This window comes from Oenanthe melanoleuca, chromosome 1 (genome assembly GCF_029582105.1).
Source record: "Oenanthe melanoleuca isolate GR-GAL-2019-014 chromosome 1, OMel1.0, whole genome shotgun sequence".
Taxonomy (NCBI): domain Eukaryota; kingdom Metazoa; phylum Chordata; class Aves; order Passeriformes; family Muscicapidae; genus Oenanthe; species Oenanthe melanoleuca.
Window position 1 is genome coordinate 6189499 of NC_079333.1, and position 1153433 is coordinate 7342931.

General features: G+C 37.0%; 1 protein-coding gene across 4 annotated transcripts; it reads right to left on the reverse strand.

Moving 5' to 3' along the window:
• Window positions 1-202189: 202189 nt before the first annotated feature.
• Window positions 202190-750453, reverse strand: CADM2 (cell adhesion molecule 2). Of its 4 annotated transcripts, XM_056493471.1 has the most exons (11): window positions 749924-750453; window positions 395209-395235; window positions 361122-361271; window positions 311142-311294; window positions 308515-308652; window positions 302712-302882; window positions 283831-283921; window positions 262194-262372; window positions 245757-245876; window positions 206009-206134; window positions 202190-204426 (listed from the first exon to the last, which is right to left on the reverse strand). In XM_056493471.1, exons 1-11 carry the CDS (start codon window positions 749982-749984, stop codon window positions 204308-204310), a joined length of 1335 nt encoding a protein of 444 aa, XP_056349446.1. In that variant the 5' UTR covers window positions 749985-750453; the 3' UTR covers window positions 202190-204307. The 4 variants fall into 4 exon arrangements, with proteins under 4 accessions (XP_056349446.1, XP_056349464.1, XP_056349456.1 ...); XM_056493489.1 differs by lacking the exon at window positions 245757-245876; XM_056493481.1 differs by lacking the exon at window positions 395209-395235 and having other exon boundaries at window positions 749924-750448.
• Window positions 750454-1153433: the final 402980 nt, after the last annotated feature.

Consider the following 1153433-nt stretch of genomic DNA (forward strand, 5'->3'; position numbering starts at 1 on the left):
TGTAATATTGTAATTGCTGTGGCCAAAAACTTTACACTGAGTTTGCAAAGTGTCAGGTCTTGCTCTGCCTGAACTTTTCTTGCCCTCCCTGCAGCCTTTTTTCAGTTGGTTTGGTTGTGACAGCAGTTTCTCCAACTCTTTAGGACTTTCTGGCTGATTTGCTTTACTTTTACTCATTTTTCTATGGTGCCACCATGGTTTCACCAGTACTTGAAAATATGGGACAGCAGGATAAGAGAGACACAGAGTTCATTGTGGAGGGGTAGAGGTTTGGGATGATGAAATATGGACTTGACACCAAAGGCCCCACAGCTAAAGAAATGCAGACCTGGAGCTGGAATACTCTGCTTTTTAGGGTAAGCAAGCAAAGAAAGAAATAGCATCTAGCACACGTAAATCCACCTTTAAAAAAGGCTGTAACTCAGAGGTGCAGATCAGTGAAATAAAGCCTGGCTGTAAAAGCATGATAGCAGATAGATAAAAGTGACCCCAAAAGAACCCAAGACAGAGAAAGGGGAAAACTGCAAAGTGAACAATGTATTCCTCCTGGCAAAGGACTTTGGGTGCTGACAACTCATTGGGAACACAACCACCAGGAGAAAGAAACCCCAACCCAAGGGGCAAGAGGAACACCAGAATGGTGAGCAGAACACCATGAAAAGAGATAGGAACTAAGTGCATGTGTAAAAATTTAACTACATTATTATTTTTATGAACATTTTCTGCACAGACTTATTCTTTCTCTTTCCATAACAATTATTTGAGGAATAATAATGATTCTAGGATGAGACTCGTAGGATTTCAATTGTACTAATGATAAGTTTTGACTTTATGTATAAGGTATGTTTCCTCTTTGCCTGTAAACAAGACTTTTAGGAAGAAATTTTGAAATCATACAGCTCTTTTACTCTACCAGGTATGGAGGATCCAGTGGTCAAAACTTCATGTAATTAAATAATGAAGTATAATAATGATTTTTTTAATCTACTGCCAGCAATAATAAATATATAATAAAACAAAGAGCAAACTGTGCAAAACAGGAAAATTGTCTTAACAGGGAAATGCTAAACAGGAGTGTGCACACTGTAGGGGTTTGTTTTGGCTTTGTCCTTTTGCCAGTGGCAAGCTTTAGGCAAGAGGGAAATAATGTCTTAGTACAGCTCATGCAAATAGCCTGCCCTCCCTCCTGCAGCTGCTGGGGTGGTGGTGTTGCTCTGTCAGGATCCCTGTCTGTGCTCCACAAGCTCTTCAGAAGAAGCAGTTCTTGCTCAGGCTCCTGGAGCTTTTCCATCAGGAGAGGAGCAGGATATCGGCTCCACCCTTCTTAACACTCAAGCTTGGAAAAAAAAATGCTCCATGCAGTCCTCACTGAAAGACCTTGGCTTTTCAGGGGCTCAGAAAGATGTACACAGAATAAATTTTTACTGCCAAAACGGATCTTATAATTTGGAGTGGTTTAGGCCACATTTGTACAGTGCAGCATGTAACTGTTCTTTGGAGAATGCGGAGAGGTTTTATAAGAACATGGCATGAAAGCAGAGAGGTCGTGTTAATTTATGCTTTCATAATGTTGGGACTGTAAGGAAATATATTTTAAATAAGAATTGACATAGGAGACCTCCATGATAGCAGCTTATATTGAAGGAAATTATTCTTACACAAAATATTTCTCGAGGCTCATAAAAAATAGCAATAACAAACACCATTATGCAGTATCTGGGAAATTCTATTTACTTAAAATGCTTTCTGCTTTTATTATTATTCAGGCTTGTTCCTTCAGTGGAAGTTCTGATTGAAGCTTGAGCAATGTGTATGATCTCATTACAACAGGGCTGCATTAGAAAATCTGATAGTGATAGTTCCAACAATGGCACCCCTCACTTATTATCTGTCACTTGGCTACAACAAGAGCAGTGCAAATTTCCTGCCATCAAATTCTGGCAGGTGTTTGGAAACCAATATAATATTCCACATGCACCCTGTTGCACTTGGTAGGAAAAAAAAAGTGTGTTCAATATCCTGAGTGTGGCTGGTTTGGAGGACAGGCAGTGCTGGGTCACAGGCAGGGTTCTGCTCTGCTGGGGAGGCTACAAAGGGCACCAAGAAACATGGACACACATCTACAGGAATATTTTCACTACACATCTTCTAGTAAGTCACAGACAGCTGTTAGGGCTGTCATTCATTGATTTTTGGCAATGGATTCCTTGTCTCCTTATCATCAGTTTTCTACTGCATGCACATGTCCAAGCTAGGTTTTTGTCTTTGAAAGATGCAAGAGGCTAGGCAGTGTCACTTAGCTGTATAGCTTCATATAAACACAGACCTGCTTGCAGATTTGAGAGAGAGGAAGGGAGGAAGAGTTTCCTCTCCTTGTCCCTGTGCAGCCTTCCTAAAGTAATTCCACATTATTCTTCACTATCCTCTGCTTTTGTGGGGTTTTTCATTACTGACAGCTACACCTGGTGGTGTACCTGCTGACAAGACCTGAACCAGCAGGGCCTAGAAATATAAAACAAACATTTCCCATTAATCTGAAGTGAATAGTCTTGTACCTTTTGAATTAGGATTAATTAGGGGGAAAAAATTCTGAACACATCACACACAGTAAGGCAAGATAGCAGGCTAAGCTGGAAAAATTCAGAACCTAAAATGTGGTGAATAAAATGTATGAAAAGCTGGGAAACAAATATCCTTCTTGAAAAGAAGGGTCATTTTCTCCAGGCTTTCTTTCAAATTTTTAGCAACTTTCAGTGTTTCTGTGTTTGAGATATAGTGTCCCCTCCCTTGGCTTCTCTTTGGAGTCCTCAAGGCCAATTTCTGCCCTTTCTGAGCCTTGCTGTACATCTGTCCTCCTCTGCAGCAGCCTCTTGCTCCCTTCAGAAATTCTCCAGCACCCACTCCTTCACACTCTTCCCTGCTTTCCTCTTCTCCCATCACTTGTCCTGGCCTTCCCTTCAAGGAATTTAGAGTCTGGCTTGTTTATATTCTCTAGGGGAAGGTGTAGTTCCCCTTCCTCTCTTACTTCTAGGGTGTTCCTCTTCAAACCACAGCACAGGCACCAGCACCAGCCTTTGTCTCTGCTCCCTCTCTTCACAGCATTCCTGTAATGGAAACAAATTCCATGTTCCATCAGGTAAGTGCCTGCTGAGGAACTAAAGTCACATTAACCAGCCTGGCCTGCTCTAAAATCTGCTTGTGGCAAGGGCAGCACAAACCTCTGGCTGAAATGGGCACATTGTGTCCTCCCCTTCTCCTTTCTTACCTTTTCCTGCTTCCATAATGTGTGGTTTTTCTTACTCATTTGTTGACCAATCTTGGTGCAAGCCTCATGCTGGACATTTTGAAGGCATTTTCTGACAATCTGGTAGACAGGCTTGCTGAAACAGAAAATTGAGAATGTTACTTTTTCTTTTTTTTTCCCTGAAGGATTAAAAGTATCAGAGCAAAGTTACTAAAGAAAAGCTATTGCCTTTCCTTTGTTTATAAGTGCACATCTTGATTACATTCTGTGACTAGTTAGCTGCCAAAAGCATTTAACATTATGAATTAATACACCCATGAATTTTGTATAAGATGTTTTCTGGGCTGCCTTTCTTGTTGCTGATTGCCATCTTTCTTAGCAGAATAAAACCTCTTGCTTGGGGTTGTTGCTGACACCTCAAAGCAGCTCATTTATCCAGGCAGTAAAACAGATTTAATGAACTATGGGAAACACATGATTTTTCAGAAATGACCTTAGTGACAATGGTTAGTGGATTTCAGGCACAGGCTGTTTACCTGAGTTGCACCAAATTTATTTTCTTCAGACAATTTCCTAACCCTGGCTGCAGCAACAATATGATAGAGCTGTAGGTGTGCAAGCAGTTTGTTAATTAAAATTAATGCTGAGTTATTGAGCTGTTGCATTAAGCAGAGAGGTCTTTGAAGAAAGCATAATCAACTGACCAAGCAAATCTGTGGGTCTGAGCAGCTTGAGAGATGAAGGATTTCTCTCATAAGCTGCCTACAGCCTTCCTGGTGGCTGGGAGCACTTATAATCAGCATATCCTTAGGATTATTGATTCTCCCCCATAAAGTGCAAAGCTTGCTTCTGTTGATGTCCAGGTTATTGGACTGATGTGTTTACCAAAGGAAGTAAGAAACCCCTTTACATTCTTATGTGAGCTAATCAGATTTACATATAATCTGGTGGAGGATGATGGATTAGATGGGTGGGTGATTACTGGAGATGGAATCAACACTTTTATGAAAGTTACTGAACTCTAGGAGTGAAGAGAAATTAGGAGTTTGGCCTCACCTTTATCAAAATTTGATTTGCCACATAGCACAGCAGCAGTTATAGGGTTAAAATACACATGTGTAGGGAATATATACATATAAGTAATCAGGAAAAAACAGTAGGAAACAAAATCAATTCAGCAGAGGCAGTTAGATATCCTGGGCAGGTTTTATGTGAGATTTAGACATTGAATCCAAAACCACAATCCACAAAACCCTTTCTTAACCTCATCCAATTGGATGTTCACCAGAAAGTTCCCTGGTGTTCCTGTCTTGCATCTGACCCTGCTCAGAAGTGACAAATCCCAATCTCTCTCCTGGTATTCCCTTCCATGTGAGGAGTCTCCTTGCTTTGAAGATTTGCAGTTCCATTTAACTGCCACAAATTCAAGACATAGATCTTGCTGGGCTGGAGGACTATGCTCCATTTTCTGTCCCTTCTCTTTGTCACCAAAATCAAATTCCTTTGTAATGAAATAGGAAGAATTTTTCCATCTATAGATGGCTGATTTAGGTACCTAAATCTTTGGGACAACTTGTAGGCTAAGATCCTTTGATCATCACAGACCTTGGAGGGCTCCAGTGTCACTGGCTTTCATTGGGCAGGTAGGTTTTAACCTTGGGAGTCATTTAAGTGCTTTAATTATTCATTTCTTAGATCTAATTATGGACTTGAGTTTGGATTTACTTCATGCAGCATAAACACATTGATAATACAGCTTTCTCAGACAAACTTGCATTTCAAAATAACTCCAGCATCTACATGACAGAAGATGAATTTTAAGCATTCTTAGGAGACAATTTTGGCACTTGTGTAAAGAAAAAGAGAGGCAGGGAAAGGAGTTGCAATGATAATTTTCTAGGATCCCAGTAATCTTGATACTTTTTCACATGCATCCCACACCTTCAAAAGGATGCATTCTGCCTCTTCTGTGAGCTGAGAGTTTTGAGATGTGCAACATTTCCTGTGTAACAACATATCAGCTTCAGGTTGTGATGAGAAAAAAATTGCTTTCAAATATCACGAGTTCAAAAGTGCAGCTGAAATTTGAAAGTATTAGTTTCACATTCTGCTTAGGAAAAACTGTGAAAAGAGAAGCAGAGAGGAGACTGAGGATAAAATTCCAATAAAAATAAGATATCTATATCTAGCCAGACAGTTGGTATTATATATCTATATAATATTGTGTGCATGACAAATATGGTAGCAGAGCATTAAGGCTGCATGGTTAGGCAGTCAAAAGTTTGGAAACAGCCTAGTTAAGGTTGCTTGCTGTGTTGCTCTTCTCCCTCACATTGTGAACACATTATGACTTTTTAAAATTTTTTTTTTTCTTAACTCCAATACTTCTCTGCATAGTCTTTTCCAGATAGAATAAATATTTCTTTTATGTAACCTCGGGAAACTTGAAATGTTGTTTATTCCTCTAAGCATTTGTGGATTTCATTATCATAGTGGTGCAGAGAGCAACACAGATGCTCAGGCTGTTTTTTAGCTTTTTGTACCATTTAGATGGCACAGAAGGGCCATAAACCAGACACCACCAGCCCACCTCCCCACCCTCCTCCCATATTTCCTTCTGTTGTGTCTGTTAGAGATGCTTTTCTTCTGCCTCCTGCCTTCTGCCACTTTTGCATTAAGTAAAATGAAACACAGCAGTACAGCTTTTAGAAAGAGGGGAAAAAAGCTGCAAGACCCTTCCTCCATCACCACTCCTGTGCATTAAAAAAGGTGCAAAGCAGCATCTCCTGCAAACCCTCCTGTGATTTGTCCTTGTCTGTGTGTCAGGCTGGGTGGAGACCTGGGGAAATCCAGGTCTAATTTTTGTTTTATAGCAGTCATGACCATGTTTTAACTCTGCCATCCTCCTCCCACAGACACAGGGTGTCCTCTGTTTGGGAGGACTACAGACCCTGCAGGGAGCAGCTTTTTCCCACCTGACTTCTGAGGTGTCCTCAGCTCTTTGCTGTCAGTCAACAGAAAAGCTTCTGTGCAGCTTGGAGTCAGCTCATCTACAAATTCTTCTCCCTGACAAACACACAAGCTTTCAGCTGCTACCCTCTGGATATTTTTCTTGGCAAAGAATAGGATCTCTGAATTTGTTTCCTTTCATTTCACACTGGTGGCTTGCATGTCCTCTAACCTCTCAATCTCAAACCAGAGCACAGAATTGCAAATCTTGTACCCACAGGAAAGGGGACAAGCTTATTGTCTCCTAAAGAAACCTCCTGATATAAATGCTCTCATAACTCAGTTGTGCTGATGCAAACCTGGACTATGAACTTTAATGACCTTCTTATTTTGAGGGTCCAAATATTTGCATGAGCAGCTGATGGAGAGAAGAAAATATTTGTGATAAATGCAAAGATATCCAAGACATTTATGTTCTGTGTATCCCTTCCCTTTCCAGGCAGCAGTGAGCAAACCCAGTGCTGGATGTGGTTAATAACTTTACTACTTCCAGATGGTTTCCAGCACCCACCTGGTAGAGATCACACTTGAAACTGAAGAATGCGAATGTCCTTTCATTCATTTTTTGATAAAATCTGCAAGGTTATTTTACATCACCAGTTTGTGCCAAGGTGGAAATATCTGAGAGGAGGAGTAGCCACTTTCTGCCAGGACTTCTCTCCATGGGTTATGACCAGTGGAACAGAAGGGAAAAATAGAGAGGGGGGCACAGGCTTGCAAAGCAAAGGCACTTGAATGCCTTTATGGTATCTGTTAAAGGCTTCTTATTCCTATATTTATTTACTCAGAGCTGAGGCTTCAGCATTACCTTGACTCTTACATGCTCTCTGTAATGGTTGTGCAGGGGATTCAAACCCATTTTCCTGCATGGATGACTAAGAGACTAAAGCAGAAGGGGCAAAATATAAACTGTCAGCACGAGTTGGAAGCAACACATAAAAAATTTCATACTGTATCTTTTCAGCTTCTATTTCATTTTGGAACATAACATAAAATTCTTATTTGAAGTGATGTTTTTAAAGCTGAAGGAACACAATGTGATTCTGTTATGCCACTTCATGATCTTTTATAAACCTGTGCTTAGCTTAATAGATTTCTATTCTAAAGTTATGACAGGACCAAAAAAAAAAAGCATAATGTGTTGAAAACTCAGAGCAAGATCAGCAAGCTGTGTGAAAGAAAGAAAAAATGTTTAACTGGTAAAGTCAGCAACTCTTCAGCAATTTTATAATAAATAACTGAATTATATTGTATAATTCCCATGATTGCCAGAGACTTCATTGATTACTCACAATGGTGCTGCATTAGGCTGCTGATAATTAGATGTTTAATTTAATAGCTATTTTCTATGTGGATGTACTATTTTGCAGAAGTACTAGGTTAAGGATACTTCAGTTAAGTGACTCCAGAATGAATTTAACATAATAAGGAGGACAGATGGGCTTTCAACTCCACAGCAACAGAAAAGAAAACAAGACATCACTGCAGCACAGATCCTTTCACGCTGTTCTTTTTGCAAATAAAATCTACTGCCTTTCAGCACATTGGCTATTTTTGCTTATGCTGGTTATATCATATAAAGAATTTAGAATCTTAATTAATAAAAGCTCAACACTCTGACACTTGTGTTAAGCAGCAGCTTAGCCTCAGAAGAACAATTTTCCATGTTTCTTTGATACATACTGCAATAAATGGAATTGCACTGGGAACAAGGTAATGGGTACCTTCAGCAATGGTTGCAGATCCTGGCTATAATTAGTGATGAAAATAACGGGGTTTGATTTTTACCAGAACTCCTAGGAGAAATTAGATTAATTTTACCTGCTCTTGTTTCTAATCCCCATTTTCCAGGCAAATCTGGGTTCTCTTACTGCTTCCCTAACACCTCTTTGGTGAGCACATTTCACTGTGTGAGCTATTGCCCTGTGCAGAAAGCTCTCCTGGGAATCCAGCAGCAAGTCCATTTCTATGCTCAGAGTCATTATCACTCTGGCATGGTCCAGAGGCATTCACAATATCTGCAAACAATCAGGGAACAGCTAAAGATGCAGTCTCAGCTACTGGAATTTAAAAATCCATTTCAAACACAGAGGAACTATAATCTGTACAAAATTATTAGATTTCACACAACTACTGAGCTATTTTGACAATTTAGTCCTCAAAAATCTGTACCAATAACTATATTGCAAAATACAGAGGCATCGGCACAGCTTGATGCAAGTCTCTGGTCTCAAGTTAATCTTCAACAATAAAATTACCTAGAAAGAATTTATTTTTATTTCTTATGTGGCTGAGGGGTTTGAGCTACGCTCTGCAGACAGGAGAGGCCAGGAGAAGATTTTATTTGATACCTTTTTTTGTCATTTCTGTGAAACCTCCACTTACCCTCATTAATCTCACAGCAGACTCTGCCCAGCACCTTCCCGTGTAAGCACGACTTCCCTGTTGGGAAGCCTGAGCAGATGCTTGGTAAAACTTCCAAGATTTGAGCCAGCACATCATATGTTATGGAAGAAAATGTCTCTGGGCAGGTTTCAGGTGTGTAGCTGCAGCCACAGGCTCCCACAGAGTGTGCCAAAGCCTTTTGGAGAGTGCCCAGTCTCCTGCAATTCCTGCTGGATCTGTGCTGGGGCTCGAGGAAACTCCAGACTTTCCTGCCCAGCACTTCAAGCTCCAGCAGCAGAATGATGCTCCATGGACCCTCTTCTTTCTGTTTGGTGCACTGGTGTGTGGCTATACCCAAAGAAAAGCTCTGAAGGGATTATCCCAGGAGTCTCATCCAATATTAATCAGTCTTATCCATCACAACTCCCTTTTAGACAATACAACTCCATCCTTACTCTGGATAGATCTGTTTATAATCCAGTAGGAATATTACTTCCTGCCAGCAAAATTAAGCAAATTCATTGAAATATATACAAGGGAAATTTTGGGCAGGACTAAAGAAAGGCTTTTTGAAGAAAAATGTGATGTGTGTACCTGTACATCTATGGCTGTGGTTGCATAGAGAAAGGAATTAGAGGAGATGCTGCTTTGTATAAATTCTTGTGTCTTACAAATAAAATAACTGCCACATTTATGCCTCTCCTTTTCATGGAAAAGGGGTTATAAGGATTCTGTCCAGATGGTTACAATCTGTCATGGTTTCACATAAAAAAAGTTACACCTAACACATAGTGGAAGTATTTTAGTGGATTTTGGTCACTCTGAACCCACTTATCCATAATGCTTTGCAAATACAATCTGCAGCAGAGGGAAGTGTTATCATATTTTCTCCAGAAAAGATAAAAAAGCATCAAACCAAAATTTATGACAGTTCATCTTCTTCCACAAAGACAAAGGAATTAAACTGTGCTAGGACCAATTCAGGTTCATGGTATCTGTTTTAAAAACCATGATCAAGGCTGTATTTTCAGTCAGTTTTTGAGTTTGAATCTTGAACTTTAAGAGGTTTCCTGGAGACTCCATTTTAACATGCATTGTAGAATATAAAACACATATATGTACATATAAAATGCTTAGTTTTAATAATTTTAAATAAAACTAATTGTGTCTAAAATTTTCCCTTCCTTTTGTATTAGATAAAAGCATTAACTCTATTTGCTCTATAATTCCTTTTAATCTCATCTGGGTTTTACTTTCTAAGATTAAGAATCTTATGGGAAAACTGGAAATCTCTGTTTTAATCCATACACAGATTTGTCTTTTACCATACTCAAACCTCTCTCTCATTTGCCAGAAGACATAGTAGTGACAATTTTCAGGCAGAAGACCTACATGAAAAAGAAGGTTGGTTTTCAGTCAACTATAAAGGACAAGACATTACTTGCATTATTTATTAAAAAGTATTTTTTTAGAAAAAGGGTGAGACCAAATGCAATCGACAAAAGCAGAAGCACCTGAAAAAAATAAAATTCATCACTATTTTTCTTAATTTCACATTTAATTTGGTGTCTAACCCTTTTATCATGTTTCTACACAAATTAAAACTGGTTAGCTATCTCTCTCATATCTGCCTTCATTTTTTTGCAGCTATGGATTCCTTAACAGTGAAATGAGGACCACAACACTTCTCTGCTTCACCAACCACTCCAATTATTAATTACTAAGGGACAGAAATACTTTCTAACTTTATGCCCAATATAATGTGTGAGCATTTCTTCACATGAATGAGGCAGCTGGTTCCTTGAATGTTTTCATCAACCCTTCTATTCTTTCCTCTTTTTTATGATCTCCACTGTCAGTATTTTAACAAACACTTAAACATGGGAAATTCATCCTCCATGACCAGAAATATGTAAAAAAAAAAAGAAATATAAAAGGTGAATTAAATCTATACTTGCTTCCCATCCTTCTTTCTGTACACCCCAGCAAGTGTCTGATGCAGATGAATGTGTGCAAACAAAACTGCAAAAGGAAATGGCTCTTGAAAAGTAGGAAAAGAGGCTGCTTGGTGTTCACTCAGTATCAGAAAGCTAAAAGAAAATTTGCCCTTGAAGAAACAAATGGAAAGGAGAAAGTTATTGGAAGAGATTCAGGCAGCTGAGTTCAAGTTTTCTTTTAAGTTTCAAGTTTGTCTGAAACAGAGTTTGACTCTCAGTGCTGCTGACACTGCACAAAGCAAACCCACCAGTGAGGTTTAGATGAAACCCGTGTAAACAGCAGCAGATTTCATGCTGTTCTAATACAGACCCCTGTGAAAGCACACAACTGTTCAGAAAGATGTGTAATATACTTGGAGTATGTGGACCTACAAACCTCAAGAGGCAGCACTGCAATGGTTCTGGCCGAATGACTTCTAATTTGACACTGAAGAGGCAACCTACCAAGTAATAACTGTGAAAACTGCACAGGGACAATAATTCAGCTGCCATAGCTGTGTTTTTAGCACAAGGAGTTCTTGCTATATATTAGTGCTAACCTCAACACAAAGCTTACCTTGCCATTAGATTACTCCTCTGTGTTTTAATATGTGACCAAAACCAAAAAAATCCCAAATAATAGAACCTGCTGCAGAGCACACACAGATATGTTTACTTGCCACGTTGCATATATTGGTAGAAAAAAGAGAAGTATTTGCAATGGAAGAAATAACATGAAAAAATTAAATAATTCTCCATCTGAGATAAATGGCAAATTACACAGGGTTTCAGTGGACAGGGCTGGTAGTCTCACCTTAGCTAAGAATTATTACTGAAGTCCTTTTACAAACCTTTCTTTCCATATAGCACTTCTACACTCAAAGCATTTCCTGGGCAGTCCCTGGTCAGCACAACAGCTCAATGATAAGTTGCAAGTATTGTGTCCATTTCCCAGAGGCACAATGGAGTTCAGCAGTACCAATCCAGGCCTGAGCAGGACATAAAAATCAGGAGTTCTGGCCTGGCAGTAGATGCTTCTAGACCCCCTGAATCTAAGATAAAACATTCAGGAGGAAAATAGTCATTTATTGATGCTGTTCTGCACTACTGTTCATAAGATGCATGCTTAATTCCCAACCCTGTGCTCTGCAGGGACCATGAGCACTTAAAGCAGAATGTCTCATCACTTCAGTAATGACACCTCCAGGGATCTCCAGTGCAGGGCAGATGGGCTAAAATCTGAGAAAGTGACTGGTGCAAACACTGGTTCCCTAAAACTGGAGCACAAGAAGCTGTTGCAATGTGGTGTTATTAAATCCTGAAATACATGTTTAGGAAAGAATATGTGAGTTTCACTAATCAGCTAGACCACTCTGGTTTGGAGAAATCCCTTTTTTTAGAAAAGTGGGACACGGGTGTGAGAAATGAAGATGCAGAAAATGAAACAGGGAGGGAGGGAGGGAGAAAGAAAGAAAGAGAGAAAGAGAGAGAAAGAAAGAGAAGGAAAGGAAAGGAAAGGAAAGGAAAGGAAAGGAAAGGAAAGGAAAGGAAAGGAAAGGAAAGGAAAGGAAAGGAAAGGAAAGGAAAGGAAAGGAAAGGAAAGGAAAGGAAAGGAAAGGAAAGGAAAGGAAAGGAAAGGAAAGGAAAGGAAAGGAAAGGAAAGGAAAGGAAAGGAAAGGAAAGGAAAGGAAAGGAAAGGAAAGGAAAGGAAAGGAAAGGAAAGGAAAGGAAAGGAAAGGAAAGGAAAGGAAAGGAAAGGGAAAGGGGAAAGGGGAAAGGGAAAGGAAAGGAGGCGCTGCCGGCTCCCGCCGCTCCGAGGAGCCACACGGCAGCAAAACCGCTCGGAACGGGGAAATTCCAGCTCAGCCACGGCCACCCCTCCTCTGACACACCTCCGGGAGCGCTAGGGAACTTTGCAAAAGCTTAGCGCCTCTCGGCAGGCAGGAAGAGCGTGTTTGTCTCAGCAGGGAAAAGCCTGAGCTGTCCTGAAGGCAAGGAGGGAATCCCGCCGGGGTTTAGAAGCCTGTTTGGAATGGTAGAAGCAGTTTGAGAGCCGCAGGGTGAGCATCCTTCATCCCTGGACATCCCTGGCACTGCAGCCCAGCCTCAGCGCTGGGTGCAGACACACCCTGGAGATGCTCCGTGCTCCTGCCTCCCGCAGGGAGGAGACAAGGGAGCTGCCCAAGCAAACACTTCAAACAGGAGGCATGTACCTGTGTGTACACACCTGTGACCCTAAAGCACTGCCAGCCCTCTCCTCAAGGGACTGAAAGGATGGGAGCAATCCCTTCAGTGGCTCTTGTATCCAGATCCACTGCTGGCTGTGCCTCTCTCAGAAACAAACTTCTGTCTGAGGAAGTTTAGTGCAGCTTCTGCCAAAGCCTGTGCAGGTTTCCCCAGAAGTCTGAGGGTTTTGAGCTGTGTGTGGCTCTGCCACAGCTCTGGTGCTCTCAGATGTGTCAGGTCCCTGCTCAGGGCTTCTGTGGCTGAGATTCCAGTTTGCTGGATCTGCTGAGAGTGAGCTCAGTGTGTGATCCATCCCTGGAACAGAACAAGGGCTTGGCACATAACTACATGTTCTGCCTGGGAAATCCCTTGCAGATATAGATGTGTGGAAAACAGAGAGAGCAAGCAGGATAGCAGATGTAGCAGGGAAAACAAAGCTTTGAAGGCAATTTGCCCCAGAAGGATGACTCAAGTGTGATGACTTCCTCATGTTTTCACAAATACTGTGCATAAACACTCAAACTTGGGCATTGGAGTGCAAGCCCTCTCCCACAGACACCTGCATGTCTTCAACACCACGTTCTTGCTATTATAAGTAACAGCAACACCTTGCTTTTGAGGCAGAATTGCAAGTACAGTTCCTTCTAAAATCAGCCAGCACTTGCAGACAGCTTCAACCCTCAGCAATCAATAGTTTATGGATAATTTGATGCATGCACTCTGAAGAAAATGAAACCAAATGTACCATGTCAGTTTACATAATCCAAGAGCCAATAGCCTTCATCTTCTGAGCCACCAAAACAAAGATCTAAAATAAGGAGATTTGGAGACTGAAGTTTAATTGCTGCACGTTTTGCATCCTTTCTTTTTTCCCCAAAATGTCTCAAAACCTTTTTAAGAGGAAAAGAAAAAGTGCCAGAGTGTCCTAGACATAGAAAATTATGTAAGTTAGAAAAAATGCTGCATAAACACCCCTCTTTCTGTGTCATGCTGACTGCCTGACATATTAGATAAGTCAGAGAAAGGCAAAAGATTTCAGGATCCATCATCTGAATTTGCCTCAGGACTTCAATTTTCAACTTGATTTAGGTTCCTGTAGCGTCCAGAAAGAACAGGAGGAGAATTCTCCTGGGATTGTGGGCAGCAAGAGGCAAGCCCATGCTGGAAAATCATGGTCCCACAGTATCCTGCTCTCCTTGCCTCTGTGGCAGTGTGGCTGCTGCTTGTACATGTGCAGCTGTGAAATGTTTTGATGAGGAGAGCTCTTCAGCAGCCCTTTGTTTAAACACCATGATTTCCACAGGTGATGGTTCCATGAGTCCTGTCAGCTTCAGGCACTCATTACTCATCTGAACCTGCACACAGGCACCCTTTTGTGTAGGGCTGGGTGCACAAAAAAATCATGGCTGGGTTGGAAAATATTGTATTAAAGATGGAAATGCTCCTTGTTCGTGTTTGAAGTAAGTTTCTCTCAAGGGTCAGTTTCTTCCCATGGAATAATTTCAGGCAGTTACTCTGATAATGATTTATCAGATGTATGTATGCAACAGAGATCATTGGCAGCTACTTGAAAAATAATTTTTAAAAAGGGTATTTCCAATCCATTTTAACAAATATCATGCAACTGTCATATGAACAGTTGTTTAAAAATATGAGACACAACAATTTAATTATTTTCGAGGAAAGAGAAACCAAAACAAAACAAACTAGATGAGAACTTCCAGAAATGAAGAAGAAATATGTTTTATTTTATGTAGGCACTCATTCTTTTCTTGGAATATTTACATATATACCTTTACATTTGCAGATTTTCACCTTTACTTTTTGCATTCCTGCACAGCTCTGCCAATTGCCATGATTTTACAAGACAAAATGAAAATGGTAAAAGATAAGGATAAAGCAAACACTACAAAATCCCTTGGCTTGAACACTGATACAACAGATTATTATTTTAATCTAGTGCTTCTCCAGCAATATTTACTTACTATTTAATATTTTTATTTAATATTTAATATTTGGATTCATTTAACCAGGTAAGGTCTCAAGAGAATAGATGCTGACTACTCTCTTCCTAACCTTGGGCATCAGCCAGGTTATCCTAAAGCCCCCAGATTTTCTGCAATGTGCTGTTGAAAACCATTCCCTGTTGAGTGCACACTAGAGATGGATGTCACTATTTGGGGACCCTGTGGCAAGGGCAGAGGACCTGCCAGGAAAGCAAAGTCAGGATCTGCATGCAAAGCTCATCTTTCAACTCTGTGGAACCAAGGTCTGAGGAAGAAGGAAGTGTTTGAGTGCAAATGGGAATATCAAAACTGACAAGGAAAAGTCAAAAAGGAGCCTCCAAAGCAATCAGTGTAGCACCAATTATTCAGGAGCAGAATCTGCTGCTGGGTGCTGCTTAGGGAGATAACACATGCACACTCTTCCCTGTTTTCATCTCCCCTGTCAGCTTGGCCCTCTAAATTATTTCTCTACTACTCTGTCTTGTTACTTCAGTCTTCATTCTTGAATTTTCATCACAGTGTCTCCCTAGAGCCCATTCCTCATCCTGGGCTACTAATCTGTGGGATGATAAACCCAGGAGACAAAGCTTTCCGTGCACTAAGCTACATTTTGGGTTTTTTGTTCTTGCTCTGTCTGTTCTGCCATTCTTATTGATCTGCTCTGAAACACAAGGGGCAGAGAACAGTAAAGAAGCACAGAGGGAGAGAAGTGTAAGTGAAGTTATTGCCCAATGCAGAAGAAGGCTCAAGTTACAACATCTTCAGATGGAAAAAAATATCAGAAGTAAGGTTTTAGAAGACGAAATGACTTCCCTGCTGACAGCACAGTAAGAATAGCTGCAGGGCAGAATTTTAAAAACAGAAGTTGTCTTGACCTCTCTCCAGCCTTGCATGGTGCTCAGCATGATAGATCAGGGGGAAAAAAATATTATAGTGGGTCAGACACAAAGACACATCACATTGCAGCAGGGATGCAACAGCACCCCTGATTTTATCAGGCTCTGGATGACAAGAAGGAGGATGCTGCATTTAATATGACTACAAGTGAGGTTTGGAAAGAGAGAGTTCAGAAAAGAGCAACAAAATAATTAAGGGACTAGAGGGATTTACCTATGAGGAAGATTAAAAGAAGTAAATAAATATGTCTGGTTTGGCTAAGTGATAACTAAGGATGCGCATTCCAACCATCTGTAAATATTTGGCTGACACACACACTAGGGAAGGAAAGGAATTACTTACCAGGAAACAAGCAGGTGTATCAGGGACTAATGGGGTAAAATTAAGAAATAGAGAATTTAGGAATTTAAGGCAAATCCTCCTGACAATGAGCTCTAATAGTCTGCAGAAAACATACCAGCACGTATGCAATAGGGAACAGTCTTGCATTGATAAGGAGGGGGACTTAAGTGATTTGCTGGGCCTTTCCAATCTCAAATATTTATGATTCTATAATTAAGCATTATTAAATTTAATGACATGTACCATTTTTTTTCCCAGAAAGTTCTGACTTGCCTCAGGTCATAAATGTGCAATTATTTCCTAGCTAAAGGTCTTACATTTTGGCTCGTGAATCCTTATGAAATTAACTAGGCTAGTATCTTTTTTTTTTTTCAGCTTAAATTGAATTTCTGTGAATGCATCTTATTTCCAACTAGCAGCTCACAAGTCATCATTCCCTCTTTATGCAAGGCAAGCCTGCACACTTTAAGCTTGCTCAGCTCAGGTTGAATGCCTGCTGTGTTCAAGGGAGCTGCTGCTCCCAAGCCCAGATGAGCACAAGGGCTCTTCTTCCTCTGAGGATGAACTGTGTGCAACAAAGGGGAAAAAAAAACATGTTACATGGTATTTTCAGCTAAGAGCTGTTTACAGAGCTTTGAAAGCAGATCATGGCCATGTGAAAAGCCTCGTGCCACTGCTCACCCCGGGGTCACAGCACACTCAGCAAATGAAAACAGGTGTTTATGTGGCATTGCCCAAGCTCCTGGCCAGCATCACAGCTGGTGGGCAGCAAGCTTCCTCTCCTTCTCTTGGCAAACTCCTTGGTCTTGATGCAAATGCTTGCTTGTGCCAGCACATACTCCAAAACATGCCCTGAAATGGGTACAAACCTGGGTGCCATGTGAGCGGTCATTTTGGGGACCCAAGTGGTTTGTTCTGCTCTGTCTCAGGCTGTGTGTGCTGCCTGAGGTACTTGCAGCTTTTGCTGATATTTTACCATTAACTGTGTTACATGCACAGTCCCTCAAGAGAGTTGATACAGTCTGATTCTTTGTGAATCATTATCTAAATTCATCTTTTCTCCAGGTGAGAGTGCTGCTCACCACCCACTGTGAGAGGCAATCTGTGGTGCCTGTGGCTTTTGTGATACTTGGTTTGAGTTTCCCCTGTAGTGCAGCTGCAGGCTGGACACAGTGCATCATCAATATCTGACACTCACACTCCCTTCATTCTTCTCTCCTTGCTTAAAGCTCCTTTCTCTTACATGTGCTGGACTCCAGCCTCAGTAAATGACAGCAGTTCCACTGGCAGCAGGATGTGGTGACAGCAGTGGGAGCAGCACAGGCAGCCTGGGCTTCTCCTGAAGGAGGAGATGGATCTTCCCCAGCCCCAAGAACCCCAGAGCTCAGGTCTGCCAGAATTGTGAGAACTTTCCTGTTTCATCCCAGTGTGAGTAAATCCTCAGTGAAAGATGCTGGGTGCTGGCATCACAATATTCTGAATGCTAATTACCAGAAATCTATTTCCCAAATCTTTTAACTTTTGAGATAACACTGCAGGAATCAGGCTGAAGTTGATTAAACAAAGCACTGTCTCCTCTCCTCTCCCCTCCTCCCCCAGTCACTCTGTCTGTCATTCCCCAGGAATGGCTGAGATGTGGGTGGCTGATAGGAAAGCTCAGCTGCTGAGTGCATTTTACAGGAGGTGTGTCTTCAGCACAGATTCCTCACTAGGAGAGAGCCACAAGGAGCCCTGGCTGCTCCTGTGGATAGTTTATCACTAAGCTGAGTCCAGCCAGAAGAAGGTGAAAAAGATGTAGGCAAAGAAAGGGAAGAGGGAATGAGAATATTTTCCCTTTTTCCCAAAGCAAGAACAGGAAAAATCTTCCTCTCTTTGAAACTCACAAATTGTGAATCCAGTTTTGGCAGCTGTGATAAATGTCCTGAAGCATCTAAATACTTGGGGTATAAGAACAGGATTACTGCCTGTCAGAACTTGTCTATCTTTTGAATATTCTGCCCAAAGCAGCAGAAAATTGAGTAATAACCTGGTACTGACAGCTCTTCATTAAGGTACAGCAGCTTCAGCCATTGCCTTAGTCCACAGTCTTCTCTCTGTCTCCACAGCTTAAGAAAACAACTCTAAATGTTGCAGTTTTGGTCTTAAACCAAGGAGAAGAATTGTTCTTTCACATCTGACCACCAAGTGAAAATATCCACCAGATGTGGACTTTTCACACATTATATATAGCATATATATGTGTCTATTTATCCTTCCCATTTGGGAAAGTCTTTTAGAGTATATGATAGAGTGAATTGCTAGATAAGTGGGAAAAAAAATCATCTGTTTTTTCTTCCTAAAGTCAAGACTTGTGGCTTTTGAATAAATGTTCTTTGGGGCTCTTTATGGAATATTAGTTTGTGTGCATTTTTACATTCAGTAGCTAGGGTTTTTTTTTACTTTCCTAACAGTTTTCACTGTTACAAAATGCTTTCCACTAGACAGTCCACATTTTCATCCTTATTTTAGGCCATTTTTGCTTCTTACACATGTCCAGCCCCTGGGAAAAAAATACTCCCAAGTCACATATTTTTGCATCATTCTACTTATCACTTAAACAAAATAAAGAGGACAAAAAGAACACTCACCATCTTCCTTGTGTTTTCTTCCAGGTTGTTTGCTAAACATTTTCATCAGTTACTTTTTTTCTGAGCTTCCCTGTGGTGGCTATTTTTGCTTGTCTCTTAATTTTGTTGATTATTTCCATACCACTCATGATAGACACTGTTCAGGAAAAATAAACAAGCAGAAAAAACCCAACTCAAACTCCAAATAAAAAACAGAGAGCACTTTATCTCAGACTTCTGAACTGCAAGTCAGACACTCTGCATAGTTACTTTACAGAGGTAGAGGTATTTTATATATTTGCTTTCACTCAGAGTCTCTGTTGAGCAGGAAACAACATGCATACTGAGGATGCACAAAAGGAAATAGCAGCTCTACTTATGCATAGGAAATAAATTACCTTTGGGTAGAATATGAATGTGACAGTCCAGAATTGAAGTAGTTTTCATGTTTTCTTAAAGAATGATGTGAAATCTTTCCTCACTGCATTTTTTTAATGAAGGTGAGATATAACTGCACCACTGAGGGACTCAGATTCAGGACATTTGCACATCCTGTGACTCCTACCAGACTCCTGGCTCACTTTGCTGAAGGTAATTTCACTGTGACAGCTGTGAGATAGAATCTATAGATTGTTCTGCAAAATGTAACTTTCCATTAGGAGCTGGGGGGACAATTCTCTAGCAATCAGAACTCTTTGATAAACATTTATTTTTGTCTTTTTCACTTGGACAAGACTCTGCTACAGTTCTTGGAACATCTGCCAGACCAGATCTAGTTGCATTTCTTGTAGCAACTGGCAATTCAAATAGTGGCAGTGGCTGGCAGTGATAGCAGTGGTCAGACGAGCATCACCATTCCTCAGTGTCCTGTTTCTACATCCCACCCCAGAGTGGAGGTCTTGTCTCAGACCTGGCTGGGAGGGGGCTGGCCAAGGACAAGGGGACACCTTTGTTTGGTGTTTTGTGTGACTTCCTTGTTTATCTCCAGGTTTACCATGACAGCAATAATTTTTCATTTTTAATTTTTATGGTTTCAAACTCCATAATTTCTATTCTTCCCCTGCTGTTGCCTTTTTCAGAGCAGCTAATTTTCATTCCAAGGATGGTGTAGGGAGCAGCCCACCAGTTAACACAAGAGGCAGCCATCTGACAAAGGACTGGGAAAGGACTTGGGCTTTCTGTTCTAATAATCACAAGTGCCAGTAACAGGACAGGACGAGAAGCTCAAACAAAAATAAATTAATTAGCAAGGACATTATTTATGCACTGGGAATTCCTAGTGTATGTGGTGTCTGCTCTAATAACCTGCAGACAAATCACCTCCCTCTGCTGTAACACCTCAGGGAGAGGGCCAGCAGAGGAAGACAAATGTAAGTTCCCATCTGAAGGGAAAAGGATAAGAAGCAGCTGGAAAATCTGCAGGGAAATGCCCTGCATATGCATAAAGAGCAGAGAATCCATATGGACACCTGCCCCTCACCACAGCTCCTCTTGCTCCTGGCTAGACATGTTCCACAGTGATCTGTACTTAATACCAACAGGATTGTGGCCCATGGGGATCTGAGCATTCCCAGCTTGCTGTTCCCAGTGAGGTGAGCACAAAGCTTTTAGGAGAAAAGGAGAGAAAAAAAAAAACAAACCAAAAAAACTTTTCATAACATTTTTTTGAAAACAAACAGAACCATATAATTTGTCTTACATTGTAATTACTTCTCTGTTTGAGATGCTCACTATTTTCTGCCATTGTAATTTCACATACTGGATAATTAGCATCCTCTGCACAGGAATGGCTGGGCAGCAGGAGAACTCTTTCTGGATGCTGCTACAATAAAATATTGTCTCATTTCTTCTCAGCTCATGACTCAAATCCAGGTGTGCAGAGGAGTAAAACTGAAAGGCCCAAATATTAAGTTAAAAACCAAAGAAAGGTAGTTTGTTGAGCAGTCCAGCAGAGCAAAGAAAAGCCATACTGTATAAAATTGATATGAACGTGAACGTCGGTTCAAGAGCTGATATGAACATGAGCATGAAATTGGTGTTTTGAGACAATCCCCTGCAGATGACCCTTAAAAAACAGCCATTGACTCCATGTGGAGGTAAAAGTCTGCCTCTTTCTGGGGGATCAAACACAGAACTTGAAATAACAAATCTGGGTAGATTATTGCCTGAAGTATCGATTTTTAAACACTGTCAAATGACTCAGTGAAAGAATAGCTGTATCCAAATTCCATTTCAGTTCTATGGAAGCAGAGTGTGATATGCTAGGAAACAAATATTCAGCTTCCCTTCAAAACAAAAATTGATTGAGAATTATATCACAGGATTCTGAAATTATGACGTGAATATGTCAATATCTAGTTAGTGGTGATTTCTTTAAGGTATTTGTTAAATTATCCTTTGTACCAGGCTTGAAATGATCTCAGAAAACTCTGGAATAAAGTGTTGCATATTCTTTGAAATCATTGTAAGTTTTTGTTTCAAATAGGTAAGGAATTTAGATTTATATGGTGTGCTGTTTCTTCCTGTGTTACAGAATTTGTGCAACTGTATTCGTGTGAACAGGGGAAATATTGGCAACAGAAAGCAAAAATGCTTCAACAGGACATGAGCTTACCATGGATGATAGAAAAATTGATGCCAAGATATGCTTAGGGGAAAGAAATTTCCTTAACTTTTGAGTGAAAAAATTTGCAGATTTACAGATCTGAATGGATGCCTCAATTCTCTGACAAAGGTGCCTTTCACTGAGGTTGTTATCATGTCTCTGTCTTTTAAACTGGGACAAACACCTTTCCTCATGGAATATCCTGTGTGCTAAAAAATAGCAAGAAAAAGTGAAAGCAGGCTATTCCTAAACAACATTATCATTAGGTAAAAAACTAGTTTTTCAGTAGTTTTCCAAAAGTAATATACAACTCCAGGCACAGGGAGGCATCAGCCTAGAACAGTAATTGCAGCTGATCTCAGGCAAATTTGAGAAATAGTTTCTTTCACATAGCCAAGAGGAAATAAAAATTCCTCAAATCATACCAGCCAAGAAAGGGTATAATGCAGTCTCCTATGTGGTAGAGTCCAAACAGTAATATTTGAATGCAGTGCTATTATCTATTTCTAGGAATAGAATAATTTCTAGAGTTCATTATAACATTATGAATTTCACTGTATTGAAAATCGTTTTGAATTTAAACTGCAAACTAATTCTCAATGCGAAGATAAAACATAAAGAGGAAAAATAAATCTTGCAGAGTCCTCCTAGAATTAATATTGGATTCTCCAAGTTCATATTGCAATAATACCATCATCAAGAGGGTCCTCAATTAACCTCATCTGACATTCCAGGCAGAATATTTTAAGGGTTGTGAAGCATGCAAATAGAAACTTCAATTAAAGGCTGACTTCATACATTGGACAGCCTGTGAGAATAATGTGAAAAATTATGTAACCAACCTGGTGCTTCAGTAAACACCCACAGATGATGGAGAGGAGACAGAAAAAACTGAGGATCAGCATCCCAAATCCTTTCTCAGGCAGGGTCTGGAAAGAATAAGAACTTGTTTACACAGGGGAGCAGGGACTCCTTTCACAATCTCCCCATTTTGGTTTCTGCACAAAATGCAGAAACCTGACCTGCTTCCACACAGCACAAATCTCAGCATGCATCAGCTGCTGAGAGAAAATATATTCTGCGCTTCTCCTGGAGCTGGGGTAGATTCTGGGTGCATTAAGTGAAATATTCCTTGGTGAAGCTCCTGCCTGCATGTCCCCACCAGGAGCTGCTCCCTCTGGAATGCCTGGAAGTGGCCAGGGGGACATTCCCACAATGTCTGAGCTTTGGCACTGCCTGCAGTGGGTCAGCCACCCCAGAGGGGAGAAGGTGAAGGTTCAGGATGCTGGGTGAGGAAATGTGGCTGCCACACTCTCTCTTCAGGTGGCTGATTTGTGAAGGGTCAGTGAGGGGTTTTTCTGCTCCTCTGCTCTCAAGTGAGAGCCCAGCATGAATCTTTTTACACCAGTGGTATAAAACCTGTCAGCACTTTGCATAGGCAGCTTCTTTATACAGAGAAGTTGATCTGGGCTTGTGGCTATTTTTTTTTCTTTTACTTTTCTTACTTTCAAATTTCTTTATGCTTCTATTAGATGTAGCAAATATTAAATACTTTGACACACCTCCAGGACCTGTTTTTCCATGTATCTGCTGGAGACTTGTAGCTGTTTGAAGTTTTAACCTTTCCTCAGTGACTGTGGCAGAGAAAACACTACTTAGACTTTCTGCTTGTTGTATGCATTTAAAATTTCCTGCTCCCTCTCTGACTATCAAATGGGTGTTTGCTTGGATTTGCACAAGCCCTATTTGATTCCATGAATGATGATAACCTTTTCCCCTAAATGTTCAAAAGGGTAAGTATTTTCCATGTTCAAATCCAGAAATACTGGTTAAAAATGTAGTAGCTCACTGTATCTCAGCTATCCATTTCTCCACTGGTCTGTTCCCCCCTTCTGCCATCTGACATTTATTTTCTCCTTCCACTCTTTTGGCTTCTCCCAGCAGTAAATCTTCTCTTACCACAGCATTCTTAAAATATGACTGCTGGCTCCTGTCTTTTCATGCAATTAAAAAAACAAAAAAGATAAACACTGTCTCCCTACCCCCCAGAATCTATTAACAGAAGTGTACTTACTGTGCACAACTCAAACTAAGAACAGTGTTAAACACTATGTCCTAATTAGCAGAGTAACAGTAATGCTCTCATTTTAATCAATGGGTTTTGAAGCTCCAGCTTTCATGGGATGCAATGAATGCATTTCAGAATGCAGCACCACAGAGCTCTATGCCATATTTCACAGGCATTTCCTTCCCCAATTACAAAGGGCAGAATTGCTGTTGCACAAACATATTTTTGAGTTTTTTTTTTCCCAGGATAAAACTTAGTGCAGCTGCAAATCAGCTCTGCATAAGAATTGCAGAGCTTAGGGAGCAGTGAGGCTGGAGGCTGTGGGCATCATTAACCCCTGGTGTTCTGACACTTATTTCCAAGCTGCCTCTGTGTGCTCTGTGCCTGTCCTTGAGAGGTGTGGCACGAACTGTCTTGGACTGCAAACCCAAGGTGAGAAGGAGAAGGGTCTGTGACTGCAGGAGGTGTAAAGGCTGCACCTTTTTTTCTCTTTTCTTTGTGCATTGATCATTTTGAAATGCTGTACCAGTACAGCCCCTGTGACCCTTTCTTACCTTCAGTTGTTTCCTTTGGAAAGCAGGCTCATACAAGGAAATTTTCATTCCACCTTCAGGTCTGTCTCTCCTCCTTCCTTCTCCACAATCTTTGAACTGACTGTAGCACTGCAGCCAAATTTGACAAAGCACATGAGGTTTCAAAAATGCAGAAGCTTTGGGAAAATGCAGAGCTGGTGGAAGACTGAAACCTGCAGAAGGACAGGGTGGCTCAGCCTTTGTGCACAGATCCTTGGGAAACCCCACACTCATTTCTACCCATGGATATGGAACAGCACCGTGCTTGCAACCTGTGCAATTTTGCACAGTCTCTTGAAGCACTTATATCTTCTAAATAATTATATCTTCCTAATTGTGCTTTGAAAAATAAATATTTTGCTTAGTCATCTGAGATATGCTTTTATGAGGCTCATATTACTAGCTACATAAAAGAAAAAGTAGATTTCTCATTCTTTAGGTTTTTTCATGGTCCAATAGGCCAGTATTAAAACAAAATGGGATAACAGTGGGGACACAGCCACCTCACACACAATGAAAGCAGTATTCCCCCAATTTAAAAAATCTTTTTCCAGTACCCTTGCAACATTCACAAAACAGCCTGTGAACTCCTTAAGGAAGAATGTACTAAAGTTTGATGAAACACACAAGAAAATGCAACACACCAAAAAGAAAATAAAAAGGAAAGGAGATGAAATCACATAGCTCTGAAGAGTCCTCTCTGATTAAGTGTTCAGGTAAAATGTGATTTTGAGGAAGGAGTTTGTCTTAATTTCTCTTCTCTCTTAGCTGTTCAAAAGATAGGATGCAATTATGTAAGAAGAGCAGGAACTGCCCAGCAGCTGGAAACTTCTTACCATGTCACCTTCCCTCAGCTCCCAAAACCTTCCTACTACTAACTGCTTTAGGTCATAGTTAAATTACTCTTGCCTGTGATTTTTACTATTTAGAAAAAGGCAGGAGTGAGTCAGCAGAGTGTCCCAGGATAAAGATTCAGTCATTTCTATTAAAGTGATTGTGGTGGCAGGGAGCTGCTCTCTGCTTCACTGAAAGAAACAGGTCTGGCTTAGCAAGTGCATCTTGTGCTCCTGCTAATCATCCCCCCCTGATTGTGAGGAAGTACAAGGCCAAGACAAAGTACAAGACCAAAGTTCTTACTCAAGCTGCTCTGGCTCTGAGCTCTGAATTGCAGAGATGGCAAGATGATGAATACATCTCCTCCTCTCTGCCTGACATGCATTGGTGGAGGCCAGCAGTGAATTCTGGAAACTTCTTATTCAAAATAGCTTGCAAAAACACCAAATGGGCAGATCTAGGAATGGATATGTGTGAATTTTGTCCCAGAATTGCAGTTTCATGGAGGAGGATTCATAGCACACCAAAAGGAAAAAAAAAAAAAGAAAAATCACAATGCTTATCTCCTAAACACAAAAAATAGATCAGAGTGGGTGGGGAGGTGGAAGCAAGTGCACTGAGACAGATATAGTGCAGTACTGGATATGCAGCTGCTAAAGGGGGTCACACTTTTGTGCAAACCAAGCAGGTCCTGTGGGCAGGCCTGAGAGGAGCTATTTCTGCTGAGATTCAAAGCCAACTGTCCCTTTTTGAGCATTATTCCCTTGCTCTTCCTTATACCCACTTGCACAGTGACTCTTCTCCCATAATTTTTATCTGCAGTTGTTTATTGTTAGATATTGTCAGCTACTACTAGAAATAATATTAAATTGAATAAATAGATATAAAAAAAATCTGGGCTCTAAAATTTGCCAATTTAAATTAGGTTAATAAGAAATGTTCAAGATAAGCTAAAAGCAAATTAGATGAAAACCAAGATGAAATCTCTGCCCAAGAGATTGCCTCTACACAGCAGAGAAATGAGAGCCAACTCTCTGCCCCAAATGAGGAATCAGCTCTGATGCAGTGGCCAATATCTCAGAACTTTTTTTCCTGTCTGGTCCTTAGGAAGATCCTCATTGCCTCCTACCAGGCACAGATGCAATCAGACAATCTTTCCTTGTAAGCCAGTCCCCTCAGCAATCACCAGCATTGAATTCCTTTGATTTCATTTCCAACTGCTCTGCAACATCAAGGTGAGGATTTGTCCAGCCCCATACTCTGTGTTCAGCTCCCTTCTGCCTCAGAGGGACCCCAGGGCATCTAGCAGAAACATTAAACACCTTGCAGAATCAACCAAGATTTTCCACTCCACCATTCTTGAACAGAACAGAATTATTGTTCCTTCCTGAGTAAGATAGTTCTTCATTGGCAGACTGAAAAAAAAAAAAAATAAAAAAAAAAGCAAAAATGGCTGTTTTGCTGTGATGCTGTGTTGCAGATTCACATCTAATTTCTGCCACTATTATTCACTCAGTCTTTTTCAACATTGCTGCTTTCCAAATTTTCCCTCCCAGTGAATCTGTATGTTTGATTAATGTTTTCCCAGATGTCTGAACCTGGGGAAAAAAGGCACTTTTGGTCTCATTTTGTTAAGTGTTAGGAAACTCTTTGATGATCCATAACTAATTTTACTGTACTTGTCACAAAGCAGATGTGTGGCAATAGTCCCCTGAGCAAGCTGCATTCAATCATTACAAACTCCAGAGTTCCCCTTTCTATTCCCCCCCTTTTATGTGTTTATTATTTTCATTAATAATTAACCTTCACTGTGTATCATATTCTCTTTCACTGGTTTATTGAACACATTTGACACAGGAGTTAAACATTTGATCCAAGCACATTTTATCCTCTCTTTTTAGTTCCATCCCTTTGAATGTCAGATTAGGATGCAGTTTGAGAAACACAATTCTTCACTTTGGCTATTTTGTCTCAATCATTTAGTGCATTAACTCTCCCTATTTCTAATTCACCTGCAAGTTGTTTGCATTCAAGGGATGGAGAGTCTTTAAACATTAAGAAGAAGAACTATTAACATAAAAGATGGTAAATAATTCTCACTTTAAAAAGGTGTACTCTGTTACCTCTAACTCAGCATCCATAATTTGCAATAGCTTCACAGCTCATCTTTTTTCAGCTCTCTCTTTTGGAAAGGTAGAAATCACCTGTGAATTGTCCCTCTTATTTCTGAAAAACTTCAGTTATCACAACAACAGAGCGATGACTGATGCTATTGAATCTGGCAATGAGAGGAATTTATGCAACTATCCAAAAAGAAACTATCCCTTTGTGACTGCACAGAAAACACAACTATTTAGATTCACAGAGCAGCTGAGGCTGGAAGGCATCTCTGGAAAGTGTCAAATCCAACCCTCTGCTCAAAGCAGTGTCACCTACAGACACCTTGCTCTGGGCTGTGCCCAGTTGGGGGTTGAACATCTCCAGTGACTGAGACTGAACAGCCTCTCTGGGCAGCCTGTGACAGTGTGCAAGCACCTTCACAGTGAAAAAAAACCCAAAGTGACTTTCTCTTTGTTTAAAAAGAATGTTTTATATTTCAATTTGTGACCATTTACTACTTTTGAAAGTCACATCTCATTACACTCACAAAACAGATTTCTTGTCGAGGTATATTTTGAAGGAAAAATAAATCAGCTACAAAAAGTGCACCTGGTTTTCTGCAGAAGGTGATGAAGTGCATTTGTAACACCAACCTAGATATTTGTACTACTGGACACATCAAAATCCTTATGAAACAAAAATAGTGTTTAATTCACTTCAATGCATATGACAAATACACTGACTATATGCAGAAATAAAGGAATTATTTGCCAGTGAAGGTTTGGAAAAAAACACAGAACAATTTATACCATAGTGGATATTAAGAAATAAATTATAGTATTGTTCTTATGCCTCCTTCTAAAACTTTAGGAGAATTTACTTGTTTGGTTCCTACTCTTATTCCTTTTCAGTGAGAGGTGCATAGGTGCATGCACATTGCATCTCTGGAGGAAAGCTAGCTGAAACTTAGAATAATTCTGTCTTTGAGTCTCAAAACTGAACATGAGAGAACCCAGAAGGAGACTCTGGTACAGAATTTGAACAAGAGCATTGTGCCAACTACCAAGATATTATCACACTCAAATAATTGCAAAACTAATTCTTGGTGAACTTCCATGTTTTCACACCCACTGCTTCTGATCCCCTCCTCAGAAAGTCCTTGGGGCTTAGCAGACCATTCACCTGGTATTTGAGGGGTTCTTCTTCCTTTAACTTGTGTTCAAAGGAGCTCTCCTTCCTTTAATAAGGATGAAATACAAAATACTTACCCCATCTGTCCAATGAAGCGACTTGTACCTGAATTATTATCAAGGCTCATTCTGTTTAACTTCAGCAGGTGGATTACATTAGGCAGATCTTCTGCAATGAAGGCCCAGAGATTCTACCTAGAAGGAAAAGATGTTTTTTGTGCTTAAGGTGGACATGGGTTAACAACTCACCGGCCTCCCTGGGACTGAACACTGATGATTCTGGCTCCTATTGTCTACAATGAGCACTGCAGCCTTTCCAGCCTTTGGGGCTGGCTGTTCCAGCCCCTCTTCTGGGTGATCCAACAGCCCCATCCTCTACACACAGTGATGCTTTCTAGGAAAGGAATCCAGGAGTACTGGCTGTGATCTCCATCTGGATGGAACATGCCAACATGTTCCTTCAGCTCAGCCCAGACACAGCACAGAGCTGGACATGGGTAACTGGAGTACTGGGCCATTCAATTTTGGCAGCTAAAATTGGTGCTCTGACAGGGACCAAGGTACCACCTTCACTTTGGAGGTTAGTCAGGTGCAGGATGAAATTCCTGCTCCAAAAAGGAAAGGCAAGCCCACAAAAATGCAAGAGGCTGGCTAACAGATGCTACTTTAAGCCAGAGAGACACTTGAATTATACCCTCCTGATGCAAAATGTGGTTCTTCTTGATATTTCAGAAACTATGGTCCTCAGTGGTTCTGAACCTTTTGGACAGAAAAAAAAAAAAAAAAAAACCTTGAGAGGACATGTAGAAACTCTCCACAGATTTTGCTGGTTTTCTTTTTTTTTTTTTTTTTTTTCCTGTGGAGTTTGTTTTGTTTCGATTTTTTGGATGTTTTTTCTTTTTTTCAGTGGATTTGACAGTTGGTGGAAAAAGGATGACTCAGATATTGTCACAGTGTTGAAACTCACCTGTCTGGGAGGGTGTAACACCATGTGCTGTGGGAGAAGGAGATGGCATGAGAGAATGAGGTGCCATTTCTTGGATTAGAGCTTTTATAAGCTTCCAGAAGAGAGGAAATTCAGATGTTTAGCTGGCAGCAGGTGGTGATGAGGGAAGAGCCCTGGCTCAGTTCCTTGTTGGGCTCAAGGAGCAGTTTGCCTCCATCTGTTAGGAGCTGCTGATTAGATGAGGTAGGTTAAATCTCTTTTTCCCTCTGCTGTCCCTTCCCAATGGTTGTGAAATCACTTATTTGTGTTGGTGGGAGTGAAGAGAAGAGAAATGAAACAACAGAGCAAGCACAGGGACTTTTTAAACTCTTTGGAGGTTGCAGAGGCTAGAGAGAGATGATTGGAGTGATTGAAAATTGATGGAAATTATAAGATTGGTGAAAGGGCACAGAAGGGAGCAAGGAATGACCTGTTTGCTTAATGGGATATCTTCAGTTTCTCTGTCAGGCTGCCTTGTTTACAATCTGTTTAATATTTGCTCTTATCCTCTAAAAATTGTGGCCTATTGTACACTTTCTAAAACTGTTTTCAGGAAGGGCAGATTTATATCTCCAAGTGTATGAATTGGCAGAGAAAGAGGAGTTACTACACACATTCCTTGGGCCAGTGTGGCTTGTCTCAAGGCCATGCTGAAGTAAAATCAACTGCATCATGTTACTGTGATGTTTTCCACCTACAGGCACTTCTGAGCTGACTGCCATAGTGATTAAAGTGAGATTGTACAGGATTGGAAATAGAGGCCAGTACAAGCTCCTTGGGCAGCAATGCTCTGGCAGGTTTTAGAGCAATAAAGCAGATACACATTCACAAAAATTTAAAAAAACAAAACAAAACAAACAAAAAATACACTGGTAAAATCCCTACAGATAATCCCAAATATACAGAGGCACACAGACTAAATTGAAAAGAAAAAAAGAAAGGAATAATACTATTTCTGAAGGAAAGGAGGAACTTTTCTTCATTCCTCTTCTTACCTCTTCTCTCTTCTCACCTTTTGTGACTATTCTTGGATTCCTTACCTCTCCTTGCTATGACATTGATCCATCTCCTGTTAGGGCATTAAATTCCATAATACACAATACCACAGGCTGCTCTATTTGTGTGGCATCCCCTTGTTAATTCTCCAACCTGTCTGGCCTGGCACAAAGCAGTAAAAGAAAAGAAACCCACAAGCATCCCAGAGCCCAGGGCAGCATCCTTCACAGGGGCTGCCTCTCTGCTCCCTCTGCTTTGCCAGCCCAGCACTTTGCACTGCTGGCTCTGCCTGCTGCATCCAGGGCTCATCTCAGGAGCAGAAGCCACAGCAGCCTCTTTTCCATGAGAGGGAAAATGAATTTTGTGGTGTGGATTCTACATCACTAAATCAGCAGCTTTCCCTTTTTTTTGGGGGGCTGACCAGAAATTAGGCTGAGATTATTCAAGGACCAGATAAAGCTGGTTGATTTTTTTCAATACAAATTTGTTGTTAGGGTATTACAGTGGCAAGTTTTCCTAAATGGAAATAAAAATGTGCATTTTTTTTCTGTCTTAATCAGTACAAAGAGGCAGCAATGAAGAGCCAAATATTTATTTCTTACTATCATAAGACCAAAGCAAGTTTTGAGTTAGAGGGGTTCTTAGAGAACATTCAGTTCTAGCCCCCCTGCCATGGGCAGGGACAATTTCCACTTGACCAAGTTGCTCAGAGACCCATCCAAGCTGGCCTTGAACTGGGATGGGGCAGCCACAGCTCCTTTGGTCAATCTGTTCCAGGGCTTCAACAACCTCATATTAAATTTTTCTTTATGATATAGTATCTAAATCTACCTATTTCAATTTAAACCTGCTATCCCTTCTCCTGTCAGCAGACTTCCTGATAAAACATCCTTCCCCAACTTTCCTGTAAGCCCTGTTAGGTACTGGAAGGCCACCAAAAAGCCTCACCAGGTTTTTAAAGTTAAATATTCCTCAACCCACAGGACTGGAAAACCAAGAAGGCCAAGAAAGCTCCCATGAAGCATTTTTCTAACATGTTCATTTATAACCCAAACTAGCTGATTTACATCCCAATTTACATATATCCCACAGTGCTTCATTCCATTGATTAGGCATCATGTATTTGCATTTCCACCTCTTCCACATAACAGCAGTGGTAGGTCACAGTGACCTTACAAATATCTTGTCAAAACCTTTTGTGTCAAAACAGCACAACCTCAGAAATGCACTATCAAAACATCCCCATCATCCAGTGTCAAAACAGCTTCATCACAGAGCCTAAGCACATTCAGATCCAACAAATTAACATATTAAGGCTTTAATATCCAAGCAAAAAACAAAAACCTAATGCCTTCCTAAGTTCTAATCTACCGGGGTGTCTCTGGAATGACTGTTGGGGTTTTTTTTGTTTTTGTTTTTGTTTTTGTTTTTGTTTTTGTTTTTGTTTTTGTTTTTGTTTTTGTTTTTGTTTTTGTGTCAGTGTCACTAAACTGACAAATGTTTTCATTTAGTCAAACTTGCAAAAAGTGGCTGGAAGAGGTTTCTGGGAATTTGGCTTCAGTAATTGTCAAGGCAGCAACATTCCTGCCTAGGTACAAGACTATTCAACAAGGTGAACATCACAACAGAGAGAAATTTGCAAACAGAGCCAATACACAGTTCTGGACCATCTCCTGTTGCATTTAAACCATCTCATTGTTCAATTTTCAGGCCAGACCTGGCTTACTGCTTGGTTTCACTCCAAGTGACTAAATAAATCAGGAAGGGAGAAGCACATGCTATTTTTTCTTTTCTTTCTTGTAATTTAAAGGAAATAAGATAAACCCCAAAGATTAAATCTGTTTAAAAATCACAGTCTCAGTGCTTCCCCTGCCCTCCTGCCCATCTGCATATGAGGCAGAAAAAGTATGCATAACCACACAGTTTCACACCAGAGCAACTGAATCCATGTGGATCCCATAATTTGAATTTTAAAGCCTCTCAGCCACTGCTTTGTTTATAAGGGAGGTTTTTAGGAACTCATCCCATCACTGGACAGCATGCTTAATTGTAAACATAAGTGGCATCCAAATATATGGGCAGTCAGGACAGCAATGTTTGGTGTGTTCTTCAATTAGGACATGCATAGACCATCCACTGGAAATGCAATATCACACTCAGCTAATCTGGTGTGTCAGCACTGCAAATATTCATGTTTGGGCAGCACTCACAATTTCAGACAATGACTTTCTTAATAGGTAAAACATTCAAATATGGAATAAATAAATATAAATCAGCTGGTTACATCCTTTCCATTATTTTTTTTCTTCAGGATATTAGCTAACAACCAAAGCAATTAAATTTACAAGCAAGAGGAAGGTCAGAGGCACTCAGCTCTTAGCTGACTGACCCTGTAGTGGAGGCACAGTGTCACAGCCATTAGCACAGTGGCAGGATCTGCTGCATTTCCCTCTCTTTCCCACGAATCATCTCTGTGGCAGCACAGGGTGAGACCATGAATTCAGATTGATTATATCAAGGTGGAACAAATCAGAAGCAGCAGTTGCAAATTTGCAGAAACAAATGCAGAAATTGATGTATTGCTGTAATCCCCAAGAAAAGCAACTAGGGGCATGACCACATACCTTGATCTTGTATAAATACTTTTATTTAATTTTTCAGATTTGGTTAACTCCAAAAGTAATTATTTTTAAATATTATCTATATTTTTTTCATTATAGATGTACAGCAGTCCCCATGTAAGTTTGTCCTTAAAAATAATGCCTCAGTATATAGGAGATATTCCCTCTATTTTAAATGAGAAGACTTCTTCAGAATTCATTGACTTAAGGGTGACAGATGTGATGAGATAGGAAAAAAACCTCACTCTGCTATAATTGTGGCCTTTCATTTATACTAAACTATGCTTTGATGGATTGCTGCACTTATTCATACTTTACTTTTATTTTCTAAACAGTAAATTAGTGACTTACAACCTCAGGATTTCAATGACCAGCATCAACAGCAGTAAAGTCCCTTAATGTTAATACTTCTTATTTTCATCTGCTTTTCCAAGTTCTTCACTGAAAACAAGATGTGCAAAACCAATTTAAAGTCAAGATCTCTCTGGCAGAAACTTCTGCTGCCTGAGAGCTGGAAAGGGAACAGGAACTGTTTTCATAGTTGATATGACCTGAGAAAATTAGATGAAGTGACTCACATGTGTTTAAAAATCTGTGTTGAGGAAGAGCAGCACGGTGGGGACCTACAATTACAGAAGGGAATAGAAAAAAAATAAAAGAAGTGGAGTGGTTGGGTGAAGAGTCAGGAGAGACAAAGGAATAGAAGGACTTCATGAAATATAAAGCAGGGTCTATAGAGCTTTGATTCCACTCAATTTTTGCTGTCCAAGGATGGCTGAGAGAGCTGGGCAGGCTTGGCAGGAGGGATGAGAAGAGGCCACAGGGCTGCATGCCCAGGACTTCCAAAGAAGGCAGCTGCAGTGGCTGCTAACGGTGGAAAGGTGAAAAGCTGCTGATACCACAGGGCATCCCAGAGTAAACCTAAGAGAAAAGCTGCCTCAAAGGATATCAGGGCCAGCAGAGCTAGAAATATATTTAAAATGTACTTGATCACCTAAATTCTCTGCAATATAGAGCAGTGCCCCTGTGGCTGAATCACTTGGGCTGAAGGTGCCAGCACTGTGGGGTAACTCTGGTGTAGCTCTGAGGCTGCTGCAGAAATATCAGCCTCTCACAGCGATGTGCCACAGTGCAGAATGAGTCCTTGACATAAGAAATCCTCTTGGCAGCAAGGAACCTGGCAAATTTCAGAGCTGTTTTCAGCATTCTTGCAATTCATAGCATAGATTACATCTCCAGAATTCATTCCAAGCTGGTGAAGGGCTCTATGCTCAGGGCACCTGTGTGCTGTCCAGGGTGAGCATCAATGCTGCCACTAAACACTTTGGGATTCACTCTCCCATCAGAAGACAGCTGCCTCTGTGCCATGATCACCATGGCCAGGAAGTGGGAAGTGACTCTCAGGAGAAATGAACTCTCAAGATCCAGTTTAGATATGTTGGTGCAAGTTGCACTGGCTCCTTGATTTGATCACTAAACTGGAAACATGACTGAGGAACTTGGTGTCAGCTCTCCAACCATGCCAAGAGAGTTATTCCAGTGGAATACAAAGCTGAGCAGGGCTCCAGATGGCTGCCCCTGTGGTTGTAAAACACAGTCCTCTTGTTTAAAGGTGTGCAGTAGCTGTTTGCTCTGGCCACCAGCTGGAAGGAGCAGTGACATGGTGACATTCCACAGGCAGTCCCCAGCGTGGGGGGCTGTGCTTGTGTGTGCCACTCTTACCAGAGCCAGAATGTCCCAAAATACTGGCAATGGCAGCAGGGACAGAGATAAACTCTTTGGACTGTGGTAAAAAATACGAAAAAACCCACAAAAACTTAAATCCTGAATATGTTCCAATGACATTCTGCCATCATAGCTGCTGCTGGCAATTTCTCCTCTAGTTTGATATTTTAGCTCAGCCTGCTTAAGTCTTCAGAGGCTGCAATGACAAGCAAAAAGCCTAATTACCATGTTTAGTTTGCTGCTTTTAGCATGCTCTGCAGGCTCTTTCATCATTTCCCAGTGACAAGAAGTTGGGTGTTTTTTATCCTTGTGGCAAGTTCTTCACTATTCTTGTTAAAGAAATCCTGCACCAGAGATTCCTTTGACTGTTTGGTTATGTTTAACTTGCCATTAATGCTGTTCCCCTTTGAAACTTCTTCCTCTGTGCTTACTTTCATACATCTGGTGGTGAAATGCATTTGCCTTTTTTTGTTTGTTTTTTGTCACACACAAGAGAAGGATACATAAATCAAATGCTTGGTCCCTTGGGCTTTACTTGTCTTGTCTTTATGCTGTATCAAAACATTCAATAAAAAAAGTTAAGTAATAATCTTATAAAGACATGAAAGTGGAAGGTGGCACAGTGATGAATTGCTGGGAGCCATATATAAAATAGTCTTTTGGAAAAATAGATGAATTCTCATTTTAGTTAATTTCTTCTTTCTTTATTTCTTTTTCCAACTTGAAGTTTAAATAATCTTGATTTACAGAATCATGCACTGGTGAAGCAAAATCTCTTGAACCATGGTAAAGATGGATAAAACTTTAAGGAATGCAAGAGACCCAGTTGTATCTAACATGCCCTCATTTTGAATCTGATTTCAGTTATTTCTTATTGTTACAGAAGATTTATCTTAACACACATGGATGCTTGCAGTGGGAGCAGATGAAAACCACCATAAGACAGATATCTTAGTAACAAAAAAAGGAGTAAAAGGTCACCTAATTGTATATTATTGCAGATTGCACATCAGTGGGGCACAGAATTGCAGTATGCAAAATATTGTTAATGGAAAAGGGTATGATAAAGAAGGGAAGGAAGCAAAACAATCCTAAACTTGTAAAGATATGATGTGAACAAGGTGGGAAATGAGAAGCACTGAAATAACTTTGCATTCTCTGCTGTGAAATCAAAAGACCAACAGCCTAATCACATTGTCAGTCAGGAACCAGTCTAGTGCAACAGGAAAAAAACAGAGATGAGAATGGAAATTTTAACAATGGCACAAACTCTTATAGTTTTTTTGGATCCTTTCAATTTATACAACTTTCACCTGGCTCTGCTCCTTCTAGTGTCTCTCTTTTTTGTGTTCAGAGATTAAGGACTGATACAAAGACATTAAACCCTATACTGGATATTATGGGAACAAAGGCTTCCTATCACTTCAGCCATGCCTTTGATTAAAACATTTATATTTGCCTCACTGCAGAACTTACCATAAACATTACATCTGTTGCTTTACTGCCATGCTATACACTTAACAAAAAGCATTCAGATAGCCAACCAAACCAGGGAAGTTTTGTATGAAAATGTGTTGCACTAAATACAAAAACAAGCCAAATGCAACGAGAAGCTTCTGAGGAATGTCACAGCATGGAGTAATCAGCACCCATGGCCAAAAGTCCTTACAAAATTTCTCTGAGATAATTTTATTGAATTTTCACTGCTTTATGTATCCTCATTTTTTCTTCTCAGTTGCAGTAGGGATATCTTTTGGGGGTTTTGTTTGTTTGTTTTAAACTACTAGAGATGTCTGCAGAGGAGAGAACTCCCAAGTCCTCTCTGCACTGTTTGACTCAGTTATTTATGAATTTGCTCTTTTGGGTATTTGTGCTTGGAGCACTTGGCTCACCATCCAATTGCCACCAACCATACAGTAGGAATAAAGTGTCAAATTCTCAGAAAGACTCATATATGTGTGTGTATTTTTAAATGTCTGAAATATTTTTAAGCTCTCAGCTTCAAAGATCCACTTGCCATTCAATGGTTGCATTCATATAAGCAGTTTTAAGCAGAAGAGTTCATTCCTTATTTTGATGTAGGATCAATCCTGCTGTTTCATCTAAACCTTATCCCCTGTCATGTAGTAGAGTTGACATGATGACAAAAAGAAAGGCTTTAGTGCCAACAAACTTTGTTTGTTCTCCCTCTTGACTTCCCAAGTGCCACTGCTATTTATTTAAAGGGAGAAGAAATCAAGCAGATATATGATTTAAAAATAACAAGCCACGAAGAAAGAGAAAACATACAAATAAACCAACCAAAAAAAAACTCCAGCAAAAGTACAATTTACAGCACTGCTAAAGAACAGGGATCCAGTTGGAGGGATCCTGGGCTGTTTGAAAATGTCTTTACCCCAAGAGCTAAGGAGGCTCAAAGGACAGCAAGAAATAATATGCAGTGATGGTTATATGTATGGAAAGAGTCAATCCCTATTTCACCTCATCACTGGAGACTGGGGGGTACCTTTGGAAGCATTTGCTTTATTCTTTAGGTTGGTTCAATGCAGACAGTTTTAACAGAAGGAAAACATAATACAGTTTGTAATGTTATGTGTGATCTTAGGCACAGCTTCCAAATTGGAAGGTTGATGGCAGGAGCTGGTGGATGCAAGAAACTGCCCTTGAAGGGGAATGGAGCAGCTGGCCTTTTGTGTCTGGGTGGTGCAGCTACTTCTCAGGCCCCATTTTTCTGTAATTCACAGCATTTGAAAAGAGAATACTCCAAAATTAATAGAAGTTTTGCCATTGGCTTCAACGGGGCCAAGACTCAATAAAATCTTTGTTTCTTCTGTTGACTGAATTTTTATTATTGCTTTCAACATGGCATCTTAAGGCTGATGTCTGCACCTCCTAAAATTAAATTGGCCTCTGCACTGTAGAGAATACAACTTCTCCTTGCTAGCCACTCTTTCATCTCTCTCACATCAATGATCAGAGGAACAAGTCCTGCTGTAGCAAGTTATTTTGCCCAGAATGACCTTAACTTGGCAGGATCTTATGGGAGAGGGATGTGTTTTATTGGGGAAGGTGTTGTAGCATAAAAGTGATCAGAGTTTGAAGTGCATAAACTCTCCTGCTCTGATGAGAACAGGCACTTCTCACACCCTTAGACAAAGATCACAGGTATTTACAAAATCACAGCATAGAGGCCTACACTCAGGATGGAGATGGGTTAAAACATCCTGTAACCAAATCACCGTAGATCTGTTGGAAGAATCAAGGGGGCAAAGTAGGGTTAAGATTGTGGAATAGCCTTGCAGTCAGAGAAGTCTTAGACTTAAATCTGTGAGCTGAATTTGGAGATCATCTTAGAGAGAGGCAATAGATAAGGCAGATTAACCCTTCAATTACTGCTTGCTGTGAGGAGCAGTCTGCAGGTCACAGACTTCAAGTCATTGGAGAAGTTTATTTTACAAACAGCCAGAGACTGAGCTGATGTGAGCTGGTGCTGGCCCTACTTAGCTCATATTCCCCAAGAAAATTGCTCATTCCTATAGACTGAGAGGCACTTGGCAGCAGCAATCAATATGATGCAGTGGTTCTTTGATTGCCAGACAAAAGTTCAACAACTAAACTTTAATGCAGAATCTCAGAGCAAATGTTTTAGAAATTTCAATTGTCTTGAAGAGGATTAACTAGAAACAGTGGTTTAAATTTTAGAAGCATGGGTATATAGTAGTAGGCTGGAATGTATCTAAGTCAATGTTATTAAAGTTGCACTTATAGGCCACTCATTTATTTGAAAATACTTTTGTGGTGGGACAATGTTTTAAGACACAGAATTTAATTACTAAGCCACAATAGAAGTGTTCAATTTGCTTTTCTCTCCTATTACTCATATGTATAGAACACAAATTGATTTGGCATTAGTATCAATTCCTGGAAAGGCTCAGATTCCCAGGGCAGTCAGGTTTGTTTAACAGACAATTTTTTACTTTACTTACAGTAAGCATTAATATTGTATTTGTACCTCTGTGTCTACCAAAGAAAGTCCTGTCTTCTGTTCCTTGTATTTACTGGGGTCTCAATTATTTTAATGTACAGTCTTAACTTTTAATAAATCAAAGAGAACTGTCTACAGTTACTAAACCCAGGAAAAAAGTGATCAACTTGGCCGTTTCCCCACCCACACTGCACATTTCAACTCCCTTCACTTCACATTTGTTTCCCTAGAAGTCTCCCATAAGGAGACTGAAAAATTTCAAGGAAGTAAAAAGATATTAATTTCTCAATAACAAAAATTTAAATTTTCATCTGTGGCACTGTGCATGCCATGAAGTATTATAATGCCCAATATATTGTAAAGTAATTATACCTAAAACTTTTCATCTTTTTTACCATCCTAAGTGCTGCTGATACCTATTTTCCTCATAGCATGGAATATATAACAGCATGGAATATAGAAATTATGGCAGTTCTAAGTGATTGTGATGCCAGCATCAAAATCAAGCCTGGCTTCCTGCAAATCCAGGCTGAAGTTCAGAGCTGGATCTGTGCAAATGTTTCTGCTGAAAATTGAAGGAACTTCTCACAAAATAGTTGTCCAAGAGCAGATTTTAGCACTGGTATCAGTAGCTGTGCTGTTTTCACTGTCTAGATTCTAATTAAAAGTTCTGCCCTCAGTTTCAGCCAATCCTAAAGCTGCTAATCTCTTCTCATTTTTGGGTGTTGTCATCATCCTATCACTTAATATGTTTCTCAAGATGTTTGTGTCTCCTTTGGACTAATTTTTGATGTGGATTGGCATCTTTGGGATAAGGGAGAAGGGATTTTCAGGCAAATTGTTTTTAGCTGTTTAGAGGGGCAGGATAAAGCTTCCCCATTTTTGAGTTGAAAAGTTCTAACTTCTATTTGCTCTGCAGAATCTTGGCAAAGTGACAGCAGTAGCAGATGGTACAGAGTGGGACCAGAGAGACAGTCACCTTCATGTAATGGACACTTCAATGTTATTCCATGGAAAGGATTCACACCCAGGCAAGATTTAACTTCTGAAAAAATCTCATTTTCATATGCTAAATGAGCAGTTTTTAAGGGAAGACAAGGAAAAGAAGGCAGCAATAGAGAGAGAAAGCACAAAAGACCTTCAGAGGAGACAGCAGTTGTTGGGTAGCAGTGGAGACAGAGGTGACAGCAGGATATCAGCACAGCAAAGGAGCACACATAAACATCCTGAGGATCATTAATAGTTTCCCTTAAAATCCTCCTCACAGATAATGTGAATGAGCAAACCAGGGAGGTGAATCATGAAAGATTCTGCTGGGTGAGCTGTCTCATGGAGGAAGGTGTGAATGAGTCACATTTTACAGCCACAACTGCTTTGTCCATGACTGATAAACTAAATGGTGCAGAAGTTCTCAGCATGAGAAAAAGCAACATCACATTATCAAAACCCAAACTTGTCTGAGTGGAAGGGAAACATCCTCTGGAGTGTTCAGTGCCTGATGCTCTCCTAAGCACCATAAATCCCCATGCCCACTATTCCTCTCCTGGAAGCATGGACCATCTTTACTCCAGACAGAGGGACTGGAGCTCCTGAAAAGGAGCTGGGGCAGCTCAAATACCTCACTTTTTGGGTTGTTCAGAGAGCTTCCATCAGGAGACAACACATCCTAACAGGGTTCAACACTCTCAGGCAAGAGGTCTGACCTCTTAGGTCAAAAACTTTGGAAAATCTCTGGAAAGGTCTTTACAGTTTCTACAAGAAATAGCAAATTTTTGTCCTGTGTTAGCAGAAGTGACAATGTGGGGACTAACTTTCTTCCTGTCCTTCCTGTTGTCTCTTGCAGGTTTTCCATTGTTAATTTTTGCCATTTCTTTTCTCTGCTATTTTAATTTCCCCAAAAGCCAGTTTCTTGTAAATATAGTTCTTTGAGGTTATTAAAGTGGGGCTCACCCTTTGCAAATATTACAGTTAGAAGCATTACAATAATATTTTCCAATATTATGGCTTTCACACAAACTCAAGTAAACTGAAATGGCTCTAAAATAGTCTAATTTACTTCCAAAAGAAGCTTAAAGTAAGTTTTAAAAGAATTGTCTGTGATTTTGCTTGCAGAATACAGCAATAAAACCATAGAAGTATGAAAAGAAGACAGGATCACAAAGCAGTCTACATTAAACTAAAACAGCTTTTAAGATCAACACACTAAATTTCTTCCTGATTTTGAGTCCCAAGCATGTCTCAGTGCTATAACTTTGATAACTCCTATCCATGCCTTGACTGTCATTCTTTGATAAAATGTTAGTGTTGTGCTGTTATTACACCTCTGTGGCAAGGAATCACACATTGAAAGAGAGAGAAAAATGACATTATCAGGAGCCACTATCTCAGAATCTCTTTCAAACTTGTATACAAAGCCATTATGACACCCTGCTCTGGCTGGTGCAGTAATGTTTTACAGCACAATTCCATCTGCAGATGTTGCCAAAGGACAATATTCTGCTACACTGACTAATGCATTTCCCTGTAAATAACCCTCTGATTTCGTGGGACCTGATGCTGCCTCAGATGCCATTCAGCATGAATAAAGGTGTCAGAATATGGCCTGGAGTTATTATCTGTATAACCTAAACCTTAGTAAAGCAATGAGAAACAGATTAATGGCTAATGCCTGGAATGATATTCCTATCTTAACCCTTGCTGTCTGACCAAAGTGAATAATAACATGATCATGGTATGTCATCAGCCTCTGAAATACAGTTGCAACAATATGAAATTTCAGAATAAATACCTGCCTTCATTGTTTTTTATTCCCCTTGTGGGTTTAAGTCAGTTCCTTAAAATATTGTTTAATATGATTTTAGAGATTTAATAGCATCTATTGACCAAGAGAGGACAAAAGTCAGTTCTCTCCCAGCTTTTGCTCTGTAGGATAAATTCGTTTGAGAGTGCTTTTTCTTTTTAGTCTTATGTTGAAAAACTTCTTCTCAATTATCTTTGAAGCCATGAAACAGCTTCTCCTACTTAATGAAGGAAGGTCTTTAATGATACCTAACAACATATTCTATGCAATACTTTAGGATGATTTGAGTACAAAAGGCATTACAATAAGCTGGATTCTATTTTTATACAGTCTTGTACTATTTTACACACCAGCTGGATTACTAATAAGAGCAAAGTCTAGCTCACATAAACATACACCATGAAAAAACTAATAATAACTGATAAATATGTTATTGTATCATTTAAAATGGTATGTAGACATAAAATAAGCCTGTATTTTAATGATTCCATCAATTACTGCAGAATATTTCTGAATCTTCTAATAGCAAAGAGAATGAAATTAACTTTCATTCCTTTAGTACTTTGAGGTCTTTCACCATTGCCTTTATGGCTATTTTTTTTCATGCTTGTATAATTATTTAATACAAGCACAATCCAGGCTGGCAGAAATGATGGCCATGTCCATAATTCAGCAATCTGGGTTTTCTGGGGTTCTGATTGCATTTACAGTGAATGTGTGCAAATAAAAGGCCAGAGCAATCTAGTGCCAAATTCCATGTTCTTAAATTCACCTTAGGACCAAAATTCTCTCCTAAGTGACCAAAAACAATGAGACTTCCAACTAACAGCAAGTCCACAACACCCCAAACAGCACAAGAGTTCCCAAAAGAAATGTGTATTTGAAATGTTGACTCAGGGCTGTTGTCTATATAATCTATCTAGGAAATGCATTCCTGCACAAGGACACAAAGTGAATTTTTCAGGAGGATGACTGAATTTTAGGACAATAAGATAACAATGTGACTTATTATTTCTACCCTTCAATTATAAAGATAAAAGATAAAATTACCTGAGGGTAGAAGTAAAACTCTTGATCTTCCTAGGTCAGAAGTAGTTTAAGTTTGTAGCTTTTTTCCTGTGAGATGTTCAATGCAGGCAGGTGTTCACTAGTCTGAAGCAAAGAAACTACAAAAATATCCAAGTTTCAGAGGGCCAAACAGACAATAAAGGGGAAATGAAAACAACTGTGATTCTAATTATTAATGAGGATGATTATCTGGTAGGAGAGTAATATAAGGTGATATTTAATGGAAGTCTTTCATTTCCCACATGGGAGATGTGTTTTTAAGTTGTTCAAAAATTAGAGACAGATATCTTTTCTTCTGGTTACAGTTTTGAAGGCTCATCAGTGCTGTAATTGAAAAGGCAATACACTGAATTTGCCCAGCAGAACAAACTTCTCAAGGTGTAGAAAATGGTCTTAAGGCATGAAATTGTTGCCATTAGCTCAGGAGGGATGGCTGTGCTGCTGGGTATGCACAGGACTCAAACAGCTTAGCAGATAAAAGTTTGGGTGCCATGGGGGTCTCCAGACTGAAATGGGCATTTGGGGATTTAGGCTCAGGATGTTTCTTGCACTTGTTCTTCCCAAGCAGCACCCGAGGGTGTCCAGCAGGGAACACAACCAAAGCCAAAAGTATCTAAAGAAAATTGTGAAGAACTCAAGAGGGAGACAAAATGAATTCACCTTTGAAGGAATGCAAATGTTGACACCTTTTCTTCTGCCATAAGTTTATCACAAGGGTGCAGCTCATGCAGAAGCTCTGGGATTTTTCCTTTACTCTGGCTTGAAACCTGAGAGAGCTGCACTCAAGGACTGAGAGTTTCTTCTTTAAAAGTGCTAAAATATGCTGGAATAGGGTAAGAAAAGTGATATATCTAGCAAAAAGATGTGTTGGAAGTAGAATTGCAAACCATACAGATAAATAAATGTACTCCATAATTAAAAAACATAAGCAACTCCTTTAAAAAAAAAAGTTTAAAATTTGCTGAATGTTTTTGATGTTGACAACAAACACTTGAGATTGCTCTTCAATTGAACACTACAGTAGAAAAAATGCTCTTACACTGCAGATTTTAGCTACATCTGATAAAATCTGTAAAGCTTGAGGTATATTGACAACTCAATACCCTTAATTTGGTGGGAAAGTAACTCAAGGCAATCTTCATTGACTTTTGCTCTAACACATTAATCACAGAAAGGAAAATTTGGGGCATCTGGAATCAATTTTTATGACTCCTCCAACTAGCTGGGATCACTGATTTGTTAGGGAATATTTCAAGTTTTTGGCTCCTTCTTGTTTTGGATTTTGAGTTGTTTGGTTGTTTGTTTTTTCTTTAATTGACTGTTTGACAAGATAGACTATTTCTTGCAGCTGAGATACAGAATGAGCTTTTGACATGCAGAACATCATCATGAAACTCTGAGGTCTTGTTTTAAAGTAATTATTTAGCTTTCCTTGAAAGAAACTCTGTGAGGGATTATGGAAGAAAATCATTATAAGGTTGCACATCAGTCAGGATACTTTCTGCCCCTTCTCTTTGATTTAGACATACACTGCCAAACAAATCAAAGATTACACTTGGGAGCTGCATGCTGGAGTGATGGATCTCTGGAGAGGAAGAGAGAATAATGAAGTTTAAAAAAAAGGTGAAAGGAAATGTGAGGAATTAAAAAAAAAAGTTCCAGCAAGTGTTGGCTCTGCTGTCAGTCAAATGAAAGAGAAGGGACAACTTGATCTATTGCAAGATCATAGCCAAGGATAAAAAAGTAGAAGTTCTTCCTGACAGAAACAAACACACACACACACACTCATTTTGATACACTCAGTTTTTTGGGTTTCATTGTTCTTTGATAGACAAGAGCTTTCTCCCTGTTCTGGTGACATGCCAATGCACCAGTATAGCCCACTGAAGATATAATACACACATTCCATGACACCAAATTATATCCTGATATTGGCAGAGCTGAGAAATGAGAAGCAAAAAGGATGTTTTTCATTAATTTCAGAGCTATTAAAGAATATAATCTCTTAATGCCTCAAAAGACTTGACTATTGAACTTTAACTGTAAGTACCACTAATTAGAGGTCTGCAATGCCTGATATGTCTTCAGAGAAAAAAAAGAAAATATCCACAAACCAGCTCATTATAACTGTGATGCTGGTTTACTGCAAAAAGCTGCCAGAATGGGTAATTTGGGAGTGCATGTGGAATGAGAGAAGGAAATCTGCTCTAAAGGCAATCAAAAGCAGGGGGTGCTTCAAAGCAAGCACAGTGATTTACAAGAGGGTGAGTTTGTGAAGCTCCCATAGCTGGGAATAACTAAAGCAGACAAGACACCTTGTTCCAGGAGTCACCCCTGATAATCCCATGACGTTTCCCCTTGGGCACAGTTTTCTATAGTGACAGAACAGGCATTACTCCAAGTCGTGCTCTCTCAGTTTGAGACTTAATTGCATTAAAATTGTTTATACCTGTGAATGTTCACAGCCCACCTTGCTGAAGGAAATGTGTGGGACAAGTACATGTACAAGTCACCACCGCACACTGTAGACTGAATGCAATGTTTTCTTCAAGGTATCTAAAGAACCTTTACAATATCAAAAAACTGTCATTAAATTGCATTCCAAAACCAATGCAAAAATTAAATGTTCAAAAAAAAAAATCTCGAAAAGTTTACTGTGCCCCAGTAGATTTTGATGTTACAGCATGTTCAGATTTATGGTGGAAGCATCTCAATTTAATTTTTAACAGGCTGCCTTATGTAAATCTCTAAGTGAGAGAACTCATTAAAAATTGTAGGAGAGAAAACTGTGGAATTAATCTATGAACTTTTATTCATGACTATCTGGCCCTAGAAAATTATTTGACATTGCATATGGATGTCAAATACTTGCAGACTGAACTCTGCTGACTACGACTCTGACTCTCAGCTTGCAGCAGTGACAGGCTTACACTTGAACTTAACCAGCTCATTACATTTGTTCTTACATCTAATACCCCTGAAAAGTGATACATGCTCAAAAATATGCATCTATTATAAAACTTTACCTGTAAGTGTTTTCCTTACCTTGGGGATTTCACTCTTTTGGGTGGGATCTGTAAGATCCCTGCAAATGGATCTGTAGGATTTTGTCCCAGCAAAAGATAGAAAATAGGAAAATATAAAATCTTTGGTGCTTGTGAGACATTCTGCATTTCTTGTGCTCCTGTTTCTCTTGCACCCTCAGGAAACCAATTGTTGCATCATCCTTTGAGATGATGCATGAAGTTAATTCTGTCTTGAAACTGGTTTTACTGGGGTTGCTGTCACCACAGAGCTTGATGGTCACTTAAATTTAACTAGAGTTTACTCTCCTGAACACAGAAAGTATATTTTTCCTTTTAAAATGAAAGTGAAAACAAATTTTAAAAGTTCCCCTGAAAAATATCAACTTGCAACAGTTTCCCACTCCTTCCTTTTTTTTTTTTACCTTAATTTCAATAAGAATTTATAAATTTAGATAATTGTAATCTGAAGAAAAAATTAACCCTCCTTTTCCTTAGATATAGTCTGCATTCCTTGTCTCTCAGAGGCATTTCATTGCACAGATTGGCTTCCTTTTGAATTTACTGGGGCTTACAAAACTCAAATCAGGCTGCCAGGAGCCTTCTAAGAACTTGATTGGGATTTTAGAATGAGTTTGTGTTATTAAGTGGCTGGGTTTTTTTTTAATTTTTTGAAAGTAGATTGGGAAATACAATTTTATTATTTCTCCTGCATTTAAAAACATAAAGTTTTTAGATACATGTGGACTTAACATTCTATTTGTTCCAACTAATGCCAGTAATGTGCAGTCTGAAAAAAATATTTTACATATTTATATGCATGTAATCCCATCCCTTAAAATAAATTTTACTGTGAATTATGAGTCTTTTCATTTTTAATCTAGTTTGCATGGAATAAAAAAGAACATTAGCTATTGATAAACAGAGCTTCAATCACAAACATTTTCTCTAGAAAAGCAGATAATTGGTAGCATTTTATTTACCCAATAACCCTATATGACTTTATCCCCCAAGAAAAAATCTTCTAAAGATATCTGCATTGATTTTAATTAGATCAGATCAGCATAAAACAGTTCATTTTCAATAGATACTGACATTCCAATATTCCACATCATATTGATTCAAAATTGTTCTTTGAGAGTTATAAAGAGAAAAGAAAATGCCACAGAGGTTTGCAATACAGCCTGATCTATGGAAGTAGGTAAATCACACTTTGCAAAATCATTTTCCCCTCTAATAGAGTCAAAAAATGGTTATTATACTTTAGGGTTGCTGCACTTTAATTTATTCTTCAATTTCCTACTGCCTAAGCAGTTTTTTCAGATGTTGCACAGTCTGTCATGTGTTGCACCTATTTTCTGTTTGAGAGAAATTGTCTTGATTTCCATAACAAAATAATAACACTTTGTGCTATTTTGATAACAATACTGCAACAATCTGAGATACCCACCAACATTTCCATCTCTGCCTTTGTGCCCAATAAACTGAGATTTCACCAGCACCATCCTAATCCAGTAAACTTTGGCTGAAGGACTGGTCAAGCAGCATTTTACATATTAGCAGGGATATTCATAAGGTAATATCATTTCTGTAAAGAAGGATCTCTTTCTGTTTTGCACCAATAATATTTTAGATAATATTTAGAAAGATGTGACAACTGATCTTGTAGAATGCAGCTACTGCTCACCAGCCTGAGCAAATTGTTCAGGCAGAAACTCCAGTTGTTTTTCTCACTATTGCAAGGACCCTGTACCATTAACTGGCAGCAAAGTGTTTTTCTGAGTTTGGTATTGCATCAAATCTTTGAGTTTTTATTGGGAACTGTAATTCCTAAAGTGGCCATCTGTATCTCCCTAGCCAGACCTCTCCTTTGTACTCTGCCAGCCAGACTTTTTCCCTCTTTCTCTTCCATTTAATTCTGCTAAAATCTCCAGCCTCCAAAACTCCCAGTGCCTTCTTAGGTACATCAAGCCACTTGGCAGGCTAATTGCTTTTCTGCTCTAAGTATTTATCAAGTAAGGACACTATTTTCTATAGTAATTACAGAATGACCCTGGGGCAGATGTGTACAACAACAAACCTCAGTAAGAAGGCAGATCTTTGCTATTGTAAGTGGATAAAGCTCCTCTAGTGTCAATGGGGTTGTATCTATGTCTATGGGCAGATAATTTGGCTTGTAATAGTTGGCTGTTGGTGGATACTCCCCTCACCCTTTTAGAAACTATTCCAGTATGAACTGCACCTATAATTGCAGGAAACAATTACGCCTCTTTTACCTCCAAGGTTATGGTGACCAATACTGTCTTAGAACCCAGAAGAGCAAATTTAATTCAAATTATTCTCTCCTTTGCCAACACATGGATCAGGCTGCTCACTTTCAGTTTAGAATATTTCAAAGTGCTGGTCGATAAAATCCCCAGATGGCAGAGCATTTAGCTTTAGTCCCCAGCCAATAACAAATGTATGTTCCTTTCATGCTCTCTATTAAAAAGCTCAGGTGCAGTTTCATCACAGAAAATTTGGTTCTCTTTCCCACATATTCAATTAAGGATGAAACTTCTCTATGTCCATTGCTGTAGGACAAGGACTTTAAGGGTAAGGACTACAAGGATGGATCAGTTCAGATTTGGCTGCTTGTATCAGTGTGAAGCAGTAGTTGTTACTGGTCATGAATATAGAAGGAATTAAAAAAAATAAAGGAAGAGGCTAGAGGGAAATGTTTTAACAATTAGCCATGAGCTCACAGCAGGACATGTATCTGAAGACAAAGCAGGAATGTGTTTTTATCAGACAAGGTCTCAATTGTTTCACAGCTATCACCTGCTATGTATCATGCCTTGTTTAAAGATGCTTGTTTAATCATCTTACCTTCACTGTTTTTTTCCTTGCAGTTATTTTGGTTACAGAAAAAATGCTGATGTGTTTTGTGAAGGCTGCCATTAACTCTGTCAGCCCCAAGAGACAGCAGCAACTGCAAAGTAACTTAAATTCAGAGCTGTTAAGCTGATTATGGCAAGGGGCTTAATTCATAAACCCCTTCATAATTCAGATTCATAATCTTCACAGCAAGGGATGAAGGCCACAGGGATAAAGGAGATTGCTGGTGGTCAGATGCCTAAGTGAGATACCTTGGAATAAACACTGGGGGAAGTCAAGCATGCAGTTAACCCTGGACTGCTTCTATTTTTGAAATTCTTAGGAAAAAAGCACCTGGCAAGATAAATGATGACAGAGTTGGATCTCAAAATCTCAAAGCCATAATAATCAAATTAACCTTGTCATGACAAATAATCAAATTAGCTTATGTATATCTGTCTAGTTTATCTCCAGAAAACTGGGGAGTGTTTGAAAATTCCATGAATAAAAACAGAGGAAGATCTGCTGTGTGAGCTGCTGGGTATATAAACAATCAAATCAACTCCCTGAAGAAATAGTAGCCAAGGGAATCTGTGTTGACTGAGAGATGTTGTGTGGCAATATTATCACATCTTTTTGGCAGGCAGTTTTACAAAGACATAACACTGCCAATACATGTCCCTGGATTCACCATCAGAACACTGACACATTCACATATTAATTTTTTTTTTTCTCCTAAGTAATAAAGGTACAAAATAATTGCAAGGAAGATCCATGACCATATGTGAGGGTTAAACCAAGGGGCTAAAAGAATCTTGGCTACTTGTATTAAAAGGAGTGATAAAACCACTTGCACTTGTTCAAATCCATGTTCTTCCAAATTCTAGGTTCCACAGTATAACTTTCACTGTTAAAATAAAAGTTAGAAATTTCCCATATGTCAAAGAAAAGGAAATATTACTCCTGGGTGTTTGTGATTTTATCTCAATATTGAAAAATGTTGCAATTTTTTCTAATTATTAAGAGTAATGACTCTAACCATTGCTTCTGAATGTATTTGTTGTAGTCATCTGTCCCCATTTCTGATTCTCTAAAAACAGGCCAAAAATAATCCTGTAAGATTCATTTCTTTATGTTCAAACAAGGTTTCTTTTCTGTTCCACAATTTGGGTTTTGTTAGTTTTATCTGTGTGATCCAATACTTCAGGTATATTATGTCTGTTTCTTTCTAGTTTTTAATTGGGATTTTTAAGTGACAATGCATTTTTATATTGTGCAGTTTTTTTTAAGTTCTCATGTCATTTTACTTGCTCTGATGTGGTTTTGCTCAAAGAAATCTGGCATTTATTTGGGAAGAACTGAGTCACTGTCAGCTACCAGGAAGACAAGTACAAATCAGCCATCATTCTGACCAGATTTATTTATTTGTTTACTTGTTTATGCTTCATGTTCTGTCAGAATTTCTAGATAAATTTACAGTAAAAACACAACCATGGTCACCAGGAGGGACAAGGTTTTAACCAGCACAAGGGAACACCAACAGCAAACTTGAGACCTGAGAAAAAGAAAAAGAGGTGAGGAGAGAGACCTGGCAGGTTACTCAGAGAGTCAAATCCATGTAAGGAGGAAAATTCAGACTGGTAGCCCTTGAGCTCTCACTGGCAATGTCTGGTTTCTTCCTTTGGAAAGAGAAATACATTACCTCAACATTCCAGCTGCTAAGTTAAAATTTGGGGAATAATTTGGTTGTCCACACCAAAGATGAAACAGCAGAAAATAAAGCAAAAAACTGCTTACCAGAAATCCTGCTGAGCCATCTTCAGATGTGTGTTTCCACCACTGTTACATCTCCTTGGCAATGATATTTATAACATCTTGATGGAGTCCATCTAGTCAGCATGCACTGCATTCATTGTTCATTATCCTGAGATCACCTCCTAATCACCAGGTCCCTCACAGTCCTGGCTGTCCTGCAATGATGTTTTGAAGGAAGGAAAGCAGGGTACTTACCATTTTAATTTTGATTTGCTACATTAATTTATTAATGAATAATAACCATTTCTTTAAGGTGTAAACACTTGGCTAATAAAACCTATGTTGGAGCAATGAAAGATTTCCAACTTGCCAATCACTCCAAGTTTTTAAGCATCTTATGTAGCAGTATCCTGAGATATTTTACACCAATAGAACATGTCTCTAAGCAGTACCTGAATTCCTAAGCAAAGTTTTTTCCTTCCCCAGGGTACTGAAGCTTCACTTCAGTATAGCAATAATTCCTTTAATCTTAATAAACAAAATAATAATAAAAAAGAATAGTCTAAATGGTTTCCTGCTATTTACATTAACCTTTGAAAAGGTCTTCTGTGTTCTATATTACCCAATACAATTTTTACCCTTTGTCTGAAAAATTCAGATTGATACTAAAAGCTGCATATTTCCAAAGTGGCACCACTCCTCATAAACGATCCTTTTCCAACCACACAGTTGTTTTAAGAGAACAGAAATTGAAGGAACCTTGCCATTTACACAACCCCCCAAAAAAACATTAAAAAAATAAATTTGAGACACTGTGGTTGCCAGTAAGTATATATCATGCTGTTATAAATTACTCTTTGTCTCACCATCTACATTTAGATACAAAAGTTCCTAACAAAAATACACTTGGGCAACCGTTGCTTATAGACTCCTGGGTTTAAAATGTGCCTGAGAGCAGATATTCCAGGAGATGAATGTAAAATTCAATTCAGTGTAATCTACCATTTTGGAACCTGGGAATAAAATGCTCTTAAAATTTTTATCCATAATTTTTTGTTTCCACACCAGCCCTTATTCTGAGTCCATACTTTTTTGATAGGTCTTCTTTCATACATTTCTTTCTCATCATTTCTCATCTTTCCTATTATTATATTCTTCCAGTTTTTTGTGGTCAGATTCAGTTTTCAGTAGAGGCTTTAGAAAATCTCCTTTGAATAACAGAGACAAAATAATGTGGCCTTAGTCACTCCATATATTTATATATATACACACATTTTTCTACATAAGTTTGTAAAAGGATGATCCAGTACAAGCACATTAATTAATTAACATTACTTCATTATTGATTAGTCTTACTGCTTCTTAGGTAGTGGACTCCTGACTTATCAAAACCCTGTTAAGAATTTAATCTGTATTCTAGTGCTTTTCCTACACGTCTAGAAGCAATTTCAACTTTTCCCTCTTATATCAAGAAGGAAACTCAAGCCAGAAACTGAAGAGTGTTCAGAGTAAAAGGCATTTCATTCAACACCACTTTAAAAACATTACACATGCAGTGAAAATGAAGCTTGGAGAGAGAATGCATGATTTGAGCAATTATAGGTGAGAGGGTTTTTTTTTTCAGATTGCACTTTATTTGTGATATCTCATTAAACTGACAGTTTCTTAGAGATGGGAGAGTAATTTGAATTAATATAGTATGCATTACATAGATATTGCCATATGGATACTGCAGTTCTTTAATGAAATAGAATTAAAAATGTAAGTTATTTGTAGTCATAACCAAAAGGAGAGATGAATATGTAGCAAATATGTAGCAAATTCCTGTAAATTAATGGGGCATCAGTGTAGGGGTCTGCAAGAAAGAAAACTCTAGTTTTCTAGTGACTAGTTTTACCAGTAATAGGAAATACCTTGGCCCACTAGTAATTAATTAAATATTTTCATAGACTGCCAATGTGAAAGTTTAAGTATCCAAGTGAAATTTCAGTAATTAAGTTGTTTGACTGTTTTAAGAATGAAAGTAGCTTCTGTGGCCAGCACTAAACTGAAGTATTTAGACATATCTTCCAAAATGTGATAACTTAATTAATTCCTTATTGATTTCCTTGTTTGAATATACAAACTTCAAAAAAATTTTCATACATCATGCTAATGTCTTGTTTATGAACTAATTTCATATTTTTTAATTCATTATAAGCCTTAGCTTTCTGTAATAAACTTTTGTGCATGCAATAAATTCCTGAGAATAAAAGAAGAAGGTTCATTATTCCTTTAACTACGGTATTACATGATTTCATAGGGAGTCTCTCAGGATTCAAATTACACAGTTTTTAATTAGGAAAAAAAACAGTAGTAGTGTATATTATAGGCTAGAGGAAGGAGAATATTTTAACAGGATGAATTCATTGACTGAATACTAGGATGGAATAAACTTTTTTAACTTATTAATATGTTCTAAAGCAACTTTGACCTTCAGAAATAAAAGTTTAGGGAAAGACCCAGAGGATCACAAAATGATGACGATGCTTCAAAAAACCTGTGTTTAATTTGTCTTTCCCAAAAATTCAAGGCTTAAGCTGAGATAAATGAACATTTATAAAGAAGATCAGTCATATTATCCTTTCATCTCTGTACACCCATAACAAGGAAATATTTATATTTTCTCCAGAGAAGTGCACTACCATTTTAGGGAGAAAAAGTAAATTGCTGTTTTTTCCTTTATCAATCATGCTAGTTTTGCCAGTTCTTTTTACAAGAGTGATTTTTCAGTAGAACATTGAGAATCATTGCTGAGTGAGCCCCTGCACACCCAGAAATTGTATGGGAGGTTTTGGAACACATCTTTCCCTTCTTAAAAAACTTTATTTTCTCCACCTAGCCACAAGCAAACTAAATATTTTCACTGTTTTCACTTTGTCTCCTCTGTTCTTTTCTCTTCCATTTTCATGTTTCAGTACTGTGACTCCACTTTCTGTACTTCCCTCTCTACTCTCTTTATTACTCCCTCTTCCCATTTATTCAAAACCAAGGCAGGTGCCATGTAACCCCCCAGGAGCACATTTCTCATTTTCCCAGATTACTCTAATAGATGTTTCTATCAATTCCTGATTTCTGTACTAGATTTTCCCTGTGTCAACAGTCCCACTGAGTTTAGTGCAGCCACACACCCAAGCAAAGTCATTGAGAAAGGTTTTGAAGCGTTTGTTGGATGAGAGCAACCAGACAGAGAATTTTGGAGGAAATTCTCAGCATGTGTTCCAGTCACTGCTCAAATATCTAGAGAGCCCCCCAAAAATAGGGTTTGAAGTGATTCACAGAGCTGTCTCAAGCCCTCTCTCCTTACTAAGGAAAATGTCAGGAATTGCTAAGCTCTGAACTGTGCTTGATCACACTGGAGTGAAAGTGATAATGACTCAAACATTCTCAGGAAAAATTTGTGAAGATTAATTCAGGACATCGAACACTCAATTATTGAAATTATATAGCATATAAAAAATTACAGAAGTATCTGGTATTGCTCTTTCTGTGCACTTCTGACACATGGCATTATAGCAGAAAAGTGAAAAAGAAAGGGATGTGTTTTGCCCTTGAGAGCAATAATATGATTACAAGAAGACAGTTTCAGATCTATTGCATATTTCAAACCATACATTTTAATGTGTGTTTCATTAACTTTGGGGTGGCAATGAAAAGGAGGCTCCTTCATGGTTTTTTTTCATACTGTTCCACTTCATTATTAAGCAATGATGCCAAGCTGTTCACTAGGATTGCTGCTAGCAGGCTTGAACAGCTTCTGCCAAGTGTGATTAATGCAGATCAAACAGAGTTTATTCAGTGGAAGAGATTGGCAGATAAAATTTATCATCTCTTAAGAAAGTTGGGATTTCCAGGCTTACGTCAGGCTGGTGATAAACTTAGAGGCTGAAGGATGTTTGACCAGCTAGTTTGCATATCCTTTAGAAGAAAGCTGAATTCCACTTTGATTAGATTTGAAACCTGGAGAAAGAGAATCTCATTTACATGCAAAGCCTGCTCCTCTATTTAGCTTTGTTGTTAAAAGGACAAGGCATATCAAGACTCTTATCAGTGACTGTACATTTTTTCAGAAGTATGTAGGCTATGTGTCACTCACCAATACAGAGTGGCCAAACCAGCATCCTCAGGCTGCATGTAGGGTGGGAAATAGCACAGCCTGGATTTAATTCCTGGGTGTGCTTTGCTACCTTGAGCAAGCAGTTCCTTCCATTTCTTTGCTCCTTTTGGCTGCTTAACAGCACAAAGTTTTCAGAAGCCCAAGTTCAGAGGAAGTCTGAAATACAAAAAAGCAGCTTGCTGTCTTAGGTGAATATCTTTTTAAATAATGAGGAGATTTTAATGAGAAAACCGAAAGATATTTAGTCTTTACCTTTCCCAAAAGCCATTATCCTTAGGTTGTTTTCCTGGCTGCTGAGCAGCACAAAAGCAATGTTGAGAAACTCATTCAGTTTCTAAGATCTATTGCTTGGCCTTGAACCTCTCACACAGACCTCTGCACAAAGATCTTCTTAGAATTACAGTTTTGCACTTCCTCCACCTTCCTCAACCAAACACAGCCCTAATAGCAGTCAGCATAATAAAAAGTCTCCAGCACAAGAAAGCAAGTTCCTAACTCTAGTCAGCTAATCTCTGAGACACCCTGTGTTGTCTCACCTGTTTGGAGGCAGCAGAAAGCTCATTAGCACCAAATGAATCACATCCCCTGCTCTGCCAGCTCAAGGGGAGGTTATTGCCCATATAAAAATGTCTTGGGCACAGAGACTTTTGCTTCCCTCCCATTTTGCCTTGCACTGACATAACCTCTTCTGCCTTAGCAAGAGTTTTTCTGCAATGACAAAAGTTCCCTTTTGATATCACTGTGACCTAACTGAGGCTCTGTTGGTCACCACCAATTTTCACAGATTTCTTCTTTGGAAACTGTTGCAGTTCCCAAGACTCCAAATCAGAAAGTTTACTTGGTTTATCTTTTTACAGAAAGGATATTTCTTAAAAATAAAAATAATTGTTTATACAAGCAGTTTCTCCTCTAGACACGAAAATTAAACAGGGAGATTGTTTTTAAAATCTCACTCTGTAGCTACTTTTAGCTATTGCAGGTAGCATTTTTTGTCATGTTGGTTTCCTCAATGTGGCTGAAGCCATGGCTCAGATTTTGTATTCCTTAACAAAAACCTTTCAAATGTGCCCTTTTATTTATTTGTTTCTTTTCTGAAGCATTCTGACCACCTTTGTAACTTTTTAGAAAAAGCTGCTATAGCTAACTCACTTTCCTATTGATAACACAAGTTTGAAAATATATTCTCCCAGAGACCTGTGCTAGACATAATTATTTCATCTGGATCCTCACCCTCAGCACTGTCTTTGGCAAAGATTCATGGCTTTATATGAGACCAAACAGCAATTTTAAAAGAAAATAGCAACAAAACCCAACAGCCCAACACACATAATCTGATGCTGCAGCTTATGCCATGGCTTATCTGGCAGATGTTCTGAAGTGAGTGTCTCTTGCTCTCAGAACTCTGTTTTCTGTTCTGCTTGCAAATGATCCTTTCTGCTTTCAGTGGTGGTTCCATGCCAGATCCCTGAGGGCAGTGGCAATATGTTCCACTTAATTTCAGCTTTCACTAGACCAATATATTTTTAAAGTAATAGCAATTCAGAGTTATGACCAGAGTAATTAGGCTGTGCCCAATCTATCCTTGGGGCTGTTTGCAGATGGCTTGGTCTTGTGCTCACTGCTGGAGAGCATCAGCTCTAAGGCCTCCTTAGCATCTTCCTCCATGCCAAACTGGAGCATTTTCAAGCCTTGTCCTTTGCCTGCCCTGCACAGCAGCAGCTTCAGGTTGTTGGCTCAGGCAGCACCAAAGTTACTCAAGTTCTGTGCAAAGTTCATCATTCTGCTTTACATCCTCAGATGTGCCCCTGAGACAGGAGGTGACACTGGGAATACAGCAATGCCAGCCCCCCAGAAAAAACATCCACTTCTACCTCTCTTCATAAACTCCTTTCACAGCTTCCAAATTAAATCTGCTTCTCTGCAATGCCACTCTGAGAGTAGCTGCATCTCCTCTCTGCTCTGGCAAGTGCCCAAAGCTCGCAGCCCCCCTGTATCACTGTCAGCTGCAGGAAAGCAGCTCAAGGACCTTCTGTTTACACCTAAGATACAACTGGAACCAGTTCAAGGCTTTCCAGCAGTACAGGCAAAGTCAATTCTGTCAGGTGAGGAGTGAGCTTGGGCAGGGAGGTGGTGGTTTTTGCCCCTGTTATCTCCAGGGGTTGGGGCATGACTGCATCCCAGGCACTATCCCCACTCTGCCCATCACACTCCTGCTGGGCTGCTGGAGCAGCATCCTCAAAGGAGGGAGCTGAGACCAAGGACAAGCATATGCCCCTTCCCTGCTCACCCCCACCCTAGGAAAAGGCCAAAGAACAAACACCTCAATTCCATCACTGAGCCTGCCCTCAGCCAGGAGTGGCTGCAGCCTCTCCTATTGATAAACCTGCACTGAAACCCAATTTGAACATTCATAATCTCCTGTATCAGGTTCTCATGCCATTAATGCCACCAGTGCTGTGACCTTTTAGCAATATATCAGGTACTAGCAGCAGGCTCAGAATTGCAAACTTTAATTAAAAACTGTATTTTAAAATAAAACTCAGTTTAGATGCTCTGATAAGTGATTTTCACTATGTGAAATTTCAGAGTGCTTTCCTGAGAAAAAAGATCATTGCAAGCTTCCTATTAATTTCTGGCTAGCTGGGTTTCAAGGACAATTTTATTAAAAATGAGCAGAGCCTTCTGTAATAAAACCTTTGCAGTTGTTATGACCACCTGTGCTACCTCCCACCTCGATCCACCACATGACACAGCACAGCAAATTTTCCCACATCCTAGCAAGGAAAATTGAGCTGTTACAATTTCAGACAATGGGGCTCACATACACATAATTTAGACTTCATTATTTTTCTGTATGACCCATATGAAGCTGGCAGAGGTTGTTCAAACAGCTTTAAGATCTTTTTCTCTATGCAGTATGGTATAAAAGTTCAGATAAAATAATTAAAGTTTCTGAATTGGTGCAAAACAAGAAACAAGAGGAAAGTAAAACTGGGTTCCTCATTGAAGTGCAGAGCACTGACTGTACAGGAAAGGTCTCAAAGGACATTATCTAAATGGATTGCTGTTAATAAATATTACAGATTATTAAACAGTTTATAAAACAAACAACAGGGTGGCACTCATCTGAACTGAAACAAACAGGGAAATTATGGCTCTTAAGGCTTACTCACCACAGATATATTTCTTCCTGCTCTCTCCTTAGTCCTAGGTCTGAGTTTTATGAAAACACTAATTGTTCCCTACTGCCACTCTTAACCACTGAAAAAGAAAAACAAAAAACCACACACACCAGCCTGATTGGGTCCCCACAGATCCTTTTTTTGGCTGTGCCCATCTCCTTTTAATTTCAGGGGGCAAAACCTCCTAATCTGAGCCACAAAGGAAGGGCAGAAGAATTCATTTTGGGGAGAGAGAGTTGGCAAGCTGAAAAATGGAAAGCAGGGGAGGAGATTATAATTAATGCATATGGGTAGTTTACATGCTGTCTCCTCTCCATGGTGAGAATGGAGCAAGCTGTCTAATTGGAGCCTGGTTTTTGGCTCCACTTAAATTCCTCAGAAAACATTGCACTCCACAGGCTGCATAGTTAGATTTTGTAGGTTTTGGCCACAGCAGAAGCCTAATAAAAAATATTGGGATGAAGAGGGCAAGCTATTTAAGGCATAACATTCTGGAGCAATGCAAAGAGGTCACAACTGGTGAGAATCTGCATGAAATTGCATTAGGCACAGATGAAGTGTCCGATCATCTTTCTGCCCAAATTCATAAATATATTAGCACACACGACCATCAGAGTCACATCTTGTTTTTATATCCAGCAACCATCCTCTTCAGTGGGCTCTGACAATTCTGATAAATTGCTACTGCCCTTCACAAGAACTTTTGATTTCCATTGCAAATCCTGCCCTGGGTGTTGCCAGGATGTATATGTTTAAAACAGTGCAGTGACACTCTGGAAAGAGAGTGGATGAAGATCTCTCTTGCATTTGCTCAAAACTTTTGTGAGACTTATAGGTGAAAGCTTAATTATCTAAACATTTTCATTTTCAGATTTTAAGCTTTTTTTTTTTTTTTTTTAAAAGTCCTTAAAAATTTAATTTGCATTATACAAAAAAATAATTTTAACAGCACCAATGCCTGGTAGTTTAACCAAATAAATTATGCAGAAAATTGCAAACTGTGTGTGTCAGATCTTAAAGGTGCAAGTCTGGGAGGTCCAAAAGTTTCATAGCTGACATCCAGGAGAGTGAGGACAACACAGACACCTGGAAGAGAAATGGAACCACCAGTCTTGAGTGGTGCCAGACTCATGACTCTATGACTAGGTGCTCCTGTAGCCAGTGAATAAGAAAAATTTAGGTAAAATATAGACTAAATGAAAACTTCATCTTTTAGTAAAATACAGTTAGATGTATATTTCAACTCCAAATGGATGCTTTGGCTAAGTGATGTGAGTTACCACTTTTAAGTGAACTTAGAAAGTGCAATTACTAATGAGGTTTAAGGAAAGACAATTTAAAATAAAATTGTGCACACAGAAGGGCAAAGCTACAGCTTCTAACACTTATTTGGAAGCCTGCATGCTCAGAAGCTGTTTATTGAAGTCACCACACTTATTAACTACATCCAATTCCTCTTAAAAGACAAAATTCAACTATAAATTATTTGGAAAGGCCAGACTCCCTACATTAATTTACTGAGGCTTTCATCCTTCTGCACAGTAGTGTATTTTTAATACTGCTCAAAAGATATCAAGTACCTTCTTTCCAACCTATTCACCAGCTCTAAATGGGATTTGACATTGCCAGGTCAGCTTTGCTTTGCCTCTTGGATGACTTACAAATTTGCAGAGACACAGGTTCACTGTTCTCACATGGATCAATGTTCAACAGACCACTGCTTTTGATGGCAAACATTAAACCTTCAGCCATTAAGGAGAAGAGGAAATTCGGGTTGTAACAAATTACCTGGCATCTAAACAATGTTAAAGTTGTCCATTAGGAGTGCCTGTAGACAGTGCAACAGCACATTAGTTTTAAATTGCAAAGTTCAGTCAGTGGAGTGATAGAGTTCAGATCTGAAACGTTTTACTGAGCTAGTGAAAGGCCTGAACAGTGAAATGTATTTAAAGTGAACAAGAGAAGAATGGAAATACTTTTCAATGGTCAGAAGAAGATTGCAATCCACCTTCAAGTAAGTAAAAAAATACTGGAAAACAGAATGGTACTTATAGGTGATTTTTCTATAAAATTGCCATATGAAACTGATTTCATTGTGGTGTAAACTGTGTGGACATCCTGAACAAAATACATTTTTTAGCATTATATTACATTTTGGTTTTCCTCCCTGCTACAGCTCTTTTCTCCTATAGAGTCTTGTCACCTAAATGTCTGTTCACATCAGCTTCCCAGTTAGGAGTGTTTTCCACCTTGAATAGGACTGGAAACCTAAATAAGGCAGAGGAATGAAAAGAAGGAATGTATAAAAAAGAAAGACACATAGTGGTACTGTTTGGGACAGTGGTGCAGAAAGGAGATATTTTAACCCTTTGTAATTTAAAAATGCTTCATTGGAAGCTATTTTGGACTGTGTGGCAAGCTCTATTTACCAGTTGCTTTTTACTGCATCATGGATGAGGAAGCACAAAAAGTATATTGCTCATGAAAGGCTGGTGTGAAAAAGGTTAAAGATGCTGGTGAGAACAAGCTCCCACTCCAGATGGGATGGATGTGTTAGTGAACCATCTGGAAATGCAGCCACAGGCATGATGCAGGAAACTCTCAAACCTCTCAGACCATTTACAAACATTTGGTTGATTCTTGGTCTTTGCCTCCTCAGCCTGACTCCCTGCTTTTAATTTTTCTACTCTGTACTTTCTCAGCCCTCAACAGAAATCTTGTGTTTTTCTCCACTTTTAACCTGGATTGCAGTTCCTTGAGTCAGCACATTCTGCTGTACCAGGGATCCTGAAAGGAAGCACACCTGGGTGAAGAAGAACCTGAGGGGTTTTAAAACATAAATGACATGGTGAAAATGGAACTCATGTAGCTTGCAGAGTGAGTGATGGTAAATTGTGCTTTTCTGTTTTTTGATGTATATGTTGAGAGCATGTGACTTGAAAAAATGATGGTTAAAACAAAGGAAGGCTGTCCTTGGAGGAAACCTGAGAGATGTAAAGGAGAAGAGAGACTGGTGGAGAAAACCACAAATGAATATAGGGAAGAAAGGAATGAAAGAATGAACCTCAAGAAACTGGAAGGAGAGGGGCAGCAGGAAGGGGAAACATTAAAGAAATCTATGCAATTATTTATTTTATACTGCTTATTTGGTCAGCCCATCTAAGCTCTCTTTAACTCTGCTCACAGTGATAGCTGCAAATTAACCAATTTATCTGGTAATATTTGGCCTAATTGGGCTGATTAGAGAGTTTTTTTAAATGACTGCCAGGTATGTTAGTTGTATTTTTGTATTCTTTTCCCATACTCAAGAAAACTGCATAATTTAAAAGATATTTCATTCACTCATGAGTATATGGATAAACAAATATCAGGCAGAAAATTCTGTCAGCTTGGAAGACCAGGGGAATTCTGCATACATGAGCACTGTTGCTGGCTGAGATTGTTAATTCTCAAGAGTGCAGGCAGATATTGTTCTTTGGAACTCAGTGGAGAACTTGACTCATCTTCATGAGTCTGAAAACCAAAGGAAATGGGTGCCACTAATAAAATCTCTCAGTTTACAGACCTCATGGCCAATTTCTGCAAATTTCTGCATTAATACTGAAGACTTTAGATATCCAATATAAATGTTAATCTTTTGGAAATCAATTGAAAGAAGCTGCATAAGATAAAGAAAATTCTTAGAAAAAGAAAGGCCAAATGAGCAAATGCCAAGCCTGTGAAGAAAACTCAAAATATTAAAATTAAGCACTGTATAACACCTTTCAAAATGAGTCAAAATAAATCCAAAAATGTCAAAAAAGTGCAGTTATTAGTCACTGTGCTTGCTTGATGCATTATCTTGGATAATGAAACATTTCACAAAGGATGGCCATAAAAATACATAACTACAGGAAGAGTTCTGGCTCCTCACTCTTGTGTGGGAATTATTGTGACAGATGTCTCTGATCATTTCTTCTAACTTTCAGTGCTGTTGAATTAGTGAATTTTTATGAAAAAGAAAATATTGTTTAATGTTTTTTCAGGACTGTGAGCACAATTTCAAATTTAGTGTCTGTTAGTGCTGACCTCCAAGTAACAGAGAAGAAAAGGAAAATATACATCCTGATACCACAAAGTTTCATTCCTATACATGAAGTCATTATTATTTGTATTTCATTTTTGACATTAAAAGATGATTAATACATTATTATTATTCTGTGCAAACAAAACCCATCTAACCTGAATAAGGCATTTCAAAGATTTTTGAATTCTTAGAACAATAATGTCTAGAGTAAAACACAATCATGTCATGGACCAAATCAGGGACCTGTTTTTGTTTTCTGTATATCAAGCATTTTAAATATAGGCATAATTTTTTTTTTCCTCTCTTGAAGCATGAAGCCAGAGAGTCTTCATAGGAATTTATTCTACTGTAAGCAGAAAACAACAATATGCCATCTACACTACAGGAGAACTGCCTGTTTCTTTTTATATACTTGCTTCTACATCAATATCTCTCTGTTTATTCACCCTGTGACAATGAAAACCAAGGTCAGTCTAGCACTATGATTAAAAAAAAACCCAAACATGTATACATTTTTATTAAATTATATCTTGCAAGTCTACTTTACTCTGTGTGACTTGTTTATTCCCCAATGAACTTAGTTTTTTCAACAGGTGTTTTTTAACAGGTGGCATGAGAACTACAGTGTTTGAGGTGAATAGCAGCATTCACTAAGGGCATAAAACATTTTTTTGTTTTTTACCAGATCTGTTTTTCTTCCCAAACTGCCTAAGCCTTCCTATGCTTGAGCTGCTCAGAAGAGCACTGAAGTCTTTTGCTTCAGTGACTGCAGAGGAACAAGAAAACTTAAAAGATTCTTGACCATATCAGGATATTCATCAAGCAGAGATGAACTTGGCCAGACCTGTAGGACAGCTGTGCCACACCAGTCAAGGACAGGTCTCCACTACCCTAATTTTCAGTTCCTTATTGCTAATAACATTAAGTTACACATCTGCTTTAACATATTAGATAATGACACCATTTTCTCAAGAAATACTACAGCAAAGAATAGGACAGCACCCAGCCTCACCACCTTGAGGATTTTTTCCTCTATCTCTCCCTGCTCTGTAAATGGAATTAGCATGTGCAGAAGGTGGGAGCAATGAAGTTCAGGACTATGTTTTCAGAGGTGATATCAGTGATGAAGGAGAATGATGGTAAAAGATGTGGCAGAGTGATATTTTTTCCACCATACCTCACAAAAACTGCATAAATTAGAGTTGTTTGACAGCGTGCTGTGTTGGGGCTGGGTCATTTACAGCCTGGGCATTGGATCAGCCTTCACCTCCAGTTGTAAAAATTGGAGTTCAGTCTATTGGAAAATGTTGCCCTAGCACCTGAGAAATCACAGTTGAAATAGGATTAAATAAAACCCCAAAACCAACAACAACAAACCAAACACTTCTAGTGTACATTAAAAAATGGGGGGGAAAAAATACATCAGGAGTAGAAATCAATCATCAGCCAACAGGTGGGTTAAAGAAATAGCTGATTTTCGATAGTACCTCAGTTGAAAATCTTTTTTTTTTTTGTGAAGACAAGTATGTCTCACCAGGACACTCATCCCACTGCAAAAGTGTCACCATCTATGCTCATAAGAAATAAGTGTTAAACTTGCCTCTAGTGACCTTAGTATTTGCATTTTAAAAGGAAAAGTTGTCTCATGTAAGAAACCCATTTTCTTCCTTCTCTTAAACTTTTCTTCCCCAGTGGAAGCATTACATCATAACCCACTTTGATAAAATTTTCCACAGATATTTCAGCAAAATATCAAACACCAGGGTATTTTGGTGAAAAGTGGCAAGGCAAGAGCAACATACTGAATGACATTAGCAAAACCCAAATCTCTCCATGACCCCAGTAAAAATGCCTGTGCTTGAATTTCTTTGTGAGATTTCTTATTTAAGCCTTATTTCTTATTTAAGTTAATAGATTTCATGTGAGTTGGAGTGAGTTCTGTGCAGTGCTAACTTTTACACATAACATGAGGCCATATGTCAACTGCTATTACAGCCCAGTGGGAAACTCAACTTTTAGGAAACCTTCCCTATAACACATGCAATTCCCACAGATTTAGTCAGCCGACTGAAATAAAGGAATTTCATTAATTTAATTTACTGCAGAGGTTTTTAGAGGTCAAAACCTACAACATAATTAATTGTATTGCCGAAGAACCCAAGTGCATAAGTAGCATAAACACCACCAAACACTCAGAAAAGATGAAGAAGTTGTACAGTCAATATCCATCCATCATGCATCATCTTGAGAGGACAGGTGATGCCTCCAGAAAAGCCTGCCAGGCTGTCACCTGTGTTTATAACACTCTTGGTTTCCTCTTATGCACTTTAGCATGGAGCATTATAGTTTTGCTGTTCAGCTTTAGAGAAATTCATCTAGCACACAGTGGGGCTGTCTCATCTGAGTTGAAGGCATATGGTGCTTCCTTACAGATAGTACGTGGTCCTGTCAGGAAGAGAACTACATGTAGAGTGGAGATGCACACCCATTCCATGAAGTCTCTTAAAACTTACTTGGATATCAATTTAAACCCACCAGGTTAAAACATCTGTGAGAAATTACAATTGTAATCGATCGCCTTGGCTAACGTGCTGCTGTCACCAAATCCTATTGCTCCTTTCCAGTGGAGTAATGTTTTCCAAAGAGAAGCAGAAGGCTGTAATGGATGATGTGACAAAACTATCAATATTGAAAAACTGAAGCTGGCAAATAATGGTTTTCAGATTCCTCAAGTAGAAAACTCCAGTAAGTTAAACCTGGATAATGCCAATATACTGGGAGAATATGTACAAAAGGAACATTTGACATGGATATCTAATATTTAAACAGCATGCATTTTTGTCCTGCTGAAAAATGTCTGTGTTCAGAGATACAGAATAGTTTTATTTGTACCCAACGTTAATCCAATCAAAAATGTCAGGAAAAAATATAGTTCACCTCTCATTCTTTAAACCAGGACCTATATGTCAGTGTGAAGTCAGCTGCAGTTTTAAATTCAATTCATAGAATAATGCATCTCCAAGCATGAAATTTTTTCAGCTTCTGAATAAGTGTTTGAATAAATAACTCCTTAAATTGATTAGGTAGCTTGTCTAAGAAACACAAATGCAGGCATTTTTATGTCAACTACCATTCATGTTTGTATGCTGATATATTTGCTGGCCTTGAGATGCAAGAGTGTAAAAATGATTTCTAAAAAAAAAAACGTTTAGATGAAATGTCCTGTTTTGGCCTCTAATAAAATAAATATTTTTCCATAATGCCTCAGACATTGGTGAGAAAACTAGGCTGGGTATTATATCTTTCCTTTTGCCTGAAGGAGATGCCTAAGGAATGTGAAATGATACCAGAAAATTATCACAGTAACCCCTTAGGTTCTCAATCCTTTGGCTGCACAAGATTAACAACTCTTTATAAAGTACCTGTTTTATCAACACTCCTCCAGTCCAAAGGCTCAGATCACAGACTCTTTAAGGGAAAAGCAATAAAGGTTCATAAATGTTGATAAGCTGCATTTTGGTCCAGAAGCAAGTCACAGAACTCATTAGCAGGCAGAATTATAAAGATAATGGATGAGGACTCCTACAGCTTGGTCATATGTAAGCCTGAAGTATTTGAGTTCATTTTGCTTTATTACAGCTTTTACAGTAGTTTGCAGTCATGGTCTGCAGTTTTTCTCTCAATGCTGTTTCTCTGCAAAGAAGCCAAAGAGAGGCACAAAGTGACAGAGGATTTATTTCAGTTCTCTAAGTTTAAAGCAGGAGTGACCATTCTGTGCCTCACACACCACTCAGATGCTATCTGTGCTGAGCTGTGACACAGCTCATGTCTCAAAGAGAGAATTATAAACCAGGAAACAAACCTGTAAAGCAATAGAATTCAAGTAGAGAAATGAAACTAAAAATTACCAATTTGCAGTCAGGGAGGCACCCAGTGATGAAAGGTTCTGCATGTAGTCACAGCAGCAGAAATCCCTAAGAGCTGCCTGCAGGCCTGGCACTGCAGAGTGCAAGGTTCAGCTCATCTGTGGCTGATGATGCTGCAGGAAATTATAAAAGGCAAAAAACCCTTGGAGAATGTAGCCAGAGTCTCACCTTCCCAAGGATATGAAATAAGTCCAAAAGTTACTTCAAATTCTGTTAGAAGTGGCTATATTGTTACCATGAACAGAAGGACCAAAACATCAGGGAAAAAAAAAAAAAAAAAAAAAAAAAAAGATGTCTCAGCAAGGAGTAAAATTATTACAGTATATGAAACCCATGTCTTATTTAGTGTTTTTCAGCCTGTTTGGTTTGTAAGAATACACTCACAAATAGTGTAATACAGGGAAGCAGTTCATAGAAGCCACAAAGAAATTATTTCACAGCATCTTGGTAAATGTGTTATGTGACCATCCCTCGTGCCAGAAAGAACAACCACACCATGAAACTTTAATTTGAGGTTCATCCACTCTGTACACACAGACACAAACACAGATTCTCTCTCTATATATAGATCCACATGTATGTGGATGTATAATGCATACACACAAAGGCATTGTGTATAAGAAAATAAAATGCAATATATGATGAAGATGACATGAATGAAGTACACTGCAGTGACCAAGGAAAAGCAGACAGCAATTGATGTGACTTCACTTTCACATCATATAATGGTGGAAAGGATTTCACAAGGTGCCAAATGACATCAACTTAAATTACTTTTCAAACAACTGTATATAAATAACTTCCTCCTTACAAGTTATGAGATTTGTAAACTTATTTTTACCATAGAGCTGAGTGGTTTTGCCTGCTGTATGCATAGAAACTTTACTACAGAACTGGCTTCACTTGCTTTCTTCTACTGTACTGCCCAGAATTTTTTCAAAGAGTTGAAAAAATATCCTGGAAGTCTGAGAGCTATTGGAAATGGTGGGCTTGATTTGGCAGTGTATGTCCAAATGGGGCACCTACCTTCACTGGTGAGGGAAACTGCCATCCATGCTAGAACATGCAAGGAGGAATACTGGAGTTTTTCAGGTATTATTCACCTAAAACCCTGAGTCAGGGACTTGACACCATTTGTCCCTGATAAAAGTTCAGCTCTTCACTGCATCAACCAGATCACCAAAGCTCTCATAACTGGTTCAATGAAGGAGTATGAGGCAATATTTTATTAAAGTGCTCATTGGCTGCAACAAAGTAAAGCCTTTCAGAGGTCTGGAATATATCAGTCTCAAGTGTTTGTATGAGATGTGTGAAGACTTGTTCATTAACACTGCAATTAATTCAAAGACAAGGACAGGCTAAGCTTTTCTTACAAATTCATCTCAGCAGATTTACACAGTTATTGCAGCTTGGATGTCATCACAAACAGAAAAATCCTGTACTCCATAGATTTCTCTATACTGTAAAATCTTAGTTGAAGAAGCCCTGAGTAGTTCTTACTTTCTCTTCTATCTAATTTTTCTTCCATAGCATTATCATGTCTTTGGAAGATTCATTGCTTTTCTTTCCTTCACTGCACTGGATTTTTGGAGTAAATTATGTTCATACCTTAGTCTTTTTTTGACAATATTATAGAAAAGAAAAACCTCAAATCAGTACATCTTTCCTTCTCTAAAGGGAAGCATTGCTGGGCATTGTAAAACAAAAAAAGAGGGAGGATGTGGGAGCATTTTGGAAGGAATTCCAGAACTGTGACATGGGTTACGTCTCATATATGAGGTTAGGCTGTAGATTCTGACCTGAAACCAGACTGCTGAAAGGAGAAATTTTCCAAACTGGTCCCCAAGCTTGGAGTGCTTTTCAATGTATTTTACAGAATGTCTTACAATAGCATTTTGGTTCAGGCCAGCAATTAAATTTTGGCAGTTGCTGTTCAGTGTGCCTTGGTCTGCACACCAAAGCAGACTAAGTGTGTGAACTGGTTCCTTCTGGACCAAACCAAACTGAAGGACTGAGAGCTCTCCTTACATGCTTCAGCCATGGTGTTCAGCCCATGGGATCGGTCTGGAGCCAGACCAAAGGCAAGCACAAGACTGCTGCAGGTTGTGTCTGCTGGACCTTCAGCTGCATCTGCTTTCCACACTGAGCACCTTATCCTGATAACATACACACCATTTTGGGGAGCACTGTCATTTTCTGCTGTGCCTGAATGGATCTGCAGAGAAATAGGACCAGCTCCCAGCTGCACCTTGAATGCAATCCAGACTATGACCACAAATCAGTGGGACAGCTCTGCCTAGAAGGGTTCAGGTTCACCAAGGAAAAAGATAAAATTATAAACTTGATTCCGAAATATCGTTTGATTCTGAAATAATTGGGGGACTAAATAAGGACATCACAATGAAATAAATGGAGTTAAAGTTGACTATGCCATCTGTGAAGCTGGCTCACAGACTCATATTGCTGGTTGATGTTGCAAATAAAATTGCAATGCACTAATTACCTGTTTCTTAGGATCCCCATAAATACACGAATTTAGCTACAATATGTTTAAGCACTTAGTCCACAGATAAACTATTTTCAGTCAGCTCTGGCCCATTATGGGTGTAAAATAGTTGTTAGCCTGACAACCACACATTTAAAATTTATGCCAAATGCATATGTTTTAACCATGTAGAAAAATTCTTAATGTAACCTATTTCAGATTATATCTATTTTCCATAATCTTTCCAGAAGATCTAATAAAATTATTATTTTCATTGAAGTCAGTGGTCCTGATTTTTTTTTTTTTCCTGTGTACACTTAATTTGAAACTTGGCAATTGTAACATGCATTTTAATAATCTAAATTATAAAGCATGGCAGGTTAGTTTTTGTCAAAAAGTTCCAAGATTGATAATGGTAAAGTTAAAAATAAATCTCATCACTTATTTTATTGCCAATAAACAGAGTGACAAAATCATACTATTTTTCCCATTATAACATTTGCAATGCATCTAAAAATAAACAATTAGTGTTACTATAGAATTCAAGGAATTCTAGACTGTTGAAGTGATTGTTTGCACTGGAGAATGAAGATCTTTGTGGCTAACCCTGTACAACAGAAAGATCTCACAATACATTGTGGATCCAGCTCTTTCCTCCCTTCCTTATATATTTCAATTCAGAATGCTCACAGACTTCTTCATATTTGGTCTCCAAACCTTTACAGTTCCTGTGATGTTTCAAATGCACAGTTTCCTTTCCATGGGGCCAAGGTTGCTCTGCCAGACTGAAGGGCCAGGGTAAACACATTTCCAATTTCAAAGCTGTTTGTTTTGGTAATTCGAGCTAGAGAGGTTCTGAAATTGGTATACACTCATTTTTGTGTTTACCAGAAGGCTGTTTCAGATCAGAATTGCTCCCACTGCCCTCAACTTGCCAGAGCCCACATGTCTAACAAAGAACCAAAATGAGGGACTCCAAATATTTACTAAAAGAAATAATAAATAACTGAAAAAAATAGCACTGCAAATCCATAGACTTCATCCCACTTAAAAAATTGCTCTTGCTATATAATAATTTAATAGAAATGAGGGGTAAAGTGCTGTCTCAAAGGTAATTTCAGCAAGAAAACTGAGAGGAAAAGGAGCTTTTGAGCTGTGTGGAATGGTAATGGCTTTGAGGGTCTTTTACATGAGGAGAGCCCTCAAACTGAAGGACGTTTGAGAGACACAGATTTCATGTTTCTCTGGTAAAATAAACCACAGTCAATAAGGTACCCCGGGTTAGATATGCTGGTTACAAATTTGCAGTGCCTTGTCCTGAGCTCTCTGAGGTTATTTACATCATTTTTAACTTATCTGTGCAAGAGTGGTTCCTTGAAACTCCAATGAGATAGAATCTGCTGTAGTCATTTTACGAGTGCTCTTGTGCTGGCTGTCACATAAATACCAATGAAATAGAATGAATGATCAAGACAGGAGGAAAATGACAAAGAATTGGAGAAGTAGCTGCTCTGAGTCAAAGAGCAGTCCTGTTCTGCAGAGCAGACTTGGGTGGGCTGTGCTCTGCCTCCCCTGCACTGCCAGGGCACCCATGGCAAGCTGTGGCACACTTTGGGCAGCTGCTCAAGGCTTCCATCTCACCAAGCTCTAGGACACCAGCAAGGCCTGCAGCTTGGACTGGGCTTCCATCCAAAAAAACCTTGGATTGGAACATCTTCTAGGTCAACCATCTATTTCTGGGAGAGCAGCCAGAATGAATAAACCCAGATCCCTCTCAGCCCAACGAACAACCATTTTTTTTCCCCAATAGATACATAATCCACAGAAATTGTTATCATAGCTCAATAACTTCACCATTATAAAGGAGTGAATTAACTCCCCTTCCAACATTTTTATATTATCATAAGCTCATGCAAGCAGCTGTATTTTAGAGCTAGCAATATGAAATCTTCAGTGGGAACACTTTCTTTATAAAAGTTATATACAATAGAAGGAAGTGTCATTCTCCAGGTAATTCATGTGTGACTTAGTTTTTATCATCTCTTGGCAATTTTTTTTTTCCCTCATCAGGATAAATTTCACTGGGTATATCATGTATCATATTTTAAATTACAGATTTTAATGCACGATATCCAATACCATATTTAATATTCTTAGTAAGAGTAGGGAATCTAAAATGATGCAAAGTCTTATTTACATCTGACTTGAACACAACCCTTTTTTGATGTGAAAAGCCCCATCTGCTATGTGAGGGCACATATAGGATTACTCATATTTGCATGATGTACACAACTGCATGCAATAATTGTGTAAAAATATTCAGCTTTTCTGAGGGCACCCAGTTCAGTCAATACATACATTTGCCAGCAGCTGTGATCAACACATAATATAAAATTTAAAGATGTTGCATTCCAGAATCCTAACACACTCTCTGAAATATTTTATCTAGCTTAGATAACAATCTATGCAGTTTTGTCTGCAATACTTATCTCCATTACTGAAATAACTGAGCTCCTCATTGTGTTTTAGTGTGGACATCCATTAAAAAAAGTAATTTCTGCTTGCTGTTCAAAGACTGTGAAGCTCAGAGCAGAGCTTCATAAGACATTTTGTGAAGCTGCTCTCAAAGTCCTCTTCTACCAAAAGGTGGAACACTACTTCCAGAAGCATCTGACAGGTATCAAAATTCTGTATAAAGGAGGAAGAAGTGAGCTCACTTCCTTTTGGATGAAAGGCACGAGATCAACTCAGCCACCTGTAAGACCTTAAATTCCAATATTAGGCTGAATTTCCCAAACTTTAGATTTTTGCTTTGTGCTGCAGTCCCTTGCCCAGGATGAGGAGCACATGCAGAACATTGGAAGAAATTGATGTAAATATATGGTTTTCACCAGCCTCAGTTTGCTGAAGGAGTCACCTAAGCCTCCCAAAACACACATTTATCCTTTCCAAGACATGCAGGTGCATTACAATGAGCTTAATCCCACTCTGGGATTAAGACTCTGCCTCATCTTGTAATTACAGGTGTCCAGATCTGCTGTTTGTCACAAGGTGGAGGCTGTGGTAATGGTTGCCCTGTATTTAATGACTGCATTTCTCTGCCAAAGCCACCACATTGCCTGTCAGAGTCTTAGACATATTTAACTCCTTGCATATGCAAAGTGATGCTCCTGGCTTGCCAAGAATAATTTTCCTTTAGAGTCAAACTCGAGGTTTTTTTCAGAGAAATTATTTTTCCGCCCAGCAGAACCTGAGGGTTTTGAACATCTGAGCAATAAGTCTGGATGCCCCAAAGTGCCAGACAAATGCCACTATAGATTCAGGATCAACTTAGAGCAAATGTGCTCCGAGTTCAGCATGTCTTAGACATGCTGGATACCACACAGATTAAATCTGACACATTCTGGGATTGCTGGGCTCAGCAGATGCACAGCCTGGTGGGTCTGCAGACATTTTCAAGTTTATAAACAGAGGCAGGGGGAATGCCATTTAAGATTGGTTGAACCTCTATTCTCTGTCTTCAAGGAAGGTGTTCTAGCAGTGAGTGACAGGTGTTCAGGAGAGATCAGAGGCACTCACTTTCAATGCTAGAAATAGTTCAGTTTGTATTGAATAAATAACTGGTAACTGGGTCTGAAAAGGGAGGGAGAGAGGATGTTACTTTTTAGCCTGATAGTAAGAGAAAATTAAAATGGAATAGTATGTCTGCCATGATCTGCCATCTTTTGTGTAAGAAGGCCTCATGCAAATTTGCTTTGACACTCAATAGGTTTGGCCACTAAGGCAGGACAGTGAAGAAACATTTCTTTATTGATTGCAACACAGCTGATCAGAGCCCAATCCTCATCAGGATTAGGTTCTGTGGGACACACTCGATTATCCAGACCTTCACTGAGCTATTCAATGCTTTCTGAAGGGCTCTCCAGGCACCTTGCTCTTACAAAAACAAATATCAATACAGAGATGCACATATCCTGGTGACTCTATTCACTCACCTGAGAGAAAAAAAAAATTTCTACAGCTGGGACAGAGGGCTGAGCCCAAGTGAGCTGAATGCCAAAATAGCCATTAAATGAGACAACTAAATCATGGATCATCTCTACCTTTGGAGAAATAAACTCCAGAAACAAACAAGAGCAATTCAGATAATACAAAAAATAATTTAAAAATAACATGATTTATATGAAGTGACAACTGTTTTAAAATGTCCATATTCCCTGCAGATATACTTTGAGCATTTAAAGACCAAAAAAATCAATTGGAATTAGGTGTTTATGAAGATCTTGGCCTGTGATCCATGAAAGTATTTATTTTATCATAGACTTAAGTATTTGTGTAAATATTGTATTGAATGAAGATATTTTCTTAGGATATTGTTTTCCCAGAAACCCTTTGAAGCTGGCCAAAACTTCCAACTCTATATGGTTGTATACCACTTTTTGATCTTTTCAATTATATTCTATATTGGCCAAAAAATGCTGTTTAAGAAATATTAAGAGTAGCAAGGTGAAAAAAAGGAAAGTCAAAGAGAATAACTTTAGTCCAGTTATCCTTCTAGTTTTCCACAGTCATGTGGCAGCTGGTACTAATGTAGCTGCCCACTATACTCTGTATATTTAGCAAAAGCAGACCCACCCCAAGCCCTAAATCCAAGGGAAGAAATATAACAAGGATAAAGGGCATTTTTATTCCTTTTAATCTGTCACATTTCTTCTCCAGTGAACTCATGATAAATTTCTTCCACAATAAAAGAAATTGAGTAGGTTCTATATCATATGTCAGTGTGCTGATGAGACATGTCTGTAATTAGAATAGATAAATAGATTTTAGCAAGGGGATTTACACATCATGCCTTATTCTTTTGGCTTTGAGCTATTAGCTGAGATCTCTGAGTTTTATTCCATCCCCCACTTAAGACATTTCTGTAAAACTTATTCCACATATGAATCACTCAAAGCTGGATTTCAAATCTGATTCCTCCCTCAGCCTCTTTTATAGATGGGGATGCTCAAGGCACCTCAGCTACAGATTCATTTTTGTCCTTCCAAAGGTCCTTCAAGCAAATTCAATTCAGCAGGAGAAGAGAGGCCAGATGTGAAGGAGTCACCTGCTGACAGGTGAAGGGCAGTGCCCAGGAAGGGCAAAAGCAGCTGGAAAATTACATTTGTGTGGTAACAGGAATGCAATAAAATTTGAGTGTGGCAGAAAGGACTCCAGGTGAGTGAGTGAGAGAGAGTTGTAGGGTTATTGGATAAAGGAGAGGGATCTGCAGGTGAGGTGGAAAGGGAGAGTTGGGGTCTGTGTGGAGAGTGAATGGTGTAGGAAAGGGACAGAGGGTTGTCAGTGGAAGAACCAGATGAGTGAGGGGAGAAGAAAGACAGCATCTTCTGCTGTTCTCCCTTCTGTTCTGCTGTTCTTACTCAAAACCCAAATAGCTCTCTCACAATCCCCCTTGCTTACTTCTCCTGTTGCCTCTGGGTCAGTGAGGAGGTGCAGAGCAGAAGCTTCAGGATAGTAAATCAAATCCAATGGAAGTTGGTGCCTGGGACTGCAGGAGCACATCCTCCAACAGTCAGAACAGCCTTTCCCTGCTCCAGCCTGCCTCCCCACACTGGTGCCTGGTTCCTGTGCCTTTGCTGCCTCTGCTCCCAGGTGTAAGCTCCAGCATCCACAAATAACCCTCTGCAATCAGTGAGACTACTCATGTGAGTAATGGCTCACAGCTGGATGCAAACAGAGTCATGAGCTCCCTTCATTTTTAGTTTTTGAATGTTAGGATTTTTCTTGTGCTTTTTTTCCCTCCTCTGACAAATTGGATAAGAAAATTGCTTTTCCTGAAATTTTCTGCATTTAGGATCACAGTGATCAGCACAGCTAGACAAGTAAAAAGGAATCCTAAGTCATTCCAGAGCTCCTGCAACTCATGGCATTTTGTTGTTGCTCTGTAAAACTCTTTTGCTGATGTGGTTTTTTTAAAACAGCAACTCTCCTGTGATTTCAAAGCATCCCCAATTCTAATAAACCCAGTTGTGGTGTTCAGAGCTTATCAGTTCAGATGACTTTTGTGAGATCACACTGAATTTACTTTTTACCAGGTATCCATCCCATTTCTGGTGGTATGTGGATGTGGTTTTGGGTATATACCAATAATCTCTAATGATAGTGTTATCACCTAAAATCATTGGGCAAAATGGAAACTATTTCCTTAGGTTCTTCTATTATAATAAATCTGAAGAAAAAATAAAAGGACAAAAATCTCAGGAGAAAAGGAGATTTTTTTGGTGAGGGCTGATTTTAAATGGTGTGACTAGTGTAGGACACACTTTCAAAACTTTCAGTGTCCAACCATTACATCTGCAAAAAATGATGCTTGAATTTGAGAGAATTCAAACAGCATGCTACTGTGTTGATACCTTAAAACTTTTCAGATTATCTTGAGACCTTGACTATTAACAAGCAAACTATCTTCTAAAAGTCCTTGTACTTCCTAGCAAATGTCCCAACACTCCTCCTTCAGAAGAATGGTGCAAGGAACTTCCTCATTCATCCTTAAAGTAAAGTAAATACCTAAAGTAATTCTACCCAATCTGAAATATAGCTGGAAATGTACTTAAAAATCTTATCATTTACTGAATTCCTACTTAAATTCTTTATCCAGACATATTGCTTTGTGATTTACTTCTCTGTAATTATCTCTGCATCTTTCTTCCCTCTAAGCTATCTCTGCACAGCCTCCTGTGCCTAGCAGCTCTCTGGGTTGTACTGCTGATCTCTCATCACTATTCCTCCTGCTAAACCTGTTCTTCCTTATGCAATGGCTACAACCTCTGGTCCCACTTTCCCTGCTCCCCTTCTCTCCCTGACTCCAGGAAAAGTTCATCCCTTTCTGGCTGTAGCTACAGCAAGGTCATAGCCCTTTCCCCATGCTCTCCTCTCACCTGCAGTGTTCACAAACTCTGACCTCACATCTCCATAAAGCTCTTCCTCTGTCCAGACTTCACCTCTTCTTTCCTTCCAGTCTCTTACTGCACTTGAAATTCAATGAAGGACTAAGAAAGCCACAAAGGATAAACAGGACAGTCCCACGCTGAATTTCAAGCCTATTTTTACTGGCATCTCATATTTCAGTGACTCCCTAATTCTGTCCAAAATCTGTTTGTGTAATGCAAATTTTATGAGTAAAATTTTTATCCCGGAAGCCCACATGAACAATTTGATTTGAAATTTGGTTTATGCCAATAAATCTATAAAACCCAAAAAGCAGTTCTCGACAGATTTCTGAGCAAATGGACTTTGTGATAAAATATTTATCTAATGATGACTTTTAGATGGATAGGGCAGAAAGATGACCATTTGGAAGTCTTTTGTCTGTCTGAAGAGGGAACAAGCTGGAGGAGAGGACGCCCATCCAGCTGGAGGCAGAGGTAGCAGTGTATTATAAATTCACATTTACAGCAGCCTTGCCACATAACAAATAGGTAAGGGCAGGCACATTGGCAGGATAACAGCTGCCTTCTTTCAGAATTTGCCTGCACATACCAGGACTGTATTTTCATGAAGTGATAAGGAAGCACAAGCAAAGTTCTGCAAAGTTCTGCCCATTGCTTCAGCTGAAATAACTTCATCTACCAATGCTCAAAAAACACCCCAAAAGTATTAACACACACATGCAAAGATCAGTTGTACTTATAAACTTAAGTAATTTTCTCTAGATTTTTGGGTTTTTTTCTTCATTTTGTTCAGGCACAGGAAATAGATGTGTTGTTGTGTCAGCTTTTTGTTGGTTCAGTAACAGAAAAATCTCTCAAATCCGATTATCCCTATTCATATATAGTCTGCAGTTATTTAAAAATAAGTAGTTTGGAGATTTAGTTTTGCTTCAGAAGGTAAAGTAATCTTATTGTTCCCTAATAGGTATGACATGAGTCACTCCACTGCAATAGTCCCTCCACATTCCAGTCTTAATTGTCTCCAAATTAAGGAAACTGTTAGATGCATCTTACTGTGAGGAAATGAATATTTCTGATCCCTGCTGCTAAATAACATGGCAGAAAATTCCTCTGAATGTACACCAGACCAGTTTGCTAATATGAAAACTGTCCCTTGGATGCATTATTCAATAATTTTTAATTTCAGCAATTATTTACAATTTGTTAAACCTGCAGGCTGATATAGTAGACAAAAAGTGAATGTTGCTTCTTTATCAAGAGTGGTCCCCATGAGCTCCCAGCCTTTCTTATTTCTTGACAGAAACTTGATTGTGATAATGAAGCATTATAGCCACAGCTCTGTTGAAAGCCCTGCTTTTGTTTTTGAAACAAGTTGTGACAATTGCCTCCCATTTGAATCAATTTTACACAATCCTCACACCAATTTTTTACTCCACCATCATTTATTACTCATTATTACCTGAGTGCTCAGTGACTCCCAGAGCTGTGGAGGACTGGCCCTGCTGAGAGCAGCAGGCTAATTGATGGGCAAACAGCCTCAAGACTCTCAGTTGAGGCTCTGGAATTGTGTGTGCTGAGCAGAGATGTGCTGCACCACCCTCCAAGGCAGGAGGGGACATCAGGGACAGGGCTGAGGAACAGCCAAGGGCTCTGACTCTGAGCCAGAGGAGCACAGAGGCAGCAAAGGAGCCCATCTACACCCTCCACTGATAACTGGGGAGGGCAGGCAAGCCTGGCAAGGGTAATTCACTGCCCTGGGAGCAGGATCTGCACTCCACATCACCACAGAGTGCACAAAGACTTTCACTTTTTTCAACAGTGCAGGAGAGAGACCCAGATCTTTATGCAAATCCTTCTCCTAGAACCCTATTCTTGACAGGCTTTAAAAAAGAGATGTTTGTCTTACATTAATGCAGTTTCCACCTCAGCAAAGCAATGTAATTTAGGAGATATCTTATTAAAAACAGGTGTCTAAATATCTAAGAAACCCTGCCTAACAAAGCTGTGCTGTATGCAGCTTCTTGTTTTCTTAGCTTATTGTGCATTATCTATCCTACCAAATATTTCAGAAATATTCTTTTTATGTAAAACCTGCCAACAAAAATCAATGCATAAGTAGTAGAAAAATAATTTTGACTAGTGCCTGCATTACCTCCAACACATGAAATTTAACCAGCAGAGCTTGAATTCAATGAAAAACATACATATTAAAAATTAAAAATAGCAAGTACAGAAAATTGAATCGAATCAGTATTCTCCTATCACTTGGGAAAGCATATGAAAAATGTTTTATTGCACAGGAGAGTCCAGACAATATTGACCAAGCCTCTCTTGACTTTCTCTGAAACATTTTTTGCATTAAAAGCAACCAGTAAGAGCAGTGATTTATTTCTAAATTCCCTGGGTGTGCAGAGAGACACAAAGGTCCTAAAAGTGCTGACTAAGATAAATTGCAGGTTGGAATGTATTTAACAAATGATAATGCAAAATGCAGGAAAATATACAGAGGAACAGGAGATAGCAGTGGAATGGAGTACATGACCTGCCTAAGAAGTTACTACACACAGCCAAAGAGCAGATTTAAGTGCAGATAAATTCCCCCAGCTATCAATACCTACAGAATTAAACTACTATTAACAGAACACAGTGAATCCTTCATCTGCTTAGCAAAGATGACTGGGAAACTGGCATTACAGTAGGAGAAGCAAACCCTCTTTTGAGGCAAAGTTAGGAGAAAAGAATGTGCTGAAATTAAATTATTGAGTTCCTCCAAGAGTAGAAGTAGAATAAAATTAAACAGGTGAGTATTAATGGCCACAGGTCCTGGCAGCATGGCTCCCTGCTGCTCTGTGCCTTGTTCCACACTTTGGAGCATCTGGCCTTGGCTGGGATTTGGGGCTGGACACGGGATGCAATGGGCCAGTGCTCTAATAGGGCAGGGAAATTCCTGCTGTCCTTTTTTGTTCACAGGTGCAGCCAGCCCTGGCTTGGCTTGGTTTGTGTGCTTTTTTAAAGCTCCTCTCCCTGTTTCTCTCTGCTCATGGTGGCTGAAGGATCTCATCAAGCTGTCCCTGCAAGGCTCTGGCAGAGCAGGTCCTACCCTGGGCCAGAGCTCAGCAGGGATGTGAGAGGGGCTCATGGAGCAGAGCAGGTGAGAGAAAACAGCATCTGGCACCACCCTGCACTCACCTGCCTTCAGGATTTTCATTTTCCCTGCTTCCAGGCACTCAAGACAGGAGTGAGGTGAACCAAAAAAATCCTTCTGTCCACTTAAGAAAGAGCTAATATCAGAAAAGTCCAGTCCAATATCAGAAAATTGACATACAGAATTAAGAGGGGATATTAAAAGGGAACTAGTCTTTGGTGGATAGGAAATAATTTTTTATATTATTAAATAAAAATTTATTGTATTAAATAAATAAAGAGCTTCATGCTTATAAATTAATCGTCTCCTACTGAGACTCCTTCACAGGCTTAGTGTTGCATTGTTTGTATGACACTACCACAGTGTGGTGCACAAACACTGGAGAAGGAAATAACTCCACAGGGAATTGAAGGAATTCTTCTGGAGTACAGACCTCAATTCAGCACCCCAGAACCCATGATAAAGTAAGAATAAAACCCTTAAAAAAAAAAAATATTAAAAAAGAAACATAAATATATTTCTGGCTTTACCATCTGGGCTGAAAAGAAAGGGAAGACACAACTAACTCCATGATGAGCAGATCTTTCTGGAGAAAGGTTTCAATATCCCCCTGCTCCCAGCAAACTCCTAATTCTGTATGTGACCTGAACCCCTATTCCCTCTCTCAACAGGACCTTATTTTCCTTCTCTGCAAAGTCAGCCTTAGCACTTCTCCTAAGCCCTGGATGGATTTTGAGAAAGGGCCATCAGGCCAATCAACTATTGACCCAGTGCTGTGAATTGTCCTCCAGAGAAGCAACAACTCCAGTATTGCTCCTGAATGAGTTTTTACAAAACAGGACTTTCATCTTTGAGATCCTCTAATCCATCTAAGTCTTAGCTGAAATAGGTAATAATTTCAGAAATAAGTGGAAGCAGCACTGAGACAGAACAGGATCATATACTCCTTCTTGCCTGGAAAATCATTACATTATGAGACCCTAAGCAAAAGAAATATTCTGAAATGGAACTATTTAGCCAAATATAACTGTATTGATGTCTTCAATAATTTTTCTATTATTTTATAACTTTAATAATATATATAAAATCTGTTTTCTGGGAAGGTCTGCTTTTTCCAAGAAAATCAGATGAGGAAAGGCTTTCTGATATTTCATCAAGGAAAAAATAACCAAACCAAAACCAATCCTCTATACCTAGCTGGATATTGCCACTGACTCATAGGAATGTGTTCCATTAATCCTCCTCTTTTCTCTTTTATCAGCTCATATAGCTTTTTATTGTGCTAAAAGAACTAATATTTTTAGGTAATTAAAGTCCCCATTTAGATGTGTCTATCATCAGTTGGGAACATTCACTCCCACCTCACAATTTATATTTGCCAGGCTCTTCACCCACCCACCCACCCAGCAGACTGCCAGCCCTGCAGCCTGCCACAAATGCACAGATGACAATTTCTGACTTGTTCTGCTCTGCAATGACCCACTGCACTCCTGAAATGCAGCAAGCACAGAAACTCTGCTGGTACCCATTCCAAAATCACCCCTAATCTGATAGGTGAGCATAAAGAAATTTTAAAGGCCAAACTTTAGATATGTCTTGGTTCTGGAGCACAGCTGTATTTAGCAGAGCATTATGTCATTTAAATCATGTTTAACTTTCTGCACTAAATGCCTTGTGGTATAATTTGTGGTATACATACACTCTTCATATTACCCTCCTTAAGCTGGGTTTAACATCAGCAGTTCTATCTTTGTAGCCAAAAAGGCATCCAGTGGTGGCATTAAGCTTTGCTTTTTTAGGGACAGCACCAACAAGGATTCTTACCAACTCTTGGCTGAGATCAAAGCACAGTGGTGATGCTGTAGCCCACCAGCAGCCTCCAAAGAGTCTCCTCTGGGTGCCTGGCAAATACAGCAGGCACAGGCTGATATGTGATGGGGAAAGAGACAAATTTGCGAGGATGCAATGGACTTGATTATCTCCAAGTTCTTTTCCAGCTTAATTCTGTAATTCTGTCTGCTTTCAGCCCACAGGTTCTTCCAGGGCTGCCACTTGAGTCCTTTTGCAAGGGAGAGGATGGGCTGGGGGTGGTGTGTGAAAATTTTTGTTTCAAGCCATGTCTCTGTCTTGGAAGAGGCAGAGACCAGATCACTTGTTGCACAAGACTGCAAGAGCTCTGCATTGTCAGATGTGACACACAGAAAACAGCTGGCCTGCTAAAGGTGGGACACCTGAAAGCAGCAGGATGAAGAAAAACAACTGCAGAACTCCAGAAAATTCTGAGCTGCAAGAAAAAAAGGAAAGGTCTGGTGGAATTGCTCCTGATATTTTTATGTTTTTAATTTGAGCTGTAAACCAAGCAGTTTTCCCTGCTACCTGCTTAGAGATGAGTCATCTTTGTGCTGCCACAGCTCCTTTCAGCTCCTGCCTTCCCCACCTGTGGCATTTCTTCCACCCATGTTAATATCTGCTACAAGGTCTGAGCAGCCCCAACAGCTGGTCAGATAACAGATTATGAAATATAATCTATAACCAAAAAATATGCTAAAATCACCTTGTTTTTACTCTTCCCTCCTCATTTCTTCAAGCCTGATTACTTAACACATGCACCAAAGCTTCCAGTGCTTTATGTAAAAGACCAGATCCTGGCTGCCTTTGGCAACATGCTAAAAGAAACACTCATTATTTATTGGATGTGACATAGCCTTTCCTACATCCCTGACTACTTCTTTGATCTCTCCTGACAATTTATTTTAAAGAATTTTGCTATCTTAAAGGATTATAACTGGTACATGGTTTCCTTTCCAAAAGGATTTTTTAAAAAAGGGGGAAAAAAAGAAGAAAAAAAGGCCTGAAACATCATTTATTTTTCTTCTACTTTTAAAAGTTCAACTAAGTTCACATTTACCATTTAAGAACAGTTTCCATTTGTTTCCTTTCCCTTCAGAAGCAAACCACCACTGCCTTGTGGCACCATTATTACAGCATTTGTGTGAGAATTGCTCCTTTCATTTCTTTGATCATGAGGCAGCAAAGACCCTCCGTGTGTCACCTTGGTGCCACTGCATGGCCAGTACTTCCATTTTTCTGTGCAGTCAGAAGCAAAAAGCTTCCTGAAGTGTAGTGCAGCCTGAGATAGGACCCCTGTCTTAATGAGGTTTTTTCCCTATGCCTACATAAACAGGAAAGCTGTTAATTTGATTCACTTTTGTAAGCACCTGTCTCAAGTGGGAACATTTCACTGAATCCCTGTGCTGGTCAATTTTGGTGTACAACACCACCTTTACATCCTTAGAAACAGAAGCCATTTTCAGAAGATGCAAGTGAGGATCATGTTTTCTTGCCCAAGCTCTCCACATTTCCAGAATCACAATAACAAGGGTAATTTTAATCTTTGCTTCTCTCATTTTCGGGCCCACAAAAGAGATATCTGAGTAGCACCACAAAGATTCAAAGATTTGAGAACATGCACAGATCAAACTTAATATATTTTTAGCTTTCTGAAAGGATATTTTAATGTATCTTGAGTCAGACTGATATTAGCAGAGTTAATGTTTCTGATTGCTATGTACAGTGTAGTGAATCATCTCTGTAAGCTGAGGTTACTATTAGCAGCAGAGGTTAAAAGTACATTAAAATTAGAAAATTTGCTCTGTTAATTTTCAGCATCCAGATGCAAGGACATTTATGAAAATTTCTTAAGAGTCTGCTCAAATCAGAGAGGCCCTACAAGATCTTATCAGTATTTCTGGTACTGAATTGCCCATTTTTTAACAGTGTCATGGCTAGAATATTGCCATTGATTGCATATAAACAAATTATATTAAGAGTCTGGGGGAGAAGAGTGTTGATTGAGCATCTACAGTCTGCTAATACATTTCTTAATAAATAAATCTAGGTATTTCATTGAAGGCAAGTGTTAGAGGAGGAATGATGCAAGCACTCCACAACAAGAAGGAGGAAGAAAAGCAATATATTCTGCAAATAGTCACTCATGACCTCTCTGAGGACAACACAGTGCTTGTGCAGCATGATTTGGGGATACAGGGAATCTCACAGTTTTTGTGATTTTTCACTGCCATCCATTTGAAACAGAGAAGGATGATGGACATGCATGTCAGTCATTGTAGGGGTTACAAGATGTGGTGAGATAATGGCTTTAGCTGATTTTAGCCCACAATAATCTGCAGTGCTACTGTCCAACACTTAAGAATTCAACATTGCTTTTGTCTCTTGCCATTCTTCCCTCTCAGGCCAGCAAAAAAACCCCTTTTTCACAAGCAGCCCCTGGGCAGCAGAGGTGCTTTGGCTCTTGGTGAACCTGCCAAAAAACAAGGGAGTTTATTCCCCTGCCAGCCCAACCTGGGAGAGAAAACACAATATTTTCGGTTTCTCTGGAAAGGAAACAAGTCCTAAAGTGTTTTCTGAGAAATTATTTGAAGAGCAAGCATCTCATGGGATGCACCTGAGGAACCTGTCACATCACAGTGATCCCACAGGAAGGCCAGGAGTGAATAGAAAAACAAAACTTCTCCAAGGAGCTTGGGTTATCAGCAGGGGACAGAGGAGAGGATGTCACTAAATCACTCCAGATGAGCTGACTGGGGCTGACTCTCTGCTCTGGAGGTTGCAAAGGGCCTGAGGAAGGAACAGGGACTCACTTCTACTCAGTTATTTGTGTGAAGTCCCACAGGAGCTCAGGAAAGGATGCAGGAGGATATCTGATCAGGATGAAGAAAATAAAATCTTTCTTCCCAGAAACCTCAGCAAGGGCTTTTGAGCTGTTCCTGGAAAATGATGGTTTTTAACATGAAGCATAAAAATGACATATCTGGACACAGGAACATAATTACCTCACCAAGGAAGTTGAGTTGTCCTCAGCACAAAACATCAGAAAACAAAGCAGAAGGCACATATTGAGTACACTGATATTACATCTGCTGCTTTACCCTGTACAGTGCAGCTGGGAGACATTCAGAACTGGCACAATTCCTTTTCTACATGGGACTACACCTTTCTGCCCTTTTACATTTTCTGTGTTTGACTGCTTTATGAGAATTATTCTTAAATCTGGGAGCTTAGACTGAATCTTCATTGCTGTTTGTGAAGCATGCCTTGATACAGCCTGTTTTATTTTAATTACTTAGATCTGTAGATTTGCCTTTGTTGCCATGATCTTCATTTTCTGATGTCGTGGCTTTATGACAGCTGAAATTCTATCACTGATATTAAGATGTGGTGCATAACTAATGGCTCTAATATTCTCTTCCTTTATTGCTAGGTTTTGAAATGAAAAAGTTATTTTCAAAATCTATCCCAATATCTTTGTTCATGTAGCGAATACCATCTTTTGAAAAGTGTTTCCAATTTTTTTTTTTCTTGGAAAAATAATCAAGTGGTTTATTTCTATGTCAGCTTCTTCTTTAATGGGGCTTTTTCTGGCTTCCCTATGTCTGATCCTGCTAAATTTCAGAGCACTGCATGTGCCTAAGAGATCCATTGCATATATATTTTTTTCTGGTCTCTGGTGAAGTTACCTATTTGTGGTACATTGGTGTTTTTATAGTTTTGTCCTGGAGAAAGTGTGCCCCTCCTTTTGCATGTGCAAATATATGTATATTTATATGTATGTGTATTATATATATACACATAATATATGTATACATAGAGTTATATGTAGCATATGGAAACACCCTTTTCACCTCTTTATTTATAAATATATTTGGTAGGCCTGCCAGAGACCTTTCACTTTAACTTGCTGCTGCACCTCATGTCTTTCATGGCCCTTGACTAGTGTCTCTGCAATGCCATTGACCTGAATATTCCTGTTTTCATTTCTGCCTCATGGACACATCTGCTCAGCCCCTTAAGCCATGCAGGGAGTCTGGTTCCATTCAGGTGTCAGAAAGGCAGAAGGATTAAACCTCTTCAATGGGTGCATGCAAGCACTGACAACTTTTAGTGGAATAGAATAGGGAACAGGAATTAGTGCTTGGATCATAATGCTTTCTGTGCAGGCAACCACAGACCTCACTACCAAAAGAAAAGTATTTGATATCAGGCACCAACTGTGCATTCAAAATAGAAAAGGCAGCAGGCCTTCTCTTGATGAGTTTAAGCATTCAGGGACACATTCTGTCTCCTTTTGTGCTGACTCTGATTAGTCTCTCACTCTCTTTGTACTCCTGCTGTAACTGGGAGGGCAGAATGTGAGTTATACAGTAGTGACATGGATGGCAGAATGCAGTCTGCAATAAGCCACAAAAAGTACAATACCCCAAAAGAAAACAAAATTACTAGTATGGCAGTGAAGAACACTGACACTGAGTAATTAAATGGCAGGAAATTGGTTAAAAAAAAGCCAAGATTAGGTTACTATATTTATCCTTTATTTGCACTCCATTATTTTGCTGCACCTCCATGACACATTTTATTCCTTCTGATTTTTGGTTGAAAAAGTGGATAAATAATCTGGATTTTATCACTAGAGACACCATTATCCCTATAATAGACTTGAATACCCTTTTCTTGTCTTCAGTGGGAGGTATAGACTGTTTCCAAAGCCCATCCTTTCCATTGTGTCCAGATCTTTTTCAATGCTAAATCTTTTGTTTTAAGCACACACTGCTGCATTGCCCAAATCCTGCACTGTGCAACTTAATGTGGTTTAGGTCTTATGAAGAAAGGATTCTCCAGACTTACTTAAGTTGAAAAGACACTTGCCTGAGTCTTCTCCAAATCTGTTACAACATCATTATATCTAAATGGAATAATGTGACAAGAATGTGAATATTCAGGTCAGGAGGTGAGTTCAAATAATTTTTAAAGCTCACTCCAATTTAAAATTGTGTGAAACTAGGTTACTCTTACAGTGTCTAAAGCTGTGAAATACTGCTGTCTTTTTAAGCATCACAGGGGATGGATGCCAGCATGGCATCCCAAGGAATGGTAAATTCTTAATGTGAGGAATTGGATAATACATCATCTCCAAAGGTTGGGGGGGTGATATAAAAGACTGAAAAGCCTTAAAGGACACAGCTGAAAGCTGGCTGCTGCATATCCTTGAGATGTTCATGCAAGGACTCTGTGATGTACAATGTTAAAAAGAAGAGGCAACCGTGGGGTCTGTGGAGACAAGGCACCTCTGTCAGTGCTAATAACGACTGAGGTTATCTCACCCCTGTGTTTGGAGCAGAAAAACACTGAAGTTTCTCTGAAGAGACATGGCTAAAGAGATAATGAAAGAGCTGAGGAGCTACTCCTTTTCACACAGCCTTTCCTCAGAGCTAGAAGATTAATGATAGACTGATATCACTCTGGAAGCTGTGCTAAGGCACATGGAAAATAAGGAAGTGATTGGTAACTGCCAACATGGTTTCACTAAGGCTAAATCATACCTGCCAAATTCAGTGGCCTAAAAAAGCACTGAGACAAGAACAAGAGACATTATTTACCTGGAGTGTGCAAAGCATTTGCCAGTGTCCTACATGACATGTTTGTCTATAAACTGGAGACTGGATTTGATGAATGGACCACTCAGTGGAGAAGGAATTGGCTGGATTGTTGCACCCAAAGCTGTGGTCAACAGCTCAACATCCCTGGAGGGAAGAACTCATTGTGGCCTTCCAGTGCCTTAAGGAAGCCCACGAGAGATATGGGGAGGGATTTTTTCCACCAGTATTCAGGTTTAGATTAGCTGTTAGAAATAAATTCTTTATTGTGAGGGGAGTGAAGCACTGGAACAGGTGCCCCAAAAAAAAAGCAGTGGATGCTTTACCCCTGGCAGTGTTCAAGGACAGGTTGGGTGGGGATCTGAGCAACCTGGTCCAGTGGAAGGTGTCCCTGCCCATGGCAGGGTTTGGAAGTAGATGTTATTTATGGTCCCCTCCACCCAAACCATTCTACAATTTTATAGTTTCATGACAAATGGCATCTTCATCTCAAGAAAGTGACAATTCTCTTGGGTTTTTTTTTCCCTTTTCCTTTCTCTGTCTTGCTTGCTTAGAATACAGCCATTATTTTAGGAGACTGTGGAGCTTTACTGATCTCAGCAAGAACATAATCTTTATGGATATGTGCAGTGTCCAAGCACATTAAAATAACACTGTTTTTTAAAGTCTAAGTAAAGAAAGAATAACCCATCCCAAAATTTACATGGTTATAGGGCTGAAATAAAATTTATTCAGGAAGATTCTGGTTGGGTCAGACCTGGTCTCCATAAAAAGCACAGGGTGATGCTTCCACGTGTTTTATTTTTATGTTTTTACCCATCCTTGCCTGGCTTATCAGTGATTTTTTTTTTCTCTGAGCCATGGAAACAGCAGCATGGGACACAGAACAGCAGCACACTGCTAAACTGATAACTGGATAATCAATAGCTGAAAATAGTAAAAAAGAATGCTTTCCCCTTATAAAACAAAGATGGTAATGAAGAAATCTCATAGGAGAAAACTCCTTTCTGCAGCCACAGCCAAATTCTCTTACCATCCCAGCCAAAGTCCATGATGGATATGGAAAGTGTTCCCTCTTCCATCTCTCCTCCCAACCTTTACCTTTAACCTCTCTTCTCTCCAGTCAGCCAAAGAATCAGAAATATTTTGTTGCATCAGTCAGACACGGTTTTGCTTTTTGAGTTTGTTTGGGTTTGTTTGTCCCTCGTATTTTTCTGTTTTGCTTTGACAGTGTAACCAGTGGTTTTGTTTTCACCTCCTGACTTTGGTATTTGCTCTAATACAAGCCAAGACACAGATCATGATTTTTGAGTGGGATATAAACTAAAGATGACATTTGCCTGGTCCTCTATTTGTCCCCACCAGGACTGGCCTTCCCCTCTGGGGACATCTCCAAAGCAGAACAAAGGTGCAAGTGTAGAAAGTGTCAACATACATATTGTTGTGCAGTGACTACTTTATTCCATCGGAATAAAAGTTGCCAGAGACTGCTCTAGTCCCTCCTGAGTGTTTTCAAGCTCCCAAAATTTCAAAACCAGCACATTAACTCCTTGTCCAAAGGAAGTCTCCATAAAAACCTTTCATGTTGCAATATAGCAATATTCCTTCCTTAGCTGAGTTTCTTCTTCCTCTATAGTTAATCTGCTCTTTATTTTTCTAGTTTCCCAGGTTAATTTAACCTGATGGGTTGTTCCTTGTCACGTTTTCTTTTCTGTCTCATTCCAAATTGTCTATATCCATATTCTACACATCAGCAGAACTCTATCTGGACCTTTGGGAAAGATGGAGATTAACCATCCCACCACCTTCTTATCTGACTGCCAGTGGCATTATGCTACCTTTTACCTGATAAGCCAAACAGTTCCTAATCCTCATTTACACAGTCAAAAACTCCTCAACACTTCCCTACTCAGAGTCCTCCTTATATTTCTGCATCTTCCATTAAATCGTGCTTACTCTGATATGGCTGTAGCCCACTGCAGACTGGGAGTTTTATCCCATAAGCAGGAAGAAGAGATACATTTTTCCTTCACACCAGAAATTTTTGCAGTTTTAAAAAATATTATGTGCTCCCTCCATCTTCCTTTTTTTTTAATTATTTTTTATTTTGGCTATGCAATTTCAATTTGGTCTCAGATGAGTTTCTAGGAATCTAATCATTCTTGGAACTTCCTGTTAAAATGTCTCCATCTGATCCAGATCTTTCTTTAAGCAAGTGCCCCAAATTCAGTATAACCCTTTAGCCTTGGGGTGCAGGGATCTTTATCAAAGTTGAGCAGAATGGAGACAGTGCCCTGCTGCCTCCCAGGAAGGAGTTTGGATTCTCCACAGCAGTGTGACATTTTTAACTCATGACTCAGACGGATTTGCTCGTGGTTCAGCACAACCCCTGACCCTTTTCTGTATAACAGCTTCCCAGCCAGCTGCTCCTCATACTTTATTTATGCAGTTGACTCAGCTTGCCTACGTGCAGGATCATGCACTTCCCCCTCTTCCATTTCAGCTCCTATTCCCCAGGCTGTGAAGATCATTTTGAATTCTGCTCTCACTGCCCAGCACACGCAGTTTCCTCCCTCTCAACTTGCCCACACCTTGAGGGTGGGGATCACTAATGAACAGCAATGGGGCAGCTCCAACACCACTCTTTTGGTAGGAAAGCTGATAATTGCCTTCTGTGTAGGAGCTTTGAACAATTTCACACACACACATGCTGTCACAGATCTCTGCAGACTGTGCTTTATTTGCTTTTGAGGGTATCAGGAGAGACAGGGTCAGAAGAATTCCCAAAGTCAAGACACAAGGGATTTAGTGCTTCTTCCCTTACAAGCTGTAGAAGTGAAATAGATTGGTTGACACAATTATTTCCTCCCCAGAAATCCATTCTTTAAATGCAGCCTTGGTCTGACATCTTTCAAAACTAAAATTTTCACTGTCACCTTCAGTTCCAAAATAGGGATCTGGGTACTCTTCATGATAACCACCATCTCTGACAGCACCACACTGACCTCATTTCCTACAAGAGGATTCAGATCTTGGATACTCTATGTGTATTCACAAAGAGAGATTATTGGCAATATCACCTCAAATTATTTAGGGGAACAATGTAAACAAGTTTCCAAAATTACAATTCTGACCTGTCAGTAGTACTAGGAAATAGTGGGGAAAATTTTGCTTCCATATTCCTTGATGATTTATAGTATTTTTGAAGAAGAATCCCCTCAATTTCAACTGTACAAATCATCTCCATTTTTCTTAGTTGCCCCCCAAATACATTATTGTCTTTGCAAAAAAAAGGAGTTTTTTTAGATAGTCTACCTTTAAGAAAATAAAAAAAAAAAAAAAAAAAAAAAAAAAGAGTAGCCACTTTTACTCTATCCTGCCTAGTCCCAGCACACATATAACTTAATTCAGTTGGATCCACAGTACATTCCAGACCCATCATGGCAACTTTGCTCATAATGTGATTTTCAGTGTTTGTGAGAATAGGTTATTGGTTAAACAGATGGGGGGAGAAGGGAGCGAGGAGAGCTTTTGAAGTTATGAGATCATAGAAAATTTATTCTGATGGTCGAATCAAGGGACTTGAAAACTGGTGATAAAAAAAAGGATTTTGCAATTTCTCATGTCTAGTTAAATTTGTATCTACTCAGGGCATTGCCCTTATACTGCAGCTGAAAAACCTGTAAGACATCCAAGGTTATACTTCAGCAGGGCACCTTCCCTGGCTTCTAATAAATTTAAATTAAGAGAGCCCTGAGTTATTGAGACAAAAGCTGAAATAGTCTCCTGTCTGGCAGGATAAGGAGAAGCAAATGATCCCACCTGAAAGGATGTATTTTGCTGAATGGGCACTCTGGAGTCACTCTGCTAAAATACACTTAAAGTGATGTCAAGATAAATATCCTTATTTGTGTTTGCAATTATAATTTATACTCAATATATAGCACCAGATAAAACAGAAGAAAAATGACCTTTAAAACATGAGGTATTCAGAAACAGCAGAGCACCAGAGGATAACTAAAAGGTTCTGTCAGTTAACAAACAGCTACAAAAAAGAGATTTCTTTGACTCTGACTCAGCCAGGTGGCAGTAAGGATTTACTGGGGCCATCCAGGTCCTTGCATCCAAAACACTTTGCAGGGGTCAGCCCCCAGCTCAGTGTCCTGGCAAAGGCCAAGTGCCAGAGCAAGGGATGTGGGCACCACCACCTGCCCCCAAGATTCTTCTGTTCCAGCTCTCCCCCTGCCTGGCTGCCCACCAAAACCCACAGCTCTCTCACCCTCCAAAATGTCCTTTCTGCCTCAAAAGCTGCAGGGACAGATGAATTGCCTGCTCTCTCATTCCAAGGACTTCTCTTCCTGCCCTGACACACAGGACATCATTTCTATCATTCTGCATCTGCTGGAATTCTCATCAAAACTTCTGGAGCGCTGTCCTTGTGGCTATCCTGTTTTTCTAAAGTTGAGGACACACTTAAGGGAGAACAAAGACTGCTCATGACTTTCTCAGAGCAATACAATACATATGAAAATAAACAGATAAAACTCCCTCAGTTTTTTAAAGAATTTCCATGGACCTCATGGGTATAATTCTGTTTGCTTGCCCCCAGCTAGAAGAAAAATGCTCCCCTTTTGTCAGAAGTTCTGTCTTTTGTCATGGCTGTTACCTAGAAACAGAGATACTGAAAAACAAGTCGCAGATTTAAAACTGCTGGTACTTGCCAATAAATTTGGGTGTCAAAAAGGAACAAGAAAGAGCTGCAGAAGTTTGGTATTCAAATACTGCTCTAGATACCTGAATAACTAAATAAGGAGTTACATTATCTCCCTTTTATCACTTCAATAATCTTGATGTCAACTATTTCACCACACTTCAAAACCCAGACTTGGGAATTTATTTGCTCTCAAAACCCCCCCATCCCAATGAACAGCATCATGGACATGACTTGCAGGTTGGGCAGGTATCCTATCCCAAACCCTCCCATAAATCTCCTGCTTCTGTCCAAGGAACTCACACTTCTCTCAACCTACTGGGTTGGAGTTTTTTCAGACAAACAACTCTTGCAACCACAGCTTCACCAGGCCACACTATCAGTAAAATAACAATAATAATGATAAAATTCAGCAAAGCATAAAAACTTGTAGAACAGTAATAGTGGTGCTTCTGCCATTTTTATGGGGCACTAATCTGGTTTCTCATATGGAAGCAGATTATGGGCTCGTAAAAGAGCACAAGGATCTGTGGTGTAATGACTTTAGTAGGTACAGCAGCAGCTTTACTATAGCTCCCTTCTTGACAAGCTCCATGATGTAGGATGAGAAGTATAAATACAAAATCAATCTAAATTTTATTTGATTGCAATTTTCCCCTTATCAGGACAGAAAGAGATTGCAGGAGAGCACGAAGCAGCAGAGACAAATGCAAAAGCCTGACCTATAATAAAAGAAAAGCTAACACTTTCAGCTGCCTAACTGTACAAATATTTCAGCAGATGCATGGAACACGGAGAGCATTTACACAATTCATAAAAAGTAGCAGCTTTAAAAGCAACTCATCAGCTATAAAACAGGAAAGAGTAAAAACAGGCAGAATTAAGTAAATGGAGGTATCCCTCCAGAAGCTGTCACTTAAATTACATCAACTCATTTCATTTGTATGGAAGAATATCAAAACCATACTTCTGAAATGACAAAATCATGCATTTTTTGCCAGCCTAGAAAAAAAAAAAGATAAAATGGCAATTTTGTTTGATTGAAGATTTTTTCTGCTCTGTGTACAAAGGAGCAATTATACACATTTCATTTTACATATTCATACAAAATGGATCCTAACAGAATAAGACTTAGTGTAGTAGCTTCAAAGACTGATAGGATAGAGTAGCTGTATGTATCCAATGTTCAAAAAGTCTACTGAACATCTTTTTGCATCAGCTACCAATATAATATCACAGTATTGTCTCTATTTCTTTGTGTCATTTTGAATTTAAAGTTGGGAAAAGGATCTGTTTTTATTATAGTTGTTATTTAGTGTGTAGCAGCAAGAAATCCAGGTCTGCAATTGCAGTACCTTGTTTCTAAACTCCACTGCACTTCTAAATAAAACCTGAATCTCTCTGATCATCAGTGATAGGGCTGTGAAAATTGAAGCTACTACCATAATTTTTTTTTAAAAAAACAACTCTTCTTATTAGACTTACAGTTCTGTTTCAGAGCAGTTTGGAGGGATTGTAACAGAAAAGTTATTGTGCCATACTTTAATAGCAATGCAGTTTTTGACAGAGCCTTATGATGTACAATCTGGAGGTATTTGAATACAGCTGCAAATTCAGCCCTACCTAGTTCTATTTAAATTCTGCTTGAAGTTTTGGAAGTTTCTCCTGCTGCTTCCCTCAAGCAAGTCCCACAGTTGTGTGGCAGGTCCTCATATAAGATGTAATCATAAAGAGCTCTCCACTCCTCCACACTGCTAAATTACTGCTGGTGCTCCAGAATTAATAAGGAGAAATAGAACAGTACCTGCTCTGAGGAGTCCATAAAGTGACACCTGAGTTGTGCAAATGTCCAGTGTGTATTTGTTCACAAGCCTGCTCTCTGAACATGGTCTCTCAAACCTCTGCAACTGCTGCAAAGTTACTTTCCCACATATTCTCTTCCACCTCATCAGCCCAGCAATTCCATGAGTGAACTGCTACCCTGTCTGCTTTCAAAAACATTTCAAAAATAAAAAATGTTCACCATTTTCTCCTCATACTGCCTGATTCTCTCTTCAGCCACAGGATATTTTTAATAATAGCATGAAATTAATCTAATAAATTAATTGAAATAGCAATCCAACAAGTGCTTTAGATTACAGATGTTTGCAAAACTTTTCTCCAAGACTGTGTCTCCAAAATAGACACAGGAACACAGGAAGGAACATTTCAGACATTTTGAGGGTTTTTTTACAGAGCAGAGGAATGTCAGAAGCCATGTCTCTGGTGAGACTGGGGTAATAAAATACTTCTTGGCTGAGAGAGGGTTTGGTAACAGCTGTACATGCAGAGGACCTGGTGGAACATTATAAAATGCACCACAAATGCAAAGGCCAAATATGTGGGTGCTAAAATGCACATGTCCACAGAATCAGAGATGTAGATAAAGGGTCCTGTTAGCAAATAGAAATCCAGTTAAATATATATATATATATATATATATATATATATATATATATATCATAAACAAATAAAAGAGTGCCTAAAGATCTTTGAGTTTCAGCTGCTGGATTGTCTCTGCCCATCAACACTTCCTTTCAGTTTCCTTCTCTTTTACACAATCAGAAGTAAGGAGCTGGAGAGCAGCAGGATAAACTGCCACAAAAGCAAAGTTATCTTACTTTTATTTAAATTCCATCTTTGACCTGCATGCAGCTGACAGTGCATATTTTATTGTGTTCACTGGGTTTTCATTAGACCCCTTGTCATTTGCTGAGAGGTTTTTTTAGCTTCATTTAAATCTCCTTGTGCCTCAGAAATGTCAATAAATGTCATTGTTATCATCAGTTTTGTCCTGGGTTGACTTTTCTGAGTTTTCTGTCTCTGGATTTGATTAAAATTGGGAAATAAATAGCAAATAACATATTGATTGCAGGCTGGGAAAGGTTGCAGATAATTTATTATCTGTGAGCATGATACCAAGGTTTTTTCTACCAGAATTTCAGACTAACAAAATTCATTCTGATGGAAAAATGGGGTTTATAGCTATTCTTTAGTGCAAAGCAGTTTTTCAAGTCTTTGCTTGGTCATCTATAGACCATAAATCAAGCTAAGATCAATGGTAGTTACCTCATACTGTTAGTTTAGCAGACCTTAAAAAGGAAGCTATTAGAGATTATTAAACCTGAAATCAAAATGCCTTGCTTACAGGGGAAACAAGAAAAAAACTCAAGCAAAAAAAAAAAAAAAAAGAAAAAAAACCCCAACACACATTGCTTGTGAACATTAATCTAAACCATTATTCACTGTATTAGCAGTAATTTCATATTGCTTTATCCAGACTTACAGAAGAGTAATTATTTGGAGCTATATGTCCTCAACTGACATTTTTACAATCTCCAATACTGCATCACTAGCCAAGAGAATGAAAACTTAACTCACCAGCATATTCTTCTGCACTTTTGATCATACCAATGAGCCCTCAAGAATGTTCCTGCTCTCAAATCTTCCCATGATTGGGAAAATCTGAGAGTAACAATGGCAATGATTTAGACAGCAAAATGAGACAAAACCAGATAAGACATCCATCAGGCCCTTCAGTGCTTGCTGTTTACCTCTCAGAGTCCCTTATCTAGTGCCCATTTTGTCTGGAGGAGCTCATTTACAATTTCAATTGTAATCACAGCCAGAGCCTTTGCCTCTGACTGCTGTCACAAGAGGAGACTGCTGGTATTACAGCAAACTGAATTAATAATCAGAAAACACATTAATGTGTCTGGTGGGTGAAGAATCACCATTACACTTTATTCCCTTGTTCATTAAGGACAGCTCAGGTAAGCAACTGTGCTACCACACACCAAGAAAGAATGCCAGAACACCCAGAATTCCAGAAAACCTTTAAGGAACACTACCAGGGAAGGAGCAGTTGGTGGAAACTGGACCCCAACAACAAACCCTGTCCCCACCTTTGGCCTGCCAGGATCCCAGCCACTGCTGTGTGGCTCAAGTGGAATTACAGACTGGGTGCCAATGAATTCCACTAGTGCTAATTCCCAGCAGCAGACAAGAAATGTATTACACTTTTCCAGAACCACCTGAGCCATCCCATTTCCATCATCCCTAAATCCCTGACAATCTTTAATCTGCTCATTCTCACTCCACTGAAGGTGAGGATACACATTGCCTCAGATGGGATCACTTGCTAAGCAGATTAAAACTGGTGGTGTGATTACTGTAGCATCAAATTCAAAAGACCCTGAGTTATTCCAGCAGTTCTCCAGATTGAACAGGCCTGGCTCCCTGTAAGGCAAGTGCAGAGTGGCAGGAATACATGAGCAACCAAAATAATAAAGGGCATCACTTTGGGCATGTCAGTACCCAGGCAACAGAACACAGGAATACAGACTGGATGCATTAATCATCCAATTTAACAGACATAAATAGACATTGTTCAGCAATACTTATGTGAGATCCATACAATTACAGCTGATCCACACCCCTTCCCCTAGGTTCAGGTCAGGTTTTCCATGTTCTGTCCACAGCCAGGAAAGCTGCCACTCTAAAGTGGCACTGTCAAACAATGTATCAACAGATGATTAATATTAATACAACATAAACCATTCTAGTTGTATTAAAAAACTAGAATTTAGTACCTCTGGAGCATTTAGGACAAAAACAACGAAGTGGTACAATATGAGAGGATTAAACAATATTATCTTCTGGGCATTTTTAAAGAACAAACTTATTTTCTACCACAATCCTTGTGAGCAGTTGGAGAACAGTTACCATTTATTACAGGGAAGGACTCTTGTAAAAAAGAATGAGCCAGAAGAACTGTCTCAACAATAACAGAGACAGAAATGAACTGTCTAGAGACAAGATGCAAGTTTGTCTCTGTCTTATTCATTTGTAGTATCAGGGGTCATGGTGCATTTACTGAGGGCCCAGATGGTTGCATTGCTTGAGCTATTGCTTTCTTACTAATGTGCAAACAGAAAAATGAAGCATGCATGAATAGCTCACATTTGAAGGTGAGAAAATGGCAGCAGAGCAGACAGTCATCCTTGTGCTCCCACTTCAAACTGAACCCTGGCTTTAGCCTGTGAACCTTGATTTCCAACCATTCCCTCTGTATCCAGGACCCCTCTTCCACCAGAGGACTCCCAATGGTGTTGGTGTAACAGAAGAAACAAACTCTTACACCATTTCCAGTCCTATGGGGACAGATACTAAGAAAATAAACATTACTGAAGTTATTCTGGTTCTTGCCCCAAATTATTCAGACAGTGCCAACGACCCAAGCAACAGAAGACTACTCATTGTCAGTTGTAATAAACGTGGAAAGATAGATTCTGCAGAGTTATTTTGCACAGAAACATACCTAATGTTTCATCTTTTGATATTTTTAATTAAGCTAGAAACAGGTTTTCAAGAATTTCTAAGATATTTCAACAACACAAATTCCACTGAAATGAATGGGACTTTTGCTCCTAGTTGCTTTCCACTCTCCTCATTAAATCTAAAATATTATTTTCACAGTTTTTGTACCTAGATTACAAATGTCTGCAGCATTTCCCAATGTACAATTAGGATTGGTAGCTTCCTACACTGCCCAAATATTAATACAATCCAGAAACTTGGAAGGATTAACTCCAGATGCAGCAGTTTCATGCCCTGCACACTAAGCTGCCCTCAAGCATTTGTCTATGGGGGAGGAAAGTGCCAATGCCTGTGAGAATGAAACCTCCCTGGCAGAGGCAATACACCTGGCTCATAAAAATACAGAGCATGATCACTGGAACTTCATTTCCATGAAGCTCTCCCATATCTTGAACTGCTGAAAATTAAGTATAAAACATCTAACTGAAAAGATAAGGAAAGAAAAAACTTGGAATAAAGAATTTTTTGCATGAGTATTATTATTCTGTTTCAACCCAGCTTCTTCTCACTGTTGTGTTTCAGGCAATGACAAACCCTTTCACCTCAAAAACAATCAATGGGATGTTTGAAGTGGTGTGGGAGGCAGAGGGATGTGCATATACAATTTTTTCCCCTGATTTCCCTAGTTCCCCACTTACCAGAGATTCCATGAGACCCCATCTACACACTGGGCAGCATCTGTGTTTTAAAGTGCATCCCTTCAAAGCTGGAACAGGATGCTCCCTCCACTCAGGATTCTGTGCTAATGCCCAATCAAGCTCCTGAGCAAAGTGCTGACAGACCCTGGGGATGCTGCTCTGCCCTGCGTGATGAGAGGGCAAAAGGAGGAGGAGCAGAGTCCATTAACAACTTGAGGGGATGTCAAGGGATTAAATATTGTTCTGAGTTTGGTATGAGATGGGGAATGACTCACAGCTCCTGCTGATCCACTAGGAAGAGAGGAGCAGGCTGCAGAAGGAGGGTGACCAGAGGATGCTGCAGAGAAAAAGCAGAATTCAGCCCAAACTTTGAAGTACAACCCCTGCTGAGAACTATATAGCTGTGCTGTCTCACACATACTCTCTCCTGAGGCCTTTGGAAGGTGCAATTTGCACTCTTGCAGCTGTCCCTGAGCCCAGCATCAGAGAAGGGATTGAGCAGGGGTATCAGTTTCTCTTGGTTTTCCCTTTGTCTCTGCCAGTGGAAATACCCAGAGCACAGAAGAGCAGCACCTGCACTGTAAGCAAAAGCAGAATCTATCTGCACAAAACCATAATTTAGCTCCCTGTGATCACCTAAGCTTGAAGTTCATCTCAAAAAAGGGATCTGGAAAGCCCCTCACCAGGACATTGTAAGGCCCAGGTGTGACAGCGAGCAGAACAACTTTCCTTACACATTTTATTACAATTAAATATCTGGTTCTTAGCCCTTCTCTGCCTCCCAGACCCCTGCATCTTTTCAATGTTCATTTCACTAAAACACCACCTTTTTTTTAGAGAAGTCAAAGCTCAGAAAACCCTTATGCAATTCTGAGCATTGTAAAGTTTGCTGAAATGAATCCAGGGCATTACTCAAGCAGAGAAAAATGCATCATTCCTGTGCTGTTCTAGTGAATGTCACAGAGTATAACAAAAGAAATGTTTAATTACACTGCCACTAAGGCTTACTGAGACCCCCACCATCCTCCTCATCCCAGTACAATAGCAATAATCAAGCTAATCAGGAAGCTGGTGTTTATAAATCAATTAATACATCAATTAATGCACTGCTTAATGTGCTGCCTGGAGCAGCTATTACTGGCAGTACATGTCAGTGAATTGCTTCCTTCCTACTCCACTGGCTCAGTGGGGATCTGCTGGCAAAAGGCACCTCTTGTGCTCATTTTACTGATGTTGAGAAAGATGCTGGACCTTTGCATTTGTGGGTTGTAATAACCTGGGTGCCCCTCTGCTCCACTGCCTCAAGAAAAACCTCCCTCCCTGCCATCCTGCCATTGCTTTGCAACCAGAGGTGTGTAATCAAGGACTCTGCACTCCCTTGCATCACATCCATCCCCTTCTCCCCTTGATCCTGCAGAGGGATGCATAAATCACAGAACCAGCCAAAAAACTGATGCTGAGGGATGTATGTGACACATCAGCAGGGACCCCACACCTTTCAACAACTGTTAAATGAGTATTTTGTTGAGTAGCTGTGAATAATTGCAACCTGCTTTGCCTCAACACAGAAGCACATCACAAATCAGAAACTGGCTTCAGAGGTGTAGTCACAGAAGTCACAAAGAGTTTGATGTGAGCTAAAGGTGCTCATGGACTCCTGTCCTTCAGCCTCCTGCTTTAGCCCTGCTGCTTTTCCCAAGGTTCACTTCCTTTAAAATTCAGTACATAAAACACAGACTTGCCAATAAAGAACAAGCTTGATTGCTGCTGAAACTTGACAATACACCTTGGAAAAATCTGGTTTGACATGTTGTCTTGCCTTTTTTCCTCTGGTGCAAAGTATAACAGTAACCTGTAGTTTTAAGCAAAATGGTGGCAGGATTTGCACAATACATTTTTCACACCACCACACACTTGATTCTTCAGCCTGAGTTAGGAGAACTACCAGTATCTGTTAAGCATTAAAATGGCACATAAGGTGAATTATCCACTCAGATTGCAGCTGAGGTTTTTGGATTTGGTTGCATCTTGGGCTTCAAATAGAATATGGGAAAAAAAACACAATTTTTCATTTTTGGATTTTGCTAGGAGGGATTTTTTGTTTAGATTTATTTTTTGTTTGTTTGCTTGCTTTTTGAGGATTTATGATTGGTTTTGGGAGTTGTTTTTGCAGTTTTGTTTGTTTTGGTTTTATCTGTCCATGTAAACAAAGAAAGTAAACAGCACTGGAGAAAAATAGATTTGTTGAGTTCAAATCTCCATTTCCCTTTCATTTTTTTCTCTCTGCCTTCCCTTCCTGATGTGTGAAGAAACCATCTTAACTTCCATTATTGCTTAAAAACGGATAAATAAGAGATTTTTCTGTTATGAGAGGTTATTATAGTCTAGCAAATCAAATTCTAATTCTACTTAGCTGCATAATTGTTGTAGTTAAATTGTATTACTTTGAGCGTGTGACATATCAATTCATTGGCTTTCTATACAATTAGACTGCAATAAATCAAAGTAATTTGCTGCCATATTACATGCTGACACTTATAGGAGATCTCGTTATCCTCAATCTGCCACAAAAGGTTTTTGTATCTTTGTGCATAAAAAAAATATATATATATGGAAATAATCTGTTGAATTTTAAATTCTGAGATGTGCGAGGGTTTTGCACAAACTTTAAAAGAGTTTATGTCTTTAGGGATAGCTGTTCAATAAACCCCAGCAAATCAGAAATAAACATAAAACAGAGTAGCAATGATATATTAATGCTGAATGTTCTCCACAGAAAAACAAAGAAAACACCTAAAAAAAAAAAAAAAAAACAAAAAAACAAAAAAACAAAAAAAACCCTTCAAACCAGCAAATGCAAAGCAGACAGTGAATAAAACAAATCAGACCAGAAACTCCTCGGGTGTGGAGAAACTCACTCCAGTCATCATCAGCTAAGGTGCTAACTCTGAACATCTTTATTAAATAAGGCAAAAAAGAGGATAAATACACACCACAATGTGAAAAAAAGTGGGAAAAAGATATTCTGGAGCTGTGAAATGGGTGGTAAATCTGGAATGGGTGATGCTTTCAAAGGCACTCTGTATTAATGAGAACTGCTTCCAGTGAATGGAAAAGAGGAGGGAGCTGGGCTATTTCAGTGCTCAGTGACTTCTCAAAGTTCTCTCTGAAACACTCAAACCCCAGCAGCACCCTGACTGCATAAATTCCACTATCCACAGTACTGGGGTTTCAGTACAGGTCCAGTTTGCAGCAGCACTCAGTTTTTGGTGAGATACCTGCCAAGGAATCCTTTTTGTCTCTGGTTAGTCACATAAATACAAAACTGTTTGAAAATTAAGCAGCTTTTGCAACCTCAGCACTGCAAACAGGGGAAGTATTCAGAGCTGAGGGATCATGCCATTCAAAATGAAAGCACAGAGTCATGGCTTGAGGCTGATGCCTTGAGAGGCTGCCTAGAACAGAGGTTAGACAGAATTAAAGGAATAAAGTAGGAATTTATTAAAAGGTCTTCAAAGGATGCACCTTGGGCAGTACAAGAGCCCAGCAGTGGCTACTCCCAAGATGGACTCCAAGCCATGAGTTTTCACACTTTTATAAGTTTTGATCCATTTACATATTGGGGTTAATTGTCCAATTACAGCCTCAAGTTATGAAGTCCCATCCTCCCAGACTGCTCTCCTCAATTCTCTGTGTTTTGCACATTTTGGGCCTGAAGCTGTCAGGGTGTCCTTGGTTCTTGGGCTGGAAAAGGATTGTTTTGTCTGACTAAACTGTGAGGAGACCTTGCTAACACTTTACATGAATTCAGAGTTATATACTAATGCAGTACAGAATCTGGAAAATTTGAAAGCTAGAACTTAAGCCATGATACCTGGCTTCAGGTTGCAACATGAGAAAATAGCTATAAAGCCCTAACACCCACACCCTAATGGGGAGAACTCCCCTCTCCAGGATTTTTTTTTTCCCCACCTGCAAAACTACAAGGTTGTTTTTAATACAAAATAAAACTTTTTCACTGGAATGGGCTGTTTTGTGTCATGTAGTTTACTTTGCAGTTTCCAAGGGATTTAAAAATGGAAAAAAACAAACAAACAAAAAAAAAGCCATATTTTAGAAATACACAAGACAATTAAACCATATAAAAACATTTCTCTGTAGAAAATAAGTCATATATGTCCACACAAGCACTGCTTTAAAGATAGAGATGCAGAGTCTCAGGAATTTTACTACCTGCTGTACAGTACTGCCTTAGATTTCTTGACCCTCTGACCACATCTAAAAAGAATCCACTGCTCTTAAATCCATGATTCAACACAGAAACATGATCTTCTGGAGCCCAATAGCATACACAACCAGAAACCTCCTGCTCTGTGAACTTTTCCTTAATGGACTTCATGGAATAGAATTTGCCAGGTCTGGAGATGTCACTGATACTCAAATACACCAAGGATTTATAGGCAGGGATTCTGGCAAGATTCACTGTTTGCCTCTGAACTGAGATATAAAAGGCACATTTCTGGACAGGAATGTGAAATAGTGCTAGCAAGGTAGTGCTGAAGGAGAGAAAACAGAGGAGAAAAGGAATTTCCACATACAGTTTTTAGGATGAGAAGCTGGAAAAGGATAATATGAAAACAAACAAACAAATGACAAAGAGAAAGACAACTGTATCCAGCAAATGGGGAAAGAGACAGAAATAATCAAGGTTAATGAAAGAATAAAAAGAAACAAAGAATTGCCACACATAGCATGACTGTGGACACCTCTTAGTACATCTGCCAGGAAGAGGAATGAATGAACAGCAGGTTACATTTTTCCACTCTGGGGTTAAAATTGACACATGATGCAAACAAGGAATTATTTATGCAGATTTTGGTCTTAAAAATACCAGTGAATGCTCAGAATTTTAAAAATAAACAAAGTAGTAAGAAATAAGGTATGCAGAAAAAAGCAGAGTGATTTCCATACTCTGCTGAGAAAGCCTCTCAGTGCTGAGGACACGAGGAGAAATCACAGACTGAAAGTGGGTGTTCCAGTCCCATACAGGAAATATTTTCAGAGTCATGGGCCATTACAGTGCCTCCTATGAAGAGAAGCTGAGGTTACACTTTTTTATCAAGCAGAAGAGGTTCTACTCTCCCCACTGAACTAATACATCATTTCTGAACAGCTCCAGATCTTGCTTCAGATCTACCACATCCTTCTCACCAAGCAGCTCCAAACCCTCCACAAGTTACCACTGAAGTGTGAAACATTAAAATAAATTTGTTGGTAGAACCCAGAGGACAGAAAAGAAGAAAAGACTGACAAACTGAACTTCCCATTCACAAGAACCAGACAACACTTTTCTATGAATCACTAAGCAGACATGAGTGAAAAAATAATTCTTTTGGTAAAATGGATCAAGATAATCATACAAGGTTATGAGGTTGTAATATTGCAAGGGAAAAAAAAAAAAAACAAACAAAAGAAAACAACAACAATAGCATGTATTAGCACTATCCAGGAGGCCCATGGGGAGTTAAAACCACTTTCATTGATACAGATTGTTCAGTATTTAGTGATTTAAGCCTGTAAAGCACTTTAAAAAGGTAAGAATATTTAACTGGTTGTTCTCCCTATGTTACTATTCCTTTCTCCATCAGTGCATAGCTTTGCCTAAACACTGACTATACAAAATGGGGTGTTTTTTTCTCTCACTCTCTCCTCTTGCACAGGTAATTGCATAGACATGGTCTCCAAAAGTAACATCACCATGAAATCACAAAATGTCTATTTAGCATGTTTAAATCACTAAAAACCATTACAATTGCCACAAAAAAAAAAAAAAAAAAAAAAAAAAAAAATTCCCAGTCATGCTTATTGCTTTCAATTCTCCAAGTATTTCTTCACATGGATAAAGATAAAAATGGGAACTCTCTCTGTACTTTTCATTATCTGCTGTTGTAACAAGTGCTGTGAGGATGTAAATTAAAGACTGTAATGCCTCCTGTCCCTGACCAAGGTCATTAACCCAGCAGAACACACATTATCTTCTGTCTCAGAACTCTATTTTGTGAAGTTTACACTAAAACCCTTAAAAGATCCTAGAACAGGGCTGCCTTTGACATCTTAATGCAATCTCTACTGTTGAGCCTCCTAGCTGATTTCCTATTTAATAGGCGCAAGATTTTTATGCAATTCCAAGCTTGTTTCCTACAATATATAAATGACAGCACATCTCAAGTGCTATGTCTGCTCTGTGTAAGCCACAAAGTGTTTTTCAAGTAATCATGGAATCTAAAGTGGGTTGCTTACCATGACTTAGTAATGTATTCCAGAGACAGAAGTGCTTTTATATATAACATTATGATTTTCCCTTTGATCTCAGCTATCACATTCAGAAGTATCTAATCTTGAAGTTTTATAGCTCCTCTTGAAAGTTTATCAAACAAGGCTTTCATGAAATGTACACATATTCTTGGGTATACCACATAATCTGATTTCTTCCTTTTGGTAATCATGAGCCTCCTCCTCTCCATGACATTTTTGATCAAAGGTCACATCTCTTAACTATGCTTCACATAGCCCGTTTTAAAAAAACACTGTCTCCTTACACTGGTGTGAATTTTGGGGCTTATTAAAGGTAATTAGCCAACAGGAACAGAAAAATAAAATCCCCCCAAAATGACACATATTGCAATAAACTATGTGTCTCTATAAAACAAGGCATTTGCAACAGTTTCAGAATTAAATTGGCTCCAGCAAAAACAGATTAATTGTTTTTCATGAACAAAGCCAATGTCAAAAACATGGCAAATTCAGAGTGGCAGAAATCACGTTTCTAGCTTTGCTCTCTACTTCTTCTTTTAATGATAATGAGTTGATTGACATCCTCCCCAGAGGGGCAGACTTCTGAACACTGATGATATCACAAGCAGCTGAGCAGACTCTTTCACTAACTATTTGAAATTGCTGGGTATTGTAAGGTATTCCTCTGCTAGTGCTGACAGTAATGAATACCTAGTTTTGCACAGCTTCAGCCACATGGGGGAATCACATTTTACTGCCTTCAATTTTCAGCTGGTAATCTCATACACCAGCATATTTAATACCCTTCTGATTTATAGCAGAACACCCACTAATATCTTCTCAAGCACACATTTTCAAATCCTTGTACTTGAGGACTTCACAGGTGGGGGGTAAATTGCAAGGATTTGCCTTCTAAAGGTTTATCAGAAGTGCTGTTACCCCCTACCTGTGTGTCTCTGTCCCTGCCATATTATAGACCCGGAATTACAGGACCCACCATAAATCTTAATTTTCTGGGCTTCCTCATGGGAACAGATCTTGCATCTGGAATTGAGCACACAGCTCCCTGCAAGAAATGAACATCTTTTCCTTCCCACCACTGCACTCCATGGGGTTGTGTGTGTGTCCCCAGAGAAACAAAACAATTAAAGCTCACAATATCTAGGTGTTTAACCACTCTGAAGTATTCACTGCTGTTACCAATGAGCTGCCAATCCAAAGCTGGTGACTTTCACTGACATAAAAATCATTCCATAATGTCCCCAGCACTCAAGGCACTCCTTTGTCACCACAAATTGTGGTGATGGTCTCTTGGATCTTGGTGACACTTTCACCTCCTGTCAAATCACCTCCAAAGAAGTCATGGGGTTTTATCCACTTCTCCTGATCTGTTTTGACAGCACTAATGGCTGATTGTTGCTCTAACTATCCAGATAACATGTCATAACTTTGTTAGAACATCTGTTATTAATTTACATTGGTAAACAGCCAGCAGGAGCTGCTTTGTTTTTTTTCCAGCAGTTCTTGCTGTGTGCATGCTTTGGATAAATGATGCAAACACTGTTCACCTGGTGCATATTTAGGCCCTTTTCAGTGACTGAGCTGAGAGGATGTAAAGCATCTAATAGGAGAGGACAGCTCAGCCTCTTTAATTGCAGTCAGCACGTGAAGCACACTGTCTGTGGAAGCAGATGGGTTCTGACAATACTTTTTCAAATCTTGCTGAAATGCCACGCTAGTCAACACGAGTGAGGTTGTGATCATTCAGCTATCAGAACAATCTGACTTGTTCAACTCTCTCTTTTGCAGCACAAAGTCCTGATCTGATCTTAGCTGGGTTTGAAATAATTTTCTACTGTCACTCAAGACACAGCAGCCCTAGAAGTTATGAAAGATACATCAGAAGCTTCTGATGTGCTTTTGGCCTTTGATTTCTACCCATAAACTTTTATAAAAACATTTGCAAAATGGTTCCTCTTGGGAATGCAACACTCAGACTGAATTTTATACAGAAGCATCTAAATGCTTTCTTTCCACAACTGAACAGAGAAGAAAACACAACCAAGGATTTGTCTTTGTGATCAACTTCTCAGTCAGCCCTAAGTTCTGGTACCCTGCTTGTCCAAACTGAGCACAAATCAATCCAATTCTAGGTTCTGGAAGTCAACCAACCAGTTTCCACCAAAATAAAACTGAGGTTTTTCAAATATTTTACTCCAGGGACAGTTACCGACATTGCATTGTGGCTAAGACTGTGCTCACTATGTGTAGTCCTCCCACACTATATCACAGTATCCACTGCATCCTAAAATCTGCCCTTCCTGCTGTGTTCCAAAGCACACAGTGCAGACCTTTGGTTCTCATGCTAGGAAAAAACCAAACAAACCTCATTTATAGTCTTTAACAATATTTCAGACATTTTGAATCAGGCAAGAAGCCACTGACATACAAATAACCTTGTTTAGGTACAACTGAGGGACTCAGGGGAGGTCTGGATCAACTTTTTAGCAGTGCTGAGACACCTGCCTTCCAGAGCAATTCCACATTTTTCTCTTCAGAGGCATCATTACTGCACTGCTGGCTTTTGAACTCATGTTGCCATAGCAAACACTGTGCATTGTCTCGTTATTATTTATGCTTTGAAGGCTTCTGTAGGCAATTATTTCAAAACAGAGGTATTTGCATTCATGAGACTGAAATGATGCTGTGGATCCTGGAATTCATAACCCAGTGTGTGTCAGCTAAATCAGAACTTGCATTTGACCACTGCAGGGTTCTGCAGCTTGCCTGGGATGCTGCTGTTGGCAGGATACTGGAGAGTGGTTTCTAGATGAGAAAGATGATGGGAACTGGGGCCTCACAGGGCACTGTTGACAAAGAACATGGCAGGAGCTTTTGTCACTTCTGAGTGACAGCAGGAAACTTTGGGATGCAGAACTTATTTAGCAAAAGTAACTAAAACACAAAACAAAGGTATCCAGTCCAGCATGTGCACAAATCAACCTTCTTTCACTCAGCAAGAGTCAATGAATTTAACAGGAGTTTAAGTACCTAATCAAGTGCATTATCATCTGCTGAATAAACTGTGAACAGAGGAAGGTTTATCTGAAGCTTGTAAAGATGCACATATTTTAAGGGCAACAAATAAAAGGGGAAAAAGTTGGCTGTGCTTTAGGCTTCCCTAACTTTCTAACTTGTACTGTCCAGAAAGTGAGCACATAAGCCTGTAGAGAGCCTCAGGACTCATTAATTCTTTGTAACAAAAGCATGGAAATGTCTAAACATCAAGTATTTTTACTATCAGTGTGTTCCTCTCCCCCAAATAACTCTAATATTAATAATTTTTCCAGTTACTCAATATGTACTGTATATATCACAGAACAAGTAAAGTGATCTCCATATATGAATGGGGGCATAAAGCTCACCTGTGTTTTGTTCCTGTAAATTGTGCCATATTGAGGAGGAAAAAAAAAACTTGGATCATAGCACTTACATGCTGTTTTCCAGAGCCAAACAATACCTTGGAGATGAACATAAGATTGGGAAGCAACAGTTTTTTCCAAATTCAGTGTTTTTGAAGGTGGTGTGACACTGACATAAGATTTAAATACCACCAGTAAATTCTCCAAGAAGTAAAAGTGAAATCCTATCAGCCTGAGTTTACACCATGCATCACAGTGAAATCCTTTAGATACCCTTCATTCTGTTTTGGTTTAGTTCCAAATTTTACTGGGGTGTTTTTTCTACATAAATTGAAGTACAAACCCCATTTTTCATGACTGGATGTGGTCTAGGGAATATTGTGACGTTAAAGAACGTCTTGCATTTTATCTTAAGGTGTTCAGCTGGTGATCCTGGCTATTTCTGGAGGGATATTTGTTGTACATCTTTGCAAGTGACCCATAAGCATTTGTGTGTCTATCAGGATGTGACATGGTCAAATAAAATTGCATTGACAGCCACATACAAACACATTTTTTTTGCCTAAGGATGGATATATAAATTCCTGGGAGAGGTCTTTAGTTTCATACTTATTAAAATAATCTAAATCCTCGAAGAATTCTTGTGGGGGACAACAAAATCTGCCACTTGCAATCCCTTATCAGATTTCTGCACAATTGAGAGCTAGATTTATTTTGTTCTTGTATATAATTTCTTTTTAATAGTGTTATTTCAAATAAAGATACTCTTGCAGTAGAAACACAGTTGCTGGGATTTTTCAAGTCCTGGAGAGGCTTTGATGTCACTTTGATTACTTGAGTAGCCATAGAAAAATGGACAAATTGAAGGCTGGTAGGCAACAGGAATAATCAAAGATGAACAGAATAAATAACTCTTCAGCAATGACAAATTATTTGTTGGCAGAAGAGAAAGCAAGGATATGAGGAGAGAACACAATTTTAATAGCAGGTTAGTTGAGTGCACTGCAGCAAGGAATTTGAGTGCAATGCAAAATTGCATATTGTTTTGCTCGGCTTCCACATGCTTTCCTGCCATGCTAATGAGGAAAATGTCTTTAAAAGATCAACCAAGAAATATGAGTTTGTACCAGAGAATTAGATTTGGATGCAAGGTCAGAAAATTTAGGTCACACAGTCCAGTGCACAGAGCTGTGCTGATAAATTCTGACAGAGGTGGCAATCAGGATGAAAGGAAAATAAAGAATTAAGGAAAACAACAGTTTTCACATGGCTGTAGTGCACTAAGCAATTTCTATACTCAGATGCAATACAAATAGCTTGGAAGAAAAGGCAGCCTGTGGTGTGATAGCCATTCAGCCAAATGCTCTGAAAACAGATCCTTTCTGTTTTAACAAATAACACTGGTATGAAACCTAGGAAAAAGAAGAAACCAGAAGAGACCCATATAGCTTAAAACAAAGAGCTCAGATATAAATCAAGCCACCAGTTGCAGACTACAGAGTTTTCAGGATTTAGAGGATGCTATTTTCCATTATCATGCCAGGGTCAAACTAAGACTGCCAATTACCACAAAATACATCTGAATTAAAATCCTGGGTAGAATCTAATACAATCTACGTCCTTCTAATTTTTTTCATTCCTTGTGTGAGTATTCCTCTGTTTCCTAGTTTTACAGCCTGGACCATACAAACTAAAACACATTGTGTAATAGGATATGATGCAGCATTGGCTAAAGCTGATGAAATTCTCTGCTGCAAATAAGGATTCTGTGAAAGAGCAGGGCCTCAACCAAAACAAATATTAAAAAAAAACACACCATTTTCAGAATGAAATAACTCCAAGTAATCCTAGTCTTTTAAAGTAATTCTTGCTAAAAATCTCTAAGAGTAATAGTTTCCTGTTAACCAAAAAGGTGTCGGTGTGAAACCACTTTTTTTCTTTTTTAAGTATTATAATGCAAGGAGCTGTTGAGTGTTCACCATTGGCCTGTTGGCAGTGCACAGAAGCAGAGAGGCTAAGCTGAAGGCAGAGGAGCTGTATATTTGTTAAATCCTGAAGGGATGTGATTAAAAAACTCAGCATTTTGATAGGGCTTAGTAACACAAACAACAAATGCCCTCAATCTGAGACCAGGAGCTTGCTCATTTTAGAACTGGGTAAATGCATTGCCTCAGTTTTCCTCCTTGCCAAAACAAGCTGAATTGGCAGGTTGTATTTAATGACTCTTTGAAATTCCTTTTTCCTTAAAAAGATCAATCAATTTTTATTTAATAGGCTTGGATGGCATCAGTTGTTCTTTCCAGGATCTACTTTGTTTATGTAAAATAGTAGGTGGTTTAAAGTCAACACCATTTGGTGTTTATCCTTATTTTCACATATCTAAGTCCCCCAAGGGTTGAAGAGCTCCTGTAGTCTTTACCAACCCTTCATAATCCTCTGGGAACCCTTTTCAAAAACCTGTTATAAATGCTTCACTCAAAGGAAAAACTCTGTGCAGTTTGATTTTGATTTTATTTCTCCATGACCCTTCCAATTTCCCTGTGAGGTTGGCACCTTCCCTGAATGCCCAAGAGTCTCTTTCTGTGCCAGTGACTAAGAGATGCTGTCACTTTGTCTTGCATGTTCCCACATGTGCTCTGCCAGCACCATGAAATCCTCTTCCCCCAGACATCTACATATTCCACTGACACTTCCTCTCACTAAACTATAGCTTGAACCAGAGCTTGGCTGGTTCAGTATTTCCAGAATGGACATGTCTTTTTGTAGCAATAATTTGATGAACATGCCACAGATCAAGCTGCCAAAAAACCCCATAATAATAATAAAAAAATTATATTACTGTCCCCATATAAAGACACCCTGAAGTGAGTTAAATATAGGACATTCCCAGAGCCTGGTGACTGGGAAACAGAGGCCAAAAGTTTAAAGGTGTGTTGTGGTAGGCAGTCAGCCCTGGCCATAAGTACAGCCAGACTGCTGTCTTATTCTGGGAGTGATTTCTGGCAGAAGCAGTGCTGTGACTCACTGTAGAAGGTGCTATTTATCAGAACTATGTGTAGGAGACTGAGGATCCAGTTTGAATAAAAAGCCTGATTTGCATCTTTAATGTATGATGGTTTATATTTTAAGTTATTAATGAGTATGCTGATCTGAAGAAAGAAATTTGCTAAATATTTAATGTTAAACAAGCTTTGGTTAAACAAACAGGAACAGAAGAAATTTCTGAAGTTGCAGTCACAGCATTTTCAAGCCATGAGTTTATCAATATTCAAATACTTATAAGAATCTAAAGCCACATAACAATCTTACATTTTTATAACACCTTAAAGTCAAAAGGATGTCAAAGTGTTTAACAAACTGCAGGCAGGGATCATTTCACAAAACACAGACATGGCTGCAATGAGTTTTGGAAGTGGTTTAGCAGCACAGGGGATCACTGCACAACAACAGGGGAAGAATAGAAGCTGTGCTACTTCAGAGACTCAGCATCAGCAGGGATTTAATCCTCAAGGTTTATGAACTCATATCAGCATGTCTGCAAAGTTAGGTCCCCACACAACTAAAGAAAATAAAACCCATAATAAATTAAGCAGATTGGAAGCAACTAATCAAATACTCAGAATATTGTGGCTGGTCCATGAGTGTATTTTGAGAAGCAGGATGAGACTCAGAGCTCAGGATTTCTTTATTGAAACACAGATTTTCCTCTCAGCTGGGAGACATTATCTTGGTAACAGACATGTTCTCTGGTTCTGGTCATAGTGTAAAGTAAATAATAACCCCCAAAAACAATTATGCTTATCAATCATCAACAGCTGGTCTCTCACCCTTTTTTCACCACCAAAAAAAAAAAAAAAAAAAAAAAAAAAAAAAAATTCTTTAGCTCACAAGTCCTGATGGAACATTGTCCCTTGCATAACAGTGCATAAACAGAGCATTGCTCAGTGGCCCTCTGGCCCTGAAGTGCTGGAGCAAAGTCCTTACAGTCAGCTGGAAAATCAGGGACAGAAAGGGCAAAGCCAGGATGGATATTCACAAACCATTGCTCAGAACAAATTCCACTGGATTTGGCTCAGTATCTAATTTGGTTTTTCCTTTTGCTGTTTGTGGTATTTTTAATCTTCACTGATTGGCACTTCATCTCTGTCTTTAAGGCTGTGTGGATTCCTGTTTAAAACCACAAAACACAAACCAGCAGCAGTGATGAAGTGAAAGCACCCACTTCAACCCTGGCCTCAAGGAACCCTGACAGGAAACCAAGTGGAAGGCAGTCCATCATAACACACCCCCAGCTCAGTTTTGATTTTGGTCAGCCTGTTTCCAACCTCATTTAAAACAGATTTGAGCAGAGCTATCCCTTCCTCTCAGCACTGCAATCAGACCAGTTCATACTTTTCACTCAGTGATGCTCAGCTTGAGGAATTCTGGTGCAGTCCCTGGGCACAGAGCACACCCTCAAACAGAATTCTGAGAGAGACCAGTCCTCACCAGGCTGTAATGTCAGGTCTCTGTTTTCTCAGTATCCTGAATCTTTTACTTTGTGGTACACCCTGTGGCACCTGCTGCAGGTGAACAAAGTCCATGCTCCTGTCTCAGCCCAGCTGCACAAGTGCTGCCTTTGTGGCACTCCCAGGAGAGCTAGATTGGTGAAAAATCATTCTCTTCAGGCTGAATTTCCCATATAAGTGCTCTAAACACAACATTTCTGCATAAAAGGCATCCCCAACAGGAATCTGTCCATCTGCACACAGACACTGCCTGGTTCTCAGCTCCAGCCAGTAAAATGCAGGTAACAAGGATGTTCCACACTAAAGTTTTGTGAAGTCAGCTATGGTAGAAAATAGGAATTGCTCGGACACTTTTCCAAAAGCAGCATGTGGGAGTTGTTCTTCCTAAATGTTCACCTTCCTATTCCAGCTGGTGATGCTCAGAAAGAACAATCCATGAGAAAGGCAGAGAAAGTGGCTACAAAACTGGGAAAAGGCAGATCCCATCCTGGCCTCAAGCTGGTGATTTTATAATGAATTGGCACTCTGGGCAGCCACCTGAAGAAGAGATGAGTCAGAGCTGCTCCTTAAACACGACCTTGTAGGAAGCCAGAGTGAAGCATCCTGATGCAGTTTACAATTCAGACAAGTTAGATAAGAGTGAGTCAGCCTCTCACTCTGCCCTGCTGGGAAGGAATAAAACAACAACTAAAAAAAACCTACCAAAATTCGTTTTTGAAAATGGAAAATTCCTTTCTGAAAATGGAAAATTCCTTTCCAGCTGCACACATGACTTTAGTTTTGGCCCTTACAGAATAAAGAAGGGCCATGTTTAAGTGCATGTGTTGTTTCCAGGTTGCAAAGGCCAGGCCCTTCCTTGTGTGGAGCTTTCTGAAGAGTGTGTGTGTGCAATCACATGAGCACAAATGAACATTTCCAGTGCTGGAGTGGCATTCATTATTAAAACTCCCAAAGGAGACAAGTAAATTAAAGAGTCCACTTAGCCAGCCACCACTGGAATTTCACTGGAGGGCTTCTTTTTCATGAAATTGAGGCCTCTGATGGTGAGAGATATTGGCTGGGCTGTTTTTGGGACTTTTATAGCTTTTAATTAGCCAGGTTGCCTTTTAAGAACTATTTAATATCAATCATCTTCAATGATTCTGCAAATTGCATATTAAAATTAAAAATTAATAAGTAAAGCAATCAGACCAGAAAGACCAATTGTTATCTCTACAGATTTCTGGCTGTAGTTTTGAAAATCCCTACCCTACCTAACATAACATGCTGATCACAAACACAGGTCCTCTTCTCCCAGCTGAAAGTGTGTGACTTCAAAAAGTGCTTACTGATGTTGGAACTCGATCTTTCAGCAGCATTTTTTCAGCATGTCAGTGATATGGTACAATTGGTTCCTCATCAAAAAGAAATATGGCACCTCAGACTTCCAATTTTGCTGTTGCAGGGGTTTGATTTAACATCCTGAATACCTAAACACTGCCAGGCAGCTGGGTGGGAATAGGATGCATTGAGATCTATCCTTTTTATTAAAAGCATATTATGCCTTAAGGGAAGTGTGTTTTTCTATAGGGACTGCTCCACAATTTAATTACAGAAGACTATCCTCTCATTTTATGAGATTCACTGGAGCTCAGGAGCCACACTGTGTTTTGTATCAGCACATCCTGCCCTGTCAGGGTGGAATGGGAAGCTATACTCAGAAAAATAGTATGGTTGGCAAAAATTCTCTGGACAAACTGCAGAAATGACAGTACACTGTTGCCTCCACAAGGGAACATACATCATCCCACTAACAAACTATTGCCCACTAGAAACATCTCAGAAACATGTGCTGGCTGAGGAAATAAAGCATCTCACTACATTTTTTTTTTTTTTTTTCCCCTATATGAGTCAGGCAACACTTTTAAATTACCACAGTGGTGTTTCATTTTTTTGGGGTTTTCTGGGAGGACTACATTTTACAGAAATGCTGAAGACATCCCCAGGAGAAAAAAACATGCATTTTGTATATTTAATATGTTTCTCATTTTTAAATTTCTTTAAACCCTTTAGTTACATAACACAATATTCTCATTTTCACACAGGCATGCACAAAGAGGGTTTAAATGTTGCTGGATAAACTGGCACTTAGGGACTCAAACTACTGCAGTCCTCAACTAAGGACAGAAAACAGAAAATTTAATCTCAGAAATATAGCAAAATCTGGATCAAAGTTTGCCTTTGCAGAAAATGAGTTTCTACTCATCATGGCATCCCCATCTTATGAAAGGGAACTTACATAGTTATGTAAGTCTCAAGCTCATTAAGTAGAGCAAGGAAAAAGCTGAGAGTGGTAAAAAAAGATTTTGTTAGTGACATGCTATTTCAAACACTTGTTAACTAAAGAATGTCATTCTTATTTTACTGCTGGGCAACACTTTCACTAAGACAGCAAAAGGTTCCAGAAATGTAAACTGAGGGAACTCAGTCAAGACTGACAATCTTGAAAACTTGGTTGCCTCATGGAATCCTGATAGCTCTGTTTGTTTTGGCTAGTTTTGTTTTTATTCCTCCAAGAAGTGCTCAGTGCCAGCATTATCAGAATGTATGATTGTATTATCAGAATGTATTAATATCTTTTTTATCTTCTTTTCTCTTTAAAACAAATCTCCAGCCTTCACATTTTTGAGAACAAGAATAAAAACATTATTATCTTCCAAAAAACAACACAGAAATAAAGAGCAAAGAGAAAAAAAGTAAAAACAACAAAACCACACACCTCAAAATATTATTTTTAAGGTATCACTCATGCTTTATGATATCCTCCAGATTTGTTAATGTTTGGGGTGTGTAAAATTGCTCATTTATTATCTGCCTTGTCCTATTGTCAAGCCTTCATCTGGTAGTCAAGTGCCAAGGAAAAACCACATGTCCTTGTTCCAGCACACCACAGCTGACAGATGCTGCTGTCTTCCCAGCAATGGTGCTCAAGGAAATGCTCTCCCATCCTTGCTCTCCTCAAATCATGCAGCAGGCTTCAGGAAGAACTCCCTCTGCATGTCTCCCTCTCCATACTGAGCACTCAGACAGAATTTTTGGGTGGAACCAAAAGGAAGGAGGGTGAATGTGAACTCTTCAGAAGCTGGTCTGAGAGAAGAAAGGATGCAGAGGTTCCTCTGTGGGTAATGTTGGAATGGACAGGGAACAAGTGCAGAATACCCACAGTGGACTGAGGGAAAACTCTGCTTGGGGCCATGGAGAATCCATGAAAGGCACAAACAATACAAATATCCTTTGGCAATGGGTCATGGGGTGGATGGAGGAAGCACCAAGCTCATATTTGTCAAGCTCAGAGGTTGTGACTGCCCTGACCTGCACAACATATCAGGTTAACATTACTTTCATTCACGTTTACTTCCCCCAAAGGATGAAGATAATGCCCAAAGACAACCTGACAAACTTTTAAAGGGATCCTAAAGAAGGAGAATAATTCCTTCAAGATGCTCCCATCATTTCCTCCCATGCACTAACAGCACCACTTCTCTGCATTTTTCCACAAGGGCCATCTGATCTGGAATCAGGTGTCCAAACAAACTGACAGAGGCCAAAACGATGGGGATATTGCACACACCAAGAAAGGGAACCCTGTATCTGAGCAGCTGTGCTGGCAGCAGAGGTGTTGAGCCACAGGCTACTCCCAGTGAGGCCTGTGACATGGGATTTCCCTGCCCAAACACCATAAAATTTATAATTTAAACTTGCATTATTAAAAAGTGACTCTGTCTCTTTTGCAAGATAGTTGTGTCTGTCAGTCGTTCTCTTGATTTTACAAGGTACTGGCCTAGTTGGAGGCCAAGTTATTAAAAAATAATCTTCTTTGTTGTTGTAGTTATTGAACTGATGCTATCAAAAGGACTCTGTGATTTATAGCATGTGTCTCTAGGGAGGTTTTAGTCCATTTTTTTTTTTTTATACCCTTGATCTATGTTTAAATTTTCCACTCAGATTCCATTTCTCTCTTTCCCTGTGTGAGTGCAGATTCTTAGGCTACTCTACCATTCACCCTACTCTCAAGTGAAGATGAATTTAGGTTATGGTGCATCTCTCTTTCCTGTTTGGAATTTTCTAAGATCATTCTCACAATCAACACTTGGACCTGGAAACACTCATATAAAAACTGCATGGCTGGTTACACAACATTCTGTGCTTTCTGAACCTCTGGAAACAATATTTGAACTCCTGGAAGTTATTGTGCCTTGTTGCCCTCTGCCCCTTACTGTGGGATGGTCACACACAGCTGTGCTGGCTCTGGCTGCTGCAGGGTCTGCAACTGGAAACAGAATGGAAAATCCTATTGGAACTGGAAAAGTTTATTACTTAGAGTGCCTGTATCAGCCTCTTGGGTTTTGGGAACTTAATACCTTTGCATGGTACCAGCCAACATGATGGCTGTTTAAATGTTGCTCAGATGTGCAGTGCAAGGCTGTTGAGGTGTCCAAAGGAACTCAAACACAGACTCTGTAACTCCTCAGCCTAAACACAGGAGGAACTCAACCTTTTACAACCAAGCCTCACTCTGCACTGGACAGCACAGCAGGACTTTAAGTCAGATCAGAACCTGAAACACCTGCAGCTTCAACTCTTGCAGTCCTCCACTTTGTCCAACACACACCAGGTAGAGAGGCACTGGATACACACTTAAATAAAAAAAATAAAAACTAAACAAGAAGTATTAAACTCTTCCAGGAGCACTGCATTTTGGGGAGGAAACTCAGAGTTGTTGTCTGGCACAGACATGGGCAGATAAGAGTTAGGGGCCCCCAGAGCCCCTCTGGGCACAGCAGAGAGGCTGCCCAAGAGCTGGTGATTAACAGCATTTTACTCTGCAAGAGGCAGCCCCTCCTGGCTCCTGGTTGCTGATGAGTTCCTGTACCTGGGGAGCTGTTGCCTTCCCTGATAAAAGCTGCCATGTGCTCCTGTGCAAGGCTGAGGTTCTCATTAAACAAGTAATTCTGCCCTCTCCCCTTCCCCCTGACTGCAAGCACAGATACTTGGCAATGGAGCACACCCTGACACAGGTCTACATGCACATGGAATATTCACACTCAGTGCAGAGCAGCACTTACTTCCAGGCAGTGCCTCCTCTGACCCAGTTTCTGTCACTTAGAATGAGTCAAATAATTTCTTATACTGACATTTCTCTCCCCTGATGATAACTGGGGTCTAGAAAACCCAGCACAGATCTAGATGCTATAGAAATCTGCAATTTGATGAGGTGAAACCCTAATCTCCCCAAGCTTTCTACATAGGCAGTAGAAAAAGTCATGCATCTTAAAAGAGTTTCTAAGTTAGGCTCATATATTGCCAAGCACAGCTAAATATTTCTGTGGGAGGAAATAATCCAAGCCAAAGGAAAAAAAAATATGAAAATAATCTTTTTGGAAGGAAAACAGAAAAGAAGTATTACAGAAAGAAGTATTACAAAAATAAAAAATACTGCAGAACTAACCGAGCACTGTTAGTGCTGAGCCTTAGGAATTTCCTCATAAAACATTATTCAAAAAATTCTTATGCCTTTGCCCTAGCCCCATATCTCTTAAAGTTACTGACTTAAACACAAGCCCAAGATATCAGCATGAGAAGAAATCTCACCAACTCTTGACACAACAACAATTAACCCTGTAAACTATTGGGTTCAGAATTTCAAGATTAATTATCTTGACTAGAAATAACTGACTCATCCTGAAGAGTTCTTTTTTAATCTATTTTACAGAACTTGGAAATGCAGTGAAATTATGTGAAGCAGGGACCAAAACTTTTAACTATTTTCTATCATAGAATGCCTAACAAACAGGCTGCACATGTCATTCTCTTTTTCTCTGTGGTCTGATAAAGCTTACAGTGTTTTCTGAAAATTGGAACAGCTTCACCATGAAGGGTGTAGTGTAGTTTTTTTCTTTCCAGAACAACCTGTAATTGACTTTCCTCAAGAAGATGGGAAATACAGAATTGAATTTGTTCATGTTCAGGCTGAAACAGAATTGAAATTCTTCTACAAAAAAGTTCAGAAAGGTTTCCCAGCTTTCTTTGCTTGGTTATCACTGACAGTGTTCACCCCCAGCTCTGTGTAGATGTGCAAAAGGGAAAAGAGGAGACCTTTGTTGCCTTCTTCTCTTTTTGCTACCTCAGTTCTTTACACTCCCTGCCAGGATATCCCCTCTGACTCCTATTACACCCCAGACTGTGGCCCCAAGCTCACACCACCTCCTGCAGCTCCACCTAACCCATCCCCTGAGAGGGACCCCTGGAGCTGGACTTGAATAATCCCCAGGGGTCCCTTCCAGCTCAGATGTTCCACAACTCTGTGATTGTGAGCCATTGTAGGAGAAGCCACAGAGGGAGGTGATGCTGCAGCCCACAGCAGCAGACAGCCAGAAAACAAGAAAAGTGCCACACAGGTACAGCTGCTCTCAGGGACACCTTCCCTCCAAAACAGAGAGAGACAGGACAACGTGCCTGTACAACAGGGATGTTTCTGCATCCAGGCAGGTGCTTCCACAGCACAAAACAGCTTCTCCATAACAGCTGCAATTCTGAAAAGACAGAAAATATTACAGTAAAGGTAGGAGGCTGAGAATGAAACCCTACAAAAACCAGGTTTTGGCTTCATCAGTGAGAATCAGCCCTCTTATCTGCTCAGTTAAATGAGCCCTGAGAGAGTTTCCATCTGTGTGGGTGGGTAAGGACATGGAGATTGAGGGGCTGGTGAGGGTGTGGAGGTGAATTCTCTGTCCTCCCACTGTGCTTTGTTCCACCCATTCAAACTCCAGGGAATGCTTCCATTTCTGTGTGCCCTCAGAAGTTACTGGAGGAAGAGAGCCAGACTGCTCCTCAGCAGAAACTGCCTTTAACAAAGGGACATCTTCTCCTTACAATGCTTTTGCTTCAGGGTTATTTTAATCTGAAGCTTAACAGAATATAGAAGCTGTTTTGGTTGAAAAGCCTCAATGGACTAAAAGCCTGACAAAGGCCTTGAGAAAGATTTTTTTTTTTTGTCTCTTTGCTTCATCTAAAAACTTTTAAGTTTGCTTTTCTACTTCAGCATATGTTTTAGATACCAGTGTCTGTATCTGAGCTATTAATAGTTGATGAGTCTGGGCTGGGTCCAAAACCTATATTCCTTCTCCTTGCCTAAGGTGAGCAAGAATTCCTCCTCATATCAATTTCTCTACAGCAACAACTTCAACAATCTGAGGTTAAAGCTCTAATCAATTTAAATTATTAATACACCAATTTAACAAAACCTAACAGTCTATAAAATATTCTTAGAAAATTCACTAAGCTGTTAAAAAGAACGTGGACAAAAAGCCACTTGGATCATAAAAAAAAAGATTTGTTTTGTTTAAACACGTTGTTTATGCTATCTGACATTGTAGAACTTGCAAAGGAAACCCAAATCTGATCTGAGTTCTTTATGGTAGGGCTTCCCCAGTGACATCTCTAAAGTGTATGGATGTAAATGGGGTAAGCACCATCTCTGCCAAATAATTCTTAAGTTTCATTTCTATCTGAATTACAAAATCCATTCACTACTGTGTAAATCTATTGCCTCACGTTGACATTCATGACAGCAGGCAGAAATCAGAAAGTCAGCCCCCACCCCAAACCATTATAATTCATAGTGTACAGGGAACATTCTGATTTCTCTGCCTTCATTCAGCATGGCTGAGTCCCAGCTGAACCACAACGATGCCCAAGACCCACCCAGAGATGTTGTGTGGGTAAAGCACATCCTGCAGCTGTGATGATATCCAGGAAAGGGCTGGATCATGTTGAGAGTCACTTCTGCCACTCAAAAATCAGCAGAATAAATGAGTGTCCTTTATCCTAACCTCTGTAAACCCACTGCTTTCCCAGAGACTGGGGGATGGTTCTCTGGTATGTGGCAGGGAGGGAAATCAGTCCATTTGAGAGACCTGTCTGCATCATTTCTGGAAATGTTGTTTGCAACAAAGCAGCTGTGCATTGTCAGCACAAATCTGCAAAGCTGTTTCCTACAATCACTGTATTTTTTGAAGTTTGAGACTTTCTGATTTGACCACCAATACCTTCAGCAATGCACTCGCACTCTGAGCAGGGGTGAGGGCTGCCCCTGTGACCACATCCATTGCACCACAGCTAATACAGGAAAGCAGGGGAGCTCTGAATACAGCACCTACAGCCCACAAAGGGACTGAAATGTTGTTTATCTAAGCACAGGGCAACCTTTCAGTGGCTACAGGTGGCTGCTGGCACTGGTGGGGCAGCAGGCAAGAAGGAAACTCTGCAGAGCAGCTACAGCATCCTTAGGCACTACAAGACACACCCACTGGCTGAAGGAAAGACCATAACTGGAAAATATTTTTACATTAAGACATGTAAAAAGTGAGACTAAATTCAGAGTTGCCATTTGCCACTAATTTGAATGAAATAAAATCATCTGAACAAAGCTGGGATGTTTTAAGACTTCTGTACTAATGAAATGCCTAGTCATGAAAGATTCAGTCTAATTTAACTGAAACTAACACCTATTTTGAAACAGGAATGATGCCAAATAAATAATTGAAAATCCAATTAGATAAATGCTCCTGAAATGTAGAATATATAACAATTCACCCAGAAAGAATCTCAATATTGGAGAAAGCTGCCAAAAAAACCAACAACCCCAAAACAACAACACATCTCAATCTCTGTTTTCACTCACATTTGAAGAATGGCATCTTCATCAGTGAACTGGGCTGAGGGGGCATCTCAGTATCCATATTTTTGTAAAACACAAACATTTGAATTAATAATAAATAGGCATTCTTTTGGGAAAAGAACTCACTTTGCCTTCAGATCGATGTTTTGAAGCTGTTGCACCCAACTTGGAACACTTTGAAAAAATAATGTGGTGTACAGGGATACAGGATTGCTACATTACAATAAGAAATTAAATAGCTACATTTTTAAAATATTATAAGCATCCATGCTAATTAGTGGATGAGGGCATAAACCCTAGAATCTGCAGAGCACAGAAGGATTAATGGGTAACAACGAGATGCAGCAGAGTATTAAAGAGTGAAATGTAGCTCTTGGTTAAAAAATACTCATCCATTAGTGTATATTTAAATCAGCCAAAAATTCAGAGTAATACCCTGTGTATGTGTATTGCAGGATGCAGTTTAAACATTTGGGGATCAGAGCCATGAAAATAATGAGTCAGTTGAAGATGAGGTCAGAGATTGCCTGTTCATCAGCAGTGAGCACAGTCTCACTGTTAAAAGCCCTAATGAAGTCCTTGGAGACAGGAGAAGATGAATGGTCCCAGCATGGATGAGACAGCTGCTGGAATTCATGCTCCTAGTCCTAGTGCATGCTTCATGGCAAACACAGCAATGCTAGAGATCTCAAAATGAAGATGTGTGGGTTGTGTGACAATCTCAAATTAATTGGCTAATGTATTTCAAAAAGATTAATTCTTGAAGTTTCTGTGAGAACAAGGGAGCAAGGAATGCAATTCTTCTGATGTTCCTGCTGAAAGGCTGAAGTTCAAGCCACAACAGCTTATAGGAGTTCCTACCTCAGGACCCCCTTATAATACAAATTGTTAAAACACTGAAGTCACAAAGGATATGTGGGTGGTCAGAACAAGTGATAAAAAGGGGTCTTGACTTTTAGTACAGACCCTGAAGAGGAAAGTTCCAGTGAAGCTGAATAAACCATTTGCTATCAGAATCTCTCCTCTGAGAAATTAATTAACTTTGTGGAAATTCACAAATTTCTACACACACAACTCAAAGATGTGCTACAGAGTTCTGACATGACTGATATCTGAGATAAAAATGTGTTGGAATTATAGGCTATCTTGAATTGCATTTTGAGATAAAATAAAAGCTTTCCTTATTCTCTGTTCAGCCAGAAAATACCTGCTGCAGTGTTAGTGCTTCTCCACTGCCTTTGTTATTTCATCATGAACAAAAGATTACTGCCCCAATAATAATAACAATAGTAACAGTAGTGATAACATTTATAGTCCATTAAGCTTCAGTTCTCAGGATGATAGATACTTTTTAATAATTGCAAAGATAAGATTTGACTCCTCGCTATTATCTACAACAACACAACATGGCTTAAAGCTTTTTCCTTACCAATTTGACTTCTCATATTGGATGCACACAGTGTTTGTTCGTTACAAGAGAGCTGCTCATTAGTGCTGAACTGTTGGCAATGATCACTGGAGCATTTGTGTTTTTACCAAAATAAATAATTAGCAACTGTGCGAAAGATATTGGATGCGGAGGAAAATGGAACAAAGAAGGATCAATATGTTAAATTTTTGAGAAGCTCATAGGCTGATGAATGACCTCAGTGGTACAACACCATTAATTGCTTTATAATACAGTTTACACAGACAGGGACTCATTTATTTGTTCATTAAGAGAAGGAGCTTTTTGGGAGGGAGGAGCCCATACAAAGGCATGGACAAGTTCCCTTTAGCATTAGGCATGCCATTAATCAGACAGTGTTTATTTCTGTCATAAATATGTATGTCCTGTTTTCAGAGATGACAGCAGTGGTTTGAAATACTGTTCTTAAGATTAGCAAAACAAATCTCTTGGATTCATTTTCCAGCCAAATGTGTGAGATATGAGCTGAAATCAGTGCTGAGCAAAAGCACTGCTATACCCCAATCTATTTTTTTAGATCTATGCTCACAGAATCACAAAACAGTTTGGTCTGAAGGAGCAACAAAGATTATCCAGTTCCAATCCCCCTGCCATGGGCAGGGACACCTTCCACTAGACAAGGTTGCTCAGGGCCTCCATCCAACCTGGCCTTGAATTCTTCCAGGGATGGAGCAGCCACAGCTTCTCTCTGCAGCCTGTGCCAGGGCCTCACCACTTCTGAGTAAAGAATTTCATCCCAACATCTAATCTAAACCTGCCCTCTGTCAGTTTAAAACCATTAAAACCATTATCTGGCTGTATAAAAGGTGCTTCTCCTTCCATTTTATAAGAGCCCCTTAGGTTGAGGATGATTTTCTAGACATGTAGAAATGTGTCTTTTCCTCAGTTCAAGTCTAGACACTCCAATCTCTTATCCTTCTCCTTGTAGCTGATAAGGAACACGGTGTTCTCTCATCACATTCCAATCTCCACAGTGATTCCCATCCACACCTCACTTAGAGGAAGCTCAGAAGATTATTACTCAATGATTGCACACACAATCTCCACATGAAAAGGAATGGCAATATTCTGGGGCTAATCCACTATGTCCAATGACCCTTTTAGAAGAGAAAAGAGGACAGCAAGTAAAAATTATAATCTACAGAGGCAAAGAGGGCAAATTAAAATCCTTTTAAAGTAGCAGGGAAAAACAAAGAAAATTGAAAGGGAAAGTCAAAGACCCTACACAAAGCAACTTCTAATCCTTTATTCAATGGAAACCTAGCATTTGGAGGCAAGTGAATCCTTTGGCTTTTGTTTTCTTAAAATAAGATTCTAGTATGTTATGAGCAGCATTATTCACAGGACCAGGTACACTAATCCTAGTAAGATTTAATGCAGGGAAATTCAAAACAAGATGAGCCACTCACTGGCTTGATCCTGTACAAGAAGGAGCAATTTGTAACTCGAATTTGACACAGAAGGTGTAAAAAAAAAAAATCAGATGGAGAGAGAGAATTTAAGGTGAAATATAATTACACAAGGTTTTAATCAGCTCATCCTCCAGAAGAGACCAGAGAGGTTTCTTGGCTATGATTAGTCCATCAGTCTTTCCTTATCAACAATCTGTGTGAAGGTGACATGAGAACTTTCTCTGTCTTTTCTTCTGCCACGTCACCAAAAATTTAGATCAGCATGAACAAGAAATTTGCTTTTTTTTTTTCCACTGGAGGAGCCAGTAAGCAGCTTCCTCTGAAGTTTATCAAAGACAGGGCAGGAGCCCACTCATGAGCACCGAGGCAGTGCTGCCAGTGAAGCCTCAGAACCTGATTTTCCTTGTTGCAGTCACCCCAAATTTGGCATGAGAGCTGGGGCCATGCTTCAGCTGTGCAGCCCTTCCCACCAAAGCAGTGCTGCTTGCCAAGCTGCAGTGCCAACAGAGCCCTTTGCAGAGGGGCTGTGGTGTTACCTGCCAACCCTCTGAATTATCCACACACTAATTCCAACGGGTGCCCAATGCCAGCTTAAACTGCAAATCAACAACGGTGCAAGTGTCTGCAGTGTGTGCAAACAGCATTGCAAGCAAAACCTGTTGGGGCTATCTCACTGTCCCTCTTTTGCAGTTACCTCTGCTATCTATAAAGTTGAAAAATTCAGAGAAAACTCCTTTTCCCAGTAGAAAACTGACAGTCTGCCTCCTGCTGCCCCTGCATAAGTTGCACTATTCGTCTTCCAGACAGAAGCACCTCTCCCTGGTATTTTAATTAATCTTATGCTTCATATTCTTCAGGAGCTTTTGGAGTGCTCTGTTAACTTGAATAAATGTGGAATGACCTCATTCTTTAACATAACCTTGCAAGAGGACTTTCCATTGAAATAGGACTTGTTCTTGCTCCTGTGCATAAAGTTCCAAGGCATGCTACTCCCCTGGGTCTCTCTCCAAGCTGAATTTCAGCTCTTATCTCCTGAATAACAGAGGAATGAGAATTATCCTCTATGAAATATCTATATTTCTTCTGATTTTACAGTTCATAGATGCTCCCATTAATTATCTGTCTTAAAAATACACATCCCCAAGATTAACCTGCAGAAAGGTAGCTTACACACAGACACAAGGCTTCCTTTTACCAATAAAATAAAATAAATTAAATGCTGTATTGTGCTCCATGTTAGCACTTAACTAATGACCACTTCAATGACTGCCTTGAGAAAGAGTGAGGGAAGCAAGACAAGCAAAATCTATCTCATAGAAATCATAGAATCATTACACTTGTAAAAAACCTTTAAGATCATCAAATCCAATTATTCAGCTTGCACTGCCAAGTTGCCACTAAACCATGTCCCCAAGTGCCATGTCCAGTCACTTCTTGAACACTTTCAGGTTGGTGACTCAAACACTCCCTTGGGTACCTGTTCCAATGCCTGACCACCCTTTCCATGAGGAATTTTCTTCCCAATATCCAATACAAACCTTCCCTAGTGCAACTTGAGGCCATTTCCCCTCATCCTTGTTACCTGGGAGAAGAGATCAACCCTTTTCAATCAATGTTTTTTAGGTCTTTCTCCATGTTAATTTCTAAGTTTGATACCAATGTTGCTTAACTTTTCTCCAGAGAGTTGGAAAAAATGCCCTGATAGAAATTAGTTTTGATGTGGTTAGGACTAATTAAAGCCTCTACAGTTACATTTACAAAGCTCATAACACTTATGGTATCAACTACAGCCAAACAAAATACAAAATCAAACCAGAGATAAAAATGAAGCATCATGGCACTTAAATATCCTCAGCTGAGAGCAGCTTTAATGATCTTTAGCCTTCTCCCATGTTGCAGAGGGAGCATGACAGCCACTGACAATATTCAACATGGGACTCTAACTTACTTCATGCCAAAAAATAAGACAATCATGTCTATTTTTAAAGGTGACATTTTGTTTGCAGGGCAGACCTGCTCATCCTCATGCCACAGTCGAGATTTTATTTGTACTTGGGTGCTCAATAACCAACACATCAAAAGATGAGTAATTGATGCTATTGTTCACTCTGTAGAAGTTTAGGCATTCATTTCTCATTGAGTAATGTCCCTGCTCACAGCCTTGTAAAGTATCTTTATTTTGTTTAAGAGAACAAATCAGGTGAATGAACAAACTAAGCAGGTTGTGGAAGCAGTTGTATCTAGATTAAAAAAAAACAAACCAAAACCTCTGGATTTCAAATTTATCCATTCAGATTAGGCAAGACTCATTAATTTGAGGGCTAAGAATCTGAACAACCATCTCCTCTTTGAAGTGTTTTTCTGAGAGATGGCTGCAGATGACATGGGGTGGGTGTGTTACCACATCCACTCTTTTCCCTTTCCTCATTAGCTGCTTTCAGGACTCTTGGCCCAGATCTGTGTCTCTCTTTTCCCAAAAGGGATAGGACAGTTTTCCTTTTAATTTCATTTTTCTCTTAGCCCATCCCCTACACAAAAGCCTTTCCTAAACCTTTGTTCTACAACCTTGGACTCCAGGACTGCTTCCCTTCCCTCTTCCCCCTATTCCCTCTCCTAGAATCAAAATCAAGAAAACAATCCCATTCCTATGAAATCATGACTAATTTCTGTAACTGACAATATAATGTGAAATACCAATTAAGAACAGCCTCCCAAAAAAGAGGGAAAGCCTGCCTGCAGTATGCCCTCATTATGCATTGCATACCTTAGAAAAAAAAGACATTGTGTGGAACTGCCAATGTGTTCAATAATTTTTCAGTTGTGACAAGATGGGAATTTAACTTTGACAATATTCATCCTCTTTTCATCTTCTTTTTTTTTAAGCTGCAGTGAGATGGATAAGCAACAGAAGAAAAAAATATCTTCAGTCTACTGAATTCTTACAGAACCTGCACAATGTTCAGGTTTCCATACATTATTTCCTGTGGGGGACCCCATCTGGAATCCCTCATGTTTGCAGCAATCATAGAAGTCTCTGTGGGTCTCCCTCTCTGAATAATTTCCATATCCCTTTTCATTTAAAGCTTGTTTATGTACTGATTCAAATTAACAAGAAATCACCTGATTAGAATTTTAGGTACTTCTCACTAGCTCCACTACAATTGGATTAATTTGAAAAACAACATAAACACCATTCATAGGCTGCCCTGTCTACCTGATGAAAGAATCTGCTTGTGCAGATTTTGTCACAGATTACTCAACAGTCATGGCAACTGCATTTCAAATAAACTGAACATCCCAGCAAATACACATAGTTTTCTGGAGGACATATAAACCCTCTTAAAGAACACCTCTAAGAGAGCAGCAAGGCAGTAGGGTTTGAGATAAGAGTCCCTTCAAACAGGCTGAGCCCTACTAATGAAAACACATATACTCACACAAATCAAACTGACAGATCCAATATAAACATGCAACAAAAAGTAATAATAAATCCTTCCTCCAGCAGGGACATGAAATGAACAAAATGACTGTATGACCAATTAATGATAAGGCAACAAAAAAAGTACACTCAGTGATGGTGCAAACAATAGCAGAAAAGCCAGACCACCATGTTCAATTCCCTTTGACTGTGAGACTTGCCAGAGGTTCCATATGAAATTGAAATCATTGCAGAAAAAGTCAAGACACAAATGGACAACATGAACAGTAGGGGCTCACCTGGACCAGATGGTGTCCACCCAGGAGTTTCAAGGGAACCTGAGGATGAAACAGACAAACAGTAGGTTATAAATTGTTATAAAACTGTGCTAATATGTGAAGATAAAAATAGGGTGTCATTAGAAAATAAAATAAAATTAAGTCAAGGAAAATATGTCAAAGGAATAAGAGGAAAGCCTGACACCTGCACATGGCCAATTAGTAAAAGCCTTAAGGAAAGACAGGATGAATAGAAACTTGAACAAATGTGATCTACTTGGAAAAAGGCAATGTGTCTTTTCAAGGAGGCAGTGCCTTAAAGACCTTTTTGGGTTCTCTTTGTTGGATTTCAGCAGAAATCTAGATAAAGATGATATATAACCTATTTAGCCTTTCAAATTTTTTTTCAACAGTCTTTCAAAAATTTTTTTGGGGACTAGCTGGACACATGCAAGGGAAGAATTCCTGGCCTGATAATAGGCCTATCAATGGGATGAAGAAGATGTAATATGACTGGGTCTCAAGCAGTGAAGGAAAATCATCAGTGAAATTTCCCTGGAACCCCTGCTGTTCTATATGGCCATAAATACAGCCTCCCAAAGGGGCCAGTGCTGAGCTGACACAGTTTGCTGACAATACTGAGTTATTAAAGTAGGAAGGACAAGACTCATGAAAAATTGCAGAAGGATATTATGAGACTGAGCTGAGAAGAGCCCGAGCAATAAAATGTCAGATGCTGTTCAATATAGGTAAAAGTACAGTTAGTCAGACAGAAGAAAAATAATCTCAACTCCACATTTAAAGTGATGGCTGCTGAGCTGAGCATTGCAGCTTCAGAGTGTGATCTTTCAATTGTGATAGACAAAACCCTGAAAATGCCTGCTCAGTGCTCAATAGTAGTAAAAAAAGACAAATCATAGTTAGAAACTATTTCAAAATGGAGAGAGAATGAAATGGAGAACTCCATTATTCCATTGTATAAACCTGTGGTACACCAGTTTCCTGTATGGTGGCTATTCCTTAACATCAGAACAAATATAGGAGTATGAAACATGCACAGGAAAAAAAATATCAGTGGAAAATCCAAGGTGTAGGAGAGCTTTTGTACAGGGCACAATTAAACTAAGAATCTCTGCCTTGGAAATGAAGTGGCTGAGGGAGGACATGGGAAAAATTTACAGTATCATTGCTGGTAAGAAAACAGTGGCTAGGAATAAACTGATGAGGTTTTTTTTTTTTCTCAACAGAATCAGAACTAGAGGCATGAAATTAAGGTAGCAGGAGACAAGCTTCTCACAAGTGCTGTGAGATGCAAAATCTGGGTTCAAGAGGAGACAGACCCTAGAAAGGAAATCCACTGATAACTACTAAGCAGGAGGAAACAGACCTGGCATATAGAGTTTTCTGACTGAAAACAGTTGGAGACCAGAAGAAATACTGAATGGAAACACCCTCCACCTTTACTCTGCTAACATTCACTCACAGGCTCCTACAGGGTCAGAACACAGAACTTTTGGTCTGACCCATTGTGATTGTCTTTATGGCTTTAGGCTACAAGACATGGAACCTGAAACATATTAATATTTTCCCCTGTGTATTAAAGATATTACAAGTGCAGAATGAAAAGTTATTTGTACTCCCTACCACCCATTGCTGGGGTCTGTCCCATATCCAGCCAGAAGGAACACTGGGCTCCTCTGTTGGGCTGCTTTATGCCATGTAATCTGCTAGATTTCTGCCACCCAGAAACCTTACAACACATCTCTCTACATGTTTCCTAGCAGCAGGAAAAATATATGCTTAATCTTTTATTTTTGCATGGAGTAGTCAGAATATTTCCCTTTGATTTTTCAGATAGTGTGGTGGTTGTCTAGTACACTGCAAGGAAAGAAAATGCTAGAGATTATGGCTGAACTAGTTTTAAAAAAAACATTTGGACAAATAAAATATTTATATTGAATAGATTTCACATTGCAGTGCCTGGATTTTGGCAACAAACATTACAAATCATGAGCAATATAGAGAAAACAGAATTTAATTAACAAAGCTAAAGATGGAAAAGAAAGCACTGATATATGTAATGTGGCTCTCAGCTTCAATATTCAGCAAAAAAATAACAAGTCAATGCTTCTAAACCAATCTGAAATTAGTTAAAAACAGAAGCAACATAGTTGGAAGGTTATATTTCAAAATGCAATTAGTGTCAGAATATTTCAGAACTACTAAAAGCAAATAAGTCACCAAGTTCAATACAAAGGGAAAGACACATGACAAAGAAGTAATTTAGAGAGGGAAACAACTCATTATTTTTATTATTTAAATCTAATCATCATTAGATTAATTTAGAGGAAATTAAATGAAAGCAAAATACTACATCCTCATATTGCCATATAATTGGTGTCAAAGAAATTTTAATTTACTGGAAACAATCCCTTCTGTGCAATTAGAGGGGAAAAAAAATCTTATTATGTATGTTAAATAGCAGCTTTCACTGTAAAATATAGTTCTCCAAAGATTAACCATGGTTTAAATGAAGAGTTACAGAAGAGAATTTCCTATGTTCTATCCTCAGTACATTAAAAAAGACTCTGAAAAAATGCCTACGTGAATGTATTTAATAAGAATGCCAAACTTGATTTATTACTGCATTTTAGGGATGTTTTGGACAAAACTAGTGTTTTATTGTGCAAAATACTGAGATGCACTTGCAGAAAACACATGTTCCAGCACAACTGCCAGGTGGCTGCTCACTTTAAACCAGAATCCAAACATTTGCAGGGTGCCCCCAGAAAGCCACAGCCCTGAGCACTGCCAAGATGTCATTTATTTACACCACTGAGCAAGAGGCTCCACCTCCCCTTGGCAGGGACACGCAAAGTGCCTTGAGCATCCTGAGCATGTTGAGATCCCACTGGCAAAGGTCCACGTGGAAATTTCAGTGCTCCAGCCCTGAGAAACCTCCTCTACAGAAACTTCACAGGCACTTCAAAAGAAAACCTATCAGGGATAGGCACTTTTAACTGCTACAGGTTGAATCCAATAGGAATGGGCAAATATTCACATCTTTTGGTGGGTGCTTGCGTTCAGAGAGAAATCTCTTGTCTAAAAAATCTACCTGGTGATAGGGAGACTGTAGTAATTATGTCAAGATGGACATGACTGGCATCATCACCAGTTCTTTATTAAAAACTTCTCAGGCCTTCTCTCAATGAATTTCTCTCAGGCAATTCCACAGCACTGACTCCTCTCTTTCTCTCTCTAAGTTTCCTTCTGCATGACTGGCTAACCCAAACATGTCCCTTACCCAGCCACCCAACCCTGTCTGTCCCTCACACAGCATCTCCTTACCTTGTCTGTGCCTTGCACAGCCACATGTCCCTTCCTCCTCACAGCACAGCCAGCAGACTCCATCCCAAACTGCAGCAAACCCTGGGTCCCAAGCTCCAAATCCAACTTATTCTTGACCAGCTACTCCACTCTTTTATAAACCCCATCCTCATTGGGCAGGCAGGGCTGTCTCCACCTCTCAGCAATCAATACAGCTTTAATTCATTGAGGAAAATTGCCTTCTGCACCATCCTTATGAACTATTCTCTTACAGGAGACCAAGTGACCTCTTTCTTTCCAGTCAGCCCAGAAATTTGCCAGCCTTCCACTGTCCTTCAGCTTTTTACTGCAGCCAAGAACTACAGACAAATGAGAGAATGAAAATAATGATATGAGCTTTGCATGATCTGACCCCTCCAAATTCAGGCTCAGCTGGAGGTCTGTGCACAGTAGTTCATCCATCCCTAATCAAGATGCTAGCAACCAGCTGAGTGGATCTCCTGGTATTCAGCACACAGCATTTCTGTGCTCTGCAGAAAAAGATCTCACTTTAGACCATGCCCAGCCAAGAATGTTTTTCCATCAGGAGTCCACAGGTGTGAGCTCTCTGGCTTTGCATGGGAGTTGATTGTGGATGCCCACTCAGACCCACCTAATTAATCCTTCTTCTTCCTCCTGTAATGACATCTCCCAAAGCTCTGCTCCCTCCTGAGGCTCAGCCTGCAGTCTTTCTCCCAGGGTGGAATGTGGGAAATAGAAAAGGTATAAAACTCTCAGAAACCTGTGTGAAAGCAAATCTCAGGATGGAGGAATGCAAGAATGCTGAAGATGCAAGGACAAGAAACAACAGGGCTGTGAGCTGTGCAGAGACAGGCCTCAGGAAAATATGTTAAGCAAGATGGTAGAAATATGTAAACTTAATAATGAAGCTTTATGCATTGTTTTAAGCTATTACAAGCAAGCATTGTTCAAAGCAAGATGTACATGTAGCTTTATTAATTGGCCTAAACAAATGCTTGTCAGCTTTTAATATTGTGCTATTGGCTAGAAAGTTGTTAAAAGACTTTGTAACTAAGAACTTCATCTGCTGTGCTGGCAGCTGAAGCTGATGATTGTGAAGAAATAAAGCTTTGAGACAGCTACTCCAGCATTCCTGTTTGTGTACATAGATATATGGAAATACAAAATAAGAGGAAAAACTTACCCCAGGAAAACCCAACAGTGAAGGACATACATTTTCCCACTCCATAGGAGCCATTGCACACTCCTCTCCTCAAGTCTCTCTTCCTGACCTCCCTGGGCATCTTTCCAGAGAAATTGAGTGCCAGTTCCTGTTCCTAGGCTCCAGAGAAGTTAACTGAAGGAAATGTGTGAGAAGCTGGGAAGAAGAGGAGAGTACAGCACCACAGCATGTCCCAGTGTCCTGGGGATGTGTCATATGGGTGAGAACTTGCCCAGATCACAGTGTGCCTGCCATTTGTTTCAGATATTTGCATTTCTCTACTGTCAATCAGTCTGCAGAAGAGCAATGCACACAGAGTCACACCAGGGAGAATGTCCTCCTCCCCTCACCCTTGATTTAGGCTGAGCTGACAAGTCTGGTTTTAATGAACTGCCTGGCTACACCTTGCAGTGGAAATCCACCATGGATTCCAGGACCCTTTGGAGAAGAGATCAGGGTTTGCTTTGCTCTTGCATGCATGCAGACCTCTGCAGAAAAGGAAAATAAATAGTCCTCTAAAAAAAATCCTTTAGAATTAGTGTCAGGAGGTCCAGCAGAGAAAAAAGTGACTGTGCCCTCATCACCCTTTCAGCTTCAAAAACAAAGAAAAGTTTCATTACCAGGCCTTTGCAGGAAACCAAGCCACAGAAATGAAGAACTTCTGTTTTGCATATTTACACTGCTACAAAATTTGCTAAAAGAAGCAATTTTCTTAGCACCTATTAAGAAAATGTGACCATCAAAACGATAACCAACATGAAGCAAGAGAGGGCAGTGGCCATGAGCATATCAGTGATGTTCATTTTGTGCTGGGCACATATCATACAGGCAGGATTGCCAAACAACAGTGATTTATTTATTTATTTTTAAACATTAAAAACCAGATAAGCTTGTCCAGGAAATTTGCTGATGAGGGAGGTTCCCAGAGCTCTCCCTGCACGGTGGGCTCATTATGACAGCTCCAGCAAAGGGATGCATTACTTTAGGGCAGGGGAGGTGGAAAGAATGAAAAACCAGGAAACCACAAGGCTACCTTGGCTCTCTGGAAACAAAACACTGCTGCATTTTCTTTTCTGCTGCAGAGCCCAGGGTGGCCCCCAGTTGTGTTTGATTTACCTGACTTCATTTAGACATCACAAGCAGCAATGCCCTTGAACAGAGGCCACGTGCCACACAGACCTGACAGCTGCCATGGGCTGTCTGAAACAGTTCTAGGAGCCCAGCCCCCTCCAGCAATTACACTGAGACAAGAAATCATCTCCTGCAAACTTCAGCCCCAAGTAGCTGCTCACAGCCTGTTTGTGACAGTGTTTGTTTTCCCTGCTGTAATTTTTCAGGCACTGTCATACTCTATTTACTCACATTGCTATGGCTTTTAGAAGACTTAATTTTAATTGATATTTTATTGTTCTAAGGTAATTCTACACCATTATTCAAACAATATATGTGCACACATTTCTGTTATAAATATATAATCACATACATGTTTTATAATACTGACTTTTCTCAAATTAAGTTTTAGATATTTCTAATGGCAAGGAAACTACTGATATGTATTTATGGATGGAAAGGTGCAGTGCAAACTCCACCCATCCAAAATAAATTGTTATTTGTTCCTTAAAACCATCATTCTCAAAACCTGCTGTTTAATTAATCACACAGTGCCCATGCTCTGGGAATACATATATTTATTTCATTGTATAAACTCTGAGACCTCAGTCAGTTTAGCACAATACCAGTAGGTGGAGTAATGGTAAAGCAAATACCTGCTTCAGCTATTTCTATTAGTAAACAGCCCTTTTTAATATCTTTAGCCGAGATTTGCATGAACTAGTTGTACATATATATATATATCTGCCAGAAATATCTATACATAGAAAGATATATTACATGCACATATTTGAAAACATATAGATTAAAAGAAAATACTTAAGCAATGAAGCATTTCTTTGTCTCAAATCTAGTATTCCATGGAGTTTTATTCAGTTTCTCTGTATTGGGTAATACTTTTTGTGAATTGTGCCACAAGGAACTGCATTCCCACCCACTTAAATAGAGCCAGGGCAGTGCCTGCAGGGAGCAAGGGCTAGCTGCAAGTTCCACTCTGGTATTGAGGTCAGCAGAGATGTGAGAGACAGCTCTGGTTAGCAGTGTCATGTCCTTGCCAAGCTGCAGCTGTGCAGTGTGCCCAAAGCCTTCAGGGCCCTGGCTGGGAGCATCAGCAGCAAGACCTTGGTCCACGTCAGGGTGGAGGGGCTGTCGTGGGTGAATGCCTTCACATCAAGTAAAAGTTCCTATGAACACAACTGCTCTTTTCCCCCTCCTCTCTGTTGCATAAAACCCTCCCAGCTATTCACCAGGACACTGGATAAACACTAGCAACTTCCAAGATTTCAGCTAGGTAACAGAGCAGAGCCTTAACAAATGCTTAACAATCACTGCAGCAGCTTGGTCTCCTAAAGCAGTAATTTTAATCCTCAAAGCTGATCCCATAGGTGCTATCAAAATAGAGAAACTTCAGAAAATGTGCACTGAAACAGTCTCATTTGGACTCAACCTGTAGTTCTGCTCAGAAAAATTCCTACCAGTCAGATGCAGGATTTTTTTTTTTTTTTTCTTTCTGAGAAAACAAGCAGGCACAAGTCCCTCGGTCACTATAAGAAGAAAACTGCTCAGTTATTATTAATGTCTCTTCTGAGTCACCACATCCAGATAAGAAGTGCAGAACATTTCTGTACAGCTCTCTCAGAATGATGTCTGAACCATAATGAAGAAAATACATTCCCTAATATCAGCGTTCATTTTATAAGTAAAATGACTGAAACTGAGCTTTGGTTGCATGCAAAAATTAAAAACTTGGTCAGGTTATCTCCATCATTCTTCAGCTAGGAGATTAACATGGAAAACATATGTGCAGGAGTCTCATTTTGCTCTTAGTGATGGTATTAAATTGCAAATACCAAGACAAAAGGAAAAAAAAAAAAAAAGACAAGATTTCCTCTGTAAAATTAATATAGGTCTAAAGAACTGTAAATATCAGTCTCATTATATGCACTACTGAGTGTTGGTGAAGTTATTTCCCCTATCACCACTTGTTCTACGGAGCTATGTGGGGATTATTAATATTAAAGCATGTCATTCTCCCCACCAAATCCACAAGTTCAAGACAACATTTTCTCACATTAATTTTAAAGTACTGAATCCATCTGTGCTACCTTCTCTAGGATTGCTCAAGCTCGTTATAATTTTACTCCAATTCTGTTTGTAAATGACTTATGATTCATTTGGGGTTTTTTTTTACCTTTCCTGTGTGTAGTGTTCAATAAACCAAGAGTACCTGTACTCTTGCCCCTGCTAGTGCAAGCACTGCAGTGCAATCATCTTCCACCTCCCTATTTTTGTCTGGGAGAAAAGGGGGATGTGCAGAATAACAGATATTTCAAACTAACCACACATTTTCTGTCAGACAAAATATAGTCATACCCCTGAAAACAAACATAACCTCAACTTATACCAGAGAAAGCAAGTGAGCAAAAGATGAGGGTAAAATACACCACAATCATTCAATAAAAAGGAGCTGGAATATTAAGGGAGTCATGAATTAGCATGTTCTCAAGAGATCACACTCAAAATATCTGACATGTTTTGACATATATGGAAAGAGCAAATGAGTTTGAAAGTTAAAGAAGAAAGGGAGGTTCTGCAAAGCTGTTGCCTCATTTAGGGTATTTTTCAAGCTGCTCTGCCTCTCTGGCAGCTCCTGCAGCCTTGCCAGGAGAGGAGTCAGCAGGGCACACCTGCACAGGAGAGGAGGTGGCTTCAAGCACTGACCCCTTGGGCAGCCAACAGAGCAGAAGAAAAGCTCCCCCCAAGACCCAAGGCAGCCCAGGCAGGTGCAGGGCTGAGAGGATGGGGCAGGATAGAGGTGGATGTGCTGCTCAGGGATGCTGTGGCCTGTTCCCAATGGATAACCCCAGCTCACCCTCTGCACTGCTCCTTGCTGGCTGCTGCCTTGGCTCTTCATTTCTTCTTGCTTTGAAGCAGCAAACAGTGTGACTGTCTGGGAGAGAACACCCCACCTTTTTTAGCAGCTGAGTGCATGAAATTCAGCTCACATCTGATCATTTGGAAAAAGGGAGTGTGGAAGGGAAAAGCTCATATCACACACTGGCACTTATTCTTCTGCTGCCTCACATCTCATACACCTGGCAGAATAGGACCTACTACCTGAATTTCAGGTTTTTCTTTTTCAAAAGAGACAAAAAGTCTTTTTTTCTTCTTCTCCCTGTGTTTCCATCTTAATTGAGACCAAAATTGTTTTCTGCAGAGGCTTTTATTCTCATCTCAGTAGGATTTAGACTGAACAGGAATTCCCCCAAAAATAATCACCTACTGTTACTCCAAGGTTACAAAGTTGAGAGCTCAAAAACCAGAGTTATTTTGAGAAAAATCATTATCTGCACTAATTTTATAATCAATCCATGTGCTTATTTTTTTAACCCCCCCTTTCTTTTTCAGGTAGTGGTTTTCACAGATTGTCTGGGAGAAGGGCATTGACCCTTTTGTAGTCTCCTGTCTTCTCCCAAGGAATCCTGGCCATAAAAAAAAAATAAAAACATTCTGTAGCATTTATGGCCTTTCTCCACTGATGGCAGAAAAGATGAACCAGGTCAGTTTTGCACTCCTTAATCTGACTAGAGAGTTTTCAGATTGGGCTCTGCCTTGCCATTCACAGTTATACACAGCATAAGGCTGGTGTGAGGGGTTAGGGGATGATTCAGTGTATGTATTTGCCCTTTTGATTTGTTTCTTGATGTTTCCAAGTCCAGAGAGCCCCTTTGCATAAATCTTACCTGATGCTGGCCAGAAAGGTAAGCTCATGACAGAGCAGTCCCTTCTTGCTGGTGCTGTTTCATAAAGCTGCATCCCAGTTCTGTGCCTGCGAGGGGCTGGGTCTCTGTGTCATGGTTTGCAGCATTTCATACACTGCTCCCTGGGCTCAGAGCCACTGAGAAAAGAGAGCTGAGAAACCAAAAGGGAAGTGGGGCTTAGTGAGATTTGCTGTGAGGCAGAAATCAAGGGCAAGTCTGGAAGCTCTTGGCAGAAAATGAGACGAGAGAAAGTAAAGTGGGGGCAGAAGGGCATGAATAAAAAACAGACCTCTTCTGAGAACTTGAATATGCTGAAGGTGAAATCCAATATTTAGCAGAAATATTTTTCTTCCCTAAAAGAGCTGTGAAAAACTAACAGAGACCTGCATGCAAATCTTAGGCTTATAGATTAATTCAGGTTGGAGTTGACCTTGGGAGATCATCTGCTCCAACCTCTGGCTCGAAGCACAGTCAGAGCTGAATCCATTCCCACTCTACATTTGTGAACAGGCATGTCATGAATACCATATCCTCAATCAAGTGTCCTGGTCCAAGAAAAAAATAAATAAAAAAATCACATCCTAAAGTAGCTTGACATGTGCAAGGTAGAGGATGCACCCAGCAGTAACTAACATTGGCATTCATCACTTCAAAGCACACCTTTCACATGTTAGCAGCAGCCTTCTTACAGCTCTGCCTTATCTGCAGTAGCACAAAATCTCAAGTAACATGCAGAAAAATGAGCTACAGCACTGCTTCAGTGGTAGGGGATCAGAGGAAACCTTGAGAAAGATGTGAGGGAAATGTCCTCAGAGCCCTCCTAAATTTTCTGTATAGAACTGCAAAATATGCTATAGCAAGAAACAAGATTCCCCACAGAGTTCATGTAAATGAGAGCTCTAAAAATGTGTGCTAGATACCAGAGGATTTGTTCATTATTAAACTTATATTGTGTTTACCTGTGTAGTGCAAGATTGAGGAAGACTTAATTGCATGCAATGTCCTTGCCCTCTGACCTTCATGTTAATTACATTTTGCTGTAGTGAGAAATAGATACACCATTTTCTCTTATTTCCCTAGGACTGGGAGAGTTATTAATTCCTAATAAGATAGCTTTTTCCATCTGCAGAAGGCTATATTTTCTTTTCATTGCATGCACAGTACTCCCAGAAGCTTTTAATTTGCATATATTGGAGATCACTTCACCCATTTAACACTTCCAAAGTAAACTTGCTTAGAGCCACCATGTGGCTGTGCTCTGGGCTTTAATCTCTTCCTGGTCTGTAATCATAACACCCACAGAAATCAGCAGGATGAGGAGGAGTGAGGTGTATATATATATATATATATATATTTTATATATATATATGTATCCTCACACATATGAGTGTGCATGAGGAGCATGACTGCCTGGTGTCTTCATTGAGGTTCATTTTTTTGAAGTGTTAAATGTAAAAACTGATCTTCAACATGCTTCCCACTCTTCCTGTGGAGCTGTTATTGCTGTGCCCTGTGGCTCAGCTTCCAACAAAGATGAGGCTCTTCTCTGCATCAGTAAAGATTTCTTTTTTTTTTTTTTAAATCTTTAAGAATGTTCTTTTTTATTTCAGATGGGATATTAATTGAAATTATATTCTACTCCCATCCTCACCTACTAGCTTAATAGTCATCACATTGCACAAATTATTTTTAATACCTTGAAAAATTCATTAAGTGAACAAAAGATCCTGACATAAGTCATAAGAGGTTTTTTTTACCTCAAATGTGAAGTTAATAAAAAAGGACTCTAGAATATTAAGGTCTACTTCTTAAGCCAACTTTCTTCCCATTTTAAAGAAGGGTCTTTCTGCTTATTTCCAGCAAATTTAGACACTAAGCTCTGACCAAAGATATTATTAAATCAGAGGATTTTAACATGTGTGGACCTTTCAACAAAAAAGGAGATTTTCAGAATAAGGCTTGTTTTCTTTGTTAAGAGACTGGGCAGAGAAGGCAGCAGTTAAGCTCCTTCTTTGGATTTCCAGCAGGGGAAAAGCTGCCTTTTATAAGAGGACTTCAGTCTTCAGAAAAGTCTCTGCCACAGAGGCAAATAAACCTGGATGGAGAGGGAAAGAGAAAGCACTGCCTGTGGAAGCATCATGCCCTGCTGGAGCCTGCAGAGGTGCTGAAAGGGCAGAAAATCAGGCGCTGTCACCAGCACAGCTCGTTTCTCTGAGCTGTCAAGCATCAAGAATGTGTCCTGGTCTTCCTCTAAGTCCAGGGCAGCTCTCAGTGCTGGTGTACTCAGCTGGGGTTATTTCCACATAACCCAGTGAACCAGAATTATCACCAGGCTTCCCTGTTGAAAAAAATACAAAAAAAAAACCAAACAAAATCCCAACCCCAAAAAGCTTTCTGCCTTTTTTTTCTATTTCTTACACCTTACAACTCCAGCAAGATTTGGCATTTGAAGGAATCGATCCAGTGAAAGCCTGCAATAACATGGATTTGGGATGAGAGGCAATTTGTGTTTTGCAATAATCATTGACAGCAAAGCAGCAAGGTAATGGACAGATCCATTTATCCTCTCACAAACCTATTTTCTCTATATTTGCCCCAGCCCAGAAGGCCATTTTAACATAATTTCCTACTCCCTGGTCAGGAACTTATCTTGCCAGGAGCTGTAGGACAGGACTGGTGAGGGAAAGAGGACACCACCCCTCCTCTCTCTGCACTACTCCATCCAGTTAGTTCAAGGCCATTGTGAAATTACCAATAACAGGAATTTAGTCCATATTAACACTTAATAGACTTGCCATAGCAAAATAAAAAAACCCACCTTTTTTAAGGAAAACTCTTACCTTTTACAGTTAAATCTGGTTTTTTTTGCATATAGTGTAAATATCTAAACCTATATGTGTTTCCTTACAAAGATTTGGTTTTTTCCTACTTATTTGGGATTTCAAAGATAACTACCACAGATGGGTATGAGTAACTCATTATGTCATATCTTACACTGCTTTTTTTCAAGTTGCTCTACATTCATCCGTTCTATTTGACTGGTGTGCAAAATTATCCTTTCCAGGTAATCAGGGGCAGCTCTAACAGAAAACTGCTCATCCTTCCCAGGCTTGGCTTGAAATCCAGTGGGATTGAGCACATGTCCAAGTGCTGTTCATGTGAACTGGCACCCTTCATGGCTCTTAAAGTTTCATGAGCATGCATTTGTCTGACTGTGCAGAGCAGAAGTGGTGGGAAGGTTAAATAAACCAAGCTCACCTGAAATTTCTTTTCCCTTGTTGCATTTCACTGCAACAAAAAAATCACCTCCACTTAGATGCAACCAAGCCTTTAGTAAAAAAATCCCTGTGTGACTGATTCTGATTCTGTGAAAATACTTCTACAGCTCATTTTAGAAAAGGGGCCTCCATTGTTGATATATTTATCCCATCTTTGCTAAACATCTCATTTTAACAGCAATTGGTTATTCAAAACTGTTTGTAACATCCTAGACATGCACTAGAGGGTAACATATAATGTATTGCAAAATAATTCTACCCATCACTTTAATACATATGACATATTTCCAGGGCTTTTAAACTCTATTTGACTGCCATATCCATATTTCCTATTGTAGAGGAGCATCTAGAAACCTAATGTGGTAGGATCATGAAAATTAATTAAATCTTTGATCTTTCCACTCTGATTTCCAATTAGTGTCTAGTGTAGTGATCATATTCTCATATATGACTGGGGTAATTCACTATTGTTTTCCACTAAAATTTATGCATTGCTAATCAAACAAGGTACACTAATAGCAGTTTGTTTGATTTAGCCTGAAGTCCATAAGGATCTCTGAAGGGTTAGATCCAAAATTTTCTAATAATCCACATCATTTCATCAAGAAAAATTAGGCTAAAGCTACCAGTTCAAATAGGCAAGAGAAAACCACCAAGTTTCATATTTGATACAGCAGCAGAACAAGTAATGAACACATGACACACTACTAACTTTATCATCTAAGATTTCAACCTTTTTTCTTGGCTTGGAGTTAGTTTTTTTTTTTAATTCCTTCATGGATGGCATCATAAACTTTATAGTTGAAGGCCTCAACATCAGGTTAAGAATTGCATAATGATGCCAGAACTGTTTCTGCTTTTGTCATTTGGCACACATTGTCTTAAATCCAAACAGTGTTGTTAAAGATTAAAAGCAGAATAAATGGTTTTAAAAAGCCAGATAAGCTAAATTGTTATAGATTATACATGTCTCAGTTCAAAATCGTTAATGGCTCTCAGAGTAAGAGATTAAAAGACAAAAATAGCCTAATTGGAAAAGATTTACAGTGGGGTGTTGAATTATTTGTGCTCAGAGCAAGGCAGGATTGGATCTGAAGCACACGACAATGCACTGGCAGTGGTGAGGATGACCAGGAATGTTAACTAGCACAGCTCTGCCCTAAACCAATCAAAACTGTGTGAAGAATAGCTGAAAACCATTTGAACATGGGATCTTGTATATAGTGCCTGAGAACTTAGCTCACTTTGCATTGTCTGAACAAAAGGAATGTTTAATTATGAGCTTTCAGGTATTTCTTTCACTATACCTGTAGTATGCAAAGCAGTGAATTTCAACAACAATTTTCAACAAAAGCATGTATATTTATAAGCAACCCTTATGCTGTATCTGTGAAGGGAATTCTGAATAAAAGGTAGCTATATGAGTGGGGTTGGATGATTTCTTAGCCATCAGCAGGGAAGCTGCAAAATAATTTTGACTGAACTGAGCACTCAAGGGTAAATTCAAATTTCAGTTACCCATGTGCAATGCCAGTGATTTGCATTCAAGAAGCTGTGGTAGAATCTGGCCTCAAGGAAATAGCTTGTGTTAGTGCCATAACCTTTGTTTTACAGGAGTACAACATTTGGCCCAGAGGAAAAATACACCTCTTGTAAACCAGGTAAGCAAATGGGCACAAACCTGCTCAAGACATCACCAGCAGAAATCAGAAATAATCTCATTTCCATTTAAAAAGAAACTAACACTGTATGAAAGAGAAGTCTGTGTGGTTGTTCTGATTTCAGTGTTAGAGAGGGATTTTGGATTGTACTCTTGGATAGGTGACCAGGGTCTGCCTTTTTCATTCAAATTAATTTGTAATTTACCCATTATTGGTGGTTGGGATCTAAAAAAATTATTGCTAGATTTCTTTAGCCATTAAATTTTCCTGTAATCAGCTTCACTCATTCATGGCTACAGCAACACTGCTCCATGCTAATATCATCAAAATCTCTGTCTTGGTTCAATATCTCAGAACTTTTTACCCTCCAACTCTCTTCAAAAAGACCAAGTTGTGACATTATCAAACAGAGAGTGGATAATTATAGCCTTAAGAACAATGTATTAAATTAAAAAATGCTTTTTAAAATTCTTTTTCAGTGCAAGATTGCTTACATTTCTGGTACTGTTCATGCTCTCACCATTATCCTGTTCTGCATTTTCATGTGTTCAGTGGGTCACTCTCAGCCCAGCTTTTGTCCACTGCCTAGAACTATGGTGAGAAAAACCTGAAGAATTTCAGGCTACTTTTTGCCCCTGCCTGTGGCCAACTTGCTGGTCACAGGACAGCCAAGCTGCATTAAATCCATTGTGTATTTTTATTGCTGGTCCTGGCCAGGAGGCACTGCACAAAGATGACATCCCTGCCTTGCCTTAGCCAAGCTCCATTAGGAATGAGTAACAGGAATATCCCTGTGGGCACACTTCCCCTTGCTAGAACACTGCCTGAAATTCCAACTCAAAATTTAGCTGGTACCACTGTGTTTGCCACTGTTAACTACAAGTGAAATGCTTTTCTAATTATGCTAGCACTTCCTCATTTCCTGTGGTTAAATCACCTGTAAAAAGAAGTTAAAAAATAATTTGCTTACCATTCCCTAGTTTATTTTTAACACTAGGCATATGACTTAAGTGCCACAAGGGTTTTATGCAGTCCTAAATGCTGCTGTGAATATTTGTCTTGTTTCCCAGCTCCTACCTGATCTACAGGTAAGGCTTCAGGTACTAACACAAGGAATAATTTGATAACACAATTTAAACACAAAAAAGGTTATTTTTCAAAGGGGTGTTGTATTCAGACCAGTATGAAAAGAATGAAAATAAATCTACAAATACCATAATTATTTTGTTTTGGAAAAATCTTTAGACAGCAAACAAATGGACATTCTATATTAATAGAAATGAGCAGTCAGAATATAAGGGGGAAAAACCACAGGAATTTTTGTTTTATTGGTCTCTCTGCATTAAAAAGAAAAAATAAACCAAGACAAAAATGCAAAGCAAAAACCCAACAATCAAAATATTCCCAGCCAACCAACCAAAAAAATCCCATAAAAAAACAACAAAACCAAAAAAGAACCCCCCCTCAAGAAAAAAAAAAAAAAATGAACAAAAAACCCTCAAAAAACCAAAAACCCCAAGCAAAAAAATCCCCTAAAAAAAACTTCAGTCCTTTTACTGCCATGCTAGATAGAAAAACAACAGGGTATGTTCAAGTTACATTTAAAAAGACCCCAAACTGTCTCTGTTTCCATAGCTTTAGTACTTGTATCAATATGATCATGAATGACTGAACTTAGGGTAAACAGAAATGAAGTCTGCATCTCAAAATCAAAAGCAAAGCACAAAAAAAATTTTGCATAAAATTTCAGCCTGAGAGGCTAAGTAAATGCATGTTCTCCTGCTAAGTTTAGCTCCTGAGCCAAGGACATATCTTGCTTTCAGACTTAAAGTACAAATAAGAAATGTTTTTAATGAATTCAAATCATAACCATCCAGTCCCTGAGGACTGGGGAGGAATCACTTTCCCTGGTTTAGTCTATTATAAAGCCATATTATTCCCATTTGAAGGAGATGCATCATCTGTGATGACTCCATCTAGTTCACCCTTCCAGAACATGAGCATCCTTCCATTTTCACTAAGTTGCACAGTTTCTCAAATATGCCATGTAATACATTTCCATGGGGGAATAAAAAATAAAAATCTACCACCAAGAATCCTGTTCTACTGAGATGGTCATCTGTGCTTCACAAACAAGAGATGTTTGTACTTGCAGAGCTACATAATTCAGCAGGTTTTCCTTCTGTGTACCTACCCAAATCCCACTTGCTTCTCAAGCAAACAAAGCCTGTGGAAAACACAGTTTCAGCTGACAAGAGGGCTCCAGCTTGCCAGGCTGGCTGGTCCCAGCAGCACACAGAACTGATCCCTGGATAGCCCAATGCAGGTTTGGCTGCAGGAATTTCTCTGTGTGTGAGGAGGCAAAAGCACACACTCCCTTTTTTTAGAGCTCCTGGAGCTAAATTAAACATTTAGTGCTCAGTTGCTGCCCAGACAGCCCAGCATGGGGATGGGCAGTGCTGCCTGAAATGGCACTGAGAGCACACCTCACCTCCTTCCTTGCCCTGCTCAGCCCTGGAAAAATTGTAGGAACTGGAGCTGGGTAACCTAAAGCTGTGCCTTGCAGCCCACCCACTGAACTCTGTGGTTTTCAGCACTTTCAGCTTTTCTTTCTCCATCCTGGTCACTGATAGTTAAGTGGTAATTAAGCTTGAGACAAATCACTTCAAGACCAGAAAGGAAAGCTGTATATCACTTTTATCCAATACAATAAATACAATTAAAAGGAACTATTGCTGTCTCTCTTAGTTTTCCTCCATATATATCAGCTGTCATTCCTTGAGCTTTAAAGTGCTTGAATAATAAACCTGCATAGAATTGAATTACTTCAGTAGCAAGTTGATTAGTTCCCACATCCAGCAAAATGTCTGTGCTGCCTCATATATTTGGCATTTAATGTTGTAATTAATAAGTCTTGATCATGTGCCACTTGCAGCCACAGGTCAGTGACAACAGTGACATTCCCTTTCTCAGCAGGAAATTGAGCCTCCAAGACATTTTCCTAAGACACTTTCAATTATGATAAATTGTCAGATTTGCTTCAGTCATTTTGAGAACTACTTGAGGTATATCTTTCCAGGTAAAAGCAGCACAAAGATATAAAGCAGAGTTGGTTGGAGTTTGTGCAAATCACATTTTGGGGAGTATTTCAGCTCTTTTAGGACCATTATAGATTCCCAAGTGAAAGGTGTGCTTTTTCAAAAACGTGTCTTTCCAACTTAATCTAGCATTTCCAATAGAGAGCCAGATACCAAATTGCTTTAAATCTGTGTAGTTCCATTGATTTCAATGGTACATGTTCAATTTATTCCACACAGGGATTTGTCACTTTAATTTAATATGTTTTAAAGGCAATGTTGCAAAGTCATTTGTGCTCCTTTTCTTTTTAATGATGTATGCAGGAGATTATTATTTTTAACATTATTTTGTTAAATATCAGGATGCTGTTTTCTTCATTTTTTCCAGTTATGTTCATGGCATGACCATGAAAACACTAGTGGATGTACAAGGATAGAGATTTTTCTGAATTATCATCTAAAACATGTGAAATCTAGTCCAGACAGAGGGTTGGGGGGAAAAAAAGGAAAACAAAAAGCAGTGCTATGAAACCAACACTACTACAGCTACTTCTTTGGCACCCACAGTAAAGATACACTGTTTTTTTTAACTATTTGCAAGGTTACCAAGTCACATACTTGCAGTTTTAAGATAATGCTCAACATATAGAAAAAATTAAATACTGAAGGCAAACTAAGCCTACTAATTTCTAATTCCTAGTAAGAATGAAAAGCTGCATTAAAAAAAGGAGAGAAAATGTTGTACTTAACCTCTGATACACTATGCCAAGTGGACAGAGAGGCAGAGGAGGGGGAAAAAGCATCCTTTATGTTGCTTCTCTTTCCTGGAACTTTGTTCAGTTGCACTCTCTGATCAAGAAATGTTTCCTGTGAATTGAAGACAAGTTGCTGAGAACTCTCTAATTATCAGCCTGGCTGCACATACTTAACATTTACAGTCCCATCTTGCTGTTCCTGCTTGTAGCACTGCCAGACCTGACACACACCCACCACAGCTTAGACTCCCAACATATTACTAATTTCAAGAAGGAGCAGAGTTTGGGTCTTCTTCATTTCTGTCCTAGTTTTTTCTTTTAGTCTTCAGGGAGAGACTTTATCAAGGTTTTTCTTTCATCACAAGCAGAAGAGCTAGAAACTTATTTCAGCTAAAGTTTTTATACAGTCGTGTCTGGGATGTTAAGAGAAAAAGAGATATGAATTATCATGAGACCTGGTGTTACTGCAATAAACAGTAAGAACTTATAAAACAGTATAATACAACATAAAATACTCATACTTTCCTCAAAAAGAATAACCCCCCAAGATTCTGGAAGCATGTTATTAGTCCTCTAAGTTTTGCAGACTTAAAGCCTCAGGATAGTGAGCTCACTGTTTTGCAAAAATCAGGTTGTCCTTAAAAAAAACCAAACAATCCAACAAACAAACAAACCCAAACCCACATGGAATCAAACCTTTGGGTTTATCACCTGCTTTGTGGGAGTGAAAATGCTGCACTCTGCATTAGACCTGCAGTTGCTATTCCCTGAGGAAATCCCGTGTTTCGTGCTTTGGGAGGCAGCTGTAGGTGCTGGAAATACCAAAGCACAGAGAAATGGCAAGGGATGAACTCTGTTCTCGCAGACACTGAGTTCCTGCCCCTCTGCAGAGCTCTGAAGGACTTTGACATGTTCTCCTGTGCCCACCCCCAGCAGGTGAGGTGAGGTGGGGAGCCCTGGGGGTGTCACCTGCTGGTGGCAGTGACCCCGAGGAGCACAAGCCAGGCTGGACACGCCAGTGACCATCAGTTATTGCCCCAGGCACAAAGCTGCCCTGCTCTGGGCAGCACACACAGCAATCCCCTTCCTCTGGAGCTCTGGAGCTCACCTGTGGCACTGCAGGTGTGTCCTCAGGCTCCTGTCTCAGAGGGCACTAACATTTAACTCAGCAGCACTGCATTGCAACCAGGGCTTGTGCACCATTTCCCCACACACTAAGTACATACAAATCATAAATTTTTGCTGCTCTAAAATCCTTCTCTCTATTTAAAACACTACAGAGTGAAATTTGTTTTGATGCCACCCTCTAGCAAACAAATTTACCAGTTCTGAGAGTGTTTAAGATGACCTCTTTCCTCCTCCAGATTCCACAATATATTCACCCTTACTTCAGAGAGGTTGTCAAGGCACTTTACAAATGTGAACAGTAATTTATTTTGCAAATTAAAAAAAAAAAGTAAGCAGTCTCATGAAACACTTTAAAAATAATTATGTTTGTATTACAAATTAGTAAGAAAAATCCAGAAAATTTGCAGGAGACTGAAACTAATTATCTCCTTGGAAACAACCAGTAAAGAACACAGACACCAACATTAAACAATTCCAAAGAAATTAAAAACAACAGGAAGAATATTTAGAAGGACAATTGTTCAAATAATTAAAAAGGAAATGAGATAAATATCACAGACTGAATACAATACAGAAAGTATATAGAGAAAAATTTAAATAAGGGTAAAATAATGCAAAAACTTTTCTTATAATAGCAGAAAAACATGAAGCATCAGTGAAACCCTGATTCTCACAGCCTGACTGATAAGATCCCACTTTTCCTATCTGTAGGAATTGCACCCAAAGGTGCAATCAAAGGATTTCCTATTCTCTGGGTTTTTACTGTGCTGCTTTCTAATTTGTAAGATTTTTATTAAATTCATATGATAATCTGAGCTTTTAATCCTTTCTCTTTGTAGTACACAGAACATGGGAAACAGTTTGTTCATGTTACTAAAAGGGTCTGCATCAACTAACTGCAAATATTCTGGATATCTTTTGTTTAAAATTTAAAAAATCACCCAGAAATTAAATGATTTCTTGAAAACAAGAAAAGCTATTATCTTAAAATTATTATCTTAAAAATAAGTGTGGGAAGGAGCTACTAAAAAATGTGAGCAGTCAAAATCCTCCTTGACTGTTCATAAGGGCTGTCCTTTCCTATATAAAAATCCATTTCCATGTCTCTTGGACAGACCATACACAAAGTCATTCCAACACCCATTTCACCCACACCTGATGTACCTTCATCACATCAATCTTCACTCACTGCTGTGCCATAAAACCCCTGACTCACCCCTATTCACCTCATTTGTCTGACTCACTGGATTAGCAGGGACTGGGAATTCTGCTGTGACAAGACTCTTCAATGGAAATCAAAGTGTCCTGCCTAACCCAGATGCTTTATACAGGAAAATCTTTATTATGTCAATGTGTTATGTTTTCTCTTTCAGGATGGAAGGAAGAAAGGAGGACTTTGGAGCCAGTTTAATCTGAAACAAAATGCTGTTATGTCTTTAAAGCAAACCATGCCCCTTCATTTTGGGCTGGATTCACCAACATCCTGTTTCCCAGGGCTGACTGAACACCTCACCAGAGAAATTTTGTCATTCTAGATCTCACCTTTGCCCTATAGGCACCATTATTGAGCTCCAGCTACATTTATACACCCCAGCAACCCCTACAACTAAACTCTTCAACACAATCTGACTCATAAGACTTTAGTGCCTGAAAGAGGATTTGATTTGTAGTTTGAGCCCAAATCTGAACCAAGGTAGACAAGGAGCTGAGTTTCATTTTCATAAGGCACTGGCCCCATTTAGTCTGGCGCAGTGTAACATCCAGCTTAAAAACTTCTAAAAGTTAAATCTTTTTTTGAGTTTTCCACTCTAATAATAATTTTATTTTCCTCTCAATTCATGAAAAAAACAATGAAATCACAATTTGAAATCATGATTTTCAGGCTCCTTCACATCACTTTGAGTACCATCCAACTTTTACGCCTCTATGGCTGTTCATCGTGTCCCTTAACACATCCCTCCTTTTCTATGCCTTTCTCCTCCCCAAATGCACCCATTGTCACTTCTCCCCCCTGTCATCTCTCCCCCATCCCAGCAGGAATGCCTGGGGGTCAAAGCAGCAGTGGGCAGCAGCTACAACTGCACCTCAGCCTGAGTTCGGGCTCGAAGCCAAAAGCAGAGGTACAAATCTTGGCCCCAGCCCGCTGGGAGAGGAGGGAAAGCTGTTCCTCCCTGCAGATTTGGGAAGATGAGTAGAAAGAAGGAGCTGGAGTGCAAGGCAGACCCGTGGAGGGACTGGCAGGGCAGGGAAGCAGATGTGCTGTGGGCCGAACCTCAGCTGGGCGCAGCACGAAGAGAAACGGCACAAAGGAGAGGCAGGAAGGATGAAGTAATTGCTGATCTTTACAAGCCCTATGTAAAATACCATTCATAATGGTGATGACAGTCACTTTCTGCAGACAGGCACAAAGGGCTTTTTCTTCCATGGCACTCTGACAGTTTAGGCAGGAAGAGAGAGGTGGCCACTGGAAGCAAATTGTCAGAGATCTGTCACCAAAGGCAGATTGCTTCTCCCCTCCCGAATTTTCCCTCCTGAGTTAAGATTAGTCTCTATTGAAACCCAGGGTTCTGTTCATCACTGGCCAGCACCCACAGAGATGAAATTTCTTTATCAGATCTCCCTAAATAACTAGTTGAAGCTCAAATCACTGTGACTTTAGGAAGAGGAGGAGTGGTCGTTGCCAAATTCCAAAGAACAAAGCAGGCTGTAAAATAAAGCTCCATAACAAAAAATCATTAAAACTATTTTTCTGCATGCAGGCTGCTGTAGCACAAACTCAACCCAATGCTATCACAGAGGAATTAAAGCAAATAAAATTATTGTAAATAAATTACTATTCTTAAAACTACTTTGATTATTCTGTATTTAGCCACGTGTACAACAACAGAAATTAATCTGAGAAGAAAAGATTCAGTTACACATGAAATGCTGCTGCAGAATACCCAGACTTTCTGAAAACAAGGGAAAGTCTGCTTTGTTTTATTTGACTTTGTTTTGACAATCACTTTGCTGTTTACCCAGGTATAATGTCATCTTCTTTGCAGAATACTAAGATCCATGTGGAAAACAGAAATGTCTCCTAATTATTTCCTTCTAAAAGCAAACAAGAGAATGAAATATCTTGTGTAATTGAATTTGAAAAATGCCAAGAAAGTTTGTTCTCTTTATAGCCAAAGTTAAAGCAAATTATTTGGTGAGGACTGAAATAGGGGGTGGGAGGAATGCAAGTTTCCATTTAATTTCCAGGTGCACACACACTTGTCTTTAGTTGTCAAAAGGAAGCCTTTCCATGAGAGACTACAACAAATAGATGAAATAAAAGCAAAGCCTCTGTCACAGGGGCTCTGCCTTTGTTCTGTATTTGTGCAATACTCAGAACACTGAAGCTCTGGCCTCTAAGCCAGATATAAATAATCATGGAAGGAAATGAAAGAACAACACAAAAGAAATCAAATACATGGGTAACTTGAAAGAAGGGATAAAACTGTATTTATGCTGTTTAACCCTTACTTATCTAGCTTGTAATGATGCCTTAGGGAAAGAAGTTATTTCATTACAAGTCAGCAATATTTGCAATAGTCAAAGGCAGCACCAAGGCAGGACCCTGCAAAGCTGGATCAGAACCTTACAGCACACAGGACAACAGGGGACATCTTTCTCCCAAAAGTTACTTTTCTTATCCCTTTCAACAGAAAAATGTCAGCAATTTTCCTGGATTGATAAAGCTTCAACAGCAGTGAAAGGGTTCTCTGGGAAGTGATCCACCATCCATGAAAACAAGGCAACATTTAGGCTTGCCTGGATGACTTCTGTGCAGAGGTATTTGAGTGGTGCACAACAATTAGATACAGTGCTTAATTACAGATCTAACCATGATGTGTGGTGATGAAGGAAGGAAAAAAGTTCTCCAAGTAGAGTCACTTCATTTCCAGCGCACAGGGAACATCATGGACTGAACGTGTGAGATGGACAAACATGTAGCAGATTTTGTATTGATTAGATTGCCACTTTTCAATTGGAAATAGCAGAAATAGCCACAGTCTTCTGCATATTTTGTATCAAATATCTCAAGCAGCACTTTCTTGCTGTGCTTTTGTGGCTTTGCAGGAAAAATAACAAGAAAAGGTAGACAAGAGAATAAAAGCTGGCTGCCTTCAGAGGGGTGTGTAGACATTTTCTTGAAAGTGTGGCAGGAAAGCTTTGCCAGGAAATTCTACCAATATTGCTAAGAGCAGAGCTACAGAGTAAAAATATATTGGTACTGTGATTTTACAATGTCATGTTCCCTGACTGAGAAATGCATTCATGACAACATGCAGAAGAGCTGGAAAGAGACACAAAATAATATCCCTGATTTAACCAGATGACTGGAAACCTACAGAAAGCAAAGGTTAAAATGTCACAATGACTTTTTTTTTTCTTTTTTTTTTCTGCAGAGGAACCTGGCAGAGGCACTTTTGCTGTTGGTACAACTGCTGATCTACAGCTGACGTGAAGTTCCAGTGGAGTTATTCCCAAACCATCCATGTGCAAAGAAAGCATCTGTGTTCTGTTTTCACCAGACCACAGAGCCAGCAAGCGAGACGCCAAAGAAAGGAAATGCTGTGGCATCATCACTTTGCATTGAAGACAACAAGGCTATTTCAGAAGGCAGCCAGCCTGATATTAGCTCATATTATAATCAAAACAAATCAAGCATGGACAATTTGGATCACCTCACCAGGCTTTAGACACGCAGGAGGAAAATTTGGTGGTAGCCAGTGGTAATATGATTGTGATGTGCTGTGCTGAACTGCTACGTTTGTCATTTAGCATTCAGAGTTCCCAGACTCAAATTCTGCCATGTCCTCTGATTGCTGATTGTTTCTGGAGAAGTAGTCAACAACTTAGCTAAATAAATGATAATACAGTGGCTTTTCAATCTACAGTTTGTATTGGATTTCGAGCATTTGAGATAAAAATATCAACCTTTGTGTTGCAGCTGCTGCACTTGTTGAACAGCAGAGATCAACAAAGAATCAACACTGGCACTTGTAACCACACAGTAAAAACATAAAAGTGAAGACTTACATCCAAGTGTTACATTAAAAGAAAAAAAAAATAAAAAATCCTGCAGAAAAAAAAAAAAAAAAGGCTAAAAATCCTGAATCACGAACAGTGCAACATGAATGGCTACATCAACACAGCCACAAAATCTGTTACATAGGTGACAAAAAACAAGCATAAAATGTGTCCCTGCATTGATCCCAGATAAAAACAGAGAATTAGATAATTGTTTTTGACCTATGGCTAAATCATAAGGGTATAAACGATCACAATAAAATAGCCTATGCAAGAAAAATAAATAGAAACAAAGAAAGAAATGAAGACAAGCACATAACTGATGAAAGAAGAGGGTGATAAATGAAAGAAAGTATAAATCAAAAACCCTCACACAGATCTGTTGGCTCAGAAAATTTAATGAACATCTTGGAGTTGTCTAAATTTACCAAAGAAGCACTGCTGAACATCTGAGTTGAAGAAACTTCAAAGCTGAGCATAAGAAGTGTCTTACAGACCTAAATAGTGTGAAGGAAATAGAGAAGCCAACAAAAATGCAACAAAATGCAAACTGAGTCCTTTGAGGAGCTGCTAAATGGAGCTGGAAGCTCAATGAGGTGGCTGCAGCAGAAGGGCCTTAATCCATATTTGCTGATGCAAGTCTTGGGTTCTGAGTGGTGGAGTATCAGAGCATTTGTCTGGCTCCTTTAAAATACCCCTGCCAGTCTGTGGGGTCTCTGAGCAGGCAGGGAATGGCATTTTCCTCATTGGATCACTAAGCCATCATTGTGCCAGGGGCTGGGAGGGGCTGCTGCTGATGGAAATGTGTGTTTGGATTAAGAAACCCAACAATTTCCCCTCAAAATAGATAGCCAGACCATTTGGGCCAATGTAAATGTGAGCTCCACTGTGGTTTTCCTACCTCAGTTTTCCCTGTGGTTTTAATTGAAAGCTGTGTTGCTTGTTGTCCATCCTAAAGTATTGACTGGTTCTGCTGTGCCTTGCTGGACAGCTGCTGTGTTGTGGCCCAGAGGTAACTGATGGAGAGATCCCCCTCTTCCCCACGCTGGCTGCTCCACTGGGGAACAGAATGTCTTGTTTAATGCCTGCACAGCACTCAGAGATCCTTAAATGAAAGGCATAAGAGCACAAAATGCCATCATCATTAGTTATAAGGTCCACTGCAGAGCAATGGAAAAATATTCCCTTTCCCTGCCCATCTGGGGTTTTGCACACTGCCTAAGCTCAGAGAGCAAGAGATCAAATCTGTGCCTCTGGCATAATGGTGCAGAGTGCTAATTACAGAACTACCATAAAGCATCTGCTGTAATGCATAACTATAATTCCTTGGCAGGCACAAATACAGCACCTCTGTGCTCAGAGAGCAGTGCTGGAAGCAAACCCTGGAGCCCAGAGGGTGAGTGGCCCTCAGGGGAGTGTCCTGGGGCTCAGGTGAGGGGAGGCAGAGGAGCAGGGAGAGGCACCAGCCCCTGCTGCATCCCCTTCATGCCAGAGAGTCACAGCTGAAGGCTCTGCACTCACAGAAATGCAGCAGCAAAGCTCTTGAAGCTGCCACCTCTCCCTTCCCAGAGCAAGGTCAGCTGCCCAGAAGGGAAGTAGGGCTCTGCTGAGCAATGTACAGAAAGAAATCTTCCTTTCACAGCCCAGGGGCACCCAGAATTAATTGTGTGTGGGACACTGTGGAGCCTCACCCTGCCAGGGGATGTCTCAGAGAGGTTTGGTAGGAATTCATCTTCCCCAAGCACAACCTCTCCAAGAGTTCCCTTGGCCAGGAACTCCTTGTTGCCACTTCACAGGTGTGTATAAATAGGATGCCTTTGCACCAAAAATAATACTGGCATAGACAGTGTACATGAAGAATTAAAATAAATCTTCCATTCATATTTGTTTGAAAAGGGATATTCCTCATTCATGCAGTCAGTAGTTCCTGACTGCAGGGACCAAGAGCACTCATACACCAAACATGATATTTTCTTGGTTTTAGGATTGGAGGGATGTAGATCCCATCCTTCCAATATAGCTCTCTGCTTTAAAGGACTTAGAAGACCTGTCTAAAAACTCATCCTGCATATCAGGCTTATCAACTGGAAGATGAACTCCATCAGGATGGAGTCTCCAGGAAAGTCATCAAATGCTCCTCTTTTCCCAGCTGATGGATTTGAATAAGTGACACAGAATGTGCCTGCACTCTGCACCAGGGTCACAGGCAGAAATTATCTGCTGGAAACCTTTTGTTAGTATTGAAGCTTACCCACATTGCAGCCCTGATGTGTCAGAAAATGTGTATTTCAGTGCCTGCAGGAAATACATGTCCTAGCCTATTACACTTCTCATCAAAGAAACACTTACCAGCAATCATTGCTATTATTTTAAAATAGTATCACATTTTAAGCATCAACACTAAATAGGAACCAAACCTGGACTCTGCTTTGCAAGAATGTAAGGGACAAATGAAGCCATTCATCCACAACACCAACTTATGTGCTGGCATGACTAATCCTGAAGACAATAAGGCCATCAACAGCAACAACAAAGTAGTAGCCTGTGAGCAAATTCTGTGAAAAATGTAGAAGTGCACCAAACTGTCCTGCTAATGTCTTTACAGGCCTAGAAATGAGGCACTTATCCATGCAGAATGGCACAAGAGGAAATGTCTATGAAAGACTCTTCAGCCTGAAATGGATAAATGGAGATGAAACATTGCTTTTGATGCAAGGCAAACAGAGAAATTGGAGGCTTTTGTGTGCTGAGTTTCTTGGATTTGTTTTGTCTGCATGGAAACACCTTTAGTAATTCAATGTTGGTATAAGAAGCTTCCTCAATGCCAAAATCAAACAAGATTAGCACCCAGGGGGTGGCTGGGCACTGAACATAGTCCCCAGGGCAGTGGTGAAGCACCAAGACTCACAGAGTTCAAAGAGTGATTGGACATGGTGAGAACTTGGGGTGTCCTGTGCAGGGCCAGGAGTTGGACTTGATGATCCTGATGGGTCCCATCCAACTCAGAAATTCCTATGATTCTATGACATGTTCTAATATCTCTGCTGGATATAACAGATTAACTACAAAAAAATCTGCCTACAAAATGTGAGGAGCCCACCAGACCCTTATAACTTATTACACAACCAGTACACTTAGAAGGGAGGCATTGTGGAGAATTTTCATTAATAGGTTGAAACTGTGAATAAAGTAAAAATTACCTTTCACTAGTTGCTACAGAATTGTTTATTTTCATTCTTGTCTCAAATTTGTTTTCACTTGAGAAATGTTAGGTTCTCTTTGTGCAAAGCAAAAAAAACAATTCTTCAATAGAAGATCTTTATCATTACAGAAATGTGACTCTACTAAACATTTCTATCATTCAAATCAAAAGTATCTAGAATAGACACCATCTTAATAAAAAAAAAAAAAAAGCTGTGGCATTAATTAATCAGTGTCAGTAAGAAGCATTGGAGGAAAACAATAAAATATAAATACAATTTTCTGCTTTTCTCAGAAGGGATTATTGGTGCTTCCTTAACACTTCTCAATTTATTCTGCTGACACAAAGGTCCTTCCCTTCCATCTTTTAACATTAGATTTTGGGAGATTCAGTTGGCCACAGTGCTCCATTGCCTAAATCAGTCAGCAACATAGCATGAAAGAAGTCGAGAGAAAAAAATATTTTAAAAGGTGTTGCTTCCATAAAATCCAGAAATAAAGAAATGTATTAGTTCTGTCCTCATCATTGACCTGATTCTACTGAAGACTGCTTATGATGTGAGAAAATCAAGAAAGTTAAAAGATCTTGTCTTAGAAAAATGTATGTAGGAAATGCATCTGGAAATTGTGCATAGATTTAGAAATGTTACTGTGTTCGTTGCTCTTTTTTAAAATTAATCAGTGATGTGCAGTTTTCCCAAACAGGATGGGGGAGGATGGATTGAGAGCAGCCCTGACTGGGGTGTTGGTGATGAGGACCTGCCCATGAGCTGGCAGTGTGTGCTCACAGCCCAAAAAGAACAGCATATTAGATGGTTGTGCTAGAATGGATTAAAAAAAAAAAAAACAAAAAAAAAAAAACCAGAAAAAAGAGATGTAATTTTTGAAAGTATTTTGTAGGATCTCTGCTTGGCAACATGATGTCCAACCCTTAAGGCCACAGACCATGCTTTGCTTCAGGTCTTTGGTATTCTTCCTGACACAAGGAGTTTATCAAAGCCTGCAGAAACTGTATAAGCAGCTTGACACTGAATCCTGTGAGCTGCCGAGTATTAAGGGAGATCAGTACATTCCTTAAAGTTACTTCTGAAAATTCTTGATTTTCTTTTCAGAACATAGAGAAAAGTTGAGTGATTTAAATACAAATCTATCCAGAGAAAGAAAAAAAAAAAAAAAAAAACCAAAAAAAACCAAAAAAAAACCAGCCCAGATAAATAGAGAGTAATTTGGGACTGAAAATTGAAAAATTAACTGCTCTTAGAAACATAAATTTTGAGAAGAACAAAAAAAATAGCGTAGTAAATTTGATAAAAAAAGGGTAATATACTCAGGACTGGTAAATCATACACTCACAGGGATGAGATAAGCCCCATGAAATTCTGGAGAGCTAACAATGCCTTAAAGAAGTTATAACAAAAGCACAGAACTAAACTAACCCAATATAAATGAGGGATGGAAAATTTAATTAGACCCCTGTTGTGTAAATCAAAAGTTTTTCATTGACTTCATTTTAAAGGAAGATACACAAGATTACTATGGATGGTAAAAAAAGAGCATCAATACAATGGGGGAATGTGAAGCACAGCTTACTAGCAAAAAATGTAAAAGATAACAAGAAGTCATCCTAGAATACACTAATGTAAGGTTGAAAAACAATAAAAATATTGCCCTTTTCAGAGTGAGAGGATGCCCACAGAGCTGAAGTACTGCATGCCTTCCTGGCTGTCAGCCTTCACTAGAAAATGATGTGCAATTGAAGTTGGCAGCAAAAAGCTAGAAAAGGGAATAAACAGCTCAGAGAGACTTATGAGTTGTTTTCACATTTCATGAGCTTGATAAACTTCATTTTGGGGAATTTAAAACATCTCAAAGTTGGAAGAACTTTCCCATTAATGGCTGTTCCTCCAGGATCTCTGGGAAATGGCACAACTGTAGAAAACTAGAAGAGAGTAAATATAAAATACATTACTGAGATGGAAAAGAAAAATGGTAGAAATTATACATCAGTCACTTTAACCTACTATCCCAAAACCTATCAGTACAATCAAACAACTCTTAAGATCTAGGAAGGAAAAAAGGACAAGAGAAACTGGGAAGAACAATTCTTATCATATCTATCCAGTATCTTTATCTAGTGATATAACATGTCCTCTGACCTTAATTTTTTTGTGACAGAGAGACTTGTAAATCATGCACTGACTCTGTGCTGCTTATTGGAAGTCACAGGAAAAACCAAGAAATCATTCTGCATATATATATATATATATATATATACACACACACACACACATATAGGGCCTTTTTTGTCCCCCTTGAGAATGGCTTTCTACACAGACAGCTAGAGTTAAAAAAAAATTAAAAACAAAAAAACAAAAAAACTGCACAAGCTCAGGCTGGAGAGCAACCTGCTAAAAGCCAGACAAATACATGGTATTACAGTGGATCACAAAAAGAACATGAATCAACATCCTCTGGCAAAAAAAGGTGAACAAGGAAGCAGGATTAGAGACAACAGCACAAACTGCATTGCTTTTGTCTTCCCCAGCTTTCAGCAGTTTTGCTGGAGCAAAACTTCAGCTTTGGGTATGGCCCAACAAAAAAAGTGTGGGTTGCTTGCAGAGACTCCTGAGGATCAGAGGTCTAAGACTCATAACCTACAAGGAAAGGCTGAACAAATTGGGGTTGCTATCTGAAAAATTCCTCAAGTAAATTACAGGATTTTGCAGAAAGAAGAAATAATTTATTCTTCATGTCCATGAAGGAAAGAAACAAGAAGCAACAGGTTGAAACTGCAGCCATGAAATCCACTTTCCATCACCAGAATTTTTTAAGAACAGGCAAGAGAAGTATTTTACAGGAAATGCAGACAAACTTTGTCTTGTTGTTTTTTGCATTGTCTTCCTTCAGGGCATTCTGATATCCCTTTAAAACCTATAATCTATGATTTGAAGTCAGTTCCCTGACCATTCAATGAATTTACTAACTCACAGTATTTCCTTTTGCTACCCTGAAAAACTGTGAAGGAAATACCTTTCAAAAGGCTATAATTTTTTGGTAACTGCTCCAATTAGTATGATTGCCAGATATGAGTAAGACAGGATTTGCTGGAGTAATTTGGGCCATGGTCTCTTTATGATGAGGTTTGCTACTTCTACAGTGAAATTTACTATGTGAGAAAAAGAATTTCATAAGAATAATGCTAATAAAAAAGAAGCAAAAAAAAAAAAAGTAGCATTTTTCAAACATTGATCATGTTGGCCTCAGAATTATTTTTGTTTCTTACAAAGGCAAAAGGCAAAGTTAACTGTTACAGGAAATAGCTTATAATCAATTAAATTTCTTATTTTTATTGTTTAATTGATTAAAATCTCCTGTATTCTACCTTGTGGTAATCACCACACAGTCCTGAATGTTTCATGCAGTCACAGAGATATTGCCTAAATGGGAGTATGTTTTCTCTTTCCTGTCAGTTAGAGCAATACCAAAATGTTTAGTTTTGATTTTGTTTGGTTGTTTTTTTAAAAAGCTATTCACTTGCAGAATCTTAAGACAGAGCCACACAGAGCATACCACTACTAGTTATTGAGAGATCTGGCAAACAAAACTAAATCAGATTTACAAGAAATGGAAAAAAAGAACAAACACCATGCCAAACAGGCTACTAAAGCACCCACCACATTTCCTTGTTTGAAATGCTGCTTTAACAGTTTCTAAATATCCTAAATTTTCTCCACTCTCCCCTGGAGGCTGTCTCAATACGCTCTTGGTAAACATCTCAAAAGCATCTATCCAAAATAAGTTTTACCTGAAAGAAAAAATACTAAAGAGTTGTCACTCTACACAAGAAGGAGTAACTTCCATACAAGAGCAGATACTGCGCTCATGCTTTAAAAAAATTCCTGAATTCAAGGTTTGGGAGAAATTTCTCACATGCAATGTTCTCTTAAAAGGTGAAGAGAATACACAACCAGTAACATCAGCATGAAAATCTCTCTGTACCTCCTTCCATAAATATTATAGGAGGATGACCCTTTCAGTTTACCTACAAATACACAACATTCTTAAAAATATATTGTGTAATCTAAGCACAAGATTTACTTGAAACAGCATAATTCTAAAAATCTTCAGAACTGCTTGAACAAAACCAAAAAAATCCCATTTAACTGCAACAAAATATTTTGTTCAATAGAAAGGAAATGTATTCTGATGACACTGTTAGCTATAAAATATGATTGTATGATGATGCTAACTACTGGAAAATTTTTTATCCTCCCACTAGTGAAATACAAGTTTTTGGGGAAGAGAGCCTGAAAATGGTGCAATCCTAAGAAACTCCACTCCTTATAACTAGCTCTTCAGCTGGTCATTCCTGCCAGAGCAAAAGGACCCTCAGAATTCAGAGACTGTGCCTCCTTCCCATCAACTCCCACAGCAATGCTGCACTGGGGATGTCTCTATCAGAAAAAACCCACAAAACAAAAAACAAAACAAAACAAAACAAAACAAAACAAAAAAAAAAAAAAAAACACCAAAAGAAAACCTCCATTCTTCTGCTATTGCTTCTCATTGTGTCTTATGGCACAGAGCATTTATTTGCTGGAATGCAAAGACATAGAAGATCAGCAGGACTGCAAAGGTGCTGACAGCAGGACTGGGATGAGATAATGTGAAAATTTGTGAAACCACTGAGTGAGACATGGTAGGAAAACACTGGAAAATTCTGACAGAAGAATATATTATCTGAAAGTGTGTGTTTGTTGGAACAGTGAGTGACAGGATTGCCAAGGAGAATTAGATGGCTGGGTCACTGATCAAACCCAGGGAAAGTTTCATGGTGATAAGATTACACATGACTAATGCAGGGATGGGAATGGAATTTGCTCAAGAGGAACAGTGTAAAACTAGCAGGAAATTATGGTAGATGTCAATGGCATGCACCTGTTCAAGTTGCAGGCTCAGAAAAACACCAACCAACAATGGATTGCTTGTTTATTTAGAAGATGAAGCCAAATACTAACCCAGAGACACTTGGAATAAAATAAATTTGCAATGTGTGTTTAGTCTCAAGAAACTGTAGACAAAGAGATGAAGATTAATCTGACTGCTTCAAGAATGTAAAAATATTAAACAGAAAAGGGAGATCAAGAAATACCAGACTGAAATAGCCTACATCCATCTTTAGTACAAACCACTACCAGTTGTGCCAGTGCCAAAACATTTACTGGCTGTGGGGCTCCACTGACTCCTATAAGAATTCCATCACTGAGAATCTCCTGTTGGAAGCTTGATTTGAGAAGGAAGCAGAAGTCCTGGTTTAGCTGGAAAAATTAGGCATATGAGAAACAGAAAGTACACAAAGAACCTAAGGTTGCTTTGAGCCAGAGGAAATGAGAAAAGCTCTGAGCTGGGGATTGTGCTGGTGATAAAGATGGTTTGCTTTATTAGCTCCCCTATGATGGAAATGGTGGGTGATAGCAGAAAGAATAAAAGTTGAAATAGCTCAAGAAAATATGACAAGAACTCAGAACTAAGATGAAATGTTACAGGGGAGATAGCAGAGAAAGGAAAAAAAAAAAAAAAGAGGTGAGGAGAAGATGCAAATAGGAACTGACAGCAAGGAGCTGTTTGGGATTGTGAATGAGCTCATTGGAAAGGAGTGTGGCACTCACTGGGCTGGAGCCACTGAATTACAGGATTATACCCCAGAACTCAGCACCACAGGATCCTCTCCAGCTACCCAGGCAGCTCTAGATTTATTACCCTTTACAGCTTCCTGCCTTGCTCAGATTGTCCTTGTGAAAGCAGGGAAGTCAATGCTGAATGGAAAATTAACCCAGCTCTCCCTCTTCTTGTCTTTTCATTTCTCATTAAATTAGAGAGAAAATGTAAATGTTATTTTCTCTCTCACTTCACCAGCTGTTGACAGGTCAGGAGCTAACACTGAGAAGACTTCATTCAGAGCTTTGGGCAGCAGCCTCCACAGGTGCTACTGGGAACAATTCAAATTGCAGCCCTTTGTCATTCAACAGTGCTATAACCCATGTCCAGAAAACCCAAAAAAACTAAAAATGAAGGTGCTTTCTGACAGCATTTCTTTCCAGAGTTTAGGAGTGTTCTGTGCTATGTTGATACAGGGGCAAACCTCTCTTATGAGAGTTTTGAGAACTCAAACATGGAAACTGTAAACAGAAATAGAACATTTGCAAGGTTGCACATGAAGTTAGCTCCACAGAATTCAACAAAAACCTTGGTGAATGCTTCTGTTTCTCAAGGTGGTGAGAACAGGGTTTGGCTTACTCAGCCTTCAGTAAGTTTCTTCCACATTTTTGTTACTGAGTGTGACTAAAAAGACTAAAACCACTCAAATACAGAGGGCAGATGGTTCTAGGTCCAGCTATTGAACAGAAGAGGCACAGGAGAGATGCAATTTGTGAAACACAAAGACCATGCTCCTCTTTGCTTCATCTTGTTTCTTTCTGTATTTCGTCAGGTCTTTTGTTACAGAAATAAAAGAAATGGACACCATCTGTGCAGTTCTTCTACTTCAGTATACTTTTGGGGCAGGAAAAATAAATGGTACAAGACAGGACATTTCATTCAGCTAGCTCCCTCCATTTTCACAGAGGTGGGATCATACATTTAGGCATGTAATTTCAGACCAAGCATTCTCATATCCATTTATCCCTTTAAGGAGTCTAGGATTTATTCAATGTCATTACTCAGCCTCAGAACTGAGGTTTGCATGATGCCCTTACTCTCCTCTCAAAGAATCACACACTACAGAATGTTTTAAAGGAGGTAAAAATCTCATCCTTCCCAAAGCAAAATTCAACTCTTACCAAAAAAAAAATTGCCAGATTTGATTTATTGGAGTGCAGTCTGAGTCAACCACAGGGCACAGATTTCTGCAGCAGGCTGTGTTTTAGCAGAGATGGTACTTGGCTCTGCTGTTTCTCTTTCACTGTGCAGCGCTTGAAGATGTGCATACAGCTACTGGAAATAATACTTTTTGTTTCATGGGTTTGCAGTTTAAACAACCCCACTCAGAATTCAGCAGGAACAGGTGAGATCCATCACCTTTTCTGTCTCACACTGAGGATCTTGGTACAGGTGAGATGTCTGACCCCCCACCATCATGACTCAACTCATCACTGTTTCTGCAAAACACTTCCCTTGGCAAAACACTCCCAAGGAAACTTGTATTTTTTAGAACTCTGAGCCTGCCTTGCCCAACATAGGGATGTTACTCTTACATCTATGAGGATGATGAAAAAATGTCACCTGGAAGAGACCAAATCCTCCTGGATCCTATTGCCCAGCAGGGAATATCTGGGTGCCACTCTCTGCTAGGCAAGTCCTCTAAGAATTGTTCCTGATCTCGACTAGAAATTATGTGGTCTTTTTCTTTCCAGAGCTCTGGAAGGGCTGCTCCTGTGATGAAACACATGGAGTGACATTCTGCTACCATGAAATTCAACAGCAAAACTCTCAGTGGTTAATTGGAATTGGCATTGAGTTTTACTTTATTTTTTAGTAGAAAGTAACATTCTAGTTCTCCAGGGATAGGGAGAGCAGGGAACTCAAAACTCCATGTTACAGATACTTGCACTATCTACATACTGCACAGTTTGGCAACAAGCAAAACTTAACTCCTGTTTTACTTCATTTCACATTCTGTCATTTCCTTCTAATGTATTTAATCTTTTGCTGCTTTGGGGGTTGGGTTTGTTTTTTGTTGCCTTTTTTTTCAGAATGCAAACCACTCTTAAACAATCATAAAGGCTCTTGAAGAGTGAGGCCCTTTATCTTTGAGCAGAATTAATGTAGCACAGGTTCCTTTCCTGTGCAGCTGGAGGCACCCACTTATATGTGAGAGTGGCTCATTCTCCTCAGCCAGCCAGTTCTCAGCCAAGAGCCTAACAAAGGGAAATAATTTTTGTGTTTGTCTGAAGTGTTATTCCCCATGTTGCATCATATATTCACATTACTGTATAAGACCAATAGATGACAAACCCCATCCCATGGAAGTAAAAAATAATGTTTTCACAGTTCTTCTCACTCTCCCCAGGAATTGCACACTAATTATTACAGAAAAATATATTAAGAGCCTAAATATCACAGCAGGGATTCAAGCTGAGGAAAAAAATAATATTTCCTCTGCCCACACACCTTTTTCTGCTTCAGGAGCATGAATGTCTACTCCTTCTGGCTGGGAAGAGAAGGGGTGTGGGAAGGAAGCAGAAGCTGTGGGATGAACCAAGCAACTCTTTCTTCCCACTCAGAGCCCTGCAGGTCCTTGGTCCCCCTCTCCCTTCACCTCTGAGCCCCCACACAACTTGTGGGGCTGGTGCCTACAGATCCACACCCCAGGTCATCACCCACCTGGGAAGGGGGAGCAAATCTGCCATGAGCAAGATTTAAATCCCAAGGGAAAGAAAAGATGAAAGAGAGATTGATGCCAAGGGAAGGACAGTGAATGGAAAGAACACCATGACAAAGAGCAAAGGATAAATGAGTGAGAATAAGGGGGAAACATGGGTGGGAATAAGGCTTTTGAAGGAAAAAATGTGAGACTTGGAAGAAGAAAATGAAGAATGCCAACTGATCATGAAAATGTTTCAGATTTCCAAGACTGCTCCTTATTCCACTCCATTTTTCCTGGTTTTCATAAAATTACTACTGGAGGAAAAAGAAAACATTTGGGAGATAGAGTGGGAGCAAACTAAATGCCACAAGGTTAAAAAAAGTATGATAAAATACAACTTTTTTTTAAAGCAGTAAAAAAAAAACTAGTGTGGTGTACATTTTTGCCTTCCTTTTCACAAAATGTAAGTATTTAGTGTAAAATGACTCCACTAATACAAAGTGGTTTGTGTGACAGCAGATGTTATCTGATAAGGTCCAAGAACACAATCACCAGCTCCCCAGCTGCAGTCATGCAATGGACAGGAATTTACATGGCTGAAGCAGTGACTGGAAAATGCTGAAATTACTATGATGGATATCTCTATACTCCACTTCCTAGAGGCTAAACAGCAATGTATAGATGCAAAAGGGAATTGTCTCTTTAACTGAGTAAAAAACAACCCAGAACCCAACAAACAAAACCAGTAGGAAAAGTAATCCACTGTGCATTTTCAGCTCTGCTTGTTTTTGGAAAAAGCAGAGTAAATAATTTCTGTTCTTGAGAAGAGCTTTAGTCAGACTCAGTTCTGTCTCAGGCTGTACAGTCACACAAGGGAAATCAACCTCAAGCTACCTGGCTTATCAGCATGCTTTAGAAAAGAAGAGTACTTGCTGACTGTCCCCTTTGCATCCCTCCTCCAGCTCACTGATGAAAGCTGAGCAAACAAGAGTTGGAAAAAAAAGTTTGCAATTCACTAGGGTAAGAGTAAATTCTTGTCCCCTCCAAATAAGCAGGATGAGCAATGATTGAGAGAATTATCTAGATCACAGTGACTTCTGCACCTTCTTAGTCATACAGTATTTCAGGCTATCCCTAAAATGTTTCTATTTTTTGCTCAACATCAACTCCATCGCTGCTCTCTCGAGCTGAGATGGACAGATGTGTTCTTTCTTTTCTTGACCCAGGTTATTATTTAGTTTAAGGAAACACTCTATCCCTCAACAAGCTGTGAACCTGAGGCCATTAGTGAGATGCCTAAAGGAGTTTAAGAGATTATTGAACATGTATCTTTGCCTTAGTTTGAAAGCAGTAAACCATTTTCTTATGCTTATTTGCACACTAAGGGGAAACACATGTCAAATGTAATAGCAAGCTTTATCCCTGCTAAAAAAAAATACCTATACACTTTTTTTCCTAATTTATCCAATCTGTGATTAAGATTTGCCTCAAATTCATGTCATTTGAATTGAAGAAGTTTTGAAGAAGTCTTGATGAACTTTTTTATCTGTATATTTACATTTTATCTTTACACTTATCTGTATTATATTTTTCATCTGCATGTGTTACATAACATACTATCACTGCTGCAAGGGGCTATAACAGGGCTGGGGCAGCCATGGAATACATGGTGTAAATATGGAGAATTGGGAATGATGGAGTGGCCTTGAAACAAAGGCTTTTAATGTAACAAAAAATAACAACATAGAAAACACACAACTTGAAGGCACACATCCAAAGACCCTGAAGCTCAAAAAACTACACCTTATTTGTAACTAGCTGGTTATTATATTAATTCCCATGAGACAATTTTCTACTCTCTCACTACGATGTCCTTTCTCCTAGCTAGGTATCTCCCAGGGTTTGAAGCTGAAGCTTAAACTGCTGTATGTTACCTGTATAGGTGAGTCTCCCTTAAAATAACAAAACAAGGAAAATCAATCAACTACAATTAGAAATATTAATTAAACTCAAAGGCATGAGTCTTCCCAGCCAGTTAATGCATGCCCTGATGACTTTTTGACAGTATTTTTAATATCCAGTAAAATAGTTTACTAATGCTGAGTGATATTTTTAAATATGAAAATGTATACTGAGACGACAGATAAATGTGTTGCATGATATTTGTCCTTGGATTAAAGGCTCCCTATTTCTTTGCAGTGACAAGAGAAATGATAATGGCTTTGGACAAACTGATGTTGTTTGTCATGTCACAGGTCCTTTGAGATCTTCCTCTTTTCTGTTACTTTTAATACAAAGGGAGGTCTAAAATTGTGTTAAGTCAAATCTTAGAGGCTTAGCTTAACATCAAAATAGTTGACATAATTCTTGATAAGTCTTTAGATGTGGGCAGAGTGATTCAGAATAAGCAACAGGTTTGGAGCTTGTATTCAGTTACAAATAACTCCAAGGTGCAGTTCCATATAGAACACATTAACACTTAACCTTCAGGTTAAAAAGGCATGAAGTCTTATCATTCAATATCATCTCCAACAGCAAACATGGCAGTTGTCACCTCACCAAGCAAAGAAGAGAAAAATTCAGCACATGGAATCTCCCCTTCCTAATCAGTGGAAATATTCTTAAATTTTCATTCACCTTTCCATTCTGAGAAAGGATGCTCCAGTTGCATTAATTCTGGCAGAAAAGCCTGGCAGCTGAAAGACAAGCTGCAAAATATTAGTCAGGCACTTTCTTTTGTGGAGGAATAAGAGCACTTTGCCATTTCCATTCAGCCCTCAGAACAAGAAGCCAAACCCAACCATGAAGCCAGGCTAATGATAACAAGGATTTGTTCCTCAGCCTCTAGAAGCAGAGGTTAGGGTAGAAGCATAAAAACATTCTTGCTTTTTGCACAGCCATGGCATATAATCTTTAAAAACAATCAATAAATCAAAATTGGCTAAAGTCAATGTGAGGCCTCCATTGTTGGCACTTTGCTTGGAGGTCCCTTCCAACCCAAGCCCATCTACAATTCCATGAAGCCAGAGACAAAAAAAAAGAGATGTGCTAGAAGACAAACCACATTTCTAACAGTTTATAAAGAAAAAAAAAAAATCCTGATTACAAAGAAACCAAGAAAAAGGTTTTTTCAGACATCAAAATTAAATTTTATCTCTGTTAACAGTGTAAGTACAAGCACAGAACTTCACAAGCAAAATTCCCCCTGCTTTGCCCATATTGGAGATAGAACTTGGTTAAATGTGAGCGTGCACATACTGATCTAAAGCATCTCTGCACAATTAGAAAAAAAACTGTAGAATGAAAGTCAATCTGGAAATTAATTATAGTTAAAGCAATGTATATTGCAGGAAAAAAACCAGCATTGTACCTGGTACTAATTGCAGTTGGGTGAAAAGTCTAGAAACAGGAGTTCCCTGACCCATAATTCTACCAAAAAATAAACCTGTCAAAATATATTTTTCCATACTAAATATTATGTTACACACTCTAATGAAAAATACCCAAGCCCAATTCCAAACAAAACTTTCTATGGCAAGTTGGGAAAAAAAGTAATCTGTAGTTTGAAATTTATTTTTGATTACACAGATATTCTGGAGGTTCACTACACTTGTAATTACAATTCAGGTTGGTAACATCCATTTGTGGAAAAATCTGCAACTAAGTGTATTGTTATGATTCCAAAGGTTACATTTTCAGGTTTAAAAGAGATGAAATTAAGTCCTACTACCTAGAGGGGAAAAAATGAAATAAAAAAAATCCAGCAAAAAAACAGAAAGAAGAGAATCCTCAGAGAAAAAAAATACTAAAACTTGTACTTTTTTGTTATTGTCTATGTTGAATATGAATTACATTATATTAATTTTGTGTATTTAAGAGATCTTTCTAAAACAGAATGAACTAATAAGGGGGGGTGGGAAAAACACCAAGAGAGTGATGAGCTCCCCTTCATCAGCCTAACCTGAGATATTGCTTTCATCTGCCCTCCCTTCCTTGTTGAGAGATGCTGGGAACAGCCCTGGTTTGAGCCCAAAATGTCAAAGACCCCTAAGAGATTCTTTGGTAACTGAGAACAGCAAGAACACATTGAAGGAGCAACCCAGTCATCTTCCCTGCTGGGGATGCAGATGAAGGCTGATATAAAACTAATTTGGTCCCACTTCACCTGAGCAGCACAAAAAAATTCACCATGCATTGGTCTCAAACAAAAACAAAACCAACAACCAAAAAAGAAGGGAAGCAAGAGGGAAGGTACAGAAGGAATAGTGGGGAGGAAAATTAAATAATTGCTTATTCAGACCCATAAAGTTCAGGAAGGGACTTGAGGAGAAAAAAAACTTGTTGAAATTGGGGCTTGATTTGTTTGGGGTTTTAAGTTGAATGTGCTTCATACAAGACACAAGAAGTTTTCCTGCCTAAGCAGTAAAATAAACTCAAGTAGTGGGACAGTTTCTTTGCTCAGGTATTACCAGACTGAGCAGTGTTTTTTTCCAGAAAGGTTCTTCACAGGTTTGCTTTCAAGCTTGAAAGGACCCTTCTGCTCTCCTTTGATCTTTGCTGACTTCTGAGGTGACACTGTTAAATATTCTCACCCATGAGCTGGATAACAGGGGGACTGGCCAGCAGGAAAACTCAGGAAGTTTAACAAGGACATAAGGGAACTTCTGCACCTGGAAGAAAATAACTCCAGTCAGCAGCAAAGCCTGGGGACTGACAAGCTGAAAAGTGGCTGAGCAGTAGAGGCAGCTTCCATTATTTACATCATAGCAAGTGCCTCTTCCTCCTACTATCAGTGAGAAAGCAGGGCTACTTCACACAGTGGCCTCAACTCTTCATTCAATTTCCCAGGCTAAAAATAAGTTGCAGTAATCTCATAAGGTGTCAGAGAGAAAATGAATATCAGAAAGGAAATCTGTCACAATACAGAATAGAAGTGACTAGAGCAATGCATACCCTTGATTTTCTTCCTCTCTTGAATTCCAAGGCTGGTCATCTGAGCTAGTCAGAAAGGGGGACAAAAAGCAAGAACCCAAGAAGAATAACAAAAAAATCCAGTGATTCATGATGACCAGAGAGATGGTGAACAAGATGGGAATGAAACATTCATCAGATGCTAAGTAGCAGACATACCACAGACTTATTTCAAAACAGGCCCTTATCCCACTTTTTTCTGTTGAAATCATCACTTTAATAACTTATTATTTTTATTAGACATTCCTCTATACCTGTCTTTTGCTTTTTCTGCTCAGAATATTTAATCAACATTGAAGTTTAGAGATAAGACCAGGCTGACCAGTTTGCAGTTCATAAGTTCTGCCAGGTTTCAGTAGAAACATTATACAAATTTATACACATATCACACTGAATTTTGCATGCTAGACAGATTGAGCTCATGTTCTGCAAGTTTTCCAAAAAGCAGAACTAACATCAAAGTAGAAAGTGCCCAGTTTCCTGTTCACTTTGTAGTAAGTTTGCATTTTCAAACACAGTGCATAATCATAAGTGAAAAAAGGGATGGAGTCAGCCAGAATTACTTTTGTAAAACAGCAATTTATACACAGAATTTCCACTATAAGGAGAAAGGGGAAAAAATAGAAAGGGGTGGGGGGGAGGGGGGAAGGACAGGGTCTCCTTATTTTTGAAGAATAAAAAATAAAGGAAAAAGAACAGCAGATGAATTCTTAAAATTCATCTCTGAGATTTTAGGGCAACTATGCTTGTCTTTATGAAATACATCCTATCAAAAGAAAGCAGATTTGGGAGTGCTGGGAAGCCACAGACAAAACAAATGGCTAAAATGCAAAGCATAGGTTCAGGTTCTTGCAATTAAAACTGATTTTAACTGCTCCCCACTCTAAGTACCTGTGCTTTCCAATTGTTTACAAGCCTAGTAATTTGAAGCTTGGACACTATCTACATCTGAATGAGCTCATCTGCCAGGATGAGCCAGCACAGCTCCAATAAAGGACTAGAGCCAAATGAGTTTAGAACCACTGGGGACTTCACCTCCTGCTGTGACAATCAGGAAAAGATGTGTTTTTCCCCAATTACCTTTAGAGACTTGACCATGCCCCCCTTATGAATACTTTTCCAGAACATGTTGATGATGTTTTTGGTTCGGTAGAGGCTGCAGCAGGGCTTGGCAAAACCCAGACAGGCTTTGGCCAGTGGGGAGGTTGGGATGGCAGAGGGATGTCTCCCACCTTCCCTGGCAGCAGCCAGCAGGGCAGGGAGCAGCTTGCCCACAGGTGCCAGTGGAGAGATCAGAGCTGGCAGCTTCTGTCAGGCATCACTTCCCTTCCTCTCCCTCCATGGGCAGTGGCTGCTGGCATTTCATGCCCCTCATGCAGCTCCAAGTAGCAGAGGCAGGAAAAAAGAGAAAGAACAAGTTGATTTTGTGTAGCACACTCACTCTAATCAGCCAAGCCTGAAGGATGAGAACCTGGCATTGCCATTTCCAGTTCCCCTCCCTTGCAGTTAACTGGGAGCAGTCAGCCCCCAGTGCAACCTGCAGACTCAGCTCCCAGGCAGACATCCGACCATCAGCTCATCTTGTCCAGAGCATCAGCCACAGAATTCAGAAATTTCCCTTGAGTCAACCCAGCAGGTTTATACCTTTTATCATAGGGCTCTGCAGCTTCTCAGTGAGGCTCTCATCTTTAACTTAGGTACAGAAAAACAATGTTTTTCCTTTTTTTTGGCAAAAATAGACCATTTGAAACTTTTAAATGCAGTCATGCACATTAATCATGCTAAAGGTGATACAGGTAGAAACCTTTTGTATGACTCCTAAGAACAGAAGTTATATGCAGGTGAGGACAGTCTTTCCTAGCACTTGATGGGAAACACTGTTGGCTCTCCTCAGAAGTCCCATCCCTTTCAGCTTACTCACATTTCACTTCATATGTATTGGCCCAAAACACATTTTTAGCTTCAGTCACCCATGCCAATCTTTATTCACACAGCTGAGCAGTCCTTTCAACAAAATGAAGGCTTGCAGGCTGAGACACAGGCTGAATGTTTAAGAACCAGAACCAAGGTGGGAAAACCCCTGCAAGCAGCTGAGGAAGCACAGCAATCTCTTCCCTGTGTGCTCAGAACAGGAGTTAATAGAAAAGCAGCCAGAAATGCTCCCCAAGCACCAAGGCTATGAGAGAAAACTGATGCCACTGGGCAGGTGGTGCTGCACAAACTGCACCTGTGCAGCCCTGCTGGAATCACTGGGGGTCAGGCTTCACCAGGAAAACATCTCTTTGCTCTGTGTCCCTCCCAGTCCCCAGAGACCCTGCTTCCAGGACCCAAGTCATGTTTACTGGGTGGCATTTTGGCTGCTCTTGCCTCAGACCTTCAGCAACATTAACATATATAATCAGGAAACCCTCCTATTACCATGTTGTAGAATCAGCAAACAACATGTAATCCAAGGGTTTTGGTTTTTGTCTGGTCCTTTTTGCCCTCTAGGTGTTGCAATTAATTATACCAGAGCTTTTTGTTTTGCAAGTATTATTATAGTTAATGATGATTAGTGTAGATAATTTTGTTAGGTTGCTGTTTTCTAGCTTAGGGGTATCACTTCCATTCTAAAGTGTTGATTGTTTCTTATCTAACTTTGAAAATGAGATTAGATGTTTCTTGTACTGTCAAACTATGTAGATTTATATGGTAATTTAAAATCTGATAATCTATGAGTGGCATAGGATTGTGCAATAAAGCAATCACAGCAGTTGACACTTCAGAGAGAATTAAATTGAGTCTTGCTGTAAAAAGAGAGAGAAAAAAAAAAATATACCACTACATGCAGGGGACCAAAGCACTGGGGGAAGCACTTAGGGTGAGAGAATCATTACTTAACTTACAAGCAGTGCCCTCATTTTCTCTGCATGACTGGACAGGTGCATCCATTATGTGTTATTTCAGGAGGAAGAATAAAGGAAATAAATGGCCAAATACCAGGAGCTGCCTAGAATGAGCCTGACTCACTGAAGATTTCTGTGATGGGACTTGGATTACAGGCTTCTCCTAATGCAGCTTTCCCTACGTGCTTCTGCAGAGACATGGATGGGAGAATAATAAGGCAGGAGTGACCCCAATCCAGTGCATGCAGCTTCTTCTAGAGGAAATTTAAATTCTCCTCCCAGGTGGGGCAAAGAAAAAGCAACCCTTTTGCCTTCAGATTTAAAGGCAGCTTCTCAACCAACACTGGAAATTGAGTTATGCATAAGAGCCCTGCACAGTAATACTCTCTTCAGTGTCTATGAAAGAGAAACAAGAAGTGAAACAGATGCTTTTAGGAAAAGATGGTGCTTCTGGGGAGTGTTAGGGAAGGGAGGCCCATGATTTTGCAGGATGGGAGGCTGCCTGCTGCTTTTCTTCTTGCAAGAAGTCACCCTAGTGTACATTCCCAGGCTTGTGACTCAGGGCTGTTGTGCTGCAGCTGAAAAGTGCTAGGACAGAAGAGACTGAAAGCACAGTCCAGAATGTGCTAGGAGAAATGTCTGTTGGAATGTGGCTCTTGCTCATGGCAAACAGGATCTGGGAGCCTCCAAGGGCTTTAGCTGCTCTAAACAAACCAGGGCAGTGCAGTGACCCAGGCCACCTTCCCCTCCAGTGGAGGACATGATCTCATTTTTAGCAAGAATAAAAAGAAACACAGATACTTAAGCCACTGTTCATTTAAGAGCAGCTGAGTCTCAGCCTGAAGACCTGTGATCTACTTGTTTTAATTATGCAATCCATATTTTATGACCAAATTGTGATCAAACACTGTTATAACTATTGCTCTTGCAGATTTTACCTCTGAATAATAATAGACACTGCTGTATCATCAAGCAGCTGAGCCACAACAAGACACATCCCTTTCCTGGCTGCACAGCATGAGTGGCTCTCTGAAACAAGGAGGATAGAAGCCCTGGATCAAAGATGATGCTGGAGACACCTTATTCTGGAATATTATCATTCCCAGTTAACAAGCCAAGAATGGGGACCAAGAGACAAAAATTCACCTTTGATTTTAGAAAAGAATTTTATGGCACTTCCCACTCTCCTTTCCACTCCTAAAGTCTTATGCATGTCTTGAATAATTTTGAAGTGACCTGGAAAATGTAGCTGAATTGTGGAGGGCTCCAAGTGTTCTCTATTTGCTTTAACTCAAACAAAAATTAATATAGTATCATAAATGTGCCAAGACAGAAATTTAAAAAAACAACAAAAAAAAAAGACTTTTCTTAGCCTGAAAGAGCTTAAAAACTGCAGTGCTGCTATCCTCATTTAACAGTGTTGAGGTATGAAAGCTTCTCCTTAACAGCAAGTGCTAGCAATGTTTTATCAGAGCAAGCACTACCTCTAGCAGCTCAGATCTGCCAGTGAGAGACTGGTAACCAAAAAAAAAAATTTCCTTTCTGACTTTTCCTGCATTCTACATCCTCTTGGACTAGGCTACTGGCACAACTATTTCTGCTTCCCTAACTAATATCCTTATCTTTATTCTGCTTTCTTCCTCTAGCCAGCTCTTGCTCTGCCCCTCCCCATGGTCCATATTTGCTGCTCACTGCAGTGAAACCAGCCTCCCTCCAAAATCCACACTGGTGACAACAGCCTCTTCCCAGAATACAAAATAAAGAATGAGCAAAGGAAAAACAATATCCTCCCTCATAGTCCCAAATAAATCCAAAAAATAAAAGACTTCCAGCAGAAACCCCAGAGTAAAGAAGTAAATGCTACCCAGAAAGAGATAAGCCTGAACTCTTAAATCACTTAATGCCTTCCCTGAAGTCACAGATCTACTGTGGACCAGAGAAGTTAAATCTAGTCTGCTCCAAGGGATGAAGGGGCACTACAGGCAGGACTCAACTTCCTATCCTGCCCTTTCATCTTCAGCAATCCTTGTTTCTCATCTGACACATCTGTGCTATAGACTGCAGTGCCTTTAATACCAGAGATTAATGGAGGATTTTCCATTGTCAACCCCACAGCAATGAACCATTCTAACCATTTCTGGAAAATCTTTTTCCATCCCCCTCCATGCCCATCAAACAATCTTAGGAGTATTGGTTAAACAAAGCTGCACAAACCCAGTATAAATCAGCTGGTTTGCTCTAATTCAGGCTTGTAACTCTTCAAGATTATTGTTGAACTCTCTAACATTATTATTAACATACTGCTCTAACTCAGGCAAGCAGCAAGTACTATCTCTTAGCAAAAAGGCATTATTTGTGAGGTGCTTCTGGAACAACTCTGCAAACCAAGAGCAAAAACAGTTCCATCCCTTCTTTTGGCAATAAAAACAGCCAGGCAAGATCCTTAGCCTAAGCAAGGAGTGTATACTAACACCACATGCTCAAGAATATTCATAATCATGCAAATATCTTTGACCCATTGACTGAGTCTCTGCAAGTGAACAATTAGTTTCTCCTCTATAAATTTTAATAAGGATAGGGCAAACCATCTATGCTGTAGCTGTTAGCTTTCTCCTCATCTCATTATAACAGAAGAATCCATTTGGCATTTGTCAGCTTTCTCTGTATGTCCTCAGAAGAGAATTGTTCTTGGTATTCAGCAGCTTCCTTTTTTAATACATTGTCATGAACAAAAGCATGCATTCATTGCTTCTCAGATTTCTCCACAGGACTTGAGAAGAGAAAGTTTTGTTTGTCAGTTGCCATACTTCAGGATATTTTTCATAAGCAAATCACTCACCATTCATCAGCTTCATGTGGTTCTACTAAAAAAAGGAAGTTCTTGCTCCAATTTTCTGCACACAGATGCAACCTCATCCAAGGATGAGCAAGTCTAGATGTGTAAACTCATAACCAGTTAGCATTATGGGGAGATCTTCTGTACTTTGAAGCAAATTTTGTGCAAGTAGCTAGGGAAAACTTCCCTGTGGTTATTAATAAGAGTGGGTAATTAAGATTATTAATCTTACTGACTTTTTCCCTTCTAATTCACAGCAATTTACTTAGGAATAAATAACTCTGATCTTTTGGACAATTCTTCCAGCCTTGAACAAGTTAATCCTTTTCAGAAAGAGTTAAGTGTGAAAAGTACATTTTCTACAGTCACTACAAACCACAAGTAGCAGAGAGGAGCAAAGCCTAATTTGAGAATTTGCATCAAAGACAGCTGAAGTAAGTTTTACTGCACCTGCCACAGGTCAGCAGAACCTCCTCACTGCCCTCACATGCACACTTCTGATCCCAGGCTAGACAAAAGTGACAGATAACAGGGTAAAAAGAGGAATTCCCTGATTTTGTCGGTGTAGGGTGTTATCTGACACACGAGCACACTACACTATCCTTTTATCCTTTAGGTCTGCAACAGCTGCACAGGCATGGGGTTCCTGGTGTCATGACAGTGACTGCCAAGAGCCCTGCCAGTTTTCCAAGGGGCTTACCACTGGCTTGGCTTGTGGAACATTGCAACAGCCAAAAGCAAAACTCCTTTTGCCATCTTCATTCAGCAAAGGATCTGCTTTGTGATTTTTGTTTTCCCACAAAATCCTTGCTCTTCTGCAATGCTTAGCACCTTTCAGAAGCACACAAAGCACTGTCTGTCACAGCCAGCTGTTTCCTTCCTACACCTTCCCAAGAGAGCCCTGAATGGGATTTCATTAGCTGGCTCCACTTGCAGTAGGCCAGGTGTTGGAGAGAGCATGACAGCAGACACTAAGTGTTTTACTCAGTAATGGAGAGAAACAAATAAAAATCTTACAATAATGGGGACTTCTGAATAGAAAGATATTGCTGATATACATACAGCAGGGGGGGGTGACACATAGACACACAGCTGTGGTTCTGTAATTCCCTAAAAAGGGCCAGGAAACAAATTTGGGCACAGGACTCTAATCATCCAGACAGGCTCTGGCCTGTCTGGTTTGGGTATTTCAACTACACACATCCACCATGCTACCCAAGCACACCCAGGGATGGAGCTCACTCCAGAGCTGATGCAGATGGCATTCCACAGGACTTGGATTCTTTTCTCTACAAAGTTATTTATTAGTGAGAAGGTTCATGACAAAGAAAACCAATTTTCCAGACTGCTACAATGGGATGTGATGGATGTTTCAGACTGAGAAAGCCACACAAACTATTTCATAGCCAAGTCCTGGGGACCCAGAGGAATCCCAGGTCCAAGGACCACTAAGTACAGATTTGGCTAATCTGCTCATGCAGTCTGGACATGAACCAGGGGATGCCACACATCCCTGGGGTGAGGGACCAGTCCCTCCTGGAGCTGCAGATGCAGTGTGCACACTCATACACCACGAGGGTGGATGATAATTGTTTACTGTAGATGTGCTTGGTGCTTCACAGACACCATTTCTAAGGCTTTACACTCTGAAAAGCTTTTGGAGTTTTGAAACACATTCCAAACAGACCCAGGGCAGTCTAATTTTCCTTTGAAGGAGTTGTAAATTTATATTTAGGCTCCTTCTTAACAGACCATTTTTGACCCAATGGCCCACGATGGCTCCTTCAAATTGAGCTACAGTCAATCAGTCAACTCCTGCTTAGTTCACAGATCATCAGTCCAGTGGAATTTAACAGCTGCTCAGGAGCTATTAGAGTCTTTCATATCAACCTGATTGTCAGGGTGTAAAACAAATGTCAAAAATCTTCAAGAATAATTTTAATTGATATTTACTGACCATACAAGCCATAAGCCTTTCTGCCCTAACTTTTTCTCCAAAGGGTAAAGCCAAAATACCTTATGACCAGGGAATTAGAGCTGCCAGAACAAATTGGTCAACACAGTAAACATCAGAAATACTCTTAAGCTGTAGGAGCTTAACAGAACATTTACTCAGTAAATCCCTGTTTTTCTTCCCATTCCTATAAAATAAAACTAGCTAAACTTCAAAAAGAAGTTTAAAAGGGAATATTTTTTATTAAGATTTCGCATCTGGCTTACTGTGGGTTTTTTGTGCACTTAAAATGCAATCCTCAAAACATCATGAATATATGAAGCCTCAAAAATTAAAGAAAAAATTGTTGCACAGAGGAACAATCTTTAGAAGGCAAAAAAAAAAAAAAAAAAAAAGCAGTTTGAGGCCAGCTATATCTTTCAAAGCATGAAATATAAACACTTACATAAACTAATTACCAGGAAAGAGAAAGCCCTGATGAGCCAATTGGACATTAAAAAACCTCAAATGGTAGGCATGGAACTCAGCCTTGAAAAATAATCTGAAGCATTAGTCTTCATTTTCTTTACTAAAAAAATGAGGTCAGGCAAGAGAGAGGGAGAGAGGCATTGGGCTAGTTGCTAAAACATTTAAAGGGTTCCACACATTTAAAAATAAATAAATAAACCAAACCCAAAGCAAACCCAAAACTCAGAGACAAGGAGGGAATATGCTTAATTCTCAGGTATATCAGTTATTTGTTTGGTTTAGCCCTCATTTTCTTTGTCAGCAAAAAGGAATGTTAAAAATTAGAGCAATTAATGTGACACAGCATCCCTTGCAGAGAAAGTGAAGACTACTTAGGTAGCAAGGCAAATTTATTAGGAGGGAACTGCAAACTCAGTCAGAATTCTCCAAAAGGAGAACTTGGCCTCAGAAGATTAAAATTAATTTGAATCAAAAGAAGAGAAAAAGGAAAATTTACAGATTAGAAAGGCAATATACAGGAAGGCATTATATGCATATTTATACAAATGTAATCAATATATTGAAATAAATTCTTAAAGCCAATGCTTTTTCTGATTTCAAGGTCAGAGTAGATTTTCCCTCCTATTCAGAGGCAAAATTAGGATGACACATTTAAAGCCATTGAGGACCAGGAAAGAACATCAATCCACTTAAAATCACATCACCAAAAAGCAACCAAATATTAACTATTTAAAAATTTGTGTGTTTCCATAAAAAGTTTTCAAAGTGTTTGTTCAAGTAGGTCATTGCCACACATGCATGCCACAAAATTTTGAGCTAGATTAATTGTTCTATTCCTTTTTAAAATGTCAGAATAAGGAGAAGTTCTACACACATTTTTTTCCTCTGCTGTGTTAATACATCCAATCTTGGAGGCAAGAAGACCCCAGCTTAAAACCTTTTGAGTGCTCTTCAAGCTTATTCCTGCATAAAACTTTACCCATATCTAAAACACTCTGCTCAGAAATAGAGAGCTCCTGAAATGCAGAAATGAATGAAGCAGATTGATCTTTCCAGTGTCAAATCACAGGGAGAAATAAATAAGAAATAAACAGCTGAAGACCAAGTAAAAACTCAGCATTTGCACACCTGTGCACAGGTGGATTGAAGCACTGAGCACCAGGTTGCAATTAAATCAGAGTAATAAGTGAGAGACACTTGCAGAAATCACTGTAACAAAGCTGCAATGTGTTTATTTGCTTTCAACTCTGAAATGTGGGTCTTCAAAACTAACTGAGCTCTCTTTGGGTTGATAGTATTTTGAGAGAGGAACTTTTGTATCCCTACAGAATTAACAGGATCCTCTCATTGTGCCATGTTTACATCCTATTTCCCCCTCAAGGAGGAACTGCCTGGGCAGGATTGAGGGGTTTTGTGCCAGCTATTTGTTCCACACAGGCCACTACACTTGTCAGGCAGGAAGCAGCCTTGATTAAGTTATTTGTATTCCTAAGAGGTTTCCTACTGCCTGGGCTCACTCTGCAGTCCTCTAACCCTGACCAAGAACAGCTGAACAAGTGACAATAGTTCTGCCTGTTTCATGCTATTAAGACATAATGTCTGTCCCATGAGCACAGAGCACCAGCACATATTTGAATGGTGAAGCCAAAGTTTTGCTGCTCTTTTCATTACACCAGTGCACCAGAAAGAGCTGAGCAGGTTCACAGGGACAGCTCTGCTGCAGCCAGAAATCCTCAACATGGTTTTGAATCCTAAAATCCCACAGGGCACATGGGTCTGCTGGTCCCTCTTAAATCACTTTTGGCTCTCTGAGGTGCCTCCCTGCAGTAATTATGTCAAGATGGACACAACTGGCACCATCACCAGTCCTCTGTTAAAAACTTCTCTCAGGAAACTCTGACTCCTTTTCTTACAGGCAGCTCCACACAGCACTGACTCCTTCTCTCCTCTCTGCATGACTGGCTAACCCCAACCTGTCCCTTACCAGCCACCCAACCCTGTCTGTCCCTCACACAGCATCTCCTTACCTTGTCTGTGCCTTGCACAACCACATGTCCCTTCCTCCTCACAGCCAGCAGGCTCCATCCCAAGCCACACAAAACCCTGGGTCTCCAGCTACAACTTCAAGTAACTCTCAACCAGCTAACCCACTCTTTTATAACCCCATCCCCATTGGACAGGCAGGGCTGTCTCCACTTCTCAGCAATCACTACTGCTGTAATTCATTGAGGAAAATTGCTTTCTGCACCATCCTTACAAACTACCTTCCCACACCTCCCAGCTAAAAAACATTTCATTAGGGTTTTACAGCATTAATCCTTATGCAAATGCCTAAAACTTGTGCTGGAAGAGACAAAGCATCAGAAAAAGTAAGTTTCTCTCTGAACAAATGGAGAGAGGGCCAGGCATCACATACTACAAAGGTACAATGAGACAAAGTGTCTGCACAGCTGCCTAGGACTGACTGATTTCTAAGGCTGACTTTCCAGGATCCCACCTTTCTCTAACTCTTCAGGGCTCTCTGTCCAGTTTAACCAGATTAGACATACTTCTAGCTCACTCCATTTCTGTTTTCTGTGTCATTGTGGGCAACAAGTGCAACTGAGGAAGGGTTTTTTTAAGTAAAGAAGAAAGCAAAGAACTGCCAGTGTTCTGATACAAAAATATATTACAAATGTTGTTTTCTCTCTCTCAATCAATTTGGGGCCCACCCTGAGAGAATTTAAATTTAATCAGAAAAATAATTAAATATTATTTAATGAAGTAGATGAGTAAGCACATGACACTTCTATGTAGTCCTGTGTTTAACTACTTTGAAAATACAAGTCTAAAATAACTTCTAAAATTACTAAGAATGGCTAGAGACTAAGGAATTATTTTCTCCCTAGTCATTCCTTCTTGAATAGGGAAAATAATGAACAAATATTATTTAAACTCGAAATATACTCAGGGCAATAGATTCTGTAACCCATTAAATGAAACTCTGAGGCAGAGAGCAGGATTTAGCAACTGCTAATGATTAAAAACATTTTCAAGTTTCCCTGCAATAATTTTCAAAAGAATTTTCAAATATGCCATTAAGCTCTTTATTTCTTAAACATTACAGATATTAGCATCATCATAATACCACCATTCATACATCCTCCTTTTTTCTGTCTATTCCTCTTCTAACTTGCTGTCCTCTTCAAAGTAAAATTCTTTTCCTTAAAAAACACCCTTCTCTCCCCTGCCAGCAAAGCACTCTCATTTTCTTCCTTCAAATCCCTCCATATAACCTACATTTCACTGAGATTGACAGTAGTGCTCTAAATGCTGTCAGTATCACACCCTGTCTTACAATTTTACTCTTATCCTGTGTATCATATTCTTCTAAAATCAGATTCTAAATTGCTTGGGGCTTAAAGTCACCTTTCTACTTTTCTTTATCTTAAATCATTCCAAAGGGCCAAGCTCTTCCCACCCTGACTGGTTAATTTGCAGGAGCTTTGTGGCAGCAGAAGTAGAGCCAACACTACTCTACCCATGAGCTAGGGGCCAGCTGAGCACATATTATTGCAGTTCTCCACATCCATGGACTGTATCCCTGAAATAAAGAGGCTACTTGGCTTTTGGAATGCACATCAGGGTCAGCTGGTGCTGCTCATTTTCAGAAATGTCTTGACAGAGCTTTGAATCTATTTTAATTGATTTCAATTTTCATAAGCTAACAGATAAAAAAATAAAAATCAGGTGACTTAATTATGATTTTTCATATTATTAAGTCCTTAAAGTTATACACGGAGCTGAAAAGTGCAAATGAAATCATGAAATCCCAACAGCAAAACATCTAAGTGAGGCAAGTGAACTGAGATTGCAGAAAACAAGATGCTCTCTGATAAATTGAGGGCACACACTAATATTGTGGCAGCAGAGTATAGCAAGGACTACAAATCCAATTGTCTAAATATAACATGAGTGTAATCAGAAAAAAATCCACCTTCATGTTAAATGTGATAAAATGTTAAGCTTTTTAATAAAGGAGAAAAATATTTTTTCATGAGAATTATATGGATTTAGTGGAAATGCTCCCTGCCAAAATGTTAAACTCAACTCACCCCAGGAGTCTCAACCATCTAAAATATACATCTTTCTCTACTCCTCAAGTAGCAGCATATAGCAGTGAGCTTTTTAATTGACTTCTTAAAAAATACATAAAGCCTTCATAAACATAAAATGAGACAATTTAAAACATTGATGGTCTTTGTACTGAAGTGCTGAGATAAAAAGCACATCTGAATTACAGAAAGCACCAGCTTTTAGAAAAGGTACATCTAAGAAATGATTAAAATAATTTTTGCTTAGTGATTTTCTAAGCCAAGGAGAGAAAAGCCATTTTACACAGGCTGATTTTCTCCATCAGCCAAGGTATCACCAGGGCCTTGGTCTGCTTTTGTAGCTGGGCCATGGGAGCAAGAGCAGCTTTTGGGCACTGCAGTGTTACCATTACAACACGAGACACTCAGGCTCATTGCAAGTGGCAATAGCCTTGTGGCTCCCAAAATATCCTACTGGGGATGGCAGAGGCTTTGGTGCATGGCTGGAGCTCCTTTCCTTGGAGACCAAAACCTTCTCAGTGCTGCTGGGTTGGTGTCTAACCCTGGGAGGATCCCAGGCCAGAGAGGTGAGGATTGCATGGCACTGAGGAGACAGGTCAAATGGGAATCAAAATCTGGTTTTTAGTTTTCTTAAATTGGAGCTGACAGGAAAGAATCCATTGTTCAGCATCAAAGGGAAAACATGTCTAAGCACAAATTAAAAATACAGACCATAATTTCTTTCAGTGAAGGACACAGCAGAGGTGATAAAAAATAGAAATATAATGGGGGCTTGCTGTTTGAGAGAGAGTAGCTGGAATGCTGTGCACAGCAGTGAGCAGGGATGCCCCAAAGCAACTGGGCACTGCAGGGTCCCACTGCCAGACAAGCTGGGCATGCACAGGCCACTCTCTGCTCTGTGCTCAGCTCAGGCTCACAGCAGATTTACAGCCCTGACCCTCAGGAACTGCAAGCTCAAATCCCAAATTTATCTACAGCCATGCTCCAACACAGATTATCAGCCCTGCTGTGGCTGAGTGTGTGCTGGAAAGGGAGATCTTGGAGGTTGGTCCGAAAATACAAACTTGTTACCCTTTTCCTACAGGATCCAACAGATGTAAAGAATGCCTTATGAAGTGTCCAAAGCATGGATCAATGCCTGAAGCTCGATATGGCCTTGTGATTATCTTGCTTTCCTGCACTCATTTACTCTTTTTAATCACGTACTCCAAGCAAAGCTTCACTCCTACAGCATGGAGGCTTCAGCTCCTTGCTGTATTGGGGAGTTGTGAAGCTGCTAAGACATTTTAATGGAAATACTGTAGCACAGCAGCAAGGAAAAAAAGGTAATCAAGAAGCTTTTTATCTGAGATAAAAAGTTACTGAGCCTAGAAGAGAAAGTAAGTCAAGAAAGTTACTCTTAAACATTCTCTTTGATCTGTGTATGAATTCTTCATTTAATTTGCTTAAGCTTGGAAAAGGTGGACAAGGAAAAGAAGTTTTTATGAGAAAAATGGTTTCACAGCAAACCAACTTCATTTGGAACTTCTGAAAAGGCATTAGCTCATATATTATAAATCAATATTCTAGACCCACAGTTCAGCATAAAGTGAGGTAAAAAATATTAAACTTAAATCATCACATTGTACAGATGTGTCTCACTAGAAATGAAAACCTTTTGAATAAGATAACAAATTTAGACCTTATTACACTCAACATTTGCTATGTATTTACTGCTTTTGAGACAAACAGGTAATGGATGTGAGATATAGAGCAATAACAATGTGGGCTCCTTGAGAGATACTGAAAAATGCTGTATAATAGAGCTGCATAGTGCATAATGCTGTCCACAGGCTTTTCAATGCCACATTGAGACAGCAGCTCCACAAACAGCCTGCAGGTCAGAGGATTTGGATGTCTGCTTAGGGTGTGACCCCATTTTATTGCCTGCACCCACACAGCTTTGAGATTGATAAAGGGATTTAAAAATAAGGTCTCTCCAGCTTCTCCAATATCTCACACACCCTGGCAACACCACATTTCTCACTGTGTCACCTCTGGCCCTGGGCACAGGTTTGTAGTAATTATGTCAAGATGGGCATGACTGACACCATCACCAGCCCTTTATTAAAAACTTTTCATGCCTTCTCTCAGGCAATTCTGACTCCTTTCCCCATAGACAGCTCCACACAGCACTGACTCCTTCTCTCTTTAGCTCTGCAAGTTTTCTTCTTCCTTCTGCATGACTGCCTAACCCTAACCTGTCCCTTACCCATCCCCTTAACCCTCACAGCATCTCCTTACCTTGCCTGTGCCCCACACAGCCACATGTCCCTTCCTCAGCACAGCCAGCAGACTCTGGATCCCAAATTCCAACTTACTGATGTCCAGCTAATCTTTTATAACCCCCATCCTCATTGCACAAGCAAGGCTGTCTCCACCTCTCAGCAATCAGTACAGCTGTAATTTATTGAGGAAAATTGTTTCTGCACCATCCTTACAAACTATCTTCCCAGACAGGTCAGCATCACAAGGGAGGTTGCCTTTCTGCCCTCCAGACTGAGAAGTCACCACAAAGTGTTTGTGCTTTCTCCTGGCCAGTTTCCTTCAACCTGGAATCCTCAGGTGGCAGAAACGAGGTGTGGTGAGGAAAGGGCCACCCACAGTGCAGCAGGCCACTGCCACTGTCCCAAAATCTCCCACCAGCCACCCCCAGTGCATTGCAGAAGCATTAACTGACTGCACCTGGGGTGCTCAGCTCTCTTTTACTGCACATCTTTACAGAGGAAATGTCCAACCAACCTGATCTTGTCAACTGTTTCACCAAATATCCCTTCCATGGCCTAATGCCAGCACAAATGCTGCTGTGAACATTAGAGAGGTATAATTTGATCCTCAAAGCCCCTTGATCCCTTTCCCTCCTTCAGCCTTGCAGATAAAAACTGCATCACGAGGTGCATTGTATGGAGAGGAGGCAGTAAAAGCTGGTCCCATGGTCACATTAAATGTCCCTGGGTACCTCTTGTTACAAGAGAATTACTTTTTTTGTGCTTCTTTCAGCCAGCTCTCCGCCCAGGGTGATGTACTAAGTACCTGCCAGCTGTTTTACATTTGGCAGAGGGAGCTGAATGCCTTTTATTTTTTTTTTTTTTCAATGAAAACCACTACATACATGTAAGCTATTAATTCAAAGACAAATAGGCATTTTTCTGATGGAGAGATGTGAGTCTGTGGGGCAGAGATGAGTTAATAAATGCAAAAAAGAATCTTCTAAGGATAATGTGCCACTGTCAAATAGCAAAACAGCTGAAGCACCGTTCTGACATCTCCTCAGGACACATGATATTCTCATAAAATGTGGGCAGGGGAGAGACTTTGATGTCTAGCCCTATATTTTTAGAAGGCTACACAGAAATACTCAGACACCCTGAGGTATCTAATGGTTCAACAGTCCTGTGCAGTAGGTTCTGCCTCCTTTCTAAGGCACACAAATCCATGAACCTTCACTGACCTGTTGTGTCAGAATGTTCCTGCCTGCAGCCCTTTTTTTCTGCTGTGTTAGAAAGCCTGATGAGACTGCTTATTGAATTTCTTCCTTTACACATCAAAGATCCCAGCCATGCTGTAGTGGCTTCCATTCACCAATTTGAGATTTCCCAGCCCATGCACCAATTTATGTGGTGACTTTAGCACTGGCTAAATCACCAGTGCACCCATTAGAATTATTTATTCATTTCCTGCTGTGAGATAGGATCAGAAGGAAGGCAAAACAGGCTCAGACTTTGACGGGTATAAATAAAAACTTTATTACCAGAAACTACAAGAAAAAATAATAAGAATAAAACTTTCAGAACACTTCTACTCTCCCCACAACTTCTATTATTTTACACTGACAATGTACAGAAACAAATCAGCCAGTTTACCATCTCTACAAATAGTCTTTCACCAATTTATCTGGGAGAGGAGACTTCTCATCGGTCTATGGATATTTCTCCACAATAAACAGTTTTCTCATGGCCTCGATGTCACAGTGAATCTGCTGCCTGGGAGAATGGAAATCTGATCACTGTAAAATCCATTCCTGGGCTAACAGTCTTCCCACAATCATTATTGAGGACCATGTCAACCTATGGGCACACTTTAAGGATTACAACAGTTCAAACAGAAGCTCTCCTCATCTTTGAAAACAAAAGTCTTTCTTCTCTTCTCTGGGGGGCAGCAGGGATCTTCTCTCTATTCAAATGTCTCATGGGATCACAACCACTTCAACATCTGCTCACTTTAGCACAAATGCCTCTGCTCATCTCTACAGTTAGAACAATTCATACACCCCATAATGCATTTCCATGGGTTATAGGGAAACAAGAGTCTCTTCTCCACAGCTTTACAAGAGAAATTTCAGTCCAAGAGTGAGGCATCTCCATCAATCCCTTCCACCTGGGACCTGACTCTTCCCTTTGTCTGACCTTGGTGTTTTCATGCTGTTCCTGTGCCTATCTCCTCTCAGTCCTTTCCATTCACTCAGGACAGAGAACAAAGTGTCTGCAAGTCTCATTTTGGGCAGTGAAAGAGTTAACACCTTGCCCAAGGCCTGTAGATGGTTATGTGATCTCTTCCAGGCACCAGTTACCTGCTGAAAATCTGGCACCAAAAAGAACAATTCCTGGGATTTTTCAATTTTGCAAGTGTGTTTCACAAAGGCACATCGACTTCCTCACTGGTGTAACACTGTGTCAATATTAAAAATCAGACACTGATTGGTCCCTGTCTGGTCCAAATGAGCCTGCCCAGGTCCTGACAGGGAACTATTTAAGGGAATTTATGCAAACCACCACACAAATACTCTCCAGTTATTTGATAGATTCTGCTACAGTGGAGATCACTGATTCATTTTCACCAGAGATACCCAGTCATTGTAAAGAGCAATTATATATAATAACACCCTGGCTGTTCTCAAACATTCTTTTATCAAACACATAGTCCAGTGATTACCAAGATGGACAATGATATGATATTGATAACAAAATTTAATGTCTTTGGTGTTAATTTTACCAAACTATCAGTGGTTTTGCTCTTCAGACTCTGGCACTCAAAATGCAGCAGCAGTGTTTGGACTGCCTTTTGCTTTAACTGCTAAATATTTATTTCATGGTCATGCTCTTTAAGCCTCACAGAAAGGTGCCTCTGATTCAGCTTTTTGCTGCCTGGCAGTGCTGTCTGGGGGAATGACACAGGGAGACAGGAGCTGCTGACTTCTACAGCCAGTTCTGTTGCTGGGCAGTCTGGAGCAAGATGCTTTGTCTCAGCCTCCCCATCTGTAAAATATTCCTGCTTAACTGTGCACAGGGGCTCAAGATCAATTTGTTAATGGCTGTGCATTAGCACTGTGCACAGCTCTTTGAACATATAATATGTCCTAAAAATAATAACCCTTTTTGCCCTTATTCACAGATGACTTTCCAGACCAACAGATTAAAGTATTCCTTTTCTAAAACTTTCCCTGGAATAAAAGCCTTGATGGTAGCTACTTACTGAGCCTCATCTCTTGGTGGCTGTGAGGTGGCAAGTCCTCAACTTACAGTAAAAACTTTTTCTAACCCTTCCTTTTACAACTGTGATAAAACCAGAAGCAAAATTAGAGCAGTGAGATTCACAGTGCTCAGTTGACCTTGAAGCATAAATTGTGAAGAGCAAAATGAGAGCATCCACCTTCTCCAGATTCATCCTGAATCCAACCAGCTGACAAAGGCTGTAGTGGTGAAGATAATCACTGTCTTGGGCAGATGCTACATCCCCATTGATGGATGGCAGAGGCAATGTGCAAAGTTCCCTGTCCTGCAAAGCTGTTATGTCCCACAGGCAGTTCTCATGCATTTAAAAAAATCCTTATTTTAGCTGTACAACATGATCCTCTGTCTTTCATATCTTGCCCTTTCTCACTTATAGGGCTACACTAGAAACACATTTCCCTTGGCATTTTCTCTTTTTCTGCCTTACAAATCACCTCCAGGCCTGATGGGAGGGGGGGCATTTGCCTGTTAAGCAAGACAGGAGCCCTGCCCTGCTGGAACAGGGATTGCAGTGATCACAGAGCCAGTCCTGGGGGCCACACAGCATAAGGACCACGTGCTTATGCATTAAATAAATTTACCTAAATTTACCTGCATGCCAAGTTATCGTCTGGCTTGAGGCTGAAGCAGGTCCAACATGTCAGGAAGCCACAGCATGGGGTGGCTCATCCTATTCTGCCTCAAAAATCACCAAGAGTTTAGAGGGGTTTTCAAAGACACAGTGTGGCTCTGCAATTTTGCTTACAGAATTGAATCCCACAGCCCAAGGAGACTCAAGGTGTGAGCAGCAGGCACCAATCCCTGTGTGGGGACTCTTTGTGGGGTCAGGGACTCCAGGAGAAGCACTCCTCAGCTCCACCACCCTGAGTTTCAGCAAAGTAACTGGCCTAGTTTGCCTCTTACTATCAACTGCTCCAGCTCTGGCTTATAATTGGAATTCATACCCTGCAAAAGCTAGAGCCTGCAGCTAACAGATACAGCAAATTATTCAGCATTAACCAGCATAATCTGCCCTGGTTTTCATGTTGCCTGCTTCCCACTCCTCCCCAGTCACTGACAAGTGCTCTGTGGGCACAGAGGAGCACATGTGGAACAGCCATAACAGTGGGGAAGGAATTTTTCTTGTCCACATGGCCTCTCTACTTCTCATTCCAGTGCCACATCCATTCTTTTTCCACACCAGGCAGCTGTGAGACTTTGTTAATATACCACCTGGAATCTATTTTCATCTAGCATTCAAAACATGACTGTAAAGGGTTTATTATTGTCATACTTTTAGATTACTTTAACTTTAGGAGCAGTGCATTTCTGCTCTTCATTTTTCCTGGCAATGCACACTGCTTCTCCTCCCTGCAAGGTGAAAGATCTATAGACTGCTAGTTGTCAGTGCTTGCAAGTAGCCATTTAAAAGCAGATATTTTTTGTCAGCATTTTTATTTGTGAAGCTTCTATGACAGATTTGGAAATTGAAGCCCTTGATTTATCTCCAGGCTGAAAACTAGACAGAGGCAAGGACACTATGAGCCTTAGGAATGAAATTACAAACATGTCATTACCACCTTTAATCTGCACTTGTTTCTGTGAAATTGCTCCAGACAACCCCAAAAATCCATGTGCTTTTACAATAGAAAAAATCCTAATTTCAGGCTATTTTCCACCCATATTATTTCAGGCCTCTCACTGTTAACTTGTGTAAAAACAAAAGGTAGCAAATATGCTAATTTTTAACTTGCACTGGAGCTAAACCAACAGACTCAACCAACACACATGTCATACAGAATCATCATCCCCCTCCCTATTTTTATTTTCCTTGGGTTTTTTTGAGGAGTTTGGTTTGGGTTTTTTTTTTTTAATTTTTTTTTTTTTTTAATTTTTTTGTTGTTATTGTTATTTTTTTAGATATTTATTAAATCTTGTTTGTCTCACAGGAGAAAATGGTTTGCTAGTGAGTCACAGCTAGCAGAGGCAACACTTGGAATAATATAACATCACATCTGGCACCCTGAAACCATGGCTGACAGACTCTGATCAAGAAACTCCTGATGGGAGTAGCAGGGGTTACTGCAAAGCAGGAGGGAGAGGCGTGGGAGGAACCAGAGTGAGAAAGTGGCAAAAAGCCCAACTCCCATTTGTCTGCTCAAGCATTTCTATTAGCTCTTGTTTTTCCACTGTACTGTGGGCCTATACAGGAATTAAAAGAATTAGTTTGAGCTGTTACCCATGTGACAGCATCCATGGGTGACTGAAAAGCCTCTGCTGTGATGAGAGTGGGGGTGCAAATGGATGCACAAAGTAGAGCCCCTTTCCTGAGCCAGCCCCAAGCTGGTGCTGGCACCAGTGGCAACTCCCAAGTGAGCAGTGCCAAGTGGAAAATTGCAGCTTGCCTCAGCTGGGTGTACAAAACTCCCTCCTGGGCTGGCTGGTGTGTTTCCCATCTGTCTTGGTTTGGACTGCTAGGGAAGGCAAGAGCCTCCCTTGGATTAAAGAATGTAAACATCCTCCCTCTGAATTATTATTATTTTGAAATTAAGGAGCTCTCAGGCAAAGATATTGGGATAAGAATAACAGTTCTTGGCTAGTATGTGCAACAAGACAAACAAAACAACTATGGAATTAATAGCAAACACAAGAGGAACCCAGTTCTCTCAGCTGGAATTATCCTGCCTGGGGTCATTCCAGCCTGCATCTTCAATCTCCTGCACCACTACCACATAGCTGAAACAAAGCTGTGCTGGAGAGGAGGAGGAGAAATGTGCTCTTCCCCTTCTTTCTTAGGTGATTTGACTTTGCAAAAGAATGGCTTAGGTCCCTAGCTGTTAGCCTTAAGAATTGTTCTCATCATCATTGACCCAGTAAAGTTGGGATCTTATTCTTCTGAGGTTAGCAGTGGTGACAAACAAGCCCTGAAGCAAATGTGGGTGTCTCTGCAGCCATATCCCTTTACAGAAGAGCACTCATGCCAGAGCTGAAAGCACTGACACCAGGGACCACACAACCCCATTACCCTTCCTGGTAAGGCTGCTGATTGACCTGGTTTCCAGAAAAAGTTCAGGTAACAGGTTCCAGTACTGAGCCCAAAAGAATATCTGATTTATGATATGCTCAGCTAACTTGACAATGCTTCAGAAAAAGGTGAAAGTTCAGAAATGCTCCTTTTGTGAACATCTCAGGGCATCCAACTCTACACAACTATTTTAAATGTATTGCTTTTCAGTGGGCTAAGGACCTCTATCCAGAGCCATGCCCCAGGCATCCACAGAGATTTAGAACAGAGCTCTGGACTCTGCTGTAGCAGAGAGGCACTAAAGGTTAGGTATCAAAACACACAATTGCCATCCTTAAAGCCCCTTTACCAATCCACCTCTTTGTTCTCAGGTTCCTCTCCGTCACATGAAATCACTGCCCACCCTTTATCACGGGTATCTTTGGAGAATAAAAGCAGTAATCCTCTAGAAAATGTGGATGTTGTACTGAATAAAGGTTATTGGTATTCACTGCCATGCTGCTGTTGCCTACCTTCAGCTGGAAGCTGTGGGGAACAGCATTTGAGCAAGAGTGGGCTCTGGGCAGAGGCAAGAAATAGACAACCTGACTTCCTCTCTCCTCCCACAGCCACTAAAGAGTCAGTGAAACGGCCACAAGTGAGGCCAGGTGTAAAACCAAAGCTGTGTCCTGAGCAGGGAAGAAAATCAGCCCTGCCAGAAAGTGATGAGTAAAACCTGTGAGAAAGAGAAAGAAAGAGAAAGAGAAAGAGAAAGAGGAAGAGGAAGAGGAAGAGGAAGAGGAAGAGGAAGAGGAAGAGGAAGAGGAAGAGGAAGAGAAGAGAAGAGAAGAGAAGAGAAGAGAAGAGAAGAGAAGAGAAGAGAAGAGAAGAGAAGAGAAGAGAAGAGAAGAGAAGAGAAGAGAAGAGAAATTAGGTCCCTCTTTTTAAGAAATAACACTGCTGTCATTTGATCAATCTTCATTTGAGAATTCAGATCAGTGATGGAATCTATATTTGATCATCAAGGATTAACAAAAGCCATGTTGTCATTAGCCACCAGTCACCTTAATGATGATTCCTATTGTTAGGTACTCAGGCTGCAAATTGCCTTCCCACATAACTTCTGTCACTGTAATATCTTTGTGATGAATATAAAAATTTGCTTCATTACTTGACCATAATAAAGCTTAATTCTAGCTTTAATTTACAGTTTACCTCTTTCAGTTATGGCATAAATACTCTTTATTGAACCATATGAATAGTTTTCCATATTAATTATGCAATGGCATTTTCCTATGGGCACATAATTTTATAATTTATACAGCATTTCACATTTTTAGGGGACAGGTAAATTTAAAACACTTTGTTGCATAATCTCCATTTTGGAGGAGATCTTTTAAGATAAACACATCAGACATCAGTGCTTGGTGCTAAAATTAAATCTTCATCTGCTTAAATGTGTGGGTTATGAGTGCAGCAGAACCATTTACATGTCAGTGAGATGAGAATCAATTCCACAGAATGGAAAGATTACTTAATCTGAGATATATTTTCTTGTTTTAGAACTTGTGATTGACAGACTACCTTATTATTCTCCCTTTTTTTTCTTAACTTTAAGAATATCTAATGAAATTAATCACAGCCTGGAGGAGACATTTTGAAACCTGCTAAGAATTATATATGTCAGAGCAAGCTTTACAACTCACTTGGACTAATTTGCTGCTGGCAGATATATCATTGTCACACACTTCTGTAAACTTTGCATTTGCAATCTTTTGAACTAACCACACAGGCTGAAGCACTACTTTTTGACTTTTAAGAGTGTGATAGAAATGTTGATGCAGGGTTTCTAACTTGGCAATAGCTCAAATAAGGATGTATTGTTATAATCCCATGTTTTCTAATAAGTTGTTTAGTCCATATTAGAGCACAGACAGAGTGGAAAACTAATTTTGCTATTTCAAAATAAAGCACACAATGGTGCTGTAGTGCTAAAGTAAAAAAAACAGAGAAATTTGTCTGTATAGGAACTTGTACTTTATGCAACAGGTTGTACCTCAGTATAAATAATACCTTTAAATTACTATTACTATTACTATTATTATTATTATTATTATTATTATTATTATTATTATTATTATTATTATTATTAAATTTATATAACATATAACATATAACAGATAATATATAATATTTATTATATATTATATATTATATATTATATATTATATATTATATATTATATATTATATATTATATATTATATATTATATATTATATATTATATATTATTATATTAATTAAGTCACACAATAACTTATCTTTCTTGAATGGACAAAGAGGGTTGCATTATGCTATACATTTTATAGTAATGTATATGCTATAGCATAATGTTTATGCTATAAACATTTCTAGAAATCAAACATTTGATAGGAGTTAGAGGGAAGTCTCCAGCAGGTTTTGTCTCTTTAATTCCTGTCACTACCATCAGCTCTCTGCAAGTTACTGATTTCTGTTTGTAACAAACACCAGGAAAAAAAATATCTCTGCTATTAAAACTCCTGCACTAATGCAAACCCCTAATTACAGCCTGCTATTCTCTTGAGTGGAGTGACTGCCACATCTGCCTGTCACAACCCATCTGCTGGCAGAGCTGTTTTGCTCTGCACTGCTGAGGATGCTGAGCTGTCCTGCAGTGAACACACTTCTCCAGTGGCAGCACTCAGAGCTGCCTGCTCATTTCCAGACTAGCTGCTGCCATCCCAGCTCTGACAGCTTCTGAGTTGGGTTTATTAGCAAATCCAGTAGGTGCTGCTCAATCCAGTCTCTCTCTACATCAATGGCTGTCACAGACATTTGCTCCCCAGAGACTGCACAAGTGCAAGTCTAATGGGATTTCTAATACATGCTAAACTAACATATTAGTGAGAGGCAAAGGCTAATTTTTAACATGACAATCCTTGAAGGGTTTTTAAAATGTGCCTTAAATATAATTTCATTTCATACATGGAAAACATGGAATGGAGGCAGTAAAACCTGGGTATTGATTTTGCTCCTCTCAGCTAAAGGGATTTGGGGAGGAGAACACCCCTAATGTAACTCCCCCTGACCCAAACACGTTGACAACATAATAGATTTGTACTGACACAGACAGAGTCAGAGACAAAAGTTGCCTTGGCATTTGAATAAATATATTTAGAGATACCAGTATATATATGTCTCAAATATATTTGGAGATCAGGTCAGATGCAGATCTCCATGTTTAGCCATGACTTTTGGTTATCAAAGTTAAATCCTTCTTTCCTACCCTTTTTTTTTTTTCTAGTACAAATAAATTTAGGAAAGCATAGGCAATTTCAAGAAACTAAGGGATCAGCTCAATAATGCTTTAAAAATTTTTAGTAGTATTTATTTTTTTTTAAATCTATGGGAAAAGGCAAGTCTTCTGGTGACAAATGATTTGCAAAGGGACTTTTCACACAGCAATCTAACAGAAACACTTCTGCTTTTGGTTTAAAGCCCAGTTCTCCACTGAGGAGATGCTGCTGTAATCCTGTACCAGCCAGATGAAACTGCTGGATCAGGCCCATTAAAAAAAAAACAAACCAAAACCAAAACCAAACAAAAAAAAAACAAGCTTTAGCTGGTCCTTGGTGCCAGCTCTGTCCCAGCAAAGGGGTTGGTTTTTCACAGCAAGCTGAGCACTGGAGTGAGTGTTTGGCCAGAAGGAGCAAGGGGATGTGGGTTAGTCACACTCTGCTGGGGGGGCTCTGATTCTTTAGAAATCAGTCATTTGCATTTCTTACAGCTTAGCACAGCTACTGAAAGCAGCTGTGCTCAGTGAATTTTATGAGGACATTCAATTCCCAAGCCTTTCCCTGCAGGCCCACATTTCACTCACATAACAACTTCTTAGGCATATCTGTTCATGGTTTTCCCTTGTCATATTTGACAAATCCTCCTGTAGCCTTTCACCAAAAAAAAAAAAAAAAAAAAAATCACTCTGCTTTCCCATGACTTCTAGTAAATATATGGGCCTTCAGAGAAAACAAACAAAAAGTAAATACCAAGTCCCTCCATTATTTTCAGATTTTTTTTTCTGTCCAGCTGTAATTGCACATTTTCTAACTTGATACATGAGCAATTCACTACCAGTACATGGCTGTGCCAGACACTGATCCTTCCCAATATCCTCCCACTCCAATTTCTATGCATTAGCTTAGAAACAAGCTGAAGAGTTGTCCCTGCTTCTCGGGAGAGGTCAGTGCATTAACATGCTACTGATTTTTACAGAGGGTAGACAAGGTTTGAGTCACTACTATAACACTTCATGCAGCTTTTTTGGACATCTCTGATGCTGCCTAATGAGAACTTTGGCATAAGAGGTCATTCAAAGGGGAAAAAAGGGAAAAAAAGCAATGAGGAAAGAAGAAAAAGGCTGAAACAAACCTTTCTTCATTCCTTGCCCCAGCATGACACTACACTCAACACTTTTCAAAAACAATAATTGGGTGCTATGCTTAAGTACATCCAAATGAATCAGGAGTAATTTCACAGAGGTCTGGAGGAGTTAGGCTGATTTAAAACTGAACTAGCTTTGGTATAACTCAGCCTTATTTCTATGGTTCTCAGTTTCACCTTGTTTCATACATAGGTGATGTCTGCCAAATCACTGTTGGTCATTAGAAAACCTAAACCCATAAATTAGCTGCCTCGTTAGGGATATAGGGCAGCAAGGGTTTTCCTTTATCTTCTTATATAATGATCCCTGTTTCTACAGAGTACTTCATTTCCATTTGCAAGAGAATTTCATGGCTTGTACAATGAACTCTGCAGCTCATGAAACTCTGACAATGGTCTTCACTCCTTTCTTTTGCTTAATTGTAACAAATTTCATTGGCTGGTTATAAAAGATTATTTCTGGGAAGGAATTTCCTGCCTGAGGTATATAAGGAGTGAAGAAATTTCCAAGTTTTGTCTCTTGAGCTTATTAATAGTGCATCAAGGTTCAGCCTCTTTCAGAATGAATTTAGCAGAGGGGTTTTAGAGCTCCTTTTAGCTGTGAAGAATGCCATGCCATTGTCAGAGACGAACTGTCTGTCATTCTTTTTTGCACCCGAGTACGTGGGTGGCAGCTGGTGACAAGGGCTATGACTGCACTTGCCACTTTCTTGTGATAGCTGAGCAGAGCTTTGGCCAGAAGCAGTGGCTGCTGACTTCCTTTATGTCTCCAGTATAGCTTTGAGAGGGGAGTTATGCAGATGTATTTATATCAAATATTCCTGTTCCAGTTGAAGCTGTTGGTATACAGAGTAGGGAATGATTTAGACCACGTCATCATTTCCCATTGGTTATGGGAGAGGGCTTCTGTTGGCTTCAGGAACCTCAAGCTCTTCCCTTTCACCTTACTGTCTCCTACAGATTTTATGCTCAAGGTGTTGCCTGCAGGCAGTCTGCTCTCTCTTGGGCTTCTGAGTCCAGTGTGGGTTTTCAGCTGTACCTTTGATCAGCTCCAGGGCTGCCTGGGAGTGACAGTGGAAGTCCTTTCTGTTGGTGATGCCTCCTCAGTCCCATCTCTGGGGACATCAAGGCACCTCAGCAGTGTCTAAGTGACATTCTCTCAGTCTGCCATCATCCTCTTCCTGAGGCCTTTTTCTCTCTCTGGCTTTGCTTTGATATTTCTTCCATTCCCCCCCCCGAGCCCTTAAGAGTTTTTGCAGCTGTATCTGAATCTTTAGCTATGCCCCCCTCCTCTAATTGTGAAACTCACATTCACAATTTAACTGTGAGACTTTCAGTGCTGGGAGAGCTATTGCAGCATTTCCTCGTGCCAACACATTTCTTTTTCTCACTTTTGTTCTATTTCTCTTTCTTCTCCATCCCACACAGCCTATATAACTCTCTTCCCCCTATTCCTAGTTCCTTACAAGTTCTGAATTTGTTAGCTTTGAGCATTAAAGGGAAATACCATTTTGTCTGGTTTTGCCCTACAAAAGGGCACGATGATCATGATTCATTTCCTGAATGAAAAAGCAGATTCAATGCCACAGGGGCAATGAAAAAAGCTTTGCTATTTCCCTCCCACTCTGAAGGAAATAAAGAGTGGTGTTGGCAGAGAAAAATGTGGGATTTGGTGGTCATATAATGCCCTGATCTGGTGCTTCTGCTGACACACACACTCTGCCAAAAGCAGCCACACACCAGCTTCCTTCCCTTCCTTGGTTCAGCTACCAGCACCTGCAGGAACTGGTGCTGGATCTCCCTCCCACTTTAGTGTACTGGCTGTACTGAGTACAGTGAGAAAATCCAAAATATTTTACACTGCTGCCTTTTTCTCAATCTGGAAATGAAACTTGAGACAATTTTAGTAAGCAGGTAACATGAAAGGGGATCTTTAGTGGAGGCCTTCAGGGACAATTATGGAAATCTGTGCACAAGAGCCCACCCCTCTCTCAGGTGGGTTAGAGCTATTCAGGATGGCTGGCCATGAGGAATGTCCTCATGTACCCTCAAAGACATGGAAAATTTGGATGCATCTTCTCCTTAATAAACAAGCTCAGCCTGTTTCCCATAGCCTACATCAGCTTTTCAGAATTAATTCCAAGGTTCTGGACTTTAAAGACTGGATTTGAATATAGTTAAAAGTCTTGCTACAGATCATAAATGAACATTTTTCATCATCAAGGAAATTATTTCTCTATCCTTCTGAAGGCTTTACAGGGAGAATTTGCTAAAACTGGAGCATTGAATCTCACAGGAAGAAGGAACGATTACAAACTGCATTGGTTTCATCTTCAAGTACAAAGTTCTTTTAAAAATATAAAGTTCTTACATAAACATTGGGGAAACATGAAAATAGATAAATAAAAAAACTAAACCACAAAGCTTCATTGCACACACATTCCTTTGCAGGGTGTGAATGAGAAAATAGATATGACAGCTCTTAGTGATGCTGCTTACTGCTGTTCTGGAGGGTAATCTCATCCCATGTGAGTGAGTGCAATATAATGATGTACTTTAACTGGATCACATCATGGTGTATGTGCTTTTGTCTCTGAGGTTGCCATTAGATGCTCAAAAATAAAAAGCATGGGAAAAATTACAGAATTATATAAAATATTTTGTTTGTCCTGAAATGGGGTTGGCTAATGCCATGATACAAGGACTAAAAGCCTTTGCAAATGATATTATTTTCTTTTCTGTTGCTTGCAATTTCTGTCCAACGTTGTCTGCCAAGGTTCAAATTCTGATTTTCTTCTTCTTTTTGTTGTCTTTTATAAATCCCCACCTCTCTCTAAGTTCAATCAACTCAAATCCTTGAAGTGGGAAGCGCTGCTTGCTTGCCAGGGGATGGCATCAGCATTTGAGATGTTTATTGCTGTTCAGTGGCTCTGCAAACCTCCTGGTTGGATCAGATCCTTTTTGCACCTCCAGCCATGAATACAGGCTGAAAAGAAAACCAACCCCCTTTACACCTAGAGAGGGACAAACCTGTCACCCCTGCTCCTGCCATGTGCAGCTTTCCTCCTCTCTCTGCTCCCTCCTTCCTCCACCCAGCTGGCAGCGCCCAGAGGATGTCCTCCCCCTCAATACTCCAAGCAGGGATGGTTGCTATCCTCACCAGCTGACAGCAGTGCTAATTTCCTGTTAAGTTGCCACAGAATAAAGGAGAGGCCTCTTTCTAAAAAATCTTTCCGGCTTGCTTCAAAACACTCTCTTGTCTTCTTTTCTTCCTGTGTGCAGCTTGCAGAATCAATAAGGCCCCAGCCTCAGCCCTGAGCAGCAGAGAAGCTATTGCTGCAAACTCAGCAGGAGGAAGAGCCAGGGCAAGCAAGGAGCCCAGAGATAATCAAAAGTGCCCTCCCATGGCTCAGGATGTTGCCAAGTGCTTGGAGCAGGACCAGAAGGCAACACACTATGACTCTTTGTCAAGCAAGGAACCATCTTCATTATCCCCACTTAATTATCTCTGAATTTCACTAATTGCACTTACCTTTACCTTACACTTACCAAAGGGGCTGGGCCAAGTGTTCCTCTATGACATTACCTTTGAAAAACTCTGTGTATCTGCATGCAGGTGCCTGATGGCTGTTAAAAGGGGCAAGGAGCCCCTCTCACACATCAGTGTTTAATGTGTATAATGCCATGGCAGGCTGGTAAAGAGACTCTGTATTCAATGAAATTATTCTCAGTGAAATTTCAGGCAGTCTTTATAGTTTAAAAGAAAGCCTGTTTGTTTTCCCTTTTGAAAACAGACGAATCTCTAAACTAAAATCCAACCAAACCAAACCCAAACCAAATCAAACTAAAAACCCATGGAAAAAGAGACTCTCATTGTTTATTACTGCAGAAAGTGGGAAAGAGGGCTGGGATTTTGTTGGCTGTTGATGAGAAAAAAAACAAACAACCTGTTAGCAGCATTTACAGATGCTTTTGTTAAGGGAACCATGTGATGGATATACCAGGTTGATAACTGTAAGAAATTACCCCCAGCCAGGGAAAGGCACAGAGCAAAGTGCAGTTACCTCTGGGTGCATTTTTGGCTGGTGACAGAAACCAGGATGGTACTAAAATTACAGCTTGAATGAAGAAAACTACTAATCCAGGGGTGGATTGCATCATTTGCTGGACTGTGACATTTTCTGGATTGTGTCATTTTGCTTGGGTACACTGTAGATTTCCAGCATGCTTTGCCCTAAAATCATGGGCATATGACTGAGGCAAATGTGAAAATTTGTATTGCTGGTGCATTTAAAAAGCTTCTTATTGCACTTTAAAAATCAGTGAGGAGGACATATTTTGGTTTAGTGAAAAGAAGCAATAAATATAAGAATTTATCCACTGAATCCAACAGGACTCTACATTTGTCAAATGAGTGCTTATCTTAGGTCACAGGAAAACTGAGATGTGCAAGAGCACTGCAAATCCTCTGCACAGGGGACCAATCTGGGACTGGTTTCTTTTTCATAAACACAGACACACTCAGAATTTCCTCTTCCCTCTGACATTTGTCCCTCTCCCTTTGAGGCTGGTGGCCTTCTTGCCCTTTACAACATCAACTCAAGCATGGTAAGTGGTGCAGGAAACCTTGCATGAATTCCCTAGCTCCTTCAAGAGGGCTAATCCACCATTTAAGTCCCACAGGCTTAAATGCTTTTCAACACTTGACCTCTTCATAAGGATGAATTTCCCCTACAGTGAGGATGACATCCAACAGTTGTTACTTTGTCAGTCAGAATAAACTATAAAGCAATACATAATAAATAGTATATAAGCATCAAATCAAATAATAGAATTTGTAATTCTGTCTCACAGATTATTTCCACGGATTGCTGTTTAAAATCTCAGAATTAATATTTCAAAGACAGTATGATTGCAACAATCCTACTGGAAACAGCAAAATCTCCTCAGTGAACAGTGTGTGTACAGCCACTGGTCTAAATCAACTCCACTGCCCAACTGGCAAGCACCAGGTAATATATAAAATGAATAGACAATTCAGAAATGTCCAACAGATAACTAAAATTGAAATTTTATTTTTTTTCAATAATATTCATCAGACAATTTTCTGACAAGACTTTTCTGAAAGATGAAGTGCAAATGGGAACCCTGTAAGAATGTTTAGAAGAATTGTACATGACATTTTTAAGCGCCACCAAGTACACATTGAATACTTTGTAAGTATATAGGCATAGCAACATGCAAGTGTCATGTACCCAACATTACAATATGCATTTTGTCTGCTTAAAGTTATTAATGAGGAAATAAAATGAAATTGATGTGTCTTATCATCAGTGCAATATGTTTAATTCCCATGGATTTTTTATATTTTTTTTTACAGGTTAGTGGTTGTATTTCTGAACCATTCAAATATATCCTTCTCAGGGCCATGAATTGCCAGTGTAAGAGCAAAATACACCAGGGTTCCTAAGAGAATACACTTACACTGACCATGAATAGATGAAGTTGTTATAGTCCTTTCACAAATTATGCCTTATTATTTATTCCAGGAAACTTCCTGCTGAACTGAAGAGGTTTTGTAGTTATAAAATATCTAGGCTAAAAGTAAAGGATGCACAAGGATTGCTTTATAATTCTTTTGAAAAAGAGCTAAATAGCAACTCAAACATGTGCATTAAGGATTTGAGCCTTGTTCTTTGAAATCAAAAGGAGTACTGTACTCAATTTTGATGGAAGCAGGACATATATGAATCCAGTAATCCATGAGTTCACTCTCTTGGCTCACTGTTTTGGCAGAAGCAGATGACTGTAGGTTATATTTGCATATTTCTATGAAAGCTATATAGGGGTATAAGCAAATCTGCATTCACTGAAAAAGGACAACATGTGCAACTGCATATTTACTAACATTAATCAATATGCATAGAAAGGAGAGAAAGAGGAAATGATAAAGAAATCAGCCCAGCAATTAAAGACTATCCTCTTTATAATCTACATAAAGAGTTGATGATCATCCTTACAATCTTCTTTACAAGCTATGACTTTAAACTCTCTCCCTTTACAGCTATTATAAAAACCTTTCAATATTTCATTTTGGAACAAGACTGAGGAAATTATCGTGTTTAGAAGAAAATAGCATTGGTGATTTTCAGCACTATGCATAAGGGCAGGCTAAGGCTGTCTGTAGTTTGTGCTGAAACATGAGATCAGAGCTCACACATGAAACACTGCTGGCTTGACCCTGAACACAGGGAAAGTGCTTAAAGTGCTGACCCCAACAGGCTTGGCTTTGCACCTGAAATCTTAAAAAAGGGAACAAACAAAAACCCTTGAACTTTTCTTTAATAGTAGCACACACTGCTCCTTTTAGAGGAGATATTTTTCCTTCCTCCTTTCCAATTAGACTGCTGCTTTTAGCCCAGCAGAGAATAAATGAATTAAGACACAGAATGTGGAGGGCAGACTTACAGTAAACACAGAAGCCATGAAGAATTTTTAATTTTTTTCCCCATCCACTGCAAGGCTCTAGAAGCCCCTGGAATTGCAGACTCATTAAAATTGGCTTCACACCCTCTCTCTGGTTGTGAGTACAAGAAAATGAACACAGCTTGGCAACAGGATGATTCCTAGATGCTGGAAGAATTCCCTTAAGGGCTGCTGGAAGCGCACGAGGCTTGGAGCATCCTGAGGATGTGGAGTGATACAGAAGTGTGCTGTTCAACCATGTTTGTACCCTTATTTTCTCCTGAGTTAAAAGAAGTGCAGAGTGCTGGGTAAGATTCCTCGATAGCAAGAAGGAACTGTGCTAGCTTCTCTTAATGCTGAGTAAACAACTTCCATGTGTTTTAGAGGCCTTAGGTCCACCCTGAAAAACCCTGTAGGAAAACCTACTCTGAAAAGAGTTTCTACTCTGTTCTGTTGGCATCAAAGGCTTCTCTATTAATTTAATTTTCCCCTGCTGTTTGCAAAAGTCCTTCTCTGCTCCCCATGCATTGAGTGTTTTTAATGTAAACATGCCCTGGCAATATTATGTTTAAATAAGTAAGAGACAAGTCAGGATATCTCAACAGTGTTGATATTGCATATTTAATTCAAAAGCTTGCATGTGCTTTTTAAGGTTTCTCTTCATAGGTGCATGCCTTACTAGGAAGAATTGTGTTGCAGTTGGATTGCAAATCATTATCTAGAGCTGACTAAATATTGATGTGTTATAGCAGTTTATTTTTAAGCTGTTTGGGATGAATCCCCAGCCAGAGTAAATTGGCCCACATTTAAGGCAACAGAGTGAAGCTGATTTATACCAGCTGAGGCTGTGTCCTTATGCCCTGTTAAAAAGCTAAAACTATACCAAAATTAATAAGAACAGGGCAAGAATTATGAACCCAGGCAATATTTTTACCTATTTTTAACAGGAAAAAAAAATAATACAGTGATTTCATTTCAAGACTAAAGCAAAGATTCAATAGTATTTAAAATGTATACAAATATCTCATAGCTATTATTTAGACTAAGAGGTAGATGTCATATTCTAGGAATAGTACAGTGTGGAATGATGCTAATGGCAGTTGCTAAATACATTTATTTGCCTGTTACACAGGACACAAAGGAGGGTCATAACAATGGCAATCACAAGAAGGCTTACCAAAAAAAATTCTTGCCTTTTGCTATTCTATGTTACCTGTCTTTCGGTGCATTTCTTCTGGAAGGGCATGATGGAAAAGTGCCAAGAAGTATAAAGATCTATAATACAAAACTTCATGTTTATAAAAACGTTATCTTTATCATTAAAGGCATCCTCTGTACTGTAATGGAAGCATTCTGTACTTGCAATTTAAGATTACCTGGCGTTACTGAGCAAGTAGTGGAAATTCCAGGTGAGGTGATTCAGTAAAACAGGGGTCAGAAGAATGCAGCTCTCTCTCTCTCTTTCTCTGTTCATGCTAAAAATACCAGGGCATATGGCAGCACATTTCAGCATCTTAACATACTAGGCTCCCTTGAGGACAGAAAAAAAGATGAAACTTGTGCTGTTGAGCCAGAAATAAGATTACAGAACAGTGTTGCCAGACATTCAGAGTGCTGGTAGCAAAGCCAATAGAGGAGTCAGTGTCTTACTTTGCCTAAAGGTGTTTCAGTGGTATTCAATGGTGCTCCAAGAAATGGAAAGCAAAGCTGGTGAGAATGAGGAGCAGTATAAGCATTTTTTATAAATTATTTGTCAATGCAAGTAGAGGAATTACACATATTGCATTAGGATATCCACTGCTTGTAGATGTACCTTCCACTTTTCCCTTGGGACTGTTAGGGGTCACCCCCTGCTTGAAATAATCAAAATGCATATTATAATTACATGGTTTTCCAATATCCATACACAGCAAGTACAAGATACTTACATGTAAGTACACTGTATTTACCTATATTTTTGCATAGTTTTTAGTGTGTACTTTGTGCCACTTAATAAAAAGCATTACTCATCATTTTTGTTGCTGCTGTTTTTTCTTTATTAGACAGCTCGTTCAATTAAAGTTGGGGTAGCTGGGATTTTTGGTATGTTCATCAAAGATTACCATTTCCTAGGAGTGTAGAGATTAGACATTTGGAGGAGTCTGGGTAAGTGGTGGGGGAAGCTGCAGAGTGAACATGAAAGTTTTAAATCATCTCCTTAATTAAGAAACGCAAGATCAGATTTAATGATGCTAATTGAATAAACTTACCTTTAATTCGAACGGAATTCTAAAGGTAAGAAGTCCGTTTTCCTTTTGGTAACACTTTACAATAAGTGGCACTAAATTACACTAGAACTGCTATGTTACAGGGAATTACATGTAACTACACTGTAACTGTTGAAAGAGCTACTGTACATGTGCGTACATGGTAACTTCAGTGCTGTTACAATCATGAATTACATAATTACAGATGATTCCGTCCTTCCTTTTCATTGAAATAGCTATATATATATATATTTATGTTTATATATATATATATTATGCTGCAATGAAAACACACAAGATGTTAACTTTCATGTCTCACTTAGAAAAGTTGGTTTTCTTCACGTGTTCCTTTAAGAGAGGGAGTCTCAGTGCAAGATGAACCATCTTTAATGATGTGGAAACTTATTGAGATGTTCTAGCTTAAACTCTGAGCCTCAAGTTAAACATCAAGTTCCTTAAACTGTCTCTTGGTTTGTCAGATGACACTAAAAGAGTGGGATGATGCACCCCTTGTCTTCTGATGCACGCTTTCTTGTTCAGATCATGAGAATGTTCTTGAAGCATTAAAAAAAAAAAAAAAAAAATCACAAACAAAAAAGTTCTACATCAAAAAGTTTAAAAATAATCAGCAATTGACACTGTAAACAGTACACTGGCAGAAACTAGCTACCTGGTCTGGAGAAAACTACTCTGCAAGGGAGTGAGGGTAGGATGTCACACACATTTTAGTGAAGGTGGTTCCCATTCAGAGCCTCCATTTTATAACTCGCTGGGTGCCTCACACCATCATAAAAACTTCTTTTTTTTTTTTTTTTTTTTTTCCTCAGAATGGGAACTTGGGCAAAAGGAATGGACAATGGCTTTTAGCCTACTTGATGTCATTAGAGTTGAGCCATGACTCTGCTTACAGAAAGGAGGGATGCCTCTTTACACCCCATGTAGCAATTTGAACCATGAAGACCAGACCTGCTAAGTGCAGAACTCTCTGTGTGGGGCTTTCCACACCTGCTGTGCTCAGCTGCAAGGGACATCACCAGGTGCAAGACAATGGAAGATCACATGGGTTAAAAATGAGCACATGTCAGGAGTTTTAATTGAAAGCTAATGGAAAACAAAACAAAATAAAACAAAACAGTTTTAACAATACAATTTACATTGGGTTGTTTTTTTTTTTTGTTTTTTTTTTTGTTTTTTTTGCCAAGTTGAAATGCTGTTTCTATGCCACTGGAGAATATGGTTTGAAATGGTTACCACAAGACCAATCCTGCTTTTGAAGGTCCTACCTGACCTTGGCTGGGTAATGGTTCAAGTACCAGCCCTACTATTCGAGCGAGCTGGAATGAGAAGGATGAAGGAAGGTGAAAACACCACGCTGGTGGGAATTCCACTTGAGCAAATAAGGCCCTCATCCAGGGAAGCACTTCATTTTTAAGCATGTGAACAGTGCCTTATACTCCAAGGGAACCTCTCTGATGCCTGAAGCTGACTATGTGCTTAAAAGCTTAGTTGAACTGGGCCCCAGGTCCTGAAATAAAACTTTGATACTGTACTATAGCTAATGTAATTTACTGCTGTGACAAGAACCCATATTTTTGGTATTAAACTGAATGACTTCCTTTGCCAGCCTTTTACATGTTTATGTTTTGAAAGACATGAATATCTTGTAAACCTATACTAGTTTTCAATGTGTCTAGTAGCACCTACCTGGTTCTCTCAAACTACCATATTATATTAACATATTATTGCATTTTTCCACAGATGGGTATGGAGTGAATTGTAAAAACAAGCATGCAATCACATCAATGCAGACTTATTTCTTTAAAATGTCATACTGTATATGATTTATTATGTTAACACTCAACCACATCATATTATTTATGTCTGTATATTTTGAAAAAAAGTGCTGCTTTGATTGACGTCACCCTTTTTTCTTAGAAATGAACAAGATAAATGCTTCAACAAAAACAATTAAAATACTCTAATATTGTCCTTAAAAGGTTTATATTCTTCTGATAAATAATCTGTCACAGCACCTTTATCTTCCATTTTACCATACCACATGATGTCATATTCCAAATTCTCCCTTCCCCACACAAAAATAAAATCCCAGGAGAAAGTCCTTTACAGCAGACCATCATGCTTTTATGCTTCACAAAGACATCAACCAGAGAGAAATACTTCTTTTGTCAAAGGTGCAAAACACAGGAGCAAAGCGAGCTCCAACTAGACTAACTTGCATTCTCCAGTGTAGAATCATTTCCAAGACCTCTTATGGCAACCTTTTCTTTTCATTGGAAGAGGAAATAAGCCAATGGGCTTACAGTGTTTTGTTGTCATATTTAAGAGCATGTGATTTTTCAGCTGTCAATTACACAAAAAAATTTCAGAAATAATCCAAACAGAGACCTTCACTGTGGAGCTAAAAGCATGGCAGGAATTCTCTATCATTCACGGTGACATAAGTTTGTACCTCACAAAATGCATAGACAGGAATTTAATATAAAGAATTAGTCCATTTACTGTATACACAAAACATATATCTTTTGTTTTAACACTTCTATTTTTTCTTTTTCTTTTTTTCCTTTTTTTCCTTTTTTTTTTTTTTTTTTTTTTAATTTTTTTTTTTTTTTTTTGGCAAACCAACATAGAGAAGCAGCTCTGGACTGCCAAATTAAAAATTGAGAATTTTAGCAACTCAATAGTACTTTTTAAGGATAATAATCAAATGTGGTTGTAATTTAAAACCTGAGGCTGTGCACTGGTTGTTAGCTTAAAACTACCTTTCCATATAACATTGTGCTTCCATTGTATAACAAAGAAAAAATTAACAAGAACTAGAAAAGTTTGCTGCTGAACAGTGCTAGGACATACAGACAAAAAAGTACTAACACATGTTATCTACTCAGAATATTCATTTTGAGTCATATCTAAAGGGATATAATGGACATTAGAAAATGCTTACTTGTGACTGACTTAGCTACTGCCAAAAAAGTTGAATATGTATCAAGTAATGTTTAATTGAATTTATTATATGCACTATATACAGACACTAAAATGCCTTGCAATTGTGCCCCATGAACACATCAAATTTGAGTAGGCAGGTGAATTCACATTTAGCAAATAAATTATAAAAACATAAATTACTCAGAAAGTTCTCTAATCTTTGTGATCCCAAAAGCCAGTAAAAGGGCAGGAAAACTCTTTCAAAAGAAGCTCTATTACCTAAATTTACAGAATCTGTATAGCTATTCAGCATGTTTTCACCACTGAAACATGGCACTGCTGTCAAGGTACCATTTAAATCATAACAAAACAAAGGAAAACAAAACAAGAAATTCACTGGACTCGTCTTTTTTTCCCACCAAATCCAAACATACAGGAAACTACACTAAACAAATTTCAATATGTGTTTCCAAGGGCATATGTTTCAAAAACAATTTGCTTTTTGAATTATAGATAGACAGGTATAAAATATTCTTTGTAAACTTCTAATCTTAGACTTAACATTTGCTGTAAGTAAATTAGGACCTTACCTAATAGTACTTGTTATGAATTTTGTTCTATGACATACTAATAGGGACATGATAAAAGAAAACTGGAAAAGAAAGCTGCATAAGACTTAAATATGTAGAAAACTTGGATTAAGATGATGATTAACATTGTTAAGGCTGTATATTCAAGCACTGTATGTTAAGAGAGCAGTGGATATGGTTTTTAGGCAATAAGAAATGTCCTGTTTTATGCATGACACTGTAATTACAGAATGATGATGTCAACAGCTGGTTGTTGGTGTAAACTGGCTACTTATAGCAGGAATGTGAGTTAATAAAGACAGCAGAAGATGGCAGAAATGAATTCTGAGAAATGATAGCCAGTTTTCTCCAGCAGTCAGCCTGATAAGAAAAACTCCACGATTCTAGCTCTGCATCTAAATGAAATACTCTTTTTTCTCCTCTGCATTGACTTGGCTGCCTTCTGCATTGATAATGGCTGTGTCAGCATCAGGTGCATCTTCAGCTCCTTTTGCTTCATTTGTTAAATATGTTCCTGTAGGAATCAGTACAAGAGAAAAGAAAAAAAAAATAAAGGAGAAAGATTAGGGGTTTTTTTACACTGCATTATAGGAAATGTATTTCAAACAATGTACTCCAATTTTTTAATGAATGAAAGATATTCTTATACAGTTTTTAGTACACATCATAAAGGTGTACTCAACTTTGTAGTTTGCTTAAGAAATATTTACACTGATACCTATACTGGTAAAGGCACATATACAGACTCTGGTATATCCACAACAAATTGAAGAAATATTTTAATAAAACTCCACTTTATATAACTGCAGAAATATGCAATATATTTTTCAATTATAGAATAACTGATAAAATCTTGATTATTTCATGAAATAGCTATCCATCAAAAACAAAGCAATTTTGAGGGCTTAGATATTCATAAACATGCTTGCTTTTTTATTATTATTTTTAATGGCCACTGATCACTTGTATTTCTGTTTTTTCTTGATCATATCTAGGCTTTAATTTTACAGAATTATATCATAGTAGGTTCCAAGAATTACAAAATTGAGGCAGTTTTATTAACTGAACCAAGTCATATTATACTAGCACAGCTATTCTTATTCTCTGGATAGCAATGAAAAAAGAAATGTATAAAAAAGTTGAATTTCCCTTTTTGGAAAGCATTATTTATGCTGGCATAAGATGTACAACTATTCATTCAGGAAAGTAAAACAAAAGAGACACACTTTCACTGGCTCATTAAAAAAAAAAAATCTGATTTCTTCCTATGTAGTCCAATCAAATTGAAATGACGCTTTTTATCAATTTACGTTTTCTAGGTATATGATTATCCTATCTAAAATGAGAGTTACTGAATTAACACTAACAATCATCTTATTTTTTTTTTCTTTTTGAGGGGTGTGGAAAGGGATTCAACTGAGTTTTAGCAATAGGCCTCCAAGCTGTAGAGAGGTTAAATCTCAAGGAATGATTTCAGAACTAACTAGGTCAAAATCAAATCATAGAGAAGTCAGAAGTCAGTGTCACTCCATTCCTGTTATCTTTAGTGGCAGAGGGGACTGAAAATGAAGGGACCAGAATTATTAAGGTAAAACCACAGGACAAAGTAAAGCTAGCCCCAGGAATGAACCCCTTATTCCAGCAGGATTACTGATAAACTGATATGAAAATTCACCACTGGATTCAAATATTATCTTTTAAACATATATTTAAAATATTAGCATAATCCATTAAAATGAAAAATCATATTCACTCAATGCATATATATTCTACTGAATTGATAGGCTAGTTAAAACTATGAGAACATGATGAGAACATGTAATCAAGTATCAGGAATTAAGATCCAAAGCCAATGGCAAATCTTACCTCTTGGTCTCTCTATATCACTGACTTACAAGATGACCTTGGGCATGTAATAGCTCCATGTCCTTTGCCTTAGCCAGCCCACTGGAAAACTGGGTAAAATTCACTGGACTGAGAACTACTTTTTGTCCAAATCATTCAGCAGAGGGGGGAAGGTGAAAGGGAATGGCACTTCCAGGTGAAATCATGCCTTGCTTCCAAGAGTGACTGAACTTCCACTAAATGTGTCCTACCTTTATGTCTTGCCAGGTATCGACCAAGGAGAATTATAGAACATAGTGTTACAAAGACAACTACAGCCACTATTCCTCCTATAAGAGCGTGGTCAGGTCCAGTCTGTCCAGCCAAAGCATTTGGATCTAGAGGGAGAGACAAAAAAGCAAAAATGGTCCTACACAGAGAAAAAAAAACGACAGGAAAATTCATAATACCAAGTTTTATAGTGATCATCCTGAAAATAGGGCATTTCCCTCTTTAATATTCAGCATGGTTATTCCCACTTTTACTCCCAGTATCTTATCAACGACACAGTGCTGCTTGTATTCCCAGATTGTTAAAACCCTGAGGACATCACAGTTATGAAAAATATTACCTTATTCTTCTTTGGCAGAGGTTATTAAATGGAAAAGGTTTCTAGCTTTGCCCTCGTCATTTTACAACTGAAAACCTGGCCATAGCTATTTATAGAAGGAAAAACAAGGAAGTGAGAATTGGGGATCAGATAGCATCAGCAGAATAGTGTCTGCATAATACATAATTTATAGAATTGATTCTCAGTGGGGAACCCTTATATGTTCTCTTCCTTTCATTCCTGCCCTCTTGCACCAGAACTAAAAAGGCAGATAAAGTGCAGCTGTGCCAAGCTCCTCTGCACATGGCTGAGCCTGCATGGATTTGGTCAGATAAAGGTACCAGGCATCCTGAAATCATCATTCAGACTCAAGCATCAGTTTGTGAATTTACTCCAGACTCAATTAACACCCAGTGTGAGCAAGCTGTAATAGATATCACAGAATCACAGTCAGCTGGGATGGAAAAGACCTTTGAGATCATCAAGCCCAACCCATGAAGTCACACCAGGTTGTCAACCAGTCCATGGCACATCCAGTCTCTTAAACCCCTCCAAGGATGGTGACTCCACTCCCTCTCTGCCAGCCCATCCCAATGCCCAATCATTCTTTCTGTGAAAAACTCTTCCCAAAGCCCAGCTTCAACCTCCTCTGGCACAGCTTGCACTTAGGTGTTGTTAAACCTCACACTGTTGTATTCAGCCCATTGATCCAGGTCTCTCTGCAGAACCCTCCTACCCTCCAACAGATCAACACTGCCCCACAACCTGGTGTCATTTGCTAATGGCAGAGTGAATCAGCAGGTTCCTTTTTCCAGCTCTGTGCAGAGCACTGGGAACTCTCAGATTCAAGTGTTCTGTACTGGTCATTTGCCTGTTCTGTTGCCTGATGCCTCACAGAAGTTGCAAAGAGACAATCATAGGAAATGGCACTATGGGGTGAGTAATCCTTCAGAGCTTTTAACAGTGAACCAGTAACCTGTGACTGTTGACTCAACAGATTAATGCAGAAGAAGGTAAGATTTTAATCTGAGGATCATGACATGGTTCCTATTATAATGAAAACGCCTCTGCTATCAAGTAATAGTAATTCTCTGAAGATGTTATTAGCATGTACTGCATGAGAGAAGCACTCTCACTGCTTCAAGGGCATTTCCCTTGTAGGAGCTGTTTATATTCTTCAAATAGTTTGCAAACAACTCCTTTGCTTTGCAAAAGGGAAAGGCAGGAAAAATATTTACACAGAAAAGAGGGCAAGTCTGTGAAGATGACAGAAAGGTCTCTGATAATGCTGAGGAGGTGTGATTCCATCATGCCATGATTACATTCTGCTGACCAGGGTTGCTATATGGCAGGAAGATGTATGAATACTTCTGGTATGGGAGACTCATGAGGTGTAACAAGGCCAAGTGCTGGTGCTGCACCCAGGTCAGGGCAAATCCTGCTCTCAGTCCAGGCTGGGGGATCAACAGATCCAGAGCAGTGTGGCTGAGAAGGACTTGGGGGTGCTGGTGGGTGGACATGAGCTGCCCTTGTGCTCTTGCAGCCCAGAAAGCCAAATGTGTCCTGGGCTGCATCCACAGCACCATGGGCAGCAGTCCAGGGAGGGGATTCTATCCCACTGAGCCATCCTTCTGAGATCCCATCTGGGGAACTGCAGCCAGTTCTGTGGTTTCCTGCACAGGAAGGACAGGGACCTGTTGGAGTGAAACCAGAGGAGGCCACCAAGTTGATGTGAGGGTTGGGGCACCTCTCCTATGAGGAAATGTTGAGAGAATTGGAATTGTTCAGCCTGAAGAAGATATGGGCTTTTGGGTGACCTAATTCTGGCCTTCCAGTACCTGAAGGGAGCCTGCAAGAAAGATGGAGAGGCACTATTTACAAGGGTATGTAATGATAGAACAATGGGAAATAGCTTCAAGCTAAGAGCAGGTTCAGAGTAGATTTTAGGAAGAAATCTTTCACTGCTGGGGCAGTGAGGTGCTGGCACAGAGAAGGTATGGCTGTCCCATCCCTGGAAGTGTTCAAGACCAGGATGGATGGAGCTCTCAGCACCCTGGTCTTGCTGGAAGGTGTCCCTGCCCATGGAACTAGATGATCCTTAAGGTCCCTTTCAACTAAAGCCATTCTGTGACTCCAAGATCTACAAATGCACGTGTATATAAATATAATATTCCATGGATGAAAGAAAGGAATCCTGTTTTCCCTTCCTGCAGCTACATTTTCGGGCTTGCTGGAGCACAGAGTGGTGTGGCCACTGGTACAGATTCAGCTCTGCTCTTAACAATCACTGGCCTCATCAGGCAGGACTTTGTCACTTATTGCTGGCTCTCTGAGCTCCCACACCTTTCACTTCTGGCTGCCACAAGGACTTTGGGGAAGCTGGTCATAGCACTTCTGTGGACATGATGGCAAATAATAGGTATTTGGCCTCAAAAAAGCTAGAAACACCTTACAAATCAGCTCCCCTGCCTCCTGTTCCACCTCCACATCCTCCTGGCATGCTGCTGCTGCTGGTGGCACCACACTGAGGACACATCACCAGTCCAGAGGGACATAAGCTCCAGTAAATCTGACCCTAAATCCTGTGCACCAGGAGACTCACAGGGGAAAGCAAGAGTGCTGAAGAATTGCCTTCCCAAAGCAAGAGCTTGGAGCATTCAGCCACTCTCTCCCTTGCCTGGCAGGGGCTTTGTTTTCCGAGCAGAGCAAGGAGGAGGTGGCTGCTCCCTTGAGAAGATGGAAGGTGGCAGCTTGCTGCAGGAATGTCAGCCTGCTTGAGCCACCCAGACAGCTCCTCCTTCTGTGGCAATGTTGACTAAAGCTCCCCCCTGCAGCTAAAGGGCAGGACCCATTTGGACCCTGAGGACCACCCGTGTCCCCAGCCCTGTGTGTGACCTGCAGGAGATGCTCTTAGGCAGCACTGGGACAGGAGCAGCATGAACGTGTTTTCCCACTAAAAACTGGCTCCTGCTGCTATCACAACAATAAAAGGAGATCTTTTAAGGGATAATACACTTCCTGATGCAGAGCATAATCCAGAGAAGGGTTAGCACAGAACTTTATCTACAGGCATTTTTGCAAAGCTGATTGAAGTGCACAGCCTTAGCTCAATACCCAGATGTACAACTCATGTCCTCTGTGAGCTTTAATAAACATTACAGATAAAAATCCTCACAATACACTGAGATAAATACATCTCTGCGTTTTTATCCTCAGATGATTTCTGACATACAGTGACTCACTCCTCCTCTGACATACCTGATGTGACTACACAAAGTGACCCAAAGCCAGCCTAAATAAAGGTTTCCACCTATCAGTGTGGATTGATGAGATTCTGATACTGCTTTAGCCTGATTTTTTTTTACATTAAAATTAATGTAGGTATTCATTGGACTGCAAAAGTAACACCATATTTTTTGCTCTAATTCCAACCTTGCTATCAAAGCCAGATTAGAGTTGTTGGTATTACTAGAGAAGTTCGCCAGAAAAAATCCCCAAAAACATATACATAACCTATCACAATTATATTACCAGTGAAAAAACCTTTGTTAAAAAGGAAAAAGGAAAGAAAGTCGAGAAAGGAAAAGGTGGAAGCAAAGGAAATAAAGAAAGATTCTTAAAAGTAGCCAACATTTTCATGTGAAACAAACCTTTTTTCCATCTCAAAATGAAAATCTGTAGAACATAAACAATATTCTGAACAGGAAGCATACCTCATGAATATCTCCTCATAGAAAAATAATGCTAGCATTAAATCTAAATATTCTCTACATTATGCATAGAGAGTAATGCACTATACTTTTGCCTTTTATGAAATGACCTAAGCCTCATGAGTGAATTATAGATCTGGGGCTTTCTATCATGGTATAAATAATTACTGTTTCAGAATGTGCCCGAGCAGTATCTCAAAGACAGAAATACAGGGATTTGGAAACTACTTTTTTTTTTTTTTTTTTGATATTTTAAGTATTTATACAGTCAACATGCATAATCATTCAGGTGTTCTGGGCACAAGTGTTAGCAACTGACATTCAAGTTCCTGAAACCACTCCACAGTTTGCTTTCCAAAAAGCAGAATACTATTCAGATTGTTTTTAGATTTGTGTTTTAAGCTTCATGGACTTTCCCAAGTAAATTCTATTCTGCCATGCACACAACTCCAGCAAATGAAATCTGAGGTATGCAACTTATAATTCAGTTGTTTCCCTTAAAAAAAAAAAAAAAAGTAAAAAATTAGATTAAACTGTTACTGTTTTAATAAATACTTTTTTTTTTTCGTCATGACCACAGGCAGCTACAGTAGTCATGGCCTGAAATAGTTTTGCAATCAGACTAGATCTTCAGAGATAAGTTCTTTTTTCTCCTTATTTCATCCTTTGATGAAACTAAGAAGATCTTATAAAAACATAATGACACAAAACCTCATAATTCTCTTTTATTTGCTCTTTTTCCCCCCTAAGTTTAGAAAGCTTCTTCAAAATACTAATTGCCAATGCTATAAAAATGTACCCATTTTCAGCTTCTGGGATTTCTCTGTTACTGTTTCCCAAACTGTGAATACACTTAAATGAAATAACACAAACTTGTATTAAATAACACTCTTTAAATGACTAATGGGGAAAAAAGGCCTCATTTGTTAAGAGATTAAACACTTCAGATAAACCTTAGATCTAATAAATAAGTAGATATGCTCTTTTTATGACCTGCTGATAAAGTTTCAGTGAAGAATATTTTAATATGAATTTACACTTTAGTTAAGCAGAGAAATTTTGGAACAGTTTTTCATGCTTTTGCATAAAGTTTATGTTAATTATTCACCTCATTTCAGTTTCTTCATGCATAAGTTTCCTTCTTATTTATGCAGAGTTGACTTGACTGAGCAGGCTGCAGGAAAGGGTCAGATAACCCTTTCCTGAGCAAAGGCAAAACAAGCACATTTGTGAATGCTGAAATGGCATATTTTGGGGAATATGTGCTCAAGTAGCCCTCTCTTTTTGCAGAGTTTTATCAATATGTATTTTTGGCTCATATGCTGAAGTTAAAAAAATCACTCTGAGCATGAGATGACCTAGGTTTTGAGGCATCCAAAATAACAACTTGTTTTGACCATTTCTACTATACAAAAAATTGGAAATATCCTCATTTGCTGTGGAGCTTAAATTGCATTCACAAAATGAAGTTATCAAGTATATGTATTATTCATAAATTACTGTTCCTTAAGGCTGGAAAAAGAAAGGGCTGTCCCATTTCTCACAGAAGCACTGAACCCACCAGCCCACAGTCACTTTTATTGGTTTGGTAAATAATCAAATGCTGTGGCAAAGTTGACTTTCTACAATATGGGATCCTGGGGCATGGCTCTGTGTTACAATTTATATGGCAGAAAAATCTCTTCAAATGACTTCTGATTCTTTCCCCATATTCAGGGACTTGTTGTAACCCCCAGTACAACACACCAATATTTCATACTATTGCAAAATCCATTGTTTTAAGTGCTTTGCTCAAATCAGATCAGTAAAGCAATGTGCATTTCAGGGTGGGAAAACCCAAAAAGTACAAAAAAAAAGAATAAATAGCTCTGTCTTATTTGAAAGGCTGTCAAAATGATGCAGGTAAATATGAAAATGAGTGGTGGGAGACTGTGAAGATTTCTGGAGAAAATCTAGCAAGGACCCTCAAATAATGAGATATCTAAACCTGCACTGCTTTTAAGTGTCCTAAGCAGCAGAGAACAAACTTCAACAACTATGGGGAGAGAGTAGTTTGAGGATTTCTGAAGTCCATCAGTGAATGTAAATTACATTAGAAATATTCTCCAGTAAATGTTTTCTTCATATCAGCTTAATTTCCCAAGGAGATGAGAGCTTGTGTGATTATTCTCTTTCACTCTGTTCAAATTACTCATGAACCGTGGCTCCATTACAACAAGTTTAAAGAGACAGTAAAGAACTCAAGAGCCTTGTTTTCTCATAACTAACCTGAGAGGACAGGTTGCACCAGGGGCTCAGAGCTTATTAAACACCAGAGAATGTGTAGGAAGAATGCCTTTATAAAAGCCTTAATAGAGACAAAAGCTTCCGTCAAATCTCTGCCCAAAAATCAATTTTTCATTAGAGGGGTCTCTCCATTGCAAATACTTTGGTGTCCAGTGGCACAGATCCTGTTTGAAGCTTTTCACATGGTTAGGTGGCATTTATAACCTCTGAACCCTTGCCTCCTCACCTTTTTCTCCTTTTCTCAAAGCCCACCCTTCATGCTTCTCCTCCTTGTATTTCCATAATTCAATTAAAGAGCCATGAGGCACAATCTCATGGAAACCAGAGATTTAGTTCTGCAGTTGATGGCACAAACTTGGGTTTTGAAATGTATTCAGATTAATGTCATTGCCAAGATTTAGCCATAGGGTTCATAAAATATTTAATTGTCCCACCAATGCAAGTTTGGGGAAAAAAAAAGTAAAGCTTCAATAAAAACAAAACAAGCAGGCTAAAAAAACCCCAAACCAAAAACCTCAAAAGAGAACCTCAAAGATCTGGTTTTACATCAGTAGAAAAAAGGCTGAAGTGGGAATTGTCCCACAATATGGATAGAAGGTTAGACTGAAGTGATAGCTGACAAGGTATGTGCCTTAGGAAAAGTGGCAGTAGTGCTGTCTGTGATAAATGCTGGTAGGAAGAATTTACCCTTTTTAGAATCTTAATTTGGGCACCCCAGAGTTCAATTTCTCTTGCATGGCCTGGAAGGCTGAAACAGGTGTTTTTAATCTTTTTGTAATATACTACTAACCACTGAAATACATGTACTCCAAACTTGTGAAACTATTGTTAAGAGGGAAAAGAAACTTTCTGCACCTTCATTTAAATTGCAAAGAGCAGCTGCCCAAAGGGGCTGGTTGTGAAATTCATTGAAAATGTGTTTTGTTATTAACCAGTTCCAAACTTAAAATATGTGACAAGCTTCTTTATCCTTCAGTGCCTGAAGCAAAGAAGAACAAAAGAGTGTACTAATATCCAGCACATATAAACTGCTATTTTAATAGTAGAACATCATCAACCATAGCAAAGACAGGCAGAAAAAAACACTTTTAAACCTTCAAAAGAATTGATAGCCTTTTCTTCCCATGCCACTGCAGTTGCACATTTGGCCCATTTTGCCTCTAAGTGTTTTGTTTTTTTTTTCACAGTACTGAATTTTATATACATTCTTATTAAGAAAAGCCTACATCCCAGAAAGATAAAAGTCCCACACTAATGTTTCAGCATCTGAAACTATGGTTCCTTTTGAAGAGGATGTGTTGCTCTCATGAAACCAAAACTTCTTTCAGAGGAGAGAAAAACACAAATGTCTCCTGATATGGATTTGTGAGTAGGTAGACCTTGTCAAAGTGAATAAAAGCATTACCCATACCTATTTATTTTGTAAATGTATATATATATATTTTATGCTCAGAAGAAAGCTGTATACCTACAACATATTAAGATGAAAAGTTTAACAATATTTTTCAGGGCCCTTAGAGCCTTGTTCCATATTTTGTGCCTGTGTCATTGACACATTTTTTTCTAAGATTTTTTTCCTTTACTCTTCTTTTTTTTTTTTTTTTTTTTTTTTCATTAATGCTGCTTTAAAAGCTCTAGTTTCCTGAAGGGAACAGTTCCTCTAATTAGAGCACATAAAAGACTTTTCTTATTGACAACATTATATTTTTGGCTGTCAATAAACTCATTAATTGCTTCAGACTTTGTCTTGTGAAAAAAGAACTGAAATCTGCAACGTTTTGCCTTCATCTTATTTTCTGTAGAGGATAATTAAGTCAATTCTGTGTTTGAAGAAATACTTGCCCATCCAGCTATAACTTCTGTCTGCTGAAACAGGAGGCTGTAGGGAAAGAGACAACTGGCACAGATGACATGAAAATTTCCCTGTTAAGTTGAATGAGTCAGCTCTTCCAGCATTTACATTTTCATTTTCTTGTGAAGTTCCAGAATGCTCAATTCCTTCATTGCAGAAAAAAAAAGATTGAACTTTGGAAACATCCACCTATTAGATACTTAAAAAAAAAACAAACCTCTCTCTACCTAGAAAAATGAGATTCATGACTCCCTACTTGGGAGAAAAAACCCCACGTTTCAGAATTGCCATCTTTCTTTTGATGACTTTCCATCAATTAATATAGGAAGACCCCTGCTCTTGGTTGTCTTTGTCAAAAAAGGCCAGAGACCAGATGGAGTTAGTGTGTGCACAGCTCCTTTTCCTGTCACCAGAAGTTAATTATCTGTATAAATATTAAACCATTCTCTCATTAATACAGAAACTGGAGATGCCAGTTCCTTCTCCCTTTCTCAGAGTACCTTTAATCTGTGGCTTTTGGTTGCTTCCCACAGACTTTGATTTGCTGGAGGAAACATGAGCAGGACAGGGTGGGAAGGGAGTGTGGCACTGTGCTCCATGGAGTTGGCTGGCAATGAGCATCTGCTGCTGGCTGCCATCACAGGGGCTGGGGCCACTCTCAGATGGCCTCTGGCATTCACATTTCAGGAGAAAGAAACTCATTATCACCATGACACACATTAGGAAATACAGGGAGATTGCTGAGAGAATGATCACTCAAAGCACTAAAGGGATCACTCAAAACTTCCTCCACTAAAAAAAAGGAAACCCCAAGAGATTAACCCCACTGGAAAGTGGCATAAATATTTCCACTGTGGCTTTTTTGCCACCTTGTTTTCCATGCTGTTGCATGAACTCCCTCGCTGATAACTTCTCAGAACTAACCAGTATCACTGCAGAGCTCAAATATTAAATACCACCACAAGTAAGCAGTGGCAGAAAGACACACTTTCAGTCAAGAAACAGCAGGAAACAAATGGATGTGGAGGACCTGTAGAAACATATCTGATGGCAGAAGCTGGGGAGGAGAAGGTTTTTTTCACCAGTAAGGCAGAGCCACACATGTTAAGTTAGTTGAGAACAGGTAAGGATGGGTAAAGATCAGAGAGGCAGCAACAGATTTACAATTGTACAAGGCACATTGTACTGAATATGTTCATGAAAGTTTTAAAACCAAGAAGGGCAGATTTAATTTAATTGAAGAACAGCTCTAACTAAAACTTAGTTCTGTGGTGGAAGAAAACCTATTGTTCAAATGAATTCTTTATGCTTGTCATAATAACTTTTTTCTTACCAAATCAGATTAGAGTAATTATAAACCTATAATGACATCAAAATACCCCAGTAAACCAGCCACTTACAGCCAGAATCTGACACCTTATTCAGGCTGAACAGCAATTTAATCTGTCATGGGACTACTCAGTGTGAGCAACTGTAATAAAAGAGCCTCTCTGGCAGTTAATAGTATATTTTATCTGTCAGTGTATCTCCAGATTAGCCAGGCATCCTTGTGGTTAGGGTAGTAACTGATCCAAAAGAGGATGTTGACTGATCCAGCTCATCTCAGAAAGAGAGGTGTGAGAGACATTAGCCTGCTGTAATGCACAGAGTAACAGGAATGAGGGGAACATTATTGATAAGGTCAGCACCACCATTAATATGTGAGGAACCTTCTACAGCTGCTCTAATTAGGGCACAAAATCTTATTAAATTCTTTGTGACAATGGCAATATCCATTCGTGAAGTTCCTGCCCAAGAGATAAATCTACCTTCAATTTGTTTGATTTTTTTCCTGTGGTTTAATTGAACACTATTCATTCCTTATACCAACCCTGTACTAATGGAAACAACAATATTTTCCCCTTTTAATAATGACATTCTTGATGGAATTCAATATCTTAACCAAATTCTCCTCTGGGAACTTTAAGCCTGTTGTTTTCAGATGCCTTTAAGTTAAATACCATCCAGCTATTAGTAAGAGATTGTTTGCTCTTAAAGCCATCGATTGGTAATGGGTTTGCTAAGAATAACATCAGGCTTTGCTTCCCTAAAGGCTTTCTGTATTCATAAAAAAATACAGTTGCACAGTCTTTGGTTTATGGGCTTTTTTTTTTTTATTATTATTTTTTATTTCTTTTAAACTTGGCAGCATGCATTAATTTCCAGCAGCATGATCCCCACTGTCAGCACCACTAGCTGTAACACACCCAGATTCTAACAAGGGGGTCACATCCCCACCAGTTTGCAACTGACAGATTCATTTCCTACCTTCTCCTGAGACAGCAACGAGGACTGAGAAACCAGAGGTCCACTGTAATTACTATGTATATCTCAGATTAAATAAATGTGATAAAAGCCTCCATCTGGCTGTTGATCAAATGTGCAGAGGCAGGCTGATTTTCAGTGACATATTACAATATGTCTCATGTAACAGTCCCTAATGCCAGCCTGTAAATTACTTACATTTGGGATTACTTGACTATGGCAGAGAGAAATATTACTCACTGTAAAGTGTTGCCTATTGGGAGCATGGGAGACGTGGTCTAATCTTAAAGTTGTTAAGCAAGGCATTAAGAAATAATGAGGCCATGTTTATTTTACTATATGCTGATTGTGCTCACACTGTTTGAAGATGGCAGACCCAATTTAATAGCAGCCTGAGCTTGTTCCAGATGCTGGAAAGCTGTAGAAAGTCTAAATCTGGGGAAATAAGTATCAACTTCTAGAGGAGAACTTGAAAAATCAGAAAAACCCTGTGAAATATGCCAATAATTTCAAATTATACAATATCTGCAGAAAAAAAAAATCAGTAGTTCAGGGCCTTCCATTTAAGAAAAATGCCAACCAGGAACCTCAAAAATAAAATAACACAAATTTCAAGGAAAAAAGAGACAAGGATGCTGCCGTTTCACTATTTACTTTACAGCTCTCCTTGCAGTGCTGGCTGCAACATGTGGACAGTCAAAATTTAGTACATTACTGAAGGTCTTTTAAAAAGTTATGGTAAGAAAGAAATGTTGGGGAAAATGTCTGGAGGATATTCACAGAGAAATTAACTGTGGTTTGAAGGGCTTTTCTTATGATTTACAGCTTCTTGAGCTTTATAGCTCACAGGTCATCAACAAAATTAATTCAAAATTGAGAATACAAGGCTTATTTAAAAAAAAAAAAAAAGGTAAATATCATCTCCTAGTCAAAGGATAGATATTTCTGGTCTACTCTATTACATTGTCATGGTTCTTATTGCACATTAATTCTGCCCAGAAAGTGTACCAGGACACTCTGAGTAAATCAAGGAGAGTTTTGGCCTTGTAAATTCTTGCTCTAAAGCTGAGGAAAACACCCTTGCTGTTCTACAGCTCTTAAATGAGAGCATCTTTGTAGTACAGGGGGTAAGATTTGTTTCTACTTAGACTGGTGTCTGGAAAACAGTTCTTGGAAGAATTATGAGCCTAAGAAAAATCTAGAAATATTCTTTGTATTTCCTACATGATCACTCCAACAGCTTTTCCTTTTTTTCCTTACTCAGTTTCTGTTCTGTTTTAATTGCATGAGATTTGCCATATAAACCCTTCACCTTAAATTGTCTGATTAGCCTGCATCACTTAGCACCCACTCTTACATAACTGAAGTGGTTCATTAAATGACATTTCCTCTTAAAAGACCTCTGAAAACTTAGTCCTCCCTTTAGGAAGTCAAGAAGACAAATTGTGAAAGTAGAAAACAATGTCTTGAACAAATCTGGAATTAACACAACTTTTCCAAATGCCACAGCTGAGCAACTTTTCTTTACTTCTTTCCTCCTTCCCTTCCTTCCTAGTAACTCTGTTGCCTTTACTTTATAGATATGCAAGGGGCATGATATTTCTCTCTGAAATATTCTGAATGCTGAAACTGATTAAAACCAAAGATTTCAAAGACATGATGACAGCCTCTTTGGTGCAGAAGCTTTTGTTAGTCACCAAAATTTTGGATACGACTACCTAACCAACATCTCTAGCAATACCATTCCCAACATGCAGGTATTGGACACTGTATTCATCTAAAAAACAGATTGCCTCTGAGAGCTGTGAAGCTAAGTGTGGATATTTCAAGGGTGTTACAGCCCTTAACTCAGTAAAACATGTCAGCATGCCACAAATGAGACTTAAGGCAGGATTTTGTGCTTTTGTTGATTTGGAACTGGGCTGCTAGACCCCAGCTCCAGATTACAAGACACAGGCAAGTTAAAGAAGCAGCTAGGAATCCTTGAGCTGTGAGAGGCAGTGTTTTTAGCCTTTCTTGCCTTCTGGAAACCTTTAGCATGCTGCTCCTCCTCCCGTGGAGGTGAGATTCATGAACTCAGAGCCCACTGTGACAGCTCCTCTCTGACACCAGCGTGTCCGGGTCCGGGTGCTGGGCAGAGAATAACCACAGAGAATGATCACAGAGTCCCCCTGGCTGGGAGCAGCCTCTCATCAAAGCCCTGCTCCTGTCACCTGGGCCAACATGGGGCCTGCTCCTTCCATTTCCATTTTGATATTTAAGGTGGAAAGGGGTTTTTCAGCACCTCGTGGCCGAGAAAAATCAGGGAACCTTGTGCTCGCTGTGCTTGGTCTGCTCACAGCAGCACCTAAAGCCCAGAGCTGGGAGGGGATCCTCCAGGACACCATGCTGGTGGCACCCTTTGGGAGCAAGGTTTTCCCAGGGAATGAGTGGAAAACCAGATTTAAGTCCTTGCCATTCAACTAGTGCCTTGATGTGCACTTTGGCAAAGTGCTCTCTTTATCCGAGCCTCAGTTCCTCTGAAATAAAGTGAGGCTCAGGAACAATGTATTACCTTGACTTACAGAAGGAATTATAAAAAATGATTTTCAGATATCACAGGTGTACTAGTAAGGCAGGCACTTCACCTGCCTTTACACATAGTATTCTACATAATAGTATTTTTTTTTTTTTTTTGGTTTAAAACGTTTTAAAGCATTTGAAATAGACTTATGGGTTTAATTTTTACTAAGCTTTTTGTTGGATATATATATATTTTTTTTTTTCTTGTATAAAATGAAATGAGTATCTATTATTATGAATTTGCATAATGAAGAAATCAAAAGCTAAATGCTTTTATTTCAGAGAGGTGAGTCTGAACAAGACAGCCTTATGCAGTTATGTCACTGGAAGTAATTCACACCAGGGAATTGATAAAGATAAAAATAAACAGAAATATGGGAATAAGCCAGAAATAGGATGACTCTACTCCAGATTATGGAAACAAACAGAGAAGTATTAGGGATGCTGTTAACATTGTTAAACAGGTCAACATGAACCCTTGGGTTCATATACAACCTTGAATTTAATAGGAAAGGATGTTCCATTTTAATAATAGAATCATTGAAGATGCATGTCAGCTGGTACAAGAAGGTACTGTAGAATTAATGTTTAAAAAATGAACAGCTATACTCTCCTGGCTTCAGCTTTCTTTTTCATCCCAGTAATGTCTACTTTCCCACAAGTGCTAATAATTTATGCATTACAATTAAACTTAGAAAATAATGATTAAAACATCTTTATATTTACTTACACAAAGTTACCAAAAATCTCAGGGGCACAATTAAATATTAAATGCTTTATTTGTATGCTAATGAAATGCAACAACAGAGGTTGTAACTTTAAAATTACATGAAGCAATCAAACCTGCATCTAGTGGTCAAGATTTCAGGAGCAATAAGGTAATCTTACCATTTTTGTCACCACTGAGCAGCAAAAGCAACCACAGCAGTCTCAAAAAAAGAGCCATAAAATTTTAATGTTTCAGAATAATTTGTGTACAGGTAGAGTGACTTCTCTTAATAGGTGACTGCTCTGGCATAAACAAGTAAGGTATTTATAGGGACCTGTGCCTTTCATTGCCTCCACATGGTCAAATCTTCATGGACAATCTTCATAAACCCCTATTGCTCTAAAACCCACATGGCTCTACAGGCATAAGCCATAATACAATATATTTCACACAGTGAATGAGGAGATGCTGGGAGAATTACTGAAGAAGAGAGATTAGAAGGAGGAAACACTCTTGCTGTCTTCTGCTACAGGGGAAGGAGAAGAGATGATGGAACCAGGTTTTGTTAGAGGTGTGCAAAGAAGAGAGGCAATGGACACAAGCTGGGACACCTCAAGGATGGCCAAACACTGGAACAAGTTACCCATAAATGCTGTGGGTTTTCCATGCATGAACATCTGAAAAAATTCACCTGAACGAGGCCCTGAGCAATCTGATGGATCATGGAGCTGCTCTAAGCTGGGCTTTGACCAGCTGATCTCCAGAGGTGTGTTAAAGCTTTTATCATTCTACAGTTCTAGGAAATGGGCCATAAGCTACCAAAATGAAGAATACATGAGGAAAGAAAAAAAAAGTTTTGCAGTTTTCTGCATCTTAAAATGAGCAGTTAATAAACCAGCATCCAGGAGGATGCCAAGATCCTGCCACTGCTGCTCTTACTGTGCTGTCATACATGGCTGCATCACTGTCATATCCATACTGCAAAAATCCAGAAGGCTCCACAATTACCTTTCTCCTACCTTCTAGTGACACGAATCAGGGAGCAGGAGTTCCCATAAAACCTTAGAAATGAAACTACAGAAAGCAGGTGCATGTTAGTAAAGGAAAACTCTATGTGATATAAAGGGCTTTGTCTTCCTGTCACAATTTTTTTCCTCAAAATAATCTGTTTTTAATCTCAGAAACAGGGTCTCAGAACTCTAGAAAAAAATGAAACAAAACTGCAAATTCTACACTAGATTACTTCAGAGAATGTTTTACAAAGCATTATACCTAATGAGAATGTCAAAGATCAGCAAATTGTTCCAATGGACTTTCCATCAAATTATGTTTACAATTACTGAGAGGTTAGATTTGCAAAGAAATGAGCTGACATTTCAGCATTCTGTGCAATTGCAGTATTTTCAGTGAGGATTTCAGTTTTATGGCCAGCTTGACAAAACTAGTGTAACTCTGTTTTCTTCAAGTATAGCTAGGTTTATTTATAGCAAGGTCAACTCATTTCAAATATCTTCTATCTCTTTACTCAGTAGAGAAATTGTCATGCAAGTAAAACTCAGGATGGTGGTGTTTCTCTGTAACAGTAAGGAGTAAGAACCAGCAACCACAGAAATTGCTTCTCTGCCTGTCAGAGTTGATATTCAATGCACAAAACATTTTCTAGATAAAAATATACAGAATCTTATCTCCACATAATAACAGTGAGCACACATTTTTCAAAGTACACTGCAGACACCAAACACAGTGGGGGCTCTGATGGAACTACCACATGGAAACCCTCATCTAACAATCTGACACCTAAATACATGGTCCAAATCTTCTCCCAAACCTGAGGAGATTAAAATCCTGCTGCAAAAAATTCTGGCCTGAAATTTCTCTCTGCCCCTGAGTTTCCCTTGGGAAAACATTCTGGAGAGCATCACTCATCTCTCTTTTCCTTCCACTTTTCCATATCCTTTCCTTTCTGGTGACATAACTTGACTTCAAGGAAAGGAAAATTTCTCAGAATATCTGTAAATGATATTATTTCCCAACTCTGTCTAGGAGTGGGCTTACACACAGTTTTCTGTGTCTCCTGCTTTCCTTTTCCTCTGCTACTTTTCCACTAAAGATGCTCATACAGCTTCAGCAAAGCTGCCATTTAAAATGACTTCAACAGTGTCACAAGCATCTCCATAAATCTTGCTATTGCCTTTTTGTTTCTGTTACTTTCTGCTATTTCTTTGGAAATGAACTACTTTTCCTTGTCCCACAAAAGTAGGCTCCATGAGACCTCTGGAAATTTTTTGTTCTATTCAATATGGATGTGTACTCAAGATGAGAATCAAACTAAATGAACATTTAAGTACCTTTAGTACATCTTAAGACAAATTTGAACAGCAAAGTTATGAATAGTATTCACAGAAGAGTGGCTTAAGCCAATTAAAGGACAGCAAGACAAATGCATCCCTTAAAATACATCCTTGGATAACTGATATGCTGTACTGCACATGCCTGGAGGCAGAATGCCTTTTTTTTTCACATCTGTGAACCTGCCTGCCCCAAAAAGTTGTTTTAAATTCACAAAGTAGGTGTCTCTAGCTCTATATTGCCTGAGGCCACAAGCAATTTGTTTTACCTCAAGAGTGTTAAATATACACTTGAAAACACTGAATTCAACCCAAAATGTCCTAACCACAGTTACTTTATTCAAGATGCAACATGAAAGGGAACAGAATCATTATATTTCACTAGGGATAAAGAAGTTAACAAAGAATATGAAAATAAATGCAATTCCTCCCTGAAATAGCCAGGGAACCACCACAATAAAATTACATGTCAAGGCCATGACTTTGCACAAAGAGACAAAAATTAAGTCCCTAGAAGTAGATAGTGATGTTTTGGGAGAAGTAGGGCTTTGTGACTTTAATTCAAAAAAACACCTCTTTTGAGAGGAATTGTCTGGGAGCATTGGATTAACACAGGAGTGACTGTACCCAAGGACCACTTTGAAGTGCCTCATTCAGCACTGACCTCCCCTTCTCTGGCTGGGTGCCCAGCATCAGGCACTGACTATCAGACTCCTTGGCTTTGTCCTCTCTTGACTGGTTGCACCTGGAGAGGCAAATTCCTCCTGGGAAAATGACTCAGAAGATGGATGCAGTGGCACATCTCCTATCTCATCTCCCTTCTGTGCATCAGCAAGTGCACACTGACCAGCAGTGGCATGATTTAATCCTGCCCATGATCAAAATGTTCCAGAACTCTTAACAAGATATCAACTACAGCAGAGTGGTCCTTTAACAACAGTTCATATGTGAATGAAGTGGAACATGGAATACTATTTGAAGATATCAATAATGGCATCATTAATATGTTCCTCTCCTTTCTGTAATGATTAGCTTGATGCCTCACTGTACAGTTAGGAGAATACACTCAGTTAAAAGCCTCCCTCTCTCTCCATCCTACATCTCTTCAGGGGTGTGCATTTCTGTCCCAGCTGTTGATTTAAAACATGATGTTTTAAGCACATGTACATTTAGTTGAAGGGTATATCACTCATTTGCATTCACCACTATTTATTTAAACAGTTCCTTTTTAGCATCTTATGACAGGATTTATGGTTAATTGACTAATTTTCTATGCTATTAACATCTTAATATTTTTATGAGAGCACAGAAGAAAGCAGTGTATGTGAAACCTTCAAAGTTTTCTTCTAAGCACTGCTTTTTCACAGAATTTTTCTTCCAGTTATTAACAGGAAATCTGCAGAAGCCAAGGTGCACAATGCAAGTCACATTCTCCAGTGTTGCTTAAATTTTTTCTTTGAAACATCTGCTTTTCAAGCTGTATTTACCTGTCTGCTGAGAGTCAGACAAATTACAGCAATATTTTTTTGCCTGAAGAGATGTCTGTCATTTCACAGAACAGATGCAACAAAAAGAAGTTGACTTCCCTTTTTCTGAAATATGCTGAGAAAAAAAAAAAATCCCAAAAAAACCTTGTCCAAACAAAGCAAATAGTTTAGATTTTCTTCACATCCAACAGGAACTACACCAGCCAACCCTTTAAACAAATACTATCATGACTGAGTCCCTGATCAGAGGCTTAGCACTGAACAGTTTAACATTGTCTATGCTTCATGCTTGCTTTAATTCAGTATCTAAGGATGCAGTCTGGTCCCATATGACTCAATATAGATTTCAAGCTTTTAAATATTTAAAAAACTTGAAACTACCACTAAGAGCTGTTGGCTGACAGTTTTCATCCAACCCAAACTGGGACCTTCTTAGTGTGAAGTTCTCAGATATGAGTTTCTTTGCATGGAGAATACAAGCCCCACTCTGCAAAGCACTGAAGAGGTGTTTTTCTCATGCACATATTTATTTGGTGGCCTGGCATGTATATAAACACAGTCCCACTGAGAAAGCTTCTTGAACCAGATTTAATGGAATTTAATGGATTTTAATGGAAGCTTGCCTTGTCAGAAGAGAGAACAAGCTCCTGAATTGTCTCCAGCCTGGTGGGAAAGAACCACCTTGTGCTGGTAAATCCCCAAGTCTAAGCAGCAGAACTTCAGGAAAGATTATATTGATCATTTCAAATCACATATTTTGGCATAACACCTTTTTGTGGATGAGTGATTTTTTTTCTTTTTTTTAAGAGACAAACTTTATAATCACCTATTGCAGAAATCCTTGTTGAAAGTGCTGATACATGAAAGAAAATTTAAAAGAAATAATAAGTTTTTAGTCCATAGGCTCACACAGAGAAACAAATACTGAGGGAAGTGACAGATAAAATCTCTCCTCTTAATTATCAGTTCTCAGAATGTGACTTTAAATTATTCCATCTCTTCATGTGCCAAGAGGGTGGGTAGGGTTACTGGAGGACTGAAAGAACTCCAGAATATTGTCCTTTAAAGGAGCAACAGTGTGTAGGGGATCCATGACACTACAAAAGTACACGTTCAGTGGGTTGCTTAAAGAGAAAAAATTGTTGTGAAGCACTCCAATACAACACTTTGAAATGTCTCATATGTGCCTTCTGAGGAAACATAAAAAATAGTGGCTGTGATTGCTTTTTGTAACTGACAGCAGCATTTGATATCAGATCTGGCTTTTTGAGGCAGGACCTGTGTGAAACAAGCAGCTGTGAATCAAAACCAAAATATTCTTCCAAGGAGCTACAAGAAAGGCACAAGACATAAAAGGACTGATAATTATAACAGCACCAACATAATGAGCTCTGAGTGTAATTGATGGGGAGTTGAACTATTCTTTCAAATAAAAAAAAAAAAAAAAAATCAGACTACTTTCAACATGTTTAGGGAGAGTTATTCTACTGCTAACATTTTAATAGTGTTTTTACACCTACTTTGTACAGGAACCTTTTATTGCAAGAACACCCTGAAAACTGGATGACTCATTTCAATACACCTTGTGAAACATTTTAAACAAACTTGAAAATCAATTATAACAAAAGAAATGTTACACTGGTTGGGGAAAATTTGGAAAAAGCAAAGTAATATTTTCTTCCCAACATTTTTGGCTTATTAACATTTTTGATACAAGAACATAAACAAAATATTTTAAGAGATTTTAAAGAAATAGAAGAGGCTGGAACTACTGTGAAAAAGGGGAAAAGAATCTGCCCTAAGAATTAAAACCCTTCTGTCCATTTTTCTTCACTTTAGTTAATAAACATTGTTGAATGACAGTGATGTCACCTTTGTGGGTGAAACCAGCCAGGACCAAGAAAAAGTACTGGGTACATTTGTTCTCTCTATTTGGCAGAGGTAGGGAAAGGAAAGATAGATTTTCAGAGGTTCCTAAGATTAATGAATTAAAATCAGCATGCTCTTATTTTATTTATTGCTGTTATTATTAGTAGCAGGAGTAGGAGTACCAGTTTTATTTAACATATACAGCTCCCTTTACTATTCAGGAAAATTAGAATTAGTGTTATAAACTGGCCTTGTGTTTGCTTCCTCTAAATGCTGTCCCTCTGCCCATTTAAAATAAACTATGAGGAGTTCTTTAAATAGTGATAGGAAATAAAATCTATAACTTTCCCTGGATTTCACTACTTCCCCTTTCTATCCTTAATGAATTTAAAGATAGAAAATACCAAGAAAGAAATAAAAAACAAGGAAGAACAGAGGCTCTGCTTTGGATTTTATGTGTGCCCAAGTATTCAGTATTGTCAACAAGGGGATGCTGAAACATGGAATGAAATCCTCCCTGAGCAGAGCGAGGATAGGAACAGCTCCAGTGGCCAAACTCATCCCCTATTAGGTCAGAAAGAAACTTCAACCAGCAAAACCAGATTTCAAGGCAGAATACCAGTCTGGTCACTGTTGCAGTATTAGCAGAAACCAGGAGGGCAAACAATATATATTTTAGGATGCTTTCCCTTTTTTTCTTCTCTCCTTTCCCCAGTTAGTTGGTTGCTTTGCTGTTGCTAAATTCCTTTTGTTTTCAAGGAATTTCATTTTCTGTCCACTGGAGCAAAACTGAAGAAAAGAAGTGAGAAAATGATGGGGCAACTAGGCAGGTAAAATCCTTGTAAATCCTACTCCAAACTGCTTAATATTCTGAATCCCTACTTCAGGGAGATAAAAAAACCCTGTTGGCATAGTCTGAGCTGGACTGATCTCTGAGTAGGAAGAGTTTACTGTAGATTTGGAAGCTTTTCTTCTAAAAAAAAAAAAGGAAAGAAAAAGCAAGAAATTAAGATTCTTCTGTTACGCTGGGGTTTTCTACAACACAAGCCTCAGAGATAAACAGAAATATAAACAAACAGAAATTAGAAGCATTAGAAGTGGTCACAAACTGCTGAAGGTCTCCATTTAATTAGCATTCAAACTGATAGCAAGCCATCTAGCTCATTTTGATTCATTATGAAACACTGCTGGAGAAACAGAAAAATAACATAATTCCTAATGATTAAGACTGCCATTATGTATATTTGTATAGGCATCAGGCTCTTTTCAAGTTGCTGGGACCAAGCCAGGATTCCAATTTTTGCCTGAAGCAGGCAAGAGGCTCTGCTGAGATGAAACTTTAACATCCCTATTGCAAACAGAAGTGAGAGTGTGTGCTCAGCCCAATTGCCTGAACACACAGACAGGGGCAGAGCCTTCTCTGCACCACCCATGCAGGAGAAGTGCTGAGAAATGCTGGCTGTGTATCCTTTAACATACATCAAGCACCCTGTGCATTAGCACAGCTGTAGCTCTGCATTAAGCTATCACTTTTTTTTTTTTTCTTTAGCACCAGGAGATGCAACTGGGACACATTTAATGGATGGGCCCAGAATCAACTCAAAACCTGCTTCAACCACTCACCCCAACTCCCCCAAACTATCCAAACCTGAATATTCCCTTCATATATTCAGTGTAACGTGCACAAGTCTATAAATGGAATATTTTATACATGGAATTACCAGGTTAGACTCACAGGGCTTGAGCAGCCTCCACTGATGGAAGCTAAGAGCCTGTTCAGGGTGTGTAAAACCAAACAATTTGGATGAAAATGTCTCCACAGATCATGAACTTCTACCCATTGACACCTCTGCAGTTGTTTCCTGTCACTTTTCTCTCACTCCTAAATGGGTGAGTATTGACAAAGAACAAGAGTAAAATCCACACACTTCTACATTTTCAGGGCTAGAAGTAACTGTTTCTGATTCTGACTGGCCATGCTTTCTCCTGCCTATGTACCAGAGGGAGAGGTGTCACTGACTAGGATGTGAATCCTCCTGGCAGCTGGAGATCCACTCCAGGCATTTCAGGAAATGCAGGATCAGAAAAAATGACATTTTACCAAGAGGAGAGAAGCACAGCAGCATCAGTGCTGGTCTCCTGCACAGCAGCATGGCTCTCCTTTCTCTGGCCAAAGAACAGCTTCATATGTGCTCCATGACCTTCCTGAACAGAAAAAGCAGCTTGAATTTTATGTGCACAACCAGAGGGAAAAAGACCAATAAAAAGTCTCTAATGACACAGAATGTTTTCCTAAAGAAAAACCAAAATCAAAACCCAACGAAAATTTACAGTATTAATTGCTTCCTTTAACACACTATATAAAATTCTTATTTTTATGGCTCCATTCATGGATTTTGTAACTTCTCAATGTTGAAAAATGTGGGGGTTTTTGGCAGGAAAAACAATGCATATAAATAAATTATCCACTATGACTTCATTATAATTTAAAACTTTCTTCATTGGTACTGGGCTTAAATTTAGATTTGTCTACTATTCACCAACTTAATCTGATTGTGTGAAAACTATACCCAAAGTTTTACCTGTGTTTGCTGTGGCAAATGGGCTGTGACTTGCACAGCAGCATGTTTACATGGATTGTACATCAGGAAGATTTCAGCAGTCAATTACACTGCCAGAAGATTTAGGTTAACTGTGCTGAATTAAGGTGGAGGGTTGTAACAGTTGTGATTTAATCATCCCACAGTTTCCTGTATTTTTATCTGTGGTTATAAAATCTGAATTTGTATTACCCCTCTCTCTGCTTTATGTTCCTTATTCCTACCATTATTGTAACAGCTGCTCTTTGGGTTTCCACTATCACTTCAGTTAATTGTGGAGTCATTACTGCCATCACAACCTTGAGCCACCCAGATAATATTTCTTTGCAAACACCACCAGTGCAATTGCCAAATAGTTTGATAATCATTTTATCACTGAACTCACACAGTAGCTGGCCATAGAGGGAAATTATTTTTTCCTTTATAGCAATAAGACTCACATTTGATGAGCATTCTCATCAGATGATATCTTTTCTTCCTGATAAAGTGAATTTTATTGTAGGATGAGCAAATGTCTTTTTCATCTTTAATTTTTATTTGCATTATTTTGAAGGAGGGAAGTCCATAACTCGGTTTTATGATTTTATAATGTCTTTGAAACTGAGTGACTTGGCAATAAAGAATCCAAATTAGTAATTCATTTTGTTAAAATGTGTTACATCACTATTATTTATGGCAATAATGGGGGGATTAAGCTGCACTCTTAAGCATCTCTATCTCCTTCACAACCATTAAACTTTTATTTAGCTTACAAATACAATCTTAAGTTTAGGGGAAAAAATTGCAAATTCTGTAACAGCAAAAGAAAACATACTTTATTCAAAAACATCCTTTAGGAAAGCACAAAAGACTTTTATGACTACATGCATAATCAGTTGCCTGTGTATTTTTATGTTTTCAGGGTTGAAATCTAATTAAAATACGCTATGGCACCTTTGAGAAATTATTCTCTGTGACAAAAAGTTCCAGCATTTGCTATTTTTCAATCCTAGCCATGTCCTAGCCTTTAAATTTTACACAAGCAAATAAATGCAACTTTGTAAAAATAATCTTTCAAAATATTACAGACTACTAAAAGAACCCAGTTTTACTGGTTTATAACAAGACAGTCTCCATTTGAGACTGCAAGAGACTTTTTTCTTTTCACCAGACAATTTAGGAGAGAAATGGTTTTATTTAGAGTTGCAAACAATGTACTGAGACCATATTTTCCAGGTAGTGCCAGAGACAGGGTGGGCAGGATGACAAAAATGTTCTCATGCTGCATGAAGATGTTTCTCTAGCATCTCTCTCTCAATTTCTTTGTCTCGCCCTGCTAAACCTCACTTTGCCAAAAAATGCTGGAAGCGTTTTGAAAAAATATCCTAAGCCAAGAGAAATTTCTAAAGGGGAAGTTCATGAGAAAAAGGAGGACATAATGGTGTTTAAAAATGCTGATGATTTGTGTTATGAAAACTGACTTAGCCTGATTTTTCCAAGACCTGTATAAAATGGTTTTTACCTGTGTTTGCTGTGGTATATGAACTCTGCTATGGATAGCAGCATATATATATTATCTGTACACCAAAGATGCTTTAATAATATATTATATTATATTATATTATATTATATTATATTATATTATATTATATTATATTATATTATATTATATTATATTATATTATATTATATTATATTATATTATATTATATTATATTATATTATATTATATTATATTATATTATATTATATTATATTATATTATATTATTATACTGTCAAAAGATTTAAATAGACTGGATTAACGTAGAAGTATATTAAAGTTGTGATTTAGTCACCTACCATTTTTATCTGTGGTTATTAAATTAATATAGTTAAGTTTATTTTTCAAAACATTGCAACAAAAATAGCTTTATAGTCTAGCTATTTTAGTCAGCTTTTGGAAAGGCACATTTTTATATAGGTTTGACTCAGGTTGTTATGTTTTTCTTCATTTAAATGATGACAAACAGGGCATTTAATTTTTTTTCCTGTGCAAACAAATCTGAGAAAATAGGAATGACTGTACTAGATGGGAAAACACCACCAACTAGTCCAATTTAATTAACAACTAAATGAAAAATGGAATGCATAAAGTTTCCCTTGCTCAATTACCCATTTTTTTGACTCAAGAGTCTAGAAACTTTCTGCATTGGTGACTGTATTCACATCACTCACTTCTTTTCATGTCATTTCTAATTTAATTTAACTGCTGCCACTTTCTCTCCAGCTCTTTTCCAAGGTGAAGAGTGCTAGTGTGTTTAATCTCTCTTAGGACAGACACCATTTGCAAAGATCAGCCATCCTTCTCACTCTTTTTTCCCCCTCTCATTTCTATCACTTTCTTTTTTTTTTTTTTTCTTTTTTTTCCCTGCTGGATGAGCAGAACTCCATGCTGCATTTCCAAAGCAGAGGTGCAATATTTCCAAAGCATGGAAGGCACACCCTAAGGATCCTTAAATCCCATCCTACATGGATAAAGTGACAAAACAACGATTTCTGTTTGGGTTTCTGCCCCTCTCTTGATGAAAACCATTCTTTCTCTCCAGCAAAAGACAAGAGGGGTCAGGTGGCAGTGGCAATGACACCACAAGGCTCCATCACTTGTTTCTGGTAGTGAAACATAATTAATACCACTCCAGGTAACAAATGAAAGATCTTTGTGCCCTTCACAGTCCTGAAATTATTTCACAATCATTTATTGAGTTATTTTACAAGTGGATGGTGAAAATAGATCTACAGGGCAGGAGGGATAAGGGAGGTTATCCCCTTTAGTGTGTGAAGGAAAACTGTGCATAATCTCTGGTAGACTTCTATAAATACTTTAACTCAATGCTGAAAATTATGAACCTTTCCTAATTTAATCATAAAAGTGATTTCAAATGTTACATGGACTGCAAGGTGACCATGCCTTTCTGCTAAATACTCTTACTACATTAAAAAAAAAAAAAAAAAAAAAAAAAAAAAGTGGAATAGAAAAGGGGAATGTTCATCATATGAGTAAATAGTTTTAATTTGTTTTAAATTTCTGTCTTAAAAATATAGTTCTACACCTGCTCTCTAGCAGCAGTAATATTTAGCATTATCTACTATGGCACTGCAGATGCTCAGATATATATTTGAAAAATGAGTAAAAATTGAAGTCTGATTACTTTTTTTCTTTGAAGCAGGTTCTGTGGATACTTCAGACAGAAATTGGGTCTTATCTTAATATTCACACCTTATCAAAGTTTTGAAGTGCTACAAAAAAATGAGCAAATAGAGTAAATGCTTGATAAGTGCATAACAATATAAATGCTTTAAGCTTATCATGAAAATTATTTGTCTATAATAACACAGACTGGGTGCCAAGAAAAAAAGAACAACCCAAAACCCTCATTTTTGTTCTGCTTGTCTCAGTATGCAATGAGTAAGTGAAATAAAAAAAAATCAAATTAATGGATTATTTGGGCATGATTATGCCAGGGTGCCCTCTATACAACCTTCCAAACAAATCTTCTGAAGTAAAGTTCAAAGAATGGGGTTTATCCCTAATGTCAATCAGGGTCCTGATGTCAATTAAAAACCAGATGTAGCTTTCCTGCTTTCATGGGATTGCTGATACAGCACAAAGTGGGTGGTTTGCAGGGTCAGGGCAGAATCTGCAGCCTGACTACTGTCCCTTGTCCAGAGCACAAGAAATCAGGCCATGGGAAGGCACCTACAAAAGTGTTTATGTTAAGAATATTTTGCCTTTTATGTGGTACAAACTAATTCAATTAATATTTAATCATAACACATGTTGAACATCATGCAAAGCTGACAAAAAGTTCTTAAATTTCAGCACAGGCCTGACAGAACTGAACCAGCTGTGAAGTTCAGGCTGGATAGCACTTGGCTGGATTGCAGGTCCCATCCCTTGCTGTGCTCCTGCCCTGCTATGTATGTAAGGGGTGCTGCCAATGCAGCACAGCTCTGCTGCTGAAACATCATTTTCCTTTTGATTGCTGAGAGAAAAGCTGCAGAATGCAGGCAGGATTAGTTCACATTCCTACAACACTGAGTGGCCATCACATGGTCTGTGGGACTCACTGCCTTACAGTCCTAAAACCCCCCTTTTTTCAGTCCTACATACTTTCATTTTTTAGGTTTTGATCAGTATTTTTCCTTTCACTACAATACAAGCAATGCAAAAACAGTGATTAATGCCAATGAAATATCAGCAGATAAAACTGGGATCTTAAAATATAACATGCTGATGGAAAGAATGAATTTATTGACATAGGTCAATTCATTAAATAAAGAACTGGTGCTTTTTATGGCAGAGGAAGGGTCCATTCCATTTGGAAAATTCCATTTACTACATTTGCTAATAAATAACTCATCCACAGTAATTTTTGACCTAGATCTGATGTCTGAAGTTAAGTTTTAGTTGATATTCAGGACTAATGAAGCTGATTCTTGGAACTCTCAACTGACCAAGACTCTGAGATTATTTAAATGCCATTTTCCTTTTTCCCTTTTCCAGAAACCATCCTTTTAAGATACTTTTAATACGGCTAAAATAACTGCCTTTTCCAACACTGGTCTTTTGAACACAGCACAAAAGACCCTCTTCTAACCCTTACAAAAAGAATTAAAAAAGCTTTTTCAAACATTAAAAAGCCATTTATTGAAGGGATCCAGCAACAGATGGGGAAACTTATGACTGTAACTCTTCTAAACGTTTGTGTGCCTTTTAAAAAATTACATTATTCCATAACTTGAATCCTTTGATTATAATTTATTTGGAAGGGAAGATGACCTAAATTTTCACGTGTGATATTAAATGCAAAGCTCAGATCTTTTCAGGAGCCTCTCTCAACTGGAGGTTTGTGAGTTCCAGTGCAACATTAGGCATCTGCTGTGGCTGCCATGATATAAATGCCAGGGATGAGTAGAGCACAGTGGAGCAGAATAGAACAGAACAGAAAAGGGATCCACAGGGATCATCCAGCTCAACTGCCTGACTGCTTCAGCCCTGGCACCCAAAGATCCTCACTGATGGCATTGTCCAGAGCCTCCTAAACTCTGACAGGGATGGGGGATTTACCACCTCTCTCTCCAGGAAGGATATTTCAGTGCTTGAACACTCTCTTGGTGAAGAAATGTTTCCTAATATCCAGTCTGGATCTCTCCTGGTGCAGCTCTGAACCATTCCATCACTGTTTGCCAAGGAAGAGATCAGCACTTCCCTCTCCACCTTCCCTCCTCAGGATCAGCCTTGTTTGCTCCAGACTAGATAAGCCCAGAGTTCAATTTAATGGATTAATTGTGATTCTGAATTAAGAAGGCAATTAAAATATGGCATATCCACAATATTACTCCATGTACCATCCTTCTTAAAGTTAGTTAATCAATAAGTAAAAAAAAAAAGATAAATAAAAAGCGAATGATAATAAGAAAAAGCATGATAGAGAAATATGAGGTTGAAATGGGCAACATTGAAATTGAAGAGGTTACAATGCACAGAAGCCACTAATTTTCTTTTATCCAGCTTTGTTTTTCCTATTGCCTTCCTCAACCATCTGTTTGGCCAATGGCAGACCCATGGAATTTTAGACACTTGTGACTTTAAATACTCATCAAGAGTTTACTCTGGGTTCTTTACTAAAGTTTGTGAAAGCATGAAGAATTAGCAGCATCATTCTGTAGCCAACAAAAGACAGAGAAGGGTTTAAGAAATGTCCAATCCTACAAAACCTAAATCAGAGGACTGCAAAAGGAATGAAGAGAGTTTTATATGATCTATGTTTAAATGCTAGATGTTGAGCATGTTTAATTTAATTTACATTGAGACAAAAGTGTAATACAGGATTGTGTTTGAATTCTGAACTAAACTCAAATGCTGCCATGTATCAACCAACCATTAGATTAAAAGCAACCATAGATTAAAAGAATTCTTCACAAAATGGTTTAGTATGGTAGGATTTTGAAAGTTGCTCTGTCTAGAAACCAGGACAGTTACTAATAGGTTTAGAAGCCTATAAAAATAGACAGCACATTGTCAACAGTAAAAAACAATTTAAAAAATCCCTCTGAATGTATTTGAGCAGCATTTACTTCCCTGCTCCTTATTCTCTCTCTTCAGAATGCAGCTTAACAGTTCATCACTTTTTTAATAAAACAGGCACATTTGAAAATGTGTTTTAGACTGACCCATGTATTGTTCATATTATGAACATTATTTTTTCTATTATTATATACAAGGGCATGCAGGCCAGAAGAAAGTGTTTCCTGCCCTTGAACTTTCCTGATGTTCTTAATTTCTATATAACACTACAAATATAACAGGAGCAAGATGCTTCAGACTGCTTACCATCTATTTTATTACAGGGTTGAAGGCAAGCCCACACTACTGTCAATTTCTGTTGTGTATGAATTACTCCCCTGAATGTTTATTTGGTTGAGTAGAATTATGCAAAAACCCTACAGTGCACTCATATTTCTTAATAAATTTAAAGAAGCACATTCTGCATGGGAAAACATGACTGAAATCTCTGACTGCCATAGTAGTAATTTGAAGTAAATTTTTCCACAGAAATGATTTGGTAAGAATTAGTGAATCCTACTCAAAAGCACCAGAAAGTAAAAAGGTGAAGATTTACATCAGACAAAAACAATAAACGTGCTTCTCCACAGTCATGCTATAATACAGGAACCTACAATAAAAACAACAACAAAAAAACCCCAAAGGACTGGGAATCTATAAAACCACTCACCAATTACTTGGCACAAGGTCCTGTGGTGGAGGAGAGCCAACCTGAATGCAATAAAATACTAATTTCTTCGTGGTGTTACTAACTCCAAAATATCTGAAACAGACACTTTTGAGATGAACAGCAGGGAGAGGGCTCTGGAATCAGACAACCCTTAAAAATTTACACAAAAATAGCCTGACATTTGGATGTCCACACACACAAGAGCAACCCAGCATTCACACTAAAAAAACTGCACTGTAGGTGATAAAGGAGCTCAGGATTGATGGCAGAAATTGTGCCAAGGAATCTCAAAGTGTGCCCAATATTTGCAATGCAGCCCAGTAACAGAGTGGATTCCTGGACTGGATACAGTAATTGAGTGAAACTCAAACCTAAACATCAGAAATGTTCCTCTGGACAAAAAACTAATCACAAAAAGAAAAGAAAAAAAAAAAAAGAAAAAAAAAAGAAAAAAAAAAGCTTTACATATTCATTTTGTGTGATATTCCCATTCTCTAAGAAATTAATACAGTTTTAAAATCCAGCATCTTTCAAGTGTGTCCAGATGTCCAGGGACCTGGTCCAAAGTCATGCTAAAGTCCATTATGGCACTTTGAATTCATTAAAATGAAACTTGTGTCTTCTCTGTTGGGTGCTGAATGCACTTCATGACCTGATGTGTATACAGTAGAGACTTGTTAGCCACAAGAAAAGAAGTGTACAAAAGAAATAAAATGTCTTCCTCAAACTGTCAGTCTGGGGGATTTATTTTCTTTTCTTTTTCTTTTTTTATTTTTTGTGATACATTCCCATAAATATTTATATTCTGGCCTTTGTGTCTGGGAACCTTGTCTCTTACCCTTTATTCTAGAAAAGGAAATTGTACATTAAGGTAAATTGCTACTCCTGATATTTCTTTCCCTTGACTGATGGTTTTCTATTACAGGCTTGCAAGAATTCAGACTGGAAAGAAACCCAAGCACCTTGATTGAAAAGATTTGATACATTCTTTTCAAATTCATGCTATCTAAATCACAGCAGGATGACTTGTAATCAAAGTTTTCCAAAAAGAACATAAATTTGGGGAAAAGGCCATTCAGCCCATTGCAAGTCATCCTGGTTAACACAGTTCTTACAGAATAGTATCTCCCTTCTTCTCTAATGACCCCAGTGCCTCCAATTCCAAAGCTGGCTCAGTTGGCTATTGAAAAATTGTATTTCTTTTTGAGTGAAAAGTACTTCCTTGTGTTGGTTCTGAATTTCATTTTTTCAGTCAGTTCCAGTTCTGCTTCCCTGTTTGGTCTTTTATAGGCAGCCAAACAGTGAGTCAAGTGTTATTGAAAAAGGTTTTCCACCCTGTATTTCTCCGAGTAGATGAGTTTGTAATTCTCTCTTTTTTCTCAATTTTTGCAGCGACAAAAAAATGAACTCAGCTGTGATTACGAGACCATGGACTTCAAACTAGACTTCTCTTCCACTTCTTTCCTTGAAAGGTGTGTTTGAAGCTAGTCTTTTAAAACACTGGTATTTGGTTTTTGTTCACCTGTTTGCCTGTGTTGGCTGCTGCCACACACACGTGCCAGCCCCTCCAAGCACTGTGGCTCCCCCTTTTCTCCACAGTGCACTCGCTGAATCTGTCACAGAAAAGACATCCCAAATGCCTAACACAGAAAAAAACACCCCAGGGGTGTGTTTCAGCAATTTATTTCAATGCTCTGAAAAATGCTAAAAAAAAAAAAAAAAAACAAAAAACCTTAAGAATACCCTTTTTTGTATTCATAGTCTGAATGACTTCACATGCACAAATTAATAGGTCGGGTTAAATAATCTCCAAAGTCACTCTCTGTCGATTTTGCTTTTATTTTATTTTTTTTTTTTTTGTTCTGGGGAATGCTATAGCTTCAAGTTTCACCAAGGTCATCTTTCATCCAAAAAACTTAATATAATTAGTATCAATTCTGCATTTTGTGAGGCTCACACTGGAAGTTATTAACTGTGTTTCAAGTGGAATGTCAGAGAAACGAAGGGCAGAGAGAGTAATCTTTTCAGCTTCAAAGGCACAGCTGATGACTTTTGTTCACTGGTTAGTGAGAAAGACGTGCATTTTTTATTAAAGGTGTTAGCAATACACTTGAAACTATAAGCATTTTTCTTTCTTTTTTCTTCCCTTTCCTCATTTTTAGAACTTGGCACCACTTCAGTCTTTTTTTAACATCCCACATGGCACTGGAACAGTTGCTTTAGATGTCCTTGTTGTTAGCTATAACAATATTTAGTTCCATACTTTTGCTTGCAACAGTGAAGCACTTCATCAATACCCTGACAGCACAGAACTTGCCAAAATCTGCCTTACCCAGGAATAAGTATTAAAAAAAAAAGGTATTAGTTTTTGCAGTAGTGCCTGTAAAACATCATAAACACCTCTCTAAATAAAATAAAACTAAGCTTTGTGATCCCATACAAATAGAGCAGCAAAGGACATTCAAGAGCAACCATTTGCTTAATCTTTCTCCCTGCTGTATGAAATCCAATATATTGCCCTTAAAACTCACCATTAAAGATATGTTTGACAACACCTTTAAAACAAACCAAATCAAAGTCTTAATAAGATCCTAAAGATCATAGATTCAATTCTCTTAAATGAAATCCAATAATCAATTTCAAAGCATATTTACAGTCTTCTTTACAATAAGTATTCACTTTTGGGTAGAAAATGCATATGGAATGTGAAGCCTTCAAGAATCAATCTGTGGTTGTTAACCTCAAAGACATTGAAGTGAGAAGCAAGGCTCAAGTTTGCAACAGTGAAGATAACTAAGTAAGAGAAGCAGGGGAATTGTGCATTCTCTTTTTCCTTAGGTCCTAAATTAAGTCTACATATGTTCTGGTGGATGCTCTTTAATAAAATAAAGGTTTCTGTGTCTCATTATAAATCTGTGAGAATGGAAACTGTACAAGAATTTAGGCTAACTCACCCAGCAGATTGAGCATCTCACAGATTTTATCTGGGAATAGCACACCAAGCTACACACAGCCCCACTAAAAATTAATGAGCTAATCTATATGTAAAGTTTTCCTTGGGAGAAAGGAAAGAAAGTACAGCCTGTTTTTGTAGAGGAAATACTTTGGATATCTGCAGGCCACAGCTTTTGGGGCAGCACTGACAGTACACCAAAAACAGCCATTCTGTCTTTGGACTGGAAAATCCAGATGAATCCACCTCAGAACGACCTGTGAGTGAGATGGGATAAACTCATTTAACAAAACTGCTTGCAGAGATGTAAATACTATGTCACCAAAATCTCTTGAAATCAGTAGAATTCTGACTTTTAAAGCAGGAGGTAGAAAAACTGACTTTTTAAAAAGTTACTATTTTGAAAATCACATTTTAAGCCTGAACAGAGCAGGAAGTTAGTATGAATAACAGAGTTTTCATATCTTGTTTACAGCTGAATGTTGAAAACCACTAACTTGAGGTCAGCACACAGCTAGAGATGAAAATGGTGAGTGTGACAGCAGCACACACTGACTCTGGTGCAGCACTTCACATAGAGGTGGTGACACTGATGATTTCAGTCCTTATTCCCAGGGAGTTTTTTGGAAATGCCTGTGCTTCCTTGCTAGCTGCACCTGGAGGCTGAGCAGAAGGAGAGCTGTGGCACCTGAGGGGAGGTTTGAGGCTGAACAGAGCAAAGGATGCTCTTGGCAGGCAGTAAAAACGCTTCCAGCAGAAGGGACTCTTAATCTGGAAAACCTCTTGCACTGCCAGTTTACAAGAGAGACTGTCAGAATTCATAATTCATATGCAGTAGGGGGAGGAAAAAAAAAAAAAAAAACCAAAAAACCCCCAGTGTGATCAGAGCTTAGGGCTGGGAATGTTTGAATTCCTGATGCATTGCTGGAGCCTCTCTGGAGCTCAGCCATATAATGGAATCTTTATCAGAGCATCAACCAATTGTGATACTTATCTGCACAGCGTTGCATTTTGGGTTAAGTGATAATCCATCAAGGCTGGAAATCATTGTGTACTTTTTAAGTTGCCTACTTCATTACTGCAAGCTGACAGCTGGATGGATTTGTTAGCACTAGAAATATTTGTCCCAGACACAAAGAGCAGGTTCCTAATATATGGTATTATGATATTTTCTTTCATGTATTCAGCATGCCTGTAGTTTAATCTATGTCTCATTTATGATATTCATTTACTTGGCAAACTATTCAGATCCTGAAATCTATCTTTATTTGTTCCAGAATGCAACAGCCTCATTTCATGAATAATATGACCACATAATGTGCAATAATGGTGATGGTCTTCATCTTACATCATAAAGGCTGCTAAGCAGAGAAAATTGCCAGTTTATAAATGGCACAGGTTTCTGCTTCTGTTTGTAAAGGTAAAAATTGCAAAGCACAAGAACTTTTCATGGCAAAGGAGGTAACTAGCCTCACATGGGTCATGTTGCCAGAATATTTTTGGTGGTTGGACTGCATTAGTGATGTGCATGTTGCCTTGAGGATTAGTCTTGGATTGATATTACAACTATAAAACATCTTTTAAAAGTATCTGAGAGTGGAAATTCCACACAGAAGCATTTGGGTTTGACTTTGGTCTGCTCACAACTGACATCTGACATCATCTCCATCTCCATTTTTTTAGCATGTAGTGATAATGCAGTTTTATATTTAGTTTCACACTGCATAAAAAAAATTTCTCCTTCCATAACCTCATTCTGCTGCTACTTATGGCCCTGTTGCCTCTGAGACACAGGAAGATATCTTGTGTGGATGCACCAACACCCAAAATTCCTAGCTTTAAATTAATTTAAAAGCAACAAAAAAAAAGTTATTTTCATACTATGTACAGCCTCTTGCTTGGAGCTGGCGTGGTTTTGGTCTGTGATCACTATGCACGTGAACACCTCCTGCTTGCCATTATTCTAATTCCATGGGGACATAGAAACCTGTAGGAATCCAGCCAAAAAAAATATGCAACTGCTTGAGATTGCTCTTTTTTATATATTTTTTTTAAAATCTTGTTTGTTTTGTGTTGTTTTGTAGGGGAAGGGTGTTGAAGGGAGTGGTTTAATTTTTCTTTCTTCTTTTTTTCTTTATTTTTTTTTCCAGATTATGTTAAAAGAAGGTATTCCTGGCTCTGTATCTATCAGACCTGAAAACCAAAGAGCTCTTTGAGTTAGAACAGATGCTACAATCTCCTCTGTTGATCTTAAATCTGTGAGCTTTGAGAATTCACAGCACTAATTGCACCACCAAGCCTGACTAGTGGAATGAAACCCTAATTAAATAGTGTTTCAGCAAAGAACAAATACTGTGTAACCCTTAAAATGGGCACTGTGGATGACTAAGTCATGAAAATATTGTTGTAGAGCTTAAGAAACTCCAAGTACTGTTCACAGGAGGTATATATTGATATATATAAAAAAATAAAAAAAAAAAATCCAACAGTTTGGTCTACCAGGTGGTTGGAGATGCCAGGGAAGGTTTCCCAGCTATTACTCAGCTGTAGCTTTTGGATGTTTCACCTGGGAAATGGCTCTGAGCAAGACAGTCCTGTTTAGAGATTTTGAAAAAGAGGCCTGGAAAATAAGTTTGAGATCTCATCATGGTCTGACATGGGTTTATCATGATTTTTAAACACACCATCTATACAGCTGAGAAAAAAGCAGATTTTAAAAATAATGGTAATGAAAGAAATCAGTATAAAATCAAGAGGTGGCAGTTCTTGAAAGATAGATGATGAAGACTTGAATGTCTGATGGGAAAAAAAAATCCAAGGCACTGTTGTTTGAATCTCAAATTATTCAGCCTTCTGACAAACCTAGACCCTGAGTAAACCAGCAGTAGTGTAAAAGTAGGGAGAAAGAAAACCTAGAAAGTTCTAATTTTCCTACAGAGTTTGAGTAAACCCAGCCACAAATTAGATTTTATGTTACAGCTACAGCTATAAAGCAGTATATAAATGAACTGGCTTTTAGCTGGCTGTCATAGGAAACTGCTTTTAACTCTAGACAACCATCATTTTATTATGAGCTGAATGCAAGTAAGTACAGACAACTGTATTTAAAGTGTTAGTCTACCCTTACCTCCTTTGCCCCTCACTTATTCTACAGCTTTTCCTTGCTTTGTTGTTTCTTTCTGTGCCAATATCTCAACCTGCCAAGTTATATTAATCAGTTTATAGGAAAGAAAAGTAAAATCACAAGGAAAGAACTGGCAATGCTTAGCATTTTTTGACAGGAAAAAGTAAGAGGACTACAAGTACTGCACAAGTAGTTCCTACATTTAAACTGCCTATAATGATACAGTTATTGTAGTAGGGTTGGGTGGGTTTTTTTGTTAATTTTTTTTTTTTTTAATTTTCAAAATTATTACATCCTCAAACTCCTCCTTATGCCACTGTAAACTCTAAGTTTATCTCCAGAGATTTCCTTTAAGGAATCTTTATTTTATACCAGAGTCAAACCCTATAAAAGCAAAGTAGATTATAACAAGGCAGGGATTTCACTGATATATAAATGTGTGCATTTTTTGGCTTTGTGGTCACCCTGACAAATAAACTCTGGATGTCCCCAGTGCCTGGGAGCAGCATCATGTCTGTGCTGCACACAACAACTTCTGGACATGTTTTTAGGCACTGCTATATAAAGCTCTGAACATTCTGGTACAGTCATCACCCAAGTGAGTCAGCTGAGCCTGAATCACCCTGATGTGTGTGATCAAACTGAATGGATCTGTCTGCTGAGATTGGGATGCTCTGGCATTGTGACATTTCCACCTGCTTGGGTGGTATTGGTGGAGGTGAGATTTATTCTTCAGTAATAAACTCAAAATAAACAAGTTTTATAACCTCTTTGACTTTTTTATGTTCCTTGATAGAAATAGGATTTAAACAAAACAAAAGAAATGTTCTGTTTGTGTGTGTGTGTGTTTGTGATTAACAAAATGACAGCCCAAGGGAAGGTTTTCTGTACATTTGGGGTGCAACCTTTTCCCCCCTGTGAATCCAGAAACTCAGAGCTGCTCTGACTTGAGGTGGCTTTTCCTAGACTGTTAATCACACTCCCTCTCCACCTACAGGACTTGGAAAGGTTGGCACAGCACCACCCAAATCAGCTTTACACTAACAAGGCATTTCTCCAATGGAAGCATCCTTTGTTTCACTGTTGGGACAAATCCACAATCCTCTTGTGCCTCTTCCCAATCATAAAAGGGAAAAAGTGCATGGATCCATGCACAGCCTTCACAAATAACATTTGATAGAAGGACATCTACTCATACAGTGCATAATTATTCTTTCAGTAGTCCTCCAGATTTGTTTCTTCTCATACATTTTATTCTCATTTTGTTGTACATTCCTCATCACGGTTATTAGGCTTTAAGATACCCTTGACAAATATATAAAGGGCAATATTCCTCACTGGCATCAAATTATGTTTAGGGTTTTTTGACTTAGTAGGTAATGTACCAGCAAAAGAATAATTAATTCCTGAAGGACTGAGCACAAAAACAAGCATATATTTGTCTGAAAAAGTGAAAAGTTTGTCTAAACTGAAAGTTTATGAATTATCATGCTGTCATCCAACTGGATCAGTAGCTTTTTTCATGTTGTTTACTAAATGCCAGGCAAATTAGGACAGCAATGAATCACATGCTTCCAGAATTAACTGATGAATTTTGGAGATTTTTGTCCTGTAAATTAAAGTTTTTGGTAATGAGAAGGTACAATAATCAGAATTCAAAATGCCTTGGATACACAGATTCCATTGGCTTTTTATTCCCTGAATCTTATGCCTGAAAAGACATTTCCTGTGACTGGATGTGAAGCAACACATACTCAAAATGCACTATGTCAAAGTCATGCACAACAGAGGAGTGTCTGGCAAAACTCACCCAAGGAGATTCTTAAGCATTAAGCACTAATTTTAGAACAAAATCTAAATCTGTCTAGAAAGTTTATAATGCCAGCTGTGGGTAACCATGTTAAAGGATATTATTAAATAGCATTCACTACCCTACAATCTGGGGAAAAAGTGTTTCTTTAAGGCACGATCCATCAAAGCAAGACAAAGAGAAAAAAACAAAACAAAACATGATATTTGAGAATATATGGATAGTTTCTCAACTTAATGTCCTTATAAATTCTTTCACGTCAAAAATCTTACTGTAATATGAAGCAGAGTTGTCAAAGGAAAATATGTTTATGTGGTACTTTTTGCTCAGCTAGCAACAGATAGTAGTGAAAAACCTGACCTTCTCTGAAATGGCTCTTATGTCATTCTCTGTGGGGTGGGTGCTCTGACACTGGAGATGAGGCTCAGTCTTGTATTTCAGGAGGGCAGAACTCCACAGCAGGCACTGAAAGTCTGTGAACATTATTTGTTTATGGGTTCAAGAAAGAGAGGGGATGAGGAGACCCAAGGAAATGCATCTTGTCCAATTCCCTCTGCCATGGGAATCAAGCACTTTGAAAGAAAGGAGCATGAAGGAAGTCATAGAACTTAAATTGCTGAATATCTGAAGTCACTGTCTGCATTGCATTTACAAAGTGTCTTCACTAAATGTCTTTGCCACTAATTCAGGGAATCATTTCCCCACTGAACTTGGAAATTAACTCTTCATCAGAGTCATATTGGCTTCTGTTTTGAAAGCAAAACCAAACAAACTGTTGCCTTTAGCTTCCCTGCAGAGCATATCTATAATTTTCTGTCCTTGTTCTTTGATCTGTCTCCATTTGTGGACAATTTTCACAGTGACACCTCCCCCTACCCCCATCAGAAACAGCACTCCAGTTGTCTTCCACTGTTGGCTAAAATACCAATTAATTCAGCCTTGTCCTCAGTATTTACAATTGATTTCTTTATTTTTGTTATTCATCTAGTGTATTTCTAAACACTTTTGTTAAATTTCTCACAACTTGCTCATTTCATTCTGCACCTGGTTTCATGCCTGTTTTCCTGTTCCTTCCACATTGATATCTTCCATGATTTATGTCTATAGCAACCTCTTGTTTTCGTGTTTTTGTGAGGTTTGATATCTTAGATTGTTAAAAAACCAACTTCATTAGTTTATCATGTGCCCTACATTTTCTCTGCATTGGGTTAAACTATCATTTTCCTTTCAATGCAAGGTTTTGAGGAAATGGACTTCCCACACTCATTTGTCCCTTCAATTATCTCCCCAACAAACTCTATCTACCACTTCCTTGAGGTTGAAGTGGTCTCATCTTTTCAGCCATTTTGCTGCATTCACTTCTTTCTTTCTGGGAAAAGTGAGTGCTCATGTTTCAGCAATTGATCACCCAATTTCCCTTCTTTTACTTTCTATTAAAGCAGCATCTCTGTAAATGTAGCATCAAATTGCATGCATTCCCCCATGTATTAGAGCTGAAATTTAGAAGAGAGTTCTCCTGTTTCAGACCATTCTATTGATGCTGGACACATAAATAGTGAAAATGAACACTCCATAGGAAAGCAAATGAGGCCCTAAACCACACTTAGGAGGTGAGACAATGCACTAAAAACATCAGTACAATCATAACAATGACAGAGTTACAACCACATAACAAACAAAAGAAAACAATTCATGAAGGGCAGAAAACATCAGCACAGCACACCAAGAGCATTGTCCTTCCAGGATGTGAGCCCTCAGGAATTTGGAAGCTTCTGTGCTTTACACAAAACTCCCTTTTATAAAGACATGACAATTCCTATCATTCTGTTCCTTTTCAGGAAATGTTCTTGCAGCCTCTCAGACCCATGAGCAATGGGCTGTTTTCCATGGTCTAGTTTTCTCTTTCTGAAAAAAAAAAGACCACTACAACACTTCTTCTCTTCATTAAAATAATAGTAATTTCACATTAAAAGTGACATTAAAGATTAAAAAATCTAATTTTAGGTTTGATGTCAGTTTATCATATGAAGGGCACATTATTAAAATATCTGTGCCATGTGGAAGAAGAATTTAGGTGATCTGACACCATCACAATCTTTATTCTTGCAAGATAGGCAGGTCACTACAGCTGACTAATAGCAACACTTCCAGAAAGAAAAGATTTCATAACTGTCTTAACTTTCCTGGCCTAACTACACCTCATCATGTCAACACTAGCAGTGTGGTAAAAGAATATAATTTCCTCTGTTCTTGTGCAGTGAAAGCTTTCAAGAGACCACAGAGGAACCTTCTGCCATTTAATTTACCACAAGAGATTTGTAGCTACCCAGAAGATGATAATCTGCAAAACCTTCTGCAGACATCTTCCCTATTTAACAGTTATCTGATCAGCCACTGAATAAAAAAGTAAAATAACCTTTATATTTTGCTCATAAAGAAATGAAGCATTACTTGAAGCTATAACAGAAAAAAACCCCAACAGATGGGGGTCAGGGAGGGGAGAGAGAACTCTTAGCTCATTTACTCTAGCTCTGGTGAGATAACAACACCCCTAAATTAGGAATGCCTTAAACTGCAAAAGGCTAACAAGGATGATGCAATGCAATGCCTCTTTGTTATCAAGCAAGATTTCATCAACAGAAATTCCAGTGCTGAGACACCTAGCTCATTTCAAATGGTAGCACCCAAAATAACCAGTCTTAAAAGGTCATGTTTATTTAAAAATAGCTTGCTTGCATTTTACATCAGAGCTAATTTACTAACCTTAAAAAATTAAATGCAAATGTATACAAATAATTTAAGCATCCTGTCAAAGTTCACATGCACACTGCTAGAGCAATGACAACATTCAAGGTCATATGATATCTTTCTTAACCCACAAATCACCCTGTGGATTATTCTGTTAAATATATAGTGAAGTGAAACGTTTGCACCCTCTCTTTAGCAATTTCCATCCTTGTTAAAAAAAAAATAAAATTAAAGCTTGAATTTCCTATTTATCATGTGCTTCCCAGGCCATAACAAAGAAGGGTACTGTACCTCTGATGCTGGTGGCTGTTGCAGATGTGGTTGTGCTGGCTTTTAAGGCTACATTGGTTGTGACTGTTGCAGTGGTAAGGGAGGGGATGACAGTAGTGGGAAGCAAAGTGTTGAAAACATCTGGTGAGTGGAAACAAAAAAAAAAAAAAAATAAAATCATATCATGCAAACAAAGGAGAACAATAATAGTGGTTTAATTTGTAAATACAAGCATGTTGAAAATGACTAAATTAAAACATGATTAACATAAATTATTACAGGTACAGCAGAGTACCTTTAAATTCTTGACATTTATCACTCTCAATTTTTATAGTCAATCTTTGAGTACATGAAATTTAAAACTCTGTTAAAATGACCACATTTCCACAGAAAGAGAGAGTGACAATTTAAGTGGCAAGAATCCATTTCTTCGCTGAGCCATTTTAAATGTCTCACGTAGTGGAAACCATACACAGATGAAACATGCTGTGTCAGAGTGGGAGATGGAAAAAACAACACCATCATGCTAAAATAAACACACACATGTTAACGAGAAATGGCTGCATGTTAAAACACCCACTTTCAGACAGACTCAATGAAGGGAAAAAGGGGAGAAAATGCTACTAACTATAAGAGCTGCTTTTTCCGGATTGCTTTTCTTCTTCCCACACATTTGCTTAAGACACAGTTGTCTGCTAAGATCCAGAGCAGAGTATATTTCAAAATCTTTACCCTAATTGGCAGGCACAGTCATCTTTCAGTCATCCTTAATGCTCACAATTTATTGTTAGTACACATCAGTGCTTTTCTAAAACACCTTCAAACCAAAAATCAGAAATGATAAACATATTACTGATAAAAAAGCATGCAAATCAGAAAAAATCCATACATAAAATGATGACAGCATCCTATAAAACCCTGCAGGTTTTGCTCAAGCAAGTTCAGGTATGCCAGGATTGGGAGCCTGACTGCTTCTCTGCAGAGAAACCAACAACTCCTGATGCAGAAGGCTCCAGTGCAGAGCAGAACATAACCAGATGTACACATAGAAAATACTTTGATTACACTGCCAAAAGCAATAAAGACCAATAGGACTTTGCTTATAAGGTGATTGCAGTTTTTAAAGAACAAACAAACAAGAGCTCTGAAGAGAACTGGAGAAAAGCACTTCTGAGGAGACATAAAAGGCATCTGGCATTTTTCAGATTATTTATATTGCAGGTTTGAAAGGGAAGGACTCATTTCTCAGCAGCTGATGGTGAGTAACCCATTCCATACTGATTTCACTGAAAATATTTCTGAAGGGCGCTATTTAGTGCAATAAAAGAGCAAAAATCTGACCCACAATCTGTCTTCCCTTGCTGTGGAAAGAAATGCAATTGGTCCCTGAGTACCATCAATTCTGACTGAAATCAATGGAAGCTGAAGTAGCTCAGAGCTTTTCAGTATTGGGCCCTACAGAACACACTTCAGACACAGGGTCCTTGAGATCAACACTGCATAATTACCCTCTTAAGGCTTCAAAGTAGCACACTTACCTCATTTCCATGCTGGATGACAGATTATTTTCCAAGTTTAAAAGTCTCCTTGTTAGTTAATATCTATGTCACCTACTATTTCTGTATTCATCTAGTTTTGATAAAAAACATCACTACACTCTCTGGAATCTACACTTGTGTGATGTTCTACTTCTGAAGCCATCAGAAAACAGTGTCAGATCCATCTTTCATCTGTAAGCTGATTTTTAATCTAATGTACACTGATATTTAATCAAATTCCCAGTGTAAAATATTCTCAAGACAGAAAAATTAGAACAGGCTTTTAAAAACCCTCCCAGTTGTAGCCATATTAATCACCAGGAATAATGATAATATTACCTGGAATGTGAGTCCCACAATAATGAAATAGAACTGAGTATAACAAGCATTAGAAATAAATTAACATGTTAAAAAGATACATGTCACATATACTGATCTATGCAATTTCTTCTCATAAAGGGAAACTCCTTCCCTGATAAGTATCTGTTAAAAATTAAAGCAAAGAGAAAAAAAAACTCCACCTACTTCATAAGGAGAGCAAAACCTTGTTTATTAGAAAAGATTTATACATCATCCTTGTATGTAAAACTAATTAATGTGACTCATGGTTCCATTCATTATCTTTCTTAAACACCAATTACTTAAGACTGCAATGACAAGTTATAGTTTTATGACAGTGTTATCCAATTTGCAATCACTCTGTTTACCTATTTAACCAAATAATAACTTACATGAGTCACTGGTGAACTTAGAACTTTATGTTTTCTCTTCTGATTGAAGCATTTCAAACAAGATTTCTTATTTAAAATGAAAAGCTATCTAGGAAGTATTCTAGCTAACATGAACTAGGATATGTCAGTGTCTTAATACAGATGTGATCTCATCAGATTAAGAATAATGAAAACTTGTGCAGGAATTATTTTCCTGATGAAAGTCATAAACTCTGATGGCAAACATCGAAGTAGAAGCCTGGCAGAAGCCTCAAAGAAAATATCTCTTCTCAAAAGGGATGCAAAAACAAGGATTAGCATTTGGTTTCTTTCCAGAGTGAGGTGAAATGCACCATGCAAACCATGCAGATTGCTTTGTCCACAGCAATACCAGGACCTGCTCCTAAAGACCACAGCACAAGAGAAACCAGGAATCAGCAGCCTGAGGAGCATTGCACTGCCCAGGCAATGAAATCTGAGTCTGTTCTGGACTCTAGAAAGGTTTGGTTGGTACCAGCTGAGGTTCGAGGCTCTGCTCAGTGGAATTACTTTATTAACAACATGAGAGTCTGCAACAGGAATGTGCAAAGTAACCAAATAGCTCATAGCTCTCCAGACAGCACTTTTTGGAATGACTGGACCACATCCCATCCTTAAATCCTACTCTGGACAGCCCAGATCCAAGCACAGCATTCTGAAATGATCCCCAAGTTGAGAAGATTTGTGTGCATGCTGACTCTGATGGAAACATTCCTATCAGTTCTTCCAAGATTTATGGATTCTCATGAGAACTTTGTCTTTGCCTTGAAAAGGCTTTTGCATAAGAGAATACAGACTATGCAGTTCAAGAAATAAACTAGAAGTACTGTCCAGTGCTCCTCAGTCTATCATGCATTGCAGGTGTAGGAGGCAAATGGGTTTGGAAGCTCCCAAAAGCACATAGAGTATGGATTAAAAAAAAAAAAAAAAAAAAAAAAAAAATACTTAACAGCACAGGCTTCTGCTTAAGCCATATGGATCACTGTGCTCCCTAGAGGGTGTGCTGCTCCATTTCTTGCCAGAAAGGGAATTACAATTTGACCTGCTTCTAGTCCTGCAGGACTTTTTTTGCAAACCTGTCTTATTTCACTAGCAAGGCACACATTGTCATCAGAGCTCCCTGCTGGCAGCTGCTCAGAACATCCTATCAAAGGGACGACATAGATCTGTCCTCTTGAGCTGTCTGTCAGGGAGGATCTTAACAGGATGGATTTGCAGATTTCTGCCCAAGAAAGCTGTGCTGGAGTGAAACTGAATTCTGCTCCCTTGTCTTGCAGTTTCTGAATCTAGTTGTATACAATGTTCAGCTGTAAATCAATCTTTGTTTATGACTCTCCTGCCACTAAGTACCAAGGATCATTATGACCAAGAGACCTTGCAGAGTGCAGCTTTTTAATTCAAGTAGCCATACCCAAATCACTGCACCAGATTACTATTTCAATAATACTAAGGTATTAATCCTTAGCCTCCTGTGAAGCAGAAAATAGCTATATTTTGCAGATGGGGAGCCAAAGAGGATAGAAAAGCCATGCTCAGGAGATCTAGAAGTCAAGAAATAATTGTCTCCATTAATTTTGAAACCTCACTTCTAAACTGGGTGTTTGTTGACAGACAGATATTCAGTCAAAAATCCAATAACGTAATTAAGTTGGTATTAGCTTCATCATCTTGCTAGCTTTGAAATGCAAACAGCTCATGGAGAACTAATTGTTTCCATAAAAGCTGTTGGAAATAGAAAAGGACTTGACCTTCACACCAAGGGACTCACAGAAATCCTTTGACACTTCTGTTCCAGAGGTTATCCAGGTGAGGCTTGAACTGGAATTTGGTGAGAATTTCCTGCTTGCTTCTCCTTCCTCCCTGAATTGATGCTGTGCTCTCCTTGCTAAGGCAGAAGACATCCATCCATTTAAGTGCAGGGAGCCTGGATAATTTACTCTTCCTGCCAATTTGGCCCTGAGCATTTTTACTCTCCATTTCCAAAGAAATGAGAAATGGTTCTGTTTGGTTTAGTGGGCTTATGTGAAAGATAGATCTGACCTATTGAAAATATTTGACTTTTTTTTGATAAAAACACAACCGATATTTTGACATGACTGAGCACAAATCAGACAACAATAGCTGCAGTTGATAAAAATGTAAAGGCTTTTGTTTCAAGCCTGACAAAGGCTGACAGAAAAATTAAAGGACAGAGTGATAATGATGGATGGTCCTTGCTGTATTTTGACTGAGAATGAAAGAAATTTTAAGTGGTAAACTGAACTGAGTGATGACCTACCTGGGAAACAATCTCACTACTCTGTGAAAAATTTAATCAGTCTGTGGTATGTAGCACTAAATAATTTAGCAAGGTTTAAAACTCAAAGGGAGCTGCATTTACCTTGCTCCAAGAAAATGAGATTGAACAAAAGGATCACTCAGCTTGAACATCATGTGCCAATAGCTCCTTAGCACTCAGACTGAATGATCATGAATGCTCATGGACACAAGGTCAAGGGGTTCTTTTTACTAATTGATTCAGATTTATGAAACTCTGAAATGGCAATTATGTGCTTGACATTTGGGCTAGCAAATCAGATGTCATTAAAAATACCCAAACCCTTTTAACAAAAGCTCCATGTAAATCTATATCTTTAGTTATACCAATAAAGTCTTCTAGTGGATGAATTCATATTGCAAGATATACAGTTAGACTGAAATGACTAGAAATCAGGAACTGGAAAAAACAATAATTTTCTTATAGAAAGTTCTATAGCTTGCTTGTTCATTTGTGTTTGGTTTTTTCATTTTATTCCCCTATTTCAAAAGCAATAGGTTTCAGTAGCAAATGAAGGAGGATAAAGTTTTAAAAGTTACAGCTAAAAAAGCCTGTTTCCTTCTGCTCTCAGAGCCAAGCAAAAACTTGGAATCAGCACATCCCTGGCCCAAATACTGTCCTTAGAAAGTTAAGAATATAACTCAAAAGAACAAAGCCCATTTCAATATTAGCATTTAGTACTGGCAGGATGCTGTCATCCCAAATCACTGAGGGTCTGATATCACACTGTGGCACATTTTACAACACACACTCTGACCAGAATTGCCTATGACAAAACAAAAAATGTGATGAATATGAAAAAACAAGGTGTAGTAGCAAGTTATTTCTGATTATGCCATCTCATTTGACACTGAAATATGAAGTTCACTTCCCTGAATTGTCTGGAAAGGACTCCTGTAGTGAGTATCTCATTTATTTTGTGCACCAGAGCAACAGCAGGACTCACAAAGACCACAGGTGTGTGATTTTCCACCAGCAAAGCCAGGTCAGGCTCAGGACAGATGTGAGAGCTGCCAGAAAACAAGCAGCTGTGGATGTCAGAAAGGTGAGAAGGAAGAAGCAGTGGGAGGGAAGTTCCCCAGTGTGGTAGGAAGACATGGCAAGGGAGGAGAAGTTTGCAGGGCTGAGAGCAGTGACTGGCTTTGACTTCTCCCTCAAAGTGCATCTGCCCAGATCCTCAGCAGAGCTGGAAGGCAGGAGGGGTATTTAGGGTATTAAGGATATTTAGGTATAATCCATTTCTTCTGTGGGCACCCTAACAAGCAGAATATGCTGAGTAGAGGCAGCACCCACTCTTTGCTTGCACAGATCAGAATCTAGGCTTTAGTAGACACTGGGACTATGTGCTTTTTAATGTGCACTTGCTAAAAATTCTAAGAGTAGCAATAAAGTAAAGGTATTTTTTAAAACAGGATATTAAACCATGACCTTTCTGCACAGCACCAGAGGTTGCCACAAATTTGGCTTTGTCACCTGGAGACTGGAGCAGACTGCTGCACTCTCAGTGGGTGGAGCTGCACAGAGGGACCCCAGGAATCCTGAATCAAGCATTTCACAGGAAATTATCTGACATGAACATCTGAGTTCTGCCCTGGCGGCTCAGCTCTCAAATTGTCGGGTTTGGCCTTGAAGCCCTCAGTGCTTACTTCAGGGATGGTTTTGCTCCCCACAGCACTCCCCTGGGTTTGCCACCAGCAGAAGCACTCTGGCTGCAGCTGCAGGAAGCAGAAGGAGGAGTTTGCAGGGAAGGGCTGGAGATGCTGGAGCACGCTCCCGTTTCACCGCCCGCCCTTCTCGCTGCTTGCCACAGCCCAGACACTCACACAGCTCCCTGAACAATAAAATGTGGCACAATGTACTGTCTCACAAGGTATTTACCTATTGCTGCTCAGTTTTGGGGGGGAAGATTGTGTTATCTGCAGCATTTGGACTGTAGGAAGCTAACAGGGTGCAATGCCTTGTTGCTTTATTTCTATTTGTGCTAAAGCCAGGTTACACACACAGATCTCCTAAAAAGGATAACTTTAACAAAATGATCACTTAAACACGTAATTAAATATTGAAAATTATTTTAGTGCAAGAAAAATTTAAATTCTCAAGTAGGACAATTATTTAATATTGATGATTCTGTTTTCAAACCTTCTAAGTTTTACTTTATTAATGGTTATTAGTGCAAGATTCACCTATAAGGACAAATCAAACCAAGCATTAAACAGAAAGATTAAGCTTCAATATTCTGGAGTGTTATTAATATAATACATATTACAATTTACTCCAGAAGTACTGTAAGACCTAACTTTTTCCCCAAACTTAGCAAAGTTTTGCCAGCAGTTACAAAATGTCCTTTCCAATTCAATAGTAGTATTAATAACAAAGCCTATTGTTTTAAAGGAGTTGATCTGTGTTGTATAAAAGCCCATCTTTCTTATTAATTTAGCTGCAAGTTCTGCAGTGAACCTTATGCAACTTGCATGAAAGAAGCTAAGTGAAATTTGCAGGGCATGCAATAGGCTAAGAAAAATAATTTGGTAATTCAACATTTTAAATAAACAAAAAGTGTTAGAGCACTGTTTGTGACCACAGCCACAAATGAAGGCACCTTACTCATAAAAAAGCATATGTATTATATATATATAGGGACTTGATTTTGTTCACAGCTCTACATTAACAAATATAAACACAATAAAAAATGGACCTCTGCCTTGAAGATGTATAAGATCATTTTTTGGGCAGTACAGACCAAACTTTAGGGAAAAAAGAGACAGTATTATTCCCATTTCACAGGTGGAGAAATGAACACAGAAGAATTAAATGGATTGTCTTATATTTTACAGACTTCTGAGCCTGACAGGGGAGTTCAGAACAGATCTCCTGAGGCTCATTTTAATACTCTGCTAAAAAAACCAAACAAAACCAAAAATCAAAACCCCTCAAAATTGCACTTAAAAAAGCAGTTATCCATATACCTGCAGTGCCAATTTCACTGCATTCAGGACAAAATGTTACCACAAAAGCCACCAAACATCTTGTATGAATAAAGCCAGCACAATTTTCCCCAGAAGCACACCATTCTATCAATATTAATATGGTGTTCTAGGACCATTGCCACTGCTTAAAAATCACATTAAGGCTGTGATGTTCATTTTTATTCTTTTTAAGTAAGCAGACAAGCCATATTTCCTTGTTTTTCCAAGCCATAAAATAGGAGTATTCAAAATTAAATGAAATAAAGTACCAGCAGCTGGCCCTTGAAAACCTATAAGGAAAAGCTAATGCACAATACAAATTCAGACACCAGCAGCCTTGAACAAAGATGACAGCTTTCTCAGAATGACACTTCACTCTTTCTGCACACATATAAAAAAAAATAAATTCAAAAAGCTCAGCCCAAATTGCACTGAGAAAAAGAAGGTAAAAAGAATTTTCCAAAATTTCCTTATTTAAGGACATGTGTTGAAACTAAATAGAGGTAAACAGATTGTTGATCTCTATTTTATTACAGTTGCTACTTTTGTTTCTCAGAGAAACTCAGGGCAAATCAATGAAGTTGCATAAACAACTCCAAACTCATGGCAATAATTCTAAGGTTAGTAAACAGAGATAACAGGGACTGTCATCTATTCTAAATAAGTTTATTTCAAAGTAAAATCAAAGGGTTCCAACACTAATCTGAAACACTTTATCACAGTGGGATTGCTGTATCTTATTGAAAATCACCTTGGCAAAGTGACTGGCACTGTGCAACCTAAAACACAGATTTTTGCACTTCATTGCACTGTCTCTGACTAATACACTGAATTCTCACATCCCTATCACCAAATTACCCTACTTGAGAAAATAAGGCCCTACATTTCCAGCTGTCAATCTTTTATGCTCTTTTTTTTGGGGGTTTTGAGGTTTTTTGTCCCCAAATACACAAAGTCGAATTTTTCCATGATTCTTTGGCTTTGTATAATGCATAACTATGAATGGTGGGATCCATGCAATTAAGACTTAATTTTGCTAAAATTTCCCAGCTTCCCTTCAGGCTGGCAGATATTTAGTACCTTAACTATTGTGCCATCAAGCAGGATAGTTCACCAGTGGAAATCACAGGGTTTTTTTAATAAATAATGCTTGATCATATCTGCTCATTTATTTTAAACAAAGTGATGCACAAAGCAGTGCAAAGAGATTTCAGCTCCTGCTCCAAAATGATGAAAACCACCCAGAGCTCTCTTCCATCAAGCACTTCAACATGCCAGCATCCCTCTGTCCTCCCTGCTTCCCACCAGTCAAGAGTTGGGAAACCTGCAGAAAATATCAACTACAGAACCACTGGGGGAAAAAGAAACCCACTGGTGCAGTGACCCACAGCAATATCTGAAGAATAAACACTTTGCCCACTCCTTGAGTTTTTCTTTGCCAAACTTTCTTCTGTCCTTTCTCTGCCTTTGTTTTTTTTTTGTTTCTGCATTTGCCATGAGGATTAATAATGGCAGTTTCAGCTGGAAGATAAATAGTTTGTGATTGCAGCATAGAGGATTCCATTTTAGAGGAAGGGCTAAAGACAAGTTTGGTCCCACCACAAATTTAGATTGAACCTATGCTGTGAAGAGTGATGTCAGGAAGGTTTTTAAGTTTTGTTTAGGAATATTTCACATTATTGTCAGTTTGAATACTGAAAGAATGAAATACTGAAAACAAGTGGAGAAATACCTTAGTTGCTCTAAGAAAAATGTCAATTAATCTAAGAAATATTTTATTGAATATTTCTCCTCTATATAACAGAGAAATGTAGGCTAAGATAAACTCCAGAAAAATTCATCAGGTAATTAATAATTTAAAAATTAAACAGCAAAAATAGAATAATTATTACTAATAGATATTAATATAAAGTTATGGGTGTTAGAAACTCATGGTGCAAGAAAGGCTTCAATTTAGAAAAATCACTAAGTCACTTTAATATTGTATTTATGGTTTGGGTTTCCTGAATAATAAATTATCTAGCTGGAAACAAAAGATCATTAACAACTGTTAGACTATAACTTCATCATTTGTCTCAAGTGAAATTACTGAGTTAATATTTTCTTCATGAAGATTACTTTGATGTTCATAGACATGGCAACTTTACAAGCTGGCATCTCAAAAAAAAAAAAAAAGGATAAATTGAAGTAAAGTTCAGGAAAATTTGGGGTATGATAAATAGCAAAAGGGGAAAAATTAGAAAGCAATCTTTGCTACTACAAATCAGTGATAATAAACTCAACAATGGTGAAGGTCAGTTAAAACAGTCAAAAAAAACCCAAAAGCAATGTATTTGGTATATCCACACAATCTTTTCCTTTTCAGAAATCCTATTACAACTATCATATCAGCCAATAATATGTGCATAAAGAAAATCAAATATTTTCAAGAGTTATGCACTATTAAAGACATTATCCAAAACCACAGGTGTTATATAACACAATCACTTCATTTTAGAAGTTTTCTTGAATGAGAAACAGTATTTTAATGTAAAAATGTAGAAGTGCCAAGCATATTCCCCAGAAGTTTTAGTGTGGTTTGGAATGTTATTTTCTTGACCTTTCCAAAATACTTTTAAGCTTATCTGGAAAAAAAATTTGTATCTTATTTTTCTAAAGTCATCATAAATGAAGAAAGATCAGTTCATACAGCTCAACTATACAGCCCACTATTCAAGTATTTATCAAGAAAAAGCAATTTCAAAGTAGCTGCCTTGAGAGTGTTCAGGGATAATAGTTGGACAATTCATCCATAAAATTAAGCCAACAACTCCACCACAAGTTTCTTGACAGACTTCTCATACCTGAAAATATCAACTAAACACTATTCTTTTTCAGCCCAGAAACAAAAGGTCTGTTGCACAATTTCTTAATTCATCTGACTGCAGGAAAATCATCTGCATTGTGCTTTAAAGTCTGGATCACCTCTTCCAGCCCAACCAAAACTCTTCTGGAGAAGTCAGCTTTAATGTTGTGGTAATGATTTAATGCCTTAATGTCAGTTTACAGCACTGGTGTAAAATTAGAGTATTTCAACACAATTTGAAGGGCTGTCCTTTGAAGAAGATAGCTTGGGGGAAGGAAGGCTTTTGAGACTGAGCAAGTACTCATGAGCATGCTCTTATATTTATTTATTTTCCAGCTGAAAGCCCAGGCTCCTTTTTTTCTGCAAGTTATCTTCTGTGCTTTTTAATTTATCTTTACTTCATGTAAAATGGGAATAGGAAAAACTTTTCACCTTTGTTTTAAGGACTCAATACTGAGACTTCTTTCTTTTAATTCAAACAAAGATACAAAAAAGAAAAATCTCAAAACTAAAAGGCACACATAGTCGCATCCAATGAATTTCTAATTAAGTCCTAAGAAGTCTTTTGAGTCTCATATTCTTGATATGTCTTCATTGCTGAAAGGGCAATGTTGGGGTTATTTACCAAATCCTCCCATTATTTCAGCACTAAATGTTATTATTGTTACATCACACCATGACTCTGCTCAATTCTCTTTTTGCAAAGCTCAAGCTTTGTTCACATAAAGGCAAGACATTCCCATAGGCAAAGAAAGTCTTTACTCTGAGATGTGTGTGTGCAAGTGAGACACTTTAACTCAGAAAACTTTAAAGGAGGAAACTTTTAGAAAAGTCCAATCACCTCAACTTGTAGGATCTCAACACCAAAACATAGAGCAGCCAAGATTACTGATGAGCATGCTGCTCCCCAAGGATGCTGCTTCCTTTCTTTCCCAAAATTTTTATGTGGTTTTGGTTACATATTTATAAAGATAAGGTGTCCAAAATCACTGCACAGTTTACTGATGATCTGTAGTGAAAATATTTGCAAACTGAAAGATCTATTGCTATTCATCAAGCTTAATTTTGAAAGAATGCTGAATGTAGCCTCACCTCCTCAGGTCTTTTTCAATTTTCTGTTCTACTCAGTTTCTACCTTTATAGAGAGAGTTGTACAAGTGAGTCAGAGAAATAAAGGAAAGAGAAGGCCCCCTATGAGGACATCAAAATAGAAATGAAGTATAATAAAAAAAATTTGATTGCAGGCAAATGAACTGACAAAGACAAAATAATCTATAACAGAGAGAGGTAGAAGAATTTGTTCAATTCCATGTGTTAATGGATTCCACAGTTTACACCAATTTTTTTAAAAAAAATCTTTTTTGCAGAGGTACAAGTGCATGGTGATGGAATTATTGTTGGGCACAGAAGGTGAATCTCTATAAATATATTTAGCAGTAGGATTTAATAAACTAAGGTGCCTGGTATAGATTTGGCATAATGCTGTTCCAGATATGGAGAGCAGTCAGTCACAGAGATTTAAAACTAGACCAGAAAATGATGAAAAAAGAGGGGTAGGAATGGGGGGAAGACCATGAAAGAAGGAGAGTGGATACATGGGAGAGAACTCCAGAAAATGCAGAATTTAAGATCACAATCAATGAGAAATAGAGACAAATGGGAAATAGTTGAGAATCTATTGAAGGAAAGCAGCATATATAATTTTAAATACAAACTTCCAGCATAAACAGCAGAAGAGGCCAAATAGCTTGGAAATAGGTTTGGAAAGTGAAGAGATCAAGCACCAGGCTTGAACAAACAAAAGAGAATACTTTTCCCTCAAAGCACATAACTAAATTCAGAATCTTGTTGCTGCAGGTTACTGTGGAAGCTAAGATGACAAATGTTTTGAAATGGGACTGGACAAGCAGGTAGAATATAAATAATGCTATAGTTAGGAAAGGTGCAGTGGGACTTCTGGTCTTGCACATTGTAGGAGATCTGTTCAAAAGCACATTTCAAAACACTAATGAGGTTGTAACTTGGTCTTTCAGTTGCCTTTACTTGCTTGCTAAAGGAAAAAAAAAAAAGAGGCTGAAGACAAAGGAATAAGTCATGCCACCTTTTATTCTCCAGAGATCCTAAGGAACTGGCTCAAATGCTTTCCCAGTTAAAATCTGGGCAATAAGAACTGCCTTGACCATCCACAGCTGCTGATTCACGTTCATTTCCATACTGCTCTTCCAGATAATTGCTGCAGCACACATTATACATTGCTCTGAATATTTAAATTAATGTAATGTCTGGCTGTAGATTGGCATATCAAGATATCTCACCAAGGTACTCTGTTTCAAATACTCTGCAAATTATGAACTGCTGCTGCTTCCATTAATGATGCCAACAGTGTGGATTTCTGTCACTCACTGCAAGGCAGTGTTGAACAGAATCTCTGGCAGTGACACCCAGAGGTTGGGAACCACTCCTCCAAACACAGCAGCTGTGTCTTCAGGTTGATTATGATGGAACAGCTCCTTCCTCAACTCCAGCTAAATCACTGCAGTGATTACCAGAGCTCTGCAAGCAGAGTCAATGTTTTGTTGGGTTGAGCAACACGAGTTTGACAGTTTGCTCTGTTTGCTGGTGATTAATGACTAGTATTTGGACAAAGGTAAACAAAAATTCTTAATAAATTGGAAGAGAGTGAAAATTGCCTGGGGCCCATTACCAAAGAAAGGGTGTAATATATCTAGCCAGAATGTGCACTTCTAAAGCACTAAGCTTGCCAATTAGAATATAGAAATGACAACAGCTACAGGCATTAAAGCCTGTGCCTTTGTTACTGCATGAAACAAATGTTTGAGCAAACTACATGTCTTGCCTTTCTGCTCTTGTTATAAACTCTGACTTTGTATCATCCTTCCTGCTTCCCAGAGTACTTTTTGACATTTATTATTAACAATAAATGCTAAGAAAAATGAAATTAGCAGTCACATTGATTCAGCAAAGCAGCATGAGCATATTTAATAGCCCGAGCCTTTAACCTTGTTCAAATAGATTCAATTTCTCTGAAGTCAGGTTTCTTTAATTATATAAAAAAAAAAATCTAAAAATAATTTTTATGTTGTCAGATACTAATTGTATTGGACAGATTTCCATTCATCTGCTTAAAGCAATATTTATTTTCTCTGCCATCACTTAACATCAAAACAGTATTACCTCATCATCACCACTCCCAGTAGAAAAAAAACACTTCTATATAATTTTGTGTTTAGGTTGGTCCAGTTAGAGGCATGAGACACTCTTTGCTTGGTTTGTATAATTAATATGTATAAATGCTTTGCTTACACCTAATCTCTAATTATGATAAGCTATATTTTCCATTTTTAGCCAATCTTCTCCACACACTAAAGCTACCTAAATCTTCTCTGAGTTAGGAAGATAACTTAAAAATTGGGAGAATTAGTAGATTCAGTATCACTGAGAGGGGGAATTCTTAGGAGGGGATAAAAAAAAGGAGAGAAGCAGAAAAAGCTCTTACACTATTAACACAGAAAGAGATAAAAATCTGTTGAAGTGAAAAAAGAAAGGAATAAAATGTATGGAAATTATAGTGCATATTAGAAAAGGAAAGCTGTGAATCATGTTGCCCTTCCCTGCCTCTGCAGAGGATGCCTTCCACTGATGTCCCCTGCTTCCTCACACAAGCTCATGTGGAAAATTTGGCATGTACCTTGTCTTAGAAACCTGATATTCAAGGTAAGAAGTCATATGATTAATGAGCTCTAACAGAGGAGTAAGGAAAAAATTACATCAACACGTTAAACACAGGGGAAGGGATGAGAAATCAAAGGATGCTTCCAGATATATTTAGGAAGATAAAAAAATATATACACCTCTATTAAATAGAAGGATGCATCTCAGAAAATGATAAAAAGTAGGTTTTCTAGCCCCCAGAGAGAGAGAGAGAAAATACTGTGTAATTTTAGGAGGAATATGGTTCACTAGAGACCTTCATGAATATAATGAGCTAAAGAAGGGGTAAGACTGCTCAAATTTATCTATACAACTGATTGTGCTACACTTGAAAAAATAATTGTGTCAGTCTCCTTTGTACTTAAAATAAACCTTACAACTCTGAACCCCAGTAAGTTGTTAAGTACTAAACATCATCTCATGCTCTGTCACAGAACTCTGATTGTTTCAGAAACCTGGGAAGCACCTGACATTTACCTTCTCTAGTTCCAGCGCTGGAATTGCAGAAATGCAATTAGGAAAACTCAGGTACTCATAACAGGAAAGGTCAGCCATGAGCAAGCTAAAGCTGATAACATGCCTAATGTGCTGCCAAACATAACAGAATGCCTCCCTGATAATGAGTGATTTTACAGACTGCCAGGAAGTTGATGTAAGATAATCAGATCAACACGGGACACACCACTGTGCAGGAGTGGCAATGGGGAAATATTCTTTGATAGAGTTCTATTGCAAAGTCACTGCTGATGGAAAAAAAGATCCCCCATGATAAAAGGCCATATTTTCAGAAGTAATCACACAAATAAATTGGGCAGAAAACACAAATGACAGAAGTTTCAGCATATGGTAAGTGCAGAAGCCATTACCTCATCAAAGGCAGAGCACTTTGTGCCTGCAGCCAACAACCACCACACCATCACCCCTGGGATGCAAAAGACATTTTTTCTTTTCCTCTTCTTGCAGCAGCCAATGTAAATAGAGGTTAGAGGGTTTAGTTTTTCTGCTTGCCTTTAACACAGAAATACTCACGCAGCAGTACAGGCTCTGTGCTCCTCACGCAAAGATCTCTCCTTTTTTGTGCCACTAATCCTACATAAACTAATGGTGAACTTGAAGAAAAATGAAAAGTAACCTAAGTGTTTCTTTTGATAAATGACATTTCATCAACTGTGCCAATAAATATCTCATTACTGAAAGCAGCACTTACTAGAAGTTTTCTGCCAAATACCTAGAGGCAAGTAAACTTGTAGTGAAAATACTTTCTGATACCTTACAACCACTCAGGAAATGTATACTTGTTGTAACTGAGTTCATTGTGAGCAAATAAAATCTACATAACTCTCTTGTCTATTTAAAGACTAAAATTTGCATTGGATTTTTTTTCATTTCATTTTTTTCATAGTCATAAGAAATTGCCTTTAAAAAAATAGAGGGGAAAAAAGTACCATCATGAATTAAAGTGGAGGTTCTGCCTCTGTATTCTCTTACATTAAAATTAAAATTATGGAAATCATAACCTTCCAGGAATTACCTGTGATAACATCACAGGTACATCATGTTTTGAGACTCCTAGATCCAAATTGCCAGGCTGTATTAAAGGAAAATGCTAATTTTATATTATAGTTACCCCTACAACTGAGTTATATCAGTCTATTTTATGATCAATGTAGAAGGCAGCGGGTTTTTTCACATGACACATATTGTTGCCTAATTTATTACAGGGAAAAAACCCAACAACTCCAATTTAACGTGAGCCTTCCTATTTTTCCATTTTACTGGAAGTAGTACAATGCATTCAGGATGTGACACAGTTCTGAGGTCTGACTGTAATGATGATCCAGGTGATATCAGCTAACCTATATGTGCTGAATTTTCTCAGTAGCAGGCTGTAACTTGTGTGAAGTATCCATTGTCCTGTCTTTGCTGGTCTATAAAAAGCTAAGCAGAAAACCCTCAAGAACACATCTGCATGATATTTCTCTTCATATATCCTTTTGCAACCAGCTTTTTCTGAACAGCTGGGCCTGAGGCAAGTATTTATGAAACCCACACACTGCAAAATATTTCTACAGGTGCTTGCTTAGCAAAAAGTTCACAGTATAAGTGAATATATTTTGTTTAAAGTGTAAGAAGAGAGGCATGCCAATAAAAGAAAGACAACACACACCCCACAGCTAGACAATAGCATCAATAAAAGTGCAACTACACTTCCAAATTTCTTGCTGTTCTTTCCATAATGATCACAAGCACCTGATTTTATCAACCAGAAAAGTCAAACATGCATAGAATGCAGTAAGGAGAGCACACTCACCATGTACTATCAGGACATATTCTGTGCTGTTTCTGCCAATAGGATTTTTTGCTTCACACCGGTACGTGCCATTGTCTGTTTTGTTTAGGAAGCTGATGCTTAGAACCCTGCCATTGACAACCATTCTCTCTGGATCTGGTAGTTCTCCACCATCCTTTGTCCACAGTACTGGTTCTGGCCTGTTGGGTCAAAGCAAGGCATTTATTTAGACAGGGGAAACATGCAACATGCAACATGCACATCAGCAACTTATGAACAGTCACCTACCACCCCAAGAATATTTGAATTACTGGATCTAATGAACTGTCACTGTTACAACCTTGCCACTCTGGATGTAAAGAAAGTAAAAGAGCAAGCAGAAAAATAAGAAATTATATAAACAAAAAAGGGAGCAGAATGGTACTGCAATAGGCCAAGAAGTTTCCTAAATTAAAAAAAAATAGTTCTTGTGAGGTTTCAGGGCCCACAGATAGGATGATGTTGGTGTAAGTGGTTTGTAAGTGGATTCTTAAAATACTTAGGCCATTCATATTCTGGAGTGAACTTGAGTGCACTGAGTATTTTTCCTGAGCCAGGTCTATCAGCCCCAAAGAATCATGTGTTACACACAACCTAAACTTGTTTCTCTTGCTGCATTGTCACAGCCCATCCCCTTTTCCAACTTTTTTCATCCTTCCCTTAAATAATTCTTTGTTTCACACGTTACCACAAGCAATGTAAGATTTAACTTGAAATCCTGGATTTCCTGCTCTTGGTGAAACTTCTCCTCTTTTGCCTGATGCTTCACATCAAAGAGGCCAAAGGCAATGCCCTGGCAGGGATAAGCCCCGGGCAAGGTAAGGGCTGCACAGAGAAGGGAACTGGCAGCCCTGGAGGTTCACACACATCTTCCCACTGGCAAGGCACACCCAAATCCTTCCTAGAGACTCTCAAGGATCTCCACAGCCCAGGAGATCTGCCTAGCAGACAGCAGGATGCATTTATTACTGCCATGCAGCCCTTGCATGGAACTAGATATACTTTCAAATTTACCTGAAGGAAGTCACCAAAAGACAGGCCTGTAACTGGGAATGAAAGGTTTTACTGAATCTTGTCTATATAATGAGCAAACAGAGCATCTCAGGCTCTTTCACTCCACTCACTTCAGCAGGATATTCACAGCCTGGGGGTTCAATGCTGCCTTGCCTGTAGCTTTGTGCAGTGTAAGCCACATACCAATCTCTATCCAAACATGCCAGTTGTACAACTCAGTAATTAACCAAAATATAATATACACTATTATAAAATTAGCAGTTGCCAGGTTAGTCACTAGCTATACTCAAGAAACACTTAATTTCAGGTGTTTAAAGCCTATTAGATATAACAAGTGTTAAGAAAAAGAATTAAACCCAAATACTTAAGGAAAAACATTTAGCCAAAATGTGGCCTCATAAACAGAAAAATAGCTCTAATAGCTGTAATGACATGATTTTCTTTTGAGTTAGGCAGCACATGTAAACAGAGGGAATTTTTCTGAAAAGCATATCTATAAAATTCAAATTATTCTTTAAAGAAAAAATATTTATTCTGAAATACAATAGATTTAGACACATTTTAGTAATATTTTGGATGACACTCTGTTAAAATGCTGCCAGACTTAGTACTTAGACTGGCTATTCTCTGCAGTTTTGATTTTTTCATATGCTCAAAGAATAAAAGCAAGGATTAAGAACTGATGGTGTGATGGGCCTTGTTTATGCCTTATCATAAATATGTCTAATGCTCTTCCTAAGTTCATTTTCATGGGCTGGTATCCACTCACACATGATAGACAATGCACACACTTTCTTTTCTGTTTAATGCAAGCAGGGAATCCAGATGTGCATGCTGCTGTAGAAACACTGCCCTGCAGAGCTCCCAGCATTAAGGTGTGATTTGCCTGATATGTTAAGGTGGATTTGTTCAATTTTCTGGCCAACTCTTCATTGTTTCCCATTTACCAGTTTACTGTGGATCTGCAATCCCAGGAGTGGGGACTCTGAAACACTTGTGCTACAATGTGCACCATTACCTGCATAAACGGTGTGTTAAAGCAACTTCTGTGCAGTGGTAATTTATGGAACTTAGCTTTTAAATTGAATCTAGATGGCATATCCTAGGGGAAAACCTATGGGATAACAAATAAGTATGAAATGGAGCTGCAGATATAAATTATTCAGGGAGCTCTGTCACATTGTAATACACCAACTCTAGACTTACAGAGCACTTAGCTGTGGCTGTAAAATGATGTGTGGAGAAAAGCCAGGGCTTAGAGAGGGGCAGACCTGCATTCTCTGGGAGCTGGGGAAGCTGCTAACCAGGGGTGGCTATTCAGCATCCTGTGCTGTGTTTTGGCAGCAGGGCCATTGCCAGCACATCCTGATGCCTAAAGCAGCAGTTCTGTCACAGCCACAGCATCAAATCCTGCCTGCACTGCCTGGAAGCTTTGAGACACTAGGTCAAAACAATTCACTGGTTAGGCAGAAGTGAGCTAAGGGCAGGAGACATGCTCATGCACCCATCACTGCTGTGGTCAGCAACAGGGGGTGGCTGGTTTAGAGAAACATGGGAATACATCCATTTTCTGCTGCCCATTCCTGCTGCACTCTGCCAGCAGCCACAACCATCCTGTCAGGGCTCCTGCAGGCCACATCTTTCCTTCTCCTTTCTATCCACTTATTGTTTAGACCTGTGCCTATGAATTCCTCTAATATCTTTTGGAATCTGCTCGTGATGCCCATCAACTCAACCTCCTGTAGCAACTAATTCTGGAAGCTCCTACCTGCCACGTGTTGGAGTTTTGAAGTTTAGGAATTTTGAATTTTTTATGGTTTTTGATATTGGCTTTTAAAAGAGTATTGGTTTTGATTTGAGGTTCTGGAGAAGCTTTTTGAATTTGAGTAATAGAATTCTTGTTATGTAGTTTGACTAAAAGTGTGTAATTTTGTATTGTAAAGAGTTTGGAATTTAGGGTTTTAGAATACAGTAATAAATATGGGATGAAATTGAGGGATTTGGTGGGGTTTTTTGGTTCTTTTTGTTTGCTTGTTTTTGGGCTTGTTTTTTACTTTTTTAGTATTTACTTTTAGCTGTCTTTCATTAATCTCCTAAAAGTGGCAATGAATATTGCAGGACATGGTAACTAACACTCCTTCCTATTATGACCTTGTTGTTTCTCCTCCTTTTTCTCTGTTTGTTAGAATTTGATTCTTTCTAACATTATCAGCAGGGAAAAAAAAAAAGAAAAAAAAGAAAAAAAAAGAAAAACAAAACAAAAAAAGGGGGCAAAGGAATCTTAACTTTAGAGCACATTGGGTATTCTTTCATAATTCCTTAGTACCTCCATTGCCCAAAGCTGAAACACTGGAACAGCTTTCCTTCTCTGTCTCAAGGCACAGACAACTGTGAATTCCCCACACTGAAACCTGCCCACAAGTGCAGACAGAGGTTCTTGTCCAGTATTTGAAAGGGATACTTAGGTTGGACATGCTAAAACACCTGACAACTATGTACACTCCTAATATTGCACATTTTTCTCTATTGCATTTGTCTCTAACATTGCAAAATTTAAGCTTTTTTTTTTTTTTAATATTAATGAGTTGCCATAATGCTGTCAATTCCTATGTGAACCAGAAAAAACAGGGATATTTGTACAAACAGCACCTTCTATTTCTGCATTTAGTGAAAGCCTTAAAAAAGAAACTGGTTTTTAGTGTAGAAATCTGAGTTTGTTAACTGCCTTCATGGTAGCCTCAAAACCTGACATAGAACCAACAAAATCTGGTATTCTTTTCCAGTCAGAACCAAACAGGATTGAAATGAAGGTATAAAACACTGGTGTGAAGTTCCACAATGATTCATGTTTCATATTGTACTTTTCTTACAAGTAAATGGACAAAGAAATGGTAAAACTATTTTCTGCTTGAGAGTAGAAAAGCTTCTCTTTCAAAACAAGTCAGAGAGAAAGATGAAGGCAAACTGAAATATGTAGGGGAAAAAATAAATTGAAGACCACATGCTTGATTAGAAAAGAACACTTAGGAACTGCCTTATCTTTTCAACAAGTGTTTACATAACATGAAAGTCAATAATTATATTTGTCTGCATTATTTTTTTTTCAGCTGAGGCCTTTGAAATTACATAGGAATATTTTATTTTAAGACAAAAGTGGCAATGTTCTGTCCCTTTCTTCACCCTTAACCCAAGGACAGTGATGTTTCAGTGCTTTCTCATAATCTGCCTCTCTAGTGATATCTTTATATTTAAATATACTAGTTAACTTACCTTCATTTAAAAATTATACATATATCTCTTTCATTATGTTTTCTTTATGAACAAAGTGAATTTAGGCAATTCAATCCATTTTCACTTGAAACTTCAAAGCTCTATGCATTTTCTTTGCCCTTTTCTAATTTTTGTGTACAAAAATGTAATTTACAAAGATTTTCTTCACTGAGTCCTTAGTAAACAACACTTGGAAAACTTATTGACCCATTGTTATCTTTTTCATTTCCATAAAATCACATTCAAAAAACCCCCTGACTAATGGAAAACAGGGAAACAAAACCCTAATGTCACCTTTTTACATGTCCAGCCTCACTGCTGTCATCCAACTGGGTATCTAAGCATCCTTTCAAAATTTTGTAGTCAATGAGGGTAAAAATAAAGATGGAAGAAGAATGAGAATTTGAGGAACACTAAGATAGAAGTAAATTCATTATTTTGATTAGAGTCCTCTCCAACAACACCTTTTACTTCTCCAAACAGGGGCACACTGGTGTTCTCTGAAGTCCATAAAAAACATCATCTAGTGGATATGCCCAAATGAGTAATGGAAAAGGCAGCACAAGATTTATCAGGGTGTTTCTTGTTGAAAACCTGGTGCAATGTTAAAAGTCGTCCAAGGGAATGATTGCTTCATTAATTTGAAACTTATAGTTCCTTTGTATCAAGAAACTGGATTTTTAGCTTTATCTGTTAATCATCCACTTGAAAGTCTAAACCCTGGGGGAACCTCTTGTTTATATAAAGTCTCAGTCTGAGGAGTCATATTGGGATGAGCTGGTTTGGGAGCATTTCATCTATCAAAAACATCAATATCCACAGTCTCTAGCCTTTCATAAAAGGCTTGGATAGATGGATTTTATTTTATGAGATAAGAACTCTCTCTGATTTTCTAGTTCTGCAAAACCTGAATAACCTTCACAGTCTTTTTCTCCCCAGAAGAATTAGTAAAGAATATCCAAAGTAGTTTTCACAAAGTTCTCCTGTTTTTTCAGAAAGAAACTTTAAACATCTGAGGTGACTATTATTATATTTGCTTCTACTTTTTTCTTTTAAGCATCTCAGCAGACATAATGTAGCCTAAAAATATTTCTAATGTTCTATACTAATGCTTTTTAAATTATCAAGAATGAAATTACCAAAATATGTTAAAAAATGAGGTGTCTACTAAATATAGATTTCAACATTTTATACCATAAAGATTTGACAAGAATTTACAGCTGTAAAGACAACAGGAACAACAAAAAGTGTTGAAGAGAGCTGCAGTGTAGTATGTCATTGAAAAAGGTGCATAAATAATAAACAAAGAGGTAAAAAAATCCAACTCAAATGGTGCTAATATTCATCATTTACAGGAAAAAATAGAACACTAAAAAAATAAAAAAAAAAAAAAAAAAAAAAAAAAAAAAGGAAAAGCAGAAAAGGAAAGCAAGCAAGCAAAGAAACCAAGCCAGCTAAAAAGCAAACACCTTTCATTCCTTACCTTTTGTCCTAGACAGAAAAAGCTTTTGCTTTGTTCATCACAACACACTTGGGTGACAGACCTCCCTGCCTGTGTCTTTCCTTGGATAATTCTGGCAGTCCTCTCACCCTGGCTGCATTACAGGTGCTAACCATGCTGATATGAGAGACTAAACTTACAGCTCAAAGTCCTTATCCCTCAGCACACTGTGACAGCAACTGATTAAAGTGAATAAAAAGTCTTTCCAAAGCAAAGATATTTATTCTTCTACCCAAAGAAACAAAATATATCTTGTTAGAGGGTAAAAGAGTAATTTTTCATATTCACACTTCCTCCTATCTACACTCTAATATTTCCTTGCAACTGGTATTAAGGTTCCTTTCAGGTCTAAAACCTTTGCCTGTGGGAAGTTGACTGCTCTGTTTCTACATTAATTCTCTTTTTTTTTTTTTTTTTTTTTTTAATATTTCCTCTCATCAGGCTGATAATCCATTTTAGTACCCTTAAAGTCTAGGAGACCCTTTCACTTAAGGCTTTAACACAACTGTGCAATGCTGCTGCTCTCTGTCTGGAGAGATTTTCCCAATTGATCATCAAGCCATTATAAATGTAACTTCTTTGAAACTACTTACCTCTAGTTTTCCCCTTTCTGCATACCATGTACCCCCTCCACCCCAAAAAAAACCCCCAAAAAACCCATTTCCTTTGTTAGTCATTTTCAAGAAGACAAGGCAATATCAGACTAATATTCTGAAAAGTGCCTAATCCACATATATATGTGTCTATATATATACATATATATATATATATATATATGTGAAGCTTCTAATTCCAGTATTATTCACAATCTTCTCAGAGAAGTATAAAAACCCTGCTGTGAATAACATTTTGGGGAATGGCTTTCTCATAGTCATGAGACAGTTCAACAAGAGAATTTATGTGAAATCAGAAGACAACTTATCAGTGAATTGCCTCAGAAATATCCCTTGTATTCTACTATTGTAAGCAGCAGGGAGGCTAGAAATGGACAAAAAGATTGTTTAAAGAGGAAAAAAACCAAACTCAGCAAAAGTTTGTGAGGAAGGTGCCACAGAGAGGAATTGCCATTCTAAAACTTGTCCTTCTGCTACCCCATTTCACACAAATCTCTCCCACATTTGTCATACACTGCACCTGCTTTCCAGCTTCTGGTGCCTCATTTCTTCCCCCCTCCATTTTTTTTGCTTTCTCTGAATCTGACCAACTTCCCAGACAATAGATTGGGCATTTCTACTCCTTTATTACTCCTCCAGACATTTCTGCACCAGGCAAGCAGCTGTATCCATGAATAGGAAAATTTGCTCAACTAATTCATTTATGCCTCCCATCACTTATTAGAATTTAGAAACAAAAAAATGGAGGAGGAAGAGGTTGCCACATTTCCAAATTTTCAAGGCCAGGCCACCTCTTAGAAGCAAATGAACTGAAGAATACTGCTAAACTTATGTATACCATAAAGAAGAAAGGTAAACCTCCTCTAAATACACCATCAGGTCAGGGAACAGCCACTGACTTTTTTTTTTTTTTTTCAATAAATCTGGAAAAAAACCTGAACATTTTAATGCATTTTTAGTAGTTCAAATAAAAATGCCAAGTATTTTTGAACACTTTTAGTAGCTATCTAATAACCACACTTTTTCATATGTATTTTAAATTCTGAGGCTCAAAACATCTTAAGTTCAGAGGAAACATTATAACCTCTACAGTTTACCAACAGAAGTCTGCTTTGAAACCTTGTCTTTAAAAAACAATGGCATGTGTGGCTATACCGTTCATTTCATGTCACCTGTTTATAAATAATTTATATTCCTTTTAAATTTTAACCAGGAAAAAAAGAAAAGTCCTCCACAGAAGTATAACATGCCTTTCAAAAAGATTCCTGAGGCTAAAAAGGCAGGAGGAGAGGTGCAAGCCTATACAGCAGCAGGAAAGAGGAAAAAAAAAAAAAAAAAATCCAAACCACATTAAACAATCTTCTGTCATATATCCTGTCTCACTTTCTGGGGAACAGAGACCTCACAAGAGTGAGAGCCACTGTAAGCTAATTGGCAATAGCTCAAGGACAAAGCAGAAGGCAACACTTCACAGGAAATATCTGCAGGTTGGCCACAGATGAGATAAGGTGTTTTCCAATTCCTATAAAGCAGCAAGGACTCTGGCTTTGTATCAGAATTCTTGTACTGAAGGAGTGATATGGGCAGATCCACAATGGTGCAGCTGCTCAGGGGGATGCACAATGCATTATCTGCCCTGCAGCAGCTTTCACAGCAATGGGTAAGACACACCTGAAAACCTATCAGTAATCAGAAAAAAGCACCAGACTTTATTTTAGGGATAGAGACCTCTAGAAGGTGAGTGTCCCTTATTGCTGCAGCAGGGGAAGGCAGAGCAGGGCTGTGAAGCTGCCCCCTCCTCCAGGGAATGGGAATCCAGCAGAGCCAAGTCCCAAACTGATGGCCAGGCAGCCTCACACAGGGAGAGAAGTGAGGGCCACTGGCAGGAAAACAATGATGCCCTGAAAACTTCCTTGAAATTCTGGAGCTGAAAGTACTTTGGGTCAGCACTGGAGCAGGTTAATAATACATGCCCTTCCCCTGTTCTGCTTGGGATGGATGCCAATATTGATGTGCAAACTCCAAAGATAAATCCCTTTTTTCCTTTCAGTCTCATAAACTAAGACCTAATTCTTAGGTAAGGGCAGTTATGGGAAGAGAGGAGAAACTATGCAGATAAGTGAATATTAAAAAATAATTGTCACACCTTCCTTAAATATTTTACTGCTGCTCCTAAAGGCTTTTTCTTTCCTGTCAGAGTACAGCTGAAATGATAAATGCCATGTAACAATTTCATTCACATGAAAAATTATTGATTAAATATTGAAATCTTAATGGCCTGGTTTCACTGTAATTCTAGCTCCATATGTTTCTAATTATGTAGTCAGTATTCAAACAGCTAAATCTTTGGGCTTCCTATGCTGCTGTTTACACCTTGTTGGTTCCTTCTTAACCTTCAAGAGCTATTGAGAAATTAGTATATTATTCCTTTTTCATCAGTTGTAAGTAAGGCATGACTATAAGAACAAAGGATGATGGAAACTGCCATGGAGTAAATGGACAATATCTGTAAAAAATGTATTTCAAAGACAGGAAAATTTCAGCAGCATTAAGATAATATGGTGCTCAAGTGGTTGCATCAGAATGGCTGCTGAAAATTACTGGGATTAACCAGGAACTATGTTCCTAATTTTAAGGAAGTACTGCTGGGGATAGGAAAGCTGCAGTAAAGCATAATGACAGGATGTGCAGACCTTAGTTACTGTGCATGCCATAGAACAGAGGAAAATAACATCTCATCTGGCACATCTTCAAACCTGTTCCTTCACACCAGTTTACAAGCATGCTGCATCCCCAGCCAGGGGAGCAAGCACTGAGGAAAATACTGATCTAACAGAAATAAGAGAGAAAAAAATAGCAGAAAGAGCTTCAGCACCACTGATTTTAAATGCTTCACATTTTCATGTTACAGGATTAGGAAAAGTGCATTTTCTTAGGATAGACATAGGACATGCTGAAGTGCCACACAGAGATAATGGCTGGGACTGCAAGAAACAAGAATCAGGCTGTAACTGCTGTCACCCCACATTTTCAATTCCTTTTCCATTATGTCTGTTGGTCATATCCTCAATTCCAGAGGTCTGAAGGATATATCATGAAATTAATGAGCAAATACTCTTATGAGGGTTTTTTTCCCCCTTTGATAAATCCTGATTTTCAACTGCTTAGATATTTCAGGCTGCTACACTGATGGATGTTCACATGCCTAATTTGCAATGTTTTGAACTTGCCTACACTGTGTCCCAATATTCACAAGAAACTTTGTCTCTGTTATTACAATAAGCTGAGAAATCCCATCTAAGAAACGCCAGCTGCATGTTCTGAGTTAAGGTCAAATGCTTGCTGGCATGAAAATCAAAGAGGAAAATGAAGAGTGTCTGATTCATTTCCACTTTTTCCATTAAGTAAACAGTTGAAAATCTCATTCACAGTTTATTTGCTTGTCCAAATTCCACTTGTTTGAAATCATTTGCTGTTGATGTAAGACAGTCAAGGAGAAGCCTCATTAAACTAAAACTCCTTCCTGCACTTGAGGAGCAGTGACAACACCCAGAGAGCTGATGAAAGCACCAGTGCTGCATCTCAGATGACAAGCAAGGATTTCAGTACCAACCCTCATTAACCAAGGTATGCACTTCTTGACTTTCAATGCATGTAAGAACATCATGAAGTTTGGGAGATGAAGCAAAGTCTCCTGTTTTCACCAGATAAGAAACCATTAATAACTGATATTTCTAAGATCTGAATTGTGTCTTCTTAGCAAGTAAATATATGTTGCTATATACAATAGTTAATAGGAGCACCTAGGGAATGAAAATACACCATAAAATTTTTGTAGCTCAGTTATTTTTTCATCAGTGTCAAAAAAAGCTGATTGCTTTTTTGAGCAAGTTGAAGCACACTGTATTGAATCATAATGAATAATAATTTTTTTTTATGCTTTCAAGATAATATAACAATAATACACTGTGAAGTTATAGGTATTTTTATTTCAGAGCTAAGTTCTATACCATGGTTTGTGTCAATTTCTTTTGTATCTAAAAATAACTTCTGAAATGGTAATACAATAAAGGGAAAAAGAGACAAACGTTATTTACTTAGAGAAGTTTGTTTTCTTTTCCCAAATGTGTTATTATCTCCAGACAGGGGAGTGCTTTAGTTCCCACAAACTTCTCTCACACAGAAAATTATTCATTAGTGCCTTCATGGTAATAATTTTAGCACTGTAAAGGAGATATCCTCAAGCTCTCCATGGGATCCAGCTCCATTAGCATCTAGTCCCAGCAAGCCACAGCAGCCTCTGCTCAATGCTCAGCAGCAAAGGAACAGCTGGACTGAGTCAGACAAAAAGTTCAGTAGCCCAGTCCCTTATCTCCAGCACCAGGGATAAGCAGATGTCTAGGGAACAGGCCAAGCACAGATCTCAGGCATTTCTGATACCAAGCACAGGTTAAAAATACTCTGTATACCTTAAGGACTTGCCTTTTCATGAGCCTAGGCAGTTTTCCCTTGAATTACTGTGAATTTTCACCATCTGTCATATCCATTGACAACAAATTCCCAAAGTTTACCAGTCATTTTATGAAAAATTATGTCCTTCCTTGGCAAAAAAGCTGGTTCTTATTACTTTAACTTACTGTCAAACATTTCTATTAGTAGAGAGAATGAACTAGCAATCTTTAACAACTACCTCTGTGCCATTTACAATTTTGGAAACAGCTCCAATGTTTCCCTTATCTACCAAACAGGCCACCACAAAGTGTATTTTCTGTGTCCTTCAAGGATTGTGTATAAAATGTTTATAAAATAGGCTTTTCCCCCAAAGGAATTCCAACCTCATGAAACTTTGCCTTATTCAGATGTCTGTTAATTCTAGTCCTTTTTTTAAATTTTAGTATTTGAGATGTCAGTTGTACAGATTCTGGGATCTCTCCTGAAGCTCTGTTGCCCTGACCTAGCCAGGTGGTGTTAAGCATTTCCTGTCACAGTTTATAATTCATTGATCTATCCTTGAATTCCCTTTGAATGCTGGAGTAAAACCTTCTGGTCCTGCTGACTCCCTACTGCTCATTTTCCCTGTCTGTTCCACAACCACCTCCACAGTCCATTTAAATCTTGCTGGTGAGCACCTGGGAAAAGAGGGGATCAGTCTGGAATGGACCCAGTTTCCTCTGCCACAGAAAACATGGATGTAGCACATTCATCTGGCTTCCTTTAAACCTTGATTTTCATTGATCTTAAAAAATGTACTGACAAACTTTCCATTATTTAATTTAAAAACCCTTCTATTTTCAAGTTTCTTTTCTAGCTATTCCTTAAATACTTTTTTTGTTTTTCCTCCTGCTTTTCTTGTTGGTTTGGCTTACTGAATTTTTATATTTAATCTGCCAAGGTCTTCTCTTTCCTTTGGAAAACAACTCCAGCTTTTCAAATTATACCTTTACCCTTTTTATTACTTTGATTTTTTTCTTCTGTTTAGTCTCACCAACTTCTTCTCAAGGGATTCTGCAAGGTGATATGTATTGACCCTCTGGTTCTCTATTTTTCTAACATAATCCTCAGGCTGCATGGAAAGATTTAATTCTCTTAGTTTCCCCATATAACTCCTTTTTTTAAACAAGATTCTTCATTTTTATGTAGTTTCCCTTTTTGATGTTGATTACCACATAATTGCCCAGACTTGACTTTTTTTGCCTCTAGGTGCAAACAGCAAATAAATACTTTTTAAAGAATGAGCTGAATGAAGATGGTGCTGAGAGCTCCCAGTCTGATTCTAGGAAGATTCTAGAAATTGTGTGTACAAGGTAGAAAGGTAGGTTAGGGATATTTGAGAGCAAGAGAAAGTAAAAAGAAAACATCTCTCCCCCCCAAAAAAACCCAACAAAATCCTAATCAAAAAGCAATAGTAAGTAGAAATACTGATCTGTCTCCTACTTACCTCCCTCCCACCCTCCCCCAGAGACACCAATACTTTTTAATCCTTGGTAAATCTTTACAATTCCATCTAAAAAGTGACCAACCCAGTGTTCCTAAGCAGGAATAACCAAAACAATGGGAAGAGGTGATCCAGGTGCAGGAGCAGGGAAAATGCTCTGGAGCAGCATTCTCCTGTACAAGACTGCAAATCTCAGACTCAGTCTGTCCTCAGCTCTTAAATAATGTAAATTTTGGAAATGGTTTACTGTGGTGCTTAGAATAGTATGGATATGGAAATTTCATTTTTAACCAGCCAAACTCAGGTCTGAGAAATCTCCAAGATCTTCCTTGCAATGCCAGGTCACAGACTACCTCAGCAAAACAATGAATAATTTGTTACACTAATAATAAATTAATATAATCTATTACTTCTCTTACCTGTTTACTGCCATGCCTGCCAGAACCACAGCCCCATTTATCTTGTCTTCTCCATTTTTTTCTGAGATTATGCTCATCCACAGAGCAGTGTTAAGCTCCTCTAGAAGGAAATGTTTTAGCCTGCTAGCTTACACCACATACATATTGTGCTGGTGTAAATGTGGGGTAAAAATGCAAATATTCAATGAGCTGGTGCTCCCTGTGACACTGGGTGTTCCACATAACATATTCCTGAGCTGTGAAACATAATCAGTATGATTTACACTGGTGTGTAAATCTCATTTACACTAATGTGCCTTTTTGTGTTCTACTGCTAGCAGCTGATTCAAAAGCTCTGTAATTTTAGGTGTAACTGTAGCCAAACACTTGTCTGCAGAAAGTCAAGTATTTAAAAGGCCAAACATCACATCCTCTCCCAAAACTTTCCTCATGTTTTAACTTGCTGTCTAGAATTACCAACTCTGTATTTCAATTTTATCTATTGTGCTATTCCACAGGCCTTTTTTATTTTAGCATGTGTTTCCACCTGAGAGCAAGGAAAAGAATTATTTCAAAAGCCATACACATGCAAAATGGATTTAATGAGCACTAAAAATGCTGTGTGCAGTTGTTTTTCATACTGTACTTTTTGCACTTTTATGGGTAAACACTGCAAAAAAGGGATGCTTAAAAAAGAGGAAAGGCAATTATTGAATTGAGCCTATTAGGCAATGTGATCATTTTACAGAACACTAAAGGGGAAGTTCTTAAGCACTGCAGGAGGGTTTATTGTAAAGTGTAATTTTCAGACAGCCACTAATGCTCCCACCTGCTTCTTTCTGTGTCACACTTTTTTATAACACCAATTTCCCTGCTTTCTGCAAAATACTTGGGAAAAGAAAAATTACAAAAAAGGGTAGAATGTCCCAGCTGTGAAAAGAAGATACAAGCTTGCAGAAGGACAGGATGCTTAATACAAACTGAAATTTGAATATACATATTGTATCTCAGCAAAAGTGTTACCTGCTTCATAATATGTTATCTACTATATCATGGCATAATTCTACAGTGGAGGTGTAATGTCAATAAAACACTGGTGTAGAAAGTCTCAAACTGAATATTTACATAATCCTTTAAAATAATTGTCTTTTACCTCCAAAGACAAAATACCTCTCTGGAATGTTTCACCAGGTGGATCTTTTCCTACAATTCATATGATATTCTTCATAAGGTTTTAGAACATTTGCCTGGAAATGAGCACTCATTAAATATAATAGATGCACACTAAATCAAGGCAGGAGATATCATTAGCATGAACTTCAAAATTAAAATAATCTAAAAATTGGTCAACATTTCTCTGTGGTTGACAATAACCACAGGAAACAGAGTTTCAGATTAACATCAGCTGACATGGGATATATCACATCAGATCAAACTAACAGGAGGATGGGTTTGAGCTAACAATCACTTGCTCAAACAGAGTAAATTTCTTTTGGAGAAATAGAAGCTCACACTTCTCCAAACAGAAAAAAGCCATACAGACAGCCTAAATGGGATAAAGATACAGAGATGAAAAAGCAATGTTTAAAAAAAAGAAAAGGCAGAGTAAGAACATTTCAAGAAACTATAACAAGGGCAAAGAGACAGGCAGGACAGAGATACCAGCAGTATTTGCAGAAGACAAGCTCTATCTAACTGCTGAACAAGCCAAATTCAAAGAAAGACAACTTTGAATGGACAGAGAGCAAGACAAAAGACAGGATTAGGAGAGCCTGTGCTGTCCTGAGAGCTGTTCCCAGTGACAAGGAACACAGGGCTGAGAACTGTGGGGAGGGTTTTTTACCCTTCTCCAAGTCTATAGCCACAGATACAATACCCTGTCCTATACATGTAGGCATTTATTCAAACATATATTTACAGAACCTTGCCCAAAGCTGTGTGTGACATGTGTCCCTGGAAACTTCACTGCAAACTCAGAGCATCCAGAAGCATAAATCAGATACAGATATTTCAGCTAACACTAGTTCTGGGACCAAGGCAAAGAGCACCAGGGAGGCCCCTGGTTAGTTACATGCACAACCATCCACCTTTCTGCTAGGACAAAGATCTAAACATAAAGATCTGAAACTCCAGTACCCCCTCCTTTTTTTTTTTTTTTTTTTTTTTTTTTTCCCACTACCTGATTTCACCTGTGGATGGTCTTTTCCAGAGAAAATCAGGATTTTTTACATACAGATATAAATGCAGCTTAAGGGAGAAATACTTTGATGCCACATTCATGTTTTGCAAGAGTAATACTTCATCATGGATATGGACAAATCAATCCAATTTTCCAAACCATTAATATTTATTGATACTCCCTGAGCTTTCAGTTTGAGCTGTGGGTCCATTCTGCATGGTAATTTATAAACACAGAAACATGGATGCTTTTCCAGATTCTTTATGGTAATTCATATAGGCAGGATTGATACAACATTCCTTTCTGGGCTGCTAGGTACTCATGACACAAACCCAGATAGCAGTGAATAAAATCTATGTAGAAAAGAGATCATTTCATACAGAACCTCCATCCCACCTGCCAGAGAAGCCAGAAGTGCATCATAACAAAGCAGGACAGAAAAAATTGTCCATGGACAAGAGGCTGGCTTAGACTAATGACTCAGAGGCTAAACCTGCCATTAGGATGCAATTTGAAAGCAATATTGGTAAACTGCTTACACCAAAACATTAATGGCTGAATGTCAAGTGGGTTTCCACAATTTTCTGCCTTAAATTCTGATTTCACTCTTGAGCACAGGTTTGTGGGTGTGTTAAGAACTCACTGTTACATCTCAAACCAAGTGTGAGCTATCTCCTGAGTAGGATGCTGTGTCACTCCAAAATACTCTTAGGAAAATAGGGACTGTGATCAAGGTTAGACATAAAATATACACACACATTTGTCAATTCTAAACTTAGGGCTTTTTGCTGCTTCAGTTCCCAGCTGTAAATTTGAGGCAAGTGAATAATCTAATCATACAAAGGTGTGGTAAAAATAAACATTTAAATATTTTCTAAGTTCTCAGATACTATGGGAAATTAAAAATAGAACCTGTATGAACAGTATGAAGGAACTCTAATTCTCTCTTCTGAGGGTATGCATCAAATAAGGAATGCAGATCATTCATAGCTACCATTCATAATTACTGTTCCACTGAAGGAGTCAAAAATCCTCTTCAAAGGTTATATTCTGCCACAGTTTTCAGGAAGAAAATCATTATCATATTTCTCATCATAAAAAAAAAAAAAAAAAAAATCAGGAAATTCAAACGTGTCCCTCCTAGTATTACTCAAAATACCTTCCTAAGGTTCAGATGTCTTTCCACTTTAAATTAATTTAAAATAAGGCAAATATTCAGAAAAAGGAAGAGATTTTCTGCTCTTTTCTTTACAATAACTTTCATCCTTAAGCCTGTGACAACATGACTCATGAGATAAATGTTTCTATAATTTTTTCAACTACCAAACATGCGAAAACTCTGCAGAGGTGGCAGGATCTGTAGGTGAAGAAGACAATACAAGTTGTCTACTCTGTCTCCAATGGCACTCCTTGTACCCAGGCTGGGATGCCACTGTCCCCTGGATGTTTGTGCCACTCCATGGGTGAAAAACTGCCTGGAGCATTGATGGGGCTGAAGGACCACTCCACTCAGGGGATGGTTAAAAGCAGATTTCCTCAGGGGTCCTGTTTAACCCATCAATAGCCCAGAGCTGTGCATTAACCTGGCTGCACTGACACCTCTGAGGGGAAGCCACTGCTCAGAGGAGCTTCTGTGACCTGCAGGGATGGGAACACATCACTGATGGGAGGCAGGGAGCTCCAGCAAGGACATGCAACCCAACATGTGAGCTGAGAAGAGCCTGGAGTTGTGGCTAACAGCAGGTTTGACTAGAGCCAGCTTGACAGCAGGGTCTCAGGTGGCTGGATGTGAGTTAACCCTTCACTGGCTTTCCTCTGGCTCACCTAGAGCCCTTCCCAAATGAGTCAGCCACTCTCATTCCCTGGGTGGTGTGTGTTCCCTGTTATCACTAGCATTTGCTTCCACCAGCCTTTGCAAAATGCCTCACTCAAGGGAGTTTTCTTTAAACAGATGCTAGAGAGTGCAGGGTGCTGTGTGGAGATACCAACACATAATTTACAGTGACTTTATAGCCTAAGCCTGGCTCTTGGGTGTGCACTCATTATTAAAAGTGAACACCTTTCCTTACATTAAAATGTTTATTTGTCCATACTTTATACTACTCTGTACATATTAGTGTTTGTTTTTGGTTGTAGTTTTCTCTATAATTTTCATGAGATCACTGATAATATTATTCTAATGAAAGATACTTATGTGAGTTTTCTGAAATAAAAATCTTCCCTATTTATCTCAAACAAGGCCAAATACTCACTTTATATTAGTCAACCAACTCTACTATGATTCCCCTGAGCTGCATGGAATGGAAAGACATTTCTCTAAAGCACACAGGAGACAGCTAACTCTCTCTTTGTTTCCTGTGCCCTAATTATTCCATTATATTTTGATGTCTTTTCTCCTGAAATGACACTGACTTAGAAAACTCTCATATTTCATGCATGCTTTGATGAGAGCACTGACTAAGAATATTAAATATTGAACCTTTCTTTCATTATGGGTCAGTTTTTGAATTTACTTTTGGGGCAGTTTTGAGTAATTTGACTATATTATTAAGACACAACAGTGTGTAGAAGTTACAGCTGGCAATAAGAAAACATTGGCTTTTAAAAAATTTTGTAAGCATGGATGACTGTAAATGATCATTTTGTTCTTTACTTTTTCTATTTTTTACAACTACCTCATGTTTATTTTAAAATACTCAAAATACTGTCAGGCAATATGATTTCAGAAAAGTCTAGACATTACATAAAAAGGATGTCTATGATTTCTGAAGTTTAATTACATTTCCTTCTTTGGAAAATAAACAAAGTCTTGGTCAAACTATATTATTCTAAAAGAAGAAATAAATTAAGAAGATTCAACAACACTTTGAAGATATATTAGGCAAGCTCATTGATTAAAATGTTACAGACTGACAACTCTCCAGGGATCCAGCCAAAAACACTGGAAAAGAAAACAGTGCTAAGAATTGGAAAGAGATTTAATTTGGTTTTAAATTACAAAACTGTACCTTCAAAAAAAGGAATGATGTTGAATAATGATAAAAAGTACAGAGTGTCTTGACCTCAGTTATGCAGAGAATCCTGGATGTCAATATTATCAAAATTGTAAAGAGGGTGAAGAAACCAGTGACTGAGTCTTGCAAAAGGAAAGACAACTCTAACACAAATACACCTATTCAAAGTTTTCCAAAAGAAAACTCTTAAATTTGTTCTACAAACTGGGCATTTATCAATTGGACAAAGTTCTCAGAAATGGTATATCACAAGTTCCCTTAAAATATTACACATAATAGGGTATATTCCTGGAGCAAGTTATGTTTATCTGTGGTGAACTGATGAATCTATTTCCTTTTTTCCTTCACATCAACAGACAATTTTAATTGAAAATGTCATAGATTCATTCATAAAGTATTCCAAACACCAGCCTTCTTCTGCTATTTCTTAGAGCTGGTGCCTGAAGTGCTACACAATTGGGTCAGAATTTCATCAAATCCACGTGGTTTGCCTCTGCAAAACAATCACAGAACAGGCAGAAAAGCCTGACCTGCTCTTTTTATTGGTATTGTCCCACTTCCACTGCACTAACACAGTGGTTACCCAAAAAAGGCTCATTTCCAACTCCTGCCTCAAAGTGACAGAAATTAGCACAGGGTCTGGCTGGAGCCAGAGTCATCCTCATCCTCCCAGTGATGAGCAGAGAGGTGAAACAGCAGTTACAGAATTAGTGTCAATTTGTTTTACACCCTCTTATGCTGCCTCACTGAATCACATTTCCATCTTCCTCTCCCATGTCCCTAACTTCTCCCCCTTAGCCCTGTTCCAACACTGGGGTCTCTGCACCAAGACCACAAATGTGACATGAACCTTTCCACAGAAACTGAAAACCTCAGAGGCTGGGAGGATCCCAGCCCAAATCACAGGCTGTGACAGCTGATGCTGCTCACATCCAATGTGGACATTTTTCCTCCTGTCTGAAGTCATGGCTAACGACAGGTCAAGAGAAATATTATACCCTAAATTGTGAAACCTCAGCAGGGCCCCAGATTTAACCCCTGTACAGTTCTTTGTAGTTATTCTTTGTCCCTCTGCTGTATTTCTGGAGGATGCTCTTTTCAGCAGGAGATGCAGAGTGCAGCTGAACTCCCAGAGGTGCTGGTTTCAGCAAGTCTTCCCTCCCTTTTCCTGCTACAGGACTGTAAGTTAAGAAGAGCTTTTCCTCAGGACTGAGCTGTAGATTGGAAACATACAGGGCAAGGAAAATTCAGGGTAAAATCAGGGTAAGGATGATGCACATGGATTGAGAGACAGAATCCCTTCCAGGAAGGGCTTGGTGATGAGCTGCAAGATGCTGTGAGTACATTCTAGCTTTAGCTTCATCCTGCTTTTCCCTGTTAGGAAAGAAATACTCAGCAGCAGCTATCAGTACCATCAATGCCACCACCTGGCTTCACCCTTTCCCAGTTCTCACCTCAAATCTCATTTTAAAGCTTGTGAAAATTACTCAGGGATGCAAGAGAAATGCACCTCCAGGTTCTACAGGAACCAGGAGAGACTGGTGTATGTGTGACACATAGACAGAAATTAACCCATAGTGTGCTGTAAGGGCCATGGCTGGCCCTGAGCTCTCCATGGAGCCCACAGCTCATCACTTACCTTGTGACACTGACAAATCTGGGCTCTGTGAACCTCTCCAATTCCTGTCTCTCTCCCAGCCAGTGTCAGTGCCTGGGAGCATGAAATTCCTGTTCCTCATGCTAAGCCACTGCAGACTGCTCCCAGGAGGATGCCTGTTCATTACTGGCCCTGTGCCCTGAAAAGCTGACCTAATGGAGCAATAGAGAGCAGCTGATGTTGGCAGGGCCTGTGGCCTGGACAATTAGAGGAGCATTTATTGGCAAAATATTTGTGCCCCAAAGGCTACCACATACAGATCTCCTGTCTTGATAACTCTGTTGTATGAAGATTTTTTTTTCCTCCCCTTTCAAAACCACATATAAGTTTTGCATTTGAATCCTTTAAAGACAGAACACAGCTTTACTTAAAATAAACGAGTAAACACCTTAATTGAAGCTCTCTTTTAATTACTAAGCTTTAACTAGCACCTCCTAATGGTATAAAGTATGTCCAGAATATTATGTGCACCAAATAGAAAATATTGTGTATGTCAAGGTATCTCACTTTTACTCCTCTGATTCTTTCCCTGATCCTGCTGTTGAGTGAGGAGCTGAGTGGGGCTAGAATGCCTCAAGTCTGTTAGCCAAAGAGAGCACCCCCCATGTAGCTGTCTCACCTGTTAAGTCATGAGAAAAACACTAAAATAAGGAAAATGTTAAATATCACCTAGCCAATGGTGCACTCAGGGCAAGCAGTGCCGACCTCTTTCCTAAAATTAAGCACTTACACACCTTCAGCAGATTTTGAAAATAAGGGGCAAACAGACTCTACATGTTCATACTCAGGGGAATGCTCATGGGATATGAGATAAAAGGATAATTCCTTCTCCTTCAGGTACACTATAAAAGCAAGAGATGGTTGACAATGGATTTTTGTGCTACCTACAGAAGTATTTTTTCTCAGAAACACACACACATCAGAAGCACACAGGTCAGACTAGATGGACTTCCAGTGTTTTTGTCTCAAGCAGAGAAGGTGCTCACCCAGTCAAGATCTGGATGGAGGAGTTGCTTTAAAATTTTGCGGGCACATAATATTAAAAAAAAAAAAAAAGTACCAGTGGAGGTTAAATTATACCAGGTATAACTCAGAAAAGCTTTTCAAAACAGAAATTTTGGACTTAAATGCCTTACTTGATCTAATTCTGACTTCAGGCTCCTGCATAAAAAATTCCATGAAGTCACTAAAGTTACACCAGGGAGAAATTCAGCCATAAGTGACATGATATTTGTCATGCAATTTGTACCTTTTCTAGATTCAAAATATTATTCCATTACCATTTTCAAGACTATTCTAAGTCTGTGTATCATCACTATGCTATATATTGATCTTTTGAGCAGAAGGCCAATATTTAAGAAACTTGTTTCATAATAACTTAATATTAAGCAATTGGATTATTTATATATATATATTTGTGAGTAAATGTGTAACAGCTCCTCTGAGCAGTCACTGTTTTCAAGAGTCAAGTCTATTTAAGTAGTAAATTCTGTGCAAGGGTTAACCTCTGCAGATTTGTCTTTAAAGACATTTATAGCAAAGATGTTAATACCCAAGGAAAACAATTTATATTCTTAAAGCAGGCTACACCTTTTCAAATCCTGGTAGAAACAGGCAGCCAGCTTGCACATATAATTAAACTTCAAATTCCCCTGTAAATGGCAGCCAAAGTTCAATACACTTTTTCTGAAGCTGGTTGGTGTAGGAAGATTTTCATGAGATGTTTTCTCCTCTATCATCAATTCAATGATGTAAACAGAGATAGATTAAACTTGCACACCTTTCAGGTTTATATGTCTGACTGGGAGAAAAAAATCTCACAGCTGGAATTCTTCCTGAAAACTAAAATAGATGACAAAGTAAAAGGCAAGTCTTCTATAGACACTTAATGAAGACAGGCTTCAAGGGGTTTTCTATACCAGAGAGTACTTTACACCCCAGGAGGAGACAAAGCCAGTAGATTTCTGCAGCTGAGGATTGCAGTCACAGCAGAATAAGTAAAATAACAAAAAACATATTACTTGTTAAATCACTTACACTGGTTTTCCTTTGGATTCACAAGTCAAAATTATAGATTGTCCTTCTTCAGGCCATGAATTGGAAGAAATGATTTTAACTAAAGGTGTATCTAGGAAGAAAAAAATAGACAACTTGTTGATATACACAAAAAAGATTTATTATCTAAGAGTACATTCTTCTCTATTTACAACAGATTAAACCACAGATTTAATTTACACTTGGAGACAGTTTCATATGGAACCTTGTGCAACTTCCATTGTCTTCAGGAAGGCAATAAAAATGACCAATGTAACTAAACCAGTAACTCTTTATATCCCTAGGAGACACAGATAGAAAGCATGTGTACACTAAGAGAAAACAATTCTTTATTTCTGTATTCAATGCAAATACTCCATATGACTATCCAAAAGTCTGATATCTAACAACAAAATAATAAAAAAACCCAAAAACCATAGAGGATGAATAACAAGTACTCCATGCAATTGTTTGCCTATTTTTAGGCTGATATGATGGAATGCTGCTATTAGAGGAATGAATGCAATAGTGTACACTTGAATAAGAACCCTTTTGTTGTTGCAGAAGCTTGAAACTCATAATAAGAAACCTACAATAGGCTTTCAGATAAAATACCTTGTTACAGACATTTTACAGGATATTATTTCTGAAATGCAATAAAGCTGCCCCTAAACCATAACAATCTTAAGCAGAATTTGCAAAGAGAATGTTTCAAGTATCTGCAAAAAGCACTACAGAAGAATCTGCAATCTGTCCAATGTGATTGAATTAGTTTTATAGTTTTAATTGCAAAGAGATACTCAATACAACTACTGTGAATTTATGCTGAATAGAGCATTTGAAGTAGATCTTTAACTTTTAAAAAATATTGCCACCTGGGTTGCAAGTATCATATTTTCATTGTCAACAACTGACTTAGAGGGGCATCTTTATAAGGAACAAAAAAAGATGATAAAGAAAGAAATGTAGTACATTTTTTTCCTTAGGAAGAAGAAAAACAAAGTTCATTGTCACAATGAAAGGAAAAAAAATCAGAGAGAGTAGAAAAATTTCTACTTTTCCTCATAGTCTCTTTCTCTGTATCTTCCTGATACAAGCCACTTTATCCTGCAAATCTAGGGTACCTACATTTTGTCTCATTCCATTTGCATTTGCTGTTTTCCTAAGCAGGGACACCACAGGTGTCCTGTTGTCACGCAAATGTGAAAGAGCATGACAATATGACCCCACAAATCAAGCAAACAAAAAAATGCTGCAACAATATAGTTTCTAATTGAGATGCCAATAGTCCTGTTGAACCCTAAATGGCATCTGAACAATTAAAATTATGGAAATATTTTTCTAACTTTTGCTTTTTTTTTTTTTTTTTTTTTTACACACCACAAAGTAAGAGCATGGAACAAGACAAAAAGAGGGAAAGGCTTAGTGCAGACTCTGTAATTCACTGAAACTATTTTCAGCATCAATCAGCTTTCCAGAACAGCTTCACTAACCTTACACCAGTAGCAAATCTGTTCCACAGGTTCATATTTTTAAAGACCCTGCAAACCCTTGTGCAGGTGACTAATCCTTTGGAGGCCAGGGTGGCATTTGCTTCATTTTTAGCACATGCTTAAGGCACTGACCTCAAGTGCCTTAATAAATCAGGGCATCAAGTACTTCTGTGATTTCAGTGGTGCTGTTGAAGATGAATAAATTACTCTCTTGACTATACATTGAACCAGAGGAGCAAATTAGTATCAGATAGGAATACATGAAGAATTTAACTGAGGGAGGGAGACAACTAATGCAATGAGATCAAGAGGTTTCCAGTGAAATATGAAAAGGAGCAAAACTTTGATGGAAGCAATCCTGACAGCCACAGGTGAAAGAAGAAATTAAAGGTTCATCTAGCTATTATTCCTGGCTTAAATACTTTAAAAAATTATCAGCATTTTATGTAATACTGTAAATGACCCAAATAAAATTGAAGAGAGGGTTCCAGACAAACTTTCATTTGCATGGATCAATGCAGTGCTGTCTCCCCCAACTTGAAATTCTTCTAAACAGAACTTACTAAGACAGAATAAGAAAGGTCTTATATTTATGTTTCACTCTCTGAGGCACAACAAAGTGGTGTAGGAAATACATTCCCCAGTGGTTTTCCTTCTAACTGACTTAAACAGTTACTACTTTTTTCTCTAAAGCAGGAAACACAGGATTTAATTCAAATATATAATTTTAGGGAAGCTAACAATGGAACATTCTTGCATTTTTTCAATGATTCTTTTTCAAAAACTAGATATTCTGAGTGCTTTATTTGCAGTATTACTGTTTTCATTTTTTCTTTTTAGGGCATGCTTGATTTCTCTCCAGAATTAAAGTGCACACTTAAAAAGGGAAAACTTTGAAGATAAACTTGCCCTCTATTTTCACATTGACATCAATAATTTAAATGAGAAGAAATCCGCAGAATAATTGAATTGAATCAAAACTAACACAAATATCTTATTTTAACAAAGATGATAGAACCCTGCTGACTGGTACTTTTCCAGAAAGAAAATATTACAAAATACTACCTCCCACTGTGACTGCTCATTTTAGAAGAATTTGAAAAGTATAAATGTACTCTATCAATACTTTGAGTTTTGACCTGTCACATTTAAAGGTATTAATTGCAACAACTGGAACATTACATGATCTCCAGCAAACACCAACATTAGAGAACAGCCTAAAGAAAGAAAATCAATAATTGTAGTACAGTAAGAGGTTAATTTCTTTTCAGATATGTTTATCAGCCTGCTATAAGTAATGTAAATATGAAAAAAAAATAAATCTCCTTCTATGACCAAAACAAACAAAAGGAATAGAGTCAATGGTTTTAATGTAGGTCAGATCTTTTCCTCCTCCATCCAAAGTCAGTAGAAATATACCAATGTGTACCAGTTGAACTTAACAGAACTTTAATAATTTGCATATTTTTTAGTATTTAGCCCAGAAATCTCATGACAATAAAATATCATGGATCACTATTCAAAGCAGAATTCTTCTGAAGAAGGGAGTGGTGACTACAGTTTCTTTACAATATCTACATGAGTTCTAAGAACATTATGGAGGAGATAAAAAGAATTCCAAGAATTCCAAAAAGAATAAGCTTTGGGAAAGTCCAATTTTATAAAAAAACAGTGGTTTGTGTGGGTGTAAGCACCACAGCAGTTTTCTCAGTAAAACACACTGCTTTCAGTACCCAGTGACTTTTTTAGTTCCATCCATCTCCAGCACCAAGAGCTTCTTTGGATCTCCAGTCTTCAGTTTGAGCAAAGGGGAATTTATGAGCTGCAAGTGATTGCTACCACCAATATGAACTGAGGTTCAAACATGTCTTTACATTTCTTCTACCCTCTCTGAGCACAGAATATGCTTGTTTGTTTCTGGACACACCAGCTACAGGTAAGAATTATGATATGGGGCTTTTTTTTAATATAACCTTTCGTGATTCAGCAGACCAAAGACAAAAGTTCCACTGAGTGATTCTGCTTCATCCATCTTTCTAGGATTTGGGTTCATCTCATCTCACAAGCCTGGGAAACCCATTCCAAAGCTTTGGGAAGATTTATCTATTTTTGATCAGGCTATGTCATCTTCAGCAACACTCAAAATCAGTAAACAATTGTGGAAAATTGATACCAGCTTACACCAGTAAAAAATCTGATCTGATGCATGAAGAAATTAAACACTTCAGCACTTGACTTTTGTTGTACTTTTAGCAGCAGCTAATGGCAACATTCATACCTTGTGGAACTGCATTACTGATTGATTTAATCTGTTTGAAGTTATTCTCAGAATAAAGGTGGTTCTTATCAGTCACTAAGCCTTTGCTCTTAATCAGATCTTCTATGCTGAAAGGTGTGTTTGCTTTACACATTGTTTATATATTGTTGTTTATACATTGCTTGAAGTAAAATAGACTTCAGTATATATTTATATTATTTTATCATCAAGCCTTTATGAGGTTACATGCAGGATTAAATTCCTTCTCATAAATTTACTCACATAAAGTAATCATATGAAAGCTGCTGGAAAAATCCTGCATGACAAGTTATGTTATACTTAATGTGCAAGCTCTTGACAAACACAGTGTAAAAATGGAAAACTGAATTCATAAAAGCAAACAAATCTGCTAAGATCATGAAACAGGCCAACAACAGAGCCAGACAATCGATCTCTACTAGTTTCTTCTTAGTGCCAAGTTAGTAAAAGTGAAATTTAGACTATTTTTTATATGTATCTTCAGAAGTCCTTGGTCCCATCAGTTTTAAGCAATATTTTCATGGAACTCACAGCTCTGGCTGAGTCACTAAATCAAAGTATAACCCTTTTCTTCCTAGGGCATTAATCAGCCACAGGTGTGTAGGAATAAGCACATGAAAAATCATTTTGTGAGACAAAGGTAGAATTATCATGATAGGAACACACTATTTTATCAAATAATTCCTCCCTAATGTAATCATCTTCAGTCAATGTAATTACAGTCCCAGAAACAGAAAATAAGACCACCTTTCTTCTTGGGCAGATGTTAGGGTGGGTGGAGCACATATATTTCATTGATAATTTTAAGAAACAAAGGTTGTAAGCAGTAGACTATGCAGGAGTAGGAGTATTCATGATCTTGTAGTCATTAGAATTCCAAGAGTGCTGAAAATGTGCCTATGCAAAGAACCATGCAGCAGTCTTTCCTCCAGGTAATTTTATGTATTACTTTAGCTGTAATATAAACTTGCTGCCACTAGATTTCTCTACACATTTTGTTAAAAGATAAATCTCAGCCTTCGCTGGCATTCCAGTGAAAGGAGGATTAACAGAGAAAAATCTTAGAGGTTCTCCTTTGCAGAAATTTACATAGGAATATGTATCAGATGTACAGATCCAAGTCAAGGCTCCTGATTTGCAAATTTTCTGCTGAATTATAGATAAAAAAAAAAAAAAAAAAAAAAATGCAATAACTTACTATGGAATTTAAACTTAGCACCCCAAATATCTTTCAATGTGGCTGAATCTTCAGAAAGCAGAACAAGGACACCTCCTTCTTTCCTCCTACAAGGATAGAATTACTAACCCCAAGGGCCCTGTACTTCAGCAGTCTACATTTTGGAGGCTGCTCTACCTCCATGCCTCAGGAAGCCACTTCTACACTCCCTCACTTAGACATAATTTGCATTTTGTGAGAAGTGGTAATCAATCCATCAAGATCAGTTATTAGACCCCATGCAGTGATTTATGAGAAAAAGAAGTTACTTACTCCACTGAGTACTGAAGTGTTCACATTATGTTGATCAGATCCAGCAAAATACTTATTTGGCAATAACACAGAGATTAGAACATTCAGCCTCTGCAGTTCATGGATTAAGGGTTTGGTCTGGTTCAAGGACCTGCCATGCAATAGCAGAGGAATGCTAAGGTCTCCCTTCCAGCCAGATTTTGAGCTTTCACTTTGAATCTGAAAAGGCTTTTTCTTTTTCCTTAATTTGGATAAATCAGGATATTCTGACCCACTAAAAAAGCCCCAGGTATTACAAAATTCTTGGCCCAATTCACATCATGATTTAGAATTCCTCAAGCAATTCAGTACTGTGCAAATTGTCTCTATTTACATTCAGTGCCAACATAATAGGGAATATACCCTTCATTTTACATTTAGGAAAGTTTTCTAGAGCCAGAGGAAGATATTCTCAGAAAGAAAAACTCATAAAAGTTTAAAAATCCCCATCTATTTCCTAGGAATGTGTCAATCCTTAGTATCAAGTGGTTTTGGTACATCCATTCTTGGGCTTCACATGCAAAGAATTGACTTAATGTTTTTTTAAAGTACTTTTTGAGCTGGCCTCAGAGTAGCCTTCTTATGTGTCAAAGGTGGCAACATTTTTGAATGTTAAATAATTATTTAAAAAAATTGTAAACACAATGCTAAGGCAGATCTTAGATATTTTACTACTACCAACACAAACTTTAGAAAAACTTGTCCAAACTGGTAACAAATATATACTCAGCTAGGGCAATGATGTTTCCACACTATTATTTCATATAAAGTGCAATGTCCCTTCAAGTCTTTGGCTTTTTAAACTCATTCATTGCACCAAGTCTGTGATTCTTATCTCCCAAAGTGAAATGGCATCACAGAAGATGTAGGTTCAATTAAAATCTTCTGTGGTGTTACCCATTTAAGGTTTCACATGCTACACAGTAATTTTGCCAAATGTTTGGATCTTCTTTTTGTACATGTTTAGCATGATTTTATCATGACCGAACCAATCCAATAATTAATATTTTAAAACAAAGAGGTTATTTACTGTTTAAGTTATAATCAATTCATAAAGTAGTATTGGTCTCAGCTTTTACTTTTGGGTAGGTTGGTTCACATAATTTTAAGGAAATGAGTGATAGTGCCAAACAGAAATCACATTTCTCCTGACTTCATCTGTTTTTCCTTCACCAAAGAAAGAATTCTTTTTCTGGTTTGTAGAACACAAAGAGACCTGGCACAGAAAAAATGTCCCATTTGGTGACAGTAACATATAATGCTTAATATATACAAGGTGCAGACAGAAAGATAAATCTTTCAAATTATTTTTGTTTATGAGTCTTTGGGGTTCAAAAGGAGAAATCCATTGGTCATTCCTGTATGCATGACACACATCAGTGTGATGCATGCTGCCTAAATCTCTCTTTCTTAAAACACGAGGGATTCTGTACTTTTTTTTTTTTTTTTCACAATACCCTACTTAGTCTTAAAAGTTCAAACCAATAAAAAGAGCTAAACCTTGTGAAAATGGTAGAAAAAAGGAGGCACAGCTGGTCAAACATGTGCAAGCGATGAATAAAAACTTACAGCTCTACACAACATATCACTAAAACAAATATATTAAATCTCCTAACCATCCAGCCAAACTGTCAGGTGCCTATCTCAAAAGCAGGGCAGAAACAATCCTGTCTCTAATTGTGTCATAAATAATTGAAAGAAGCTGATTAAAATCATTTGACCCCAGGCCTCTGCTGGAATACTTTGGTTCTGATGCATCTTTGCTTTGAAAGAGATTCTCTCTCTCTGTAGTTTGCATTACAAACATCTCTCCAGCTGCAGCAAGAAGCTGAGTTTGTTGTAATGAAACCTGTGATCCTTGCTGGACTTGCTGTTTGAGTGCAAATTGTGCTAACAGTAAAAGGAAAGATGCAGGGAGGGGCAAACACTTCCCTGGCTCTGTTTGTCAGGAGAAGCAAGAGCTCAGAGTACATCAGGATGTGCTACAAATGTTACTTAAATCCCTCCTGCTAAAAGCACTGATACTACCTCCTGATTTAATCCTTCAGGATGATGAGTAGATGGTTTTAATTACCTTTTTTCACAAGAAATTCACCTATACTCAATGATTTAAAAGGCCCTAAAAGTGCTGCTAGTAAGAAAAGGTTTGTTTAACAACCCAGCTGAGCATTGGATCCAGCACATGGAATATGATAAAGGATCTGCTCAGGAAGAGGGCTGGGCTTGTCTGACAGAGCAGTTCTTCCCCACTGTGATCAGGTTTTACCTTCCTGGACCCTAAGCAACACAGGGAACATGTCTTATTAATTCCTTGCCAGTTTGGAATAGACTCAGCTGAGCTCCAGGCAGCCCAGATAAAACCCACAGAACCTGTTCTGTGGTGTAACATCCACGTCAAGGCTGCCAGAACATCTGGCAAGGAAAAGGATCACCCCCACCTTCCTCCCATTACCCACTGACTGTTTCCAGACTACCCCAAATTCTGAATTAATCACTTAATCTTGTGCAGCAGCACCTCCTGCCTGGATCTATAATACTCAGATTTAATAATCTGCCATTTTTAATAAATATATTTACCTGGCTATTTTTTTTTTTTTTTTTTTTTTTCTCTTTGAACACAAACCACCATTTCCTTTTTGGACCAGAGTGCAAATTACTATAACTGGTTCATTAAAACACATTTTTCTTCTTACAGGTTTAGCTAAATTATGAGCTACCAACAGCATGTCTTTACTTCATGGTTTTATTTTATGACCACAAACCTTATGAATGCTGAAAAGCTTTCATAAATTTCTCAGATATTTTAGTGTGGCAGTGAACAACAACAGTTCTGGTGCTATCATTTTAAAAAATGTTATAAAAATCTAACAGTCTGATAATAAAAGATTATTACTACCTGGTAATAAATGGCTGCCAGATGATAGGATTTTAAAAGTTTTTCCTGAGAGACTAATTCATTTATTTTCTACCCATTTTTGTCTGCTTTTTCAAAATGCATGTTTGTGAAATCTATTTATGTCACAGCGTTCTACATTTTTCATTGAGCTTTTTCTCTCTCTTATTTTCTTGGAAGCTTTCCATCATTTCCAGATGCAAAGATAAAATAAGCAGATACCTCTGAAAATGATGATGTATCTATTTTCTAAATTAATTAGCACTGGAGTAAGGACAGGACAGTTTCAGGAACTTTTTTTTTCTTCAGAAACCATGAGATTATAATTTTCGTACATGGACAGCAATTACAAAGCTCACTGAAAATTCTGTAGTCCTACATAATTTTATTCATATTTCTAAAAAATGTAAGAAAATAAGCTTAGCAAAGAAGAGACTTTAAAAGCAAATTCCAAGGACAAACCACTTTAGTATGCACAAAAATAAACATCAGATTGGATATCCCAAATGAGATGAGAAAGAGGAGAGAGCAGCGCTTTAATCAGCTCTGTGCAAGTGCTCACCATTTTTAATAGCTTTTACACTTACCAGCTGTGCATCCTACAGCTGTGAATCAGCATTTCCCAAAATTTGGCTTATTTTGTAAATGGCTTCTGTCTGTGCACTGCTGCCTTGAATAAACACTTAGGTTCAAGCCTTAGTGACTTCACCAAAGTAGCCTGGCAGAAACATTAAGTTTGATGCTCTGCTTCAGAAAAGAATGAAGAACTAATTGCTTAAATAGATGAAAGAAAAAAAAAATCAATATTATGTATCTGAACAATTATTTAATTAGTAATATTTGTGGGTGAGTCAATCTAGTTCAAGCAATTGTTCCATGATAATGGTGCTTCATTTCAATAAAAGTACTCAACAACACTCTGACATTAAGCTTTATCATAGTACTTAAATACTTAGGTTTGACAGAAGTGAATACTTGCTGCCATATCCACCTGGATATTCCAATGTCTTCTTTTTATAATCCTTTAAAACTGCTTTACAGTTGAGCAGGACCAGAAACAGCATGTGGTCCTTTTGTTACCTGAGATTCTTTGATGACTATTGTGTCATCCTTAATCTCATCTGCTTTATTTTAAAATAGGAAATAGTATTAATAGCTTTTAACAGAAGACTGTAAAAACACTCTCCTGGATGCAAAACAAGAAAGTGAATGTCAATGTGGTGGAAAGAAAGACTCATCAGTCAAATATTCCCTCCTGACACTCATATTACATGAGTGCCTGAATCTGAGCACCAACCTGGCAGGAAAGCATTCAGGTTACTAATTGTGTGGGCATTGATTATGTGGCACTTTGTTAAAGATATCCACTGGACTTGTTTCAGCACCTCACCTGCTGGTCATGCCAGGCTCCTTCACCACAATTACTGAAACAAATAAAGGCAGCAAAGTGTGCTAGTACACAACTTGTGGCTTGGGGTTTTGGGAGGGTGAAAAAGAAGCTGGAAGTACAACACCAAAGCTGCACAGTTCCCCCTGCTCCATTTCAAATGTTTACAACCTTCCCCTGCCTCTGTCACCTAATGTTGATCATCCTTACCTGCTTTGTGCTGGGCCTTACACAGGCAGAGATAAATGTGAGCACATCAGCAGCCCCAGCTGAACCAAGTGGAGGACAGGGAGGCACTGTCACCCCAGTTCTGAGTGTGTGCCCCTCGTGGAGACAGCACCAGGTCACATTCCCTTTACATGGTTTTGCAGAATGGGTCACTGGTTTCTGAGTTATGCATCCAGTCCCGTGCACACATGAATGATATGGTAGAAACAATATTTTCTTTGCAAATCAGTTCTGTTTTTGCCAGTGAATGCAAGCGCTGACGCTCAGTTTTACAACTTTCATCTCGCTTAATTATTTTTGTCATGCCACTTCTTCAGAGTAAACAATCTGTTCCATTTAGCATCTCCACTGCCTTACACAGTGTTCTCTCCAACTTACTTATGTTTTATCTCACTTTTGCTGTTAAGAGATGGGAAAAAAAAGACAAAGAAAAGTCTTCTGCCTAAACCACATTATAAAGAAATGCTGAACTTTGAGAAAGCACATGACCTTTCAGTATAACTTTATCTTCTGCTTTCTCAGATTCTTTTGTTTAAAGCCTTCATTGTTCTGTTGTGTCTGACTTAAATTATCTTGAATATGGCTTAAGAAATGCAGCATATCCATAACTGTTGGTGAAGTTAAATCAGAGCTCTGGATGCTCAGCATTCCCAAATATCTCTTCAATCCTTACTCTCACATTTGTATCAGATATTGGGCACTATAAAAGTTTAATCTATATAAAAATAACTAAGCAGTAGCATCAGGAATTAAAATTTGTCTTGCTTCTTGAAAATAGACATCCCACCCTTATGAATGGCAAACTTTTCTTCTTGGGAGGTTCTGGTAATGATCTCTACAGATGCTTTTTTATCTTTTCCTCCAGACTGCCTCCCTCACCTGCTTGCTAGTCTTTGCTGCTTTTAATATTATTGAACCCTCCTTCCCAAACTTCCTTTGAAACCTTCTGGAGCCATCTCTTAGTCACACAACAAGCACATGGAATATCCTGCCCACACAAGATTTAAAAGTTTTTATGCAGAGTAGACAAGCCACCCTGTGGATTTTCTACATAAGATTTTACAGAGAAATAAATTAGGTTATATTTCACTTGTAAACCATATTTGAACATAAGCCTCCAGATGGTAAAGGTCAGGATTATACATTAACCCTTTGAACTGGATATCCCCTTTGAAAGATGAAAGTTTGGCACTAAATGGGCTTACAAGTTTATGAATTATTTTGCATTTAAATAATGGATTTCTTATTTTCATCCATCATTAACCTAATTGATCTCATTTAAACATGCAAATTTTAGCAGTGAACTTTCCTGTTCACAGATATCATCCTTTAATGTTTACAGTAACTCTCCTTTAAGTTTCATTTCTTTCAATCATTGACCAATATGAAAACCTTAAAAAATATAAGTGCACTAATTAACACAGTGCTTACATAATTATTGAGCTATATAATTAACTTCTTACTTAATTTTCCTTTGATATGAAGAGATATAGAGTACTGAAACTGTAGCTTTTAAACTGCATTCCTCTTATTACTCTTTTCATCTGCATCTTACACTGGTAAGTACAGAAACATCCCTCCTTTAAGGGAGACAGAATGGAAAGTTGGTCCTCAAAGTATTGTATTGAGATATATTTATTTTCCATATTAATATTCACAGGGTGGATTCAGGAACAAAAAACAAAACCCAAACCTGTTTGGGCTGGCTGAGTGTCACAACATGGGTGAGTCTTACATGGGAACCTGAATGTGTAAAAAGGATAAACTTAGATAAGAGAGAGTCAGCTGGAAGACACTGGAATTCTCTCCCTCTCAAGGTCTCAGGATCCACAGAACATCTTCAATGAAAGAGAAAACAGGAGCAGTGCTCAGGGAGTTGATCTCTACAGGATGGGAGCATCAGTCTGCCTCCCTTTCAGAGTCAGGGAGATATTTATGGAAACATCCAGCTTTTCCTCACAAGCCTCTACAGCACCTGAACAGCTCTCAGCTTTTCACTGAACTGAAGGACATCCCTGCTTGCTTAGGCTTACAGAGGCTTTGTGAGAGACCAAGTTCCTGTCTGCACATCAGACAGAAAATCCAGCTCCCTCTTGCTTCTTAAGCTGGAACAAAGGGTGGTTTTAATCAATAAGACCAAGCTGCAAATATTGGCATCCTTCCACAAGTTCCAAAGGTCTCTGAGGTATCACAGTTCCAAAACACTCAAATTATACCATGATAAAATGGTTATAGGGGGAGAGCAAATCATGCTAGTTTGGAATAGAGAGCTACAAAGCCCTGGATGTGCAAATCTCAGGTGAGTTCTTTTTTTTTTGTGACTCTAGGGAATTATGCCCCTGGAAAATCCAGGTCTTTTCACCGTATCAGAAGTTACAGGAGAATTGTGTGGTTAAACTCACTGACTGAAGTTATCATTACACAGACATTTTCTCTCTTGGCAACATCAAAACAAGTTTCAGTTCTCACAAGAATTGCAACTATTTTCACTCCTGACTCAACACACAGGCTATTTGTTTGAATTCACCTAGTATTTTGGGCCCTGCTAAAAAAAAAAAGAAAAAAAATCAAAGAAAAGATTGGAAGGCTGTGCTATGACATCTTATTATCCTAGTTTACAAAGATTTTTCTGACTCTGGGGATGTCCATACAAAGATTGTGGCAGTGTGTAATCACACCAAACGTTACCAGATTTTACTTCTAGCCAGTGTGTCTGTCAGGGTGTCACACAGTGTAATGAAAAGATGGTCACAAGCAAATGAGAATGACCAACAACTCTTTTGACTGATCTGAAACCAAAGAGATCAGCATCAGTGAAGAAAATTCCTTTTCACTCTCATATTTTCTTCACTTCAGAAAAATGTATTCTCTGCCTAGAAAGTAAAAGCTACTTCCAAAAAAGGGAGATGTGCTCTTGTTCTTAAAGCATAGGTGCCACTTAACTAAATAATTTCAAAGCAAATGAGAAAGGGAGATTGCCCAAGTGCAAAAGCAAAGATGCTTTTTTAAGCACAAAATTGGGGGAAACAACTAAAGTAAGTAAAAAGAAAGGAGCACATGAAGAGAAAATTAGAATCAGTTTCAAAAAGACAAATGGCCACACAGCTTAAAGAAAATGAATGTGTGACACATATTTTACTCATTTACAGTACAGAAGGACCATATGTAGGCAGCAGGGAAATTTTTTCCTCTCCTGTTTTATCATAGCTAAGGAGTGTCCCATTTTGTGTGCTTTTGCATGGGCACACATGTACCCTTTCTGAGCTACAAATGTCAGCAAATCTGGGTAGAGACAGACACCTTGAAGTGCCACCAACATATTTATCATGTGACAAATTCATCAGAATTGAACATTAAGGCTTAAGGGAGATAGAGGTTTTTGTCTCTATATACTCTTCTGATGGGCAGCTCTGAGTTTTTTAGACATTCATCACAGTCTAGTACCCAATGCAGAACCCTTTTCTTGCCTTTTGTTTTTTGGAATGCCTTATTTTATGAAGTCCTATATGAAGGTGCAGGACATTATATACTATATTTAATATATTTTTATATGCTCACACACATTTTTTACTAGTTTCTGTTCAGAACATGTATGTTAGAAACTCTGTTCCAACAAAAATTTGAAAGCAGCCAAGCAGAAAATACGAGCTAAACCCTCCTAGCGAGCATCAGGGAATGTAGCTCTTTGATGAAATTACTCTGCTTACACCAGCAGAAATTCTGGACCCATCTGGCCACCAGGGAAGCCTCCATTTGCTGTCACATGAGGAGTGAGAGGGGCACAGTGCTGTCAGACACACGTGCACACACAGACACCCCGTGACCTACACGGCGAGGCTGCTCCGACCTGCAGCCTGCTGCACTCTCAGGGCTTTGTTTGCTCAATGCAAAATCAATACCTTTATTTCCAGGGCAATGATTCCAACATTCTCATGGAATAGCTGCCTAATTCTAAAGTCAAGTCCAGATGTTCATTGCAAAAGAATCTAATAGCATGCCCACAAAAGAAGTGTGCCTGTCACACAAACATGTGGCTGGCAGCTATAGATTTGTCAGGCTGACAATTCACTGCACATCTGTGTCTGCCAATATAGGATTTACTCAAAACTGCCTCTCTAGACACTTCTTTACATAACACATATTTAGCTTATTAGTGCTGTCATTTGGGAGTGTGGTCAGCTTTTGAGCAAAATCTCACTGAGTCCATTAGCACAGATCCCAATTGCAGCTGCCATTTTAGTTTGAATGACTAGGTTTGAAGTTCAAATGATTTGATTTCACTTTAAGGCTTCAAAAGCAGCCTCTGGGGTAGATTTACACAATTAATTTTTACTGAGGTCTGCTGGGTAATTTGCTGTACTCAGAGAATCTTCACTAAGGTAAGGTAATTGCCACTGGGTCATTTTGTGGCACTCTGTTCAGTATGGAGCATCTTGGCTGGTCTCTGCTCAGATAAGACCTGGGAAGAAGAGGAGATGCTGCTTTTGGGAATCACACCATGTCTGTGACACTGAGGAGGGATGAGAGGAATTCACTGACTTCCCAGATGTGGACCAGAAGTTGTACCTGCCCTCAAAATGTCTTTTCAGGAGCGTGCATAAGGACTTAGACAATCTCTTGAACACTGTACTGAAAAGCTTTCAAAATTGAAGCACTGTACCCATGATTCTCTAACACAGGAACAAAGAATGCATTCCTTGTTTAGTCTGAACACAGAAGTAAACAATAAAATTAAATATCCCTTTGAGATTTGTATTTATCACTTGCAAGAAGCGCTTCCTAATAATCAGTGGCAGCGAGGCTGACAAGCAAACTTCAGAGCAAAGCCAGAGGGGATACAAGTCTATTTTAGGTTTGCTATTGACAGTAGGGGTCAGAGGAAAATAAACTCAGCAAGCAGTGTCATGCTACCACAAACCTCTGCTGGCCAAGCAGAAACTAAATTACAGACAAACCTTTCAGCACAGCAGAAAGACTTGGGCAATTTGGCTGCCCTGCAGAGCACAGAGCACAACATACAGATGAAGGATTAAGCACAAGTGAGACATGACATAAATTATAGACAAATAAATCAAAAGATTGGAGGAACTAATTATCCCACAGTCTGGAGAGGGGTATGTTATGCTTTCCCCTATTATTTTAATATTTCCAAAATATTTGCAAAGTTAATCTGTGAAGCTCTGTAAAAACAGTATTGAGCACAGTCTCCCTCAAATAATAATAATCTAAACTACCTGAGTGAACTATAAGAAGGAAAGGGAAAAAAGGAAAGGGAAAGGGAAAGGGAAAGGGAAAGGGAAAGGGAAAGGGAAAGGGAAAGGGAAAGGGAAAGGGAAAGGGAAAGGGAAAGGGAAAGGGAAAGGGAAAGGGAAAGGGAAAGGGAAAGGGAAAGGGAAAGGGAAAGGGAAAGGGAAAGGGAAAGGGAAAGGGAAAGGGAAAGGAAAGGAAAGGAAAGGAAAGGAAAGGAAAGGAAAGGAAAGGAAAGGAAAGGAAAGGAAAGGAAAGGAAAGGAAAGGAAAGGAAAGGAAAGGAAAGGAAAGGAAAGGAAAGGAAAGGAAAGGAAAGGAAAGGAGAAGGACTCAGGCACTATTTCTATTATATACATATAAATACAAATAATAGAAAATAAAAATACTTTTAGTGTAAAAGTTTAGTCCTCAGCTTCATTTAATACACTGTAGCACTACTGGGAAAGCTTATTTGATTCCTCTGTCACAATAATAAAACATAAGTTTTGTGTAAGGGGAAGAAGAGGGAATAAACATATTCTATATCTGATGGCTTTTATTTTGTTAAGTTTACTTCCTACTAAAGTTGATGATAAAAGCAGCTGTGTGGACTCATAAGCACTTCTATCTACATGTCTCCATGGACTAATTACAAATATCTGTTTCATACAGCCCCAGCATCTAAGGCAGATTTAATTTTATTCTATCTTTCAGTGGGCATATATTAAAACCTGTCATTTCATTCCACTATTTTGCTTTCCTTTTTATCTACCTATCATCCCCTGGATGCAAACAGAACCCTGTAATTCCTACTGTTCTCTTCTACTTTTCTTTGCTTTTTGGTTTGTTTGTTTGTTTGTTTTTATGGAGCCACAATGTTTTGTCCATTGTCAGGGGCCAGTTGCTTGGAACAAAGAAGGCTTTTCAACTTTCAGCCATTATTGTACAGGGCAGAAATGCCTAGACAAGTTCTTATTGCCCTTTTCTTCTAACTAATGATGATACACTGATAATTCATGAGGAGCATCTATGTACCACAGATAAAATTTCTCAGATTTTAAGAACATGTTTAAAACTCAAGTGCAGTTCTACTGAATGATGTCTCATCTTTGTACATTCATTCTCTGCCAAACTGATGCTCACTCATGCTGTTCTGTTTGACCATTTTAAGAGACTTGCTTATCATTCACAATTGATGCTAATTTTATAGATCTCTGGGACATTAAGGGCATGTGGCAATGCCACACTAACCTGGCTGGAGCCTACAGGTTGTCAGATTAACAAATTCTCCTGATTGAGGTCCCAAAATTCATCAATTTTGCCAGCACTGTTTTTGCCCTGCTGCAAGGTGGCATTGAGGATATATGTTGGATCAGCTTCCATAGGGTCCTGTGAGCATGATTATTGTTAATACAAACAGGATGTCTTTTGTATGTTTGAAATCTTATGGGTTGATGGGAAAAAAGCAGCTTCCAGTGACTGCAGTAATATCCACAACAATGGTGAGCAACACAAGGAGAATAAAATCAAGGAGCCCAGTTCCAGAGTAATGGACTCCATTTGGACTATTTGGGATTGCTCCAGTGAATCATTTCACTCCTCTTTTTCCTTTAAGGCTCTCTGATGAACCATATCATTATTCCTTGAATTTTCTTTTCTTTTTATAAAGTTTCCTTCCAAATTTAACCAGCATTAAGATTTTGGAGTTTGCTGACCATAGAAATGTAGGCAGCAAGAACAAGGACAACAAAAGACTGTTCTTAGTCTTCTCATCACCATAAAATACAATATTCTTTCTCCATAGCTTTAAATGGTACTTCCACTCTCTGCCCTAAACTTCAGCTTCTTTTGGGCACATTTATCACTTCTCTTTCCATGTATAATGACTCTGTACCAGTGCTGGAGAGTATTAAATTGATTGGTGGAAAATTAATGGAGCAAGCAGGAATGATAGAGAACAATTATTCTGCATTATGGCTTTTGATAAGCTGAGTCTGAGGGGCACTAACATAAAGGAAAGTATCAGTACACCAGTACAGGAAATGCCCAGTGCAGTCTGACCCTGTTAGGGAACTTCAGTGAGGCCCAGAAGAGGCAGAAGGGTCTTGTTCAAAACTTGGAGAAACAAGCATAGAGGAGGATTCACCTCACTGCTCTTTAGCAAGGTAGTGCCTTGCTACAAGGGGGAAAACTGGAAGGAAGCAAAAAATATTCAGGAGGTCCTATATAAAAAAAGCCACAAAAAGACTTTTTTGCCTTATGATGCTCGTGCAAACCAGAGCCCTGCCTTTACTTTCAACCCCATTACATTACATTGCAGCCATTTTAAACCTTTTTTAGATGTCCAATTTCTGTGACTACCATTCCATTCAATTTGGTTCATCTCCTGTAGTGCCAACATCTTGAGCAAGGCACTGAAGAAAGAGCAAAGGATTTGGGAGTGAAGGCATGGGCAAGTTCAGTGGTTGATGGCTATGCAATTTAGAATTCAAGGAAATAAAGTTGTTAGGGATTCATGTCTCCAGCACAGATTCATTTGAATATATTAGGAGAGGTGTTTAATAGCCATTTGGTGGAGAAAGGCCCTGATCTCCCTCAGTAAAATGATGGCTAGAATGTTTCAGAAAACATTTTTAGTACATATGCTAATCCACATTCTCTTCATTTTCAGACTTTTTGCAGATGGCACTTTTAGCAAAGTTGTCAGCTTTTGTGCACAGAGAGCTTTTGCCTTTCCTGCATTTTACATGTGCTGCAAGTCTTAGATGCTTATAGAAATATCCCTGTTTAGAAACAAGTTACATATGGCAGAAGTCCTTGACATGGTTCCTCAGGAACTTGTTGTAGCCACTGAATGTTTCCCTGCTTCAGGGACAGCCTGGTCTGGTTTAAAACAGGTTGATTGCACCTGGTCTAGAAAGAGATTCATGAAAGGTCTTTTCCCTTCCCCAGGTCTTACTCTTTGCAGATGCCTGTTGTTGCTAGCTAGGCAATGAGATGCAAAAGTGTTCTCAGAAAATCAAACAGCTGGACCCTGGAAATGGTGGATATAATACAAGTGAATATGAAGATGTCAGCTGATGGTGAAAAGGTGTTCTCTTGTTGTCTCACAGTTTCTAAGTGACAAAAAAACACTGACTCAAAGGGCAACCTGACTTCAGAGTAGGGCACACAGATAGGAAACCAGATTCATTCAACTTTTAAAAGTTGGAAAGCATCATGTCCAGAAGTGCCATTTGAAAAAAAAAATAGCCAGTATATAAAGATGCAAAACAACTGAAGTTTTGATTAGCTAGACTAACAACTTGTGTAGGCCTGGCCTAAAAATAAATCCTAAAGAGCTTTTCTTCCTGAGTTTGAGCTATTAACAACACTACTGAGTTTCATTAACAGGATTCAGCATTATTGAGGCAATCTGCTACAAACTTTGCTTATTTAGACCCTTGTTTCGAGTTTCTAGAAACTTTAAAGGAAAACTGTGAATTATTTCATATTTTGAGAAACTTTCAAGGAAAACTGTGAATTAGGATACTCTTGATGCTTAATAACACATTTACATTGCTTCAGTGATAACCAAAAAAAGACAAATGCATTTTCACTCCACCACTTCTCAAAGAAAACCAAGAATTTAGTCTCACAGTGCTCTCAATGGTAAAGCTCCCATTAAACTTTTTTGAGTCACTCCTGTAAAATTAAAATAAAAACCACACCCAACCAACCAAATACAAACCACAGAAGCTGGCTAAAAGAAAGCTATCTGCACAAAACCAGAGAATTTTCCTCCAACAGACACTCTGAAACAAAACACAACTAAAAAAAAAAAAGCAAGCATGTATAATGTGCATTACTTACAGTGTATTTCTAGAACCTGCATTGCTATCTGAGGTGTGGAGTTTAGGGACTCATGATCTACTCTGCAACTTACAACTGCACCATCATCACTGCGGTCTGCTAGGAAATCCAGCGTGCTGCTGACTGTGAATGTTTTACGAACTGCATCTTCTTCTTTTAAGTATTTAACATCTGAAAGAAAGAACAAACAGTTAGTTACCTTTCCAAAATTTTGGTCCAGTATTAGACAGCTAAATTTTCCATCACAGTTGTTGGGAAAAACATATCTTTTATATCTGCATTGGTCTCTTTAATATAAAAGTAATTAGACTGCAGTTATTCCTCAATTTGCTCTCATTGCCAAAATAGGAGATAAATATTGAAAGAGAAAATTTTAAGACTTTTTCCATGATACTGCATTCAAACAAAAATTTCATTCATTATTACCTCTTGAATGTTTAGATCCATATTTGATATAATCTTTCTCTGTAGGTCATCAGAAAAAGATTGTGATCTTGTCCCACCCTCATTACCTTACATATTCACAGTGTCACTAAATATTTCAATTCCCAAGTTCATTATTATAGCCTCTCACAGTAATGCAATATATGGATATTACTGCAGCCATGTGCACATAGATGAATCCTATGCTTGCTTTATTCATTGCTATTCTGTTGTTTGGGTAGAATTATGCTAATTTACTAATAAAACTAAACCCAGGTATAGCCATCAGTGGTAATAAACAACTGTAAATAGAGCATGTCATGGTATTTACTATAATACATAGATGAGTCCCAAGATGACCAGAAATAAGATTACTGCAGAGAACTTCCACTCACTGCTTTATATCACTCAAAATTGACCTGATACTTTTGGCAGATCCAGTTAAAAATCAGAGAGTTTTCAGCACAGACATTGCAGGGGAGGGAGTTTTCAGCTACACTTAGAAGCATCATCTCAGCTGAAGGTTAAGATTCATATTCAGAACATTTTGTTGTAAGAAATCCATGCTGGAAATGAAGATGCAAAAAACTGAGTATTTGTGTTAAAATGTTTGAATGTATTAACTGGAACATGAGATCTTCTCACACATACTTTAGAATTGTTTTACTTGGTTTCCAACTACTTGTGATACTTATTGATTTTAGTTTATTTCAGAAAAATGGTAAGCTTGTTACATTGATTTATTGCAATGAAAGCTTGAAAAGACATCTATAAATACTTAAACATATATATTAAATTACACTGAGATTTCATATGTCCTCTGTGCCCTAAAAAAGTGAGAGGTTTCAGTTTTACAAATTATACTAAATCCCATTAGAGAACAGAATGACCTAAATAAAATTTCCATGAAATATCAATTTTAGAAAGTAAATCTTCAATGGCTTAAGCTACGTCTTTTTAGATTAAAAATACCTCTGACATCAGAGAGGTGGTCTTTATCATTGTCTCCAGACAGACAAGGACACCATGTAGTTATACAGTTTCCATTTTTCCCAAAAAAATAATTATTTCTTGCCTATGAGAATTTTTCTGCCTGTTTGCTGCTAAGCTTCAAAAGATTTCAATTTCTGCCATGGTCACTATTAGTATTTAGGGATTAGTAGGTGAGAGAAATATTGACCAGAGCTGAAGCAAAGTTATTATAATCAAACAACAAATGTGTTCACTAATATTTAGAGCAAACACATGTGATGTTGTTCCCAGAGTTAGGTTTCCAAATTTAATAATAAGCAACTATATAAGTAATATTCTGCTTATAAGTAATGTGCACATCCCTTTGCTTGCTGACTTCAGGTGGGGGACAGAAGACTCCTGAAATCAACAACTTTAATTTTATTGAGGGGTTGTGGATTCTTAATCCTTTAGAAAAACAAAAGCAGTTGATTTCCTAAATTGATGTTTAGAAGTCTCTCTCTAGGTATCTATTGTGTGACAGAGTTCAACTCTTAGAATTAACTTCCTCTGCAAAAAGGGCAGTGATAAGATTCTACAAACTGTTGGCACCCTCACCAACAGAAATTTTTATCTTGTCCTCCTTATCAGCTGCATTTTCTGAGATGTTTCTTTATGGCAAAATGAAAGTGTGATTACAACATGTGCTAATTGAGTGCAAACCCAGCTGGGTGTGAGAATGGTGGTGATCAGGTACTGGGTACACTCCATCACTCAGGAGATTTTACAGAATTTTTAAATACATCAGTTTTAGCCTACTGTTTCATTTGTTTTCTTGCTGCTCCCCTCTCTCCTAAATATTCCCTTGAAGGAAAGGTTGAACAGAAATCCATTACAAAAGCATTAGTGTGGGAAGCACTGTGATGGAAGAGGCTGGAGGGATACACCTCTACAGAGGAGGACCTGGGGCTGTGGGACATGCTGAACATTAATCAACAGTGTGCCCTTCAGGGCTGAAAGCTAAAACCCACTGCCCTGCATTAGTAAAAGCACAGCCACAAAGTCAGGGAAGTGATCCTTCTCTCTTTGGCATGGGCATGGCTACACTGAGGGTACCAAGCCAAGTTTTGGGCTCTCTGAAGTGAAAATGTAAAATAAACCTGTTGAAAAACATTGTGGTCAGTGGAGCTGTACAAGGACATCTCAAGAAAGTTGGTATTATCTACCCAAAGGAAGACTCAAACCAGATTAAATTGCTGCTTTAAAGTACATAAATTATGTATAGAGAAAAAAACCCAGAATCACCTCAGAGGTGAACAGCAGAAGTAGCTGGGCAACAAACACAAGTTATACCAAGATAAATTTGGATTATGTATCATGAAATTTCTACAAATAATGAAAACACTCCACGGGAGGGCTTTAGAATGCTGAAGAATCCAGCCCAGACAGAAATGCTTCTATGGAATCTCCTGAATTGGAGAAGACCTTTAGCCACTTGATTTAACCTTGGAACAGATGATGGGTCAAATGAAACCTGGGGATCACTTCAGACCCACTTCCATGACAGGTGCACACACAGAAATGCCTGTATCAACTAAAACAGGTTTATATCTCATAAGTATGCATGCTTGATAGGGAAAATATAAATGGAAATGATGGAATGTCCATCATCCATTGCTCATTGAAAGCTATTTAAGAAAGCACATATCTGTAACACGGAAATACTCATCTTTTAAAAATACAGTTTTTCTGGTTTTACATGGCAGATATAATTTTTGTTTACATTTAAACTCAAATTCAGACATGAAATGGCCTTATTATCTAAAAAAAAATCTTCTTTGCTTTAGAGGTTTATCAAAAGAAGATGATCAGTGCCTCTCTGAAATCTTCATGTATGCTAAAATTACAGAAACTTACTCAAAGTATCTTAGCCTGTTGCAACAAAATGAACTGTTTAGTTTTAAAATCCAATCTACCTAGGAAAAGAAAAAAAAATCCATTCAAAATATTCCTGAAGCCTAAAAAAAAATCTTAATATAATTTTGTTGAAAGAGCATGTAACAAATTTTGTAGGAAAAAATACGTAATTTCAAGATGAAAAATTTGCATTTAGCTTCTCCAGTACTTTTGTACTTAATAATCTTCCAGAAATGTCACCAGAATGCTGAACTGCAGATGCCTTTGTTAAGCTGTGCATATATGAGTGACAGAACACTAAAGTAAAAGGTGTGGCACCCAGTGCTTCACATTCAGTCTCTCTCATGACTAACACTTTATCAAACACTATTCCTTTACCAGATGATGATTCCTTTTTTGAGTAATAGCAATAGAGCTACAATTTTAGAGTGGCTTTTTCCCCTTTGGTGCAGCTCTTATCTCAGTGCATCATTTATATTCGTTTGCAACATGCATAATACAGTGTAACACAATTGGATTTACTGGTGCTAGACAGGCGACCTTCTAACCCTTAATGTCAGCTGCATTAGCATATCATTTCATATCTATTTTCTCAGATTTATCATTTCACCTTTTACACTGCACAAAGCTAATGTAACTTCTGCTGATGCCACTGCAGACTGGCTAGGTTATTTTATTTCTAACCTTTGAGAAATGGCAATGTGCTCTTCAGAAGACCTCGAAAACTAAACTGAAATGAATGTGCTCAGTACTTTCCTCCTATTTCGGGTTGTCAGGTGTTTTTTCCCCTTTACTGTTCTTTTTCATACTCCTTTCTTGCTCCTTTGTTTCCTCATCCCATTTTGATATTTTTTTTAAATCCCTTCAGAAAGTCTTGAGAACAAATTAGTTAAAGAGTCAAGTCACCAAATTGCTTGCTGGCTTCAATTACATGTCAGCTGAAGGAAAGGCAAATGTATTACACCAGATTTTAAAACATAATTTTTAAAATCAGACCTTTTCAAATATGTGTTGCCTTGCTGTTAGGCCAGCTGCATCACTTTTTCTCTTATAGTATTAACATGGCTTGCAGTTATTTCCAATCTTAGCCTTGAATATGCATATTCATCCTGACATCTTTTCTGGAGGACACAACCTATGCTGTGCCATGTGTGTTAGCTGTGTTTAATTCTTCTTCTTATTTACATTTGGTTAGATGTTGCATATCTTTCATCAATTTCCTCAGAATTCCCAGTAATGAAAATAATTATTCTGTTTCCACATTTTTTTTACACATTACAAATTATTCCAGTCTAAAATGCTTTTTCCTTTCAATACTATTTTCATTTTCATTAGAAATATAAGGACACCTCTAAATGGGCAGAATTCTTTAGGCAATCATCTGCAATCTTCTTTATTTACCAGTTTTATACCACAGCTCTGCTTTTGCACATTGAACTGTGGTAGAGAATAGTAAAGGAAGATAAATGGTTCTGTAATTAACTCTGCAACTTTGCTTGAGGCAGTTTATTGAGCTAATGAAATCCAAAATATTAGACAAATCAGATAAATGAAGGGTGTTTGTTTATTTTTGTTTTTGAAAGCTACACAGAAAAGGTGGATGTTGAATAATTTATTCATCTGGTCTTCTAGCAGAATGAATAGAGGTGGCATGAATAAATACCAATACCTTATCCTTTTCATCCTTTTATTTTATAATGGGCACCTCAGCTGGCTTGGAGCTGTGACATCAGGAAATTCTTTTCACTCACTCATTCACCAATGAGGATTTAAAACTATTCCAGCATTTTTAAGAATATGGAGTAGAAAACTAAGTTCTAAGCAAAGAACATACCAAGTGAGAGAAAAGATGGGAAGGAAATAAACAGCTTTTTATATGCAGCTCTTCCCTAGCTCACTGCAAATCCTTGCTGTCAGCTTTGGTTTCAGCCACTCAGTGGCTTTTCAGCTATAGCAGATTTTGTCCAACTCCCCCCAGCCCCTGTGAAGTTTTCCTGATCCCCTTTTTGAGAGTTTTGACTCTTCCTCACCAGAGCAGGCTCCATAGCTCTCCCATGGGAGTGCATTCTCTTGTCTCCTCCAGATGGTTCTGCTTCACCTGGTCACATTTTTTAGGGGAGTGCAACCTAAATCTGGGAATTAACTAAATCAGACATACCCCATTTTGGAATGGCACAAGAGAAATGGAAAGGCAAAATGCCAGGGATGAGTGGTCTGACTGTGATAATAATCCAGAACACATTTCTCTATGAAAACTCACAGCTGAGTTTATTATGCTTCACAGAGATCTGAGCAATCCAAAACATCAGTTTTTACCATTTGAAGAAACAATAAAGAGATGGTTATATGACCACTACAGTAAATTACAATCAATTCTTTATCAGTATACAATCCCCTACTCCTTCCATGACCCAATAGGAGCAATTTTACAAACACAGCTTAAAAAACATAATTCTACAGAGTGTATAGTTTTGACAATTGGACAAAATGGCACAAAAATCCTTTTAAATACCTTTAACTTCTTTGTCATTCTTGAACCATCTGATATCAGCTGCTGGCTTGCTACCAGATGTCTTGCAAGTGAGCTGCATCCTCTCTCCCTCCATAACTGGTGAGGTAAATCCAGTAATTTGTGGCTTCTCAGGAACACCTAACAAGCAAACAAACAAAATGCCTCTGATAGTGTCAGCTGCTGCCACAAATGCATGACCAACTTAAACATCACTTCTTCATATGCTCTAAATTCTGGAAACAGGATAATTAATTCCTTGTGCCTTGTCAGTTAAACCTTCTTGCTATTGTAAATTAACCATCAATCTGAACTGTAGTTGATTCTAAATAAATAAAGAAAGCAGAAATTACCAAATTTTCTAAGAGAAAGGGATTGGATTTTAATAAATACCTTATCTCTGTATATTCTGCATGCAGGTCTACTCTAGCTTGTTATAGTATTTCAACTGCTCAGCACAGCAAGCAGGATGACAAAGCACATTAGAAACACAGCTGTGAAAATTAAACATAACTGGCAACAAAAAGCTGAACTGACCTAAGTTCAGAACAGATATTTACACCTAACTAATGAAGACTTTAATATGAAATCCAGGGAAAAGGGAGGGTGAAAATAAATAATGGAGTCACTTTATCTTCAGAGAAAGCAAAACTAAAACCCTGAGAGGTGAAATCACAGCTCCATTGACTGTGGAGAGTTCTTCAGCTGAATACAAGTTCTTCAGAGGAGACCATATGATTTTGACATACCATATTCATAATATTCAATTTGGAAATTGTTGTTTTTCAATGAACCATGGAAGATTTAATAAAAAACAAAACCAAAAACCAAAATATGAAGAAAATTGGGGAAGTTTTGATCGCTGTGTGCATAAATCCATTTAACTTATGAAGACACAGGAGTAACTTACTTTAAAGTAATGTTGATGGCAGTAATTTAAAAATCTCAAAAAATGTCAGTTATAACTTGCAGCTGCAGTGTTTTGGTGCATTCACATTTGTGGCAAGATAAAGGGCTCAGTCACAGTAACTGATCCTGTGCCCTGTATTTAATAATTCAGTTTTTCTACATCTCTTTTCCTAAATGACAGATTATGTACATAAAAAGCAAAGCAGCATCACCTGTTGCATAGTACATCTCTTTAAAAAATCTAGTCCTCTCTTTCAGGACAGAAAATGGTGTCTACTACAATACCCTGACACTTAAATTTTCTAATTGAAAGCAGACCAGTCAATAAAGAGATTATTAGTACTTACAAGGATAGTTTATCTGATTGAAAAATGTAATATATTTCAGTTGCAGAGATCTCATTATCCAGTAGAAAATGTTTTAAGAGTTAAAATGTTAATTTGAAATAGGAAATTATAAATACAAAATGAAAAAAGGCAGGAATTGCAAACTGCAGTTTTCTCTTTTGGAAGGTAAGTAAATGATGTTGGGAAAACTTCATGAAACCCTCCCCCAAAATGAAGGTAAGACTTAAAGGACTGTTAAAGATCAAGTAACTTCTGTTAATAAATATTGGCTAGATATTTTGGGGGTTTTCTTGTCTTTGTAACCTCTTTCTATGTCTTTCTGCCATTTGAAAGGTCAAACTGGCACACTCCTCAATTGTTTAGATCAAAAAGTCCTCTCCACAGAAAGAAGATAAAGCATAGGCAGTTGGTATTCCAGAATATTCTGCTTTGAGTGCTTTTTGTCATTAATGGCAAACTTGTGAAGATTTTTGTAAAATAGTCTCATAGGGACTGAAAGGGAGATGTATTTCATATCCTAAGCAGAAAACCAATTCCCTGTCTGGATTAATGTTAATATTACTGCCACAGAGAATACCTTACATTAGTCCTATTAAATTCAACTGTCTGCCCATCCACATATAAAATAAAACAAAAAGAAAGAAAGAGTCATGTTCAGGGACAGAAGAAAGGGGAAGAGAATAAAAATCAATCTCTAAAATCATATAACCTCTTAGGTTCGCAGGTGTGTTTCAATGAACTGTAGCAATTTTGGCTGATTGGGCCACTGACATTCACAGAATCATATAAAGCTTCGAGCAGAAACTTTATTTCCTGGGCATCTCCCGAAATCTATTGTGTTTCTACGTGTATCTATAACCTCTGGGGAAAACAGCAGAGCACTTAGAGGATAAAGCATAAAAGAAGTGGCAAACCCAGTGAAAATTTGGACTTTATAGACCAAAAAAAAAAAAAAAAAAAGCAGAATGAGCCAAAAAAAAGTGCACAGCTCAAGAAAAAGCTCTAAAGCCCGTTTTTATTTCATGCTTTCTGATTTTCTCCCCTTTGCCCTATCCAATAGATTGTCAGGAGATGAACACATGCACCTGCTCTGCCCTCGTGGTGCTGGGGATGCAGAGGTTATGTCCATTTTATGGAGGGCTCGTTCTGTGGTGTCTGTGTGCTCCCCAGCTCATTATCCTGCCACGGTGCAAGCACTGAGAGCCACGTCATCCTTCAGCACAGCAATATGAAACAATAAACATCAGGGGAAACCACATCAGACGCTTACATCTATCTCCTGCCAAGCCTTAGAGAAGTTCATTCTCATCATAATTTGCCAGGAGCCCGAGGAGTTTAACACTGGCTTCTTTCTGCCCAGCTGTTAGTGCTTACCGAGGACGGTGAGGAAAGCCTTGGAAGTTTTGACAGGCATGGTGAACAAGGAGCAGGTGTACTGCCCTTCGTCCGACAGCGACACGTCGCTGACGCTGATGCTCAGCTCGTGCCACGACGCTCGCACCAGCTCGATTCTGTTGTCCCTCAGGGCTGAAAAACAACAACAAAATCCACATTAAGGTTAGATCCAGCACGTGGACAAAGCGTGTGCAAGAGGTTCCATGAAGGTTCCTAGAGAAATCAGGATCTACAACACAGAATGGACACAGTTGGGCTAGGAAAAGGTGAAAGAATACAGCAACACGACTCCTCTTCCTAACAGCAAGAAGGAGAAATTTATTGAAAAGCCATGGCACATATAAAAGGGAGATTGTGAAAATCGAAGTAGAAAAGACTCATTGGTCAAAGAAGGCAACACTTTGGAAACATGCTCTCTGCAAAATATCACTCACGTGGCTCAGTGGTCAACTATCTGAGTTTTCTTTCTACCTTTCCTTGTTTTGTCTCTGAGAAAGATTTCCAGCCTGGGAAAGATCCTGGCTGGAGCTAAGAAAAGTCAACAATCTGGGAAAAAACCCAATTAGGTTCCCCACGAGCCTTCAGCAGTGTCCACAGCTGACAGTGCAGAGCTGTGGGAAATAGAAAAGGTACAAGACTCTCAGAAAGCTGCAGGAAAGCAAATCTCAGTGTGCAACAGATGAGGGACAAAATCATCAAAGATGATTTTTTCATCCGAGAAAGAGATGTAAGAAAAAATACAGAGAGTTTGCAGAGTCTTATGCAATTGTCTGCTAATCTCAAGTTACTGTATGACAATGTAAATATGTTAAGTATATGTAAATATGTGCAAACATGTTAAGCAAGATAGAATTATGTAAGCTTAATAATGAAGCTTTATCCATTGTTTTAAACCATTACAAGTAAGCACTGTTAGAAGCAAAAGGTAGGTGTAAGTATACTAATTGGATAGAGCAAATGCTTGCCAGCTTTTAATATTATCTTATTGGTTAAAAAACTTAAAAGACCATGTAACTAAGAACAAGTTGTCTGCTGTTGTAAGTGGCTGAAACTGTTTCCATCTCCCTTGCTTGGTTCTGTAAAATGAGGCTGATGGCTGTGATGGAATGGCAGCTGCTCTGGCAGACCCATCCCATTGTTTGTGTATATATATATATATATATATATATATGTAATTATGAGATAAGAGAAAAAAAAAAATCCCAGTACCAACACAGCAGTTTGTTTTCTCTGTGGAATAAAGTAGGAGAGTTGAGCAAGTTTTTGAGTGGTGTATTGAGTGATTTATAACATATATAAACCTAAAAACTACAGGACTTGAGTTACCACTGGCCTTCCTCTAAAAATACCAACAATGACTTTAATTTCTGCCCCCTCACAGCTTTGTTCAGTGCCTAAAATAAATCTTTCCCAAAACCAGCCTGTTTTTCACATATTTACAGATGTTGAGAATCCTGTATCTAGCCCTTCATAGTTTGCCTACAGATTTTTCTCATGTCCATTACTACTAATATTGAACTGGAATATCAGATTTCTCAAATTCTGTAAATAATTATTTTTTATTACAAACAGACTGAAAGTTCCACTTATACATGCATATGTACTACATTTAACAATTTGAGGTAATTGTGTATAGTGGCTTTTCTTTTTTGATTATGAATAAAAATACAATCTCTTCTCATTGCTTGAAAGCAATGAGGGAGAAGAACTGTGTAGATTCACTTAAATTAAAAATATTTATTTAATGCTTTAAAATTTAAAGTATTTTATAACTTATACTTAGATTAACCACCATTTTCTATTGAAAAACTGACAAAACATTCCTATTTTTCTGCAGTAAAGTTGCTTCAGGAATCTGTATATATTATCCAAGCTTTTCCACAGCATAGAAATACTAATATCATAAGTGAGCAAACTCTGTAATTCTCCTAAGCAAACAATAAAAAAGTCTCTAACTCAGGAAGATTAGCTGTATACCTCTAGATTGAAATGGCCTGATAGTGTGTAAAACTTCAGTGAGTCTATTTTTTACCTCTGAAAGTCAAATGGGAGCATGATATTTATCAAGACAGTTACACTTGCATTTGTGAGAAGAGCAAAGGTGTTCAAGTCCCTAAGGCTCTTCTCTCTCACCTCTTTCTAAAGCCTCCAAAGACTCTTAGATTTGTCTAGTATATCTCTTCCAATCACAAAAATAAAAATTTTCACTGTGGTTCTTTTGCTGCTGAACCTTGATGTTCCTGCCCAAGTGCTGTCCATGTCAATCCAGGTAGATTTACACCAAAATAAGAAGATTCAGTGAAGATTCGGCAAAAATCACTTGACATAAGAATGGTATTTTATTTCACAGTACAGACTTTCAAAAAAAAAAAAAAAAAGAAAAATTAAAAAATATTCAAGTTCTTCCAAATGGTTTGATCACCACCACACCCACTTATATAATTTCGCAACAGCAGAAAAAATAGAAAAACAAAACAAACAAACAAGCAAACAAAGCAAAACCAAAAAGCTTCTCAGCACTCGTAATTTGGAAATAGTGATTTTTTTTCCCTCCACTTAATCTGAAAGTATTTTAAAAATAATGCATTTTATCATCTTCTACAGTATTTTACTTTGTTATAACTTTCAGTTGTTGCTGCCTTGTGATAAGGATTTATGCATGTTGAAATATTTTGCTACAGATGGCATTAAGTGTAGAATTCCATGCCCTAAGAACAGCAATGAATTCCACTACAGCACAACTGGCCCACAGATGATGCCAACAGCACATAATTTTGATCCTACAATTGAAATACAAACTTTTTCCATCAGCTACATTCCTACTGCTCCCCTCCCTCACCTCCTCCCCTCCACACCTTTTTTTTAACATTTGTGAAATATAAAAACCTCAGCTCAGTCAATTTGGTGGATTGCTGGTAAAAACAACCACTGGTCAAGAGATGAGATCAGATGTTCCATGTTTCATTATGGAGTGGATTTTTATTGAAAGAACTGCAAGAAAGTTTTGTAATGGAAATACCAACACAGCCTTTGCACCAACACAATACTCCTTTGCAGGAAAGCTGTTTGTCAGAAGCATTTTTGTAAGAGTTGGGTCTAAAAACAATTATCTCTTTCATCGTTTTCAAACCTGAATATTTGTAAGTTTCCTGTCTACACAGATGATAAGCCGACCAAATTTTACTGCTGTGGCTTAGACAAGGTGAGACCTTACAGAGACTTTTTATAATCTTATTTTCTAATTGTATTCCTGTAACTGTTTCTATATCTTCATCTATTTAGAAATACACCAGTTTCTATTCAGGAAATTGATAGCTGTGATGGATGCCACAACTGATTTGTTTCCATTTTCTGTCTCAGGTGCATTTTGCATAAAAGGGTGATTGAAACAACAGCAACAGTGGAGAAACCAGGGGTAATTCTAGCAACTCATGATATCCAGGCATTGTGAGTGGGTGGAGCAGGGTCTTGCTCATGGCAGAAAACCTTTCCCAGCCTGGCTGATGGAGCAAGGCAGCCCCAGGAGCCTGGACAGAAAGCAGCTACTGAAAGGCACCAAGTGGCAAACAGCTCCATCACAGTAGTTCAAATAAAGTTCCACAAAGTAAAATACAAAATGTTCCATCATATTTAATTAGCAGTTGAACACAAAAGAGTAGAACACTGCTCTTTCAGACCCGTCTTTAGAAACTCTTTGTTTTTAACATTTCACTTTGTTGGAAGCCAAACAGACCCTTCTGGCCCCTTCCTGGGGATTTTATCCTACACTGCTGAATCATTACCCTACCATAGTTTGCATACCTATAGAGATAGTAGGAAAAGGGTAATAAAATGGAATATTTTTTTGGCTTCTGGGAAATACACATGTGCCAAAAGCAGGAACAGAGAATACCAGCACTGGCGTCACTTTGCTGGATTCTCATGTTGCAAGCCATTTGAAAATTACAAACTGCAACAAGAAATATAATTACATAGTAAATTCCAACATGCCCTAGGTACATTATTTCAGTTTTCTGTAATTCCCAGGCACATATGATGTAGTTAATTTGCAAGGCATGAAATAATTATGCATAAAACACTTGTTCCTAAGCAGACACACTTCATTTATTTTACCTGTCATTCTCTTTTCCTGTGGAAAAGATTTCCTTTCAGAATGTTCTCTGACACAGAAACAAGCAACCTTGATAATTTGTATAGTTGAGGTAATTACGAGTAAGAGATACAGTCATGTATTCCAACTGCATTAATTAGTAATTATTGAGACTGATGACCATCACAATAAACTGGCCTCCCTGTTCACAATCAGAAAAAGCTGTACTTTATTTTTTGAAAAAAAAAAAAAAAGAAAAAATAATGATCATATGTTATCACAGAGAAATCTTGCAACAGGAATTACAATGGAGAGAAACAAGAATCCTAGAAATTTGCCAAAATGGAAAAAAATCCACATTTCAGAAAAGGCAGTTGGACCTGCTAGATGTAGTAGCCACAGAGCAGCTTCTCTAATATAATTTCATCTGAAATTACCACATCTTTGTAGTATTTTGAGTCATATATTTGAAGAGTGGGGGAATACACAAACAACAAAATCCCCAAATTCTCTAGAGAAATTTACTGATATTTTGAGAATACTAACTTGACATATGCTGCCATGCTGGGATTCACTCAAGAAAATTTTCTTCCTTATGTTGGAGCTCTTTACTCTCTCATGGGAATAACATAACCATTAGTCAGAACCAGAAGGATTTTCTGATACTCTACAGGTCACGCTAAACTCTCTGAATTCTATTACTTATGAAACTGAAACAATCCCTCTGATTTTCAGATTCCAACTTTCTGAATGCAGCACCATAATCTGAAACAGATTTAAAGGGATTTTTGTTGTGGTGTTGGATATACTTGAGAAGCCCCTTTTTCTTTGCTCCTAATGAATTCAACATAGTAAGGTCCCTGTAGGATGATCTACAGAATTTGCTTAAGGTTGTGCATCAGCCACCACCACCAGAGCAAGAAAAAAGAGAGACAGAACAGGATTAAACAGAACAAACCAAACTAGTAATGTTATTCTCTGTCTTCTAAACATGCATATTTCTTTTCAAAAAAGTCACATTTCCTTTTAGAAGAAAGACAATTATTCTATTCATGCCTAACAAATCTACTTGCGTGGTATCTGAAGTCCCAAGATTTAAAAACTTCTCTGTTGTTTTTCATGTGGAAAGAAAATCCATTTCCTCTGTCATTTCCAGTCATGCAAGTTGATTACTTTCATTCAAGTACACAAGAGTGGCAGTGTGAATATTCAGTAATCCCATGTTTTCTATTTCTATTTCTGTATGTGCTGAGGCTGTTCTTACCTCTCAGTGGAGGCAATTCTTGCCTGTCCACAGCACTGCATTTGTGAAACTATCAATTTATGTCCTCAAACTGAGTCTGCTTTCACAGGTAATGCTAATGTAGAGGGAAAAGAATTAGGAATTTCTATGAAACCTATTAAATTGGCTGACATATATACTACTGGTGTCCTATAAAGGTTATAGGTTATAAAGGTAATTTATAAATAAAATCAGCAGAAATAACATAAACAATATCACAATGCTGTGATCTTTGGCTAAAAAACTGTGCAACAGTCTGACCAATTTGCAGATGCAGGATTTTCCCCATTAGGAAAGTGATTAGTAACACAGGTGAGTTCAAACAGACATCCCAAACAATGCCTTTCACAGTTTTAAGTCATATTTCTTCTTCATCACCTGGATGCTGAGAATACTGAATATCACTGAATTTTTAAACCCATTCATGTATTAATAAATTTGGGGCATCACTGAGCTTCAAAAAAATAAGGGTTTAGAAATGGAAGAACTGTGTAACAATCCCTGGAGATAGGTTTTATTTTCATTCAGTGCATTTCTAAAGTGTTTGGTGATCAAAAGGAAGAAACAATGGAGTTAATAGAAATACACTTCTCCCACCTCTAATCATCTGGCCTTCTACTTTATGCTGTGGCTTGCAGTCTTACAAGAAAAGACTAGATTGTTTGCAGTGCTGAAAATTTTGATTAGCTTATTTAGAGAACAATGTTCAAAAGCAAGCTGCTTCCTCCTTTTTAAATTTTTCAGAATTTTTGCATGTTGCATAATGCATCTGCCAAAGACATGCAGCAAATTCCCTTCATCAGGAGAGGTGCTGACAGCCTCACTAAGAGAGGCAACTATTCTGCACCTGCCTTGAAAAGGCCAAAGCACTGGGGACTCAGAACCTGCCTGTACCACCTTATCTATTATTTATCAGGGAGTGCAGCCTCAGATGCTTATGAGGAGAACCCAAACAGAAAGGTAATTTCTTCAGTGAAACAACAACAGTTCTCCATTTCCTGCAATCTGGATAAAATGAAAAGAGTTTAAAGTGACTTACAATATGATCTTGAACACAGCTGCTGAGCTGAGGTTTCACCAGTTGTTGCCAAGTGACAAATGAAGGCCAGGATGACTACATGCCCTTCATGGATGGAATAAAGGAAAATCTCCTGCATGGCTGATTTTCTGCACTGAGCTACCTTTTCTCTCACAATCATGTTCTGTATTGGCTTCTTTCTTCTTCAGAGCACTCAAGAAACATGGCAATATGCAAAAAGAGAGGAAAAACTTGCCTTCTGGGCTGTTTATAATGCCTGTTTCTTGTATTAAAGGAGAAGTGAACTTATTTTCTTCTTGTCCTTTGAGAACCATAAGGATGATATTTATTGTCTGAGGAGGTCTGAGGCCTGACTCTCTTTTCCATAAGAAATTTAAGTTTCAAATCTTTGCAAAACATAGAGGCTTTGAACTATGAAGATGCTTTAGTGTTTTACTGTGTTGAAATAATATTTAGCAGTACCTCCAAATAATAAAGCAAAAATCACCTTAGTCAGGATGAAACATTGTCTTACAAGTCTGTTCATCTGGTTCATTCTCCAACAGGGAATTACAAGATTTCCTCTTATCCTAATGCAACTAGACACGTGCCACAGCACAGTTGCCTAGAAAATATTTAAAACTCATATTTCTCAAATATACAGCTACAAAAATTAAAATTGCAAAATGATCTGGCAAAGTTAGAGATGGATATAATTTAAAATAAATGAAATTCAATAGATAAAAGTAATTGGTAGTCTTATGTACCAAGTTGGAGATGATTGTTTTGAAAACAGTAATGCAGGAAAGGAGCCCTGAGGATTATAGAGGAAATTATTTAACTATATGTTCAAATGCAGCACCACTCTAAAAAGATGAATCCTATTCTGGGGTGTACTGATCCTTGCAATTATGGTTAAAGAAAATGCTACAACGTTCCAAAATAGCATACATCACACTGTGCCATATATTGTAAATTACAGACAGAAGCAGTCTCTCAGTTGGGAAGAGAATTTCTGAAGGTCTACTGATGGACTACTGCTGCAAAAATAATACTAAGAAAATGAAAATAATACATGGACAGCTATAATAAGTCCACATGCACCTAAGTAAAGACTAACAGAAATTAGAATTTTTTTCCTATAATATTGAGGGTAGTACTGAAACGACAAAACACTATGTTTCATGTTAAATGGGACTTCACTGTGAGTGAGAAACCTTAGATAATGACTTTATTGAAGTAGAAGAGAGAAATAAATACTAATCCTCTTGCAAAAAAAACAGTCACACAGATTTCCAAGTTTGTTCTTCTGTGCAGATCAGACCAGGTAATTTTTCCTCATGCTGCTGATGTTGATACTAATCACTGTGCTAGCAGTACCTAAAGATTCCTGACTAAGGCAGAGTTAAGCTTATGTAGGCATTAAAAACTGTCTGGCCAAACAGCACAGAGCTCTGCCAAGGCCATCCATGTATTTTAAAGAACATCAGCTGTATGATACTCTTCTTCCTTGTCAAGAAAGCTCTTTACAATTGCTGCTGGTAACCTTCATGCACTGGCTTTAGTCAGCTTTGAATGAAAGGAGTCCTAAAGGACAGGGAGCACAGAATAACTCAGCCAGATTTTACACTTTTAGCACTGCTGCACAGCCAGGTTCTACTCAGGCCTGCCCAAATGCAATACATTTTTGGTGTGTGTCTGCAGCTGACTGTGCCTCAAGGAAGCTGAAAAGCTGTATTTCCCTGACCTTGCAGATGGTGACATTACAGTTCTGCCCATTTTAATACCCAAGCTTAATGAACCCATGACACTGGAAGTGTTTTTAATAGCATGAATGGGTGTTACTCATGGTAGAGTCATGTTTGTGTTTGTTTTCAATTCCTTGAAAAGTCAGAGTCTTCTAATTTCTAGAGTGCAGTCCTGTTCAAATATATTATTTCAGCAGAATATAGAAGACTTTCTCATTTTCTGATGTTCTGAAAGAGATTTTTCTCTACCTGAGAACAGCCATAAGATGCCCCTGTTCTTCCTGCACTTCTTGATCACATAGATACAGAAAAGATCATCCTTCCTGTAGCAGATGGCTATATGTGCTACAGATGCCAAGACAGGAATACTCATTCTTCCTAACTACATTAAGCAGGCAGACTCCCTAAACCCCTGCTGCAGCCAGTGGAGCAGGTTAGCTTCCTCCAGAGGCCAATTAAGAACAGGTCACTGCCTTGAAAATATTACAGAACCTGGACAAAACAGCCAAGAAATCATCAACGATTGATAAATGTATCTGCAGTCAGCCCAGCAATTGATCCTGGTACCAATGAAGAGTCAAAACCTAATGCACAAATCAATGGTGAAGATATTAGTGCTCTTAGGGATGACTCCCATCTCACTATGGAGGGCACTGAAATATGGAGCAGAGCATCAGGAGAGATCCAAGATGAGTCTAGTGCAATTCCAGGGAGGATTCTCAGAAAAGCTCTTTGATGGCTGCAACATCCTTGATGATAGAGCCCTTAAAGTTTTATGATGTCTCTCATTCAGCCAAGCAGCAGACAATCTCTCTCTCCACCACAGATGCTCCCTCTTTTGTGGGATTTGTCTTAGTTTTCCAGATGCAGATGTGCTGTGAAAGAACCTGTTAGTGAGTAATGGTGTCAAAAACAGATAATTAAAGGACTGGAGCCTCTCTCATACAAGTTGAGGCTAAGAGACTTGGGATTGTTTAGCATGAAGAAGCAGAAAATCCTGAAGTTAATCCAAATTTGAAAGGAAAAAAAAAAAACCAAAAAAACTGTCAGCCCTTTCCAATATGAAACATTCTAGTACCTTTTAATTCTGGATGTTTTTGGGGTAAAGAACCTATATATCACAAAATTCAGAAATGTGATCAATCCTGAAGTTACAACTAAAAAAACCTTTGGTAGATATTCACAAAGATTAATCTTCTCCAGCTTTTCCTGACACGAGCCAGGGTCATGCTGGAGTAGGAACATAAAGGCAAGGGACTGCAACTTCAGTGCCAGGTGTCCACCAAAGCTGCTCTATCACTCCCCTCCTCAACTGGACAGAGGAAAGAAAATAAAATGAAATGCTCATGGGTCAGGATAAGGGCAGGGAGAGATTACTCAATAGTTACTGTCCTGGGCAGAACTTAGCAAAGACTTGGCAAAATTAATTAATTACCAATCAAATCAGAGTGAGAAATGAAATCAAATATTAAAACACCTATCTTCCAACCCTCCCTTCTTTCCAGGCTTAATTTACTCCCAGTATTCTCTTAACTCCTCTTTCCCAGCAGTGCAGAGGGACAGAGAATGGGGGCAGTGGTCAGTTCATCACTCAGGGTTTGCTCTGCTGCTTCCTCCTTGGTGTAGAGGGATCCTCACACTCTTCTGCTCCAGCATTGGAGATAGTCCACCACAAATTTACAACTTATTCACAGAAAGAACTATGGTACTGTATTTTACTGCACAGGATCTAACAAAAGTTGTAAAGTCTCCAGCTTTACCTACCCAAAATCTGACTGGACATGGTCTGGGGCAGCCTGCCCTGGCTGATGCAGCTTGAGCAGTTGGGCTGCCCTGATATCTCCAGAGGTTCCTTCCAACCTCAGCTATTCGAGGATTCCCTGATTCATAAAGCTTCTACCTGTAGCACAATACTACAGCAAAAATAAACAAAAAGTTCTCAGGCATTACTCTCCACCTTTTTGGCTTTTAAATGGCTTTTGTATAATTAAAAACTGATACCCTGCAGAGTGCTCTGCTGAACTGTAATAAAGAAAACTGTTTGAAGACTATCCATCCATAGAAATGTCTTACCTGGTGCAGGGAAATGTTGACAGATTAATTTGATCACCTCTGGAACTGAGAGCTGTTCTGGGTAGGCCCTCCCACAAACATGCCTTTTCCCAGGATAAAAAATATTTTTTTAAAACATTTGATGGAATCAGTGAAAATCTTTCCGGAGAGAACAACAGAAATTGAGAAGGTGAAGAGAAGGGTCCCTGCTATTTGTCTGAGTACCCACAGGTGAGCTCTCAGATGCTCCAGGATCTGGTCTGAGCTGCTTTTGCCACTTGTAGGAAAGCACAAGCTTGAGCCTCCTCCCAAGAAAACTTCTGCATCAACATTGAGTTACAGCATCATGGACAGAAATAACAACCACCACTGAGTTTTGGAAGCTCTGGCAACTTAGATCTTCAAACAATGACTTACTGAATACATTTTTGAACCCTCTATGCTTGAATAGACAAGAGTCATATTGTATTATTTTTATTTCCAAGAGGTCCATTCCGAGATCAGGAAAAGAAAAATTAAATCATACAGAATTTACTAAACTCTTGCTAAAAAAGCTGAATTTTTAAAACAAACAAACAAACAAACAAACAACAACTTTGTAGAAAAATGCTCAGAGCTAATTTCTCTAGTGTCTCCTAAATTTTAAACGTTCTTTGCATATTAAATTTCATCTAGTTGAATCCTAGAAATTACCACCAAAGTGATAGATTAGAACAAAAACGATCCACCACCAATGCCACAAAAAATGGAATAAAATAAAAAAAAATAAAAAAGAACAAAATAAAAAAAAATAAAATAAAATAAAATAAAATAAAATAAAATAAAATAAAATAAAATAAAATAAAATAAAATAAAATAAAATAAAAATTATCAGACTGTTTATGCACAGAAAACTACAACCCTATAAATTTAAGAATAGCAGCAGTTAAACTTCACAGTCAGGTGAAGGGTAATTGGAGCCATATGGATTAACATTAACTCAAAAGTTGTATAGGAGACCATGGGGAGCTTCCTACTGTAAAATCTCGATCATGAGCTTTACACCAATAATTAGAAGAGTCTACAACCAGGGGATGAAGACAAAATTTTGTCCTCATGTGCAAATCTGTCTTCCTAATTCTGCCAGCAGACAAAAAACAATAAGTGGATTAGAGAAAAAAAAGAGGGTAAAAAATGCCTTTGTCTCCCCCAAGAATACTTTATCCTTGGAGACTGCTTAAATTCACAGGTAAGGAAAGGGAGGGGGAAAGACTGTGGGACTACTTGAGGATCTGGCCCAGGTGTGTCTGTCTAGATCCAAGACAGACAGCTCCAAATGAGCCAAGATGAAACATTTCTGACTGCAAGAGACAAAGTAGGATGGGAATGATGATTACACAGCTCAGCAATGGAGATTGCAGCAGCCAACTTCTCTGAATGTAGGCGCTGATCATCCATTTTCAAATTAAAGATATATTGTTCCCTGTGAAAATGAAATCAAGGACTTGACTCTGATCTCCCCCATTACAGAACAAATCAGGTAATGCAAATCAAGTATCATCTTTTAAGGTGATCTCTACTGGAATAAATGTGACAGCAGAGGCAGTCAAAAAACCACTATAATACCTAGGAGGCTCACTGGCACTCTGAGCCCTTATTTGGTCTCTGATATTCCTGGCAATTTATTAAGGAATGGCACCTAGCTCTAGTTGGGGATGAACTTAACACAAAAAAAAAACCCTACAGCAAACATCAGAAACATGAATCCTCATGCCTAAGGAAAACCTTTGGGCACTGCTGAAATTCTTCAATTATGCAATGACAAGTACCTGGCTGAGTTGCTGAGCTCAAGTCTCTCAAGGTATAAATGCCTCCAGGCAACTGCCTGAATTCTCCTGGGTCATTTAGCTGGATTGGGAGTGCAGGATAGATCCTGTTTCTGCATCAGGGAAACTCCCAAAGAAAGTGCTGTTCCACTGATTTCACCCAGGAGCTCACCCACCACACATCCCCAGAATTGCTGGCTGGATCTCCTCTGGCAAGCTGTGATTGCCCCAAGCCTGCCCATACACAGTGACACAAGGGCCTGGTTAGACAGCCCTGCTCAGAAGGGCAGATTCCAGAATTTCCACCTCACTTGACCATCTATTTGCATGCCATCACTGCTGGACTTTGGGACATCTGTCATTTCAAGCCTCCTTTGAAACTGTCCTACTTTATGTGAATGCAGGCATTTCACATATAAATATAAATATAAATACATACTAATTGAAGGAAAGATTTAAACATTTTCTTTTGTTTCTTACCTGCTAGTTAATTTTTTTTTCTGCTTCCTACTGGGAATATTTGCAGTGGCATAGCTTTGGTTTGTCAAGGTGTGACCAAAATCCATTAGGAAAGTACAAGGCCCAGGTGGTTACAGCATGCTCTGAGCAGATTGGTGGACAAAAGGTCTCATTACTGGCTTGCATTAGGGACTGTGGCTAAAAATTTGTCCCTTCCTTCCCATCCCTTAATACTGACTGATGCAGCTCTGTGGTTGCCAGCTAAACTGAGCAGCCTCTTCTGTGTGTCTTTGTTTCAGCATGAGCAAGATCTGACCTGGCTTAGGTGTCACTTTTAGAGAAAAGAGGAGAGTCACAAGAAACACTGAATAGAATCCTTTAGGTTGAAGTTGCTAGTCCAGGTTTTATTCCCCCTCATTAGGACTTCATCATGCTTAGTTTATGTGCCTTCTTCTACAGTAGTCTGCTCCTAATTTTTCTTGCTCTTTCCAGACATTGCACATTCCCATCTCTCTCAGAAATCTGAGGCAGATACTTCCTATGGGCACCTCTGCCTTTTTTGTGGAAGCAGCCTCTGGCTTCCCTTGTGATGAAAAACAGTATTTTCCACATGATACAAAACACTGACAAAATCCAAGTGTTGACTCTTTAACCTCCCATCACACTTATTTGGCTGTTTGCAAAAGACAAACCCCAGCTAAGATTCTCCTTTATTTCATCCATAAATGATACAATTAAAGGTAGATACTGGGCACTAGTTATCAATGTACAGTGCTGAAACCTTCAGAGATTCCACAAGTTATACATAATGAACTTTCCTAAACAAAGCCTTAAGAAATTAAAAATCTTAGAGTCCTTGTTGCTTGTAATATTAATACAAACAATGTTTGACTATGTGAGTTATAAAAAAGTTCTGCACAGACCAGAACTGACAGAGTGCAGAAGATGCTTCTTTTGCTAATTTATATTTTGGTGTAAAGAAAAAAAAAAAAAAAGAGTGACATTTTTATGGTTTCAGTTAAAAACACTTCTCCTCTGAAAAAAAATGGATTCTGGTAACATCAAAAATATACAATCTATACAGGGTATGTGTATTAACTGAGGGAAAAAAATGAGGAAAACAATTGTTAAGACAAACAGCAGACTAAAGTAAACCTGACAGGCTTGAGTGATGACATAATAACCTCTTACTGTGTGATGGTGACACAAAAATGCCAAAGGACACAAAGCTGTCAGTCTTGTTGTTTATTGTCTATATAAGACTAATAAAAGGAGGTTGGAGACTGACAGAACAGACACAGGGACAGTCCTAGGCATTCAGTTTGCACTCTGAAAAATGTATTGATGGATTTAGGGGTGGCTTACTTGTTATTGCCTTTTTCTGCACTACCTTTGTGAGCTCCCACAAACTTTTGATAGAACTTTTTTTTTTTTTAAGCTATCATTGCTTTTTCAAATTCATGTTTAGTAGTTATATTTGCTTCTATTGCAATGCCCTAGTAATTTATTAGTTATCAGCTTATGGACAATTGTCCAACTTAGTTGAAAACAAAATTAAGGTTTGCATAGCCCCTTAGGTAGCATCATGATGAATAATAGAATATTATCAAACAATTATATTTTTAGCTGTCTCAGAAAACAAAGCCTAAATGCATCTTGCCACATCAGCTCCTAACTACTAAAAATGGTAAGTGACACAGGTCTCTGTAGAGCACAACACTGAAGCAGCACCATTTAATTTTAGCACATGAATCTTGTAAGGCAGGAAAAACTACAAAGAGAGGAACAAGGAAAAAATCTACACAGTGAAGTGCTGGTGAAAAAAAAAGGTGACTTTTCTGGTTATTGCTCCATTTACTTTGTAAGAAAAATCTTGCAGAAAATACTCTGGGATGAACCAAGTATCTTTCAGAGTTCTGCAGAATAACTGAAGGGGGGAGTAAGTCTTTGTAGCACAGGAGACAGCATTTGCAAAATTTTTCCACACAAGGATGCAATGCCAGTGAAACTCAAATTCCTGTTCTTTATTACTCAAGAACATCATACAGTTGAAGAAGAGACCCTATAAAGACTCAATGTCCTGCAATTCATTCCTTTCACTGAGGGTTGCACAGAGCTATACTAGAAAGGCACACATTTAAGATTTGCAAGACATATTTTCTCTTCAAGAAACAAATACACAGGACCTTTAATTACTGATTTACTCTACCTCTCATTTAGAAATTAACACTGAGAGGCAGAATCCTGAGGAGTGAGCAATCCATTTCCCACTGAGGCTGGCATGCTCCTCTCCAAAGCACTGAATGTGCTCCTGAGAAACACAAGATCTGCTTCTACTTTGGTTCCTGGTTTGTGGTTTGACCTTGTCTGGATCACTTTTACCTCACTGAGCCCATGATTTCTAACCCCATGCAGCCACAGACTTTTCCTTCCATCTACACATTTGTTCTAAAGTGTTATTAGGGAAAAGGCAAGGTAACAAAGAAAGGTGGAGATTCACCTCTCATTCCAGTGTGGGCTGGAAAACATTCCTTTATTGACACACAAACACAGATTGGCTGAGTGTTTGCAGCTCTGTTCACCTTCTAGTTTCTGGGTGCTGGGGCAGCAGAAACAAGAACTGAACAGGAATTTGAAAACCCTTTTAAATCCCACTGCTTTATGTCCATGTACTTGCTACTGTGGTATTAGAGATGAATTCAAGTCTCCTCACTGACTACAAAACACTGCATCTTCCTCTCCCTTAATTTAATGATTTTCACTGATAATGTTCTTATTTTACAACCTCCAACAAATCATTTTGCTTTAAGCACAACACTTAACACTGGCCAACATAAGCAGAACAAATCATGAAGTGAAGGACAATCAGAACCCCCCTCTCTTTGCTGTGCTACACCTGCATCACAATGCAGTGATATATATTTTAATGAGACCTCTGTCAGTGTGCTACAGGCACATTATTGCAGCTGCTGAAGTTATTTCTCTCTGGCACCACGTCCCAGCACCTGAAAACCCCCAAAGCTCAGACATGCACACCCCATCATGTCTTATTACCTCAGGAATGGAGAAAACCTGTCTGCCACTGAACTTGGCAGCAGGTAACTCCTCCTCCAGCCCTTTTTTCCTGCATTCCACTCACATGTTTCTGGTGACAACAGAGGTTTTTTAATGTTATTTCAGGTGCAGAAATCTGCCAAAGTTTCAGCCATCTTGTCTTCCTTGGGACAAGGCAAGAGGAAAATATGTGAATAGAGGGGTTTTTAATTTACTGAAGTGTGCATTAGCTGAACTGCTTCTTCCTACTGTAGCGTAGTCATTAACCTTCTTAAGAGATGAGCAGCTCTTACAAGCATATCCCCAGAAATTTAATAGACTTCTGCCTTTTAATATGAAGGTCTGTCCTTATTTTGCCTGCATTTTTTTTCAGAAAATATGTACATCTTGTTATTTTTAATAGTATAAAAAAAACCCTTCTGATGACACATTTCAGTCTCCTGCATTTAAAGCAGTAACATGGTGCATTATCATTTAAAAATACAGCCACAAAACAGTTTATTTCTTTTGTATTTTCCTCTGTTTGCCACACTCCATAGTGAAAGTTAGCAACAATTAAATTAATGCATTTTAAAAAACCTATGTTTTCAAGAGCAGCCTAAAAATTTTGCAAGATAGCCTGAAAGCATGATGTTCTTTACAGTCTCCTGTCAAAGTAGCTTTATGCTATGAAAGAATGCAATCTTGACCAAAATAACAATGAAGGGAATCAGTCAGAGCTACTCACATGTAATTCCTGCTCTAACACGTTGCTCATCATAAACAGACTCTGACACTGTATCAGTTTAGTTTCTAGCTCAGAATTTTATGGGTTTTGTAGCTCAAAATTTTAAGTGCTTTGCTAAAGTAACATTAACAATTTTTAAAATATCAAATGGAAATTACACTCACAGCCGTGTGCAAGATGTAAACAAACACTGGCACTGGGAAGAAAACAGCTCTAAACTGGACTGAAAGGCTTTGAAAATAATGAGACATGAACAAAATGCCTAGGAGGTGTGAAGTGCACATTCTTATCTCAGAATTTATACCAGTCTCTTTAAGTCCTGACAAACCTGGGTTTTACTTTCTACTCCTATTCCAGAAAAGCAGATGATGTTTACTAGCAGCCCAAGGGATACTGAGTCTATTAATATAAAAAGAACAAAGAGCTTGTGCTGGTTTTGCTAAAAAAAGCATGATTTCTTGTTATATTCCAAAAAGTAACTGACATTCTATTCCTGGGAAGAGAATATACAACATAAGGTTATCAGTCAGGAGAAGGGCAGGGGGAAATGACTCAGCAATTGCCATCATGGGCAAAATAGGCTTGACCTGGAGAAATTAATTTAATTTATTGCCAATCAGATCATTTGAGAATGTGTTTATAATCAAATAAATAAGCAACACAAGACTCAAAGTAGAAACAAAATATTCATGGCATCACAAACTATCTCAGAGCTCTACAACTTATTATGTCTCAGGGTAAAAACCACAACAATTGAAAAAAATCAAACAAACAAAATTCCCCAACAAATAATAATTTGAAAAACCCCTCATAATTTAGGATATTTTAAGGACTGCTAGACCTGTATTTTTTCTAATAAAAATTTGAAGAAGTTTCCACAGCCTAGAGCTCCTTGGGGAAAATCTAGACAACTATATTCTGGTTTTCCATGGCCTGTGCCTGAATATAACTATGAACTGCAACTGCCACAGATTTACTTGGTGTTGTTGACCAGAACCAGCCAATCTTGGCTCCTCAGCCACAGATGCAACATCTTGTATATGCACAGTCTCAGAGAAGAGTTTCCTTCTTTCTTTGGGAATGTCAGGCATCTGGAATGCCCAGTATGAGGAAAGGGAGTCACTTGGGAAGCAGTTTATTATTGTGGCCTGTCTTTGTTACCTGGCTAAAGCAGGTGCCATCTCAGAGGATGCACAGGAGCACACACACTGCAAATGTGGGATATCACTGGGCACAGCAGAGTGCCACTGTGGGGGGCTGCACTGAAAGACAAAGCCAGGCTAAGCTGCATGCAGAAGGGGAGGGGAAACAGGATGCAATACACAATTAAAATGTGTTTCTGCACACAAATGTACTTGCTGGTGGTTATGGCTGGAGCTAATGACTTTTGGAACAGCCTCAAATGAAAGGTGCCACAAAGAATGCATTGGATATAAGAAGGGACAGCACTACAGTCCCCACCAAAGCTGCTTCTGCAGTGACAAATGCAGTGCCACAAGAGGAATATCAGACCCAGCAAGGCACTAAGGGCAGGGTGCACAGGGATCTGACATCAGTCCAGCTGCACCAGCAGCCATGTAAGCACAGGGATGTGGTTATACCACACCCAGGAGCTGTGCTGGTATTTCTGCACAGTCCTGCCCTTGGCTGCATTTCTCAACTGGTATCTCTGCTCCTGACTGGCATACAGATATTTTTCAAGGCTCTTTGCAAGGCTGTTGTTTCACTAACACAGCAATGCTGTAATTCACTATGGGAAATTTCTAAGTGTTTTTTCTATTTACTGAGTTGAATCTGATTTTACTGGCACATTGATTACTGAAAAAAAAAAAACCCCACAAGGCAGAGAACTGTTTTATTCTTGTAACTAATTATGTGTAACCTGCCTGTTAAGGAAACCTTTTATTCTTCAGATACTGCACTTTGCCATTACAAAGTGGATCATAATTGTCCAGCAGGACTAGCAAGAGTGCATCAGAACTCACAGTAACGATTTACAGGACCATTAATTGCCTAAATATTTGATCAGTCTCTATCATTCATCTATTTCAATATTTATTTTAGATTTAAGTAGTTTTCTTATGCTCGTTATCTTAGCAAATCATATTGGGAATAGCTCTTCAAATAAGTTTTTACAGCATAGAATAAAAAGTGACTCTTATGTCTATAACCAGAAAGATAAAGCAGAAATTACTTCCCATTTTTCACTGCAAGGTGATGTTTTTGTTAATCAGACCACCTGAGCCAATGTGCCATAACAGATCGTTTGGCACAGAGAATATACATCACAGATAAGCTTAATTACTTTTCAAAGGGGAAAGAAAACTGCTCTGTGAAATAGCAGACAGGTCTCATATTGACCTGACACGAGCAGACAGAGCTGATTGCTGCTATTCTGCAGCTCAGGCATGGTTGTATTTCACAAAAGCTCTGCCAGGCACAGGCAAGTGCTAGAACCAGTGTTCTTTTCACTTTTTACTCCACAGGTCTGGGCTCTAGGGGGGTTCTCTTCAACTTCTTCATTGATGTCCTGGATGCAGGACTCACAGGAATACCAAGTTTACCAACAATTCTAAATTGGGAGGAGCTGTCACCTCCCTCAACAGGAGAGACCTTGATAAATTAGAGATGGGTGATCACCAACTGTATGGAGATTTACAGTGGAAGTGCCAGACTGTGCACCTGGGACAGGACAACCCTTGTGTGGGGAATGAGAAGCTGGAGAGCAGTGAATGGAAAGGGCCCTGGGGGTCCTGGTGGATGGTAAATTGGATCTGAGTCAGCAGTGCCCTGGCAGCCAGAGGGACATCCCTGTCCTGGGGACACCAGGCCCAGCACTGCTAGCTGGGCAAGGGGGGGGATTGTCCTGGGGCAGCCTCACCTCCAGTCCTGGGGGCAGTTTTGGGTGCCACAATATAGAACAGACATGAAGCCATTGGAGAGTGTCCAAAGGAGGCCTCAGGGATGGTGAAGGGACTGGAGGGGAAGCCTTCTGACAAATGGCTGAGGTCACTTGGTCTGTTCAGCCTGGAGGAGACTGAGGGGAGAGCTCATTGTGGCCTTCAACACCCTCATGAGGGGAAGCAGAGGGGCAGGCACTGCTCTCTTCATTGTGACCAGTGACAGGACCCGAGGGAATGGCATCAAGATGAGTCAGGGGAGGTTTAGGTTGGATATCAGGAAAAGGTGGCTGAACCAGGGATGTGGTCACAGCATCAGCCTGTCTGACTTCAGGGAGCACTTGGACAATGTTCTCATGGACATGGGTGACTTTTGGGGTGTCCAGGGCAGGGCCAGGAGTTGGACTTGATGACCCTGATGGGTCCCTTCCAACTCAGGATTTTCTATTATCTTATGACCTGATGGAAGACTAAGATCAGTATGAAAGCCCTCTAAAACTGACACTAAACATTTACAACCAAAAACACTTTCAGTCAAAGGCAATCTGTCACTATTATTCACATCAAGAAGCATCTTAATCAGCAGGAAGCCCTGCTGCAATCAATTACCAAGCAATTCCTGCCTGTGGCAGCTTTAGTCACAGTTTGACTGGGAGGGACACCTTCACTCACCTCCTGCTCCCAAAGGGAGAATTTCAGCAAAACACATTTCCTCCAGGACTTGCAGCTCAAGCAGCACATCCTTGGGCATATCAGCCCCACAGCAGGTAGCTTTTTGCAGGATTTTCCCTTTTGTATCCCAGAGAAGCAGAGACAGGACATGTTTACTTAGAAATTATATTTATGGGAGCCTACATAGCTCTTCATTTAAGTGTACTCCTCCTTTGAGGCAAATGGAAGGGAAAAGCACACTAAGAGGGCTGCAGCATTAGTACTGAGGTTAGGAAAAGGGCATAGCTTTAATGAATTATCATTGGATTAAGTGATGGATAAAGAGAATTTGCAAGATCTGCCTAGTTTTTATCTAAGATGGAGATCTGGCATGGTGCAAATGTTCTGGGCTACTGAGGAAGACAGTGCTCAGGAGAAAAAACATCATAAACATGAAATTATCTTTCAAACTCCAAGGCACAGTAGACATGCAATCTCTAAGATGGATAGATAAATACATAAAAAAAACCCCTCAAGTACTTGTAGGTGTGCTCAAAACAACTTTTTTTCTCCCCTTAAAGTTAAAATCATGACTTCCTAGTTCACATTAAGTATTGGTAGCACTGATTTTTGCAAGAAATATTCTTCAAAACACATCTCAAGGGTATACTAGACTATATTACTTTCATTGAATAGGAAGTTAGTGACATAAAATCCTTCATCAATAATCTTAGAGTAGTCCTGTTCTATTCCAATGCAATTTATGCTGCTCAAAAGCTTTTGAGGTACTTTCTCCTTGAATAATAATGCCTCTTCTTTTACTTTGCTCTCTGTGGCTGGCACACCATTTTAGATTTGATAAATCAAGCCTTAAAAATTTTATGATTATTCCAGTTGTTTCAAGCCTCCTTTCCACATGCTATTTTCCTGCCTTATGCTTTTCATTCTCTTTTCTTTTCTTATGTCACTGTACTTCATAAATGTGCTTTGTTTAACAGAGTTTTGCTAGTCTGGTTTTTATTCTGCTCCTTTATTATTATCTTCTGCTTCTTTTATTCCTTTTGTTTTCTCTTTACATTAATGTCTCTGTACTGTTAAAGTGTGCTGAAGTAGAGAGTAGGAGCAAAGCCAGCATGCATTCTAAGGAGGGTGTCTGAATTTAGAAGAGGAAGGACTCAGCCCTAATCTGGGCTTTTTTTTTTTTTTTTTTTTTTTTTTTTCTGTAATAACAAGGTAATTACTAAATTGTGCTTTCAGTTTAAGTACACTATTATTACATTAGCCTTTCTTTTTAACAATCATTGCCAGGTTTGTAAAATGGTGGTGGCCAAGACAAGGATGGCCATGGCTTTCACACAATTTAAACACACTGCAAACTGCTATTTGAGCACACTAGAGTGACAAGAACATTAGGAGAAAAGATAACACAAAGGGAACTAAATAGTAAATAACTGTTTTCTGGGACACTTGCATTAAAGACATTTGAAAAGCACATAACCTGTCATGGCCCAGATTCCCTGTCCCTTTCTCATATTTTTGCATGCTCTTTTTAGCTTTATGTCAATAATTATGTTGAAAATACAAATCCATGAAAATACCCTTTAACAACTAAAACACTCTAACAACTAGCTTTAAATCTAGAATTTGAAGTGGAATATTTCAGATGTCAATCAGATTTCTTGTGGTATGACACAGGAAGAAGATGAAGCAATGATTCAGAGCAATGCTGCCTGCATGAGATACAGGCACAGTGACTGCACAGCAAGGGAAGATGCCCAGCCTCCTCCTCCATGTAAAAATATGTGTCTGGAAGGCCTGTGTTAATGCTGAATTTCCTTTTTAGGCCTTTAGGTACCTTAAAAAGTTAATTTCCTAAACCCACATAATTTTCAGAATTTGCAAAAGGCAATAATTTCCTAATTGGCAGCAAGAACAGGAGCAAATCATTTCATGGCAGGTATTTTAAGGAATCCTTATTCACTCCTGTTTTTCTCCCATCTGTTTGGTTTTTTCCCTCCTTCCCCTGCAAACATATTTCTGTACTAAACTGTCTGTTTATACACATTAAAATCCTGTGTACATGAAACTGACCCCATGAGTAGAATACTGAGTGGCAAATAATCCACTTCTGTCTGGCTCTCATTTCATACTTATAAATAAAATAGCAGGGCTTTGTTCTGATTTTTTTTTTTTAATAAAACCATCTCAGAGGTACAATTCTTCAATCCATATTTAATATACCAAATAGAGAAAAAAATAGTTTACTAATCAGTTTATTGAACCATTTCCTTTTATTTTTGGACTGAAGGTTTTCAACTCTTACCTCCTTTTCTAATGATAATTATTTTGCTAATGCTATGAATCCATAGTTCATTAGAGTGCAAAATAACTGTGGGAGGCAAAGTCCCAGTTCTCTCTTACACTTAATAATTTTCTTCAGTCTTTTCAGTTACCCTCAAAATGTTATGAAAATTGACAAGTTTCCTATTTTTGATGATACTTACACTAGTAATCTAATTATTTCTTCCTGTTCTGTGACTGTTCTGCAATTATATTATACCATGAAAACAGCATGTTCTGTCAAATTGTTCTCTTTGTTTTTTCATAAAGTTTTACTACATTAAAAATAAGAGAAAAAGCATTCTCTGTAACAAAGCCATATAAAAAGTGCCAGCTTTTTTTTTTTTTCTCTTTTTAATATTTAGAAAACTCTTGCTAATTAATGAGACCTCCAATTTACTGGAAGATATTGAGTGCATGAAAATAAAATCTTACTTCACAACACATAATCTCAGATGTTCCCTGCCAATCATATCGGATTTTTCTGATTGACTCAATCAGGCACAATTTAATCAGAAATAAATTAAATGTCCTATATTAGAATAAAAATGCACACTTGATTCTTATCCATTCTCTTATCATGTTTCTTGTATCTGCAATTGTAAAAGGATCAAGGGGCTCAGTGATGCATTTTGAGCTGATCCTTTGGTCTGCTCTCCTAGATACCCAACACAGAAGACATGATGTGTGATAATGGATTTATTTCTGGCTGATGACACTGGGATTATATGAAATGACAATCTGATAACATTTCTTTCACTCTAGCTGTAAATCACTTCCTTGTTTTAGCTAACCACAGCTAAAATGAGAGCCATTTTCTGGGATGAACTACATCTTTAGCCTAGGTAAGAATAGAAGGCTTCCTAAATAAAAGAGTTTGGCAAGAGAATATCTCTGTAGAAAAACACCAGACGATGTTGTGTGGGTAAAATCCAAAACTAAGCTGAATAAAACATTAGGAAACTATTTCCAAAGAAAAGAAAAATCTTGAACCAGAAAGGAGGCAGCCTGCAGTGAAGAAACAGATTCATTCTATTTTATGAATACCCAAATGTCATATTTTTTGTGGGCAAAGTCTTCAGGCTCACCAAGGCTGAGTCACCATCCCTGGAGGTGCTCAAGGAATGACTGGATGTGGCACTCAGTGCCATGGTCTGGTTGATAAGGTGGTGATTGGTCAAAGTCAGATTTGATGATCCTGGAAGTCTTTTCCAACCTAATTGATCCTATGATTCTTTATCCAGCCCCAGCTAACACCACATTTGGCTGAATATTATTAAAAAAAAAAAAAATAAAAAAAAAATCCATACATGACAGCTTTTCCTTGTGCCTAAGGGGCTTAAAGTAAGACATGACCAAACTAACAGTATAATCCATGGGAATAAGGTGCAGCTGACAATGAGACTGTCATGCTCTCAGATGAGACATGCAGCTGCCTCAGGTCACACAGGATTTGGTCACAGCAAACTGCACGGGGCTATTACAAGCATCTATCAAAAAAAAGAACAAAAGCAGCAAAGAGGGGCATCCTCAGATGTGATTAAAGAAAACACTGGAATTGCAGAACACTGGATGAACTGCTGTCCTCTAAAATTGTTTTGTGATGAGCTAGCCTTGATTCATTCCATGTCAGCAAAACCTGTCAGATGAATGACACACTTGGGCATCGAGCATTCATGCTTCACACTGCCAAATAAAAGAAGATGAAAAGGTCCATCTCCATACATTCAGCCCTTTCCCTAATGCTTTACCTAATGATAAGTATTATGCATTAAGCAGATGGGAGAATTGAAACAGAGGTGACATTTGATGCATATGTTAGCATCTCCTCATTCTTTTGTATGAAGTGCTCCAAAAGGCAGGGAGAGAAAGAATTAATTCTTTTCATTTTCTCTAAATTTAATTCCTATGTGGGAAATCTCCTTTCATACAAGTACTCTAAATGAACAGTTGATTTGCTTGGGAATACCATGAGGATTGCAATGCAGAAGCTTCCCTTCAACAAGTCATTTGGATCTTTGGTCCTCAACTTAAAACTTTTTCCTAGGTATTATCCAAGACCCAGGAATTCATAGCACTGCACTGAAGACTTGCTACTGCCCCATAATCTGTATAACAGCACTGATCTACTGCACTGAAAATTGCAAAGTATGGGCATGTGACTTCTATATATTTATAGCAACCCTGGCCCATATTTTTTGCTATTAAAAATTGTTACAAGGGGAAAAAATATGAGTATTTGCACTCACCATTTTCTCCTTAGCCTTTACAAATATTAAAATAGCTACTGCAGATTTACTTCTGAAATAATGAAAGGCATGTGGTCTTTTATACTGCTTCTTTTCACATAGATGAGGAGAACTGTTTATCAATTACCATAGCAGTTGGCTACTATTTAAAGGTTTATTTCTCTGAGGCAATGAGAAGGAAATTTTACACAAACACTTTCTACCTCACATGCAGGGTGTGGCAGCCCCTGCCTGGAGCTACTCCTGGTGCTCTTCAGGGTTTTTCAGTCCAGAGCAGCTTCAAAAAAGTCCATGAAAATGGGGGAAAACAAAAAAACAAACAAACAAAAAACCCCACAGTCCAGGGAACTTCCCTGCATCAGCTAGTCAAAAACTAACTAAAAGCCAAGGAGAGCTCTCACCTGGTGTCCACTGCAGCCAACCCAGTCTGTGTGAAGGATGCAGGGGAGCAAGTGCAGTCTCTGATAACAAACTCTGCACCTCTTCTCTCCCTCTTCACTCCTGGAACCATTCTTAGGTTGCAGAACTTAATATCCAGCACAAACAGAACAGACAATTGGGGATACAAGCATCATAGTCACCCCAAGACATAATCTGTGTGTATTTCCCTGCAAAAGGTGAGTAAACCCTGAATATCTTGCTTGGTTTAACACCTGCTGTGAAGAGCCTCACCTATTCTTCCCAAGGGGACATAAAGGGCACAATCCTGCCTTTCTAACTCCAGACCCCAGGTGACTGCAGGACCCTTCAAAGAGCATGGGATGATGCCACAAGGATTGTGCCTCTTCATGGAATGGAGAGGGGGCAGCAGCCTTTTGTTCTTGAAAATTTCAGCCTCTGATTGTGGGAAAACCAATAAAAAGCAACACTTTTAACTTGTCCTTGAGCCAGCACACAGTTTGCCAAATTTTGTTATGGATGCCAGCTATTCTAAAATTATGTCTAAAAGATTTGAGACATACACTTTAGAAGTAGTTGTAAGAGACACCAATACCTTGCTGAAATAGAATAAATGACTTTTCACTCTCCTGTTACTCAGTCTCCCTCACTGGAGATGTTCAGGGGTTCCTGTGCAATGTGCTCTGGGATGACCCTGCTTGGACAGGGACATTGGACCAGATGAGCCACTGTGGTCCCTTCCACCCTGACCCACTCTGTGATTCTGGGACTTTGAGAAATACATAAAAAGGGTTTAGATAATGACAGATCTATTTCCGAAAAGGAGGGAGGGGAGATCTTTTTGCATTTGCATTAATACTAGCCTGTTTCAGGTAGATTACTTAGATTCATGTACAATCCAACTGGATTTTTTCTTTTTCTGTAAAACTGTAAGTCTATCCAAGTTTTGGGTACCCAGATGTTAAAAGCATGCTTAATTTCTGTAAAGATGGATAAATGAGGGTACAGAGTTCTAAAATAATGGAGAGAACAATATAAAATATTACTATTTTATCTCTATTTAGAAGCAAAAAAATCCATTATGACAATGATTGCTATATTTTAAAGTCATAATGAGTCACATAGGTTTTATTAATGCTTAACATAAAATGTTTCAAATTCATCACAAAAATTAAAGTCATTGTTCCTGAGTGCTTTAGGGATCCATATTTTCAACTGAAGTACACCAGGACCATTCAGAGAATGGAAAGAATGAAGCTTTGGAAAAGCCTGTGGAAAAGTCTTCCCTTTTAATCTCAGCCAGTTGGGAAGCAGATGTTTTAAATGCTATTTAATGGCAGAGGATAAGGTCCAAGCCAGCTGTGCCAGCTTTTCTAAGCACATCATGCAAACACCTACTCATATGGATGATATCTTGTTATCACTGTAAGGACATTAAAATGGGCTCATAAACTTGAAATATTAAAGTTCTAGAAAAAGCCCAGCCCAGATGATAACTGAGTCACAAAATCCTTCAGAGCCCCACATAAGACTTCAGGCAAATCTTATGTCACTGCCTACTTTTAGTGTGTGTTAATCTTGAAAGTGACAACAGTAACCACATTTATGAAAAAATAACCTAATGAAGGTGGAACAAACTGTAAACAACATTCAGTGAGCAAAGCAATATTATGACAACAAATTCAAATTTGAGTTGTACATGTCTCAAATATTCTTTGTGAGTTATATTACTTTTGTCTACTTGAGTAAGTGTCAGTAAAAAATCTTAAGGAAATGCATACTGCAAGAAAAGAAAATGGCCCATATAATTATGAGGCTTTTATTAAAATGTTATTGAATATTAAAAATATTATCCTGTTTATATGACTTAGTAGAAAAACAGAACAGTGACTCAATCAGCAGACAAGCAAAGCTTCATCATCTGTGCACTGTTGATACAAAATTTGAATGAGTGTTTTGTAAGGGGAAATGGATAAGAGGATAAGATGAAGTTTCTTTTGGCACTTCTAAAAAAAGTTCAGAGACAAAAATTGCATACATTTGACTATATTCTATCCTTATCTGAGTTGACAATTTAAGGAATTTCATAATTCAAGAACTGCAATAGAAAATGGGCCAGGATTTTATCATCCAAGTTCTCAGTGTCAGGGTATTAATGTGTAATCCTATTGATTTTGGTGGGCACATCTTCCCTTGGAACTACCTGATGAGCTATCCAAATAATTATTTCATATTAGAATTTAACTGAAAATTTTGAAGTACATACAGGTTCATTTAGGCCTCCTCATTTTCTAGGAAAAAAAAATCAATTATTGACTTTTGGAAATTATATTAAAAATTTTGACGTAATTTAAAATATTAAAATTTTAAAATAATATATTCTGACGAGGAAGGGAATTTGTCAGCATAAGAAGGAAACACAACATGTGTTTGAGTTTTGTCATCTCTTATGGGTAAACTTCTAGAATGAATGAATGAATGAATGAATGAATCCCATAAATAGTAGCTGAAAACACCAGGTGTTTGTTTGAACCCTGAGATCCTGGAAGTCACTGACATTTTATCAGTTCCTGACAGCTACTTTCTGCCATATCACATTTAACCTCCGGTTTAGAGGATGGATGGAAGGTTATCACCAGAGCTCTTTATGTACACACATATATAAAATTAACAGAGTAACACTGATGGAAGTTTCAGAACTATAAACTATCATGGACTGCAACTCTGAAAATGTAAACTTCAGGAACTGGCCTGAGGCTGGCAATTGCTGCTGCCACAGTTTTGACTGAATGAGCCATCATTTGACCCTAAAGCACCTGTCCAGCCAAAACATATCACAGAATGGATGACAACTGCTATTTCAGCAGTATTTGTAGAGACAGGAACACACCAAGAGTCAATAGTGAACATAATAAAAAAGGATAAACTTTCCATTACAAATAAAAACCAGGAAAATCAATCTGATCCTGTTTGTACAAGAAATTGTATATAATGCCCAAGCTTAGAAGTGGAGGGGGAAAAATAAACTCCACACATTATGACTGGTCAAAGGAAGAAAGGATGTCATGATAAAGCCCAGAAACTGCCTTCAGGAAAATAAGCACATCTTTGTTTGTGTTAATACTTTTGCCACAGTATTTACAGTTTCTTGGAGCATTTCTTATCTCAAGTTATTACCCACCTCAAAAGCATGAGAGGCAAAAAAAAAAACCTGCCTAGGAAACCAACTACAAAAGAGTTCTTCCAAAAGTACATTAGAAATTATTTAATAAGCATTACTCCTCTCCTCCTGCCTTTTATCATTACTTAATGATGCATTGTTGGAACTGAGTGCTCAGTCCAAATTTCATGTGAAAGCTTTTCAACCTGGTGATGGTCTGGCAATATCAAACTCTAGATTTTTAATTGCAGAATTAAAAAGTCACAAAGAGCTAGGGTTTTAAGCTATGGTTTGGTATTTCAGGGATGATAATATTAAGAACTCGTGAAGAATGATATTTTGTTTTTCTAAGCATATCATACAAACATGCGGAACTTGCAAATAAAACAAAAAAGCAAACTCCCTAGACCACTGTTTTTTCCACTTTTTACCATGTTTGGGGTTTTTTTTTTTTTTTGCAAAACACCATAAATAATAATCCCCAAATATAAAAAAATACACCTTCAACATTCAGCTACTCTTGATTTTTTTCCATCAAATAGCAGTTTAGCCTATGGCCCCTTACTTGCACATGACCTGAAAATTTATTTTTACCTCGGGAAAATATTTTCTTATAGCCAGATCTACAGTGACTTTGGAAAAGGAAACATTGATCCTATATATATATTTATAAAGAAAAATCTTTGCTATGGAAGCAGCTGTGACCTTTGACATCTGCTGCAAAAATCACAGGAAGCATTTCAATTAACAACTTTATCAAACTGGTGCATTACAATTGCTACAAATTATTTACTCAATTCCATTAACAAAAGAGACTTTCTGTGACACAGCCAAAATACTTCTGAGGAAAAGACATCATGCTGGGTCTGGTCACACAGCAATTGAGCTCATTTAACACAGGAGGGGAAAACAGTGGAAAGCAAATGAAAAGTACCATGGCTGAGCCTGGAAACCTCAGTGACAGGAAGTGATCACATTTCAAAAAGGTTGTGATAGAGAAACCATCGTTAAGCAATTCCTCTGTGGCATCAGGACACATCCAGCCAGAGCCTGGAATTAGAATTCTGAGATGCAACTTTAATCACAGAGTATTTATTTAAAAAATTCTGTTATTTGCAGATGTATTGTGAATTTTCTCCTACATTTACAGGTCAGCTAACTCTGGAAGAACCTACACTGCTTTCAGGCCCTGTGAGGTCAGTCCCACACATCTGATTACTCCTGACTTGATTCATAGGAGTGCTGCAATACACACTGCAAGTTCCTGTGAACAACCCATTCATTTCTAACAGAAGCCTCTAACAAAATGGATTCTGGATGCTAGAAACTCCAACTAGGGGTTATGATAGTAGTATGACTTCCAGAATTCCAGTCCAATACTTTAAATATTGGGTTCTATTGGCATTGTTATAAATCAGCAATGATTATTTGCAATAATTTTATATGTGGCATTGCTAAGGGAGAGACTGAGATGGAAACTCCTAAATTCACAAGAAGAAAAGCTGACTTGTAAAGCCTCATATGTGAAATAATTTATCCTCTCTGAAATGACAGAAACTTTGAAGGAATCTTCACATGGAAGATAACCCATATTATCACATTTGCTGTGAGTTATCCAAATATTTATACACTTTCTACCTGAATAACACAAAGCAGTCTCAAAGCCAGTTGCTAGGAAAATAAAATTTACTACTTGCTCTGGTTGTTGAACAATACCAAAACCAACATGTTTAATTTAGAGTCACTGTGCACCAACAGAAATGAAGATATTCTGCCCTCAAAGGTGAAATAATACAGGAGGCAAAGCAGAGAAAGAACAGACATTAAATCCTCCAAAGCACAGCATCATACAGAAGTTGAAGGAGATTGAGGGCCATGTTTGCAAAAGTGCTTATTTGACAAAACAAAACTTTCACCTGAACCTCTTCCAGAAAAAAAAAAACAAAAAAAAAACAAACAAACAAAAAAAACAAACAAAAAAAAAAAAACCAAAAAAAAAAAAAAACCCAAAGAAACAACCCCTCCAAAAAAACAACAAAAAAACAAAGAAACAACCCCCCCCCCAAAAAAAAAAAAAACCACAAAAAAAATAACCAACCAACCAAAAAAACCCAAAAAACCCCTTACAAAAAATCCTGAATTCATTTTCTCTAGACCTCACTTTTATAAGGGACAGATGCAAATAGCACTTGTTACTGAAAACAGAAAATATTTTTGTTAAAGAAATGATCAAAGCTCTCAAAATCTTTTATCTGATGGTCAAGGATATTTTCTGTGTAATTAGAAATGTAAATTTGGAAACTTTTAGATGGAAGATTGCATCGAATATTAAATAATCAAAGTAGGATTTGTTTTAATGCTTATTCATGTTTGAACCAGTGAAATACTGCAGAAATATAGCTAAATATTGCTATTGCCTTCATTAAAAAGAGGTGAGACATGAATACTTCCATCCATCCTAAGATGGATGATAGTCCATTTTATTTACCAAAGGCTACATAAGAAAACTTTGATTGAAAGAGAATCAAACACCACATTTCATGACTCCTAACCCAGTACTTTAGTCTTAAAAATAATTTTCCTCTAATTAGCAGTTTTCCCTCAGCCAGTTTCTGCCCTCACAGTGTCTTACTGAGAAGTCATTCTGCTACTGATACCTAAAGTATCACAAAGTGATTTAAGATGAGGTTTTTTCTTTCTGATAGTGTTCTTTTAGATGTTCTTGTGATCTCCTTTGAAGCCATCTATGTTCCTTCCCCATTTTTCTTCCCAGATATGGCTTCTGACTCCCTTTTCTCTTTGAAATCCCCACCTTCTCCTACAGAAAGAAGCAGATACTCAAATCTCACCTCCTGATGCTCTTTGAGGACCATTTGGACACTCAATACTTAAAATCTCGAGTCCTACAGAAATCTTCAGTGAAACTGTGCAAAAATGAAGAAAGCAGCAAGGAGTGCAGAGACTTCCAGATGATGTGAGACTAAAAAGAATCTTTAAATGGGTTACATGGAGCTTGTTGAGAACTAAACTTTATCCATAAAGGGATGAGTTAGACACACTAGAGAATGCCAAGAGTCTAATTCCAACTCTATGCACTTGAACTTAAATTCCTTAGGACTAGGTTAAGGTTGACAGCTCTCATGGAATTTCCCATCAGTCCCACCAAGCATGGCCTTCCAAAAGCACTTGATTATATTTAAATGATTTTAGCATGAGCCTGTCACTGGCACAAATTAGTGAAGCAGTTCACTTGCATGTTTCAATTTGATGGCATTGCTTCCCTTCTGAGTTGTTTAGAATAAATAACATGAAGTTTACAGCATGGATTTGTTGAGATCAGGGACCCAAGAATTCTGCTTGCTGGTCTGGTGTGAGAATGTCACTGTAAATGGCAGCAGTGTGCAAAGCACCACATCCACCAGAACAACCTGGTGGGACAGGAGAGTTCTGGAAAGAAACAGCTTCAATGATCTAAATGATCTAAAATCTCCTTTAATCATCAACATCAGAATCAGTGACTCAGAGGGAGATGCTGTGGGGGAGTTTCTTTAAAAAGAGCAAGCAAAATAGAGTAAGCAAAGCACAAAACTAATTAAACTTGATGCAACACAAAGAGCATTTTTGATGCAATTTATTAAGGAGAAAAAGCTGTGAAATTAACAGCAATCAAAAACTAATTAAAGTTGATGCAATAGGAGCAGCCAAAGAATGCCTGATAACATTTATTGAACTAAAGAAACATGGCTGTCAAGTTGAAAGAAATCAACCAAACTCTGTTTTTGAATAGTTACACAAAGATAATTATTCTCTGGATGACACTTACAGAATAAGATTCAAGTCATTACCTCAAAAGACAAAAGGACTGACATGCTGTGTTAAACTGCCTGTGAAAAAAGGGCCTTAATACAGAAACTTTATAAGTAATTCCTAAGCCTTGCATATAAACAAATATGATTCATCTATCAAAAACAATGAACTTCTATTGTTATATCAATTACTTCTGTAAACTAATATTTGACAAATAATTATGAGAATACCTTGTGTAACAGGGTACTTACAAGGGAGGAACTCCTGGTTTTCATCCTATTTTGAAACTCATTGCCTCAGTGCCTGGGGCAAGTAATTATCATCTAGGAGTCCATTTGTTCTAAGATTAGGATGCAAAACTCAATTCCTGATGTCAAGCACCATTTAAAGCATGGCTAAGTGCCAGAAATTCTTTTCTTATAGAAGGTCTTGGTGGCCTTCAAGTGAATAGTGAAATGTCTGTCTGCAGTGAGAGCCAGGCACCTCAATTTTCCCAATGCAATTGTACATCTTTTGTATCATGGTCTCAGATTTATAAAAAAAAGAAAGATTCAGACAAAAATAGGTGTTCACAGATTCTAAAGTATGTTAAAAGATTTCTGTTTAACTAAAATTGCACCTTGTAAATGCTGTAGGAAGGGTCATAGTCAGGGTCCCAGTAATGTCAATCTCATCCAAAATACTCAACTTCCAGCACCTTTATTCTTGAATAAGCATTTAAAATCAAATTGAGTTTTAAATTGGTGAGCCCTATAGGCTTTCAAAATTCTTCCTAGTAAATCTCCAACATTATCATCATCCTTCTCCTAAAAACTATCACAAGGCTCCCATTCATGCAATGATCAAATAAAAGTCTGTCTTGTAAAACATATCACAGCTGATTGTAGCAGAGATCCAAAACAAACTATCAGATTTGGTTTGTTATTTTAATCTCACAAAGATAGTATCCTCAGCTGAGAAATTAAGTTTCCTATAATTAATTTGATATTTTTAAGTTCCCACTTCCTATGCTAATTCAAAACAAAATCAACAACAACAATAATAATAATAACAACCACAACAACAATAAATCTATTTGTTTCTGGTAGGGCATAATGAAAAGCAATGTCTGAAGCCTGGTATTCAATTCCAAAGAGCTGCAACCTCGTATTAGTGACATGGCTAAGGTAGTTTTCAATTTTTTTTTAAGCATAAAACAGTGAATTAGTCAGTTCAATGGTTCTGATTTCCTCTTTTACCCCCAAGGAATTTTTAGCACTGGGTGAAATCTTCACTACTTACACAATCTTTCAACTACTTCTTTTTTTATAAGAATGCTCAGCCTTACATTGTCAAAATATCCATTTTACTTTCAGAGACAGTTTATATCATTAACTTGGATATTTAATGGATCCTTTTTTCCTAGTCTGTTCTGAAATTGCTTAAAATTTCAGAATGAAAGTCAAGATGTTAAACTCTTCTTTATCTTGGAAATAAACACTGTCTTACAAGGAGCACTTGTTTATATTCACTTCAACAGAGGATGAATAAGGTTCCAACAGAGCTCCAGAAAAGAGAACATTTTCATGTTTCTGTATTATAGACTTCAGCAGCCTGGTGCAGAACTTCTTTACAATTAAAACTGCAGCACAATGTTAACTCCTTACATAATCAAGTTAAAGTCACTGAGAGGACAGAGTTATATCTGCTACTCTGTGTCATCATTTGGTCTGTCACAGACAAAACCTGCCTATAAGGCAACTGTTGGGAGTGATAAATTATATTTTCATTCATTGAACACACAAAGTTTTTTTAAAAACTAGCTCTTTGTGGGTTTTTAGTCAATTCTTCAGCAAAGAGTATCTGAAACACGAAATCACAAGAATTCACACCTGTTGTGTTTATATTAATACGCCACTTTTACAAAAATTCTCAGTTTTTTTCTCCCTCTTTTCCTGTTGGGTAAGAAAGAATTTGGTCTCACCCTCCTGGTCTAGAGCTGCCTCATTCTCTTCCCTCAGCTACCTGGTCAGTCTCTTCACTCTTTAAGTGAAGAAGGAAAAATAAAAAATCTACCTGCCTTTCTTGCAGTGGAAGAACATATTCAGATCACTTTTTTTCATGTTCCAAGTACCCACTAATTTATATATATTTGATACTCATACTAGTTTCTTTCAAACAGATTGGAACTGGACAACATATTAATAAGGGAGCATTTGGAAGAAGAAAATGTGAGTAAAATGATGGTGCAATCATATGGTACAATTCACTAGGAACACCAGCTAAAAATGTTTTTTCTTCCAGCACTTCAGATTAAACACACACACAAAATTCCAGAACATTTCTTAGAAAACCACACTTTTCAGTACACCCTTTGCAGAAACATGACTTAAAAATACCTGATCATTTCTAGCCACTGAGGAAAGGAAAACCTTTGAAGGTTCTCAGATCATATTGTTTTGAGTAGCACGTAAATTACATCAATTCAATTTCTATTACCCTCTATTCCAGACCTATTAAATCTTTACTAATAGGTCTCCTTCATGTCATGCCTGTACAGGGAGATGCAAGGCCCTTTTTATCAAAAGTTAAAATGTGGTAATGGGGAGGTGGTTGGGTGACATACTGCTCTCAGACAAGGAGAGTAATTTGCACATTTTAAAATAAGAAATTAATCCTTATTGCCTCTGTAGCAACTTGAAGGACAACTCTGATCCACTGTGCCTTGATCAGTTTGATGTAAAAAAAATACCCATTTATTGTTGTTGATAAAAGGAGGAAAGGAATTTGCTACAAAATATGACTGCTGGAATATCTTTCTTCAAAGTTGTTACAAAGCACATAAAATGAATAAGGACATTTTCATATCACTGCCATTTGATCTTTTCCTTTGCTGCTCTCTCCTCTGTTTGAAAACATAAACACACATTTAGGCTGTTTGACTGTCATAGGAGAAAAGGGGTGATTCTATCACAATCTAAGAGAGAAAATCTGTATTAATAAGGGTGTGGGGTTTGGGTTTTCTTTTCAGCAAAGTGAGTTTATTACTGCCCAGTGTCACCCTCTCAGGAAGCTGCAGTGCACGGATAGATTGTGCTCAGGCCCCTTAACTCACCTCATTACAGACTGACACCATCATTGCCAGCAGATTTTGTTAAACACGGATGAACTGCACCTCTTAAAGCCTTCAGCAGCAAGGCTGACATTTTTTGGACAGTAAATCCTCTCATTTTTGAAAAAGCATTGATATACACTTTAGGACACATCGATCCGGAGGATGACTCCAAGCTCATCCAGGCTTAAAAACCTTGGAAATAGCACAAGCTGACCTGAGTTGCATTAACTTTTCTGAATTCCTCAATGGGGGTCTCAAAAGAAGTGGTTCAAACATAACATGATAGGACAGAGTTTACAGCTGTCTGCATTGTGTGCTGATGTGGCTCTGCATCATCCTGGGATGATGAACTCTGGCTCGAGGGGCAAAGACACAACAGAGAGAAATATGCCCAGAATAAACTTTTCTTCCATCACCTTAACTGCAATACAGTCAGATGGAGAATAATGTGAGTAATAAAGCAAGGATGTAGCTGGCAAGAATGGGTAAAATACATCTTTCTGCTTAGCACACTTTCATCTATAAATGGGTAAAAGTATGCACGCCCTTGGTAACTTCAACACTCAAACCAAGCTGGATTTGAAAAGTCTCACTACAGAAGAGGATTATTTTATACAAAGCCACAACATGTTCCATATCATAGTTTTCATTTCCTTGGGAGTTGGAGTAGAAGAGTTCAGCAAAAAGCAGGGCATCAAAACAAAGACGTCTTGCTTTTTTACCCTGCTGTTTTAGAAGATGGGTATGCACAATTTTCAATAAGCAAGGAAAAAAAAATTAAAGGGCTTGTAAACTGTATAAACTGAACAAACTTTCTTTTGTTCCCATTGAAGCCACTCACTTTCTGAAAATAAGCATAAAAAGCCTCAAGATGCCCCAGAAAGAAAGCAGGAGACATCTTTTCTGCTTCTTGTAGGAACAAATCCCACCAGAAACTGACACAAAAAGAAACCAAAATATGCAGTTAGGCTACTGGTAGAGCTTTCCACAAGAAGTAAGGCTGTTTAGCAGCACATTACCTTGTAATGCTGCCCCTTCCCTTTCTGCAGGCACCCACAGGTGCCTTATCCCTGGGATGGAGCAGGGAATGAGCTCACAGCTCTCAGGACCCCTCTGAGAGCAGGGTGCTGCTCTTACAGCAGGTAACACTCCTGGGGAGAGTCATCCCAAGAAGCAGTTTGTGCTGCTGGTTTGGGCTCTGTAGTGCCAAGGTTTATCTCTTACTCCTATTTCCCAAGAGACTGAAATTCAGTTTTAGGTCAACTCCTACATGTAAGAACCTGATTCTTGAAGTGGAGCTCTCCATGGCTCCAATGTACCCCTCTGGGTACACATGAGGCAATAAAAGCAAACCTCACATTACATTTAGTTTTCAACCAGAGGATCTTGAGCCAATAAAAGGAATGATGCTTTATCAGTGATCTGTGCAGTGCACATCTGGCTGATGTGTTTCACACAAAACTAGCATTTACAAAATTTACAAAACCATCTTATTAACTGAAAAAAAAGAAAAATCACTAATTAATTGATGCATTAATGCCTTGTTTTCAACTTTCCATTTTAAAACTTTCTTTTAAAACTTTTGTTTTTTAAAAAATAATTGTGAAGCTAGAATGGTGTGCTGGTTTTGGCTGGGGGGAAATTAACTTTCTTCATAGTGGGTGGAATAGGGCTGTGTTTTGTTTTTGTGCTGAATACAGGGTTGATAATAGATAAAAGACTGAGATTTCCATTTCATAACAAGTTTCCATTCCATACCTATAAAGCTGAACTGAAATAAACATTTTAAAATGATTTTAAAAATAATTTTGCAAAATTATATTGAAAGAAATTTGCAAAACAGCAAGTCCAGATCTTACTGAAGTTAAGTTCTGAAGGAGAATAGCTTTAAAAGAGACATGAAATTTCCCTTATTAACACTCAAAAGCTTCAGTAAAGGAACTTGCTAAGAATCAATCCACAGCTATGCATGAAAGACAAACAAAAGTATCTTGATAACTAAGGATGCTTGTAACAGAAAGTGTGGGTACAGTGATCTAATAACTTTTTCAAATATTTTCTGTCCTTCACTGTCAAAAATGTTGTCTATTCATAATCTTTTCCAGAAGTTAATTCAGGGTGAAAGATCAGGCAGGTGTCATTCATGTGAAGCCTTGACACTTTGCTTACAAGAATTTCTTACTGTTAGTGGTGAGCAACCAATTTACCTGGAAAACACACAGGAAGGAACTATCCTGGTCAGGAACTGGCCCCCATGAGTTTTCTCAGAGACTTCACCAAAACCAGTGAGTAGAGGCTGACACAGGTGTTTAACAAGAACCCCTCAGGTGGTGCTCAGCCTCCTGACTCAGAGGAATTACATCTTCCATGATTTCAAGGCTCTATTGCCTTAGCTCTAAGGTGACCCTCCCAGCTGAGTGCAAGAATAATTCCAGTAAGAAATGAACACTGCAACAAACAAACAAAAAAAGGAACAAGCCTTTCTGTGCCCCATCACCCAGCCCACCCCAACAGATGCTCGTGCACGGGGAAACAGCCACTTAAAATTCAAAACATTGACCAGGCACTGAGGAAGAAAACGATAAGAAAATGTTTCTATGCTAATAAAGGGGAAACTGAAGCCTTCAACAGGTCAGAAAAAATACCCATTCACAATCCTGGCTTATCTGCACAGAGAGAAAATTCTGCATGTGTGAGTCAGTTGCTAAGAAAGCTCTGACTAATGCAGATACAAGACTGACTTTTTAAGTTGACATTTCTACTTTTCCAGTGGATCAGAAGTGTCAGGAGAGTTCCCCAGGCAGAGCAGAGGATTGCAGAGCAGAGTTATTCTGCAGCAGTCTGAGTTGTGGCCTAAGTGCTTTGATGGAATTAGTAATGGTAGTTTAAGAAACAGCCTTGGATTCTATTCCCAGCACTAGCAATTACCACTCCCATAACAGAATCAGAACAAAGGAACAAAATCAGATAGAAACGAGCTGGCAAAGAGCAAATTCCCTTCTGCTGCTGCGTTCACAATGCCATTAAATAACATCTGGCAGTGGGGCAGGGCAGACAACTGCAGACAGGAGCATTTTAAAGTGCTGCTACTAGACCTGCCAAGAGCTCAGCTGTACAGAGTCCTTCATGTCTCTTCTGCTTTTCTCACAAGATGGGATGTGATAAATATTTATCCTCCAAAAATTAAAAATGATCAAAAATGCCTTTTATCAGCTACATCAGCAGAACATACTGTGCATCTGTTGATGGATTACATATAATTTTGCTAGGTAGCTGGAGAAAAAAAAGTCTTTAAAGACAGCATTTGGCACGGGTTAATCACCTCTTTCATTAAAGAAAGGAATACATACTGAGAACATCTTTCTGCCATCCGATTAAGCAATGAGCCAATACAATTGTAAATCTTCCAGAAATTCCCCATGGTTCAACTCAACAGAGGCAATTCTTTACTTCTCAGACCATATCTCTCATTTTCAGATAAGCATTGCATTAATTGTGTACAAAAACTTTCTATCATGCTGTTAAAAGAAATGGAATGTGACTGTTCTGATTCTCCTTAGCAACCTTTGACAATTAAGAGATTGAATTATTCATATGTATTTTTAATAATATAATAACATTTTTAAAGCTTGCTCACCACTCAATTGCTCAAACAGCATGCAAACCCAAAATTGTTTGATTCCAGCACAAACAATGCCACTGTTTCTTTTCTGCTGTTGTAGAGGCTGACACAACTTACTGTCCCTGCAAGACTGAGGTAAAAAGGATTTGCAAGTCATTGGAATTTTTTCTTCCTTTGAATGAGGCAGATTTTAAGTCTTGTCTGGACTTATTTTATTATTTACAATTAATATAAGTACTAATTCTCTGCACCCATATCAGGTAAATCTGATCAAGTTTGATGTATTTTCTGAACATAGCTCAAGGCAGACAAGCTTTCTCCTCTGTGCTAATAAGCAGCACAACTATGGTATTAAAACAGAAAGAATGAGACTTGCACTGAGACTAATGATAATTTCATTCAGGATGGGGAAGGTACAAATGACATCTGCTTTATTTTTAGGAAAAAAAAAATGACTGAAAAAATGTCAGGAGAGGAAACACATCCTGTATGAAGAAAAATAAATAAATATACATGTGCTAAGACAGTATAACATTTTATAAACTAAGCTTTTGTTTACTGACACATACTACATCCTGACCAGGTAACTAACCCTTATGGGAAGACCCATCTAGTAAGATGGTTTTGTATCTTTTTGCTTCTAAATGTTATTTTATATAATGAAAAATTCTATTTAAGTTACTTTGCTTCCATCTAACATACACTTGAGCTGTCAGTGTAATTGCATGGCATTATTATTCTCTTAGGCTGCTGCTGGACAATAGAGCTACAGATAGAAATAAAATAGTAATAGCTTGTGACAGGTTACACTTAAAATGTTTGATCAGACTGATCAATGGGCCTTTGCTGCTGGAGCTAAGCTGAGGTTCAAGGAAGGAAAAGATAATGGTTGTTCCAGCACTTTGGATGTATCTCAGTGAATTAGCAGGCACTTGGGATGCTGCTCCAGACTTAATACAGCTGTCACTTACAAAAAATGCTTTTTACCATCTCAGACTCCATGATGGAAATTATCATCTGCATTTTTTTCTTTTGAAAAATACCTCTGTTACTGTCTATCCACTTATCTTATATCTTGGTTTTGTTTTAGATTTCAGAAGCTCAATTTTCCTACCAAGTTTTGTAATTATTTAATATTATCTAAACAGCATACTGAAAATGTATTGATATTTGACAGTGAATATACAAATATCAATAATTACCTGTTAGCTACTGTAGATTAACTGTAGATTTTATTTTATTTTTTTACATCTATTAACGAGATTAAACTCTCTGTGCTACTGATTTGTTGGTTTGTTTTTTCTCTTCTTTTACACAACTGCCTTTTGGTTTTTGTGTTTCCTCAAGCTCCTTTTACCCAGAGAACATGCCTCTGAAAGTAATCTCATTCAGGTTGATTCAGTTCTTGTTTCAGTTAAATTTAAAGTTATTTTCTTTGGCTCACAGCAGAACATTGCAGAGTCTCTCACTGAGGTATTGAGGATTTTCACCCCATATCAGCAGCTCATCAGCAATTACTTTTCTGCACACAGATCCTAAAGATCCAGGACACGATGATTTGTTACAATTTCTGTGCTGAAACAATCATGTTCCTTAAATAAGTTTCTACCAGAAAGGGAGAGGAAAGATGAGCACTTCTAATAATGGTAGATCCCATGCTTCCACCTCAGAAATTGAAAACAGTATTATTTTTAGGCACATCCAGGCACTATGAAAGCATACATTTACTGCCTTTATTTAAATCTTTGGATTAAAATCCTCAATTTGCCTGACCTTAATACTGCAATCCTCCTATGGGCTACTCATCTGGCTTTTGGACTGACTTCATAACATCTGATGTTAGATTTGGTAAAAATTGCCTTTAATTCATTTCCCACTTCTGATGGAAATTTAAATATGCTATTCTATTTTTGGTTATAGAGCAGAATTTCTGTTCAAATTATAAGGTGTGAATCTAATACACAGGAATAATTCAGAAATTTCACTTAGATTTAGTACACATCTTCTACAAATCTGTTCTAGTGGATATATTACACATATATTTAACATACCCAATGAAAAGAGACCCAAGCTGTCTTACCCTTGCTAAGTGTGCAAGACAAGCCTGCCACAGAGATTTTCATCCTATTGTGCTCCAGCCAGCTCTAATTCAGAAAGGATTTATCTCCCTGAGCCAAGAGACTCCCAAACCCTGTTAATTCAACATTGTGGGGATGGAGCATCTCTGGGACTTCTCCACCCTATTTGCCTGATCAAGAAGGAAACGTTTCCACTATCTGGCAAGGCTCCATCTCCTCAGAGAGGCTGTAATTTCAGAGGGCACAGGGCTGGAGCACACAGGTACAACTCTGTTATCAAGACACACTTGGGGTGGGTTTGGAATCCATCCAGTTGTCTCAGGCCTGGGTAAGGCAGAGTGGGAATTCTGAATCAAGCTGATGGAACAGGCTTTTCCTATTCCATTACTGTTTTCCTACCTGGCATTCACTGTCCTTCAGTCATATCCTTTAGAGATCTTTCCCATCCACTTGGGTAATTCTCTAAGAATATGTTGTTGAATGCTTTTCTGAGCTACATTTCTCCTTGACCTGCTGTGTTTTTATTCCTCCAGCATTTACTGACTGATAGTTAATCTCCATGTTAACCCTTCTAAAAGCAGCTGGAATGGCAGTGACTGTACCACCTGCTGTTAGTGTAGGGCTGCTGAGATTATATTGCATTTCATTTAGTCAGCTTTTGACTGGCTGCTTCCAGTACCCCTACCCAGAGCGGTGCAGAATCTTAAATTTTAAATGTGTTAAGTTACATCCATGTCTATAACCCATCCTAAAAACGTTCTTTTCAGCTGATCTAATTTGCTTGGAGAAACCCTGTGGAATCTGGGCAGACCTGTCTGCAATATCTGAGCTAGCTTAGATGTCTCTTTATGGCACTGTGCATCACAGATGCTGTCTTGTTTTCAGGGGTTTCTGCTTTGCCCTTGGAAGAGTTTTGTCCTCCAGATGCAAAGTCATGACTATGATTGTGGTGTGGATTTTTTCTTATTTCTATATCCAACATCACACATTTCTGTCTAGGAAATATCTGAATGTTCCATGATTGTCTTTCCCTTTTAATCATAAATGCTCTTATGCTTTTATCCTAAAGCTATTCATTCATATACTGATATACCATTTCTAAATATTTGCACTTCAACATTTTCCAATGCTGTTGTTTTCCTCTGAGAAGCATAACTTTCACCAGAGCTGCAAGTTAGTTCTTTAGAGAAAAGTCAGTTCTTCCTGTTCTCCATAGGTGAGTTTTCTTGGATTTAATATGACTTATATGACAAAACATTCAGGGTCTGGCCTGTCTGGTGACTCTCTTACTCCTGTGACTCTGTTGTACTGAGTACACTGTGATATAACAATCAGCACTCTCGCCTGTCACCTTGTTTCTCCAAAAAAATAACCTTCACCTTCCCTAAGGAACACTGTTCGCTGTGTTCCTGATTAAAAACAAAATGTCTTTTTTCTGCCTGCCTTCACCTTTCTTGTGATGTACAATGCTGAGCTCCTCTGCTCTGGGATCTCTGCTCATCATTGCCAGTGCATTGTCCCACTTGCCCTTCTCTGCACTCAACTTGTTCCTCGCTATCATTTGCTCTGAGTGTTGTCTGAAAAACCCCAACGGGTTCAGAATTTAATGTAACAGGCCCATTTTCTTCAGAAATCCTCAGAAGTTTGGCTCATCCAGGTAAACAACTAGTGCAGAGAGGGCAGATATATGAAATTTCTCTTTGCACCTTTTTAACTTTGCACCCCCCTCCAAAGGAATTCTCACTTGTAAAAGATTCTTTGCTGTTTAAAACAAAAATAGCCAGCAGCCTGAGCATCATGAAACTTCATTACAGAGTAATCTTAGCAGTGTCATCACAACTACTGCTTCAATTCATCATATTCCAATGTATCAGCTTCATTCTCCATTTAGCTTGAGTGCTGGTAAACTCAATTTCTGCACATACCCACACTTCAGCACAATATAATGCAAACTCCTACACTTTCTAACCATCTCTACAATATGGCCATTTACTCCCCTAATTCTGCTAAGAAATGGAAAAGTAAATGCTGTAAGTGGGAGTAGTTATATTAATTTATTGCAATGAAATAATATTCTAATGCATTGTAATACACTTTTAAAATGTAATTTCCATACTCACGCAGACAATAACTGTCAAGATATTTTAACAGACTCCTGGTCCCTTTTATCACGTTATCTTTTTTTAAGATGCATGAGTTCAAGAATTCCAGGTTTCAAAAGTGGCAACCTGTTTTGGAACCATGGGGTTTGAGGACAAAGTGAGACACTTGATCTCAAAAGCTCTAATACAGCTTCTTCCCCTCCCTGGAGCACTAAGGAAATACCATCCAAAATGATTTAAGCTTGTTTCCTATCCATGACCCAGAGGGAAGCTGTATGGAGTTCGGTAGGGAAGGAATTAATTTCTTTTCATAGCAGCCCATACTGTGCTGTGTTTTGAGGTCATGACCAAAGCAGTGTGGAAAACAAACCATGCACTAAATATCACTGAGCAGTGTCAAGGCCTTCTCTGTTTCTCCCTCTGCACCCACAGCAAGAAGGCTGGGGGCAGCCAAGAAGTTGGGAAGGTACAGAGCCAGGACTGCTGACCCAATCTGACCATGGAATATTCCAGAAAGTAGCAATAAAAAACTTGGGAGTTGTTTTCCCCTAGAAGGGATTGCTTGGAGACTGGCTGGTGCATCACACTGCTGGTAGGATGGATTGAGTGCTTTTCCATTATTTGGAAATTTTTATTCCTATTTCCTTCACTTGTTAAATTCTCTTAACCTTGATCTATAAGTTTTTCTTGACTTTGCCCTTCCGATTCTCTCCCCTATCCCCTTACAGGGGAGTGAGTGAGAGCAGGAACTCAATAGTAAGAAAAAAAATGTAGCTGAATAACCCAGATTTTCTGTCCCTATATCTCATACTATGGGTCTCAAGGAAAGATAAGATCTGGCCAGACAGCTTCTGATATTTATCTGGCATGGTTGTAAAATCAACAGATCTGACCAACAAAAAAAAAAATGAACTCAACTACATACCTTGGAATGACTACTCCAAAAGGTCTTTATGGAAAGCTTATTGTGAAAATTGTATTTCTACCTCATACAATTTTTTTTTTAAGTGCTATAAACTTCATAAATATTATAAAGCATTTACAGGCTATTGCTATTCAGGTCAGGAAGAAAAAAAAGAAGATAAAATAAAATCCTGTCTGTCTGTATAACTTCCCCCAAACTTATCTGGCTGGAAAGTAATCCTTCAGTAATTATCTGTATAGTTTTCTTGCATTTTCCCATTGCTTTTCATGCTACTTCATACTTTGACTATAAAGTATTCTCCTCTTGAAAAGGTCTATTAAACTCTAAATAACAGTGAATCCCTAATTTATATGTGTACCCTAGGATGAGGTTAACTTGGTCATCATCTGCTGTCTGACACCATCTCCACTCAATTATGTAACAGGAAACAGAGCATGTGAAGGTGGAAATGTAAGTAAATTCATCACTGGTACTCGATTTCACATTACCTAAATGCTAATGCTCTCCATCCTCCCACCAATACAGCCTGGCTGCCTCCCTGGCTTGCATAACTAATTTAAACTATGTATGTTCTACTTTCCTTTCTACTGCAAATATTGTTTTCTTTGCTTCTCTGACTCATGTTTTGTACAAGCCTATTCCTTTTGTCTTCATGCTCACCTACATCTTAAATTCCACTGCTTACTAGAATCATTAAATGCCTACAAGAGGTAAGTTCACCATTTCCCCAGTCAGAAATATCCTCAAATTATTTTTGTAACTCACAAGTACCTCTGCTTGTTTATGCAGATTAGAATCTGAGGCTGAACCACCAGAGAATGGCGTAGATTTGGTTTATGCTTAAATTCAACAGTCAGAGCCTGGCTGCCACAAAACAAGTCAAAGGACAAATACAGCTAGCTAGGGTGGAGTTCTGTATCTATAACATGAAAAAGACAGGATTTTCATTCCTGAAAGGACCATCCTTTCGGATGTCAATTCAATCACCATTTTTATATTAGAGTAAAAAAATTCTCTGCACTTATGAATCCTTCTGAACTGGCATACATAACACTGGAATTAAAATCTCATGCCTTGCACAAAGTGAATTTCCAACTCCCTCTTCCTATTGAAAATAAATAAATAAATAAAAAATCTTTCTACTGAGAAAGAAAAAGGTCAGGAGTTGTTTTCATGGAGCTGACAGCACAGCTGGGCATCCCAACAGTCAAGATGGTTTGACTAGAGACTCAGCCCAAACTCTCTAAACTCACATGCAAGTTTCAACTCAATATTGCCACCCCTGAGAGGGAGCAAATGCTGAACCTCAGGGGCTGCTGCTGCTCCCAAACTTGTTCCCACCAGACCAGCTGGGGCACTGTGCCTATCAGGGAAGCTCTGGAGAGCTTTACAAGAGCAGTGCCCTCTCACAGCCCTTGCCTAGTGCATCACTATCTCTGAAAGCTTCCCAGATGACAGGGAGCTACATAAATGCCAAGCACACTTACACGTGAAAAATCAAAAGGTCATCTAAAGAAACATATTCTGCTGCTGAGGGATGAATAATTCTGAGGCTGGAATACACTTTCTAATTTTTCAGTAAGACATGAAAATGCTGCTACTTGATGAAAGCACAGGGGCCATGTACCTATGATTAGCATCAGGCACATATCAAAATCTATGTCACTTTGTGGCAAACTTATCATGGTCAATGTCAACACACCCTTGTTTTACTATCAACAGACCTGCAAACTTCACTGTTTGGGTGGAGAGCAGGTATTTTACACTTGCCTGACTGAGCAAACTGTTAGGTCTGTACACACCAGGCACAGACTCTCTTCCTTTTGATAGTCCAATTACACATTTTTATATTGAGGAGATTAAACACCTTTGATATCAACAGCCATTGTTCAGTTGTACACTCCTCCTTTACAACTCAATATCCTGCTCCGTATTTATCTATATTCCCTGCTGAATGGGAATATGAGAAGGTGGCTGCTATAGTAAGTTGCATAAAGGTTCTTTTCAGTCTTCTCTTTATCAAATATCTCTGTGTTTCCATGCTGAGGCCTTTTTCTTATAGCTCTGCATTCATATTTATGTCTCTCCACATTTATTGCCCTCTCAAAATCCTTAAGAAGTGACACCAGTGAAGATAAACTAAAATAACCTATATTAATTTAAAATAATATCTGCCAGTTCTACACTGTTGCACATTGTGCTTCTTCCAAAGGCAGCTATGCAATTATAGGTACTTGGGTGCATAAAGTGATATGGAGGTTTCTATGGCAATTATTCATTTTAATTGAAAATTGTGTAGGGAAAACTCATTTCAAGTGCAGCATGCAATTTGCATTTGTTTCCAGAGAATCTGAACTTCTTTAGGGTGAGTTGTGAATTCCTATTTTTTGGAAAGACACAGTCTTTAAAATTCTCTTGGGGGAGATGGGGGCGGGAGACCAAAGTAAGGTTGTTAAGCTTATTAACATTTGGGAGCATGTATCCACTTATTCAGTACAGTATTTTTTACTGTCTGGTAAAGGCTTGATGTTTTAAATGAATGAGAAAGAATTAAAATTATTATTGATACAAAGTGCCCTTGTATCTCTGAGGTAGAGGAATCAGAAAAAGACAGAAGTACCAAAACTGATGGAAGGAGACAAGTCATCAGTGAGACCAAGTCCACCAGATCAAACATTTATATCTTCATGCAGTTTACCTACTCTGTGTTAGAATAATAATGAATACAAAATTATATCAGATCTTAAAATATTTTAAAGTGTCAAAGAAAGAGTTGGAGGAAAGCTACAGTTTCACCTTGGCTAGATAGTAAAATAAAGTTATAACTTAATTTCCTGTAGAAAAATGGGATTTCTTTCTCCTCCCTATTCTCATCACCATGATGAGTCAAACACATTTTAGGCCTAAATTTACAACAAAAACAAAGTAGATGTACTAGAAGTGATGAAGAACTGGAAACAACACCTGAACTGTGATTTCACATTCACAAAATTCAGTGTTGCCTTTCTGAAGCAGGGATGTCCTGAATTTTGGTCTATATCATTTTAAGGCTGTGTAGGCCAAGTGCCAGAAATGTCCCAAGTTAAAAACAATTCTTGTCTCCTTCATAAATAATAAATAGATATTTAAATGATGTGAAGGCTGGGGATGGAGCCACATAATCCTCTTAAATGAGAAAAATCTGTCCTTAGAAAGAGGTGGCCAAAGCAGTAAGTGAGGGGAAGCAGAAGAATAATTATAATAATGTGGTTTTGGTATTAGTGTGTTTGGCTCATTGCACTTCTGTACTTTAGAATATCTAGAACAGAAAAAGAAAGAAGAATTACTCCTAACTTCAATGTCAATGATTACACCACAGTTCAGAAGAATACAAAGTTACATGAATGTGGTTTTCATAATACATATGACATCCATTTTTAATAAACTGAAGACCAATAATTAACCCCTTGTGGAAAGGCACAGGAATGTGAAGGGCACATTTCTTCTAGGTACTGACTCTTTTTTCCTTTTTCACAAGTTCTATTTTGGTCAGAAAACAGCTTTGCAAGACAGGGGAACCAACTTCCTTGAGAAAGAAGAATAAGCATGGAAGGGATCTTGCCAAGGACAATCCAGCAAGGGAGAGCTTTTCACTGCATGGACAATTTCCTCTAGTTTTGGCACCTTTTCTGCCATTTGGTTTATGACTAGACTTGATGGTCTTAAAGGCCTTTTCTAACCTTAATTATTAAATATACTGACAGGTCTCACCTCCTTCAAATTCTGCTGGACTCAACCCTTCTGACACATGTGTTCCTTCACTTTACTATTTGACTCTCTCATAATTATTAAAATATAAAGCTATCAAAAGAAAAGTTCATTGAATTTATTTTATGCTTCCAGACATGAAAGAAATGCACTCTCACTCCTACGTGTGCCATTCATATAAATAGAAAATAACCTGTTGAGGGGAAGTAAAGTTCAAAGTAGGCAAATTTGATTTATTTCTGAACATAGCAACAGCCAGAGTTACTCAGCTCTGATGGATATAAAGGCTGCTGGTGATGCTGCTTGTCTTCTGTTTCCTACACAGAACATAACTCCATAGCTATTCAAGCTTCCATTAATTTTCAGGGTTTGAGAAACACAGCTATTAAAAAGCAATGTTCATGGTGTTGAAAGGATGAGTAAGACCTGGAGGTTGGTTTTGGCTAACAATAAGAGACAGGTTTGAATAGACTCTGGCAGAGGCACTGCTGTCAATAAATCAAATGCAATGACTGGCTCTAGTAGAAAGCTGCTTTTTTATAGCCAAATTGTATGCCTGGCTGGGAGAAGTGGGAAATGAGGAGAGGAAAAAAAGGGGAAGCCTTTACAGTTTCACTTGCCATTATTTCCTGACAAAACCACTAATAAATATCTCTCTCCACTTTGGCTCAATAAAGCAGCATCAGAAGCATCTGAAGGAAATGTCTTCTTACTTATAGGAACCTATACATATACAAACAGGAAAAATTGCCAGTGAAAGCTGTAACTTCACTTTCAGAAGTGGCAGAATGTTTTCCATGCAGGAATTGGATGCACTGCTCACCCCCCTCAGTCTACTTGAGACTGGAAATATCACCCAGAGTACAAACTGCTGCTAACATATGACTTAATATCTTCAACTAAAGGATCTGAAGTTTTTCTTCACCACATGAAGGCATTTTCATGTGCAGTAGTAATTCTTCCATAAAATTAATCATCAAATATTCCTTCAAGTCTTGGGACAAGCTAAAAGTTCAATAAAGACTGCAGTCCCTTAAATTTACACACTTGAGCTTTGCACATTTCCTGTGGGGAATATAAATTGCTTCTGGCACTTCCTACTCTACATGCCATTCAAATTCTGTTGGCTTAATGCATTATATTAAAAAGTAATACAAATTTCAATGATTTGTTTTAAAAGTAGAGATTTTGCTAAAGCACACAGAAAATTCAGTTCACACCAAAATGGCTACAATGCTCAAATTAATATATTTGCAGTCCTCACGAGTCTTTCTCAGCATCCTTTAAAATGTCACTTATTTTAGAAAATACATAGATTTTCTGAGTATTGATATTTGAAGACGAGGTTTCTCTGCTTTTAGTTTTGCAGACATTACTTACCCACCCCAAATCACTAGTGATTACAGCTAAAATGAAGGGGTGCATGTGGGCAAAGGTGACAGCACAGGACTTAGAGCTGGAAAGTTTGCACCTTAAAAACCTCTCATCTTCAATCCTACATTCAAAAGGTACTTATGATTTCAAAGAAATTGCAAATCAAATGATTACACGCTACAGGAAATTAGATAAAAGAGAAAGGAACCACTTCAACACCATCAAGAGATTCTATTCAGCTATTATATTAATAGTAAAAAAACATATTTTGATTGCAGCTTCTGCAGGTATAAAATGACAGGTTTTAGATTCTCTTTTATTGAAGTGCACAGATCCAAAAAGCATTTTCAGTCCTACAAGGTGTTTTAAACTCTTGTAATCATTCAGCACAGCATTTGGACAGCAGTTCTTCAATTTTGAGCAGAGTAATAACTGCACTTGTTAAAAGATGTTCTAAAGCATGTAGCACCTTTCAAAATAAATTCAAGCACCAGAATTAAGTATAACTGTTGAACTTTAGTACTACTGAAATCAACACCAAAACTTTTATATTTTTTAAAGCCAAGTAATGAATTTATTACTCCTAACTTTAATTTATTAACAAAATCTACTCAATCTTTATGTTAACATTCTATTATGCAAAATGCAATGCTTTTTCAGTTCAAATCAGTCTACAAATATATACCACTGCAAAACAAATTTCTCTTTTTCTCCTCTAATTTAACTAAAATGTAAAAAAAAATCTGAGCATGGATACATTGGAAACATCGGGACACAAAATCCAAGCATTTTTATGAGCTGTGAAGAACAGCTACCACAGCAACTGTGCATTGCACCAACAACCAGACTGCTGTACACTAGTGGCAAGCTGTGGGATTATATACATAAATTTAAAAAATTTATAGAATATATATTTATGCATACACACTAATAAAAATTAGCCACAAGTTTTATGGGCCACTACTCCTCTTTGCCACTCATAAATTCTCTTCCAAGATATTTTGCAACAATGTTTTCCAAATTATTTTACAATGAGCATTCAAATCCTATTCCTTTTCTTTAATAATTTAAATACAACATAACGTGCAAGAGAGTATTTCAGTGAACCTCAGCAAAAAAAAATTCATAAAAAATCATAAAATAATTATAACGGAAGACACCTATTCCTAGAATATATAGAAAATACATTCATATCAGAGTATTAAAGAGAAAATGTTTTAAACATTTCTTTCTTATAAAAAGCAGTGCAGAAGCACGAGTTCAGGAAAGAATTTACCTTTCTTGTCATCGAAGTATAGTGTCTGTTGAGCTGGATTTGACCACTGGAGGGAGGTGTTATCATTTTGATCAACCCTGCAGGTCAAATTTGCTGTTCCTCCTTCAACAACTGTGACGTTCTGTGTCAGTGGGAACTGCCCTTGGCTGCCTGAGGAGGGAGGGAAGGGATGCAGAAAGGAAGAGAATAAGAGAGAAAAAAAAAAAAAAAAAGAAAATATTTAAGTTGCAGGATTGAATTTATTGCAGCAGCTTCCCACAGATGATAGACCCGCAATACAATGTGAACTAGTCTGACCAAAAAAAGGCAGTACAATACATTTTTAAAAACTGCATTTACAATATATTCCCTGTGTCTGAGAAACATGATGAATTAAGAAATAAGGGTTCCCCCCACTCTTCCTTCCCTCTGTAAATCACACTATTTAGTTCTAAAGAAATACTCTGAAGTTTTGTCTCCTCAGATATACCAAAGGTAACTCAGTGCAGGCAATACAGTTAAATCATTGTTGAAAACATCACTGAAAGCATAACATAAAATCCACAGACTTTTTAACAGAAAGGGATGGGGCAACCTTGACTCCCTGTTTCTTTTTAACACATTTTAAAGGCCTCTCAGGAGGATGCTTTCTGTGTCAGGTTTGGAAAGCTGTTGGAGAGCAAATGTAGTGTGAATCTAACACTTGATGCATGCTCTGTTGGGGGAATATAACCTGTTCTCATATGAAAATGGAGGAGATGATGTAGTAGGTCTCTTTCACATCTGTGATTCTATCCCAGAGCATTATGAATTGCATTAAGTGCTTGCTGAAAAGTCACTGGGAAGATTTCCAAATGCCTCTACACAATGCAGGAGCATTATCAGTCAGGTCCTTGAATCACAAGAATTTCCAATGGCATAGTTAGGCTAAAGTGCTTATGTAGTGTGAGGATAGCACACCCCTTGTCAAACAGCACAGCACATTCTGACAAACAGGACTGCAACAAGGGAGCACAGGAAAAACATGTAAGTGTGTTTTAACATGGGTGGGGAAAGGAAAAAACCTTCAATAATAAGCAAGATGCCTCATTGAACATAGAGCTGTTATTTATTTAAGGGCACAATCCAAAAGAAAGAAAACCTAATACTCCAAATGAAATATATGCTTCTTTCTTCTCCTTTTATACAGGTTCTATTAAAAGAAGCACTGAAGGGTGGGTAGAGATGCTTGCATAAGAAGCACAATGCCAAGATTGACACTCAAGTGGGATGTGTCAGAAATTAAAAACCTCTCTACAATCCTTCAGGAGGGAACAAGCTCATAGACGTGACACAAGCACATCAAGGAAATCATATATACAATATCCATTAATGATACCACACAGAATCACACACCCAGCAGAAAACCTTCAGAGAAACATCCTGTTTTTGTGGCTCTCATCAGACTTGTTCCAACTAAGTAAAACTGAGATATGTCTTCTATACAAAAGAAAGATAATATGAAAATATATTATGTAGGATACAGCTTTGCAGATGACTAGAAAAAAGAAGTATTCAATAAAAGATTAACAACTGAACTTCTATTTGGCCTACTGATATTGCCAAAAACATAATTCTAGCCAGATTTTGATTTCTCTGTGTAAAATAATCCAAATGGTTTTAGACATGGATCAAAATCAGCCACACCAGTGAAATAAATAAAATATTTCCATCAAAATGCAGATCTAAATAACTGGTATAATTTTTGTACAAATATTAACTACAGATGTCTAAAGATCAAGATTTACTCTAAGAGGGTATTTCCTATCAACAAGATAACAGATATAGTAAATAAAAAAAACAAGGGATACTAAAAATACCATAGCTAATTTAAATGCTGCAAATAATAAATGCCAAAATTCTCATGACACCCTCTGTGTCTGACACTTCATTAATCAAAGCCTGCTTCTTGAAAACCACACATTGAGAAATATATGACAAGAGAAAAATCATAAACAAGGATAAAAAAAAAAAAGAAAACAGAAAAGGTTTGTAATTTCCTTCCATTTCTCCTCTTTCAATTCCAATGTGTCAAGGAACCTCAAGATGCTGCATAAATTGCTTATCATTTAAATTAGAAATTTTTTTTAATCCAGAAAAATGCACACAGCCTGTTATTACTTCCACTAAATTACAGGCAAGTTACCAAAGAAATAACCTTCTAAAGTATGAGCTGTGACTAGGAGGCTATGTGGGCTAAAACACTTTTTGCCTACAAGAGGCACTAAACAGAACCCAGTGCCAGAGATTAGCACAGTGAAATCTGTCACTTGCATTAAAGAATTGGAATGGGAGGTAGTTTAATAAAGAACCTGCTGCAATGATTCAGGACCTTATTAACACAGTTTAGGAGATCTCCCCATAATTACCCTGCATTCTCTGTCTGATATTGCAGCTCTTATCATGAAGGTGTCAGTGTACATGCACTCTATCATTTGTTAACCCCTGCCAAGTCACAGATTCACCTCTGGTCAGGAAGTAAACTATTCTGATCAATAGAAATGGTAACAACAGATGCCATAACCTGAATAGGTCACAAGAATTTCCTTTTCTCTGGCCACCCTAGTGATTGCTGATGATTTGGAAACAAGAATTACATTAGACTATAAAAATAAAGCCACAACATTTGTCTTGTCTCTTGCCAACAGAGAGCCTGTATGGTTCTGGAGAAGATGCACAGAGCTTCATGGGAAGTTTGGGCTGGAGAAAGAAGCACATAGAAAATGAAAGAAATTTTAATATGGAAAGTAGCCTGAGTAGAAAGAAGGGAGCCTTTGCAGGACAGAGAAAATTATATAAAAGCAAGTTCAAATGAATGGGTACTGCATACCTCTTAATGAAGACAAAAATTATTAGCATGTGATGGGAAAACTAAGACAAAAAAACCCAAAAACCTTATGAGATTATGAGATTTACTTTACTATTTGCATCTAATTCGGGATACTGAAGGAGGGCTGGAAGGACAGGAGAAGGTTGTAAAGCCCTTTATGAAACAGGTGAATGCTAAAGAAAGCATCAGGATCCTGCCCTTTTATTGCAGTAAAAGTGCCAAAGAAGTGGTTTGTGCTACTAAAGATGCCTTCTGGTTCTTGAGGATCTGACAATATTTTGTGGGAGAGGCCTTGTTTCTGTTAATGTCCTCTAAAAAAAGCATTCCATCTTGGCTTAACAAGTACAGTAATGGAAAATTTAATGCCTCCTTCAATAACTTATTCTGGAGAGCAACAGTGATCATAGTTCAAACAAAACCACAAAATTTACTCCTGCTCTGAATTTGCCTTGCTGTAGCACCCAGCTTCCCCTGGCTCTTGTATCTTTTCCCCTGCTCTGAAGAGCCCTCTCTTATCAAATTTCTCTTGTAGGCACTTAGAGACTGTGATCATATCACCCGTTAACCTTCTTTTTGATAATCTAAATAAATTGAACTCCTAAGACTTTCTGCAGAAATCGCATTTTTTCTTATCCTTTAATTAGTCTGGGGCTCTTCTCTGTGCCCTCTTCCATGTGTCCTTCCTGAAGTTTGCACTGCTGAGGTCACAGAAGGCAGAAATGCAAAGGTGATGCCACTTCTCTGCCAGTTTTTGGTATTCTTGTTTGCACACTTAAGGTTTAGCATGGGGCTGGTATTTTTCCTCAGACACCCTTTCAGTTCTCCTCCTGTAGCTCCTATTTATACATTCCAATGTTTCACTGCACTGAACACAGCTTTTTAGGTAAGTTCAGTACAATTTATCTCCTACTTTACTATTAACTGAGGTGATTGACAGGTATAATTGAGATAATGAACCTGACTTGGATGCTGACCATCCTTAAGACAGGGCTACCCATCCAGCTTAGTTGCTTTCCTCCCAACAAATGACTGGGAATTAATGACATTTCTGACCTCCACCAGAAGCTCAAGTCAATCAAACACATAAATATATATATATATAACCACTACAGTATAAAAAAATATATTCTGTTCCAAAATCAAATCCAAAGAGAGGACAAACGACTGCCTGTATGAAATGTACTAATAAAGAGTTAAAAAAAAATACTGATGGACTACATTATTAACTCCCTTGCATCTGAAAAGGAAAACCCTCCAAGTTTATACAAAGGTAAATTAAAACAAGCAATGATATTACTGCAGAAATGTAGCTGCATCCAGACATCATTGTTATAATTTTGTACCCCAGCACCTCTACTTATTTTAGCAGCTTTTTTAGCAACACTATTTCAACTTTTTGGACTAGATGGAGCTATGGCTAAGTATATTCTACCACAGGTTGTTTCTGCAATGCTTTGTGGAGGACCAACACTCATATCTCATAAGCCACAAGCTGTTTCCTGTCAAAAAAGGATTTTTTATTTTCTTCTTTTTCCCCACACAGAAATCATGACTAAACTGCTTTTACATTTAACACTGATTTTTATCTCAGTATGTGACAAGTCTATGTAGAATAATTATAATTATTTTTGTCCAGTTTGTAAACATTCATCATGTGAGTTCATCTCATGTTTCTTTGTTTATATTTAGGTTAGGTTTTTTTGCTTGGTTTTATAGCTTTGCTTTTGGTGGTGTATGTTTGTTTGCTTTTGTTTTGTCATTTTCTCTTTTTGTTTTTGTTTGGGTTTTATTTGTTTGTTTAGGTTTGGTTTGTTTTTTTTTTTTTTTTTGTGTTTTTTTACTTTTTGCAATTATAATGAAAGCTCTTTAATGAGTTCAACACTTCCATTTGATGCTTAGGTGATACATTTGAATCAACTTACCAGGCTAATTATAAATGTGACTAGGTGGCTGTAAGCACTGAGAAAACCTAATCCTCTCTACTTTTGTTTCTGCAAAGGCCTCTTTTTGTAAAGTGGACAGCTCTGCCACAAATTAAGAGCATTTCACAGAACCAGTGCAGCAAGCTTTGCCTGCTAACATCACTGTATCAGAAAGCCACAAAAAGAAAGTTTTGGGTGGAGAGGAAAAGAGGTGAGTGAGACAGCAGTGAATTATCAATGTTTTGCCACATTGCCTCTACTTTTGAGAGCCTGGCAGACCAGTGTCCCCATGAGGTAAATTAAGTTTATCAGCATGTCAAAGAGAAAAAGTAGAGTCTACAGATGTACAGCAGAGAATTATCCTTTTCAGTCTTGCATGGAACAACAAAGCCATGGGCTTTTGATTTGATACCTCCATTGCATGGTGTCAGCCAAAACCACAGCCCATAAAAATGTAAAGGTTTAGCAGAGGAAATAAAATAAAATAAAATAAAATAAAATAAAATAAAATAAAATAAAATAAAATAAAATAAAATAAAATAAAATAAAATAAAATAAAATAAAATAATAAAAAAAACTTGAGCAATTTTTTTTGCAGAAGAGTCTGATTTTTAACATTGGTTTTAACAGGACCAGACTTTTAAAAAAAAAAAAAAAACAAACATTAAATATTTGGGTGAGGGGAAAAGGAGCTTCCTACTTCAAATAGAAGCTTGCACCTGTAGGGAGACCACATTCATTTTGGCATCTTTCTTAGTAAAAAAGCTAAAATATTAGGGGGAAAAAAAAAGCCATTATGATGAAATATCTAATATACTGAATCACTTTCCTGGCTTTCTCACTTAATTTATATAGGAAATAATGCAAACATCTCTCCAAGGAGACAAAGTGTTATTAGCTTGTCTTTACCTAATTTAAAGAGCAATGATATGGTGAACTGCATTTCAGCAGAGATCTGCATTACTGTGCTTCTTCTGACTTTGCAATGGGAATGAATCTGCTTTATTTTGTCAGCATGGATACCAGATTGAAGGTTAGTGTCCTGGAAATTCTGAAGGAAGAAACTAAGCAAGTTGTTGCCTCAATATTTTTAAATTTTTTTAGAACAGTCTTAAGAGTGTGGTAATAATATTGAGGACAGATTTTAAAAAGGCAGTTTAACTCTTGATGCATAAGTGCCTGCTTTGCTTTATTCTAAAAGAAAATACAGTAATGTGCCCTCATGTTAAACTGCATGCACACAGCATTTTTGAAGAATAAAAAAAATTTGCCAGAGCATTATTTGATACACTGAGTCATTGACTGGATGGTTTCACCTTTCTGTACTTGCTCTTTTAAACAGGAGTAATTTAGTCCCATATCTGCATTGAAAATACTTTTTTGAGTTTATGCTGCAAATTGTTTTCTCACTGAAGAAACATCATTTAAAAAAAGAAACAAACAAAAAAAATTGTGTCTTCTAATAACTTCTACATACTGCAGGAACAAAACCTCTTTTAGAGAACACTGGAATTAATGAGAACACTGCAGAAACTTACTACAGAATGACAGATTTAAGAGAGAGAGGGGAGATAATGCAGAGAATAACTGTTAACCCCAGACTGTGCATTCAAGGTCACTGAGCCTTTTTAAATATTTCAGCAATGCTAAAATAATGCAAAGGCAAAGGACAAGAGAGCACCAGTACAGCCTCTGATTTCAGACTATGGAATTTATATCTGACAGCAAAAATGGAAAAGGAAGGAGCCTCCTCTTCCTTCTTTCACTCCATGTGTTTCAGGTGTATGTTTCCAAACCAACAGCTAACTTAAAATATAATTATTTTGGACTATATTATAGTGAAAGAGATTGCAGATATAAATGGGAAAAAAAAATATTGAAGTAAAATTATTCCACAATGATAAACAAGAAAAGTATGAGAGAGACAATAGGAGAAAAAAAGAAAAAAAAGAAAAAAAAAGAAGCACAAACAGTGCTATTTCTTAGGAACCTTGCATAGGTGACTATTTTTTACTCTTGGCTATCTCCATGTTATTTCTTGCATGTGAATGAAGAGCATCCAGTGATTTTATTCTGTTATTATTTATAGAAAGGCATTCCCTTCCATCACTCTGAATTCCTGAGGAAGTTACAAATCCGAACATAATTGAAGTGAACATCATCGTCCCACAAAAGTTGCAAAAAAAATTATGAATTTTCTGGTTCTCATGATAAATGAAAAAAAATAAATATAAATAAATATGGCTTTGTGTCACTTGTCACTTTAAAGCATGATGCTCAATTCTTTGTGCCTTAACAAACTGAAAACCCCTTTTTCTCTAAAAGCAGGGCAGAATCCAGTCCTAACATGAAGAGTAAGGAACTGGACATTAATTTCTTTGAGGATCTGGGCCTCATTGTCACCATATTTCTCTTCCTAATCTGTAATATACAACAAAGATGCCTTTGCTAATCTCCCAGTTATTCAGAAGCCCAACCAAAGCCTTTCCCACAATTCTCCTCTGTTTTAATCCTGGTTTGAAATACTCTGGGCATATGTAAAAGCATTTAACATTAACACTGGGGAGAAATATTTTGAAAACTAATACTTTTATTGAAAATAAATAACGTGTGAAGAAAATGGAAATTACTAGAAAGTCCAAATAACTAAGAAAATTTTGGCTAGAAGATGGACTGATAGCATTAAAAATATTAACTTTTCACACAGTATTAAAAAAATTATTCAGAAAAAATAAAAAATACTTTGGTTTTCATTTTTTCAAATCAAACATTCCACTGAAAGGTAATTACACAAAGAAGAAAAAAAATTTATCAGTAGATTTGAGTCATTTTTTTCCCTCCTCATTTTGTTACAATTCCTTTCACGACTTCCTTTCTTTTCTTTTTTTTGTGAAAAATTTGCAATCTATTGGAAAAAATGCTCTCTTTGGCTTTCCAGCTATCTATTGAGGTCTATAAAAGAAAATATACTTGCATCTCTCCAAGAATACACTTTTCCTCCTTCCTTCATCTTTAAAAACAAATTATGCTATTTGAAGTCCAACATGCAGGTAACCCACCTGGCAAGGACTTTCTTATTGTATACCTATTTATCTTTGTTCTCTGTTTGACCATTTTTTCTGTCTGAGCAGAACACAACCAAGGTTTAAAACCCTTCCACTTTTAACTTTGTCTCACCAACTTCTGAAATGTCAGTCAAAGAGAAGTCAGAAAACAGAGAAGAGGCAGCTATACAAGCCAGTCCAAGCAGTGTTTATTTGAATGTTTGTGGTCTCTAACACCATTCAGAAATCCCCAAAATGCACCATAGCTGCACTGCTCATTGTTAGTTATAAACATGCATGGCAAGAGCTCCCTCACCAAATGGAACCTCCTGTGTTTAAATGGAACCCTGAACTTTTCAACCCCTGAACAGCTGAGCAAAAGTGAAAACTAAAATTGGTCTAGGTTTGCCTTAGTATTTGCTCACACAGTAGTTTATACTTGTTAAAAAAAATAGAACTAAACACATGTCTTGTACATACTTTTACATATATGCCCACACAGAACTGGAGAATGGAGAACAGTGATAAAATTGCTCATAAATCTAAGCTTGTTTCTGTGCATTTAACTTCTTTTTACTTCAGTATATTTTAATTAGACTAGAACAGCACATTTAAACACTGATCTTACCACCTGTGGTTTGAAACAAGTCTGAATAAGAATCACCTGTTATTGCACCAGTACACTCAATAAATCTTTGCTGCCTGGACTTCCAACACTTTCACTGCTCAGTTTGCTTCAGGTGACACATCATCTCAAAGGTAAATGAGGAAAATAGAAAAGGTAGAAAAAACTGGTGTTGATCAGAGACTTATCTGTTCTGGTTACCACATCACTGGTGTTTTTCAGTGAAATACTCTGTAGTTGTGAAGAGCACTGATAAAATTATCCTAGCAGTAAATGGGGATCAATACACAGGAGTCAGGTCTTTGAATTCTGTCAATGGAACAAAATATGGACAAGCTAAACATACTTTTGAAAAAAATCACTTTCATAAATATAAAAACTATTGCAAAGAGTTGTGTTTTAACACAAAAAAGAAATGCTGTCTTAGAGGTGGAAAACATGGTGCATGCAGGAGTTTGATCTGAGCAGGCACTTCCCTTAATGACCTTGTGTTGATCAATACCTAAACACAGCCTGGCCAGCTGGGAATGCTCCCTGGAGAAAGCAGTTCTGATTCTCACAAAGGAAAAGTCAGAATGATTAATAAAGTGTTTTCCACTTGTGATCATCTGTATATTCACAAAGTTTTTTGCTGCTGATGATTTCACCCACCCTGTCAATATCTACCTGCTTTGATGTGTGATTCTTTTTCTTGTGCAGAGGAGATCACAGCTCTGTTTAAGCTCGTCAAAGTTCAAGTACAAAACAACATTTTAAAACTGACTTTGTACTTGATGGGCTGCATTCCCTCTTGGTTTACACAATAAAATAAGGCCAGGAATTGGTCTGGAGAATAACTGCTTTATACAATTCTAGCAGCTTTTTTGAGCCTAAGCAGCACCAAACTACAAACAAGAAAATTACTTAGGCCAGGCTACACTTTGAGGCATCAGAAGCCAGGCTTGACCTACAGAAATGAAAGGCAGTTTGCACAAAATAAGGATGTGTACTCCACTCTGCCCTCTCCCCTTGCTGCTTCAACGCTTGCTCCTTCCCTTTGCTGTGTGTCCCAACAAAGAATGGCCTTTCCCTTCCAAAAGCACTGTTTGTATTTCAGAAAGACAGAGGAGGCTTCTTCCTGTGCAACCTTCTGAGGAAAGAGAATGTTTTCTCAGGTAAGTGATTTTTTGCCAAATTTTATCTGGGGACCAGGTGAATTGTTTTTATCAGCAGATATTAGAAGATTAGGATTGGATCCTGCTATTCTTTCATGTACCTGTTCCCCTAATGAGTCTTGCATGTAGATCAGTTGTAGATGTGGCTCTAATTTTGTGCAATTTAGATATCACACTATGCAAAACTGCATTAGACTTTGGTGTACTTTGAAATAAAACCACTTACTCTCCTGAATTTCTCTTTCCCTCCCTGTGGTCTATGAAATATCCATTGGTATGGCAGTGCTGATCTGCAGCAGCTCTCCCTGATGACTTAGGCCAGCAAGCTGCTCATGAATCCAGCAGATGTTTCAGTTGTCTAGGCCAATGGAAACCTTATGGATCCTTTTTTCTTCATCTCCTCCCAGGAGCAAATGTTGGTACAGCAGATATCTGGATGTGTGCCATGCAGCAGCAGAGACAGGAAAAAGCTGCTGAGCATTGCTGAGCATGGTGCTGTGTAACAATTGTATTTTTTTTTTCCTCTCCTCTCTAAGAGAGTTATTTACAAATGTCATGCTCCTCACACGTAGCTAAACACAAACCTGGGCTCTTTAAAACATCCCCTAAACTTCTCCTGTTGAACTACTGAACCTCAGGTTAATACACAGATATAAATGAGAAAGATACTTTCATATGTTGATCTCCTATCTCCCTGCCAATATAAATCCAGAAAGGCCTAAATGCAAGTTGCATTCAGCATCATGCTCCTAGCAGATTGTACAGACTGTGGCAATGGAAACTCTTAAGGGGATTTAGGACATGAACGATTTAAAGTTTTTAAAACTTAATTTAAAGTATGGAATGGGCTGCCCAGGGAAGCTGTGGATACCCTGTCCCTGGGAGGATTCAGGTCCAGGTCAGGTGGGGCTCTGAGCAACCTGGTCTAGTGAAAAACATCCCTGACCATGGCAGGGGGTTGGAACTGGAAAAGCTTTAAGGTCCCTTCAAATCCAAACCATTCTGTCTCTATGATTCTATGGTAATTTAAAGGAAATTATATTCTTGAATTCTCTAGCTGTCCTCAAAAACTGCTTTTTGAAACCTTATTTTTTCATCCCTTGACCTCACTTTAGCAGTGGGTGGTAGGAACAGTCTCTTATTCAAAATCTCTAAGTTCTTATTCTAGAAAGTGTTTCTTTTTTTATTGTGACCTTTAGATCTCTTTTATTTGTGAGAATTCAACATGGAGTCTATCATTTCCAGTTGTCTATGAATAAAAAGCTTCAACACAAATATCATATTTGCCTCAAATTCTTGCCCTTCCTGCCCTTAAAGGTAATAATTTGGTTTAACAGCAGGAATTAACCAAAAAAAATTTTCCAAATTTCTGTACTTTATGAATTTATGAAACATATTTTTAGATACAGGCATTCATTATTCCTCTCTCATGGGTCAATTAAATTCTGACTCTTCAGAAAGAACAAAAAGGGACAGGACAGGGGCACTTGTGGGAAGCAAGTGGCAGAACTGGGAACTCAGAAGTGACTTCTGAATTTCCACAAGTAGAATTAGCACTAGCTTCAGTGTCATCTGCTCTGAAGTCTTTGTCTTTTTTGAACAAAGAAGCCTAATTTCTGTCCAACAGGCTGACAGAAAGAATACCTTTATTCATCAATTACTTTCAATTAGAAAACTTCATCTTTCTTAGGAAATTTTTTTGTCTTCCTTAAGATCATATTTAGGTATGTCCTCTTGCACAAAGAATCCCTTACAGATCTGGAATGAGAATCACAGTTGAATTAACTGTATTCAAAAGGTAAAGAATCAAATTAATCAGCTCCCTATAAATACCCTCATAAATTAGCTAAGTTCAACTTAAAAAAAATATAAAAGGTTAACCTAAGAGGCTACAATAACTCTAAAATTGATTTAGTACAGAAAATTTTAGTGAATTTTATAATACATGATCCACAAGGCCTCTCAGCAATAACAGTTTTGCAAAAAAAAAAAAATTTACCTCCATTGAAATGTAAGAAATCTGCAAGTAAATTGATATGTGCATTAAAGTAATTTTCTAGGTCAGCGAATCAATGCCAGTAATGGTTGACTAGATTCCTTACTTGGCCACAAGAATATTTTAGTTGAAGCCTTTTATTTTATAATTTATTGAATTATGATAAAGATTATTTGGTACCTAACATAATGTTGTCTTCTAGAAAATAGAAAAAAAAAATATCACTTAACTTTCTTTGTGGTCGAGAAAATGTCTTCTCTGATCAAATTTGGAGGTTAGGCAAAAATTCTGTTGGTGTTCATACCAACATTAACTCATGTCCTGTATTTTACATAATAAATTGGTACAAAAATGCTATTTTTCATTATTAAATCCCATCATTATTTTATCATGGCCAATGGGCAGGAGTGGCAAGTTGCTATTTTTACAGCCCTGTAAGGTGACTCCCAGCTGTGCAGTGATGGAGCAGCAGATAAAAGAAGGTGCAGCGCAGCTGAGGGCAAGTGACACAGATCTCTGGAACAAGCCTGAAACGCAGCTGACACATCCAGGCAGGGTTATTGTCTGAATCACAGCCACACTCACCTGCCCAGGCCAAAATGGAACTCTGAGCTCACTAAAATCTGCTGCAATGGGGTGCAGGAGGGAAAATGATTCAGGCAGAGAGGATGAGCAGCTCTGAGCAGCGAGGAGCTGGAAGGAACACATGGGGCAGCCACAGCTCTGCCATTTCCTCATCACCCCAAGGGATGAAATATTCCAAAAACTCACAGAAATGCTGCCCTGTGTGTTGGGTTGATGTGGCCAGAAATGTGTATTCTATCACCATCTGTTTAAACCAGGTGGGGCACTGATTCCTTATCTCAGTGGCACATACCATCTATTAATGGGCCATCTTTAAGACAAGGTGAAGCAATCATCTTTATCTTTTCCATAACCCATTCTCCCTCCAGGAGATATCATCTGCTGCTGGGCCACTGAGTCCAACTCTGTGACTGATAAAATTACATCATCCCATGGGGAGATGCTCCAGCCAGGGGGAAGAACCAAGTCTCTCCTACCTAAATAAAAAAATAAGATTTTGGAAAGCAAGATATCATTTTTCCTCTGGATTCCAGAGGATAATCAGACCTTTTCACATCATTTCTGGACCTTCAAAGGAAAACTGCACCTTCTACAGGAGCACTGCTCCAACTGAACCACATCTGCCACTGCAGGAGGATGCAGCCACCATTTAATATGACTGATATCAACACCCTGACTGACCAGTGTCAGGTTGTATTCTAACTCTGTCAGGGTTGGAATTGTTCTTTGCAACACTGTATTTCCATTTTAATTTTCCTAGTAAAAAACTGTTATTCCAAATTCCCCTATCTTTGCCTGTGAGCCCCTTAATTTCAAAATCATAATAATAATTTGGAAAAAAGGGGTTTGCATTCTCCATTTCAAAAAGAAGCTTCTGCCCTTATTGGCAGACACCTGTTCTTCAAACCAAGACACCCTGCAAGTAGGAAATGCAGAGAAAAGAAGGTTTTCTCAATCTAGTCTCTTACTGGATAGCTGTCAGTTTCCAGTTTGTGAGCCCCACAAATGCATGCAATGTTCATGGGCTTCTCCCTGTAGCCTGTTCTAGCCAGTGCTAATTGCATTAGAATTGAGTGGTGATGGGTTTATTCATAGGAAGAAGAATGCAAACAGAGCAAGCACGAATTAAAATGCCTTAAAGTACACAACAAATTCATTTTTAAAATGTAGGGGCTTACAAAACATAAATCTCCCACTCAGTAAAGAATTAATTACATGCCAGAGGAGGATGGCTGATAAAATTTACAAAACTGATATACTAGCTTCAGTATGGAGATTTAATTTTTTTTAAAAATAGTTACAACATCTACCCTAAACAGGGAAATATATTCTCCCCTTAGGGAAATATAAATGTCAAAGACCATATTTGCATATCAGGGGAAGGCAGGAGAGGGGAGGAAGAGACACAATGAGTAACATCTGTTGAACAGATTGAGATAACAAGAGTGTTTCCAGACAGCAGAGTTCATTTCTCAGGTGAAGAAATGAAAGAGCATTACAGTGAATTAATGTGTTTCAAAGTGGATTAGGTAAGTTAAATGGGAGTTTCTGAATTTAGGAATTTTAAAGTAAGTTTTGAAAATACATAACATACAACAGCTCTTGAGTTTAGGTCTTCAGAATGAGCATGATAATTTTAGTAACTTTCAATCACAGCCCTGTCCTATATTCGAGTAAAACAAGTCTCTAATTTTTATTTTTTTGCTTTAGCTGGTCTACTGTTAGTTTTTAACCCTACAGAGAAGAAATACAGCATGCCTATTTCTACATCCTGTTGCCTGCATACATTCAACTAATCTTTTTCCTTTCAGTTTGCACAAAGCATCTCATTCTTGGCATTCTTCCACAGAGCTATCAGAATCCCTGTTTGAAACACCATTTGTGAGAGGAAGGCAAGAGAAGAACTGATCCCATTCACCAAGTGCCTTTGTTTAGAGTATCAAGATTTCTGTGTTCTCAAGACCGTGCACTTGTTTATGAACACTGACAAAGCAAATGGGCAAGTGCTCAGAACACAATGTGCTTTATAACACTGTTCCTGCAGATTTTATACCCACACACTTCCACGTTTTTGTAGATGCAGATTCCTTTGCAGCCATTGTAGAGCAACTGCTTTTGTCATGGAGCAGTTAGAGAAGATTATAAAGATTTGAAAAATGTTTTATTTGGAAAGAGGAGCTGCTGATGTACTTGGGATCTTCTGTGATGAAGCTTAGAAAGAGTGCACAAAGTTCTACATCTCTGAGCACAGAGCACACAAAACAGCAGAAAAGGTGACTTTGCCCATGATTCAAATCTCTTCTCAGTCAATACTCAGGCTTGAGGCATCTGTCACACTTGGACTCTTTTTCTTTTTTTCCCTTTTCAGCCCTGTCATGCAGTGCTCAGTGCCTTCTCTTCAAAACAGGCAGTGGAAAGTGGCCACAGGACAAGTTCTACAAGGGTTCATTTAGACTGTTTCTCCATTTCTGACCTGGAGCAAGCACAGCTATCTCCACACTATACCAATTCACAGTGTAACCATCACTTTTACTTATCTTCCTGAGCTTCTTTCACAGAACCACAAGGAAAATAATATATCAACTAAACGACCGAGGTAAGCTAGATTCTATCACCAGTGTCTATCTTCCATATCTCTCCTTTGGGCCAGGCAGATGTGGAATAGAGATCACTGTCCTCTGCAACATCATTATATTGCTTTTTTTAATCTTAATTTCAATAGTTATGTATCCCCACTTTGAGAAGGTACAGAAAATCCATAACAAATTCTTTCCAAACCCTTAGCAAAAACCTAGCTTTCAAGTGCTGTTTTACTCACTTTTAGATGTTGCTCCTTCTGCTCGACTCTGAGAATCAAAGGAACAGAAAGAATGATAGCAGTGAAGACATCTTTTACCATCATGCACTCTATAAAAAGCCTGAACAAGTTCTCCTGAGCATCAAGGAATTACAGGCTATTACATGCACTTATAAATCTTTCTTATAGCATTTGCTGGACTTTCCATTCTTCAGCTCTCCCAGAATGATGAAAATGGATTTATCAGCACAGTAATGCCAATCTGAGTCAAAAGTTAGAAGTGTAGCTCGCCATAAAATAAACCACTTCTAAAAAAATCAAGGGCATAAAAGACAAGTTGATCTTCTCAAATAATTTGATGTATAATTAAATCATGTCTGATTTAGAAATTCTCCTATTTACTTTCTGCCATGGAAAGCAGTTGCCTTGAAGCCTTTTGTCAAGCATGCTTCTCCTGTATGAGAACCCAGGTCTGGGAAGAACTTCTCTGACTCCAGCTTGTAAGAAAGAAAATCATTACTGAACCACATGTCTGTGATTTCTTGTGTGCAAGAAATATTTATATGGAAACAGATGCAGGGGGCTGGATAAAGTGCAGTAGGATTAGAAAAGAGGAGTCAAAACTCAGCCAGAGTTCTCTTAAATATTACACTAAGCTCACTCACAGAAACAACTTACATTTCATTTACATTCCAACAAGGAAGTTTACATACTTAAAAAGCCAAGAATAATTGGTTGGTTTTTAGTTAAACATAATTCTGGCTCTGTGTTTTCGTGGAAAAAAAAACCAAAAACAAGGTAACTGTTACAATCTCCAAAAAAGCCAACATTGCAGTGCCTGTTTCACTGAAAGACTCTAACACTATTTACCCTGCTTCTGGGGAATTATTTCAAAATAATAAATTCACTGTAGCTGGAGCATCACATTCCCCATGCACAAAAACCTTCTTTTCTTGGAATATATATACAGGTTCTTAGAAGATGCCCTTTGTAGAAATAGCTTTTAATGGCTTTGTGTTGGGATAAGAGGAGAATAAAAAACCCCCAAAACTAGCCCCTCCTTATGCTTTCAATAAGAACTATTTATATAAAGTTCTTGTAGACCTGCACTAGACCATAAAGAGTATTTTTCATTTTACTCACTTTACTTTAAAACATGTAGAGCAGCTCCATCCAAAAATATCATCAAGGAAAATTAAAATCTTTAAAGTAAATTAATCTGCTTCAAGAAAGAATGAAAATAAAGTGAAATAACCAACGACTAAAATGATGATTTTTGAATTAAATAAATATTTCCAATTTTTTATGCGGTGCCATTTGGGAGAAAAAAATATAACCCTGCAATTCTGAGACTTGGAGCTTCAATTAAGAAAAGAAATGTAACACCAAACAACATGAAACTTGTCACAGAGCAGCAAGAGATAAAAAAATTTCATTTTCAGATAAACCTAAAAAAGAGGAAGAAACAATTATATGTTGTAATGCTGCTGCAATCTCATTCTTCATTTCCAAAAGCCACATCAAACACACTAAGATGCTGGTACAAGGGCAAAGAAAAGTCCAAAACTTCTATTCCAGTCTATATTTGAGAACCAGTACAATGATACAGAAATCTTTGCTTTTAACTGCTCTAACTACTGATGTTACAAATCCTCTTGCTTCAGGCTCCATATGCAGAAGGCCAGCATCATGGGGAAGAAGGAAAAGAAAAACAAACCAAAAAAAAAAAAAATCAACAAAACCAGAAACCCTCTGACTCCCCAAAGCAATATCACATTTGTTTGGATATGGGAAGTCCTGCTCCAATAGATTGGAACAAAATGTATGGCAAATCCAGTGCTTGCAGAAAGCCCTCAGAGCCCATGCAGCTCTCCAGGAATAAATGCAAACACAGGTACTATTGCAAGAGAGAGATTAAATCAAAATTTTTGCTCCAAAATTACAGAAACTGTAGATATTTAATGGAAGAGGTCACAACATCTTTTCCAACAGTTGCACAATAAGAAGCTGACTACTCCCTCTCAGCACTAAAAGAAACATTTGCTAGCTCTGCCAGACAAGAAAGTAAAATTTCTTATTTGATTTCACTCATATACTTACAGATGACTTGGCCAAAATAGCAAATGGAGGTAAAAAGTAGAAGGTAGCTTTTCTAGTGCTATTAAAGTTGAGGTAGAAAAACTGTGCCCATTCTCTAAGCAAACACATTCTTAAAAAGTCAGAAAAAAACTTTGCTGCTGTATGATCATACACAGATTCATGACTACAGATGAAAAGTCAAAAGAATGGTAAAAAAGCTTGCTATACCCCATTTTCCATCTTGAATTTATGCTGTATATGTAGACTTCATTTAATATTAAAAATAGCCAAGAATCCACATTATGTTAAAAACCCCAACATTTAAAACACTAAAGTGTGACAGCAGAATGGAAGGAAGGATAAAATATGTGCCTTGCAGATGACACTACACAACTGGAATCTTTAATTCATAATATTTAATTCATTCCTTTGTGCAAACTACCTGAAAGGACTGAAACTGGAGGGAAAGAACTTATGGCAGGAAGACTGAACAGTGACAAGGAACTTTTAATCAGTCTTTAACATGACTAACTTGGAATTTGTAAAAAGGGACCTAGTTTCCAAGTTTCCAAAGGGCAGGTCTACTATTTGCTGAATAAATAAAAAAAACACTTAGCAATTCTGAAATTTTATAGCTGAAATAGCTTGGGTGCCAAAAAGGCTTTTAAAAAACAAAGAATGATAATAGGTTAAAGTATAGCAATCACTGGGAAAAAAAAAAAATCAACCAAATAAAACAGAGAACAGGACAGGGAAAATTGCATCAAGCAAAGAAAGATGAAAGAACAAATTCCATCAGAAAATACTTAAATGACAAATTGATACATGTCACAGAAGTGCATCAATTCTAATGATATTCTGTTTTCAAAAATCCCCAAACTTTACAGCCTTTAAAATGCTGAGAGGAACAATGAGAATTTTCATTTAGAAATGAATAGTTGATTGCTATTATGTTTTGAAATATTGCTGGAAATGGAATAATTTAAAACCACTTTTTTTTTTTTTTCTTAAGTACTTACTGAATTTGAAGAATGGAATCATCTCAATGAGTTCCAACACATTCATTTACACATTTATGTGTAGTCTCTGGCTGTATCACAGCATTAAAAGAGGGATTCACAGAACACAAGGTCTATCTACATTTTCCTCCTACAGGTCACAAGAAATAACAATAAATTCTTTAAGCAGAAGCACAGAATAGACTACACTAAGATTTCTAAACCAATTTTCATTCTACTTCAAGTTGTGTGTGGAGGGAATTGGCTAATAAAAAGTCTTACACACAAAATCCATTACAGGAAGGCTCATTTCCCCAAAAGTGGGTCAGAAACAATTCCAACCTTGTTAATGGGATGGGAAAATGATGATTGTTGAAACAAGCACTGCAAGAAAGAGATTTTAAAGTCTTTGTTTTGCACCCAACCCCTAAGTTGAACAAACAAATTTTAAGGGATGAAAGCCAGCCTATTATGAAGCACAAAACTATCTGTGCTGAGAACCATAAATTATGCATGGAGCAGGCATATTTACCAGTGCTGCTAGTAATGCAGAACATCTCTGAATGAGCACTGACTGCTGAATGCCTCATGTTCTTTTATGATGAATTATGCAGGAAGCTCCAACACAACTATGCTAAGGTGCTGGAGTTCATGTACAGGAGGGTTTGAGAGCCATTGAATAAGTGGGAGACAAAAAAATTACCTTTTTTCCTTTTACTCAGGTCCAACATTTTGTGCAGAGTAACTGCCATTAACACAAAAATGAATATACTGAAAAAGTCAGATAAAATTATAGTCTTCTCCACATCCCTTCTTTTTCTTTTTTATTCCTTCTCACCTACCTCCCCCACCACACATACCTTCCTTAAGTGATGCAGCTACATAAAGCTTTGAAACACTGATTGCAGTGATGCACTAAATTTCATGAACAAAAAAAGGCATTTGAGAATTCAAGATCCAGCATGGCATGTCAATTTGAATATTTCCTCCACCATGAACAGTTAATTTTCAAAAAAGGAGCTTTTGCTTCTTTTGAAATAATGATGATTTCAGTAGAGGTTGATTTCTAGTAAAGGCTCCAAAGAATCTTTGATAGTAGTGAAGTGTGGGGAATATCTGTGTGGCCCAATGAGGCACAATGCAACAGCTCTTCCCAGCACTGAGCCCATCTGCTCCACTCCTGTGCCCTAGCTGAACTATTTCTGATTCTACACCTAAGTTAGCATCTCTCTCTGCTTGCCTCACTGAACTCCACAAGCTGCAGTGAGAGCAGGGATTTTTAGCAGGCACAGTCAAAACCAAGTGCAGGTTTTCCCATCCAAATTGGAAGCACATAAGGAGACAGCAGTCTGTCATCTGGCTGGTTCCAGGAGCCTGGGAAACCAATCTGAAACCAATCTGAAACCCCCACATGCAGTCACTGTGAGCTGCTCAGTTACCTGACACATGTGTGGACTCGAGGCTGTGAGCACTTTATTATTTCCTAAGACAAAGGGATGAAAGTCTGCAGGGAAGCTATCAGATTGAGCTAAAAATATGGTGAAATACACCTGATACTCAACCTGCCTTGATATGACATGTCAGGAAAATACAATGTGTAATTTTCTCCCAAATACTCAATAGTGGTTCTGATTCCTATTAAAATATAGAATCATACCCCAGAATGTTTTGGGTTGGAAATGACCTAAAGGATCATCTGGTTCCAACCACCCTGCCACCAGACCAGGCTGCTCAAAGCCCCATCCAGTCTGGGCTTGAGCACTTCCAGGGACAGAACATCCACAGCTTCTGTCTGACAGTACAGATTTTCCTCCTAAAATCTAATCTAAAACTACCTTCTTCTAGATTAAAGCCTAATAGGTCTTTCCATTTTTTTTTTTTTTTTTTTCCTAAAAATGAGGGTTATATTTCTTTTTCTTTTTTTTTTGCAGCCAGTGGGAAATTTGCCACCTTGCCACAACTTCTAAAATAAAATTACTTAGCCACTTCATCTGTCAGTACCCTTAGGACCCATGGATATATGAAAGTATTTTTCAGTCTTTGTGCAATTTGTGTTATCCAAAGCCTTTTCTATTTATTTAGACCTACAGAGAAGTATATAATTTTCAACTTCTTTTCAAGCTGAATACACTGGTTTAACACAGTCTATTTTTTCTAACTTCTCATTTAAAGGCTGAAGTTTCAAATCTTCAGGGAAATATATCCATCTTGGGCTGAAACTTTATGTGTCTCAATTCAGGAGAGAGGATCCTTTTTTTTTCTTTTTTTTTTTTCCTCTTTAAGAAAGTTATAAACCTCATCTTGAAGTCTTTGAAGATGAAATGTATTTTCCCCATGCTCCTAACTTCAGCAATGGCCTAGAGACTTAACAGGAAAGTAGGTCATTAGAGTCCCAGATACTTTCTTTGACACAGCTAAATGACATTTCTTCTGGAATCCAAATGTCATTTTTGCCCTTTATTCTTAGAAAAATAGATGTCAATCCCCACTAGAAAACACTGTGATCATTACTTTTTGATAGAAAATTTAAATCAATGGAAAATAAAATAAGTTGGAGGTACTGCTTCTCTTCAGCTTCTGTTTTATATCAATTTTCTCACTTTCCTGGGCTGCCCAAGTATCTCTCTTCTGTTCAAGAATCTAAAGGTATCTAAGGCAGCACCTGTGCATTTCGGAGGCTCACAGAGTTCATGTTATGTATATAAAAAAAATTGCTTAGTTTCACACTGATTTAGAGAAAAAGCAAACCTATTTTAGTGAACTTCCATGCTACAATCTGACTTCACACTGTAATGCATCCAACAACACAAAGCCTAATCACTGCCATGCTGTAGATAAGGGGAATGGCTGAAACACAAAACCCAACAGGTTTTAAGCCTAAATGGCTAATTTCAATCACAAGACACTCCTTGAGAATCTTGTCTGTCCTTCACCTTAGGCATGGCAGCAAAATGTTCCAGACTGATTGGTTTTTGTGCTTTTTTTGGGTTTTTTATGCTCCCCCAGGATATACAATTTGTGTCTAATAGAAGCTCAGGTGGCACACTCATGGAAACAAAGCAGAGAGAAACAGGGAAACAAAGAGTTTGTAAAATATTTTGCCATGAACAGCCCAGCAAGTTCCATTGCAGGAACCACATGGCCTGAATGCCTAAATGACACAAGTGGCAGAGCACTGAAAATGGAAAAAAAGCCCACAAAAAATCCCTGGCAGCAGGAGGCCAGGGGGTGTCTAATCAGAAAAAATTCTAAAATTCAAATCACTATGGAAGCTGGGCACTAGAAATATGGTTTCATTTACCTGATATGTAAAATTTCTGCAATCATTTAATCAAAAATCCTTTCCCACTTAGTTCAATGCTATCTCCCTCCTTGCAGGAGTCACTTTGTGCCATCACCCTTTGGCAAGTATATCAAACTATTGTTTTGCCTTCTTTTCTGTAACAGGCTTTGACCAGAATCCAGGGAAAGGGTTTGGACAACCCTGTCTCATGATACAAATCAGGAAAATACAGAATCTGTTTTCCTAGGAAGTAACTTGAGCTATTAGAAAAGAAACATCCAACTGGTGAAATTCTAAGACATTAAAAGGTCTCTTTTCTACCTCCCCCAAGCATTAAGCATCTTAAATCCAGTCTAATCAGAAGAAACCCTCTGTCAAGATAATTACAGATTCCTTTATTGCTAATGAGGGAGGCAGACAGACTCTGTTACATTTATGCTGTAGCTCAAAACTACATTATGCTTTATACTTTGTTCCATAAATTCAAAAAGTTATGTTTTCAAGCCAAGATATCCTTTCAGCCATAATCTTGCACTCTGACAAGCCAAGCAAATGGCCTGACATAGAAAATGTTAATTTCTGCTGGTCACTGGAACAGATGTTGAGCTCCCCATGACACTACACCAAGCTGCTGACAGAGAAACAAGTTGTGCCTCTACAGGGGCAGCAAGTCTGGTACTGAGTGATGCTCTGCACATATTTAAAGAGAAAAGAAAGAAAAAAAAAAAAAAGAAAATCATTCCATGACTGTTATGGATCACTGCAAAAACAAGAATACCAAGAATTCCCAAAGGAAAGCTTTCATAATGTGAAATAATGCCATGAATACCTGGGGAAGGAGGAACTGGGGGGGGGAGAAAAGAAAAAGAAAAAGAGAACAATATATAATAAAGTCTATCAATGAGTTACTGATAAGAAAGAAAAGAAAAAGAAAGTGTGACCAGCAAGCAAACAGGAATTATGGAATAGGATTTAAAACATCTGTAGCAGATTGAAAGGCTCTGGAAGATAGACATGAGACACTACAGAAATTAAATACAAAATGGTGCAAACACCAGGAAATGTCTAATAAATTATTTCAAGGATACATAGCTAGCAAATACAATTCTGCTAGCACTTAGCACAGTTATTTTATGTACTTAGGATACAGATAAAGTAAAAACATGACTACAAAATTAATGAAAAAAATGGCCAGCAGAAAATTATGGTAAGAAAAATGCAAAAAAAACACCTATCAGGAAATTATTATCTATGTAGTATAGGTATCACTTATGTGAGATTAGATTTTTTTTTTTCCTATTTCACTGTTTGCCTTTTTACCACCACTTAGTGGTATTACACTTGGTAAATATCAGTGTCTTTACCAAAAAACCCCAGCTAACAAATCCACCATCAAGTCACCTTGTGTAGATTGAGAAGGATAAGTGAATTTGTTCACTGCAAATGACCAGGAAGAGATGAAATCTAAAAGTATCATTCATGCAGAAGAGGGCTGAGGCATCTCACAGAAAGTGCTGCACAACCTTTAGGACTGCAGTAATAGAAATGAGAAAAAATCCCCATGCACTTGGGGATTAAAAATGGAAACTCCAGCTAGGTCCTAGAATCTCATTAGCTGAGAACAACCCAGCAGGAAGAAGACACATTTTCTAATTTATCACTGGATGAGTATGAATGACCAATATGGAGCAGCTTCAAGGGAAGCTATAAGGGAAGTTATAAGACAGTCGAAGTATTTCTGGTAGATGTAGGAAGGCTGGATAGAAAAGATGGGGTGAATACCTGGTAAAATACTGGAGACTTTTCTACTCACTTCCATCAACAGCAGCCAATTGACACCATGACACACTGGAAAAATGTCATTCTGGAAACAGAAGAGACTGAAAAATACCTGTCTACCAAAATGAAAACTGGGGGCAAAAGTTATAGTTGTGTGTATTATTCACAGATATAAAAAATTACATGGGAGAAAATATTTATAATTAAAGATAATCTTGCCAAAAGAAAAAGTTATGTGAATATGCTGCTTCTGGAAATCAGAAGAGTATACCTGTCAATTGTAAGGGAAGGGTTCAGAGTTTCCCTAATGAAATAACCAACTGAGAATGAAGACAAACCAAAACCAAACCAACCAACCAACACCAAACAAAAACCAACAAATCCACAAACAAACAAAAGTCACAGCTTTTCAGAAGAATGAAGACAGAGGAGGAAATATGTGATACCTATAGAGATTAGTCTTGGTGACCAAGAATACCTCTCATAGCTCTTCATGTTCAACCTGTATTTTAAAAACAGCCAAAGGGCTTGAATAATGTCCTTCAAGAACTCAACCAAATTCACATCTTTTGGGAAACATGCTGATGTTTTTCAGTAAGACTGACAACTTTATAGCCAAAATCACTGATATGACATCTTAGAGTAATTATCACAGGAAATAACACTTTGCTCTTCACAGAAGCCCTAAATAAAATATAATTTATTTTTTAAAATGCAGAGTTATCACTAATCTACACAAATGACTGGATATATTTTGGAAGGTATTAGATCAGATCAAGATGCCAGCTGAATAAAGGAAGACTATTTACAAGAACATGTAGAGACAGGACAAGGGAGAATGGCCTCAGATTGAAAGAGAGCAGGTTTAGATTAGATATCAGGGAGAAATCCTGGACCTTGCTCACTGCAGGTGTCCCAAATCCCAGAAACTTATCTCAACAGAGCTCCAAGGCCACTTTCCCTCCTGGGCTTTTGAAGAGAGGAAAAGCCAAAGATTGGGGGAATTCTACTGTGTCTGCTCAGGAAAAGCATTTTTATACTCTGCCTTTTGGGGGATATTTATTGGAGTGGGATGGGTAGTCCATTATGATAATCATTACAAAAATTAAATTCTGTAAGAGAAGCCCAACCACGGTAGGGAAACCCATTCATTCTATTCATTTCTGTACATAAAATTATCTGAAAAGAACACTGAATTATTAGCTCATTAGTGTTACACACTTGCAAATTCCTAAAATGCAAATGGACATTAATGCAGGGATTGATATTCTCCCTTCATTTCTGACTTCTGTTTGGAAAGCATTAGCTGACACACTTTACATTTCCAGAAATCAATGATGAATAAACAAAATAAATACTGCTCCCCAAAACAAATGAAAACAGCCACTTCTGAAGGAAATTAAGTAATGAAACAAAGGGATTTCCAATGACAGGCTTTTTGAATGAAAAGGGAAACTACACAAAAAATCATAAAAAATTCTACCTTGGAAAACTTAGTTGTGTAGAATTGTTTCTTCACCAACTAAAATAAATCCTTTTTTCTCCTGATACACCACACAGCAGATATAATGTAAACATGTAGAAGAATAACTATTAGGAAAAAAAAAAAAACAAAACAAACAAACCATGGGAGAAATGACTCTCCAAAAAATGGGAGTCACCCTTCACAAAAGAAAAAGGGCTGCAGTATTGTCAGTACCAGCTAAGAAAAGAAGAGTGAGTCAGTGGAAAGCAGCTGGATGCATTCTGTGTGCACAGGTACTAACATAAATCAGGAGTTTGGAGTCTTTGCTTGCTGTAAACCAGGTTTTGGCAAAGTGACAGTGACTCCTGTGAGCCACATGGGGACCTGCAAAGCTTAGGAAGAACCTCCAGAGCTGCCTGCTGCAAAGGCCAACTGCACAACTCCTCTCCATGGCTTCTTTCCAGTGTTTCCCTCCCTCCTGATGGCTGCACTCAATTTTATCTCTAACTCCTTAATTCTCTTGCTCATTTCCCTTAGAATGATTTTTGTCAAGTTTTGTATCATATTCTTTAAACTTAGATGACTAAGTTGGGATCATGACTTTTAGCTAGAAGGTGTCTATGGAGCCCTTTAACAGAATGCTAAAACAACAAATGAAAAGATTTAATATTTCCAGTGTTTTCGGGGGTTTTTTGTTTGTTTTTCCTTTTTAATTTTTTTTTTTTAATTACTATATGTTATTAATTTAATAGTTCATCTATGTAACTTCCAGATCTAGTTTCATAGAATTAGAGAGTCATAGAATCAGGATCCTAAAAAGGAAAACCTGAGATTTTTTCTTTCCTGGGATGCTGGTACAGACACACTTTGAGTTGCAGCAATCTGTGAAGAACAGGAAAAGACTCATTCACCTATTTGGCTTCCTGGGATCCAGCAACAGCTTCCAAAACATAAATAGTGAGGTTCCTTCTGAAATTTGCCATTATTTATGATATGCCAAACAAAGCTCTGATTTTTTTTACATGAGATGAGAAGCTGCATAAAGACAATGTGATGTTGCCAGCTAGTTTTTATAAGAGATGAAACTTCACTTTATCAGCTTAACAGGGAAGGAGTTGGGTGTTCTGCAGCCAGGTGAGCAGTGATTGAGGGTGTTAATTCAAAATCAACAACTTAAGGTGCAGATCAAGGAACACTGAGTATTTCTCTCTCCTTTATCACTAATGATCACTCAGACCTTGTGGTCAACAGATCAACATAAATCATCCCATGACCATCTCTAATCACAGCAGGTATTTTTTAAATAGTAGTGTATCAACAGCACAGGAACAAAAATCCCTCCAAAGTACTTTTCTCAAGTGTTTTCCACTACCTTTCCTTTGTATGCAGCCCATAATTAAAATGTGAGGAAGACCTTGAAGTTATTAGCCCTTGAAAGAATCCCAGAGGCAAGCTGAGCATAATGCTTACTTAAAAAGAACTAGAGATCCCTATGAAACTATAATAGCACACATGAAAAGGTCTGAGCTGATTTAGGCCTTTATGCTTCAACCAAGAAACCAAGTTAGAATTAACATAAAACCACAAATGAAAGCAGTGATGGTGAATCCTCAGCCATTTAAACACTGTGTGTTTCACTGACCACTAAAGTAAAATAAATTCTCTGATGATCTGGTCTCATACAGAGATTTAAGGAACAAATCTTGAGATCTGACCTAATGTGGAGAATCATTATAAACCCTCTGGTTTTCAAAAGAGCATTTGAGGAAAAAAAAAATTCCTTATACTTAAAGCACTTTTTCCACTTCCTTTTGTTATAAAAGCACACTGGAACAAAAGCAAGCCTGAAAGAAAAGCCTGTATATTTAAAAGTGTCTATATCTTCAGAAATACAAAAAGCAGTGACCATGGGTTTAACCTGGACACCAACTATTACCTTTTCTCCTGTCTTTAAGTATTATTATCAATTCCCTTTTCTCTATGAGAAATTTTGGAGGAAAAAAAAAACCAAACAAAAAAACCCCCAAAAAAACACAAAAAAAATTAAAACAAAACAAAACAAAAAAAAACCCTAAACTTCCATAGAAGCTGAGAAATTTAGATATTTAGGACAAAGAAGTTGCCAACCTGCCTCAGAGCAGCAGCCACATCCATATAATATTAGACACTCATGCCCAACAGTTCTACAGGACATAGAATATATGATGAACACATCTTGGGAACTCACTGTATCCTTTTGATTGTGCCTAAATCAACAGTCTAGACTCTGAAGCAAAGTGTTTTGTCTGAGTGGAACCTGACAAATTACTTAACTGAGCCAGCACACAGCAATATGTGTTTGAAATGCAATGAACTGCCTTTGGAAATTCTTTGCAGAGACTCATAAGGGCTCAAGGCTCAAAACCATGACCAGATTTACAGCAATACATCCATCCAAATAGCAAATAAAGCAACCACAGTTCCAGCAGAGTTCTATTCAAGTATGGCAAGCTCTCCTAATACACTGATTTTGACAGTCTCACATGCTTAACACCCAAATGAGCACAGAAAAATGGAAAGAAAAGAAAGGCAATCAGAATTTGTATTCACCATTGTGGAGGGAAGAGTGGCCTCTCTGAAAGTTGGGGAATAAGAAGTGACAAAATGCTTTAGTCAGTGATAACCAGTCCAGCTCAGAATGGAACATCCTCCTCAGAGTCCCTCTCCCACAGCTGTGTTGCACCTCACAAGCATGAAAACTGTCCTTACACCACCCCAAATTCTTCTGCACTGGCTAAAAAAACATTTAGTCAATAAATGACTGACACATTGGCTCAGTGCAGATGCCTCTCAAATAAAAAGAACATGCTGACAGCAATAGCCTGCCCCTGCAGATCTCATTTCAGGTGGGCTTTGTACCTTCCTCTGCTATTTCTGTGATGTCAGAGCAGCTCTAGTCCATAATAACCTGCACCTTTAGTGAGTGTGTTATATGATCACAACTGTTAATACTGTCCTTTGTTGTATCTCCTCTGGAAAAGAGAATAAAATGCATTAAAAGCAGTAAAGAGGACACACAGGCTCATCAAACTGCTGCTCCCAGCACTGCTCCATCTAAAAAATGAAAAGCTGACTCACGGTTTTTTGTTTTTTTTTTTGTTTTTTTTTTGTTTTTTTTTTTTGTTTGTTTGTTTTTTTGTTTTTTGGTTTTGGTTTTGTTTTTTTTGTTATTATTATGTAGCAAGACTTGGGACCTTGAATGGCAGAATTCTGGCAGGAATCACAATGGTGAGAGTTTTGACTGCACACACTGGACATCATGTGGAAATCTCAGCTGTCTCAATACTGGAAAGAGCTTACAGATGTTGGGGGCAAGTATTTCCCAAGTATAATTACAAAGAGTAAAGAACAGCTAGAAACTTTGTTAAGAACTATTATCATCATTATGATTCCATATTTTCCCTCTGAGGAACACAGTTGGAGTTTGTAAGGAAGGAAAAAAAGGACAGGAACATATTTTGTGATTTTCTAAAAAATCCTCTAGAACTCAGGCAACTGCTTTTGCTTCCAAATCTCTTAGTAAAAGTGGCATAAATATTATATACTTAAGTAGATATGCATGATTTTTTGAGACATAATTATAATATCTTACATTATCTAATGGAAAACTAAACCATGAAATAATCTAGTGTCTTGATCTAGTGTGAATTTTGGCATTTAAGAGGATATTAAAAAAATCGACAAGACCCAAGACAATTTTAAATTTAAACCTTCACGGTCTCTTAACATGGTCATTTTCAAAACCTTTTCACTTCCAAATTTTTCTGGATTTTTGTTTCACAGACAAGCATAAAATTTGGTTCTACATCAACACTTTCTTCCTCAACAGAAATCCTGAATATGAGAAAACTCTGACCCTTAACATCCATGAGAAATCATGGAGGAAAACTGAAATCCATATGCTTCAACCTCACAAGTTTAACCAGTGGAGAGAATTTAATCCTTGGAGGAAAGCACAGGCTTTATATACTGGCAGCAGTGACTAAACTTGAGGAGAGGAAATACCAACGAGACAGTGAAGGAATGGTTACTAAGGCTTTGTTACATTGGCATTGTTATTCTCTCTGAAAGTACAATCACTTATAAATACCAAAGGTGCTTTTAATACCTTAAAGTGACATATGAAAATTATACCTTTAGAAGTTGAAACTGTGTTTTGGATAAAAAACATCATAAGATTTCACAAAGCAGAGCTCCTCTACTTCAATGGCACTGAAATATCTGAACAATTTCAATTGGGCTTCAGATCCCACTGTGCTACTACAACAGTCCTGGCAAGCTTTTTGTAATGACCTTGTAGTAAAGGTGGAATATGACAGGTTTTTATTTCTACATGTCTCAGGGGTGAAAGCTTATAACCATAAATAAATGTTCTTCCAAACTACTGATTTATGGAGTTTCCCTAGGCTCTGTATTGGATTCACACTTTCAACATCTATACACTTCCACTTGTTCACAACTTTTTGCCATAATATGTTGCAGTGTCATTTTTTGCAGATGATACCCTGAGCTATCTATTCCTCAACAAGAAAAAAAAAAAGGCAACAGCAAAGCTAATGCCTGACTGATGTCAGTAACTGAATAGATGAGAACTTTGTGAAGATAATGCAAATAAGACAAATAGTAGTGTTTGGGTCTCCTTTGTGTACATTTATTTCATCCTGCTCCTTACAAGGACAGCTGCTGTGTTACTGACTTAATTCTACAATCATTTTCTGAATGAGAAATATGCTTGGCTAATTACATGTACTAAAGAGAATACTTAAACATGGGTCCAGAACCTGTAAGTCTTGCAATTGTGTTGGCAAGTTCTGACCAACACAATTTCTTCCTATTTGTAAGGTTTTCAGTCAAAATTCTGGTATGAATGAAACCTATTCTTTACCTATATATATTTATGTAGATTATACACAATAAACTTTACTATACGCTGGAAGAAAATCAAAGAGATGGCTGGGCAGAAAATGACCAATGATGAAGATCTGGTGAAGTCCTGAGAAAAAAAAAAAAATTGATTCTCAACCAAAAGATAAAGTAATTGCACCTCTACATTGCAGTATCCAGGCAATAACAGAGTATGTTGATGCAACACTCTTCACATGATCCCTCCTGACTCAAGCTTCAAATAGGCTGATACCAATTTCATTGACATAATGAGAACAAACAAAATAAATCAAGTGAATAAAGTCCAGAGTGATATTTGCCTCCTGGATAAGATGCTTTTAGACAGTGCATCAACTGCTATGATGATTTATATTACAGACTGAGATGTAAGCCTTAAGTAGCACTGTTAAAGCTAAATTTAATCTTATGCTTCTGAAGGAGAATCAGTCTCCTCTTTTAAAAGTAAGGCAGAAACAATATACTTCTGCCTTTGTGGAAGAAATGACTCAAAGAAAAAAACCTGTTTTTTCCATGATACTCAAAAAATAAAAGAGTTTTTTTGGGTACAGATGCAATAGAAGTCAAGAAAAAGACACATTGCAAAAATCCCCTGGATATCCACCAGGATACACAAAAATAGTCCTGTTATATCCAACTTGTGAGGCAAGTGAGATAGAGTTCAAGGCACTTACAGTACTTAAAACTGTAATACTAAACTAGAAAAAAAGATTGATGGTATCTCCCATTAAAAGGACATCCCCTAGAACCATCAGAAGTACAGTCAGTTTTTGAAAGAGAATGCAGCATTGTGTGGGTACTACAGCAGTACTTTGCTAGGAGAAGCAGTGGAACTATGATTCAAATGGTATTTCCCCTGAAAACAAAATTAAAAATAGAGCTTCAAACATTGCTAAAATGGGGGAAAGAAGGATGGCAGAAATAGCTACCAATCCAACAGGGTTTTATATAGATTGGATAGTATGAGTCCTGCAATATTAAAGCAGTCACATCTTCCCCTCTGCAAAAAGTCTCTTCTTGAGGACTTAGGAGTTTTCTTGGAAATGTCACCATTTCTAATCTGTGGGCTACAGGAGTCTTAGGAACAGGAAGGAATGTTTTACCTTTCAACAAGCAGATGATAAGAGAACTTTTGGAGGGTTTGCTTTCCCCTCCTGCAATAGAAGTTGGGCTTCATATTCTTTTTTTCTTTATAAGGAGTTGCCATAGCCATCCTCAGTGTTCCCAACAAAAAAACAAAACAAAACAAAAAAAAAAAAAAAAAAAAAAAAAAAGAAAAAACCAAAAAAAAAAACTCCAAAAAAACAAACAAACAAAAAAAAAAATCTAACAAACCATCAAACAAACAGAAAAATCAACAAATCCCACAACCAAAATTATCAGAAACTCCAATTTATACTTTGAAGAAAAAAAATCCAGTCACCTAACTAGAGGAGATTTGGGACTGGCAATAACTTTTAAATAGAAGTGTATCAAAGAAGTGAAAATGAGGAGCACAGAACTCCATTCCTCAACTAATTACATTTGACTGAAGACACTTGGCCCTCTCTTCCACTTGCTGGCTGAAAATTGACATCATTAGCAAATCTGGTAAGACCATTGAGGCTGGAAACCATTGTTAACTGCTGTCAGAAGATATCTGCAAAAATATTGTCCCAAAATTGTCACAATAGCACTTCTTAAGAGGCCAAGAAATCTTCAAAAAGATTTTCTGAAAGAAGAAATGCTCATTTATATAGATCAAGTTAAACAAATCTCATCTGGTACACTAAGAAATGGTCCTTAAAATATTCATGCACTGAAAAAAAACTCTGATAATCAGATTTTAAGGTGGCATCTTCAGTTTCTGCAATAAGTGCAATAAAAGACCATTTTCATATTTCATTCCCTGCCCACCCTAATCCCCTTCAAATCCTTCTGAACTAGACTTCTTGGAAATGTCCCAAGTATTCTCCCCATAATCATCCTGTGGCAGCTTCTGCTCAGGAGTCCAAAGGAAGATCTGTCCTTGTGTGCAAAATCCAAATATTTACCCTCTCTGGAGACCACAAAAAAACTTCACGCTGCTTCTTCTAGGTAATCAAAAGTCTAAGAAAGAAACCCATGGTAAAATCAAGCAATCATAGTGCAAATCCATCCTGGAGCTCTGAAATCCTTGGTTCCATTTTACTGGAAGGCTGTGAGCAAACAGATTGAAGTGGGTTTTACTTACGTGGTAGCTGAGTCCAAATGACCTGCAGACCAGATGACCTTTCAACCTGAATTGAATCTAAGTGCCTCAAAGCAAGGCTAAAGCAGACAGTTCAACAGCTGCTTTACAGCACTTAATACAAGCAGTCTTCAACAAAGACTGAGAAAATACTTCAGGAAATAGCACTGAATGCAGTGTTTGAGAGCAAAGGCTCTGGTGTTCAGCTTGCAGACAATCCCACAAGGAGGGGAGGGAAGTGGAGACCAGCAGGAATTTTCCCATGCTAACAATGCACAAACAAAAGACAGGGGATCCCACAGAATATCACTTAATAATGTGCTCTGGAGCCCTCAGATCTTGGGGCAGGCATGAGGTCACCTGTGCCTCGCTGAAAATGGCAACACAAATCCCAGGTTTTCAGAAAGGAAAGATGAAGGTCCACACGTAACAGCAAAGACATAAAGGACTGCTGGATTTCATATTTTAAGTGCCAAAAGAGAAACTCCTCCAAAAGAGAATCCTCTCAGCTGTGAATTGATGTTTCCAGTGCCATATTAGAGAACTGCTTGCCAGTTAAGTGTTAGACTTGAAAAGGAGGAACAGATCTGCCTTTACTGCTTAGACAGAGTAATGAGCAAAGCAGTGAAGCATCACCTACTTCATGTCTTCCACCACAGCAGATGACAAATAGTCCTATGCCTTTGGTGAAAGACTGAACTGTTGCAGGACTGAATTCCTTGTGGATATTGGGTGCTTTCATCACAGGGCTGCTCAGATCCAAAGGAAAAGTTTAGGACTTCTTGAAGGCACTGCGCAGCTGAGCAAGAGATGCTCAAAGATAACTCAGATCACAATGTCAAACCTCATTCAGCGCATAGAGCTTCAGCTGTGCATCCAATATTCATGTGCACTTCTGAAATCAGGGGTGCTAATGCCCACAGATGAGTGGTACCCTTGATTAATTCTGATTCATCCCACAATTCCTGTGCCTCCAGGGCAGATTCTGTTTGAATGGCAATATATGGGAGTATCAACTAATCACTGAACGCTGATGAGATTGTGTTTATTTGTGCTGGAAAGTCGCTGCTGTGGGTGCTTTGGCTTGGGCTGTTTTCATTAATTATGAAGGTCTCAAAGTCTTGACCACTGTTACACAGCATCACAGCTGAATACATGACAGTACAGAAAGGAGTAAAGCAAATTTCAAAGCATGCATAGGCAAATAGATTAATTTGACTTTGTTCACTCCCCTCATTCATGTCACCCAATGCATGCAAAGTTTCTGAGAAAAAGATCTTACAAAAAGCCATGCAAAGATTTTTTTTTACAAAAACAAAAAATCTGGGCTGTATTTTAATTATTGGTTTAATTATTCTACTACATAAACACCTTCAACTGGCTGTGTTTTCTTTGATTAGTGTTATCATTCAACAACCTCAAGCTAAGCAATGTATGGAATTGAACTTTGCAAACATTGTGAATCTTAACTTCCAAAATGCATGTAAACTAGCACAGATTTTTGCCTTAAAAATCTGGTGTTTAATTTTCAGACAACTCAAATGTATCCACCAGAAATAATATAAAGATGATAGTAAAACACATATTTTCATGATTTTTTAAATGAAAATATATGTTCATACATATAAATGAACATGCATCTGTATATATAAACATGTATGCATCAATTTATGTTTATCTGTAAGTCAAAATACACCCCTCAGGCTGCATTTGCCACATCACTGCTTCGTTGAAATTCAGGAAATGGTTTACAGCACTGCTGACCTCACATGATTAGTTCTGAAAGGTTTACTTCTTTGTAACACTGATTTGTGGCAATCACCTTGCTGCTCTGAAGCCATAAATCTCTGCAGATATCATAGTGTGCCCTTCTATATATTGGTATGCTATCAGGAACAGTGATGATCATTTATACTAGTGTGAAAAGACAGGGAATGCTTAGGAGACACTTAGGAGTTCATTGTTCTCTGCTCAGATATTTATGACTGACTAGAGATAAAAAATATAAATTACATTTACATATTTATGAGCATTTTTATGCAATATCTTCATTTCGATTAAAATGCCATCAGTATCCTACATTACTATAATGCAAGTCAGAAATCTAACTACAAAGCACTTAGCTTTATCTTTTTCCTAAAAAGTTCCCAAATTAAAGCAATTAAAAAAATACAGCATGAGCAGTGCTGATTGATAAACAATGCTCTTAGGTGAAATTACAAAATTGTAAAGGACTAATCTCTCATACCACAGCACCTAAAGATATTTTTCTTTGTTTGGAGAAACAGAAACAACCTTGGGAGAAAATGCGTGGGCTGCAGAACCATGCAATGCAAATTGAAGGGTTCAGGCACAAACTCACCTCTAGCTTTGTTCTTTGTAGCAGCCACTGGAAGCAAGGAAAAGATTGCACAAGAAGAAGAGAACAAAGATAGATTAGACAGAAGTTTGAGCAATCAAGAACACAGAGAAACTTCATCACTATCGATTCAAAGCTAACAAACACCGTTTCTAAGATTATTTGACCTATTTATTAGAGACACTGCTGTGCTGTGAGAGAGTTCAGATCTATGATTCTGTCAGAAACCCTGTGTTGAGAAGTTGGAAAATGCACCAGAATACACACTCAAAAAAGCACATTGAAAAGTGCAGAAAAGTCATGAATCATTAGTCACAAGCAGGTGAGAAGACATGCACACACATTAGTGAATTCTAAAACTTAAAGCACAATTTGCCTTGCCAAAAGTATGTTCTGAACAGCCTATATCTTATATCATTCCCTTGTTGCTGTTTCTTGAAGCATCATTCTTCTGTGAAGCTGATCCAAATAAGCATCACTTAATTTACACATACCCCAACGATTTATAATTTGCTATATGATCACTATTTTTCTTCATTGAAGCCTACATCTTCAGATTGTTCTCATGGAGCATGCAAACAAAAAAAAGAACAGATGATATTTTAACCAACAGTAACCAAAGTTCAATCTCAGAGAAACAGGGACAGAAACTACAGCCTTCATTGAGTATCATGAATCCACATAATTTCATGCTGGTAGTTCTTCATGGACAACAGGGTAACAAAAACAAAGACTGCAGTTTAAAATGTTTCAGTAACAACCACTCTATCACCAAAATAAACAGAACCATTATTTTCTCTTCATATGATAATGTTGTTGAAATAAAATACTACTCAGAACCCAAAGTTAGAATGGAATCTCTCTGTTAATGAAATTACTCTGCCAATGGAATTAATTAAAAAGATGTTATCCATACCTCTCTAAATTCTCAAGTACACTCTGAGAAGGCTTTCACTCAAGAGCAACTCCATGAAAAAAAAAAACCCAGAATATTCAATTCCTCTTCTGCTGGCCCTTCTTGTAGGGCAGAACTACACTAATAATTCAAAGGCAGCTAGGCTAGAGACCAAATGAGATGAAAGAAAAGGAGAAATACCAAACCCTTTTCTGGTGTCTTTGCTTCTCTTATTCATATCTAAAAGGTTTGTATGGTTGGTTTGTTTTCTCTCTTTTTCAGTCTGGTGTCTCACCAGCCAGGCTTTACCAAAACAAGCAAGGAGTGCATAGCAATGAAGACCAAGTTGCCATATGTGAAGAAATAGTTGAAAACCTGAAATCATAACTTTATGAACGCATCAAAATATCAGTTCCCTAGCTGCTCTTTTTGTTTTTTATTTTATTTCTTCACTAATCCCTCCTTTACTTCCAGGTTCACCATTGTGACTTGTCAACATGCTCCTTGCAGTGAAAACAGCAGAAAATTTCTGCTCTGGGGAGGTACAAGGAGTGCAGGTGTTTCTGCAGAGCTCTTTCCACGGGGCTGTTCAACAAGAGGCATTCACCTGCAAACTGCCCGTAAATCTCACACGCGCTAAAAATTGTTGTGTAGTAAACAAAATTAATGATGCCATTCTAATTTTATAAGAAGTGAACAGTTTCTCCTTCATGCAAATCTAAGTTGATAATGAATGCACTGAGTTCAGCAACCTGTTCTTTTTCTTACAAGCCTCTTTTTTTTTTTTTTTTTTTTTAGCCTCAAGAATTACATCTACATGAATGTATTATCACTTCTAGCCAGAATAATCATATAAGCTTAACAAAGGTCTGGAGAAAACACTATCTCCCTGTCCCCAGCAGAAATTTAAAAGCAGCAGGAGACTTTGTATTTCATTAAACAGAATAAAAAGATATATGTGTGTGTATAAATACATATATTAAAAAATATATGTACTTGTACTCTTCAGGATTTATATAAACACAATTATATGCATATATAAGTGATATCATTTTCGTGTATGGGCACATATATGAATGTATATTAAAAGAACCTTCACATTGTATGATGAGACAGCTTTATTTTGAAGCATGTACACTAGACAGAGAATTATTACCTATCAGTAAATAAAGAAAAGATATAAATGAGGTTGTACATTATAATTGGAAGTAGGACAGGTTACTAGGCTTGTTAGGCCAATTATAACTCTCTGCAAATCCACTAATAGAAGACTAGATGACAGTAACCTTCTTAAAAATGTCATGTTCCATACTTGTAAGTTTTCCCATTGACAGCATGGTCCAATTACAAGTCAATTCATAAAGTTCAAACTGCACAACAGCCAAATTAGCTGAAAATGGTATTTCAAAATATAAATCTGCCTACAGAAGGCAACTAGCTGCAGCTGTTACCATCTTTCTGATACTTAGCATGAGGGAAAATTCCCTTTGATTGTTATCATTGTGGTAAGTTTTTATTTTTTTTTTAAAGCTGAAAGAATTTTCCTCTCTTCCCTCTTTAATCTCCTTTTCACTCTAAAGAGAGGACAATTTTCAACCTATATCCATTATGTTTGAAAAATTTTACCCACCTCTTATTATTACATGAAAAGCCATAGAAGACAAGCATAGACAAATGTTTTGAATGAGCATCATCAAGACTGAAATTTAGCAGAGGGAAGCTGAGGTTCTGGTTGGAGCAACAGATATGGGAAAACTCAGCTTTTCATGCCACTGATGTCAGTGACAAAAGGCCATGGGTTTCAGCAAACATCAAAGTCAAAGAACCCATTTTTGCTTTAAATCTTCTGCAAGTCAGTTGATTTATCCACATTTCACATAATGCATTCTCTTTTTTCCCACCTAGACTTCCTTTCTTGCTGACAAAAGAAAGAAACTCTCCAAGACAGTGAGTCTACCACCTCAAAGTATTATATGTATATACTACTATATCAGGACACTGATTTGGAACTTCTGTAATACAAATAAAATGGTTTAGGACTTGCCAGTAATAACTTTTTTGCACAATGTAACCTAAAATCTGAAATTTCCTTTATGAGGCTGATATGCTTTCTTTGTCTAAATTAAGACGCCAATCAGTTAATGGATAAAAAGAATTTCCCTGTGTTCAGAGATATCTGTAAAAAAATAAAAAAGAACATTTATAAGGGCATTTTTCTTTAGCAAACCTGTCTTGTCTTTCTTAAGAAAATTATTCTGGACAGGGAGGCATATTACAGAAAGTCTGAACAGTAACCTTTTTGGAATTCATGGAAAGCATTTAAAGACCAGAGAAGAAAGAAAAACAAAGTAGTAGGAAGAAAGACCATATTTTCAGAAGGCAGCTTGAAAGGCATGACAGAGCTACTAGATTTCTAGGTAAGGCCAAGAAATAAATCTCTTCTATTTCCTCTAGCAAGGTTGAACAGTATTGTGTTTTCTGAAGGCTCTTGTGGTCACAGCATATGTAAAACAAAAGGGTTGGCCACCAGGGAAAGGTCTGTGAGCGAGGGGATCACAGAGCAGCAAGAACACAAGGTCAGTGATCTCAGGGGAGTCCCACTATGAGAGATCTGAAAAGGGGAGGAAAACTCTGCCAGGTGCAGCTAAATTTCACAGAACTAATGTTTTTAGGGCATTTTTAAATCAAAAAAGTAATCCTGCCAAAGCTGTGCTGCTGAAACAATCTTTTTAAAAAGCATTGCCTGCATGTAAAAGCCTAGATTCAAATTTCAAAAACCCTAATATACCCTTGCTCTCAACTATCAGTAATACATTGTGCTTTATTTTCTGTGATACATCTTTCTGACTTCTTGCTTTTTGTATGCCAACAATTGTTAAATTACATTCTTTGATAAATGGTGGCTACAAGTTGTTCAATATTTTCTCCACACTCAGTCGTCTCTACACTGTTCAATTTTGTAGACACTTTTAGACAGATTTGATATAGCTTTTATTTTATTTTTCTCTTATATGTGATTTATTATTCGATTTGGAGTTTTGTCTTTTGTCTTTGGAGAAAACCACATCCATACAATTACTTCAATAGCTCAATAACAACAGAAAAAAGGAAAAAGCATTTCCCCCAGATATCCAGCTAACCTAGCCTTTTATTTCAAAAAATAAGGGGAAAGAAAAAGGAAAGTGAAAGGTTTGAGGTCATTCTTGTTCTCATTTCACCTATTGGATGCTCTAAGATTACAGATAGAGGAACAAACAGTAAAATATTTAACCTTTATAATGACTAAACATTCAGGAAAAAAAAATATTAAAGTCACATTCATAAAGTACATTGCATTGATTTTCTCCCAAATACAGTAACCTCAGTTCCAGCAATTCTGGAGGTCCTCTAATCTTCAATAAAAAATTAACACATCACCAGTCATATGGACAAATTTATTCATCTGCATTTTTCACTCCAGCCTTAAAATCTTTTAGGATCATAGGCTATGAAAAATGATCAGAGAAGCAGCATAAACAAACATCCCTCACCTCACAAAGTAGGAGAAAACAATAACAATCACACAGATCTGCTCTCCAACACATCCAACATTTAATTCAGATTTCCAGTTAAAAAAAAGTAAAAAAGAAAAAAAAAAAAAAAAAAAAAAAAAAAAAAGAAAAAAAACTCATATTTTTACAATGTCTACATTTAGAATTTTCTTTTTAATTTTAGAGTGATGATGATGACAACAGCTACATTTTTTCCCTTTGGATAAACTGACAGATTATCACTGATCATTTAGGTCACCTAAATGCCAGCTCTGAATCTCTCAGCTCCTCTATGTGACAGAAGTCCTTAGCAGAAACATTTCCTCCAGAAAATAATGCAAATTATTAGGTTCTCACAGACTAGAGGCTCATTCAAACCACATGAGCTGCAATGCAGAATCCTTCCCACCCTCCTTTTCAAAACCAGCATTTTCCAAAAGCCACTGAAGGAGAAACAAAACACCACCATCACCTGAAATTCACAGTGGGAATTTGAGTGTCTTAAATTCATAAAGACACTGCTGCTTAGACTTGAAGAGTGGCCAACAAATGACACAAAAAATGGGATCTTGGGAGTTCTTCTAGTGTTGGATGTAAAAAATCCTAGATACATTGGCATAGACAAATTTGTTTGCTTCTGATTTTCTGATCTTTCCCTTGATTCTTTTTATGGCTATGCCTTTACATTTTATAGTGAATATCATTTTTATACATAAGTTCTGCACACTCTTCTCATGGAGATTCCTGAAATATCGGATAGTGGCATTTGCAAATATAATCTGAATGCATAAAATCCTAGCTAAGCCTTCCTCTCTTTGTGTATATAACCATTAAAAATCTGTGCAGTCACATGTAACTAAAGGGAATTCAAACACATGACCTTCTTTTATTCTATTTATTGTGTGTTCTATCTCTGCATCATTGTATCTACAACACAATTTCCTAAAATGACATCAGGTAATTTCCCTCAGAAACATAAAATAATCTTGAAGATATGACTGAAAAAGGGACAAAAAATGCAAACTGGAAGGATTGTGAGGATGTCAGCCACTGCATCCTGTCAGTTTGAAGCATCATGAGTTCTATTTGGACCCCTCCTAACAGATAACCTAATATATTGTTAAAACTTTTGGTGATGGGGACTTCCAAAGCTCTCCTGATCACCTCTTTCAATGCACAGTTGCCTCTCTCAATATGAAATTGTTTTGCTGATAAATAATTTAACCAGAATATGTAGGAGACTGGTGCAATTCCTTCACTCTTCTCATACTTCCCAGGAGTTCAAATTACAGAATGCATACTTCTTTAATCTAACTCTTTGCAAAACTGAAGATTTATTATTCCTCTTGTATGCTTAAAAATAATCTAAACTTTCTCAATGTAAGTTTTCCAACTGCACTTTATTGCCTTCCTCAGTTTTAAAACTGTCGCTAGATTATCACATGCAACAACATTTATTATGCAATACTAATCACAAAACATTGAAAAACGTGCAGCTCCATTTTCCTTTTGAAAAGTAGGGTATAAATATAGTAATTTTGTTCTCAATACTCATTATGACTGGCATGATGGAGATCAGCAGAAGCATCTTCTCATCTAAACATCACCAGAGTTCAGGATTCCAGCTGCAGATGATTCACATTAGCAGCTGGAAACACATAACACAGTATATTACAGTATAGTGAAAATAGAAGATGAATATAATCATACCCTAAAGGGTCTTCTTAAAACCATTGAGATAAGGTTACTTGCCCATCCCAAAATGCCAACTTTATACATGTTTTAATGCAGCTGGAAAGGTAACTGCTACAAACCATGCAAGTTACATCTAAGCAATTTTATAGTAAGCTGGTTTTCAATAAAACACCAGAGAAATTTCACTTGCAAGTCAGTAATTTAGTTCATGAAGAAGAGTAAATACAATTTTTATATTTCATTTTACCAAGGTAAGAGAATGTTTTAAGAAGTAGGCATAAAGACAACTCTGGGGTAGTATAATTAAGCACTGTGCTAGGCTGTAAGCAGAGTTGGGTCAGACAGAGATACAAGTCCTCAGTTCTGCTCTCAGATCTCTTTCACAGTTATTTCAAAACTTAAATATCTGAAAAGCTTTGATATTCATTCATCCCCTCAAAAAAGCTACCAAAATTGTTAGTCACACAGAATGTGCATACACACAAACTTGCCCAGCTTCTGTGTTTTTGTCAGGTCTCCAGAATAAAGAGAAAGGAAAAGATCCCCCTTGGAAACACTTAGCAAAGTACTTAATTGTCTGTCATCTGGTAATTGTGACTGGAAACAAGCAGCTGTAAGCAGTGAGCTTTTGTTTCTTTTCACATCTGCAGATCAATACATGCAAAACACCTAAAAAAATTCCTTGTCCATTTTTCTCAATCCAAGAGCAACCTGTGACATTCATGTCTCATGTAGGTTTGGGTTTTGATAAAGTATATGCTATCCTACATTATTACAAATATAAATTTCCTGGGTCTACTATGCTCAAAGACATTCCTTTCTGGTCACAGACCAGAGGTCTGACAACCCACAAAAGTTTAAGGGTTGTATTGAAAATAATCTCTTATGCAACCTGCATGAAGATAAAACCAACAAACAAACAATTGCACAAAAAAATGCACAAAACAAACAAACAAAAATGAGCAAAAACAGCAACAAAATAAATAACAAAACAAAAACAAAAAAAAACCAAAAAACAAACAAACAAAAAGAAAAGAAAAAAAGAAAGAGAAAAAAAGAAAAAAAAAGAAGGAAAAAAAAAAAAAAGAAACCCCACCACCCTTCCATATCATCCAGAGGAAGGAGCAAGGAGCAATGCAGGCAGACAAACAGCTGGGGTTCTCCTTATATTACCTCTGCTTACTTATTACCCTCTCATCTCTGAATCATCTACTGGAAGCTCTAAGAAGGTTATCAAAAGGCAGCTAGTGGTTTTTGCATGGTTACTTTCCCTATTTATTTATTTATTTTAAATTACAGCCTTGGTATCTGTGGATAAGAATGGTTATATCACAGATAATCTGTGAGAAAGGTTAATGTATGTATTTAGGACTACTGGGACAATATTTGAAGCATGTGGAAACAAGCACATATCTTAAAGGGCAGACAATTAAAACCTTAAACAGAAAAATATAACCCCAAATATTATCCATTTAGACCTTTCCAGATACTTAGAAACAAACCTAGATAACAGACAAGATTGATGAAAAAAATACCATAATAAACTCAGTGCCAAGCTCAAACAATTGGATTTTCTTAGGTGTAAATGGACATCTGTGACCTAAATCTAAGTTCTTCCATAACAAATTGAAGCAATTCACAATTCCAGGCTTAAGATTTCATGCCCACCCCCACACTTTTTTTATATAAAGAAACACAAGCCAATAATTACAATGAGATGGAGGAGTGAATAACAGAATCTACAAGCATATACCTGCATACTCAGAATATGAAAATTCATAAAGTAGCTATTATGATTTTCAGATAGAAAAAAAAAGTAGTATTAAATTCAGAATTTCACACATTGTTTACAAAACTTAGAAATGATAGTTTAAAAAAAAAAGCCACAATTGATCCAAATATTATACTTTTAATACTGACAAGAGCCTCATTTTGATTTGCTCTGAACATTAAACATATTTCCATTCCTCCTTGAATTATGTTTCCACTTTACTGAAATTGTTTGTAGGCAAGAATCATTTAAGAACTGATCTGTGTTTTCAGCAGATGCACACATTGCCCATAGCTCAAAACCAGAGCAGATCCATTTCATGACCAGCTCAGTTTTGCCAGAAAGTCATCAAAATAAGGATTTATTACAGAAGATCTTTAGCAGGGTGTGTATCCAGAGTGAAAGTGAAGTGAGCACAAGCAGCTGGCAAACAGACACATCAGTAGTGGTCCATGGACCACTGTAGATGCAGCACCAAAAAAGAGATTCTGAGATACTAATGGAAATAAATGAAGGGAGAAAAACGACATTCTGCAAGTTCTGCTGCTGTTAGTTGAATGAAAACAAAAGACTGAAGGGTTTGGGTTTGTATGTAGCACAGGACCTTTAAAAACTGAGTCTAGGACAAGTGGCTAGCTAATATACTAAGCTCAGTTGAAAATTATAGAAGACCAAAAAAAGTTCTTCAAAGGCAACAAACAAAATTAAAAAGCAAGGAGGTGAAAAAGAAATGTGTACAGTCAATTAGAAATTAAACGTGATAATGTGGAAAGATGATAAGATGGAATGCTTTTGAGAAAATTTTGAATAAAATCAGAAAAAAAATACCATTTTAGGAAATCAAAGACTAAGTATAGCCAGAGTGATTATTTACAGAAAATTATGTGATTCTTCAGGTAATCCTCTTAGTTAAGATTTAGGAACTAAATTATTCTTACTACTCCTACATGACGAATGTGTTATGGTAAAGAAAGGATTTGTGAGCTCTGAACATTTCTGAACTGTACAGCAGCTCCATGTTGAGTCTTCACAGTACTTTGACTCCCAGTGTGAGTTTTACAATGCCCTGGAAGCACATGTGCCAGGCAAATCATTACTCAAGGTGTTCCTCAGTAATGCAGACTGAAATCCTACTGAAAAACAAACAAACAAATCCCAAAACTGGATAAACACACACCCCCCATATCCCCAACTCCCCCAGATGCCAAACTAGTCTGCAAGGCAAATAAACAAGACACTGTTGGGTATTTCTAGCTCGTTCCTTGACATCTCTGCCACCATGCATCTTCTAGACAACATTATTACACAATTGCACTGAGCTAAGCAAGCACACAGACTCCCTGCAGAGCAGAACAGTGGTTATACACAGTGTTTAGCTTCCATCACCCCTGGAAAGGGAGATATTTTGGAATGCCACCTGTTTGTAGCACAGACATTGCACAATAAAAGATACCTAGCAAAAGGATGAAAAAGGAGGGTGCTGCTGCTGTTTCTGCCTGGCTGGCAGGGCACAGCCCAAAGGCATTTGTAGCTCACTGAATGAGTACAGAGCAAACTCCAGCTGTTAACAAGTGCCCTGCAAGAGCCAACCATGTCCTTCACAGCCAAGTGCATAGCTCACCAAATATTACAGGCGTGTTCTTGCCTTGCACACCTCTTGGAGCCCCCCAAAGCAGACAGGAAAGACAGAACACCCCACTGTTACCCCAGGAAATTAAAGCAGCTCTTCAGGGCCATTCCTGATCATTTCAGCCACTCAACTCTTTCCCATTCAGCACAACCCTTGCAGTTTAGAAGAAGTTTGCACACGCAGGCAGTCACAGCATAAATAGAAACTGGCAACACAACCATGACTACTCCTCCTTAAAAACCTCATACGCCTCCTCTTCAAAGAGATTTATGAATAATGGGAACTAAATAATTCATGGCACTGCAGATGCCAGTCCAAATAGCCTCTCCCTTTCTAAGGTTTCAGTTTGTAGATGTGTGATCAAAAGCCTTCATCAGTCATGATAGTGGCATTTGTACTCAGTCCAAACAAACCGTATTTGCATCTGAATGTTTTTCATTGAAATGAGAGACGTAATATGCAAGCCAAGTTCCAACTAAAAGGCGTTTTATGCTATTTAAATTCACTCAAATTAAAGGCTGAATGCAACCTAAAAGGTCTGCTCTGAGAACAGTAATTTGACACATCATCAATAAGACACATGCTTTTGTTGAGCGGGCCTCAGCACTTGTCTGAAAATTTTACACAGCATCCAAACTGTGCTGCATAGGGGAAAGTCCCATATAAAAAGGAAGGAAGTAAACAGAAAACCCACTGGTAATTAGTGCAAAGGTTTGACTTATTCATATGCAGCTAGGTGAAATCACAGAACCATTGAGGTTGGAAAAGACCTCTGAGATCATTGAGCCCAACCTTCAAAATCAAGTGGGTAGAAGCAGTTGCTCTGTGAAGGCAACACTAACATGAAAGATCTTGCCACTACTTTTTTAAGCAAACAGGTACATCTTGGACACCAAATTTTCACCCTGTTTAATTAATCCTATTGATTAGTAAAGTGATGATCACTTTTTGCCAGGTCCATCACTCAGGTTTGTACTACACTGGAAATTACCACAAGAATGCCTCCAAAGAATAAAAAAAGGGGAAAAAAAATAGCCCACAAAGATCTCAATTAGCAAATGGAGAATAATTTTACGTCAGCAAGGGAAAAAGCTGTAGGATCAGATTAAAATTATTGCTCTTGCCAAGGGGAAATATATACAGTTCTCATAAATTGAGGTCAATACTAATTTTAAAAAGACTATTAAGAGCCTAGAATGTCCTGAAATGAACCTTAGTGGGGATAAACAAGATAAATCTTTTGAACTGTCATGGGGTTTTATTGTAAATCCTTTATATTTCCCCTTTTTTTTTTTTTCCCTAAATTTTTGTGAAAGCCTCTTCCTATTGCATTTAACAATTACATGTTTTGATGAAAGAAAGAAGCAAAACATTGTGTATGACCTTACATTTAAACATGTCACAGGTCAGTATTTTTATATAAAGTCCATCTTGTTTGGAGTTTTCTTCTGTTTGGTTGGTTTTACTGATTATTTTTTTTCTTTTTTTCCTATTTTTTTGAAAGTAAGAAAAATATAACATTTTTATTTGCAGGTATGAGTAGCACATGAATCAATTATCCAAAATATATTATATGAAGGTGTTTATTTTAAAGTCCTTTAATTTAACTTAATAATTAGTATATGCATCATACATGGGACATTAAAAATATTTAAATGATGGTCATACTAATTAATACACAATCTATTTAAATACTTAAGTAGTGCATGATTTTAAGGTAACACTAATATTGAAAGGAAGAGTTTATGTGAGCAAAAAGGAATAGAAAGAAGAGGAATGTACTCTAGGAATGAGACTATCCCACAGATTTCTCTAGGAATTTCTCAGGATTTCTCAGATTTCTCTACAGATTTCTCAGGAAAACATTAGGGAATGGCTTGTGGCAGACTGGCACAACACAGCACCAACTCTGTGAATGCTAATGAGCAAAGTCAGGAAAGATGCTGGAACATCAGATATTGGAAGATGACACTGATGGGGGCAGATGTAGAAAAATGGTTATCAACTTCAGACCCCCTAGAGCAGCATGAATGAAATCACATCCTTGTGTTCTGGGAAATAAAACAGGCAACTTGGACAGAAAACAACAGCCTTTAGTTATCTAAAAGTAAATTGGGAGCAGCCCATGATAATTCAGAAGTGGCATTATTATTGAACACAAAGCAGAGTTAATTCAGAAATCAGTTTGCTCAAAAGCATCAACAGCTGGGTTTAATAATAGGCACAATGAATCTGAAATGAAGAAAAGCTTGAGACAGAAGATTATCGAGCAATTTCAATCATGTTATTAGATTTACAACTGCACAGTGACAAAAAACCTGTAAATTAGAATTATTCAAAGGAAAACAATACTTTGGATTGATGAGCTCCAATAGTGCCAAGAAATGAACTTTTACAACATTATTTTGTCCAGTTCTGTTTCATAGAGGTTTTGTTATGCTTTTACTATGCCAAAAGCTAACTTTCCCATTCCTTCATTACTTTTAAAATAAAACAAATGCTGTCTTGTCACAAGACCAATATATCATTTGAATGAGAAAAATTCTTTAGCACCAGAAAAGGTGCTACTTTCTGATATTTCTATTCATATTCATTAAGATTACCTTCAGCAAATTCTCTTATTGTTTTTACTATTTTATAATTTAAGAGTAAGATTATGATTGGAAAAGCAAAGAAAGAGCACAATTAGGTTATCAAATGATTACATCCAATACCACTGGCAAAGCAAAAAAAGTGGCTGGCTGCAAGTTTAGTCAGAATGACTGAATAATTTATTAAGTGTTATAAAACTGAACTTTGTGAAAGACATGATCAAATTTTACATAAAAAAGTAAAACAGGCAAAGGAAACACTGTAGTACCATAATTTGTTCTGCATACACCAAAAATTAACAGTTTAAAGGTTTTTTGGACTTGTTTTGTTTGCTTTGTAAAGGAGGAGAATAAGAATACTCTTAGAAATATTATTTTGTCCATTCAGTTTAGCTTTTGATGATAACCTTAGTACCACTGGTAAGTGATGTTCTGAAAGCAGGGAAATAATAACAAGGTGAAAACCAAACACTGGTGCTCTAAATACATGCACCAGACTGACAGAGAACTAAATACCTAAACCAATTTTGATGTTCTGAAATCAGGGAATGGATCAAGACAGACACAGCAACTTGAAACCCTGCCTGTTAACACATGAAATAGAAATATTTCTAATTTGTCCCCTCATATCACTATAAAGACCATATAAATACTTGGTTAAACTGTCAGGCAGCACATAACAGCATTCTCATGTATTTTAGTACTGATTCCCAGTAAGGGAAAAAGTAGCTCTAGGATAAAAGAATAAAAAGTTCAAAGTACAATTTCTGAAACCTACATAAACATTAGCAGAAAAATGTTTTATTCCACTTTCCTTCTCTGCTTTAACCCACAGTTGAAGTACACATTCTAAAAAGAGATATTACCATGCTATCTTCTTTGCTTAACCATTATTTTGACAAGTTTCAGTTCATAACAATACTTTCAAGAAGAGAAACAAAACTGCTTCTACAGTCAGCACATTGTCTACCAAGCAACACTGAGAACCAAGTACTCCAAGCTGAATATTGTTTAAAAATGCAGTTTCAAATTAGATTCCCTTCAAAGAAACAAAAAGAATGCTGACAAAAAGATGTCACTCAAGGTAAAATACTGGTACCAGTTCTGTGAGAAGCTGTCAATCATGAAGTAACACAAATGTAAATATTTTGGCTCTAAAACAACACTTATGGCAAACATGCAAGTGCTAAATCCAGAATTTTTTTTATTCCACATTTCTAACATTGTAAGTAGGAACAGAAATATTGCCTACACAGAGGCAACATTGCATGACCTTCCATATTTCATCATATGGCAAACAATTCCAGAGATATTTTCACTACCAAGTATTCCTCTACATAAGTTGAAATACGTAACATATGGATAAATCTCAATGACAGTTGATCAGAAAATTTGTTGGAAGCCATGAAAAAAATCCTTCTACAATGAATCATATGAATATATACATTTGTTTGTTGAAAACTAACATTTTTAGTTAACAAAGGTTTTCCTTCTATGATTCTAACATTTTATTTCCTTTAACAATGGAAGTTTTCTATTACTTTTTGTTTTTTCTGAGGAAAAAAACCAACCAAACAAAAAAATAAAAAACAGTCTTTCAATTTATATAATATGGTTTTCAATCAGAACTGTAATCCGCCATTAAAAGACGAAGGGTAAAGAAGGGGAAAAAAATTGGCCTATGCAACATGAAAGAATGAAAAGGTATTTTAAGAAAAAACATGCATGTATAAAGCAAATTCAGGCTAAAAAAGTCTAATATCCACTGAATATGACAGGGATATTTCTATTGACTTTAGTAAGCTATGAATCAAGCAATAATTATACAATTAGATTAGTGAAAGGAAAATAACAGTGATTTAGGAAAAATAAATGGAAGAAAGGAAATAGCCCTAGAATAACCCTTATAATCTGATATCAACCTTGGCTAGGTGAAATTGCATTTTTCAGGATCCTGTAATGCTGCAATTATCAGCAGTCACATGCACATATTATTATATACTCAGTGGCCAAGATGGATGATTATTGCACATTATGGACTACTGATAAAATAAATTAACTGAGAACCGTTATCAGAGAGAATATTCATGACAAACAAACCAAATTTCTTCAAAGACTTGCTACCCAGACCAAGTGATGACTCACACAGTAAGACCCAGGAATCAACAGACAGCCACACTGTCACAGCAAGCAGCCAGCTCAAGCTGACAGGGGAAAAACAATAAAATGGAATCTCTAAGAAAAGAGCAAGCAGCCATGGGATTGTCTGTCTCTTGGCAGACATCACTTGTGCTTGAGCTGTTCCTCACACCAGTTAAAGGGAACCTCCAGGAAGGTGATCACTGACAATGCCATGATTTTACACCCCAAAGGCCATTTCATACTTTCACTCTAAAACCCAGGAATGCATTTATTGAGAAGTGGCATGCAGTTTTACCAGGGAATTAAGTTTCTAAAAGCTGTGTTGTTCATTCAAGCATAAAAAACTCTTTGTTATGCTAGATTTTGGGAAGGGTTAAAGCACCTGCTTTAGAGGAACACAGGGTCTTTTATACACATTTAATTATGTGTAAGAAAGACAGATGAAGGTCCTCTTCAAGCTTACTGCCACGATGAGTGCACAGTCATCAAAATTCCATGAAAATCTATATTAACAATAATCCCAGGTAATTTAAAAACATGAAGCTCAAAGCACCAGAGAAGACATTAAAGACATAAAAGTATAATAGTAATAAGGTGCATTAAATACCAGAAGATAATCATCTTGACATCATACTTTTTTTTAACATTAAGCCTTTTTACATTGGGAGCATTTCAAATTAAGTGTCCATAAATCTGAGTGAATGTTCTTTTCCTCTGTCCAATCCCCAAGCACTTGGAACTCCCCCTCCCTTTTTATGCCAGTGTGTTACAAACTATGTGGAGAATCTAATGAAGGAACTAATGCAGCTGAAACCCATTTCTTTGCATTTCTGTTGTGGCTTCAGTTCTCTTTTCGAATTTAATCAGCACCTAAATTCCTTCACTGTACTTAACTATGACTGTAATGTACTTCACTCTCATGAAAACACATACTAACCTCTCCTCACATCTTTAATCTGAAAATATGTTATAAAATGCATTACAGTTAATATCAGGAACACTGAATAGCTCTCAGATATAATCTACACTTTACTCATAAATAGAAACTGACATTAATATGATAAAAACAAAAATAGCACACAACTTGAAACTTTCAGCATCCACAAACAGATGTTTAAGATGATGGTAATTAACTCAGTGACTGCTGAATTTGATTGAAGGTTAACTTTCAAGTTCTAACTTTAGAAGAACATACTTTTGACAGATCATAAACATGGTATCAGTAATACAGCAACTTAAGCCAGCTCACAAGATTACTATAATTGATAAACTTTTTGCTTATTTGGACTGAACTGGATCAAAAAGGGGCTGAGGGGGAGGGGTAAGGGAGGATGAAGCCCACTTAATGCATGTAATTGGTCAATTAATTTATCAACTGTGAAAAAAAAAAGCATAATAAAATAATGAAGAGCATACTTAAACTATCCAGTTTCTTTTGAACTTTATTCCCTGAGTGTGGAAAATCTGCTTCTATGAAATCATGCTAAATTTTCAACTGCAAAAAGGAGCCAATTTCCAAGGCAGTGTTTAATTAATTTATGGAGTTACTGCTGTGAAAGTTCATTGAGACAAATACTAAAGCTGTTTTTTAAAAGGGTTGGATAATTTTCTGATGATAAACAACAGTGGCAGCTTTGTAAGCAAAGACAATGATTGTAAGAGTAATTAAATCTCATGCTTCAGGGCACAAAATAGAATCCCTTTGCCCCAAATCCAGCATGAACTATTACTAATAGCATTTTCTTCAACCCACAAATGTAAACTCTTACATCAGCTGTGTTATTTGGCCACCTTTTAACCTGTTAGTCACTGCAAAGAGAAATCCATGGGTTAATTCAGTATGGAAGTGGATGTATTTCCATTTATAAGAATATATCTGGGCACTGGCAATGTATGCATTATTTCCTGCTCTAATATTTCTACAAATTGCTCTCTGCTAAAACACTTCAATAAATTAAAACTTTAGAAAACATGAATAAGAGCCATTTAACCAGCAAAAAACAATTAAAAGGTAAAGTAGAATGTAGGACACATACGTGGAAAGTCATAAAATTGTACAAAATTTGACTGCCCTTTCCTTGTCCATAAATTTAGCAGAAGAATTTAACGAGTCCAGACAACACATCTCATAATACTACACAGTAAGTCTCTTATAAAGGCAAGAAAAATCCACAAAATTATTACCATCTTGTACTTATGAACAACGGGAGAACTTCAGGGTTTCATTAAAAAAAAAAAAAAAAAAAAAGTCAAATCCTGATCACATTTAGGCACCTATTCTCTCCAATTTACACACTAAAATTAAAATAACAAAAGCAGTTTAACAATATTGCTTGAAACCACTAAACACTAGTAGTAAACATTTCCAAAAGTGGCAAGCATCACTCCTAAAGGAAATAGTGAGTGAAACAGCACAAAGCAAATAAAGTAGGCAAAGTCAATGCCAAACTTCATGATGAGAATTTTTCATACTTTGCAATGCAATAATTCCAAGGACAACCTGAAAAAGAACTGCAGCCCCCTGGCAGCTGACCCACACCTGAATCCAGGTGGCTGCATTTTCGATCCTTCCCTCATCACCACTGGAAAGACATTCATCATGAAGAGTCAAAGCTGAAAATCCCTGACTCCTGAGATGCCACAGGGCTGTGTCAGTGAGGCTGCTCAGAACAGGCACTTTGCTGCTTTCTTTCCAATTGCTGCAGAAAGCTCTGAGAGCAAGGCCATGTGCTTCCTCCCCCTCTGCACTCTCTGCTCTCACAAACAAGTGACAGCAGCTCCACTGACTACAAACAGGCTGCAGAACCCTACAACAAGGGCCTGAGTAAATGCATTTCGAGTTAGATTCAATATTCTCCCATGCCCCCAAGGCTCTCAGAAGTTGCCATCTGCAGCCACATCAGCACAGTGTGCCTGAGTTACTGTCTGCAGCTTCTGTACTCTATGTTACAGCTATAGTCACAGTTCATACAGCAAAAAACCTCCCACCAAACAAAACCATAGGAACTCACTTTCTTCTTGAGGAATTTTCAAATCAACTATAGAAACACGACAAAATTAGAAAACTAAACCAAGAGCTTTTCTGAAACAATTCCTTCTTTTACTCGAGAATTAAAAGCAGTTATCTACAATAACAACAAAAAAACTAAAATCCCATCTCCCTCTTGTTGAAAGCAATAATGATAAGCTTAGTTCTAACAGATTAAGAGTTATCCTATCTATTTGGGTTTAAGAGTGACCTTCAAAATTATTAACAGGTCTATATAAAAGACAGTTTTCAGCAGGTACCCAGATTCACAGCTTTGTTCACTTCAGTCACCTGACTGAAATTCAGGAGCTTGGTCAAAACATTCTCTGTTATAGCAGCTGATTATTGAATCTTTTAGGGATTATAATTTATTTATAAATTATTTTTATTTCAAATAAATATAGAGACTTATTTTTGCTGTCTAATTTCATATATCTCTGACAACTGCTGCACAACTGAAAATGTTTTGACCAGGAGTTAGACCAGATGACTCCCATAGACTATCCCAACTTAAACTTCTCTGTGACTCTGATGAAGTTACAATGCAAGAGGAACTTCCTCTAAATTGCAGGTAGAGAAAAAAATATTTTAAAATCAGTTTGTAGTCATGGGAAAAAAGTAACATGAATTTACCATTAATGAAAAAAAAAGGCTGGGAAATAAAAGTGGATCAGTAAAGTGGGGCTGGTTCAGAGTTTTCAGTCTTGCTGTTCCAAAGGCTGTGAGGGCTGTAAAAAAACAATCAGTGTGCAGCCAGCAGAGTGTGGTAGAATATCCAGGCTGTGCTGTGGTTCATCAGAAAACACTGTCATCCATTAATCTTCTCCTGGGTTTTATAACCTTTTCTAAAATCTGAGCACTATTTCTTTCTCACTTTAAGTGTTCCAGCTTGAAGCCTGGCACAGTAACACCCAGCACAGGGAAGCAGCTCACTGGCACTGGAACCAGCACTGCCCCCTGTTTTTCTTTAATAAATTTAACACATGTGCTATCATGGAATCCTTGGGTGAGAGGGGATCTGGGTACTCCAGGCAATCCTCACCTCAAAAAATATCATTATCATGGGCTGTCCTTGCAGCAGATGGAAAAATTTCTTTATGAGGGCAGTTGAAAACTTGGACATGGTGCAAGGGGAGGCCAAGAATCTCAGTTTTTTGGAGACACTCCATTTTACATGCAGTGAACCCATCTTCCACTCTCCACTTCTCAACTTCACCTTGGGCATTTTATTAATAAATTATATATCAGGTACACTGAAACACTAAAAGGACCTTTGATCACAGTAGAAAAAGAATACTTTCTCTCCCTATACAATTACAGTTCTAATATTTACTAATTGTCATGATTTGTGAACATTTAGAAGAAAAAAAATTAATGCCATTCCTGAATTATATTAGGATTTAGAGATATTATTCTTGATGAAATTAAGATTTGAATAGGCACAGAACCTCAGATGGGTTGCATAAAAAAATGGAGTTTTCCCCCCTTCTGGGGGCAAATTAAGAATATTTATAAGAAACAGCCTTTTCTCTTGATTTACAAACAGATTATTAGACAGATGATACAGTTTCAGTAGATTAGAAAGAGATAAGAACAGTATTTGCTCCATTAAATTGTAACTATGTTCTCCAGGGTTAGAACTTTCAAACCACTTACCCATTTTGCACCAAATTGTGAACTGTTCATGTTAAGGGTGATTTACAGCACTAAGCAAACACTGAGGCACCTAAAACCCACTTGGGGCACTGGCAGTGCAGAATTCTGCCAGAAAGATTGTGAGACTTAGCCAGGAAAGCTCTACAGAAACAGTTACATTCCAAGGTGTAGGAAATAACAAAAAAACAAACAAACAAAGCAAACTCCAGCAGAGTTTACCTACTCCCCCTGCTGTAATGGCAAAAATTCCATTATACTGTGACAACAGAATGTACTCTCCACTGTTTCAAAGGTTGATTTGATGCAGCCAGGCCACCTCAGGGACACTCAGACATCCTTCTCATGCCACACCAGGAGCAGCAGCAGCCCAGAGCACAGCATTGCTAACAGTGCCTTTTATTAGCAATTTTATAGGAGGATGTGCTCATCATGAAATGCTTCCATAGCACACGTGACTCAGACAACTCAAGTATTTCTTAATGTTTCTGTCAGAGCTTTTACTAAAATTCATCAATGTCCTTAATTTTCATGGCCACTTAACAAGGTCTATGGTATTGAAAATGTCATGAATCCTCTCCCTGTTGTTCCATTCCTCTCTTAAAATACTCCTTCCTGACACACTCTCTTTAATAATAACATTCAAGTTCCTGACCTTCAGGGCTGCAAAAAAGTGCATAGCATCAAGCCACATGTTAGAGTACAGGTAGTAAGACTGTGCTTGTGTTCTTAGGTAATTGCTGAGGAAAACTAAGGAAAAAAACAAAAACAAAAGCAACAAAACAACACAAAAAAAACCCAAAACAAAAAACAAACAAACAACCCAAAAAACCTTAGTTTTAAAGGAAATTATAAGAACAAGAACAAGGTCAATATTTTACGTTTGAGGTTATTAAATTTCTACTGAAGATCCTATTAATCAAAAAAACATCTACACATGTATTCTTCCAATTTTTAATCCACTAAGACACATATGGCATTATGTGAGGAAGTCAGAAAAGCAAAGAAAAATATCCCTGGAAATGGTTATGGGTGGCAACTTAGCACTGATATTGATTAAGCACCTGGAATATATTGGAACCTGACAGAAAAATCTTCTGACTGTAGAAATCAATGCAAGATGGATCTGCTCATTTTCTTTGCAGATTGGGGAATTGCACTGCAGGATTCCAGCCCTGAGCACACCCTGTGTGTCTTTATGGCTGAGCTTCATCCTTGTCCTGCTCCTGACTCATCCTCATTCAGTGCAACCCTGGCTGCTCTGGAAGGGGGGCCAGGCTTGGAACCTTCTGGGTGAGCAGGATGGAAAGATGTGGAAAGGGGAGTGCTGTGCATTTATGCCACTCAAACTCAGTCACCTCATTGAGATGCCTGACTTTCAAAACAAACAAACAAACAAACCCTTGAAAAACCAAAACAAAAAAATGTCCTAATTAGTGGAAAAATAGTCTTAGTTTAGGCTTCCTTTTCAGGCTGCCGTTTAGAAGAATCTCTTTCTCAGTCTATTAATGGATCTCTTAAAACTTGTGCTTGTAGGGAGGTGACATGGATATTTCCTCAAATGTGCTTATGGCATTAAATTAAAGGTTTTTTCCTTTGATTAATTTATTCTTTTAAGACCTGGAGGACTCCACCATTCAATACCAATTTATAGGAAAAAATAAAGAACTTGCAAAAATGCCTGTCATGTGGTCTCCACATCAAACTGCAAGCAATGCATGCATACAGCTGAAGTGCCTAGTTATTAAAATAGGCTGCAACTTCCTAATTATCTTTAAAACAGCAACAAATGGCTGGACTGTAAACTGGAATTTGGATGCTCACTTCCACGTGAAAAACAGCAGAGGGTAAAGATCTCACTATGGTAACAAATCTTATTACACTGAGCACTACACAAACATCAGGGCATAAAATCCCTGTCCGTGGAACTGTTAATCCTGGTTAAGAGCTGTTAACACTGCACAAGAGAGCCAAGCCATCAGGAAAGTTCTGCAGGCCCTTAGCACATGTTTCTTTACAAGAAAGGAGCAGAATGTATGACTGGGGCAATGAGAAGGGGGTTTCTGAGAAAAAAGAGCAGTGGAAAACAGCAGAGGATTACTATAGAGTAAAGCAGAGAACACAAGAGGAGAGAGAGAAAATAAGTGGGATAAATATGGCTGAGGATATTGTGGTAAATGGACTAGGGAAAAAAAAAAAAAAACCAAACAAAAAACAAAACAAACAAAACAAAACAAAACCTCAGTAGCATTCAGATTCAATAGTGACCAAACAGATGAGAGTTAATAAAAACCCTTAATGCAATCCTGCACTCAGATTAGATTGAACAATGTCTGGAAGGTGCCTTCAGGCTCCAGAAATTCACCCCATCCCCTAACCATGTTTCTGACAAGTCTAAGCCTCTCTTGGGTCACTCTCAGTGTTTTCTCTTTATTCTTCTTGGGAGGAATAAGGGTGAGCAAGGTAGAAAACAGAGGTCTGAACAACATGAAATAATTTTCCACACAGTTTTTTACTGAGCTTCCTGAAAATATCTTTATCTCTAATCTGAGGAAGCCAGGGCAGTATCAAAGCATGAAAACACTGTATGTTCACACATGACCTTTCCTGTGTGTTACTGCAGTGATCTGGACACATTGCACAAATTAACTCAGTGAAGAGGGGCCATGACATTCTTGAAACTTCTGAGGAAATTGCACAAAAGTAATAAATACCAATGTAAGTGATGGTGATTTCGTATTTTCTAAGTCAGTTTTCACTGACTGTTAAACCAGCATGCCTTTGCTTAGTTAGGCTGCTAATACAAAATTATCAGAAGACACAATTCATCTTTGTACTCATCTGCCCTTTCTTTTTTTCTTTTCTTTTTTTTTTTCTATACCTGGAAAAGGAATGTTGAGTAGAAACCAGGAAAAACATGTGTATTTTTACCTCTGCAGATGTGCTGTCTCAGATAACAAATTGCTTCCTGTAAGACTGCTTTAACCAGCTACTATTTGGAAAAATATTATCTTAGTTAAGAAATAATATAATAAAATTGGGCAATAATCACCACAAGTATAGCACTCTAAGAACTGATTAGTCTCCTGTGAAGTTAGGAAGCAGATGAAGCACCTCCTTGTAAAGATCTGCACAGATGGACCCTTAGACCAGGTAAAGGTCACTAGTCCCAGGATTAACAACAATTGAATATAAGCACATCCCATTTTGTTTGCCATACTTCCTGTACTGTACAGCAAGCCCAGAAGTTAAAAATAAATAAATGCATCAATAAAACTTAAGATTTTTGCAAATAGCACATAAGATGGAGAAAAGAAAAAAGTAGACTTGTTTTAGAAATACAAAATATTTTATATGGATTTTTAATTGAAATATTTGTTCTATCAAAAAAAGAAAATGTAGGCCAACAAAGGCCAGGATTATCAAAGAGCTTCCCCTGTTGGAGAAGATGAAACTGAGGAATCTTGCAAATATGAATGCTCAGATTCTGGGAATTGTTGGGGAAGGTAAAACAGGAAAGCCCTAGTTACTGAATTACCATAAACACAATAGGATAGCTCACCGAAGCTAATCCACTCTTAATTAAACAATGCTTTTGGCCAGAGGGCAAGGCCAAAAGACACAAAAGACTGACCCGCACCCAAAGATTAGATCTTAGAGTTTAGAATGTCACATGCTATGCTAATGTAAGATTTCCTATAGGTTATATGTAAATGCTATAGAATTAGTATTTTGTATTAGATTGGTTCTTAGGGATTAGAATATTCATGATGGAAGTGGATTTATTGTGTTGCAAACGGGAAGTCACTCTCCTTCTCTCTCCTCTTCTCTCCTCTCCTCTTCTCTTCTCTCTTTCTCTTCCTATCTTTACTCCTTGCTCTTCTCCCTCTCCCTTTACCCCAATACCCTTTTATCCCATTACTTCTCCTCTCTCCTCTCTCCTCTCCTCTTCTCTTCTCTCTTTCTCTTCCTATCTTTACTCCTTGCTCTTCTTCTCCCACTTCTCCTCTCCTCTCCCTCTCCCTTTACCCCAGTACCCTTTTATACCATTACTCTTCTCCTCTTCTTCCTCTCTTCTCTCTTTTCTTTTCCTCTTCTCTTCCCCTCTTTACCTTCTTTACTCTCTCTCTTTACCCTCCTTCTTCTCTCTTTCTCTCCCCCTTTTTATCTCTTTAATCTGCACGTGGCTGTGCCGGGCAGCTCCTTGCAGACTCCCTTATAATAAACTGCAACTGTAGCTTTTAGCATTTACAGAGCGTCTGAGTCTTGTTCCTCGCGTCCACCCTGATACAAAGAATCCCCCACGTCCCCCGCATTCCCCCTTCTTTCAGCTCTTTTTTAAGGGCTTGTCAGTTTTTTATTGTACACTCACTCCTCTTTAGACTGCTACTCATATTATTTAATTTTTCTGCTGGCCTGCAGATAACAAATCTGTTGTCAGCCTGTCTGCATATGTCCATCAGATATGCACAGGGAATAAAATGTTTATACCAAAGGGCTATTCCTTTACTCCTGCCTGACAAAAATAAGATTCACTGGGAGCTGAAGCCAGCTATACCACTTACAGTGGCAGCAGGTTGAAGAATGCTTCCATTTACAAACATTATTTGTAGCATAAAGGAACATTTGTTGTATAATGGATCTCTCTAAAGTGGCTAAAACAAGCTGTTGCACTTGGAACAACATAATTTGCCAAAACTGATATTTTAAATATTCACAAGAAGGAAAATTAAATTTATGTATAGAAAAAAAAAAAAAAAAGTGTATGAAATTAAAAATATATTTAAAACCACCCTTGAATATTTTGCATTTTTTCAAACAGCCTTCCAATGACTGCTTTGCAAGGCCTACAGCATGGAGACATCTGGAAGCTCTGCTTTATAAAGAAGATGAACACACTGAAATTCACTGGACCTCCAGCGACTAAAACACCAATGTTTTCATTAGGTATCACTAGAGCTTCACAGGTGGGAGCTCCTCTCACTTCACCTGCAGCACTTAGTGGGCAGCATTCAATCAAAAGCTCACATAAATATGCCTGCAGTGACATTCAGCTTTGTGCTTTCCTATTAGCTCACTTCCCAGCTTAATCAGCATTTGCAATGCATTTCTGCCACTTGCACAAACACAACACACTGCAATAACATTGACTGTGATTGATATTTCTTCATATGGACTTGCTATTAGTGCAATCATTTATTTATGATACACTTTTATGAAAGTCACTATTTCATGTATGAACATCCCTAAATGGTCCCCATATGCAGCAGTAATTATTCATGATATTTTGAGGAATTATTTAATAACTCAGCCAACTAATTCTTATGAGACAAAACTCAATGCAAGATGCAAAAAATTGCATTCTGAATTTGTCAACTGCACTTAACTGATTGCAAACTACAATAAAAAAGATATTACATAACAAAAATAGAATATTCAAAGCTATTGAATCTGAGGAAAAAAGGGCATATTCATACACACTCTCACTGACAGACATAAAACAATTAACAGGAACAAGTGGCACAAATTAAGGGTCACTAACAAAGACACTGACAGGTTATCTACCCAGGAAAAAGAAACCCATCATAGGACTATTCATTTTCAGAAGTTTTGAAATTTCAAGTTATTCTTACTCTCTTAAGACCATATGACCTAGAATACATTTTCACCATTCTTAAGGAGCAAACAAGGATATCTTTCTGTTTCAATAAATAGGTGGAAAATGTATTATCTTCAGAATAACTACAGTCCCTCTACAGTCAGCAATATTTCTGAAACCATATTCTGGATTGGAGGGCTTTTCATGAAAGAAAAAAAGCAAAAGAATTAATTTAGCAGCTATGATCACAATATGCACCCAATTTCATCATTTTGTTATATATCCCTGTCTGAAAGAGCAGAGTTCCAATTCCATCAGACAAATGTAGGCAGACATTATAAGAGAAGCACATTATGGAGAAGCAATGGGAAAGAAATAAAGCAGCAGTTTTAGTGGTAGGTTCTTGCAGTGCAAGAACCATCAGCCTTAAAGCAATAGTGGGAGCATGGGCAAAGCACAGAGAAAGGGTTAATTAGAGTTAGAGGTGGAAGCCCACAGCTGGGTGGAGGCTGAGGGGCAGCTTTCAGAGATAACAGCATGGAAATGTTCCAGAGGGGTGAGGGGTGTCCTGCCCTGCTGACAGACACAGGAGCTCACACAGCTTTAAGCAGGAGCTCAACCAGCAGAGCTTTAAACAGTGCTGACAGCACCTGGGCTATGCACCGAGCCAGGAGAGAAGAGCAGCAAGAACTGCCATGAAAATCTGACTGACACCTCTGCAGAGCAGCCACTTGCCTGTGCTGACACAGCACTGGCAGGAGGAGCTCAGCCCAAAGGGGAGAAGCTGCTGAGAGAAGCTACTGAACTCAGCAGCTGACCCAGGAGAAATGGTCAGCAGCCATTCCCTGAAGCAGGAAAACCATTTGCTGCTGCCATCTGTAAGTCATGAGACCCAGTTGTCCCACTGTGCTACAAAAGCAAACAAAAGCTCAAAGGACTGGTTAAGAACAAAGAATCATAGAGAACTTTAGGCCACTAAGGATCCACCGAAGTTAAAACAGTTCAGATGTCACCTGAAACTCTCTTCATTTATATATTTGGACACTAGAAAGTAGGGCATGAGATACAAAGACTCAGGGCTCAGCAGAAGTCCTTGAGAAGAGACAGAAAACATTAAAATCTGATCCTCTGCAGAAAACAACAAATTGATAAAGGAAAATTGATCGAGGAAAATTTTGTTAGCTGACACTGTCATAACCTATCATGTCATCCAGATGATCTGAAATACATGTTTGTATAAAGAGATGTAAACTGTTTATCCCCTTTGTTCTAAGCATTTCAAAGACACATTTGGAGTTGTTTTATACTCCTCTCTTGCTAGATTATGGTGCTCTTGGTCCTACTGACACTAAACTCCAGAGCTGCCTTTAGTGCAGAAGGGCCAGAGAGATGGAAAGAAATGGCACATTAGACTTCATGTCTCTGGTCAGATATGCTCTGTGGAGAATGATATCCCAGACAGCAAAACAGGGCAACATGAACAACTAGATGCCAAATTCACATCAATCACCGTGCCCAAATCTGCAGCCTAGCTCAGATCTGCTGAAATCTGTGCTCAGATTCCACCTGGAGGTGCTTCCACCTCCAGGGAGTTTGTGGGTATTCCATCATGATTCCACCATTCAATAAGGGGAAAATTTTTGTTGCCTACATTTAACCAGCTGCCTAGATTCTTGCACAACCTTTTGGCCTTCTTTAAAAATCTCCTAAGACGGAATAAAACAATTTTTTAAAAGTTTGTTCTCTTCCTTTAGTCCTTTCCCCGAGCTGATTTTCGGTGTGTTAAATATGAAAAATAGTAGCTCTGCATCACTGAAGATAGGACACTGAGATTTTAGACAGGAAATTTTATGGGTTTTTTGAAAGGCAGGACATTATTCAGTATAATGATGACATTTATTCAAACAAATGACCATAATACAAGGCAAATGTATTAGCCACCTTAACGAATAAGATGAAGGACACCACCAAATAACCAAAGATATGCTTTGTTCTTAAATATGATTGCAGGATAAACTGTTCTCCAAGGAAAAGACAAATGGATGGATTTTTCCAGATTCTGACACCATAATCATCTCTTATACCTGGTGTCTGAAGAATGGTGAGATGGGTTGACCCCAAACAGCACCTAAGCCTCCATCCAGCTCACACTTCCCCAGCAGGACAAAGGAGAGAAAAGGATGGACAAAAGCAAGAAAAGAAATGTGAGCTGAGATAAAGAGATTTTAGGAAAGAAAAAACACATGAACAAACCAAACTCCAAATGAATTGGAGAAAGGTGACAAAACTGCAAACCAGGCACTGCTCAGTAGGAGCCAACAAAATGTTTCAGCCACAAATCCAAGGCACAGCACCACACAGGCTGCTATGAAGAAAATTAACTCCAGCCAGGAAGAGCCAGTGAAAGGTCTATCTACAGCCAAACCAGCTGATAAAATATCAGAGTCTTAAAACAGCTAGGCCCTAGTGAAACTTCTCTAATAATAAAAGGACAGCAAGTAAATTAATGGCTTGTAAAGAGATTTCATTGGGTAAAATTTACCATAGGAACAGGCTATGGTGGGGGGATTTGTCTTTTGTAGAACAAATAATAAGTAATTTGCCATAACTCCACCTCAAAAATTCTGAATGGGGAAGCCACAGTGTGTATTTTTTTGGAATGTTTAGTACGGTAAAATTAAGACCCAAAAATATTCATGACTAGAAATGTGGCAAAAGATACTGATGAACAGATTGAAGGTAATAAATCAAATTACTTATTGGCTTTGCTCTTACTCATACAATGTAAAGAGGAGGAAGATGAGGACATAGTAGAAATTTAAGATAGCAGTAGTTCACCACCTCAGAAAAGCCATCTGAGCAGTGGAAAGAGATGGGACACCAATCTGCTCCATAAAGACTCTTGGGCTTAGAATATTAATTCTGCTCTTTGCTTTGCCACATTGACATGAGGAAACCAGAAAGAATGACCTTATTCAATGGCAATGCCTACACTCTCTGCTTGCACCACATGTTCATACAGAAACTTCCCTCTCCCTTGAGGGCAAAACCTCCTTACAGGTGCATGAAATCAATCTAATCATAATACATTCTCAGCTTAATCTCATTGTTAGGCTGCCTATGTCATTATTCAATGTGTCAAAGAATTATTCTTCTGATTTCAGCTCCTTACTCAACTCTTCCCAGTATCTCCTACCTAAGAGAATCCATTTCTTCAGTGCTATCCATTTGTGCCTACACCAGTCCTCCTGTCCCTTGGCACCACCTTGCATACAGACCTTTCATTATCCCATTAAACTAAACCTTTATGACACCTAATAATAAACTACATGATATATTTTTCAGCAACCAGTGTCTGGTTACCAAAACTTTTTGTTGCTATTGATTCTTGTTCTTGCAGGTCTGACAACAAAAGAGATATTTTTCTCCACTTGTACTTCTGAAGCACCACCAGCAACAAGCCAGCAGAATTTCACTGAGTATAAAATACATACAAAGCTCAGACTTAGTCAAAAGGTGATATTAAATAGATTCTAGCAAGGATTCTTACATAGAGTATAAAATGGAACTTTTTTTTCCTGAAAGACACTTAGATACAAAGCAGGTTTTAATAATACAAAATCTTTGACAACTATTTACACAGAATAACCACAGGATATAACAAAGATTGCAATATTATGGTATACTGTGAATTATCTGTTTTTATTCCTCAGTAAATTGACCACTGATATAAGAGCTCTAGACACCTGATAGTTAATTCTGTAAGATAGTCCTGAAAATGCTATTACCATCATGACCTAAATCAGTTTGTAAGTAACATGTTTTTTAAAAATATATTTCTGTTAAGTGTTAAAAAAATATTTGTGAGAAAAGAACAAAACTGAGTTAACCACTGGTAGTCTCACAATCTTAGTCAAGGAAATTGAAACTCTAATTTGCACTGGCACTGTAATCTATGGCTGACACCAGGAAATCAAATTACATTTCATGAAATCAAATCCATCTCCACCAAAGACCCAATATGATGGGTTTCTGTTTTCATACTGCATTAGCTCAGGAACTGTGAATCCAAAACTATCAGATGAACTTGTTAAGAACATCTGCAGATAAGTTTGCTTTTTCCTTCTGACATCAAAATCAACAGGCATCAGATTTTTCTGACTAAGCCTGACATTCCTGCTCAGACATCCAAAGCAAACTTTTCAATAAAAAGATACACTGATTAAGGATACCCTGAGGGAAAAAAATATTTATGAGTGACAGGAAGCCAACTGCTGAAAATGTATATCTCACTCTCATCTACATGCAAACACTTCAGAAGCTAGAGGGAAGCTATAAAACCTAGTTTGGGTATTAATTTTATGTTTTCTCCTGCAAACTAACTCCTCATAACAAGCTTAAAATAACAAGTAGGATTTTTTTTTTTTTTTTCCTGCTTGCTTTATGGCAGCCAGGATATGGAGCCCTGGCCAGGCTTGGGCTGAGGGGTCACACAAGATCCTCACCTGTTATTTGCCCACCAAACAAAAGGAGTTTTGGATTCTCCAGCAGCCTGGTTCTGAGCTCTAACAAATTCCCTTCAGGAATACTATGCTTGTAATAAAAGACTTTGAACTTCACACTCAGAACTAAAGAAGGATTTTTCAGAGTAGAAATTTTTATTACCTGAAAGTTTCCAAAGCCAGTATGAAGTTTCACTAACTGAAACAGGAATATTTAACCACCACAGTCATATAAAATACATTTTAACGAACCCCTGGAGGAATGAATCACAGCTCTTTGTTTTCCTGGTCTAAGACGGGGAAAATAATTTTCTTGGAGCAGATCCATTTTTCCCACTGACAAAGGAAAACATAACGAGGGGCAAAGGAATTGGGCAAACACTCTACAAGTGCAGTGAGAGAAAATAATTCCCTACCAAAGGAGCAGCACTGGCACTCAGCACTGCCCTGTATGTGAGATTGCTCTCCCTGTGTTAAGTGAACAAAATTGGAAAGGGCATTTAAATTAATGTTGTGTCTTAACCACACCATGCTTATTAATAAAAAATAGGGTTTGTGCTGATGGAAGGAAAAACTGATATTTCCATCGCCAGTACTAAACAACTGGACATCATCAGCAAATAATGACTTGCCTCAAGACAGAGTTAGATGATGTGGTAATTTTCATGCCTGCAAATGAAATTTAATTTGCAAACAGAAAAATAAATTGGGGGAAAAAAATAAAAAAAAAACCCCTATAAAACCAGATATCTTGGCGACCTGATATTATGGTAGTGATGACCCTAAACTGCTGAAATAGCTGGAAAGCAAAACACCAGCTCTGAGAAAGGGAGAGGTAGGGGATCATGCTCTAGACAAAGGTTTTGACCACTTTACAGAAATAATGCAAAATTCACAAACATTTACTCTTAACATATTAAAGCAAATAATGACTTTAAAAACAGCAAATCTACTTGAGAAAGTCTGATGTAAAATTTCTGTGAAAATCTCAGGTAAACAACCCCAGGTGCAGTTATCTTATGTGAAAAGACATTTTCAGTTCTAACAGCAGGAGTTTCAGAAGAACCAGGCTCACGTAATGCCAGTTGTATTAGGGTAGTGGGGAATATTTATTGTAACCAAATTTGATATATTCATACTTGTTGCCTTGTCTGATATGCATTTTGGACATATTAACACAATTTATTGAATTAAGAACATATTAAAATTTCAATCAATGTCATGCTGCAAATTACTTTTCCCTGACAGATGAGAACAACAGACATCTTACATTCATCCCCTATCTAATCTTTGTCTTCTAAAATTATCACTTTTTAATATCTGATGTATTCCAGGTGACAATGCTGGAACATTCACATTTTAGAGGAAAGTATTAGACTGAAGATCTGATATTTTTCTTTGTCTTTTGAATGTGACAGGCATTTTATCCATTCAGAATGCTACATATATGCATATATTTATACACAGATATGCATATACATAAATGTGTGTTGCTCCAATGCAAAGACTTGCAGTTATGAAATTTTAAGAGCTTTCAGAATAGTGAGCAATGAATTCACAGCTGAACCTTAAGGAATACTTTGCAAAACAAATCCTGGAATTCATTATTATTATTGATGGGTTTTATGAAGCCCATTAAAAAGTGAATAGAAAAAGAAAAGAGAAAACTTTTTAAATGTTTGTTTTATATTTATAACCTATTCAATATGATATGGGCTTATACATAAATTGGCTTAAAGCTTTGTGCAACTGAATTTTAAGAGGTTATTTAAGAGTGTGTTACAGGAAAACAAGCAAATTTTTATTAATCATAGACAAGTTACTTAGAGAAATCCTTTCATTATATATAAGCAAGATTCTCTACAGCAGTTAGAGATGCTGTGTATAAAATAAGATGCTAATAAAAATAATTATGGAAATTTATCACAGCTACATAAATATTAAATTCAGAACAATACTTTTGCTTCCTAAATCAAGCAAACCCCAAGTATTTATTATTTAAAAACATGAAACTCACTCCCAATCCTACAAAAAATACTTTCTTGGTAGGGCCTTCATTCCTTACACATTTATCTTGAATTCTGAGGGCCACTGAAGAACTCCAATTCTTGCCTCTGAAAGAAGCTATTTTCTATCTGTGGTCTCCGACAGAAAAAAAAAATCAAGCAAAAAAAACAAACAAACAAACAAAAAACCTCCAAAAAATAGTCAGCAAAGTAACTACTCAGTTTCTCTCTCCTCTCAATTTTCCCCTTTGTCCTTTAAAAATTTTAAAGAAACCTATGGATTGACTTCACCAACTAGTACTCCTTCCCATTTTGTTTTAATTCCAGCTGCACCACACTTTGCTCCAAGATTTGAAGTCTAACTAATCTAAATTTCAGGTTTTTTGGTTTTTTGTTTTTTTTTTTTTTTTTTTTTTTTTTTTTTTTTGTTTTTTTTTTTTCCTTTTTCTTGGAATTGTTTGAACCTGCTCTGGACTGAAAAGAGCCAGAAGAGCACCAGGAGCTCATACCTGTGGCACACCAGGCCTGGGCTCTGGGCTGGGCTGTGGCATTTCCCAGACTGGAGGGACTGAGAACAGCCTGAGTGAGCAGGGCTGCAACCCATGGAAGGAACTCTTCTGAATTTGTCATCTCATCAGAGCAGGGAGAGGCTTTGTTGTTTAGTAGTGTTCATTTTTGTGCTGGGGAGTGCTTTGCCTGTTAAATAAACAGGATTGTTTGGGTTTTTTTCCTGCTTCTCTCTGAGGAAATATTTTCCTAAACCAGTTGGGAGAGGGGCTGCTTGAATCTGTTTCCCAGAGGAACCCTATTCAGATGTTTCCTCCCGAATTTCCCCTAAACCAGGACACAACCAAAGCTGGAAGCTTTGCCTCCAAAGCCCATTTTAATAGAAGGGAAATTCTACAAACCTAAAGCATTGGTCAGGCCCTAAAATCCACCTTCCTCATGCTGCCAGGATCACAACAAAGGCTCTTACAGCACCCAACCTACAGCCCACTGTGCCAAACAGGACTGTAACACCATCTCACTCAGTCTACTTCTCTGATTTTATTTTTTTTTTCCCTTTAGAGTTGCTTTCCTATTCCTCAAGAAAAATAACACAGACCATCTATTACCTTTCTTTGTTTATAGATTAAGCAGTACAGCACAGTCTTATCACTTACACACTGAATGAATGGAAAATATTAATGTAAATTAGCAAAAATCTGACTGTGAAAACATCTTTCTTAATCTCAATAAAAATTCAACCAGTCTGAGAAACAGCTAGAGCATGACATATTTTACAATCACTTTTTTAAAAAAGAAAAGTTATATCAAAATATTAAGCACATCTACATCAGAAAGAGACAGGGGAGGGCAGGAGTTGGAAAAAGGGAATAGTTTTATAAAATTAGCATTCTTCTGTAGCAAAATGATTCTTAAATGTTTTCATTTAAAAGCTGTGTCTAGCTGACAGTGTAGTCAACAGTTAATATTTATGCTCATACAAGAACTTTCTATCCCAAAGAAGAAAAAATTAAAGTTCTTCAGCATGTGTTTTATATTCTGGTCTCTTGATTATTTAGACATTCAACATCCATGAACAAGCAGTTTATCCATGAGATTAGCTATGTGACACCAAAATTAATGGACCTCTGAGAAATATCCTTCACAACATAAAAAAAAAAAAAAAGAAAAAAAGAAAAGTTGATTAGCATGCTTATACATGGCTTAAAGGAAAGCAGACAAATTGTGCAAGAACACAAATGTCTCTTAAGGCCTCAGTTTCTGCAATCATATGGATGAAAGCAACACTGTATTTTTGGTAACCGCTGCTTCACAAAGTACTGCTCATTAAGATACAAGCCTGTGTCTAATAGCAGTGACAAAGGCATTATTTCAAATGCTGTAACTGAAAAATAAAATAACACAGAAACTTAAACCAGTAAAGGACAAATTGATTCATAAGCCAAAATACTCCTCATAATATATCAAGACACAGTTTCTCACTGGCAATGCTACCCTTTTATATGTCTAACTAGACAGAGAGATCTAAAACCATGTCTATCTCCAGCCAAACCCTTTCCCAAGTCATTTAAAACAGCAAACATGCAAAGACCTTGAGCTCACCCTTTCAGCTTGTCCCAGCTCTGCAGCCCAGAGCTTTTCCTGCCAAATGGGACATGGCTTTGCTTTCAAGAGCTACCCTTATGGATTCTTTTCACTTTCCTGCAGATTTGCTGCTAGAATTTATAAGTAGCACTTCAAGCCTTCTCTCCCCCTCGTCCACACTGGTTTAACTTCTTTATGATGGCAGATAATTGTTTTGGCCTTAGGCAAGGAATGTGCTCTCTGCTTAGGAAAATGGCTGCACAGCATCTTTATAGGAGAGCCAAATGAGGAAAAATGAGGTAGTTGCAGAACATTACATTTTTTATCTTATCAATTATTGAGGAAATACTCTTCTATTTAGTATGGTAAGAATACTAATAGGAGGTTGAAATACAATATTAGGCTCTTGGTATTGATGAGGATAAGGGTCACGATGAACAAAAATTCAAAATAAACATTGTTTAATGAATATGGTAGCAAAACTAGGATTGAACTAATGCTTAAACTAGAGAAAACAAGCATAGCTATTAAAAGAATAAAAGAAAACTGAAATAAATTCAAGTAATAGAAAAACAGAGGGAAGTCCATCTGTGCTATCTATATCTTTTCTTACTGATCCATAAATGTATCCTATTTTTACTGTAATTAGTATAATCTGAGCTGATATAACAAGCAATAAGTTTATAATACATATAATAAGTTTATAATACATATAATGTACATTTATACTGAAATGGTGTTGCTCATTCATGAGTGCAATAATTTAATTGAGTCTCAAATTCTGTATATCTGAAAAGGCAGGTTTAAAAACGTTTTATCAAGAGAACAGAAAAAACAGATACTTAAAGCCTTTTTTCACAAATGAAATTGAAGGTGAATTTTTGAAAGCTGAGAGGTGGGGCCTCTGTAGGTGACCCAAAATTATGTACTATTTCATTTTCCTTCCTCCTCCTCTTTTTAATATGGTATCAATATTTGTCAGATAAGCTGGATTTTGATTTTCTTTTTTTTTTTTTTTCCTGTGTTGAACCCAGAATGAGGGGAAAAAATCCTGATCACAAAGCTAAGACAGAGAAATAGAAATTCCATAAAGGACTAAAAGTACTAGAAAAGAAGCAAAGATACTCCTTCTCATCACCTTAAGCAATTCTATCATAACAGCTATAATTCTTTTTCCTATTTCCCATATAAGTCTGTACCTCCCAAGGACAGCAAATATCATTAGAAGAATACTTGAGGGAAATCTCTCCACTGATACTAATGTTTTCATTCTGTAGTGGAAGCACCAAAAACTTTGCAATGGTACATTAGAACACAGACAGCCTTTAGCTTTCCTCTATTTCCATTATTTTTTGTTCCTTTTTTTTTTTCCTTCATTCACTCATTACTTAGAGCCTCTAAAGTTACTAAAGAAAAGAAATATCAGCTTGACTTTGCTCATAAACATGATATTGACAGGGATTGTTCAAATTCAAGTTTGTTAAAAGTGCTTATGAATAATGATGATCATGGAAAGGTTAGTTAAAAATTCATTGTATTTTACAATAGTGGAGGCTATTCTTAAATCTCTCAAGACATGGTTTAAAAACATTTAAAAATGGCTTTTTTGCATTCTTTTCGTATATTTTCTCTGTTTTTAATGCAGAAGCTTTCAAATATAAACGATGGAGGCTTGATTTTCAACAGAATAAAACCCAAACAGGTCATTGTTAACACCAGCTCTTCTTTTGACACCTTTTCTGAACCTTTTCCTGTAGAGGCAAACTGGAAAGCACCACACTGGCAGCAGCTGGGGAAGCAAACATAAGTGATCCTTTGGAGATTTCTGCTGGCAGCTGACTGATCCATCTATTTCCCAGCAATGTTAAAAGCACAATATGGCAGCAACAAAACAAAAAGTCAAAGATGTGGCTTTGCTGATATCTTATACTTTATACTCAGTTTGCAAATTTGTTTTTTTAAATTTGGTTTTTGGTTTTGTTTGCTTGGTTTTGGGTAGTTTGTTTGATTTTGGGTTTTTTTCTTTCCCAAAGAAATTTGGTTAAGAAGTTTCAGACTGATGTTTAAATAAGTATCTCTGGTTTAACTCTGGAGAAAGAGACAAAGATACACAGAATTCCTACAGCTCAAACTTCAGAGACCTTCTCAGTCACATACATCAAAGCTATGACATACCTGGAGTATTTACAAGTGTTTACAGAGTTTTCATTAATTCCTGGATGACTCCAGAGCAGCTCCAGTATTTAATAAAGGCATGGAGTGAAGTCCAAGTGGCTGGCATATAAACCTCCAGAGGCAGCACTAACCTGAGGCTGGCAGGCATCTTCTCCTCTGCTTTGGCTGGGTGACCTTTTACTTGACCTACAAACATGAGCATCACTCAGGAATATCAATGAGAAGTACAAGAAGCCAACTCTCTCCTACACTGGTCTGGTGCAGAAGGTAATGTTAAACCCAAAATTTGTGCTTTGTTGTCTGGATATTTGCATTTATCTGCCCAAAAATTGTCAGATTTATCTCCTTCTCTGCCTTATTTCCCCCTCCCTCCAGGCCTTATTTTTTTGAAGTTAGGTTCTTCTAAAACTGCTGCACAGAGAAACAAATTATTGACATGGCTGCCTGATTGCCATGGAAGGCATTCTCCTCCATAGAGGAGAATTCTGAATTAACATTCAACATCATTTTAACTTTAATATTTTGTGGTTCAGTCACTAGACCTTGCAGTTTATTGCATCTGTGAACTGCATTTTCTTCTGCCAGAAAATAACCTTCTATTTAAGGCACTTGAGGTTGGGTAAAAAAAAAAATATCCTCAAACAGATTTCATTAATTCAGGCAAGAGAAAGTTAATATCCCATGACACAGTCGATTTGTTTGTAGGGGTGTTAAATGCATCATTTCCCTAATAAACTAAACCACCAGAGGAATGTGTTGGAGCTGGTGTTCCTTCCCTCAACCCATAAAAAAGCAGCAGTGTCTGCCAGGTAAACTCTGAGGAAAAGTAGTCAATGGGTCACACACTGATGAGCCTTTTTAAGTGAGGTAAACAGATTGATATCTCGATAAGAGGAAGAAAATATTCTGTTTGGAATCTTTTGAATGTCTCTTCAGCAGGACCCAGAAGCACAGTCCATTTATTGTGCCCTCAAAAGAAAGAGCCTGTTCTACCAGTGCAATACCTGCACTTTATTACAGCTTGAGCATTCAGAATTCTTGCATTTCCATGTTTATAGGGATTCCTTGAGAAATAATGGTTTTCATTTTGCTGATCTTTATGGAGTTTCAACTTATCATCTAATCAATGCTATAAAGAAAAAAAACCAGCCACCTGAACAGCACAGATATATGGCATGACTAATTCAGCTTTAAAAAGAAGCTGGAATAGATACAGCTGATAACAATTGCAGAAATGAACTCACACTGACTTGTGTTATGGGTAGGAGATGTGTCCTCTCACCTTCACATACCCCAAAATAAAACAAACAGATTAGGTTCTTGCTCCACAAACCATTCAATTTAAGAAGCACATTCCCTCCTGCATGCCACAGATCAACTCACTTCTGAGCTATCATCATTGTCCAAGAGAAGTTCAAAAGCCTGAAAAAATTTCCAAGGTTTCCCAGCTCCTCCTATTTGTACATTTAATTCTCTGAGGACTCTATTAGCCTTCTGGCATGGAAAGCCAACCATATTTGTTGAAAACAAAAAACCCTATACACCAAAAGCCTTGCAGAGTTCCCAATTGTTTTCCAAAGCCACTGTCCTTTGTCCTTTCAGTTTGATCAGCACATCCTCCTGATGGGGAGATCACAGTCCTTCAGAAAGCTGAACAAATGTAAGATGAAAGCTAAATATTTTTGACACTTTCAGATATATTTGAAACATATCATTAGGCAAGACAATTGCCTAATGGATCACCATGAATGTTAACATTGTCACTGAGAAAAATCTCTGCATACATCAGTACAGAAAATATCAAGCTTTCTGTTTTCATCCATCTTATCTAGGGAAACAGTTATAAAAACCATCAGCCTTTCCCATGGTTTTATGCAGTTCCTTGTGCTCTCTACTGAAAAAAGAAGAAGCAATCCAGACCCTTACATTTTTCTGAACAACAGCTGAAATACAAATCTGGCTGCCCAGCCAACTCTCAATTATTTAAAATGTGTTTGACTGCAAAGGTCTAAAAAGAGCAAGATCATCTGCCCTTAAGTGTTTTTACATCACCTGGAGTAGAGGACTGGTCTACAAGAAGCAAATAATTTTCTATTAGGCAAGATTAGACACAGAAACTATTCAGATTCAGACAATGAAATGGGCATATTACTCAATAATCACCCACAAGACTTTTAAATTCCACGTGTCCTGACTCCTGGACCAACGTGCACGATAGTAATCTCTAAGTTTTCAGGGAGATGAACTGGGAGGGTTTACAAATGAAACAACAGAAAGCCAAGTTCATTTGAAAAATGAACATACAGCTGTGCTTTCCATTAGGATCTTAAGCTTCACAATGGTATGACAGGAATTAATTTGCCCATTTGCAGTCCAACCCCTTGTGAGAACTCCAGACTACCAGCAGAGAGCCACCTCACATCTCATGGGATGCCAAGGGTCACAACCCAGACTCTTGTGGAATAAAGCTGACATGGCAGGACTGCATTTTGCAGTAACAGCCTCAGAGTTGGTTCACTTGGCTGTGGCACAGCCAGGACAGCTGCAGCCCCAGCAGCACTGCTGAGTGAGCCCTTGGATGGAGATGTGCATGTGGAGGTCAGCTTTGGAAGGGTTAATTCCCTTTACAGGTGGAGCAAGTGAAGGGATGACAGCATGGAGGGAAGATCAGTGCAGGCTCCTCAGGTGTAAGATGCAGAAGGGAAGAGCAGTGGAGAATATTGCCATGTGAGTTGTTGTTTCTGTTCTCAAACTTGCCAAACCTCAGATTTTCACTAAAATGCACAAATGTAATCAAATTTAAGAGAAACAGGAACTTTTACTCTTCTCTCTCTGCAAGGTACTTAACTGAACCAAGGGATTCTGGTATCTCACGATTGCAGGGACTGGACAGATTGTAGACACACTTTGAACAAACACTTTGATTTTAAAGTGTGTATTTATACATGCCCTATGAACACTAGCTGTGATCTGCATCTAATCTTGCTTTAGCTGTATTTGTCCTCCTTTCACCTACATGACGATCAAAGGAATAAATTTATCAGTGGTGCTGCAAACCACTATATATTCTGAAAGGAGTGAATTATTCAGCTGAATCCTAACATAGAGCCCATGAAGAGTGTTTGACAGAACTGTATGATCTGCAGGGCAGCAATCCAACTTTTAATACTGCTTTGTTACCCAAGCCATAAATATTTTTCTGACACTGTCAGGTTTAACAGTCAGCACTGTTATTATTTCTAACCTAATCCATGAACAGTTTAAAGGATTTGTAGTCTCTTAATATTTCATCTACTGTAATTATAATTGTTTTAATGTGCTATATCTGTTTCTGCAATACAGTAGGGTTCTTGTTCTCTGGAAAAAAAAAATAAAACAAAATCCCCACAACAACAAAAAACCTAATATACTTCAAAGCACAAATCAAAACTGCTACATAAATGAAGGGAATATTAATTATGAAACTGCTGGCTCAAACAGAGGAGGACAATCACAACTTGGAAAAAATAGTTCAGCTTCATGATTATTTCAATAACCACTATTTACCTGACTACTACAACCTGTATACTGTGAAAAAAAAATAGCAATTAAACAGGAAGAAATGCATCAGACCAACAAGCTTAATTGAAAGTGAGGAGATGGAAAAATCTAATTAACTTTGCAAACTAGTTTTGCCTTTGTCAATTACCTTAATTGTGCTATTGGAGTACAGGTTATGATCCTCACTAAAATTTGAATCACAAGAACATGTCTGAAATCTCTGAAAGAGAAACAGCCTCTGAATGCTTCTTAATTATGGCAACACACAGCAAGAAGCAGCATCACATCTACTGAGACATATTGTTTGTAAGGCTAAAACCTCTCAGACTTTTATCTACCTACTCAACTACTGCTCATGTTGAAAATTTGGGAGGCTGTTACAAATAGTCTTTTAATGCAATACTTATTAATGGGAGTTTGCCACTTCCCTAACCCTGGGTTGTTTGCCAAAGAGCCATGTTATTTCCCAGAGAATTCCCACTGAAACCACAGAACAGCCAGGGGAAAGGCAGCAGAGAATTGCCAGGGCACTGCTCTAGCAGTGGCTGCCTGTGGGTCAGCAAGAACAGATCAAACCTTTTCTGAAAGTACAATTTCATGGCTGCAGCTACAGTTGATTTTCTGATGGGGAACTCCAGTTTACACTGTGAAGTAGACATTGATAACATATAATAATCAAAAAAAGCTGGAGACTCAGGAAAAGACCTGAAACTTTCCAGGGATTTCCACTGCAGGTCTGTGAGCACTTCCTTTAAGCCAGCCAAGGAGGGCAACTCCTTTCACCTCCATCATTTACACAGGATCCTGACCCTGACCAGCAGCCAAACACCCACCCTGCCCCTTTTCACTCCACTCTGTTGTGGGGTAGGGAGGAAACAGAAGGAAGGCAAGAAGACAGCTTTTATGTCTGAGCACACCATGGGATGGGATGGGAAGGGAATGGGATGGGGAAGGGAATGGGATGGGGATGGGGACATCTCTTTGGTGAGCCAGGCCCTGCTGTCCTGTGTCCCCTCCCCACTCCCAGCCTTCCAGTCTCCAAGATTCTGCACTCCTTAGCAACACCAAGCATTGCTGTGTTACCAGCACTGGTTTAGCCACAAATGCAAAGCACAGCACCACATGGGGCTGCTCTCAAGAAAGCTGCTTGTCCCAGTACAAATTTAATGGAAAACACAGTCATATCACTCAAAAAAAGTCACCTATGCGTGAAAAAATTGCCAAAAATCAGCTTGAAAGATTGCAACTTTCTGTGATACAAACATCCTGAACCAAGCAACCCATGAGACAAAAATATTCCTTAGATCTCTTAATGCCTTTTAGGCCTCTATCAAAGCCTATAAACCCACTGCCTGGAAGACAACTTGAGAATAATTCCACAGCTTTTCTGACAATCCTCCTATTTACAAAAAGTGAAATTAGCTAAATTATTCCTTTAAAAAAAATAAATTCTATCAGCAAAACAATGAGTGCAAACAATGCAATTCAGAGCAAAAGCTGGAAATGTAAGCAAATCAAAACTCTGAGAGAAAACAGTTTTGATAATTAGTTTCAGTTACATATTCCTCATTCCCATTGTCAAAATAGTATCTTCTATTCTTTGACAAATACATTTTTTTATCCAGTGTTGCTGTCTCCCATCACACTTCCATGCAAGAATCCAAACTCCACACCCTTAAAATGAAAACCCAATTTTCTGTGACTAAAATCAGCCTTGACAGCAACACAGTTACATTGTCTTTACATGAAAAGGGTGTGGGTTTTTTGATTGGTTATTTTTTTTATGCTTCTTCCTTTAAGAAACTGATCTGAAAATGATGAATTGAAATTTTCTCCTTCTAAGTGTACAAATTCTCTCAGCTTGCAGTTGCAGCTATCAGGCACCTGCATTGAGCATTGGATGGGGCATCAGAGAGATCAGCTTAATCCTCCCCTATCTCAGCACACATCACATAAACCCCATTCACAGAGATATCAGCCATCAGCTTGGCTTGCCAAGGATTCCTGCCACTCCTGCTCCTCTTGAGATCTGCCTCCTCCAGCAGCACATTTCAGCTGAAGGTGAAGGAATTGTGCTTCACTGTGGAGGTGACATCCTGTGACAATCCCTGCAATGGTGGGGCCACTCTTCAGCCCAATGGGAAAAGGTTTCCTTATCAGCAGATGCAGAAAAGACAGAATGCACCTAACAGCAGGTTGAGTCTACAGGAGGAAAGGAGTCAGGGAAAGTAAGTGTAGTGCAGCTCCTGAGAGCTCAAGAAAAAGTAAATAAAGCTTTTGGTAAAAAAACCTCAACAGTTCATTTAATAGTCTGTACAAGATGGAAAGCCCAAGAGTAATGTTTAAAGCTACTGAAGTCCCCTAGAGTAAGGAAAATTTTATGGATTAAATACTTAATCCAAAAGAGAAATAGATCAGCTGCCATGCCACAACCTTGCAGCCTGAGGCAAAAATACTCAATATATTAAATTGCTATATAAACAACCCATGTCTGAAAATAAAGTGCCCTAAAAACTAAAGAAGAAAAAAACACCATTGAAAAGGGCATCCATTTTTTCTTCAACTTTGCTGGAATGTACTCTGAAATGTAGACTGTATGAGAAATCCATTTGGCTTTCAGATATACAAACACAATGAAGATTCAATTTGCTTTAATTAGTGTTTCACACCTAGCATTTAAGAGCAGAATTGGGCTTTCTATCAGCAGTTCTGCAATACCCTGTACTGTAATATCACTACCAGGCTTATCTCTCTAGTCTTCTGTTTAATTAAATTGTACTTTTTATTTTTAAGATATTGGCACGGCAGTTCCAGGGGAAAAAAAACCCCAGCATCTTGCACTCTGTTCTGAATTTGTTTTAAATCTCTTGCTTTTCAATAAAGCTACCTCAAAAAAGTGCAGATTTTAGGTACTTCAATGGGATTACAGCTTGCCTGCTAATTCTGCCATTAAATTAATTCTGAGAAGCTCTCCACTGCAGTTACTTCAGTAACAAATAAGACTCAAGTATAAAAGATGCATTAAAACGTGTCTTGGTCCCAATGTAAATGCACAGAGCATTACAGCCATATAATCTCAAGGAGAAAACAGACAAGGAAGGCTCTAATAAACTGCACACTTGAAAAAACAGATATAGTTTTGGTCTCATGAAGATAAAAATATAATATTTTTTATCTGATTTTTGTAGCTAGAGGAGCACCTATTAGAGCATTTTTGATTATATTTCAATTATTTCTTTTTCTGTCAGAAACTCAAAGTTCAACAGGGTGAAAGAACAAAATGTATGATACCTGCTCCACAAAAGCAGAAATTAAGCAAAGGCAAATGTCCCACAGCCAGCAGGCAACAGAGATGAAAACTGAATTTTCACACAGTGCTAAGAGCTGTTGTCACTTTCAACCTTGCCTGTATTGCTACAGCACATGCATCAATTAGATAACTTATTTCACTGTAGAATCACATGCAAAGCTTTCACTTTTCAATAACTGTGTAAAACACTGAAGCATTTCATGAAGGAACAGCAGCACTGGCAATGCAAATTCAGGTTATCTGGGTCACCTGTATCCCAAGCAACTTTCAACAGCTGCTCATAACAAATTTCACAGGTGGAAGGGGATGAAGTCTTTGCTTTTCCAGCATCACTCTGACTCAGGTATTGGTGCTGGGGCACTGACAGCTGAGCACCACAGCAGTGATGCCCCTCTCCTGCTCCCCTAGCACCGAGCTGTGGGATGCATGCAGAGAAGAGGCATTTCCCCTCCCCCATCATTTAAACTGCATAAACTGTAATTTTAGTAAATCAGGCAAAGAGCTAATCAAGTTTTGATTTGCTAATTACTTCTCAATTTGATTAGAGCTGGCAGCTAATCATCTGTGGAAACGTAAAGTCAATCTTTCACTCACATTTGCAAATCGGGACTTCATTGTAAAGAAATTGATATTGTGCATTACATCCTCTTAATTATTTTTTTTTCATATTTCAGTGCTTTTAACAACAATCCTAATTTTCATTATTGTGGCAGCAGTCTGAATAAAAATTCCATAGAATTGTATGTGGACTTAGAGGGAGCATTAATAGAAGCCCTGGTGTGACTAACAATAAAGCTCAAGGAATATATAATGTTACATTAAACAAGTACAAGGCAGTTTAAAAGCATAAGTTCTCATTGAAAAAAAAAAAAAAAAATTGGAAAAGGATGAACAAAGCAACACAGAATTTTAACAACCAGAATCTTCAGGGTATGCTTGTAGAAGCAGGATTTCACAACGTTAAAAAAACAAAACAAAATAATGAACAAAAAACCCAACACCCAACATGTAGGATACACAAGTTCAAAAGGAATAAAATTAAGACCATGTAGTTTCATTTTTTCATTTTTTTTTTCTGAAGTAACAGAGAAGTAGTAAAGAGAATGGACCTATGATCTATTTTATTTCTGTGAATTCCTTAGCATGGAGTATCTACCCATATTTTTCCTTATCCAACTCAAGGGCACCCTTCTAAACCCACTAACTCTCTGCTGGGTTCTGCAGTGCCTTCCTACATGAGTTTCACTAAGGGATAGATCAAAGTTAATGCCCTGAAAAATATATCACTACAGCTACCATACCAGCAGTTTCTGACCAAAGTCCAAGCATGTTTGAATAGACAAAACTCAGATTAGACATATCCCTGCAAGATTCCTTCCCTACAAAAGAATCAGAGAAAAGGCTGGAAAAGACCTTTGAGATCATCAAGTCCAACCTACGACCCAAGACCTCCTCATCAACCAAACCAGGGCACTGAGTGCCACATCCAGTCTGTTTTTAAACACATCCAGAGATGGAGCCTCCAGCACCTCCCTGGGCAGACAATCCTAGTGCCCAACCACTCTTCCAGTGAAGAATTCTTTCCTGATGTCTAACCAGGTGCAGCTAAGATCCCAATGCAGTCCCTGTATCCTTGTTTGTGTTTCCTCTGGCTTACATTTGATGCAGCCACCAGGCTGACATTGTTCAAGCCACCCAATGTCTCCAAGGATCCTCACTGCACATCCACATCTCCCCCAGCCATGCATTACATGCATCTCAAAAACATTTTACTTGGAGCTTTTCTTCCTGTATTATAGACTTTTGAAAGATGGCATTAAGCCAAATAATTTTACTATGATTCTTTGCAAAGAAATTTTAAATACTTCATTTAAAAATCATGTGATGAAGAAATTCAAACGGTGAGGCTTTGCTAAAAACTTGAATGATTTTTTTGTAGATCCTCCCTGAAATAAATTATCTAGCCAGCTCTAGTTAGCAAACAAAAATAGCTGATATTGGGAGGTAAAAAGTGTCTCTACTGTCTATAATCTTTCTTTGTCTTTATAATAATTTCCTAAAAGTTTCTGATTTAATTGAATTGTTATAAACTCTGTTTTTTTCCTCTCAGCTGTCCATTCTGATTTTCAGCTGAATGCTGGAACATCAGAAGTGGAAGGGTTTTGACAGAAGAGGGTAAATATTAAGGACACTAACAGTGCCACCAAATATTGGTGTCATGAATGTTCAATTTTGAGTATCACCATTGCTCTAGAGTCTCTCATTAAAAAAAATGAATGATTACTCATAACCATTATTACGGTCAGAAGTTTTACAAATTCATCATTAGTATAATAATTATAGAAAATAATTGTAAGTGTAGCTTCAGCAATACAGCATTTGTTATATCTTAATAAAACCAAAATCTAAAAGGTTAGGAATTCTCTATTCTCTTTACCAGCTGCTATGAAATCACAGCAAGTACATTCTGCCTGCCTGTTCTTTAATTTTTTTCTGTAAAATGATTATGCATAAAATGAATTCTTAATTTTCCTGAAATTGAATTTAGGACAAGAAACTAATAATGGCAACTCTGAAACTTTCCAAAATATGAAAATGCAGACTTTGTGACATTTGACATATCCTAGATTATACTCTACAAGAAAAACACAAGCTATCACCTAGTTTCAAGTGCAAACAAAATGGATTTCACATCTTCCCTCTGAAAGAATATTATTGGTGTTTTCTATTAGAGAGTATTGAATATAACACTTATTTTTAAATAAGTGTGTGTTTCCTAATGTTAACAGCAGAAACAAAAGAAGCTTTCCAAAACATCCTTAAGAACACAAGATTAAAGGACTTTGGAACCAATACCTAATCTTTAATTTTGCAGTTATCACAGGCACAGTCTAAACTTGGCTATTTGTGATTTTGGCAGTTATTTCAAAAGCACAGTCAGAAAATTATTCAGGCATTTCAATGGAATCCACATGAGAAAGCACTGGCTTCTTTTTGCCAGCCCTGCTCTTCAAGAAATATTGTTCCCATAAACTCCTTTGCTGTGGTTCTATTGATGAAACATTCTGCCTTCACCTGAACTCTCCAGTCAACACCAACCACTGAAAAATGTGTCTTTCAAATTTAAGTTATACTTATAGTATAAATGAGATATACACTTGAAAGTATAACTTATAAACTTAATGCTTACTGAAGTAAAACTTGAGGAAGAAAATTTTCCAGAGAGAGAGTTTTCAAAGCACTTGAAATATACAGTTGAGATGATATCTATTAAACCAGCTGCTTTTCAAATGTCAAGGAAATAAAACTAAAGATTGTATCTGTCTGAAATTAAAACACTACCACTCTTGTCCATCAAAGAGGAAAACAACTCTACAATTCAGTTTGAGTATTAAGTGATCAAGTGCCCAACACCAGTGGTTTTACTCAATCCATCTATTTGGTCTCTGCAAATTAATTCCTTCTTTACAAAAAATTAACATGTTCTGAAAAACAAGGACTTCCTGTACGAATAAATTTTAAAAAGATTAAGCAAGAAAATCTGTTGTCAAACCAGTAACAGATAGGGTTTATACTTTTTTTTTTCCAGAAGCCCAGAATAAAACAGAAAAACACTGGCTGTATTTCTTGGGGAAACAAGTTTTCCCACTCAATTAAATATATTTGTTGAGAAAAACAGTTCTCTCAGTCCTCATTCTAGCCATTGCTCAAATAATTGCCTCTGCCAGTTCACATAACAAATCACTGGAATGATTAATATCTATATTTTAATAAAAAAAGTCATAAATGAAAGGAGGAATCAGGATGTTGACAAGCTTACTTGTGAAGAACAAAGAAATTATGCTAAGGCAAGATATGAACTTCAGACTTAATCATGAATTATACATCAGATTTCATAGGAAATTTAGAAGTAATGAAGCTTGCTATCATCCCCTTACCTTCAAATGAATACTCTACTTATTAGCAACCAAACTGTAGTGATGAAAAGTTTGCTAAAAATTTAATTTTTATGCATCTGGGGTCATAAAAATCATAATGGAACTGTTTTTTAATGTTACTGCACATTTGGTGATGCATTTGTTGGATGAGTATTTCTGGTGGTTCTGAGAGTTCACCAGCATTTAAAAAAAATTCAAATTCTTCAGTGCCTCAGGTACTTTTTCACATTGCTCTCCATTAAATACTTGCACATTCGTTGAGCCAAGTGACTTTTTCAATTTCTCAAATTGAAATCCTTGTTTCCCAATGAATCTTTGTCAAAATCAAAGTTAGTTAAAAACCAATTTCACATCAACAGCCTAAACTAAGCAAATGGAAGCTTTCTAGTTTAAGAGATATATTGGTAATATACAGCCACAAGTGTACAAGAAATTCATGCAAACCTGATCTGTAACATTTCACTTCAGGAACTTGGAGGAAAAACCAGAGCATGGAGTTGAAAAATGTTAGGAAGCCACAAAGAAATATTTTGCCCAATAGCAAACAGATTGGTAGCAATGAAGTTACGAACAAGATTTGAACAGAGGTAAATTAACAATCTTTACACCTTTTACTGGGTTGTGGGTTTTTGTTCCACACATGGTAATTCTACTCAGAAATCACAGGTTCAATGTAGCAGGAAATTAGGGAGAAAATTCTAAATACTTCTGCTTCTAGTGAAGCAGTTATTTTCCAATCAGATCTCATTCTGTTCTTGCTTACCTGTTCCATAGTGTGGCAGAACATGATGCTGTGATATTGAAAGCAAGCTAAGGATCTCCTCCTCAAACAGATCTTCACCTCCTTTCCAAATTAATTTTTAACACACTTGTTAGCACAGAAAGTCACCCAGTTCTTAGCAGCTGTATAAATTGCTTGTTCACATCCATAATCTTTCAAGTATCTAGCAAGATGCCTCATGTCAAAACAATCCAATCGTATAATTAAGTCCGGATCAAAAATATTATTGGAAATCACCACAAATATTTTAACTTCACAAAAATGCCACATCTTTGCTCTTCATTTAACAGACACATAAAGGTCTGAGTAATCATACTGCAGTAAAATAATTGTCCTAATTAACATGTGTGAAGATATTCTGAGTTGAAACCTGCTGCAATTATTCCTCTGTATACAAAATATGGGAATAATTTTTGAGACATAAATCAAGAGAATGGAAAGGTTTCCTCATTCTGTAGTTAGTGGCAGCAAATCAGAAGTTATAAAAAATTCTCCTTCACTGATTTTTGTCTGCAAGAATGCAGAAGTGTTAAGTGAAGATCACCCAAGGTAAATAGAGCTGAAAACACAGACAGGAGACACAGCCCACAGCCTCTTTAAGATGTCTGGCAATAACAGTTTGATAACCCATGTTTGACTCACCTGTAGAGCAACAAAGTTTGGAGCTAAAGGACACAAAACTTTTCTTAAAATACTTTTATAATATGACCTCATTGTCTTTTGCACAGCACTTCAGATAAAAAGCCCCAACAAGTCAGCTGATAGATCACCACATCCAAATAAATGGTTTGCTACTCATGCTATTTCTACAGACATTGTTATTGATAATTGTTAAATTATATTATTATATTATTATAATTGTTCTTGGATAAATTGTTAAAATCACAAGAGAGGAAGGAGGTACCAAAAAAACCTTGAAATACATTATTATGAGAGTCTAGTTTATCTCTGTTGAAAAGTTGTCTAGAAAGTAAAACAAAAAAAAATATAAATAATACTGGTTGGTTGTAAAAATAAACTAGTTTTAAAAGTTCTACTATCAGTTCTCCTTATTCAACATGTTTAAAAACACTGACATTTAGTTTACTGTATATAGAAGGAGCAGAAGCAGCATCTGTTAGTTCATAAGTGTGAGAAGAAAGAAATCTAGGATTGAACAATAGCTGAGAAAATGAAAGATGATTACCCTTCATGGGTGACATATTTGATTTATTCCACTGAGATTTATTTCATTTGATCATAAATTATACTGTTTAAGTCAATATTTGGAGTACTAAGTATAGGAGGGGACACCTGGGAAAACCTACTAAGAGATACAACTATCAGTGAATGACATGAATTACTGCATTTATCATTATTTTGCTGTTACTTTGATAGGATCTGATCTCTTCTACTGTTTCTGACCTCTTCTTCCCAACAGCAGGCATGTAACAGGCATCTCAGGGAATGTTTTTGCAAGGATCTTTTTTTTTTTTGTTGAGTTGCTGATTTTTTTTTTTTTTGTCATTATAGAGGTCAATATTATCAAAGCAAATATATGAAAATCCAGTTTTAAAAGACTTATCAGATCCTTCCTCTCCATTCAGAGAAACAAAAACAAATACACTCAGCTTTGAATGTGCCTCTCTCTTGCAACAAAACTGTATTATAAATTACACATGACAGCTGAACACCCAAAAGAATCTCTGTGGGTGCATGACAGCTGAGTTACATATTAGCCAAACATGATAAAATTAATTGTCACTTTATATTACTTTTGATAAAACTGATTAATAGATTAAATTAAACAAAAAATCAAAATCTCTGTGAAGTTTTCATTTACATTTGTCGTGGATTTAGCATTGGCTAAATTGCCAGTGCACCCACTAGAATTATTTACTCATTTCCTGCTGTGAGAGAGGATCAGGAGGAAGGCAAAACAGGCTCAAATTTTAAAGGACTGAAAGAAAAAACTTTATTACTAGCAACCACAATGTTGATTCTGTACGAACTCACACTCTACAGTTAAAAGTGAAAATGTTCTCTCATTACTGTGTCACCCTAAAAAACCAGCAAATCCCTACAAGGCAAAGGAAAATACAGCCTGATGATCAACAGGGATTCTGAAGTAATCAAAAAACTTCTTGGTTACTTCAGGTCCAAGAAAATCTTCAGTGGAGAGATGGAAGGTTTACCTGAATTTTATAAAAAGCCTGTGCTGTGATAGAAGAAAAGCAGGTGACAGATTTTGGCAACTCATTAGAGAAATGTACATTAAAACCTGTTAGATTTGGAGCTAAAAGTACTAAGACTGATTTAGAACATTTGATAGAAAAATACAAGAAAATACAAGGACATGTTTTGCTAAAATATGAAGCAGCATGCAAAATGTTCTAATTACCCTAATAGTGAAAGGAGAAGGTGCTATTGGGTGTATTTTGTAATTTTTTTTTTTGCCATTGTATATTTCTTACCCTTGAAATAATGACTGCCACACAGAAATATCCTAAGAACTTTTCAGGCCCTCACAAACTATTTGAGAACTTTCATTAGCAAATATCTGGATATAACACAAATGACATGACAAAATAGAGTCAGTGAAAGTTCTGAAAGCCCTATGCTCCCCAAGTTCTTCATGGGTTTTCATGTCCTAGAAATGCCTAAGCTGGTACTGACACAATGTTTTAGTGGAAAAATGAATATATTACTAACAATAAAATGTGAAATGCCTGATTTTTGTCAGAAATGAGAGAGCTTTCACACTGAACACAGCTTTTAGACTTGAGCAGAGGTACTAAAAAATCTTACAACCTTTCTTAAGTGCCTCTCTAATCATGTTTATTTGAGGTACTGAGGTTTCAGTAAGAAATAACAGCTAATTAAGTTGCATATAAATACATTTCTTAAATTAATAATCTGTACTCTTTACCATGGCCTCTCCAGTGATACAAATAGAAATCTAAGCAACAGTGACAGGCTGCAATATTGTCACAAGATGAGAAGTTCTACCAGAGACCCAGAAAGAGTCTGAACTTGCTTTGTAATTTCCATACACCTGCCAAAATGGCTAGACAGGAGCTAATTTTAACTGCTTAAACATGCAACAGCTGGATAGGTCACACTACCTTCTAACTAGCAATACATCACTGATTTTGGTGCTGTCCCCATTATACTGAAAGCCTGGTTCTGATATGGAAATGAATTCAAAAGAAAAATCTGGCTCAATGGCATAGGAGATACACATATGTAAGAAGAAAAAAAATATAAGAAATTATATTTATTTAAGGAGGCTCCTAGAATTTACACAGAAGTGGCATCTGTATATAGAAAAAAAAAAAACAACTCTCAGCACTGCCTCCAAAAAGTATAATTAGACAAAATGCTTTACAGATAGAAGAAAAACAAAGGAATTACAGTAATAGAAATTGGTGAAAAAATAGGCAAGATATTTGTGGATATATATCCATGTTACACACTCATTAAACTTTTAATCAGGCAGTTAAAGTTTGGAATTGAGCATACTGAAACAGCAACTAGCATTTCTTCAAACAAGAAATTTCAAATTCAATGGGCTGGCACTTGCACCAGTCACAACAAAATTACTGAAGGATTCTCAAGGTAGGAGTCAGCCTTGAATATTCTTTATTTGTGGATTGCTGACTGTCCACTACAATGCACAGCACATGTACAAAACCCTTTAATTTTGTCATGTTTTGACCAACACAGCAGATATTTATTCTATATGGTATTCCTTGGAGAACACAACACTATCTAAACTCAAATGTATACCTACATATCAAAAAAACTTGAAAATTAGACACGTGTCAAAATGTATGATTTTCAGGAAAAGGTAAAGGAAACCACTTTTTTAGCATGTGTGGGTCTCATAAAATATTTCCTTTTTGGACTCAAAGGTTCCTGATACACAAATAGTTGTGAGGCAGCTGTTCAACTCTTTGCCCTTTCTCTGTTGGAGGGCACAAAGAGATGGACTTAGTTTGCAATAAAAGATTCCCTTTTGACAGTCTGGAAGACATGAGAAGGAAAATCCATTTATAAAAGAACTAAAGCAATCAAAGAGATGATCTCAACCCACTGCACAATCTCTCTTACTGAATGTTCTTGACAACCAATATAGAAGTTCCATGTTTATGTAGGGGGTTAAGATAAATAAACACTTAAGCCCCATCCAACCCTTTCTTTTTGTGATTCAGGAAGAGTATCCACATTTGGAATAAAACTCAGATAGTAGTAGCACTTTTACACCAAATACCAGGAGCATTTGTTCTTAGAAAGAATAATTTTAATTAATCTTCTACCTATACATTAAGGTTAAAAGATGTAGTAAACTAACTTTGCAACTACAGTGGAAAATGCAGTTGGAGAAGGCACAAAACATTCCTTCTGTTTTTACCAACTTATTTAGCACCTATGTTTTTGTTTTGTTTTTTTTCCCCCCAAACTGAGTTTCCCACATTGGCTCTGCATTAGAATTCCTTCTGTGTTTCAATTGCTCCACAGAGTGCTTATTTCTCACCTTGTTGTTTACAGCACATAAAAAGCTGAGGCAGGTGTTGCACATAAGGCTGACACTCTGTCAGCCATAAGCTGCTCTCTGGTCAGCAGCTGGTTTTATATATGCATGAGGTGAAGTATTACTTTAGAAGAGCTTTCCAAAGAGATTCAGAAGTAAATTAAAGAAGCTACCCAGCTGGTGGTTTTAATGAATAGGTAAAAATAATGAGAAAAGGGAAAAAAAATAAAAAATCATCAGACACAACATGATTTCACTGGAAGTATTTTCTGATTTTTTAAAGCACATAAAGTAAGCATTTTTAAGGTGAAAAAACAAACTAGTGTCCAGCATGAACTTAAAAGTAATTTACTGCTCCTGTGATCTAAAACAGAACACAGTGTAGTGCTCTTAAATCCACACTGGGCTGGAAGAATATTAAAAAAAGAAAATCTCCCACATGCCTGCAGGTGATCATTCTAGAATACAAACTATGTTCCACCAACAAACGAATAGGATGAAATTTATCAGAAATTTAATTAAAACAAGTCAAATGTGCAAAATTAAAAAGAAGAAATACAAAATCTGTCCAAGCTCCCCTTCACCAAATTTAAGAAAAATAGAAATGACTTGCATTTTTTATTATTTCCTGTGTTAGAAGAGCATGGACTATTTTTTCATCTACAGAATTGGAAAGACAGCTAGATGAGCCCACTTCTCTATGTAATGCCACACAAAAATACTCTTTAAGGATAAGAAAGATTCTGCCACACTGGAATGATCAGTGCTGGGCCACCAAGCTGACCCTGATCTACCTGACCTGCTGGGAGCAGGCACTTGGACTTCATGGCCATTGGGAGTCCCTTCCAAATTAAATTATGTCTTTATCCTTCTCCTAAAAAACCCATCCAAATACAGATTTCCAGAGGGTTTCCAATTCACTAAGGATTTAAACCAGTTTTCCTTGTAGAGAGAAACTGTATTCCTACAGAACTATTTTTTCTTACTAAATCTCCTTCCTCTGACATAGAAATTTCTATATCCATGGAACACCCACTGGAAGAGAGGTCCCACACATGCCCTGGTTAGACAGGAGCTGATTTTCTACCTGGGATGTTTGTACTGACCTGTGAGGCAGCTGCTTTCAAACAGAACCCAAATAATGATTCCTTTCTCCACAGTCAGATATATTTTTTATAATACAATTTTTGTGCCTTGGCTGCTTTCATGGCATTCTGGGCACTATTTTGAAGACCTCTCACCTTTCTGTCTAACAATTACAGATCTTCTGGCTCATGCATTCCCAGACTGTTTTAAAAACAAACACTCATTCAAACCACATTGCATTACATAACTAACTTAAAGAAAATAACTTTTCCATAATGCAGGCAGTGAAAGTCTCTAGGATTACCATAGGACTGAGCAAACAAGAGAATCAGCTTATTTTAGATCCAAATAAATAGGCATGGAAAAAATTCTGTGTTCTTCCTCTGGCACATACTATGCTGTTTCCTACATATTATATAGATATATATATATATATATGTATATATATATAGGTTTACTGAAATAACTCCTTTATATCTGTATTTTTCCATCTATATGTGGCACTCTTACATGACAGTCACTGGCTGGACAGAAGATTATTTTTTCAGTATTTTGAAAGTGCACAAAACCCCATTTCTTAGGAACTAATCTCCCTCAGAAAAGAAAGACACTTTCTGAGAGAAACACAAAATAATCTTTTTGCTTTAAACATTTCTCTTGCACTTCTATTGCTCCCTGTGCTATTGGCACGTTTCTCTGGATCCCCAATTTGAAAATAATTTTCAGGAAAAATTTACATAAACCCCACCCAAACTTTGCAGGATCCTCACTTATATCTGAGACTATCATTTCAAGACTGAGAAGTGCTCGTTGAACTGGAGATAAAACCTTTTCAGACTTCTCCACCAGCCATAGAACAGCTTTGCTTTCCCCAGAAGAGGCAAAGAGAGACAGATAATTCATGTGGCAGCTGGTCTCCCTGTGGGCAGTGTGCTGTACAGACACTTTATTATCAGGCTAAATTAATATATTTAACTTTCACATAATGAAAATTGCAATTTCAGAAATAGCCACTGTCTATTGTTATTTTATTTAATAAAACCCTTAAAAGAAAAACAAAATATGGAAAAAAAAGGACAAAGTCTGAGCACCATATTAAAAAAAAAAAGAAAAATTTTAACAAATCTTCATTCTCCTGACACAATATTAGAGATATGAGTGATGACTTTAAAATTACCCTTTTTAGATATATTTATTGTTACTAATCTGTATTTGATTTTGCCCATGAGTCTACACTTTTTTCCTAGTCCCACTGCCATCCCCAGTACCATTGCCATCCCTCACAATCTGAAGAAATAGAAACTTTCAAACAAAGATGAAATAAACTAGATTAAATGGACTAGAAGGCCTTTTTTTTCCCCTCTTCCCCCCCCACCACCTCTTGCAGTTAATTTTAAAGCTTAAAAAGAAAATGCAGATTTTTAATTTTTTCCCTATTTACAAGCCATTCTGCAGAGTAGTCCACAGTAGCAATTAACATCTGGTACATTTTTATATTCTATTAATTTGCCAAAGGTTGTTACTTGCTCAGTAATAGTTTTCATCTGCAACAGTTTTGTTGGTTTTTAAGCACATTGTGGATCCAACAATACAAATTCTGAACCCTGTATAATGTAGCTGGGTTCAGCACAACTGCAGCAAGAAAAAAGACACATGAGAATTAAATCTAAAACTTCAAAACACTGTTCTGAATTCAAAATGCATTTGATACCCATGATGAGATGACTGACACTTGCAATTATATTAATATCTGCTAGCTACTATTATTTTAAGCTTTTTTCAAAAGAAAGAATAATGCATTTTAAAATGCTGTGGAAGTGATGATTAGTGGAAAGCAGGAAACAACAATTACTGGGGATGAAAAGGCTTTGATGTGTCAAAATTAAAAACTTTTAAATTTGCCACATTTTTGTTTTGATGTAAGTCAGAATATTAATATGGTTATTGTACCTGTTTTATACCCATGGTATGTGATATTCTAATAACTTCACACTTAATTTCCTTGATCTTATTGAAAGAAATTATATAATCATTTGCTGAGCAAGCTCAACATTTGTATACAGGGCCATATTTCTCTTGCCAGATTGCTTTTTAGTACCAAACATACTTTTAATGCTGGTTTTGTGATTCTCACTTTTCTTTAAAGGCTGGAGAACTACCAGGAACTTCTAATGTGATCCAGTTAAAATTCCTTGAGATACTTTTGTTGTTAAAATATATTCTATTGTTCTTCCATTAACAGAGATCCATCCAGTAAAGAAAATCTTCATTTTAATTTCAACAACACAAAATTTAGGTTGTGGCTGTTGCAGACCACAGATTGAAGCAAACACTTATCTCTGTGTTGATATTTGCTCCTTCTCATTTCACTGCCCTTTCAAAATACTCTGTCAGCAAAATAAACAAGTTGACAAGCTGATGATTAAAGAAAGAAGACTCAAAGTGATTCTTTCTTTTTGAGTGATGACATCATGCATCACAAATTACAAAAGCACCTCCTGGAACAGCTGTTTAAATTAAGTTTATTTTGCAGTTAATGGAAAAGCACAGTTTACCATTCATTATCAAGAACTCTCAAATGCAGTGAGACTACTAAGTTTTCATTTCCATTTCTAACTGCTTGCAATTTTTGTTTTGTCTATTTTTTTTTCTTTCTTAAGGAGAGTTACTGAAATCCTTTCTAAGTTATTGTTATGTAATCTTTTTTATGTTGTTGTTATTGTCTTTGTATCCAGAACTCTACATATTATACATGCACTTAACACACAATATATGGGTGTTTTTTAGAGTAGAAAAGATTTTCATTTAGCAAAATCTTTCCTTTCCTGCAAGTAGGTAGAAGGGAAAAAAAAAAAGATTAAGACTTTTCCCCATGATCATTATATGGAAGAGGTGGGTGAACAAACAAACACAAACTATTTAAATTAAACAGCACTTTTAAAAGAATCAGATTATTCCTTTTGAAATATGATTCTTGACCTGATATTTACTGTTAGATTTATCTATCTGTTCATAGTCATTATACATTTACAAATACAGAACTTGAGTTATCTAAAAACAATGACCATATTAGCAGTTGCATTAAAAACAGGATCAAGTATAACTCTTAAACTAAAATGGAAACCATTTTTTACTTTGTAATTCAGCTCATCTTACACAATTTTTTTGTGCTATTCTCAAAAGATGCAAAGAGTGTTTTAATACCATGGACTACACAGTCTTATTTACTTCTGCTGCATTGCAGGAGGATAACTAAGCTCTGCAGTGATGATCTGCACATAAACTAAGCAAAGTAATATTTTGTCCCCAGACAAACAAGATAAAAATAAAAAAACCCTCTGGATTCAGACTTTCTGACTTTCAATTGTCAACAAGTTCTTAATATTAAGAGCACACACAGATGCAACATATTTTTTATCTGGGGAAAAGGAAATGCATTCCTCATTAAAACACCACAAACTCTAATATAACATTATTGAAAATCATAAATAGTCAGGTTTAATTTTTAGATAATAAAACTAATCCAATTCACCAGTAAGTTATTGCATCCTCTAAAAATAAAGAATAAACATGGGGGCAGGGACTCACTCCTCCAAGCAATAATTCCTTTCTGCCCCTATTACTGCATTAGTCTCATTCTCTTTCACTTTTCAAGTTTCTACAGGCACAGCTTCCTGCCTTTTTATAATTTCCATGCTGAAGCTTAAGGAGCAGAGATAAGAGGGTTGAGGCAGAGGTAACATGAAAAACCAGTTTCAGGAGAGGAGAAGGAGAAAGGAACCCTTTGGGGTTAAGATATATTCTTAGCTGGAGCATTCAGAACAAGCTTTTTACTTCTGTCCCTTTGGTTAACTACATATTATTTTCTTGTCTTCTTGCTGTTCTGCCATGAGGATCATCCTTCACACCTCTGATTTTATGTTAAAAAACTGTAATCCCACATGGATGAACACAATGTGCCACCTCAAACTTGATTCTCAAAGGAGGTCAGAAAAAAGTTTACAGACCCCAACAATTTAATAAACTAATATCCATCTCCTAGTGGAGATAATGTTGGGGTTTGTGCATTTTATTGGCACTAGATTTTTTGTTTGTTTGTTTGTTTTCCATTTAAGCACTAAAGCTTGGACTTTCTAAAACTTGTATACATGCACAATATATACACACAATATTTATTCATATACACATACTAAACATTGCTAAGATTGACAAAGACCAAAGATTGCTAATGAAGAAAAGGGGTGTGACAGCTCTTTAGACCTTCAAAACAGTGACTTAATAAGAATGCCAAGGACTAATATAATACACTAAATAACAATTTTTTTTTCCTTTTCTTTAAATAAAGAAAGTTTTCCTTTGTTTAAATGCATAATGTTATTTAAAACTTGAACTTAATAAATGACTCTCCCTCTTAGGAATATAATTTCCACCATGCACATTTTCCACATCCTGCACAAGCAAGAGTAATAAGCAGTGAGAAATAACCAAGCACTAGGCTACCAACAGGTTGCTGCTCACAAGATTTCCAATGCCTGAAGTTTCTCCATATGTTGCTAAACCTTAATAATGAGGATATTAATTTTCTGAAATCTAAACTGGGTATTAGTCAGAATGGAGCAAAAATACCAAATTTTAAACTTCTATTTACAGAGGACTTATAGACCATGCAAAGTTGGATCTTTCTCCTCCTCCTCTTTTGCAGTTCTCATTTTCTCCCTCAAGAACTGTCAAATATCTGGCAGCTCATCCCAGTCCTCAGTCTTGCATCTCAGAAAGCTACTCTAGTTAAGAAGTGTAAAGAGAACCCAACACAGTGACTCTGGGAAAGAAAAGTCAGTGGTTGTGTGACAGACACACACAATCATCAGTTTTCTCTATGAATTTTTCCCCCTAACTTCCATCATTCAGATAAAATGTCATCACCAATTTGGAATGCAAGTCTGAAGGAACATGTAGCAGTCAGAGATTTGCTGTGTGACCAGGAAAAGGGTCAGAAAGGGAATCCAACCCTGAAATACCAGCTCATCAAACAGCATGCTGTAGAAGTTGGTTCCCTCTTCCTTTATTTCACAGAAGGTATATATAAACGAAGAAAAAAATATTAAAAATAACTTTTTCCCATTTGAATTCTCATCCAAAATTTCTCTCTCCCCTCTCCAACCTTTTCTTACTTTATATGCAGGTTTAATTACAGTGCAACTATTGGCACTTCCTCCACAATCTTAATACAGTTGCAGTAGTATAAACAGCCCAAGTGTCAGAGGGCTTGAGGAGATTTTGGGCAGGATCTGCCAAAGAAAATTAGAAACACTAAATGGAAATTCTGCAAAACCATTTTTCCTATTTGAGATGTTGCTGAGATAGCTTCCAGTATGCTGAGCAACTTGTATTAAAAATAAAAATAAATAAATAAATCTCAGTTAATATTTAAACTATCTGTTCAATAATACAACAGTGACAGGCTCTTGCAAGTCATCTGGTTATATAGATACTGTGGTGGTGCTCCTGAGAAGGATGATATAAAATTTTAAGCATCAGTAAAACAAATTAACCAATCTTTTTCTCATCAACAGTTATTATCTCCACTTTTTGCAACAGGAACACAGGCTTATATGAATCAGCATATAAAATAAGCCTCAGTAAGAGACAAGAGTTTCCATACAAACCAAATTCATTTTCCAGAATGCTCAAGTTTCACCCCCTCTAATTACTGAGAGTTCTTTCTGCCATTGGAGCTAACATATCAGCTGAAGACATGCATGTCTTACATGAAAGTGAAGGCTTTAGACTATTAATTACACTGACACCTGAGATGAATGCTGCTTTAACAAGCCATCCCTGCACTTATATTTCATCTGTTATCCAAATTTTACTTCATCAGGCAGGAGCTGGAAGCAAGTGTGCTTAGCAGAAGTGAATTTATTTACCACTCAAACTTTGTGCAGATATTTTCATCTGAATTTAAACTATCTTCAGTATGGATAAGCAGGACTCATTAGTATTTTTCAGACTTCCTTGTCTAGATTTGTCATAGCAGAGTTCTCAAAACACATCTGAACCAAACAACAAGAGCTTAGAGGAGCAGGAGCAAACTTTGTCAGAATTAAAGGATTCCTACTGAAGACATTAGTAGCTTCTCTGAATTTACTTTTAAGATTATAAACACACCCCCACCAAAGCTGATAAAGAACCTCTCCAGCTTCTTGGCTCCCTCTTAAGACATTATGAAGACATGGAAATTTTAAATGAATTTGACTGCTGACTTTCACAGTGATAACAGGGAAATTGCAGCAAAAAGTCAGATTAAATACAGCAACTATTGCCCCCTGATAGCTAATGTGAAATATTTGCAGCTATATTATAGAAGTTATTCCTTCTAAAGATGAACAATGGGAGCTAGTAGCCTTCCCCTGGCAGGCTCAGAGACTATCACAATCTTATCTTGACTGAGATATTTCCTGATGGAGGGAGAGCCAGATCTCTGGCAGCTCCACAAAGTACATTATCTGGAATAAAACCCTTCCCCCTGCCAGCAAGAACTGTGCTACCCTTCTTGCAGCTGCCTTATCTGTTCTAGAATATAAGAAGCCTTTCATGAGTTAGGCATAGAAGCAATTTGGAAGCTTTCTCAAAAGCTTGAACTTTCAGACCTACTAAATAAGGCTTAATGTTTATAAATGACATGTCAGAGTAACTCTGAAGACTCTGGAAGGAGCTTTCCTGTCTTTTTTATTAGAGAGACAGTGTCTTTTCAGTGCCTGGACACACACAAAAAAGTGATCAATTTACTTCACAGCTTGGAATGGTTACAAAAAGGGGTTGCAGCAAAGGACAAAACCTCAAATACTGGTTTTTATTTCAAACACAAAGCCCAAATATTTTTGTCATGCTACTTGAGTTACTACCTCAAAGATGCTCTCAAGAAATTAAAACACAAGATCTTAAAATTGTCACTGAATTCAAACGTGTCCTCTGAAGGCCACAGACCTTTAGCAACCTACCTTTGGAAACAGTTTTAACTTGGATGGTATTGGCAAAAAAAAACAAAAAACAAAATAAACAGTAAAAAAAAAAACCACTAAACAAAACAAAGTAGGATCAGGGCCAAGCCTAGGTCTAAATTTCTGTGAGCAAATTGTTACAGCTTCTAGCATACTTCCTTTGATAAAAAGCTAATTTTCCCTTTTGTAAGCTCAAGGCAACCTTTTAAAACACAAATACTGGAACTGGAGGCTATCATGAACAAATCAGTCTTCATAACATCCTTGAAGTGTGGCATGAGGTAACAGGGTCTCTTTGTTTAGTGTTCAACATCATGTGACTTCAATATTTTCAGACAGAAGATGGATAAATACCAACATCTGCAATGCTCATGGTAGAACACACTTTCCTGTACCTAAGCAATTCAGTAAAATTCTTCTCCTCTGGCTTAAATAAACAGAGCTAGAAAACAAACCACTAGAACTGTTCTATTTTGGCTATAAAATACTTTTAGTTCCTATTTTATAATACCTGAGTTAGGAAAAATGAAATGACAACTGAAAAAAATATTCATGAAAACTGTCCCTAGAAAATAAAAATCTTAATTATTGCATAATATATTGTAAAGGCTTAGCTTCCATCAACCAACATATTTCAGAAAAGACCCAGAACAAACAGTTCACTTGTTGAATTGTTGATTTTTTTTCAGTATGGAAAATTATGATTTACAAGATTCCTGAACTCCAACCTATATATATGAAAGTGTTTCCTACCTAACTGTACCATTGCTAAAGATATTTCATAGTTTATATCTGTTAGTTCTAGAGGCTTACTCAACAAGCATATTTTGCCTAAATTGCTCTCACTTTGAGTCTGAATCTGCTCTTACAAATCAGCTTCTCTTTATTCCCAGTTTTTTGTTATGCAGTAAGTACTAAAAGATTTTCAGAATGGTTTGCCACTATTTTTCTGATGTTCTACCAGAACCATTGCTAAAGTTGTAACATTCTGTAAAACACAAGTTGTTATATCACATTTTTACTTCTTTACCCTGTCCCTCTGCTTCCATAAACTATTTGATCTACATTCAGTATTTGGAAGGACATACAATCAATTTTAAGATTAGAAAGCAATTACAATGTATAAATTCCTGTTTTCTACAAAACAAGGATAATACCCTCAGCAGGATAATATTACACAGTGCCTCAGGTTTCCTCTCAAGAGGTGACATCAGAGGCAGAAGGTGAAATGAAATTGCTGGGGATGGTCTAGATGGCAACACCAGGGCTGTACTTCTAAAAGACTTTCAAATACTCACAAAAAAAAAAAAAAAAAAAGGGGGATTTATATTTGTTTGTGGCCAGCATTTACCTGTTTTTACTTACAACAAGATACCAAAGAAGGTGGTCACATCCAGCACATCCCAAGAGTTTTTCAAAATAAAAGTGCCTAGTTTGTGTTTAGCTTTTTTTTTTTTTTACATGCATACTGGATGTTGAGTTTGAAATGTTTTCAAAAGAGAGAGGGAAAAAGGCACATGATAAGCTCATAACAGGCCTTCAGAATTCCATAGCCTAGCAAAGGGCATAACCCATTCCTCTCTATCTCCTCTGGTTATCTTCAGTAGCCCAGGTGTCACATCAATTGCTTTAGGTTTTCTCTGTCTCCCAGTATTGCTGGTCTAATCTTTTGAAAATAAGGTTCAGGTGCATTTCCTCCTCTTCTTTTGGTAACTGTGTTTGTAAAGTAACTGCAGAACTGCTGGATGAAGAGATTATCAAATGGATGAAAATCTATGCAAGTAAATCTACTGGTTATTTCACTGAAGAAAAAAGATAAAAGTTTAAATTTAATTTTAAGAGTGCAGAATGATCTCTAGCAGATTTTCTGTACCAACTATCAGAGGCTTTACAAAAACACTCTAACTCTGCTTGCTTGGTTTGGAGCAAGCACTAAAAGGAAAAGAAGAGGGTTCAGTTCATTAATACAGCCACATTTTTTGCTGCTTTTTCAAATTATTTGGCTTAATTCTTTGCTTTGAACTGCTGCTAAATGTGAAGGTTCCAAAAGTTACTACTGATTTTGGAACAGAACAGGCAAAATATTGTCCACAGTAATATGATCTGTTATTGATATAACTATGTTTACATAAATAATACTGAGGTAATTTCTAGACACTGCATTCCCCATCCTTGCCCAGAATGACTGTGCTGCAGTGTAACAAGCTGCTCCAGGCTAGATGAAAGAATTCCAGTGCCAGGAGCAGTGTTCTTTAAGGGGCACAGACTTCAGCCCTGGATGGATCGACCCCAGCACTTGCCAGAGGAAATCAGCCCAGAGTGAGTGTTTTTCTGCTCTAGTTAGGTGAATTCTTGCACTCAAACAGCTCAGGCCTATACAGTGACACCTCTCTTACTTTAAACACCTTGTGGGCACCTTTATTTGGTGCCTGTGAACATTCCTGGTCTCAGTTTCCACAAAGCTACTTTCCATCATTAGATGATTAATTAACTGTATTTAGATAAATCTCACATCTGAAAAACAATCAAGTTAGTGAACTCCAAAAACCAACCAAAGCACTTACATGCTTGATACATTTTCCATGGCTTACTTTCCTTAGTTTCAAAATAGATTGAGATTGATGTTTGCAGACTAATGCACTCAGTAAGGCTTTTTAAATATTTGTATTGCCCCACCTGAACAGCAAATCTCTTCTTGCACTGTGTTTCTTTGTGCTGAAACTCTCAAAGTGGCTACAAATTAATTCTGCTTTCATCTGAATACTTATTAGCCATATTTAATAATGATAGCCAGTATCACTATTAAATAAAATCTTTATAGACATCAGTGTGTTATACTGTAAAAATCAAAGGTTTAGCTATCAGCCTCAGGTTCTCTAAATATACAGTAAAGACAACTGGGAAATTATTTCAATACTGAGACTACATTAGACAGATAACTACTAATATAAATAATTCTTATATAATATATAATTCTTACATAAAATATAAAAATTCAGATGAGTTCTGATGCTTTAGCTTGCTACAGTTTTGGGGCTGTTTGTATTAAAGTTTGTTAATGATTTAACATCCTTTAACAGCTTCTAAAAGGGCTTAAGTGAATAATGGAAAGCCACAGAACAAAAATAAACCAACAGGGCTCCCTCAGACACTCTGAAACCCAGAGTGGGAATGCATTGTTTTTAAAACAAGAAATTCTTTGGTGCCAGTATGACTCCAACCTCAGCTTGCTGTAGCATGCTTCACTCACCATACATGCAGAATGCACTTTAATTTCATCCTTGGGTTGTAGACACACATTCCTGGTATTTTTAGAAGCACTTTAAAAGTATAAAATCTATTCCCCATGCCCTCATCAATTTGAAATTACCATTTTAAGGCTGATTAAATAAGGATTAGTGCCAATGTTCTACTTATTAGTCTGTGTCTTCAGCTGGAACTGATGATGTAGTATTTGTCAATAACTAGTTCACAGCCTTAAATTCTGCAAAAAGAAACCTCTGCAAGACAGTCCATCTGTCAGAAGATTTTGCAGCAGGCTCCCATGTAGAAGAAACCCATCTATTATGGGATGATACAAGCTTAAAGTGGCATGTACCACAGCTGTTTGATTACTACTGGGAAGATGACTTGCATCCCCCTTACAGCCCTGCACCAGAATCCAGCAGTGATGGATGGAATTTCCCTGTTTTTAGAGTGATGATGGATTACCTCAGCACTCTGTGCTGGAAAGGTAAAGTCTGGGCCAAAATTAACACCATGGATAGAAAGAAGATGCTGGTCTAAGTAGTGATTTGCAGCACATCTGAATAGCTGATAAAACATTTTGAGGACCTTTCAATAGTCTAAAACCATGAGATTGTAATTTGAGAACTCTCCATAGGAAAAGACCCTCATTACATGAGCCCCTGGAAGACACAGATCAGGCAGCAGGTTAAAAAAATTAATTAATTTCTTCACAAGGTCTGACCCCATCCCAGTCACCTCATACAAACAGCATGTCCTGGCTAACAAAACATCATGCTGTGAACTGAGATCTACATTATTCTTTTGGTCTACCTAGTTGGGGGGGAAAAAAAAAAAAAAAAAAAAAAAAAACACGCATCAATTTTTTAAAATCAGTGTTACTACACCCAAAAAGAGAAACAAGAAAAACCCCAATAATATTTCACATATAAATACCACTACTTACTTTAGTATGTTCCTTAAACAGTTTTGATTGCTGTCTATTTTTAAGCATTTGTGGGTTTTTCTTTGCATTTTGTGGTTTTTAGTTTGCATTTTGTGGTTCTCAGTGTAATGGATCTATATGTTATTACAATACAGAAAACCTTGACTGAACTCCAGTCACATAGCACTTGCAAGTCACTAAACTCAATTAGCTAATTTAAAATCTTTAAATGCATTGCATTAGATTTTGTATAACAATTTGTCATAATATTTTATGGCTGTTACCAAGATTTAGAGGTAAAGCTCAAAGAACAGTATGCATCAGAGTTGTTCAAATCTTGCCTTCACCTTTAAAAGAGGTTTTAAAAGTGCAAAAAGCAGTATAATTTCCTTTCAAATAAATTTTCCTTACCTCAAATGCTTAAATTTCAAGAAAATAGGAAAAAAAAAACAACCAACAAAAATACAACTTAAACTTGACAACTTATTTCTGCTTCCATATCTTCTTAGCCTCAGAAAGAAAACACCTTTAGAATCCATCAATGTTATACACTTCAATAAACTTCCCAGTTTTTTCATACATTTATTGCTTTGTGTGTAAAAATATTTCATTCAAGCTTTTTCTCAACCTTTCCTAATATCTTTCAATTTCCCCCTTTTTCTTTCTGCATGAATAAAAAGTTCATATAACATTAGCCATCCTCCTCCAAATACATAAATTTCACTAAAATTCCCTTAAAATATATTCTTCTTTTTCAATCAGCCTCTTAATCTTTCTTCATAAATTAAATCTTTGAAGCCTGGTATGATTTTTTGTTTCTTCTCTTTGACCACTGAAGAGAAATTATCTAAGAATCAGTACTGAAAACTTTAGTCTGGGATTTTGTCTAAACATTGTTTCCAAAGAGCTAAGAATTCCAGCTTTTGAATGTAGATAATGATCAAACATACTTTTTCTCTCTACTTTCAGTGATATGGTTTATAGCAATCTCATGCTGTGCCAAGTGGGCAAAGAAAAAAAAAAAAAGAAAAAAAAGAAAAAAAAGAAAAAAAAAAAACCAAAACACTACCATTTTGTTGAAAATCTGCAGCCCTTTATATACCAGTTAACCATCTTATAGGAAAGAAAGATTTTAAAGCAGAGATTCATCCATAATTACCCCTATGCAACCCTGAGAAAAAATGTCATGTTCTTCTTATGGGGAACCTTAGTTTTCAACACTCCTTTATTTCATCTTCAGGGAAGTTCATGTACCCTAAGTATCTTCCACTGAGTGTGGATAATACTCTATAAAAAGTCATAATGCAGTTTTTTAAACTTAAAAAAACAGCTGTAACATGATATATTTCCACTGGAGCTTTAACATGATGACACTGAATTAGAAGTTCTAGTTGAGAAACAGTTAACAGCAAAGAAATTGTGTTGATATGCATGTTAGTACAACAAGTCTTTGATTGTGATCAAGCCCATGGGCACCATCATTACATAAATATTAAATTGCCTCCACCAAATAATTTAAAGAAATGGTTGCTAAGCAAAATATTCAAAAGGAAGAAATGCCAGACTCAATGTAGTCTGAAAAATCTAGTTCTTGTATACTATAATACCTTCCTAATTGAAGAGTAAAATATTACCTTTCTCTACCAGGACTCCTGCATATTGCAGTGAAAGAGATCACTATAAACTTATTTTCATCCTTATGTGCACTGTACATTTCTATATCTATCTCTAGATACAAACTTGTATCTATTATCTGGTACATTAAAAAAAAAAAAGAATTCCCTGTGAACATTTCAACAGTTCTGCTGATGTATTTAAGAACTTCAGAAACCTCAAAAACTGATTTCCAAAAACTCTCTTTATGCAATTAAGCATTATTCTTGAATCTGTGTCACAGCTGTGCTTTAAGTCCCAGTGTCTGGCAGTCACATGGAACATCTGTAGGGTGTCCTGGCTTCATCTGGGATAGAGTTCATTTTCATTGCAGTAGCTTGCACAGAATGAGAATAATGTTGATAATATCCTGATGTTTTAGTTGTTAGTAAGCAGTGCCTAACCTAAGGACTTTTCAGTTTCCCATTCTCTGCCAGTGAGAACTGGCACAAGGAGCTGGAAGGGAGCAGGACCAGGACAGCTCAGCTCTCTGGGAGGGAGGAAATTGGCTTTGAGGTATTTGGTTGCTGGCTGTGATTAAAGCACTACAGAGGGAAATACACCTGAATAAAACATTCTCAATTCTAGACCTATTCAACACTGCAATCCTTCTTTATGATCCACCCAAAGCAGAAATCCTCCATGTCAGTGCCTATGACACCTGCATGATAAACTGTTTATACATGTTGATTACTTCATTTTGCCTTTATTCTTTCTCTGTCTCATTATTTAATTGCAATGTCTTGGATGATTTCATCTTGTTTTAAATCAAATACCAGAAAACAAAATAATTTCAAAACACAGAACACTGAAAAATAAGTTTTATGGCAGAGCTGCTCTTGAAGGTATATTCTGGATAGTGAAAGAAACCACTGTATCAGCCACAATAAATAGCACTTATGAACTCAAAGGACTACCTTTCCAAGGGTTTTGAAATATATTTCAAAACTCTTCAACACACAGCTGCAGAGATAGTGTATGACCCTTTGAACCAAAGATAAAAGCAGCATAAAGACACACTATCAGTTTCTACACCATACCATTGTAATTGATATTACACTCACACTTTGCTTCCATCACTTGCATTTGCAATGCAGCTGTTGCTATCCTGACAGAACACCAGGACCAAACAAACAGAACCACCTTCTGCCTGTCCTTCAGTTTGACAATTTTCCTGCCACTTTTCAACTAATAAATAACTAATAATTTTAAAGGGACTCAACATCTGAAACTGTTTTATCAAAGAGCTTCTATTTTGTTCATATATCAACAAAATAATGCACACTAATGTGCACATTGTAACAAGTCAGTCACTGTTGGAAACCAGTCAACAGTTCTAAACTGAATCACTAAAAATTCCATAAAGGGGATTAAATAACTGAATTCAGGCTATTGAAAACACTTTAGTACCTGCTAGTAGCATTGTGCTTTCACAGATGTTTAAAACACATGAAAATAAATTAACTGAACAGCATTCCTTTTAAATGCACAATGAACTCACTGAGAGGCATACTCATCTTCCATTAGCTTACCTCTTCCCGACAATGCACTCAGGTTTTACACAGATCCTGAGTCATTTCACTTGTGTGCCCCAAAGCCTTCTTGCTCACAGCTGCCTTACAGAAAACCTGGAGCAGCAGGAATGTCACAGGTGAGGCAGAAGGGGATGTGGATCTGATCCTCAAACTGAATCAGCACCACAGTCCCCTGCAGGAGGAACCCCCAGGAAAGAGCCAGATGCTGCCAGGGCATCTCATCACTGCTAAAGCCAGCACAGTTCCACCTTTAGTCAGGTTTCAACACCAAAAAAGGATTGTCTTGGTACCACAGCACTCAGAGGGTGAGTGACAGCAGCCACCACAGGGGCAACAGAGGGAGGGGAAGAGGGTCCTGGGGAGAGAAACTGAGTAGATGCTCTGGAAAGTGTTTGTGTAGGCACACAGGGGGAACAGCTCCAGTTAAACCTGGGGGTATCTAAGATTTCTGGGTACACAGAAAGAACAAAAGGGAGTCTGACAGGGAGAAAGTGAATGGGCATGGCCCAGGGGACCCTGAAATCAGGCTGAGCATACTCTGGGTAAAATCCTTATGCTGACACAAACAACTTCTCTGCCAATCCACCTTTGCTCCCACAAGACATGGAAATCCTTACACTTGTAAGTCAGCACATGCAATCAAAGTGTTTGGCACCAGTCCCTGTTTAGTCTCCACATTACCAACATGTCCTATTCCAACCAGAAGCACACCCCTCAGAATACATGGAAAGCAGCTTTTAGTTGGTGACTCTGATTCTAGGGGGCATTCATTTCCACTGCCATCCTCCCTACAAAATGAGAAAATGCAACTTTACCCCACTTGAGTTAGCTGCTCTTTCTTGAAACACCTCTACCTGTATGGTAAAAGCATTTTTCATGTTCTGCAAAGGCCTTTGCTCTGACACAATCACCATTCTGATGTTTTAGGGGTGTGTTTCAGATGCAAACATCTGGCAAGTTTCAGTTTTCTCATGACAGACATCCTGCTGGCACTGTCATCCCACTGAAATGGGTGCATTCCCTCTGGATTTCAAGGTGTCTCTGGAGACCAGTGTGCTTGTAAGCTCCTCTGTTTAATATCACCTCCCATTGAGACTGACTTTCTGCAGCCTCCTCCAATTTGTAGGACCAAAATGTGAATATAAGGCCTCCCTGAAGCATGCTGAGGCTGACAACTGCCTGTGTTCTGTATTCATTCAGAGATACAGATTTTATATTTTCCTCACAGAAAATTCTTGTATTTGAAGATGCAATGGGAAGGAAACCCATTCTTCCTAAATACTTATGGGTAATGCACTAAAGAAGATTGATTTTAAACTTTCCCAATGTTATCTCCTCTCAAAAAGAAACCTGATCTAATGATAGAGTCGTGTCACAAATCAGTGGCTGAGCCCTATAATCAGAGGAAACAATTCCCATCATACTGAGTGAGGCCCTGAGAAATATCCCTTACATTATCTGATCCCTGCTCAAACATTACTTGCAACAATCCTGCCTGAGCTCAGTTTCTGCCCCTGGGACAGGAAAACTGGGAGCAGATTCTTCTCCATTATCACACATTTGATGCTTCCACAAGTCTTGATGTAGCCAAAATTGGATGCAAAATATAGGAAGTGGTAAAGAAGACAAAAACCTCTTCTTCCCTCTAATTATTTATTCCTGCAGTATGTAAACTGATACAGAGTGCAGGGGCAGCACTTTGGTTTTATCTAGTTACATTGCCTTTGAGATTTGATACTGATTCCAGGGTAAAAAAAAAAAAGCAAAAACACTCCACCAGAATAAACCATAAAAAATCCAAAGAAACAAGTCCAAAACCACAGCTTATCCCCCTTAGCAGAAAAAAAAAAAAAAAAAAAAAAAAAAATCATTATAATAAACAGAGGGAGAAAAGGAGGGGAGAGAAAAAAGAAAGCCAAGACTCAAAATGAAAAATGGTAGAAACAACAGCATGCAAATTCAAATTATTTAACGTTTAGAAATGCAAGGGGAAGGATTAATCTTAGATTTTAGCAGACAGGAGGAATGGTTCCTCAATTCCATCAAGACTGTGGAAGTAAAGCCCCCAGAACATCTGAAATGGGGCCAGCCAGCCACCAGGACGGTTTCCTGGCAGGTGAAACCACAGCAGATGGGGAAAGGGCAGACTCATCTCTCAGAACAAACCTCTCAAGTCAACAGTGGCTCACAGCAGAGTCAGGCTCACATCCTTTGTTCTGAGCTTCCTCTGCTAAGTGCTCACTGAAAGCATCAGTACAATTCCTCTAGAAGTGCTCTTTATCTAGATGGGCTGAGAAAATGTTCTGGCTAGCAACCTGCTTCCTTCAGGCAGAAATTCACACTCAGGTATCCACCTGCTTGCAATTTGAATACAGAATTGGGTTGGAATAAATTTCCTACGTGCCTGTCTCTGGGTGAGTCCTGTGGAACTGTGTTAGTTGATATGAGCAGCACTTTCTCAGGGCAAATCTGATCATTCCCACTTACAGTGCTTTGGTTCACATCTATCAGCAGACCTGAGAGGCACAAATAGATTGCTTGAAGAGGAAACTGAACTGGATATACTCCATGAACACCTGTAGTGCTCTGCAAGCTCTGACAGATGCTCCAGCCCACGAAAAGCTCTCAAAAAGGCACAAAGCAGGTCCTCAGAACCAGCCCTTTCAATCAACCCCTTTCCCTAATGCCACTTGGTAAGGCAGAGGTGGCCTTTGATTTCACAGCAATAATGTGCACATATTTTTACTTTGGTTTTCTCTACAAGGTGCTAGAGAAAAGCTTTCCAATTTCCACCTCCTCACTTAAAACAGATGTCCTGTACATTGGAGTTCCTAAAGTAGATAGAACTGGAAAAATGGAAACCAAGGCTTGGTGATCACTAAAGGCAGAGCCATTTCCCCAAATTAAATTAAATTAGGACATTGGCCAAAGTGAACTTGTTATTACAACTAATTCACCTTTGCTTATATTAAGAGGATTTTTTTTTAAAATTCTGTCCAGGCATTTTTCCCATGATGCATTCAATGCAATTGAATTGCTAAACAGAACACGGGACAAGCTATGAAAAGAAATTCCAACTAATATCAAAACACATCAATACAAACAAATTATTTAAGTACATTTGGAAGTTTAAGAAACTGTCAAATATCTTAAATTCTCACAGCCCCCTCAACTTCACCTAAATGACTACTTTTAACTATTTATGTCAGTTACAACCTCAGAAAATTCTTCCCTTTTCTTCAGGAGGATCTATTAAAGCTGTTGCCCAGAAACAAGCTCCTGAAATGATTTGTCTTAAAAAAAAAAAAAAAACTCACAAAAGCAAACTAACTAACAAACAAACCCACAAAAACAAAACAACAACCAAAAAAACCCCAGAAAACCCACCCTAAAAAAAACCAATCAAAAAAGCACCCCAAAAAAAAAACAACCAATCAAAAAAAAAACACCAAAAAACCCCAACAACTTTCATTGTCTGCAGTTCATGACTGACTTTTTGTACTTGAAGTGGCCTTGAATTAAACCATGTCCATCATGACACCAACATAACTATAGGAAAATTGGTGTACTGCTAACAAGCTACTAAGAAGGTCAAGCTACCTGACCTAGGTAGTAGTGCAAGTGATCAAATATTAATTTTTCAAGCTCTATAAGAAAGAGATCATCAAGGAAAAAAAAAAATCCTAACTCTGCATTACAAGACTGAATACACCAGTTATGTTTAGGAGAATAAGAAAGCAAATCTGAATCATTTTCCCACCCCCAAATTCTACTACTGATACTTGTTACATTCTCATTTATATTTCCATTAGCAATGTTAACTGATTTTTCATTGATCATATAGATACTTTTATTAGTATTTTTTTTATAATTATCTCATTGACATTCTCCTATAATTTGTTCTGCAAACGAATATAGAAGAGGAATTAAATAAAATTTAGTAAAAAAATCCTTAAGGGCAGCTTCTCCAGAGGGTATTATCTTTGCTCTTTTTTTATAATGTATAAACCTCAGACCAAAGATGTGTTTTACAACAGTCTGAAGTAAAAAAAAAAAATTGCAGTTAGATGGACAAATACAGAAGAGACATGGCAGAGCTGACAACCATGCCTTCATTAAAAACAAACTTGCATTTTGCTTTTTCATATGATACATGAAGAGATGGTTACTGCCAGCTCACCATTTGAACTTTGTTGTTATTATGTCAAGCATAAGACAAAAGCTTTTCAGCTAGCAATGAATTATTGAAAATTCCTCAGGTTTCAGGCAATATCTTGACAGAAATTACAGGCACTGCCTTCCAGTGATTGAGCTTATCTGTCCCCTTTGGAAAACATGGCTAAATAAAGAAGAATTCATTATCTGCATTTTCATACTTGCTATGGAAAGAAAGAAAATCTAGAAGCTGGGCAGATTTAAATATTTGTCTCAGAGAGCTGATGAATTTTCCATATTAAAAAAAATAATAACTTCACTCTGCATTGTTGATTTTTCTTAGATTTGCCTTCCTGATACAAACTTCTGGCCCCTCACATCTAGAAACATTATCCATTGACTGCTTCAATTTGCCAAGGGCTTAAATACTACTCTTTCCAAAAGCCTGCAACAATCAGTCAGAAAGATGAATCAAGCAAACAGCCTTAGGGTTTATACATCATTTGGCCACTGTATTTGAGAGTAAAAGTAGGAAATAACTTCACAACTTCACAGGAGATTCTAGCAGTAAGGATATTTCTTCCTGCTGTAAGGTCACATTGGCTGATTCACAACTGTCTGGGGAAAAAAATAGTGCTCCCCCTTCAAATTGCCTGATAAAGCATGACTGAAAAACAAAAACAGAAAAAAAAAATATCTCTAAATAAACTCTCAACTCCAAAGAACCTTTCAAATAACGACAAAGCAGACTGATCAAAATGGAAACAACTCCACAAGGTGTCAAAAACTTGTTTATGTACAGTCTGCAGTAAAGACCCTCTTTCTAAGCAATATTTCACTCCCTTGTTCTTCCTATTCCCATTATCCTGTCATCCACATTCATCCTGGGAGATGGACGGGTGTGGATATTCAGAGTTGTGTTCTTTGCCCCATCTGCAGGAGTTACTTTACTTATTCACCTCCAGCAGAATGCAGGGGTTCCACTGATAACCAGCTGGTAGGTGACAGCCTGCCAGGACAAAGATGCCTCCTTCAGCCAGCTGGGTTTCAAGGCATTGTGTGTGTCAAACTCAAGTTTCAGAGACAGCAGAAGGTGGGCATGCAGCTCTTTCTTACAGCAACTTGTCCACACACTCTGGCAGTATTTGAATACATCTACATTTCAGAAGTAAAAAGTTAGGACTTGGTTTCAGCAGACTATAGCAGTGTTCTTGGTTTTTTTGTTTTTTTTTTTTTTTAATTTGAACACCTCTGTGGTTGTTAAAGGTGCATCTTTACCCAACTCCTCTGAACACATGCATCATTTCTCACAGGAGGACACTGTAAGAATCACAGGGCTTTAACAAGTCACCCAGAAGATGCTTCTGTTTTCAGGCTCTCAAAGGAAACATTTCCAAGATACTACACAAACAAGGGAAGACAGAACTCCAAGACCCCCACTTGTTCTGTATATGCAGCATTGCTCTTCATATTTTCAGTCTCTCCCAAACTAGCTCTTATGGCCCTAATGCTTCAATTTCTGGACTGCAGATAAAGTGTGGCAGATAGAAGCCCTCCCCTGGAAGTGGTTCTTTTTATTTTATAGTTGTCATTTGATTGTCAAGGCCAGAAATAACCATTTTTGTTTGGCAATGATGAAAACTACATTAAGTGTTACAGCCTAAAACGCCCAGAACACCACAGCATTCTCTCAGGTCACCACCACAAAACTCATGCCCAAGATCCTAAAACATCTACTTATCTAATTTTATGAAACCTTGGGAAAATGTCAGAATTTCTCCTCTGCTATACCCACATTTTTATATGTGATTCCAAATTGATAACAACCTCAGTCTCTGTTTACAGAGAGCACTGTAAGCCAATTGAGGATGGAGAAAAGCAGAATATAACAGGAATGATGAAAGAGGATTCAACCAGGAATATCCTATGGACCAATAATGAAGACACATACCTAATGGGTGGCACAGAAAACTTGAAATCTGTTTTCTCCCAGAAGGAGATCCTGAATTTGGTATTTTCTTTTGGTAGGAAGATCAGGAAAACAGTGAGAAACAGGACTCTGATGGGAGTCTTTGCATTTTACCAGAGAAGAATAATACTTCAGACCAGTAAATAGGATCCTACCAGGGAATGGGCACTTGATGCCCAGCTGCACCTACATTGAATTTGTCAGTTAAAAACAGGAAAGGTGCAGATAAACCACATTTCATCTTTCCCTCCACCCTCCATCCATCCAGGAATATCCACTCTGCTTCTTCCTGTTTTAAGCAAATCAGAGCTAATTTGAGTGTAAAATCAAGAAGGGACGTTTTTTGGATAAACTAATTGTTACTCCAATGCTGTCAGGAAAGAGAAGCAGCAGCAGGTCCTAATCCCATTTTTTATCAGGGTGTGTCAGTACTGATCCCAGAATTGCTGTGCAGGAAGACTGCAGGGACAGCAAGAGAAGAGAGGCACCATTGGCCTTTGCTGCAGTGCACAGAAAATTCACTTCTGCTGCCTAACATCACAAGTGACAAAATAATATTTTGGCATCTGTGTATTAAAAAAAAAAAAAAAAATCAACCAAAACAACCTGTGCTGAAAACACAGATATTATAAATATACAAATGCCTGCTGTACTGACATGCTCTGCAGCCACTGGGCCTGAAACTCCACCCTTTTTTGACACGTCTTTCTGTGTGACTTTTTTTCTACCAAAACAATTTTTCAATATAATATGTCAAATGCAAAACTGCCCACACATTACACACACGGTACAAACACTAAATGTGTAAAGACCTATATTGTAAAAGGCTTCCTGGTGTAAATTTTGACTAAAAAGAAAAAAACCTAAGCCATATCATATAATTTGATAATGCAGCAAAAGAAAAAAATAAACAAAAAAACTCAAAAAATCCCAACAAACATAAACCCAAAGCAAACAAGCATTAACAACAAAAGAAGTGCCCCAACCCTATAATATCATCTCAGTATGTGAAAAACAGAACAGTAACCAAGGCAAACATCTATGCCAAGGTGGTGGGATAGTTCAGAGCAGCATTCAGCAAAGAAATAAATGCAGACACAAGAGTTTAACTCAAGCTCATCTGAGATTCCCTGTATTTCCTGGTATAGGAAGTTTATTAATAATTAATAATTATTATTAATTCTCTAGAGAAAAAAAATGACCAAGCCCATAGTAAGTCTCCCACTTATCCCAGCCATGAAGGACATTATCCCCAAGAGCTCCCAACCAGTCCACAGCTTTTGATGCTAAATTTCCTTTCAATCTGAAGCCCTTTCTGTTTAAAACCTGAGAGCAGAATTGTTCCAAAAGAAGAAAAGCTGAATTAGTTTATTAGTGCTGTTTGTCTGGTTGGGCTGGGGGGTTTGTGCCTTTACATCTCAATAACTATATTCCTATATAACATACATAAAATCATAGTGGGAGAAATCTGTTCTCCAGAAAAGCAATTTTTCAATAGTTTTGCAGAACTATGGTTATGCACAAACAAGCATTCATGTGGAGTTAGTGGATTTATTATTTCATCTCCTGGCACCATAATTTCTTTCAGCATAAAGAGGCTAATTTTCTTCAAATAGGACTTCATTGTCATTCACATAAAAAAACTAGGTTGATTTAACAAACTCTATTTAATGAAAAATTAAAGTATTCAGAAGGGCAAAAGAACACGTAGCGTACAGGGTCTATTCCTACATCAGCAGCAACTGAACCTCCAACAATGTCAGAGAACACTGTTCCAAAAAACAGAAACTACATGCTAAACCCTTTTCTAATAGTACACTGATTATTACAGATGTATTCAGCAGCAAGCAAACATGTTTGAGAGCAACTTCATTTTCTTCATCAGTGACATTTACAGAAATGGAAACACAGTTCAGTGAATAAAACTGATTTGCTGAGGAGTGTTTATGGCAGAAACAAAACAAAACAAAAAAAAAAAAAGATGCTTATAAAAAACCCCAAAATCTCACCATTTATTTGAGCCTACTTCATTCCACTGATGGCTTGGAGAATTCCACCCATTTCTTCCACATATGATTCCTGGTCTTTTACTGGGGCAATCAGGCATGAGATACATTTGGCAGATGTAAGATTCTTCCCCCAAACCTCAATGTTATAGGTCTGCTGATCCTTCCTTGACAAACATTTCTTTTGTTTGGCATTTTATCACTGGTTGAAACAAGTTCTCACATTCCCAGAAGTCTGTGATACTTGTAGCCCTTTTGCCATTGTGTCTTTGCACCTTGTGCTGACATGAACTCATAATGCTACAGGTAAGATTTAACCCCTTTTAGAAAGTCATCAACTTCTGCTCTTTGTCACTTCAACTAGCAGCAGACCAGAATACAGCTTAAAATTTATTTCTTCTATGGATGAAAGAGCTTTAGCTACTAAATATTTGTCTGTTAAACAGAGATGTTACATTCTTCTCCTGTTGTATCCTAATTCCTCATTTAACTGAAGTCAAATATACAAACCTGCTAAAAACAGTTGAGAGTAACCTTGGGATATTAGAGTCTCAAACAATTAAAATCTATTACCACATCATCACAGGATAATAGAAGAGAAGAAAAGCAAGAGAAGAAAACCCAACTTTGCCAAGCCACACATGCAAAAAAAGAAAACCCAGCAAATAAACCGTGCTACAGAAATGAACTGTAACTTGACCTTACTTCCCCCCAGGCTCATTTTCTACTGTTGGGAAATAGCTGTCCATCTATTTGGAATCCATGGCAAGATTAGGGCCAAAACACTCCACAGCCAAGGCAGAAATAGTAATTTTATCCAACTCATATATCATTGTACAGTTAACAATTGTTTACTTGGCCTTTACAAACAGGCCTGGCTAAAAAATGTTAAATAAAAAAAAAATACTGCATGAAAAATGGATAAAATTAGTTTCTGGCAAACATTTTATACTCAAGAGATCTGGTTTATTTTGATTAAAATTAAATTTTAAAGACCATCTCTTTCCAAAAATGAATTGGTTTCTATGAAGGCAATGTACCTAGAGGGATATCCTTGAAAGGACAAGGCATTCAGATAGGGGTAAAGATGCCATCTGTCCACTACATGAGACACTGTAAACATCTTTGAGTTTCATTGTGTATTTTACTGCAAATATAAAAAATGAAGGCCTTATACAGAATACTAAGCCTACTGAAACTCAAGAACAATTCTACTTTATCCAATTGTATCTTTTACACATTTTGCTTTGCTTCCTCCAGAAAATGGTCATATAAACCATAGTGGTCCCCTAAAAGTTACAAAAATCCAACCAACAAACAAAAAACACAAACAAACTCCCCCAAAAACCCAAACAAACCCCTCCCAAAACCATCCCAAAAGCTATAATTGAGACTATATAGCCTTCATTTTTAAATTCTTATATTTCATGTTAGGGCAATGTGTTAGTAATACTCTACTGTGAAGCAAAACCAAACTATGGGGCAGATTGCCAACTTCTATTCAATCACTTGTTTGTTGCTATACACTCTTGTTGCTTAACAGTCTGGAAAGGTAATATAAATTTATTCAACAAGTAATTGCAGAACATGGGTAGAGACAATAAAAAAGTACTTTGAAATAAGTTAAAAAAAAAAACAAAACAAAAATCTAAAACCCCACACTTATTTACTTGCATTTTTTCTTTTTCCTGCCCCTTGAGGTTCACATGATTTTTGCAGTCAGCAGCATATTATAAAATGTGTGGATACACATGAGGATAAGAAAACTGAAATATCAACCAAATAGCCCACATTTCAACCAAATAGGCATATTTCTTGAGCAGTGATGAAGTGCATTCATGAATAAAAACCTTGCTTCATTGGACTAAGTTTGTTCTTAGAAAGTAGGTCAAAATTTATTCACATGAACATGGAGCAGCAGTTTTCTAAGGCTGGAAATGTCAATGCCTCTCCTGATTTGTAAATCTCCAGGCAAACTTCTGTGCATGAGCAGGTATCAAGGCCTCTCTGTGAACTGCAGAGCTCCCAGGAATTGAGCAGAAGCAGTGATACATTCCAGCAGAAGAATGAAAAATTAAAGCAATGCATTTCTGCTATGTGTGTTTGCCATTCTACCTTTTGCATAAGGGACCATGTAAGGCATGTATTGCCAACAGAGTATAAAGTAATAATAAAAAGTAATGTTTTCATTGTGCTTGGACTTCACTGCTTAAGAACATTTATTTTTATCTGTTTATAATTATGAATATATATGGTTTTAAGCATGAACATAAAAACAGGAAGTGAAAGTGGACATTACATCATTGTACTCCTGCTTACAGCCTGATGAGCTTGTCTCATTTCCCACATTATTCCCCCACTATTTCTCAATGTCCTCTACCCTGTTTTCAATATTTTTTCCCTGCTGAAGCTTTTTTTTTCAACTACCTCACCTTATTGTTCACACAACAGAATATCACATTCCAAGAGCAGTCACTTCATGTTACATCTTAATTTTGTGCCCTTCCTAACATCACTGTCTTTCCATCTAGAAAATATTTCAAGTGGGATGAGCAAAGAATCAGTTTGAACTCCTTCCCCAAAAAAAGCAGAGAGTAGGCAGGGTTCTCATCTACTTCCTAGCTTCCAATACAAACATGATTGGTACAAGAGGGTGCCTGATTTCACTTCACTCCAAATTTACCTGGGAAAAGATGTGTGGAGTAGAGAAAGGAGAAACATCTGCAAAAGATTTAAGTAATTTACTGGCTGATATACTTTGATGCATACACTTCTACTGCATTATTTCAGGAAAAAGTTAGGAAGACTGAGAAGACTGCAAGTGGGAAAAATTGTCAAAATCTATTGCCTCAGGCAATTTATAATAATTAAGGATATTTAATCAAGCAAAGGAAGCGATAGCCACAGATTGTGTGATTTATTCTTTTTTTTTTTCTGAAAAAAAACCCTTTCTTTGCTAGAAACCTTAAATCCAGTTTAGGCTGTTTATGCATTCATAAATTTCATATGAAAGTGAAATCTTAATTGCCTTAGGTTTCCTGTGTTTAAGTGCATTCCAGTACATTTAAAGAGCAATTCCATAAAGAATAAATTATATCCATTAAGTGACTTTATTGGACATACTTGAAAGATAATATGATTGCTATAATTGATTTTCTTTTTTTGCATAGTTTTGATGAAAGTCAATTTAGTATTGAATTCTCTCTAGAAAAACTTCCTGGTTTTAATAGTGCACACTTTGATAATTTTAAAAGAAGTACTCATTAAGTCCATTTGTCTAAGATTTTAATAAAATATGAGGAACTATATCAGCATGATCTATGTTCATTGCATTAAGTATCATTTGCATTCTGGACATATCTGCAATGCAATATTCATATTTATGTCCAACAGCAAGTGTATTGTGTAAAGCTGTGTAGATCTACCCATTCATTACACTCAAAGCCTTAGCACAAAATATGTAAGAAAAATAAGATTCTGGTGGTCTGTGTCCTGACATTCCAAGTAGAAAAATTAGAGCAAATAGAAAATCAAATATATATTAAAAAAACCCAAAAACAAACAAATAAAAACAACAGCAAAACACTCAAACCTTTTAAGCAGATATGAGACTCAAGAACTTCATAGGTCTGATGTCTTTCCACATAGTGATTTTAACTCCTAACTTTATTTGTCAATCTAAGAGGGACTTGTTTTATGCTGTGTTTCTGCTGAATTAGAGTTGGAGAAATATATTCCACTCTCAAAATACTCAGAGCTGGAAGCAAAGCCAGCTGAAAAAAATCAAAACCAAACAGGGACTAACTTTCTGCAGGATTTCATTGTTCAGCAGCTGAATGGGCTCCAGCTGAAATGATACCTGTCAATTAAAGCTCCTGTGCTGTCAGACATAAAACCAGTGTCCTTAAATTGATGAAACTCATTGAAACCAATTTTCAGCTCCTATCAGTCATATCTACAGCTGCACTGTTCTGATGCTGGGCACTGAAGTGTAGCAAATAACTTGAGATTGTTAGAGTAAAAAAATATTTACTGAACTGATAGGAACAATTGGTCCAGCCATTAGTAACATCTCAATGAGAGGCCTTGGATTTTTTAAATAAAAATATTGAAAACTTATTTTTTTACCATCTAACAGTACACAGTTTTAGTTGCTGCCTGATAAAAGTAAATGCTAACTCCTGTTTTAATATGCCTTAAAATTCTTCAACATAGCAAGCAGGTTAAATGTTTGTGGGGTTTTTTTGCTCTTTTTTTTTTTCTTACCATCCACCATGCAATCCAGCTGAGATTGGATTTATTAAAATACTCTTCCATGCACAGAGTGCAAGACACATTCAATGTCAGCATGGTTTTACCCCTTCCATTTTTCTGTTATGCTGTTAAAGACTTGAAAAGCTGAAAAATACATCGAGGGAAACATAAATAATTTATTTGCTGATTCACTCAATATCTTAGTGAGAAAAATGGCCTAAAAACCTGCCCAGCAGATTACATTCTGCAAGTGCACACAGTTCTGCTCAGGTCCATACCCTGATTGTGCCAGATTGTACAAACAGGTGATCCTTTGAAGGGCCTGGGATGTGTTGTAACAGCAGGACAGAGCACATGGTCATAAATAAACCCAGAGAACTCAGAACTAAGGGAGCAAGCACTGGAAGGACAAGCAGTGACTACATACTTGCACAAAAATTCATTTTTCTTATAGTCCAGTATGATTAGTAGATAGTGGAAACCAATACACATTAGAAGTCCCCTTAATGGAATTCATCATCTTAAGATTTGTTCAAAATTGTTGCAGTGGTAAGTGGGTAGGAGAGAGAAAAGGAAGGGATGTAGAGAAGCTGAGATGGTGTGTTGACATGTGAAGTTATACCAAGATGGGTAAGTTGGCAATCAGGCCAGAAAAACCTGGAGGCAGAGGCTGCAGAAATGAGGCAAAACTGACCCAGCCAGAGCCTTGTAGCTGCTCAGCAGAGAAGCAATGAGAGCTCTGGGGAACCAGACACATCCAAATAGAAGCAGAGGCTCGAGCATCAAAGCCAAAATTTTCCTGTTTTGTTAGGCTGGGAAGAAACCCCTATTTCAGCCAAATTTCAGTTGCATTGGTAAACTGTGCTGCTCACCAAGACCTGACATTTTTAGGACCTCCATAAAGAGTTCTGGGCACAGCATAAGCCAGCATGTAGCAGATATTTGATTCCAAAAAATGTATGTGCCCCCCTATAAAGGATATCATGGCCATTACTCAGAGCTGTCTTTGTCAATAGACACGACTTATTAAAAAAAAAAATATATAAATCTAAGTGTGAGCAACAAGAAAAATGCATGACAACCTAATATCCCCATCATTAAAGGTTATGCTTAACTATCATAGCCTGCAAAGACATTTAGCACTTCCAGTGACTTTACCCAGTACATCATGAGGAACTCTTAGAGCTCTATCTTTGAGAAAAGGGAGCCCAAAGTAACAAACAAATTAATTAATAAATAGTGATAATAATAATAATAGTAATAATAAAAGTTGCACAAAGAAATTGCCTCACTTAGGGTTAGAGTACAGACTCTGCAAGCTCCAAGATCTCAGAAATATCACAGGGATATCACAAGCAATTTCTACTCAGCTCCAACTCCAGGTTCAAATTTGTGAGATTGATAATCAAGTATACTACAAGTTTAGTTCCCATTCTAGATTTGGGAAAGGTGCTTTCCTCTATTTACATATACCTTAAAACAGCACTATTAATTAACACCTCATTTCACAAACCAAAGGCTGAAAATTGTTTGTCAGGCATGATACAAACTTTTCAACAGTTATGAATTTCATTATAAACCTTGGTTTGTTGTGAGCTTTGCATGAATTCCAAACACTGAAGAATCACTTTGCAAAACCATACAGGTAGTAGAGCCCTTCCTTTCACATTTTCCTCACAGCCTCTGCAAGCAGCCATGCATATCTGTGGATTCTGTGAATGACAGCCAGCAAGGGATGATAAAAAAGTTTATTGTTTAGAAAATTAGGCCTTTTATTTGATGGATTAGCATTTTCACTTAGAGCCAATCATTTGATAGTCTTCATACATCATCTGTAGAAGTGGGTTAAGCAGACTAGCTTTGTGCCTAAGCTGAACACACAAAATCTCTGCATATATCTCCAAATACAAACCAATTTATATTTGCAAAAAAATTCCTAACTTGACATTTACTGCTCCTTCTGTCTTTATTTTTGGTATAAGTAATAAGCAAAAGTAACATGCTGTACATGCAATTGACAAGTTAACTCCTGCAGTATATAATATACTCCTCTAATAATTGTCCAAACAATAACTGTCAGCACTCAATACACAGTAATGATGCCTTTTTACTTTATCACTGTGTTGGAGGTTTTTCTGCTCTCCTGTTGTCAGCAAAATCCCAATTCAATACAGTTAAAACACTGCCTATTAATAAAGGCTAGTTCATGCTTTTAGTTTTCCTGTGTTTAATATAGTAGAGACATCAATGCTGTGGCACCTATAACAAACACACAAGTAACTCAATGTACATTAACATGGATGTGGATAATTATTCTTTAACAAGTTCATTGATTGCAGCTGATAGATCCAGCTAATTACCAAAAGAAGGAGACCCATGGCAGAATAAAAAATAAAATGTGTGCCTCAAAATTACTCTGCTTTCAATGCTGTTGCATAAAAGTTTAACAGTATAAATTGCTTCACCCACATGCATTGATGTGCCCCAGCTTACTTCAGGAAAAATAAAAAGTTTCTACCCAAGCCATACCTTTGGCAGTCATTTCTAAAATGAAATGGAAACCTACTTCATAAATCTTGCAACAGGTGCCAAAGATTGAAAACTTGCTTGCACAGATTTCAGTCCCTGTGAAAATACTCTGGAAGTCTTGATGAAAGACTTCTTGGTTTTGGGGGAAAATGCTGGCCCTACTTCACAAATTTTTGCAGATTTTTTTTTTTTTCCTCTTAAAGGAAGAGGTCCACACAGTTTCTTTCAAAGAAACCACAGCTAATTTTCATTAGGTTATTTGCAATGATATATCTCTCATTTATGGAGTTATTAGGATTTGGACACAAGCAGGCAAAAAAAGAAGGGCAATCAGAAAGCTGAAATGAGAGACAAGACTATAAGTGAACATGGAGAGGGACTGTGGGCTAAGGAATAAAGAGTAAGTCTTGGAAGAAAATATTAATAAAGTTTAAAAAATAAAAAGTGGGGAATCTCAAGGTTTATCTCTTCTTGCTGGACAGATACCCAGGCCCCTTTCAGAAAAGCTGCTGCATCTCAGATTTTCCCCACTTGAACAAGGAGCTGTCAGTCTTTGCCCCCCACAAGTAACAAGCAGAGGACTGTAAGAATAGCATATCTTCTAGGAGCTTTCACACAGTCTGAGGGATAAGGATTCCCCAGAACAAAGGACAGTTTTTTCTGTCAGAAACCCCTAGTGAGTTCTTTGGGTTTCATTTCCATTATCTATCTGGTTTATATTTTTTTCCAGTACAGCTAGATTTTGACCATCCACAATACTCTATAGCAACAGGTTTTAACAGTTTTACTTTAATCTGACAAAAGTACTCTCTTTTGTTTTTTTCCTAATTTACCTTTTTTCCAAATAACCAAGAAATCATTATTCAGCACCTAAAGTAAACCATAAAGTTTATTTCTAACATTAATACTTTTTAATAAGGACTCACTATTTTAATATTGGTATCTTTTAATAGTCCTCTGTATTACAGCTCCTCCCTCCCAGTTATCTTTCATTTCCCACTTTATAGAAAAATACAGTTTCCAAATATTTTTCCCTTCTTACATCTTCCTTGCCCATAAGCACATAATCCACATAAATCTGTAATTTCACTTACCAAGTATTAAACCTCCAGAACACACAGATTAATTGCTAGGAAGCTCTTAAGACAACACCAGGCTCAACCCTTGGCCCAACACACACAAAGCAGCTCTGAAAAAGAGCTAATAAATCTCTCAGGGGCACACACCTTGATGTGGGGACATACAAAGCACCTGGGCACCATCCTCTCATGTGTTTTCTATCCCCTCCTGATTTGCCAAGCTGTTGTAATTCCCCCTGGAATGCTGGACTGGAATCCCTCACACATGAGGCTGGATTGCTCACAGGTACTTCCTATTAACTTCAAGAGCCACAGGATTAAACTTGGTTTTTGTTGTTTGTGGGGTTTTTGTTTTTGTTTTGCCTTTGTCCTGTTATTTCTTCTTCATGGAACTACATCCTGGGAAACTATGTGATGCAATTAGCCAATTTATAATCTGTGTTGGTAAAAACTCAGGTTAGAATTTTTGTCTGGGTATTTTTTGACAAATATGTTAAGAGGATTTCCCCAAAGGGAGTTTTTGGCCTGTTTGGGGAGAAAGAAGCAGGGCTGTAGCCCAATTGACAGTCAGCTTGAGGCAACTGGAAAAACCTGAGAAAAAAACCCTCTAATTATGATTTCTTTGAGGTTCCATGGAGGGACTACCTTTTCAAGGTATTGCTACTTGACTGAGCTTGTAATATACCAATCTGAAGTAAAACAAAATCAAACAAACCCCAAAAATATTTAAGGCACTGCAGATATATTCCTAGGTTGACTTTCTAGCTAGTGTTTTCAGAAGAGGATGGGAACAATCCTGATATAATTGGAAATTCCAGATATAGAAGGGCAACATCAAAAATTAGAAAAAGGAGAAGGAAAGAATCTAATTATGTGATTTCATGATGAAATAATGTGAATAGCAGTACTGAATGGCAACATTGGCTTCAAGTCATGAAGCTGCTGTGCAGCTCTCTAACCCAGTAAAGTTGTCACCACTGCTGGGTGACTCTGCAAGGACTAAGACAGGGACATAACTTTTGTCTAACTTATTTTAGGCTCACCTAGAGCATTATTTTGGCATAATAAAGAGTGACAGCAGCCCTCTAATTATCAGGTAACTCCCACTTGATTTGATTTGGTTTAGCTTTGCACAGTGGTGGGGTGTAAACCTCACTGTTATTGATACCTTGAAATATTTTTAGCAAAAATCCAAAACAGTACCTAGTTGATAGTCCTCATCTAGCAAGTTATTTATGAACCTAGCATAAAAATGCAGAGAGAGGAGTGAAGTTATGAAATGAGACCAGAGGCTTTCAAAGTACAGACAGAACACCCAGGACTAGAAAAAATATTTGGTAATCAATTGCTGGTCACTAACAGATGCAACCTTGAGATCTGGATCATAAGGGGGAAAAAAGAAAAAGAGCAAAAATACAATATTTGTAAAATATATCAGCTAGGATGTAATGGGGGACTGTAAACCAGTGGAAGAAGGGATAAGGTGTAGAACATGTTGTTGCAAGAAGTTATCAGCCTCGAATGAACTGCAGCAAGAGGAGAAATAAAACATTTATTCACTTGTCCTAGAGAAGGGCACAGAACGTGGTGACTCACTGCAACCCACTGGATGGAATTCCTGCCATGAACTGTCAGGCCCAGAAAGGGGATGGCAAATGTCCCATGGGAGCACAGCAGAAGGTGTGGGAAGTGTGTGTCACCATTTAGCACTTTTGACTACTGAGACTGCAATGCAAAACTCTTACAACAAATTGCCAGAGATAATCTTGATTTAGAGACAGCTGCCAGACACTGCCTGTGTCTCATGTGCTTCCAAGAGCAGGGTAAGTATTTTTCCTGCTTCCTCTCTCTGCCTTTTAAACAATTCTAAGCTCTCTCTGGCATGCATTTGCCTGTAAGTGAGCCATAAGACAAACCATTTTCATTTTAGCTAAACCTCTCAGATTGAACCTAGTGTCTCCAAGGTCAGAACACCCAAAGCTTCAATTCCAAAGCAAAGCAATGAAATATAAAAACACTTTGTACACCCAAGGTATACACTCAGGTGTCAGATAGCTGATGGCACCATGAATCCAAACCATGACTAAGCCAGGCAATACTCTTATTTTCATAGCACTCTACAGAAGTCCTGAGAAACACTGTCCACATCTTTACAGTCATTTAACAACCCAAAATTAGAAATAATAAGTCTGGAGGGTTGTCCTTTGGTTGTTTTGTTTTTAGCTTTGTTTATACACTTCTGGTTACTGCTATTCTGAGCCCACTCACATCTTGACTAAGTGCAGTGAAACAGATTTATCAAAACAATGCAAAATATAACTCACTTCTGCTCACAGGGTAGCCACTGCAGGGGTAAACTAAAGCCATCTGTTTGTTGCTATTCCTGCCACTGTGAGACCACATACACTTCATTCTTTCCCACGTACAAGGCACAGAATTATCAGACATGCTGCAGCACCTATTTTTTCTTCTGCAGAAAGAAGAAACCCTCTGTTGGACCAGGGCATGTCTGAGATCAGCACAGGAACACTGTGAGCATGCTTGTGCAGTCCATGCCCTACCTGGCACTTCATTTTCCATCAGTGTCTTAATCTGCACAAGCATAATTACAGCCCTCCTCAGTAATGGTAAATACAAATTAGTCTGTTCTGCAAGAAAAAGATAAGCTCATTTCTATGTTTCAACAAAAAATGAATGTATGATTGGAATAAAAAAGATATTTATCCCAGCTTAAATGTTAGGATTATATAACAACTTTTGAAATGCCTGCACAGAAATTGAATGTTTTCCAGTTCAGCATCCTAATGGTCATCTTATAAAACTACAATGAAGACAAAAGAAAGGCTTTTCTAATTTGTTACAATACTCTTTAAAGGCTACAGAAGATCAATCATAGGTCATTTGTATTGCTTTATTTCCATTATAGCATATCCTTTGGACAAAGAAAATTATTTAAGTGTTTTAAAATTTACCATTACACAACCACACCTTGGTAGTCTTCACCCTTGTCACAGTTTTGGATGAACTGGGTGGAAACAATTTAGTGTAGTGGTTTTAGTTCAGCAATTTTAGATTTCCCAACCAACACACCAGTTTATGTCATGGGTCTAGCGTTGGCCAAATTACCACTGCACCTACTAGAATTATTTACTCATTTCCTGCTGTGAGATAGGATTAGGAGGAAGGCAAAACAGGCTCAAACTTTAAAGGGTACAATGAAAAAAAAATTAATTGAAAAGATATAGAAAAAAAATATCTGAAGTGCCTGAAATTACCACGTTAGAGATTGGAGATCTTTAATATTTTAGATAGAGAAGCTTGTTGCTTAATATTTTTATTTTTTTTGGAAACAGCATGAATTTACTACTGCTAAACCAGCCAGCAAGTAAGAAACTTCTGAATTTGAAATTCTTGAGTGTCATGCTTTCTTCAAGAATTATTAAAATGGAGATTTGCTACAGTTTACAGTTTGCAAACTAAATCCCAAGGAGTCCTACCTAATCCTCCTTTTTTTTTCTTCTATAGCTAGCAAACAAGTTTCAGTCGAGGTAATGTGGTTACAATCTATTTGTATATATTGTTTATCACAACAAATAGCATTTATAACAATGCACAGAGCAAGAAAAATACATTTTGCACTAGTTTTGTATGTTTATTCTTCCTGAGACAGGAAGTAATTTACCCTGCCTTGCAGAACGTTTAATCCTTTTTACCATTCAGATCCAACATGATTTAAGGACGTACAAGATCTCATGGGGCAGGGCCTGAGAGCATTCCAAGACAAACCCCATCTTAACCAGCTTTACAGCCCCAGCAGGGCTCCACTTCTGGGATGATTCTATCTGGTATTTTTAGAACTGATAATTACTCATTCTGACATACTAATTTCTAAAAAAACTGGCAAAGAAAACTGACAAGTATATGAATTATTCTATTACAAAATAGGAGAGGGATATGATTGCTTCTTCCTATTTTATAACGGTGTATCAGAGTAGGACTGTTTTCTATAAGGGTCAGTAATTCTTCACCTTCATCAGTTCAAATTGTCAGAACTTTTATCTATCTATCTATCTATCTATCTATCTATCTATCTATCTATCTATCTATCATTTGAGTGTAATTATTCCTTCTTCCTTGGCACATTAAGTACCTTGAAAGTCTCTAGAAAAAATAAACAAACAAACAAAAAAAAAAAAAAACAAACACCAACAAACAAAAAAAAACCCAAAACATCCATTGCAAAAAATAAAAAAAAATCCCACTCTCTCTGTGGGTTGCATTTGATATGAAACTCCCACTGTGCACCTCCTGTTTCAAACCTTTGGTACAGGTGTTGGTTAATTCTCTCTCTTGTGTGTAGTTTTAGACAATATTCTATTTGAATTGGATACATAGTTCTGTATTCAGTTTTCTAAACCGTAGCACTCAGTACATTTAATTTATCCTTATTTTAATTTTTCTAAGGAGCAGATGTTTAGTAGGCACAGGCTGCCTCACAAGAAGGGGGAAGGAGGAGAGTCAAAGTCGTTTTAGCTCCCTTGCTGAACAGAAAAAAGAACTGAACTAAAATATGGAGAAAAATCAAAGTAAAAATCCTGGTGTAACCTCAGAGAATCAGCAGGTGCTTAATTGCTTAAAAAGAATTAGGAGGTGACAGACAACAGGTTCATACTAGACTTTCCCAGCGTGGAACTGAATTTTGAAGAACACCTTGATCAAATCTCCCGTGTTGGGAAGGCCAATATTAAAAGGGAGAGTGTTAAAATCTGAGCAGATGCAACAGGAACACACAATCCCTGCTCTGTTAAATGTGCTTTGCTGTAGCAGATGCAGGTGGAGCTGCTGCATCCTCATCCCATAAACATCATCCCATCACTGCCTGACCAGCCTGAGCTCTGCACCTCACATATTTGCTGCTGGGGAGTCATTTGTGAGAGGGGAGCAGGAGGAGGAGGGCAGGAAAAGGGATCTGTCTGCCCACACACAGCAGGTTTGTACTCCCTGCTTTGCCTTGGAAAACCACACTGTACCTGCACTAATCTGTAGAAGGATTGGGAGTCTGGAAGTGACACATTGCAACTGATTATTGATCAACAGTTCATATGAAAGGGATTCAAAACACTGCTCACATTACACTGTACTCGAATTATTTCAGATTTCAAAGTATAAATAAATCTGCCTCTCTTGACACAAAATCTCTTTGGCTGAGGCTTTTCATTCCCACCTTCATGCTTTGTTTGCTCATCACATTAAAATTCCAATTTTTTTTACATAGAAAGGCAAAAACAAAGCATAAAAGATATTTACATAATACTTTACATAACAAGCTCCTTTTGAGAAATGAGAATATTAAAATTTCAAAAGTACAGTCACAGCAAGTGGTAGGCGAGCAACGAAGATAAATCAAATCCTATTTCTTGCCATGCTGTGAAAAGACGGCTGGCTTTTAATCATCATGATGTGCCATATGTAAATTCCATCAAAGAAGAAGTTTGGTAAATGTTATATTTCATAACCACAGGGAAGGAAGCTATTTATAAACACCAATTAAATGATATAATATAGTCCAAAGCCATTAATAATAAAACTATTAATGTAGGTAGACATTACTTTCACATGGAGTAGTTTTTGAAGTAAACTTTTTCAAATGCATATTTAACTAAGAAAATAATTGCATTTTTTCTACTCAAGGTCATTTTAACTTCTCATATTTTCAGTGATATAAGTAAGTTCTTCAAGAAAGAATGCACTCAAAACTAGAATCACTTTCTCAAAAATCTGAGATTGTTTCAGTAAACAGCTGTGTTTCATATATGGTGAGAAATCTCTATATGCATGTATGAAGCTTAAATGCAAGTTTATGTTGGGTTTTGCCAGTCTCTGGACATATTTGGTGATGGAAATGTCTTGAACAGAAGACTGCAGGGAGATTTAGCACCACAAGCATCTATCTGCAAGCCTCCAGTGGAGTAAAGAGCCCAACACAAAAAAATACTCTTATCACACTAGAATTAGAATTCTTCTAATGCATCACTTGCATTAGAAGAAAGTAAACTAAATTGAAAACATTAAAAGTCATTATGTTTCATAAAATTCCTAGAAAGGCTGCAATAATTTATGCCATAGTATAAATTACTATACTATAGTAACATAGTATAAATTAATATACTATAGTATGCAATAGTTAATCAACCCTGTCTCAAACCAGTATGGTAAACTGATCTAGATGTTAAAGCTGTAAATACTGGACTAGCACCTAAAAGATATTGTTTTCTTACAGAAAATATGATAAATTCAAGTGCTTTTAAACAGAATTCTACAGCAAAGAATGAGGAAGAATTGATGACTGCTGGACTAAGCCTTCTTGCAATAATGGAACTGACAGGTCCCCACTGAATACCCCAGGACAGACAGAAAAATACAGTATTTAACTAGGTGATAAAGGCATGGAGGAATTTATTTCTTCTTATAGACATCAAACTTCAGACACAAAATTTCTAAAAGTCCTCAGCAAAGAACTTCAAAAACTTACAAAACTCCAAACCAAACAATGCCCTCCCCAATATTCCAGATATTCAATAAGTTCATTCATATTTTGCTTTACCTAAAAAACTCTCAAATCTAGTTCTAAGTCTCACCAGAAAATTTATAGAACCCAGTGTTTGCTTTCTACAACACAGGAAAAAAACATTTGCAGTTACAGATTTAAAGTTTTCTTTTCTAATGAATGTTGTAAAGGGAGCAAAATATCTCCATACTTTCAGCACACTCAGCAATGTCTGTGTGCATAAACTGAGACCTGTCATGTCTGTCTTGTGATTAGGAGAAATTTAATGCTTCACCTCTTTGTAATATTTGTTGTTTTGTCATAACTGGCATGTAGATTGAATGGCAGGTGACATTTCCAAAGATTTAAATAAGGTAACAAATTAATCAAATTAATATATTCATTTTCCAAAGTATAATGAGTCATTTGCATATAAAATGTAAGTCTGTAAATATAAAATGAACTCCAAATACTTGAGAAAATTATTAATTCAATCTCTTATATTTCTCTGTATATATATATTCCAAACCCCTGAAATTCTTGCTATTTTATGCAGCAGTTTAGGCAGAGCAAGAGATAATGATTCTCCCCTCCATGGATCACAGCACATGAGATCCCAGACTGCAGCATTCTGTAGGGGACTTAGAGAGCTCCTTTTATATCAACTGCAGAGGCAGCCTCTGATCTGCCCTTGAGAAGAGGGGAATGCTCTTACAATGCCTGAAGGATCTTCCAAACATGAACTCCAAGCCTGATTATGTAAAAAGAGAAATATCCTTATCTTACATGGAATTCCATGGAGATCACTGAAAACCTGGTGGAGAGGACAGGATTTTAACCTCTGGCCACTTTGCAGAACTACAGTCTTACTGAAAGGTAAGGCAACCATGGCATGGGGCTCCAAATGGAAAAGAGACAGCAAATTAACAGATCTACCAAGAATAAAGAATGAAAAGCACTGTCCAGGCTGTGTTAAAATATACCACAGAAAAGTCACATTTTCAAATGAAGCAGTAGGAGTTTCAGGGCTACCAGCTAATTCAAATTTAATGATGTTTCCAGTGTGTGAAACAATACATGAAGCACAATAAGCTGATTTGGTCAGTCATAATTGAAAATCTATTTGCCTAAACTTGATTTACAGTGCAACATTCAGCTACTGAAATTTGTAACTGGTGCTCCTGTCAACAGAAGAAAGGACAGCCCTTAATTTATGAATGGAAGACAACTAGGACTAATTAAAGATGCAGCATAAAGCGGGGAAAGAAGAACTCTAATATGGAGTATGAATTCACACAAATACAGACATTTTAGCCATCAGGAGCTGAGCTGTAGTGCCAACTGCATAGACTTGGCTTTGCACAGGGGGTGCAAGGGTTATTGATATTTTTGTTCATGTGCACATGGCCATCCACATGATACACACATAACTTCTTTAAAAGTCAAAATACTATTTTCAGAAAGAACTAAAAATGAGTGAAGAGGTAACAAACACTACAGGGAGGTACAAAAAGGAAAAGACAAAGGAAAGTTTTAGGTTGAAGAATAATGAGCAGTGCCTACAAACACAGGCTCTCTGCAAGAAACCTGGTGTTTCAAAATCACTTGCAGATCTTTAAACAAATTCCATATTTTCTTCACAACTGCATGCACAGCTCCTTCTGCAGGGACTCTGTGTTAACAATCTGCTTAAAAGTAAGACCCAAATCTATACAACAATTTGCCCCACTATTCCTCTGCTTTAAAATAGCAACCCACATTTCCCTACTGGTGGCAGAAGAGGACTTTGGCCTCTAATTCCTATTTCTCAGCATGCCAGGGACACTACTGGTTTAGTAGAATGAACACTCACCAAATTTATATAACCAACATATTCTCCTTAAGGACATGCATTTGACAACCTGTGTCAAACAAGGCACAAGACTGACAAACTCCACTCTATAACATACCTGACCACACTGAAACATTACAGAGACACAAAGCAGATGACCCTAAATGCCCCATGCTGGCCTGTTATGCCTTGTAATGTTCAGAATTTGGCTACATACACTAGGGAAGGCACTTGGAAATTGAATTCCATGCTTGCTTCAGAATGGCAACAGGAACAGGACCAACCTTAGCCTCTCACACACAACTTATTTTTAAAGGTACTTAATGGGTGTATGTGTAAATACAATGTTCGTGGATGAGATTATCCAACAGCTAAAATAAACTTTAAAAACAGTAGCTTGAATGCACAAGTGTTCAGGGATCTGCTGATCCATCTGAGCCAGACTGTCAGTGAATACTTGGGATCTTCCAGACAATTAATGCTTGGAGAGGAAGCTGAGCATCCAATCACTGTTTCTTTGATATGGAAGTCATTGATTGGTGTGTGCACAGAGCCTATGAAAAACTCTTTTTTTTCCTGAACACAACAGGAACCTAAGGTTTGGTCTTGAGAAAACATGAACATACCAGGAAATATTAATTTGCAGATTTGTTTTAACCCACTTACAGTAATGGTACAAGTGTTTCTGTGACACTTTGACAGGCTTCCTTACTAGATTCTTTCTTATGATTTATATTTATCTGCCAGTATTTTTCTCTATATTTCCATACTATCTCACTGTTCCCTCCAAGTCATGTTTTCTGCAGTACCAACCTTCCATCTCAGCTATCTCCTTTACAAAGCTCAATTTAATTTCAGGATTCTTTTCAATGAGAGGTAACTGACTCGAACTTCAAGGAGGTATAAGGTTTACCTTTGTCTTTACTACTTTCATTCTATTCCTTTTAGTATACACAATTTTGCATACTGGTTGTCCTCACAGAGTGTCCTTGAAGCCTATAAATTTCTCTTTCATTTTTAAGCATCACTCTTCCACATGCTTATTTCTGAAAGCTATTATGATTTTAATTCTTACAAGAGAGATAGAGCAACTCAAGTATCTCTCTATTAATCCAAGGAAAAAGACATTTTAAGAGAAGGAGTGTAAACAGTGTCTCTGTGAAAAGACAGGTGGAGAAAAATAGCTACATGTCAGCACAGTGGGGATAGAAGCTACAACTCAATTAAACTCTTAATAGAAGTATTTAAATTAAAACACCCCTTTGAGTGAAATTCTGCACTAATGTATGTTACCTGAGACTTCCCCTGCCTCCTCTCTCTCATCCCACCGCTGAACCCTGGGACACATTTTAACCTCCTGCAGCGCAGTCAGCAATCCACCCATGACTGATTGACCCACATCAGGAGGGAAGCAGACCCTGTGGGTCAGAAGGATGCACCAAAGGGAATCATGAGGCACTGAATCTGTGCTTGATGGGCAGAGGAGACACAAGATTAGAGAGCAGATAAGGTGGATAATGGTCTTGGCTTCTGACACCTCTTCTTGCGAAGGTTCTCAAACCAAAACATTGTTCAGAGCTCTTTTCCATTAATTAAATGGGAGCTGAGGGGATATATAACCTGTCAAGGTCTGAATAGCTCAACCTCCAACACTTTCTTCCACAGCAATGTCTGACTGAGGAAATGAAGTAAACATTCCCATTAAGCAGAATCCTGTTTCCTTCTCCCTGCTTCCCCCAGGAGCAGGCATGCACTCACAGAGTGCTCAGCCATCCTGGATACTTCAACAAACAGTTCAGCCCCACTATGAAAACCAAAGAGCCCCAAAGAGCAAACACCATTCAGTATCCTTAGAGGACCTCTCACTGCAGGAGTCACTTTGTTTTACTGAACAGACATGCTAAATCTGCTATTACAAAGTCACATCATTTTTTCAGAGAACAAAGTTGCTGCTTTAGCTACAAGCACCTATGTTTCTTTGATTGCTCACCTTCAGTTTGCTTTTATCACTAATGCCTGGTGCCAGCCTTAACACAGAAACAAATGACCTAAAGAATGAGAGCTGAATGCTACAAAAAGGGAAAATTATTCAGTTGAGATAAAAATGTGCTCTTGAATGTACATGCACGCTTCAGAGCAGGGCAGAGTACCCAGCTTCTCACACAGTACCACTTTTGCAGGGTTAAAAGGGTCAAAAGAGCTGAGTCTGGCCAGTAAAACACAAAACAGGGAATATGTGTGCAATCCTGCATATGCTCGTGGGCACTTTATAACCAAACAAAATGGCAATAGAAGTGGCAAAATATAAAACTCATTTTCTTTATAAATAACAAAAGTTCAAAACTGGGACTTGCAGTGCAGTAGATGCTCTGCATGTGAGGAATTGATTTCTCCAGTATTTCCAGAAATGGAAGGATGTCTCTCAGGTCACACATGGAAAGAGGCATCAACAACAAACAAGTCTGGAAACCAGAATGACAAGCCAGCTGACCTCTGTTAAAGCCAAACAAAGGTATTTACTAAAAAAACAACCCTTGAAGTCTTCACTAACTCAATAATGAAAAAAATTACTCGAGTGAAACCTCTGATTGAACCTAAGCTTGTTTCTATAAACGTAATTTGCATTCAGGACACATCAATTTTCTCTTGTTTTCAAGAGAAAGAATTCATTATGGAAGTTTAATGAACTCCACTCCATTTTTTTATCAGGCTTTACCTTTAGGGAAGGAGAAAATGCTTCACCACATGCACTTAAGACATGAGGTACTCAATGACAAACAGCAGTAAGTAGGATCTCTAAGTTAATTTCTTCAGAATCACATATCTGCAAACAAGAATGACCTAAATCCTTTACAATTTCTTAGGAATTATAGCCAATTTTCATGTTAAGTTATGATTATCTTATAGGTGACAACTATGGTAAAAAAAAATCACAAATTAGAGGTAATAATCTCAACTGAGAAACACATTCTAGATACAGATATCCTCACAGTGAATACTTCAGTTTTATAGGCTGTAACCATTTCTCTCACTGTTCACTGAGTAAAATATAGCAACAATTAAATAATTTTAAAAAATTTAAAAAATAGCATCAAAAGGATTTTTTTGCATGTTTCATTTTGAAGGCAAAAAATTAAGGAGCTTTATTTTTGTCTACTGATCATTGACTGAAGAACATGAAAATGAACCCAACTGCATTTTAAAGTAAAGCTTTAAAACATCAGCAATACTGATACTGTTCAGTAAGAAAAGTGATCTCCATTTTTATACAGATCACTGGGCCACACCTCATGGTGCCATTCCTTCTCTAGCTTCACTTAAGCTTTGCCAATCAATAAAAAATGAGATCTTGTCCTTCTGCACTATTTATGATACATATGTTTGGCAGATGAGACAGCATTCAAAAAATCTAGCAGATTTTTTTTGTGGAATTACACAAATGCATAAACTTGGAAAAAAAACAGTGTTTATAATTTTATATTTAATTAAGAGGCCTCACAAAGCTAAGAAAATTGTAATGTAATGTAGTACTTAAAGTATGTTTTATCTCAAAAAACTTTTAAATTAAAAATATTGTTAGCATTTTAAAGAGCACCTTAAGAAAAAAAGAGCATTCTGTGAAATTTAAGGTGTATAACAAATATGACAGACAATATACACTAATGTGCATGACAGAGCAAGTTATCACATTGACATGTGCATAGAGCTCTTGGAAAATAACATTATTCTTTTGACAGATTTTTATTCTCAGGTTTCCTACTGCTCCCAAAGACCCACACCCTCCTTTAAGACAGTGGCAGATTTGGTAAATCCTTCAGGTTTTGGCAGAGGTTTATTTTCTATACCAAGGAAGCCAAGGAGGTAAAAAACAGAAGGAATGGGAATCTGGGGAAAGGCAGTGAGTTATCCATGCCATGAACACTCTTGGAAGAATGTGGTCACAGGCACCAGTTTATCAACAGGCACAGGGGCAGTGCTGCTGCAGAGCTGTTGTCCCATGGAACTGGCATCATCCTCAGTTTCTGATTGGAAATTATGGGATTCTTGAGGGCAGAAGTGCAAGGTCCAGTGTGATACACAACCAGCAGGCTGGGTGGGATATTCCCAAATAGATTTCCCTGCATCTACATGTACAAACTGACTCAAATACAGACAGAAGGCATCACACTAAGAGCCTGCATTAGTAATGCTGGTGGTTAACAGAATACCCTGGTTTGCATCATTCTGTATTTCCAATAAAATTATACAATAGTGAGTGTTCTATTTTTTTAATTTTTTTTTTTTTAATTCATCATGCACAAAAAGACAACCTGGATTTCTTTGTCTTCTTTTTGTCTTGGTTAATTTTCATTGCTGATTCTTCCTAGAGATAAGTCTGAAAGTCATGGCACTTTGCCAAAGTGTATATTACTTCTGAATCAATTTAGATGCACATTCTATCTAAATAGAGCACCTGAGGTATCTTGCTGTACTTTCTTTACACATATTATTGTTATTTGAATTGTTTATGTGCCTGTGAAAACATGCTGAGAAGAGAATCAAAATAAATGGGTCAAAGCAAAGACTTTACAAATGGGGACAAATGTAGATCTAATACATCACTCAGGAGAAAACAAATCACTTGGTTTCTGGCAAAGGCTTTTTTAGTCACCTAGAAAATCAATTTTCAAAAATAAGTGTTAAAAACAACTAAATATCCAAGTAAGGCCAGGTAATGTAAGAGAGAATGATCTCTGATTACAGGCTTATATACTAATATTCTAACTTTTGTCTGAATATCACAAATTATGCAATTGTGTTTACTGTGACCAGCTTACATCCTCTGATGGTTTGCATTGTTATCAAAAAATTTACTTCCTTTCTACCTGCTAAATGGAATTACAGCAAAATTAAAATGACAGAAGAAGACAAGTTTAATGGAGCAATACACAAGCATCTGCCAGAATCATGAAAGAACAGTGAGGGCCACAAAAGTAAAAAAAGGACAAAATATAATTTTATGAGCTGTCTCTGAACCAGGAAATAGCAATTAAGGCTGTAGAGTTATATGAACAAAGATAAAACACAGAAAATAAATGTACAGATTTATTAACCAATGGCTGCCATGTGAGGCTTCACTGTGAAGGAACAGAGCACAAATTCTGAAAACCCTCCCTCATCACTCTGGGGAAGTCTAATGTAAAAATATGGACTTAAATTAGTGATGGTTGAATTTTAAATGTGCCAGGTCAGTTCCAGACTGCCTCACTGTCCAAAGACTTCCCCTCTGTGATAAGGGGACATGTAGATGACACCAGTGAGAATCAGGGACTTGGACTGACAAACCTTGTGAGTTCCTTCCAACTCGAGATGTTCTGTGATTTCCTAATTCTGTACTGACCCACCAAAGCTCATGAGTTATAAAGCAAAGGTTTTAATTCCATCCTCACTACTAGACTATTAGACAGCCCCATCCATGCAGAGGACTTGGAAACAGGCTGGCACCTCCTGTGACCTCGAGGAGTTACTTTCATGGGATGAAGTAAATGCCAAAATTAATTGTTGCAACAGAGCCTGCATGAAGAAAGCACAATAGGAGGAACCTTGATGTTTCTTGAAGAGTTTTCCTTCATAAGCCTGATGTTGCCACTACAATGGAGTGAGAGGTAATTAGACTGATTAACTGAAATCATTGAGGAGCTGCCATTCACTCCTTGGTCAGTGCTGAAGCTGCACAGGGCCAGGATCATTCTGCTCTGCAAATACCAACAAAGAATACCTAATAAAAAAAGGTGAGTGGAGGGTGGAACCATCTGAGGAGTTTTTCATCATAATGTGGAACATTTGCTATTAGTTCCCAATGCATATTTTTAATCTTAAGGAGTAATAGCCACCTTCCAAGTTTCAATTCCTTGCTATTTCATATTATGCCAGAACTCCACTCTTTTTATATTAATTTCTTCTAAAGAGAAAAGAACAAATGAACAGCATTTTGCAGAAGAATTTTCAGCAGAGATCTTCCTGGGATTTTTATTGCAGAACATAACAGAAGAAAAAAAAATAAAGAAAAATAATCCTATTTACTTCTTCAAGTGGTAATACTGATTAACTCCTCAGATTTACTTCTAACAATACAATAATTATTGGTAGGTTTCCCTGGAGCCTGATATATATCTGGTCAATAACTGAAATATTTGGCCAATTTTTCAACAAAAATAGCAAGAATATTCTGGAACAAAAGCTCTGGGTTTTTGGATTTAGATACTGAAATAAAACATGAAAAAGTTATAGGTTAGGTTTCTTGGAGCATTTTATTTTCCTATTTGTTTGCAAGTAATTTTATTACTGAACTCATGTTCCATATGAATGACAATAATTGTACAGGAAAACATCCTTAGAAAAGGATGCTAAAATATTTTCTGTGTTCATTCACAAATAATTTTGTATTGATCTAAACCCAAAAATCCCTACCAACATTACATGTTTGGTTTGAGCAGTTTTATCAGAGATCTGTGCCTTCAATCCCAGTGTCACCTCTGTAGGAACATCCAGCAGGCATGACAAAAATCACCACAGTATTGCTCTTTGCTACACTGAATTTCTTCAAAAAAGATTTTAAAAAAGAGGAAAAATAAAAACAAAAATAAAAAAAAGACTGGGTGAAAGGAACAGAATTTTTGAATAGTCAAATCAAGTGGAACAAAGAGAGCACTGATGAAAAGTTGAATGACTCAGATAAGGAAAAATTAGTTGACTGCATTCCACTAGAATTTGCTTTTTGGTTTGAAACCCTATGATCTGGAAAGCAACATATTTGCATTTACTTTTTAATGCATTAATAGCAGCCTAATTGTGAAGGTTTCTTCTTAAATAATCTCATTAAAAATTAACTGGTGTTTGATTGATGTGAAAACAGTTTTGATTTTGCTTTCTAGCTTTATTTCTGCTAAAACTGTACAATTTGAAAAGTAATATATTTTCTTTAATTATTATGGCAACAGTACAGTAATTTTGCAGCTTTTCTACTGAATAATTTGATCACTATAGAAATGAGCTTTGCTTCAGCTTGCTTTTAATTTGTGTGTACATGCATTAGGATTTTATGGCCTTTCAGTTAAAGCTAAAATGTGATAGAATAATGTCTCCTGTGTCAAGGACAATGCAATGGGGCTTTGCTTTTGGAGGAATTCTGCCCAAGGATTTGGGGTTACCCTGCCAGCAATCTGAGGAGCAGATAAACCATTCCAGATTATTGCCCATCAGCAGGACAGTGCCAAACTCTTTTTGGAGGTGCCCAGCAACAGAGCAAGGAGCAATGGCCATAAAATAAAACACCAGAAGTCCCATTCAACTAGAGGATGAGTTTTTTACATTGAGGGTGGCAGAGCACTGGAGCAGTTGCCCAGGAAGGGTGTGGATTCTCCCTCTCTGGAGACATTAAAATCCCAGCTGGACACATTCCTGGGTCACCTGCCCTGCCTTGGCAGGAGGTTTGGGCTGGATGATCTCCACAGGTCCCTTCCAGCTCCAACTATTCTGTGATTTTTTTTATTTTATTTTTTAAGGATATAATTTTTTTTCCCTCACTGTAAATGATACCACAGACAATTTAGAACTTCGTTCTTTTCTTTCTTAATTGTTCATCTTCTGAAAGAAAAAAACCTTAATTTGAAAATTGATTTAAGAAAAGTGCACAGAAACCATTATGCAAAACGTTAAATTTTGAAAAATCAAGTACAAAAGGAAAGTTTCAAAAAGAAGCCCCAAAATTTCCACATAATCTTTCCTGTGATATCATGTGCATATTTAATACATAATTTAATCTTATATTAGTGTTTCTGCACAACTCCCTCTTCATTCATGGCAAAGGCAGTTTACAGGAAGGGGAAATTCCGTGTGCTTTTAACCTCATAAATCTACTTATAGTCCTAAATTTCATTCAATCCCTGCACTGGCAAGAAATCTTATAGACTGAAGGTAATTTATTTTACCTGTGAATTCAAATCTTACATTTAATGACTTTTTCCTGAACTAGGGATGCAGCTTAAAAGGAGGGATTATCCATTATCCCTATCCATTTTTATCACAAAGAGACCATACCCCAATTCACAATAGGTAGAGAGATAAAAATTCAAGTTGCCCCAATGTAACCTCACCTATAAAAACACTGCTTATAGCACAGTTGTATGTGAAAATGATATAAATACCCAAGATTTTCTGCAATTCATATAACAATTTACAGCACACACTGTTGTCACAACTTAAAAGTGAGTGAAAATTGCTTTGGAAATTATGGCTAATGAATGATAATACTCTTTGTTGCAAATTATCCTGAGTAGTTTTGGTTAAGCATCATGTAGCTTTTATATAACATTATACTGCATAAATATGCTATTTCATCAAACTGCTCAAAAACCTCTATTAATCTTAATAGACCCAAAGAAATAGATCTCCTAAGAACTTTGATAACATCTCTCTTGGTACAGATGTGCTGCTTGTGGCTGGAATAGAGCTCATTTTCTGAATGGGCTGAGGGCTGTGTTTGGGTTTGTGCTGGAAGCAGGGCTGACAATGCAGGGATGTTTTCCTCATTGCTGGGCTGAACTTGCACAGAGCCATGGCCTTTTCTGCCTTTCAGCACAGAACTGGGTGCACAAGAAGTTGGGAGAGGATAGATCAGTCAGGTGGTGGTGAACAACTGCTCTTGTTTGCATCACTTGCCTTCTTTGGGATTTATGTCTCTGTCTTTGCTATTTCCCAATGATCTGATGATGATTATTATATAATTTCAATATTTAGACTCCTTTTATCTCAGCTCCCACGAGTTTTCTCTCTTTTACCCTTTAGAGGCTCTCCCTCCATCCTGCTGGGAGGGGAGGAAGGAGTGAATGAATCACTGCTTGGTGCTCAGTTGCTGGCTGGGGTTAGACCACAACATGGTAGATGACTATTCAGCCCAAGAAGACAGATTTAATAATATTAATGTCTACTTGACAGAAAAGCAGGGTTAATATTTGTCCAAAAACCCAAAAAAACCAAAAAAAACCCCAGCAAAACAAACAAATAAACAAAAAACTCCATCCAAACCCCATATAAAGCCTGGACAGAGCTCAAAGAAATTTTAGAATTTTCTCCTTCCCAACAGAACTCTAAAATAGATCAAATTTTCAAAACAGGTGTTGCAAATGAACTGAGCAAAGAATTCAGGGTGGAGAAAGACACAAGAAAAGGAGCTGTCAAATTGTCTTTACAACTTCTTGCATTCTCTTTGGTAAAACACAATCATGTAGAGTTATTATGGCTAAATCTTTTCAGTCACTAAAAACAATTTAAACAGGAAAGTAACTTCAGGTTGGTCAATGGTGAAATAGCCAGCAACATGCAAAGAAAGATCTACAGCAGCTCTTTTTTTTTTTTTTCCTGTGCTTGTATGAAGAATTTTAACAACATTCAGCAGATGCCATCATTATGTGAGAATCTCTTTATTGTTGTAACTTTGCAACAGAAAACAGGATTTGCATGCAAGTAATAGCAAGCCACTCTTTGGAAAAAGGAAAAATGGTGCTTCCAAGTGGACTTGTTAACACCAAGAAATATAGGATGCCTGCTGTGCAAACTTATTTAAGAGCACTGCATTGTAAAATATTCTAGTTGAAGTGTTATGGCTGGAAAGGGTAATTTTTTTTTTTTTTTACCACAAACTTTCCTTTTACTACAGAAATTCCTTGTATAATTTCCATTTTATCTTAAATAAACATGCATTATCATGCATTTACATAAAGTAGGAAATACTGATTATCTTAAAAAGATCTTAGTCTAGACCACTTGCCAGCATGCTATACATGCAAAGCCAATTAGGTTACAGATTTGAGCACTTAACATTTCTCTCATTACAACTCTTCATATGGTGAGAGAGGGAAAAACAGTGAGAAATTTGTGCCTATGCAGTTTCATGAATTCATCAGGAACAAAAAAAAACCATGGCTACTATGGGCAGAGAGAGATGGAAAAATAAAAAATAAAAAAAAATGAAAGCACAAATTGCCCTACAGTCACAAGAATTCTGTATGCCAGTTTGAGGAATTAATCAGAAACTGTTCCAGCTGTCATCCTTATCAAGCTTAATGATGCTCTGCACAATTTACAGGTATCAATCTGAGCAGAGATACACAATCCATGGTTTTGAAGCTGCACCTCAACTTCTGTAGCATTCATCTGCCTCAGGTAACATGCTCCAAGATTAAAACAAATAGCAGATTACATTTAAAGCAAGAGCATCTGCTGGAAGTACATTGCAGAGCAACAGATGTTCCTGTACCAAATACCCATCAATCTTATGCTGATCCAGAGGCACTGACAAGGCATTCAAAATGCAGCTGGACAACAAAGGACCCTCCTATCCCAAAGTTATTCATGGACCTCTGGGTGGTTTAGCAAAATAATCTTGAAACTTCTGGACATCTCAGCAAACCTTACCTTTAAAAACCCATTTAGATTCATCACACCATTCTGTCTACCAGTAAAAGGATTTATGTTGTTTACTTGTCTTTGTGTGTAGCTGCAGGATTTTATGCATCCCAGTATCCAACAGTGCAGATACTGGCAGCAAAAAAAAAAAAAAAAAAAAAAAAAATCAGTGCTCAAATGTGAGTACAACATTATTAAGGATACCCCAGCACTATCATTCATTTTTAAATGCAGGATGCAATCAAGGAAACCAAGACCTCTAAGAGGTTCCAGTTGTTTTCAAGGGGCTACACTCTACTCTTGCTGGAAAACAGCCACACTGAGGACCACAAAAACAAGGTTATTGGTGAGGGAAAAACATGAAACAATTTTAATTAAATTTTCCAGGAGACTCTTAGAAAGATGCAGATGACAGACATTCTAGTACTGGATCTTGGCTGAAGCTACTGTAATCCATTGTATTTTGTGTCAATAATCACAGGTCAATAAATAAATGATGTTCAGTCATCTATTTAAAATACAAGACTCTTACAGAAGTAATATCCATAAATCTTGATTAACACCAAGGATGTAAAAGGAAACGAAGCTTGTTTGGTTTGTTTTTAGAGTTTTCCATATCCATTATTAACTTTTAATCAAATAAAAAATATTTTAGACGCTTGAGCACATAAGTCTATGCAGCACTTCCAAGCTGTACCAATCCCACCTCTTAGCAAAATGTCATCCTATAAATAAATACTACCTACAAGCAGAAATGAGTATGAAGTATCCTTATGGCACAGTAGTATTTCAGGATCTTATGACATTAATCTTGATATTGTGACCCACACGTGCAATTTCATACTTTGTTACTATTTGCATCAAACTCTTTTTTCTTCTTTTTTCCTTTTAATTTTTAAAATCACTTCACAAACTGACAATATTGTTGTCTAAACCTTGCTTTGTAAATATATAGACATACAAAATGCATCAAGATAACAACATGAATTAAATACCTTTCACAGAAGAAAAGCAGAACAGCAGCTCAGAATATAACTTTTTTCTATTATATACTTCAAGGTTTGTCAAATATCTGCTAAGGTTGGCTACTTCTCCTTTGGAAATCAAATATTTTACTGATTCACTTTCCATATGGAAGGGGATTTGATGTTCACACACACAGTTATAGTCCCATCATAGGCTTCAGATACCTGAAATATGTTACCTTGCTGTAGTCAGATTACAGTGTGAGAAACCTGATATTCTCTTACCTAGAAGACAAAAGAGAAATTGTTTTAGGTTAATTCACAGCATTGTTCAAATCATACATTTTGCAAATTAAAGAAGAATGAACTGTGTACAACCAACAAATTCAGTTTATACTATTTAGTGATAAATTGTCTTTAGTATAAAATCAATCCAAGAAATTTGGTATCATCATCATCATTTTCTCTCCTTAGATGGTTAAAAACTCTGTCTTTTCAATCAAGCAAAGTTAGAAAAGCCATGTAAAAATCCAAGTTCCATGTTTGCATTTATCTTGGTATGATTCAGGTTCTTAACTTTCAAACTTTGTCCAGTGTGCACCAGTTGTACAAATGTACATGCATATATATTTTTTGAAAGTAGAAATTCAAAGGCTTCTGTAAACCTCACTCTACAGTGGTTTGGTGCTTTTGTTTTGTTGTTGGTTTTTTGTGGGGTTTTTTTGTTTGTTTTTTTTGGGGTTTTTTGTGTAATGATACTATAAAAAATACTTTGGTTTCATTTTGTCTTCCACTTTTCTTTTTCAACCATGACAAAGATAAGTTTTTGTCAGCAGCATCTTGAAGCTCAAGGATTGTCTGAAGTAGCAGTGGCATCTTTTGTTTGTAAAGTGTTTATAAACTAGTAAATATGTATGTTTTCAAACAATCTAACCTTTAAATCTCTACATTCTTTTAAGCAAAGTAAATTCACCTTAATGATGCCAACAACAAAGAAATTAAAAGTTCTTTCAACTGCTTGGACTATGGATTATATGGATTCCTGGGACAGCTGAAAGTTTGTCCTTACAAGGTGTTTATTAGCATTTGTGTGGATTACTGGAATCTCAACCAAGACTACAGAACTGTTTACTTTCCACCAGACTTTTCCCTGTGACAAAAAGGAAACAAAACATCTCTTAATTTAGACCTTCAGCCATAAACCATGAGCCATCATATTTAAGATTTTAAATTTTAGTTTAGAAATTTAGTTCAACTTCTTATGAGCAACACAGCAAAAATGAACAGAAACCCAGACAACTCAGTATGTTTCAACACACAAAGTTTTTCAGACAATTTAAAATCCACCAGTACAATATTCTCACTGGTCCTGGCTCAGTACCACTGATTTATCCAGCAACACAGGTTGGGTACATTTTTTTTACAGCACCAACAACTGTGGATCTGCTTTTTTCTATTTCCCCCCAGATGCTGCAGTTTCTTCATGCTCTGTTTCTGTAGCCATGCACTGACCCAAAACTTCTTGGTGAAATTCCCCACTCTAAACTTCAAACCATTTAAACTTGAAAAACAGCTTTCTGTTTACTTTTTTATATCATTTAGACAGGTCTGGGTTAGTTTCTGGTAACAGCAATGCTTGAGATGGCACAACAGGGAGTGTGATAACTCTCAGTGGAGAAAGCTTTGCTGGCAGAGGATCCCAACCTTTCCTTTAACCTAATTCTGTTTATCCATCAGGCAATCTAAGTGATTTTCTCAGCAAACAGCTATGGGACAGCAAAACTAACTTTTTTCCCTCCCCTGTTATTGAAACCTGTGGAACAGAGCTTTCTTTAGAACAAATTATTTTTCTGTTTCCTCTGTTGTGCTCATTATATTTTTAATAACTAACTTAACTATTTTTGTAGATTTTCTTTGATAATTGTGACTCAGTTGGGCTGAGTGATGGTCTTGGGGTAGAGAGAAGGAGGCAAAATGTAACATTCCCAATGGTAAATGGTTTCTAGTGTCTGTTAGATTTTATTCTAGAGAAAAGCTGCTTGGCTTCATGCTCACAACTTCCAGTAATGGTTTTATTACACTTTAAGAATAATAGAATATTCTGACAAGAATATAAAATCTTAGGTTTTGTTAAAAAACAAAGAATTTAGATCTACACACATTAATGTATATAATTTAAAGATTTTGAAGCACTTCGAGGAAAGATGCAAAAGTGGTCTAATCTGAAAATATTTCAATAATAAAAAAAAACCAAAAAAACAATGGGCTTCCCTAAAGGAAGCCAAGCAGGTTCTAAGAAAGGAAGACTTTGCCACATCAAGTCCTTCTACTGCCAATGTAGTGACAGTTTTAAAAATCCTCCCCATTCAGTGGTCATGCCATTTGCCTAAGAAAAAGAGGAGTTCCAGAGCTAGACTCTTTCTGTTGCATCCCTCTACTTGTCCCTTTCCACTCTTCTTATCAATCTACATCATCAAAAAATGTGTTTAATTTAGGATTTATGTGTATTATTCTGTTTCACAACTGCAGCCACCAGCACAGTCTCTTTTATGCCATGAGAGAGAAAACTTAAAATGGTCTTTGGAAAAGAAAAATACATCCTAAGAGTGTATACAGGGATTTCTGGCTGTCATCTAAAATATCAAAACATCTGCAGGTTTCAGTAGATGGGATAGATGTAGATGTTAGGGGGAAATAATATAATATTATAACATTATACCCTGTATTTTCAGCTGTGAAACTGAGCAGCAGATATTCATGAGCTACAAGTGATTTCAATGCAATAATTGGTAAAGAAGGCTGCTTCAGTGTGGGATAGCAAAAGGCACTGACATGCTCTGGTTTGACACAAAGGGAACAGAGGAAAGCAGAGCAGGGAAGAATTCTGTGTCATGCACACTGAGGAAACAGGGAATGGCCTAAGGAAAAAGCATCACTGGAGATTTTTATAAAGGTTTAGAGTTCATTTCCATATGATTTAAAGAGACCAGCTTTACAACTGAGGTGTAAATTGCAATTCAAAGGTTTTATGATCAATTATCCAGGAACAAGTTCTACAAATATCTGACCAGTTAGAAATCAACAGCAGTCCTACACCAATAGCAGAGTATAAGAGAAGCCTTGAAAAAACAGATACATTGTTCTAATAACCCAGTTGGGAAAATTCATTATAAAGTAATCCACTCTAATGGAAAAAAACTCATTATTTTAAGTTGTGATCATTGCTAATAAGTCAAACAACTAAACTACCTTCCCTTAAAATAGATGACTTTTAAAATCTTAAAACCAGTAATTTTATATATTCAAATCTAGCAACCTCTTTAATTTTTACTATAAATTAATCCTTTGAGCTCAGATGCAGAATACAAAAAAATAAGCATTTACATCTGCACCACAGCTATGCAGACTGCACAGATCCAAGCCTTGCTCACAGCTCTCAGGCTAATCAGGACTGCTTGAATCATATGAATTCTCCTTGAGCTCGACTTTGGGTTGACTTTGAAGTTTATGAGCTGAAAAGCAGCTAAATTAAGCAGAACAAAACAAGCAAATGACAGCTAAAGAAGCATTAGACCCAAGTCTATCCATTCAATTAATTTGCAGTTTTACCCACTCTTCTGTTTAACTGCTTTGTCAAAATTTCAACAAAAGTACCATATGACTGATTTTATGCTACAAACATCAGTAAGATAAATATCTGACATAAAGGACAAAATAAATAATTCTGCACAAGACCTAGTAAAAAAAAAAAAAAAAAAAGAAAACAAAAAACCACCAAAACAAACCAACACATTCAATTTTTTCTAGCAATTCCATTTTCTTTACTGGCACTTTTACATGTTGCTATTTTTATACATATACTAAAACAAACCCTCTTAAAGGGACAGGAAAATATTCAAGAACTAAAAGAAGGAGGAAATGTATAAACTTTAAAAGTCTTCCTGGGAAAAAGACATAGGAGACCTTGCAGGAATCTAACAATTCTTTTTTTCTTTTTTAATACACTGACAGAATTCAACCTAAATAACATGTGAGCCTAATTAAGTTATGAAATCAGTCCTAAATAGGGTAAAGTGCTGCAGCTTTGTCCTCAGCTACTTCAAGGAACCCTCACCTGTCTTAACCTTTCAACTCAGTTTTCCACCTTAAATATTGCTTGAGATACAGATGGATCAAAAAAGAACACCAAACAAATGCTGGTACAAAAATTACAGAACATTTTAATTTTCAAACAGATTATTTAATTATTGTGAGCTCTCAGTAGAAATGATAGCTACTGCAGTGCTTTTCTAACCACTTCTCACTTCACAAAGGTACCTAGAGAAAGAGGACAAACAGTAAGACAAAACTTGTTGGGTGAGTCTAAAGAAAGTGACCAACAAGCCTTTAGGAGTATGTTTATATAGAAGGGGGCTGATCAGTCTGGAGTCTGGGGACAAATGTGCTTTGGTCTTTGCTTTTTTTTTTTCCTCCCCATAAGGAAAAAAACCACAATGTTCTTTAATAAACAACTTCTACTTATGTTCCCACAGAACTCATTGTTATGGAGAGATTCTTCCAGTAATCAAGCAAACTTAGTAAAACCTACAGCATGTCACTTCCTGAAAAAGGTGGCAGGTGCTTATTTTCTCAGAGGCATCATATTTACACAAAGTCTAGACAGATACTCATGGAGAATTAAAAAAATATGTTTTTTAATCCAGATACAGTCCTATTCTTGTCCTCTAAATCACAGAAACACTAGAAAAACTCAAAGAAAACAATGATAAAAATGTGTTACATCATCACTGTTACTCTCAAAATAGCTGACTACTTCTCCCATTATCTATATTATTTTAATGTAATCAAGGATATTAAAGCTCACTGAGCACTTTATGTATGCAGTATTACAAAGCACAGGCAATAGCAAACTCCTGTTTTCCACAATTTCCATGCAAGCATTAACAGAAGTAATTTTTTTAAATGAAATTGTTTCCTGATAAGTTTTGAAAGCTTGGATGTAGTTGTACTTATCTGTCCTCTAAAGCCAAGATAAACTTTTTTTGGGGGTTTTTTGTTTGTTTGTTTTTTCTTTTTTTTTCTTTTTCTTTTTTTTTTTTTTTTTCTGCATGCATGGTTCATTTTCAAGTCATGCTTTGGAAGGAACTAATAATTATATATAACTAGAAACATAGGAAAATGTTCCCAGTTCACACTGCTGGCTAGAAAAGCATTGCCAATGACTAATTCAGAGGACTAGTAAGAATATATTAAGAAAAAAACAAACATCAAAGATATAAACATAAAAAAAATGTACCTTCAGTTTTGCTTGAGTCTAACTTCTATTCCATAGAGCAATATATCATTAGTGTATTACCTAACTTATTATGGCACATTCTTGTAAGAAGTGTTAGGAGATATCCAGATATTCTTTGCTTAAGCACTAACCAAAGAAAAATGTTGAGAGCATTCTAAATGCATATGTCAAGTTAAAAAAAAAAAAAAAAAAAAATACCAACCAGCTAACAAAAAAAATAGTCAACCCAACATATCTAATTTGTACAAAATAATGGGATTTTTCTCCATCTGAACTTCACATTTCTCTTACATAGTTCTGTGTCCTGACAGGCAAGATTGTAGCCTTGTTTCTCAAAGCCAGATGGGCCAGATGTAGGCTCTTAGCTGTAATTTGGGGTAAAAACCTCATTTATACCTTTAGAGAAATCATTGGTGAAAAACTGATTTGAAAACTCTAAATTCTGGAGTAGGATCTCCACTACTTTCATGCTTAAATTGTAAGGTAGGCAAATTGTAAAACTACAGGTTAGGATAGCTCTAATACACCGGGCAAATAATCACATATTAGGTCCTATGCCATAAATTTCTCCAGAAATTATGTAGAAATTAAAGCAGTGATATCTATTGTGTCTCATTTATACTGATTCACAACACTTAAGTTACTTTAAGAAAGTCTGAATATGATTCTAGATTACACACCATGCCTTATGTTAATGTAGAAACACTTGGAAAATAAGAAGAGGAAATATGTGAGTGATAGATATAGGCCTGGATTGAGATGCTACATCAAGACACAAAAAACACAGAGAAGCTGTGGTGAGGTGACCTTGGCTGGCTGCCAGATTCACACCCAGCTGATGATGTCCAAAACAGAACAAGGAGGAAAGAGTAAGATTGAAATGATTCTTTTGTTTTTCTGTTTTTCCCCGCAAAAAAATTTTGGGAAAAATTATTTTAATTTATTGCCACTTAAAACAGAGTTGGATGGCAAGAAACTAAGACAAAACCCAAAAAAACTCTTCAATCCCAAATCCTCCACCTCCCCCACTGGAGCAAGGCTGGGGAATGGGAGCTGTGGCCAGTCCACAACAATTCCTCTCTGCCACTCTTTGCTCATCACGTTTTGTCCCTGGCTCCAGCTTGGGGTTTTCCATGGGGTCTGCAGGGGATCACCTCCTCCTGCTCTCTCCTTGGGGCTCTCAGGGCTCTTTCTCACATTTTTCCTCACAGTCCTGGCTGTGGGTCAGCTCTGCCCTGCTCTGGGTCAGCTGGATCCTGCTGTGTCCAGAATGATGCCTTGGGCTTGAGCTTTTATATTTTTCAGAATCTCTGCTGCTTAGTGTGCAACTCTGAAACTTCATATTAGGTGTTGGTAAGTTCTCTTCACAGGGTAGTTGGACAAAACAATCCCTTCCCAGCTGGAGAACCAAGGACAACTGGTACCCAAAAGGTATAAACAGAGAAGGGAAGGGGGCAAGCCAGGGAGCTGAGAATTCACAGCCTGGGGCTGTGGTTGGATAATTAACCCCAATGTGTGGATGAACCAAAACTATAAAAGTGTAAGAGCTTGTGACTGGGATCCATCTTGGATTTGATTTGGGTGTAGCCCTGGCCAGGCTCTTGCACTGCCCAAGGTGAATCCTTTCAATAAATTCCTGTTTTATTCCTTTTGCTCTGCCTGGTCTCTGTTCCAGGTCAGCCTTTCCAGGCAGCAGAGCAAGGGGCAGCTCTGGCTGGCAGAGCCTGGGCACCTGCACCCCTGCAGACCCCCAGACTGGCTTCATAACCAGGGCTCTCAAGGCTGCAGATTCTCTGGGGAAGCTGGGCAACAGAGTCAGCTGTAATTTGCCATCAGCCAGATGTGCCCCATCTCAATTTCTCTGTCAGTCTCTATTCACAAGGTACGTACTCAGAGTCAGTGCTGTGGCTGCTCCTGCAACCAAGAAAAAGGCTAAATCTTGCTATTTATCCAGCATTTTGCTTTAAGTAGACCTCTGAGTCAATTATAAAAGTGTGTGTTTGTGAAATTTCTATCAATAACATTAAACAGATGAAGGAAGAAGTAACACTGTGGGGGAGATGAAGACTGTTTTGCTATTGACATACACAATAATTGATTAGGTTTCTCAGCTTCTGTGGATAGAAATTCTGACTTATTACACTTAGGATTACTAGCTAGCTTCCATTTCCTTTCAACTTTTGCCTCTGGATAAGCTCAACTATTCCCAAGAAGAAACACTGATCAAGTGCATTTGTCATGCGAACAACTATAATAAGGTAATTCATCATAGTCTGCCAGCCTCTTATTCCAGGAAGACTTCTGCATTTTTATCCTTACTTAAAAATCTGCTGTCACTCCTGCTGGAAATTTTGGTAGACACTTTGGACATGTTTAAAAGCCCTTCCAAACTGATAGTGGCAGATAATTAAGTTATCAGCTATCAAAGTCTTTTTTCACTCTCTGCAGTGTTTATGACACCACGAACTTTTCTGTCTGGTTTAATCTGACCTGTTCTGAATGTGTGATCCCTTGTTCTTCCCTTTTCCTTCCCTAATGGTAGCCAGTGACCAATGTAATTCACTGCAACAAATGAACCTCTTCTGGAGGGTCTAATTGAGCAATTTTGATTTCTTCTCAAGGTCTGAACTCAACCACATCCCACAATCTATTCTTCAGCAGTGCAGTGGCAAAAAATTTACTTGAAGGCAAAGTGAGCTAAGATTTTAGGTTTCCAAATGGAAGAAGAATAAATCAATGCTAGCTCATAGTTGTGTGTGGGTAAAGTAGGAGTTGCTATTTAGGATGTCAGTAATGCTTAATGTTTTTGTATATTCTCCAGATTTTTTTTTTTTTTTTTGTTCTGTTTTGTTGTGGTTTTTTGCAAGCTTGGTGCGTCACCTCCATGTTGAGTGTAAAACTTCATGTACTCTTCCTATATCTTCTCTTACATTTCTCTGGTAGTGTTCTGTGGATATAAATATTCTCTTTAAAAAAAAAAAAAATCTGCTTTTTGTTCACAAAAAAAAAGTAGGGCATGAAGTTTTAGCACTGGTGAACAATCCCACAAGTGGAAATGCATTGAAGAAAAAAAAAAATACCGAGAAAGAATTAGGTTCTATTTTCATCTTCCAGAACAGTATTAACAACAGCAAAGAGAAAATAAACTCAATCTTGCAGATCTATTGCCTCACACACAAACAGAAACAGGGCATAGTTTTAATCCTTGCACCTCGTCCATCAGCCCCTTTTATCTGTGGCTTTTCAATATAGCAATGCACACCTAATGACAAAATGTCTTAAAAGCTAGAATCAATTTCCACTGCAGTCACAACTGTCACAAAGATAGGGAGAGGAGTTAGACCTGATAAGCAAAATTAAAAGTACCATCAGTTAAACCCACAGTGAGATTCACAGGGTAGATTGCTGGCACTGCCATGCAATCTGTGTGCACCTGGTTTATTAACAACATTTCATTTATGAAGGATGAAGTAGCATGACACAAGATTTATCCTGAAGCAAGGCTTCATCAAGTGTGAAAGATGGGGACTCAGCATCTCAAGATAAATGAGCACCACTCCTAATACTGGAAAAGGAAGGAGCCCTGATAGCTCCAGGTGAAGCAAGGACCATTCTTAACGCTCACTTCACTTCTGTTAATAAGTTTTCAATAAAAATGACATATATTACAAATAAGAACTCTAAGTATGCAAGGAACCAAGTAGTAATATTTCAGTCTTCAAAATACCCCACCTTCCAAGCTCTGTTTGTATGTGTCTCATATGAAACAGGTGAAATGAATTTTGAAAAGACAGAAACAGACTTATACAGTCAAAGATTCTCATGCATTTGGAATTAAGAACATTTGTAACCATTTCACTTCGATTTAGAGTTTCTCAACTTTGGTCCCTGAGAAGGGAGATTCAGAAGCTAAAGTAAACATTATTTTCAAATACCAATATTTAAGTAGTATCATGCTTAATTCTTTCTCCTAGACTTTTCACATTGGCTAAAAATTTGAAAGAAACAAGATTTCCAGTGGAGATCCTGAAACAATTATGCATTGAAGGATGCAGCTCATATTGCTAATATTAATTCCAAATCAATCTAACCACACCATCCAGCACTTACAATTTGAGGGACACAATTTACCTCAGAATATCAGCAGAATTTGGTATTTTTGTTCTCCCACCCTTGGTTCCACAGCTGGATCACTCCTTGCCCACACTGTGGTTCCAGGCTTGAAGCAAACAGTTGTGCCAGACAAGCAGATTTCCTGAAAACCTTGGCTGCAAATTGCAGCTCTTCCCTATCCCATGACCAAATGAAGTGGCATATGTCCCTCATAGGTGAGGAAAAAATTCAGAGATGCAAATGAAAGCAGCCCCTGACCATGTGAATGGCCTTTCCCCAGCATATCCACCCAAAAATGGTAAAGCCCCTCATTTTCAATTCATAGAGGTTTTTTGGTTGGTTTTACTCATCTAGTTACCCTTCCCAATCCCAGCTCACCTGGAACAGAATCAGCAATGCCAGGGAAAGATTTCAAAATTCTAAGAGCCAAGTGTATCTATTCCACTTGAAGACAATATCTTATGTAATTCCTTCATATTCTTAATTGAAAATCTAGAGTCAAGATTTTGTGTATGTGGAGTGCTATGATGTAAGTATTTAATATTTGAGAAAATCTTACTGCTTATATGGCTATTATGAAAATCAGCCCACACTCTAATGAAGGTAAAACTGCTGGAGCACATACAATGAGTCAGAACTGCAAATAATCACAATTTATATTTTAAAATTACATTAATTTTTGATATAAAAGCTATTTCAAAGTTACAGCACAGAGAAGCATAGTTCTTATTGCCAAAGGGACCTGGGGACCAAGACAACAACTTTCTGGATGCTGGATTTTAAACTGGAGGCACTCCTATCATGAAACAATCATTCTATCCAGGGAGTTATAAAAACAGCCTAAACAATGCAAGGCCACAAAATGTTTGACCTCTTTCCCACAAGCCAATAAATCAGGGTGCCAAAGAAGCACAACTATCAAACTGAGGCTGAAAAGAAAGTCTCCAAATTCAACTGGGAAGAATTTCATTTCAAATTTCCAGGGGGAATTCTTGATGCCAGGTAGACTGAATTCCTACTCAACATTTCTCTGTCTGTGGCAATCATCAGTTTTAATTATTTCTGACATTTTGTCTATCATACTGGATCCCTGGAGAAAAGCAATGATCTCCTCGTGTGAGAGGTGAGCAGAATGAAGATCACATTAACATGCTTGAAATAAATTAACCACATAATCTTGTAACTATAAAACCCCAGAAAGGATGCCATTAAACCACTTGCAGCTACCAGTGTGACCACAAAAATCTCCTCATTAGCTATAAAAGCTAACCAGCAACATCTTATTTCTGGCATTTCAGTTTCATTAGTTGATTGTGTGTTCTTGTTCCAGGTTTAATATGTCTGATAAGAATGTTCATGCCACTACCAGCCAACAACAAGGTTACCTGAGGAGCTGAGCACAGTCATTTCTCAAGTGTTTCTTTATGACTGCTGGGGAAAGAAGTTTGGTAAAGTTATCTTTAACTTTTCCCTGAAGGTCGTTTTTGTAGTGCAATAAAACTTACTCAGCTTTTTTTGCAAAGAATACACCAATCAGCTCAAATCAAAAGCATTGGAAAGTACAAATTACATTCTCTCTCCTCCTGGCTTACTGGGAGAAGCACTGTGTAATAGTCTCAAGGAAAATTAAGCAAAGAAGTCCAACAGTCTGCATTGTCTTATCTTAAAAGACTTTTAGAACAGCAGTGAATGCCTGTGAAATATAACTAAGGAGAAAAGCTAATTGGCAGAAGATTATAAATTATATTTTCATATTCAACAAAATAAGTACAAGATAATTTATTATTATATTCAAAACTACAACTCAATGGATAAAGGCAGAGGACTGCAAAAAATAATTTAAAACACCTTCCTCTGAGAAATACTGCTTTATGAACTACTAATCTATCAATACCTTTTATAAAAAAAAAACACTGATACTTTAAAATAGTCTATTTTCTCCCTGTTTCTACACATAATGCATTTACTAAGCAGTGCTGTGGATATATGCAGCCATCTATATAAATATAAAGTAGCATAAAATAACAAATACGTACTCAATTTTCTATTTTATGAAGTAAATTGTCTCCCTTCTCTTGGTACTATTCACACAATACCTCTTTTCTAAGCTGTATAAACACACATCTCAAGGTAAGCAGTTCTACTGACTGGCAAACCAAGTTCAGTCTTGTCCCAGAAATGTAAAAGATGGTCAAGAAATAAAATGTTACAGTAAATACCATCATATTTCCAGCTGACAAAAGCTTCAGAATCCCAAGGGCGCCGAGTTCATTTTCTGTGATCTTTCAGCACCTTTTACCATTCCTAAGTTTCTTTAGTGGAACTCCCACAGATCTTTTTGTCAGAAAAACACATTAAGCAAATTAACTGGTTACATTTCTCCTGGGGCCAGGAGCTACACCATATATTATAAGTAGGTGATTATGTTGCCACTTTGTCACTGCTGGACTTTGTGTTAAGTGTTATTTGACATGTGCTTTCATAAAATGAATTAAAATAACAGGCAGTTAAATACAGCAGCAGAACAGTGGTGGTTGCATGTGCTAACTGGGACTGCAGCTCTCTCATTTGTAGCCAGCACTGCTGTGTGCACAGTTCTGAGATAAGTTTTATTTCTGCTGTCAGATGTAAAAGATAACTTGTCAACAAGTTCAGATGAGTAATTAATACCACGCAGACAAACATAAAACAAAATTCCAAGCTATTTTATATCTTCCTTTTTATTCCCTTATGTGTCAATGGACAATTCAACTAAATATTTAGAAGTAATTACTCAGCCATTACTGGGAGCAGTTTATAGACATCTATAGAGTCCATAACTACATAAATAAATTAACTTTAAAAAAAAATCAGAGGAGTTATTCTGCAAATTCTCAGGTAGAAGGGCAGCAGAGCACTATCTGAATAGTTCTGACCATGAAAAAAACAAACCCATAATTGTGTCAGACACATTCAACAGAAGAACCAAACTCAGTAATAAGGTTTGGGCACAAAAACACAAAAATCAGATGTTTGTTCTAAAATGCATCTCGTACCTTGGAGCAGTTTTGAATTACAACAAAAAAAAAAAACCCCACATATATATTTAAAAAAAAAAAAATCTGCAACCAGGAAGGAAATAAAACATTGTGAATATATTTCAATTTAATATCATGTTTAGCAATTGCTGCAGTGCTTATCAGATAAGTTACAGTAGTCAGAACTGGTAAAGTCATAAGCCATGATTTTGCAAAATTTCCCTTTCATGATCTTAACTGAAATTAAATACAAAATCTTACTGACTTTACACTGACACAAACACATCTTCTGGTTTAGCAAGCACAGTTCTTTGCTGCACTAATTCATATTTACACTGTTCTTAAATCTCACCTTGATGAAAGAAGGAGTAGCTATTTCAAGAATAACAACTACAGTTGTTATTGAATGTGCTGGGATATTTATTACAATGTGTCTCATCATATATAACTATGCAAAGCAGTTATTATTTTTATCATCTGCAGTTACTGAACTTCACATTCACCATCAAAGAAGCTCATGCTTAACTTTAAACTAGTTTTAAATATTTCTTTTTAAAAACAAAGACCTTTTCCTAATTTTTCTTTTTAAGTTTCAGACACTTGAGAACTGCATTTTACTTAATAACTGCCCTTAGTGTGACTTCTAAGACATGCAATCTGAAAAAAAAAAAAAAATTAAATAGATATGTTAGGCTTTCATATATCATTAAATATGTGTAAAAGCATGAAGAGCATTAGGCCTTTTCATCTTTGAGAGTTATCTTAAGAGGGGCACTCTTTAGAAGAAAGCAAGAATAAAGAAAAAGAGCATGTTCTAGTTATTACAAAGTGTATCACCTCAAGATGTGGAATAGCAGTTAATAAGAGAGAAATAAACCCTGCAACATAGTTTATTTAGTAGGAATAAACATCTAAGTGATTTGACTGGAAAAAAGGTTTCTAGGCCTTCCTCTTATAGAATAGACTTTCAGAAACAGCATTCTTATTGAGCTATATTTCATGATCAGAGGGATCTTTATTTTCTTAATTGCAATTTAAGATAAAAAAAATACCAGAAATAAGCCACTCATCTGTAAAGACACTCTACACTACAAGGTGCTTTACCCAATGGTAAACTGTTATTTTATCCTTTGTGCTCCTAGCCTAGGACATGGAAAAGTCATAAATCATCACTGAATTGCCTGGTTGGAAGAGACATTAAAGCTCATCAAGTTCCAGCCCCCTGCTATGGGCAGGGACAGCTCCACTAGGGCAGAGTGCTCAGAGCCCCATCCAGGCTGGCCTTGAACACTTCAGGGATGAGGCAGCCACAGCTTCTCTGGGAAACATATTCCAGAGCCTCACCACCCTAACATTAAAGAATTTGCCAATCTGCCCTCTTTCAGTTTAAATGGAATAGTTTTAGTGGTGGTTCTTGAATATAAAAATTCTCATCAGTGGTTTTTCTTTTTTTCCCCTGAGAATGGATTAGTGGTCAGTGGGAATAGTGTGGCTTTACTGACTCTTGCTTTGCAATTCTGCCATTCTGTAGAAATAACAGAGCTGGTGCTACAGTGATTAATGGAAAAGGGACTATCTCTGTTCTGATGCTTGATTTATCCTTCTAAATGCACTTCTAAATGCACAAGGATCTCACTCTGCTCACTAAACTGAGAGCTGCTGTCCTTTCACAGCACAGAAAAGAAGACCACCATCTGTTTCTTTGCAAATGCATTATCTAAAGAGATTGTTGTAGAAGTAAAGTAAATTCTGAGAATAAAATTGGAAAAATGTGATTTGAAGTTGTCACAATACAAATAAATAGGAGATGAAGGTGGATGATGGTGGGTGGGAACCTGTCTAAAACCATATGGCCTGATCTAAGACCTAAGATATAAATCAAAAGTTGATGGTTTCCTAAAGAGATTTCAGTTACAAAGCCCTATGTAAATCACTAAGACTGCAGGAACAGTCCTATTGTTACCACTGCTTATAGTTCTTTTAGTTATTTACGAGTATGGAAGTTTGTTATTTAAATATTGTGACATTTAGAAATGCATTGTATGCTACCATAAACTCCAATTTATAGCAAAACAAACTGCTTCAAGCTGTGCTGGATGTAGCAAATGGAAGCTGCAGGTGTCTAAGGAGTAAATGGATGCCAGCTTGTTAGCTGAGGTGAGAGGCTGAGGCAATGAGCACAGTGAACTTGCATAATGTAGAGCAGGTTTCAGGAAAGGATGAAATTCTGCAGGCAGATGAGAAAAAGAAGCAGAAGCAAAGGTAATTTTTGTTTCTTGAGAGGTTCTGGACATATTAAGGTACAGCAGGAGCTTATGGTAAGCAGCTGGATTTCTGGAGGTGCTGGAGGAGGGTCCCTAGAACTGTGGAGTAATTAGGCTGAAGCCAATCACCTAAGAAATATGTGGAGGTGGTTTGGGCAGCAGACAATGAGGATTCATGGATAACCACCAGTATCAGGTTGCCAGACCACAGAATAAGAACAGTATCAGTGGCTTTTTAAGACAGAAGAAAAGGAAATGCTAACAATAGACTATTTACTCTACTAACAACCCTTTTATTGTGATGGCTGAAACTGCTTTCCCCAATTAACTCTTCAAAAGGAGTTGCTGTTCCTGTTTCTTCCTGCCCCCATAACACCACTTACTTTGTACCAAATGAGCACTTGTGTGGCTCCAGACTGAATACCAGGGAAGAACCAATTCAGCTGCAAAGAAACTTTGCATTCTGTTCACAACCTTGCCTCATAAAAAGTAACTCAAGGCAAGTTGTTGTGCAGGGCTAAAGTGCCACTTTCCAAGGGGTGAGAATATAGTGGATAACTGGGTGTGCATTGATTTGAAAAAGAACCAAAACCTCTGAAGGAGTCAAAGCTCCTCTCTATCCAATAAAGCTGGCATAGACTGTGCCTTCTTCAGGAATAAAGCAGAAGTGACCACAGACATTCAGCAATCACCACTTCTAACAAATATTATTCACAACACAAGCTTGCTGAAAATTGTCTATTAACTAGAAAATTACCATTATGAGATTCAAGGACCTATCCACAATCACCTTTAGAGGAAGCTCTTCAATTTGTTGGTTTTTTTTTTTTCTTAAACTTGTCTGTGTGCAAATCATGGACCAAAAGTAAATAAGAACTTGGATGCAGCAAGAGGTACAGGGTTTAGTAGGGAAAAATACATTTCCTCCTCAAAATACTGTCCATTTAAAAACAATACAATCATAAATCTGAGTTTCAAACTTGTGTGATCTTATGTGTCTGGCAATCTCCACTATAAAAGGTGTGAGGAATTTTCAGATAAAAGAACCTGTTTTTTACCACCCTACCATTAACATTTTACCATTTACACAGTTCTCTTCACAGGATCTGTGAAGCTGGCATTTAGAACAGTAGGAAGAAATAAATGCAAAACAAGCTCTTTCTCTGGCTCTTGCTCAGCTAAGGCTGAAACCCAGAAGCTCACATTTCAATCTCATCAGATTTTCACCACAGGTGAAATGCTTCACTTTTTAGTTGTGAACTCTATCATATGTGCAGTGCAAAAATGTAGAAATAACAGGAGACAAAATTATCATGGCACCATCCTTTAGAATTCTATTCTTCCATCCATGTGGTTTTTTTAAATGAAAGATTTCATAGGTGGTAAGATATTAAAAGAACTCTAAAGCAGCCTGAAGATAAAGGGAGGAAAACTCAATTTGCTTACAAAAGAAATTAGACCTTATTTCAGATACATGTAGTCTCCCTCACCTGAACTAAAAACATATTTAAAGTCTAAGCTGATGATTTCTTTGAGAGAAATTAATGTTATCTCTACCATGTGGTCATTAACCCCTCAGCAGTGACTGGAACCCTCCTGAACTTCAGCTGTACAAAGTGCCAGCTATAACACAGGTTCATGTAATGGAAATGCCCTCTTGTTCTACAAGAGCAGACAGTCCTCAAAAGTTAGATATAGATATAGATGATATAGATATATAGATATAGATAGATATAGATATATATGACAGATATAGATATATATGATAGATATAGATATAGATGATATAGACATAGATATATAGAAAAAAATATAGTTATAGATGATATAGATTAGATATAGACATAGATAGATATATTTACTTAGACTCATCATTGTCCTTGCTACTTGTCACTGAAAAACATCCCTGAATTTGGCATTAACACTCCAGTGAATTACATCCTGTGTTCTCATTCATAATTGACAAAAAAAAAGTGACTCAGAGAAATAAAAAATTTCAGGATCTAAAGCTAAATTCATGGATCCTTATGTTGCCACTGTGTATCAGACCGACCACCTGCAGTTTGCTGAAATGCAACCTGACCAGCACCTGACATTCTCCTTCCCAGCCTCAACCTGAACAAACCCCAAACCATTAAAAATAATCAGGTTTCCAGTTACAGCAAGTAATTTCAGTTACTAAAATGCTGAAGTACAGACTGAAGCACCTTAAACACCATCAGAAGGCAGTGCACATTATGAAATTAGTGTCCTGACTGACAGAGCCCTTCTCGGAATAAAGGATGCAGATGAATTAGACATTACGTAATTAGAGCACGGAAGGGAGATCAAGAGAGAGGTCCCAGAATAGCAAGTCCACACAGCCCTGCTGGAAATGATCTGTCCTATTCTAGCCACATTAACATGCTGTGCCAATAAACCTTCTGAAGTTAGAATGCCCTGAGTGGAACTGGATAAAACAAGTGACTCAACTCAGGTCAGGAATTGACAAGTCTTAAATCTTGTGTTTCGGAATGTTCTGTTCCAGAGCTGAAACAAGCAGCTTAATTCCACTCCTGCCTGACATTAGTTCTAGTAAAGCTTTCCTGGGACTGAATCTGGCTGTGGTGCTATGCCTGTGTCCCAGACAGAATCCAGTTAGTTCTAAGCTTCCTCAGTGTGAAAAGAGATCAGGTGCAGTCTCTGAGTCAAGGATTTCCAGAAAAGTTTGTAAGAAGAAATTCTCTTGTAAAAGAATGCCAGAAGGCCACAAAAACCACAAAAAATCCCCAGCAATTCCTTTTCTGGACTCTTGTGTATTTACTTACAAACCCCAGCAACCTAAGCACCACAAATCAGAGCTCTGGGTTTGTAGCTACATTTCTACATTTTCTGAGCCTCTACTGAAGCTAAAGAGAGTAATTTTCAAATTTTCTCATTCCAGTTGTACTTAATGCAGCCCAGCTGCTCAGATGTGGTCAAACCATATCACATCTGCAAGTGCTTCCTTGGTGTCACTCAGTACTCTTGACTGCAGTGCAATACATGGTTAAAATCAGAAAATGTGCTCACTGTCCTCATTTTTGTTCAGATTCTGGCTTCCCTTCTAGGACTGGAGGCTCTCTTAGCACCTCAGCTTGTGTCCAGCATCCTCCCCTCCCCAAACTGTGGGTGTCCAGTCCCTGTCAAATAACCTGACAGTCAGTTTTGTTAGAATGCCTCTTGTCAAAACATGCCAGATGAACCCTCAGCTGGTCACTGGCCCACTTGGCAAAGCTGCTGCCTTGCTTGGCCAATTTCTTCCCTATATCCACTATAGTGCCCAAGTGAACCTATTCAAATGCCAAAGAGCTTTTTTTAACCTCTTCACTGTCCCTAGCCAGGTATTGCTGTCATAAACAATGTCCATGCAAATAATGAGCATCACTGGCAAAGGGTGGAAGCAGCACACACACACACAAAATAAACGGGTAAACCAATCCATGGTGTTTCATAAAACTAATCCAAAAAAATCTCCTTTGCTTTTGAAGCTTTGGTTGTACACAAGGATAAAAACGACAAAAATTGGATACTGTTATTCTGTTACAGAAAACTCAGGTGGCTTTGTGTGCCCTGGAATAAAGGAAGACATAAAACTTCTACATAAACTCCTGGGATGCTATAAAACAACGAATTTTCAATTTCTGACCCTGAACACTGTCAGTAAGTATGCCTTGCTTGTTCAGCCTATAAATTTTCAAGGTTATTTTGAAAGTGAAGAACAAAAAAAAACCAAAAAAAACGAAAAAACTTTTTTCTCCTGAGAAAAAAACCTCATTCATAGCAACAAGGAAGGGATTCTTTTTTTTAACTCATCCAGACATTATTACTGATACAACTTTAAAAGTTAAATAGGCTAAGGCATGATACATATTGTATTCTTAATACATTTAAAATTCAGTTTGATTAAAGTCCAGCAGGCAGTATTTTAGGATGTAGCCATAACTTCTGTGGTAGTTTTGAAAGATGTTGCAAGATATGAGCTATGGAACCAATTAGAGCTCCAGTTCAGTCTAAGGAAAAATGAGCCTCCAAAAATAGAACACTTGTATCATATAAAAGAAAAAGCAGATCTACCCATAAACCCAAACTAGAACACCAAGACGAAATGAAACTGGATTTTCAAGGAAATGTGAAAAAGGAAAATGAAATACCTGCAAATGCAGAGGATTTTACACTGAGCATTTCAATTATCCAACACAGGCATGCCAGACTCCTTTACAGATACAGCTGAACTGCTGGTACCAGTATAAAGATGAAATTAAATATCTCTCTCAACTCCTTTTCACTCCTTTAGGGACTCAAAACCTTAGAATAATTTACATATACAGGCTCTCTGCTTATATGGAGTGAAGAAAGAACAGCAGAAAAGAGGGCAAAAAGACTGAATCAAAACGTGGCTTTTTGTTGTTTCTGCAAATATAACAATGCTACAGTGAACACAAGAAAAAAAAATAAAATGGTTATTTGAATTTCTCTGGATGGAATTATTATTCCCAGTTCAACTACCTGTTAGATCACTTCCCTCAGAGCTACGAAATGTTGTGCTTTCTACTTTCATCAATTCTAGCACTCTAGCATTCTACAAAGAAAGAAGAATCACTGATGTTCTAATCTCTACTTATTTTTCTTTTAGCATTTTTAATCCTTTTCAGCTTCTTTTGAGGTACAGCTACCTTCCAGCTCACAAAGAGGGCTAATGACATCAATAGACTGCTCATGAGGGCACTTGTAACAAAACCTTTGCAAAAGAATTCCAGTTCTTCTGAAATAATTCAATTTTTTTTCAGAAGACAAAACTGAACTAGCTTCATTTTCCACCCCTATTCCAATGGAATTAAAAAAAAAAATACACACAAATTTTTGTTGTGGCTTTCTGAAGCGTTATGAAGAAAAATCTCTTGCTTGTGCTTATGTTGATCAGTGAGAATGAAAAAGACTTGCACCACGTTGGAAACAAGTCAAAATACCCTTTCTGACTTGTTAATGAAATCCTTTTTATGTACAAAAGGCTTTTACTCACTACCTTAATAGTCACACTGCAAGTAGATTTTATCTGGCTAGAGATTCATTTATTTCAATGAGAAACTAATCTCTTTTGTGGGATTCATGTAAGGGATTTGAATTTAAAAATAAATAAAAGGAATTGTTTACCTGCAGTAGGTAATAATACCTTTGGAAATGCCATCTATGGATATTGACTACTGAATCATGAAGCATTAACCTGGCACTCTTAAATGAATTCATGCTGTAAAAACATAATGAGTCTATGCTTTAGACCAGCACAGAACAAAATGAAGACAAAGTTAAAATTAGATTCCAACCACACTCAGAAAAATTAAGGGAAAATTGTGAAAAACACTTTTAGAGAACAGGTTTGGAAATGTATGTAAAAAGCTTCTGCTTGAAGCCTTGCAAATTGCATTTGAAGGGACTGACCTGACATAAGGTTGGCAATGGATGCAACTGGAGCTTTAATTGACTAAGCCTGGACATCTGTCTCAGCTGTCAATCCTCCTAACTGCAAGATTGATAGATGCAAGCTAATCGCCAATTAGAGGGAGCTCTTTCAGACCTGGGCTGGAGAAGCTGCATGAACTCACACAGAGGTGGATAAAGCAAGTGTGCAGGAGAGAGAGAGGGAGATGAGAGATATTTCTGTCTGCTTCTTCCCAGAGACCAGGAGATCATCTTAGGCTGAATCCACAGAGCAAAGCAGCACAATAAAAAAGGAAAGGGAGAAATGCTGGCTCCCTGACTGCATGACCAACCTCCATCTCATCTTAAGGCACTTTGAAGCAATACCCAGTATGGTTTTACTGGCACAGTCATTAGCACCCCTTTCCTGCTAGAATACAAACTATTTCAGCATTACATAAAGTGACTGCATTAGCTGTCTGCTCCTCTTCCTCCCCCAAATGCAAATGCATTATCTAGTCCTTGTATCTCCTCCACATCCTTCTTAACAGGTTACTATTTATAATAAAAATCATTAGGATTCCTTTTGCTCCTAATATGTTTAAATTCCTTTGGGACTGTCCTTGCTGGCTGCTGGTTAAAGATTATGTTCTTATTTTCTCTATAAATTTTCTACCATTGCTAGCTTTGCATATATTTGCCTTTAAGAAGAAACTCCTTTTTCTTCCTAGTTTAGCAACTGATTTTGTTTCTTTTCACTGGCCCAGACTTCTAAAAAACGTGAAATAATACAATACAGTGAGTTTGAAGGGACCCATCAGGATCATGCATTCCAACTCCTGCCCTCATGCAGGACCCCCCAAGAATCCCACCATGATGATCATGATGTCTCTTCTCTCCCCTTTCCCTCCTCCAGATTGTGGAATTGTGTCTCTGTGAACACAAACTGTGGGTTGATTAGAGTTATTGATATTTCAGATTCACATTTGATGCCACCATGATACACCATGAGTGCCCTTTAATGAATTATAATTATATTCAGGACACAAACATAGTGCAGTAAATTTATTCTTCATTCTTCTTCTCTCTCCACTGTTAAAAGTTTGTTTTTCTCAAGACACATGCTAGTTTCTTTAAATGCTCCTTTTGTAAGTACATCTGCACAACTACTTTGATTTGGATTTATGTGCTTGTAGAGCAAAATTGTTAAGAAATGTGGTGACTTTTGGGAGCAAATACTTGTTTAAATTGTTATTTATCTCTCTATTCTAGTCCTCATGTAGACAGAAAACTACTCATGGACGCAGCAGCTGAGATTATAACAAGAGTTTGAGAAAGAATAACTGGCAGCACAAAACCTCCAGCATGTCATAGAGACATCTACCACCTAATAGTGCAGTGCTTTTCCCCCCAGCAGACCTGAAATGGCCTCTGGGTGATGGAGTAGACACTAACAGGTACACCAAAGAAAAGCTTTCAAGATAATCTACTTCTAGTTTGCCTATGACTTGGATGCACAAATCAACCACACCCAGAATAAAAAGGATTTTAGGGTGCCCCTTGAGATGCTTTGCCATTACCCATTGGAGCTAAGCCTTTTCCAGGAGCAAATGCTTATTAGGTATCTCTGCACAGCCGAGGTTCTCTGGTTATTGTTAAAAAATGAGCATTATTCAAAATATCTGAATTCATTCTGCAGTGCTTAATAGGGAAGCAGTACCTTTGGGGATGGGTAAGGGGAAGGGAGGAAGTAAAGAACTTAGCCTTGCATTTTTATATCTCAGTGGTCAGAGAAGTCTCCACCTAACTAAAAAGCCCAGGAAGTGACTTCCAGATATTTATGTCTGCACCAAATAAATCCTATCTCTGGCAAACAATTATTTTGCAGTGGAAGCTGACTGTGCTGCTTTTGGCTGGTAATGGAAATGCCAGAAATACCTGAAGTCCCAAGGGTTAAATCATTTCTGTAACAATAATGATCAAGCCATTAAATGTACATGAATATTTAATTTCAGCTGCACTTAGTTCCAGTCTTAATTGTCAAAACCACTTTGCTAAAAATATGCAAATAAATTATCTATTCTCATTTATGCAACATCTTTACCTCCAGATTTAGAACAAGGAGTTAAATCCACCAGGAAGCCATTTTAGTGACTTGTTCTGCCAATTTTGTCCACTGTGCACTAGGACTATGAACTAGACAAAGAATAGCTGTGGCATCATCCATTCCCCTTCACCATCCTTCCTTTTTATCCTAATTTTCACATCTTTCTCATGATCTATTGAAAATAATTCATCCACAATGACTTGGCTTTACCACCAATGATTTTTTACTTGAACCAGGAAAAATCACCACTGTCCAGCTTCAGGCTTACATTCAAAATGTGGGAATAACTCAGGGTTAAAATCTGATATGTGGAGCACAATTCATTTTAAACATAAAATTCTTTTAATGGCACTATTGAAAGTGCCCCTAAGCATTCTCCAGAAGCTATTAAGCCATTCAGTGCATCCTGCAGTGCTAGAAACTCCATGTACTCTGGCCCAATGACTACTCCATGTGGATCTTTTATCTAGAAGTGCTATATAGCAATGAGAAACAGCAGTGACTAGCACATTGCAATTAAAAAAAAAATAAAATATAGCTTATTTTTAATTAGTTTTCTTAACTTTTTTAAGAAAAATATATATTTTTTTTATTTTTTCTGCTACATTTACTTTGTCAAGACGTGGAGGGATGAAAGACTTATATTACTTAAATAACTGGAAGAATGAAACCAGGCAAATAAAGCTGGACAAACAACAACTATTGAAAAACAAAAAAAAATTAAAAAGTAAACTTGAAGTTGTACACTACAGCCATTAGCAATGAAAGGAGCAGAGTGACAGGGCACCTACCCTTAGAGGCAGGCAAAATGCACACCTAACAGTTGTGCCTTTAGGCAAAAAGTCTTAATTCATTGACTTACAAATCCATTTTCCATGTTGCCTGCTAGAGGCCACATAGCCAAAGAACATTTTCACAGTGTTTTCATAACTCAGCAGAGCAGCTGTGACAATTTAGTATTTTCTGAGTGCAAATGAAATCTTTTTTCTGTCATTGGGAAAATCTGAACTTTGCAAAGTCAAATTAAGACACATTTATTATGACACATTTATTTATTTTGATTCAGCACATTCACAAAGACACCTAAATTTTAAAATAAAATACTGCTGCAGATGAGTGTGACAACATAACTCAATCTTTTACTTGCAAGATCTATTGTACACAATGTGGCTTTATTATATTTGAAGGACTGAATTTCATCAAGCTGAATGAGTAGCAAAATATGTTTTTATTAGGCTTGCTTAGAAATGTGATCAAATTTGGACTAATGTCACCAAGGTCTAGTGTGAGTCCTAAAAGGAAGATGAGGCTCTTTCACCCTCACCCCACACATGTACCTACTAAAAAACAGCAGCTGAGACAAGCTCCAAAAGGATCAAGATTGATGGGAAAGGTGGAAAAAACCACAGCCCTAGAACATATTTGTGAATATGTGAGTGTGAATGTTATGTCTAAGAAAATCTGTTTGTGCATTAATTCAATGACAGACAGTGCAAGGAAGGTTTTTGCAGGAATGTTGATTGAACTTCTCACAGTTTCCTTTTTTTTAATATATACATCTAAGTGTTACAAGGCTACACTACCATTATCATTTTCTTTTCAATCTCAGAGAGAAAGTGAAATTAATTCAACAAAGAAACATACATTGTTATGAGTTACTTCTTCATTTGTTTTCTAATGTTTCTCTAAAGTAAAGCAGCGACACAAAAAGATACTCTCATGTTATCCAATTAATGCATTATTCCAGAGGAAAAACTTATGAGCATTGTCATGAAGTGTATGCAGAATTATTCTGCCCTATTTGCCTTATGCTTCCTGCAGCAGACTCCATACAGGCAATCAGGCTTTGAGGCAGTCTGGCACTGACCTTCCTCTTTTCAAAAAGAAACTACTATCCTAAAATGTAAGTGTGAAAAATCAGTTCTTGGCCAAGCCCTTGCATCTCAGCATCTTATGTTTTCAAGCTGTAAAACAACAGAATGTTATTTACACCCCTATGCCCACACTAAGATATTTCAGTGTTTAACATTCCTGGTTAAGAAGAGGTTAATAAAAACAAAAGGCAGAATTTCCACAAGTTATTGTGTAACTTTAGAGAAAATGTTAAAAGAGTTCTATGAGCTCTGGCCTCAAAAATCAGATTTTTTTTTTTTTTCCCCCCTCCTTTCATTAATAGTTTTTGAAGTTTTGCAACACACATCGTACTAAGTAAATGCAAATAATACTCAAAATCAACATTTTCTGGAGGATGCAATTTGTCATTGTGTAACCACTGTTATTCAGAAGCCTAAATATAAAATCTTGGTTCATAACTCTTGGTATCTATGTTGTTAAGTATTTTACTAGTAGCATTTTGAAAAAAAAAAAGCATGTTCTCTGGAAAATGATAGAAATGAGCACTTCCTATGAAATGCAAATTACATACTGTAGCAATAATAATGGAAAGAATAGGAAGGAAGGAAAAGAAAAAAAAAGGAAAAGGGAAGGAAGGGAGGGAGGAAAGGAAGGAAGTCTTCAAGTTGGCACTAATACCAGGAATGGAGAAAAACATCAGAACCTTCTCAACTTTTTTTTTTTTTCCTATTCCACTCACCTCTGTTCCATAATTTTCTCTTCAACACAGAAATATTGGTTTTATGCACTGACTCTGAGCTATTCTTTATTGCTCAGCATGTTGCTTCCTTGAATTTGACTCTGTATTGTCCAACTTCCTTGTTTATTTTGACAGAATTTAGAAGATCTTTATGTGGCAAAGTATATGTGTAATCCTAGATGTGATTAATTGAGAGAATTCCAGAATTCTCTACTGCTAAATATGCATGTTAGCATTCTATTTTCTGATTTAAGATATACTTGCACAGAATAGGACTAAGTGTAAAGGCAGGTATTTATTATCACAGGGAACACATAAATACAAGAACATGAAACAAAGCAAGATGGGAGATGCCTTGTAAAATGGTGGCTTCCTCCTTTTCTCCACATATATTTAAAGTAAGAACATCAGTCTCTCCCTCAACAGATGATCTTCATCATCTTCTGCCTCCACACAGGTATGTTAGAAAGCCTTTTTTCTCAAAACATGAGCATGAAGCTCAACATGAAAAGTTTTTTTTTTTTTGGTTGGTTGGTTTATTTTAGTAGGTTTTTCTTTTTTTGTTTTTTTGTTTTTTTGGGTTTTTTTTTTTGACAGCACTTTCTTTATATCCCACTGCTCTGCTTCTCCATATATGTGTAAATTTTCATATGCAGCAAGTAATGATCTAGGCTGGGGAGTTAGAAAGTTAACACAAGCCAATTGCCAGGAGCTGAAGCACGAATGTTTCCAAAAGTAAAAAAAATAAACCCAGCCAATAAAAGTGTGTTGCATTACCAAAAGCAGTGCTATGAAGAACAAATCTAGATTTTACTTAAGTGCCAACAGCTGAAGCTCTGCATAAATTTGGATAGAATGCCAGATAATTTCTCTTGAAATCAAAAAATCTTCATCAGCATGAAGCTGTTAAACACATCTTTAATTCCTGTACACAACCTCAGTAAAATTTCTAAGATTATTAATTTCTGAGTGAGCAACTGCTAGTTCTTCATATGAAGATAATTTTTGTTAAGCATGATGTCCTTATACTAAAGGCCAACAATTTTCTGCAGCAACTGAGCAAAGGTTAGCTCTCACACCCTTCTGGATCCTACATGCATTTCCTTCCACAGTAGATGGAGGAATTTCCAAAGCTGAATGCTATTTTGAGCAGCTTCCAGAGCCTCTCTTTGTAACACCTTCTTAACTGTGATTTCCTAATCACTATGCAGAAGATTTCACTGCCTAATTAAATGACTGGTGCAGTGATGAAGATAAAGAATACAGAGCAGGGCTGCAAGCTAATCTACAAGCAAAACACAGGAGCTGCTTGTCAAGAGTAAGGGCACATTTTATCGACAGCTGTGTCCAATAAGGATGAGTTATACAGTGAAGGTTTAATATTAATGCATTTCAGTCTTTCCCATTCCTTACTCATTATACGTACCTAGGGCATTTCCAATTCTCTCACTCTCCCTCCTTATTGTAATGCAATTAACATTTTAACCCCTCTGAAAATCCTTGTTTTTACATCATCTCAGACTTTTGCAGACAGTGCTCGACAGAGCTGTAGGTCTCAGCAGTTATGTTTTTGGCCTGTAAAATGCAGGTGGGAGTGTGTAAGTCTTGGTGATGAGTGAATCTTCTATTTGCACCTTTGAAACTTTCTTTTCCTTTCTATGTCCCTGTATCTCTCTCTCTCTCAATACATATATATATATATAGAAATATATAAGTCCCTTTATCCAATTGCCTCCCAAAAGGATATCAATAATGAAACAGGAGCATATCCCTGTTATACACAGAAGACACTGCATACTGCTATTTTTAAACATACAACTATTTTTAAACAATATGTGGTTATTGACTTAAACATCAGCATTATTCTCCTTTCTACAGTCAGCCCCCTTGATTGCTGAACTGCCAACTCATCCATTCCCTGCATGGAATTCTTCCATTTATAGCAGAACTATGATTTGGGAAAGATTGAACCTCTACCATCCATATGGGAGCTCACAGCTATCCCGTGAGGAGGAGAGAAGCAATAACCATAGAAGAATAATCTTATGGCTGAAAGCAAGAGTCTATTCTATCTCTACACTGTAACCAAACAATATTAAATCAAAGTGCTTCTCATGGCTACTAATTGTCTATTCTGTATTTGGGGGCAATTAATTTAAGACACCTGGGTCATAATCTGCAGACAAAAGCACTCACAATAATAACACAAACAAGGAGAATGCTGCTATTAGCGTATAAAACTCTTCACCATACACTGGGAATGTCCAAATGAAGACCCAACTAATGCTTTTAAATTGCTGGACATACATTGTCCATGTCTGTGTTTGTCTCACACAATTTAAGAATAATATTAATATGGATTCAAATCACAGAGCTGTTTTAAAGCTGGATTTGTCATATGGACATGTATTTTACAATAAAATTCTCTTGCTACAGGAAAGCTCAGGTTTGCTTCCCTGCAAGCAATGAGGTGCTCATGATCTTTCCTTTCTGATGCTTTGAAGCTTTTCAGGGGGAACAAAGCTGTCAGGACCCCAAGTCCATCTCACCTCCTGGGGCTTTGTCTAGCTGGACTCAAAGCCAACACAAAGCACAGCTGGTGACCTTAGAGACAGCCACTGTGAAGAAAGAGAGAAGACTCTCAGCTGGGACTGCTCCCCATTCCCTTGGGAGCTGATTTATGCTGAGCCTCTCATCCTGGATCCCTGTCTGAGCTGTGCTGCCACAGCCCTGCCAGTGCCTGGCCACGACTCCTGCTGAGCTGGACCCCAGCCTGACTCAGCCTTGGCCCTCCTGGCTCCTACAGCCATAGCACATGATCAGGACCATTGGCTGGATATTCTCACCATCCCCAGGCCTGCCTGGCTTGCCAAGATATCTGCTGTGTGCTGCCCCCAGTCCTGGGGCTGTGACCCAGGGGTGTCCCTCAGCCCCAGAACCATCAGGCTTGACCCCAAGCATCCCCCAGACCCTACTCCCCAGCCCACCTCCAGCTCTGTTGCTGTCCTACCCAGTCCCCAAGCTGCAAGTGACACCCAACCCCATTCAGGTTTAGCAGTGGTCTCTGGTGGCACCTGGCAGGAGGTTCCCATCCATCATCACCTGCTATTACTAACAACATTACTCCAAAAAGTCTGTATTTGCAGGTAGGAAAGCTCATTCAAAAAAGGTGAGAAGTAAACCTTGGTGCCCTGCAGTTTGAGTGTCTAACCATCATGGAAGGGCTGAGCAAGAAGACAGAGGTTTTAAATCTCCACAGGAAAAGAGCCAGAATCACCCTCCTTTCCAGCAGAAATAGAATCACAGAATGTTAAGGGTGACCCTAAAGATCACCTAGTCCCAACCCTCTCTGCCATGCCTGGGGACACCTTTCACCAGACAAGTTTGCCCAAGGCTTTAAACAATTTGGCTTTGAACACTGCCAAGGCTGGGGCATCCACAACCTCCCTGGGCAATGTGTTACACACATAAAGACTCCAGGCAACCATGCCTGGATGTGCTGTCTCTCAAAGACACCTGGGTTCAGATCTGACACATATAAACATCCCTTAGAGGTACAAACACCAATGGTCCACCTGGGCAGTGATGGATTGCCTCCCAACCCCTCACTGGGCACCAGGAGCTAAATCTAAGGATGGCAGAGGGAGCTGGATGTGTGCTGGTGAGTCTCCCTGTCACCTAAAGCAAGCTGAGGACTCCCTGCTCTGTGGGAAGCCTGTAGCAGCAATACCCTGAGGCGTCCCTGAGCTGGAAAGGGAATTTTAGTCAGGTTGTACAAGCTAAGCTGAGAGCCAGACACCTACAAATTAGGCAAAATACCCCTGTCCCTTTGAGGATCTAGCTGTAAGGTATAAAAGCTGAAACACTTGGAAAGAAAGCACATGAGGAAATCAATAATTCCACCTGTGTTCAGTGTGAAGACTGGGCCTTGTGCTGTAAATATTACATGCAGGAAGGGAATGGGGAATCTGGAAGGAAATTCTGAATAGCAGCTCATGCAGTCCTCAGTAGAAGTTAAACGTTGTGGGGTGACACCAGCCTGTGAGCAGGTAATTAAAGCCTCTATTTGTGTCTTCAGGGGACAAATCAGGGTTGCACAGGCAATCCTCATCAGTGTTTCCTAGAGCTTGCCTTGCCACCTTGAAGTAGCCTTGGCATATGTTAATTTTCATTCCTTTTAGTGTCATATTATATAAACAATCCCTGTATGAAGATTGACTTCAGATATTTGTATTAAAAAAGAAAAGGAATTATCCTCTTTGTTTTATTTGAAGGATATATTATAACACCTTCCCTGCTCAAAGGACACACTGTAATTAAAGATTGAATTTTCTCAGGATTTTAACTTAATCTGTCACTTAGCTTATGAATTAAAAATAATTAAACACAGGGTCTCATAAGATTTGTGCTTCTGCGCCTGCTCACTTCTGTCTTATTTCTTTCACCAACAAATTGCTAGTTTTCCAGTGCTCTGCATAATTTGAAATAACTCATGCACTTAGGAAAAACATGATTTAAAATATTTTTCCCCTATTAAAGTCAGAATATGCTTGAAATATTAGCTATTCCACTCCTGTCTGTGATCAAGGAAGGCAATAGCTTGTCCACAGGTAATTTTGGCAGGGACTAACTGGTCACTACCAGATGATGATATCCTTTTTATCTCTCCTAATCCCTCAGAAGACACAGGGAGCCTTTGAGAAAGAGAGCTGCCCTCTCACTGCAGCTTGGCATGGTGTGAATGCTGCCTGTGAGCAGCAGTGCTGATGTTCCCACTCCTGGGAGAGGGGCTGCCCTCTCATCAACAAGTTTCACTGGAGAACTCAATTACTAACCATCTTTCATCTCACAAAATAAATGAAACACAGAACTTCAGAGTTTTACTATGCACGGTAAACAAGATAAAATAAATCAGTGCAATATCTGCCCTACATATTTCTTACCATGTCAGTGAAACTCATTGGTTCTGCACTCATTCTACAGATATTTCAGGATATTTAGCCCATATCTGCATGCCATCCCAGATACCTGCTACCTGTAGGATTAGCAAATGACCTCATACAATCCATACCATAAGTCCCAGCTCCTCTTGGCTGCAACTATTTCCCTTTCAAATCCCAAATATTCCAAGCATTTTATGGTTGATTCTTTCATTGACTAATAGCAAAAATGAAACTGTGACAAGAGAAAGAAAAAAATACATAAGTTTTACAGAATCACAGAATTTCTTTGACCTTTGGATGTCATCTGATCAAATCCCTTCCCTCAAACAGCACCACTTAGGGCTGATTGCTCAGACCACTTTCAAGTTGACTTTTGACTGCTTCCAAGGTTTGAGACTCCACAAACTCCTAAGGAATTTCAGCTTTGCCTACAATTTGAAAAAAAATAAAAAATAAAAAAAATAGAAAGCAAAGGGAAAAAGAAAAAAAAGGAGTATGCTTGCCACACATTAATTATAACACTCTTAACCTGTTATACAAGGTCAATTCTGGTGATTTATCAGTGTCTACAAAGCTGAAATTCAGCTGCACATTGCTCTGCAAAAAAAAGAAGTGCTAATGCCAGGAATTTATGCAGAAGTACAACATAAATGCAGGTTTCACTCCTTCCCAGATATTAATCTCGAAATTGCTTATTTATAAAAAGTACTTAAAGATTCATAACCATTTGTGGCTCCTTTTCTCCCCAGCTGACAGCAAAAAATTAAATACGAAACATAATTCTTGCTCAATTTTAAAGATTAATACATATGTCTGCCATCATACAAAGTATGCAATTAGAAAAAATATGGAATTCTGAGTGTTTGAAAAGAGATAACACTCTTCAAAAGCAGAATTTATTTTTCTGTCAAGTACTGCCTTAGTTTAGAATTGCAGTTCATAAAAAAGTCATCCTCTCTATATCTCAGTTCTTATCTCTCTCATAAGATGAGTTAATGATGTTTTATGGCAGCTGCACTAACTTTTTCCCTTCCCTCTGCTAAAATAAGGCAATGCAGTAGAATGAGGGAAAAAGCCCTGCTTTCCTAACACTTTATGGCTTTTGTTTGATTTTCATTTTCACTTGATCGTGTAAAGATTTTTCATCAATTTTGCATATGCTTATGCATTTCACTCCTTTTCCCAATATAATTACTTCATATTTCCTTAAAACTGCTCTCCCAAAACAAGAACAAAAGTTCTTGAGGCAAATTTATTATAGTTCAAAGCTCATTCTTTTTCTGACTGTCTTTATGAAATCAAAATAAACATAATTACCTCGGGGACCTGCAGCCTTCTGTCAAATTTGACTGAAATCAGCCAAAAGCTTTGGATATTTTCAGAGAAAGACAGAGCCATGCAAAGTCACAAATGCTGAAAAATTGTACAACTCTTCCTTTAAAGTCCAAAACCCCGCTAAAAAAACCTAAAGCAATCAAGCAAAGAAATCCAGTGTTACCTTAACAAACAAAATGGAAACTGCCTTGACTCTGAGCTATGCTTCAGAAGTATGAAATCCAAAAATTCTCCTTACTCCAGGAGAGAGATTCATTTAAATTCAGTCAATTTTAATGAGCACAGTGAAAAGTGTCTATAGAAGATTCATTTTCATAAGCCAGTCTGAACTTCCAGCTTTTCCTCATGATGTTCTATTACTTTTTAATGTTATTTTAATGTATTCCTTAAAAAAAAAAAAAAAAAAAAAAAAGAGAAAAGATAAAAAATGCTACCATTTTGGTGGCTTTTTAAACCAGACTAGAGGTAGCAATTTTTTTTTTTTTTTTTGTAAATTTAAAGTTCCTTATTTCAAAGTAAAAATAATTTGGCTGAAACTACTCCTAAGATTAGCTTTTGTTAGAATCCTAGAGCTCATAAATGACAGAAACATCCCAAAATCTGCAAAGATAAATCTCATCTTTTAAATTACTGAAAGCCTTCATTAAGCCTTAATATAGGCTGTCAGTTTCAAACTAAATAATAGATGAGATTTTAACATAATCAGAAGAAAACTGCTGGTACCTGCCTCTGTTACTGTCACAGTTAAATTGACATGGTAATTTTCAAAATAATGCCTTCTCCAAATCAGTTAAAGAATGACAAGCACTCACCATTTAAAAAACTTTTCTCCACATAGAAGGAAGCTCCTTACTATGAATTCTGTGGTGTAGAAGAACAAACATCTCTTTTGCTTCTCCACTGTGGGAGCAAAAACCAGTGGCTGGGTCAACCAAATAAATCTGAAAAAGTCCTACTAATAATTTTCTCTTAGAAAAAAAAGATTCTTTTGTTGCAGTAATGCTTTGCAAGTGTTTTATTATTTTTATTTTATTAGTTGCTGCAAGGTAAAATCTAGAATAATTCTTATTAAATGTGGATTCAGGGATTAGATTATAGAGTATGTTAAAAACCTACACTTAGCATTACATGTGCTGTGAGGATAAGGAATGCAGACAACTGAACATCTAAAATCTTGGATCCCCCTCCATGTCACCTGGTATTCAACAGGCCATGTGCCATCAATAAAATTTTGGTTCAGGAACTATTGCATTTCTCTTCTGGAAGGTCACCCACGATGGTTTCAAAGTCTCTTTTAAGACAGTCATGTTTTGTGCCCATCAGCTGTCACTATTAGAGGCACTTCCAATCCTATCCTATTTCACTATTTTAGCTGCAAAAGGGATTAAAATGGGATGTAATCATTTCAAGTACTTCACAAGTAGCTCAGAGTTCTAGTTCCTGGATCACTTGATAAAACCAGAGAAAATATTTGAACACTCAAGGAAGGCAACAGCACTAGGGATAATAAAATGCCATGACTCAGAGCCCTTTTCCAGTGTTGGGATTTATTTTCTGGTTTTCCAAAACAAAACAAGAAATTTACAACTGAAAACACCTGCAAAGATTGCAACCCCTCTGGGCTGAGCCAAGCTCCCCTGGGCCTTGTCTATGGAATCTGACCAGACCTTGATATCTGGAAATTCTTTCAGGTCATACAAATATGCCCAGCATCTAAGCATGAAGCTATATAAAAATAATTTAAATAAAAACAAACTCCACCATCTACCTATGAAATGAAATTTATTACTCCATCCTCCAGAGGATTTATGGGTGATGACAAAACATAGCACAGGCTCATTTCTCTTTTCAGCTTCCAAGCAAAATAAACAGGACAGACTAAGTGAACAGGAAAAAGAGAGTTGTAATTCAAATACTGGGCTTAAGGTGTGGATGCTTTTTTACATCCAATTGCTCCATGAGCTTAGGAAGCTAAACTCACTATTAATAACCAAGATTGCTCCATGATTAGAGGGCCACATCATCACCTTCTAGTAAGGGAAAAAAATGATTTCTAGACACTGAACTCTTCACTGACTTGAGTGATAGAGAAGAGAGAGCCCAGGTGAGCACAGGCACCTGTGTGAGAAGGGAAGCCTTCCACACTTCATTTCTAACCCATTTTCTTCCTAATAACCTCATGCAAAGGTGAAAGGGAAGCTGTTCTGCTCCTGCTTTGGCCTCCTTCTACTGGATTATTGCTGCTGCTTCTTGTCACATCCTGCATATATCCAGCATGAATATTTCATGAACTTTGGGGAAGCAATTGCAATGTGAGACACAATGCATATTTCAGATGACACATGACTGATGTGTTTAGAGATCTGGGTTTATTATGTACTTGCAACATTCATCTACTACCAGAAAGCTGGTCTTTTCTCCTATTGCACTGACTAAAGTCAAAGGAGGAAAACAAATGCGCATTTTGAATGTATCTGATCTTTTACTGAAACAATGAATTAAGGTACTGTCATGTTTGTTTTCCTCTTTCTTTCCCCAAAGACAGAGCACAGAGATAAAAACAACATCAAAACTGCTTTGTATTTGCTTCAAAAGTTTTGTTTTAAAGAACTTTTCCTGCTCCACACCATTATTAAGTCTGGATAATTACCACATTTTTTAAAGTAGGACTTCTACTATAGAAACAATTATACTATTTTATTTAATACCTCTGATTTTTTAAAGACTAATCTGTTACTTACTATCTCCAAACGATTAACAAGTTCAGATTTAAAAGGGGAGACCCACATCTAGTCAGCAAGCAAGCAGTTTTTAAGACAGGAACCTGGGTGAACATTTGTTACCATTTCTGCTGGATGAATTAACAGTTCTAGCAGAGAACTTCATTTTCTTGCTTAATATCCAAAATAAACAAAAACAGACACAACACCCCCACCCATAAACTCACATACTTGATTTTGAAAAGGCTTAATTTGTCCCAGTGAGGGGAAAAAAAAAAAAAAAAACCCAACCTTTTTGGAAGCTCAATTAAGTTTCAGAGTGAGGAGTTTTCCTCCATTTTATTTCACGGCTCCTTGCAGCTCCTGAGCCTGAGGAGCTCCAAGGTGCCACTGAGTTCAGCCCAGCCACATCTCACTCAGGAATGCAGAAGATATTGCATGGGAACTTTGAGACAGCTCTGAGTTAATTTAGGAAGCTGATGAAGAAATATGAGATCAGATTTCTCTCAGATTAGCTGTTGATTCAGGTACCAATTCAAGCAGGTTATGCAGCTGCTTTACACTATCCCCAAGTTTTCCCTCCACTAAAAGAGAATTTTACCACCTGGAGGGATTCTTACTTGCTAGAAAACTCTTTGGATCTTAACAAATCACTGAATGCCAAATGGAAAAATGCCAGCAACAACTTAAAATCCAACAAACATACTGCTAAGTCAATTGGTCTAATTGTGAAATTCCTTCGTTACATTTTCTCCAACTCATTTGTTTCCCCTTCAGTGCCAGAATTGTGGACATTTCAGCTACTGTACCTTCATTTTTGGCCCTTATTTAAAGGTTACACATTGCAGGGGAGAAAATGCTGCTTTTCTTTACCCTGCTTTCTTCCTTTTGTAGATGTTGCAGGGGGAAAAACAGAAAGCCTATAGCCTGCTTATAGTTCATTGTATGTAATTATTATCTTTTCAATGTGTTAATTCCCTGAAATGAAACAATTCTGTCACAGCTGCTAATGCTTCATGGCCTGAGAAAAGAAAGGATTCAAACAGGCTAACAACAAAAGTCACATCTCAATTCACACTATGCACTGAAAAATCAAACCCAAGTTCAATGTGAAGAGAAAAAAAAGTACCTGGTAAATTATTAGCATGCATTGATAAACAAAAGTAAATTTCAGGAAAATTACATTATATGTAATGTGATGTCACATGTCACCTATTGTAGACAAAAAGGAAGAAGATATCCTTTGGAATTGGGAAGCACTTCCCAACAATGCAGCTAATTGATTCCAAATGGGGCCACAGGAGTCAGTCACCTGCAGCCTTCCTGTGGGGCAGCTGCTGGTTCACTGTTCATCCCAGCAAGGAGCTCATCACAATCATCCCCTGTGCTGGCAGTTCTGGTGCAAGCCAAGAGCTGCAGGGCCAGCCCTGCTCCCCCTGAGGATCAGCATGTTGATGAGCTCTGCTCCTGATTTCCTCAGTGCTTCCAGAGCCCTTTTTAATTCCCACATTCTGCTATCCAGCAAACCCACACTGCCTTGAAAATATATATTCCCATGCAATCTTGTCTGCCTCAATTAATCACCCTTGGCTCTAGACAGCAAACCAGTCCTTGAAATTGAGAATGGGAGGTCAGCAAATGGCTGGTTTTACCTCAGAAGTCAGAATTTGTTAGGAAAGACAATGTGGGATGGTCAGCTCTGCTAAATAAGAGATGTGAAGATATTCTTCAAGAAAAGGAACCAATGAATCATCTGGGAACAAGTGTCATGACCACACAGACCAGATAGGATTTTCCTAAATAGGGATGCAGTACATCAGTGCAAACAGTAAGGGCAGGAGGAGAGGAAATTTAAAAAGCTGAAACCTTCCCCTTGTCTTAATTCAGGAAGAGAACAGAAAGAATACTGCAGCTCAGCATAGAGACACAAATCTTTATCAAGGCTGATCCCTCTTCTGCACTACTTTTAATGTCACTATAAAAATGACACTTGTTTTTCTAAATGCTGGCACTTAATCCTTTTCTGATGCACATTAATAAAACAATGCACAAACATTTTATGCACACATACACACATATATGCTTCAGAGAAGCATTTGAAGAATTGTGTTATTCTGTGATCTTGACCAAGAGTTATTAATTTTCTTGCCTTCAGCTGACATTCATTCTTATCTTTTACATCATTCCACTTACACTGCAATCTTCAACAAAAATCTAATTTATGTGAAAATATAAGAATGCTAGGCCACTGTGTTCTGTTTCATATGGGATTCCCAGACATCACTGAAAGCATTTCTGATATTCCCATCATCAAAACCAATAGATTATAACCCTTTGAATTAAATAAAATAAATATAAGGAAACAAATTCTGCTGTGGTGTTTCTCACATTTCTCTTTTAGAATCAAAGAAGAATTATCAGAATATATATTTTTAAAAAGCCAAAAAAGCTCCAATAAAATTAATATTTAAAAAAATAGGAAATACACAGCTATATATGTGTATTAAAGCCCAGCATTATGGATCTCAAGCCTTCACAGCTGGTAAAGGCAACTATAGAGATGTTGATTCCCTCTCAATCTCATGCTTTTCAGAAAAGGATAAACCATCTAAACACTCAGAAACAACGTGGTGAAAACTATTTGGTTGTCATATCTGACTGCTTGAAATATATGAGGAGTAATTTAAGTGGTTAGTGTTGCTCTGGTGAGTCTTGATTTTCCACACTGACAGCTTTGGGGTACACTTTCTTGTAAATGCTACATTTTAATTTACTATGGTGCTGTTGGCTGTTGCCTTGTGAGTAATTTTACATTTAAAGACCTCCCACGATAAGAATACTTCAACATATTTACAACATTATGATTTTCTATATGTTAATTTGGTCAGTCACCACTTCTGGTTATAGATCATCTGAGATGGTCACAATTCTAAGCAAGTGCCCCCAATGAAATTAGATTGCAATAAAAAAAAACAATGACACGAACTAGGAAAAAAGTGACATTGTTATTGCAGTTTCCTAATCTCAAATGTCCAATCACCACCAACAACAAAAGGATTTAATATGAAAAAAATAAGCCATGTTCAAATACAAATAAATTCAACTTAAAATACTGAGAAAACAAAGTAGTCTCTTAATCACTTAAAGCATTAACAAAATGGAAAATTACTAGAAAGAATAGTTTCTGTATTCAGTGTGTGGCATTGCATTTTAGTGGCCAGAGTTCTTTGGAAAAAACAAAGCTAACAACTTGTAAAGGACAAAGAAGTATTTTTTGGGGGGAAATACAAAGAGACAAGAGGGTAGGACTCAGATTGCCTCCTTAACTGCAGCTTGGCTCTCCTTTATGCCCACTGACTCCTTTCCCTCCCAGTTCTTTTCTCCTCCTCTGTTTTCATCCATTCACCAAGCAACTTCTGCCTCTTTTGGCTATTATCTTGGACTGCTTTTAACAGATTTCTTCAATCACAATCCTGATTAAAAAGTGAATTTCCTTACCTGGTGAAATTTCATTGTACCCTTCCATCCTATGAGTAACTCAGTGAATTTTAGTGATATCTTAACTTTCCTGGCTGGCTCTACAACACTACTGTACCCAGAGAGAGAGGAGAGGCTTTGCAGATTTACCACTTCTACAAGTGGGGAACCCTCCCCACATATTTATCTCTCTGCTGGACCTGGTCATGAATTTCCCACCAGACAGTTTCCCCACCAGACCCTGCAGATCTGTCACAACTGAGCCAAGGTACTCAGCTGTCAAAGTGAAACAGTGCTGGGCCATTCCTGACAGTTATCCTCTCTGGTCCTTTGACAGTGTGTCTATCCAGCCCCTGAGGTATTTCAGTTCCCACTCTTCTGAAAATCCCCCAGCTCTGCTGACAGCCAGAGTGGAAGTGGTCAGCTCCCAAGCTCTGAGCTTTACATGGCAGTGCAGAGGTGAAGTCCCAGGTGTCCCAGCAGCCTTGCCAGTGGAGCCAGGAGCAGGAATCACTTCATTCTTTAAGGAAGATTTCCTCTTTTTCTCAACTCTAACAGTTACTGGTTGTTGTTGTGTTTTTTTTTCTTTAAGATGAAATTTGAGAACAAAGCCATGGTGAGTGGCCCTGTGGAAATCTGTGGAAATTGGGGTGGACAGGGAGCTGGCATCACCTGCAGAGGCAGAAAGCTTCAGCTCCAAACCCTGGGAGACAGCTTCTGGATGGGAGTATTTCTAGCTGGACTTTGTGGAAAGGGCCAAAGAGGAGCTCCTTAGAAAGCTGGCTGTCTCCAATGCCAGCCCAGAATACAAAAAGGTTTTGTGCTCTTTATTGTCTGAACCAGAAGCTACTTTAACTCAACCACCTCCTCACTCCAGAGCTCTCACTGCTCTTCAAGCACAGGCAATTGTGCAGGGGACTGAGGAAGCTCTGGCTGCCAGGAAAGTTATCCCATCACAGGGGCAGCTGCAGCATGCATGCTTCAGCCACTGCCCCCCAGGGCAGGTATTGGATTAGATCAAAAATGCAGCAGAGATATTTTAAAAAGGACTGCCCTCACTAAAGAATAAAACCCAAGGACATTTCACAGTATGCAAAAGCTGACTGATCCTACATTGACAACTGAGCAATGAAACAAAAAATGGCTTAAATAAAGCATCTCAAGCCATCCAAGAACAGCAAGCACTGCATGGCTGTAACAGGACCAGGAAATCCAAGGCATAAATGCAGAGAGATGGGAACAATGGAGTTGCTGGAAAACAAAGAACTTTTAACGTAAAAATAACAAATGTAGAAAAACCACATGGTACAAGGGCAGCCTCCAAAAACCTCAAAACCCAGAAAGCACAGAGGTAATAGATGGGGTGGAGGGTGCAGGATCCAAGTGATAATGAGGATAAGAACAACATCATAAATGTAGCTGGCAGCCAACTGACCATACTTGGAAACCAAGAACACCTTATCTATAATAAACTGGTTAACATATCAGTTCCCATGAGACAACTCTTCTTTCTATTCTCTCACAAAAAGGATGTCCTTTCTCCTAGCTAGGTGTCCCCCAGGGTTTGAACCTGAAGCTGTCTGCATCTGCAGGTGAAGCCAGCTCCCTGTGCACCCCAATTTCCACAGAAATCCAACCATGACAGAAAACAAAGCCCAGATGGAGGAGAGGAAAACTTTCTGCATTGCACAACTTTGTATGATACCTGTTTATTGCTAGGAAGAAAGTGGTATCTCCTTCACTAATCCTCTCCACACCCCCACCTCATTTCAGTAGCCAAGCCTTAAGTGCATGAAGTTGTTTTACTTCCACACATCTGTTAGCAAATCTGGACAGCTGTCACATAATTACTGGAGGTCAAAATAGCAGGGCTAGCAATAGTGATAACAAACTAAATCTCGTCTGAGAAATCTCTGTATTCCTTCTGTCATGCAGAATCAACTTTATCAGTCATTAGCTTTGTAACCTAAGCTGCTTACCACACCTGTGGGCTTTCAAATGAAACCAAAGGACTTAGATTTGACCTTTAAATGACTAGAAAAAGGGTACTTGAGGGACATTTTCTCTGTTTTGTGATTGTAGCACAGAGAAATTTGTGCTGGAGTTCTGTCAATTTAGTGAAGTGGGACCTCCTAGAAGGGCATTCACTGTCAAAGCCCCTTGACTTGGAAATTGAATGTCCCTTTAGCTTCCCAGCCTGGATTTATTGACTCTTCTGTAATGATATTAGGTTGCCTTCTCTACTAGAAAACTGAAGGAAGCTCTTGAATGTTAAAATTTGGGCTGATATTTTGAGCAGCTTAATTAAGACTATTCCTTTATAATTCTTACAGGCAGTTCAGTCCATTTTAATAAAACTGTGATGCCAAAATAAAGCAGAGTAACATTTAATGCTATTCTTTCAGACTCCATAAGCAGAAAATATTCATATGCAATTAGAGTAAAATTGTTTAGGTTGAAAAAAGCATTTATTTGTGAATATTGTATTATAGAGAAGTGCAAAGCTACATGTTCTAAAGGAACTTAAACAAGTCCTGCTGCAATTTTGGATTTTGAGTCTAAGAAGAGATGTTTCTCATTAGAGAAACAGCAGCAAAAGTTCCTGTTGATGAGGCAGTCTATCAAGTGGTGTGTGAACTAGGAAACTACTTTCTAGATACTGTGAGATGTATTAGTATCTGTCCCCCAGGTCCCTATAAAGTAAATGCCAGAACAAAATTGCTTTAAGAGCCAATTTCATGTTGCTCATTGCTTTCAAGTAAATTCTGCACCTTTCCAGCAGAATGAGATGCAGGCAGGAGTTTTAGGTGTAAGCAGAAAGCAGGAACTCAAGCCAGATGAACACAGAAGTGCCTGCCCTTCTAGCCAGATATAGGGAGCAATGCTAAATGAACCCCCTAAAAACTTGGTGTTAGGTTTTCCTTCCTGCCTCCCAAAACAAGCAGCCCTTAATCTGACAGCCAACCTCACAATAACTTCCATCTAGGGAGGAGAAAGCATTTGATTCCTACAGGTTAGTTTCAAATTAACTATCTGAAAACACAAAAGTAAATTTGGGTTACTTTTAGGTCTTATATTTCTCACTTTAAACTTTGCTACATTTTCATGAGGGTCTGCCTTTGTACCTGCACACTGATATTTCTCAAGTGATGTTTTTAGGGATGCAGTTTAGCAGCAGATTTGACAGCATTAGATTTACTTAGACTCGATGAACTTTGAGGTGTTTTTCAACCTGAATGATTCTGAATCTGGTCTAAGAGATTTTAGGTGTAGGATTCAATTTGACAGCTGAAAAAACTTCTGTTTCTCAGCTTATAGCTCTCTCCTTTCTGGAAATCCAAACAATGGCACCTTCTTAAAGGCCACAAGAATTAGGCAGAATGATTGAAATTATTACTATTTCATGACAACATCCATATTAGATTTTGTCACCTTATCAATTTTTAAATTGAACAACAATTAAAATAATAAGCAAAAAAAATATTCTCAGATTCTCCTCTAAAATAAAAAAAAACAAAAACAACAAAACACTAAGATAATTTACACCCTCCATATAGTTGCCAATGCCAGCAACTTCATTCTGTTAGCTAGCTGCTGTTTTCAAAAATAAATTAAAAAAATCTGAGATAAGCCAATGGCTTCAGTTAGATTTAAAACTATTTGTCTTACTCAATTTGATGTAATAAAATGCACAAAGAAATGCCTATGTCCTAAACTATTAGAAGCATTTCAAAGACTTTTTGACATGTCAATATCCAGTAAAAATTTACTCTCAGAAATGTCTGCTAAGAAATCTATTGAGCCCTTGTGGATTATTATCTGGAAAAGATCAAAGAACTGGAAAATTATGGTCATTTTCATACAAATGGATAAATAAGGTCCTTTTTTCATTCAAAGTGTTTAAATTATGTAAGTAGGTATATTAAAAAGATTATTGTCTTCATTGCATCACTTTTGCTTCATTCTGGTTGGAATGCAGGTGAAATGCAGTTAAAAAAAGGCATTTTTTTTTTATCCACAGTCAGTAAAACGTCCCCTAAAACAGAAGTACAGCTGAAGAGTATTGAAATACACTCTCCAGTCAGTGCTTGGCTGAAATTCAAGTGTTTCCTATTGTACATAAATATTACCATCACCAAAACAACCCCTGTAAAATTTATCTTGTAATTGAAACAAAGCTTACTGTACTATTCTACACTGTTTCCTCGATGACTCCACCTTCAGTTCATAAATTAAACAGAGGGGTAAAATTCATAAGGAACACTTAAATATTGGCCCAAAAGAAATTTGGAAAGCATTTTGAAACTACAGCTGTAAGAAGGTCTCTGTTTAATACAGTTTCATCTGCAACTGAATCAAAAACTTCAATTATAATTTCTGATCAGATCAAACTTAGTTTTAAAAGTTCTCATTTCTTTCTTCTCATCCTAACCTTTCCAAAGTAAAGGCTTATCCCTTCCTAATGTGTTCCAGTTGATATGAAATGTGAAAAATGGAAGCAAAGGCAGTGAGGGTCTGGATTTGCAGAACTAGAGAAAGATGATTTGAAGTATCTCCAGGGCTGGGAAAATTAAAATCAGACACAGTCCTTGAACTTGGCAGTTAAAATATAATCTGCAAATACCACCTCCTGCTATTTCTTTTCTTCTCACCCCTATGAAGAAATATTACTTTTGCTTACCTTAATATGCATCTCATCTCTCTTTCCCTCTCAGAATGAGAAATCTCTGGTTTTCCTACTTGTTCTGCATCATATTCCTTATTGCAAAAGTGGACAGAGTGAGAACATCTCAGTAAGAATGCTGTGGGGGTCTGTTTATAGAGGTCAAGGTTTGTGAAATAACATGTATATTATGAGACACATGTTTAGTACAAAATCAACTCTAGTTTCTCCTGAAACAAGAAGAAATAAAATACAACCACAACTGCCAGACTCTTCCCTAGATTACACTTGTTTTATCAATAGTTTGCAGCAATCTCTGAGTTCCACCACATTAAAATTATTTGTAGACTTCCCTGAAGGGACATCTGCACTGAACAGAAAACATGTCTAGATGTGACACTGAGCACTGAATCACCCCTGGTCATTCACAATGCTTGTTCCTTCTATCCCAAACTATTCCAGAATGCACAACTCAGCTGTTCACAAAGAAAAACCTCTGTCCATTTCTTCAGACAATTTATTCCCAGCTCTGCTCTCAGGACACAGCATAGGTGACACCACAGGCAATTGCCATCCATCACACAAGAGAATCTCTCAAAACCAACTTGGCACAGTTTGTGTCCTCTGACTCCAGCCACAGCACAGAGCATCACATACTTTGATATCATATTACAATATAAAAGTTGGCCAGTGCAAAAGAGCCCTGATATTTTATGCAGTGGGACCTTAAGCAGGGAAAATACAGCTCTGTCTACTGATTCAGACACTGCAAATTGTGGAGGAGACCCAGAGTTTTTGATGGTCATCTTGTCTTTCACTGAAAGGTGATGTTTCTGAAAGTGCTGACTGATATTTATTTATTCCTCATTTTAAAATTAAATATAATCCCAGTAGAAATCTATAAACCATTGTAAGGATTTCTAGTTAAGTGCAACTTTCCCCCCTGGCAGTAGTATTATTATAATCACTTTGGAATACAGCTGAAAACATCTTTTTTTTTAAAGAACTATTCTTTATATCATCTATTTTATGTGAAACCAGATGATTAGTCCTTACACTGGGTAACTAAACCTAATATCAAAAATTCATTGAGAGCAAGCACCCTTAACTCAATGACATGTTACCACAGTATTGTCAATCAGCACATCCATAAGGGAAGGATAAACTTCAGGAGTTTTCATTTCAAAGAGTTCTTGAGATTGCAGTAACAGTTTAATGACAGAGATTTTAGAAGGAAAAGGGTGTGGATAAAGCTGTCCATAAAGACTGAAAGCTCACAGAATTTTGAAGAAGAGTTCAGCAGTTGTCAATGCCAATAGAATTTAATGGAGTAGATACAAAGCAAAAGACAAAATCAATACCAAGGTGTTTGTGCTTCATTTCTTTGTAGTTGTCAAACCTTTGAAGTTGTTGAATAATGACTTATAGACGAGGAATAGATGTCTACTTTGACATTTCCTTAATGCCATGTCAAGAACCCATCTACTCACACTCCAAAAAAAAAAAAAAAAAAAAGGAAAAAAAAGAAGTTTGTATGATACAGGAGAGAAACTCAACCTCAGAACCATGTGATGTGAAATTTATAGCACCTGAGTCTTCCTGTTGTCTTTGTACAATACAAATAAAATAAACTTAAAAATCACCCAAATATTCAGTTAAAAAAAAAAATAATTCTTTCAGACACCCAGCATGCACGTACAGAATAAGAAAACCACTTTGCAGGCTTAAGTAATTCTACAAAAGTTCCTTCTTTAAGGATTCTCCATTGAACTGCTTCTCTGAAACAGATCTCACTCAACCCTGGTAGGCAGTCAATAACCTAGTCAGAGCTGAGAATGGCCTGGTCATTGAGGAAATGGCCTCAAGTTGCACTAGGGGGATGTTCAGGTTAGGTATGGAGAAAAATGTCTTCACTGGAGGGTGGTCAGGCATTGAAACAGGCTGCTCTGGGAAGTGCTGGAATCACCATCCCTGGAGGCATTTAGCAGATGTGTAGAGGTGGTGCCTGGGGATGTGATTTAAGGTGAGCATGGCAGTGCTGAGCTCTGGAGGGACTCAATTATTTTGGAGGCCTTTTTCAATGTAAATGGTTGTATGACTGATCTTCCACAAAGCTCAGACAAAACCACAGGAGAACCCAGAGCATTCAAAACCATGGATACAGAGACTGTCCCCTTCCCACTGTGTGCCTGCTCCTGGCCCACTGCAGCTGGAACAAGGTGCATCCCTCTCTCCTGCAGGGCTGGAATCTGCCATGGATGACAGGCTGGCAAGTTTTGCTTCACGAGGGAGCTGCTGCTCCCTGAGCCAGCAACTTGGTACTGTGGATCTGGGGCAAGCCCACCCAAGGGTGAATAAACCAGAATGCAAATGAACCCCACTTCCCTAACTGCTTGGTGAGCAGCTCTGTGGCTCTGATTCATGACTCGTGCTGATTGAGTTGCAGCAGCTGAACAGGTTACTGTCCCTTCCCAATCAGGCAGTTTAAATAAATGAAGAGCATGCAGAACTTAATTTCTTACCTTGTTGCAGCTAAATCCTGCAGGGACTGTGAATCAGCCCTCTCAGGTGTCTCGTATAAAAAACTGAAATGTCCCTTGGTTTATTTTATCACTACCATGGCACTGGAGCAGAAATGTCCCTGTTCCCTCAACCCCATTCCTGGGAAAGAAACTCTCAGCTGTGGGACAGGAAGGACAGACACCAGCCAGATCCTCTTCATCTACTCAGCAGGAATCCACAGATCTCATGGCTCAAAGCTCCTACTCTGACCCAGAAGCACCTTCTCCAGTTTGGGTTAATCTACCTTGTAAATGCAGCACAGATGTTGAACTTTAAATTCACCTCCTCACTCATTCTCTATTCATGTCATTATGCAGAGATAGAGTTAAAGTAGCATTAATCATTTAAAATCTACATCAGAGTAAAAACAATATTTAAATCTTACAAGTACTACTCTTTCTATTAGCCATTAAAAATATATAATTTTTATAAGCCTTGTGCAAGACTGTCAAACAAAAGGAATTGAAACATTGCTAAGATCCAGCTCTGAACAATCCTGCAGAACAGATCAAGGTTAAAACTCCTCACTCCCTCAAAAAGCCAAGGAGGCAGCACAAACAAAGCTCCAAAACCTCCTTCCTGTCTTTCTATGTGCATTTTATACTGCTGGCAGAATCTTGTATCTCTGACAGCCATTTTATTCCTTCACATATTTATGGAATACTGAGGAGAACAGATTAGGCAGATTTATTTCCTTTCAAGGTCACTCCTTTAGTGATTTGAAGCTAAAGCAAAAGATCAGACTTCCAGAGTATTCTCATATTGTAATTTTTTGGATATTAAATGGATTTTGGTTTAGGCAAAATAGGCAGAAGTTTGAAGGCAAATATCTTGTTTGGAAATCAATCTCCTAATACTGGAATTGTGTGTATTCTGGAACCATGTGTAACCTTGGTTTGTGCTCTCACTATCAGATCTCCACACCTGCTAGGCCAGGTGAGACTTTCTTACAGGCACTCTGCAAATGGGCTCATCAGACATGGTCACAAAAATGTTGTTATAATTATGGCTGTGCTTTCTGCAGCCTGTTTCACCTGGGATTTCCAAAAACTCTATTACAGGGCTCAGACAGAGGTACTGAAAACAGAATTGGCATAATTGAGATGAAATATGGGGCTGATTTTGCATTTTGGATGCCTGAATATCATTAGGACTGTTCATTTTTCCATGACAACACTTAATTAAAACAAAAAATCCCAGACATTGCTGCATTAAATTTGGGTAGGTTTTTCTTCTGCAACTAAATCTCATTTTCCTTTTAGGATATTTAGCAGAAATACAAACTGATGGGAAGGAGACTCCAGAGAATATTTACTCCTCCAGTAGCACGTATGGATGAGATGACTTGCTGAGCAATACCTCGTTAACAGCTCTCAGGTTTTAGGGAAAGGGGAGTGGATTAGTTTGCATGCTGCTTGCTTTAAGAAGGTACTGAATAATCTAAACAAGGGGTTCTTTAGCAGCAAAGGAAGGCAGGCAGGCATCACCCCAGACATTTGATATAGAGGGCATGACAAGAGGAAGAACAAAGGGACAATTCAACACCTCTTATTCTTGCTGCAGCTGTAGAAAGAGCTGCAAGGAACAGCAGGCAGAGAACTCAGCTGCTGAAGGTCTGCTTAGGCACAGGGACAAAGGCACACATGTTCCAATCCCATCTCACCCACTGGAGGAGAAGTTTGGGAATATTCCTGTTTCTCAGGTCTCCATTCTGTCCCAAGTAAACACAACTAATTTCTGCTGCTATGAAATCCTCAAAGCTCTTCTTCCATTTCATCCCTGCAGCTTCCAGAAAACACCCCAACACAAATAATAACACAAATGCAATAATCTCCTGCTTCAGGGACAAGAACACACAGTTCAGGGTCGTGAACAGATAATTACAATTCCATAGTGGTTTATTTCATCCTTTATGCCTAGAACTTTGTTTGCCAGTGCCAATTTTTGGTGCCAATCAAGAGATGTTACTAAGAGTATGTGACAATACACTTGACCATTTAACTAATCCAGCTCCAATATTTCCCATTAGAATCTTGAGGGGGAATTACATGTTCAGAGAGTAAAGGAATGCAATTACATCAAAAATGTTACATATCAGACTTTGGAAGTACACAGAAAGCAGGGCCACAAAGAGCTGTTATTTTTTTAGAGAAAGGGAGAAACTTTATGAATCTCCTGTTAGGCTGTGAAGCACCAAAATTGAGGAAAATATTTTGAGTCCTAAACTGATGTATAAAATGCTTGTTCACCAAAGTTATTAACTGAACTAAAGCAAAATTTTTAACAGTGTAAGCTACCTGATATCTTGCTTTCATCACTGGCTAGTAGCCAGTTAATTACAGCAAATTAATAATGTATTAAATTCTGTTTCCTGAAGCTATCAACAATTTTCACTGATTACAAATATTCCAGTTTTGTAGAAGCTGGAACAAATATGCTTTAACCTTACCTTGTATCATTTGCAAAGTGAGGAAATGCTCAATATAGTGTGGCTACACTGTATGTAAAATAGAACAAAAGCAACTCTGGCATAAAGTCAGTGAAAAACTTTAATCTGTGCCAAAATCACACTTTAACTTGTACAATTATAACCAATACTTTCATAATGCCACAAATAAAAGTATTCCCACAACAACTGTAAGAGAGAAGCATCAATAATGATAGGTAACTTGCTATTGTGGACAAAAATCTGGAGTTGTCCAGAGGCTGAACATTATTTCAGATAACTCTGCCCAGCTGTGACTGAGAACTGTGAAGAGGAAACATTCTCCCATAACTGTCCTCTAAAAAGGGTTTTATATATCCCCCAAAGGGCAGAAAATTTACAAATATGAGAGTTACTGAGAAACCCAGAGGACTCTTAAGGACAGAGTAAGTTAGGTTTCATGAGGATTTTTCAAGAGAAGGATGTTATCTACTCTGCTGGCCAGGGCAACAGATTTTTTCTATGCACTGTACTCCTGCTCAAAAACACATCCAAACCAAAACACAATTATATGACATAATTCAGTTCCACAAGCAAGCACAGTAATTTGATTCTGGAATGTTAATAATTTCATTTGTTAGTAGAAATAACTAAAGAAATTGCAATATTTGGAAGTTTATTTTTTTTTAAACTTCCAGGAACAGAAACCAACTTTTCACCCACTCTTTTTTGCACCAGCTCTTGATGGGGCATGAATTTTACCATCACATTTGCATCTTTGCAGCCCCTCCATCTCCCCCTGCCTGCCTACTCACCAGGCTTTTGGTCCTTTATCCCAGTTCCCTTTTCTCCAGCCACAAACTCCCCTTGGCTGTGAAGCTGGCTGCTACACCCAGACAAATCACTCTCAAATGCACCTCACCAATTCTACACAGCCTGATACCTCCAGCTGCCAAGCAGAAAATCTGTACTTGATGATGGCTTAAAGTGTACCATTATTCTGTCTCTGAAGTAAAACAAGTGAATGCTAACAGTCTTTCTATTTTATTTTAATGTTCTGCCTGTATATCCAAAAGTCTCATTAAGCAATGCTGCACTTTTCCTTCTAGAAGGATGTCTGTGCAATGCATTTTCCTAAGGGTGTAGCAAAAATATACATGAACCACTTTTATTTCTGAGATTATCTCCAGGATGTTCTTTGTACAGTGTAGGTTTAGAAAATAATTTATATTTCATTTTTGCAGGTCTGTACTGCACCTGACAAAAAAAAAGAGAAACATAAAAATGCACTGATTGTCTACATTATTTTTTGTTGTTTTGTTTTTTGTCTCTTCTATATAACATTACATAAAAAATTTTGGTGTTGTATGAAGTGAAGATTACTCTAAATGTTAAGAGAGTGCTTGACATGATGACAAGAGTGAAACAGAAGCTCTCTGGTGAGATGAGGTGAAGAGCTGCCACCTCTAAGGAGACAGAGCTTATTTTACTCTATTCAAGTTTATAGCCACTGTAGCATCAAAAAAAGTTACTTGGAGGAGTAGCTGGGGAAAAAAAAAAGTTTTAGTTTACCTTGTTCTTCTTATAAACATATTATTACTAGGTGGGTGAACTCATGCTCAGGCTTATTTGAGAAAATTTAAAGATACATTAATTTATTATCAGAGTTTCAAACTAACTGCAATCCACTCATTGATCACTTCTGTGTTAACTCAGCTCCTACCCCCCAGGTCAGTTCCAAAAGCTCATTTTGTGTTACTGCTAAGTGTTAGTTACCTGTTGAACTCTGTCTTTAGGATCAGCAGGTGATAAAGTGCAAACACATTTGTCCAGAAGTCTTAAATCTCTCCCTTTATTTCTCAGAACACTAGATAAAAGCACAGTGGATTTTTACTTTCATTTTAGGGCAACTTAAATATTTTCTTTTTAAGCTTCCTTATCACCACAGTGATCCAGATCTGGTTTTGGAAGAAAATCTCCACATTTAACCACAGACTCCACCTCTCTGATAAATTTCCTGACACTTTCTGCACATCAGTATAGAGTGTTCACATCCAATTCATTGAACTGATTTTAAAAAAAGAGATGAAAATGGATCAGCAAAACTATGTCTCAAAATATGACTATTTTTGAATCATAAAATTTCACAAATTCTCTAAAATAAGATGATGCATTATCTTGCTGCAGTAGATATGATGGAAAAGCTTTTTTCCAAAATCTATTAGGTTTTCCTTCAAACTAAGTATTTATATATTTTAAGCTAATTTTCTCTAAAAGTTTGTATATGTATGAAATCATGCATGACATCTGTCCCTGTGAGCTCTAAAGTCACCAAGAAAAAAAAAAAAAAAAAAAAAAAAAAAGATACCTTATTGACTAAGGATTTTTTTCATGTCCCTCAGTCTTATGCAGAAGATGTGGAAGTCATGCAGAACATTCTGGAAAAGAGGCAGGCTAAAACTTTGCTTCAAAATTTAGTTCTGTATATTCCAGCTACAATATTTTAAAATTACAAATATGAAGTAAAAATTCAGGTTTACTGCAGCAATTCTACAAGCTCATTACAAAACCCATTTCTCTGTGTCTTCAATGCTATCTGATAATATTTAAAATTTACATTATAAAGCCAGTGTAGATAATGAAGGCACTATTGTATTTTTTTTTTTTTTCATTAACAGCAAATATGGTTTGAAAATACAGGCAATATAAATCAAACTAAACTCACAAGTATTGCAACTTTTGGAAAACAAGAATGCCTGAAAAAGAAAGTGTTTGTACTGACTGCACAGAGAAAGAAATACTTGATTTGACTAATTTTGTTTACATCTGCACCTCATGAATGAAAACTTGCATCACAGAGTTAGATTGCCAAAGAAAACATCAACTCTCTAGTATCTTCACAATCTTAGATAAAGTAATCTGAGGGGGAAAAAAACAACAACCCCATAATGGAGAAATGTGCAAATTTTACTGTGGAGGGATTTGTATATGTTTAATAGACATGATCACCAGAAAAAGCACAGCTTGAATATCATAACAGCTATAATTTGAATTTATCTGACATAAAAGGGGGAGGAGAAGGGATAGAAGAGGAAGGAGAAGAGGAAAAGGAGGGGAGAAGGGAGGGGAAAAAAGGAGAGGAAGAAGGAAATAGACTCAAAAAGCAAAAGACTACAAAGGGAAGTAAAAAACAAATTCTGTATCCACAACAATCTCATGACTACATTATAACTAATGAAAGCTTGCCAAGCCTGGCAAAAAATTTGTAATTTCATCCTTCTTCTCAGTAGTGGTAGCCACCACAAGTAAAAGGTGATGACAACTGGAAGCTTTCCCAGAATTTTTCTCAGGAAAGCACCCAGTAGATAATTCTATTAAATTCTAAAATGTTGGATAAGAAAAAAAAAGAATCCCAAGTTTAAATGGCATGTCTGTATAGGCTGTGCAAGGTGATTTATTTCTTTAAATAGGGTAAAACAGTGGAAGAAAAATGTCTTAAGTGCCTGAGAACAGTCATCAAGGGTCTCAAGAGACAGAGGGGGAAATGGAGCAAATTTGGGTTCAGCATTCTCTTCTGAAACTTGTAGTGCTTTTCCAATTTAGAGGCAGTTTGTTTAAGCACAGTGAGGATAACTTATGGCTAAAGGATGCAAATTCTTATTAGAAATCTGTCAAATGGCTTATTAATAAATGCAATATAATAGAAAAGTCTTTAACATGTGCTAGTAAAAGAAAATCAATTGCATTTGCAAGTGTTAACAAATCTCAGAGTTTAATTGCAAGATGGAATACTCCAGAAGGACTCTGCTGAATTTATTTTACCACTTGTTACTAATTTTAACAGGAGGAAACGATTTACATGGAATTTAGCATTAACTAACTCCCCCCTCTATTTATCTTTATATATTTGTGCCTGTGAGGTGTCCAGGAACCCCTCAGCAAGAAATGCTGAATGTGAAAGCAAAGTGGAAATACAAAGTGGAAACAAGTTCCAGTGGCTGCAATAAGATCTGCTGTGAGCTTGGGCATCCTTGAGGCAACAGGGGAAGATTCCTTTATACAGAATCCCTTGTAGGTTATATTTGGGGATAAAACAGAAGATAGGAGATGAAGTTCCTCAGCTCTGAATTTTTAATAGCAATGTACTTATAAACAGAGAAACCAGCAACACAGTTTTGCATTTTTAAAACCAATCTGTGACAAAAAGCATTAAGAGAATGCTGGTAATATCTTATTTTCTAAAAAATATACTCATATTGTCTTACACAATCATATGCAGCACAGTCTGTAAGAAATGTTTCTTTGACCAGGTTTTGATAAAATGATCTCTTCAAGTTTCAAGTTCTGGGCAATTATACAGGAAAACTGAGGAGGAAACAGCAGATTCAGTAATCTATAGATGTAAATTCTGAAAGTACATAAATGTTTTTACAGCAATATGCTTCTATAGAAAGCATCCCTATAATCCATAGAAACTGGACAGGCTATTTTCTCTAAATAAGTATTCATCATTAACTGAAAACTTTTTTTGTTTTCCTAATCATGATTTAAAAATTCCTGCCTAAAATCCTGTTAAAAATTTTGCTTTTAAATCTCATAAATTACAATTTTGATTTTCAAAATCACTAGGGAAACAAATGTTTTCAGGACTCTTCAGAACAAAACAACAGCAATATGTTTTCTTCTAAAAGAAAAAATGTGCATTATTACTTATCTATTCTTTTCTATTTCTTTATTGTGGACACCCCCAAATGCATTAAGGGGAATACTGCACAGTTCTAGTTCCCATGGTTACTGAAAATGACTCTATTTGATATCACAAATATTCTTTATAATTTTATGCTCTTGAAAATGTTAAGACTGACAGAATTAACTAATTCTTCCTTCATTGTATGCTTTAATTTTGTAAAATGTGCTTTTGGGACATGTATGCTGGTGGTGGGTGCCAATAAATAATTTTAAAAGGTAGAGAGAGTTGTCAGTTAAAAAAACAAATGGATTAGTTGTTTCAATACTGAATTTTAGAAGAGCTGGTCTGGTGATTATTTGTCTACGTCAGCATATACTAAACCTAAATCCTAGTAGAAGGAAAAGGCAAAAAAAATATCCTTCCTTCCTCCATGACCCAAAAAATGGAAACATGGAAATTAAATGAGAAAAGGTAATACCATTAACAGTATTTTCCTAGAAAACAGATAAATCAAAATATTGTAAATTTTAAAGGTGACATTTGCACCCCAATACAACCTGTCATATAAAGAATTCAAAAGATTTCATTGGCTTTAATTCAATATTTCTTAATAACCTTGCCATTCATTATACAAGAACAGAAAAGTTTGGAAAAGCCAGTGTAAATCAAATGTGCAATTTACACCTTAAAGATAAGAACAAATATACTGAAACATTTACTGAAAAAATTAATTATTAAATTTATTGGAGTTTTTCTCTAATAAGACCATCATTAAAAAGGATCTGGGACAATGGAAAGTTGAAAATGTCAGATATCAAGCACTGTCAGGAAGACAGCACAAAATTTTGTTCCAGGTTTGGCAAGCTGAGGATAGAAAATAAACAGCATAGTATAAAAAAAACCAGAGCTGCTACTCTTCTGTATTTGCTGCCATATTCAATTCCCAAAATACTCTTCAGAATGCTGAGTTTTTGGACAATATAGAGGTCAGAAAAATATATTTCATCATTCCTTGTATATCTAAATCCATTCCTTAAAAATTATAAGGACTAGAGCAAGGCTTATTGCACATATGAAAATAAATACTTGAAACACCTCAAAATATGCTTTAAGAAACATTTTTCCACCTGAATAAAAAGCAACAACTTTGAGGATCAAATTAGATCCTTTGTGCCTGTGGCAATGGGTTCCACCATCGTGGGGGTGGGGGAGAAGAAAAAATAATAAATCACTCTAAAGCAAAGTAAGAAAATTTCCATGCTGGGCAGAGAAAAGTCTTCAATTTAATTCTTTCTAATCACTTGCCTTAGTTAATACTGTTTCCTGACCCTTTACCACCAAAAAATTGGAAAAAACAAGTCCTCTTGCTGCCAGTGAGTAAAAAGCCCTGTGCACAGCAGAATACCAATTCAGCCTGCAAAGCTGGTGCCATTCCCACTTGTTGTCTCTTTTCCTGCTGAAGTACATCATTAATGAAGACTACAGAAAAGCACAGTAATTTGTTTTTCATGTTAACCTCTTCAGCTCACAACCATGCACAGCAAGACAGGCTGCAGCACTACAGGAATGCTGGCATCAAAATTACCCCCTTTCCTTCATGCCTGCTCATTTTGACATAATAATGACCTGCAGAAAACCAATAAAGGACATGGTTTTTTCCCAAATAATTGATGATTGAATCTACTCTCGTTACAGTTTACTGGGAGTTCATATAGGAATACAATTTAAAGAAAATGTATTCAACAAAAGCTTCCCACAGCTGGACCCTCTGTGTAGCATTTTAACAACCTGAATTCCAGGGTTAGACTACAAAGACTGATTCATTTGCTTTGTTGGAGACTCAATTTTAAATTCACTGTATTCAATGCTTTAAATTCACTTTTCCATAATGGCTAAAAAGAATGATTATTAATTACCCATGCAAAACTTATACATATTTCCTCAGTTTTGAAGGAGTTGATAAAGCTTCCCCTGTTTAACATGTTAAACTTTATGTTTACTTTTCAATTTACCTAATAAATCCATCCTCCAAATTGCAGCATAATTTTGCATTGCCTTTGAAAAGCAGAAGCAGAATTATTGTTTTCATTCCTTTATATTTCTGAAATAATCAAGAGCATTCCAGAGACTGTTCTCAATATTTACCTTTTTTTTTTTTTTTTCCCTCCTTTAGGTTGAAAAGGTGTTCTGGTTGATTTCTTTTCGAGCTGAATTCTTTCAGGCTCCTCCATCAAGCAGTGTTGGTGTCTGGAGAACTTTGAAGCCTGAGCTGGGAACTGACCTGCATCAAATCTATCAGCTCCTCCAAGACCTGTCAAGCCATCAACAAGCCCTCCCTTGTCACAGCTGACAGAGCTGTGGGACAATATTTCCTTCTATCATTTCCATGGCCCTTCTGCAGCCTGAGGAAGGAGGGAGATGGACTTTACTAGCCTTGCAGCCTGAGATTCTCTTTTTTTTTTTTTTTTGGAAATTGAACTTCAGTGACAAGAGGATTTTCTGGTGTCAGCCCCAGGGGGTGTGAGGATAAACCCTGAGAAGGCTGGTGGTATGAAGGGGAGATATAAACTCTGAAAACCACATCATGGAACTGTTATCAGGCTAACAGTCACCTTGGTCCACAGGGAAAAAACCAAAAAACTTTATGAGAAACATCTCTCCACCCTTCCCCAGACAGATGGAAACAACAGAAGCCCCTCATGCCTAAATTATATTTATTCTTCTGATGATTCCCTCAGTTCTTAACACAACCTTCTTTGTAAACAACAATAACACTCAGGAAGACCTCTTCCAAGCATAATTCCCACGAAATCATTGCTATGGGGTGCTCTAAATAACTTCAGAGCATAGTTGTGACAACACATTTTGGGGACATTTGGGTGCCAAAGCCAGGAGAAAGTCACTCAGATTGTGGCTACAGATCCTGGCACTAGGGTTTCCAAGGCCAAAGTTACAGAAGAATTATTGATAATTACTATTGATAAGAGTACATTAGTTCAAAATAACTCGATAAGAAAAAGTAACAGTTTTTGGAAATAAACCACAAGGCTAAGAAATGGCCCTGTTAGCCCAAAAGCCAAAAAGGTCCAAAGAGAGAAGAAATGTTGGCATAGGTTTGTTTATCATTTTCCCACAAAGAAGGATTACTAAGTTTTGTTAGTGCTAAAACATTAAAATGGAAGACATATTAAAAATACATAAAGAACCTTTTTCTCTATTCTGTTAAAGGCATAAACTGTATTATTAAAAAACAAAAAAAAGGAGCAGGGCACATTTTCATAAGGCTTTATGTAGATATACACAGTCTTGCACACTCGTGTTCATGGGCTATTTGCACTGAATTGACTAAAGATGCCAAGCAGAGATAGAATATTCATTTCTGAAATACAAATCATCAAGGGATGAACAGTCTCTGGCACTCCCTTGGGTTTATACTCTTTGCTAGCTGTCTGTCTCAGCAGCTTCCTGAGATTGATGCTCAGACAATTTTCTGCTCCCTACATACTCCTCCAGGCTGGTGTGTGAACCTTCAGAATCATATCTGAAGGAGTCAGAAATTCAGTTTATTCTCCTCTCTTTCATTCTGCAAGAGGAATCCATTGTGTTTGCTACTCAAATAATTTTCAAAGGCAGAATTGATCATTTGTCAGAAAGTCAGGATGAGAGGATGTCATACTCACTGTGGCAGGGGAAGTTTTGGTTGGACACCAGGAAGAATTTCTTCACAGAAAAGGTGATCAGATACTGGAATGGGCAGCCCATTGTTGGAATTCCCTGTCCCAGGGAATGCTTAAGGAAGGACTGGAAGTGGAACTCAGTGCCTTGGTGTGTTGACATGGGGTGTTTAGCCATGGGTGGGACTCCATGATATCAGAGCTTTATGCCAGCCTAATTGATTCTGTGATGCAGCCTATAAAATTTTCCAGTGTAGGAAATAAAGTAAGCCAACCCAAAGTAAAAAAATGTCTCCAAGAGACACTTGAAAATGAAAGCTCCTGGGCCTGCTTCCTAATAAGAGTGAAGGCTTTTGTATGAAAAATTTTAGAGACAAACATGTTTCTGGCATCTCCCTGCTCAGGCAGGAAAGAGACAGGTGGATAATAACCACTACACATAAGACAATCCAAAAACATTTTCTGCAGAAACATTACACTTGAATTTAAAACAGAAAATAAAAATATTTAGTAGAGGAATGGTAAACAGTGCAAAGCAGTAATTAAGAATAAAAAATATACCTATTTCTTTTTTCCTGTTCACTGTTATAATGACTCTCTGTAGATAGTTAATTAACTTCCCTTGTTATTTGACTGCACATAAAAAATGAATAATAAAAAAAAAAAAAGAGGATACCAGGATACAGAGAGTAGGTAAAATTCCTGCTGCTCATGCACACACATGCTGGCTCTCACATTCTCACCTAGACACAAATACATGCATTTCTTCATGACCCAGGAAGCAAAAGTATTACCTGGCTTATCATAAAACAAATTAGAAGATTTATAGTGCATTTACAGAAGAGTGTTGCTTTAAACCAGATTCAGTCTTGCTTCTTTCTTCTGAAAATAATAAAATATTAAGGGAGGACACTGTAAGTTCTGGCTAAACATGAAAACTTAAAACTATTGTAAGAAGAAATGTCAGCCTTCCAGTGAATGTTATTTCATCAATATTTCAATATAATATAAAGCAGAAGAATATTTTAATTTTACATGAGAAACAAATGACAGTTATTAGAAGTAGAACAATACTTTCAGAAGAAAATGTTTTGGGGGAAAAAAAGTGCCAGGTTTCATAAGAATTATGCTTTGTGGAACTGAAAAGCATAGAATATATTACCTACAAAGGGGGGCTAACACATTTCCAAGCCCTGAGAAAGCTGGATTGTAGTAGAACCTCTCTTCCAGGAGAGAGATAATCCTCAATATTTAAAATATGACTACTTCCAGAAGGTTTCTCCAAACCCAATTACATGTCACCAAGCAGCTGTAATTCCATGTACCTCCCTGACTTTTAGGTGGTGAGAAACTGTTCTGACAGTCACCTATCTGGTTTTTTTTAAATTTTTTTTTCTTGCTCCACTACAGCTAATGTAGATGATGTATCACTTCCCAGGTAAACAGACACTTGTCACATGCCTAAACTGCCAGGAAGCTTTATGATGCTTTCAAGGACATCAAAAGTATTAGTGATAGGAAAATATTTCTCATTTGAAAAGTGCAATAGTTGATTTTCACACTGTCAATTAATGAACAAACAACACCATTTAGGCAGCATGAAAATTGCCTGCAAAACTCAAAATTTTTAAATGGACTATGACTTTTAAAAAGTGGTATCTTCACAAAGATATTGAGGAACTTCTGGTTTTGTTAGGTATTGTTTGTTTGTTTATTTTGTTTTGTTTGTTGTTGATTAGTTTTGTTGTGATTTTTTTGCAAATGAGTCATCTCCATCACAGGGAACTCATTCAGGTTTGATGCAATGTTTGTTGTGCCTTTCTGTCCTGATAGTATTGTTTTCAGCTGTGTATTTTATTTTATCAAAACAGCTGGATGCATTAAAAACCACACAAATTACTACTTAATAATCAGGAAATTAAATTGCAGAGATTACACAAAGGGCTACTCCTTATTCAGTAACTTATAACAGTAAAATTTAATGATGAAAACTAGTGATAACAACAGGGAACCAGAATCCAGTTGTTGAGTTATGCTGGGAGTGGTTCTGCTGCCCAAACACAAATGTCCTGTGCCATAAAACAGACCTGGGCTATCTGACCCAGACAGTCTCAAACCTCCCAAAGATGCTGTGTCATGTTCATCTACTCCAAGCAGGTCTCTTGGCTGCCTTAAAGCATCTTATGTGGCATGAGATACCTTATTTTAATCAACTGAAAAATGTTTAAATGAACCCTGCTAAAAGAAAATCCTACAATCATTTTTTTTTCTTTTTTTTTTTGAGAAATAATATTTAAGCATTCACCATATATTCCCCTAAAAAATGGAGATTATATTGTATTTAAGCATTTTGTATGAAATTTTCCCCTCTGAACTGCAAAGGCTAGCTGTTTGGTTTTTTTTTTTCTGATTTTGACTCACATCATTTTAATTATGAATATATTTTGTAATGTCGAAAATCTTTCAAGAGTCTCACAGGTAGCAATAATTTGTTGTCAAAAGAGGCTTTGTGCTTGATGCAATCCTTTATACACTATTTCCTCTTTTTGAACTGGAGGTTAGATGAAGATTTTTCTGTTTTCAAACATTGGTCAAACAACAGAACACAGTGGCAGGAAAATATTAATCTCAGGTTAAATTTAATCTAGTAATAAGTGTACATATTCTTTATAACAAAAACCCCAAAAAACAACAAACAGGAGCAGAGGTGAAATGATGCCTTTTTTGCAATACATAAAAGGAGAACCAAAGGACATTACAAATCTAATAAATTCTTCAAAGTGCCAGATCTTATCCAAATCAAGAGAGGAGTAAAAGGGAATTCTGGCCTCTTCAGCAAGAGCTTATTTCTCACTTGCCTTGGTCGAAATATAGACAGGGCAGAGAACAAGATCCTGAACTGACAGACATCCTTAGAGCTCCATTAAAGTCAAAAGAATAAACAGATTTCACAGCATCTGAAGATTAGCCCCCAGGAGATCAAAACTTAACAGGCTTTTTTTTAATTTTTTTTCCCCATCCCTGAACAGCCCCACCCCTCAGTACCTTTACAATCTGCTCATAAAGCAGATGGTGTGATAGTGTCACATTAAACACTGGTCCAAAAGAACAAATTCTTCCTTGCAGCAGGTGATGCCTCTCCCCATTCCTGAAACAGGTGCACTGAGACAAACCAATAATCAGAAAACTTCTTTTGTTTTGGGGGTGATGCCTCTATCAAAAAACTTGACAGCTTTTTGTGAGGCAAAAAATGAAAATTCTCCAAAAGACTGCACAGTAAACATTTTTTAATCTTTTATGCAGGGCTACACCAACAACATCACTGAATAGAGGTTTGTATTGGGATGGAATAACTTCCACCACAAAAACTAATCCTTTATTCCCAGGGAAATTTGCAAGGCTTAACAGATGTATCATAAATTCCCACTGAAGATGGGAGTGTGCAGATAAAGCACATAAACCTATCCTGATTCACTGCATCATTTACAATGGGAAAGATCCCTGAACCACAAAATTACTCTAATTTCAGCATGGCTGCTGCATAAAATTACCATAGAAAAAATTCTGAAAATATGTACAAAAATTGTTGTTCTTACTTGGTTTTGCTTTTTATTTTCCAAATAGAATTACTTTTCTTGATTATTTTCTTTTATTGTAGATTTCTTTTTGTGCTGTAATTAATAAATTCTCAGGGAAACACACTTTCACCTGAATGTCCTAAATTGAGATCAGCCTCACCAATCACCAGTGATTATAGAGAGAGCCAAGGGCTGCCAAAGATAAACTAACAAAGATAAATTCTCAGGAAGATAATGTTCTCCTTAAAAAAATTTTTCTTTCCATTTCCCACATGATCATGTGTCATGTACATTTTTATTGATTTGTTTTGTTTTTTTAATCCATTGAAAAATACTATTTGAAATCAAATTTTTATCTTTCTCATGCATGCATTGTTTCCAATAACAAAGACTGAATAGGAACAGAGTTGCCAACTGCTGGTCATGCACGTGCTAAAATATATTAAAAAAATAGAATTAATTCCACTAGATAGAAAGCATTCAAATGTCTGAAATGAAAAGGTATGAAGAAATAAGATTCTACCTCAGATTTTATAGAATTTTCCCTTAATATATAATTAACAAAAAACCCAACTGAAAAAAAAATTCTTAATGTAGAAATAATTGTTATTGAGTCTTTTAAAAACATTAGTTTAGGGCAAATTTGGGAGGAAACCTCTGAATGGGGTCCCTGTAGGAAGGAGATTCAAGCAGTCCCTCCCTGAACCAGTTGGTTCACACTGATTCAAACTCTACTATTTAAGTAGAGGGTGTATTTATACTTTATAATCCCTTGGTCATTAGAAACTAAGAGAATTCAAAGAGATATTTTGCCTTTTGGTGTTTACACTGCTTATGGAGAAATAGTAATAACTTAAAAGCGACAAGAAAATTACATTTTGTCCTCAAGTTCCCAAATATCAGGTTGTGGGAGAGCAAGATACGATTTCCTTATCATCAGTTTACCTTCTGTCTCTAAAAACCAAACAAAAAAATTCTTAAGGCTGAGGATTTATTTTCCAATTTCAAAAAAACCCTCAAAAAACACCCCACACAAGTTGGTCAAAGGCCAAATTATTTCTTGAATGGAGAAAACACACAAAATGCTGTGCACTTTTCTGCTACTCAAACACAGTGTTCCCATGGCCCTACAAACACTTCACCCCAGCTCAAGATAAAGCTCTCAATGCAATGCTTTTGAAGAAAAATGTGAAAACAAGCCCTGACTAAGATAATGGGGACTACCCATGCCCTTTTTGTTGTTGCTTTCAATTACTTTATTTCAATAAGTAGTTCATGTGAATAATAGAACTGCAGACAGAACTACTTTGTTATCAGTGGAACCTTTTGTACATATTTTAGAGTGTGTACATTAAGGATTTCCATAGGCCAAAGTGAACACTCTGCTCCATTTTGTTCAATTGTGGGCAGCACAACCCTGTGCTCAGCATTGTGTCAATCTCAAGGTGATGTTGCTGATTCAATAATTTGCTATAAATGTGCCCAGGACAAGTAATTGTGCTGTTGTATTTCAGAAAAAAAATCCATTGCTGTGCTCCCTCTCCTGTCTGCAGACATGAGGTCAGAGGATGACAAACCAGGCTGGGAGGCAGCATCACTTAGAGCTCCTCAGAGTGCCCAGTTACTCACTTTGGGGTAAAAAACTCTCCTGAAAGGACTGAGGTGATTTAACCATACTCAGAAACAGGGCACAGCAGTTTATTTAAACTGCTAATGCAAAATACAGAGAGATTTCTAGCTGGAAATGGGAAAATTATAATCTTCTGCTGTCTGGACATAATAGCATCCAAGTAATCAAACCTGTACTTGGATAAAATGCAAAACCCAATATAATTATTAAAAGAAAAAAAGAAAAACCAACATGAAACAAACAAAAAAAGTACCCTGAAACTTTGATGAGTGCTTGATGTTTTAAATCAATTCCTACCATGACCCAACAGCATATTTAATAATCCTCATACACAATTATATAAAAGGAAGCTAAACGTTTGATGGCACCAAAAAACTGAAAAACTGCATTGAAAGTCTTTAACTCATAAAAGAGAACAAATAAAAATACTTTGAATCTACTTTCTAAATTTATTAGAAAGAAAAATGATCAAAAATATAAAACAATCCCAAAAGTTCTATTTTTCAAAGCTAAGATGAGCAGCAAGATTGTTTTGACAGCTAGACTGAATTTCTATTTCAGATAATGTTCTTCTTAACTAAGCCTAGATGCTCAAGTGGCATTTGATGGCAATTCCTGATTCACATGGATTATGACAGAACTGATTGGAAATAGGAGTGACATACATCTACTGCATTATTCTTTAGAGATCTCTTGCACCTTTAAAGAGTTGCTAAAATATAAAATACATCCTTTTATCAAATCAAGAAGAAAAGTAAGCTTTATGATTTATATCAACACCCCTTTAAACTTTTAGCATCTCCATTTTAAATAGAAATTCTCTATTAAGTTTCTGTTCAAGCAAGATGATTTCCTATCATCCTCTGATCCAGAATCAATACAAAATGAACACAGTTCACATACAGTTTACATGAAAGTATTTAGGTAACAAAAGAGTTAAAAATGCATGGCTTTGAATTTCTTAAGATTCATAATGAATTGACAAATACTTTAGTGGAACTGAGTTTTTCCAGTGCTTCTTCTTAAACCCAATCATATGTCAAAGCAATACTGATAAACAGAACAGCATAAGGAAGCAGATTAAAGAGAGAAAGAATAAATGACTAAATCAATATATGTATGAAGTGTCAAGTAAGTTTAGTAAGAACAAGTGGATGCAGTGCCACTCATACCAGCAGTCATTACCTTAAAACTTATAGCCTATATCTGAAATGATAACAATGCTGAAACTGCCTCCTTACACATCTTTCTTTCCTGCAATGCATTTTTCAGCATGGGTATTTTTTGTAGGGTGAATTCTTGTTTTTGCCCTAAAACAACATCCATTTGAAACCCATTTACAAGTCCCTTTACAGGTGGTGGAACAGTTTCTTCCCAAAGATCACTTCTCAAGGGGTTCAGATTTATTGTTTCACCAAACATAGAGAGACAAAGGGGTTTTTGATCAGAGCTACAAGGACATCAAGAGATGTTACCTCAAAGGTAATGTGGATTTTGTGCTGAACTGGGCCCTACAACACCCTCTGCTGAGGTACCAGGCTCAAAGTGTAAAGTCACAATTTGTTCTTTCTTTGTTTCCCTGCCACAGTCTGGTCCTTCGTTTCATGTATTTAATGAAATTATCAGTTTATGCCAGAGATCAGCATTTCACTGAGAAAAATAATTCTCCCATGATCAAAAATGCATAAAATGTGGAGCAGAACCTTGCACAGCAGAACCATAAATACAAAATTCAAAGTTATGGAGTTTTACACGTTTTCCGCTCCCAAAGATGGGCAAAAAAAGTAGCAAGGGTGAAATTATTACTTTTTGTACCTGACAGATGACATGACCTTGATAAGCAAAAATATGTAAAAATTAGTTTGATTGCTATGTTATTACTCAGAATTTTATAATGTTATTTCTGTGTCAAATCCTTCCTTTCTTTGGGCAGAATTGTCAAAGGAACAGATGCAGGATGCATCTTTTGGGGAGCACAGCTGGAAATAAAGAAAAACCAAACTGATCTACACTTTTATTTATTGATGTAGAATTATCTTCCCTTTTTTCTGATCCTCATCCATAATGGCTAAAGAAGTAATTCTCTCTTTTCAATCATTCCTCATCAGAGCCAACATTTAATAATTCATTTATACTTCAGGAGACATGTTGAGACTGCTAATTAGTTAAGAGATGGATTTTATGAATAATAATTTGCAGATGTGTTATAAAATTCCCACTCTTGAAACCATCATATGATCTAGCAGCTTCCATGTAAATAGAATTAAATTAAATACAAACTAAAATAAGGTATTTTAATTTTTGACAAGATTTCAAACCAGTTTAGCTGACATTGCTTAGAAATACTTTGTAAAACAAATGGACATATTTAAAATCACATTTTGACTGTAAAAAGGATTTCTTCCAGATATATTAATTATAAACTACTTTCTAGTTAACATAAAGCAGTAAAATGAAGCCATGTAAGTTATATTAAAAATACTTCACTTAAAATAAATTTAAAAAAAAATTGATGATGATGGCACTTTGGTAAGTTATTTTAAATAATAGATGAGAAGAGGTTACCATTTTTCCTTGGACTGATGTATTTTCCCTCCTGTAATTATTTTATTTCCAGGTGGGCCTGAGCACACTGCACTCAACACTTGAATCACTTTCAGAGTGCACTTCTCAATGTTCACAGGCTGCCTCTTTCCTTAACCAAACTCTTTGGGAATTAAAAGCTGCAAACACATTTTGCTCTCATGCATGCCTGTTTAGAAAGAACCACCTTCTTCTCACTTGTAATTAGTTTTATACTCCCAAAGTCTTGTATTCTGTGTTTAACATTAAGCTTTTTCTCCTGTCAAATATCCACGCACCGTTTCAAAATGCATTTTCATGTACAGCAGCTGTCTCAACAACTGCCAGAAAGATGGATCTGAAGCAGTGCAACTGTCTTGCCTTTTAAAAATATTTGAGCTTTTCTCCAAGTATTTACACCATGATTATAATGCATTTGGAATGAACACACTTTCCAAATAATTTTTCCCCTTATCTTTGTTTTCTGCATTGATAGGCTTAATCAATAATTCATCAATTTTTGAATTCATAAGTATGCCTCTTTCAGTGTATTCTTTTCAAAGTTGTTTTTTGTTTTTTGTTTTTTTTTTTTCCTGAAAAAATGAAATTAATTCCTATCACATTAAAGAGTTTATTTGAAAATGCTCCTGCTTTCAATTTTAAAGCATCATCTGTGTCTCAGGATCTTTTCAAATGAGCTGCTAGGACTAGACTTCCAAGAAGGACCAGAAGAGATTGCCACTTATAAACAGAACTTTAAAGCTATTTCCTTAAAACTGGCATGTCAGAAGGAATTTTAGTCAGCTAAGTGGAAGTTGTGAGCAGCAGCATGGGAAATGCTTTGCAGAAATAATCAAATTCCATAGATGAGGCATTACCTTCTTTGACTTCAATGGATCCTGGGCTGACATCCTCCCCTCCATTCCTGGTCAGGTTTAAGTTCTCTTCAGACTTTAGACAAATTGTTGGTCAAATGTGGGTTCAGTTCAGCCCAGGTGTCTATTCTGAACTTTGTGACTCAACAGGAGAATTCTCCATATTCCTTTTTAATCCTTATCCTTTTCTCTCCCCATTCAAAGTCCACATTAATTGTTTTGAGCTGATTTTGTTTTGTTTGTAGATTGATTGATTTAGGAATTGTTTTTTGTTTTCCTGCACACAGAGGAGGAAGCTGGTGGTGATGAGTTCCTTGGGATTGGAGAACAGGAAAAGGAGAAATGGAAAAAGGAGTCGTGGTCACAGGGGAGGGTGGCTCACTTAGCACAACAGTATAAGAATAATAATCCTGTCTCACTTAAAAAAATCCTCTCTTGTAGTGGAAAAAGGCTTCATCCTCACCAGCTGAGGGGGTCAAATTAAATTGAGACATAAATCATGCTAATTATCATATCTCTACTATAAAGGAAAACATGATATTTTGTGTTCTGAAGGGGGATATGCTACTGCCACGTGGAGCCACAGACAGAGCAGCAGGACTCCAGACAGGAAGAGCTTCATGCCTCTAAAGATCTTGCAGGACCTTTTTACACTCAGAGAAACTTTGATTCTAAGCTTCATTTCAACTTCCCCATGTTACAAAATGGCACTGATGGGGATCTAAAGCAGGGAATATTGAAAAAATGCAACAAAATGTCTATGATCATCTTAATTGCATGTTGTTAATTCACAGTTTTACTGTCAGTGGAGGACACTGGGGTGTGAACTTATGCTTTAATGCTATTTTCCTGTTTCTAAATCCTCTCCTATTTAGAAATCCTCTGGGAACAATTTTTGCCTAATTTCTTCCATTCAGCTCAATGGCCCTCTCACTAATGAACAAAGTTCAGTGATTTGGTCTCATGCCTTTGGAAAAAAAATTAAAGGCATAGAATCTGAATGCAGTCAGTACTGCCAACAAAACCTTCTCTTAAAGACACTCCTGAGAGACCAGTGGAGACTCTGCAGTCCAGAGGACACAGCTCCAGTTCCAGAGGGATGCTGGTAACTCCTGCTCTAGTCACCAGTGAAGTGGTGATGTCCCAGTGATGAAGCAGGAGGGAAAGCAACCACAGCCTGATTCAGAACTGTAATTCAATTCTGATGTTCCAAGTTTCAAATAACCTTTGCACTACTGTGGGAAGGTTCTGGGTGAGTGAAAGAGAAAGTGTTCTTTAGTGGTTTTATAAATGTCTGAACTCATAAAATTGCAGGGTCTTTCTGAACATCAATAGTTCACATGAACTAGACTTAAGGAGAAAAAGGAGGATGGATAGTGATGCCAGATTCAATTTATTTTAGATTTGTGCACTGTTTTGCTTTCTGAAGAGGCACAGAAACCAAAAATCATTAAACTGCTTTTCAGGTTCAACATTGTTGTGATCCACTTCTGGATGCATACATACCTAGCAATAACTGCTCTTATTTTTACAGGGTCCAAAAATGTACTCAACAATCATGCTTTTCATGATGAGACATGCCTTGAGAAATCATCTTCTGTGCTAAGCAGCTGCCAGGAAACAAAGCTTCCCCTTGGTTCTTTAAATACTTGTTTCCACAGCAAATCTTGAAACTCATAGAGGTTCTTTCTCTGCCCCAGCCCTAGAGCACTGCAATTTGTTCTGTGTGTTGGATCCCTGCTCCTGACTCCTTTAAATCACCCAATCAGGCAGAGGTGACCCCCTGTTCTAAAAGAATTGCAAATATCATAGCTCAGAATTTTGACTATACCAAAGTCTGTGTACTCTTCACAAGACTTAGAATTACAAAAGCCTTTCCTGCCTTTTGTTTTATTTTTATCCTAATGGTTGATGGGTTGTAGGTTGTTAACATAGAAACCACTGGATAAATACACAGGTAATTAATGTAGAACAGAATTAGTGCATTATTCTATAAAGAAATGGGATATTTAAAATTGATACACTCTTCTAAAATTGAACCCATGCATTCCAGGTCATTTACAAGATACTGTGATTGCATAAACATGACAACCTCTTTTTGTTCTGTGAAAATTCACACGACATCTGCTGTGTACATTTGTTACAACTGAGTAACTTGCTGAAATATTCTCTATTTTCCTGTGGTGAATTAGGATGGGAGGGACCGTGTTGTAACCATTAACATGAAAAAATAATAAAAACAAATGTTTAGAGGTAATGTTCTTGAGATGAATTGCTGACAAACAGCCTGGAGCTGGAGTTGAGCTGCCTGAACTGCAGGAATCAAGCACCCTTTGCTGTGCCCACCCCAGCCTGGGATTTGCCCTCTCTTGCCCACAATAAAACAACTGCAGGGAGCTCTCACCCTTCCAACCCTTCCAGAGCAGCAGCTACAGGCCAGGTGATGCTGCAATGAAAGTCTTAGTTCAAACCAGAAACATCCCCCTAAGAAATACAACTAAAACCAGTTTATAAAAACAAATACAGCTTGATGATGGTTTTACTGTCTCCCTCTCCAAAATGGCATTTGTAAATGTCTAGAAATTTCCCTCTCATTGAAAAGAAAAATAATCTGTATTCCTCTTAGTTCTGTTGAGTTCCTTTGACTGTCTTGCATAGTTCCATGAAGATAAATCTCTACAGTTTCATTTTACCTTTATACTTTTATCACAAATATTAAAAGCCTCTCCACTGATATTGAAAACAGGAGTCCTGTAAACTGTATTATATAGAAAGATAATGGATATGGAAATTGTAGCAGCATTATGAATACTCAAATATAACAATTTTATGAATGCAGTCTGTGAGATAACTATGTGACTATGATGAGGCACCAACACTTTTGGTTTAAATATGTTATGCTAAAACAGTTGGGATGCTCACCATATGCCTATAATTCTTAAAATGAATGCAATCTGCTCAGGAAGACACTGCCACCTCTTTCCAGAAAACAGCTGACAAGCACAGATTTGAAAGACAACATCATTTTCCTTAGCTATACATTTAAACTGATATGTTTTTTGTTAGATTGAAAGCATAAGGACAGAGAAACCTTCAAGTACACAAATCCTTGTGAAGGAAGGAAAGTTGCCTTTTGAGAAAGAAGAGCTGACCTAGGAAAACACTGAAGAAAAGCTTGTAAAAAGTTAAGACATGATGAGACAAGAAGTGTCTCTTAATTCTAGTTATATTAGATACCCAGCCACCCCTATAGCCCTGTATTTCAATTTCTCCAATTTCTTTATGCAGAAGAGGTCATTGTTTAGGTGTTGGTATCTGTACAGACTGATATCAGTTTCCTTGGTTTTTCCTTTTACAAAATACATTTTCTTCAAAATAATTTGTCTTCCTAATAGATGGTTTAGTCCTTGAAGGAGCTTTTGAGTTAACAAAATCCATCAGAAAGAAGCAGTCCTGAGCCAAAATTGGACTTTCTGAATATGTTTTGCATAGTACAGAAGGACTTACAGTCCAGGCACAGCTGGACAGGGAAAGGTAGACTGTGATTTTGCTGTGGGAAATGGGAGGTTTATACACATCTGAAATTGGGAGGACTCTAACAAGGACTGCAGCAGTTTAGGGAGGCAAAGGTTATGGATCAAAGGCACACAGCTTCCCATTGTTCAGAAATTGCCACCTGTCACCTGGAGTTTTGCAACTGCTGGGGTACAAGATCTCATCCTGTTCCAAATGTAAACTCATTTAATTCAACAGCTAGAGCAACAGAAACAAAAGCCCAACCACTACAATGGGCATTGGGTACTTTGCAAAACTGTGGAAATTTCATCTGCTGAGTCTTGCTGAAGCAGCACTTATCCCAGAAACAATGAGAGATGATACCACTCTCAATACAAGTAGATTTTCATGTAAATAATGGCTGTCAGCTTCAAGTTAATCACACTTTTTGCTGAGATCACCATTGTTTAAAAACAATATATAATAATACTAAACAAGATAAATTGGTTTTTCAAAAATAATCAAGAATACTTCCTTTACACTTTGCCTTCATATGATGAAGGACTTTTCACTTCAAAGCCTGGTATGCTTAACATAGCTTCTATTTTATTTTTTTAAACATTTTTAATACTGAATATGGCAGAGTATATCATCTTTATTACTGAATGAGTAAATAAGCAACTCACTATTGCTCACAATGCAAAACTGGAAACCATTATAAGAAATCAACAAGTATTGGAGGGTGGGAGTAAATCCCTTTTCTACACAATGTATAGCCAAACTCTGCAAGTCATTGTCATTCACACAGCTCTGGATGACAAACAACAGGAACAGACTCCATAAGAGAACTGACTGAAGTTCATGGCATAAAAATCTCTCCAAGACAATGGTGCAGGCAAATGTTCTCTACCTCAGGAAGATCCTGAACTGCAGCATCCCAGGAATGTGAGCTTGTAAACAGATGTGAGTTTGGCTGCTTTCCCCTGGTATTTCCTAAGCATTTCTCTACACTTGGCTAGAGATTTTATCATTAACAGGTGTATGTAGGATCCAGAGATTTTATCATTAACAGGTGTATGTAGGATCTAGAGATTTTACCATAACAGGTGTATGTAGGATCCAGAGATTTTTATCATTAACAGGTGTATGTAGGATCCAGAGGTTTTACCATTAACAGGTGTATGTAGGATCTAGAGATTTTATCATTAACAGGTGTATGTAGGATCTAGAGGTTTTACCATTAACAGGTGTATGTAGGATCTAGAGATTTTACCTTAACAGGTGTATGTAGGATCTAGAGATTTTTATCATTAACAGGTTTATGTAGGATCCAGAGATTTTATCATTAACAGGTGTATGTAGGATCTAGAGATTTTTATCATTAACAGGTGTATGTAGGATCTAGAGATTTTATCATTAACAGGTGTATGTAGGTTCCTGCACGTTTGGGAGGTGAGGGAGAACATTCAGCAGCCTGCTTGTTTGGCAATATATAACACCTGCCTGCACTTATACTTACTTGGAAGCTGTGACATTTTTCTAAAGAGAACACTTTTAAATGTGAGGCTCCCTTCCACATCCATATTCAAATCCAGAGGGACTACTAGTACTTATTTTTCTTGTGGTTTTAATTGTTTTGGTTAGACTTCAGACATGCATTCCAGAAAACAGGCAGCAATAGGTACCATAGATCCATAAATATTATTCAAGATCAAATGGTCTGAATCTAATTGAGAAAAAATACACACTGAAATAAAAAATGGTATAGACAGCTAATAGATCATCATGAAAAACTAGGACAGTGTTTAGGCTTCAAATGAATGAACTAATGCCAGAGAATTATAGCTGTTAGCTTGGCCCAAGATATATCATGACCCTTTTTTCAGGAGAGAAAAAAAATGCAAGTCTGGATTTGTTTCAACCTCCTCACGCCCCACACTAAAACCCCAAGTTCTAATTATATAAGAAATGCCTTCTGCTTCAAATATTAAATAGTAATCAAAGAAGTGTTCACAAATAATAAAATAGAGGAAAACCAATAAAAATTGCCACAAAGAATTAAAGAAAAATACCTCTGTGTCTAATAATATGGTCATGATAAACTCTTCCCTCACCATTCAGCAAATAAATAGCAGTTTCATTCATGAGGTTTTAAGATATTTTTTGACAGCTTAATTTCATTTAATTCTATTTAGCATTTATTTCCACTAGGAATCCTAACATGTAGTAAGACCCTTGAAATGCTCACTGTCTTTAAAATAATAATTTCTGCCACATAGACCAAGACTTTCTGACGTGGAAGAACTAGCCTATGAAGTCTAATGAACCAGTAAAGCTGTTAGCTCTACCAATACAAAATAAAATCTATTGATAGATGTTCCTAAATGGTTTTAGGAGGTGTTTTTTTGGTCATCAAGAAATTTGAGGAAACAGTTCCAAAATATCATTCCATTAAGGAAACTGAAATCTACATCCATACATTTGCACTCTATACAGTCTTACCAAACATTACGAGAGCATAGAACAATATTGCCTTTCCATATAAACACACAACTAGCAAAACAAAGCAAACAAAAACAAACAATAAACCCCAAAAACCCAAACTCAAAATATCACACACAGCAAAAAGAACAACCCTAAACCCCACTTATCCTGATTCCTGCATTATTCACTTCTACATTAAAGAGAAACATTTTCAAGATGAGATTTTTAAATGATGTCTGAGTTTTGCTTTGTTTTTGTTTTATTGTTTTTTTTTTTTTTCACCTCCACAGGGAACAGTTTGATTGAGAAATTCCATCTAGAAGTGAGAAGAAAGAAATCACTTATGAGGACAGTCAGACAGTGAAGCAGGTAACCCAAACAGCTTGTACAACCTTCAGCCTAAGATTTGCAATTCCAGACTGAAGAAACCCCTGAGCCTGATCTGACCCCATAACCAACCCTGCTCAGGCAGGAGACTTAACTGGAAACTTCCTGAGGTCTCCCTCATCCAACTGATTTTATTCTGTAATCCTGCATTAAAATCATTAGTTGGATAAAACATCAAATTATGTATTGGTATCAGTTTCTGAAGAAGGATATGTTACTAAAAATTGATTTCACTTTCAAAATAAAAACCAACAAGTCAGCTTTGGTTATATATATATAAATTCTAGGCATTCCCAAAATAGTCTCATGCCTAAAAGGAGTTGTACTCCATGCAGATCAGAGGATTATAGTAATTTCTAAGTCATCATCTTGCACCCAATTCTGCAGTCTCTTTTCCTCAAGTGGTTCATATGGCTCTGAAAACTTTTTGCTTCTTAACATGACAAAGTCAAATACATGATGTAACCAAATGATATATAACTGTAATTCAAATTACTTAACTTAATGTGTGCTAATACAAAGCCTCCTCTAAATGGTAACTTTCAGCAAACTAGGTATTTGATTTTGAAGCAGATTTCTCAAACAAAACTCAGCATCCACAACTGGTTGGAGCTATTCACATCTGCCATTCAAAGAGATGACAGGAATAAAACCCAGAGCTCAGGTTTATTCTTTGATCACAATGTTGCTGACTGGCAGTTTCATACAATCATTTTAAACAAAAGGTATTTACATCAAAAAGCAGCTGTGTTTGGGCAATGACAGGTTCAAAAAGATGCAGAGGGAAAAAGAAAAGATTCCCACTGAAGAACTCTTTCTAATTGGCATTCTGCTAATCCTGTGCACAAAGGAAATTGTTTAAAGTACTTAGCAGAAAAATAAAGTTCATCATTGTTCTAGGAGTATCCTGAGGAGAATTAGCAGAAAAAATGTAAGGCACTGGTTCAATACAGAAGAAAACTTCCTCTTAAAGAGAACACATCCTGCCATAAACAGTAACAATTTGGGAATTTTGTATGTTCACATATACAATGCATTTTTCTCACTGAGACATCATCTTCCTCTCCCATTTATGTCTATTTTTTTTTTAAAGCCTATTAATATCTGAGAATTCACACTTCTTTTCCTCCTTCCTCCCCAATTCCTTAAATAAGTGCTACAGTCAGATCCCATGAAAACATGAGTTAAAAAAACCAATCCTGATAAAACTGACTAACAAGAAACTCCCTTAGACTCCAGCCCACAAATGCTCCTCTATTTACCAGCACCTTTTTTGCATTTTATCTAGGAAATCATTTATATCAATGGGACAGAAGAGCTTTGCCATCTCCCCCATGAGCACAAGCTTTGCCAGGTTAGATGGGGAGGCTTCCACAGACCCTTCCATAAAACATCTAATAATCAGCAGGCTGTTATTTATAACATCTCATACAAGGTAGAGACATACAAAGTACATGAAAAGCACCATATATCTATATTAAAAAAAAAGCAGTATGGACTCTAGCATGGCTTTGGAGCTCGTTGAAAACCAAAAAGTGACAGAAGTGTTCACAAAACAAGCAGAGTGAATAAGATGAAATTCATCCTACAATGTACTGCCAAAGTGATTGCCAGATGAAGGAACTAGATCATTTCAAACAAAGCAGCATTAGTCACATCTTGGTTTCTTTGTGGAGAAAGAGTAGGCTAGGACTTTAATAAAAATGTAAGCATCACCTTTAGAGCATTGACTTTTCTCATATGAGGCAGAAATGTGTCTTTGAACCATTATTTATAATCCTAATTGTGTTAAAAGTAGTTAAATAAATGTACACCTGAGAAGCTTAAGCATCAACTCTCCCCCTTCTCCTTGCTGAATTAAAATTTGCTTATATTCGGTTTAGGTTTTAAGATGTTCTTAAGTCATTAAAAAATACAGCATGCTGAAATATTAATTGATGTTAAATTACTTTAGCACAGACTTCTCTGCTGTTCACTCTTACTTGCACTGAGCATCAACAACAATCAATCTATTACTGGTGGTAACTGACATTAAAATTTCATTTAGCTCAGTATTTTCCCCTTATGTATCAATTTCAGGCATAACTAATGTAGCATTAGCACTGACCTTAAAGAATTCCATTCCTTTTACCATTATATTTGACATTACCTAGACTAATTGTTATCTACAAATTCCCCACCTACCACATAAAGTCAATTAAATTAGATTAGAGCAGAGGTAATTTATTCAAAAAAGCTTATATAATTAAAGACCTTAAATCCATGTTACAACAATGGAATATAAAATGATTAGAGTTCTACATAAAAACCAAATTACTAACTTTTTTCCATAAACCCTTCGGTCATATGAGTGAGCAAAGCTTAGCAGTTCTTTTCTGTGCTCCACCAGTAACAACTTAGGTGATTTCCTATGTTGGAACAAAGAAAGAGAGAAAGATTTTTTTTTTTTTTTTTTTTATTGTGTTGAATAGGGAGGTGAAATACACAGATTATGGAAATGTTTTATGAAAAAATTACCCTTAAAAATCCAGTTATTTGGCAGAGATAGAATAAAATGGTTCCAAGTTGCAACAAGGAAAAAAGACAGAGTTGTGCCCTTTTTCTTTTGCCTCTGCTCTGGATGGTAAAATCTTTGGAATCTTTGGCAGCTAAATGTATTGTGGTATATGGGTGCAGACTTTTATCTTCAGCTTAATGAAAAATATTTGTGAGAAAATGTAATAAGACCATGCTATTTTTCCTTCCAGATGGGTGTTTTATATTAGTTATTAGATATATTAGCTATTATTAGTTATATGAGTTATGAAGCAATTTTATTACGTTTATTTATCCTCAGTCAACTCAACCATTTTCTAAACTTGCAAATGCCAATAATTCATTTTCCAGTCAAAGCTCAGCAAATTACCACAATGGTCTTTTAATTCTTAGCCATTAGGAATCCTCAGTCCTCTTTATATCAAAGAACAAAACATCCTCCATCAATTCTGGGTTTTTCATGCAAGCCAAAGGAAGTGGTTGGGGTGATCAAAGGTCTTCTAACACTTGGAAAGAAATTACTTTTGCTGTAGGTTCTGGAGTCATGACAGTACAAGTCCACAAGTGGGGGTAGTCAAAAAAACATAACTGTGACTGAGATTTTTTTCCCCTCACCTTCTGTCTAGAAGAAGATTCAGTGTGAAAAACAAAACTGCAGAGCAGCATAGAACTTTCTTAACCTTAATCTTTCATTCTTGGCTTACTAGACAGCATGAAATAACACTGGAAAGTGGTTAAAAGGAATACAGATGATGGCTTGGCAAAAAACATGAACTTTGAAAAAATCTCAGAAATCAAAGGAATTAAAATGAAAATCAAAGTGGAATTTCCTGTAGGAAAGCTGAATGAGCCAAAGCGCTCATTGCAAAAGCTTCTCTTGGTAACACTGGGTGTTTCATATATAAAATTTAGAATATTTCATATAAGTGACATGATCAATAAAACAGGCTTTCCCTTGACATTCTGCTACTCCTGCATCTAAGATAGATTAGAGCAAAGGTTTCCATCTGCAAATACTTGAAGACCTTCTTTGCAATTTAATCTGTCAGTTCAGGTGAGGTTGGTGGCACTTCGTCCCTTAACAGAATTGTCATCTGGCAGTAATTCTCCAGGAAATTTCAAAGCTTGGGATCTAAAGTTTTTAATCTTTCTGATTGCTTTTATAGTGATAGATTACTATTACTATAAGAGCACTCGTTGTTTTTCATGTGTTTTATCAACCTTTCCATGCTTTATCAACATATTTAAGACAAGTAAGAATCATTCTCTTCTTGACTATGAGTTTTGAATACAGTGACAGGTTAACGGAGCTGTCTTCCCCAAAGAGAAAAAATACCCCAGACAATATATAGGTGATGGCATAACTCAAATATTTTAAGTAATTCAATGGAGAAGCTTCCACTTCACCACTGACTTCAACAAGAGTGCAGGAAGTGCCATTCCTGGTGGAAATGAGCTTCTGCAAATATCCTTTTGCTTCTTGCCTAAGCTACCCTTACAGATTATGTAAAACTTGGAAGACTGTAGAATCAAGAATGTTTAATAGCAAAAAGAGGAAAGGAGAAAACTATGTTTTTCTCCCCCCCAAAACATAATTATATTGTCTAAGCACAGATCAGATTCTCATTTATGGATGTCAAGCTTGCATTATTTTTTCTTCTGCAGCTGGCATGGGATGTACTAGAAGATCACTCAGCCTGATTTCTGCCTTGTGATAGAACATAGAACAGGCAACTAAAACATTAGCTCTTAAAATTCTAACACTTTGAAGCAAGAACAAATGAATATAAAGTATCTGTAATAATATATATGTGCATTTCACCCCACACCTCTCTTCTGCAATATTGTTTTGTTATATTTTGCCTAGTGAAACTGAGCTGCTACAAAAAGATGTAATATTTGGTCCTTAAACTTTGTCCTTCACACAAATCCAGATATATTATAATAATGTATACTGGCAAGAAACATTACTATTAATTTTCATTTTTAAGTAGCTGCTGCTTCATACATCACTAAATCCTCACCCCATGCATCCTTTTAATTCCTTTTCACCTTGACCATCAAAGCAGCTACAGCTAGCTAGACACAAAAATTTTATGGGCAACTATACATTATTTATGTGGCTAAATAATTCATCTGTAATCTGTTTAAAATAATTAGGAAAAAGAACACAAGACATACTGTGGATTATTATAATCACCAAACTACAAATAGTTGTAAATCATCAATGTTTTAAGCAGATGCATTCAGAAAAAGGACAACTTTCACCAGAAAAAGGTGCCTTGTACAAAAGGGGTCTCATACCCTGGCACTTTATTCTCTGAGCTGATAGGAAAGGCCCATGCCATTCAGACAGGTTTATGCTTAACTTTTGGTGAGGAGCTCATCTCAGAACATTTCCTGTGGATAGTGTCACTTTTTATCACCTATATATCACCTTTTATCTTTTCACATTACTGTGGAACTAATACAATCTCCTACTCTCCCCAACACATAAATAAAGATCACAGCAAAGTTAATAGTCTGTACCTTCTTTGGGCAGTAGTCCTGAAAGACTACCACTTGAATTTTCCTCTCCAAAATAAGCATTTTTGAAACAGCTAGAGGATTATTTTTAAGTCTACATGAACATGTATACAAATAATGCAACTATTTTTTGTTATCCCAGGTGTTTTGTTTGGTTGGGTTTTTTGTTTTTGTTTTTTTATTATTATTATTATTATTACAAGTTTTCCTTTGAAAATTATATCCTACAAAATGTAGACAGCCAACTCACTTTACTTTGAAATAGAAATTCAGGAGTGAAATATAAGGCTCAGAAAATGCCAACTTTTTCTTTAAGTAGAATTGTAGGATGAGACTTTGGCACAACAGCAGTGTGTATCTTCTATTTCCCAGACAGTTAAATATTGGGCAACCTGAATGCTGAAACATCCTCTATGGAGTTAGAAATAGGGGAAATTAAAGGCACCAAACATGTACATACAAAAGGAGCTCTGAATATGAAGGCCCATAAGGCACATAATTTTACATGACACTTTATCTATACTCCAAAGTAGCAACATTGCAACAAGTTGCTAAAATTCTTTGTTTCTAAATTGTGGTGCCAGATGTAGAGTTCAAGATTCTAAAGTCAAAACCAGTGGAAAAACAGGTATAAAATCCTAGCCTGTGTGTCTTTTTTTCAAATTCTGAAAACATTAGCTTGATCAAAAAGAAAAGCAAATGAAGCACTGATAGCTATTTTTCCCCAAGTATATCAATCCTTAGCCTGTCCAATTGTACAGGAACATGGTTTTAATTAATCTCCATCAACAAGATCAGTTTACCTGTGCTTCTGTCTATGTGAAATGAATATAAATATTACAACATCACCTATGCATTTAAATCACAGAGCTCATCAACTTCTGTTGGCAAGGTGAAAGATGAAAGCTGCAGAAGGTCCTTCCCAGCCTCTGTCACTAATGATAAACAGCATTAACTGCTTCTGCAGACACTAATGCTGCTATCTTGGGAACACAGGCAGCCACCATGAGAACTTTACAGCTTCACTAATCATACTCTTGTTTGTCACAGAACACCAAATAAAATCTCAATGAGAAAAGGCAATAAATATTAACAGCTATGAACAAAGGAAGGTCACATTAATATGTAGATCTTTAAATACAAGATGCTTTCTTCATTAACTAAATAACTTGTTCATTATTACAGTGTCAAGGGGGCGTAAGGGAGAAAATGCATTAAAAAAATTCCCTGATTGAGAGGTTTAATATATTACGTACTCAACACTTAATATTTACAGAATAGGGATTTTTGTTTGCTCTTTTTTTAGTTCAAGGTTGAAAGAGGTTTACATCACCTATTTTAATAACCTACATATGTCGTTCAGCTTTTTGCTTAACCCAGAAATTGGTGGGTAAAATTGGTTTTGGTCTGCATTTACCTCTATTACTTATCATTTTTCTTCTTTTTACTCCCCTAGTTTTTTATTTTTTTTTCTTTAGATTGAGGGCATATCAGGATACTGTCCTGTTTCTTTCTGATTCCAGAGCCACAGTAATGGCTTTAATTTTTTTTTTCTCAAGAACTAGATCAAATGATCCCTACCATAAACTGTCAAATATTCTTTTAAAAAAATCAGTATTAGATGGACTTGACCTGCCACCAGTGTTCCAGTGTTTATGTGGACACGTGCTTAGGTCTTACAATTCACCTATACCAGCAATACTTTTGTTGCACAAATGCTTGGCAAAGGACTTGCAAAACCAGACAAAAAAAAAATTAGTACATCAAAACTCCATTTTCAATAATGCTATAACTAATCTAAACATAGTTTTCCACCCAAATCAACTTCATTTTTTACCTTTAGTTGCCTTAAGCCCTTGCCTATATTTTGAGAAGCTGTTCTCACCTTCCCTTCACTCAACAAGTCTCTGTGCCAAAGCCTGGGCTAAAACTTGTTTGGGAAAGGAGAACACTAATGCCAGACTAATGTGAGCAGACACTTCACCTTTATTGCTGCAGGAAAGGTGCACAGGCTGACTCTGCAAGAGTTATTAGAGGGGCCATGGATGTGCAGCCTTTGGGGAGACAGCCTGAGTGAAACCATCAACCCTGGAAAAGCAATTGAGAGCCTCCCACCTCAGCCCTCCCTGCACAGGAGGGCTCCCCACCCTCAGCCTGGCCCCAAAAACATCTTTCACAGCAACCATGGCACCACATTCGTGTGATCCTTCTTGTACACAAGCACTGCAGATAAAATGAGATTATCAGGAGCTAGTGGCCTGTGAAGGGCACAACAGTCCTGTCACAGCTCAAGAGCAGATTTATAACCCCTGACTCGAGTGCAGGTGAGAAACCTGAGCATCAACAGCATTCCAGATGTGTGCTTAAAATGAAAAATTGTATTTTCATAATCACTTTAATATCATATTAGAAAGTCAGAATTAAGATGCAAATACATTTAATACATAAATTGATCTTCAGTTGGATGATTCTTTCATATGTATTAATTCACTCAGAATAAATTAAATTATATCCATTTTTACATACTGTACTGTAAATAATTACACTTTTGAATTATTTGTTGCTGATTTATTATTGGAGAGTAGGGAACACAAGCCAGATTTTATAGTAGCATGAACTGAATTTCAATGATAAAACTTATCATTGAAAATGAAGCATGACCACTCCCACCACCATTGCAGATTTCTAGATGTACACAGGGATACACAGCTAAGAATAAAAATTTGTTTGAGTAAGAATTTACATTTTTAGGCTTTCCCAGGATTTTCAGGTATCCTGCAGAAAGCTGTCACTCAAGGATATGCTGTGCTGGTGTTTGCATCTTTCAATCTCATGACTCTGAGAGTCTTTTCTCATCTCTAACTCAACTGCTGCCTTTTTAGCTTACACAAACTTTTTGACATCTGCAAAATCCTGTGGCAAGGAGTTCCTCACTCCAGTGGTGTGCTGGTTTAAAGACAGATTTCTGCTGTAGAGCTGCAATTCAGCTTCAATTTATAGCCCATGCTGAGGAGAACCCCCTGGAAAGAGGAGGATTCCTGAAGAGGAGCCCAAGTTAGATAAGTCCATTCCTTATGGCCATTTCCCCTTTGATTTTCCTGATTATAGAGTCTATAGGTTCATGCTTTCTGTCATAAATATATATATATTTTCTAAACATGTGAATCCTAGACTGCATACTTCATAAGCATATCACACATTGCTTTTTTTTACCCCCCTGAAGTGAGGGATTTTAACAGTGAAAGGTTCAGAAAAAGCAAGTAAAAAGTCAGACAGCCATTCCCATAGATATTCAATCCTTTCCTGAGTTCATTTAAAGCCAAATTCAAAGAGAACAGCAGGATCCCAAAATGGTATTTCAGACAAGACACTTTCAAACAAGACTGTTGTTTGACTTTCAAGCAAAAGACTTTTAGAACTCATTCATCAAAAGATAAACAAACATAAGAGACCTTATCACACAGGTGCAGCAGATGTAACAGAAAAAAAGGAAAAAAAAAAATTACACCTCTGACAAAATGGGAGATAAAAGTAGATAACAAGAAGCAAACAGGGAACCAGATTAAAGTCACTATCTTGAGACCTTGTTACAACTCAGATCCATTCCACAGAGATCTACTTCACAGCAAAATCTTCTCTGGCTTTCAGGAGAATTCACAAAGAACCTGCCACACCAGAAGAGATGTTCAGGTAATAAGTGAATGCTCTACCCTATTATTCTGTTAGGACAGAAGATTTTCAGCCAAACAACAGCAATGCAATTTATTTTCACTAGTCTGATCATGAATGAAGCAAGGGTAGGTCTCATCCATGTAGGAAAATGGAGAAGAGGAAATGACTGTGAATATTAAAACTTCCTAAAATCAAAACTTTGCCTGCTCAGAACAAATTCAGATGCTTTTGGTCACAAATTATAGGCTTAGATAGCACTTATTTCTCAAGGAAGGAAACTATTAAAAGTCATAATGATGGGTGACACTAAAAGGGGCAACTGGATAAAAGCCAAGTGCCTCAGACAGAGCCAGAGCACCAGCAGGGGCTTCCTCAGGGGGAATTTATTGGGCCATTCCTTAGTGGAGAGAGACTGGCTCTTCTAGGAACTGACCTAGAGAAACTCAGCCCTGTTCCAATGATTCTTGTGGAAGAAGAAAGTTTTGAAGTTAGCAACATCCAAAAAAATCAAGAAAAGTTTGGGAAACCAGCCCAGGAACATTAGGCTATCATGAGGAGAAAATTTTTTTTAAGAATGGAGTGTGACAAATTTCTTGTCAATCTCTTGCATTAAAAGCCAGAGCTGTTAGACAGCAACCCAATTAAAAAATGGATTATTCTAACATAGATATACATTTGAAAAAGTTGTAGCTATTAAATGTAGTTAAGCAAGGCCAACTGTTCAAGCTACATTGTTTTTTGACCAAAAATTCTGCATTTGGACTTGGCAAGAACGCTCACAGTGCAAACTCTTGCCCCTATTGTCATCAAGTACTGGTGATTTCAGGTGAGCTCCAGCAAGAAACTCAGTTAAGTGTCATAAATAATATTATGGCTCCATGTGAAAGACTAGCCTGAGGTTTTGAAGAGTGATAGATTCTACTGCCTGATTATTACAGATCCACTGGGAAGTTTGATAGATATGGGAACTTATTTCACCACCCTTCCAAGGGACACATCCTTCCTAGCCAACTCAGGATGCAATAAATCATTTATATCCATTTCAGAGCTCTGTTTAGGATATAGTCTGTGGAAATGACCAGCATGACAAGTAACAAGTAATTCTAACAATTAAAAATATCTTTTTATTGGCCTTGCAGAGAAACATATCAGTTGATTTACCACTGACTGGGAAAACCCTCTCAGGCAAAAACAAAAACAAGAACAAAAGAAAAAACACACAGAAAACAAACAAACAAAAAACAAACAAACAAAAAACAAAACAAAACAAAACAAAAACCAAACAGTAAAATCATCTAACCTGACAATATATTTCAGGGGTAGGTTTTGGGTGATTTTTCTTCTTCTGATTCCCTCCCAGGGAGATCATGTGTATTCTTCCTCAAGACATGTTTACCCTATTCTTATTGTGTAAGGACTCCCTACTGAAAATTACTTTAAAAAACATGTAATTGATCACTTATTTGAGAGCAGGAGCTACAAGTACCTCTGAAATTATGTCATACCCCAGTGTTTAGACTGCCAGTGATGTGGCTCAGGGGCTACAATGCTGCCAAGAGGCATCAGAGGGATTCAGCAGGAGCATAACACAGCTGGATGATGGAAGAAGCTGTCACAGCAGGAGGAACAACAAACAGAGACATAGTCAGTAGCAATTCTCCTGTGGTCAGCAGTTCCACTAGGACTATGCCAGAAGCAGTGAAAATTTCCTGTAGGAACGAAACAGGAACCTTCAACATCTGCCTACAATTTTAGAATGTGTAGCCAGCAAAGACTATAGCAAAGGAATGGGGAAAAGTATGTTAGAAATTTCATCTGGCACAGATTTACCTAATCATACATAGTTCCAGTGAAGTAAACATGCTTACTCTTGTGCTTTAAGTTAAACATCTGCATAAAGTTGTGCATGGTAAAGATCAGAATCTAAATGGTTAGAATCAGCCATAATGCATCTGGATTTACAATTAAATCTGTGCTAGAGGAATCTGTCACCCCTGGATAACTTACCCCTGAGAAAGCCCTGTGTAAATCCCAGGGTAACTGGAATTCACCAGGCCAGAGGATAAGAACTGTACTTGCATGTATGGCAGTATAATAGAAAACAATCCTGCTCTGTTCTAGAAAAACACTGTCACTCCCTGTCAAGGCAGCTGAAATGGAGCAATTTATTTTCCTGAAAATCTTCTGAAAAGTATTTTAGAAATTTGCTCAGAAAGTACATTGAAAAGTAACTTTTGATAAATTAATTCACCTAATAGAGCAGCATAGATACTGAAACTACAAAAAAATAGCAGATTCTGTTCATGTAGCTGAGAATCATTCCTCCCTTCAGCCTTTTAGTAATGTCACCTCTGTGATATAAAATCCAATATTCTCATATGGTAAAGCTGCTGATTGTGTAAAAGGATAATAGAATATGGGCCCCTTTCTGTAAACAAGATGCCACTTAGCTATCTTATCTCAAATAAAACCCAATGTTAAGCAGATTAATAGATAACTGTAGTGCCTTTTAATGTTATATATTTGAAATACATGTGTTACATATCTCATAGCTGCACTTCCTTTCTCCTCCTTTCATCTTTAAAACAGCATACAGATACAGGAACATTTCTTCCAAGTGAAATGATCACTTGAAAGTCCCAGATATATTCTCCTTCCAGTGCTATCAGAGGTGATAAATTACAACAAATTGCAAGCCTAACAAAACAACACTTTAAACTGTATTGTCATATTTATTATAAAGTTCTTGGTTCATTGCATTTTGGCATTTTATACAACTGGTTCTGACAGTGATTAACATGGTTTGGGCTTCTGCTGTTTCACCCAAGAGAAATAAAACACCAAAATCTCTGCAGGTGTGTAATGGGCCAGGGATTCACAATCTGTTCTGCAAAGTCAGACTTCAAAGACTTCAAAAACAAAAATACTGAAGTTGGCATTGCCTCTGTAATAATTTATAGCTTTTTTGCATATTTCAAGGAATTTTAATTTCAGTGTTTTAATCAGCACTGTTATTCAACAGATTTCTGCAACAATTTAACCAATTGCAGGACAAATTCTCCATTAGCTCTGAGTTTCACACACCAAATAACAAACCAAGGAGTAGATCTGAGACGGAATAACTGAGCAACCTAAATTATTAAGTACGTACTTGTACTTGAAAAGGGGCTTTCACTTATTTGAAGTACAGTGTACAATTTATCTGATGCTTATGCGTGGTTAGAATTATACAGTAATTACAAAACAGCAATCACACAGTTGCACCTGCAGTACAGGAGCCTCAGGACAACATCCTAATTGTTTCTGTGATTACCTGTCTAAAAGTAGCACAGAACACACTGAAGAAGAGGTAAAGTTCAGGTTACAATTTCAAGTTCTTTACAATTGAAAAAAAGAACCAGAGAGAAACTCCCAAATAATACTTACTCCTACAAATGTTAATAGAAGAATCTTACATGTTATAGAAATTTTAAAAACATATTTCATGATTAAATACTGCTATTAAGTGAGGAAGGTAATCACTCAATATGTTTCTTTGTGGTTTGTTTTTCCTTGAAAGTGTATTCCCTTATATGCAACACACAGTATTTTATAAGTACTTTGAGAATGTTTTGTTCCCTGCTCTAGTGGTATTTTTCTTGATCTTTGGCATTTGGTTTGAAATTTCAATTTCAAAAGCATAGCTCCTTAACCATGGGACTAAATATTTTGATCTTAAAAGAAGATTGAAGTAGTATTGTAAACACTTCCATTTTCCCTTGGTTTTGAAATTATAAACCTAATGTCAATGTTCACTTATAAACCTGATATTCACAGCTTCAAAATACTCATCAGAACAAAATGCATAATTGCAATACCACATACCATTCTTGTGAAGGCTCAGTCAAAACCATTGTTCCAGAGCAAAGACAAAATCCTCCTCCTGATGATGATAAAATAGCACCATCATAAGGATAAAAGCATAATCACTAAGATGAGCAAAGGCCTGGCATGTGAGAGAGTGAGAGAATGAGTTTGATCAGCCTCTCCTAGAGGAGACTGGCACCATGCTCAGAGTGCATAAAAAGATGGAAACTCCCTTTTTCCAGAGAGTCCCGTGGAGAAGAATAAGGATAACAGGTGCAAGTTACTTCTGGGGAGACTCCAGTTGGGCACAAGAGGCCAATTATTAAAAAAAAAAAGCATCCAATTATCCAATCAGCTACTGCAGAAACCTCCCCAGGGAAATGCTGTATTCCCCAACTCCAAAGCCTGAAAATCCAGCTGGACAAGGGGCTGGGCCAACGTGTCTAGACTGTGCTTTTGCCAAGAAACCCTGCAGCAGATGATGCTCCAGGTCCCTCCCAGCTGGTGCTCTGTGATTCTGAGATTATCAGAAAGAATGAGCCCAACAAATCGACCATAAGAGGAAGGTTAGAAGGGCTGTACAATCTTTAGCATTGTTCTCTACTAGATGATGATTAACTAAGCAAAGGGTCTATTAGAAATGTTTTTAATTGCAAAGCTGTTGATGATTTAATAATTAGGTTTGAGTGAGTCATGCAGAGGAGCATCACCCTCTGTGCTGTCCTGCCTCCTGACTTGGCTGAGCCATACATTGCTTCCATCTGAATGCCTCTCCTCTCTTTATTTCTATCAGCTTCAGCACCAGACCTCTGAACAAAAAAGCCACACCTGATTCTTTATTAAGAATTCCATATTTTAAATTTTTTTTCTTTAACATTGTTGCTCTACATTAATTCTAATATTTTCAGTCTGAGGGAATTTAAGAGCTGGCCAAGTAACTAAAGCTATTCTATTTGCTAGTCTTATAAACCAATAAACTTCACAAAAAATTGCTGCAATTAAACTTCATGCAAGGATTCAATTAATACTAAGGAAATAGTAAAGTTAAAATACATCACTAAGCTAAACTGAAACAAAAGTAACTCGTGTATAGAGAGAAACTAACATTTATAAAAAAGCACAGTAAAATCACAGCATAACAGGAGAAAAGGTAAAAGTCATGCTATATAGAAGAAATGGCATTTGGAAAAGAAATCTACCTAATAAGGATGGATTTCTCAAGTCTTTCACAAAGAAAAAAAATTGCATAGATGCCTTGCAATGAGAATTTCTTAGAAACTCAGTACAAAAACTTCAAAGTCTGTTCTTCCAGAGAAACATCACCTGTCCATTAGATAACAGCTGGAAAAGTAATATGCACCTTACTTCTGAAAAGTAGATTTTCACTATATGATCATATACTGACTTTGTTCTGACCACAGACAGTTCACAACCCTCCTAGCACTGCTCTGGTAACCATTATTTGCCATTATTTTGGTGCTGATGAAACACAACTTTAATACATGGTCTGAATTCTATTGTGTGGCCTTGGGTGTGGCCACATTATGGAGAGCCCAGAGGCAGAGCAGACAAAATCAGAACGTGAAAAGTTGCTGTGTGCCATCAAAGGAGAGCAAAGTAATGAATTAATATAACAAAACACAGAGTAGAAGCCCAGGTGATGTCTGCCTTCAATATGTCCTGTTTTACACATAGTCTACTTGCAGAAGTAATAATTAAATGGGCAAAGTATTTCAAAAGTGAGTTATTTAAATCTGGACAGCAGAAATTAACAACCAGAACTCATTAGAATAGTCAGGTGTCACAGATTCAAACGTCAGAAAATGCAAAACACAACAGAAATGTGCTCATCTAATATGCTCATCATTTTTTAGTTAAAATAAATATTATTAGCATAATTTACATCTAAGTATTTGTGACAAAATATTAACTTTCTTCCCTAAAACCCACAAAATTATGAGACATGTAGGATCTCAATAAGGTATAAATACAGGCCATTCATAGCAGCTTTGGGTTTGGGGTTTGGTTTTTTTTTCTTTTTTAATCCTCAGGCATCCAAGCAAAGAACATAATGTTAGGCTTTCCTTTCACTACACATATTGCACAATTGCAAAGTGAAAGGCAACCTTTAAATTTGTGTGTTTTCCAGAGTTGCAGTCTCCTGATTCCAGGTCTGTAACGCTATCAGCTTCTCTCAAAATTATAATAAACATAGCATACAATAAGAATGTTAATTTTTCACATTAATTCAAATATTTTAATAAAGTATTACCGTGTCTTCTTGATATGAATGTTCAGTGATATTATTCCTATGATTATTAATTCCTTTGGCATACACCCAGAACTATTTATACTGTATATAAATTAATAAATTATGCATCTAGCATTTAGTTGAAGTCGCTCATTCCAATTTCTGTTAATTAATAATGTGGCTGTCATGTTAAATCAGGATTTGTGTCTTAAAAAAAAAAAAAAAAAAGTTAAACTATTATCTATCAAACTCCAAGAATGCTAATCAATGCTGTTAGCCTGAAGTCACTTTTGGCCTTACCTGGCATCACTTCTCCCAAAAAGTTATTTTGTTTTAGTTATCTCAAAGGCTTCCCCTGCAATGCTTTGTTTTCAGAAAAAATGAGAAGCTGGGAGAGTAAAGAATTAACACAGAAATCTGATTGTTTGGTATGTGTTAAATCATAGATGCATGATATTGAGCAATGCAGAACTAAGACTGCAGCTCTAAATGCCTGCACACTACCCACAGGCTATTAGGATTCTTGGCTGATAATGACTCATGTCCCTGAAAGTTTCATTTTGACAGATATCTATGGAATTTTCCACTGATGCCAGCCTATAGAGAAATAAGATCTGAATGTGAAGCTCCCATACACATTTTGATGCTTGACTTCTACAAATGCTTTCCATGTTAAATTTCAGAATGAATAATAAACATAGCTCAGCACTACAATAGGTACTGCATTTCATTCTGAGATGCAAACTCTAAAATTTCTTTTCTGCAAGTAACACAATTATTTCATGGCAAACAGAAAAGTTAATCCTCAGTACAAATTTCAACCAGACAGAAGATTTAATTCAATCAAGACTTGCAGGTGCCCCATATTTCTTACAGTTAAAATTTCCTTCCTATGCAAAACTGATTTAAGACATATTTTATAAGCTTGAAAAATCTTCCCCCACAAAAGAGACAAACATGTCCCTACTCAAAAAAACCCAAAAAACCCTAATCAGAAAAACCTCACAGAAAATTATTTATCAGAGTATGGGGCATAGGTTGAGTGGGTGTAGTTTGAAATTAGAATGGTTCAGGTGCTGAATTTTATTTCATGAAGACAGCTACTAAAAGGAGACTCTTTTATCCTTTGATGTAAAAATTCTCTCTGCATACCCTGCTAACTTTACAAAGTGGCTATCACTGATTTATAAAACTATGCAATTTCATTTTAGAAATAACCTCTACATTAAAAAAATGATGTACATAGAAACAAGATTTCTCATGAGTTCTCTTACAGGTAACACTACTGGCATAATTAGATTCATTATCATATATATACACTCTTCTGTTAGAATTATCTCTTACTGCAGTTCATGTGGTGCTGACTTTAGTACCCCACATGAAATGCTGTCACAAAACCTGGGAACCACTCACTACCAGATGATGATGATGATGACAACTGATGTGGCACTCACAGCAGTAACCACACCACCTTCTGCTGGTGTTCTGCCCCTCAAATCATAAAATAGCTAAACTCCATGGGAGAGTCTTGGTACTCTGAAGCAGCACCCAGTTAATTACTCTGATTATCCAACACAGAGAAAGTTGTCAGCTAAAACGAGACAAAGCTGCTCCATCCAGGAGCCAGAGCAAGCAACTCCTTGCCAAATAAACCCAATGGGCACAGCCTGTGCAGTGCTCTGTCAGTGCTGCCCAGGCACCTCCTGAGTGCAGGAGTGGAGCCCAGAGTCTGAAATGGTGAATTTCAGACAAAATCCAGTTGTGGTGGCTCTTGCACACCCACATTTCAGGTCTGTCCCTGACACCTGTCAGCACCACGAGAGGAGGCAGTGAGGTCAGGAGAACCATCCCAAAAATCTCATCAGGAGCAGCTGACCTGGGGCTGCTGCAGCCCCACAAAACAATCTTTAATCTGACTCAACAAGCATTCAGGATTTCCTTCTGATATTTCCTAGCAGACACTCCAATGTAGCTTGACCTGTAGGGTACGTGGCACGAAAGGAACAAACACAAGAAAGGAGACAGGAGGCAGAGAAGACAGAGTAAAAAAAAAAAACATCCAACAGATTTTACAAGTTCATCATTTAAAATTGCTCTGTACTCTTTTTTATAAGAAAACTTGAGGTACAGGAAGAATGGAGCCTGGACATGCTATTTCTAAACTATCTACAATCAGAGGAAAATGCCAAACTACTTTTTTGTTGAACAAAATAGCTCCAATACTTCAATTTTAGCAAGAGCCACAAATGTTCATGATTCATCTTTAGGAGACTAAAGGGCAGCCACAAAACTAAAACATTATTCTAAAATGCTTCTCAGTACTTCTACCACAGACAGGAAGCATTGGAATGAAACCTGACTAGGATTTATATCTCTTCTTCAATTTTAATCTTCCTGGAGCTTAGATAGGCTGTTCTATAACCCTGAAATTCCACATATTTTTCTCACACCTTTCATTTTTGTCTGTCTCAGCAATACCCTTTCTATCTCAGCTAAATCTCAAAAAAAAAAAGAATGACCAATGCATGCATTGGTCACAGAGAGAATGAGAATTCATACAAAACAGGGTGCTGTCATGAAGGAAAAAATTGAGCCTCTGAATGATTCAACACTCTCTGACTATTCAGGTTCACAGACGTGTTACAGAAACACAGACTTTGTTTACACATATATAATGCTAGAGCACATAAAATGTTTATTTATCCTATAGTCTACTTATGCTTTCTCTGTGTGTCAGCTTAAGCCTTGTTTTTTTGCCTTTTTAGGCAACTTTTACATAGCCTTGTGTTGATAAAACAATATATAAATAAATAGTAACACCTCAGAATCAATGACATACCAGACTTGGGAAGCTGACTGAATAAAACTGAGAATGTGGCAAAAATCCTGAGTTTCTTCTCTTAATCTAAGATTTCCCCCCATAGACACACCCCAATCAACTTGCTTTCTAATGTTGTTATACTATAATTTCTTCCCTTAATTCTAATGTTGTATATACAGACTCTAATTTCTTAAGACCACCCAAACTATAAAAGTGAAAGTCCAGAAGAGAAGAAACAAATGGATCATTCTTCCCAGAACAAGGTCCAATTCTTTATAAAGAAGATCTGAAGATTTCCATTTTTGGTGATCTAATGATGTGTGGTCTTTTATAATTCCTGACACCAAAAATTTAGTGCATTACATATTTGATAAGACGAAAAAAAAAAAAAAAAAGAAAAAAAAACCACATTGTGCAAGTCTGGTATAAAAACTTTAAATATTTCACAGTCCATTCTCATTAAAAAGTAAAAATATTTCTCATCCATTTCTTATGTGCATTTGGGCATGTAGCATGTATTTTTGAAAGCACTGTCTGAAAAAATAAAAATTAAAAAATCCAAGTCTTTCAAAATGGTTTGAAATGCAGTGCATCAAACACAACAGCACACAAAAAATTACAAGTCTTAAAAAGCTATGTTTATTTACTCATCCGAAAATTAAATTTCAGATTTAAATATAGTTGAAAGAAATAAATAAAATTATTGTAAGGGAAGAAAGAATTTACTGGTTAATTTAATGCCTCTTCAAAGTTTTCTCTTTTAGATGATACAAGTAAAGACCTGAGAGAAATAAAGAAATTTTTGTCTTAATCCCTCAAGTTACAAAATACATTATCCTTAGAAGTGAAAAGCACTTGAATATATTGGGGTTTTGTTCCCAGGGCTTTTTTTAAGGTAGTATCTCACCCAATGTCCCTGAAATAAAAATCACTGGATTTGATAATAGATTTAATTAGTGGTAAAATTACTAGCAATTTCATGTAACTTATCTCAGCCTGTCTTTAAACACTTTTGCAGGAGAATAACTCAATGGATCCAAGGGTGAGAACACCTCAAAACCCAAAACACAGGGAGCCATTTCAGCAACTCACCTTCACCTCAAGTCTCACTCTCAGTGATCAACACTGAGCCAGATAAATTCATCACTCCTCTCCTCCAGAACAGACCCACTTTTATTCATCTACATTTATAATTTGTACTTTATAATATACACTTTATAATACATATAGTTTTATAATTTGACATTTTATGCATCATACACAGTGAAAGGAACACACCATGGCACTTATGAGCCTTTGTCCTTGAAATTATGTGGTTCTGTACCAAGATTTTAATATCATAAAGTGAATTCTACATAACTATAAATGGCATCTTGATGGCATGACCATCAAGTCAAACCATATCAGGTAAGTTAATATACATTAAAAAAAGAGCCTACATTCTATATCTGGTACTTTATACAGTAAATTAGCTTCCCTCCTATTCATCCCCAATCTTAATTCAGATCTAAAAATAAGTCCCAACCTTCTGTAAGAAATTAACTCAAAAATATTTCTCAACAGAAGAACCAGTAGGAAATCTATGTCTTTACAACTGTGATTTCAGAAAAATGACTGAAGACATTCTCAAGCTGCATTTGAGTCCATATTTAAAAGGAAGCTTAATTAGTACTTTATACAATCATAACACCAACAGTTTTGACTTTCATTTGCTTGTTTGCTTGGTTTTTTTTTGGCTTTGTCTTTTTTTTAGTTGAGAAGGGAAATTATTTTCTTAGCTCAGGTTTTGAATAATTCCACACCTGCCAACTTAATTTCAGATGTTCTTTCCAACAACCCAACCCAATTTTGCAGCACAAAAATGCCCTCCTAGTGTAAGGAGATATATATATATATATGTTTCACTTTTTTAATTGAAATACTGACAATATACATATGAACATATTTGTGCTGATCAACTTTTTATTGATTCTTTTGTTGGATATCCTATAGACATCAGTTTTATCGTTCTGTTACCACTGTTCACAGCTGTGAAAAATTCAAAGAATTAGTTATTTCTAGTTTACATTTTTTCCTACATTGCAACAGATTTGTGTATGGTGTCATCACATATATATTGATTACACCCAAAAGAAATTCATAAAGAACTAGAAAGGACTAAGAAAAAACTGAAGAGACAACATTAATATTCTTCAAGAACTGTACAGACAGGAATTCAGTGATAACTATATTTTCCTCCTGAGACTAAGAGAGTTCTGATGAGAATTAAGTTATTCCTAATGAATAGAAAGTTACTCTTTGCTTTTAACCTTTCACATCAACTTTTTAATCCAGCATAAGAAAAATGACAAATATATTTTAAAAATAAAACTTATTTGATTTTTTTTTAATTTATGTTTTAAAAGATAAGGATTCAAAGTGAAATATTAAAATTTTGATTTAGGATCGAATTCCTTTTTCTTTGGGCTAGTTGTTTTGTTTTATTGTTAAGAAAAATGTGAAGGTTTTGGCTCTGTCAAAACATGAACCTCTGAGTTTTTAAATTTTTTTTTCCCCATTCCTGTTACAAAGTAGTATATTGGAAAGACTGTCTTCATTTTAAACCATAATTTCTCAAACAAACAAACACAACAACATAAAAACCCCACTTTAACCAATTTTTTTTTCCTTTGGCATTCTATAATAGACTCTGATATGTTGATTTCACTTAAAAGATGCATTTCATGTAGAAATGCTGATGTACTAATTAGTAGAAAATAGGTTAAAGTACCATCATCTCATGATTCATGGATTTGGCATGGATTAGGCTTCTGACACCCCATGCATAAATCCACAGCCACAGGCATGTTTTAAAGCCAGTTTGCTACAGATGCTGAGTCACCTCAAAGGAATTTATTAAGCACCTCTTAATGAATATAACATTTTGATACCACCATAAGTAAAGCTGTAAAGCAGTGTCTGAGTAACACTGCTAACAGTTTAATATACTGAAAGATGCAGAAATTATTCAATCAATCCCTTTCCAGCACAGGCTAAAGGGAAATCTGTCATTAAAACAAAAACCATTACATTTATTTTGTAGATTACTGACCATAAGCTTAGTTATTTACCCCTGCTGGGTAAGAAGGTGGGATACCTTCATATGATGAAGCAACACTGTTGGAACAATAGTTCCCCAAAAAAACTCCTACTCAAATTGTGCCCTTTAACCAAATAGAAACATTTTCTAAAATCACAGAAAATGCAGCCAGCTCTATTTTAAAGCAAACAAGAACTTTTCAGTGGGGAAACCCAGTAGTACTGAATTAAATCCATAAAGATACGAGTTGAGTTTGCATCTAACTTCAAGCATGAAGAAGTGTCTGCAGAGAAATGCAGTTAATCCAGTTAAAACTGCTCATTCAGTTGTGCCTAAGTAGCTTTTTGGAGAAGGACAGTGACCCTGTGGTGTGTGTCTTGGTGCATGCACCTGTGAACTTCCAGGGAAGAGACACTCTGGGCAGATGGCTAAGAATAACCTCATCACTATTTCACAACTCTCCCAATTAGTGATGAACTCATGATGGGGATGGGGGCTGGAGATAAACTCATAAACCAGAGCTCAAGACCAAAGTCTGGGTGTTGCTTCCAAGCAGAGTGAAAATAGAGTAATTTTCAGGCCTTGCTAAATAAAAACAGTGTATTTGGAAATGCCAGCAGTGAATACTGGCATTATTGGTGTCTGTAGACTGTGTTACTCCTCTGGCTTGAATTTATGTAAAGAACATTTTCACTTATTTTTATTCTTCAAAACACTGCCCCCTTTTTGAAAAAAAAAAAAAAAAAAAAAAAAAATTAAAAAACCACAAAAAACAAAACAGGGCAAATCTAACTAAATCTTGCTGAATGCTGATTTGGGGATACAGCACATTTTGCAATCTATTGGTATAGGAGTAGAGTGACATAAAGGCAGCAATATATTTTACAAGCACACTCAGTTATCATGCTTTATTTCTGACCCACAAGCAAAATGACAGGTGCTCTTTCCTCTGTACATGGACTAATTTTTACCAAGGTCAAATTTTATGTACTGCAACAGCAAATTTAATTTTTACTTATGGATTTTTTTTTTTTCTCCCCACAGAAGTTTCAATTATATGGACAAAAAAAAAAAAAAAATCAAATTTCTCAGTCTCAAATTCATTTTGTGACATGAAAAAAAGTTTTTTTTAGAACTTTTTCGAAGGTACTTGACATTTATTGTATTAACTAAGACCATCACAGAGGATTTAATGCAAAGTTTTAAAATCTCTTGAACACATATGCAGAAGGGGGAAAGGAGAGGAAGCTGAGAAATTCTAAATGAAAGAAAAACCTGAACTGTCAATGCTATAATTCTTGACCTTTCTGAGAGTTTTCAAAAGTAGAATATTTAATATACTGGCATATAATAATCTCTTATGCATGTACTACCTAAATAACTAAGGAGAAAGCTGCCATGAGTCCAGCCAGTCCTTGTACATAAGATAAAAAGCTATTCTTTCTTTATTTGTACAGTCTAAGTTTGTTTTGTTTTTTTAAGAGTTTAGATATGGTAGTGCAGATTAAGAATATTTTCTTATTATTATACTCCTGCTTCTTTTTCTCCAAGAGTTGAATCAAATAAACTCCTTAGTTTGAGCAAAAAGTTTCTCACTCCTGTTTTCAGTTGCACTCTGGTGGCATTAGTCATTCAGTTTATTATTTTCTGCTCTGTGCCCATCCTCCACCTTCATAAGTTTATGAAAATTCCTAATTTCCTTGATGCCTCATCCATCCAGACCTGGGGAGCAGAGCCTGTGGTAGCTGCTCAGGAGTGCAAATCAAGCATTTCATGCCCAAAGCTATTACACAGAAATAACTGTCTGGGGTTGCATCATCAGCATTACTGCTGTAGCATGAAGGAGAAAAACAAAACAAATATTAATGGGAGAGATGGAAGGACAGCAATGAACACAAAGACTTGTTAAATCACTGCTGCTGGTTTTCCATGGCCTCCCTGTTTCAGGGAGTTATGCAAATCAACCCAACTATTGACATGCAGGTGTTTCATCTCACAGGGACCATCACAGCACCTCAGAGATTTCAGGGGTTTGTCATACACGGCTGAGTCAGGTAATTAAACTATTTGTTGCAATTAAATAGCATGAATGCTGCACAACCTACTCCTTCTCTCCTTCTAAATTTCCAACAGAAAATTTTAAAGTGTTTTTTAAAAGTAATTCGACTACCTTGCCCAACAGATGGCGAAAAATTTCAGGTTTCCACTTAAAAGGTCGAGTAGAAGTTTCAACAAGAATACAGCAAAATAGATCTGACATGCACAGCATAAAACCTTCTACTAGTTTTCTGTCAATGATTTCTCAAAAATATATTTAATATAGTTAATAGATCTATAACTTTAATACTTACCTTAGCCATGGAAGAATCTAATGGCTGTACAGCTTTCCCTTTTTATTGCAGATTTGATTAGTACATATTCCACAAAACCCAGATCTTTTGGAAAAAAGTATTCAAAGAAGTAGTTTCAGTGAACATTTATGATTCCTCCTTTTTTTTTTTTTTTTTTTTTTTTCATTAAGTTTGACATTTTTGACACTATACTGTATTACAGGCTATTAGCCTAAAGCAACGATTGGGTAGATTAGATTTTTAGTGAAACACAGAACGAAAAATGTGTGAAAAATTGAAATTACAAGCTTTTATTAGCAGGTTCTTTTCAGAGGGCAGCTCCATCTTTGTTGTACAATGAAGCAACAATAATTTAGACCCTGCAGCTTACATCAGTGTAAACTGAAAGCCATATCCAACATGCCATGACACTGAAGACATCCTCCTCTAAGAAACAGCTCTGTTTAGGCAAATATCAACAAAAATATATTCCTTTGGGCTTTTTCTCCACTAATACTGGATGTTGCTTCTTACCCTCCCTTTTTCCTTCCCATGTCTGCTCCACCAGCAGCCCTGGGCTTCCCAAGTGGAGCTGGAACAGTTTCCCTGCCCATGTGGGACTTGGGGCAGTACCTGGAACCTTCCCACACCATTCACCAAGAGCCCTCTGATGGCAGAGCAACTGGGCACCTTCCCTTCCCTTTGTGCTCTTGAAAAACTCCCCCTTCAAAATATCAATGCATAAAAGTGCCTTACAGCTCAGAATGGTTTTGCATTCTCTGCAAAAACTCTGGCAACTAAATCTTGCTGCATTTCACATGAAGAAAATGTGCTGGAAAATTCAAGAATACTATATAATATATACTACAATAAACTAAGATAACACAAAGCCAACATTTTCTGATTGAAAAAAAAGCACTCACAGCAGTTTGTTTTTTTTAAATGTATCAGTGCCTTTTTTGCATTGTGTATGGTTTTAATAAGGGGAAATGAATCAGTGGCTGATGGATGGACAGCACTCTCAGAAAGTTGATAAGATGGCAATGATACAGCCACTGAAGCATGTCCCTACCATCTCATAACAACTTTCATTATAAAATAGACTTGCTTTAACTTCATGAGGGACATAACTGTTACTTTTTCTGGCAGAGTAAAAAGAAGCTCCAGTGGTTTTTAAGTTCCAAATTAGAAGCAGCAGACTTTAATTCACTGCATTTACTCTTTTAAATTTTCCACTAAAAGTCAACCTTCTTTCCACCTCTATTTTTTGCAGAAGGTGGCTACAAAATCTCCATGTTGTCCTTTAATCTGAATTGCAAAGGACAATTGGTCAGCCAAGCAGAGGCAAATATTCTGGGCAGCAGACTCAGCGTGAGGATGCTGCCCTGTTGGAGAGGAGACAGCAGATGGAAGCTATGAAATACAAGGCACCACATCTCTCTTCCCAAGCAGGGCAATTCTTAATTAATCTGCAATTTATGAAACTCTCCATGCTCCCAGGAGTCCTCCCAGGGAGCCTTTGCTTGGCTGGTATCTGGGGAAGTGAAAAAATACCTCCCTTGGCATGATACTGAGGGCTCTCTACAGCACAGAGGAAAATAAGCACAAGAGGAAGAAATTATTATCTAAAGCAAAATATCCAAATAGCACCAGGCTAAAAACTAAATAATAAATTCTAAAGGAACTTCAGAATAAGGAGCCTGAACAAACACTGCATGGAAGGGGAGCAGATACACGACACTATAATGAGGCATTTAGCAAGGAAAGCTCTCCTCTAAAATCAAAGGCAGCAGCTGTCATTTGCTTTTAACTAAAAAGTCTGCTTTCCTTGACACAATATTTAGTCCTTTGCCTGAGCTAGTTATAAGGTATTTCCTAGAATTGGTGGTGTCACTTTAAACATCAAAAAGGAATGGGAAAGACATTCAACACAAAATATATTTTTTATATTTCTTTCAATTAATTCTTGAACTGCATGCAGTTAGTCAAATGTAAACATTTTGCTTCACAGAGAGTTTCCCTTGAAGAAAAGTATCCTCTGACACAAGGAAGAATCACCATTATGCCAAATTAGATCCCTGGTTCACCAAATCACCCATGAGAGTAACCAAAGCCCAACACAATGCAGATTTTTGGGTTTTAATCCATTAAAATGATCTTTATATCCCTATCATCACCTCAAGAGTGACCTTCACTATAAATTCATCTTGCCTCTTTTCTCCCACTTTTGCAAAGGTTTATTCTCCCACTCTGGAATTTCAGTGAGAACTGTCCTGCTGACTCACTCCTCCACTCCCCTACTGCTTGACTGAAATATTTTCAGTGTCTTTCCCTGGGATCAGATTACAGCACACAGAGAATGCTGCTGCTCCTTTCCTTGCAGCAGCAGATTGAGTCCTGGGCCATTCTCACTCGGATTCTCTTCACTAGTCTCATACTCACTGCTTATTTCTCTTTTCATATATTTCCACCGTTGTCAATACACAAATGTGTCCCTCTGGATGAATGCCATCTGGAACAGCCTTTTTGCATTGCTTTGCCTCATCAGCTCCAGCTTCTATTAAAATCTCCTTAAAATTGAAATTTTAAAATATAAATATATTTAATGTGAACATTACAGTGCAATTAAGGCAATAAACTCCATTTGCTTCCTTTCCAACAGTTATGCCCTGTTAACCTCAAAACCATGGTCAACCTCAGAGTGTTTGGATATAACTATGTAAAAATTCTGAGTTAGTAAACCCCGCCAACAAGAAAATCTTGATTTGTAAACATTAAGTTTTACCTGGTCTGCACATACATATATGTACTAGCCAAAGAGAAAAGAATCCTCTCAGGAGAAATGGGACCCAACAACCCAACACGCTCCTTTTAAATGTTTCATCTGTCTCAGATTGTGAAGAATGCCATGTTAATAAATGCTGATAGTCTGCTTTGGCAGAAGCAATCTCCAGGTTCCAAGTGAGCAGTTGGAACAATGTTTTAGCTCCAAACAGGAGGCAGGAGAAGTCACTTGGACTGCTGAAGTCAGTGCTGATGTTACATCTCCACCAGGATTTACAGAACAGAGTCTGGTCAAAGAAAGAGTGAAAAATTTTGAAACAATCCAAGGGGTTTCACAAAAAGAACAGGATATTCTGTGTTTTACTTTTTACTAATGGAATGCAGCCTGGAAGAAGCTGGAGTTCTCTATATCTATGTATCTGTTAGCTTCAATCTGAGCTGAATTTACACCTCACAGGGTGAACTATGATGGTAACACTGGAATAGAATAATTTTCTTCCTCGTCTGCATAGTTCTCCATCCACCTATTTTCCACCAAACTGCAGTTCAAGTTTCATCTGTTTTTCCTAAATGCATTCCTATCTAGCCATGTGCAAAGCACTCTGCTCTCCTTCACATCTAAATAAATGCACTGAAAGCAGTGTACAGATATTTGCCTGCTTTGCTGAAGCAGAAACAGAGATGGTGGAGCTTTATCACAAATGTTTGTCATTGTTGTGGCACATCCTCAGTAATTTCTGATAGATAATATACTTTACACAGTGTGCTGCTATTTCATCTGATGTTGATTTCCACAGAGAAAGAGGTTTGAAAGGTAATGACTATCAGAAAAAAAAAAAAAATTACTTGTTATGCATTAACCAGAATTACATTTTAATACATGTGGTATTTTCTTTATAAATTAATGACATGTAAGATGCCTAATGAGATCTGAATGACTAAGGTTTTAATTAAAAAACTGAGCAACACACTGATGATGTAGCCATGTCATACCCAAATTCACTTTACAATATAACTTCTGGGGAGGGGGGGAAGAAAAGTAGACTGATACATAAAAATGCTTTTAAAATGTAAATATCTGCAGTAAATGGAGACATGTTATTGCTATCACACAACTGAGAAAATGTTTTTTGGTTATCTTTAGATGAGGAGGGAAAAGTGCTGGGGTGGTTCACCATCCTGGGACAGTGTCAGAGTGCCTTAAATTTATTCATAATAAATTAGTAACTCCAAAACTAAAATCAGCCCAGGAAAACCCTGGAAACACTGTAATGAAACCTCAACAAATCTCACTCAAAAGTATGAACAACCTCATTTCTCAGTTATCCAACATGTGATACCTTTTAGTTCTGGGTGTTGTCAGCTTAACCAAATTGCATCAGTTTGTCTAGGCAATAAAATAACAAGAAAAAAAAAAAAAAGAAAAAATAACAACAAAAAACAAAACAACCTAAAAAAAAATCAGAAGCCACAAACTGCTTCAGAACGACTTGCTGTTGGATCCAGTGCATTGCATTTATGCAACCCAACTTCCCATAGTAAACAGAACAGCTTAGACAGAAAAGATATGTATCTTTATAGATTGGCCTAAACACAAAGTACAGCTCATCCTCACTAAAAATGAGATGTATTGATACTGCACTGCATTATTAGACACAAAATATGCCTACACAGATGGATCATTCTGTAAGTTTTCTTTTGAGAAAATCACCCCTTTAAATCAAAGGTGACATGTTGATCCAGCCTACAGGATTTCTGTCTTGTTAAGAAAAATCCTGATGCTTTGTACACCATGCAAATAATCCAGTATTATATGGGCCATAGAGTTTTTTTCAGAATAATGTGCCTGAGACAGATTTATGACAAAAGCATCTACTTAATAGAACAGGGGGAATTCTCTATTTGTTTTTTATTCACGTGCTCCTAATCAGGCATGTGCAAAAAAATCTGCATCTAACAAGACACCACAGTTTGACCAAATAAAAACCCACAGAGGACTTACTTAGTAGTCAGAAACAACTCAAACTTTATTTAATAATAAATGGCCATCAAAGATTGGCACCCCCACCAATTTGGGTGAATATACCCTGAATCAAGCCCATCTTCACTATTCACACCACTCCTGTCACTGCAAGCAGAGAATGAACCACAGGAAAATTTAAACTCAGCTTCATGGATGGATTAAACAGATAAATTTGTCTCACTAAAGCAAAATCCAGGATATCTATGGAAAATATAGCAGCCCTTTGAAGCCAAGGGGTGGTGCTGCAAGTCTCTGCCTGTGTTTCTCTTCTCCATATTGTCCCCAAAGCTCTAAACCCTGATTAAAAAAAAAAAGAAAAAAAAAAAGTATAAAGGCTCCAGTCTGTCCTAAGACTTCTTTATATCCTGACCATAAAATTATATATTTCTTTTTCCTGTATATTGTGTTCTTACATGATATGAGATCTCTATAGGAAGAGTCACATAGAGTGCCTGGTAGTGTCTGGGTTTTAACTTGCAACTGCAAACAAAATAAAATTAAAATAAATTATTTTTAACCCATTAGAGCCCAGATGTATGCATTTACTCTCACTTGATTTTTTTTGCCCTCTGCTTCATAAAATTCTAATTTTTAATATTTACTCAGATTATTCCACAACACGAATGCACATAAGTTCATTTTACTTCCATTTATAGCTACAACAATGAACACTTAAGAAATAACCTTTGTGCTAAAGCATTTAATGCCATCATATCTTCACTCTTCTATGGGATTGATAATGTTTGTTGACATTCTTATATCCAAATTATATAAGGCTTGTGATTTTTATCTAAATACAAAAAATGTATCAGTGCATAGAAAAAATTTATGATTTTGCACTTTCAGTGACTTTTCTCACCAGCACGTCTTTAATATTTCTAATATTTTTCTTTAAGATATGAAATCAATTTTAATATATTTGGTTGTGGAAAAAATATAATTTTTATAGTGATGTGTGGTATGAAAACTTGTATCTTCACAATGCAGATTCGAATTTCTACTTGCTCCTTTCCTGTGTGAATAGCAGACAACAATAAATCACTTTGGCAGGGATTTTGAACAATCAGTGCCTGATTTGACCCACCTATGGCTCCTCCCTTGGAATTGCCTTCCCTGGACTGCCTGCCTTGTGCTAAGTGGTAAGTAATTAATTGGAAAGAGGCAATTACCACATCTGGATTATTCTGCAGCCCTTGCTCTGGTCTACAGGAGATGGGAGCAAATGGCATTTCCCAGACACATGTGGGCAGCCCAGCCTCCAACCAGGGCTTAAGTAGGAACTTTGATTCCATACAATTTTCTCAGCTCTGTTCATAATGACTTAAATGAATTTTTTCTTAAAAATCTTTTTCTTCTGCAAAAGCAAGCTAAATTTAAAAAGTGCAAGAGACCTTAGTGGAGAAAGGTACAAATGCTGCAACTCAGTCTATCAGCCTAATCCACATCACATGAAATCTGATGGTGGCTCAGAGAACATCTCTTGTAATTACTTGCTCACAAGCTTCCCATCAGCCAATAACTATTTGTCTTAATTAACAGTGTGTAATCCTCAAACAGCTGAACCTTCCTCTTTTGATGAGTGAATTCTGCTGATAAACCCTTTGTTAGCATCTTAAGAGTAAATCCAGAAATAACACATTAGTGGGGTATGGAGACAAACAGCACCCTACCCCAAAATAAAATTTCTAACTGTCCAAAGCACATAAAAGCAAGTTGTATGCATCTCTATTCAAAACCTATGGACTTTAATAATAATTACCTCTTTTCCCAAGTTTTATTTTAGGGACAATTACATTAGATGACTTTCCCTTGGGGTCTTCATGGCAAATACACAGCTACAGAAACAAGAGCAGATTGTACATGGAGATGACAGTGGCAGTGAATACCTGGAATGAGGTCTATATCAAAAACAAACCCACTCAGCCTTCCACCCAAAAATGCAATCAGAAGAAAAATGCACAACTCACAAGTCTGCTCTGGACAGTGCCAGACTCTGGCCACCCAGGAGAGTGCAGGCTAAAAGTCTCAGTGCCAAGAGAATACAACGATTTTCAAAGGGTCTAATCTAGAAAATACTTCCCACCCCCCTGTCTGTAGCACCCCTCTAATCCCATCACCCTTTCAGGAATAAGTTTTCAAGCTCTTTTTTCCTTCTCAGGGGACAGCTACAGTAACAAACTGCTCAGCTACCATAAGAAGAGCTATTCAGAAAGACAAATTAAGTTAAACCCTAAGTGCAGATAAAATTTTATTAAATACTCAGTTATATACCAGTCTTTATGTCTCCAATACACATATTTTAAAAACTAACAGAAGTTACCCACAGATTAATGATTGGCAAGGTCTTCTATAGTATGAACATGTTGCAGAAAAATTATTACTAATACATTAATCACTAATATTTTTAGAATGTGAACTTTAAAGTATGATAGCATAATTACATATATAAACTATTTTTATTTTTTAAAAAAGATATTAAAACGTAATTTTCTGTGTATTTTTGGTGGGGATCTTTAAAGTGAAGATAACTGTAAAATTTTGAGTAGATGTACAAAAAGTCTATGAGAAACATCCCCTCTGACCAATGCCTTATCAGGAAGGATTTTGTGTGTTTGTGCTCTCTTATCTGTGAATTATATTTAACTTTTAAAATCAGAAAATGGGCCACTTTCTTGACCTTAATTGTTACACATTTTTAGCTATGAAATCTTTCTGATATTTTCATTATCACCTGTCTAACATCCTCTCACCCATCCAGCTTTGCAATGCAGTATTGTCTGTAGCCTCTGTGCCTTGGGGATGGATTTTTCATTTCATATTGTTTGTTCAGACTTTAATGAGATTCTTAAAAGAGCAATCCCTTGGATTGTAATAGAATCCCACCATAGATCAGTGGCTAGTAGGAAGTGTTTTGACAAGGCTGCTTTTGCAGAAAGGGAAATTTATGCTCACAAAAGTACACTAGATAATGAAAGGTGGAAGGAAGAGAAAAGAGAATGAAGCAGCAACAGGCACTCAAGATTATATTAAGTGTATAACATCAGAAGGTGTCAAAAAAGAGAAAAAAACCCCAAAGAAATGTTACTAGAAGTCACACATGAAAATAAAATTGCTTTTTCCTCCCCACTTTTTAAGGATTCTTTTCCAAAATTACTGACAATGATAAATAGAACATACAGGATTCCACAAAAAAAAAAATGAGCAAATTGGCTTGAAAATCTGCTAATGAGTTATACTGGTGTCTAGGATAATAAAAACTAATTTTAAAAACAAGAGACAATTTTTTACGACCTTTGAAATATATGATTCCCCCTGAAAGAATCCCACAACTATGACCAGAAACAGACAACACTTTGTATAGAGCAAATCTTATCAAATGAAAACAATGACTTGTCTCCCCTCAATATACTTTTTTGGCATGTCTATTTTTTAGACATGCTTCTGAAAATTTACATATCTTTGGAGGAAACAGAAATAATTAGCAGGATGTTGATAATAATTCACAAAATATATCTAATTATATTATTTTATGCATTCATTAGTACAAAATGTTTAGTTTGGAAAAAAAATGAAAACTGTCCAAACTTCTAGGCCACCTGTGGATTCAGCAACACTTGGCAGCACAACAGAAACCACCAATATAAACATTAACTGCTATGATCAGCCCTGTATTGAATGTCTCCTGGTACTCTCAAATCCACAGAAAGCAGAGAAAAATGAGCAAATCCCTCTTAAAGCTAATGTTCCCTAAAGGCAAGAGGAAAAGTATCTGGAAGAGAAGCTGGGGAGAGGAAAAATGGTTGTTTGTACTTCTTAACTAGTAAGTTCCAGCTGATTTTCATAGTGCTTTAAAAGAAAAACAAAGCTACTTTTAAACATAATTGTAAGGGGGTTTTTATGCTTCTCTAACTTACCTTGGTTTTAATATTTCTTATTAGGTGCCTATAATAATATACAATATTTTATGCCAATCGTACATAACTATTTACATAATTTTCTTTACATAATGTTATGACAGGACAATTTTAAATCCTTGAAGATTAAAAGAAGACATCCAGTTTCCCCATATTTTCATTACTGAAGTAATGTAACACTTATTTGCTTTTCTCTCTATTAACATCCAAAGTTGAGAGCTGACCAGTTTACCAAAGTGTCAAGATAGATTACTAATTTAAGTGAGATAAGATTAATTCCTGAATCAAAGATGTTGTGAAGTAATTAAACTACTACAATGTATAAAAAAAGATATGTGGATACATTAATTCACACACTGTGTGTGATTTAGCAAATTGCATGTGAAAACATTATTGATTTTAAAATGGTTTGGAGCAGAGAGCTCATGGCAATATCCAGATGAGACATGAATTTTAGCCTCCAAAATGCCTCAAACATGACTAAGCAACATCAAGTGTTGGATTAATTATGAACTAGCTGGTAATTAGGAGCTGTCCAGCACCTGCTTGATCCCAGCTCAACCTTCACTGCCCTCCCAGCCAAGCTACAAACTGCAAACAGGGGGAAAGGGGAAGGCACCAAAGAGTCAGGTGGTGGTGTGTAAAAGGCTTAATTGCATTACTTAATTAGAGACTTGGTTTTTTTTTTTGTTTTACTTAGAGTCAGGATTAAAAACAAGAAGGAGACAAATTTCCCGTGTTCGGACTTGGTTGTTTATTAAATCTTATCTAAAGCACAGAAAGTTCTGTAACACTTTTAGTTACCAGATACAAGTGAGCAAAATGGAAGCAAATCTAGTTAGTTACAAGGTCTTTTAAATCTAAACAGTTTAATAAAGATCTAACACCTATATTATTTATACTTTTGACTTAATAACTAAACTCTTGGGACTCACAGTGCAGCATTAATTATTTAACTAAAAAATAAAGTAATATTTTTTGAAGTCATGAACAAGACAGAAAGAGACAATGCCCAAGAACTTCCATCTTGTCCCATACCTATTACTATATTCTAAAACCCCAAATTCAAATGTGAAATCACACACTTCTGTTTTAACTCTACACCTGTGATTCTAACTCCACCACTGAAATTTGGAAGCCTTCTCCAAGGCCTCAATCAAAAGCAGTGCTCTCCTGGGGGTTCAGTGCCTGGCAGCACAGAAAGCTCAAAACTCCCAAACTTCCAAAAGTTTAGTGGCAGGGTAGTTCTTTAAAAACACCTTCAGCCCAGAAATGCCAACAGATTGCTCTGGGGATGAAGTGCCCCGGGTGCTGAGAGAGCAGAGCAGCCCTGAGCAGGAGATGCTCCAGCAGAGCCCCAGAGCTGCCCAGCCCAGGTCGTGGCAAGGCTTCAGCTGCCTCTGGCTCCCATTAGCCTGCACTTAATCCCAGGCAAAGCCTGGCCCTGCAAGGCAATGCACCTGAGCTAATAAACTCCTCCTGGATCCAAAACACAGAGGGAACAGGGGGATGAGCCAGCCTGGCTCCTGCTGGCGTGGAAGGGAGCCAGCACTAATAAGCTGAGCCCATCTGACATCTTTCATGCTGGGCTGTGCTGCACATCCCAACAGTGTGGGTATTTTCAAGGTTTTTTCCATTATCCACTGTTTTCTTGCTGACTGCCTGGCATGCCACCACAGTAGTCTGGCCCTAAAACAGCCAACTCTGAGGGGAAAAATATGGAAAGGTCTCCTACACATATAATTTGGTTGCTCCTGGCATTAAGGAAGATTTGGACATAAAAAAAAAAAAAGGTTGTTTTTTTATAGTTTTTTGGGTTTTTTTTGTAATCACATATTTCAGCATTTTAGAAGTTGCTCCTGCCTGTGGCATGCATTTAATATCGTTTTAAAAATAAAATGTGTAATACTCCAGTGTTTGAAAAATATGAATGGCATTTTTATTTTATGTAGTGCTTAAAGTAATCCCTATGTTAAATGAGTTTATATAAAACATGCTCTGGCAAATTAAAAACTTTCCTGTGAGGAAATATAGATTTTGTAGAAGATTTATCACAATCCTCTTATTTCTAAGATTATAAAACTGTTAAAAACCTGCCACAACTTCTGTTTTATTTTTACTTTGGGGGAAATATAGTGGGTTTCCTTTACTGGAGTACAAATCTTGAGGTAAGTGCACAAGATATGCCAACTCATGTTTTAAATCTTATAAGCCTCTATCTGAGCTATAAACTTTGTTGTTGTTTTATGGTGAAGTTTATCTAATTAATGCCTAGAAATACAATTATTTTTGCAATAGATTTTAGAACATATATATTGCTGCTGTTAGTCATATGAAGCTAAGTTGAAATTTATACTTTTTTCCCCAATATGAAATTATTGCACTGCATGCTTCACTGCTCAACACTCCTATTTTCATCATGGGGTGGGGCTTTGGTGACAAAAAAGACTAAATGGCCTCAAGTTGCTCCAGAGGAAACTCAGATCAGGCATTAGGAAAAAATTTCTTCACCAGAAAGGTTATCAAGAATTGGAACAGGCTGCCAAGGAAGGGGGGGTGAATCCTGAGGTCTTAAATACCATTCTCTGATTCCCTATTTTGAAAGGAGATTCAATGCAAAGAGACTCAAATCCCTATGAGGAAGATTACAGAAATGTATAGCATATGCAATATCCATTTTGACTGAAGATTTTTTGAAAGGTCCTCCTTTCATCAATCACAAACTTGAATCTAAAATTCAATAAAACTAAACTCTTAAGGATTAAAAAACAAAGTCATATTTTCTTTGCCTTGAGTGTTGCACTAAAATGAATATTATATGCAAAGCCAGCAAATTAAAAAAGTGATATCAACTTATAAACTTCTGGAAAAAGTATGACCATTTATGTGGAAAAACTGAAATGTTGCTATTAAGGTAAACAACATAATTCTGCAGAAGACCAGGGAAGCAAATGCGGAATGACTGAACAAACCTTGCAACTTCCAGCCCTCTGTTAGCATCTTTCTTACTCCAAAGTTATTTCATTAATAGATTTATAAGCACTTCCACTCAGCTTACAACAGGCAATTTCAATACACAAGGAAAAGCCCACCTTAAAAGTCAAGAGATACTCCCAGGTAGTTTCATGCAAATTCTCCTTTCTGCCACAAGGTCTTTTTGAATTAAATAAAATTAAAAAAAAAAAAAAAAAAAAAATCTTACAGCCAGGGAAAACAACTGTAGTCTATGCAGACAGTACCACAGAATACACAGAACAATTGTTATAAAAGGGATGTTATATCCCCTCCCTTGATAATCTGTGAGTGTGGAGTGTTCTTAGAATGCAGTTGAATTAATTCCAGTCCTAAAACATCCTGTAACTCTGTTCTGTCCCTTTACAATGTCTTAAGACTTTTAAGAGTAGATACTGAAAAATAGGTATGACAGTGACTGCTTTAGCAGTTGCCTGCAAAATCAACATTACCTTCCTAATTTCCATCTACCAGCCTTCAGCTTGCATATCTTATAATTAAAGCTGTGTCAGAGGTTCACAGTGGTTTATCCAGCAGAACAGCAACAATCTGCCTCATTGGATGAGACTCTTGATGGAACTCCAAGGTGCTGAATAATCCAGAAAGGAAGAGGTAATTCTGTTTCCTTTACGGTCATCTATACCCTTTATTGATAAGCCAGGAGAAAATCCAAGTTCTGGTCTTTCAATTTCTGCTCAGGTGTCCTGTGTCTTCTCCCAAGCCCCTCTCAGCTGCCCCTGAGGTGGTTCACACTAAAATGGCATCATGTCAACATCACCTCGCCTAACTTTAAATTTCAAAGCCATATCTGGCACCAATCTTTTGTCCTCAGAGGTGTGTGGACAGATTGTTCCATTGAGATTTGCTTCCTCCCTGGAGGATGACCAAATGTCACGTTATCCTGGGGTTTCAGCACCAGGAAAAACCTGTTACAGAAACTACTGATGACAAACCACAGGGCCATGTGGCCCATCAGTGACTCAATTTTCAGGACATGTTATTATAGTTGAAAGATTATTTTGTCTTGATAGATCAACCCAAGACTTCATTCTTTGTGATCACCACAAATATGTCAAGGTTTCTGCCCTCTACAGTAATTTCTTAGAATTTTAATTCCCATTTTGGTTCACCCAGTTTTCTAGACACCTTTATCATCTGTGAGTATATGTAATTCAGGCTATTTAAGAAATACAATCATTACATCAGTGACTCTGAAATATCCATTTCTGCCAGAAATAAATGTATGGTAAAAGACCTTGACTCACACTTCACTAAAAATTAGCTGTGTGATAGTCTATTATTTTCAGTCCAGCCAGCTTTGGTTTCAGTGCTATACCTGTTTCTAAGCTAGAATGCCACTAGGCTTAGGTAACAACCTCGTGGCATAAAACATGGTGTTTAAGAAGTAACAAGTCACATTGAAAAAACAACAACAACAAAAAAAAAAAAAAAAAAAAAAAAATTACCACCACTTTCTGATTTTCTGAAAGTAGCTATACACAAGCCATGAAAATCCATACTCTTACATGATATGTAAAACAATATTATTGTATAATTAGGAGAAAAAACCTGAATTTCAATTACAGCATATTATATGTGGGAGACTACCAACAATGTAAATCCCTGCAGGGAGGGATTTGTAAAATTCCCATTACAGCCCATGGTGCACTGCTGTTCACACAGAGGGATTTCCTAGAGCTGACATAAAACCACACTTACCTTTGGCTGCCACTGGGGTAAGTGCTAATTCAGCATAAGTGAGGGTTTTATTTGTTTGTTCTGTTTGTCAGAAAGGGACAGGCACACCTGTTACACTGTGAAATACAGGAATTCTGCTTCACTTTTACACACAACTCAAAGGGACATTAAAGATCATCTAGTTCCACTGGAACATAAAGGCATAAAATAACAGTTTTAGTTCTCACTGTGACAAGCTTCAGAATCAGCTCAGATGACAATGAGAAGATCCAGCCACTGATTTCTGTTCTAAAAGATCCTATTAATATGGTAATTTGCAGTACACAAAATGATTATTGATACATCAGACAAGGAGGAGTGCACAACACTGAAACCACAAGTTAAATTCTCTATGACCTGGTCACGTATTTTCCTGTTTCTAGTTGCAGGACATTTGAATTTGACCCAAAAACAAAAAGCCAAGAAAATATTTTAATATTTTTCATCTGCATTAGTTCAGTGCCCAGAAAACAGGCTGCTATGGCAGTGTGACCAGTGACATCCAGGTGACAGAGGTGAGGGTAATATAAGATCTCTGCAGACTGTAACAACAGTGATGGCACAGAAAACAGACTGAGAAAAACAGAAAAATTGATCCATCAAGGCAACAGAGCCTCCTCCACAAATCAGCCTGCTAATAAAGCAGTTGAGAAAGCTCAGAGTAAGTTTATGCTCTGTGTTGGAAATTAACACATTGACCTTCTAAGCCAGGATTGTCCATGCAAGACTAAAGTGTCACCAAGGTCAACAATTACACACAGGCACTGCAGCTGCACTATCATTCTTAGTATTTGTCTCCTGACATAGAAAAAAGTCAAACTCTCCTGTAATGTGAGAGCTGCAGAACTGTAAAAAGCAAAATTACTAAAAAAAAAAAAAAAAAAAATCAGTTGTTTTCAAAGCCTGAAACAAGTAGACAATCATTGCATTTTAATTGTACAACAATAAACTGATCTAATTTATTCCATATATATGTTTTAAAAAGGTTTGATATTAAAAATAATGAATAATTAACATAAATGAAGCAGCAATTACTCTTTTCTGCCTTTCACGTTTACCATAATAATCTATTATGGGAGCAGTCTGAAAAGCAATAAATATAATCTCACTTCATTTTACTGATCAGCAGCAATCAGTTAATGGGTTATCATATGAGATACAATCGATAGAACAGGAAATTTTAAGAGAGATGTTTATTGCTACTGAGTACTTCTATTGATATTTTAAATTTATAATTAGAATAACAACTCATTTGCCTTTCATCATAAAAGCAGAAAGCTTCAGTCCTTGCTTTTAGACTTACAGGTGTAAAAAACCCATAATTTTGTTGTGACAGAACTTGTAGGAAGATTAATTTCCCCACCTACTTTAACACAACAAAATGTTCCAAAATACTACCCTTTAAAAAATGTTCAAATTAAAAAATAGAGACATTTTCAACAGTGTCAAGCAAAGCAATAAAATACCAAGCACTAAATAATAATAATAAAAAGATTCTCATATTGTCCATACAATCCTTCCATACAAGGAAGAATTTCAATAGGATTTTTACATTATTCTAAATACTATGGACTTTATCCAGGAAGATATTTATGCACAGTTCTAATCTTATTAAAGGCTTACTCACTGATGAGCTCATTGTATTTCAAGATGTGGGGTTTTTTTCTCCTGACATAATTCCTTTAGAGTTGCACTTTGTAGATAAAATATAAAAATTACAGTATAAGTAGCCTAATAGGATGCTCCATCTGTGACATTGACATAATAAGGTGTTTCAGAAGATATAAGAAAGTCTCAAGGGGAGATTTCTTCCCAACTCCAGGCACCTAGCAGATGTCATTCTTTCTCTTCAAAAAAAATTAGTCTCATTTTTGAAATTTAACATGTTCTTGTCTGTTTCATTTTCCCTTCAAAACTGTTCTTTTTGAATATTGCCATAAAGCTAAGTTTAAATTCTATTTGTTAGAACTACTACATTTAAAACGTTAAAAAAATGAAACAAACGAAACCACAACCCCAAAAAAGAATTCAGAATATCATGATTTAAGAACAGCAGAAGAGAAAAGAAGAACCTACATTTTTGTGTTCCTTCTGGAAGGAACAGGTCTTGGTCTCTCTGAGGAGTATAAAGAGTTATCAGAAGTAAAAGTGGGAGAATGCTGTAGAAATTGTGTAATTTATTGAAATGATATTACATAGGCAGCAATTAGCAGAAAACCATTATTGAAAATAAGACCTAGATACTGAAAGCTAAACCAAAGCTTAAATTTTTTTTTATCATACTTTTTGGATGACATCTTGAAAACTTCTGTTGTTTACAGAACTCTGACACCTTCTGCACTCCTTCCCTCCATAAACACAGATGAGTGAAATTAAAACATTTTTGTACAACTAGACCACCTGTAAATATAAAAATGTTTCAAAGACCCTAAATTCTATAGCAACCTTAGTATTATACACTTCAAATTTTACTGTTGAATATCATTCACTGGATGTATCAAGAAGATTTTCCTAAAACTGTACAAAGCCCACAAGCCATACAAGTGTATTCTTTGTCTCACCTATGACAACATAAGTTTAGATGATATTTTCTACCAGCTCTAAATTTGGTTTCCAGTACCTGTTCCAGTCTGGCTCAATTTTTGGAGGCATTTAGAAATGACCTATAGAATTACCAGCACCACAGAAAAATGAAGTGTGAATTAAGAGAGAGGAATTATCAATCACACAAAAATTAGACAAGCTCAAGGAAGCACATGGTGTAGAGAAGCTGCAGTGAAATGAGCCAGGGCACATAAAACATCTGCCTGTGGAAGCTGAGCCCCTCCCAAGCCTTGCCTGTGAGCCCACTCAAAGAACTTGAGCAAAGAGGAGCATGAGAAGTTATTCATTCTCATTTGACCTATGTTATCTCCTAATTAGCATTTGGTAATTGGCTGGAAAAAGTCCAATTTCTTGCCCAGTAGATGTTTCTGAAGGTATGCTGACTGCTTTGGGTTAACATCTGGGAACATGGCAATCTGTACTACGTGGTTTAGGAATACAAATCTCACTGTAATTAAGTGGAATCCCAGTACCTAACAGGGATTTTTGATCATTCCAAATGTTACACCACACTGCAAAGGATGACATGGAAAAGCTGTAACTCCAAAAAAAGGATAACTAAACAAGGAAGGGAGATCTTGCTCTCCCTTTCTGCATTTTAGAAGTAACAGATCATCAAACCTGAAAGAGTCAAGAAAAGTTTCATAGAGAGGGGAAAGAAGAGAACATAAGTCCACTTAAAACCAATTTTAAACTAAGTACTTTTAAGAATAAGTTTTAACTTCAGGTAAAATAGCAATAATATTCCAAACAAAAACCAAAACCAAAGCAAAACCAATAAGAATAATGGAGAGGGAAAAATCTAGATAATACTACAAAACTACTTGACTGGCAACTCCAACGTTCTGCTGTGCAAATCTCAATCTGAAGGATCATTCCCAGGCTTCCCATCAAATCTGAGAAAGCTCCAGCTGAACAAAGCTTCAGCTGGCCCTGGAGAATTAGTTCAGCTGAGGAAATAACAATACAAAATACAGGCAAATATCTATTTTGATATTTTTTTGAAGGTGGGCAATAGTTTTGATTTTTCCCCCCACAAAAGGCACCCCAATTCTTAGTCATGATGAATATTGTAGGGCACCATAAGAATTTTACAGCAATTTTTCAGTTTCTACAAGAAACTGGTGACTAAGAGCAGTGTGGATGCTACATCCCTTTAACTGAACTGAGGTAGGCAGCATTAACTGGTAAACAAGTAATTATATTTTCACACTAAGAAGTAGTAAGAAGTCTGAAAAGTCAAATAACAAGTGGACTGCAATTTCAGTGGTACCAGTCATGAATTTCAGTGAAGGTTGATTTGATAATGGAAGGGTAACTGCATCCTTCCAGTTTCATTAAAAAATGTAAAGAAAAGCCTTTCTGGAGATAGAGAGGTGTTTTCTACTGAATCTTATCTACTGCAAAGTTCTTATTAAGGATGAGGATTTGAGGTCAATCCTCTAGTTTCAGGAAGTTAATCGAGTGATTAAGCTTTGACTAAAAATTTCAGGGATAAAGTTCTTCCAGCTGAGCTTAACCTCAGCATGTGTGATGGAATTAAAACTTACTAAATCCTCACTTTCCAGGAAGACTTGAGTTTGGAACAAAACTGATGAGTTGTGGCTGCCATCTCAACCTTGCACCATATATAATTAACACAATGACAGGTTAATCATATTCAATTGCTTCTCCTGTTCTCAGTGGCTGCTATACAATATCTGAGAAAATAAAAGCAAATTTGGAACCTGCTCCTGAAAGTACAAATGTAAATACTCAGGTCAGTTCTATTTTGCTCTACAGAGTTTAATACATGTGTATTGACCTACCCACACGCATCCACTTGAAACTAATTAGAAGGTAAATGTGCCAGGAAATTTGAGGTTCAGTCATGGGTTCTGACACCAAATGTGGGATGTGCTTTAAAACCTTAGCCTGAAAGACACTGAGTGAGCAACAAAAGTAATACTGAGTCCCATTTAACATCAGCTAATCAAAATTTCTGAAAAAGGGGAAGAAAAATGTGAAAGAACTTACCAAAGTGCAAAAACAAAAGGTTCCTTACATATCCTTCAGACATTTTTACATTTTGTTGTTTTCTCAGAAAAATACTCAAGTACACGCCCAACATTACTTATGACTTAGTTATAATCACACTGCATGCAAAGACAATTATAATGTTAGGTCTTAACACTGATCCATAATAACTGGTGTTACTCTGGTTCAAAGCAGTGAGTGGAGAGGAGTGGTTCTGTCCCACAGAGACAGCCACAAGCCAAGCTGTTCAAAGTGAGTCACTTCACACACACAGCCCCAGTTTTGACGTAGGAGCAGGTTTTAGATAAAACCTTCAGATTACACAGACATTGAAAAATGCTGAAAATATTTCTGCTTTTGAGAATGAAGAAAAAAACAAAACAAAAACCAAAACAAAACACGCAAACAAAACTGTACAGAAAATTCCCCAGTGTGACTATTCACAAGACTCTCTGACAGCCACACTCCCGAATTTCACAGATTTTCAGTGCTGGGACCAAAGCTCCTTCCCAGTGGTGGCCCCAGTACCTGGTGGGTTCCCACTCATACAGTCAGGGCCAGGTTCCTCACCAGCTCCATCCCAGCTTTCCCAAAACGGAGCCTCAGATGCCTCATTCCATAAAGCTGCAGTAAGACAAAAACAGCCAGAGCTGGTTTCTCTGAGGAGAGATCCCAAAGAAACCCCTTGGCTTTTATCCCCTCACAGCCCAAGCATGCCAAGGTGTCATTCTTCTTCCCAATTTCCCCCTCCTGCTCTGTCTCCCAGTGTCCATCCACCTGGCTGGTGACACCCATCTTTGTGCCCTCTGTTATCAAGGTCTTGGGCTCCCATACCCAGAGCTCAGTCTGCAGGCTAAAATCCAAGTTACCAGCACCAAATATATTCCTCAGCAAAAACAAATACCCCAAATATGTTTAAAGGGTCTTTGATCACAAATAAAGCTTATGTAGAGCTGGTTGAAGACCTAGTTCAACTGCACTGTTGCAGCCACGTTTGCCTGAACTTGTACAAGCTAGAAGAAAAGCAATGAGCAGAACCAAACAAGACCTTTATTTGTTTCCTTTTCTCCTAAAAATTTTTAGCACAAAGAGGAGGTGGATGAGCTGTCCCTGTGCAATATCTTATACCCACAGTTGTGAAGTTTCTGTGGCACTGAGTGTGTGCCTTCCTGCCCATTCCAGTCCAGCTCCCACTCAGGTTCTGCAGGAATGGTCAGGACACAGGCACGATGCCATCCCCCAGTGCTGTGAGAAGCCAGCAAGCCCTGCTGCCAGCAAGGCTGCTTAGTTCAGGTTGTACACCCATAATTCTGTCTGAAGATAAAATGTCTGAAGCTACAATGCCTCCAACTCCAAAGCTGTCTCACAGTGTGCAAGATTACTATATTTAGCTGTCCCCCTGTTCAATCCCTGAGCCTCTTGGCATATTTCCTGGCTGGGACATCTGCCTGTTAATATTCGACAGGAAAGCAGTCCAAAACTAAAATTGTTTTAGGCCTCCAAGACCAGTGTTGACCTTATTTCTAATACTACACAACAACTTCTGTTCCAAATCTACTTTAGATTCAATGTGAAAGAAAATACAATACCTATAAAACACAGTACAGCTTTACCTACTAGCAAAAAGGAATATATGGATCTAGAAAAAGAACAAAACACAAACACACACAAAATTATCCCCTTGCCACTAAAAAAAACAAAAAAAGAAAAATTATTTTAGCATGGTTTAGTTCACTTCTCACTGTTTCTAGTTTTCCTATAAATCAATGCATCTCAAAGTCATCTCAGAGCTTCAACACTTTTCTTAGCACAAAATCTTCCACCCCTGCTTTCCTCTTGCTGACAGTTTCCTGTGACTGTCAGGAGTCTTTGCCATATTCCCATGCTCTCTGTCTTTGCACTTTGCTTTTCTGCCATGCTAAACACCAGAAAAGATATTTGGGATTCCAGATTAAAGGTGTGGTTCAAGTGCATTCCCTTTAACAGCAGCATGGCTTAAACAATGTCAGCAAAAATATTTTCAAGACTTTACATTACTTTATGGATGAGTGTCTTCAATAGTGTCAGATCATTATTGTGGTCAAGTGAACTGTTACTGGTGTCCCATCCTGCTATAAATCAGCAATCAGGGAGAATTATTTTTGCTTAGATTTTTTTTTTTTTCCCCAGAAAAAAATAAAGCACAAACATGGCAATGTTGTATCTAAGAATTGTTTATTGGAAAAAAGAAAAAAAGGGGTAAGTGCTCCAACTAAGAGGGGATAGGAAAAGGAGCATGGTGTTAGAACAAAACAAGTGATTAGTTTGTGACAACGACACCTTATTCAGGCTACCAGAAAATCACACCTTGAAGAAAACCAGGAGATTTAAGCACAGGTTTCTCAAATACCAGATGACAGCAAGGGCCATGAGAGAGGGAGCACAGGATGATGGTAAAGCTGCCAGGGCTACAAACAAAAATCAGAAATGGTCAATTATAGTCACTAAGAGAGCACAGGTTTGTGAGCTGAAGAACAAATAGAATGGTTTTACAAGTCAATAAAGATCAAGTTAATAAACTCTGTTTGCCAAACAATAAAAATGAACCAAAGCAGCCTCCAACTGTGAAGGAAGAAACACTCTAAGTCAACATCCCACTCTTCCCAACCAAGAGGAGAAAGAATGATCAATATTAATAATTTCTGGTGTAGAAGGTGAGGGGCTGACCAATCCCCATTACTCCAAACAGCTTTTCTACTGAATTATCACCACCAATATAAGTGCCAGGACTTTTTACAAAAGGTAAGGTTAACAGTAGAGAAAGTTCTACATATAGAATGTCTGTTTCTATCAGTTCTGATTGTCCCATTATTGGGAATGACTTGTAACAGCTGCATAATTTGGTCTATAGCAATTAACATCATTATACCAAGACAAATACTTCTCTGAGTAGACTTAAGACTTTAATGAGATTAAGAACAAATGCTGGTTTTGCTTATGCAGTGTGTTTCTTTAGGCCACACTAACACAGGGTGTTTGACATGTACCCTGCCTTTAAAGATTACAGTTAAGATGCAAAGTTGTGGCTTGACATGAGATAAACTTGTCCAGAAGCCTAATTTGCATCTTTATCCTTTTGACCCTACAAATTAATGAACTGGAAGAAAAAGCTAATGGCTGCTCTCCAGAATACCTTCCTTAAGAGACACACATTAGTAAAAGCAACCCAGAAGTACATTCTCTCTCTTCCCTGATGGAAGCAGTAACAAAAAAAACTGAACAATTTCAACCAGATAAAATTGGTTTGGACCAGGGTCAACAAGTTAAAAATGGTTCAGACTGATTTTAAACAGGATTTAAAAACGTTCAGCCCGGAACAAACTGGTTCTGACCAGTTGAAACCAGTTTTAACCAGCTCTGACCATTTCTAACTGCTTCAGACAGGTTTCATCTGGATTCAAAGAAAACACGATAAATGGCTCCCCAATATCCAACAAAGGCTGAAAAGTTTCAAAAATATGAAAAAGTATTGCTAAATTTTCCATTTACATTTTGGTCATCACATCTTCAAGACACATCCCTGTTGCAATTTGCTGGAATAGCAAGCCATAGGAAATAAAAAAAAAAAATGTAAAAGACAAATAATACAGAATAAAGCATCAACTTTTCTGGTTTTTTTTAATGCCTTTAGGCTGCCAAGAAAGAAATACAAATAGAACTACAAAGCATTTTTTTTAAAAAATGAGCAAAATAAAAGGATAAAGAATATTGTGGTAATTAAAAAAAATTAGGGAGGAAGTAAATTTTTTTAAAAAATCTATATTCTAAGACTGCACCACTTTGAAATTTCAATCTTGTATTTAAAGCTGTAACTATGCACACATTACATGTATGTAAGACAAATCTCTTCTCAATTCATTATATAAGATTTCTTTCAATATATGAAATTATGCCTGTCCTTGGAAGGTTGCAAAGTTTAGCTAGTTTATATTTTATTTAGTACTTAGCATCCTAACAGCAGGCTGCCTTAGGCCTCATTTCCACTTAATTCAGAAAAAACAACATTCCTTATTAATGTACTGTATGATCAAAGGCTTACATTTAGCACAACACACACAAAAAAAAAAAAAAAAAAAAAAAAAAACACCACCATATTTTGAGTAGATTTCTTAGAGCTAAATAAGAAAGTGAGTCCAGCTCATGGAAAATTTATTAGTTCAGGTCATACTGGTTTTGCAATTTCTGCACAAAGTTATCTTGCCAAATTTAAAGCATTAAAAATCAAAAAGAATGAAGGAATGGTATGATATATATATATATATATATATATAACAATATAAACATTGGCATAACAACAAATGGATAGAAAAATGTGTAAGGTGAAGCTTCTTTTCTTGAGTGGTTCATGTCTGCATTTATTTACATTATTTGCATGCTGAGTAAAACCACTCTGGGCAGAAAGGATTCCAGGCATTCACATAATTGTGTTTGTGCTGATGGATCTTTGGGCCCAGCAGCCACAAGACTGTGCAGGCAGAGGGAAATGCCAATTACTTTGCCTTGAGTGTTATGGGCAGATTGCTTGTTCTTAGACAAGCCTGCACGTCCCATCAGTCACCACCTGTCAAGGCACAGAGCTGAAGTTCTACTTACACCACCGGGTAGAATAAGGTCAAGTCAATCACATTCAATTTCTAGGATGGTTTAAATACCTGGTACACCTCATACAGCCACTGACAAAGCAAATAAATGGTCTGTGCAGTTACAAAAATTATTACCTCTTAAATTCTAATTCCCTTGAATTTGACTTGATGGTCTACCTGACCTCTGATACCCTCTCAGGAGTTTTGCAATCAAGATGCCTCAGCTGCCAGCAGTGCTCATGGTGGAGGAAAGGCAGAACACAGCTGAAGTCTTTCACAGCTAACCACCAAAACCAAATTCTGGCTGAGCTTTTGTTTGTTTTGCTGTGCTGAAACTAATAAGCAGATGCATTTTTATCTAGTCAAAGACACAAGCAGAGAGGTTGTTTTAAGGACCTGTTAGCTGACAGTGCTTCTGGACTAGAATTAATGTCATGGAGCTGAAGACAAGCACCATCCTGGCTCACAGTGCTCTGGTGCCAGCTTTATTTTACTTGAGATACAAGTTTGTTATGCTTGACAAACTGAGTGCCACCAGAAACACTTCATTTGTTTTACTTCAGCTGCTGCTGAGGAGACAGCCACAAAAGTGTTCAATCCTTTATTGAATGAGTTTGGTTTGCTTAATTTCTTGCTTCTGTTAAATATCTACCTGCCTACAATGACAGGAAAATAGCAACATTTGTAAAGTTTCAGGTCCACACATGATAAGCAGGAAGAAAAATAAAGAAATTCTTTCAGCAATTTACATTTTAGATTTCATTGATGATTAAAGTAGTTATTTCCTCCATTTTAGAATGTTTCCAAGTTTCTGCTTATTTAATAATTACCTCTGCCTGCTGTCTACTTATCAAAAGCAAACATTTCCTTAGATATAAGTGTGAAACCTCACTTAAAGCTATAAATTCTGACCAAAGATTCTTTAATCTGAGAATTTCTCTTCCTTAATCATGATGAAAGAGATGCTAGCACAGCTTAAATTAGCCTCTTTTGACCCAGCATTTTTTAAGAGAGAAATCTGAAGGAGAAAGAATTTGGATATAAATTATAATTTTTTCTTAGAGCTGGCCCTTACAGGCCCTCCAAAATATTTGTCTGCAATCACCCACCTGCAGGAGCAATCTGTCCATTTCTTTAGTCAAAAGAATGGATCTCACTATCCAGATCCATTTAGTCCTTGAAGTACTTTGCACATGCATTGATTCTTTGTCAGACCTTCACTGGTTTTGACTGAGATTCCCTTTTCCCCATGTCCAGTGTGTGTTACCAATCCTGTTAGTTCAGAAAGTCCATTTCCCTCTTGCTCGTTGTTAACCCTTTCTTTCACTTTGTCCAAGAAACTAAGACAACAAAAATCCTGGTATCAACAAACCTGTTTTTTCCTCTCTGAAAAGATGATTCTTTAAAAGCCCCTATAAGGTCTCATTAAGGAGAAAAAGAGGATTTCTGAGCAACAACAACGGAGTTTATACCCGATTTTTGAAATAACAATTATCTACACCACTTGTCTCCAAACTGGCATTGCTGGCACTTACTCTGGACAAGGCAATTTCTTTCTCAGGCTTCAGCCCTGGACTTGTGTTGATCACAACCCTGGACTGTCAAGTGTTGCTTCAGCATCCTTTGGCCAGCAGACACGTGGCCCAGCAGCCACAGAGATGGGCTGGGCTGCTGTCACTGCTCCCTGTGCCCCAACTCCAACACCAGGAGCATCAAGAACCATGTCCAAGATCCCCTCACTTTGTATTTTCCCCCATTACATGACACTTTTTTTTTTTTTACATATGCTTCTTCCAGCTGTGTGACCCCAAATTTGTGCTCCCTCAGGTATGTTCTCTAGTTTTGAATCAAGATTTGCTTCTCCTTCCTGTGTTTTATTATTCTGCTGATTTCACATGCTAACTGAAAACGGAATTAACTTTCTGGTTTGCTTTCTCAGTGAGGCAAATTGAATTTGTTACCTCCACCACAAATTAATACAATACAGCTTGGAAAAAATATTTCCTATATACTTGGAAAACTTGTAACACTTCATGTCACTAGCTGGCATATGAATAATTCAGATTCAATTACTCAGTGACAGAGTCACTATACAAACTGCAAAAAAATTAATTGTTTATTTCTTAGTGTGAAGGAAGATACCCTATGTTCAGCATCTGAAATAGTGTAGTGAGTAGATATAGGAACAGAAAGTTTTAGTAACAACAGGGGGACGAAAATAATGTTGTTTTCTTTCACAGTTCTCAGTTCCTGGCATTACAGATGAACAAAGTTTAAGCCATAGATGAACTGATGATTTTACTAGCAGAGTAGAAATTTGATTTGACCTCACCCACAGAAAAGACAGTTCTTAAAATATGAGGCTTTTTCTAAAATAATTGTGACAAAGCAAGCAAAATTAACAATCAATTTCATAAATGAGCATATCTTTGGCAAGAGGGAGGTCTGCCAACTTTTGGGAAAAACCTGGAGACCACAGCAGGGCAGGAGACCTCAAACAGATATTATTTTCACTAAAACTGTTGAACCCCTACCCCCCAAAAAATAACAACAACTAAATAAAAAATAAAACAGTTTGAATCTAAGCATCTACACTTCAACCTTTGCCAAGGGAGGAAGGAAAGTTTGTTTGCCCTCCAAGGGGGAAAGAAAGTTGATACAGATATCAATGGAAAATGTGCAGTTTGAAGGAGAGTTGCTAAATCCATTAAGTACTTCAAGAATGGACACAAAAATCTCATGTTTTCATATTAAATTTGTTTTTCACTTGCCTAATAAAAACATACAAGCTTAAAACCTTTGAACATTAGATACTAAGGAGACAAGAAGAAAGGTCAGAGCTTCTTTTAGGTCCAAAAAAGTAACTTGGGTTATTTAGTTTGGTTTAATTTAGTTTTTAAGAGTGACATAATACTTGGTACAGGAGAAAGACAAGACAGTGACACATTTACATCTACACAGTGATAAGCCCACCCATGCTAATGAACTGCAGAAATAATCATTATTTTTTACCTCACAATGCTGAGTATTTATGCAAACAAAGTCACATTTGCTCACATTTTTCAAAGCAGTAATTTATCCATTTGGAAAGGCTCACATTTCAATTTGGGGTTTTTAATTTCTTTTTTTTTTTTTTAAGCAAAAATATATGCAGTCTTGGCTTCATTCCAATAAAGGTTTGAGGTTCCTTTGCTATGGGAAAAGATCATTCTAACCCAACAACAAAAAAATTGTTACTCAGTACCTGAAATAACCAATGGGACAGGAAGGTGATGACATTGGACTGAAGTTGGTTCTTCTGATACAGTTTGCCAAGGGAAATGCACAGACATTAGCTCTGATGATTAAATGCCACAAGACAACATTAAGATATAGATTTGGCTATAAAGTACAGATGATAATTCTGCATATTTTACTTTTCCAGTATTTAGTTCTTCAGTGAAGACTGAACAGTCATGTTTTAAGAAACTGCACTTCACATTTCAATTCAGTTCTTTCAGAACATTATTAATTTTGAGACTAAAGCAAAAGCTTTGAATGAAATGTTCAGTAATAAGATCTGAAAAAGCATTTGTTAAATAGTTAAAACTCAATTAAAATAAAAGGAAAAAAATCACTTTTGGAGAAGAAAAATATCACAGAAAATATTTAGCATACCCTAAAATATGTGTTAAAATAATTCAAATTATAGCAAATTTTTACAGCTAAAAGTATGCTGTCATGGGTGGCATGAAACCTTATAGGGTTTTGCTTTTTAGTGAACTGCATCCAAATATCCTAAAAACAACAGTTCTATGAAAACAGGGTTTACTGTGAATCAGTGACTGATTCTATAAGGGGCAGAAATAAATTTTTAAAAAATCTTGAATAATTTTTTTGTTCAAAATTGAGAAGTTAGATGTGGCAACAAAACCAAATGCAAATAAAAGCATTGCTTGTGCCATTGCCAAGATTTGTCAGAGTTAGTCAGACTTGCCTTCTAAGAGGTGATTTTGGTAGCAATGATAAATTCAACTAAAATGTGATGTATGCAAACGAGAATTAAATGAGCTGGATTACCTGCAAATTGGAATACATCTTATTTGTTATTTCCTCGCATGCAAAAGCAAAGATAACATTTTAAAAAGGCATGGACAACATTACAATTTATTACTGCAGCACAGTCAGGACCTGCTGTACAAAGCAATTATGCAGCTGCAGAAAAATCCCTAATTAATTATCCTTTCTAGTTTAGGTTCCTTCATAACTGCACTGCACAGTCTTGGCTGCAGCAACCCCAAATCCTCCAGTCTGCAGGGCAGGAATAGCAGCAAGCCCAGGGTTTGGTTTACACTGGTAGCTGCAGACAGGCTGACACAGCCACTCTGAGGTGTGAGCTGACCCTGTCTGCAAAGCAGGTGCTAATGAAAATGCAAAATGATAACGATTTACAAGTCAGCATTAATTGTTGAACAGGACAGAAGGAAAAAGTCACTGGTGAATCTGTTAGCGAATGCAGCAGCAAGGAGTGACACATGGATGGAGGAGGCAACGATACCCTACCAAAGGCTGCTGGAGGTGGCAAGGAGCAGTGAATAATTTCCTATCTAGGGTTTAGAGTATTGTTTCTCTCATTCCAAGACAGACATGAGAGGAACACACAAATTTATGGAACTGCCTGCTGTGACATGATAGGACCAATGGAATCAATGAAACAAAGTCTGAAGGAAAAAAAATTATGCCCTCTTCTTATTTACAGTGCACTGCTTATGAAGTGATGCTGGTACTGACACCAAGGGCTAGAGAGCAGCCACCAGCCAAACAGGACACAAGCCACAGAAACATAGAATGGTTTGGGCTGGAAGGGACCTTAAGGAGCATCGAGTTCCAAACCCCCTGCCATGGGCAGGGACACCTTCCACTAAACCAGGCTGCTCAGAGCCCCATCCAGCCTGGACTGAGCACCTTCAGGGATGGAGAATCCACAACTTGTCTGGGCAGCCCATTCCAGTGCCTCACCACCCTCACAGTGAAGAATTTAATTTTTAATATCTAATATAAACCCACCCTTTTTAAATTTGAAGACAATACCTTTTGTTTTATAACTACCTACCCTCATAGAAAGAACACAACAGCTCTGTAAAGTGAACAAAGCACAAAATGCTGGGCTTGCCCTAGTTCTACACCCATATAAATCCTGTTGCATTTCATTATTTGAAGCCTAGGAGTATTTCAGATATTTTGTTCTCCTGCTGTTTGCTCACCCCTGGGAGGGACGGTGGGGCAGGACTGGTGCCCCTTGGTTCCCCCCAGCAGCATCCAGGAGGTACCAAACACAGGTTGGAGACTAAAAAAGAATATTTCCAGTCCTTCCCACATAAACTATAGCTTGAGCTGCCTATGGATAACAGGGCTGACCACAAGTTATCCATGTGGATAACTTAGATTGCTTTTCAAATGTAGCCATTGTTTTTGGACAGTATCTTAATTGTTATTATCAAATACCACTTACCCTCTAAATTCTCAACTACTCTGTAATAAAATTCCCCACGAGGTGTTATCAACATTCAAATATCCCACTCATTTAAATAATACAGTGAGCACAACATCACACAATTTCACAAAATTTGTTGTAGATATTTAAAACTGATTACATTTTTTTTTTGTTTGAGAAAGCAATTTGTGCAAGAGCTTCATCCTATAAGCAATATTCTTGGCTGAGATTACACAGTCCCTTTCAAACAATGTGTGGTAAATTGTTGATTATAGTCAATTAAAGGATATAATATGAAATGCTTTTATGCTACACAGTTCCTTCAACCGTGGGAAATGGCTGGAAAATGCTATCAAACAACAAAACCTATGAAAACTTGTTAAAAGCAATAACACACCTTGCACACAGTGGATGAGTTGTAGAGATTCCCTAAATCCAAAATCATTGTGGCACCTGTGTGCCCACAGTATAAGTCTTCACTTTACAGAAATGATCAAAGCAGTGCTCTATTACCAATTTCAGCTAAAGAAATTGTCAAATTTTTTTTGTCTTCTGTTTTGAGGCTTGATGCCACCTTATGGAGGAAAAAAAAAAAAAAAAAAAAAAAAAAAAAAAGCTTTTCAGAGATATACAATTATAAAAATCTAACCCACAACTACAATGTTCCCACCCCTCTGGAGGGAAAAGAGAAAACAGATGGTGCCTTTTCCAGTGATAAATTAGATAACCTGTATTCCCTTCTAGAGATGCCAGTCTTGGTCTTCCTATGTTTTATTTTATCTGGCACATCAGTTGCAATATCATCCTGTTTTTATCACCAGCTCTCCAGACAACCACCAATGTCTAGCACACTCCTTTATGAATTAAATGCAAAATCAGATGGTTTAACCTGCTATGTTCAACTTTGCACTACAGCACTGCAGAGAGTTTTCTGAAAAGATCTTGCACAGTGCACCTTCTTAATTTTATTAGCTTTATGTGTCAAAGTGAAAGGTTTAAACAAACTCTGTAAATGGAAACAAAGGAGAACAGGCTAATCAACCACGTTCAGCAAATAACTGATGGAACAACAAAAAGCAACAATAATAAATCAAACAAACATCTGTGCTAATTGAATCTGCCAAGTGCCTTTTCATTAATAGCAGATCATACTTCTAGAGTATGTCAGTAAGAATAAGCAACACACAGTCTTCAAGAAAGAGCAATCCCTGCTGTTAACAAGCAGAACGTTCTAGTGATTGCTTCCTTGCTTAAACATTTGGATAAAAAAGCCCCTCCACTGGAACAGGAACAATCACACTTCATTCCACTGGCTCTGATCTGTTCTGGGTGAGGCCCCAGGACAGAAAGAGCTTGTGGTGCTCTCTGGAGGATGCTCCACTGTCTTGGTCATCCATGAGATCCTCTGGTTCTCCTCAAAACCAAAGTGGGCCTAGACCAGCTCAGAATGAGGGCACAGGCTGGAATCCAGAGCCAGGCAATCTCCTCATAAATCTCACCATTCCAAAGTGAGCCTAGCCCTGACTCAGGGCTTAAACCCAGAGTTAGGCAGGTTCCTGGTGCTGTGGTAGAACCCCACTCTGGCTGCCTGGAGCTCAACAGTGTGACTGTACTCACTGCTTTCCTCAATGAGCTTTTGAAAGGATTAGATAGCTAATATTTTAAAACCTTTAAAAGATTAAAAACTTGCAAAGTGACCTTGCAAGTTTGAGTTGTTTACAAACTTCACTTCATGAACTCAATTTGTTTATGTTTGCAAGTGTGACAAAGATATACTTCAGTCTTTGGAAATTAGGATGCATATTATATTTGTCCCTTCAAATATTGTAAATCTATAATACTACTGTGCACATAAAAAATACATAACCAGAACTCCATTTTCTGATCAAAATCTAATTTCATGCCCAGCTTTTTATTTGCTTATACAGGTACTACAGTGGAATAAATATGCCCATAGACCAAGTAGCCTCACAGTTTGAAGTTAAAAAATATGGGGGGAAAAAAGAATATATGCAGATTTGCATCTATTTAATCACAAATAAAACCCAATGCATTTTCTTGCAGTCTGGAACTGTACCACGTTACCTTAATCATCAACAGAAGGCAAAAATCTATTTCACAAATGTTTCCAAAAAGCACTCAAAATGTAGATTTCAATGTGCTGACTAAAGCTGGCGCAAAGTGCTAAGCAAATAAAACAACTGAACCTTTGTTATTGATAGAGAGCACTCAGACAGCCCCAGGGTTCAGCAGAATATTAAACAGGTTACTGGGACCACAACCAGCACCACTCATGGTGGTGCCCACTTCACTCCCAGGGTTTGTTACAAGGTGGAATGTTCTGTTATTTTACAAAGAGCTGAGAAATGATAAAAGCTGATAAATGAGTTACCAGTCATGGGTTTTTTTCTAGCATTTTCTTCTCTAGGTTCTGTTGGCTGTTTCACAGTAATGCAAAATCCTTAAAATCTCATCCCTGTACCCCAAAATGCCTCAGTGAATGCTACATATATAGATCCCATCAGAGGTGACAGAGACACTTCCAGCTCCTTCTCAATTAAGCAACACAGCTATGAGACATCTCTTTTTTTGAGGCCATATCTCTTGCAAAACCATGCTACATAAACTGCTTTAAAATAATAAAAAATGGTTACTGTTCAGACAGATCAATTTTCCAATGTACTTCACCTTTAGTTCCACTAACAATTAAGGCAGTAAAGGTTTCCCAGACTATCACTGCTTCTTCCTGAATAAACAGCTTCAAAATCAATGCAAATGCTTTTCCAACCATGTAGGCTGTTTGGTGATGTCCAGAACAAGAAGTGTGGCCCAACTGGAAGCAAATATATAAGAAGAAACAGCTGGCAAAGAAGATCTGCTATCTGTGTCTGACACATTTCCACAACAAATCTTGCCTCTTATCAGCTGTTGGAAGCTGGAAAACCACAGTGAGCAATGCTGGAGAGTTATAAAAATTCTTGTAACTGCAACTCTACAACTTGTTAGAAGGATTCTTTCAAACAGAAATAAGAGCATGAGTAGTTTTAAAACATTTATGTGATAGATTGCTAACATATACAGGTTGATTCTCTGATTAAAAAAGGTTGAAAATAAGGAGAACTTGGAACACTCAAGCTTTTGTAGAGTTCTGAGAGAGAAAACAACCAGTGTGGAAAACATTCCTAAAACATAACTAAGAAAACAAGCAGAAAGAAGCACCTGCTGCCATCAAGCAAAGCACAATGTCAGTGTGTGTGCAAGCTATTCCAGTTGGAAACAAAGAAGAATTTCATTTAAATAAAAATAAAGGTCTCAAATGAAGTCATTATTAGTTGCATTATCAATGCAGCTATAATAATCTATATGGTATGCTTTTATATGATAGTTAAATCTCAAAAATACTAAGCTATTGTTCCCAATTCTAAATACAAATTTCAGAAGTATGTAGTAAAATAGAACAAAAGCTGCCTGTTCACACTAACACAGTTGAAATTGGGGGGGAAATATTTTTACAATATAACTTTAAAGACTTGCAAACTCGTAAACTGCAAATGAAGATTTCCAAAAGCTGTTCATTAGTTGTTGAGGTGATCTGACTTACTTAAGAAAGCCAATCTATTTCTTCAAGAGTTTCCTATTAAGTATGTCATGTAACCATGACTCAGTCAACATTTATTCTGATATAAGAAGTGTTTATATTTCACTTACAGAAATATCAAATTCTTGAGATCTGAAGATTGTTGGTTTCACTCCCAGGGGAATTCAATACTATTGTACTTTCCATTATTTATTTGTGATTGGATTTATTACTTGAAGATTCTACCAAATACTTGCCATTGGTACTTTAGGAGTAATAATTTAGCTCCATCACTATTCAGTATCAGCTCAAATGCTCATATTTAATAGCTGCAATATTTATACAATGTGCCCTTTAGAGCATCATGTCAGATCCAAAGAAATTAGGAAGAAAACACATAAACAACTAATCTGTAATTTTATGGCTATTCCCCACTGCAGAATTTACCACTTTCCTACTCTAACAAACTTCAAAATTTCCAAATTAGCTGCTGAAAGCCCAACCCACAGCCCCAGGAGCTCCTGGGCTGCTCCTGCTGCCACCACCCTCCTCTGCCACCCTCTTACATGGCTTGTGCACATTTGGTTTGCTGTTGATTATCACTCTTCCTTTCAGACTTTTTTCTCCCCTCTACCTGCTTCTAACTTTGTTATCCATCTCCCAAATTCTCCTTGTGAGATCTAATTGGGCTCCATTTCCTTGAAGCCAAAGCTCACTGTGGTACTTCTGCAGTGTTTCTAATCTCTCTGTGGACCCCACATATTTTCCTTTTTTTTGTCTGAACTTCCAAGTACTTCCATCTCCTCACAGTTTAGTAGTACATGTAAATTTTATTACAGAGTGTTGAACACTCTCTCCCAGATCATTAATAAAGACATCCAAAATGACTGGTTCTAGCAGGGATCCCTGTGGTACCCTCAAGACACCCTTTGTTTGTAGTGTTTCAGCCAGCTTTTAATCCACATGACAGTGCTCTTATCCAAGCCAATTTGAATTAATTTTGCAAGTCAGGCTTAGCAAAGCAACAGCCAATCTTCTGCAAAAACCCAAAATTACTACACTAATTTCTTCTGCATTCCCCTCCCCCAAATTTTGCAGGTTTTTGAATGAACTAAACCAGTAAGCTTTATTTACCAAATTAATTGACAGCTATATGCTATATATTTGTTCTATGGTAACTTTTGGAATTTGTATACAATTTTCAGTACTACATCTGCTTTTCTCCTGGTATTTTACATTTTCTTCATAGCTTGTCATATTTTAGAAGTGATAAGCAGTGCTGTAAGTAGACATTGCCTTGCCAAGCACTGATCTGATGACTAAAAAATGGTAAGGAGTATAGCCTCAGGCTCTATAGAGAAAGCAAAAGTAGGTTTATCCAGGAAAATAATTTGTATGACCACTGAACAGGATTTCAGAAAAATATGTAGGACACTGTAGTTCTATAGAAATGGAGATAAGGCCAAACTAATCCATTTTCAACATAAACAAGATCCAGTCTTCACAACAGAAATTGTAAAGGTAAATATCAAAAGTCCTAATAATATGTCAACTGCTGAGTAAATAGAAAATAAGGAATATCTGCACAGGAATGCCTTCCTGTGTGACTGTACACATAGTTAAAGGCATTTTCAAGTTAATAAATTTATTGCTTTTAATCTGTAATTACGAATTATTTTATGGCATTTTAACTTACTAATTTTCTAATCATAAATGCTTTTTCTCAATTTATCTTGTCAAAGAGTCCTACTTAAAATTTATTTCAGTATCCCAGACAAGTGATCTCCTTTATTTGGTAACTTGTCTAGGATTTTGTGTGCACATTTTGTGTGCCTTAACCCATGGTTGTAAAATGGATCTCTGAAGATTTTTAGTTGACTTCATTTTCTTGTCATGTTTATAAAGTCCTACATCTAAAAAGCAGTGATAATAGTCACAATTTATAAATTTCTTCAATAATATAAGAGCTTTACTATTCTTACATGCCCTAAACTCCTTATTTCTAAAATTATTCCAGAACAAATTCCTAATAATGTCCTTGTATTGCTACACTATGCAAAATCACCCTGAATTTTGATGACTGCAAATAGACAGCATTCAGTAGTCCCAAACACATTTCAATTTTATACAGGGTTCTAAGAAGCACCACAAGAATCAGACATTAAACTCTAGTCTTACCATGATGGGCTGTGAAGTTTTAATAATATTCACTCTAACAAAAGCAAAGGTTTGATTATCCTGATACATGTAAGACTCTGACTCTCTCTATAAGAATTAACAAAATAATGGACATGAAATACAACTAACTGTATTAAAAGCAGCATATTTTCCTTTTCAGGGAGGAAGGAGCCAGTGGGTTTTTCAGTATGTTGAAGTCAGAAATATGTGAGGAGGCATGATACAGAAATGTTTGGTTCTGTGCCACTGGAGTCAGCACACTTCATGAAGAAAAAACATTTTTTTATTAAGTGTTTCCTTCTCATCATCAGTGCACTCATTGAGAAGAAATTATATTTAATCTTGAAGGCTGAAGATTTCAAACTTACTAGTTTAATTTTATTAAGTGCCTACAAATATCCCTTTTTAAATGTATACTAAGGTTCCTCTCAATCGCTGCCTGCTTAAAACTCTCATTCTAAAAAGTTTCCTGTTAAAAGAAGGGGATAAAAGTTTACAACTTCTGTTTATCTGTGAGCTTCTGCTGGACAGCAAGAACCACACTGTGTGATGGCAAACATCAGATCTGCAGATCACTTCCTTTATTTCTGGGTAAAGTGGATGAAGAGAGATCACTTCACTTACTGCAAAGAATGCACAGTACAAACACACTGCCATTGTAATTTTTTGCTCTTGTAATTAGCAATTTCACTTTGTGCTTTTATACTGCTAGCTACATCCACTGTATATATTTCCATCACTGACCTGCATCCAGAATATTTTGATTTTGGTGCTTTCTGTGGGAATCTGATCCTATCCCTTCCTCCAGTGGTGCTTTCTCACATCCTGTTCCAGGATCACGCCAGCTGCTATTCAGTTATGATCTTGCACGAACAATTCATTTAAAATCAAGAAGAAATCAATGAAATCAGCAACATAGCACCAGCCATGTGCTCTCAAGGGAATGGCAGCTCCCTGGTCTTGTTTTCCACAGATCTCCTGGGCCTGATGGCTGTGCTGCACCTGAAAGAAGGAACTTGTGTGGGCTGAGAGGTGAGAAGAACAGGATATTCCAGATCTTGGAGATTCTCCTTCTCCATGACTACAGCCACAGGCATCTTTCCCACTCACTGAAATAGAGGAAACAAGAAGCTGCCTCTTTTTTGTTCTCCAGAGCTTGATGCTGATGAATCAGAATCTCATATGCAGATCTATCTTTCCCTCCAACAAAATTAAGTACTTCAAAGTCCTTGCTGTCAAAAGTTCCTTTTGTTCTCTTTCTCATGTCATTCTGTATCAAAAGGATATCCCTGTGCACACTTAAAAGCAGATATTCCATGATGGAATGCACTACCCACTGCTCACACTTAATAAGCATTTTCACATAGGTTTCATGTTCAAATTCCAGGGATTTTTGTCAAGCAATTTACGTAGGTACAAACTCCTTAAAGTGTCTGTTGGGGACATCTGTCTTCCCAATTTCATCACTTCAAGTGAATATAATACCCATGTCCCCAGGTAAAAGTCATGATGCAATCCTATCAGACAGTTGCTGTACTTGGTGCAGTGTGGGTGTGAGAGCTAATTTTGTCCTTAGATTCAGAGGCTTCATTAACAGTCTTAACACATTCACTGCAGCTTTCTAATTCCTTTCAGGCTTTAACACTTAAGCTACTGCCAAAAAAAAAAAAAAAATAAAAATGGAAGTTCATATACAGAAAATGCTATTTCTCTAACCCAAATAGAGCAGATCTTTTAGATGATGCTAAATGCCACATTAGAGCACATCATTCCACTGAAATGAAATTTATGGGAAATAAATCATAGCTAGTACAGTCTGTAAATCACTATTTTGGGCAATTTATTCTGATATAAAATATGTGAAACTCCGAATTGAGTTGCATGGAAAAATAGAATGAAAATTATGTGCCTATTGTACAAAGGCATATGAACATCAACATAATGCATATTCTGCCACTTTGCTGTTATGCCTTTATAGTCTAAGAATTTCATCATATGACAGCATATTGACTAGAAAATTCAATAATTAAAGTACATTAAAAAAAACCACTTTTTTTTTTTCTTCCTTTAGGTATTTTTTCTAGCTTTAATGTTTCATACAGTAGAACAAATTCTAGCCATCTTCCAGGGGAAAAAAAAAAACCAAAAGAAACCCAAACAACAAAACAATACTGAAATGTAGAGAAAAATCAATCCTGAAATTCTCTGCAGTAGTTTTTTTTCTAGTACATGTCACTTACAGGATGAGAAAAAAAAAGATTAACTAGTACTTTTTGTGGGTCATGGAAAACTTTCATTAAAAAAAAAAAAAAAAAAATCAACTGATACATGTTGCATGAGAGAACCTGTCTCAATTATATTTTATTCCTTAAAAACTGTCCATTATATCAAATTACAATACAGATAACCAAACTTACATATTGCTGTTTTGGAGCTGGGAGAATTAAAATTCTGCACCTAAATAATAAAGAATCCAGTTATATTTCAAATTTATGTGAAAAGTTACAGCTATATTTATAACTTGAATAAAAAGGGGAAGCATTACTGTTCTCCTGCTAATACTTGCTGATTCATTTCTGTTCCTTTCCATGCTCACTTATCCTAACCCAAAGGCTGCTTCTTTTTGATTCTGATTTTATGGCTGAAGTAATACAAGAAATTTTAAATTATGGATGAATTTCATTGCAGTTAGCCCTGCTCCACAAAAAATGACTTCCAACAGCTGCAAAACACAACTTTATCAGCACTGAGGTAGTTGGTGTAGGAGTCACTTGTGGGGATTGAGCTTTCCATAAGCAGGATGGTGTCTCCTGTTGTGTTCAGCTGAGACCTTTCATAGAACAAGGGGACCCAAACTGGCTGAAGAACCAAGGTTGTTAACTGGACTACAATACACAAATATTTTCTAGGTGCTCCCACATTACTCCTTGGGAGCAGCAGCAACACCCAAAAGCAATTCAAGATGAAAGCTAATTTCTGTCAGAATGCAAAGGCTTTTTCTTATAGTGAATCATGTCCTCTCATAGGCTTAATTTATCAATACACTGAGAAACAAAAAACTTGTCCCTTTGTACAAACCACAGATATTTTGGGGATGAACAAAATACTTCGTGGATCCAAAGCTGAAGCAACAAGAACAGTGCAACTTTAGATTCTTTTTGTTAAACAAGCAAAACTATGAAACAGAAGAGAAAAAGGAGACATGAGAGACATGAATTTTTCAAGACCAAGGGAACAAAACCTCTCTGGAGTGAAACTTGCACAGCAGAAAGAAAAAAATGCCTAATTTCCCTCCTAGTCTTAAGGATTTATGAATCACTGAGTTTTCATCATCTATAGCCCTCCTAAATTATGATCTATTCTGAATTCTGTCCTGTAAAGCTGGACTAAATGCTTTGCCCTACTCTCTGAGACCCAGGTATCTGGAAGCACCAGTTACATGTGACCTGACAGTTTTGGGGATGCACCTATAGCTCATGTGAAGGGATTTTATTGCACTGATGGCAGATCTCAGCTCAGGAAACAGCTTCTCATATTCTCTTAAGCAGCTGAAATGGTCTAAATGCTATTTTTACCTGCATCACAGGTTTTCTTCTGTCTCATTTTCTTGTCCCCCTTGCTAGACAAGTGATAATTTGCTTTGGATGAAAGCTATTATATCCATATAACTTGTATTTTATTTCATAAACTAATCTTTGCTTAGACAGATTACTATTCTAATGTACATATTAATAAAAATCCTTGAATGGGTCTTACACATTTTTCCAAATTCAGTGAAATTAAGTATATTGCCAAAATGAAAGCAATTTTGATTACTTTTGTAATTTTCGTATTTGTTAGGTTTTTCAGTCTCTAAAAATACACCATCACTTACTGAGTAAACATTCTATGAAAAAGAACTTCTCTTTCTGGGATGAATTACTGCCCTCTAGGAAGGATACACGTGAATATGAATGAAACAATACCTTTTGTGACTTTTCTCACTTATATTAAGGAAAAGGAAGAATTTAAGTTGATAGTTCTCACATTAACTAAAGAGAGACCATGAACAACAGATGCACTACCACTTCTGGAAAAGCTGTCTGTACTAAAAGTGACTCTTTGCTTTATATTTTTGAATGACACTATTTTAAGGCTGTCTTAAAGTTCTGAGAAACATTTTTAACATTGCTTCTTGTGGCAGTCTACGAACATTTTTAACCCTTTGCCTATCTCTGCTGGTCTCTGCAAAAAGGAAGGATGAGCTCCAATAAGAAAAGCAAACTGACAGTAGTCCATTTCAAAAGTATTTTTTTTGTTGTTTTTTTTTTTTTTTTGCTTTAAAACACTTTGTAGGCAAAAGAATTAATCTCTAGGCTAGGAGCTACATTGTGTTTAGGTAACTTCTTTTACCACAAGCTTAATAAAACCTGACAAGGGAATGGCCAAGTGGCAGGTTTTCAGTGGGAGCTTTGGCTCCTCCACAAGGAAGGATGGTGGCCTGTCAGCAGATGTACTCACCTGGTTTCCTCCAGCTTGCAGAGAAAGATGAGAGGAAAAGCAAAGTTACAATACAGGCTTAAGCTTTGTTGAACAATAGAAACAGATTTCAGCTACTGAAAAGGTATTTATTTGTAGTCCCAAAGTGTTTGGAGAAAAGAAGCACTGTTTAAATAAGTACATTCAGAGGTATTTTTCCCCATAAAGGATAGCTTTAGTCTGATGTGGTAGATTTGAGGAGTCAGAGCACAGGAAGGCAAAAGTCCACAGGTGTTGATATGAAGCTGATTGACAGAGGTCTCAAAGGCTGTTATTGAGAAACCTTGAGTCTGACTCAGCAGACTGATATCCCTTAAGAACGGCAGAATAAACACAGGATCAATTCCAAAAAACTCACACTGGCTTGGCATTGGTAAAGGTGGATCCATGTGGTCATCTGGACTTGGCACAGACTTTGGCCACCTGCTAGCTGGCAGGAGACTTCCCAGTCTTATTGATGTGGATGTCATTTCTAAGGAGCCTCAATCAATCTGGACAACTTTCCACCCTTTCCCTTCCTCTCCTGGCAGGAGATAAAGCACGTTTAGCAGCTCTTCTCACAAGTGTTGACTCTTTGCCAAAGGTTCAGCAATATTGAGGGCAAAAGCAATATTGCTTTCTGTTAGTTGTTGTGAAAAGCCATCTTCACTTGAAAGCTTTTCTAGCGAGAGGGCAATGAGCATGGCTGTATTCCACTGAACTCTCCGGATAAAAGGTGCAAAACAACCTGGGAAGTGCTGTGTAATCAGTATTAGAGGATGAAATTCCACTCCAGTGGATCACTACATATGAAGACATATGTTATACTGGGTCATCTTTTAACAGACAAGCTTAGCTCCCTCAGTGTTTGTAGTAACTGGTGTCAAGCACTGCCATGAATAACAATAAAGAAAATAATATATAATCAACCAAATAGCACAATCTCTGAAGATTTACCTTCTAGCAATTTTAGCTCATCAGAAAAATAAGAGTAGGAAATACCTTAGAAAGGATTAATTATATTTGGAATAATCAAATAAGATTAATGATTCAAGTTAAAACTAATATGCAAATTTAGCTTACATGGTCAAGATGTTTAAAGAAACACATATATCATCACTGTAAAGAAAAATAACAGAATAACAATTCTGAGCAAGATATTCCAAGAGTGAGTAAAGGTTTTGTAGAAAAATGAAAGGAGGAAATAATATGGATGTGAGACAGCCTAAAATTATTCTGTAAATCAGGAAGAGAGCAGCTCAACATTATAGAGCCATAGAATATCCTGAGTTATCAGGGATCCACAGGGATCAAAGTCCAGTCCCTGGCTCTGCACAGGACACCCCAACAATCACCCCACACCATTCTTGAGCTCAGACAAGCTGATGCTGTGACCACTGGGGAGCCTGTTCCAGAGCCCAGTCACCTGCTGGATAAAGAACTTTGTCCTAACATGTAAGCTAGCCCTCTCCTGACCCAGATTCACTATCCTCATGTGCCCTGTCCCTGGTCACCAGAGAGCAGGGATCAGTGTCTGTCCCTCCTGCTGCAGTGAGCTCTCCCCTCCATCTCCTCCAGGCTGACCAGACCAAGTGACCTCAGGTGCTCATCAAATGGCTTCCCATCTTCATCTCTGTTTCTCTCCTTTGGACAGCCTCCAATAGATTTATATCCTTAGATTGTGGCACCCAAACCTGCCCCCAGGGCTGGGGTGAGGCTGCCCCAGGACAATCCCTCCCTTTCCCAGCTGGTGATGCTGAGCCTGGTGCCCCCAGGACAGGGATGCCCCTCTGGCTGCCAGGGACCTAAAAAACATTAAGTAGAAATATTTGATTTCAAAACTGCTGAAGCACCTGCTGCAGAAAGTAAGGAATGAAAGTACCATCTCCCAGCATGAGATTCTGGATGCTAATGTGTTTTTACCTTAATCAGGATCCCACTAGAGATGCTCATTGCAGTAGTGGTATTAGTTACACAGAAGGATATTCTTTCCAATCTAAATTAATTTGTGAGTGTAAGTATATGGAATGTAGACAAATTGTGTCTTGAAGAGAGAAACAAATTAATTGCAGCACCTGTCCTCTGGTTTCCTGTGGTACATGCTTTTCCACACAAAGCTTGTCCAGGTTATAACATTTTCTTTTAATCTCTACATTCTAATGACACAACTAAAATCAATCATTGTTCTCTCTTGCCATAGAAATGGATCTGCCACAGCTTGAATTGCTATTACAATATACTTAAGGTAAATTATCTACTCAAGAATCACAGAAATCCTGCCAATTAAACAAAGTTATTCTGACCTCTTAAGTGTCATCAAACTATTATTAGAATCATTGACACACTGGATTTAAATATTTGAGATTTAGAATGCCAAAGAATGTGTTCTGCTCCTAGAACACCTCAGTATACAGCTTCAGTTCTTCATAAATCCAAGCTGTTTCAAAAGGCAAAGATCATACTGCAAACTGTGTGGACTTACTACAGGATACTTAACTTCTAGTCATTAGAATTTTCATCACCCATACTGTCCCAGTATACCATTACCACTGTCAGGATGGGTTTTGCTTCTGGCCAGCATTTCTCTCTAAACATGATTTTTTTTCACATTCTGGACATCCTCTTTGTGCTACTATTAAACCATTTTACAGTACCAATATTTCTGAACAAAGCACTCTTATCGTTGGGTAACCCACATTGCTGAGGGTTAGATGACCTTGGTGGTGCTGCAACATTTGTAATTCTCCAGCACAATCAATTATTTCATGATAATGTCTTTTGTCAGAGAATATTGTAAGGCAATGAGGACTGGATTTTTTTTCCTTTTCCCTGTGAAAGAAAAGATCTGCCTTGATGGGTATACAGAAATGTTCATGCATAGGTCACAGACTGACAAAGGAATTGTAAATTACTCAGTAATAAAAAATAATAGTAGACAGTTATATAGCATTGTACCTCACCCACAATGACCTTCAGGCTCATTATAATAAGTATTATTTGTCAAAAATAAATTGCAGTGACCATCATACCTTCCAACAGTTTTTATTTTAAAATGGGCCATGAAGGAAATCTTAGACTTCAAATATTCTCAATCAGTAAGCCTAGCATATTACAGCAGCTGTACTAACCACTCTGTAAATAAAATACAGATAACAAGCTAAAAAAACAAGCTATAAAAGATCAAGTGTCATAAATGAAAATTTAGTACAGGAAATTTGTGTTTCAAACATCAGAAATTATTAGCAGGGAGGAAAAAAGTTGCATGCAAAAAGACAGGCATTACCTCACATTTTTAAGCTTTTTTTCAGAGTCTCTTACACAATCACTGCAATGAAATGACAAATAACAAGCAATGAAATAAATCAGTCGTGAAACAATCCCCCCAAAATTTGGGGCATCCTGATAAATACACTGAAGAATGAAAAGGAAAAAAAATGGCTGAATTCATGTGTAAACATTTCCTGCATTATACAATATTATTCCACAGAATTTGGAAAATATCTAGAAGTGAGAGCAATTAGGCATTGACCTGGAGTAGATGAAACATTCCTGTGCCAGCTTTTGCCTTTACCTTTGCTGATAGGAGTGTCTACAAGCTTAAATTCCCTAAGGATTTTGGCAACTCTCTAGAGAAGTTGCTAGACTAAACTGGAAGGGGCATTCAGAAGTTATCAGGTCCAAAGCCATACCCACAGCAGGGGTGACTGCAGGAGGCTAGAGGGCTGTGTCTTGAAATAAACCCAAGTGCAATGTCCTTTCCTCCAAACAGCTCTTTCTAGCCCTGATACTCTAGAGAAACAAGCACTCACATTAAAAATGGAAATTAAAAGAAGAAATATTTCAATAGAAGCTAATATTTTATAACATCCCATCTAAAAATCTTCAGTGCAATAAAATATATCATCTCACAAGTAGGCATGATACCAATCAACACTAAGACATCCCAGTAAACATGTCACAATAAACTGCAGTGAAAGAAGATGATACCTAAAAAAGTGATGGATGACTGTACTGGGGAAACCACAATTTTTCAAAGCACTGCTATAGTTAAAAGACAGTAACATCTGAGAATAATAATGACTAATTAGCAATAGCTGCAGTACATTTCATGTTTAACTGGCACTGCTTGAAGAGAGTTAATTCCTAAACCTTTAATAGATCTTATATCACTGAGGATGATCAAGGGCCTCACATATAAAGTGCTACAGTCAAGAGCATAAATAAATATATATAAAGAATCAACTTAATATTTGCTGAAGACCTATTTTACTTGAGGTTACAAAAAATACTTTATTCTATAGCCTTCCAGCTATTTAGGCAGTAGGACAGTATGTATATTTATAAATATTTGTATGTGTGTACACTCAGATGCACAAACATCACAGGAGCTGTTAAACTTTCCTTCAAATACTGCATGAAGAAACCTAATAAACCCCTGTAGCTGAGATTTATTCTCTTGCTGTGAATCAGCTTGAAATATCACCATAATAAAAAAAATGAGGAACTGTCATAAGTTTTTCACATGATACTTGATCTAAAGTAAAAAATAAGCATATAGGTTTATAAAATTAAAAGGAAGATATTGGACACAAAGTCAATGGATTTCAGAAGTCTGGCTTTTCCTCTAAGGATGCTGCTTAACAGAGAAAAGGCAGTATTGACTCTTCTCTCCAGTCCTATACCACTTAGGCCCATGGAAATGAAACCACTAGTGTCAAACAAAAATAAGTATTTCTAAAGCATAGCACTGGAAAAATATCCAGTTACTGAAACCCTAAATTGCTTCAAATATATACTGGGCTGTTCAGCAGCTCTTTCTTGTTCTGTTCTGGTGATTCAGCTGAACAAGGGTTACCTCCCTGCAGAGAGCAGGAGAGAGTGGGTGACAAAACACTTCATCTACAGATATAACTCTGAATGCTTAATTCATACCACAACAGGAGAGCCAGTTTAAAAACACATCCAAGTTATCAGCTTGTTAGTTTTAGATTCTACTTTTTACACAATAACAATATTTTTCCATATAAATAGAAGGGGGAAAACATCTTCCATAATCAAGTTTTCAATGTCATCAGGTCTGTCTCAATTGTGACAAAGTCAGCTTTCCTTCATCATAAAAGGAAAACCAAGAAGACTTTCATGTAATGATTGATTTTGTGGTACATTCAGAGAAGGTGGAATCCACTCCACAAGGGAACAAAATTGATACTGATGAAGGATTTCTCAGGTCATCTATGAATATTATAGTAAAAGTAGCATCAGATTCAAACAGAGAAAAACATATAAGTGATTCAAGGAATATAACAAGAATCAAAATGTCTTTGCAAGCAAGCAGTAAAATGGGCTTCACCCAAGTGAAATATGTAGAAATACAAGCTATATGTCAAATCAACTGGTCAGAAACAGAAAAGAAATTGGCAAAGAAAAAAACCTGGCAAATACTCAAAAGTGAACTAACACAAAAATTGAAAACTTAAAAAAAATTAATTTTCCTCTAGGGTCAATCTCAAATACCTTAAAATAGATCTCTTACAGGTAGTAACATCAAGAGACAAAACTTCTCTATCATGCACCTTATTTTGTTTTGTTTATAAGCTGTTCATAACAGGATAGAGCAAATTCTTAAAATATCTTTCAAAACCACAGCATTAATATACTTCTAAAAGGCATTTATTGGTTCTATGTAAATGCATAGTAATGAAAACAAGATGTTGCTCAGCACTGAGACACAAAGGGAGATATAACATTCATGTGAATCACTTGAATTAGATGCACCAACAGTTTAATAACATTGCAGCCTGTAGCTATTTATACTTCTCCAGTGAATAGTTTAATAGTGGGAAGTACCTGGATGCACTGTGTTTTCATCCTAAGTTCTCAAAACTAACAACAAATAAAATTCATGCCAGGTCTGAGAAGTTGAGTAAGCATCAAGACTGTGCTAAAATTGCTTTATTGCTTCAATTGTAATCTAGCACAAATACCTGTTTCTTATGCCATGGGACTAGAAATTCATAAAATCCTTCTAATGGCACTATTTCATGACAAAAAGCCAGCCAATGCTTCTGTGCTCCAGTTAAAAAGTTCAAAGGGAAAAGGAGGAAGACAATGACAGAAAAGAAGTGGGAGAAGGAAGAAAGAAGAAGAAAGCTGAAATTACTTCTTCCAAATTAATAAATGGCTACAATAAGATTTATGTAAGGCACCTGAAGGACTCAAACACCAAAATCCCTTCAGAGTTAAATGCTGGTTTAGAAAAAGCTTAACTTTTTAGCACTATGCATTGATACATTTATTTATCAATACATAATTACATGCTAAATATTCAAGTTAAATCTTCAATTTATGTGATGAAAAAATGCACCAAATATAACTCATGGCAGTAGAAAGACAGATCAATTTTATTCTTATACAGAGAAGGATAATAAAAAAAGCCCTGCCAATTTTAACAGTAACCTCTGAGACTGTAAATTGTGGAGGAAAGGTAAAACAAAAAAAGATAATCAATATGACAGATATAAGTTATATTTCCAATGGTGCTTTTTTTCTTTTATGAAAGTATGCTTTTATTTCTAAGAGTTGGCACAAGTTTTGATTTAAAGAGTACTTATAGCTAGCTGATTAAATATTTGTAGTACTCAGCACTAAAAAGAAAAATATAAATGGCATAATGAATTAATATATCTGTTTTGCTAATGCTGTTAAAATGTCACATGAATTTTATCAGGTAAAATTCTGGGAGCAAGGAATGTACCCATAAGTGTCTTGTACAAAGGGGAGGGCTTTAACCATTAGAATCAATCTTAATCCAAATATCTAAGAAAGAGGACAATTTTCTGAGCTGAAAAGATCCCAGGTTTTATCATCTTGCAAGAGGTTGGGTTAGCAGATACCACCCAGCAGAACCCTGATTTAATCATTCATTCAAACTTTGCAGTTTATACTGGAGAGGAGAAAATTCTTCAGTTCTCTTTTCACTGTCTCACTTTTCTCTCCAAAGAATAAAAATATTTGAAGGCAGAAATTAGACACCAGATGAGTCTCCCCCAGCTGTCCTTGCCACAAGTCCAACATAGCTACACTTAAATATGAAAATGGCAAACTTCTGCTATCACTTCTTGAACTATCACTGAAAAAGACAACGGGGTGAGGTTAAAAACCACTAAGCTATTCTCTAATCAAAATAAGCAAGAAATCATCTTTCAGAACTGAAACTAAAAGCAAGGACCCTCCAGCCCAAGAGAAATAAAAAAAACCTCCAAAATCACTTTATACCCACAAAATACACCGGGTTCATGGTGGATTTTAGATGTTTTCTTGATAGTTGAATCTTCAGTAAATACAAAAGGAAATTACTGAGCAATTATATAGAGCATAAGGTACAGTTAAGCATTTACTGGCATTTAATTGTTATTAATTGTGCCACTCTCTGTCATAAATCACCAATTACACACAATATGCTGAGCTTAATTGCTGTGCATGAAACCCACGTGTTTGCACATATATACATGCATACACACATGTTCACAAAAACAGCTAGTATTTCTCATTGTTCTTAAGATGGAAATCAAAACCACTATTAAAAGCTAACTTCCAATTTAATTTCATAGGAAGTGAAAGAAACTTCCAGTGGGGTATTGCTAGAAGGGAATTAATGCTTTCATAATGAGATTTCTTTGCCCTCCTCCCTTCCACTGTTTATGTTTTTAAAAGGAATGACAGTCCTTCTGAAGACTGTGGAATGACACTCCTGAAAACCAAGACTCTCTTGATCCTCAGTGCAGCTAGAGCTTGGGAAAACCACAGAAATTTTCTCAGCCAACAGTTCCAAACTGCCCAGCAATGCCCTGGAATGCTGGATTGTCCTTGACCTCTTGCAGAGCCTGCTGAAACCAATGCCAATTACTGTCAGTTCTGCTGGTTTGCTCTGCAGTGTAGGCACCTGTAGAGTCTGAAATCAAGCACAATTGCAATTGCTTTCACCCAGGTCACCACACAGCCATCAGCTGCTAACAACTGCCACTCATTACACCCACTGAAAATGTGATCAGATTGACAGCACAGATAGGAAAGCCACTTTTTCCCTCTCCTCAAACCCAGACTATCAATTTCTCATGTTGAAAGGAGTCAGCCCTTTCCTTTCTTCAGAAGTTTGTGTTGTTACCCAAATCCATTAAAAACTGCTATTAAATACATGTCTGGACTATATTAAACAAGTAGAAACACAAAGTAATTTGCCTACAACAAAGAATATTCTCAAGCCACTTGTTCCCCAACAACACATGAAAAGAATATTTACATGTGCTAGGCAGGAGAAAATGGGGAGAAGGGAAGGGAGAGAGTGAACTTGTCATGTTCTGGCAGGTTAATAAATTCAGATGCTGGTGGAACAAGGACAGAAAAACCTCAAGCCACATGTCTCACAATTGCACATTGCTACCAGCATCTTCCTAGCTATTTTAAGAGGGCTCTATCTCAGTCATCTCTGCCAATACAAGGCCAAAAAAACCCAGAACAGCAACAGCAAATCTTAGGAAACAGTCCAAATCTTATGAAGCATTCTGCTAGTTTAACTTCCAAATAAAAATTAGGTGGAATACACTGACATGTAAAGACAAAGAGAAGTTCAACTCACACCAAGATCAATGGCAAGGAACATTTGAGATTTGTACAAGTCACAGGTAGCTCAGGACTTGAGAATGTGCTCTGCTGAGCATCAGAGAGCTAACTTTTTATTTGTCAGGAAATTACTGAGCTCACATAAACAGCTTTCTTTTGATCTTCTGCCCCAGGAGAGCCCAACACATAAGGACAGAGACACATCTCTTCATCCTGCTAAAAATGTTCCCCATGCCCTCAGCTTCCTTAGCAAGAGCAAAACATTCAGGCTAAAAATAATATAATCCAATAAAGATCATGGCAGGCTAGTAAAAGTCCAATAAAAGAAGATAGGGTAAGTAGAAGATGAGAATCCAATAAAATACAATTGGTAGTTTAAAGAACCCATCAAAATAAGACAAACAATCAAAAAGAATAAGCCAAATGACATCTTAGTGGAGGTCAGCAAATACATTTTTCACCCAATTTCTTAGATAAAGTTCAGAGATCTCAGAGAAGAAAATGATTGTCAGAGTGACCTTCCCTCAAATCAAGGAAAGGGAGATGTTTTAGCTGTGAGAAACACTGTTAGTATTAAGTTTTTAAAACTCTTACAGAATATATTGTTAACAACTCAGTACTCCCCTCCTCTGGGCAAAACTAAACAGAACTCAGTAAGTGTGTCTTCCTTTCCCCATGTTCCAAATTTTTTTATATCTAAATAACTTTACTTTTATACCTATGCAAAGAATGTTTCATTTAGTTTTCCAATTCAGATTTAAGACTGTGGCAGGTGCAATGGTCATTACAAGCAACAGACACACTGTATTCAGACTACCACAACACATTATGCCTACCAATAAGAGTCATTACATTGATGAAAAAGCTAATATTACCACAAGAACAAAATTGTATTACTTGTTCCCCTCATTTCTCCCTCTATTTTTCTGTTTCTGGCTGGTTTTCCTACTGTTAGCAACAATTATTTCTTGAATAGCTATTAAAAATAAGCACCCCCAGTTGCACACTGAAATTCTTCCCTTCTTGCACACTAAAAAATTCCAGGAAGTTGATTCTTTCTATCTCAAGGACATAAAAATTAAGTCAAGTATCTCATAAAATATCATTTTCTATTATACTTTATCCTTCAATATATATATTAGTCTCCAACAATACAAACTGCCCTCACTGATGGAAACTTTATGAAATATTCCAAGGAAGTCACTCAGTGAATGCACCCAAAATATGAAGCATTAATCCTTAGTATATTTTGGTTGTTTTAATGGGAGATGAAAACCTTTTCTATGAATTAGGCTTATATAAAAGTTATAAATGTGTATATATATATACACATGTAATACATACAATGTTATATATATATATACATAATACATACAATGTTTATATATGTATATAAATGTATAAATGTTATAAATAAATCTCCCACAAAGTTACCTTTAGTGTAAAAGGGACAGGCTATTAAAGGAACAGGTAAACAAAAAAACAGGGTTAAAATGCAAGAAGTTATTTAGAAAAAATAATTCCCTAAAGCAAAAATAGTGGATGTTCCTAGCTAATATACTGGGTGCCATTACTATGTTGCCACTTGTTTAGGATTTGTGTCACATCTTCAACAAATATTTTCCCCCATTGCCATGATTCATAATAATGCTTAAAAGGCTTCTGATTCTCAGTGCTTATTTTACACTTAAAATAATTTCTTTCTCAAGTAGATGTCAGATACAGGAACTAATTAGATTTAGGTTACTAATGTCTTTCATTCCACAAACATATACACAGAGATAACCTAGCATATGGCAAAATACTAATTAATAGGAATTCATAATAAGACAGTGAAAAGCATGCTAGGAAACAGGGTTTGTTACCATAATGCAACCAAGTTCTGTTAAAATGAGAGATTTTAATAGAAAATTTCTTCCTTCTGATATTTGCATTTACAAGCTATATTGTACATAGTGCTTATTTGCAGTAGCCTGAATCTTATTAGAAACATTAAAATTTTCAATTAAAATTTAGAGAAGAAACCCTAAAAGTCAAAGTGTGAAAGCATGGAAAAAAAAATGTTGCAAAGTTGAAGAGGAAATATTGAAAATAATGCAAAAAAAAAAGCAGTATACAAATACAATGGGTCAAATTCTGACTTGAAGCCAGGAATAAAAATAGCTGGTCCTAAAATGAGAGAAATAAACACTTTAAATTGCAACTTTTGATGGATAGCAACCATTTGAAGTGTGCTGTGAAAATCAGATTGACTCAAATTATGTGTTTTCTCATCAAAAAGTAGGCTAAAGAAGAGAAGACAATGATGAAACTCCTCTGACCATCCACCTCTCTACTAACTTCTTCCAGTGTCAGATTGGATTAAACAACAAAAATAGATCCATTAGTGAACATAAAAACAAATGGAATTACGGATAATTTTGCCATCTCCTACATTTAAAAAAAAATATATTGTTTCATGTGTTAAGAGGAGGAAAATGACAGGAAAGAAAAAGAAAGATCACAAAAACAGATGAGCTGTTTCCACTAAAAACCCAATAGTTCAGAAGAATTATCAAAACTTGAATAACTTATCTCACTCTTAGATTATTATCACTTGCTCATGAAAATGTCCTCTTTTTTCTTATTTTTTGTCTTTTATAGTTTACAACCCTCTCCATTTTGAGACAGGTTTTAGTGAAAAACTCTCTTCCCACAATCTGCAATTTTGTCTTCTAATCTTGCTTCAAGACCCTTACCCTGTAGTGAAAAACATAATATTTTTCAAAATACCAAGGTGGTTTTCTGTTCTACTTACACACCAGCTCACACATGTATTTTTTCTGTAGAAGGATGCATCCCAAGCTGATGAATTTCTGCTCTGTGTGCCTCTAAGAAATTCTAAGTTATTCTCAGCTACACCAATCACCATTTCTGTCATAATGAACATTCCTGACCCCAGGCTAATAAAACCAGTGTCAATTAATAGCAACTTAATATTTTGCAAATAATCTAAGTGTGATGCAGTAACAGCAATTTCTTGTACATGTTACAGCAGCAGCTGTTCTGATTTGCTCATTTTTCTGTCATTTGCTTGCAGATGTCCTGATTCCAAGCCTTGGTGCTATGTTCTTTTACAAAGCCTTGCAAAATCCAGTCTTCTGGACAACCCTAAACTACAGGTAATGAGTACCAAGGCATCATAAAAACTGAACATAAAATGCCCCAGCAGGTAACCATAATGACACTGCTTTAAAATTATACTATGCTAAAGCTTCAGAAGGTTGCATAATAAAATTGCTAAGTGATTAATTTAATATACCCATGGCTGCCACAGTGATTGCAGAGGAAAGGCACGAGCAGGTGTAGAATGTGCAAGTGTTTGTCTGACTGGTACAGCCAGGTGTGAAGGAAACTGAAGTGAATCCTGACATACCCAAATAAAGAACCACTATGAACTGCTACAGATGAAGTGTAGGTTTATTTTGTGGCTTTTTTTCCTTGCAATAAGGTCAAACCCAAAATATGGAACCATATGTCTTGCACTGGACCATTTATTCCACTACACACTAAATGTTTTACATTTTATCAGTGCTATTGCCTGCAGCTTATTCCTTTGTATTATCACTACTGTAGTTCTCACCTGCATTAAATTTCCATGTAAACATTTTCCTGGTGTCTCTACACCAAAGGATCAGCTTCATCTAACTACACTTTCCAAACTGGATCTCCTTATTTGTTCAGCTTTCTCTTTATTATGTGCAAGTTGTGATCTAAGCCTAAAGCATGAAGGCAATCAATGCTGAAGAATGACTAGAAATGGTTTCTTTATTCCACTCCTCACTGAATAGAAAGTTTCCATTATCTCCCTCAACATCTTTACTCTATCAATTTGACAGGGGCACACCGTTCTACACTCCACTGCCCTCAGTCCAGAACTGTACACAGCTTTTCTATCTTTTTCTAATAAAAGCATGATAAATGATATTGTCTAGTGAAAACTACTTGTCTTCCCTCATAAGTGTCATCTTCCTTCTAATTGCTCTATACTTTATCAAAATGCATATTAGAGTAAAAATCCAGTGTCAGTCAAAACTTAGGTGCATGAAATACAAAAGCTTATTTGAACAAGCAGAAAATGGAAATCATTACAGCACAATAAATGCTAAACTAGTTAAGCCAGGATGTAAGACACCTGTGATAAAATTTACACTATGATATCCTAATGTTTTTTGACAGATCACTGTACCTGAAAAATATTTGTCTTACAGAGGAAGCATTATTTAAGATGCACTGTTCAAAGATAATTGGAACAAAATGGCAAATAGAAAAACGTTCACTCAAGTAAAGATTTTATCAAACCTGGGATGGCAAGACAGCACACTGCTAACTGTGAAAGCAAAGCAGAGCAAATGCCCAGGGAAGCCCTTGAAATCCCAGCTGTACAAACAGGGGTCTCCTGCCTTCATCCCCCTGTGGCTCTGGCAGAACAGATCCACCTCTGCAGGTGTTTGGTCCTTGCTAAAATAAGCTCTGATTTGCCTAATGGGCTCCTGGCTCTGCAGGGACCCAAGATACCAATAATGGTCTTTTGTACTTTTTCTCCTTGCTGTCCCATCACATTTCTGGTTTTCAGGCTTTAATAAAGTTGATTGTAGAGCACTGATGAGCTGTGACATTGTCTGGTGACATGTCCCATGAACCCTTTTAAACCCATCACCTTTTATTGTTTGCTCGTTAGGAGCTCTTTGAGGACTTGTGTTTCCCTAATCAAATTGGATGCAAACTGAAAAATCATACTTCTTTACATTCTTCAATTCATTGTAGCTCACAAACTTGAATGGTATAGCTCAACATTAAGAAAAATTCTGAAGAATTTCAGGAGGAGCATGGTATGACTAATTTCATTGGGCAGCATAAAAAAAAGATGAAGGTGAAATTAAGTACAAGCCTCTTCCTCTGTGTTTTATCAAGCCATTCTACAAGTACTCTTTTTCAGACAGAAAACAGAATTTAGAAACTTAGTTTTTCTACCATTTTTCAGACATTCTAAAATCCAGCTGAAAGCTTGCCTGGTCATGCTGCAGAACTCAGAGTCTGTGCTCTTGGTATCAAAACTGCTTTTCTGTCCTATTGAGCAGGAGATTATTTTGGCATTTTGGTTACATAAATATAAACATTTATCTACTAATATTTTATTCTTCAAGTGCTTAATCAGCCAACAGATCCTGCAAAGCAACCACTTTCATAGCTTCAGTCTGCTACTTCATTTACCTTTTAATAAAGTCTCAGATAAGAAGTAAAGGCACTCATTAACTATGTACCTTTAAAAAAAACACTATCCTGTGGCCTCATTTATCTATGCTGCACACTCACTTTATCTGCTTGCCACTACTGCTCAATACTGGGTGTTCAACCCATATGTTTACTTAAAGCACTCCCACAATAAATGAACAGAATAACCCAAGAGATGAAAAAAACCACAGGAAAATAAGACAAAGTCCACCTCTGATTTATAGAATAGGTATTTCTCATAATTTTACAACAAGAAGCAGAATAAGTTCATTTTTGCTATTATAATTTTCAAAGTGTTCAAATGCATCTACGTATGTCCTATATTTGCCACATCAAACACAACTTACATGGTAAAGCCCCTTTCCTCAAAAAATAACAATATCTAAATTGCTTTTAATTAAAAATTATAGTAACTGAACTTGAAAATAGTTTGGATACAGAAAATAAAAATAAAACTATCTACATGATAAAACAAAAAAAGTTTTCCCATTAAGCTCTTTCTCCATGGGAAATTATTTGTTTAACAGAGCTGGTGCTTAATCATTCCATCCTGTTTTCACCCTGGGCTTTACTTCTGAAGCACCACAATCAAATACAAGGTTACAATGAAAAGCTGCTTCAGTGCCCCAGTGCACAGATCACATTCTCTTATTGAGCTCCCTGCCCTTTCTACCTGTCCTTCCTCCCTCCCAGCTTCAAACAAGGAGTACAGCTTGATCTTTTCCTTGATCTTTCTGTAAAAAGCAATCTATAATATTGACCTCTAAGAAGCTGCTAGCAATTAGATTTCCCAGGGGATTACCAGAGTGAGGCCAGTGTTGGATGATTCAGGAATTGCAAGTAATCCAGGGACTTTTCTGAATAAAACTCCTTCACCTGGAATAGCTGCAGACACACCTTGGCTGAGAAAGTGAGTGGTCTTTAGCTACCTCCCTCTGCAACTCCAGTTATTCCTACAACTCCTGTGTTCACTGTCAATCCACCCTGGAGCAGCCCTTAAATCCCACAGGCAAATATCCCTCAGCCAAATTTTCTACTGCTTGTAAAAGCATTGTAGAAATGCTTCAAGTAGAAAAGCCTCAAGTACTGACCATGGGCACAGGGTGATTGCAAGTTTTCCCTTGCTTTCCTTCATGGACATGTGGACTGCTAAAAAAAAAAACAAAAACAAAAACAAAAAAAAAACCCCAAAAAAACCAAAAAAAAAAAAACAACAAACAAAAAAAACCACCACCTGGGTCCCCAAGATGTCTAAAAAGACATTAAGACATTTCTGCATACAGAAATAATTTTCATTGCTCAATAAAAACATTCTTTAGAAAAAGAGCTCTCAGCCACTTTAGTACTGAAATTTCTTAGTCCTAATCTTATACTATTCCTTATGAACAATTACTTATAATACAGCACACCTTAGGAGCTTAAAGCTACATTCAGCAGCCATCAGAGGTAAATATTTCTTGAAAAATTTTTCACTTGAAAATTAATTTCCCCACATACCCAAGCTCTGCTGTTCTTGAATAACTTACTCTGCAAGAACAATATAATTTGGCTTTTTTCCCACCTTGGGAGGACAAGCAAGTCTTGGGGCCAGATCAATTTTCAGACAAATCCTTTCATTGCACCTCAGATATTTTACAAGGCATTTTTCCAGACAATTTTATCTCCCAAACACTACAACAAAGCCTATGCAGGAGACAGAGTCAGCACACCTCAGCCTGTTCCAACATCCCCTCTATTTTCACAAACTGAACCACAGACCACTGAGGAATATTGCCCATGATATTTAGAGTACTCCCCAGGCATTTAGAATTTATAAATCATCTGCCTTTGAAGTAAGTTTCTTTCAGATGATTAGTGAAAAAGTGATTCAGTGTGTAGCCATCAATATACAATCCTCCCATAGACACAGCAAATAATGCAACTTTTAGACCTTAATAACACCAACTCATCCAAAACTAAATGTATCCTGAAGTTACTAAAAGGTCTTGGACATATATTTGTGTTTAAAAAATTCCAGATGGATGTGTCAAACTGCTTGTTTTCAGTTTTATTTTTGTTTGTTTGGGATTTTTGGTGCTGGATGTTCAATGAAGACACCTTCAAGGAACTGCAGCACTCACTGTGTGCTGAACAATCTCCCTGGTACATGGAGGTGCTTACATGAGGAAGTCACTCAGTAAATGTTTTCTCAGCTTTTTAAGAAACTGAAAAATCCATTCATGCACTGGACATCAATTCTTACATGCAATGGAGTGGAAATAAAACTGTGATTCTTGCAATGTTTACGTTACAAAAAATTAGAACTATTTTTTCTTTTAATCTTTTCAACTTAGCATTTTTAAAGCCATCCAACTTTCTCTCGTTTAGTAAAAAATCAACTTCCAAGAACACAAGAGATATTTTAGTAGCTGCTAGTGTAGAACACCAAATCAGGAGTGAATAAGAAGAGACTAAAGAACACCCTTAAAAATATCTGCTTTGCATAACTCATTATGCACACATATGGACCAAGGACATGTGTTCATAAGTAAAAACAAAAGCAAAAACAGAATTTAGCAGAACACAAGAACATGCAAATGTATAGTAGACATTTATACAAAATTTATTATATAGAGCATGTACATGATCTTAGAAACAGTTATTATTAGAAAAACACCCCAATTAAAAAAAAAAAAAAAGCCCCAAACTAAGACCAACAGAAAACACAAACTGCTGAAAAACCACTTGACATTACCAACTGTATGATACATTTACTGAATATCTAATCAGAGACTATTTACTGAATATCTAATCCAAAACAGATTAAGACAGTATAAAAGAATAATCTGTTAAAGAGTTTGCTATGGCATGGAAAGCATCAGCCTCCTTTGGCTTTATTAGTGAAGTAAATCTTCATTTAAAAGAAAGGGAAGGCAAGAGAAAGGTGCCATTTATCTCTGGGATGCCACGTGAGGTGAGTGCACAACACAATCCTGTCAAAGCTGGTAGAGAAAGTCACTTTACAGAGAACTAGAATGGCTGCTTTTAACCTGTGCTAATCAGTTTTGCAGTTCTCAAAATTCTCCATTAGCAGTCAGAATAAAATGATGACATTGAGTTTTTCTGTGGGAACCATTGAGTTTGAGTCAGCAGAAATGTGGTTGTAACAAAACCAGCATGCTAACAAAAATCCATGATCCAAGTGTGCAAAAAATAATTAGTGAGTCAAGGGGTGAAAGAGTAGGTGGCATACTGTGAATCTGGCATTTTGTTCTAGATGTAAACAGGAAAACAAAAAATTACTACAGGCTGGCACTGATGAAAACATGTAAAATGAAGAAGAAAGAGGATCCTTCTTGCCACTCAGTCATCTTTTGGGATTTGAGTTCTGTCTTTGGCACTTCTGTGCTAGTCCAGATCAAACAAACCAGAGAGGGATGCAGAGGTTTTCAAAGTACTTGAAGCTCTTATTGATTTCTGCTCCTTTCTGAAACTGATTTGGAGTTTAACACCAGCATTTTTTTTACCCCTCTCTCAGATTCCCCTTCATTTATCTCTTCTCTCCTCTTTTTTTTTTTTTCTTCATCTTTTCATTCCATGACTACCTTTCTGAAAAGGGTTTTGATTTAGCCAGTCAAGACTTTCTGTTGCAACAGCACCGTGAGTCAATGAGCAAAAAGCTCAGCAAAATCAATGACTGAAGGCACAGGAAGATGAATTCTGGCACAGAGAGCTGGGATGATTGAAAACTTACTGCTCCAGATGCTCATTACCAAGTCTGGTCACTTCAGCACAAAGTTATTTGGACTTGCTCTAGGAGCCATACTCTGATTTGAGGAACAAAATTCAGACAACCTGTTAATTGAGCTGCTAATCACCAGGAAGGAGGCAGACATTTTAAAGAGCTACATTTAACTTGTAGAGAAGTAATCAGTCTGCACCCAAAAATGGATTGAGCTTGGCAACTGTGTGCCTTGGCTTCCAGTGAGTAGTAAAAAACCATGTCTTAACCTTTGGCTACCCAAGGAAATCTGCCAATAGCTGACAGCATAAATAAAAATTACATCATCTTGTTCTGATTCTTATGAATTTTCCTTATTCTACTTTCAAGGAAACAATCATTGATAAGAAATAAGTTTTTAGCTCATTGTGACTAACTTTTTCCACCCAGAAGACCTTCAAAAGCAAAATTTATGTTATAGAACAATCAAAACCAGAAAAGTATCACCTCTGCCTCAAAAATCTGATGAGAAACATTTCAAGATAGACTTGATTTGCCAACTGTCCCAATATGATTGTTGCAGCTGAAATAATTTAAAAAAAAAATAGAAGTATGGTAGCAGTTGAACTGGAGTAAGCAAGTTAATAATTAAGAATTTAAAAGGGATCTTCAGTGTTACCACAGTTAACATTTTAGCACTACTTAATACATGAAATAAATGTAATATTATACAGCTTTATTCTGTACTGAGTCACTTTTCCCCTCCAAGAATGAGAGAAATGCTTACTGTAGGATCAAAGTCTCAATCACTTTTTCTCACTGTCTGCTGAAACTACAAAGCAGTCTAGAAAAATAAAACCACCATGCATAGAAGAAGAGAAAGGAAAATGAAAATTTGCAGTGGGAGCAATGATGAATAAATAGTAGAAGGAGCATTGTTACAGAACATAAAAGAAGGAACTCAAAGCCAGGAAAGTATGTGTCAGAATTTGTACAGAGAAAACAGAACACAGGCACTGGATTAAGAAGCTACAACATGGCACAAGAAAATTGCAATTGTAATACATAAATTTACTTATAACACTGCATCAAGTGCAGCCATTTCAAAGACAAAAATGAAATAGTGAATGTCTAAATGAAGAGCCAGGAAATGTCTAGAATAATTTACCTTACAAGGAGGATTAATAATAATTCACTTCCAAAAGAACCTCCTCCAACCAGTAAGAATTATATGAAGTATAATAATACAAATTAATTACAAACTGGATCTCCATGGAGTCATTTGGGGTTTTTTGCCTATCTGTCCCACAAAACCTTGTGAGTTCATTAGGCTGAAACCAATTCAGTAAATGCATCTGAAGCTATGTCAGTGCTTTTATTCAACCAGGTTGATCTCAAGACAACTTTATTGAATATATTCACAAAAAGAGGGTGAAATTTTATTAATAAACCATGCATAATATTATTAAAAAGGACCTAGTTCTCCTTGTTTAATGGACTATATTCAAGAGACCACAATCATATCTGAAACCTGTTATTACTTCCCTAAAAGAGCAGTAAGTGAAATTATGCCATTTATCCAGGTTATCTAGCAGGGACAAAAAGACTCAGTAAAGCCACCTGACAGATAGAAGCACCAAAAAAAAAAAAAAAAGCCAAAACCCACAACAAACCCAAGCAGACCTATATCAGAGGAAATAAATTGACCTTAAATCTGTTGCACAAGTTGCACATAAGTAAAAAGCATAGGTCTCTCTTTTTTAAATATTGGACAGTGATTTTGATTATTCTCTCTTACTGGAAGTTCTATAAACCTGGAGAGTAACTTACATAAAAAATAAGTCATTGATTTGCTAATAAATTAAAGTTCATCTCATTTACTATGGTTTTACAGCCGTGGTTCCTAGATACACTTTTAGTATTTAGAACAAGACAGTATCTAACTGCCTTTTATAAAAATTATGTGCAAGAAATCAGGGGCTTGGATGACACAAAATTAAGTTGCATATAGTTTTCTATTTTTAGCTCATGGTTTCAAGCCTGTGGGAAAAAATCCCATGTAAGCAACTGAAAATAGTACAGAAAAGTCTAAAATATTTTTACAGTAAAAAAATATTTAATTGTTCTAATATTAAAAAGCCAAGAACTATAGAATACTCCACATACTGTATCTATAGTATAGTAGGATAGGAAGATGCAGAATTCTACTGCCATTGTTGGAAATGAGAATTTGATTCAATCATGAATTTTTCATAACACAGTACAATTTATTAAAGTCTAATAATTTTTACTGCTGTTATTATCTGGAAAACGTAGTAGTTTGAAAAATACTTCTCTAATTAAAAAAAACTAGATTTGGTTAATCTCTGTCCAAAAGCACAAACAAAACTACTTCACACCAGCATTAACAGCACATTGCTCATGATCTTTATCTTGCATTTAGAAAAATCATGTTTGGCTCCTCCTCTGAGGGACATAGAACAGCATTAAAATATCAGCTCCACATACAGCTTGCCTGGAACTGCTGACTATTCTCTGAAAAAACTGCTCATTCCTGTTGAAGCAGCTGGCACTTCCAAAAAAAAAAAAAAAATTATATATATATATATTTGTCTCAAAGTTGGCACACAATGCAAATAAGGAAACTACTAAATTGTTTAGCTGATCCATCCTCTTATGTGACCTCACATATTTTTAACTATACAAAAAGAGAAGAGACTGAAATTTCTGGACAGAAATAAACTCTTTTCTCTTTTCTTGCAGAAAATATTAATTTATGATTCCTTCCTCGAAAAAAAGCCCCAAAAACAAACAAAGCCAACTAAATCATGCATATAAACTAAGGACTGGGAGGCAGTTGAGAAGGCATAAAATGTGTTTTACTAGATGAAAGCTAAAACAGAATAGAAAAGGCCTGGAGTGAGGAAAGTGAGCAAATACTCACTCACCATCATTGAGCAGACACCTAACCAGCACAGTCCTATCAGACAATTTGATTTTGTGTCTGTCTCCACTGCAAAAAAACTGTATGAGCACCAGGGAAAAGAGCATCCAGGTGGCCAGAGAGACCCTCTGGGAACTTGATTAATCAGCAGTCTTCATTCTGTCCTGATAAACAGCACAAACTGGACTAGAGTTACCTGCAAGAGCAAGAAGCAACTTCAAGATATTCTGTGGCTGCTGAGTTGCTCTGCTGCCTTTCCTGAGCTAACACAGGACCAGGTTAACATCTGTCTTCAATGAAAGATCCAGGGATCCTGGAAAAATCCTCCAGGATTTTTACTTATTTACTTGTTTAACATCAAATCAAGAGTTCTTCTCTCAACCCATACTTCCAGCTCCCAATGAATATCACCTCACTATACTCCCTTCTCTGGCTTCTTTATATCACCTTACTCCTGCCCTCCACTGCCTCTTGCAAGCTGAAGGAAGGATAATATATTTTATTTACATTAGAAGGCACATGGCATATTTTCAGCACTGTAAGCAATCAAACAAAAACATAATAAGATGTTCAATTAAGCTGCAGATCATAGACAAAGTACATCATGCCCTGTAGCAACACCTCCCATTCAGTGCATAGAAAAATGCTGCAGTCATGACACATCTTGGTGGAGTTTCTCTTAGTAATTACCCTGCTTAATTCATGCTGTCATTACATGGTAGCTTTGATATGGAAAAATATTTAATGTCATATATACCTATGCACAAAGCTGCTAGCAATAAACATGAACCCTCTCAGCAGATCTCTGTTCTATTTTAAGTTTCCCTGGCCATTTACATCAGGCACATGAAATCCCAGACAGAGTCAGCTTCACATAAATAAGGAACACCACACACAGCTCATCTCCATCAGCTTAAACTTGCCACTGTTAAAGGCTGATTTGTCACCTTCCAACAGAAAGCTACAGAACCACCTGCAAGCTGAGGTGATTTACCAGTGCTACCACACTGCATCTAGTGTATACACAAAACTCATGATAATAAACAAAAAAAAAAAATATTAAGAAAACCATGCTAAATGCACAAAGCAGCAATTGAAGGGAATAAAATCTGATTTTAAGCGCTCTACAAAATCCCTCTTCTGTACATGTATGCACTAGCAAAAAAGCATTTAAAGACTACAACCAAAAAACAACTTTTATTTAGGGATACCCAAACATAGCTGGTGTCATAGTTGTCTCTTGCAGAGTGTATAACACAGAGAAGTTTCAAACTGATCTTTGTTTCACAGGACTTAAAGATACTATTGAATGAATAATTTGGTTTGTAATTGCTGAGATCTAAAAAATGCTCCACAAGTAGCTCTTGCATATATTAAAAAAACCCTATCATGTCTGGAATGTTAGACTTCCTATTCTATTATTTCACTTTGAAGCACAATGCAGGCATTCTAAAGGAGTTGCTCTCCCTAGGAACAAAAAGGGTAGGAGAGTTTTTGTTTTAAATGAACAATGCACATTTGTTTGGAAGGGTGGGGGCAGGTTGGAAAACAACCAACACACACCAAAAAAAATTCCAAAACAAACAAAAAAGCAACAAAAAGCTAGCTCAAAGCTGAAAAGAAAAAGTAACAGGTTACCAAAACATTATTTCTTCAGTTGCTTTTACCTTCAGTCAGAAAACAACAAGGTACAGTCATAGTATTCAAAAGCCTGTTAAATTCAAATTTCATCTCAAACTGGGGTAAGTAATAAAGTATTTAAGTCACCTGCAGATGAGAAAATCCTTTATCAAGGTATATTTGAAATAAACCTTTTTTATTAGACACTGTCCTGACTGCTCAAATAGTTGAGGTACTCCAGGAACTGTGCAGTTTGGCAGCACCTTGATTTTGTAGCTTCAGGGAAGTCAGCATGAATGAAAAGCCTCTGGGTTTTGATAGGAAGTGCTATGCCTGCTCCTGTGTCAGCTGAATTTTAAATCTGCTCACCAGAAGATTTAGGAAGATGCTCCTGTTGTCACCAGTTATTCTCATATTCAGGCATTTTATGGTTCAATTAATACCACAGACCAAGCCTAAAGGTCTGGGGGAGGAGAGAGAAGAGGAACAGAGTGGAAGGATGGATATCCTCTGGTTTATAGAGCCAAAGATCTAAGCAGTGTTAACTACAAGTCAGTGAAGTGTTCACATCAAACTTTATTTAAGCCATAAAGAAATAGCAACCTGGATACAAGAACAGGAGTCAAAACTGCCTTTATTTCTTTTTAAAATTGTGCAATAAATTGTCTCCAACACTTACAAAGGCCATTACTGCTGTAATTAGTAACAGAAGTTTACTTATAGAAATATATAAAGACAATTTTGGTATGTAAGCAAAGCTGATATAATTAATCAACATGTCAGAAGATATTCCTGCAGAAACATTTAAAGGCAGCTATTATTTAAAAATGCAATTCAGCTTATTTACAAAATACTATATTTGGATTACACACTGCATCCATTCACATTTAGTAGTTACTTAAAATGAAAATGGAATTGGTATTTTGCAACTGATTTGCTCCTACTACTCTTGATTAACATATCTATGTTAAAGTTTCACTGTAATTTGCTTAGCTCTCTGACTTTATTAAATGCAATTCACATTTCTATACAGCATAGAAGATCAATAGTCTATTCTACATTCAAGAGCTCCAAGTCACCAATATTTGGATCTATTCTTACACTATCAGAGGCTTCTCCAACAGCTAATTAATGCTGACATAAAAATTCCAGGCTTTTTGAAATATTGCTTTTGTGTTAGCAATTACTCATAGAATAAGGAAGATTTGTGTTCTTATTAATTTACTTATTCCTGGACTACCATATTCAAAGCTATGCTTCTAAATAGAATCCAACCTAGAACATAAATCAATGGCCTTAATATTTCCTTTGTGAGCTTGCTTCAAGTTTGTTCACAAGATCAATGCAACTGTCACTAGCTCCCAACAACAGAACTGATAAGAGAGCAGACAATTAATCACACCTCAGTTACTTCATTTGGTAGATTTAGATACCCAGACAGATGGAAATTATTAAAAAATACCTTTAAAGCATATGAATTACTGCCATATTTGAATCAATTTCGGTTCTGTAGATATTCTATACATTGTACCAATTAATTAAGGAATCACTGAATACAAAAATTGAAAACCACTGAATATTTTCCTATGGGATGAATTACCGAGCCCCAAAAATCAAGATTTGCATTCAGTTCTGATATATCTGACTAATACAACAGACATTCCCAATGAAAACAACTGTTGCCACTGGAGTTGCTGGTAATGCTGTACAATGCATTCCCATAGGGCTGGGATTACAGCAAAAGTCTTTACTGCCAGTTTTTTCCATCATACACTCAGTGGTTGATAAGTAAATGCAGCATAAGCAAGGAACTTTGTTTAAAAGTCTTCCAGAACACAAAAAAGTCTCTTTTTTCCCAGTTCTAAAAGCCATAAACTATGCAAATCCCAACTAAGAAATATATAAGTTGAGTATTAACCTACAAATTTTTCCCTAACAACTTTTGCAGAGGAAATATAACTCCAAATCATAATGCTGAACATTAATTAAATTCAAAGTACAACACGTTTATTCATAAGTTTTCCAGCCACAAACCCAAAACAGTTATCTAAGTCTGTGAAATAGTTTTCTGAATTAGCTTGTATGACTGTGAATTTTAGTCTTTCATGGACCATTTGTTCCTACACAATCCATTTTCACATCTACAATTCTAAAAGTTTTCAACAACAACAGGACACAACAGTCAGACAACTATAAAACTGAGTATACAAGCCAAGCTAAGCTTCCCCATATAAAATACATTTTCAAATCTTTTGCACATTTTTGTAGCATGTTAATACAGCAACCAATTGTGGCACACACCAATGAGAAGTAAAACACCATTGCAGGAGTTATTAGAAATTTTTCATTTTTGCTTGTGTGCTCATAAAAAAACAAAAGAAAACCAACAAAATAAATAGTATCTTTCTTACTTACCCACCACACACTACAGAAAAGCAATAAGCATAGCTGGCAAGCAGGAATTCTGTTAACCTTCAGTTACTCACCTAGGAAAAAGAAGAGAAAGGGTTAAGAACTCTTGGTGGAAAAAGGAGGAACATGACAGTTAATGTGAAATTAACTTAATTAGCTGCTGTGTTCATGAGAATTTTAAATTGAAATATCTTCAAATTCAGTTAAAAGGATGGAGATGGAAATGTTTGACAGCAAGGTGGACCACAAAACAATTTGATAGAAGCTGCATTTGTGTAAAATCGATTCAGCTGGAGCACTGACACAATTTTGCTCTGCTACAACAAGAGGAGTGCCAAAATCTTTGAAAACCAAAATGGATAAGGATTTGGAGCTCAGCATACACTGCCTAAAGCAACATTTTAACAGAACACAGTTACAAAGGTAATTAACTTTTGTGATTACCACTATCATTTTCAAGGTTTTCAGTGAAGCCGCTGGAAGATCTGAAGTTTTGCCTGATAAAATTAGACAACTTTTCTGAACTGACACATTTATATGTTTTACTGTACTCTCTCTTTAACAGAATAATGAACACACTGTGCTTTAGGTAGAGCCAAATCAGTTTTAAAAGTTATATGGTCTTCTAGAGATTTAATGAATTCAGCATTTATTAATGAGTAGCATGAATGGAAAGCAATTATGAATAAGAGTAAGAGTTTTCTTCCATCAGCGTATACACATAGGCTACATGTGTTTAAAAAAGTCTGGGATCCCAAATGTTTACAATAGATAGAAAAAAACCAGTAAAACTTTCCCCAAGAACACTAATATTTTTGTATAGTATATTACATAAGTTTGCATTAGGAAAGGCTGTGCCTCCACATTTGGGAGATTTGCCAATGAGTTAAGCTTCAAAGGATGTAATAAAATGGAAGTTGCTAGAAACTGAGCACATGTAAAAATCCTAACTGCTCCACATTAGTGGAATGTGAAGTCATAACCACAGGCAATCCAAAATGCAGTTTTTCAGAAATGTCACTCACAAAGCCCCACAGCATCCCAGCTGCCACCCAGGTGGCACCAGTGGCACCCCTCCACATTTCAGTGCATGAAGAGCCCCTCACACATCTCACAAATCTCACTTTAGCACCCACTGCTGAAATGACAGTGAGGTGCAAAGCCATCCAGACCAAGTAGGATTACTGGGAGCTTTGCATAATCCACAAGAATTTCCAGTGGTGTGGAGGGGACTTTAAAACTGGTCCTGTTATAACCCAGCCATCCTTCGTTGTACACACACAGTTCTCTTGCAGAAATTCTTCAGCAAAAATCTTCTATACTTATGAATAGAAGGTTAGCCTGTGTTACTGTGGATAACTTAACAAAAAAAAAAAAAAAAATTTATTTCACAGAAGCTCTTACATGCCACTGTATGTTCTTAAACATCCAAGGTTCAGGAAAAGGAAAGCACTAGTGCTACAAAGCTTTTTCCTAAGAAAGCAATTGAAAATCAATGCAAATAGCATTTAAAATACTTATTTACAAAGTTACACATCAAACTTCTACTATGAAACCAAACCATTAAGTGTGCTCCACATCCAGTTCCCATAAAGGAAAAGAAAAAGCCATTGACCAGCAAAGAAAGGCTTTGAGAGTTTCTAACATATGCTAAATTGCTTTTGTTGATGCATTATTATTAAGAGGAGATACTTTTTTATTGTTTTAAATAAACATCACTTTTAAAATCAACTGCTATAGAGAAGTGTAATTTAGAGACAAAAACCCTGAACTTCTTTCACAAAGTCCTTCAAATTACATCAGTGCAGCAGTGAAAAATCTTCTAAGCAACTGCATTTTCTAATGTTATGCTTTTGTGATTTCCCAGTGTCAGACTATTAATGTGACAGCAAATTGTAGTCATTAGTCAAAAATAGTGAATATAATGGTTTATATGCTTAAAGTGACCTTGAGGCTGTCTTGTACAATATTGATAGCCAAAACAATTGCTGTTTCATGATTGCTCCATCATACTTCAATTTAAAAATTGAACCACACCTCAATCTTTTTAAAATTCTATACTCACTTGTTACTTATCAATATATATAGGACTATATATGAAATCTGAACTTAAACCAGATACAAATAGTCAGAAAACTTAAAGATCATAAAAAAAATTTACCATACTCTGGTATACAGGCACAACAATTCCATTGCTATAGTATGGGATAATTATACATGAAAATTTTAACTGTCCACACAATTTTTAATTGGAATACTAGATAAAAGCCTTGTAATCCCAAAAGCATGTACCAGAAAGGAAAAATTCCAGACAGCTGGCTGAACTTCAGTCCTCTAAATAAAAACTTTAATTCATTGTGTGGCTTAGAGTGATGGAGGGGAAAGGGGACACAACATGGCACAGGTCCTTTCTTTCTTTGGCAAGTAGAAAAATAAATTATGAAAAAAAATTCATAGTACAAAATTGTGTTTGTGTTACTTTTCAGAGAAGAGAGGTGCAATTCATGGCTTCTCTGAAAACTTCTTTTCCCTTTTTGGACTCTCTGTGCTTCTATGTGTAAGTAAATACTATTTGACTAATTTCACTGAAGGAAAATACATATCTAAAAGTTAATCTTACTGCTATCATGATAAATTCCAGTCCCAGAGATCTACAATTAGTTTTCAAATGAAACAATACTTGAAACAGCTAAAGTCAAATACATCTATTTCCTTAAAAGGAAATGAAAATAATTTTTTAAAGGTCACTATTAATAATTATTGAGCATTTAAAACAAAAAGCAAAAAATCATATTTAATTCTAATGTCCTACAGTTCCTTGAAGTTTTACATGATACTTTTATCCAAAAGTAAATGTATGCAGTGCTAAAGAACAACATTTAAAATTCTGACCTCAAAAAAAAAAAAAAAATAAAATAAAATCACATCCTAAAGTGTAGGATTTTAGAGGTTTTTTTACTCTCTTTTAAATGCTCTAATTACTAATAGTGACCTTTAAAAAATGGGCAAGGAATTACATGAGTAAAACCAAAGCATGTCAGAGCAAGGCAGACAGCTTAGGTCAAAAGCAGACAGTTTTTTTGGGTTCTTTTACAAGTGCCAATCTGTAAACTTAAACTTCACACAAATTACAGTGGCTGTTAAAGCAACCATTAAAGCACTAGGGTACCTTCTGTAAACCTCTGCTCAGTGCAAAAAACAGAAAAGTTACCTACTCAACAGATCATGCAATCTGTGTGGAAATTCAGACAGAAAATACTCAGTGGGTTTCAACTCTAGAAAAATTTAGAATTGAGGTTGAGGTGAACTCTAAGGCCAGAATTCAGCTGTCTATATATAAAAAATGGTGTGATAGTGGCATACTAATGGCAGAGGTTAATTCCTGAAAACTTTCTAGTCAATTAGATATTTAAGAAATAATTTAACTAATTGAAGTAAGTTCTTTATAAGACTGCAAAAAATTGTTAAGAGGTACATTTCTTTTCTAATTATCTTTGTACAGACTCTTCAAACTTCCAGTGCAATTAAGCTTAATGAAAACTTTAATGATTTAAAGACAAATGAACATCATTTTAGTTGTCCTAGATAACATATATCCTTCACAAAAGGCTGAGCAGTGACATTCTTCACACAAATTCCACACACCAATGCTTGTCCAAAATGGATAATATCTCTTGGCATGTCATCTTGGGTCAAGCATAATTTAACTATTGGTTTCACCTGCTTGTAATACTAATTTTTATGGCAACAAGAAGCAAGGATGGGATTTTTTTCATCAACTACCAAGTATTTTCTATCAAACATTAAACATGGAATTTTGAGTGAACAACAGATTTTTGCCATCACAGATGTAATAACTCTTCTAATTGGGGAAGAAACCTGTCAGTAAAGACACATAACAGGAGAAGTGCCATGTTTTATGTGATGTTCAGAATCCATGGAATACAGCATCAGCAGGAATGACAGAGCCCTGCCCTGAGAGCGGGGAACCTCCCCAAGCAGGGCTGGGGTCATGACCAGGAGCCAAAAGCCAGAGCAAACCAGCTTCATCTGCTTGTGACACAAGCAGCTAGTGATTAATGACAGGATCAAAAAATCCAAACTCATTATTAGCTAACTCATTCTGGGGACATTCATCTTGTTTTGACAAGGTGGTAAGACAAATCAACCGAAATCTAAAATAAAAACCTCTAACCTTATTTGAAACCCATTCCAAGTTTTACATTTGAGCTGCATTAGCTCACTTTCTAAACATTAAAACTCCTTCCAAGAATTGCTTAAAAGCAATTAGAACTATTAAGAAATACAATTTTATGAATAATTAGCTCCTTATATTTTGCATAATGATCTTCAGAGATGCAAGGCTATTTTTGTGCTATCTTTTCCACACACAATGTGCTTCTTTCATCTATTATACAATACAGATATGAATATACCAGAAAGCAATTGCAATTATCAAAAGATCAAGTATATGATAAAAATTAAAGTATTGATCAAAGCTTTCACATTTTTGTCAAATCTATTTGGAAACACACTCCACAATATAAAAATATAAAAGAGCTCATGTATATTCAGACACAGCCAGATGAACACAAACACCCAGTGCTACAGAGGCACTCTTTAAAACACACCAGATCTGATACTTGAAAGATCTCTGTATCACTGAATAAAACCTTTACTCTAGTGACAACTACAGTGAGATCAGCATCACACCAAAACACACACAGGGATTCAATGAGTTTTTCTCTCTGAAATTTGACAGCATTTAAAGTCAAAGATTAAAAGGAAGCCCAGGTTCCTAAGTTTAGTATTTACCATATAACATTTCAAGTCAAGACACAAAAATAAAACACATTAAAGTTGATGGGTGGTGACTCTGGAAGTATCATCTTCACAGGTTTATTTTTTGACACATCTCCAAGTAAAACAAACCTCAGCTAACTGGAGGCCTATGTATGACAACTGAATAAGCTTATCTGAGCTGAGCTTTGTCTAGTCACTGCTAAAAATTACAACAGATAAATAGCTTGCAAATAGTATATTAGACCTTTATACTTGCTGCCAATCAAAACTTAAGGTACCATCCTAAGATAATGAGATAGTGAAATACTGAATCATACTGTGATAACAAGTTCATCCATCATTACCTAAAGCTAATTTTTTTCAAGTTTGCAAGTATTTAATAATTTATAAGATATTTATTTGAATATAGACCTAACAAGCTTCCTATCTTTTCAATACCAAGGTTTAAAAAAAAAAAAAAAAAAAAAAAAAACAACCTTGAAAAATAAATTTGGAAGACAATTCTTACATCACCTTCTGCAACAAGAGGTGGTATGATAACCTTTCAGACAATAAAATCTTCTCTTTCTGTCAGACTCACACTGGGTTAGTGAAGTTGGGCACCCCCTGCATTACAAAGCAATATCATGAGCAGCAGATTGACTATAACCACCACCACTGCTCCAACACCTTTTCTGCCTTTTTCTGGCCCCATGGCAGCACAGACCTGCAAACCACATCTCCTGTCAGATTGCTGAGGCTTTCTTGACTTCACTTTCAAACAATGATCAACCTATCCCACTGGTACAGGCCAACAAGGGAATAACAAAGGGGGTTTTACATATTTAGAGTGTTACATACTTGGATTATTTTTTTATTTTTTTTTTAGGACTAATGTGTCAACACCAAGTAGAGGATTCTATTTTTGCCTGTTGATTTTCACAGTACTTTAAGCTCCTTTGAGATGAGTGAGATTGTTGAGGTAAAAAAATAGCAAAGAAAGTCAAATATTTATTTATTTACAAATTTATGTGACATTCCTGGGCTCCCCAGGGCAGTGGGCACAGCACCAAGCCTGACAGAGGTCCAGAAGCACTTGGACAATATTCTTGGGCACACAATGTGATTCTTGGTGTGAAGGGACAGGAGCTGGACTATTATCCTTGTGGGTTCCTTCCAACTCTGGATATTCTGTAATGCTGTTATATTTAAAAGCATTATTTGCAAGCTAAAATGGGGTATTTCTTCATACAGCTCTAGATAGCCACAAAAAAAAAAAAAAAAAAAAAAATATATATATATATCCATAGCACATACAAGTTACCCAATTGATTGATATAATAACTTGAAAAAGGCAAAATTTTAAAATCTTTGCTGTTGCTTCTGCATCACACAGTTCCACAAATTATCTTAAATTACCTGGGGAAAAAAGGGAAATTTGCTTTTCACCACTCTATACAGCATTTCTTCAGTAGAAAGATAGCCACTGATGCCTAGGAATGTCACTTAAGTAATAAGCTATGTGCTTAGTGTTGTAACTTCTGGCACCTGGCAAAATTTGCTGCTGGGAAGGCCTAACAACTTAAAAATAACAATCAAAGGCTTATTTTTAATTTCAAATAAAATAATCACCTGTATTTAACATTACACATATTTAGACAAGCTGCCTGTCTCAGTTCCCAGCCACCTCTTTTCCTCTCATCTCCAACTTGTCATTTTTCAACTCCAAATATGCAGATATTTTTTTTTCCCTTGGATGACTTGTCATTGAAACTGTCAAAAACTGCAATTATTTATGTATAACTATTTATTATTAACCTAGCAAAATCTTCAGAGACATCACACTGCTCCTGTTTGCTCATGTCATTCTGCTGCCAGCCCTGGGTCTCACTGCTGTTGGTTTGATGCCTTTTTACAAAGATCAGCCCCAATTTCCTCGTGGGCCATTCCCACAGCACAGCAGGCCCAGATATGCTGGTTGCTCTTCTGTTGTGTTTGGTTCTCATTTTATCAAGTTTACACCTTTTTAAACATTTTCATGCAAGACCACAACAGCTACAAAAAAACCCAACAAATTATATAAATGTTTTATACAGACAAATAGCTTTGAAAGATAACATTTTGGGTTTTTTCCCCCAGTAATGGAAAAAATTTGAGGTCCTTTCCTTCAAATGGTTTCACATATGAACATTTCAGTTATATATAAATTCTTGAAAAGATGTGACTAAATGGGTCCAAGTAAAAAAGGTAGATTTGTCTTTATGCCTGTCACTTAACCTTTTACTCCCTCCTCTTCAAATTAAAGCATTTCTGCACCTTTCTATTGTCCAAATTCTTGACATATCTGCAGCAACCCTTCCTCCTCCCTACTCCTCCATCATCCTATTGTTAAAATTGGGTTCCCATCACTGGCCAGGATACTTCAAAGATCTTTTTGAACTGAAGGTCTTAATGGGTAAAAGATAAATATAAACAAAAATAGATACTCAAACCCCCACAGGTTGCACATGATGATTTGGCAATAACTCTTGCATATCCTGTGAACTTTCCAAAATAAATCTGTTGCAATGTATGAATTGCACTAACATAGATTTAATTGGCAATTTTTTTGCTCTTCTTGATATGCTTGCAAGTCTCTATGTCGACCTAAAAGAACTGACAATCTACAAGAAGAGCACAGGCTGAATATCTCCATCCAAGAAACCTAACCAAGAGAATTGCCAGAAAAATAAACCAAAGCTATTAGAGGAAGAGAATTGCAAAATCTACTCAGGAAGGAGGTTCTGTCCCAGCTGCAACTCAAAACTTTCAAGCAGCACATCATCCTTGTGTCCTTTGCTTCTCTTCACTTACACACAAATTTAACAGCAATCTAAAATTAAGTATTTTCTTCTGCAATTTTAATTATTTCAACCTGGTTTGACACCACTATGCTTGCCTGCATTCTCACACGATTACTGTAAAAACTCTACCTTGCCTTCCACTGCATTTGCAGAGACTCTTTGGACCAAAAGTCTGGTGCATCCCTGTCCCACATCTGCCTCTCACAAAAAGCAGCCCAGCTGATTTATTTCATTTCTGCCACAGCAGTTAGCCCTCAAAAATGGAACAACTTGCTTGATCTGGATCCATAAAACACAGCATCTCCAGATTTTAATAAACTCTTAAAAGCCATTATTGTAGGGAAAAGGTAGTTTAATAATAACAGCAAAGTTTCAAGAGTCATGTGAGAGGCTTAGAAACCTTAGATTAAATGCATGAACCTGCCACACTGCTTCTGGATTCTCTCCCAGATGCCCTTACTCATGGTTTGTTTATTCCTCTAGAATTTTTTTTGGGCAGGAGAAATTGTTGTGGGGTTGAGAATGGTAGGTTTTAGGCTAGAGACTTTCAGATAAATTAATTTCATTTTTCTCTTTTTTTTTTTTTTTTTTCCAGTAGCACATACACAGGGGAAGAACTCAAAGCTTTATCCTCATGACAAGTCCAGCAAACATTGCCCAAAAACCATGCTGCATGATGCACGAGTCCAATTGGAGAGTCTCCTGTACTGAATCTGAACAGAAAACTTCTAAGAGCTTATTTATCACAGATAAAATGCAACTTGACACAACCTTCAAGTTTCTGCCATGCCAAAACAAGAAAAAAGGGCTGAAGTCAGTTCTGCAAGCTTCATTTTGGAAAAGAAAAAACTCATTGTGAAAGGTATCAAAAATAACAAAAGAGTAAGCACATTTTCTAAGCTTAAGATCCTGGGCATTTTCACATCAAAGTGCTGAAAGGGGTCACTGAAATATCCATGTGGAAAGGCTGATTGGCAGGATGGTTGCTTCACAAAATGGCAAAAATGCAGCCAAAAAAATGTAAGATGAATTTAATACAATTACTCTGGACATATTACTCAGGCTTGAAGTACAACCAGTCAGAACTCACAGCAGGCAAGCTACACCACCCTGCACATGTAAGAGCAGCACAGCTGGTCTCATTCTGAAGCTGCTGTTCAACATGCAGATGTTTAAATTACATGTCCATTATTCAACACAGAGCCTAGTGAACTACTGCTTCATTAGTGAAGAAAATATTTATTAGCTTATTAGCTTTTCCTTCTGTTTAATGTTACTGAATAAGGTACGACAATTGTCTTCAGAATTCCATCACATTTATTTATTTATTTTTTAATTTCAAGAGTTTTAGGCAGACTTTCAGTGGAAGAGGTTCTACTCCTTCACAGGCTTTTTTGCATCTATAGTCACATTTCTACATATCTGAACTTAGATGCTGTTCTTCTTTACAGGAACTGTAGAAATACCAAGTCCCTAAAAACTTCCCTCTACAGTTCCAAGTTTGAAAGCAATTTTCCTCATCCCAAAAAGGTGAGCTAAGTTTTCTTCATAATATTCCAGATACAGATTTTCTAGCCATGTCAACAGCTCCACAGATTCCTCTTTATATTTTTTTTTTTTTTTTTCCTGTGTTAAAGACAGTGTACAGCAGCTGCAACAGAGCAAAGCTGATGTTGCACACACCTTCTGTGCACCCGTGCCTTTCAGGCAAAGCAGTCACCAGCCCAAGAGTTAAACTCTATGAATATCATTATCACAAAGCCTTTATGACATTTAGCATGCAGGCATTTCATGTATTTCTGGTTTGGTAACTACAAGAGGTGAGAACAAGCTTCAGTAAACACATTTGTTTGCCTTCAAATTAGAAGTTTAACTGCATTAACATACTGATATGACAGATAATTCAAAGGCTCATCATGCCTAAAACTAAATTCACATTCCTTTAGAGTCCTAAGATAACAAAAAAAAAAAAAAAAAAAATTAAAAACTCTTCTGTGATGAATTATCCCCAACTATGTATTTATGTTTAACACATAAATGGTAAACCTTCAATTCCAACAAGGACCTGCAAGCCATAAGTACACACCAGTGCTTCCAAGAGCACAGAAGTAAAACTATGTACAATAAGCAATTTTAACATGCAAAGTATTATCAGAAAATTTCTAAAATAAATCAGAAAACACATATCACTTCAAATCATGACATGCTATAAACTGATTTCTTAGGACAGTTAAGGCAAAAAGCCAAACTTTGGTTTTATACACTCTGTTCTTTTGCTAAATTACACAAGTACTGTTATCCTAAAACAAAGACATTAATAATTCTTTAATTATTCTGAAAAGATAATAAAAATAATATATTTTGTGTTTGGACTACTAATTAATGGCTTAAAATTTCTTGTATATATTTCTTGTATATATTTTTTGATAACCAAACTGATTGTTCATTGCCACAAAAATTGGGCACATTGTGACACTGAATTATTTCTACCAATTAAAATTTCAACAAATAACACATTTTGGTTTTTTATTTTTACTTGAACTACTAAAGAGGTTGCTCACTTGGATGACTCTTGTTTCACCAGGTCTTGTACATAAAGGCAAATTCACCCCTAATTTCTTTTGTCGTGGAACAAAGTCATCTCTTATCTTCTCTACAGAGAATTAGTTACACCTTCTGTTCCTTCAAATTCCCCAAGCATTCTTTTAATGAATTCTTTATTACATGCATGTGATCTTCTAAAAGATTAAAACACCCAACTCCAAGGAATCAAATGAGAAGTGAACAGGTCTCTACAGTGGTGCCAACAGTTGAGCAGAAGATCAGCTCAGTTTCAGTTTGAAGAGCTAGTTTTCCTTTTACAAAGTTAAAAGCTATCTATTTTCTGAGATAGGGAAAACCCAGCAGTTTTTAACAAAAAGAATTATCCAAGTTATTTTAATATCAGCTTCATGGTTTCTGCCTGTAATGTTGACATTAGTAATGATGAATGTCACAATTTCCATGGTGATTACTTTTGATAAATGTGCTATTTTGTCACCTTCCATGGGAAAAAAAATCCAATAAAATATAGTTTTGTATTATGAAAAACTTATTTCCCCCCATAACTTCTGGACAAATCTTGATTTGAATCAAGATTATGATTTGGCACCTGAAATTCCAACACAGCAAAGCAATGACTGAAAGTAAATGAGAATAACTGAAGCCCCCCTGGCTCCACAAATATTGGAAACATGGTCCTGGTAGCAAAAAGTCAAAATTAAAGCAGCTCCTAGTAGCTCAAACTCCCCATTACAAAACAATCTTCCTAATGAAGATGAGCTATGAACAAGTGTTTCCAGAATGCTCTGGAACAATCCACGATGGCAAAGTCTGAGAAGACAGAAAAAAAACAGCACCAAAAAAACCCAACCCAGCCAACAACAACAAAAATCAGAACAATTTATTTTACATTCATTTTCATATTACATTAAATGAGGAGTTTTACCAAAGCAGTTTGTTAAAGCCCACTTGATTAACCCTCAAAGAAATACTGAGCATCACAAAATAAGGTATTTTCAGGAGGTTGGTTTCTGGTTTTTGAGAAGCTTTGGGTTTTGTTGTCTCTCCCCTTCTTTATTTTTTTTTCCCTTTCTTTGTTTGATGGTTTGTTTGGCACCTTTTTTTTTTAAGAGGTTGGTTTCATATGGATTGTCTTAATAACCCTTGGCAAACTAGGGGACACGATCTTTAATTATTAGCTTGTTTACTGCCAAATTAAATATATTCTGTTCCACTGGCATTTCTACATAACTTTTAATCTTGGGCATAAAAACAAGCTGATAAGATTTCAAAAGATAGTGACTGAAAATTTTATACTAATTGACTATACTGCTCAGAACTTTGCATTCTATTTTCTTGAAAATTATATGTAAGTATCTGTATATGCATATATAACAAAAGATAACTCATTTTACAGCCTCTAAATAAACAAGTGGGAATGTTCATTGGATAGAAGACATTTTGGAGCAGTCCTTTTGGAATTATACTGTGACATGATATTTGACTGAATGCTACAATTATGAACAAAGCACTGCATATTGAACAAACATTTTACAGTTTTCTGTGTGACATGGCTATTTGTGTACAATGTTATTTTTAATGAGCGATTCTGTCACAGAAAATAAACATGTTTTCATGGTTCAATAAATGAGTCTGTTGATTAACCAAATCTGACAGATTTTAACCTCTAATGTTTTAATCCTCTGCCACTATCCATGATGCAATTTCTGCTAAGCTAAATATTTAAATTTGAAAGAATGATTTTTGTTTGCATCATCTGGAAAAAACCTTTACGGATCATCTTTTGCAAATTACAACAAATTAAAAATTTATAAAACAAATTTGAAAACATATTCTAACTGCTAGTTTATACAATTCAACTGAATTATTTTTTTTTTTTTTTTACAGGAACACATTATACATTCCAATTATCATCTACAAAAAACCCATGAAACACTATCTTCAGAAATGCAGGAGCATTAAAAATACCTACAAAGTCTTATCACTGATAAGTGAGAATTTGCATGCATACCAAAATACAGTCACATAATTCCTTCATTCTGATAAGCCTATTACATTTTCTCCCACTTTGCAGTTTTCAACTTAAGAGACCAAAAGAACAACAACAAACTTGTCTGTAGTCTAGCACATCACATCTGCTACCAGTAGTAAATATGCAATCATTGGGATTTTCTTTATATTCAAAATACAAAGTAAACTTTATCAATATAAAGTACACGTTTGATTTATTAGAACACAGCCACTACCATAAGGGCTGAAGACAAAATCTTAAGCCCACTGAAACTGGGAAGATCATTTACCACTTTGAAAACCTTAAAAATCAGTTAATTTTTTTAATCCTTTAATTTATTCCTTCCTCCATTCTAAGAACATTCTAAAAACTTTATTTTACTCTTGTGAATCCTACTGAGCTGCACAAGTTTCCTTCTACTACAAGGCAATCACATTTTAAAGTATTTGCAATGGAAAAAAAAGTTTTGCTCTTTTCTTTACAAGGAGAGTGTCTCTCAGAGCTGCAAGAATTCAAAGTTTCTATTTTCTATTTCTATTTTTTTACCATTATCATATTAACCCAAGCTAACAAGACAATTGCTGAAACATTTTAAAAAGCACTCCACCTACTTATTCTTAAAGCTTTACTCCTAGCCTTAAAATGCTCAGATATTCTATTAGGCTCTTTCTGATCAGTTAATACAGCAAATATTCAGATTTTCACATTCATACTTTAGGTTTTATAGACATCCTCCTATCACCAAAATAAACAATAAAAGGAACAAAGAAAATACATTCTATATTCAGGAAGAGGCTTCTCAGGATCTCTAGAAGCTATATAACAAATAAATAAATAATTATTTTAAAAATATATAAAATAGAAAAAAAAATTGAGCAATTATAGGCACCCATGCCTGCCAATACTTGAAGCTGCTGGTCCTGATAGCTGTGTTCTGTACCAGCACACAACAGCAAAGTTGTGTTTACACTGAAGGGCTCTTGGGTTTTTTTCTTATCACTCAAGGAAATGAAGTTGGTACACAAATAACATGGTGACCTTCCAACTGAGAAAACACTTTGTAGAGATGAATTCATGAAGAGAAAGATGCAGAGACAATTACCAAAAGTAAGATTGATAGAACAGTTAATCTTACACTATATTATATAAACCTTCAACTGTGTATCAGTCAACCAAACAAGTACAGAAACCAAACACACTTTTTTTTCACATAACAGAATTTTTTGAGGCAAACATAGTGCAAATGATTGTTTTCTCCGCTTACCAAATTAAATTTTCCATTTTTCTTTTTATTACAGCATGCTTTAGAACTATAAAAACTACTGAAGATTTATCTAGTACAAGAAAAACAACTTCTTTTAAGGCTCATTAAGCAATACTTTGAAGACTGACAGTCCTGCTCAACAGGTTACAACTGAATGATGCTGTTCATATACTATTTTGCCTTGGGAGTTTAGTAACTTTTCTTTAGCTTTCTTGGCTTTCCTGCACAGAAATCTCAAGCACCACAGTCCTACAAAAACTGCAAATGTATAATAATGGGTAGATTTTGCTTTTGAATAGCTACCAATCTATACTAAGTGGTCAAAATATGGGCAAAGTGGGAATTCAGAGCAACTGTTATTCTCCTTAAGTAGCATAATTTCCTCTACAAGGAACATACAACTGCTGAAAACCAATCTCCACATACTCAATCACGCCTTGACAGGTGCCCAAAGAAGAAATAAACTAAAAGACAGCATTCTTTTGTGACAGAGGGCTCTGCATCATCCCCACTAACAACAACTTGCAGGTACTTGGAGTTACACATGTAATTGGCATGAATAGTCATTAACTATTTAATGTGTGTTAATTTCTGTAACAGCTTTCTGAGTTGGTATCTGGGAAACTGCAGCAATCTCAGTCTGTGAAGTCAACAATAATTGCTCAATTTGTGAATGGCACTTGTAAATTCAAGCCAGTTGCCTGAGATTTTATTTTTATTATAGATAAGACTTTTTTTGTGAATAAAATTTCTTTGTTCCTCTTTTCCATATACTTCACAGCTGCATGCTACTGTTACACCCTTCTCAGTTGCCTCTCTTCCAGGTCATAGTGCACACCAGTACCTTTAATCTCACCTGAAATGGAAAACTTTCCAAAATTACCATCTTCATTAACCTGCTGTGCAATTTCCCTATTTTTAATTTATTACTTTCCAATATAGTGTTGCTCATGAATTTCCAATGACATACAGATCTTTCCTCCCTTGTTCTTGATTCCATTTACCTCCTGAAACTCAGTAAGAGGAGCTAAACACTATGTTGTTGTTTATGGACAACTGTCTATAGTGTCTCCATGAAGGTGTTTTTGGTCAAGTAATAACAGTAGCTAATTTAGGGACTGTGATTACTATGGTATTATATTATCAAGCATGCTTTTAACATTATTTTTTTACCCTTCCTTTCTCAAATATGCTACCCTAGAGATGCTGCCACCCTCACAGATGGACTCGACCTTGCCCAGCAGTGGGTCCATCTTAGAGCCACCTCTAAAATCAGGCTTGACTTAAAAAAAAATAAAATAAAATAATAAAAAAAAAAATCCCATTGAGCGAATATGACTTGTTTCTGCATTAGTAATATAATATTTTTAGATTTCCATAATCTGATGGTTTTGCAGTTTTCCCAGTATTTTAACTTCATGATTAGATTAAAAATCATAAACTACCAAACAGTATTTTTTCTTTTCAGTTCTCAGGGTCATGTCAATTCTTTTAATGATCCAGCCTTAAGGCTTTACTAAGTACCCAAGGTCTCAACACTAACAGAATTTATCACATAATAAAACAGTTTTCCCCTTTGCCTTCAGAACTGAGGCATTCAGAGAAAAAAAATCTCCAGTTAAAAATATGAAAGTTCTGTAATAAAAATATTAAAGTTCTGTAATTGACCACTCCCTTGAAGTTTAGAATTCACACAGTTTCCAAATCCATGCCTCTGGAAGAGCCAGAGTCCCATTTTGGGATCTCTGGCACATGCAGGTTACCTCCCACCCAAACTGCCTAAACTACCCCCTGCTCTTGGACAAAATCACAACATGGTCTTTTGAGTTAAGTATTGGAGAATATTTAATAGAGGAATAGACATAAGCAATCTTTTCTATTTTGCATGAAACCAAGTCTTAAAATCCAGGCTGAAATTACCAGCTTTGTATTTGTGAGTTCCCTTCACAACTAAGGGTTCCTCTGGTAAATCTTAAAGAATTAGAAACAGTTTTGAATGCCTCTGTTATGAAACCAACTCATAGAAAATTAATAGTCTCAAAACAAGGAAAAATATAATCTAAAACATAAAGGAAACATTAATTAAGAAGCATCAAGGATAAGTCATCCAAAATCAATTCAAGGAAAGTTAAACAAAACAAAGTGGAAAGTCCATGTTCACTTTAGTGTTGTGGTGGCAGTGTTCTAGAATGATTTAATGCATTAAAAAAGGAAATCTAGTTGCCAAAGCAAGCTGCTATTAAGTGAGCAAAGTGTTACATTTATGTACACTAAATTTTGACACTGCCTGACACAGAACATGGAAGAACCACATTTGACTTAAAATAATAATCCCATGTTATACAAGAAAAAGTGAAGACTGAGTAAAGATTATGGCTCCATTTCTGCTCCATACAAGCAGCCACCTTCCACAGTTTTGATGGCAATTCTTCTCCTCAATGGCTCATGGTTCTAATACAAGGATAAAGGCCACATTTGGCATTATTAACCCCTCTTCCAAAAACAATCTTTTTCCTTTATCAATTACATTAGGGCACTTGGAACATGAAAAGCCATTAAATCAAAGAGTCAACACTAACACATCACACCTACATCCATAATTCTAATAACTTGTTCACATGACAGTTTTGTTTAAAAAAAAAAAAAAAAAAAAAAAAAAAGGAACACCAAAAAAAACCTACCACACAGCATGCAATTTCAAATTCTTGAAATTACAGGGGAACCAAGTATTAGACTTATAAAAAGAATAGTACAGCAAACTATAAGTTATGAAAACCATAACATTACAAGTTATTATTAAAGAGGCTGACTTAAAAAATTACTGTATGCAAGAGTATATTATGTTCCCATTATATTTGATGTACTGCACACAACAACAAGTATAAGTGCACTTAACTACTGTTCCTGTCTGGTGTGGATTGGCTGTGCTCCTATTGAACACCTGAAAAGGTTTTCAAAAGACACTGAAAGGAAATAAAGTCAAATAGGATGTACTGTTCTACAAACAAAACAGTTACACAGTTTCTCAAACAAAGCCTATTTGAGTCAGGAATCCTTTTATACTCAAGTAAAATACTGCTAATAAATTCAAACCACATATCTGCAAGTGGTTCAATTTAGTCATTGTCTTGAACACCACACTGGCAGACAATAGAATGGATGCAGTTTAACTTAAATAAGGTACCACATGGAAGCATCAATCAATAAATAGCCTACTGCTAATCCATCCCAGCAAGAACTCTTTCTATCCTTTTCTGCAGCTCCTGGGTTCCACTTTGATGGAGGAACTAACAAGTCTGCCTTAATACATCCAAACCTCATTTGACAGGCAAGGGAACACAAAAAGGGGCTGTTGTCCTCATAATACCCATAAAAAGGTGTGGCTTTGTGTGCTGGTTTCAGCTGGGGTAGAGTTAGATTTCCTCACAGTGGTTGGTATGGGGCTGTATTTGGATTTTGTGCTGAACACAGGGTTGATAATATAGATGTTTTTTTAGTTGTTGCTGTGTAGACCTTGCACAGAAGCACAGACTTTCCTGTTTTTCACACTGCCAGGGGACCCAGGGGTAACACAGCCAGGACAGGTGACCCACAGGGATATCCCAGACCCTGTGACCCATGCTCAAGTATATAAGCTGGGGAAAGAAGGAGAAGTTGGGGACATTTGGAGTGATATTTGTCTGCCCAAGTCACCCTCTTGTGTGAGGTGGCCCAACACCTGCCCAAACATGGGAAGTGAGGAATCAACTCTTTGCTTTGTTCTGCTGGTGTGGGAAGCTGTGGCTCTCCCCATTAAACTCTCTTGACCTCAACCCATGGATTTTCCAGCTTTTACCCTTCTGATTGTCTCCCTGAGCACCCTGGAGGGAGAGTGAGCAAGTGGCTGCCTGGGGTGAAACCACTACACCTCTATAAAAACAAACCATCCAAGAGGAGGAAATGTCATGTACTGCAAGAGAACTGCAGTTTGGAGTTATGGGCAGTCTTCCCCCACTGCTTAGTTTACAGCCCTGGTAAACAGAAGCTAACAGGGTTCCAAGGTTTTTTCAAGATTTTTCACACATCAAAGTTTCAAAATAGAAGAAAAGAGGGAGAAGTAATTTCACCTCCCAACACTTGAATTTTAACAATGCCTACTGTGAAATCCCATAGTGGCGACCCCCAATCTTACCAAGCAGGATTATTAGCAAAGAGGTTTAGAAAGTCTACTCAATCAACAGCAGGTTTGTTTCAGAGACTTCTGTCCCAATCATTACCAATTTTCTTTTAAGGTCTGAGATATCTTAATATTCAAAATGACAGAACATGCAGCCTCATGCTGAAAAGCCTTCTGTGTTCATAATACACAGAAGAATTGGGGGTTATTCTCCACATTTTGCTATGAATTCATTATTAGCTATATTAAATCCTCTCTTGCATCAGGTCAATAGCTCAGCTAACCCAGCTCTGTCAGCAGAGGGGGCAGCAGTGAAAGCCCATTTCAGATGTCCCTAGTACTGACATTATTTCCCAATCAGTTCTGCATTTGCCTTACAACATCAGCGGTTTTGTTTTTATAAAAACGTTATTCCTATCCCTTACTTCAGACTAAAACGTTGAGGCTCCTTTCTTCAATGGCAGCTCCTCCACACCCTTGATAATATTATCAGCTTCTCCTAATTTTCTCTAATTTCACCAACTCTTTCTTGAAATTAAGCAGACAAAACTGCACATTGTGCTAAAGAGGATGTTGCATGAATTTTTTAATATTCCTAAAAAGGAAAAAAATATGACCTACATTTTCTTTTAAGAAAAGAAAGAAAACCCCAATGAAAACTAACAAAAACCCCAACCACTTTCCAAAGCTAATCTAACTTGACTGCTGTTGTCATTGATTGTCACTGATAATTGGGACAAAAGAATCAGAATTCATATGAACCATATGAGAGAAGAGAATGTTACTTGGGCTAGATTGTTTCCTTCCTTCAAATTCCTAGTAGGCTCTGCAGTTTGGGAGCAAGGAGAATACCATTCTTAAAAACAGTAAGATTAAGTTTTTCAATAGCAACATCAAAAAGAGATATTTAACATAACTCCTCTAAAAGCAAGTAAACTCAAGAAAATCCTAACAGTGCCAGTTATTTCAGTTCTACCAAGAAGGCTCAAACCAAGATATTGCATACAAACTTTTAAAATTTCAGAATATATCCTGCACAATAAAATCCTAAAATTTGGTCTTTTTAGAACTTGTCACTTTCTGATGTATGATAAAGATGCAGTTTTGTCATCACTTACATCTTCTACTTACTATGAGATTTCAAACAATAAATCTTGGGCTTTATGCAATAAACACTATTTGAAGAATTATATACAACTACAAAAAGTGTTCCCTTTTAAAGTTCTATACCAAAAGGCTTTCTGTGGTTTTTATGTCCTAAAAAGAAAATAAAGTAGATTGCATGAGAATAGCATCAACATTACTGAGCCAACACAGGTAATAAAGCAGAAAGTCATTACACTGGTTGTCTGCCAATACAATCTCTTTTTATCTGGTGAGCATATACAGTAACATGTCAGTTGTCTTTTTTTTATTCTACTTCCATGAAGGGAAAGGCCTTTCCAATCAAAACTGTGTACACAAAAATTGTTAAGGCCCATAGAACTTCACAGCTCATTGAAGATTACTCAGCAAAGACAATGGAAACAGCAACCAAAAGTCATGACTAGCCTACAGAGAGAAAAAAAAATATAAATTCTAGAACTACTTCATCAAGGCTTTTCTTATCCTGTACTTATGGTTTTTACTAATATGAACAAACTCATGAAAGGACAAGATTAAATAACTGCCTTTAATATTAGTATTTCATGTAGCTGCACAAAATTTTGTCTACCAAAGTGGTGGATGATACATACTTTATGCCAAGTGAGTATTGTTATCCATTTAAGAAACTGAAACTACTCACTGCTCTAAATTAATCAAATGCTGCAGACATTATAAATCTATTCATTTATCATTCTTATAACTGCTATAACTAAGTTTCATTTTTATGGTGCTTGAAATCAGAAAAGACAAAAGTCCATAGAGTACTTTACAGGCACATGTTTTAGGGCATATTTCAAGTATTACTGTCCTGTGGGTGATAAAAGGCAGCAATCACCTCTTAACAGATGGGAAAGCAAAAAAGATCAAGTGGATTTTTCCTAGTCACAGAGACCAAATTTTCCTCATTTACAACATATCAAATCAGACTGACCTTACCAGATCAAGGCAAATCATCTTAACATATCTGGGCTAGCTTTTTTTTTTTTTTTAACCTCTTGCTTTAAATTCACAAACAATAGAACAGAACTGACCATAAAAGAGATTCAGTAAAAAATTAATATAGACAAAACTGCCATTAGGAAAAAAAAAAAAAAAAAAACACAAAAGAGAGAGAGAGAGAGACATCACTTGGTCTCATACTTGGTCTTTTGCTTTGGCCAATTTGTTAGATTTCTGGGATTTTTTGGGAAAGAAATGCTAAACCAGTAGTTTATGCCTGCCTAACTTCTGGTACCTTCAAGCACAGAATGTGTACTCACTTTAGTTTGTAGTAATGACACCCTTATTTAACAAAAAGAAATTCCTGTTGTAGTTACAATATTAGAGCAAAACAGACTCATTCAACAGCACAAAAATGTAATTATACTACTTTTCTTTTTAATAGCATGAGTTCACCATGATCTATGAGGTAACTTCAAAGTTTCCAGATCACAGTTGGAAAAAAACCAAGGAGAAAAAACAGGTCAGACAAACACTTGGCCTCAAACTTCAGCAATGCTTGAGATTTTTGTTCTCTTCTTAAAAATTAAAAAAAAAAAATCAACAGAAAATACTCTATATTATAGCTGACTATGAATACACTTAAGCATAATACTGAGAACATACCCTTGAAGACTGACATGAAGTTCACATTTCTTCAATAAATTTGTGACTCATTTATATGAATATAACCATGAAGTAATTAAAGAGCAAACTGTCCCAAATTCTCCATGCTATTCATGCCTATGCTCTGTGCCTCTCACTGCCACATATTTATAAAAAATGAGACTTTCTGAAGAGCACCCAAACCATAAGATGTCAGCTGTCACACAGACTTGGTAACTTCTCAGAGGTACTCCACAGTTCCACACAAGTGTAAAGCAGAAGACATCAAGCTGATCAAACTGAAGTAATACAGCCTCTGGATTTGAGCCCTGCATTTCCACTCAAAAAACTTGTATGAGCTCTTCCACCTCAACACACTTTCATTCCCACCAGCTCCCACATCATCCTTGTCTGTCCCACCACTCCTAATCACACCCTGAACTGCAGCCTCAGCTGCCTGCACAGTTAACTTAAAATTACATCATCAAAATTAAATCATGTCAAATCATGGATGCAGTTAGCCAGCAGCAAATACAGCCAGCTATGATCTCTGCTAAAACTAAGGGCAGTATTTAATTTCTCTCAAATTTATGCCAGTTTGCAAGGTGACCAAAAAAAATCAAGCAAGGCATGAAGGGGAAAGGACTCAACTGGTTCAACTGCATGAACTTCACTTCCAGAGTCATTAGTAGATGAGAATAAAGAAGGAACAAAACCCAAGAGAACTACTGAATCTTTTTAGATTTGTTTTACAAGTAACAAGAAATTTTATCAGGAAAACTAGTCTCTAACAAATTCCCCTTAAAGCCTGAACATTATCAAAACAAGAAACCCCTCCCAAAAACAAAAAAAAAAGTCTGTATTCTGGATAACCAGTTATTATTACTTCATTTAGTATTTCTTTTTGTTTACTGAATTTGTCCTTATGAGCTGCAACCTGACCACAAGCATTTAATGAAAACACTCTCAGAAAACACACATATATAAAAAAAAAAAACCAAAAAAAACAATCCTGCATTACACTGTATCCATGCAAGCAAAATCCACACAACCAAAACAAACAAAAAAAAAAAAAAAAAAAAAAACACACAAAAACAAAAACAAAAAAACAAAAACAAAATTAAAAAAATATACAACCCCTCCAAACAGCAACTAAGCACAATCAGGAAATTCTACCTCCTCCACCTTTTGGCAAAATATAATTTATAATTACTTCTCATTAAGGCAGATACTTTCAAAAGAAAGAAGGGGAAAAAAGTCTGTCATTGTATGACAACTTCCACTTCAGGAAGCTGAGACTCAATTCCCAGCACAAACACATATAATTCAACACTAGATCAGCCTCTCAAATGTAGTTTATAGCATTATGACTAAAGGGTAGTTGAATTGATTTTCAATTCAAGTCAGAAATCAAGTTAACTTCAACCTCCCAGCAGACAAGTACATTCTAGAAAAGCAAGAGAAAAATATCTCAAGGTTTCTGTGGTTAACAGGAAGCCCAGTTGCTAATGTGGCAAAAGAAAAAAGCATCACTGTAAAAGTAATCTTCCTTCCAAACATTCTGGAAAAAAAATTTAAAAAAAAAAAAAAATCACACATTCTAGGATGAGTGTCCTTTCCCCCATGAAGAGGATCCAGCTATGATATATTTGCCACTTTCAGTCATAATAATGCAGTAATAATAATAAATATATGTAATACTGTAATTTACATAAAACAGAAACAATATTTTTACTCCTGTCTTCTCTCAGTCCACCCACCTCCATCCTTGATGGGTTCAGCTGAACAGAACCACAACACAAGCTGACTTTTAGGGAATGGAGTGTGCTCAGAGCATCACCAGCAAGGCCACAAGTGTCACACCCCAACTACAATTCAATGGCCCTGCCCAGTTCTGCACTGGGACTCAGTAAACAAACAACTGAAAGGATGAAAACCAAACCACACAAAGTATTAGTGCTTCCTACACATTCAGTGTGATTGTGGTAATACAGGTGTGGCTGTGGAACAAGAAAAATAAGTGAAAGCTACTAAATTAAAAACATTTATTTGCAAAACACATCTAAAACTTTTGATACAGCCTATCTTAGGGAGATTTAGAACAAACTTTTTTTCCCCCCTCTATCTCTGCATCTCTTAGGAAGAACAGCACTGGCAGTGAATAGGAACTTAAAGGTCCAATTTACTCAAGAAGTGTGACAATCCCACTGAAAAACTGTAGGTATTTCTATGTAAAATTATATACACAGTATAAATACCCTTGAATTTCATAATAGCTAGACAGAGTACAAAAATCATTTGAAGGCCAGGCTATTCAAAATATTAAGGTTCAGAAGAATCCAAAAGTATTAGTGGGCTTTCCAATATATTATTACTATTCCTGTTATTTACCTAAGGGTTTTAGTTCTCTTGAGAAAATAAAAGTCAGACTGTGGCTGAATCACTTAACTTCTCCCATGTTGGAAGGTTAAACCTCTGCTCAGAATCAAGGTTTTCACATTGAAAAAAGAAAAAAAAAAAATGCCAGCTAGGAAGAAGACTTGGATTATCAGTAAAATATCTCGACAGAATTAGCTGAATGCTTCAGGAAAACATGCTCTCAAATATTGAATTTCTGAACAGGAAAATAAAACAAAGAGACTGAGATAAATACACCTTTTTCTTCAGGGAATCTACAAACACAGATCCTAACTTGAAAATAATTGCTGTCTATTGAAAAGCTTCCTAAATTGCCTGATACAATCTAAATAAACTCAGGACTAAGTACTATCTTTAGTTATAAATCATCAACTGATCAAAAATGGTTTTATTATTTATTATTAAATCTTAAGAGATTGTTCATGAGTGAACAAGGGCTATATAAATGAACAATACACTGAGTGTAAATGTGTTCTGGGAAGGATTTAGTCACTTTCTGGGTGGGAAAATTGGTTAATTATTGAAAAAGCAAAGTAAAGAACCACTTCTTTTATATGTACTTATATATTTTTTCAATGTTGTATTTCTTCCTGAAATGAAAGACAAATCAAAATAAAAATTAGCATTCAGAGTGCTATTTGTTATTTCCCATCAATGTATTCTGTTAAGGATCTTGGCAAACAAGATCAACAGAAACACATACAAAAAATAAAAGATATATTCTAAAGCTCTGCTCTACAAATTGAGGTTTGAACTGCTATGTAAAGTTCTGAAGCATTTCTCTCCACTGTTGCCTAAAGATATCTTCTACTACAAGCAGCCTTGTTTTGAAACAACAGGCAGGAGTTCTTGGTCTTGCCTGGATTGTTTTTCTTTTTTTGTTACATCTACAGCAAGTGTCCAAAACTTGCTCCTCCTATTTGCATATACACCTATTTCATTAAGTGCATCACCAGCACTGCAGAGTTTCTGTACCTTCCTCTGGGATTATACAAATTTGGAAACTCTGTTTCACTCCTTTTGTTGACAACTACATGCAAAAGTACCCAAACATAGAACTGATTGTTTGTGTGTCATTTCTCCAGCCAGCTTTGCAGGAGATCTCCTTACATTAATCCCTTAAAAGCTGCTTAGGCAAAAAAAAAAAAAAAAAAAAACAAAAAAAAAAAACACTCCTTCACCTCGAGTTGTTTTAGATTTTGTGTTTATATTTGTCTAACTCTGTTGACTTCTCTACAAGCAGCCTGATTGTCATCCATTGAAACTCTTGCTGTGGCAAGAAAATTTCAGTTCAACTTTGTAAGCCAGGTCCTTTAAAGCATGGGCTGATGTCTATTGTGAGCCATACCAGAATTGTTGTGCTTTCTAAATGGGTATTCTGATGCTCAGCAGCAACAAGGAGATGTGGCAGAAGCAGGATGCCATCTCAGCCTCCCACCTTTACAACTCCTTTCTAGCCACAAGTGCCTGATAACAGTTTCAGCCACTTCATTTTCATCTCTGTGTGATACAGCCTACAAGACTTAAAAACAGTAAGAGAAAGTTATATACTTTTTTTAATCAAAGTATTTCTATCAAAATTGGTTTTGTTCAAGTACATTTTGAAAACATTTTCTACCTAAGTTTCAAAACACTTGACTAAGATTTTTTTCATTTTGCTTAACCTTTATTTTTCTGTTTTTCTGTTTGAATTTCCATGTACTTCAATCTATAATGGTTTGATTTTTTCAATATCAAATGGGAATCATTCAACATCAGGGGGAAAAGTGTGAATAAATCCAAAACTAAATTATTGGTGTATTATTTCTGTGGTAAACAAAGTTCTTGTCCTGAATTTGAGTGACAATTTAAAATTGGGATTTCCTATGAAACAGATATTTTCCACCTCATTTTGTCAGAAACAACCAAGAAGAAAATAATGAGTTCCTTCTCTGCCCCTCTTAAATCTGCTTCCCAGTTATTCATTCCTATCATCTAAATCCCATTTTTGACTGTGTTCTCTATATTGTCTGAGCCTCCCAAGAACACCCACATTTCACAAATTCTTTTTTTTATCTGTGGCAATGCTCTTCTGAGATCCCTGCAACTGAATTGCCCCATCACAACCTTTACTTTCCACATCTTAGTGAAGTGCATTAGACAACAATTTTGTCACCTTACAAAAGTTACCATAAATCATTTTGGCTATAGCTGGAAGGCTTCATGGTAAAGGACCCAAGAGAGGGAAATGTCAAAAAAGGAGAAACCAAAACAAACAACGTCTGAAAGAAACAACCTAAGAAAACCCAAACAAAGAAATAAACACAAGCCAAAAACACTAACAAACAAAATTCCACAAGATAAAACTAAACATATTAAAGGTACAGCATAAAGTTGACACTTCCATGTGCAAACACATCATTTAATTTACAGGTACAGTACCAGGCACCAACAAGCACTTGTCCTGCTCTTGCTTTGGAGAGCACAAAAATGCTGATTTACATTAAAGAGTGCCAAACATGCACACAACAACTAAACCCTAAATAATAAGTGTTCCAGGATCTCCCTCAGTTCTTGGAAGGAGCCATGGTTCAGTTGTCACGGCCACACAAAAGAGCAGCTCTGCTCAGGGTGAGGGGACGTGGGCTCGAGGATGAACAAACCCCTTTGCACCATCACATCACAGGCACACAGCTGCTCAGGGGCCGTGCAGAGCCTCTCTGCCAGCAGGCAGCAGGGCTTGGCTCCTGTCCCAGCCCTACCTGAAATGACCTTGTGCAAGCTGTCAGTCACCCCTGCTCAACCAGCCGTCCCCAGGCAGGGCAGGCTCGGTGCAGCCAGGACTGGTAGCAGCAGTCCAGGGAAGAGGAGTGGTGAGTGCATCACACAACCCTGAGATGCAATGTTTGCTGGCTTCCCAGAAGCACACAAGGAAAGAGCTTGAGTCTCCCCAAACACACATTAACAGCAGAATACTTTTAGGTCTTTGTGAGCTAAAATAATTTTGAGATGCTATGGTTATTTTGAGAATGCTGGTGTGACCCTTCTGAGTTCAGAACTATAGTGCACGAAGATGGCAGTGCTAAATCCACAACAAATCTCATTTCAGGAGGCTTACTAGCCAAAATATCCGTGTTTAATACCTTGACTATAATCTGTGCACTCTTGAATCACACTGAGGGCCCTTAATTTGTTTTATGCACATTTATGTTTGACATAAGATATTTTTATAATTAGAAGTCCAGAAAGGACCACCAGATCTGTCCACTCTGAACTCCTGCAGATGGCAGGAAATAGTTTCACATAAAGAATGTCAATCCAGGCCAAAATGATGGAAGGAACAACAACAAAAAGGTACTTAGCCAGTTATGCCTTTATCACAGCCCAATCACAGAGCACAGCAAGTCTCCATCGTGCACCTGTCCCCGAGAGCCCAGTGGCCACATGGCAGCCCACTCATTTTCCTCTTGCTCATTCTGGTTCCTTCTCTTTTCCCACCCTACTTTTGACCTGCCTAAAGGTCAAAATTTCTTTCAACTGGCTTTTAACTTGCTTTTGCTGATGCTATGTAACCTGCTACCTGACACTTCAACTTTCTGCCTGTGCAGTGGACAGAACCTGATACTTGACACTTAACTAGTTAACAGCTAGATCCACCCTGGGGTGCCAGGCAAGAAAAGGCTTTCCCAAGCCTGAGCAGCCCTGAGTGGTGCCACTCAACAGCCCTGGCTCTACAAGTCACTGTCTTGCAGGTCTGAGCTCTGAAAAGCAAGCCTACCACTCACACTTCAACAGGACAAAAACCTTTACACCTTCTCACCTGTGCTTGCAAACACCATCTGCTGTCTGACTCAGCATGCACTGCCTCTTTGCATCCCTCCTTTTAAAGCACTGACAGCACAGAAATGTACACTTCTTCCATTTTCTGTATGGGGCATTTTCTTTCCCAGTATTCTGAGCTCATCTCTAGTAATAAATTGCTATTTTTATGCATTAAATGAACTAAGGGCATATAGTGTCCTAGAGAGGAGCATGCTGTTAGCAGACACTTAGCCTGACACTCTGGCCAAGTCACTTAATCTCTAAAATTCGGAAATATTTTGGTAAGTGTTTATAAACAACTTTAGACTCTCAGCAAGCCTGAGAAAAAACAAACATGGATTTACTACTGCAAAAAGGGGTGTTGATAAATGACCATCATACTGAAAATTAAAACAGATCTGATAATGAAAGCATAGTATTGCTTAGCTAATCTCATTTTCTCTGGTCTGAAATAACTACAGCAAAAAGGCAATGAGCAAGAAGAAACAGCTGCAACACAAAATTCCTTTTACATGTGCTTGTGCTATTTACTTAATATTGAGTTTATGGGAGGAGGGAACAGATCTATTTGAGCACACTGCCTTCCAGACAAAAATAAAAAGCAATAAAAATGGTGAGAAAGGAAGGGAATTAACCTACCCTCAGTGTTTGCTGCCCCAAATCCAAAACCTGCCACTGCAATGCACAAAAGCTGACCTGGGAAAGGTTGGCTCAGGTTATCAGACTGGAGCTCAGTGCAGCTCAAGGCAAGCTTAAGTCTGCTTCTTGTGACCTGAGCACTTCATGTGGCTCAGTGAAAGGTGGGAAGGCAAATTACATCACCATCTGTACTAACACACACATGTTCATGGATATCAAATGAATTTAAAGGAAAAATGTGCTAAGCCTTAAATGAAGGATGAGGCAACCTGTTTCTTCTTTCTCCTACAACTCTACATCACGGGATGGGAGAAAAAAAGCCCAAAATTAGGAAGCACATTCCTTTCCCTCCAGCAGTCTGTGAATTATTTACAACTATGAGTTAAGAAACAGTTTCCTCCTATTTTATTATAAACTTATACCCAAGTTTCTTAATCTGATGCCATGAATTTCATAAAGTGTGTGCTGAATGAGGAAACTGCTGCTCATGTTTTACAGATTATCAGAACTAACATCTCTTTTCAACTTGGAAAAAAAGGAAATTTTTCCAATCATTAGGTCACTATCAAAGCAATGTACAGCATGGAAAATGTGGTCTAACAATAAATGCACAGAACCAGGAGCTGACACCAGGCCTGCCTAACCACTGCTACAGTCTGAGGTTTCCCCCACCTATTTTTATTCTAACATCTGATCCTAGAAAAAGCCAAGAGCAATTTGCCAACACGACTGTCTTGCAAATAATTAACATTGACAAATCCTCTCCATGAATTTAAAGTAACACAATTTAGTTAAGCAGATATTCTGACTCCTTCATATGTTTACTCACACATTTACTGGAGTGTTTCTGGGGTCTTCTACAGCTTCTCAAAACTTAAATACTGAAAGACTAAATCTTTTCAAGTGAAAACTTGTGAGATTGATAATACTTCGTTACAAGCATTATACTAGTATTTGTTAGTTTTAATAGTGTAATTGTTCTCAAAAATTACTAATTTCAGTCAGCACCTACAAAACTCATGTTAAAAAATTTGATAAATTCATACTTGAAACAAAAAAAAAAAAAAATCTCAATGTACTAAATTTTGAAAGTTAAAAAAAAAAAAAAAAAAATAGATAAAACCTGGGAAGGGATGGGAGCAAGGACAGTTTAATTCTGCTGGGAAATTACTTAAAAACTGCCAGGTCCACATTTCAGTAGGATAAAGAGATAGGAGAGCCTCTATTTCTTTATTTCTTCTTGCTCACTAATATCTAGTTAGACCAGAAGAGACAATCTAGGGCTTACAGGCCACACAGAATTGGGAAAATGCCGTAAAATTCAAACTTAAAAAAAAATTAAGAAAAATAATAAATAAAAAACCCCAAACCAACAATCAAACAAGAAACCAACAAGCAAAAACCTCCAAACCCCTCCCCCAAAGCCAACAATAGCAGAAAACCCTCAACTCACTAACAAAAAAAAAAAAAAAAAACAAAAAAAAAGAAACATAAAAAAGCAAGCAAAAAAAAATTACAAAATACTCTAAATGGAGATTTCCTTAGACTTGGTTTCTTTAGAATGAGCTTCAGATTTTCTTACTCAAAAAATGTTTAAGCTGTTTTGCTACTTATTGAATTAAGGTTGTCCACACAACACATAGGAATCCACTCAATAACTGAAGTGGTATTTGAGTCCACTGTAGAAAGATAATTTACCTTGCAGATGTTGCTAAAAGTAATAATAAAGAAAACCCAGTTAAAAAAATAAAAAAAATTAGTGAAGGAAATACACTAGACTTCTGCCTATTTTTAGGAAGTAGAAAAAAAATGAAACTGTTTTCAGCGTTCTAGTACCCTAATTTATGGAGTAAGAACTTCAAATTGTCTTTAGCACAGAAAATTTTAGTGTAATTGACCAATCCAGGATTCATGCTGAGCACTGGATATATCTTAGCAGCCACTATCACACAGTAATAAAAAAAAAAAATTCTTCATCAGTCACCAAAGTGAGAGAGGAATATTCTTATACATATTCACATTTGTGGGCATTTTGCAATACTAAGCAGTCACTGAATGAAGCAATTTGCATCCATTTACTCAGGTGGATATTATGGCCAACCATTACCAACAGAAGCAACTGATGATGTCTTCTTCCAATTAATTTTTATTACAAATTCTCATGGGATTATCAAATCCAATATTCACAGAAGCTTCTGAACTGCAGACAGGATTTCCATTTACCAGCCCTAGTTTCTGCTTAGAGCTGGTCTTCACTGCAATTTTGTACACTTTCCTCCTCAGCTACCTAAAGTGATCAGATTTAATGAGACAACCAAAAGTCACATTGTGCTGGTGCACTTCTGCATAGACTGAGTCAATAAAAACCCTCCTCCATCACTCTGCTACACTTTTTTCCCCCCCTCTCCTCCCTTTTTTAAAGATAATAACCTTAAGAACAGCCTACCTCTCACAGCAAACCACATCTGATGCTTCTCAGGTAAACACAAGCATGTTTAAGCAAGGTGTTATAACAAACTTGTAGAACTTAAACAATTTAATTTTTATTTTTTTTATTTAGACTGGGTTTTCCTCTCATCTCTTCAATGCTGGGACATGACCCTTGCACTAATTTCCTTCTCATGAACTACAGCTCATGAGGGAAGCAATAGCTAAACTTGAAGTGTGCCTTTCAAAAGGGGAAGAAAAAGAAAAACACCACCAAATAAAAACACCTCACACTTAAAGTACTAGCAAAGTAACACTCCTAAACCAGGACAAAAATAAAAACTCAAAAACCTAACCAAAACCTAAAATAACTTACACAGGGTTTTATTTATCTTTTTCAACTTTCTGTTGAAGCAAAGCCTTTGTGACAACAGTTACCTTGGATTTCAGTGTAATATATGAAACATCTTTTGTACAAGTTTTTTTAAGTAATCTGGACACATTCTCCACACTATGATCTCATGGCAGTTCAAACTCACATCATGGACAATGAAAGCCCAACTAAGAATTCAAGAACCTGAAACACTCTGGTAGTACTCATACCCAGCAGATGTGATAGGCAGAAAAACTGAATTATATTCAGTTGGGATGTGGAAATTCCTTAACTATAATGTCCATCTTGGCTGTATATTGTCCACAGACAATTTTCATTGCAGAAAAGAGCAGCTAAAAGTTACCAAATACAGAAGCACAGGACTACAGAAGAATTCAGATTCATTCTTCCTGATCCAAAATTACAGCTGCAACAATCTGAAAATTGTTTAGAATTGCTCTAGAACAAGAAAGAAAAATAAACTCTGTTCACCTGGACATAGAATGTAAAGCCATTTAACAAGATTATTTTTGTCAGGTATATTATAGATGGGTAGCATGCAATTTCTTTAAATGCATACTTATAAAATCCAGCTTGATAGATGTTCCTGAAGCACTCCAAGTTCTTGGTCTAGTTATATTTATGTAACTAAATAATATCAGCTTGAGGTCTGTACACAGCCACCCAGAAAACCTTGTTCCTCTGAAGAAGTCACTGTTCTGCACAAGGCAGGGGACATTTGTGGGAGGATGAGAACCAAGGAAGCCACGAACACTTGACTCATTTGGAACTTCATCATGACAGAAAATACATTTTAACAGAGCTTCAGAAAAGCAGTTATTTCCTAGGAAGAAGTAGTGAGGTTCTGAACCAGTTTTCTAGTTGATTTTAGCACAGCAGCTTTTAAGATATTTCTCCAAGACAAAAAACAGATAGGCATTTAATTTTTATGCCTGGCTTGCTCCCAGTGCTCTCAGGCAATCATAACTGCACTGAGCTTAGTGTTTCTTTTTTTTTTTTTTCATTCCAAGCATTTCATTTTAGTTTCATTTTTAAAGGCATTTCTTTCAGAAGAGCTGCCTGCTGAAGCATCATCTCTTTTGAAGCACAACAGCAGCTGACAACTCCACCAAAATATGGCCAGTGTAGCTTGTGCTTGCTTTTCCTTTTGTTGCAACAAGCCTCACAATTGTTCTTAAAGACAGATCAATGGCAATATGGACATAAGAAATAGGTCTCTGAATAAGAGCCATGACTAAGATAACACACTAAGAGTTGCTTTGGTGCAAAAACCAGTAATTCAGGAGGAGGAAGACTATGCACCAGACTAACACAACCTTCTTTTCAGCATGCTTTCCCTGTAATATTTTAATTTCCATGTAAAACCAACCAGAAGTTCAAGACCTCCTGTAACACATATACAGATAGAAATAGATGAGTAGCCCTCACAAAACCACCAAAACATCTCAGTAGTGTCTGAATCAGTATTTTCTTCCAAATGTGCTTTTCTTGGCAGGACTCATTCTGCATCTGGTTATCACCTAATCACATCCAGGTTCACACCAGACAATTCTGACCTGAAAATCTCATTACAAAGGCAGTGCCCCATAATCACCTGCCTCCATGGGGCAGAAAACAGACCAATGTTGTGCTGACAACACTGATGTGATGTGAGCAGCTTCCACACAGGACTTTGCTCCATGGGAATGGTTTGCAGGCTACAAACAATGGTCTAGGTCCATCCAAACTGATCTCAAAACAAGCCAATACAAAATGCAACTAAACAGCACAAAAAATAAACTTACAAAGCAAGTTTGACAAAGGCAGTGCTACCCAGCAGTTTTGTGTTCTAACCTCCTCTTTTAAGGCATAGTGGAGATACAGGTCAAAGGAAAAAATAAAACAGCTGACTGTGCAGAAGTGTCAGGACTTTGCAGACAAACATGCTTTGTTGGCTAATAATGCACACTTCATACTCCAGAGAGAATTGCTACCTATGCAGAATCCTTGAGATTCAAGATCAGCCTAGGAGAAACCCAAACAGTGTCAGCAGCAGCACGTGCAGGAATCCTAAAATCACATCATGCTGTTAATCTGAAAAACAGATGTGGAAAGGGGATCTGCAAAATCAAACAGCAGTGAATTTGTGTATGCCAGAGACCTCTTAAGGAATCCAAACCAAAGAAACAACAACAAAAAAAAAAAAAAGTAATGCAGTCACAGCATGTGAACCACCAGCCCAAAAACTCTGCCAAAAAAGGAAGGAAAAAACACCAAAAATTTTAAATTCTCACTAATCATATTAGCATAGCCATTAGACGCTGTCAATGGGTAATTAAATATTTTTGCAGTTTTTGCAATGAAAATAAACAGGTATTTATCCAGGTAACCAAATGTTCTCAGGAGAAGGCATCAGCTTTTTCATAGAAATATCTTTCAGTGAAACTGTTAACATGCAGACAATTAGCAGCAGTCACTCTTCCTCACTTCTTGTGTACTTTGCCATGAGTCCTTGAATCTTTTGCCATCTTCCAGAGAAAAAAGCAGCTATTTGGGTAGGTGACTTGCTTTAAAAAAAATAAAAATTAGAAAAAAAAAAGAAAAAATAAAAACATTTCGATAAGAAAATAACCCAAAAAGTGAAAATAATATTTTTCATATTTACAGAGTGACACCTCAGTTCTTAAAATTAAAGAAGATTAACATTAAAAAAAACAAAAAAGGCACAGTCATGTTATTTTTTTGCAGCTTTTTTAAACTATAGTAACTCAACTATGAAAAGAAATACAACATTAGTGTTCCTGTTTATTGCAAAACACCATATCTACTGTTCAAGGAAAAACATTAGCTCTCCTTTCTATCTGCACATAATCTCTCCTGGGACTTTGGCTTTGTTTAAATGTGCATCTTTCTTTCTCTAAAAATATTTTGTGGTTGACTAACAGAAGCTGTTTTATTGTGGCAATCAGAATATAGTCTTGCTACAATGTTATGATCAGCATTTCAGTGTAATCTAGAGCTTAATGACTTGCATAATTGCTTTAAAGTCTCACTGAAGCATCCATTTGAGGTGCATCAGTATTTCTGCTTCATAGCAGATCTGACCAAAGAAAGTTAGAGTTTTAAGCTCTCAATACCATATATTAAACTGAAAATACTTTACATAAAAAGAAAGATTTATCCACCAGCAAACTTTATTGGAAATATTTCTCCAGTCAATGGCACACACCTAGAAAGGTAAGAATGATGCCAGGAAATACAGAAATACAGACTTTCTGCCAAACTTCAGCAAATTACTACAAAAGACAAGACTCAACAGAATAATTGCTGAAAAGCTTTTCCTTTTTCCAGTTGACTGCAAAATGCCTCAACTCATTATTGAATCACACAAAAAGAGTAATAATTATTTCAATGTGAGACAAGAAAAAAAAATCAATTACTGATAGGCTGCATACAGCTCTCAATAATACAAAACAAAAAATCTCAATAAAACAAACTCAAAAACAGCAAGGGAATATTTAAAACAGATATTATTTGACTAAATAAAACTATTCCATCATCCAAATAATAACTTCAGTATAATACTACTTTACCCCCCCACCCCCCCAAAAAAAACCAAAAGAATATTATCCATCTGAGAAAGAAGGGTACAAGAGGTCTAAGGAAATTTAATGGGTCCATTTCATCAGAAGGGATTTGCTGAAAAACAGCCATGTATAAAAAGTAAAACAGCTCAGTCAAACAAAAGAAACTAATAAAAGCAAGAATATTCCACTTCTAGTTTGTACTGGGACTTAATAGAGATTCTGATTGTATTTACTGATCTCGTGTGGTCAAAGTTCTACATTTTTGCCCTAAAATAAGTTGTGCAAAAACATCTTAGACTCGTTTATGTTCTATTTTAAACTAAAAGCACAGAAAGCAAAATTTGTATTTGTCATCTACTCTCAGTGAGAGTCTTCCATTTTCTCTTCCATTTTTAAATGTCCCTTTTGTTATGCAGAAAACCTGCAATTAAGGATTTTTAGATTCCAGAAAAAAGATAGATTGAGGAAAAAGAGGTCATAAACTAGATTAACACACTGCAAGCAGTTCTGATTGAAATAAACAGTTCAATAATGACATTGTTTGTCATTTTAAGTACAATACAATGTCATTATTACTGATAAATATACTGTGAATAAGGTAAAAAGGAAAACTAAGCACACCTGAGGCATGTCAGCATGTTTGTGCATCCCTTTATATATTTAAGGGTAATTCACAGCTCATAACATTCTTCTCAGCCTACAAATTAGATAATAACAGTTCTGGAATAGAAAAGAGTACTTCAGCTGGAAGGGACCTCCCAGTCCAACTACCTGACCACTTTGGGGTGACCAAACATTTAAACAAATTATTAAAGGTATTTTCCAAATGCTCAAACACTGACAGGGATGTCACTGATCACCAGTGCTTGGTCCATGGACTTTGAATTTTGGCAGCCACATTGTTCCTTACTTCTAGCTTGGAATATTATCTTAGCTTCTTCACCACAGAGAAAAAGCTCAACTTAATGGTTATCTAGCTATTTATGTATATAGAGAGAAGTAAAAAAATATAATCAGAAAAAAATGGGGAAATAATTACACTAGGCAGGATACCTCACCTAGTCTCCCAAAAACACAAAATAAAGGACTCTGAATGAATTTATCAATTAAATCAACTAAAACACAAAAACACATGTATAATGATACCATGTGGGCATTTATATTCTTGTTCTTCTCAAAAACTTGAAATCATTTCCATTTCAAAAACCCAAAACCCTTACTAATAATTTTAATTGTTCCTATGCAATCAATTTTTATATTATTTCTTATATTTTCACCTTAATCGTTTTTCAATTATGCAGCATTTTCATCATTAGATAACACAAGCTTGCACAATCCTAAACAGCAAAATCTAAGAATCAGAGTTGGCAAGGGTCTTTGCTTTCCTTTAAAGCTAATTTTCTCTTTACATCTTCTATCACCTATTTAATATGTTGATATACTTTCATTAGAGCCTTGGTCCCTACAGTAGCAGAATTCTTGTCACTTTTTCTGCTCATTATTTTAAAAACCTGTTTTTAGCAATAGATTCCTCCTGCCTTCATTTTAAAGACAGAGAAAGAAAGAAAGATTTTACTCTCCTATGACTTACACTGCATTTGAGGACTACACTTTTTGCAGACACTTCAGTAAATGATTCATCAATTTCAAGTGTAATCAGCAAGCCACTGCAAATATCTGATTGTCAGCAAGACAGAATTTAACCACAGATAAGTTTGGGGTTTCATATTTACGTGGAGGTTGAATTTATAAGTTTTGAAACTTTGTCCATTTAATTTTCTCTTTCAAAAATAGAACCTCTTATGAAAGTGGTCTGCAACATGTTTTCTTACCATGCCTTTATGAAAAATACTTAAATATTAATACCAGCTAAAATCCAATTTCACTGATTCATTTTTTCCCACAAACATCATTAACAGCTAATGACTCTAATAAAAACACCATATGATTAGAACAAAAATGCAGACTGATATAAAAAGCTTTACCACAATGTGATACTGGTACAGGTTACTTTGTCACACAAAACAAAGAGGAAGAAAAAGCTTATTAATCACAAATCAGAGCACAAACATATACTCATTTACAGACATAATAGTTGTTCAAGAGCCCTAGTATTGAAAATAACAGAAAAAAAACGAAAACAACAACAAAAATCCCAAAAAACCAAGACACAGACAATGTAAAAAAAAAAAAAAAAAAAAAAAAAAAGAAAAAAAAGAAATAAAGAGAACTTTGAGCAAAAGTGTACTGCAAATACACCTGTACCAGGGAATTAAGTTAACTGAAGTCAGATGAGGCAATACCAAAGAGAGCCCAGCAGATAAATTCAGCTGTTTCACCATGGACCTCTTTACCACAGGCTTTGCATCTCTTAAAATTTACTTTTCATAAAAGATGTTTCTTGCACTCATCTTGGCCAACTCCAAGTGTCTCAGTGAATTTTTTATCAACAATTATTATCAAGAATTATTACATTGGAAAAGGCCTTTAAGATGCAACCCAACCATTACAAACATTCCCAAGATGGATGTCTCAATATCACAATTAATAATAACCAGGTTTGCATTTCCTGTGCACCTGCTCTTAGAAGGGAGGTGATGGTGAGACCTTAGTTTCCAGAACTGTTTGCATATTATTCCATAGCCAGTATTTTGGTGCTTCCAAGTATTTTATTTCTTCAAATAATTTGGAAAAAATAAAAGGTAGTATTATTACTTACATCTTTATGTCTCCCTCTACACTTTATCTAGTTTCCTGCTGTCTTATAAATTAAATTTAAAAAATTATTAGCAACTCCAAATTCTCTCATCCTGCCTGAAGTCCCCTTGGATTAAGTTCAGCAGAAGTAACAGCCTTCAGCAACCTATTTCCTTGGCAGTCTGAGGCTTAGATTCTCCTGGCACTTACTGATATTAATCATGATAGCTGATCTTTTTGAACCCTTCTGTTAACTATCCTTTTCCAAAAAAGCCTCTTCCAACTCCCTGAGATTTTCTGGATTAGGTTGGTTGATCATATCAATTATCCTATTAAAATATTCCTCAAAACTGCCTCTAGCTCTAGAAAACTGATGATCTCCTTCTAGGCACACAAACACACAAAGCTAAAACCTACATTTCAAATGAGATCAGATATGCTGATCAAAGAAGCATCAGGTTTTTCTGCAATGTATCAGAAGGCACCCAGATTTAGAAAGACTTTTGAATTTTAGAGAAAGTAACAGACCAATATAAATCTAGGAAAGTCCATAACCCAAAAAGCAACATGGATGAAAAACTTACTCAGAACCTAAATTATTTGTCTTTTTGTATAGAAACCAAACCAGTGTTAGAGAATGCAGATCCAGATTTGCATGTGATTACTACTGCTGCTGTATAAAAAAACAAAGAATCATTCATATCTGATATCAAGATATGTATTTCCAAATCCATCCACAAACACAATGAGAGTTTCATTTGCCAAATTTTGGGGCAATAACCACCATGAGGACTGTTTGGTTGTTGACAGCTCACTCCACAGATACACCCTGCAATGCTGCTAACAAAAATGCCCCCTCCTTTCTGCTAAGAGGAAATGGTGGAAAGAGTCTTTAACACAAATACTATTTTTTTAGCAACAGTAAAACTGGATCATATTTTTTTCACCCTGGGTATTGTTATTCAGGCTGACAGAAGACTGTAAAGTGCTAACAAGTGCTCCATTGAAATAAAAATTAACTTGGTCAGTTCTGTTAGTGGTGAAATATTATTCCAATCTAATAGATCTTTGCTAGCACAGTATGAGGTAGAACTATATTACAGCAATATAGCAGGTTATCTTTCAAGTTTTTTGGTTTAAAAGCCATTCTTGAGTTAGAAGGAAAAATAGCCAAGTATATATTCATTTTCAATGAAAGCAAACTTATCTGATAATAAATGACCCATTAGTTTGCTCATAATTCTGTCAGAGTTATTACAGTTTTTAGGTTCTGAATGACTAATTTACTATAATTGGTTTGCAGGACAAGAGATAAATTTGACTTGCTCAATTGCAGATTCACTAAAATAATTTTGAACACAGAAATTATTTCAGAGCATAACAGTCATGACAAAAAAACTTAACAAAACCAAAGAGTTTTAATAGAAGAAATGTTACAGTTTGATTTTTAAAAACAGACTGATGACTGAAAATTACCAGTCTGCCTTAAAGTTGATTCTTAATGTTATATAAATTTTGTTTTGCACATGAATCTTCCCAGAATAAATCTTTACACTGATGTTTAGAAGGAAGAGGTAGCTGAGAAGAAAAAAAAAAAAAAACAACAAAAAAACTCAGAGTTAAACACATGCATGGATAGGAGGCTCTGCTGAACATTTAACCTCTCTCAAATACCTGGACACTAAAATGTTAATACAACACAGGAGAACCAGAAAGCCCAAATTTGCATGGAAACTTAAAACCTCTTGTTTGTCCTGTTAGATTGCAATATTTATCTGATTTTCTAACAGTTCAGAGGCCTTGCAAATGTTGAAATTGGAAATAGTTTATTTTAATTGTTGGTCCTAATGCAAACTAAGAAATGGAAAGAAACATAACGGTGGTGCAGAGATTAAGAATAGTTTCAGAAATCTTTTCTTAAATTTCATCTTGCAACTCTAGGGGAAAAAAAAAAACCCAAAACACTAGCAACTACACAGATATTTAAAGTGTAAATGTGCCAACATCTTTACTGCCTTGACCTCCCTTCTGTTTACTTGCTACTCAAAAAGTAAAAGCAGTACAGTGTCTATGTTCACCTTCTTTTCAGTATCAAAGATTCAGTCTTGTATTTTATGCTCTAATTTCTCCTAAAACATCACAAATCAAAGTGCTATCGTGCATTTAAGTACAGTAGAATATTTTTCAGGAAAAATACTGATTGTTATGGACTTCACTGGTTATTAGATGCTCACTCCTGTGGAAGGCTCTGAAGATGCTGATCTCAGAAACCTTCAGCTAAGGAAGGCAAATGTACCAAGTGGCAAATTCAGTCTTTCACAGGTGGTACAGCAACAAGGTTAAACCAAGTTCCAGATCAAAAATAATAGTCTTGTTTCCAGTCTGTTACTGTGGTCAAGGCAAACTCCAAAGATCCAGCCTTATCCCATTAGGATCTGGCTCACAGTGGATATGGCTTAGATCAGAGCCCACATTAATATCCTGAATGGGATGTGTGAAAGAAAAAGAAATGGCAAATATATTTTTATGATGGTTGATTTCAGGTGGAGCTAAAAGGTGTTGGTAAGCCTTAAATCTCATTTTCCCCTACTCATGGTCAGAACATGAACCAGCCAAAGATGCATCTTAAATGGGAGTTTGTTCTTCCAGCAGCTGAGCTGGGAAGATATTTCAGACTAACAAGGTACCAAATTATTTCTGTAGAGGAAATAACTATGACTCTTCAACCTGAGACAGACCAAAAATGCCACCACATCATTCTGAGTTAAAGAGTAAATAATAAACTTGTTTTCTCTCCATAAAGATCTAGGGTTTGGAAAATCAGCACACCTTCAGATGTGGCATCCTTTGACAGCTACAAAATACAAAGCACATTTTTTCTCGGAGAGCCTCAAAGAAAAATCAAAATACAGAGCCTAATATACCTGTGTGACTGAGGACAATTACACATATCCTTTTGGTTATTGTGGCCAGAAATTCCAGTTACTTGAACTGAAATGGACTTACGGTGCTAAAAAAAGCTGAGTTACAAGCAATCCTTGAGAATTCTTAGATAGACAATTTTTCACAAGGCACAAAGTTTGAGCACAGTCATTTTTGCCATGCCTACAGTTGACAGGGTGTACAAACATTCCTGTTTGTGGGAGGAAAACAGGGATATCCTAGTAGAAGTGCAGCTCCTTCCTTAAAAATAAGCTCCATTTCACAAAAATATCACAGCCCCTTCCTTTACTCTGTTCATTTTCCTCAAGCTTTTAACAAAGAGCAGGTAAACAGCAACTCTGTTGAAACCAGTTGGTCAATACTCAATGGCATTATCACTTTGAAATAAAGCCAGTGATTCAGAAGGCAATTTGAGAAAAGCAAAAATCATTAATGATAAAAAAATAAGCCTAAAAAGAAGGTGAAAGATTAGCTTTGATTTTTTCACACTTTGAAATATCAGGTTGCAAGTGCTCTTCATTTAATTAGAAGAAAACTGCATAGAACTGGTTAACAACTCAACTAAAGGTCATCCTCAAGATTCTAAGCCCCTTAATAATTGAGCAATTGGAATTAGTGTAAATATTTTAAATTTCACATTCTCTTATTGCTTTTATTCTTCATGTGTAATTGTCTATCTGGTATTAACATGGGACTGATAATTCTAAAAAAAAAAAGTTCAAACTTTGTTAAAAATAGTTGAGAATTTTATATAAAGAAAATAATTTAAAAGACAACTTGCAAGCAAAACTCCCCCCAGATTTTCACCTAGAAGGGAGGAATTATTTACTTCTTCTCTAAATTATATAAAGAGGTATACAGAACTATAAAAAAAAAGTATAGATTCTGTTAGTGTTCCTTTTAAAAGTATAAAAGTTTTATGTATAAAAGTTTTATATATAAAAGTTTTTTTAAAAGGGATATCAGCCATCACAGCTCAATTCAACTCTGCCAGTATCAGATATGGATGGCAAGGAAAGGTTTTGCATTTCCATTTGGCATGGCAGGACTTCATGGCAGGGTAACAAGTGTCCCACAGCCAGAATGGATTGGATCCATGCTGAAGAACTCAGGCTCCACCAGTGCTTTGGTTCTGGGGACAGAACCAAGGAATAGTTCTGGCTAGCCTTGTGCACTTCTAAACCTAACATTTTGGCAGAAAAGCACAATTACTACAAAATGCTAAAGAGATATCAAGAAATCTATTTTCAGTACATAAATACAACTGTTTTTATCATGTATCATTTTTATCAAATGCAGTTCATACCTAAGTCTGTCACTGACAGGAAGAATCATTCTATCCACCATTTAGCTTTGATGTCATTCTCTTGTAGATATACTTATTTCACAAGGAGTCCAAAGGCATCAAATACCCTCTACTACTGAATAAACAGGTGTGTTTTCTCATTTCCTTCCACTGGATTTATAGGAAAAAAGGACAGTGAGACAAACCAGCCTAGAACAGGATGGGGTACTCTCTCAAGCTTTCCTCAAAACTGACAGGAGGGAAAAAAAAAACCAAAACAAAATAAAAAAAAAAAAAAAAAAAAAAAAAAAAAAAGAAAAGTCACACACAATTCTGGTTTAGAAATCCCTTAAGCCCTCTTCCCCCTTGAAGTAAGATATGGCTTCATCAGCATCCCTCAAGTTGAAGATTGTGATCCCTGTCACAACACAGCTCCATCTGTAACTGAGTTCAAAGAATTTTCTTCCTTCAGATATTGAGTGAGGTAACTGAAGTCCTTCTTCCTGTGCTCCTGTCTGGGAAGCCACTCCAAGACACCTTCCATGGAAGTGACAAGATATTAAAGTCACTTTTATGAGAAATGCTTTGGAGACATGTGAAAAACTGGTTAAACTTCAGAATCAGAAGCCACAAGAAAAGTGATCTTCTGGAATGATTTACATTGGAAGACCATTATTTTATTCTCCCTAATTCATCTGTTTCATTCACTACATGACTTTATTTCTGCACCAAGCTACAGAGGAAACCCTAGAGACAACAGCTTCATTAACTGTACAGCTCTCATTCTCCAAATACCACCCATTAATGAAAGGCAGTGTGTGAACATGTAATTAAAGACAATTATAATACATACTCACAGGGAGAATGGGGAGCAAGTTAAAATTGAAGAAGTCACATGAATGCTCACAGTCCTGACTGACAAAAGATCATAACCTACAGCAGCTGTGTGAACCAGCAAGAGAGAAATGGTGTTTGTTGATAGTGGATTTCATGGCTACTTGCCAACACCTGACCAAGTCTGAGACAAGAATTCTGGATTGGCTTCCAGATTCTTCAAGTAGTTCAAGACCTTTTGCATCTGCCTCTCCTAATGAAGATGATCACTCTCAAATAATCTTCTTGGTACAATTCCTAGTGGCTTACTCTCTTCTATACTATGTTCCCTACTTCCCACTTCAGCTGAGCACAACAGACCAATTTCCTCACCTAAATGCAGAGCATCCCATCACCTAACCTGACTTCAAACATCAATGCAGCCTCACTTCAGTCCAACTATTTCCTCTCTTCAGCATACAGTTCATATATGGCTGAATTTCTTTCCAAATTAATGTGGCATCTTTCAGGAATCCTGCTAACATTTAAGCATTCAGATCAAGTAAAAAACACAAACCCCCAAAAACAGAGTGCAGGAAAATAAACCGCATCTCCTACCATGGTTACTGTTAATAATTCACATCACAATCTCTTAGGAAATAAATTAGAGGGAAAATAAAAGCTAAATACTTAGTTTGTTTTATTTTTTTTAACTTAACCTGAAAGCCTAATGGCACAATAGAGATAAAATTAGAACCTCAGTTCCCATAACTACAGTAAGCATCTTTTTATTGATGCACATGACTACAGAAGGATTTCCCCTACATTCAGTGGCAGCTGCTGCTTTCTGTATAACTTCATTTACCTGTGGCAGTAGAGTTCATAAAACACAGAGCAGGCTCCTACTATGATGCCTACTACTTTAACACATCTCCAAGAAAAAAAAAAAAAAACTCAAACAAAAAGAACCAGAAAAGAGACTGTGCCTGAGGAGAAAGGAACAGAATATCAGAGAGGTTTCAGTGTAATTTCACAGAAGCTGAATAGAGATGTAATGACTTCAAACAAGTTGAAGACTGTTTTTCCAGGAGTCACTGGAAAAGAACTGTACTTATCTGCAACTGATAGTGCTGTGAAGCAGCTGGCTTGTTTTGATGGAGAGCTGCTCACACACCTGAAGAACAGCGAGGGGAAAAAGTTCAGAAGTGCAAACACCAGGAAATGGAGCTGGCTTAGTGTACAGGACAAAGAGAAACCTTGATATTGAGCAGGAACAACCAGGAAAAACAACTTCAGGGACTTTAACAAACAAAAGGGAATATGTTTTATCTGACACCATGGGCAGAGACCCATGCTGTAAATAGTCTTGACTGTAAACTTAAATGCTGTAACTTGATGCTGTAAACCACCTTGACAATTCTAATCCCAGTTTTTCAGTTCAACCTAAAGCAAAGTTTATAGATAGCAGTAAATCCAAATTCACACAAATTATCTAGAAAAAAGAGGAAGAAACAAATGCTGCTATTATTTTGTATAATAAGTACAATAGGCAAAATGAAGACTTGCAAATTATCTTAATGAGACTTTGACTTCCAACAAAACAGCACATGCATTTCAGTACCAATTGCAATACACATGGCAAAAATCCTAAACTTCACATTTGCACTTTCAGAGGCTAAGCTGACTGTTTCCATTCAGGAATGAGGCTCTTGTACAGTGCTACAAAAATCAAGCCAATATTTTGTTGTTTTGTTTTGGGGGCTTTTTGCCCTCCCAAAAAATGAGGTGCTAGTGATTATTAGAAAAACCAAACAAAACAGAGGTCATCTGTGGACCACAGTCTAAACCCAGTTTGTCAGCATCTTGAATACTGTGTTAAGTTCTGATCACCTCATCTACAAGGATATGGGGGGGGGGGAGGGAAAAAAACCATTGGGAAAAACTCCATGAGTAACAGCAGTGACAAAATCATGCAGCAGGAGCAAATTCATTTAAAAACCATGACTACAACTCTCCATAGTCACCCATGGCACAGAGAGCAGGTAGGTATCACTGTAATACAGAAACCAGTACTTATCAAAAAGAATTTGTAATTTAAAACAAAAGGAAGCAGTTTGCTTGCAATGGGAGACAAACCCACTGTACTCCTTGCCAAAAGATAAGTAAAAGCTAAATATTACACTAGGGGCTAGGCAAGTTCATGGAAAAACAATCAAATGAGGCTAGATAACCCCACATCTGGGTCTAGAAATTCATGAAATTAAGATAGGGATATTAAGGGAGGTATCAAATACTTGAGCTACTGCACTCATTGCTGGAAACAGGAGAATGAAATACAGTCCTTAAGCCTGATTCAGTCCAGACATGTTCTTCTGTATCAGGGCTAAAAAGTTTTCTGTACTTTGGTAGTTAGGAACTCAAAGGGAGATGAAAAGTTTAAGCTGTAAATCAGCATCAGTTCCTGCCTCAATTGCAATGCAGACTGATGTGCCACTTGAACCACAAACTTCCCCACATGAGGTAGAAATCAGAAAAGTAAAGAATTTTCAGCTTCTGTAATTTGGTGCTTTTTACAAAACACCAATCAAAAGCATCTTTATGAACCAAATGTCTGCTTTTTTCAGTTCTTGTCAGCACACAGAACAATTTGTCCTAATCTAAAAAAAAACAAAAAAAAACCCCACATGACTTCCAGGGCAAAGAGCTTTGCCTGATCTAAAATACCCAATAACTCTTTTTGAACCATATGAAAACAGTTTGTCAGTTTGCTTGCCTTCTGTTCTAGAGGCTCTTTTCTGAAGTGAGTACAGAATTACTCCAAAACACATTGATGGCTGAAAGCAAAGCCCAGCAATCTCTCTTCTTCAAACATTTAAGTATTGCCTTGAAAACTTATGTCATCAGGACTACTTCAGACCTGTTGTGTAAGTTGTCTGGAAAAAACAATGTATAAGATTCCTATGACAACACAATATCTCTTTAGGTCAAAACTATACTTAACAAGACCTGCTTTCCCATTTCCCAGATAAAGGTAGGGCATCTGGATTCCTCTTCTCTAGGCAGATGTGGAAGGACTTAGTTGGCTTGATAAAGTTTTGGGATGAGCTGATGAAGGAAACTGCAGGTTGAATTGAATCTCTGCATTTCTGCTTCCTTTTTTCCTGTATTTTTGTGTAACCTGGCAACATAACTGGAACTAAAGACACCCTCTGTTAAAGTTTCCTACTATTAACTCATTATAATAGAAGAAAAAACTTAAGGGCACCCCAAAAAGAAGTGGGAGAAAGGAATAATAGCATGTTTTGACAGCTCTGTGACATATTCCTAATTCAGCTGGTGTGGTGGTCACATTAATTCAGGTAAAAAAAAAAAAAAAAAAAAAGGATACCTAAGGACTCCATATTCTTTAAATTTAGAAACTAGTTTCAGTACTTAACTCTTCACTGTATCCATACAAATACTACTTCTAGTGGATAAGAAAAATCCAATATGTTTATAACACACCTGCAAATCTGAAAGCAGAAATCAGAAATAGACTGCACTGGTTCATTTCACCCAGCAAACCCTGCCACACACGTCTCACATTTTAACCCTGTTATTTGCCTGAATTGCTACCCACTGGGAAGTTTCCTTTGTTTCAGTCAGCTGAGACAGTCTCTCATTAGGCTCATTTCTTCCACAGCAAAACATCTGCAATCTTGGCAATTGTTCCAGACCTTTTCTGTAGGTGTAGCACTACAGTAACTTTTTCACTGAGCACTCCCTAGCAGTCACTAATTACATCAAATGAGCTTTGCTTTCTGCTCAGAGTTTTCTTTATCTAATTCAATATCTAGTATCAAGAAGCATGGTTAGTTTATGAAGTGTCCCTGCCCAGTAACTCGGCTGTGATCTTTTTATTATGACCCAATCACACACACAAAAAAGAAGAGTATGACCTTTTTCACACTTTTCCAGCTGAGACAAACAAGTTCATTACTCCAACTTTGGCTTTAAGCCTTAAGCACACCATCACTTTTGCTGTGCAGCAATCATCAGAAGATGGTTCATATTTTTTGTTGTATGTAAAGCATCTTAGAATTTTTTGCTAACCGGATTCAGTCAACATTTATATTTTTAGTCAATAAAACAAATAACCCATCAGGGAAGTATTTGAAGCCTTACTCATTGAATTATTCAGACTGAAATTTGCCTTCTCCAATTATGAGTAACAAGTCTGATCAGACAGAACACAGATAAACTGAGTCTTCTGCTTCCATGTGAGCATCCTCTGCCAACTAAGTCTATAACCATTATTTAAATAGCAAATGGTCTAAAATCTTCTACATAGATTTTAAGAAACCAACCTTTGCTTTGCAAGCTAACTATGTGCATTTGGACTCAATGCTTTTTGTCATTTTTAATTCAGTAAAACAAGGCTGAGCCTGCTGTTGTGAAGCTGTTCTCCAGCACGCTGCAGCCCATCATCAGAGGCTGTTTTACAGAATTACACACTCAACACTTTCCTTGCTGTGACTCACTCCAATTTCAGATGAAGCAGCAAGTCACCAGCTGGCTCCAAGCACCAGCTCTGTCAGTGCTCTCTGTGCTTTGACAGACTGGTGCCAGCAGCACTGATCTGGATTCCAGTTCAGCACAGGTTACACTGAGGTTATCTGATGGGCAAACAGTTTCTCTGCATTTCTCAACTATCCTGAGCACTTCCTGTCACCTTAAGTATGGCTGCAGGCTAACAGCCAACAAAACCAGTGTGTCCCTGAGCTTCCAGAAGTACAGCTAATAATTATATATTAAATACTTTGCCAGCTCTCCTTCACAAATTCAGTATCCACGCTCACTGATCCTGTTAAGTTTTAAGTTTCAGAGTGTGGTGCCACTGTCTGCCACTGGTCATTATACATTCCTCTATATATCAGCAAATATTTCCCACTGCTTCATAAAAATAAATTCCAAATCAGCATAATATCACCCCTAACAATATTTCCCTTACAGGAAAGTTCATACACAGGCCTTATTTTCAGAACTCTTTATAGCTCAAAATCCCAGGCATTTCCTCTGCTGATCCGTGTTACTTTCAGTTTGCATAATTCATCTTTACTTCAGAAATTGAAGCTGCAACCTGTGCATCTGAACATTGTTCTTCTGAAACACACAATTCAACACATTTTAACTCTTCATTTTCATACTACTGCTCCAGTCATCTGATCCCTATTTCAGACCATTTTTTCCCTTTGAAAATTATTTCTAGTAACTACAGAAATGAACTTGCACATTTCCTATTTTTTCTTTTTTTACTAAAACTTCTTTGTCCAGTGCTAGAATTGATTTTTTTTTTTAAACATTGACTGAAGACACAACTATTGTACATAAACACACATGAGTATTAGTGGTTTTGGTGAATGGTCATATTACAAAATACAAGTTGAGAAAGTCAAAAAACCACCATAGGAAGAAGAAATCCCAAAGACTCAGAAGAACAAAAGGCTCAAACTAAAATGAAATTAAACAAATATCCCTCATCCTTTATATTAATGCAAAAACATATTCATGATCTAGCAAGATCAATTACTTCTCAGAAGTTCCTTTATATCCTACAGACTATATAGTTATAGAAATTCAGATCCACCTGGGTCACCACTGATGGGAAGCATGAAGCTTTTGAAAGGCCTGCCACAAGTTTAGTAAATCACTTCTCTTAAATATGGAGGCACAACAAGATTCAGATCTCACTCTTATATTTATTCTTTCTTGAAAAGTACCTTCCAAAGCAGTGAAGGGATTCCTTAGACAAAGTTTGATTAATTTCATATAACTAACAAGCTTAGGGCACAAGACCCCAAATAATGTAAACCTATTGTGTCAAAACTCTTTCAAGGAAGAAACAGAAATATACATTGGCACAGGTTTAAATTATATTTTGGATGGTTTAAATAAAAAATATAAACACTTTGTCCTTTTTTATATTGATACCCTTCTGTCAACAGTAGGGACATTTCTTCATCATACCACAAACCTTGTTAAGTTTAAGAGTTTCACAACAAAAAAATACACAATTTTTACAAATTTTTACCTAAATCTAAACTTAAACACTACTTTAAACTGACCCAAAAGCATCCAAACAAAATAAACTCAAAATAACATCTGCTTAATAAGTCACACACTGAAATTAAGTCAAATTATGTTCTGTGGGTGCAGACTGAATGAACCTGAGCAGTTACCCAGTTTGGGTCTGAATGTCTTATTTCCATCATTCTCTCCTCTTCCCTCAAATATTGATGTCTCCTCCACTGAGCTGCAGCTCACAGACTACTGCTGCAGTAGCACAAGCCATCATTTGTTATGTTCATAAATTTTCAATAGAACCCAGAGTCACTCAACCCTCTCTGCCTCAGCCATAAGTGCAGCAAACAAATTGCTAAATAAATCTCATTACAAGAGCTGCAAGATGAAGATTCATTTACCACACCAAAACCAAAATCCACTGCTGCTTTTCTGGTAGGTGTAGGCTACTGGTTACATGGATACAGATGAAGACAGCATTTATTTTAGAGATTTTCCTGTATTTATTAGGTAGTTTGGATTGTTAGAGAGTTAAACGTATTAGCAGGACTAACAGTAAATTCTTGGTCCTGTATACACATGGTGAATTACTTTTTGTCCATAACAAGAGGCAGCACAACAGAAGTGGGGAAAATAAATCCTTTCAATTTCAACATGGTTTAGTTTCTTTTGAAATTCATTTGGAACTGATATTTCAGGGGAAAGCACTGTAGATAAACCAGCCACACCAAGGTGATAGCTAAGGATGTCTGCTGTTCATTTCAAGGCTTGAAACAGGATAGGCATGGAAAGGACTGGAATTAGAAATACTGTATTTAGGTAGAGCCAGCCTAGAGAGACAGGTGTACCTTCTGTCACAATGCCATCTTGTGACATGAAATTTAGACAAATGCAATCTTACAAATTTATGAACTACATCAGATCACCACTCACAAGTTCTCAAACTAAAGAGCTGCAATGATATAATTTCCTTTTTATTTTTCTCCTTAAGGCTTAGATCTATTTTGGGATTAAAAAAATTATTAGGAAAAAATAAACATTTAACTAAGTACTATGAAAGCAAAAAAATGAAGTCAGATTATCAGACAGCATTCAGCACGAGTTACACCTGCATTCTGTCAACACAACTAAGTCTGAATGAATTCAGAAAATAGTACAAAGGGCAAATTAAAAAGAAAAACACCACCTCAGGTCGATGAAGTAATCATCTCATCATTAGTGCTCCTGTGTAGTATATCTTTTAGACTTTTGCTTAAAAATATCCCAAAATGAGAGGATATTCTCCTTAAAACGAATGTAGCCACAAAAACAAAAACAAACAAACAAAAAAAACAAAACAAAAAAAAGTGCCTTTTATCACTTGAATTTCAGAAGATATTCAGTGCTAAATTTAACATTCTGTTTCTTCTGAAGCCAAAAGATGATTCAAAATCTGTAAGAAGATCATGGAGACAACCCCCCCATGGTAAGCTAAATTTGTTTAACAACCTTTTGTACACATGAGGTAACACCTTAACACATATTTGGCAGGAGAGAACTTAATGTTCTTCACTATCTCAGTGCTTCACTTCCTGATCATTCCAACAAAACCTCAGGAACACCTTTGATAAGGGAAAAAAACACTTGAGAATGTGATAAATAGCCCTGCTCACTATAAATAGTTTGAGAATGCTGTAAATACTGTGATCAAGAGTTCAGATTAACATCAAACATCTCTAAGCAGAGGGTTACATTTCACAGCTCTAACAAGAATCAAAGTCATCAAGAGGAAAGAAAATTATGTTATTTAATTTTGCATTAAAATAAAAATCTTTAAGGACCTACCTAGGGACCATAAACAGCATCATGAATTGTGAAAGTCTGAACACAGCAGAGGATGCTCCACACTACTCAAAATAAAACCTTAGACACATTTGGGAGTGCTTCCCAAACACCATAGCTCCTTCTCAAATAGCAGCCTACCTGCTTCCATGGAATTCAAAATTAACAAAGTCCTCATTAATTCAGTAAGGGCTGCAGAAGACCCAGCAGCCTCAGCTCCAAAATTATTTATCAATCTATTTGATCTCAAATTTCAAAAAACTTGGAAAATCCAAACAAGTACATCTCCTCAGCAAAGCAAGATAGTGCAAATACACTTTAGCAGGAAGGTCTGGCAAGCTTAATCACTGAGACAGATGCCTCAGTCATTATCCAGGATCAACCCAAAATATACAAAATGTCCTGTGTGAGTGGGGTAATAAACCATTACAAACTTCAGCCACAAAACTACTCTTCCAGGACAAAATTAATAAGTCAGAGGAACATTACTAGGATTCCTGTGTAGAAGGGTAGATTGAGTTGCAATGACTACAAGTGCCATATCAGCTTCCTTTCCAAATAAAATATACTAACAACTTTTTCTTCAGGAAGTAAATACCACATCTTGCTGTGCATTTATGCAAAGAAAATCCCAAACCCTGAAAATCATCTCAGGTCAGCACTTCTGTCCAAGACACAGGTTGGCAGAGGAGCAACAAACATTATCAGCTACAGCTCTTATCCTTGACCAAGAATAAAAAAAAAAAAAAAAAAAAATCACATCCATTTTAAGTCAATACAATAATATCTTTCTTAAAAGTTATTTGAAGAACTTAATGAAAAAATCACCTTTGCCTAAAGTCCTCCAAAAGGCACAAAGCTAGTTCTGTGTTTACAGAAGTACAAGGCTGGTTCTGTCACCCAGTAAATCTGTTGCTGGCATGAAGGAAACAAGTTTTAACATCAGTCAAACCACTGAACAAAGTAAAAAACATGAAAAAAGCCCACCTGCATCTAGTTCAGCTCAAGACTGGAAATGAGGCAGAATGCATGGAAACCTTTTACATGTGCTTTTTAGACCAAGACTAAGTATTTTTGCTTTGCATCCAATTCTTTTTTTCCCACTAGTAGTTTCTAATAAGCTAACCTGCATTTTCTGCATCACCTAGTCATTTCTACAGAAGCTGATAATTCCATAGACACATGGAACTGCAAAATATTAACTTGCATTATTTCTAATTAAGTAGCTTTTAAATTCAGTTGTATTTCTCAACCTATTGTTCCTAGTTTGTAGTAATTTTATCAGCATACTTTTATAAGTCACAAAAAAAAAAAAAAATCAGCAACACATCAAGTATCTTCAAAGATCAGCTTTATTATTTCAAATGCTGTAGCAAAATTAATTTTTAAACACCCTGAAAGTTACCAAAAAAGCAACCCACTTAACACTGCCTAATGACTGAAGAAGCCTGAGAAAGTCAGTGTGCATGTCAGAGCTGTTCACCAACGAGAGACCTTTCACACCACGGAGCTTGTTCCCAGCCCCAGCACTGACAGTCTGCCTGAGTCAGAAACAGCAGGACAAATAAGAGCTGGGCATCTGCTTGCATATTAATGGCCAATATTCTATCTGCAGAAATGAAACCCAGCAGCAGATGAAGCTGCAGTGTGTTTAAAGGCTGGTGCAGAACAACACCAGCCCTGCAGACAGGGCAGCGCTGCTTCAGAAGCCTCATAAAACATTCCCAGATAATGACACACATTTTCTCCCTGCACACTCAAACAGCTGGTTCTCACTGACACACAGCTTTGTCAGTGCCAAGTTAAAGAAATCCTGCACATGATCACAGGGAAAGTCTGCTTTCACCATTCTAGTCAGGGGAGTAAACACAGAAAAGCAAAACACACACATATTTGGGTTTACCTGCCACAAATCACAGGATATTCTGAGTTGGAAAAGACCCACAAGGATCATGAAATCCAACTGGTGAGTGAATGGCCCATGCAGGGATCAAACCCACTGCCCTGGCATCATTAGCACCACACTCAAACCAAATGAAGCCTTTAAGGCTTGGCTTTCCTCAGTGTTCCACTTGCACATAACATCCCTACCAGAGCCTGTAACTTTATCAATAACCACTAAAAAAACACTTGAAAAGCATCTAGACTTGATCTGCAAACAGGTCATTAAAACTAAATGTGTCAACAGTATTAGATCCAGGCTGTAAACACAGGGTTTATTTTGTTATGGACTAGGGGACAAGTGTCCTGTTTGTGGCAATTTCACTGATACTTCTGGAGTTCAGAGGAGGATGCCCCCCAAGCAATTCCTTCTCATGTTAATTCCAGAGTAAAACTTGAAGTATATTAACCACTAGGAAAGTATGTGCCAGCATCATCTCTGACCATGAGTATCATGACAGAGAAAGAAGACAGTGACATCACAGGCTTTTATTCAGTATAAAAATCAGCTATTTCCTTTGTTTCCCCTTCATAGTACTGCAGTTACCAATTCTATTACTTAAGAACAAATAAAGAGTATTTTGCCACTCCATGGTATTGAATATTCAGAATGGTTTCAGAGGAAGCAGTGGATGGACATAACTAACAGCATTTTAGCAGGGTTTCTTCATAACTTCAGCAAACTCCTCTTTCATTGATTTTGGAGAGTTTTTTTTACTGAATTATGACCAAAGAAGAAATAGAGAAAAAGGGTTTCAGACTGCAAAAAAGCTATCACCCTCCCTAGGCTGTAATCAGCATTCTTTCCCACTTGGAGCAATATTAACTTTGAAATAGGCATTTCAACTTTTTAGGAGGAAACACTCAATTACTCTTTGCTTCACCATGTCTTATCCAGCAAGAATTTTAGTTTTGATGACATAAGCAAGCTCATCCCCAGCTCTCTCCCTATTCTTCATAATGCAGAGTGGCTACAGAATGTCCTTCAGCACTATCTAAAATGTTATTTAGCACACCAGAAAAGCCTCCCTTTCACTGGGTATGGTACAAGTCAATCCCTAAATAAGGGAGACACTGAGGGTGCAGAAAGTCTTCAGAATTCCTTCCATCTATGCCTAGCCAACCATGCATCAACTTATCAAGCCAAAATCAGAATGCTACATATATTTTGCAGAATAATCTTAATGAGACCGAAAGAGCACAAGTTAGTTAGGATCAAACTGTAAAAGAATAAATTACTTGGGATTATATCTATTGAGTTCAGTTGTTTTTCACTCATTAATGTAACAGAAGTAAAACAAGTACTCACAAATATTTTCAGTGAAATAAAAGCAACTTGCTATGATAAAGTGGATTCAGGTTAATCTTCCTATCCCCCTATAACTTCTCTTTCCTTCACTATGTGGTAATCTACTAAGAAGCTGGTCACTAAAAGAACAGGAAAAACATATAATGATGAAGGAGTAGTGTGATCCATTGATTCTTTTCACATGGTTATTAGCATGCCAAACAGAATATAGGAATCCTCAGCCTGACCTGTTATGTTTTTATAATCCTCTAAAAGAAAGCAGTCAGCATTTCAAGCTTTTCCAAAAGCTGTTTATAAAGGAATATGTCAAATATCTTAATAAATTTCCCATCTCTGTGTAAAAATTCTTCTCAACAGTGCATACAGTGAGCACATCAAAGACAACAGTTAGGGGTGCAAAGGTTTATTTGTTTTCTTCTAAAGGCAGTATTATTTTTTCCCATTTATGAATTTTTCCTGTCTGCAAATTAATGCTACGATCTAAAAGCTAAAGAATCAAAAGGCTCAGATTTTTATATCAGGCTTCCTTACAAACATCTGCTTAGGAAAAAAGGTTTTATTTGTTTGACATCATTCAAGTGTTCAAAAGAAAAACAGCAACATTTGCTTTGCAAATGAACCAAGTACAGAGTTTGCTAATATCATTCAGAGTTTTAGAGAGCCAGAATGTTAAGTTGAAAATTAATAAAATTGGCCTTAAAAACCTGTGGAACACTGCATCTGTGTGGAGACAGAGCACAGCAAAGCTACTGCAGTGGCATAACTGTGGGATCAGAGTCAGATTAAGACTCTTTGCAGCTGCCAACAAATAAAATACCTCCTTCAACACAATAAGCCAGCACCTCAATGTGCTTCCTTAAAAATAGAATATTTTAAATTAATGCGTTCAGTCACATATCTGTGGAAAAACAAAGCAAATTTACATTATGGCAAAAATAAATTTGCAAGCCATAAGAGATTTGGCTGTTCTTGAAAAGGTATTTCCTTTTCAAAAGGCAAACTGATTAAAGACAAAAATGGATATTATTTGTGATATCTGCATGATGATGAAGGTGATGCTCTTTAGTAACTGGATTTAGACAACTAATTCATTTCATTTAGGCCATTAGACAGATGGCCACAACTTTCAATCATGTCCAACCTCATGGCAGTTCAAACTCATGACCAAGAGGTAAAAAGCTTTGTATGCCATTAATAATCTCTGTGCCATCTGTTCTCTGTAAATGGAGACACTCTAGGATGATTCTCAACATATTTTTTATTACAATATTTATTTCAAACCTCTCCAGAAGCTTACTATTTACCACATCAAGTGCTCTCTATTTGCCAAATATTAATTTATCTCATTGGAATTGGCTATGAAAACACACAAGTTGCTTCTATTGAAGAAACTTCAACCTCCTAAGGAGTTCCTCCCCCAACTGGCTTGGGAAAAGATTTGTTTCTGGAGGAACACTTAGCAGGTTTTCTCCCAAATTTGCCCCAAATCTGGACACCTTCTCCATGCTTTAGTTGAAGTACTATGTATTATTCAAGACCTTCTTCAAAATTTTAAACAAAACATCACTTACATTTTGCTGATCTCACAGATGTGCCACATTCAAACACACAAATTCTGAAAATGCTTTAATAGGAAAGCAATAGAAATTAATCCCTTGTGCTAAATACCCTCGAGCACATATGGATTTTAACTTCCCAGTGATGTGACCTTGACCAGCTGCCAGGCACCCACCCAGCTGCTCTCATTCCCTCTTCTCACCAGTGAGGAGAAAATATGATGGAACAGCTCATGGGTCGAGATAGAAACATCATCACTTACAAATTAGTATCACAAAAAATAGACTGTTCCTGGGGAAAATTAATTTATTACCAAATAAAGTAGAGTTTATTATAAACACATAAAATTCAAGCCCCCAAACAATTCATCCAGTACAAAAAGGTTGAATAACTGCCCACTGGGAAGTAGCTAGGAAAAGTGACAAAGGTTTTCTTGGATTTATGTCAAAGACAGCAATTTACCTCTCTACGACCAAAAGCAACAGTAAAATATCAAACAACTTATGCAAAACGTATCTCCGGGACTGAAAGATACTTTGCCTCCACACCATCCAACAACACTGAAAGATAATCACCCAGAAATATACCTAACTTCAACGAAAATACAGGGAAACAAAAAAAAAAAAACCTGAAACTTCAATGAACATACTTATTTTCCCAACAAATCCTGCTGATTTCAAGTTCAAGTCCCTGCCTCACCAACACCCCAGAGATCACTTTCATTGAGAAAACCTGTGTGGAACAATGAAGGCAATGCAATTTTGCATATATGGAAGATTGTAAAAAAAAATATAAAGTAGCAGAATGCTATGAAGAAAAAAAATAAATCCACATACACTAAACTTCTTGTAAAGAGAACCAGGTTTAAAATTTTTCATTGAGTTTGAAAATGAAGCAGTATGAAATATAACCATCTGCTATTTGACTGCTTGTATTTTAGGTTAGAGTTTTGCTTTTCAGAAGAGGTAATACACAAGATAAATAAATCACTACAACTTTGTGTGCAACCCAGACAATCATTGGTCATGATTTCTTCTTCTTTTGGAATGGGCAGTATAGCTTCTTGATAAAGTTTATTTAAATTACTTTTCATAATATTTTAGAAATGGCAGATGTTTTCCAAAATGCTAACACACACTGTGGGAGCAGTAAGCCCTACCTGTGATCATCCATGGCACAGCTACAAGTATTCCTACCTGGAGTTCCAACACAACAACTGTGTCCTAATAAACAGTGAACCAGGTACTGCCACAGGAGATACAGTTCCTGCACAAAGGTATGACAGTCTTTCACACAAAATTGGGGTTTTTTTTTTGATGGCTCTTGTTGTAACTTGGGGTGCAGGGACCCACCTGCAGCCCAGGGAGGGTCTCACAGCAGAGCAGGCAGAGCTGCCTGGAGGGAACACAAGGACAATGGGAATAAGCTGAAATAAAGGAGGTCCAGACTGGCTACAGTGAGAATTTCCCTCCTCATGATGGCAGCAGGAATGCAGACTTCCCAGAAATCCTGGGTTATCTCAGTCCCTGGAGGCTTTCAGGCTCCTACTGGATCAAGACCTGAGTAACCTGGTCAGACCTTACAGCTGATCCTTGAAAGCAGAGGATGGGTTAGAAACCTCCAAAGGAACCTTCCAGCTGGAAGTATCCTATCCTGTGCTAGCCCATTAGAAATTGTATGTATAAAATAGTTATTTTCTCACTTGAATATCATCTATCCATTAATTTGCAGTTAAGTCTCTTGCAATAGTGAGAAGCAGGACATTTTAAGTATGACTAAATACATTAATTTCTTATTTACAAGTATTAAATAAACTGAAATTGCTGACTAACTGAAGGAAGTGACATCCTCTCTTGGCTAGTCTCACTCAAGTTGTAGAAATATTCAATTGTTTCTTTTTTATGTTTCCCAAATTTAGGGGTTTGTGGTATTGGTTTTTTATTTTATTTTTTTAATCAAAGTATTTGCAAATAACTATGACCAGGCCACTTTAAACTTCTGAATTCCCACATTTAAAAACCATTTAAACTATTTTTTTTGTAATTAAACAGATTACAGTAGAAACATCTGCTTCAACTGGATGTTTTCCAGAGTATTTACAATTCAAATGTAGCTGCATTGTTTAAATAAAGAAGTAGAAATAATAAAACAAACTCATAAAAACCACCAACAAGTAATCAGAGGAGAACATGTCCAAGTCTTTACTTATGCCTAACCAAATGAAAACCTAATTTGACTGCAAGTATTAGGTGTTGGAATACACCTTCAGCCAATATTTGAAAGCTTAGAAAAGCTTCTTTTTCAAAGCTGCCAGCTGCCCTTACCAAAGGAAAAATTAAGTATTTCTTCAAAAAATCTTCAAAGGCAGAAAGAAATAAAATTATAAGGTGAAATGTAAGCCACTGTCATATTTCAAAAGTATTGACTTGGCAGGTAATCCCCTTTCAGATGAGCTCCTCTGTCTCCATTACTTTGCAACTCCACATCACTGTAAGGAACAGAAAGAAGGAATTCCACCCTGTAATTCCATTTTGCTCATTCCTGCTGCTGTGCCACCTACACTGACTGCTGGCTTCTGCACTGTGGAAGGCATCCAGACACAAAATAACTCAGCAGAGTGACTGGCTTTAATCTGCAAATTCTCAGAACCCAGGCCATCACAGAAACACTTTTTCTGGCATTACTGTTGGACCACCAACCTAAAAACCTAAAAACCCACTGTACTTAAAAAAAAATGCATATATCTGTGAATGTAGTAAAAATAAAGGTGGCTTTATAGATAACATTTTGCAAGTTTTCATGTTCTATTTTAACTCTTTATTTATTTGGATGGCATTGAACTTCTAATTAATGCAAGACAGCAAGAAACATTTTTCCACATTTAAAACTTGAAGCATATACACAAAGCAGTAAATCTTCACACCCAGAATTGGATGCTCAGAAAATCCTGTCATCCTGCTTGTGCACACAGATCTAAACCAAGCACCTTTAAATCAAAGAAACCACTGAAACAAGCAGCAGTGATAGGTTTAAAGAGCTCCAAGTAACTATTCAAGAGCAGGGGAAGAACTGTTCAATTAAAATAAATAATCTTCAAAGGCAGTATTTTATACCACAACACAACAGTGACAGCCAAGAAACAATGACTAATAAACATGAAATCACTTCATAATATATTTTGTCTTTGAACTAAAGGCTGCCAGATTCTAAACTTTTATATTTAAAACCCTGAACCATTCACCAAATCCAAATATGCATCTAAATGAGCCTCCAAGAAACATACATGTCAAAATTACATAGCCATGGGATTAGCACATTTGACAGTCTGAGATAAGCACAATCTTTGGCTCTCACTACAGAAACAAAGGTTTTACTGCACATGTACTGAGATGCTCACCCATTAAAGAGGGAAGTTTAACAAACTCAGAGAAACAAAAAAATCATATTAAATAGTTAATGCCTAAAAAATTGTGAACATGCATCATTGAGTACTGACTGCATATACTTCATTCATTAGCTGAAATAAGGACTAAAACCTAAAGAGTTTGTAGAGATAAAGTCTTTTGCAATATAATACAGTATTTTCAAAATCCCTACCTCTACTGAATAAGAAGAGTTTGCTTGAGAAGGGATTTCTCTACAGCTGCAAAGAGGTGGAGAAGAATGTAGGTGATAGTAAAAGGGAGCTGATGCTAGAATAAATTAAGAGTTCTTCACATCTTAGTGCATGAAGTCACTTATAATTTCTACTGAATTTCTCTGAATCTACCACTGGCCTTTTATCAGAATGTCAAACCCTGGTCTGGTGAACAACTGGGAGCAACACCAGTTTAACTTCAGCTCCTGCTGGCAGCTGAATCTTTAATAATTGGCACAGATTAACTCTGAGCAGCAGAGGTTGCAATGCAAAGAGAAGACCTGACAAGTACATGTGGAAGGAAAACAAATGAAAAGTACCCTGCTATTCTAAGTAATCCATTTTAAGTAATCCCACTTGAAGTTTGACAGAGCCATAGTGAGAAAGCAATGTGAATTGCAAAAGGTGTCTAAGCACTCAGAAGCAGAACTGTTCATGTGACATAGTAGCTCTTACAAGTAAAAGCAGACATCATTTAAAATAGCAGTGTTTTTTATTGTATTTCTTTAATTGGCCATTTAATAAACCTATTTTCACTTGATATTTATTCTCAGATTGATTTACTCCTTGATTTCAGACAAATACATGACAGAATTCTTCAAACAGAGTGAACCCTTCTGTAATCCATTCTTGTGGCAGTTGTGTGACACCACTACAATTATTCTTTCTTTCCAAAAATATCAACAAGCCTAAAACACAAAACTTGCCTCAAAAATAGCACCACTACAGGGTTATAGCAACCTGGACTGATTAATTACTTTTGAGAACAACGTAAGGAGATTGCTGAGTTCACAATAAAAGATTAAGCTATTTTTAGCTTGCAACTGCACCAACTTCAGCCTGGACATTCAGTCAGGACTATTCTGCATTATTTACAGGAAAAAATTTCTAAGAAAGCAACTTCTTTGCTGTCCCTGCTGCAGGGAGCTGCTGCAAACACAATCCAGCAGGCAGCAGCAGTACTGACATTCAGCTGTGGAACCCTTTTTGCAGGCACAGCTCTCACAGCACAGGGAGCAGCATCACAGGCAGCCAGGGAAGAAGCTTGGTACCGAGAAATAGCAGACTGTTCCCCAACTGAAGCAGACCTAGTTAAGCCTCAGAGAACTCAGGCAAAACTTTTGCCAAGCTAAAAACTAAGAAATAGAGGGAAAAGGTAAAAAGGAACATTATCTTTTAGTTTAATTATCTTCCACCTCCTTTAATTCTGCATTAATTCAATTGCAGATATGTTTATGCATCCAAGCTGCTCACCTGCATATTTTAAGCAGCAGCAATGTGGTTTTTTTTGCAGCTCCACGCTTTCCAGCATTTTCTGAGCATGCACCAATTATGACAGAACCCAAGCTGTTTTAAATTACTAGAAAATCCAGGAAGTTATTCTTGACTTACTATGAATTGTCAACTTTTACAACACAAGCCAAACAGTCCAGCTTAGAACAGATTTTGTAGGCAGATAAGAGTCTATTTCCTCTGACAGCATTAGCTCTGCCCACTGGGCACATGGATAATGTCAGACCAAAAGCAGTAATTCATGCTGAAATTCAGGATGCATCACTTTAAACCCCCATTGCTTACAGCTGATTTTAAGAGCAGGAAAAGTCTCTCTCATCTCTGCCCATAATTACACCATGTAATTAACTACACAACCCATACACATACAGAACACAGGAACTCAATTCATACAGTGCTGCCTTAAAAAAAAAAAAAATGTTAAGACATACTAATCAAAAATACTAGTGCTGAGTTTTAAGTAACTGAAAGGTGTCCTAAGGTGTTTATGAAGAGCAAAACAGTCCTTGCACTGCACTACCAGAAGAGGCCTGGAGATACCATGCAGACTGGATCAGCACCTCTGCTCACCTGCTCTCAATAAGGGACAGAGTTGAAACTTTTGCTCTCACTGTCAGGCTAACACAACTCCATGGATGTCACATTCCTGCTTTTCTCACATTAGGTGGAACACTCTGTAATGCCTAGAGCCTTTTGTGCGACCACTAACCCTTCAGAGGTGCAATGCAAAGGTATAAAAATAAAATTAAACCTGTAAAAACCACTTAAAAGTGGGCATAAATTGTAACAAAAATACTTGTGATTAATAACATGCAAAAGCTAATACATTAATGTGAATGCCAACATCATATTGTCACTTATAACAAAACTAAAATAAAAAATATATAAAGATCTAGGTTGAAAATGAGCTCCAGGACCAACCAGCCTGACCATTAACCTAACACTGCCAAGTACATCACTGAACCATGTCCCTAAGCATAACATCAGCAATTTTCTGAACACTTTCAGGGACAAGGATCCCCCCACTGCCCTGGGCAGCCTGTTCCCATGTCTGAACAACCTTTCAGTGAAAAACTTTCCTAATACTCAGTCCAAACCCCCCTTAGTGCAACTTCAGGCTCTTTGCTCTTATCCAATGGCTTGTTACATGAACAACCTAGAATGTAATTGCCTGTGTGTTTGGGACTATCACAAGAGCCTTTTCATTTATCCACAGAAGCTCTAAACTCAGACAACAAAAGGAAGAAAAATGAGAGACCAAAACTAGAAGCTCTTGATAGTGGTCCTTGAAAATGATACAGTTATGATGCACTTTCAGTTAAGTTTCTGAAAAAATAAACTGCAACAATGCTAAGGCAAATCCAGAATAGACATAGAAGCCTTCCATAAGGAAAATTAAATTATTCTAAGCTTCAGCATCTGCAGCTTGCAGGTGAGAAATTAAGGAAAAGAAACTAATCAAATCACAGAACACAGAATACTCTGCCACTGCTGCTTTTTGTAACCTTCACTATATCATTGCTTTTTAAGTTTATCTTCCTTGATAATTAAAAAAAAAAACACCAAAAAAAAAACAACAAAACAAAACAACTTTAATTGTGGTTTAATTACTTTAAGCCTATAAAATTCAAACTCACAGGCAGAAAGCAAAACACAACAAAAAAAAAAACAGCAGAAAGGAAGTTCAAAAGAGTTCATCTTTGCAGACAGTATAGAGACAAACTCATATCTCTGAATGTGATGTATTTTTTGACTAGATTTATAGAAACTGTTATTAAAAACAGGGTAGAAGGTTTAAAGACTAAGGTTTGACATTGCTGGCATTTGTCAAGGGGACTGATACTTCAGAAAGCTATTGGGGTCTTGCCAAGGTCTCAAAAAGCAGAGAACAGGGGTTTATTCATACAAAGGCTTTCAGAAAGGTCCCTTCCTCTGGCTCTTAAGGAACAAAGCTGCCCCCAGGTGTAAAATGCAGCAGGAGGAAAGACCTGGCTCAGGAACAGTGCAGTAGCACATGGTCACAGTGCACAGCAAGGAGCAGCCCCTGGTAGAGCTCTGCATGGATTGATGCTAAAACTGGAGAAACTCAGTGAAGAGCTCTAGGGCAGCACCTGGATGGTCCATTGTTAAATTATCTCAAAAAAAGAGATGAATAGGAAAGTAATCAAGTTTGCTGGTTAAAGTCAGCTACTGAAGATAAGATAACTAAACATGAACCAAACACCTAATTAAAGAGGAAATATCACAAGTATTATCTTAATCATAATTTATTGGAGATAAGGATAATATTCCAGAGAAATTTCACCAATGATGTTCACCTTGCTTTCACTTTCTTTTGCCACCTTCTTTACTACTGTTGTGGGTACAAGCAGTCTTACATTCTAAATGGAAAAACCACCTACACATTCACAGCATGAATTCCCAAGTGACTAATCATTAAACTCAGCTAGAAACATGCAGCCTGTTTTAACAAAAAAAAAAAAAAAAAAAAAAGTAATTAAAAATGCAAAAAAAAGTCTTACTTTGGGCAAGGCAGGCACCTAATTGCAGTGAGATTCTGCTTTTGCAAAGCTTAAGAGAATTTCAAATTGCTTGCATCATCTGTCACTTATCTAATACATTTACACTAAGTTTAAACTGTATATATTAGTAGAGAGGTCACATTAAAATAATAGAGATGGGTATTTTACCTAGTATATTTAAAAACTGCTTCTGCTGTATTATTTTGTGACAAGTTTTGCACTGTGAAGATTTCACAGTAGTGCTTGAGCTGTCTGATATGTTGACAGCCTCTCCTGATCTGTGCAAAGTCAGCACATCAAACTTTCCTACCCCAAGCACAGTTTTGTGTCCTCCATTGGTCACTAATACTGGATAATAATAATAATAATACTGGAAATATGTATCACATATTTCACCTTAAGCCTCCTGGAACAGTCTAAAACTGCTGAATTAGGATGGAAACTACTTTAAGAATTGTACTTAGCCAGGATCAAATTAATGTCTTGATCAGCACCAGAAACTAAAAATGGATCCTCAAGACAGTCCAAACTATATTTTTCAGTTACAGAAATTTTAAAAACTCAAAGATACTCCCACAAATGCTGAAGCTGATAGAGAATCACTCATCTAGCACAGTGTATTGCTTGTGTGCAATACACCAAAGCTTGCACAACAAAATCACATTTAAAATTACCTTCCTATCTATAAAGTGGAAATGTTAGTTGCTAAAAAGAATAATTATTAAAGTACTTTTTAGGTGGTTCCATGCTCCTGATCCTTACATTAGGCAAGGAAAACAAAGAGAGCAGAGTTAGTAAAATGTCTGGATAAATGCAACTTATATTGGAAGAGTCAATGTGGGGTTTTGAAGAAAAGCCTGGAAAGATAATGCAGTTCTGTGAGGAACAACAGCACAAGGTTAATGATGTTCCATCTAAGGAATTTACAAAGATTTTCAAAGGCTTTTAAACAAAGCCAAAATCATTCATTATGGGGTTTGGGTTTGTTGGGCTTTAAAAGGAAATCAGGCAACCACCTGGGATAACAAGAAAGGCATAAGCCACAGATTGTAAATCCTCACAATTCATTTCAAAACATGTTTAAAAAGGTCAATCAGGAGCAGTCAACACGGATTTACAGAAAGCAAATCATGCTCGACCAACCTAATTTCCCCCTGTGACAAAGTGACTGTCTATGCAGATAAGGAAAGCACAGTGAATGCAATGTACATTGACTTTTGGAAAGCTTTTGAACATCTGACACAGCATTCAGATTTAAAAGCTGAGGAAGCCTCCCAGTTGACAAGTAAAAACTCTGAACTAAGAGACTCAAGAGATTCATCTGGCATTACAATAATATACACAGGCATGGAATATTCTGTCCTATTTGAACAATGCATTTATTACAGTAGTTATAACAAAAAACATTCTGAACTTTATATAGATATTACAAAGAAGCAGGGTGTCTCAATGGCTAAAAGCTCAGACGTGGCAGAAAGAAAAGCAAATAACTAGATATTAACCTGAGCATTAGAAGGCAGCACCAGAAGAGCAATCCAATTCAGGAATTAGATTAATAGTCATTATTGTCTCTCTCTGCTGTCCAAAATCCTTCTTTTCACTTATTAGCCAGATCTAGTTCAGAAAGCTGCATGAAATGGAGGTGATTCAGTGGACCCAGGCTGGTGGGTTTGTTTATTTGTTTATTTGACATGTTTCCTAATTCTCTGGAGTTCAACAAGAACATGGTTGGTTGGTTCCATCACAAGAACCAAGGAAGTGTCAGGAAGAACAATGGCAAGTGAGCCAACCACATCAAACAGTAGGCAACCTGATTACCAATCTTTATTAAAGGTTAAAAACAAGAATAGGAGAGCATACTTATCAAAACAAAGTGTTTTGACAGACCCAAAATGCATTTTCTTCTGAGAATTTGTCTCTCGGGTATTTTCCATTTTCATCCAGAATGGACAAAACAAAAACAACACTTTCCCATAGGACAAAATGAAATGTAAGCTTGGTTATAACTCTAATCAGATTTTTCAGCAATGAAGAAAAAAAAAGCCCTGATGTCTTCCACCTCCTACCTCCCCACTATGAAAACAAAGTTAGACAGGGATAAACCCAGGAGAGGAAATACCTGCACCACCTGCCCATCAGTCCTGCTGAAGCTCCATTCCAGGCACTTCCACTGACCCCAGTTGTCTGGACAAACTGGTGTACTGGTGTCTGACAGCCAACCCCCCATGCCATCCTTCTCACAGCAGTTTTTGCTTTCCTTTCATGTAAGTTAATTGTTTACACACAATCTTGGCCTTTTCTGGTGCTAAGCACAGTTACTACTTTCATGGCTAAATAGAGTTATTCTAGGCTGTGCCAAGAAGTTACAGCATGCTATTCAGTAAAATTAGAACAAACAAGAAAATTTGTCATCACATAAAATGCAGCACTAATTCATTTTTCATGACTGAAAAAACGTAATTATAGAGCATTTCTAATATAAAAGACTTTGCTGCATAAACTTACACACAATTTGCAAGTTCCAACTAATTAAAAAAATACTTAGGAAGTGAATGTTTTTAGAATGTTGTATGAATTAAGGATATGAGAAAAGCAACAGAATACTTATTTTTAATCAGTCAACTGGGATACCAAGATATTGTTTATGACTGTTTAGAGCACATCAAGATCAAATGGAGTTACAAAATAAATATAATTCTAGAGCCACATCAGTAAGTTAGTGCAAGTCACCAACACAAACACCTAAAAAAGACTCGACTTAACAGTTAAACAATTTCAATTGAAACAAGTTTACTGACAAATACTCATTGCTGAAAACACGAGAAAGAGAACAATAAAGAAAATATCCTTGAAACAAGCCCTCTGAGTTTAGTTCTCAAGTCCACTGACTGCTTCCTTGGATAGAGAGAGGTTTTTTTTGTAATCAGGAGCCTCATAAGAGCAGAAAAAATAATTCCAAAGGATAGGAATTTCTTCCTCTCAAAGAAAAATCATATGAGCTGTTCCTTCTCCCTCATTTAAGCAATTTCAGCTCAATGTCCTTCCATTGTGCACAAGTCATGGTGGACAGCTAACCTGTACAGAATGAAGGCATTGAACCATGCAAAACTTCACAGAAATCTCACTTAAAACTGGTTTGCAATTTTTAAGCTGTGAGCAAATTTATATTCCAGTGAGTTAATCATGCTGAAACATAAGCCTGAAACATTCACTTTGGTGGTCAGAAGAAAAGACCTATACCCTTATAGCAGCCTCTACAGAAAATTAATTTGCTTTTCCCAACACATCACAGCTGTGGACTGATTTTCAAATGCCATTCAGAATTGCCATTATCATAATTCCTAATTTTTCTTGTTGCTTCTCTCTTTGTCCAAGTATTACCTGGGGTTTGCATTGAGCTAAGACAATTCCTTTCCCTAGCAGTGATGAGTAATCACACCATTTCATTTGGCAGGCATTAGCTTTTTCAGGAAAAAAAATTAAAACAAATCCAAAAAAAGTATGATTTTTAGAAGACTATGAAGACATTATAAAAAACTTCAAGTTCAAAACAAAGAAAATGGTTAAAAACTTATGTCTTGCAAAAGCCTTCTTTAATAGAGTCAGGTAATTATGGTACTTCAGAGTAATGTTACTCATCATTTACACTGCAATTATTTGAGTGCCACATTTAAGTGAACAGGAAGGGTCCAATTTGCACAGAGCATTCAGAGACAATAGATATATCAGAGTAGAGGATGCAATTTAGAAGAATATACACAAGTTGGATGACAGCAAACACTTCATTTCATTCCACAGGTCCCAGAGGTTTAAGCATCTATCCTGAGAATCCAACATTGTCAAATAAACAGGTCTAAAATTTGCCATCACTAGAAATGGAACTGTAAAGTGAGGAACCTTTTTGTATTTCAAATAACCATCACAGAAAGCCAAAGGGAACAGGGTACTGCTGATCCACTTCCATTTAAATGGGATATATGGAATCCCAAAAGTGCAGTGGTTTAATCAAAAAATGGTAAAGCACAGAGCCACTACTCAGACAGAAGAGTTTGAATCCATTCTGTCTCACAAAGACAATATTAGGCTTTTTTAGCAGGTGAAGTAAGTTATTTTACTTCCCACTCTTATCAGAATTGTAACATTGAGTGGCAACACTTTATAACCTGCTGTTCTAGAGAGGGAATCCATGGAGCAGCATTCTCCAAGCCCTCTGGTTAAAGCACTTATCTGAAACAGGTGACACCTGCCAGGAGCCCCTGATGACTGAGAGGGAGCCTGTTCTGTGATTTGGCATGAGAGGGATGATGAGATGTGAAAGTGGTGGTCTTTTTTTATCCAACAGAAGATGTCTCAGAAGCTCATTTAATGCACCCTGATTTTCCTTCATATCTAAACTCCTGGACAAGTAACTACAGATCATCCCTCAGGTATTTCCTTCCTACACCAGTGCTGTTCTGCTAATCTGGGCTCGAGTTTCTTGCCTAGAAAGAGATGGCAGCTGACTAAACCCAGAATTATACTTATAACTTCCTGATGACTTTCATCTGGCAGGAAGGACACTTAGGGAACCCAGACAAGAATGTCTATAATATTATGCAATGAAACATCAAAAGATGATGCCTGTAATCCTCCTTTACATTAACTTTTTGGAAGAGCAGCAGTAAATAGGGTTTACAATGGTGTCTTAGCACTCGGACACATTACAAAACAAAAAACAAAAAAAAAAAAAAAAAACAAAAAAAAAAAAAAAAAAAAAAAAAAAAACAATTACAGCAGCAAACTCTCAGTCTCCAAAGCCAAAACACAAGTTTTAACACAGGAGATACAAAAACAAACAAACAAGAAAATTCCTTGCAAATTTCCATGTAAATGCTCAGTGTTTTATAACACAGTTGCCCTCAATCAAACTAGGTACTGTTACTGTATTAATGGTTCTTTTCTCCCTCATTAAAATGCACTCAGTAACATTGGAGGAGAGAAACAAACAAGCAGATACTTAAGAACCAGTTTATAATGTATCAAGTCAAACTAAAAGGTGGGATTTACCCCCCCCTTTTCTTCACTGGGGCAGGCTGCCTTCTACACCATTCTCACAAACCTGTTACCTTGGAAAGATGAATTCTCTCAGATTCTAAAATATGGATCATTAGAAAAACTGAATGGCCACTGAAGTTACTAAAAATAAAACTTAACACTCAATGAAGCTGCAGTAGTTGTCGAGACAGACATAATTGGCACTATCAACAGTCTTTTATTACCTTAAAAACTTCTCATGCCTTCTCTCCGGCAGCTCCACACAGCACTGACTCCTCTCTTTCTCTCTCTAAGTTTCCTTCTTCCTTCTGCATGACTGGCTAACCCCAACCTGTCCCTTACCCAGCCACCCAACCCTGTCTGTCCCTCACACAGCATCTCCTTACCTTGTCTGTGCCTTGCACAGCCACATGGCCCTTCCTCCTCACAGCACAGCCCTGGTACTCCAATGAATTCTTAACCAGCTAAGCCACTCTTATAACCCCATCCTCATTGGGCAGACATGGCTGTTTCCACTCCTCTCATCAGTACAGCTGTAATTCACTGAGGAAAATTGCCTTCTGCACTATCCTTGCAAACCATCCTCCCTTATGAAGCAAAGCTCTTTTTTGGGAAGGGTAGAGATTAGGAATACAGACTGTATGGACACTAACACACAAAGCTTCAATTTGTACTTCCTTGTGTTAGAAACAGAGCCCATTCCTCTTAAATTTTAAAGACTTTACTAAATGATAATAAATGATACACATAAAGCAAAAATACAGGACCTGTGTGCCTGGCAAAAGCCAGCACATTTACTTCTTCATTTTCCTTTTATACTGTTTCATTGCATTACTTCCTCAGATGACTTCATGGATTATTTTGAGCTCATTGACCACAATTCTTGCTTCCCATCTCTGCTGCCTCAGTACATTTGCAGATGTCAGCAGTCTAGGATGATCCTCATGAGATTCTGATTCCACTTTAAGCTTGAAACTTCTCCTTCTGATTTTCAGTTTTACACTTATGCTATTCTAAATATCTTCTGGCCATTACAAACATATTTTAAATATATTTTGCAATAGCCAAGAAATCTTATATTTTCTGCAAGTCATGCTGACATCTTGTAAAAAGCCTTACTTCCTCTTCTACATTGCCATCAAGTGATGACAAATTTTATTATACTTAAAAGTTTAAAAATTTTAGCAAACAATTATATAATTTTAAAATGGAAACATCTTAATTGTAGCATAAGCTAACTCTTACACAGCTATGTGTAAGAACAGGAACAGTTTTGTGATCTGATACAAAACATAAGCTTTCTGTAGATACATCATATATTAGTTTCTTTCAGAAAATAACATACAAAATGTAATATAAAGTATATTCCACATTGGAGAGACAGGCTAGTACCTCATTCTGCACAGCTGTAATATACTGCATTTCAATACTGATTCTAAACAGAGCTGTTTATCTTCTAATAGATTTCTGGAAAACACAAAATACTATCAAAATGTCTCAAAGGTGATTAACCTTTTATGAAATCAGAAACTTCAGGGCACATGAGCTGGGGAGGTTGCCTTTCCCTGCTGGCAATTCCTGGACATAGTTATTCAGTTATTCAGCAGCTCAGCAATTATTTATCAACTCGTGGGAACTGGCAGGGAACATCCTTACTGTGCCCAAGTTCTGTGTCTGTTTTCTCTGGAGCAGGGAGCCTAAATGCACTTTGGAGCACAGAAATCTGAGACTGCCTCTGCTCAAGAGCACATGAAAGCTCAGAGCTGGAGCCTGCTATATGAAGATTTCCAGCTCCTGCCTGAAGAACTGGGAGATTTTTAGTTTGTAAATAAGTCTGAGCAAACTGCCTTAAAAAGCCTCAGACTATTCAGCACATCACATTCTCCCCATCTGCTGCACATTAAAATCTGCTGTTCATTAAAACACTGACTGCTTTCTCCTCCAGGTTTGGGGGTTTGCGTAGGGTTTGATTTTCTGTGTCTTTAAAGGTATTTCCCTTAATATTTTTTTTCTATTATTTTTAGAGATTTTAATCCTAAAAACAAACCTGGGAAAATATTTCATCTCAAACTGGAAAACCAAAACTTCAACAAAGGAACCTTTTAAAATCAGCTATCTAGAGTTTTACAAAAATTTCTCATGAAATAGAAATAAAAATGCCTGAAAGTAGCACTGAATGCCTCTGATAAGACACATTTATGTGGTTTAATATCAGTAACTCCTTTCATAGCAGAAAAATCCTGAGACCTTGGCCTTTTCTCCCCACCTCCCAAGCTGAAGACAGGAAACTTTGTTCACCCCTTCCCTGACTGCACTCTCTGTACTCTCAGCTTGGCACCTTTTTGGACCAGGACACAGAAGCCTTTCTGGCCTGGGTGGAAACACAGACAGCATGTTATCCATAAAACCTGTCTGCATCCTAAATTACTCCCCACCCTGCTCTGTCCTAAAGAGATTAATGAGACAGATTTTCCCTCTGTCTGCTGCTCTGCATGTTTGTGTTCCATGCTGAAATCATGAAGAGCTTCAGGGCAGAATTAATAAAAATTGATTAAAACAAACTGGATCTCTATTTTTCTTCATTTCTGCCTGGAAAAATACATTGACACATTACATTAAATTACATTAGTAAAAGCCACAATTTAGGAAGCGTTAAATGTCCTGATTACTATTATTTTTTATTTGAATATTTTATATCCTTAATCTAACATGCAGATCAACTTTTCTTTCTCTTCCTGGGAATTCTATTAATAACTACACATTTTCTTAATACTCTTAGTACTGAAAGCATAAGGAGAAGGGATTGATGAGGAGTCTTCCATTGGGGAGATTAAAAAAAAAATTTTTTTGCTCATTAACTGGCACAAGCATTTAATCCATCAACAAAAAAGATGAATTACAGAGTAAACATTATACACAAAGATAAAAATCCAGAATCTCATGAAAGGGGGGGGTATAGGGAAGGCAAACTATAGTCATGTCTAAGTTTGGAGAGCACAGAATTGCAGAGTTCAAGCTGAAGCAGTGGCTTATCCCTTTCACAGCAGATTTGTGAGAGAAGATTTAAATATGCTTTACTGCTTTCCCCAAGGACTCAAAATGCCCAGGAGCAGCCAGAAGATGCAGTTGGGATTCTCTGTACATCTATTTCTGACCACAGGGATTCTCAACCACTCCAGTCTTCTCAGGTCTCCTGATTTTACAGCTTCTAGGACAAGTATGCTGAGCTGTTTATTTACAGCTGTGCTTTTTCTAACAAGGCACTCTTTTCCCCAAAGATGTCTTTAATTTTATTTATCCAAAATTATCAAGTAGCATAGGCATCCTCCCTATTCCCAGAAATAAGTTAGTCCCCTTTATCATTTACAAATTCCTTAGAGCCAAAGAGGGAAATTCAATAAAACAAGCTACAGTTGTGAAGCTGATCCCCATGTTAGTGAGCATTTCAGTAACTAAGGATTTTGCATAGGTTTGACAAATTTTATTTATTTTGGTATTTTACTTTCTAATGTCAGAAAATATTCAAAATTCATCTCAGTATAAAGATACACATATAGTGTACTTTTTATTTTATAAACATGTCAACACTACTCTCCTATGTAATGTATCCATATTAGTTTACACGGAAGAACATCTGTCCTTTAATTCCTCTGCCCAGTACATTTTCAAATAATTCTAGCTGCACAGCACTCCAATCCTATTTTCTCCAAGCTTGATGTTAATCTTACATCCAGGATGATGTTTACTTTCTATTACCAGGCCCCAACATGTAAACAAATTTCTTCCCAAAATGTACTCTGATAAAGGGCCTACCCAGAAGTGTTGCTAAGTAAATTACAATATTAATATTATATGACATTAATAATATTATATGACATAATATATATGTCACTTTAAAAGCTGACATGTCCAATCACTACAAACATGCAAAATCTAAAAGAAAAAAAAAAAAACAAAACCCCACCAAAACCAAAATATAGTCCAACAGAAACCTAATTAGATACCCAGTAAACAAAACCTCTTTGCTACCACATCAAGCACATGCAGAAATAAGAGCTCTTTCCATTTAGTTTTCCAAACTAACAGCCTTGAAGATATAAACACACACTTGTCAGGACAACCTCCCCAGTGTGAATGCCAATTCTGCAGAACATAACTGTATGCACCAAAGATTAAAAAACAGTTTTTCAGGGTCAAGAGATATTTCAGCACAAAAAGCTGCATCTACCTCATCTGAACAAACAATAAAGAATAGAAATCCATTAACACAGCAAGAAGATCCACATTGCATCAGTTTTCAGTAGACTTGGCTAATCTAAACTCCATCTCTGGACATTCTCCATTTTATTGAAGAAACAAATGGCAGATTAGACAAAACCATATTTAAATTTGCATTGCAACAGAATGAAAAGGTTGGTCAAACTGCAGAAATAATAACAAAGTAAGAAAAATTACCACGGAATTAAGTTGCTAGGATACTGCACACTAATGTGAAATCAGATATAACAATTAAGGTAAAACTATACTTTCTGGATGTAAGAACAAAACCATGTATTAGTCCAAGCCAAGTAATTAAATGGAACATTGAAAACAGAAGTAAATTAAAGAAAGCAACTAAAATGCTACATAGTCAATTCTATATCAAAAGCTGTAAAGGTGAATTGATACAGCATTACAGACACCAATTTGACAGTAGCAAGTATAGATTAGAGACTCCTTCTGCACTTATACCACCAACAAGAGCTTCTGTTTTGGCAAGTTGTAGTTTAAACATTTTCTTATTGTTGCTGAGAAGCCAGTGATAGCACAGAATAATAAAAAACAAGTGTTAAACCACAAAAAAAAAAAATCCACAAAACAAACAAATAAACAAAACAACAAACAAACAAAACCACTAAAAGAAGAGATCTAGCTACTTGGGAAGTGGGTCAAAGGAACTGGTTTGCATAGAAAACTGAAGACTCCACAAAGTGTCCCTGTTAGTTTTTATCTGATAAATACTACAGCTGTATAGGAAGAAATTCCTCAAAAGAGTGAAACTAATTAAGCAATCAAAACGAACAAATAAAAAATCCCCTGTGGAAATAAGGGAAGTTTTGAAATACAGAATTTGCCTCAAACTTGTAGATGAAATGAGCACATCAGCCTAAAGCAATTATTTTTTTCTAGACTGTACTAACATCAGCTTGCCTTTGTATGGATAGACAAATAGTTCTTGCCCACTCTTCATCACATCAAGATTTACAAATTCAGCCACAATTATGAGAAATCAGTGCATATTCTAGTATGCAAGAGTAAGTCTTTGACACATTTCTTTAGGCACCTGTGATTTCTTACATTATGTAAATATTGACCTGTCCATCCCAGGCATGCAAGTTCCACATTTGCACTAACTTAAATTTACTTATCTCTATTTTGTATTTTATTTGACCGACAGATAGCAGGTGGAAGCACTTTTTAAGGTGACTCAAAAAACCTTGAAAGCTTCTTAAAACCCCAAAACACAAAAGCTTAATGTCCAAAAAAGATCATCTACAACCACTGTGGCCCAGCAACAAAGCTATATGTGTTTATTATCAAAGCTAATAGTGTTCATTATCAATATACTGAATACAATTATCCTTACAAATATTGAGTATATTCTTGCATAAAACTACTCTGCTGTGGCAGTTTTACTATGCAAAAACCACTGTTCTCAGAAGACAATTTGAGAGTTTTTGAACCAAGTAAGACCCAATATTAAAATCAAGCTATTTCTGTAATATAAAATATTACAGAATAAAATATACATATTCTGTAATACAAAATATTTCTGTAAATAAGACTCTCCAGGCCTTGCTCTACAGCCCAATAATGTACTGGCACATGGAGCTGACAGCAGATGCAGCAGGAGCAGCATCAACATTTCAGCATCAAAACACCTGTCTGCAGGGCCAGCATGGGGAAGGACAGGGCCCTGGAGCTGCAGCTAAATTCCAGATAACCCATTCAATTCCTTACATCAGGGACTGATGGCAAAACCCTTTGATTTTATAAAGCTTATGAACCTGCTGAATCCTGATGCCCTGAAACTGAATAAAACACTTCAATTATTCCTATGCAGAATCTACAAGGTAGTAATCATTTGCAGGAATGCAAAGAGATTTTGACAACTGACCACAGCAAGAAAAAACAAGCTCTCAGCAGAATGTCACTCCTTTTTTCCTGCCACAAGTCACTCAAATTTGCTACTCCCCAATACCTGTTGCATTACAAAAGCCTCTGGGATGCTGCACATCTAATCCTTGCCCACAACATCCTCCCCATCCAACAGTGGGCTCTGCTTCAAATTTTCATTGAATCAGGCACTTCTTGCAACCCAAGACGACTTGTTAGCTTGTTTATGCCCAACAGATGGGCCATAGACTTGGAGGCAGCTAAAAGAAGAAATAAAACTGGCAAAATAGTTCTCATGAGCCAGGAGGAAGCTGCAGTCACAGAAGGACACATTAAGCTCCCCTCTGTCCTCTCCCAAATATAACAGTGATAAATGAGAAAGAATCAGTAATGGGAGTTTGCTCTGTCTTCTACTGTTGTATTTTTCATTTTCATCTAAATTATCTAAGACATGCAAAAAATGAAGGAGAAGGAAGTGCTTGGGCTTTGTATGTTTTGGGGCTTTTTAAGTTTTAAAATTGACAATTTCAGACAGGCTCCAAGGATAGATAACTGAAGAGTATTCTTAGCTCATGCAAAAGCCAGACATGAAGATGAGAAAAGAGCTAGACAGAAATTCTTCCTGATTTTTGCAGGATGACTGTGTTTACAGCACAGTTTAGAAAAACATAAGGTCTCAGAATCTTATGTAAGAACATATTTACACTATTATTTTAATATATTTATATATATATATATATTAATAAAACAATAATATTAGTTTATTTTATATTATATTCTTTCAAATTAATACAATATCCATATTTGAAACACGTTTGTTATTTTTTTAACTCAATCATATTTGGCACACTGCCAAAGTCTCAATTCAACTATATTTCTCATTTACATTGATTTTTTTGCAGTGTGTGGAACAAGTCTAAGCAATATGATTCATAATAAAGAAAAATAAAGGACATACAGACATATTAACTTTCAGCATTTCTAGTTAGGATACACTTTAGAAGTTAATGCACATGTGAAACCAATTCTATTATGCTGTCAAGCTTGCAAATGTTGGCACCTGTAAAACTGTTTTACCTAGGAAAAGAGACAATTAAAGATGCCCTAAATTTGGAGCAAAACCATCAGTGTCCCAGAACACTCTCCAAGTGCAAAGACACACACAGAGCACAATAGCAGGCTGGCTGTGTCCTGAACTCCAAGCTCAGGGATTAAACCTTCAGCAGTGCTGGTTATATTGCTGCATCATCAGAAGATCATCATTTTTGTGTGTGTTCTTGCTTGAACAGTTTTAATGCTGGTGACAACAACACACAAATGGAATGGGGTTCTAAGCACAGTTCTAAGCAGTGTCTGAGTGATTTGTTCTGCCTTTCTCTAGAGGCCCATGGCCATTGCTGCCCCTCCTCCTTGTATTCCACAGACCCTTGTCTCCTCACCACACCTTGCTCCAACTCCTCCTCCCTGTTGCTCTCATCCCATCTCACTGCCATATCCTCTCCCATTTTCCTCTACTGCAGGCACCATCAGTTTTCCTCTTCCTTCACCTCCTCTCCTGCCTTCCCCAGCTCCCCAAAAGCAGCTGTGCCACCCCAGCTGCACAGGTGAGGATCCAAGGCACAGAGATGGAGCATCCTGCACCTCCCTGAGGACAGCCCCAGTTTCCCAGGGCTGCCAGGCACACAAAGGATGCCCCAGGAAACCCTGCCAAGGCACGGGGCCACAGCCAAGGGCTGAGCACCCAGGGACAGCTCCAGGAGACAGGGCAGCTGAAGATGCTAACAGTGCCATCCAAGTGATTCCCAGAGTATTTGGAGCATATCTAACAGCTTTAAGTCGCAGAACAAATGCATCCTGGCAAAGTCAGGAATGATGAAAAATTTGGTCACTCTCCCAGGCAAAAATGTTTAGAAACAATGTAGGAGGACAGCAATTCTTCTGGCAACTGATGCTGTGAAAATAAACAACAAATCAGTCCTTTAATTTGTCATCCCCAGTTCAATAATTTAAATAAGTGACTTCTTAAATATGCACCTGGATTTAGTAAGATTTTAGCATGTGCCCTTTGTGATAAACACAGCAAATAATGACAGCTTTGAGCCTTTTTTAGCTATTGCTTTCTCATCTGCTTCAGCAGTAAAGTAAATCTTTGAAAACGGTGTAGTGGAAATACATCAGTTAGCTGATCCTATTGGTTTTTCTTTCTTCAGTAACTATGATGGAAATAAATCTCTAACCATTGTCTTGGTGCTTACTGCAAGAACTGAATTTTAAATTGACTTGTAAACAAACATGAATCTGTGTGAATACCACATGATGAGTAGATTTCATAAGGCAGCTATTCGAGTGTCTCACTTGTCTTAGGCACCTGCAGCTTCTGATGAAACACTTCAAAAGATTTGCTGTAATGTGCTCTGCAGAGGAAGCACTTTAGGAGTATGACTAAGCAAAGCAGAAACAGAAGATTATTCCTGAATACCTATTAAATTAAATGGTCAATAACACGCCTGCAAAATATTCTAAGAGAGTTTACACATGCATGCACACTTCTACAGTATATCTGTATGCTACAGAAGATAAATAACTCTGAAGTGCTTGTGTAAGTCCACTAGGTGCTTCCTAAAAGTTACTCTTAATGAACTGTTGTGAACTTTTAGGGGAAGAAGTGTAAGCCAAAAGAACTTTAGTCTCAGTCATGAAACTGCTGTGAGTAAAGAGATGCAAAGATATATTTTCCTTTTTGAGAAGAGTGAAAATGAAAAAAGCATAATTCAATATACCACATGTTCCTAACCTGAAAGTATGATTCAATACAACACATATTCCACACACATATATGCACCAGAATAATGCAATTTCTGTCATAAGAAGCTTTTATAAATTTACAACTCAACTTTTTTTACACAAAACTACTATAAACAGTCAAGAATCAATTTCAAAACTCTATGTGCTAAGAATCAATGAAGTCTTGTTAAATGAATGAAATGCCAAAATAATGTTTGAAGTTAAGAACTTTGGTTTAGCAAAAAGATTAATATTATATTAGCAGTGATATCTTGATTCTACTGTCAAATAACTTATCATGTTATTCCAAAGTTATAATTTTGCAGGTCTGCAAAAGCCATATTTAAAAATGTTATTCAAAGGTAGAAGTACATGCTTATAATTAACTGAAGATTAAAAATAAAATGCAATTTTTTTTTGTGATTTCAACCCACAGAAGAACTTTGCAAGTCCTGTAGGAAAGCTTCCTTTTCAAGTTCAGTCTCTTTTGACTGTTTTGTGGGTTTGGTCTGTCAGCAGATAGCACTAGAAATTAATAATCTTCAACTCTCCAAATATGCATTCAAGAAGTATTGAGGTATATTATTGAGGTAAGAAGTATACTTAGTATCAGTATTGGGAATATACAAATCTGATTGAAATGGGATTTGTTTATTGGGTTTTTTTCTGCCACAAAACATCAACTAGATTTCATATTGTCTCACACATTGCAAGTAGCTAAATCAGAGGCCAAAATATACAACCTTGGACTGCACAACTAGAAAAACTTTTCTGATGAACTAGGAAAAAAAAAAAATCAAGCTTTTAATTTAAGAGAGACAAAATGAAGACTTGAAGCATCTACAATGAGAGTCAGCAGTTTCACAAGAGTTTGTCTGGAAAGACAATTTGAATCCATGGGCAGAAACCCAAAAACCTATTGAGAAGTTTCTGACTTTAATGAATAGACAGCTACATCAAGAGACCTCTTTGATCAATTTTCACCTAAACCTGTTGAAAACATTACAAAAAAATGTAATCATAAAAATTAAACAAGGCAAGAATAAATTAACACTTACAAGGAGGATTAAAAGAACAATTAACAAGTAAGGTCTTGCAATGAATATATAAGGAATATTGAAGGAGGAAAAATATTTCCATCCTTATTATTTTTTTAATGCAACATGAATTTAACTTGATTAAAAAGTAAAGCAAATTTCAAGTTCTGTATCAGAAGACAAATATTTTTATTCTAATAAATACTATGTTGGACACATTAAAAAAATTATTTTTTTACACAAATAGAAGGTAGAAAATAAATATTCTCAGATCTTCCTAAGACAACAAATACTTTAAATATTAAATAGAAATCAAACTCTTCTAGCTTCTGCTTTTTTCTGGACAGCCTCAGATTGATCTTTGGACAAAATTAATTTAATATTCCCATAAGCAAAAATTACCACGTAGGTGGGACTGTGCTAACTAAAATTACTGATGATACACTTGGGAAGAACTATCAGTGCAGGGAAAAAGCACAACTTAACAGATAAAAAATCTGCCTGACTTAAAGTACTGGACCAATAGAGCAGCCTGAAATGAGAAATGGTAGCTATTCATTCCTTCTGCATGTTATGGAGAGTTCCCTGTTTTAAGTTTCTGGTTTAAGACTTGGAAGCAAAGAAAAAAAAATTAAAATAAACACACATACAAACAAAAAATCAAAAATGTGAACTCGAAATATTACAGTTCCTGTAAATGGCAAGCAGAGTACTCCAGCAGCAGTGGACATTAAAATCAGGAAGGATTAGTAACAATAAATTTTTAATCTTATTTATAAATGAATTCTTGGCTCATGAAAGGGACTATAGCATGTGGCAGCTTAGAACAGCAGAATAGTGCTGATATATATTCTGAAAACTATTAGGATAGGCCTTGTTCACAGAGGGATATTCAGCCTCTGGATTGAGGCTAGTCAAGCACACAGCATTTGGATTAGAAGCATGAGATACTTGTCACTATATAAAAACTGAATTGAGGAAGCCCTCAAGATGTTCTTCTGAAATCAGGCACAGGAACAACCAACCACAGGGACAAGAATATCATTATTAAAAAGAGATCCTACAGAGAAAAAAGAGAAGGTGGAGAAATGAGATAAAAAATATTGTGCAAATTTATATTAAGAAAAATCAATTTATAACCATATATTGGTATTTAATGTTTCACCCTGAAAAGTATTTTATTCTTTTATTACAGAAAGCATGTGAAGCTGAAGCATGTTCAAGACATGTAATTTCTTAATTCTAATGAACACATTTTAAGTTGCAATTTGATTAGGACTAAACTGTGTAGTGAGGCTGAACCAGCTACACATGGCAGGGATCTTTGCACACATCTGAAATTATATTATTTTCCTATACTTTACAGCAGGCAGTCCACCCTTCATGCCTCAAATCACATGTCCTGTTCCCCTCTCTTCTGCCACATTATTGTACATCAGTCCTATCCCTCTCCTTTCTATCCAGCATTCCAGAACTCTATTTCCCAATTTCTTTGCTCATTTCCTACACTGCCATGTGAATGCAGCTTTGTGCTGCCCAGGAGAGAGAAAACCAATCCAAAGTCTGGATTCCTTCTAAAACCTCTTCCACATAACTACAGCCTTACAAATCCTGCCTAACTGCTTTCCCCATCCAAATGTGCACCCTCAGGTGATCAAGATTATCCTTGAAAATCCAGGATCAGCAAGGTGGTGCCTACAGAAGATCTGGTTTGGCAGCTCCATCACTGCATCCTATGGAAGCCAACAATAAAAGCAACATATCTGCCACTGAAAATTTAGTGGATGCACTTCACATGCACAATGAAATTCATGCTATCATGTTTTTTAGATGTACTACCTTTTAGTCTTGCTAGTAAATAGCTTAATCTTCTACAGGAGAATTATTGCTTAGCAAAAAACTCTCAAAGAAAGAAAGAAAGAAAGTGTTCATTAAACCACATTCAGTGAGAAACTAGAAATCTTTGGAGTGACCTGCTGTTGCAAATTTCAGGTTCTCTTTGTGAAAAAGGAGACTGTATTAACACTTAGACTTTTTACCATTTCAGATTACTTTTTTTAGGGTTAATAAGCTCAAATGCTTGCAAAATAAGCAAAAAGCTTAAAAGCAGTGACACAATTTATATTAGGCATTGTATTTCCATTTGTTCAGTTTGTCTTGGAGTCCAAGAAATTCACAACCCCAAAATATGAACTCCTGCAGCTACAAACAACAAAGAATTTAACCAAAACTAACTGAAATGGCTGCATTCAAGGAACGGCAAGTGGACACCCACCCATTTCATAGAAATTAATTATGTCTCCTCAGTGAAGAGCATCTGTTTCATGAAAGTAGGACAAAGGCTGGAATGTGGCACAGCCTTTCACATCCAGCATTAACCAGATGACCCAGGACGACCTGGAGCAGCATAATTCTGACTCTGCTGAACCAGCCAGTACCAGGTCTTCCATAATTCAGCTGCATTGACATCAACACTTTAAAAAATAATGCTCATTTTGATGTGGCTTCTATTTACAGAGAGCAAAAATGCACATTATGGGGAGATGCTTTCATATTTCACTTTCAGAACACTTCAGTTATTGCACTTAAGTTGTCTTTAGTTTTGGGCAAGTTTTTGCCAGAAGCCAACTCATACATGGACATTTAATTTATTAGCTTTGAATGCAGTGCAGATCAAGTGATGAAAAACAAAAATAAAAAACATATATATATAAATACATGTTTATACAGTTAAACTTAGTCTAAATGTTTATATACAAATATAGTTAAAGCTATAGTTTAAATCATATTAAATAAATGCAACCTCTATGCCAAGTATTTTTTCTTAAATAATAGAAAATTCAACCTGACTTTTTTCCAAACTTCTGCACATGTATTTCTGCTTACCACACTGGGTGCTGCATTTTTAAGTGGACTACATCTCACTCAAAACTCTGAACCTCAACATGCACTTTTAGCAGTCTATACCAAGACTAATGACTAGATCTGGTTTAGTACAGTGCTAGGGTGAGATGATACTAAAAACTCTCACTAAGAAGAATGGGACATATATTAACAAAAAGTTAATTGGTTGTGTTTGCAAAGAGAAGAGTAAGAAAACCAGTGTATGAGGATGAATTACACAAGGCTAATTAGCCCAGCCACAGCCCCATGATGTTTCCAGCTCAAGGACTTGGTGAACTCCACCTTCAGCCCCTTAACCTTGCTACAAACTGGTGAACTCTAACTGCTCAGAAGATGCACTTCAGATGGAATAAGGCTCAACTCACAGGGTTAGTGCAGATGGAAGAGCCCAACTTTACATCATACTTTGTCTGTCAGGGCATTTTGTGATGAGAAAGCCCCCAAAATCAAAATGTTGAAAGACACAGCTGACCCAGCAACAAGACAAAAGATTTAAAGAACCAATAGTCAAAAATTTAGCCAACACTTTAGGTGGCTGAAAGCCTTATTCATTATATCAAATTTCTGAACAAATTTTACTACTTCCACAATCTCAGGAGACTGTTTGGTGGGGTGGGGGAGGAGTTTTTGATTTACTGATATCATCAGACAACTCAAGTTCACGTACAAGTGCAGACTGCAGAACAGTAATACTTATTTAACAAATCCATTCTGGGATGCAGCTGCTGACAAATAAGCACAGATAAAACGGTCCTGTTATATGCATGAGGTTTCTACATGGCAATTACTTAAAATTTACAGCTCATGCACTCAGCAAGTTGAGAAAAATGCCAACACTTGTGGGACTGAATGACTTTTCACAAACTGCGACTGCACCTTTGAATTTTCACAAGCAGGTACAGAGCAGACACATGGGCATGGCTAAAATTCCCACTGCAAAAATCATAGAAAACACACAAATTACAGTAGGAAAATCACCTTGATATTATCTGAGCATTGATATTGATTACTTATGTGTTTCACAAAGAAACTAAACAGAATTCCAAATAATACAGTCCTGCAGAGATGAAAAAACACAATCATCTTTGCTTCAGCTTAAATAACTGGTTTCATGGTAGAAGAGCTGGACTTCAGAATTTTATTCGTATTTTTAAGTGCTGCCAGCAAAGTTCCATGCACACTTCAAATTCTTCAGGGAAGAGGGGAGATAGAAGGAATGGCTAGCAAAAAAAGCAACGAAAATCTTCTTTCCTGGGCACTTGGTATATTTGCATAGAGTCAGCTAACTAACTGAATTAGGTTCATCAGATAGCATGCAATAATTGCCCTATCTTTTTGATCATTTAAGTATTGATATAAATGGGTGTACACAAACAGTTCTTTTCCTATCTCAAAATTTCCATTTAATTCTGTTATACTTGCAATGTTATGCACAGATAGAGGTTTTCCAGATGAATTAATCGTGACAAACACTATGAAACAACTCTCAAAAAAATTTGTATCACTATCATGAACCTGAGCAGTCTTAGAGCTCAATTTATTCAGTGTTCACTTTTAAAAAGTTAAATTCAAGGGTTCTGAGATCCCACTATCAGGAAAAAGAGGAGAAAGCTCTTTTCTCTAAATATTAATTATTAATAATTAGTTATATATCTAAATACTTAATATTAATTATAAAATCTAAATATTAATTATTTTATTTAAATTCCATACTTGGAAGAAATACCTCAGGTTAAATTCTCTCTGTGTACACATCTGTTTAGCTCCCATCCAAGCTCTGAAGTGTGAGTTGTTTAAAGGTGTGCTGAAGAAACAAAGTCACACCCTACACTGAAGTCATACTAGAGAGTCTTGCTTTCCACAGTTGAAAATAAACAGTTACTGTAATTGTGGCAACTGAAACATGACACAAACAGAGGGAAATACCAAAAGATATTTTGTAAATATCAAAAGAAAGTATCTAAGAACTTAAAAGTGGTGCAGCAGCAGCAAAAGCTGAGATATTGTGAAAAAAGAGGTCGTTTTCTATTTCCCCCTTCTCACAACCCTTCCACAGACACCATGGAAGTTAAGTTGGGTGTAGTTGTCTTTTTTACTAAATCAGACATTAAATTTTAGTGTTACCTCATTATCTTTACTCAAATCCATACAAAAGGGAAAAAAAAAAAAAAAAAAACCAAAACAATGGTGACAGATGACAATGTGTTTCTCATGCTTTTGGCCCAAAAGAGAAAATAATGTTTATTTCATGTTTATTCATAATTATTCTTCATCTGATTTAATGAATTTAAAATATCAGGACTTATGGCAACAGACTGACATGAGAACAAAACAGAGCAAAAAATTAAAAGCCCAGACAACAGAGAAAAAATAGATGAAGTTGCAGATTGAAAGAGAATAAAACCTGAAAGGGGAATACAAAGAATGATGGGAAAAAATAAATATAATTTTCTCACAAGTAGAATGCAAAGTATTTTGTGGCTCCTTTACATTATGGCATTTTCCTGGATTAGAAAAGTAACCTTATATACAGTGTCATCTTGCACTTCACGCATAAATTATTCATTGCAATGCAAGCCAAGGGAAAAAACCTACTGTGCCAATCTAAATGATTTCACACAGAAGTTACCTAAAACTCAGCACATTATTCAGATCTCTCTCCATACTGGTAATAATCAGTAGGGGGGAAAAACAAATAAAGAAATTAGTATTATTGTAATGTACTAAGAAAGCAAACCTGAGCTTTAGTGAATCATAGAAACAGAGAATGGCCCGGGTTGGAAGGGACTAGAAAGATCAACTATTTCCAACCTCCCTGCCATGGGCAAGGACACCTTTCATGCTTTTGGAATCACTGTGCTTCCCAGAACCTAAGCAGAAAATAATAAAGACCATTTTAATCATATTTCCTCTGTTTTGAAATAATAATAATGCCCCTCTCTCTTCCTCAGATCTAAGGATCAAGCAGCATCCATTTCCTAAAAGTTATTTTGGAGTGTTGGAGAATGTTGTAGAAATCACAGGACATTTCCATTGCACCAGGCTTAAATTAGAATTTAAATAGCATCTGTAACTTAGAAAAATCAGTAAAACACCAGCAGCTCTGGTTCTAACACCTCACTCCTTCACATGCTCATGCTTGGCTGCTCTGAAAGGAGTGGGCTGGTGCAGAAAGACTTATAAGTGGTCCTTCATTTATTTACTGACAGCCCACCTCCCACACAGCACATAAATGATCAATTTTAGTGGTTTTGAATCACAACACTTGAAAATAAGTAACTACTTTCAATAAATTCTCTATCTTTCCATTAAATATTTCTTTAGGGGGACACTTGCACATAGAATAACTTGATTCAGGGGTCCGACATTTCCTGAGGAAAATGGGAAAATGCTGCAAAAATTAAGCACTTGCAATAATTTTGAGTATGTGCTAATCCACAGGCCAAAGTACAGGGAGAAAGCAGAAACTTCTGAAGGTAGCTGGTTTGATAATTTTCAGTTTATAATATGCATTCAGAAATCTTCTGCACACTTGTACCCAATTGCAGTTAGTAACATTTAATCTATTAACACACCCTTTTTAAAAGTAAATAGTCTGCTAACCCTTGCAAACTGAACCACTACCTCTGAGATGCAATTCTGCAATAAGCAAGTGCTAAGCACTGAAGTAACTCTGGCAGTGAGTTTTTATTAATAGTTTTTTAATGGTACAAACCAAAAACACTGTACCAAGGTCATTACCACACAGAGCATAATAAAATGTGATTCCTGTTTCAGAGCTAAGAATATTTGCTTGTCAGGAATGAAAAGGGCTTTTTAAAAATTCATTATGAATTGGAGTTGTTTTGGGTTTCTTTCCTGTTTCCAAAAATAAATTGAAACATATTTTGTCGTTTTTCAAACATTGGAATAGCTACTCTTGTGATACTAACGTCTCACAAAAAAACAACATAAAATGAATTATTGCTTTTAACATTGTTAGGTATGAAATTGCAATTGTTCTTTGGGTATTTGACTAAATCTCTAATTTGTGTCAAGTAAAAGTATTTTTGATTTTTCATTATTAAGCTTAAAGTACAAACCTAACTCTGTTTCAGATTCCACTCTGTATTGCAGCACTTCAGAAGGAATAGGGGAAACAAATTCCATGAAAGTGTTTTCACACTCCTCCATTAACAGCTGCAGCTTATTTTTTTAATAAGTAATTAAATACTTAGAGCAAACACATTTATAACTCTGACCTAGCCAGAGCACATTTTCATTTCTTTTTCAGTGCAGAAGTACATTTTCCCCTCATTTCTTTATCTTCCATCTGTTCTTTCAACGTTTTAGTTTAAGCAGTGGTCAATGAGAGGCACTCTCTACCAAAGTGCTACATACTGGAGTTGGATGCTAATTAGACATTTATTATTCTGCTGCAACATTGAACACTAATAAAACAAATTTATCTCGATTCTAGGCAGTTCATTATAATCTAGCTTCACTATTTCCTATTGCAGCAGTAATGGCACTGAGACAAGAGAGTGATTAAAAATTTATATTTTTTTGTAAATGGAATAAAACTTAATAAATTGGTTTTCTTGTTTAATTAATTGTGGTTTGTATACTGCTACTACAGAATTACAGCAAATTTCTTCCAGCAGTTATTGATGATCTGAATGTGCTCTTAGCAAATTAGTCCCAAAGTGTTTAAGAAACCAACAATGGAAAAGGATTTAAGAGGTTCACACTTCTAAATAGCTAAACTGATTAAAACAAATAATCCTAAATAAAACACCAAGTACAGAGTTTAAAAATTATCTGAATTAAATCCAAAGTCATTCAAACTAAAAATAAAATAAATTATATCACCATGCTGAATAAAACTACACCATTTGTTCAATGCAAAAGTTCTTTTCCATAAAGTAAAAAGTGTGGTATTGTGCAATTATTAGCTGTTAAAGTAGCACTCTCAATGAGATCTGAAACAATAACTTAATCTAACATTTAAGACAGCTAAATTCATTTCTGAAAAGTAGTAGCCTGGTGTTCTCAGCCCATACTTAAGAATTCAGCTAAGCAACAAAGATGAAAGAACAGCACCACCTAGTTCTCTATTTAAAAGTTCTCAAATATCATCATCTATTGATTTATTTTTGTAATCTAAATTCACATATGCGTGTGTATTCTGCAATAAAATCTGTCACACTGCCACAGGAAACAATACTAACAAGTTTGTCAGGAGTTATTAAAGCATCTGATGTAGATGCTTTACAAGGGTATGCTGTGGAAAAAAAAAAAAATCAACAAAACAAAATAAAAAACCCAAAACAACTTGCACATGCAAGAATGGCAGAGACTTGCAATAATACAAATCTTGTTCTGAAGCACCAGAAACACTGGATGGATTTCTCATCTTTCCTTAATTCTACTCTTGGGACTATTTCCCTAATTTAGCCAAAACACTGTATTTGTATTGATTCCCCTGTACAACAGCCTGAAACTCTATAGTGTGTACACATGTTCCAGATACAAAAAAATATATTCACAACACAGACATCCCCAGAGCCTCAGTAATGTGTTTAAAAACTTAGTGCCAGTTGTTTTACAATTACTTTTCTACTCTGCAAGCAGCAGAAGCCTTTCAGAATGGGGTAGATATTTCAGCTGTTAGCTGGACTGGAAGTTTTCATGTGAAGAATTCCCTTTTCAGAGAATGAGTGGTGTGTGCATTGAGGCAATACAGAATTTCACCAGGAGACAAGAGCAGCACCTAAGCAGCTGCTTACTCCTACCATGCAAACACCTTGCCCAAGTTGTAATAAAGAGGTTGCCAATATTTAAATTTGATAAGCACATTGTTACACACACAGAGCAATTATTCCATTTTTCTAGACATGTTAGATTTCCTAGATCTCACCCAGATCAAGGGTAGAACTCTATTTCTGAAGATAACTTCTGTTTAAACACTGATATTCATAAGTCATCTCCAATGTCTCATACTAATGTACATTTCACTGGATCTTTTCTGTAAGCCTCTTAATTGAAACAGAGCACAAATGACATTGATACTTTGAGTACTGTGGGTAGTACTGCATTCTACAGTGAAATGGCTTGTACTGTAACATTATAGAGAAAATGGGAGTTAACTGCACCCAGAAAGTGCTTTAGCTGCATTTGAATGAAATGCTCAAATCAAACAATTGATTTCTCTTAACTCAGAATGAGGAAAATTAAATGGGGCTGCCCTGAAATGCTCTCATGCAGTACATTTGTATCAATCCGTGGAAATTCATCCCAATTCCTGGTTTTCCTGCAGTGACTTTTGAAGTATTTTCAGCTCTCATATTCGCTCTGTCCTGCTTATGCCTGTAGGAAGTCTTCCATGCTTCACTGATGGAAAAAAAAATAAAAATGAGGTGAATGGACAAAAGCCACTGGAGCTTTATGAGCATCCCTGTAAAAAGCATTTGAAACCAGTGTCCCTGCTGGCTCCAGTGCCAGGGACTGACTCCCACTGGCTCTCCTCCTCACCTCTGTCAGTGCACATTTGAGGAAGGCAGAGTAGTGGGAATTAAACACTAATAATTAAAAATAAAACAAAATCAAAACAAAACAAAACAAAACAAAAAAAAAAAAAAGAAAAAGGGAAAAAATTCTAAGCTGTTATCACATCCCTCTCAGGCATTTTCTTCTCAAAGTAGGAAGAAGGATGTCCTCTCACAGCTTCTAAAATTTTGACTCCTTTCATTCCAGTTCCTGTGGGGAGGAAGAGGTGGAAAGTCCTGGCAGGACACAGGTGAAAAGTCCCAGTGCATCCTGCAAACCTGCAGGGGTGTGCTCCAGCCTGATCCTCACAGATGTCTTGGTCTTGCACAGCAAAGGCTTCTGTGTTAGCTGCAGAAGGAATTTTATTCCACATGCCCCATCCCTCACCCAGCACATCCCCACGAATCATCCACGATGAGCTGTCCTGGCACAGCTCAGTCCTTGCAGAATTGACACATCAATGTAAACAGATTAGACAGGATCCAAATTTGAGGCCTTTATCCTCACAATCTCAAGAAAGCAAATCCCTCATGCATACAGAGCAGGGCTACTGCTGTTTCCCTACCATAAGCCTTGAAGCAGCAAGCAGAAGGAAAAAAAAAAAAAAAAAAAAAAAAAAAGTGGTTTTATTTCTTGGCAGGTATTCTGGGCAGACAAGGCCTAGAGGGAGATTACTCTGAATTCATCTGTGACCAGCCAGTCACATATTTTGAAATTTCTGAAGATATTTACTTTCTAAAAAAGATCAAATAATAGGTTTTTAAGGACCAATTAAAAGAAAGAAAAAAAAAAAAAAAAAAAAAAAAAAGCCCATGATATTAACTCTAAACAAAAACTTTTTCATATCAAGTAAACAAATGAAAAGACTCCTAGATTCTGTTTTCCTTTTGGGATGTATGGTATATTTCATCTTTCAACAGACACAGTCTAATGAACACTAAGTGCATCTGCACTTCCAAATCCTGTACAGATATCACAGTAAATGAAGACTAGCCTTTATTTATAGCACATGTTCAACTGCCTTCTTTATCCAGATTTCCTGTTATTCCATTTTGCATCAGATCAGGAAGAAAATGTCCTTTTGTAGAACAGAAGTATCACTTCTTTTTCTAACAGACAAAAGCAGATCTGTACAAAATCTGGCATAAATCTTTTTCTCAAAACCCAAAGACATCTTGGGAAATTCTACAACCCCATTGAATTTTTGTTCAAAAATAAATCTCCTCTCCTCTCCCCCAGGTATTGCTTTCACAAAATATACAAAAGCCTAGTCACTAAAACCAATGTTATATTCCAAGCAATTCTGAAATTGTATTAATCTAATGTGCTAAGCATGTGTGAAAGTCCCATAAATAAGTCCACAAGCCAGTGAGGTTTTTTATCTATCATAAATAAAAACAAATGGCCCATATATTTCTATTGATTATATGCTTTTCTACTGGCTCCCAAATTCACCATTCAGAATTCAGCAAAACAGTATCAATTGATAATTTGCAAAAAAAGATGGCTTTGGAAGCTGAACACATTTTAATTTTATTCTGGACCAGTTCTAAAACTCAGTACTGAAATTTTATGATCTTTAGACCATTCTTTAAGGAGTGAATGAGATTTATTTAGTCTAAGAATGGTATGAGTTTTCCATTTTACACAACAAAAAGAAGCATTAACCAGAAGCTTGTAAACCACAAACTTCACATTTATTGAGGAAAGATATGCCACATACTTGATAAAAAAATAATCCATACAATAAGATGAATGGCAAATAGTTCTGAAGAAGATGAGCAAACAGTCAAGGTTCTAACATACTGAATTACTTATCCCCTGCCTTTGCTCAAAACCACACCATCTTGACTGTGTTTATGTAAGCAGCAGTCAAGATATGCCCTAAGACATGTTAGACTGAGGACTCCAGCCTTTATAGAAAACACAGTCTTTAAAGCTAATTCACTGCTAATTTGGTTTTATACCAAAAGATGGAACACACTTTTTTAATATACAATGTCCTGTCAAATGCCTGACTTGATATTTAAGTTCTGAAGAGCTCCTCAGTGTTAGGTGTTGTTACATTTACTACAGTTGATTTTAAGTTAAATTTTAAGGGATTCCCTCTTGACTGTACACATATAATTTGTTATAAACCACAATCACCACTGAACAAGATGGCACTTCTGTTTTCCTCCATATCAGTCCAAATCTCACCTATTTTTTATAGTTTTACAAGGCTACATGATACAAGCCTGAAGACATCAGTAACATTATTAGCAACTGCAATGGAAAAGCTCAAAAATTGTAAAGTTAAGAGAAAACTCCAATGCCAAGAAGATGTTTCACATCATTTAAGAATTGGCATGTTAGTTTAATGTTTCCTCCAAAGACAAGGAGTTCTTTCATTCTTACTATTATTATCTTAGCTGTTAACAAAAGAATTCATATAAATGGAATACTTCAGTATATTACACCATTTGATCACCTGTCACAGATTTGGGATACTTTGTTAATCCTTGATTAGTAATCAGTTTAGTGAGTAATGTTTCTAGTCATTGCACTTATTCTCCAATTTGCAAATGGCTGCACTTTGATGCTTTTGTGTATTTGAAGACATAAAATCTCATTCAGTTGAAAGAAATTCAAGAGTGAAAATAAGTGTTTTCATTTATCAAATGAAGTCTTACTTTCTCTGTATAAACTGTGCAAATCAATGGAGAATTCTTCACTGTTCTCCAGTGTACCACAATAAAGCACCAACTAGCATGCCAAGATTTTAACCTCACATATAAAAACATATTAACACTCAGGGAAGAAAAAAAAAAGACTTGAAAAGAGATAAATTCAAAATGAATACTTTTTACAAATCTTTTAATTAAAATGAAAATGATTGCTTCTGTTTCAACTAGCACAGCTTTCCCCCTGGTTAGGGACTAACCAGAACAGCCTTCCTGCCTTATAGCATAGCAGGAATAAAAGCAGGTCAAGTTACACTGTTAATCCAGCAGATGTAGGTCAGTTTGGGATAAATATCAGAACAGACAGAAAATACCACAGTGCCTGTGCCTACTACCACTGCTGCTGTGAAGTAATTTGGTCTTGCTCTCTTCAGAGCTGTCAGTCAGTGGCAGTTCTTGAATTTCCCGTGCTGAACTTTGGAAAAAACCAGAGTTTTAAGACTCCAATGGGTTTGTACAGCTTCTGCCAGAAGAAGCAGCAATAATGCAGTGCATCATATATTGATGATAAAGGTGTAACTGTATCTTCATAAATGGTCAGAGATTATTTTTGCATGTAGCAGCAGACTCTGGTTCCTTCACCTCAAGTATAGTAATTGAATTACCATGATTAGAACCACTGTTCAATTAATACTGTGGCATATAAGAGATTTAAAATATCACCAGGATATTTATACCTCTAACATAAGAAAGCAGTCTCTCCTGTACTATCCTTCTCACAAAGATGATGATAGAGGGAATAGCAAAGCTATTTAAACAACCACCATGCTGGATATGTGATAATACATTCCTGAATTACTCTACAGCTTTTCCTTTGTTCTGTGAGTGGAGTTGGCAAGGTTTAATTTTTTGTAAAATGGCATGTATCTCCACATGAACAAAACTTATACAGCAAAATTTTCAGCTCTGAAAGAACTTTAGGAGTTTGCATGGAGGAACATACACTATAATTATTTTTCTGAAACTGAAGAGCAGTTGCCTATGGACAGTTAATCTTTATCAGCTACTTCAGAAAAAAAGGGCAAATCTAAATTGAGTATTACAAAACAGAAAGAAAAAAGATAAATGCATGAATTCATAGTAATGTAAGTCTATATTAAAACTGACTTGCTGCTACTTAAAATGCAAAATTTATAAAAGCACTCACTCTCTCCAAGAGCCATGTGATTAAACCAGAAAACAGTAAACAAAACTCAACTCACAGTTGGGATGAAATTGTCTTTCCCTCAAAAATCCCAAACTTATCAAGACAGCAAAAACATTCCTAAATAAGTCTTACAAAGATCCCAAGATCTCTATTTTGCAAATAAAAGAACAGCAAAGGATGCAAGTGTGATTTCATTTTTCACATTTACAGATTAAAGGGGACAATAGGTAGGCCACCTACATTGTTCACTAAACCCTCTGTGCCTATTCCAAGTTCCACATGCTAAAAAGTCCTACACACCAAACTCTAGCATAAAAGGAGAGCACTGGAAGAGCAGCTACACAGCCCCCAGTGTTTTGTCACTGAAATAAATGTTCCCTCCTTCTTTCAACCCCCTTAGGATGCTATTAGGATAGTGTTTTATGCACTGATATTTAAAGCACCCATCCTGAGCTTAGTATGCATTACATAAGAGACAACACAAACATTTGGGCTTTGTCTTTAATTTTGATTTATAAAATGAAGGGAAAATATCTTGCAATAGGTTCAGAGGGAAAAAAAAAAAAAAAAAGATAAAAAACTCTCAACATTAAGAATTCTTGCAAAGATACCCACATTCATTGAAAATACTCAATTCTTTCAAAAATGTTTTCATTATGTAGAAGGATAATTGTTCAAGGGGAAAATCCTGAGAGAAATCATGATTTTACAATTTATTCCTTGCCACTGAAACGTGATATTTGCCTTTCTTCCCTTCAAATACACCTAAAAACTCCTTGGGAAGAAGGGATATGCTCATTAAGATCATGCTTAATATCGATGCAATCCCAGAGGATGCACACACTAAACTGTGTCGAATAGTTTCACCATTCTGCATTTGTTTTAGGAATGTATTTTTAAAAGCATGTCAGTGCCATTCTCTCTACAAAAGACCCTGCATTGTTTTGAGAAGGCCTAACTTTTGAGAGTTTCTGCCTGCTGTTTAACTCAATTAAAACAGAATTGAAGTAACCCTTCTTTGTCTTGGAGAAGGCATTAAGAGGACAATGACAACATCTCCTATTTCTACACTTTTAAGTATTAGATGGAGAGGGAGCCACTGTTCTAGCTCAGTCACTCTGGTTGGTTATATTGCTGTTCTTTTGGCAAGCACCTGATGTCCACATCCTTACCATACATAACTGCTGTTACCAGTCACTTAACATTTGCAATGCACAAGAGAGAAAAAGGGAAACAAAACAACCCACCTCAAAATCCAAGCTTCAATTTACATAGCAATATTAAAAGAATAACTCCTATTAAGAGAATAATTTATTGGTGGAAAGAGTAAGGGTAATCTCATTCAACACATTTTGTCAATTGTAGAATCAGGCCAGAGGGATGAGAAAGCTAATTATAGGAACTAAGGCTTCTATAATAATAAACTATAACTTAGAGACATTTACATTATCATGGAATTGCAACTGACAAGTAAATTTAAATGCAGAGGCAGATTGACAGTTCTACATTTCTGAAATAAAATTTTAAAAAAAGAAAAGAACAAAACTAACAGGAAAGTAGACAAGAAAAATATATTTTCTTCAACAGAATTGCTTCTGTTGATCAGCATTTCCATGGAGTTGCCTCTTTGGTGACAAACTTCAAAACTGTTTAGTGTTGATTTGACGGTAGAAACTTGAGAAATACTTTGAGTGCAAGAGTGATAAATATTTGAGTGAGTAATCCCTATTCATGTACTCCACAGGGAAGTTCTGGGACACCATCAATGAGAATCTGGATTGTTTAGTTACTTCATGTTCCAAACCTGAAGTGCTATAGGATGACTGTCAATAAAAAACCCATGAAGAAATCAAGCAAAATAATTAATAAAATATGAACTAGCCTGAGAACTAAGCAGCTAATAAGCCTACCAAGCCTTGGTTAGATTGATGGAAGTCATATAAAGACAGACACCATCAAGTAGAGTGAAAAATTTTTATGTTTCAACTTGTGTCTAAAATATTCCACATAGAGACTGTACTACCACTACTGCCTTTCATTATGTAATTGTGCATGCCCTCACAGTAGCTACAGAATGAAAACTACATGCACTGCACTGGCTGTACACTATTAGCATATGAACGCCGAGCTGTCAAGACAACCCCTGTGCAGGCAGCCTTGGCTTGCCAAGGGTTTCTGCTAACAGAAATCCAAGTGAAAATCCAAAACAAGGTCTAAGCACACAAGATATTGAGTAACGTGCAACAACTCCATCTTAAATCAGCTTAGGCTACCTCATAACCAGTCGTATCCATGTTTGTCCAGGTTTGTTTGCATTTTTTTTTTTTTTTTTTTTTTTTTATTCTGCTTGTAACAGGTCTGGGCTAATGAAAAGAGTCTCACCCGCAAGCAATTACCTGTCTTGGCTGATTTGTTGCATCAGTGGCCACAGTTTCTGACAAAGAAAAGAGCCTCAACATTGTTTTCATTAGAAGACAGGTGGCAAGTATTTGAAGTGTCTGAAGCAACCACACTGAGAAGATTTGCCCACTGTTGGCAAAACCTTGGAAGTGGATGGTTTGTTCCCACACATGGGACTATCCAGTTCTCAGAGCAGAGCACATTAAGGCATTAGATGCCATTTGCATTATCACACAGCAGGGGGCTACAGCAGCTACAATTCCAGGATAATCCTAACCTGTTTCTGTATCCTACGAATCCAGCAGAACTATTTTTATTGTTACAGTTTCACGTGGTGACTCTTGACAGTAATGAGCTTACTCGTCAGGTTGCATAAAAACAGTTCAGAATGAAGCACTTGAGTTATTCCAAAACCATGCCCCCCTACAACTGTTAAATTTTGTCTAAGACTAATGTCACGAAGTGAAAAGACAATTAGAATGGAGGGAAAAGAAAAAAAAAAAGTCAGGCGGGCTGTAAACATAAATAACAGGTTAACCCCCGGGACATCATTTAAGTACTCCAGGCTCATTACAGTGCACAAGTTAAGGACAGCAGCAGCCAGAGATCCCACTTTTCTCACAGCAAACGCTGGAGAGGGCAGAGCACACAAATACAGCCCCCAAACCCAGCTGACAAAGCGCTTCCCAGCTCCACGTGCCATTCCTCCCTCTCCCACCTCCATCGCTCCCCTTTTACAGCAAGCACTTGACACTGGGCTCTTTTACTCCTTGTGTGCCTCCCCTCTGAAGGGACTGCCTCCTGCTAATGCTATTCCATGCACAAGCTGAGAAGCATTATTCTATGTCCTCTTGCCTCAGCTGATGCTTCATCAATACTCAGGACAGATTCCTTCAGCGAGTCTCTCCACAGATCTTGCCAGAAAGGCAAACTTCCACACAGGACACATGTCAGCTTGATTCGTTGTCACCTTGTCTTTAATTAGTTCAGTTTCATCAACAGAAGCCATCGGTAATTACAGTTCAGAAGTGCTCAGGACAAAGATGTTATTCCCATCAGAGCTGACAGAAAAACCTGCATGTCCCATGGCCCACAAACAGAAAATTGGAGCAATCTAATAAATCCATTGAGCCACTTCACAATACAGTGTGGGGAAGTAAATCAAGCCAAGGGGAAAAACTACTTCTAAATGCAGCTATTAAGCTATCAACAAGAAATGTGTCTAATGGTAACTCTGTCTGCTACTTCTGTCAAAATAAATGGCAGAAACTAACAAAACAACATTTACGAAGTTGCACTTTAAGGTGGACTGAAAGAATTTGATATTCTCTTGGATACAGTTGCCACTGAGGACAGTCTCATGGAATATATTTGCTCATTTCCTTCATTCTCCTTTACCTTAGGAAACAAGGGTTGGAGAAATTACTTCCTCTCACTTCTGCCTGAGTGTTACAGATTCTTTATATCCCCTTGAAAGAACACTCTGCTGAAGTGTGGTACACAAAAAGCCTGAGTACCTCTGATTGAAGTTTTAATCAAGAGCTGAAAAAATAATTGTGTGAGAAACTGAAGAGAGGGGAGATGTTTTACACACGCAGAGGGCAAGCTGGGTAATGTGCTAAGCATCACTTTTCCCCATCTGCAAGGACAGGCCCAATCTGGTTATTTTCACACAGTCACAGTCAGATTTGTACTACACCCCGTTTCTTGCAACACGTTTTTTACCTGATGCAGTTCACAGAGTTACATTCTGCCTGGCACGCTCCCTGAACTGCAGTGAAAGACATCACTGTTTTTAATCACTGGTTTACTCTCAAAGCTGCGCCGCGCTGAATGCGGCTGATTGCATCTTAGGAAAGATCAAATCCTCCTCCTCCAGCAGCAACCCCGGTTTTATTGGTGACAGAAAGTCAGTCCAGAGGCTTCCCACCCCCAGCTCCGTTGCAGGGCAATGAATTGACAATTCACAGGGAAATGTAAAAGGCAGAGAGGAGCCAGCCCACAGGTGCAGCGCGCCGCACATGCCCCCATAAATAACCCTGCAGAGCACCAACACAGCAGCTCCTTGTGCGGTGACGCACCGGGCAGCCCATAAACATCGCAAAGAGCACAAATAATCCGCCGACGGACCCGTCCTTCGCAGCTGCCCAGCGCACTCCCTTCCCCTGCCATTCCTTCCAGCGTCCTCGGCCGGGAACTTCCCCGGGAGGTGGAGCGGGGCACCGGCGGGGGTCTGGGCCATGGGGGCGGCAGGGGGTGAGGCTCCCGTGTTTCGGGAACCCGAGTGGCTGCTTGTGCCCCCGCTCCGGGCTGCCAGCCGCGGCTCCCTCCGGAGAGATCGCCCGACACATGACGCAGCCATGTGAAACGCGAAATATATTAAACTTGACGTGAAATGGCATGACGGAGGCGAGCGGGGAAAAAAAAAAAAAAAAAAAGAAAATAGAGGAAAAAAAAAAATCTACAAGGCCACTTAGTTTAATCGACTCTTCGCTGCTCATTCCCACACCGAAACACTCCGCACGCCGAGCTAGGGAAGGGCTGGGAGATACCCCGCCGGTCCACCGCATCCTCCCGGAGGAGCGGGGACCGGCAGCGAGTTCCAGCGGGGTGGCTCGGCCACCGCCCGCTCCCCGAATTCCGGCTCCCGCCGTGGGGCTTCCCGGGAGCGAGGGGCCAAACTCCCGGCGGCAGCGCAGCGGGCTCGGCTGGCGGCTCGGCTCCCGCTGGAGCGGGGGAGTCTGGGGGAAGCTCGCCCGCAGGCAGCCGCGGCGGGCGGTCACCTCGCGGGGATGCCCTGCCGCTCCATCCCACTCGGCCGGATAACGGGAACCAGGGGGAGCGGCGGCGGGCAGGAGGGAGAGGGGGATACATCCAGTCTGGAAACTAGCTGCAGGATGAGCCGCCTGGAGCAGGATGGCGAAGGGATCCGCCGCTGAACCCGCGGCTCATCCGATTACCCTGCGTGCACATTCGGTGCCTCGCACACAGACACGCGCTGCCGGCGGCGGCGCAGCGAGGCGCGGACACCCCCATCCCGCCGGGGGGCACGGCTGGAGCCCGCACAGGGGCTGGAGCCCGCACAGGGGATGGAGCCCGCACAGGGGATGGAGCCCGCACAGGGGATGGAGCCCGCACGTTCCCCGGGATGCTGTTGCAGCGCACACGCCGCTGCTGCGGCTGCACTCGCACTTTCGGCGGCACGTCCGCGCCCGGGCGAGTCCGGGGGGCGGCTGCGGGGGCCGACGAGCGGCTGTCGGTGGCGGCGGGGTGCGGGGTAGTGGAGGAAGAAGCGCGGAGGGCGAAGGAGGGCGGGAAGAGGCTGGCGAGGGAAGAGCAGGAAGGGTTAAGAGCCGTGCGGCGCTTCAGCGCTGGATAGCGCTACCCGAGCGGGAGGCTGGGGGCGCACGGCGAGGGGGGGAGCGGGTCAGGAGTGGGGTGGGGGGGGAAATCTGGGATGCCCCGGTGCCTCCCCGGCGTCCCTCCCTCCCCGCGCGTGGGGCAGGGGTGGGGAGGAGGCGGTACCTTGTACGAGGATCCCGCAGAGGCTGTAGAAGCGCAGGAGCGCGCCGGGCTTCAGCCGCATCCTGGGGGCTCCCCTCGGGCTGGGTGGGCGCCAGGCACGCAGATCCGCAGCCTCCCGCCGCTCCGCTCTCCGGGCGCTTCCTTCCCCCCGCAGGAGCCGCCGCCGCCGCCGCCTCCGCCGCAGTGTCTCCCTCGCTGTATCCAGTGGGGTGAGGAGGAGGAGGAGGAGGAGGAGGACCAGGGTCGCGGGGGTGGATTGGGGAGGGAGGAGGAGGAGGAGGAGGAAAGAGCGGCTCTCTCCGCTGGCTCCGGCGCTGCTGGGCAGGTTCAGGTTCCCACCGCGGAGCGGTGCCAGGTGCCCCCGCTGGCTCCCCTCGTCCCTGCCGGCGCGTCCGTCCGTCCGTGCGCTCGCCTGTGCCGGGCTGTCCCGTGCCGTGCCGCCGCGGGGGCGGAGGCGGGCAGGGAGGGAGGGAGGGGGGATGCGCAGGGGCTCCGCTCCCGCTCCGCTCCAGCCGCTTCCCGGCGAGAGACACAAGGGCAACCTCCGCTCGCCCCGCCCCTTTCTGCGCCTGGCCCCGCCCCGGGCCCGCCCACCCGCCACACCCCGGCCCTCCCTGCGCCGCGGCCACGCCCCCGCCCTGCCTTTGGCCACGCCCCCGACGGCCCGGCCCCACCCCTCGCTCCGGCCCGGCCCCTCAGGCGGGCGCGTGATTGACTCGGGACGCTGCCCAATAGCAGCTGCCCACAATGGGCCAAGCGACCAATGAAAAGCAGCGTTACGAAGCAAAGGGGCGTGCCCCGGGCCCAGCCCCTCCTCCCGCACCGCTGAGTGACATCAGTCTGGACCAATCGTAAGGAGCAGCGGCCGAGCGGCGGCGCCGCAGCCAATGGGCGGCCAGAGCGGCGGGGCGGGGCGGGGCGGGAGCGGGCGCTGTCCAGGGCCGGTGCTGAAGCGGCGGCAGCGCCGCGGGACGCGGGCCCGGCCCGGGGCTCTGCGAGGGACACGGCCCCTCCGCCGGCCCTCGACTAACGCCCCGTCTCCTCCCTCTGCTTTTCCTCCCCGAAAACAGCGGATAAAAGAAGGGCTGGCTGCGTCTCCGTGCTCGTGGGAACGAATCCCGTGCAGGTGCCTTCAGCGCGGCAGCGATGAGATCGGCCCCTGAGAAACGGCCATAAAGAGCTTCCTGGACTTTTCGCGGGGTTGCCCGGACTCTGCGTGGCGTGGAGAGTTTTTTCTTTGGAGGGTTTCTTGGGGGGGTTGGTAGCATTCAGCTCGAGGTCCGGAATTGCTTATGTTCCGAAAGATAAAGTACTGAACATCACGAGAAATGCAGGAAGGCAGGCAGCCACTTCACGTTTTTGTGCTTGGTGTTTAGCACAGTGACATCAGAATGCCTGGGTTTGAATTGCTGGATCTGTCTGTGTGGAGGAATTGTGTTGCCTCATCCCGTAGAAAGCAGGATTACACCCAAATGCCTGTAATGATCAGCTATTCCTCCAGTTCTGCTTCCATCCTTTTCCTATGGAGGTTCTCTCTGCAACACCATGCAGCGTGTTTCCCACTGTAACTCTCTGAATTCCCACCGTGATGTCCCAGCCTTTGACAGCAAAGAGCTTTGCAGAGATAAGTGGTGAAATAGTCTTACCTACAGGAGAGGGAGGCTCTTTAAAAGCTCATTTATTTGAAGGGGGCACGATCTCAGGTCGTCAAGGAAGTGCAATCAGTTGCCAACTTCACCTTGAAGAGCTTGCAGAGGAGTGGGATAGAGGAAGTTATACATTCTGTAGTCATATCCTCCACTTTGTTCATTAGCAAGTGATGATTATGCCTGGCAGCAGTTGAGACTGCATTACACTGAGTTCCCCCAATCTCCAAAAGATGTTCACATAAAATACAGAATCAAATTAAAGAATTACCTTTTCAAGTTCTTGCATTTGCATGGTTTGGAAGCAAAGGACCATCACGTCCATCTCCATACCTTTGCAGGGTTATTTTAACACTACAGAGGATGTTGCACTGGAATGTCCCCTAGGACAGGGAAGCATTTGTAGTCAGTGCTTTACATCAGACTCAAGCCTAATGCTTGAGCAGATATTTGCTTTACTTGTGTTTTTTTTTTATTCTTAGTGAAAAGAGGCACAACAGGTGAAGGTTTTACAGCTGTTCTCTTAGGGTTCAGTGCAGGTGCAGTAGTAATGAATGGGGAAGGATTATCAAAATATTTTAGAAGGCTTACAGAAAGCATCAAGTCATCATTTTTAAGGCAGCCCTATAAACGTCAACAACTGTTGGTGGATTTTTATTTGGTTGGTAGTGGAGGAAATTATAAAACCAATTCCCACAAATCCTTCACTAAGGTAGGACTGTAATTCATCCTGAAGTGCTTTTGCATTAATTATGGCAGCTGTATTTTGACAAGACATACTTTTGGTTGTAGTCTTGTTTCAGGAAACATTATAGGAAAGATACAAGGGCTTTCCTAGCTTAGTGATTAAAAGCTGTAGAAAGGGGTCCTCTGGCAGGTGTAGGAATGAAATGCCTGTCTGTACATCATGGGGTTTTCAAGTCTGCCATATTACTATACTTGGAAAAGCTGATCTGAGTGTTTAGAAACACCAGCTGACCTTTTCTTCCCAGAATTCAGTGACATGGACATCACATAACACACTGTGTCAGGAGCATAACCAAAAATTCTGGTTCTTGACATTCTTTTCTGGCTCAGGTAGGTCTGAAATGAGCTAGCAACATGTTGATGGAGAAAAAAAATTCCCAACAAAAGTCCCTAGGTTTTTTTTACTAACGATATACCTGAAAAATGTATAATTAAAATCATTACAACTGCCAGATATGGTGTCTTACTTCTCCTGATTAAATCAGCTGTGTTAATTTGATGGTTTCTGTAGGCATAGAAGCACATCTTGTGATATCCAGGGGCAGCTGATATCTAAACCAAACACAGAACTTTGCAATTGGTCTGTGGAGCTGGAGCTCATGAGCAGCATGGCCAGAAGCTTCATTTGTTTCAAACTAAAAAGGATTAATCAGGAAACTTGTGAACAGAGTAAAGAGTAATACCTTAAAATGCCAACAAGAGATAACACTGAAAATCAGATGCAGAAGGCAAACATTTTAAAAGAACCTGAAAAATGTTATTCTGCCTTTTGCTGTTATTCACCAAGGTGGCATGTACAAATATTCAGATGTACATATGTACAAATATTCTTAATGCAAAACAAAGCAAAATAATTTATTCCCCAAACATGACTGAGAAAGAGTCCTCAGGTATTTCCTCTCACTGAACTGGTAAATTACAAGTCCCCCACCTTATCATAAAATCACCCCAAGAAAACAGCTAAATTCCACCTCTTCTAAACAGAGCCATCTGTGTTGTGTTCGGTTAGAGTACCTCTACAGTTTTCCCTGAAAGACAAGCAAAATCTGAAGGGATAATAATGTCTTTTAACAATTCTTCTTGATAGCATCACTGGTCAGTGATTAGAAATGAAAAAACCCCAGGAAAACATATATTTGGCAAAATATGGTTTTGTTGAAGTCATCCAACAGTGGAAGATGTGTAGGTAATTTATGGAAACTTCCCAAGATAGTAAACATAGCTCTAGAAACACTCGTTCTGTGCTATGTCCTATAATGTATATTTTAAAGTAAATTTTGTAAAATCTAGGGGGTGGTGAAGGAGTAGTTGAAATATGATTGAAGTGTATTGAAAAAAGCCCCACAGGAAATAAGGAGAAGGCAAGCTGCTAGTGAGAGAAGATAGAGATGGATTCTATCCTGAGTTGCAAAACTTCTAATCACTCATGATCACATTTAAAACAGCAGTTTGGAAAATGAGATTTATTTACATTGCTCAATAAAAGAAAAAATCTTGTGAGAAAACCCCACTGCAGCTGCCCCGCTTAGCCTTGAAGAAATCTCTGGTTGTATAGCAGCCTCTTGCAGTAGTCCTTACTTAATAATTGCTTAATTCTCCTCTTTGCCCCACCACACCTGAAAGTGGCACCACAGCTTGCCTCCTGTCCCTAGATCCAGGAGGGATCACAGAAAGTGCATTTCCCTGCCCAGCACATCATCCCTGGTCTATGTGGAAACCAGAGCACCAGAGTTCATCACTGGAGTCTGTGCACTTCCCCTTTGCACTGCCCTTTACCATATTTCAGCAGCTGCAGCAGAACTGTTGGGGTTTTGTTTGCTTTTGTTGCTCTTTGGGGTGAGAAATTTGGAGTGGTTGAGGTAAGTTACTGTTGTTTTTATGTTTTTAATGGTTTGGGTTTGGTGGAAGCTGATTACATAAAAAAACCCAAAAACCCAGATAACATTTACTTACCAGATGCCAACAAAAATGCAATGGTTTGAACAAATACTGTAACTACTAATTTAGTTAAATCTATCCAACTGTGAAAATATATTGGCATGAATAAAAATATATAGACATGAAACGCATTGCACTTTTTTTTTTTTTTGCTTTAAAAAAAAAATTGGCTTCAGTAAAGAGCAATTGAAGTTTGAAAATATGCTCCAGAGAAGAAATGTGTTCATTTCCATAAAACATATTGGTGTGTAAATATACAGAATGTATCAGTTCCAGAGCAATATTATGAATTCAGTGAAATTTTGTTCTGTGTTAGTTAGTAAGATGAAGTAAGTAAAAGGAATTGCATGCTGTGAATACTACATATAAAATATGTGTGGGATGAAGTCCCATTTATAAAGCAATTATAAATGTGAGATATTTCACAGACTTTTGGGGAAGAAAAAATTCTATAAAACAACCCTGTCAATGTAACGCCAGTGCAAAGTAAACCAAGGTCAAACCTCACTGGTATCATTTTCATTGAAAAATACCTAATCTACATTTTGAGTTGGTGAATATAATTGCAGAAGAGAATTACCAATGATGAGTGGAAGCAGAATTATCTTATTCATTACCTGACCTCTCATCCATATAATTTGTGGAATGAAGACACAGAAGAAATGGTGCTGCTAACATGATTCTCCATATATTCTAGTTAGGTCTCCCACTTCCTAGAGTGTTTGATAATTAGCAGAGTGTGTGCTTTCCTACGCCTTCTACCCCTCAGCCAAGAAGCAACTACTTGAAGAAATGTTAGTTCCCTTCCCAAAAGGACAAAACTGGAGAGTTATACAACTTTACCAGCTTCTGTAACATTATTTCCTTATCATTTTTAAAACATTCCAGCAATATTGTGAAATCCAGAGGGTGGTTGGGAGCTGGAACCCCAGGGCAGTGGTCACAAGTCTGACAGAACTCAAGAAGAATTTGGACAAGTCTCATGCTGTGACTCCTGAGGTGTCCTGTGCAGGGTCAGGAGCTGGACTCAGTGATCCTGATGGCACCCTTCCAGCTCAGGGTATTCTCTGATTTTCTGGTTCTATGATCCTTGTGGGGCCCTTCCAATGCAGGATATCCTATGACTCTATGTAGTGCATGTTACAGCTGACCATAAAAACTTTTAATGCATGGAAATAAATAGATACTTACTGTGTTTTAAATGTGTCTGAGCATATTTACATATAATTTAGAATACATCCCAGCTAACAGCTTAGGAATTATCTAACTTTTAAAAAATTTTCTAATATTTTGTATTATTTATGCAGAGATTATGTGATGTGTTGCAAAAAACCTCTCTTTCAGTCAGCTGAAATGACAAAAAAGTGTCCAGAAATTCAGTAAGAAGGGAGTTGTTCCTTCTGTAAAACATTGTGTCATCCATTTTACTTTCTGAAGAGCAGCTTTGATTACTGACACCAGCACAATGATTTTCTCACACATTCTGATAATATAAAGGGGGCTCTAGACATTTAGGTCCAACATTTGGGTTTCTTCAGACTAAGACTTTCACATTAGTGCATCCTGTATTAAAAATGGTTTCAAAGACAAGTCAAAGTATTTTAACTGTTTCAGAGTAAGGCTCATAGCATTGAACAAATACATCAGTTTGCCCATACTAAAAACTCCTAAAATATTTGTTCAAGCACATCCATGCTTTTTAAAGCAAGGCTCTAAGAATTCAGAGGAGCCTTCTGAAAAGAGCATTTCTTTTGCTGTCTCTACGAAAATTGGCCCACAGCATTAGCCTCAGGGAAACAAAAAAATGCACACAACTGAATTTAAAGAGTATAACCTTTATTATCTCTTTGTTTTCTGCCTCTCCTCAACAGCCTCTTAAGAATTAGATGATCTACCAGTGAAATACAGCTATACTGGATTACCAGTGCTCTTTCCAGCAAGGGGAATGAGATTGTAGCTCTGTCAGATGGGTGGTGTTAGATACCACAATTAGGAAATCGTGGAGCAGACTCTGCTTGGCCTGTGTCTAACCAGTTCTGATGCCAGAATCATTCTTATTGAAGACCTGCTTTATTGTGTCCTGGCATGCACACCAAAGAAACCATGGAATATGAGAAATTGTGTGCTCCAGTTCTTGCTCTTCTGTTCAGTCAGGATGCTGAGGGCATTAATGACCCCTAATGATCCCGTTCACCTGGGTCTCCACCCACACCCACGGGCTCAGGAGCTCTGTTTAAGCTGAGCTGTGTTAGGACAGTGCATGTCCCTAGCTTAGTCCTACTCCTATTAGGTTATGGAATACTTTGAGCCAGATTTCAATTGATACTTGATCCTGTGACCCCTGATCCTAAACCTTGGCCTTGGCAGTGTGATCTCTAACCTGCTCCAGTACTGGATGGTGCCTTACAGCCTGGACTCAGAGCTGGACTTTGCTGTAACTTCTGGGTCTGTCCTTGCTTCAGCCCTGTGTTCCTGGCTCACCTTTCCTTAGGAAGCAGCCCTGCTCTTGTTAGTTCCCAGCTGATGTAGTCTGAGACACCACAGTTCCCAAGGAGTTGGAAATAGATCCAGGTCTTTGGTTTCAGAGATTTGTGTCATCTTTTGATCTGCTGACGCTAGGCAGAATCAAAAGGATGTCATGTGGTACCAAAAAAAAAAAAAAAAAAAAAAAGAGCAGAGGAAAAATCCACAAGGGAGGAAGATAAAATATATTCAGATAAATTATTTTGGGAGACTAGCTCTAGAAAATGTACAGGTGTGAAGGGAGGTCAGGGTAAAATTAGAACTTTGAATTATGCGTTGAATGGATGAAAAAGGGTGGCATAACACTGAGGTTGAAATCTGAGGGAAGTAAATTGTTAGTAAGGAAAACCAAAGTTGTGAGAACATGTTGAGATGCCAGAATGGAAGGAGTTTGTGGTGATCCAGGAATTTAGGGCCAACAGATTATCTGGGTAATAAGAAGGATAAGATAAATCTAAAGACAGAGTAAAGCTTTAAAGAGGAACTTAGAATCCTTGAGTCCAGAAAATGGACTGAGGAGCTACAGGATGGGGAGCATGAGTCCAGACCAGAAAACAGGCAACAAAGGGAAACTGTGTGGTGATGAAAAACCAGAAAGTAAACAGTAAAAAAGATGAGAGCAGAAAAATGAAGGCACAAAGCATAGAAAGAAAAAAAATCAAGATTTAAGTAGTACAACTTACACAGCATGAGCTGAGAAGCCAGAGGAATGGAAAGGGAAATGATAAAAGTAGCTACTGATAGATGAGACAAACAAGGAGAAAAACAAAACTTCAGGCTTTAAATGAAAAGAATAAATGTCAGTACCCAAATTGTTTTGCAAGGCCCAAAAGTCATTGTATGTCACTTCCATCATGCATCTGCTTTTAGTAAATATCTGAGATTTGTGTTAAAGTATTTTTGAAGTTACTCTCCTCTAGGAAACAGCGATTTTCTCTACCACTCCCTGACTGGTGAGCTCAAAAAGAAAGAGTTCAGGTGGATTCAAAGGCTTTATACCTTCTAGTGGTCTGCATAGATATTGATGTGATAACATTTTTGCTTCTTCATTCACTTCCATAAATTTTAGGGAAATGCATGCAATTACTGTCCATAAGGATCTTACAGTTAGGAGATAGTCATAATGAAAGAAATGAACTTGTTAGTTATACAAACTTTATGCTGCTTTTGCATTTTTATGTGATGAACTAAAACTTTTTGGCAGCTCTTTCTTCTTCTCTTCCGTGCCTTTTCCATCTGTTGTCCTGTTCTTCCCTCCTCACATAACACAAAGCCTTGGGCTCAGTCAGCCCAAGAAGAGGCTTTGGGGGTGATTCATGAGTTTGGGGAGAAGAAAGACACCTATAGATGGAATCTCTAATTCACTAACTGAAGAAAAAACAGAAAATATGTATTCAATATAGCAGAGGTCTGAAAGAAGAGGAAAAGACAGTCTCTGAGTGACTAAATGAGGCCTTTGAGAATTGGATTATGTTTCACTATGCCTCAGAGTTCCTCTCTGATGTTAGGTAAGTCACTCAGACCAAATGTTTTTACAGTGCTAATAAATTGATATTAATGCTCATTTTCTCAGTTCCCAACTTCACACCAAAGAGTCTTATCTGCAGAAATGTGAAGTACTGCAGACATCCTAAAGCCAGTGTGAACTGGACTAAGAACAGGCTGAGCTGTGTAATGAAAATTGGCCACTTGGAATTAGTGGTTACCTTTGACATTAATCTTAATTAAATACTTCATTATAATGTGTCTGCAGAATGGGGACAAATTAAAGCTGAATAGGCAATTCTGAATCCTGGCCTTTCTTAAGTCTTTGATTTCTCAATTTTAGTGAAATGGCTTTGTATATCTATTGGTCATTTATTAGGATCAAGTTATTTACTATTTTTTTTTTTTTAATTAGCTTACTAGCTTTGATGCAGTTACTCTTCTGAAATATTTGCCTAACACTTTAAATCTGTTAAATCACAGGAGCATAATCATCATGAATGAAGTCAGTGAAAGTCACAGGATTTTTTTTTTACCCTGGAGAGTGTGAATCTCTTGTATTAAGCCAATAAATCACAAATGAACACAGACATTATGACTACTAAGATAAATAATGACTTACATTGCAACTCGTTACTGGTTCAAACTCTGGAACTGACTTAGCCTATCTTTGGAAGAAAAATAGTGGAAATCTATTGGAAAAGAAACAAAACAGAAGGAATTATGCAAAATACAACAACTTGTCAGTCTGTTGAACTGTTGTTTCAGAGTAGGTGAGAGGTGTTTGTTACTGTAATTGCTACATTATTTTGCATGTAAATAAACCTTCTATTTTTTTTAAAGCAGAATATTGTTATTTGTGATCACATTGAAATCCACGTGAATCTCAGAAATCTACGTAATACAAACATTTATAAGTTTTCTAGATTTATTTATGAAGTGTAGTTCTAGGCCTTCTAATATGTTGTTTAATGAACATGGCATATTAAGAGGTGAACACAGCATAATTTTTAATGTTTGTGAAATATAACAATGCAGTAAAGTGTTTTATTATATCACTTGCCACTGTGATACAGGACAATTGAATCAGGGTTTGCTCCTAGGTGAAAAACAGAATTAAAAAATTTTACAAAGTGGATGTTGCACTACCTGAAGCCAAAGAAAGCTGTAATACAGAAGATTTAATTGATTAGCATCCAAAATTCAAGTTTCTAAAGCAGTGAGATAGAAAAGTTATAAAGGATCATATTTATCAGAGACGAGCAGAAGAAATTATGAAAAGGTTTTCAAGGACTTGTACCTGTTGAAGTAAATTTAAATTCACTGATAATCACAAAATTGCTTTTTGGCAAGTGCATTCAGTTGCCATTATTACTTCAGTTGTTAGAAGACAGTACTAACTTTAAAACAATGACATGTAAAGTAAGATTTCTGATACTTATGGCTTTAAATTATGGGTCCTGAGTTTTTTTTTATTAATATCAGGACTGTGTTGTAGCCTATCATCAGTAATTTTTTCAGTGACAGATGATAAGATCAGAATGGACTGAAAAATTATCCCTTGCTAGAGGCTGTGTATGGAACTAGTGGTAAGTAGGGACACATACAAAATGCCACTTAAAAATTCTTCTGGATTTTAGTTGTCTGAAACTTTTCACTTACAGCAGAGATTTAACTGTGCCTGCATTAATTTGATTTAGCTAAGTCTCATTTTTCAAGATCGGAATGATTTTTATAACACCAAACTACAGAAAATCACTAAACACAGCTATACTGCATGTGTACCCTCAGTTTTTCCTGTGCAAGTATAAAGACTGAAATTAGCAAATGCTATCTGAGCAGCAGGCAATCCACTGGAGGCTGGTTCCTTGCCTACAGCAGAACTCAATTTGATTTGCTCCATATTTATAGCTTTTGCATTTTACAGAGGTCAAAAAAGGTTAATTAAATAATTTCAATATTTCACTTTAAGAGTATACAATAACTATTTACTATATAAAAGGTAAGTTGAAAAAGAAAAATAAGAAACTTTATGTTCACTTCTTATGTTCTGTTAAGGCAACTTTATATGTGGAAAATTTATATGGAAAATAGAAGACTGGATATTTTTTCAATATTCATACTCTAGGTATAGCTTGATATATGAAAATGCATCTTCACATCTAAACTAGTGGTCACTATAACATTATGAAACACACAATTCTCTTTTAAAAAACTAATTATTTTTATTTCAGATATTTAATGAAGATTAAACTGAAGGAGTAGGGATTCTGTTTGTTTTTCACAGTGGTTTCACATGCATTTCCCCAGGTGATGATGGATTGTGGCTGGGAATGGAGTTTACTAAATGACTCATCAGAAGCTGGGATGATGCAGAACATTCCTTTTGTGGCTCCTGTTTGCAAGCATACTCTGAGGATGGCACCAAAATACAGTAACAGACCAAGAACAAAATCTCTGTTGTTTCTAGATGACCCTAAAGCCTCCTTAAGAGAAGGTACCAGAACAATCTGGGACAGCTGCTAAGCAATTGTATTTTCCTGTAGCTGCTAGGTCTAGTTTCCTCTCCAAACTCAAGCATGTTAATGAATTTCCTGGCCTTCACCACCAAAAATTTACAAAAGCAAAACTTTTGCTCTAAGTTTTTGCATAGATTATCACATCCAGCAGTTTTAAATAGTTTGAGTAAATCATTCCCTATTCTTTTACACTGAGAACAGTAACAAAATTAGGAAGGCAAAGGAGTTTCCAGGGGTTTGACCTTATGAGAGCTATCTCACTTGTATTTTTTTTGGCCTGGTTTTCTCCAGGGATTTTAGGGAAATGTTTGCTACATGAAGTTCTGCAGTTCATGCTGCTTAAGGAATCTCTTTAACCTCTCTAGCCCGTGGCTGTTGGACTCCACCACTTCTTTGAGAGGTCAGACAGTCTAATTTGATAAAAAAATGTAAGGTCTTCTCACAATCCTTTAGAAGTATTCTGAAAAGAGACCCAGATAAAACTTTGCAAGTTTCAGTGAGCATTAGGTCTTTGACTAATGCCATGCAACAATTGATTTACATTTAGCCAACACATTTATCTGAACTACATAAATTATCATATAAAGTCAGTTTAGTTGAAATTGTGGTGTTAATGTGTTATCATTAGTCACTCACTGTTGGTTACAGTCCTGAGTAAGGCTGAAGATTTACAATTTTTATTGTGTCATATCATATGGAAATCAAGTGTCTGACACTTTGAATTGTGTGAATAAATGTATTTTGTTTGTCTTCAAACACCATAATTTGCACTTCCAAATGTGACCATGAAATGGCTTTCTCTCAGTCTTTATTTTAATTTTGTACTGTTTCCATAGTCTCATAGTTGTATAAAACAACACTTTTTTTTGGTGTAGCAAAAGCTGGAGACCTGTATTCTGTGCCTACAGACATTCACCAGCAGAATATTACCATTTTGAAACTAATTGTAGAGGATGAATTACCTGACTGTGCTCCCTGATGGCTGTGCTAGTCCATATGAGTTTATAGATAATGAAAAAATAAGAAGTAAAAGAAACTTATCTCATTCCCTGAGTGTCTTGAAATTGAAATATTTTGGTGTTTCATGCCTTCAACAATTTTGAGAGAAGATGAGGAGGATGTTACTTGTTTTTATCAAGACCTGTGTCCTGAAGGCACTTCTGAACTGTAAGGGAAACAAATAGCTGGGTAAATGAACATTCTACATCAATATTAAGAAAGGGCAGGATGTTTCTGAATTTCAAAAGATACAATTTAGGTTAAAATTCCACATGGGCTTGCAATGTAAAACTACTTTAGCCAACTGAATCTGTATTTTAACAAAGTGTATAGATATAAACTTAGCCAAGCTCTTCTAAGACCATTGAGACCATTCATGTACTTAAAACTATGCAGATCCTTTCCTAAATCCTGCCTGTCTGGAAACACTAGGGTGTGCTTACCTTGGTTTGTTTTATTTTTGATCCTGTGTGAGCCTCCAGATCATCCACAGTTACTGTGCTCTGTGCAGCTTCAGAGAGTGGTCCTGGAATTATAAAAGCTGGATTTCTTCTTTATGAAACTGAATCACAATGCAAGCTTGAGAATACACACTTCACCACCTCATGGGTTTTTTAATACACAAAACCAGACTACAGTTAGTCTAAGGACCCCCCTACACCCATGTGCTTATAACATTTTTAAAATGAATAGTTTTGTTCTCCAGAGCCATATTATTGTGTTTTCTTGCTTGGTGGCATAACCCTATCCTTACTTAAAAGGATTTCTTCAAATGAATTGAATTGTATGCATTTCATAATTGAACACATAATGGGGTTTTGGTGCTTTTTAGGAATTCAGGGGGGAACAAAAAAACCATTAGATTTGCAAAGATTTTTGTGGGACCTAGCAGGAAATTTTCTTTTTTCATTGTGAATTGAACTTTTCCTTCAAAAGGTTACTTGTACTAAATTAATTTCTTTTCAAAACATGTTTTCCTTGGTTTATTATTTTTCACAGACCATGGGACTTTGCAAATTAGTTAAATTCCTTCTTATTTTCAACACAGGAAAATCAAGAACTATCAGATCCTGGATTTTTCCATGTACCAGCTCAAATTAATTTCAGCTTCAATAGGAAAACAGTTTGCTACTTCACCTAGTGAATTTAGCCTAAGCTTTTCACCTCTTCTCACTGTGCTGCTTGGGTCATCATGAGATGGAAAGTTCTCTTTTTTTTCTCATGACCAAGTTGTGATTAAGTTCTGCTTGGGACCCTGTATGGAGAAAATTATCACTTGACAGAAGCAGAGCATTTTGGAAAGCTGATTAAAATCCTGCAAACTAGCAAGGGGTATTAAGACTAATATAAAGAATTTTAATGAATTTCACTTAGAGCAAACAAATAATAGATGCAAGCCATAATAGCTCAATAGAGGAAGAATTTAAGGCTAAAGTGAAAATATTGAATATTGATAAGAAAAACACACATTACTTGATGCTGTCTTTCACCTTGGCATCTTCCCACAGGGAATGGGATGACCCTGGCTGATTGTTGTGGGGTGCAAGCTTTGATACTGTGGCACTGAGCATTTTAAGCAAAACACTTTTTCTTTAGTTTACTATTGAATGGAGAAAAAGCCCCTTTCAGTTACACTGGGAATTTTGTGATCCTCTGGCTTGGAATCTCATTTATTTCCTGAAAACAGCATCCAATGGGACATGTAGCTCAGGTGGTGATTGTCTCTCCTTCTGTGTCTCTCATCTCTCTTTCTCTCATTGCTGCAGAAAATGTGACAGTCCTCACAGCAGGGTTTGACTGCCACTCCACTGCCTAATTTACAAAATACTCGTTAGGCTATTCTCTCTCTGCTTCTAAATTAATTTTTCTTTCTCAGATACCCAAGATATCACCACACACTCATGTCCACTTACTGGACCAGATGATGTACCCATAAGTCTTTTATATGAAATTCAAATAACCTCTTTAAATCAGCAATAGAAAAACATCTTGGATTACAATTTTAAGAACAATTTTAATAAGTCAAGATGTAGAATGCTTTTTCCTTTTGTTGTAGGAAATACAGATTTTTCTTGACAAAAATCTAGCCTTGCAATGCATATATAGCACTTTTTCTTTCAACTTTTCAGATGTCTGAAAGCACGAACACAACTGAGCAATTGAATTGTTCTAAACTTCCCTGGTGATACTCCCAGTCTATATAAGTTAGTGCTGAGATTTTGGGGTTTTTTTTGTGAAGAAAATAATTGCTGTGGAAATGTACTTCTGGTTTTAAATGTTTAGAATTTGCATTCTTAGGTGCATTAGGCACCAATATTTCACCATGGACTGTGCAGCTCAGTTGTTTGCCTATTGTATTGGCAGAGTAGATTTTTCTCTACAATGTTTTAAGAAGGACCTCCCTTTTGAAGTGATGTCTCTGTGACCTTTAGTTGTGGAAGAGTGTTGTTAAAGCACGTCCTGGATGTGGTTGTTGTATAACACAGATGACATTTTCCATCTGTCCCACTTGAAAAAAGCTTAGCAATACACAGTCAGTGATGCACAGATGCATCTTCCACCTTCCACACGATTTCATTGAGGTTCAGCTTAAACAATCAGAAATTTCTCTGAAATTGCTAAGCCCTCTCCTTTTGGTGTACATTTGTCCATGATCAAGCTGTCATTGCTATTTACCAGCTTCTCTCCCATCTGGTTTTGAGTGTTTAATTACTTTTTTCCTATGAAGTTGCTCTTTTATGTTTCTTGAGAATTTCCCTGCTCCCCATCCAAGGATCTCAGCATGTGGAAGGAATGTGTTGTGTTAAAATTCCAGCCATACAAATTACAGTATTGTAGTCTAAAGATTCTGTGTCAGGAAACTGACCTTGTTAGTGTTCAGTGATAAAATTCCTGTTGATTTTGGTACTAACATTACTTTCCAAAGCTAAGGATAATAAACTGGGGCAAATTATGCATTTCTGAAGCAGGTATGCTTCAAACAGTGTTTCTTACTTAGGAGCTGTACAGGTATGAAGGGGTTCCTCATTAATAAGCATTGCCTAGAAATTAAAGCCACTGTCTTGCAGTAGGACATGGCAGAAAGGGGATTATTAAAAGAAAATTCATCTGGTTTGCTGTTACACTAGCTGATACTATATTTTCTTGAGTTTTAGGGGTTTTTCCCTAAGTAAGATGTAAATTTTCTTGCCTAGTTGAATGAAAAATTCTTTTCATTCCATGTAACACAGTGGTTTCCTTCACAATTTCTTAGTTCCAGTGAAAGGGACAAGGGCTATACAAAATATTCAAGTACAGTTTTGAAATTATATTATTGTAGTGGAATTTCTTCTGCATTATCTGTAATACATGGATCTAGTAGATAATTCAGTGCATATACACATAGAATAGTGTATATATATATCTATAAAATATAGTATTCATCCTCCTCCTACCTAGGTGTAGTTCAAGCCCTTTGCCTCAGTGTCAGGGATGAGCCTGAGGAATCCTTTGGGGTGCAGGTGCCAGGTGATGCATTTCTGAGAAATAACACTAAACTTTCTCCCAAGACACCTGGAGCAGCTTGTGAGAGAAACTCTGAGCCAGGGACTGGGGGAAAGGCACCAAACCAAACCCCCTGGTGCTGGAATTTAGTGGAGGAATGGGAAATCAGAGCCAGGAAAAGTGGGCGCTGCAATTGCTGCTTCTTTTCCATCTTGCACCTTTGAGGAATGTTTTCCTTTGCTCCAGTTAAAGATCAAGCAGTAGTCAGAACTGGAGTGTGGATTTAAAAACATTTAAGTCCTGATGTTGATGGGGATGTACATGAAGAATTCAATCAGAAAAGGAAGATATAGGTGTGGGCTGGCTGTGGACTGTTTTAAATATTGATGTGTTAAACTTTTTTACAGCCAGAAATCCAGTATGTTGCCTGTGTTAATCTGAATGGAGGCTCTAGATAACCACTGGGACTGGTTGTGCAGAGAATCTGGCATAAATATTTACAGTGTCTCTCAGTCAACCAAAACTTCTAGTTCTGGAAAATGAATTAGTGTAACAGACAGACCATACTTTTAACTCCTTCAAACAAGGTGCTGACAAAGGCTCGTAGAGAGAAAAATCAGATAAAATAATAAATTCTAAATAAATAATAAAATATTTGGGTTTATTATAGAATTAAATAATTTTTTCCTACTTTCCCAAGTAGTTATATGGAATAGTCAAGAGAAACAGGGAAAAATGTTTACTTTTTCCATATCAATCTACAAAATTCAGATTACTTCATCATTCATACCACCTTGCTTACTTTATGGAAATGGAAAGATCAGATTTTTCAACTTTTTGTAGATTAAATTTTGCATGAGTGTTACAACTGCTGTTTATTTTCATCCTGCTTAGTAATTTCATAGGAGTTGTCTCAAGCATAATTTTAATTCTGTTAAAAAACAAGCAGCTGAAAAGTGACTATATGGGTTTAGTCAAAATAAACAATTTGAATTAATTTTGTCTTCTGCAGAAATAAAGATGGTTTGTAGTGCTGAATTCCAAACTAGAGGAATTTATGACCAAACTTTCTCATTTGCATTGCATAACTAGAGGTCACTAAAAAAGGGAAAGGAAATAATTCCAGAGTTTGGATATCCAGAGAGAAAGAAAGCCAGCCTGGGATTTGTTAGGATTTTTCAAGATATCATAGCTTATACAACATAATACAACACCCAGATGCCATCCAGAAACTTGACTAATTACAAGCCATGGATTTGTTCTGTTTTAGAGCAGATCAATGACTTCTATCCATTTTACTGCTTTCTACTTGATTCTGTTAGACAAAGCCCTAATGAGACCTGTAAATTATTTTCCTTTTCCCTTTTCCTACCTGATTTTGCTAAAACATCTGCTTTTAGCCTGGTCATATCATTTACAGGAGAGTGTTAAGATGACACAGAGGTTCCTTAATTAACACCTAACAGAATCATCCTTAGCAGCTTTAAGGATCACCCTCTGGGCAGTGATGCTGAAATGTCTGGAAGCAGCTTGGGAATCAGGTGGCCAGTAGGTTTGCACCAACTGCTAAGAATCTGTTCTAGCTTTGCCTCTCCTGACTATTTTGAAACAGCAAGGGCTTTGCCACATCATTCCCCCATCCCATTCTCCATAAGCAAATCATAACCAAGATTTGCTTCAAATTAGTCCTGGAGTATCCCACTCTCTAAATCTTTCTTCCCACAACAATATTATTTTTTGGGGATTTTTTTTCTGCCCTCTACTGTTGTTTATCTGATTTTTTTTCATGGTATATTTGTATGTATTTCTTATTGTAAACAATATTTTATTAATTTCCAAAAAACAACTCTTTTCCCAGGCCATATGTTTGTTGTTCTGCTTAATATTGTGCTAGATATTCTGAGATATTGCAGTTTCTGTCAGTTAAATGACACTCACCTCACATTTATTTTACTACAGGCTCCACAGGGAAACCATCACAGTGCTGAGCTGCCAGAGTTCAAGAACCATCTGGCTGACACTCTGAGTTTATGATTTATTTTTAGGGGGTCCTGTAAGGAACAGTGAGTTGGACTTCATGATCCTTACAGGTGTCTTACAACTTGAGATATTCAGTGATTCTATGGTTTTTTTTTGACTGAAGATTCATATTTAAGGCAATGAGAAGGTTTGGACTTCAGCAATGCTATTGAGAAACTGAAAATTAATATCACTAACCAGTATTTTGAAGTGGAACCTGTCCAATCCAAGAGTCAATATTTTATAAATGGGGGATACTTCACACTGGGACTTTATAAACTACTGAGGTTCTACACATTTCTTTGTCTAGAAAGGCTCAGTCATGTTTCAGTAACATTTAAAAAATATTGTATTTTTTCCTTTGCTTCTACAATAGTAATTTTAAGTGCATAATATGCATTATATAACCTCCTATAATTACTAAAGAAGAAACAAAGAAAATATATTCTGTCTTGTGCAGGTATAAAAAGATGCAACCTTAAAGAATGCTTTTATGTACATTAAGATATTGGAAATCATCTCATTGTGTTAAGAATGAATTGTTGCTAGAACCTCTTTCCACTTTTGCTTATTTTTCTCTCCAGCTGTTTTGCATATTTATTAGCTTCTTATCAGAGATACTTTAAATATAATTTTAAAATAGGAAAATAAATATTTCCCTAATTTTTGTATCAGGATAGTTGTAAAGAAGTACATTTTCTGCATGGTGTGCAGGGAGTTAGGCATGCAATTTCCATTAATAATGAACCATGCAAAAAATTTACTCTTGAGAGGTACATGTATAGACATCACAAACATTAATAATTAAAGTTGTCCAGGATTCCTGAACTACTTTCTTATCCAAAAATTATAAGATATATAAGTATTTAATTTCACATGGAAACAACTGGAATTCATCTGACTCATCTTGCCTAAAGAAATATCATTGTACAAAGTCAGGAAATCTGTGTTCTCTGCTGTATCTTCCACAGGGTTTAGTGGACAGACAGACCCTTCCAATTCCTCTGCATATGCAATTTGTTCAATTCTAGTGCTTACTTTCAGACTCCACACATATCCTGTTCAGGCAAATATTAAGCCTATTATTTGTGTTGCCAGAAAACAAGCCTGGTGTTTTTTCAGGGATTCTATAAAACTTGGATGTGTCACTTTAGATATCAACTATGTTTCTCAAAAGTTTATTAGAATATGTCACCATTTTCTGTGCCTAGAAGTGACTACAAGGGTGCTTGTTTCCTTCTCTCCTTATCTAACACATTGTCCTCTGCAGAGTTAGTCAACAATCCTGTAAATATTTATGCATCTACTTCCCACTTTTAAAAGCATTACTCACTTCAAGGAGATGCACAACAGTAAAACTGAGACTATCTGCTAAAATTTAAGAGATTAGGGCCTTGGTTTGTAGCAACTGGCAAGGTTTGTGAGAAAATCCTGTGACCTTGATGGAAAATGCTCTTTTGTTTTGGTGACTCACATATTTAGGTGTCTCTTTACTACAGGACTCAAATAGAATATAGATATAACCTCCTTTTTTTGGTTTGTTTCTAGTGGAAATGCCTTCAAAGACCTAATTTTAAATTGTAGTCTGCAGACTTCATTTGAAGCAAAGCTGGTGTTTGCAGTGCCTGAAGAGGTAGCTGAAGCAATCTGAAATTAACTTTAGGAGCCATGCTTTTATTTCACACTGTTCTTGTTTTCTTTCCACAGTTAAAAGGAAGATAAATGCAAGCAACTATTTTTTTTTTTTTCCTTAAATCTGTATTAAAAACTCAGCTTTCAATGCATTTTGTGCAGACCTGCAATAACCTTCACTTCTGTATGCAATGAATACTGAGTTTTTGGGGACAAAAAATACTTATTAGTAGTGCTAAGAGTGCTTTTAATTATGACACTCAAAATGTGGGGTTTTATATTTTACAACCTGTCCTGGTGACCTAACATTTGATATCTTACCTACAAACTGTGGATTCTGTGTTAGACCTCATAGTTTGGTTGGCTGATATCTTGAAAGAGAATGAGGTGTCAGTCTCATAAGAATGTTTCACATAAATTGTAGAGGAATTAAAACAGAAGCATGGGTATTTAAGAGTGATGACTTCTTGTAATTTATTTGGGGAACAAATAAAACCTCCTAAAGTTTTTTAGGTGAGAAAGGTGCAAGAAGTTGCATAAGTGCCCTTGGTTTTTAGAGATATCACTCAGTTTAGTCTTAAAGCTACATAGCTTTTGTTCTTTGGTTTTTAGAGTTTTTCCTTTGAGATACAGAGAAGAAAACTCACAATGTGCTGGTTTTGAATTGCACTCTTTTCCTCTTGAAATGCCACTTTCTTTCCAACTTGGTTTGGTTTTGTTGATCTACCTTGATTACTTAGCAGATGGTCACCCAGTTCCTTGAAGACATCTAGAAAGAACTCCCATATGAATAAAAGATTGATGAGATGAGCAGAATTGATATCCAACAGTTCAGATTTCTCTTTCACTAGTCCTTCTTTAATGATTAACCCTTTCTTCATACCCCAAGAGCAAGCACATATTTGGAATGAGTAATGCCATGTAAGCTCTCAAGTTCTGAGCTTGCCATTGCTGGAGAGTCAAACGATCTGCAGGTAGCATCATTCTCAATTTTTCTGAGACTTAAGGAAAATTCTTGGGAGAAATGACACAGTGATAGTGTTTCCCTGATAGAAGACTAATCAAATTGCAGTACCTCCTATTTCAGGGAGTTACAGCACCTGCACATGCTCCAGTGAGTCTCAGTGAACAGAAGGGGACTAAAAAAGACGGACGAATAACATTTAGCAGTTTAACTGCCTATAATCTTACCACATTTTTAACAGATGGCTTTCATAGTGATACTGTGCATTGCTAAAAAGCTGGCATATAACCTCAGTTGAATTTCAGGATTGCATTACACTCGTGGTGTGCTCATTATGTGGGAGTGTGTATGTAAACACATTACCTGCCTGGAAGATACATCATATAAAAAGTCAAGATTGGCAATTCTTGTGGTAGCATCATCACTCTCTTTAGTATTCAACACTAATGCATCTTGTCAGGATGTTGTAGAAGCCCAGAAGATAAGGGACTTCTGTGTATGTCTCAAACAGCAATGGCTGCATGGCTGGGAAGCCAAATGAGAATTGTTGGCACCAACAGCCAGGGATTGTTGGCAACAGCACTCTGGGAGAAAGAGCAGGATGTGGCTGGAGAAAGGAGCCGTGGGGAGGTAGGGCAGGACTTTTCTGGCACAGGAATGAGATTAAGAAGTAGGCATGAACTGCAGGGAGGGAACAAGACCACCAAAACCCCCTGAAGGTCTTTCTTCCTTACTATTTTCCTTTTTATCCTACCCCTTTATCCAAACTCCTTATAGAGCATGTCAGGGACTAACATATGAATTTCCATGCCAAGTGTGTAATTTGCTAAAAAAGCTTTGTGAGTTATTGGAGACCCTCTGACTTCTGTTTTTCCTTTCAATCCTATGAATCTTGAGTGCTCCATTCCCTTGAAGGGTGAGACATCACAGATGCTGACAAGGTGGTGTCATCCATTTATATGACTGCTTCTGGTTTCTTAACCATGCATGTGGCCATTATATCCTGAGACAGACTTCTTTCACTGAAAGAATAGGAAGAAATTTCTTGAGATCCATCCTTCTAGAAATCATAATGATCTTTGTATTTGTGCCTCCTGCAAGATGTGTAGTTTAATACATAAATAAGGGCCTCTTGTCAGCAGCATGTGTTTTGGGGTCGTTCTCTGGTGGAGAGATGATAGTCCTGGACAGCAGTTAGGGAATAGCAGGGGCAGCCACACATCTTAATGCAGTCACAGATGTTTCAATCTTCCCAAAGGTGGAAGCTTTAACTTCTGTTATGGTTTTAAACAGGGAACTAGAAGCAGTGGGTAAAAGTAGATCAAAAGGCAGTAGTTAACTATCTGTGCTATAAGCAGAAAGAAGAGTAACTCATGCTGTAATACTGTGCCTAGGACTGAGCAAATGAGGCTAAGAAAGATTATGGTGGACATGGGTGACTGTAAAACAGCTGGGATGAATATGTAGATTAGAAAGACACAATGAATTCTTGCTACATATTTTTTTAGTTAGTAATAAATTCACATTTTCTACTTTTTAATTAAATGTATATGTTTGAGGCAGATAGTATAATTGGCTATATGGAGTTATCAGTGTATTTATTTGCATATGGGACACCTTAGGAAATGTATAGGAGACTTGCACCCCTTCTGTGCTGGTTTTAAGGGAGGAGTTCAAAATTTCTAGAACTGCAGCAGAAGAATCAAGGAAAAGCCTAAAGGATTCCCTTTCAAGAAATTGTAGCTGAAATGTCCCCTAAACTTTTGACATCTACATGATTCTTTCCTCCAGCTTCACTGCAAGCCAGCCCTGGCAACCTCTCCCGCAAAGCTGGCAGCCACATCAAGAGGCACAGTCACAGAATGTTACCTCTCCTGTGAGCAGCTTTCAGCAGAACCAAAGCCACCCTGACATTATGCAGACAAATCCCAACTCTGCTTTCTTTTAAAGGGGTAACTGAGGCTGTCTGAGGAAGGCAGGAATCATTTCCCTTTGTTTCCTTTAAAACTGAAGCTACGTCTCCAGTATTAAATTCTGTTTCAAAAATTGGAGACTGAACTGATAAAATAAAAGATGTCATGGTCAGGGAGAGTTGGCAGGAAAGTTAAAGTCTAAGAGGGATTATGTGGGAGTTTGGACACGCTGTAGAAACACCAAGAGAAAAACTGAAGGAGGAGATCATGAATACTGCTGCTGCTCACACTGCATTCTGTTCATTTGTTTTCCCTTCTCAAAATTTCTCACTTGGTTTCTGAAGCACAGAAATCCATACCTACTTCCCAAAATGCCATCTTGATTTCAATCCAGTGGATTTACTTGGAAGTAGTGTACAATGATTTGAAGAACAAGTACAGCCCCAAAGCCTTTGCTAATACTGCTGGGGCTTGGTATATGCAGAGAATTCATTGCAAGAAGCTCAGCAAAAGATCAAGACTAAAATCATTAGTTAGGCTGACTTGAAGAATTTGGGAACTGATTTTGCACTGACCTAATTTCCATGAAGCCTGCCCTGTGAAATCACAGATAGGCAGGAAGTAAAATTATTTGTAAGACTAGACAATTTTCAAATTACTGGGTCACTTGAAAAAACAATAATATCTTTGTGAGAGAATTTGTAAGTGAAATCGCCAGAAAAGATAGACCAAAAGACCAAACATCTCCCTTTTCTTTCATGCTAGAATTTTTAACACATAAACTTCATAGTAGATGAAACCCTAAATCTAAAACACCTGTTTTAAGTGTTTCTATAAATAGAAATGCCCCTAAATAAAAAAAAGAATGGAACTCATTCTATTGTATTTTGCTCATGCAAAGAAGGTGCTGTCATTGTGAGAGAAGGGCTGGCAAGGATTCACAGGAGGAAAGAAGGTAGGAATAAAGAAGGATAATACATTCACCTATAGTTAAAAATCATGTTTGATTTTTTTTTTTGATAATTCAATTGTGCCAAACATGAATTTTCACCTTTTGTCAAGACAGAAAATTAGAAGCATAACTTCAAGCAGACAATAATGAAAAGAAAGCATTCATAATTCCACACTGACTAGAAAACATCAAGAATAAATCAGACAAATCAAGCATTGTGGTAACTGTTATACAGTCTTCTGCTTCTTTATAACTATTATTAATTGAATGACAATTCCTATTTGTGGTGGGATATCTGGGTCATTTGCCTTCAAAATGAAAGGTGCTTGAGGTAAGGGACTTTGGTGTATTCTGCTGAGATGTGTCTGCTGGTTTAAGGAATAACTTACTGCTGGATGCAGTAAGCTAGTTGCTCTTTCTTTCTGACAATCTCTCTTTTCTTCCTTCCTTTCTGAGTTATTAAAAACTGGTGAATGCATCTTCACCTCCACCCAGGATTTTAGCTGCAATCCCAGAGCACACTGGCATCCTGATGGCAGCAGAAGTGCCACAACAGGGGACCTCAGCTCAAAGGTTTGAAATTGCTAACACGCCTTCTGGTGAACAAATATCCCTGTGGTGACATTTATGAGCAGAATCTATTCAACATGAAAAATATCCAGCCAAGATAATAGTATGGCTGACTGAATGTGAATAGTGGTTTTAAGCATATGTATCTTTGATTTCATTAGGCTTAAATCTTGAAGGATTTGCCATTCTGTAACACATTGTTTGAAGTTATTATAATTTTAGGTATTGCATGAAATGTTTCTTTTTATGTCCCCCTTGTTCTCCAGGCTAATTGCAATAGCATTTGAGAATTTGTAAAATTTGAATATACTTGGGCTGTTGAAACCAGCTACTGCTGGGAACCAGCAGGTTTTTGAATATGGTTCAGATATTATTTAGGATTTGGCAACTATTTGTGGCTACTCCAACCCCTGTGACAAACACAGAACCTGTTCAAGCCCCAACACTTGTACTTGCTCTAAGCATGCTATATATTTTATTGGTAAGAATCTTATGCATCCATAGAACATTAAATTAGACTTTCAACATAATATACAGATAAAATAATCCTTCAGTCAATTGCTTGATCATCCTATTCAGGAGAATCTTCTATATGGGAAAAAATAAAGCATTAAGTATGATTTCTAGTAAACCTACCATTAATCCATTTCTTTTCTTTCACAGTCTTGAAAATAGCCTTGGCTCTGCAAACACTTTTGTTTCTTTTAACATTTTGTTTCCTTTGGATTTAGACTGTGTGTTGACTCTGCTGTTCACTCTGGATAACAGCTGTTCTTGCTGAATTGGTTGCTTTGGTGTCATCCTTCTCTGCACAAGGATGTGTTTGCTCTCTGTTTTCCTCTGGAGGCAAGGTCTTACTTAGAGTACTCCAAAAAAGTTTTTATTTTGTGGCTATATCCTCCTATCCAGAATTTTATTGCAAGTGAGATTGCTCTGTCTCTACTAGTTTTACATACAAAAAGGAAATGAAGACAAAATTGCCTGGGTAAGTTTCTCTTCTGTGCCAGTTCTCTGCAAAGTGCTGTGGCATGTCAACAAAAAAGATCAGCAGCAGCAAGGCTCTATGATGAGATATACAGTTGTATCACTAAAACAAATTCATTAAAATAGATTTACACTCTAAGTGAATGACTGGAATACTGAAATTGAGAAGCACTCAAAGATGAGTAGATATAATCTGTACACAGATTATTACATGGTTTAACAAAGGTGCAGAAGTAGATTACGACTTGGCTGACAATTAAATCATTTTTTCTCTCTTTCCCAGTAAACAAGTGATAATTTAAACTGTCAAAAATCGAAACCAAAAATCCGAGGTGTGTGCTACTGATTTACAGAAAATATATTTAGGCAGAAATAAATAATGCCCTTGGAAGTAAAAGGTCATAAGAAGTGGACCAACTTGCAAACTTTGTTCAGAAGTATGAAGCCTTTTCAGAAAGGTCACAAATCTAGAAATAGAATTACTTATTAATAATTTGATGGTAAAAAAACCATGAAAAGTCACAAAATAAATATGTATTTTTATCTCTAATATAATCTCTGTTTCAATATATAGCCAAACAGGAGGAATGTTAACCAGTAGCAGAGAAAAACCCCCAAATTTATAAAAAGAAATGCCTTATTAAAAGATTAATTATTAAATGCAAATAAATGTAGCAAACCCAGAATTTCTTCTGGGAATTTCAGTAACATAGGATGCAAAAGTGCTTCAAGAGATTATCTTAATCTATTCAATGACAAAAAATTATCTAACCTATCTCTGTGGGGTTTCTTCTCAAGCTATGGACTTACTTTTGTATTTCAACATTTCTTGTTGAGAAAATATTTCTTCTAATATCCTATATATGTCTTTCCTGTAAATGAAGTATTTGTGGTTAACTTCCCCATCTTCCCAGAAAATGTTAATTATGAATCCATGCCTTTCCTTTAGTGGTATGCAAATTCTCCTCGATTTTTTTTTTTTTAAACTAAAAAACCAGTATTTTTTCAGTTTTTAATCACAACCATATGTTTTAAAGGCTACCCTCAATGATAGATTTGCTCAGTAGTGAAAGATTATGCTAATCCTTATAGCCTCTGAAATGATTTAAAATCTATTGCATAGCAACTAGTATTTCTTTTTGTAGTTACTAATACTGTGATATACATTGGAAAAGATTGTTTAATTTAATGAGATTTTAAAAGCTTGAAAATCTTCTTTAGGGCTGACATATTAATCTATTTTCTTTAATCCAGGAAACTTAGGGGTTAAGTTTAAAATACAATAGAGATGAAGACTCTGAAAAGTTATTATTCAACAGCAGAATCCTGACTTTTGAAGTGTTTTAAGCTTCTGTACATTTGAGAAACAGTTTTAATAGACTTTTATGCAGAAGGAGCCTAACAAAGCTAACTTTTTCTGGGGTTTCCTTTTATCCCAAAGCATACCAGGTATTTTAAAGTCACAGGTTATTTCTGCCCTCAGCTCTTTCTTTTTGTGCCATGTGCAGAATAGCAGTAACAAAAAGTAAGGAGCACACACTGGAGGGAGAATGAGCTTCATCAGACCACAGGATACACAAACTGCTCAAGTTCTGGGCATTTCCATTAACTGAGTATTGATGTCAAATGTCAAGTTTTGCATGACAAATTCATGTCACTGGGCATTTTTACTCTCCCCCAAAATATTTGGAGAATTATACATGTGTTGGGAAATCTGCTGATTATTTTTCCCTTCATCTTGCCTTGTCTCTGATCTCTCTTTCCTAAAATGTTTCTGAAGTGTGTGATTTCCTCTTGCTTTTTTATGGGTGCAGATTCAGTTGTATATAGCAAATACAATATTTTTAGGCACTATTTTGAATTTTTTTGTTGTATTGCCGACTTGGAAATTTATACTTGGGAATTTTGTCAGTTCTGACTTTTCACTCTGTGCAGTCCTTTAAGCACCTCATGCTCTTCCTTCTGGAAAAGCAAGAAGAAAATCCTCCTTTTCTGCAGATGAGATGCAAAGGGCATGTAGAAGAATCTGTAGCTGCCAAAGGATGTGCTGCAGGTTACGAGGCTGCACCTCTAATCCAGCTTCATTTGCCACTGCATCACCTGTTCACCTTACACACTGAATAACAACTTGAATGTCATTTCATGCAGCCCTTAGTGGCTGTTGTATTCATACAATAGTTTATTATTGGCACTTGGATGTGTAAAAATATGATTTCTATTCTGTATTTTGTTTGCAATGGCCATCACTGAGATGATTGATTTTGACCCACTCGGGTTTCTCCTCTGATTTGTATTTTGCATAGGAAATGTTTTTTCTTTGTTCCTTTTGGTCAGAAGGAGGGTGTGCAGTGTAAACTGGTTGCTGATGATTTGGCAGTGATTCCAAGGGTCCTCTGTGCCTTCATCACAGCTGGAAATTTCTCTGGTGAACCCCCTAAGGACTGTGTGCTTTCCCCCGGAGCAATTGAATTTTGGTCAGCTGCTGCCCCTTTCCAGCACTCAGTGCTTTCCCTGCCTGCTGGTGTTTGCATCATGCACGTGTCCCCTGCATCCTGGGATGCTGTGTGCTCACAGCTGGCCTCCCCTGACCCCTGGCCCACCATGCCAGAGCTTCTGCCAAGCACCATCTGCATCACCTCAAAGGAAAGCTCTTGAATTGTGCACCTGCACCTATTTTGAATATCTGAAGCCATTTTGCTACTTCAGCAGATATTATGGCATAACCTGAATGCTTCTTTTTTTTTTTTTTAATTAGAAATTTGTCTGGAAATTGATCACTTTGTGCCGTTTATTTTTTTGAGAAATGAGTCACAGCCACCACTGTACTGTACCACTGATCACACTTGACATCCATTTGGGTGATGCACTTTGAGTTTCACGTTTGACTGCACTAAGCTTTGGTTGGTGTGTCTCCACTGCCTGCTCCCACCCACCCAGTGATTTATTCTGTGCAATCTCAGCCCTGCCTGTGCTCTGGCAGTGCCTCTGCCAAGCCCTCTCCACTCCACAGTTCCCTGGAAGGATGTCAGTCTTCACACTTGCCTCTGGGTTGGGGCTGAATTATATTTATTGCCAAACACCATCTCTGTGCATTCAGTTGTTTGTGGGAAGTTTACTTTTCTACAAGTCTTGTTTTCAGGTGGGAGCTTGTTTTTTTTTCAATTCTATAGAGATCTGTTGATTAATCACTTGTTAATTATCATTGATTAATCTATGATAATTAAGCAGGTAATAACATGTTTTTAAATAATTATTTGCATACATGAATATTTAGTCTATTATTAATATCCAGAGTAAATTAATTTTCTGTGGTCTTTCCTGTTAACTCATATAACTTGTACAATGTTTGCTTTGACACAATACAGTGTTACTATTTAGGCTGTAAACTTCTTTCATAACAAATAAATCTTCCTTCTATTTGCTGACTTGCAGAGTACTTTTGCCACAGAGAACTTCTCAAGATAAATTTGCTGTTTCTTTGCTGGTATTTTCATACTGAAAATTCATAACAATCAATATACTGCTGTTCCTCTCTCTCTGCACTGCTTGTGTTTCCTTTTCAGACCTTTTACCTTCAGTAGTGTGTGTTCTTTTTTTTTTCTTTTAATCTTTTGACCTTCAGATTATAATATTGGGCCACAGTGATTGAAAATCCCTCCTTATATTTAAAATGACAGACTGTATACTGTCGTGCACTTTCTTGGAACTGCTGAAGCTCTTGGCACACAGCTAGGTCTAGTGAGGATACACTGACATTTCTGCTTTAGGGAAAAACATTTATTCTTCCAACACTTTGTTAAACTCTTCAGCTATCATGCTATACACAGAACAGTTTCATTTCTTCTTATGGCTTCTTTTGTTTCTTGCTACTCCTTGAAGCTTGTTTCTCCATTGATGGAGTTTCTGCAGCACCTTGTTTCTTGCCTGGTGACTTTTTCTCTTGCCCTTGCTGTTAATATCAGAACCAGTTCCAAGATCCTGGCTTTCATCCTTCCCTTACTGGGAGACAAGTCAGCACACAGGATTTGCAACAAATCCCTCAATAATTTGTTTTTCTCTGCTAGTCTTGTGTGATTTATGTACAGTGCTGTTCCCTTCCTGCTCCTGCTGTCATCATCTGCCTGGGTAGCTTGGTTAGGACAATGGATGTTTTCATTTATCTCATAGTACTTGCATAGTATAGAGCATTATCTTCTCCCTGGATGAGAGGGAACTGAATGAATCAAACATTTGGGTTTTGGAGGAAGAGGTCTATGAGTCACAGCACCTTATTCTTCTGTCTTTAACTTCTTGATCCCTTCCCTCCCCCTAGTGTAAACCATCTTGCAAAATTCCTGTGCTGCTTTCCCTCTCGAGTTCTGTGATAGGAATTGTTTTTTAATAGTTCAAATAGTTTCTTCCAAGATTCTTTTTGTTAAAAATCAATCTCTAAATCTTAATCCACTTAAGTTACTATTACTTAACTCCAAACAGTGCATCAGTTCTGCTGTGGCTGGCTTCTAGTGTGGTTTTTGTTTTGTTTGATACATTTATTTGGAGTGAATTTCCTCATATGGAGGACAGGTTTTAATTCTGAAACTATAGAAATATAAAATATATTTCATCTAAACATGTATTATACATAGAATATATGGGGGGAGAAAAGTGCTCTTCCTGGTACTTAAAAATAGGAACATGTAATTTTATTAATAATACTGTAATTGCCATCATATAAGACGTTTTTATCTTATGCCCAATTAAGTCTGCTTTTGTAAGATCCTATAGCAAAATAATGTAAGTGACAAAAGCCATTAAAGAATATATTATCAGCAGGTCTTTTCAACTCCTGGACTTTCTCAGGTCCAGTGCTAAATAAAAACTGTCTCAGCTGTCAGTGCTAAAGCCAGATACCTAAAAGCCCAAATGGCCCAAACATTTTGGAAGGCATTTGAAAGAGGCAACATGTAGGAGATTGTACAGACAATCAGAGATTCACTCTGACCTATTTCATCATATTTGGGTTGGAAAGGGCACAGAGTCAATATTAGTTGGTTTGAAGGTACAAATAACTTGTTTGATGCAAGTTCTTAGGAGACAGTGGTGGGTGCAAGAGGGGATCTGGAATGAGGAGACTCTTCCCCTGCAGGGTCAGTGCAGCTGGGAGAGCACCCATGGTGCAGGAATAGTGCAGGAGCTCAGGTGTGGACATGAGAACACAGCAGTGAGAGCAAACTCTGTGGAAAAAAGGTGGAGAGTTACTGCTGGAAGTTTCTGTTTCTTTGGGATTATTCTAGACAAAAGAACCAGAGCATAACATTATCCAAAGTCCACAATTTTTGCTTTGTACAATGGGAATAGTTGTTCTTTAGATTTAGGGATTTTATTTTTCTTTTCCATAGTTCTGTCATTCCCTTTATTAGATTGGTTATTTACATAATACAAAGGTAATTATGATCCATTCTGTTTGAACTAATTTACAGATCAAATGACAACTCATAATGCCAATGATTTATCTTACTAGTTTGAATGGACTATTCCTGTACTTGGGGGAGGTCATCTTCAAAGACCTGCCAATTTTTTAGCACCTCTGCCCTTCAGAGCTTTCTTTCAATGGATTCCACCTCTATTTTTCTGAATAAATTGGTAGCAGCTGCAACTAGCTGCATGGTTTCCTTGTTTTGCACTTTTCTTTGTAAATACCTTTTCACCTGTTTGTTATCAATTTTTTGTGTGTCTTTTTTGTTTTCTGAGTGAAAATGCATGACTTTTTTTTACCACAAAATGACAAATGACAGATACCATGAATGAAGTCAAGAATTTTCAGCAGCAAGGCACAGTTGAAGGTATCTACATTTTGCCAGCTTACTTTTAAATCTCCTGAATTTGCTGTCATGAAGTTCCATGATGTTATATATTTGTCTAATTTTCCTCTCAACATTTTCATTCTGCAGTGGAAACAAGACTCTACTTTTCCCAAGGAACAACAGGCACTCCCCCATCCCGCTTGTCCATGTGTATTTTCTGACATCAGAAATCTGAGGCTTAGGAACTTATTTTGGTAATAATAAAACACTGTAACAGAACTAGAGACTAAATGTCATTTTCAGTCCAACTCCACTGCCTTTCCCTGAAATCATCTTTGCCAATGTAACTAATGACTTGGCAAAACAAGGGAATTCCATGAGCCTGCACTTCATTATTATGTATCAAACAGATGTAAAAAGTTCACGGTGACTTAGTTTGCTGTGGTTTATTTCTAAGTAGGTAGGGTTTGGTTTTTTTTTTAAAAAAAAAAACAAAAAAAAAAAAAACCAAAACAAAACAAAAAAAAAACCTGTGTAGCTGAACCTGAGAAACAACAGATTGTTCCTGGCCCTGATGAGTACCCACAGGAATGAAGAAGGCAAAAAGGGATCTGTTGCCACCTGTATGTGTGACACCACTTCAGGCTGTTCTTTGTTCTTGTTTCCCTTTGATGTTATGGTTGGTTTGATATATAGGGAAGAGCTGACTAAAAATTCCAGGGCATGATGGTATAAGCACACCATCTACAAAGAACTGGGAACTCCTATGGAAATCAGGCAGGTTCAGAGTGTTTTCCCACAAGCAAAACCATTCCACACCCCCTCCAGTGCAGGCCAATGTCACAATCTGCCTTTCTACTCTAATTCTGAAGTTATTTTCTGTCCCTCCTGAGACTGATATGTGCCATGAATATGTGTATTCTGTGCACTGCTGCACTCAGGTTTGGGCTCTGTGGGTGATCTTATGCCACCACAGGCCATTGTACATTCTGTAAAACACAATGAAACTGATAAAAGGGAAAAAGGGCATCCAGGTGAATTGCCAGAAGCAGCCCTCAGGTTTCCTGAACCTCCTGAAAATAAGGTAGGGGAAAGAACACACTTTCATCCCTTGATGCTAGTGTATCATAATGTTCCTATGCCTGAAACTCCAAAGGTTCCATATTTTCATTATTTGTGCCTTTTGTCTCAAGCTAACTCTTAATTAGGTGAGTATTGTGGGAAATCTATTAAATGAGAAACACAATTCTTGCCAAAATCCTCAATTACATTCCTCCTTACCTCACTGTTTGAACACAAATAATTTTCATATAGGATTAGAGATTCTTCAGTAGGTGAACATCTATATGCTTAGATAAACTTGGAAAGGTATATAAATGTTTATTCCAGCTATGTTCTTCAACACATTTTCAAGGCAAGAAAACTAGATAGAATCCTCACCTAGACAGAATTCACAATGGAGAAAAGTTTGTTTCAAACTCAGCTCTTTAATTAAATTGTCCAAACAAACAAACTGCAACTCAAAAACCAGACATTGCAATAACTACAGCAGGGAGAAAGTGCTCTGTTGCCTAGAGATTATTTCAAATGTTGATTCCTCAGGAGGATTGCTCTGTGATACATTTAATATACTGTCAAATATAAAATTTGGTTAAAATTTTGCTTATCTCATTGAAAGATTATTCATCTGTTTTCCCTTTGCTCAGAAGCAATACTTTACTGGGATGAGTATGATTCCATTTTTGCAAGTTGTTATGTAGGTGGGAAATACTTGCTCAGGTAAGCAATGCTTTTTGATTTAAATGGAAATAGCTTGCTTGGGTAAATGACTGCATGGTTAGGCCAATTGTTTCTTCATTTCCTTAGTCTTTTATTCTGTCTGCAAATTGTCAAACATGCATCTGTTCACACTGAGATGATTATAGAAAGAAAAAAAAGTTTCATTCTTGAAACTTGCTGACACAGATTTTATCTGATAGGCCATTCTCTGGTTCAGTGGGATTTCCAAAATTATGAAAATCCAGTATCAAGTACTGAGGCTTCAAGACTTTACTGAAAACAAAATAAAAACTTGTAACTCTCTAATAATGGCTTAATCAATGTGGGAAGGACTTTCTTTTACTTAAAAGAATGTGGACCTTGAATTTTAAATATTTTCAGTTTCTCCTCTTGTCTTCTTAGACTTTCTGGATTGTCTTGGGTGATCAGACCTTGCTAGAGCTATGTAAGCTGTGATGACAGCAGGAAATGCTTCAAAGAAAATCCTAAAGCCCTCTAGAACATGTTAATGAGAGCAGCAATAAGGTGGCCTGGCTAAATAGGTAAAGTTTTTGGGGAAAAGATCTCATGAAAAGTAGTGCCAGAGGGAGGCCTCTCAGCCTGGAAGCTGGAAATAGCTCTGTGAGTCAGAAACTTCCTTGAAAAGCACATCTGGAAACTGTGAGAATGACAGCTGGGGGGATCTAGATGCCTGAGCCACCCTGAGATATCACCAAGAGGTGCATAAACAAGGAGCTGCAACAACCATTTATCATCTGAGTGGTAAATAGGCTGGAAAAATCTAATTGCTCTGAAATAACAGAAAACATAATCATCTGTTGGCTCTCACAGGTGAAAAGTCAAAACCAGCATCTCTTGACAGCTCAAAGTGGTGTGTCCTACACCCTCTTGTGTAATAAAAGATTTAATTTTTATCCCAGATGGAGCCTTTTACTTGGAGTACATCCCATGCTTCACACAAATTTTCCTAAACATCCAGTGAGAGTTTAGGCTCTGTCCAAGGATGCCTGGATGACTCCAGGCTTTGTGACATGGATCACCTCAGAAGGGATTTGGTGATCTCTATACACCCCCAGACTGGGTAACATCTTAAATCCTGAAAGCTGTGTATGATTTCTTGCCTGTCAGATTCAAATTCATGCTTTTTTTTTCTTTTAAAAACCAAATATGTTTTAAAAAACAAGATTTTTTTGTGTGCATGTGTAAAAAAATCTTAAAAATATAATGAATTCATTTTCTCCACTAGCAAGATGTTTCCTTCTGTTGCTTTTTAAAGTGTACAAAAGAAAGTACAGTGAGTTTATTAATAGTATTATGTAACTTAAACTTATAAAGGACATTTCTAGATACAATTTTGTAGTTCTGGGAATGAAAACTAATGGTGAAACATTTAAGTAACACTACTTTTCAGAACCTGTTTCCAAAATTCTTGGGAGATTAGATTTTCTTTTCTGTTACACTTGAACTCTGTCCTTTTCACCATAATATTTTCACATCTAATGATTCCTTTAACCTATGAGAGGAAACCAGCAGTAACTGTAAACATACATTTGTGACTATTTTCTCTTCCCTTTATTTGATTTGTTCTAATCTCCATTTTTATGCAAAGCAAAAATGATATTGCCTGTAAGTCTCTACCAGTATCCATGTTAATATTAATACTTATTTTTCAGTCTAGAGCTGAAAGACTCACTGTGACTTCAACCTGCTTGCTCTACTTAATTTTTACTTTATGCTTTTTCAATTTTTTCCTGGTTTCTGTGGATGTATCTTCAGCTACAATCTTTCTGTAATCATTTTCAAATTGTTATTTTAGGCAAGTAATTGGGGAACCACAAGTAATGTCAGCTATGACTCTGCCTTGAGAGGGTATTTTGCTAGAAACTTATGAATGATGTTTTCAGATACAAATGAAATTCAGAACAAAGATGCCTCTTTCCATGTGTGTAATGAGGGAAGTGAAAACCTCCTGCAAAGAAGGTTTTCTGCAAAAGTAATGCAGGATTTCTGCAGGGTTGAACAAATTACTCAGTTTTTAGTCCTCAATTCTCTTTTGTATCCTAGAAAATATTATTTTTGTAAGAACCTTTGTGAGAAAAACAAAAAGACTAGAGATTAAACCAGAAAAACTCACAATATATATGTTTTTAGAGCATAAAAAATATTCCTGTTGTGTTGCAGAAAAATAGTTAATACTCTAAGATCTCCCATCCTGCTGTTGTTTAGTGCCTTGAGAGTGTTATTATGCTTCCACATATTCTTTATTCCCATATCTTTGACTTGGCTTTTCAACATTGAAATGGAAAACATTTACAAACATGATCTCATGTCCCTGAAAAGTTTGACAATCACAATGAGATTGTCTAGCAAATAAGAAGGACAACGACCATGCAAAAAAAAAAAAAAAAAAAAAAAAAGCATTTTCCAGTGACAATCATTCTTTTATTTTGAAACACTTTAAACCTACTAGTATTTGGGAGCTAGGTGAAAGGCAAAATTTTAAATACCACCTCATAGCTAAGAAATCAGATGTTAAATTAAAGGATGAGAAAATTAGAAATTTTATCTGATTATTATTTAAAAGAATAATTCAAAGTTAGAGTCAATCTTCTGCCAATAATCTTGGTTTATTGTCATTGAAGGGCTGTAGTAATAATCATATAAATGGACAGTTAATTTTTTTCTACATATTTGAATCACTTTTTTTCAGAAATTAAGTACCATATTTTGTGAAGGTAGCTATTTCTCTTTACAAGACCTGAGCTGAATGTTCTATTGAAAGGCACTGGACTAACAGAAGTGGAAAGTATAATTCTCTATTTAATTAGTACACTGAACTCAAGTAATGACATTTTGGGGTTTTTTGTACACTCTTCTACTGCTGATCTTAAGTCTGCTCTGGAGTAATTACCTATGTCTCAAGAATTAAGGGGGGCTTTTGTATAAGTTTTAATCAACCTGTACTTTGTTGTTTTGGAGGCAAAGTACTGTGTGAGCAAAATTAAACTACCTGACAGCCTTTGGCTTCATCAATGGAAATGCAAGCTGGTCACAGCTTTTGTCTCTTACATGTATTTTCAGATCAACACAGATTTAACATTGGGCCATAGAAGAGGCATTAGAAGACTGTCCTGGTTGATGTTGTTGTGGTTTAATTTTGAGTTAGCTCACCTGAAATGCCATTGTAATGAGAATCAACAGGATCTGTTACTAATAAATATCTTCCCACAAAGAAGGATGGGTTTACCAGTAAAGATTGTTCTGTGTGTTGGGTGCATGTGGTCTATTGAGTAGTTATCAATGTATATTTATTTCTTGCATGCATAAGCTTTGATTTTTTTTTTCACTATTTAAATAAACAAATTCTCTCTCATAATATGCATAGCAGTCCTTTCACTTCCATGAATATGGATTCTATCTTTATTTTACAAATAAATCATAACTTCTAAATTAAGAAAGGAGTAGTATAATATTTCTTGCTTATATACAGGCAGAAATACCTTATCTGTGATTTTTTTTTTCTTTATTGTAATGTTGCTTGCAAAACTCTGGAGATTCTAAAGCTAATTTTATTGTTTTTAAACTCCTGGATAATTTTTTTTTTGTGACTTTGTGCATTGCTGACATACAAAATTCAAAATATGTTTTTTCTTGGTGAAGGCTGTGATTTAGTCTTGCTTTCACTAAAGCTTGTTATCATTTATCTTGCTCATCCAGCTGCAAGGTTCCATCCCTGCCCACTGAATTTCCTTAATGCTCCATGTCTTTGCTTGCCTGAAACTGTTATAATACAACTTTCTATTCTTATTTAGTAGCATCACCTGTTTTCAGCCTAGAAATGCACCAGCTGATCATGTGAATATGAACATTTGCAGCTCCTTTTGTGTTATGGTGTGGTGTTTGGGATTTAGGGCACTGAAAAGTAGCAGAAGTGCAAGGATAAAGGAAAATGGGAAAAAACGTGGAAGATAATAGACAAAAGTATGGTATTTATGGCCAAGGTTTCTAATAAACTTCTTTTCTAGAAAGTTTTAGAAAATGGATTTGTCTTGATCATCTGCACAAAGGGATACAGGGGAATAAGGAACCTCTTTACCTGACTGTGCAGGGACTACCTGATCACCAAGTGATGGAATCATTCTCTTTTCCATTTGTAGGGGAATGGACAAGGCAGCTCTCTGTCCATTGCATCACATCAGCCAGAACAGCTGAGCTGACAGGGACGAGGTCAGGAAGCACCAGGACACACGAGGGTGTGAACTGCAAGTGCTCTTTGTATGCTGGGACAAAACCAGAGCTTGTGGGAGTCTTTTCAGAGCCCTTCAAGTCCTCTGGGCTCTGGTTGCTGACAGAAACAATGTTCCATTCCACGTTCTCAGAACAAGGAGTTAGTTCACCGTACCAGTGATTCAAGTGGGCAAACTAGACATTGCACCCACGAAATTATTCCTAAGGAAGAAATGTACCTGAGCAAAGTGGCACTTATGTCACCACTACACCTGTTTGGGGAACAATGGTCTAGAAAAACACTTCTGAAATGAAGCCCTGCATGGCAGAAACAGGAGAGGTTCAATCAGGTGCTCAACTTCCAACTCTGAATTTTTGAAAACTGAAGACTGATCTGAGCTTGCAGACATGCACACAGCTGCATCTGTGCACACAAATCTGGTATTTGTATAAGACATCATTCCATATGTGCATATCTTCTTTAGGAGGCAGAAGCAAGGAGCAAGAATATATTCCTTAAAACCAAATTACAATTTACAGATTCTTGGAAAGAATGATGATTTCTAATATTTTTTCAAGCTAAACATTTGTTCAAGGTTCTTTGCTAAAATGTTCTTTAAAATTTTGTGTGATGAGATGGAGACTGTGACTAGATTCTGATTTAACTCCAAAACCAGACTGCAAAGTAGTGGTTTGAGAAGATGAACTTTGTAAACTGACAAGGCAGAAAAGAAAAAATAATTTATACTGACACATCTAAAATGGAAAATTGTAATTGTTTCCCTGTGTTTATCACAAATATATGTTTAATGGCATGCTTGGATTTACAACAGTTTTCAGATATCTTTGCTGTCAGGATATTTTGTAATGGCCAGAATATTTCCTGCCATATTTCACCTTTAATTTGAATGGGAATCACTGCTGACTGTGCTTGATTTTCTTTCCAGAAAATTATGTCTGCAAAGTTCTCAGAATTTTACCCTTGGTTTAAAAGGCAGGAGCTTTCTGTACTATCTTCATAATTATGCCAGATGACCAGAAATGGAGACCAGTATGGGTTGAAGAGTTGCCCCAGTTCAGTCCTTGGAGCTTTTAGGTTGAATTTAATGTAAGCTATAAAATATTTTTAGGTAGGAACTCTTACTGGTGTATGTTAACATCTCTCTAAGAGATTAGCCTTTGGCTTTTGAGCTCACCATTGGCCTGTGTAAATACTTCTGTAAATACCTCTTTTGGGTCTCAGTCATACATCCTATCAGGAAAAGCCAGTGTTGGAAACTAGAGGAAGATATATTTCTATCTGAATCTCTTAACTTAGGATAAAACTTTTCTGTCTCATCAGTTCATGCTATTTTATGTAGTACTCTATGAGAAATAGATTATAATATTTTTGAAAAATAGACATAAAAATTACAATTGCTATGCCTTCTACCTATTCAAGTTTCTCTTCCCACTGTATTCAGGCTGATCTATCTAAATAAAAGACCAGGAAGGTCCAATACTCTGCTGTTGTCCACACATGCTAACAGCAGAAATTACTGCCTTTTGTGTCATAATGGCTCTTATTGCTCAGTTGGTAAAGAACATGTGTGAGAATGGCCAGGTAAATGTGACTTTTTGCTTAATTTTATTATCTGACACAGAAAACAAAAGACAGCTTTTCATTACCCTTGAGAATGATGATTTTCCTACCTGTTGGACTGAATGAATTGTTGGGCCATATTCATATAATTTTTGTGAGTTTTCCATTTATTGGGAAATCCTGTTTGTGCTGTCTCCTGCAGAAAGACAGGCAGAGATCATTTAAGAGCAAAATGAGCAAAAAGAGAAAGAAGGGGAGTTAAAAGCAAAAGGGAAAGTATCCATCACCCTTATGCATATGGCTGCTGATAGCTCCAACATTTAAAAATCTAATAAATGAAGAGTGTTCTGAGAAAAAATTCTTAAAAAGCTCAACCTAAAGAACCTCCTTCACACAAAAAATGAGCAAAACAGTACCTGCCCCGAATAGCTATTAAATAAAAAAGGTAAGGAATTCATGAAACACCAACTAGCTGGGTGGAAACCACAAAATTCTTGTGATGAGTGTGTTGAATTTTCAGCAATTTTGGACAGCAATATCTTGTAATTTCCCATTTTTTTCCCTGTGACTTTCATGTTGATAAGTAATAAATGCACAAGTCTGGTTTAGAAATCAGTTGCTTCCTTTCCTCGAGTCTCTCAGAAGCATGACAGCACATATCTATTTCACATCACAGTACTGAGGAAAAAAATGACACTCAACATCCTTCCCACGAGAGACAAATTGGAAATAGAATTGGAGCTTACTCTGAACTGCTTGGAAGAGCAAAACTGGCTGTGAAGTGAGTATGAATTTGCTCTACTTTGACCTTGAGGCATCACTCCTGAGAGGCATAAACAGTGAAATGTAGCAAGAAAAAATCTCAGTATAAAATCTGGTGGGGTATTAAAATAAGTTTGTCATATTTATCATTAGTTGTTTTAAACACTTTCTTTAATCACACATAAACACTCTAGAAACGGTGTGAACATTCTATAACAGTCTAGAAGTATCATCATAGGTTTTCAGTTGAATAGTGCCAAATTAAAATAATTAACTTTCTAGTTTATTTTTCTATTTCTATATAATTAGTGTTATGATATAAATTATGTTTTTTAGAATTGATTATTATAAAAACATCTCATGGGTTCCACACAAAGAACCAACATCTGTAATAAATGGTTTTTCCCCATCCAGACAGGTAATTCAACATGAAAGAAACAAGGTTTCTTTAAGATGCACAGAGCAACAGAAGATCTTTCTCATGCTAAATTTCTTCTCTTAAGCTGGCCACTATCCTCAGTAAATAAAAATTCATAATTCTGCTCTGTGTCTGCTCATTTGTTTACTCTTCCTTAAACCAAAAGCCAGCAGCTGGTGAACCATGTACTGGATAGAAAGACTGAGGACTGAAGTCCCATTTGGTCTGAAATATGTACTTGACACAGAAGGATACACATGAAGGACCAAAAGGAAAGATGTGTATCTGCTCACCCATCCATTTTTGTGCTACTCCCCTTTCTGAACTTTTTTTCTATGCTCCAAGAGTTCAGTCTTGGGTTTTAAGTTCAGTACTTCTGTCTGAAGGACATAATGAGATTTTTTTTCAAAACATGCTGCAAATGGGATGGCAGTTTCTCAGTTGTAGCCCATGAAAACTATTATTGCAGATTGATTGTTAACTTTTTCTTAGCAAACAGTTTTATCTCACAGTGTGATCTTCTCCCCCCTTCACAGACTTGGAGTTAAAAATAAACTGATGTTTGCACAGTTGTTATTATATTTTCTCTTAACACATGACTGGCATTTGGACAAAATCCACTTTTTACTCTAGCTTTCATTCTTTTCCCAAAATTTTGGTTTTGCTACTGAATGTTTCTGAAGAGTAGACATTGTTTATTTCTTCTTCCTTCTCTTCTACCCTTTTTAATTTGGTCTTTTGAAGACATCAAGAAACAATGATGCATACCTGCCCACTGATTTTCATTTTGCTATATTTAATTATTTGAAACTAAAAGTCAGCCTACTGGTGCTGACAGGTTTTGCTGGTCATTTGTTTAACAGAGCCTTGGGCTATTCAAACATTTACTGTTCTAGCTGAAGGCAGCTCAAGGCATTTTCATCTGCCAGGCCATAACCAGTGTTGCCTTATTTTGTGCTCCTTGTTATCCAGGCCAAATGTGTTGAATTTGTTAATATGGAAATCCTCAAATGTTATTTGGCCTTTCAAACTGCAAGAAAAGTAAATACAAATAAACACTGCTCCAACTATCACACTGAATATGTTTTTTAAATTATCTTCAAAGGATTTCACATTTTGGTGAAATAGGTATGAACTAGAACAATAAAATCTAGACCTATGATGCCTAGAGAGGGTTCTGCCAGCTAGAAGTACAAAATCTGCAAGGATTAGTCCTCAACCCCAAACCAGTAATGAAGGAAACTGATTTTCAGAACTTGGCAAGAATGCCTTAAATACAGCAAAGACAGAAATACATATTCAATCTTTGGTACCTATAAACAAGTTTTTATTCCTTCCTTTATGTTATATTGATCTTTGTGTGAGAAGATGGTTTGTTTTGAAGCGTCTCCCAGACACTTTGATTTTCTATGAGCTTTCAGAGGAAATGTCTGGAAACAAAAAGGATAACTTCAGCTACAGTGATCTCCTGAAGGCTGCAGAGGGATTTGGAACAGCCCCTTTGTGCCTTTGGGTGCCTTTTCACTCTGCCATAACCTGCTGTGTATTCACATGCCATTTTCAGATGCTTGGCACCAAATCCTCCTGGTTTTAGGAGAAAGTGGGCAGCTGAGTGTGAAGCAGGAGGTTGAGCACTCCTGGTGCAACCATGGTGCATCCAACATGTGTTGTTGTGGTTATTTACATGCACCAGGTCTGAGAAGCAGCACAGAACGTGTCACGGCTTCTGCTGCCCTGGAGGTGCCAGCTCTTACTTTGGAATAAATTAGCAACCTGGAAATTCCATTCTAGTTAGTTAATCTTTATGTCATTGATGGGTAAACTATATTTTATCAATATTTTCATAGGTTGTCATAGGTCCCCAAATCCAACACCAAGGAGAGATACATTTGATAAAACCTTGATCCAGCAGCCAGACATTTTTAAGAAGCAGTGAATTTGGCTCTGAAATACCCTTCTCTTAATATATTTTTATAATTGTGCCTGCTGCTGCAGACATTTGCTGGTGCTAAGAACAGGATGTTCAAATTGGACTCCTAATACTGAAAATGAAACAAATAAACTTATCAACAAAACAGGAAAGACCATTTTGTGCCCATGTTGGGGTCTGACTGGGTATGTAAGATATATTTATGTAACTGAGCAGATAATGCTTTGCATCCTGCAGTGAGAGCATGGAGCAAGTGATTTCACTGGCCATCCTGCAAGGCTGCATTTGTTTTAAATCCTGTAGATATGTAATATCAGCACAATAACACACTTTCAAATAGCTTAATCCTGAGAAACAAAAGCTGCTGTTATATTCTGACTCCATATGATAACGACACAATGAGGAGTTTTTCCACAGCCACTTGTTAATTTCCACATGGACTCTGCTTTCATCCCATGTTTAGTACAATTCTGGTCAGTAAGGCACAGAACAGTGAAAGTTGTTCTGGTCAGAGCACTGACATATTGCAGTTGTACAAAAGGGAGTGAACTGTGACAAGAGTCAAGACAGAATAATTCCCATTATCATTGATTTACCAGCAGTGTTTCTGGTGTATTATGTGCCCAAATTAATCTGTCTGAAAGTAGCTTTCCTTGATAGAGCTCTATGAAATTAGTTTGAATTATTTGTTCCTGTATTTGAATTAATGCAGTTTAAGAAAGGAACTTCAGGTTTCTTGAATCCCTTATAGACTCAATGTGGTTGGAAGGTGGCAGAACCAGGGCTTCCAAATCCTAATTTTATTTGGAGCCACTTGCAAACTCCTTCAAGATCCTCTGGAAATCTTCCTCCAATGAATTCTTTCCATGTAGCTGCCTTTTCAATGTTCCCTTCAGGATGCAAATTTAAAATATCAAAACGTGAATTTTTTCCCCCCACAAGAAACAAAATTATACACTTTAAAATTCGATGACATTTCTTATTTCATTTTGATTATCAAATTGGAAACAATTTTGAACTGTCATTTTGGAACACAGGAAAAAAAAAAACAACAGTCTAAAATTGCTTTCTCCCACGGAAAGTTTCAGTTTTGATACAAATAGGTTCTTCTGTGAGAATTTAACTTTGAAAAAATTACAGCTGTTACCCTAATATCATAAGTTTTGCAATTAATTAACAGAAATTAATAAACTCATCCTTGTCTGGAGTATCTCTCTTATGAGGAGAGACTGTGGAATCTGGGCTGGTTTAGTCTGGAGAAGAGAAGCCTGAGAGGGGATCTCGTCAATGAACACAAATATCTCCAAGGTGGGTGCCAAGACTCTTTTTAGTGGTGCTCAGTGACAGAAGGAGCAGCAATGACCATAAAATAAAATACAAGAAGCATCATCTCAGCTAGAGAAAGAATTTTCCATGATGGTGGCAGAACACTGGAACACCTGCCCAGGGATGTTCTGGATTTCCCCTCTCTGGAAATATTCCAAACCCATGTGGACACATTCCTGGGTCACCTGCTTGAGCTGACTCCTCCTTGGAAGGGAAGTTATTTCCACAGGTTCCTTCCAACCTGACCTATTCTGTGATTGTGTTCTCTTTAAAATTCTTAAATTTTTTTTTAATTTTTTTTTTTTTCTGAATTCTTAGCACATACCATACAGAGAAAAAGTGGAAAAGTAAAACTGCACATCATGAAAATGCTCATGTTTGTGTGGAGGCAAAATAGAAGTCATTAACCAGGCAAAAAAAAAAGAAAAAAAAAAAAATGTAATGTCTGGAAACCTCAGTAGTGTTCAGGGTTGCTGTGGCCAAGCAACCTTTTTATAAGTTAATGCTGCTTGTTCTGCTAGTAAATGTTGAAATTAAATATGGGAGTAATATCCTTTGTATGCAACCTGGGCTTTCAATACCATAAGAGTAAACATCCCATTATTGGTAATTTCAAGATCTATCATCCATCTATCTATCTATCTATCTATCTATCTATCTATCTATCTATCTATCTATCTGTCTGTCTATCTATCTATCTATCTATCTATCTATCTATCTATCTATCTACCTTTTTTTTAATCAGGAGTTTGTTTCCTTCAACATGGATTCAGATGGTTTAGATTTTTCCAACTCCATCAGACTTTCAGGATGACCAGAAAGAGTGCATCAAAACATAATATTTGGTTTTCATCTGTAAATATTTGAAAGGCACTCTTGTTCCTTTGTCATGAATGGCTGGAATAACACCCATAAATACAAAATACAGTGGCTTGTTTTACCTTCAGGCTTGTTTCTAATCGTGTGTTCTGCCTGTAGATTCTTATCTGTGTCCTTAGACTCACTTATGAAGACAAAACTTTGATCTTAGATATCCTTTCTCCCAGAAACATCCTCTATGGGTCTTTCAAAGTGTGCTTCTTCTTGAAGAACTGTGTTTTGAGATATAATTGAAGATCTGCAGGAATCAGCCTCTTCCTGTTGGGAAGGATGCACAGTGCTCTTTTCATTTTCATTTCCTAGAGCTTTCTTAAAGCTCTTGAGCATCTTCTGTCAATTTTATTTTAAGGAGGATTTCTCTGTCTGATCCTCTGTGACTGGTACATGGGCCATAAAATGTCAGTTTTCTTAATTACTGTGGTCAGTTTACATTACATCACTAAGACTCTGTCTTCACATTTTATTTTATAATTGAAATTAATGTAGAAAATTCAGAACTGCTGTGAGTAAATATTGTGTATTAATTTCACTGGATGAATCAGAGCTGGTGATGGACCAGAGTTGTTTTGATTTGACAATATGTTAACACAAAAAAATTCTGAACTGTTTGTGTTGCTGCTGTTGGTAAAATTAGTCAGTGCCAATTAAAGAAATGCTCTCATGTATTTTGTTTGAAATTAAGGGTTAAAGAAACATGAAATATTTTCTTATGTAGGATTTGTATTACATAACATATGCATCTTCACTTTAACATCTATCTTCTTTATTGGATATTTTTTGTAAAGGCAGCTGAAAATAATTCTAAGTGTAACTAATAAATCTGTTTCTAATCAGTAAAATTAAGCACTGTATTCTTCTTTTCTAGTGGCCAAAATTGACCCCAAGAAGTAATTCTCTCTTTATAAGAGGAGATATCAAATCCTCCCCAATTCTTTTCCATTGAGAAAGAGCTGTGGGCAGCCTCCTGCATCCCATAGATTGCACTAGATCTCAGATTCTAATTTCTGAGACCTTTTGGAGGAAATTATTTATCTGTATTACTCTGTACCTACTCTGGATTGTTCTCTCCTCTCTCATTCCCTTTCCAGCACAAATTATCTCCCAATGATTTGAGCATATTTTCTACCTTCTAATTAGGAAAATTTCCTCAAGCATTTTCCCTCTCTTTTCTGGGAAGTGTCATTACCACCCCTGGAAAGTGGGTTCTAGATTCTCAAATGGCAATATTTCTGCAGCTAAAAGGCTTTCTCACATAGCATGTTCTGGAAATACTTTAGAAGCAATTTGGAACAACAAAGCTTTTTAGGTCCTTCTGATCTCATTAATTTTTAATAAAGGTAGAAGAAAACATAACTTCTGTTCAATGTCAGGCAGGCAAACAGCCCTGACACTGCAGCCTGGGAAGAATCAACATTGCTTTTCAAAAGACCTGGATTTTTATTAGTCACTCCAGTGCTCAGAAATCAGAGCAGGGATTCTTGGCAAAAATATTTAATAGTAAGGTTAAGTTTATGGTTAGGTCCTTTATTCACCTCTGACAAGGAGGAGGAAGATAACTCATCAAAAAGACAAATGGATGTGATGCATAAGAATCAGATGTCAGTGAAACTGTGGAGAAAAACATCTTCTGTGCCTGCTGTGAAAACAGAAAATGTAAACCAACTTACCATAATTTCTGAAAAATTAAGGTATAATTATTTCTTGCATGTGTTAAAATACAGCTCTTTTTGAATAACTGCATCAGTTCCCGAGATAATATGGAAGATAAGTTTTTTCTAGCATCAAAAGAAATAACATGTGCTTAGATAAAAGTAAAATCAATAAACCCACAAGTCAGAATAAAGAAAAAGTTTTTATCTGTCTTTCCCCCTGCCTGTTTCTGCTCATATAGAACTTAGAAATTCAATATTATTAAAAAAAGAAAAAAAAATGAAGTAGCATTATTGTTTTTTTTTTATTTATCCTAGCTAAGAATCATTACAGTTGCAGCAAATCAAATGTCTCAGAGAATTTAAATTTTCCTTACTTCTGCCATGCATAGAAGAAATTTGATTCTTATGCTGACTTTCTTATAATTATTCTGATAATGTAACAGCTCACTGAGTTACCTTCATGAATTACAAGACTCTTCATTTTTCAGAGACAGGTAAAGGAAGCTTGTAGTAGATACCTGCTAGGTGCTGAATGCTTTTTGGGAAATTAGAGAAATGAACAGGGAGATTACATTAGAACTAGACAGGAACTCTGGGGGTGTCAGTCCTAATTTAGAAAAAAGAAAAAAAAATAATATTTTTAATGAGATTAACCATTTCTCTAGGGCACTTTCAAAATCAGAATGTTCCTAATAAACTAGTTTTTTCTGGCCATCAGTGATCTCTGGGTAGGGACTTCAATCCTTAGCTCCTTTTCTACTGATGATGGGTAAAGAACACCCTTTTGTAGCTGATTTCATCTGTCAGTTCAATCTTCTTCTCCTCCTTTGAAGTCAGAATTATCTAATTCCTCAGTTAAATCAAATGTCACTTTCTGTTTTTCTATTAGAAGAATTGTATAAGACACACTGAGCATTCAGTTCTTCGGTGGAGTGTTTATCTTTTTGTCTCATTGATTTTGCAGGCAGTTTTCTCTTCCCTTCAGTGTCCCTTTTCTCTTTGAGATGCCTACTGTGCTGCAGCGTTGGGTTTTTTTTCACAATGCCAAACAGCATCTCAGCAAGCTTTAAGATGTGCACTTTATTATAAGAGGAAAGTGTCTCTCTGTCACGTCCGTGATTTTGGATTGTTTTGTTTTCAGAAGGATAACGCTGCTCGGGGAATGGAGGTCGGATCAAACACATCACATCAGAACCTGCAGGTCCCAGAGACAAAGCCTTGCCTTTGTCTGGCTTTCAGGGTAAAACTGCCTGTTAATTGAATGCAAAGCTGAAATGCCAAATTAAAAAATGCTTCTTCGAGGAGCTATGGATTATGGAGCTGGATTTCAGCACTGAAGGGGTGCTATCAACAGAAATATCACTACACAACCCCCCAAACTGCATTTTACTCTGCTTTTTATTGCACAATGAATACTCTCTCATCCTCTGGAACTGTCATTTCTTAGGTGCTTATCAGTGGTAGTCTGTGATTCAGAAATCATTGGATGAATCATTAACTTCACAAAGGCCTTTTTCATGTCACCCTAAATACAGGAGCACTTAATCCATAAACAAAGCTATAATCCTTGGCTTCACAGTTTCCTGATCTAACAACTGAACCTACCCCTCTGAGTCAGGGTGCTAATGAGAAAATTGAATCGAAGCTTCAAGGTTACTGAATCGAGTTGAAAATGTGACTTCAGACACTTAAAGAAAACTGTATTTTTCCCTCTTTTTGGATAAAAAGTGGTGCAGTAATTCAAGAATAGCCTTGCTCAGACTTGTGGTTCACAGTAGGATGGGCTCAGGGGTGTGTTTGGGACAGACTGTCCCCAATAGCCTTCCAGTTTTAAAGGAATGTGGTGGGTTGGCCTTACCTGGACAAAAGGTGCCTGCAAAAGAAATTTTTCATCCTTTTTCTTCATCTGGGGAGAGATACTGGAGTGTTTTAGTTTTTAAATCATAAGAAACAAAACCAGATCATGCACTTGGTATTGGATAAAAAACTTCCTGAGGCTTAAGCATCAGAAACTGGGATTATATTTTGGTTAAATCCAACTGCAAATGTTGTTACAGGAACACCACGAAGGATCTGCCATTCTCTTGACTCTTCATTTTAAGGCAGTGACTTTAGGAAAGTCTTGTATTTAAGTTCACCAAGTTAGTGATAGCAGAAAATGTGGGTCTGTGGTTGGATATTAGCATGGCATAAAGGTAGATGGAGGAACTTGACAGGCTGAAAGGGTTGGGTTTGCCCAGAGAAGTTGTGGATACCCCATCTCTGGAAGTTTTGAAAGCCAGCTTGGATGGGGCTCTAAGAAAACTGGTCTGTAAGGTGTCCCTGCCCATGGCAGGGGTTTGGAACTGGGTGATTTTTAAGGTCCCTTCCAACTTAAACCATTCCATGACTCTATGATAAATGCTGTTTTTGAAATCCAAGTACTAGACATTATTCTAAGAGATGATTGATACACAGAGATAAGTTCCCTTTCTTAAAGTCTAAAAATATTCTTTGTGAAAGATGCAATTGATGAAAATGAAGTGATATTTTTTAACAGATGTAACAAGCCCCCAATTTATAGCTTCAACTAAGAGTCCTTCAGAGAAGATGTCTTGATCTGAAATAATTTTAAAATTAATAAAGGATCACACTGAAGTGGCTTCTCCACTGAGAAGCAAAATGGTACTTTACCATTAAAACCCTACAACGTGTTCACTGCACTTCTAGGACTTTGACTCCTGCTGTTAAAATTTTTGTACATTTAGAACAAGGAACTGTTAGAAAATAGCATTGCAAAAAGCAGAGGATTTATCTCAAGAGAATGCAGCTACTTTGGGTGTAAGTCCTTAGAACTGTGACCTGTGGCATAAAAATTGCAGTGTTATTTTAATGGATAATTATGTAGAAGTCTTTTTATATGAAAAATGTCTTTGTTTTCAATAAGTTTGTGCTAGGTATTTTTCCCAGAAAAGCCTAGCTAACACCCATTGAACTAAGATGAAAAATTACTATTGATCTGGATGAGAATGAGATCAGCCCCACACTGGGAAAAATGACACACATATAGAGAATAATTAGTGTAGAAAAGTAACTACTTCTTACTTTATAATTTGGTATAAATTTAACAATTATTCACTAAAAATTAACAATAATTTCTAGAATTCTATCTTGCATTTTGAAGTAATTTCTTCATTTTTCTATATCTATCACACATTATCACTCTTTTTTTTTAATGAAATGGAATTATTCTACAAAATTTTATTGCGCCTTTAGGTACTTTAAGGATTTAATGTATAACATTAAGAGTTAAAAGGCTTTGTAAGCTTAATTTAAAAGAAAGATATTATTCTGTACTTGGAGTAAGAGGATAGTGCACTATGTACATAAAGATGTGATTTAACTAAATATAAGATGTTTCAAAGGTGACCAAAGGAAATAACTGGCTTGACTTAGAATGCCTAAGGAGTACTAGTTAGTCCAAAGCCAGCTGTATCTCTGTATCTCCCTGGCAAACAGCAAGCTTCAAGTGCAATAAACATTACTGCCCTGATGGAAAGTTAACTTGTGGAATAAGCATGCAATTGTTGTGGGGGTAATCACTTCTAAAGAACATAATCTTCCCATGCCTGGCTTTTAAAAACGGAATGAAATTGATTAGTGGAAGCAAAAATTCACTATAAAAATCATGTTGAGGTATAAATCATCATTAAATGCATTTTTTTTTTTTTTTTTTTTTTTTTGCAAGGTACCTCCTAAATTTGAGTGCAATTTATGCAGTATGTTAGTCCTGGAAGAAGAGAAAGCCTGTATGACAAGGGCTGGATGTCTCCATATCTGAGGGGTTTCTCATTCTGGTAGGTTCAGTGGGCATATGGGGAATGGGGTTTTCTGCCCTCTGAGCAGAAGGAGCAGGCTGTGCTGATGGCAGAGTTATCTGCCTCACCATCTCCCATGGGCTGTACCCAGCACCATGCTCAGCAGCCAGCCAAGGCAGAGAGAGGGGCACTGGCAAGGTCTGCCTGTGCCTGCTCATCACCCCTGGGAGTGACTTTAACTCTCTGCTGTGGCTCAGCTGGAGGCTGCACAGGTCACTCAGCCTGCCCCAAGCCAAACACAGCAGCTGCATAGCAGAAAAATCACAAAGCATGGAAATGTTCTAGGAATTGTGTGCTCAAAACCACTCCACGTTTTGGCTGAAACCAAAACTCTGCTTTGGAAACTGGCAAGTTTTGTGTGATTATTTATGCACATTATTGACTTTTATCCAGAGCATAAAAAACTGATCTGATGTCAATGATGACACACTGAAATTCCAGATGAAAGAGAAGCAGAACATTTTGCAGGAACAAAGTCTTCCTTGGCTGGACTCTATTAGCAGCAAGCTGACTTACAGGAAGCTTTGACACAGAGTCTAATCAGATTAACCCACAGGAGAGAAGAGTCCTGAAATGCTAACACTGACAAATTGCAGGCATGTGCTGATGAAAGCCACACACATTTGCTCTTTGCTGATCTTCTTGTTCAATATGGTACATGACAATGAAGATCAAAACCAGAGACAAAAAGAATCACAGATTGTGGAGGTATGAAAAGGTATTGTACCTTTCAGCATCTTCTCTTTGTCAACACATCCATCTCTTGAGGTGTGTGAGATATCTTGAGATACCTATTTTCACCTTAGGTAAGCTGCCAAGTGTATGTGAAATGAACAGTGCAGTCGTGTCCATCTGGATAGCAAGGCACTCAGCTTGGAAGGCATTTATTAAAAAAAATCCCACAAGCAACAAACTGCAAGAAATCCACGGAATGATTACCTCATCTTTTTGCAGGCTTTCTCCTGACTGTGTGCTAGAATTAAATCTGCCCAAAGGATCAGGTAGGTGTTCTGCACGCTGAAATTGTAGTGAGTAACCTGGGCAGGCCTTGTTTTCATTGGCAGGCTGTACATTTTGTGATACAGGCTGAGCTCTGTTCAAATCTGTCAGCAAACAGCTCCTGGAGGCTCTGTCTGTGCCAGTGAGTAACTCGTGACCAGCTGCTGCACCAGGGGGCAAGTGGCATGGCACAGCTTGCATGCCCACAGCCTTTTCCCCTCCTAAAACAGGAGGCTGGAGATCCTGAGCACAGCCCAAGGCTCTGCTCGAGGTCAGAGCTGCCACAGGCTCCTCAGCCTTGGGTCAGTGCTGTGCAAAAGTGATGTGCCCACCCCTCCTGTGCCCATTTCTGCCTTGCCCTGAGCTCCTCCTCATCCCCATGGGCTTGTCTGACCCACACTGACCTCCTGGCTACTCACACCCCTGTCCTGATTGTCCCCCTTCCCTATGGAAGGCACCCATGCTGAAGTTACAGCCCTTATTTACACATTCAGAACCTGTGGTTTTCTTAGTTTTGCTTCACAATTTGCACAAAAATAACACCACCTAACTAGAATTTGTTTTCCATAACATCTCATGAAAATAATGCCAGCAGGTAATTTTCTTGGCAACACACTATTAAATATCAGATTTCAGTATAGATTTTATGTTTTTCCTGTTTGAAAGTAATCTAAAAAATGTCCTCAATTTATTCTGCATATGGAAATTAGGTTGAATACAAGATTGAACTTATTCCTTTACTATGTAAAATACAATGCACAATTTCCTTGTGAGCTTTCTAGCTGATATCAATACTTTTGCTTCAAGATGTAGAAACTAAAGATAAAGAGGCTTTACAGAAAGTTTTTATATGTAAACATTTTTTTACATATATTTTGAAATGTATAACTTTTCCATCTTCAACAAATAATTTCTGTCACAAGGAAATAAACAATTGTACCAAGGTCATGTTGTATCCAGAAATTTTACTTATATTTTTACTTATATTTACTTATATAAAATGGGTTTTTAACATTCTTTAAAAATTTTCCAGGCATACTTCTATTGAAGACCCAAAAGGGTGTGTTTGTTTCTTCACACAACTTAAAATTTGAACAACTAATTAGAAGAAAATATCATTCTTGATAACATTTCTGGATGGGACAAGGATAAGAGGACTAGCATGTGATAAATAAGACAAATGTGTCATTGTTAGTAAAATGGCTTCAAAGGAACAATAAATTTTTTAGTATGCCAAAGTGTAAAGCCATATCTTTAAGAATAAAAAATGTAACCATATCTGGAGGATGGAAATTCTGCAAAAAATTTGCATTTTTGATAAATAATTAGTTGAACTCAAGCTCTGAGTGCAATGTCATTACTTAGAAGAAGTCTGAAAGAGATATCAAGTTGTATGAAAGCCATCTTGACTGCCTTTGCTTTTTTCTGTTTGTTTGTTTGAGATTTTTTTTCTCTTTGTTGTCAGCACTGAAGTAATTCTTCAGGAATAATTTTTTATTTCTCATTGATTCCAGTTAGAAAAAAAAAAAGGTCAGTAGCCTGAGGAAAATTCAAAAAAAAGCTAAGACAATGATTATAGAAGTGGAAAATGTATCTTAAAATGAAAGAACTAAGGAATATAATTTACATATTTTATGAAAGAGAAGTTAAATGGCAATTTTATTAAACAATTGATTCAGACATGTTCATATAAAATGTACCTTCTTTGTTCTCTCTGAGGCTTTAAATAAAGCTGTTGGCACAAGTTTATATTATTATATGAGCAATTTAAAAATGCCAGGGAACCTTCTTGGCCATGGGAATCTCAGCTGCCAATGCTATTTGTAACCTGTCCCTAGGAAGGTTTTGGTCCTGTCTGTGCAGATGAGTGATCCCCAGGCACCAGCCTGGACCAGGGGAAGTTCTCAAAGGACATTTTTCAGGAGTCCAGGCTGCTGTGCAGGGTGAGAGTCTGTGAAATGTGCTGCAGTGTCTACTCCATTCCAGTTGGCCTTGGTGCCAAAGAGCAGCTTCAAAGATTCATAAATTACTAATGCACAGGTTTGCATTGTCAGGGCCCTGGACCTGAAATGTCTCCAGATGAGCTCTCCATGTTTGACACTTTTCTGTTTTCACCATATCATTATACAGGCTGACATATCTAGAGACCAATTAAAAACTGAGGTAGTAACCAGAATTAGTCTCCATTTTGCATCCTAAATATTTTACATATTATCTCCAAAACTGAAAGTGAAACATTTCATGCTCAAGGCATTTTAGAGACACAGACAATTTAGAATCTCAGAATACATTTGATTTATATTGAATTTTACTTTTTATTACAAAAATACCTCTTAGAGTGGTCCAAAGGTTCATCACATTATTCTCTGGATCAGAGTGAAGAGCCAATAGTCACAAAAGAGAAATGTGGCCTTTCTTTCCTGCTCTTTCCAAAGATACAAAACTAAGCATATTTTACAAGTTTTTCAGACACTGGATACAAAAGGGAAAAAAGAGACTGACCCAAATCTTCTCTAATTTTTGAGTGAGCACAGGAAATACTGCTCCCCTACCAAGAATCTGATAATCTTAGGGTACCACTGTTAATATGGATAAATGTATACTAGAATTATACTAGAAATTTACTGACAAAATGTATACTAGAATAACTAAATGTTATACTAGAATTTTGCCTAAATAGTCAAATAAGATGAATATTGCATTCCTAGCATGGATGCTAGGCACAGCATTGCAAACTGCAACATTTTACTTCATGTCTGGATTTAATCAAACACTCACCTGCCATGAGGAACTCTGACTCCATTTAATTCCAGCATATTTTGCATCATACAATGACAGAATTGCAACCCCCTGGAAAATGCTTTTAAAAAAAGTTAACTTTCAGTATTGTCCACTAAAAGTAAATTTTTTTAAATTAAAGATAACTTTTGATTTATGGAAACAATGTTTTAAAATTATTGAACCGAGACCAAGAGTTTTTAGATAGAAGTTCTTTTTTTCCCAAATAATGTTCTGGAATACTTGTTGCTTGTGACTGCTTAAAAGAAGAGTGGCAAGATAACAGTTATTTAATGGTATAAAACCAAATTTTTCAGCCACAATTCTTAAACAGGCCATGTTTAATTTGCAGTATTGCAGTTGTTGTGTACAAGTTGTGGAATGTGGTGAAAGCACAGAAGTTCACTGGTTCCTGATCTCTCTCTGCATGCCAGGCAGATTGTGGTGACACCATAGGGCATTGCTAGGAAATAAAGAGTCTCAAGGAATGATTATGACAGGCAATTGCAGAGGAAACAACATTTCTCTACCATTAGACTGATGTGATATGATTCTCTATTCTGTTTGAACAGAAAAAGTGATGGTATCTGTTCATTACTTTGCCAGACTTGATTTATCTGGGCTTTTATCTCTTAAGGGATTATAATGATAGCTAATACTAATATATAATAAATTATATAAATTTACACTGCACAAGTGGATTTGATAATCAAAATGCTTTTGCAAGTACCATGCTTTTGAAATTTGTGGGATTTGGAAAAAAAACGAAAATTTCACTACTTGTGGAAGTATCAAAATTTGCTGACTTTCTGTGAGTTTGTGGTTGGCATTCAATAAACATTTGTATTTGGAACTTTTATTTAGCAAACAACTTGTATTTGGAATGGGAAGCTTTACATTAAATAAAATCCTTAATTACTTATTTACAAGACTTGCATTTTTCTGTTTACAGCTAGATAGTCACTCAGCCATCCTTTGGTGTTGTTATAGTGCACTTTTGACCAAAGATATTGTCTGTCTTTGAAATGTTTAAACAAGAAGCAAACACAAAGGGTGAACGTTGGCAAAATCAGTATTGTGACACACATATTTGGGTAGTGCAAAGAAATCAATTTCTCTCAATGAAAGCAATAGTAGGATAGGTTTGGATAAGGTAACAGCAGGGGATAAATCACAGCTCACCATCAGGAGAGCACAGAGTTCCTGCTCTCCCATCCCACATCCCTGAGAAGGCAAAGCCTGGGTTCAGCACCAGGAAATTTGCATTTCTCCATGCCCAGCTTTGCTCTTGGCACCTCTGGAAGAGCTGCCTGGGCTGCAATCACAGCTGTGTTTAAGGGAACAGCTCTTCCCCAGGCTGCCACACTCCTCATCCTGCATGAGGGCATCTGAGGTGCTGCCCAAGGAGCCAAAGGAAAGTACCAGCACTGCCCATTAAACCAGCCCTGAGCAAAACTGAGATTGAAATGTGTTCCCATCCTTCCACCCATCCTGTGAGCTGCACCAATCCAGCCTCCCAGGCCTCCTTCTCATCTGTAAGAAGGGCACTTCACATCACTCTGGTAACACAAAGAGGCATTAAAACGGGAGTAATTTATATTTACATTAATTTTATGGCTCTGTTGCTATTAGAAGAGTGTAAAGTGGCTTTAAGAGAAACCACTATCAGGCTGCTTGGGGTCTTTTCTTCCAGGGACTGCAATTCAGAGCCTAAATGACTAAGGGCATGTAAGTGAGGACATCTAGGAAAGGCATCTGTGTGATAAGGTACATATTGGAAAGGCCAGGAAAAAGTACTAGTTTAAATCTACTAAATTCACTCATAAACCCCTGGGATGCAAGATCTGCTGGAGTAATGCCATTGAGTTATCTGGAAGCTGTTAACCTTTTTCACAAGGCTAGATTGAATAAAATGTTGCTATCATCAGAAAGCTGTTTGCCAGTCTCCATGCAGTAAATAAATTTGAGATAAATATATTGCCTACTGGAAGTATATTCATTTTATCACAACACCACAGAAATCACAGGAAAGTTGTCAAGGATGTATAATAGGCACAAAATTGATGAACTTGGTGGCTGAACACTCTTCCTGCTGACCTGGGATGTGCAGATGGAATAATGTTGGAAATGCCTAGCCACCTTTTATGTGTAATTTTTGAATGCTTGTACAAATTCGGTATATTTCTGAAAGCTATTTATATCTAAAAAAATAAAAAATTGATAAAAGTTGCCTAACTGTGGACTTGGGTTTCCTACAAATAATATTGCAGGATTAAGAATGAATTTCTAGATCTCAAGCAGTACTAAAATCTGTGAACTCTTCTGTTATTTCTGTATTTTCTTCTCACAGAAGATAAAGAAAAAAACCTTTTATGAACACCAACTTCTTTTACCTGTGATTTGTACTGTTTGTTGACATGAAAAAGCATTACTAAAACAGAATTAAGCAAAGAAAGTAAACAAAAATCCACTCGTTCCTGCAGCTTTTTCATTTCCTTTCATTCAGTATCTCTGCTATTTATTTTCTCTCAGTATGTTTTGCACTTACTAAAGCCAAATTTTTCCTTGCTTACAGATGGTCTTTCTCAACTCTGTTTTGGTCACTTTGCAATTTACTCTGTCTTTATGTTTGTCTTGTGTCCTCCCAGCTTCAACAACACACATTTAATTGGGAAGGAAAGAAATAGAGAAAAAATAAGCAAATAAATGGAAAATAGTAAAAGTAGCAAGAGGTACACAAGAGCCCAGTGTTCATAGTCTGGTTGGATAAAAATCTCCAAACCAAAGAACACAAAATCCTCTCCAGAAATCCTAAAAATAACTGGACTTTGATATAGCTACATGAGCAGTCATCAAGTACCAATTAATCTCCTCTTTCATCAAAAAGGTGTCATCATCTTTTGACTATATTGGTCCATGGCTCATACCTGTAACAATAATTAAACCATGTGAAGAAATAACCCCCACCTCTCTGTTCAATTGCTAAAACTTAGCACAGTCCAACACAGACTTTCTACAGGGGAAAATGGTAAAACCAAATAATTTATTTATCTGTTCAGTCACATCTGATAGATACCAGCAACACACTCATGCACCTGGCAAACAGTGAGTGAGGAAGAAGTGACATTTTCAAAAATGTTTCTAATGGTGAATGCACAGTTTTCAGTCATATGGAAGTGAATATATTTCTGCATGCAAATTGCTTTCAGAAACCATACAAGAAATGAAGACTGCTGGGAGACTGTAAAAAGGGTAAGCCAGGCTCAGCTGGTGCTAGAACTGTGAAAACTCTGCTCCCCTCTGGAAGGGACAGCCTGAATGGGTTCTGTGCAGTTTTCAGGATGGGTTTTGTGCTGCAGCCTGGTGACTGCTGTCTGTGGGACTGCGCTTAGTGCTCACCTGTGGGAGCCTGAGACAGCTGTTCTTGCCTGAGAAAAACATAATGATGCTGTGGTCCTAAATGAAATTAGGCTTAGACTTTCTCAGATTCTCTAATGCTGCTGAAAGCAGCAAACTCCCTTAAGATTTTGACAGGGGACTAATCCTCCAAACCTTGAGCCTCTAGCTGCCAGGATTATGAGCCATAAGCAAAGACACAAAGAATGCTGCTGCACTTCAGGTGGGAACAACTTCATGATGAATTCTTTAATTTTAAGCTATTGCAAGAGGTGTTGTTCAGCTCCTCTAAACATCTGTCACTTTTCTATTCATTGGAAACTCTTGATGTAAGAAAACATTTACAACAAAAACTATCCCAGCTAAGCTGAGCAATTAATAAACTTGCTGTACTTTGTTCACTTTCAATCATTATCCTCCAGGGGATTCTTAGACTATACCACTATTCTCAGATTAAAAATTTAGGACAATAAAGAACTGCAAGTAAAGTTTATCTGCCTCTTGGGAGCAAGAAGCCAGAGATTGTTGTGTCCATCAACTCTCTGCTCACATCAGTAGACAGCTGAATGCTCCTAAAGTAGCAGAAATTGCATTAGCTTTGTTCATATCTGTGTTTCTTGCAGCTTCACAGTCCAAGGCCAGCAGCAAGTGCTCACTTGAGCATTCATCATCCCTAGTGGTTCTCACAGTGTATAATCTAAAGTTCAGCACAGAGATCTTTCATTTGAGACTGCAGAAATTGCCAAATTCACAACACAGTGCCTGCTGCTATTGGTTCAGGCTGATGAACATGTGATTGTTTGCACCCATTGCCTGGTGTTTATAGCAAATTCAAATCCTTCAGGTTCATCACTGCAAATAAAGTGTCTGACATTAAGACCTACTGAAGTAAAAAGGATTGGCACACTTCAGTTTGGGAAAAGTTGTAGTGGAAGCATGAGAAATATAAAAAGTTCTTAGGAGCTGTAATTTAGCACAATGTGCAAAATGCATGTTTTAAGTAGATATGAAAGCATTTTCTGGCAAAGTGTAGAAATAAGTACTTGCTTCATGCTTTTCTGGGAAACAGTTTTTGGAAAACATAGCCCTGTTTTTTCCTGGAATTTCATATTAGGTTCTACAAATTTACTTATCTCCAAGTGAATGCATATAATTTAACTTACAATTTAATTAGTTCAGGAAAAATGTGAAAAAAAATATTAAACTTACATGCTCAGGATTTGTAATGCTTTATTTTACACACTAAATGAGTAGGAATCTACTTTTTTTTCACCACCTCTCCCCACCCCTAATGTGTTTGTATTATGGCATTTTAGTGAAGAGAATGGAGTAGTGCAGAAATCTGGCAAAGATCAGAGCCAGCATAAAATAAAATATGTCTTTAAGAACAGGGAAAGGATCTCAACTTTTTGGCAGTTTTGAGAGAAGGTGTTTTGCAGTTCTGGAGAAATTATGTACCAAGGCAGTAGTACATGTGTCAGGAAAGTAGATTGAGAGCTGCCTTGATAAACTGAATAAGGAAAAGGAAACAGTAGAAGGAAAAAAGGAAAAAAAATATCAGTAAAACATGAAGTTTTTTCTTTTTAGAAATCAAAAATGTGTAGGGGTTTTTTTTACTGATTTTTAATACAATTATTTCATTTAATGTTGGTATTATTTAAAAGTCTTCAAACTACTGGTAAAGTTTGATATTAAACATATACCAAACTTTAAACGTTCCCAAAATGAAAATTAAAAGCTATCAATCAAAAGGGAAAAGAAAATACTAAAACAATTACTGGAGTTTAATTGTTCCTACTTTTTTTTTTTTTTTTTTTTTTTTTTTTTTTTTTTTTTTTTTTTTTTTGAGGGGGAAGGTGAACATAAAATTGGAGATGGTTTTGCACCTTAAAACTTTCCATTTTCAGTGAATCTTTAACTGATGTAAAAATGTGTGCCCACCTTGTGTCATTATAGTTTACAATTGTACTTTGCCCACTAGCTTAAGCCAATAAACCCTCTTGCCAGTATCAGATTTTTGTAAAAGCATTTCTTGAAGTGTGGTTCTTTGGCTTTGCAGTAGGTACCTAAAATTTGGCAGGAGAATAGTCATTGGGTCAAAGAGGCTTTTGCTATCTCTAAGAAAATTCCTTTCAAATTGGCTGGGTTATAAACCTCTGAAAATCAGAATTAGCATGTGTTCACTAGAGCATCATCAGGGGCTGACAAGATCTTTTTGAGCACTGGATCCTCACTAAAGCTGCTCCAGTACCAAAGGCTTTGGTACAGGCCAGATTGTGCACAGCTAAATATTCAAAAAGGGCATTCTGGCCCTCTAGCTGTTGTCCAAACATCCTCTTGGTTAAGAAAATGGCCTTGTGCTAGTCTTATAATTACAGTTAAGAATTGGGAAGATCCAATAGTGCTGCCTTATTTCACTGATAAAGTTAAAGTGTGATGAAGTTATCCATGACAAAGGCAGGAAAAGGAGCAGGATTCTGATATGTCAGGACTTTTCCAAGCAATTCCACTGCCTTTCTGCATAAAAATTTTCTGTGTCTGACCTTGCCTGTTGACTCCAGCTGTGACTGTGACTCACTTCCCAACAACGTCATGGCTTTGCAAAGCAGAGCAACTGGAGGCTGCATCACTGTATTAATTCTGGTTACACCTTCTATATTAGACTCTTATGCTTCTATATCTAAATAATTTGTAAAATAGGGTTTCTTTGCCTGCAATTTCTGTGAAGATGGTAAGGTAACATATATCCCCTTACAACAACAGTGGAAACTGACAGTGATAATCAACAGCAGTATGTTCAATTCAGTGAGGAATATCAATTTCATATCCTTCTCTGTTAAGAACAATGAAGTTTTAGTGACTTAGTATTTTGTTTGCTATTCCTTAAAAACAGAATAATGATATTAAAATGAACAAATCAAAAACAGACAAAAAACCCCCATTATAGATAGACTTTCTAGCATTTAATTTCCTATAAACAGCATTTCCCCCCACCTCCCCACCCAAATACAGAGTTCTTTTTAAAATAACATCTAGTTCTCCAGACACATTTCTCTGGATGTATTTCAGCTGCAGAGCTTCTGAAGAGTTCCTCAGTCACAGACTTTCCAGGTTTATGAACGCTGACATTTAAGACAAGCTCCTTGCTCTGGATAATTAGGCCTCCTTTGCAGGAATTCAAACACCTGGCTCACTTCTCTCTCTGGACCATGATTTGCCCTTCTGTCCTTTGCAAATTTATTCTCCTTGTTGTAACATTTAAAGTACCTTAAATTTGTATTCGTGGGGATGGATCCTCATGTGGTGAAACGAAGCCTCATTTGATGGATTGCTGGGAGCTTCTTCAGCATCCAGCAGAATTAATCTGGTTGAAAATGTTCTTTTTCCATTCTCTTGCTTAATTCATATTTGCAGAGAAATGCAGAGCGTGTTTCATGTGCTGGCTGCTCATCTGAAGACAAACCCATGTTTTGAAATTTAGACTAATTCAGTCACAATGTGTTCCTCTTTTAAACCTGCTAATGTGTGAGAGCATCAATAGTGGCACTAGTGCTGCAGAGAGATATTATGGGTCTAAGCAAGTTGTTTTGTCACTGTCTGTGTTCAAAAGTACCAAATATCTGTTTGTGGGGAGGAAAAATTCAGTCAGAGGGTGACAAGAGAGGGATGCTCTGGAAGAAAGGAGGAGGGTCGGCTGGCAGTGCCTAAGATGGATGGGATAATGTGCTCTAATGGATGTCAAAAAGGAAAGTTACACTTGATTCATGCTCAGTTTAAAATTTCCAGTAATATAATTATTTTAACCACAGATGTGTCAAGAGCCATGTTATTTCTCTGACAGAGACTGCAAAAGAAAATCTCAGGGAAAAAGGCCAGAATTAGGTGAATACTTGTCCTTTGTTTGACCATTTACTCTGGGGGTTTGTGGATTAGGTGCTGTATCTGGAGTGCAGCAATAGTTTCTACATTTCCTATTGTAGTAAACTTTGTAGAACAGCATAATTTCCAGGTTGTGCCTTTTCAATACTTATTTGATTATTTTAAAAGTTCTTTTGCAAGGAATTTCTACTGAACTTCTCCTGGGATTTCTCCTTTTTAAAACTTTTTCTGTTAGAGCTAGAAACAACATTTAGCTTAGGGCATAATCTTGTTTTTATTTTTATTTCCTCTATATGATCCCTGTAAACAACAGTCAAGCTTTTAGTAGATTAATTTCTATTTTTTCAAATAAATAAGACATAGCTTCTATTTAACTATGAACTAGTTTAAAGTTAGTATGGCAACATGCCCTTCTTAAAAATATTTAAAGTTGCTGTCTAAGAAAATACCTTGAAAAGTTAAAAAAGTTCCTTCTCTCTGTGCAGGTGTGCTTGTACCTTCTGTAAATATAAAAACCTCTTCTAGGTTTTCAATAAGGATATACTAAATGTCTAGTTCTTCTTTTTTTTTTTTTTTTTCTCTTTTCTTTATTTGAAGCTGGTGTTTGAATCAAAATCCACTTAAGGCAGCAAATACCATTATCACACTGTGCTACAATACACCTTAGTACTATAATTGAGATTAACTTTCAATCATGACAATTTGTGAATCAGCAATTTGGAGAGGCTTCACTATTTGTTCCATGTGGAAGCAATCTACCCCCTGCTCACAAAATGATGCTTTTCTTTGGGAAAATGGAAGACAGTGGAGTGGTTCTTTAAAAAACTGTTGAGACAGACCATATGAAGCCAAATATAAATAAATGAATTTATACCTGGGATAAATGTGATTCTTATTCTTGAGGCTTCACAACCAACATCTTCTGATTTCAGGTTACAAGGCAAAATTTGTATTTCACAGATTAAAAATGGGTATATAAGATAGAAAGATACATTATCTACTTTTTTACATAAAATGGGATTTAGAGTTTAATTTCAGATCTAAAACTGGCTGAGTCTTTTTAATGCTGAGCTAGATTGTAGTTAAATTTGCTTCTGAAAAGAGATGTTTGCACCTCTGAATCCTGCAAGAGGTCTCACCTAGTCAGAATAGACATCAGATGTGAGTAAAAGTTTAGTCTCTCTAGAAAATGTAGTGTCCAAACTCAAATTTTTTGTTTCTAGGCAGTGATCTAATCACTAGTTTATATTTTGGTTCCTGTCTGCACAGGAGAGAGGAAGAGGATTCTTTCCATTGTAACCTACTAAGTGATTTTGGTTAGCAGAAAAACAGGAAAGATTATTAAATCAAAAGACATGGAATAAAAAGTTATAAAGCTCTTTTATGGTGGTGAGGGGTGAAGATCTGGACTTAAATATATTATATTATTTTACAGTGTCTTCTATACCTTGAATGTATTCTAAATATTGCCACTACAAAAGGAGCTGGGAATGCTACCACTTCTCCCATGTAATTCTGGAAAAAGGAGTAAATGAACAGTTTAATACAAATTTCTTATAAATTTATATTGCAGCAATTGAATTATGGACCTAAATCAGAGACCAGCTTCCCTTTGCAGCTTAAAATAAGATACCTGTAGCTCAGATGTGGTTGATTAGGAGTAGACATGGTAGCATAAAACTCCATTTTTATTTTCCCTTTTCTTTATTTCTATAGTCAATTAAAAAGTTTTCCTAATAACTGTTTAAATTTCAAGACAAAAATATAAAAATTCCAAACAAATTGGCTCACATAAATTTCACTTAAACAATCACTTTTGAAATAATCTGAATCAATAATATCTCGGCTACTTTTTAAAAATTAGAAAATTATTAACTCTTGTAATAGTACATAAAGAGAATGTAGACAGCCAAGAAAGATTATCCTGACACATAAAACCATGAAAACATAATTTTGAGGTCTGTAAACAAAATAGTGACCACATTATAATTAATATTAGACAGAATGACTTGAAGTTTTCCACCAAGATGAAGTCTGATTCATAAAAGAAAATATGTTAATCCAGTGCTTGATTTTTCTGACATTCAACTTAATAGTATGTGACCTGAAAGTTCATAGGTTTGCATATATATACATAGGGAATTGATTAGATGGATTAAATACTTGACAGGTATCATGATGTGGCTGCTGAGGAGGATGCACAGAATCCTGTCAAGTAGGGTTCACAGGCATCAGAGCTTGTTTGCTGTGTGATATTTCTGTCAGTGACCCAGGTGATGCTGCACAATCCTGCTGGTGATGGTCAGAGATAATAAAGAACAGTGGGATAAGATTTAGTATAAAGCCAGGGAAATCTGACTCACTCGGATGGAAGACCAAATATAAGGAAACATCCATAATTTAGCCAAGTGCACCTGGCACAGTTAATCTAAGAGGATGGGAGAGCCTGTTTTGGGAGCTCCAACAGCTCACTGATGGATATGTGGATAATCCTGGATAATTGTGCCAGTGTGAGCTCCCAACAATTCTTAATAGGACACAGCTGACCACATGAAAGGCATTGCTGTGCAAGACAAGGGCTCACAAATGTTTAATATCTGGAGACTGAAAACATACATTTTCCTAAGAGCTATTATCTGACTTACCTTTGAGAAGAAACTGTTTTCCATATGTTTGCAGTTGTTGACATGCCCATATGTGTGTTCTGAACCCTTCTGCCTCTAAGTGGGGGATGTGAGGTAGCTCTGCTGTGAAGTTTGACTACAATTAACTTCTCAGAATGTGTAAATAAAGGACAGTCAGTAAAAGTTGGTCTCCTGCAGTTCTCCAAATGGTTACAGTCATATTGATGCTGTTTTAAACAGACAATCATAATAGACACTGTAAAGGCATGGATCCTACAGTATTTTACCAAGGACTTTATGGCAGAAAGAAATCTTTTGTATTTTCAAGTTCAAGTTCCTGGATAATACAGGCAGCCATGATATGCAAATTATTTCAGACACCTTAGTTAAAAAAACACTATGAAATTCCTGTATGCACAAGAACGAGCAAACATCACAAATTAACAAATACTCCTTCATTATAAGATTTTTAATTCAGGTTTTATCTGCATGACTACAAACTTTTATACTGGCCCATCTTCATAAATTCTTGGTTTATGCAAGCTTAATTACATTCAGTCTTGCCAAAACTTGCATTTATTATCTATTTTGAAAAATTGGTCACGACAAATGCTAGTTTTTCTAAGAAACTGAGTGTCCCTTCCTTCATTGTCTATTCTCCTGATTCAGAAATGGTAGTTTTCAATGTAGAATAAAGCTTTAGTAATTCAATATTGATTAAGTAAGGGTTGGTTTTTGACATATTCCTACTGAGAGAGACCTTGTATCAAAGAGATCTTATGAATTCAAATTATTACATCCAGAATATAATGCTAAGATAAAGGGTATCAGATATAAATAATTAACTCTGTTAAGTAGGGAAAATTACTGCATGATGCCCTTGGTACTTTTCAGCTTTTAAACAGAACATGCAAGAGTATGCAAGGCATTCAAATTTTTAGTAACTTTTTCAAATCCCCCTCTTTAGCTTTTCTGGTCATCATCTACTGAAATTTAGTGTACTTAATGAATTGAAAATGCTAGTTGCTTTTTATTTCCTTTTTTTTTTTTTTTTTTTTTTAGCTCAGGTTTTCTGCATAATTTCTTTCATATTATTTTAAAAGCCTTCTTGTGCATGTAGGAGTTTCAGCATCAGGATATTTCACCTCTGTTTGGCCAGGCAAAAGCACCGGTACTTACACAGAGTCAGCTGGTGTCAACAAGATCCACAGTTAGTTGGAAATTAGGGATTAATTTGATTGGTGTTTAAAAGAGTGTCAGCACATGGAAGTAATTTCTGTATTTGTGATCCTCTAATTTTTGTGCCCATAAAATTACATTCTCTGTGTTATTTTGTTAACATCCTTCTTTCCCTGGCTTTACTGTTTGCTCTGAGTGACTTTTTTCATCACGATGTTCTTTAAACTTCCCTCTGTAATGAGTCTGTACATCCAGCTACAATCAATCTTCTGTTAGATATCCACAGACTGAGGAACCTTGATGTTATAGGCTGACAAATAAATCCCCCTTTTCCACTGAATGTAGAAGACTTGAAAGAAAAAAAACCAGTAATGGAACGAGCACTAATTCCTACCGATTTCTAAGATGTCTAATTCCCTTTAATTTGTTTGGCTCAAATGATTACTTCCCCATGTGTCTTAAAAGGACTGTTCTATCAGGTACTATTGACTGGAGTAGTTGTGAGTCTAACCAGGTTATTTACAGAAAGTGCTCTTTAACATGATTATTGTTAAGAGGCAAATTTAGATTAGGATTTGTGTGTGTGTTGTCAGTATCTTAGGTGTCTGTTTTGGAAGCTGAGTGTGGTCCATGAGGTTGTGCAGACAGATCAGCTTGCTAAGATATCCCTCTAGACTGGAAGAAAAGATATCTGCTTATTGCTTTAAGCATTGAGGAGGTTTAGTGTAATCAACACACTTTTAGCAGCAATAATTTGTAGGTGCTGTAATTTATTCCAGATGTAGAATAATCCTGGTCTACCTAACTGTCATACTGGTCATACTTAGTGGGGAGAGAACAAACATGACTTTTCTGTGGATAATAAACAGGACTGGAAAAAGTTCCCATCAAATTAAATCATGAAAGACAAGCAGGTCTTCCAACACTTGAGTGCTTACATTCTGGAAGGAAAAGCCTTGACAGACAGGACAGAGCTAGATTTTAGCTGACCATATTTAAAATGTGTCCTTGATATAGTCCATGAGTTGATCAAATGATTCTATGATTTATGTAAGCCCTCTTGCAATGAACAGAAGCTGTTAAATGTGGAAAGGTGCTAATGTAGGACTTCTTCAAAGCCAGACCTGTTCTTGTTCAAACAATAGCTCAGCTTCTGCACTGTGCAGCTCAGGGCAGTTAGATATCAGAGAGATAAGGAAGATTGATAGGGGTAATATTCAAATTGTAATACATAAAAATTATTGAATAGCTGTTTTAATGAAGAATGAGCAATCTAATAAAGAGATAGTTATTACATTCACATATAATCTGCAGTAGTTACTGCAAGAATTGTTGCATGCTGTCCATCAGCTCTCTTTCAATGCACATTGCAGTTGCATTGTGTATTTCACCTTTTGATAAGTCTTTTGCTTGTGGGGAAAACACAATTTTATGACTCCAAAGCAGGATCCTCCTTATCTTCTGACTTGCTGTAATTACATCCCCTTCCTAGCCCTAGGTGGCAGCTTGCTCAGGTGGGATCCAGCCTGGCACAGGCAGGAGCTTGGATTTTTATCAAAAAGAGAAGAAGAACCATTGATCTCCACCTATTTGATTCTTTAGGTAACTTGTTTTTAACAAATCTGGTAAATTCATGCCCATTTTTGTGGACTTTCTCAAAAACAAGCTTACACTTTTGTAAAGTTGGCAAATTCCCTCTTCTCTAAAAGTGTTTGACATTCTTCAAACTGTCATAACCACTAACTGGTAGTAAGAGAGAATGCAGTTGTGCTGAGATACTGAGTATACACATATAAAACCATATTCACCAAAAACTTTACCTCATCCTACATTCAGAAGGTATTTCTATTGATAGATGACATATATTCAACATAAAAATTTTCTATGAGAATTTTAAACATGATCTTGTTTTTAAAATATTTTTTAAAAAACTTGTTGATAGAATTTCTTGCATCTCCGTGTAGAAATTTTAGTGCAGATTTCCATGGTAGTCATAAAACTATATTCCAGACCATAAAGCAGACTAAGTGGTCTTCATGCACCCCTAAAATAAAGATGAGATCAATATCCACGTGGTCCTCAGGTTCATATTCTACCCTTTACAAAAGCAGAGCTATGTGAGATAAACTAGATATTATTGCAGAGGCCCATCTCATGTTGAGTGTGACAAGCCAGCAGTTGTTTTCTCAAAAATGAAGATTTTTTTGAAACTTTTAATTCCTGAGTAATCAACAGATTCAAAGAAAGACTGGAAAAAAGAAGCACATTGTTGACAAAGCTGCCCAATGGATTCTTCTTGCAAAAGTCTGCCTCAGGATTTTTGAGAGGTAACTTAGCAAGGACTCTGGAAAGAAGAGAATTGGAAACATTGAGGAAATTTAAGGGAATAAAAAAGAAGATTGAGGATATGACCATTCAATAAAACGGTACTGGGATCTTTGTGGACATGAATGAAGGATATAGAAGTTATCTGAGAAGACAGGAATATCTTCCACTTATGAACCTTCATAGAGCTCCAGTTCAGAGCTCCACTGCCATGAGAACACAGCCACAAAACTAAACCATAGCTTAGACACAATATAGTATCAAGAAATGCTGAAAAATTCAGAAAAGAGAACAAGACACTGGTTGTCTTGAAGTAAATTTTTGCTGTCTGAGGAGGAAAGGAAAACAAATGTTTCTTAACTGCATTCACAGCTCAACAATGATGCCAGGAAAAAAGAGTGGGATGCCTCCAGAAATTGACAGTCAAGCTTTTCCTTACACCAAAGTATGAACCTGGAACTCATAAACCAGTGGGAAGCATCTCAGAAAGGGATAGTTTCTTTTTTTTTGGTTGGTGCATTAATCTAAGCAATAGGAAGAAGGAATAAAAACATGAGGTACAGACAGTGGAAGGAAAAGCACTGATAAACAAGAAAATAATGCAGACAATTTATTCCTGTTGGATGATTAAAACCCCTCACAGTTTCTTAAGGCAGCTGCTTATGATAATAATGCAAGAACAAAAGCTTATGTTTTTAAATTATATTGCATCTGGACACACAAGAGTAAAGCTCCCTTTGAAGACTCCTCTGAAGGTTGAGGTTTTATTCCTTTTATGTTTCAAAATATGTATTGTTATAGAAACATTATTTTAATAATCAAATGAGTGATTTTACTTCCTCTCCTCCCTTCTGATCAAGGACCCACAAACCCATGCCTATGTGAAGCTGCTATAGTTTTTAATATTTATCATATCCTTATTTCACTGACTCAGGCAAGTGTGTGTATTTTTCATCTGTCAGTTTGCTGCCATAAGTCAGTGCTATAGTGACATCGAGATGTTAAAAAATCATTTGGCTTTCATGTTCTACAATTTAAAGCTGCAGATGAATAGAGTAAATAATATATTTCTCCTTTAAAATACTTACAGTAATCTGCTCTTAAAATCTAACCCAAACTCTTATGCTAACAGAGAGGTGCATGAGCACCTAATATTTTGCCTGCATCAGCAAATCTAGACATGCATTTTGTACCTTCTATCCTCTAAATGCATATTCTTCTCACTTTGCAATGTGCATTTCTCTCTGCCTAGAATAGGGAAAAAAAGAAGGAAAAAAAGCACTCCATAATCAGAGTTCAGTGGCCATCATGCATCCTTAACTTATGTTACTGCATCTTTTTCCTCCTTTTGATAATAGTGCCAAGCCTTTACAAAAAAACCTTAGTTTATCATTGCCCACTTTTGCCCAGTTATGGCAGAACTTTCATTTGCTTCACATAAATACTTTATTCTTGCCTTTTAATTTACAAATAGCCTCTTCTGTTGTTTGAGCATACTGCATTATTTCCCCATTATTTTCAAAAGTCTCTGTGGCCTAAACACTTGGAGGAACCTATTTCATGCTTTGAAAAAGCATCTGTTATGTAAAATTTGTTTACTGAATATGGCAAGTGGGGTAGTTACCAGATTCTAGAAGATAATCCACCTGAGAAAAATTTCTGTATTGGGGAATTTTCTGTATTTTGGATTGGAACAACAATCCATTATTGTTGATAATCTTTCCCAGATGTGGTAAAAAATTGTAAAAAACTGAGGAATGTGTGTAGTGTATCAACTGCATAGTAACCATGACAATGAGCTGGTTCACAACAGAAATCACAAATACTGAAATTAGCTAAACAGATCTTAAATTGCCAATTAAATAGCTAATGAGTGAGAGTAAATGAGTCAGGTATTCAGTCTTTGCTCCTGAGCTCCCTTCATCATTTGTGTGCTGCATTTGCACACTGGATCAATCTGATGCTTCTGGAAGGGGAAGCAGGATGGTAAAAAGGGAGAAATTGGAAGTGGAGCAAGAGAAGGAAATCTTTGTTTTTTGAGTCATCTTCCTTAATAATGAAAGCATCAGAGTCAAGAATGATACAGTAAAACAACTTGTTGTGCATGAAGTCCATGAGAGGTGCTGGAAAGGGTATTTTATAACACTGTTCCATGTGAATTCCACATGTTAATAATTTAATAGCAGGATTTTCAGCAAAAACTTTTAATTGCTTAGTCCATTCCATTGGGACATCATTAAAACAGGCATTTTTCAGTGCTGAACGCTAAAATCAAGTTCTAAAAAGCTCATCCTCTGTCACAGCAGAAATGGACAGTATCTAACCCCTTCAAATCAACAAGGACTGAAAGTCAAGGCCACTTATGACCAGAAGGTGTCAGAACAGTAGATAAAAGTATCTGCTTCCTAAGTGCTACTGAATTATTCCTATTTGGTGTCACAAAGATACTGGATTTTAGCTTGGAATCCAGAGGATAAAAGACCCTGAGTTCTTTTTGTGTCCTTTAACAGCACATGGTGAGGAGCTGATGAAATTCACTGTAAGCAGCATGCAATGCAACTCCCTTGTTCCTTAGGGAGGGTTCTACATTTCTGTTTGTTTGGCTCCACTGAAGCCAAAGTGAGTTGAAATTCAAAAGGGCCTTTAGTAGCACATGACAAAGCAGTAATAAAAGATGAGTTGTTAATCAGAACCATCAGAGCTCATAATTTTTTTAGAAGTTTAACTTCCCCTGCATCCCTCCTCCAGTCTTAGGAGGTTTTCTTTTAGGCACCTCCAGTTTCTTGGAGATGTTAGAAGTCACTGTGAGGTCATTTTTTGTGGTTATATGAAACTGCTTGTACCAGAGTCCATATTCTGTTCCTTCACCAAGACTCTAGAACACAAACAGTTCCCATTCTGACAGGCAAGCCAATGCTCTCCATTTCTTGAAGCTGTAGTCTTTCCTTCCTGCCTTCCTTATTTATCCTCACACTCCTTCTGTTCCATAGTGCTTTTTCTGGCTTTCCATGTTTCATCTTCCTTTTATTTATTTTTTTCTTTCCCCAAATGGCTTGTTATAAAACATATGCAGCCAGTGATTTATGGTCTAATGTGAGGAAATATCTTATTGAACCCTTCCACCCTCACCTTCACCTCTGGCTTCTTGAAGGTGACCTCACCAAGCATTCTCTTGCTCTCAAGAAATGACAGTTTGGTTGAGTCTTGGAGAACAAACAAATAGTTCCTCTTCATCTGGCATTCATGTCAATCAGTAAGATTGTTACTCAGTTACTTTAGGTTATGACCAATGAATTGCAAACAAAATAAGCCCCAAGGAATCAGCATAATGTAAAATCAAGGATCAGCCAGATTTTCCAAGGGTGAAAAATGCAATTCCACAAAATGCTGGTGTTGATGAATATGAAGCTTTGGCAATACAATACATATAGAAAAACTTTATATATTTTAAGCTTATATTAAAAAATATATTAATATATTTGTGAAGCTTACCACAGCTCCATGTGCAGCAAAGTGCACCCTCAAGTAAGGACACTGAGCCTATATTTAATTCCTATTTTTTTAAGTGCTCTTGTGGTGGTTTTTGATGGGTTTCTTTTTTCATGTGGCTCTTCAAGTTGCTCCTCAGTTACAGCACAAATGTTAATGACACATGGATTTCACTGAAAAGTTTTTCAGGGAAAAATGTGCAAACATTACTGAATATTTTCAGATAGATCATATGGTCTAACCTTTGCATGTCATATGGAAATGTAGCTAAGGTGAAGGGATAAATACTGGTTCTATCATACTGTTTTAGAAATAAAAAAAAAAAAAAAAATGAAGAGGGCTTTCTTTCTCTCTATTTTTTTTTATTTTTTTTTTTAAGAGTTGCCATTGATCTTTTGAAATATGTGGTATTTGAAGATCAAATACCACATCTGCTTTTGGATGCAAGATTACTTGAAAAATCTACAAAGCACATTCTGGTCATCATTACATTTATCCTTGACTTTTGCACTGTTAAGACGTTAAAAAGAAATTAATTCCTGTACTGCATGCAGTCTTCAAAGATACATATTTTCAATAAATATCAATATAAAAAATTGTGTGTTGTCTGTTAAGTGGGTTCAGATTAATTCTTTCCTCTCACTGCTTTGTGAAAAGCCTAGTCACTGTGAAAGGAGACATGGAATTTCTGGAAATAAGGAGCAGAATCTGCATCACTCCTTTGCCAGGTGGTAGAGCAGCTTGCTGCAGCAGTTAAAAGTCAGAGCCATATGGCTCTGATCCACTGCAACTGCTACAATGGAATGAAAAGTCTGGAAAACAGAAAAAGATGAATGGAAGAGCAGAGAAGTAGTCAGTTACTTTGACGAATGTGACAAGGGCTGCTCTGAAAAACAAAATACTCTCAATCTGTAGAGTTTGATAAGTATTGACTTTGAAAAGAATAAACACATAATCTTTTCCAGTTCCAGAGAGGCCATTTGGGCACATGGACCCCTATGCCTGTATGACTTCTCATCAGAATTGATGGATATGTAAGCTTGGAAATTTACATTTGAGGAGAATGGGTAATAACCCAGCATGGAGTGCATGGGGGCTGTGGTTGGAGTCTGTCCTTGTCCTTGGAAAAGAGAACTAATGAACAAGCTAATCAACTTCTACGTGCTGGATGGGTTGGGGAGAAGTCAGAAAATTTATGCTGACCTCACCAAATAAATGTCTAGCCCAAATTCAGCATTTCTATTAAAATTTCATAGATGGATATAGCTTAATATAAGTATCTTCCCTCCCACCTCCCCAAAGAATTTACAGTTAATAATTAACATCTTGCACCATTAGAACAGTTTTCTGAAAGTCTTGGCAAATAGCTTAAGAGTATTTTGCATCCTGGATTTATATTGTGAAGGAGATAATCTCCTTGACAAAATAGAAAGTAAGGCTAAAATATTATAGAAAGAAAACTCCAAAAATTTTCAAACATGCAGTCTGTTAGATGGGAAGTTTGTCCCTGTTTCGAGATTAACAGAATTAGATGTCCTGGATCCCCAAGGAAGACCAAAGAGCTTTTAAAATCAGGAAGTCAGTTGTTCCTATTAAAATAAGTAAGATTTCCAATTTTAAATTGGCCAGATCAGAGTAAAATGGGTTCATAAACTCGTCTCCTTCTACCCACTGTGTCTTCTTGTGGGTCCTGGACCTCATTTTGGTCCTTGAGTGTTTCTGTTTTCTGCTCTGTGGCAAACTCCCCAGTGTCCATGAGTGCTCTTGAAGGCCAGTCCTTCCTGGGTGCCACTGCTGCTGTTGGGCTCCTCAACAGGATTTTCTCATCAGGTGCTGTCTTTGTCCTCTGACTCTCAAGTTCTCCACATCACAACATCCTCACACTCCCCTAAAACTCCTATAGGTAAATTAGCATGTTTGCTATTTTTTTTTTTTTCATTAGAACTCACATACATGGAAATAAATTATGCAGCACTGAGCGTGTAAGGTTTTGGTATTGCAGAGGTATTGAAAGCAAAAGGCTCATGGCCATGTTTGAAGAAACTGGCAAATTTTTTAAGTGAAAATATTCAGTGCCATTGCCTTAAAAATTTACAGGAAGAGGGATTTTTGATCTAAGAGAAATAAATTTTTCCACAACCTGGCTACAATATCAAACACTCAAAATCCCTAGGTAACAATAGTACTGGTCTATATTGCATTTTATCATAGTTCCACAGTCATACTAAATTCGTAATTTTACATCAATGAAGCTCCCCAGCCCCTGAAGAATTCTCACTCTTCACAAGAAAACAAAAACAAAAAACCTAAAAAAAAAAAAAAAAAAACCAAAACAAAAAAACCCAAAAAACCCCAAAAAAAACCCAAAAAAAAAAAAACCCCAAAAAATTAAGCAGTGTATAGAATGAAATTTTTAATAGGTAGAAAAAGAGTAACATTCTTATATCTTGTATTCATATGTGGCAGATTTAAAGTGTTAATCTAGAATTTTAAATAAATAACTTTTTTTAAAGTTCAGAATTACACTCATGGTTTTTACAAGGCTTGTTAGTATTCTCTCATTAATGTATCAATCATTTGACAATTTTATTACATTTGTGGGTTATATTTTTTTTTAAATCATATACTGGTTGATGTAGGCTAAGGTTACAGTCATTTTAATTAAAGAAAATTTGAATCAAACCTCTACTATCCAATTGTAAAAACTCTGATTCAACATTTGGTTTTCTACTTACCTTATGTGATTTCAAGAAAAAAGTGGAGTTTTCTGTCACAAAAACATCACAATCAATTTTTTTAACAATGCATCATGTAGCTATTGGGCTAATATGAGAAAATCTGGATTTCTTAGGTGAAAAGATATTGGAAAGGAAATGCAATAACATGTCAATGGTATAATCATTATATTTACCCTACTGAAAATCTCAGAGGCAGGAGTTATTTTTGCTCAAATAATAACATAATTAAAACTCAAAGGCCTGCTTTTTTGAGAAGAAATAGCTACTGGAAAGTGTTTTGTGAAACAGGTAACTCAAGATCCAAAAGCTGGGGAATATCTAAGCCTCTGACTTTGCTAGTACTTATCTCTAGGGACTGATCACTGATCAAAAAGTTTGCAATAAATACTCCAGTTCTATCAAATCAGGTAATATATTAAAATTATACATGGTGCCCAAATAGATAAAATACTTTTTTTTAATTAATGCTTCTTTTTTTTTTTTTTTTTTTTTTTTTTTTTTTTTAAGTTAATTTCAGGCTGCTTGCATGTGCGGAATTAACATGTAATAATGCAAATATTACCTTTCTATTTTCTATTAAGTGTACCAAAAACTCCCCCAGTTTTGTCTGTGTTTCAAGAGCCGAGCTTCTGAGTCTCTGTACAAAGATTAAATGAGAAAGTGTTCCTTGAAACAGCCTTAATGTGCTGTGCCTTAGCCACATTTATCTTGATATTGTGATTATTATGCAATGCTTAATCCTTTTAGTGCAGTGCAACAATTCAGTATCCAAATGAAAGGGAAGTGGGATGTGTCATCCTGTTGCTATTGTTAGAGAAGTAACATTCTCCTCAACTGTTTCACAGATGATTATTGTTGAAATAAATGACCTGTGCCTAATGTTTTACTATTCAACATAGCATAAACTGATGGAATGTGAAGGGCACCACAATGACATTGGTGTGTTATCCAAAATATAATTTGAGAGTAAATTCATCCACTTAATATTTCATTGAAAACATTTTATGGAATATAAGAGAAGGAATATTTGCCTCACACTTGGATTTATATAAGTCTTTTCTCTTTCTCCTGAGGTCAGCTGCCTGACTAAATAAATGTACTTTTATAAAGCAAGGTGGCAGCAAGAAACTTCTGACAGAAAAAAATGGTCTAGTATGCTCATTTTTCATGAGAGCAGCAAAAAGATGAGATGCAAACTGTGGCCACACTCTGTCTTGGTTCCTTCTTTCTGCACATTGTTTGTACCCAGCCTTAACCACAGCACTTGTTAGTCTCAGTTAGTATTAACTCAGTTAGTATTAACATTTCCAGATTTTCTGAAACTCATCAGTGCTTTGTACTGCAGCATTTTAGCACTGGTGTTGGAAAAACTCATGATTAATATAACTTTCAATAACTCTTTCACCCTCTGTAAGATTTAAATCAAGTGTGTCTGGGGATGCATTTGTAGAGGGGAGATTGAATCATCTTCTATGTCCATCTAATGTGAGTAGTCTCCTTTTAAATAAAGTAATTTTTATCTCTGCTGGTCTTGCCAGAAACAGAAGTCTCTTTACTTTAGCAAGAATGTAGATTTTCTTTTAAGTGTGGACATCAGCCTATAGGAATTGCTTTCCTTGATGTATTTCCCTTTTTAAAAAATACTGTAGAAATAAAAAGCATCTAGGAAACATCCTGAGAATAAGATCTCTTTACCTGTGACTGCTAGAGGGGAACTAAGCAGTTTCTAGAATAAAAATCAATAGGAAAGCTGTCAGGCAACTGACAACTTATTTACAGGGAAAAAAAATTGTCTCTCATAATTCCTTTAGTCTTGATTTATACAGGTGGATTTTGGCTTTAATCTATTTTAGGAAAATAAATCTCCTATAAGAATTCTGTGGGTTTTTGTTTTCAAATGTCTTCAATACAGGTACAAGTTTTTACACATGTCAAAGATTTTCTAAAAAATCAAAAAATTTTAATGTTATTTAAATATTTCAAGCTGGGGTTTTTTTTTTTTTTTTTTTTTTTTTTTTTTTTTTTTTGTGTGTGTGTGTTTTTGAGTTTGGCACATAAAGCTAAAAGCATCCCATCCACTTTTTCTGTTTTGTATCTAACCTCTTTAAACTGTTTTGTCATGTTTTGCTCTCACCTGAAACTGGTGCATCTAGGATCCCATCTTGAGACTTAGAGGACTAATAGCTCTTAGATGATTCTGAAAATCTTCTTTTAAATTAGAAGACCTTGTCTAGACTAGGATTACTGTTATAAATGTGTTTGTTGGCTAATTCTGATGAGTCCTTTCATATTAATCTAGATAAGGTGGCTGTGTCCTTGGTAATATTTCCCTGCATTTTTTCTAAGTGTTGTGGGTTTGATCCTCCTTTTTTGTTTATGTGTGTGTGTGTGGATCTATTTGTATGAAAACCAGTATGTGCCAATTTTATCATTCACATGTATTGCTTATTTTGCACAAATATGTAAACTAGGTGCAAGAGAGTGAGTAATTAAATCCCTTGTGTGTTTGTGTATGTGCAGAACATAACTATTTGACCTCTGAGTAAAAGACCAACAGAAAAGGCAATTTGAGGGAAATTTGGCACTTCAATCCCATTTTAATAGATAAGAAATCATGATTAGAAGAGGAAAAGATTTCAGAATGTTTGGAAATTTTATAGAAGTAGAAATAGTAATATTGCATGAATTTAAATTAAAATATTACATAGGCAGAAATTGTAATATTACCAGAATCATTTTGATGAAGCACAATATGGAATTAATTAGGAGTCCTACTATTAGTAATAGTATAGTAATTACTAATAATAATAGAAAAAGTATATTTTGAGGACACAAAAATAATAATTTTGGTGTTATGATAGGAATAAGCCATATTTTCAAAATACTGATCAGGGAGTTGGATTCCTAAAGAATTATCAAATCCCAGTTCAACTTGACAAAGAGAGAAAGGAAGTCAGGAAGAAGAGACAACTGATGAATGATTGGGCAGAAGTCTCTGCACCTTAACACATACACACAAGATTAGACACTGCTGCAAGAGCATTTCATGCTACACTTTTACAAATAAGCATAAAAGTGTTTGAACACTGTGAACTGTGAACTGTGCCATGAGATAATTCCTTGTCTGGGAAGAGCCAGTGGGCATGGGCTGTCACACCTTCATTTCCACTGCATTTTTATATAGAATATAGCTGTTATTGCTATTATTATTATTATTATTATTATTACTATTATTATTGACACTCCCAGACCACTGAGACCCTCAGTGGACATGTTTCACCCCCACCAAGGCTGCTTGGCAGAGCAGAGCTTTGTGCTGTCCTGGTTTCTGTGCCCCAAAATGCACAGGCAGGGCAGGGAGCCATCCAGCCCTGCCAGCTTTGTGCCCCTGGAGGAAATATCAAACTGCTGCAACAAAAGCTCTGGCACAAGGCAAGGAATTTGTCTCTAGGGGACATCACAGTCTATTCACTATTACCTGTAGTTTTAACAAAAAAACTTTTCTACACATCTTCTAAAGTGGTGGAATACACTATTTTGACTAAGGAGTACACCTAATGCTGACATATGCAGACTAATACAACAGAAGAAATTTACTTAAAAACCTATCTGAAATTTAAAAGTATAAAGGCTTTCACTGCACTTTCTTTTCTTTATTTATTTTGCAGTCAAAGAGAAGTTGCCAGGGAACACACTCTGCCAGGACCCTACATGAATCCACTCTGACTTGTTTTCAGGGCAAACACAAAACCTTCTATAGGGCCTTGCCACTGCAAGCACTGTCACTCACTTCAGAATGCAAATTTCAAGTAATTTTCCCCCTCTTTCTCCACAAAATAAATTAACTAAATTAAAAAAATAAAAAAGTCTTTAATAAAAGCTTACTTGAAGTAAAGCTCTTATGTTTAAATTGTGAAAAGCCAGACTGAAAGCCAGCATGTGTTTCAGCTGTTCCTTTTATATGGAAGCTGTCTGGCTACTGCTGGGATAGTGACACTTGGATTTTTTTTTTAATGTTTGTGCTCTTTTTGGCCCATTCTTTTCTATTGACCAAATTTGTTTATGTAGAAATTCTTAGAATATGAGTTCTGAAATTGTCCAGTACAGCTATATGCAAACCTCAAATGTTCCAAAGTCTGATATAGGAGTTGGATATCTAGGTTTTTTTTTCTGATAAATTAAAATTAATTTGTGTTAGTGCTGGATGATAACATAATGAGGATAATGACATTGGGTATAATACTCCAGTGACCAAATTAGCTTCAAAATTTTGCCTTGTATAAACAGCTTGAATTCCAGTCCTCAGAGTTAGAATGTTCTTACAAAAAGAATTACATATTTTTGCATGTGTCTATCAATACCAACTCCACCACAGTGACTGAACAGCTTTTCAGTGCTCTACAAACTGGCAGAGTTGATTAAAAAAAAAAAAAAAAAGCCAGGTTATCAAGGAAATGGACTAATTCAGTATTGCTTTTGTCAGTTTATTTTTGACAGAGACCCTTTAAAAAGTACTTGAATTCCTCTCTGTTGGATATCTGTCAGAAAAGAAAGGAAGTTATTATAAAACAAGTTCTTCAAGCTGAGATGAATTTTTCCTGCTTTTTGAATCAGCTGTAATCCTACAATCTGCCCAAACTGGTATTAAGGTTGTAAAACTGCAAAATACAATATAGCACAGTTGATTTTTTGGAATTTAATAAAGAATGATAACTTCAGATGAATGATTCTATCCCAAGGAACATCTCAGGCTGTTGGAAGATTAATCTAGGAAACAGTGACAAGCCCTACCCAGCTGTCACTGGCTCCCCATGTCCCAGAATGTGCTCATCACTCCTTTCATGAAACCAAAGACAATGAGCAGAGCCCCTTGCAGAGGCCATTGGTGGTCTTCAGAGGGTATTAGCCAAACAAGGTCAGTGGGTTTAGGGTCATTCCTCACCCTTTTGTGCCTCAACATTCAATTTGACCCCTGCTGCACTGAGATTTATTTAATAATAATATTATCTTCTTTGAATGGCTGTAGAGTCTCTTCCAGGAAAGCTTGGAGCTGCAAACTAACCCAAATTATTTTAATTAAGGAATCTCCCTACCCTGCCTATGGCTGAACTCTTTAATATGGAAGAGAAAGCTGAGAACTGGAGAGAAGATTGCATACTGGATGGGATGATCTGATGGGATTTCATAACCAAACCCTTGAGTCTTTGTTGCAGTGACAGCTGATTATAGAGCAAAGATCTATGAAGTCTTGAGTATTGCCAGAGAGGAAAGTCATGCCACCACAGCTAATTGAGCACCCAGGGTTATCTGAGAGGCTTTGGGAGCAGACATTGCTCTGCAGATACAACCTGGAATGGGAAGCTGTGTGACAGGAGATGGGTGCACACCATTCCCTCCATTCCCCCACTCTGCTCCCACCCTCTCCCAGACAGGTATTGACTCCAAAGAAACCCTGGGGGGCAAGAAGAGTTCATCCAGATCAAGGTGCCAAGATGGGAACCCTCAGCCCACACCTCACCAAATCTCTGGTTTAGGATAAACTTTGTGAAGGTACCATGACTAATCAAGGCTGGGTTCTGAAGGAGCATTAAAAAAATGTATTTGCTACTCAGGCTTGGCTTTTCTTTCTTGAATGCTGCATGTACCTAAAAAATGTGTAAACAAGGAAACATCTTGACAAAAAAGGGCAAGTTCTGTAGGCAATGACCATAAACAGATGTTTACTTTGTTTGTTTGTTTGTTGAAATACATTATATCTTCCCACTGCTGGCACCAAAAATTTTCATTTATTTCTCTAAATATTCCTCATTTTTTCATATATATTTATTTTTAATTTGATATTCACACTTTCCTAGTACCTGCATAGTCTGAAATGCCCACCTTTGTGCAAGAATGTAGCTGAAAATTGGAACATTGCTGCATTTTTATAGCTAATTGAAAATAAATACATAAAGCTGCCAGTGCTGTGTCTTTTGCCTGATGAAAGGTCATTCTTAATCTTTTTCATACTTAATGGAATGCACTATTGTGATTATACTGGAATCTGAATGCCTTTGGAAAGTTTGAAAACTAAACAATTTTGTGCGAGATAAGAGAGAAAAATAATTTCCTTTGAAGAATGACCTTTCAAAAGTGACTAGTCCCTATCTTTTCAGTGATGCCAACATGTCAGCTTCACATTGTGTACAAACCTCCCCGTCTCTGCCACATGCAAATATCCTCACTGAAACAGTAAAACAATGCTACATACTGTAATATTTATTTTTTCACAAATGTTCATCAGATAGTAGCTTTTAAGCATCTCTGAATACAGAGCACTGCAGGGGCTGTCAGCTTAGCCAGTTGATTTTGTTTACAAAATGTCAGCATTTCCCTTTTTTCTGAAAAGGATGGATGATAGTGTCTCCTCAAGAAGGGAACCTCAGGCCAGCTCTCAACTCACACCATCACCAGTGACCTCCATTGTCTTACTCACAGCAACAGCAATAACAAAAGGTAATTGTCACATGCATGGGAACAGAAAAAAGGTACAAGAACGTCAAGATGAATGGGATAAGATTATACTGCATCCATTAATATTTTCTAATAAAAGATTGTGCTATATTTGTCCATGCAGTTTCTTCAGAAAGCCTTAAATTTAATTTTAATTTAAAATATAATAATATTTAATTTTAATAAATTTAATAGATATTATAAATTTAATAAATTTTAATAAAATTGTAAGTCAGAGAAAAACTGGGGATATGCAACTTTGTTCATATTGCCTTTGTTTAAGATGAATGGTTTATGGCCATAAAGCTTACAGTTAGCAATGAGAAAGAAAAATACCTAAGAAAATAGTCATAAACCCTCTTAAGATTAATCAGACTCTTCCTTCACATTTTATAGAGAATTTTTACAAGCTGCTAAATAAATTTTATTCTCAGAATGCAGCCTGTTTCTCAGAGCTGTTTGCATATGAGAAAAATAATAGGAAAAAAAAAATCATAGTTTCCTATTCAGAAATGCATTTATGTGCCTATTGAGCAAAACAATTAAAACCAGATGCTGCTACTGGACCATTTATGCCATTGGAAGGTATGTTCAGATTGTTACATAGCAGAAATTACATAGCAAGGTCCAATAAATTTATACCACATTCTGACTATATTTGCATCTTCCTAGCTTTCACTTTCTGTTTTACCCTAGAGATAGTACATGTTTTCTTGTCCATCACAGAGTTGTGCATAAAAATCTCTGCATTTTGGACTCGTGTACCCATGAAGTGTCACCTAAAGAGAAGCAATGCAGCCACAAAGGAAGAAAAATGCATATTGAGCCATTGAAACACAAGCATTGACGAGGTCTATGTACTAAAATTATTTCTTAAATTGAAAAAATGCATGAATGCACACTCTGCATCAAAATAGCACTGTACTGTGAGTAATGTTTTGTATATTGCTTGACATTAGGTGGTCATGGTGTTACAGACTGGCACCTTCTGGAACCACACTGCTTTGTGTTCCACACACTTCAGATTTACATGTAGAGAAGTCAGTTTATATCAGTGATATTTTATCATATTACAAGGTGTCAGGTGAGCTGTGGGATTGGTTTTGACTTTAATTATGACCTGTAATAACCTAGAACTTTTTTTATTTGATACATTATGATAATACAGAACACAGGCTTCTTTCATCTCAGCACACATCTCTTCAGTATTTGAAATCCCTCCTAGGAATTTGAAGTATAAACCAAAGAATTCTGTGTTGCACTCCTCATCCCTATTATGCTACTTAGTCATAAAGTGATAGAAGAATCCAGCTGCATGCTTTCTTGTTTGAGAAGATTATCTGTTTATTTGGGTTGCTTTTGTATACTGACTCTTTTTGTCAACTGCTCCTTCCAGCAGCAGCAGTTCTTTTCTTTTGCTGGTAGCTCAGAAGTATGAATCATATTTTGGGAACTCTGGATTATTTTAATACATTTAATTATATTATATGCATGTCTAGCCATTGATATTTTATTTCAATAACTTTCAAGCTCCTATCCAAACCCAAAAGAATAGTTGTCATAATATTTGACTTCCTGTGATTCTAGTCTCAACATCTTCAGGGACAAAGGTTCATCCTAATAATCTATTATAATTGGTCCCTTTGCACAATTAATAAGTCAAGTCTTATCAATCAGTGACTTTCTGTTTGTGTAACAAATGCTGCAGATACTATGCAGAGGAAAACCTTCACTGTCAGATGACTTTAAAGCCAAGTAAGTGAGATTTTTCCTTGAGACTTTTGAAGTAAGATCCCATTCACAGAGCTGTGTTTGACATGGAAATATGGGAAACCTCTCACTGCCACAGATCCAGGATGAATACTTCCAGGGTGAGAGTGCAGCAGTGGCTGCAGCATTTTTGGCTACAATCCATTCTGAGGCAGGCTGCAGCAATGGGTGTAACACCATTTACAGACAAAGGAAATGGTGTTACATTTGATGGCTAGGCTGGAGTTCACTATCCAGCATGTGGAGGAGAATTGGGCAGCATTATTATTCCCCTTGCCATCTGCAATGCAGCATCTGCTCCTCAGCTGGGCAAAGGAACTGGGGCAACCACTGAACCTCCCTCCTTCTCCACCACTCAGGATGGATGGGCAGACATGGTTTATGCACACCAATTTTTCTTCCCTTCCAGTTTACTTCCAGGATAACCACTCCAGAGCCAGCTAAGCCATCTCGTTTGTTCTCTGTTGCTGCACAGCTGGTTGTCAGATGCAGGAATTGACCTTTCTTAGGCAGCCCATGAGAAAAAACCCACAAAGGTAATAAGTCAAAGGAGGTTTGGAATGACTATAACTTAGGAGAGGAGAATCTTCCACTATGATTGAAGGAATGGTAGAACTGCAGCTCTCTCTGCCTTCTGCCCTTGAGGTTTCACCTGAAGATGATGTATTTCTGATGGCTGTCACTGCTGAAGTGACTTTTTTATGGCACTGAAAGAAGTGTGACCAGCAGCTCTTTGTCCCTCTGCTCTGAGTAGCCTGGCTGGAATGCTGCATCCAGCTCTGAGGTCCTTGGCACAGGAAGGATGTGGACCTGTTGGTCCAGAGGAAGCCACAGAGATGATCAGAGGGCTGGAGGATCTGTCCTGTGAGGAAAGGCTGAGACACTTGGGGCTGTTCATCCTGGAAAAGAGAAGGCTCAGAGGAGACCTTATGGCAGCACTCCAGCATCTGAAGTGGGCTTAAAAGGGAGCTGGAGGGGGACTTTGTATAGGTCCTGCAGTGGTAGGGAAAGGGGGGAATGGTTTTAAACATAAAGAGGGTGGGTTTAGATCAGATATCAGGAAAAAGGTATTTACAGTGAGAGCAGTGAAGCACTGGCACATGTTGTCCAGGGAAGCTGTGGCTGCTCCATCCCTGGAAGTGCTCAAGACCAGGTTGGATGGGGATCTGAGCAACCTGGTAGAGTGGAAGATGTCCCTGCCCATGGCAGAGGGGTTGGGAGTGGGTGATCTCTAAGGTTCTTTCCAATCCAAGCCATTCTGTGTTCCTATGACTGTGCAGGCTGTCTGGAACTGGACTGTGTTAAATAGTTAAGGATAGCTTTAGGAAAGGACATGGAACACAAGTAAAACCAAAACATTGTTTGTGTAAAAACCAACAAATCCCATACCAAAATGTTCTGGTTTGTAATGTTTTCTTTTTATTGCCAAGGACATTAAGCAGGACAGACACTTAGGAGTTCTTACCCTGCTGTTTTGTTCTGGAATTCATGTTCTTTCCTTGGAGCATCCTGGCAATTATCACACTATCTATTTGTTCATATGTCAGATTAATAAATGAAAGACAAACCACTTTCAAGAGCCTGAAGTTAATGAAAGAAAGAAGCAGGTCTTCCAAGTGGTGGTAAATAAAATTAAGTTAAAAAAAGGATAATGGGTTAATGCTTCACTTACAAGAATATACTGATTTATGTATATTTTTAATTATTGATTGCCTGCTGGATTATTGAAGAAAGGTAAATATGACAATGTCAAATAAAATGTGATATCTGAAAAAAATATCACATTTTGATTTAGATTTGTGAGATTATTTTTTTAAATGTTTAGGTGTTTGGTTTTGGCTTTTTTTTCATATTTGAGATGCTTGTGTAACACCAGAATATGGAGCCCATTTTGGAATAAACAATAATAAATAATATTAGGGTTCCTCCCTGATGAGCTAGGATGACTCTTATCACATATGTTTAGAGGACATGTCAGGCAAGCAAAATAAAAACCAGGAAAGCATCTGAAGTGACACAGAAACAGGCAGAACCTGAATTTCTCAACTCCCAGTCTAGTACAGCAGAAATTTTCCATCTGCATATTTAACACTCCATGCTCTAGAGTTGGAGCAAATTTGGGGCTAAATATCTGGAACAATTTATGTTTCAGATTTAGGTTACTGACATAGCAAAGCAATTGTGTATCAGCAGTGAATTCTTACCTTGTTTTTAATGGACAAAACAATGTGATTATAATTCCATAACATACATATAATAGCATACATACATAAAATTCCACAACATTCCATGTCATTAAGTAGGAGCAATCATTCAATTCAGGAGGACACAGATTTCTCCAGGGCATTAGAATCATTTTGATCACACAAATGCATAAGCTACATATGGGACCTAATAATATGTTTGCTAAAATATTTATGGAGTTAAATTATTCCATGAATTGAACTGTAGTTCACTGAGATTGTTTCATTTTAATATTAATATGGACAAACTATGTCAGAGATGCTAAAAATGTTGAACTTCAAACACATTTCTTGATCATTCTGATTTATATAAGGGCCTTTTGGTTTTAGGGCATGTTCAGTGAAAGATAAAAGGAAAAATTCTTGATATATCTTAAGGTGATAGGTGAAAAAAGTGAAGACCTATATAGAAATAGGTCACAAACTATCAGTTGCATATAATAAATATTTTAGTTTAGGTTACAGGAAAATGCTGTTTGCAGTAACTTTGCAGAGAAATAGTTCAGAGTAAAATAACTTTAGAACATGGAAAGCTAAATGATATTTTCTGTCAAAGTTTTCTTTGAAAGAAGTGTTTATCACTTTAAATCAAAATGAATTCATTTCTTTAAAATCATATAGTGGATGTAAAACCATTCCTCTAACATGTGATCAACCCACTCATACTTTAGATTGTCATTCTTCTCTTTCATTTTGCAGGTGTTGTTAAAAAAATGCAAAAGCCTCCACTTGCCAAGATGCATGTGTACTTAGCTATTTACAGCTTAAAATGAGAAAAAAAGCCTTCACAAAATTCTGAAAACATTGAAATTGTTTTTTCCCAGCTGGGAAGGGGGGTTTACTTCATTTTTACAAATATGTCTGTGTCAGAATGTTCTGGAGCTTTATGCCAGGAAACTGTGCTGCATGTTATGGAGTTCCACGGGGGGAAAGAGAACTGGCTCTGCCTTTGGCAACTGCTACATCCACCTGGAGATTGAAATAGGCACGGTGATTTTCAGACAAGATTGTTCCTGGGAAGCAAAATGGTTGATTAAGCAGTGGATTTTGAGATTTCTTCCTGTCTTTTTTTGTGTGTATCTCTAAGGGTCGCATATGAAAGGTGACCTTGCCTCTGAAATATTTCTGTGCTATACTCCAAGGGATGTAAAATGGGAAAAAATGAGATTTTTTTTTTCTGTAAATCAAGTATTTGGTCTGATTTTTGGATTTTTTTTTTTTTTTTCTTTTTAGAATGCTGTGTATGTACCCCAATAAAAATTAGATTCAGAAAGCAAGCATGTATTAAAGAATTTGACTGTCTTTCAGTGTCTTTATTATCATTACTTTCTTTTCAGTATGCAAATATCTTAATAGGGAGCCACTGAGAAAGTGATAAAATGCATAGTTACAATTACTTTTTCCATCATCAGTTACTGGACTTCTTTATCCCACTCTGTGCCCAGACATATTCACATTACTTTATTTTGCATTTTTTAAAAGATCAGTCCTTTGGTCTATGAGAGAGGCTTTGCTCTTGAGATATGCATGATCTGACATAATCTAAAGAGGTATACCCTTAGCTGTGCTGATATGAGGTAAATAAATTAATGTGGGAACCTGTGATTTAACCTCCTCAGTGAAATCCATTTCAGTATAATCTTCTATCTTTGCTTGTAGCAACTTTTCTATTCTATAAGAACATTTTAAAATTCTGAAGCTAAACTCCTCTGAAATCTGTCATGTATCTTTTAAGAGCTTTTAAATAATGAATATGAATTGAGTTCACCTTCCCTGCACCAGTAGAACTTTAATAAAACTGTGATTTCACTAATCATAAATACAGCATTTACATAACATCTTGTAAATTATTTTCATTTGCACTTACAAAAAATCTAGACAATCCTAAAAAATAATATTGGAAATCTAGAAATTATAGACATATCTAGAAATAAATATATACACATAGATACTCCTGTCTTCAATATTTTTTTCTTTCTACTAGCACATTTTTTAATTTAATTCCTCCCATGTTTCCTCCACTGCTGGGTCTCTGTATAGAACTGCAGGAAGATAAGAGAGGTTGTACATTGTGGCATTGCAAGAATTCAGTTCAACCTGCTGTTGGTGCACCTGAGACAGTCTGATGGTTACAAAACAGAGGAGGCTCTTGCCTTGTGAGAGCTGCAGATGGAAGAGGCAGCACAATTTCTACTACAGTCTCATAACAATTAACATTTTATATCTCTGAGATCAGCAGTGCCTTATTACCTCTAGCCAACAGCAGTCTTCAGGAATTCTTGACATTTTGGCAATGAAACCTCACATCTGATGGTCTCTCTGTACTCTAGAATCAACCAGTAACATGATAAATCCAACCTAATTTAGTCATCAGGATGAACACTATATCCATTATATCCATATCACTATTTATATCAACATCATTATACAGATTTAGGTCTCTCCCAAGGCTGTAACTCCAAAGCAGTGAAGTTGCCAAACCCTTTATGAGCTGATTCCTCTCCAGCTGGAATCAGGTGAGACCCCAGGTCAGCCCCACAGCCTCACCCTGCCAGATGGGGCTGCAGGAGCAGCTCTGCCTCCCTCCTTCTCTTGGTGTCATTCTGCTCCTTTTCAGGCTCTGCCCAAGATCATCACTCAAAAGATGGATTGCACTATCCCAGCAGAAAACCATCTGAAATTGCCTCATGGAGAGGCCTGATATATGTTGCAGCTAAAGCAAGGTAAACAGAGACAGCATGCAGCAGGGAGCAGTGACAAGGTGTTAGATTGGCTCAAGCTGTCTTGTGTAATTTTGTTTTTGAAAGTGAAGTGACACAGCTTTTGTAGCTTGGATATGAAAAGTAGTGTTAGCTCTGTTTGGTCTTTTTTTTGTTGTTTGTTTGAGTTTTGGTGGATTTTTTTTTTTTTTTAAACTGCATGTTAGTTCTAGTACTTATCATCTGTGCCAGTTTTGCTGGGATAGAGTTCATTTTCTTCACAGTAGCTAGTGTGGGGCTGTGCTTTGGATTGTTAATGGAAACAGCATGGATAATTCAGGGATATTTTTGTTTCTATTGAGGGGCACTTACACAGAGCCAAAGCCTTTTCTGCCTCTCACCCCACCCCAGAGTGAGTGGGCTAAAGGGACACAAGGAATTGGGAGGGGACACAGCCAGGACAGGTGACCCCAATGACCCAGGGGACATCCCAGATCATCTGGCATTGTGCTCAGGGTATAAATCTGGGGAAACAAGAGGAAAGCAGGGCTCAGAGTGCTGCATTTGTCTTCCCAGGGATGGGGATGAACCCCTGCCTGCCCATGGGAAGTGTTGAATGAATTCCTTGCTTTCCTCTACTTGCATGCATGGATTTTGCTCTCCCTGTTGAGATTTGCTCTCTCTGTCTTTATCTCAACACACAAGTTTTCTCTTTTTAACTCTTCTGATTCTCTCCCCATCCCTGCAGCAGACCAGAGCAGCTAGACCATGATATCACATACTGAGAATAATGTACTTACTTTTGGTTTGAAACTATCCTGGGATAGTTGGGCTTTGTTTGGAAAGAGCTACTAAAATGTGAGTGATTTTTTTAACAATGTGATTTTGCAACTCCTGTTAATACTTAAGTTGGTCAAAGCTCTGAGAAAATATGTCTAGTTGCATCTCCAGTCCCCTGGAAAATGAATTACAGGTGATCAAAGGTTTGTTAAATACTTTAAAATTTTTACTAGAAAATTAGGTTAATTATTTAAGATTTTTGAACAGAGAGTGTTCATCTATTAGGGAATAGAAAACTGGAGGAATAATGGATCATGTACCATTTTCCCCTGCCCAATGAACCCTTGCTTTCAGGAAAACAATGATTTTCAAGCTCCAACAAAGAGTTCCCAATTCCCTTTCATTCCCAAGAAGCTTTTCATGTCCCATTCAAGGCCCTGTTAGTACAAGAATCTTGATGTGAGTCTGCTCAACCATTTGGTCTCTGAAACATTTTCCCCCTGAGCATCTCAGGTTGCCTTGCTATTTGTTTAGAAAAATATAGGAATGCAGAAGGAGTAGCCATACCTGTGCACAAAATTAAACTCCCAAATACAGTATCTATTCAATGATCATTAAAATACTTTCAGCTGTAGGCATAATTGCCATTTGTTACTGACAATCATCACTATGTGCAGTGAAAAATTGTATAATTTCTATGTCTAAAAATGAAATTACATGTCTAATTTTTTGTTTCTGTTGAACCGAAAACATGATGAATTTATTCTGGAGTGAAAGGAAAAATTTCAAATAAACAAAATCTTCCATAGGTAGAAAGTTACTTCTTTCCTATTTTTCCTAAATAACTGTATTATTTCTTAAATAGCTTTGAAACTTACTTTGGAGGACTCCTTATGGCCTTTTTTTTAGTGAAATCAATAAAAACTTTCATTGGACAAATCATGTCGTGTTAATAATGAATATGGCACACAAGTTCATTAAAAGGAACATATAGATTTAGACTTGAACTAAATATTGACCTATTTAACTTGGAATACCAGCCCATGTACATTCACAAAGCAGGGAAGTCCAGATACACACAGGGGTATAACAGCAAGCATTTGCTTACTTCAGAATCAAGCTGCTCTACAACATGTCTAATTAAAAACTATAGCAAAAAAAAAAAAGTAATTCAAAAAACCCACAGCAAAATAAAGTATTAAATATAAAGGAAAAGGTGAGGGCATATATTTTTAAAAAATTGACTTGAGATTATTTTTATTATTATTTAATTATTTATTTTGCTATCAGAAAACAGACAAATAATACCCCTAAACTCACAATAAAACCAACAAAAAGAAACAGTTTTCCTTCCTTCTCATTTTATCAGTGATGATGGATGTTACTTGGTCTTTTAGGAGTGAAGACCTCTTCTAAAATTATTGCTAAGTTAGGGCTTAGTTATCCTAAATTATCTGAGATTATTGACTTTAATCAATTTAGTTTCAGGAAAGAGTGCATAATTTCTCTGCTACCTGCTGGTCTGCTGAGCCCTCATAAATTATTACTTTTTTAATGTTAAAAATCAGCTGGAATCCCTTTCTGCAGCAATACTACTTGATGCTAGGAAGGATTTTGAGAAAATAGGATAATGTTATTTACATAGAGCCTTTGAACTACTTTTTGCAGGGAACAGACTATTGATTGTGTCAGCATCTCTCACACTTTGTGCAAAGACCCAACATGGAAAAAAATAAATCATTCTACAATGAAACACAGGACATGATTGCCTGGAATTGATTGTATTAGCCCCAAAAGCAACACAATACTTTCCTCAACTGATGTAAGATTCATCCAAACTGATTTCCAAATATATAAATATACATTGCTTCCATTTTATTTTATCCTGTTCTAGACACAAAACTCTTCTAACATATTGAGCTTTGCAACCAAATACCTACATAAAAGTTTAATTGGAAGAAAAACAAAATGCCTGTGCTGTGTTTCAAAACCCAGTCTTACTGAAGCTTAAAGAGCATGTGTTTTAAATGGATATGAGCACCAAAAGGCTGTCTGTATGGAATTGCCTTTAACTAGCACATCAAATCTGCCTACAATTTCTTCCTATTAATTAAATTGGAAGTCTATTTAAAAGTATTTAAGCTTTAAAAAATGGGCTTTTGGAGATATTTTTATTTGACATACTATAATCAATTGTTTCATTGAATTAAAGTTACAGACCAAATTCTTCTTTCAGATGAATTGTGAGATCAGCATCACACAGTTGCTCAGGAATTACAAGCAATGTCTTTCAGCAATTGCATGTCATCTTTCTTTGAATAATTTTCTAAATCTGACAGATAAATTCAACCTATTGAAAGTTGAATGTCCTCTAGTTTTCACCACAATGAAATGAACCATTGCAGCCCAGTTTTGAGCACTGTCCTTGGGAACTCTTCCACAATATATACTGGCTAAAGTGACTGAGTTTGTTGACATTTCTATTCAATCCTACAGCCTAGATATGCCTTACTCCACTGTGAATCTGGAGGAAATCTATTGAAGTCAATGGAGGTACATGAATTTAAATAGCTGTACAAGGAAAAATGCATCATGTGAGTTAGAGTAGACAGGGATGAATTCACTTTCCTCATCTAACTTGCAGCTTAAGCTTGTGGCATTCCTTGAAGTTTCTGGAGGTATGAGAATGGTGCACTAACTCACTATCATCCTGTTAAGTACATCTGTGTGGCTTTTATTAGGTCTGCAATTTTGGTTCAGTATAAAATAAAACAGAAGGAATCCTGGTGTATCAGTTTTATGACAGTGGCACTCTTTCTGTGACAAATTAAGTGGGAAAATGGTGTCCTGTCAGTCCAGCTGCTGAAGGAGGCAGATCTGTCTCCACAGGGATTTAAGGAGCAATACTTTTGGGAACTGGACCTTTCCTCATCATAAGGGATAAATCTGAAATCTTCGCAAGGTCCTCATTTTCAGTTTTTATGTTGTCATTTAGGTGCAGTTTCAGGCCATGACAGAAGATGATGTGGGGATGAACAGTGCTCAGAATTTGACCTGTTGTGCCAAGATTCACATCACAGGCTGCTGTGCCAAGCCTGGGGACAGAGCAGTGCCCACCCTGCCCAGACAGCTCCCAGGGAAGGGAGGGGAGCTGGGCTGGGCTGGGCCAGGGGTGCAGAGCTCAGCCACAAAGCAGCCCCTGGGCTGGGACAGCTTCAGGGGAGGGAATGGCCAGACACATTTCCAGGGTGGGGAGAAAGGTTAGAGTGATAAAACAGATCCAAGGAAAAGCCACTCTGTGGGTCAGAGCACAGTCATGGATGGATGGATGGATGGATGGATGGATGGATGGATGGATGGATGGATGGATGGATGGATGGATGGATGGATGGATGGATGGATGGGTGGAGAAATGCTGAGTTGTGGTAACACAGATACAGCTTATTATCTACAGCTGAAGCCAAACTTGAGAGCCTCAGTTTAGAAGCAGACCCCAGGGAAGGGGTGTGGAGTTCCTTAAAATTCAGCTGCTTTCTCTTGTGCTCTTTCTCAATTAGTCCTAAGCTGCAGCAGCCAAAACCTTTGGGAAGGGGAGGATGCAGTAAGAGCCTTTAGGCTGTGCATTTATGTTATATCTGTGTAAAATGAGATGGAAAAGGTCATGGTTAGAGTGACTTAGCTGCTGTTTTGAGCTGCTGTAGCTGGACTTTTTGAGCCCCTTGTGGTTAAATGTTTACAAGGATAACTTGGTGTGCTCCTGGAGGTTCTTTCTGGATGAAAGCTGCTGTGGACTCTATTTGGGAGTAAGTCAAATCCTTGAAACCAAAACTAAAAACTCCTATAAAGCATGTACTCCTATTCACAGGAAAAATTTAAATCCTTGTGTCTTCTTCTTGTTGCAGTTTATTCTTTTTTTTTAGTAAATTATTAATATCTTGGAATTCTGAGGTGAATAAGCTCAGAATTATTGTTTTATTATCTGTTCCATTTTAGAAGCAGAACATCTTTTTAGAAGAGGTCAACTTTCACTTCTTGCTTGCTATAATTTTCAAGGGGTAATAATCTCTTTTTCCCCACTTTTCCTTCCTACTTACTCATGCACTGCATGACACTTAAAATGAGTTTGGTATTTCTACTGGTGGTTCCTTTAGAATTGACTGTGATTTTTTTTGTCTGAGGTTTTTAGAATGACCCCAGGAGCTCTAACAGTAGATTACCTCCGTGCAAATAAGACTCATTTCACAGTATTAACCTATGAATATCTCTCTGGGGAGACTTTACTTTCCTTGGTACTAGGTAAGGGGTACAAAAAACTCTTCTTCTCTGCAGAAATTCACAGTTTTTGATGACTTCCAACTGACTCTATTACCTCAAAATTGGAATTTCTTCCAAAGGTGAATTTAACAATATGTTTTTTAATTTATAGTACTGCTGCCCTGCTTAGTGATGGTGACTTGTCTAAATAAGTCTCCCATAGTAGTTTAATGCTGTTTAGTGAAAACTAGACAGTTTTGTGCTATATTCTTATTACCTTCTTTGCCTGGTTAGGAGTCTTAAAAGTTTACCAAGAATCTATCCTAAATTTTCCCTCTTAAATCTAATTAAAAAAACCCAAAACCAAAACAAGTGCCCTCCAGCTGTTGGCTTGACACTGAAGAAATCTTTTGGGACTGGATTATTGTGGAGCCTTCAGGATATGTGTTATGAAATCTAACATTGCATTTTACCTCTATTTTTCTGTGTAGGTTCTTTTTCTCCTTTTATCACCCTGCTCAGCCTCCTCTATCCCAATGCACCTGTAATCCTGCATGGAAAAAACTCAGCTTTTTGGACACCTCCTTTTAAATTCTCAGTATACAGACTTTTTCATAAAGTGATAAGCAGCCATTTGCACATGAAGATTATACCAGTAGAAGAGGAGCTGTGCTGTCCTTTCTGCTTGAGACACCAGCAATCAGATTCTGGGAACTCGTGCTAAACCTAAATGCTGTAGTTTGTAAAGCACCAGTTTTCAATGTCAGCATCTATTCTTGCTTGTAACAGCCTGGGAAAGTGTCTGTGGACCCACAGCTCCTCTATTCTTGATCCTGTGAAAGAGAATAATAGGTGCGTAAAGTCTCTCTAACCACTTGCACAGGTATTCATAACACAGAACATTCTTATCTGTGAGCACAGCTTGCTTTCACTTTCAAATGAAGACTTCAGACTATTAGAAAAAAAAAAGAAAAGAAGGAGGTAAATATTTAAATCTCTATGACTGTTACATTTTGACAAATGATACAGCAGCCAGGTAATTTGTTAGGGTTTCTTTATTAGCTGTCCAGTGCTGAAATCCAGATTTTAATCTGCGGTGAAGTACAAGGATAGGAGGTGTTTGAAGATCCCAACTGCACATTGATAGCAAGGCAAAGTAAGAACTGGCAGGTGAAGGAGTCTCTCTATCCTGCAGAGCAAGAACTCTCCTTTGTCAGATGGGTAAAAAAAAAAATGTAGCAAGGCAAAGAAACCCATAGGTGTAGTCAGGCTGTCTGTGGCATTTCTGGTTTTGTCTGCCTGGATGTCACAGTGTCACAGAGCTGTCACAGTGGAGCAAGTCTGAGTGAGAATGCTGATAGTAAAAACAATGTTCTTGGTCAGTGATGTCTGTGTTCTTTGCACCACTGTTGAAGATTTGTTCTTTAATCCAGTAGAAAAGCTCACAGCCTCTCCTCACAGTTTATTTTCTGCCTGATCCTTTGGTTAAGTTGTAATCCTATGTGTGGCATTGCAGTCATGAAAATTATGTCACAAATCCAGCATAATGTTTTTTTCTGTAGGATGAAGCAGTAAAAGGAAAGGAACTGAGAGAGGGCAAAATGTGGTTTATAGAAATCTTTGAGAAATAGAATGGTATTTCTTCCTTTCTTTGAGTTTAAGAACTCTTCAGCATGCAGTGTACAGACCCTAGGACTGCCACAGCAAGAGGATTTAGTCTGTTTTCCTCTTCCCTATGTTCTCATATTAATCACATTTCCTTTTGTTTGGGAAAGGGAACATAATTGTGACCGGTTTTTTGTGAGTATATTTGTAACAACTTTATAATTAGAACAGTCAGTCAGAGGGGAAGAAAAAGGCAAATATTTTTGCTGGAGGACTGAACTGGGACTTGAAAATCAGTGGATAATGAGTTTTCAAAGTTGGCTTTTAATAGATGAGGTTATTTTGGAGTGGGTGCTGTCTTTCTACATGTATTCATATACTCATATTCATATATTCATATATTATATTCACAACATATAATGTCATTTGTCAAAAGCAGAAGTGCTACTATAACATAATAAAATATCACTACATAGTATTTATGACACAGCAAATAAGGGCAGGGCTGAACAGATGTGTATATTTCATGAGAATAGTGATACTCTTCCATGTTTAAAATGTTTTTTATTTACTGCTTTCTTTATAGACATTTTTAAGATGTTTGTCACCAGGTTGTCTTTAATATATTAGTGCTGTGTATTTTGATAAATGTCAATGCAGCTACAGAGAAAGACAGGAATTAATTTATAAAATTCTGCATTTTAGCACAAATATTATATGTGCTTAATTAATTACATGGAAGTACTTTAAAAAAGCATTAACTTGAAATTAGAGCAGTGTCTGACCTACAGATCCTTCATTAGGTAGCCTTTTACAAGAAATTATGTCAGGTGACAGCAGTGGAATGACCACTAGAAAGTTTTGTAGTTTTCCAACCATCAATTAAAAAAAGTGAACCAACCTGAATTATGATTCTTATCTGATGCTTTAGCTGCAATGTGGAATTGGGAGAAAAATTTTTCAATTTTTTTCCTTTGGCAATTGGGATTATCACTAGCTGGAATAAATAAAGTGATTTCCAAATGGAGTGTGTATATGTACTGTGTTTTGATGTACCATGGACTTTATCTTTCCTGATACTAATTTTTGACTACAACTTCATATTAGCATAATTTGAAATGAGATCTTTTATAAACAAATGAAAATTCAATGTCTCTTATTAAGCAAATTTTGCTTCTAACATTTAAATATTTCTCCTTCAAATTGCTGCCCTCAGACCTTGTACATTTGGGGATTTATTCAGTAGCAGAAACAATTTATTTTTTATTTTTAATAAATGGCCCTTTAGGCACTTTGGACAGTCATAGCAGAATTAGCAGTTTGGTCACATTTGAAGTGTTCCCTCTGAGCAGCTATAACACAACCTTGTTATTTCATTATGAAATGGGATCTAAGCTTCGTGTATGTCCTGTTAGGCTGCAGTTCAAAAGAGATAATAACCTCATGGGGCTGATCCTTGTTAATGTACTGTGACCCCTGCTATTTTCAAATTGGCTCTGAAGTGCTCCCTTACTGCAGCCAGAGTAAAACAGTCCAAAAACCTTTTGTAATGAGAACAAAATTCTGTGGCACCTATAGATATCTGTGTGACAAATCCTGCAGTGTGAATGTGTGGGTATTTGTGTGTGTATTGAGCTGTGGAGCTCAGACATCCATCAGTGTTTAGCATGTGTGAAACTGCTTATTCTTGTCAAGGTCTGAGTGTAGGATGACCTAGAAGGCTCTTCACATATTAATAACAAATCTCACTTAACCATACTATAGAATTTATAAAAACCTATTTTTTGTCATTTTTCTAGCCTTAAAGTGATTGTAAACAAAGAGAGGATTTCATCCCTTTGGCCATTGTACTAGCAGTAAAAATCAAATTGGATGTTTCAAGTTTTGCCTTTTCCACTGCAATCTGAAACCTGTATGACTTAAATCCTTCAGTCTAGAGCACCATATATAAAATTTTCTAATATTTCCCCCTGTGTACTGCATACTGTGTAGCTTCCAAAGTTTTGAAAACATTCAGAACTCAGATGATTCTGTCTAACTTAATTTTGTTCAAGGAAATGAAGGTTAATATCAATAGGGAACTTGAAATAGCTTTTAAAAATGCTTCTAATGTCACTTGATTATCATTCATAGCAAGCTCAGACTAAAAGAAAATTGTTTTCTTTTCAAGTTATATATGAAAACAACTCCTTAAATTTTATAGCATCATAAAGAAATTATCATGAAAGTTCAAGCAATGCTTGCTTGTTGCAGTAGAGATGGCCACAATAGAATTAAATTTATCTTACTGGTGGATAAACTGTGTATGTATAAAACCAACATAGAAATACAACAGTGGATGCTCAAGAAGAAAAAAAAATGAACAAATAACAGGTTAAGCCTAACCCTTAATAAGTAAGATTCAAAGCAAAGTGTAAAAGTAGAAATTCTTACATTTGGGAAGGTCAAGTCTATCATCAGCAAAAGAACTGATTAAGAGTTGATTAAAACTTGAGAAAGAATAAATATATAGAGTGGTTAAATGGTAAATTTCAAAAGATAAATTTCTTCAGAAGTATTGTATAAATAATACCGAACAAAGGGTTAGGCAGGAATTATAGTTCCATTACAGGAAAACATAAGTAGGAACTATTCAGCCATAACAAAATTTTAGCATGCTATGGTACACTGGATGAAGGGAAAGTTAAGAAAATTAGGACCAAATAGAAAAACGTAAAAAAAAAAACCCACCCAAAACAAACACAAAACTAAAAAACAAAACAAAACAAAACAAAACAAAAAACAAAAAAAAACCAAAAAAAAAAAAAAAAAAACCAAAAAACCAACCAACCAAACAAACAAAAAAAAAACCCCCAAAACTCTGTCTGACAAGATGATTGAATGCTTTGGTGGGTGTTGAGCTTCTGAGGGTAGTTCTTAAATTATCATCAAGACTTCGTGTTTCAGTACACTCTATGGCTATAATAATTAAATCTGCCTTGTGTATTGTTGGGCCGGCATATTTGAGTTCATATCAATGTGGATAAGTAAAATATTACATGAAATTGGAGATGGTCAGGGGCTCCCATTGGGTATTGTGATTTTGGTTTGTCTCAAAAATTTTGGGAGAGGATGGGACTTGCATGATATATCTCACAAGCACAAAGATACTTGTGAGCTTGATGTGAAGTATGTAAAGCTGAATTTTTGTATGTATGTGCATGTGTAGACTTGTACCTATACATGAAAAGTGAGCAGCTTCCAAGGAAGAAGAGGTAAAGCTATCATTTTTAAAACATAACAAATATGGTTTGTGTTTGTGTTTAGATACAGATATAATCTTTGGTACTCTTTGGTTGGTTTGAGAAACAGATGTCTACTAAGGAAGGCAGGAGCCTCCCTTGAAATGGACAATATAACTCCCCTCCCTCTAAATTATTATAATTTTGAAATTAAGGGGGTCTCAGGCAAAGATATGGGAATAGGAATAACAGTTCTTTACTAGTATGTGTGAATATAAAAAAAAAAAAAAATCAAACAAACTAACCAAACAAACTAACCAAACAAAGTACAACTTAATAGGAAAATTAAAATAAAATGCAATAGTACAAAAACACTGACAGGGTCAGAATACAGTCCTCCTGCTGTGACAGATGTGGTTCAGATGGTGCAGTGCTCCCGTAGAAGGTGCAGTTTTCCTCTAAAGCTCCAGTGATGATGTAGAAGGGTCTGGTTTTGCTCTGAATCCAGTGGAAAAAGGCTTCTCTGATGTTCCAAATCTCAGTTTTTATCGAGGTAGGAAATTTTTGGCTCCTCCCCCTGGGTGGAGCATCTCCCAATGGGATGATGTAATTTTATCAGTCATACAGTGGGACTCAATGGCCCATTAACAGAAGATATCTCCCTGGAGGGAGGATGGGTTGTGGAAAAGATAAAGAGCACTGCCCCACCTGGTTTTTAATAGATGGTGATAGAATACACACTTTTGGTTACATCCTGCTTTGCAACCCAAGAAAAACTCTTTCAGTATGGCCACGTGATTGTATTAAAAAACCCCCAAGTACTTATTATTTAACTATTTCAGAGCTAATTCTTTCCACAGATTTATTTGGGGAAGACTGTCAAATGTGAGAAGTAAATTAATGGTATTGATTAAAAATGAGAAATGGAAAGCAGACACCAGAAAATGTGAGTGTAAATCACATCTTTGGTTTGTCTAAAATCTAGCAGTTGTTAGGATATTTCCCATGTCAAATTTTCTCTGCATAATTGTATGACTTGCAAACTGAAGAAAGTACTTCAGATAAGAAAAAATTTAGAGCTGACACTAAATTATTGAGAGTAGTCAAGTATAATGAAGCCTGAAAAATTCTGAAGTAATAACAAGGTTAGATGAATAGGCAGTTGGACAGGTAATGTAATTTATTCCTAACAGATGTAGAAAATCCTAACTGGAAGGAGTGACTGGACTTTTTGATACCTCTGGCATCAAAAAGTAATTATAACCACTGAGGAAATAAATCCCATTGGCACTGAAGCTCAAACAGCTGAATGAAAACAAAACTGCACAAACAAATTTCCTTCTTATCAGGTATCTGGAGCCTGTGCTATCAGCCACAGTCAGAGATAGGGAAGTAAATCCCAATTCTTCAGTTGTCTAATTTAAATAAAACTTCTGTTACTGATTTTTATGGCAAAAATTTAATTTTTAACAGGACACAAAAATTTGAAAGTCTTTGCTTTAAAAGAGCAAGAGATTTTTCTGCAGCTCAAATGTGTAAATCTCTAGCACATGCCTATTGCAATTGTCAGTTTTACTAACTCACAAAATGTTGGAATAGGTGTTCAACTACCCTGAATTAACATAGAGAAGTTGGAACCTTGATTGGCGCTGATTTACTGGGAATCTAGGCAGAATCTAGCTCCTCAATTGATGAGATTAGAGCTGATTTTTAAGCTAAATTAATTTAAACTTTGGGTTCAGTTTTAAGAGTTAGTGCAATAGATTAACTCTACAGCTTTAACAGATAATGTTCATTCTCACATGTGAATTCTCATGTGCAGATTCAAAACTCCAAACTAGAAAGTAATTCAATAAGAAAATAAAACTCAGTGTTTCACTTCGGGTTGGAATTCCTGGTCCAAAATGGACAAGGTTTATAGAAAATCAGGTAACTAACAGCAGGGTGATGATGATGTGTGTTTATCTTGGGATGACTCAAATGGATTTCAATTTCTGGACAGGTAATTCATGGCAGTGGCTTGAAACCACGTCCTCCATTCTTCTGGATATATGCAGGCTGCCCTCTTTCTCAGTCCTTGCTGATAATGCAATTTTTCTTTCCTATTAGAACAGACATATTGATTTGCTCATGGATTAAAATACGCTCTATTTTAACATGGCCAGGCTGAATGTTCAACACTCAACTTGGAAACACAGAAGACTGGAAATCATTTTACATGCTTTAAAGAGGGGAGAAAATTTGAGTATCCCAAGTAGTATTGGTTAATCAGTGTTTATTATCTTGGGGCAGAAATACTCATATTAAATAACATTAATATTTATTTATATGAGCCATATATTTCTAATAGTAATAAGATTTGGGCATATTAATCTTTTAGAGGAAAACTGTAGCCCCAAAGATATGTTATATTGAAAATTTGCAGTCTGTTTCTAGACCCATTTTTTAGCTCCTCATGCTCATGCTAGCAAGTAGTTTAAATCAAAACAACTTTATTTCCAAGAACTAACAATCTCCCTCCAAAATATTCAGAATTTATTTCAGGGAGTAGATGAATGTTTTTTTGACTTCATCTTTGTTAGGAGTATTTTGAGTACATAATTTTGATAAATTCAAGATAGGAATCGTACAGATACAACAGTGACCAAGAACTTCAAAATATAAAGTTGTGTCGTTTGTTTTTTAATTTCTTGCTCTATTCTACTTCACGTATTTCACAACATGAATAGAAATAGAGCAGAGTGACAACTTTGCCAAAAGAGATCATTTTCCAGATAGATTTGAATAGTTCATCTTATATTTAGTGATAGATATAAAATTACTATAGCTGCATTGCAGATTATCCTACTTCTCAAAGTGCTATACAATTTCAGAATATAATCAAAAACTACATAGAATAATTTCATAAAACCTTATTTTTAATTGCAAGACTAATAACTTTGGCAGTCTGGGAGTATTGCAACAATTTTTGTCTTATTTTAAAGAGATAAGTAGGACATCATGTATTTATATATTGACATACATATAATAGTATTACATAGCAGAATTATAGATATTTTTACTCCTGATATTGCATATGCTACTCTTCACCTGGAAATATGCAGTAGTACTGTATCATTGGGTTTTATTGGTCCAGTTGTATTTTACAGCTTTTTCACTTCAGATTAGGAAACAGGACTAGGAAATGATTACTTGTCATTAAAAGAGAACATCATCTATTCTAAATCCTAAATGTACAGAAGCTGCAACTTGAAATGGCCCACATGTTTTCAGTCTGACTTGATAAAATAAAGAATTGTATGTGAACTGGTTATACCATGAGTATGATGTTATGGTGAATCCCTGAGATGAGAATGCCTATGCAGAGACAGATGAATTTAGATGAAACACACACCAAGTTTTATTAATTCTGTTAATGGTGAAATAATTTTTTATATTTGAAGCCACTTACTGCGATCAAACTGCAAATCTGATTCATTACACTAAGATTTGAGACATTAGAACTCCTTGCATAATTGAGTGAAAAATGTGACAGGAGGGGTAGAACTAAATCCAACTCTTGCAACTTATGTTTGACCAAATCTGCAGATGAATGGATGTCAATTTACATTGCTCCTTTCCTGGTAGTCCACTTCATTGCAGAAACTCTCTGCTTAGTAACAAAGGATTTATTAAAACATTTAAGCTGAAATCTGCTGATATTCATTTGCTTACCATTAGATTAATGGTGTGCTTAAAATTAAGTGCTTGGGTAAGGTGCTACTGCTGAAGTTGTATCACTCAGCAAAGAGTTAAATAACAATGCTTATCCATGAGGGAAAATGGTAAAGCAGCATAATTTGTGCACCCTGTAAAGAAAATAAAGAATAAAAATATATCTGGTTGTTCTTTGGCTTGAGATCCCAAATTTGGCCTGGTGTTCTACCAAGCTGTGCTGGGTCAAAGCTCACATTCAGGTCTGAGGTCTTGAGTAATAGATCTGCCCATCTGAAAAACTCTGCTATGTGTCTCATCTACCATAACTTGGTTTTTATCTAACTTATCAATTTTTCCTTAATAGAATTTTTTCCCCTAGTATTTTCTTCTTTTCCACAGAAAATATTTAATAGTGAGTGTAAATACAGGTCAAATCTATGTAGGTGTATATAATTTTCTTGTGCTTTATTTTGTAATCAATACCATGGTTTTGTATTCCTTACCATATTATCCATGTATCATCTGGCCTGAAGATTAATATTAAGCAAAAGATAAAGATTTAAAGTTGTTTTCTTTGTGGTAATATTTACATGTTGTATTTCTAACAGAAACCTTGATATAGGAGGTTTATTCCATCCTAATGACTTTGAGGAATTTGTGATGATTAATTTATTCATTTTTTTTGTCAATGTTTTCCAATCACAAGTGGGGATATATTTTAAGTAGTGTTAAATTGTATTGTTATAGTGGCTGAGGAAAGCAATTTGCAAAGAACAATAAATGCCAACGATAGAAAATAAGTGCTCTGGCTATCAACAAAACAAAACAATAACCTAGCAAACAGTTCATTTAGCACCCTTCCAGATGGCAAGAATTTTCCACAAAAGCACATTGTTTGCCATCACTATAACAAACATATGCATTTTTTCCTCTAGTAAATGTATGTATCAAATTACTCCTATACCAATATACACATCTAAACCTTGATCCTACATATTTCTAGCAAGAATATTTCTCTGTGCATGTAGGTAGGTTTAAATCAAAATGTGATATAAAAGGAACTGCATATCATGATTTATCACCAAATTGAAAATGAACTGTTGAATGGAACTTGATCCTCTAGTGGTTTGTGCAATCACTCTGCAAAGTAGCTAATTTGTTAATATGCTAATTTTCTAATTTTCTATCTCTGTATTGGATACTCTGCATGAGAGTGAAACCCAAATTTTTGTACAATAAGAATTCTGTTTCAATGCTTCTAAACTAAAATGAAGAAGTTATTGAAGTGATCACAACATTGTATGAAGCATGATGTAACTCAATTATAGTAGCAAGTGAATTTAAACTTCTTTTTATGTGGAAGAGCACAAGTATATATAAATTTTTAGGTACTGGATTTCAGAGGTATTTATTTGAGGGGCTTTTAATTTTTATTTCAATGTATTTTTAAAAAAGATAACAATCTAAAATTTAAAGAAAAACACCCAAGGAAATTCATTATTCAGTGAAGACTATAATTTTGTCTTTGTTGCTACTGAATGATATCCATTTTAAAATATTTTTAAAGTACCTTTTAAATAACTAAATAAATTGCTGGAACTTTGAAATTTAGTATAAACTGGACTAAAATTTTCAGCAATTTCTTTGCTTTGGCAGTTTTCCCACACAAGTTGTGATCATTGTTCCATGACATGTGACACTGTGTTGTGTGTTTTATGTTGTCTGTAACTTAATAATTTTTTTTTTCTTTTTGTCCTCATAATAATAAGCATTCTTGGTATTCAATGGCACAAATGGCATCTGGGAGCTTTCTGATTCACATGCAAGAGCAAAGTGTCAAGGAAAGCATGTGCTAAGAGTATTGCATTCTGTGATTTGCTATTTCAAACCTTGCACTGACTTGAACATATCTGTGGATCACATGGGGAGCTGCCATAATCCTGGAGGGAAGAAAGGGAAGCTTAATGTCAAGTGAAAAAGCAAAGTTAAAAACAAAGGTGAGGGAATTAATATGTTCAGAATAAATTAGTTCATTTTTAATAGCACTTTGCTTTATATAAACTGGGATTATAAGGTGGAGTGATGACAGAAAGAAGGAGTGCCCTGATACCATCCAATGGATGCCTTTAATGCAGAGAATTCTGCTCTTACATCTTTTGCACTTTTAGACATTTTGCTCTTTGTGCCAATTTCCTTAATTCTGATCAGCCAAATCAGACATCTGTCCCTCAGCACCTCTAGCCAGGGATTTGATCTGAACTGCACTGAAAAATGTCTGCTTACATTGAGTTCAGCATGTTTTTATTTTTCTCCTCTGTTTTCATGCTATCATTCTCCCTGTTTCTTTAAGTTTTGATAATAAAGCCAGTTTAAGGCAGCCTCTGTAAACATTATCCAATTAACCAGATAACAAAAAAATTCAGTTATTTTCTAGTTTAGGCAATGAAGATGCAGTTCTGCTCTCTGCATCCTTGTTACGTTTACATTTGCCATAAGGATTCCAACTAACCAATAACAGTGAAGCTGTAAGCAGTGCAAGCGAGTCAGAAAACGATTTTCTGGGTTTTGGTGATGGAGAGCAGTATAATTTCCATCCCCCTGAAGTAATCTGGCCATTCAAAAGATCATCCAGATTTTAGGAAGAAGAAATTTTCTTATAATGAGAGGACAGACATTGAAAATATGGGCAGAAAAAAACACAACTATAATAAAAAGAAAAACAGCTGAGAGATTCTAGGTCCCCACAAACTGTGAATATGTTGCAGTCACTGTGGCAGTGCAGGAGTTTCTAACAGTGAAGAAGTTAGAGCCAGGAGAGCCTGCATCTTCTTAAAGAGACTTCAAGAGTAAACAAGTGCCAGGTATCATTGGCCTTTTGTGTCAAATCCATTATCACCTTCGAAATAAAATTCTTAGTCATAGAGTGTATTTTCTTTGATCTAGATATTGTCAAAAATGGGAAAATACAATTTTGTTGCCAAAATTTAGTGTTTTTTCTACATAAACATGCATTTATTACGTGAATGTGTTTTACTATGATGTATTATTTATAAATTAGCTCACATATCATTGGCCTGTAGAAATTGTAGTTGGTCTGTATCAAGATATCAGTAGAGGTGAGTTAGTGGCAAATTGTTCTAGATGACACAACTATATCTTTGAATGGAGGCATTTTATTCCCCCATCCAATATTTTCTGCTTTCAGTCATAACTTGTACAAGAAAAGGTTCTGCAGTCCAGCAGCTGCACTAATCAGATTCATCTGAGAATTAATTAGTGTTCTAGGAACTCTTTATCATAAACTGTGAGCCAGTGGGACAGTGCAGTTCAGTTTTCCAGTCTGTACCAGTCTATTTTATTATAGAAATTGGAAAAGAGTTTGAAAAATGTGTTTCTGGAAATGTCATTAGAAGTCTGTAAAAATATATATAATCTAGTTTTTGTACTTGCACCTCTGTTTGTTTCTAACAATTAATCAGGACAGACATAACCTGGAACACGAATAATTAACTTAATTTGTGTGTGATATATGATGATGAACATAATCTGGATCATGAATAATTAACTTAATTTGTGTGTGATATTATGTGAAGATGAACATGTACTGAGAGGTCCTGTGTTTTTGGCTGATGATTCTGAATAAGAAAACAAATGCATCAAGGGAAAGTCTATCATTTGCATATATGAGCATGAAAGTTTGGGATACTTTATTTATTTAATCAAGAATGTAATCTAATAGTATATTTATTACATCAAGTCTCTGAAGCATGAAATTCCAATAGAATTATGCATATTTTTGCAACTTGATTTTTCCTCTGAATTTTAAGGTTTGTTGCTTTTTTCCACTCCTGAATACATTTGGTGAATGTTTGGCAAGTGCCAATTCATTAAACTGAAGTTTATTGACATCAAAAAGAATCAGTCTCTCCCCAGACCTGTGGGAAAGTGTTGTGTATCTAACACTGCAATTTTGTTCTAAAATTTGGCTCATAAATATGTCTTGAATTTGAAAGAAGCACTTAATAAGAGTGTATAAATAGTAGCTCTTCAAGTAAGGTGTTCCTTTACAAATAAAAATAATAATATGCTGCTGGTTTGTAATCCATGGACTATGGAGTAGTCTGGTAAATTTTACACGTTATTTTGCTGAAAATATTTTAATATAATCTACACAGTAAATTATGTTGTTACTGAATACTTGCGATTCAAGGGACAATAAAAAAAAAACTTTCAGCTGTGCATGTGTTAATGAAAACATACCTCAGCATGATCAAAATTTTTTTAAAGGTGTCCTAATATCAGATATAATTCTGCCTGAAGGATGCAGCTTAACATCATTGAGGCATTTCAATTTGCCCTTTTCTTTTCCATCCCCTAAAACAGGAAGATCTCCAGTGCATATCTCAGCTGGATAGGTTGACACCAGAAATACTGAGCTCTTCTGCATCATGATGCAAATTTATGCTGTTATTGAGCAGAATTTTTTTCTTCCTTTTTAGACTAATTTTGCCATTCCAAACCAGAATTATTGTGCTTTTAGTGCATTTAGTGCCTTAGATTGCTATTCCAGTGTAAATGAGCATCCCCTCTGATGTCAGCATCCTTGCATGAGGTGATTGCTGCAGAAAAAAATATTTTGAGTACAGTAGGTGTCATATGATGATTGCTGTATTCCTGGAGCAATTTAGAATGTTATCTTCTTTTTTTGCTTCAGACCTGAAAGTAAGATAATACCTAAAATTTTTCGAGATTTTGTTAAAAAAAAAAAAAATCTCGTTTAATGTTCTGTGTGGATTTACTCGTTGCTGTAAGCTATATGTATTTTTATCACAAAAGAAATAAGGAGAAAATAAAAGTTCTTAAAAACAGTCTTCATACTCTCCATGAAAACCTTCCAGCAGGGATTGTTGACAAAGTGCTAAGTAACGTGAGAAAAGGCAGCTGAATGGAGTGGCATTGTAATTAGCATTTCTTGTCAGAAAGATTAGGAGTGCAGGAAAGATTAGGAGTGTAAATTGTTTGAAATTAGCAGCTTTACCTTCATTTTTGAGACAGCCAAATGGAATTTGTTCGTGAGATGTCGCAATGAGGAACAGGGTTTTGTTTTAGTACTTTTCAACAGATAGAGGTAGAAATCAGCGATCTGAATATGTCCTTGTAGAGCAACTGGCCTACTAAAAAATAAAAAATAAAAAAAACCCAAAAAAACAACGACAAACTTCGCTGATGTTTACATTGTTTTCTTTCTGAATACCTCTCTCTAAATTTTTTCGATGTAATCTCTGGACTCTTTTAACTTTTATAATGCTCCTTTACTTCTTTCCTAAGTATTTTTACAATGGGTAACTACTGATGTGGTACCGTGTTTCTCTCAATTCAGAGCTTTATTTTCATTTTACACTCCTAGAAAGCAAGCTGACACTCTGTTCACTATCCCATTGCCTATTTACATGCCCAGTCAGGCAAATAATGTATTTATGCCAATTTGCAATGACTTACCCACCTTTGGATGAGTACCTTCACATAAATGAAAATACAGCAGCCAAAATTAATTTTATTTTTTTTTTAATGTGACCCTTACAGAGCAGAACAGTCTTTTTGTATTGTGTAAGATGAAATGTGCATCACGTTTTACAGAAATATAGACTCTGACCCACCTACTCTTTGAGTAAACTCTTGAAGCTGTTGGGCTGCTGTGCCAAAAGGAGAAGTGTTGGTAGCAGCTGCTGGATGGAAGGAGCAGAGTGTCTGCTGGGGAAAGCATGCAACAGCTAGACAAAAATCACAGCTAGAACAGTCTAAGAGACCTGGGGTGCATGAGGAGCCAGAAATGTTGGATGCATCACAAAGGACAGATTATGAGACATCAGTGAATAGAAATCTATCTTATTAAAATTAGTAGGACCAATTGCAGAGCAAAGTGCTGTTTAACATGCACCAGCTGCTGCTGCTTCTCTTATCACACTGCATGACACATTCTGGGACTGTCACATTCCTCCCAGTCATGTATTCTCCTCAATATCTCCTCTCTGCTGGGCTGCTTTGGGATTTATCTTTTCTTTTCATAACCTTTCTGGAACCTCTCCTTTGATTTCTCTGGTTGTCTTTTGCTGTAGCTTCTTCTTTTCCATTCTTTTTAGGAGTCAACTCTACAGTCATCATTCCCCTTATCAGCTACCAAGGGTGATTTAGGGTGTGTAATTAATTTTAAGCAGTGAGCTAGCTCATAGAAGAAGCCTAAACATATTTATTTTGTAATATGTTTTAATCAATCAGCTACAATTTAGTGGCCTTACATGCAGAAAAATTTATGTGGTAGATACAGCATTAGAAAACCAGATGGCAAAGAAGAAATTGGAAATACAGCAGATGGGCAATGAATGATATGCAAATTAAATAAGGTTTGAAGGATCTTGGGGTCTAACTGTAAATTTAGAAAGGGAAATACCTATTAAGTTAATTGTATCCTTTTCATATAATATTATCTAATTTTATTTATTTTTATTTATTTATTTCAGTTTTGCTTTTTAAAATAATGTTTTCTTAGTTTGTAATTTGGAATATAAAAAAAAATTTTTACTGAAACACCATCACAAAATGTACACCTTTTTTATGATGCAGTTTCATGAAGGAGAGGCTGGAAGTTTAGAGTCCCCTGCACAAGGACTTAGTCATGTTCTGTTGAAGCACCAATATCAGATATTATTCCTTTTTGATGTTTATCAATGAACACCAGGCAATAGAAAAAGTCCTCTCCTATAAATTTGTTAATTTTAACATCTGTACCTGTAATTTCTCCAGAGCAAAATAGTTACTGCCAAACTTTACCCACAGAGCTTACATTTACTGTACATTGACTTGTATAAAGCATTACAGCAGATGATAGATTTGTCATGGAGCTTTGTTTACAGTACATTTGAAGCCATTCAAGTGCAAAATCAGTTTAAGAAAGAGTGAGGTTGATTTTTTTACATGATTTACTTGGCTTTTCCTTTTCTAGCAACAAGGTCCATATTGCAACAAATATATTACCTTCTATTTCTGGAGAGAGAAATGGATTAACCACCAAATGAAAACAGACAGTTTTGAATTCTTGGAAAAAAACCCAAACCCAGAAAACCCTACACCAAAACCCACAAAACCTAACAATAACTCTGTGACTTGAATCAGCAATGCAAGAAATGGAATCCTAGAAAGGGAAATATATTTTGGAATGCATCTAGAGTAAAAACAAGCATAACAGCAGTAATAAAACAACCCTATGCCTATGCTCATGCTGGTGCTCATTTTGAAACTGTCCAGAAGTTGTGGCAAAAAAAGCCTCTTTTAGAACAATGTCTCTATGGCCTGGGTAAAAGTAATCAAAATTTGATTTTTTGTTTTTTTAGAGATTGGTGTACAAAGCACCTATGAAATATGTGTGAAAAGCTGATAAAAGGACTAATTTTTATTTTTTTTTTTTCAGGTGGCCTGAATTAACTCACCAAGAGAATCCAAAATCTAGGATGTGAGCTGTTGTTATATTCACATTTTTAGCACCCTTCCAAGGCAGAGAGCTGTATATGCAGATATAGCTGTAGCTGGGAGTTATGGTCCCCTCTAGCAAATAAAATTGTGGGAAAAACCAAGAGTTCCACTGATTCTTACAACAAAGTCTTCTAAATTCTTCATGAGCAGCACGTTTGTAGTCACTTGAGCATAACTAGGTCACATAACGATAAAAGTGGCAAGCTTTGAAAAAATCTGAATTTCTTCAAAGTATGCTGAGATTAAATCCAAAGCCTTGGATCTGTAAGATGCTCATAGACATGACAACATGTCTGTGAACCTTACAAGAGCAGGAACAACTAACACTTCATGAGCATCAGCTCTGATGACTAGTTAGCTTTGATTGGTTTTGATTCCCAGTAATCTATTCAATTCAGTGTTTATAGTGTGGATTGCCTTTATTGCCTTGAAGGATTACATACTGCCTTTTCTAGATTTATACAGGCAGCTGGAATAATTACTTTGAAGCACTTGCAGTTTAATTCCAGATAAAAAGTTCCCTTTTCTCTTAGGTTTCCATAAGAAAAAATGCATAACATATTTTTAAAGTTTTTTTAAAAGTTCCATATCATGAGATCCGTACTAAAAAGGCAAAAATAAATATTTCTGCAAAGTCCAAGTCAGAAATTAGACTACACAGTCATGCAATAGTAAAACTATTATTAGTATTAGTAAAACTAAAAAAAGTAGAAAGGTCTTAGTAACATCAAGTTTTCCTGCCTCTACTTCCAGAATTTTATTACAATCAGCCTTTCTTGCATCTGTGAAGGCACATGAAAGCAGGTGGGTAAAAATCAAACTCTAATAAAGTACTCTAGGATAGACTGAAATTTGCAATAAGGAAAGATATCAATAAATCTCTTAAATATTACATGGGTATTACCAAGCTCTAAGATACAAACTTTGATATAAATAGCTAAAGTTAAGATGAAGGTGTCTTGCTTCTCCTTATGGTTCTCTCCAGATGTGTGGTGGAGCAGCTCCTCAGAGATGCTGCTTCACTCTTTTCCTTCTGGTGAAAACAGGACTGACAAAGCAGGAGGATCTGCAGCAGCAATAGTCAGAGGTTTTAGTTTTCACAGATTTCCATCCAGGAGGAAAAGCAGAACTCAGCAAGAAAAGACTCTGGGATGAGGGTTGTCACTTGTCCTGGCTGGCAGGGCTCTGATACGGGACATGGGGATGAGAGCTCAGAGCATCAGGATGCTCACTGACTTCCTACCTTCATTCACCAACACCTGTGACATCCTATCCCCTTAAAACCTCATTTCATGATCAAACAGCCCTGAAGTTTCACTTTGCAGAACTGGTCTGGGGGGAATATGAAAAATTGCTACAACCAATTTTTGGCAGTCTTTTTTTTTTTTTTTTTTTTAATATGTCGAAATTGTACAGAAATTACATCTACACTGCCTTTTTCTTGTCAGAAAGTACTTCAAATAATGAGGACAGTTGCACATGTGATGGTTTTGGATTTTTTTTCTTCAAAATCTCTTAATGGTCAACCTGATAATGTTGTTTTAATGTATTATCAATGTTCACTCCATTTATAAAATGTTTATCAAAAATTTATAAAATTATGATATGACACATCCCACTAATGTTTATATATGTAATTTACTAAATTAATATGCAGGTATTATAACCTCAGAGTCAAAATAGCTGTTTACAAAATCAGATAGATTGTTTGCAAATATACATTAAAAGTATATAAACATACATTAAAAACATTAAACATACATTAAACATTAAACATACATTAAAAGGAAAGGCAATTTTAAGTATTCTTGATTGTTTTAAGGCCAAAACCACCCAGTTTTATGTTTCCAAAATGTCTCTCACAGTAAAGGATTTACCTAAGTGTAGACTGCTCTATGAGAATCATAGCCCAAAGAGAAACTAGAAGTAGATTGTTGGCAGGAATTTGTGACTGGAAGGTCCTGACAAGTTCTGGTAGTTAATTTTGAACTTTTCCATTATAAGTTATACTCCCTACTTTGACATTCATACCTGAATCCAAGTCTTGAGAAAAGACAATTCTTTGCAATTTCTATAATTTTATTAAAACAGAATTGAGATTTTTTTTTATAATGTAAGAATTAATCCCAGAACATTTGCCCCAGAATGTAATATATGTCAAAGTGTGCTTTAACAACGATGAAATTAATCAATGGAATAAAATACTTTTTGAAAATTCAAACACGTGGTGAAGATATTCTTGTAGCTCAGAAAAATCCTTGCCTCAGGTAGTTGGGGTGAGAGGCTGCCAATATAGGAAATATCTTTCTATCCTGCTTTTATTCTCTATTTAAGTAATCTTCATTGGTTAAATCATTGCTGTTAGTCATTTCCAGAGACTGTATCACAGACTAAATGAACCTTTAATCTTTAATCAAGTTCAGCCACAGATATCCTTGCTTGTAACTCTGTCTAGATATGGAATATGGAAAAGATTCACTTATCACCACATCAGGACCAGACAGTTCAGATTCCCTGGCTATTCTGTTAAAGAAGGTGTTATTTCCTTATTTCAACTATACAGATGCTAAAGGACATTTTCCATTTTCAGTTAGAAAACAGCATTTAGACTGGCTTGTTCTGCTTTTCATGGCCCAAACTGTCCAAGTGAAAGTTTGTACCTGGAGCCCAGTGTGACCCTGAATGACTTTGCAGGATGATGATGATGATGATGGTGATGATGATGATGATGATATTTTTATGTGCTTTCTCAGCTTATTCCAGCAGTGAATTGTGAATCTGTGTATTTCAGGCCTAAATATTTTGTCACTGTTTGACTTGTAAATAAATTTTCATAATTCTTTCATAATTCAGACAGGAGCAAAAAATCAAGGCTTTATCAGGCAGGAGGCAGTCCCAGTGTGAGCCTGGAGCACTGACATTTGGATGATTATAGTCCCTAAGGGAATGAGATTGTGTGGGAAGTCTGCTAGTAAGGATTAGCCTTAGCTGGCAAGGACTAGCCTAGTAGTAAACCTGACATGCTACTTGTTTAGAAGAATAACCTAAAAAAATATTGTATATTTGATTTACCTTAATTTTAAATAATAGTTAAACTGTAACAGGGTGTACAAGGTGAGATTTGAGAATTTCACATGTAATGAAAGCCAACAGGTACATTTAAAAAGATAATAATTTGGTGATCTTCCTAGATGCATCTGTTCTCATTCAGCTGGGAGACAAAATGACAATTAGGTTTTAACAATCATTTCATTTAGGTACAGTGAGTACTTAATATTTTGATTGATGGATCTGTGTTAGATCTTCTCACAACAAACATGTATTGTGCATATTTGTGTTTCTGTTGGTTAATTAGCCCAGTAACAAATACAGACTCCTGCAAGGAGGTTTTTTGGGTTCATTTTTAGAAAAAGAATAGAATTTTTCTTTTCTCAAACTCTCTCATTTTATGCATGAGTCATGAAGTTATGATATGCTAGCCAGTTTGAAATGTTTGATTATTTGATAACTTTATCAAATAACATTAAAATCTGAGAGAACAGAAGCATTAGGTAAGGAGAAAAACAGTGATATTTAAGAGGATTTAGGCCATAGGGATGGAATTTATACAAGAGAGCTTTCCCTTGCTGTAGTAATAGATATGAAACAGCTTGTGCTCACACTGTTCAAGACAAATCCTCTGACAGGCAGGGCTTGCCTCTCTCCCTAATCCTGGCTGGCTGAGCAGCTGCTCCACAGCCCTTTGCAGCTCCCTGGGGGTGCTCTGTGTGGGATAACAGGCACACAGTGCTGGACATGCTCTCCTCTTCCACTCTGCACTGTCAGCACCTAAAACAGAAATCACTGCCCTTCCCAAACCTGCTTCACTTAGAGTCCTGTGCTTGCATGCTGCTCTGTGCTCCCTCTCCACTCTTTTATTTGCTGCTGTTGTTGTTCAAGTGGTCTGGGCATCATCTTGACCACATCACTGGCTGTGCTGCTTCCTCCTCTGCTCTGGATGCTCTGGAGACCTTCCAGAATGGGACACAGCCCTAGGGAGAATGAAGTTGTGCAAGCATCTTTGATATGCAGGGGATCACATGAAGGCTCTGGGTTGGGATCAGCATCACAATCAAGGTGGAGTGCATCCTTCCCTAGGCCAATGACAGCTGGACAAGGGCTCCCTGCTGAACCTCTTGTCAGCCACAGCTTCTTCTGGCTACTATGAAATCATTCCTCCACAGGTGAGGCCAGAGTAGAGTCTGGAAAACTCCACCAGACTGCCTGATCCATGAGCAGAATTCATCAGCAGCTTCTCCAGGTGCCTTTCAGGGATGTGGAGAACTGTGGCCATCTATGGGGTTTACATTCCCATGTGGCATCCCTGTAAAGAGTTTCAAATACTCCACCCTCCCTTTATATAAAGCAAGAAGTCAGACTGTCATGGAAGAGTCATGAGTAGAATAACTGGCTGTCCTGGTATTTGATGCTTGGGTCCTCAAACCACCATTTTTTTCCTCAATTTTGGAAAATCAGAAATCCTTCTGTGACTGTGTGTCAGCCATTCTAAACTCTGAGAGGAAAAACCCACAGAGTGTGAGAGCCATAGAGGTGCACCTGAACCTCAATGTGCTGTTTATGAGGAGAGATGACAGAGAAGAGATGTCAGAATATATTTTGGTCAGCCTGTTGTAGAGGATGCATCCAGGGGAAAATAGGGGGAGTAGATGTTGGAGTTCTGAATGTTTCTCTAACAGGATGGCACTCTGTAAAATCAGTGAGCACAGTCTCAAGCAGCTTTACTTCAAAATTCAGTGAATGCTGGTTTTTATTTATTTATTTGTTTGTTTGTTTATTTATTTATTTAAATTTTATTTATTTTTTATCTGAGTAGCTGAGTGCCACTGTGAAAGTCTGACCTATGCAGAGGGGATGCCTGGCAGGTTTTTACACTGTTTGTAGATGTCTGTTTGCTCTTGATGTTCATAAACATGTATGGCTGTGATTTATCAGTCTCACTCTGCTCCTGGCCAGAGCTGGGCTGCAGCTTTCTGTCATTTCTGTTCTGCAAACCTGCTGTCTGGAGGCAGTCAGGTGAGCTGGGGATGGGAGGCTGCCAGGGACAGAAGTTGTTCCCTTGTGTCACCTGTGCCCTGCTTGTTTTACCCTGCTCCCTGTCACACCTTGTCTGCCCCCAAACACAATCAGTGCCCCTTCCCTCCTCCTCTGACCTCAGCCAGACTTAAGGAAGGCTGAGCATTTGCCACAAAACCCTTTCTGTGATGATGCCCAAGATGGTGCCAGCCTGCTACCTCTGGCTGGCAGTTTTCACTGATGGTCTCATCTTCAGGGAATTCTGAGTTTGAGTTTATGTGGCTGGCAACGTGTTTTCACAAGATTTGCTTCCAACACCAGCCCAGGAGCAAACTCTCCTCATGCATGAGAGTGTCAGAGAAGTGGGACCAAAGACTAAAATGAGACATTAGCCAAATTGACATCGTAGACATGGCTATAATTTAGGGAATTTTGAAACCAATATTTTGTATCTTCTATGAAAGGCACTTGTTGTAATCTTGTGCCTTCTCACACGGTACATTTTGCATAACAATAATAGAGATAATTATGGTAATTACAATAAAAATTAATAATACTTGCCCTTTTTTCAGTAGATTTTAAAGTGCTTTTCAACACTGACTAATTAAATCTAACAATATCTTGCGAGGTGGGTAGCAGGTGTTTGCTCATCTCTCTGGATCCTGCTACCCACCATAGTAGTACAGCTGCTTCTACTTAAATCTCATTGACTTCTAAATTATCATCATGGTTTTGAGCAGATAATTTTCCCACATCCTCCCCACAGTGTGTTGAGAAGTGGAAGCCCTTTCTTGCATGACTTTGGTTTTGAGAACACTGGAAATAAGCATGGGGAGGACTCATGGCTGTATATAGCAGGAATGGGAGGCTGTGCAGCCATGGGAGCTCAGGCATGCTTGACCTGTGAAAAGGTGGAGAGCATTTTGGAAGGGAAGTATGAAAATCCTCTAGATTGTGCAAGAAAATAACTTCATCTTGCTCATCTAGGTAGTGTTTAGTTGTATGATCCAGCATATCCAGACTTGCCCACTAGGGAGAAAAAATTAATCCAGGTTCTGATGATGCTCATTGCATAGACAGGAAAAAAAAGCATAAGGAGTTGTAGCAAAAAGGTTTATAAGGGTTTTTTAAATATCTTTTCTCCTTTTCACCTATCATTTTAAACATATGCACACACAGTGCATTTATTTTATTTTCAGATGTTAGCTGAGTGATTATTCATGTTGAGACAAACTAAACTGAGATGCAACCTGTTCCTCCTAATAATCGTGGAAGACTCTGGACTATTTGCAGCAACATAGAGAGTTTTGAGAAGGATGTGAAATGACAGATGCTTGATTAAATTTTTAAAGGGCAAAGTGGAGGATGTAGGGTAAATTTTCTGAACAGTGTACAGAAGACAACACAAATCCTGTTATTAGTTTACAAGAAATGTGGGTGTTAAGTAATAACAGGATTCCTACACAGACATTTCTAATAGAACTGCTGCACAAATTTACACCCATGCATTCAGTGAGTTCAGACACTGAAAACTGGAATGGGTCTCTCAGTTCTTATGCATTATCAAAATTATTATTTTTCATTCTCTCAAGTAGGGTAACAGGACTTTTAAGAATAGCACCACATAAAAAGCCTGTTTCTAACTCTGGCCCTCAGGAAATTAATGACAGATAACCCATCATGAACTTTGGATCTGGACACTGTATCAGCCCCATATTATGCCAGATCAGGCAAATATCTTTGGCCATGAGGGCACTGGTGCCTCCATCACTGAAATCAGATAGTTTGTAAAAGAACACAGTCCTGAACAGGGGAATTAGAGCATGCATGTCAAATTTCTTCTGAATTGAGTGTTTAAGCAGTCATACAAAATTTTTTTTTACCTCAGTAGAACTGTAAGTTGTAGGAAGAGCAAAGCCAAATCCTCCCATGAGGCCAATCAAAAGAATAAAGGTGCTACTAAAAACCTGAATCATTTTGAATCACTGCTTCTGGAGATTAGAGAAGGCCAGATCTGGGATCTAAAATGGAGAACAAATACTGTGTGATGGCTAGGATGAAGATGTAAGGGAATATCAATTAATTAAGAGGTGAAAAACAAGTTTCTCTGGCTAATATTAACAAAATTGTTGGATTAGGGATGAATAAATGCAATGTAGATGAACTCTAGACTTTTATATAATTTTTTAGAAAGCCCTTATAAGTTGTGTCTCTTTCCCAAAAACTCAGAAAAGGCTCAGAATCTTAATGAATCTAATCTTGATAAATATTGAAGAATACAGTTTTCAAATATCTTTATTGGAATGTAAACACATAATAAATTATTTAATCTACCTAATAGGTATTATTAAGTTAAAAAAAATCAACTTTGAACAGACATAATTCTAAAATTGTATATTTTCTTGCTCTGTCAACTGTACTGGTAAAGTCCAGGGCCTAATAGAATAGCATAAAGTTGAAATTCAGAGAGTTGTAGTAGTTATTTAATATGTATCAGAAAAATAAAAAGTGACAGGTGTTTATTCTGCTGATTGCAGAATAAAGTACTGATTCTACACTTGCATAACTGTGTTATATTGTGCATTATTTTGTAAAATTCTCACAGTAAATAATGTCTGAAAATCAACTTCTTTCCTTCAGTGTCACCTAGTATGGAGTGTGCTAAAAGTCTGCTCCCAGGAACTGTGAGCACAGAAAGTAGTAGTTTTTATTTGAAAAACAAAATAATAAGCAGGGTTGTAACTTATGCCACAGGAATCAGGGGAGTGTCTGAATTTAGCCTTAATTAACCTTGTTGAAATTCTCTTTGACTTTGGGCAGAAGAGCAGCCTAAGAGAGAAGGGCTGTGATAATGTATTTTGCTAGTCCTTTAACTAGAAGAGTTCAATTTGAACTCTAGTTCTATAATTCAGCTAAAAAAAAATCCTACTTATACATATTTAAATAAATTCTTTGGTAGCATAGGTCCTTTATGATAGCATCAGTAAAAATGTGTAATTTGATATTCTCTGCTTTTTAGGAGTTCTTCACCTTTAAGCTGTTGCTTGCAGAGCACTGGAGGCTTCTTTCCAGAGATACTGTATTTTTGACTTAATATGACATGTCTAAGATTTTTTCCTTTTAGATAACATCCTTCCCTGTAAAATAAATGGCCTGGGCACTGACACATGAAAACATTCCCAACTGGCACAACTCTTAAAGCATTTGCTTAATGTTCTGCATAAGAGTGGATTCAAGCATGGCCTTATGAGCTTTCAGATTGCAGGCTGGGTACCTGGCCCAGTACCTGAGAGAATAAAACTTAATGTGTCATTAACCTTCCTATCCTGCCCCTATAAAACCCCCCCAAAAACCCAAACCAACATCATCTAGCTGATCAATGTAAATTCTGGTGACTAGGAGAAGATATAAGATTAGAAATGAAGCCAACAGCAACTTTAATGACAGAAACTCCATATAAATCATGTGGGGTTTTAGCAGAATTATGATACTTGCTGTAAGAGGAGATTGTAGCAATCATGCTTTTAATAGAGGACTGAAATATTACTTTTTAAAGTTTTTTTGCTTCTTTTTAATAGAAACAATAGTTGCAATCTCTAATTTGTTAAAAAGTGTTAGAATGCAAAATGAGAAATATTTAGAAAGTGGCAATTTCAACATCAGTTATTTTGTTCTGTGAGAAGGATATAGTCTACCTGAAACAACTTCACAGAGATGGATTAGACCTGTTTGAACAAGCTGCTATAAAATATGATTTCAGATATCATACAGAGCTAGGGAGATAGTAGTTCTAGAGTTTTAATATCTTTTACCTGCAATAGTTTGTCCAAATCAAATGAGGCTATATTTAAACTGGAAATGTACATACAGCAGTTGTACTTATTGTGTCTTATTGCAATCTTTATGGGGAAAGCAATTAGCCAAAGAAATAATTTTAATAAGATTAATTAACCAGATAGCACTGCTTTCTCAGTGTCAATGAAAATACTCCCTCATACAGCATTCTTTGATCATTTTGTTCTTTTTGTTTTGAACTCATAAGAAATGAAGAACATATAGATTTATTGGAGGATCAGTGTGACTGTAGGATGAAGCCATCTGTTTTCATGTAATTAACACAATATTAGGTTCAATAATTTGTACACAGCAAACCCTTTCTAGAAGGACTTGAAGTCATCACAACAGGGAAAATCCATAATATTGCAGAGCAGCTTGTTCTGAACTGTTTCAACACCAGTTATATGTGCCTAACCCTAATATCCACAGCTTCTTGGCATGACTCTTGCTGGAGTGAAAAGCTCATGGTTATGCATCATTTTTCCTCAGTAAATATTTATGACCAGTCCCAAGTCTTTCAGAGATGTTATCACTGTTTTATTTCATAAAAAAGTATAAAGCTTTGTGGTACATGCAAGACATTTTTTTTTTTTTTTACTAGTCATTTGTGTGATGCACACTCCATGTTTTAAATGTCAATTTTAAAATCTAGGCAGGTGCAGCTGAATGTAATCTTCCACTCTCACCTCCACCACCACTATTAATGAAGATAAAATTGCTGGAATAAGTCTACTTATCATTCAAATGTTTATGCATTTAGAGTATTAGATTATAATTTTTGCCAACAATTTTTCATTGCTTGCTTTTTTAAGTTTTAAAACTGCGTTAAGCTGGTAATCCCCTTTAAATTTTAACCCATATACAAGATAGTTTGCACAATACAGCTTTCCAAACGATAAGTAGCCTGCATTTCTTTCATGTATTAAAATTAATACACTTTCTTGACTAGGTTCACCATACAAACTAATTCACAGTCTGCAATAAGTGCTGTTAGGTACAATATATCTGCCATAAAATGTTGTAGTCCATGAGACTTTAGAAATGTATAATGTTCTTTCACACATATCTTGTATGGATGTTCCAGAAAATCATTTCTCCTAACAGTTATTATAAAAAGATAACTGAGGATTAGCTCCATCTCTTCTCCTGTTCCTTTTTGGAGTTTAGTTCTATTCTCAGATGTGTCTGTCTTTAGACAATGTTACAGAACTAGAAATGCTTTTCACGTTTCAGTGCTTGTACTAAGATTAGGTCTAATTCCTGCTGCTGTTTCCATTTACTGTGTGCAATGAACTTCCATGTGGGAAAAAACTATAGTGCTGTATCCAAGAAGAATCAGGGCATCTGGTCTGGAATCAGCCACAGATGGGAATGCATGATCCTTGAGTGTATTTTGTGCAGTGCTGGAGAAGAAAAGTGTCATATCCAGACTTGTATTTCAGCCTTGTTATGACAGATAACAGCTCCACTACCAGAGCAGAAGTGTCTTTGGAGAAACATCCTTTGTGCTACATGGAACATGAAAATCAACAAACTTCCTATCAGTGTTTGACAATATACTGAAAATAACGTTGTGTTCCTTGGGGAGTTGCTGAAAACAAGGGCTGAATGTGTCCTCAGAGTGAATTTGCTGTATGCTACATCTCTGCCTTGTAGATCCAAATGTCTGCGTGGAATTGGTGGATGTGGCTCTGCACAGGGGAGCATCACAGCAAGAGCAGCTTCTCTCTTGTGAAGGGGTGGCACAGGAGGGGCTGCTGCAGAACTTGCTAATAGTTCTTGTTGGACCCCTGGAAACTGAGAATTTGAGACTTTCTGTGCTGACAGGCACTGACCCCCAAGAAAACACTGCTTTTCACCTGAGGCCATGGAGAAGGCTTCCAAAATTAAAAGATAGAACTGGGATCACAGGTGTGCAAGTTGAATAGAAGTGTGTAATATCACAGGGTGGAAAGCTCAGAATTTAAGATTTTAGAACATACTAATATATAGAAAGCAAGATGGAGGTTTTAGAGTGGAGATTTTGTCTTTCTTCTTCACCTTCTTCTTCACGGGTCTAAGTGGTACTTCTATAACTGGATAGAAAAATCCACATTATGGGCCAGGGGTGATTAGTTACTGGATTAAAAGTAAAAATATTTTAGGTGGCTTTTCTCAATTGGACAATTTGTCCTTAAAAGGCCTTGTGGAGAGAGAGATACATCTCCATTCTTAACTTTTTAGCCAGAATGCTGTAGAACTCAACGTAAATAGATAGGAATTAATAAATATCTGACTCTGAACAAGAAATACCAACTCTCGAGCATTTAATCCTGACCCTGGCAAAAAGAAGGTAAAAGAAGGTGATAGTTCTCACAGAGAAGAATCAAACTTCTCTCATAGCTCAAACTTTGTGTTTGTATGAAGAAGTTTCCTCCCATTCCTTATGTTCAATTCACAAGTATAATTCCTGGAATGTCTGTGCTTTCTGTTTTTAAGTCCTTCATCATTCTATCCATCATCTTTATGAGGGTAACTATTGGGAGGTGAAAATTACGAGAGGGCAGCTGAGACACATTTTAAAAGATGGTTTTTTGTCTCATAGCATCAGTCTCATAGAAGGGTGAGACATTAAAGGTGTTACATCAATGCCACAATATCAGAAGCTGATTAATTCTCAATTACAATGCCTTATGTCAGTTTTTTAGCCAATTGCATCCTTCTACAAACTTGTTAGCATCTTTTTACACCAGAAATTAATTGCTTTGCTTCTCATGGCTTTGTTGCAATGAGTCATTTTTAATTAATCATACAACATTTCACAAACCTACATTATTACATCTTAAGTTTCTAACTAACTTTATAACAGGTTCTCTTGCTAAACTTTAAAATCTTTTACTATCTTACTTAACATATTGCTTTGCTTACATAATACATATTTCTGTTTGCTTAAAATGTATTTCTACTTAAACTACAAACTTATGTTCTTGTTTTATGCCTGTTTCACTTTTACTTTTCTAGTTCTCCAAGCCTTCTCCAAGGTCTGAGGTCAAGCCTTGCATCCATCTCTATCTCTGAGCCCCTGTGCACAAGGCTCTGAGACTTCCCTGTGCTTGCATTTCCCACAGGTAACTACATCCTATAGCCCAGAATATTTGTATGGACCTGACAAACAAGACTCACATTGCAGAAGAGCAGGCTCTGAAGTGAACACAGTATGGAATTATTACTTTTTAGTACAAACCAATCCAATTTTAATCTATTTTGGATGCCAAATTACAATCAGAACTAACAATGTATAAAAATTTGCAATTCACAACCTCCCCATAGTATTTAATTTTCAAATTACAGATAATCAAGATTGTGTTTTCCTTTTCCAAATATATTTGCTAATCACAAAGTTGCACTGAATAATGTCTGTAGAGTTTTGTTTGTTTTGCTCTGGGTAGGTTTTTTGTTTAGTTAGTTTGTTTTCACTTAAAATATTATTTTTACTTTAGCAATTTCAATCAGCCACAGTGCCTGTACAAATAATTGTTTGGAATGGAAGATACCATGTAGATATGGAGATTATGGTACAAATTAGAAAAGAGCATTTGTTAATATGTATTTCACTATTTTCATGTTGTATTGCAGGACACATTTGTGCTATGAGAGTTTAAAAGTATATATAAAACAAATAAGGAAAATAAACAGGAACACAGCAAAGCATATTTAAAAAAACTTATTTGGAAAAATGTATTAGAGAATCACAGGCTCAGCAGTGTGTCCTAACTGAATTCTGGTGTCATCAAAGCAAGAATCTAAAGTTCTTTGGCTTGCTCACTTATATAAGCTACAGCAGTCAGCTGTCAGCTCAGTGAATGGAGAAAATTCAGTTTTAGAGGAAAACGACCATTTAATCAGAAAATATCAACAGAAAACAATTTTTTTTTTAAAGTCTTAACAATATTTAGGACAAACATTGAGATATTCCTTGCTAACATCTAATTCCTCAATTCCTTTTTTTTTTATTTTTTAATTTTTTTTTAATCATCTTCATTTCTCTGTTATGGAGTGTAACTGTTGGAGGAAATACGAGGCAAAACAATTCTGCAACAAATGAGGTCACAATGCTAATGAAAAAGTTGGTGCAATATATAGTTTTTAATTTCAGCAAGAAAGCAATGTGTGTCTCTTTTTCTTCCAAGGCACCAAATCAAAGCAATGGACATGTCCAGAGCAAATGCCTTCAGTCTAAACAATCCTTGCATGGTTGTCATTCACAATAATTGCAGCAAGGCAAGAGTCACTATCAGGAGTCAGATAACAGCAGAAAAACCCTGGGCTCCTAACTATGAGGATATATTGCAGTAAATATATAAGAAATGCTCACCCTTCTAAAGGAGTGCTTTATTTTAAAAGAGCTTTTTACATGAGTGAAAAAAAAACAACTTTGGCACACTTGAAAGAGTCTGGCAGTGTTTTGTGAAGATGAGCTGCAGACAAGAATGCAGGATACATTCTGTTCACATATTTTTAATTTAAATGAATTTAAATCTCCACTTCCTTGCACCCTGTATAGGTGCTTATTCCATTTCATAGTGAGTGTAACAGTACAAGTATGATTGTATTTGGTAGTGTTTAACACCTGTTTTGCATAAAATGAAAGGTTTTCCAGATGGAAGCAATAGAAAATCAATCTGAAAGGCAAAATGATTCATTATTGGAATTAATTTATGGTGCTGTTTGATTTCACCAGCTAAAATGGTGGCTAGCAGCTGCTGGCAGGAGGGATGCTGCTCCTCACTCCTCACCCCTGGCCATGCAATTTTGCCCCTTTCCAGTGCTGTGAGAACAAGAGGCTTCAGAGCCTGCTGCCCAGACAGTAAACCAGGAGAAAATATTTCATATGTTTGATTTTTTTTTTTTTTTCCCAAAATATCTTGCTGTAGATTTTTGGATAACACATATTCTAGCAGTGGTAGTTGTTTGTGAAATTTCCAAGCCAAGTGTCCTTGGTCTGGGTCAGGAATTACCTTTCTGTCTGTATCCAATTCAGCAAGGTGTTTTTGGAACAGCTGGACCAAACCATAAGAGGAGTCAAAATGCTTCCTTATGTAAACACAAATGGAGACTGCAAAGTTCTTATTCCATACCATTCAAACTCCTGGTTCCCCCAAGGTTTGGGGGGTTTCATGAGGTTTCAACCAACTTTTTCAAAAGACTTCTCAAAATTTTATATCAGCATAAAAGGCTTCCCTTGGATGGAAAGAAGTTTGCTATATAGTCAATATTTCTAATTAACTGCCATGCTTGGTGCTTGGGTAACTTCAGCCTATTTAGCCCTAATCAAAGTATTGAATTACTTACTAGAAAAAGGAAAGTTGGTTTCATTTGATCCAGGGCAATTTTATAGGAATGAATCAGTGTTTCTATCTGAAAGTAAAGAGGTATCCTCAATGTACCACAATATTGTGATTTTATCAACAAAAATTGTAATTGGTATATCCAAAGGTATTAATAATAATCTGCATGGATGAAAGACTGGCAAAATCCTGCACAAATATCCATCATAGAAACTTAACTTATCCTTCAAAGGCTGTTTTTAATGTTCTATATTGTAAATGTAACACTGTGAGATTAATAGATGATAATTTATGTAGGTGTGAAATTGGGCCTGTATTTTTAAAATAAGAGTTAACTGATGTTTAAGACTGAAGAAACTAAATATGTAAAGTATTGCAAAAATTGAAGTAATAAAAAAGTGGATTTTTTGTGGGGGAATTTTTTTCTGTGTGTGTATTTGTCTGTTTTTAATATAGCATGATAATGGAAAATTGCCCAGTATTTAAAATTTGATGTAATTTAATATATTTTACAAGATCTATAATATAAGGACTAGAAAATGTGACAAAATTTTAGATAAGTGAAATTAGAAGAAATTTTGTGTACTTTTGGAAGAATCACAAACATAACTGAAGTGCTAACTAAAAATAATTGTCAATTGGATTTTGATAAAAAGCATGAAAATACCCAACCACAGGAATAATTTCATCTATTCAAACAGGTTTTTGTATTAGAAAAATAGCTCAGGGACACTGAGTGGAAAAAACACAAACAGCAAACAGATAAGCAAATGATTGCATTTACTTCAGTAAAAACCTCTCCTTGGTGTATGGTGATGTTATCACATAAAACAAATATAAGAAAACATCGGAATGTTTTTTAAAAAACAGCATGGAAAATAAGTGTTATAATTCTATCATGCACTCTTGGCATGTAGACATGATGTTGTGTTGTTTCCATTTTCTCTACTTCAAAAATAAGGATGGCTTTGGGATAGATTATTAGAAATCTGGGAACACTTCTTTGCAAGCAGAGGGTGAAGGATTTCTTCACAGGGATGATTAAGATGAGAACTGGCATAAAAGCATGAATGACTGCAAAAAGATGGTTTTTCTCTAGATTGTGTTATCAATCAACATGTTTTTGTTTAAAAAAAAGTTCAACATTTGTTGCTTTAAAGGTAATGCTGATTTTTTCCCTCATTGTTTGTTATATTTTCTAACAGCTTTTTTTCTCAAAAACGTTTCCTAAATATGACTTATTTCCCTCTTTAACTTTTTCCAACATAATCTATTTACCATTGGTTTTATTTTTGGGTCTTTACCACAAATCAGATTTCATTTATTTACCTTAGGTTTTAATTTTTATTTTTTATTACCTTATGTACATTTGCTCTTAGCCATTTTCAGTACCAATTCTGTTTGCTTTTGAGCTTTCAAATCTTTAAAGAGTGCTTTGTGAAAATATTTTGCCATCTCCTGCTTGCAATTTTTACTTGCCTTTTTTTAATACTTGTCAGCACCTTAAAATTACATATAATACCTTCTACAATGATAAACTTCATTTTAATATTAAAAGAATGAAATATTGTTTTGAAACTCTCTCTAGTTTTCACACACAGTGAATTTCTCATGTTTGTGCTGAGTTACAATGCAGGAGGATAGAATTTTAAGGTATGATCATCACTAGTGGTTGTCACAAATTTTCAGCTTGTCTTACAATAGTTATAATAAATGTCTGTGTTCTCTCTTTTCCTTTTTTCCTAATTCAGGCTAAAATTTTGGGATATGATATTTCAAGCATGAGGACAACTTTAAAAATGTGGAAAATGAATTGTTACTTTTTAAGGATTTGCCCACCAACCAGATACATTTAAATACCAAGGAAACAACTACGAGGAAAATTCTTGATTTGAAAAACTTTTTTATTTTCATTTAATTTTAATTTTTTTCTCTTGCATAGGAAAGATCCTGGAGAACAGTTATGCACAATTAAATGTGCTAAACACAAACATCAATTAATACCAGATTTGGAGTTAATTTGTTTTTGCTTGGGACATTTTGCATGGAATAAACACTAAATTTAGTGTCTTCAGAAGACAGGAAATTAAACTTATTTTTCAATGTATTTGTAGTCTTGGTATCAGTAATTCTTATAATTTTTATACAGAGTGACAAGCAAACATTGGGAACTGAGTTGTACATATGTGGGGTGGTTTTTTGTTTGGTTGTTTTTTTGATTTTTGCTTGCTTGTTTTGGGGGTTTTTTCGCTGTTTCTTCTGTGGGTTTGTTTTTTTTTTTGGTAATATATACACTGCAGTGTAATGAGTGCAGTCTGACCTCTGCAGAAATTTAAGATGAAGAAAAGTTGGGTACTGGAACAGGTAGGAGATATATTTTGGGTAAGAGCCATGGGAAGGGGGTGCAGACCCATTGCAAATGACACTTACAAAGTTAATTTTACCATTTTGGAACAGCAAAGTTTGCTCTTTTACACTAATGAAGGAGCTGAAGACCTTATTCTTTTCTAAAGACCATATCCTGGAGCCTTGTTAGCATTAACTATACTGGGATATAATATAATAAGTAAAGTAAAAGTCCAACTATGCACTTCATTGAGGTATTGAAAGCAAACTGTACTCAGAAATACTAATCCCAGCTCACCACCACAACAGTAAATGTGTTGAGAACAAGATATTTTGCATATTCTCACTAGGAAAAAATTAATGAAAGTTCAGTGAAAAGTTTTGCCACCAAAACTCAGTATTCCTGTGAAAATCTGCCTCCTGGGTGAACTATGGCCCAGAGCACGATATAATCTTGTTTCTAAGGGTGCAGATCTGGGTCTTCTCCATTTTAGAAGAAGCTCATTTAGCTGTACCTTGAATGATGTCCAGAGTTGCTCTTTTTCAACTTATTCTGCCTCCTGCAAGCAATATGAAATTCCCTGAACCTGTCTGAAAGATTCCTCTTTGCAAACTGAACAAAATATTGGTGTATTTGTTCTGTGCTGCAGCAGGGAAAAAAAAAAAAAAAAAAAGGACATAGTAAATTGCAAAGAGGCTATGGATACATCATCAAATCCATTACAGACAGGTTTTTTTCCAAAGGATTTGCCCTGACATTACTAATATGCTTGGACCTAAAAAATCAGGAAATACACAGGGCAAAGTTCAACAATAGTGTCCTTTAGTCACACAGGAGATGGCTCTCAGTATTTTATTCACATTAGATTAATGTTTGCTGTCTTAGGGAGCAATCTAATTGAAGACAAGCAAAATAGCTGTAATGACTTCCAATAAAAGCAGGAAAAATGAGAGCAACAGGGAACACAAGGAATAAATGCTGGTTTCTTCACCCAACTGCATGTTTCTTTATCAACATGGATATATCACCGTTACAGGCAAGAATACAGAGTCAAGTATCTCCTTTGTAAGTAAATTAAATTTAAAGAAAATTTTTCTCTGAAATCAATGTATCCTGTCTTCTTATGCCTCAGACAGTTTAATGCAAGTTCTTCACAGGCTAAAGAGCTTTGTTTAATGGTTGAAGAATTCTATTCAATTTATATGAATAGCCTAGAAAATGTATAGGTGGACTAGTGAGCCATCTTATCAAGCCCATGTAACCAAATAAAGAATTTGGACCAGTTAATTAAAAGAAGTCATTAAAGGTGCATTCTTGCAACAAACAATTATGGAGTAGAAAATAGTCCTGAAATGTAATTAAGTTCAACTGTTTCTCTCTGTTTACCAAAATTAATTAATGTCTGCTTGCCAGCATAACTTAACTTGAAGATTTGTAATTTGACACTGTTATGTAAGACGTAATTATTGTCGTAAATTTCTACCCACAACAGAATTTAAATTTTCTATTGAATTTGTTATGTTACAAGAATAAAAGACATTCCTTTTATTTAGAGATGATTTATTAATATTTGTTTCACTGGTGGGTGCTCTAGTCCAGGTGATTTTGTTATTGGTGAGAAGTGAAATCTGAAACTTATTTCTTCAGAGCTAATGCTGAACAATAGAAGCATTTTAATTTTCTGAATATAGGCCTCATGTGATGACTTATGCAGGTGGTGATTTTCTGCAGTATTTGTAATTTGCTGTTGTATAACTTTGGTATGATTCTTAATAAAAGTTTGGATCAGATTTGGAGGTTGTTTCCATTGAGCCCTTGAGACTCTCTCACTGTGTACAATGTTAGGGTTATCAGGTGGGAAGGATGTTGATTTTTGCATAAAATGGCAGTGCTTTAGTCCAGAAAAACAGTAATGCTCTTGTCCCCTCACCAGACTCAACAAATATGACCATTTTAAACCAACTAACGTGAAATTAATAAAACCAGAATAACTTATTTAATGTGTACTGGCAAAGTGATCAAAAAGGATCACTAAGAAATTGCTTCAGATTAGGTGTGGAAGGAGAAAGCTATTAAAAAAAAGAAGAGGAAATGGAAAATGTAATAAAATGAGTGTGGGGTATGGTGTTAGAAGGATCAGCTCATGAACAGGCAAACCATCAGTATTCTTTTTCTTTTTGGGGATGGAACTGCAGGAACATCTCTAATACTTACAGTTTGTTTTATAACCTTGATAGGCACATTTAATGAGGAAATCTTTCAGTATCTGTCAGAACTTGAGAAATTCTTTTTAATTTGAAAAGTTTACCTGATCTGAAAATAGCCTTTTTGAACTTATAAAACAAGTTATAAACTGCACAGAGTCATTCAGAAAGCCCTTCTTTTCCTTAATAATTTTTAGATCATTGTCTTCTGTTCTTTTTGCTTTTGCACTAAGCTACTTACACATTTCTAAATACCTAATTAACTTCATAATTAAGATAAATGCTTTATACTCAAATGGCTTTTTTAAACTCATAACCAGTTGAAATGCAGCCACTGTCCTACATACTGGAATATAAAATATTTATTTTTTGCATTGCACCAATATTAAGATGCTATTACCAGTTATCTGAATTTACATACAAAATGTTTCTAAGTGTACCACTTGAGAGGTTTATGCTTTGAATATTTAAGTATTTGCATTTTTTTCACCATTAAGAAAGAAAATGTGTTTGCAATAACCTAAATATCTTCCAAAGATAAAATAATCATTTAATGTTAAATAAGTAGATGCTTTACAATGCCTTTATATAAAACATTCTCTGAAATATAATGATTCACATCATTCTTTTAAAATTGTTTTTTAGTTGAAATATAGGGTGAAAACACTCTGCTCTTACATTAATGTTTATAGCTTTTGTTAGCATATTCCCTGAATTTTATATTTCTCTGAATTATCCATACTACAATATGCTTGAATTTGAACAACTACTTTCACTTGAAATAGAACTACTGAATAAATATAATAAGAAAAAAATATATTTTTATTAATTGGTTTTGCGGGAGATAATCGAAGTGGTGCATCTCTTTCTCTTTTCCTTAAATGGCTTTTAAGATTGCATGTTATTATTTATACCATTTACCATTTTCATCTAAAGATTCCATTTAAAATATTCATAAAAATTAATGTGATCTTTACTTTTATGTGCATTTCAAAACACAACACACAAAATAATGTTATAGCCCCATACAGGCTAGAAAATGTCTTTTATTTCTATTATAAACAGATTTACATCAAAACAAATACACTTTAATGTCCAAAGGGAGTTTACTTCCCTTTAAAATAAGGAAATCACCCAGGATAAAAGAAAGAAAGCCCCCAAATTACTGTAATTAGCTCAATGATTTCAGGTAATCAAATAGCTCCTTCAAAAGAATAGACTATTTTATTCTGAGTAGACATCTCAGATATAAAATTGACTTCAATCACTTCTTAACACCTGGTAAAATCACAAACAAACTGGTAAGAACTTTATGTTAAAATTATATTAGGGCTCTTCATATCAGTTATTAAAGCAATTTCTGGTAATCTTTGGAGGGCACATGTAAGAGAAAATAATATTTAGGTGATTTTAATTAATATATTGGACATAAATCTAAGGATATTAAGATTAAAATTAATTTAAAATATTTTACCTGCTTGGTCATGTATGTAAGTTTTTCTCCTTATAGATAAGGTCTGTTTGTTGAGCATACAGGCAAAACTCAGGTCATCAACAGAGTATCTTCTTGATTCTTGAAAATATGAAAAATAATTTTTTCTATTTTTATATAAATAATAAAGTATATATCTACTTATATCATTTACAGTTCATGTGTAAAATATCATATATAGTATGTAATTAATGTATATTATATATGCCTGTAATTGCCATGTATAATAATAATACACCTAAATTATGTTTTGATATTTCAGCAAAATTCCTCAACCAAGGATCTAGTCAGTAAATCTACCATAAAATTGTTTAGAACACACAGGTGGAGAAGCATTATTTTATTGTTGCATTTATTGATTTTATTGTGGCACAGTACAAGTCTGCCAGCAATGAAATAGAATATGATGATACCAAAATGTATGGAGAGATATTTCACTGCATGCATAGTGAAGAAATTTGTTGAACTGGTATCTTAGCAATGGAAGAAAAATACTGAATTGTTATTTCATAGTTTCCTGGCCTGTGTGACTTCAGCTTAAGAAAAAAACCCAAGTATTTTAAAAATCATCATTCAGGCCAGCTTTAGCAGGAAGCTTCCTGCTACAGCAGGCATCCTTGTGAGAAATAATTTTTGTGGTTAGTGCATAGAGAGCTTCAGGGCTTTATTACCCAGGCTGTAAATATTCCTACTCAAATGTTAAACCAAAAATGTTCACTCACCAAAACACCTCAAACTATGGTGACATTGCATGTTTCTAATGCCTGTTCCCCAAAAACTCATCCAAAATGTGGGAGAGGTTCCTGGTATGGGAGCTGCTAAACCACCAGCCTGCTTCTCCAGCTGGCCAAGGGAGTTGGAGATGCCACATGTGTGGAATGGTTTCTATTTCTCATTTCAAATGAGAGAAACAGTGAGTGGATGTGTGTGTGTGACAATGACCAGTGCAGGAGAAATATTACCCCTAAGACAACTGTGATGAGTTTTCTTAGATGTTCTTTCAAGGAGATAGGTTACTTTTTTTTTTTTTGTTTGTTTTGTTTTGTTTTGTTTTGTTTGTTTGGTTTTTTTTAATACTTGACCATAGAATAAGATTTCTAATGTTTCCCAGTGTGTCCTAATTATAAATTCATCATATAGCTACCCCTCAAGATAAAAACACATTTTTTCCTATGAAATATTCTCTCTTCCAGTCACACAGTTTTCAGTCTGACAGTCAAATCTCAATTCCTGATTTTTCACACGGATTGTTAAACACAATGGCTGACAAATGGCTGAGTATCTGATATAAAAGCCGACTTTTGCTGGAAGATTTTCTATTTTAAAAAATAAGTTATAAAAAGGTAATGGTTTCACCAGAAGAACTCAACTTTTTGTTCCAAATTCATTAAATCCACAAGCAGTCTGGGGTTTCTGTTTGCAGGATGGGTATGTGTTGGGTGAAAAGACTGAAAATAATTTGCTGTGTGTTTTATCATTGAAACACAGACTACTGAAATCCACGGAATTTCAAGAAGGACATTTCTCCATCAGGAAATATTATTGCATGATGATTGCCACAACACAAAGGTGGCACTGCACAGCTACACTGCCACGAAACAGGAAGCAAAAGAGGAGAAATGGAAACAAGAAAAATGTTTCTTTTACACATTTCCCCATTCTTCCTTCTTCTCCCAGAGGATGTACTCCTGGAGACTACAGTGCCCTGGCTTGGGTTATGTTATCCTCAACCTCTTCCACACTGCCCTGCAGGAATCAGCACTCAGTTCTTTAAACAAACATCCCCTACACCCCCCCATGTCTCTTCCTGCCCTCCAAGCCAGCTGTCATTTACCCTCTGTGGCATAGATAACTGCATTAAATTAAGAATTCTTAAATTAAGAATTGCATTCTTATTGCTGCATTTAACTTATCGAGGCCCCCATCAGGTTTGATGTATTCCAAAGTGGAAATGAAGTGTTTTGGGCTTTAATCTCCACGTCAGCACAAGCTCATGCTCTTTCTCTCTGCACAAGATATAAAGACAGCATCTCAGAAATATCTGAGCCTGGGGAATCAAATGCCCAGCTGAGAGAGACTGCTGTTCCACACTCAAACATCACGAGACTCGACAATATTGCATTTCTTCATGAGCTTCCCCTGAGGGATGAAATCCTGGAGGTGCAGTCAGAGCATGTAGAACACACCACAACAGGGGCACAGCTCTCACAGAGCAGCATGGCAGCTGTCATGTCTGCAAAACATGGCCAGAACAGTATGTGATCCTTGTTTCCAGCCCTTTCCTTCATCCTTAATACCAGTGGGATCTCTGCATGTTTTTCACTCTTTTCTCAAATGTTTGCTCACTTAAATCTCTCATTATAGCCTGTGTTAATGACCAGATTATGACAAGTCTTGCATGTGGGGAAAACACTTTCAGAACCTTTTCTTGAAATGCTTTCATTTTAAAAAAAAGTATTTAAAGATTCAGAAATGACAGAGGAGAGGAGAGCCTGGGTAAGGAGCACTGGAATTGGGGTGGTGAGATCAAGTGTTTCTTGGAGCAGGGACTGGCTTTTGGAGCAGGCTTTGAGAACCACTGCTGGCTTATCCATTGTGGGTAAGGACAGCAGGAAAGCACATCCTGCTGGAGCTCTGCTCTGCACTCCAGAGCACAACAGAGCCAAGAGCACATTTATTTTTAATTTTTTTTAGTGCTTGAGAAAATATAATTAAACCCATCATTGGACATGATGTCTCTTTGGATACAGGCAGGAGATAGTGATCTTGGTAACAGAGATAGGAGCTGCAAATTAGCTGCTCCTTACAGCTCTAGTGATTCCTCTAGCATATGAAACACATAATTTGATACTGTGCTTCAAAAGTATTGTGGATTTTATGCAAGGTAAACAGGACAAAAATAACCCTTGTTTCAAAAGTTAGATCTGCCTTACAACCACACTTCATATATTCTCATCCCTTTTATAAATCTTCTACATAGAGAACAGATGATTTTTTTTCCACATTTTTTTTTTCCTTTTTTATGGGAAATGTTATTCAATGAATGCAAAGCTGGTTTTGTGGAAAATATTGGTACAGATCAAATGGAAATAATGGTGGTTTCTTACTTTTGAGATGAAATTTCTGCTCATAATGGAAGACAAGCAGAGACAGAGGTATTGCAGAACTGAGCAAGTTTGGGATAATGACTTAGTCCTTGAAAGTTCAGGTGGACATTACATTGCTCAGGCTAAGAGGTTTCCAGAGCAGAGCTACCTGAATTCCTTTCTGTGGCCTGTACAGATTAGCAGGTAAATATCATAGATCTGAACTAATTTCAAAGAATTATTAGCATGCACTGTTACAAGATTTGGCAAAATAAAAAGAGACAATTTCTTCATTCTAAATCAAAACCGGGACAGAATCTCAACTTCATACACATGAGGTGGTTTTCATAAGTTGTGTAGTGTGGTTGTGAAAACTTTCCTAATCCACCATTTTGGGTGATCTCGCCACTTCTTTAAGGCCATACTTTTTTGGTTTCTTTGTAAATTTAGTGGTAGCATTTTTATGAAGGTTAAGCATTGATTTTGCTCCCAGTGAGTCAAGAAATGGACTGAAGAGTGATTTTTGATCTGGATAAAAAATATTTTATAGTTCTTGGTTATTGCAGAGTGGGAAATACTCCATCACATCAAGATTTAAGAAAAAGAGTTTGTTTCAACATTTGCGTCCCAAGAAAAAAGAAAAGGAAATTTTGAATAAGTTAATGGAACAGCAGTGCAATTGCCCTCCTGCATCCATTTATTGCCTTTTTTATACACTCATATTTATTTCAGATGTATTCTGTTATCTGTTATTCCAATTCTAGCAACACTTGCTGAGCTTCAATTAGGGAGTGACAAGCACCAAGTTAACTTTTTTAGCTCAGCATATGTGGCAGCATACAAACTCATGCATAAACATAAACCAAACTACCCAGTGGGGAAAAAAAAAAAAAAAAAGTCTAAAAAAAAAAGCCTTTTTTAGAGCAGAAGTGGAAAATAGCAGCCAATGAAAAGCGGTGACTGCAGGATCCGAATTGAGAGAAGCACGTGTGTGTCCCCAACACCCAGGAAGGCAGAAAGCTGAGGAGTGGGAAGAGAGCTGAGTAACAAAGAGAGCTCTGGGAGCTGATGTGCTGCTGTGAAACACGAGTGCTGGAGGCGTGGGCAGTGACAGGCACGAGCTGTGTCTGTTCTCAAACAGGAGCAGAGCCAAGCACAGAAAATCAGGATTTTCTTTTTTTTTTTCCCCACCATTGGCTTCAAATCTTCAGTTTACCTGTGCTCACAGAAGTGAATTTTCAATGCACCCAACAACCACTGTTTACACAGTAACAGAAGCATCCACCAAAGCAGTGTAAGTGGCCTCAGTAATTGTATTCTTTTTGGACTTGTAAAAGGGGCTTTTGCCTCATTCACATCCGTCCTGACTTCCACAACAAGGATCTCTTTCCTACTTTGTCATTTTGATTGGATTAGTTGTGAGAACTTTTACATCTCTCCCTTTTTAACATGTCAGATACTGTGTTTTGATTCTACTTTCAAAACTCCTTAAGATTCTTTCTTCTCTTCCTATAAACTTGTTTTCCAGTTCAGAGAAATCACTTTTGGTCCCCAGCTGGTAAGTAATGCTATTTGCCATCTCTTCCCTGCTAAGCCTCTGGACAGACACTTTCCTGGCATTTCTCATGTGCTCCACAACTGTGGCAGACTCTCTCATGTACCCCCCAGCAGTCTCCTTTGCCTTGCTAGCTGTGAAAAGCTCTCCCTGTGTTTGCCCACCCTGAGCACAATTTAAATGTGTGCTTCACTCAGCTTCGTTTTACTGATAAAAGGGTTTGTTAGAGACCTGTGTAGTGGTTGGATTTGGCTTTAATTAGATGTCACTTACCTTCTCAGTTCTTTTCCACTGTAGCTTTGACATATTGTTGCTTTTTGGCTCCTTAGGCTGAGTGAAAAGACTGTCTTTCCTTTTTGTTGCTTATTAGGGAAATAGGATCAAATCAAACAACCAAACATCAGTTTGTTACACCCATCTTTGCAACATGCAAAAGTCTGTTTTTGTCAGAAGAGATGAAAAGTATTCACTACTTCAGGGTCAAGTGTAGCAAAAGAAATGTCAAAGTCTTTTGAAAAGGTTTGAAAGAGCTGCAATTCATTAAGTTTCTCAAAGAAAAGATTACAGAGGGGAGAATAAGCCTGCCTGACTACTAAATGTAAATAGAATTAGGCCAACTGGAACCAGGAGCAACAGGAGCATAGTAAAAATAACAATGTCTGGTATCTTAGACAATACTTTATTATTAAATAGATGAAAACCCAAAACAAAAAAAGCTTGTTTTGAGAATGATGTTTTGGGATATAAATGAAATGAATTAGCTGTGCTGTATTGCCTACAGGTGCAGCTATTTCTCATTTTCTTTCCTCTGCACCCCAATAGTGGCAGCCACAGAAATAACATCTTCAGGAATTTACCATCTCCCAGTGAAGAAATTATTTCTCTTATGCCTTTTGTGTTTGGGATTTAATTGATATCATTGATCAAAGAATGACTGATATTTTCTTCAGAGGTGGTTTAAAACTGGTTTAAAACATTTCAGGTTATGGAAATCTTTCAATCATAAGACAAGTTGAGGTCATAGCACTGGTTCTACAAGTACAGCACAAGCAACCCAAGAAAACAAAGGTAAAAGGAATGATAGCATATTTATTAGGAGCATTTAAAAGGGGAAAATAGAGGCAAAAGAAAGAAAGGAATAAGTTTTACATTAACTTCGTGTTCAATTTTCTTGCAGTGTGCATAACTAGAGACCTCTTTCAGCCCTGAAAAAAAAAAAAAAAAAACAACAAAAACCTCCAAAGAGAATAATCAAACCAATGACATATTTTACAGTTCCAGCTCTGAGTAACCTTTTAGGGATTCTAAGGTTGATAATCTTCTTTTTTTCCCAATGTGACAAAAATCTTGTTTGAATAATATAACAAAGGTAAATTTAGAATAACTGTTTGGAAGTTGTTCATATTTTGAAATTTCTACTTTTTATGTACACCTGGAAAAAGAGTAAAATATTTCAACCATTTTAGGGTTCTTTTTAGCAAATATATTAATTGACCTTTTAAGAAACACTATGTGACCATATAAACCTTCCCTCATGGGTAATATTAGACCAAAAGCTGCAAAAACTCTGCTGTGAGAAAACCTCTTGAATGTCTTAAGATGTCTGAAAGGCCTTTGTTTGTTTTTTTTTTTGAGAAACCAACCATGTTCTTTTATTATATACTTGATATATTTATGCATAATATACATATTTTGTATTATATATTAATATATAATGCATCTAAGATATGTAAGTGCATATAAATGTGTGCTTTAACTTCAAATAAGAAACTTTAGTCTCAGATGCATCAAGCATTATAAAAAAAGTCCATGACAGTCTTTCACAGAAGTAACAAGAGGAATAAAACAAAGTGGGATGGGAAGGAAGCTGGCATGAAGCATTTTGTATCTTTGGAGTGTGAGGCTCCCTTTGTCCTGACATTAATTTTTCACACCTGTGTGCAGTTGATTCAGTGAATGAAATGCTGCAATTTAGGAGAAGCTCAGAGATGAAAACTTGCAGCTGTTCTTTTGGATAGGCAGGGACATAAAATGTTCCTTGGAAACATGAAGAACTTGAATGCTTCTTGATTTTAAACTGATTGGTGTTCAGAACTGTTATAATTAATTTAGGTGATAATGCCTTAGAACATGAACATGATAAAATAGAAGATGATCTTTTCCTTCCAATTGAAGGTAGATCTGTTTTTATCTGTAGTACTTCATAGATTTGTTTTGATGATTTCTGTATTTGTTTGTGGAAAGCGTTACAAATTACATTCTGCTTTTCTTTTTTACCTTTTGCTTTCCAGTTAAAGTAATAGCTTACCTTTTCACTTCTTTCTAAATTTCAAATTTTATGTGAAGTTTTCTCAAACTGATATGCTTATTTTTGTTGCTAAATACTCTTTTCACTTTTTAAGTTTTTATCTCTTTGTAGTTGTCCAAGCCTGTCAGAAAACAGCCAATATGGGGCTCCCCCCCTCCTCTTTTCTTATTTTTGAGTGATAAAACTGTTTTTTTCTATTCATAATGAGCAAATGTGTTAAAAGTCCTGTCAACTTTTCTGACAGATGTGAAAATCTGAATGATTCCTGGCATGGGTATATTTTACCCTACTGAAAGGTTTTAATTTACTCATTTATTCTCCCTTCCTCAGGGAGCAAGATGATATGAGAGACAGGAGGAGTAGAAAACCTACTGCAAATTAAGAAATGTGTAAATATACACTATCCTTCACTCAAGTGCTAAAAAAAAAAATGAAGAAGAAAACAGACTACTTGCTGACATTTCAAATCTAAGCTGAGCATTTGTAGAAATAATTGATTTTTAGTGTGGTGCAAGAGTAGAGAAAAAGACTTTAGTAAAGTTAAGTGGGGGATAACAGGTTCAGCTGGTCTCAATATAGGCACTGTACTGGGAAATGTTAAATATTGTAAAGATCTGTACCACAGCAAGATGAAAAGCATTATTACAAAATATCTGGCTAAAAGAAGGTGTAACAGAGGTGTAACAAAATCTCTATCTGAGAGAGGTATTCTTTATCAGTTCATCAAGTGAAGGAAAAGCAATCATGCAGTGTGAAGTGATCAAGAGGTTTTCCATGGTCAGGACAGATCTATTTAAATAAGTGTCTGTTTGAAATTCCTATGAAATATGGTAAGCCAAAACTGAGATTGCCTACATAATTAAAATTGCTTTTCTGGATCATATGGATTTTGGATTCAATTTTTCAGTGATAATCTTCTCCTTCCAGATTCCCCCTCCCTCTGCAAAATCCTCTGTTCAGTTACAGAGCTGGCTAAATTTTATTTTTTGTGTTTCCTCTGTTTTAGTCCATGGTGCCTTGGCAGCTTTCATTATGCATATAGGATTTTGGTTAAAACAATCTGTTCAAATAAAAACAAAGCAAAGCAAACAAAGCTTTACAATTTGGGCAATAGTAACTGTTTCCTTGCTGCATAACTGGTTGCATTCTGCCATTTTCAGAAATTAGTAGCTTTTTGGAGAGACAGCAAACTTCCTGAAGGATGCCAAGAATGATTTCTCCTTTTATTTGCTGTGGTGGGCCTGACTTAAGTCAGAATTCTTCTTTCTTACCTTTTGAGCATCACAGTGATATCATAGGGAGCAGGAAAAGGGTCCCTCCCTCCTTTCCTTGGGAAGTGATGTATTTTAGCTTGCTGGATATCTGTGGGGAACAAGACCCATTGTGATGTTTATTTTCTTCTCTTCAAGTCTCTTACTGGCTCCAGTTACCTTCAGATTGTGCTCTTAGCCAGCTCATGTTGATAACTGAGAGAAAAGTCTGTGAACGCTAAAAGCAAATTCTTGATTCTGAGTGGCACAGAGCAGGATGGCAGATTTGCTGGGGAGCTGCACTCAATTCCATAAACATTTCAGGAGTCTTTCTTCAAACCACCCATTGTCATGACTGTAAACCAAGGGACTATTAGCATTTGAAGCATATCTGATGTATTCCTGGAACATCCTCAAATCCTTCAACGTGTTCTTTTTTTTTTTTTTTTTTTTTTTTTTTCTGAAAGGAATCCAGTTTGTTTACTCTTAGGCCCCTCCACAGAGTGACACAAGGCCACAGTACGTGGGTGATAATGAGAGATGCTTCAGAAACTCTCTCTTGTTCTAGTAAAATATTTAAGTGGATGGATGAAGTGCAAACCACAGTCTTCCGTTCCAGTGCCTTAAACTGTAGATTCTGTTTCTCCAGCATGGAAACACTTCCCACTGAATTTATGGGGAAAATGAGCAGACTGTGAATTATTTAACACATGCAGAAGGACTTGGTTTCTTCTTTTAAGGATCTGCCAAACTGGTTTGAATTATGTTTCCTAAAAATCCACAGTCTGAAGCTGTCACTGGCATAATCAGGCTCAGTCCATAGGGCTGAGTTTGGTAAAACTAATGGCAGATGAACAGGTGAAATACTGGAATGCCAAGTGTCTTACAGAGAGTTTTCTGCTTCTTTGCTGGCCAAAATTCCATGGAAAGTTTTTTTGGAGCTGGGTGGTCTTTAACTAGTGAGCATATATAGACTCTGTATAAGGTGGTCAGTACTGTGGTTGCTCAGGTATGATTGACCACAAAATAGTAAGCAACAACTATTAGAAATAAAAAACTTATTAGAATCACACAGTCATTAAAGTTGGAAAAGACATCTCAGATCTTCAAGTCCAGCCCATGTATCCAAGTGCCATGTTCAGATGCCTTTTGAACATTTATTGTTCATACTTGAAAATAAAGAAATTTTCAATAGCATAAGGGACACTGTATAGGACCAGAGATGGCAACAATAGGCAAAACAACTGAACAAATCTTGGAGATAAAACTAATTCCTCAGGCTACCTGGGCTGATGTGTAATAACAGGTTAAGGGAGAGAGTACTGCCACGATTGAAACTTTTTTCCATAAATAAAATGGATCTGATCCAGTAGACCAATACTATTCACAAATACTACATGCATAAAACATTTAGGAGAAAAGGTTCTAAAAATGAAAAAATGTAGTGACTCTACAGCAATTTGCCTCCCAGCAGTGTGAATTTCTTTATACTTCAGTACAATAGAAAAGTGACTGGCTGGCTATAAAGTATATGAAGCGTTTAGCACTTCCCCTGGAACACCCAGAGGTTACATCTGTGTGGGAACAAGAACTTTAAAGATATTTGTTAGTTTAGCCTATACTTATTTTGTAACATTGATTAGTACAATTAATCTATCTTTGTGTTTGGAGGCTATGGAGAATTGTTGTTTTGATGGCAAAACAACCACCATGAAAAAAAAAGTACCAAAAACCTTGTAGAACACACATTTGTGGGAAGTGAAAATATTTTGATAATAGTGAAATGCATTGTCTTTGAAATATATCCATCTATTCATTATATAAATGCAGATATACTTATTTGCATTTTTGGAGTATTTTCTGTGTGGGTATTTCAGTTCTTCTATAGTTTATACTGTTAAACTATAGTTTAGCAGTAAATAGCACTCATGTGAGTACCAGTATAGTTTTAATGTGTTCATTTTAGCAATGCCTAGAGATATCTTGCTATCAATTGAGACACACCTTTGCTCCTTCAAAGGAGACAAACCAGTTCAGCTCTCTGTCACCCACAGCCCCATTTCTTTAAGTTATGTCAAATGCTTGATCAAACTCAGCACCTGTGTAGCAGCACTTGAGGTGCTTCACAAAAAATCTGTTGGGGAGAATGCAAGAGAACTCTTGTGTCACAAAAAGAATATTTTCTTCACCTTCCTCTTCTAAAACTCAAATGTTCACAAACTATTTCTTCCAATAAATAAAATGGACCTTGAAGCATGGAAACTGAAACACAAACTGCTCATGTCTACAGTATTTAATATTTTTTTCAAAAAGTAATTCTTAATCCTCATGAGTATTATGGCATAATTTTTTCTTCAAGGTATCATTTTCAGGTAACTCTGTCAACAGTGCTCTAGGAAGCCTAAGTTAGGCCAGTTTAAAAATGCAAAGGCAGAATTCTCCCTAAGCAAAGTGTCTAATCTCTTCAGCTTGACTCCTTCCAGCAGTGTTTCCAATGGATTTTTCCTGCACTTAATTTTTGCCTGAGTGTACATTTACTCTTCAGAAGCATGACAAGACAAAGAAATGCAAATGTGTTATGTTTTTATTTGTAATGTCAGGGAAGGATAACAGACACATGAAGGCCATCTCTGATGCTCACATTTTGTGTTCAAGGTTATTGTTTCTTTAGTGCAACTCTGAAACTAAACAGGGGAACAGACTGTGCAATTTGAACAAAATTAATTTACATTTAAATACTCCATTTATCAAGATATTTTTGCTTGTAAAAGTTCATGTTTTGTACCAAGTGTTGTAAATCTAGTTAACTGTGGATCTTAGACAATATATAATTGTTTATTATAGAAGATACTAGTCTACAGTTTTAGTTTTGAAAATCTATTGGAGTTACTCCTTTTTGTAAGAAGAAAAAAATCCTTCAGTGTTAATGTTACCACACATCCTGCATATGTCCACAACTCTAACAGAAAAGTGAGGACTTCTGGCTACAGATAAACACTTTGCAATTTCTCACAGTGGTGTTAGTCAAATTAATCAAATTAATACCATATAGCTGTAGACCTTTATTGGAGCTCTGACTGTCCTGCTTAATGTATTTCAGCAAAATTTTGATTTCTAATTTTCAGTCTTTATTTTTCATTCATAACTCTGTAAAGAACTTGAAGAAATGTCAGTTTTGAAAAGATAGGGCTTGGCACAGAATCCTCATTATTTTTTGTTGACTTTTAATGAAACTCTCTCTGAGGGGGTGGGTTTCTTCCTGAGGTGCAGCAATGTTGGTCTCTAATCACTCACATGTAAATCAGTGCCATGGAAGAGGTGAGACATTTTGAGCAGAGTGGTTTCTGGAATTAGATCCTTAAACAATACTTAAAAATAAAACAAAAAACCTCTGCATATTGCAAGACTTGCAACTCAACTGACTTTGTTTCTTTGCTCTTATCTTTGCTTTGGCTTAAGACAAATAGAGGAAGCACCAATGCTTGAAATAAATGTGGCCTATGCTCACATAATTAATAGTTTTGTTTGATTAGTTAGTGCAAGTTTGTTCAACATATTAATACTGTGGACAAACTCAAAGGAATTAGTGACCTGAAGCCCATTTCCCCCTACAGCTGGAGTTGGGCACCTGCTCTGTTTTACAGCTGTTAAATGGAAGAACAGTGGATGGCTCTGCAGTAGGATTAAAACATGACAAACCTGATGACTTCAAGGAAACTAAGAATTTTTACAGCCTAAGACTCTGCTCTGGTGGGGTGAAACATGGAGCTGTTACCTGACTCTTAAATCAGTCCAGTGGATGTGGAGGGGCATGTGATGGGCTCTGCACAGACCCAAGGGATGTCTGACTGATTTATGGCTTTTAAACATTAGAGCTTCCTTAGAATTTACTCTGCTTCTTTCTTTTCTCTCTCTTTTCTTCTCCCTTTATTTTGTCAACAACATAATGTATTAGTATCATTCATAAATACAGTGTGAAGAATGAAGGTGAATTCCCTCCCCACCTCATTGAATTTTTTTCTTTTGTGTGAAAGTTAGGCTTCTAGCTTTCTATTTTTTCTCTAAGTTTATGTACTAAAGTATTTAGAAATGTGTGAACTGTAAAGATCTGGAGAAATTTCAAAGTACAACACATTCAATTAAGAAGAACCTATATTGGCAAAAACTGCCTAGTGCTATTTATCCTTATCTATGATATTTAATTTTTAAATACATCTGCAGATTCAGTGTGAAACAAATGGTTTCCAGAGAGTGAAATAATGTGAAGGCTGAATTTCCAATATTCCTCCTTAAACTACATGTCCCACTTGCCCCCACCCTTTTGAGTTTTTGTTATTCCTCCCTCCTCCTCAAACTATGTTTTGTTGGCTTACAGGGACAAAAGGTTCAGAAATGTCATTTTTAAAAAAAAGGTTAAAGTAACAGTTTCAAGACTTATTCTGATGGCAATATCAAATTAATTTATAAACATAGTGATTTCTGTTTCACAGTTCCTGTATTTATTGAAATCCTTGAAAACATATCACAGATATGTGATAAGCTGAAAGCATTACTTCTTTTCTTCATTAAGGAAAAGTTTTAGACCCCTTTGCCTTAAAAATCTGTTTATAGTAATAGAGATTATTTCTCTTTTACCTATTCAGTAAAGAGTAGAATCTGAAATGTATGAAAGTTGAGACAAATGCATACATCATGAACTAAATTATTTTCTATTTAGCACCTCTGCACAGGGATTTAACACACCAAAGTTATGAATTTTATCTTGGCACATTTGATGGATTTATCCCAACCTTTTTGAATATAGAAAAATCCCCTGATTATAAATCAGTCCCAGAATAACTGATTAATAATCATTAAAATGTCTTTAATGACAGAGATTTGTTTGAATCAACTCTGGACAAGGAACTCCTAGATGCAAATACTGTCCCAAAGCAATAAGGAAAGCTTTATCCAAGTCTGTGCCAAACACACTCAAGATTTCTTAGACTGAATAATAATAATTTTGAGTTTATTTCTGAGTTCATGATTTAGTAGAATGTTTTAGATATGGTTTGTTCTACAGATGTCTCCTTAATAATTTTTGTTTCTGTTTGTCTATTTAATACTTACTATTCAGTTTCTTTTGAGACAGAAATATTTACATATTTCTAAATGTGAAGGGGAAAAAAATCACCATTATTTATGCATGGTACTTATGCCCCCAGTATCCAGCTGATATACAATGGTAAGAATATGACACGTGCTCTGTACATGAAATTCAATGTTTGCCATGTCCCACCCCTAATTTTCATAAACATTCATGTGTTACTGAGCTCTGCAAGTCCTTTACTTATTGAAAACCAAATTAATAGTGAAAGCCCTTTTTTTCTGATCACAACTCTTTTACTAGGTCTAATGGCATGTCTAATAAAGACTGGCGGAGGGTTGGTGGTTTCCTGGCAGAAGTTGGTGCTTGTTCTCCTGATTCCTCCTTTTGGAATTTTGGACTTTGGCATTTCAGTAGCCAGCTTCCCTCACAGACAGGCTGTATCAATTGCTAGGGTTTCCCTGTTCTACCTGGATGTTGAAAAGTCCATTGTCACCAGCTCAACCACTGGGAGAAGTAGATTTTGATCTTGCAGATCAGATTTCTTCAAAGTGAAACAAAATAGTAAGAATCAATATTATTAAAAAATAATCAAGTTGTCATACCCTCACAGTTATCAGAAAGCTTGTGCAAGGCAGCATATCCTGTGCATTTTTTAAAATAAGGAGTCTACTGGCAATTTTGGCATGTCATCAGTCTTCTGTACCATTTGCTGGATTTTGTTGTCATTTTTAAGAGCACTTGTTAGATAATATTCTAGGCCTGGCTGCAAATACAGAATTTTGGAATCCAGAGTGTAGGTGTGGATTTTCTCTAAAAGTATAATATTCCAAATACTCAGTGAAGCCGTTTTTTCAAATAATTTATCTTGCAGTTTCCTTATTGTACTTTTCTCCCCCTTACCTTACTTTGTGATCCTGCAAATGATTTTTTTCAGTTATCAGATCAAGATCAAATTGTGTAACAACATTGTTCTAGCAGATGTTGAAGGTTCTAAAGGCTCAAGTGAATTGGATCATGGATTGGAGATGGCATTGTAATATCATTTTTTAAATATTGGTTAGTTATACATTATAAAAAGAAACAAGATTGGAACTTTTGTCCATGTGGCAAAGGACAAATGTTGCTCCCTTCATTTTCTCATATCTGTGCTTCTAAGATTTTTTTCATTTCTGGAATATTTAGAGACATCCTTGTAAATGTAGAAATGTCAAACCCATCAGAGGGTTTTTAAGTATCTACATCATTTAAGAGCTCAAACTTCATTCTGAACTTCCTAAAATATGTACAAGCATACAGAAATTACACAGCAATTATAAACAAATATGGAAGAGTTTTCTTGGATTCTGAAAAAATTTAATAAACATGTGTCTATCAGATTCTCTGAATTAGGGCTATTTGTTCTAAGTTCTTCCTATCATGTCTCAACCAAAATATCACCCACACCTATTGTACTTATCCTCTCTTCACCTTGATTATGAATAATTTAAGTGTTGAAATATCATTCTTCTTTAATTCAGAGCTTTGTATTTGAAGGAAAAATAGGCAGCAGAAGATGTAAACTCGTAGTACAAAATGCCCTCAAGAAATGAGAGGAGAAAAGACCACATTGTTTCTTTTCACAACTTCTTTTTTTCTTTCTCATCAAGGACTTCCATATCCTCTTTATCACCTCTTCCTGCACGTTGCTTATTTTTTGTGAATAAAACCTCTTCAGCTTGCTTTCAACAGAATAATTATATTCTATTCACTTTTGTCTTTTCTGTAGCCCAATTCTGTATTGAGTTTGTCATTGCCTATAAATAAACTTCCTTTATTTTTTTCTCCTCTCAGTGTAGCATCTATTGATATATATATTGATTTGTATTGATAAAATTCAAAGCTCACAGTTTATCTTTCCTGTGTTAGTTCAGACTCTGTTCTGTAACCAATTTTTTTATTGACCAGTGGGATGCTGCACATTTTTCCAATAGGACACAGCCACCACAAAATTGCAGTTGGAGGTTTCTGGAAACACTGAAAAAATTATCTAGACAGCTCTAGACACTCCTCTTATTTCATGTGAGGAAGAGATAAATACTTTCTAGCACACTTGCACAGCAGATCATTGGATCCTTTTATTGTTTTGGATTTTTTGAGAGAGTTTCTGAATTAATGGCTCCTGTGGTAAACATTCTTGCTTCAGTAAATACTGGATGTGTTGCAGGTGGAGAGTCTTGAGGTAACAATGAAAGTGATCAGTTTCTTTTAAATCAATAATCAGCTTTCATGCCTTTCCTTCCCCACTTTTATTTTCTACCCCCACAAAACCTTTTGTCTCTCCTAGCACCAGTCCAGCTGCCAGTTTTTCATTATTACAGAAAGCCTCAGCTCTCAGAAGACAGCAGTTTTGCTTTATTCTCTGTTCATGACTGTGACCTTCTCTAGGATTTTTTCATCTATTTCATGTCCTTCCCACAGATATGGATGAAAATCTAGTCTGTTTCTATTAGCAGGATGAATGGAATTGTTCTTCAGTTGTACCCAAGCACTTCTATATTAGATCAAATTGCTTCATGGTTAGACAGAATGTCTTTCAATTTTTTTTCCCTCTATCACTAGGATTGCAGAGAGCTCAGATACTGGCAGAAGTTCTGAAGCTCCTAATTTTTTTTTCTAAATTTATTTCTTGTTGATACTTAATGCATAACATGTTAATTTTTTAGGTGGTTTCCTGGCATTTAATTTTCAAAATATCAACATGGATTTAGATGGGAATTTTTTTATAGGAACTATGCTTCAGCAGTTTGGTAGTGGACTAACTTAAAAACAGGTCTTCATGTTTTAGGCTTTTTATATTCTTGTTTTTCTAGAAAGGAGTATTTTTTGAGTGCTTCCTAATGGAACTACAATGCCAATATCAAATCTACACTAGGTATATTGTTTCATTAAGTTTTATAATTTTTTACAAGAGGTTGAGCATTAACAGGACTGGTAACCTGAAGTCAGGCAACTTTGTCAGCTCTGATATTACAGCAAGATTTCAGCAAAAATTAATTACCCATGTAGGAAGCTAATTTTTTAATGAGTAGTTTATTCATTTAATTTCCAAGGTCAGAGTATGGCTGTGATAGCAGCTTTTAAGAAAGGAAATTTGCTAATGTGGGGTGCATGACAAGAGAGAGCAAAGAACTTCAGTACTCCAGCATTTTAAAAGATTTAGTGCAGACAGCCCAACAAAAAATAATTTATCACTGCAGTTACTGTCGTTTGCCTTTCCACTCACTGGAAAGAAGATGGAGAAGAGAGGCATGAAACTGCTTCCAGCTCTGAGGTGTGGAATTAATGGAGAGTTTATGCCTAGTCTGCTCCTGTGCAGTCAGTTCTTTACAGCTCAAGGGGGTGCATAAGAACAGGGTAGCAGCTGCTGTGAATGGATCATGGTCCTTGTTGAGACTGAAAGTTCTTATAAACATGTTTCAGAGCAGTGCAAGACCTCTGCATTCATACTAACTAAAAAACCTGTTATTTACATAAAATGGGTTTTTTTCACTGTGTGTTAAATTAATTCTGTCTGTGGGTTTTTTGGTTTCTTTTTTTCTCTGAGGAGATTCCCCTCAGGTTTCACTTTGCTAGAACTTGTTATAACTTATATATTTATCTACATGATTATACAGTCCAGGAGCTCATGTAAATTCCTAAAGGTTTGTTGCTTCTAAAATATGTTCCACTTTCTGTTCCATAGCAAGCATTCAAAAAAAGAAATGTTCCAAATGTTTAATATTGATAGAAAAATTCAATAATTTTAAGTATCAGGAAGCTTCTCTTATTTTGGTGAAATCTTTTGTGGCAAAAAATTTTGGAAGAAAGACTGAGTCTTTTGAACCTCACTATTTTAATTTTTAGAAATTGTATAATGCAAGTTATACTTTCAGCTATGGAGAATTCTGAATATACAGGGACTTTTACTCACCTTATTTTTATGAGTTGACTGATGTGTACTCAGCTGTTTCTTAAAATTCTAATAATTGAACACACTTCTCTAACCTTAATACAAAGGCAAAAATGAGCCATAGATCATTTGAACCACAATTGTAGTTGCTTTATACATTTGAAATATCTTGGGTGTTTTCTCCCTGCTTTATCCAGGGAATATCACTCCATGTGTTCCTCCAGAACTTGCAGTAAGTGACTTCCTTGCTCATGATGAAACCATAACCATAAAGCCATAATGGGTTGGATAATGAATGGAAAAGTAGCCTTAGCCAGGTGTACATCTCTATATTAAATTTATCTTGGTTGCATAATATGTGATTAGCTATGCTTTCAGGCTTTCTTCCCTTTATTTAATGGAATATTAAATTAATAATTATAGTAAATAATAAATTCCTTACTTCCAAGAAGGTGAGCATCCTCAATTGCAGGCACAACTTTAACATCCAATTCTCCTTTCCTTGCAGTAGTGCAAGAGTATTGAAGTATGGACCTCACTGAAAACAGTAAAATAGCTTCAGTCATAAAAAATAGATGTGGTCATGCTGCTATAGACTTTTTGGGCTGAAGTACAGCAAAATAATATTTCTATATTTAGTGCCCATTCTTTCACATGGTCCTGAATTCAGAGAATTAAAACCTGTTGTCTACACCAACCTTGCCTGCCTTGAAAACGAGTTAAAATCTTCAAAGAGAAATGTTTGGCTTAAAATTAAAAACCAAAATCAGCTTGAAATCAGAATGCATTTTGATGATTTTGACAATTTTGAGATTTACATAGTATTTTTGACAAATTGGTAATTGTGGAAGACGTTGCTATTGCTCTTTATTTTTCTCATAACTATTGCCCTCTTTTTATCTCTAACCCTTGGAAACAAGTTATAAAATCCAGCTAGAAAATGACATGATTAGGAATTATTTCATAATACAGACTCAGATTAACATGAAAAGCTGTTTGTTGGGTGGTTGATCTTTTTTTAACAGTAACTCAGTAAAGCAAATATAAATTTATTTTTTAAGTAAAAAAACTGACAAGCAACATTATTTATGGGAAATCACATCTGTCCTAGCATGAGATAGTACAAGATGTGTCCATTTATATTTTTTTTATGAAAAAATATGCAGGTTTAACATTAGATAGCATAAGATTTCTGTTGCCCTTTTATTTCTTTTCTATTACTTATAATTGATTGGGCAATATAAGTCATATGCTGAAGAACTGCATTGTTGTAGCATAACATTTTTAGTGGAGTTTTAAAATCACTTTTGTGGGGCTTTGAAGAATGGTGTGTGGATACATTACTGGTATTTGGGTAGGAGATTTGTCTTTTAACATGAAGGAATTTGGATCCTCAAAATTAGCAGCATTTTTGTTACTGTCCTTGTAGGATTTGCCTTTCATGGCATGTGTGAAAACACCCCTCAGGCTAATCACATAGAAGTGCTAAAAAAAAAAAAAAAAAAAAAAAAAAGCATACTTGGAATAAAACTATAGTATCATGATTTCTTTCATATTATCCTTTTTGGGGAAGGACAGAGAGGGGAAGATAGGGAAATTGGCCCACAGAGGAAAAAAGATCACTGTTATGAAAAAGGCTGACATGTTCCTTGGTTTTGTTTGCCTTTTTTATTTTAATGTACTACAGGCCAGTAATAAGGTTATGGAATAATACCAAGGACACATTATCATCCACCTTCTACTTTGTATTTAACTGAACACATGTTCTAAGGCAAATAACATGTGTTAGGTAAAAAGTCTTGTTCACAGAAGTGCTATCCCTTCACATTTATTCCAAGTAAAATTGCTCTAAAATTTTGTTAATGGCCACCTTTTTAAAAACAAATAATGACCCTCACTCAAAAAATTGTCACCATCACTCCCCTCCCCGTCCCAAACCCTACTGATAGTCAATCAACCAGGCAGAGAAAACTTCCAATTTCAGTGTCTCCTGATATGTTCTGTATTAGCAGCCTTAGGTGCTGAGCCTCAAAGTTCCTTTAAGGGAGGCTCAGACTGGGTAAGAGGAAACATTTATTGAGAGAGAAAATAGTCAAACAATGAACAGACTCCCTGGAGAGACAAGAGGTGGCCAATGCCCCAAACCTGAAAGTTTTTGAGGTAATTTTTCCTGTTAAGACAATTACATCAGTGAATTTCTTAAGCTGAAAAGCTGGGTATTTTTAAAGGAAACAAAGTTCTGTCTAAAGTTTCTCTTATTCAGGATTTCTCGTATGAGATATTTTCTGGTCATGCTAAAAAGTTCTCTCTACTGACAAAGAGGAAGAAATGGTCAACTAAGAACAAATAATAAGCCTTAGTTAAAAGGGTTATAGCTGTAATAAAAAACTATAAAGGCTGTGCCAGTTAAGTGCTAATGCTTACTTGGAAGAAAAATGGTTTATTGATTGGAAATTTGTTGTAGGATTATTATTGTAGCTTCACTTTTATTCTTTTCTTGAAACATGGCTTTGTACACCCATGGTCATTTCACCATCAATTAATTTAGGAAAAAGAAAAATGTTTGAAAAAATGCTAAAGAAAAGAATTTCTATAGTGGCTCATGCATCCAGAAAATGTTATAAATATGAGATAAGCAGTAATGCCTGGAAACTAAAACTAAACTGGAATGCAGGGATGGTCTCAAGAAATGGGCAGATTTAATTCTCCAAACCTGTATATAATATCAGTCTATGATGTACTTTCAAAGATTTCAAAGCAATGCATGAAAAGTGACTCCATTTCTGGCTGACATGACAAGTCATTAATGGAAACGTGGAGAGTGAGAACTGAAGATTTGTATAAAAATGAGGATCCAGTAGTACAATCCATATTTACAGGGAGAATCATTGATTCCTCTGGCTTATCTGAGAGGTCCAGAAACAAGATTTTCAGAGACATTTTTTTTTAATGACATATAAAGCCAGGTTTACAATAATTAAAATTTGAGGGATGTCTCTGAAATTCATGAAGAGGAAAAATGTAAAACTTATGTAAGAGGTAAAATAGCTTAATTTGAGTTTGTCTTTTAATCAAAGGAGAAAGGTATTTTTTTCATGTCTGAAGGGTGGGGAGAATTGTGCAAACACAGTCTTTCTGCTGAAAACCTGAATTCTGGCCAAGTAGCTGAAACTGTACATTTTATATTGATTGTTATAGTTTGGAAAAATGTACATCACTGTTTCATTACATATGTTTTTGGTGATATGCTAAATTTGAAGTTAATTTAGGATGGGATTCTCTGCAAATTTTCTTTGTGAAATGTCTTGATTTTATCCTGGTAAATAAGAAGCTTAGTTTTTTTAAACTGTGAAAATTTATGAAGACCAAGCAAAATATTATTAAAAAATTTGTAGTAAATTTGAGCATTATAAATTTATGCACATTTTGTGTCTATAGCTAGATTACATGTCATTTACATGTAAAATTATATATATATGATCAGTTATATTCTTTGTTTTGCAACAGCAGATTGCAAGTCACATCAATTTCCTGTTTATTCTCTTCATTTAGTGTAATTTCATTGTTTCCCATTTAGAATAATTCATTAGATGAATTGCTTTTAAGTTGGAAGTCAAATGCACTCTCTCTTTGTTCATGGCAGTGTAGCTGGTTGTCCTTCCTGTAAGTGGCCCTTCTGGAAACCATGGTGCTTGAGCAATTGCTGGCAGCACTGCAGAAGCACCTCCTGTAAAATTAAACTCGCTGATTTTACTGATTTTACTACAGGTGCCACTTATCCACACAAGAGCCCAGCTCCACTTTGGTGTGAGGAGGGTCTGTTCAGAGTAATTCATGCATCACTACTCCCACAGTGCATTGTGATGCAGTGGTACCTGGCAGTAAAACTCTGCTGATTTTGCAAAATCTGGATGGTGTCTCCCCAGTAGAGCCCATCTTTGTTTCACTTCAGCACTCTGAAGCTGAATCACAGGAAAGTTGGGTTTGGGAGGGACCTCTGGAGATCACCCAGCCCAGCCCTGCTGCCAAGGCAGGGTCAGCTTGAGCAGGGACACAGAATTGTGTCCAGGTGGGTTTGAATGTCTCCAGAGAGGGAGAATCCACGACTTCCCTGGGCAGCTGCTCCAGGGCTCTGCAGCTCTCAGTGTAAAGAAGTTCTTCCTCATGGTGGAACATCAAAAGTTCTGTTTTATGGCTGTTGCCCCCTGCCTTGTCTCTGGGCACCACTGAGAATTCTGGCACCATCCTCTTGGCCCTGCCTTTGAGATATTTACATCCATTGTTGGGATCTCCTCTCAGGCTTCTCTTCTTCAGACTGAACAGTCCCAGCTCCCACAGTCTCTCCTCCCCAGAGAGATGCTCAAGCCCTTGAATAATTTTGTGGCCTCTGCTGCATCCACTCCAGAAGCTCCTTGTCTTTCTTGAACTGTGGAGACCAGAACTGGACACAATATTTGAAGTGTGACCTCACTAGGGTTGAGTAGAGGAGGAGAATCAGCTCCCTAAATCTCCCTTCAATAAGACCATAAGCATTTCTGTTTGCTTTGTGCATATAATTAAGAGATTTAATTGAAAAATAACCCAGCTATTCAGGAGTCTCTAATTACATTATAGTAGGTAGTACATAAACTTGGTATCATAAAATAAATACAATTGTATAGAAGAAGACTGTGTTTGTACCAATATATAAACACTTACACATGAGAGTGCAAATGAGTGATATATTTTAATCTATTTGCATTTTCTTGTTTGGACTACTGCATATGTATAAATTAGGTATTGATAGATTTTTTTAAATGTTTTTTTAAATGCTATTTTTCACACTTCAGCCATACATCTCAATGGAAGGGAAATAAATGTGACTAAATCTCAGCAGCCATGAAAATCTTAATCATGACTGATAAATTGGGCAATATCAAATTCCTGAATCAGCAGAAGTATATAACAAGCTAAACTGCAGAGTGTCAATATGTTTCAATAGAAATTAATACTATTCCATATTAATCTAATCACCCAACTGATTTTTTTTAACTTCTACAAAATTATATCTCTAGTAGGTTTAACTTGCAAGGGTTAAAGAAAAAAACAGTTTGAAAGTGCAATCTGTCATTACAGCATTACTTAGTGTGTCTGACACACTTGAGGGTTTACATTTTCATCCCATGACTCCTTATGAACTTCAGCAAGACAATTTTCAAGTGCAACTATAAACACAGAAAGAACAGTTTAAGTCTTCAGAGGTGCATCCAGGTTCCCTCTTTGTTAATTTCCTGCTATTGAATGACTGAAACACTTTGTAAATAAATTTAAACTTTGCTTTGAAATAAAATATTCCCATTTGTGGCTACTTTTAACAGACAGTGAATTGTTGCTTAATTAATTTTAATTTTCTTCCTTTCTTTTTACCTTGTCATTGTCTCATTTCATCTGTCTCCTGTAGTACATTGAACAAGTGAAAATGTTTAACCAGAAAGGAAAGTAATGGCAGGGCTAGCATGTGCACCTAAAATTCAGGTTCCAAGTATTATATCAACTATTTCTAAAGTCATAACCAACAAAAGAAATAAAGTTTATATATGCTTTCAATAAAATGCCTCTACAGCATAGATAAAATACAATGTACTGCTAAAATAGGTTTATATTTTGTAACACAAGGTACAGGGAATAAACACTGCACTAACAAAACAATATAAAACAAGCTATATTTTTGTGTAGTGATACACAGAAATAATAAATTATATTAATATGATAATGAAAGGCTATAATGGATGTTTATTGTGCTTACAGTTATAGGACAGGTAAGTCTACTTGCTTCAAACAATTCAGTTTCTACTTTTCACCTCTTTGTTCATAGAAGCAGAATTCACCAAACTGTGCTTTGCAGGTCATTTAGTAAAGAATTTTAAACTAAATTCATTGTGACTGTGATGCCTAAACATAGGGATAGGAACCACATCTATAACTTTTCTCATTAAGTTTTACTTATTACTAACAGGTTTTCTAAGATCTACCCCTTATTGACTGCTAAAGATGCCATTTACTAGCAGGAGATTTAAATGTCATTGGTTACAAAGTGTCTTGGTTTGAAATTATTCATCATAAATTCTACTTTACAAAGCTTTTCCTTTGCTGTTACTGAAGACAAGAACTATCTTAGTCATTAAAACACATATTCATTTCTAATTAATTTTTACACCTTTAAACACCCAAACAGCAACTGCAAAAAAAAAGCCCCTCAAAACCCCTCAAAACCAAAAATTGCATTTCTAGCTCCTTTCAGTACAACATCATCTCTTTTAACTAATATTAGATTTGAACCAGAGTCCCAGTTCAGTAAGTTATGATGCAGATCCCATACTAGAAATCTTCCATTGAAAAGGAAAGAGTATTCCATGGAAGAGGCAATGTGCTCTGAAGCACAAAATTCTGAGCTAGTACTCACTGCTATATTTGCTTGTTTCTCCTCCCAAGCCATGGGAGATGTTCAGTATATCCTTCCTATGCCATCCCACACTTTTCTCACTTCTAGAAAGGCAATTCTGTTTTCCTCAGTGTTTTGAACTCCATGAATGAAACCCAGAGCATATTAATTCAGTATTTCAGAATAACTTTTAAAACAACCAAATGTTAAATTGTTTTACAAATCTGAATTCAAGGAATGCAAACATATGTTATTTGATGTTTCCTCAAAATTACTGTGTCTGATTTAGAACTTGTATTTGGGTCCTTTGCAAGTAATTATTTCACTGTGATGGAAAAGAAGTAAACCACAAGATTATCAATACTTGATACTTTACATATGAATAATAGTTGTTAAATAGAATATGTTTGAATCTTTTAATGAGAGTAAGCAATAGTTTTTCAATGGTTCAACAAGGATAGTTATAACAAACTTTAGTTACTAAATTTCTTGTTGTTTCAGAGCACACTCTGTAAGGAGGATTTTGTTACCTTTTGAAATATGATGTGGCTACATATTTTTATTGTGGCATAGTGCTTTTAATGAGATTGGATTATTTAATTTTGTGTCTATGTCCTCATGAGAAATTAATCTAAGTTTAATATATAGTGTTTAATATATCTGTCTTACAGAAATGTTTGTCAAGTTGTGATAGACTCCAAGCTAGGTGCATACTATTTGTTTCCTCTAGTACTTTAATTTTTGCTAGTCAAGGTCTGTTGACATGATATTTGAGATTTTAAAGCACGATTATATTTCGTAAACTTGTTGCTAAATATAAGCCCACATTGATGATTTGGAAGATAATTATGATCAAAGGATATTTTTACAAGCAGAAAACTTGTGATACAATTTTTTCACTGACTTTTTCAGTTTTGTAACCCTGTAGTGACTTTTGTATTATTTTTAACATTTGTGCTGGCTTTTTAAGGGGGTCAGAAATGTTTTGTTTTGGCAAAATTTATAAATAACAAATTACCAGGGAGTAGTTAGTCAGTGTCCTTGGGATAATCTCACCACAGAAGAGCTGAGTCACCCAGATTTCCTCCTATCTCTAACTATTTGACCTCTGGCTGCTTCCCCCACACTCCAGTATATTTTTTCCTAGGCATCTCTCTTTCTTGGAGATCTGGCACATTGCCCCTAAAGGCTGAAGAGCTTTTAGATGTAGAACTATTTGTCCCCAGTGCTGTGGAACAGGCTTTGCTGCAAGCACACTCTGAAATACTATTGTCTGTCTTTTCCCATCTGCTGCTAAAAGCATCATCACTTCCCTTCAGTGAGATTAGAAAGACCAATTTAAAATCAGAAAAGGAACAATGTCCACTGGTGTTCTTAAATCTATAACATCTTCATTTTTTGATAGGTCCTTCCATTTGAAAATTTCAGAGTGTCGTAAACATGAGTTAATCCTGGTGTTTTCCATTATGAGTAATTTTATTTTCTTTACCACAGGTAAGCAGCACAAAGTTCTGATCCCTAAAACCTAGACAGTTATCAGTGACAAAATGAAGGATTCTTACTCTGAAAATCTTGCTATGTTGTGAGCACAAGCACCTTTTATAGCCTAATTAATTACAGGTTACACATGAATTAACTTTTGGACACTCTTAATGAAAGGAGATGTCTATTTCAATAACTACCTTCCAATCAAACCCAAGCTGATGAAATGAAGTGTCAAAGTTTAACAGATCATTTTTGCTTTATTAGTTATCTCATTGTTTAAAATTTTTTAAAAAAATACCCTTCCAATGCCCAAAACCCAAAAGTTTTACTGTCATAAGGAAATACAATTTCTTTAGTGTATTATGTGTACATAGAATGCTTACATAAGATAATTCATAGTGTAGGTTAAATAAAGTAAAAAATGAATTAATGGTATTGAAAATATCTCACTTTGAGAGTTATAAAATCGAAGAATGTTTCTGAATGCTATAAATGATTCTGAATTAAATATTAATCATGAAGTCTTTTTTCACCATATACAGAGTCTTCAAACTTATTCGATTTGGGAGTCAAATAGCAGCAAGCTGAAAGGAAGAGAAAATCTGCAAGGACAGCTGTGCTCAAAGAGGTTTAGTATTTAAAGGAAAAATATATACAACTCAAGTGGAAGCTCACAGGTATAACCTATCTTACTACAGAGTAATGTCAAATGGGAAATCAAGTATGTGGACCAGAATTCTACCAGGAGGAAAATGTATTTTCCATGCGATGCTAAACAGATAATATGAGAATAAAATAAGTAAAAACCTCACATTAAAAAAAAAGAAAAAAAATAGGAACTGCAATTTTAATTTGAATAACGTAACTTTTAGGTCAATGCCATATTATTTTTCATGCATAGTAATTCTGTGCTTTGCAAATATGCATTTGAAAATATAACACTTCTGGGTGCAGACTTGTATTTTAAAGAAACCCCCAAAAAAGAAGCCCCTATAGTCCAATACTGAGCAATGAATTTGTCTTATTGTTGAATAGTGCTGTGGTGATGTTATTTATTCCAGATTTATCTGAATAGGCATGTTTTTGAGAAATATGGAAGATATTCTAGAAGATTTGTGTCTATAAAGTCATCTAAAACAGTCACTGAATACACTTCAGTGAAAAGTAAGGGAAGCAGAGAACAGCAAAACTGAATGCAGAATCCTAAAACTAAAAGGAACTGTGAGATCAAGTAGGACAAAAAGTGTTTTCAGTTTCCTACACATGTATGAAAAAAGACTGTTAAGTACAATGAGTACAACACAGAAATTTTTTTTTTTTTTTTTTACTTGAATAGGAAATTTAACTTTCTGTGGGATCTGAAGCTCTAGAAGAAAAAGAAGGAAACCTCTTTTGCTTTAGCATAGTGTCACCCTTCTCTGACTGCAGTTTGTCACACGTCACATTCTGGGACAAAACACATCATGGCTGAGCTGCAACCACTCCATCAGTCTTTAATTCCAAACTGTAAAAAATCTTCTGCAAGCCTTAGGCAATTTTTAAGAATTAATCCCTTGTCAGCCTCATGGTTTAACAGCTTGGGTTTTTGTAATGATATTCTCTATCCCCATGATTTGTAGTAGGCAGATTGTTTGCTAAACAGATTAAAAACCAAGACAGAGAAAATTGAGCCAAACCTCTAGTCTTTGTGATTACACATAATATTCTAAAAAATAATGTTAAATGTTTTCATGAATTCAAAAGGAACCTGGACAAATCTGGGTGAAAAAAATCAAATGAAGCATGCTAAGAACAAAGGGACCACTTTAGCTCTGGGGATCCTTTGTTGTGTAGGAGTTTGTAAGAGTACTCTGGAAAATTTTCATTTTGGTTTTGGCCTTTTATTCTGGAGTAATACACTGCTGTAGAGAGAAATCTGGGCAGGATGGTCTCTTTTCTTTTATTCCTATAATTTCTCTTACATATTTTCTAAAACAAATTCTAACATAATTCAAAGGAATCTCTCCAATTCCATACCAGCTTCAGGTCAGAAAATTTAAGTCAATATGTAAATTTTTAGTTGCTTTAATGTTGTGAGAATTTTGAACATTCTGACTTCCAGTACTGTTGTTCTTAAAAGAAGATGACATTAATGGTGAATTGAAATATCCTGTTCTTTAAATAATCCAAATGTTTAAACTCATTAGTAGGCTTAGATTTTTGAACAACTTGAACCACAGTTTAAAAAAATTGATGCTGTGAATTGGTGTGAAGAGAAGGACATCTTCTGTGTTAATATATTTAAAAGTGTTTGATTAGTCTATATTGATGATACCATATAATGTTAATTTGAGAAAAACTGAGAATATACTAACTTCTTAAGATGTTGCTGTTCTTAGCAAGTTTTAGAAAGAAGTTCAGACATAGGGGAAGAGTTATTACCCATCTAAAGATTAATTCAGTTTGGTGGCTGAAGACAGAATGGATAATTAAATGCATTCTCAAATATCACTGTGATGAACTTTCCAATCCAGTGTTGAGTATTCATATCTTTAAAGATAACTTCACAAAGGATGGGATACCAGGAATATCTTTGGTAAAGAATAGCTTTGAAATTTGGAAACTCTAAAATTTGTATGAGTAAAAGCCACTTCAACAATCTGGAAAAGTAAACAAAATCTTTAAAAAGACACTGTGCACACAGTATTGTGCAGGGTGACAATCATATATTGAGTCAAACAAATAATAAGTTTTTTTTACACAATCTGAAGAGAACACTTGTAAATGACATTATGTCTAGTTCAGGTTTTGACCTTACATTGAAATTAAGCAGTTTTATGTTACAAAGTGTGTTGTAAAATTATATCAAGACCAGTAACGTGAACAGGTATATCTGGGCACTTTTCCTTAAATGTTTTTGATCTAGAATTCCCATCTGTACTTCACTGCATCCTATGCTCAGCCATTAGACCACCAAATTGCAGATGAGGAGTGCTGAGCATTGGTGAACAGCTGAAAAAAGATTTGGGTCACTCAGTACAAGGTTGCTCAGCACAGGTGTTTGTGTAATTATGATGTATTAGAAAACCTCTTTGTTCAATAGCCTTCAAGCTGCCTAGAGAGTAAATTCCAGAAGTTTTTTAGCAGAGATGAATATCTCTGCACAAGGCTGCAGCAATCACCTTTTAGAGGGAATATGGACATGTTACTTTCACAGGTCAGGTTTAAAATGCTGCTTGCATGCCAAGTAATAGCAATGGCTTCTCTATCCACCTCCTTCATTAGCAGGCAAGTTAGAAAAGAACTCAGATATTTGAGAATTGCTGCAAAAAGAGGCCATGGAAATGCTGCAGTTGCTCCAGCAGCAGCATGTCACCAGGATCTATTACCTCTGTGCTAAGGACAGGGGAAACAGGAGTCTGAAAAACACTTGAGTTAAAGTGTCCTGGGAATAGCAGAATGCTTGCCATTCATTTATACTGAAATGCAGTTTAATTGGGATTTTATAGATCTCTGCATATGCAGGCAGAGGCTGGCCCAAAGAGAACATTAACAGCCCTCACCTCAATAAACACAAATGATGGAGTGGAGAATGAGCATGCCAATACAATTTCTGCTCGAAGTCATTTCTCCTTACAAGTCACTGGAACTAGATGAAACTGTCTCCAAGCTATTTAGAAGACGTTTAAAATAATTTAATCACAAGCAAATGTCAGAGTATTTTTGCAATCAAACAAAACCTGCCACTTCTGTGCCTTACACACCATTAAGGACATCACAGAAAATCTCAAATCTTAACATGCTTCCAAAGTAAGAGTAGTGTGTATTTTTAGCCCCATTTCACAGATGAGAAGCAGACATGATATAATTAGAAAAAAATCCAGAAGTTAATAAAACCACTTTGATTGAAACTTTCATCTAGCCCACCTTTTTACTTCTGATGCATGAGAAAGGACAGAGCAGGACCTCTCAATTATTTCTTCTGCCTTTCCTCACCCAGCCTTTGAGCTTGAGGCTGTAATTTAGTATTTTAAGCACAGCCTGTCCTTTTCCATGATGCAAATTTTAAGCCTATTGCAAATCCAAAGCATTGCAACAAATAGCAACAAACACAACAATTATATGTGAAAAAATATGCATTTTAGTATTAATGCTTCATTAGTAACTTTAGATTTCTGGATTTTGAAATGAAAAAATGTAATAATCATATTTTGTTCTCTGTTCATAATTTTATATATCTAAGAGTTCTCTTTTCCAAGTCAGTATGTCAGGGTTTGTTTAGTACTGAGAGCAATCCATACTTCTGGGGTTTTTGTAACCCTGCCTTTTTGACAGTCCTGGTTTTTATCTGAGGAGACTGAAATGAATCTGTAATTCAGGATATGACTGTGCTGTGACTGCACATGATGGTCTCTTTTACTCTCTGTTCATTCCCTTAGATGCTTTTTCCTTATTCTACTTAGGCTTTGCCTGTCACTGTCAGGCTATTAATGTTTTCCCAGGATTATGGACAATGACAATTAAATATCTCTTCAGAATGGTAACAGCCTGGTTAATGACCATCACTCTGTATGTATAATAAAGAGATTCCCCCCTTTCATGTACATTATCTCACTCCTGTCCACAGTGATGTTCATTTGCTCCTTGTCCCATAGCTGACTGATACCTTGAAATCCACTGCCACTCCTGGCAGTCGGTTTTCATCACTATTATTTTGAAGAATTTTATATCATCAGAACACTTAGTCATCTCATTATTCCCTTCTTTTTCTAGATCATTTATGTTGAGCAGTAGATATCCCAGCAGAACTCCCTCAGGGACTCTGCTGTTAAACCTCTATTTTGTTGGAGCTGATCACTTAATCCTACTATTTAAGCTATTTATTAATTCATGAGAAGACCTCCCCTCTCGTCCCATGACAGTTGAATTTCCCACGAGCTGAGATATTATCCTAGGCCATGGTGTTTTTAAATTCTTTACAGCAACTCTAAGAAAACAATTTTGTACTTAATATCAAAATTCTTGTCTATATATTATACCATTAATGTAAAAACGAAACGCAGCCCACTCCCTCTCCAAAACTCCAGCTGGTAATACCAGAAAAACATTTATAATGTAAACCTTGAAATATTTAGCATTTTAAATCATGTGGCAAAGGTTTAAAATGGAATTTAAGTTAGTGACCTGTATCATGAAAGGTCTTCTTGGATTATTTTTTGTTCAACAATGGGCTATTTTTCTGTAAATTAGAGATGAATTAAATTAGGACAGGAAGTTACCAGGCTGCAATATTAATGGTTGGTTCTGTGGAACCGAGTTCATTTCAGAAAACAAAATTCACATTTCTTAAAAGCTGGTAATAAGATAATTGATGCAAAGCTGTAATACCATTTGGTCCCACTTGAGAGAGAAAACTTAATATTAAAGTATTTTTGACTGACAACATTGCCATTTATCTTCCTAGCAGGAGTTATGTGAAAACAATAAAGTGAGAGAAGCTCTCTGTGCTCCATCCATATCAGCTGCCATCACACTTAAATGATGTGAACAACCCCAAGAAGATTGTGTTTCTCAGATTTTCTGGATTTCAATACCCATAGTAGAACTTCAATACACTGATAGGATTTGAGAGGTTCTCTGGGTATGACACTTGGTGGACTGGAAAGAAAAAAACCAAAAGCTCAGACATCCCAGGTGTCATCAATTCAATCACCAAAATTAGACGGCTGTTATGTAAATTATGCAAATATGAGACTCAGCCTCTTCTTTCATATATGAGAAATGAAATATTTAATGATGTTGACATTTTTAATTATCATCAGGCCTCTGAGTTAACTCCTAAGTGGGATCAATGTTATTACAGGATCTCTGCAGACTCTGTCAGACATTTCTGCATCACATCAGACTTTATTGAACATGTATGTGTTAGCTGTGTTTGAAAATCTCAAACAATGGACAATAAAGAAAGAAATTTTCAAAGTCATCAAACAGATAAATTAATAGGGCCCTTTAAAACAGGTCTCTTCTTTGGCAGTGGTCAGAATCTGATCACATGATGATGAATGTTTTCCTGTATCTTTTCCCACACCCCAACATTACTTTTGATGTAAGTTTCAAAAAAAAAAAAAATGAAACTGCACTGTTGGGATGGAAATTTTATGAGAAAAGAAATATCATAACTCTGAACTTTTTAATTTAAATTTATTTATCTGTTTCACATCACTAAACTATATTGTTCCTTAGATTTACTTAGCAAGCAGAAAATAAGAGTCCAAAGTTAGGCCATTCCAGAAATTTAATTTCAGCTCTCTAATTGACATGCCTCACAGAAATTTCCTGATCGCTAAACCTCAGCTTTTCCATCAGCAAAAGAGGGATAACAGTGCTTAACTGAATCACAATGCCAGTGATATTATTGCTGTTGTTTGTCCCATTTTGTAAGTAGATGTAATCATCTGTGTTACACAGAACTTTCTGAGAGGAATCTTCCTATCTAAATAGAGATCTTAAAATCCTGAGGATTAATTAATTTATGTTTGCATAGTCCTTTGAAGCTGTGTAACACTATATAAATGTTAAGTATTATCTACTCCTAACCATTGACTATGACTTTCTGTAGGTACTGCATTATCTCAGTGCACACTACAGCCCAAGTCCTCTAAAACCCATAAAATTATTAGTTTTCCTGTTAATATTCTTTCTGCTCTCTTCTCTAACCTTCATGCTCTTTGCTTAGCCTGCTAGAAGAAAAACTGCCAGGTCACTACTCATAAAACCATTTCAGCCATTTTAGTCTCTTGCTTTTACTGCATAGAAACTCTCCATCTCACTTCAAAGTTTAAAAAAAAAAAAGCCAAACCAGCATAGAATATGACCTGCATGCTGACTGGTGGGGAGGGGACAGCCTGTGGCAGTGAGCTCCTGTTGGGAAAAAGTAGTGATTCATATGGGACAATAATGTGCTCTTGCATATTTTAGGGAGAATCAACAGGGTGACTCTGGACTCTTGGAACTGAGAAGGCTAATATTGTGATTTTTATATGTACACTCTGGCTAGGTGTCACCTCTCTGTCTTACAATTCCTCATCAACAAAAAGAAGTAATAGCTACCTTTGATACATATATACATATATATATATATATTATATATGTATATACACACACACAAACACATACACAAGTGTTCAGTCTATCTTACTCAAACTACATATTTTTGCAGGAAAGTGCATAGCAAAATAAGACAATTGAAATCTGTAGCTGTTATTTCATTAGGAGCAGTAATTGATTTCACAAACTCTTTGATATATTTTTTAAAATTTGCAATTTCCAGTAGCATTTAGCATGAAGAATTTACAGAAAGGCGATTTATGATGTCAAGGAAAACACCACATTTTTATCCTAATTTAAAGGATTAAGTAATTTGCAATGCTCAGGTCACTATCCTGCAGACTGTCCAATCTCATGCCCTGACTACATGCTGACTCCTCCTTGAAACGAGATCTGGGAATGCACCAGCCCTTTTCTCTCCTGATCAGCAGCTCCTCTTCTGGAAGGAATTTTGGGCACAGTTGGAACTTGAGGGCACATTCCCAGCAGTGGCAGTCTGGATGATTAGGAATGAGGGGCTTTCTGTGACACACACGTATCACTGGGTATGGATTTGTCCTCCTGTGGTGTTACAAGCTTGAGAACAAGGAACAAGAATGATTGTGACAAAAAAAAACTCAGTGGCTTCCAAGAAGTCAACTTACTGGCCTTGAAACAAGGACTTTCTAGAAATGATTCTGTCACATACAAAAAGCTCAGGCTGGGATTGAAAAATTAGTTTGCAAGATTGCCAAGGAAAGTGGAATCAGAGTCCTTTTTATTTCCAGTGTAAAGAGGGCACCCAAGTGTAATTCCCTTTGCTGAAACTTGAGCAGCTCTCAGAAACTCTGCTGCTAATTGTGACATGACTTTTCGACTCAGGTTTCTTCACAGGGGTAGGAAATTGTCCTCTAGCAATGCTCCTTGTATATACCTAAGAAACTAAGGCTGAGCTCCTTTTTCTTCTAATACTTCTCTCCCTTGGGATCACCTTCTGACACACTGCAGAGACAGATTTCTTGGTTCATCATTTCCTTCCTCTGACAGAAAAAATGTCACTTTAAAGCTTTTCTCTATATAAGTCTAAAATACCAGGGCCTTGTACCCTGGCTGTACAGTGTATTTCTATCACATCCTTTCAGAAATATACTGAAGTGTGGTTTAATCTCATGAAAACAGGTAATTTGGCCATGGGTGATACAGTGTGAAGGGTATCCTGAAATTTTGATTGCTCCCCATTTTATTTATCTTGGTGGGGCAGATTAGAGGTTTCACAGATGGCAATCATTCCTCACATTAGCTGTCTAGCAAGGAAGGAATGAAATCTGCTCTATAAACTTGAAGGCCTCCTTATCTGTTGCTGTAACTCAACTTTCTTTTCCCTTCACAAAGTTAAGGGGACCCTAGTGAAATTCCTGAAAGCCAAGTAAAAGAGGAAGGACCTTCTTATATTCTGTAATAATTCTCAGGGAAGTACTTATCACATATATTATGCAACTCCTCTGATGTTTTCAGCACTAGGGTTTAGTTTAACAACACAAAACTCTTGAATAATGATGTTTAAGTAAGTACTGATAAACACAGACTCAGGCTCAAAAAATGTAACCATTTTCTAAAATATTTTGCCCTTATTTAAATGCGGGATTTTTTTTTTTTTTTTTTTTTTTTTTTTAATCAGGGATTACATTACTTGCTAAGTTTAGTAATTTAGTTAATGGATACATAAAGGAATATTATTTAACAATAACTAGAAAAATAACAATGTCTTCTAGTAAGCTGGAGGGAAAGTGTGACAAATCAGTAAAAGGCAAATAGATGCCTGTTACTTCACTGATATTTGTCTTCATATAGCCGTAACTAGATAAAATTACCCATTAATTTATTGAAATTAATGACAGATTTTATACAATTAGGATTTTCATCTTGGTGGTTTGTGGGGGTTTTTTTCCATTACACATCTCAACGTAATCTACACCCACATTTACCAAATCTCCTTTCACTTTATACAAATCCAGCTAGTAAATCCTAGTAGTAATTTCAATAAACACCACTGTAATAAAAACTGTGGTCCATAGATTTCTTCTCTATTTAAATCCCTTTGACACTTTCTTGGTTATCTGTTTTTGCAAGCACACACCTTATCTACCTTTCTTATTTTCCTAGTATCAGTTGTTGTGAAAGCAAACACTTGCAAATTCCAGTTTTGAACAGCATTTTGAACAGCTTTTATCTGCCCTGAAATTTTTCCTTTAATTTCTTTTTGAATCTATATTGCACTGTTTAAAAAAAAAAAAACAACATCTTTTCCAGAAAGAACAGTACTGAGTTGCTATATTTGCATTCTTGTAACATTCATAGCTTATAAAATACTGGCCTTGTGATTACTAACTCCTTGAATAACCACATTCAAGTCCAAGGCATTGGAAAGAAACATGAATCATATATCTGACTACAACATTTCAGTGAGTCAGTGAAAGGCTGACTGGTTTATGCCCTGAAGCCCCTGGATTCAATAGATGTCTTTCATTTAAATGAGTTTTAGGTCAGATCTTCTGTGGCTGCACAAACACCGAAAAATCAACAACATTCTTTAACTGGAGTGAGTAGCCTACTTAAGATGATGAGTATCATATATTAAATAACTAAATCTGTAAGAAATACCTGGGTTCTGTTACCTGCTTAAACAAAATCAAAGATACCTTGAAAGAACTCAAGTGGACAGAAAGCTGTCTCAAACTGAGTATGTTAACAGGAAAATTGAAAACACCAGTGTCAGTTTTAACACTGAAGCAAAAATTACAGGGTTTAAGGAAAAATTTTTAACACTTTATCTATACCTCAAGAACATAAACCTTATTTAAAGACTTTTCTGCTTGGTCACAATTTTTTTTTTTTAATGAAAGATTCATGATTATTTTGTTACAAAATTCTAGTTTGCAGCATTAAAGAAAAGCATGGGTGGGAGGTGCAGGAATGAAGTATTTCCAAAAATATCTCTTCTTTTATTTCACTCCCTACTTTATCTGCAGGCCTTAACTGTTTTGGACATAATTTTTTCCCAGCAATTCCTTTCTCCTTGCTTCTTAGCAATGCCTCTGTCCTTGACTGCATTTCTGTCTTGGGATCTGTACTTTTTTATTTTCTGTGGACTAAATGTCTCCTTTGTTCATATTACTTGCTGAATTTTTCTGGGTCAGCAAACCTAGAAGAAATGATAAAACTTTGTCTTTGGGGAAAGCTCTGATTTCTTAGAGCTGACCCTACAATGAGGACATCAAAGTCACTGACAGACCAAAGGAGTAAAGATAACATTATGAAATTGACTTGCTTTGATGGTATAATATAAAAAAGATAATAGACGTTGAACCAAGCACAAAACACTTGCCAAAAACTTAGAAAAAGCCAAAACTCAATTCTGTGGAACATTACTGAACTCTGCTTTCATTTTACTTTACAGTTTTGTAAAGCTTTCCAATTATTATATTTTTGCTGCTAATTTTCAAGAAAGAGGTGCTCTGGAATATTCTTTTGTGCTACCTATCATTGCCCCATGAGTCATCAACTGAATTTTATGACTGCTGGTGGGGTCTTTACACTTAAAATTTTTAAGCGTATAGACAACACTGAACAAAACCTGGAAATAAAGGGTACTCTAGAACATTTTGAATGCTCTAGAAAGAAAATGCCAGAGACAGCTAAACAGCTTGAAGAATAGTACCTCATGGTCCGTTGAAAAAATTCCCATGAAAAAACCCTCCCCTGCAAGATAAAAAAAAACAGGAGAAATTCACCCAGAGCAAGATACACAACTAGAAAATTATCTACAACTAAGAAAAATCTGTTTTCTCAGATGTGGAGACTGGCTGACTTACTAAGAAACCTAACGCTCCCATGGAGGAAATGGCTCTAGGCAATGACCTCTAGTGATAGTGAAAAAAGAAGGCACTCCCAACATACTTTGCTACTTTATGTAGATTCAATGTATCCCATTGGTCCTTCCCTTCACCCCGCCTCTGTACCGCCCCTTTCTATCCCTATATAAACCCTTGCTGCATCTGACCTCAAACAGGACCTATTCACAGCAGAGGCTGAATAAAGGCTCTGTGTGGAACTCCAAATGAGGACTCAATGCTTTCTTTTGTATTACTCACACCACAAGAGCTGAAAGCGCGGGGGTTAGAGGGCAGAGGTGCCTGTGCCCCCAAGGTGTTTTTATCAAGACGCTTCCTTGGGAAGGTTGTGACACTCTGATCACCTAACAGAGTGCCCATCCTTACCCAGTTCCTTCCAGAAGCAGCAGGGCCCTCTCTCTCCTCAGGCAGCAGCAGTGAGCTCCAGGTCATCTTGCAGAGGCTGAAATGAAGGTGAACAATGGTCAGATCATTAAAGAAGTGAACTTGGAAGCATGGAAGTGAGATAATGGGGCTGTCTTTTCTGCAAGGAGTGGATTCCAGCTCACCAAGATCTCAGATCCCAGCATGATGAACATGACATGGAAACCACAGCTGGAAAGAGCTCACTGAAAAAGCAAAGCAAAAAGGAAGAATCAAGAGAAAAAATGTGCAGATCAAATGCACACTTTTGCTGGGGCAAAGGCAACCACAGCTGACATGATTTCCTTATCAGTGGTTCTTGACTGGCTGGGAAAAGATCACCTCCAAGCCCTGCTGTGAGAGAAAAGGAGCTCATGAAGTGCTACAGTTAGAACTGACACATCAGGTGTATTGCTATAAATTGTTATGTTGTTGAGGGGATAACAGATTGAGGAATTGTATAAACATTGTCATTGCTAATGAGAGAACAGTGCAGTTCAGTGTTTCAACTCACGGCATGAGAAGTGGGAAAACTTCTCCAGGTTGACTTTAGTGTCTTCCACAAATTTCACATATGCCCTAATATAATCCTCCTTGCTATCTAGGCAATGGGGTCAGGTGATAACTTGCCATGTGAGTACAAATGTCTTTTAGGTATAGAAGAATGTTCAGAAAATAGGACAGTGTTAAAAGTCATGAACTGCATTTCATGAGATTTTTGGTAATGTGGGATAAAAAGCATTCATATCCAAATTCTAAAGAGTGAATATCATGTTTTTTTTTCTGAAAAAAAAAGGGAGTTTTTCTCGAGCTTGAAATTTAAAGTTTTCCTTTTAGTGTATCTGGGATCATGCACAGAAACTTTTAGGGAATGAACATCCAATAATGGGTGTTAAAAAAACCCCAAAAATATTTTTCTGAGTCATATGCCTATTTTTTTTTCTTCTCTTAAAGCTGTGAAAGAGAAATATACTTAGGTCTGTATGCCTTTTATATCTCATCTATATTTTTTCCAATTAAAGGGAAGCAAATCTGCTTTTAAGCTATCACAGGGAAAATAATTTCCCTCCACAAGATGGCTCCCACAGTGAGAAACTCCAGGCTCTGAAGATTTCATTTTCTAATTCTTCAGAAACTAATCCCAAATCAGATGGTTTAATCTGTCTACTTTTAGCTCCTGAGGACTGATATTTATTAAAAAAAAAAAATTTGTTTTTTTTTTATGCTGCAATTATTCAGTGGTGCAGGATAGATAACTTTGTTATTGCGATTGCTCACAATATGGGGCAAATTTCTTGATGCCTGTTTTGATTATTTTTGCCAACTGTGTATTTTTTTTCTAAAAAAATCTAACACAAGTGGCCATTTCATGCCAGGGATGACTAATAAGAGCTCCCCACTGAAATCAATGAGGAACTGTGACTAAAAATCAATATGATCCACGTTGGTTTTTTTTTTCTAGAATATTCTATGACAATCATTGGGGATACAATAACAAAAAGCAATTCTGAGTATTAGCTTCACAGACACACTGTTTTTTATGATTTTTCAGCGACAGAGTTTCATGAAGTTTAGCAGATTAAAGGGAAAAGAAAAATCTAAGAAAATATATAAAACCAAATCTATAGAATTAAAGAGTTTTATGACTGTAAGAGTGTTTACAAGCACCCTACCTGGAAAGTTAGTCTTGCTCCTGATGCTCCAAAATAATTATGTACATACTCACATTAAAACATTACAAGCTCAAAACTGTGAGAGAAGATTGAACCACGTGGTTTGCTGTTGATAAAGAGCACACACAAAGGAAACAGAAATGTACCTTGATGTAAGTGAGCCCTAACATTCTGGTTTTGAGCCTTGAGCAGCACAGATACAACCAAGTTTTGTGTACTTGTGGCTAATTAGTTTTTGCATACCAGCAGTACCTGGGGCTTTCCTTCACTGATAGATCTGTACATAGAAACTTCACTTGCAATTGTGTCAACATCTCTCTCCAAAGGAACTGAGGCTGAGGATGAAATGCTTGCTTTGTTTACTTGTATCTCACTTAGGCTAAAAGTATAATGAATGTTTTATTTTTCCTTCTCATTCTTCGTGAATGGTAACTGGGCAAAATAATTTCCTTCTTTGAGCTTATTGACAGTCACAACACAGGATTTTGGAAGTCTCCCATGTAAAACAAAAAATAAAAATAATTCTTTTTTTTTCTTGCTTTGGTTTTTGAAAGAAAGTTGTAGATGCAGGTATTTGCAACTTTCAAGAGGCAGATATTGGAAGTGTTTGAAGGTCATTTATAAGTTCAGAAGGATTTATGATAAAATGTGTGCTGATGTTTCCTCTGACTCAAGTTACCTTCTATTTAACTGGCATATAAATGAGCTTTAATTAACCTGTTTGAAAATGATAGAGAAATAGAGAAAGACCCAGTGCCAATTTAATAACTAATGTCCCCATTATGCAAGCTTGCAGGAAAGCCTGTGGGAGAAAGAAAAAATCACTGGGCATTTTGTAATGTTCACCTTGCAAAGCTTCGTTCCCCCAAGCCTTATGTATTCAAAAATCTGTCATGCAAAAATGATGCAAATCTGTAGTTTACATAGGATGTATAACCATGGTGTTTGGTAGAGCTTGGGGAACTTCCAGCAAAACACAATTTAATTGGAAAATGCCATTTCATTGAACCTACAATCTTTTGCTCCAGATTTCTACAGCTGAACAAATATCCAGTGCTATTAACAATGAATCTGACAAGGACATCAGTTTTACCGAAAACTGGAAGGCTGGAGAAGGTTTGTGAAAAATCAACAACATTTTATGTTATTTTATTTTGTATTTTATTTTTCTCTTAGTAGGAAATGTGCATTTTCTCAGTCTGGCCATTGGCAGCAGGATCATCCATCACCTGCCTTTCCTGGCAAGAACGGACCCACATTTGTAAAGACTGTGTTCTCCACACACTAGGGGAAAGTCACAAAAACCCAAATAACCAGAGTGATATATAATTAATGGAGGGGCTGGATGGAGCGGTGGAAAACACATATTCTGTTCTTTCATTTTTGTATGTGTCAGAGACATACCAGCTTTCTTAGTATTCCAAAAGCTGAGGATGTACAGGGCAACAAAGAAATGGCCTCAATGTCCTGAATCAGACTCTGATTATCAGAAATACTGATTATATGGAGCAAGTAAGGAAATAAAATTTTAGTAAGATTTTGTTCAGGAAGTGTCACTGAAAATACCTTTACATAAAGTTTGATCTCTAATATCTAATGATGCTGACAATAAGAAGCCTTTACAAAGCTTAATCTGAAAGTTGTGCAAATTTGCTTTCTGTACTGATAGATCCATTGGATTCAAGTCCAGTGGGAAATTATATGAAGGTTATACTCTGAGTTGAAAGTGCTATGGGGGAATGAGAGGAAAAAGCTAAGGCAAGGAAGAAAAAAAGGAGAAGGGGCAGTTTCAATATACCCATTAAACCATAAGGTACTGTCCTATGTTAAGTAGATTGAGAGTGCAAATTTATTTCCCTGAATCTGTGATACTATTTCAAACTATAAAAAAACCTCAGAATATTCATTCCTGTGGAAAAAAACCCTATTTTTTAAAGTTAGAAAATAGTTTTATATTTAAAAAAGAAAAAAAAAAAAACAAAACCAACAAACTAATGAAAATTGTAATTAATTCAGAAATAAAGAAAACAGAACATGACAGTTGAGAGAACTACACCTGAAAAATTAATTGTAGTTCGTATGTTTTTTACCAACACCTCCTTGGACACCTCAGGCTTCATTACACTGAGACTCCAGGGAAAAGAAGTTCCTGGGTATTCTAGAAAGTGCTTAATGAAAAATAGATGTTTGTTCCAAGTGTAAAGGCAGGGTATTTTTTTAAAACATCAGTATCTCAATGATCTGTATGTTTTGCTAGGGAATATGTATCTGAGGTCTTCCAGCTCCTTTTGAATCACTGTTATCTTAAATACCTAATCCTCACAAAAAGGAAATCTACTAATATGTTGGAAGAGTTTACTGAAATTTAGTTTCATGTATTTCTAACTAAAACAGTAGATCTCCTTTAGCCATTCAGGCAACTCAGTCTTTGTGCTTGTTAATGACAGTTTTGTTCACTCAGTTTGGGTTATAGTTCTCCTACTAAGATTTTTAGAGATGGATTAAACACTTACATGAGATATTGTGCTGGTATTGGGTGGAGTAGAGCTATTTTTCTTCCCAGTAGCTGATAACTGGATAAATTTTGGATTTGTGCCTGAAACAATGTTGGTAATGCAGGGATGTTTTCATTATTGCTGAGCAGCAATTGCACATTGCCAAAGCCTTTTCTGCTGCCCACCTCATCAGCAAATGGGCTCAAGGGGCACATGGAGATGGGAGAGAACACAGCCAGGACAGGTGACCTCAAGGGATGTCCCAGACCCTGTAGCAAGCAGGGTGACATTCAGAATGATTTGTGATTCTAAGTCACCACCAGACATGAAGGAACACTGCTCCCCTTGGGATGGGATTGGGATTCTCTGTCCCTCCCTGTGTGGGGCAGTGAGAGAGTGGCTGGGTGGGGCTGAGCTGCTGACTGGGGTTAAACCTTTTGGGCACCCAGTGTGGGACAAAGGGCTCCAGGCAATGCCAGATCAGACTGGGATGTGCTGGAGGGAATCCATAGCTGTTATTGCTGCTCAGCCATTAATGGACAGCTCCTGTGCTTGCCATGGGGCTCCTCTGCCTGCCTGGTGCTCCTTAGGGGCTGATTTTTCTTTCACTGCTGGCTGCAGTGCTGTGCTGCTGATCTCCCTGCTCTGCCAGACTTGGGAATTTTTGGTGGCAGCAATGGGGACCAGTGCTGCCTTACTGGGCAGTGTGAGCACCAAGTGTGTCCTTTAACAGGAATTTCATGGAGTAGTGTTGAATTAGTGAGCTACACAGAGTACAGGAGATGCCAGCAGTATCTGCTGCAGATTGAGTTCATGAATTAAATGAGACATGGCCATGTCTGTACAACAGGTTCTGATGATGCCCTGAGAAGAGTGAGCTGTTGGACACATTCAAAGGTTCTTTATTGTGGTGGTGGCCCTTTGAGACAAACAGCAGAGTGTTGTCTCTCAATTTATGCTCAGTCAGAATAAGTTGAAATATTTGGGAAGTATAAAACAATTTACTCTGCATTCTCCAGAGATCAATTAACTACAAATCTCGAAAACTTTATTAAAAAGAGGTATAACAAAGATATCCTCTCATACTACTCTTTCCTTTTCTTGTGAATACTCTTTGCCAAAGATTTAACGTGTCCATAATTCCTTCATGAATTTAATGATCTCTTTCATCATACAGAATGTCACCACATCATACTTTGTTGTTATTGGCCCACTTTGTGCAGCTATATTTATATAGCTATACACATATATGAATGTCTATTCATTTATATATTTATATATTTACACTCAAATAACCTCTTTCCTCAGAATACCCCCCATAGTGCATTTTTTATAGCAGGATTTATGTGGAGGAATAAAGGAATCACCACTGATTTAAAATACCTTAATTTTGACCTCTAAGTCTCAGCTAGATCTACAGAAAGTCTCCTATTTACCTGAAAATATTCTGCTTACCATGTGTTTAACCTTGTCAATGTTCTTATGGAATGCATGAAAGGATTTGAGAAATATTAAGGTTAAAATTTTACAAAACTCTTGTTACACTTGGTTGCTTCCATTTTGAGAATAATTATTCAAATATATCAAGCTTTGCAGGCAAATGATTCAACACCCAAAATTTCAAAATAAGTTTGGAGATATCCAATTGTTTTGCTGTTTGTTGTAAGCTCACACCTGTTTTATCCAATGTAATAAACATTTGTAGTTAACAGATGACTAAGATAATACTAACAATACTGTATCATTTTTTTCTATTTATTTATTTTTTATTCCATATTTTTTTCAGGAATAAAGTTTCAAAAGTGGAAAACATTTCGAAAAATTGTTTTAGGAAAAAACCAGCAATTTCCCCTTAACCAACTTCTTTATTTCCAATGTTGATGTACAGCAGAGAAGCTAACAGAAGACAATTGCTGACAAAGCAAGGTCTAGGTAAATACAATTCAGAACTCAGAGTAATAATTTGCCAAAGACACCCCCTGTTGTATTCTCAAAAAAGAAAAAAGATTGTATCTGAAGATAACTGGGGAAAAAAATTCAAAAAACTTTGGAAATGGCTTTTGCTCCATTTATTAATTTATTTACACATTTATTTGCAGCAACCTAAGACATACACACATAATTTCATAGGGTAAAGGGATCTCAGGAAGTCTCTTTTCCAACCTTGTGCTTATGCCCAAGCAGCTTAGTGGTCAGTTCAGGCTGCTCAGGGTTTGTTTTAGACAGATTTTGAAAAACTCCAGAGAAGCTGCCTGAGGCATCTCAGGGCAGTTGTTCCAAGGTTTTATTATTATTATTCCTCCAATGTCCTTAGAGGGAGGAAGAAAAATTTCTCCTGATATCTGGGTGGATAAAATTCTTCTAGAATTTTATATACTTTTCCATGTTTCAGAACACATTGCTATTTTTCACTGATTGATCACAAAAGCAATGAACTGAAATTGAAAGCAAATGAAAAGCAAGCTGACTGTGTACCAGAACACTTCTTTTGGCTAGATAAATTTTTAATTGGTTGTTTGTGATTGTACCTGTGTATCCAGAATTCTGTGCTTAATTTTTCACATCTAGAAATGGCCATAAAAATGTAGTTTTGTTGCTCCACATCAATAAAAACTGAAGTACAGAAGGAAGTAGATAAATCCTGAAGATAACTTTGCTTGGAGTACAGCATAAGACCATATGTATGAGGAGTACAAACAGTTTATTTATTTATTTATTTATTTATTTATTTATTTATTTATTTACTTAGAGAAATGGATTGGAACAATTAAAAGCTCCTCCAGTGTTGGAACTCCTAATTAAAGAGCAATCTGGGCAAGTTCAAGCAGTTTTTCTCTCAAAGAATTTGCTGCTAATAGGAAGGAAAACATTCAGAAGGCTGTTATTATTGACCTTATCTATTTTGAAGAATTTGAATTTTTCATGAATTTGAAGAATTTTTCAGGGAAGCCAGGCAGAGATGATTACTGATGAAATAGCTGCAAAGGAGCACTGGGAATGCTGAGTTGTGCTGGATTACACATAAGGATGGAACATACAAGAGGTTTGGCAATAATTGGAAATGTTACATGTGGAAACTGAAAAACTTTCAATCTGTCTCAGGAACACTAGTAGCACCCTTCTGGGGTTATTGCAAACAAAGGGTTCATATGACACTGTCCAAAACCGAATGCCAAGGGAAGTCTGTAAAAACAAGACACCCCTATAGCATTAAACCAAAGAAATTTTCTCAGCCTCCAAAATTTTTTGACTCTGGGACTTTCTCAGCCAGCATCCTGATTGGATTTTTCTTCCTTACATTTGTTCTAACACCCTATGTTGAGTTCTCAGCTTTCAAGACATCAAGGAACATTTCTTCATAAAAAAATGTGAAAACCTGACGTCTAGTTTGACTTTTAGGGGTCCAGGGGGTTTTCATACTGTGGTTTTTCCAGGACAACCTTTAGAATTGGGCCTTGGGTTTGAGAAAATCTCCTTCCAAAAGCCAAATGGGATTGCTGTGCTTGAAGTAAACAACACTGCATTTTTATTTTTTTTTTACATTTTAATGATGCTCTTTTAGCTTGGTGTGTAGAATGTATAGTTATCTTGCTCAAAAGTGGCATGTAAATGATTACTATGCTGTCATGTTTCTGACTTTAAAGATCAATTTGCTCTACCATCATCTTAGAAATTGGCCAAAAGACTTTCAATAGGATTTGTATGTGACTTATCTCTATCTGTATCTGATCTTAACAAATTACAAATAAATCCTCTACTTGGAATATATTGTTGTAAAGAGGAGCTGAGATTACCCTGATGTCTTTTCTGTTCAGAAGTGTAAATCAAATCAGCTACTCAAGCACTAGGAATTTCAGAAATTGACACACTGTCATCTCCGGGGAAATATATTTTATGGCAGGTTCTCTGACACATGTAAACATTTTGGCTTAATGCCATTGTCTAAATAAAGGCATCTTCTGCTGTATTAGATCCCCTTATGATAGCTATGAAATCCACAAGAGGCTGGCAAATACCCACATTTGTGGAACTGTAGAGACCCTTCAGGAGAGGAAAATCTCGAGTCCAGCCACCAAAGGGCAATCCCAAAGATGCTAAGTCCTTAGGCTTAGGCAAATGAGGATATTCAGTAGGAGATCACAATAAACCACATTTTTGAGTAGCTGTCCTTTAAGCAATTGGGATTTCCTGTCCTAGGAAGATGTGGAAGGAGACAGCATAATCAAGTCCAAAAATAAACAGAAATTTGAAGGATTACACTGAACATTAATTTACCTCTAGAAACTTTGATTCACACATTATTTAAGAGCCAGATTTTCCCTTCTGTTTTTTTTTTGTTTTTTTTCCCCAAGCCACAACATTTTATCTGTGGGCTCTCTGGGCTATTCCATGTAATCCTTCATTTTAAAACACATTACCTGCAGTCTTCCAGCAAAAAATAATTTCCTCATGTTACTGAAGCTCCTCTGTGTTCAGTTAGCCCACAAAGGATATGAACAAATTATTGGCATTTAAGTGAAAAATCTGTTTAATAAAAATATATTCATTCAGTGATGCTCAGTGGCTAAGCTAGCCAAATGATTCCAATTAATTTGCCCCTTAATTTCCAATGATATTCTATAAATAAAGAGCTATGCATATAGATAGAAGAAATATTTTCCCATCTTCATTCAGTATCAAGAGGAAACGTATTAAAAATATGTGATCAAATTGATGTTAACTTTAGCACAGTTAAACACTTTGTGCTGGCCAAACCACAGCTTTAAAAGCAAGGAATTGCTGAGAATCACTAGTCAGTGGCATAATTGACTTTTGGTGGCTTCAAAAGACCATGAACACCCCTAATAGTTTTTGGCGGCTCCAAAGGCATTAATCATGATCAATGTGCAATATTAAATAAGTCTCCTTCAAAATGAATATAAATTCAAACTGTAATTCCATCTCAGCCTTCTGGTGACATGAGGAAACCACTTGAGTTTCACTCTCATGGTTTATGATGTCCCTGGAAGGCTTTGATGGAATTATAACCTTATTAAGTACAGTTGGGGTACATTATTCCTTAAATTATTGCAACTACAAGTCATTATTCCCCCTAGAAATTAGAACTTGCTGTACTTTCATCAACCATGTAATCTTGAAGTAAGTTGGGGGGAATTTCAACGTGGGAGGACATCTGCTTTTTAATTTCTGTCACTACTATGCATTCACAGCCTGGAAGAGTTGTTAGCATCTAATATTAACAGCCCTCAAACTTCTTTGTTTTGCTCTAAGGAACACTATTCACAACAATTTACTTGAGTCATCACTGATGTCTATATAGATTTATTGGAGATTGCAAATCAATTTTTTAACCTTTTTTTTTTAAAAAAATTATATTTGTATCAGTTTCAGAACTAGTGCATATAGTGCAAGCTGAAGATTTCTGTCTTGAGCAACTCTGACTAGGAGGAAGATGAATGCAAGTTATTTACTATTTGCTAGTTAAAAGGAATGAACCCATCTGGAAAAAAAAAATGCAAGATGTTTATAAAGCATGCTAGTAAGATGGGAATTTTCTCTCTCTATTGATACTTTCAGTCATCACAGCCTTATCAGCTTAGTTAGCTTTGTGTATTTTCTTTCAACACTTTTCACACTGCTTAGGCTTTTAAATAGTGGAAAGTATTATTCACTGCTGCATACTGAAAAGAAAACATGTTGAAGAAAAGTCCTTAGTGTAGCACATATATCATTAAGCCTGAAGGATTTGAGGGGTTTTATTCTGTCTCTCTCTTTTTTTTTTTTTCCTTATTTTATGTGCAACTTAGAGGGCTATATCTAGTAGGAAGATTTTTGCACCCTGATCTCCCATAACTTTTCATACTGTAAAAAATACCTAGTTATAACTAAAGAAAAAATAAAATTTGTTACCTCATTGAATAATTAACATAAAATTTTGTGGGATTATGGAAAATATGGAATACCTCTTTCAAATGAGTCTTAGAGAAAGCACAATCCTTGGTTACTCAGAGAAATTAAAAAACATTTATTTGCATCTCCAGTAATGGGTTAGAGAGTGTACTAAAGAAACACTTTGAAGGACATATTTAAATTCTAAGATGTTATAAGTATTTTGGGAGAGGTTATGTTTTTATGAGTATAGCAATCTTGTTACATCCATGTGAATACTTCTGTCTTAAAAGCATATTTGATATCTTTTATTAATCAATGTTACTATTTCCAGTGACTTTGGTAATATATTTTACATTTAAAATTTTAAGAGATGGGCACAAATCTCTGAAGGATTATATTAAAAATGATAATATTTATCAAAGATGAAATCTGAAAAATGTAGCGTATTTCTTTAGCTTTGCTAGATTCAATATTATTTAAAATTCAAGTGCTTACAAATAATTCAAACAGTGTCAGTAGGTGGGGAGGTTGAGTTTGAATTATTCTTTAAGTGAAATTATATTTTAATTACCTTGAGGGCTTGCTCTTAAATAAATGGTGGCATGAAGTTATGAAGCAATACACACAAATGGGCTGCTGTTTAAAATCCATGAATAGTTTGCAGATGTTTCCATGCTGGAGATGGTTGGCTCAATAGAAATGATGTGTTGTGCCAGATATTAGAATCATATTGAAAGACAGAAATTAATGCATTACTATGGTGATGTAAAACTTTGTCTTTTCCTATTAAGGTAAGACAAATGTGATGGAAATAATTCTTCTAATATGTACAACTCAAAAATATTTTACATCAAGATGTACTGAGGTAATGCCATAACCATAACTAATGTGTAAAATCCTGAGAAAGTAATGATCCATATTAAATTCCATGTGTCAGCTATAAATATCAGCAACAACACAGCAAGTAGATGTGTTTTATCAGTTGCATTCTTTAAATCTAATTATGTATGCACTGCTTAGTATTATGAATGCACATAAATTTGCCTTTCAAGACTCACACATTTTAGATCTAAAGCCCACCACAAAAGCATGCTGAGAGTCATGGGGAAAGATGAGAGATAACAGGAAGTATTTAAAAGGAACTTTTCGAGTTATGGTAATCTTTTTATTTTTAAATGCAACTAATATGTTAGAAAAATTAGACATATAAATACCACCAGATGCTCATAATGTATCTTCAATAACAACACACAAATGAATTATGTTTGGCCAGGCAGAAAACATCCTGAAGGCAATACTCACAGGACTGTCGTGGTGAGAGCTGTAATGGATAAAATTTTCAGGATAGATTACCATGATTTTGTGTTTTCCACAGCTCTACTTGTCAGTTTAAGTTTAGTCTCTCTGAAATTCCATTGAACTAACTGAGAAGGTTGGGTGACATGTATTTGTATCTTTAAAAAAACTCCAAAAATCAGAAAACAACTAATTGAGATTTTCCTGTTTGAATCTAATTGTGCTAGGTCAGCAAAAGAGGGAGGCTAAGGTCACCATGACATGAATATAACCACAGATGTCAAGGACCCAAGTACAAGACCTTTTTTTCCATGACCCAACTCAAGAAATAAGATTTGGTCTTCTGGTCTTAAATATGTGACCAAGCTATGATGTTATTTGCTTTTCAAACTCTTTCTCTTACTCTCCCATGGCACTTTAAGAACATTTAATTAAAGAAATCTTCATTAATATGTTTTCTGTGTATGTCAGACTCTAAACATGGAATTTTTTATAAGGTACAGTTTCGGAGAAGTATTTCCTTTGCTGGCTGGGGAGCTCTAGTAAAAAAACAATTTACTTTTTCTGTAGTCTGATAGAATTTATGAGATTATGGCTAAGTAACTTGCTTAGGGAGGGGATTTGGAGGATGGATGGATGGATGGATGGATGGATGGATGGATGGATGGATGGATGGGTTTGAGTAACAGCAATCCCCCAGGTCTGCCTTGCCAACTTTCCCCCTTATCTAAATGTTCAGCTTTCACTAAAACCTATCTCACTTTGTGATTCTGAAAGACAGGTAACTTCTATCACTGGCAATCTCCTTCTGCCAGGCACCAGCCTGAAAGCTCTTGCAGGCTTTTTAGCTCCTGCCCATGCCCTTGCAGGTTTTTTAGTTCCTTTTGTGCCATTAACAATAAACAGATTTGCTGGTTTTTAATTACTGAGAATTGCACATTTTGGCAATGCAGAGGAAGAGGTCCTAAAGGGCTGCAGCTTTCCAGGAGTGCTTATAGTAGGATTCATACATTTACAGTGAGAAATAACAGCTTTTCCATTTCCAAGTGTCCCTTTCATCCTTAAAGATGCAGCACAGACCTGTATTCTCCAAATGAACTCATTTTGCAAAGTAAACACAAAGAAAAAACCCCACCTTTGATTCCAGGCTGTGGTTTGTTTGCATATGTGGGTAATGCATTGCAAAATTTCTCCTATTGCTTTGTGCTAAGATATAAATACGAAAATAATGCATTTAAACATTTCAGTACTGATGTACAGGGTATGACTTTAACATCCTGCACATTAAAAAAGTGAATTTGAAACATTTGGTGAATCTCAGACATAGTGATGCAATTATAGATTTTATTTCTTTTTTAGTTTAGCATATGGTTCCATTATGAGCACTGTTAGTAGTTTTCAGCTTTCTTCACTATATTAAAATAAAATAAACCCCCCTAGAAACTGCATACACAGAGTTGAAATTGCCTCTTGATCAAGAAAAAAAAACTATTTACAATAATTTTTTTTTTTTTACAATAGCAAGATTTTAAAAGCTTCTCTGGTGATCTGCTTTTTCTGCTCCTGGTTGTGTGAGGAGTCCTCAGCAGAGAATCTGAACAGAAACCCAACTCTTGTTCCCTGTGACCAGGAATGAGCCAAACATGAGTTATCCTATTTGAAGCAAGTACTGCAAGAACTTTATTTATCTGGAAATTTATTTGAAGTATTTTTGGTCTAAGTACATATTGATATTCTTATAAATGTAGTTGTTAGTTTGGGCTACTATATCATTAATATATATATATATAAGATATATAATATAAATATATATATATCTAATATAAATATAATAATAATATATATAATATATATAATATAATAATAAATATTATAATAATATATAATATAAATATATAATATAATATATATTATATATATATATGTAAGGTTTTATATATGTAAATCACATATGTGTGGGTAAATACAGAAGTATCGCTTCACTATTTAGAATTTAGTCTTCAGTTGCCAATTTTGAGCCACATCTTCATCTATCCAGCAGGTTGTGATAATGCTAAAGAAAACTGTTGACTGGGAATTAAAAATACTTGAAGAAATTTGCAATTTTTTAGGAATTTTTCAAGGTGATGAACTAATGTGAATATTGATATGATGTTAACATTTTTATTTAATTATTTTGTAACTCAGTTCTGTTCATTATTTTGCTTTATGAGAAATGTCATTGAAATAAGGTTCCAAAAATTCCTCTCAACATTGTTGCATCACCATTTGCTTTAAAATTCACTTAGGCTATGTACATTTAAGTCATAGAATCCTCTGGATTTGTGGCCCAAAGTGTAATTATGAGTATATAGTGCATAGGTTCATTTTATATGGGCATTTTTGTTCTATGAATATCTACTTCTCATCAACTTTTCAGAAAATTGAAGGTAAAAATCAGGCACAGAAGTCTAATGGCTTAAATGTAAGCAAGAAAAAAATATTTAAACAGTGATTACCTACAAAACTCCTGAGAGTTTTTAATTTTAAATTACCTGTTTTGTTTGTTTGTGATTCTGAAAAGAAATAACAAAAGTGCTAAATCCAAGTTAGCAGAGAAAATATAAAAGATGTTACTGATACCATAAATAAAATCTGTGAAAAAATATCCATTTTAATGAATTAATATGAAGGACTAGTAGAATAGGAGAAATCTTTATATGGTTATACATCAGAAAAAATGTGATTCCTTCCAAATCTACAGATCTTGGCAAATTTTAATCCAAGTGAAGCTACTGTAAATGGGCTGATCCATCTGAAAATCTCTCAGCAGTATCTCTTTGATTTAAAAAAACATTGGAAAGACTGTTGTACTTAGGGCATCATTTTGGTAGCTGATACAAATAAATTAGGTTTGCAGAGAGGGGGGTTTTCTTCTTAGGTTTGTGGGTTTTTTGGTTTTTGTTTTGTTTTGTTTTTAAATGTGAGTTCTAATTCTGACTTACTTCCCACAGGTTTTTGGAATCTGTCATCAAGTTTTGTGCTCAGTTAGCATTGTTAACTCCAGTGAAAATGTAGCTCCTAAAAGATCTAGAAATCACAGCTCTGCAGGGTTTTGGAAGGGTATTATGGGCCTCCTTGTGGATGAGTATTACAAAGTTATCCTGCAAGTAGGATTGTTTTTGAAATGCTGTGATAATACAATAATTTCTTTCTTTATTTATGTAAAATAGGGGGATGAAATATGGGTCTTAAAAAAAGAATAGAAGAGTTGGTAATGGGTTAGAAGACTGTATTTTTCAGTAGTTTGTTTATCCCCACACTTGCAAATTTTCATGTGCCAAATTAATGCTGAGCTCTTTCTTCTCTTATTAGGCTGAAATTCCTGCATTGCAAAGGGAATAAAATCAAGCTGGGCATTCCACTCAGAATATTTGAGAAAAGAGTTGAGATATGGTGTGATTTTTTTTTAGATTAAAATAGGAAAAAGTGTGAATTTTGCTTAATGGGAATGATTAGAATAGTTCCAAAAGAGCATGGCTATTGCCTGACATAACATCATGGTACATAGCTCATGTTTTGAACATCTAAAGTTCTATTTTATGGATCCTGTCAGCAGGGAATGTACTGTTAAGCAATATGTTTTAATGGAGTTACTGTTGTGCTTCTCTAATGGGGAGATTATGAAATTATAATTAGTGTAATCCTGCTTGTTTTACATAAAATTACCAAACTGCCATTTACTTCAGTAGGAACTGTATTAATTATGCTGTTATAATTAACCTTCCCCATCCCTCTTTTAAACTTGCTATTCTCAAATAACCATGAAACACTTTACAGCTGGCAAGAGATACTGGGGACAGATTAAATCAAATACAAGAAGCAGACATAGTTGATATCAGTTAAGAGGGGAACTCCAGTAGAGGATCCTTAGAAAGGGAAGTTAGAAAATAACCTAAAATGAAGAGAACATGAAAAGGGAGTATCCTGTTTCTCACAGCCCTTGCAACATCTCCTAGGAATTGTACTGATGAGTTGTGCACAAATGTGTGTCTTGCTAGAGTCGCAAACCATTTTTTGTGAAAAATGTAATGGATGGGGAGTGACACTGCTGAATGATAATAATAAAAAAAAAAAGGAATAAAAAGAAGTGAGACACTACTATTGATCAATATGGCAATGTTCCTGACTCTGCTGCTAAAGTTAACTTGCTATTCAGAAACCTCTATTCTGAAGAGAGTAAAGGCAAAGCTGTAACTTGCTCTCTCAGTACTTGTATAGGGGAAAATGGTTTATAAACCTAACAAAAAGTTAGGAGTTTTTGCTTCAGTTTTGCTTCCAGTAAAACCAGATTAATTTTCTTGCAATTTGCAAAATGAACTATGTACTGTGGAAAATAGATTAAGTGCAAGATAAACTTGGTGACTGTGAATACTCTGACTTGGTCTTCGTCTCACTCACAGGAATACATTTTCTCTGATGTGCCTTCTTTTTCTTTATTTGGATCTCTCTCAAAATTTGATCCATACCTTTTAATGCCCAAAGTACTGTAGGATCAATAGGGTATTGGAAATACAATATCCTTCTAGGATGGGATAGCTAAAGACATATTAAGGAAGAGAGTACATGTAAATCTGTGTGCATTCTCTCTTTTGACAAAATTTAAATGAGCAGTGAGCTAAAGAGTGGCCAAAGCAGTGACCTCTCCCACCTCATCACCAGAGAAACCAGGAGGTCAAATCACACACTGACAAGAAAATGGAGCTTGGCTTTCACCTGAGCATGAGAACACTCCTCTGCAAGGAGAGAGAGACTCAGCACCTATGAATATTTATACTTTTTGAACAATTTTTGTTGAATATAGAGCACAAACATTCATTAGTGCAGGAGCTGAAACCCCACTTTTCCTCATCCTGGGTAACTGCACAAGTCATTAGACTCCAAGGTCACATCCAGGCCTCAGTATAGGCAATGAATATTTCACTATACCATCCAAAATGCAACATCTGCAACAGCAAAAAGGAGCCTGCACTACTTTGAATCTAAAATCATTTAAATTTGTGTATTTATTGTTTTTTTTCCAGGGTTTTTTTTAGGTTTTTTTTTTTTTTTTTTTTTTTTTCCCCAAAAACATTTGACCATATCTATTTTATGCTCTTGATTACTTTAAAATGTGTGTGTTTCAATTTTTTTTATATTTTCTTTAATTATCAGTGTCATAATTTAAATCTGAAAATGTATCTCCCATCTATATCAAACATTTGTCTATAAATTTTTATTATGTATATACATAGTCTTGGCAACATGGCTCCATTGGGACTGTGAATTCACAAAAAAGTAAATTAGCCTCAGAAGCTGCATTCTTTCTTTCATTCATAAACTAAAAAGTTCAGGGCCAAATATACTTGATTATGGGGCTGTTGTAGTTGCACATTGAATCTTGTCTTTATTCAGAATCTTATTTTCACAAAAATTAGCTGTGACCTTCTGCATATCACCACTACTTTTCATTAACCTTGGCTTCCTTTGAAATATTTTATTTCTGTATTTCAAGGTGTGAAATTCAGGTTCTTTCAGGTACCCTATTCCAGATTTTGGGGGATTTGATTAACATTTCAGCTCTAGCATATTTAAAAGAAGACATAATCATGCAATATATTCCTTCTGTTTTTGTAACCATGTGTTAAACATGGATTAAATGTCTCTTATAACTTTGTCTCTTCCTTTTACAAACAGTTTAGGAATCCCTAATTGTTATTGTGTCTTTTGAAAATTAATGGTCCACATTACTTTTATCTCTTTTACTGATACTTATGAAAAAGTTACCACCAAAAGTACATTTAAGAAAATATATACACACAGATCCATTAATGTATGTTTGGATCAATGCTTCTATTTAGAAATTAATTTAAAGTAGAATAAAATTAGCAAATAGATTTCAGTTTCCCATCTGCACTCATAAAACTTCATATTAATACTTCTGAGTCACAGCTTGATAAAGGTTACATAGGGATGAAACCTTTTTGATACAAGAATAATTTGAGAAACTTCCAACCATGGTTCCTTTTCTCATTTGAAAGTAGCTTAGATAATTTAAGAGGCTAAGTGTACATGCACCTTCTCTTTTACTACTATCTGAAATACAGTGAAAAGTTTTTGTTTCATTATTTCTGACCTAGGAGAACTGGAAATTTTTGTCTTCCATTAAATTAATCTCCCTTTTCTATTATAACCCAAAGGTTTGCTTTTCAGATCCGGTACCTAAGATCATTTATTCCAAAACTGATGAGTGTTGTCCAATTACCTATTCTTCCACTTGAACAGTAATTGAGTTCTGCTTAAGGACCCTTATGCATTGTTTGAATAAGCCTGATGGAGCTCTAAAACATTCCTCAAGGACAGTAATGAGGCACTGTGTTTGTGAGACTGACTCACAGGTAAAAAGAGAATTATGAACTACATTTCATCCAAGTGCTGGGGACAGCTGGAAGGCAAGAATTTAAAATCCTTAAACTTATTTTGCATCAGTGGAGTTACTTGTCATGTAACATACATTTAAAGAGAATCAGGACCTTTGTGTTTGGGAGAGCAAACTCTTCAGAAATTTACAGGTGAAATCAAATCCCTCCATCCCAAACCCATGGAAAGTGAGGACACAATAGGGCTCATTATGATACTATGTGTTGCTCACATTTATTCTTTTCCCTTCCAGTTGGCCAATGTAAACTGCTCTGACAGCCACAGATTTTCTTCTTGCCTTTCAATGGCTGCACTGAAAGCTGCAGGACTAAACCGTTTGCAGAAAGTAACCTGTACATTTTCTCTGACACTGTTAATTGGAAGGGTTATTAGGAGTTATAAATATGTAATGAAATGTTTCAGGTGCCATTTTTCAAGAAAATCAGGCATGACTTTACTTTGCTCTTGACTCTAAAATCTAAAAAAAGGCTAAAATTGTTTTATTGTCCACTGGTCTTTTGACACCAGACACAATGTCCAGCAGCATCTGTGCTGTCAGTCAGTCTTACACAGAAATTGTCACCTTTCTTCCACAGTGGATCACTGACCCTTCACTGCATGAAGGGCACTGACATGACAACACACCTTCTATAATATCTCACAATATATACTTTTTTGCAGCTACAGACATATTGACCTTCTAAATCACACAGGCTTGAGACTGCTGGCAGTGTAACATGGTCACCACTTTTGTTTCCTATTGCCCTTTTTAAAAACATATTCCTTTCAGGCTCCACATATATATATTTAATCATCCAGTTGTTTGATAGCTGGCTGTAAATTCTTAAAATAACACATACATGTTAACATTAATATTAATTACATTAATATTTATGAATTAATAAAAATGTGATTTTTTTTCCACCCTCCCCAGACTAGGAGGGATCTCTGCATCTGCCCACTGCTTGGTGCTGAAAAGTGGTGCTGATGTGGAGATGATCAGTTTTTAGGAGGTTCTTCAGCCAAGCAGAAGGGCAGCCTTAAAGGCAAGGTGCATGGAAGCAAGAGCAGTGCTCTTTGCATGAATCTCTCTCCTGCAAATTTTTAATCTTTATCCCACAAAATATCACAGGAAAAATATGTCTTCTGTAACATATAAAAGGATGATTAAAAAGCAAAACTTCAGAAGGGCTCTCTATCACTTTGAAACTGTATGGATTTTCAGAATTCCTATTTTGTTCCTTTTTAAAATCTGCAGACTCTTACCAGAAGTCTTTCTGAGAAAAAGAATGAGAGAATTTGAGCTATTTAGCAAAGACAGACTATTAAATTATTCTGCTCTATCCATTTGCATTATCTCATCTAATGTTTGTTGATTTCTTTTAACCTCAAACTCAAAATTCACCTGAGAATATTCTGCAAAATATGGACTAGTTTTATTGATGTGGTGGAAGAACTGACTAGTCATCTAGTTCTGTTATGTATTTCTCTATCTTATGCTATATGATTATTAACCATTATCCATACATGTGGCATTTTAAGTTGGCAGGTTTTTGCTACTCCTGTTAATAAACTTTCAGATGATCACTTCTCTACTTGTATAACCAAATTAGGTATTCAGTTATGTGCATCTCTGCTTCTTAGACATGAGTGTTTTTAACAGGAGTGGCCCAAATAACTTATTTTAAACAATAAATTTCTATGGTTCTGAAAATCCTACTACAGGAATGACCTGTGTCATCTATACACTGCTGTTTACAAATGATTCATAATTTTTTTGTCAAGATGTCAACAGAGAATCTAAAGAAATTAATTTGAAGCAATACTTCCATTTGCAATGTAGAATTGTATTGGTTTGGGGGTGGGATAGAGTTAAGTTTCTTCACAACAGCCAGCATGGGGCTGTGATTTGGATTTGTGTTGATAATACTGAGATGTTTTCCTCACTGCTGAGGAGACACACACAGAGACCTTTTCTGCTTCTCACACCACCCCAGAAGGAACTGGGGGTCCCCAAGGAATTGGGAAGGGACCCAGCTGACCTGATCTGTACCAGGGGATGTCCCAGACCATATGTCATCATGCTTAGCACGTAATGAAGGAGGAAGGGTGGGGTGTTTGGAGTGATTTGTTTTCCTAAGTCACTACTATATATGTTAGAGCCCAGCTGTCCTAGGGATGGCTGAACACCTGCCTGCTATGGGAAATGGTGAATGAATTTCCTTTTTGCTTTGCTTACATGCCTGACCTTTGCTTTACTGCTAAAATCCACCCACAAGGCTTCTCACATTCCCCCTCCTGACTCCTGCATCCCACCAGGGGAGAGAGACAGAGTGGGGCTGGGTGGGGCTGAGCTGCCCCAAACTTTATCTGGATAATCCTGGACCTATTGTTCACTTGCCTGAGGAATTTCTTTGCCATCTGAAGCCTTTGCAGCCGTTCATGTTTCTGCCAAGTGCTGCTGGAGCCAGCAGAGTTTCTGGATGCGATTGTTTCCCTCCGAGCTGCCGCCTTTGGAAGATAAACAGGAAATGCACATATGTGTTCCCCAGGATCTCTCACATGTGAGATATAAGCCATGTGCCCCTTTCTGGCATGTAAACATCCCTTATGATATATAACTCTTTATCAGGTTTTATTTTGTTTGATTGGGTTGAAGTTGGGGAGGGAAGAATCTTCTCTGCATTTTCTCAGTCATCAGCTTTCTCTTAAAAAGCTTTATCCTTATTAGAACTGAAGCTTCTTTATTCCTTCACAGCTCTACAGAGGTTTCTTAACATAAGAGACAGTATTATTTTAAATTTATTATTGTTTCTCTACTATCTGGGATTGATTTTTCTCTTATTTTAAACTTTTTTCTTCCATGCAAAGTAATTTTTCAGCATCAGGGGAGCAGTATAGCTAAATATTTTGCTGGTGGGTAATTCCAAACATAGCATAAGGCCTTTTTGCTGAACTTGTACATACCATATTTTTAAAATTCACCTTTATTTCTTTATCTTCTTACAGTATTGTTTCAGTACACCTTTTGCTTCCTTTCAAGAATACTTATTTGGCTAATCATGGTTTCTTTCTAGTCCTATTTATTATCCTTAGTGAGACTCTGATTCAGGATTTTTCATAAATGAGTATCAAACATAAACTAAACTATACTGCTAAATCATTTTGATTTCAGAAGCTAGATATTTATTAATCAAGTCTACATTTTTATGATTTCTCATTTAAAAGCTGCCTTTGGTCATTTCATTTTTCACAATCTTCTATCCAGCTGCTAGAGTGGATATCAAATTTTGTTGCCTTTTCTTTCCTCTGTGCTTTTTTTCCTCTCTGCTTCTTTCCTTTGAGCTTTCTTTTACTTCCTCTTCCAACTTAAAAAAAATTAAAATCTTGGATACATTTAAAAAATGCTTTGTATTATTTTTTTAGCATTGTGCCTAGGATTATGAAGGTTCCAGGGTCCATGATGGAATAATGGTGGATACTTGCCTTTGTTCAATTTCCTTCAGCTGTAGATATTTGCACAATAAGATTATTCTGTATCTAACATACTCTGATCTTATTGTATTCTTTTTCCCCTCCTTGTTTTAAAAGATGGAGTCTTTGAGGCATATATGATCTATCCACTTCTAGTTGTCTTTAATAGCATAATTATAGACCTATGATTCATCCAGTTTTGGCACATTAATGAACTGCCACATTAAGAAGAGTAGATATTGTTGGGCTATGTAAATGGTAGGTATCCTCCTATTAGAAATAATCTCTATGAGTTTTGATTAGTATTTAAAAGATGGTTCAATTCAGAATTATTATTTTTTACCTGTTGAAAAACTATTGTATTACTTCCAATAAATATATGGAATATTGATAAATATAGATAATATCTCATAAAATCTGTAAATTATATATGCATGTGTGTGCATGCAACACTTGAAATAAATAGGCTGAGTTTTGAATTGCTTGGTTGTTTAGTTCAAACATATTTCTTTGTAGGTGCAATATGAAATTTTCTAAATTTAAAAGTAAGCCTTAAAAAGCTCCTCCTTCACATGTAAAATGCTCTGTCATTTGGGGCAAAACCAGTAAAATGCTTTTTGCAGTGCTGGGATTTCAGCACAACTTTCATTACAGACTTCTGAGAGGCAATCCTACATAATTGTCTATGAAGAGACTCAGTAGAAGCAATTAATTCACTAATAATGTCAGTAGCCAGGGTCTTTTAGAACAGATCCCAAACCACCAGAGGAATAAATGCCAATATCTAACACCCCTTCATCCTACACTCATAAATTTTCTGTAACAAAAAGTGGAGGACTATTGAATGACTCTGTGGGTCAAATCCAGACCAGCAAACTAATGCAAAGCTGTCATTAAGCACATGACTAGCAGCTCGCAGGACTGGGACATTCTAATAATTTCATTTGGGGTGGTAGGTTCAAATAACTTTTTTCATTTACAAGATTTTTGTCCTTCAACTCCGTGAATAATTTACTTTCTCTTTAATAGAGGCTCAGTGATTTTACAACTAAATGGGTGTAAAAAACCCCAAAAAGATTCATTTTCTGAATACTTATAAGCTCCACAGTGAAAGTAACACAATTTACAAGTTTAAATTATTACCCAGTGACTAAAAACAGGGCTTTACTATGACCTATGTATAGCTTGGAAGGTTAAAACCTTCCAGACAGAGTTGTGCTACAGTGTACAAATCTCTGTTCCTAAAAAAAAAATATACACATTGGTTGTACATAAGTTTACAATAGAAGTTAATTTCACAGAACAATTTTTTTTTAATAAAAGAGAAATGAGAAAAGAAGTATTTTTTGTAATAGGACTTAAATAATGAATAAATTATTTTATTAGCATCTTCAGAATCCTTAGATTGGTTTAAGATCCTGTTAATTTATGGGCCAATAACTATTTCTAAATAAAAGGGTTTAAAAAGAAAATAAAATAAATTTTTTAAAAGTCCTGTGGATAAAGAACAAAGACAGAAATGACACCATGGGGGTTTAAGGGTGGATATTATTATCTCAAGGAGAAGGGAAGACCTAATGATTCTGCAGGTAAAGAAGATTTCAAAATGAGCAAAATCCTCTGGATGGGATGATAAGGAACCATATGATGGATTATTTAGTACCTAGGGAGACAGTCAACCACTCTCTCCCCCCTAAATGCACATATGAGGGATTGAGGCATAAAGGGTAGAAGGGTCTGTTACCCTTCCTCACACATCAGCTGTCATTATGGGCTGCCATTGCATCCATTTATCCATATTTCACTTTAATGACTGCACAAAGATGAGTAACACAAACAACCAAACTGAGACTACAGTGTTCTTGGTAAACAAGTGTGTTGGAACTGGACAAAATTTGTTTCTGTTTCTAAATAAATATGCAGTGATGACTCTAAATTTGTTGATTTTGGTTGGGGCTTTTTTGTTGGGTTTTTTTTTTTCTTTAATTTTTCAACTCAATCACAATTTCCTCTGCAAAAAAAAAAAAAAAAAAAAAAAAAAGTGAAGAAACTCTACTTAACAGGTGGGGAAACTGATTGACACTGATTGATAAGTAAGTGGAATATAATGTGAGCCATGCTGTAGCAAGAGAAAACCTCAAATGCAATGCAGCAGAGAGTTGCTTTGTTGCATTTAAATGCTAAAAGGAATTTAAAAACTACTAGGAAAAAAGCAGCCTAGGGGGTTTCTATGGCTCTTGCTGCTTTTTTTCCTATTTATGTCTTTGAAGAGAAGCAAAGTGTGTTCGTTTCACCACTACAGACCTGGACCCATTTTCAGTCTTGCTTCCCTGATCCCAGAGCTGCCTGTGAAGCAGCTGGGCAGGCAGGAAAGGGAGGAGCACTTCTCCCACCACAAAGGTTGCTTATACAACCTTTTTCTGCATCTCAGGAGCTGGATTATGGGAAGGTAAGAGTGATAAAGACTTGCTTGCTTTTGCAAAATATTGCCCATGAGAACTTACAAAGACTGAGTTTTACATTCTAAGTTATTTCAGTTGTGAAATGATTGTATTTTTAGTGTGTCCCTCTATTGCTTCAGACCCAGAGCAGATTTATTATTTGAGGTTAAAATAGCTTAGAAACAGATAGGATTTGCAATATGCTCTCGGACATTCAGTATTGAGAGTTTGAAGCACTGATGCTCCTACTTGTTTTCTGAGCTATGAACTCTTCTTTCTCTACAATGTCTCTTAGAGCTTTTGTACCACCTCCTGCTGTAGTTTGAATACAATAGCTTCAGCTGAAACAAACTCACTCTAAAAACAAAAAAGGAAGAACCAGAGTTGAAATATAACAGGACAGAAGATTCTTATTCCACTGTGGGTGTTATATATTTAAACTTGTGCAATGTACTCATATCATTAAAAAAAGGTATCTTAAAAATACTCAGACACTGAACAAGGAGAACCACCAGCTACCTTGAATGGACTGCAAATACCTGCCTAAATTATTCTTCAAATCCAGCTAATATGAAAACATTACCATTTCTTGGCAGGAGAAAATGGAGACACCAGCTTATACGACATCTACAAGTGTTCATTTCTAGTTCTTGGTCTCTCTGGCTGCAAGTTAAAAACAGCCCAGCAAACAAGGACGTGACAAAATGAGAGCATTCAGGCTGTGTGGTGTAGAATAATGAAAGCAATTTAGATACATCTGGGATAATACCACATTAACTGCATTAGTGAAGCATTTTCTCCCATAACATAATCTCTCAATGGTCTTCTGTAACTGACAGAATAAAATTTCTTTTCAATTTTATTTTTGCATATACATATTTTCTCTAACAATGACTTTCTTCTTTGTGAGTTTGTTTTACATCACAACCTGCACTCCTACTGCTCCCTTATGAAAATTCAGACCTTTCACATGCCTTTCAACTGTGCTCTTTCACTGTGCATATTCAGAGAGCTCTTCCATACATACCCCAAAACCTACTTTGAGACAATCAGTGCTCCTCTGGCAAGAGAAAATCTGAGATTTTCAGATGTAAATATATGAGGATATCTGACTACTGGAAGGAGATGAAGCCATGCCATAGCTTTGCCTGCCTTGTACCCAGGTTGGCTGAAAAGCCAAGAACACATATCATGTGTTAAACCTCTGGCTACACTCTAAAGCAATGGCTGAAGAGAGTTAATGTCAATCTGCTGGGAATCAGGCAGTCAAGATCTCCTGACTTGAAGCAAGGAACTGTCTTTGCAGTAAAGAAAGGCTGGGAGAAGAGTCAATCTGGGAACAGGCTGAGGGGTGCTACCCCTTCACAATCACTTGAAGATCTGCCCTCAAGGTCCTCAAATACTACGAATTCTTTGACAGAAATCACTGAAGACCAGCTCCTTACATTCCCTCCTATGCTACATCTTAGGGTTTTGGAAAAGCCTTGCAGATGACTATATAAATAGCAGGCTGTATAATTCTTAAAGCTCTTCTGCCCTTATCAATGATGCTTCATTGTAAAGGCAGAATTGGCAATTCCAGTTAATCACTTAGACAGAAATTAATCTGTAATAACTTTCTCATACCTCTTCTTGCCCCTATAACATGTATGCCCATTGTAATGAACAAAAAAGAGTCGTGCAACTGGCAAAGATTTATAGAAATATTAGCCAAAATTGGGATGTGCCAATGAGTTCTTCCAATAACATGTTTGCAACAAAACTGGTGTGAGGCATGCCCTGAAAAAGAGCCTAAGATGCTGTGCATCAAGAAAATGCCATTGGGGAAGATCTGCAGCTGTGAGCAGTAATTGGTAAAGTGCTATCATCAAAGCCCACATGGTCACATATGCAGAGGGAGATTCATAGCATATCAAGTGTAAAATGAAAGCTGTGATACAGCAAACATGAAGCCAAAGAAATATTGGTCAATATGCTGAAGCAGTCCCCAAACTGTGTGTAACTTTGAAAATAACAGGAGAAAACTGGAAAGACAACCCCAAACAGTTGTTCTAGTTAGTGGAAAAAGCTGGTGTAGAGAAATATTCCACAGAAACGAGGTGCAGATGCTGGATCATTATCAATGAGTAATATCAGAGTGTCAGTGCTCTCACAAGCATGAAAGTGATATACATCATCACTAATCCCTATGGATTTATTATGTCACATGGTCAGTCCACATTCCTCCATCTCCATCAGGCAAAGGCTGTGGGCACTAAACAATAAAACTGATGTCCTTCAGTTACAGTGAATGGATGAATGGGGAACACAGATCAGTAGCAACACAGAGTATAATAGTGGATTAGTAGGCTAAGACACATGAAATATGTCCTGGTATAAAATATTAAACTAATTATGAAGAGTGGTTCTGCACAGCCAACACCAGATGCTTTGATTCTGGCTACTAATCTGTTTGAAACACAAGGCTATGTCATATATAAGTGTGGTCCTGCACACTGGCAAAGTGCCCAGAGACTGGGAACCTGTGATAGAATGGTGAAAGTGAGAATTTCTCACTCTTTTTTAATCTTGCTTTAAATGGTAGCCAGACAGTTCCCTCCCTCTTAATTTATTCTGCTACGTGTTGAACAAAATTAAGGGTGTTTCCCTAAAGTAAAAGAGTTATTCAGATTTTTGGGAAGAAAGAAAAAAATCATCTATAGAGATCTCTCCACTGGCATTTCAAGCATTTTTCTCTCCATCAGCAGAGAAGGAGCTAAGATTTGGAACACGTGTGGAGATCCCTAAGTGGCTACAGGTAGGACCCATTTTTCCTTTGTAGCTCCTTTGCTAAATGAAGGAATGAGGAATAACTGTCTTGAAAAATCTCTGCTTCAGTGATACCAAGTGGAGTTTTCCAGACTCATATTCTCTTGGTCAAGAAATGAATACTTTGGAATTTTTGTATTTAGAAATAAATCAGCATGATGTGACTTTTGGAAATGCACTACATTGTTCTACACAGAGAGAACAAAATAATCCAGTTACTTGAAAGTTCAAAGGCTTTGATTCATAATGGTTACTCCTTGGTGATATATCACACCATCTATATTTGAGGTTGCCTGGTCAAACCCAGTGAAATTTGCACATTTTTTTAGGCAAAAGCCAGAATATCATCATTAATATCACGTAAATGATTTTAGATGCTCAGCTGTAGTGATAAGAGGTGAGGACTTCTCAAGCAATTTATATTTTTCACCTCTTGTTCCAAGACTACACTCTGCAGGAAATGATCCACCACTGCCCATAAATAAAGCAATAGTTTTAACTTCATAGACTCAGGTGACTGCACAGTGAGAGCAATACTGGATCATATTCCACAAAGGCTCATGCTTTGATTAGATCTAGCTTCTAGGATAATTAAAATAATATTGCATTCCTATTTGAGTGCTTCATCTTTCTTTATTCCTGACCCACTTTCCTTTTGGATACTTCTCCAACTTTCATAAATTAGTTTTCTTGCCTCCTGGAGTATGTACAGATAGAGCTAAGACAGAAGCCTGAATTTCTGTCTGTGATATTTTATCAGATGAAGTGGTGCATTTTAGTGCATTTAATGTCTTGAAATGCCTGGGGTTCACTCTTTTGCAGGTGACAGAACGGGGATTACACATCATGTTTTGATGATTTACTTGAAAAGCAGCTTGACTTTGTATTTGGGTGAATGTCAACCTTTCTATCTCACCTTGATGGTTCTTTACACTTGTGTGGCATGCAACCAAAGGAGTAAAAAATTGGAGAGATTTGACCTATATCTCTGAAAAGTAACTGAACCTTAAAAGAAGAACCTTATGATTCCGTCTTAGAGGATTTCTTCCACTAGCTCACTTCAATCCAATTAAAAAAAAATAAAATTGACGACTCTACAGTTTGTTTGAAGTAAGCTCATGGTCTGATTAGAAGCTCTGACTAAGCAGTTGTAGGAATACATTGTGTATTTAAGTGAGAAAGCTGTTTCTCTGGTTGATTAATCAAGGGAAAGTTTCATGGTTCAACTGCTCCACACTGGTTTTGCTGTGATTTGCAAAGAGAGGGGATCACAGAAGGGTTTGTTGTTTTTTCTTTTTTCTTCTAAAGAGCAGGCCCACTACATTGTATTGCAATTTTATTTAATTTCCATTTGACCACCATTCATCACCACTTACTCTCAGCTCACACCATGACAAGAGTTTTAATTCAAACAGCACATTTCCTGTTAAGTTTGCTATGATGCATTGATGAGGTCTATCTTTCTTTTGGAGAAGTGCAAATGTATGGGATCTTTTCTACATTATTTATCAGCACTTTGGTTTGATTTTAAGGTGTGAGGGGTATTAAAGTTTTCAGATTAAATTCTCTGATATAGGCTGGTAGTCTCCATTGTCCATTCCCTCATTTAAATTTCATTACCCTCTGATTTTTTTCTCTTAATATAACTGTGTGGTAGCCGCAACCATTTCTCTTGATATTCCCCAAACTACAAGTGATGCTTCCCTACATTTATTTCTCTTCCACACATTTTATTTTTCTTCTCTTTGAATGCTGTTTCTTATTGCCAACATATAAAATGTGTAATGCCTTTAAAACTATTTCACACAACCTCTCTGGTGATCTGAGTGGCCTGGTACTTGCCAGGTTTTCAGGTTTAGGTTAGGAGGGGAGGGACTGAAGGGTTTTTTGGAAGAGCAGGAAATCTGTCAATGTCTGAGGTGGAAAGGGCAAGGCAGCAGGCCAGGTGAGTCATTTTGGAGGAGCAGATACTTGACTTTTTCTTGTGCCTAGGTATGATGACCCTGACAAAAGTCAATGATCACGTCCAGATTTTCTCTCAGGATCCCATCCCAGCCAGTGCTGAGGGCAGAACTGTTCTATGGGTTAATCAGGGTGAGAAGGCATTACACATCCTGGGACCTGTGTTGAGATGTTGCTGGGGAATTTTGAATGAGGCAAAATATAGCAGTGAAGTGAGGGAAGGTCTGACAATGAAAGCAGTTGGATCTTTTTGAGAAACTGGAGTTTATTCCCATCTATGGCACGGAATGTTATTTTATGCTATCAAATAACTTCAACCTGACTTTTCTCACTTGTAAACAAGATTCTTCATTTCCCTGGTGTCTTATGTGCAAAAGTGTTATCATATTTTAGGAAAGGTATTCTCCATTAAGTATTCCCACTAAAACCATGAGCCACTCACCACTCATGGACTGAGACAAGAACAGTTTGTTGAAAATGTCAGTGAGATAAAAAAATGAACATTAGCAGCAACCCTAGTAACAAAAGTGTAAAAAACAATTCACGTGCCAAAATGTTCACCATGGAGCCCATGACCCAACTGCAGCCTCTCTGACAGCAAGAGAGACCTTCCTCTGGAAAGATTTCCTTCCCCACACCCCTGGCAATGGTGTCAGGTCACACAGAACCACCTCCAGGTCCTGGCTGTGCTTCCTCACCAGCAGAAATTAACCCTGCCAGGCGTGGGACAAGTGTTCATAAATCAGAACTAAAATTGTAGTCAATAAATCCATAAGTATAAAAAGTGCTATCTAACATTTTGGAATGCTGAAAAATAAGTTTCTAACCACCTCTCAAACTTCACATGCAAAATCACTTGATGCTTTTGACCTTAAACTCCCTGTGATGCAGAAACCCTCTTTAAAATGTATATAATAATAAATACATCCCCATCATTTCTGAGGGGTGAGAGGTTGGGGAAATAAATTGGTATTTGGGAAGCCATTACATAGTAGAAATGTGTGAATTAAGTTTCTGTTTTTAGAATAGTGTTTTAAGACTGCCACTAATAATAGCTACACATAAAAAAAATGAAGATTAATAAAAAATGGAGAAGCTTTTTATAAATTATTTCCATCCAAGCTGTGCATTGCATGAGGAGATAGGGGATTCATTAGCTTTTCAAGCTTGTGATTTTATGTCTAAATAGTCCCATGAGCATGAGGACTAAATTTCAATGGCTCACATGTGGTCTTCCAATAATTTTCAGTGTAAGCTGATAATATTTTTAACATGTTTTATGGTTATGTACATATGCATTCATGCCTCTGCATGTATGTTGACAGCTGGAGTTACAAATCATGCTCACCTATCAGTTAACACTTTTTTCAGACTCCAAGACACTGTTGCATGTTTCAGAGACATCTTGATATTGTCAAGCTTTGGCTTTTATTGTATTTGGATCTTTCTTTCTATTAGTTTTTGGTTTTAATCACATGGTTGGCAGTAGAGTTTCATCTGTAATGTAATTTACATCAATTGTGCAAAATTGTTGTCGAATGACCTTGCTAATATGGCAAATCACATATAAGAGAGGGTATTTAAACGAGATCTAAATGTTTAAAGAGCTTAAAATCTTAGGATTAATAACATTCAAAATGTTGACTGTGCTACTTGAGACTTATAACCTTTCTCAAATGGATCCTTAGTTAATTATCTCTAAACCCAGCATTTTAAAACATTATTCTGTGTCTAGAGATTGATATTTAACTTTTTTCTATTAATCATATTTAGTTTTAAGATTTGGAAAGGTAGTCCTCTAAGGTTTAGCTGACATTTAGACAATTATGTTGAGACTTAGCATTGATATATTTTGGTTGCTTAACCCTTCTTGTCAGCAGTTTTGTATTTTATGCAGACCTTGCTCGTGTGACACTGGCATTTATAGAAGAGTGCATTTATTTTAATAAAACAATTCCTGTCCTTGTAGTTATAGCAGTTATGACTATTATCCTAAAACTAAGCAGTATGAAGCTGTAATCAATCTACAGGAAACAGTTTCACATGCAGATATATTCATATCCTTGGTGAAAACTGATGCTGATGTGTATTAAACTGTGGGCCTTTCATTACAAAACCATTATATGTGCTTCCCAATTTAAAAATAGGGAAAAACCCCAACACCACCAAAAAAACCCAAAAAAAACCAAAAACCAGCCCAACCCAACCCTGAAGTTAAAACCTTATTTTTCAGTGGTTAAAACTTGATAGGTTTATGAAAACTTTATAGGTTACTCCATGACTCTGCCTGTTGAGGGCTACAGGGAAAAAAAATCTCCATAATATGGGTCAGGACAACTGGGAGTATTTGAGCTATAGCAAGGCTTCAGTCCTTCTGTTGCTTATTACTTCTTCCAGAATTGAAGAACTCTTATTCTTTCTTATTATTTCATCCTAAGTCACTATTTCTTAAAGGAATATTTTTTAGGGTTTAGGGGAGAAAAATGTCAAATGATATGACCAAAAATATGGTACCTGGATTTTGGTATCTCTAATCAAGGTAGTATTTGATTGTAAAATTGGAGTGTTGTGTGCTATTGATGTGACACTGCCATTTAAAGAGCAATCCATGTCCCTTCTCTATTTCTAGGCTGTAGAAGAAATATTTCATGGCTGTATCAAGCACTGGAAGTAATTGGCAATTGCCAGAAGGAGAGTGAATTGTTTGCTTGGTGTAAATGTTGATATCAATTCTACTTTTTTTTTTTTTTTTTAAGAAGTCAGAAATGGACTGAAAAATGCTTGTTTACATATAAAACTATCCTAGTATTAATTAGCATTTTAATGCCTCTGAAGTTTTGAAAATAAAAATCAGTAGTTAACATAGAAAACATGTTAATTATCTTTCTAAGATAACTCACTTTTCATATAGTCCTCTGAATTTTTTAATGATGGCATCTGAAGGTCATTCCTGAACAATTCATATGACAATTCAGAGCTAATAAACAACCTCGTGTACTGTGAATTACCACCTGCTCCCTTTTTGCAAGAAAGCATCTTTCAATAGTCATGTCACACTAGTGTTTATCACATTTCAGATTGATGTCTACTTTGTGCAGGAGATCCTTAACAAGGTTTGAGAATTAGTATCTAGTTTGTGTTCTGCTCTCAGAAGCTTTTCCCTCAATGCTCCTGATGTTTAATCTGTTTTTTCATAAACATTCCTGTAAGAGCCATCACCAGGTACTTGTCTAGGGAAGAACAGTCTGTTTCTGTGGTAGTATCCTGTTTTGGTAGGATAGAGTTAATTTTCTCTGGGGTAGCTGGCGCAGTGCTGAGCTGTGGATTCAGTACAAGAATAATGTTGAAAACACTCTGATGTTTTGGTGCTGAGCAGTGTTTGCCCTCAGCCAAGGACTGTTCAGTGTCTCATGCTCTGCCTGTGAGGAGGGGCACAAGAACCTGGGAGGCAGCATGGCCAGGACAGCTGGCCTGAACTGGCTAAAGGAATATCCCACAGCATCAAAGATCATGTCCAGTACACAAACTGGGTGGAGCTGGCTGGAAGGGGTGATTGCTGCCCAGTGATATAGCATCAGCCACTGGATGGTGAAGAGGTGGTGTTTAGCATCATTTCTCTCTTGAGTGTTATCTCTCATTCCCTTTCATGACTATTATTATTATTATACTTTATTTTGTTTCATTTTTTGAACAGTTCTTATCTCAATGCAAAAGGTTTGCTGTTTTTCTTTTTTATTTATTTATTTTATTTATTTTATTTTTATTTTTTCTGGTGGGGTGAGAGGGTTGTTTGAACAAGTGGCCATGTGGGGTTTAGCTGATGGCTGGGGTTAAACCATGATGGGTAGGAAGGACCAAATGCAATCCTTTCCTCCTCCTGCAGGACTCGTGTGAGTGCACAGATTGATATAATGCTCACTAGGCCCAGAGGGAAAACCTACAATGCATCAGAGTGAAATATGTGTGTAGAGAGCAGCTGCACAGGCACAGGGTGGGTTTGTTTGCTGCTGCTGGGGGAAGCCTGAGCTGGGCTGAGCAGTACCTGTTCAGCTCAGTGGCAGCCCTGTCTTCCACTCAGCCCAGCATCTTCCCCTCCAAACAGAAGAACATTCTTTATATTGCCTTTTTTTCCCCTCCCAGTGCCCAGCCCAGCAGCCAGGCTGAACTGTGCCTGTCTCTCCCCTCTCACCTCTTCCCCAGGATGGCAGAGCTCAGCAGAGAGGATGAAGGGGATGCTGGTTGGTGTGTGGAGGGAGGCTGCTCCATGGCTGGGACTGCTGCCCACATGCAGAGAGCACACGTGTGTGTGCAGGCTGCAGCTCCCACGAGCATGGCAGGGAGGATGCTGAAATCTGCATTCAGTTCCTACAGGCACTGCTCCCAGGCTGCCTATTTTGGGGGAAATATTTAGAATATCTGGTGCTTCTGTGACTGCAAGTCTGATGTGAGGTGGGATTCAGAGTTCTGAGAGCACACCAGGTTGTACTCAGAGAAGAACCTGGCCTTTTGTTTATGTTGCTCACACAATTCAGTAGTTGGCATGTACTGTGCTATATATATATATTGTGTTGATATATACTTTTGAAAATAGTAAATTCCTGAATTTATGCAACAGCTAGGCAAACAATAAAGGATGTAGAGAGCTGAAATATAGAATAGGTGCCAGGATTACTCATCCTCCTCCCACTCTCTGTTGGTAATACTTTCCCTTAAAAAGTAGAAGGCAGTGGTAAATTTTAATGACTTTTTCCTTCCAAGTTTCTATTTTTAGATTTATGGGTAGAAGAGGCTAGCAAATATTTTTAAGTTTTAGTGCTCACAGAAAGTTCCAAATGAACAGTCCTTGAGAATAAAATCTCCAGCTCTGGCAGGACACAGGAAAGGCAGAATGTGTATAGCTTCAGGTCTCTGTGATGTGCTTCAGGTCTGGAAATGTTCCCGTTGTGTGACCTTTCAGCTGAGACTACTGGTAAAAGTATCAATTAATGTTAACAGTTTTATGTGTGGGTTCTTGCACTTTGAGAGCTATGCTAAGACCATTTATTAACCTTATCTGATGTTCAGAATAGCCAAATGAACTGAGTTTTGTTGCTTTTAGTGCTCCTATATCCCCTCAATCACTCAGTCCTTCAGCATCAAAAATGTCCTTTTTTCCTACAGATTGAAAACTAATTCTAGTGACATATTAATGCATTTTTTGTTCACTGTATTAAAAAAATATGTAAAATATTGATAGATTGTCATGTTAATGAGATTCTACATTTCCAAACTTCCAGGTTGTTAGATTCTCCCTTTCTGTAACACTCTGAAGTGCATGAGGCAGGTACTTTGCACATGTTAAAATGCAGAGAAGGTTTGTTGCAGCTACTCAAATAATTCCATCTGAGCTTGTTTTAAGTCAGTGATTGCTATTTTAATGGATATTTGGTGAGGGAAAAAAAAATCTTCTGCTTTCACCTGAATTGAGTGAATATTTTGTGAGAAAAAAAGGTTTCTATCAAAATCTGATTTATTTTTTAAAGTTTTGCTTTTCAGAGTTTTCAGATGACCTTTACTGAGAATGGTTGTTGCTTTTATTTTCATTTCCTTCAACCTTTTTTGCTGTGCAAACCAAATTTATAGGTAGTGACCCACCTGCCTAGTCAGCATCAGAAATTCCTTGTGGGAGATGCTGTGCAATCACATAGGGAAAACCTATTACTGTCAGAAAGGACTGGTACTCAAAGATAAAAAAGTCTACAAGTGTGCCAAACTCTAAGAGGGAAAGCATGGTGAAAAGGTAGTATTACAAGCTCAGATTAATAGCTTTGAATCATTTAAATGTATAGGTTTGTTCATGTGTCTGACCTTGTTGTGATTAATGCTCAGGTCTAGAACTACAAATAATATTCCCCTCTGCTCTGCAGGAGGCTTCTTCAGCTCCAGTTTTGGAGGGCATGTGCATAACCACTGCATAATTTCTGAGGGGGTGTTGCTTGATCTAGTGACTTGGTCACACTTGTGGCATTGAGGAAAACGAGGCAGGAATCCAGATGTCGTGTGTTAAAGACCTTGTCTCACTGTGGATGGCATCTCTGGAATGCTGTGCTGAGCACACTTCTTGCATCACTAAAAGGGTAAGAGGAGAACAGTGTGCTCTTCCCAAGCTCATGTTGCATCCTGGCTTTTGGGAGGATGCTGAGCAGATCAAGGTGCTAACAGCTTGCTGCTTTTTTTTTTTTTTTTTTTTTTTTTTGTGACAAGTGTTTTATTTCAAAATGATAAGGGAAATGGTGAAAGTTACCAATTATGCTTATAGTTTTATAAGCATCTGAATCAGTTTCTGAGTCCTTGGAGATGATGCATATCTTTGCAAGAATTGCTTCTAGATTTGCTAGAGCAAACCTAATTTGTTTGAATTTATACTTTCTTCTAGAATTCAGGTTCTGGGTGCCATACAATTTGTAATAATTAACCTTACAACCATAGCACGTTAAGTAAGGGTACATTCATAATTGAGTAACTTTTCTTCACAGTGCCCAAGTTCTTTGCACAATCGAGGTTGAGCTTGTAACATGCTCAGATAAACATGTGAAAAAACCCACCACCCCCAAAGAAAAACAATCCTCCCTTATTCTGGATCAACAGCTCACAAGAACAGATGTCTTCCCAGTTAAATTTTTCATACTGTTTTGCCATAGCAAGAAACAGTGTCTCTGCTGTTTATTTTTGTCCTGAGTCTCAGTTACTTCATCAGAAAAGTAAATATCCATTTTGTAAATCCTATGAGCTAAAAAACATGCTGTGCACATTTATGCTTTCTGCTCTATCCTTAAGAATTTCCCAAAGGCAAGTCAAATTGTGGGAAAAATTAGGAAAGGGAATGGACAGCTTTTTTCTTACCCAAGTTACAGCCTACTGCATGTTTCACAGCCAGAAGCTTGGCACTACTGTGATATATTGCAAACAGCTGGATTTTAATTTTTTTTTTATTTTGGAAAATACCTTCATAATTATTTTTCCATCCTAAACACATTTTGTTTAAACATTATGGGGCAGGTTCATTATTCATTTATCCAGATTTCTACAGCAAAAAAATTGAGGCAACTATCCAAAGCTTTAGGTGGTAATATAGCATTTTTAAATACAGTAATCAAAGGAAATACTATCTGATCATGGTAGACAAAACTATTAAAGTTTTAAAGACAACTCCTCCTAGTTAACTCCTAGTTAAAATTAAATAAAAAAACCTACATCCACAAATCCAGCAGTCATATGTGATTAATTTTTTAGCACTTTTTCAAATTAGGTCTCCTAGCTATCCCAGCATTTTAGTGTAGGAGCTGAGGCATTAATAAAAGAATATAATTTTTCTGACTTGCACTTTCCAATTTTGAAACTAAGAACTCTATGTCAAAGTACAACTAACTGGGCCTGTCCTTTGGTAGCTGCCCATATATTGTTTGTACTACCACACATATAAAGTTTTTTGAATAACTGACATCCTGTCTCCATTCTCTGAATATTTTTGGTCAAATAATTATTCTATTTACTTTAGGAATGAGAGAAGGAGTAGAGAGAAATGGTTCAAATTGCCAAACTTTTATCTCCTTTTGCTTCCACTCTTATATTTGTTATATATATTTAACATAATTTAAGACTTTTTTTTTAATGCTTCTGACATTTACTGAGTTTTTTTCTGTTTTATGCCAGCATGGTCCCTTCTTAAAATTATAGCAGATTGATAAGAGACTTTGATCATTTTTGCCTATTTATAAATAGCTATTTCCACTTCTTTTAGAACTGCAAATACTTTGTTTGGATTCCATGCTTTTGAGAAAGTTTCAAATTAGAAATAAATGGCAAAAATGCTCTTGGTATAATTACCCAAACCTTATTATAATTGCAAAACACAAAATAAGTGCAAGTTATTTAAAACTCTTGCTAGTTATAGAATATAAAATGTAAAGTTAGACTGAAATTAAATGGAGAACTATGTAAGCTCTAGTAAAATGTTGTTCTGTGTATTTTATGTGCTATCCATTTCTATTAGAAAAAACAGATTGTCTTTTTCTCCTCTAGTGCTTGTAGGACACGTGATTCCATACCATGGTGGGTTTCCCTCTCCCTCTGCTTTGCCTGTTCTCATAGCAATAATAGCATACAGTATTGGCATTAGAATAAAATTCTGTATTAAAAAAAAAAAGAAAAATACTGAAGTTCTACATGCCTGAACTCTGTTGAAATACCAAGGTATAAATTTAGCTTGGGTAATATGTAGAAGAAACATTAATTATCAGGAAACCAAGAGAAAAATGTCTTTATCACTGATATTTTTTTTCCAATGTGTTTTACAAATTAACACAGAGTGCCTTTTGCAACCATTATTGCAAAATACCAGATTTATGTCTATTATGGATGAGTCAACAATGGAAAAAATAAATTGGTAATGGATTATGCTTCAATTCTGTTTTGTTATAATCTTTTAACCTTACTCAAAAATACTTGCACTCAGAATGGCTCTTCTTCATTTTAACGTGGTTTAATCAAAAAAGTAAATTGTGGTGAAATGCTGAGAGTGAGATAGTCATATTTGGGTGATCACACATAGCTCATTTGCATTTTGTAGTTATGCTACTTCAGTGCTACTCCTAGAATTTTTTCTGTGTGATTATGGAAATTAAAAAACTGAGTCATTTATTCTTTGAACATTTCCATTGCTATTAACAGTAATTAATCATTTAGTGTCTTTAGATGTCACTAAGCATCTGCATTTGGCAAGTCTTCTGTTTAACTAGAACCATTCTGTAAAACATATAATTCATCTACCATTTCAGCTACTGTTGACTTCCTAATTAAGCCACTGAAAATAATTATTTTCATTTTTTTCTTTCTCTAAAATTCTGCTGGTCAACTTCTTGGTCAAAACAAAGGCTTAGCCTTGAAAACAGAAAAGGCCACACTGATTTATATAGCTTTTTTCTTGAGTCCATCCTCCAGGAACATTCACCTTCAATTAAAGGTAGATGTTCATATTTCTTAGTATCACACTAGATGTGTTTCATCCAATATTGTTCATTAACTTTTTCCCCAAAAGTCTTTGTTGAAAATGATGATTTATTGAAAGTAAAAAATTCCTAAAAAATACACACATTTTGGCTGGGTTTTTTTTTTTTTTTCAGATATTTTTTACATCCCTGAAACACTCAATTAGAACTTTTTTCAGAACAGAAGTCTTTTTCCTTAAAGAACAACTTGTCTGTAATTATTTTCATTTTGCCATAGTTTTAAAATGCTGTACTTATATCTGTGAAATCTGTATCACAATAAAAATTCGCAATTTATTTATTTTCTGAAAAGTATAATATCAGAATTAAGCACTGAACCAATCTTACTACTTTTTAATAAGATGTTTATAATTTTATTTTTCTTCTGAGTGGGTGGTAAATATCCCAAAGTCCAACATTTGTCAAACAGATAATTGGATTCCAAGATAGTCTGGCAAAATTTACTTTTATGAAGACAGCTGACTTAGAGAAATTCCAAATTGGAGCCTGCAAAATCACTGATGGTATCTGTGAAGGGCAAGATTTGTGCCATTTCTGGAAAGCAGTTGTGCAGGTCACTTCATGGTTCAACAGGGCAAAGCAGAAGTGCAAGCCAGTGGGAGAAAAAGGATATTCAAAATGAGAAAAAAATTCTGTCCCAAGCATATTGAGTAATTTTACATTGAGTAATTTTATATTGAGTGATTTTCTAACAAGCATCTCCCCACAGGTAAGCATTGCAGTGAGGGACATCACTTGTTTCATGTAGAGCTGAGCACTTGTTTGCTAAATGCCACTTGATTGCTAAATGCTGTGGACAAATTTGTAGCATGCTAGAGAGAAGAAAATCATTAGGACACCCATTGCTGTGTTCAGGGAGGTCTTAAAGTGAAGCATCCAAGTCCTTATAATCACAGCACACTTTTCTGCACTCATTTTCTGCTTTGGCATCTTCTTGTATCCCAGTATCACAATCACCTACACTTTCAGCTCATCCTTTTGAGGGATGCAGCTTCTCCTTTTACATCTCTAATTTCCATGTGAGTTAAGAGAACTTAGCATCTGTCAGGATTAAGACATGACAATTTTCCTGCTTTTTGTGCAGGTGACAAATGCTGATATCCAGTGGGGTAATTCTCTGTGATTCTTTTACTGGATGCTAGGATGGAGCCCTGTGGGATTCCCTTAATTTGGAGGTGAGCTACTGACTAAGAAAGATTACATCTTCTGGAAGATTTTGGTTGCTAAGTTATTTTAAGCATGAAAGTTCCTTCTCCTTTTCCAGTAGGAAAAGTGCATAATGGCTAATTAGGCCCTCAGGGATCAATTTTCAAAACAGTGTGCAGGAAGTGTGAGCACAAATCTTATTTGTTAATGGGCTTTGTGAACATACCTCCTGTGATTTTTCAAAATTTAGAACGTCAAAGCAGCAACCTCATTGGAGAAGCAGGTTTAAATATATGGTGTATGGTGTCTTTTTCTTGGGGGCATTAGGCAGATGACATACATTATGACCACAGAATTTTTTTGTGGTCATTATGCTTTACTTCCTCAAACCTTCAAAGAAAACAAAATAAATAAAATAAAATAAAATAAAATAAAATAAAATAAAATAAAATAAAATAAAATAAAATAATAAAACATAGTAGTAATAATAATAATATTAATAATAATAATAGTAACAATATATCATCTCTGCAGGCCACTTGAAGAAATAAATCCCAGAGTTCTTACCTACCTCCTCTTTACTTTAAGGAGGAAAAGCAACAAAAGAGTAGTCCCTAATTTCGGTGAGGGAAAAAATATTAAAAAATAAAATAAACATTATTAGACATTTAATTGTAAAGATTATGCAAGAATGAAATAACAAGAGAATATATAGAAAGATTCCATATTAATATTGGATTTAATTCTCTATTTTAAATGTTGGGGGAAAGTTCATTTTCATTGCACAGGAAAATGCAATAAATGCATGTTATTTTTTAAATAATGTCAAGCAGAAGGAAAAAATTGTGATTCATGAAATATGTGAATATTATAGCATGCTAATGGAATCAGTTATCATTTATAGCAATACTGGAGTTCATGGCTACAAGAAAGAATTTAGAAGTAGGTGGATGTATTTGGAGACAGGGTAAAGCTCATTTAGGGGACATGCAGCTGTGAACAGAACACATTTGTTCAGTTTGGGGAATTTATTTGGGTGTGCTTTCAGCAGTGGCACCTCATTTCTGGCCTGGTCTGTAGGCAGATCACCTCAGCTTTGTTAGCACCTCCACATTTTAGTAGGTTTTAAAAGTTAAAATGATGATCTGGATCCATGTGACTGGATATTGATAACACACACCTGCACCAAGGAGTAGACACATCAAAACCCCTGTGTAGAAATTAAATGTTGCATATGAAGCATATATCTTTATTATCTAAACACTATATACATACATCTGTACTAAAAAGTGTGCAAATCAAGAGGATAAAAAGAATAAAGTAAAAAATTACATTTAAAATACTTGAGATTGTATTGTGTCCAAAAGGCAGTCCATGCACTAAGGTTCTTACAGTTTAAATAGGGAATAGAATGGGTGTGACACCTTCTTTTGATTTTGCTAACAAAAATCAAACAGCAGATGTAAATGGAACTTGGACTTCAGTAGGTCAATGAGTTTTTGCCATTGATTTCAGTGGAGTCAGGATTCTGCCCCAAATTATTTTTTCATGCATGAAAAAGAAAATTTTAGCAGAAAATCCATGGTATGTTTGCCAAGCACCAAGCTGGTGTCTTTTCAGCAAAAGTTCTTCATTCAGTTTTAGGCAGTTTTTGCCGATTATAAGACAATCCAAAGAAATCACCTCCTTCTGTGTTTTTCTAACTCCAAACATATAATTGTGAAATTCATAAATAATGGACAATCACAAAATTCCAACCCACACTTGTTAATAAAAGCTTTTGTTTTCAAATACTTGAAGCTCCTCTAAATGACAACAATTTCTGTCCTGAGCAGAAAAGGATTTGTTGTCTTAAATATTTCATTGCTCAAGTGGCATATTAGCTAGAAAACATTAGATTTCCCAGAGAAAACAAAAGATATTTAAAAATATGTGAGCGTAGATAATCATTATAAATTGTTGATTTTACTTCTTAGTGTTACTGGACAGTAGCCTAAAGTGGCAAGTTTTATTACAGTAGATATTGTTTTGATGTAAGTGCAATTTTTTCTTTCAGTGCACATTTAATGGAATAGTACAATAGTGTGAGAATGTTTATATTGTGGTAAATGACTGAAAAAGTCAGAATGTGTATTTGTTGCAGTTCCATTGCTTTACTACTGAATATCTAAATTCTGCCTTTCAAATTGAAATGTTAAGTGTTTTGTTATATATATTGACATTTAATATAACAGATTACAAAAGTGAAAGGATCATTACCACTAACTGAAAACTGTGTGAATAAGTGTTTAATTTTTAATCATCTGCTTTCAAAGATAAATTTCAAATTTGTCACAAAATCTCACCAATTCCCTGTATTTCTAGCAAAGGCTAGCTAGGATATCAGTTATGATATTAACACACTCAAATCATCCTGTAATCATCCTGTAAATCATTCCTATTCCAGGATGGGAGTATTTTCTTTTTCCAATATAACTACCAGATTTGTAAGTCTATTCAGTCTAGTTAGCCTCCTTCATAAAAAATTCTTATGGAGTCATTGCTGCAGCAAAGATATTGCAATTTATGGTTTTTTCATTTCTTTTTTTGGGAAGAGTTGCATCACAGATAAACTCTGAAAGAAGGAGAGTCCTTCCCCCTTCTAGGTGCCCACCAAGGTTTCTCCTCTTTTCACACAAATTATTACAGCTTACAAATGTACACTTAAATTAATAGAAACAAAAATATTTCATGTTTTGAAGCACTCTGCCTTTATATTATATGGTTTTAGTTTCCCTCACTGCAAAATTGAGGTGACTGTTTCTGCTGCATGTCACCCATTCTCTATGCACATTTTTTTGTTCTCTCTCTTACCAGCCCAAAAACATCACCCCCCACCATCCTGGTGACTTGCAGTAATCCTTTTCTGCAGTCTATAGATTTTTAAGTTTTAATTTAGCCAAGGCTTGAATGGATAAAATATGTCAAATTTCCAAAATATCCCAACTTGTTCCCTTATGAATTCTTCAGCCATTTTAAGCATCCTGTCACAGATTCACAGAATTGTTGGAAAAGGTCTCTAAGATCCTGCAGTCCAACCATTAACCCAGTACCACTAAACCACAACACTAAGCACCACATCTGCATGTATTTTTAATAACCCTAGGGTTGGTGGGCCAACCACTTGCTTAGGCACCCTGTTCCACTGCTTGACCACTCTTTCCATGAAGAAATTTTTCCCAATCTTGAATCTAAACTTCCCTGGCACAACTTGAGGCCATTTCCTCTCATCCTGTCACTTGCTGCCTGGGAGAAAAGGCTGGCTTCCAGCTTGTTACAACCTACTTGCAGGGAGTTGTAGAGAAGGATAAGGTCTCCCCTGAGTCTCATTTTCTCCAAACTCCAGTTCTCTCAGCAATTTGTGCTCCAGACCCTTCCCCAGCTCCATTGCTTCTCTGGACACGCTCCAGCCCCTCAGTGTTGGAGTGTTGTGCAGTTCTGAGTACAGGGGGACAATCCCTGCCCTGCTCCTGCTGCCACACCATGGCTGGTCCAGGCCAGGTGCCACTGGCCTTCTTGGCCACCTGGGCACACTCTGGCTCTTGTTCAGCTGCTATCCACTAGCATCCCCAGGCTTTTTTCCACAGGGCATCTTTCCAGCCCCTCTGCAGGACCTGGCACTTCCCCTGGTTGAACCTCATGCAGCTGACCTTGATCCATCAATCCAGCCTGTCCACATCCCTCTGGAGAGCCTTCCTACCCTCCAGCAGATCAGCACTCCCACCCAACTAGATGTCATCTACAAACTGACTGAGGGTGCACTTGCTCCCTCGTTCAGACCATTGACAAAGATTTTTAACATGACTGACCCCTAAACTGAGCCCTGGGAGCATCACTTATGTCCAGCAGCCAGCTGGATGTAACTTCATTTTCCACAGCTCTGCCCTGGCCATCCAGACAGTGTTTTAGACAGTGAGCAGTGCACTTATCCAAGTCAGGAAAAGCCAATTTCTCCAGAAAAATTGCCGTGGAAAACGATGTCAAAGGCTGTACTAAAATCCAGACCCACTGAGTCACCTTGCTGGTCTTACTCTTCATGAGAGCATTGTCTGTATTTTTTGGTCTGTGTTTGACCACCCCACAAAACATCTTTCCAAGATAATAATTATTTTCTTTTCTAACAATTACAAACACAAAAATTTGTGCTCTTCTACCTTGAGTCATTGTTACTTTACTTCTAAACTTCTGAGCTGCCAAATCTACTACCTTGCTGAGACCTTCCACCACTGAGAGTTTTTGCCCTCCTGCTGCTCACCTGTGCACATTCTAGTTTTCTAACACTTATCTCTGGCAGTTTGTCTGCTCCCTGTCTTGCCTAAGGTGCCCAAATCTCCTCTACTACCTTTCCCACTGTTTTTTGAAGCTTTTTTTACCTGAACCTGCATGCCAGAAGGGCCCTTCAGCAAAACTCTTTTCCTGCCACCTTGCCACCTGCCAGAGCTGAGCTGGGTTTTGCACTGTGCTTGTTAAGAGCTAATTGATTAGCATTAATGCAGAATAACCAAGTTTTTAAAGACTTTTGCTAGCCTTGAAGAATTTGTCACATGACCTGTGTATTCTAAAGAGATCCTAATTTCCTAAAGTGACAAACGAGCTTCCTGTGCCTCTTTGAAGAACCCTTTACAATGATTCTTCAAGTTCCCACTTTGTCTTACAAACATAAGTGCCTTAGGAAATGCTGATAAGTGCACTCAGGTACTTGCCTAGAGGCACCAATGTGTAAATGCTGTGACCCTGTGACAAGAGCAGCTGCAAGGAGGGGCTTCCTGGGCTGCTGCTTTCACTGAAACCTCACTGTTTGTCAAAGGAATAAATAGGATAAAATGAGCATTAGCACATAACAAATGCTGGTCGGGGCCATTAATTTTGACAGGATGAACAGCTGAAAGTCAGGCTCGAATTTATTCTCCTAAATAAGGTTTGTTTATTATAGGCACATTGTAAGTTTGGCCTAATGTTTATGTATTGCTGAAGTTTGGGACAAATGGGACCCAGAAGCATTAATTTGTAATGCATTGCAGTGAATGTAGCACCTTAGTGTTGAAGTTTATTGATTATTTTGCCTTTCTGGGAAAACATCTTTGATCAATTAATTACCTTGCTTAGATATTACTCCATAAATTACAATAACAGTTGTATGAAACCTGGTACTTATCATAGATGAAAACTGATTTTTTTTTTCTCATGACCTTAGATATCCAATTTCTATAAATAGCACTAGTGCATTTGTCCCATTAGAGACTTCTGTAACACTTAAAACCAAAAATAAATTCAAGAAAATATGAATAAAAAGAAGTGAAAATCAGAAAAAAACCTTTCCTATGTCAATGCCTCAGGTTTATTGGACAGCTGATTGTGGATCCTGAATCTCAATCTTCATTCTCCAATTACATTTATCAGAAATAAAATTATTACCTAGTTGATAAACTGGAGAGTGTATTTGGAAATGAAACTTAGGTTTTATATCTTTGGAAGTAGAGGCAATTTTGGAACTTGAATGCAAAAGTTTCTGGATCCTTCAGAATTTAGAAAATTATTGTTACACAACCAGCGGATTTTTCTCTCAGCATATCTGTTAATAGTTATAATTGACACTGAAATACTGTGTGGTTCTGAAAGTATATTTAACTTTTAGAGAACAGTATATATAAAGAAAAGGAAGAGTGGAGTAGAGATTACTTCTGATCTTTCAGGGAAATAAACTTCTAAAAATATCCCCCTCTAATTTTTCTTTTAAAACAGTCTCAAGGAAGAAAATGTACATTGCATTTGTCATATCACAAGATGTCTAAAGGCATAGTTTGCACCCAAGCTGTGCAAAATGTGAGGTGGTTCACCTGAGTCACTGCTCTTCTAAAGTTTAAGCTCTGTCTCTTAAGATAACCTGAGGATATTTTAAATTACAAAACATAATTTATGCACAAAGTTTGTTAACATTTCTCCATGTAAAATCTATAAATATCTCAGTATGTACATGGTGAGATAGCTTTTACTGGCTGTTTTTAGTGCAGTGGTTAAAACCTTACCATCCTGAAGAATTTTTTTTTTTTAATAAGTACCAAGTGCAACTAAAATTTGGGCCATTAGGATTTATTTTGGTATTAATTCCACTCTTTCATATGTCAGCTGCTGTCAACATATCCCAAGGCATAGAGCTCTGGTAGCATCAACATCAGAGGAAAGACTTGAAGCAAGTTTTCTTCACAAAAGTTGCTGTCTCATTCTGCACTTATTTGTTTCTGAGCTGGAAATTCTGCTCCTTGGATTATTTTTGCCTCCTGGAGGCTGCCCTGAGAGAAATACAGCTGAAGCACAAAGGTATTTTTAAAGGAAGAAGTCCCATCTTCATTTGTGTAGTCTTTAAGTAAAGGTTAAAGTGATATGGGGCTGCATGACTTGGGCAAAATGTGCACAGATCAAAATTTGGGTAATTCTGGCTCATGTTTAAAGCCAGTTATGGTATAAAATGATTAGTACATTTTCCAAAAGTTCATCTCCAAGAGGGCAAATTTTTCTTGATGCAGTAGAGCAGCTGCCATATTGGTTGCCAGAGGGGTGGGAAGTTTAATAGACATTTAAAATTTCAGATTGCTCTGGCTCCATGCAGAAGTTTGAGCTGTAAAATAGTGAAGTCACAAAAATGGCATGAAGTCCTGATGTCTCCACCTGGAAGGATGCAGATAATTGAGTTGGACTGAGTTGCTGGAAGCTTATCATCTCAGTGCACTTTACAGGAAAATTAATATGCAGCCAGAAATCCTTGCATCCTAACAAAACTGTGCACTTTCATAATACAATGAATCTCAGCATTTCCAAGGAAGCTTTCAAGCAGGGTGTAACTTCTATGTGAGAAAGATGTTCTGAGGGCTGGAATATCATACTGCAACACTTTCCAGGCATACACACACACACACATATATATAGACATCTGTTCAAAGATAAAAAATGTGTAAATTAATATAAATCTTAAGCTGGTGTAAAAGTTTTCAGGAAGTCTGTGACTGAATAAAAGCTCTTGGTGAGGGGGCAGGTAAGGAGTTTCTCAGCCCATGGTCAGACCCTCAAACACCATGGAATTACAGGTGCACATGGGGCTTCACAAGATGGTTCACAGCTGGCCACTGATCACAAAAGATAAGAGAGGGAGAGAACATAAGTTTATGGAGTTCTAGACTTGCTTAACCTGATAAGCAAGGATTAATTTATAACATAGGAAAGAAAAAGTTACCAGCTGCTCTTGGATTTGGTTTTGGAAAAGTCATTTAAAACAAACATTCTGACTACTTTGGGATAAAATGAGCATGAGACCAGACTCAGATCTTGAAACCAACTGCCTTTTGTAGAAACTACTCCATGGATAAATATGAACAGCTGATTTTTTTTTTTTTTTTTTTTTTTTTTGAGTACATACTTACGAGAATATTGTAATTGTTTCTGTACTGGGGTGATTAATCTGTGGCTCAAGACTTGGAGAAGGCAGTTAGAGAAGTCTCTCTTTTCTGACATTTGCAAGAGGAAGGCTTTGTCAGACGCCTTCAGATGCGTAGGGGATAAAAGGCACTGATGGTTTGGAGCTGTGTCATGCTCAGTAAACACCCACGTGGTGGTATATGTATGAGAGATGTCCCACACAGATCTCTGGAAATCTTGGGAAGATTTTTAGCAGCTCCTGCAGTATGTGACAAAATCAAAACCTGTCACAAGCTGTACCTACACACAGTGCCTGAAAACAGTCAGGAGCTACCTGAGCCACCTTTAAACCCTGCTCACCCTTAGGGGAAACAGTTTAGGACACAGCAGCATTGAATTTTGCAAGAAGCACTTTACTATAATTTTTTAACACATCCTTGTTACTCCATAAACAACAGCAGTATTTTAAAAAAAAAATCGAATTATATAATCTAATTCATATGTCTTTCATTACACCAGGCATAACCAAGTTATATTAATTTTTAAAAAAATAAAACATTATGAGAAATAAGGACATTCCCATCAGCCCCTAAGGAAGGGTTTGAAACAAGCAGGTTGACTTCCAGACACATGATGAAAAAGTCCATTGATTTCAGTGGGGTTGTTCTAAAAGCTTCTATCTTAAACCAGGTCAGAATCCAGCCCTTTTTTTCAGATAAATATTCAACAGAAAAACAGAGGCAAAAAATTCACAGCAGTGATTGAAGGTGGGATGTTGGTTACTGAGGAAAAAGCATATCTGGGAAAGCTACAAAAAAGGAACTGTTTTTGTAGTGCCCACATTTGAGAAATCATTCCTAAAAATTTAATATCTCACAGTATTTTTACTAAGGTTTGCCATGTAGGAAAAATCCTCTCCGAGGAATTCCATATGACTTTGCAATCCACATCAGCATATCATTTCCCTTTCAATCTATTTAGCGATGCATTCATCAGAGATTTAGGTGCTGAAATTTTGTGCAGCTCAGAGAACTCTGTGAATAAACTATTGAGAGATATACACAACATAATGCATGTGGAGGAAAGGGTATGAGAAAAAAGCATGAACCCCTGTGTTTCAGCAACAACAAAATTCCACTTAAGTAAGTGGTTTGAAAAAAATGTAGTAAAATAATGGCACATAGTGGATGTGCATTTGATATGCAGCTTATAATGCCAGATCATCCTCTGGTTTTTCCATAAAAGAAAAATGTAGTCACAATTAAATATATGCATGGTACCAGCATTAATTTAAGAATAAGTTAAGTGGTTCTGGATCAGAAAATTAGATTATAATGAACTCAGTGTGATTTCATTGAGGTAAGAGAAATTTAAACTTGATAACTATTTGAAAGAAGAATAGGTAATATGTTAGCATTCTGTTTCCCTGGAGGTGAAAGAGCCTTGACAGGGCTGTTTCTCTCATTAAAAGTTGACATGACTTTGTCCCATACTATTTGCTGGCTTCACTAGAGAATTTGCAGTTATCTGACACACATGTTCTTAATATTCCTAATGGATGAAAAGTCTAATTAAGTATATGCATATACAATTCAATCTCTCCATGGCTTTGTTGGAGTGGAAGTTTACTAAAATGTTTTTAAACCAGATTTCATTCAGAACTCTTTGACATAGGACCTTATAATTCAAGCTACCTATTTGTAAAGGCAAGTGAAAACACACCATTAGTTGGGAAAAGGGAGCAGCTATAGGGCAATCACAAATATTGAACCAGATCTGAACACAATATAATCCTACAAAGTTCCTTTTCTATTGTTTATTTCAGGTTCTAAATTATTTGATGAAGCTGTTGTAAATGGGATGCTAGACTTGACAGTTAAATACATTTCTAATTATTTAATTCATTTCTACTCATCTTTTTAATGAAATAAGACCTATATTGACCTTAAAAACTGAGGTAGTAACATATGGAGTGGATTTGCACATAGACTTGTACACAACTATTACTGTACCTACAATTAATTAACTTAGAGTGCTGATCAGCAAGATGCATGTTGGAGTTTAAAATTTGCTATCAGAATTTGACTTTAGTTCATCTCTATGCCCAAAATTCTTTCAACCTCAAAGTGTATGTTAAAAGTCAATATTAGAGTAAATAATAAGTCCAGCAATTTTCTTACTAATTTATATTTCAGTACTCCCATAGATGACCTTTCCATGACTCAAAGCAATTTCTTTGGAGGATGTTGCCTGAAATTCACAACATGAAAAATGCTTTCTAGATTGCTACCTACCCTAAATGGATGAACAAAAAGGCAAGCAAATAAAAGTTCCAAGCATTTTGACAGAAGATTTGAGGAACATTTGGAGACAAGATATAATTAGAAGGGTCTGACCTTCTGCAAATTGTGAACACTTTCCAAGTATATAATTTTTATGAAGCCTTACATCTTCAGATTTATTTAGAATTTCCTCCTATTATTAATCATCTATCAAAGCCCCAAGGGCATGACAGAGGAATCAGTTTGGTTGAGTTATAGGCTTGCAGGCTTTTCCAGGGGCTGTTCTTTGCACCCTTTTCCCTGTCCCCACACTCCTTGCCCTTGCTGTCTCTCTGGCATGGGATTCCCAAGGAAATGCACCAAGCTGGCAGCAGGGCAAAGAGACACAGGCATTTGTGTGCACTGCCAAATCTGACTGGTTCCATGGGCTGTCTTCAAATATAGAGACAGCACAGGGTGAATTTTGTCTCCAGAGCCTTACAGTGAAAGCCTGAACATAGGCTGATATTTTAATTCCACAAATGCACAGTACAAGGAACACTGCATATTTGCAGTTTATATAATTATATAACCAAGTCTCTGACAGAGAGCTAAAATGTTCCCAAACATTCATATTATACAGATCTCCAAGTTACCATAGAATTTGGAAGAGGCAAACAATCCCAGAAGCTGTAGGGAGGAAAACACCTATTTTCCAAATGTTGTTTAAGAACTGAATCTATTTTTGATTTCTCCTCTCCATTTGCCTGCCTCTTCTCTTATGTGTTGATGTTATTTAGCACTTCTGTGCAAAACTGACTTTGAAGCACTAACTCCTGACCTTCTTGTAGTTTCCTTTTCCTCATCTCTCCTGTTTTCATGGTTTGTCTCAATTCTGCCTTAATTAGAAAGGCATTTTACTATCTGGGTGTACTTGTGTTAGCAGTGCTTATGACAATGTGTTCTTTTGAACATTGTTAAGGAATAGCTCAACTCCTTTTCTCTAGAGATGGCTAAAGGTTCAGTCCAGTTCATGGAAGTAATTGTTTCTTTTTCTCATTAGTATCAGTGTTTACAGGGTGAGACTTCAGTCCACTTAAGTCATTTGTCTTCTAGCAGGTGATGCAGAACATCAATTTGGGGAGAAAAGAACACAGGAAGGAAAATGAATTTGCTGTTTGTGATTTTTGAATTCTTTTCAGTGCTTCCCTAAACGTGGCAGAAAGCTGAATCAGATCTCTTGTTTCCTCTGAGAAATTTTGAAGAACCACAAGATTGCATTGCATTTTATAATATAAAAATTCACCTGTTAGAGGAGATGCTCTCCATCCTTTAGGGAAGGCAGACGACAAATATCTTACCCAGAAATGCACATTTTAAGACATGCTTAGACCTAATCCATAACAGAACTAATAATTGTATATACTTTGCTTAAAATTAATTGATTGTGTGGGTATCATTTGTTGGTTGACTTTTGCTTTAGTTTGTTTGCATTTTTATTTTTTTGGTTTTGTTTTTTTGTCCATGGGGCTCTGGTATATACATTCCTTAAAAATAGTCACTCAGAAATTGCTAAGTAATTTATTAATTAACAGGTACTGTATGAATGTTACTCTAAACTTATATAAAACCTATTTTATTGTAGGTTGAAAGAAACCAACTTTTCTGTTTAAGATTAATTTCAGAAATACCATTTTGGGTATACTTTCTGAACCATCTTGACAAACACACAAAATATCCTAACAAAAGACAAGTAAAGTTTGCAATTAATACTGAATATAGTATTTGCAAGACCACTGTACTTGAAAAGTTAATTTGTAAACCTTTGACATTGTTGAGCATGTTTCCTTCTAAGTGCAGCAAGAAAAGCCATTTGACCACATTTATCCAGGCAAATATTTCCTGTCAAAAGAAACATTAATCTGTATACACTCATGTACTTCAAATTATAATTCAAATATTGTTCATTAATTAATTCACTCTTTTCATGGCACCCACTACATTTATTATTTTCCTTTATTATCAGAATTTTAGGCTTTACATATGTACTTCAAGATAAGTGAAGATTTTGTGCAGTAGCACAGAGGTCAAACTGGTGCTTGATCCATGGCTATGTTTCCCCTGGGGCTCTGATGTCAAACTTCAAACAAGTCTGAATAAGAGAATCAATTAAAGGAAGGTAGAACACAATAATTTAGGAGCTAATCTCTCATTTTATAATATTTTTTAAAATAAGACTTACCCTTTTGATGTCTTTCCAAACTAGATCTCAGAGGCCTCTAACAGAAGAAGAAACATGTTCTCCTCATTAACATTCATTAAGCATGAGTTATTAAAAAAATAGCAAGCATCAGTTATTAAAGGAAAAAAAAAATAAGCCTGATAATAATACCTGGCACTTGACTGTACTAGTACAAAAGTGTTAATTTATGGAGTTTCAGTGTAGCAGACTCAAATTCTGTGGTCAGTATATTCCTTCAGTGTCCTACAGAGATTTCTAGAGGAATAACATAAATTATTTCCTTACAGTTATCTTATATCTTATTCTTTTCAGTAAGAAATGACAGAGCTATATCCTGAAGGATTCTTAAGTCCCTACTGGTTTCATCAGATACTGAGGGAGCTACACTGCTTGCAAGATTGGATATGCATGTACCCTGTCTTCAAATGATGGGGTTCATGTCTTCCAGGATGCTGAATGTAACTCATTAGTAAAAAAAAAAAAAAACAAAAAAAAAAAAAAAAAAAAAAAGAAAAAAAAAACAAACCAAAAAGCAACTGGATCACAAAGTAGAGTTTGCAGGAGATTCCTAGGCAGTGGCATGGAACAAAGTGAATTATCAAGGAGTTTCTACTAAAACGTGATCTTTTGGATAGATAAGCACAAGGAACATGATGACCTGTAACATTATCATCAATTGGTGCTGTTGCAATGCCACTGTACCCTGGCACAGCACAAGGACTAGAGGATTCCTGCCTTCTTTCCTTTTTTTCTTGTGGCATGTCTGTCATGGGTAGAATGGTCAATCCAGCTTCACACTGTCTGACAGCCTTGATGCTGCTGCATCTCCAACCTTCTGCCTCTCAATGTCTCGTGATGAGCCTGAGCCCCTGCATAAGGAAAGGGATTTTCTAGAGAGCTGCATCCAAAGCTGCCCCTCCTTATAAAAATGTACATGCCTATACAGCCTGAAGGCAACTGCAGACCTGATTCAGCTCTCAAAGCCAGCCAAGTCCTTGTTGTGACTTCAGAAGGGGTTGAGGAAGTATCTACAGATGATGATAAATATATTGCATAATAACAGTGTCAGCTACTCTAATTTGACTTCCTTCATTTACAAACTGGTGGTGCATAGGTTGTGCCCTTCACAGCAGGGAAATGGGCAATGGGAGGATGCACCCAGGAGCTGGGATTTGGGAGCACAGCAAGAGAAAACATTGGGAACAAGTTGTTAGAGTACTCTACGCTAATAGGGTTTTTGGCTGTGAAGTGGCAATTTCAGTCATGTTGAAATTTGCGCATAAATACACTTGTCAGTTAGAGCTAATGTTTGAAATGTAGAAAAGAAATATCATTTCTAAAAATGCAGAAATGTAGAGAGGAAAAAAATTAAAAGGGAAAAAAAAAGTTCTATTTCCAGAAATGTTTTCAGCATAATGGGCCTGTTGGAATCTTTCAACCATAACGTGTTATCCATTTAATAATCATGTCTGGTTATACCAACTTCCTGTATAATAGTGACTATGATTTTCAAACTATTAAAATTATGCATTTTATAGGTTTTTAGCTCACTGATTTTAAATTAAGTATATTCATATTGAGGAGTTTTTGAATATCTGTCACTAAGGAAGTCATCAAAATAGATTGTCAGGTAAATTAAAGCAGCAGTAAAGCATCTCAGCAAGGAGATATTTCTCTTTTATGAGTGGCTGCTTTTGAAGTATGTTGAGGAGAGGCAAGTTCTGAGAGTGTCTTGTCTTATGTGTTCTTTAAATTAGAATATATTTGAAGTCAACTGTCCAAGTGTTCTACTAAGGCAGAGATGATGGTCATGTACAAAGATTTCTGGGCAGTCTGTGGCTGAGAGAGATGAGGAACTTCACCTCATTCATTCTGTTCAGTCAAAAAAAAACACTGCATATCATGTTTTATATGTATTGCCTGCTCTCATGCACAAAGAAGGGATGCATACTTAAAAAAAAAAATATATATATATACACACACATATATACATTCATATATAATCAAGGTGTGTGGGTGCCTACACAAAGGGAGACCCCATGTGTGTACATATGCTTTCTGTACATTTTGAGTGCTATTTCTTTAGATTGAAGGTTATGCATGGTTAAATATATGACAAGTCTGAACATAATAACCTCCCCTCATATATTATTCACAATTTGTGATATGAAAAATGCTGTCTTTCTATATTGCTGAGAGACCAACATTTCTGACATGAGCAACTGGAAACAGAAATAAAAAGAAAAATAAATCTAAGTTTGGATTCTGCATACCAGCATGATTGTTTTTTTTTTTTTTTCAGGGGAGGAGAGAATAGAAGATTTTTATGGAACTTAGTGGGTTTTTTTTTCTGGAGAGTGGAAATATTTTAAATTAGAACCAGTCCTTCAATAATGATAAGTTGTTTGATTGTTATGCTGTGCTTCTTAACACAGAACTTTTCTGCAGCAAAAGGTTAATTAGTTGGGAAATGAAATACAGAAAACTATCATGAAGGAGACAGTATTAAGTCTTCCTTTTCCTGCCTGTCTCCCAGTCTTTTTCTAGAATATGCCCTCAAAGAGGGTAAAGGTGCCTGTGTAATTGGACATTCATTAGAGAATTGTACTGACTTGATTCACACAGAGGGAAATAAATGAATTTCATTTTCCTATAGAATATTACCAGCTTCAATAGTCTTTAGTTTGGGTTCTGTTGTTTTGGTTTGGTTTTTTAAAGAGAAAACTCCAGTTGTTCTCCTGGTAAACTTTTCTAAAATTGTTTGGAAGGAATGTGTGGCAGCAAATCATGGACTTTTCCTTCTGCTCCTCAGGAGGTATTACTGGGAAGGTTCTTCCTCTCTGCACAAATCCATCACAGGAACTTATCAGAGACAGGCAGGGAATCCATGTGCCACTAACTTGGACACATCTGTGTCAAATGTATTGCAAATGATGGAAATATGAAAGCATTTAGGGCCTCAAAGTACTTATGTAACAGTGAAAAGTTTACAGATTACAGAGTCATGCCTGACCAAATTTGTGTCTGCAGCTATGTGTTTTATGTAAAGCTTTGTAGAATCACAAATATATAAAACAGACAAACTTGCAGCCACACACCCCTCCATGTATTTCATTTTCAGTCTTAAAATCTCTCACCTTCAGCTGCACTTCTTTTGCAACTCTTTTCAGTTCTTTCCAAATTTCTAAAGCTTTTGCCCTCTGCCAGCAGTATTTCTTAGCTGTATGAAGATGTTAAACAAGAAGAAACTGAACTTTAGGTAAATATTAGGCAGTTTCATACTTTTTAACTGTTAAATGTGTATTTTTAATATGCTGAAATCATTCATTCCAAGAGTTATTTTCATCCAGCAGAGAAGCAGAAATAGGACTACATTTAATCACAATTCAGCTTGAATTTTGAATATTAAATGTTCGTAATTAAAGCTTCTAAACAATTTACAGAGCTAGTAATAATTACAGGAATTAATTTGTAAATTTCTTTAATTAAAAATGATTTTGGCAAATTATAACTTGCTCCTGAGAAGTTTAAGAATAGAATTTGAAGCAAGGTTTTGTACAACTTTGTTCAGTGCTTTAAACCCTCCAGTCTCTTTGGGGGTATACATGACAGGTAAATTTTAATTGTGGTAAGATCATTTTTAGTTCAACACATGTCTATTCTGTACTGTCATACTTATATATATAAATTTAGGTGGAGATGGGCAGGACTACTAAGACATGTCTTATAATCATCTCTTTGTGATATGTTTGAAGCAAAGCAGTCTAATAGCAGCTTTGGAAAAGGGTTTTTTATTTTGCATGTTTGCTAGGAGGAAATACATCCTGAAGGAGATGCTCAAACCCATGGTGCTCATGTGGTACATCTTGAACTAGTCAAGGCACGTGATATTCCTGTTAGGAAGGAAGTATAACCCTTAATTTGACATTATTTCCTTCTATTTTGCAAGAAAAGACCTTTAAGTCTGGAACATAATGAACTTGCAAAATTAGCCCAAACTCGTTCAAACTCTCTGCAGTGTAATTCTGATATGTATGCACACAGGAAAGCAGGAAATGTTCTTGAGCTTGTTATCAAGTGAGACAAGGTTAATTAGTGACTAGAATAGCTTCAGCATTTATTTTACTCTGTTATATTTTACCACCTGTCCTTTTTACTTCCAATATAAAATTTCCCAGTTTTAATATGAGAAGTCACTGTTGCTTTTCACAAAGCAGCACTTTGCTGTCTCTTTGAAGTAACTAATGAATGTGTATTTAATATGCAGGGTGGTTCTTCTCCTGTGGGTTTTGGTGTTTGTTTTTGGTTGGTTGTTTTTTGTTAAGTGTATAGATTATTTAGACTTATAATTTTGGAAAGGAACATTTATTGATTTTTCAAAGGTTCAGTACCCAAAATTACAGCTGGATTTTCAAGGTTTCTGTACCTGTGCTGAGCAGCCTTCAGTACAGCAAGGATTTTCAAAGGTCTCAAAATACAGTTTGTCAATACTTTGAAAATAAAGTTTTTTTGATGAGAAGTACACAGTAGTGCTTGGACAAGTACTTCCTGGAAGGTGGAGTGTATGGAAACACTGTTGTCCATACAAAGGAAAAAACAGAATTGCTAATTAATATCCAGCTGAGAGTTAAATTTGAACATATTTATAACTCTTCAGGTATACACAAGACTATCTGAGTTTCATGTTCTTGCATTGTAGTCCAGAATAATAAGATGTCATTTATTTTTTTGGGGTTTTTTTACTTCACTGTGCATGTAGGGAACTGAATTCCACTTGCCACTGGGGTTCTCACACAAATTTAGACTCTTTGACTTCTGTCACTATTATATATGCAGGAAATACTCTATCTATGGATTGCAAAGGACCATTTATCAATAAATCTTAAAGTCTTTAAAATTCAAGCTAAATTTAAGATTTCAGCTAAAAGCAGGGATGCAAAATGTTTAAAGTGAGTTAATATTTCAATATTCCTTTCTATGTTTTCTACTTGGTATTTATATCTAATACTCTGTTACTTCATGTTCTTCAAAATTATAAATGAACATTATTTTGTCCAAAATTAAAATACTGTACAGCTCAGATTCCTTGATGATGGTCAATATTTGAAAACATTAGGATAGACACAGACCCAAACCAATCTTACCACAAAAAATACTGTAAGAGAGAGACAAGCTTGTGAAAACTAGCATGTGTTTTCATTTTGCTTTTCTTCACTCTCTCTGCACTGAAGAAAAGGGATTTTATATTGCTTTTGTAAGAATTTTGGTGCAGACACTGAACCCTATGGATTGGTTCACACTGTAAATCATTAGAGCAGAATCTCCTGTCCAAACTGAACAGAAAACCCCCAGTTAGAGAGGGTGGGAGAGCTCAGCAGCAGAACAGAGAGAAAGTTTGTTAGCCCAGTGAACATTGTTGTGTTCTCAATGATCATGTCAACACAAAGAAGCAACCTTAGCTGTCTAACAAACTGCATTACATCTTTATTCTTGTTTTATTGTCTTAAGGAAGATCTACTCATCTAAACTTTTGCAGCCACCTCATGTCAATGAACAAAATCCAGCCTTTAAGGAGAAGTTCAGAGTGTTTCATTTTTTGTTGACTGGCTGGATTAGATAATCATGGACATCCAATCTATTGGAGCAGAGCCAGGCTGATGTTCCCAGTTGAACACTCTTTGTTCCTTCAAGGTTCTTGGCTAATGAACACTTTTAAACAAGGAAACTCTCTTGCTCAAGTGGTCAATTAAGAGACTTGTAACAATGAGGAGGTGACTCCCTCCCATTTTCTTTAATTCAGTCTGAAAAATCAGTGAGATTTTGAGACTTCAACTCTCATTTTATTTTGGTTTAAAGGAAGAAATAAGACTCTGAAACTCATATGAGGAATGTATGGGCTAAGTAAACGTCAACACCATCACCATTCTCTGGAAGGCTTTTTTCTTTGTCTCAGTGGTGGGATATGAATTTTCAGAGCTTTCTGTGTTTGTTTTACATAGGAAAAGAAAACTTAATCCCTCATATGTAATATTTGAGTAAGTCGAGTTTTCTATATATGCAAATTTGAGGTCCCAAATGCAGAATTTATTTTTAAATAAAAATCACCCTTTGTATTGTAATTTGAATTTTCAGTATTTCAAAATGTTAAGCAAGTAACTGCATAATATTCAGTGTCTACTTCTATGAGGACACTTTGTTAGACTAGCTAGTGTTAGATGTCTTATTTAATGTCTGCAGTATGCCTTATTTAATAATAATAATAATAATAATAATAATAATAATAATAATAATAATAATAATAATAATTTAGGTTGGAAGAGGTCTCAAGGTCATGTAATTGTCCAACTTCCTGCATTACATGAATCCAGCTTCTTTTTTGTCTCAGAAAAAATCTTAGATTAAGGCTTGAGTTTATGACTAGCTGCAGCAATTGAACAGTTGTCTTTCATCCATGCTGGAACAGATTTTTTACCCCAAAATCCAAAAAAAGAGTGCTTTATCTCAATTTGGTACTTGTCCTATTCTACAGACTGCTAAAAACCAAAATTGAATCTAAACCAAGATGTGTACGTAGAAGCCTCATTTGGATATTTTCAAATAAAAGGCATTTAGTTGAGACTCCTGAGGTCATGAACTAACTTATGTTGGATTTTGCAGCTTATGCAGCTTTTTCTGTTTTTTTTTCCAGTCTGATTTCCTTCTTCTGGTACATTCTTAATAAATATTACATGTACTATTCAACAATCCAGGTAAGTGACTTTCCTTGTAAAGAAAATAAATAAATAAAAATCAAACCTCAGTATTCAATCTTTCAGAGGATGTCCTTTGCAAGCTGAGAACAGCAATGGTTCTGTCTACACCTTCCTCACAGCCTGATCCACTAAGAAAGAACCTTTAGCACAACAGACCTCAGAATTCAATCCAAAGCAGAAAATTGCAGTCAAACTCCATTATGAAGATTTCCACGGATTAAATTACTACAGAAAGGTCAGAGCATGCAAGAGTTCTGTCACTCATTCCCTGTGTGTTGACAATCATGAAATGTAACCAATACAGAGGTGCTGAGCTGAGCCTGCAGAGCTGAGGCAGCAGATCCCAAGGTAGTTTATAAAAAACCAAGCTTGGTTTATGCCTGACATTTAAGCAGCTCTGTTACTCCTCATCAATGAAAGGAGACATCAGCTGCAGCCCTGGCATCTGTCAGTTCATCTCATTGCTATAGATGACAACCGCAAATTACCAATACTTTTTTTAAATTTCATCTCACAGGGGTTTTTTTTCGTTTCATCCTACACAGTTCTGTCTTCCAACTAGTCTGTTCTTCTTCAGTCAATCAAAAGACAAGCCCAAAGATCTTTTTGCAGCTTGGGGTCTCCTATGAGGTCTCACATGAGTTCTCACAAGGATAAGAAATCCCCTGAGAGCATTCCCATTCATGTTTTGGATGCTGCAGTGTGTGTAACAGCAACTAGAAGCCCTCTGAAGCAGTTAATGCAGTCAGAACTTCACATAATAATATAATAATATAATAATATAATAATATAATAATATAATAATATAATAATATAATAATATAATAATATAATAATATAATAATATAATAATATAATAATATAATATATCAATATATTAATATAATAATATCATATCATAATAATATAGTATGAAATATAATAATAACATGATATAGAATATAATAATATAATATATATATAATATATATTCCTCTTCTTATAGTTGTTTTAACCTCCTCCCCAGATTTCAGTACCTGCTCGGGAAAATCTATGGCAGATAATTAATTAATTAATTTAAAACCACTGTCATTTGTAGGAAAATGCTCAAAAGAACAGTAGGTGAAGTTTAGAATATTCACCTCGTACCAAAAGACTTCAGTAGTTTCTGCTTTGTGCAGAGAAGGTTAAGGGAGGATTTGATCATGGATTGCAGATATGGAATGAGATATTGATCAGTGAAGCAACATAAACTGCCAGAGTAAAAACACACACATAGTTTGAAAAACTGAAGTTTGAAAACAATCAAATTTGGGATAATATTCAGCTGTACAAAATGAGGGTTATATTCCACTGAAGCATTTTACCAAGGGAACAATTAATCTGTTGGCTTAAAATTAAAATCACATATGCATTGAAAAGACACACTTTAGTTTACCAGCAGGTTACTGAATTTAAATCATTACATGGAGAGGAGAACCATTAATTCTCAGAAAGAACTTTTAATAAAAGTCTGTGACCTGCTTTATGGTCACTCCTGACTTTTAAGTCTTTGTGGTGTCAAGCAGACAAGAGTAACAGAATATAATTAAAAAGCTTTAGGAAATGTATAAATCACATTTATTTTGCCCAGACAATGCTTTCATTTGTCATAGAATCATGGAAGGGTTTGGGTCAGATGAGTCCAACTCAGAATATTCCATGAATCTGAGTTCTTAAATAACAGCTAATTCCAACCTCTCTGCCACGGGCAGGGACATTTTTCCACCTTCCACTAAACCAGGCTGCTCAGAGCCCCATCCAGCTTGGCCTTGAACACCTCCAGATGTCATATGGCAGCGTGAGAATAATTTTTGTTCAAAAGAATTTTGACCCACAGGTTTAGAATGGAAGAACAGATGACCCCTACCATCAGAATAAAATGCATCCACCAGCTCATTGCTTCTTTGTTATTTGGTAATATCTTTATATGTGGCATTATTTAATTTGCTTTCCTAGAATATATAGATTATAATGAAATATTTGAATGCAACCCACAACTTTTAAATGATGTTCCAGTTCTTACAGCTTGTATTTATTCTGTATTTCACTATTATAGGGTACTCATTTCATTATATTGAATCATCTTGGTGCTATAATGAAAACCATTAATTTTTTAAAATCAGTATGAGTATAAACAAAAAGAAAAGAAAAAATCATGGCATGCCACTCAAATTTGATTGCTTTTTTGATAGACTTACAAAATTAGTGGATGAAGGATATGCAGCAGATATATTTGCATTTTAGTAAAATATGATCATGCCTTTGAAACTATTACAAAAAGGATCCACATTCACTTGAATATGATTGCTATTACATGGAGAAAAAACTAGATAAAAGACAATGAACAAAGTGAACTTTAATGTGGGGTGAAGTGTAGATGGATCCTCCAACCATATGCATTAAAATTCATTTTATTCAATGCATTCTGGCCTGATCTGGAAGATGGAGTAAATAGCATTAAAAAATGTTGCAAATCATGTTGTGTTGAAAAGCAAATTTAAATGAACATGGGTGGATCAATAGGGAAGTCTGCCTCTTGCACTTTACTGTGACATCCTAAACAAAATACAGTAAATATACTTTGGTTGAACAAGTATTAGAAAATTTGCTTACTCAATTATTTACTTTTAAAGACCTAAATGATTCCATAATTCCTGTCTTGAAATTAGCAGATCTAATATGTATTTTCCTTCCCTTCTGGGGAACCAGCCAGTATGGACATGGTATTTCTTCAGGAAGGACCTCTGGATCCTGCTGATAAACTCTTCTATCTCCTTGCCTTACCCAGTGCTGTTGAGCAAGACCAGAGCTTTTCCAAACAAAAACAAGTTTAGCACCAAAAAAAGAGGGTAAATATGAGGAAGTTTTGCAAGCCAGTTTTATTACCAAAGAGGGCCTTAAAAAATATTAGTTAATTATTTGGACCGTTAGACTGTTAAAATGTTAATTGGAATGACAGTAAACCATTATTGTCACATATGTGGTGTCTTCTGTCCAAGAAAGATTTTGAGCAGAACCCTTTTTGCAATGTTTGGCAGTTATGAAAGGGAGTTTATCCATGCATAAAAAAGGAAAAAGTCATGTAATATGTTTTACTTAACATTAGATTTGTATGACGTCAAAGAAAGAAAGTTCAAAGTGTTACATAACTGATTATTAGTGAGGTAGACTTATAAATTTAGAAGCCAGACAACAGATATAGAACCATTTATTTTATGTCTAAATCCTTTCAGAAAGAAAGACTTTGTCAGCTTTAGCCTGGATACTAGTGTGATTTTGAAAGTATTACCTCCATTTCTTAGAAAAGTCTTATAAAAAAAAAATAAAATAAAAGCCAGCCAAAACCCCCAAAACAAATAAAACAAATAATCTAGCAATATAAAATTGTTCTCTTTTTTTTTTTTTTCTTTTATTTCTCTATTTTTGGGGATTTATGATTATAATCCTTTGAACTGTGAAGCTCTACATGTGACAGTCTCTTAAGAAATACAATGATACTGAAAATAGATAACAGAGATATAGATGTGCAGCTTGTTAGTGGGATCTTGCCCTATCCCTTCAATATATCAGTGAAAAAAAAACATATTTTTTATTATTATCATGAGTAACCCATTGAAGATTATAGAACGTCTCTCAAAGTAAGATACTTCTCTGATTAGAAATGTTTGATAAACATATCTGATATTTTGATTTTCCTTCTGATAGATTTAAGAGATGTATTCAGTTTCAGGATTGTCTTAAGGTCAGGTTCACTGCTCTGATTGCCACTGAGTGTCTTACTCCCTAAGTTATTCACAGAGAACTGTATAAGACCTACCTGCATTTATTTTTTTTTTTATCCAGAAATTCCTGAGTAAAGGCTGTGCTGGTGTTTGCACCAGGCTGAAGCCTGTATAGACATGAATCACTCAGTCTGAATAACTTGGCTTGAAATGCTATCTATTTCCCAAACTCCAGTTTTGCCTCTTGCTCACTATTGCCTGCACGCTCCAAGTGCTCCAAGGCATTCAGTTTTGTTTGGGTGGTGCTTACCAGATGGTTTTCTCCACCTAAGAATTTTCAGCCCAGACTCACTAATGGCTGTCAGGCAGCAGGCTCACTCAGCTATCTCAAGTTAAGTGGAACCCATTAATTTTGCCATCTTGCAGTGACTTGCATTTTCCATCTAAAGATAGTTAAAAATTTACTTCCCATCTTTCTTTTTCCTTGCTACCCCCGATGCTATTTTGCTATTTTTATTGCAACATGCAATTGTTTTAGAAACATGCATTTCTTAAGTGATTTGCATTGTCACAGGAAAAGTCACAAAGTCCTGAATTTTATGGCTAAATAAAAAGGATAACCTACCAATGAGTACTCCTTTAATTTCCACCCTATTTCTAAATTGTAGGGCTAATGCACCAAAACGATTTTTCATGTTTTTTCTACCCATGAGCTCTGTCTGCACAGGAAAAGAGAAATACATGCAAACTATGTGTGACCTACAGAATCTTTCTGACTGCAGTGACCTGGTGGGGCAGCACTGTGAAGGATGACCCCCAGTGATCCTAAACATCTCAAAGTCTCCACAAATAGTGCACAGTCTCCACAAATAATGCACAGTGAGTGCAAGCAAATTTCTGTCTGTGAAATACAAGAGAGAAGTTCACCAGCCAGAGTAGGTGCAACCCTGATAGAGCTTTCACTCACTTAATGCTGTGGGAAAATTAAAAAGCAGGGAGGGGCAGGGGGGAAGACCTGCCATACAGAGAGAGAAAATAATTGCAGCACTGTTCACTAAGGAATAATAGATCACCTTTTTACACTACTAATTTTCCTTGCTGCCTCTACTAACAGCCTCTGGATCCCACCTAATTGTATCCCTCTGCCAGAGCACATTGTCACGTCTGCTGCTCTGGCTGTCTTTTGCTCTCTCCTCATTGTGCTCACTGACAAATGATGAGACACTGAAGTATGAAGAAATGCAAACTACATTATGGGAGCTCTTCAGATCACTCAAATTAGCCAAGTGGAGGTGGAAGCCTTTCCTTCTAAGTGTTGTTCCACTACTGAGGAAAAAAAGGGCTTGTACAGAGCAGGTCAAACTTCTTATTTATGACTAAGATTTTTTGTTTCCATTAGTTCTTACAAAAGGAAACACTGATTTTTTTTTTTCTCATTCCGTTATTTCAAAACCTTTTTTTCTGGTAAGAAAAATTAATGATAGCTATGTAATTTTTCAGGTACATAATTTTTGGTACATAATTCCATTTCCAGATTTTAATTAAGCAATCAGTCCTTTCATTGCTTGGACCCTCAGATATGAACTTTGGGGAGCTACAGTTCTGTCTCTAGACAAAGTTCTCAGTTCTCAAGATCCAGCCAATTATGTTATTTTGTACATTAACTTGTCTTCTGCAGCCTAGATATCTGGGAATGAGCAAAACCTAGGGATAGCATTTACTCTGGTATTTTCAGCAAACCATTAATGGATTTTTCCCATTGTCTTTCCTACACTATGAAAAAAAATATCCAGAGAATAAGAAATTTCAATATAGACACAACAGGAAAACTATTTTCCTTCCACCTCTACCTTTTGGGAGCTTTGTGCATATCCTATATATGATGCTTTTTAGAATTAATAACTGATCTGTTCATCATGCTATCAGCATGTTCAACAAATAATTCTTTGTTTGCCTATTTGTCTTCCAAAAAACAGTCTGTACTTCAGCATATTAGCAGATCTAAGTCATAAGAGATAACAAACATTCACACAGGATTTTCTCAGATCCATATTTTGTACTAACTACTTATCAGGTGTCTAAATCAAGGTTATCACACATTTTCATACAACTTGATCCACACGGTAGGAATAGAACAAATATTCTCTGCACAAATTATTCTGTACTCTGAAATAAGAATCTACATACAATTCAGGAAGCCTAGAATAGCTTATTTTCCATTGGTATGTACACAAATATCTATGTTGATTTTCTGTCCAAAAGTTTTCAGTTTGCTTGTTGTGAATTGCCTATCATTTATTTGTCATCAATATAATGTTTTAGGAATTGATTTCCAATTCCTTAGCTGAAGCTGGATGGTAATTTGGAGTTAAAGTGTAGCACAAAGGAAGTACTTTTATGCTGAAATGAGCATGGAAAAAAATATTATAAAAATAGAGTGGCAAAATTATTTTATAATTTTTCATACTAGCAGGAAGCTGTCTGATTTGATGACATTCAACTATTCTATTAAAAGCCTGAAAGTTAGGGCTCAGAGTGCTGTGTATTCAAGGACTGCAGAGTGAAATGCTTTCTGTGCCCCAGACACACAGGGTTCCAGAGCCACTCCAGGGCTCAGCTGAGTCCTGCAGCCACAGCTGTGGAGTCTCAGGGAAAGCCCTTGGATGGACAAATGTGAGGAAGGACAAAGTGCTGCCCACCAGTGACAACTAAGGGGAAAGTGTGAGAAACTTCCCTCTGAGCTCTGTGGTGAGAGAATGAGCAGGGGCAGGAGGGCAGCAGATGTCCATGCAGCCTTTGAGGACCTCATGGCAGAGCAGTTATTCCCTGGACAGCAGGTAAGGACTGCACAGCAGCCCATGCTGGAGCAAGCTCCTGGCAGAAGAGGAACCACAGAGGAGCTGGTTTTCTGGCAGAAACGTGCTGAAGGGGTCTCTGCCTGATGGACTTTACCCCTGGGAGAGGATCTGTGCTGAAGCAGTTCTTGAAGAGCTGCAGCCTGTGGGAAGAACTCACCTTGGAGCAGTTTGTGAAGGTCTGGTTCCAGTGGGGGAGACCCCATGCTGGAGCATGGGAAAAATATGAGGAAAAAGGAGCAGCAGAGGCAAATTGTTATGGGCTAACCACAGCTCCCCATGTCCCATCTCCCTGCACCACTCAGGGAGAGGAGGAGGAGACAGAAGATTCTACAAAGGAACAAAGCTGAGCCAAGGAGGAAGGAAGGAAGGGACAATGGTCAGGTGATGATGGTTTTATTTCTCCTACTCAATTTGTAATCCCATAAGAGATACATTAAATTAATCTCCTCCAAAAGTCTGTTTTGCTCATGGTGATAACTCATAAGCAATCTCCCTGTTTTCATCTTCACCTAGGAGCTTTTCCATATTCTCTCTTCCAGTTGAGGAATGGGAATGAGAGAGTGGCTGGGTGGGCATCTGCCAGCCAGATAAGATCAGCTCACCACACTTGCAAAGGGAGTTAAAATTTACTGTCACTCAGAATCTGCTCTCTTCTTCTGAGGCCATAAACTCCACATTATTGTCATGAAATAAATGTAAAGGACACTTTCACTTTCCAAAACTGTTGATATTATTGAATATTATTCAATAATATTATTGAAGTTAGAGTAGAGCCTTCTCTGTGCACACTCCAGCTAAATGCTCATATGCATGAAAACATTGGACTTTGAGGAGTGTTTGCAACACTTGGATTTCAGAAAACTTGTTCCTGATTTAGGTAGAAGGTTTTTTTCAATTGCAAGAATAAGATTTCAATATTTTACCAAATACTTCTAACAGTTCAGCCAGAAGAGTAACTGAAATTAATTTTGTTAAAAGTTGATTTTTAAATTAGTTTCTTCCTTAAGGGAAGCTGTTCATGAACTAGCCTGTTCATTTTAATTCAGTGGTCTTTCAGTATATTTTTTATGGTTAGGAAAAACTACCTAATATACAAGTTAAGTTTTCAGATATATTATTAAATTGGTGAGGTAGAAATAAGTTTTAAAGAAGGTATATTTTTATAAAATATATTAATTTAAAAATTTAAAAGCAACTGTAGGTTATGTACAAATTATTAGTGCTATAAACTTCAAGGTTTTTCACATTATTAAAAGAACTGACAGCAATGACTCAGTATTTTTGTATTTCATTTATTACACACCACAACACTTTGTGATTAAAGTTAAAATGAAGAAAATGTTTTTGATTGATTTACAGTAAATTTAATCTTTGATTAACATTTCAGAAGGAGGAAAAATAAATGAACATGCTATAAAACATGCTAATGATGATCATGATAATTGAGAATGTTCTTAGAATAGATAATACCTGAATGAAGACATCAAGATTTTATGTAGATATTCCCCCCCTGCAGGTTTTACAACAGGCAGAAGAATCTTCGAAAGAATCAACAATTTTTGAAAAACAGTATTGGATTTAAACCCTTTCTAACATAAAATAAGAAAAAAAGAAAAAGAAAAAATTACATATCCTTGCCATGTTCTAATTGACATTGATTATGATCCTCTTCTCTTTCTATATGTATTTTCCTTTTTCTTGACCACTAGGTTTTACATTTACTAATATTAAATCTCCCCTGTTGGCTGAAAATGTTGCAGACCAAATCACTCTTTTTCATTTCATTTTGGCTCTGTTATTTTATTTCCTACTGTTTTTTAAGCTGTGGTCAAAGCTGAATAATCACTCTAAAGTTACCAGCAACAGATGTGGAACACAAGAAAAAATAAACTGTACAGGGATTTCGGATTAATTGGTCATGAAATCACCTAAAAACTTCTAAAAGTCACTATGAAGTATGATTCCTAAAAAACCTCACTATGTACAGAACAATGATTTCCATAAAAAAACAAAGAACTATTCTCTGTGCCTCCAGTGATCTGCAAATGAAAGCTTGAGAACTATATTCTAAATGAAATGGACAGGATGTAGATAAACCTTTCTTTTCTAGATCATTGATAGGAATATGAGAATATAAAATGGTGAATAATGGTTCATTATGAGATGAATATCATACATAATAAAGTAATTCCAATTCAGATTGTTCATCTGGGCCCAATCACAATTTGGCCAGAAGATCTGTTCTGAGGTAGGAAAGGAAAAAAAAGGACATAAGGGAGTTAGGCACTTAACATCAGGATTTTAAAGAGTATTTAGCTTCTGTCTGTCATGATAGTTAGTATGACTGAGCCATCTACAGCCCATGAAAAAACCCAACCTCCACTGAATTTCACAGAGCCATCACTCCTTTCTCCAAAAGCTGAAACCTACTCCCATTTTTTCTCTTGGATCACTTACAGCATACCAAAGTCTCTTAGTTATCAGCTACCCTTTATCAGCACCCACTGTTCCTGCCCCTGAAACTTCAAATGTAACAGACCCCCCCCCACACCCCCCTCCAAACTTCATCCTTGGGCACCTGGTATTTTGTTAAATGTTCAGGTCTATGTATCCTAGAGGACCTACTATGTAAAGCCTTTTTTTTTTTTTTTTTTTTAAACTTAGCATGTCCTCTCTTTTCTTAACATCCCTGCATGAGTCTTCCCGCTTGCAGTTTGAGTTTTTTATGTTCAATTAACTTTAACTCATTTAACCTTGAAAGGGCAGCTGCTCCCCACTAAGCCATGTAGTCCTCAGCTTCTGGAAGAGCTGTATTAATCAGAGAGTGTGAATTAAAACTCAGGGGAAGGGTGGAGCACTTTCACAGGCAGCCTTCTCCAGAAAAGTCTCTGACTCCATCTCGCTGGGATTGGTTAATGGGAGAGTGCTATAGAGCAAAGGCTGGAGGTTGAGTTTTTATCTCTCTCTGCTTGGTGTTCTTGCTGGGATTAAAGCACGTGGAGTTCTGCTACTAGTGGATTGCAGCACTGCTTCACCTTGATGTGTTTATGTCCTTTCTAGCTGCATAGAATCTCTGGCTTGCTGACAGAATAGGATGCTCTTCTTGCTTTCAAAACAGTTTTAAAAGGATTGTTGCTGTGTGTTCTTTTTATCTGCAGGTTTCTTATGTGAAACACTTCATCCAGGAGATGGGATAACTGGCCTAAAGCTTGGAGTGTGAATTTATGGCTCACATTGTGTAGGTGCCTGTATTAAGCATAAAACTGTGTGCTCACTTGAGGGAAAAACAACAATTATTCCCTTTAAATGTTTTTTTTTTCCTCTTATCCTCTTCCAATGCCTTAAGAAGTTCTATGAGGTTTGGATCTGCAGATGGGTGAGCATGGAATGTATGTCCTTTGAAGAGAGGAAAGTAATGAATTTTAACCTTTCATTTTGGGAGTATTTTTGATTCTGACTACTGACTGAGGACTGGCCTTTAGGGGTGGCTTACAACAATTTTTAAGGTGAGCCAGTGACTTCAGTCCTAGTAAGAATTTAATATTTACCACCTCCCTGTCCTAGCTGAATTGCACTTTCTGTCCTTGCAGTTTTTGTCCATCTCTGTGTGCATCTGTACCTTTTATACATGATATAAAGTGACAACTGATACCAAATGATATTGACAGACCTTTATTGAACTTAATTACTCTTCAGAGACTGGCATGAATCAATCCTCATAAAATTCATCTGTCACTTTGTGGTGTGCCAGTTTTAACATGGAGGAGATGAAGGGAAAAGTCTCTGAGAAAGTAGTCCATGTTAACAGCAAGTTATTTCTTCTTAAATTATTGATGGACTCTGTTCAAGTGAAAATTGTCATAAACATTTCTCAGTTAACATAGTGAAAATAAAGATGGAAAAATTCAGCAGAGAAACATTCAGTTTGTTGTAATCTGGAGTGTAGTAAATACCATGAACTTCCATTAAAATTAGTAAATTCCCTGAAAATGCACTCACCACTATGGCAAATTAAATTTTTACCAATATAAAGTTCACCACTTAGTGATGCATTAAATATCCTATACTATTTTGTGTGGCTTTTCTTGTTGCTTTATATGTTTTATTGTAGTTTGGGGTTTTTTGGTTTTGTTTTGTTTTTATTTTATACTTGTTCAAAAAGTATAATTTCACAGCTTTGTGTAACATAAATATCATGGTTGAGTCTGAAAACGAGAAATTATGAGCTTCACTAAAAAAAATAGGTTAACATATTCTATGCTAATGACAAACTAAGCATTTTTAAGAGCTATCTGGTTTGTAGTGTTTCTTGCAAACTCAACTAGAAATTTTCCAGTAGCTTAGGGACAATAGTACAGATATAAGCCTTTGGTAACTTCTGGCCTTTTAGTTAGAATCTGCTCACATTGCTTAGTGTAAACCAGTTTTTCTTAAACTGAGGATGTTAACTGAAGGCAGATTCTTATTTTTCTTCTTAGTTTAATGTGGTTTTCTCTCCATCTGAAGTTGTGGTATTTGTCAGAATTTATTTCCTCATCTTTATCATTCCAGCTTCTCTCTGTGATGGAAGAGTTAAACCACTGGTTCTCCAAGTGAAGGGAGGCAGGAGTAAGACTGGAACTAAAATTAATTTGCTTAAGCCAATTTACTTTGCCTTTCTGACACTAAAATAATGGAAGTTTTATACAGGCTGATCAATTCAGGAGTGTGGCCACTCCAATTTCAATTACCTTGCAGAGCTTTCAGGCTATGTATTTTTATGAAATAGGCTTCTAAGAATTCAAAGAATAGTCAAGAAAAACAAGTATAACAATATCATTTGGGGAACCCATCACTGCTTGGCCTATCCAAGCAGAGGTTTCAGCTGGTATGTATTCAGAATTAAAGCTATTCATTTGGAGTAGTCTTCTAAAATGGCTAACATTTTTGTCTGCTCCCTTCCATTCTTACTGAAAGGTTCTAATTCTCATTACAGTCTTCTAAATTCAGTTAAACTTGTGACTTTTGCACAGGCAATATGCTCCCAGTTCTTTCTTTTGTCTGTCCTCTTCTTTTGCCTTCTGTAGGTTGGTCATGTTGGATTTTTTGTTTTGGTTTGGTTTGATTTTTTTTGTAATTAGTCCCCCTACAACTTCCATGCAAGAGAAGTGTCCTCTCTTGTTTCCTGTTGCTAGGCTATGTGACTAATGCTCATTTAAGGCACATTTCTATGGCATAAAATTGTACCATGTAGAAATGTCCAGGTTTGATTGCTGTGAGGTGGTTTGGGAAGCACTGTTTACCACAACACTACAGAGTTTTATCCAAGCTGAATTACCCCACAGAGTAAAGATTTCTTTTTTTCAATAAACTGGAAGCTGTTTCTAGCCTATTCTCCTACTAGATATTAAAGCTCCAGACAACCAGAGGTTAGAGCACTCAAGCCTTTCATGTGTTTGGCTTCCTTGAGATGAGGTTCCTTTTCAGAGTTAGCCCTTTCTATGAAAACATAATTTTCAATGAAAATACAATGAAAGTACAATTTCCTCAAAGTTTTTTTTTTTTTCAGGAATGTGGAGTTTATGTGGATAGATTAATTCCCTTTTGGTACTTTTCAAGAATGTACCAAATAGAATTCAAAATTGTGGCCAGGATTTTAAGAAATTGTTTACCTTCCTCAGCCTGATTAATTACTATCTATTACTGCTTTTTCAAGCAATGCATTAAGCAGCACAAGTATTTGGAGTTGTGCAATTTGGCCATTCTCTACACAGCTGGAAAACATGAAAAGTGCCTCTTCAGTAATATTTTAGGTTATTACTTTTTTTTAATGTATTAATATTGATTTATGCACTTAATTACCAAGTGAGGAGATGAAGTTTGCACTTGAAGAACAGTGGGATTTGTGATGTTCTGGTTTCTTACAGAAGGTTTATATTGCTTTTTCATATTTGCTTCTGAGAAAACTGCCTACTAGTTCAGGCAATGAAGGACTATGAAAATAAAAACAGGTTTTGAAATAATTGTAGATTTTCTGTGCAGAATACCTATGAGAAGATAATAAGAGTAGTAAGGAATGTTATGAAAGCCCCAGCTGAGTTCTGTTTGGGATCCAGTGTGGCACAATACCTTCATCTGTGATGCAATTACTTCTATCTATATGATTACAAAAAACTCAATATTAACAAAATCACATCCAGCTGAGCATGGAACACATATTACTAATATAAAGATAATTTGAGTTAAATTGCCTTATAATTGAGGACTAGTGGCCTGAAATGGGCCTTATGTGCTTTGACAAAAAGCATGTGGCAGTGCTGTAAACACAGCAAGTCCACCTCTACATTGGACAATGCTGTCCATAATTTCAAGTTTTTAAATCTTGTACTACCACAGAACTCTCCAAGGATTTTTCTAGTAATAGTGCTGACTTGCCAGTAAACTTCTGGCATCTCAGCATGGCAGGACCTGAGTCAATTGCTAGTTTCTCATCTGGATAACAGTGAAAACCTGTCGTGCATTCAAGCAGGGAGCTTGCTGGGGTCTGAGAAATCCAGATAGCAAAGAATCCTAGGAGAAATCCTGTAAAATAAACTTGGAATACATTTTGAAGAGGTCATTTTTCACTTTCAGCCCCAAGGTAGAATTGGGTCTTCCTATGTTATTCCTGATGCATATTTATCTAGTTTGTTCTAAATATAATAATGGAAATTTGGCTGCCTCCCTAGGCACTCTCTTCTAGTACTTAGCCATCTGTAGTGCTATGCACTTCACCTGAAAGTCTTTTGCTGCTATTAAACCCAACTACTGCTTTCCTTATCTTCATCTGATGTGAAGAAATGTTTAGTCTCTACTAATTAATAATTTATAATGCAAAAGATAAAAAAGTTGTTACACATATCTTCCTTCAGTCTTTGTTAGACCAAATGATATAATTTCTTTTCAACCTTGATCATGTTTGTTATTCCTCTTAAAATTCTTTGCCCCTTCAATCCCAACTGCTTTGTATTTTCCTTGAATCATGGTAGCATAAACAGGATGGTGATTGCTTTGGAGCTTTACCAGCAAGAAATACCACTAAAAAAATTCTTCATATATCTTACAGCCTATAACTGTACTTTATATTTTGCAGCATAGGGACTGAAAAGAGGAGAGAGACTAGATTACCTTGGACTAACAAGTAGTAAAGTTTCCAATCTGTTTTCTGGGACATCATTCAGACACTATTAAAGGCAAGATTTTGCTTCCAATTAACTTGAGACAATGCTTTCTGAAAAATAGGTTTCTCTAGATTGTTGCTACATTGATATGCAGACTAAATTTTTGGACAATTGTGATAGAATATATCTGTTTAATTTATGATGCTGCTGATATACTGCTTGATTCATCTTGAGCAAAAATACTTTATAAGAGATCCCAGACCACAATCCTAGAAATATGTTTACTTAATGGGTTTTCAGGTTAGTCTAAACTGCCATATCTCTTAAAGGCATGGATGATATTTGGAAAACAGATTCCCCTGTAACTACATAGGTAGCACAGATGCCCCATAAAAATTCCCAAAGCAATGTCATGTTGCATGATTAGCTTCACCACATGATAAACTATACTGTGCATTATCATCACAAAATAGCAAAATAATTCCACAGAGCCTGCAGTACTCCAGGTTGAAAAACTGGGGCACTTCACAAATTGACATCTTGACTGAGCCCTTCATGTGCCTTCTTTCTTGTGGCTTTGCTCTTTTGAGTTGGTCATTAACAAGATGTAGGGAGAAAAAAAAAATGCATTAGGATGGAGGTAGCAAAAACCCCATGGTAATTCAGTTATACATGATGCAAAATGCTTTGTGCTGGAAACAAATATTTTGCTTATGTAAACAGTATCTCAAACTAAAAGCCTACATTGTTCTCCTCTTCTCTTTAGCATGGCTCACCCCTTCTAGTGGAATGACAGAAATAATGACTTGATGTTTGGCTTTGGTGAATCATGGCCTTGGTAGCAAAGTGCTATAATTATCTCATTGCTACTATCACAGCATTGTAAATATTAAATGCAAAAAACAATGTTTCAATAGCTTTGAGGTTTTGACACTTATTGAGAAAAGCCATGGAGTTCACAGCTAATATTTCCTCTCTTTCAGTTAATCTGAGTATTTTTAGTACAGTCCTGCTTTATAAGCCACAGATTGTCATTACTAGTAGAATAAGCTTCTGGAAGTCCATCTCTGTGCTGTTGATTTCATTCTATTGTCAACCATGAGCCAAGATTCACTTAGCAGAAAGGATCCTCTGATTAGCTTTCCCTGCATGCTACCTATGTAATCAGGCTTCCAAGGACTGGAATAAGCCTCCCCATCTGCTCCAGTAATGAGATAAGGTGCACACATCCCCCAGCTTTAGCAGCAATGGGAGGAGAGATGGCATTTTGGTTGAGCTCCTATTGTCTGTTTCTTGGAAAGCTGGATCTCAGTGGCTTTATTAATACAAGGAAATGAGAAAATGAAATGACAAGTTGAGAAAAGAGGAAATTTTCAGGCTTATCTGAATTTATTCTATCTATGTTTGGAAAGAAAGGTGATATTCATAATCATCTTAGAAGAGATTTGTGGTACTGCTATTTGGTGCTTGCCTTTTGTTCTGTGTTTACTTAAGGAACCTTGTTTCTGGCCTACTCTGAAAAAAAACCCCACCTAATCCATGCCACTTTAATCACTTTTTTCCTCCCAATTTGAAGTGACTTCTGTGTGGTCCTTACTCAGGACTTGTTCCCTCCTAAACAGGATGATTCCCATTCAGAAATATTCATTGTAATAACTAAAGTCAGGAATGGAGACATCTGTGGTGGTATATTAGGAACAATTTTTGCCACCTAGGATTTTTAGGGCACACATCTCTGCTGCTTCTTCTGTTTTTTTTGCTGAAGAATGGATGTGTCTTTGAGTCTAAACTAAATTTAAAAAACCTGCTAACTAATACCCTAAGGCAAGGAAAATGAGCTGAGAAAGAGCTACTCCTTTTTTACTGAGTACTTCTATTTGATCAAAGGTTAATTCTGAAGGATTATGTTGTCTTTGTGTGTTTATTTAGAATAAGATTAGGACAAATGTTTAGTTTATTATTAAAATGTTCTACACAGAATTTTCCAAAGGACACTTCATACTTGACCTACTAAATATTTGTAAACCAAGTGCTGCTTCTGACTGAGGCAAAATTGCTAAAATTAACCACAGCATAAGGTCCTAAATGTGTTTATTGGTCGATCAAAATATTTTCATCTGTGGTGTTCTGATATTTGCAGTTAGTCTCAGTCTTAAACTACATTTTCTATTCAAGACTAACCAGATGATTCATATTTTGCAGTTCAGCACAGTGGAAGTAGGTGGAAGTAAGCTTAGGTTTATATTGTGCATATTTATTTACATTTTGCTATTACTCTGATCTGTAAAATCCAGCAAGAACATATCCAGACATGCCCCCTTTACAGCATACAACAGAACACCAGTTTGATTGAAGAATCTAGCTGAAAAAATGACAGTGACAAACTATCATGTAGCCTACTTATATCTGCAGGACATCTATTAAAACATTAGATTCATTAAAAAGGAGATGTATATTTGTGGGTGCTTTTTACAAACACCTTCCCCCCCAAAAAAAAAAATTAGTAAATGACTATGTAATCAAAAACATTCACAGGTCTCAGAATAAAAACATTTTATTCCTCTTTTTAGGGCTTGTTCTGTATTCTGTATGAGAGGTTTTTTTTTCCCCTCCTACATTTTTGTAGTTGCAGCTTAATAGACTTGCTTTCACTCTGTGGCCTAAGGAAAGGACAAATGTCAGTGCATGGGCAGAGTGATTGGAGGGAAACACCAAACCAAACACATCAAACAGTTATTTAGCACTTAATGACAGAGCTGTGGTTTCAGAAGGGCTCAGGCTATTAAACGGCTGAAAGCAGCAGGCAGGTAAGAACACCAAAGTTCTAACAATATTTCAAATGTATGAAACTTCTGTTTAAAGATGGTTGTTCATGAGAAATCTAGGAATAAATCTGCCAGGCTTGTAGAATCATGAGGTAGCATACTTTGAAAATCAATATTCATAACATACTGATTAATCTCTTAGTTCTTTCACAATAATTCTGCAGAATAACAGATGAATAACATTAAATTAAATAACATTAAATATAAAGCAGAGGACAAATGTAGAAACCATTTCAGATTGGTTGGTTTTGGAATGTCTAATTTGAAGTGTGGCTTCCATACATCTTGAAACATAGAGGAGTACCATACTCTTCCTCCTTGCTGTGAATTTGTATGGCTGTATTATTTCTTGAAAAATAATTGAATTGATATTCAAAAATACTGCCTAATATTTATTTAATGAAAAAAAAAAATACAACCTTCTAACCAAGTCTGTTAAAGAACATCAGAACTGGCCAGGGCTCTGTGGGAGTTACTGGAATCTGCCTTAGTGTGGCAGTACAAGGTAGGGGAGGAAAACTCCTTGTCAGGCTGAGAACTGCATGGATGAGGCTGAAGCATGGTGCTCTGGCAGCTGCCAGGTTGGATTTTCTTGGTGATAGTCACATAAGAACTTCAGAAAAGTGTAAATGTTGTGCTCAGAGACATGGTTTAGTGGTGGGCATGGCAGTGTTAGGTTAAAGGTTGTTCTCAATGACCTTATAGGTCTTTTCCAGCATTAATGATTCTTTGATTCCTCACCTGGATATGTGAAGAGTGGGTGTGTTGTCTTCAATTAATAGGTAAAGCAAGTTGGGGCTGGTAATGTGATGGTGCTCTGGAGACTGGGCCTGCAAGACTCAGTAGCACCTCAATGGCTAAAAAGGTCCTGCCCAAATTTCTGTGCCCTACTGCTCCCCATTCTCCACCAGCTACTTCTTCAAAGTACTTGACTAGAGCTGCTAATGTGGAAAATTCATTTTTTCTCGGATCCAACCTTTTTGTTAATGACTGAGGACTTGCCCAAAGTTTATGAGTTATAACATGATGTTTGAAGTTGAAACAGCAGAAAAATTATGGGAGATGCCAGAGAAGGAATGCTTGTTCCTCTTTATTCTCCACAGGTTTAGTGTAAGAGAAATCTTCATCTAACCTGCATTTTCAGTTGAGTTACTCTAAAAATGGAATCTTGTTTCATATTTGGCCTGTTTTTCTTTTCTTTGGTAAATCAATATGTTCAAGTCCATTTGTGTTTTCCTCCCACTTACTTCCTCTGCATACACACTACAAAAATAGAGTGTAGAAATCATCCTTCTGTTGCTTCACTGTGGTGGTTTGTATGGATTCCCTGAAATAGTTCCCTGTCAGGGCCTGGGTGGCCTCCTTAGGGCCTGACAGGGACCAATCAGTGTCTGATTTTTCATATTGACACAGTTACACCAGTGAGAAAGTTGATGTGCCTTTGTGGAACACACTTGTAAAGATGGAAAAAGCCTGGAATCTCTCTTTTGTTCACCAGTCCTGTCAGGCTGGGCCAGGCCCTGTGAGCCCCTTTGGACGCAGGGTCCGGCTGCTCCCCACCAGCGTGGCCTGAAATTCTCCACCCCAACTGCTCCAGCTGCTGCCCAGGCAAGGTGTTAACTCTTTCACTGCCCAAAATGAGACTTGCAGACACTTTGTTCTCTCTCCTGAGTGAAAGAAAAGGACTGAGAGGAGATAGGCACAGGAACAGCATGAAAACACCAAGGTCAGACAAAGGGAAGAGTCAGGTCCCAGGTGGAAGGGATTGATGGAGATGCCTCACTCTTGGATTGAAATTTCTCTTGTAAAGCTGTGGAGAAGAGACTCTTGTTTCCCTGTAACTCATAGAAATGAATTATGGGGTGGATGAAATGTTCTAACTGTAGAGATGAGCATTTGTGCTAAAGTAAGCAGATGTTGAAGTGGCTGTGATCCCATGAGAAGTTTGAATAGAGAGAAGATCCCTGCTGCCCCCCAGAGAAGAGAAGAAAGACTTTTGTTTTCAAAGACGAGGAGAGCTTCTGTTTGAACTGTTGTAATCCTTAAAGTGTGCCCATAGGTTGACATGGTCCTCAATAACAATTGTGGGAAGGCTTTTAATGGAAGAAAGGATTTTTACACTGATCAGATTTCCATTCTCCTGGTCAGCTGATTCACTGTGACATCAAGGCCATGAGGAAACTGCTTCTGTTGGAGAAATCTCCATAGACTGAAAAGATGTCTTCTCTTCAAGTAAATTGGTGGAAGAGTATTTTTGGAGATGGTAAACTGACTGATTTGTTTCTGTACATTGTCAGTGTGAAAGAAAAGAAGTTGTGGGGAGAGAAGTGTTCTGAAAGTTTTATTCAGATTCTTCTTATCTTTTTCTTACAGTTTCTAGAACGTTTTTCTTGTACCTTTAAAGTTGTAGCCTGTTTTGCCTTCCTCCTAATCCTATCTCACAGCAGGAAAACGAGTAAATAATTCTAGTGGATGCACTGGTGATTTAGCCAGAGTTAGAGCCACAACAATAATTGATGTGTTGGCTGGGAAACTTCAAATTGGCAAACCAAAACCACTACATTCACTAACCCATGAAGATTGTAATTCTGCTTTAGAAGACCCTCCATGGTCAGAACTGCTACACTACTGTCTTTAAAAGGCTTGTAAAAGTGTCTCTTGTACATGAAATTTATAAAAATCTTGCTGTTTGATATTCACTTTCTACTATGACACTACAAAGGTACATGATAGATACAATGGGATTTTGCAAGAAAAATCATTTAGATAAAATGCTCCTAGCTCCTCTTAGGCTTACACAGTTGTAATTCCTAGTTACTGCTATTTAAATTTATGAAAATTAGCCTTTGCTTTGCAGCACAGGATGCTCTAGTCTCGAATTCTTTACTGGAATAAAGATTTTTCCTCTAAAACCTCTAGAATTTTATTTGAGTGCCTAGTCATTGAGTCCAAGAAGATCTGAACACATGAAAATTTTATTAAGCTAAACTCCTCTAGAACTGAGTGAGAGAATTATGTATGATTTTGCAATACCCTTATAGTTACTTTGTAGAGTTCTTAGCTTAATTTTAGTATTCTAAAATAAGTATTAACAAACCATCTGATTAAAAATAGTTCTTATTTATTCTTTCCTATTTTTATCTGCTCTGATAAATCTCAGTACTTTACCTCAAAGCCAAGAGAAAAAATGGATCATTTTAGGGCTAGATTTCTTTTAGCTCTATTGCTATAAAACAGATAATTCTCTAGAAGATGACAGCAGTCTGTCCTGCTTTCCCTTATGTCTCTCTCAGATTTAGTGCAGGTAGTAAAGGGGGAAGTTTAGGGATACACCAAGAGCCTGGACAGGTGATGTTGTTTAACCCCACACCAATGGGAACAGGGAGAGAACTGAAAGGCTAAAAACTGGTGATTTGAGTTGGTTTAATAGGGAAAGCAAAAGTCATGCACACAAGCAAAGTAGGGAATGAATTGTCTGCTTCCCACTGGCATCCCCATCCCCAGGAGAGCAAGGCCCTATCACATGTAATGGTTATTTTAGAAGAAAAATGCCATCCAGCACTCAAACCTCCCCCATACCCCCCACTTTAGATATTGAGCAGGATGTCACTTGGTCTGGGATATCTGTTTGGTCAGTTTGGGACACATCTCCTGGCTGTGTCTCCTCCCAAGCACCCCCAGGCCCCTGCCAAGGTGGCAGTACAAAAAGCAGAAAAGGCCTTGGCTCTGTTCAAGCCCTGCTCAACAATAACAGAAACATCTCAATATTATCAGCCCTGTGTTCAGCACAAATCCAAATCACAGCCCCATGGCAGACACTGTGAGGAAATCTAACTCAACCTCAGCCCAAACCAGCAAAACAAGTGTCAACTTAATAACAGAACAAGTCAGATTTTTATTATGTTGGATGCTGAAAGCAGCTTCCAATATCAAGGCAAATATGTATGACATGTCACAGTGCTTTCCTAGTTTTCACATTGATATCCTTGGCCTAATTCTATTAGCAAATATCCTATTTATAACTGGTTCTATTTTTCCATTTGCAAGTTTGACTTTGGCAGCACTGGCATGGTTTGGAGGCTGTTCTTTGCTCACTGGTTTTGTTTTCTGTCCCTAAGATGACGGCACCCTTCTGTCATGTGCTGGTAGAGTGCTTGAGGCAGGAGCTGGTGTACCCTGATCCTTCAAATTCACTTTCACCCAGTGGAGAGCACACAGAGTGAGCCAGAAGCTACAATAAGCTATAGTCCCTAAGTGAGGCACTTATCAACTCAGCCAGAGTTAATCAAACCATCATTTTCTGCAGTAAAAGGTCAATTTTAGGTGAATTGGATGCTTCTCTCTGCTTGCAGGAAAAGGTGAGATGACTGCAGTAAATTGAGGCTTGTGGTTAAAATGTGCATAACTTTTGGCTTTGATGCTTCACTCTGTAGCTACTTTTTTGCTGATTTTATTGTTTTGTGGAAACTTGTCCCTGAGTCATGTTTTCTCTATTTCTTAGCATTGACTTATTTATGTCTCTTATCCTTTCTGCTGCAGAAGATTTCTTGCAAGTTATAAAAAAATGGGGTAGGGAAAAGCCTCTGCAGAAATGTAACATATTGCTTTCCATTCTCTCTCTAGTTTCTTTGCAGTAGTGCACAATAAAACTCATAACTGAAATGTGTTTTTGTAAGCTGAGGGTGATTTAGTCTTCATGTTAAAAAAAAAAAAATCTCCTTGGTAGGAGAGCAAAAAACTGAACAGAGAAGCAAGAATTATCTGAACAAAGAACGTGGGACAACTGACACCTTTCAAGCAAAGGCAGATGACAAACAATAGGAATAAAACAGGGCTCTGATCACTCACCAGTCACCAGATATTAAAAAAGCTGTAGGTACTCATCTGAAGAGTTTAGATTGGACATTTAACAGCACTAAAAATACTCCTCTCATTGACTAACAAGCAGAGAGCTTTGACATTTAGATTAATTTGAAAATTGCAGCTCAGGGTTTATCTTGTGTATGCTTAAAACATTAGCAAATCAAATTTATCCAGACCTGGTAAAGAAACTGGGAAACTGGGGAAAGGGTTTTCACATTTTATATTTGATTAACTGTGCATCTGACAGTGTAAAGCAAATCCATCTTTAAGAACAAAATTAAATATGTACCAGAAGTCACTTTCTGACAATCAGAAAATCAGATTTTATGTCATCACAGCTAATATTAGCAAAATGTCCTTTATTATGATAGTATCCAGAGAATAAGTTTCACCTCTTACATTTCATACAGTCTAAAATCATCCCCTCATCCATTGATCCTTTTAATCTTTTTTTTTCTTTATTTCACCTACAAAAGCATCTTTATTAATAGTGCTATAGAAGTTGAGCCAGCAGGATTTCTCAGATCTTTTAATAACCCTCTGAATTTAAACTTTCCTTACCTTCCTTTTATGATGTACCAAGTCTAAAAACTTTAAGGTTGGTCTAACTTTACTGAAGGCCTTCATTTTTTTACTTTGACCACCATATTAGAATGAATATTTCATATGGGGAAAAGGAGCTTCTTTCCTACCTGATGAAGCTGTACTTGAAATCTGTATTTGTCACTAGAAATAGCATCCAAATAAGAGAGTGATACTGACCAGCAGGCTTGTCCCTCTTCTGCTCTCAGAAGTTTGCTGGAAAACAAAATGAGGATCTTATTTTTAGCTGATGAATCTAGCACCTGCCCCAATGTGATATTTCTCTAGAAGTAGACTGAACAGTCAAAGATAAGTTAAAATCATCAACAAATATTGGAAGGAAGCAAATATATTTTCAAATAAGAAGTATGTTTTAATTTCAGAAAGCACAAAGTAACATTGAATTCAAATATTTTGTACAGCCATATTTAATTTGCTTTAACAACTGAAAACAATTGTGCACCTTGGCCGTAAGATTCCTTATAAATGACTTGTCTACAAGTAATGGGTGCAGGAGCAATAATAGCCTTGGAGGAGAAAAATTAATCATTGAAGGGGATTGATTTAATGCAGTTTTATGAACAGATAAAAGATACAGGTCCATTCTGCTCTAGGTTACCTGCTTCATTTGCCCCATACAATAACCCTTCTGCCTTATCCATGGCATCTGTGCCTCTGAGCCATTTTGGGCTCTTTGGTTCTGGCCTGTGAGCTTCAGCTAGATCAAGAGGCTGAAAGGAAAGCCTTGACCCTAATTTTAGTGCTGATCTTCCCTCTCATGTAGTCAAAGGACTTGAATCCTCCAGTGATTTCTGGGGATGGCAGTGCCTGCAGCAGTGCCCCTGCATGCCCTGCTGGGTGTAGGGCTCTCCCATGCCTTGGTACAACTCCTCTCTTTTTCCCAAAGCCCTGTCACCCAGCAACCCTGCTTCTCTTCACCCTTCCAGAGTGACTCTGGAACAGGCAGAAATTTGTTCTGTTACATTTATAATGTCACTCTTGGGCTATGTCTGACTTCTCCCCCTTCTGAAGGTAGCATGTTTTCACATGGAGCTGGGATTGCCCTCACTGGTCTCTGCTGTTCACTCAGACTTCTGCATATTGTGAGGGACTAGTGCAGAAAGTGGAGGTTTAAGGTACTGGTAAGGTGAAAATTGTCTACAGCCATATTAGAAAAAAAAAAACCTGGAGATGGAAGAGATAAGGCTGCAGCTGAACAGAGAGTAGTATTTATCATGTTGTTCTCTTATCTTGAATGTCTTGAAGTCTATAAGTGGCCATTGAGAATCCATGAAGGAACAGTGGGATAATAATCCTCTTTACAGACTGTAATTTCACTTAAATCATGGTATACTAAACAAGAGCAGATCTGAAACATTGTTTTTCAAACTCTGTTCTGAGTAGTTACTCTGATTTTCTGTTTTGTTTCCTTGTCATTGAGAAACAGGATTTGAACTCTTCTTTGGGTGCTTGGAGTAATCCAAACAGATGAACTGGTTTCTTGAAATTAATAAATTTAATACCTTGAATTGATAATGTTATCTGTGATAATATTAGCTTATTTCTTATATGTTATTTCTCTTAAGAATGAGTAACATTAATATTTAACTTTTTACTTCTGTCTACCTGCATAGCTAAATTTTCACCAAACTGATATAAATCCATAGGAATATGTGCATGTTTTTATATATCTTATTTTGTCACCCAAAATATAGATTTTTCTTTAAATATTGAAATCACTAGAACTGTTTCCACTATGCCAGAAAAAAAAGATGATCTACTGGTATATCTGCAGTGAAATGGCTGTAGATAATGGCTTCTAAAAATGGTGTCAATATGTCCAGAGATATTTTGCAGGCTTCCTGGTACACATCAATTTACAAAAGGAAATACTGTCATTTACACTGTATTTGCTGGGTATGACATAACAACAACAAGAAAATAAGCAAGTTTTGGATCCAAACTAGCAAGACTTGAGATATTCCAACTGTTAGGAGCTATAAGATCAACTAACAAAATAGCAAACAGGCTTTACCTTTCAGTTATAAAATATTTATACTGTGGCTGCAGTCAAAAAAGCTGCTGTGCATCCTCTCTCCCAACACTTTATTCAGCTCACAAAAGTTAAAACTACTTTTCTTTCTTAGATAGTGAAAGATACTTTTCTTTTCCCCTCCCTCAGACTGAGGGAAATGACCAAGTTTTGCTTGGGATGTGCCAAGAATCCTGGGTAGAGAGGCTTCAAGGAGATGAGGTGGGCAAATTAAACAGTGTAAAAATTCTCAAGCTGAGACAATTTTTCCCACAATACATGCTAATGGTAAAACATTTTGACTTCTTGGACTTTCTCTTTGATTCCTTTATGTGTTCAACAGAATTGGAAACTTGGTCAGTAGTTAAATATTTTGTCTTGCAGTTTGACTCTTAACTCGGGTCACTTAATAAACAAAAATGTCTTGTAGTTACACAAGTATTCAGAAGAGTGGATGTTAAATTGAAGAACTGCAATTAATAGGTTCTTGTTCCATTTTGAAAATGGATGGGCTACTTCTAGCTCTTATTTATTGTAACTGAAAAATTATGTGAGTACTGATGGAGGAAGTTCATTTTCCATGAGCAGGTACAATCTTCATGAGTTCTGTCACATTTTTGTCTGCTTTTGTGATTTTTATGTTAAGCTACATAGAAATAAAAAATGTTTATATTTTAAAACATTTAAGACAGGCCTGCTTCTTAACAAATTTTGGTGCAAAATACTTTGTGAAGATCAAAACTAAATTGTCAAAACTTCTAATAAAGGAAGGGAAAAAAGTGAGGGGATTATGCCACTATACATCACCAGCTTAAAAGCAAATTTCTGGTATCTTTAAGCTTATGACATGAGCCTGCTGCTCCTCAGCAGACATAAGCAAATTTAGTCTACCACTTCTGGTTTTGTTTCTTGTCTCTCCTTAGGTGCACTCAGCACTACAAACACACACACACACACGCCTCACTCTAATATCCAACAGGTCTTTAAAGCTGGGAATGAAGGATGAGAAGTGCATTTGGTGGTCACTGGGCAGTGCTGAGCTGCTTTCAGCTTAGACAGGTAGTGATGTGAAATTAAACTATCCTGTGACTGACTGGAGAATCCACTTTGAAGTCCTAATACATGGCCTCAAAACTGACTTTAGAAAGTTAATTGTAGGGATGGAAATCCTAAATGTTTGCTATCTACCAATGCTATGTACCATGAAATGCCATTTTTTCTGAAGTATTACCTGGAGATTGTGGTCCAGTTTTCAAACCTCCACAATAAAATACCCCAGAAGAAAATTCTTCTCAAGTTTATCAGTCTTTCCCTGTTTTAATATGACTGTGTTGCTCTCCATGAAATTATAAATAGCAAAAGACTACAAAAATAACATTTCTTCACTTGCATCATTAACAAAGAAAAGTAGTTAAACAAGACAGTAACCTTAGGACACAATTTTTAGGCACAATTTCTATACCAGTTTGAATATCTGTGATGATTTCAGCTGTACTAAGTGTTCTTACTTAAAACTTTATTTCTATTAGGGAATAAGTGTTTTGGAAAACTTAACCTTCCTCCTCAAGTAAGTTTCAGTTTAATAATGAACCAAACTAAAAAATGTCTTTGTGTCTTGTCTGCTTCACCTCCTGATTTTGTCTTTTAAAAGACTAGGGAATATATTAAAAGTGGGAAATATTTTTGTGATGTATTTTACAGTAAAAGGTAAATAACTTCATGTTCTGAAATACTGAAGTCAACTTTTTAATTTCTCATCTCTCTCCTGCCCTTGGATTAGTGCATGTCTGTTTTATTTGCATAAATTATGCAAGATTATGACTGTTTTGGGTTGACTTTCTGTATCTTTACTTTCTTTTGGAACTCAGGGAGAATTAAGTTATTCAAGCTATATGCTGTGATAATTGGGTATATCAGAAAAGTGTGATATGGCAGCAGTGACTAAGCAGCCTTCATTATTTTGTTTATGGGATAGTTATAGAAATAATTCAAAGGAACAAATAACTAGACCTAAAAAATTGTTATGATTAGGTACAAAGCCCTCTCTTGAAAATTTTTGACCCAAAAACCACTTTTTGATATGTTTTTCAAAGCTCCAAAATCAGTACAAAGCTCTTGCTGGAAAATTACTATGAGTAAAAAATAAGTCATGTTTAAAACAGGCCTTAGTAACTAAGGCATCTGTCTTAGAAAAGTCAAGACAATAATCCAAAATGCTTTGCCTGATGGTAGAAAGCAAAAAGGCTATCACAACATGAAAACATTAATGATAGTTTCTGAGATATAATTCTTTAGCATAGTGGGTGATCCTAAAAACTTGCAGTAAGAAGCAGCAGCAGCGGTTTAGAAAATGCATTATGTGTTTCCAAGTAGAATTCTGAACACCTGAGATTTCTGCAAGAGTGGTGGGTTTTTTTTCCCTTCCTCACGTGACAGTCCCCTTACAATCACCATATTATAAAGAGGATTGTCAAAATGCCTCTCATCCTATATTCTAATGAAATACTTATACGAGCTCAGGTACCAAACAAACCATTAAAGAGAACTTAAACATTCACTTGAGTGAAGAAGAATATAAACCAAGCTTTACCATAGCCTGAGTACAACACTAGAAAATAAAAATGCATAATGAGCATCCTTCAAATTAATAACACTAACTATAGAATTAGTAATGGAGCAAGAGCAGATTTTTTTTTTCTTTTTTTGGCACTACTTCCAGGATTTGGGAGAAAATTTTAAGTGGAAGAAATTTTATGCAACTGTTGGGGTCTGGTTTTAAGGCTTGTGAGAGTACAGGGTGTAGTAAGGAAAGGTGAGAGACTAAGCAGATAAATTAAGAGTAGTAGGTAGTAATTTGTATGTTTCCTTGATTTAAGGTCTTACTAAATCTACTCAGCTGACTCCAAGCACATTCATCATCTAAATTTTTTTGCATTGCTAAATAATAAAATAATTATATTTAAATGTTGTTATAAGAGAGAACAAATTTAGTCTGCCATTTGCTTTTAATGCTTTTATTAATGGCACTGGGGCTGCTGGCAGTGCAATTGAGATGGTCTAAAATTCAAAAATGTTTCTTTTCTGAAATTTTGAGAAAGTTGTAGTGCACACATGCTGCTGCCCACACACAGACAGAGTGAAAATGCTTTGCCAGTAATCACAGCATATTTTTGAATTTGAGGAGGCACTTGCAAAGGTGGGTTTGATCTTTCCTCTTGCCAACCAAACTGCAGGTCTTTAATAGCTCTTTTGAGGGGGATCATCCTTTACATTTGAAGTAGCAAGTGTATTGTTCTAAAGGCATTGTATTAACTCCTGTTAGCCCACCATCCCTCTCCATCCCCATGCCCTGAATTGTTCCTTTCTGGTGATAACAAGCATTCTCCATTGAGCAGAACTCTGCTTCCAAGCCAGCAGGTGGAGGTGAATGTGGTTCTTGGGGGTTTTGTGCTGAATGCTGAAATGGAGGCAGGGTACTTTGTTTTATATTGATGGGTCTACTGAGCTAAAATCTGCTTCTCACTGTGGGGAATTTTGTGGTTTGAGAGAAGGATCATCTGTTTTAATTATGAATAGTTTTTAATACCTTATTTAGGTAAACTTCCATAATTTAGCGTATGCCTTTTGCATCTTTTATAAAAAGATGGAAAGCACTTTGTAGCAGGAATTCCTTGTGTGACACTGTGTATTACACAGTAATGACCTAGCCCACAGGTAAAGCTTTCAGTGGTTACTGCAGAATAAATAATACTGTGGGGTTGTGGGAAACCCTCATGTATCAAGTCTGGCTTGTCAGATAAGGTGAGTTCTGTATGTAACTTCAAATTTTTCCCCATTTTCCTTGAACTGTTTAAGATACCATTCTTCCCTCATCTACTTTGGTAACTGAGGTAGTGAAAAACAAGAAGGAAGTTCCTCAAAAATTGAAATGCATCTCAATTAAATCAAGTCCCTGTAAAAGGCTGGGCCAGCCTCTATGGTTAAATTACCCTCTATGTGCCAGGCAAGAAGTCTTTTGAGTTCTGTGTTCTGGCCTGATTAAATGGACTGGTCTGTGTGCCTCCCATCCCACCCTTTGCTATAAACAGCATATCCCTGTTGCCTGAAGTACAATTAGATGATCAAAGGAGCTCTTAATCTACAAAAGAAGGGCTTGTATTTCTCCCTGTGTTCTGTTTGTACTTCAGTAATCTGCCATTTAACATCTTCAAGCATTTCTGATGCTGGTGGAAACTACTAATTTTCCCACTCTGGCTAGAAGAATGCACTCCCTTATGCAGTGTTCATTTTTGGGTTACAGCATCCTTGTTATCTTGTGACTCGCCCTTCTCCCTCCTTCTTCCCTATTCAGGATAGTAGTTAATGTTCATTAATCAGAAAAAAAGAGCCTGCATTGTCAGTGCAATGTTCAGTTGTCTGAAGACCAAAGAAGAAAAATAAGCCTCTTTTCAACAGCCAAAAATATAATGGGGAGCAATAAATGAATCCATAGAAAACTTCTCTGCAATGTACAAAACACTGTCTGAATTTAACAACATTTGAATTTTTTCCAACACACCATAACATAACAAACCTACCTTATCCTATTACCTAATCAAGTTAATCCATGCAGTCCTGTTGTCACTTGCTGTGTGCCCTTACAGTTTTCCAGTGGTTTTGTTGGCTTTAAACTCAGAAAGCTGCTGGAAAGAGCCAAAAATATATATTACTTTCTGTACTTGCTTGTATGCACAATCAGTAAGACATCTGGAGACTATCAGATGTGTTGAAATGAAAATGGCAACAAAAACTATGCCTATAAACCACTAAAACGACTTTGTACTGACCAAGGTCTGAATGTCACAATGATTAAGAGGTATATGAACTTTGTCAGAGGTGTGAGGAAGAGGAGGGAGGTTTTCTCATGTCATTATTCATATTGGATGGGTCAAAAGAGAAAAAGGATGCATTTTGACTATAGTGACTGATAAAGTTACAAGTGGAGGATAGAGAGGCTACATTTATTTGGTTCTGCAGTTCTTCCCCCAGAATTGTATTCCAATGTGTATGTTAATTGAATTTTGCATTCCCTTAAGACCTCTATTATCCTATTCAAGTGAAAAATGTTATCAAAATTTCCAGACCTTTATTCTAATATGTAACCTTCAGAAAATTTTATTTTCACTTCTACTGTGGCTCAGCTAAATGTGACAGGATATTCTTATGCAGACCACTGTCTATTTGGTGTGTTACTCTCCAAAAGATACAGTATGAATATCAGTACTTTCCCATATTTGCAAGGATGCCTCTCTCTTGAATAAGAGCAACCACAAAACCTAATTCTTTTTATGTTGTATGAATTTGCACAGTTTATGAAATGCACATTTAAAAGGCAAAAAAAAAAAACAAACTAGGAGAAAGCTTAACACCAAAATATTTAATATAGACAAAAAATATTTTGTTGATTTTTTTTCCCTTGACAGTTTGAATGCCACTGTTAGTGTAGCATAATTTTCACTTTAATCCTCTGAAGTGTTATTTTCTTTTCTTACTGTCTGTGAACACCAGAATATTACTGAAGGAATGGTTGTGCACAGTTTTCAGGTACATAGTGGAATTCATGTGATGGTTACACTGGGATGCCAATGTGGAGCCTTTTCAGGATTGGAATGTCAGGTTTTGCATTGGCATGCAGTTGGGCTGCTGATCCCTTTATCTCAAGTGAACCCAAATGAGCTCTTCCATAAAAGTTGACAAAACCTCTTGCCATGGAAAGGTGGCAAAACCTTAGCATGAAAAAAACCAAAACAAACAAACAAACAAACAAAAAAAAAAAGAGGAAAGAAGAAGTAACTTCTTCAAGTACTTGATCTTGTCTTCAGTTTGGGTATAAATATGTAGGAAACAAATCTATGCATGTAAAGCTAATTCTGGCTGTAAGAACATAATTGAAGTGTCTTTAAGGGGGGCTGTTGGAAAATGTGGAAATGTGGAAATTGGAAATGTGGAAAAATTGTGGACTTCAAGAATAGCCTAATTTGGGGATAAATTTGTGGAATGGTGCAGGAATACTTAGCTGAAATGATTGTTTTAATCCTCTGTGTGTGTATGTGTGTGTGTGTGTGTGTGTGTGTGTGTGTGTGTGTGTGTGTGTGTGTTTTAGTTCTTCTTGTCTTCAAAATATATGCTTTTAGCCTGATTTATAATCTGAAACAGGAGGTAAAAATAAAAAAGCAGCACAACAGATGGATGGTGAAAGTTGCAAAGGCCTGACTATGACCTTCTTTCCACTTTTCCAACAGAAATTGAAGGGATTGATGTAATGAACTAGTAATTGTTCTATCTGATCTTTCACTAATAGAGCTTCAAACTCTTATCTGCTTTGTTCTGAAGAATGGCTCCTCTTCCCTGGACAGTTTTCCTACTCTTCAGTCAACAGAAAGCTGCAAACCAAACCATGTTCAGCTGAGAATATCTAGGTACATCAGGCAAGCATCCTGAAAATATTTCAGAGCTTCTTTTTGGGCCTGCTCTTAGGAATATTCATTAAGTGAAACTCTGGAGCATCTGACAGATGCTACACATTCTCATCACACACACATTCTGTGAAGGTTGCCTGCTATCATGGGCACACACGTGGGAGTAGAGATGCAGAGACATATGCATCATATTTAGATTTCTACATGTGCAAATCTAATTATAATCAGAGAGGCACAGTACATCATTTTAAACTGGGTTTGGGAGATTTTTTTCCTTTTGCCATTGCATTCCCATCAGATACATCTGTTAGAAGGAATTGTCTGTGGGCAGTGACATAACCACAGCACAGACAACAAGAGAATTAGAAGTCAAAACCAGCCAAGCTTCTGACTCTGCAGTGTTACAGCAAGTTCCTAAATATTGGTCTACTGCATGGTGCCTTAGCAGGCTGTTTCTCAGGAGATAGCTAAATAGACCAGAAGATTAGATGGCTAAAGAGGTATTTTAAAGGCCTTTAAAATCTGAGACAAGTGTAAGTGGGGGGAAAAAATTCATTATCTAAAAAGTAAAAACTGTTCAGTTGTAACTTAACACCACAACAGTTAAAAAAAAGGAAGAGGAGACAGATTTCCATGTTTATTTAAAAGAATAACAATGATGAGCATAAGGTGATTATTTAAGAAACACATGCTAACTGATACATTTTACTTTAATATGATGATACCTTACAGTGCTGCTTTGACTGTGCAATGTACTGCTATTGCTCTGTGCCACATATTTCTATTCTATTCAAATTAATTTCTGTATTATTTATTGCCAAACTTAAAATATTTTTATTCCTTCTCTTCTTCCTTCCATCAGTCTGGCTGAATGGTCTCAATTTCTTGTTTCTACTTTGAATTTTTTTCTTGAAACAATGGTTTGCTCTAGATGTCAGGGCTGCATTAATGTCTTTGGTTATATCATGTGACTTAAATATTTTGTCCACTTTTTCTACAAACTTTGAAACTTAAAATTTGACTCCTTATTCGATTAATAGTGTTTAAATAAACCCAACAACAAAAAAACAAAAAACAAAACAAACAAACAAACAAAAAAACTCAAACAGAAAACAACAATCAAAAAACCCCCCATGATTGGTTAGTTAGCCTCCTACTGGATATTTGGTAAACACATTCAGGTTAAAGTTTTGAAGATTTGTGTTTGCATTCCTGATATAAATTTAATTGTCACATTTTATTCCAGTCTCTTAAACAGAGTCTGTTCTGTAAATAGCTGTATATTTTTGTCAATCTCTCAGAATCTTTTTAAAGCTCTTCAGTTTAGAGTTCCACGACTCTATCCCCTGTAGGACTCACCTCATCACTTTGAAAAGGCATTTCTGTATTTAAACCATGACAAATTTGCTATGCTTGCATTTCTAGAGCACCTGAAGTCATGAAAATATCTTTCTTAATTATTTTTTTTTTCTTCACCCTGTATTTTAAAAGGAAAGGACAGAAGGGAAACGACCTTGCAGTGTGACAAGTGGCTGCCCTGAAGCAGCACTCTGTCCTCAGCCTGGTTTTGCTGTGTGCCTTGCAGTGTTTGCTCTGAAGCAAATACAAAGAAGTAGCAGCTGCCCTGTGCTGTGCTGTGCTGTGCTGTGCTGTGCTCCCAGTGAAAGGGCTCCCTTGACAGCCTGCAGCACATCACGTGCCCTGGGCTTCTTCAGGCCCCTGTTCTCCAGGACACTCTGTACAAAATCTGTAGTGTCTCTGTGCTGGACATCACAGCATCCGGGTGTGGGAAAATCCCTCAGCAAAGCTGAGTGTGTCCCTGCCCCTGCAGGAAAGCTCTGGAATGATGAAAGCTTAATCAATGCAGTTTTGTATTGCAGAAGAGTGTAAAACAGAATTGGAATTTGATCAGATATATTCTGAGTGTAGCAAGATAGTATTTGGCTTGAAACTCATCCATCAAAGCTGTTAATGTAATTACTCAAGTAATTGAACAGTTTAAGATGAAAGAAACATTTATTTTTTTGTGCAGCCTGTTATTATCACACTGGAAAAAGTGTTACTCTTTACCTTTCTCAGCAAAAGAATGTTCTGTGATGGGCAGACTGAATTTGTTTTCATGAAGCATGGGACAAAAGGTTGTAAGTCTGGTTAAACAGAGAAAAAAGCCTTCCATCAATATTTATTCCTCTCTGTTTGTTCAGTACTCCTAGTAACACTTTCAGATGTAGTATGAAAGGGAAGTGTGGCATCTCTTATTACTGTTTGCTGAAGAAGACAATATGAGAGGTGGATTTCAAAGAGGATGTTCAGCATACCTGAATTGATAGGAGGAAATGCAGACATAATTCAAAGGCCTATTCAGAAACATATCACAAACATTGTGCCCTCCCCAGAAGCTAAACTTTGATCTGAGTATCCCAGCTGGAAAAAATAACAAGTGTATTAATATGTAAAATGAAAAAAAACAAACAACAACAACAAAAAACAAACATTTCCTGTTGCTTACAAATTTCCTTTTAAATGTTCACTTTAAATGTCTAGTGGCCAACTCTTAGTTAAACTTATTTAAGAATTGGGTTGGCATGCTGAGCTCTATGTGTGTCACTTGCAAATTGCTAAAGCTGTCACCAAGCTGGTTATAGGTCTGATCCATATCATAGCATGAATGAGAAATGCCTGCCCTGCCTCAGGAAACTGTAGTCTTTTCCCAGTAAACCTGTTTTAGCTGCTGCCTTTCATTAGATAAACTGAATATTAATTAACATTATGACAAACCAGCTGGGCTTCCAAATTTTTTGTGTGTTGGGGAATGCTTTTCCTTCAAGTTTGAGTCATGCAGTGTTGAGCCTTTTAACCTCATTACTCAGATCGGGACAAGATCTTGGCCTGTTTCTCTGCTGGTGTCTCTGAGTCAACACAGGCAGCCAGAACACACACAAACCCATAGCAAGAACCCAAACAGTAAATTTATTTCTGTTACCTTGCTAGCAGGGGCATTCCTGAGGGAACACCTGGTCAGGAGCACATCAGCAGAGACACAGGCACTGCTGCACTCAGTCCATGCTAGAAGGTCACGGTCCTGCTGCTCCCACAGGTTTATCCATGGTTATTCCCAGCTGCAAGGTCACTTATGCCATTTACAATACCCCTGACCAGACTGCTTTTTAATCCTTTAATCCCAACAGTGTCTAATAGCACAGCCAGTGGTGTTGCACAAAGAAAGGATGAAAACAGAATGAGGAGGGAAACTTTTCCCACCACAGCTTCAAAGATGACTGCAGAGATGGAGTAGCCTTTAAAAAGTATCTGCAGGACTGGAGAAGCCTGATGAATTTCATCATGAGATAGAATGTCCTGTTGATATGTTTGACATATTTAGAATAATGTAGCATCACATTTGTGAGATTCCACTTGCAAGCTTCCATTAATGTTTTAGCATTTTGTCCAGCAGCTGCTTCTAGCTTGGACTTAATGTCTTTTATTACTTGAACAAGATATCTCCCTTGGAGAATGAACAGGCACCCTGGGCTTCCTTTTCACAGCACAGTGCTGGCTTTTGGAAAGGGCAGAACAGAGTTTTTCTCTGTCATCCCAAGCAGAGCTGCCTGGTCACAACCTTACACTGCTGTGAAACTTCACCTATTTTTCAATGATAATGTATCTTACAAACTAACATGATGCTTTGTCTGAGCTGACTTGGTGATGTTTTCTGTAGTTTTGGGTGCATACACCTGGCTTTTTCTTTCCTTTTCCCTTTGTCAGCCTTTTCTAGACTGAGTTCTTCCCACTCCCAGTTGTAGCACTCTGAAAAAGTTTGCTTGCATTAAGCAATTAATAAAGGCAGAATAATGATCAGTCTAGAAAACTTTGTTTTATCCTTCACTGCTCTGGATATGATCTGAAGATAGTCCACGATACTGTATGGCAATTTGGGAATTCCCATTCCATATTTGGCTTTTCCATACTTTATTACCTAAACTGCCAGTAGGGGGGCTCTGCCAATAATATAAGTTAATTTTGGGCTCAAGTTGAAACACATTCCCTGTACTGAGTCAAGATCTAGATGTTGATATTTTTAGTAGGTGTCTTATAATTTGCATTTGAATTTTCCATTTATTATTTCATTATCTTGTACATAAACAGTCATAAGTATAATGTTTGTTCCTCAGAACTGCTAAATCATCCTCAGTGTGCTCTAAAATCTTATTTCATTTCAAAGGCCCATTTTTGAAATGTTAAACTATTATCTAGGACACAGTATAAGTATTCTCTGTATGAAGCTGGTAGTCTTTTGAAAAAGAATTGTTCCTCTCTGGGATTGATAGTTATTAATTCTAATGCTAAAGCTTTGAATCTTGTAAAACTGGATTTACTATTAGCCTAAATTTCCAAAGACCTCTATGGCTTTTGCCTCCATAGGTGTGGAGGAGGAAGAGAAGGAAAAAAAGGGGAATGTGTTACAACCAGGAACTGCAGGTAATTTTAAAATGCTAATCTTGATCTGTTGTCTTTGGATTTATTGATGCTATTGCTTTCTTGCTGCAAGGGACAGGAATGTATTTTCTTTTGTACACCTTCTGCTATATATTATTTTCCTTCTGTGTGATCATGGAAGTGGCCATACTCTACATATAACTAATAACTTTCAGGCTGCAAGGTTGCTGTTGCCTGAGAATCTGAAATTGTGCCATTGCCTGACTGGGTAGTAAGTCCCAAGTCACAAAGCACATGTTTATCCCTGCTGGAGGCTGGCAGCACAACTGTCAAAAAGGCAAAATGTTACCAGGAAATTTATAAAACTACATATCTGTGTATTAACACATAGTATGATTTCTTATATTAAATAAAAATTGGCTAGGAATGGGGAAAATTATGAACAGCTAAAATAGGTTAATTATATTTCACATTCATTATGTATAAATGAAAAGCCCAGCATTATTCAAAAGCTTCAGTCAATTAAATCTTCATGAACTTAAAATTCTTATTGGTCCCTAATTAAATTAGGGGAATTACTGGCAAACTGAATTGGAGTTGATCTGTATTTAGGGACCTCTTGAACAAGGTCCCTTATCTATATAGTATCTTGCAAATGCTGCCTTAAATCTACCCCTGTGATGCTTCCATCTCAGTTGATCTAATTCATGGTTTTAATTTTGTTTCCTTCTCATGAATTCTGTATCTGTGGATCCCAAAGAAGGAATGATTGTTAGTTGCTAAAGTAAATCTTTCATTTTTGTGGCACTGTTAGGGTCTTAGTGTGGGACTCTCTGGGCTTCTTGGTTGTTGAGTGAAAATGTGGTGTTTTCTAAGCTAGGCAAACCCCTAGAAGACATAAATAAGCAAGCCAAGAGAAAAAACTCAGGATTCAAAGGTGATTAAATAGGAATTTGGCAACTATATCTAACAGTGGAATGCCAGGTTTTTCTAAAGTAATTGTCTCCTAAGTTCTGAATACACATACACTGACAAAGGAATATACTCCCATCAGCAAGACATTAACACTTATTGCTGCCTTTAGGCCAATCTGTAGAAGAAAAATTTAAGAGTTCTGCTAAACAAGGTAATTCATACTTCTCCCTGGATTTAATAGCAACTCTTGAGTATTTCCTATATGGATTTATTACTTCTTTCATAAGAAAGATATTAACATGGAGTTTTATTCCAGGATCAGAAAATATATAACTTACTGCTAAATAGTTATAACTTAAAAGTATAAGGGAATTTAGTTTAAATGTTGATGAGATCCCTAAGCAGTCATGATTGTTGCCATTGGGTGTCAGAAAGAGGAGACAAAGACTCCAGAAATATCCCTTCATTCCAACAACCAAGTTGCTCTTTTTATGTACCTGCTGCTATACAATCAGAGGTGCAAGCCTACATTTGAAAAACTGACACATGGCTCTCTTCCAACATTTCCTGCCAATATAAATTAATGCTTACCATAAGACATTCTTGGATGGCACAAAAAGATGGTCCTGTGAGAGATGCTTGAGGAACAACTGAGCAGTTCTACCTCTTATACATCAAATGTAAGAGTATATATTAATTAATTACAAAGCAATCCATTGCTGTTTCTTGCAAGACCTAGTGTTTTGTATGTTCACAGTGATAGCATCATATTTGTTTAGGAGGGAATATCTGTCCCACAGGAATAGGTATCTAGAGGAAGATTAATAACTCTGCTAGTTAATTAAAATAATGACACTTAATGCTGTATAGTTTATTTCTTTTGTAAAGTTAAATGGATAATCTTGCTCCCATTTTATCTGCTACCATTTTCAAACCATGAAAGAGACATACTACGATTTATTTAGTTATTTAATTTTTCTTTTCTTTGACTACAAAGATATTAGGGTTTACCAAGGTGAAAGTATGGGGTTTGCAGAGCTTAACTGAATATTACTCCATCTCTTGAGTGCCTGGATCTTAAACAGCAGCTACTTCCTGCCAAACAGAAACCAAGTAAAGAGCTGATGCCAAAACTCATTCTTGACCAAGCTTTTCTGTAAATCAGATGATTGTGCTAAGCAGAGGACTGTCTGTGAGTAGAAAGTAGGTGGCAGAAGCAGGTACCTAATAAGTACAGCTCTCCTGTTTATAGCTGCCTTGGTGTTGGTAGCTGGGGGAAGTAAAACATCCTTTCATAAGAGGAGGTGCAGATGCGTTGCTGAAACAAGAAGAGAACATTCTGTAGGTTGGTGAGAGGAAAAATGGGGAATCATACTTCAGTCTGCAGTCAGGTACTCAGCAATAAAAAGGCCCTAGGTTTTAATTTCACTAAGATCAGAAAATCACTATTATTTCCAGTAGATGTGTCAGACTACATTTGATGCTGCTGTATCCCTACAGTCAGTGGTTAACATTCTTGTAAAAGTGATTCATAAATACTTTTGGACTCTGATCTAGCCTCAAAGATATTTTAAATGTACATAGTATTGACTTAATTTTTAATGGTGATAAACATTTCTGAAAGGAAAACAGTAAACATTTGTTTTACCTTTGTGGAGACCTCAGTCTATGATAGAGATTCCTCTAAAAAAAACAGGAAAAAACTGTGCTGCAGGATATTTTAGATCTCATGGCTGTGAATTTCTGTTGTTAATATTCTAAGATTCTAGGGATTACTATTATTTTGATGGTGAATGTTTCTTCCTCTCTCCTTGGGATATGGTTGTTTCATTTTTTTTTTTTACATTTGGTAGCACACTACACCTTTCTCACCCATGAAAGATTATATTCACAGTGAAAATGTTATCAGTAATTTTCAGGAAGTATGACTTTGTGCTCTTCCTATGGGTCAGAGGCATCCAGTTATAGAACAGAACTGATACTTTAAGGATCAGTTATATGTGTGAATGAAAACACTTGAAATTGTAGACTTGAAATCTATCCATGTTCGGAAGGCCAATGTGTAATTTTTTTCTCTATTTCAAGTTCAACCTCTGTCATTTTAAGCATTTTCCATGATATAATGCCTTATTCTCAGAAAAGAAGAGAAGGAATCATGAGATACTTTCACAGTACTATTTTTTCCATAGCATTCTTCTAGATTTGAATCAGTATCACAATCTGTCAATAAAAAAAACCAACCAAACCCAAAAAAGCTATTTATACCTACAGATGAGTGAGAGAGAGTATATTTGGCCAGTGATTTTTCTGAATCAAAAAGCAGTTAAAACCTTTGTCTTTCTCCCCATGTCCACAAAGTCTTTAGGCCCTTGTCAGAAATGTATGTTGGTACAAAATTTTGAATTTCATATCTGGCTCTGTTGGCATGACTTATCTCTGCTATGTGTGTAGCTTGTCTGCTGTATTAGTTCTGAAAATGTCAGGAGCTGGGATATTGAACACAGAATGAACTTGTCCACTTGGAAAATCTTGCTAGTCTTTGTCAGTGCTTCCTGTCAGACCCAATGCTGCAACAGCCTGTGATTTTGGATGCTGAGACTGAGTACTGGAACATAAAACAGGCAAGGATGTATTAAAATCAGAAAGATTTGGGTCTTTTGGTTTTAAACATGCTTTCTAATAAAATATATAAATATTTATATATATAAACTATTACTAACTATAGTAGTTAGTAACTATAAATTTATATTCTTTTACAGTAAATAATCAGTATAGAAATGGTAGAGGAACAGGACTGAACATGATTCCAAAATGTCAATGCCCAATTATTCAAATGGCTGCTGACAGCCTTGGGACTTACTGGCACCTGTTGAACAAAGGTGGCACTGGCCCTCCAGATGTCACCACCACATGATCAAAAGATGGAATAAAACTGATCCCTTGATGCCTTTGTTATCAGTCTTGTCTGACCTTTCTGGGTGGCTTGGTCAGACCACTGCACTGGTGAATTGCCAGTCCAATCATGGCTCTTCTGCTGGTTCTGTGGTGGGAGACCAGCTTAGAAAATTATTCAAGTTATTCAATTACATCTGTCTCTTGAGCAATAGGTTGGCAGATACAGACCACCTAATTAGAACTGTGAAAAGCTTTTAACAAATTTGGAAGTTTTTTAATATGGAAAATGACCCTGTGCATGCTCTGATGTGACCAGAAGGTTTGTGTTAAGTCAGTGGCCATGATTTTGCAAGCAAATTTTATATGGAAACCTTAATGAGGAGGGGTTAGTTTTTAGGTGTTGGTGACAAGGCTCTGTGCTGTGTGTTGGCATGTGGTAAATGACAGGTAATGGATGAAAACATTCCCACTATGAAGAACTCCAGAAGGAATTTATTCATATATTAGTACTTGTAGTTGAGGCTTGTTAAAACTGCTGTAGAAAAGACACTGAGTTCTGCAGTATTGTTGCTTGTTGCTGAGATTACTGCCTCACTGAGCAGGACCAACACTCTCCTCAGGCTTCCTTTTGCAGGAATGCAGTAACTTTTCTTCCTGCCCATCTTCTCTTTTATTTGAACTCCAGCTATGTGTTGCTCATTCTACTCCCACCTATGCAGCCAGTGTCTGTATTTCTCCCAAGCAGCTGTCCCTGCTTTCAGATTCTGTGCCCTTTTGTTTTGTGCCTGAACTCAGCCAGGAACTCTCCTTTTTATCTGTGCTGGCCTTGCTGGATTTCTGCAAAGTGGGGTGAAATGTTCTCGTGTTCTGATAAGGCTGACCTTGAACCTTAGCCAGCTCTCCTGGGTCCCTTTGCCCTGGCAGGCAGTTTCCCATGGGATCCTTCCAGGCATGTCCCTGCAGAGGCTGAAATATTCTCTTTGCATTCCAGGACTGCAATACTGTTGGTTCTATTCACTCCTCTTGGTATTTTGAGCATCTGAATTTCCTCTGACCCACTGTGTTGACCAGCAGACAGCAGAGGCTCATGAGAGACAGCTCCTGTGGCAGGGAGACTTGTCCCAGCTGCCTCAGGAAGGTTTTATCTGCCCCTGCTTCTTGGTTATCAGTCTGGTGTTTCCTAGAGCACTGAATGACTGCTTTTGCTCAACAACAAGATTGAGACATGTACCACCTGGGCCCCCCATCTTTCACCCTTGCCAACAGGGTGTCCTCCTTTTTAGTCTATTTATTTTTTTGTCTATTTATTTGATTCTGGAGTAAGGAATATAGATGGGAGTGAATTTATAATTTTAGAGTACATTTCTGTGGGACAGGCTTGATGTTGGCACTTGGACATGGTGGTATTTTTTTCTGTTTTCCTCTGCACTGTATGGCAGGAGTTCATGTACCTGCATGTCTGAGAGTATTCTTAGATAAGTGCTTGGGGGTGAGGGAGAGAACTAGCAGGTAATCTTGGAGTCTTTCATCACAGAAACCCTAGAGGATCCTTTTAACATAGAACTACTTGTACTTAACATAAAACATACAGTAAATGAAATGTTCCTTCAGGTAAAAGTGTGACCATTTGGGAAACTTACCTCATTCTATCACTTAGCAAGTTGCTCTACTGAAGAGGAAGGAATTGAAGGGGGAGTTGGTGTGATTAGCACATTAGCTTGAAATCTTGAACACTTAAATCCTAATTTTCTTGGTCTTGTCTTGTCTTACTTGACAAGTCTATATGAGATTGTCTTTATAACATTTTAAATAGTAGTAATCTTCCTTGGTTCTGAATATTTGCTTCAGCTGCAGAATGTACAAATAAGCTCTGCCTTAATGTGCTTGAATAGACTTTTTTAGCTTAATGTTCCCTTCAGGGATTCAGATTCACAACTTTCAATCTTTTCTTCTTCCTACTTCTGTCTCTGAAAACATCAGCATCTCTTTAAGTATCTCCACTTCCTCCTCAGGCAGTTTGTCATGAGGTACTTCTTTTGCTCTGTGAATTCCCTTTAAGTTGACTTTTTTCTTTCTTTGCCTCTTTTAGTTTTTTGTGAGGTTGGGCTTTTCTTTCACTTTATTTTAGTCTCTGTTCCAAGTCAGCTCTCTTCCTACAGCATTGACACTTTTGTGATTCTACTGGTTGGAAAAAAAAAAAAACAAAAAAAACCCCCCACAACATAATGAACTTTGGAACACATAAGGAACACTGTTCTTAACAATTGTCTCTTCTCTTCTAGCAATTGGGAAATTGAGAATTTTTAGAGGCTGAGGCTCTGATATTGCAGATATCTCCTTCCAGTCTATAATTTAAAGCATGGTAGTGGTATTGCTGACATGCTGATATTGGGCATACATACAGTGTTTGCAGGGTCAGAAGCCTTCAAGCTTTTGTTGAAAGAACTTGTCAGACCTTTTCCAATTATTCATATTCAGAAAAAAAAAAACCATATAGAGAAGAAATTGCATAAATTGAAGGGTTTTCCTAGGAAATTATTAGGTTCAGACAAGTTGTGCTGGTGTCATTTTAGAGGTCCTTCAGGTTTTAGAGACATATTCTTTGGGCCAGGAAAGATTTCTGTGTCTGTACATTGGTAACTGGAAATAAAGAGCACCATTCTGGTTCACTGTTTTTGCATTCCATGAGCATTAGTCCATGTGCTCATTTGTTTCAGTAATAAAAAGTATAAAACTACCTCCTTCATATGACTGATATAAATGACAAAGTAAAAACTGGTAATAAATAGCTTTTATAGGACACCTGATTTTTTTTATTTTTCCAGATCACCTTTGTCTATCACTCCCTCTGTCTTATACCAACATCAGAAATATTGCCAACAATTTGGAACTTTTTTCATTTTTTTGTAGTTTCAGGAACATTCCAGTACTGTTCTTTTCCATCACTAAGCATGATAAAATGCTGTGGTAATAACAAAATTATGGGTTTATATTTGCATTGTCTTATTTACACTCATTTGTCATGCATGTTAAGCTCCTCTTCCTGGAGATGAAGTCAACAAATGTTGTTATCCAAAACAGTTGGTGAGTAAGTATTTTGGAATGATTTTTTAAGCATCAAACTGACATATTTTAGGGAATGTTGAGGAGCAGAAAACTGTTGGTGTTCTTTACTTAAGAGCTGGTTGTTTGCTTGTATTCCAAAACCACCTGCTTGCTTTTTCTATCCACTGTTAAAAAGTATTGAGTTTATTATGATCCGATCAAAGTGATTTTGACAGTCACAAGTAACATCATGGAAGGAGCTGGGTATCATAATACTGGTTTAACATTATAATAAAATTACTGAGGGTTTTTTTTTTCAGTGGTGGTAGTAGAGAATCATGCTTCTGACGTGGCTTATCAATTTTTCCACTATAAGAAGTGCTGTTTGCCAATTTTTTGTATTCTGCTTGGTCAAGGAAAACTCTGCTCCGTTTGCTAAGCTCTTCTCTCCATCCTCTTTTCCTTGAATTAGTGTCTAGTTTCTCAGAGTTGTGCTTTTGCCTATGCAGAATACCCTCTTTCTAAAACACAAACTAAATCATGGTTCTGAAGTAAACATGCAGCATCTGCAAATTTGCCTCTAGCCTAAAGATGTACCCATGGAAATTTAGAAACTTGAGAGGACTGGAGAGAGATTAGAATGGTACATGGCACGCTCAGCCAAAGGAGAGGAGGTGATTCTTCAGGCAAAGGGTTGGCAGCAAGGAGACAGAGAGTGCTCTGAATGCTAAAATTAGCAATTGAGCCAAGCAGGAGAAACAGGAAACTTCTGGGATGAGAGAATCCATCAAAGGCCCTGAATACAGAGATGCCACCTTCAGTTGAGGAAGTCTCTCTGTTACAAGCTGAGGGAATACTTGAGGGAACCATTTTCTCATAGCTGTTTTTGTTTGTTTGTTTGATTGGTTGGGTTTTGGTTTTGGTTGTTTGTTTTTTTTTGCTTCCCCAGCTAGTCTCTATGGTGTGCCATGGGAGGCAGCATACTGTGCTGGAAAGATTTTTGAACTGTCCTTTATGGCTATTCTTGTGTGTATTTATTTTCTTATTTGCATTTTAGTAACCTCATTCTGAGACAATTAGTTTCCACAGGCATCTCCTGTTGCCAATGAAAGGAGAGGCCACAGCTCAGGTGAAGTTTGGTGTTAGTTGCAGAGTGAGAAGGAAATTGAAACCATTTCTACCTTTTCACTGACAATAGGGGAAACACAGAGGGTTTAGTTTCCTTATGCTAATGCACTCTGTGAATATCCACTGTGGTTCTTCCCCAAATTGCTTACAATTTAATTTGAAGCAATGCGTAACAATCAACTGTAACAAACAAATGAGAGGAGTGATGAGAAATGCAAGAACAGAGGTGCCTGTAATAAAATCATTACATGGTTCCAAGTGACTTCTGTCTTTGGACTTGGGAGCAGAATGAGGCATTAAAAACTAAGCAGTATGAAATGTAACATTCCAGCAAATTTGAAAGCACTGTGGGAATACTGACTCTTTTATTCAGATGTGGACTTTATGAAGGGTGGTTATTTCTGCGCTGAAACTCATAAAGCAAAATGTTTTAAAATATTTGCCTGTTTTAGTCTTTTTATATTGCAAGGTCAATGTGTTGGTCTAAAACATTAACAAAATAGCTATTTGGCTCTGAAAGCTCCTTTTTACTAGAACAATTCACAACTCTGTTGTGTGGCGCTGCTCTCTGTGCTGCAGCCCTCCAAGAACAAAAAAATACCGAGAAAAGAGAAACTGCTTGAATAAAGGAATTCTCTCATGCATTGCCAGACTGAATCACTCAGAACATTAAAAAAAATAGCCCATAAATTGATAGAGCAGAGCTGCCATCCTATGATTTTTTTTTTCTCTGTGTGTGCATATATACATACACAAAGGTCCCTCAAATAGTTTGGGCTACTGTTTATAATATGGAAATGAGAATATTCTTTCTTTATAGTCTCAGTGTGAAAGTAATTACTTCCAAATCTTCAAATTGCACCTAGATGGCCCTTTAGGTTCTTTTTAGGTTGTTTGGATATTATGGAAACTGGGAGTGGTTCCTCACTGTCCATTTGGGTTGAAGTTATTAGAGGAACTTCAGTAAATGAAAGGCTGAAGTGTGTTCTTTCTCCCTCACTGTGGAGAAAAAAAGCCCAAAAGGTTTAAATTAAAGCAAGTTATAATACTCAGTCATAGACAAAATATTGTATATACAGATCTGTATGTATGCAGTTACATATATAAATGAATGTACAAGAAATCTGGAGTGGATTTCATAGATCTTGGGAACAAGGCGAAACAGCTGAGGCTTTATTGCTGCAGTTCAGCTTTGCTGAGCATTGCAAATATAGAATGTTGAAAGAAAAGCTAATAAGAGGATAGCTGTTGGCAGGAGGCTCACATTTATCAGCAGTTTCAATTAGAATTAGGTACTGCACTAACAAAAGTCATAGCAAATGTGAGGATCAAAGAAGTGACTTGATTTACAATTACCTCTGTGCCACTGATGTGTTTATCAAACAATTCAGATATAGTAATGAGTAAAAATACTAATGTGAAAGGAGAAGCCAGATCAAATTTATCTCCCAAGTGTGGTGTACAAATGTTGAATGAGAGAGGAAAGAAATAATAAGGGGGAAGAACGGGAGACTTGTGGAAGCCGAAACCAGATGTCATAATTTAACATCAGTATTGAGATTCACAATGCAGGAGATGATGGAAAGAGTGTCATAGTTACATGACATTAGGTCTTTACTTCTAGAAGTTAATCATAACCAGATCTCTGTTCTTAAACAGTAATCTAAGTAGAGAAAAATTGCTGGTACCAGTAAGAAATATTGGAACAGTAGGCAGTGTAATTCCAACACCTGATTCTGTGAAGATCAGAGAAAGTTTGACAGGGAATAACTTAGAGCATTTGTGCCCATTTTGTTCAGAACATGAAAGATCACTCATCCATCTCTGTTGAAAATGTCATTAGAGTGTATGGCAGGTGGCAGAGAAATCTGAATGTCAGTGAAATAAAGCATAAGAGATTTTCCTGGTGAGGCATGAAGGTTGTCATCTGTAAGTCCTGTTTCTTCGAGCTTCTTCCTTTATCTTTGGAAACGAGAGGAGGATAGAAAAGAAAATCTAATGGAATAGAAGATACTGGGTTATTTCCAAAGATCTTATGTGACTGTTACACTATTGATACTTGAAAAAATAATTGTTCCTGTGGATCTTTTTGTGCCTTTTGCAAGAGTCAAAGAGGTCTGTCAGGAGAGACTGATCTGCAACTCTGAGGTTTCAGCAGGCTTCCTGGCAACTCCCCTTTGCTACAGAATGTGTGTTATAATCTGTTTATTACCTTGTTTGGATGATACTTTCAACTGGCTTCCCCTCAGCATGTCTTTAATGCCAGAGCACTTCTGAAAGAGACTTTCAGGCTGTGACAAGCTTGCCTGGGTTTCTTGGCCATGCCTATGATATGATGGTTTTCAGCACAGCTAAAAATGAATGCAGGAACTACTTGTTGTTTGAGATGTTCACAGCAAGTTGGACTGGCTGCAAGAGAGGAAATGTGAATTGGGATTGAGGCAGATAAACCTTTAAGGTTGAATAATTCAAAAATGGCACTTGTCTGAAATTGAACAAGTCTTAAGACATGCATTCTGGTTTGGGGGAAAAATAACATTAACGAGTTACATGGGGTAGACTTTTTGTGACTGAAAGGAAATCAAATAGGTCAACTTTGGTGTGTAGTACCAGTCTGGAAACTCCAGGGGAACTGGCTCAGTCTGGGTTCCTTGCCTCAAGAGGGAGTGGCTGTGCTACAGCTCCTTTGCCACCTGCAACTGTCCTGTGAAGCTTGTCCTGAATACAGAGCATACCTAAAATGTCATTGTTAGTCCCAGCCAATGACAACACAATGTAAGAGTGAACACAGAACCAGGAATACAAGAGAAATTCATAGAAAGTTGTGGGATTCTTTTTTTCCTAAGTGAAGGACTTTCACAAATCTCTTTTTGAAATTTGACATAAATGATTGTCTTGAAGGCTGGTTTTTAAGTATTATTTTCATCTGAATAAATGTTTATTGGTAGCATATAAAAACCTGCTTTTACATATTTTCTGACATTTTGCCTCTGCCTTAAGCAAGTTATTTGTGATTATCCTGCACTCAGGGAAGATTCTGGTGAAATTGTTAAATATTGTTTCTGTTGTTTGTGAAAGGAAAGAATCAGTTTGAACAGGCCAATAGTTCACTGGAGTTCATGTACCTTAGTCACTTTGGTTATCTTGTAATCTTTTAACACCTGAAATAGAAAAAATATCAACTGTCATAAGAAAATTTTAAGGAAAGATAACAAACTTATTTTTGTTTTCATATGAAAATATTTGAAGTTTACTTTATAAATGGAAAAAAGAAATCTATGTTTTAAAAGTTCCTTCCAACTTGATCCCAATTTTAAGCACCTTCAGTATTCTGTGATGCTAAGGGTGGTTTGCTGATTTTGATTAATCAATGCATGAATAAGCTCTTCTTCTTGTCCTGGATAAATTTTTAGTTTGCTTCTTTAAAGCAGACTATTTTATTTATTTTTTTTCAGGGTTCTCAGCAGTGAATCATACAAAAAAAATTATTTAATTTCTGCTCAGGCAGGGGCATTAAAATTAGATGATTTTCCATGTCCCTTTGAACAGAAAGCAGTCTGGGATTCTATGGTTCATGTCAGCTGAAGTGTTAGATGCCATTGGCTGTTTCCCATCAAAGACTGAGATACTCACTACAAGAATGAAGATTTTTTTTTTTTTTTTTCAGGTATATTTGATCTGTGCTCTATAGAAGTGAGTTTTATAACAATAATTATCACGAAGATTGTTTACCTCAGTTCCTAAGATGAAAGAGAATTTGGGGAGGCAGTTTAAATTTGGGGAGGTAAATTAAGTAAAATACTTCAGTGAAACACAGTAAATCCACTATTGTTCCCTTTTGTTGGCCTAGAATTTTTTTCTGTTTTGTTCCATTCTCTGAAATATACTACCATATATCTGTTTTATTTTCCTCTGAAATGTTCTTTGCAGAGATGGACTACTAACCTATACTTCCAATTTTTATAGCTCTTTGAATTCTAGAAGTGTTCTGTAATATTTTGATCTTTCAAAATTCTCCATTTTAACTGATAGAATCTTTCCCTGATGATTATTAGAAACTTATTCTAGTTTCTCAATTACAGTATAGTAATCTTATGGCATGGCTAAAAGTTAAAAATATACTGATCTTTGGCTTCAAAATATATAGTGGAATTACATCCCAATATCTCATTCTTGCAATACAGGTTATAATAGAATTGAAAAATAATGTAATCCTTGGCCTTTTTTCCCCCCTTTTTTTAAAGTTTGAAGAGCCAGCTGCAAAGAGAAGTGGAGGGAGCTCTTTGAAGAATAAGAACAGGATCTCTTATGGCAGCTTTCTTGCACAGTACTATTTGTTGCTGCAGAAATGAGGTAAGAAGACAGCTGTTTATGCAAATAAAATGTCTCACAAATCCACATGAGAAGGTGTGCACAGCACTTATAAGACAGAAATGTTTCCTCATGCTCATACAGCGTCTGTTTCCTGAATAAATCCCACACCAGCCTAAATTCCTGTCTGCCAGCTTGTGTTAATGAATATGGAACTTGCTGAAGAGCCAAGGCATAATGAAAAAAAGAGCATAAACATTGCTTTTAGTTTGGAATGGATGCATGACTAATCCAAATTAGACATACAGCACTGCCCATTTCAAAGGCCAGGCTCTCTGGCTAGCTTTGCTTGTACACTTGCTTTAAAGAGAAAAACAAAAATACACTGAAAACTTAGTTGAATATAACAGAAAAAGAGGAAGAAAAAAGGATAGAATTGGATTATCAAAACTGAGGGGGAAAAGTCCTACTACAGAAGTGCTGTTGTATGTATGTTGTTTTGGTGTCTGACTATAATATTAATATTTTTTAGAAAGCACAGTATTCCTCCTGGCAGAAGCAGTATGGGCTGTGGCATCAGGGATCTGGTGAGGTTTGTTGGTTTTATTTTCCAAGAACTGATCATAATGCCTAACCATTTCATTTGTGAGGGATACAACACAGCTATTCTTGTCTACTTAACTTCAAGTACTATGAAATATAAATTATTAAATATCAAGCTGAATTTCTTCTAGCTGGCTTCCATATAAACATTTCTGTGAGAAAAGAGCCCAAATGATTGGACACCTTGTGGTGGAAGAGCATATGGAAATTTGTAAATCAGTGTTATTATGGTTGCACTGGTTGTTGTGCCTATGAAGTTCCCTGATTTCTGAAAGTCAGACTAATTTGTTGGACTTGGGCAGATCTTCTGCATCTTTATAATTTTATACAAATTTCACCATTAAAGAAATAGAAGAGGAGCTGTTGCTCCTCTGCCTTTGATTGAGTGAATCCCAATTTTCCTTTGCATGTGGAAATCACAGGGCTGATTTCAGCTCTTGGTTGCTGAAATCTTTCTTTAGCATGGATGGTTACTTTATGGTGCTTTAGTAGTGTCTGTTTTCTTTATTTTAGGGAACAGCTGAGGAATCTGATGATATTTTATCACTTCATATTAACCTGTTGGCAAGCTGAGCTGTACGGCAAATAAGATTGCAATCTAGAAATAAAAATTTATTTCTAAAATTTCATCATGACTTTGTGTTGTACACATGGAGTTGGCCAGTATTAACTCTTGTAGCTGAATTTCCTATAGGTAGGAATATAGAAAAGTATGTAACTAATCTTTCATAGTATTGAAACTTTCTATAAGCTGTCTTTAGTTTTTCTCAGTTTCCTAACAGTGGCTAAAAAAAAGCAAAAAAAAAAATAATCTTGACAGACAAGTACACATATAGAGAAAAAATAGCTTTGAGCTCCAAGTGCAAGACTTTCTTTGGACACTCAAATATGTGTTATTTCATTGCTTAGGAAAGCAAACTAATCCCTCCTAGAAATTCTATTATGTGGAACCGTATTGCTACCGATACAAGTCAACAGCAATTTTGTAGCTGTGGAAACCAATCATATTTATTTCTGTCACCTACAGAATGTTCCAACTGACTGATGATAGTAGTACTCAGTCCTTTGGGAGGACTAGCTGCTGTAATAAGGGTGAAAGATAAACCTCTAAAAGCTATTGACAAAATATTTGTAACAAGAAGATGATAAAACTCCAGAATTTGGGTTTCATTCCAACTTGCTCTGGGAATGTGCTCCTGTGACCTACACTCTACATCTTCCTTCCACAGAGGTGACTGTTTCTAAAAGATGTATTGGTGATTATTCCTTTTGCACTGCAGTGGAATGAGGGGAAAAGCACATGTGAAGAATAACAGAGATGGTTTTCTTGTTAAGTTCCAGTGCAGGTGTTACAGAAGTGACAGCATCAGTCTCTTTTAATTTGAGAGGTAGTCTTTCTGAGATCCTACAGATCTGGGATAGAACAGATACAAAATCTGACAGGATTTAAAGTGACTTGGGTTTTCTTTCTGCTAAGCTCAGTAAATGACATCTCCTTAGCATGTGAAAATGGAATTTTTTTCAGTCTTCATTTCATCAGCTCTGGTGAACAAATCTATGCTGAATTTAGAAAGTGATCCAACCTTAATATTAAAGAAAATTATGCTAAGATATCCCCAAGCTTACTACTACTAGAAAATTAATTTTAAAAATCTAGAATTTTAATGTTATTATGATTTTTTGAAGGCACAATAACTTTAGCCCAAAAAGATAAAGGCTAAATAAAAAAATCACAAAATAAGAGGGGCAGAAAAAGCAAATAACAAAACAACAACAAAAAACCTCCGACAAAAAAAAAAAAAAAAAAAAATAACCCTGCAGCTTTAATTTCTAATACTAACTTATTGGTGAAATGAAACACTCATGAGATAAATCAATCCCCTCTGACAGCTGCCAAGCTTCTACCCATGATTTGATGTCAAAGATACTACTTTTAGGAGACTTTCTGCTCACCTGCTCCTAGAGGGCCTTTTAAATATAGCTTCAGGCAATCTTTCATTGTACAGAATACATAAAAGAGTGACTAAGAAGGATGTATGTGGTAGGACTTGCTACCTGGAGGAGAGGAAGATTTATTAGATTACAGTTGCTGCTAATTTCTGCTTCAGAAGAAAGTCTAATTACAAAAAAAAAAACAAAACACCAAAAAGACCCCCCCAACCAACAACAACAAAAAACCAAAACCAACCAAAAAATCTGACTTCCTTATATACTGAAACGTGAAAAGTCTACACCAGTTATCAGCTAAGGATAATCAAAGATTTGTGTTGCCAGGGGTTTGTATTTCTTCTTTTTCCCCACTTTGAGATCAAAATCTGTTATTCCTTTACTCATTTACTTGGGAAAACTGTTATTGGCTAGTGCTTCTCTATAAGGAGAACTAAGTTTAATATTATTAGGAAAATCACAAAGAGCTTGTGAACTGGTGAAAAGCCCCACACCCAAGGAGACTCCTTTGACATCCAAGCAGTAGCAAAATACTCATTCAGAAATTAAATTAATTTGGCAGCGGAGGTTTACCCTGGCATAAGACCCCTGACAAAGAATCCTGGTGAGCTAGAGTTTATGAAATCAGATGGTGACTTGTACAGCTTGAAACAGGGTCTTAGGTTTTGTTGGGCTTTCTTCAGTTAGCAGTAACTTTGAGGCAATATTGACCAACAGGCTTTTTTTTCCTCTTTTCTCTAAATCCATCTGGTAGCAGTGCATGCATTTCAGTTCCCTCAGTAACACTGCTAAGGACTTGTGTACACTGTCCTCAGAATCATGGATTAGTAATGAGATTCAATCAGGTCCTCATATTAATGATTTTCTGCACTAGAACAGCTGCTGCCACCCATGGAAACCCTATGGATTTTTTTTTCCCCAAATTTTTTGTGTAAAGCTTCCTGCTTTCTCTTGAAAAAAAAAAAAAAAAAAGACAGAGATGACATGGAGACCACTGATATTTTAAAACCTGCCTTATACTTGTGACTGTCTAAATCCCTAAATGTGGATTGTGACTCACTAAATAAGCCCCTACAATGGGAGAAGGCTCAGTGGAGAGGGACAGGGTGATGTGCCCACTAAACTCAGAGAATAAGGTTAAGAAGCTGAGTATCCCAACAGCAAGGAGACCAGAGGGAGTCCTTTGTTCTAGATAAACAGCCATCAACATCTGAATGGATCACCTAGAGATGCAAATGTCTCACTGAATCAGCCAGACCACAGAGGGGCTGTAAATACTTCTTTATCTAACACAGAGTATGAAAACTGGATAACTATTAGAGCAGCAGGTTTGAACTGGCTTCACCCACATATTCCTTCCTGGAGACTGAGGATAATAAAAGTTACACCTTTCACAGAATTTTATGGAATATTTGAAAGAAGCTGATAAAGGCTCATTGGGCTTTTGCAGTAGTAAAGGTGGAAAATTGTTGGAGACCAAGGTGTTTCTGTAGGCCAGATCCTTGAATTAACAGAGGGACTATCAACTGAGTCCTTCTTATGCTGAGTGTTTTGTCACCTAGAATTATAAAGTGCCTCAGCAACTTCTCAGAGTTCTGGGAGAGGTTTTTGCTGGCTTGGAAGTGACTGTAAACCCCGGGTTTGTCATCTGCTTCTGTGCAGTGGCAGTTCTTCAGTGTGCTGTGATGAAGAAAGGCAGCATTCCAGCCACTCAGTGAGACAGTCCTTTAACTTAAGCATTGAAAAGTGCAGTATAGAGGTTATTTATTTAGATGACACCATATGTAAACTTCTTTGGGGGGGACTCAATCTGTGCTGCTACCTGGCAATGTAGCAACCCTCTCTCCTAATAGTCACCATGAGGTTTCTTGGCCAAGCTGCCCTTCTTTGTATAATCATCTCCTTGACACCTCTATTGAAAAACAAAATTCTTCCAAAAAGAACGAAATAAATAGATGAGACAGGCAACTGCATTATTTTATTTTTTCCAAAGAAATAGTTCTTTCTAGCTTCAACCTTTCCAATGGCTCTATTCAGATAGGGTTAACAAAGATACTGAGCTAAGTATTTTGTTCTTGAAGAGGTGTATAGGAAACAAGGGCAGTAAACTGTGTCTTCTTAATAATAGAATACTTTGAACCATTAAGAAGAAAATTTAGCAGTTAAACACCTGGGTATCAGTTAATAGATATTGCACTTACTTGTGGTTATCTAGATGTATTCAATTATGATTTCATCTGCAAAGAAAGGTATTTGAACCTGTGTTGGATACTGTGCTCTCAGATGATTTAATTGACTGGTCAGACCTAATTCCTAACACACCAGAGCTGATCTATTGATTTCTATTCCAATATTTATTTTCTTGAATAGCTTGCAGCACTGTCCAGGAGTGGCACATATAAATATCTGTACTGATTTAGGCAGTGTATTGCAGCTCTTTGAAGATTTTTGTAAGGACATTCATGTAGTAGACTGAACTAGACAGGTGTTGCTCTGACCAATTAGAACCTGTGATTTTCTACAACAGCTGTGGCAGGTATTTCATTCACCTCTCTCCCCCTTATTATATTTACTTGATAGTTAGGGAAGTTAGGGGAGGATTTGGATAGTGATGTATTTTTATCTCAGAAGAAGTCCTTTAATGAGAATAAGCTTTTAACAGAAAATCATTACTTAAACAATTTTAGAGTCTTCTGCTATCTGTTGGAACTGAAATCGATATGCCAGGACATAGATACTGAAATTAAGTGCAAACTTGATTTGAGTATCATATTAATTTCCAGAGAACATTTCGTAGCTATTTAGCTAGCAAACTATTTTTAACTAAATGTTTTTCATTGATGTTTTCATAATGTGTTTTCCATGTATTTTCAATACATTTATATATTGCCTTCACTCAGAGAAAATTTGTATTTTACGAACACATAGCAAGATTAAAGTGATATGCTGCCTAAAGAAAAAAAAGACCTTAAACAAGGTCTTTTTCTTAAATCTCCTATGGGCAATAATTAAATCAGCATAAAATAAGCACATCATAAGAGCTATATATGTCATATGAGCTACTGTGATGACTCAAAAGTCTAATTTACTTGCATATTCTAAGTGTTAGGCAGATATTTTGCAAATAATTTAGTTCTAAGCTTTTATGTGACATCATAAAGGTGACATAGTCTTCTATTTGTCACATCTTTGCACAATATAGCTTTTCAGTTCTCTCTTAAATAGGCACTGGTTTATTTGTTCTTAGCATGTAGTGCTCTTGCATTATTATAAAGTGATATAATTATATTAAGCATGATTACAAACCACAATGGACTAATTCCAAGACTTCATCCTGCTCAATGAAATCATGTCCTAATTTTTCCTTCTCATCACTTAAGGCAACTTGAAATGTGAACAACCTCCAACAAATTTCAAAAGTCAGGAAGGTGAGGTTGAGACAAAGATAATGGATGCACATATCCAGCAAAATGAGACTCAGGAGGGAAAATAACCCCATGTATGCATGGTCTTGTTTTCTTTTTTCAGAAAAAAAGATAAAACAATCTTAGACTTTATTTTACTATTGTACTATTTCAGAGATACTACTGCTAGATATTTTAAGTGTTTATTTTCTTTTTTCCCCAAAACATTATTAATGCTAGATCTGTAATTTAAGAAAGTTGCAAAAGCGATTACTTGTTTTCCTAGATTGTTTTTCACATCCGTTTTAGTAATTTGGTCATAGATTAGGTGAAAATTTTATTTTTAGAGCATGATTTTTTTTTTTTTATTTTTTTTTTTTTTTATGACTGAAGAAAAAGTAGTTCTGAATTTCCTGAAAGAAATAATGGAAATTTTGACTGATAATATTTGTTATCAAGATTTTACCCGAACAGAGACAAAATGAGAATTCTCTTTTTTAATTACTTTTTTGATTATTATTTATAAAATAAATTTCACTTTTAAGGGGAAAAACGTAGTTGCAGAAAATTTTATTCAAATTTTTATATTTGTTTGAGTTTTGTTTTTGTTTAGTTTTTTTTGTGAGGGGTTCAGACAAATATCGCGGGAGAAAGAGGTTCTGTACATATAATTAGTTTTAGTAGGAGCTAAAATTTTCAAAACAATTATGAAATATCTTTTGGTTTTTTTTAGTATAGTCTTCTTGCACCTGTGTTTGTTAATTCTGTGTTTGGACTTCTATAGAATTTTATTTAACCTAGCTGATACTTAAATGTTAGTCTATATCTCATATGGCTGGTGTTTGCATTTCATAAATGCTTATTCCAGGACACAGTTTAGTGCCTTGGCTGTTATTTTTATTGTAAATAACTTCAGTCAATTATCCACGGAATAACTCAAGTTAATGTAGGAACAAGCATTTAAGTTCATGAATAATCTTGTTCTTCAAGTGAGTACATGTTTAATATTTCAGAACACTGTTATAACATTTGTTACAAGCAATTCAAGCCAGGCTATGAAATCAACTCCTGATAAGCACCTCATGCTGGAAAAGTAATTTTAGAGGATGTCCTCTCTTGCAAAACACTCTGTGCATTTTCCTGGTGTTTCCTTTGCACCCAACAGCTAATGGCAGCATTCCAATGGATGTTGGAGCTGCCCTTTCTCTGCTCCCTTGCCTCTGTGAATGGACCAGACTGGCTTCTAAATTCTCAGAGTGAATGAGGTTATAATTGCACCACAGTTACACTCTCAAGGACGGCTCAGACCTCCTTTCAGTTACCCATCTAACCTGCCTAGAGGCTGATAAAGGTGTCCCTGGGGCACTGCAGTGTGGTGTGCCTGCCCAAGCCTGCCTGGAAAGCTCCCCAAGGAGCAGAGGCACCAGACTGTCCCCAGCTCACTGCTGTGTGGCTTCTCTTGTCTTTCCAGCCATGGAGGAAATGTCTCTTGGTTCTGGCAGAAGCAGGAACCTTCACCTCTAGTGTTTATGTTTTTTTGCACGTGGATTGCACTTCTGTCACTCTTACAGAGTGGAAAAGCTGCCTTTCACTAGCAGAATATCACATGTGATGGTTCTCAGCATAAGACTGGTGCTGCTGATTCGTTTCTTCAGGTTTCTCTCTCTTAGATTATAGATATGGTCTGGTTAAGCTATGTCATAGCCTACTTGCCTGCCCCAGAGCTCATCTGATCAGCTGTGCATCACAGCTGAGGGTGTTTAAAATGCCCACCTGGAAGGACTTGGAGCCCTTATGTGACTGTGATTATGTGCAGGTGTACATGGCTGTCATTTAAACCTCTTGGGCAAACAAAAGGCAGATGGAGAACTCTGAACTGCAGTTCTGTTTTTAGCTGAAAAATTGTATCTTAATTCTAATAGCATTAGCCTTAGGATTTAATCTTATATTTTAGAAGCTTATTTTTTTTTTTCTTGAGTTGGTGATGATCAGGAAAAAAAAATCATGCAGAAATCAGTTAATCACTGTTCGCACTGAGCAAAATTTAGCTAGGTATTAGAACTCCAGCTGACTGAATGTGAAAGAGCAGCCTGGGTTTGGTGATAGTACTAAGACAAGCATCAAGCTGATTGGAAAATGGTGTCTTCCTTTAAGAAAGGTAAGTCTTGGTGAATTTATGACATTAAGTTTCTGGTTTAATGTTATAAGCTTGCATGGATTTGATGTGCCTTAGGCTCAGGATAACACATTTTAATTTTTAGATGTTGAGTCTAAAGACTTCAGAAACTTAGCTGATTTTGCAATAAGGATCCTCCAGTTTGTTTTGGCACTGTCACATCACATACAAGCCACCAAAAGAACCCTTCACTTTGTTTAAGTAGAGTGATTTTCAGTAAGCATGACATTTTCATAAGATATGATGGTGTAAAAAATATTTTATTACAGATCTTATTTGCCACAAGCAAATTTATATATTTACATCCATTATCTTTCACTAAATAATTAGAATTATAATTTATATTATTACAAAAAAAAAAAAAAATAGAGACAAAATTTGTGACAGCATCTGCATTTTCTATTAAAGCCAGTTACCCTTAATTGTCAAAGGCACTAGCCTAGATTTAGGTCTACAGTGTACAGATTAAAGCTACCACTGATTCAAATGCCTATCTGCCTTGATAGCTTGCAGTAAATCTGATAGAGTTACTAACATGTATTTCCCCAGAAGGGTACTCAGTGTGAGTAATAATGTCTCATTTTCTCCTGGACATGCTGTATACTTAAAAGCATGATTCATAGATAGCCTATAAAATGAGATACACTTATTAATGTCTAAGTAATCATAGAAAGAAGTGCTATATTGCATCAAATTCAAGATATAACATCAATGTTTCTACTGAGTTGGTGATTTTTTTTTTTTCTCCCCGGAAAGAACAAATAATTCCTTCAAATATAACTCTCCTGCCTGTTATTAATGCTAGCAATATCAGCTATTTTCAAAGCTAAAACTGATTTGAGCTTCTTCCAGAGCTCTGCTTCCTTTTCCAAATTTAGTAGGACTTTTTCTCTTTTTTAAAATTGTTTTGCCTTTTTTTTTTTTTTTTTACACAAAGCTTAGTTAAGCCTCTTTTTCCACTTTAGTAAGTGTATTTTCTCTTATCTTAAACAATCTGCACCTTTTCCACTTGTAAATCAGAATTTGTTATCACTGTTCCTTTTTTACTTTAGGCAAAACATAAGGTGTCCAGAATTGCCATGAAGTACAACAGGGTGGGTGGGTATGGACAGGGAAATGCACAATTTGCAGACAAACTCCTGAGTCAAATGATTATGGTTATGAAATTGTGAGTAGGGAAAGGGACATCATGCCCTGTCTTTATGCTGATAAATACCTTTATGTGGTGCTCTGATGTTGAGATGCATGAGCTGGTGATCTATTTTCTGTTATTGCTGCTGGGCTGGTGGAGTGAGGGATTTGAAGTCTGTGTGATGCTGCCTATCCAGCAGACTCTCTTGTTCATGCAGCCAATTTCTCTGTCAGGTGTCTGTCAGGATTTTAGTCCACTGCACTGTAGGTCTCAAGCTGGGTGTTGATGGATATTGCTTTCATTGAAATTAAAAGACTGGAGGGAAAAAAAAGCCCCATTATATTGATTTTTCCTTTTCAAACACTTTTATATTATCAAAGTAACTTTCAGATTTTAATTTCAAAGGTCTGGTGTATTAAAATAACATTAAAATGTGAATTGAAATAAAATTCAATTTTTAAGTCAATAACATTTTATTGATCAAAACATATTTTTGTTTCTGAGAACATTAATTTAATATTATGCTGAAATTCAGTGTTTGATAAGGATTGGAAATCTCTCTGTGCTTTTGGTAGAATTAGCTGTGAAAACTCATGACTCCTAAACCACCTCAAACCAATCTGAACAGGCTGGCTTAAAAACCTTCCTCCCTTCCATACATGTAATTTGCTCCAATTTTGATTCCTAAAGTCTCTTTATTCTGTGTGCACTTGTTCCTTTTCCTAGAAAATTAGGACTGTGTTCACCAAGAAAGGGTGAAGAGTTTGCTTATAAGGGGGCAAGAGTGTTAGTGTACAATACACATCTGCAAATTTACGACACACTGCTAATTGTCCATGTGGACATTTTTATTGCTTAATATAATTTTGACTGGCCATAGCTTTCTGTAGTGCTATGTTGTAAATTCAAACCCTACACTGTCCTTCAATATCCTTAAAGCCTTAAAAATCATTCATCAGGGAAGTCACCAGAAAGTAAGGGGCTGCTACCCTGCAGTCCTCAAGAGGTCAAAAACATAAACACCTTGGTGGATATAATCTATGGGATCTGACTCAGTGAAGGTACATTATGGACAAAAGCCATATAGATTTGCAGGAAATCACCACTTTAACTATGTTCAGCTCCAGGAATCTTTAGTGAGGTTATTTACTCAGTGGCTAAAAGTGTTTTTCATGTATCTAATCAACATAATGAGCATTTTGTGATATGCAATTAACTCTGCAGTTGCCCAAACATCTGGGGACAAATCTTCTGACAGCTCTGTGTGTATATGTGCATGTGTCTGTGTGTACAAACACTGAAGGATGTTGTGCTTGTTAAATGGTATTTTTAGGTAGTTTCTATTTATTGTTGCAGTACTCGTGCTCACCAAAGTTTTGACTGCAGCCAGGAGGTTTGTGTTCTTTAAGGAAAAGTATATGGGCAATTGTCAGTAGAAACGGTCTTTGAGAAAGGCCAGCTAGGCTTATCCCCATTGCCCCAACAGATGGGCACAGTGCCAATCATTGGGTTTTTTGTAAAAAAACTCTAATTCTTAAAATGTAGCTTTTAATCATCATATGTGGGAGTTGGTTTTGTGTATTAATTTTTGTGTGCATATCTTGGAAATAGTTACTTTATGTACAACTCTCAGAGAAATTTTGAACTCCAGATGCTTAAGAGTGCAAGGTTTTCTCTTGCTGTCACGCAGTCAGATTATTTTTATATAACATCAGGAATCCTGGGTTAAGCATCATTGTTTCACTTTGAGGATGCTTGGGAAGCAGAACCTTTAGTTTTTCTTTCTGGCTTTCTCATCCTAAGGAAATGCGAGGCCCACAGTCGTGGTAATCAGCAGGAGTATTTGTTGGCCTTGCCTACCTTGGATCTCCAGCAACCCCTCAAGATGCCTCCTCTGCAAGCCTATGAAGGTGAAATTGATCAGATGAACATTTCAAACAAGTAGCTTACCTTTATTTTTGATTCAGCCATCCGTTGTGGAGGCGCACTGTGCCGCGGCTCCCGGCGCGACAAGCGCGAGCCTGACTGTCCTGATTAGATCCCCAACAGAGCAGCACTGATTCCAGCAAAATTGGCTGGCAGTGGCTGCTGAGGCAATAATTTTTTTAAAGGCCATGGAAGCATGGTCAAGTTGTCAGAGTATTGTGTGTGTGGAAACCAAATGTTCTGGGTTCTGCTTATAGATATGTCTAATTTGTCACCTGCATTAACTAAACTTTCTTCATCTGAAAAATGGAGATTAATCACTTATTTCTCACACCCCTAAGGTGTCAAAGTTCTATTTGGAGCAAACTTTGGTTAGATTTTTTGTTTACCAAAATGAGTAGTTTCTCTGGCATCTCCCAGATGATTTCAGTCATGTATTGTCCTCTGCTCTTATGTGTTAACTTCAGTTTGAGACCTGCAAGTGGAAAAGTGGAGGAAAGGCCATGGAAATACATGTGCTTATGTATTACAAGTAAAAACAGAACCTCCTGCTGCTTTCATGTGTAAAGATGCACTAGTTAACAGTAAAACTAGACTACTCTACCTGCTGTAACCTACCTGTTTTAGCAATTTAATTTCTTGTTCTGGAAATCATTTAGCAGTGGAGATTAATCCTACCATCTAGGCATCTTTAAGAAAATGAGTCATCTTTAACAAGATGGTTGCAAAATTATTGGCAGTGTACTCATGAAACACTATTATTTCAAGTTTGTTTGTTTTTTTTTTTTTTACTGAGATGCCTGTGAAAAAGCAATCCTCTCTAACAGCATCCAGGGTCTCATACCAGGCATTTGTCTTAACTTTATGTTGTATTAATCTTTAAAATATGGAATTTCCTTCTGAAATTTATAGTTGTTAATTTACACAAACATACCATATTTTATATTTGAAACTGTGTTAGAAAGCAAGAATAGGATTGATGTTATCTTTCTTTCTTGAAGTGTAAGATCTACTTTTCTGTGAATATGGTACAGCCAGAAATACATTTTTGGAAAGGTACATTTGATCTCTGCTTTTAAAAACGTAATATTTGGGCAAGGTTTGATTTTAGGGCCCTCTTCTATATCTATATGACATATCTGATCCTCCTGAATTTGTGCTTACAATCTCAACAAATTCTCAATTATATTGAGCAGGCTGCATTAAAAAAAATAATAAATAGCTCCTTAATTCATGCTCTAAGCCTGAAAAAATACATTTCTACCAAAGGCTTCTATCAACAGTCAAATTCCAAGTTGGTTCAGATCAGTATTAACACATACAATAATTTTTAAATATATTGTGTCATTCTAGAAATTAATTTTTTGTTGAACTACTGGGTACTCACTATTTTTCAGGCTTTCACTTTTTTTTTTTTTTTTTTTTTTTTTTTTTTTCTTTTTTTTTTTTTTTTTTTTTTTTTTTTTTTTTTTGTTTGTTAGGTTGAGGTAATAGAAAATATAACTGAAGTGCAAAATTCTCTTAGCAACTCCAGATGAATATTTTCTTGCCTAAGGGAGCAATGTGTATTTCTGCCTCAAAACTGAAACAGCCCCTTCTTCCAATCTTAAAGCAGAACATCAGGTGCCATCTCCTTTGTTCCTTCTATAAAATTTTTCTGTACTATTACTGTCAAAGATTGGATGCAAGTGCTTTGACTTTAAGGTTTGTCATGTACTTAATGAGCCTTAGGCTTCATACTTAACCCTGGCATACCTGACTCCTCCATCAGTGTGCTTTCAGCCCAGGAGTTTAAAAATTTAAGGGGGCCCTAAGAGTCATCATGTCATCCTAATTGAGTTAAGACCTTTTACAATTACAAAATAAACCAATTGCTGACATGAATGAGGACCTCAGATGCCACACAGCACATGATTTTTGTTGCAAGGCTTAAAAGAATACTGCCAAAAATGGATGGGGAAAAATAAAATCTCTCTTCAGTAGCTGTTGGCTTAAATCTTCTGACTCTTCTGTAGTGTGTTGTAGCACCTTCCTTGTCTGTCAGGTCTGAAATAGAGGATATGTTTTGGGGCTGGGATGATGTTAATGTAGGCAGAGTAAGGGAAAAGGATTGGAGAGGTGTCTCTGCAAGTACTATAATCCTATGCTGAAGAAAATGAAAATAGAGAAAAAAGACATTTTATTCCTATGGTAGGTGCACAAAATAAAGCAACCAGGAGCAGGAGTAGTTTTTGTCATTATATATACTTTTAACCATAGCTTCACCTCTCTAAATCTGCAAGCATAAACCTTTCCAAACAAGCATTTATGTATACAAACACTCTCACACACTCTCAAAATAGATAAATTATCTTCACAATTACCATAAGATTTCATTGTTGGTGATTCATGATGGTATAATGAGAAGATTTTGAACTCCAACCATCTTGCAAAGCAGAGTATTTCCTTAGAGCAAAACTTCTCTAAAAGTGAAAATCACTTGTGAACAATCTCAGGGCAGTGTACATGATTTTAATGGGTGTATTATTTTAAACATGATCTTCAATGTCTGCTCCACCGTCTGCACAATGAGTAAAGGACATAGTGCATGACTGTATCATGAAATGAAAGATAAAAGTCATAAATGACCCTTATTCAATAAATTTTTAATATCTCATGATTTTTTTTCTAGCAAATTGTGGGAGGACTGGAGGATTGCTGTACCTGGAATACTTTCTTTTTAGTATTAAGGCAAACATGAATTGAGTCATATTTGCTGGATAAATTCAGATCTGTTGGCAAAATAGAGAGGGTTCTGGCTCTGGTACAGAGTATCCATGGGACTTGTTGTGGGGAAGAGTAATTACTGATAAATGTCAGCTCTGCCTTGGTCTGGTGAGCTTTTGATTTTTGTTTTTTTTTTTTCCCTTCCCAGAACCCAAGTGGAGTCCAGATCAGTCGAATATGGTCTAGGTCTGTCAGGTCCAGCTCTGTTCCTCTTGAGTCCAGGTCTAAGTCTCTCCCTGTGTCTGGGTCAGGTCAAATGGAGTCAGATCCAGCTCCAGGCTGCCAAGCCATGCTGTCCCTTCCCAGTGCCAGCTGCTCAGGTAGAGAAAATAAGCTGGTAAAAACTATAGGCTGAGATAAGGCAATTTGCTGAAACAAATTCCAAGTTTACTCATGCACCAGCAAAGAGAAAAGGAAGATTTTATTCTCCACTTCCCATCAGCAAGAAATATGCAGCCACTTCCTGGGAAGGAGAGCTGCAAAAGAGAATTATTGTACATAAGAAATGTCCTCCCTTCTTTTTCCTTTTTTTTATACTTGAGCTGCTGTCATATGGTATGGAATATTCCTTAGCTTTTCTCTTGGTGGAAATTATCAACATAGTCATTCCAGGCCCCTGGATCATATGGAGCCTGTTAAAAGTTAAAGCCTTAATAATTTCACTGGAGAGTATGCTACAAACCCTTAACAGATCCTGAATATAGATGTAAATTAGGCATTCCTTACCCATGGAATACTCTAAGGACTGTGTCCAGAGCTACATCAACATGTTTGGCATTTAAGTTTGAGAGTTTGTGTCTAAGCTTTTGGGGTGAATGTGTGCTGGGTATGTAAATATGAAAAGGTGAAGAAATTCACTTTTGAAAGAAAAAAAAAGAATGCATTTGTTTGGGAACCTGACTCTTTGTAAACATCCACACAGTCTGTCTGTGTGCACATGGGTTCAGGGAATCACAAATATTTCTCCAACAAGCTGAGTTTCTCACTTGTGAAACCAATGCAGGATTGAGCTGTAGGAACATAGGATCACTGTTTGTACAAAGGTTCAAGAAAATGAAGAGATTAGTTTGAAGTCCAGGACAGTGTGGTTGTTTAGTTTGAAATGAAAAAAGAAGTGTGAAAATAGGAGATGCAACCTGTAAATTTCCAGCTGCTCCCTCTGCTCTAATGTAGACTTGAGTTTGACAGAAGAATGAGTACCAAATATATGCATTTAAATAAAACTGTTCTTACTTGAAATAAACTGCTAGTGGGTTTGTTGAGGGTTTTTTGTTTGTTTGGACTTTCTTAATTCTCCTGTGCCTGGTTAATGTACTGACATAAAATAACTCACTTTAAATGCTTAAAAATAAAATTAAAAAATGAAGAGGACAACAGAGCTGGGGAAGGGTCTGGAACACAATTCCAGCAAGGAGCAGCTGGGGGAGCTGGGTGTATGAGCCTGGAGAAAGAGGGGCAGTAGAACCCTTATTGCTATCTACAATTACCTGACAGGAGGCTGTAGCTGGGTGGGCATCAGCCTCTTCTCCCAGCCCCATCTCCCAGGATGAGAGAAAATGGCCTCTAGTTGTGCTTGGGGAGATTTAGGTTGGACCTCAGAAGGAGCATCCCCATGAAAAGGGCTGTTAAATGTTGGAATGGGCAGCCAGTTGCAAAAGGAAAGGAAAACAGCCTGGAGAGGAGTCTGGCAATAGTATGCTGATTGCCTCTCTATAGAGGAAAATATCAAAATTTGTGTGTCCAACAGACAGAAATTATCTTGTTTCTTGTAGTCTGAATTTGGCCCACACGTTGGTTTAAGCTTGTCCCCATCTAATTAAGTGGCTTAACAGAGCCACCATTAACAGACCATTTCCAAAAACTAGTCTAGGATTCATTCTGATTGAGATTTTTGTGGGGAAGGACATTAAAAGTGTTGTAAAACAGGGTGTTGTTTTTTAAAGGATCACCTTGAAAAGGAAGGAAGGAATGAAGAAGCCCACTGAAGGGAGGGGGAAGTGATAGATTCATACTGAGAAATTTTTAAGTGTTTCATTGTACAGGCTTACAGTTTTTATTTATGAATGACTTTTGACTCAATATATTGATGTAGGTCCTCAGATATGTCTCTAGCCAGTTTTATGGAATACACTTTCAGTAAAATCACAAGACTTTTTCATCTGACTCAATAAGACCATGTATGATTCAAGGGTAGTGCATACACTGACTTTGTGGAAGTGGTTTATCTGTATTTGAATTGATTTAGTTAAGTTGCCTGTTTAATTATTTTTAGATTTTTTAGTTCTGACTAATTTTTCCCTCTTATATAAAAATATGCAAATAAGCAGTCAAAAAATGAGTATCAATAGAATCTCCTGTGAACTGCCTGAAAAAAAATTGTCACAAATCTGACTCCACACTCAAAGGGGTGGAAATAGCACTATGAATGGATTTACAGGATACCAATAAAAACCTTTTATATGAGAACATCCCCAGAGACAGATCTTTTATATTCTCTCAGAGGTGCATAAATCACTGACAAATCTGTCTGGCAAGCTTGTTTAGTAATTTCATTTATTAACCAAACCAATTTAACAGTTTATAGACTTGTTCATTCAAACTTGTTAGAGACATTCTCTGTATGTTTAAAACAGCACTAACTCTCTGTGTGTGCCACTAAATTATAACCAAGGATATCATCAGTTTCCACTCCTCCCATTCCTTCACTCTTTATGTAGTATGCTGAAAATGGTAATTGTGTACCACAGCATCTTGCCTGAGCATTTTGTTTTGGATATGATTCTTAAAGAACATCTTAGGGATTATCACAGCCTTAGAAACACATCTTTATTTCCAAGCAAGGAGAGCTTATTCTTTAAGGGTTATATCAATGTTGTTTCATTCTTCCTCTGAAATTGCTCTCTATGCCTTCTGATATATAGAACAAACAGGTTAGTATTGCAATTTGCAGATGGATATATGTGGTCATCTCTGTCATGTAGCTTTTTCCCATTTCAATAAATCACCCCAATTTAATGAAAATTGCCTCTCTGCACTTAGGCTGACCAAAAAAAACCCCTTACCATCCCTTTTCTGCTTTTTTAAATGTGGCATTAGTAGTCTAAACAGAATGTTTCTGACTATATGAGATTTTATTAAAGAGGGAGGGTAAAATGCTCTCAGTTATGACAGACTGAGACTCCAACAGTTGGATGTTATTGAAGGGGGAAGGGAAAAGATTAAGAAAACTGAGCTCTAGAAGTAGTCTGGATATTAACAGGCTGTCAGCTGCACTGTTTTTTGGGACAGGTGTCTGTAGACATTGTAACAGAATGAATGCACATTAATGTTCTTATTAGCCATGTTAACAGTCACCATAATTAGGAAAGCAGGTGGAGAAGGGGGCACATGTCTATCAGCACATACTTACACTTAAAGCTTGAAGTTTGTCTGTGTAAACTAAGCATGCAAATAGGAATTCTTGCTCTCAAATTATCAGTCTCTAAGTGTGCTCTCCTATGGTTGTTGCTCAGAATGATCTTTCAAAACATGAGATAATGTACTGGGCTGTTTTCTTATGCTATTAAAATGTATAGGCCTTAATTACTGTTTGCCTTTTAAATTACATTCTCTGTACTTTATTACTCCAGGTAGAAATGGTTATTAACATATCTCTTACTGGAGAATTGTTAGCCTGCCAGACCGAGTGAGTGAGGACTTCCCTAGACTAAAATATCTTGATGATGCAGAGAATTCAGTAAAATTGATTATAAAGACAAAACTGACACAAAAGCAACAAAAAAATTGCTTAGAAATTGATTAGAAATCATAAGGATAAAAAAATTCTGCAGCATGTTTTATGGATTGAGAAAAGAGATTTGCACAACCATTGATATGGTTTGCAGTTCTGGTCTCTTGTTGTTGTTTTCCTTTGTTTGGTGGAACTTAGTATGTGACCATGAAGGTAAAGTTGATTGAAGTGGATTTTGTTTTACAGTTTGTTATTTGCTCTTAATAAAGGACTAAGTGTAGAACTAGGATAAAATGTATAATGTTTTGTGGCCTCATAAGAACTGAGTGGCAAGCTGTAAGAGGGTAAATTAACACCAGATTTGCATCTAATAAATCTTCTCCAAATTAATCATAGGCATTAATTAATAGATGGCAAAGTATATCTTTTCTCGTTAATGAATAAGAAAAATGCCTTATAGTATCATCCACTCAGGGTAATAAGGAAGACAGTGATGTTAACAGAAGGCTTTTTCCTCTGCCATGAATTTGGGAAATCCTCTCCCTGTTTTGCCACCCACTCTGGAAGTGCTGTGACTGGCTGGCAGCAGGAAGAGCAAACACTGTTGAGCCAGCTATTCGCAGCTGTATCTGTGCCTCAGCTGTGCCCATCCATCTGCAGTCGCTGCCATCTGCCAATTGCTGGAGTTGGGGAGCATCTGGAAGGCGAGCCATTTTAAAGAGAATCTGCTGCACAGCAAAGAAATTATCTCCTCCTCCTCCTTTTTCATCTGACTTGTTTCCTTTCTCATGACTCGTGTGCGTGGCAGGAGGTGTACAGCAGTAATGTACTGAGAAACAGAGTGTTCCCTGCAGTATCCCACAGAAAAAAGAAAATAATCAGAGTCTCTGTGATGGGGACAGCACAATGAGATGCTCCTGTCTTCCACATTTTAATCTATAAGTAGATTCCTTGTAGGAATTCTGTGTTATATTAACTTCTACAGAAGAGGATAGGTCCATGTACGTGCACTTCCTTATATTTCTGAAGAATTATTAGATAATTAATCATCTTTATAGATTTGGCTTCTTGGGCCTTAGTTTTAACAATCTGGCTCCTCTGTTTTATTTTCAGTTTAAAAAGTATAGACACAGACAAATGTCTTTTGCTCTGGTCATCCCTTACAGTTGTGCATATGGTAATGCAGAAGGACTTAGTGTAGATAAACAAGAATGCTCATTGCTTCAAAAGTTTGTGTAAAGAACCCAAAGCAGTGATGCATAAAGGATAAACTGAAGTAGAGCTGGAAGCCTGAGAACTCTTTGCAAAGAATAATAATCCAACTGCCTTTTTTTGCTTATGTTGATAATGTTTGTTGATAATCCATGCTGGAATGTTGAAGCTACATTTTTCTGGATATGTTCGATGTTGTTGCTTTGAAGCTTTTTAATTCTTTGATGAATTGAGAAGAAATTGAAATTAGGACTCCTGGCTTGGGGTGGATTTTACTTTGTGCAAGACATTTTTTTACTCTTTTAATACCAAAAACATTGGATAACTAAATTATCCATGCCCACAGAAAATCTGACTTTAAAAAAAAAAATTATTTCTTTTTCAACTTCAAAACACCCCTTTTTTAAAACCACTGTCTTGCAAAAACTAATAAGTAAAAATCTATTCTCCTCTCCCCCAGTGATAATCTTATTGGAATCAAAGTTTAACAGTGAAACAGGCAAGAGAGCTGTTTGGATTTGTGCAAGCAACAGAAAGCAAGTGCACTAAAATGGCTGTTTGCTTCTTTGCATCCAGATCTTACCCAGGCTCTGTTTGAGGCAATGCCAGAGTGTCACTTTCACAAGGCATCTACATCAGCAGCTTTAAGCAGGAGAAAGGGTTTTGTCAGAATAAAAGAGAAATATTGGGGATTTCTATCAACTTTATTTTCTGGCTCTGTGGGTTTCCCTCAGTTGGAATCCACACTATTTTCTTTGTTTAAAAAAAAGTTCCTGTAAAATTCTTCTTGCTTGTGCATTAGTGTCTTATTTACTGTTGCTTCTGAGCAGGAGGTTGTCACTCCTGCTTTTTTCTGTTTTGGTTTGATTGTTATTTTGTTGTTTTCGTTTGGGGTTTTTTTTGGTTTTTTTGTTGTTGGTTTTTTGTTTTTTTTTTTGTTTTTTTTTTTGTTGTTTTTTTTTCAGTCTACCAGTCATGTGCCTTGAAAATGAACTTTTTCTTTTCTATTCCCTTTGAGTTGGTACAATAAGCATTTATTTCTGGCAAGTGGTTCTGTAGGACTCTGGTCCTTGGCTGTGAATCTTGGATTCTTACCAACTGCTCCTGTTCTGGGCCTGGTAGCTTTAGCTCATTAATCTAATGTTCTGTAACTTCCTGCTGCTAATCCTGGTTGCTGGGCCCCGTGTTCATTAAGCTTGCTCCTGACTCCCATGTATGACATGGAGTGTGAAATAATCTGCAGTGACAATTGCATGGGAGCACAGCCTTGTTCCCCAGGCAGCCCCTCCTGGCTCCTGCAGCATCCCTTGTGCTCCAAGGACTGATCAGGTGGGGTCAAGCCTGTCCAGTGCACGTGTAACACTTGTTGGTGTGCATGGAATAACATCTCCAAACTCCTTTGTTTTGGTTTTTTTATTTTATTTTCCCTCTTGCTGAATAAAAGCACCAAGCCAATGTCAGTATCTGATGGGCTGCCAGCACAAGGCTTGGCCCAGGATTAAGTGGAAAAGAGCAGGTCAAGCTGCAGACAGCCTCCTTTTCTCTAACTAAGATCAAGGCATTTTTGTTGTCCTTGTGATTTGAATGCAGAGCTGCCTCATGGCTAAGGACTCTGAGGCTAACACCTTAAAAAGAGCAAGAATTCCCAAGTATTTTTCCTTTTTTCAGAAGCTGAAATATCAGTCATCTTTCTGCAGCACACAAGATGCAATTAAGAGTATTATTTTTACTATTTAAAGCCCTAGGGGTGATATAAATCCTCCCTGTCTGAGTTTATAAACTCACACTGTCATTGTAACTTCAAAATTAAATTTAAGGAGCTCTAGACTAGTTTTTCATGTTATCTTAGTCCCTGGTGAATATGGGACTTTTTGTGGGTGTCTGGCTGTGTGACAAGGGGAACAACAACTCTAATATTTTAGGTCTGGGAACAATCAGGGTGATTGGCTGCATAATGCTCCTTTTCACAAACTACCCAGACCTCCAGCAGTTGTGCAAAGCTAGGATGCAGCCAGAAGCTGCAAATTTTCTGTACAGTCCTTTTATATTTCACACAAAATCTCTTTGCTTGTCAATTTTTTTGTTTTGTTGTGTTTTCTTTTAAATAAAATGTCATTTCCACACAAAAGCCAGTAAGTTAGTTGCTGGGATAGTCCCCTTCTAAATGTTGAGATTGGCAATTATCTTTAATTTAATGCCTGTTTGTGTAATCTCAGTTGGGTGGTGGTCCACTTCTTTAAAAAGGGAAAACTTCTGACAGGTGGTTCTGCAAAAGTTGAAGGTTTCATCAACTCATTATAGCATCTTTGTTAGAGAGACCATTTGCTAACATTGATTCTAATTAATTCATTAAATCTAGCAGTGATTAAAGAGCTTGGCTGTGTCACCAAAAGTGCAGGAAAAAAAAAAAAACTCTCCAAGAACATTTTTAGTTTGGAGAAGCAAGACATTACTGTGTTCTGGCCAGGATGTGCAACGGAAATTATTTCATCCACGCATTGCCTGGGTTGTGCAGTGAAAATCATTTCATTACACATAAATTTTACTTGATTTTTCACATATTTTGTACAGTCAAAACTCATAGAAATTCATTGGTTCAATGTTCATTGGTGCCCAGTTTTGCAGTTCTTGGTATTTGGGTTCCTACTGGTTGGGGATTTCTTTGCCTCTGATGTTAATTAGGTCCTCATTCTTACCTGTCTCTTCCCACACCAGGTGTGTTTGACCATGCCAGGGGTGATGCTTGGAGCTGATGTTCATTCCTGGTCATTAATGATCATTATCTCTTGTGTATCTTCTGTGCTACTCCCAGTCTGTTGGCATGTTTAGTTCATTAGACCTGCCTGGTCAAACAGTCCCCTGAAAAGAAGCTTCAATTCCCTTCCCCTGGGACAAAAGCAAACAAAACTAACCAAAAGTACATTATAAAAAAATAAACTTTGTATAATTTCCAATAGCTGCAGCCTTGCCTTGAGAAAGAAGGTGTGCAGCATATGTAGGTGTAGTAGGACCTCTGGCAATTCTTAGGGAAAACTTCTGAGCTATGCCAGACTGTATTTTTACTGCACAATGAGAGCCAAAGCTGGTCAGAATATTGTGGCTGAGTCTTCATCTGCATCAAGATGAATAGCAAAATTACTTCATAACTCTTGCTGTCAAAAGATCTTTTTTTTTCTTTTTTATTTTAATTTATTTTTCCCTATGTGCATGCAGGGAGACTCAAGAATTCTAAGCTTAAATTACAATAAACATTGAGCATTGAATACTATGGGAAAAATAAATAAGTAATGGAAAGGAGACTGGAACTCTGCACAGGTTTGCTGGTAAATTGCAGTGTCTTTGGTATGAAATGTTTTTAAGTGAGGTTTGTATAAAACCAAGCTGGATATGACAAAGGTAGCTGAAGTTGCCTTCCTGTAAGGGGAAGGGGCTGAAGGATTTTTCTAGGTCCTGTCTAGTCTAATATCTCTTATCCAGAAAGTATTTTGGAAATTAAATCGCATTCCCTTGCCTCTGCCTTGGGTTTGTACCATTTTGCTTCTCCAGAAAAGGTGAGCTGCAGCTTGAGCTATGTAACAACTCATCTCAAATGCATCTTTGTCTTCTGCTATTAAAGAATGCCTTGCAGGAAAAGGCTTGAATTGCACAGTCAGCCCCATTGGTAGGAAAACCTTTCTTTGCCCCTCAGTGAAATTCTAATGTCCTAGCCTTAAAATACATTGAAAATAATGAACATAGTGAGTTTTGTCCAGTTTTCCTCATCCTGGCTACAAAATGCTTGAGGCAAGTTTGTGCTGCAAGCTCGAATCATTAAGGGCTGTGGATTTGCCAGAATAGAAATAATGATGATAATAACAAAGCAATACCCTAGTGTAGGGAATCATTCCCATTCTGAGCAGTGTATTGGAAAACAGGGTGTTTGTATAGTGAGTTACATATTTTTATATGTCATTCTTGGCATGAATCCTTGGAATGGTTAGAGAGGATAATGTGATGTGCACGTTGACATGAATAGGTATAACACTTCATCTCAGTGACTCCTCATACCTACAAAATTCAGAAGGATTGCTGTACTAGAAGCAGCTGAAAGCAGTCTTTAAGACAACAAATATAATGCTTTAGTTTGCAGAATTCCTCGAGTCTTGCAAGCATGAGTGAAATATTGATGTTTTTGAGAAGTGAGTTTAAATATCTTCATCTCTATCTATGAGTTACTGTGCAAGACAGCTCCCTCCTGAAGCTAGAAGTAAAAATTAATTAAAAATTCAGCAAATGCCAAGAATCTTATTTCATATGATACAGTGGCTCAATAATTTTCATTGAAAAGCAGTTTAAAAACTGATCTGCAGGCATTTTCAACCATGTGTACATAGATCAGGAAAAAACAAAATAAGGTAAATGAAGATACAAGTCTATACTGTAGCATAAAGATTTAATAATTTGCTTTTTGTATTTAATAATTTGCTGTTTTGTTTTATTATGCACAATGCATTCCCTGGTGTTGTTAAATACCTCTTTACCAAGAGGGTGGTCAGACTTTGGAACAGATTTCCTGGGGAGGTGGTGGATGGTGGTCCCATCACTGTCATTGTTGAGGAGAATTTGGACAATGTCTTTAATAATGTGCTTTAGCTCCTGGTGTCCTGACTTGTACCAGGTAATGACTGTAGGTCCTTTACATCTGAAATCTTTATTTTTTTTCTAATCTGTCAGAGATTGAATGAATATCTCTTTTAAAATAATAGTATCCTTAAGTAGCATTCAACTGAAAAAACAAATCCAGCTTGCTTTTACAGGAAAAGTGACTGTTGCTTCAAACAGAACCAGATTTTGAGCTTATATTTGTGCAAGTATGTGGGAAATTCTGCTTGAATGCTATAAACTAATCTCACGAGGTAAAAAAACTGAGCTGAGAAAGCTCATCTTATTAAAACAAGCCAAAAAAGCTATTTCTGTGTTCCCTGCTCATTTACATGGAATAGACTTGACATACACATCTTACAGGAGCCTGAAGAGGCTCCATCCCATCTCCCCAGCTACTTTTTCAAAGTTATTAGCATATCACATATTTCCTAATAAACTATGCACTTTCTTTTCTGCTGCTGATTTAGCACTTTAGTGTGTGCTTTGAGAATAGAACTGATCCAATATAAAACCATATTTATTTACCCTAGCCTTTTATCTTTCCTGAAGTGTCTCTGCAAGACCAGAGGCAGGAATGCAAGTGTTTTGTTCCCCACAGATGTGCCCAGTCTCCCTGACCACTGGAGCCTTCTCATCTGCAGACATGTGTGCAATGAACTCACAGACCCTCTTGACATCTGTAGCAAAGGTGGCCAGAATTAAAAAAAAAAAACAAAACAAAACAACAAAACAAATAAAAACCAACCAAACAAATGATGCATCTCTCCCTTCTTTTTCTGAGGTAAGTTTTGTTCAGGAGCAGAGTTGCTCAGAAGCAGAGGGGTCACTTGAGTTTCAGCAGTTTTTAAACCAAGATAATTAGAGGTTCATAACCCTGTTTTGGTTTTGTTTAAGAAAAAAATGGGAAAATTAGGAAGGCTTTTAGCTGACCAGGGTAAACAATGAAGTGTAAAGTGACAATGCTGTGCCCTACAGTACAGGGAGGGTGGTATGTTGTGCTACTTGCCCACTTGCCTGACAATTTTAATATGCTCTGATTGCTAGAGAGAGACTGTCACCATTCTAACAGGCATCTTTTCCAATTAATATGAGTCCTTACCTTTTCCCCCTTCTGAAAAACAAACACAAACTGCTTCACCACATGTATGTGCCTTTCTACATGAGCTGGAGATTCATGCTGGGGGTGGGATGGGACGGGAAGGAGGAGCAGTAGTAACTTAATTTGTGCAGAAGAGATCTGTGTGGAGGGTCATTGCAGAGGGACACAGAAATTGTTACAGAGATAAATCTACTCTCTGTGAACCAAAATATAAGTGCTAAGTTTAGAGTCATTCAGTCTGAGCTTGGATAATTTTTATATATATATATATATATATATATATATATATATATATATATATATATATATATATATATATATATATGTAAAAAATAGATTTGTCCCTAACAGATTTTGAAGAATAAGATAGAATATAAGATTATAGAAATAAACCAAAACCTCACTGGTAAAATTTTGAGTGAGGATTTGGCTTTTATCTTAACTTGGATCAATACTTTTCATTTGGATTTCTGCCATAGGATGGGTTTTAGAAATGGGGCCCAGAGTGATGTATCTACATAGGCATATTGAATAGTTCATATAAGAAATAATTCTTAGCCATCAGGTTATCTTTTACTTTTTTGTTTTGTACTGAAACCCTTCTAAATTTCCATATTGTGATTCATGAAAGGGAAGCTGGTAACAGTAAAGAAAACATTCTTCTAGAAACAGCTGTAGTGTTTTGTGTAGGTGTTATTATTGGTAGGGGATAGGTAACACTTAAAAAAAAAAAAGTTGACAAAAAAAAATTAAACTCTGAGTGTTTTTTAATTTCCATTTTATAACTTTTAAACTGCATTAGCTGGGCTTTTAGGCTAAAGAGCTGCAATTTTCTTTACATCATTCTTATTGCTGTCTTATCACTGTCTCTCATAATATACAGCATTTTTAGAATCAACAAGTATTTCTGTGTCTGCATTTATGTGGTGGGATGGCTTTATGAGAGGCATCACATTCACTTAAATTTAGTAAGTCGTAAAGACTAAACTAAAATTTTTAAATTTACAGAGAGGAAAAAGAGAATAAAACATTTTCTACTCTGGAGACTAATTTATAGGTTTGTACTCAGAAATACTGGAAGACATGCAGGCCTAAAAGAGGTCAGTGTCTATTTGGGAGATCTCATCCTCTCAAAGCTATATAACATAATATAGCTGAATAAGGAAGCTGTACATTCATGGTAGAGATTAATGTCTATGTACAACTCTATTTATTAAGGACAACTTAGCAGTATCTGCAGAAGTGTGGATGGTAGACTGATCTCTGTTTTCTCTCTCTTTGGGGCACTGTCAATCTGTCTACTTAAATTGGCTCCACCATTTTTGTGGTGGAACTTTCTTCTCATTAATTCTTAAACTGTTTTGCCAGTGGCTTTGCAGCATAAATACCACTGCCATATTTAATCACAGATGTGCCTCTCACAGTACCTGAGTCATTCTTTCCTTCAGCAGTAGAGCAGAGCACTCAGAGATGCCACATATTAATGCAAAGCATTAGGCTGAAATTGCATTTGAAAGCTTCAATACAATAGAGCTCAGTGGTCTCTTTTTGCCTTAGAGGCAACAGTAGGGAAACCAGAACATAATAAGAATTTTAACTACAGTTCTACTTTGTATTATCTACTGCCTTGTAGCATGATGGTGAGAGAGACAGACATACCTCTGGGAACCAAACCCCTGGACTGACTAGTAGATAAAATATAGGTGATGATAAACATAAGTTCTTCCAGTCAAAGCCAATACTCTTTTCATTCTTCATCTGTTCTCTCTCTTTTTTTTTTTTTCTTTTGTTCTTCAAGATTATTTGTTTCTCTCTTGCAGTACACTTTCTGATTTTTTTTATTATTAAACATCTACTAAGCATAATCAGGAAAGTTGTAAGTCTAAAGTTGTTAATGAATTGTTATCAATTACCTTGTGAAAAGAAAACCAAGCTTTTTCGATCTTCTGAATTAATTAGCTTTTCACAGTAGAATAACATTGGTGAAAATATGCAGTTCAGTATTTTACATATTCTGTAGGGGATTAGAAGTGAGACAGTGTACTGAAATATGTGATATACATGACAGGGTTTGTATCATTTTTCTTACACTTGAAACCCACAGTGTTTAAAGAAAAAGGAAAATTGTTGACACTGTTTAAAAAGAGTAAAATATGTATGTTTTTAGCCACTGACTGTATTCTTTTTGCACTGATGGGAAAATTGTGCATTCCTGAACTTGCAGAAGGGGGCACACCTATACATCTATGTGTGTTTGAAAGTATTTATCCATGTATGCATAGAATTGATTTTTATTTCACTTTCACCACACAAGCAGTGCACAGGGAGCAAAACCAAAATGTTTAAAACAAACCAACAAAAAACCCTTCCCCTCCCTGCCCCCCAACAACAAAACCTTCAAGGAAGAAGTGTTTTGTGATAGAAGAAGTTTATATTTAGGTTTAAGTGGTGTGGCCAATTTCAATGCACTAAGTGCAATAACACCTTTTTATTTTTTGTGTGAAGGGTAAAAAGTTGATTAAAAAGTATCAGATGCCCTTAGTTTGTCCTTTTGAGTTTCACTTTACAGATCCTATGGCTTCTTTTGATCTATCTCTTGAACCTAAGTAAACATTTAAAAATTGGTCTGGATGTATGAATTTTAGGTGTTTGGAAGTAATTTTGTTCTGTAAGGGCAGCTACATACTGTAGTGTATTCTTATGATAATTTGGCAACTCTTGATAGCAAAAGAATACAAGTTTTTATGCATCACTATTGCAAGGAAGAAGAACAGCAAATGGAGACAGTAAATCTTCTAGGACTGAAAGAAAATAAAAATATGGGGTTTTAGTTGTTGTTTCTTTTTTTCCCCTGTGCATCCAAAAAGACTTGGAAATCCAATATTTATTTGTGTGTTGCTCTCCCATGCACACATTCACACCTCTTTCGAGAAAGATGAAGTGACACCTTTCTCATTGTGCTTGCAAGAACACAGTGCTTCAAATATCTAAGAGCAGATGCTGTTCATGGGCAGTGTCTCTGTGTGCTACCAATTCACATGATTGCCAGCTTGAAAATGATATATAGAGAGTCAAGTAAGGACATGTTGCTTTGTGCCCATTTGATGTGCACCCTGTGTCTCTCATCTTGGCCAAGATGAAATTTTAAAACTTGAAGCAGAGAGAGGAACAAGAAACGTGTTGTGGGTTGGAAAGGGAAAGAATTTCTGGATCTAGCACTGTGTTGTGAGCATAGGTCTGAGTGAACACACACAGCAAAATAATCACCTGTGCTCATAGGAAGTGCAGCCCCAGCAAGTTACATCCTGAATTATTCTGATGCTCAGTGATATCAACTGCCACTTGGAGGAGTCAGGTTTTGGCTCAGACATTAAGCCTGTTATGAATGAGGATTATTTTGACTTCTTTCCATGGTTGTGGACAATAGTATCTCAGCAAAACAACTGTGAGGAAATCCACAAAAGATCTGGCAGAACTGGCTCCTGGAGAATTACAAAATCAAGCTTTCTTTTTTCTTTTCTTTTTTTTTTTTTTTTTTTTTTTTTTTTTGGCCCTTTTTTTTTTTAATCTCCATCTGTTTTGTCTACGCCTATCTGCCAAAAAGAACATGCTGAATTTCAGCTCATGAATGAATGAGGGTCTGTTTGATTTCTTTAAAAGGACATTTGAATCTAGTCAAAATATCTACAGAAAGGCTAAGCATAATTTACTAGAGTCTTAAAGGAGGCCACTCTTGCATGGGCTAAGTTCTTTTAGATAAATCAAGAAATATATGACTAGAAGCTGTGAAGAAAAACTCATGAATTTCTGTGACTGCTAAAGTGGTGACTCTGAAGTACCATAGTGAAGAAGCATCCCTGATAGAGCTGAGAGAGCTCTGAGTTTTAGAGTGGGATTACTTCTTATTAAATTTTCACTACGAGTAAGACAGTCAGTTAACTAGCTAGACACTTTCAGAGAGAAAAACAGCACTGCACAGAAATGTTCCTTTTGATGTGGGTTTGTGTGTATGTGTAAGGCTTCTTTGTGTTTTAAAAAAATTAACTAGTTATTTCAGTTTAAGCAGAAGGGTGTTTTGTTTGGTTTTTTTTCCCCTCATAAGGACAATGCAGCAGTAACAAATACTTTCCACTTCAGTAGAATTCAATAAGACAGTGTGCATGTGGAACCTGGGGATTTTGTAAGCTGAAATGTTAGTCACCAAGTCAGATGTATGACCAAAAGGAATTGGTTTGCAAAACAAGGATATTAGTTTATATTTAGTACAAAACAAGAAATGGATAATCAAGAAGATTTTAAGATTTTGTGTTTAGCTGTTGAGGAGTTTGCTCTGGAGGAAATGTTTGACCTGCTTGGTACAGGATGTTCACAGAGCTGAAAACAACAGGGATTGGAAAGGCAGATATGTATGTCAAGATGGATGGACACAAAAAAAAAATCCTTTAAACCTTAGCATTTAAGTGTGTGGTTAATGTAAATTGTTATGAAATAGTAATAGTTTGGGAGTTTGATAAATATTTTATCCCCAAATGAAACACACCTGATGAGAGCACTTTGAACTAAAAAGCTAAAAGTTCAGGGAACAAAGGCTGGTCTGGCAGGAATTATTACAAATCTGAGAATGATAAACAGGATTGCATCAAGGATAACTGAGTCCCTGTTTTCTTCAGTGCAAAACCTTCCTCACATGTAATAAGATAGGTAGCTAATATAGCTAGCTAATAATAGCTTTCAAGGTAATCAAGGGGGAATAAATCATTAAGTAGACTTGAAAACAATGTAGAAGACATGGAATTAATAATCACTAATACATACAGTATTTTTAAATCCTTGTCTTTCACAGAGGAATGCAACAATAATCAGCATCAAGATCATCAAGTGTGCTGTGGAAATGTACCTGGAGAGACCCAAATTCAACACATGCTTTACAGTAGCATATTTTGCAGTTATTAGCCATATGAAAGTGAATGAAATTGGGAAAAATTACTGTAGTTTGAAAGACCTCTGTGAATTAGTTGCTACAGTCCATGTTATTCACCCAGTAAGTGGAGTTGAATTAAATTTTACATGTTAATGAGCATAATGGAGTCTAATTTTCGTTTGACACAGGGTCTGAGGGTTTGTGTGTGTGATGATGTTTTTTCAACCAAAGAAGCTCTTTAATTGCATTTGAACTTCACTCTTGTTCCAAATCTGCAAGTTTCCATTTTCATCACCCCACCTCTATCTGTAGCATGGCTTCATTATAAAAAGGTGGCCAAAAGATTAACCTTCAAATTGGCTAAAGGGACTAAATATTAATCAGAATATAATGTAACTGAACTGGCCAGGTTGAAAACCCTATGTGTAATTGGTATCATCAGGAGAAATGTTGGAATGAAAAGTAAAGATAGATTCCTGGGACAGGGAATAAAGATCTGGAAAACGCTTGACACAGACAAAAAAAGAAGAAAATTTACATGTTTGAAATTTAATGAATTAGAAGATATGTTTTTTAGGTTAAGGATGTATGCAGCATGCCATGTGGGAGATGCAATTCTATAAACTGCAGTTTATTTTACTATATTTGCATTTATCTCCCTGTCCAGCCTACACCCTGCCCCAGGGTCACTGAGAGCTAAACTCGTTGAATGGTCACAGTTCTGGCACTATTTTTTAGCCTGGGCCTGTAGAATATTGGAACTGTGAAAGCAAACTATGAAGAACACTGGCAAGTCCTGTGAAGGAATTTGCAGCCCTAAACAGCAGGGTGAAACACAGGGGTCCTCACCTGACTGAATTACCTTAGTTTTTCTTAACTGCTTTCCAAATTATAGCAGTTTTTTTCTGATTGATTTTAATCTCTATCAGAAATTGCTGTCTTTCACCTTTACCATTTTTTTAATTTTTTTTTTTTATTTAATTAGCTCAGTTTATTAAATTTTATTTAGCTCTGCCCTCCAAGCTTGTCTGCTTGGAATGGTTTCTTGCCACAATGAATAGACAAAGAGAAAGTACAATGGCAGAGTCTTGATTCTGAATCATCATCTAGAGGCTTGATATCCAGAATTTTTATGCCTGCTTTGCAGCTGCTGTTATTTGTGTTTGGTGTCAACTTGCAGAATGGAGAGGAGATTAGTTGGGAAAGTTGGTAGAGACATAAACAGCTTTGGTGAGAGCAATAACAGAGGAGCTCATCTGCTTGCTTGTTCTTTCATCTTTATTTGTGTTCAGCTTAACCTCCTGCACAAATTTTACCCATTTTTATCCTTTTGATCTGTCCCTCCTTTAGTCTGTTTGGCATTAACTTTTCCATAGGAAGCAGGTTATTGTGGCACATGAGAGAGTCAGTAGCAGCTTCACCAGATGTTTCCCAGCATGCTGGGACTGCAAAACCATTCCCTGTAACAAGAAAATAGCAGAGTTGATACCTGGTACTTTGTCAGTACTGAGGGGGGTCAGGGATGCTCTGGGACTGCCTGGCTATACTAAGAAATTTATAACTTGGCACTTCTCTCAAATGGCACTTGGAAAAAGTTGATCTTGGTGATCTCAGGGAAATAGTGCTTCTGTCATACCTTGGTTGAAGCTCAATTAAGATTAAATGAAAGTTTTATGATGCAGCTCTTCCAGCTCCAGAAGATTTAGAAAGGGATGGGGGCAGTTGTACAGAAAACCAGATTACACCGAGTGTTGCTTTGTGCATCAGATGAAGTGTAGAGTAGTTCTTAAATGTGTGCTTGGGAGCACCCAAACAAAATAGTTGGGAGATTAATGAGTCTTGTGCTGCAAGGCATTCTTCCAAGAGAAGAAGGTACTTTGCTATTTTATCTTTTAGCCACAGGTGTATATTTGGTGCTAATAGTGCTCTGGAGATCATCAAGGGGAAAATGCCAGAGGCACGGCAGGATTTGGAATGGCGAGTCATTTATTATCCTTGTGTACAGTCACTGTGAGAGAAACGTGTTAAATTGTCTAGCATGTAGTGAGGGTGGGGAAGAGCATCTAAAGCTTGCTGAGAGCTGCCTGCTGTGACAGAAACACACAACTCCCTTACAAAGGGATGGGCATCCGTCCAGGTTCAGGAGGAGTACAGTTAATAAAGAATTCTGGGAGACTGCTACCCTCAGAATGATTCAATGACTATCCTATGAACTTCTTAAAAGTAGTATAGCTTTTGAACAGTCTCAGAAAGTGAGAAAGCCTACTCCTGGAACCAGTACAAACAGCTTTTAACAGAGGGAAAGCATTTGTTTTTGAAATCATCATGGCTATCTGAAATGATAGCTGCTAATAGGTGCTGTTATTAAGAGGTAAGGATTATGGGATGCCCTACTGAAACATATCAGGCAGCTAAAGCCCTCTGGATGACTCGGGATCAGTTTACTCCATCCAGAGAGTGCAATAAAGGTGAAAATTTGATGTGAGAATTATCATTGAGGTCTTCTCTTTACTACAAATCCTGGATCATCAAAAAAGGCTTTGAGAAACACAGGCAGTAAGGTGAGGGAGAAATTAATCAGTACAGCTTTATGGCATGTGCTTTCCAGACTTCTTCTTGTTCAGGGTCTCTGAACACCTTGGGAGTGCTTGTTGATATGAATTTCCATAAGGGAGATCAGATCTTGATCTTAGCTCTGTGATTTTTGTGCAGAAAACAGGATCAGAGCAGGCAGAATTTCTCCTATTTGATGAAGTAGAGGCTAATAAAAGAGCTCTGCATAACTTGAAACGAATCAAATGACGGATCCAAGGGGAGTGACAGATACATGATTTTGGTATACTCACCTGGAAGACAGAGGATGGAGGTATTGTTCTCTAATTACTGTAATTAAAAACAAGGAAAAAAACCCAAAATAATCAAGCAAATAAACCCCATGTAAGTTAATGATTGGGACACTGGTCAAGATGTAAGTGTGACTAGGACCTGCAGATGAGAACACAGGTGTTCCTGTGGCATAGACATGTGAGTGGTTCTGTGGAGATTCCTGTAGCCTGTCACAGTTTTGAATATTTCATTAGTTATCACACAGAAGCTGATAAAGCCTGAGGACTCAATGTATGTGAAATAAAATGAAGGAAATATTCAGCTACAGTTGTCAACAGCTTCAGGTACTTAAGAGATAGCTTTGCCACATTTCAGCAGTCTGAGGGCTCAATACCATAAAAACCTGATGTACAGGAAAGATCTTGGGACAAACATATCAAAGAGTGGTATCTACTATGCTCATCTACTTTTTGTCACAAGAGAATATGATTTTTCCATGGATTTATTTTCTATATTGTGATTTGCTCTCTGCAGAGGTCTGCACTCAATCCACTTCCAATTCTACTAAACTATTCAATCATGAATATACTTGAGAATAACTGTTAGACCCTTGGCAAATAATATAGATTAAAGCAATTGAAATTAACTCCATCTATCTTCAAATGTATTTATTTATTTAATAAACATATATAGAAATAGATCAAAGCTAAATGGATACACAAATACATACAAAGGCTTTAATATTTGGTTTGATAAAATATGAACATCTCATTGGAAAGCAGCAAGATAGAAATTATGCTGCAGAAATTCTTGCAGCATTTTTATAAAGCTTTTGAATGTCACTACATGTTTTATAATAGAGCATACTGTGTGTAGCAGGTTCTCTCTTAATTCTGTTGACACATTCAGAGATACACAAGAAATCACCAATGCTGCTGGAATGACAGTAAAAAGACCAATATCTAATCTCTCATTTAAAAACACTAAAAGTTATTATGTAGGACTTGCTAAATATTAAAAGCTACTTTATATAAAGTTGTTATATCATCTACAGAGCTAAGCAAGAATAACTTTTTTTTTTTTTTTTTTTTAGCTATCTGAGGAAAATAAAATAAAAACCAAAAAACCTTTTTAAAAATGCTTCTGCTGTTCTCAGATGACAAAAAGTAGTTTATAGAAGTTGTCCCTGTAGCAGAAACAGAAGTACTGGAGTTATTGAAGTTTTTTCTTTGCTGTAAAGTAACAGAAGAAAGTAGTTTTCCCCTATTGTGTCTTATAAAATCGTTAAGGCTCTATTGAATCCAATTCTTGAAAAAATTAGAGGCTGTGAAATGTTTAATTTTTTTTTTAAGTTTCCTTAGGCATTGTATTGAAAAAATGCTTTTAAAAAAGTGAAAGATCTTTCAGAGCGTGTCAGAGTCAGAATATAAACTGTCAGAATTTCTTTAGAAATTACAAACTCCAAACACTAACAAAATTGCTTTCCACAGCAGGATTGCTGTTATGAAGGGTATTTTCAAATGCTAAATTTATGACAGAAAACATCTTGGAGGCAGGATAGGTTCAGTTGGCTGGTATTTTGTTGAGCAGGACTTTGTGTCCAGACTAATACAATGTTTTATTTTTGTGGGTAATGCTACCAACACCTTTCTAGGGATGAAGGCCAAAGTGTCTGCATTGGGAAGAGGCAGTAAATAGTGTAGAGTGGAGCTGTTTAGTTAAATTCATAAAAGTTATGAACAGAATTCGAGCAATTTATGTCACTGCAGTAATTTGATAGCCTCAGAAATATTCCTTTAGTTTATGAAACTCTTCACTCTAGGTACCCTTCTTCCATTTCCTCTTCTTCTCCACTTGAGAAGGAAGGCTGGAGTGATTAGTTTAAAAATGCAGATAGAGTGCTTTGTATTATTAATAGAGTTTATTTGTATTATTGAAAATCTAGCAATAAGGTGGAAGTTTCATTGGCCCTCATCAAAGAAGTTAAGAAATTATACTTTATTCATCTTGTTGGGGGGATTTATTAGGTTGAGACAAGAACACTGAAAGTGGTATTTTCTGTCATATTGAGGAAATGTATTTCTCTCCTTGGTTCAGAAGATGCCACTTTGGGCACTGATGAGATGTAAGGTCCAATGTTCTTGTCTCAAAATGAGATGGGAGAGAAGAAACTGGGTCTCACATGATTTGAGATGAGAAGACATAGCAGATGTTGGACATCTCTCACACTTACACTCATGCAGTACATGTTCCATGACCCTAAGGCTTTTTTTTTTTTTAATTGTTCTCTTCAAAGAACTGCATAAGATTTCTAAAACAATAGAATTAGAGTGATTCTATCAAGCAGTGTGAGGTAATATGTCTTCAAGATAAAAGCTTGAAAAAATAGGTGAATTTCTGTGTCTCATATTGAGAACATAGGAAAGGAATAATTTCAAGAGTTTTTTCTTGACTGTTATACTGCCTGTAAAATGATGATTTCTTTTAACAGTAATGTTCTCTGTAGGCATTTTTTACAAAAGCTATACCCACTACAGTGATCCAAACTGAAGGCCTATTTTGTAGTAATCTAGATAGATTGAACATAGCAGATACAGTTTTGAAAAGTAAGTTTCTCAGCCTTCCTGTGCAAGTTCACTGAAGACTTGAAATTGCATTGATTTCCCATGAAGCTTCAATTTCTAGTTGCTCAGTTACTTACAAGAAAAATCTTTTTCTCCCCTCATACCTTTCTTGTGTGCCATCTTGATATAAATTAAAATACTTTCCATAAGCTGGATAAATCCAATTGTCAGGGCTTCCATTAAGTAAACAGCTGCAATGAAAAGGGTATGACATGCATTGTTCAGATGTCTTGCTGGGGTTTGATTCTGCTTTCTCAGCTATATCCACCAAACTGCAGTGTAAGCTCACTTAGACTGTGAGTGTCTGAAATGAAGGACAAGAGTCAAGGGCTTGTGATCATAGTGGTAACCTTTGGTTTTGCTAGAAAATATTACTGAAAGTGCTTCAAAATGTTGTGGCTGTGATTCTTTTCTTTTTCTCATTGTCATTCTGTTGTCTTCAGCTGAAACACCTGATATTCCCAGGTAGAAAATTCCTAATATTTTCAGTTTGTAAAATTAGCCTTAATTATATTTTTGTTTTCAAATAAAATTGGTAGGCCATATCTGTGCTATAGCAGTAGGCTTAACCAATGCTTGGCTTCTGACTTTTCTGTCTTGTGCAACCTATCTCTGCAAATATTATTTTCTGTTATTCTGTAGGTTGCTCACAGTTTTTTGGTAAAGTTTCAGTTGATGTCAGAGGTACAGGACAGAGTGAAATATTCAGAAACTCTTTTTTTTTGTTGTTATTTTTCCTCTGCTGATATTTGTTTGGAACCAATCCAGTCATATTGATTTTTTTTATTCTGGAATTCTTACTCAAGATACTTTGGTTAGGGTGGTTCCTCCTAGTTACTTAGGAAAAAAAAAAAAAGTAATGAAAGTCCTAAACAGAGAACAAAAGTAAATTGCAGTGCAGTGTTTTGGCAGTGGAAGATACACTTGTGTTTCTAATACTGGCCAAAATGGGAGTTCAAAGATGCCAAAACCACCACAAAAGTTACTATAGAGAAAGAAAACAGAGCGACTTAAGAGTTTCAGCAATGAAAAATCATCGTGTAATGTTCATTTGAACTGAAAAATGTGCCTGTTGTGCCTCTAGAATTTGATGGGACAGCTGTGGAAACAGTAATAACTTTGTGACTTTTGGCTAATTATATGGAAGTTCTACCAAAAAAGGTTGTACATAGCCTAAAGTATTAGAGACTTAATGAAACTGTCATCACTGTAATGATAAATATCTGTTCCAGAATGTCTTCTCAGTGCTGTATTCATATCAGAATATATAGTTGGCCATAATTCTATAATGCCACCACATTTTTTAAAGAAATTATAGGCCTTCAAGCAGGCTATATGTAAAAACTAGGGATTTGTAGCATAAGTAGTTGGAACCACTTAGAATAGGTAATAATGACATAATTGAATCCTGAAGTTCAAAACACTGATAATTTTGCCCAGTTACCTCATGGAATAAGTTGAAATTCTCTTGAAAGCCTTCAAGTCAAATTCAGCTATTGAATAAATGATGGCTTAAGCTGACCATAAAAGTGGGCTTACATACAGCTTATATTTGTTTAGCATTTAGTAGGTCTGAAATGGGATAGAGTAGCAAAGGCAGTCATCAGGAAAGAGTAAAAATAAATCAGAAACTTCCCTGTGTAGTGCCTATTTCTGCCATTCCTAACAGCCTGACAGGATCTCAAATCAGTGGCAGTTGCTACAGACTCAATTTGAAGTGTCTACTGTATGCTGAATTGGTGTAATTTCATGTGCACTTGTTCCATGACTTTGGTTTTCCCTTAAATACGTTAAATATTTAGCATGCAAAGAATAAGAACTAATTTCAGTGATGTATGTTGATTGGGCTCTTGTTAGGCATAAATAAGGGTTATCTTGTGCTATACAGTACATTACATTGCCTATTTAATACACACATAGCTTTCTCTGTCTTCTTCCACTTCCACCCACAGACATTTAGACAAAGAGTGAATCAAAGCTGAAGTGTGAATCTCTTAGCTCTGAGCAAAGCCTGCTACAAGAAACAGCAATGTTTATTGATTACTCACAGCTTTCTGACACTGCAAAACCAGGAGAAAACAAGGGTATAAAAATGTCAAAACTAGAGTTAAAACTACCTCTTCAGAGCAAATACATGAATTTTGCACTAAAATATAGACAATGGATGTTAAGATATATAGTTGGTAACTTAAAAGTGTGAAAGAAGGTAACACCTGGATTTATCAAAACTTTGTAAGAAGAAAAGAACATGTTGATTTAGTGTATTAGACTTGTTGCTGTTGGTAAATTTAGCAACTAAGGGCAAAAAGAAAAGCAATATAGAAGGCAGATCACCAATGAAAGAGCACTTGTGAGCAGGACTTCTGATGTTGACACAATTTTCAAAGTGAATGAGATCATATGTTGAAAAAAAAGGATGAGAACACTTAGAGGGAATGAGAAGAAATTTAATCATCTTAAAGAGCACCCAGGAAGGTGTTCAAGGAAGATAAAAAGTTGGAGAATGAAATTTTCCACTCTGTCAAATGGATATAGATAAAATGAGAGGGTAGGAACAGAGGAGTAAAATTGGGAGTTCAGGAATTAATGTGTGCATAGGTACTCGTGCAAATAAAAAGGCTGCTCAAGTACAGAGGAAAGAGAAATTGGAAGACATCTGGAGAAGAAGCAGTGGCTAGAAAAATACTTTTTTTTTTTCTGGGATCAGTGAAAATTGGATATTTCAAAGAAAGACTGAATGCAGTTACTTTCAATCTAAAAAAAACCAAATAATTTAATCAAGACCTCTAACCTGAGGAACAATTAATAACTTACCACTGTTGCCATTGAAGAATTAAAATTCCCCTGATTCACTCAATAAACATTTATCTATGATATTTAAGATTATCTTCATGTCTTGAAGCCATTGTAAACATGTCTGGAAATGACACACTCCCACAGTTTCTACACAGCAGAATATGATGAAACCAGCCACCAAAAAATATTGCATTTTCCACATGCATTCATATCAGCTAACAGAATAATATCCATGTGATTTAGAACTAGACATTTCAAAAGTCTTTAAAGGATCTGAAAATCAAGTTATAAACTAAAGTTCCCTAATAAATATATTATTTCCATGAGATGTGCAAAGGAGAGGAAAGAGATGTGGTGGTATAGAATGTTTTGTTCCTTTAGTTTTCACTGTTGTTCATGCATATTTTGTACGTTTTTTTTTAAATACTACATCAGTTAAGAAATAGTATTTCTTGTCTAAAATATGAATACTCAGAGTCAATGAAAAGATTGCTGAGGTGTGATTATTTTTTCTTATATAAACCCTAGTTTCTAACCCAGTTCTGTCACTTGAATATTATAATTTTGAGACAGGGTCTATGGTATCAGTAGTGTTTATTTTCATGTTTAAGTTATTCTTATTATAGTAGCACTTTAGAAAAAAGAAAATTTTGCCTTTCACAAATCTCTTAATAGTGCTGACTGCCATGTGGTTATCAGTTTGGTAACTTTTTGTGAGGCTGGGTTCAGGTAGCTAATACTGATTCCCTAAACATTGTTTAATTCTACTGAAAGCAGAAGAGCAACTGAATGGAAATAAAATTATATACCTCTGAATTTTTAGGATGACTTTAGTTATTTTTAAAACTACACCACAAAATGATGAATGACAATTTGGGTGTGTTCTTCTGATGAACCTGAGAGGTGGATAAAGTTTAATTCCAGTAGACCCACACCTTTATAATTTGACACTTCTTGCACTCAGTTGCAAAGGTATTAAAAGGAAAGTACTTGGTCATTTCTGACATCTAATAAGAATTATTACACATACATAAAGGTATGTGTATAAAAACTTCTAAAGTGCAATTTTTGATGTGCTGCAGGCAACTTTGACACTATTAAAATACTGACTGAAAAATCTCTCTGAAATCAGGAAAAAAAAATCCCATCAAGTTTAGTAAAAAATAAACACCTTGCTCAAGACTGAAAGAGAATTATAAGGCTGAAGATAAAAGAGTCTTGATAAAGAAAACTAACATTTGAGAGGGATGAAATAAAACCTAAGCAAAGCATAGGACACATTATGCAAGAAACAAGCAGGGACATCCTGGGGAAGGATAGTCTGAGCCTATATATTATATATTTAGTACTGTACTTTCAGTATCAATGAAAAGCATGAAATAGCCAACTGCTTTGAATATAGGCCTTGGGAAGACTGGACAAAGTAAAAAAACCCAAAAGATTTCTTCGTCTTGTTTTCAGTTATAATGGAAAGAAATATTCTTAGAAAACCTTCAAAGCACTCAAACTGTAGTTTAGTGATTCACTGCAATAGAACTGAATTGGAAAAGATTCCTTTGAAATAGCAATGAACATCTCTGTCTCTGCTTTAAATGAGCACAAATATCTGAAATACATGGTGGCATTATGAAACAACTAAGGATGTATTAATAAGAAACCTCTAATACAGACTTTAGCTATAGGGGTGCTTGCAGTGTCTTTGAGAAGGAAAAAAAAGTAGTGAATTCCTCTACTCTAGATTACTTCACAAATATATAAAAAAGATATATATGTAATAAATATAGATAGAAGTAATTACTGAAGCAGAGAACACTGGGGGAATTTTTTCCAGGAAATTAAGGTGCACTGAGAATGCAGATTTCATTAATTTTTCTCTCTTAGTCATGGGCCTTTGAAATCTCTCCCAATATGATTAAAAAAAATTGTTTCTGCTCAAGTGCAAGATAGATCTGAATGATCATTTTATCAGTTGAAGAATGCCTGGTAGGTCAAGTGCAATAAACATTGTTGTGTTTACACACCAGGATTCTGGGCTGAGGAAGTGCCATTCAATGACATTCATATATGAGATAAAACAGCCATAACATCAGGAGCACAGAGTGAGGAAGGAGGTGTTAGGCAGACAGAGAGGCAAATTAACTCTGTTCCAATTACTTGGGTCAAGTTTGCATTGCAGTTGCAACTTAAACTTATATTTGCAGAGAGAAAAGAAAGATGAGTGCAATAATGCTTGACATCTAAGAAGGCAAAGTGATACTTTTAGATGGTTTAACAAACCTTGTATTAAATCATTCAGTTTTAGCAGTGGTTTATAATAATAGGAGGTGAGAAAAAAAGTGGTAAATGGTTCATCTGCACAGGGAGTTTGTTTAGCTGCTACATAATACAGTATTTTCCTAAAAGGAATAATTTATATTTCCAGAATTAAATGTTTTATAAAGCTTCACATGAGCATTGCTGACCCCTATGCTCTGGAAAATCATGTGGCTTTTCAAACCTCATGTTTTGCTCTGATGGTTTTGTCTTTGTCACATTGGGAAAAATGGGAACTCACATAAGTCTCTGACCCTTACCTTGGAGGAAAACCACCATTTACTCTGCAGCTTTTATAAAACCATGAAAATTTTCAGCAGTGTATATAAAGCCTTTCCAGCTAGTTAGGCTGGAGACAGAATTTGATTTACTTTTTGCCTCAGACAAAATTTTAATTGATAACAACACTAAGAGAAGAAAAACAACCATTTCATTGAGAAAATGAAAGCTTTATAAGCCAAGTACACCAGCATAACAGTGCAAACTTGCTGTACTTCTGTGCTTTAATCTGTGCAATTAATATGAAGTTCAAATGTAATTCCCATTTTTCTTTAGGTAAGAACTCTTTTATTTGCAAAGCTGAATTCAAATCTGTGAAGGACAGCTTAATAGTTTATTAAAAATAAAAAAACCACCATTTTTATAACCAAACTGCACTTTAACAAAAGTGACCTGCACAAGCCCTTACAGATTTATCAATTCCCACCCCTTTAAGTGATTTTCTACTTTTGTACTTAGATTATTAAAAAAGTTTATTTCTTTGTAAAGTTGTCACAACAAAAGTACTATGTTTTATCAGAAGTTAAGATTTTGCTTATTAAATTACAAAGCTTGGGGTAGCTAACAGAGACAGGAAGATAGAGCTTGCATGACCACTTTAGTTTTTGATTTTTTTTTTTTTTCCTAAAATCAGAGAGATTACTCAGTGGCCTTTCATATCTGCTGACAATTTTTTGATATTTTGCTTATCTAGAGGAGCAACATGCTCTGTGTAGAAAAATCAACTTATGCTTAGTCTTAATTAAAGGAAAACTTTGTTGTACTGGCAAGGTGTTGCCCTTTTGAAGCCAATTTCAGCACTTTGTACTGAAAAGTTTTTACTGCATTTCAGAACGGGAAATAAGTTCAGCTCTTCTGTAGGTGAAAATAATGTGAATTCAGAATGAGAAGTGTGGCTACGTCAGGGGGGCTGAACTATGATGTTGGGTTTTTTTTATGTTTTTTTATCAATGTGTTAAGGTTTTTTAAATTTTACTGGAGAAAGATTCACCTCAAGATCTAAATCCCTCATAACAGAAAGCAGCACATAGTCAGAAATTATAATTTTTATAGTAAAAAAGGCATTTATTTTATTTGCATTTTTCAGGCACTATCATTCAACAGCTTACTCTTGAGCTGAATTAATTTTTAATAGTTTGCCAAAACAGATATTTGAAAGCTTCTTGTTTTACTTATTTGCTTATTCAGTATATCCATTGCTGATATTTGACAAGGTTTATTAGAGGGTTTAGGGTAACTTTATTTTCATGTCTAATGCCCGTTCAGAGTTGCTTTGAACTGAACCACAGAGAAGTGAAAATCTGTTAGAACTTAATCCTGAATTTCAGTTACTTTACATTTTAGTTTCATAATTATCATTAATACTTATTGTTCCTTGACAGGTAGTAGAACTGCATAATCTGTTTTATTGAGTGTTCTTGAACAGTCTTTTTATTGGAGTGAGGGCCACATTTAAATTTTATCTCTAAAAAGAAAAGTTTGTTTATATACCTATATATTTCCAGTTTGTTTTCATAATGCCTCTATATATTTCCTTTGAGTGTCTAGAGTTTTTCATCAGAAAACTTTATTTTGGGAAGGAACAATATTAAAGTACTCTGAGGCATGGAAATTAGTCTACAAGTTATTTTGAATTTATTTTGTTGCATTCCACTCATTTCATGAATGTGTTCTCCTTTGTTAGTTTTATGAAACTAGTGTGTCTGAAGTTGTTTGGAAGATATTTATTTACTTTTGCATTATGGAAAGTTCTTGACACTTTGGAATAAAAATCTAAAAAGGGGATTTCTGCCTTATGGTGTTTATAAGTTGTCTTCTAGATCCTATCATATACTGAAGTACACCTTCTGCTAGTAGAAGTGCAATTATTCTACATTGATTCTTAACATCACAACATATTAAAAATTCTCAGTTTTGCTTTAAAATGTAACAATAGCAAGATATGATTTTTTTCTTTTTAGCACTAAAGTTAAAAGGAACCTTGAACATAATGCATAAAAATGATTTCAGGACAAGAATTCACTACAGTAAAGCACTACATTGTTTTGTCTTAGTAAGGCAATTAGTGCCTGTAGAACAATCCATTTTGGTGCCCAGCTTGTGCTACCTTGACACATGAAGTTATCTACAAAAACTTCAAACTTCACATGGTGAAAATGAGGTGAAAACTGCATGCTTGTCAGTGAAAGTATAGCTGTAAGTTTTATTTTAGAAAAGCTGAACATTTATGTCAGTTGTAAAATGCAAACTTGATTTATTACCAACTCGCATTAGGCATTTAGCAATATACAGCTCATGGTACTGTTGGTAAGCCAATTTAAGTACATGAGGAAAAAAATTTCTTTGCAATCCTTAAAGGATGATAGCTGAATTATTTTCAAGAAATTGAGTTAATTTAGAAGGTCTTTTTTTTTTTTTTTTTTTTTTTTTTCTTCCCAGAAGAAAAAAAGTCTTCTTGTGGTAAAGATTGGAAATGTCCAATTGTCTAGTCAAACAAGACATGTATATTTGTTTTTCTTCCTGAGAAATGCATCAAATATCCTTGCTCTTCCAGAACTGTCAATGCTAGAAAGTCAATCCTAACAAAACTGTCATCTTCTGGTGAAAATGGAAGGCAAAGTTAGTAACAAGATGGTGTAGGAATTATGATACTTAAAATCCAGAAATTCTGGTTCCGCATTTAACATTTGTTGTGTAAATCAAATAGGTGAATATTTGTGGTACAAAGAACAACAAAGTTCAACAACAAATCAGATAAACCCACAACTTTCAACTGAAAAAATGGTGCCTCTTGGTGACTATTTTCTATTGTCAGTTGCTGTTTTCTAAACTCAGTTACCAACTGGACATTTTTGGAAGATACCCTTCAGCTGTTATAGATGTGCATGGCAACTCTGATGTGTTTTGGGTGTGTGCATTCCTTTGGCATCTGGTAGCTCAGATAGGACCAGAGTTCTCAGAGTTATTGGATATTAGTGACAAGAACTTTCCTTAGTGATGGATCTGTCCAAGAGTAAAATCAATATTGCCATTAATATTAATGTAATAAATGCACCTGCAACAGAGTGGAGCATATAATAAATGGGTTTAGATACAAGTGGAATTTAGTGCTTCAGTTCAGGGAATGTGCTGTTAAGAGAAATAACTGTAGTTGTCCTAATGCTTTATATGAGTGTGTACAATGTTTTTCTCTTTCTGAACACTTGAACTCTTTTTTTTATGTGAGCTACTGAAGTTTTGAATTCTTTCCCAACTGAGGAATTGGAAATGTATTTGTAATAGCAGACCATGCTTAATGTAGTGATAATTCTGGTAACAATGTTGAAACAAGGTCTTCTGACAGGGGAAGAGTGAGCAAAAGCATTTTAGAAGAGTCCTTAGGAAATATATGTATAACCTCTTTGCAGCAGCAACCCCAATGAGATCAATGTGTTGTGCTGTATTTATATTACTTCCAGTACAACATTGATATTCTGGTAAAAGATTGTAGGGAAAAGCAGAGCAAATAGCTTTTTAGTGATTATTCTGTATCCTGAGTATGCTGGGTCATATGTTGTATCCAAAAGCAATTTGTCTGCATTAGAAACATATAATTTTTTACCTCCCTGAAAGCAAATAGTACCAGTAGCAGGATTTCATTTATTATGCTGCAGTTAATGAGATTTGGAAGTGCTTAATGTAAAAGTGTGGCATCATATATATTTCACTTAATTTGAAAAATATGTAAGAAAAAGGGGTGAGACTCTTTTCTGATGAAAACCAAAACCACTCCCTTTACCACTGGAGTGAGGACACCAACCAAGAGAAAAGCAATTTAGACACCTACTGTGCAAAACACCACTGAAAATTAGCATGGTGAAACTTAAACCACAGAAATCTGGACACTTTTGAACTCAGAGTTTGGCACGAGCAAGTACTACACATCACCCTGTAAAGTCTGCTGGGTTTATATCCCAGTCTAAGAGAAGATTTTTGCCTTTGCACTTCCCTTCATGTTGTGCAGCATGAGCAGAATTTTATTTCTTTGATGCCTGAAGTCTGACAGTGCTTCAGGCATTTGGACAATGCCCTTAAAAGCATGCTTTAACTTCTGGTCACCCCAAAGTGGTCAGGCACTAGATTACTAGAGGTATCTTCCAACCAAAAATATTCCAAATACACTGCCAAATACTATACATTAACAAGACATGATTTTTAGAAACAGTTTTGTCAGTTATCTTGGGGACTCAACATCCACACCAACCACTCTTACATCATATATTTGCTTGCTTCTTTGGTTTTTGTTTTGTTTTGCATTGTGAGCCCTACTAAGGCTTCATGGACTGAATGAAGTGTATTAGGGGTGCCTCCAGTGTGCATCTTCCGCCTTTATTTTTTTTTAATTTGGAAGTTTCCCAAATCATGTGCTTTGAAATCATTTCAGAGAGAAAACCAAAATACAGAAAATGGAGATGATCAGGTTGTTTTTTCAAAAGCACCTTTCAACTAAGCTAGAGAAGCTATAGGTACAACCCATCTAATTTGGCTAATTCTTAGAACTAATTCAGTGTTTCTTGGTTTTACTGTCTGTTTTTCCCCCTTATGAATAGATTTGAGACTTTTGATTAAAAGTAATACAGCAGCTAATCCCCTACTATCCCCTAAAATTGTGACAAAAGCATTTGTTTGTTTCTTTGAGATAGGGAAAAGGAATTTATGGCTTTAATATATGCTTATTTCCTATTCCCCCAATCATTTTATTCATAATGAAGTCAAGGTGAGGCAAAAATGATTGCACTTTTCAGCAGGTATGTAGCTTTCCCCAGTTTTAGCTGTTCTCATGTTTTTTTTCTTCTTTTCCTCTTTTCTTTCTGGTCCCCTTACAGAAAACTTGTATAATTTCACAGTAATACCCCTTTTCTAAGAGATGTGTCATTTTGTATGCATACAAGCTCCTAAATCTTCCTTTTTATTCCCCCTAATCTATTGCAAGTCCACCTAACTCAATAGTGTTTCTAAGGGAGGTGTGCATGCTGGAATATTACTTGTATATGCTAATTAATTGAATATGATAATGAGGACATGATGACAAAGTCAAAGCAGAATCTGGAAACAAGTAATCTGTCTATTTCTTAACAAGCAAACTAACTTAACAGAGATAGCCAGCAAACTTAGTTTGCTTCATGTGAGTTGTTTTGGAGTGCAAGTCCCATGAGACAAATCCTAGGAGATAACACTGTTTTTATGGCTACTTTTCTGCAACAAAACTGGTACACGTGTCTGTAGGAAGGATATTTCTTATGGAGGAGTCTTCAGGACAGGCTCTGCTGTGTAGGACTTGATTCTGTGAGCTCTGAGCTGAGCTCCCACCTTGCCAAGAGTTAAAGGGCTGCTACCACCCAATCTGAATTAGTCAGAAGATCCCAGCACTGACAGTGATATGTGATCCAGCCATCTCTGTTTTCCTCCTCCTGATTACAGCACTGTGGGTTATTGTTGAACATCACCAAAGGACAGTCCAGGTATTGTCATACAACCCAGCCCAGGGAAGGCAGCAGCCTTGAAATGCTCACTAGGAATATGCAAGGTTTTTAAGAACTGTAGATTGGAAAATCCTCATTTAATAGTAATAACTCATTTAATTTTGTTCAAGTAAAATCAGTTTTTGCACCACTGAGACGCTGTTGCTCTCCTGAACTATTTTATGTTTTGGGAATTTTGGAACTGGAAAATCTTCCCAGGCAGGGAAATTCTACAAAAAGAAGAGCACAAAGATAAATTTTATTCCTCCTTCTAATTTCTACATTTTATTTACATCTTACACTGTGTTAATCCTGTTCTTCCAGCTGCTTACCAGCATGTTTGGGTTGATAAGAAAATATTCTCCCTTCTGATTCAATTTTCTCCTCCACTTGCTGTTGTGTACCACTTTACTTTTATTCTCTTTTTTTCTTCTAACATCCAGTCCAAAAATATTTCCTTTACACTGATAACTCATAGCTATGGAAACACTTTGGGATGAACAGTGCTGGCATCACAAATTGGCAAAGGACATTTTTATGCCTGTAGTCTGCATGTACTGCCTGGCACAGGCACATGGAGCTGCCATTGCCTTGACTTCATTTGTTCTTGCACTTCAGTTTTTCAGTAGAAATATAAACTGCACATCTTAGGCAGTCTCAGTTGAACAATTTCATAAACAAAAGGCTTGGTGTTGAAGCTTTAAACCTAACAAAGCCCTTAATCAAGCTACATATCTGTCATTTTATTCCCTTTTATATATGCTAAATAAAAAGAAGTAGTTCTTAGTTTAATCTACACCTCACACTGTTCTTTGGTAAACGTGAACTTTATAGACCCCTCTTTATGCACATAAATACTATTTATATCTCAGGCTATGTACTGTGAGGAAAATGGATGTTGTCTCACCTCTGTGGAATTTGTACAGGATGAGAGATGTTGGCTTTTTCTTAGCAAATACAGGGTTTTGTGATGCCAATGACCCTTAAAATTTAACATTTTTGAAATTAGAAAATTAGCACTTAGCAATAATGTGACATGACTCAGGCAGCTTGATGTTGTCTGTCAAAATCTACCATCAGCAGAAAGATTTGAAAGAGCTGGAAATGATAGGAGGAAAAAAAACCACTTGCCTTATTTTCTTCCACTCATAATTCTATGTGGGTAAGCAATTAAAAAATGAAAGGAATTGTATAGTGACATAGTTTTGAAATTTAAGCATTTTTTAAACTCTCGCGTGAACACTTCTAATTTCATTGAAGATAGCTAAATTACAGTCATGTAAGTCGAGAATATTCTTGCCTTGTGCTATAAACATTAATTTGGTAAATAAAGCATGAGACTATGTGCAGTCAGAAACAGAGCATGTAAAAATTTTGCAGTTAGGAATTTATTTTCAGCAAATGAAATTTGGCGGGAGTTCTCCTAAACCATTTTCAGTGAAGATTTCTTGATGTTATTCCTGGCTTTTACACACTTTCTCTAAAATATCTGCAAGCTGTTCAATTTTTTATTTATTTTTTTTTTTTTTATGTGATCATGGATGCTGAGCTGTATTTATCATCTGAAAACCAATCTCTCTAGTATGCATTAGACCTAAGCTTAAGGTGTGACATCTTTGGACTCCTGGAAGGAACATTCCAACAGCTTTTTGCAGAATGGACAGAAACAGACAGGGGGAGAGTGTGCACACCTGTATGACTGATAGATGGGTTAGAGTAACATATAGAGAAATTAATGTGACAAGCAAACCAGTAAAGAAAGGAGAAAAATTGAGAGTAACATTTGAGAACTGTGGAGCTGAAGAAAGAAAGGGAAATGAGCAAGCAGAAAGCAGATATAATGAGTTTTGCTATGTGGAAAGCACTTTTTGTCTGGAGTTGGATATTTCCTTTTGAAATTTAGATTCCAATAACTAGAAATATAATTACAAATAATATTGTAATTAAGATATTACAGCATCCACTTGCACATTCCTCAGAGCTAAGCAGTATCAGTGAAGTGGACCCTCTTTAGAATTATGGTATTAAGCATTTGCATCGTGTATCAAGCCTAAATAAATATATGGAACACCCCCCCAAGCTTAGGAACAATCTAATTAAATTTTTTTCAGAACTTTCTTTACAGTTGAAAATTACTCTAGAGTGTTCTATTCACTTTATTCATGTGAGGAGCCAGCCATCACAAACCAAAAAATCTACACCAACCCCACAAAATCAATCTTGTTTGTAACACAGCTGGTCAGTGGAAGCATGTTTCACTGGGAGCAGAATCTCATGTTGAATTTAATAGTTTTTCCCAACTCTGTCTTCCTCACTGACTTCTGTGTACAACTGGAAATCTTACCCCATTTTCTTGCCAGAAAGCACTGACTTTGTTCCTTTTTCTGCTTGCCATCTTCCTGCCAAGCAGCTGGCAGTCCCCTGGTGTGACAAATGCTCAGTTTGGGCTCCTCTGTTCACTCCAGGAGGTAACTGTCCTTCTGTATACAGCTCTAAAAGGTTTTCTCTATTGCCTGTTCATTTTAAAAAACTATTGAACAAGTTGGCTGTGGTCAGCTGCCAGACACCCACCTGCTGTCAGTCCTCTTCCTCAAGGACATGGGGACAGAGTATAAAATTTCAAAGGCTCAAGGGCTGCTTCTCAAACTTGTTCCCCTCAACATCTGACAGGTTCTGCCCTTCCTTACCTTGATGAGGCTTCGATACTGGCATGAACTTTACAGCCTCAAGAGAAGGATTTCAGTAAGACAATTATAATTCTTCAATGTGCTCTATTTTATGGAGTAGCAGCATTGTATGAATTGCTTTAAAAGGATTACTAGGACTTTGTAGAGGTAAGATTATAAACTGTTCTTTCCCCTTCAAGAGTCAGGGAGTGATTTGCAAATGTGAAGCACATTCAGAGTAAATAGACATGGAAGTAAACAGAAACTTCTAATTACAAGAAAAAAATCACACACTCTAAGCCATTTTATCACTGCAAAGAGTACCACAACCCTGTGCCTTTCATTAAAGAGCCTATTTAATCTGCTGTAGACATATGTGATATCTGTAACAATCTGCACAAGACACTCAAATCCATTGATCCTAAGAAGCTGTGCATTTTCTGAGGTCAAAATAAAGAAAATCTAGGTGAACAGAAATGATAGCTATACCTCTTTGAATAAAAGAAAATAGTTTTACTGTTTCTCCAACCTCCTTAGTTTACCAAGAGACAGGACTTGTGTACACCTGCTCACCTATAGAATGTGTGTATGTATATATATATATATATATATGTATATGTTTGTGTTACAATTTCCTGGATTTTGAATGCCTGAAAAAAGGTTGAGAAGTATGCAGACTTGGTGCCCACTTCCTGTAAGCCACACTGCAGAAAACTCTGTGTATTAATTAATAATGTGCTTTCATCAGCATGCAGGGATTTATTAATATTTTTTTTAATAACCACATATCAATTACATATATCTCTTCCTTTTTTTCCCTTTAAATGGCTACTTTTTCCAGAACTCTCCAATATCATAGACTCTGTGTGTGAACCCTGATCTCATTCTATCACTACCCAAGTCCAAAGCTTAAGTATGATGTGTGATTTAGTTCTGAAAAAAGTGATAGTTCTTTGAGGGAGGAAAGTATGACTGTGACCTCAGTATCTCATCTAATCTTGTTATGCACCATCACTGGTACCTGAGATACTTTCTCAGGAGACTGGGGGGAGGGAGACATGGCCCAGATGGACAAGGGGACAGACAGAGATAAGAACACCACGGGGCAATCACATCCTGATGTGGTGTATTTTATGTATGGAGGTGGATAGGAATTTCTGAGGTCAACATCAACAATCACTAAAATTCACTGTTGTATAGATAGTTCTTATTTGTTTCTTCTCTACTTCCATGTAAAGTTGAGCTGTAAGTGGGGCACAGCCATGACACTCTCAAAAGCTATCACTTGAAGTGCTTTGAACTTTGAATTTCAAGATGCTTGGGAGTCTGAAACTGCAACTGCAAGAAACTCTGGCACCATATTTTATCATGTTTTGTATTTCACAGACACTTTTATTTTTCTCTCTTCTCATAAGTAGTCTTCTTAAAATAAGAGGATTTTTTATTTAATAGAAGAAAGGAAAGAATATATTTATAAATAAAAAGTAAACAAACAATCTGTAAAACATTTAACAAAACATATGGGTGTTTCATTTTGTTTTTTTTCTTTTTTTTTAAGAGTAAGCTAAGCTTCAACAAGTTATGTGGGGCATGTATTTTAAGAATGAAATGAACTGTAAAGTAAAGCTGAATAATCTTGCAACCATAGTTTGGCTGTCAACACAAGTTTGATTTTTAAGTGTTACTGTGCAAAGAAGTTCTTTAAAAACAACTTTAGGTTTAGGTTGGCCCCTAAACTACTGAGCTTTATAGCCAATTGAAGGGGGAAAAAAGCATATGGAAGCTGTATAAATCTGTCTGTTTTGGCATGTAATGCTGGATATTGTGGTAGCTTCCTTCTTTGTCATTCAAGGTGTGCATTTCATTTCCTGGCCAAAATTTCAGTCCCTTTCATTTCACAACTGAATTCCATCCATCCTTACCAAGCTCTATTAACTGAATTAATTTTGACTGTTCTTGCAATGATTTCTTTTGTTTTTTCCAGACTTTGTTAGATGTATCTTGCCTTTCAACATACTATAATCTTTTTCAGGAATTATGTGGTTCAAGAATTAACAAAAAAACACCTCTGCTAATATATAGGAAAAAATGAGGAAAGCACTGCAATTGCAGTAACTTTTTCCACATGATAAAAGTCAAGGAGAAAGACAATTTCTCTGTGAAGGAAATTCCACTTGCTCACTCACATATTCAGTAAGAAACTACACAGATCAGCATTGGCTCCAGGGAGATCTTCCTGAAATTTTAAGCTTTGTAGCATAAACTAAAGAGAGTGATCTGGTTTTGTGGTAGAATAGATGCTGTGTGTGCAGTTGTTGGGAGGCAATAGAAATGCTGTGAAAACCAACATGTGGCAGAAGTAGCCTGGGAGCAGAGATGACAACTTTATGTGCAGCAGCTTTTCTCTCTCTCCTCGTTTCTGGGTGCCAGGCACAGCTGCTGTGCAGAGCTGCATGTGGCAGGTGCCAAGGACAGTGTTCCTCTCTCCCAGGAGTGTTTCAGCCCCATTGCATCCCCTTGTGTTACCTGACCTGTTGCAGGTGTGTTCCCATCACATGGCATTGCTGGAGGGAATGATTTCATAGCAGGCTGGCTCAGCAGTTGGACAATCCTGCTCCTCTTTAGTGATACCATCCCTGCTGCAAAAGGTGCTGTAGAGTTTGAGGGGGAAAATACCCCACATAACCCCCAAATAAAAAAGACAAATCAAATAAATTACCAAACTAATATTTTCATACTATAGGAGGTGTATTTGTTGGCACTCACTGTTCATAGAAGGTTGGGACTTTCAGCATTGTTAGTGGAGCTAATTCAAGCTGTTATGCTTTGATGATCTAGCTCCCTAATTTCAATATGGTATTTCTAGAGCCATTGTCCATTGGTGCATGCAGGGTGTGAAAATGGGAATAAAATTATACTGCCCTGAAGTTAAACAGCCTAAAATAAAACCCAATCAAGACCAAATAGTATTTTCAATGTAGCTCAGAATGAAGGTGATGTCATCAAAAAAGAACCTGCCATCGCTGATATGATACAGTTTTTTACAGGCAAATCTCTACATAAATTATAATGGTACTTAAAATTGCAAATCTAGTGTCTGTTTAGATGCCTAAGGATATCCCACACCTCCACCTGCTGCTGCAGAAGAGCAGGAAATCAGGCTCTGTGTTGTACTGCCTTGTATCCACTGGGGCATTTGAAATGGCACCTGATGCTCGTGTTTAGTACATGAATCACTCCCTTGGTATAAGACTCAGTGTTGTGTTTCTAGTTCCAAATCAATAATACAAGAGTTTATTTACCATGTTTTGCCCTCAGCTCTTTTTTTTTTTTTTTTCAGCTGGGGAATCTTTTATGTTTTATTATTGTCTTTACAAATTGTATGTAATAATTGTAAAAAAAGAGAAGGTGATACAGTGATATAGTTCCCCCTTTATGTTTTTACTTTTATTGGGAAAAAAGGTAAATTAAATGATATCTGATGAAAAGAACAGGTAGTTGGACAATATTACTCATTAAACATACTTGACTCTGTTAAATTTCTGAGGCAGATGTTCAATGAATCTCTTTCATTGGGTTTATGCATCTGATGGTGAACATCTACATATAAATGAATTTCCAACATAATTAAAATGAAATTTATTGTTGGTAGCAGCATGGCATAGTATATTTTGGTAGATGATTGAAATTAGGAAGGCTAAGCTAAGCAGCAAACCTCAAAGCTGAATGAATTTTTATAACCCACTGGCTCCTGCCCTTTCTGACATTTTTTTGGGGCTTTTAAAATGAACTTATTGTTCACCCCTCTGTATTTTCCCTTTCACTTCTTCCCCATATGTGCACTTTCACTAGCACTTCTGTGCTGAAGTATTTCTGAGTTTCTATTACAGTTTTGTTAGGAGCTCTAATGACAGTAAGAGGATCATGAACTTTATTTCCTATGGCCAGTGTTACTTAGTTCCTTAAACCTGTGTTCCTTAAAAATACCTTAAGTGTAACTTGACTTCATCTTTCAGATAGTCCTTTATAATATACCTGGCTGAGGTAGTGGAATCACTAATTGCCAAAGACAATTAGATGGATGTTTGAAGAAAAATGTTATTTCTTTAGCCCAAAAACAGCACAGTGGGTTCTAGAACTTGGTGACTTTCTGGCATGTGAGGACAATGACAATTTTTTTTCCCCTTTACATATTTCTCTCTTTCTTGCAACTGGATTAACATTTCTTATAACACATCCTGTGGGAAATTTATCATTGGCTTGGAAAAATCCTGATAAGTTTCTGGTTTGAAATGAGTATTTGGATTTCTTTGAGTCTTAAGCACACTAAGTCTCTACAGACTCCTGCATGCAGGATTTGTAAAGAATGAGAGTTGAGTTCTTCACAGGTCCTGCATCCAGAACATTTAGTGTGCCACAATTCTTTAAATGTATATATTGATATTTAAAAAAAAAAATATTTAGGTCTGCATATTGCAGGATTTCTATCATCAAAAATGAAAACAAGATAGAGATGGTGGGAACACCTTGTGATACTGCAAATGCAAATACAACCAAACACTCATTTTACTGGAGAACACTCTCTTTACTGTGGAAACATAGATGCCAGAGGGGGACTTTAATGTACCATGGACTGGTACAAGAAATATGAAGTCTTAGTAAGCATGCTGCAACCTTGTCACAAATATATTCATTATGTTCTTGAACATACTTTAATATCTTTAAGTGTAGGTTATACTTTTGTGTTTGTTAAATTTTGGCAGTCATGGTGAAGGTTTCTTGACTGGTTTTCTAAGGAATAAGTAATATATTTGTTAATCCTGACTACTCCCTATTGTGATCTTTTAATATTTTAATCTCTGTACTTTGTGTTTCTCTGGTTTACTTGCAAGAATCTTGGGCCAGAGTGCAGAAAGTTCTGTGTGTGCCTTCTGCAGGGCTCACAGTCTTTACTTTTAGAAAAATATCTACTTCCCTTGCACTGGCAAATATTTGCTAATAATGTGACAGTGACCATACAGTTTACAATTTGTATCTGTTGTCTGGCAGGGGAGCTGTTTGAGGAAAAGCAATTAAAACATCCCTGCCCACTTATAAATGTAAACAGTGTCACTGTGGAATACTTCTACCTCTATTAAGTGAGAACTTTAAATTATTGCTAATATAGACAGAATATACAGAACATTACTAGATATTTACTGATATATACAAAGCACGGCTGCCCCTCTGTTAAATTGATTATAATTGCTTAAATAATTATTATAAACTTATAATGACTTGGAGAGACCTTAATAAAACTTTGAGTTTTGTTTCAGTCTCACACTGAAAAATGAAACAATAATATTTATGGACTGAGTAACTGGTTTTCAGGAAGTGTTACTGGAAGGGCAGTCAGTGCAGTTTTATTGATAACCTTGTCTGCCCCCCTCTCCTGATTCCTTTTTATAGTCCTTAATTCATACACAGATAAAGGGGATAGTTTGCAATTAAAACTTCCTTCTTGAACACCAAGGAAAAAGTGTTTTAAAATGTTTGTGCAGAAGAGATTAATGAGAGATGAAGGAAAGTTCCAGCTTTATCTCTTCCAACTCCCTGTACCCTCTATCAAAGCTACTGAAATCTCAGTTTTAACTCCTTATGAGTTATCACTGCTCAGAAGAAAGAGAAAAAAGAATAGAGAGAAGATCATTAATAATAAAAAAAAGAGATTAAATCAGCTGTTTTTAAAAAAATTGTTCAATTATCAAATCTGTTTTAAACTTGATAATCTAAGTAGATATGTGATATTACAAAAAAAAAAAAAGTTGTGAGGAAAGTATAAATAATTAACTCAAGATTATCTCTGATGGAAAAATACAGTAAACCAACAATCTGATTTTTTTTTAACATATTATGCATAGATCAAGCACTTTTTGCACAAATAGGCAGCAGAGATACAGGTAATGCATTTAATGAAAGAATAGGGATTAACTGTGAAAAATAAGAAAAATTAATATTAGACTGTGAGGACTTCTCCTCCCCAAGAGAAACATGCTGAAAAATTGAGGAAATTCTCATTTACCACTGCCCACATTTAATCTCTGTGGAAATGGATATACAACTATATATCTGCAATAACTAAAAGAAGCATAAAAATATCTTAAGTAACATAATAAGTTAACAGTTATGAAAAAAATGAAATGAAAATTTGAATTCAAATTAATTAATTTGAATTAAAAATGCCCATAAAACTCACTAGCAAACTTACTAATGATGAAATCCAGCAAGGCTTTTCCAGGCCAATGTGGCAGTGGGTCTGGGTTCCTGAAAAGCAGGTTACTGACAGCTGACAGAGGTGTTTTACCTGTAATGCTTCTCCCCTGAGGCTCCAAAGTATGGAAGATGTAGCTTATTGTCCCCCTTCCCATATCAGGAATATCACAACAAAAATAGTAAGAGGTTTTCATTGTTGTCTTTGATGAAATAGGCTTTGGCATAGCATGCTACTTCAGCATTTATTATTTACGTGATTTTTATCTTGTCAGGCTTAATCTGCAGTATGGCTAATCTTTAATGGATTTAATGCTGCTTGTGAGGTGTTGGGAATGCTCTGTAAAAAGAAGAAAATTATGTTGCTGTTGTTACTTCCCTCAAGAATGATGCACTTAAATAGGATAGCATTTAATATTCCAATGAATGATATACAGCTCAAGGAGTATGTTAAAATCAGATGGACAATGATTGCTCCTATTGTCACTTGGATGCCTGAACATCCATTCAGACCAGATTATGGATGAATTAAGATAATTTTAATTGCCTTCTCCATCAGACCACACTACATCTCCTCTTACAGAGAAAAGGCACTGTTTCAGTCCCCTGCAGGGATTTCTCCATGTTATTGCTCTGTTAATGATCTCAGGGGAGGAAGAGAGGAACAGGTCTGTCTGTATGTTCTCCACCTGTCTGCTGGAAGTTTTGGGAAGGGAAGGCTAGGCTGGAAATTATTTCTTTCAGCAATGGGCCCACTTTAGATCCTGGAAAATTGCCCAGGTGCCTTCTCCAGGCTGAGCAACTCCAGCCTGTGTCCATGGGAGGGATGCTCCAAAACCCTGATTATCTTTGTGCTTCTCTGGACTCACTCCAGCAGGTCCACAGCCCTACACTGGTTGCCCCAGAGCTGAATGCAGGTCTCTGAAACTCCTAATTTGCATGTGGTTTAGAATATATTCTGGCAATATATATTTTGCTTGCAGGCAAGAGTTAAAACTAGCTATTGAAAGTTCATTTATATAAGTGTACTCAAAAGAAAGGAAAGCAAGTGTTTTATTTCTGTTTGGAAAATATCAGTACTAGTGTTAAGTAACAATTGTTAACCTAACTTCTGTAGATAACTGCTATTACAACAGATAACTATGTTGGATTTCCTTTTGATAAATCCCATTTTTACATGGCCATTAACTGCAATGACTGTAATGGAGGTTTTGCCAGAAACAGTTGATTTTGCTAAAGCCAGATTTTGACAAATTTGCCTCAGCTGCATAATTTTAACTGTCAAGCTAACAATGCCAGCCTTTACTAAGCCTCTACTCAAATAACCAGCAAATTCACTTGCATAATTTTGTTTGCCTTTCTTTCCTCTTCTAACTGAATACCTACTGCTGAAATCCAGGCTACTGGATGTCCTGAGGCTGTGCACAGCAGTCTTTGTCTAATTGGAATCATAGGCTCACAGTTCTGGTTGCTTTTGTTGGTGTTTTTGCTTGTTTGTTTTTTGTGTTTGGTTTTTTTTTGTTTTGTTTTTTAATTTAATGTTCTGTTTTGCACTATACTTTAAGCTCCAGGAGGAATGATTGATTGTAACTTGTCCTCAATAGCTGTACATCCATTGTGAGACTGAACTCAGTTTGAAAAAACAAAAACCCAAACTAGCAAAATATATTTTATGCATTAAGTGGATATTTTAAAATAAGTAATAAGCAAAATCTCTGAATTCTAATGAAGTGATAGACAGATTTCCTTTATTTTAGAAATGATAGAGGATATATAAATAAAGAGGAGAATAGCTCCTGCCTGATACTTTTTCTTCCTTGAGAGCAGAGGGATACTGGGTTTAATGTCCATAAGAGCACAAGTATAACTTATAGAATTTGTGTACCAGCTTTGTTCTGCATTTTTCATAAAGATTAATACCTCTATACTGTAGACTTGAAGCAAGGGAGAAGGAGAGAGGAATGATTGAAGATGATTATGAACAGCAAACTATCATTTAGAGAGCCATTTTTCTAAGCCTTAGCCCTCAAGTGCCTCACTGGAAAGTGCAACTTATATAAAATTTGTCTGAATGACTTGGTTATTCCTATGACCCATTCTAAGACCACCAAGTAAACAACCATATATCTATAATATTGTTTTCCAGTTGTTGTTTTGCTTTAAATTTGCTGCTTGTTATATTGTGTTTGTTATACTGCTACTAAGAAAATTATTTTTTAGCTGAAAAAATATGAACAAACTAGACAGTCAAAAGCCATATTTGCTTCTGTGTATTTAACAAATCTCAGTGGCTTTTTCTTCTAACGTGTTCCTCAACCCTTGAACCCATAAAAACTTAAGTGACTTTAAATCCATTGGCAGAGGAAAAAAGTTTTGAAGCTCTGGATCATTTCAAACAGTAGCACCCTAATCCAAAATTTAATTGCTATCTTTGGATTTTAGTGTGGCTTTTACTAGCTACTTTTGACTTTTACCTCTTCCCCTTCTGGCTCTTCTCACTGCAGGCACAGTGAACACCTCAGCCAGCCCATGCTGTACACCAGCTCTTAGAAGTGTTTTGTAGCAGCCTCATTTGAGATCTCCAACATCTGTTTCTGGGTGGTGAATTGATATATTATGCAAACATCAGCTTGTGCTTGAAGTTACTTTTGCTTAAGTGATTGGTGGATTTTATCCAGAAATGTCAACCTCAGAAATTTTGGAGCTGCAGAAATCAGAGCAGAAATACTCATCTCATTAGAACCAGGATTCCTTAGAGAACTGTGTTTCATAAAAGTGTAGAGAAAAGAATGGAAGCATAACGAGCCTTCCTTCAACACTGTCAGAGCTAGGGCAAGAAGAATCTAAACACAATATTTTCTAGCTCTTTTTGCATTTAGAAAGTAGCAAATACTAATGTGCATCCCACTTTCATGGCCCTATGAACATAGTGCAGGTGAATTAGCTAAAGTGATTGATCCAATGCAGTGCTATACAACACATCCAGGAACTCTGCTCTGTTTTCCTAATGAAGGGTCAATATGTCTCAAATGGTCCCTCAAATGATTCAAAGGAATTGTCAGATTTAGTCAAAGGAGCCTCCAATGATTTACGGTATTGTATAAAGCTCTTAATCATTTAGCTATAGGAGTGCTTCAAATCACTCATCATTTTTTCAGCTACTTATCCTGATGCATATACTAATGTCTAATTTGCTAATTAGAGGAGGAAGATTGCAGTGCTTTGACAGGCAAGGCCAAAAATGGGTTCTGCCCATAAAAGAAGTCACAAAGACAATTTGCAAAGGAGGAAATAAGGCATAAATAAAGCAATCAGTTGCAGGACTGGAAATCTACAATTAGATAGTTTTCTATAAAATCATGATAAATGCACACAAAGCCAGAGGATAATCCTAATAGGTGTCAAAAAAACTTCATACAAGTTCCTTTCCCCAGCAGTTTTAATAAATTCACATGTTAGACAGTCTTTAAAAAAAAAATGTCCTCATTATATAATCTCTTTTAAGAGGAAATACTAGGAATTCCTTACTCATTACTTCAGAGTGATGTTAAAACAAAGGACAAGACATCATGAAAGACTACTAGAAGAGCTGTTGTTAGAGCAGGAATGTAAAGAAGGAGAGGCACATGATGAAACATTTGAACAGCCTCAGATTTTTGTAAGGAATATGAAAAATCAGAGACACAATTAATTTCATGGAGATCAGATGACTATGTTAATTTTAGAAGAGCCCACAGGCTCTGAAAGATGTGCTTCTATAGTTGAAGAAGCAACCATAGCTTTTAATTTCTAATTTTCTTTTGTCATATGATCAATCATCAACTTTTTGGTGTTAGCCCAGGTAGAGATCATGGCTAAATTGCAAAGGAATTATGTGAAAATCAGAACATAAATTTGGGATATTAACATTAGTATTTATCCTGTGAGATTAACTTCAAAATAAATTCAAGCACCATAGTGTAAGACAACTTAATTTACAATGAATTTTACAATATAGATATTGTATATCACATATATAATCACATTAATTTTAATATGTTGAAATTGTAATCAGAAATAATTGGACTTTCAGTAGAAAAGTAAATGAAGTTGCTGAACCAAAAGGAAATTAACATTGATTACAAGTGGAATAAACTGTGCAGATTTGGAAGGTTCTGATTTATTGAGGTGGGAATTACTTCTAAGGCCTTAACATAAAGATTTAATTAATGTGTCATTATTTTTGCCAGATAATGCAAGGAGTTAGAAGCCATTAAAAAATATAATTTCATTTTGATAGGGAAAATCAATATGAAAATTGCAGAAGAAGCAATCTCAAATTACAGACTGGATGTTAATGAACTTAGCTATTGAAAACAATTAGGAAACAACAAAAGTTCCTAACAAGCATTGCAATTGCAAGCATGAAAAGCTGTTCTCTTTCACATTCTACTGATGAAATCTTTGTCCCTTGGAGGAAATAAGAAATATGTTTCTTACCTATTTGTCTGTTTCTGTGCTTCCCAGTCCCTCACACTCTCAAATACCTGACCTTTGAGCTGTATCCAAAATCCTCTAGCACTCCTACTTACATGTTTCATCCTCTTTCTGTGCTCTGTCTGGTTTGTACCATGATTCAGATAACATTTAATAAACTTAAAGCATCTCTGCATAGTATGATACTGCCCTAAAAGCAACCCACTGCCTTTGAAAAAGTGACCATAGGAGGATGATGTATTGGGATCATTTTGTGCTACTTTACTACACCAGTATAGATTAATATTCTGTAAACTAGACAAGGATGAAAAAAGGTCTTACTGGATAAGGACTCTCAAATATAAGTTAATTCCTGATTTGAAAAATTGTTCTGACTTTATGACTCACTGAAAGTGGAATACTTCCTGTGCTGATTGAAGACCTCAAGGATAAAATCCATTCGTGATTTTGTAGCTCTCAAAATGTTTCTGAAGACTCTGTAAGCAGCTAGATAAATAGGAAGAGAGAGATTGATTTTTCTCTATTTATATTCTGTAGACACAAACATAAAAATTTCTTACCCTCTCTGCTTTCCCATTAACTTCAATATACTAGAGATTTTGTAAGCTACACTCTTGCTTGCCTTGAGTGGAGAATCCTGTTACACTCCTGTTGCTCCCATCCCCCAGTGAATTTTGAATGTTCCTTTTATCACACGTGAATCCTTTAGAAAATAAACTAATTATTCTCTTCCTATTATCTAACACTTTCTACAGTAAGTGGTGTCTTTTAATTCACTCAGCACTGAAAGAGGATGTGCAAGATATAATTCTAAAGGTTTTGAGGCTCAGTAGATGAGATGTGAAGGGTCTCCTCCTCACTCCTGATGCCTGTGTTCTGAGAGCATTGGCAGTCCAGCAGTGCAGCCTCTTTTCTTTCACCACTAGAAAGGGAGCAGCCCTTTCCTGTGGGGCTTCCTGGGTGAGAATTCAGAAATTGAAGCAGTCTGTCATGTTGTCCACTGGAATCCCCAGGCACCTAAGTGAGACATATTTGAAAACAAATTTCTTTGTCAGATGAAAAGAAATCTTGTCTTGAAGTGCTGCTGCTCTTGAAGGGAACTCTAAACTTCTAGAAGCTGTCATTTTGCAGGGTTCATTATCAGCTTCATTGCTATTCAACAGGGAGTTTGGGACAGCAAAAGGAAAGCTGAGGCTCTGCAGGAGTAGGCAAGTCAGTGTATTGTGCAGAGATCCTCTTTTCTGTGTGTAACTTTATCAGTACTGTAAGAAAAGCTGCTGAATACAGCCATGTCATTGCAAATGCTGAGGTCTTTCAAGTGCATTTTATCAGATGGTCTCTGTCTCAGGGCACAAAGAGCATATGTTAGGATTACAGAATATATTTCTCTTCATCCAAACAGTAAACAAAAAACAAAAGCAAACAAACCCCCCCCCCCAAAAAAAAAAAAAAAAAAACCACCAAAAAAGTAAAGCAACCAAGTGAATAAAAGATATTCCTGACCTGACAGCCAGAAAAAAAAGCATTCCAGTTCTTCCTTCTCTCTCCATTCAGTTTTTGTGTCCATTTACCAAAATGCTTAAGTTACCTAAACCTTAATATCTCCTGTTTTCCCTCACTTTATTATTGTAGCTAAAACAATTTCTATGGAAACGGGTAGTTCAAATATAAACCCTGCAACTGGAACTCAGCTAAATAGTATCAGAAAATCTTCTGAGATGCAGTTTTTACTTATTTTGAAGCTTCATTCTTTCTTTCTTCATTCTAAGGCTGTGATTTCCCTATTTCCTTCCTTTAGCACAGTAACATCAGTGGTGAAATTGAAGGGCAGTGGATTAAAACACAATAAACCATTTGATATTTATAGAATATATATTTTTAAATTAATAATTTTTCCTTAATTGTGGGATTATTGCACGAGTTTCATTGAGTCTAATGGAAAAAAGCACTTTAGATTCTAATACTAGGTTTGAGATGGTAACAACCCACTATTGAGGCTTTTCTTTAAGAGTTTTATGAACACATGCAGCTCAGAAGTTACAATTTGCTTCTGCTCCACAGTTCAGTCAGAGGTATGAAACAAAAGATTCTGAGATGGCCAGGGAACTGTTAGAATAGCTTGACCTGGCTTTTGTAGCAGTGCAGTTCTGAGTCCCAGGATGTGACCAGTGTTAGAGAATGGCAATTGTCTGAGGTGCCCCCTCACTGACTGCTTTTACAGTGCATCCAAATGGGTTATGGGGATATTTCAGGTCGAATTCATGCCCTTACCCCAGTGTACAGCTGAGGCAGAGACACCAATATCTGAAGGTAATTGCTCAGCTGCAGCAGCCAAATGCCACCACCATACAAAATTGTTGATTTATGTCACACAAAGGCAGCATGGAAAGAAAGCACCTGAGTCAAGTGTGCTTTTTCAATTTTTTTCCTTTACTTTCTTCCTGCATTCAGTCACAAGAAATGATACAGAGCCAGCCTGAAGGGTGGAACTGAATGCTTGTGGGAAGATTGTCAATTTTAAAGCAGACTCAGGTGTGGATGTAATGGCCGTATCAGAAAAGAAGCTTCACTCCCCTCACAGTGAACCAACTGTGGCTGCTCCAAATAATCCTAGAGGCAGCATCAACACAAAGAGGAAAGTGTGTCTTTAATACTTGGGCTTGGGAGACTTTAGACTGATATTTTCCTTCATAAGAACACTTACTACTCTCTGGATGAAAAGAATGAAAGAAAAAATTTAAAAGGGTGCATTGAACTCATCTGTTATGTACACACTGTCACTTCTTATAACATTGAAACTATTAACTTCATGAAATTTCCTTTCTCACACTTTTCAAATAGCTTCCAGAATAACACAGTGTTGGACCAGCTACACTCAGCATCTTGTATGATCAGACCCTGATGTGTCAGGAAACTTGAAATGTGTAACAGAATTGTTCTGTGTTAGAGGCACAGTAACATCTGCTGTCACACTGTGAGGAAGAATGTAAAAACCCATGTGAGAACCTCAACAAACTCTTCAGAAGATGGAAAAAGAAATTTTATAACTTTCTAACTGTGGAATAAAATATATTCTCTTGAAGCAGAAGTAAGGATAGTCTAGCTACCTTCCTAACAAATCAGCACCCTTGTCATCCTCTAAGGCTGAGGCATTGCCATTGAAACATTCCTGTCTGTCCCAAGGATTTCATTAATTACTGAAGAGCTGCTGCAGTGACTTGATGTTAGGTTGTTCTGCTCATCAGTCCTGTCAGGACAGGTTTTGAAAGGTAAGGGTAGATAAAATTCTCAGTTGTTATCCGTTGTAACTAATGCATTCATTCATTCATTAAAACCAGTATTTTAAAGTTCACCTAGGTTTCTTAATTTTTATTTTAGATATAACTGTCTGCATGTTAAAAAATTAAAGCTATGAAGCAACAGTAGGTCTTTGTATTTGTCTTATGCATAAGTTAAAGTTTTTGCCACGTGGAGAACATGAAGGTGCATGCTTTACCTCTCAAGCGTTTTCATATCCATAGGATAGTGTGATCATCTGATTTATGGCTGCAATATCACATAACATGAATGTATGTTCCAAGACTTCAGTAAGTGTTGATTATTTCTTTCATATATGGAATATTAAACACTCAACTTCTTCCTAATGTTCCTTCAACTATAAACAATGCTACTTTTAATTAAAATGCTGTATTAAGGATAAAACTGAGGGTGTAGAGATCAGATATGATTTCCCTTTTATAGTTGTCTTCCAGGCATTATTACTAGGATTTTGTGAGGAGAGAATTAAATAGAAAGTAGGGTTTAGTTTTATTATAAATGTGAATCACATCATTAAGAGATAATAATATATTATTTTTCTGAATTGACAATGAACATGATCACCTTAACAGGCTTCTTTTGATGCAGTATTTAAAATGATAAGAAAAGGATGTGTTAGGAATAAAATAGAACCACAGGTGGTGTTTTGGTTTCTCTGTCCCACACTTCAAATACTGAGAATAAATTAATGGGTAAAATATTCTACCTGAAGTTTGGAAAATACTTTATTAATTGCTAAAATATTTAATTTCTTGGTTTGAGCCTGAATTAGAAACTTCAAATCATAACTCAAATATCTCAAAACAGCAAGGTTTTAAGTTAAATGTTGACCATTGTTTAATCATGAGTTTGCTTCTAAGTAGTGGTAATACTGAGCTAGTGAAGTCTTTGCAATGAATGAATAAAATAAATGAATAGACTTAATGAATTTTTTCTCTGGTTTATTGAGGACATTTTCCCATTGTCAGGCTCAGGGTTCACTTTATTGCTGACACGTGCAGGGCTCCATCACTTGGAGAGCACACGTGGGTGGGTGTCACAGCCTCGCTGTGCTGGGGAAGGTCTCAGGGTTCTGCTGCTTTGGCAAACCCACCTCTGTGTGCTCCTGCACAGAGGGCTGCAGCTGATTTCAGGAGTCAGACAAATGACAGGCAGGGGAGCCTGCTGACCTCCCTGCTGTGCCAGCGTGGCTCTGATTCACAGGGAGAACAGATGACTTTGAGGCTGGGAGGAAAATAAAAGTGGCAGAGCTGATCAGGGGCATGAGAGGGGGACAATGCATCAACTGCAAAAGCATCAGTGCTGTGTGTTCTGTGGCCTTCACCTGTGACTGCAAGCTACCTGCCTGTCCCCTGCAGGGGCTGGAGGAGTGGGATTCTTGCCTCTGCAGGAATCAGGGTCAGCTGAGCTCAGAGCAGTGGCTGGCGTTGTCTGCCCCATGAACTGTCAGTGCAGGCACTGGAGCTCTAACTGATCCTTGAAAAAACATGGTGATCAAAAAAACCTGTGCAATCAAAGTCCTGATTCAGAATTCTTTGTTTGGGAGCTGAAGAGTTGACACTATGCCAGTAGTTTGACTAGACTAGGTCTCATTAAAGTGATTATTGTCATGTAATGATTAGGGTCAATTACATTTGCAGGCACTCTGAGATGTCTAGCTGCTGCTTGGATGTAGAACTTGTACAAAGCTAAGCCTTGCTTAATGAAAATGTAGAGTTCAAAGTAGTATATAGAGGAATGAAAAGGGCATTTATGCAAGAGGCAATAAATTAAAAGAGCTGAAAAGATGTGAAGATAGATGAAAATAAGTATGTGAATTGCTTCTGAAAAAACAATAAGATATGGTAGCATCTATATCAATTGTAACAACACAATTTATGTTTTCAAAATTCCATTCATATTTATTTTCATCTAGTTGCATGTCTTTTTCTAGTATGAAATATTGCATGTTTTTTCTCAACTGTTCCCTGTAATAAGACATTTGCTATGGTATTACAAGATAATAATAACTTTCTCTGACAATGCATCTGTCTCATTCTCCATGTTTTATGGGTGTTTTATTTGCCCTTTAATATTTTTGACAGGTGGGTTGAGATCAGAATAGCAAATCTGCATAATTCAAATGAGAAGGTCATGTCCTGATTCCCAGAGGGATTGTCCTGCTTGAACTGCAGAGATATTTGAAAAACAGTCCCATCAAATTGGTGGAAGGATTGAAGGACTTGAACAATGCATTGCCACTTTTCTTTCACCTGTCCAGTAAGGAAAATTTTAAACTATGCAGTAACATAGTGGTGTGTTACACTTATGAATTTGTGTATAGGCAGCAAATTAGCAGGGGAGGGACAAAGTCAAGGCTTTGATCCTAAAGAAATAGGAAGAATGTTGAAACAAAAATGTTCCTGACTATTTAAATATGTGTTATTACCAGGGTAAAAAGCAAAAAAAAAATTTCCTTAATTTTGTGAAGGAGGATATGATGATAGGCTGAGGAGTCAGCACAGCTGGATGGTCCAAATGCAGCAGCAGCATCTGGCAGATACATCTGTGCTGAACACAGGCTCACTGCTGAGCTTCTTTATAGTTCACACTTAATATCCAACATCTGGGTTAAGCCAGCTGTTCCAAGGCTCTTGGTGTCCACCACAGGTGCTGCTGGATGGCAAAAACAAACTTGTAATGTGGGTGGGTTAAACAGCAGGTGCTACCTTTTCTTTCAACCCAGCAGTACCAGCTGTATGAATGCTTCCTTTTGTGCTCCAAGTCAAGCAGGGATTTCCACAATTATTCAAGTAATTTAGGGTCATTCCAAAGTATTTCAGATCAGTGTTTGAAAGCACTGGTGGGTGTGCTGATTGCACATTCCATTATTTTAATGAGTTGATTCATTTGCTGCTTGGTTACTTGTAGAGAGTTGTGTTGTGCCAGTGATGGTAAGATATTGGTGATTTCTGAATTCAGATAAAAAATGTGTTTTGATGCTTTGTTTTGTTAAAAGCCTATTCTTCACTATATCTGGGGCTATACATGCTCTTCTCTTTATAGTTTCGTTGAATATGTGTATAAATAATGAATTATCATTAATAAATTAGCAGGAGTTGACAAAAGAGAAAGTGCAAATGATGGATTTCTATGTAACCCATAGAGTGTAATTCTGGATCCATTGAAATAAATGGCAGAAGTCTGAATCTTAAATGGAAAAGTTTTATAAAAATGTGTCATTATCTTAACTAGACATTAAACTAACATTGACTTAAGCCTTCTGTCACTGAGTTGAATTGAAATTAATATGAGTGAGAATAGGAAAAATCTACTATTGAGAGAAAAGATTCCTTCAGTTGAAATTATTGATGTGGTCTCATGCATTTTATGGGTTATGCTTATGTAACACATTACCAGCAGAAATGGAGGTGATGGAATGGCCAGTGAAGTTATTAGGGTGCTGTTTGTTTTATTGCTCTGTGTAGATTAGTTGATTTCAGAATAACCCAAGTTAATGGAGCTGCTAGTGTAAGTACAGTGAGCATGATTTAGTCCTTGACATACATATTTATGTATTGTTGTGTTGTGGGGCACTTCTTCAAGCCATGATTATTCTATTAAGTCCTTGCTTCACTTGAATTTTTCACATGCTGTTTCTTATTTACAAAATGCTATCCAGGCCTTGCAAGACCTAATGAATTTTTAATTGTGAGCCAATGGTACAAACAACTCTGAAATCATCCATCATTAAATACATTTTACAAAACAATTTTCTTTTGTTTACTTGAATCTTACCTCCTTCTTTCCATCTTATCGTTTGACTTCATTAAAATATAAGACATAAGTTACTCAGCTTTTGAATGCCCTCTGCATTATCAAAATTCTGACTGAATGCTTATTTACCTACAGTCAAATCTCAGGTTGATTGTCATCTCTTTATGTGGCTGGAAAAACCCTAGCACATATGAATGTTACTGTTTTGACTCATTTGTCTTCATATTATTTTCTAGAAAAATGCACATATGTGTTATGTGACTAAAAAATGGGCTTGTTCCTTTGCACTGTTTAATTTAAAACAAAACCCCACAGATTTTTTTGTTTTGGTTATTGAAAATATCTTTATATGTAAAAATGTTTTTGGTGAGCAGTTGTATTAGAGAAACTTGCACTTTTCTCTACTAATGTTCTCCTTTTGCTGTGGCCCAAGTAAGGTGTATTTGTATTGCATTTTATACCTCAGATGCTGGGCAGCATTTATGAATGTCAAAAGATTCTTCTTAGATTTTGAAAAAGAAATTAAAACTGACAAATTTGGACTTCAAGATCAGTATGTGCATTCATGGTAGGATTATAAAAGCAATTTATGAGAAATGAAACACATACTTCTGAAATTTTGGCAAAATGTAAATTAAAGAAAAAGAAGTAATTTTTTTTTTTTAAACCAAGATACATAGTGCATTGAAAAGTGATACTGTTAAGATGTAAGGAAGATTTAACAGTGGAAAATTATAACTTTCCATAAATTTCATTGATTTTTCAATTTTTATATAGAACCCCTGCTCTAATGTCTGTTACATTCCTTAAGCCTTTCTCAAATAGGTAAGTGTGAGAATACAATTTAGCTCTGTTATTCAGCCTTCCCAAATGAAAATATTAGTCTGTGAGTTCTTGGCATTGACAGAAAACAAAACACAATAATAATTTTGTTCTTTCAAGATTTTCAGAAAATTTCATAACTAAAGCAGGGATAGAATTTGTTTAATGTTTGGGAGAAAAATTGGTACCAACCATTATTTAATGAAGGCTATAATTTAGTGTTGCTCAGAACAACAAAATAAGAGTAAAGGAATGCAGTCAGTTATTTCCTCTTTTATGTGAGTCGTGGTGTTTCTGATTTGTTGGAATGGCAGTACAAAATCCTCTTTAAGCTCACAGTGCATGGTCTCATAATATTGACTAACTAAGAATAGATTAAGGTGCCTGTAAAATACATCAGCAGTTTGACTTTCCTAAATTGTTATAAAAAATGTGTGAAATAAATGATCCATTGGTATTTGGGGAGTAACTTGTAGAGTAACATGATGGAGTGTAGAAATTTTTGGGCAAAGGCTTTTTTTGTAGCCCATATTCCACTTCCAGGTTGGTCTGGTGCAATTCTGTGGTATAACAGTGAGGTTATGGAATTTAGAAATCCTGCTTTGAAATACATTTGAGAAAACAGTTAAGGAAGTTCATCAGAGGACTTTAATGGGACATTTCCTATGGGTACCCAACTACAAGGATGACTATTCTTCAAGGCTTTGTCAATCTTTCAAGGGAGAATCCTCTTAAGTTGTCAGATGGGTAGAACCTTTAACAGAAAACAAGAGCACAATATGGATTTATACATAAAAATATATTTGCTTGTTCAAGATGGGAATAATTTCAAATATGAATGATAACTGCTTATTTAGGCATTCTCCCTCTTTACTTAGACTTAGTACAAGATTGTCCAAATTTTAGTCTAAACCCAAGATTCAGTTGAGTTTTAAGCTCCAGAGGCTCACTGAGGTCTATCTTCTCTTTGTGGGCAGCTCTAATATCCTTGGATATTCTTATATCAGAAAATCTTGCCATGTACCACAAGACAGCTTTAAAATGTCTGTTTTACTTCCATGTTCATGAGTCCACACAGAAAAAGGTTTTTTATGTGCTATTCAAAACAGTTGAAAAAAAAGACCTCTCCAATTTACAATGTTGTCTGAATCTGCCTTTGAAAATATCAGCCCTTGAAAAATATGATTCTTTCTTTTCACAAAATTAGTAACCCACCCAATGAAAATCCTAAATGACTTAAAATCTCTTGTGAGCAAAGGGGTTTGCCCATGAAGTAGTAGTACAGATTTCATCCCCTTTGTTTCTCACTAGAGATGACCTTTTATAGCATGTGTTTTATATATATATATATAGAGAGAGAGAGATTTTGGTGGAAATCCATTGAAGTAAGTGGGGTTTTGACTTTTAAGTCAGTGTTTGAAATATCTACTGTGTACTTAGAAATTTCACTATGGAAATGGCCAGTGGGTTCTTGCTTAATTAAGTCAACAAGATTCATAAAAGCAGAAGCAGGGTTAATTTATAAAACCTCCTAACTATTATCTTTCTCTTGAGAAAATACTTCAGATTGGACCATGCCTTTGTGATTGTACAATAGTGAGAGCCACAGTATTACATTGAGAAAACCCTGTATTATTTTATATAATATTTAAAACCAGTTTCTGTAGATTTAAAGGTGTAGTTTAATTCACTTTAGGTTGAAATATACTCTTCTTTGAAATGTTTCTTCAGCATTTTTGACTAGCTGTAACATTTAATTTTATTTTTAAGAATATAAAAGGATGGTATTTTTCAAATGCCTGAAGTATAGGGAAAAAACTGAGAATGTTGCCTTTTCAGAAAACTTTCTTCAGCCTTTTCATTTAGCCTTTTAGAAAGGGCAGGGTTATGGAAACTCAAGATAAAAATAACAAAGAACAGTAGGAATTATCTTCCAGAAGGTAAGGAGGGGGATATACTCAGCTCCACACTTTTTACTTAATGAGGTGATTATTTGTTTTTTCTCTAAATAGGAAAATCTATTCTAGGGAAAAAGATACATTTTAATATATTAGGTAAAAATTTGACTCACACTCTGTAAAATTTGAGGAACAGTAACAAAAAACTATAAATTACACATTTTTGCCCTGCCCAGGATTAATACAAAATTCAGGTTTTATATTGGAGCTTTAAAAATATTTATATAATTTATTTGGGTGAGGGGTCTGAATTGAAGAGACAAAAAAAAAAGCTCCAAAGAGAAAAGTTGATTGCATAATGGCATGAGTAAGTATCTCAATATTATGCAAATAATGTTTGCTGTAAGTGACTGCAGAATAATTATTCTAGTGCTAAAATTGGTGATGACAACTGTATTTTTCAGGAATCTGACTTCAAACCTTGGCTCTTGGGGCTGACCTTGTGTAAGTGGTAACTAGTGACACAAAAAACTTCACCATTAGGTAAATGTTCTGCTATGGAGGGACTTTAAAGCCATAAATTGTGCCAACACACATCCATGTCAGGGATTCTGTGAATTAATAGACTGCTTCAGCAATTTAACAACATGGATAAAGGTCCATCTGTGAAAAATGATGGCAGCATGAATAAAATCTAAAGAGCAAGAAGTGTAGCACAAATAACTTGTGATAGTGTGAATCTCAAAGAAGTAGAATCATTTTATTGCAGAAAAGTCTGTGTTGCAAATTCTAATAGCCAGAGAAATGAAGCTGTAGTAGGCACATGAAGATTTAGCAGGTGGGAACCATAATATGCCAAAGGATATTTTTCTTGTTTTCAGAACGCCCACACTCCTAGTAACTGATATTAATGTTACATTTCTGTATGCAAGAAAAAAAGTTGTCTTCAGAAGGATTTGTCTGAAAATTTGTTGCCTCTCTGCTGTCTTTTCTGATATTACTTACATGCTATATTTTGAAAATAAATAGTCTGTGTGACAGAATATAATTTTTTCAACGTTCTAGTAATATGTAGCAGTATCACAATAAAAAATAATGGTTTGATGTTGCCATATTATTAATCTTCGATTTAGTTCTTCAAAGTTAAAAAATGCTAAAATTCTCCACATATTTAAAACTAGAACACTTAAAAAATACCTTATTGATGAGCAGCATCAGTGTATTAGTTCTTTTAATCAAATATAATGAAATGTGGAGAACTTTAAATAATTAATTTTCTTGCATTTAAATCACTCATATAATTTTTATTATTAATATTTTGTGGCTTCAGAAATTATATTTTATAACACAGCAATATTAATAGATTTCTTAATCCAGACTAGATGAATGTTTATGGTAGATAGTTCCATTTAGCAAAATTCTAAAATCTCAGAACAATTTTTTTATTTTTTTTTAAATAGTCTAAAATATTTTTGTAATATACTCTAGCTTGGATTTATATGGCTTAGTGAACACCCACTTTTCTCAACAGGTTTGCAGCTTTTTAAGGTTGCACTCCAGCCAGGCAGTTCCCTTGAGCTTCAATTTGTGACATTTGGAGAGAACTGCAGAGATGCTGTCTAGGGATGGATTTCCAGATACTTCTTTTCCTTTATTATTTCTCTAGGTATGTGGAACCAGTCCTATGAAATGCTGTGTGTTTCTTAATTTCAGTGGGAATTGACAGTGCAATGCAGAGTGCAAGCAGGGTCAGAAGTATCTCCTAAAATGGATGGAGAAGAAAACCTCAGATTAATCCAGAGGTCCTGTGACTTGTTGCATGAGTCAAGTGTTCTAAAAGTAAAAGCAGAAAAATACACAGCTTTACAGGTAACACCAGGTTTTTCCCAGTTGGCTGAATTATCAAGGTTCCTTTTACCCAAGTGTAGTTTTTCTACTTAGCTCAGTATGTTGGTACAGATAAACTATGCTTTTCCTTATTTATAGCAGTATTCACTATTGTCCCAATGTTCTCTCAAAATGGCTCAAGTGGACTACAGTGTATAAAAATATTTTTGTATGCTTAATTTTATCTATATTAAAGCAAACATCTGGAAAAAAGTAAAAATAATGCCCTAAATACTAAATATTTAAAATATTAATAATATTTTAAATAAATATTTAAATATTTTAAAAATATTTATTTTAGTGACCACTAGAGAGTCACAAGGGCCTTCATTAATCTTCTTAGTTTTCTGAGGGAGATTTACTTTGTTGTTTTCTGTACGTGTTTCATTTAAAAGGTTCATGCTGTGTGCCAGGAGTGGAGAATGACAATATTTCTTCCAGTTAATTTTAAAACTTTGGGAAGGTTTTTGTTGTTTTGTTTTCCAGATGCTTGAAAAACTTTCGGTTAGTCAGTCTGGGTACAAGACTAGGCATGGTCATGGGACTGAAAATGAGTTTTGAGGCAATGTCATGACACAGGGCTGGTGATTGTTTAGTATTTGTTATGGTATAAAAAAAGATCACTCTCATCAGTGAACTGATGAACAGGATAATTCAAGGAAGAATTGAAAATACTTGAGGCCAAAATGGTGAAATGTTCACCAATAGAATTATAACTACATGAGAGAATTTTGGGTAATGAATAAAGGTCATTTGGTCCATCAGGACATATTTTTTCTGGTGGACTGTTTTCCCAAAGATGGTATCTTATTGTTTCTTGAGTGACACTGATGCATTTTGCCTCTACAGCTTTGCCTGCAGGCTATTCCAAGTATTTATTATTCTCTGCATGAAAAGGTGCTTTCTGATATATATACTGAATTTATTTTTTAATTTCCAGTTAAGTTCTCTTCTCCTATAATCTGTGTTGGAATGGAAATAATAACCTGAATTGACATGATTTGTGGCAGTTAAGAACTTACATACCTCAAAAGAGACAGTTCTACCCTGTCCTTAAAATTAGATGCCCAGATTTATAATCTAAATAACCACAACTTCACATCAAATGGTGGCAGGGAAGATTTCACATCAGAATTAGTCTTATTTCCCTGAATGCACTTTACTGATGTTGTTGATGCTAGATCCCCCATAGACCAAAAAGCTGTCCAATACAGAACATCTGATTCACTTGATGTCTTTTTTAACATCAGCTAAAGGGAAGACAAATGCAAGATGTACTTTAAACTTATTTTGACAGGCAGAAAAGTGAGAGGCAATAGCTGGGGACATGACAGCAAGAGTTCACTAACTCCTCCTTTGTTCTTTTTTTCAAAACAACTCAATCTTACTTTAGTTTTGGGAGATTTAAAAGATAAATCAGATTGTCTACACTGCCTAATTTTCAACAGCATCAAACCTGGGTTGCTGGTCTTAAAGGAGGGGTGCCTCATCTTCCTGAATCTTTACAGTTTTTGCCCAGCACTGGCCAGAGAAGCCAAGCAGTGATTAGGCAATTCAGTCACAGTCCTATTCATGTGGGGTTTTTACTGTGTCAGGCTCCAGAAAAGCAGCCAAGACAGTGTTTAGCTGGGTGTAGCAGCAACAGCATCACAGTCTCCATGCCACATTTCTTTTTTTCTGGACACAGAGAAATCAAAGCTTCTTCCTTTCTGTTTCCCATTCAACCACCCTGCCTTAGTTTCATCCATAATTATTCTTCATCTGCAGACTCCTTACTTGGCTTCAGATGGCTCAAGTCTACAACTCCTCAACAAAAACAACAAGAAAAATCACTTTTTCTCCCACTTCTGAGAAACTTCTTGGACTTTCATACTGGAAATAGACACAGAACACCATATCATCTCCTGTGGCAGACCCTGCTAGCACTCTGCCTGAGTTTCAGATGACTTGAGGATCTGTAATATCAACACCTCTAGAGACTTGAGAGCCAGGTTGCATATGATGATGAGCTGCATGTGTTTTAGGAAAGAAGAAACTGACTGCCATCAATTAAGCACTAAGATATTGCTGTGAACAGATTATGTGGAAAACTTTATGGAAGTGCAACAAGTGCCTCACCCTGGCTCTGAGCCATAGACACTGACCCTCTGTGGAAGGTCTATAAATCAAGTCCTACTACTCATGGACAGAGTTGTGTAAAGGGGGCAAACAGGTGTCAAAATAGCAATAAAACATGTTTATTTAGAGACTTTGAAAAATACCAGGCTTTAGGGAGGACTTTGACAGTTCTAAGACTTATTCTTTAGAACAGAATGAGCATTTTGCTCCCCTGCTTTCTGCTGGATAAACAGCACTCAAAACAAGGTCTTCAATTTGTAAAAAAACAAACAAGCAAGAAAAAGTCATGACCAGTTCCCAGTCCTGAAGGAGAATTCCTTCCCTGACTATGAATGCTTGTATTAAGTAGTTTTCCAATGTGCATTCAAGATAAGACAGCTTCAAGCTATTCTGAATAACCATTTCATTGAACTGATTTCAGACACACAATCTCTGCTGAGACTCTCTTATCCCTCATTGAGCAGCAAGAACAGCCATGATAATTATTTTAAAACATTGTTACATGGGAAGAACAGAGATCTATTAATATATCCATGGCAGAATTTGTGCTGTCTTGCTCTGCAATATTGCAAATCATCCTTGTAAAGTAGTGGTCACAAAATATTCATCTGAGCAGCATGAGTCTTGCATACCAGTGCCTATTTCTGACTGTGGGAAGCTGACCTTCCTTCATTGCCAGTAATGACTGTGGACATGGGTTAGAGTTTGTGTCAGAACACGTCTGTAGAACAAACTAATTACAAATTATAATGGCATTGACTTTAATTTATGCTCCCATCATAGCAGGCCTATACTTGATGGGAAGATCTCTTCTAGCTTAAAGCTAAGGGGATGATGGACAATCTTATCCAGTGTCTTGAGGTTAACACAGAAGTTACACAGTCTTCTTTCCCCACCCATATTAAGATCTAGGGAGTCCCAATAGCAAAGGAGTGTACAGATACCTTGCCAGAGCTTTCTCAGTGAAACCATTATCACTGGTTTATCATACTGGTTTAAAACGAGAGAAAAATTGGTTATTATAGAACACTGTTCCTTTTTTTTTTTAATTGTAAAATAATGTGAGATAGTAAGAGTAATTATTTTTTTCCAGCTAGTGGATCTCAGCAAAATTAAATTTGCAGAAATTTCTTTACTGTTGAAAGAAAGAATTATGAAAAATATAGAATGGATAAATCTGTGTAGTGCATTCCAGCAGAGATTAAATACTCACTGTGATTTTTAACCTTATTTCATTTTATTAGGCTTCAGGTTAGCAGAGACTGTTTTATAAAAACCTGTATGAAGCTGATTTTGTCTAAGCTCTAAATTAGTATCATAGCACGAGACACATGGTTTTAGTTTATAACTATATTTTCAAGATATCTCTGTATTTGCCTAGGAGAGGGTAACTGAATTTCAGTAAATCAGTGTTTCACATATATCTAGAGGCCATGTTTTAACTGGATATGCATTCTGTTTAGCCACATTAATGAGGTTTGCTTTCACAGGTGTAAAACAGGGTCAGTTATGCTAATAAACCCAGGAATTATTCCCCTGTGAAGACCAAAACACTGCCAGAAGCAAAGAAATTGATAAGACTTAGCCAGGAATTGAACATGACATGTTTTTTGCATCCTGAAGTGATGCATTGAACTTACTTGTTCTTCTTGAAGTCTAAATATTTAGTCTCTTAATTCACTTAAATGCAATTCCTTATTTTTCTTAAATTTGACTTTGTTTTGAGCTAAAGTTAAAGGGGAGATGCTATTTCAAAATAGGATTCTTTTTAGTTTATTCAAGGGAATTGTGATTTTACTGTTTTTAATGGCTGCTTTGTTTTATAAAATACATTTATGTTCATAATCACATGGATTTGTAATAAGTTACCTCATTTAACAGTAATGTTTAATTTTGTACCTTTTACCTTCAGGAGGAGTGAAACAACTAGTGCAGATTTCAGTCTGCCTAAAATAATTTTCTCTGCTGGATGGAGCAGATTATTACAAGGTAATTTAAAATATATATAGAAAGTAGGGAAAAGTTGTTTACAGCAAATGCATTTGTTAACCCTCTGATAATTGCCTACAGTGTTTTGAAGATATAAACACAAATATACCATATGAATTTATGCATGAATTTCATCTAAGAATATCTCAAACTTGCCCTAATAACTAGAAATACATTTTTTAAAGCAAATTGTTATCTGGGAATAAATTGCATGTTGGCTTCATCCTTCCTCTCACAATCACTTGTACATCACCCATCACTTGCTCTTTCTGCTTTTCTTCTTTTTTTTCTTTTTTTTTTTTTTTTTAGCAAACACATTTAACAGCTGTGGAAACAAACAGGGCATACTTGGCAAAAGTAGGGACCAGATGCCAAACTCTGCAATGTTTGTTCTCTCAGCATCAGGCAGGGCTGCTGCTAACTCCTTGGTGTCACCTCTGCTGGCTCCTTCTCCAGTGCTGCTGCTGGCAGGCAGCAGAAGGTGCATCTGGAGATGCTGTCGAGGTCCTGCAGCTGTGGGGCTGTCTTGGCTCCTGTGTCCTTATTTCTCTTTTATATTTAAATGTTATTTTTGCATGAAATAACATTAATTACTCAAACATAACTAGTATTTCAGCATTCACGGAGAGAAGGGAGAAAATAACATTATTTTCTGTTGGAGTAGATGTTTTTCTATGATTAATTACTGTCTTGGATTTGGGGGGAGGTTGGGTTCCTCTGTAATGGGGCACAAAAATATCACTTGACACCTGGCTGTCACTGCTGATGTGCTCTGAGAACCTGTGGCATTTTGGTTAGACTGTGTCTGGCTGTGATATGGGGTCACATCAGTATGAGGGGTATGAGTTCTGTTGCTCCATCACTGTTGGTTTTAAGTTACAAGTCACCCTGGAGAGGTCTGGGGAGCAACTAACTCCAAATGCTATGAATAGCCTGTAAAATAAATCTGGCATCTCAGAGAGAGAGAGGGAATAAAAGAGGAAGCTGAAGGGGGAATACATTATCCTCCTCAGTGGTAGGAGACAAGGAAGTGAAATGAAATTGCTTCAGGGGAAGTTCAGATGGAACATCAGGAAAGGCTCTGCACTGAGAGGGTGGTCAGTCACTGCAACAGGCTCCCTGGGAAAGTGGTCATGGTACCACACCTGCCTGAGCTCAAGAAGTGTCTCATTTACCCAAGTGGTTTTGTTCTAGGCAGTCCTGTGAGGAGCAGGGAATTGGGCTTTGATCCTAATGTGTCCATTACAACTTGAGATACTCAATGATCCTATGCCAGCTAGAGTGTGTTGGGGAACATAACCCTGGCAAAGATGGACTTAGAAACTCAGATATTGCTGTTGTATGCTTTCTTATTTATAATAGCATATAAATGGAAATTTAGACCTTTATGGCTTTGGTGTAGTGCTATAATTTTCTACTGTTTTGTGATTAATATTGGATCTTATTTGGATGCTAATAATCCTTCTCTACCCAGTGTTTGTTCTGACTGGAAGCCTCTTTTTGTTCCAGAATTTACTTTGTTTTTCTACCTTTTCAGTGTTCATGGAGCATTGCTCTCTTGTTAACAAATTAGCTTTTTATAGTTAATCCATGCTGCTGTGTGGTTGTTTGTCTTCCTGCCCACACCATCACCACCAGTCCAGATTTCACCAAAACTTCAGGCTTCCAAAATGTCATATCAACTACTGACACGTGAGCAGATACAAATTTTGTGCCTCTTCTGAGCTGTGGTGGTGGTGGTAGGTTCTGTCTACCACCAGGTGAAGCCCAAAATTTTGCCTTCCCTTCTGGTCTAGGAAAAATTTGGAACAAATTAGGGGAAGAAGGTGAATATATAGGTTATGCTCTTCATGTGGGTGAGGAGATGAGGATGTGTGCTAGGCTTTGAGATGGTCAGTGAAGGGATCCAGCAGAAAAAAACCCAAAAAAACAGATGTAGTGCTGGTTTTGAGGAGACTGAATGGGCAGTGGGAAGATCAGTACCTGATGACAAGGGGGCTTCCATGGCAGGAAGAATTTAGAGACCCCCATCCTTGACTTGCCCTTCACACAGCAATTAATAACAGAAATTGGTGTGATTACTGGTCCATACCTATCACAAAGATTTATCTAAGTCACAAGGCTTTGCATATTTGTTTTCACTGCCAATTTTCATTGTAGCAACATTTCTTAGATGTTGTTACATTCCTTTTTACAGTGAGAATGTGATTATTTTTTCCATATTCAATTGTTTGAATTGTCAATTTTACTAAAATGCAGCACCATTTAAAATCAGAAATGGAAAAATGCTATTGCTTCATAGTTAACTTTGATGTATATTAATGTTCTATCTTTCCCCAATAAAGCAGCCAAAGTTAACATTGTTCTTTTCAGCAGATATTTCTAGTACTTTCAATGACTTATTTTGCCTAGCATTTTTTCTCATAGCCAGATAGTATAATATGAATTTACTTAGGCAGCACAATTTTGTAATGCATTGTTGAAGGTTTTAGACCATTCTGCATATTTTTCCTGTAAAAGGGAAAACACATGGTTCTCATATAGTGTTTATGACATGCATCAGCAAGCTACTAAAAAGCAAAGAACTGAGATGCTGTACAACTTAATGAATCCATTTGCTATCATTTTAGTAGTTTTAAGGTGTTGATTTACATTTGCAGCCAGGTTACATCAAACTTTTTCCTAGACTGGGGTAATGAGTAGAGGCACCAAGTCACCTGGGAGATACAAACTTATTCAGGAGTGGGTGATTAAAGACCAAACAAACAAAATACCACCTTGCAATTTCTCTAAACTCAAAGCTATGAACAATAATGGAAGCTGTATTTGAAGTGCATTCATTTATAACTTTTCTGTGAGATAATTTCCATGTTAAATTCTTATTCTTCCTTCACAACAGGCAAGAAGATTGCCTATAGTTAAATAAATCCTCTACCTAAAATCAGAGGACATAGGTGGTACAAATCTCACACGATCCTGTCATCCATTCCCTGCTCCTAGCCCATGATCAGCTACACATGGATAATTAAGGATTACAGAACTGGTGCAGGCATCTGTGTTCCTCATGGCCTTACCTCATTCAGCCAAATAAGTTTTCATTTTACTCATGCATCAAAAATGAAAAAAAAAAAAAATAAATTGTGAGATGAGGCAAAAAATTTAAAATCTACCCTTGCCTGCTGCTTGTGTGCCAGCTAAAGAGGCATACTTGTTGATAGGCCATATTCTGACATTCTTTTTCATGATTTTTTTGAATCAACTTTAGCTATATTTAAGCATAGGGACTGGTCAGTTATAGGTAGTATCTCTCCTGGAAATTTTACAATAGAAACAGACATGGCACATGTAATGTAGTGCAGTACATTTCATGTAGTGAAAGAATTTCTAGAGCAGAAAAGCGAGTGAGGAAATGGGAAATGAAAAGGGTAAAAGGAAAATAAGGTGTGCAAAAATGGAAGGGAGTGGATTAAGTGAGTCCCAGATGGAGTTGCTGTGTGGGCAGTAGAAAAATGAGATTGAAGTCAGTCAGTAAAGCACCAAATTGAATCAAAATGGGTTTAGAAAGTGTAATTTTAAAATTGTTAAGTGGACATATACTAAACAACATTCTGTATAATTCAGATAAAGGTGCAAATTCTCCCAAATTTGCCTTATAAGAAGAAATAACTTGTGTCATGGGAACAAATTAATATTGACAGAAATGCATCCCAAAGTTGTTCTTGAAAATATTTGTTTCACAGTACTTCTATGCTTGTTCTGCTTACCCATAGTGAAAATATACTTTGTATAGTTTGTATTACTATTTCATATATGTATATTTAAAAGGAACATTTCAGGATAAAAATATATTAAAATAATTATTAAATTACTAGAGAATAAATAGTTCTCACTTATCCTCAGGATTCATACCTGGGAGGAATGGACAGCAGTTGTACAAAATCTTTTATTTTATGTTAATTCTGTGTCTTTATTATTTTCTTTACAAAAAATGTCAACAGCTTAAGATGGAAAATTATTCCTTAAACCACTGTGATTATTTTCTGTGAGTGGAGCATCATCTGTACCCTGCATGCTGCATAGTGTCTGCAGAGTCTGTCTTGTGTAATTTTTAGATGGATTGCTGCAGCACTCTGCATCTTGACCACAGATCCTATGGTCTATCACAGCACCCATGCCTTACCCAGTTTAACAAACTGAGACCAGTGGACCACACTCCAGTTCTTCCAGCCACTCATCCTCTTGTGCTACATCTTGGCCCATGGAGTGAGAATGTATGTGTCAAGTTCTGCTTCCTCTGTAATCTGTCTACTGACCTTTCTTCCATGTGATTGCCATGGAGAAAATACCATCAATTTAATGTGTGTATGCATGCAAATATTGTTTTCAAATTTCAGACCAGATTTTTTTATGCCATTGTGAGGGTTATCTGTGTCAAGGAGAGTGGAAGAAACATTTTTGCATTTGCCTCACTTACCATTTTGGCAATAGCTTGCTTGTTTTGACAGGAACCCTACTTGTGATCTTACAGTATTATCCACAGACAACAAATAAAATTAATTGAATTAATGACTTCCTATATTTTCTGTCTCTTGGTTGGGTTGTATTCTGCCTGGAAATGTGAGAATTCCAACTGGTTTTTTTTTTTGTTTTGTTTTCTCTTTGTTTTTTTTTGTTGTTTTGTTTTGTTGTGGTTGATTAGAAGCAAATAGGAAAAAAATCCAACTACAAAGCCTTACTTAAAATTCTGCAGGAGTAGATGTGTTACTTTTGGATACGTGTAAATTATTGGCTAAAATTCTGTCAAGGGGTTGATGAGGAAAATAGAAAATTTAGGCATTTGCAAGTTAATGTCATATTAAATATTTCTGTATGTAGAAAGTTGTCTGGCCCATTGGTTTCTATTATTTTTCAGAGGGTACTAGTGTATACATTTTTGGGCATGCCATGTTACCGTTGTATTTCTCCAAAGATAATTTACACTGAAAAAAAGCAAAGGAAAATATGCAGCTCACTAAAAATTAGCTGTTCTGGAGCAGGCAAAATCAGACACTGATACAGACATTTACAGAAATGGGTCTTGCTTTAGTTCCATATTTCTAAACCGCCTGCTGAAGACTGCAAGTGCATTGAGAACTTTTTCAATTACTAATTTGGGCTGAGATTCTTATTGTTATTATATTCATACACAGAAAATGCTGCTAGATCTAGGGAGATGTTTTCAGTTTTGTTTTGTAGGGGTTTTTTAATGAGGTGTTTGATGGTTTGCAGTACCGTTAGAGTTGATTTTTTTTCTTTTTTACTGCATTACTTCTACACTCTTGTAGTGAGTGACTGTACAGAGCTTTTTCATATGCAGTATAAAAGGCAAATGAAAATAAAGGAAATAAGATGTGAGCTGAACTTAAGGTAGCAAGTTTGTTTAAAAACAAAACAAAAACAAACTACCTTCATGTCTTTTCAATTTATCAAGGGTTTTTCCTCTTTTTCCATTTCAACAGATATGGAAACACCGTAAGTTTGGATATATGGTTTATATTTTTGAAAGGAATGCACTGGCTTCAGCTCTTGCATCTTTCAATGTATTTTGTCTTTCACAGTATTTCTGTCAGAGTTTGCTTTTCAATCTTTCAAACTGCAAAACTCAGCAAACTGGAGGTGGCATTGCTGGAGCTGAGGATGTGGATAATCGTCCCAGACTATTTTACATCTCCTTTTGGAGACATAATCGAGTAACCAGAGCCTACCCTTCCTACTTGTGGTGAGAATCCCCAAAACACTGTGAGAGGCTTGAACCTGTAATGCTTTTAGTAGAAAACAGTGTGATGTGGCAATGTTTCACACAGAGAAAACTCAGAGTGAGGCAAACCTGCTTGGGAGCCATTGTACTTTTGTCTGTGCCTGCCCTCTGTTCCTGTAGGACTGAGGTGTTTTACTCTCAGGTCAGCAGTAATTGTCAACTTCTCAGCTAAAGCATCCTTCTCCAGACCCTTCAGAGAAAGCATTTTTCTTCCCTCAGCTCTGATTCCCAGCTCCTCTCTCTAGACCACCACTCTCCATCTCTGCCACCATCTCTCCTTGCTTTGAAACCTTTCTTGGCCTCTCCAGAAGTTTTTTTCCATTTCTGCATGATCAGCTGGCTCCAAGTAATGGAATAAAATCCTTCTTCCCCCAAGGGTTTTCACCTTCTTGTAGCAATTTACCTCCATGCTTCCAACCTCTCATTTTTATCCAAACAACAAAGTAATACAGTGCTGGAAGCAGACAAAAACTCTGGCACCCTTGTTGTGGTAACAAAGAGTGAAGGAAAAGAATTGCCTCTTCCTATATTACACTCAACATTCAGGCAGTAGCCAGCTCTCCACTAAAAGGTTTTCCTTTAAATTTTGGGCTGCAAAGTAAAGAAAATAAGGAAGCCTTGTAGAGCTGTAAAAAATGAAAATATTGATAGGTGATTGCTATAAGAAATAGTTTTTCCTTTGTGTCTTAATCACATTTAAAGCAATTTTGTATGTAAATAAGGAAAAAAATATGCCAAGTTCTGGACAACTGATTGGTTCAAAATCACCTGTTGTTTCCCTTTCTCAAATTTTATTAAAAACGTTTTTTACTTGCAAAAGGATAGGACACAATCAAGGTATAGGCAATTGATTGCTGCAAATTGTTGCCATCTCAAAAGAAGAAAAATCACAACGTTGTGGGTTTTTTGCAGGTTTTTAGGTTATGCAAATGAATTAAAATTATTTACTTTTAAAGACACAGCATTGTAGTGTCTTAGGAATTGTAGACAGGAACTGGAAATTAACTGCATAGATCAAGAAGTTTTCTCCTTTGCTACCAAGTTAGTGACAGTCTTAATAAGTTTAGAAGTTAGATTGGAACTGTACCATGATAAAAACCTTTGAGTATGGTGGGTTACTTATTTTATTTTTTTGTTTGTATATGTGTATTAATTATTGTTTGAAGGTAATATCAGAGAAAGAGGGAGAAATTGAAAATATTTGTATAAGAAAGGTCAAATTTGTCTAGGTTCAATTTTCAAAAGCAACTTACAGGAAATATTCATGCAACTTTATGCATTTTAATGGTAGATAAAGTAATTAAAATGTTTCCTTGGTTGTTTGCCTCTTATTCTTCTCTATTCCCCTCCCAGTTTCTTCTTACAGCTTCTTATTACTGTTGAATGCTTTTTGGAATGGATTGAGGAAGTACTTTTATTTTTATGGATTGCTTAGTATCTCAGTTTTGTCTGCTTTACATAATGATAAAAAAGTGGTTTAGAAATTCAGAAACATCACTAAATCAAAGTAAGCAAATAATGCTTTATAAGAAATGGGGAAAATGTTAGGAATTTTAAATAGTTTTTATAGAGAAAAAAATGGGGATAAAAAGTTGTGACATTATTTTCTTCTGCAGTGATAAAGAACTGATATTGGGAATGCAAATTCTGTATGATGAATGTTTCTTTTTAAGATTCTGGTCTGGAAGTCTGAGCCTTGCATGTTTAGTAAAATTGGTGTTAACAGTTGCCAAGGAGTCAGGAAACACAGCTACATCCAGATCACAAACATTTCTAGGTCAAAATATGGACTATATCTTCAGAAATTGAATGTCATGTACTAAGAGTCCTTTGCGGTCCCTTAAAAAGCTGTAGGGCTTCAAAGGATTTACACACCTCAAAGTACCTTATACATAATGAATTAAGCTTTACAGAGAGTTCTGTATTGTACAGACAGTACTGGAGCCCATTTGCTGGGAAGCAAAGTGAAACAGAGGGAGAGAACACTGGAGCTACTGATTGAGGAGATCTAAAGAGAATGGAAAATTTAGCAATTTGATGACCATTTGCCATGGCTACATGAAAACAACTGCTTTTCTTTATCTTTCATCAATTGACTCATTAACTCTCCTTCCTCCCCCCAAAAAAAGCACTTAATAACATTTGCTATGTCCTTAATTATAACCAAATCCATGGCTTGATCTGTAAATATATGCAGAAAATAATATTTGAACATTCTTTTAAATTCTTAAATGCTCTGCTTGTCTGTAGTGTTCATGTTGATCATTAGCTCCTAAAACCTGTGTGTATGTGTGTGTCAGGTATGAGCTTGGGAGAGAACAAATATTTTATTTATTCCTTTTATGTTCTAATCTTATTCTTCTGAAGGGAGAGCTGAAAATGCAGCATGTGTTTTGTGTTAAAACAGTTGATCTGACCATTTTTTAAAAGAGCAAACCCAACAACTTTTCTTTTGAGTTTTTTATGAACTGGAAGGTAACTTTGTTTGAATGTTAAAGAATTTTTAAATAACTTGACTATTTGTTTCCAATTTGTTTTTTCTTAATACTGTGGGGCATCATTAACTGCTATTCAATTATGAAAATATTTGAAATGTTTATGGACAGTTCTGTGGTTACATTATGGATACAGTAATTATTCATAAATTATGACAAATTTCTGTTGCTCCTGTTTTTGATGAAATATTCCTCCATAGTGATTTTGTTTGTTTGTTTAAATTTATGTTGGAGGGACTTAATTAAAACAGTTGGATTTTTTTTCATTTAAGTTGTTTCAAGAGTCCTTGAAAAAGAACTCTTGAAAACAAATAGTATGGTGAACTCTGTTCATTCAATGAGTAATACATTATGCCCTAGATTTTTCTGAAACAGGAGATTCTGACAATTCAGGCACCACCTTTGTTACTCTGTTTTGAGACTTCATATTGCAAAAGGAGAGGGAGGCAGCACTTTTAAAGTATTTCATTTGCATTTCAATCAAAACAATGTTGTTTCTCCTGGCTATTAGCTACTTCTGATGTAAAAGTGGGAACAAGATAACACTTATCTTCATTGCAGTGAATGGTCCAAGAGACAAAGTGTGAGGGTAAGTGCAAACACTGATCCACTCCATGGATCCTTTAACATTCAACATTCAGTGCTCCTTTTGTTCCTTTACGTGCACACTCATGACACCTGCTTTTCCTCCAGTCCCACTTGGAATTCAGCTTTGTGTTTGCCAGGGTAGGCACTCAGCAAAGAGCTGGATCTCCAGAGTGCTCAGCTGCAAGTGAGCTGTGAGCCATTCAACGGGAACCAAAAATCCTTTTCCCACATCTTGCTGCAGCACATTTGTGAGAGGCAATTAAATAACTAAACCACTCCCCAGTTAGTGGAGAAGCACTGTAGGATCTGAACGAGTTTAAGCCATCAAGTTTTAAAAGTGCCTGCTCAGGCCCTAGAAATTTTTTAAGATGTTATGGATGTATTCTTTAATCCCTTTGTTTATAGATTTGTTTTCAATCAGGATGTGCAAACCACGAAGAAATAGGTTATAATGCTACCAAAAAAAACCCTGTTTAAAACTGTAAGATCCTGTTTTCATACATTCATATTTTATTACCAGTAAAATTACTATTTTGAACAGATGGAATGGGGTTGATTTCTATTAGAAAGATCTTGGTCTTCCTTTTCTATCTTTAATTTCTATCCTAAAAGGTCAAAGGATATCATTCTTTGACTTGTCACAGGTGCAGGATTGCATATTGCCATTGCTGGGCTTCAGGCCAGTGTAAATTTTGAAGTAGAGGGAAAAGTGAGTGTTTTTCAGGCAGTCTGGCCATTATGGTTGCTCTTTTGTTTGTTTCCCAATTTTACTAATTCTTGCCTGCCTGAGTTATTTGCATTCCATTTATTGGTTGAGAAAATTTAGAAAAACTTAAGGTAAAGCAGCAAAGTGCACGTAATAAAATTAATTTTATTCTTTGGCATTGATTTATAAATCAATATCAGGAACACATGGTTCATAAATTAATATCTGTATGGACAGAACTGACAAAAAATTCAGATTGTTGCTCAATTTAATTTATTTCCTGCATTGTCTGACCTATGCTGATAGTCTTTAAAAATTTGCATTTATTTCCTCTCTACATTATTTAAAGGAATGGAGAGGATGCAAATATTTTCTCTTCTTCTTCTACCACTTGCATTACTCAAATACATTCTGTCTCACATTTGTATTTAGCTTTTTTGCTACGTGATGATTTTTTTTTTTTGCCAAATTTGACTGCATCAAATAATTTATATGATAAATCAAAATTTTCAAAGAAATAATATTTATTTTTCTGTGTGTCCAAATATGTGTTTTTTTTGGGGGGGTACAGCCAGGATGTTTTATTTTTATCATTCTTCTCAGTTCTATGGAGTTTGTGAAACATAGCAAAGTGAATTTCTATTAAACTTCTGTCTAGAATTATTTTAATGGAATTTTAACCCTAATAATTTCCAGCTGGAAAACAAAAATCACTGGTGGCACAGATGTTTGCAGAGTATTCAGGAGGGGAGGGCATGGGGGTTGTGCCAGCTGGGAGAAGAGAACATATCAGAAAGCTGGAATTCCACATCAGCCTAGTCCAGTTTGCTCTTGTTTTAGAGGAATGTGGTATTGGCTAGACAAATAACATTGTTTGAAATGCTTATCTGTATGGTGAATTGAATACATTATCGTGTGAAAAAGTTACTGTTCCCTCTGAATTCTCTTTCTCTAGAGTCTATTTGTGTTTAGATAACCACAATATATAACAGATTTTCTGTCTCTTTTGTGTAAGAGATTAATGACTTATTGGATCAAGTGCAATGTAATAAAGGCTGTTGTCTTTACACTTTTGGTCAAGCCCTTAGCAAACTTTCTAGAACTAAATTTTCACAAATGTGCCTTGATGACTTTTGTCATCATTTCATCATTAGACCACCCTTTTCAGTCCCTTAAATTGCCTTTATTTTTGCCCCTCTAAGATCTAAAGTAATGATCTCAGGAGGCAAGCTCTATTTGTTATGCTTCTGTATATATTTAAATTATTTTTATGACTCTGCTTCTAAAACATGTTTCAGAATTGCTTTGATGTATTTTTTTTCTTTGAATAAAGCATAGCATTTTATGATCACATATATTTATATCATCAGTTTTAAGTCAGTGCAGGAACAAGCTATTTATTCCCTTTCCATATAGTGTGAAGCAATGTTAGACAGAAATGTACCTGTATTCATGCAGTTTTTTACTGGTTTTGACCTAGAGCAAATACATGCTAAGCAAGTTCTGATTTTTGAAATTGCAATGTCCTGAAATCCTAAAACAGTTTTCTGCTTCCCAGAAGTCAAAATATTCCTAATTATCTCTTAACTTCAACTTTATGGAAGAAAAAAGTTTTAGGGAATCTATTATGTGAAATGATTAAAAAGAATTGGTAATTATCATGTGTTCATTACGTATTTCCCTATCAGAACCTCTGGACTTTTTTGTCACATACATATTTCTGCTATAATTTTGGTAGTATTTTAATGTGAGAAAAATATTCCTCTCTCTTATTTAACCTGCAGACTAATTGCTCAATAGAGTTGCAACTCTATTGCCAGGGCAGTGTGGATGATGGTCCTCCCCTCTAACTGCCTTTATGTGTGAATTATTCTCATTTCACACTTCAGTTTAAGGAAATAGCCATTTTCCCTGAAAGACAAAAACCTTGTTGGATTGCAATCAGCCTTGGCTGGTGGAGAACATTCATAGACAAAACATTCTCTCCTTTTCCCTTTCAAAACAGAAGTAATTCACATCAGTAAGACAGTGTGCCTCAGGCCCACTGAAAGAAAAAATTGAGGTATTACTTAAAATATACAGCTGCATTCAGATTGTATCCTTCTATAACTCTTTCCAGACATGTAGCCTGAATTTAATTTGCTTAATATTATCATAGTCTGGATTTAATTCAGCATACATATTGCCAAACTACAAAGGGGGTATCCCTCTAATTCCCCTGTGAGACCAAAATTAAGCCAAGCCTTTGATTTGGAAGTCATCTGGTAACTTTGGAGAGTTCCACATTCTCACTTGGGGTCATTTGAGGTAAAAATTCAGTGCAGAAGATGAATAGCATTTAACTTGCATTTCTAATTTACATTTCCAATAATACCTTGAGGCTTTATTCACTTCTTAATCTTCTGGCTCCTCCTCTTAGAATATTGTATTTTATTTTAGAAACTGGGCTGGTTTCCTCCTGTACACATTAGATACTGGGGCGTGCTTCAAGGGCATCTGAAATATTCTAGTTCTCTGAGATACCCATAGTGTAAGGGAAACCCCTGAGTGACATGAAAACCACTGAAGCTTTTCTCAGCTTATTTAAGGCAGGTGAAAAAGAGCATGGCAGGAGCACCATGGCATGCTGGTGGCTCCTAATTAGCACTCTTGCTGCGAGACCACAGTACATCAACTAGACAGGGTTGGTGAGTGGCCAAAAGCTCACTGTAGCTTATTTTTCCTCATTCACCTTCCAGAACTATGCATTCACTCGAGTTCTTTTATTTTTTTTTTCCTTGGATTTATTAATGAGAGGCTGTTTAAAGTCCTGCAACCCTGAGCCATAATTTCTTCTGATGTCACTGGTGGTTAGAGCCTGTCATCAGGCATTTTAGCCTGACTGCACATCAAGATTTGCTGTCTGGGAAAGAGCACTTCTCAAACAGTAGGATTGATGCTTGATTGGTCTCTTGTCCATCTAAAAGCCTTAAAGACAGAAATAAGCCAGAAGAAATCAGAGAGAAATAGTGGGATTTATGTGTAGTTTTGAGTTTATGTAACTCCACATTCTGTATTTCGTGTGTGTTTTCACACACGGATTCACAGGTGGGCACAAGCACGCATCAGTATTTTGTGCCCACAGGAAAACCTCTCCAATCCATTGCCACTGTGCTCAGTTTTCCTGGGAGAACCTGATGACCTGGACCTCCTGACCAGGCAGGTGTTACCACCTCTTAGGTAAGGGCTGTCATTCCGTGGATTATTTCACTTGTCCTGAATGCTTGGTTTTACCACTTATTCTGCTTTGCCTGAAAAGGTAATTTTGCCCAGAATCCATCTCTCAGAGTCGGGTCATTCCACATGGAGTCATTCCTTACCTTGTTTAATAAACTACGTTTTGCCATTAATATTTTTTTTTTCCTTTTTCTTTTTCAATCACTAAGCAGTTGTTGAGAGAACACCTAATCTAGAGCCTTCAGTAGTTACTGCTTATCAAGTACAAACCTCCTGGCTGTGTGAAGGATTCACCTCTGAGTCCTTGTCTCAGGAGGAACCTCAAACTCTTTTATTCCTCAAATTACCATGATTGTGTGTCTTGCAGTTGCAGTATTTTCATGCTAATGTTGTAATTTTCTCTTTTCTTTTTTGGTTGGTTTGCTGAATTGGTTTCAATGCCCTTTGAAGTGTTTCCTGTTAAATAAGCTGGGAGTTGTTTTGTTGTGGTTTTTTTTCTTCATTTGGTTGCTGTTTTTTTTTTTTCCTCTCCAGGTGCTAATATCAGATGACAGCTGAACCAGCTTTGGTGATAAATCTTTGTTGTGCCACACTCAATGAGTTGTTAGGGGAAGCCTGGTGTTTAAATGACTGCTAGGTGATAAAAATCTATAGGAAAAACTTCCTAGTTTATAAGATTTTGATAAGCCTGTTTCTATTTAACCTCTAAAATTAACACATATATACCTTTCAGTTTTATTAACTTTTTTGAGCTGATTTATTTAGAGGACTGACTTTAGTGAAAATATATAAGATTTAGCTAATAAAAATGTTGAAATAATGATGTTGAATTAATCTGTGTTTTAAAAAAAAAATACTGTTCTGTTTAAAGACTTGGCCCAGGTACAGCAGAAATATTTTCTTTTTCAATCCAACTGCTCAGAGGGATTATTTAATTCAAATTCACCGATGCTGAAATCTCTCATAATAATTCATTACATAATAGGATTACCTTAAAGGAGAGCTAGATGGCACAGTTGGTCAATACAGTATGATACATTTTTGGAAGGTTAGGCTTAAATCTGACCCTGGGACACAAATGCATCATGCTTGCTGGTGTGAGTATAAGCCCAAGTAGATGTTTGTTTATGTTGCATTCAATCTGGCATAACTTCATGCAGCTGGCAGAGTGCTCAGTAAAGACCTGAGACTCAGAGAGCAGTTTTGGACAGAGGAACATTGGCACAGCTGTTTGGAGAACCTGATTTAGCACATCTGAACAGTTCTTGGCTTTAGCCAATGGAGGTAGTTTTTCATTTCCCTGACTGCTAAAATTCACATAATAATTTAGTAGAAAATTAAGAACAACAGTGCCACTGGAACTCATCTTCAGCTACTGAGCCTAGTTGTTATTCCTAACTATAATTGGGATAGAAAAACTGGCTTATATAAAATTTTGTAATAAAACCCTCTGTTGCAAGATTCAAGTTGCTTAGGTACCTCTCAAAATTAGAAAATATGAAAGAGTAAACCTCCAATAACAAGAACCATTTCTGAGTTTTTAGGACATAATCTATAATTACAATAATCAATTGGTAAAATCTGTGCCACTTTGTGCTGGATGCAATCTAATTATATTTTACTTCACTGTTAGTAGCTCAATTAGTAATTATTCCTAAATCAAGTTGTATGTATATTAAAATAAGGTACATTATCTAGGATAAAAATATCACATAAGTAAAAAGAATAGTTGTGAGAAATACTAAAAATATCAGATTTCCTTCTGTTGAAATGCAAAATGTTTCCATTTTTTCCTCTTGTTATAGAAAGGAAAAGTTTATATTGTCGCAGATTTCACATAAAAAAATGTCAGTGCTTTATTCTGACATTGTGCTGCATATTCTATAGGCTGATGTGGGAATACTTTTTATGCAGGTTTCATGTCAAATGATCTAAAAATTTTTCTTTGTGCTCCATAAGTTAAAATTTCTTACTCTTGGTTTCAAAGGTTTTATTATCATTTCCTAGAAGAAATTCTAGTGGAGGAAATACCATAAATGAGGTATTTATGTCTCAGTCTGTGGCTCTTCCTCAAGTACAATAAATGTATATTATTTTGTGCCAGGACAAGCTCTAAGTTTCTAGTTTTTCATTTAGAGTCCCAGAAATCAGATATGATATTTTAGTTCTTGTCTCTATTCTCTTTATCAATTTTATTTGAAAATAAAAAAGTGATGATAGATTTAATGTGTTACTAAAGGAACAGTTCTAATAATTTATTTGCTGAATATTGAGAAATTGAGTTTTCTCTGTAGCTTCAATTTGCTTTACTTCCTTATGTTGGCTTTGATAAACTGTAACATTAATATATTTACCATTTCCACCATGGACATCTTTGCAAAGTCTTTGTATGAGCTAAGACAGGGGGTTTATATAAAACTTTTGGGGCAAGACTCTTTGGCTTGTACCATATAGGTGAGATGACAGAGCTCTTTCACTATCTTAAAAAAGAAAAAGTAAAATTAATAGAAATATTTAAATACAGTGCCTTCTGATAAATATGTTGTATTCATTGCATATATTCTGGAAAAATTAAAGATTGCAGCTTTACAAAAATTTGAAATTTCTAGTGATAAGATCTAGAGTGTTAACATTCACATACTCCACCACAACTTCAGCTACTCTTAAATTGAATATGTGGTGGATTTCACAATCAAATGCCATTAGATATAAAAGGTTACAGAAAGTCTCTGCTGAGAAAACCTCAGCTATCTATGAGTAAAAATCTTGAATGTCATACACTGTATCTGATCATACTTTTACTCTCTAACCTAAAAAAAGTGTATTTTGTAGCACCCTTAATTGCTATGAATACAGAACTTGTTATCTTTGCATGGGAATCATTCAAACTTACTGATGACCACAAATCCTGTTATGATAGATTGCTATGTTCTATTGACCCTATACAGTTTGTAATGCATAATAGGCAGTGTAAAATAGCAATGATTAAAAACAGTTGAAATACCAGACTTTTTGAAATAGCAGTAGTTGTGCAGATTTTTAGAAAGTGCTGTCCATAATTATTGCAAATTTACTTTTGCTGGTTATGAATTTTGAACTCTTGCTATGTTTTTGTAAAATATCTCATAGTTATTGACTGATCAGGGGCTTGGTAGGTTCCTCAGGAATTGGGAACAAGAGGGAATAAGGATATGGCATTGATCAGAGCCTGCAAGTCTGTGAGGCATCTTCCTGTGGCAGAGAGCAGTAACTGCACCAGAAAGTGCTAACACACAGACCATGGCATTACTCCATCCCATTGAGCCTGAGGGAGTGCCAGGGATTCCCACATGGCTCTCCATGGTGCACCACTTTTGTCTAATTCACTCTTCTCCCTCAGCTTTTTGTCCTTTTTTATTTTTCTATTCTGTTTTGCCCTGACACCATCAGTCCTTTAATCCTTCCTCCTGTTCAAACAGAAATCTTAATTTTAGCTTGGGATGCTTTTCTCCCTTCTGTTTCTGCCTGCCCACAGTTGCTAATAACAGCTCCTTCTTACTCTCTATAGCAATCAGGCAGCAGAAGCACTCAGCACTAAAAAAAACCCTTGATATTAGCCTCCCATTTTTTCTTTTTTATTTCTCTGCAGCAGTTGCCACCTGCCTTCACCTCTGCAGAAATCTGTGGATGTGCTGATATTCATCCAGTGGAATGGACCAAGAGGAAGCAAAAACATAAGCCTATGGATCAGTTTTTTGAAGTACTAAACTAGATTAAAAATTAGTATATTTTACCACATTTTATGAAACTAATGAAGCATCTCAAGTGTACATAAATATTCTACTTCTGTTCACTGTAGCTAAAATGCCTGGAGAAAGTGATAAAAATAAAGTTAACCTCTTCTCATATTAAATGTAGAGCAGTGGAATAGTGAATTAAGTGTTACGCTATGCATTTTGAATGAAAATACAATAAATATTCTAATTCATAAGGGAACAAATTCTCAGAATGAGAGCAGACAAAAATATTTAATTTTCTATGTATGAATGTCTATGTAATATTCCAGAGAAAAGGTGAATAAGTGGAGTTTGCTTTTATTGCAAAGACAAGTTTTGGGTACTGTATGCTGAGCAGGAAAATCAAATAAGATGTTCTGTCAGGAAGATAAAAAATAAATAGCATTAGTTCTCTCTGCTGATTCTGAGCTATCAAAATATGTCCAGTCTAACATAGATGGCATTTAGTTATAGCACAGATGAATATTTATTAATATTCTTCAGAGACTGAAAGGATGGCTTTTGTTTTACTAGACACTTGAAGAGATGATGTTCAAAATGTTTCCTTTGTTTGGCATCAAAAAGTATTATGATCATTTTGGCAAACAGCACACAAACAAAGCTATCAGGCAATGTACTGTGCTGACAGGCTTTGAGTTGGAAGATTTGTGTTGAATGAACAAAACTTCAATTTGCCAAGTCTTTCAGTCAAATGTGGGACAGATGTTTTATAAATAGTGCAATACATAACATAATATATGGCTTTAAGGGTTTGCAATAAGGTCAGAGAAAAACCTATTTAGAGGTCAATTGGCAGGTGACAACAAGTAAAGTATAAATTAAATCTCAATGCTGTTTTTCAAGACAAAAACAGTGTGATTTTGATCTGGTAATTAATGGACAGTGTCGATGAGGCATTTGAATTAAAAAGCAGCAGCAATTGTGCATTTTCACTAGCAAGAGTTGGTGCAATTTTAATTGTTTCTTCACAGTGTCTTTGTTGAATTTGTCAATAGATATCAGAATGGGACAGAGTGTGCTTTATGAATGATACCCACACTGGCATGACCAATGTCTGGGATCGTGGGGGACCATCTGTATCAAGGTACCAGAATATTTAATGTCCTCTTTTATAGGAATGACTCATCATAAAAGATGATCCTGTTTGCATCTACACCTGGAGAGTCCTTTACTTTACAGGAGCTCGTGTTTGATGCAGTTCCTCAGGTGCAACAGAGGCAATGAGTGAAGCAGATTTCTGTCAGAATTCTGGGTGTGAGAGATGAGCAAACAGGGCAGGAGATGCTGTGCTGACTGCACCAACCTGGTTTAAGTGAGGTGGTTTTCTAGCAGAGAGAGGCCTCAGAGTATGCTGCAGTTGATAGTGCAGAGATAGCTCCCTTCCATCTGCTTTATCCCACTGTGCCTTCCAAGCACTGACTGAGGGTCAGGAAAGGGCCTGAGCAAGGATAAACAGACTGTCTGTACTCTTCAGTTCAAAAGCACAGGGCTGTAGTCTCTGTTGAACCAGAGATGATTGATGCCAATATGGAAAATTAACTGGCTTTACTAGAAAATGCAGAAAAGAGGTGTTATACCAGCAATGTTAAAAGAAAAAATTGACAAAACAGTGGAACAAAAGCCCTTGAAAAATTCCAGCAGGGCATGAACAGGATGGAATATACAGTAGGAAGGAAAGAATTGTTTCTTTAAGTCAGATGATTTGTGCAATAGAGTCTCAGCATTCATTTATTGGGAAAGCAACTTTCTGTTTGATAAGAATGCAAAGAATAACTTGAAAGCCTGAACTGGCTGGTGAGTGATGTACTTTGTTAGGCTTCAGCAGTAAAGCCTGAAAACTGCAACCTTTGTGTATTCTAATAACCCATTCATTTCCATGCTGCTTTCTTCTGGCTACCAAACAATGACACCTAAGAATGTACAATACTGCTGGGCTCTAATTCAGCAGCAGCTAGAAGCAGAAAGATGGCTGGTTACAATACAGAGGGAGAATACCTGCAGGGGGTGACTTCTTGGTTGTCACAGAAGAGATGACAGAAAATTTGGAAGCTGAAAAGAATGAGCACCGATTTTCTTTGTTATTTCAGGAGAAACAAAGCCCAAAATTATCAGTACAATGAAGCTTGTCATTCTGTTCCAATAAACACACAGGGAAACAAGCAAAGAGGTAACATACCAGTATATTAAGTCTGTAAGAACATACTAATAATACTACTTTTAACATATATATGTATGTATTTTTATGCAAGTTGTACTTATTATGGCCACATTCTTGGCATTCACAGTCAGCAAATCTGGAAAAGCATCCTAAGGGTTTGTCTCATCTCATCCCATGCCTCATGATTAATATTCAGCAATATTTCCTATGGAATCTACTTAACTCATTACCCTTTATAGCACTCATTGTTTACAAGCTATTAGAAGAGCTATTAAAAGCTACTCTTGTGTGTCCATGATCCCAAGCTACAGTTATCTGTGTGTAGGGTTTATTTCTCTAGATGTGCACTTGCAGAGCCAGTACAGAATACAGAGCAAGATGGGCAGGTGGTGGAATGATTAATCTCTAAATTTATTGCAAAACCATTCAGCTTCACACTTTGATCTTCTTGATTGTGAGGATCTGATTATTAAAAGATGTCTCTTCCCAGATTAAGGTGGAAATGAGACCATATGCCAAAGTCAATAGTACAGATTTTATTTAACAGTAAATGAGAGAGAGAGGGAGAGAGATTAAGTAGAAATAGTCACCACGACATGGATCCTTATGGTGTCTTGCTGGCTCTTCTTCTTCTGGTATTCTTGATGCTGGGGGTCTCCAAGTGATCTTCTGGCCACTTTTATACAGGCCTTTTATATATATCCTCTGCTTATCACAAGTTCCCTCAGTGGAATTTTGTCCAGTGTGCTCATTCCAAACTTTCACCTTCATTTAGTCCTGGAAATAATGCCTTCCTCTTTGCCATCTGCACCTCTTATGGTCATTTAACTTATGGGAACTTCCTTCTTTGACAGTGTTTTGAGACATTCTTTAAGTCCTCATAATGGTTTAAAAATTTGTCTCTGGGTATAACAATCTTTAGAAACATCAAAGAAGAACCATAAAATTTATAATATTCAGCACTTACTTTTCCACTATATTCTTTATTGTTCTTTAATTATTATTACATTTAATAATGTTTGTTTTAGGTTGTGGCTTCCAAGATTGTTTATTTCAGTCCTTTCTTTCCTTGTATTTCTATCTGCAACTAGAAATATAAATCAGTGAGCAAGTAGCAGAATTGGGGATCTAGAATTTTAATGCTCTCATTTGCATTTGTAGGACTTCTGGAATGATTTGTTGTCATTAAGTTTTGCTGTTCAATTTACAGTGTTGTTAAATGAGCAAAATTCTCCTGTTTTAATAATATCCTTTAGCAATATGTTCTATCTGGGGAAAAAAACCAACAAACCAACAAAAACCCCCACCCTTGATTATAAGTTGGAAACTGATGTTCTTTCTCTCAGTATGCATTCCTGAATTGTAAATCAGGAACTCCCAGTCCTCTCACTTTGTTCTAGTCAATATTAATGCTTGTTTTTATTATGCATTCATGTATTTTTTTCTTTCTTGGAGGGAATGAAGTGCATTGCTGTATATTTTAAGGAGTCTTTTCTGTCTTTTCATATTCCTCTCACTCCTCTTTAACTTCCTATGCTTTTTCTTCTCATCTCCTTGTTAATACTGAAAATTTTTGACTGTTGAGCTGGGCAACTTGATATTTCTGTCTTAGGGATTAACATAGAGTTTTACATTGGTGTCTAGCATCCAATATTTTCTTTTTTTAGAAGTTCACCTGAAGATAAATTGATCTGAGTCAGTCTGAAGCCAAAAATTTTCCAGATTTTTAAAGAAATCTACAATTTTTTCTGGGCATTTTAGTACAAACATAAAATTATATGAGTAAAAGGTGTTAGATGACTCTCACAAAGTACATAAGTATTAGGAATAATTGTAATCATCCACAATCTAATTGCATTGTTCCATACTTGTTCCTTCTGGGTTTTTTTGCTCTAGTATATTTTAAATAAATTTTTAGAAAATAGAATTTCTTCAAAGGAAGGCCTGCTGTCTTGAATGTTTGGGACAACCTTTGGACAATTAGAGATTATCCTCTTTGCCAAGGCCAAAGAAGATCAAGACTAGGATTCATGGAAATATCCTAGGCCACTGGACTTCCATAAAGTGAGGGGAAGAAAAGGGAACAGGATAGAGATGTAAGCTAGAAAAGGCTGTCACCTGAATACAGCTTCAGTACTTGTTATAAAATTTGAATTTTTTGGAAACAAAATTAAATCACTTGTTCTAACCCTTCCCAGTAGAAGTTGAAAATGTTTGGATTTGGCATAACTACCAACACATTTTTCAGAAGATTATTAGCCAAAGTATGTTTTATCAGTCTATTCTAAGTTCATGTAAAGTGCCTAATGTGTGTGTATTCATGTGTAAGTATGCTTAAAAAAAACAACTTCAGAAGCTTAACAGAACTTGCATGTTTTATCATTAGTTCATGATGCAATTAATCAAGAGTTTGTGTACATATATATGGAAGGTACCTGCTATGTCACACTCGTGTCAGATTTGATTCACCATGAAAACTGTTCCCATCACTCTGCAATATTTTATTTATAACAAGAAAACAACTGAATGGTTTTGAGTACAGATGAAAGAACAAGACTGGTCTAGTGTTGCTTTATGATCTGTGCTCGGAGTCTGTGTAATACATTCTTGACCTTTCAAGGAGCAGTGTTTTTCTCTGAAGTGTGGTTTCTTTTTTTACGAGTCTCCGTCTCTGGGTCGGGAGGACGGCGGTGGAGCACTGTGGCAAATTGAGCAGCACACAATGCCACTGTCTCTGCAATTGAATCAGAGCTGTTCAACATATCCTGTGTGCTAAAATAGCTGAGGAGGGGGTTTTGCTTCATGTGGCAGAGAGCTGGATTGCCCCAGGGAAAGGCATGTTATGTTTGTTCTTTTCCAAGTGCATGTCATGGTTTCAGTGAATATTAAGACATGCAAAGAACCAATTTTATTGTCCAGCTCGTTCTGTTTGTAGAACAGTTTTGCATATAGAAATACAAGACAGTGGAATGATGATAATGACTGTTAAAGAAATAACAGACAGACTTCAGAGAGCAAGAAGAGAGTCACTACTTTGGTATCTGCTGCTGCTGCTGCCATGGCATCTGTGGCTCATCAGCAAGTGAGTGTTAACGTTCAAATACTGCTTAGGTGTTTGCTTGTCAGTCTGTAGGGTATGTCAAATGATAATCTGGAAAAAAAAACCCTGTCAGAGTAGTTCCTTGGATGTGCAAGTTAAGAAATTGAGGGAGCTTTTGAGTAAGAATTGGAGCAAACTGTTATTCTGGTGAGTAAAGTGCAGCTGTGGAAGTTGAAAGAGTTTTCTTTTTCCTTATTCAGCAGAACTGGAAAATTTTTGTTTCAGATGTTGAATTACTTTAAGTAATGGAAGCAAATTTCCTCTAGGTAAACATCAGAAAAGTTGATCAGATGAGCTTTTGTTATTTGCCTTCAGTGTAAAGCATGATTTATATAAGGAAATCATCCTTATGGTGGGGGGTTTAAGTGTGTGTGATGACTTGTTCTCCTTAAATACCCATGAAGTTGCAACTGAGAATATTGATTGTGATATTGATCAGCTCAGTCATGGTGATGAAACATCACTGTATTAATTTAAGGTCCTACTTTACTGAATAACTGTTCATTCCTCTCTCTTTATCTCTTTTTAATTCTTTCTCATAGCTGTGCAATATAGATAACTAAGAGTATGTTTTATTTTGTGTCTTTATTTGTTCTTGTCCAGGTGTAATCATAGCACTAAGAACAAATGAGAAACTGTGAATCCTCATCCAGTAGCCATTTCAAAGGGGAGTTGTTCTGGTTTTCTTTCCCCCATGTAAAGTCCAAATGCACTTTGCTTCATAGGCAGTGAAAGGCAAGGAAACAGAGAGCAAGAAGAAATAAAAATAATGTTTCCCTTATTTTCTGTCATTTCTTCAAATAATTTTAATTTTTATTATTATTCTATGACCCTCTGTGTTCCATAGGGTAATTTAATAGCCTGGCATTTAAAAGAAAAGGGGAAAAAAGCTTTGATATCACAAAAATTGAGTAAGCGACTGAATTACAACTAGAAGCTGTCAGAGGGGAAGAAAGATAACTTCTGAAACATTTTAGAATCTCATGTAGAAGTCCACTATGCTTGGAATGTCACGTTCATTTTGGCTGTTTCAATGGCTGCGTTACTTGAAAAAAAATCAGAATTCCAGTCATGTCCTAGGACTATTTCTCACTGTTTACTTTTGAGTTCACTTGTACCGCTGTGTCCAGCTGAATTATTCAAATCTGTGTTGAAGCCTACTGGACAAGTGACAGGAAGTTTATGAGCCTAGGGGAGACTTGCACTAGAAATAAGATAGGCAGTGTGAGCAGCTCACCGTATCTTCAGGTCACATTATTTATTGATTTTATTTTAAATGTTGTTCCATAGAAATAACTTTACAAGATTCACAAAAGATTTTCTTAGGGCTTGAATAGACATCAGTATCATACAAACAAAACAATACAATATCATAAGAGTGTGTCATCACTCTGTAAAAATATCACTACCAACAAACCTTTTAAATACACCCTTAAGTTTAAAACAGATAAATTACTGCTTTTATCCTTTCTTAGGAGACAGACAAAGTAGCATCAGACAGTGAGAAGCAGCTGAGGAGATGGAAAGCTGAAATTAGCTTACTTTGTTACTGTTAGACCAAGTACTGCACCTCTTTTTTAAAACTTTTTTCCACTTTTTAAACTTGTAAGTGCTGTTAAAGATATGCAGATGCTGAGTATGGCTGTTAGCTTCTTGAGGCACTGAGATCTCCCTATTGCTGATGAATCTTGTTGGAGTTGGATGCCATATCCAACTTTTCATCCTTGCCCTTTTTGGAAGTTACCTCCTCTGTAGTAAAGCTGACAGAAGTGGGTGTTTGCCTCTGCTGCCTTTTCAAGTGGCTCAGTAAAGACACTGGCCTTTGAACTGGTATGACTGAAGAATGAATGGATGAAGAATGGTCCTTTTTACCTATTCTGGCATGTCAAAGGAAAAGATGAAAATTGAGAAGCTGGAGAACTACTGGTTTTTGAATGCTCATAGCTGTGGGCTTCAGGATTAAGAATCAATGCCTTTGAGTTTGATAACCTGTACAATAAATAAATTAATTTGAAGCTGGCAGCTTCACTGGGTCCTCTACTGACATGATGTGAGGCAGGCTAGAATGCAGAGTCATCTCCCCCAGTTGTGAATTTGAGCTGATAGGAAAAATACTCATATAAGCCACTCATATAAGGGCAGAAAATAAAACAAAGCTTCCTGAGCTGATCTAGAAGTGCATGTAGTGGAGTTGTGCCATCTTATGTTTGGGATAGTGATAGACTAATAAAAAGATTAAATTTCCCTTCATATCAGTCCAGAGAGGAGTAATCTGAATCAGGATTTTTCACACACAGATCTGCACCAACCCAACCCCTGTTTGCAAATGAGAACAATAGGCCTAAGTGTGGATAAGACACTGGTATGCTTTTCTATAAAATATATCTTATTATGTGGCTACCCAATGTTCTCTCAGTATGAATTGTGAAGGATTTGCTTCATTTGGTTTTGGTTGTTTTTTTGTTTGGTTGATTTTGACTTTTTGTAATTTTCTTGTATTGGGAAATTAAAAATTAAAGCCAAATGAGTATTTCCTGCTTACCAGCTGAAAAAGCAGAAAGCATGGATACAGCATTGCTGTCCAAACTGATCAGAAATTGAGGGTTGTAGTGGTAATCTTAGAACTGAGAAAAATTCTCATTTAAATCTGTCCTTAGCAAGCTGCATACATTATACATTCAAATATATATATTTGCATGAACATAAAATTGAGATGCATATACAGGTGGTATGTTCCAAGAAAGAGTCAGAAAGAGAGATTAAGGTTAAATGTGTATTTAAAAGTAGGGTTTTAAAAATGCTTGCTTTTCTTAAATGCAAATTCAGATGTTTTGAGAAGTTAAATAGGATTCAGTTGTTTGAGGATTACTTTGTGTATGACTTGGATTTAAATCACAGGGCATTTCAGATCAGCAGCTGCTGTTAAAGGATTTATACATGATATTGCTTCCAGGGTATTAGTATAGGAGGTCTTCTAGCTGATTTTGAAGTGAAATGTGGATTTTACATTGTCCTTGTCTGATGTGTATTTTTTGAGCAATCTTCATCTGCTGTTTAAAGGTATTACTGATTCAAAATCATTGGCGTTGTTTGAAGTATTTTAAATAGAGGAATACAGAGTTAAGATATGTGAAACCATGCTCCCCAGTTGACTGTAAAAGTGTAAAAATGAAGTCTCTAGAGTAACAAAAATTTCTTAGAATCATGCATTCAGTAATTCAGACCCTAAAGAAACACAATGCTGATATTTCACTGAGAGTAAGATGAATATCTTGGATTATCATTATGTAGCTTTTCCCCAGCAGGATGAAAAGAACATAGAGTACTTATGAAGGAAAAGGAAAAAAAAAATGGAGAGAGAGAGAATATTTTGGTAAGCTTTTTAAGAAAATGAAATATGCCTACAGTATTTTACCCACAAACAGATGGCCAAACATAACAAACCAATAGAATGTAAATATCAGTGTTAAGAAGATCTGTTGCAGTGCATGAAAAATTACTGGTTTCTTGGCTGCTACCTTCATACAGACTAAACCTTCACACAGAAGAGTAAGATATATGTTATTTTTTTCACAGAGACAGATGTGGGCTCAAAGTTGCCATCTTCATTTAAAAGTCCATTTTTTAAAGAGCACAATGCAGAATCAACAGATGCCCTTTAGAACTTGTAAAAGTGGTGAAAGAAATACCCAGAGCTCAAAAGCCTGAAGATGCAGGGAGTGAAAGGAAATGTTGCTCTGTTTTCACAAGGCCTGTGGGTCCCTTGCACCCACATAAGTCTGTGAGAGAGAACTTGTGATGGAAATTTGAAAATTGGAGCAGAGTTGTTGCAGCAGGCAGGCTGTGATATAGAGAACTTCTGGTTCTGTGTCACACAGTCATCAGAACACTGGCACTAAAATGTGTCTTCCTGTTTAAATTTACAAGAAAAACAATGATCCAGATCTTAGTGTGCTGCTCCTGGAAGCACAATTTATTAACTACCATCAAGACCTGAAGTCTTTTTCCAGGTGTGCTGCAAATAGAATCTCTAGTATTTGAAGATTAAAGCATGCTGAGGGTGTTTGCTCATTCAAGCTGCAATAATGGGGGATTTTGTTTTAATTTTAGAAAAGGTCTGCACCAGTGACTCAACTTGTGACCTCAGGCAATTGGTTTAAAATCTCCTTCTGACAATGGCTTGTCTGCTCTGGAATGTGAATGGTGCTGCTTTACTCCCCTTGTCTAGTAAAGCATTTTGAGTTCCTTGATTAGGAATTTTTGTCTGGCCTCAGTTCTGTTCAGCATTGTGAAAAGTAGAAGTCAAACATTACAAGATATGGAACGGGCAGAGATCCCAGTTTTAAACTGAGATCCTTCTGCCCATTATTTTAGAAGAATCAGCAAAATGTACTAGAGTTTTCTGAAAATTATTAGATATGATGAAGTGAATATTGATCATTTATAGTCTAAATTATTAGTAATGAATTAAAAGTGCTTAAGCAAGCTATTTCTTTAAGAAAACTACCCATTTCAAAAGATTACTCCTATGTGCAGGTAAAGAAAATATGTTTTTAAATTTGCTCTAAAATAAAATTGCAAAAATAGCATATATTTTTGAGATAAAAGTCTCTTTTAATGTTTTTCCCTATTCTTTGTTACTAATAAAATAAGAGTTTCTGGAGCCTTTAGTCATTATTCCTGTTTTTATCAGGATCAGGGAAATAATTCTCTGGTTTGAGATTTTCAGGAAGTGCTACTTGTAACATCTCCTTTCCCAGAGAAAACTAAGACAGCTCAATATCCTTGCATCTCACCATTTTCAAAACATATTTTCCTATTGAACATCTTCAAATCATTAGCAATAACGTGGCAACATGCTTTTTGGGAATTTGCATGTTGACTATATTTGACTGTAGTTGACTACAGCTATGCCTTTGTAAAAAGCAACTTTTGTTTGCTGTTATTATATATCAATGATGTGGATTATTTCAGGAATATCATGACCAAACTGAATTCAAGACCTTCTGAACTTGAAAGTTTAGGAAACAGATGTGAACATTATGTGTTAAAAACATTCTTTATCTTCTCTATTGCTATGTCATGGTTGTTAGGAAAGATGGGTCCTGTCCCTGGTCACCACAGAGCAGAGATCAGTGCCTGCCCCTCCTCTTCCCCTCATGAGGAATTTGGAACTGCAGGGAAGTCTCCTCTGTCTCCTCCAGGCTCCAGAAAATTCCCTTAATTTTCTAAGGGAAAATTAAGCCTGTTTAAGTGCTATAGGTTTATTATTCAGGAACTGCATATAAAAAGATACTGGGGAAGAGAACAGGTACTCCTGGACAGGTCACAAAAAGAAGAATTATCTCCAAGCATGCAAAAGTGGCTGTTTTCCAAAGAACATGCTGGTTCCTGAAATTGTAATGAAATGTTCTTCATGTTTCCTTCCTCCTCTCCCCAAGGAATCATGTCCTTTACAGAGGTAAGGCATCCTGGAATTCTTGTTATGTCAGTTTTCCCTCTCTTAATCCTAAATCATGTTACCTAGTGTGGAAGAACATGAGTCAGTAGCCATTAAAAGGTTTCTGATGTGAACAGAAGAGGAACACAATTTATGAAAATACTGTTCTGAAATAGACACTGGAGGACTCTCAGATTTGTCAGCTTTAGTATGTCAGAGCAAAGCATCAAGTTGTAAAAACTGCATTTATAATTTTGTCTCAGTTTTGGTACCATAGTTAAATTTAATTCATTTCTTTAGTTCCCTCAGCTCTGATCTCACTCTGGGTAAGAGGTTCCCTTCCCTCCATTCTCTTTTCATACTTTACCAGGTTTCCTTGTAGAGAGCTGAAAATGTGTTGTAGATCATTGACTAGTGACTAATCTCAAACTACTTTTACAATAAACTTTGCTAGCTCTAGCAAGACAGACCATTTCCCTCTCTGTGTTCTGAAATTATAAATAAACTTTGAATTCTGTTGCTCTCAAAAGTTCTCCTATTGCTGCCTCTCCATTTGGCTTTCCTGTGTGAAATTTGTGTTGACTCTCATATGACCACAGCCTGGTAGCAGAGATTGTTTTGTCTGTCAGAGTGTTATCACCTGGATTACGTGAGAAAGAGCAAAGCTGGTGGTGGAAAAATTGAACTAACAACACAAACATCAGTTTTGTAATGAAATTAATTGATAATGTTTGCATTGAAAGTGCAAAGTATAGAAAATACAATGCCAGTCTGGTTACATTAATATGAAGAGAAACAGAGAAACATTATTATAATAACAATTTATTACTTGTACAATTTAATAAGGAACATTTTCTGGTGACAAGCTGGTTAATAAGAGCAGGCAGTCAGAACTGAATATGCTTAGGGAGCAAATGATAGTTTTAATTCCTATGGGTTTAGTTTGAAATTGTCTAGGTTTTCTGCAAATGGGAAAATGAGAAATCATCCAGTGGTAATTGTGAAAAATTTCCCTCTCCTGGTTTTTTTAACCACTTAATCAGTTTCTTATTGCAGAATTCATTTACAACTTGCTCAGTTTTGAATTAGATGAGCAATTATTTAGTTTTTTTTTCTTAACAGAGTTTGGCTTCTGGATTTTTTTCTTGCAATTCTGACTTTTTGTATTAATCTTTTTCCATTCCTCTCTCTTTTTATCAGTTTTTTGAAAGTCAAAAATCTATCTTTGTTGCATGGTATGTACTATTAATAAATTTCCCATTTACTCCTACTCACCTTTTTGGTGTCCCAGCACATGATTCCTCATGAGTATCTTCTGTCATATGGAAAAACCCACACTAACTGACAGCTGATCTCAGGAAAACACAGCTTAACATCAAATTATTCATGTTAATGGAAAGAAATTTATGGTGTTCTCTTACCAATAAATACTATTATGGAGTCAAAAAATGCCATAGGACAATCTCAGTGCTGAAATTTTTGCCAGAGTAGCCTATAAGATATTTAATTTTTCAAATGAGTCACTCTTTGGACTCTTTACTTTGAAGCTGGTTTCATGTTTTCCTGGAAGGACTCAGTTTTCAGCTGTTAGCAGTTATTATCCAGCTGAATTACAATAACATACAAAATGTGAGTGGTGCATTCCAACCATAAAATGACACATCTTTTGCTCAGAGGGTTTGTGTTCCATATCACTGATTCAGTGGAGTTATGCCATCTGAAGATTTGGCCTCAGTAGCACACAATATTCCATTTCCAAGGACCATTACTCAAATAGAATAACCCAATCAAATGCCTGCTGCTCCAAACTTTGGTACAGGAACTTCCCTTCTCTAATTGTGATAGAAAACAAAAGCACAGGTGAGTAAGTAATATAAAATTTATGTGGTATTTCTTTTTTTCTCTCTTCTAGAAGTAATTTGAAGTCCTGTGGAAGTAAGACGAGACTTTCAAAATGGAGAATGATTTTGCTTATTTGAAGTGCCCATATAAAAATTTCTAATTTTAGTGTCAGCTGTTAGGATGTTGGATTTAAATGTACTGAGGGCTAGACTTGGGCCAGAACTTAAACAGTGGCATGTAAGCAGCCAGAAACCTCTGGCTCCCTATTGCCTGAACTGGGATAGCTTCATAGGTCAGATTGTGTAGCAGAATTATTTCTAAAATTGCTTCATTTCTGTTAGTAATAGTATCAGAAAATGATATGTAAGTGAGGACATGGAAAAGTACTTATAGCAAAGTTGAAATAGAGGCTTTAGGAACTGTATTTGGCTTTGACAAGTCAAAACAAAGCAGAAAAATTTGCTCCATTTCAATTTATATTTCATTAGCACAACCATAACAGCAATAAAAATGATAACAAGGTACAATTTTGATGACTTAGCATTCACTCAGAAGCCATTAAGAAAATATTTTATTGATATAAAAGATTTTCTGGGGCTTTATAGTGAAAGAAATGTGTTACACTTGATAGTGATGAAGATTGGCTGAAAATATAGTGCAAGTAAATTCTACTCCATTGTATCTGTGGGTAAGAATAGAATGGAATATAAAGGATTATTACATATAAAGAGATTGCTACTAATATATATTCAAAAAATTGGGGATGACCTAAAATCCTAGTTTCAGGATGACCTAAGCCCTGATTTTTCTGAAATGGAGTTACTGATGGAGAGTGTTTCTGTTCACAGGGAGAGCTCAGGTGGCTGCTTGTGCTCAGAGCCTTCCTTTTCCACCTACTCTGACAATATCAAGGAGCTCCTTGTCCAGGTGCTCAGCCTGTGAACCTGAGTCTTTCATTGCCTCATCCTTGGCCATGCTGCTGCAACTGCAACTTTGAAATATAATTAGAGCTAATCCATGGAGTTTCTATCTGCCTGGCTTTGAGCATTTATGGAAAAGCAACAAAATGTGTCAAACCCAGGAGAAAAGACCTTTCTTTCAGACTGCATGTGAGAGAGTGCATTTTTCCCATGAATTATTATATTGGGAGATGGATTTTTTTTAAGCTCATTAGAATATATTAAATTGAGATGTTGGCAAATAGTTTTTCTTTATGTATTTAAGATTAAATAATGGAGATGTCTAAGATTAATTTCATTTTAATGTAGCCTTTGTTTTCCTCAAAGTGTGTAGAGGAGGTTTTTTAGCTGTGTTACCCAAATGAGTGGTTAAGAATGTGCTGAATGTTGTAATCTCACTTTGAACCCATCTGACACTAATAACTTAGAAAGTTATGGAGTCTCAGGATGGTAAGAAGTGAGAAAATAAAATGGGCATTTTTAGAGGAATTTAGCCAAAGTGGCAATACACTGGGATGGAGTGAGCTGTCCGTGTGTATCTCCTATCTTGCTTACTCTCTTCCCGAGCTGTCAGCTGGTTAAAGCACAAAATGAGAATATAGCTCCCTGATACCACAATGACAGTTTAAGTAGTACCTTTCCCTGACCATATCTGCTGTTGCCAAGTCCCTGAAAATTGCTTGCGAGAGTGTGAAGTGCATCAAATCAGATCAGGGAGCTGATTTAGATTAAAAATAAAGCCTCCTTCTCCTCACCTTTATTCTTTTATCCCATTTCATTCCCTGGCCCGGGCTGACAGCTGTGTGAGCACAGCATGGAGCAGAGGAGGGATGCAGCAGGGACAAGGAGGTGGCTGCTGCTGGCCAGGATTTGCATTGAACATTTCCTCCTATGGAACTGTGACCTGTCTGCTGGCTGCCTGCATGTCTAAGGTCAGGATTGCCAGCAAGAGAGAGGGGAAAGTTTATGGACACTTTAATATCTGAGCAGGAGCAATTAGTAAAGATTTGGGACTGGGCATACCTTGGGAAAGTATCTGAAACCTATTGCATGGAACTATTTTAAACTTAACCCTCTTAGGAAATTTAAAAGTTGTTTGAAGTAGATGCAGGAAGTAGCACTGAATTAGGATTAAATTTTCTGATCTTTCCCAACTAATTAGGATTTGTAAAGTACTTTCTCTTGTTGCAAGAGCTCCTCAAGGATATACAAAGTAGATCTCCAGGGAGTTAAAACTTCCTCTCTTTCTCAAGTGACTCTTTTCCTGCAGCAGGGTGCAACCTTCTTTGATTTGATCAAGTTGGCCAAATCACTTACAATTTTGCATCACAACTGATATATTTTGACAATACCTTGTGCTGTTGTATAATTTACTTCAAATAAATATATGTCAGCTTCCCAACTTAGGAATTACCCATAAACCTATTATTGACAACTTCAAAAGTAATAACAGTTATCTAATAGCTCAGGTAGGATATTTTAAGATTTCAAACCAAGACACCAATGCAGATAGTGTGCTGTGAATAGTTTTTTTGAATGCCACTTATTTTAAGTTCTTATAAATGGCTGTTGGGAATTAGTATGAATATGGATTTTTGTTTCCCTAGTAGTTTACCACTGTTGCAATCTATAGTCCAAAATATTTGTACAAAATGATTTATCTGTAAATTGGGATAATTATATGGGTCCATGTGTTTATAAATGCACATATATATGCAATCTATCTATACATATATACACACACACATATATTTCATTATTATACTATTATCTGTGAGTGCAAAAGGCTTTAGAATGTAAATTTTAGATTAATTTTTAAACTGCTTAAGTCTAAAAATTTTGAAAGAAACAGTGCCATATTTGTTAGCTTGTATCTGTTGCACAGTATTCAATTAAGCACTTAACTTGCCTACTCATTGATCCCATGTATTTATGCAGAGCTGTGCTCACTTTTAAATTCAATTTCCTCAGGGAGAATACAAATATTTTTAATTTTGTTTTGTGAGCCATATGTTCAAGAGCCGCTACTAGTTTGCTGTTTCAACTTTCTTTGCCTTTTTCTGCCTTTAAAACATTCCAGACATTCAGCAGTACAGTCTAAATAGAGCACTGTAAACATGCCACTAAAAAAAGTTTCTTGTGCAATGTAATTTTATTATGAACTCAACATTTATTTAGTTTTATCCTAATATCCCCTCAGTTGCTCAGTTCTTCTCTGAAAAGCCATCCCTCTTTCTGTTTATTTTGTGAGTCAGCTTTTATAAATTTATTGCTCCTCATTCCTTTTATCTTAGCTCCAGCATTGTGGGTTTTCTACAGGACTACTTTAGGGTTGCTTTTATTTGCATTTTTAATGTGTTTCTGACCACCAGACCATAGTAAATGTGTCTTCATTGAATGATGACTATTTATTTTTCTTTTTGCAGCATTAAATTTGTCTCTCTCTTGTGGTCACCTACCCATTTTCATGACTCATCCCTCTTCTTCTGTTTGGTCTTGACAAGAAAGTAGAGCCTCCAGGGATCAGAGGAAGAGCAAGTGAGAGCCCAGGAGCAAATGGGCAGGAGAGGCCAGGAGCTAAAATGCTGCAGCCAGGCTGGATGGCAGTTTTCACCTGCTGGCTCTGGGGGAAGGCTGCAGTCTGCTCCAGGGAAAACAGCAAAGAGGCAAAAGTGGCCTCGTTTCATAAAAGTGACAAAAGGTGTAACTAAACCTGTGCAAGGACAAAAGGAGAAAAGACAGAATCTGGCTTTATCTCGAGTGTATTTGTATGTGTGATAGTTTTCAGCTTGGGAAATAACCAAAATTACTTAATTGCATCATTAAATTTTGCCATCTGCAGATTTTAATTGATGCTTGATTATAAGAGTGAGATGTCCTGTGAACATCTTGAGTAGTAATTTGAAAACTTGAAGCAGAGTTGCAATTCCAGTGATGTGACTCCTTTGCAGGATCGAGTTAGGACATATTTGGATGCCATCTAAAAACTGTATTCCCTCCTTTGCTACATAATTATGTTTCTGTAACCAATGGATTTTCTGTGTCAGATTTTGAGGATTCTATTCTGAAACACTTGTTTTCTACTCTGAAACACAGGTTTCCTTTCTGTTGAAGTGCTTTCCTGGTCTATAAACTTGGCATACAGGATGAATGGTCTTCATTTCTTATGAGCACTAAAGATCTAGTTTCCATCCTGTACGAATTTTTTATCAGGTTCTAGCTGTGACAACATATTTTTATTCCAAACAATGCTCTCCTCTGCCTTATCATTAGTCTTGGCATCTTGCTCACTGTAATCTCTCTCTCTTCTCCCACCCCCTGTTACATGGTGTTTTAAATCTTCTAAGTGTTTCATGTATGTTATTTTTCTCAAGATTCAACTCAAACTTCCATGATATGCTGCTTATCTGTAAAGGTCGATACTGATTTGATATATCTTGGCAAGCATTTTTTGCAGCATGAGGTAGAGGAACAAGATATCAAAATCCTGTCTTTGCATTACAGAGTCCCTGTGGAGCAGCTGCATCAAATTTTTCACATTATTTATCACTGAAGCAAAAGTAACTTTCTGATTGTCCTCATTTTTTGTGATTTGTCCCCTACTCAATGTCATGCTAGCTTCCCTCTAGAAGAAAGGATTTGGGATCATTAGTCAGATGGAAGATCACATGCCTTTGTGTAATTATTTGAGATGGTTAGATACCATCAAACCATGTAGGTAATTCAGTCGAACACTTTGAGCTAATTTAAATATAAAGTGCACTAAAAATCTCTACCCACTTCTCTGCACCAAAAAAATCACCACCTACATTTTAGCTGCTGCTATTGTGAACTCCTGGGATCACTTTGTGTTAAATTTAACTTTGAAATTGCTAACTTCTTTATAGTCTTTCTACTTCAGAGTCTTTTCTCATTTGATTATGACTTTTTTCCCTTCTAAAACAAGTTTTTATCGAGGTGGGGGTTTGTCTCTTTTTGCATGTAACAGATGATAGGAAAAGAGAAAATGGCCTCGAGTTGTACCAGGGGAGGTTTAGATTGGCTATTAGGTAAAATTTCTTCACCAAAAGGGTTTTTAAGCATTGGAACAGGCTGTGCAGGGAAGTGGTTGAGTCACCATCCCCGGAGATGTTTAAAAAGGGTGTGGGTAGGGCACTTATGGACAGGGTTTAGTGATGAAGTTGGCAGTGATGGGTTTAACTGGATGACCTGAAAGGTCTTTTCCAACCAAAATGATTCTATGATTCTCTAAATTTTCTCTGTAGTGTAGGAGAATGTCAGACTTTGTGGCTGCTGGTCAGTGGGTGGTAAATTCTATGCCTGAATAATATTGAGGTAGCTGAGAAATATGCCCCTTTGTCTAGAACAAAGATTTGATTTCTAAGTTTAGTCTGAATAAAAAAGTAATGCAGTCATGAAGAATTTGATGTCTTTTCCTGTTCATGTTAAAGGAGAAAAAAAACAAAACAGGGCAGTATGCAATCCCTATAATCAAGTCTTTTTTGAACATACAGGGATACAACCAAATAAGCAAATTATTAAGTATCCATAATAAAGAATTACTTCTGATGTGAATTTTTTTCCCCTTGAGTTATTCCTCTGTTTCCTGGGATATATGGTTTGCTTCTTTACTTTTTTTTTGTTGTCAGGTCAGTGTCTTAATCTTTTTCTTCCTAGGTTCACAGTTATTTTGAGCATCCTTCTGCTTCTGTGACTTGGAAGACAATGGCACTTTGTTAAACTCTGCCTTTTAAGAGGAACCATTACTACTGTCCTAAGTTGTGCTCTATTACCAAGTTTTCTAAGCACTTACTGGCTCTGTACTAAGCACTTTGGAGGATTAGTAAACACAGAAATAATAATTATATTAAAGCTGAAATTACAGCTGGGGCTATGAACAGGAAATCCATGCCTAAGTGCATTTTCATCCTTGTTTAAAGAAAATGAGTTTTGGGGAATTGGTTCTTAACATAATATTGTAGCATGAAAGTAAGTTATTTGGTGAAATATTTTCAGGTAATTGTTATGCCCACTTAAAACCCACTGAAAATATGAGAGATCAGTGTTATCTTAAACAACTGGGCCTGTGGGATGAAACCCATCTTTTGTTGAAGAAATCTGGAAGCTGAGTAGGAATGTTCTAAAAAAGACAAAAAGTGAGAGTGAAGCTAACAGTGACATGGAAAACTATTTGTTTAAAATCACATAGTCAAATAATTACATAATTGAAGCGAAAACTAGAAAATTCATTAAAAGAATTAGAGGCATTCATTTAAATATTAGAGGTGATATTAAAAGATAATAAATTCAGACCAAATATGGAGAATATGGTCCAGAGACTGATCAGGGTTATCAGCACAGTGAAAGAACACTGTGCTGGCCTAGTGCTCCACAACCCCTGTACCTGCTCCATTTGACTATTGCCATGCATCCTTATTGATTTTGTTCTTTTAGTGGCCTCACATTCACCTGATGTTTTCCCTTTCATGTATCCAAACTGCTTGGCTGTAGGATTGGTTATGCATGGGGTAAAGGTTTAGGGCCTGATTTTATCTTTTCAAAGGTACAGAGGGGGTCACAGAGTAATTTTCAATGCTGTGCAGAATCCTGGCCCCTCAGCAATCAAAATCTTAGTGATCCTCCACTCCTTTGTGAACCTAACTGTGTTTAAAAATGGAATTAGAGTGCTGATGTCAGTGGAAAACAATGCAGGATGTGTAAACACAAAGTTCCAAATATAAGCATGTACAGTTGTTAATTTTTAATATGTTTCTCAACATAGTTTTATTTTTTGTTATTTTTTTTACGTTGTATTTTTCTTTCATCATTCAAATAATAACTAATAGCAACTAAATCTGCAAAATAAAATTCTGAAGAGAGAAACCTCCTTTGTAAACAATGAGAAAGGGACTGCTGAATTTTTCCATTTTATAACTAAAACCAGATATCCAAGAAGCTATAGTAAGTATGATTTGTATTCAAACAGTTTTATTGCTTTAAAATCTTGTCTTTACTATTAAATTATTATATACTGCTTTAGACACCTCCTGTGTTACTGAAATTTCAGGGGTGTATTTAATTTGCTGAGTTTGTAGCATGTATGATGCAATGACTTGAAATGTCTCTCATGTGTGCAAAGGTATTGCCAGATAATTGACTTTATGCTCCTGAACCTCATTTTCTTGAAGAAAAATTATTTATGCTAATTCAATAAAGACTAATGGGCCTGTAAAAATTAGTTGCTTTCAAAACAGTGCATTTATTGCCATAAATAGCCCTGCTTTTTCCAGAAGCAGAGGAAAGCTCAAGGTCTTAGTTTTCTCCACAGAAGGACTCGTGGCTGCAAAATTGCTCACATTACACACACAACACCCCAGACACGTTTTGTAGAACTATATAAAACCATTCTCATTATTTCAATTTATGGTGTAACTGGGTGCCAAAGCCTTTGAGCTTTGGCTCAATGTGAGCACAATGCAGGTTATGAAAGGACAGTATAAATGAAAAATACCTGACCATTACACAAAGGATACTGACACTATTGTGCTCTATCCACTTGTTTACTGTGCAATAGTATGGAAAGTCTATTATACTAGTTTTATGGTTACAGTTGCTGTTTTGGGACATTCATCACATGGTCTTGAACAAACATGGGGAAATAACCAGTTGCCTGTTATATACTGTATTCTCAAGACAACAGCCCTTTTCCCATCTAGGGAATGCATTTTCAAGCAATATTGATTTTTCTTTCATTCTTCTCTCCTCTTCTCTCTCCTTAAGAGGCCAGTTTGAGAATTATCTTTGGTCCTTAAACTTGTTTATCTCTGCATGGATTTGTTTAGTCTTTCTGCTCCTTTTTTTTGTTTTTTTATTTTTTAAAAAAAAGCAACCTTATATTCTTTGAAGTTCTATGCTGGACTGTGATCACCAAAATACAATACTTTTGTGGGTCAGCCCCCTGCAGGATGTGTCATTTTTGGCTCCTACCATCAGACAACTGGAGGGATCTGTAAAAGGTGTTGTTTTGTTTCAAATGTTACTTAAAAGCTGTTAATCAGGAAAAAGCCTTCTGAATTAAAAGTTCTCACCAACAGGTCCTTGGTTTGATTTGTTTTCACTGATGTTCATCAGACAGATCCCAGTAAAAAACAATTTCAAATGGCTGCCACCATAAAATTGCCAATTAGCAATGCTATTTTTGGTCTTAAGGCAAGGAGTAAGAAACCTGGGTTTTTAAAGCCTCTTCTGTGCTTTGATGAAGACTCACAAGGATGGGTTCCCCATGCACAAAAAAGCAACAAGCTTAAAAATTCAAGAGGAGCTAGCAACCTGCCCTCAGCTTCCTTCTGTGCAAGGAGACCTTTGACCAAAGTATTGAAGCTCAGTCCCCTTGAAAATGTTTTGATATAACTCTGGCCTTTTCCAGGTAAGAGTAGAAGTCTTTTGAACAGTATTGCTGTAAATGTGATTTGTGAGGAGAGCAAACAGAGTTTTGAGCAACCTGTTTGACAGGTAGTGATTCATTTGAGGTTTGCTACTTATGTATTTGAAACTTCTTCCTTTATCCCACTCTTTTTCAAATCTTTCTCACTTTAAATTTGGAAGAAATCATGCCTACATATATCCAATGTGAAAAAAAAATGTTTCTTTTTCTGCAAAGCATATTCACATAAATTTCACTTTTCTATGAGAACAATCTGTGCAGCTCAAGGCAAGTGCATGTCAAAATAGGATGGAGAAAATGTTTGCTCTAGGTCTCTGGATTTTTTCAGTTTTTGTTGTTCTTTTTATAGTTGTTATAAATCCTATCTTCATGATTTGAAGTTTACCTTCCAAAGAGGCTTATGAAATAAATACATAAGAACTTAATATGGTTAATTAGCAAGTTCCAGTGATGGAATTAATTAAAAAAAAATCCTGTGTGAGGTTTCATTTAGCCTGTAGGCATGGCTTTTCTTATTTTTAGATGCTAGTTTCATTATCATGTATTTTGAAAAAATGCTCTGACCCCTACATTAAAAGCAAAAAGAGCTGTTGTGGGAACTTCATATGGGTATTCATAGGACAACCTATAATTTATGACTTATGTTTTGATGGTAGCCTTCTTAATTAGAAACATATTGCATCTGCTTAACATTGCTGCTGTTTTGTTGCAAAAGATTTTCTGTATCAATTAATCTAGTAATATCCCTGAGCAATCTGAAATTGTTGAAGAAGATGGAAATTGGCTGATGAATGTATTGGTCACTTCAAAGGCATGTTCAAATCTATCTTCTTGCTGTCCTAATGAATATGGAAGTCTGCCCAGTGTGTGATTGGATTTTAATGACTCCAAGGTCAGGGATTTTGTAAGGTGTGAATCTGCTTGCAAGGTCACTAGTGGCAAACAGTGCATGGATCTGAAAATAAACAAGGAGCTGCCAGGGATATTAAGTTTTTGTAGAAAAAACCCTTGGGATGAAAAGGTTAATAGGTGATTGCATTGTAACTTGTTTTGAAACTCAAAACGAGCTGTAAATCTACGTGCATTATCCTACATTATACCTTGCATAAGAAACAGTGGTAATTGAAAATGTGGGCAGTGTTTGATTGTCATAGTACCCTAGCTTATCAAAAGCTTGCATTTGCCACTATGCAAACTGGTCCACATAATCAACCTATGCTCCAAAGGCAGACCTTTTGGAGGAACAGGTGAAGTTACCTGAACTACCCATGAATGTGTAAGGACATTTGCTTCCCATAGAAAACTCAGACTAGCAGCTCCCCACAGAAATTCAAGTGGCATGTACAGCAGCTATAGCCTTTATTAATTTGCTATTCTGTAGAGATTGTTCAAGATGCAGACAAATTAATAGGGAATGAGTCTGAGAATACTAAGAAAGTTTATTAATTACTTGTCATAAGGTACTTGGCTTCTGATAGAACAGCACTGAAATTATTCCTGCATGAGGAAAATACAAAAAACAAAACAAAACCAAACCATGGAGGGGGAGAAGTTTGGAGGGCTGGTGACATTTTTTTGGTCAGATAAAAATTTAATTTACTAAGAACAAAAACTCAGCGCTGTTGGACAATGCACCCTGCTGGTTTGGGGCAGTGGATAGTTTCAGGCATGGCCACAGCAGTTGCAGTTCCTCTCAAGCTGTTTGTACCAATGGGAGGTTTCATCTGATAGGCATATTCAAATGACCACTTAACATATTAATGTAGAGAGGAGGTTTTTTTTGGTTTTTTTTTTGGTTTTTTTTGTTTTTTTTTAACAAAAAGTATATGTATGTATGTGAGCATACAGATTTTTCTATGTCTTTTACTCCGCATCTGTGGATTTTATGTCTATGTGGAAGCTGCTAGCAGTGTTTTGGCCTGTGTGATTCATGTTTCCACAATTAATGTCATGAGTATTTCAGTAGTAAATAACCCAAATTTAGCTGCAAATTTACTTGCCACAAAAGCTCTCCATTTAAAACAAGGACTTGGAGTTTTTGCTGTAAATAAAAAATGTTATGTACTTCTCAGAATAATGCTTAGTCTTTGCATTCTTTATGGTGTAACGTAGCCAACAGTCATATAAAGATAAAGCAGAAGAATTTTGTCAAGATTGAAGATTTCCTTGGGTTTGAATTCACTGTAATCTTTTATGGTGGGCCACTGCTTCATTGATTTCACTCTCCTGAATGCATAAGCTCAGGTTTCTATTTCCATCTGATTTTGGAGTATGAGGGATGAGGAGAAAGGTGTTTTGTTTTCACTTTCTCTCTTATTGATTATCAAGAATCCCTCTTTCTTTTTGCACCCTGCCTGTCTACAAGAAAGAGAGGGCATCAACTGAGATTTCTCTAAATGTTTTGGCCTTATAATGGTTTGAAAACAAAAATTAATTCATTTTCAATTTTCTGTCTTTAAGACACATTGAAAATATTAGCATTGACATTGCAGGATTTTGAAAAAGGATAAACTTGAAAGTAATAACCTGCTGCAGTTTTATAGTAAAAGCAGTAAAACCTGTAAATAGGATGAATATAATAATATTATTATTACAGAGGAACCAGGAAGTTCCTTTGTTTAATGACTAATTCTAATGATTGGAGTACCTCTGTATATTCTTATATAAGAATAGGAATAAGAACTGTATCTACATTTTTGCAACCAGTTGATGCAGAGCTGCTGAAGGCATGGCTATGAAAAGCATTTCTTTAAGGCCAAATCCTTGCATACTAATCTCTATTAGTTGTGATTATATAATGTCAATTTTCAAACCATGTGTCACATGTTAATATCATTGTCTATAGGAATTTTTAGCATCCAGTTCTTTCTATGTTGTTGCTGGTTTTAATTTTTGAGGTTCAAAACCACAGGCAAGTTTGTCAGCCTCTTCCATACTGGCAGTTTCTGCTTTTGACCTCTGCATTGCCTCTTACATAGACACACTGACAGTAAGTTTGGTGTCCAAGTCCCCTTCTGTTCTACTCTTGCACTCTCACTAAATTTTCTCATATTATATATAGGTTTCACTGTAGCTTTAATTTTAACTGATTTTTAACAGCTAATCAGTCAAGACTCTCTCTTTTCACTGGTTTTCTGTGCACTTTGTGATAAAGTGATATTTCTGAAATTCCAGCTGTTTAGTCAGCTTTGGTAAAACAAAATCTTGAGATTGGAAAAAAAAATCTATCTGCTACACTTTTGGATAATTTTCTGTTTCAGCTTGTCTGATATTGAATTATGCAGTCATTCTTATTTAAATTTTGTGTTTTAAGGACACATCAGAGCTCCATGAGTGGTTTAATTGAAGTGCTGAGTTATATTTTGGAATTCTATATCACAAATCTGTGGCATATAAATTGGCAATCCTAGAAACAAATGACTTTTCTCATTAAAAATATCTGCTAATTTTCTGCAAATTGCACTAATTGCTCATTCAACAGTAGTAATGCACACAGCTTGGTATAAGAGGAAAATCTCATCTTTAGTGGATTTCTGCTCTCTGTACAAACTCCAGTCACACACAGCAGAGCTGGAAATGGAGCCAATGAATTAAAAAAATCACTGGCCTCTTTTATTCTATTTTTAGTGCCCTCCCCATTGCTAGTAGAGCTTTTGCTGTGAAAACATAATGTTGTATTTTTTCTAAAAATATGATGAGTAATTATTTTTCAAAGCATAGCCAAAAAGGAGAATAATCTAAGGGCATCCAATCCAGAGCCTGTTGGAGTGGGTAATTAACAAAGCACCACGAGACAGTTCTGCTTTCATGAGTGTTAAACATTTATGCCACTGACAAGTGATTGAGCTCTCTCCACCCCAGAGTGAGAATAAGAGGCCACCAGGTCCCTCCATCAGGAGAAGGCCATAAAGTTAGTGTATCCCTGAGGAAACTGAGCAGCAAGGAAAAATTGAGAGCTTGGTTTTATAAAGGACTCCTGCTTCTTTTCTAATTTTCCTTTGATAGCCTAGCTTCCTTAAAAGCAATGACTGGTGAAGATGTGACAAAGACAGGTTGGGGGAAGAAGGAAACTTATTCAGGGAATTAAATTAGAATGCAGATGCAAGGAAGATTGGCACATCAGGCACTGTGGAAAACAGAATGCATTGCTGCTAAACTGTGTGACAGGAGAGGCTGTAAAACCTAAAATCAGCTGTGAGAAGAGCAGAGGAATGGGATCAGTCCTGGCTGAGTATGTGACTGAAACATTCAGAGCTTTCCCCAAAATCCTTTAATCTCTCTGCAGTTGTCAAGCCCTTCTGATCTCACACTTTTGGGGTGGCTCTACCTGGTGTTATACTGTGTGGTCTCAGCTGATTCCTGCTATGTAGCAGAAAAATAAACTTCATTTTTCATTATGTCTCTAATGAGAGAGTTGTGCTTAGCAATCACTGCCTCTATGATTGCCTAAAAATGAAAAGAATCAAACTTGTATATGCAAGTGGCAAAGCAGAAGGTAGCTACATCAAAAAATCTCATGTTGAATGTTCCACTGTTGTATGCTTGACCTGTCTGCTTAAGTTTGTAAACTCTGAAGGAAAAATACTGTGTTATCTATTTGCATGGATCCCTGTGCAGCAAATCTTCAAACTGCTTTTTTTTTTTTTGGTGTTTGGGTACATTTGAAACACAAGCTTAAAATGTAAATCCAAGGACATCCAATCCTGCAAGCAGAACACTTGGGTGAAAAGGCAGGTTGTCTCTGGCAGTGCTGCTGAGGGGTAGAGGACCTTTCCCTGCACCACTGGCTGTTTGGTGGCTGAATTAGCACTGCCATATGGGAGTCTGGGCTCCCCTTGCAGCCAATGCAACAATCATCAATGGCTGGTGAAATTATTCCCAGTGGCAGGTGGATGTTGCTGGAGATTTTTATGGAACATTGCTTTTCTACTTTAGAACCAGAAAAGGCTTTTATTTTCCCTTACTTCCCCACCATCCCCATAAGGTTTTCACTAGGAATGAATCACAGTCTCAGGGGGAATGGGTGTGTTCTGTCTTCTGAAAGGTTCAGCAGCCAAGGTTTGTATGATTTTGTCTTTGATTAAAAAAAAAAAAAAAAAAAAAAAAAAAGGAAAAGGAGAACAAGACATTTCAAAGCTTTCAGGAGGTGGGAGATGTAAGAACAAGCTTTCTCTCTCAACTGGCTGTCCCATCAATTGCAGCATGAAGAAAACAGGGTTTGACATCTCACTGGACAAATTTATGCTTTTGGAGATGTGTTTAACTTTTCTTCCATTTCCCTCTGAATAAAGAAATTTCAGTTTCTGAAAGATTAGGGACATTAATATATATGTTTACATTTACCAGTTCCTCCTAATGACTAAGGCACTGATGTTGCCTAAGCTCAGACCAAGTACAAAGATTTATGAGAACAACTGATTCTCTCAAACACGCTTTGCTATTAAATAAAAGTGCTCAGAAGCTTAAGGTCAAGGGTCAAAAACATGGGAATTCTAATCTGGGTCCTCCACCTAATTTTAGGTGTTTTTATGTGAGTTTTGATATTTTAACTCCTTTTTTTTTAGCCGATGGAAAGAACTTGGTGCTTTTCAAACATGAATTATGCTGATCTCAACTCCTTAACTTTGGGTGAGATATCTGACCTCTAGATGCCTGTTTTCTTTCTCTATATCCTCTCTAGCTCAGAAATACTTAAATGGGAAGAAACCCATCCTGAATCCTAATTGCTCGGAATGCTGACAGCTTAGAATTTTGTTCAAACATGGGAGCATCTCCATATAAAATATATATCTTGTCATCAAGCTAACACCCCAAATTAGATTTCCTAAATGTTATATTTATATATGACTCAGTTTCCCATCTGTGAAATATTCACAGAGCGCTTCCTCACTTCAAAGACATGCTGTAGATTTTTAGAAAATAGTAAGAGAAGCCTTTTAAGGTGATAAAATATTCTATATAGAGATATAAAATGCTGCTGAAACCAGGCTTCAACAAAATGGGGTTTGTAAGGAATTAGGCCACACCATACTTAACAGAGAAATTAAAAAAAAATAAAAAAGTGAAGGAATTAAAGAAGCAGAAGAAAATAAAAATACCATTCCCTGAATATCACTCATTCTCTGCATAAACATGATAAAAGTTCTGTAGATGTCAGAATATGATATCACATTGCCAAACTATACCATGGTCAAGAGGTTAAGAATCAGATTACACTAGCAATTTTTGTGTGGAGGTTTTATATGTTTTAGTCCTTGAGTTTGTTGCCTTAATGATATTTTTAGTGAAGCATTTAGTTTGCAGTTTGATCGAATAATTGGCAAATACTTCTGAACACAATTTCAAAATTTAATTACTCATTAGATTTATGCATAAGTATTTCTTTTAATTTTTTAATGAGCATTTGAGAAATCTTTTTTTTTTTAATTTGAAGGAATACTGGTGCTCATACAGATCTTCATTTTCTTGGGCAAACAAGTGTATTTATCAGCCAAAAAAGAATGCTTGTTGTTTGCTATTCAATTAATTAATATTTGCTAAACATTTGACTCATTTTTTCCTATTAACAATATTATGTTACCCTAGCATACAAAAATAGCTGCTGTGGTAACACTCTTACATTTATAAACTTTAAATGATAAATTACTTTGGTTCTAACTCTGTCTAGATATTGCAATTCTTAATCCCCTTAAACTGACTTAGAGTAATTTTGTCATCCCTCTTTTACAGACTGGGGTTGAAGAGATACACAGACAAGGCAGAGGAAAGGAGGTGAGAAAAAAGCAGAACCAGCCACTGAAACTTTACAACAAGCTGAAAAGGAGTGGGGAGTCAGGTGAGGGAGGGACAATTCTTCCTGGCAGACAGACAGAGGACAAGAGGACATAACCTCAAATTTTGCAGGTGGTGGTTCAGGGTAGACATCAGCAGGAATGCTTCACTGAAATGGCTCTTCCAGGCTGGAATGGGTGGGAGGTGTTTAAGGAAATGCTGGACATGGTCTGGTCAACAAGGTGGTGCTCACTCAAAGGTTTCACTTGATAATCTGAGAGGTTTTTCAAACCTGACTGATTCTCTGAGTGTGAGTGTGTCCACAATGATCTACCAGCTTGGTGCAAAGGCAGCTTTGAGCAGCCTCAAGCCAGGTAAACTGAGGCAGCTGAGGTTAAGATGAAACAGCTCCCATAGTTCTTCATGCCAGCAGCACTGTGGCTCTGGCAGAGAACAGCTGGATAATTTCCTCCATTGAGTTTTTACTGACTGGTGCATGCATGCACACACATGCATTACTGCTCTGGACTGAGTTTGTGTTGATCTAAAACTCTGGTTTGTGGAAAAAAATGTTTTCATTAACATCATAATAAAAAGAAGCAACACAAATTTTTCCTGACTTGCAGATAAGGGCATCATATGTGGTAAAAAGCTGGAGTAGAATGAACCAAATATTACTCACACTTAAAGGGGCTATTTGTAATTTTCTGCCCAAGGTAGAATTGATGGAAAGTAAGAGTCATTAATTTTTTATTTTTTTTTCTTCTTCATAAGAATACAGGATATAAGCCAAAGATGTCTTGGGCTGTCAGTCCCAGATCTATCATGTCACATTTTAATCATGTTTGCCAAAACTTAAGAATTATCTTTTTGTTCCTTTTTTTTTTTTACTATTTTCTAATAGAAAGGAGTTTTAAAGTCTTGCTTCCCTGATGGTGTGAAACCTTTATTTCAATACCCAGCCTGGATTTATTCTCAGCCAGTTCACATGCAATTGTTTCAGTGTCAATGTTGCTAATATCATGGCCAGGGTGAAATAACTCATTTTCTTCCTTCATATTTAGGGATAGCAGCTGCATGTCTTCTGACTCTTTATTTTCTTCAGGTAAATACTTCAAGCCCTTTTGTTCTCCTTCTGTAAAATAAGTTTTTCACTTTTCAGCTGGTGCAAGGCTAGCACAAAAAGGACTTACTTCATAACTTGAGGCAAAACTCGTATGCCAATAATGTACAATGCAGAAAGTTCTGTAGCTATTACATCAGGTTGGAGATTGCCACGAGGTGAATGAATCTGGGGTCAGAGGGAATATGGCTACTTAAGTCTCTGAAACACATCATCTTCATCTCTGAATCTGGGGAAGATTGCTGTGAGCAGCTTCTATAGAGCAGAGCTGATAGTCATCTCACTGAGTCAATGCAAGTTCACCAGTTTAGAGAAGCTGAAGATCAATCTGATACATTTATTTTTCTAAGTTTATCTGTGTTTACCCTTGCACCTCTTGTGTGCCAGTATCCCAAGTGACAGAAATTGTTGTAAAGGAAAATGGAAGAAAAGCTACAGGCAAAATATGTGTTGAACTGTTTTTAATAGATTTAGGTATACTGTATTGTTGAATACAGCCACAGTATATTTTAGACCAAAATATGACATCTTCAATGAAAAAAAAATAAAAATCAAAAAACCACCATAAGAAAATTCTTCTGTCACTCTCCATATTTTATTTTCAGGAAATAAATATGATAATCTTCTAATATGCAAGATTGTTATGCATTATGATTATAACTTCACACTGTACCTGTATTAGTTTTAGGTGAGTTGCTTTCTATCAGTTTCCAGGATAAAGTGGGTTTGGATTTTTTTTTTCCCCATTAGGATTTCCTAAATTACAGTCATCTAATTCTTGCTAATTGATATCTAATTTGATTTTTTTTTTCTGCAACACACAGCAGCTCCAGGACTCCTGAAGGTTACAACAATACAAAATATTTGCTTAAGCCCCGTTTTCAAAGTATTTTTTTGTCTCATCTTTTATTTTTGTGTGTCTTGCATTATGATTATGGAAATATGAAGATGAATTTCTGAGTGCTTATTTTTTTCTTATCCCTACTGGGACTTTTGTTTGTCCAAGGAACTTCTGCACCAGGAAAAGGTCACATAAGAGGGCAATCCAAATTTTGGATCCTTTGTCTTACGTACAAGTTTATAAACTCAAATTTGGAGATTACATTTTAAATTATAGCCTTTTAAGTTTCTTTACCTTTCTTGGGAAGATTAATGTTTGAGATCGTAATGCATAATATTTGAATTATTCATTTTAATTAAAATTGATCATGAGAACTAATTAAAAGACACGCAACTGGTTACTGGCAGCATAGTTGGACTACTTTTCAAAAATACCATTTGGTGTTCAACATTAGGCTCATGTTTATTTTAGAAATTATATTCTATAAATACTAAGAGGATATAATTAATTCTGCATAAGAATTTGGTAATCTAGTATTTCATAAAAAATATTGAGCAGTGCTTTCTGGTTTTGGAAAATCATGGGTTTTCTTTTCATATAAAGCTTATATGCAGCACTCAAAAATACCAACTGAAAAGAGGTTTAAAATGACCTCCTATTCATTTCTTTTTCTCTAATTTTTAAAGTGGGGTTCAGCTGCCTTCACATTACCCTTGCTGGAATATTGTGGGAAGATACATAGAATCATAATAGATAAATAATCTTTTAGAAAAATAAACATAGAGAGTGATCCTCTGGATCACCAAATCCAGGAAATAAATTCTTGCTCTTATGGCCAATCTGATTACAAAAATCAAGTTTTACCTCAGCAAAAAATAGATTGTTGACTTCACTGTTATTGCTCAGGAAATTCTCGCAATTCTTATAATTAGAAACTCTCAGATTTCCAGTCTAGATGTATTAATTGCTAGTTCATGCTCATTTTCTTTGAAAAGCTCTTTATTTGACCTCAGATTGTGACTTGATGACTAATTTTGAGAGCTATGATGGGAATCCATTATCACCTACTCAGGGAGATGTTCTTAATGCATTGCCTAATTTCCACTACATGAAATATAGTTTCACTGTTTCTATTCTGTCTCTCACTGAGGTTGTTGAAAGGGATAGAACCAAAAAATATTTAAAGAAAGAGTTTTTAGCCACTTTAGCCTAAGATTTGTGCAGTGACTTCAGCAGAATGGAGAGATGCCAGGGACAGTAAAAGTCGAATTTAATAGCTGAAGGTGAGCTAAGAGCCAGTCACTTCTATTTGTGCTGAAAATATCACACTGAGGGGGAAAAGATTATGAAAAGAGGAGTAAATGAGACATTCTCTAGAAAACTTTCCAGCCTGTGTTTTTAATTTCTTTAAAATTTTTCCTTTGAGTCTATTATTCAGAGAAAATTTGGAACTATGACTATGTAATTTTTTTTTATTTTCTGAAGTGTCATGTGTTTCCTGGAACTCTTACATAGCTGTTTTTCCTTTGAAATAATTTCTACTGTTGTCAGAAAAAGATGCATTATTCTACATCCATATTGAGAATCAATTTCTCAAAATAAAAGCCTTTCAAAACACAGGAAGATTTTAGGGCTGAGTTGGACATGGTTGTGTTACTCACCTAGGCTGAAAATGCTTGAAAAACTCTGGCAGGGAAGAGTCCCATCTGTTGCTACTAGGGAAGTGTTAGTGGGATTTTGGGATCTTTACATAAAGCTGAATTTTAAAACCTTTGACACTGATTGTGATGTTCATGTTCATCATCTTTTTGAAGACCAGATCTATTTCCAGTAGAACAGCTTACACAGACTTTAGACATTTCTTGTCAGCCATGTGGCTCATATATATTTTTTCCCCTCTCTATGGAATGAAATAGGTTGGGAACATACCCTAAGCATGTGTGTGTTGACCCACATTTCCATGGCATCAAAAAATGCCTTCTCAGAAAACACAGCAAAGTGCTGCCCTCCGAAAGATGAGCAACATCCTGAAGACTTGCCTCAGGACACCTTCTGCTGGGATCCAGGGAGAGCTGGGTTAGCAGGGTCAAGGATATTTGTAGAGAGAAGAAAAAACTTGTTAATATCAGCTCTGTGCTAACTGACCAGGAAAAGGAAAATCAGAAGGGAAGAAATAGGTTTTCAGATTCAGGCAGTTCTGAGGAAAAATTCTAAGAGATGAATCAGGTGTGGGTCATCTTTTTACTGAAAGAGGAAAGACTCCATAAACAACTGTAGTGGTACCAAATATCATTGTCTTGAACTGTGAAGATAAAAAGACCCAAACTGAACTCCAAAGCAATTTTGGTATTGTTGAGTGAACCTGCAGTGATCCACAAATTGCAAAATAAATACACTATTCTGGCTCTGAAGAAGCTGGAGGTGGAGGGTGTTTTGCTCCTATGCTTCTGCTGTATGGTAAAAAGGATAGTGGATAGGTTTACTTTCAGCAGTGGTAAATGGATTTGAAGTAGAAATTATCTCTGAAACAACAGTAAAAAATTAAGAAGCCTAGAAGACTTTATATTAAAAAAGAAGGGTAAGTTTTCATGTACCCCAAAATATCTAAACTGTCTTTGTGACTTAAATTTATTATACTCAGAGGTAAAAGTGTGTGTGAACAATTGAAATCTCCAATAAGTTACACTTCAATAACAAATGTTCTCTTTGACTTGGCGACAGTTATAACAGGAGATTTTCATTTCTAATGTATCTATAGTAATTATCCCTGTTCTGCTGATGGTTATTTATTATTTAATGAAAACTTATTTGGGGGATAAAAGCCTATTAGGACAAAGCACTGTGTCAAACCCTAAAAGTTGTGATGAAGTTTGAGTATGGTAATGCCTACTGCTGTCTCCTGTATATTTATGGTCAGGTAGCAAGCTTCAGAGAAGGAGAATATTGTGTTAATCTAACAATAGCCACCTGCTTCTATAAAATTAGAAAAGAATTTGAAATATGCATCCAGCAAGCCTTACCAGAACAAAGCACATCCATGGACTAGTATGCTATGACTTTAGGTATCACATCCTTGGTAAGGAGAAGTTTTCTTTCCAACCTTGATTCAATATTAGTGGGGAGGAACTAATTAAAAAGGAAAGGTTCTGCTAGTTAGAAATGGCAATAAATTTTTCAAGAGCTGTATCAGCTCATACATATGCCTAATAAATTAACTCATCTTTATAGAAAAATATTGCAAATATATATTATTCAAAGGTACATTGCTTATTTTGAGTCTTAAATTCATTAATCTCTGTGAATTTTTACACTTGTCTGATATGGTTTGAAACGCTTGTTCTGATGTATCAGCTGAGGGTAATAATCTTTGAATTCATGGAGAACATTTTCACTGAGTTAGGTGAGGGAATTTTCATAACTTGAGAAACAAGTAAATTCCTGTGCTTTGGGAATGTGTGAGTGAAAACATACTTTTTAAAAAATAAATCACTGCAGTTTTAATTAAAGGTGACTCAGCTAAATTCAAGCATGTGATGCACCTCATGATTTCTGCTATTTTTTTTTTTTTTTAACTTTTCCACTATAAACAATCCATTCTTATTGTGTGCCTTTGGAAGGTGCAAAATTTCTCAGTGACAAAATCCTTTTACCTACCAATTCCTTCCCCTGGCTGTGTTTCAAATCAGTGATTTTTACATCACTCCTGTACCATCTCTTTTCCAGAAAGATGGGAAAGATGGAAAAATATGGGAGGATTTACTTCAGGACAGTTGCACTTTTTTTGTGTTTTGTTTTTTTTGTTTGTTTGGGGTTTTTTTTTTTGTTTGTTTTGTTTTTTGTTTTTTGTTTTGTTTTTTTTTTTTGTTGTTGTTTGTTTTTGTTTTTGTTTTTTTTTGGTTTTTTTGTTTCTTTTGGTTTGGTTTGGTTTGTTTTTTTTTGGTTTGCTTTTTTTTTGCGGGGGGTGTTTTTTTTTTTTGGTTTTCATTTTTTTGGTGGGTTTTTTTTTTTGTTTGTTTGTTTTTTTGCTGTGTTAATCCCTGGATGCAGGTTCCTGGATAAGTTATAACAGCTCAAGCACATCTCTAAATTGTGCTAAGCTGTGGTGGAAGCAAGGGGGAGGCTCAGCAGCCAAGAGTTATTGGAGAGCAGTGTGCTCTATTAGGCCCTGTTTGTCCCTTGGCAAAGCCTGTGTGTTGGTGTTATGTATGTGTGTGTCCTTTCTGTCAGATGGTGCTAGGCTTTCCATGCCAGAAATATTTCTGTTAGGTATCCAGGTCTTCCTGCTGTTGAAGTGGCACAGTGGGAGTACATTTTGACAGGGTAATTTTCTGCACAACTATTAGAATTTTTTGGAGGCTGTATCCTGGATGCTGTTTTATTTCAAAGCATGTTTTACTGTACTGCAATAAGCTTCTTTTTTTTTTTTTTTTTTTTTTTTTTTAATTACTGCCCTGTTTATAAATATTATGATGCATCTAGAACAGTGGTTGAATTCATATTACCTGAGCAAGGTTGTCTAATTCAGGAGTAGAGTTTGGTGGGGATGGAGGCAAGGAAAGGCTGTGCTCCTCAGTAATGTGGGTGCTCTGGGTCTTCTGGAAGTTTTATGCAAAAAATCCCCAATTAGTGAAAGGAGTGTGTTCTCTGGCAGTGCAGTTGACTTTTGCTGCCCTTTCATGACAAATTATAGCCGTGAACTTGTGACCTTTATTAAAATTGTAAAGGGTGTGTCAAGGTACCATAAGGTGTTAAGTAGCTCACAATCCTGCTAATCATAAGTTGCTCACACTGAATTGGGTATGGTGGTGCAGGTGCTTCATGGAGACTTTAAAAGAGACATTGCATTGCATTGCTGTCCTCAGCCATGACAGACTGATCTCAGTGATTATTTGTACCTCTCTATTATCACTTAAACAGTGAGTGGAGAGAGAAACAGCTTTATTCAACAACTCATGTACTAAATTGCCTTCTGAAATTTTCTCCACTGACTGTACAGGAGGAGAGGGGCTGGAATTTATGTGTTAGAACTTAAACCAGGTGGACTTGGGCACTCAAACTGCATTTTCTTTCCTAAGGATTGGACATTTGGCTAAATAAAGTTAATGAAATTTTGGTTTCTTAGTTTGAAAAGTCTGAATGGCAGTCTTGCCCACCTAATGCTAGTCTTTTACGTCCATCTTTCTGTTTCTGTGCCCATGATGGTGATTTGTGTGGTAATGTATGCTACTAAAGTTGATACTGAGAGGAATCATGTACCCCTCTGTCTCTGAAGTGCCATAACAATATCCTTTGATAACCCCATTCTCTTCCTTTGGATAAAATGCTTTTACTGTGGGATTTTGTCTGATTTCACTGAAAATCCTGAGAGATTCAAGCTAACTGCTGCATGATACTTGTTTGTAATGCAGCATCTTGAAGCTGCTGTCACAAGTAAGAAGTACCCAGTGACTAATCTCTCAAGTAAACCTGGTTTTTATTTTTAATTCAGAGGGCTAGATTGTCATGTTCCTCTTACTAAATTATAGAAATAGCTGTTTGAAAAAGAACCTACAGTAGAAGGAAGGCATCTGTTCAATTTCCTTTGTACTTCCCCACACCGGATGATATTGAAAACTAAGATGTTATTTTCCCCCCTTGTTTGCCATCCAACAGGATAAAACTCACATTACTTTTCATTTCACTGTTGTATCTCTGTAATCAAAAGAGAAACAATGTTTAAATTAAGAACTTCAATATTCCTATCCTGATACACAAAGCTGTGCAAAGCTGGTATTTTGCTGGCTACTTGTTTTCAAGCTATGAATCATTAGGCTTGCCCATGCCCAAACACTGCTTAGGAAATGAGGTCTCCTAGTACGCAACTGCTAGTGAAAATAGCTATTCTCTTTCAGGGTTGGTTGGTTTAGGGTTTTTCTTTTATTTCAGTGGCAATTTTGTACAGATGGCCACAATTGACAATTGTGAATATTTATGTGTGCTGACATTCCTTTAGAAACACAGAACAATAGAATGGTCAGAAGGGACCTTTAGAGATCACTTATTTTAACCTCCTCCCATAGGCAGGGGCAACTAAGCTGGGCTGCTCAAAGTCTCATCTAACCTAATCTTGAACACATCCTATGATGGACCATCTTCACTTTTTCTGTGTAACCTGTTCTGGTGTCTTGCCACCCTTATCATAAAATAATTCGTTTTTATGCCCTACCTACACCTGCCCTCTTGGGGTTTAAAATTGTTGCTCTTTGTTCTGTCCCTACAGACACTGGTAGAAAAATCTGCTTCTGTCTTTCTAAGAAATTCCTTTCTATTCTGAAAATCTGCAGTAAAATCTGGAGACTTCTTGAGGTTTCACAACCCAACCCTTATCCTGTCTTCATAGGAGAGGTGTTCTAGTTTAATACCTTTACTTTTGCAGTTTCAGCAAGGCAAATCTTCTGGGCCATCACCTGCCTTGTAATGAGCTACCAAATACCACCTACACAACTGCCTTCCACCATGACTCCATTGCTCCCATGCCCAACCATTAAACCTCTTTTGATTGAATCCCCAGCAATACAGGTCATTCAGAAGAACAAATTTCAACAGGAGCTGTGAAGCACAAAATGTTACTGAGTACTTTTTGTCTGTATTTAATCTTTTATCCTAAAAGTGGATCGAAATAATTTTTCTCCAGCACTCCTCTACTTCATCGGTCGAAGGTCTCTGCAGTCCTGGGCTTTGGACTGATTGAATAGTGTTACAGATTTTTGCAAGATGGGATAGGGAAGGCTAGTGTTCAGCAGGAAAACTCAGCTCACTTTTCTGTGGGGTTTTTTTCCCCCACAAAGTTGTTACATGAAGGTAACAAATATATTAGGAAAAAATCTCCACAGCTGTATCAGTGTTGCCCCATTTAGTTTACAACCTGCTGTGAAATTCTTCTCAGTTTATTTATTTATTTTAGCCATTTATATATAAAGTCCCCCTGACATTATGCCTTCTGCCTGACTGTGACCAGTACTGGATTCTTTGGGGTGAAGATAACTTATACACAAATTTAAGAAACAATAAAAGAACAGTGGTCATACTGGGGGATGCAGGTTTTTCTCTGACTGTTTTAACTCTGTTTTATTTCCATTTGCTGTCTCCTTGAAGGGCTAAAGTCTATTTATGTTTACTGTCATTATTAAGAGTTCATTAAGTACTTATAATATTTTAAGTTTTATATCTGTTAAATTATTTGTGTATTTTATTTTGCTGTATCCTTTTGGAGGCGGGCTGGCTAAACTATTATTTAACATTCAGAAGAGTGAATACACACTATATTTATATAACATTATAAAACATTCACTGTTTTTGCCTGTTCCCAGTATTCCTAACATCCTACCTGACCACAGATGAATGTCAAGTTGGTGTTGTTAGAAAAGTATATATAGTGACTCTTGGACCTCTCAAAATTTTTCTACAGCCTTTCTACAGGTCTGTCTTTGTTACAGTTATTCCTAACTGTAGCTTTTGTTAATTCAATTGGTGCTGTGATTTGAACCACTAGGCTTGAAGTATCAGATTTATGGGTTGTTGAGGGCTGAAGAACTCTGAGGAAATTGTGCTTGTCCATATGTCCAGATGCTGCTGCCTTTTCCTCATGCATTCTCCTATGTTCTGCCTCTGGGACATCCATTATTAGGCACCTGGGAGTAGGGTGGGGCTCAGGGTGGATGGGCTCAAGGTCCAGCACTTCAGATTTGTGTGCTTGAAATGTCTCATAAGCAGCATCACTTAGGGAAATCTACTTACTGCTGCAAAGAATCATTTCATGAATTATTATCTAGATTGCTAATATGCACTGGTACTATTGTGTATGGCCAGAAAATTTCATTTTCTTTCATTTTGGATAGAGTTTCATTATTTTCTGCTCTTGTAGAGGGACCTTCACTCACCTCATCGACTCAATTACACAGTGATACTTTCTTTTCTGCTTAACTAAATCATTATTCAAGGTGGATGGCTTCTAAATGTATTCCAATTTATGTGCTGGAAAAGAAATTATTTACGTCCAGACTAACAAGAATCTTGGTCATTGTTAGACTAAGCACAGCAATGCAGGGACCCAGAACTATAAATTTACCAAGCCAGACCAGGCAGCTCATATGCAGATAGAGTGAATAAGGGATTTTAGATGTCTGTGGCTGAACCACAGTAGCCATCACACTGATGGCTCACTCTTGTCAAGAAGCAATGCTGTACTAAGGACAGTGTTTGAAATCCTACTTTTGTCTTGGCCTAGAACATCCAAATTAATCTGGGTACTGAACTCAGAATGCTTTTTTTTTGTGTATGTGGTATATATAGGCAGAGCAGTTTGTCTTTGATTAGATTACCTCTTGTGTTATGGGAAAAGAATTTTGAAAAAAGAATGTCAGCATTTCCTTACATGTCCAAAAAGATAACTTTACATGACAAGGAAGAAAAGTTAAGAATATATGTACCCGTAACCAGATAACAGTTTGTGTAGACAGATCTGATATAATATTCAGCAGATTGCTGTCAAGTTTGGGCACTGAGAGATTATTTCTAGGCTCTGTATTTCTGTAGAGCATGTAGGACTGGATAGCCATGCTTCAGAGGAATTCTTTTCAAGGGCAGAATATAAGCATTCTTTGTGAGCAAAGGCAAATACCAGTCGTAGGTCAAAGCCTTAGAAATCAAGGTGATGACCTTCAAAAGGAGCTGCTTCTGCAGCAAATGAGCTGGCACTTTATGCTCCAGCTAATTAATAAGCTCTCAGTGTTCTTTCAGCCCTGGTGTTGAGAGAGAAGGCCATTAGCCATACAAATCAGCATTGCAGTGATCAGGGAGACAAGGCAGGTCACCCCCTTGCTCTGTGGTGGAAAATGCATTTTCTTTCAGCCCTCTTGTCAAGCACTGGGAATTCCCCAGTGGATCAAACCCATGGCCAACTTATCTCATGAATGGGAGATCCCATGACTTCTCATTACAGGTGCCACAGTTTCCTTAGTGTGGTGTGCTGTATTTAGTTGGGGTAGAGTTAATTTTCTTCACAGAGGCTTTAAGGGTGTGGCTGTGTTTTGGATTGTGTTGATTTGGGCTGATCACACAGAGATGTTTTCCTGTTGTTGCTGAACAGGGCTTATACAGAGCCAAGGCTTTTTCTACTTCTAGTAGAGACCCACCAATGACTCTGGGGAGTTTGGTTGCTGGTTGGGTTTAAACCAGGGCTCAGAGGTAGAGTATTTCAGTAGTTGTATTATTATGCATATTATTATTAACATTCTTTGCTGTTCCTCATCCCTGTGGCAAAATCCCCATTGGACTATTATCAGTAAGATGGGAACAGATTTACAGAAAGAGAAAGCTGTAATCATTCCAAGTTCCATCAGCATTTTGAGATACAAGCTATTCATTGTTTTGTACACACAAGGTAATTTCACTGAATACTTGCTATAGTTTCTTAAGCTTGCTGCAATATTTCTGATGTTCAGGAGAAGGAGAATATTAAACCACTGCTATATTTGAGATTCTCATAGACATGCAAACCTTAAAATACAGCTCCAAAATAGTGCAAATTCCAAAGTAGGGAGGCCAGCTTAATTTAAAACTTTATTTGCATCTCTTGATAATGTTAACGTTTTCTAAATATTGCTCTTGTTGAAGCAGTTTAGTGTTAAAAAAAATATATATATATTTAATGGAAAAAAATTCCTCTAGTTTAAATTTGGACTAACTTTTACCAATATATATACACACATATATATGCTAAGAAAGTTTGCCTGGTTTTAATTAATTAAGACTTTGTCAAGATCATCTTCACCAACCTTTTAATTTCCTAAGAGGTATATTTGTTGCTTATTTTTGCCTTATATCTTTCCTCACTAGGCTTAGTAAGAAATGGCCTCCCAACCCCACCAAGAGCATCAGTTGGAAACTATGAAAAAATGAGACAAGTCCACCTTCCTGTTGTGTCCCTTCACTCTGAAACACTGCAGAGCTTAAATTCTTCTGTCACTTTGTTTACTTTCTCTCTCTCACTGTTGATGTTACCCTCCTGTTCTTGCTTTCAGTCTCTTTCTTTGGTTCCCCTGCTTCTTTATTCTGTCATGTTGCAAAAGTGATGAGTTTGTATTTGCAGATATTTTTTTCTGTGTGGAATGTTCTAAAACATAACAATTCAGCATGCTGGACAAACACCAGTATCTATTTTTCTCAGTCAGCTGGATCCAAAGCCCTTTGTAATCAATGGAGATAACAGAGTATGATTCACTAGGATTAACTCCAATATGAGTAGAAGCTAGGGAACATAATTAAAAAGCATGGCCATCCCAGAAAAAGTGATGATGATGTTCAAAGTCCATCTCCCTCTTTACTGGGGAGTGGTGGAGGTAAATTGCAATAGTAGACTTGCTTATTTTTCTTCTCTGAAAGGTGACACTTAAGATGACTTAAATGTTAAAGTGATGCCCAAGGGAACCTTTTTGTGTATAAAATCAAGGTTTGAGGAGCAAAAGCCAATGGAGTTTCAACTAACTTGAAGAACAGATTCTGAAGAAGTTGGTTGTATCTCTTACACTCTCTGCTTTTAGCTCAAAAGGTAGTGTGAATACTTCTGTCAACATGAACATTTCTAGCAAAAGAAAGGATAAGCAAATTTAAACAGAAAAATTTCAGTGGAGTGCTACTGAGAGATTTTAGCACAAGATTCTGTATGACTCAAGAACAAAGGATAATGAATAAATTATTTGGCATCATTAAGTATTACATTGTCTAATAGAGGATTGTAACTCATTCTGGAGCCTGTTTTTTAAACAGAATGAGCATAAAAAGCAACAAGCTATAAAATCAACTGATATGTATAGATATCTATGTATTATTCCTTGCAATTCTAGGTAAGAAAGCAAAATTGTTTGAAATTAATATCTAAACCATTTGACTTTTTGATCCAGATGTAGTACTGGTAACTAAGGCTGAAATCCAAACTAAGAGATTAGGAATTCTTAAAATATTATTGTTTAACCTATTCATGTCTCTTTTCATCATCTCCTCTCTTCACTCTATAAAAAGCAACATACAAGTGCAATAATTTATGGGTGTCTGTAAGGAAAGACTTCTATTGCCAGTGTTCAATCTGCCACTAATTTGCTCATATGCTTCTGGAAAACAAGGCCTTTCACTTCTTTCATACTTTTCATTTGGATGTGTGTTCTATATCATATAATTTACCTAGCTGGGGAAAAAATGTGAAAAAGACCAGGCAAATGTAAGGCTGATGTAAGCATTGTAGAGAAATCATCCTTCAAACAAGTGGATCAAACAAAGCTAACAGTATCTAATTATCCCATTCGTATATTCCATTGATTTGGGTCTTTGAAAGGCATTTATCTTGCTGAGCTGGATTTAGATTTGCTATGATAGCAATGGCATTGCCTTTTATTTTGATACTTGGAAACTTCAGTCAAATGGGATAATGCTGAAATGCTTTCCCCAAATTGCTGACCCTTTAGCCATTAGCCATTGAAGGTCATTGTTATTATTATATTGTTTTAGTGCTAGAACTAAAGGTTTTCTTTTCCTTATAAATATCATTTCAGTGCTGTCATTCCCAAATATTCACCACATTTTCTTAGATGACACATGCTCAGCAGGTGGAGGAAAGGAGGAAGCATTGATTACTTGAGTGGTGTAAGTGAGGAAGAGACAAAGCCCAAGTGCCACAGTCACCAGGTATCAAAAATCTGCTGCTAAAAAAGCTTAGAGTGGTGAGTATTAAACTGTATTGCAAATAATGTCTCTTTTTACTGTGGATGTTTAGGCAACATGTCCTCTGAAACAATTTATCTTCAGGATCTTCTAAGAGTAGTTCCCTTTAACTGGGCTCTCATTTCTTGTTGTCTTGCTAATATTGCCCAAGATTCTTGCTTTTTCTTTAGCTTTATGGATAAATATTAATATGTGGATGAATTTGGAACAAAAACTTCTGCCAAAAGCATAAAATGTCAGTATTTTCCAGTTTTCAGGTTTTTTCAGCAGAATCCTAACAGCAGGCCATGGTCTTTTCCAATATATCCTTTGACTGTCAACAGTATATAAGGGAAAAAAACCATCTGTATGCTCTTTAATTAGAATGACTGATGTTTTCACTGAGGTTTGCAGACAACACTGACACTTAAGTATTTTCTGAGAAAACAACTCAATGACAATTGATAGAAAAACATCTGCAATACTGAGAAGTAATATATTTATTTACTTCTGATATTTCTGGGAGCCTTACAGCTTGACCTCAAGGTCATAAAGTCCAAGCTCTATTTTGAAAGATACAGAATTGACTCCCAGAGTTTAGAGCTCTGCAAAACACTCAAGGTACTGTTTGAACAATGCTTTCCAAATTTAGATCTGTAATGCTTAAGGTTAAAATTAAACAGCATTTGGAAATAAATGATTGCTAACAAAAAAAAAAAAAGGTTAATAAAAATAATTTGTCTTGAATCTGTTCAAATGTTCAGTCTTGAGAACTGATTTATGGTTTTTTGTTTTTTTTTTTTTTTCTTTAGGAGTTGGAGCATTTTGTTTCATCATTCTCAGATGAAATGTTTTGATGTTTAGTTTTGAAACAACAAAGACATGTATCTTCCGATTCATGTTCATAATTGGCATAAATGATTTCTTTTTGAAAGAACACTGAGATCTTGGCTATGTTATTTTCTCTGAGGGTAAGTTCCATTCATTGCTAAGTCTGTTAGGAATCTCCTTGAGTTGCATGTGTCTGCTGTGATACAACGCTGAAGCCTCTGTTATTCTGATCTACCATATGCTTATTTATTCTGAAAAAATCTGTTACTAACTTCATGTTCAGAGATATCCTTTGTCTCCATGCTAATTCACTTTATGGCTATTTAACTGGCCCACTGGGACTCAGTTGCAGTAGATTTTACATAGACTGGAAACAAGACTGAGACCCACAATTCCTTTTGCATAGACCACTGTAAGGGAAGTGGAGGTCTAATGGTGAATACAGTTCTGGAGGGATGAAAGTTTTTCTCACCTCTAAGTAATTTTAACATGAGGAAAATGAAACTTTGGCCCTAGAATACTAGCTGCATAGAGAAGTGTGAAGAAATAAATGAGAAATATTAATATCCCACTGTCAGTAGTTACTAAGTTCATTCTTCACATATCACACTCTATCGCATGGTGATCTCACAGTGCACTTAAGGAATCTTTCTATTAAGTCCTGTCAATTCTGTCAGAGAAATATTAAACTCTTTATATTTAATAAATTATCTCTTTTGGGCCAACAAAGCTGCAAAGTTAGGTCTAGGGCTAATAGTATTTCTGGGAGTAACCTTCAGACATTGAACTGCACTTCTTTTTGTCTTGTTAGTGTGCTGAAACATCTTTTGTTTAGAAGAGATAGATTTCATATCCTCCATATATTCCACAGATAGGGAAGGCAAGCCAAGAACCTGTTTATCTTGCCTGAAATTTTATTTCAGTGGAATTATTTATTTTAATAGAAAATTGATCCTAAAGGGGAGATAATTTCTCAGGAAGCCAGAAGTGAGGTATTGCTTTACCTGTTTAAAAAACTGGTACTTACCACCTCCTAAGCAACACTTATTCCCAGCCCAGTCCCAATAAATCTACCAATGTGCAGTAGCTAGCAGCCTGTTTCCCCCATAAGTGCTGCATGTGATCATGTACCAAAAGGTCTTGTTAGAAAGTATGTGCATAGGGGAATAGAGTTAAAGCTTCTGTGGGAGCTATAAATTTAAACATCTTTCCTTTGCAATATTTAAGAAGCCAAGGTATGCTTCTTTCACATAGATTTGTCTTAAAAAGTGATAAATATGAGCCATATTGAAGATAGATTTGAATTAACTTTAATATAGCAACTCCATATTTTTTAACATGTGCAAAAGCTGAACTTATTTCCTATAAGGCTAATGTGTGTGCCATTTCATTTCATTTTAAATTTTAGATCTAAGAACTAATTTTAAAATAATGCAGGCTGAGTTTGGGATGCAATGTCATGAAGTAAGAGGTGTTTTTGTACCATTCTACACAAATGGTTGTCTAGTCACTGACCCTGCTCCTTTAATTACCACAAAGACAAGTCTCAGTCCTGACAAATGATGCATCTGAGGATGAAGTAAATCAGTCTAAGAAAGATTTAGTCCTAAATTAGTATAGCTGCTGGGAAGTAGTAAAGATGCAAATAGCCAGTTAATCTATTTAAAGCTCTTTTTTTGAAACACTCTTAAAAATGGATGCTCTATAAGCAGCAAGGAGGAACCAACTCCCAGTGCTACTCCAACAGAACTGAGCAAGAACTGTGTCAATCTCCTCAGGTCTTAAAATTTCCAATGTAATTGTGTTTAAATTCAGAAAGTTTAGATGCTTCTGGGAGAAACTATCATTACAAATGTTGACTACATTAAGCATGGCAGGGAGCAGTTGATCTCTTTATACAGCCTCGATTATATTCTTGCTAGACACTTCTTCATGCTGAAGACCTTTCATGCAGAAATGCTA

Bases quoted from the DNA above. Each gene is read 5' to 3' on its own strand.
- CADM2 (XM_056493471.1), bottom strand. From the start codon at position 749,984: ATGCGGCTGAAGCCCGGCGCGCTCCTGCGCTTCTACAGCCTCTGCGGG. The intron at 308,653-311,141 runs GTAAGCACTAAC...TTTGCTTGTTAG, and splicing joins GGCTTTCCTCACCGTCCTCG to GTGTTCCTGAGAAGCCACAA. The intron at 262,373-283,830 runs GTAAGTGATTTA...TTGACCCAACAG, and splicing joins GAATCCAAAGGAAAACCAGT to GCCAGAACCAGTACTGTGGA.